The 1,153,433-nt window shown below is 47.4% G+C and overlaps 2 protein-coding genes across 2 annotated transcripts; one reads left to right on the top strand and one right to left on the bottom strand.

Moving 5' to 3' along the window:
* The first annotated feature begins 44,466 nt into the window (after nt 1-44,466).
* LOC115478811 (rRNA 2'-O-methyltransferase fibrillarin-like) lies at nt 44,467-437,635 on the top strand. The gene is given in 12 exon segments (XM_030216419.1): nt 44,467-44,620; nt 101,473-101,586; nt 107,781-107,912; nt 178,890-178,984; nt 240,564-240,645; nt 240,648-240,700; nt 240,703-240,736; nt 242,162-242,164; nt 342,933-343,061; nt 379,183-379,295; nt 426,066-426,211; nt 437,276-437,635. Coding segments are annotated over 12 exon segments (936 nt in total). The 5' UTR covers nt 44,467-44,610; the 3' UTR covers nt 437,301-437,635.
* Nucleotides 437,636-528,910: 91,275 nt separating this feature from the next.
* Nucleotides 528,911-1,153,097, bottom strand: PSAT1 (phosphoserine aminotransferase 1). The gene is made up of 10 exons (XM_030216432.1): nt 1,153,071-1,153,097; nt 1,055,591-1,055,627; nt 1,023,805-1,023,865; nt 922,652-922,721; nt 862,514-862,719; nt 811,849-812,021; nt 754,414-754,583; nt 691,159-691,287; nt 595,263-595,400; nt 528,911-529,329 (listed from the first exon to the last, which is right to left on the bottom strand). The coding sequence occupies exons 2-10, from the start codon at nt 1,055,612-1,055,614 to the stop codon at nt 529,230-529,232; spliced, it is 1,071 nt and encodes a 356-aa protein (XP_030072292.1). The 5' UTR covers nt 1,055,615-1,055,627; nt 1,153,071-1,153,097; the 3' UTR covers nt 528,911-529,229.
* Nucleotides 1,153,098-1,153,433: the final 336 nt, after the last annotated feature.

Raw genomic sequence — 1,153,433 nt, 5'->3', positions numbered from 1 at the left:
CAAAACATTTAGTAATTAGACACAAAAAACGCAATCAGATTTTCACTTACCAGCTCTAAGCTAAACTTCCTCTTTGAACCTACTGTTTGAACCATCAGCCAATAAAATGGCTTTTAGCTGTAGCTATCTCAGGTTACCTGATAATTATGCACACATCATTGCAGTCATGCCCTCCTCTCAGTGTACATGCTCAGAAAAAAAAAACTTTGAACCACTTACAGATTTTAACAAATTACACTATTTATTTTTTATTTCTCCCCAGTCTCACTTGCACACCTCCCTCCAAACCTGTTCTCTTTAATTTGAATGTTGTTCAAGCTCACCCTGAATGAGGAGTTCTTCCCACACCAAAGACATATATAGCACTGGTTATACTCTTTGAAGCAACTTTAGCAGAGCGTGTCTGCCTCTGCACTGCTAGGTTGCCTTCACTTCCTGACAAGGAGAGGGAAGGGCAGGGGAGAGAGGAGAATCACAACTTCAGGTAAAAGATTTTGCAAGTGAGCGGACCTGGGCGGCGTCCCCCTGCGGTGCTTACCCCGCTTACTGTGTTGGCACAGCCCTGGATGGGATGATGTCAAAAAGTTTAAGCCAATTATGTTAGTCTGTGTTTCCCATTCCTTCCCTGCAAGCACAGTCATCATCTAGTACACTCAAAACAACTCAAGCAAACCTATGAGCTGTTGCATCCTTGTTGTCGTTCTTTATTGTTGGTAGTATTTTTATTTAATTTCACTTATATTTTCAAACATGCAGGCTTGTGCAGCATACAGATGTACACAGAGGAAGTATTGGTTTAATTAGTTAGTAGTGGCATTCCTTGGTCGGCTGCCACCTGGGGCGGATCACCGCTGCACACCCCCCTCTCCAGGGTGCAGCATCGTCCAGCCCCCCCCCCCCACGGTGCAGCACGACCCCCCCATCACCTCAAACCCCCTCCCCCCCAGATGCATTCTTCTTACCTGCTGGGGTGCTGGGAACAGCCATGTGGCTGTCTCAGCTGGTTCCCTGCTCCCTCTGCCCTGGAACAGGAAGTAACAGCAGAGGGAGCAGGGAACCAGCGGAGCTGACAGACGTGTGGCTGCTCCCTGCACCTCTCCTGCAGCGTGCACCCCGGGCTGACTGCCCACACCGCTCTGCCCTCTGTACGCCACTTTCAGAGTACTAATCTGATCTACATTTTAAATTGTGTCATTTGGAGGTGAAACAGGCCCTCAGCTAGTAAATCAGGAGACAAGAGGCAAATGATTCCGAAAGCAGGGCACCTTTATTGCTAGCAATGGACAGTACTGAGTTTAGTCTCAGAACACTGCCTCCTGAGCATCATCTGACATTCGGTCTTATACAAATTAGTGATGTATAATCTGACTCCATCTCTAAATAACACTAGTACTGGGGTAATCAAGGAGTTATTGCCTCTAAGGGAGACGTTAGGTCTAAGGAAAAGATACCAGCCTTATGACAAACTGGATTTAGATTACAAGTTATACAATGCATTTATACTTACAGCCTTTGATCATTAAGTGAAGCCCACAAATCATCATTCGGAATGAGGAGTTTATTTGCTAAGGTATAAGTCAAATCAGTGATTGACAACAGGCATGTACAATCAATTCATTATAGGAATATAATAAGCTGCAAACAGGTGTTAATTATTTGCTAATCTTTTATAATTTCTTTTACCAATTAGAGGTTTTACAAGGGAAAGCAATTAGGTAATTTGTTAATTCTGCTGGACACATTGGTTTCCCTTGGAGAGAGAGTGCCAACCCTTTTCTCTCTAACTCAAACCAGGAAATACCCTGATTTTTATAGGTGCCCTCAGGATATGGATAATATGACAGTAGATATACCTGATTGGATCTATGCTAATGTCATGGTTGTCACTGATTGGCTCATGCTAATGAGTAGCTTCTATCTTGCTAACATGGTTTTGTCTTTAGCTCGCTTCTTAAGCAAGACCCTGCTCACAGGAAAGTCTCCCTCCTCTCTTGGACAGCTAGTTCCCTCTTTTCTCTGCACCTGGCATGACTCACTCATTGCTCAACTTGTTTTTCTAACTTACATGAGAGAAAATTCCACTTTGTAACAGATACGGGCTTCCATTTTGTGCTGAAATCCTCCATTTTGTTTCCATATCTATTAACTTAACTTTTAGGCCTCAATCTGGGCTACAAACTAGGCCATACTTTTCCAGTAAGCTCCCAGTTATGTCAGCCATCAGATTTCTGACTCAGCCAAGGTCTGTAATGGCCTGAGCTCTATGACTGGGCCCACCACCATTCCAGTGGGGGGTCTCTGGCTGTATCATAATTATACAGTGATCATGCGCATAAAACACATCACAAGTCACACATACACATGCGCAGTACATGTACATGCGCAATACATTAGTAGTTCTGTAGTTCTCACAGAGAAAAGATACGTCAGTTTCATAGCTTTCATAGAAATTGTTACTTTGCAAGAAAATGTAACTTATTGCAGTGTTTCAGCACCTTCACACAATACAGCCTCTATGCGTAGATCACGAGACTGCATTGGCAGAACCTGCTCCCTCTCGAAATTGCTGACCACTAAAACTTGTTATCTGAATACTGGTTAACGAATAAGTACTGCTAGTAAAAAGGTAAACCACTCCAACCTACACACATTTAGTATGCTCATTATAAAACTGAGGTATTGGCATAAGGCAAAAGTGCAAATATGAATACAAAGTTCAGATAGAAAATCCCATTAGTACAATAGTGACAAATGCAAAAGTCCAAAGTCCAATAATTGCACATGTGGAACATGCCACAAACAGGGTAAAAGTTCATAGGTAATCTTGGCAGTCCAGTAGTTGCTACATTCCAGTTGTCCACTCCTACAATTCCCCCCTTTTGATACTTGAACATCCGGTCCAGTGGAGAGTATCACCTCCAATAAGCCTGAAAAGGAAGAGAAAAACAAGGAAAATTAGCACAAGTAAACAATAGGAGGGCCCTAGGTCCTTGTGCAACCGTTGAGTACTTCACCGGGGTTGAGACGGGGGGTCCCTAGTGGTGTCCCCCCCCCCCCTTTGTAGCCGGACTTTGCTGTCACAAGGAGGGCGGCCCATCGGTCTCAGGAAAAGGGGAGTCAGCTTCATTATCATCAGCATCGGATTGCGAGATGGGGGAATACCGCTGTAGGGCCATGATCTGGGCTGCCGCACGCCGATCAGCAATGGTTTCTATGGTGGACCGGAGGCACCTGAGAAGAAAGGGTAGAGACAAGGGTATTAATAAACAGGATAATAAAAACAGGCCCCCCATAACAAAGAAGCCTTTAAAGCTCCCTGAGGTAGGTAGCAAATCGGTGAGAGAAGAAGTCCAATCCCAGGCACTGTTCCAGGTCTGGACTGGGACATGGGCCAACTTCACCATTCGGTCAGTAATTTCTCTAATAACGTGACTTTGGTCGTCAATCTGCAGACAGCAGTTACTAAGATTGAATTTACCGCACACCCCGCCCTCCTGGGCCAATAAGTAATCAAGGGTGAGGCGGTTCTGATAAACTGCAGTTATCAGCTTAGTGTTTTGCCGGGCCAAGACATTGAGCGCTAGGGCTGAGTCATTCGTGAGTATTTCCAGTACCGCCTGCAGGCGAATGATGCGATTAAGCATATAGATAGGGGTGCGGTATCCATACGTGCCATCTTCAGCCCAGGTGGCCGGGCCATAATAATGAATTATGCGTTCCGGGGGCCACTCATTGTCCTTCCAATCCCCGATTTTAACCTTGGTGCCCCGGGTGGACCGTTTCCTCATGCTTCCAGGCCCTTGTTCCATGTAGAGAGGTATACCAAGCGTCTCGCCTACTCGAAGGGGCAGAAGAAAGAAACTAGGTCGGACGGTGCCTAGGAGACAGGTGCCAAACCAGCGGACCGGGAGCTGTTCGTAGGCCCTGCGGCCGCAAATATAATAGTATCCTTCCGGGGCTATCCATTTAAGGGAGGCATTTCCCCCGTGTGTCCATGTTGCGTTCAGAGTGGGTTCGGTCCAAATGGGCATCGGGACAGGCAGGCCGTCCGTTTGCCACCAAGTGGTTCGGCTGCCATTAAACTGAAGGACCCCCGTGCAAGCTGAGTCCCCAACAGGGACAGAGTATCGTTTTGAGGGGGCCCGGCTAACATAGAGAGTACCTATGATGTTAGTCCTCAGTGCCCATTCATACAGGCGCGGACGTTGGGGAAAAGTGATGTTAGTGGTATTTAGGGCATCCCACATATGCTGGTGAACTTCCTTCGCTTCCCAGGGCCATTGCTCACCCATATCAGTGCCCCCACAGACGAAACAGTTAGCAATTCCAAGGGAGAGGGCAATGTTCTCGGCCAAATTAAGGAACATGTTTCGAGCTTCAGGGGAAATAGGAAATTTAACAGCCGCTTCCTCCGCACGAGCGATTTCATCGAATACCTCCTGGAATCCAACTACTGTGGTCTGATAGTGTGTGGGGGCCTTTTCTTCAAGGCTCTGGCTGATAGTGATATAAGTAATAGGATCCATTCCGGCCCCGTCGATGCCAAGACCCCAGGTTTGTTTCCAGGGGGTCCCGGATCCCCTGAGGGGCCATTCAAGGAGCACAGTGTTCCCTGAACCCCGACGGAATTCACCCAGACCGGCGCATCCGGAGTATCCGCCTCCTGTGTAGGCACACACTTGCTCCCATCCCGAGGCCCGGGTATCAGCCCCACATGGTATCCACGCCCAAGGGGAACCATATCTCCAATCTAACGTTAGGGAACAAATATACTTGTGGTCATTTGCATAGGCCTTCCGCCAGCTTTGGCTTCCGCACTTGGAAACAAAGGATGTTTGTCCATGGCAGCACAGACATCAAAGGTGAGAGTGGCAATAGCTTGTGTATCGGCGACAAGGACACGGGTGGAGGTAACGTAATATAAGGTGCCATCTCCCTGGACCCCGGTGGAAGACGTAATGATCCGTCCTCTATATGCTTGCCCCGGGTACTGAGGAAGACCCACGCTCAGGGTAACATTGTAGTATCTAGGGGCTGAGGAAAAATGGCAGACCGTGTGGTTCTTGTTCTTAAGGCACCTATGGAGCTGTTGGGGTCCAGCCAGGGTAATAATGACACAAACAGGAAGAGGACGACAATCTTTCTCCGGGGGCTGTGATTGGTGAATGAGGGTGGTGACTAAGTGATACCCCCCCTCTATGCGGTGACGTACTAAGCGTAGGTGTCCTGTTCTGTTTCTGTTGGTGAGCTCTCAGGTTCCCTAAGGCCCCGCAAGGCCCCAGAGGACAGCCGAGCACCCCGAATCTTCACCCGCGGCGACCGCCGTTCACCGAGGGGTTGAGCCCTCAGCTGCAGGCGGCCAGCAGGACTGCTGGAACCGCGGGGTGACGGCTGACCTGGATGGTAGTCAGAACGCAGTCTTTAAGGGAGGACTAGCAGAGGCGGCTAGCTCTCCGAGAGGGAACAGTCACTGGAGGATAGCTGGCAAGGGCGGCCAGCCCGTAGCACAGACTATGGAAGAGGGCTAGCCGGACGGCTAGCAAAAGTTGCAGTCTCTGAAAGAGGGCTAGCAGGACGGCTAGCTGAAGAAGACACAGTCTCTGAAGGTGGCTAGCAGGGACAGCTAGCTGAAGAAGACACAGTCTCTGAAGGGAGCTAGCAGGACGGCTAGCAGAAGTCACTGTCTCCGCAGGAGGGCTAGCAGGACGGCTAGCGGGAGGCACAACACTGAAGGAAAGGCTAGCAGGACGGCTAGCTGAAACGGAACACAGTCTCTGGAGGTGGCTAGCAGGACGGCTAGCAGAAGTCACTGTCTCCGCAGGAGGGCTAGCAGGACGGCTAGCAGGAGATACAACACTGTCTCTGGAGGTGGCCAGCAGGACGGCTAGCAGAAGTCACTGTCTCCGCAGGAGGGCTAGCAGGACGGCTAGCAGGAGATACAACACTGTCTCTGGAGGTGGCTAGCAGGATGGCTAGCAGAAGTCACTGTCTCCGCAGGAGGGCTAGCAGGACGGCTAGCAGGAGATACAACACTGAAGAAAAGGCTAGCAGGACGGCTAGCTGAAGTCACTGTCTCCGCAGGAGGGCTAGCAGGACGGCTAGCAGGAGATACAACACTGTCTCTGGAGGTGGCTAGCAGGACGGCTAGCAGAAGTCACTGTCTCCGCAGGAGGAGTAGCAGGACGGCTAGCAGGAGATACAACACTGAAGAAAAGGCTAGCAGGACGGCTAGCTGAAGAGGAACACAGACTCCGGGATCCACTGTGTCGGCTTCTGACGAACGAAACGGAAGCACTGGACCTCTTCCGTTTCGTTGTTTAAATCCCCCGCCCGTCCTTCCCCTCACAACAGCTGGAGCCAATCCCCCTGGCCCAGGCAGGCAGAGGAGGCCTGGATTGGCCCACCTGCCCGGCGGGCGGGGTCTCCTGGGCGATGCGCCAATCCGGCGCGAGTAGGCGGGGCTGGTTCGCTGGTCCTCTCCAACGAGGACGACGACGCCGGCGCCGCCATCTTGGCCGGCGTATCTCCTTCTCCGAGGCCGGCGCTTGCTCCCGCGGATCGCCGGCCTCGGAGCGGCCCGCGGCAGCGCCGGCCCTGTCGGCGGCTCCTCCTCACCGCCCCGGATCCCGCAGCCTCCGCTGGTCCTCGCCCCCTACTGCGGGCCGCCAGGTAAGAGCCCGGGACGGGACAGTAGGCACTCAGTACAGTTCAGACTAAGGGCAGCCGGAGCCCCCGGAGCAGGGCAAAAGTAAAGAATGAGGAGTAGTAGTTTGAACCTCATGGCCGATGGATGAAGTATCCAAGCTTCTGCAATAAGTAGATGAGGAGACTTAAGATGATAGCTCCAATAAACAGTGAACCAAAGACGCAATGGGTCCAAGCGCTAGGCGTCTGAGTAGGCATGGATCTGGTTCACTTCCTCTTCAGGGTTAATCGTAGGGGAGCGTCTGGATGACTGAGTTGTCCAAGCTGGGGGCGGGCCGTCGGTAGGCGCAGCTAGCTTCAGCCTGGTCCAATGGATCCACACAGGGCTCCCTGCAATTTTAACAGCGGTTGGGGTGGTTAGGAGAACAAGAGAGGGGCCCTTCCACTTAGGCTTTAAACAGTCAGATTCGTCCCATTCCTTTACCCACACCTCATCTCCTACCTGAAATTGGTGTGTCGGGCTAGTGAGGACTAGGGGCCCAACACTCTCGGTGTATTGCTGGATGTCCTGTACTACTTTATGTAAAGCCCTAAGCTGTTTTACTAAGGAACTCTCACCCTGTATCTGTAGGGAGTCGGGGAAGGAAGGCAGTGGTGGTGGCCTGGCATACAGCATCTCATAAGGGGTGAGACCTGTAGCTTTCGGAGTGCACCTTAGGTGTAGCAAGGCCAATGGGAGCAAGTCGGGCCATTTGGCTTTAGCTTCTTGACATAGCTTAGCAAGCTGATTCTTCAGAGATCGATTGGCTCTCTCCACTGCCCCGCTGCTCTGGGGTCTCCAGGCGCAATGTAGCTTCCAATCGAGGCCCAGCCTAGTACTGAGTTGCTGGGTCACTTCACTGGCAAATGCAGGTCCATTATCAGAGTTAATCTGTTTGGGGAGCCCATATCGAGGCAAAATGTGGTAAATGAGTAAGGAAGTAACTTCTTTAGCCATCTCCGTCCTAGTGGGTACAGCCTCAATCCATCCAGTATATGTACACACTGCCACCAGGAGAGCTTTATAGCCCCGGGCTGGGGGCATGTGCGTGAAATCAATCTGGCAGACGTGGAATGGGCTGAAGCCCCGGAGGATGTGCCCAGGGGCAGGACCTGATCCTGTCCGTGGATTGTTCCGGGCACAAGTTGTACATTGGCTGGAAGCATTTTTGGTCCAGAGGGACAATTTGTTAATATAATAGGTTTTTCCCAGTAGGCGACCCAAGGCATCTCTCCCTAAGTGAGTACGATTGTGGGCTTCTTTAACTACTGTCCAGGCCAGAGCTTCGGGTATCCATATCCGGCCATCTTGTAAGAGCCACCATCCATTTCGTGATTCCAGGCCTTCCTGCCTGGCCCATTCAATTTCTTGGGGTGCATAGATGGGAGGCTCTGTGGGGAGATGGATGAAAAACACAGAATCAGGGACATGGGGGAGTTGACTTGCCCTTTTGGCGGCATCATCCGCCCGTTGATTTCCTCGGGCAATCGGGTCTGTCCGGCCTGTGTGAGCCCTACAATGTATCACAGCTACTTTCTTTGGTTTCCATACAGCCTCGAGAAGTTGGCAAATCTCAGTAGCATTCGCGAGTCCCTTTCCTTCAGCTGTCAAGAAACCCCTTTCTTTGTACAATGCCCCATGCACCTGGAGGGTAAGGAAGGCATATTTAGAATCCGTGTAAATGTTCACAATTTTTCCTTCTGCCCAGAGGAGGGCCCGAATGAGGGCGATCAGTTCGGCTTTCTGGGCTGACGTTCCAGGTGGCAAAGCCATGGCCTCAATCACATGGTCTTCAGACACAACAGCATAGCCAGCTCTCCGGGTCCCCTCGATCACCTGACTACTTCCGTCCGTGAACAAGGTGATTCCCCCTTGCCAGGGCTGGTCTTTAAGGTCAGGTCGGCTGGCATGTACAGTGGCCATCACCTCGTCACAGTCGTGGAGAGGTGGTTCTGGAGCCGGAAGGAGGGTAGCAGGGTTCAAGTTGGTGGTATCCTGGATGTGCACCTCTGGATTCTCGCATAGGAGAGCTTGATATTTGACTAGTCGGGAATTAGTCATCCATCGGGGCCCATGACTCTCGAGTAGGCCCCGAATCATATGGGGTGTAGTCACCAGAAGCGTCTGCCCAAAGGTAAGTTTATTGGCTTCGTGTAGCAACAGACATGCAGCCGCAATGCTTTGGAGACATCCCGGCCAACACCTGGCTACGTTGTCCATGCCCTTGGAAAGGTATGCTATGGGTCGTTGCCAGGTGCCGACTGTTTGGGTAAGTACACCAAGTGCCAACCCCTTTTTCTCATCGACAAACAAGTGGAATGGTTTAGTCACATCTGGCAGTCCGAGCGCTGGTGGGGCCACAAGGGCTTTCTTAAGCTCCTGAAGGGCCTTCAATTCGTGTTTCTCCCACTGGAGCATCTGGCCCTCGAGTTCAGGTCCTTTCAACTTGGTATACAAATCCTGGGTCAAAACAGCGAAGTTAATGATCCAGATCCGGCAGTATCCAGCTGTTCCTAAGAATGCACGCAGTTCTTTCTTATTCGCCGGGACGGGTTGGTTACGGATAGCTTGGGTACGGGGTGTCCGAGCCTTCGGGTGCCTTCTCGGAGGCGGAATCCCAGATACTCGACCTCGATCTCACATATCTGGGCCTTTTTCCGGCTGGCTTGGTACCCTTGAGCTTCCAAGGTTTTCAAGAGGTACAGGGTAGCTTCTGCACAGTCCATGTACGTTTCCCGGGCCACCAACAGGTCGTCTACATACTGGGCGACAGGCCCATACTCATCCTGGTAGATCTTCAAGTCCTGGGCAAGTTGGTCACCGAAGAGGGTAGGTGAATTCTTGAACCCCTGGGGAAGTCGGGTCCAGGTGAATTGCTGCTTACTTCCAGTCTGTAAATCTTCCCACGTGAAGGCAAACAACTGCTGACTATCGGCCGCAAGGGGAATGGAGAAGAAAGCATCCTTCAGGTCTATGACACTATACCACTTGGTTTGGGCTGGCACTTGAGCTAAAATAGAGTATGGGTTGGGTACAAGGGCAACTATGTCGGCCACCTGGTTGTTGACCTTCCTCAGGTCCTGGACAGGTCTGTATTCCGATGTTCCTGGCTTCTTAACGGACAACAGTGGGGTATTCCAAGCAGATCTAGTAGATTTAAGGACCCCTTGTTGAAGGAGTTTCTGTAGATGCGTTTGCATGCTATGCCGGGCTGCATAGGGGATGTGGTACTGTCCTTGGTTGACAATCTGGGCATTTGGTTTGAGTTCGACCCAGATAGGGATAGAGTTGACTGCAAGTCCCCCAGGGTTCACTTCAGCCCATACGCCGGGCACTCCAGCCATTAGAGTTCTTCTCTTCTGTGTGAAAGGGGTGTCCTGGGAGTATCGGCAGTCGTCGAGGGCCGTGAGAAGGGGGGCGTGTAATCTCCATTCTTCTCGGACAGGGCAAATGAGCGTCACTGGTTGGCCTTCAAACTGGGCTTCCACTTCACCCGTGGGCTTGAATCTTAGAGTGGCTTGGAGTTTGCACAGCAGGTCCCGACCAATCAGGGGGATTGGACATTCAGGGATATGTATGAACTGATGGGACACCATCGTGCCTCCGATTTGAACGTGGCGTTCCTTCAGGAGCGGGGCTGTGAGGGACTTCCCTGAAGCTCCTACGATCGGTATTGTTTGTTTCGTGGGAGGAGCAATGGCTGTGGTGATGACAGATCTCTGGGCCCCGGTGTCTAATAGGGCCCTCATTAGTTGCGTCCCCACTCGAATTTCCACCAGAGGGTCAGTGGGGACTCTGCCCTCCCGGCCTCTTCATGCAGAATAGCCCTGAGCCGCGTCTAGGGCCAACTGCCATTCCTGTGGTTCTATATGTCCTCGGCCCCGACCCCAGCCTCGACCTCTGCCTCGGCCTCGCTGTCCTTGCCCGGGGTCCCTCAGCTGGTCGTCATCCACCCTCTCCTGGCTCTGGTCCCGCAGCTTTTCCGGGCACTCCGCCCACCAGTGTCCTTCTTGTCGGCAATTGGCGCACTGGTTCCGTCCAAGTGATCCTCTCCCCCTTCGGCCTTGTCCCCTTCCTCGTGGTCTGGATCCTAGTCGCTCCTCCAGAACAGCAGCCAATACATCTGCATTTTCACGCATCCGTCTGCTTGCTTCCTTGCGAGCCTCAGATTTCTCTTCCTGATCACGGTATCCGAACACCCGATCAGCTATAGCCTTCAGCTGGCTTATGCTCATTCCTTCAAATCCTTCAGTCTTCTGGAGTTTCTTTCTGATGTCTGGTGCTGCCTGACTAACAAAGCTCATGACCACTGTGGGGATATTCTTTGGATCTTCGGGATTTATGGGACTATTTCTTCTGTATGCTTCCATTAAACGTTCGAGGAAATCCCCTGGGCTCTCATTTTTCTGTTGGACGACATTATGGATTTTTCCCATATTGGTGATTTTCTGCTTTCCCTTCTTTAGGGCGGTTAGGTAGGCCTGCTGGTATTGACGAGTGCAGTGGGCACCTCTCTTCTTAAGCGGTCTTCTACCTGCGCTTCATCCGGGTGGGCTCGTCTGACGGCTTCTTCCATATTCTGTTGTAGCAATCGGCGCTCTTCCGTGGTTAGAATATGGGCACTCAGCTTCCGGAGATCCCCCCAGGTTGGATTGTAGCTATATATTATGCCCTCTACTAGTTCTACAAGCTGTTCAGGTTTCTGTTCATAAGAAGGTCCATGTACCTTCCAGTTATACAAAGCAGCACTGGAAAATGGAACGTGCATATAAACCGTTGACTCAATGGGCTGGCCTTCCGGAGTGAGAGTGTACGTGGTTGATTGTCGAATAGGAAACAGGTCAGTAACATCCGCTTGCTGATTTGGAGGAAGGGTGCTTATCGGACTTGATTGGGGAAAGCGGGTGATCGGTTTGGTAACCCTCTGGCTCTTACGGGATGTCCCGGGCGCTGCCGCCTCGGAAGAGTCTTCGGCCTCCGATTCCGAGGCGGAAGCTTCGGCGTTACCCGGGTCCTCCGCCAGTCTCGTGGGGTTAGGATATACAGGGCTGCAAGGAGGGGGTGCTGGTTCGTGTTCCTCTTCGTAGGCCTCTCCCGTACTGAGAATGGGGGCCATTGGGGCCTTCTCGGGGGTTTGGGAGCCCTGCGCTTTCCCTCGGATTCTTCTCTGTCTTGGGAAGGGGGTGTTGGTAGCACGGGGCGGGGCCTCTATGTTGGTAGCAGGGGGCGTGGCTGCAGTACCAGTGGCATTTCGTATGACCTTCGCAACGGGAACGGTTGCCGGGGATTGGGGGGCGAAGGTACAGGGCGTGGTTTGAGCTCTCAACTTAATTTTGCGGCCCTTCCGTTGGCTTATTACCATAAGGGCGGCCTTTTCCACCTGATTCTGAGCCCAGGCTGGCGGGTTACGGACTACATTAAGCCACCCTTCCACATATGGGATATCCCCGGGGCAGCCTGGGTTCCCTTCAACTATAACCACATCCATAACTGTGGCCACTTTCTCGTAGTAGAATGACCCCTCCGCGGGCCAGTCAACAAATCTCCCTAAGCCGGGCCACATAAACTGACATCGCTGTATCATGCCGGCTCTGCTACATTGTTCTTGGTCGAACACTTCACTAAAGTGTTCCGTCATTAAGTCTAACGGAGTAGACTCACCCCCGCCCATCCCTAACCTGAGTGCCAAAGGATAGGAGACAGAGAGGGAAAGGGGTGGTGGAGGAGTAAGGGGTCTCGTTCCACCAGACACAAAAGGGTCAGCAACCGGCCTGACCGGAATGCGGTCGCCCGATCCGAAACTGCAGGCCCAATCACTCAACTTTCATATGCCACAAGAAACCCTCCCATTCGGTTTCTCCACAATGCCTAGTGGGTTTCGGGACCTAGTCCGTATTAGCCACTGGCCAAGAGGATGATCAAGCCTCTCCTTCGACACTTTACCGGATCGGCCTCTACCCAGAGTATACTCGTCTGTCCGTCGTCGTCGTCGTCTCGGTCCAGGCCCGTCGACGGTCTTTTCTCCGGAATCGAAGGAAAGGTGTCTTGCCGGAATCACACAGCCCCACCGCCAGTCAGCCGGCATCTATCAGCCCTCCCTCGGGAGATGGACGCTGAAATCAGCGGTGGCCACTCACCACCGTCTCGGGGGGGGGGGGGGCAGATCACCCCGACCCGACTGCGGCGGAGGAGGGGAAAGAATATAATCCGTTTCCCTGTTGTACTCCTGGCTGGCTCGCCAATGAAACAGGCCCTCAGCTAGTAAATCAGGAGACAAGAGGCAAATGATTCCGAAAGCAGGACACCTTTATTGCTAGCAATGGACAGTACTGAGTTTAGTCTCAGGACACTGCCTCCTGAGCGTCATCTGACATTCGGTCTTATACAAATTAGTGATCATGCGCATAAAACACATCACATGTCACACATACACATGCGCAGTACATGCACATGCGCAATACATTAGTAGTTCTGTAGTTCTCACAGAGAAAAGATACGTCAGTTTCATAGCTTTCATAGAAATTGTTACTTTGCAAGAAAATGTAACTTATTGCAGTGTTTCAGCACCTTCACACAATACAGCCTCTATGCGTAGATCACGAGACTGCATTGGCAGAACCTGCTCCCTCTCGAAATTGCTGACCACTAAAACTTGTTATCTGAATACTGGTTAACGAATAAGTACTGCTAGTAAAAAGGTAAACCACTCCAACCTACACACATTTAGTATGCTCATTATAAAACTGAGGTATTGGCATAAGGCAAAAGTGCAAATATGAATACAAAGTTCAGATAGAAAATCCCATTAGTGCAATAGTGACAAATGCAAAAGTCCAAAGTCCAATAATTGTCACATGTGGAACATGCCACAAACAGGGTAAAAGTTCATAGGTAATCTTGGCAGTCCAGTAGTTGCTACATTCCAGTTGTCCACTCCTACAGAGGGGCTGGCTATAGGGACTCCCTGTATTTGTGCAGAGATGTTTTCACCTAGTAAAGCAGAGCTGCTAAGTGGTCCCAATTTTTGAGAGGAAGATTTTAGTACACGCCCCCAGCCCCGTCCCACTCTGCCTTGGCTCCGCACCCTCTACATGGCTCCATCCCCTGGCACACCTCAATCCCACGGCCGTTTCAGAAAATATTTTATTTACTAGCCTAATACCCTTTTCAATTAGATTTCAGTGCCCAAAACTTCCTGCCTCAGCTCAGGTCAGGACGGGACAGGACAGGACAGGACAGTATAATGCTGTTATGATATCCTCTCCTGATCTGAGGAAGTGCTGGTCTCTGAAGGTTAATCAAAAACTGTTTTAAAAATCAGTGAAGGTATCATCTTATTTTCTATTTTCTGTTTTATTTGTATTTATTAACCTTTATTAAACACAACTACCACATTACTTTATCTTAAATTAAACATAAAATTATTTTCTGTACCTCTGTTGTCCAGCCATTTATTTTTGTTCTAATAGTGTTGGTCCCAGTCTCTTGATTCTGCTTTCCTTTGTCTTCTCTTATGTTAGGTTAATGGTGAGTCCTTGGGCCTAGGCCGAGTCCTAGGACAGACCTAGGCTGAGGGCTAAGGCAGATCAAGCTCATGCTATACAGTAACAATGGGCTATGAAGCCAAGTACACTCAGGGAGACCAGTGAGCACCACCAGACAGGGAAATAGACTACTCATACAGTCCGAAATGACCAACTGGAACCCACACATACAGAGTCCAAGCATATGGGCTGCAAGGCCGAACTGAAACCCAAACATGCACAAGGGAAGGGAAAAGAACAGAGAGAAATCCTGGAAGGAACTGGCACTCGGGCTGTACACAGCACCACACACAGACACCAATGAAAGGTCACCAGACCAAACACACAGTACAGACAATAACCAGAATAAGAGAACTCATGCATAGAGGCAACCCAAGCTGTGCAACACAGCTAAATGAAGGAGTGGCCTACACAGGACCAAACAAGAGCTACAGCAAGAATAGGGTAAAAGGGAAACCACATAAAAAGACAACAAAAGCAACACAGCTAGATAAGGAGAAGTCCACAAACAGCAGGTAAAGGGTAAGGCAGACTACAGAGAGAGACTGCTTCTAGCTACACAGCACTGACGAGGAGCACAGCTCACAAGAACCAAGCAACAGATACAGCAGGTAAAGGGTTTAAGGCAGACTACAGATGGAGGCTGCTTCTAGGTACACAGCTCAGAAAGGGAGCAGTGCTCACAAGAATCAAGCAAAGATACAGCAGGTCAAGGATTTAAGGCAGACTACAGAGAGAGACTGCTTCTAGGTACATAACTCAGATGAGGAACAGTCCTCAACAGCAGGTAAAGAGTTAGTAGAGAAACCCAAACAAAAGAAGTAAGCTTCCACCATGGACTCAGCCAGCACACACAGAAGAGAAGAGAAGGGAAAGGCAAGGCAAGGCAAGGCTCACAGGGAAGCAAGGTACACAGAGAAGCTGAACACAGCTGAACAACAGCTAGGCAATCACAGAGGGAGCTCACTTCTACAGACTTACAGAACAAATACAAAGGGAATAATGGCAACCATACAACATTCACCCTGTGCCACACTCACAGCGTAAGAAAGGTAAGCTCATAGCTGAAGGAGATAATGCTAGAGCATTCTATGCAGGCAAGAGGTACAGTGGGGGAAATAAGTATTTGATCCCTTGCTGATTTTGTAAGTTTGCCCACTGACAAAGACATGAGCAGCCCATAATTGAAGGGTAGGTTATTGGTAACAGTGAGAGATAGCACATCACAAATTAAATCCGGAAAATCACATTGTGGAAAGTATATGAATTTATTTGCATTCTGCAGAGGGAAATAAGTATTTAATCCCTCTGGCAAACAAGACCTAATACTTGGTGGCAAAACCCTTGTTGGCAAGCACAGCGGTCAGACGTCTTCTGTAGTTGATGATGAGGTTTGCACACATGTCAGGAGGAATTTTGGTCCACTCCTCTTTGCAGATCATCTCTAAATCATTAAGAGTTCTGGGCTGTCGCTTGGCAACTCGCAGCTTCAGCTCCCTCCATAAGTTTTCAATGGGATTAAGGTCTGGTGACTGGCTAGGCCACTCCATGACCCTAATGTGCTTCTTCCTGAGCCACTCCTTTGTTGCCTTGGCTGTATGTTTTGGGTCATTGTCGTGCTGGAAGACCCAGCCACGACCCATTTTTAAGGCCCTGGCGGAGGGAAGGAGGTTGTCACTCAGAATTGTACGGTACATGGCCCCATCCATTCTCCCATTGATGCGGTGAAGTAGTCCTGTGCCCTTAGCAGAGAAACACCCCCAAAACATAACATTTCCACCTCCATGCTTGACAGTGGGGACGGTGTTCTTTGGGTCATAGGCAGCATTTCTCTTCCTCCAAACACGGCGAGTTGAGTTCATGCCAAAGAGCTCAATTTTTGTCTCATCTGACCACAGCACCTTCTCCCAATCACTCTCGGCATCATCCAGGTGTTCACTGGCAAACTTCAGATGGGCCGTCACATGTGCCTTCCGGAGCAGGGGGACCTTGCGGGCACTGCAGGATTGCAATCCGTTATGTCGTAATGTGTTACCAATGGTTTTCGTGGTGACAGTGGTCCCAGCTGCCTTGAGATCATTGACAAGTTCCCCCCTTGTAGTTGTAGGCTGATTTCTAACCTTCCTCATGATCAAGGATACCCCACGAGGTGAGATTTTGCGTGGAGCCCCAGATCTTTGTCGATTGACAGTCATTTTGTACTTCTTCCATTTTCTTACTATGGCACCAACAGTTGTCTCCTTCTCACCCAGCGTCTTACTGATGGTTTTGTAGCCCATTCCAGCCTTGTGCAGGTGTATGATCTTGTCCCTGACATCCTTAGACAGCTCCTTGCTCTTGGCCATTTTGTAGAGGTTAGAGTCTGACTGATTCACTGAGTCTGTGGACAGGTGTCTTTCATACAGGTGACCATTGCCGACAGCTGTCTGTCATGCAGGTAACGAGTTGATTTGGAGCATCTACCTGGTCTGTAGGGGCCAGATCTCTTACTGGTTGGTGGGGGATCAAATACTTATTTCCCTCTGCAGAATGCAAATAAATTCATATACTTTCCACAATGTGATTTTCCGGATTTAATTTGTGATGTGCTATCTCTCACTGTTACCAATAACCTACCCTTCAATTATGGGCTGCTCATGTCTTTGTCAGTGGGCAAACTTACAAAATCAGCAAGGGATCAAATACTTATTTCCCCCACTGTATGCTTAAATAGGGTCTGGCATCTGATATCAGCTGCCTCAGACGTCAGCCCAATCCCTGACATGACCTATCAGGAGCAAGACCCAGTCACTACCTTGCTGGTCCCAGTAGGATCATAACATCTTACTTTCTTGCCAGGGTTTCCTGACCATTTGTAAGTTTTCTCTTCTTTTTCTTTGTTTTCTTCAATTTATTTTTCTGCCTCTCTCTCTCCCCCAGTTTTGCCCCGTGCTTCTCCCCAGCAGCTTCTCTCTCTCCAGCCCTTTTCCATTTCCTCTCTTTCTCTCCCCATCTTTCCACTCATCTCTCTCTCTGTACCCCTCTTCCATCCAGTGTCCCCACTCTTCTTTCTTTTTTCTCCACTCTGCTCTCTCCATTTATCACCTCCTGTCTCCCTCTCAATGTCCTCTCCACCTATCTCTCTCTCTCTAACCCTCTTCCATCCAGCATCTTCCCTCTTTCTGACCTCTCCTTCTAGCATTTTTCCTCTCTCTCCCTCCTTTCATCTAGCATTTCTCCTCTTTCTCTCTCCATCTGACAAGCCAGGGTCTCCCCCTTGCTCCCCTTCCTTCTCCCCAGCAGCTTGTCTCTACCCTGCCCTTTTCCAGTCCCCTCTTTCTCTCCCCATCCTTCCACTCATCTCTCTCTTTGTACCCCTCTTCCATCCAGTATCCCCACTCTTCTTTCTTTTTCTCCACTCTGCTCTCTCCATTTATCACCTCCTGCCTCCCTCTCAATGTCCTTTACCCCTTCCCCTACCCTTTCCACCCAGCACTCCATGTTTCCTGGCCAATGCTGCTTCTCTCAATGTCACAGCAGTGGCCCCGGCAAAGCAAGAAAATCAAGCGTGGGGCCTCAGGCATGCGCTGTTGGCTCTGCCATCCTCTGCCCCCGCTGATGTCAAGTTCCCATTCCAGGGGCAGAGGCGTAGGCAGGGTTTTGATCTCAGGGGGAGCAGACTTTTATAAAATAGGCGCCAGTTGGTGTCAGCTAGACAGCAGTGTTTGTGTTGTTGCTCAGGGGCTGTGGTGGGCAATGATTAATACAGGCTGCCTCTGTTGCATCCTGCCTACAAGGAAACAGTAAGTTACATCAGGAGGGAGGACACAGAAGAGGTCCCTGGCCTGGCCAGAGCCTACTTTCAAACAGGGCTAGACACTTTGTGAAATAACACAAACCTCTGCAAAAAGACACCCAAATTAAAAGACAGTGCTATAAATATTACAGTGGGACCTAGTGAAGTGTTTCCCTAGGTGGTCCTCGAGTACCCCCTTGCCATTCAAGTTTACAGGCTATCCAAAATAAATCTGCATGAAAAAGATTTGCTTATAATGGGGGCAGTATATGCAAATCAATGTCAAGCATATTTATTGTGGATATCCTGAAAACCTGACTGGCAAGAGGGTACTCCAGGACTGCCCTAGAACACAAAACTTACCACACAGTAACAGCCCTAACCCACCTATCAAAAGACAGTGCTATATATATTACACTGGGCTCTGGAGTACCAATATACCAACTATTGGGAAACTGGAACAAGCAGTACTGTTACACATTCCTACACAGACACTACATGCTAGCAGAATCCTTCACCTCAGTCACACATGCAGAACATGGACAGACCCTCATCTATATAACATAAGAGTAGCCATACTAGGTCAGACCAATGGTCCATCTAGCCCAGTATCCTGTTTCCAACAGAGGCCAAGCCAGGTTACTGACATCTGCGTATATTACTTCACGTTTAGACTACTGTAATATTGTATATGCTGGGATTACTCAAGCCAACTTAAAGCAATTACAAAGAATTCAAAACACAGCAGCACGTATGATCTGCAGGGCCCAGAGGGATGACAGAGTAACACCTTTACTGCATCATCTGCATTGGCTCCCGGTCGAAGCAAGAGTAAAGTTTAAAGCTCTTGTTCTGACTCACAAGGCCTTTTACACATTAAACCCTAGTTATTTGTCGAACTTAACAATTCCCTACACTGCTATGCAACTCTTAGATCCCTAACAGGTTAGTTATTCCCCCTCTTGCTAAGGCGTACCAAGGTGGGGCGGTCCACCCACGGGTGCACGCCGCTGGGGGATGCCGCGCGCCTGTCGGCTCTTCGTTTTCATGCTCCCTTTGCTCCCTTTGCCTTGCTGCTCCTGAGGACCGGGTTATTTGAAGGAGGTCTTTACTGCTGTTTCCTGCTTCGGCTTCTTGTTCCTGAGACTGCGATCCGTGGCTCTCTTTCTGGTTGCCTGCCTAGAGAACCTTTGCCTGGACCTGGACTGTGCTTTTGCTTGCCACCTGCCTCTGAACCTTTTCCTGGACCTGGACTGTGCTTTTGCTTGCCGCCTGCCTTTGAACTTTGCCTGGACCTGGACTGTGCTTTTGTTTGCCGCCTGCCTTTGAACTTTGCCTGGACCTGGACTGTGCTTTTGCTTGCCACCTGCCTTTTAACCTTTGTATGGACCTGGACTGTGCCATTCGCTTGCCATCTGCCTAGCGACTTACCTTTGGAAGATGGTGAATATTATCATAATTGGAGTTCCTGAAGATTTTCGAAACCCTGCAGAGTCGGACCCGTTATGACTTTATTCTGAAGGACATTATGATTTAGTGGTTGAGAATAAAGTTGGGACAAACGGATTGAGGTCCTATGGGATCCATCTTGTCGGATTACGTTTTGTTGAGAGTAATACGCAACGGAGACATTACAGTTGATATAGAAGATATGACTTTGAGTCCTTCTCAACAATCAGGAGAAGGTGGAATATTTACAAGGATTGTACCCACTGAGGATCTTCTCGACTACATACACGCGAAGTGCCTTCTAGAGTTTTTTACTTTTTAAATTGATTATAGTGTGAATAGCACTGAATGATATATTATTAATACAGAGACATTACACACGAAGGTTTTGAGCACATCTAAGAGATTTAGATGTGCAGGAGGTTTTTTTTAAGAGTAAGTGCTAGGTTTGACTTACTCGGTTCTGTGATTTGTGAATATTTAAATATTTATTGGAGCACACCACGGTGTTTAGTTTAAAAAAATAAAAAAATGTACAGAAGCCCTATGATCGAGAAATTCGTCCACCCTCAGAGGGCTTCCTGATTGGGAGGCGCCTTGCTTGGGTGAGTTTACATTTCTGAGGACATCTCTATTTCTAAATATATTATCATAGATTGGTCACCCAGAACCATATTAGGTCAAGCGTTTCACTATTTTGGCTCCTAGAGTATGCTTTGGTGCAAGTATTATTTTGCAGTGGCACGAATTCAGGGTGAACACTTTGGCCTTGCTGGACTCAGGAGCGGGGGGTGGGGAGGGGGGTAATTTAATTGATGCAGGTCTGCTTAAGAAGCTAGGAGGACCATCGGTTCCTTGTAAGCCAGCGCTGCAGGTGACCTCTATCCATGGTTCCGCTCTTCCTCAGCCTATTACTCACCTCACTCCACTTCTTCAGATGCAAGTGGGTCTCCTGCATCATGAGGACATCCAATTCCTCATCTTGTCGCAAGCTATTCACCCGGTCATCCTGGGTCTACCCTAGCTACGTCTCCATGTGCCCATCTTTGATTGGCCTACTGGGGAGATCAGTCAGTGGAGTACCCGATGTTTTGAGACCTGCCTTACTCCTGTGGAGCCTCCTCTAGGAACTATTTGTGCGCTGCCAGGAATCCTTCACCCCTGCGAGGCCTGTCTTCCAGAGGCGTATCGGGATTTTCAGGATGTGTTTGATGCCCGGGAGGCAGACTCCCTCCCTCCCTCCCCATCGTCCCTTTGATTGTCCTATTGAGCTCATTCCGGGCAAGATGCCCTCCAGAGGTCGTTTGTACTCTCTGTCCCGAGATGAGTCTGCTGCCATGCGTACCTACATTCAGGAGAATCTTAAGAAGGGATTTATTCGACCTTCCTCTTCCCCTGCTGGAGATGGATTTTTTGTTTTTGTTTCCAAGAAAGACGGGTCTTTACAACCCTGCATTGACTATCGAGGCCTGAATAACATCACGGTTAAGAACCGTTATCCTCTTCCTATTATTCCTGAGCTATTTGATCAACTTCAAGGAGCTGTTATTTTCACCAAGTTGGACCTCCGGGGTGCTTACAACCTGATTCGTATTCGTCTGGGGGACGAGTGGAAGATGGCGTTCAATACTCATGAGGGCCATTTTGAGTATCGTGTCATGCCCTTCGGTCTTTGTAATGCTCCAGCAGTTTTTCAGAACTTCATCAACTTTATTTTACAGGATCTGTTATATTCTTCTGTCACTGTCTACCTGGATGATATTTTGGTATTCTCAACCTCTATTCAGGAGCATCCCAGACATGTGCGTACGGTGCTTCAGCGTCTCCGGGACCATCGGCTTTTTGCCAAGTTGGAGAAGTGTGCCTTCCATCAGTCAGTTATTTCCTTCCTGGGGCATATTATCTCGGCGGTTGGCCTTCAGATGGATTCCGCTAAACTTCAGGCTATTCAAGATTGGCCTGTTCCTTATGGACTCCGGGCTCTGCAACGTTTCCTGGGATTCGCCAATTACTACAGACAGTTTATTCCACATTACTCCTTGGTCACCGCTCCATTGACTGCCCTCACTAAGAAGGGAGCTGATGTTCGGAATTTGTCCTCTGCTGCTCTGGAGGCCTTCTCTACCTTAAAGGCTGCTTTTTTGTCAGTGCCAGTGCTCCGTAGTCCGAATATCGCTAAGCCTTTTATTGTTGAGGTGGATGCTTCATCTCTGGGAGTGGGAGCTGTGTTATCTCACTATGCTCCATCTGGTAAACGACATCCATGGTTTTTTTTAAATAAAAAGTTCTCCCCAGCGGAGCGCAATTACTGTTACACCCCCTCACTTCTGTGTAAGATGTATATTAAGCTCTGGGTTCTATTCCACCTATCGTGTGTAGTCGTGGCTCCAAAACCCAGCACCCAGAAGTGGAGGAAGAACAAATACACTAACCTCGTCTCGTGCCCTCAAAGGACACGAGAGGAAAGTAATCTAAATGTAGGGATTTTTCTCAGATTTTGAAGGAACCCACCAGTCAAATCTTCAGTTAATTAAATAACATTTAATGATGTGATATTTAACTTTATATACACATTCAGCACTAACATCTACAACACATTAGCCTGTTTAATTGCACAGAGCCTGTACCACAATCTAGTAACCAAACGTTGACTGCTAATTCTCAGTGTATAGTTATGAAGATTCTACAAGTAACCAATTAAATTTAATCTCTTATATTTTTCTTTCCTACAGGATTCAACACAACCTTACATCTCTATCATTTTCCATTTACTTCCTTAGATTTAGAACCCCCGCTCTTTGTTTTTCCCCTATAAAGAATCTGATTCTTTGTTATTAACTTTTTGTTTTTCAGAGTTTCAGCTGCTCTCAGAAAACTCCAAAGTCGGACCAAGGAGACACAGTAAGTAGGTTTCTTCTCCTCTCTCTTTCACTCTGCAACCTACTTATAGTTTTAGTAAAGGCCTCTACCCCACTTCAGTCTCTTTTATCTTTGGTGTGACAAATGCCACTTAGCTGAGGAAGCTTGACTCCAGCCTTGCTTGCGTGGGGGCCCAGTCATCCAGGTGTGTTATCTTCCGGATTTTTCTTTTTCCTAAACCTTCCTTAAGCAACTAAAATGGGAGGCAAAACCCTTACTCCATATTTACATGAAAGCCTTTTACCTGGTGACATTAGTTTTAATTTTATCAATACTGTGGTCTGATCTTAGCTAAAACAACATTTAAACAATTTCTTATCTCTTGCAAAACCTAGGCTATCTTACTGGGACCCTACTCTGAGGAACAGTCCTGCAGCTCATCCGCTCAGTTCCTGCAGCGACTCTCTCATTCCATCTGTTCACTGAACATTCTACCATTCAAACCTATGTCACTTGTTACCCTTTACACTATTATATATATCTATATGACACTGATTTTATTTCTATCCTCCCCAGGGTCACAACTTTCCCCTCACAATTGTAAATCCTATCTGGTTCACTCACACTTTCACATGTCCATTACAAAACCCAGGAGGCTATTCCCTTTTTGGGTAAATAAATACTTTAGCTTTCAACAGGCCATGACACACACTTTAAAACCGACGTTAAGGTATTCCCTACTATTTTAAACCCTTCTCACTCCTTAATGAGAATAAAAACCCAATTTCTCTATCACACAGACTCTGCCATCCAGCCTCTCACATCCTCACTCTTCACATCTGCTGCTCAATCTTCCTCTTCCAACTGCCAGCCAGAGAACCTCTCTGTAACTGTCAGCAAAGCTGTTGCTAAGCCAACAGAAGCTCAGCTCTCAGCTAATTCTAAAGACTTGCGCTGCTGGCCACCATGGAACTCTGAAACAACTTGGGTAATTTTATTTATTTTATTAACCCCTCGGGTTACATTACACGATTGGGGACCGAGAGTTATTGGCACTGAAGCTCGCTTTTCAAGAATGGCGGTATCTCCTTGAAGGGGGCTGCACATCCGATTACAGTCATTACGGATCATAAGAACCTTCTCTACCTACAGGATGCGAAACGACCAAATCCTCGGCAGGCCCAGTGGTTGCTTTTGTTTGCTCGGTTTTACTTACACTTGGTGTTTCAGCCTGCAGAGAAGAACGTTCAGGCGGATGCGCTCTCTCGAGTTTTCAATGTGCCTGAGGAACCCGATGAGGTCTGTCCGATGCTGAATCCTGCTTGTCTCCCTTCTACTGTGGTAGCCTCTACTTCTCTTAAGACTTCTGTTCCTGTCCGGTCCAGACGGAAGGTTCTTCAGTGGGGGCATTCCTCTGCCGTTGCAGGACATTATGGTTTCCGCAAGACATATAATTTGATCTCTCGTTATTTTTGGTGGCCTCATATGGCTCAGGATATTATGCAATTTGTCTCTACGTGTCCCACTTGTGCTCGCACCAAGTCTCTTCCTGGCAAACAGTGGGGTCATCTTCAACCCTTGCCTATTCCTCAAGAACCCTGGCAGGAGATATCCATGGAGTTTATAATGGATCTCCCTCCCTCCAAGGGCAACACTATCATCTGGGTGGTTGTGGATTGTTTTTCCCGCATGGCACATTTTATTCCTATGAGGTCTCTACCTTCCACTGCTACTCTCGCGTCCTGTTTTGTCCAGCATATTTTTCGTCTGCATGGGTTCCCTCAACATATCATCAGAGACAGGGGATCACAGTTTACTTCCAGATTTTGGAGATCGTTGTGCTCAGTGTTTGGAGTCACTACACTCTTCTCTTCAGCATACCATCCCCAGACCAATGGCATGGCAGAACGGACCAACCAGACCCTCAAGGCTTTTCTCCGGGCCTATACTAACAACCGTCAGGATGACTGGGTGGACCTCCTGTCTTGGGCCGAGTTTGCTTACAACAGTCTCCATTCTGCTTCTCAGACTTTGCCCTTTTTTACTGTCTATGGGCGTCATCCATGTATTCCTCCTCCGATTCCGTTGGATCAAGTTCCTTCTTTGAGTCATCCGACCCTCACTACTATTCGGTCCACTTGGAGGACTGTTCAGCATCACTTGCAGCGTGCTGCTGCGAAGTAGAAACATTTGCTGACCGACTTCGATGCCCCGTTCCTGTTTTCTACCCCGGGCAGAAGGTTTGGCTCAGCACCAAATACCTGAGACTTCGTCTCCCTTCACTTAAGTTTGCTCCTCGCTTCATCGGGCCGTTTGCTGTTCAAGCTAAAGTGGGGACAGTTGTCTATCGTCTTCACTTACCTGGGAATCTTCGCATCCATAATGCGTTCCATGTCTCTCTGCTTAAACCCTTCCTGGCTTCTAAGTGGCATCCACAACCTAAGAGACTTGTTGTTCCTGACTCTGAGCCTGACCCCAAGTTCGAGGTACAAGACATTCTGGATTCTAAACGCCAAAGAGGATGTCTTTATTATTTGATTTCCTGGAAAAACTATGGGCCAGAAGATAATTCCTGGGAACCTGCAAAGAATGTCCATGCACCGGATTTGGTCCGTGAATTTCATTCCCGCTATCCTTCTAGACCTGGACCTTGGTGGAGAGGGGGGCTTCTGGGGAGGGTACTGTTACGTCCCTTACCTGTGCATCCTGCCCGCTCCTTAGCCTCGTCCCCGGAATAGGGAGCATCGGCCATGCTGCTTGGGCCGGCGTTCCGACGCTGCTCCCTTTCTGGGTGTGACATAGTAACATAGTAGATGACGGCAGAAAAAGACCTGCACGGTCCATCTAGTCTGCCCACGATAAACTCATATGTGTATACCTTACCTTGATTTGCACCTGTCTTTTTCAGGGCACAGACCGTATAAGTCTGTCCAGCCGTATTTCCCGCCTCCCAACCACCAGTCCCGCCTCCCATCACCGGCTCCGGTACAGACCCCGTATAAGTCTGCCCTCCCCTATCCTAGCCTCTCAACCACCAACCCCTCTTCACCCTGCCACCCAATTTCAGCTAAGCTTCTGTGGATCCATTCCTTCTGCACAGGATTCCTTTATGCCTATCCCACGCATGTTTGAATTCCGTTACCGTTTTCATCTCCACCACCTCCCGCGGGAGGGCATTCCAAGCGTTCATCACCCTCTCCGTGAAGAAATACTTCCTGACATCTTTCCTGAGTCTGCCCCCTTCAATCTCATTTCATGCCCTCTCGTTCTACCGCCTTCCCATCTCCGGAAAAGATTCGTTTGCGGATTAATACCTTTCAAATATTTGAACGTCTGTATCATATCACCCCTGTTCCTCCTTTCCTCCAGAGTATACATGTTCAGGTCAGCAAGTCTCTCTTCATACGTCTTGGAATGCAACTCCCATACCATCCTCGTAGCTTTTCTTTGCACCGCTTCCATTTTTTTAACATCCTTCGCAAGGTACGGCCTCCAAAACTGAACACAATACTCCAGGTGGGCCTCACCAACGTCTTATACAGGGGCATTAAAACCTCCTTTCTTCTCCTGGTCACACCTCTCTCTATACAGCCTAGCAACCTTCTCGCTACGGCCACCGCCTTGTCGCACTGTTTCATCGCCTTCAGGTCCTCAGATACTATCACCCCAAGATCCCTCTCCCAGTCCGTGTCTATCAGGTTCTCCCCACCTAACACATACGCCTCCCTTGGATTTCTACTCCCTAAGTGCATCACTTTGCATTTCTTCGCATTGAATTTTAATTGCCAAATGTTAGACCATTCTTCCAGCTTCTTCAGATCTTTTTTCATGTTTTCCACTCCCTCCGGGGTGTCCACTCTGTTGCAAATCTTGGTGTCATCCGCAAAAAGGCAAACTTTACCTTGTAACCCTTTGGCATTGTCACTCGCAAATCTATTGAACAGAATGGGGCCCAGCACCGATCCCTGAGGCACTCCACTACTCACCTTTCCCTCCTCCGAGCGAACTCCATTTACCACCACCCTCTGGCGTCTGCCCGTCAACCAGTTCCTAATCCAGTTGTCAGGTTCTCAGGTTCAGAGCCCGTGGGACCGGGCTCTAGAGCAAACGTGAGCCCTTGGGCTGCTGACGAGGAGCGACAGCAGCAGGCAAAACCCACCAACCAACGCTGGGCAAGCACACCGGCACCGGCAGGGACTGCAGGCACCGCCCAGCGAGCCGGAACACATGGACTGGAATCCCCCGGACTGGAGGACACAGGACTGGAACACTGGACTGGAGCACACCGGACTGGTTCACACAGCTTCACCTGCACTTAGCTACTAAGCCCCCCAGAAGTTGAGCTCCTGGGTTCGAGTAGCCGACAGGACTTACTGGATACCGGATGACATAGGGACCAGGACTGGAAACAGAAGTGCTCCTAAACCTAAACTGATCTACGTGCTCCCAAGCCCTAAACCAGCAGGAGTGTTCCTAACAGTAAACTGACAAAAGGACTTCCTAAGCCCTATACTAAACAGGAGCTCCTAATCCCTGCTCAAGAAAGGGACTTCCTAAGCCCCAAACTAACAGAGCAGGGAACTAAACACAAAGCTAACACAGGTGCTACTAAGCACCAAGCTACAAGCAGAGCTTTACACTAATAAGCTAAACACAGAACTAACCAGCTCCCTAAGCACTGCTCTAGCAAGCTAGATACAACTAACAAGGTGCTTCCTAAGCACTACTCTGGCAAGCAACCAGAAGAGCTCCTAGCACTAAAAGGGAAGACAGGGGAGCCACAAGGAAAAACCAGGAAAGCTAGCACATAAGCCAAAAGTGCTTCTAAAGCACCAAACACCAACAGCAAAGACTGCAATGCTCCCAATAGCACAAACACCAGAAGTACTTCTAACAGCAAACTCTGCAGTGTTCCTAACAACACCAAACCCTGAAGTACTTCTATCAGCAACAGAGCTTCCAAAGCCCTACACACAGCAATGCTTCCAAAACCAAGAGGGAAAAGCAAGAAAGATAAACACACAGTCACCAGTGCACACTGCACTAACACTAACCTGGCCCTTAGCAAAAGCAAGCAGGGAAACTAGACACAAAGTCAGAAGTGCACACTGCACCACCCTACCTAAAGCAAACACCACCGTTGCAAAGGCCCTGAAGGAAACAACACCACTTCCTTATCAAGGCCCTCCCTGATGATGTCACACTCCCTAGACCTAGGCAAAAGCACACTGACCCAGAGAGGCCCTACCCACACCAATGCAAAACCGTGAAACAATTAGAGCCCTGCTGCTGGAAGCTGCCAGCACAGAGAGACAGAGCCAGCTCAGAAAGGACAGAAGAAAGAAACAGAAGCCAGCTAAGAAGCTGACCCCCAGGAAAGAGGTAAGTTTGAGAGGGGTTCAGACCCCATCATAACAGCACCTCCCCCTCAAGGCTCCCGTGTCCCCACGGGAGCTCCAGGTCTCAAAAGACAATTTAGGTCTCCATGGGTAGCTGTGATGAAATCTCCCAATGGGTTTCACAACATAAATCTGGGCGGCTGGGCAGGACGTGACAAGTACATCTGGAACTAGGAAACCAGAATGGCTTTGGCCACCACGAGGCCCTTTAGAACGGCTGCTAGGCAGGATCAAAGTCTTGGATGCAACAAGCGGAGTTCTATTCAACAGGAACCATCTCCTGAAGGAGTCCACAACTTCCTTGAGTTCCTGGCACTCCACTGTAGCAGCCAGAACTGGGCTAGAGCCCACACCCATCCTGGAATCTGAAGCCAGACAGGAACTCGAACAAGACTTCAGACTGGACCTTGCCTCTTGGCTGGAGCTGGAACTCAGGAGGGGTTCAACATCTTGGTTGAAGTGGGAACTCAGAGTAGACTCAGCATCTTGCCTGAGACTGCAACCTGGTCCGGCCTCAGCATCTTGGCCGGAACTGCCACTCAACTCGGACTCAGCATCTTGGCTGGACTTGGTACTCAGCATAGACTCAGCATCTCGGCTGGCACTGGAACTCGCTCCGGACTCAGCATCTTGGCCGGAACTGCAACTTGACCCGGACTCAGCCTCTTGACCGGGACTGCAACTTGACCCAGACTCAGCATCTTGCCTGGGACTGGAACTCCAGCTTGACCCGGACTCAACATCTTGCCTGGGACTGGAACTCCAACTTGACCCAGACTCAGCATCTTGCCTGGGACTGGAAATCCAACTTGACCCGGACTCAGCATCTTGGCTGGGACTGCAACTTGATCCGGACTCAGCATCTTGCCTGGAACTGGAACTCCAACTCTCATCGGACTCAACATCTTGACCGGAGTTGAAACTTGACCCGGACTCAGCATCTTGCCTGGAACTGGAACTCCAACTTGGCCCGGACTTGGCATCTTGGCTGGGACTGCAACTTGACCCAGACTCAGCATCTTGCCTGGGACTGGAACTCCAACTCTCACCGGACTCAGCATCTTGGCCGGGACGGCAACTCTCACCGGACTCAGCATCTTGGCCGGGACTGTAACTTGACCCGGACTCTGCATCTTGCCCAGGACTGTAACTCAATTCTGATTCGGCATCTCGGCTGAACTCTGCACCCGGTGCAGACTCAGCACTCATCGTGGACTCGTCATTTTGTCTGGGCTCTGCACTCGGTGTAGACTCAGCACTCATCGTGGACTCATTGTCTCGGCTGGCCTCTACACTCAGTGCAGACTCAGCACTCATCACTCAGTGTAGACTCAGCATCCCGGCTGGGACTGCAACTTGATCCAGACTCAGCATCTTGACTGGAACTACAACTCGCTCCAGACTCAGCATCTTGACTGGAACTGCAATTCGATCCAGACTCAGCATCTTGACTGGAACTACAACTCGATCCAGACTCAGCATCTTGACTGGAACTGCAACTCGATCCAGACTCAGCATCTTGACTGGAACGACCACTCTCAGCATCTTGACTGGAACTACAACTCGATCCAGACTCAGCATCTTGACTGGAACTGCAACTCGATCCAGACTCAGCATCTTGACTGGAACCGCAACTCAATCCAGACTCAGCATCTTGACTGCCAATGCTGCAACTCGATCCAGACTCAGCATCTTGACTGGAACTACAACTCGATCCAGACTCAGCATCTTGACTGGAACTGCAACTCAATCCAGACTCAGCATCTTGACTGGAACTACCACTCTCAGCATCTTGACTGGAACTACAACTCGATCCAGACTCAGCATCTTGACTGGAACTGCAACTCGATCCAGACTCAGCATCTTGACTGGAACCGCAACTCAATCCAGACTCAGCATCTTGACTGGAACCGCAACTCAATCCAGACTCAGCATCTTGACTGCCAATGCTGCAACTCACTCCGGACTCAGCATCTTGGCTGCCACTGTTGCAACTCGCTCCGGACTCAGCATCTTGGCTGCCACTGCTGCAACTCGCTCCAGACTCAGCATCTTGGCAGGCAAAGCCCTTCAGGCTGGACTCAGAAGTTTGGCGGGAAAAATCAGGGAGCCACCTTCTTTCAGCTTGGGCTTCCGGAGTAGGGCTGGATCCGAGAGAAGCTGGAAGCGATAAAAGAAGAGCTTGGTAGAAGGGTCAATAGCAGAAACTGGGTTCTCTTCGAACCCAAGCCAGGAGACACGCCTTCTCTCCGCTGCAGCTTCAGGAGTATTCTTCAAGGCTGGATCAGACAAAAGTGCAACCCGGTAATCCTGGAGTGTCAGAAACGGATCCAGCTCAAAAATGGGGTTGGAACTGGGATCCAAACTGGTACTAGAAGGCTCAGTAGACAGCGCCACTTGAACTGGACGCAGAGACTTGGCTTGAAGCGCTGCTTGGACTGGAATCGGAGACTCAGTCAGAAGCATCCCTCGGACTGGACTCAGAGGCTTGAGTGGAAGCGCCACCTGAACTGGGATAGGAGGCTCAGTTCGAAGCACCCTCTGGACTGGACTCGGAGGCTCGGTCAGAAGCATCCCTCGGACTGGACGCAGAGGCTTGAGTGGAAGCGCCACTTGAACTGGAGTCGGCGACTCGGTTAGGAGCATCCCTTGGACTAGGCTCCGAGGCTTGGCTGAACACGCTGTTCGGACTGGATTCAGAGGCTTGTCTGGGCGCTCTGCTTGAATGGGACTGGACCCCTGCTGGGCCCAGAGCATGGAATTCCCAAGACGTCTCCTCTCAGCGACAGCTTCAGGAGTATCCCACAAAGCTGGATTCAAGACCAGGCTGCGGCGATATTCAGCGAGCGTGATAAAAGGGTCCATATCTGAAACTGGGTTTTCAGCGATTCCAAGCCACCGGACACGTTTTCTCTCAGCTGCCGCTTCAGGGGTCTTCTTCAAAACAGGATGAGACAAAAGTTTATTCCGATACTGACGAAGAGTCATAGAAGGATCAAGCACAATGACGGAGCTGGACCCCAGCTGGGTCAGCTGGGTGGGGGTTCTTGCCGGGCTCATGGCCTTTGCAATCTGTCAGGTTCTCAGGTTCAGAGCCCGTGGGGCCGGGCTCTGGAGCAAACGTGAGCCCTTGGGCTGCTGACGAGGAGCGACAGCAGCAGGCAAAACCCACCAACCAACGCTGGGCAAGCACACCGGCACCGGCAGGGACTGCAGGCACCGCCCAGCGAGCCGGAACACATGGACTGGAATCCCCCGGACTGGAGGACACAGGACTGGAACACTGGACTGGAGCACACCGGACTGGTCCACACAGCTTCACCTGCACTTAGCTACTAAGCCCCCAGAAGTTGAGCTCCTGGGTTCGAGTAGCCGACAGGACTTACTGGATACCGGATGACATAGGGACCAGGACTGGAAACAGAAGTGCTCCTAAACCTAAACTGATCTACGTGCTCCCAAGCCCTAAACCAGCAGGAGTGTTCCTAACAGTAAACTGACAAAAGGACTTCCTAAGCCCTATACTAAACAGGAGCTCCTAATCCCTGCTCAAGAAAGGGACTTCCTAAGCCCCAAACTAACAGAGCAGGGAACTAAACACAAAGCTAACACAGGTGCTACTAAGCACCAAGCTACAAGCAGAGCTTTACACTAATAAGCTAAACACAGAACTAACCAGCTCCCTAAGCACTGCTCTAGCAAGCTAGATACAACTAACAAGGTGCTTCCTAAGCACTACTCTGGCAAGCAACCAGAAGAGCTCCTAGCACTAAAAGGGAAGACAGGGGAGCCACAAGGAAAAACCAGGAAAGCTAGCACATAAGCCAAAAGTGCTTCTAAAGCACCAAACACCAACAGCAAAGACTGCAATGCTCCCAATAGCACAAACACCAGAAGTACTTCTAACAGCAAACTCTGCAGTGTTCCTAACAACACCAAACCCTGAAGTACTTCTATCAGCAACAGAGCTTCCAAAGCCCTACACACAGCAATGCTTCCAAAACCAAGAGGGAAAAGCAAGAAAGATAAACACACAGTCACCAGTGCACACTGCACTAACACTAACCTGGCCCTTAGCAAAAGCAAGCAGGGAAACTAGACACAAAGTCAGAAGTGCACACTGCACCACCCTACCTAAAGCAAACACCACCGTTGCAAAGGCCCTGAAGGAAACAACACCACTTCCTTATCAAGGCCCTCCCTGATGATGTCACACTCCCTAGACCTAGGCAAAAGCACACTGACCCAGAGAGGCCCTACCCACACCAATGCAAAACCGTGAAACAATTAGAGCCCTGCTGCTGGAAGCTGCCAGCACAGAGAGACAGAGCCAGCTCAGAAAGGACAGAGAAAGAAACAGAAGCCAGCTAAGAAGCTGACCCCCAGGAAAGAGGTAAGTTTGAGAGGGGTTCAGACCCCAATCATAACAGCACCTCCCCCTCAAGGCTCCCGTGTCCCCACGGGAGCTCCAGGTCTCAAAAGACAATTTAGGTCTCCATGGGTAGCTGTGATGAAATCTCCCAATGGGTTTCACAACATAAATCTGGGCGGCTGGGCAGGACGTGACAAGTACATCTGGAACTAGGAAACCAGAATGGCTTTGGCCACCACGAGGCCCTTTAGAACGGCTGCTAGGCAGGATCAAAGTCTTGGATGCAACAAGCGGAGTTCTATTCAACAGGAACCATCTCCTGAAGGAGTCCACAACTTCCTTGAGTTCCTGGCACTCCACTGTAGCAGCCAGAACTGGGCTAGAGCCCACACCCATCCTGGAATCTGAAGCCAGACAGGAACTCGAACAAGACTTCAGACTGGACCTTGCCTCTTGGCTGGAGCTGGAACTCAGGAGGGGTTCAACATCTTGGTTGAAGTGGGAACTCAGAGTAGACTCAGCATCTTGCCTGAGACTGCAACCTGGTCCGGCCTCAGCATCTTGGCCGGAACTGCCACTCAACTCGGACTCAGCATCTTGGCTGGACTTGGTACTCAGCATAGACTCAGCATCTCGGCTGGCACTGGAACTCGCTCCGGACTCAGCATCTTGGCCGGAACTGCAACTTGACCCGGACTCAGCCTCTTGACCGGGACTGCAACTTGACCCAGACTCAGCATCTTGCCTGGGACTGGAACTCCAGCTTGACCCGGACTCAACATCTTGCCTGGGACTGGAACTCCAACTTGACCAGACTCAGCATCTTGCCTGGGACTGGAAATCCAACTTGACCCGGACTCAGCATCTTGGCTGGGACTGCAACTTGATCCGGACTCAGCATCTTGCCTGGAACTGGAACTCCAACTCTCATCGGACTCAACATCTTGACCGGAGTTGAAACTTGACCCGGACTCAGCATCTTGCCTGGAACTGGAACTCCAACTTGGCCCGGACTTGGCATCTTGGCTGGGACTGCAACTTGACCCAGACTCAGCATCTTGCCTGGGACTGGAACTCCAACTCTCACCGGACTCAGCATCTTGGCCGGGACGGCAACTCTCACCGGACTCAGCATCTTGGCCGGGACTGTAACTTGACCCGGACTCTGCATCTTGCCCAGGACTGTAACTCAATTCTGATTCGGCATCTCGGCTGAACTCTGCACCCGGTGCAGACTCAGCACTCATCGTGGACTCGTCATTTTGTCTGGGCTCTGCACTCGGTGTAGACTCAGCACTCATCGTGGACTCATTGTCTCGGCTGGCCTCTACACTCAGTGCAGACTCAGCACTCATCACTCAGTGTAGACTCAGCATCCCGGCTGGGACTGCAACTTGATCCAGACTCAGCATCTTGACTGGAACTACAACTCGCTCCAGACTCAGCATCTTGACTGGAACTGCAATTCGATCCAGACTCAGCATCTTGACTGGAACTACAACTCGATCCAGACTCAGCATCTTGACTGGAACTGCAACTCGATCCAGACTCAGCATCTTGACTGGAACCGCAACTCAATCCAGACTCAGCATCTTGACTGCCAATGCTGCAACTCGATCCAGACTCAGCATCTTGACTGGAACTACAACTCGATCCAGACTCAGCATCTTGACTGGAACTGCAACTCAATCCAGACTCAGCATCTTGACTGGAACTACCACTCTCAGCATCTTGACTGGAACTACAACTCGATCCAGACTCAGCATCTTGACTGGAACTGCAACTCGATCCAGACTCAGCATCTTGACTGGAACCGCAACTCAATCCAGACTCAGCATCTTGACTGCCAATGCTGCAACTCGATCCAGACTCAGCATCTTGACTGGAACTACAACTCGATCCAGACTCAGCATCTTGACTGGAACTGCAACTCAATCCAGACTCAGCATCTTGACTGGAACTACCACTCTCAGCATCTTGACTGGAACTACAACTCGATCCAGACTCAGCATCTTGACTGGAACTGCAACTCGATCCAGACTCAGCATCTTGACTGGAACCGCAACTCAATCCAGACTCAGCATCTTGACTGCCAATGCTGCAACTCACTCCGGACTCAGCATCTTGGCTGCCACTGTTGCAACTCGCTCCGGACTCAGCATCTTGGCTGCCACTGCTGCAACTCGCTCCAGACTCAGCATCTTGGCAGGCAAAGCCCTTCAGGCTGGACTCAGAAGTTTGGCGGGAAAAATCAGGGAGCCACCTTCTTTCAGCTTGGGCTTCCGGAGTAGGGCTGGATCCGAGAGAAGCTGGAAGCGATAAAAGAAGAGCTTGGTAGAAGGGTCAATAGCAGAAACTGGGTTCTCTTCGAACCCAAGCCAGGAGACACGCCTTCTCTCCGCTGCAGCTTCAGGAGTATTCTTCAAGGCTGGATCAGACAAAAGTGCAACCCGGTAATCCTGGAGTGTCAGAAATGGATCCAGCTCAAAAATGGGGTTGGAACTGGGATCCAAACTGGTACTAGAAGGTTCAGTAGACAGCGCCACTTGAACTGGACGCAGAGACTTGGCTTGAAGCGCTGCTTGGACTGGAATCGGAGACTCAGTCAGAAGCATCCCTCGGACTGGACTCAGAGGCTTGAGTGGAAGCGCCACCTGAACTGGGATAGGAGGCTCAGTTCGAAGCACCCTCTGGACTGGACTCGGAGGCTCGGTCAGAAGCATCCCTCGGACTGGACGCAGAGGCTTGAGTGGAAGCGCCACTTGAACTGGAGTCGGCGACTCGGTTAGGAGCATCCCTTGGACTAGGCTCCGAGGCTTGGCTGAACGCGCTGTTCGGACTGGATTCAGAGGCTTGTCTGGGCGCTCTGCTTGAATGGGACTGGACCCCTGCTGGGCCCAGAGCATGGAATTCCCAAGACGTCTCCTCTCAGCGACAGCTTCAGGAGTATCCCACAAAGCTGGATTCAAGACCAGGCTGCGGCGATATTCAGCGAGCGTGATAAAAGGGTCCATATCTGAAACTGGGTTTTCAGCGATTCCAAGCCACCGGACACGTTTTCTCTCAGCTGCCGCTTCAGGGGTCTTCTTCAAAACAGGATGAGACAAAAGTTTATTCCGATACTGACGAAGAGTCATAGAAGGATCAAGCACAATGACGGAGCTGGACCCCAGCTGGGTCAGCTGGGTGGGGGTTCTTGCCGGGCTCATGGCCTTTGCAATCTGTCAGGTTCTCAGGTTCAGAGCCCGTGGGGCCGGGCTCTGGAGCAAACGTGAGCCCTTGGGCTGCTGACGAGGAGCGACAGCAGCAGGCAAAACCCACCAACCAACGCTGGGCAAGCACACCGGCACCGGCAGGGACTGCAGGCACCGCCCAGCGAGCCGGAACACATGGACTGGAATCCCCCGGACTGGAGGACACAGGACTGGAACACTGGACTGGAGCACACCGGACTGGTCCACACAGCTTCACCTGCACTTAGCTACTAAGCCCCCCAGAAGTTGAGCTCCTGGGTTCGAGTAGCCGACAGGACTTACTGGATACCGGATGACATAGGGACCAGGACTGGAAACAGAAGTGCTCCTAAACCTAAACTGATCTACGTGCTCCCAAGCCCTAAACCAGCAGGAGTGTTCCTAACAGTAAACTGACAAAAGGACTTCCTAAGCCCCAAACTAACAGAGCAGGGAACTAAACACAAAGCTAACACAGGTGCTACTAAGCACCAAGCTACAAGCAGAGCTTTACACTAATAAGCTAAACACAGAACTAACCAGCTCCCTAAGCACTGCTCTAGCAAGCTAGATACAACTAACAAGGTGCTTCCTAAGCACTACTCTGGCAAGCAACCAGAAGAGCTCCTAGCACTAAAAGGGAAGACAGGGGAGCCACAAGGAAAAACCAGGAAAGCTAGCACATAAGCCAAAAGTGCTTCTAAAGCACCAAACACCAACAGCAAAGACTGCAATGCTCCCAATAGCACAAACACCAGAAGTACTTCTAACAGCAAACTCTGCAGTGTTCCTAACAACACCAAACCCTGAAGTACTTCTATCAGCAACAGAGCTTCCAAAGCCCTACACACAGCAATGCTTCCAAAACCAAGAGGAAAAGCAAGAAAGATAAACACACAGTCACCAGTGCACACTGCACTAACACTAACCTGGCCCTTAGCAAAGCAAGCAGGGAAACTAGACACAAAGTCAGAAGTGCACACTGCACCACCCTACCTAAAGCAAACACCACCGTTGCAAAGGCCCTGAAGGAAACAACACCACTTCCTTATCAAGGCCCTCCCTGATGATGTCACACTCCCTAGACCTAGGCAAAAGCACACTGACCCAGAGAGGCCCTACCCACACCAATGCAAAACCGTGAAACAATTAGAGCCCTGCTGCTGGAAGCTACCAGCACAGAGAGACAGAGCCAGCTCAGAAAGGACAGAGAAAGAAACAGAAGCCAGCTAAGAAGCTGACCCCCAGGAAAGAGGTAAGTTTGAGAGGGGTTCAGACCCCAATCATAACACCAGTTCACCACTTCGGGTCCTATCTTCAGCCCTTCTAGTTTATTCAAGAGCCTCCTGTGGGGAACCGTGTCAAAAGCTTTGCTGAAATCTAAGTAGATGACGTCCATAGCACGTCCTTGATTTAATTCTCCTGTCACCCAGTCAAAGAATTCAATGAGATTCGTTTGGCACGATTTCCCTTTGGTGAAACCATGTTGTCTCGGATCTTGCAACTTATTGGCTTCCAGGAAATTCACTATCCTTTCCTTCAGCATGTCTTCCATTACTTTTCCAATAACCGAAGTGAGGCTTACCGGCCTGTAGTTTCCAGCTTCTTCCCTATCACCACTTTTGTGAAGAGGGTCCACCTCCGCCGTTCTCCAATCCCTCGGAACCTCTCCCGTCTCCAAGGATTTATTAAACAAATCTTTAAGAGGACCCGCCAGAACCTCTCTGAGCTCCCTCAGTATTTTGGGGTGGATCCCGTCCGGCCCCATGGCTTTGTCCACCTTTAGCTTTCCAAGTTGTTCATACACACTCTTCCGTGAACGGTGCTCTATCCACTTCATTCTCAGGTGTACTTTTGTCAGTCCCTCGCGGTCCTTCCCCAGGATTTTCTTCAGTAAAAACAGAACAAAAGTATCTATTTAGCAAATTGGCTTTTTCTTCATCATTTTCTACATAGCGTTTTGCTGTATCTTTTAGTCTCACAATCCCCTTTTTAGTCTTTCTCCTTTCACTAATATACCTGAAGAAGTTTTTGTCTCCCATCCGTACATATCTAGCCATTTGTTCTTCCGCTTACGCCTTTGCCAGACGTACCTCTCTCTTGGCTTCTTTCAGTTTCATCCGGTATTCCTCCCCGTGTTCCTCTACTTGAGATTTTTTGTATTTCTGGAATGCTAACTCTTTAGCTTTTATTTTCTCAAACACTTGCTTTGAAAACCATATCCGTTTCCTTTTTCTCTTGCTTTTATTTACTCTCCTTACATAAAGGTCTGTGGCCCTGTTTATTACTTCTTTCAGCTTGGACCACTGTCCTTCCACGTGTTGTGCGTTCTCGCAGCCCATCAGCTCCTTCCTCAGGTATTCCCCCATTTTGTGGCTTCGGATGTTGGGGCAGGTCAGCGCCTTTGCTCGTCTCGCGCCACCCTTCCTCAGCGTGATTTGGTCAGTGGGGTGGCGGTCCCTGGCGGCACGTCCTGAGGGCTTGGTGGGCGCTGGGTGCTGCATGTCGTAGTTGTCCGGCATTCGGGGCTGAGCCTTGCGTGGCGAGCGCAGGCTGGGTTGTCTACATCAGGCTCATTGGACTGTCTCCACCTCCTTAGGTCAAGATTGGCTCCTCAACAAGACTCCTCCTACGTTGTGATCTAGCGCCTATCAGGAGCACTTTCTACCAGCTGATTCCTTGCTGTTCCTGAGGACTGGGCTATTTGAAGGAGGTTTCTACTGCTGTTCCCTGCTTCGGCTTCTTGTTCCTGAGACTGCGTTCTGTGGATCTCTTTCTGGTTGCCTGCCTAGAGAACCTTTGCCTGCATCTGGACTGTGCTTTTGCTTGCCACCTGCCTTTGAACCTTTGCCTGAACCTGGACTGTGCTTTTGCTTGCTGCCTGCCTCTGAACCTTTGCCTGGACCTGGACTGTGCTTTTGCTTGCCGCCTGCCTTTGAACTTTGCCTGGACCTGGCCTGTGCTTTTGCTTGCCATCTGCCTTTGAACCTGTGTTTGGACCTGGACTGTGCCATTCACTTGCCATCTGCCTAGCGACTTACTTGGACCTGACTTCTGCTTGTCGCATGCCTAGAGACCGTGCCTGGATTCATCTCCGGCTTCTAGTGCCCCGTGCATCATCATCTAACTGCAGGTAAGGCCAGAGTTGTTCGGCCGCCGAATATTGTTTGGCTCAAGGACTCACTATTTCTAGAACAGGCGTGACAGTAAATTGGTCAGGCAAGATTTCCCCACACAAAAGCCGTGCTGACTTGGTCTCAGTAATCCATGTCCTTCGATGTGCTCTGTAATTTTGTTTTTAATAATAGCCTCTACCATTCTCCCCGGCACCGACGTCAGACTCATCGGTCTATATTTACCACTTAATACCACTGTAAGCATTTATAGATGAATAACTCTTCTGGGCAAAGCTACCCAATGAGTAATTCCCAGGTTCCGTTTACAGGAGTCTGGCTAAACCAACTTCCTAGCTCTGTCCAGGGGTTATATATTATAAAGGAACCTGTCTGTTCTGGGCCTACACCAGAACTTTTCTTCTGTTAGAGAGAACTGGAATAAAAGTAAAGTCACTGCTGTGAAATATATTAATTTATTATATAGGTAAGAAAATAGAATAATACACCCTACACTACAGCTCAGCTGTACAAATGTAGCTCCCTTATGCTGATAAGCAACTGTAGAATGTATTGTCTAACTAAAACACTGATATCACTGGTTACTAGGTTATTACACAATCCTGATTAGTAATACTGACTAGGTCATGAAGTAATACAGTTAACAGCACATCTTCCTGATCACAAAGTTCTGACTAACCCGCCTTTGCTGAGGTAAGATCCCACTAGCTAATCCCCGACTATAGGAAATAAATCTCTGTAATCCTCACCGAGCTGACTCTAGGTGGTCTCTCAGATGAAGTGGACACAGGTTTTTCCCTTTAGACTCCAGCTGTTTTCCACAGCGAGTCCCCGTCTTAGGAAACAGCACAGGCTCTCTGCAGCATGCAGGATTACAGTCTCTCTGGCCGGTAGAGCTGAACCAACAGGTACTTTCTTCAGATGGTCAGTTCACAAGGTTGTGGACCACTTTAGGTCTCGCTGGTATTCTTTTCAGCTACCCTTCTTCCAGTAGAACCAGACAAATTCTCCCTTTCTTCTTTTCTTTCTTCGTCTGTACTTGTTCTCTGTCCTCTTTTTTGGTTCCCGCTCTCTGGCCCCTCATTCCCAGGTGACCAGACAGCAACCAATCAGGATCTTGTCCAGCTCCTTCCCTGAGCAGGAAAAAAAAACCTTTTTGATCTTCCAGTTGGTACATTGGTATGCATTCCTGTCTCTCATCAGACTCGCTGGCACCATGGCCTTACCCCCTGTAGCTCATCAGGGAGGTGCAAGGGTCAGGTAGCCCACTGCATATCCTTGAGTTTTTCCAGACCTGCCAGTTATTTACCACAAGCAGAGCTCTGCCACAAACAGAAAGTTGAATCTGCTTGGTCACTGAAGTGCAGGGTCTTAGTTCACAGACTCCATCTTGACATAGTTGTATACATAGGCTAAGATCAGCAGAGTGAGGCTCACAGGGAAATAGCCCTACACCACCGACCAAAAAAAATTAATTGACTGGACCCAATCCCCGATAAATATCCAGCAGACCAAATCTGGACAAACTTCGCTCTACTTACTGATGAAACCGTCACTCAAGTGATCAACAGGTTCACCAAATCCCATTGCAAACTGGACATATGCCCCAGCAACCTAATAAAATCCGCCCCTCAAAGCTTCATAACAGACCTCACGACGCACCTAAACTACATGTTACAACACGGATTCTTCCCTAAGGATAAAGGAAACATACTACTCACCCCAATACCTAAAGATTAAAAGAAAAAAGCAAATAACATAACCAACTACCGCCCAGTAGCATCTATCCCTCTGGCAGTCAAACTAATGGAAAGTATGGTAACCAAGCAGCTTATCGACTACTTAAACAAATTATCAATATTACATGAATCATAATCAGGATTTCGATCCAACCACAGCACCGAAACAGTACTAATCCCTCCTAACCAAATTCAAACAAGCAATTGCAACTGGCAATAGTGTACTTCTCCTATAATTAGACATGTCCAGCGCGTTTGACATGGTAAGCCATAAAATACTATTAAACATCCTAAAATAATTTGGGATTGGAGGAAACGTACTTAGTTGGATCAAAGGCTTCCTAACCACAAGAACATACCAAATGATATCAAATTCAATTACATCATCACCATGAAAACCAGAATGCGGAGTACCCTGAGGATCACCGCTTTCACCGACCCTTTTCAATCTAATGATGACACCTCTAGCCAAATCGCTCTCCAACCAAGGCCTTAATCCCTACATCTACGCAGATGATGTCACAATCTACATCCCGTTCAAACATGATCCAACAGAAATCACATATGAAATCAAATACAGCCTCCAAATCACTAATTAATGGGCAGATGCATTTCAATTAAAACTCAACGCAGAAAAAACACAATGTCTCATCCTCTCATCACAACATAACACGAACAAACGCGCCACTATAAACACCCCAAACTATACCTTTCCTGTTTCAGACAGCCTGAAAATTCTTGGAGTCACAATTGACCGAAATCTCACACTAGAAAGCCATGCGAAAAATACAACTAAGAAAATGTTCCATTCAATGTGGAAACTAAAAAAAGTAAAACCTTTCTTCCCAAGGGAAATATTCCTTAGCCTGGTACAATCAATGGTGCCAAGCCACCTAGATTACTGCAATGCAATCTATGCCGGATGCAAAGAACAAATCATTAAGAAACTCCACACTGCCCAAAACACAGCAGACAGATTCATATTTGGAAAAACAAAATACGAAAGCGCCAAACCCATAAGAGAAAAACTACACTGGCTCCCACTTAAAGAACGTATCACGTTCAAAATTTGCACTCTGGTTCATAAAATCATTTACGTTGAGGCCCCATAGGTTTCTATGGAACTTTGGAAGGCTAAGTGCTTTGAAAATATGCCTCATAGTCTCTCACATACAGAGCCACTCCTCCACCTCTTTGGCCCTCTCTATCCTTCCTAAAAAGATTATAGCCCGGTACGGTCACATCCCATTCATGGTAACCATTGAACTACGTCTCTGTAATAGCAACAATATCCAAGTTTTCTTCAAACATCAGGGCTTGCAAGTCTTGAACCTTTTTACTACGAGCATTTGTGCACATAGCTTTCCATGTGCTTAGTGAGTTTAGGTGGTTTACTGTATGAATATGACCTTTCCCTCTGCCATCATGTTTATTCTGGGGGTGACTTTCCGAAATATTGTTTCCTTTTGTCACCCCACCCTCTAGTTTAAATGTCTAGAAACATATTGTCTGAATTTCTCCCCAAGGATCCTTTTTCCCATCACAGAAAGATGTAGCCCATCATTACAGTACAGCCTGTTATTTTTCCACATATTACCCCATGCTCCTATGTATCTAAAACCTTCTTCTTTACACCAAGACTCAAGCCACTTATTGAATTCCTTTGTTTTGCGTAGTCTTTCCTCTCCTCTCTCCCACGTAGGAATTACTTCAGAAAAAGCCACAGTCCGAACCAAAGATTTCAGTCCCTCCCCAAGCTTCTGGAACGCTCTCTGCTGTAAACTTGCTATTGTTGGCCAGGTCATTTGTTCCCAGGTGAATTACAATATCAGCATTTGAAGCCTCGCTCTCTTCTCAGATCAATTTCAGTATTTGGTCTGTACATCTTGTAGCTGAAGATCCTGGAAGACATTTCACTAGGTTGGAACCCCTGAACTGTGTTCCTAAGTTAATGCCTCTGATAATGGAGTCTCCAAGCAGTAAGAATTTTCTGCTTTTCACCATTCTGTCATTATTTGGGGGATGTTTCTTGAGTTGACTGGATGGACCATGCAGGCCTTTTTCTGTTGTCATCTACTATGTTTAATTGCCTCTGGTTCCTCCACGGTATTTATTTTGTCACCATCGTAATGATGCAAAGGTGCAAAAGAATTTGAGAGGGGCAAAGCTTGGGAGGGCTAGCGTTTCTGTGTCACAGATCTTAGTCTACCAGAGCCTACTGTGACCCATCTATTCCTCTGATGTTCTGAAGCAGTGGTGGCATTGGAGCCGACTCTGTGGTGCTGTGGGTGCTTGAGCACCCCCAATATTGGAAAAGTTCCTTGTATTTGTCCAGGGAGGGATTATTTCCATTGGGCTTAGCACCCCCAATAATTTTGAAAAGTTGGCTCCTATGAGTGGTGGTGGTGATAAATTATGTCTATACTAGCCGTTAAGCCCGTAAAAACGGGCGGGTATTGGAATGTTTTTTTTCCCCAAGGCCCCCCTCCCGTTGCAGCTGCAAAGCCCCTGCCATCCTCCTTCCCTGCCAGCTCCAAGGCCCCCTCTGTCCCTCCCTCCCAGCTCCAAGGCTCCAGTCCTCCCCCCTTCCCAGCTGCAAGGCCCCCTGCCCTCCCTCCCTCCCAGTTCCAAGGCCCTCCCCCCCAGCTCCCAAGGCCCCCTTCCCTCCCTCCCATTTCCAAGGCCCCCTGCTCTCCCTCACAACTGTAAGGGGCCCCATTCCCTCACAACTGTAAGGGCCCCCCTGCCCTCCCTCCCAGCTCCAAGGCTCCAGTCCTCCCCCCTTCCCAGCTGCAAGGCCCCCTGCCTGCCCGCCCTCCCTCCCAGTTCCAAGGCCCCAGGCCCTCCCCCCAGCTCCCAAGCCCCCCTGCCCTCCCTCCCTCCCAGTTCCAAGGCCCCAGGCCCTCCCCCCCAGCTCCCAAGGCCCCCTGCCCTCCCGCCCTCCCAGTTCCAAGGCCCCCTGCTCTCCCTCACAACTGTAACAGCCCCCCTGCCCTCCAGCTCCAAGGCTCCAGTCCTCCCCCCTTCTCAGCTGCAAGGCCCCCCGCCCTCCCTCCCTCCCAGTTCCAAGGCCCCAGGCCCCCCCAGCTCCCTCCCTCCCAGTTCCAAGGCCCCCTGCTCTCCCTCACAACTGTAAGGGCCCCCCTGCCCTCCCTCCCAGCTCCAAGGCTCCAGTCCTCCCCCTTCCCAGCTGCAAGTCCCCCCGCCCTCCCTCCCACCCAGTTCCAAGGCCCCAGGCCCCCCCAGCTCCCAAGGCCCCCTTCCCTCCCAGTTCCAAGGCCCCAGGCCCCCCCAGCTCCCCAGGCCCCCTTCCTTCCCTCCCTCCCTCCCAGCTCCAAGGCCCCCCTCCTTCTGAGACGTCCCATGTCCCCTCCCCCCCCCAAGGTAGCCGCTACCGCCCCCCCCCCACGCCGGAGTCGCCACCACCCCCCCCTTCACCCGGCCCGGGCCCTCTCTTCGTTATTCAACTTACAGCAGCGCCGAAACAGCAGCAAGCAGTAGCTCCCGTTGGCCTTCCTTCACTGCCTGTGCCTCGCCCTCGTGTGACGTCACGTCGGCGAGGGCGGGGCACAGGCAGGGAAGGAAGGCCGACGGGAGCGGAAGCTGAGCTGCTTGCTGCTGTTTCGGCGCTGCTGTAAGTTCAATAACGAAGAGAGGGCCCGGGCCGGGTGAAGGGGGGGTGGTGGCGACTCCGGGGGTGGGGGGGCGGTAGCGGCTACCTTGGGGGGGGGGGAGCGGTAGCGACGTCAGCGGTTCCCTCCCTCCCCTTCAGCGCAGTTTCCCTCTCTGTCCCGCCCCCCTTACCCGTCATCACGTCTTGACGCGGGGGCGGGACAGAGAGGGAAGTCTCTACTGCGCATTTGCAGGTGAGTCGGTCACTTGCCATTTATAGGTTTGATAGCATTTGGTTAAGCTGTTTTTAAATGTACTTATCTCAGTAAAAAAAAAAAAAAGTTGTTATAAACTATGTAGCAAATTCTCTGAATGCAATATATAAATTTGTCTCCTATGTAGAATGCTAGTAAAGACGGGTACAAGTTGGCAACATAAAAAGATACAACGCTATATTTTTGCTGTATTTAATTGCGAGGTGTTCAACCAGAAACTCATCTGAACTTGCTTCCTTTGTTGGTATTGCAGCTACAAAGAAAAAGGAAACACCTGATAATAATCCTCCTGAACCAATCAGTACTCCACTCACTCTGTTTTTGAACTAGAAGAAGCATTGATTCAGTCACGTGTCTGTTTTTCCTCTTTCGTAATTACGTCAGGCAAGAACGTACGCATGCATTGATAGAGCCTACTGGTGTTCACGTTAGGTCGTGAACGTGTGCTATTGGTGGGTTTAATTTTCAGCAAGGAAGGATTTGGATTAACTTTTCTTCAGAGTCTGACGGTTGGCAGTTGTTGGATCTCGTGTCATGCGTCCAGGTATTATTATGCCTACTATCGAATATTAAGTATTTCAGAATTGTATTTCGGGCTAGCGAAGGGGAGATTTGGGATAACGGAGAGCTGAAGGGAGATGTCAGACTTGTTTTCTTTTTCTGGTTTGCGGCCTACATTACTACTATCCATATTTGTGTTTGCCAGATTTTTTTGTGCGAGTTAGTATGATTGCAGGCTTTTGGACTTCTTCCTTTCGAGTTTGTCTTTACCACGCCGCCGTGGATGAAATGTTGCACGTTTTTTGTTTGTTTTTCCCGTCTTAGCGTCACTGGGAGGGGGAGCGTGATAGCAGTGTAAGAAACACATAGTTAAGTCCCGATGGTACATAATTATAATGTGGTTTATTATAGCTCGAAAAAGTGTGTTTGTATTTTTATTTTTTTTTAATGTTGTAAAGACGTTTGAGGGGAGGGGGAAGGCGTGAGCGTGACCTCAGCGCTTGTACTGTTTCAGTTACTTGGTAGGTATTTATCTTTTTCTATGTTTTTTTTTTTTTACGCTTTGGAAAGTAAAACGTTTTGCATATTCTGAATAGCATACAAGTAGCTGGCTTGTATGTAAATCTGTTTAAGAAACAAAGGAAAATTGCTTACAATGTAATTTTCTAACGCGTTAATAAATGTCTCGCTAAAATGTGGTTAGATTTGTATGTGAAGATATTATTTAAAAGGAGCCAAATATAAAGGAAGTTAAGTTATGAATGAGTTCATGATTTATTACTGTAAGGCTTCACTTAATGTACAAACGGTACAAGGAGGGCATACTGTTATTTTACAAAATAGTAGCTAGTAACCAAATTATAATTGTTTTTACTTTAATCGGTCAACACAAAATAGTAAACTTACAACCCATCATGGTAATTGCTCTCTGCCATCAATCTGTGGGCCATAGGCATCTCTCCAAGAGAAGGCCACCCCCAGGTCAACCTTATTTTACTATTCTGTACTTAATCCATAACTGCTACCCTTTCTAAAAAGACTATTTCCTGACACTCCCACCAAATATAGACAAAATTGTCTGTTTTGTTATAATCCTTTCTCCAATGCAGCCTAAGGCCTCCCAAAGATGATGTTAACCTCACCAGAGTAGACTCTAAATTATTGTAATTATTTGCCTACTACCAAGGAAGGTGTGTGTATGTATATATGTAGATAAAGATTCAGATTTTTTAAATAAAATTAACAAAAACATTATAGATCTGCATTTCATTGTCAAATAACTACAATGGCAATATTAAAATAGTCTTCTTGACTATAACATAGAAAGCAATGATAATTGTAGGAGAAACAGAATAAAAAAAAAGTCTAATCCCTGTTTCCTTTTTGTTGTGCGAGTTGTTTTCAAGGGGGTCATGGCCCTGGAGCTGTATGCCTTCTCCCCCTATGAGGTGGAGAGGTACTACGTGGATGTGGTGGTCGCTTTGATTTTTCAGATCTTAATATGGGGGCAGTAGAACCCTGTTCCTTTGGCAGAGTGAGGTCTGGTCTATCCAAGACCTAAAGGGAGTGAATGTCATCTTGTGTGCAGCACTTTGCATGGAAGCCCTTCAGTGATTCCTTTGGTCTATCCAGATAAGTTTTTGATGTTCTTGGACCTCAGAGGCCTATCTGCATGCTCACATTCCTTGTCATCAAGTAGATGAATCCATTAGGAGTGGGTTGTGTCCATCAACCAGCAGGGGAAGATAGCACTGAAAAACCATAGTGCCTCATGGCCAGCTAGCTCCATCTGCCTCTTCAGTATTCTCTCCCCAGCAGGGTGGTTGCAGCTTGTTCAAGCTCCTTCAGAAATCTGCCTGGGGTGGCTCCTGTGCTGTTGCCAGTTGTAGCAGGGGTGTTGTGGCTGATGGTGCCCACTTTAAAGGCACATAGGTTAAATTTGCGCCCTCCGAACATAGTGTTAGGACTAGGAGGGAGCGGGAGGGATTTGAGACATAAGGAGAGATTATTCATATACAAAGCTATTCTGATTGGGAAACAAAGTATATTACAATATTGGACCCAGGAAGTGGGACCCTCATATTGGCTATGGAGAAACATGTTGCATTCTTTAGCGATGATGGAGGCATATAGTGTGAACAGAAGCCCTAGAAGTAGACAGGTTTTTTTGGAGATTTGGGAACCATACGTGCAGGCACTTTCAGGTAGAGCTCGTAGCTTACTGGTTAATTCACTCACTTGATAGATTGGTGCTGGTTGAGGGGTGGGAGGATCAAAGTATTCACTGTATGGGAGGGCAGGGAGGGAAGGGAGGAAAGGGGGGGGTTTCAAAGTATTAAAATGAAAGAGGCTGCATAAATGAGGGAGGGAGGAGTTGGGGAGGGAGGGTGGGAAGGGGGGGGAATAAAGATCATTATGATATGTATCCAATGGATGTTAGCATCTTCAATGTCTAGGAGTCTCTGCAATGAAAATGTAACTATGTTCTATAATGTTTGTGTGACACTTAATAAAAATGATTAAACATAAAGGCACATAGGTACTCCCTGTCTTTGCCCACGCTGTGGATGCAGGCACATAGGTTCGCCCTTTCACTGCCTTTCCCACGCTACTGATCCTCCGGAGTGGAAAAAGTTGCCTCTTGCGCTGTTGCCTCTAACTTTCCTCACAGCGTAAAAAAAAAAAGTTGCTTCGTGTTGTATTGCTGCGATCCCAGAAAAGAGGCTTTCCTTCAGTTTGTGCAGTGGATCGGAGCTCTGTCGACTCGATCCGGAGAGGTAAGAGCATTTTGAAGCTCCTCTGGGTTGGGCCCACGTTCAGGGCGATTTTGGCGCGAGTCCGCCATTTTGAATTTCCCGCCGTTTTTGGCGATGGCTGCGGAGGTTGTAAAGGGCTGTTCCCATTGTGGCAAGCGCAGATCAGCAGCAGGGCTCTGTAAATCGTGCTTTTCTGATGTCAGAGCCGGCCTGAGCATGGCGAGCGAGGAGGTTTCTTCCTGCTCTGTGGAGCTGGCAGCAGGCGCCATTTTGGAACAGCATGGCGCGACCCCCGCTGAGGCGGACGGGTGTGAGCCTGGCGGGCAGCCTCGAATGGAGGCTAATATGAGAGCCATTTCCCCCGGACTGGAACCAGGAGGCCAGGGTGAGCCATTCTCCACTGAATTTGTTTTACTGCTGCATAAAGCATTTGTTAAGAGCTCTCCCGCAGGGGTCTCAATCGGCCTGGCTGCCTGTGTCTCCTCCAGTAGAGCCTGGCCTTGAATTACCGTCATGTGCGTTTTCCCCAGACAGATGGCCGCAGGACAAGTGCAGAAGGGTGGATTCACCCTCAGAGAGTGGTGCACCCCCGTGCCCCCCCCCCACCCCCCTTGGTCGGGATGTGAGGAGTCTGAGGGGTCTGGCAGGCCCTCGTGGTCTGGAGAGCCAGAGGAAGGTGCAGGATTGCCACTGGATCCGGATGATCCTTCCGCGGTGAGGATTTTCCACCACGATGAGCTGCCAGCGCTGATTTCTAATGCACTGCAGGCCCTCTCTATTGAAGATCCTGCGAGTGCTGAGCTCTCCTCTGCTAATCCGAGGATGACAAGTACTAAGAAGCCTGCTGGAGTCTTTCGTTTGCATGACTCCATCCAAGAGCTTATTTCAGCTCAATGGGCTGACCCCGAGGGGCCTTTGAAAGTGGCCAGGGCTATGGGGCAATTATACCCTCTCTAGGTGAGGAGAATTTGGCGCGCTTAGCTGTGCCTAAAGTGGATGCCCTAGTCACAGCTGTGACAAAGAGAACTACCGTCCCAATTGACGGAGTTGCCCGGACGGACATGCAGGACCAACGCCTTGAATCAGCCATAAAGCGGTCCTTTGAGATTTCAGGCCTATCCTTACGGATGTCTGCATGCAGCTGTTACGCTGCCTGAGCCTGCTTTGCTTGGTTACAACAGGCAGTGAAACAGCCCGGAGCACCGCGGATGGAGTCGGCCTTGTCTTTCTTGGCTGATGCCCTTTATGATCTGGTCAGAGCTTTGGCTAAACAGATGGCTGTGGCGGTGGCGGCTCGCCGCGTGTTGTGGCTACGGCATTGGGCGGCTGACATGGCCTCTAAGCAAAGGTTGGTGAAGTTGCCCTTTCGAGGCCTTCTATTTGGTGAGGAGTTGGAGAACATTGTTAAAGGCCTGGGGGATGCTAAACCCCAGCGCTTACCCACGGGCGGGCCGCGACCTTCCTCCAAGGGTCAGGTGGTTCCCTCCTCTTACAGACCTCGCTTAATTGAAGCTCGAAGGTACCACCGCCCGGGGCGTTCTGCTGGGTTCACTTCTCGTGCCCGTTTTCAGCAGAGGAACTCCTTTCGCTTGGACAAGCGTTCCGCAGCAGCTGGCTCAAGGCCTGGAGTTCAAGGGCGACCCTTTCATGATGGTGCGCCGGCCCTCTCCTCACTCCCTGTTATATGAGGAGGAGGACGACGACTTTTTCCCTCTTTCACGAGGAGTGGGCCAAGATTTCCTCAGATCAGTGGGTCTTGGACCTGATCAGAGATGGCTACAGAATAAAATTCAATGCCCCGATAAGAGACGTTTGTGGAGTCCTGATGCGGTTCTGCAGCCGAACGGGCGGCAGTAGAGGAGTCCTTACAAGCCGAACTCTGCTCTGGCCGTTACTCCATTTACTTTGTGGTGCCGCGAAAAGGAGGGTCTTTTCGGCCAATCCTGGACTTAAAAGAAGTCAACAAGTCTCAGAGTGCGGCATTTTCACATGGAAACCCTGCGCTCTGTCATTGCAGCGGTACAGCCAGGAGAGGTTCTCAAGTCTCTGGACCTGAAAGAAGCTTACTTGCACATACCAATTTATCCCCCGCACCATGGTTTGCTGCGTTTGGTGGTGATAGGAAAACATTTCCAGTTTCGGGCCTTGCCTTTTGGCCTTGCCAAAGCTCCCCAAACCTTTCAAAGGTAATGGTGGTAGTAGCTGCCTTTCTCAGGCGAGAGGGTATCCGGGTTCACCCGTACCTAGACGACTGGCTCATCAGAGCAGACTCGGCAGAAGAGCATCATGTTACAGCCAGAGTGGTCTCAGTACTGCAATCTCTGGGCTGGGTCGTCAATTTAGCCAAAAGTCACCTGCCCCCCTCTCAATCTCTAGAATATTGGGGCATCCGGTTCGACAGCCTCGGGGTATGTATACCTACCCGAGCAAAGGCATTGCAAGCTTCAGAACCAGGTCCGTCTGCTCTTGAGGATGCCTCGCCCGTGAGCTTGGGACATAGTCCAGCTGTTGAGGTCGATGACGGCCACCTTAGAAGTGGTGCCATGGGCGAGAGCGCACCTGAGACCTCTGCAATGTTCCCTGTTTCAACAATGGTCTCCAATATCTCAGGATTTTTAATGCAGACTCACGTGGCTCCCTGCAGCCTGGCTCAGTATGGAGTGGTGGCTCTCAGACAGCATGCTGCGGCGAGGTATGCCGCTAGCGCTCCCTGATTGGTGCCTGATGGTAACAGATGCCAGCCTGAAGGGCTGAGGTGCACATTGTCGGGGAATGCATGCCCAGGGTCTCTGGACACCTGAGGAGTCGGCATGGTCCATCAATCGCTTGGAGTTGAAAGCGATATTTCAGGTACTTCTGGCCTTTCAATTGACCCTGGAAGGATTGGCTGTCAGAATTCTGTCGGACAACACGACAGCAGTGGCCTACATAAATCGACAAGGTGGCACTCAGTGCCAAGCACTGGCTGCAGAGGCCGCTCAGATATGCCACTGGGCCGAGCTACAGTTTCTGTCAGCAGCTCACATTGCAGGTCAGAGCAACGTGCAAGCCAATTATTTAAGCAGGAATCAAATCAACCCAGCGGAGTGAGAACTTGCAGACGAAGTATTCCTGCAGATCTATGCCAAATGGGGGACGCCCGTAGCGGATCTTATGGCCTCAAGCGCAAATGCCAAAGTCCCGTGCTTTTATAGCAGACGGAGAGATCCTCGCTCGGCGGGGTTGGATGCCTTGGCTCAACCCTGGCCTCTGGGCCTCCTGTATGTGTTCCCTCCATGGCCTTTGATTGGGCGAGTTCGCCTGCAGATTCGGCTACATCAAGGAGAGGTGGTTCTCATCGCCCCGGATTGGCCCAGGAGGCCGTGGTATGCAGAGCTCCGGCGGATGCTGGTAAAGGCTCCCTTTCCGTTTCCTCTGGTACTGTATCTGTTGTCACAGGGACTGGTAACCATGCAGGACGCCTGCCGCTTTGGTCTTATGGCTTGGCTATTGAGAGGGCGCAATTAAGAGATGAGTTATTGCAGTAAAGTCATTTCCACTCACCTACAGGCCCGCAAGCATACCACTTCCGTGGCGTATGCCATGATTTGGCGTCAATTTGAGGCTTGGTGCGCTTCTAAAGCGATCACACCCATGCAGGCTTCGGTCTCGCTGATACTTGACTTTTTGCAGGATGGTTTACAAAAAGGCTTGGCCTATAATTCCCAGTGTGTTCAAGTGGCAGCCTTAGCATGTTTTTGAGGGAAAGTCGCTGGCCTCTTTCTGGCTGCTTGCCCGCATGTGGCACGGTTTCTCAGAGGTGTGCTTCGGCTCCGTCTTCCCGTGAGGGCTCTCTGTCCGGCCTGGAACCTGGGGTTAGTTTTAAAGGCGTTCATCTGCTGTGAGGAAAGTTCATGTTGTTATGCTTTGCGGTGTCACACTGCTTTGGAAGCTTCAAATACTGAAGAGGTAGATGGAGCTAGCTGGCCATAAGGCACTATGGTTTTTCAGTGCTCTCTATCTCCCCCTGCTGGTTGATGGACACAACCCACTCCTAATGGATTCATCTGCTATGACTAAAGGAAAGAAAATTACCAAGGTAAGAACCTAAATTTCCCTTATGGAGCATCACAAGTGATATTTTGGCTTTTGTGTGCTTGGGCCTCATTTCTAGTTTTGGGCCCTTTTTGGGCTAACCACAACTCCCTGCACCTTTTCTAAGATGGTGATGGTAGCGGCGGCGGCCCATTTGAAGCACTAGGGTATGAGTTCATCTCTCTGTGGGCTGACTCGGAAGTGGAGTCCAGGGAAGCCAATACACAAGTAATTGTTCTTCTGGAGGAGCTGTGCTGGGTGGAGGATTGTCTGAAAAGTCACCTGCTCCAGACCAGGTCCTAGAGTATTTGGGAGTTGTTTTTGACTCATCTCAGGGATGGTCCTCCTCCTGGAGGATTGGGCTGTGAAGCTAGAGGTTCCGGAATGCAGACTCTGTGAGCTGCCAACGCCCAAAGTTTGGAACTACCTGCAGCTCTTCAGCTGTATGTCAGCAATCTCGAAGGTGACATCTTGGGCGAGAGCACACATGTGGCCTCTTCTGGATCCCAGTCTTCCAGAACGAGTGCCTGTTGTTTCTGTTAAGATTGGTTGAGATGTTGTTTTGGTGGACCGAACCCTGATGCAGCTAGTTGAGAAACATGCTGCATATTGGCAAAGGGTCCTGTGAGCAACCAGCATTTAAAGCTAAGTTAAATTTTTTTTTTTACAGAGTAGCTGCCTCTCCCCACCTCCAAGGCACCCTCCCTTGAGGATCTTGAAGAAAATCTAAACTGCTTTTAAAAACAGAAACGCAAATAGCAGACATTAACCGGGGAAGATATGGGGGGAGGGACTCAGCCTTCTGAGTGTGGTAGCCCAGAGGCACAAGGAGCAGGGTTTTTGCTTTTTTCTTAAAATGCACAGGGAAGCAAAACTAGAAAGAAACAGTCAAAGAATACTTTAAACATCAAATAGAGAGACTGAAGGGCTCACCACCTTCCACCTGCTGGAGACTGAGGTTACTGGCTCTTTCTCTAGCTGGCAAGGGCTCTTATTGGCTTGCTAGAGTCACAGTATTTTTCTCAGTCTCCACCTGCTGGATGGCGTACACAACCCATCAGTCACATTCTGGGCCGGTCCAGAGGGACGCTAAGGAATGGGATAATTTCCCACAGATTTCCCTTGGTCTACTTTTACTGTTGGACCCAGTAAAAGTAGACCAAGGGAAATCTGCGGAGGAAAGGGAACACTGCATGTATACGCCTTCAGGAGGATGCCCAGGACTATGGAGTAAGGCAATGGAGAGCCACTCCAGAAGGAATCTGAACAGGTAACGCTAAAATGCAACATCCAAGGAGTGATCCGAGCTGCCATCCCAAGGACATACCAAATTTCGGCCCTGGCTGGCAGCAGGAAAGCCAGCTGACCCAAAAGCTATCTGAAGTGGGACTTACTCCTGGCTTAGAGACCAATGCACTGAGTGCCAGGCTACCTCCAGACCGTGCCGAAGTGGGAGTCCAGAAGCTATATTGCCAGGGCTGAAGCCAGTGACTACGAGTCTCTTAAGTCAAGACTGAAATGATTGTGCAGGCCACCTCTGAGACCTGGAGTTCCTCAAGACTTGTAACCAAGAACTCCAACAAAGGCCTACTTCAAAAGTAGACAACACAGAGACCAAAGTAGACATCTATCCACTGACAAAACTAGAACCATCCACAGGGCGAAGAGATTACCATGAACTGGACGGACAGGGACAGATGAGACCATCCATCCACCTGCTGGAGATAAGAGCGCTGCTTTGACTTATAGGATGGAATGCTCCTTGGTCAGTCAGTATTCTCTATCTCCACCTGCTGGTAGATAGTTACAACCCCATAAGTCTCTGGATTCATCTGCTGCCGACTCTAAGGAATGGACTTATTTTCTTTTTGATTGGACATTTTAAGTACAGATATCGAGTGTTGCCACAGGGGCCAAATTTGCTCCTACTATTGCTAATTAGTTCATCCCTTTTTTTGAAGGACGATGGGTACACCCTTTGTTATAGTATCAATATATTGTATGCTGATGGAGATTTATGGATATGTTTTGTGTGTGGAAAAGAACAGATTCAACTGCAAGAATTTTTGGAGCTTTTGCATACTTGTCATATTACAATTAGATTTGAGTGTCAATGGCATAGGTCCACTATTACCTTTTAGTAACATTTTAGTTACTTATAATGCTGCTATATTCTGTATATAACAAGCCCACAGACACATTTGTTTTTTTTTTTTTAGTATGCATTCTTACCACTCGAGTGTGGATAGCCCCTTTTCTCAATTTCTTAGGTACCACTGGATTGCAGCACTACAGCAGAATTTATACAGAGTACCAGCAATAGTTTACTTCACAAGAGCTAAATATACGCTCTTGGCTCACCCAAGTCTTCATTGGTCCAATTTTTCTTTAATCAAACATTTTGTTAAATATTTTTTCTATTTAAAATTTCAATTCAATTGTGACAAATTATAAATATTACTTAAGCCTCCCGGTCTGTTGTATCGGCAGAGCCGTCTTTGGGCTTTATAGGAAGCAAGGCAGCTCCGTAGCGGTTTTTGATCAGCTGTTTGTCGGTTTTTTTTTATTTTCTTAGTGATGTCTGGAAAAACTTCGCCGCTGTGCGGTTTGTCAGCGGCGGGGGCTTGGTGCAGCGGGAGTTTGTCGCTACTACACCGGTGTAGAGGATCAGGGTGCAGTAATCGGTGGTCTGTCGGTGTCATGGGGGTGGTCCAACGCCAGCGGTCCCATCTCCCGCTTTTGCAGCTCCGGTTTTGGCGGAAAATGCCATTTTAGATCCCTCGCCGTTGGTTGCTCCTCAGGCCTCTTTTGCTTCGGAGCCTGTGGCTGTTTTAAAAAATACTTCTTTTCAACAGGGGATGGAGGTTTTCCTTTCTTTTGCATAAGGCTCCTGTGGACCCTCAGAGGAGATGTTCTCTAGAAGGGGTTTCTGTGCCTCAGAAGCGAGGTAGGCTTTCTGTGGAGGCTGAGCAAGATTTCTGTTCTGCTTATGACCAGGAGATGTCCTCCTTTGAAGAGGAGCCATTTTTTTCTGAGGAGCATTTTGCTGAGGTGCTTGAGCACGCCGCAGAGAGTGAGGAATCCCTTCCGGTGGGAGAGGATTCTTCAGTGGTAAGAATTTTCCACAAGGATGATCTTCAGGAGTTGATTTCTCAGATTTCTGCTACTTTGAGGTTTGATGAACAGGATCTTCAGGTCTCAGAGCCCAGAAAGGTGGATTTGCTGGTCAAGGGCATTCTCAAAGGAGGTAAGTCCTTTCCTATGATTAGGCTATTAGGGATATTAATCAGGCCCAGTGGGAGTTTCCTGATTCGGCTTTTCGGCTAGCTAGGTCCATGGGCAGGCTTTATCCTGTTCCTGATTCAGATAAAGATCTTTTACTCTCTCCTGTGGTGGATGCGGTAGTTTATGCGGTTACCAAGCGTAACACTGTTCCGGTAGATGGTGGTACGGCTCTGCGAGATCCTCAGGATCGCTGGATTGAATCCTTGTTGAAACATTCTTTTGATGTGTCAGCTTTGGCAGTGCAGGCTGCAATTTGTGGCTCTTTGGTAGCGAGAGCTTGTTTCCGTTGGTCTGAGAAGGTTTTGGATCGTTCTTCAGATGATCTTTCTGCTATTGATAATGAGGTAGCTAAGATGGAAATGGGCTCAGCTTTTTTGGCAGATGCTCTTTATGATTTGCTTAGGGCTTCTTCTAAGTCTATGGCTCTTTCGGTTGCGGCTCGTTGTACCCTGTGGCTCTGTGGTTGGTCGGCAGATGCGGCCTCTAAGTCTAAGCTGAGTAAGTTTCCCTTTAAGGGATCTTTTCTTTTTGGAGAAGAATTGGACAAACTAGTGAATAACCTGGGTGAGGCTAAGGTTCCTAGGTTGATGGAGGATCGTCCGCGAGGGTCTGGTCGTTGCAATTTCTCAGCTCGTGGTAGGGGCCGTGATTTTCGTCGTTTTCGGCCAGCCAGAGTTTTTCAGAGACAACGCTCCAGATTTTCCCAAAGGACTCAGTCCTTTCGAGGAGGTCGTCGGGGAGGTCGAGAGGCAGGAAGTTCTCTTTCCTCCTCCTGCTCTCAACAATGAAGGTAACATAGTAGATGACGGCAGAAAAACACCTGCATGGTCCATCCAGTCTGCCCAGCAAGATAACTCATATGTGCTACTTTTTGTGTATACCCTACTTTGATTTGTACCTGTGCTCTTCAGGGAACAGACTGTATAAGTCTGCCCAGCACTATCCCCGCCTCCCAACCACTGGCTCTGGCACAGACCGTATAAGTCTGCCCAGCACTATCCCCGCCTCCCAACCACTGGCTCTGGCACAGACCGTATAAGTCTGCCCAGCTCTATCCTCGCCTCCCAACCACCAGCCCCGCCTCCCAACCACCGGCTCTGGCACAGACCGTACAAGTCTGCCCAGCTCTATCCTCTCCTCCCAACCACCGGCTCTGGCACAGACCGTACAAGTCTGCCCAGCTCTATCCTCTCCTCCCAACCACCAGTCCCGCTTCCCACCACTGGCTCTGGCACAGACCATATAAGTCTTCCCAGCACTATCCCCGCCTCCCTACCACCAGCCCCGCCTCCCGATCTTGACTAAGCTCCTGAGGATCCATTCCTTCGGCACAGGATTCCTTTATGCTTATCCCGCGCATGTTTGAATTCCGTTACCGTTTTCATTTCTACCACCTCCCGCGGGAGGGCATTCCAAGCATCCACTACTCTCTCCGTGAAAAAATACTTCCTGACATTTTTCTTGAGTCTGCCCCCCTTCAATCTCATTTCATGTCCTCTCGTTCTACCATCTTCCCATCTCCGGAAAAGGTTCGTTTGCGGATTAATACCTTTCAAATATTTGAACGTCTGTATCATATCACCCCTGTTTCACCTTTCCTCCAGAGTATACAAGTTTAGTTCAGCAAGTCTCTCCTCATACGTCTTGTAACGCAAATCCCATACCATTCTTGTAGCTTTTCTTTGCACCGCTTGAATTCTTTTTACATCCTTAACAAGATACGGCCTCCAAAACTGAACACAATACTCCAAATGGGGCCTCACCAACGACTTATACAGGGGCATCAACACCCCCTTTCTTCTGTTGGTCACACCTCTCTCTATACAGCCAACAACCTTCTCGCTACGGCCACCGCCTTGTCACACTGTTTCGTCGCCTTCAAATCCTCAGATACTATCACCCCAAGATCCCTCTCTCTGCCCGTACCTATCAGACTCTCCCCGTGGATTTCTATTCCCTAAGTGCATCACTTTGCATTTCTTCGCATTGAATTTTAATTGCCAAACCTTAGACCATTCTTCTAGCTTCTTCAGATCCTTTTTCATGTTTTCCACTCCCTCCCGGGTGTCCACTCTGTTACAGATCTTAGTATCATCTGCAAATAGGCAAACTTTACCTTCTAACCCTTCGGCAATGTCACTCACAAATATATTGAACAGAATCGGCCCCACTACTCACCTTTCCCTCCGAGCGAATTCCATTCACCACCACCCTCTGGCGTCTGTCCGTCAACCAGTTCCTAATCCAGTTCATCACTTTAGGTCCTATCTTCAGCCCATCCAGTTTATTTAAGATCCTCCTGTGGGGAACCGTGTCAAAAGCTTTGCTGAAATCTAAGTAGATTACGTCCATAGCTCGTCCCTGATTCAATTCTCCTGTCACCCAATCAAAGAACTCAATGAGATTCGTTTGGCACGATTTCCCTTTGGTAAAACCATGTTGTCTCGGATCTTGCAACTTATTTGCTTCCAGGAAATTCACTATCCTTTCCTTCAGCATCGCTTCCATTACTTTTCCAATAACCGAAGTGAGGCTTACCGGCCTGTAGTTTCCAGCTTCTTCCCTATCACCACTTTTGTGAAGAGGGACCACCTCTGCCATTCTCCAATCCCTCGGAACCTTTCCCGTCTGCAAGGATATATTAAACAAATCTTTAAGAGGACCCGCCAAAACCTCTCTGAGCTCCCTCAATATCCTGGGGTGGATCCTGTCCGGACCCATGGCTTTGTCCACCTTTAGCTTTTCAAGTTGTTGATACACACTTTCTTCCGTGAATGGTGCTCTATCCACTTCATTCTCAATTGTACTATTTCCAGTCCATTGCGGTCCTTCTCCAGGATTTTCTTCTGTGAAAACAGAACAAAACTATTTAGCAAATTTGCTTTTTCTTCATCATTTTCCACATAGCGGTTCGCAGTATCTTTTAGTCTCACAATCCCCTTTTTAGTCATTCTCCTTTCACTAATATACCTAAAGAAATTTTTGTCACCCCTCCTTACATTTCTAGCCATTTGTTCTTCCACTTGCGCTTTTGCCTCTCTCTTGGCTTCTTTGTTTCATCCGGTATTCCTCCATGTGTTCCTTTTCTTGAGTTTTTCTGTATTTCTGGAACGTCAACTCTTTAGGCTTTTTTTTTTCTCAAGCACTTGCTTAAAGAACCATATCGGTTTCCTTTTTCTCTTGCTTTTATTTACTTTCCTTACATAAAGGTTCGTGGCCCTATTTATAGCTTCTTTCAGCCTGAACTATTGTCCTTCCACTTCTTGTACTTCCTCCTAGCCCATCATCTCCTTCCTCAGGTATTCCCCCATTTTACTAAAGTCAGCACGCTTGAAATCCAGGACTTTGAGGTGTGCGGGCCCAGCCTCTAGTTCAAGTGGGCACTCGCTTAGCTCAATTTTAAGAGACTTGGGCCCAGATTACCTCGGATCAGTGGATATTAGAGTTTGAGACTGGTACGTGGCATTTTTGGTGCATCCTTACTTAGACAATTGGCTGATCCGGGCAAAGTCTTAGCACGAGAGTGTTCCGGTAACTGCTCGGGTAGTAGAATTCTTGCAGTCCCTAGGTTGGGTAGTCAATGTACAGAAGAGTCGTCTTCAGCCTTCTCAGTCGATGGAGTATCTGGGAGTCCGGTTCGACACTGAGCAGGGCTGAGTGTTTCTTCTGCAGGCCAGGATTCTCAAGTTGCAGGCTCAGATTACTCTTCTTGCAGAATTTGAGTCCATCTGCAAGAGACTGTCTGCAGATCTTAGGCTCTATGGCAGCAGCGATCGAGGTGGTGCCCTGGGCCAGAGCGCACATGTGGCCTCTTCAGAGGTCTCTTCTGTCGATGGTTGTCCCAGAAGGATTCCCTTCATTAAACTTTGCCTCTTTTGCTTCCAGTGAAAACCTGTCTGCGTTGGTGGCTTCGGGATGCCAATTTGACCAAAGGTATGCCTTTAGATCAGCCCAACTGGTTTGTGGTGACGACAGATGCCAGTCTGAGCGGCTGGAGAGCTCACTGTCGGGCAGTTTGCTCAGGGTCTCTGATCTCATCAGGAGACATTGTTTTTAATCAACCTGTTAGAGACCAGAGCGATTCGTCTGGTGCTCCAGTGGTTTCTTCATCTCCTGAGAGGCTGAGCAGTGCGAGTAATGTCAGACAATGCCACTGCAGTAGCATATATTAATCGGCAAGGAGGGACGAGGAGTTTACCATTGGAGTGGGAGGCATCGCTGCTGATTCAATGGGCGGAAGTCCAACTGGTGGCTCTCTCAGCGTCTCATGTAGCAGGGGTCCTAAATGTTCAAGCAGATTTTCTAAGTCGGCACATGCTCGATCCGGGCGAGTGGTCGCTCAGCGAAGGGGATTTTCAGCTCCTGGTCGATCGTTGGGGGTTGCCCAGGGTGGATCTGTTTGCCTCCGCACGTAATGCAAAACGTCCTATGTTCTTCAGTCGTCGCAAGGATCCCTAAGCGCAGGGCGTGGACGCTCATCTTCAATCTTGGCCAACCGGTCTAGTGTATGCTTTTCCTCCTTGGCCTCTGATAGGGCGTCTTCTTCAGAAGGTCGAAACGCACAGAGGACGTCTGATTTTGGTGGCACTGGACTGGCCTTGAAGACTGTGGTAGGCCGACCTTCGACATCTTTTGGTGGATCTTCCCTCAGGCTGCCGGTCACGCAAGATCTTCTGTCGCAGGGTCCGGTCGTTCATCCGGATCGATTCTGTCTTATGGCCTGCTTGAGAGGGCTAAGCTGATTAAAAAAAGGTTATTCTGCTGAGGTCATTGCTACTATGCTTCGCTCTCGTCATTCTACCTCTTTGAACTATGTGCGCACTTGGTGGATTTTTGAGGACTGGTGTAAGGTGTTTAGCTTATCTCCTTTTAGTGCTTCGGTTCCGCAAAGTTTGGATTTTTTGCAGCGAGGTTTTCATAAAGGTCTTGCTTTGGCTTCTCTTTAAGTGCAGATTGCGGCTTTATCGTGTTTTTGTGGTCGTGTCCAGGGGAGATCTTTAGCTAATCATCCGGATGTGGTGTGTTTTTTTGAGGGGCGTTAATCTCCTTCGTGCCCCCTCGCAATGTTCTTTTCCTAGTTGGGATCTGAATTTGGTGCTTATGGTTCTTACTAAGCCTCCCTTCGAGCCTTTGTCGTCCTGTACTCTGAAGACAGTATTTTTGGTGGTCGTTGCTTCGGCTTGGCGAGTTTCGAAGTTGCTGGCGTTGTTGTGTAGATCTCCGTTCTTGGAGTTCTGTTCTGATCGAGTGGTGCTGCGGCCAGTTCCTTCCTTTCTTCCTAAGGTGGTAACTAGGTTTCATATTTCTTAGCCGGATGTATTGCCTGTATTTTCTTTCTCGGGCTCACAGGAGCAGAGACGTTTGAAGTGTTTGGTTGTCAAACGGGTGTTGAAACACTATGTTAGTCTACTGAGGACATTCGGCAGTCTGATCGTTTTGCTTGGAGTTGTGCACAAGGGGTTCATGGCTTCTAAGCCCACTATTACTCGTTGGCTTAAAGAAATGATTGCTTCAACTTATCTTCTATCGGGGAAATTGGTTCCAGAGCATGTTATGTTTAAACTAGTAAAAAAGCCCCGTTTCTGATGCAAGTGAAATGGGGGGTTAGCAAGGTTTTCTTCAGAGTGTGCATGTGGGAGTGTGTGTCCCTGCCCTCTGCCCTATCTCCCTCCCCCTCCCCCCTTGGAGTCCAGTTAAGTTTCCTGCTGTTCTGTGTTACAGAGAGAGTGAGGGCATCTCTCTCCCCTCCCCCTCTGAGTCCTTCACTGTTACAGAGAGGGATTTCGTGCTGTGCTGTTTTCCTTCACTCATGGGGAAACCGGATATCTCTGGCGCTTCACACTTGCGGCTGGAGGCTTCATAGAACGTTGGTCTTGCCTTTTATATATATAGATCTTTTTTTTTTTTAATTATCAAGACCATCACAACAATCTCAGAATTAGAAAGAACATAACATCGTAAAACATTCCAACGTTCTCAGTATCAGCAGTAACAACTTTTTCATTTTATCCCCACCCATCTCCCTCTCCCCCACCACCTTCCAATATCCCACTGTTACTTACTAAAATCATATCTAGGGCTTATCTGTTAAAGCACCTCTTAGCTTATCTCCACCCTCCCCCCTTCCCCCCTCCTCTCAACAGGTTACTGTGGCCCAGAGCATGTTAAAGCGCACTGTACTAGAGGTCAGGCAGCTTTGTGGGCAGAGTGCTGTCTGGTGCCTCCAGAAGACATTTGTAGGGCGGCGACCTGGTCATCTTTGCATTCTTTTTCTCTAAGCACTACCGGTTAGACGTCCTCAGTCGTCAGATTGCTTTTGGAGCATGTGTTTTGTCGGCGGGGCTGCAAGGGTCCCTCCCATAATTTCACAGCTTTGATACTTTCCATCGGTCACATTCTGGGCTGGTCCGGAGGGACGCTAAGGAAGGGTAAAATTAGACCTTACCTGCTAATTTGCTTTCCTTTCGTCTCTCTGGACCGGCCCAGATCCCTCCCTTTCAGATATCTGTATTTTTAGAAGTTAAGAGGTCTTTTTTTTTTTTGGGGGGGAGCTGTGTTGCTAGTTTAGTTCTATTATTAAAATTTATAAGTAACAGAAATGTTTTTGTCTACTGAAATGTCCGCTTTGAAGTACCCTGATATGTTAATAGGCACTCACCCTTGGTTCAAGGTGCTGGTGGCTGCTCAGGTTTTTTGGATGCACAGTTATGTATGTCTTCTATGGTTTTCCTCTTGCTTTGGTGCTTTATTACTGGATCTTTCTCTAGCTGGCAAGGGCTCTTATTGGCTCACTAGAGTCAGTTTTTTTCTCAGTCTCCACCTGCTGGAAGGCGTACACAACCCATCAGTCACTTCCTTGTCATCAAGCAGATGCAGCCATTACAGATGGGTTGTGTCCATCAACCAGCAGAGGGAGATAGAGAGCACACTTTTTCAGTGCCTCATACCAGCTTGCTCCACTGCCTCTCTTCAGTATTCTCTATCTCTCCTAGCAGAGTGGCTGCAGCTTCTTCGAGCTCCATCTAAAATCTGCCTGGAGGTTGCTCCTGTGCTTTTGCCAGTTGTTAGCAGGGGTGTTGGAGGCACATAGGTTCGCCCTTTCCCTGCCTTTCCCACTCACCTGAGCCTCCAGTCCGGAGTTCTATTTACCTATACTTTCCACAATGTGATTTTCCGGATTTAATTTGTGATGTGCTATCTCTCACTGTTACCAATAACCTACCCTTCAATTATGGGCTGCTCATGTCTTTGTCAGTGGGCAAACTTACAAAATCAGCAAGGGATCAAATACTTATTTCCACCACTGTACATCTGTTTGGTCTCCAGTGTGGTGCGATGTGTATGAACCCACTGCTTAAACTCGATTGTTTCACCTGGGTCAGCATCACTGAACACTTCTGTCAGGTAATTTTCAAGCACATCTTTACCTGGACATATTTCACACCTGTGAAGCATGCATTCTTTGCATTCCAAATTGCACACAGTTTTAGCCATCAGTGCTTTGTAATCTTCGTTCAGCAGATGGCTTCCAGCAAGCATAAGCTTCACATTTTGATGAATGACAGAAACACACACTGAATGCATACCAGATGAGCCAACAGTGACACACCATTTTGGCCTTAGCTCACAAAATTTGGAAAAACCCACTTCTGGCCCATTTCGAGTACAATATGCAACATACATTTCTTTTAGATTGCTAAGCAGCAAGCGCTTTTTACATTTTAATTTTTTCAGTGCCAGTTCTGACAGAGACAAAATCTTTTTTCCCTGGGCACAGTCTACTGAATTCATCATCAAAAAAGCCAAGAATTTTTTTTTTCTGTTTCTTCTGGTAAAACTTTACCTTTCTTCTTGTCTGGTTTTGCCAGAATTCCACAAACTGATTTCAGATTTCTTGCTTTTTTAACCATTCTGGTTGAAACCATGAATTCTGAGGCAGTTCTTTCAATAGACCAGCTGTTTGGTACTAAAGTTAGTTTCCTTGTCATCAAGCAGATGAAGCCATTACGTATGGGTTATGTCCATCAACCAGCAGTGGAGATAGAGAGCACTCAAACTTTCACAGTGCCCTCTTGGCCAGCTAGCTCCACTGCCTCTTCAGTATTCTCTCTCTCCCTTAGCAGGGTGGCTGCAGCTTGTTCAAGCTCCAGAAAAATCTGCCGGGAGGTGGTTCCTGGCTTGCCAGTTGTTAACCGGGGTGTTGGAGGCTATAGCAGCTTCACTTTAAAGGCACATAGGTTAGCCCTTTCCCTGCCATACCTCTGTGGATGTGGACATATTGCTTGCTTTCCCTGTCCTTTCCCACCAACAGTGGATGCAGGCATATAGGTTCGCCCTTTCCCTGCCTTTCCCACTCATCTGAGCCTCCGGAGTCTTCAATACCTCTGCTTTCCTCACAGCTTTAAAAAAAACCCCAAAACAAAACAGAGGTTTTGACCTGATTTTCAGCAGGATCGTAGTTGTACCCTTGATCCTTTGAGGTAAGAGTGTTTTCCAACTCCTCCGGGGTGGGCCCGCGATCGGGGCGATTTTGGCGTGAAACCGCCATTTTTCGGTGATGGCTGCGGACAATGTAAAGCGCTGTTCCACTTGTGGCAAGCACAAATCAGCAGCAGGGCTCTGTAAATCGTGCTGTACTGGCGTAGGAGCCGGCCCGAGCATGGCAAGCGATGTTTCTTCCCGCTCTGAGCTGGCAGTGGGCGCCATTTTGCTTACACCGCATGGCGCGGCCTCCGTGGACACGGAGAGACCTGAGCCGGGTGGGGCACCTCGAGATGAGGTTATTTCAGGAGTGGCTGGCACCGGACAGGATTTGGGTGCCCAGGGTGAGATTTTCTCCCCGGATTTTGTGCTTTTGCTGCATAAAGCATACATGATGAAAAGAGCCCTTCCTCAGGGGTCGCCTGAGGCTCCTCTGATTGCCCCCCCCCCCCGATGGATTCTGGCCTGGGACTGCCCAGTGAGGCTTTTTCCCCGGATGCTTGGCCTAAAGAATAAGCGCAGAAGGGTTAATTCCCCTTCAGATTGTGGTGCACCTTCCCCCCCCCCCCCGGTGGTCGGGGTGTGAGGATTCGGAGAACTCTGACAGACGTTCTTGGTCTGAGGAACCAGAGTCAGGTGCGGATTTACCACAGGATCTGGATGATCCCTCCGCGGTGAGGATTTTCCAGCGCTTATTTCAGATACCCTGCAGGCCCTCTCGATTGAAGATCTTGACAGTGGCATGGCCTCCTCGGGTAATCCCAACCAAGAAAGCTGCTCGGGCCTTCCCTTTGCATGACTCCATCCTAGAGCTTGTTTCGGCTCAGTGGGCTGACCCCGAGGGACCTTTGAGAGTTTCCAGGGCTATGGGGCAGTTATACCCTCTGCGTGAGGGGCATTTGGCTCGTTTTCAAATGCCTTCAGTGGATGCCCTAGTCACTGCGGTGACAAAGAGAACTACCCTCCCTGTTGAAGGAGGTGTTGCCCTGAAGGATGTTCAAGACCGTAGGCTGGAAACAGCGTTGAAACGGTCCTTTGAAATTGCAGGTCTCACTGTTCGGGCGTCTGCATGCAGCTGTTATGCTGTTAGAGCCTGCCTAGCTTGGCTGCAACAGGCAGTGGCTCAGCCCGGAGATGGAGTGGAGCCCTTCTTGGATGTGGCTCCGCGGATGGAGGTGGCCTTGTCCTTTCTGGCTGATGCCCTTTATGACCTTGTCAGAGCTTCGGCTAAACAAATGGCAGTAGCAGTGGCGGCTCGCTGTCGTCTGTGGCTATGACACTGGACAGCGGACATGGCCTCTAAGCAAAGGTTGGTGAAGTTGCCTTTTCAAGGACTTCTATTTGGTGAGGAGTTAGAAAAAAAAAATTGTTAAAGGCCTGGGTGATCCTAAACCCCAGCGCTTGCCCGAAGATAGGCAGAGGCCTTCCTCCAAGGGCCAGGTGGTCCACTCGTACAGACCTCGCTTCCGTGAAGCTAGAAGGTACCGCCCGGGGCGTTCTGCTGGGTTCACTGCACGTGCCCGTGGTCAGCAGAGGAGCTCCTTTCGCTCGGACAAGCGTTGCACAACCGGTGGCTCAAGACCAGGAGTTCAGGGGCGACCCTCTCAATGATGGTGCGCCGGCCCTCTCCTCGATGCCTGTCATCGGAGGACGGCTTTCCCTCTTTGCCGAGGAGTGGGCCAAGATTTCCTCAGATCAGTGGGTTCTGGACCTAATCAGAGATGGATACAGAATAGAATTCAACGCCCCAGTAAGAGACGTGTTTGTGGAGTCCCGATGCGGTTCTGCCGTCAAACGGGCGGTGATGGAGGAGACTTTGCAAGGTCTGATTTCTGTTAGGGGCTGTGACCCCGGTGCCTCCCGCCGAGCAAGGCTGCGGCCGATACTCCATCTACTTTGTGGTGCCGCGAAAAGGTGGGTCCTTTCGCCCTATTCTGGACTTAAAAGAAGTGAACAAGTCCCTGAGAGTGCGGCATTTCCACATGGAATCCCTGCGCTCCGTCATTGCGGCGGTACAGCCAGAAGAGTTTCTCAAGTCTCTAGACCTGAAAGAAGCTTACTTGCACATACTGATTTGGTCCCGGCACCAGAAGTTTCTGAGGTTTACGGTGTTGGGAAAGCATTTCCAGTTGGGAAAGCATTTCCAGTTCAGGGCCTTGCCTTTTGGCCTCGCCACAGCTCCCCGAACCTTTTCGAAGGTAATGGTGGTAGTAGCTGCTTTTCTTAGGCGAGAGGGTATCAGGGTTCACCCGTACCTAGACGACTGGCTCATCAGAGCAGACTCTGTAACAGAGAGCTATCAAGCTACAGCCAGAGTGGTCTCAGTACTGCAATCTCTAGGCTGGGTCGTCAATATGGCCAAAAGTCACCTGCCCCCTTCACAATCTCTAGAGTTTTTGGGGGCCAGGTTCGACACAGTCTCGGGCTATGTGTTCCTACCCGAGCTAAGGCGGTGCAAGCTTCAGAATCAGGTCCGTCTGCTCCTGAGGATGCCCCGCCCGCGAGCTTGGTACTTTGTCCAGCTGCTGGGATCGATGACAGCCACGATGGAAGTAGTACCCTGGGCGAGAGCGCACCTGAAACCTCTACAGTATTCCCTACTCCGGAGATGGTCTCCTATTTCTCAGGATTACCAATGCAGACTTACTTGGCTCCCTGCGGCCTGTCTCAGCATGGAGTGGTGGCTCTCGGACAGCATGCTGCGGCGAGGAATGCCGCTGACACTCCCTGTTTGGTGCCTGGTGGTAACAGATGCCAGCCTGAAGGGCTGGGGCGCACACTGCAAGGGGAAGCATGCCCAGGGTCTATGGACACCCGAGGAGTCGGAGTGGTCCATCAACTGCCTAGAGTTGAAAGCGGTGTTTCAGGCGCTTCTGGCCTTTCAAGTGACCCTGGAAGGATTGGCTGTCAGAGTGATGTCGGACAACACGACAACGGTGGCCTATATAAATCGACAAGGCGGAACAAGGTGCAGAGCACTAGCCACTGTTTTTATTTACCTCTTCTTATAGACCTCTTTCTGACTCCGTCACATGGGGGACTAAAGGTACTTAGTTCATATATCAGGTTCTGTATAGTTTCTCTAACCTCCATTGTCACCCAATCATAAGGGGGTCTGTTCTGGGGTGGCATTAGGAGCCGTAATTGAAAACTAATTCCCATAATTACTGCTTTCTGTTTGTTTTCTGGATCTAGATATACTCTGGGCCATTTATGTTCCCACATAAATCTTATTAAACATCTGTCTAAGTTTCTGCAAAGACTGAGTATCACTTGTATATGATCTACCTTGTAGGCTAAATGTAAGGTAAAGAGAAGATAGAATCAATAAAAATAAAGACAGAGATAGGTTTAGATAGATAGATACATTTTATTTCTTACCCAAACACAGGTCTTCAAGTTGATACAAATACAGACATCAGATTCTGGTTTCAGCCGCACAGGGCTTCGCCGTCTGACAGAAGCTTTGGAGAAGACTCTCAAACTAAGCCAAAATCTGCCATCTTTTATACTCTATCCTCTCCATAGAAGTGAATGGTGAGAAACCTTGCTCCTAATCTTTCTCACTTTCTGAGATCATACTTTCCCATGCGATCTGCTATCTGATGTGCCCACCTCCTTCCGTTCTCAGCTACTGCTAATTATCAACATGTTTTGGGAAGCGTTGAGATAACAGTTTCTCATCTTCCGGCTGCAATACTTTTCATACCTTTCTCATGAACTCTGTATTACCTCTGTATCATTGTATACCAAAACTAATAAGCTCCATTTTATTCATCTGATCTTTCATTACAGGTGCTATATTTGAATTAAAAATTGTACCAATTTGTGCCAGGATTCATTGTTCAGACCTGCTTTTTGCAGATTCTCAAATATTAAATCATTTCAGTACTTTTTAGCAGTTTAGGCTGTTTAAGGTATGTAAATTGACCCACCACTATTCCAGTGGATGGATCCCAAGCGGGGACACATATTAACTTACAGGAAATGCAAGTCCTTGCTCAGCCAGTCATAGATTTTTAAACCTAGCTGGTATTTTTACAGCCTGAGTCCTAAAATCTGGCCTTCCACCCTTCCGGTGGGCATCCAGTGAGGGCCTCTTGCTGTAGTATAATTATACATTCCCCACTTGTCACCCCCTCTGGAGAGGGGTGACACAAAGCTCGTCAAGCTCGTCATCATCCATTCCAGAAGGTGGCAAGCTATCAAACGAGAGGGGGAGTTTTGCTCTTATGCATTGCTAGCAGATATTATGCCAGACAGAAAACTTCATTCGTAGGTGGTATATTTTTGGGCATATGGAATTTCCTTTATATTACCCAAACCCTTGGGCTTAATCTTGATGTTACCCCTCTTGAGGCGTACTCAAACCTGTAGTGAGAGAGGTTTTATGATTGGAACAAAACCATGAGTTCATCTACAAAATCCCATGAAGTATAGGTATGCGGGTAATAGCAATTTCAGGTGGATCATACTAATAAACACTTTCAGGTCTTGCTATGACTTCTATTGTATCTGTTGCATAGTACATGGGGAGATAATCTAATGTATCTATCTCAGTGGTCCTCGGAAGGAACAGTGGTTTTGATTAAGCATTGTTATGGGCTCAACAAATATGTGATTAGTATTCAGATTGCAGGCTGTTGTAGGTATTCAGAATCCTTAAACAGGTCGGGATTCCTGGACCTTACTAGTACTCATCATTGGCATCCAATCATGAGCACTAATAAGTGGATAGCAAGTATGAGGTTGCCTCATACAGCAAAAATGGTCAATCCTAGGAAAATTTATATTAACCAAGGTCATGCATGGATCTTGACATATGCATAATGACCTGGAAGTATGGGAAGCATTGTATATATCCGTTACCCCACTTGGAGCTTAGTCAAACCTACAGAAAGACATGCAGCTCAAGTAAGCCTACACCAAAGTTAAACAATTGCATAACAGGTTGATACTAACAGAGTTTACATCTACATTATGATATCTTAGCCAGTATTAGGGTTTGATGTTACCCTTGTATCTGAACAATATCAATTTCAATTTAAATTACATAAACAGAAATAACGGGGAAACTCGTGGAAAAACAATTAGAACAATTAAAGGAAATAATAGGAAAATAAAAATAAAACCTTTTCAATATCTAGACAGGATTGTTGCTAAACTGAAAATAAAACAAAATATGAATCTGTAATGTCCATAACAGCAACAGTAATTCTCAAATTAAGTATCAGTTCTAAATTCTCTTTCATCGATCATGGTTGAGGCGGTGGAAGCGTTGAAGAATCTGGACGGAGTTCTGGAAGATCCAACAGGGCTGGGAAGTGGCCGGTCTTGAGATGGTTAGGCTGGTAACATCTGGTTCTGCGGCTGAGTAAACACGTATATCTTTCACATGTGGTCCAGTAGTTTGCAAGGTGTAAAGATTATTGTCACAACCTTGGGGGATCTAACATCATTTGGGCCAGGATAGATTTTGAAGACGTACTTGTGGTGTACAAAGTGGGATCTTTTCATGTCTTTATTCTACCATCAATTTAAAATTAAATAAAAAAAAATTGGAATTGGGATTTGGAATTGGGATTTGGAATTGGGATTTGCATAATATATCCCCACTTCTGGCTTGCATAATGTGCGAGACAGATTGGTAATTTTTAGAAAGACATGATCAAATAACAATGGTAAAGTATATGGAACAAAAGAGAAAAACAATTAAAATTTAGAGATGATGGTAAATGTTCAATTATTGATGTATGGAGGGCAATGCGTCGCCATTTATCGCCAATAGATATGGAATCTTCACCTACGATGACTACCATTCACCAAGGGTTGAGCCCTCAGCTGCAGGAGGCCAGCAGGACTTACGAGCTAGATGATTCAGAAGGAAGGGTAGAGGCCAAAGCTTTGTGTAACTCCAGCAAGTGGAGAGCCTATCTCTTTTGCTCATGGACCAATTGATGCATCTGTCGAAACTCACGCTGAATAATGTCTCGTTTCTCACACCAGGTAATGTTGGGGTCTGTGCATCTGTCTTTTAATTTAGCGATTCTTTGCTGCAACATAGCCTTCAGATCAGATACATTATCGGGTAGCTCTTCTTTGCTAGCAGTCGTCTTCTCCATCTGGGGAAAGGCAAAACTTAAACAGACCAGTAGTGCAATTTATGTGGTTAAGTTATTGAAAGAAGTCAGAATGCTAGGAGGAGGGTCGTGGGTATAAATGGGGGCCAGGAAAGAGGCTTGGTAAGAAACAAAGCATCGAGAATGGAAAAAATTAAAAAAATTAAAAAAGCACCCTGAAGGGTGTAAGATAAAAATAGGCTTAATAATAAAAAAACAAAATATGATACATCTGAATTGCAGCAAGGCATATTCAGAAGGCAATGCCAGAAAAAGGTTCCTTGAAAAAGACAAATGAAAAAAACATTCAAGAGTGCAGACACCAGTGATTGACCTTCACATAGAGTTTAAGTAACCCTTTTCAATCAGACAAAGAAGTAGGAAGAAGCATATCGCTTCAAGACAAATCCACCACGCGGCAAGAGTTAGTTGAAGCAAGGTGTTAGTTAAATACACAAAGTATGAATTCCAGGACCGTTGCACCCAAATAATCTACACCAGTTTGTCTCACAATCACTCGCAGTGAAAGACAGACAGATAAAAAAAGCAATAGTTGGGGTTATTGTGATTACCTGTTGTAAATAGAAAGGAATTAAAAAGTGGAGTGCATAATTTTCCTTATTCATGTCCGAAAGCTTCACCAATTCTCTATTCAAGAATACTACAAATTGTATGATCAGCGCAAAATGCTCCCCCAAATGGCCAGTTCAAGGGAGTATTTCTCGCGTTTTTTCCATATAACGGATAATGGTTAGTAAATATGTCTTCTTTCTTAGACAAGGAAATAATGAAAAGCTTTCAGATGTCACACATATCATAGAGAGATTTCAAAAATGAAGGCTTTATATTCATAAAAAACTAAAGAAGTGAATGTCACATCAATTTAAACAGCATAACAGTTAAAGCAGAAAACATTTTAAAAATGTGCAATACACAGCTTTTATTAAAAAGGGATCCCGTATAAAGTAAAATGGCATAAATAAGTCAGTTCAGGTATACATATAAAAAACATAAAATGAACATCCTCTGGGGATCGCTCATCCCTGCAGTTGATAAGGACTCCCCAGGGAAGGTATGCAGAGAAATAAATAAATAACTTGCTGACTCAGGTCATTTGTATGGTACCATAAATATACACTTGAAATTAAACCAGGAGAAATATAAAATAAAAACATGTTACCTGCAATAGAAATAGAAACATCACACCAATACATATACAGAGAAATGGTTTCAGGCTACTAAATGAGGAGCTGAGTACTATGAGTAATTGTGAACTACAAAATCAGATCGGGTTCGGAATACGCCTAGTCATTATGGACGGGTGGGGTGGGCGATTTTGATTTCTGGGCCAATGTTGAACTGGCAGAAGACATTTAGATGCATAATGTCCAATTTGACGGCAACGGAAACATGTCACACTAGCACGGCGATAGGGACTAGATTGGGAATCCTGGTTTCCAGCTTTAAGGCCTCTGCGATTGTCAGCATACCTGAATTGGGGGTTATGTTTTTCATAATCTGGCAAATCAGGGTAAACACGAGGGCAAGTAGTAGGTGAACTGGAACTAAGGATAACAGGGTACCTAGTGCCATGAGGAGAGGAAAGCAAATATAGGGTGGACGGGGTGCTAGAACTAGAAGGTGTGGAGGGGCTGATCTTAGAGGACATCTTAGCCTTCAAATCAGCAATCTGCAACATTGTGAGATTCCTGTGCAAAACCTGGTCCCGGCGGACCTCTCTTTGCCTATTCTCAATTAGTTGCCTACAATAGTGAAGGACATGTTCCCGAACCTGTGGCCATTCCATGTGTTGTAAACCTATCGTCTTATCTAGGTTCTTCCTGACCTTAGAGGGTAAGGTCTGTTTAAGTAAGTAATAGAATACAGGGAGAGCATTGTCTGAGTCAAATCTTTCCTCAATCTCATCATGAAACAACTGCTGCATCCTAATTAGGTAAGCTTCAATCAGTTCTGACCCCACCTCCCATCGTTGTGAAGTGATGACGGAGAAATCTTTCTGGGCAGGGAAGGAAGTACGTATCTCTTGAAACAATTTTTCTTTAATCACTGTCAAGGGGGCACTATCATACTGATTCTCAGTCACAAGTTCAGCATAGCCTGCTTGTGTGAACAAATCAGTGATGCTAGCATGGGCGGTCCTGCCCAATATGGCCTTCATATTTCCTACTGAAAGAGCTGTCCCTAGAGTGGCCTGTTGTAGTTTTAGTAGCCACTTGTTCCCTCCTTTAGTAATATTCGGGAGTCGCAGAACAAGGTCATTCAGCTCAGTTGCAGACAGGGGAGTAGTAATATACTCTGTATGAGGAAGACCAGCTGACATTCTATTCAGCAGGGGGAAAAGATTTGCAGCTCGGGAAAAGTTTAGCACCCTCTCCCCAGGAGGGGGTGGTGTGAGGGTGATCATATTGATTAAAATATCCAATGGTGGAATTTCAGCAATGATCTAGAACGTAGGTAGATAACTGTGGGCTAGAGCAAATATACATGAAACCCAGGCCTAGAACCAGTGGTTTGAAGCCATAAGTTAAGGACGGGACAAAATAAGTATCAGTGATAGTTGTATAGTTGTATAATAGTGAAACTACTACATACTATAATAAGAGGAACAGGGGAGAACCATATATGTAACTGGAACACCGATTTCAACAAAAGGCAAGAAAATGTATATTAACAAAGACATTATAACATGTGTAGTCCGGAGCTATAGCCCTAGAATAAATGAAATAAAGTTAAATACATATTAAATGCTTTTGGGGCGGGTACTGGATAGGTTGGAAGTAGCATCTAAACGGGAAAACATAAGAGAAGCATGTAATTCAATAAATTGTCAAACAGGACGCCAAAATCGTGGTGCAAAGATGACAAGTTAATACCTATAAATATGACAAATTACACTCAGAAAAGGAACATAATAAATAAAATAAACCCGAATGCAATGGCAGGAAGCTTTTGTGGCTAAACAGGTGAAAGGGAAAAAACAAATTAAAACATGTGATGCTTACACCAAAAATGATACGACATGAAACATACATGCTAGTCAGTGACTATGTGTCTAAATGATATACACCACGCAGGCCGAACTGATTTGCCACTGGGCCGAGCTGCATCTTCAGTGTCTGTCGGCAGCTCATATTGCAGGTCAGAGCAATGTGCAGGCCGATTATCTGAGCAGGCATCAGATCGATCCAGCAGAATGGAATCTGGAAGACGAAGTTTTCCTGCAGATCTGTGCTAAATGGGGCAAGCCCGTGATGGATCTAATGGCGACAAGTGCCAATACCAAATTCCCTTGCTGCTTCCGCAGATGGAGAGATCCTCGCTCGGCGGGGTTGGATGCCTTGGCTCAACCCTGGCCTCCGGGTCTACTTTATGTGTTTCCCCCATGGCCCTTGATAGGGGGCCTGCTCTTGCGGATTCGGCTGCACCCAGGAGAAGTGGTCCTCATCGCCCCGGATTGGCCAAGGAGACCTTGGTATGCAGACCTCCGACAGATGCTCCTGGAGGCTCCTCTGCCGTTAACTCTGGTACCGAACCTGTTGACTCGGGGACCGGTAGCCATGGAGGACGCCGGCCGCTTTGGTCTTTCGGCATGGCTATTGAGAGGGTGCAATTGAGGGATAAAGGTTATTCCAATAAAGTTATTTCCACTCTCCTGCAAGCGGTCCACTTCCGTGGCTTATGCCAGGATTTGGTGCCTGTTTGAGTCTTGGTGTGCTTCCAGAGCCATTGCTCCAATGCGGGCTCCTGTCTCGCCGATTCTGGACTTTTTGCAGGAAGGTGTACAAAAAGGCTTGGCCTATAATTCCCTGCGGGTGCAGGTGGCAGCGTTGGCCTCCCTTCGTGGTAAGGTGGAAGGCGTGTCTTTGGCTGCTCACCCAGATGTGGCACGGTTTCTTAGAGGGGTGCTTCGGCTCCGACCTCCAGTGCGAGCACCCTGTCCAGCTTGGAACCTGGGGCTAGTTTTGAAAACCCTGCAGGCATCTCCTTTTGAGCCGCTTCGGCGAGCATCGGAGAAAGACTTGACACTGAAGGCCGTTTTTCTGGTGGCCATTACCTCGGCGAGACGGGTGTCAGAGCTCCAGGCGCTGTCCTGTAGAGACCCATTTCTGCAATTTTCAGAGTCCGGAGTCACGGTTCGGACCGTGCCTTCCTTTATGCCTAAGGTGGTTTCAGCCTTTCACTTAAACCAGCCTATTTTCTTGCCCTCTTTTTCAGAGGAAGAGTTTCCAGAATCTTTTGGGCAGCTGCACCTTTTGGATGTGTGCAGGACTCTGCTGCAGTATCTGCGAGTTACTAACTCTTTCAGGACTTCTGATCATCTGTTTGTTTTGCTATCCGGTTCTCGCAGAGGGTCTCCAGCGTCTAAAGCCACTATTGCCCGCTGGCTGAAAGAAAGTATCTTTTCAGCTTATCTGCTGGCCGGCAGGGTTCCACTTGTAGCCTTTAAGGCACATTCTACTAGAGCGATTTCTTCCTCTTGGGCTGAAACTGGAGCACTCTCTCTTCAAGAGATATGCAGTGCAGCAACATGGGCTTCTAAGCTCTCCTTTGCCCGACATTACAGGCTGGATGTGGCTGCCAGGAGGGATGCGCGTTTTGGTGCACAAGTGCTAGCGCGTGGTGTGGCTTGTTCCCACCCTATCTAGGGATTGCTTTGTTACATCCCATACGTAATGGCTTCATCTGCTTGATGACAAGGAAGGGAAAATTAGGTTCTTACCTTGGTAATTTTCTTTCCTTTAGTCATAGCAGATGAAGCCATGAGCCCTCCCTGTATGATTCTGTATGCTGTGAATCTGTTTTTCAGGTTCTGTTCTAATTTCCTGAAGTTCCTTCCTTGGGAGAAAGTTGGAAAACAATCTTCAGGATTCATGTTCAGTTTAAATTTAGGAGGATGTGTTCATTTCCTCCAGCATGTTTTTTTTGGAGGATGTTGATTCTCTCCAGGAGGCGCGTGTGTTCCCCTCCAGTTCTATAAATAGGAGGATGAGTTCATTCCCTCCAGTGTGTAGGGAGGATGTGTGATTCCCTCCAGGAGGCGCGTGTGTTCCCCTCCACTTATACAATAAGGAGGATGAGTTTATTTCCTCCAGGAGGATGTGCATTCCCTCCTTTATGAGTTCATGCCCTTGTGATGGGCCATCGTTCGCTGTGAGGAAAGCTCTTGTGATTCCCATTGCGGTTTGCCATACTGCTTTGGAAGCTTCAAATACTGAAGAGGCAGTGGAGCTAGCTGGCCAAGAGGGCACTGTGAAAGTTTGAGAGCTCTCTATCTCCCCTGCTGGTTGATGGACATAACCCATACGTAATGGCTTCATCTGCTATGACTAAAGGAAAGAAAATTACCAAGGTAAGAACCTAATTTTCCCATTTGCAGTTTTTCTGCATGATTTGCTGAAACTTGGACTTTGTTTTTCAACTCGTTTAGCAGGTCATCATAATCAGAACATTTGTCACATTTCTGACTGGTAGAAGGTTGAGTTTCAAACTCATTTAGGTCTAAGCCACCAGCAACTGCAAGATGATGACTCAAAGTATTTTGCACTCGCCTGATTTTGCGCTTGGTGTAGCCTCGTACATCACGCTTGCTGACTTTTTTGAACTTTAATGGAGAAATACCAAGAGATGTCAAACTTGTGTTCAACTTGCCAGAAATGTCACACTGTTCATCATCTGCTGTTGCAGCTCTGTTACTGACGTCTTTTCGACAAGATGGACATAGTTTCTGACCCGGCACAAATATGTTGCTTGTTAAGGCCTTTAGCTGTGCTGCTAGTGTGTCATCCAGCACTCTTAAGCCCCTTTTTGCATTATGACCACCTTTGGAAAATGGGTTACAGCAGGTTCTTTGCAAAAATTCAAACTTTTTCAACAGGATTCATGATGAAGGTAAATAGTTGATCCAGCATCGAAAAGTTGACCAGAACGCTCTTGTAACAACTTCTGTTGATCAGGCAGAAGCTCTTCAATTAATTTCAAACTTTTATTTTTATTGTATGTCAGTAAATGACACTCTGATGTACTTGAACAGCCAACTGAGCAAAGTGGAAATTCATCTGATCTTTCTGGATCCATTGATGACCATTAGCATCAGTTCAACAAACGCATTTATTCTTGCAATCAGGTTTTCAATGGGTAAAATTTTACTTCAGTCTAAAGTGATTAATATCTTTATTTGTGGCATTTAATTCAATATAAATGAGCCTATCGGTGCAGGTGCGAGTTTCTTCAACAAGAAGTATGTGTACAATGGTTTCCACCCTGTTTTTTATGTTATAAAACTGTGTTCAAGTAAACTAATGTTTAAAGAAAACTTCTTTAGCCAGTTAGACTTGGCCAATTATGATTGGTGAACCCTGTTGCAAGGCAGAATTGTTTGTTTCATTGCCCAGTTGTATGCTTCTGGTACCTCCTGGCTCCTGAGTGTCTGTTGCTAGGCTTACTTTGATGCCTACAGTTCACTAAGAGTTCAAACTGTAGCAAGGGTGAAGAAACACCAGCAACAGACACTCGGACGCCTTGCAACAGGGTCCACCAATCATAATTGGCCAAGTCGGTCATCCTAACTGACTGCAGTTTTCTTTAAACCTGTTATGAAACCTGGCCTCATCCTTCCACATCCTAAAAAACATTCATTTCTTGAATACAGTTTTATAACATAATGTGTTCTTTATTTTAAAAAATTGGTGCTTTTTGAAAGAAGAATAATTTTTACTACACTTGTATCAAGGGTGTAGTGAAGAAATCACAGACTGCTGCCCGCAAACATTTGAGGGCATTTTTGCAATCCTTATATGAAGAGACTCCAAAATGAAAACTACATATTCTGATAGAAGGAAATCTGCTCTTTCTAATGGTGCTAAAAGAAAGAATATTGAAGCTGTCCCACTGGAGATCAAGGGCATCAAAGATATCCCAAAATGGGCAAAAATGCTTTTTATACCAACTTTGAACGCTTATAATTTTTCAACCACTTGAAGGAAAGTGCTACAAATTGGAATGCCTCATTACAGCCGTGCATTTAATACACCTACCAAAAATCAACCTGAAAGGTGAACTAGTTTAGAAACTACAGCAGCCTCAAATCTCTTGATTTTTGCCGTTTTTTTGGCAAAGTTTGAGCCTAAACCATTCAAAAAGTAAGAGGACTAGGAACATGGGGTTTTGCCAGTTCATTGAGCCCTACAGGTAGTGCAGGTTCTCCAAATATCCCCCTTGTAAAACTGGAAGTTTTAGTAGTACAGCTTCTGAAAGTTGGCCCAAAATGTCATTTTTGCTCAGGTGACATTTTGCAACCCTTTACTTGAGGTCCCCTAGAACCTCCAAATTTTAGTCTTTTGAACTAAAATTTTGCACAGCTTAGTTTTTTATCATAAAGAAACTATGTACCAAATTTCATCAAAATCTGAGATGGTGAGGTGGGGGACCCCTGGTCCACTTGACACGGAATGACTGTATGCCTAAAGTGGATGCCCTAGTCACAGCTGTGACAGAGAACTACCCTCCCTCTTGAAGGAGGTGTTGCCCTGAAGGATATTCAAGACCGTAGACTGGAATCAGCACTTAAACGGTCATTTGAAATTGCAGGTCTCACTATTCGGGCGTCTTCATGCAGTTGTTATGCTGCTAGAGCCTGCCTGGCTTGGTTGCAACAGGCAGTGGAACAGCCCGGTGATGGAGCGGAGCCCTTTTCAGATGTGGCTCCGCGGATGGTCGACCTTGTCCTTTCTTGCTGATGCTCTTGTCAGAGCTTCGGCTAAACACATGGCATTTGGCTGTGGCATTGGGCGGCGGACATGGCCTCTAAGCAAAGGTTGGTGAAGTTGCCCTTTCAAGGCCTTCTCCTGTTTGGTGAGGAGTTGGAGAAAATTGTGAAGGGTCTGGGTGAGGCTAAACCCCAGCGCTTGCTCGAAGATAGGCCTCGGCCTTCCTCTAAGGGTCCACTCCTCTTACAGACCTCGCTTCCGTGAAGCTCGAAGGTACTGCCCGGGGCGTTCTGCTGGCTTCACTTTTCGTGCCCGTTTTCAGAAGAGGAACTCCTTTCCACAGCCACTGGCTCAAGGCCTGGACTTCAGGGCGACCCTCTCAATGATGATGCGCCGGCCCTCTCCTCGAGTCCTGTCATCGGAGGACGTCTTTCCCTCTTTGCCGAGGAGTGGGCCAATATTTCCTCAGATCAGTGGGCCTTGGACCTGATCAGAGACGGATACCAAATAGAATTTGACGCCCCTATAAGAGACGTGTTTGTGGAGTCCCGATGCGGATCTGCCGCCAAACGGGCGGCGGTAGAGGAGACTTTGCAAGGTCTGATTCAAATAGGGGCTGTGTCCCTGGTACCTCCCGCCGAACACGGATGCGGCCGCTACTCCATCTCTTTGTGGTGCCGCGAAAAGAAGGGTCTTCGCCCTATTCTGGACTTAAAAGAATTAAACAAGTCCGTGAGAGTGCGGCATTTTCACATGGAAACCCTGCGCTCCATCATTGCGGCGGTACAGCCAGGAGAGTTTCTCACGTATCTGGACCAGAAAGAAGCTTACTTGCACATACCAGTTTGGCCCCCGCACCAGAAGTTTCTGTGGTTTGCGGTGATGGGAAAACATTTCCAGTTCCGGGCCTTGCCTTTTGGCCTCGCCACAACTCCCCGAACTTTTTCGAACATTATGGTGGTAGTAGATGCATTTCTAAGGCGAGAGGGTATTCGGGTTCACCTGTACCTAGACGACTGGCTCATTCGAGCAAACTCTGCTGCAGAGAGTCAGCATGTAACAGCCAGAGTGGTCTCAGTACTTCAATCTCTGGGCTGGGTCGTCAATTTGGCCAAAAGTCACCTGATCCCCTCGCAGTCTCTAGAATATTTGGGGGCCAGGTTCGACACAGCCTCGGGGTATGTGTACCTACCCGAGCAAAGGCGGTGCAAGCTTCAGAATCAGGTCCGTCTGCTCCTGAGGATGCCCCGCCCGCGAGCTTGGGACATTGTCCAGCTGCTTGGATCGATGAAGGCCACCATGGAACTGGTGCCCTGGGCGAGAGCGCACCTAAGACCTCTACAGTATGCTCTACTCCAAAGATGTTCTCCAGTATCTCAGGATTATCAATACAGACTCTCTTGGCTCCCTGCGGGCCCGACTCAGTATGGAGTGGTGGCTCTCAGACAGCATGCTGCGGCGAGGAATGCCGCTGGCGCTCTCCGATTGGTGCCTAGTGGTGACAGATGCCAGTCTGAAAGGCTGGGGCGCACATTGCAAGGGGGAAGCATGCTCAGGGTCTATGGACACCCGAGGAGTCGGAGTGGTCCATCAACCACCTAGAGTTGAAAGCGGTGTTTCAGGCGTTTCTGGCTTTTCAAGTTACCCTGGAAGGATTGGCTGTCAGAGTGATTTCGGACAACACAACAGCAGTGGCCTACATAAATTGACAAGGCGGCACTCAGTGCAGAGGTCTAGCCGCGCAGGCTGAACGAATTGGCCACTGGGCCGAGCTGCATCTAACAGTTTCTGTCGGCAGCACACATTGCAGGTCAGAGCAACGTGCAAGCCGATTATCTAAGCAGGCATCAGCTCGATCCAGCGGAGTGGGAACTTGCAGACACAGTATTCCTGCAGATATGTGCCAAGTGGGGCAAGCCCGTGATGGATCTAATGGCGACAAGCATCAATGCCAAAGTTCCGTGCTTTTTCAGCAGACTGAGAGATCCTCGCTCGGCGGGGTTGGATGCCTTGGCTCAACTCTGTCCTCCGGGCCTACTGTATGTGCTCCCTCCGTGGCCCTTGTTAGGTCGAGTGCTCCTGCGGATTCGGCTGCATCCATGAGAAGTGGTTCTTGTCGCCCCGGATTGGCCCAGGAGGCCTTGGTATGCGGACCTCCGACAGATGCTCGTATAGGATCCCCTTCAGTTATCTCTGGTTCCCAACCTGTTGTCACAGGGTCCGGGGACCATGGAGGACGCCGGCCGATTTGGTCTTATGGCCTGTCGATTGAGAGGGTGCAATTGAGAGACAAAGGCTATTCCAATAAAGTAATTACCACTCTTATGCAAGCCTGCAAGCGTTCCACTTTCGTGGCTTATGCCAGGATTTGGCGCCAGTTTGAAGTCTGGTGTGCTTCCAAAGAGATCACATCTCTGCGGGCTCCTGTCTCGCCGATTCTGGACTTTTTGCAGGATGGTGTACAAAAAGGCTTAGCCTATAATTCCCTGCGTGTGCAAGTGGCAGCGTTGGCCTCCCTGCGTGGCAAGGTTGAAGGCGTGTCTTTAGCTACTCATCCAGATGTGGCACGGTTTCTTAAAGGGGTGCTTTGGCTCCATCCTCCCGTGCGTGCACCTTGTCCAGCTTGGAACCTGGGGCTAGTGCTGAAAGCCCTTCAGGGTGCTCCCTTTGCACCGCTTCGGCGTATTTCAGAGACAGATTTGACACTGAAGGCCATCTTTTTAGTGGCCATTACTTCGGCGAGACAGGTGTCGGAGCTCCAGGCGCTGTCCTGTAGAGACTCTTTTCTGCAGTTTTCAGAGTCCGGGGTCACGGTTCGGATCGTGCCTTCCTTCTTTCCTAAGGTGGTTTCAGCATTTCTCCTAAACCAACCTATTTTCTTGCCCTCCTTTGTCAAGGAGGAGTTTCCAGAATCTTTTGGGCAATTGCACCTGTTGGACGTGCGCAGGACTCTGCTGCAGTATATGCGAGTTACTAACTCTTTCAGGACCTCTGATCATCTGTTTGTTTTGCTATCAGGTCCTCGCAGAGGGTGTCCAGCGTCTAAAGCCACTATTGCCCGCTGGCTTAAAGAATCTATCTTTTCAGCTTATTTGCTTGCCGGCCGTCCTCCGCCTGATGCCTTTAAGGCGCATTCCACTAGAGGAATTTCCTCCTCTTGGGCTGAAACTGGAGCACTCTCTCTTCAAGAGATTTGTAGTGCAGCAACATGGGCTTCTAAGCTCTTTTGCCTGACATTACAGGCTGGGTGTGGCTGCCAGGAGGGACGCACATTTTGGAGCGCAAGTGCTGGCGCGTGGTGTGGCTTGTTCCCACCCTATCTAGGGATTGCTTTGATACATCCCATCTGTAATGGATGCATCTGCTTGATGACAAGGAAGGGAAAATTAGGTTCTTACCGTGATAATTTTCTTTCCTTTAGTCATAGCAGATGCAGCCATGATCCCTCCCTGTCTGATTGCTATCTGCTGTAAATCTATTTCAGGTTCTGTTCATGTTTCCTGGAGATTCCGTCCTTGGGAGAAAGTCGGAAAACAGTCTTCAGGATTCTTGTTCAATTAAAGGAGGATGACTTAATTCCCTCCAGTTTCATGTTTTGGAGGATGAGTTTATTTCCTCCAGTTATGTTTCAGTGGAGGATGAGTTTATGCCGTTCTGGAGGATGTTTCATTTCCTCCATTCTGAGTTAATGTCCTTTGTTGTAGGGCCATCGTTCGCTGTGAGGAAAGCTCATGTTGTTCCCATTGCGGTTTGCCATACTGCTTTGGAAGCTTCAAATACTGAAGAGAGGCAGTGAAGCAAGCTGGTATGAGGCACTGAAAAAGTGTGTTCTCTATTTCCCTCTACTGGTTGATGGACACAACCCATCTGTAATGGCTGCATCTGCTATGACTAAAGGAAAGAAAATTATCACGGTAAGAACCTAATTTTCCCATTCTGGGCCAGTCCGTAGGGACAAAAGGAAAGCAAATTAGCAGGTAAGGTCTAATTTGCCCTTAAGTACCAACCCTTTCCACTTTTGTGGATGTATATATTTTTTTCTTACTAAATTTATAAACTAAACCTCTATCTAGTGCTTCTTGTGACTCTGAGTTGACCTTGCTGGCCATGGTATGCAGACCTAGGTTGGTGTCTGGCAGTTGGATCAGTTGCCCCTTCCCAGAGGTCACCAACTGCTTTTGGGTTAGTAGAAATGTTAAGATCAAGATCCCTTCTGGCTTAACATATGGCCTTGAAAAGAGGCGCCGTGTAGGAAGCACCTCCCCTCCCAATGATGTACTTGTGGTCTCCCTGAAAGCTGCAGATTTGACCATGGTCTGGCGCTTATGTCTCTCGAGGTTCAGCTGTTGCCCCTCTGCAGTTTTCGAGGCATACTTCCGGGGTTTCCTTTGCATAGGGATACATTGCTCGATTCCGTGAAAGAGGACACTCATGTCATCTGGTGCAACCTTTTTCTTCCCTCTTGGGATCTGAGTGTCGTGCTCTTATCTCTCTGGGACTCCTTTTTGAGCCCTGATGGTGGCCTCAGTTTAATGACTTTACCTTGAAAGCAACCTTTCTGGTTGTGGTTTGAGAATTTGGTGATTGGAGGATTTGGTGTCATTACACTGTTCTTTCTGCCCTAGGTGACTTCTTAATTTCATGTGAATCAGGTGCTGTGTTTAGTCTTTTGTGGAGGGCAACTGTTATAGTCCGGAAACTTAGCAAGTGGGACGCCTGGATCAGGTGACCCTCGGGGGGGGGGGGGGGGGCGGAATGCTTGCTTCAGCCTAATTCCTTATAAGCCTTTCCTCGGCTGAGAGGTGCCCAGCTCTACCACCGGCTGCCTTTCAGGTTCTGTGGAGGACTTGCAGCTCATCTGCATATCCTTTACAGGCTTCTTTGGGGTGATTCCTAGGTCCACTCCGATCCACTCTAGGTGCCCAGCGCTCCCACCAGGTGCTGTGGAAGACTTGCTGCCCTTCGGCATTTCCTCACAACTGGTCCACCCCGATCTTTCCTGGGCCTTCGCTCCAGTGCCCAGGGTTTCTAGCTGCTGCTTCTCTGCCTTTCTCTTGCGCTCTGTGGAATGTCCGCTCTGTCTGTAACAAACTTTCCTACATCCATGACCTCTTTATGTCTCGTACTCTCCATCTGCTTGCCCTAACTGAAATTTTACCCAGAAGACTCTGCCTCAGTCGCGGCCCTATGCCATGGAGGTTATCTTTTCTCCCATACTCCTCGCCCAGTTGGCCGTGGAGGTGGTGTTGGGCTACTACTTTCACCCTCTTGTAGATTTCTACCTCTTCTTCCACCTCAGTCTCACTGTTTTTCTTTCTTCGAAGTCCACGCCATCCTTCGATTTGCTTCTCTGCCTCTCCAAGTAGCAGTCATTTCTCGACCCCCTGATAAGTGCCTTTCTTCCTTTCTCACTGACTTTGATGCCTGTCTTTCCTTCTTTCTTGAACCTTCATCTCCTTCCCTCATTCTTTGGGATTTTAACATTCATGCTAATGATCCCTCTGACTCTTATGCTTCGCAGTTTAAGTATATAAGTAATGCCACACTGGGAAAAGACCAAGGGTCCATCGAGCCCAGCATCCTGTCCCTGACAGCGGACAATACAGGCCAAGGGCACCTGGCAATCTTCCCAAACTTACAAACATTCTATACATGTTATTCCTGGAATTGTGGATTTTTCCCAAGTCCATTTAGTAGTGGTTTATGGAATTATCCTTTAGGAAACCCGTCTAACCCATTTTTAAACTCTGCCAAGCTAACTGCCTTCACTATGTTCTCTGGTAACGAATTCCAGAGTTTAATTATGCATTGGGTGAAGAAAAAGTTTCTCCTATTTGTTTTAAATTTACTACACTGTAGTTTCGTCGCATGCCCCCTAGTCCTAGTATTTTTGGAAAGCGTGAACAGACGCTTCACATCCAACTGTTCCACTCCACTCATTATTTTATATACCTCTATCATGTCTCCCCTCAGCCGTCTCTCCTCCAAGCTGAAAATCCCTAGCCTCATTAGTCTTCATAGAGAAGTCGTCCCATCCCCGCTATCATTTGTCGCCCTTCGCTGCACCTTTTCCAATTTCACTATATCTTTCTTGAGATGTAGCGACCAGAAATGAACACATTCCTTGTCATCAAGCAGATGAAGCCATTACATATGGGTTGTGTCCATCAACCAGCAGGGGGAGATAGCACTCAATTTTTCACAGTGCCTCATGGCCAGCTAGCGCCACTGCCTCTTCAGTATTCTCTATCTCCCCAAGCAGGGTGGCTGCTGCTTCTTCGAGCTCCATCAAAAATCTGCCTGGGGGTGGCTCCTGGCTTGCCAGTTGTTAGCCGGGGTGTTAGAGGCTATAGCAGCTTCACTTTGAAGGCACATAGGTCAGCCCTTTCCCTGCCTTACCCATGCCCCCGTGGATGTGGACATATTAGCTTGCTTTTCCCTGTCCTTTCCCACTCAGTGGATGCAGGCACATTGGTTCGCCTTTCCCTGCCTTTCCCACTTATCTGAGCCTCCAGAGTGTTTTTATTTACCTCTTTTGCCTCTACTTTCCTCAGTGTTAAAATGTATTTACCTCTTTTGTCTGTGCTTTCCACACAGCGATCTTGGAAAAGAGGTTCCATATCATCATGCTGATCAATCCATAGACTGGTGGGTTGTGTCCATCTACCAGCAGGTGGAGATAGAGAGCAATCCTTTTGCCTCCCTATATGTGATCATGTGCTGCCGGAAACTCCTCAGTATGTTCTCTATCTCAGCAGGTGGTGGTCACACACAGCAGCAGCTCTGGCTAGGTCTCCAAGCCTAATTTTTAGGTTTTGTTGAGTACCTGGGGTTGAGGGCTCTTCTTGAGCAAGTGCAAACCTGGTGGTGCCAGGTCCCTCCTTTTCTCCCCCCTCCCGCTGGCTCCATTAAAAAAAAAAAAAAATTTGGACGTCTTTAAGGGCGTTTATTTCAACGTTTATTGCATCTGCTCATTGGGACACCAGTTAGTTACAGCTCGGAGCGAGAAGCAGGTAATTTTACCTTTTTATAGCGGGCAGGGGGTTCCCCGTTCGGTCTCCACGTGGCTTATGGCGTCGGAGGGCGAGGGCGCGAGGATTCGCTCCCCGGACCGCGTGGGTGCGTCTAGCGGGGATGCGGGGATTTCAAAACCTGAATCGCCTTTGTTAAGCATCAGTTTGGAGGCCGGTCAGTGTCCCGGTTCTTCCTCCGGTGCGGCGGTTTTTCCCGCCATAAGCGCCCACCCCCCGCTGCTCGCCCACTCCATGTTGGCCGGCCACTCTGCTCGGACGGCTTCTTCTTGGGCCGCCCTCGAGCTGGGAGACGTTAATACTATGGTTGCCCTTGATTCGGGCGACGGTAAGAAAGTGGCCAAAGTTAAGCGCCGTTCTTCCTGCGCAGCTCCTTCTCGGAGTTTCGCGCCGGACACCATTTTGGATGCGCAGCATGTTTCTCCCCCGCTCTTGCAAGCGCCGGTTGAGGGTGCGTCTAGGGCCGTGGCCCAAGCTGCAGAAGTGCACAGTTCGGGGGGATTCTCCCCTTAGTTCATTTTGCTGCTGCATCATGCTTTTCTTATGCAAAACGCTGCCCCTTCCCCCCTGTCTGATAAAGGGGTTGAGGCCTCCGGAACAGATGCCCTCGGGTGGATTTCCAGGCCCTAGAGGACTCTGTCTCCTCTGATGTAGATGAGGGCAGCGTATCTGAGTTCTCCCAACGGTCCTTTGGGGATTCCTTGGAGGAGACTGATTCCCGCTCGGCTGGAGCGGATGACCCCTCTGCAGCGCGGATCTTTCGCTCAGAGGATTTCCCAACCTGTTAGTGCAGGCCGTGAGCATTTTGAAGATTTCCTCTCCGGAGGACATCTCTCCCTCAGCCTCTGTTGGCTCCGCCATTATGCTGGGGACGAAGCGCCCGCCTAGAGCCTTCCACGTGCATGAGGCCATGCGCACCTTGATTTCGGCTCAATGGGATGTCCCAGAAGCGAGCCTCAAAGTGGCTAGGGCTATGTCCCGCCTCTATCCTCTGCCTGAAGGTGAACGGGAGGCCTTTCTTTGGCCTATTGTGGATTCTTTAATCACTGCGGTGACTAAGAAAACGGCGTTGGGGGGGGGCGTGTCAAGATGGCGCCGTGAGCGGTAACGTTTGAAGTGTGCTCCGATCCACAGTTGCTAAATCTGACACTCTTTCTTGCTTTAATTACAATATGCCACACACGAAACGTAAAGGAACGATTCGGAAGAATCCCCTACCTTCTGGAACGTCCACGCCGGTAACTGTGGGCCTGGAACGCTGCTTCCCCGCTTTTTCCCGACGAGGTGAGGTGGAGTCCGTAGCGGGAGGAACCGGTGAAGCGGTCCCCCCGCTGGAAATTGAAACATCTCTCTCCCCACCAATCTCTATGACTCCTCCTTGCCCTGCAACTGCTGCGATTCGAATGGGGCTTCCTGTGGAGCCCAGAGGGTGCGATTCCGAGGAGCCCAGAGGGGAGCTCGAATCTGAGGAAAAATCTGCGGTTGCCGGAGAGACGGAGGTGAGCCTGGGTAAGATCTGGCTGAAGCTCGTAGAAATGGACAAAATACTGAAACAATCTTCTGAAGAGGTAAAGATTTTGAATGCAAATATACAGGAGGTGAAGAACTCCCATGAGTTGGTGAAACAAGATTTTTCTTTGAAAATTGAGGCCTTGCAAGGAGAGTCAAAACAAACTGAAGAATTTAAAATGGCTGTGATAAAGGATAATATGGATATAAGAAGGAGGATAGAGCAAGTGGAGAACTATAATAGGAGATTAAATCTCCGTATATTGAATTTTCCTAGATTGCTGGGAGTTTCCCCGAATGACATGTTTTGTAGGTACTTAAAAGAAAATTTGAAGTTTCCTCAAGAAGTGTTTCCACCGTTGAACAAAATTTATTATATACCATCTACAATGAAAAAAATAGACTCAGAGAAGTCAATAGACCTGCAAAATGTCACAGCCATTCTGGAACAATCAATTGAAGATGTAACTGAAAGAGGGACATTAATTGTTTTATTTGTATTTCAGCAGGATTTAAATGCAATAATGCGTCTTTATTTTAAATCAACTGATCGTTTGCTTGCTGGTCAGAAAATCTGGCTTTATCCGGATGTGACTAAGTCCACCCAAGAAAGATGGAAAAAATTTCTCTCTATGAGACCAAAAGTTTTGAAATTGGGGGCTTCGTTCCTCCTGGCTTATCCCTGTAAATGTATCATTTAGACTAAATCAGATAAAATATGTCTTATTTGCCTAATCAGCTTCAGACCTTCCTAGACAGTAAACAATCTGTAGAGTAGAATAAACAAGTAAGGAATGACGGAACCATAATTAAGGCTGTAATGATCATGTATATTGTGTTAACTTCACTAGATTCCTACCCCCCCTTGTCAAATTGAGGTCTAAGGAAGCCATGTTATGTTTGTTAAAGGAAGAGAATTCCTCCTTTGATTTTCTGAATTGTAAATTTTGTTACTTAATGGCTGTATTATACTTTGCAGTATTATAATATCTGTATAAGTATTAAAACTTAATAAAAAATTATATGATAAAGAAAACGGCGTTGCCGGTGGAAGGTGGCACGGCCCTAAAGGATGCCCAAGACAGAAGATTGGAGGCGGCCTTAAGGTCGTCCTTCGAGGCGGCTGCTTTAAGTTTGCAGGCCTCAGTTTGCGGCTCCTATGTGGCCAGGGCGTGCCTGACGATTGTGCAGCGGGCTTCCCCCTTGGATCCTTCCTTGAGGGCTGATTGGCCGGCCCTGGAATCGGGCTTGGCTTATTTGGCAGACTTGCTGTATGATACCTTTAGCTGAGGCTCTCAAGACATGGCTCAGACAGTCTCTGCGCGGCGGTGGCTTTGGCTGAAGCATTGGTCTGCGGACCACGCCTCTAAGTCTCGCCTGGCTAAGTTGCCTTTTAAAGGCAAGCTGCTTTTTGGTGTCGAGCTGGACAAAATTGTGACCGATCTCGGCACGTCTAAGGGCAAGAGGTTACCAGAGGTCAGGGCTCGGGCCAGTGGCGCTCGCCCCGGTAACTCCAAAGGACGGTTTCAGGAAGCCCGTCGGTATCGCCCTGGCAAGTCGGGCTCCTCTGCCCCCTCCTCCTTCAAGAGGAACTTCTCCCCCAAGCAGCATTCCTTTCGCAGAGACCGCCGTCCCGGAGGTGCTTCCTCCGGTCCTCCCCCAGGGTCTCGTAACCAATGACGGGGCCCTGGTCCATGGCCCAGTGCAGATTGGAGGACGCCTGTCCTCGTTTCTGGGCGAGTGGACCAGGGTAACTTCAGATGCTTGGGTTCTGGAAGTCATCAGAGACTGCTACAAGCTAGAGTTCTGCCGACCCTTAAGAGACGGGTTTGTGCACTCTCCCTGCAAGTCTCCGGTCAAAGCTGTGGCAGTGCAGCAGACTTTGAACAATCTGATCCGCCTGGGTGCGGTCGTTCCGGTGCCAGAAGATCAGCTTGGCAAGGAACGTTACTCCATTTACTTTGTGGTACCAAAGAAAGGAGGTTCTGTACGGCCTATCCTCGACCTCAAAGGGGTCAATCGGGCCTTGAAAGTTCGGCACTTCCGAATGGAGACTCTCCGCTCTGTTATAGCGGCAGTGAAGGCAGAGGAGTTCCTGGCAACCTTGGACATCAAGGAAGCTTACCTTGGGTTTTGCAGTCCTGGGCCGACACTTCCAGTTCAGAGCCCTACCGTTCGGGTTGGCTACTGCTCCGCGGACCTTCTCCAAAGTAATGGTGGTCATCGCGGCCTTCCTACGAAAGGAAGGAGTACAAGTCCATCCTTATCTGGACGACTGGTTGATCCGAGCCCCCTCTTATGCAGAGTGCGGCAGAGCTGTACACCGGGTGATTGCTCTTCTGAGCTCCCTGGGGTGGATCATCAACTGAGAGAAAAGCCAGCTGCGCCCGACTCAGTCCCTGGAATATCTGGGAGTTCGTTTCGACACCCAAGTGGGCAGAGTGTTCCTGCCGGACAATCGAATTGTCAAGCTTCAGGCTCAGGTGGACCAGTTCCAAGTAGCCTCTCCTCTTCGGGCTTGGGACTATGTGCAGCTGTTGGGATCTATGACGGCCACGATGGAAGTAGTGCCCTGGGCCAGGGCTCATATGAGACCACTACAACTCTCTCTGCTGCAGCGCTGGACTCCAGTGTCGGAGGATTACGCTGTGCGCGCCTTCCCTTGGACCTAGCGGTGCGCAAGGCGCTGAGCTGGTGGCTGAGGACAGACAGGTTGTCTGCAGGGATGCCTCTTTTGACCCCGGAGTGGGTTGTCGTCACGACGGACGCCTCTTTGACGGGCTGGGGAGCCCATTGCTTGGGAAGGACAGCGCAGGGGCTCTGGTCTCCTGTAGAGGCAAAGTGGTCTATCAACCTCCTGGAACTCAGAGCCATTCGGTTGGCGCTTTTGGAGTTTCTCCCGGTACTGGCGTTGAAGCCAGTACGGGTCCTGTCGGACAATGCCACGGCTGTGGCCTATGTCAATCGCCAGGGAGGTACCAAGAGCGCCCCTCTAGCCAAGGAGGCCATGAATCTATGCCAGTGGGCGGAAGCGAACCTGGAACAGCTGTCGGCGGCCCACATTGCTGGAGTCATGAATGTCAAGGCGGACTTTCTCAGTCGCCATACCTTGGATCCCGGAGAGTGGCAGCTATCGGCTCAGGCGTTCTTGGACATCACGAAGCGCTGGGGCCAGCCGAGCCTAGACCTGATGGCTTCATTGGCCAAGTGCCGTGCTTTTTCAGCAGAGGACGGGACCCTCGATCTCTGGGAGTAGATGCTCTTCTCCAACAGTGGCCGACACAGGAGCTTCTCTATGTGTTCCCGCCGTGGCCCATGTTGGGCAGGGTACTAGACCGGGTGGCAAAGCATCCGGGCCGGGTAATCCTGGTGGGTCCGGACTGGCCCAGACGTCCCTGGTATGCGGACTTGATCAGGCTCTCAGTGGATGGACCTCTGCGACTGCCAGCGGAGCAGTTCTGTTGCATCAGGGTCCCGTGGTGATGGAGGATCCCTCTCCCTTTGGTCTTACAGCCTGGCTATTGAGCGGCAGCGTCTGAGGAAGAAAGGCTTCTCAGACAAGGTCATCGCCACTATGCTGAGAGCGAGGAAGCGCTCTACTTCTACTGCTTACGTCAGGGTTTGGCGTACCTTTGCATTGTGGTGTGAGGCAGGCTCCCTTTCTCCCTTCACTGCTCCAATTTCTTCAGTGCTGGCGTTCCTGCAAGAAGGTCTGGAGAAAGGCCTGTCGCTCAGTTCCCTTAAAGTCCAGGTAGCGGCTCTGGCTTGCTTCAGCGGCTGCCTTAAGGGTGCTTCCCTGGCTTCGCAGCCAGATGTGGTGCGCTTTCTCAAGGGAGTTAATCACCTGCGCCCTCCTCTGCACTCAGTGGTACCTGCGTGGAATCTCAATCTAGTGCTAAGAGCCTTACAGAAGCCGCCTTTTGAACCCTTGTTGAGGGCATCTCTGAAAGACCTGACGTTGAAAGCAGTCTTTTTGGTGGCTATCACTTCAGCCAGAAGAGTTTCCGAGCTCCAGGCGCTATCATGTCGAGAGCCCTTTCTGCAGTTCACTGAGGCAGGAGTGACTATTCGCACAGTGCCTTCCTTGCTGCCCAAGATTGTTTCTCGCTTCCATGCGAATCAGCAGCTCTGTCTCCCATCCTTTCGTAGGGAGGACTACCCAGAGGAGTACTCTGCTCTCAAATATCTAGATGTGAGACGAGTCATCATCAGATACTTGGAAGTGACCAATGATTTCCGGAAGTCGGATCATCTGTTTGTCGTGTTTGCAGGTCCTCGTAAGGGTCTGCAGGCTGCTAATCCTACAGTGACAAGATGGGTCAAGAAAGCCATTGCAGCGGCTTATGTGGCCGCGGGGAAGGTGCCGCCTATCCGGCTGAAGGCTCACTCCACTAGAGCTCAGGCGGCCTCGATGGCGGAAGCCGGGTCCGTCTCATTGGAAGAGATTTGCAAGGCGGCAACTTGGGCATCGGCTCATACCTTCTCCAGGCATTACTGCTTGACTGTGGCTGCTCGGGCGGAGGCCCGGTTTGGTGCTTCAGTGTTGCGGTCAGGGATTTCTATGTCCCGCCCTGGGTGAGTACTGCTTCGGTACATCCCACCAGTCTATGGATTGATCAGCATGATGATATGGAAGGTAAAATTATGTATCATACCTGATAATTTTCTTTCCATTAATCATAGCTGATCAATCCATAGCCCCTCCCAGATATCTGTACTGTGTTTATTCTGGTTGCATTTCAGGTTCTAGTTTAGTCTTCAGTTCCTGTTTAGGAGGACTTCGTGTTCAAGATTTTTCAATTGGATTCTTTAGGAGTTGAGACGATTTTGTGTTAGTGAGCTGCTGCATTCATCTCCCCTCCGTTTTACGGGGCTGGATTGAGACCTAAATTCTGCCGGCGCTCCCTCCTGCTTCGTGCGGCTGTAGGGCAGCTTTGTACCCCTCCCGCTTCGGCGGTGTTAGGGTCAGTCAGCTCCTGTTGCGGTTGCAGGATAAGCCAGATCCCCCCCCGCATCGGCGGGGTGGTGTCCCTCCCCCGCTCCGCGGGGATGAGCTGGACGGATTCTCCTCCCCCACTTGTGTGGGGATGAGCTGGGTTAATTCCCCTCCCCTGTTTCTGCAGTGGTGAGCTGGGCAGAGTGTCCCTTTGTGGGTGTAATTCTCTAAGTGCTGAGTCCTACGGATGGAGCTTTGATATCGACATACTGAGGAGTTTCCGGCAGCACATGACCACATATAGGGAGGCAAAAGGATTGCTCTCTATCTCCACCTGCTGGTAGATGGACACAACCCACCAGTCTATGGATTGATCAGCTATGATTAATGGAAAGAAAATTATCAGGTATGATACATAATTTTACCTTTTTTTCTTGAGATTCTTCTGCAGGACTGGAGCTGTGATACTCGGTCTAGTGAGGTAAGAGTGTTTTCTGACTCCTCTGGGGTGGGCCCGCGATTGGGCCGTTTTTTGCGCAAACCGCCATTTTTGAATTTTACCGCCGTTTTCGGCGATGGCTGCGGAGACTGTAAAGCGCTGTTCTAAATGTGGCAAGCGCAAATCAGCAACGGGGCTCTGTAATTCGTGCTGTACAGACGGTAGAGCCAGCCTAAGCATAGTGAGCGGCGATCTTTTGCACTCTGAGCTGGTAGCGAATGCCATTTTGGATTTTCCACATGGCGCGGCCTCCGTTGCGATGGAAAGCCCTGAATCCGGGGAGGGGGGGGGGGTCCTCTGAGTGAGGTTAATAATAGAGCTTGATAGCCCTGGGCAGGATCCGGGCGGTGAAGGAGCGGTTTTCTCCCCTGATTTTGTTTTAAAGCTGCATAGAGCATACATGCTTAAAAGAGCTCTTCCACAGGGTTCTTCGGACCCTCTGCCTGCCCCCGCGGTGGCTCCTGGCCTTTTGGAGTTGGCTTTGCCTGTTTCTTAACCTCCTGATAAATGCAGAAGGGCTAATTCCCCTTCTGAGTGTGGCGCACCCCCCTTTTCTCCCCCGTGGTCGGGCTATGAGGATTCTGAGGGGTCTGGCAGAACTTCTTGGGCTGAGGAGCCAGAGTCGGGTGCAGAATTGCCACAGGAGCTTGATGATCCGTATGCGGTGAGGATTTTCCACCGCGTGGAGCTGCCAGCACTTTATTTCAGATGTCTTACAAGCTCTCTCGATTGAAGATCCTGGGAGTGGCACAGCCTCCTCTGTTAATCCAAGGATGGCTAGTACTAGAAAGCCTGCTCGAGCCTTTCCTTTGCATGACTCCATCAAAGAGCTTATTTCGGCTCAATGGGCTGACCCCGAGGGACCTTTGAAGGTTGCCAGGGCTATGGGGCAATTATACCCTCTGAGTGAGGAACATTTGGCTCGCTTTGCAGTGCCTAAAGTGGATGCCCTGGTCACGGCTGTGACAAAGAGAACTACCTTCCCTGTTGAAGGAGGTGTTGCCCTGAAGGATATTCAAGACCGCAGGCTTGATTCAGCTCTGAAGCGGTCCTTTGATTTGGCAGGTGTCACTGTTCGGGCATCTGCATGCAGTTGTTATGCTGCTAGAGCCTGCCTGGCTTGGTTACAGCAAGCAGTGGAACAGCCCGATGATGGAGCGGAGACCTTATCTGAAGTGGCTCCGCGGATGGAGTCGGCCTTGTCCTTTTTGGCTGACGCCCTTTATGATATGGTCAGAGCTTCGGCTAAACAAATGGCTGTAATAGTGGCGGCTCGCCGCACTCTTTTGCTACGACATTGGGCGGCGGACATGGCCTCTAAGCAAAGGTTGGTGAAGTTGCCCTTTCAAGGCCTTCCCCTGTTTGGTCAGGAGCTGGAAAACATTGTTAAAGGTCTGGGGGATTCCAAACCTCAGCGCTTGCCCGAAGATAGGCCGAAGCCTTCCTCTAAGGGTCAGGCGGTCCGCTCCTCTTACAGACCTCGCTTCCGTGAAGCTAGAAGGTACCGCCCGGGGCGTGCTGCTGGGTTCACTTCTCGTGCCCGCTTTCAGTTGAGAAACTCCTTTCGCTCGGACAAATGTTCCGCAGCTGCCAGTTCAAGGCCTGGAGTTCAGGGGCGACCCTCTCAATGATGGTGCGCCGGCCCCCTCCTCGTTTCCTGTCATCGGAGGAAGACTTTCCCTCTTTTTCGACTAGTGGGCCAAAATCTCCTCAGATCAGTGGGTCTTGGACCTGATCAGAGACGAATACCAAATAGAATTCGATGGCCCGGTAAGAGATGTGTTTGTGGAGTCGTGATGCGCTTCTGCCGCCAAACGGGTGGCGGTAGAGGAGACTTTGCACAGTCTGTGCTGGATAGGGGCTGTGACCCCGGTGCCTACCGCCGAACAAGGTCTAGGCCGCTACTCCATTTTCTTTGTGGTGCCACGAAAAGGCGGGTCTATTCGCCCGATCCTGGAATTAAAAGAGCTGAACAAGTCCTTAAGAGTGCGTAATTTTCACATGGAAATCCTGCGCATCGTCATTGCGGTGGTACAGCCAGGAGAGTTTCTCACGTCTCTGTACCTGAAAGAAGTTTACTTGCACATACCAATTTGGCCCCCGCACCAGACGTTTCTGCAGTTTGAGGTGTTGGGAAAACATTTCCAGTTTCGGGCCTTGCCTTTTGGTCTCGCCACAGGTCCCCGAACCTTCTATAAGGTATTGGTGGTAGTAGCTGCCTTTCTCAGGCGAGAGGGTATCTGGGTTCACCCGTACCTAGACGACTAGCTCATCAGAGCAGACTCAGAAAAAGAGAGTCATCTAGCTACAGCCAGAGTGGTTTCAGTCCTTCAGTCTCTAGGCTGGGTCTTCAATATGGCCAAAAGTTACCTGGCACCCTCGCAATCTCTAGAATATTTGGGGGCCAGGTTCGACACAGCCTTGGGCTGTGTTTCTTCCCGAGCAAAGGCGGTGCAAGCTTCAGAATCAGGTCCGTCTGCTCCTGAGGATGCCCCGCCCGCGAGCTTGGGACATGGTCCAGCTGTTGGGATCGATGACGGCCACCTTGGAAGTGGTTCCATGGGCGAGAACGCACCTGAGACCTCTACAGTATTCTGTACTTCAACGATGGTCTCCAGTATCTCAGGATTATCAGTGCAGACTTTCTTGGCTCCCTGCGGCCCGCCTCAGTATGGAGTGGTGGCTCTCGGACAGCATGTTGCGGCGGGGAATGCTGCTGGCGCTCTCCGATTGGTGCCTAGTGGTGGCAGATGCCAGCCTGAAGGGCTGGGGGTGCACATTGCCAGGGGAAGCATGCCCAGGGTCTGTGGACGCCCGACGAGTCGGAGTGGTCTATCAACCGCCTGGAGTTGAAAGCGGTGTTTCTGACTTTTCTAGCCTTTCAAGTGACCCTGGAAGGATTGGCTGTCCGAGTGATGTTGGACAACACGACAGCAGTGGCCTACGTAAATCGACAAGGCGGCACTCAGTGTACAGCTGTAGCCGAACAAATTTGCCACTGGGCCGAGCTGCATCTACAGTCCCTGTCAGCAGCTCACATTGCAGGTCAGAGCAACGTGCAAGCCGACTATCTAAGCAGGCATCAGATCGATCCAGCGGAGTGGGAACTAGCAGACGATGTATTCCTGCAGATATGTGCCAAATGGGGCAAGCCAGTGATGGATCTTATGGCGACCAGTTCCAATGCCAAAGTCCCGTGCTTCTTCGGCAGACGGAGGTCTGCCAGGTTGGATGCCTTGGCTCAACCCTGGCCCCTGGGCTTGCTGTATGTCTTCCCTCCATGGTCCTTGATATGGCGAGTGCTCCTGCGGATTCGGCTGCCCCCGATTGGCCCAGGAGGCCTTGGTATGCGGACCTCCGACATATACTGTTGGAGGCTCCTTTTCCATTACCTCTGGTTCCGCACCTGTTGTCACAGGGTCGGGTGGCCATGGAGGACGCCTGCCGCTTTGGTCTTATGGCATGGCGATTGAGAGGGCGCAATTGAGAGAGAGAGGCTACTCAAATAAGGTAATTTCCACTCTCCTGCAGGCCCGTTAGTGCTCCACTTCCGTGGCTTATGTCAGGATTTGGTACCAGTTTGAACTCTGGTGTGTTTCAAGAGCGTTCTTCCCTTCCCCCGGTCGGGCTGTGAGGATTCGGAGAGTTCTGGCAGGCCTTCGTGGTCTTAGGAGCCAGAGTCAGGTGCAGAATTACCACAGGATCTGGATGATCCCTCCGCGGTGAGGATTTTCCACCCTGATGAGCTGCCAGCGCTTATTTCAGATATCCTCCAGGCCCTTTCTATTGAAGTGCCTGACAGTGGCACGGCCTGCTCTGTGAGTCCTAGGATGGCTAGTACCAAAAAGCCTGCTTGAGGCTTACCTTTGCATGACTCCATCCAAGAGCTTATTTCCGCTCAGTGGGCTGACCCCGGGGGACCTTTGAAAGTTTCCAGGGCTATGGGGCAATTATACCCTCTGCGTGAGGAGCATTTGGCTTGCTTTGCAATGCCTAAAGTAGATGCCCTAGTCACTGCGGTGACAAAGAGAACTACCCTCCCTGTGGAAGGAGGAGTTCCTCTGAAGGATATACAAGACCTTAGGCTGGAAGCAGCACTTAAACGGTCCTTTGAAATTGCAGGTCTTACTGTTCGGGCGTCTGCATGCAGTTGTTATGCTGCTAGAGCCTGCCTGGCGTGGTTGCAACAGAGAATGGAACAGCCCGGAGATGGAGCGGAGCCCTTCTCGGATGTGGTTCCGCGGCTGGAGTCGACCTTGTCCTTTTTGGATGATGTCCTTTATGATATTGTCAGAGCTTCGGGTAAACAAATGGCAGTAGCAGTGGCGCCTCGCCTTCTTATTTGGCTACGACATTGGGCAGCGGACATGGCCTCTAAGCAAAGGTTGGTGAAGTTGCCCTTTCAAGACCTTCTCCTATTTGGTGAGGAGTTAGAAAAAAAAATTGTTAAAGGCCTGGAAGATCCTAAATCTCAGTGCTTGCCTGAAGATAGGCCGAGGCCTTCCTCCAAGGGCCAGGCGGTCCACTCCTCTTTTAGTCCTCTCTTCCGTGAAGCTAGAAGGTACCGCCCGGGGCGTTCTGCTGGTTTCACGTCTCATACCTGGTTTTCAGCAGAGGAACTCCTTTCGCTCGGACAAGCGTTCCGAAGCCACCGGCTCTAGGCCTGGAGTTCAGAGGCGACCCTCTCAATGATGGTTTGCCGGCCCACTCCTCACTTCCTGTCATCGGAGGATGTCTTTCCCTCTTTGCTGAGGAGTGGGCCAAGATTTCCTCAGATCAGTGGGTTCTGGACCTGATCAGAGATGGCTTCAGAATAGAATTCAACGCCCCAGTAAGAGATGTGTTTGTGGAGTCCCGATGCGGTTCTGCCGCCAAACGTGCGGCGGTAGAGGAGACTTTTTGCAAGGTCTGATTCAGTTAGGGGCCGTGTCCCCGGTACCTCTCGCCGAACACAGCTACGGCCGATACTCCATCTACTTTGTGGTGCTGCGAAAAGGTGGGTGTTTTCTCCCTATTCTGGACTCAAAAGAATTAAAGAAGTCCCTGAGAGTGCGGCATTTCCACATGGAAACCCTGTGCTCCGTCATTGCTGCGGTACAGCCAGGAGAGTTTCTCACGTCTCTAGACCTGAAAGAAGCTTACTTGCACATACCAATTTGGCCCCCGCACCAGTCGTTTCTGAGGTTTGAGGTGTTGGGAAAACATTTCCAGTTCCGGGCCTTGCCTTTTGGCCTCGCCACAGCTCCCCGAACCTTTTCGAAGGTAATGGTGGTAGTAGCTGCTTTGCTCAGGCGAGAAGGTATCAGTGTTCACCCGTACCTAGACGACTGGCTTATCAGAGCAGACTCTGTAACAGAGAGCTATCAAGCTACAGCCAGAGTGGTCTCAGTACTTCAATTTCTAGGCTGGGTCGTCAATATGGCCAAAAAGTCACCTGACTCCCTCGCAATCGCTAGAATATTTGGGGGCCAGGTTCGACACAGACTCAGGCTATGTATACCTACCTGAGCTAAGGCAGTGCAAGCTTCAGAATCAGGTCCGTCTGCTCCTGAGGATGCCCCGCCCGCGAGCTTGTGACATTGTCCTGCTGCTGGGATCGATGACAGCCACCTTGGAAGTGGTGCCCTGGGCGAGAGTGCACCTGAGACCTCTACAGTTTTTCCTACTTCAAAGATGGTCTCCAGTTTCTCAGGATTATCAATGCAGACATTCTTGGCTCCCTGTGACCCGACTCAGCATGGAGTAGTGGCTCTCAGACAGCATGCTGTGGCGAGGAATGCCGCTGGCGCTCCCTGATTGGTGTCTAGTAGTGACAGATGCCAGCCTAAAGGGATGGGGCACACATTGCAAGGGGAAGCATGCCCAGGGTCTGTGGACACCTGAGGAGTCGGAGTGGTCCATCAAGCACCTGGCGTTGAAAGCGGTGTTTCAGGCGCTTCTGGCCTTTCAAGTGACCCTGGAAGGATTGGCTGTCAGAGTGATGTCGGACAACACGACAGCAGTGGCCTACATAAATCGACAAGGCAGCACTCAATGCAGAGCACTGGCTGCGTTAGCCGAAAAAATTTGCCGCTGAGCTGCATCTACAGTCCCTGTCTGCAGCTCACATTGCAGGTCAGAGCAACGTGCAAGCCGATTATCTAAGCAGGCAAAAGATCGCTCCAGCAGAATGGGAACTAGCAGACGAAGTATTCCTGCAGATATGTGCCAAATGGGGCAAGCCCGTGATGGATCTTATGGCGACAAGTTCAAATGCCAAAGTCACGTGCTTGGCAGGGTTGGATGCCTTGACTCAGCCCTGGCTTCCGGGCCTTCTATATGTGTTTCCTCTGTGGCCATTGATAGGGCGCGTGCTGCTGCGGATTCGGCTGCACCCAGGAGAAGTGGTCCTCATCGCCCTGGATGTGCCTAGGAGTCCTTGGTATGCGGACCTCCGACAGATGCTAGTGGAGGCTCCCTTTCCTTTACCTCCGGTACCGAACCTGTTGTCACAGGGCCCGATAGCCATGGACGACGCCTGCTGCTTTGGTTTTATGGCATGTCGTTTGAGAGGGCGCAATTGATGGACAAAGGCTATTCAAACAGTCATTTCCACTCTCCTGCAGGCCCGCAAGCGTTCCACTTCCGTGGCTTATGCCAGGATTTGGCGCCAGTTTGAGTCTTGGTGTGCTTCAAAAGCTATCACACCCATGGGGGCTCCTGTGTCTCCGATTTTGGACTTTTTGCAGGATGGTGTACAAATAGGCTTGGCCTATAATTCACTGCGAGTGCAAGTGGCAGCGTTGGCCTCCCTTCGTGGTAAGGTGGAAGGCGTGTCTTTAACTGCTCATCCAGATGTGGCACGGTTTCTTAGTGGGGTGCTTCGGCTCCGGCCTTCCGTGCGAGCACCCTGTCCAGCTTGGAACCTGGGGCTAGTTTTGAAGGCTCTGCAGGCTTCTCCTTTTGAGCCGCTTCGGCGAGCATCGGAGAAAGATTTGATACTAAAGGCCGTTTTTCTTGTGACCATTACTTCTGCGAGACGGGTGTCAGAGCTCCAGGCACTGTCCTGTAGAGAGACATTTCTGCAATTCTCAGAGTCCGGGGTCACGGTTCGGACCGTGCCTTCCTTCATGCCTAAGGTGGTTTCAGCGTTTCACCTAAACCAGCCTATTTTCTTGCCCTTCTTTGATAAGGAGGAGTTTCCAGAATCTTTTGGGCAGTTGCACCTGTTGGATGTGCGCAGGACTCTGCTGCAGTATCTGCGAGTTACTATCTCTTTCAGGATATGATTATCTGTTTGTTTTTGCTATCAGGTCCTCGCATAGGGTCTCCAGTGTCTAAAGCCACTATTGCCCGCTGGCTCAATCTTTTCAGCTTATCTGCTTGCCGGCCGGTCTCCGCCTGTAGCCTTTAAGGTGCATTCTACCAGAGCGATTTCTTCCTCTTGGGCTGAAACTGGAGCGCACTCTCGTCAAGAGATATGCAGTGCAGCAACATGGGCTTCTAAGCTCTCTTTTGCCTGACATAACAGGCTGGATGTGGCTGCTAGGAGGGATGTGCGTTTTGGAGCACAAGTGCTAGCGCGTGGTGTTACCTGTTCCCACCCTATATATGGATTGCTTTGTTACATCCCATACGTAATGGCTTCATCTGCTTGATGACAAGGAAGGGAAAATTAGGTTCTTACCTTGGTAATTTTGTTTCCTTTAGTCATAGCAGATGAAGCCATGAGCCCTCCCTGTATGATTGTCTGTATGCTGTGAATCTGTTTTTCAGGTTCTGTTCTTGTTTCCTGAAGTTCCTTCCTTGGGAGAAAATTGGAAAACAGTCTTCAGGATTCATGTTCACTTATAGGAGGATGAGTCCATTCCCTCCAGGAGGTTGCGTGTATCCCCTCCAGTTATACAATAAGGAGAACGAGTTTATTCCCTCCAGGAGGATGTGCTCATGCCCTTGTGAGGAAAGTTCATGTTATTCCCATTGCGGTTTGCCATACTGCTTTGGAAGCTTCAAATACTGAAGAGGCAGTGGAGCTGGCTGGCCATGAGGCACTGTGAAAAGTTGAGTGCTCTCTATCTCTCCCTGCTGGTTGATGGACACAACCAATATGTAGTGGCTTCATCTGCTATGACTAAAGGAAAGAATTACCAAGGTAAGAACCTAATTTTCCCATCTCTTATACTTTGGTGTGTTGATTAATGTAATTTCCATCATTTAGAAGGTTTTTAGTAGTGTAAAGGACTTACATGTTTCAGATGAGTGTGAAACATTGCAGTATAGTGTGAAAAGAGTTTTGAAAGAGAGCATATACTTGCAGTAGGATATCTGGATCGGGGGATGTTAGGCGATTTGGACCGTTTGGATTACTTGCCGTTGGATGGAGCGATTGTTGATGTGAGAAGTCTGGAGTCTGTTACCAGGGGATGTGGTCAAGAAGATCAGTGTATAGTCCATAGTTCATAGAGCGTTATTGGCCACGTGGAACAGTTTTGTCTCCTTGGTAGTGGTGGGCTGTGATGGGCTCGCAGTGGTCGGTTGCTTCAGGAAGGATGTCTGCGGAGCGGTCAGCTGTTCGTGCCTCCTTCATCCGCTATTAATCAGCTGTGTGCAGTTCCGTATGGCGCTTTCTGGTGCTCTCGTCGGTTTGCCCAGGGGTTTCCTCGCTGTCGGTATTAGGCTGCAGGCGTGCGTCGCATTGAGGAGGGCAATGGCGGGTCATCAGCTGATTACGTGCCGTTCGGTCGTTGTTGACCCGTTGGTGGTGGTTGTTCCCTCCCGATGCTCTTCTACCTCCTCCGCAATCCGCTTGGCCCGAGTTCTCGCTTGCCTTTGGTGTTGGGTTGCGGGAGTGTATCGGCGCTCGGCTCGTGGGGTTCAAGGCTCCACTCTGGAGGGGGTCGTCCGTGGACTATCGTGGGACAGGTTCTGGTCGTCACTTCTCTCGAGCCCCTCGGCCTGTTCAGGCGAAGCTCTCTGCCCGGGTACGTCGATGCCAGGGACGCCCAAGTCAGTTCGCTGGGGTGGACCATCCACGTCGACCCGCCCGAGCTCCTGTCCAGTTGGCTCGTGGGGCTCAAGACTCCGGTCTGGAGGGGGTCGTCCGTGGACTATCGTGTAACAGGTTCGACTCACTGGTCCTGGTCATCCCCTCTCCCGAGCCCCTCGGTCTTCACGTTCAGGTGAAGCTCTCTGCCTGGGTGCGTCGATGCCAGGGCCGGCCAAGTCACTCGGCTGGGATATCCAGCACAAGCATAATGCTTGTTCAAAATTTCAAGTCCGCATCTTTGTTTGCATGGAAGTTGTTACGGTCTGAATATTGGTCCAAATAAGTTCTGATGAGTCTCGACCAATTTTAATGCACACTTTGTCAACTTGTTTAACTGGATTTTGCATCCATAATGTAAAAATTTATTTCATCGGGATTAGCATCAAAAACTGTACAGGATTTGAATTTTTTAGCCATTCTTACAAATGTTTGGATTTTATTAGACCCCAAAAATGGCATTTTGGTAAATGTTGCGCGCTCATGGACTGAGAACCTTTCAGAAAAGGGGGTCTAGATCTGTAACTATTGCAGTTAGAGACCTCAAATTTTGGGAAACTTTGTTTAACACCTGACTTGCGCAACAGATAAAATTTGAACAAAATTGGAGAACATGATGGTGGGAAGGTTTAGACCACTAGGCATGGAATGACCCAAGAGGGAGGACTAGCTTTCGTCTAGTGAGTATGCTGGAGCTCCATCCAGAGGAGAACTCTGTTGTACTGAAACTCAGTGCATCCATAAAACCAATGTAAGATAGGGGAGAAAAACTAGAAAGTGCTGCAACCAATTTATGATGTGTGTATATTGTAGGGGAGAATACTGGAAAGGGAGGGAAATTGGTACAGAGCTGACTCACATTGTCCAGAAAATTAAAAAAAAACTTACAAAGCAGGGGGGGGGGGGGGGGGGGGGGGGGGGGGGGGGGGGGAAAGAGGGCAGATAGAACCCAACATTATCAATAGAGCAAAGTTGATTGAAAGTAGCAAAACATTTCACTTTAAACAGAAAGAATTCATATAGTGGTTAGGGTGGTGGACTTTGGTCCTGAGGAACTGAGTTCGATTCCCACTTCAGGCACAGGCAGCTCCTTGTGACTCTGGGCAAGTCACTTAACCCTCCATTGCCCCATGTAAGCCGCATTGAGCCTGCCATGAGTGGGAAAGCGCGGGGTACAAATGTAACAAAAAAAAAAAAAAGACTTGTATTGTGCTTGGAAAGACGCACAGTGAGAGGTTTACTGGTGAGCCATCTTTCCTCTAAGCACATTCATCTGCATGCACTGAAATTTTAAGAAGTTTCAGTTCAGGCATGTACCAGGGCAAGGTGTGGGTTAGGAAGAGAGGCAACTAACCAAACAATCCTTCAAGGCAGCTACGGAATCTAAGGAAGTTTTTAGAGAACAAGGTTGACATTTATATCTTGTTTATTGTACTGATTGTGGCTACTATTCCAGGATTCAGTCCTCGTGGAGGCCGAAGCAGTTTTGGTGACCATGGTGGTGGTAGAGGAAGAGGCCGAGGAGGGTTTGGTGACCGTGGGGGCCGAGGAGGATTCCGAGGTGGTAGAGGTATGTATTTTAATAACACTTCAATTGATGTGAATTAGTAGACTGGAATGAAGATCGGCTGGCTTGTGGGGGGGGGGGGGGGGGGGGGGGTGGCTTGTGGAGTGAGAGTGGGGGGGGGGGGGGGGGGGGGTGGATTTCAAAATAAAAGTTCTGCAAAGGTTAATAATTATTCTCCGAGCACAAGCAGGCCTTGCTTGTTCTCACTGATGGGTGACGTCCACGGCAGCCCCTCCAATCGGAACACTTTACTAGCAAAGGCCTTTGCTAGTCCTCGCGCGCCGATGCGCACTGCGCATGCGCGGCCGTCTTCCCGTCCAAACCGGCTCGTGTTAGTCAGTCTTCTTTTGTCTGCACTCGGGACGGTCGTGTTTGCGCCGTTTTGCGCCCCTCAAGTTGACCCTCGCGCGTCTTTGTTTTTGCTTAAAAAAAAAAAAAAAAAACTTGGAAGAAGACCTTTACGGTCTTTTCCCCTTTTTCCCGTGTTTCCAGTTTTTGCCCAGCTAAGTTTCCTTTTGTTTTCGGGGTAGTCGATGCCGAGGTCGAAGGTCTTGAAGCTGTCGACGTCAATGCACTCAATGCCCCCGGTGCTGTTGTCGAAGAAGAGCCTGAGAACAACACGTTCCACTGGGCTAATCTCGCTACCTGAGTCCTTTTCTGTAAAAGGGCGCAAAGACTACAGGCCTGCGGGCGGTGCCCAGCCCCCAGACACTGAAGACACGACGCGTGCCTATCGGTGAGCGAGATTACCCGGGCGCACTGGGTGCACTTCTTGAAGCCGCTGGAAGACTTCGATGACATGGGCAGAAAAATCACGCCGGCGAAATCAAAACTCGTAATGGCGGTAAAGGCACCAAAAATAGGGAGAGAAAAAACTCGAACCGAGGCCTCAAAAGGGCCTACCCGGTGTGGGCGAGGGAGTCTACCTTTCGACGCTCCCACCGTGGCCGTCTTTCCACGGAGTCGAGTCGAGCACGGCTTCAGACGCAGGTTCATGAACTTGTGTCTGATACCGATGGTGAGGCCTCGTGGGAAGAGGAAGAGGACATCAGATATTTCTCTGACGAGGAGTCTGATGGCCTTCCTTCCGATCCCACTCCCTCCCCTGAAAGGCAGCTTTTTCCTGAGAGTCTCTTTTGCGGCCTTTGTCCGGGAGATGTCTACGGCATCCCCTTCCCGGTGGTTGTGGAGTACGAACCCAGGGCTAAAATGTTTGAGCTCCTGGACTGTCCTTCTCCGCCTAAGGAAGCGTCCACAGTACCCATGCATCATGTCCTAAAAAAGACATTGCTGGCGAACTGGACCAAGCCTCTAACTAATCCCCACATTCCCAAGAAGATCGAGTCCCAGTACCGGATCCATGGGGACCCAGAGCTGATGCGCACTCAGTTGCCTCACGACTCTGGTGTGGTGGATCTGGCCCTAAAGAAGGCTAAGAGTTCTAGGGAGCATGCTTCGGCGCCCCCGGGCAAGGACTCTAGAACCTTTGGGATGAAGGCCTACCATTCTTCTATGGTGGTGGCCAAAATCCAGTCTTACCAGCTCTACACGCGCATACATATGCGGAACAATGTGCGGCAGTTGGCGGGCTTGGTGGACAAGCTCCCTCCTGAGCAAGCCAAGCCATTTCAGGAGGTGGTCAGGCAGCTGAAGGCGTGCAGAAAATTCCTGGCCAGAGGGGTATATGATACCTTTAATGTCGCGTCCAGGGCCGCTGCTCAAGGTGTGGCGATGTGCAGACTCTCATGGCTGCGTGCCTCCGACCTGGAGAATAGGATCCAGCAGCGGATTGCGGACTCCCCTTGCCGAGCGGACAATATTTTTGGAGAAAAAGTTGAACAGGTGGTAGAGCAGCTCCACCAGCGGGATACCGCTTTCGACAAGTTCTCCCGCCGGCAGCCTTCAGCATCTACCTCCTCAGGTAGACGTTTTTATGGGGGAAGGAAGACTGTTCCCTACTCTTCTGGTAAGCGTAGGTACAATCCTCCTCCTCGACAGCCTGCGGCCCAGGCTAAGCCCCAGCGCGCTCGCTCTCGTCAGCAGCGTGCGCCTCAGCAAGGCCCCACGGCTCCCCAGCAAAAGCAAGGGGCGAGCTTTTGACTGGCTCCAGCAGAGCATAGCCGACATCAACGTGTCAGTGCCGGGCGATCTGCTGGTCGGGGGGAGGTTGAAAGTTTTTCACCAAAGGTGGCCTCTCATAACCTCCGACCGTTGGGTTCTTCAAATAGTCCGGCAAGGATACACCCTCAATTTGGCCTCCAAACCTCCAAATTGCCCACCGGGAGCTCAATCCTACAGCTTCCAGCACAAGCAGGTACTTGCAGAGGAACTCTCCGCCCTTCTCAGCGCCAATGCGGTCAAGCCCGTGCCATCCGGGCAAGAAGGGCTGAGATTCTATTCCAGGTACTTCCTTGTGGAAAAGAAAACAGGGGGGATGCGTCCCATCCTAGACCTAAGGGCCCTGAACAAATATCTGGTCAAAGAAAAGTTCAGGATGCTTTCCCTGGGCACCCTTCTTCCCATGATTCAGGAAAACGATTGGCTATGCTCTCTGGACTTGAAGGATGCCTACACACACATCCCGATACTGCCAGCTCACAGACAGTATCTGCGATTTCAGCTGGGCACACGTCATTTCCAGTACTGTGTGCTACCCTTTGGGCTCGCCTCTGCGCCCAGGGTGTTCACAAGGTGCTTGGCTGTAGTAGCAGCGGCACTTCGCAGGCTGGGGGTGCACGTGTTCCCATATCTCGACGATTGGCTGGTGAAGAACACTTCCGAGGCAGGAGCCCTGCAGTCCATGCAGATGACTATTCGCCTCCTGGAGCTACTGGGGTTTGTGATAAATTATCCAAAGTCCCATCTTCTCCCAGTGCAGAGACTCGAATTCATAGGAGCTCTGCTGGATTCTCGGACGGCTCGCGCCTATCTCCCAGAGACGAGAGCCAACAACTTGTTGTCCCTCGTCTCGCGGGTGCGAGCGTCCCAGCAGATCACAGCTCGGCAGATGTTGAGATTGCTAGGCCACATGTGACTCCCATGGCCCGCCTTCACATGAGATCTGCTCAATGGACCCTAGCTTCCCAGTGGTTTCAGGCTGCTGGTGATCTAGAAGACGTAATCCACCTGTCCACGAGTTTTGTCGAATCCCTGTATTGGTGGACGATTTGGTCCAATCTGACTCTGGGACGTCCCTTCCAAATTCCTCAGCCACAAAAAGTGCTGACCACGGATGCGTCTCTCCTGGGGTGGGGAGCTCATGTCGAGGGGCTTCACACCCAAGGAAGCTGGTCCCTCCAGGAACGCGATCTGCAGATCAATCTTCTGGAGTTACGAGCGATCTGGAACGCTCTGAAGACTTTCAGAGATTGGCTGTCCCACCAAATTATCCAAATTCAGACAGACAACCAGGTTGCCATGTACTACGTCAACAAGTAGGGGGGCACTGGATCTCGCCCCCTGTGTCAGGAAGCCGTCAGCATGTGGCTCTGGGCTCGCCGTCACGGCATGGTGCTCCAAGCCACATATCTGGCAGGCGTAAACAACAGTCTGGCCGACAGGTTGAGCAGGATTATGCAACCTCACTAGTGGTCACTCAATTCCCGTGTAGTGCGACAGATCTTCCAGGTGTGGGGCACCCCCTTGGTAGATCTCTTCGCATCTCGTGCCAACTACAAAGTCCCTCAGTTCTGTTCAAGGCTTCAGGCCCAAGGCAGACTGGCATCGGATGCCTTCCTCCTGGACTGGGGGGAAGGTCTGCTGTATGCTTATTCTCCCATACCTCTGGTGGGGAAGACTTTGTTGAAACTCAAGCAAGACCGAGGCACCATGATTCTGATTGCTCCCTTTTGGCCGCGTCAGATCTGGTTCCCTCTTCTTCTGGAGTTGTCCTCCGAAGAACCGTGGAGATTGGAGTGTTTTCCGACCCTCATCACACAGGACGAAGGGGTGCTTCTGCATCCCAACCTCCGGTCCCTGGCTCTCACGGCCTGGATGTTGAGAGCGTAGACTTTGCCTCTTTGGGTCTGTCAGAGGGTGTCTCCCGTATCTTGCTTGCTTCCAGGAAAGATTCCACCAAGAGGAGTTACTGCTTTCTGTGGAGGAGGTTTGCCGTCTGGTGTGACAGCAAGGCCCTAGATCCTCGCTCTTGTCCTACACAGACCCTGCTTGACTACCTTCTGCACTTGTCTGAGTCTGGTCTCAAGACCAACTCTTTAAGGGTTCACCTTAGTGCAATCAGTGCATACCATTACCGTGTGGAAGGTAAGCCGATCTCAGGACAGCCTTTAGTTGTTCGCTTCATGAGAGGTTTGCTTTTGTCAAAGCCCCCTGTCAAGCCTCCTACAGTGTCATGGGATCTCAATGTCGTTCTCACCCAGCTGATGAAACCTCCTTTTGAGCCACTGAATTCCTGCCATCTGAAGTACTTGACCTGGAAGGTCATTTTCTTGGTGGCAGTTACTTCAGCTCGTAGAGTCAGTGAGCTTCAGGCCCTGGTAGCCCAGGCCCCTTACATAAAATTTCATCATAACAGAGTAGTCCTCCGCACTCACCCTAAGTTCTTGCCGAAGGTAGTGTCGGAGTTCCATCTGAACCAGTCAATTGTCTTGCCAACATTCTTTCCCCGTCCTCATTCCTGCCCTGCTGAACGTCAGCTGCACACATTGGACTGCAAGAGAGCATTGGCCTTCTATTTGGAGCGGACACAGCCCAACAGACAGTCCGCCCAATTGTTTGTTTCTTTTGATCCCAATAGGAGGGAAGTGGCTGTGGGGAAACACACCATATCCAATTGGCTAGCAGATTGCATTTCCTTCACTTACGCCCAGGCTGGGCTGGCTCTTGAGGGTCATGTCACGGCTCATAATGTTAGAGCCATGGCTGCGTCGGTAGCCCACTTGAAGTCAGCCTCTATTGAAGAAATTTGCAAAGCTGCGACGTGGTCATCTGTCCACACATTCACATCTCATTACTGCCTGCAACAGGATACCCGACGCGACAGTCGGTTCGGGCAGTCAGTTCTTCAGAACCTGTTTGGGCTTTAGGATCCAACTCCACCCCCCGAGGGCCCTGTTTGTTCTGTTCCAGGCTACACTCTCAGTTAGTTGGTAAATTTTTTAGGTCAATCTCAGTTATGTCCTCACCGTTGCGAGGCCCAATTGACCATGGTTGTTGTTTAGAGTGAGCCTGGGGGCTAGGGATACCCCATCAGTGAGAACAAGCAGCCTCCTGCTTGTCCTCTGAGAAAGCGAATGCTACATACCTGTAGAAGGTATTCTCCGAGGACAGCAGGCTGATTGTTCTCACAAACCCGCCCGCCTTCCCTTTGGAGTTGTGTCTTCCCTTGTCTTTGTCTTTCTACATACGGGACTGACGAATACGAGCCGGTTCGGGCGGGAAGACGGCCGCGCATGCGCGGTGCGCATGGGCGCGCGAGGACTAGCAAAGGCCTTTGCTAGTGAAGTTTCCGATTGGAGGAGCTGCCGTGGACGTCACCCATCAGTGAGAACAATCAGCCTGCTGTCCTCGGAGAATACCTTCTACAGGTATGTAGCATTCGCTTTACATCTTCAAATTTTGAACAGTACCCTCCCACCCATTAAAAACCTCCGATACTGTATTAGAATGTTAAAATTAGATTGTAAGCTCTGTCGAGCAGGGACTGTCTCTTCATGTTCAAGTGTACAGCGCTGCGTACGTCTAGTAGCGCTATAGAAATAAGTAGTAGTAAAATTCAACCTCATAGGAAGTTTTGCACAATAAAAATTGTTTATGAACATTTATACCCCACTTTTTTCCACATTAAGCAGACTCAAAGTGGCTTACAATGTACAGGAATCAATTACAATTATATTAGGGTAAAAGGAACAGGGTAGGAAGTAAAAGGGAAAGGGCAAGAGGGTCTAAAATGAATAGCTCCAGTTAAGGTATGGGTAATGCATTTGGTACACTGCCTTTCTGTGGTACAACCACAGTGCTTTTACATGTGTATAAAGGTACTTTGTGTCCCTGGTGGACTCGCCATATTTTTTTTTTCCTTTTCAAAATCTGGGGCAGTGGAGGGTTACGTGCCTTGCATGGGGTCATAAGAAACTGCAGTGGGAATGGAACCCAGTTCATGTGGTTCTCACCTGACAGCACTAACCATTTCTTAATTGAGAAAACATGTAGAATTTAATTCTATTCTTGCTTTACAGGAGGGGGTTTCAGGACTCCTGAAGGTGGACTCCGCCGTGGGGGCCCTTCCCGTGGAGGAAGAGGGGGCCGTGGAGGAAGAGGAGGATTTAGAGGAGGAAGGAAAGTGACTGTGGAACCCCACAGACATGAAGGTAATGAGTCTGTTTTTGTACTAGGAAGAAAATGTGATTAGCCAACCCTCCTAAATGGGTGATGCCATCCAACAGCACCTGCATTGGAAAAGACTTTCCAACCGGAACATTTCTGGATATCTTTGGTAGACCCTACTTGTACCTATGTGTAAGTTCCAGCTTCATAACATCACATAGGACCTTGGTCTCATTTTCTTCTACAGAGCCATTTGGATATACCTGGTTTGTCTGCTTTTTCTCAAATTGAGGAAAACCTTTTTGATCTTTTTGTCTAGACCTCTCCTTTTTATTGCACAAAAGTGGTTGAATATCTGTCCTGGGGTAAAGATCTCTCCAGACATTTAAGGAAACAGAATGAAACTTGACCTGAGGGGAAAAACAGGTAAAAAGTCACAATGAATTTGAAAATAGACTAAATTAGTACTGGGGGCTTGAGTCTACAAGTACCTTCATCTCCCCCCCCCCCCCCCCCCCCCAAAAAAAAAAAAAAAGACCCAGTGCACTTCTGTGGGAGAGTTCAGCTTCTTCGTCAATGAAACATACCCAGGAAAGAACCCTGAAATACAAGTGAGGGCAGTGAATTGAGGCATAGGTGGGGATCAACAGTGTCAAAGGCAGCAGATAAATAATGAGGATTGAGTAAGGATTCTTGGATCTGGCTAGCAACAGGTGCCTAGAGATGTGGACATGAGCTGTCTGTGAAATGTAGAGTGAAGATCAGGTTGTAGCAGATCAAAAATAGCTTGAGATGAGTTAGTCAAGATAGTGGTGATGAAACAGCATATTAAGTAACTTAGATGTGAAAGGACAGAAGGAGATGAAGTGATAGTTAAGAAGGTAGGATCCAGTAAAGGTTTTTAGAATAATGGTGTAACTACAGCATGTTTTGAAGGCATCAGGAACAGTTGCAGTGAAAAGTGATAGATTGCAGATATGGTAGATATAAGGGTTGACAGTAAGGAGCAGAGCTGAATAGATAGTGGGAATGGGATCCGGGGAAAAGGCAGTGAGGTTGGAGATGAGAAAAGATGAGCAGTTTCCTTGTCATCAAGCAGATGAAGCCATTACGTATGGGTTGTGTCCATCAACCAGCAGGGGGAGATAGAGAGCACTCAATTTTTCACAGTGCCTCATGGCCAGCCAGCTCCACTGCCTCTTCAGTATTCTCTATCTCCCCAAGCAGGGTGGCTGCAGCTTCTTCAAGCTCCATCAAAAATCTGCCTGGGGGTGGCTCCTGGCTTGTCAGTTGTTAGCCGGGGTGTTAGAGATTATAGCAGCTTCAATTTGAAGGCACATAGGTTAGCCCTTTCCCTGCCTTACCCATGCCCCCGTGGATGTGGATATATTAGCTTGCTTTTCCCTGTCCTTTCCCACTCAGTGGATGCAGGCACATTGGTTCGCCTTTCCCTGCCTTTCCCACTTATCTGAGCCTCCAGAGTGTTTTTATTTACCTCTTTTGCCTCTACTTTCCTCAGTGTTAAAATAAATAAATAATGTCGTGTCGCGCTTTAGCGCAGCGATCTTGGAAAAGAGGTTTTTTTTCTTGAGATTCTTCTTCAGGACCGGAGCTGTGATACTCGGTCTAGTGAGGTAAGAGTGTTTTCTGACTCCTCTGGGGTGGGCCCTCGATCGGGACGTTTTTTGCGCGAACCTCAATTTTTAAGTTTTACCGCCGTTTTCGGCGATGGCTGCGGAGACTGTAAAGCGCTGTTCTAAATGTGGCAAGTGCAAATCAGCAGCGGCGCTCTGTAATTCGTGCTGTACAAACAGTAGAGCCGGCCCGAGCATGGCAAGCGGCGATCTTTTGCGCTCTGAGCTGGCAGTGGACGCCATTTTGGATTTTCCACATGGCGCGACCGTTGCGATGGAGAGCCCTGAATCCGGGGGGGGGGGGGGGGGGGGGGGTCCTCTGAGTGAGGCTAATAATAGAGCTGGTAACCCTGGGCAGGATCAGGGCGGTCAGGGAGCGGTTTTCTCCCCTGATTTTGTTTTAATGCTGCAAAGAGCATACATGCTTAAAAGAGCTCTTCCACAGGGTTCTTCGGACCCTCTGCCTGCCCCCCCGGTGGCTCCTGGCCTTTTGGAGTTGGCTTTGCCTGTTTCTTAACCTCCTGATAAATGCAGAAGGGCTAATTCCCCTTCTGAGTGTGGTGCACCCCCCCCCCCCCATTTCCCCCCCGTGGTCGGGCTATGAGGATTCTGAGGGGTCTGGCAGAACTTCTTGGGCTGAGGAGCCAGAGTCGGGTGCAGAATTGCCACAGGAGCTTGATCCGTCTGCGGTGAGGATTTTCCACCGCAAGGAGCTGCCGGCGCTTATTTCAGATGCCTTACAAGCCCTCTCGATTGAAGATCCTGGGAGTGGCACAGCCTCCTCTGTTAATCCAAGGATGGCTAGTACCAGAAAGCCTGCTCGAGCCTTTCCTTTGCATGACTCCATCTAAGAGCTTATTTCGGCTCAATGGGCTGACCCCGAGGGACCTTTGAAGGTTGCCAGGGCTATGGGGCAATTATTCCCTCTGAGTGAGGAACATTTGGCTTGCTTTGCAGTGCCTAAAGTGGATGCCCTGGTCACGGGTGTGACAAAGAGAACTACCCTCCCTGTTGAAGGAGGTGTTGCCCTGAAGGATATTCAAGACCGCAGGCTTGATTCAGCTCTGAAGCGGTCCTTTGATTTGGCAGGTCTCACTGTTCGGGCGTCTGCATGCAGTTGTTATGCTGCTAGAGCCTGCCTGGCTTGGTTACAGCAAGCAGTGGAACAGCCCGGTGATGGAGCGGAGACCTTTATCTGAAGTGGCTCTGCGGATGGAGTCGGCCTTGTCCTTTTTGGCTGACGCCCTTTATGGCTGACGCCCTTTATGAAATGGTCAGAGCTTCGCCTAAACAAATGGCTGTAGCAGTGGCGGCTCGCCGCACTCTTTGGCTACGACATTGGGCAGCGGACATGGCCTCTAAGCAAAGGTTGGTGAAGTTGCCCTTTCAATGCCTTCTTCTCTTTGGTGAGGAGCTGGAAAACATTAAAGGTCTGGGGGATTCCAAACCTCAGCGCTTGCCTGAAGATAGGCCGAAGCCTTCCTCTAAGGGTCAGGCGGTCCGCTCCTCTTACAGACCTTGCTTTTGTGAAGCTAGAAGGTACCGCCCGGGGCGTGCTGCTGGGTTCACTTCGTGTGCCCGCTTTCAGCAGAGGAACTCCTTTCACTCGGATTAGAGAGCTGCACGGCTTCCGTCCCCGCGGGAATCCCGCGGAACCCGCGGGATTCCCGCAGGGACGGAGGCAGTTCCTGCGGGGTTCCCGCGGGGACGGAAGCTGTTCTGCGGGGTTCCCGCGGGGACGGAGTCAGTTCCTGCGGGGTTCCCACGGGGATGGAACCAATTCTGTGGGCTTCCCATGGAATTGTAAGCTCCACCTGCACCAGCCTCTCATCTACCGAATACCAATTTCTTTGAGTGCTGTCTCCTCCTCCTCCTCCTCTTCCTCCTTGCTTTAACAGCATAAATGTGGAAAGTCTTCCATTAAGGAGGTGGTAGAGTCACAAATGATGACGGAATTCAAAAAGGCATGGGATGAACACAGAGGATCTCTAATTAGAAAATGGAAGTTATAAAAAACCTAACCTTAAATGGCTGCATATGTGTGGATGTGTCAAGTGACGCTTAGATGGCGACTCTGGCAGTGATGAACTAGGGCTGATACCTGGCAGACTTGTATGGTCTGTTTCTCATACATGGCAATCTGGTGTAGGATGGGCTGGAAAGGGCTTAGACAGCATCTTCAGTGGCTGGAACATGAGGACAGTGCTGGACAGACTTTTATGGTCTGTGTCCCAGAAATGAGAACATGAATAGGCTGGAGTGGGCTTCGATGGCAACTCCAGCAGTTGGAACATAAGGATGGGGCCAGATAGACTTCTGTGGTCTTTGTTCCAGAAACACGAAAGAGACCATAATCAAGTATATAATATCACACTTGTTGATTTAATGATGAATTGATCATGAGTGTGACTATTGGGCAGAGTGGATGGACCGTTCAGGTCTATTTGCTGTCACTTACTATGTTACTATTAATCCTCTTTGCTTCCAGGCTGCTGCACAGACCTCAGCTCTGACACAGGCACGAGAATCAGATGTCACCTGACCTACTGGTGCGTGCATGTGGCGACCTCTCAGCACACACTGCCAGTGAATCAGAGACAAATCTTACATGTGCGCATCAGAGTGTTCCAAGTTCCAACTTCCGTTCCTTCCTTGCCTACAGTGCTGTGGCTCAAATCCAGAGAGAGACTGAGGGAGCTGACTGGAACTTTCTTTTATGTACTATTAAATTCTTACGGGGATGGGTGGGGATGGGTTAAATTCTTGCGGGGATGGGTTGGGATGGTTTAAATTTTTGCGGGGATGGGTGGGGATGGGTAAGATTCCAGTGGGGATGGGTGGGGACGGGTAAGATTCCAGCGGGGACGGGTGGGGATGGGTAAGATTTCTGTCCCCGTGCAACTCTCTAACTCGGACAAACGTTCCGCAGCTGCCGGTTCAAGGCCTGGAGTTCAGGGGCGACGCTCTCAATGATGGTGCGCCGGCCCCCTCCTTGTTTCCTGTGATTGGCGGAAGACTTTCCCTCTTTTTCGAGGAGTGGGCCAAAATCTCCGCAGATCAGTGGGTCTTGGAATTGATCAGAGACGGATACCGAATAGAATTCGATGCCCCAGTGAGAGTCGTTTGTGGAGTCCCGATGCGTTTCTGCCGCCAAATGGGCGGCGGTAGAGGAGACTTTGCACAGTCTGTGCCAGATAGGGGCTGTGACCCCGGTGCCTCCCGCTGAACAAGGTCTAGGCCGCTACTCCATTTACTTTGTGGTGCCAAGAAAAGGCAGGTCTTTTCGCCCTCTTCTGGACTTAAAAGAGCTAAACAAGTCCTTAAGAGTGCGGCATTTTCACATGGAAACCCTGCGCTCTGTCATTGCGGCGGTACAGCCAGGAGAGTTTCTCATGTCTCTGGACCTGAAAGAAGCTTACTTGCACATACCAATTTGGCCCCCGCACCAGAAGTTTCTGCGGTTTTCGGGCCTTGCCTTTTGGCCTCGCCACAGCTCCCCGAACCTTCTTCAAGGTAATGGTGGTAGTAGCTGCCTTTCTCAGGCGAGAGGGTAGCCGGGTTCACCCGTACCTAGACGACTGGCTCATCAGAGCAGACTCGGAAAAAGAGAGTCATCTAGCTACAGCCAGAGTGGTTTCAGTTCTTCAATCTCTGGGCTGGGTCGTCAATATGGCCATAAGTTATCTGACCCCCTCGCAATCTCTAGAATATTTGGGGGCCAGGTTCGACACAGCCTCGGGCTATGTGTTTCTTCCCGAGCAAAGGCAGTTCAAGCTTCAGAATCGGGTCCGTCTGCTCCTGAGGATGCCCCGCCCGCGAGCTTGGGACATTGTCCAGCTGTTGGGATCGATGACGGCCACCTTGGAAGTGGTGCCATGGGCGAGAACGCACCTGAGACCTCTACAGTATTCTCTACTTCAACAATGGTCTCCAGTATCTCAGGATTCAGTGCAGACTTTCTTGGCTCCCTGCGGCCCGCCTCAGTATGGAGTGGTTGCTCTCGGACAGCATGTTGCGGCGAGGAATGCCGCTGGCGCTCCCCGATTGGTGCCTAGTGGTGACAGATGCCAGCCTGAAGGGCTGGGACGCACATTGCCAGGGGAAGCATGCCCAGGGTTTGTGGACGCCTGACGAGTCGGAGTGGTCTATCAACCGCCTGGAGTTGAAAGCGGTGTTTCAGGCTCTTCTGGCCTTTCAAGTGACCCTGGAAGGATTGGCAGGCCGAACAAATTTGTCACTGGGCCGAGCTGCATCTACAGTCCCTGTCAGCAGCTCACATTGCAGGTCAGAGCAACGTGCAAGCCGACTAAGCAAGCTTCAGATCGATCCAGTGAAGTGGGAACTAGCAGACGATGTATTCCTGCAGATATGTGCCAAATGAGGCAAGCCAGTGATGGATTTTATGGCGACCAGTTCCAATGCCAGTCCCGTGCTTCTTCAGCAGACGGGATCCTCGCTCTGCCAGGTTGGATGCCTTGGCTCAACCCTGGCCCCTGGGCTTTGCTGTATGTCTTCCCTCCGTGGCCCTTGATAGGGCGAGTGCTCCTGCGGATTCGGCTGCATCCAGGAGAAGTGGTGCTCATCGCCCCGGATTGGCCCAGGAGGCCTTGGCATGCGGACCTCCGACAGATGCTGATGGAGGCTCCCTTTCCGTTGCCTCTGGTTCCGCTTCTGTTGTCACAGGGTCCGGTGGCCATGGAGAACGCCTGCCACTTTGGTCTTATGGCATGGCGATTGAGAGGGCGCAATTGAGAGAGAGAGGCTACTCAAGGTAATTTCCACTCTCCTGCAGGCCCGTAAGTGCTCCACTTCCGTGGCTTATGCCAGGATTTGGCGCCAGTTTGAGTCTGGTGTGTTCAAGAGCGCTTTCTCTGTTGCATGCTCCTGTCTCGCTGATTCTGGACTTTTTGCAGGATGGTGTACACAAAGGCTTGGCCTATAATTCCCTGCGGGTGCAAGTGGCAGCATTTCCCTCCCTGCGTGGCAAGGTTGAAGGCGTGTCCTTAGCTACTCATGCAGATGTGGCACGGTTTCTTAGAGGGGTGCTTCGGCTCCGTCCTCCCGTGCGGGCACCTTGTACAGCTTGGAATCTGGGGTTAGTATTGAAAGCCCTTCAGGGGGCTCCCTTTGAACCGCTTCGGCGTGCTTCAGAGAAAGATTTGACACTGAAGGCCGTCTTTTTAGTGGCCATTACCTCGGCGAGACGGGTGTCAGAGCTCCAGGCGCTGTCCTGTAGAGACCCTTTTCTGCAATTCTCAGAGTCAGGGGTCACGGTTCGGACCGTGCCTTCCTTCATGCCTAAGGTGGTTTCAGCGTTTCACCTAAGCCAGCCTGTTTTTCTTCCCTCCTTTGTTGAGGAGGAGTTTCCAGATTCATTTGGGCAGTTGCACCTTTTGGATGTGCACAGGACTCTGTTGCAGTATCTGCGAATTACAATTCTTTCAGGACCCTCTGATCAACTTTTTGTGCTGTTTGCAGGTTCTCGCTGAGGGTCTTCAGCGTCTAAAGCCACTATTGCCAGTTGGCTCAAAGAAGCTATCTTTTCAGCATATCTGCTGTCTGGCCGGGCTCCGCCTGAAGCCTTTAAGGCACATTCCACAAGAGCGATTTCTTCTTCCTGGCCGGAAACTGGAGCACTATCTCTTCATGAGATTTGCAGTGCTGCAACATGGGCTTCTAAGCTCTCTTTCGCCCGACATTACAGGCTGGATGTGGCTGCCAGGAGGGATGCGCGTTTTGGAGCACAAGTGCTAGCGCGTGGTGTGACTTGTTCCCACCTATTTAGGGATTGCTTTGTTACATCCCATACGTAATGGCTTCATCTGCTTGATGACAAGGAAGGGAAAATTAGGTTCTTACCATGATAATTTTCTTTCCTTTAGTCATAGCAGATGAAGCCATGAGCCCTCTCTGTATGATTGTATTGCAGTGATTCTGATTTTAGGTGCTGTTCTTGTTTCCTGAAGTTATATTCCTTCCTTGGAGAGTCAGAAAACAGTCTTCAGGATTCTTGTTACAGTTATAGGAGGATGAGTTCATTCCCTCCAGTTCATGTTTTGGGAGGATGAGTTCATTCCCTCCTTTTTTGGAGTTTATGCCCTTGTTAAGCCATTGTTCGCTGTGAGGAAAGTTCATGTTATTCCCATTGCGGTTTGCCATACTGCTTTGTAAGCTTCAAATACTGAAGAGGCAGTGGAGCTAGCTGGCCATGAGGCACTGTGAAAAATTGAGTGCTCTCTATCTCCCCCTGCTGGTTGGTGGACACAACCCATACGTAATGGCTTCATCTGTTATGACTAAAAAAGAAAATTATCATGGTAAGAACATAATTTTCCCTTCCTGTGGTTTTAGAAAAGTAAGAAAGGGTAGTGGGTTGAAAGAAGTTTGAGAATGAAGTGGGGGAAGGATAGATTGAGGTGACCTGTAACTCATGATGAGTTGAAAACCTTGTCATGGAAGTATTTGGCTATGGTCTGAGCAGAAAGTGAAAGGGGGGAATGGGAGTTCAGTGTGACAAAGAGGTGGTGAGGGTTGGAGGCAACAGTTTGTCAAATAGATCTAGTACTCTTATTCTGCATATGCAAGAGCAGACTGGAAAGAAGTTAGCAAGAATTTGCAATGTATGAAAGCAACAGGTGTGGGATTTTAGCCAGAAGTGCTCAACAGAGTGGGCAAAGGAATGTAGGTGGTAGATTCTGAAGTTCAGCCAAGACTGGGGTTTGGCATGCCTTACAGAATGGAGAATTGGAGAAGCAAGTGTCCAAAGCAGACTAAAGAATAGTATTCTCGGAGGACAAGCAGGACAGTATGTCCTTTCATCTGAATGATGTCATCTAGAGTCTCGGTGCAGATGCTGTCCAGCATTCCTTAACTTTCTTGAAGCTTTTGGTAGGTTTGACTGTATGTGTACCTTGCTGCCTTCCTGACTTGCCCAGCACCAGAAGTTTTTTAATCCGTAGAGCAGTAAAGACGTGTCTCTTTTTTGCATGGCTATGTTCTCCACATGAAGTTCTTCCCTTGGACTTCTTACCTTTTTCTTAGTGAGTAGCATAGGACCATTTCTTTCTTTCTTTACAAAATTCTTTTTTCCTTAAATCTTTAGCTCTTTTCAGCCTTTTTAAGTTTACTTTATTTTTCTGTGGCTCATGGCCTCATGAAAACATAACATAATCATTGCCATACTGGGACAGACAAAAGGTTCATCATGCCCAGTATACTGTTTCCAGCAGTGGCCAATCCAGGCCCAGATACCTGGCAAGATCCCAAGACTAAAATGGATTTTATCCTGCTTACCTTAGAAATAAATAATGGATCTTCCCAAGTCCAATAATGGTTTATGAACTTTTCTTTAGGAACTTGTCCAAACCTTTTTTTAAATTTTGCTAAGCCTGCTGCTTTTACCACATTCTCTGGCATTTAATTCGAGTTCAATTGCACATTGAGTGAAGAAATATATCAAGTTTCAAGTTTATTTCAAAATTATTACCGGGAGACGTCTGGGTGTCTTACAGACTAAAAGATACAAGTAAGAATAAAGAAAGTATTGGAAGAAGAAGGGTGGCAATTGCATATAGGAAAGAAGAGGGGAGCGAAAGAAAAAGAGGCTGAGACTGGTTAGTTTGGCCCTACAGGGCCCACCTCTGTGGAGCCCCAAAGCAGAATTAGGAGTAAGCATCCAAGAAAAAAAAATGCTTTAAGATTACTTTAGAAATCTTGATGTTTTTTGGCAAAGGGACTGGGGCAACTTCTTTCAATGCTCAGGAGCTTGGACTGAAAAGATGGCCTTTCTGGTGTGTTGATGATGGATCACTTCTCGGAAGGATGGGATAGTTTACAGGTTTTGGAAGGTTGAGCATAATGTTCTTGTGTTTATGTAAGGAATTAACGTATGGGAAAGGTAGGCTGGTTCACCTGACAGATGGATTTTAAAAACCAAGAGCAAGATTGTAGATGAAACTGTGGGAAGAGGAGCCAGTGGGCTGCTTTCAATAGGTGCATGATGTGATCGAATTTCTTTTTGCTGTTGATAGTTTAATGGCTCTGTTTGGACTACTTGTAGACATCTAACATCAGTAGTTCTAAGTCCTATATATAGAGAATTGTAACGGTCAAGTTTATGGTTAAGTGTATTTAGAGCCGGTGGGTCAAGAAAAGGGCGAATTGAACAGATTTGTCATAGTTTGTAAAAACATTGATAACGGTAGAAATATGTGGTCGAAAGGAGAGTGATGCATCTATGGTAACACCTAAGATTTTTGTGGTAGGTGTTTGTGGAATGGGGGTGGAGCTGAGAACAGTTGGTTAATAAACGTTTGAGCTGTTCGAGAAGATTTATTAGTGAAGCATTAATTTATTATCTTGAAGCCAATTGGTGATTGTTTCAACAGTTTTTTGTTGACTATATTGCAAAGGTAACTTACCAACAATAAATATACAGAGTGCCCAATGTCAGAGCATACATAATAAAGACAGCAAGATACAATCTGTCAGCAATCTTTTCCCAGATTTGTCCCTTAAGCCCCTGCCCCTCATATACCCCCCATCCTCAGTTATTGCAACATATTTGGAGAGGATACAGCAAGTAAATCAAGTTTTTGAGTTATTTGTTCAACGTACTAAGTGGCAGGACCTATTACGAAGTTATAAGAGGATAAGTTCCTTGAGCAATGTTTTTACAGTTTTCCTTTTCTCTAGCCAGCTCTTCCAAACCACCTTTCCCTCCCCTCCAGTTAAAAAAAAAAAAAAAAACCCAAAAACCCCCAAACAAACCAACCTCTATCGAATAGAGAGTAGTGATTACCAGTAGTCTAAACGAGCTGTGAGCACCCCCCCCTTCCCAAAATCGAACATATCAGACCTATGATAAAGAAGGTATTGCAGTAAAAATCTAAGTTGCAGGTGGGACCATCCTCCTTTTTGGACTCCTACCTGCTGAGTAAATATCTCCGCCTCCAACTGTGCCTCCCCCCCTTCCCTTTGTGTATACCTGACTCTCATCCATCTAAATCTGTCCTCAGTGCCCCAGTGAAACATTGAGCCTGCCATGAGTGGGAAAGTGCGGGGTACAAATGTAACAAAGGAAAATCTATTCAAAATCTGGCTACGCACGGATGGTGAAATCTTGTTTTAAGTAGTAGACCTCTCATATTGCAAGAAAACTCTGCTGCCTCCTTGTGATTCTCAAATCATAAGCTCATGAAGTTTGTTCCTCCAATACCAAAAGTAGGGGGGATGATCCAATACCCAGTGGTTGAGAGTGCATTTCTTTCCAAGGATACATGACTTTCCCCAAAACAGTTTTTCTCCCAGGCTGCCAGTTCCCCACAAACCTTGGGTGATAAAAATTGTTCTTTAAAATGTAAAATCCACTCGGTATCCTAAGACTGACTGGAGAAACTGAAAAATAGCTTCCCAAAGGATTTAATTTGCTGACATTGCCACATCCCGTGAGAAAAAGAAACGTCTGCCGTCACACATTTCCTACAACTGGTGGTGTCCATTGCCCCTGCATGACATGCCTGTTGCTGAGAGAGAGAGTATGCACTGTCTGGAAACGGCACTCCTGCAGCTCTGCACTATGTACTAAATGAGGAGTGCTTTTAAAAGTTGTCAAAAGGAGCTGTGCAAGAACTGGCCGTCCCATTTCCTGTCTCCTGCGATCTGTGACTCCTTGTAAGCTCCTAACCAGATATCGACTGCTGATTACTTTACGGAATCACGAGACCGAAATTTAGTCTAAAGCATCATCTTCCAAAAATTCCCACAACTGCTGTCCAAAGGCCAAAGATAAGCTGCCCTCTGGAAGAGTGCCCAGGTAATAAGATAAATGGATATTTATTCGTTGCATTTGTATCCCACATTTTCCCACCTATTTGCAGGCTCAGTGTGGCTTACATTGTTCCGTAGTGGCGATCGCCATTTCTGGAATGAGAAATACAAAGTGATATTGCATTAAAGTTCATAAGTGACAGAGTAGATTAAGTAATCAGGTATAGAGAATTAATTATCGTAATGAGAAATAAAGTGGTATTGCGTTAAAGGTCATTCATGACAGAGTACTGAGGTAGTCAAGTATAGAGAGATCGGTTATGTCCAATTCCAGTGTGGGTTTTGTTGTCTATTATTTAGGATGGATCATTATGGTATGCCTTATTGAACAAGTTGGTTTTTAGTAATTTTCGGAAATAAAACTAGTTGTGTGTTGTCTTTTGTGGCTTTTGGTAGGTCATTCCATGGTTGCGTGCTTATGTAGGAGAAGCTGGATGCATATGTTAATTTATATTTTAGACCTTTGCAGCTGGGGTAGTGGAGATTCAGAAATGTGCGTGCTGATCTTTTAGTGTTCCTGGTTGGTAAGTCAATGAGACCTGACATGTAGACCAGGGCCTTCCCATGAATGATTTTATGAACCAGAGTGCAGATTTTAAACGTAATACGTTTTTTAAGAGGGAGCTAGTGTAGTTTTACTCTTAGGGGTTTGGAGCTTTTGTATTTTGTTTTCTCCGAGGACAAGCAGGCTGCTTGTTCTCACACTTGGGTCGACGTCCACGGCGGCCCAGGAATCGGAAATTTTCCTTCAGCAAAATTTAAAAAGTTTTGCCAGAGCCTTCTGGTGCGCGCATGCGCGGCTGCCTTCTCGCCTGCCGCATGAGCGTTCCCGCTCAGTTTTTCTGCGACAGAGTGGCTGTGTTTTGCGGTCTCTCTCTCAGGCCCAGGAGAAGTCTTGCCGTCTGAACCCTCCGGGGTTTTCTTTTACCTAACCAAGTTAAAAAAAAAAAAAAAAAAAAAAAAAAAAAAAAAAGTTTCCTGTATTTTAGTTTTTTATTTGCCCTTTGTTTCCTTTTGGTTTTGTCGCAGTCTTTAGCAGCGCGTACGGTTTTTCCCTTTTTTTTTTTTTTGTGCTCCTCTTTTAGGCACAATCGTGGATTTTGACTTCGCCGCCATTATTTTTCCTTCGATGTCATCGAGGACTCCCAGCGGCTTCAAGAAGCGTACTCGGTGCAGCCGGTCTATCTTGGGCACTGACCCCCACGTGTGGTGTCTTCAGTGCCTTGGACCCGACCATGGCCCAGACGCTTGTAAGTTGTCTTAGCTTGAAAAAGCGGACACAGGCGTCAAGAAAAGCTCTTCAAGACAGTGTTTTTGGAGCTTCGACTTACGTTGATGTCAACATCGGTACCAGGGATTGCATCGACTTCAGGACAGGGGCGTACCTGGAATCCGGCGGTAGGGGGGGCCAGAGCCAGAGGGGGGGGGCACATTTTTGCCCCCCCCCCCCCCCCGCCGCTGCCGCCTCTCTCCACCCCCTCCCCGCCGTCAACCCTCCCCCGCTGCTTACTTTTGCTGGCGGGGTCCGACCCGCAATCTCCATATTTCGGCTTCCTCCGTGGCCATGTGCTTCCAGGAAGTAACGCTGCAGCGCTGATTCGTTGAATCTAGTTCGGCGTCTGACGTGCTGGGACGTCAGACGCCGAACTGGATTCAACGAATCAGCGCTGCAGCGTTACTTCCTGGAAGCACATGGCCACGGAGGAAGCCGAAATATGGAGATTGCGGGTCGGACCCCGCCAGCAAAGGTAAGCAGCGGGGGAGGGTTGACGGCGGGGAGGGGGGCCAGGGCGAAATCTGCGGGGGCCCAGGCCCCTGTGGCCCCACGCAGATACGCCCCTGCTTCAGGAGCGCAGGTAATGGCTGTCCGGAGACCAACACACGCTGGGAGTAGTGAGGTGTTGCGTGGGTCTCCACCTGTCTCGAAGCCTCCTGCTGTGCAGGCCCCAAGGGACTGGCCAGTCTTGGACCCGACCCCGAGGAGACGTGTGGATTCCACGTAGTCTTCGTCGGTACCGAGGAGTCTGGATGATGTGCAGCGTGCGAAGGCGAAGAAGCACGGTACCGGGAGCTCCGGGGTGTCGAGAGATTCGGCACCCGTGAAGCGTCGTTGCCGAGAGGATCGCTCACCCTCTATTCAGCTGGTACCGACGCGTCCGGGTAGCCTGGTACCGGCTCCCATACCGACCCGCAGCCTTGCTTGACGGCGATTCTAGACGAGCGCATCCGAGCCCTGCTTCCAGGTCTCCTGGAGGGCTTGCTGCACCAGTCTGCTCCGGTACCGGAGGTGCTTGCGCCTTCCGCACCGTCGGTGGAAGCGGCAACTGGCTCTATGCCCGTGGCAAGGTCCTTGATGTCGGTGCTGCCTGCGTCATCGGCTTCCACGCAGGTCGATTCCCCATCGACATCGATGGAGGGGAGCTTCATCGCCGCCGGCAGGGGAGTCGACTTCTCGGCATCGCCATCGAGGACACGGTTCCTCGACGTCAAGACGGGCCTGGTTCAGGACTGTCTTGTTCGACACCGATCAGGATGCCTTGTGGGATGAAGAGGAAGATCCCAGGTATTTCTCATCTGAGGAGTCTTGTGGTCTTGCTTCTGATCCAACTCCTTTACCTGAGAGGAAGCTGTCTCCACTAAAGAGTCTTTCCGTCTCGTCATTTGTCAGGGAAATGTCTGTGGCTATTCCCTTTCTAGTGGTTTCTGAGGATGAGCCCAGGGCTGAGATGCTCGAGGTCCTGGACTATCCTTCACCACCTAAGGAGTCATCCATGGTTCCTTTGCATAATGTGCTCAAAGAAACTTATGTGGAACTGGATGAAACCATTAACTAATCCCACCATTCCCCAGAAAGTTGAGTCCTAATATCGGATTCATGGAGAACCTGAGTTGATGAAGTCTCCGTTACCTCACGACTCTATGGTTATGGATTCCGCTCTAAAGAGAACCAGGAGTTCTAGAGACTTTGCCTCGGCGCTGCCGTGAAAAGAATCTAGAACCCTGGACTCTGGAGGAAGGCGTATCAGGCCGCTATGCTCTGCTCCAAAATCCAGTCCTACCAGCTCTACATGGAGGTGGTCAGGCAGCAGAAGGCATGTCATAAATTCCTGTCCAGGCGTGCTTACTATACTTTTGATGTTACATCTAGAATCGCTGCCCAGGGTATAGTGATGCGCAGACTCTCATGGCTGCGTGCCTCTGATGGACAATTGAGTCCAGCAGTGGATTGCGGATGTCCCTTGCCGGGGGATAACATTTTTGGTGAGAAGGTTGAGCAAATGGTTGATTAAATCATGCAGCGGGAAACCGCTATGGACAATCACTCCCGCCCTGCGCCTTCTGCTTCTACTTCATCAGGTAGACGTTTTTCTGGGGAAGGAAGAGTGCTCCCTATGCTTTTAATAGGTGTAAGTACACTCTGCCTTCTCGACAATCTTCTCAGGCTCATCCCCAGCGCACTTGTTCTCGTCAACAGCGTGCGCCAAGGCAGGCCCCTGTAGCTCCCCAGCAAAAGCAAGGGACGGGCTTTTGACTGGCTCCAGCTGAGCATAGCCGCAATAAGTGTCTGTGCCAGACGACTTGCCAGTCAGAGAGAGGTTAAAATTTTTTCACCAAAGGTGGCCTCTCATAATCTCTGACCGGTGGGTTCTTCAAATAGTCCGGTTAGGATGCTCCCTCAATTTGAAATCCAGACCTCCAAATTGCCCACCTGGAGCTCAATACTTCAGCTTCCAGCACAGGCAGGTACTTGAAGAGGAACTCTCCCCCCCTTCTCAAGGCCAATGCGGTCGAACCCGTTCCATCAGGGCAAGAAGGGCTGGGATTCTAGTCCAGCTACTTCCTTGTGTAAAAGAAAACGGGGGGATGCGTCCCATCCTAGACCTAAGGGCCCTGAACTAATTTCTAGTCCGAGAAAAGTTCAGGATGGTTTCCCTGGGCAACCTTCTTCCCTTGATTTAAGAAAACGATTGGCTATGCTCTCTGGAGTCAAAGGAGGCTTATACACACATCCCAGTATTTTCATCTCACAGGAAGTATCTTTTGATTTTGCCTGGGACCGCAGCACTTCCAGTACTGTGTCCTATTCTTTGGTCTGGCGTCTGCGCCCAAGGTCTTCACAAAGTGCCTGTTGGTAGTTGCAGCGTGTGTGCGCAGACTGGGAGTGCATGTGTTCCCTTATCTCGACGATTGGCTGGTGAAGAACACCTCAGAGGCAGGGGCTCTACAGTCCATGCAGAAGACTGTTCAACTGCTGGAGCTACTCGGGTTTGTTATAAATTACCCCAAGTCCCATCTCTTCCCTGTCCAGAATCTGGAATTTATAGGAGCTCTGTTGGACTCAGAGACGGCTCGCGCCTATCTTCCTGAGGCAAGAGCAGACAGTAACATAGTAGATGACGGCAGAAAAAGACCTGCACGGTCCATCCAGTCTGCCCAACAAGATAACTCGTATGTGCCACTTTTTGTGTATACCTTACCTTGATTTGTACCTGTCTTTTTCAGGGCACAGACCGTATAAGTCTGCCCACACTATCCCCGCCCTGCCTCCCACCACTGGCTCTGGCACAGACCGTATAAGTCTGCCCAGCACTATCCCCGCCTCCCACTACCGGCTCTTGCTACCCAATCTCGGCTAAGCTCCTGAGGATCCATTCCTTCTGAACAGGATTCCTTTATCCCACGCATGTTTGAATTCCGTTACGGTTTTCATCTCTACCACCTCCCACGGGAGGGCATTCCAAGCATCCACTACTCTCTCCGTGAAAAAATACTTCCTGACATTTTTCTTGAGTCTGCCCCCCTTCAATCTCATTTCATGTTCTCTCGTTCTACCGCCTTCCCATCTGCGGAAAAGGTTCGTTTGCGGATTAATACCTTTCAAATATTTGAACGTCTGTATCATATCACCCCTGTTTCTCCTTTCCTCTAGAGTATACATGTTCAGGTCAGCAAGTCTCTCCTCATACGTCTTGTAACGCAAATCCCATACCATTCTCGTAGCTTTTCTTTGCACCGCTTCAATTCTTTTTACATCCTTAGAAAGATACGGCCTCCAAAACTGAACACAATACTCCAGGTGGGGCCTCACCAACGACTTATACAGGTACATCAACACCCCCTTTCTTCTGCTGGTCACACCTCTCTCTATACAGCCTAACAACCTTCTAGCTACGGCCACTGTCTTGCCGCACTTTCGTCACCTTCAAATCCTCAGATACTATCACCCCAAGATCCCTCTCCCCGTCTGTACCTATCAGATTCTCACCGCCTAACACATACATCTCCCGAGGATTTCTATTCCCTAAGTGCATCACTTTGCATTTCTTCGCATTGAATTTTAATTGTCAAACCTTAGACCATTCTTCTAGCTTCCTCAGATCCTTTTTCATGTTTTCCACTCCCTCCCGGGTGTCTACTCTGTTACAGATCTTAGTATCATCCGCAAATATGCAAACTTTACCTTCTAACCCTTTGGCAATGTCACTCACAAATATATTGAACAGAATCGGCCCCAGCACCGATCCTTGGGGCACTCCACTACTCACCGTTCCCTCCTCCGAACAAATTCCATTAACCTCCACCTTCTGGCGTCTGTCCGTCAACCAGTTCCTAATCCAGTTCACCACTTCGGGTCCTATCTTCAGCCCATCCAGTTTATTTAAAAGCCTCCTGTGGTGAACCGTGTCAAAAGCTTTGCTGAAATCTAAGTAGATTACGTCTATAGCTCGTCCCTGATTCAATTCTCCTGTCACCCAATCAAAAAATTCAATGAGATTCGTTTGGCACGATTTCCCTTTGGTAAAACCATGTTGTCTCGGATCTTGCAACTTATTGGCTTCCAGGAAATTCACTATCCTTTCCTTCAGCATTGCTTCCATTACTTTTCCAATAACTGAAGTGAGGCTTACCGGCCTGTAGTTTCCAGCTTCTTCCCTATCACCACTTTTGCGAAGAGGGACCACATCTGCCGTTCTCCAATCCCTCTGAACCCCTCCCTCCTCTCTTCCTTCCCGTTCACATTAATTGATTTGATTTGCTTATTTTTTTATTTTTTGTCTATTAGATTGTAAGCTCTTTGAGGAGGGACTGTCTTTCTTCTATGTTTGTGCAGCGCTGCGTATGCCTTGTAGCGCTATAGAAATGCTAAATAGTAGTAGTAGTAGTAATATTAAACAAATCTTTAAGAAGACCCGCCAGAACCTCTCTGAGCTCTCTCAATATCCTGGGGTGGATCCCGTCCGGTCCCATGGCTTTGTCCACCTTTAGCTTTTGAAGTTGTTGATACACACTTTCTTCCGTGAACGGTGCTCTATCCATTCCATTCTCATTTGTACTTTTTCCAGTCCATCGTGGTCCTTCTCCAGGATTTTCTTCTGTGAAAACAGAACAAAAGTATCAGTCTCTAGATTCCATGGCCAGAGCGTCTCAACGGATCACAGCTTGGCAGATGTTGAGACTTCTAGGCCATATGGCCTCCACACTTCATGTGACTCCCATGGCGCATCTTCACATGAGATCAGCTCAATGGACCTTAGCTTCCAAGTGGTATCAAGCTGCGAGGAGTCTAGTAGAGGTTCGGTCTGCTGGATATTCATCGGTGGTTGGGTCCAAACAATTTATGAATTTTTCATGGTCGTTGGTGTTAAGTGGTAAAGTGGAACGTAGTTTAATAATTTTCTCGTTGAAGTAGATAGCCAAGTCATCTGCTGATGGGTTGTCTGTGTTGGTTGTGGTAACTGGTGAGGTGTCAAGAAGTTTGTGTACGAGTTGGAATAATTTGTGTGTGTCTTTATAATCTGGCCATATTTTAGATTTGTAATATGACCTTTTGGTTTGTCTAGTTGTGTATTTATATTTTCTTTGCATTTGTTTCCATGTGTTGAGTGTGTGTTCGTCTTTCATTTTCTTCCATGCTCGTTTGTCTCCTTAATTGAGTTTTTAATTTTTTCAGTTCTTCGTTAAACCATGGTATTGAGGTGTGTCTTCGTGAGGTTCTTGTTTGCAATGGTGCAATTGTGTCTAGTATGCTCCTGCATCTATTGTCCCAGTTTAGAAGGTAGTTTGGATTCTTTTTGTACTGTCCATCCGTTCATGTAGAACTGCTGCCAGAATAGTGCAGGATCAATTTGGCCTCTTGTGGTATATGTTGTACGTTTTTGTTTCTGATATGAGTCTTTTTTTTCTGCCATTGTAAGGAAAGGTTTAATTTGTGATGGTCTGACCGTGGTATATCTGTCCATATTGTATCTGTTAATAAAAGGGTTTGATCTGAGGAGAATTTGGGTGTGATGAGGTCAAGTGTGTGTTGCTTGTACATTAGGCCAGTTGAGTTCCCATAGTTGGAGGAAATCCTTGCAGTCTCTTGCATATTTTTCCTTTAGGGTCTTCTAGGTGTAAGTTTATATCCCCTAATATAAGAAGATTGGAACTAGGTACACAGGTATTCAAAATGAAGTCCATGAGTTGTGTGATTGGCATTCTCCGAGGACAAGCAGGCTGCTTGTTCTCACTGATGGGTGACGTCCACTGCAGCCCCTCCAATCGGAAACTTCACTAGCAAAGGCCTTTGCTAGTCCTCGCGTGCCCATGCGTGGCCGTCTTCCCGCCCGAACCGGCTCGTGTTCGTCAGTCTTATTTTGTCCGCGCTCGGGACGGTCGTGTTTTGCCGCCGTTTCATGCCCCTCAAGTTGACCCTCGTGCGTCCTCGCGATTTCACAAAAAAAAAAAAAGGAAGACTTCTGTCTTTGTCCCTTCCCGTGTGTCTAGTTTGTTCCGACGTAAGTTTTCTTTCGCTTTCGGGGTAGGCCTTTTTTGTGGCCTCGGTACGGGTTTTTCTCTCTCCCTTATTTTTGGTGCCCTTCGTCACCATCGCGAATTTTGATTTCGCCGGTGTGATTTTTCCGCCCATGTCATCGAAGTCTCCCAGCGGCTTCAAGAAGTGCACCCAGTGCGCCCGGGTAATCTCGCTCACTGATAGGCACGCGTCGTGTCTTCAGTGTCTGGGGGCTGGGCACCGCCCGCAGGCCTGCAGTCTTTGTGCTTTTTTACAGAAGAGGACTCAGGTAGCGAGATTGGCCCAGTGGAACGTGTTGTTCTCGGGCTCTTCGTCGACAACAGCACCGGGGGCATTGAGTGCATTGACGTCGACAGCTTCAAGATCTTCGACCTCGGCATCGAGGTATAGACCCTCTGCATCGTCGGTACCGAGACATCGGAAGTCGGCGTCGGTGGTACCGGGACCTCCGCTGTTGCTGATGTTGTCGGACGGTGGTGCTTCGACTGGAGTGCAGGTAAAGGCTGTCCATTCCCCTGCTGGTGGCGGTGAGCCTTCGGGTGGGTCTCCTCCTACCCTGAGGGCTCCTGCGGTATAGCCCCCCCCCCCCCCCCCCCCGAGACCGACCTTCGGCCTCGGCCCCGAGGAAGAGACTGCTGGATTCTACGTCCTCCTCGTCGGTACCGGGAAGTTCCGGTGACATGCTTCGTTTGAAATACTCAAAGAAGCATCGACACCGGTCACCTTCCCGCGTCGGTACCGAGAGCTCTGGGTCGCCGAGGGAGTTGGCACCCAGTAGGCATCGGCACCGGGAGGACCGCTCACCCTCTGTTCAGGAGGTGTCGATGCGCTCCACCTTGGACAGCCTGGAACAGCCTCCACGCCCGGAAAAAAAACTCTGACCTCGACGCCTGCATCGGCTTCCATGTCTTTCTCCACATCCACTCTGCACGAGAGTCTCCGGGCCGTTCTCCCAGAGATCCTGGGAGAGCTGTTGCACCCTTCCCCTCAGGTACCGGGGGTGCTTGCGCCACCGGTACCGTCGAGTGAGGCGCCGGCTGGCCCCTTGCCCGGGGTGAGGTCTCCGACATCTGCGGCCGCCTCCCAGGAAGGCTCCCCGACGACGTCGGTGGAGGGAGGTTCACCGGTGGTGGCGAGGGAGTCTACCTCTCGATACTCCCACCGTGGCCGTGTTTCCACGGAGTCGAGGCGGGCACGGCTTCAGACACAGGTTCATGAACTTGTGTCTGATACCGATGGTGAGGCTTCGTGGGAGGAGGACATCAGATATTTCTCTGACGAGGAGTCTGATTGCCTTCCTTCTGATCCCACTCCCTTCCCTGAAAGGCAGCTTTCTCCTCCCGAGAGTCTGTCTTTTGCGGCCTTTGTCCGGGAGATGTCTACGGTCATCCCCTTCCCGGTGGTCGTGGAGGATGAACCCAGAGCTGAAATGTTTGAGCTCTTGGACTATCCTTCTCCACCTAAGGAAGCGTCCACAGTACCCATGCATCATGTCCTAAAAAAGACATTGCTGGCGAACTGGACCAAGCCTTTAACTAATCCCCACATTCCCAAGAAGATCGAGTCCCAGTACCGGATCCATGGGGACCCAGAGCTGATGCGCACTCAGTTGCCTCACGACTCTGGAGTTGTGGATTTGGCCCTAAAGAAGGCTAAGAGTTCAAGGGAGAATGCTTCGGCGCCCCCGGGCAAAGACTCTAGAACCTTAGACTCCTTTGGGAGGAAGGCCTACCATTCTTCTATGCTCGTGGCCAAGATTCAGTCCTACCAGCTCTACACGAGCATCCATATGCAGAACAATGTGCGGCAGTTGGCGGGCTTGGTGGACAAGCTCCCTCCTGAGCAAGCCAAGCCATTTCAGGAGGTGGTCAGGCAGCTGAAGGCGTGCAGAAAATTCCTGGCCAGAGGGGTATATGATACCTTTGATGTTGCGTCCAGGGCCGCTGCTCAAGGTGTGGTGATGCTCAGACTCTCATGGCTGCGTGCCTCCGACCTGGAGAATAGGATCCAGCAGCGGATTGCGGACTCCCCTTGCCGAGCGGACAACATTTTTGGAGAGAAAGTCGAACAGGTGGTTGAGCAGCTCCACCAGTGGGATACCGCTTTCGACAAGTTCTCCCGCTGGCAGCCTTCAGCATCTACCTCCTCAGGTAGACGTTTTTATGCGGGAAGGAAGACTGTTCCCTACTCTTCTGGTAAGCGTAGGTACAATCCTCCTTCTCGACAGCCTGCGGCCCAGGCTAAGCCCCAGCGCGCTCGCTCTCGTCAGCAGCGTGCGCCTCAGCAAGGCCCCACGGCTCACCAGCAGAAGCAGGGGGCGAGCTTTTGACTGGCTACAGCAGAGCATAGCCAACATCGTGTCAGTGCCGGGCGATCTGCCGGTCGGGGGGAGGTTGAAAGTTTTTCACCAAAGGTGGCCTCTTGTAACCTCCGACCGGGTTCTTCAAATAGTCCGGCAAGGATACACCCTCAATTTGGCCTCAAAACCTCCAAATTGCCCACCGGGAGCTCAATCCTACAGCTTCCAGCACAAGCAGGTACTTGCAGAGGAACTCTCTGCCCTTCTCAGCGCCAATGCGGTCGAGCCCGTGCCATCCAGGCAAGAAGGGCTGGGATTCTATTCCAGGTACTTCCTTGTGGAAAAGAAAACAGGGGGGATGCGTCCCATCCTAGACCTAAGGGCCCTGAACAAATATTTGGTCAAGGAAAAGTTCAGGATGCTTTCCCTGGGCACCCTTCTTCCCATGATTCAGGAAAATGACTGGCTATGCTCTGTGGACTTGAAGGACGCCTACACGCACATCCCGATACTGCCAGCTCACAGACAGTATCTGCGATTTCAGCTGGGCACACGTCACTTCCAGTACTGTGTGCTACACTTTGGTCTCGCCTCTGCGCCCAGAGTGTTCACGAAGTGCCTGGCTGTAGTAGCAGCGGCGCTTCGCAGGCTGGGAGTGCATGTGTTCCCCTATCTCGACGATTGGCTGGTGAAGAACACATCTGAGGCAGGAGCTCTACAGTCCATGCAGATGACTATTCGCCTCCTGGAGCTACTGGGGTTTGTGATAAATTATCCAAAGTCCCACCTTCTCCCAGTGCAAAGACTCGAATTCATAGGAGCTCTGCTGGATTCTCGGACGGCTCGAGCCTATCTCCCAGAGACGAGTGCCAACAACTTGTCTCTCGGGTGTGAGCGTCCCAGCAGATCACAGCTCGGCAGATGTTGAGATTGCTGGGCCACATGGCCTCCACCATATGACTCCCATGGCCCGCCTTGACATGCGATCTGCTCAATGGACCCTAGCTTCCCAGTGGTTTCAAGCTGCTGGGGATCTAGAAGACGTGATCCACCTGTCCACGAGTTTTCTCAAATCCCGGTATTGGTGGACGATTTGGTCCAATTTGACTCTGGGACGCCCTTTCCAAATTCCTCAGCCACAAAAAGTGCTGACTACGGATGCATCTCTCCTGGGGTGGGGAGCTGATGTCGATGGGCTTCACACCTAGGGAAGCTGGTTCCTCCAGGAACGCGATCTGCAGATCAATTTCCTGGAGTTACGAGTGGTCTGGAACGCTCTGAAGGCTTTCAGAGATCGGCTGTCCCATCAAATTATCCAAATTCAGACAGACAACCAGGTTGCCATGTATTACATCAACAAGCAGGGGGGCACCGGATCTCGCCCCCTGTGTCAGGAAGCCGTCAGCATGTGGCTCTGGGCTCGCCGTTACGGCATGTTACTCCAAGCTACATATCTGGCAGGCGTAAACAGTCTGGCCGACAGGTAGAGCAGGATTATGCAACCTCACGAGTGGTCGCTCAACTCCCGAGTAGTGCGCCAGATCTTCCAGGTGTGGGGCACCCCCTTGGTAGATCTCTTTGCATCTCGAGCCAACCACAAGGTCCCTCAGTTCTGTTCCAGACTTCAGGCCCACGGCAGACTGGCATCGGATGCCTTCCTACTGGATTGGGGGGAAGGCCTGCTGTATGCTTATTCTCCCATACCTCTGGTGGGGAAGACTTTGTTGAAACTCAAGCAAGACCGAGGCACCATGATTCTGATTGCTCCCTTTTGGCTGCATCAGATCTGGTTCCCTCTTCTTCTGGAGTTGTCCTTTGAAGAACCGTGGAGATTGGAGTGTTTTCCGACCCTCATCACACAGGACGAAGGGGCGCTTCTGCATCCCAACCTCCGGTCTCTGGCTCTCACGGCCTGGATGTTGAGAGCGTAGACTTTGCCTCTTTGGGTCTGTCAGAGGGTGTCTCCCGTATCTTGCTTGCTTCCAGGAAAGATTCCACTAAGAGGAGTTACTTCTTTTTATGGAGGAGGTTTGCCGTCTGGTGTGACAGCAAGGCCTTAGATCCTCGCTCTTGTCCTACACAGACCCTGCTTGACTACCTTCTGCACTTGTCTGAGTCTGGTCTCAAGACCAACTCTGTAAGGGTTCACCTTAGTGCAATCAGTTCATACCATTACCGTGTGGAAGGTAAGCCGATCTCAGGACAGCCTTTAGTTGTTCGCTTCATGAGAGGTTTGCTTTTGTCAAAGCCCCCTGTCAAACCTCCTACAGTGTCATGGGATCTCAATGTCGTTCTCACCCAGCTGATGAAACCTCCTTTTGAGCCACTGAACTCCTGCCATCTGAAGTACTTGACCTGGAAGGTCATTTTCTTCTTGGCAAGTTACTTCAGCTCGTAGAGTCAGTGAGCTTCAGGCCCTGGTAGCCCAGGCCCCTTACACCAAATTTCATCATAACAGAGTAGTCCTCCGCCACTCACCCCTAAGTTCTTGCTGAAGGTAGTGTCTGAGTTCCATCCTGAACAGTCAATTGTCTTGCCAACATTCTTCCCCGTCCTCATTCCTGCCCTGCTGAACACATTGGACTGCAAAAGAGCATTGGACTTCTATCTGGAGCGGACCACAGCCCAACAGACAGTCCGCCCAATTTTGTTTCTTTTGATCCCAACAGGAGGGGAGTGGCTGTGGGGAAACGCACCATATCCAATTGGATAGCAGATTGCATTTCCTTCACTTACGCCCAGGCTGGGGCTGGCTCTTGAGGGTCATGTCATGGCTCACAATGTCAGAGCCATGGCTGCGTCAGTGGCCCCACTTGAAGTCAGCCACTATTAAAGAGATCTGCAAAGCTGCGACGTGGTCATCTTTCCACCACATCACATCCTCATTACTGCCTGCAACAGGATACCCGACGCGGACAGTCGGTTCGTGGCAGTCAGTGCTTCAGAATCTGTTCGGGTTTAGAATCCAAACTCCACCCCCCTAGGCCCATGTTTTATTCTGTTCCAGGCTACACTCTGTTAGTTGGATAAGTTGTTAGGTCAATCTCAGTTATGTCCTCGCCGTTGCGAGGCCCAGTTGACCATGTTTGTTGTTTTGAGTGAGCCTGGGGGCTAGGGATACCCCATCAGTGAGAACAAGCAGCCTGCTTGTCCTCGGAGAAAGCGAATGCTACATACCTGTAGAAGGTATTCTCCGAGGACAGCAGGCTGATTGTTCTCACAAACCCGCCCGCCTCCCCTTTGGAGTTGTCTTCCCTTGTCTTTGTCTTGATACATACGGGACTGACGAACACGAGCCGGTTCGGGCGGGAAGACGGCCGCGCATGCGTGGTGCGCATGGGCGCGCGAGGACTAGCAAAGGCCTTTGCTAGTGAAGTTTCCGATTGGAGGGGCTGCCGTGGACGTCACCCGTCAGTGAGAACAATCAGCCTGCTGTCCTCGGAGAATACCTTCTACAGGTATGTAGCATTCGCTTTCCTGCCAGTTACCTGATTGGTCTATAAAACCAAACAACGTTAGGTGGTCAAGCAAGGTAGTGTGGTTTTGATTCTAACTGAGGCGATTTCAAGTTGTGAGTTATGGATTCAGCTGCTGTTATTATGGTGAAATAGAATTTATAGATCAACGCAATGCTTCCTTTTCTTGCTCATTGATGGTAACTTTATAGAGTGGGGGGCAAAAATCTAGAATTATGGGGTCGTGTATGACGTGAATCCCGGTTTCGCTGATAAGAATAGATCAAGGTTGTCAGCTGTGATCCAGTCTGTTGTTTGTTGCTTTGTTGACTACCGTTCTGGCATTTATGTATCCTATTTGAATTGTTTGGTAGGGATCAGTTTGGGTTCAAGGTGGTGGTGTTTTTCATTAGTTGTCTGTTTTCCTGTGGTGTGAGTTTGTCCTTTCTTCCCTTATTAAGATTTTGGTCCATGAAAGGTAGTTATTTCCGTTGTTTTGGTGTTGTTTTGGTGATGTATATTGTGTCTAGATGGTCTATTAAGTGTGTATATTGTGGGAATATTGGGTTTTCGAGAGGGGGTGGTTAGTATATGGTGGATTAGGGATAATAAATAGGAGCAGTTTGGTGGTGGTCATTTTGAATGTGTTTCGCTATGGTTGTTAAATTGAACTAGGATGTGTGGTTGTAGCATTGGTTTTGTTCGTAGGATGCTGTTTGTTCGGTCCATCGTGGTTTGATATTCAAGGAGATAAGCGGTTAATTAAAAGTAAAATTACTCATAATTAAATGTAACAATCCTGAAGTTATCGCGGTGTTTACTTGTCATGATCTCGGAGTAGTAGTAGTAGTAGTCTAGTATAGGTGTTTAACTGGGTGTGTTTAGTAGTATAAGCTTGGCACTAGAAAAAATGACTTCCAGTTTATGTAAAGTTGAACTAGAAGGATTCCAGTCAGAAGGAGAGCTACAGATTCAGTTTAAAATAAACTTTGAACATCTGATAGGAGCTGGAGATAAATGAAGGTAGGTAGCAGTGGTGGCAGATCGGGTTTTCAGGATATCCACAATAAATTTGCATTAGATAGATTTTCGTACCAAGGAGGCAGTGCATACAAATTGATCTCATGAGTATTCATTGAGGAAATCTTTAAAATCTAAATGATTGAGGTTTCCTCCTGGACAGGTTTGGGAATTATTCGACTATGCAATAACAGTTGCAGAAAACCAACTTTAGTGTGGGCTTCCAAAACAAAAGGTCAAACTTGTTAAAAAAAAAAAAAATACTTAGAGGCCTAACTTTTATTATGACACCAAAACATTGTTGCTGAAAAAAAAAGTGCTATTCTATAGACTGCACTTAGGGGGGTGGCCTTTTGCACAGGGTACACAATCATTTTTAATGCGCGCTTAATCATTGACGTGCTGGAGACGCCCGTTATAAATATATGGGCGTCTGTAGTGTTAAGTACATAAGTAATGCCACACTGGGAAAGACCAAGGGTCCATTCGAGTCCAGCATCCTGTCCACAACAGCGGCCAATCCAGGCCACGGGCACCTGGCAAGCTTTCCTAACGTACAAACATTCTATACATGTTATTCCTGGAATTGTAGATTTTTCCCAAGTCCATTTAGTAGCGGTTTATGGACTTGTCTTTTAGGAAACCGTCTAACCCCTTTTTAAACTCTGCGAAGCTTAACCGCCTTCACCATGTTCTCCGGCAACGAATTCCAGAGTTTAATTATGCGTTGGGTGAAAGATTTTCTCCGATTTATTTTAAATTTACTACACTAGTTTCATCGTATGCTCCCTAGTCCTGGTATTTTTGGAAAGCGTGATCAGACGCTTCACATCTACCTGTTCAACTCCACTCATTATTTTATAGACCTCTATCATATCTCCCCTCAGCCGCCTTTTCTCCAAGCTGAAGAGCCCTAGCCGCTTTAGCCTTTCCTCATAGGGAAGTTGTCCCATCCCCTTTATCATTTTCGTCGCCCTTCTCTGCACCTTTTCTAACTCCACTACATCTTTTTTGAGATGCGGCGACCAGAATTGAACACAATATTCGAGGTGCGGTCGCACCATGGAGCAATACAAAGGCATTATAACATACTCATTTTTGTTTTCCATTCCTTTCCTAATACCCAACGTTCTATTTGCTTTCTTAGCCGCAGCAGAACACTGAGCAGAAGGTTTCAATGTATCATCAACGACGACACTTAAATCCCTTTCTTAGTCCGTGACTCCTAACGTGGAGCCTTGCATGACGTAGCTATAATTCGGGTTCCTCATCACTTTGCACTTGCTCACATTAAACGTCATTTGCTATTTAGATGCCCAGTCTCCCAATCTCGTAAGGTCCTCTTGTAATTTTTCACAATCCTCCCACGATTTAACGACTTTGAATAACTTTGTGTCATCAGCAAATTTAATTCCTAACTCTATTCTATCTTGCTGAGCTGTATACATGGATTAGGTTTCCTAAATCATCAAATGATGCTCCATCTCTGTCCCTATTCAAACCCAAGCTTTTAACCCTTAGGGCCCCGTTTACCAAGACGCGCTAGCGTTCGCTAACACTAGACACCCATATATTCCTTATTTGTTGTTTGATATTTCAGCCGCTCTTATTTAAGAAAGATACAGACTAGCCCCTGACGCAGACCTATCGTTGGGCGAAACATGGCCTGTGTCGGGCATTTGTCTTATACACGGTATCTTCAATAAAGTTTTTTTTTTTTGGGATATTATACTGATCTGCTTGTATGAAATGTTTTGTACATTTTTGGGATCTTGCCGGGTATTTGTGACCTGGATTGGCCACTGTTGGAAACAGGATGCTGGGCTCGATGGACCTTTGGTCTTTGCCAGTATGGCAATACTTATGTAGGTAGATCAAGTTGGAAGCTGGTAGTCGTTACAGTAGGGGCCTTGGAGGGAGAAGTGGCATTCGGAAGCTAGAGAGTGGAGTGATGGGTGATTAGCAGCCCATTAGTCCTCATTGCTAATATATGTTGGGAAGGACGTCTTTTCGATGAGCATGTTAGTCGGTTAGGAACAATTGTCTCTTCTTCCTGCAACAACACTACCTCGGTCTCGTCGACTTGGGTTGCGGCGCATTCACACAAGAGCCTCCACGTGGCCGCTGCACTGGGCCCGAATGGATGTCCACCGTTGCTTCCTGAACCAACGGATCAGCCGCAGATCACACTCCCTCTCAGCTTTGGAACAGCACCTCAGGTACTACAGTGGATGGAAGTGCTGACCAAGGGTCACGTTGACTCACCTGACATTCCCTTGCAACCACGCTGGACGAGGCCCCGATGTTCTCTCCCAAGTCGGGCTTAATCCCGAGGCGCGGAGCAAGAATCGGGAGTCGAGGAGCCCTCCAAAAAGTGTACAACAGGCAAGGGGTGAATACTACTTCCGTAGTCCCTCTGATTAAATTCAGCGTTTCCTCGATCGTGGTTAATACTGGTGATTGTTAGGCACCTTAATCGATCAGGGTCATCCTCGGCTTCACCTGGACCGTTCTAAAACCACCGCTAACGCAGGTACAGATGGGTAATACTGCGGTAGATAGGACGCTGCTGCTGCGGTTGGGTAAAGGCGCTTTGATTGGTCGGTCAGGGTGTTACCGCTGCTCCTTATAAGACAGTTGTAAGGGGCTCAGGTCCGGAGCTCGCAGTGATGCAACCAGTCTAGACAGACGCCATCTTTCAAGTGTTGACTTTGTAAGTAGTAGTAATCCATCTGTCCATCGCTTTTTCACAATTCCCTTCAGTGGTGGATAATTCGATCCAATTGACCTGGGACGTCCCTTTCAAATTCCTCAGCCACAAAAAGTGCTGACAACGGATGCATCCCTCCTGGGGTGGGGAGCTCATGTCGATGGGCTTCACATTCAGGGTGTTTGGTCCCTTCAGGAGAAAGGTCTTCAGATCAACCTCCTGGAGTTGTGAGCTGTCTGGAACGCTTTAAGGCTTTCAGAGATCGGCTGTCCAATCAAATCATCCTTATTCAGACAGACAGTCAGGTTGCAATATACTACATCAACAAGCAGGGGGGCACTGGATCTTGCCCTCTGTGTTAGGAAGCCGTCAAGATGTGGCTTTGGGCTCACCACCATGGAATGTTTCTCAGGCCAACATACCTGGCAGGCGGTAAACAGTCTGGCCGACAGGTTGAGCAGGATAATGCAACCTCACGAGTGGTCATTGAACATGGGCTTTGTCCGCAAGATCTTCCGAGCGTGGGGCACCCCCTCGGTGGATTTTTCCGCCACACAAGGTCCCTCAATTCTGTTCCAGACTGCAGGCCCACGACAGGCGAGCGTTAGATGCTTTTCTCCTTCATTGGGGGACCGGCCTTCTGAAAGGGAGTCGCTGTGGGAAATGCCACCATTTCCAATTGGCTAGCAGATTGCTTTTTCTTTCACTTATGTCCAAGGTGGGCTGACTCCTAGCGGGTCATGTCACGACTCATAGTGTTAGAGCCAGGCTACGTCCTGTGGCTCACTTGAAGTCAGTCACTATAGAAGAGATCTGCAAGGCTGCGATGTGGTCATCAATCCACACATTCACATCTCACTACTGCCTTCTGCAGAATACCCGATTGTAACAGTCGGTTTGGGCCAGTCAGTGCTACAGAATCTGTTTCGGGTTTAGAATCCAACTCCACCCCCTAGTCCCATTTTATTCTGTTCCAGGCTGCAACACTGTTAGATGTTCTGGTTTTAGGTCAATCTTGTTCTCGCCCGTTGCGGGGCCCAATTGACATCTCTTTGTTGTTTTGAGTGAGCCTGGGTGCTAGGGATACCCCAAGTGTGAGAACAAGCAATCTGCTTGTCCACGGAGGAAAGCGAAGGATACATACCTCTAGCAGGTGTTCTCCGAGGACAGCAGGCGATTGTTCTCACAAACCACCCACCTCCCCTTTGGCGGCCGGTTTTTTTTGATTTATCTGAGCGGAAAACACTTGCGCGGCGGGCGGGAAGGCGGCCGCGCATGCGAGGTGCACGTGATTTGCGCGCCAGAAGGCTCTGGCAAAACTTTTTTTTAAATTTTGCTCAGGGAAAATTTTCCGGTTCCTGGGCCACCGTGGATGTCGACCCAAGTTTGAGAACAATCAACTTGCTGTCCTCGGAGAACACCTGCTACAGGTTTGTATCCTTCGCTTTTCCAAATATGGTTTGGCTGCTGTGTTTTGGGCAGTTTGAAGTTTCTTAATGATTTGTTCTTTGCATCCGGCATAGATTGCATTGCAGTAATCTAGCTGACTTAGCACCATTGATTGTACCAGGCTGCGGAATATTTCCCTGGGAAGAAAGGTTTTACTCTTTTATGTTTTCTACATTGAGTGGAACAGTTTCTTTTGTGTTTTTCGCATGGCTTTCTAGTGTAAGATTTTTGGTCAATTGTGACTCGTAGAATTTTCCAGACTATCTGAAACAGGTAGGGTAAAGTTTGGTGTGTTTATAGTTGTGGGCTTATTCGTGTTGTAGTGTGAGGAGGAGAACGTGTTTTTCTGCGTTTAGTTGGAATGCATCAGCCCATGAATTCATGATTTGGAGGCTGTGTTTGATTTTGTGATTTCTGTTGGATCATGTTTGAATGGGATGTAGATTGTGACATCTGCGTAGATGAAGGCAAAAACAGCCATGGGGCCTTGTGCACAATGACTAAGGAATTCCTGGAATGACAAGACTGAACCATCAACCTTTACTAAATTTTCCAGCAAAGATATACCCCTTGCTCTCCTAATTGCTGGAAGATCCAATTCTCACTACCTGGCAAAAAGTCTACATTTCCATTCAGCCGTAACCAAACACTACTGGAAGGATCCTGTTGCCACAATGGGAGCAAATCTCTCCAGAGGGACCAAAGGGGTCGAAGCAGGATGCTTCTGCGAGCTCTCTCTGGTAGACGTTTAAAGGAGTGTGGAGAAGATAGTTTAGATGCCAGGGGCGAAAATAGGCTTGTTCTAAGACTAATCCGTGTAAGTAGTAGTTCTAAGGAGCCAGTCCCGCAGATGTCGAAGCAGGCAGGCTTAGTTGTAACATCGCATATCTGGGAGCCCCAATCCCCCCGGGTCTGGGCATCTACCAAGATCTGCCATTGCACTTTGGGCTTTCTGCACCCCAATAATCTTTACCATTACCATAATGACACCAAGTCCCGGCACAACAAATGAATAGGTAGCAATTGTAAAACGTATAATCACTGAGGGAAAACTACCATCTGTAAAGATGTATCCTACCCAAAAGAGATAGGCGGAGAGCATTCCAAAGTGCCAGTTGCTCCTTAGTGTCCCTGAGCAACTTGGAGATTTTAATGTCATACAAAAGTTCTGGGTTTGTTGGCAGTTGTATGCCCAAGTAACAAAATGAGCCTTGGGCCCACTGCAGTGGAAAGGTATTGCCCATGACTGATGCACCTTTCCGGGCCTCGCCAGTGCCTCCAACTTTGTTGGGTTAAGATGAAACCAGAAAAACCTCCATATTTACTGAGGCTTTCCATAAGATTTGGTAAAGATAGAAGTGGCTCTTTGATAAGCAACAATACATTTTCAGTGAACATTGTTGGCTTAAAAATAGTTTCTCCTGGTTACTCTGATTACACAAATCTCCTGGTTACTCTGAATTTCCCGCAGCAAGGGGTCAAGTGTCAATACGAATAGGAGTGGCGACGGGGCAGCTCTGCTGTGGTTCCTCATCTAATAGGGAAACCAATCTGAGAGGACCCCATTAGCAAAACACCTGTGGCCTCATGTCGGCATACAATGTTTGTATCGCCTGGGAAAATAACCCTTTTATACCGTATGCTGCCAACACTTCAGAGAAATCCCTACTCCACCCGATCAAAGGCTTTTCAGTGTCAAAACTGATGGGGGGGGGGGGGGGGTATTCTCTGAATGTGCTGCCTCCAATGCTGCCAGTATTCATCTCATATTTTTTGCAAGCGCTCTCCTGCATATAAACCCCACCTGAGGCTCTGCCACTAGTGATGAAAGAACCCTTTCCATTGTGTTAGCCAAAATCTTGGCCAGAAGGTTTGCCTCCACATTTAACTACTACAACTTGACATTTCTAAAGCGCTACCAGGGTTACACAGCGCTGTACAATTTAACATAGAAGGACAGTCCCTACTCTAGGAGCTTACAATCTAAAAGACAGGTGTACAATCTAAAACAAGTATAGAGTATAGAGTCCGTCTGATAGGAATACTATAATTCACAAAGGTTAGGTGCCGAAAGCAGCATTGAAGAGGAGTTTTAAGCAGAGATTTGAAAATGGGTAGGGAGGGGGCTTGGCGTAGGGGTTGAGGAAGATTGTTCCATGCAAAGGGTGAGGCAAGGCAGAATGAGCGGAGCCTGGAGTTGGCAGTGGTGGAGAAAGGAACTGAGAGGATGGATTTGTCCTGTGAGCGGAGGTTACGGGTGGGAACGTAGGGGGAGATGAGGGAGGAGAGGTAGTGAGGAGCCGCAGACCAGGTGCATTTGTAGGTAAGGAGGAGAATCTTGAATTGTATGCGGTATCTGATCGGAAGCCAGTGAAATGACTTGAGGAGAGGGGTGATGTGAGTATATCGGTTCTGGCGGAATATTAGACGTGCGGCAGCATTCTGAATGGATTGAAGGGGGGATAGATGACTAAGTGGGAGGCCGGTGAGGAGTAAGTTGCAGTAGTCAAGGCGAGAGGTAATGAGAGCATGGACGAGAGTTCGTGTGGTGTGGTCAGAGAGGAGGGGGCGAATTTGCTGATGTTGAAGAGGAAGAAGCGACAGGTCTTGACAGTCTGCTGGATATGCGCAGAGGAGAGGGAGGAGTCGAAGATGACTCCGAGGTTGCGTGCAGATGGGACTGGGAGGATGAGGGTGTTATCAACTGAGATGGAGAGTGGAGGAAGAGGAGAGGTGGGTTTAGGTGGAAAGATGAGGAGCTCGGTTTTGGACATGTTCAGCTTCAGGTGGCGGTTGGACATCTAGGCAGCAATGTTGGATAAGCAGGCCGATACCTTGGCCTGGGTCTCCGCGGTGATGTCTGGTGTGGAGAGATATAGCTGGGTGTCATCAGCATAAAGATGATACTGAAAACCATGAGATGAGATCAGTGAGCCTAGGGAGGAGGTGTAGATTGAGAAGAGAAGGGGTCCAAGGACAGATCCCTGGGAACTCCAACAGATAGTGGGATGGGAGTGGAGGAAGATCCATGGGAGTGTACTCTGAAGGTGCGGTGGGAGAGATAAGAGAGAACCAGGAGAGTACAGAGCCCTGGAACCCAAAGAAGACAATGTGGCAAGAAGTAGATCATGATTGACAGTGTCAAATGTAGCGGATAGATTGAGGAGGGAGATAGGGAGGTATGAGTCCAGTCAGGGGGGTGGGGGGGGGGGCTTACCAGATTTCGGAGGAACAATGATGTGTGACATATTAAGGTGGTGGAGTAGCTGACCCTGTTGAATTGACTCATTAAACACTTCTACCAAAACTTGTCCAATTGCTAATTCAGAAGTTTATAAAACTCATTTGCAGCCCATCCTGGCCTAGAACCTTACCTAGGGGACTCTGCATGATTACCCACTCCACTTCTTCCACATTGATGGGCGCATTCAGCTGGGCTAAATCTGAGTTAGTGACCCCAGTTAATTCTATACTCGAAAGATATACTTCAGAAGCCAAAGATGATGGGGGCTGCAGTCCATAAAGCCGAGCGAAAAACTCCTTCAGGACTGCTTTAATGGCATCATCACTGTGCACCAGACTCCCCCTGGAGTGCAACAGTGATTGATCAAGAATGGGGTCAGCCACCTCGTTAAGATCTCCCCCTAGTAGCAGTGGCGTAGCAAAGGGGAGGGGTGGTCCGCCCCGGGTGTCACCTCAGGGGGGGGGGTGCTCCCTGCCAGCTCCCCCCCCTCGCCGCATCGACGACCCCCCCTCCGACTAGCTCCCGCACCCTACCTTTAAAAAGAATATCGGAATCCGAGGCGAGGCACAGCGCCTCGCGCCTGCCCTGCACTTAAAAGAAATGTGGACTGTCGGGCCTTCCCTCGCTCTATCTGTCCCGCCCTCCGCTGACGCATCTTCCTATTTCCGCAAGGGCGGGACAGACAGAGCGAGAGAAGGCCCGACGGTCCACATTTCTTTTACGTGCAGGGCAGGCGCGAGGGGCTGCGCCTCGCCTCGGATTCCGACATTCTTTTTAAAGGTAGGGTGCGGGAGCTGGTCGGGGGGAGAGGGTGGTGTCGATGCGCTGAGGGGGGGGGGATGTCATCGTGCTGCACCCCGGGGGGGGGGGGGGTGCAATGGCGAACCGCCCCGGGTGGCAGCCCCCCCTGCTACGCCACTGCCTAGTAGGATAGGCACTTCTCCCAAGTCATGTATCTTGCGAATTATTTGATCAAAAAATGCCTTATCAAATTTGTATGGGGCATATATGTTACATAACAGAAAGGGTTGGCATTCCAATACCACAGAGGCCAAAACAAATCTGCCTGCCGGGTCCGTAATAACCTGTTTAGTTGCTTTCCCGATTGCTGTCGTCTCAGGCAGCCTCTCCCATGGGAGACTCTCTGCCATTTCGGCTTGCTGACTGATGCCATTGCTAGGCGTTCCTTCTCTTGGGGCATCTCATCCTCCCCCTGCTGTCTCTGATATTCTTGGGCTTCCGCTATCGAGGTCACTCGTCGCTGTTTGCCTTCTTGCATGAATGTTAGGGCAAAGGGATACTACCATTTATAGGGCACCCCCTCATCTCTCAATTTTGCTGTTAATGGCCACAGTTCACTTCTTCTCTTCAAAGTTGCTGGAGATAGATCCTGATAATTTCAATGGGGTAGGTCTCCCATGTTATCGGGCAGCCTCTCTCGCTTTCTTCATTACCGCTTTCTTTTTGCTGAAATTCTGAGAAGCAGGCAACTATATCCTGCGGCCTGGTTGGTTTTCTCATCCCCAGCGCCCTGTGGGCTCTCTCAAGACGTATAGATACTGAAGCACATGGCACCGCTGAAGTAGATAACAGTTGAGCCGCTATTCCCTGCGTGACCATCACACAGTCATTGTAGTCGGGGAGCTCTGGTACGCCTCGGATTCGGATATTTGCGCGATGACTCCTGTTCTCGAGATCTTCCACTTTATCCAGGAGATATCTTGTCTCCGCTTTCTGATCTTGCATTTGCTGCTCCAGTACAGAGACAGACTCAGCACATTCCTCCAGTCCTGCCTCCGTTTCTGCTACACGTGTTCCCAGTTCAGCTATTTCCGCTCTGAGGTCCGTTCCCAGCTTGGCAAAATCCTGGCGCATATCTGTTATGCCCGTTTTGTTCTCTTCTATCCAGCCACAGAGTTTGGCCCAGATTTCTGGAGTGGCCGCGTTCCCGCCATCTAGTAGCTCCCGCTGGAGACGGTCAGACGGATTTTGCTTCGCCGAGGTTGCGTGGGCGCCATTTTCTTCCCCCTGCGTCTCTGCAGCCCTCTGACTCTGCTGGTACATAAACGCCGACAGATTTGGCTCTTTGATCCGGGTCGCGGACATCGCAAAGTAGAGCGTTTGCTATGCCCTCCGATTCCCGATCTGGTAAGCGAGTTTCGCTGCAATTTGCGGCTTATTATTGCTCTTTACAGGCTGAATCGCGGGAGCTCTGTTTTTATTCAGCCATTCGCTGGCGTGACGTCACTTCCTCCTCTGGGATGCCACTGCTTTTAATTGTTTCTTGGACTTCGCTGAGGAGGTTGAGAATGCTTGGACTTCCTCTTGGTGGTTGCCCTGGTTATGGCACTCATCTCTGCCCTTAAGGAGCGCAATAAAAATGTAGAGAAGTAGCTCCAGCTGGCCACCTTGGGGGGGGGGGGGGGGGGAACTGAGCATTCAGGCTGCAATTTGTGGTGGTTACATAGCTACATGCTGCATTAGTTCCATTAGTTGCTAGAGTCCCAGAGGTTTGTCACCTTCAGTTTAGGATGGCTACGATCTGATTCATCTGGGTTCCTGCTCAGTGGCAGCATTGGGGGTTGCCATTGGTTTGTGGCTTTGCAACTTGGGTGCAGATGCTGCTTCTGAGAATCTTTTGAGTCTGTTGTCCTTGTGCTTGCTCTTTGTCTTGGAATCGTTGGTGAACAATATGGGGAAGGTATGGCTCTTCATCTCTCTTGAAGGGTACTAGTCCAGACAAAAAGAAGTCTACACAGCTTCCACAAAAAAGTCAAACAAAAGAGCGGAAGAATGAAATGGTCCAAAAGATGCAAACAAATATGAAGTAAGTGTTGCTCAAAAGTTTATTGCCAAAAAAATAGATAATCCAAAATGTAGTATAGAGGCAACACAAGTGACCCTAAACTGGCCGTGTTTCTGCATAACAGCCTTCCTCAAGGGGTTGCTTTAGGTTAGACCTATGAACTTCACTACTTGGGTACAAAATGGATTTTCCAAAAATGCAGAGCAAAATGCAGCGACAGGAAAACGAAGAGCCTGACGTGGGTATCCTAGAACCGCAGCCAAAGCTCCTGTTACTTCTACTGTTCCTTGAGGGCCTAGGCTAAACCATCGAGGACAAGAACTATTGTTTGCATTTTGATATTTCTATAAGAAAATTTACTTTCCTTGTCATCAAGCAGATGAAGCCATTACGTATGGGTTGTGTCCATCAACCAGCAGGGGGAGATAGAGAGCACTCAACTTTTCACAGTGCCTCATGGCCAGCCAGCTCCACTGCCTCTTCAGTATTCTCTATCTCCCCAAGCAGGGTGGCTGCAGCTTCTTCGAGCTCCATCAAAAATCTGCCTGGGGGTGGCTCCTGGCTTGCCAGTTGTTAGACGGGGTATTAGAAGCTATAGCAGCTTCACTTTGAAGGCACATAGGTTAGCCCTTTCCCTGCCTTACCCATGCACCCGTGGATGTGGACATATTAGCTTGCTTTTCCCTGTCCTTTCCCACTCAGTGGATGCAGGCACATTGGTTCGCCTTTCCCTGCCTTTCCCACTCATCTGAGCCTCCGGACTCTGCTTTCCTCACAGCGTAAAAAAAAAAAAAAAAAAATGGAACAGAGGTTTTCCTTTGATTCTTTTATGGGACCGGAGCTGTGATACTCAGTCCAGTGAGGTAAGAGTGTTTTCTGACTCCTCCGGGGTGGGCCCGCGATCGGGCGTTTTTGGCGCGAAACTGCCATTTGAATTTTCCCGCCGTTTCGGCGATGGCTGCAGAGAATGTATAAGCGCTGTCCTGGTGTGGCAAGCGCAAATCAGCAGCGGGGCTCTGTAAATCGTGCTGTACAGGCGTAAGAGCCGGCCCGAGCATGGCGAGCGATGATTCTTCCCGCTCAGAGCTGGCAGCGGACGCCATTTTGAATTCTCTGCATGGCGGGGCCTCTGTAGAGACGGAGAGCCTGAGCCGGGGGGGGGGGGGGGGACCTCGAATTGAGGCTATTCAGGGAGCGGCTAGCCCCGGACGGGATCTGGGTGCCCAGGGCGAGTTTTTCTCCCTGATTTTGTGTTGTTGCATAAAGCATACATGCTGAAAAGAGCTCTCCCTCAAGGGTCGTCTGAGGCCCCTTCTATTGTCCCCCCCCCCCCCCCCCCCCGGTGGATTCTGGCCTGGTGCCTGCTGAGGCTATTTTCCATGATAATTGGCATAAAGAAAAGCGTAGAAGGGCAGTGTGTGGTGCAACTCCTTCCCCCCCCCCCCCCCCCCGAGGATTCGGAGAGTTCTGGCAGGCCTTCGTGGTCTGAGGAGGCCAGAGTCAGGTGCAGAATTACCACAGGATCTGGATGATCTCTCCGCGGTGAGGTTTTTTCACTGTGATGAGCTGCCAGCGCTTATTTCAGATGCCCTACAGGTCCTTTCTATTGAAGAGCCTGACAGTGGCACGGCCTCCTCTGTGAATCCTAGGATGGCTAGTACCAAAAAGCCTGCTTGAGCCTTTCCTTTGCATGACTCCATCCAAGAGCTTATTTCCGCTCAGTGGGCTGACCCCGAGGGACCTTTGAAAGTTTCCAGGGCTATGGGGCAATTATACCCTCTGCGTGAGGAGCATTTGGCTCGCTTTGCAATGCCTAAAGTAGATGCCCTAGTCACTGCGGTGACAAAGAGAACTACCCTCCCTGTGGAAGGAGGAGTTGCCCTGAAGGATATACAAGACCGTAGGCTGGAAGCAGCACTTAAACGGTCCTTTGAAATTGCAGGTCTTACTGTTCGGGCGTCTGCATGCAGTAGTTATGCTGCTAGAGCCTGCCTGGCGTGGTTGCAACAGGCAGTGGAACAGCCCGGAGATGGAGCGGAGCCCTTCTCGGATATGGCTCCGCGACTGGAGTCGGCCTTGTCCTTTTTGTTTGATGCCCTTTATGATATTGTCAGAGACTCGGCTAAACAAATGGCAGTAGCAGTGGCGGCTCGCCGTCTTATTTGGCTACGACATTGGGCAGCAGACATGGCCTCTAAGCAAAGGTTGGTGAAGTTGCCCTTTCAAGGCCTTCTATTTGTTGAGGAGTTGGAAAAAAAAATTGTTAAAGGCCTGGGAGATCCTAAACCCCAGCGCTTGCCTGAAGATAGGCCGAGGCCTTCCTCCAAGGGCCAGGCGGTCCACTCCTCTTATAGACCTCGCTTCCGTGAAGCTAGAAGGTACCACCCGGGGCGTTCTGCTGGGTTCACTTCTCGTGCCAGTTTTTCAGCAGAGGAACTCCTTTTGCTCAGACAAGCGTTCCGCAGCCACCGGCTCTAGGCCTGGACAACTATGGAATGGACTCCCAAAAGCTGTGAAAACGATCCATGACCACCTAAACTTCAGGAAATCATTAGAAACCAACCTCTTAAAGGCCTTTCCCAACGATCCAACGTTAAACCCCTTCACCCAGCAACACAGCATGACCAATGATCATACTGGAAAATATACAATCTTCATTCCTTTCGGCCCTTCACAACTACCTCATTCTACCACTATATAACTTTGTATTTATCAACCGACTTGGCGAACGCCTTTTACGGTACTATGTAAGCCACATTGAGCCTGCAAATAGGTGGGAAAATGTGGGGTACAAATGTAATAAATCTGTCCTATGGTCCAGGTCCCTTGATCTGATCACTTTGTAGATCGTTTTACCCTTCCAGCTAGGGCATCTGTTTTTCTCTCACCTTCAAGACAATCTAGATGTTTCTTTCGACCCTCATTCTTTCACCGTCTTTTCGATTTCCCTAATGATTTTTCAGACCTAGACCTTGATGTATGTTCTATTTTACATACTACATTGTCTACTGTTTTGGACTCGGTTGCACCATTGCAGTCTTTCACTTGAACCGCCACTCGTCAATCTAAGCCTTGGTATCATAGTTGTCTTTGCTTAAGCAACAGCTTCGTAGAGCAGAATGTCATTGGAAGGAAGCTAAGTCCCGTTCCGATCTTACTATTTACAGATCCCACTCCTGAGACTATAATTACCACATTAGGAAAACTAAAGACCTCTGCTTTGCCAATCGAATGAAAAAGGCCCCAAATATACCAAAACTCTGTTCTGTTTTTCAAAACCTAATATCAAGTCACTCTAGTTCATCGGTGCTGGAGCTTTCTGCAGAAATCTCCCTCCCTCATTCTTGAGGATTTTAACATTCATGCTAATGATCCCTCTGACTCTTATGCTTCTCAGTTTCTTGTTTTAACATCCTCTTTCAATCTTTCACTGTTCTCCACTGCCCCCACTCACCAGAATGGCCACTGTCTTGATCTTATCCTGTTCTCAAATTGCTCACTCTCCAGTTTCTGTGCCTCAACTCTTCCCCTCTCTGACCATCATCTGATAACTTTCACACTTAAACTCCCTCCTCCCCAGTCCCGTCTAATCTTAACCAATACATTTAGGAATGTTCAGGCTATTGACCCTTCTACTCTGTCCTCTAGTGTTTCAAATCTCTTCTCTACCACTATGTTATCAAAGTCTGTCAATGAGGCTGTCTCTTCCTATAATACTATTTTCTTCTCTGCTTTGGATACTCTCGCTCCTCCCATTCCCCGTTCTGTAAAACGTACCAAACCCCAACCTTGGCTGACCTCTAGAATCCGCTACCTACGTTCCTGTGCCCGCTCTGCTGAACGGCTTTAGCTGAAATCCCGTGCCCATTCTGACTTCATACATTTCAAATTCTTGCTGACCTCCTTCCATTCTGCTCTTTACTTGCCAAACAAGACTATTACATCCAGTTGACAAATTCTCTTGGCTAAAACCCTCATTGTCTCTTTGCCACACTGAACGCTCTCCTCAAAGTGCCTTCACCTCCAACTCCCCCTTCACTTTCTCCCCAGACTCTGGCTGAGTACTTTCATGATAAGGTTCACAAGATTAAACTTGAATTCTCAACCAGGTCACCTCTACCTCTCCTTCTCTTAGTCCATTCTCTCAACGCTCCAACCCCTGCCTCCTTTTCTTCCTTTTCTGAAATCACTGAAGAGGAAACTACACATTTTCTTTCCTTCTCAAAACTAACTACCTGTTCCTCTGATCCTATTCCCACCCATCTACTTAACACTCTCTCCTACTGTCATCCCTTTTATTTGTCATAGCCTCAATCTTTCACTGTCCACTGCGACTGTTCCTGATGCCTTCAAACATGCTGTAGTCATACCACTCCTTAAAAAAACCTTCATTAGTAAATAACTTCTGGTTTTTAAAAGAGAGAGAATGTAATCAGATGTATTATTTCTAACTAATACTGGACAATAAATATGTTTTCAATGAAATTATTTGACTATACACCGTATTGGCCTTGAAGAAGCCAACCAGATGATCAATGTGGAATAATGAATTAGATGAGTTTTTTTTCTGTTTACTGTTTTAATTGATCTCATTATCTTGTTTCACTCTCCCTATTTAGTGGTCTAAGGAAGAGAATAGAATTACCTGAGTGAAATAATTCCTACATATTACTTTCTCTGTATTTCCAGCAAGTGTTTTATCGCTTGTAAAAATGTAATGGTTATAAATAAAAAATTAAAAAAAAACCTTCATTAGACCTTACCTGTCCTTCCAACTATCGCTCCATTGCCCTCCTCCCTTTCCTATCCAATATACTTGAACTTGCTGTTCACTGCCGTTCCCTTGACTTTCTTTCATCTCAAGCTATTCTTGATCCACTTCAATCTGGCTTTCACCCACTTCATTCAACTGAAACAGCGCTTGCTAAAGTCTCCAATGATCTGTTCCTGGCCAGATCCAAAGGTCTCTATTCTGTCCTCATCCTTCTCGACTTATCTGCTGCTTTTGACACTGTTGATCACAGCCTACTCTTTGATAAGCTGTCCTCGCTTGGATTTCAGGGCTCTGTTCTTTCCTGGCTTTCTTCTTATCTCTCCCAGCGTACCTTTAGTGTATACTCTAGTGGATCCTCCTCTACTTCTATCCCACCGTCAGTTGGTGTACCTCAGGGACCTGTCCTGGGACCTCTTCTTTTCTCCATCTATACTTCTTCCCTTGGTACTCTGATCTCATCCCATGGTTTTCAGTATTATCTTTACGCTGATGACTCCTAGATCCTCCTCGCCACAGCTGAAATCCAGGCCAAAGAATCAGCCTCCCTGTCTGACATTGCTGCATGGATGTCTCAGCGCCATCTGAATCTAAACATGACCAAGACTGAGCTTCTTATCTTTCCCCCTAAACCAACCTCTCCTCCTCCCCCATTCTCTGTTTCTGTGGATAACACTCTCATCCTTCCTGTCTCATCAGCTCATTACCTTGAGGTCATCTTCAAGATTTGTTTAATAAATCCTTGGAGACTGGAGAGGTTCCGAGGGACTGGAGAACGGCGGAGGGTGGTCCCTCTTCACAAAAGTGGTGATAGGGAAGAGGCTGGAAACTACAGGCCGGTAAGCCTCACTTCGGTTATTGGTAAAATAATGGAAGCGATGCTGAAGGAAAGGATAGTGAATTTCCTGGAAGCAAATAAGTTGCAAGATTCGAGACAACATGGTTTCACCAAAGGGAAATCGTGCCAAATGAATCTCATTGAATTCTTTGACTGGGTGACGGGAGAATTAAATCAAGGACGTGCTATGGACGTAATCTATTTAGATTTCAGCAAAGCTTTCGACACGGTTCCCCACAGATGGCTCTTGAATAAACTAGACGGGAGAATTAAATCAAGGACGTGCTATGGACGTAATCTATTTAGATTTCAGCAAAGCTTTCGACACGGTTCCCCACAGATGGCTCTTGAATAAACTAGATGGGCTGAAGATAGGACCCGAAGTGGTGAACTGGATTAGGAATTGGTTGACGGGCATACGCCAGAGGGTGGTGGTGAATGGAGTTTGCTCGGAGGAGGGAAAGGTGAGTAGTGGAGTGCCTCAGGGATCGGTGCTGGGGCCGATTCTGTTCAATATATTTGTGAGTGACATCGCCGAAGGGTTACGAGGTAAAGTTTGCCTTTTTGCGGATGACACCAAGATTTGCAACAGAGTGGACACCCCGGAGGGAGTGGAAAACATGAAAAAAGATCTGAAGAAGCTAGAAGAATGGTCTAACGTTTGGCAATTAAAATTCAATGCGAACAAATGCAAAGTAAGGACTCTCTCAAAACGCTGACATCGGCATATATTACTTCACGTTTAGACTACTGTAACATTGTATATGCTGGGATTACTCAAGCAAACTTAAAGCGATTACAAAGAATTCAAAATACAGCAGCACGTATGATCTGTAGGGCCCGGAGAGATGATCGAGCAACACCTTTATTGCATCATCTGCACTGGCTCCCGGTCGAAGCAAGAATAAAGTTTAAGGCTCTTGTCCTGACACACAAAGCCTTTCACACATTAAACCCTAGCTACTTGTCGAATTTAACAATCCCCTACACCGCTATGCGAACTCTCAGATCCCTAACAGATAACAGGTTAGTCATTCCCCCTCTTACTAAGGCTAGGTGGGAGTCTACACGGAGATCGGCTTTTTTCTACCTGTCACCCTCCCTTTGGAATAGCCTTCCAAAGGAGATCAGATTAGAGAAATCTTATCTCCATTACCGAAAACTTCTGAAAACCTTTCTCTTTATAAGCTACGTAGAACAGAACTTAGCATAATGAGATAAGGTCAAAAAGACAAAGAAAAATGGGATAGCTTAACTGGATATTAGATTTTTAACTTGTATTGATTTATTATGTAGTTTATCTTGATTGCTGTGCTTTCCTGTCATGAATGGAATTCCTATGTCTGTTTATTTGTATATACCAATTTTTTTATATATATGTAAACCGTTCTGTTTTGCAGATGCAATAAGATACGGTATATAAATTAACATAAATAAAATAAATAAATAAAAGTGATGCACTTAGGGAGTAGAAATCCAAGGGAGACGTATGTGTTAGGCGGGGAGAGTCTGATTGGCACGGACGGGGAGAGGGATCTTGGGGTGATAGTATCCGAGGACCTGAAGGCGACGAAACAGTGTGACAAGGCGGTGGCCTTAGCTAGAAGATTGCTAGGCTGTATAGGGAGAGGTGTGACCAGCAGAAGAAGGGAGGTTTTAATGCCCCTGTATAAGACGTTGGTGAGGCCCCACCTGGAGTACTGTGTTCAGTTTTGGAGGCCGTACCTTGCGAAGGGTGTCAAAAAAATGGAAGCGGTGCAAAGAAAAGCTACGAGGATGGTATGGGATTTGCGTTCCAAAACGTATGAAGAGACTTGCTGACCTGAACATGTATACCCTGGAGGAAAGGAGGAACATGGGTGATATGATACAGACATTCAAATATTTGAAAGGTATTAATCCGCAAACGAATCTTTTCCGGAGATGGGAAGGCGGTAGAACGAGAGGACATGAAATGAGATTGAAGGGGGGCAGACTCAGAAAAGATGTCAGGAAGTATTTTTTTCACGGAGAGGGTGGTGGATGCTTGGAATGCCCTCCCGCGGGAGTTGGTGGCGATGAAAACAGTAACGGAATTCAAACATGCGTGGAATGTGCATAAAGGAATCCTGTGCAGAAGGAATGGATCCTCAGAAGCTTAGCTACAATTGGGTGGCAGAGCAGGTGGGGGGAAGAGGGGTTGGTGGTTGGGAGGCGAGGATAGGAGAGGGCAGACTTTTATACGGTCTGTGCCAGAGCCGGTGATGGAAGGCGGGACAGGTGGTTGGGAGGCAGGAAAAACTGCTGGGCAGACTTATACGGTCTGTGCCCTGAGAAAGACAGGTACAAATCAAGGTAAGGTATACACATGAGTTTATCTTGGGCAGACTGGATGGACTGTGCAGGTCTTTTTCTGCCGTCATCTACTATGTTACTATGTAACTCCTCCCTCTCCTTCTCTGCACATATTCAGCAGACTGCTAAAACCTGTCGTTTCTTTCTCTATAATATTACCAAAATTCACCCTTTCCTTTCTAAGCACACTACCAGAACCCTCTTCTACACTCTTATCACCTCTCGCTTAGACTATTGCAACTTACTTCTCACAGGTCTCCCATTTAGCCATCTCTCTCCTCTTCTATCTGTTCAAAATTCTGCTGTACAACTAATATTCTGCCATGGTCGTTGTGCTCATATTAGCCCTCACCTCAAGTCACTTCACTGGCTTCCTATCTGTTTCCGCATACAGTTCAAACTCCTCTTATTGACCTATAAGTGCATTCATTCTGCAGCTCCTCAGTACGTCTCCACTCTCATCTCTCCCTACATTCCTCCCAGGGAACTCCGTTCACTGGGTAAATTTCTCTTATCTGCACCCTTCTCCTCCACCGCTAACTCCAGACTCCGTTCCTTTTATCTTGCTGCACCATATGCCTGGAATAGACTTCCTGAGCCGATACGTCAAGCTCCATCTCTGGCCATCTTCAAATCTAAGCTAAAAGCCCACCTTTTTGATGCTGCTTTTAACTCCTAACCCTTATTCACTTGTTCAGAACCCTTATTTTATCATCCTCACTTTAATGTTCCCTTTTCTCTTTTGTCCTGTTTGTCTGTCCTAATTAGATTGTAAGCTCTGTCGAGCAGGGACTGTCCTTTATGTTCAGGCGTACAGCGCTGCGTACGTCTAGTAGCGCAATAGAAGTGATGAGTAGTAGTAGTCCATGTGGGTGTTGGCCTCTCAACATCGCCATCAAGGATGTCGATCCTTGGCGTTGAGGCAGGCTCAGTCTCTGAGTTTTCTTAGGGAAGTGCTTTCCGATACTGAAGAGGAGCATTCATGGGAGTCAGAGGAAGATCCTGGATACTTTTCCTCCGATGAGTCTTTTGGGATTCCCTCTGAACCTTCCCCTCCACCTGAGAGCCTCTGTTTCAGATCTTTTGTTCGGGAAATGGCTACGGCTATTCCATTTTCTTTGGAGGTGGAGGATTTTTTTATTTTATTTATTTATTGCATTTGTATCCCACATATTCCCACATATTAGCAGGCTCTATGTGGCTTACATTGCTCCGGCATGGTATCAACATGACTGAATAAATATATACAATTAGTATTTATATAAGAAACATGGGAAATATAGTGTATAAACGTAACATGTATAGAGAAAATATTAATGGAATAACAGATGAAAATGGTACTGTACTAAAGTTCAGATGATGGCTCATTATGGTATGTTTTGTTAAAGAGGTGGGTCTTCAAGGATTTCCGAACATTGATTAGATCGTGCATTTTTTTCATAGCAGTTGTTAGTGCATTCCATAGCTGCGTACCTATATAAGAAAAACTGGATGCATGTGTCATTTTCTATTTTAGTCCTTTACAGCTTGGGAAGTGAAGATTTAGGAATGTGTGAGCTGATTTTTTTTGGAGTACCTGAGTGGTAGATCTATGAGGTCTGACATATAGACCGGAGCATCTCCATGAATGATTTTGTGAATCAAGGTACAGATCTTGAACATAATGCATTCCTTGATTGGGAGCCAGTGCAGTTTCTTTCTAAGGGGTGTGGCACTTTTGTATTTTACTTTACCAAATATGAGTCTGGCTGCAGTATTCTGGGCTGTCTGAAGTCTCTTGATGATTTGGTCTTTACAGCCAGCGTATAGAGCATTGCAATAGTCTAAGTGACTTAACACCATTGACCAGGCTGCGAAATGTATCTCTTGGGAATAGAGGTTTAATTCTCTTAAGTTTCCACATTGAATGGAACATTTTCTTAGTGATATTCTTCACATGACTTTCCAGTGTAAGATTTCGGTCAGTGGTGACTCTAAGAATTTTCAAGGTTTCCGATACGTGAAGGGTGAGGTTTGGTGTGGTTATGGAAGTGTATTTATTAGGGTTGAATTGTAATGAGAGGATGTGAGATTGTGTTTTTTCAGCATTAAGCTTTAATTGGAATGCATCCGCCCATGAGTTCATGATTTGGAAACTGTGGTTGATGTCATTAGTAATTTCATTTAGGTCATTTTTAAATGGGATGTATATTGTGACATCTGCGTATGTATGAGGGTTGAGTCCTTGGTTGGCTAATGATTTGGCCAGGGGTGTTATCATTACTACTACTACTATTTAACATTTCTAGAGCGCTACAAAGTGTACGCAGCGCTGTACAAACACAGAAGAAAGACAGTCCCTGCTCAAAGAGCTTACAATCTAATAGACAAAAAGTAAAGCATTTAAATTTAAAATATTTAAGCAGTCAAGCACAAGAGAACAGTCACAGAAGGTTAAAAAAGATGAGCCCAAGGCTGAGGTCCTGGATTATCTCTCGCCACCTAAGGAGGTTGTGTCGGCTCCTTTGTGAAACTGTCTGCCCCCATGATCCTGAAGAAGACTTGATTCCCAGTATCGGATCCATGGTGAACCTGAGTTGATGAGATCTCATTTACCACACAGTTCGATGGTGGTGGACTCTGCCCTCAAAAGAGCCAAGAGTGCTAGGGACTATGCCTCGGCGCCCCCAGGCAGTGAAGCTAGGACCTTGGACTCTTTTGGGAGGAAGACGTATCAGGCCTCTATGCTCGCTGCCATATCCATTCCATATCATCATGCTGATCAATCCATAGACTGGTGGGTTGTGTCCATTTACCAGCAGGTGGAGATAGAGAGCAATCCTTTTGCCTCCCTATATGTGGTCATGTGCTGCCGGAAACTCCTCAGTATGTTCTCTATCTCAGCAGGTGGTGGTCACACACAGCAGCAGCTCTGGCTAGGCCTCCAAGCCTAATTTTTAGGTTTTGTTGAGTGCCTGGGGTTGAGGGCTCTTCTTGAGCAAGTGCAAACCTGGTGGCGCCAGGTCCCTCCTTTTCTCCCCCCTCCCGCTGGCTCCGTTTAAAAAAAAAAAAAAAAATTTTGGACGCCCTTAAGGGCGTTTATTTCGACGTTTATTTAAATGTTTATTGCAGCTACTCACTGGGACACCAGGTCGTTACAGCTCGGAGCGAGAAGCAGGTAATTTTTACCTTTTTATAGCGGGCAGGGGGTTCCCCAATTGATCTCCACGTGGCCTATGGCGTCGGAGGGCGAGGGCGCGAAGAATCGCTCCCCGAACCGCGTGTGCACTTCTAGCGGGGATGCGGGGGTTTTAAAGTCTGATTCGCCCTTGTTGGGTGTCAGTTTGTAGGCCGGTCAGTGTCCCGGGTCTTCCTCCGGCGCTGCGGTTTTTCCCGCCATAAACGCCCATCCCCCGCTGCTCGCCTCCGCCATCTTGGCCGGCCACTCTGCTCGGACGGCTTCTTCTTGGGCCGCCCTTGAGCTGGGAGACGGCAAAAAAGCGGCTAAAGTTAAGCGCCGTTCTTCCCGCGCGGCTCCTTCGCGGAGTGTCGCGCCGGACGCCATCTTTGATGCGCTGCATGGTTCTCCCCCGCTCTTGCGAGCGCCGGTTGAGGGTGCGTCTAGGGCTGTGGCCCAGGCTGCTGCATTGCACAGTTTGGGGGGTTTCTCCCCCGAGTTTATTTTGCTGCTGCATCAGGCCTTCCTTATGCAGAACGCTGCCCCTTCTCCCTTGTCCGATAAAGGGGTTGAGGCCCCCGGAAGTAAACGCCCTCGGGTGGATGCCCAGGCCTTAGAGGACGCTATTTCCTCTGATGTAGATGAGGGCAGCGTATCTGAGTTCTCCCAACGGTCCTTTGGGGATTCCTTGGAGGAGACGGATTCCCGCTCGGATGGAGCGGATGACCCCTCTGCAGCACGGATCTTTCGCTCAGAGGATTTGCCCAACCTGTTAATGTAGGCCATGAGCATTTTGAAGATTTCCTCTCCGGAGGACGTCTCTCCCTCAGCCCCTGTTGGCTCCGCCATTATGCTGGGGACGAAGCGTCCGCCTAGAACCTTCCACGTGCATGATGCCATGCACACCTTAATTTCGGCTCAATGGGATGTCCCGGAAGCGAGCCTCAAAGTGGCTAGGGCTATGTCCCGCCTCTATCCTTTGCCTGAAAGTGAACGTGAGGCCTTTCTTTGGCCTACCGTGGATTCTTTATTCACTGCGGTGACTAAGAAAACGGCGTTGCCGGTGGAAGGTGGCACAGCACTAAAGGACGCCCAAGACAGAAGATTGGAAGCGGCTTTAAGGTCGTCCTTCGAGGCGGCTGCCTTAAGTTTGCAGGCCTCAGTTTGCGGCTCCTATGTGGCCAGGGCGTGCCTGACGATGGTGCAGCGGGCTTCCCCCTCGGATCCTTCCTTGAGGGCTGACTGGCCGGCCCTGGAATCGGGCTTGGCTTATTTGGCAGACTTACTGTATGATGTCTTGAGAGCCTCGGCTAAAGGCATGGCTCAGACAGTCTCTGTGCGGCGCTGGCTTTGGCTGAAACATTGGTCTGCAGACCACGCCTCTAAGTCCCGCCTGGCTAAGTTGCCTTTTAAAGGTAAGCTGCTCTTTGGGGTCGAGCTGGACAAAATCGTGACCGATCTCGGCACGTCTAAGGGCAAGAGGTTACCAGAGGTCAGGGCTCGGGCCAGTGCTCGCCCCGGTATCTCCAGAGGACGGTTTCAGGAAGCCCGTCGGTACCGCCCGGGCAAGTCGGGCTCCTCTGCCCCCTCTTCCTTCAAAAGGAACTTCTCCCCCAAGCAGCATTCCTTTCGCAGAGACCGCCGTCCCGGAGGTGTGCCCTCCGGTCCTCCCCCAGGGTCTCGTACCCAATGACGGGGTCTTGGTCCATGGCCCAGTGCAGATTGGAGGACGCCTGTCCTCGTTTCTGGGCGAGTGGACCAGAGTAACTTCAGACGCTTGGGTGCTGGAAGTCATCAGAGACGGCTACAAGCTAGAGTTCTGCCGACCCTTAAGAGACGGGTTTGTACTCTCTCCCTGCAAGTCTCCGGTCAAAGCTGTGGCAGTGCAGCAGACCTTGGACAACCTGAAACGCCTGGGTGCGGTCGTTCCGGTGCCAGAAAATCAGACTGGCAAGGGACGTTACTCCATTTACTTTGTGGTACCAAAGAAAGGAGGTTCTGTCCGGCCTATCCTCGACCTCAAAGGGGTCAATCGGGCCTTGAAAGTGAGGCACTTTCGCATGGAGACTCTCCGCTCTGTTATAGCGGCAGTGAAGGCAGGAGAGTTCTTGGCTTCCTTGGACATCAAGGAAGCGTACCTGCATATTCCCATCTGGCCTCCTCATCAACGCTTTCTGCGTTTTGCAGTCCTGGGCCGACACTTCCAGTTCAGAGCCCTCCCTTTCGTGTTGGCTTCTGCTCCGCGGACCTTTTCCAAAGTAATGGTGGTCATCGCGGCCTTCCTGCGAAAGGAAGGAGTACAAGTCCATCCTTATCTGGACGACTGGTTGATCCGAGCCCCCTCTTATGCAGAGTGCGGCAAAGCTGTGGACCGGGTGGTTGCTCTTTCGAGCTCCCTGGGGTGGATCATCAACTGGGAGAAGAGCCAGCTGCGCCCGACTCAGTCCTTGGAGTATCTGGGAGTTCGATTCGACACCCAAGTGAGTGTTCCTGCCAGACAATCGGATTGTCAAGCTTCAGGCTCAGGTGGACTAGTTCCTAGTAGCCTCTCCTCTTCGGGCTTGGGACTATGTGCAGCTGTTGGGCTCTGTGACGGCCACGATGGAAGTAGTGCCCTGGGCCAGGGCTCATATGAGACCACTACAACTCTCTCTGCTGCAGCGCTGGACTCCGTTGTCGGAGGATTATGCTGTGCGCCTTCCCTTGGTCCCGGCAGTGCGCAAGGCGCTGAGCTGGTGGATGCAGACAGACAAGTTGTCTGCAGGAATGCCTCTGGTGACACCGGAGTGGATTGTCGTCACGACGGACGCCTCTTTGTCGGGCTGGGGAGCCCACTGCTTGGGAAGGACAGCGCAGGGGCTCTGGTCTCTTGCAGAGGCAAAGTGGTCTATCAACCTCCTGGAACTCAGAGCCATTCGGTTGGCGCTTTTGGAGTTCATCCCGGTACTGGCGTTGAAGCCAGTACGGGTCCTTTCGGACAATGCCACGGCTGTGGCCTATGTCAACCGCCAGGGAGGTACCAAGAGCGCCCCTCTAGCCAAGGAGGCCATGAATCTATGCCAGTGGGCGGAAGTGAACCTGGAACAGCTGTCAGCGGCCCACATTGCCGGAGTCATGAATGTCAAGGCGAACTTTCTCAGTCGCCAAACCTTGGAGCCCGGAGAGTGGCAGCTATCTGTTCAGGCGTTCTTGGACATCACGAAGCGCTGGGGCCAGCCGAGCCTAGATCTGATGGCGTCATCGGCCAATTGCCAAGTGCCGCGCTTTTTCAGCAGAGGACGGGACCCTCGATCCCTGGGAGTAGATGCTCTTCTCCAACAGTGGCCGACACAGGAGCTTCTCTATGTGTTCCCGCCCTGGCCCATGTTGGGCAGGGTGCTAGACCGGGTGGCAAAGCATCCGGGCCGGATAATCCTGGTGGGTCCGGACTGGCCCAGACGTCCCTGTTATGCGGACTTGATCAGGCTCTCAGTCGACGATCCTCTGCGGCTGCCAGTGGAGCAGGGCCTGTTACATCAGGGTCCCGTGGTGATGGAGGATCCCTCCCCCTTTGGTCTTACGGCCTGGCTATTGAGCGGCAGCGTCTGAGAAAGAAGGGCTTCTCAGACAAGGTCATCGCCACTATGCTGAGAGCGAGGAAGCGCTCTACTTCTACTGCTTACGCCAGGGTTTGGCGTACCTTTGCAGCGTGGTGTGAAGCAGGCTCACTTTCTCCCTTCACTGCTCCAATTTCTTCAGTGTTGGCGTTCTTGCAAGAAGGTTTGGAGAAAGGCCTGTCGCTCAGTTCCCTTAAAGTCCAGGTAGCGGCTCTGGCTTGCTTCAGGGGCCGCCTGAAGGGTGCTTCCCTGGCTTCGCAGCCAGATGTGGTGCGCTTTCTCAAGGGAGTTAATCACCTGCGCCCTCCTCTGCACTCAGTGGTGCCTGCGTGGAATCTCAACCTGGTGCTAAGAGCCTTGCAGAAGCCGCCTTTTGAACCCTTGTCTAGGGCATCTCTGAAAGACCTGACGTTGAAAGCAGTCTTTTTGGTGGCTATCACTTCAGCCAGAAGAGTTTCCGAGCTCCAGGCACTCTCATGTCGAGAGCCTTTTCTGCAGTTCACTGAGGCCAGGAGTGTCTATTCGCACAGTGCCTTCCTTCCTGCCCAAGATTGTTTCTCGCTTCCATGTGAATCAGCAGCTCTGTCTCCCTTCCTTTCGTAGGGAGGACTACCCAGAGGAATATTCTGCTCTCAAATATCTGGATGTGAGACGAGTCATCATCGGATACTTGGAAGTGACCAATGATTTCCGGAAATCGGATCATCTGTTTGTCCTGTTTGCAGGTCCTCGTAAGGGTCTGCAGGCTTCTAAGCCTACAGTGGCAAGATGGGTCAAGGAAGCCATTGCAGCGGCTTATGTGGCCACGGGGAAGGTGCCGCATATCCAGCTGAAGGCTCACTCCACTAGAGCTCAGGCGGCCTCGATGGCAGAGGCCGGGTCCGTCTCCTTGGAAGAGATTTGCAAGGCAGCAACTTGGGCATCGGCCCATACCTTCTCCAGGCATTACCGCTTGGCTGTGGCTGCTCGGGCGGAGGCCCGGTTTGGAGCTTCAGTGTTGCGGTCAGGGATTTCAATGTGCCGCCCTGGGTGAGTACTGCTTCGGTACATCCCACCAGTCTATGGATTGATCAGCATGATGATATGGAAGGTGAAATTATGTATCATACCTGATAATTTTCTTTCCATTAATCATAGCTGATCAATCCATAGTCCCTCCCAGATATCTGTATTGTTTATATTCTGGTTGCATTTCAGGTTAAAGTTTAGTCTTCAGTTCCTGTTCAGGAGGACTTCGTGTTCAAGTTTTTCAATGGATTCTTCGAGTTGAGACGAATTTGTGTTAGTGAGCTGCTGCATTCCTCTCCCCTCTGTTTTACGGGGCTGGATTGAGACATAAATTCTGCCGGCGCTCCCTCCCGCTTCGTGCGGCTGTAGGGCAGCTTTGTACCCCTCCCGCTTCGGCTGTGTTAGGGTCAGTCAGCTCCTCCTGCGGTTGCAGGATAAGCCAGATCCCCCCCGCATCGGCGGGGTGGTGTCCCTCCCCCGCTCCGCGGGGATGAGCTGGACGGATTCCCCTCCCCCACTTGTGTGGGGATGAGCTGGGTTAATTCCCCTCCCCCGTTTCGGCGGTGGTGAGCTGGGCAGAGTGTCCCTTTGTGGGTGTAATTCTCTAAGTGCTGAGTCCTGCGGATGGAGCTTGGATATCGACATAGGAGTTTCCGGCAGCACATGACCACATATAGGGAGGCAAAAGGATTGCTCTCTATCTCCACCTGCTGGTAGATGGACACAACCCACCAGTCTATGGATTGATCAGCTATGATTAATGGAAAGAAAATTATCAGGTATGATACATAATTTTACCTTCTTAACAGCTCTACACAAGCATTCACTTGAGGAACTCGTTAAGGCAGCTGTCTACCTTGGTCAATGCCCTCCCTCCGGTGCAGGCTGAGTCTTTTCGTCAGGTGGTCAGGCAGCAGAAGGCGTTTGGTGAATTGGGCAGGGGTGCTTACGATACTTTTGATGTGTCAGAATCGCTGCTCAGGGTATAGCTTCTCTCTCCCACTGTGCGCCTTCTGATACAGCCTCCTCAACTAGGAGGTTTTTTTGGGGTCCGCGTAGTGATCCCTATTCTTATGCTAGGCGTAGGTACACTCCGGCATCCCGACAGCCTCTTCAGGTTCAGCCCCATCGCGCTCATTCTCGTGAACAGCGTATGCCTAATTCCCCTGCAGCTCCCCAGTAAAAGCAAGGGATGGGCTTTTAACTGGTCCAGCAAAGTATAGCCATACTAAAAGTGTCCGTGACGGACGACTTGCTGGTTGGAGGGAGGTTAATGTTTTTTCTCCAAAGGTGGCCTCTCGTAACCTCCGACCAGTGGGTTCTTCAAATAGTCCAGTTAGGATACACCCTCAATCTGGAATCCAAACCTCCAAATTGGCCACCGGGAACTCATTCATACAGCTCCTAGCACAGACAGAGGAACTCTCCACCCTTCTTAATGCCCATGCGGTCAAACCCATTCCACAAAGGAAGAAGGGCTGGGATTCTATTCCAGGTACTTCCTTGTGCAAAAGAAAACAGGGGGGAATGCATCCCATCCTAGACCTAAGGGCCCTGAACAAATTCCTAGTCTGAAGAAAGTTCTAGATGGTTTCTCTGGGCACCCTTCTTCCCATGATTCAAGAAAACTATTGGCTATGCTCTCTGGACTAAAGGATGCTTACACACACATCTTGATACTTCCTAGCTCACAAGAAGTACCTTCGATTTCAGCTGGGAACACAGCACTTTCAGTACTGTGTACTGCCCTTTGGCCTGGTGTCTGTGCCCAGAGTGTTTACAAAGTGTCTAGCAGTAGTTGCAGCGTCGCTACACAGACTGGGAGTGCATGTGTCTCGACTATTGGCTGGTAAAGTGCACCTCAGAGGATGGTGCTCTGGAGTCTATGCGAATGACTTGAAGTGCTAGAGCTACTGGGGTTCATAATAAATTATTCCACGTCCCATCTCAGTCTTGTTCAGAAATTGGAGTTCATTGGAGCACTACTGGACACGAAGACAGCTCGGGCTTATCTCTCCAAGACAAGGGCAGACAACCTCCTGACCCTGGTGTCCACAGTTTGAGCGTCTCAGCAGTTAAGACTTTTGGGGCACACGGCCTCCACAGTTCATGTAACACCCATGGTACCTCTACATATGAGATCTCAATGGACCCTAGTGTCCCTGTGGTATCATGCTCTGGGAAATCTAGAGGATGTGATCCAACTGTCCACAGACTTTCAGAATTCTCTTCAGTGGTGGACAATCCGATCCAGTTTGACCATGGGACGATCATTCCTAATTCCTCAGTCACAAAAAGTGCTGACGATGGATGTAGCCCTCCTGGGGTGGTGAGCTCATGTAGATGGGCTTCACATACAGGGAGCCTGGTCCTTCCAGGAAGCAGGTCTTCAGATCAACCTCCTGGAACTGCGAAAGATCTGTAATGCTCTGAAGGCCTTCAGAGATTGGCTGTCCAACCAAATCATCTTGATTCAGACAGACATTCAGGTTGCGATGTACTACACCAACAAGCAAGGGGGCATCAGATCTCACCCTCTGCGTTAGGAAGCCGTCCAGATGTGGCTTTGGGAACGCCGTCGGGGCATGTTTCTTCAAGCCACTTATCTGGCAGGCATAAACAGTCTATCTGACAGGCTGAGTAAGGTAATGCATCCTCACGAGTGGTTACTGAATATGGACATAGCCCGCAAGATCTTCCGAGAGTGGGGCATCTCCTCAGTAGATCTTTTTGCCACTCAGATTAATCACAAGGTCCCTCAGTTCTGTTCCATTCTTCAGGCCCATGATAGACTAGCGTCAGATGCCTTTCTCCTACATTGGGGAACAGGCCTTCTGTATGTGTATCCTCTGCTACCTCTACTAGGGAATACTTTGCTGAAACTCAAGCAAGACTGCGGAACCATGATTCTAATCGCACCCTTCTGGCTCCGTCAGATTTGGTTCCCTTTTCTTCTGGAGTTGTCCTCCAAGGAACCGTGGAGATTGGAGTGTTCTCCAGTCCTCATCACTCGGGACGAGGGGTCACTTCTACATCCCAACCTCCAGTCTCTGGCTGTCACGGCCTGGATGTTGAGAACTTAGAATTCGCCTCCTTGGGTCTTTCAGAGGGTGTCTCACGGGTCTTGCTTCCAGGAAAGATTCCACAAAGAGGTGTTACTCTTTCAAATGGAGGAGATTTGCCGTCTGGTGTGATGATAGGGCCCTAGATCCTCCTTTTTGTATTTTTTTTGTCCTACACAGACCCTGCTTAGCCTTTTACTTGTAGAAGTATTGGCCTTTTACTTGGAGCGGACAAAGTCAATCAGACAGTCCGCCCAGTTGTTTGTTGCTTTCGATCCCAACAGGAGGGGAGTCGCCATCAGAAAATGCACAATCTCCAATTGGTTAGCAGTTTGCATTTCCTTTATGCCCAACCTGTGCTGACTCTGGAGGGCCATGACTGCGTTGGGGGCTCACTTAGTCAGCCTCCATTGAATAGATTTGCAAAGCTGCAACGGGTCTTCAGTCCACACATTCACTTCACATTACTGTCTTGAACAGGGTACCCGACGTGACTGTCGGTTTGGGCAGTTGGTGCTGCAGAATCTGTTTGTGGTTTAGAATCCAACTCCAGCCACCTAGGCCCGTTTTATTCTGTTCCAGGCTGCGCTCTCAGCTAGCTGTATATAGTTTCAGGTGAATCTTAGTTATGTCCTCGCTGTTGCGAGGCTCAATTGACCAATGTTTATTGTTTTGGGTGAGCCTGGATGCTAGGAATACCCCACGTGTGAGAATAATATACTCTCTTGTCCTCGGAGAAAGCGAAGATACTTACCTGTAGCAGGTATTCTCTGAGAACAGCAGGCTGATTATTCTCACAATCCCACCCACTTCCCTTTGGAGTTATTTGTTATGCTTTTATACTTAACTGAGGTACGCACTTGCATGGCGGGTGAGAAGTCAGTCCACGCATGCGTGGTGCGTGCTGCACGCGTGCCAGAACACTGTGACAAATTTTTTTTGTTTTTGCTGTAGCAAAATGCTGGTTCTCGGGCTGATGCATACGTCGACCCAAGTGTGAGAATAATCAGCCTGCTGTCCTCGGTGAATATCTGTTACAGGTTTAGTATCTTTGCTTTATGCTGGTGATGTCGCCGATTTGTCAGTTCTTTCTGCCTCAATTTTTGGCTGGAGGATATAAACCACTTGTCTGGACTTGTCTAGTAGTTCTCAAGAAAATACCAGTTAAAAACAAGTTACCATCTTGAAAATATAGACCAAATGCATTCCACTAATTAAAGGTGAAGGAAAGGCCAAATTACATCAAAGTTTAAAAGGTGAGTTGCAAGAAGCTGTTATAGCTAAAAGAGCATCTTTCAGAAAATAGGATCTGAATGAAGAAAACAAGAAATGGCTTAAGTACTTGCAAAGCTTTGATGAAGGCAGAATTTTTATAGAAGGTTATTATAGAGAGAAACAATAAAAGCTTTCTCTGGTACATTAACATAGGAGGCCTATGGTGGAGTCAGTGTGGACTATTGGATCATCACGGAGTAAAAGGGGCTGAACACAGATTTGTCATGTTTTGATGGGGCAGAATCTATATAGATTTAACTAAGGAAAGTCTTGACTCACCAGTCTGCTACATTTTTATGAAGGTTTGAATAAATATGTGGTAGAGGGGGGAGGCAGTCTTATCTGGATTTTTAGAAGGCTTTTGATAGTCCCTCCTTGAGGGTCCTGAGAATATCAAACGTCACAAGATAGGAGACAGTAATGTCTTCTTGTGTACTGGCAACTGGTTAAAAGATAGAAAATAGAGTAGGCTTAAATCGCTAATTTTCTCAGTGGAGGAAAGTGAGTAATGAATTAATACTGTACAGGAACCTGTGCTTTTTAACATATTTATGAATGATCTGGAAATGGGAACAATAAAGTGATCACATGCAGAAGATACAAAATTGTTCAAAGTTATTACATTGCAGGAAGACCTTGGAAGACTGAACAGATAAAATGTAATGTGGACAACTGCAAAGTGATGTACATAGGAAAGAAAAACACAAATTCCATAGCGTGCCTAGATCAATCCAGAGACTTGTGGGGTTATGCTCCTCTAGCAGGTTAGATAGAGAGAACTCAGAAGTTTGCTACAATAGAGCATGTGCAGCCAGCCTCACTTCAGTATTCTCTCTATCTAGCAGGTAGAAGGGAGCATAAAGTGCAGCTCTGTGGCCTGAGGCTCCTATCCCGTTCCCTCAGGTGTGTTAAGCTTTCTTTGGGGTTGAGGTGCTGGAGCACATTCTGGGATACACCTGGTGGTGCCAGGTCCCTACCCTTCTCCCCCTGTCAGCCTACTTAAATTCTGTTGAGGATTTTGGCTGTATTCCTCTCCTGTCTCTTAAAAAAAAAAAAAAAAAAAAAAACCAGACGGAACGATTCTCCAGTCCAGCCTCATTTTGGCTTGCTTGGAACAATTCTCCATTCAGCTTAATTGGAACGTGAGCAGGGCTGGGACTGCGGAGAAGGTAAGGCTTTTGGGACTATGTCCGTTCCGTTGGAGTCCGTTAAGCGCTGCGAGGCACGGTGGCACGTCGCTTCCCTGCGAGTTTTGGTCCGCGACGATAGTGAGTCATAGTGTGGATCAGGGGATCGCGTGTTGGGCACCACGGCGCCAAAAGGGATCGTTTCTCGCTTGGCGGGAAAGTCTGTGACTGGAACGGTTGATCCGCCGGCGCCATTTTCTCGCTAGCGCCGCGGTCTCAGGATGCGGCGGCGGGATCTGCTGGGGCTCCCTCCGACAGAGAAGCCTCGATTTCTCTCCCAGAAAAGGCTATTATGGGGGCATTTCCCCCGGAGTTCTTACTCTTTTGCTCAAAGCGCTTTTATTGCGCTCTGAGGGAGAGGGGCAGGAGGCGGCCATTTTCGAAGCTCTGCTGCCTCGGGCTCTGAGTTCGTACAGAAGCCGCCTAGGACGGCCCGGTTGCGTTTAAGGGGCAGGTAGAGTGGAGGAGTAGCATAATGATTAGTGCAGCAGGCTTTGAACCTGGCTGTCTGGGTTCGTTTCCCTCTGCTGCTCCTTCTGTCCGTGAGCAAGTCACTTAGCCCTCCATAATAACCCTGGGACAACATATGGATTCGGAGGGTGTCCCAGGGTCAGGGGAATCATTTTCAGGGCACCTTGAACAGAGGAAGTTGACCTCACCACGACCAGGCTCTTTAAAGGGAAGAACTGATTCCATTCTTTATACAGGCATTGTAAGTTCTAATTTTATATCATCTGCGGTTAGCTCTTCCATTTGGTCGGGCACTAGGAGCTGGCGGAAGCCTGTTAGGTTCATGAGGCTGTTCTGTTCTTGGGTGTATGTGCGCGCTTGATTATTAGCATTTGTATGCGCTACCAAACACTTGCAGCGCTGAACACCTGACATTTATTTTATTTATTTATTTATTGCATTTGTATCACACATTTTCCCACCTATTTGCAGGCTCAATGTGTCATAAAGAGACCCTGTTCAAGAGCTTACAATCTAGTATAGCTCCATCTTTATTGCCACTCCACATGGCACGCTGAGGCCCCAGTGCTCCCCTGGATTCTGATGTGCTTGCAATTCAGGCAGTTTTATATGTAGATCTTTCAGGAATGTGATTGGGAACCTAGTGTGGAGCACACCAGTTTCTGCATATTGGTTTTCCACAGCTTTGAGTCTTCCTCAGCTTTCCAGGGGCGAGGTAGGTGACCCTTTAGTCCCCTGCAGCTGTGCTGTGACAGTGACAGCCTTATGCTGCTGCTTGGAAAGTTCTGCCTATCTGAAAGTCTCCTGGTAGAGATGCCTGTGCTTCTTGAGGTGAGTTACAGTAAGACTATTTCTGGACCCTTCTTGAGGAGGTTCAGGGGGTGTGTACATCTTTAATGGAAGGGAGGAAGGGATCAGGATTAGGGATTCTACCCTAGCTTTTCACTCTTCCACTCTTTTTCTTTCTCAGACATGGCAGTACAGTGTTTTAGGAGTCAGGCTTAAGGCTGTTGACTAGATGTTTCTGTGTGAAATGTTACATTTTGAGGCTAGTGCAGGCCTCTCAGGTTTCTCTCGGTTTCCTTGGTAACCCTGCACCCTCTGGGCTCCCCTGGTGGCATTTGCTCGGTGGGTATTGGTTACATCAATCTAGTTTTATTGAGGAGGGTTGCTGGCCTTTCAGCTTGAAGGTTATAGGTTCAAGGCTGGTTTTTCCATCCTATTAGATACTGTGGGCTCAGCTAGATTTCCAGTGGGGCATATTTTATTTCATTATCTCTTATGGCTTGCTTGGCCAAGTAGTTCTTACATGACTGGAACAGTTTTCAGAACTCTTCAGTTTTAAATTTTGCTCTTCTCTCTCTCTCTTAGCACACTGATACTGGCCACACTTTTACATATTAGTCTCAGCTGCCTGGTACTGCAGCATTCCTGATACCTCTAATTGTTTCTTATGGGGTACCTAAATTTCATGAGGAGTGGCCCAGGAGCTACTTCAGTGTAGAGATAGCTTAATAGTGGTTGCAATCAGCTGAGAGTAAGCACTGAGCTCTAGGGGTGCGGCTTCACGACCCACTGTAGCTTGCTTTTTGTAGTATACAATGGTACTACAGACGTATGCTGCTACACCATCTGTCTCTGGTGTACCTGGTAGTACGACTGATACCCATCAGGGTGGAGTTTTTCTACCGGAACAGCAACGGGCGAAGCTGTTCCAGGTTTCTTCCCTCATTCGGCTGAAGGCTCCAACAGCGTTGGACTATGTTCAGGGGTCGTTCCTTGGGCCCAGAGCCACATGCGGCCTTTGCAATGGTATCTACTCAGCCGTTGGTCTTTCCTTTCCAAGGTTCTTTGATTTCGGATCGCTGGCGGACTCCGGTGATGGATTTCATGGCTTGATTCTACAATCCCAAGGTGACCCGGTTCTTCAGCAAAATGCAGCTGTGACCAAGTGGTAACAGCACTGGTCTTGTAATGCAGACGTAGACGGTTCAAATCCCACTGTTACTACTAATAAAGCTGTGAGCAACAACAGTTAAGAGGCAGAGAGTTTGAGTCCAAAGGAATAGACGCTATTCTTCAGCCGTGGCCGTTGGAGCTTCTATATGTCTTTCGATGGTCGGTCAAGTAGTGGGGAAATCTCTCGTCTTCCAGGTCCGGTAATACTTATTGCACCGGACTGGCCCAGATGTCCTTGGTATGCGGGCTTGATTCGCCTCCTGATCGACGAGCCGTTCCACCTGTCTCACTGGTCGGGTCTTATCCATCAGGGGCTGGTAGTCATGAAAGATCACGCTCCATTTGGGCTTATGGCCTCGCCTTTATACGGTCTCGTCTGAGGTGTCCAGGATAGCCGGAGGCGGTTTTTGGGACCATGTTACAGGCGCGCAAATGTTCCACTTCTATTGCGTATGATGGAGTGTGGAGGTCGTTTGTGGCTTGGGGTTCCTTGGCAGGCATTTCCCCTCAATCAGACCCTCTTGGGTCCGTTCTGGCTTTTTTGCAGGAAGTGATAGTTAAGGAACTGTTGCTAAGTACTTTAAAGGGTCAGTTAGCGGCATTGGCTTTCTGGAGGGGTCGTTTGGGGAGCCACTCCTTAGTGTCTCTTCTGGAGTTCGTTTGTTTTCTTAGCTGTGTAGGGCATCTCAGACCTCCTTGGGTTCCGGTGGTGCCAGATTGGAATTTGAACCTGGTCCTTAGGGCGTTTCGGCGGTCTCCTTTTGAGCCCCTGAGTAAAGATCTTGAATGTTTTCAAGTTGAAGACTGTGTTTCTGGTGGCAATGGCTTCAGCCAGGCAGGTGTCTGAGCTTCAGGCCCTTTCGTGCAGAGCCCCTTTCTTCATTTTTTCGGAGGCGGGAGTGACAATTCAAAGGGTGCAGTCCTTGGTTTCTAAGATAGTCACACGTTTTCACGTTAACCAGGGAGTGGTGGTGCCATCCATCCTTCAAGCAAGAGGATTTCCCTCACAATTTTTGAGCTCTAAGGGGTTTAGACGTTAGGGGACCTCTGATGTGTTATTTGGAGGCGACTAATTCGTTTCGAAAGCAGATCATCTTTTTGTGCTGTTCGCAGGTCATAAGAAAGCGAACGTGACCTCTAAGGCCACGGTCGATCGGTGGCTTAGGGAGGCTATTGCGTCGGCTTACCTGTTGTTGGGGGATTTTTTTCCCTACCCTATTTGCATTCGGGCACTCTCCAAGAGGGTTCAGGCCTCTTCTTTTGCGGAGTGTCGTCTGGTGTCGTTGGAGGACATTTGTTAAGCGGCGTCTTGGCATTCCTTTGTTATGCATTGCCGTCTTGATGTTGCGCGTCGAGAGGCGCTTGTTGGGACTTCTGTGTTGGCGGCGGGAGTAGGCCGGTCCTACCCTTGATGAGGATTGCTTTGGTACATCCCACAAGTCTCTGGATTGATCTGGGGACGCTATGGAAGGTAAAATTGTCTTACCTGATAATTTTCTTTCCATTAGTCCCTCAGATCAATCCAGAGCCCCTCCCTGGAATTCGCTTTCGTAATCTCTGATCGGATTCAGTATACTTCAGTTGGTTCTGTTCATGTTCCTTTGTCTGTGGACGGGTAAGGCGGTTAGGGTGTGTTTATATTTACATTTCTAAGTTATAGCAGCTCGGAGAGTTTCTTCCAAGTTTATGCTGCTTTTGCAGAGACAGGAGAGTGTTCTATGGTTCTTACTGCTTTGGTATCGTTATACTGAAGTGAGGCTGGCTGCCAATGCTCTATTGTAGCAAACTTCTGAGTTCTCTCTATCTAACCTGCTAGAGGAGGAGCATAACCCCACAAGTCTCTGGATTGATCTGAGGGACTAATGGAAAGAAAATTATCAGGTAAGACATAATTTTACCTTATAGCTACAAGATTCTAGGTTTGTCATTAGGAATCACCATCCGAAAAAAGGATCTAAATGTCATAGTGTACAATATGTTGAAATCGTAATGTTGTTGACTTATTAGGTAAGGAATAGAGAAAAGAAATAATTTTAGAATGCCTTTGTACTGCTTCATGGTGCAAGTGCACCTTGAGTATTGTGTGCAGTTCTGGTCACCCCATCTCAAAAAGATATAGTGGAGTTTAAAAAGGTATAAAGAAGAGCATCCAAAATTTAAGGAGTTGATGCAACGATCAAATGAGGAAAGGCTAGGGAGGTTCTGCAACTTGAAGAAGAGATGGCAGAAGTCTATAAAATTGAGTAGAGGGGACAAAGCAAATCAGTTGTTTACACTTTTGAAAAGTACAAAGACCAGGACATGAACTGTGAAGTTAGTACATTTAAAACTAATAGTTTTTTTTTCACTCAATTCATAATTAAACTTTGGAACTCATTCATGGAAGATTTTGGTAAAAGCAGCTTGCTTAGCTGGGTTTGAAAAGGGTTTGGACAGCTTCCTGGAGGAAAAACCCGTAAACCCAAGGTAGGCCTGGGGAAAGCCACGGCTTATCCTGGGGTTTATTGTGAAATCTTGCTACTTTTTGGGATCCTGGCTGGTACTTTTAACCTGTATTGGCCACTGTTGGAAACAGGATACTGGGCTAAATCGACCTGTGGGCTGACATAATATAGTATGTGTTTTGCTATGCTTAATTTTCCCCCACATTGATCTGCTGATAAAGGCAGGATAAAATTAGTTGCTCCCTACTTTAAGCTTTTTCTGCCCTAGATGCCCTTTTCCCTCCTTCCTGCCTACACTTTTAAGCTTTTTTTCCTCTCTCTTCCTTCAATCTATACCCCCAAGTTTCTGTACTCTTTCTAACTGTTCTCATCTTTCCTTTGCCTTTGTCATTCAGCTGCAGCCTAGAGCTCTCCTAGCTGCTTCTCTCATCTGCATTGGTGTGGCTTCCTTCAGCCTCAGTCCTAAAGTGGTTGCCACTACCCTTAGTGCTGCTGCAGGTGGACCATCTATTCCCAACCCAGCATGTTTCCTCTGCCCTTGGCTTTAGGGTATCTAAGCAGCAGAAGTGGCAATTCCCTCGGGCTGGTGCCCGGTATCAAATATTAGATGCCAGTACAACCTGATGCCTGGGATTTTCCAACTCTGACCTTTCAGGTAAGGTATAGTCCTTGCAAAGTTTGAGTTGCTATTGCTTTAGTTCTATGGGAAATTACAAATCTTCATTAAATATTTTTTTCTTTTACAATTAAAGTTTAATGTACTGCTACTTACCTACATGGGAAAGATAGTGCTGTGTATACATTGTTCTCCGAGGACAAGCAGGCTGCTTGTTCTCACGATTGGGTTGACGACCACGGCAGCCCCCTCCAACCGGAGCAAAAATCTCGCGGGAGGTCCCGCACGCAGGGCATGCCCACCGCGAATGCGCGGCCGTCTTCCCGCCCGTGCGTGACCGTTCCCGCTCAGTTTTTTCCTTTCCGCGCTGGAGAGACGCATCTTTGTTCCTCTCCTTGTCAGCCCCGGAAAACCGGTTTGCAGCCTAGTCCGCGCTTTATTTTGTTGTGCATGTTCGCTCTTTTTTTCGTTTACAAAAAAAAAGTTTCTCTCGTCATTCTTTAGTCGTGGCGGTCATTTCTTTTTCTTCTGGTGTGCTTTTCACCTCCACCATAGACAATTTTGATTTTGCCGACGCGATTTTTCCGTCTATGTCCTTGAAGGTCCCGAGCAGATTCAAAAAGTGTGGTTGGTGCGGCCGGCAGATCTCGCAGACCGATTCTCACGCTTGGTGCCTCCAGTGCCTCGGGCCGGAGCATAATTCCAAGACGTGCACCTTGTGTCTCGGCTTACGGAAGTGGACGCAGGTGGCGAGGCAAGTTCTTTGGAACAGTCTTTTTGGAACTTGCGAAGGCACTTTGACGTCGACCTCGACAGCATCGGTGTCAACAGCTGTGTCTTCGGTACCGGTACCAATGTCGGCGGCGACTATGGCATCGACCCCAGGAGCACAGGTTCCCTTGGCCCGACGACCTGCCAGTGACGGTGGTGGTGAGCGGCCGCAAAGGCAGTCTGCCCCGGCCACTCCCACTGCTACTACTACTACTGTTTAGCATTTCTATAGCGCTACAAGGCGTACGCAGCGCTGCACAAACATAGAAGAAAGACAGTCCCTGGTCAAAGAGCGTACAATCTAATAGACATAAATAAATAAATAAATAAAGTAAGCAAATCGAATCAATTAATGTGAAAGGGAAGGAAGAGAGGAGGGTAGGTGGAGGCGAGTGGTTAAAAGTGGTTGCGAGTCAAAAGCAATGTTAAAGAGGTGGGCTTTCAGTCTAGATTTAAAGGTGGCCAAGGATGGGGCAAGACGTAGGGGCTCAGGAAGTTTATTCCAGGCGTAGGGTGCAGCGAGAGAGAAGGCGCGAAGTCTGGAGTTGGCAGTAGTGGAGAAGGGAACAGATAAGAAGGATTTATCCATGGAGCGGAGTGCACGGGAAGGGGAGTAGGGAAGGACGAGTGTGGAGAGATACTGGGGAGCAGCAGAGTGAGTACATTTATCGGTTAGTAGAAGAAGTTTGAACAGGATGCGAAAACGGATAGGGAGCCAGTGAAGGGTCTTGAGGAGAGGGGTAGTATGAGTAAAGCGACCCTGGCGGAAGACGAGACGGGCAGCAGAGTTTTGAACCGACTGGAGAGGGGAGAGGTGACTAAGTGGGAGGCCAGCAAGAAGCAGATTGCAGTAGTCTAAACGAGAGATGACAAGGGTGTGGATGAGGGTTTTGGTAGAGTGCTCGGAAAGAAAGGGGCGGATTTTACGGATGTTGTAAAGAAAGAAACGACAGGTCTTGGCAATCTGCTGGATATGAGCAGAGAAGGAGAGAGAAGAGTCAAAGATGACCCCAAGGTTTCGAGCTGAGGAGACAGGGAGAATGAGAGAGCCATCAACAGAAATAGAAAACGGGGGGAGCGGGGAGGTGGGTTTGGGGGGGAAAATGAGAAGCTCGGTTTTGGTCATATTTTATTTCAGGTGGCGTTGAGACATCCAGACAGCAATGTCAGACAAGCACGCTGAAACTTTGGTTTGGATGCAAGGTGAGATATCAGGGGTAGAAAGGTAGATTTGGGAGTCATCAGCATAGAGATGGTAGGAAAAGCCATGGGATGAGATTAATGAACCAAGGGAAGAAGTGTAGATAGAAAAGAGGAGGGGACCAAGAACAGAACCCTGAGATACGCCGAGAGGCAGAGGGATAGAAGTAGAAGAGGATCCACCAGAGTGAACACTAAAGGTGCGGAGGGAGAGGTAGGAAGAGAACCAGGAAAGGACAGAGTCCTGGAATCCAAGTGAGGACAGGGTATCGAGAAGTATGCTGTGATCGACAGTGTCAAAAGCAGCGGAAAGATCAAGAAGAATGAGGATGGAATATTGACCTCTGGATTTAGCCAGTAATAGGTCATTGGAGACTTTAGTAAGCGCAGTTTCGGTTGAGTGGAGAGGGCGAAAACCAGATTGTAGATTGCTCAGGGTCATCGTGACCGAACCCTGTCTGATCCGATACCTCGAGGCCGTGGGGACTCCACCTCCTCCTCGTCTCTTCCGCGGAGCGCCGATGACGGACATCGGAAGAAAGCTGCCAAAAAGCACCGTCATCGGTAGCCCTCAGCGCACGGGACTGGCAGCTCCGGGACATCGAGAGAAGACTCGACCCCCAGGAAGCGGCAGTGCCGGGAGGAGCGCTCCCCCTCGGTCGAAGAGTTGTCGATGCGCAGGTCGTCGGGTACCTCGGTACCATCTCCTGGACCCGGGCAGCTTCCAGCACCGACGCCCATACCGGCCCCCCTGCCTTTCCCGACAGCGGGCCTAGACGAGTGCCTCCGAGCCATCCTTCCGGGGATCCTGGAAGGGCTGATGCGCCAGGCCCTGCTGGCACTGGGGGGGTGCTTGCGCCCTCGGTGCCGTTGATGGAGGCGCCGGTGGGCTGTGGTCTGGTGATGAGGCCTCCGACGCCGCTTCCGGCACCGGTGTCGACTGCCACTCAGGTGGAATCGACGTCGATGGAGGGAGCTTTGTCCCCGCCGGCGCGGGAGTCCACCTCTTGACGCCATCATCGAGGACGTGGTTCCTCGCAGTCGAGACTGGCCCGGTTGCGGTCTGAGTTGAGAGAGCTCATGTCCGACACCGAGGAGGAGGCCTTGTGGGGGGGGGGGGGAGCAGGAGGACCCCAGATATTTTGCATCAGAGGAGTCTGTGGGCCTTCTCTCCGACCCCACTCCTTCACCGGAGAGGAAGCTCTCGCCTTCTGAGAGCCTCTCCTTTGCCTCTTTTGTTTGGGATATGTCTATCAGCATTCCCTTCCCAGTGGTTACTGTGGATGAGCTGAGGGCGGATATGCTCGAAGTCCATCACCACCTAGAGAGTCTTCGACGGTACCGTTGCACAATGTCCTCAAAGAGACACTGCTTCAGAACTGGTTGAAGCCATTATCTAATCCCACCATCCCCAAGAAAGCGGAGTCCCAATACAGAATCCACTCAGACCCGGAGTTGATACGGCCTCAATTGCCTCATGACTCGGCGGTCATGGACTCTGCTCTCAAGAGAGCACGGAGTTCGAGGGATACCGCCTCGGCGCCCCCTGGGCGGGAGTCTCGCACTCTGGACTCGTTTGGGAGAATACAATCATACCAATTCTACACGAGCATCCACATGCGGAATAATGTGCGACAACTGGCGGACCTGGTTGACAAGCTCCCCCTGGAGCAGTCCAGGCCATTTCAGGAGGTGGTCAGGCAGCTGAAGGCGTGCAGAAAATTCCTGTCCAGGGGTATTTGACACCTGTGATGTGGCATCCCGAGCTCCAGCCCAAGGTATAGTGATGCGCAGACTCTCCTGGCTGTGTGCCTCAGACCTGGACAACCGCACCCAGCAGTGGCTGGCTGATTCCCTTGCCGGGGGGATAACATTTTTGGTGAGAAGGTTGAGCAGTTGGTGGACCAACTGCACCAGCGGGAAACCGCTCTCAACAAGCTCTCCCAACGGGCACCTTCAGCATCCACCTCCGCATGTGGACGTTTTTCCCGGTCCCGGCAGGCTGCACCCTACGCCTACAACAAGCGTAGGTACACCCTGGCGACCCGAAGGCCTCCTCAGGCTCAGGGACAGTCCCAGCACGCTAGTTCCCATCAACAGCGTGCGCCTAAGCAGCCCCCTGCGCCTCCACAGCATAAACAGGGGACGGGCTTTTGACTGGATCCATGGGAACATAGCCGCCATCAAAGTAGCCGTGCCGGATGGCCTGCCAGTCAGGGGAGGTTGAAAGTTTTTCACCAAAGGTGGCCTCTTGTAACCTCCGACCACTGGGTTCTTCAAATAGTGCGGTGCGGGTACACCCTGAATTTGATTTCCACCCCACCAAATTGTCCACCGGGAGTTCAATCCTTCAGCTCCCATCACAGGCAGGTACTTGCAGAAGAACTCTCTGCCCTTCTCAGTGCCAATGCGGTCGAGCCCGTACCACCCGGGCAGGAAGAGCAGGGATTCTATTCCAGGTACTTTCTTGTGGAAAAGAAAACGGTGGATGCGCCCCATCCTAGACCTGAGGTGCCTGAACGAGTATCTGGTGCGGGAAAAGTTCAGGATGCTTTCCTTGGGCACCCTTCTACCCATGATTCAGAAAGACGATTGGCTATGTTCCCTGGATTTAAAGGACGCTTACACTCTCATCCTGATACTGCCAGCTTACAGACAGTATCTCCGATTCCGTCTGGGGACACGTCACTTTCAGTATTGTGTGCTGCCCTTTGGGCTCGCCTCTGCCCCACAGGTTTTCATGAAGTGTCTCGTGGTTGCGGCGTATCTACGCAATCTGGGGGTGCACGTGTTCCCGTATCTCGATGATTGGCTGGTAAAGAGCACCTCAGAGGCAGGAGCTCTTCGGTCCATGTAGTGCACTATTCAACATCTGGAGCTGCTGGGGTTTGTGATAAATTACCTGAAGTCCCATCTCCAGCCATTCCAGTCTCTGGAATTCATAGGAGCTCTGCTGAATTCACAGACGGCTCAGGCCTATGTTCCTGAGGCGAGAGCTCAGAATCTCCTGTCCCTCGCTTCCCAGACCAGAGCGTCCCAGCAGATCACAGCTCGGCAGATGTTGAGACTCCTGGGCCATATGGCCTCTACAGTCCATGTGACCTCCCATGGCTCGTCTTCACATGAGATCTGATCAATGGACCCTAGCTTCCCAGTGGTGCCAAGCCACCGGGAATCTAGAAGATGTCATCCACCTGTCCATCAGTTGCCGCAATTCGCTGCGCTGGTGGACAATTCGTACCAATTTGACCCTGGGACGCCCATTCCAAATTCCGCAGCCCACAAAAGTGCTGACGGATGCATCTCGCCTGGGGTGGGGAGCTCATGTTGATGGGTTCCACACCCAGGGTGTGTGGTCCCCCCAGGAACAAGATCTTCAGATCAACCTCCTGGAGCTCCGAGTGGTCTGGAACGCACTGAAGGCCTTCAGGGATCGGCTGTCCTACCAAATTATCCAAATTTGGAGAGACAATCAGGTTGCAATGCATTACATCAACAAGCAGGGGGGCACCGGATCTCGCCCTCTGTGTCAGGAAGCCGTCAGGATGTGGAGTTGGGTACGCCAGTTTGGCATGCTTCTCCAAGCCACATACCTGGCAGGCGTAAACAGTCTAGCCGACAGACTGAGCAGATTCATGCAACTGCACGAGTGGTCGCTCCATTCCAGAGTGGTACGCAAGATCTTCTGAGAGTGGGGCACTCCCTCGGTGGACCTTTTCGCCTCCCAGACCAAACACAAGCTGCCTCAGTTCTGTTCCAGACTTCAGGCACACGGCAGACTGGCGTCAGATGCCTTTCTCCTCCATTGGGGGAACGGCCTCCTGTATGCATATCCTCCCATACCTTTGGTGGGGAAGACCTTAATGAAGCTCAAGCAAGACCGCGGCACCATGATTCTGATCACGCCCTTTTGGCCCCGTCAGATCTGGTTCCCTCTTCTTTTGGAGTTTTCCTCCGAGAACCGTGGAGATTGGAATGTTTTCCAACTCTCATTTTGCAGAACGAAGGAGCGCTTCTGCACCCCAACCTTCAGTCTCTGGCTCTCACGGCCTGGATGTTGAGGGTGTAGATTTTGCTTCGTTTGGTCTGTCTGAGGGAGTCTCCCTTGTCTTGCTTGCCTCTAGAAAGGATTCCACTAAAAAGAGTTAATTTTTCAAGTGGAGGAGGTTTGTCGTTTGTTGTGAGAGCAAGGCCCTAGAACCTCGTTCTTGTCCTGCACGGAACCTGCTTGAATACCTTCTGTACTTATCAGAGTCTGGTCTCAAGACCAACTCAGTAAGGAATCACCTTAGTGCAATTAGTGCTTACCATTATCGTGTAGAGAAACTCAAATATGCACGAGTATTCAGCTAGTGCAAATTGCTACATTCCGCCATCAAACTTTTTTTTACATTTTATTCCCTCCCCATCCCTCCATTTTATGTCTCAACAATTTTATTGATGATTCAACAAAGTAAACAATCACCACTGTCAATATATAAAAGAAACAAAACCTTGGTAACAGAACCATCAAACTGCAGATAAAATAATAATGGTTACATCTTCAAATTTTGAACAGTACCCCCCCCCCCCCAATTAAAAACCTCTGATACTGTATTAGAATGTTACTTTAAAATTAGATTGTAAGCTCTGTCGAGCAGGGACTGTCTCTTCATGTGCAGGTGTACAGCGCTGCGTACGTCTAGTAGCGCTATAGAAATAAGTAGTAGTAGTAGTAGTTAAAGCCATCTCTGGAGAGCCTTTAGTCGTTCGATTCATGAGAGGCTTGCTTTTGTCAAAGCCCCCTGTCAAGCCTTCTGCAGTGTCATGGGATCTCAACGTCGTCCTCACCCAGCTGACGAAACCTCCTTTTGAGCCACTGAATTCATGGCATCTGAAGTACTTGACCTGGAAGGTCATTTTCTTGGTGGCAGTTACTTCAGCTCGTAGAGTCAGTGAGCTTCAAACCCTGGTAGCCCATGCTCCGTATACTAAATTTCATCATAACAGAGTAGTCCTCCGCACTCACCCTAAGTTCCTGCCAAAGGTGTTGTCGGAGTTCCATCTTAACCAGTCAATTGTGTTGCCAACATTCTTTCCCAGACCTCATACCCGCCCTGCTGAACGTCAGTTGCACACATTGGACTGCAAGCGAGCGTTGGCCTTGTATCTGGAGCGGACACAGCCTCTCAGACAGTCCGCCCAGTTGTTTGTTTCTTTCGACCCCAATAGGAAGGGGGTCGCTGTCGGATCTCCAATTGGCTAGCAGATTGCATTTCCTTCACTTATGCCCAGGCTGGGCTGGCTCTTGAGGGTCATGTCACGGCTCATAGTGTCAGAGCCATGGCAGCGTCGGTAGCCCACTTGAAGTCAGCCACTATTGGAGATTTGCAAGGCTGTGACGTGGTCATCTGTCCACACATTCACATCACATTACTGCCTCCAGCAGGATACCCGACGCGACAGTTGGTTCGACCAGTCAGTGCTGCAGAATCTGTTTGGGGTCTGAATCCAATTCCACCCTCCAGGACCCGATTTTATTCTGTTCAGGCTGCACTCTCAGTTGTTCTTTGTAGGTCAATTTCTGTTATGCCCTCGTCGTTGCGAGGTTCAATTGACCTGGGTTGTTGTTTTGAGTTAGCCTGAGAGCTAGGGATACCCCAGTCATGAGAACAAGCAGCCTGCTTGTCCTCGGAGAAAGTGAATGATACATACCTGTAGCAGGTGTTCTCCGAGGACAGCAGGCTGATTGTTCTCACCTACCCTCCCTCCTCCCCTTTGGAGTTGCGTTTTCCTCATTATTTTGCTTGTCGTTCAACTGAGTGGGAACAGTCGCGCACGGGCGGGAAGATGGGCGCGGTGGGCGTGCCCTGCGTGCGGGATCTCCCGTGAGATTTTTGCTCCGGTAGGAGGGGGGGCTGCCATGGACGTCAACCCAGTCGTGAGAACAATCAGCCTGCTGTCCTCGGAGAACACCTGCTACAGGTGTGTATCATTCGCTTTTTCACATCTACAGTAATGTATGAAGCTCTGAGAAACACGTGCTTCTGATTTGATAGATATTGGTGATCAGTCAAAACCAAAATAAACATAAACACATTATTTTTCTGCAGGAGTTTTTATTTGCCGGGGGAAAGAAGATGCCTTGGTAACAAAAAATTTGGTTCCGGGGGAATCTGTATATGGAGAGAAAAGAATTTCCGTGGAGGTAAATTAAATTCTCAATATTATGGTTTAGTACAGAAGCAAAATGTAGTCATGACGACACCATAAAAATGGACATGAATGCGATTATGACATGAAAAGAGTGCAGTGGGCCTTAGGACAAATGAGGTGAAGACTATATAGAGGAAGTAGAGTTTATTGAAAGACACGAAACAGCTTATGTTTTGGCAGAGGTCTAATTATAAAAAATAAAAATACGAAAAGATGGAGAAAACCAAAGGGTTAAAATCTTGAACAGCAGGGTAACATACAGGGCTAGATTCTATATTATGTTGACTAAAAAATCAATGGCAAAGAAACCCTGCTTAAGCTGTATTCTATAAGCCGCACCTGAAGTTCAGTGCGGTTTATAGAATTTACACTTAAGCGGAGAGGTCACGCATAAATTTAGGCACTGCCATTTGCACCAATGAAAACGTGGTGCAAATGCCCATGCCTAAATTTACACGCGGAGCACAGTTTTTCTGCAATTCCACATGTAACTGAGAATCATGCCCCTCATTGGCCCTGAAATGCCCATAACCCTCCCATTTCTGCACCCCCTTTTTCTGACAGCGTGTGAATTTTAGGCACAGATGCTGCGCCGTGCTTAGCAAATGAAGTCCCAATTAAATAAAGCCAATTATTGGCACTAATTGGCTTGTTCAGTTGCGCACGCAAATTGGGGACATGCCTAAATTTGTACATGTTGTTTTTGGCGACTTCTATAGAATCAGGGGAACAGTGGGTTCTTACAAAATTCCTTTATAGCTCTACTAAGATGTATTTGGAACTGAAAACTAGGGCTGTTGAGTCGGAAGCAATTTTGGGTGGAGTTGAAGATGGTAAAAATGTTGTGACTCCACTTCGACTCCAGCTTTTTTTTTTTTTTTTGTAACTGTGTGTTTATTGATTTTCAAATATAAAAATGAGCAAAATCTCTTTCCATAGAAATTATTCCAAAGATACACATTTAATATAATAAGTTGCTACTCCTCTACGGTAACAGTGAATATAACCCCCTCCCCCCCCAAATCCCTTTACCTCCCACACTGGCCACCCCTCCTTATAATTCCCAGAGTGTCCAAACTGGAGAATTCCTTTGTCATCAGCAGCAGATGAATCCATTACGAATGGGTTGTGTCCACCTACCAGCAGGGGGAGATAGAGAACACTGAAAACCATAGTGCCTCTAGGATGGCTAGCTCCATCTGCCTCTCGATTTCTTAGAGGGGTGCTTCAGCTCCGGCCTCCTGCTTGGAATCTGGGGCTAGTATTAAAGGCTCTTCAGTGTTCGCCCTGCGAGCCGCTGAGGCGAGCTTCGGAGAAGGATGTGACTCTATAGACAGTTTTTTTGGTGGCCATTACATCTGCGAGACGGGTGTCTGAGCTCCAGGCGCTGTCCTGTCGAGACCCATTTCTGCAATTCTTGGAGTCCGGAGTTAGGGTACGTACTGTGCATTCCTTCCTGCCTAAGGTGATTTCAGCGTTTCACCTAAACCAGCCTATTTATCTGCCCTCCTTTACTAGGGAGGGGTTTCCGGAATCTTTTGGGCAGTTGCACCTTCTGGATGTGCGCAGGGCTCTGTTGCAGTATCTGCAGATATCTAATGCTTTCAGGACCTCTGATCACCTTTTTGTATTGTCAGGTCCTTGCAGAGGGTCTCCAGCATCTAAAGCCACTTTAGCCTGTAGGCTTAAGGAAGCCATTTTTTCTGCATCTCTGTGTGACCGGCCTCCGCCTGACGCCTTTAAGGCACATTCCACATGAGCGATTTCTTCCTCTTGGGCTGAGACGGGAGCACTCTCTTTTCAAGAGATACGTAGTGCAGCTACTTGGGCTTCTAAGCTCTCTTTTGCCCATCATTACTGGCTGGATGTGGCTGCCAGGAGGGACATGCTTTTTGGAGCACAAGTGCTTGCGCGTGGTGTGGCTTGTTCCCGCCCTATCTAGGGATTGCTTTGATACATCCCATTCATAATGGATTCATCTGCTGCTGATAAGGAAGGGAAAATTAGGTTCTTACCTTGGTAATTTTCTTTCCTTTAGTCACAGCAGATGAATCCATGATCCCTCCCTGATTGACTCTTGTTTTGTGTTCAGTTTTTCCTGCAGACATGTTCCCTCATTGGGAGAAGTTGGAAAATAGTCTTCAGGATTTCTGTTCTACGGGAGGTTCATAGGCCCCGTATAAGAGGTTTGGGGAGGCTAAGCCTCCCCAGCTCAGCTGTGAACTTCCCTGCGGCCACGCCTACCTCTAAATGCAGTCCGAGAGAAGACTCGATGAAATCTTCTGTTGAGTAGCACAGTGGCAGCCAGGAACAAGACCTGCCGTCGCTACTCTCCACCCACAGCCAGCATAACATAAGAAAAAAAAGAAGCGCGGGGCCGCAGCAGCCTTCAGACATGCGCTGTCGGCTCTGCCGGTCTCTGCCCCGTGACATCAATTTCCCGTTCCGGGGTCAGAGGACCGACAGCGCATGTCTGAAGGCTGCTGCGGCCCCGCGCTTCTTTTTCTTCTTCTGTCAGCGCTGCTGTTAAGAGGCCCGGGCTGGAGGGAGAGAAGAGAACTTGGCCACTGGCTGGAAACAGTAGAAGGAGAGAGAGGGATAGGGGAGAGCCAGGGGGTATGGACAAGAGCAGTGGAGAGCCAGAGAGCGATAGGGAGAGAAAGAGGGGCCGTGGAAAAGAGCAGGGGAGAGTCAGGGACATGGAAAAAAGCAGGGGAGAGCCAGAAAGAGATGGGGAGAGAAAGAGGGGCCATGGAAAAGAGCAGAGGAGAGCCAGGGACATGGAAAAAAGCAGGGGAGAGCCAGAAAGAGATGGGGAGAGAAAGAGGGGCCAAGGAAAAGGGGAGAGCCAGGGACATGGAAAAAAAGCAGTGGAGAGCCAGAAAGAGATGGGGAGAGAAAGAGGGGCCATGGAAAAGAGCAGAGGAGAGCCAGGGACATGGAAAAAAGCAGTGGAGAGCCAGAAAGAGATGGGGAGAGAGAGGGGCCATGGAAAAGAGCAGGGGAGAGCCAGAAAGAGATGGGGAGAGAAAGAGGGGCCATGGAAAAGAGCAGAGGAGAGTTAGGGACATGGAAAAAAAGCAGGGGAGAGCCAGAAAGAGATGGGGAGAGAAAGAGGGGCCATGGAAAAGAGCAGGGGAGAGCCAGGGACATGGAAAAAAAGCAGTGGAGAGCTAGAAAGAGATGGGGAGAGAAAGAGGGGCCATGGAAAAGAGCAGAGGAGAGCCAGAAAGAGTTGGGGAGAGAAAGAGGGGCCATGGAAAAGTGCAGGGGAGAGCCAGAAAGAGATGGGGAGAGAAATAGGGGCCATGGAAAAGAGCAGAGGAGAGCCAGGGACAAGGAAAAAAGCAGGGGAGAGCCAGAAAAAGATGGGGAGAGAGGGCACATGGGCAGGAGAGAGAGAGAGAGAGAAGCTGCTGGGGAGAAACTGGGGGAGACCCTAGCTGTCAGACTGAGAAATGCTGGCTGGATGAAAGGAGGGAGAAAGAGGAAAAATGCTGGAAGGAGGGGGCAGAATGAGGGAAGACGCTGGTAGGGAGGGAAAGAGGAAAGACACTGGAAGGATGGGGTGAGAGAGGACATGCTGAATGGAAAAGGGTCAAGAGAGAGAACTGTCTAGAAGGAAGGGGAGATAGAGGGAGACAATGGACGGAAGGTTTGGGAGAGGGTAATGGGTGGAAGGATGGAGAGAGAAAGAGGTATGATACTGGATGGAAGGGTAGGAGAGAGAGAAGGAAGGTGCTGGACATGGATGGAGGGAAGGGAAGTATATGCACATGGATGGAGGGGATTGAGGAGAAATGCTGGGTATGGATGGATGGGAAACTGTTGAATTTAAGAGCTGGATCGGGATACTGAAGGATACGGACAGGGCTACAGATGGTAGACAGGACGCATAAGGACACAGGAGGATGGTGGATATGGTGAGAGAAAAAATATCAAATAGAAAGAAGACCCTGCATAAAACAGAAGACACTGGGACCAAAGTGAATAGAAAAACTAAATGATCAAACAAAGGTAGAAAAAAGTATTTTATTCAGAATTTATTAACTAGAATATGTCAGCGTTTGGAAATGTGCATCTGTGATGTTTTGCATGTAAGTTTCAATTTTTCTAGTATTGCTGCATGCCGAGTCTGACTTCTTGAGGTAACTTTCCAGTTCAGTATTTTGCCTTCATATCTGTTGTGTCATGTGTTTTTCATGTGATCAAGGTGCAGTATTCTGCTAGCGTGTAGTATTTTCAGCCCTTTTTGGTGATTTTTTTTATTTCACTAGGTTGTGCACTGGTGTTTTAGAGCCCGGTGTAATTACAGTGCTACCTTTCCATGCATAAGGTTGTAGCTTGTCCTGTCCTTGGAATTAGTACTGTTATGGTTTGGTAAGGTTATGACTGTTTTTGCACAAGTTTGTGTATAGTGTTTTGCAGTGGAGAGATTGTGTATTGGCCTTACTGAAGTGGCACCAAATCATCAGAAAGGGTTTTAGAGCCTAAATCATGACACACTACCTCTTGAAGGATCTACATAAAAGGAGCTCATTGTGAACACTTTCCACCCTAAAAGGGTGTTTTGTGGCTCTACATGAGAATTGTGATATTATGATCCCTTGTTTCATATTGTTGACGGTCTGCATTTTCCTTGTGGGTGGTATATTGGTTTATTAGGGTCTGCCCAGTGTTATGGTACTGTAAGGTTTATGAGTGTGTTTTTGCACAAATTTGTGCATAGTGTTTTGTAGTTGAGCAATTGTGGTTAGTACATGCTTTGAGCAACCACTTTATTCTTTGACACATGATACATATTTAATATCTAAATTTAATAAAAGGTATTAATTGTGACTTATTTTTTACTTATTTTTTTTTTATGTTGTCTTACAATTATGGATGTAAGCCCTGCCCCTAACCCCGCCCCCTTTAGCCTCCCCAAACAGTTGGGCCACCGACTGCCTATGGAGAGGTTGCGTTCGTCCCTCCTTTGTGTTATTGCTCCTTTTCTGGGGCGTTTGTTCGCTGTGAGGCAAGTTCATGTTATGCTACTTCGCGGTTTAACACTGCTTTGGAAGCTTCAAAATACTGAGAGGTAGATGGAGCTAGCCGTCCTAGAGGCACTATGGTTTTCAGTGTTCTCTATCTCCCCCCTGCTGGTAGGTGGACACAACCCATTCGTAATGGATTCATCTGCTGTGACTAAAGGAAAGAAAATTACCAAGGTAAGAACCTAATTTTCCCGTCTTCCCCACGTTTCTTGATGATATTTCCACTTAGATTGCAAGGCAGTCAGTTTATAGTTTTCACATATAATGCAGATTTTCTTTAACAATCTCTAAAGTTGGCAAGTCTTGTGTATGTGAATTTGAAGCAATTAACAATCGTGCAGCAGTAAAAACCCAAAGCATTAATTTCATTCATTCATTCATGTATCCCACTATTATACAAAAGCAAGTTTTAGTTCAAAGTGGCTTATGGTTTACAATTATTGAAATTACATTGATGTACGTGGTTTGTAGTTTTCAGTTATTTGCTGTTATCCATAGAATTTTTTGAAAAGGTATGTCTTTAGTTCTTTTCTGAACTGGAGATAGTTTGTGATGCTTCTTGTGATCTTGTAATTAATCCACAGCTCCCATTGCCCCCTCACCTCTCCCATTCAGTGGGGCAATTCCCATTGTACATGGTATATGGGTTTTGAGTAATTGTTGGGAATATGCAAATACCTCCTTCCATAATTCCTGTACCATAGGGTATTCCCACCAAATGTGAATGTATGTGTTCCTTTGATCACAACCCCTCCAACAGAGGTCTTCCCTTTTTTTTTTTCATAAGGACCTGTAGTCTAGGTGGGTAATAATGCCACTCCTCAGTACCTTAGGACCATTCTCAATAAACTGAAGTGCATTGGACAGCTTTTGGGATCTCAGTGAGAGATCCTTTCATTCCTCCTCAAAAAGTGTTCTGCATAGATCCCTCTCCCTTGCCTCCCTATAACTAGCCTTCAATTTAAGGCATTGAGGAGCCCATAAGCTAAAGCGAACCTCTGCCCACTGGTTGTCCCACTAGGGTTTCAAAAGCAGATTTAAGGCTGCCTCCCCTGCAGTAAATTGTTCATCCTGGAGAAAGTGTTTAACCTGAAGGTAAGGAAATACATACCTTGTTTCCATTTGATGATATTGTTGTAGCATTGAAAAGTGTATAATTTGGCCTTCCTCCACAGATTGACCAAAGTAGTGGAGGCTGTGTCTTTCCCATCTATGAAACAATTTCCTTGCCCAGGCATAAATTTATCTGTATTCCCCAAGGGTTGGCAATGAGGCCATATCTTGTTTTTCTATAAATGAGGGCGGGTCTTAAATCACACCCCCATAGTTGTCCTCGTGTATGAGTTTTTGATTCCTCAGATGTCCTTGTGTGTTCGAACCGCCCAGGGTAGAATCCTTACCTGAACAGAGCTAGACCCTTGCTCTGCTATAACCCATTGTTTAGGTTGAGATACCTGCTATTCTAGTTGTGCAGCTTGATGATGATGATTTTCCAAAATGGGTATACCCATCCCTCCATTCTCCTTGGCTTGGAACATTGTCTCAACCATTCATTGAGACTTTGGAGCTCTGCCAGCGCTGAAACATAGAAGGTATCTAAATTTAAAATTGGCCAAACTATTACCTGGTTATGTTGCCTGCATTTATGACAATAAGTGGTGGGTAGGCAATGTTGTAGAAATTTCCATCGAACAAAATGATGCATTGGTAACATTTATGCATCCACCAGGCCCGGCTCATTCATTTTATTGGCCTGAAAGAAAAGATGTTTGTTGGGTTCTAGCACAACATCTTATTTGAGTGCTTCCAGCGCCATCAGTTACGGCGTCAGGCTGCCAGTATCAATTCCCAGAAGTGACACTAAAAAAAGTGGCTCGTAAATTCAATAATAAATAAGCAATTATTGGAATTTGGCAGTTCATACAAACATTACGGACTTCGGCTTGGGAACCATTTAAGATATCCACTTTAGGCTTAGGAACCTAGGATAAGCAGCCCAATCATCGGCTTGTGAACCGGACAGATACCCACACAAGGCTTTGGAACCTTGATGAAGAAACCAAACTAGAGGCTTGGGATCCTCATCTAAGAAACCCACCCGTGGCTGGTATTTAACAGCTATCGGGCGTGACCCCTATGGCGATGGGGTTACTGGTTCAAGTTCCTGAACTGGTAGTGACAATGTCACCATGGACCAACGCAATTTAGGTACTAATAATGTCTGTATAAAACAAAAATAATGTGATGTTGCGATAGCAGTGTGCGATAGCAACGTCCTCAACTTTGTCCCTATTTCTAGGGCCTTGTATGCCAGCAATGAAAAAACAACCCTACTTTTTAAAGGGGTTTGAAACGTGCTCTTTCTAATGAAAATGATTAAAAAGAGTTTCCAGAAGGTCTTTTTTTTGTAAAAGTGGGCTAAAAATACCCTATTTTTGGCGTTTTTGCAAAAATCATCAACTTTACACTCAATTTGTGAACTAACGGAAAGGAGAATGAAATTTTATATTCCTTGTCATCAAGCAGATGAAGCCATTACGTATGGGTTATGTCCATCAACCAGCAGGGGAGATAGAGAGCACTCAAACTTTCACAGTGCCCTCTTGGCCAGCTAGCTCCACTGCCTCTTCAGTATTCTCTATCTCCCCTAGCAGGGTGGCTGCAGCTTGTTCGAGCTCCAGAAAAATCTGCCGGGAGGTGGTTCCTGGCTTGCCAGTTGTTAACCAGGGTGTTGGAGGCTATAGCAGCCTCACTTTAAAGGCACATAGGTTAGCCCTTTCCCTGCCTTACCCATACCTCTGTGGATGTGGACATATTGCCTTGCTTTCCCTGTCCTTACCCACCAACAGTGGATGCAGGCATATAGGTTCGCCCTTTCCCTGCCTTTCCCACTCATCTGAGCCTCCGGAGTCTTCAATACCTCTGCTTTCCTCACAGCTTAAAAAAAAAAAAAGTCGCGTCGCGTTTTTAAACGCAGAGACGCTGGAACAGAGGTTTTTTGACCTGATTTTCAGCAGGATCGTAGTTGTACACTAGATCCTTTGAGGTAAGTGTTTTCCAACTCCTCCGGGGTGGGCCCGCGATCGGGGCGATTTTGGCGCGAAACTGCCATCTTGGATTTTACCGCCGTTTTTTCGGCGATGGCTGCGGACAATGTAAAGCGCTGTTCCACTTGTGGCAAGCGCAAATCAGCAGCAGGGCTCTGTAAATCGTGCTGTACTGGCGTAGGAGCCGGCCCGAGCATCGCGAGCGATGTTTCTTCCCGCTCTGAGCTGGCAGCGGGCGCCATTTTGCTTACACCACATGATGCGGCCTCCGTGGACACGGAGAGACCTGAGCCGGGTGGGACACCTCGAGATGAGGTTATTTCAGGAGTGGCTGGCACCGGACAGGATTTGGGTGCCCAGGGTGAGATTTTCTCCCCGGATTTTGTGCTTTTGCTGCATAAAGCATACATGATGAAAAGAGCCCTTCCTCAAGGGTCGCCTGAGGCTCCTCTGATTGCCCCCCGATGGATTCTGGCCTGGGACTGCCCAGTGAGGCTTTTTTCCCGGATGCTTGGCCTAAAGATAAGCGCAGAAGGGTTAATTCCCCTTCAGATTGTGGTGCACCTTTTTCCCCCCTGTGGTCGGGGTGTGAGGATTCGGAGAACTCTGACAGACGTTCTTGGTCTGAGGAACCAGAGTCAGGTGCGGATTTACCACAGGATCTGGATGATCCCTCCGCGGTGAGGATTTTCCACCGTGATGAGCTGCCAGCGCTTATTTCAGATACCCTGCAGGCCCTCTCGATTGAAGATCCTGACAGTGGCATGGCCGCCTTGGGTAATCCCAGGATGGCTAGTACCAAGAAAGCTGCTCGGGCCTTCCCTTTGCATTACTCCATCCTAGAGCTTGTTTCGGCTCAGTGGGCTGACCCCGAGGGACCTTTGAGAGTTTCCAGGGCTATGGGGCAGTTATACCCTCTGCGTGAGGGACATATGGCTCGTTTTCAAATGCCTACAGTGGATGCCCTAGTCACTGCGGTGACAAAGAGAACTACCCTCCCTGTTGAAGGAGGTGTTGCCCTGAAGGATGTTCAAGACCGTAGGCTGGAAACAGCGTTGAAACGGTCCTTTGAAATTGCAGGTCTCACTGTTCGGGCGTCTGCATGCAGCTGTTATGCTGTTAGAGCCTGCCTAGCTTGGCTGCAACAGGCAGTGGCTCAGCCAGGAGATGGAGCGGAGCCCTTCTTGGATGTGGCTCCGCGGATGGAGGTGGCCTTGTCCTTTCTGGCTGATGCCCTCTATGACCTTGTCAGAGCTTCGGCTAAACAAATGGCAGTAGCAGTGGCGGCTCGCCGTCGTCTGTGGCTACAACACTGGGCAGCGGACATGGCCTCTATGCAAAGGTTGGTGAAGTTGCCTTTTCAAGGACTTCTCCTATTTGGTGAGTAGTTGGAGAAAATTGTGAAAGGCCTGGGTGATCCTAAACCCCAGCGCTTGCCCGAAAATAGGCAGAGGCCTTCCTCCAAGGGCCAGGTGGTCCACTCCTCGTACAGACCTCGCTTCCGTGAAGCTAGAAGGTACCGCCCGGGGCGTTCTGCTGGGTTCACTTCACGTGCCCGTGGTCAGCAGAGGAACTCCTTTCGCTCGGACAAGCGTTGCGCAGCCGGTGGCTCAAGACCAGGAGTTCAGGGGCGACCCTCTCAATGATGGTGCGCCGGCTCTCTCCTTGATGCCGGTCATCGGAGGACGGCTTTCCCTCTTTGTCGAGGAGTGGGCCAAGATTTCCTCAGATCAGTGGGTTCTGGACCTGATCAGAGATGGATACAGAATAGAATTCAACGCCCCAGTAAGAGACGTGTTTGTGGAGTCCCGATGCGGTTCTGCCGTCAAACGGGCGGCGGTGGAGGAGACTTTACAAGGTCTGATTCAGTTAGGGGCAGTGACCCCGGTGCCTCCCACCGAGCAAGGCTGCTGCCGATATTCCATCTACTTTGTGGTGCCGCGAAAAGGTGGGTGTTTTCGCCTTATTCTGGACTTAAAAGAAGTGAACAAGTCCCTGAGAGTGCGGCATTTCCACATGGAATCCCTGCGCTCCATCATTGCGGCGGTACAGCCAGGAGAGTTTCTCACGTCTCTAGACCTGAAAGAAGCTTACTTGCACATACCGATTTGGCCCACGCACCAGAAGTTTCTGAGGTTTGCGGTGTTGGGAAAACATTTCCAGTTCAGGGCCTTGCCTTTTGGCCTCGCCACAGTTCCCCGAACCTTTTCGAAGGTAATGGTGGTAGTAGCTGCTTTTCTCAGGCGAGAGGGTATCAGGGTTCACCCGTACCTAGACGACTGGCTCATCAGAGCAGACTCTGCAACAGAGAGCTTACAAGCTACAGCCAGAGTGGTCTCAGTACTGCAATCTCTAGGCTGGGTCGTCAATATGGCCAAAAGTCACCTGTCCCCTTCACAATCTCTAGAGTTTTTGGGGGCCAGGTTCGACACAGTCTCGGGCTATGTGTTCCTACCCGAGCTAAGGCGGTGCAAGCTTCAGAATCAGGTCCGTCTGCTCCTGAGGATGCCCCGCCCGCGAGCTTGGGACTTTGTCCAGCTGCTGGGATCGATGACAGCCACGATGGAAGTAGTACCCTGGGCGAGAGCGCACCTGAGACCTCTACAGTATTCCCTACTCCGGAGATGGTCTCCTATTTCTCAGGATTACCAATGCAGACTTACTTGGCTCCCTGTGGCCTGTCTCAGCATGGAGTGGTGGCTCTCGGACAGCATGCTGCGGCGAGGAATGCCGCTGACACTCCCCGTTTGGTTCCTGGTGGTAACAGATGCCAGCCTGAAGGGCTGGGGCGCACACTGCAAGGGGAAGCATGCCCAGGGTCTATGGACACCCGAGGAGTCGGAGTAGTCCATCAACCGCCTAGAGTTGAAAGCGGTGTTTCAGGCGCTTCTGGCCTTTCAAGTGACCCTGGAAGGATTGGCTGTCAGAGTGATGTCGGACAACACGACAACGGTGGCCTATGTAAATCGACAAGGCGGAACAAGGTGCAGAGCACTAGCCACGCAGGCCGAACTGATTTGCCACTGGGCCGAGCTGCATCTTCAGTGTCTGTCGGCAGCTCATATTGCAGGTCAGAGCAAAGTGCAGGCCGATTATCTGAGCAGGCATCAGATCGATCCAGCAGAATGGAATCTGGCAGACGAAGTTTTCCTGCAGATCTGTGCCAAATGGGGCAAGCCCGTGATGGATCTAATGGCGACAAGTGCCAATACCAAATTCCCTTGCTTCTTCCGCAGATGGAGAGATCCTCGCTCGGCGGGGTTGGATGCCTTGGCTCAACCCTGGCCTCCGGGTCTTCTTTGTGTTTCCCCCATGGCCCTTGATAGGGCGCCTGCTCTTGCGGATTCGGCTGCACCCAGGAGAAGTGGTCCTCATCGCCCCGGATTGCCCAAGGAGACCTTGGTATGCAGACCTCCGACAGATGCTCCTGGAGGCTCCTCTGCTGTTACCTCTGGTACCGAACCTGTTGACTCAGGGACCGGTAGCCATGGAGGACGCCGGCCGCTTTGGTCTTACGGCATGGCTATTGAGAGGGCGCAATTGAGGGATAAAGGTTATTCCAATAAAGTTATTTCTACTCTCCTGCAAGCGGTCCACTTCCGTGGCTTATGCCAGGATTTGGTGCCTGTTTGAGTCTTGGTGTGCTTCCAGAGCCATTGCTCCAATGCGGGCTCCTGTCTCGCCGATTCTGGACTTTTTGCAGGAAGGTGTACAAAAAGGCTTGGCCTATAATTCCCTGCGGGTGCAGGTGGCAGCGTTGGCCTCCCTTCGTGGTAATGTGGAAGGCGTGTCTTTGGCTGGTCACCCAGATGTGGCACGGTTTCTTAGAGGGGTGCTTCGGCTCCGACCTCCAGTGCGAGCACCCTGTCCAGCTTGGAACCTGGGGCTAGTTTTGAAAACCCTGCAGGCATCTCCTTTTGAGCCGCTTCGGCGAGCATCGGAGAAAGACTTGACACTGAAGGCCGTTTTTCTGGTGGCCATTACCTTGGCGAGATGGGTGTCAGAGCTCCAGGCGCTGTCCTGTAGAGACCCATTTCTGCAATTTTCAGAGTCCGGAGTCACGGTTCGGACCGTGCCTTCCTTTATGCCTAAGGTGGTTTCAGCCTTTCACTTAAACCAGCCTATTTTCTTGCCCTCTTTTTCAGAGGAAGAGTTTCCAGAATCTTTTGGGCAGCTGCACCTTTTGGATGTGCGCAGGACTCTGCTGCAGTATCTGCGAGTTACTAACTCTTTCAGGACTTCTGATCATCTGTTTGTTTTGCTATCCAGTTCTCGCAGAGGGTCTCCAGCGTCTAATGCCACTATTGCCCGCTGGCTCAAAAAAACTATCTTTTCAGCTTATCTGCTGGCCGGCAGGGTTCCGCCTGTAGCCTTTAAGGCACATTCTACTAGAGCGATTTCTTCCTCTTGGGTTGAAACTGGAGCACTCTCTCTTCAAGAGATATGCAGTGCAGCAACATGGGCTTCTAAGCTCTCCTTTGCCCGACATTACAGGCTGGATGTGGCTGCCAGGAGGGATGCGCATTTTGGTGCACAAGTGCTAGCGCGTGGTGTGGCTTGTTCCCACCCTATCTAGGGATTGCTTTGTTACATCCCATACGTAATGGCTTCATCTGCTTGATGACAAGGAAGGGAAAATTAGGTTCTTACCTTGGTAATTTTCTTTCCTTTAGTCATAGCAGATGAAGCCATGAGCCCTTCCTGTATGATTGTCTGTATGCTTTGAATCTGTTTTTCAGGTTCTGTTCTAATTTCCTGAAGTTCCTTCCTTGGGAGAAAGTTGGAAAACAATCTTCAGGATTCATGTTCAGTTTAAATTTAGGAGGATGTGTTCATTCCCTCCAGGAGGCGCGTGTGTTCCCCTCCAGTTCTATAAATAGGAGGATGAGTTCATTCCCTCCAGTGTGTTGGGAGGATGTGTGATTCCCTCCAGGAGGCGCGTGTGTTCCCCTCCACTTATACAATGAGGAAGATGAGTTTATTCCCTCCTTTGAGTTCATGCCCTTGTGATGGGCCATCGTTCGCTGTGAGGAAAGCTCTTGTGATTCCCATTGCGGTTTGCCATACTGTTTTGGAAGCTTCAAATACTGAAGAGACAGTGGAGCTAGCTGGCCAAGAGGGCACTGTGAAAGTTTGAGTGCTCTCTATCTCCCCTGCTGGTTGATGGACATAACCCATACGTAATGGCTTCATTTGCTATGACTAAAGGAAAGAAAATTACCAAGGTAAGAACCTAATTTTCCCTTCGAAAATCTTGTGTTAAGTTGTTGTGTGCAAAGTTTCACGTTTATCACACCTTTAGTTACAGAGATATAAAAAGTCAAACTTTACAAGTTTTTCGAGCCGCTAATTTTTCGGACCAAGTTTGCTCCATAGTTTATTCATGGAAATTGCTCATGAAGGTTTTTTTATTATTCTGTTTAATAGAGCACAAAAAGTTGTACAAGATGGTCAAGTTTTGTTTCTCTCAACAAAATATTGCCGGACATAGTGTCTCAAAGTTACTGAAATCTCGGAGTCATACCATAGAAGGCTGCAATATGGGGCCAAACAGATTACTATATCTCAGGAAGTATTGCATCGGCGAACGAAAAACTTTCCAATGTTAATTGGGGACATGTATGAATGTTCACAGAAAATTTCATCGAAATCTGTGATGGTCGAGCAGGGCACTTCTCTGAAATCAGACCACTTGACATGGAATGTCCCGAATGTAATTTTTAAATTAAATTCTGATTTAGCATATAGAAGCTATGACTTCTTTAGTACTATAGGTTCTGCAGTGCCAGCAGGTATCTGCTTGGCCATATGGCCTCAAGTGAGCATGTCATGCGCATGGCATACCTCAGTTTGAGGTTGTCCCAATGGCCCCAGGCCAAAGGGAACCTAGCAAATGACATTACTGTCACTTTTTCTCAAGAAGTCTGTCTTGGTGGCTAATTTGCATTTATTTGAACGGACTCCTATTCCAAATTTGTCAACACTAGAAGACAATGGCAGATGCATTCATCCTGGGATGGTGAGCTCACATAGATGGGCTATACTCTCAAGATCAGTCCTCTACTTGGAATAGACCGCATCAGATCAATCTCTTACAGCTATGGGCCATATGGAATGCTCCAAAGACTTTCAGAGATGAGCTAGTGAACCAAATTGTTCTTCCATTGGGTTGTGATGTATTATGTCAACAAGTAGGGAGGTAACTGTCATTCTTCTTGGGTCAGGATATGGTGATGTTTCACAGAGCTGCCTATCTAGCAGGGAGGAACAACTGACAGACTGAATAGGTTCATGTGACCACCCAAGTGGCACCTTCTACAGACCTGAATGAGGTTCCCCAATATGCTTCAGACTGGGATCACATGGCAGGACTAACCTCGGATGCTTTTCTCCTTGACTGGGGGAAGAACTTTTGGTATGCATATTCTCCCATCACCTCTCATCGCAAAAACTCCTTTGAAACTCAAGACAGAGGAGCCATAATCCTTATTGCCGCTTATTGGCAGAGAAAGATATGGTTTCCTTTGCTTCAGGAATTTCTTCCAGAAACCTATGGAGACTGGCATGCTTTCTGGCCCTCATCACTCAGAACGAGGAGTCCTTCTTGCATCCCAAACTTCTGTCACTAACCCTCAAGGCTTGTATGCTGTGAGGCTAGAGGTTGACTGTTTATACCTGCCAGACCTGCCAGATGATGTCTCCCATGTTTTGCTTGCTTCCGGGAGAGGTTCCACTAGATGGTCATATGTTTTCAAGGGGAAGAGGTTTGCTGTCTGGTGTGAGGACAAGGTCCTAGATTTTTTTTTCTCTCCCATACTACAGAAAAACTGCATAAATACCTTCTACCCTTGTCTGAATCTGATCTAATGGTCTACTTCTGTTCAGTTGGAGCTATCACTGTGTAGAGGGTAAGCCCATCTATGCTCATCTTTTGTTTTCTTTATGCAGGGCTTGCTGTTACTAAAACCTCCCAACGGGCTCCCCACAATGTTATGAGATCTCAATATTTTCCTCAGTTGATGAAAGCTCCTTTTGAGCCACTTAACACCTGTCATCTGAAGTACCTGATCTAGAAGGTCTTGCTTTTTGTGGTGGTCACCTCAGCATGCAGAATCAGCAAGTTGCAGTCTCTAGTAGCTGATCCACTTTTCATAAAGTTTTATCACAACAGATAGTTCCTTCCAAAGGTGGTGTCTAAGTTCCATTTTAAACCAGTCAATTCTGCCATGATTTTACCCAAGGCCACATGACCATGAGGGTGAAAGTGCACTGTGTATTCTGGACTGTAAGAGACCTTGGCCTTCTATCTAGAATGGATTAAAGCCCACAGACAGCCCAGCCACCTATTTGTTTCTTATGATCCCTGGGGGATGGAGGCTGTTCTTGGTAACCATACAGTTTGCTAAGTACCGTATTTTTCAGTCTATAAGACGCACTTTTTTCCCCCAAAATTTGGGAGGAAAATGGGGGGTGCGTCTTATAGTCCGAAGGTAGACTTCTTCCTACTCACGCGATCTTCCCTGGTGGTCTAGTGACGTCGGGGCAGGAAAGAGCCCCCTCTTTCCTGCCCAGCGCGCTGCTCTCCATCCTCCTGTATGCAGCCTGACGGTCTCGGCGAGATTCAAAATGGCTGCCGAGAATTGAAGTCTCGGTGGCCATTTTGAATCTCGCCGAGACTGTCAGGCTGCATACAGGAGGATGGAGAGCAGCGTGCTGGGCAGGAAAGTGGGGGCTTTTTTCTGCCCCGATGTCACTAGACCACTAGGGAAGATCGCGTGAGTAGGAAGAAGTGGTGACAGGGCCGGGGGGAGGGCGGGATTCGGACAAGACGCACTGGAGCACCTAGGTTTTAGAGTTGGGGAAAAAGGAAAACATTTTTTTTTCCTATTTCCCTCCTCTAAAACCTAGGTGCGTCTTATGGTCCGAAAAATACGGTATCTCCTTCTTTTAAGCCCAAGCTGGGCTGACTCTGAAGGGCTGTGACACTGCCATGTCTCTTGGAGTTGTTTTCTGTTAGCTGTACTATTAAACTAGCTTGGTTCCTCCCACGTGATGGCAACGTGTAGGAGGACATGTGCAGTGCAATCCCCCTCAAAGGCTTTGGAAGTTGCTTGGTAGGCAGTTCCTGTGTAGGGCTGTATCGTTTGACTTCAGTTATCCGTGTGTACATGCATTCTGCTGTCTTTGGAGAACACCAGCTACAGGTGAGTGATTTTGCTTTTTTTATAACATATGTGAGGAGTTTTTCAAGTGATTTTGCAAGATATATGGCAGAACATGAGGGGCCACTGTCCTACTACAGATATTTGAGCTCAAAAATGCTTCTGTGATGACATTTAAAATCTGCCATTGCTTCTATTGTGCAAAAAAAAAAAAAAAGATTGCTGAATTTTACTTTCACTCATTATTTGATCCCTTTTGGAACTTTTTAAAATGTATTTGAGAGAGGTTTTTTGCAATGCTGTTAAGTAGATAGTTTGCCATTAGTAACTCAGCTTTTTGAACCCAAATACATTGATGCGCCTGGATATCCAACCTGTTGTGATGCACAGAGGAATGAAGTGATGACCATTTGGTCATCCTGCAGTACCTTGTGGCAGAGTTAGACTGTGTTCTATTTATGACACCACTTGTGCCCTAGTTCAGATTTCAGGAATGTGGGCATCTAGTATTGCTTGACAATCTATGCTCACACTATGGCTTCTTTCAACCATTGGGTCAATGTTGCATTAGACTGCTTCTCTCCCCTATCTTACTCTTCCAAATAAAAACAGCTGGTGGTGTTAGAACATCTGGCAAACATCTTCTGTCTGTGCTTCCTCCTTACAACACTTGAAGCATAATTGTGTGGTTCATATGAAAGAGAAATCTCCTTAGGTGAAAAGGAAGGAAGTAGACATAGCACTACCTCATCCTTAGGCATCACCAGGAAGGGGTACTGACGGAGAGGGCTTGTAACTCCAAAACCTTCTAGCCAAATAGATGGCCAGGAGAAAGTTTCTTGAGAGCAACATCTTTTTTTTTTTTTTAATAATTTATTAAGGTCTTTATTTAGCATTGACAAGGTATATTATCCAGTTACACACCAGCAAAAGTAGAGCAAAACTTAACATTAATCAGGCTTCAATCTGTCAGCCCTAATTTACAAACCAAATACAGTAGTCATTTTAGTGAACAATGCCGCAAACAAATACCTAATGACCCTTAAATTTTTTAAACCTATATAATTTTTGAAATTTATGTAAGCCCTCCCTAGTTCCTCCCATCCCTCTAAGCCTCCATTCCATTCTTCTCTTTTAAACCCCCACCCACTAAGTCCCATCCCACCCTTTCCCACCCTGTATCTCTCCAACATTCAAGCAAGGTCAATGCACAAGACATAGTCACCCAACTATTTCAAACTGGACACGCATTTACAAACGGGCTCCACACTCTCTCCCACTTAGCCAAGATTTTCTTTTTCTCCGCAGTCAAGCGTTCCATTTCACTTATATACCAGACCTTTGATATCCACCTCACCATCGAGGGAACCTTAGGGGACTTCCAACTCTGCCCCAAATTAATACGAGCAGCATGTAAGAGTCCCTGAAGCAACCTAAAGTGGGAGTCCGTAAGACCAATCGGTCTCATCCCCAACAAGAAGACAGCAGGATGCCACTGCACCGGTCCACCCACCCAAACCTTGGCCCGAGACTGGACTCCTTTCCAGTAGGCTCGTGCCTTAGGACAGGTCCACCAAATATGGCCCATAGATCCTACACCCCCACATCCCCTCCAGCACCTATCTGATGTCGTACTAAACATATGATGGAGCCGCACCGGTGTTAGATACCACCTGTAGAAAATCTTAATAGCGTTCTCTTTCAAGGCAACCGATATAGACTATTTCAAAAGGTTTTTTTTCAAGATGCAACCAAGAAGCCTCCGACAGAGTAAAATCTAATTCTTTTTCCCAATTCTTTCTATGGAGAGTATACTGCCGGAGGCGCTGCAACGCATAACCATACAGCGTGGTTATCTTGCCCCTTGTGCTCCTGTTGTCCACACACATCTCTTCCAACAAGGTAATCTCACGAGTCAGAGCCAATTTATGTGCCGGAAGTTGCAGAAAGTGTTTCAATTGTAAATAAGCATAATGGTCCTTCCACGGAATCCGATAATTTTTTACCAAGGTCTCAAATGTGACCATCTTTCCCTCCTCGTATAATTGTCCCCAGAGGTCCAAGCCCAATTCCCCCCAACGCTTTAATACAGTGTTACCAATCCCTGGCTCAAATAACGGGTGATCTCCCAGGGGCGCGAGTCTAGACAGCTCTGACTTCCGAGTCTGTGTGAGAAGATCCCAATAATGAAATGTAACCTGCACATTAGGTGGAAAGTGCTCCACCCTACCTCTATATCTTGACTGGAGCCACAACAATTGACCCAATGGACGACTACCCACCAGGTCTTGTTCCAAATGCACCCACAATTTGTGGTCCTCCCCCCCGGAACCATTCTATCGCCGATCTCGACTGCGCTGCACAATGATACCAAAACAGATTTGGTACCCCCAACTCCCCTTCTCGCCTAGATTTATACAAGAAGGTGCGTGGCAATCTTGGTCTCTTTTGATTCCAAATAAACCGAATAAGTCTATCCTGCAAGCCAGAAATATAGGAACGCGGCAGACATAGTGGGAGTACCTGAAACAAATACAATAAACGCGGAAGAATATTCATTTTAAGAGCCGCTATCCTCCCAAACCAAGAGAGACCTAAAGTTTGCCAACGTTCTAAATCCCTAATTAGGGCCTGCTTTTAGAGGCAAGTAATTGAGTGCAAACAACTCTGACAACTTCCAAGGTATTTGTACCCCAAGATATCTAATATCCCTTGCAGACCACTTAAATGCAAAAAAATTTTTCAGGGTTTCCATCAGCTGGGGCGATATTTTAACCGCCATTCCAATAGACTTGCTCGCGTTCAACTTATACCCAGATACAGCTGAATACGCTTCTATTTCCTGCAATAGATTTGGGAGCGATAGAAGTGGATTAGTCAAAGACAAAAGGACATCATCCACAAAAAGTGCAATCTTAAATTCCTGACCTCTCACTTTCACCCCTGTGATATCTACATTACCCCGAATCGCTGCTGCTAGGGGCTCCATTGCCAAGGCGAATAAAAGAGGCGACAATGGGCACCCCTGTCTCGTACCCCGCTCCAACTCAAAAAGGCCCGAGTGACCCCCATTGATTCTTACACAGGCTTTGGGGAACGTGTAAAAAGCTCGGATCCAGGATGTAAAGAATGGCCCCACACCGAATTTATTCAAAACCTTATCCAGGTATCCCCAATGGACCCTATCAAAGGCCTTTTCCGCGTCTAATCCTAACAAGACCATCGGCAATTCCTTCACCTGAGATACGTGCAATAAGTTCAAAGTCCTCCTGATATTATCCATAGCCTGCCTATTGGCCACAAATCCCACCTGATCCGGGTGTACCAGGGTGAGTAGCACCTTAGCCAGACGATTAGCCAATATTTTTGCCAGTATTTTAACATCTGTGTTTAAGATGGATATTGGTCGGTAAGAGGCGCATATAGTCTTATCTTTTCCCGGCTTGGGGATAACAGCCAGCCAAGCCTCCATCATTGACTCTGGCAGCTGTACCCCCTCCCTCACCGAGTTGATTACCCGAACCAGGTAGGGGGCCAACTCCCTTGCATAGGCCTTATAAAACTCGTTCGTCAATCCATCAAGTCCCGGAACTTTACCTGCCGGCAATTCCTTAATTACTTTTAATACCTCCCCAACTGTCACTGAGGCATCCAATGCCTCTCTCTGACCCTCCAATAACCCCGGCAACTCTCTATCTGCTAAGTAAGTATCAATTTCTGAATCCTGTACAGTGGCATCCCGTTTATATAACTTCTTGTAGAACTGTGCAAAGCATTCCCGAATTTGAGGAGAGCTGTGCACTTGACCGCCCCCCTCATCCTGTACACGCAGTATTTGTCTGTCAGCTCTCATCTGCCTCAGTTTGGACGCCAAAAGTCGCCCAGGCTTATTACTGCATTCATAATGTACCTGCTTCAAGCGCTCTTGCACAAATTTCAAACTCTCCTCATGCAACGCAGCCACTTCCAACCTCACAGCCTGAAGCTCCCGGAGAATGGACACCGACCCAGTGGCCTTGTACCCACTCTCCAGCGACCCCAGTCTCTCCATACAAGTTTGCAGACGTACTCTATTCACTCTATTTCGTTTACTGGCACATTTAATAAAGTAACCCCTGGCTACTGCCTTGAAAGCATCCCATATCACACCCAACTGTGGGCCTGAATCTAGATTCAGCTCAAAATATTCCTTTAAAATAGGGACAAAGTTCTCAACAATTTCAGGATCATTTAACAAGCAATTATTTAAGGACCATCTCCGATCTTTGATCTCCTCTCTCAATGATGGAACAGAAACCCAAACAGGAGCATGGTCTGACATAGTTATATGTCCAATGAACGAGTCACCTCCCCCCTCAGACAGAGTTTTATCTAATAATACATAGTCCAACCGAGAATGAGATAGATGAACATGTGAGTAAAAAGTGTAGTCTCTGATCCGCGGGTGGGCTGAACGCCATGCATCATACATACCCATTGAGTCCACAAAGCTTCCAAATGCCTTAGAAAGTTTATAATCAGTGGAAACCGGGATGACAGATTTATCTATTCCAGGCTGTAAAGTGGCATTAAAATCCCCTGCTACTATCAGTTTTCCCCGTACAAAATGTTGTAATTCTTTCTGAAGATGTACAAAGAATTGGTCCTGTCTCTCATTTGGGGCATAAATACACCCCAGAGTAAATTCCTCATGCTCTAAGAGGATGTACAGAAACAGATAACGTCCCTCCAAATCTCTCTTCAGGTGCAGAAGCTGCACCTGCACATCCTTATGGAATAAAATGGCCACACCCCTCTTTTTTGCTCCTTGAGCATCTGAAGCAAAGTAGGCAAGGGGGTACTGTGAAGAATTTAATAAACCTTCCACTCTCTTAAGCAAATGTGTCTCTTGCAAAAAAAACCACCTGAGGCTGAATCAATTTCAGTTCTTTGAACAAGGTGTGTCTTTTATAGGGTGTGTTTAGGCCTTTTACATTATAAGTCAAAATTTTAAAATCGGCCATAAGCTCTATGCCTAAAGTGCTGAAGAAACCTTGGAGAGAATCCCCCCCCCCCCCCCACGTCTCCTAATCTTCCTTTCCCCTATCCCGCCCCACAGCCACTCCTCTTCTCCCCCCCACCCCTCTCCGCTCAAGCACATCCCCAATCTCTTACACCCTCTATCAAACAAACTCTTCCCCTGAACAGAACCCCTTAAACGTCTCCCCCCCCCAATTCGACACTCACCCCCCTCCCAACTCTCATACCCCCACCAGACAGAACCAATGGCTCTGAATGGGAGAAAACAAAGGAAATTCCCCCCCAAGACTAAATGAACCCCCATCCGTCTAACATTAACCCCTGTCTTTCTATCCCCCTTCACAATTAAGAATATTGCAAACTTTAAATCTAACCACACATCAGAACCCCAACATACTGGTATTAGCTGCAACAACACCTCGGTCCAACTGGTACAGCATAACATTGACCATTCATCGTGCTTCTCAAGTATAACTGCGCAACAAATGATCAAAATTGGCCTGATATTAAATCAAGAAGAAAAAATTGTCAGTCATTTAGGAGCACGCTGGCTTTTAGCTGTAGATTCGATCTTCCGCCATTTCTGCATCTGTGCCTTGGTGGTTGGCGCCATCTCACCCGGCAGTACCGCCATTGCGGTCAATCCCACCTCGTGTAGCATTTTCCAGGCCTCTGTCACCTTGCGGGCTCGTGTTGATTTCCCATTAACTGTGAATCCCAGCGCAAATGGAAACAGCCATCTGTAGGCGATCTTTTCCTTCACTAATATCTCCAAGAATGGTTTCATTGCTCTTCTTTGCGTCAACGTGAAGAGCGAGAGGTCCTGATAAACTGTTACTGATGCATTATTGTAATCCAGGGACTGAACTTGGCGCGCCTTCAACCACAACTGTTCTTTAAAAGCATAAGAGGTAAAGCATGCTATGATATCACACGGACGATTGTCTCTAGGTTTACCTAGTGCTCTGTGTGCACGCTCAATCCCCACTGAATTCAGATCCGTGGTGTCTCCCATAATCTTGGCGCATAGCATACGAACCACAGCCGGAACATCCTCCATATTGCTATTCTCTGGAACCCCCCGAAACCGGAGGTTATTTCTTCGTCCCCAGTTTTCTAAATCATCAATCTTATAGTCCAGTTCTTCCAATTTCTCCATCAGTTGTTTCCAAGTAGCATTCATCCCATCAAATCTTTCCTCCTGCTCGTCCGCTCTCTCTTCAAGCGCCTCCACATGTCCTCCCAATTTTCGGAGGTCCACGCTGATAGCATCTACATGTTCCAGTATTTCCTGCTTGGATGCTTTTATTTCGGCGCGAATTTCTTCAAGGCATTTAGTTAATTCTTTCGGAAAGGTCTTCCTCGGTGTCGGACGGCGTAGTTCAAGTTGTGAGGAAGCTGATTCCGACCCCGACGATCTTCCCGCCCCTGGAGACACATGTCTTGGCAGATCCCGCGCCGACTTCCTCGGCGGGCCGCGGTCTCCGTCTTTCTGTGAATTACCAGCATTCTTGCTCATTTCGACCACTCTTTCGTGAATCGCGCTTCAGGACCCTTCTACACAAGTATCTTTCACCCGTTTTTGGGTCCCGATGACAGCAGATTTTGCAAATTATTGACGGGGAAGTTCAGGAGCTAAAGGCTCAGGCGACCATCTAGCCTCGTGACGTCACTTTTTCCCCGAGAGCGACATCTTTTGATATCTGAGAGTCAAGGGTGCTTGGCAATAGCATTGACAACATGAGGTTCATAACTTGTGGTAAACCCACTAGGTTCTTGGTGCCCTGAAATGCTTGATCCCGTCCCCCCCTTTCAAGAACCACACACACTCATCTGAATGACTTGGGTCCTCTGTAATATCCTGTTTTGCCACCTCCACATTCAAAGAAGCCTTTGTCTAGACGGCCCTGTAGAAATTAAAAAAAAAAAATTAATATAGAAGAGTGCAAGGGGAACCATCTGTTGTCCTGAAACCATGATTCAAAAATTTGACAAGACCTGAATATAAGCTAGGTAAGTTGTTGTTGGTTTTTTTTTTTCAGATGGTAAGAGTATAACCTGAATGGAGTATCTTCTCTCATGTTCAACCTTGCCCTTTCAAGATCCGTACTGCAAGACAGAACAGATAATACATTTGACTTCTGAAGTGGCCCATGTACCAGTAGGCCTTTCCTGCTCAGGGACCCTAAGTGTTCTTTCAACGTTAATCTTACAATGTCCCTGTACTAAGACATTAATTTGGAGTCACCAGGACAGCGAAGCCTGGCTGACATTTCCAGTTTCTGAATCACTCTCTCCCTGAGTGGTGGAGAAAACAATACAGCCTACCCATGGCCCTGTCTGTACCACAAGTATGTCTGCCTGCTGACTGATCTCTCATGCAGCTAAAGAATCACAGACCTTTGCCATTTTCTGCTGTCACCATAATATGCATGACTGGGCCTTTTCCAACACCGGCACAATCTGTGAAAAGGTTGCCTCTTCTAGTCATTCTCCTGAGTCCAGGGTGTGTGCGCCTACTGAATGTCAGTTTGCAAGTATTCCAGTCCAGCCGTGAGTTCTGCCAGCACTGCTTAGGTCTTTCTGCCCAAACGAGCACCCTTATTTCTTCTGAGACCTCTGACTTTTGGTACTACCCTGCTGATTTACATAGGCTGTTTTCACATGGTCTCTTAACACTTGCATTGCTTCGCCTCAAGACTAGCTGCAGGAAAGCCTGCAGGTCTAGGAGTGTTACCCTCACCTTTAGACAGCTGATTGATCACAATATCTCGCTCTTCAAACAGCACCCCTGAGCCACCTTGCCCAGATATTGACGCATTCCAACTGCTCAGGCTTTTGTCTATCATCACCTGGATTCAGTTTAGAGCTTCTGGTTGGGTAAGTAAAGCCACCAGGTTAGACTATCCCTTGCTTTCTCCTGGAGAAACAAAAGAATATCAGTCTACTGAATCTGAGGGAGACCAGTGGGAACAAAAAAGGATCTCTAATAGTCTCATGTGATGTTTGGCCCACAAGATCAGTTTGTGTCACCACTGTGGAACCCAGAACCTATAGATAATCCCAGTCTCTGGGCCTCTCCTTTCTGCATAGATTTAATTTATATTGGCACCCAATTACAGAAATCAAAAGCTTTGGGAACTCTTGTCCGTATGCAGATGCCCTGCTCTGGGTTGAAGTTAGTAAAGATCAAACAAAGACACTGGATGCTTTAAATAAGTGTTTGGTGGAGCGCTCTGCCTGGTTCATGAAGTTGGAGCTGAAACTGAATCTAGACAAATATTACATGATTTTCTTGAAATCCGAATATTGTTGATTCAGCCAGTATTGGAGGGGACTGTAATTGCTGAAAAAACACTGATAAAGAGTTTTGAGTCTATGGGTCAGACTGCTGCAGTAGTTAACGGTCTTTGGTAATCTTAGATTAGGTGCTAATGATCATTATTAGATCAAAAGGATCTAGCTGGTTATTCATGCTTTTATTGAAACTAAAATATTGTAATGCATTGCACAGTTAACTAATACGACATCCTTTTACCCCAGTTTTGAGAGGTTGGCAACATTTGTTGGCAATTGAATTTTTTCAAACTTCTGTGCCTTAGTGTTGGAAGGTCCAGTATATTTGAAACAGCTGTTGCTACATTATGCACAACAATGTTTGCTTCAGGTTCTATGTAGAATTAGATTGATCTCTTCTCATGTCTGGATATATGGGCCCCAAACTTTTGAAATGTCTATTGCTATTCATTAAAAAAAAAAAAAAATTGTAAGCATGGCATTTCCAAAGATGTTTTGGTGTTCAAGACTGAAATTTGATTGCAAGATGGTAGAGGTATTTGAGTGAGGAATTGTTCACTTTTTAAAACTAGTATTGGCTATGTATTGATTTGAATTCTTTTGTAGTTTTTATTTTGTTGCCTCGTGCTTTTGGTGAGGCATGCAATTAAATTTAAATAAAAGTATATTCAAGTATGCCTATGTAAGATCCAGTGACTTTATTGGGATTAGTCAGTCACTTTTATGAAGAGATTCATCCAAGGCGGTGTAAAGCAAGTACGTCTGGACACAATTTATAGTTTAATAGTGTAACAGTAAAATGACCAAATATAAGCATAAACACAATAATGAGGTAAACTTGAAAATGACAAATTGAAACTTAATAGAACTGACATTAGACCATATCAGAAATATAACTTCCTTGTCATCAGCAGCAGATGAATCCATTAACTGATGGGTTGTATCCGCCTACCAGCAGGTGGAGATATAGAACACTGAAAAACCATAGTGCCTCTGGACGGCTATCTCCCAGCAGGTGTGGATGTAGCTTGATCAGATCCTGGATTTCAGACTGCCTGGGTGGCTCCTGTGCTTTGCCAGTTGAGCAGGGGTGTTGTGGCAGGTGGTGCCCACTTTAAAGGCATATATGTTCGCCCTTTCCCTGCCTTACCTGTTCCCCCCGCCTCCCGGAGTCCCTCTGTTGCTGCCTGCCTCCAACTTTCTTCACAGCGTTAAAAAAAAAAAAAAAAAAAAAAAAAAAAAAAAAAGCGCGCTTTTACTGTGTGGCTGTTCTGAGGCTTTTCCCAGAGATTCTGGCTCTGGGCAGCTTGACCGGAGCTCGTTGACTCGGTCTTCTGAGGTGAGAGTGGTGCCCAGCTCCTCCAGGGAAGTCCTGCGGATGCCGTTCCGAACAGGGTAGTTTTGGGTGCGAAGTTGCCATTTTATTGCCATATTTCCGTCCAGTCGGGCGATGGCTGCTGAGGGAGTTAAGCGCTGTTCCTGTTTGTGGTAAGCGCAGGTCAGCAGCGGGGCTGTTTAAAACGTTCTCGTTATTTGCTCACGCTAGTATGAGCATGGCGAGCGATGTTTCTTCCCGCTCGATGGAGCTGGCAGCAGGCGTCATCCTGGAAGCGCCATATGTCTCGACCCTCACGGTTGCGGAGGAGTCTGAGTGCAGGGGGATGCCTCGTTTGGAGGCTGCCAGAGGAGCTCCTACATCCGTTTCTCCTAATTCGGAGGCGGAGGGCCAAGGAGAGTTTTTCTCCCCTGAGTTTGTGCTTTTAATGCGTAAGGCGTTCATGCTGAAAAGAGCTCTGCCGCAGGTGTCTGACACTGCGTTGCCTCCTGGCTTTCTCCGGGTGCTAAGGCCCCGGGGATGGCTTCAGATGTTATTTCCTACCCCGAGTGTTGGAAACATGCTAAACATAGACTGGTAAATTTCCCGTCAAGTGGCGCATATTCCCTCCCCCCCCTCCCCCCCCAAGGTCGGGCTGTGGGGAGTCTGAGGGATCTGGCAGGCCCTCAGGGATGGATGATCCAGAGGAGGGTGCCTGTTTGCCACTGGATTTGGATGATCCCAATGCAGTTCGGATTTTGCACCGCGATTAGCTGCCAGCTCTCATTACTGACGCCTTGCAGGCCCTCTCAATTGATGATCCTGCTGAAGACGAGGCCTCCTCTGTTAATCTTAGGATGGCAAGTACTAAGAAGCCTACTCGGGCCTTTCCGGTGCGTGACTCCATCCAAGAGCTTATTTCTGCTCAGTGGTCTGACCCTGATGGGCCTGTTGAAAGTGGCTAGGGCTATGGGTCAGCTTTACCCTCTGAGTGAGGAGCACTTGGCCCCTTTGGGATGCCTAAAGTGGATGCATTGGTCATGGCGGTGACAAAAAAGACCACTCTCCGAGGAGGAAGTGACGTCACATGACTTAATCCCTGAGCTCAGTGCCTCCTTACCTTCTCAAGGTGCCATCCGATCTTGAAAACCTCTCCAAATACACGACAGGGCTGTAGCCGATTGGCGAACGTCCCAGGAAAGCCACCATGAGCAAAAAAAGCGGAGCGCTGCAGCGCGAGCCATGATCGTCCCTCCATGAGGCAAGCGGAACGAGGCCTGGCGCGACCTGCATCCCCAAAGTGCGACGCCGTCAGAGTCAGGGTCAACTTCCTCCCGGGAGGATGGCTTCGGATGCATGGACCTGGCCCCTACACAGGCTCTTCCCGCGGACTTGACGCGCTGCCTTGAGGTCATCCGCGCTGAAATTAGAACATCTAAAGAAGAGATCTTGAGCACATTGATGCGCTGAGCGTGGACCTGCGGGAGTTAGGAGGCCGGGTAGAGTCTTAGAAGAGCGGGGCTGATGAGGAAGGGGAAAAAAATGAGGAGGTTGATAAACGCCTTGCCAATCTAACTGAACAGTCGGAGGAACTTCATATAATTAGACGACCTAGAGAATCGAAGGCGCAGACAAAACCTTAGATTCAGAGGAATCCCAGAAAATGGCGATCGAGAAGTTGTCCCGGAGGTGATGCGCGCTATATATGCCCAGTTGATGGGAGAGGACTTTGATTCAACTGCAGTGGGCGTTGACAGGGCCTTCAGAGCGCTCGGGAAAGCGCGAGACAACAAACCGCGGGACATAGTGGTGCGTTTCTCTTCCTACAATTGCATGGACCAGATCTGGCAAAAAGCTAGAAAGACTCCTGATTTGAAGTTCAACGGGGAGCGAATTGCAATATACCAGGATCTCTCATTGTTTACTTTGAGCTCACGCAGGGCTATGAGGCCGGTTATACAGATCTTGATGAGAGAGAAGATCCTCTACAGGTGGGCATTCCCGTTGGCACTCTGCTTTGAGATTAAGGGTGAACAGCACAGATGCCGAGGAGTGGGAGCGGAGTGGAAAAGGTTTATACTTGGCTGGATTGGCTCTGACAGCAGCCTTACCGGTGGAAGTGGCATCTTCCACAAAAGCACGACTCCAGAAGTGGAAGCGGGTAGAGAAAGCGCCCAGGAAGCCCAAAACCTGAGCAGCCGGTGTGAGTTCAAGGGACTAGCATGCAGAATTTGGAGCCGGTGGCCCTAAAGAGAAGGTGATGAAGAGAGACTGTTGGGGGAGAGGAGAAAGAGACTTATGCAGTTGGATGGCATGAGTTAAATATGGAAATGTTTGTGAACACATGGGGGGGGGATGCGGGAGGGGAGGATTGAGGGGAGCGTTTATTTGGGTGTGGTACATTCTTGTTTAGTAGTGGGTTAAGTTTGGCCAGTGGTGTCTCTTCCTCGTAGTTCCCAAGTGGTGCTACATGGTACTGGTTGATGGGTGTTGGATTGTGGGTCAGGGGGGGCATGGGAGGGGGGGGGAGAGGTTGGGGATTGGAGGCTTGGGAGTGGGTGGGTTCAGAGGCAATAGGACACTAGATGAATGGGGGGGGGGGGGTTTAAGGCAGGGTAGGCGTCCTCCATCCGAAGTGGGGTGTACTTACAGCGTATTCAGTGGTAGATTTTAAATTGGTCACTTATAATATCAAGGGGCTGAACTCCCCTTACAAAAGGTATGCGCTGTTGCGCGAACTGCAGTTGATGAAACCTCAAATGGACTTTTTGCAAGAAACCCATTTACTGCAAAAACATGAGGGCCTGTTGTCTTCCAAGCAGTACCCGCTGGTGGTTTGTGCCTCAGATGTAAAGGGGGCTAAAAAACGGGGGGTGGCTATACTATTCCATAAAGACGTGCAGGTGCAGATTGTACGTTCCAGAAAGGACAGGAGGGAAGATTTCTTTTGTTGCATGTCATGATGGAACAGGAGGAGTACACGTTGGCCAGTGTGTATGCACCAAATGAGAGGCGGGGGGATTTTTCCTCCGTCTCCGAAAAGAGCTGCAGGGCTTTGCCAAGGGTAAAGTAATAATGGCAGGAGGCTTTAATGCCACCATGCAGCCTGGTTTAGATAGCTCTACTCCTCCTTCCCCGTTTGATTGTAAAATTTACCATGCCTTGAAAGACTGTGTGGACGAGTTGGGCCTGTATGATGCTTGGAGACTGGCCCATCCTAGAGGGAGAGATTACACATTTTATTCTCTGTTGCATCTTTCCTACTCCAGGCGTGACTATATTTTTCTGGACAAAGCATTGTCTGATGGGGGAGGAGAGGCCTCTATAGGTCACATTAGTATATCTGATCGTGCCCCGACCTGGTCTACTCTTCCGTCCCTACGAGAGGAACCGAGAGAAAAAAGATGGACACTTAACAATACCTTGTTGCAGAACCCGGACTTGGTAGCTGGGTTCTGTTCACTTTTGAAAGAATAGTTTGATATTAATATGGACTCGGGACCTTCCCTGGGAACGGTGTGGGACGCCTTTAAGGCAGTCTCGAGTGGGTACTTTATACAGGGAGCAGGTCGGAGGGCTAGGGCACACAGGGCCCGATTAACTCAATGTATGGACAAGCTTGGGGCTTTGGAGGCTAAATATAGAGCCACGGGTTCTCTGTCTGACCTGCGCAGGTTGCAAGCAGTGAGATTGGAGTTAGCTCATTGCATGAAGACAGCTTGCAATTTGTGCATGCAAGGATGAATCAGGTCCACTATGAACATACTAACAAGCCCGGTAGGCTACTAGCAGCCAAATTAAGGCAATTGAGATCCTCTCGTTACATTTTGAGAGCCCGAGATGACAAGGGGCAGGTGGTGCACAGTTCAGCGCAGATCAGACATTGCTTTGCCCAATACTAAGAGACTCTATACAAGGAGGATTCCACTGTACAGACTGAAAAAATCGACGCTTACTTGGAGGCCAGGGGGTTGGCAGTTCTGACCGAATCACAGAGGGCGGAGCTTGAATGCCCGGTGCGGGTGGATGAGGTCATTAGGGCTAATAAACCTTACCCACAGGAAAGGTACCCGGCTTAGACAGGTTTACCAACAAATTTTTCAAGGTATATGTGGTGGACCTAGCCCCTTATTTGACAATGATTGTTAACTCAGTGAGAGAGGGTGTGCCCCTTCCTAAGACTATGTTGGAGGCATGGGTGGCTGTCATCCCTAAACCAGGTAAAGATATTACGCTATGTGCTTCATAGTGACCCATTTCCATACTAAATGCGGATGTGAAAATTTTGGCTAAGGTCCTGGCGAATCGACTGGGGAGTGTGCTTCCTAGCTTGGTCCACCCGGATCAAGTAGGGTTTGTGGCCAAATGACAGGCTACGGACAATATAAGGAGAACAGTGGATCTTATCTATGCAGCTCAGACAAAGGCTAGACCAATAGTATTGCTCGGACTAGACGCAGAGAATGCGTTTGATCGGGTCCACTGGGGGTACCTGGACAAGGTCCTACATAGGGTAGGGCTAGGACAGTTTTACAGAACTTGGATTCGGGATTTATATTCTGCTCCACAAGCTTGTGTGCGCATCAACGGAGGGAATTCTGAACCATTTTGGCTGGGTCGGGGAGCCATTGGCGGATGCTATTTGGGACAATGCAGCTGGGAGGGCGGGAGTATAAAATTGCCTTATTCGCAGATGATGTTCTCTTGACCTTAACAAATCCACTAATTTCTTTGCCTAACTTAATACAGGTGATAGAGGACTATGCGAAGATATCTGGGTACAAGCTAAACGCCAACAAGTCCACTGGATTAGCAGTGGGAGTACCACCTAGGTTGATGGACACTTTGAAGGCGTCTTTTGTCTTTAAGTGGGAGGCCAGAGTGTTAGGATATTTAGGAGTTCAGCTACCTGGCAACTTGTCTGAGCTGTTTACCAGTAATTACCCGCCACTCAAGCGAGCTGTATAGAGGGACCTGGACAGATGGATGTCTATGGAACTGTCCTGGTTCGGGAGGATCGCTGCAGTTAAAATGAACGTTTTACCCCGACTTCTATATCTGTTCCAGGTCCTTCCCATAAAGCTGTCTAGATCATTTCTATCTGGCCTGCAGGAGGCGCTTATCCGCTTTATATGGAACCAGAAGAGGCCACGCTTGCCCCGTGCCTTGCTTTATAAGAATAAGCGGGTGGAAGGGTTGGGGGTGCCCAACTTGTTCTGGTATTATGGGGCGGCTAAGGCTAGGGCAGCGGTAGCCTGGTTTAAGATGGAGGATCACCACCTATGGGTCGAGATTAAGCAAGCTTTGGTGGGTTCTCGGAGATTAGGACATTTTAATGTGGGTAGGCACAGGGGGCAGGTTGAAAGATTCCCACCCACAGTGCAGGCCACCTTCCACTATTGGGACCTTATGTTTCCAGACAGGCAGCCATTGGTTTCGGGCTTAGCTCCAATAGTGGATAATCCCCTATTTGAACCCGGGATAGGGAGTGTCACTTTTTGTAGATGGGCGGAGTCCGGATTAGACATGTTAGGGCAGCTGCACGTGGGAGAGACTATTGTGCCCTTTGAGACCCTGATGGATGATTATGGGCTTGGGCAGGGAGATCGCTACGCTTACTAGCAGCTGGTGCACTTTTTTAAGAGCCCCGCTTATGTAGGCTGCTTGTGGCGAGAAGTCCATCAGCTGGAGGAGATGTGTGTAGAGTCCAAGGGTATGCAGGGTATGATATCTTGCTTGTATGCATACCAAGTGGCGAGAGCCAAATCGTCCCTCTTGCATAGGCAGAGATGGAAGCAGGAGTTGCAGTTTACATTGCCTGAGTCCGAATGGGTGGCCTTGGAAAAGCAGATTTTGAGGTCATCACTGACGGTGGCTATGCAGGAAAACGTTGTAAAGGTTTTCTACCGGTGGTATTTGACAACGGTACGATTAAATCATATGTTTGCCCAGGTATCAAAGTTTTCTTGGAGGAAATGTTGGGGGCTGGGAACCGCCGGTCATATCTGGTGGCTATGTCCCAAGGCGCAAGCTTACTGGAGGGGGGTACACTCGCGTCTTCAGAGGTGGGTGGATCGGTCTGTGCAGTGGCATCTTTTAGTTTTTCTGCTTGGATTCAGGCCGGCAGGTCTAACGACTGACCAGTGGCTCTTGACAGATGCGCTCTACATGCGGCCAGAATAAACTTAGCTCAAAGTTGGAAATCGCCACTGGTGCCCCCAATGGGAAGATGGATTACCAAAGTAAGATACATGTGCGAGATGGAGAGATTGACTGCTGTGAAACGGAAAACCATGTCTAAATGGAATAGAGTTTGGGAACCCTTTCTTCAAAGGTGCTCTGGTTGAGAGATGTTTGCTGATGAATGGGAGGACGTAGGGGATAGATGGAGGGGTGGGGGGAGGGATTGAAGTGGGGAAGGGTGGCTTATATATCACAAAAACGGATAAATGTTGAAGTATAATAAGTTTCTGTTCTAGCATTGATATTGTGTTGGTGACTTTTGGATGCTAGAGTTATGTAGATTGTTTGTACCAGACTTCTTGGTTTTGCATTGAGTTACATGTGTATTGTATTGTTTCTCAATGCCTAATAAAGACTTCTTTAAATAATAAAAAAAAAAAGACTACTCTCCCAGTAGAGGGAGGGGTCACTTTGAAAGACATGCAGGACCGGCGGCTGGAGTCCACGCTGAAGCGGTCCTTTGAAATTGCGGACATTGCCTTAAGGGTGTCTATTTGCAGTTCCTATGCAGCCCGGGCATGTCTTTCCTGGCTACAGCAGACAGTGGAACAGCCCGCCGATGGTGCGGGTACCCTTTCTGAGGTTGCCCAGCTGATGGAGTCGGCCCTGTCATATTTGGCTGACGCCCTTTATGATCTGGTCAGAGCTTTGGCTAAACAGATGTCTGTGGCGGTTTCTGCCTGCCGACTTCTTTGGCTACGGCATTGGGCGGCTGACATGGCTTCTATTTAAAGGTTTATTAAATTTTTATAACAAGCAAAAACAAAAATTTTTCTTGTACAGAAACACAGAGCCACATTGTTACAGGAATTAATACAGCAATTAAATATTCTCTCTTCATTAGACCACAACATTGGTTGAGGGGGCGATAGGTAACAAAGGAGAATTTATAAGCATCTACTACAACAAAACTCGGCTTAACCTGATAACCGTATATTATTTATAACTGAAAGTTATTTCTCTAACGGATTGCTTAGTTTTTTTTTTATTGAAAATTTTCATAATTTTACAAGCATTATACTTGCAACATGAAATACAGATATGATTAATACATAACATTCAAGTGGAAACAAAATTAACTAAAGAAAAACATTAATATTTCACCATATCTTCCTTTGACCACAATTAAAGAGGAAGGAGTCAAAATTGTTCAGGGGAACATAAAAAGAAGAAAAATATATAAGGAAAGGCCTAGCCCTAAATACCACCATACAATACTTTATGTTGGTTTTATCATTTGACAAGCTTTTTCATATTTATAAATTCTCTCAATTGTGTTGGTACAAAGAACACATACTTTATATTTAGATATTTTATAACACACTTGCAAGGATAAGCAAGTAAGAAAGTTGCCCCTAAAGACCTGGTTTCCTCTCTCATTTCCAGAAACTGTTTTCTTCTTTCTTGAGTGATTTTAGTCACGTCAGGAAATATCCACAATTTCTGTCCACAAAATTGTTGCTGTGTATTTTTAAAATAAAGTTTTAATACAGCGTCAAAGTCCTGTTCAAATACAAAGGATATAAGGAAGGAGGGTAGCTCTAGTTACCACCTCGGACAAAGAGTCCTCCAATATCTGTGAAATATCATTCAATTCTTCAGCTTCCTCCAAAACACCTTATCGATCTTTTTTTTTTTTTTTTTTTTTGTAGGTAAGAAATAAATCTTGTTTATTGGCAGAATATTTTGAGCTGAAAATTTTAAGTTCTCCACAAGAAACTTTTTGAACAAATCATATGGTAACATTCCTACTGGTTTGGGGAAATTAAGAATTCGCATGTTCAATCGCCTATTATAGTTTTCTATTTATTCAATCCTTTGACGCATAGACATATTATTTTTCATCACTGCAATAAATTTTTCATTAGTTTTTACAGCTTCTTCCTGAGAGTGTTTTTCCTGATCTTTTAAATCTTGCTTCAGCTTATCCAAAGATTGAGATAGCTGGCCTACTGTATTAACAAGTTTTTTGGTCTCTTGAGTAGAATTTATTATTAAATCTTGCATTCCATATCATCAAGCTGATCAATCCATAGACTGGTGGGTTGTGTCCATCTACCAGCAGGTGGAGATAGAGAGCAAACTTTTGCCTCCCTATATGTGGTCATGTGCTGCCGGAAACTCCTCAGTATGTTCTCTATCTCAGCAGGTGGTGGTCACACACAGCAGCAGCTCTGGCTAGGCCTCCAAGCCTAATCCTTAGGTTTTGTTGAGGCCTGGGGTTGAGGGCTCTTTTGAGCAAGTGCAAACCTGGTGGTGCCAGGTCCCTCCTTTTCTCCCCCCTCCCGCTGGCTCCGTTAAAAAAAAAAAAAAAAAAATGTTAAACATCCTTAAAGGCGTTTATTTTGACGTTTATTTAAACGTTCATTGCAGCTACTCACTGGGACACCAGTTCGTTACAGCTCGGAGCGGCAAGCAGGTAATTTTACCTTTTTATAGCGGGCAGGGGGTTCCCCGATTCTTCTCCTCGTGGCATATGGCGTCGGAGGGCGAGGGCGCAAAGGGTCGCTCCCCGGATCGCTTGAGCGCTTCTAGAGGGGATGCGGGGGTCTTACAGCCTGATTCGCCCTTGTTGGGTGACAGTTTCGTGACCGATGAATGTCCCGGTCCTTCCTCCGGCGTGGCGTTTTTCCCGCCATAAACGCCCATCCCCCGCTCCTCGCCTCCGCCATCTTGGCCGGCCACGCGGCTCGGACGGCTTCTTCGTGGGCCGCCCTTGAGGTTGGAGACATTAATGCCATGAACGCCCTTAATTTGGGCGACGGCACAAAAGCGGCTACAGTTAAGTGCCGTTCTTCCCGCGCGGCTCCTTCGCGGAGTGTCGCGCCGGACGCCATTTTGGATGCGCAGCAGGCCTCTCCCCCGCTCTTGCGAGCGCCGGTTGAGGGTGCGTCTAGGGCTGTTGCCCAGGCTGCGGAAGTGCACAGTCTGGGGGGTTTCTCCCCCGAGTTTGTTTTGCTGCTGCATCAGGCTTTCCTCATGCAAAACGCTGCCCCTGCTCCCTCTTCTGATAAAGAGGTTGAGGTTCCCAGAGGTAAACGCCCTCGGGTTGATTTCCAGGCCTTGGAGGACTTTGTCTCCTCCGATGTAGATGAGGGCAGCGTGTCTGAGGTCTCCCAACGGTCCTTTGCGGATTCCTTGGAGGAGACGGATCCCCGCTCGGATGGAGCGGATGACCCCTCTGCAGCGCGGCTTTTTAGCCCAGAGGATTTGCCCAACCTGTTAGTGCAGGCCATGGGCATTTTGATGATTTCCTCTCCGGAGGACGTCTCTCCCTCAGCCCCTGTTGGCTCTGCCATTATGCTGGGGACGAAGCGCCCGCCTAGAACCTTCCACGTGCATGATGCCATGCACACCTTAATTTCGGCTCAATGGGATGTCCCGGAAGCGAGCCTCAAAGTGGCTAGGGCTATGTCCCGCCTCTATCCTTTACCTGAAAGTGAACGTGAGGCCTATCTGTGGCCTACTGTGGATTCTTTAATCACTGCGGTGACTAAGAAAACGGCTTTGCCGGTGGAAGGTGGCACGGCCCTAATGGACGCCCAAGACAGAAGATTGGAGGCGGCCTTAAGGTCGTCCTTTGAGGCAACTGCTTTAAGTTTGCAGGCCTCGGTTTGCGGTTCCTATGTGGCCAGGGCGTGCCTGACTATGGTGCAGCGGGCTTCCCCCTCGGATCATTCCTTGAGGGCTGATTGGCCGGCCCTGGAATCGGGCCTAGCCTATTTGGCAGACTTGCTGTATGATGTCTTGAGAGCCTCAGCTAAAGGCATGGCTCAGACAGTCTCTGCACGGCGGTGGCTTTGGCTGAAACATTGGTCTGCTGACCACGCCTCTAAATCCCACCTGGCTAGATTGCCTTTTAAAGGCAAGCTGCTCTTTGGGGTCGAGCTGGACAAAATCGTGACCGATCTCGGCACGTCTAAGGGCAAGAAGTTACCAGAGGTCAGGGCTCGGGCTAGTACTCGTCCCGGTACCTCCAGAGGACGGTTTCAGGAAGCCCGTCGGTACTGCCCGGGCAGGTCGGGCTCCTCTGCCCCCTCTTCCTTCAAGAGGAATTTCTCCCCCAAGCAGCATTCCTTTCGCAGAGACCGCCGTCCCGGAGGTGCTCCCTCCGGTCCTCCCCCAGGGTCTCGCGCCCAGTGACGGGGCCTTGGTCCACGCCCCAGTGCAGATTGGAGGACGGCTGTCCTCGTTTCTGGGTGAGCGGACCACAGTAACTTCACACGCTTGGGTGCTGGAAGGCATCAGAGACGGCTACAAGCTAGAGTTCTGCCGACCCTTAAGAGACGGGTTTGTACTCTCTCCCTGCAAGTCTCCGGTCAAAGCTGTGGCAGTGCAGCAGACCTTGGACAACCTGATCCGCCTGGGTGCGGTCGTTCCGGTGCCAAAAAATCAGATTGGCAAGGGACGTTACTCCATTTACTTTGTGGTACCAAAGAAAGGAGGTTCTGTCCGGCCTATCCTCGACCTCAAAGGGGTCAATCGGGCCTTGAAAGTGAGGCACTTTCGCATGGAGACTCTCCGCTCTGTTATAGCGGCAGTGAAGGCAGGAGAGTTCTGGGCTTCCTTGGACATCAAGGAAGCGTACCTGCATATTCCCATCTGGCCTCCTCTCCAACGCTTTCTGCGTTTTACAGTCCTGAGACGACACTTCCAGTTCAGAGCCCTCCCTTTCTGGTTGGCTACTGCTCCGCGGACCTTTTCCAAAGTAATGGGGGTCATAGCGGCCTTCCTGCTAAAGGAAGGAGTACAAGTCCATCCTTATCTGGACGACTGGTTGATCCGAGCCCCCTCTTATGCAGGGTGCGGCAAAGCTATGGACCGGGTAGTTGCTCTTTTGAGCTCCCTGGGATGGATCATCAACTGGAAGAAGAGCCAGCTGCGCCCGACTCAGTCCCTGGTGTATTTGGGAGTTCGATTCGACACCCAAGTGGGCAGAGTGTTCCTGCCAGACAATCGGATTGTCAAGCTTCAGGCTCAGGTGGACTAGTTCCTAGTAGCCTCTCCTATTCGGGCTTCGGACTACGTGCAGCTGTTGGGCTCTATGACGGCCACGATGGAAGTAGTGCCCTGGGCCAGGGCTCATATGAGACCACTACAGCTATCTCTGCTGCTGCGCTGGACTCCGATGTCGGAGGATTCTGCTGTGCGCCTTCCCTTGGACCCAGCAGTGCGCAAGGCGCTGAGCTGGTGGACGCAGACAGACAAGTTGTCTGCAGCAATGCCTCTGGTGACCCCGGAGTGGATTGTCGTCACGACAGACGCCTCTTTGATGGGCTGGGGAGCCCAATGCTTGGGAAGGACAGTGCAGGGGCTCTGGTCTCCTGCAGAGGCAAGTGGTCTATCAACCTCCTGGAACTCAGAGCCATTCGGTTGGTGTTATTGGAGTTCATCCCGGTACTGGTGTTGAAGCCTGTACGGGTCCTGTCGGACAATGCCACGGCTGTGGCCTATATCAACCGCCAGGGAGGTACCAAGAGCGCCCCTCTAGCCAAGGAGGCTATGAATCTATGCCAGTGGGCGGAAGCGAACCTGGAGCAGGAGCCCGGAGAGCGGCAGCTATCTGCTCAGGCGTTCTTGGACATCACGAAGCGCTGGGGCCAGCCGAGCCTATATCTGATGGCGTCATCGGCCAATTGCCAAGTGCCGCGCTTGTTCAGCAGAGGACGGGACCCTCGATCCCTGGGAGTAGATGCTCTTCTCCAACAGTGGCCGACACAAGAGTTTCTCTATGTGTTCCCGCCCTGGCCCATGTTGGGCAGGGTGCTAGTCCGGGTGGCAAAGCATCCCGGCAGGGTAATCCTGGTGGTCCGGATTGGACCAGATGTCCCTGGTATGCGGACTTGATCAGGCTCTCAGTCGGCGATCCTCTGCGGCTGCCAGTGGAGCAGGGCCTGTTACATCAGGGTCCCGTGGTGATGGAGGATCCCTCCACCTTTGGTCTTACGGCCTGGCTATTGAGCGGCAGCGTCTGAGGAAGAAGGGCTTCTCAGACAAGGTCATCGCCACTATGCTGAGAGCGAGGAAGCGCTCTACTTCTACTGCTTACGCCAGGGTTTGGCGTGTCTTTGCAGCATGGTGTGAAGCAGGCTCACTTTCTCCCTTCACTGCTCCAATTCTTCAGTGTTGGCGTTCCTGCAAGAAGGTCTGGAGAAAGGCCTGTCGCTCAGTTCCCTTTAAGTCCAGATAGCGGCTCTGGCTTGCTTCAGGGGCCGCCTGAAGGGTGCTTCCCTGGCTTCGCAGCCAGATGTGGTGCGCTTTCGCAAGGGAGTTACTCACCTGCGCCCTCCTCCGCACTCAGTGGTGGCTGCGTGGATTCTCAACCTGGTGCTAAGAGCATTGCAGAAGCCGCCTTTTGAACCCTTGGCAAGGGCATCTCTGAAAGACCTGACGTTGAAAGCAGTCTTTTTGGTGGCTATCACTTCAGCCAGAAGAGTTTCCGAGCTCCAGGCGCTCTCTTGTCGAGAGCCTTTTCTGCAGTTCACTGAGGCAGGAGTGACTATTCGCACAGTGCCTTCCTTCCTGCCCAAGATTGTTTCTCGCTTCCATGTGAATCAGCAGCTCTGTCTCCCTTCCTTTCGTAGGGAGGACTACCCAGAGGAGTACTCTGCTCTTAAATATCTGGATGTGAGACGAGTCATCATCAGATACTTGGAAGTGACCAATGATTTCCGGAAATCGGATCATCTGTTTGTCCTGTTTGCAGGTCCTCGTAAGGGTCTGCAGGCTGCTAAGCCTACAGTGGCAAGATGGGTCAAGGAAGCCATGGCAGCGGCTTATGTGGCCGCGGGGAAGGTGCCGCCTATCCAGCTGAAGGCTCACTCCACAAGAGCTCAGGCGGCCTCGATGGCAGAGGCCGGATCCGTCTCCTTGGAAGAGATATGCAGGCGGCAACTTGGGCTTTGGCTCATACATTCTCCAAGCATTACCGTTTGACGGTGGCTGCACGGGCGGAGGCCCGGTTTGGAGCTTCAGTGTTGAGGTCAGGGATTTCAATGTCCCGCCCTGGGTGAGTACTGCTTCGGTACATCCCACCAGTCTATGGATTGATCAGCTTGATGATATGGAAGGTAAAATTATGTATAATCATACCTGATAATTTTCTTTCCATTAATCATAGCTGATCAATCCATAGCCCCTCCCAGATATCTGTACTGTTTTTATTCTGGTTGCATTTCAGGTTCAAGTTTAGTCTTCAGTTACTTCAGAAAGACTTCGTGTTCAAGTTTTTTCACTTGGATTCTTCAAGAGTTGAGACGAGTTTGTGTTACAGTGAGCTGCTGCATTCCTCTCCCCCCCCCCCCGTTTTACGGGGCTGGATTGAGACATAAATTCTGCCGGCACTCCCTCCCGCTTCGTGCGGCTGTAGGGCAGCTTTGTACCCCTCCCGCTTCGGCGGTGTTAGGGTCAGTCAGCTCCTCCCGCGGTTGCGGTTGCAGGATAAGCCAGATCCCCCCGCATCGGCGGGTGTGGTGTCCCTCCCCCGCTCCGCGGGGATGAGCTGGACGGATTCCCCTCCCCCACTTGTGTGGGGATGAGCTGGGTTAATTCCCCTCCCCCGTTTCGGCGGTGGTGAGCTGGGCAGAGTGTCCCTTCGTGGGTGTAATTCTCTTATGTGCTGAGTCCTGCGGATGGAGCTTTGATATCGACATACTGAGGAGTTTCCGGCAGCACATGACCACATATAGGGAGGCAAAAGTTTGCTCTCTATCTACACCTGCTGGTAGATGGACACAACCCACCAGTCTATGGATTGATCAGCTATGATTAATGGAAAGAAAATTATCAGGTATGATTATACATAATTTTACCTTTTTTGCATTGACTGCCAAAGCATGTCAAGCGTTACCACTCTTGGCGGGATCTCCCGCGTCGTTTTACCTTCAGCAGCCGACTCCAACTCTAGGAGGGGGCCCTCTCCGCTGGCCACACCGCCTCCGACTTCCGGAGCTTGTAGTTCAGCAACCCCTTCCCGAATCGCGGCTGGGCAGAGTGGAGTACCAACAGTCGGGGGAGACAGAGGTCTCAACTTCCAGCGACGTCTGAGCCCCTGCACTGGCGTCAAGCGGGTTTCCTCCTCCCGAATCACCTGGTGGACGCCGAATTGCAAATCCGTCCAGAGTTCGCTGCATCGGGAAGGACGTAAGAGCCTGAGAAGGTAAGGCTCTCACCAACCCTTTTCGCTTATGGGGCATTATTTTTTTGGGGAAAATCAAGTTCAGCAGCGAATTGTTCTGAGCAGGTTTACAGCGTTCAGCGTGTCGGCGCCATCTTGACTCCTCCCCTCTCTCTTTTTCGGATTGCTTAGTTTTTTCTGGTCCAAGAACAACTGTAGCTGTGATGGTTCTAGGAAAATGTACTTATTTCCCAAATATGTGATCTTACATTTACAGGGATATGCCAACATAAATGTAGCTCCCAAATTTTTTAACTCATTGCGCAAGCTCAAAAACATCTTCCTTCTATCTTGAGTAGACCTAGAAACATCCGGGTATACCCAAACTTTTTGCCCATGAAACAATTTAGAAATATTTTTAAAGAATAAGTTTAGTACATGGTTCAAATCTTGCTCAAAAACAAATTGAACTATCAGAGTTCCTCGATCTTTAATCTCACAGGTAGAATTTTCCAGAAAGTCAGTTATTTTGTTCTGTTTCCTTTTGACCTTTAGAATCTTGATTCTTAACAGGTATATAAAAAAACCTTATTGCACGGAGGAATACTAATAACAGGAATCTGTAATATTTCATGCAAGTAACTTTTAAATAGGTCAATTGGATTCAATAATGGAGAACGTGGAAAATTCAATAGTCTTAGATTCAATCTTCTAGTATGATTTTTCATTTGCTCAATCTTTCGTTGTATCTTAAGCTTTTCAATCAAGGCTCCTACTGAAACCTTAATTTCTTTCATTTCTGTATTGAACTGATTCACTTGGCTTGCGCAATCCATTTTTACCTGTTCCAATGAGGCATCTACTTTCTCAATCTTACTCACTATTTGGTGGATTTCAATTGTAGAATTCTTTACAGCCACAGTCAAATCTTGAACGGCTTTCCAAATAGCCGCTAGGGTTGCCTCCTCCTGAGCTCTCTCGGGCCTCTCGGCTTCCCCAGCCTCCACAGCAGACAACTCGCCGTCAGGTAGCGCGGTTTCAGCGCCTTCCGCGTCAGTCGCGCTCCCATCATCCACTGCACCGGCCGGGCAAGGAGGAGGATTCAGCTCCGGTGGTGTGAGCGATACCTCTAGTCCAGAGGGCCCGGGTGCTCTTTCACCCAGGCTCTTCAACGGACTCACCAATCCGGTATCAAACGGTATTTGATGTAGAAAGTTATCCAGCATTTGCTGCGAGGGGGAGGATGTTCTAGCCAGCGGCAATTGGCTTCTTATCACCCCTTTTCGTTTAGTATGAGGCATTATTTCAAGAATCTAAATAGCAGCGTTTCTGAACAAACTCTCCACACCGTCAGGCCGCCATCTTGACACGCCTGGCTGACATGGCTTCTAAGCAAAGACTGGTGAGGCTACCCTTTCGGGGCCTCCTGTTATTTGGAGAGAAATTGGAGAAGATTGTGAAAGACCTGGGGGACTCTAAATCCCAGCGGTTACCTGAGGATAGGCCGAGGCCTTCTTCCAAAGGTTCTGTTTCTCTCCTCTTCCAGACCTCGCTCCCGTGAAGCTCGCAGGTATCACCAAGATTACCTTGGATCAGTGGGTCCTGGACCTGATCAGAGAAGGTTACCGACTGGAATTTCGTTCCCCGGTGAGAGACGTGTTTGTGGAGTCCCGATGCGGCACTGCCGTAAAATGGGCAGCGGTAGAGGAGACCTTACAAGTCTTGCTGCACCTCAGAGTGGTGATCCCGGTGCCTCCCTCCGAACGCGGCTGTGGCCGCTATTCCATTTATTTTGTGGTGCCTCGAAAAGGCGGGTCTTTCAGACCGATCCTAGACTTACGAAGAGTCAACGAGGTCCTCAGAGTACGACATTTTTGCATGGAAACCCTGCGCTCCGTCATTGCGGCGGTTCAGCCAGGAGAGTTTCTCACGTCTCTGGACCTAAAAGAAACATATTTGCACATTCCTATCTGGCCTCCACACTAGCGGTTCCTCCGCTTTGCGGTGTTGGGAAAGCATTTCCAGTTTCGGGCCTTGCCTTTCGGCCTAGCCACAGCTCCCCGTACCTTCTCCAAGGTAATGGTGGTCGTAGCTGCCTGCCTCAGGCGAGAGGGTATCAGAGTTCACCCTTATCTCGGCGACTGGCTCATCAGAGCGGATTCGGCAACCGAGAGTCGTCTTGCCACAGCCAGAGTGGTGGCAGTCCTGCTGGTGCTAGGCTGGGTTGTCAATAAACCCAAAAGTCACCTGACCCCCCTCTGTCTCTCGAGTTTTTGGGATTCCGGTTCGACACGGCATCGGGGTTTGTTTTTCTCCCCGACCAAAGGCGTTGCAAGCTTCAGAATCAGGTCCATCTGCTCCTGCGGATGCCTCGCCCGTGAGCTTGGGACTTTGTCCAGCTGCTGGGGTCGATGACTGCCACCTTGGAGGTGGTGCCTTGGGCGAGAGCGCACATGAGGCCTCTGCAGATTGCCCTGCTTCAACAATGGTCTCCGATGTCCCAGGAATATCAACGCATACTAATGTTGCTAGCCCTTCGGCCCGGCTCACTATGGAGTGGTGGCTCTCCGACAGGATGGTGCGCCAAGGAATGCCTCTTGCGCTTCCTTCTTCGTGCCTTGTGATAACAGATGCCAGTCTTCTAGGCTGGGGAGCGCATTGCCAGGGAAGCTATGCTCAGGGTCTGTGGACACCCGTGGAAGCGGGGTGGTCCATCAATTGCTTGGAGCTGAGAGCAATATTCCAGGCTCTTATGGCCTTTCAAAAAACTCTGAAGGGGCTTGCTGTCCGGGTTCTGTCAGACAACCCAACAGCGGTGGCATACATAAATCGTCAGGGAGGCACTCAGTGCAGGGCCCTGGCCGCAGAGGCTGCTCTGATTTGCCACTGGGCCGAGCTACACCTGCAGCTTCTGTCGGCAGCTCACATAGCAGGTCAGAGCAACGTGCAAGCCGATTTTCTCAGCAGGCATCAAATCGACCCGGCGGAATGGGAACTGGCAGAAGTTTTTCTTCAGATTTGTGCCAAATGGGGGACTCCCAGAATGGATCTAATGGTGTAAAGTTCAAACGCCAAAGTACCTCACTTTTTCAGCAGAAGGAGAGATCCTCACTCGGCGGGGTTGGATGCTCTGGCTCAACCCTGGACCTCGGAGCTCCTGTATGTGTTCCCTCCTTGGCCCTCGATAGGGTGAGTCCTCCTGCGGATTCGACAGCACCGAGGTCTGGTTATTCTCATTGCTCCAGATTGGCCAAGGTGTCCGTGGTATGCGGATCTCCGCCGGATGTTGGTGGACACTCCGGTGCATTTGCCCCTGGTGCCGAACCTGTTGGTTCAGGGTCCGATGTCTATGGAGGATCCCTGCTGATTTGGTCTTACGGCCTGGCTATTGAGAGAGCGCAATTGAGAGACAAGGGCTACTCTAACAAGGTCATCTCCACTCTCTTGCAGTCCCACAAGTGATCCACCTCCGCAGCTTATGCTCAGATCTGGTGCAAATTTGAGGTGTGGGGTGTTTTAAAGGCGTTCACTCCCATGCGGGCTACAATCTCGACAGTGCTGGACTTTTTGCAGGAGGGCTTACAATTCCCTGCGGGTGCAAGTGGCAGCATCATCATGCTATCGGGGGAAAGTCGCTGGCTTGTCCCTTGCTGCTCATCCGGACATTGCCCGATTTCTCAGAGGGGTGCTTAGGCTCCGTCCTCCTGTCCGGTTGCCCTATCCGGCCTGGAACCTGGGGCTGGTGTTGAAGGCTCTTCAGTGTTCACCCTTCGAGCCGCTTAAGCGAGCTTCGGAGAAGGATGTGACTCTCAAGACAGTTTTTTTTGGTGGCCATTACATCGGCTAGACGCGTGTCTGAGCTGCAGGCGCTGTCCTGTCGGGACCCTTTTCTGCAATTCTCGGAGTCCAGAGTAATGGTATGTACAGTGCCTTCCTTCCTGCCTAAGGTGGTTTCAGCGTTTCACCTGAACCAGCCCATTTTTCTTCCTTCTTTTTCTAGGGAAGAGTTCCCGGACTCCTTTGGGCAGTTACATCTTTTGGATGTCTGCAGGGCGCTGTTGCAGTATCTACAGATGTCAAATGACTTCAGGACTTCTGATTGCCTTTTTGTCTTGTCAGGTCCTCGGCGTGGAGGCCCGGCATCTAAGGCCACTATAGCCCGTTGGCTCAAGGAAGTCATTTTTTCTGCGTATCTGCTTTCAGGTCAGTCTGCGCCTGAAGCGTTTAAGCTCTTTCCATGAGAGCGATTTCCTCCTCGTGGGCTGAAACGGGTGCACTCTCTCTTCAAGAGATCTGTAGTGCGGCTACTTGGGCTTCTCAGCTCTCATTTGTCCGGCATTATAGGCTGGATGTTGCAGCGAAGCAGGATGCTATTTTTGGAGCACAAGTGCTTGCTCGCGGTGTAGCCTGTTCCCACCCTAAGTAGGGATTGCTTTTGTACATCTCATCAGTTAATGGATTCATCTTGCTGCTGATGACAAGAAAGGGAAAATTAGGTTCTTACCTTGGTAATTTTCTTTTCTTTATTCTCAGCAGATTTATTTATTTGTTGCATTTGTATCCCACATTTCTCCGAGGACACGCAGGCTGGTATTCTCACGTGTTTTTGACGTCACGTCGGCCCCCGGAGGATTTTCAGCAAAATCTGTAGAAGTCTCTTCTGGAGTGTTCCACCGTGCGTGGCAGTCGCACTGCTCATGCGCGTACGCAATTTCTTCTTTTCCGCGTCTGAGGAGACACGGAGTTCTTTCGCGCTTCGCGTTTTCCTCTGTGTCAGACGAAGTTTCTTCTTTTTCTCGGTTCGCTAACACTGAGTATATTTGTTTAAAAAAAAAAAAACAACAAAAAAAATAAAACAGAAGAAAAAGTCTTTTTATTTTTTCTAGTTTCTTTCTCCCTTTTTTGATAAGTTTTCTTCATTTTTTCGTTGCGACCGCTTTTAGGCCGCTTGGTCGGTTTTTCTTTTTGTCTAATTTTCTGACACAATCACGTCTTTTGATTTCACGGAGGCTATTTTCCCCGCCATGTCATCGAAGACTCCCAGCGGCTTCAAACCATGCTCCCGCTGCAACCGGACCATCTCAGGCACTGATCCGCACTCCTGGTGCCTTGGGCCCGACCATTGTCCGGAGAGCTGTAAGTTGTGTCTTTAGATGAAGAAACGCACCCAGCTCTCCAGAGAAGCTCAGAGAAAAAAGCTTTTTGTGTCCGGTACTTCGGCGTCGAGAGACCAGGTAAAGGCTGCCAAAAGACCGATGCACGCTGGGAGCAGTGATGCATCGAGTGGGTCTCCACCCGCCTCTGCGCATTCTGCTTTGCAGTCCCCCCGGGACCGACCTGTATCGAACCCGGCCCCGAGGAGGAGTGTGGATTCCACATTCTCACCGGTACCAAGGAGTCTCGATGGCGGGCGTCGGGTGAAGGTCAAGAAGCACCGTCATCGTGTCCTTCTCGACATGGTACCGGGAGCTCTGGGTCGTCGAAGCACTCTGCATCCGAAAAGCGTCGACGCCAAGAGGATCGCTCTCCCTCTGTGATGGAGGTGTCGGTGTGGCGGTCGTCTGGCAGTCCGGTACCGGCTCCCCAACCCCTACAGGTTCTGCCTCTGAAGCTCGCACCGGTTCAGGCTCAGCCCCAGCACGCTCGTTCTCGTCAACAGCGTGCGCCAAAGCATGCCCCTGCAGCTCCCCAGCAAAAACTAGGGACGGGTTTTTGACTGGCTCCAGTTGAGCATAGCCGCACTACCAGTACCCGTGCCGGACGACTTACCAGTAGGAGGGAAGTTAAAAATTTTTTCACCAAAGGTGGCCTCTCATAACCTCCGACCGGTGGGTTCTTCAAATAGTCCGGTTAGGATACAACTTCAATCTGGAATCCGAACCTTCAAATTGCCCACCGAGAGCTCAATCTTTCAGCTCTCAGCACAGGCGAGTACTTGCAGAGGAACTCTCCGCCCTTCTCAGCGCCATTGCGGTCGAGCCCGTTCCACCAGGGCAGGAAGGGCTGGGATTCTATTCCAGGTACTTGTGCAAAAGAAAACAGGGGGGATGCGTCCCATCCTAGACCTAAGGGGCCTGAACAAATATCTGGTCCGAGAAAAGTTCAGGATGATTTCCATGGGCATCCTTCTCATGATTCAGGAAAACGATTGGCTATGCTCTCTGGACTTAAAGGATGCTTACACTCACATCTCGATACTTCCAGCTCACAGGGAGTATCTGCAGTTTCGGCTGGGAACACAGCACTTTCAGTACTGTGTGCTGCCTTTTGGCTTGGCGTCTGCACCCAGGGTATTTACCAAGTGCCTGGCAGTTGTTGCAGTGTCACTACACAGACTGGGTGTGCATGTGTTCCCTTATCTCGACGATTGGCTGGTGAAGAGCACCGCCCAGGCAGGAGCTTTACAGTCCATGCGGATGACTATTCAAGTGCTAGAGCTACTAGGGTTTGTAATCAATTACCCCAAGCCCCATCTAATCCCAGTTCAAAAATTGGAATTTATAGGGGCTCTGTTGTGCACGAAGACAGCTTGTGCCTATCTTCCCGAGACGAGAGCGGACAACCTTCTGTCTCTAGTCTCCAAGGTTCAAGCGTCTCAGCAGATCATGGCTCGGCAGATGTTGAGACTTCTGGGGCACATGGCTTCCACAGTTCATGTAACTCCCATGGCACGCGTACACATGAGATCAGCTCAGTGGACCCTAGCTTCCCAGTGGTTTCAAGCTACATGGGATCTAGAGGATATGATCCAGCTGTCCATCGACTTTTGGAATTCCCTTCAGTGGTGGACAAATTTGGTCCAATCTGGTTTTGTGGTGCCCATTCCAAATCCCTCAGCCACAAAAAGTGCTGACGGATGCATCCCTCCTAGGTTGGGGAGCGCATGTAGATGGGCATCATACTTAAGGAAAGTGTCTTCAGATCAACCTCCTGGAGTTGCGAGCGATCTGGAACACTCTAAAGGCTTTCAGAGATCGGTTGTCCAATCAAATTATTCAAATTCAGACAGACAACCAGGTTACCATGTACTACATCAACAAGCAGGGGGGCACTGGATCTCGCCCTCTGTCAGGAAGCCGTCCAGATGTGGCTGTGGGCTCGCCAATACGGCATGTTTCTCCAAGCCATTTATCTAGCAGGCGTAAGCAACTGTCTGGCCGACAGACTGAGCAGGATAATGCAACCTCACGAGTGGTCGTTGAACATGTCTGTAGCCTGAAAGATCTTCTGAGAGTGGGGCACCCCCTCGGTGGATCTTTTTGCCACTCAATTCAATCACAAGGTCCCTCAGTTCTGTTCCAGATTACAGGCCCACAGCAGGCTAACGTCGGATGTCTTTCTTCTTCATTGGGAGACAGGCCTTCTGTATGCGTATCCTCCCATGCTTCTGGTGGGGAAGACTGCTGAAACTCGAGCAAGATCGAGGGTCCATGATTCTGATAGCGCTGTTTTGGCCCCGTCAGATCTGGTTCCCTCTTCTTCTGGAGTTTTTTTCCGAAGAACCGTGGAGATTGGAGTGTTTTCCAACTCTCATTACTCAGAACGAGGGGGCGCTTCTACATCCAAGCCTCCAGTCTCTTGCTCTCACGGCCTGGAGTTTGAGAGCTTAGAATTCGCCTCCTTGGTTCTTTCTGAGGGTGTCTCCCGAGTCTGCTGCTTCCAGGAAAGATTCCACTAAAAGATGTTACTCCTTTAAATGGAAGAGGTTTGCTGTACTGGTGTGACAGCAGGGCCCTAGATCCTTTTTTCTTGTCCTACACAGACTGCTTGAATACCTTCTACACTTATCAGAGTCTGGTCTCAAGACCAACTCAGTACGAGTTCACCTTAGTGCAATCATCATCGGGTAGAAGGTAAGCCTATCTCTGGACAGCCTTTAGTTGTTTGATTCATGAGAGGTTTGCTTTTGTCAATGCCCCCTGTCAAACTTCCACCAGGTCATGGGATCTCAATGTCGTTCTCACCCAGCTGATGAAACCCCCTTTCGAGCCACTGAATTCCTGCCATCTGAAGTATTTGACCTGGAAGGTCATTTTCTTGGTGTCTGTTAACTTCAGCTCGTAGAATCAGTGAGCTTCATGCTCCTTATCTTAAATTTCATCATAACAGAGTAGTCCTCCGCACTCACCCTAAGTTCCTGCCGAAGGTGGTTGTCGGAGTTCCTCTGAACCAGTCGATTGTCTTGCCAACATTCTTTCCCTGTCCTCATACCCGTCCTAGGCAAAAGCAAGCTGCACACTTTGGACTGCAAAAGAGCATGGGCCTTTTACGTGGATGCGGACAAGCCCCCACAGACAGTCCGCCCAGTAGTTTATTTCTTTTAATCCCAACAAGAGGGGAGTTGCTTTTGGGAAATGCACCATATCTAATTGGCTAGCAGATTGCATTTCCTTCACTTACGCCCAAGCTGGGCTGACTTTAGAGGGCCATGCCACGGCTCATAAGTTAGAGCCATGGCTGCGTCAGTGGCTCATCTGAGGTCAGCCACTATCGAGATCTGCAAGGCTGCGACGTGGTCATCAGTCCACACATTCACATCTCACTACTTGCCTTCAGCAGGACAGTCGACGCGACAGTCGGTTTTGGGCAGTTGGTGCTGCAGAATCTGTTTGTGGTTTAGAATCCAACTCCAACCCTCCTAGGCCCACTTTATTCTGTTCCAGGCTGCACTCTGTGAGCTGTTTTTCTGTTTAGGTCAATCTCTGTTATGTCCTCGCCGTTGCGAGGCCCAATTGACAATGTTTGTTGCTTTGAGTGAGACTGGGGGCTAGGGATAACCCCACACGTGAGAATATCAGCTTGCTTGTCCTCGGGAAAGGCAAGCTTCTTACCTGAAGCAGGTATTCTCCGAGGACAGCAGCTGGATATTCTCACAATCCCTCCCACCTCCCCTTTGGAGTTGTTCTTTTCCTCTTTACTATTGGATTTAACTGAGGAGCGGACCGCGCAACGGGCGGAAATTACGTATGCGCATGCATAGTGCGATTGCCACGCGTGGTGGAACACTCCAGATGAGACTTCTACAGATTTTGCTGAAAAATCCTCCGGGGGCCGCCGTGACGTCACCCACACGTGAGAATATCCAGCCTGCTGTCCTCGAAGAATACCTCTGCTTCCGGTAAGAAACTTGCTTTTTTCCACCTATTGCAGACGCCATGATCCTTCCATGTCTGACTTGTTTTTTGTTCAGATCTTTCATGCAGATATAGATCTAATTGGGAGAAGTTGGGTATCAGTTATCAAAATTTCTACATGATGTTCTCCTACTGGAGGTTGAGTTCATCCCTCCTTTGTATGTTATTGCTCCTGTTCTGGGGTGTTTGTTCGCTGTGAGGAAAGTTTGTTATTCTACCTTTATGGTTCACTCTGCTTTGTAAATCTCAAATACTGAAGGCAGTTGAGGCTAGCCGTCAAAGAGGCACTATGGTTTTTCAGTGTTCTCTATCTCTACCTGCTGGTAGGCGGATACTACCCATCAGTTAATGGATTCATCTGCTGTGACTAAAGGAAAGAAAATTACCAAGATAAGAACCTAATTTTCCCATTTAACTGGCCTGTAAAAAAAAAAAAAAGATAAATGTCAGCAGAATATGAATGATTTCATAGTCTCAGCAGTATGGAGCAGCATTAATATTAAGATACATTTATTGGATTTAGCTCATACTTTTTAGTAGTAACTCAATGTGAGTTATTTCAGGTCCACTAGTATGTCCCTGTCCTCAAAGGAGATTAGTATCAACAACCTCAGCGTCTCCATTCGGAACAGTGAGACTCGACTTAACACTTTGCTTCATTTTCTTAGAGGTCCAGGATCGGATGGAATGTTCATTCTTGGATACTAGGAAGTAAATGGAGCATCTGCCAGACCCTTGCTCACAGTGCTGGGTAGTCAGTTGACCAAAACTATGGTTCTGGCTTCTTGCTCCAAATCTATTTTTCTACTGTCAAAGTACAGCTCCTACTGATATCAAGCTTTAATTTTTGTTCTGCACCTAAAATAATAGTAAATATGTTATATTTATCAGTACTTTAGATCCAGGACAAAGATATAGATAAGTATACATGATACATTTAACATTATAAGATATTTTATTTTTTTTTATTTTGGAGTTGGTACATTTTTAGAGACTCTGATTCCACAGCCCTGCTTGCTGATCTTCAGGTACCAGAACCACTGTCCATTGTCTCTTGCTGCACCAATCTGTTAGATGTTGCCCAAAATGCTGCCTCCTTGAAGACTGGCAAGGCAACTCCAGAAAGGCATTGGATAGCAGACAAGCAATTTCTTGGGTATACCCTTTTACCATTCCACCTGTTGATCTGAAGTTATCTGGGTCCACCTCCAGTATAACATCTATAGTAGGTCTCCCATAGGCAGAACTTGAGGATGGATCCCCAAGACCTGATTATCAGGGAGGGCAGCTCTTTTCCATGAAAAATTTGGAGTACCTTGACATCCTGTCAAGGGGGGAATCTTATGCTGAAGCTCCTCCCTGGGTTCTGCTGACACCCTGCTGACTTTTCAAAGAGGGCCAGGGAAAATTTTAGCCTCCTTTTTATCAAAAGTAAAGGCCTCCTTGCTACTGATGGTCCCTCCTGAGAGTGTGAATCCAAGGTCGCCACTTTTTTCCTTACTCTTGGCCCTGTTTAAACACAAGGTCTAGTTCAGCAGGACAGATTACTTTCTCGAGGACAAGCAGGCTGCTTGTTCTCACTGATGGGTGACGTCCACGGCAGCCCCTCCAATCGGAATCTTCACTAGCAAAAGACTTTGCTAGCCTGCGCGCCGATGTGCACCGCGCATGCGCGGCACGTCTTCCCGCCCGAAACCGGCTCGTGCGGCCAGTCTTCTTTTGTCCGCGATCGGTACGGTCGGTTTCGCCGTTCGTGCCCCGGAAAGGTGACCTCGCGCTCATTTCGACTCGTTACTTCAGAAAGTTTAAAAGTGTTCGGGAAGAGCCGTTGGTTTTTTCCTTCCCGTATTTCGAGCTTTTCGCCCCGGAAAGTTTCTTTCGTCGTCGGGTAGCCTCAGTTAGGCACTCGGTCGAAATTTTCTTCTCCCTATTTTTGTGGTGCCAATTTTCGTCATTCGAGTTTTGATCTCGCCGGCGTGATTTTCCGCCCATGACATCGAAGCCTTCCAGCGGCTCAAGAAGTGCACCCAGTGCGCTCGGGTAATCTCGCTCACTGATAGGCACGCGTCGTGTCTTCAGTGTCTGGGGGCTGGGCACTGCCCTCAGGCCTGTAGTCTGTGTTCCCTTTACAAAAGCGGACTCAGGTAGCGAGGTTAGCCCAGTGGAACATTTTGTTCTCGGCTCTTCGTCGGCATCGGCACCAGGGGTATCGAGTGCATCGACGTCTCAGCGTCCAGACCTTCATCCTCGGCTGCCAGTGCATCGAGTGCATCGGCCCTCTGCATCGGCGCTGAGACATCGGACGGACTGTATCGACGTCGGTGGTACCGGGACCTCGTCTGCTGATGTCGTCGGACAGTGGTGCTTCGTCTGGAGTGCAGGTGAGGGCTGTCCATTCCCCTGCTGGTGGCGGTGAGCCTTCGGGTGGGTCTCCCCCTACCCTGAGGGCTCCTGCGGTACAGCCCCCCCGAGACCGACCTTCTTCGGCCTCGGCCCCGAGGAAGAGACGGCTGGATTCTACGTCGTCCTCGTCGGTGCCGGGAAGCTACGGTGACACGCTTCGCAAGAAGTCGAAGAAGCATCGACAACCGGTCCCCTTCCCGTGTCGGCACTGAGAGCTCTGGGTCGCCGAGGGAGTCGGCACCCAGCAGGCATCGGCACCGAGAGGACCGCTCACCCTCTGTCCAAGAGGTGTCGATGCGCTCCACTCTGGACAGCCCGGAACAGCCTCCACGCCCGGAACAGACCTTGACATCGACGCCTGCAGCGACCTCCATGCCTTTTTCTGCAGCCACTCTGAACGAGAGCCTCCGGGCCGTTCTCCCAGAGATACTGGGAGAGCTGTTGCGCCCTACCCCTCCGGTACCGGGGGTGCTTGCGCCACCGGTACCGTCGAGCGTGGCGCCGGCTGGTCCATCGCCCGGGGTGAGGTCTCCGGCGTCGGTTGCCGCGTGCTGGTACCGACTGCGGTTGCCTCCCACGAAGGTTCCCCGACTACGTCGGTGGAGGGAGCTTCGCCGTTGCGGGCGAGGGAGTCTACCTCTTGACGCCCCCACGTAGCCGTGGTTCCACGGAGTCGAGCCGGGCACGGTTGCAGACACAGGTTCGTGAACTTGTGTCTGACACAGAGGGTGAGGCCTCGTGGGAAGACGAAGGAGACATCAGATATTTCTCTGACGAGGAGTCTGAGGGTCTTCCTTCTGATCCCACTCCCTCTCCTGAAAGACAGCTTTCTCCTCCGAGAGTCTGTCTTTCGCTTCCTTTGTCTGGAGATGTCTACGGCCATCCCCTTCCCTGTGGTTGTGGAGGACGAGCCCAGGGCTGAAATGTTTGAGCTCCTGGACTATCCTTCTCCACCTAAGGAAGCGTCCACAGTACCCATGCATCATGTCCTAAAAAAGACTTGCTGGCGAACTGGACCAAGCCTTTAACTAACCCCACATTCCCAGAAAATTGAGTCCCAGTACTGGATCCATGGGGACCCAGAGCTGATGCGCACTCAGTTGCCTCACGACTCTGGAGTTGTGGATTTGGCCCTAAAGAAGGCCAAGAGTTCTAGGGAGCATGCTTCGGCGCCCCCGGGCAAGGACTCTAGAACCTTGGACTCCTTTGGGAGGAAGGCCAACCATTCTTCTGTGCTCGTGGCCAAAATTCAGTCTTACCAGCTCTACACGAGCATACACATGCGGAACAATGTGCGGCAGTTGGCGGGCTTGGTGGATGCGCTCCCCCCTGAGCAAAGCCAAGCCATTTCAGGAGGTGGTCAGGCAGCTGAAGGCGTGCAGAAAATTCCTGGCCAGAGGGGTGTATGACACCTTTGATGTTGCGTCCAGGGCCGCTGCTCAAGGTGTGGTGATGCGCAGACTCTCATGGCTGCGTGCCTACCGACCTGGAGAATAGAATCCAGCAGCGGATTGCGGACCTCGCCTTGCCGTGGCGGATAAACATTTTGGAGAAAAAGTCGAGCAGGTGGTAGAGCAGCTCCACCAGCGGGACACCGCATTCGACAAGTTCTCCCGCCGGCAGCCTTCAGCCTCTACCTCTACAGGTAGAAGATTTTTTCGGGGGAAGGAAGACTGTTCCTTACTCTTCTGTAAGCGTAGGGTACAATCCTCCTTCTCGACAGCCTGCGGCCCAGGCTAAGCCCCAGCGCGCTCGCTCTCGTCAGCAGCGTGCACCTCAGCAAGGCCCCTCGGCTCCCCAGCAAAAGCAAGGGACGAGCTTTTGATTGGCTCCAGCAGAGCATAGCCGACATCCAAGTGTCAGTGCCGGGCGACCTGCCAGTCGGAGGGAGGTTGAAAGCTTTTCACCAAAGGTGGCCTCTCATAACCTCCGATCAGTTGGGTTCTCCAAATAGTCCGGCAAGGATACACCCTCAATTTGGCCCAAAACCTCCAAATTGTCCACCGGAGCTCAGTCTTACAGCTTCCAGCACAAGCAGATACTTGCAGAGGAACTCTCTGCCCTTCTCAGCGCCAATGCGGTCGAGCCCGTGCCATCCGGCAAGAAGGTCTGGGATTCTATTCCAGGTACTTCATTGTGGAAAAGAAAACAGGGGGGATGCGTCCCATCCTAGACCTAAGGGCCCTGAACAAATATCTGGTCAAAGAAAAGTTCAGGATGCTTTTCCCTGGGCACCCTTCTTCCCATGATTCAGGAAAAAGATTGGCTATGCTCTCTGGACTTGAAGGATGCCTACACACACATCCCGATACTGCCAGCTCACAGGCAGTATCTGCGATTTCAGCTGGGCACACGTCACTTCCAGTACTGTTTGCTACCCTTTGGGCTCGCCTCTGCGCCCAGGGTGTTTCACAAAGTGCTTGGCTGTAGTAGCAGCGGCACTTCGCAGGCTGGGGGTGCACGTGTTCCCCATATCTCGACGATTGGCTGGTGAAGAACACATCCAAGGCAGGAGCCCTGCAGTCCATGCAGATGACTATTCGCCTCCTGGAGCTACTGGGGTTTGTGATAAATTATCCAAAGTCCCATCTTCTCCAGTGCAGAAACTCGAATTCATAGGAGCTCTGCTGGATTCTCGGACGGCTCGCGCCTATCTCCCAGAGGCGAGAGCCAACAACTGTTGTCCTTCGTCTCGCGGGTGCGAGCGTCCCAGCAGATCACAGCTCGGCAGATGTTGAGATTGCTGGGGCCACATGGCCTCCACAGTTCATGTGACTCCCATGGCCCGCCTTCACATGAGATCTGCCCAATGGACCCTAGCTTCCCAGTGGTTTCAGGCTGCTGGGGATCTAGAAGACGTGATCCACCTGTCCACGAGTTTTCTCAAATCCCTGTATTGGTGGACGATTTGGTCCAATTTGACTCTGGGACTTCCTTTCCAAATTCCTCAGCCACAAAAAGTGCTGACCACCGGATGCATCTCTCCTGGGATGGGGAGCTCATGTCGATGGGCTTCACACCCAAGGAAGCTGGTCCCTCCAGGAACGTGATCTGCAGATCAATCTTCTGGAGTTGCGAGCGATCTGGAACGCTCTGAAGGCTTTCAGAGATTGGCTGTCCCACCAAATTATCCATATTCAGACAGACAACCAGGTTGCCATGTACTACGTCAACAAGCAGGGGGGCACCGGATCTCGCCCCCTGTCAGGAAGCCGTCAGCATGTGGCTCTGGGCTCGCCGTCACGGCATGGTGCTCCAAGCCACATATCTGGCAGGCGTAAACAACAGTCTGGCCGACAGGTTGAGCAGGATTATGCAACCTCACGAGTGGTCGCTCAATTCCCGTGTAGTGCGACAGATCTTCCAGGTGTGGGGCACCCCCTAGGTAGACCTCTTCGCATCCGAGCCAACCACAAAGTCCCTCAGTTCTGTTCCAGGCTTCAGGCCCACGGCAGACTGGCATCGGATGCCTTCCTCCTGGACTGGGGGGATGGTCTACTGTATGCTTATCCTCCCATACCTCTGGTGGGGAAGACTTGTTGAAACTCAAGCAAGACCGAGGCACCATGATTCTGATTGCTCCTTTTTGGCCGCGTCAGATCTGGTTCCCTCTTCTTCTGGAGTTATCCTCCGAAGAACCGTGGAGATTGGAGTGTTTTCTGACCTTCATCACGCAGGACGAAGGGGCGCTTCTGCATCCCAACCTCCGGTCCCTGGCTCTCATGGCCTGGATGTTGAGAGCGTAGACTTTGCCTCTTTGGGTCTGTCAGAGGGTGTCTCCCGCATCTTGCTTGCTTCCAGGAAAGATTCCACTAAGAGGAGTTACTTCTTTCTGTGGAGGAGGTTTTGCCGTCTGGTGTGACAGCAAGGCCCTAGATCCTCGCTCTTGTCCTACACAGACCCTGCTTGAATACCTTCTGCACTTGTCTGAGTCTGGTCTCAAGACCAACTCGGTAAGGGTTCACCTTAGTGCGATTAGTGCATACCATTACCGTGTGGAAGGTAAGCCGATCTCAGGACAGCCTTTAGTTGTTCGCTTCATGAGAGGTTTGCTTTTGTCAAAGCCCCCTGTCAAGCCTCCGACAGTGTCATGGGATCTCAATGTCGTTCTCACCCAGCTGATGAAACCTCCTTTTGAGCCACTGAATTCCTGCCATCTGAAGTACTTGACCTGGAAGGTCATTTTCTTGGTGGCAGTTACTTCAGCTCGTAGAGTCAGTGAGCTTCAGGCCCTGGTAGCCCAGGCCCCTTACACCAAATTCATCATAACAGAGTAGTCCTCCGCACTCACCCTAAGTTTCTACCAAAGGTTGTGTCGGAGTTCATCTGAACTAGTCAATTGTCTTGCCAACATTCTTTCCCCTGTCCTCATTCCTGCCCTGCTGAACGTCAGCTGCACACATTGGACTGCAAGAGAGCATTGGTCTTCTATCTGGAGCGGACACAGCCCAACAGACAGTCCGCCCAATTGTTTGTTTCTTTGATCCCAACAGGAGGGGAGTGGCTGTAGGAAAACGCACCATATCTAATTGGCTAGCAGATTGCATTTCCTTCACTTACGCCCAGGCTGGGCTGGCTCTTGAGGGTCATGTCACGGCTCATAATGTTAGAGCCATGGCAGCGTCGGTAGCCCACTTGAAGTCAGCCACTATTGAAGAGATTTGCAAAGCTGCGAATGTGGTCATCTGTCCACACATTCACATCTCATTACTGCCTGCAGCAGGATACCCGACGCGACAGTCGGTTCGGGCAGTCAGTGCTTCAGAATCTGTTCGGGGTTTAGAATCCAACTCCACCCCCCTAAGGCCCATGTTTGTTCTGTTCCAGGCTGCACTCTGTTAGTTGGTAATTTTTTTAGGTCATCTCAGTTATGTCCTCGCCGTTGCGAGGCCCAATTGACCATGGTTGTTGTTTTGAGTGAGCCTGGGGCTAGGGATACCCCATCAGTGAGAACAAGCAGCCTGCTTGTCCTCGGAGAAAGCGAATGCTACATACCTGTAGAAGGTATTATCCGAGGACAGCAGGCTGATTGTTCTCACAAACCCGCCCGCCTCCCCTTTGGAGTTGTGTCTTCCCTAGTCCTTTGTCTTGCTACATATGAGACTGGCCGGCACGAGCCGGTTTCGGGCGGGAAGACGGCCGCACATGCGCGGTACACCATCGGCGCGCGAGGGCTAGCAAAGGCTTTTGCTAGTGAAGATTCCGATTGGAGGGGCTGCCTTGGACCGTCACCCATCAGTGAGAACAATCAGCCTGCTGTCCTCGGAGAATACCTTCTACAGGTATGTAGCATTCGCTTTAGCTGGGATTGTGTCCCTTGTCCCCCCCCCCCACCCCCACTCACTAGTGCCGCTAAGCTTTAGATTTCCAATCAGCTCTATGGATGTCAGCAGTAGAGGGCCCTCTTCCTGGGTGTCATGATTGTGACTGTATCCCATGCCTACACTTACCTCGCCTCCTGGTGACCAGTCCCTATGGCTGCTGTGGACTGTCTTCCTGTTTCCCAAATATGTTCCAGAGTCCCTTCCAGTCCTATTCTGATGCTCAAGCATTCGGACTTGCTTTGGAAGTTCCTGCAACCAAGCCTCACTTTGGTGTTTTTGCAGCCAAGCCATGCTCTGGTGTTTTTGCTGCCAAGCTTCACCCTTACTTGTGACCTCATCTGTAATTGCCTTTATTAAGCACCTGGGAACTTTCAGGCTTGCCTTTGCAACAGAGGTCTTCAGATGAGTTTTCGTCTGTGTGTGTGTGTTGCAGTTCCAGCCTGTTCTTGTCTTGCCAGCATTCAACTTCTATTCCAGTCCTGCTTATTCCAGCCCTGCTTATCTACCGCTTCAGTTTCCATCTTGCTGGTTCTGGTCCTGCTTGTACCAGCCTCACTCATGTTTGGGTGGTTCACCTGCTGCTGCCAGTCACTGGCAGTGGCCCAAGGGCTCACTGCTCTGGACTCCATGACAGTTGTGACAGATTGCAAAGGCTGTGAGATCGGCAGAGGCTTCAGGAGCACTCTCTTTGCTTTTACATCATCACAAAGCCATCCAAGGTTGTCCGCACTCTTGGACCAGTTCCAGCAAGGCCTGGAGACAAGCATAGACCAGCTGCAGCAATTTCTGGAGGCATTCCAGAACCGCTACCTGAATCAGCAGCTTCTCAAGCTTCGGTTCCTTTGAGCATGGACCCAGTACCGGCAATAGCTCCTGTAATGTCAGGCATTGTCTTAAGGCACCACCGAGATATGACGGTAATCCCAAAGACTGTAGAGGTTTTCCTCAACCAGTGTATAGAGGTGTGGTAGCCGTGTTAGTCCACTCTGAAAGGTTATCAATAGAAATCAAACAAAATAAAACACGGAAAAGAAAATAAGATGATACCTTTTTTATTGGACATAACTTAATACATTTCTTGATTAGCTTTCGAAGGTTGCCCTTCTTCGTCAGATCGAAATAAGCAAATGTGGTAGCAGATAGTTTATATAAGAGAAACATCAAAGCATTACTTTGGCAGTCTGACAGAGTGGGAGGGTGGGGGTATGCATGGGGACATCAAAGCATTTCATTGATATTCTAACAGGATGGGTGTTGGTAGTAGGTGAGGAGGGTGATAAACAGAGAAATACAGAGAATGATCGAATATTTTGACACCCAACAGACAGGACTTAATAAGGATCTGGGTTTTCTAGCCCGTTATAAACCATAAAGTTGTATTTCTCTGTTTATTTCTCTATCACCTCTATCTGGACTAGTCTGGAGGGATGATGAGGAATGTTTTTTTTTTTTTTTAAATTCAAGTTTTCCCATCAGATAAATGATTCCAAATTTCCCCCATCAACTGTTTAAGTGTCTTGTTTAGAGTCTGTCTCGGCATAATGATAGTTTGGTCAATGATTCAGACTGTTTTGCTTCTGCATACAATTCAAACTTCTCTTACTGACCTTTAAATGCATCCATTCTGCAGCTCCCCATTACCTCTCCACTCTCATCTCTCCCTACATTCCTCCCCGTGAACTCGGCTCACTGGGCAAATCTCTTGTCGTCCCCCTTCTCCTCCACTGCTAACTCCAGACTTCGTTCCTTTTCCCTTGCGGCACCTTATGCCTGGAATAGACTTTCTGAGCCTGTACGTCTAGCTCCATCTTTACCTGTTTTCAAATCTATGCTGAAAACCCACCTTTTCACCATTGCTTTTGGCTCCTAGCTATTAATTTGCCTCCCCTTGTTCCTTCTCACCCAATAGTCCCTGTGCCCTTAATTGTCTTGTCTTGACTTAATTGTCTTAATTACCTTAATTGACATTGGCACATCTTTTCGGCGGCTTCACTGGCTCGTCTGATACTCACCACAGTTCGGTGCTGTAAGGGAGCTTTTCCCTTGACAAAGCCCCAGTGGCGAAACTGGACCGTTGGGTAGCCCCTGGTTGGAGCAGCAATGAGCTAAGTGGCTGTGGTGTTTAATATTTGTTAAAGACGGGGGCGATAGGTAGTACCGTCATAGAGCAGCAGCACACAAATTAAAATTGAGGGAGGAGGTTGGTAGAGGACCAGTGATTATATGATTATGGCCACATGAATATCATTTCATTGATTAAAAAGGTGGCACTGGTCTGAGGTCCTCTCCTCCTCTGTTTCTCATTGAGTTAGAACTTGTTTCACAATTGTTAGTTAACACTCTCTGTTTTCCAGTTATTAATTATACATCAGTAGAGTGATTCCCGTGACCTTTTGTTACTTCAGAACCCAATACACGAATATACCACCCATACGGAAAATGCAGACCGTCAACAATATGAAACAAGGGATCATAATATCACAATTCTCATGTAGAGCCACAATGCACCTTAATTCATGTTTAATGTGGGATAAAATGCCATAAATAAGTAAATAAATATAAACTTTTAATGTTGAGCACCTGATTCTCAAAGTGGACATATTCCAAACACTGTAATGAAAATAAAATGATCTTTTCTACCTTTGTCTGGTGACTTTGTTTTTCTGATCATGCTGGCCCAGTATCCGATTCTGCTGCAATCTGTCCTCTTAACTCCGTTTCCAGGGTTTCCTTTCCATTTATTTCTTTACTTTCTGCCTTTCTTCATTTCTTGCCGTAAGTAAAAGCTGGGTCCTCTGCAGACTTGACTGTCCAGTGGATCCAGCTTCTGCCTATTTTCTCCATCGATATGCAGGTTTTCTCCCTTTTCCCTCATCTCATCTCCTTCCTCTCTCTTCCCTTCCCCTCCATCCATGTCCAGCATTTCTTCTCTGGCGCCCAGTGCCCTCCATCCATTTGCATCTCCTTCCTCTGTCTTCTCTCACCTCCATGTCCAGAATTTCTCCCCTTCATCCACCTTCCTGTGTTCCCTTCCCTCCCCTTCCCTGCATCCATGTCCAGCAACCCTCCTCTGTCCCCTGCCCTCTATCCACCCATGTTCAGCAAACCTCCTCTCTCCCCTGCCATCCCCTCTATCCACCCATGTCCAGCAGACCTCCTCTCCCCTTCCCCCATCCATCTGGGCGAGCGGCGCCGTGGGTCTCCCCTTCCCTCCCCTTTCTTCCTATCTGCCCCGCGACGCCCTTTAAATTTTTAATTTACCTCGTCCCAGCGGCGGCCGCATCATTTCAGCCTGCCCTGCCCATCTCTAGTCTTCTCTCCCTTCGTGATGTGGTTCGTTCCGCAGAGTCCCGCCTTCTGACATCATTTCCTTGAGGGCGGGACTCTGAGAGAACAAACTCACGAAGGGAGTGAGTTTGTTCCTTCAGAGTCCCGCCCTCAAGGAAATTGTTAGAAGGCGGGACTCTGCGGAACGAACCACGTCACGAAGGGAGAGAAGACTAGAGACGGGCAGGGCGGGCTGAAAGGACGCGGCAGCCGCTGGGACGAGGTAAATTAAAGATTTAAAGGGCGGCGTGGGGCAGATAGGAAGAAAGGGAAGGGGAGACTCACGGCGCCACTCGCCCGCCCAGAAATTCAGACAAACGGGCGGCTGGCCAAAACCCCTCGGGCGTCGGCTGGGGAGGCTTAGCCTTCCCAAGTCTCTTATACTGGGCGTCTATGACCAGGGACTGTCTCTGTCAGGTGTTCAGCGCTGCGTGCGTTTGTAGCGCTATAAAAATTTTAATAATAATAATAATTCCAGGTCATCTTAAGGGGAGGCCAAAGTGTTAAAATCACAGTTGGGATTTAATGCAGTATAAATGAGGTGGCATATATCTTTCACCCCTTCCTCCTAGGTTTTGTTGAAGACAACGCTTAGCCATGGGTACCTATAAGTGTGATTCATGTTCTACACATGGTGAGTCGTGAATGGCGCTGTAGTCTGTGGTTGTCTGCTGGGATAATTGTTACAGCAGGGGAGTGCAGCCCTGTGGTACTTGGTGAAAGCAAGCATATGGTGTTTCTTTCAGAGCCACTCATAAATGGTAATGAGTGAGGGTGGGGAGGATACAAGTTGTATCAGTGACAAGGATGTAAACTTCTGACATCAGTGAGCATGTATGACCCTTGGAAGAAGATCTGCATGACTAAATATGATCTATATAAAGCTTGTAACCAACCCAGTCTCCTTGCTTTTTTCATATACATACTGATTTTTTTCTCCCATTTAAGATCGTATTGGTTGATATAGCTAAGACAGTATGAGCCACTTGTTACATTACCCTATACGTGATGGCACTGAGTTTCTTATGATGTACAGAATCTGTTTTTGGCAGAAAATGATCAAAATGCGCTTGACTGTACAGGTCCTTAGTAATGTTAAATATCTAATGCTACGTTCTCATTGTTTACTGACACTTTTCTTATGTCAGGATGGAGAGAACAAAACTGAGTACAGAGCATGGAATCCCTTCCGCTCAAAGCTTGCTGCTGCAATTCTGGGAGGAGTGGATCAATTCATATGAAACCAGGTGCCAAAGTACTGTATTTAGGAGCTGCATCTGGCAACCAACCGTATCGCATGTCTCTGACTTAGTTGGACCCGGTATGTACATATTTTAGTTTTTCACTAATTTCCTTATCCACCTTAGACATGAAAGAAGCAGAAAGTCCTTTCATTACCTTAACAGAACACAGCAAATTTTCTTTCAATATAAAATAGATTACTGTTTTTTTTTTTAGCAATTTTTGGGTGTTTTAAAGCAGTTGTCCAGAGAATTCTAACTTTTAGGGGATGACTTTTTTCAAAAACTTTTTGTGACCGTTTTGTTTTAATTATAGAAAAGGTTAATATACAAATCTAGCAGATAGAATATGCAAGTCAAAAACAAAATAAATACCCAAACCCCATTCAGTCTAATGATCCATTCCACAATTATTCCTATAATATAACCCTAATGAGGACATACACAAAAATAAGAACCAATTAAGAGCCTTAACTGTCTGAAAAGTACAAATGATTCCTATTGTCAAAACAGTCTGATTATTCCACCAGTGCAAATAGGTGTTCCAGGTCTTGTGAAAAGATAGATGTGTCCCATTTTTCAATGCTGTCAGTTCAGACATAAGACGAAGTCAAGCTTCCTTAACACATTGTCCAGAATCGGTATATTTTTTGTTTCCAGGTGCTGCTGCAATGAGCAACTTGCTCACTGTGAAAAAGTAACAAGCCACTTATGTAGCCCTGGTTTTGCCAATGAATATTTAAGATGGAGTTAAACTATATATTGCCAGTGTGGGTAAGATAAGTACATAAGTATTGCCATACTGGGAAAGACCAAAGGTCCATCGAGCCCAGCATCCTGTTTCCAACAGCTGCCAATCCAGGTCACAAATATCTGGCAAGATCCCCAAAATGTACAAAACATTTATACTGCTTATCCCAGAAATAGTGGATTTTCCCCGTCCATTAATGTGGACTTTCCTTTAGGAAGCCGTCCAAACCTTTTTTTAAACTGCGCTAAGCTAACCGCCTTTACCACATTCTGTGGCAACGAATTCCAGAGTTTAATTACACGTTGAGGGAAGAAAACATTTCTCCCGATTCATTTAAATTTACTACATTGTAGCTTCATCGCATGCTCCCTAGTCCTAATATTTTTGGAAGCGTGACCAGACGCTCACATCTACCCATTCAACTCCACTTATTATTTTATAGACCTCTATCTATCTCACCTCACCTCCAGCCGCCTTTTCTCCATGCTGAAGAACCCTAGCCGCTTTAGCCTTTCCTTATAGGGAAGTAGTCCCATCCCCTTTATCATTTTCGTCGCCCTTCTCTGCACCTTTTCTAATTCCACTATATCTTTTTTGAGATGCGGCGACCAGAATTGAACACAATATTTGAGGTGCAGTCGCACCATGGAACGATACAAACGCATTATAACATCCTCATTTTTGTTTTCCATTCCTTTCCTAATAATACCTAACATTCTATTTGTTTTCTTAGCTGCAGCAGCACACTGAGCAGAAGGTTTCAACGTATCACGACGACGACACCTAGATTCTTTTCTTGGTCCGTGACTCCTAACGTGGAACCTTGCATGACATAGCTATAATTCGGGTTCCTCTTTCCCACATGCATCACTTTGCACTTGCTCACATTAAACGTCATCTGCCATTTAGACGCCCAGTCTCGTAAGGTCCTCTTGTAATTTTTCACAATCCTCCCGCGATTTAACGACTTTGAATAACTTTGTGTCATCAGCAAATTTAATTAGCTCACTAGTTACTCCCATCTCTAGGTCATTTATAAATATGTTAAAAGCAGCGGTCCCAGCACAGAGCCTGGGGAACCCAACTAACTACCCTTCTCCATTGAGAATACTATCCATTTAACCCTACTCTGTTTTCTATCTTTTAAACCAGTTTTAGTCCACAATAGAACACTACCTCCTATCCTATGCTCTCCAATTTCCTCTGGAGTCTTTCATGAGGTATTTTGTCAAACGCCTTCTGAAAATCCAGATACACAATATCAGCCGGCTCCCTTTAACCACATGTTGTTCACCTCTTCAAAGAAATGCAGTAGATTGGTGAGGCAAGATTTCCCTTCACTAAATCCATGTTGACTTTGTCTCATTAATCCATGCTTTTGAATATGCTCTGTAATTTTGTTCTTATAATAGTCTCTACCATTTTGCCCTGCACCAAAGTCAGACTCACCGGTCCTATAATTTTCCGGATCTCTCTGGAAACTTTTCTAAGATACCTTAGAAATTATGTAAAAGAACCAACAGCGATTGCCAAAGGTAGTATCCTAGAACAAGCCCACCAGATATGGTAGAAGTTCCCTCACAGACCACATTCTTGCAACATTGTGCATTTTCAGTCTGGTACGTTTTACATAGGTGATTCTGGGGTATAATATTTGTTTTGTACCCATTTTCTACCAAGTCTGTAAAATTTTTCCCTAAGTTCTGTATTGATAGTTCTGTTGCAGGTCAGTTTCCCATTTTAGCAGTATAAAATAAAATCTGTTTAGTTTGTAATATTAATGCCTATGAGAGATCTCCTCTCTATTGGGCCTGTCCTGTAGTGCCTGTTCAAGCAAGGTCTCAGAACAAGCTTCCCCTGTGTATAAATAAAGTCTCGAATTTGCCTATATGAGAAGGCTTCATTCTCTCTGAAACCATACTTGCCTTTGAGCTATTCCTAAGGCACCATCTACCCCCCTCCTCCCAGTTGTGTCCTAGAGTGCAGAGTGAACAAGTTGTCCAGCATTTGTAGACGCCCATGGAGGCTCTGCAGCCCTATCGAACGCATACAAGATAGGTGCTACCCCTATCGTGAACTTCCTAATCTGGTAATGGAGCAAAGTTGAAAATGGACCTTTCATTAAAATTTGAAGTTTTTCAGCCAAGGCTATTAATTGTGATTGGGAAGCCACAGGACAGCCTAGAAGAGGAACATGAGCCAAATAATGTTCTATTCAAAGCCATGGCTTGGGTGCAACTTAGCAGGTGAAATTGGACTGCTATCAAACATATAAACGGCGAGTGACCGTACTCACTCGCAAATGCGCAGTAGAGCCCTCTGCCCCGCCCCCACGTCAATACGTGATGACGGGGGGGGGGGGGGGGGGCGGAACACAGAGGGTCTGTACTGCGCATTGCTGAGGGAGGGACACCGCCGTCTAACGCTCCCCCCACCCGAGTTGCCGCCACCACCCACCTTCTACCCGGTCGGGCCCTCGCTCCACTATTGAAACAGCGAGGGTCCGGGAGCGCAGCACTGAGCTCTGCTGAGCTGCCGACATCGCCCTTCCTTCTTCTTCTTCTCTGCCTCTGTCCCGCCCTCAACGACGTTACGTCACACGAGGGCGGGACAGGCAGAGAAGAAGAACGAAGGCCGACGTCGGCAGCTCAGCAGAGCTCAGTGCTGCGTTCCCGGACCTTCGCTGTTTCAATAGCGGAGCGAGGGCCCGGCCGGGTGGAAGGTGGGTGGTGATGGCTCGGTGGGGGGGGGGCGCGAACTCGGAGGGGGAGGGGCAGCAGCGAACTCGGCGGTGGGGGCTGGCCTTTCCCCTTCTTATAATAGCCCGTTTTTACGGGCTCAAAGTCTAGTATAATATAACTTGAAAATGTTTCTTCACCCAACGCATAATTAAACTCTGGAATTCGTTGCCGGAGAACGTGGTGAAGGTGGTTAGCTTAGCAGAGTTTAAAAAGGGGTTAGACGGTTTCTTAAGGCCATAAACCACTATTAAATGGACTTGGGAAAAATCCACAATTCCAGGAATATGTATAGAATGTTTGTATGTTTGGGAAGCTCGCCAGGTGCCCTTGGCCTGGATTGGCCGCTGTCATGGACAGGATGCTGGGCTTGATGGACCCTTGGTCTTATCCCAGTGTGGCATTACTTATGTACTTATGTGTTACCCCCATGCCTCCTTGTTTTCTAGGTTGATAAAAGATACATTTTTTCACTCTGGGAGGTTTCTTCAACCAAATGTAGTGAAAGCCATTTCTGTTTAGGTAAAGGAAAAACATTTTTGGGATGAAGATGGGCAGGACCATAAACAGGTATAGAGGTTTAGGTAGGATAATCATTTTTACTGCATGCATTCTCCCATAGCAGTTGAGATTGAGGCTTTCTCCGTGTTCCAGTTATCCTAGGAGTTCGTGTAAGTGCCCTGGAAAATTAAGAGCAAAAAGGTCTGATGGAGAGCAGGAAAGGTGTACACCTAAGTTTCTAATAGATTTATCCACCCAATGAAAACGGTATTTCCTCTGAAACTTCTGTCTAAGTGTAGAAGGCACTGTTAGGTTTAATATCTTAGATTTAGTCATATTACCCTGTTTCCCCGAAAGTAAGACATCCCCTGAAAATAAGACCTAGTAGAGGTTTTCCTGAATTGGTAGATATAAGGCCTCCTCCGAAAGTAAGACCTAGCAAATTTTTGTTTGAAAGCAGGGCTGCCGAGAGCCAGAGAAGGCTGCTCCCGGAACTAACCTTAAACGCCTCCTTTCACCTTCGCAGCAGCAGGGCAGACCTCACCTTCCTTCCATGCCCTGCCCTCGCGGATGTTACGTCAGGCAAGGGTGGGACATGGAAGTAAGGAGTGGCCTGCCCTGCTGCTGCTTGCTGCGAAGGTGAAAGGAGGCATTTAAGGTTAGTTCCGGGAGCGACGGAGGGCAGGCTGGCCAACCCCGATGCTTCCCTGAAAAATAAGACAGCCCCTGAAAGTAAGACCTAGCGCATTTTGGGGGGCAAAAATTAATATAAGACAGTGTCTTATTTTCGGGGAAACACAGTAGTTCAAAATCCAAACACTGTGCCATATTGATGTAAGGTGGTAACCCTGACAGCTCCAGAATGAAGTGTCTGTAGCTGTTAGGGTTAGCAATACATCATCAGCAAATAGCATGATTTTGTGCATCTCTCCGTCACAGTTTATATATGTTATAGTAGTATTGGCTCAGATAAATTGGGCAAGAGGCTTGATAGGTAATGCAAGAGTAAGGGAGATAAGGCACACCCTTTTGTAGTGCCTCTACGAAGCTTAAATTGTTTTGAGTATGCATCATTTATGTAGAGGGTGACCATTGACTACTTATAAAGTGAACGGATACATCCCATAAATTTACCAGATGCTCCCAATTTACCTAGTACTTCAGAGATAGGGCCAGTGGTCTTTATCGAAGGCTTGTTCTGCATCGATAGAAAGTAGTAGTCAGGGGTCCAGGGATGATCTTCCTCATAGATTCCTAAGTATGTTATCAAAAGTCTGTCTCCCTATAATAAAGTCTACCTGATCTTATGCTCCAGCTTAGGCATGTAGCTCTGGAGTCTCGTGGCTAAGAGAGCAATTATTTTATAATTTCTCAAAAAGGGGGCACACTGAAGGGGGCCCTTATCCGGTTTAGGGAGAATAGTAATGGCAGCTAGGCACCAAGAGTAAGGTAATTCAGTATCTATATCTATTGTGTTAAAGATTTTAGCTAGCAGGGGTGCTTGTTTTTTATAACATTTATAAAAAAAACTTATTCCTGTATCCATCTCTACCCGGAGCTTTTCCTTGAGGCAGGATTTTTTTTAATAGCCCAGAGAGTTTCCTCCACCGTGATAGGTTTTGGTAACGTGCTAAGTTCTGAATCTGTTAACGATGGCAATAATATGCCATGTAAAAAGTGGTGATAGACTCCAGAGTAGGCATGGTTTCAGGAGTATAAAGATTAGTTTAAAAGCTTACAGATTCATGATGTATTTCTAATGTTGACAAACACATCTCTTTTGGTATATAATTGTGAAGATGCTGTTTCTTTAGTTGGTGGGCCAGTAGCTGGCTGGCTGTTTTCCAGATTCAAAGTACATTTGTCTAGTTCTCTGCATTCCTTCATTAATATCTGCAAACTCATGTAGTTGTAGAGTGATAGGTTTAAGTTCATTTCGGTGTTTTTGGGTGCAGCGACTGTCATTGTGTCTCAATAGTATGAGAGTACCAAACCACATGATCCATATTCCTGGCCTTAGCTAGGATTAATCTTACATTCAGCAAAACATGTGATATCTTTTGCCATAGTCTCTCCACTCTAGGTCTGCTTTTCACCCAATGGATTCACTGAACCTTGATTTGGCATAGGGTCTATCAGCTTTGTGGCCTGTAAGAGGAAGCTCCCAAGCTTTTGGATCACTTCTTCGCAATTGTTATAACATTATAACATGTCTTTATAGCCTGCCAAACATGTACTCTGTTCGTGCCGTATTACAAAGTACAAAGAAACCAGATGCAGTATATCGTAACAGACCAAGTTATTCTATATTTCCTAACCAGCAATAAGTCTAAGATCCTCTTTGAGGGGATAAAAGGTTTCAGATGTTTCCTAAATGATAGCACCGTAAAGTCAAGGGGGGGAGGGAGAGTTCAATATTTATTGGGATTTATTAACCTCCTTTATGAAGATTCACCCAAGGCGGTGTATAGCAGGTACAGTTTAATATAAAAGTTTCAATTTTGTTAACAGCATAACAGTAGTAAAACAACCAAATATGAATACAATAAATGAATTAATATTGAAAACTGTAAGTTGAAATCTAATAGGTCTACCATGAAACAGTATCAGAAACACATTTATTCCATTGCATCCCCAGATCAATCTAGAGACTTGTGGGTTATGTCCCTCCACTAGCAGGTTAGATAGAGAGAACACCGAAGTTCACCACAAGAGAGCACGTGCAGCCAGTCTAACTCCAGTATTCTCTATCTAGCAAGTGAAGAGACATAATGTGCAGCTCTGTGTGATTCTGGCTCCTAACCCATTCCCTCAGGGTGTGTTGAGCTTGTATTGGGGTTGAGGTGCATGAAGCACATTGGGGCTACACCTGGTGGTACCAGGTCCCCCTACCCTTCTCTCCTGCCTCTTTAAAAAAAAGAAAATCATAGGAGAAACCCTATCTCTTTAAAACAGCGATTTCTGGCTGTGGGTCAGCCTTCAGAGGTAGGTGAGCGAGGTAAGGCTGGGAAGCCGGTCTCCGGGCGTTGTCTGTGTCAGAGGTGTGCGTAAAATGGTGTCCGGGGCTCGTGAGAGCTGTGCCAGGGCCTTGGGCAAGATGCAGTCAGAGCAGGTGGACCGCTTGGCAGGAGGGGAAGCGGCAGGGTCGGCCAATTCCCATGTGGCGGGAAAGCCGCTTGTAGCCGCGGCACGTTGGTCAGTCGCCGCCATTTTCTCTCTTCCTCCACAGCCACAGGTAAGCGCGGCAGCGGGATTGCAGCTCTCAGCTGGTCCTCCAGAGATCGGGGTTTCGGGCTCTTCTCTCACGGGGGCTCCGCATGTGGTGTTTTCCCCGGAGTTCGTGCTGCTTATGCACAAAGCTTTTTTTTTTATTTTTATTTGCATGAAGTCTTTATTAACAAGGCAAACATACAACAAGAGGAAGAAGAAAATAACACCAATCCACATTGGATCAATCGACATTCAACGCAATTATTAGAAACCTAACAGCAACAGTCCTGTTATTGTTGTTCAACCTTTCATTTGAAAGCAAAAAAACACACTCCAAAATTTATATAACATTTTTTCTACGAGGACAAGCAGGCTGCTTGTTCTCACTGATGGGTGATGTCCACAGCAGCCCCTCCAATCGGAACACTTTTCTAGCAAAGTCTTTTGCTAGTCCTTGCGCGCCAATGCGCACCGCGCATGCGCGGCCGTCTTCCCACCCGAACCGGCTCGTGCCGGCCAGTCTTCTTTTGTCCGCGCTCAGTACGGTCGTGTTTCGCCGTTCGCGCCCCGAAAGTTGACCTCTCGCGTCGTTTTGACTTCGCTTCAAAAAAAAAAAAAAAGGTGTTCGGAAGGAGACCTTTTCGGTCTGTTCCCCTTCCGGTATCTCTAGTTTTGCCCCGGTAAGTTTTCTTTCGTCGTCGGGGTAGGCCCTATTTAGGCCTCGGTTCGAAGTTTTTTTTTCTTCCCCCTATTTTGTGGTGCCATTTTCGCCATTTCGAGTTTTGATCTCGCCGGTGCGATTTTTCCGCCCATGACATCGAAGTCTCCCAGCGGCTTCAACAAGTGCACCCAGTGCGCCCGGGTAATCTCGCTCACTGACAGGCACGCGTCGTGTCTTCAGTGTTTGGGGGCTGGGCACCGCCCGCAGGCCTGTAGTCTGTGCGCCCTTTTACAAAAGCGCACTTAGGTAGCGAGATTGGCCCAGTGGAACGTTTTGTTCTCAAGCTCTTCATCGGCATCGGGAGTATCGACTGCTTCGACGTCGTCGGCGCCCGGACCTTCACCCTCGCCCCCGATTGCATCGACCCTCTGCATCGGGGCCGAGACATTGGAGGGCTGTGTCGGCGTCGGTGGTACCGAGACCTCCTCGTCTGCTGATGTCGTCGGACGGTGGTGCTTCGTCTGGAGTGCAGGTGAGGGCTGTCCATTCCCCTGCTGGTGGCGGTGAGCCTTCGGGTGGGTCTCCCCCTACCCTGAGGGCTCCTGCGGTACAGCCCCCCCCCCCCCCCCGAGACCGACCTTCTTCGGCCTCGGCCCCGAGGGAAGCGACGCCTGGATTCCACGTCCTCCTCGTCCCAAAAAGTCGAAGAAGCATCGACACCGGTCCCCTTCCCATATCGGCACCGAGAGCTCTGGGTCGCCGAGGGAGTCGGCACCCATTAGGCATCGGCACCGAGAGGACCGCTCACCCTCTGTTCGAGGTGTCGATGCGCTCCCCTTTGGACAGCCCGGAACAGCCTCCACGCCCGGAACAGCCTCCACGCCCGGAACAGACTCTGACATCGACACCTGCATCGGCTTCCACGTCTTTCTCCACAGCCGCTCTGCACGAGAGTCTCCGGGCCGTTCTTCCAGAGATTCTGGGAGAGCTGTTGCGCCCTTCCCCTTCGGTACCGGGGGTGCGGTACCGACTGCGGTCGCCTCCCAGGAAGGCTCCTTGACGACGTCAGCGGAGGGAGCTTCGCCGGTGTGGACGCAGGAGTCTACCTCTCGTCGCTCACACCGTGGCCGTGGTTCCACGGAGTCGAGCCAGGCTTGGCTTCAGACACAGTCCGTGAACTTGTCTGATACTGATGGTGAGGCCTCGTGGGAAGAGGAGGAAGACATCAGATATTTCTCTGACGAGGAGTCTGATTGCCTTCCTTCGGATCCCACTCCCTCCCCTGAAAGGCAGCTTTCTCCTCCCGAGAGTCTGTCTTTCGCGGCCTTTGTCCGGGAGATGTCTACGGCCATCCCCTTCCCGGTGTTTGTGGAGGACGAGCCCAGGGCTGAAATGTTTGAGCTCCTGGACTATCCTTTTCCACCTAAGGAAGCGTCCACAGTACCCATGCATCATGTCCTAAAAAAGACATTGCTGGCGAACTGGACCAAGCCATTAAGTAATCCCCACATTCCCAAGAAGATCGAGTCCCAGTACCGGATCCATGGGGACCCAGAGCTGATGCGCACTCAGTTGCCTCACGACTCTGGAGTTGTGGATTTGGCCCTAAAGAAGGCCAAGAGTTCTAGGGAGCATGCTTCGGCCTACCATTCTTCTATGCTCGTGGCCAAAATCCAGTCTTACCAGCTCTACACGAGCATACACATGCGGAACAATGTGCAGCAGTTGGCGGGCTTGGTGGACAAGCTCCCCCCTGAGCAAGCCAAGCCATTTCAGGAGGTGGTCAGGCAGCTGAAGGCGTGCAGAAAATTCCTGGCCAGAGGGGTGTATGACACCTTTGATGTTGCGTCCAGGGCTGCTGCTCAAGGTGTGGTGATGCGCAGACTCTCATGGCTGCGTGCCTCCGACCTGGAGAATAGGATCCAGCAGCGGATTGCGGACTCGCCTTGCCGTGCGGATAATATTTTTGGAGAGAAGGTCGAACAGGTGGTAGAGCAGCTCCACCAGCGGGATACCGCTTTCGACAAGTTCTCCCGCTGGCAGCCTTCAGCTTCTACCTCCACAGGTAGACGTTTTTATGGGGGAAGGAAGACTGTTCCCTACTCTTCTGGTAAGCGTAGGTACAATCCTCCTTCTCGACAGCCTGCGGCCCAGGCTAAGCCCCAGCGCGCTCGCTCTCGTCAGCAGCTTGCGCCTCAGCAAGGCCCCTCGGCTCCCCAGCAAAAGCAAGGGACGAGCTTTTGACTGGCTCCAGCAGAGCATAGCCGACATCCAAGTGTCAGTGCCGGGCGATCTACCGGTCGGAGGGAGGTTGAAAGCTTTTCACCAAAGGTGGCCTCTCATAACCTCCGATCAGTGGGTTCTTCAAATAGTCCGGCAAGGATACACCCTCAATTTGGCCTCAAAACCTCCAAATTGTCCACCGGGAGCTCAGTCTTACAGCTTCCAGCACAAGCAGATACTTGCAGAGGAACTCTCTGCCCTTCTCAGCGCCAATGCGGTCGAGCCCGTGCCATCCGGGCAGGAATGGCTGGGATTCTATTCCAGGTACTTCATTGTGGAAAAGAAAACAGGGGGGATGCGTCCCATCCTAGACCTAAGGGCCCTGAACAAATATCTGGTCAAGGAAAAGTTCAGGATGCTTTCCCTGGGCACCCTTCTCCCCATGATTCAGGAAAACGATTGGCTATGCTCTCTGGACTTGAAGGACGCCTACACGCACATCCCGATACTGCCAGCTCACAGACAGTATCTGCGATTTCAGCTGGGCACACGTCACTTCCAGTACTGTGTGCTACTCTTTGGGCTCGCCTCTGCGCCCAGAGTGTTCACGAAGTGCTTGGCTGTAGTAGCAGCGGCACTTCGCAGGCTTGGGGGTACACGTGTTCCCGTATCTCGACGATTGGCTGGTGAAGAACACATCCGAGGCAGGAGCTCTACAGTCCATGCAGATGACTATTCGCCTCCTGGAGCTACTGGGGTTTGTGATAAATTATGCAAAGTCCCATCTTCTCCCAGTACAGAGACTCGAATTCATAGGAGCTCTGCTGGATTCTCGGACGGCTTGTGCCTATCTCCCAGTGGCGAGAGCCAACAACTTGTTGTCCCTCGTCTCTTGGGTGCGAGCGTCCCAGCAGATCACAGCTCGGCAGATGTTGAGATTGCTGGGCCACATGGCCTCCACAGTTCATGTGACTCCAATGGCCCGCCTTCACATGAGATCTGCTCAATGGACCCTAGCTTCCCAGTGGTTTCAGGCTGCTGGGGATCTAGAAGACGTGATCCACCTGTCCACGAGTTTTCTGAAATCCCTGTATTGGTGGACGATTTGGTCCAATTTGACTCTGGGACGTCCTTTCCAAATTCCTCAGCCACAAAAAGTGCTGACTACGGATGCGTCTCTCCTGGGATGGGGAGCTCATGTCGATGGGCTTCACACCCAAGGAAGCTGGTCCCTCCAGGAACGCGATCTGCAGATCAATCTCCTGGAGTTACGAGCGGTCTGGAACGCTCTGAAGGCTTTCAGAGATCGGCTGTCCCACCAAATTATCCATATTCAGACAGACAACCAGGTTGCCATGTATTACATCAACAAGCAGGGGGGCACCGGATCTCGCCCCCTGTGTCAGGAAGCCGTCAGCATGTGGCTCTGGGCTCGCCGTCACGGCATGGTGCTCCAAGCCACATACCTGGCAGGCGTAAACAACAGTCTGGCCGACAGGTTGAGCAGGATCATGCAACCTCACGAGTGGTCGCTCAACTCCCGAGTGGTGCGCCAGATCTTCCAAGTGTGGGGCACCCCCTTGGTAGATCTCTTCGCATCTTGAGCCAACCACAAGGTCCCTCAGTTCTGTTCCAGGCTTCAGGCCCACGGCAGACTGGCATCGGATGCCTTCCTCCTGGACTGGGGGGAAGGTCTACTGTATGCTTATCCTCCCATTCCTCTGGTCGGGAAGACTTTGTTGAAACTCAAGCAAGACCGAGGCACCACGATTCTGATTGCTCCCTTTTGGCCGCGTCAGATCTGGTTCCCTCTTCTTCTGGAGTTATCCTCCGAACCGTGGAGATTGGAGTGTTTTCCGACCCTCCTCACACAGGATGAAGGGGCGCTTCTGCATCCCAGCCTCCGGTCCCTGGCTCTCACGGCCTGGATGTTGAGAGCGTAGACTTTGCCTCTTTGGGTCTGTCAGAGGGTGTCTCCTGCATCTTGCTTGCGTGCAGGAAAGATTCCACTAAGAGGAGTTACTTCTTCCTATGGAGGAGGTTTGCCGTCTGGTGTGACAGCAAGGCCCTAGATCCTCACTCTTGTCCTACACAGACCCTGCTTGAATACCTTCTGCACTTGTCTGGTTTCAAGACCAACTCTGTAAGGGTTCACCTTAGTGCAATCAGTGCATACCATTACCGTGTGGAAGGTAAGCCGATCTCAGGACAGCCTTTAGTTCGCTTCATGAGAGGTTTGCTTTTGTCAAAGCCCCCTGTCAAGCCTCCTACAGTGTTATGGGATCTCAATGTCGTTCTCACCCAGCTGATGAAACCTCCTTTTGAGCCACTGAACTCCTGCCATCTGAAGTACTTGACCTGGAAGGTCATTTTCTTGGTGGCAGTTACTTCAGCTCGTAGAGTCAGTGAGCTTCAGTCCCTGGTAGCCCAGGCCCCTTACACCAAATTTCATCATAACAGAGTAGTCCTCCGCACTCACCCTAAGTTCTTGCCAAAGGTTGTGTCGGAGTTCCATCTGAACCAGTCAGTTGTCTTGCCAACATTCTTTCCCCGTCCTCATTCCTGCCCTGCTGAACGTCAGCTGCACACATTGGACTGCAAGAGAGCATTGGCCTTCTATCTGGAGCGGACACAGCCCAACAGACAGTCCGCCCAATTGTTTGTTTCTTTTGATCCCAACAGGAGGAGAGTGGCTGTGGGGAAACGCACCATATCCAATTGGCTAGCAGATTGCATTTCCTTCACTTACGCCCAGGCTGGGCTGGCTCTTGAGGGTCATGTCACGGCTCATAATGTTAGAGCCATGGCAGCTTTGGTGGCCCACTTGAAGTCAGCCACTATTGAAGAGATTTGCAAAGCTGCGATGTGGTCATCTGTCCACACATTCACATCTCATTACTGCCTGCAGCAGGATACCCGACGCGACAGTCGGTTCGGGCAGTCAGTGCTTCAGAATCTGTTCGGGGTTTAGAATCCAACTCCACCCCCCTAGGCCCATTTTTATTCTGTTCCAGGCTGCACTCTCAGTTAGTTGGATAAATTGTTAGGTCAATCTCAGTTATGTCCTCGCCGTTGCGAGGCCCAATTGACCATGGTTGTTGTTTTGAGTGAGCCTGGGGGCTAGGGATACCCCATCAGTGAGAACAAGCAGCCTGCTTGTCCTCGGAGAAAGCGAATGCTACATACCTGTAGAAGGTATTCTCCGAGGACAGCAGGCTGATAGTTCTCACAAACCCGCCCGCCTCCCCTTTGGAGTTGTCTTTCCTTGCCTTTGTTTTGCTACATATGGGACTGACGAACACGAGCCGTTTCGGGCGGAAAGACGGCTGCGCATGCGCGGTGCGCATAGGCGCGCGAGGACTAGCAAAGGCCTTTGCTAGGAAAGTGTTCCGATTGGAGGGGCTGCCGTGGACGTCACCCATCAGTGATAACAATCAGCCTGCTGTCCTCGGAGAATACCTTCTACAGGTATGTAGCATTCACTTTATATACTTAACCGGGCCACCCCCCCTTCCCAATGCCACTCCCCCCCCCCCCCCCCCCCAATCCCGATTAGGTCCCCATCTCCTCTAACAATGCTTGGTCTCCCTCATGCCTCACTGATTCATGGCCATGCTGATGAAAGGGCCCCATATTGAGTGCCACCTTTGCTGTTGATTACGCCTCTTCGCCAGGAGCCTTTCCATTTCGCAAACATGCCTCAGTTTACTAATCCATCTCGCTATTGGAGGGGTCAAGGGCTTCTTCCACAAGTTTGCCACAATCTAGCTGCACTTATAGCATGCCTCAGCAAAATCTGGCGAGCCTGCGGGAGGCACGCCACCTTCGCAGAGAAAAGAAAAATAGTTGGACTCCACGGGACCTCACATCCCAGCCAGTACTGCAGCCTGCTGTGTACTGATTTCCAATAGGCCTGTACTTTCCTACAGGCCCACCAGATGTGTCCCATCGTGCCCTTAACCCCGCAACCCCTCCAGCACAAACCCATTGATGCGGGGTAGATGCGCTGAAGGCGCTCAGGCGTCAAATACCACCGGAACTTCACCTTCACCGCATTCTCCCTAAAAGGAACATGTGGAGACACCTTCGCCGTTGCTCTCTCCAACCTCTCCCATTCCGCCTCCTCCAAAGATATACCCAACTCCTTCTGCCAGCTCCTCCTATGAAGAGTGTAATTAGGCTCCTTCAAATTTAATGATGCTATATAAACGCGATATTAGGCCACTGGTCGTGGCGGGCCCCTCACAAATTTCCTCCAAAGTGGTTTTGTCCCTGGTTACCACTTCTCTAACAGCTCGTGTTTTGAGGAAGTGTGACAGTTGGCGATAAGCAAAATCATCACCCTTCAAATTTGGAAAAGTCCCCACCACAGCACTGAACGGTAATAACACATCTCCTTCAAACAATTGACCCCACATTTTTAAGCCTTCCTGGTGCCACCGCGTGAATACCCCCTTCTCTGTCCCAGGGTAGAATAATGGGTTAAAAGCTATAGGAGATAGGCGTGGCAGCGCACACTTCCTTTTGGGAAACAGGCTATCCCAGTAGTGCAGGGTAAGCTCGATAGATGGACATAACTCTTCCCCAAGCGCCCGAAACTGGTTGGGGAGCCACATCACTGCTCCCAATGATCTCTGACCTGTAGAGTGTTGCTCCAAATGCACCCATTGTCTGTCGGGATAGTCCTGAAACCATTCAATGGCTGCGCGTGCTTGAGCTGCTCTGTAATACCAACTCAAGTTGGGAACCCCCAGACCTCCCCTTCTCCTGGCCTGATACAAGTACGAACGTGACAAGCGCGGTCGTTTCCCCGCCCAAATAAATCGAACGATACGATCCTGTAAAGCTGAGAGGTATTTTTTAGACATCTTAATTGGGAGGGCCTGGAATAGGTAGAGCAGTCGGGGCAAGAAGTTCATTTTGACAACAGCTGTTCTGCCGAACCATGATATTCCCAGGTCACCCCCCCCCCCCCTTCAAGGTCTACCGAGATAACCCGTGCTAGTCCCTTGTAATTTGCTGTAAAGAGGGCTCCTAATTTTGCTGTCAGATTTACACCCAGGTACCTAATCTGCTTAGGTGCCCATCTGAAGGCGAATGAGGATTTTAGTGACTGTATCAGCTCATCAGGGAGAGATATATTCAGGGCCTCTGACTTTGTCATATTCACTTTAAAGCCGGACACTGCCGAATACTTGTCAATCGCCTCCAACAAACTAGGGAATGTAACCTGGGGTCGAGTAACGAACAGGAGCACGTCATCTGCAAAAAGTGCCATTTTGTGCTCTCTTCCCGCCACTGTAACTCCAGTAATATTTGGATCCGCCCGTATTGTGGAAGCGAAAGGCTCCATCGCCATGGCGAATAGCAAGGGGGATAGTGGGCAGCCCTGACGGATTCCTCTATACAAGGTAAACATAGCTGAATTTGCCCCGTTAACTCTCACACATGCTTTAGGTGAATCATAAAAAGATTGGATCCAACTTCGAAACTGGGGGCCTATCCCAAATGCCTCCAACACTTTATACATATATGACTACTGGACCCTATCAAAGGCCTTTTCAGCGTCTAAACTAAGGAAACACATTGGCCTCTTCACCCTCCCAGCCAGATGCATTAGGTCAACTACCCTCCGGGTATTATCCATAGCCTTTCTATATGGCACAAAGCCTACTTGATCAGAGTGGATAATCGCCGGAAGCAATGGAGCCAATCGATTAGACAACACTTTAGTATTTTTACGTCAGCATTCAGAACTGATATTGGGCGATAAGAGCCACACTCCGTGTGATCCTTATCAGGCTTGGGTAGGATGGCAATCCAACCTTCCAGCATGGTAGGGGGCAATACCTCACCCCTTCCAATCTGGTTAAACAGGTCTGCCAACAGGGGCGCCAATTCCAAAGCAAATTTCTTATAAAATTCATTAGGGAAGCCATCCAACCCCGGAGATTTGCTGGACGGCAGATGCTGGATGGCTTTTTGTATCTCCAGTGGCATGACTGGCTTATCCAGCTCTGCCCTTTGTTGAAGTGTCAGAGATGCGAGGTCACTCTCTGCCAAGTACTCAGCAATAGCCTCCGGGGAAGGGTCTCCCCCTTGTGCGTACAAGGCTTGGTAATATTCCCCAAACCTTTTACGTATGTTCTCAGATGTAGTGAGTGTATTACCCGTACTATCCCTCACCCTGGTTACTGTACGATCTATTTTTTGTCTGTGTAATTTCATGGCAAGTCTGCGCCCTGCTTTATTGGTAAACTCATAAGTGCTTCTTTTAATTCTTGATTGTAACAGACTTAGCTGCTCTGAGTAAATGGAGTCCAACTTAAGTCTCTCGCCCCTCAGTTCTTCTAATACTGCTGGTGACCTCCCAACCTTATGTTGCGCTTCTAGGCGCTGTATATTTCCCAGACAACTCGCCACTTGAGCTCTGCGGATTTTCGCTCTCTTACTTGCTAATTGTAGAAAGTAACCTCTCGTGACTGCTTTCATTGCATCCCATACCGTACTAAGGGGAGGCCCCGATTCCATGTTAAGCTCTAAGTAGTCCTTCAAAACTCTCCTGCAACCCTCCACCACCTCTTCCTCTTGGAGCATAGTCGTGTTGAGTGTCCACCTTTTCTCCTTAACCTCTGCCCTGATAGATGACAGTCACCCAAACTGGGGCATGATCGGATAAGGTCATACTACCTATCCCTGCTATAGGGCCCCTTTCTACCAGCCCAATGTCCAGAAAAATACAGTCAATACGGGAGTAGGAGTCATGAACAGATGAATAACATGTATAGTGCCGCTCCCCCCCGTGACTCACCCTCCACACATCCAACACACCCAAAGAGTATGCCAGTGCTCCTAATGCTATTGACTCCCTATTGTCCCCAGAGCGGCTGACTCCTGACCTATCCAGTGCTGGGTCAATTACAGCATTAAAATCATCACCCAGAATTAGGGGGCCCTATACAAAAGTGGCAAGTATATTTTTCACCTTAGTGAAAAAGGTCCCTTGTTGTTCGTTCGGGGCATACACAGAGGCCAGGGTTAGGTCTACTTGTTCTCCGAGGACAAGCAGGCTGCTAGTTCTAATGACTGGGTGACGTCCGCGGCAGCCCCCACCAACCGGAACAAAACTTCGCGGGCGGTCCCGTATGCAGGGCATGCCCACCGCGCATGCGCGGCCGTCTTCCCGCCCGTGCGTGACCGTTCCTGCTCAGTCTTTTTCTTTCCGCGCCAGGAGAGAGTCGTGTAACGGCTCTCTCGTTGTCAGCCCCGGAAACCGGATCGCGAATCTTCCTTTTAATTTCGTTTATTTTCATTGCCGCGTTTTCTCTTTAGTTTAAAAAAAAAAAAAAAAACGCGCTGTACTTGTTTTCCCTCGTCTTTTAGCGTTGGTTGATTTCTTTTCGAGATGTGATTTTACCGCCACCATAGACGACTTTGATTTCGCCGACGCGATTTTTCCGTCGATGTCCTCGAAGGTCCCGAGTGGATTTAAGAAGTGTGGTCGGTGCGGCCGGCCTATCTCGCAGACTGACACTCACGCTTGGTGCCTCCAGTGCCTCGGGCCGGAGCACGATACCAAGTCGTGTACTATGTGTCTTGGTTTCCGGAAACGGACTCAAGTAGTGAGGCAAGTTCTTCGGGACCCTCTTTTTGGAACTTGCGCCGGCCCCTCGACGTCGACCTCGACGGCATCGGTATCGACGGCCGGTTCTTCGGTACCGGTATTGATGTCCGTGAAATCGGCACCGATGGCATCGACCCCAGGAGCACAGGTCCCGTCGGCCCGCCGGTTCTCCAGTGATGGCAGGGGTGAGAGACCGCGTGAGCAATCTGCCCCGGTCACTCCCTCTACCCAGGGCCCTCTGGACCGAACCCTGTCGGACCCGGTCCCTCGAGGCCGAGGGGGATCGACCTCCTCCTTTTCCTCCATTCCACCTAGCGCCGATGACGGGCATCGCAAGAAAACAAAGAAGCACCGTCATCGGTTGCCATCGATGCATCCGGCCCCTGGCGCCGGAGAGGAGTCGACGCCGAGAAAGCGTCAGCTTCGAGAGGAGGGGTCCCCCTCTGTAGTAGAGGTACCGCCGCGTCAGGGTCCCAGCACTTCGGTGCAGTCTCCTGGACCCGAGCAGCTTCCGGCACCGACGCCTCTACCGGCCCCCCCCCCCCCCTCCCGTCTTTCCTGGCAGCGGGCCTGGAGGCGTGCCTCCGAGCCATCCTTCCGGGGATCCTGGAAGGGCTGATGCGCCAGACTGTGCCGGCGCCAGGGGTGCTTGCGCCCTCGGCGCCGTTGACTGTGGCGCCGGCGAACTCTAGCCCGGTGCCGAGGCCTTCGATGCCGCTTGCGGCGCCGGTCTCGACCGCCACGCAGGTGGAGTCGACATCGATGGAGGGAGCTTCATCCCCGCCGGCGCGGGAGTCCACCGCTCGACGACACCGAGGCCTCGGTGCCTCGACGTCGGGCCCGGTTGAGGACTCAGCTGCACGAGCTTATGTCCGACACCGAGGAAGAGGCCTCGTGGGGGGAGGAGGAGGACCCCAGATATTTCTCCTCAGTGGAGTCTGTGGGCCTTCCCTCGGACCCCACGCCTTCACCAGAGAGAAAGCTCTCGCCTCCTGAGAGCCTCTCCTTTGCCTCCTTTGTCAGGGACATGTCTATATGCATTCCCTTCCCCGTGGTCTCTGTGGATGAGCCGAGGGCTGAGATGCTCGAGGTCCTCGATTATCCATCACCACCTAGAGAGTCCTCCACGGTACCGTTGCACAATGTCCTCAAAGAGACACTGCTTCGGAACTGGGTGAGACCACTATCTAATCCCACCATCCCCAAGAAAGCAGAGTCCCAATACAGAATCCACTCGGACCCAGAGTTAATATGGCCCCAATTGCCTCATGACTCGGTGGTCGTGGACTCTGCTCTCAAGAGGGCACGGAGTTCGAGGGATACCGCCTCGGCGCCCCCGGGGCGGATGTCTCGCACTCTGGACTCGTTTGGGAGGAAGGCCTACTAATCTTCCATGCTCGTGACCCGCATCCAGTCTTACCAGCTCTACACGAGTATCCACATGCCGGAATAATGTGAAGCAACTGGCGGACCTGGTCGATAAGCTCCCGCCGGAGCAGTCCAGGCCTTTTCAGGAGGTGGTCAGGCAGCTGAAGGCGTGCAGAAAGTTCCTGTCCAGGGGTATATATGACACCTGTGACGTGGCATCTCGTGCTGCGGCCCAAGGTATAGTGATGCGCAGGCTCTCATGGCTGCATGCCTCTGATCTGGACAACCGCACCCAGCAGAGACTGGCCGACGTCCCTTGCCGGGGGGATAATATTTTTGGTGAGAAGGTCGAGCAGCTGGTGGACCAACTGCATCAGCGGGAAACCGCCTTCGACAAGCTCTCCCACCGGGCGCCTTCAGCATCCACCTCAGCAGGTGGACGTTTTTCCCGGGCCCGGCAGGCTGCGCCCTATGCTTTTCCCAAGCGTAGGTACACCCAGCTGGCCCGAAGGCCTCGTCAGGCACAGGGACAGTCCCAGCGCGCTCGTTCTCGTCAACAGCGTGCGCCTAAGCAGCCCCCTGCGCCTCCACAGCAAAAGCCGGGGACGAGCTTTTGACTGGATCTACGGGAACATAGCCGCCCTCAAAGTGTCCGTACCGGATGATCTGCCGGTCGGAGGGAGGTTAAAATTTTTTCACCAAAGGTGGCCTCTCATAACCTCCGACCAGTGGGTTCTCCAAATAGTGCGGTGCGGATACGCCCTGAATTTGGCCTCCCTGCCTCCAAATTGTCCTCCGGGAGCTCAATCCTTCAGCTCCCATCACAAGCAGGTACTTGCAGAGGAACTCTCTACCCTTCTCAGCGCCAATGCGGTCGAGCCCGTACCACCCGGGCAGGAAGGGCAGGGATTCTATTCCAGGTACTTCCTTGTGGAGAAGAAAACAGGGGGGATGCGTCCCATCCTAGACCTGAGAGGCCTGAGCAAATTCCTGGTCAAAGAAAAGTTCAGGATGCTTTCCTTGGGCACCCTTCTGCCAATGATTCAGAAAAACGATTGGCTATGTTCCCTGGATTTAAAGGACGCATACACTCACATCCCGATACTGCCAGCTCACAGACAGTATCTCAGATTCCGCCTGGGCGCACGGCACTTTCAGTATTGTGTGCTGCCCTTTGGGCTCGCCTCTGCCCCACGGGTGTTTACAAAGTGCCTCGTGGTGGTAGCAGCGTATCTACGCAAGCTGGGAGTGCACGTGTTCCCAAATCTCGACGATTGGCTGGTCAAGAACACCTCGGAGGCAGGAGCTCTCCAGTCCATGCAGTGCACTATTCAACTCCTGGAGCTGCTGGGGTTTGTGATAAATTACCCAAAGTCCCATCTCCAGCCAGCCCAGTCTCTGGAATTCATAGGAGCTTCCCGAAGCGAGGGCCAACAACCTCCTGTCCCTGGCTTCACGGACCAGAGCGTCTCAGCAGATCACAGCTCGGCAGATGTTGAGACTTCTGGGTCATATGGCTTCCACAGTTCATGTGACTCCCATGGCTCGTCTTCACATGAGATCTGCTCAATGGACCCTAGCTTCCCAGTGGTTTCAAGCCACCGGGAATCTAGAAGATGTCATCCGCCTCTCCCCCAGTTGCCACACTTCACTGCACTGGTGGACCATTCGGACCAATTTGACCCTGGGACGTCCATTCCAAATTCCACAGCCCACGAAGGTGCTGACGACGGATGCATCTCGCCTGGGGTGGGGAGCTCATGTCAATGGGCTTCACACCCAGGGACTGTGGTCCCTCCAGGAAAAGGATCTGCAGATCAACCTCCTGGAGCTCCGAGCGATCTGGAACGCACTGAAGGCTTTCAGAGATTGGCTGTCCTATCAAATTATCCAAATTCGGACAGACAATCAGGTTGCAATGTATTACGTCAACAAGCAGGGAGGCACCGGATTTCGCCCTCTGTGTCAGGAACCCGTCGGGATGTGGCGTTGGGCTTGCCAGTTCGGCATGCTCCTCCAAGCCACATACCTGGCAGGTGTAAACAACAGTCTGGCCGACAGACTGAGCAGAGTCATGCAACCGCACGAGTGGTCGCTCCATTCCAGAGTGGTACGCAAGATCTTCCGAGAGTGGGGCACTCCCTCGGTGGACCTTTTCGCCTCTCAGACCAACCACAAGCTGCCTCTGTTCTGTTCCAGACTTCAGACACACGGCAGGCTAGCGTCGGATGCCTTTTTTCTTCATTGGGCGACCGGCCTCCTGTATGCTTATCCTCCCATACCTTTGGTGGGGAAGACCTTGCTGAAGCTGAAGCAAAGCAGCGGCACCATGATTCTGATCGCGCCCTTTTGGCCCCGTCAGATCTGGTTCCCTCTTCTTCTGGAGTTGTCCTCCGAAGAACCGTGGAGATTGGAGTGTTTTCCGACTCTCATTTCGCAGAACGACGGGGCGTTGCTGCACCCCAACCTTCAGTCCCTGGCTCTCACGGCCTGGATGTTGAGGGCGTAGACTTCGCTGCGTTGGGTCTGTCTGAGGGTGTCTCCCGTGTCTTGCTTGCCTCTAGGAAGGATTCCACTAAAAAGAGTTACTTTTTCAAGTGGAGGAGGTTTGTCGTTTGGTGTCAGAGCAAGGCCCTAGAACCTCGTTCTTGTCCTGCACAGAACCTGCTTGAATACCTTCTGCACTTATCAGAGTCTGGTCTCAAGACCAACTCAGTAAGGAATCACCTTAGTGCGATTAGTGCTTACCATTATCGTGTGGAAGGTAAAGCCATCTCTGGAGAGCCTTTAGTCGTTCGATTCATGAGAGGCCTGCATTTGTCAAAGCCCCCTATCAAGCCTCCTACAGTGTCATGGGATCTCAACGTCGTCCTCACCCAGCTGATGAAACCTCCTTTTGAGCCACTGAATACCTGCCATCTGAAGTACTTGACCTGGAGGGTCATTTTCTTGGTGGCAGTTACTTCAGCTCGTAGGGTCAGTGAGCTTCAAGCCCTGGTAGCTCATGCTCCGTATACCAAATTTCATCACAACAGAGTAGTGCTCCGCACTTCCCCAAAGTTCCTGCCAAAGGTGGTGTCGGAGTTCCATCTTAACCAGTCAATTGTCTTGCCAACATTCTTTCCCAGACCACATACCCGCCCTGCTGAACGTCAGTTGCACACATTGGACTGCAAGAGAGCATTGGCCTTCTACTTGGAGCGGACACAGCCCCACAGACAGTCCGCCCAATTGTTTGCTTCTTTCGACCCTAACAGGATAGGGGTCGCTGTCGGGAAACGCACCATCTCCAATTGGCTAGCAGATTGCATTTCCTTCACTTATGCCCAGGCTGGGCTGGCTCTTGAGGGTCATGTCACGGCTCATAGTGTCAGAGCCATGGCAGCGTCGGTAGCCCACTTGAAGTCAGCCACTATTGAAGAGATTTGCAAGGCTGCGACGTGGTCATCTGTCCACACATTCACATCACATTACTGCCTCCAGGAGGATACCCGACGCGACAGTCGGTTCAGGCAGTCGGTGCTGCAGAATCTGTTTGGGGTGTAAATCCAACTCCACCCTCCAGGACCCGAATTATTCTGGTCAGGCTGCACTCTCAGTTAGTTGTTCTTCGTAGGTCAATTTCTGTTATGCCTCGCCGTTGCGAGGTTCAATTGACCTGGGTTCTTGTATTGAGTGAGCCTGAGAGCTAGGGATACCCCAGTCGTGAGAACAAGCAGCCTGCTTGTCCTCGGAGAAAGCGAATGATACATACCTGTAGCAGGTGTTCTCCGAGGACAGCAGGCTGATTGTTCTCACCTACCCTCCCTCCTCCCCTTTGGAGTTGCGTTTCATCATTTTTGCTTGTCACGCACGGCCGGGAAGACGGCCGCGCATGCGCGGTGGGCGTGCCCTGCGTGCGGGATCGCCCACGAAGTTTTGTTCCGGTTGGTGGGGGCTGCCGCGGACGTCACCCAGTCGTGAGAACAATCAGCCTGCTGTCCTCGGAGAACACCTGCTACAGGTATGTATCATTCACTTTCTCCTTTCCTCCAGAGTATACATGTTTAGTTCAGCAAGTCTCTCCTCATACGTCTTGTAACGCAAATCCCATACCATTCTCGCAGCTTTTCTTTGCACCGCTTCAATTCTTTTTACATCCTTCGCAAGATACGGCCTCCAAAACTGAACACAATACTCCAGGTGGGGCCTCACCAACGACTTATACAGGGGCTTCAACACCCCCTTTCTTCTGCTGGTCACACCTCTCTCTATACAGCCTAACAACCTTCTAGCTACGGCCACCGCCTTGTCACATTGTTTCGTCGCCTTCAAATCCTCAGATACTATCACCCCAAGATCCCTCTCTCTGCCCGTACCTATCAGACATACGTCTCCTGTGGATTTCTATTACCTAAGTGCATCACTTTGCATTTCTTCACATTGAATTTTAATTGCCAAACCTTAGACCATTCTTCTAGCTTCCTCAGATCCTTTTTCATGTTTTCCACTCCCTCCCGGGTGTCCACTCTGTTACAGATCTTAGTATCATCCGCAAATAGGCAAACTTTACCTTCTAACCCTTCGGCAATGTCACTCACAAATATATTGAACAGAATCGGCCCCAGCACCGATCCCTGAGGCACTCCACTACTCACCTTTCCCTCCTCAGAGCTTATTCCATTCACCACCACCCTCTGGCGTCTGTCCGTCAACCAGTTCCTAATCCAGTTCACCACTTCAGGTCCTATCTTCAGCCCCTCCAGTTTATTTAAGAGCCTCCTGTGGGGAACCGTGTCAAAAGCTTTACTGAAATCTAAGTAGATTACATCCCTAGCTCGTCCCTGATTCAATTCTCCTGTCACCCAATCAAAGAACTCAATGAGATTCGTTTGGCACGATTTCCGTTTGGTAAAACCATGTTGTCTCGGATCTTGCAACTTATTGGCTTCCAGGAAATCCACTATCCTTTCCTTCAGCATCGCTTCCATTACTTTTCCAATAACCGAAGTGAGGCTTACCGGCCTGTAGTTTCCAGCTTCTTCCCTATCACCACTTTTGTGAAGAGGGACCACCTCTGCCGTTCTCCAATCCCTCGGATTATTTTTCTTACATTTGTACCCCGCGCTTTCCCATTCATGGCAGGCTCAATGCGGCTTACATGGGGCAATGGAGGGTTAAGTGACTTGCCCAGAGTCACAAGGAGCTGCCTGTGCCTGAAGTGGGAATCGAACTCAGTTCCTCAGGACCAAAGTCCACCACCCTAACCACTAGGCCACTCCTTCACTCCATTTCCTTTGGTAGTGGAGGATAAGCCCAGGGCCAAGATACTCGAGGTCCTGGACTACACCTCTCCTGACTGCTCCTCTCCACGAGGCACTCTAAGTCCTTTTCAGGAACTGGGCGTTCCGTCGGTCCCTGTTATGCCCAAGAAGATTGACATGCAGTACCAAATCCACAGTGCATCTGGTTTTGATAGACCTTGGTTGCCTCACAGTTCCATGGTGGTGGAATCTGCTTTCAAAAGAACTAGGAGTTCCAAGCACTGTGCTTCGTCACACCCAGGCAGAGAAGCTAGATCCCTGGATTTTTGGGGGAGGAAGATGTATCATGCTTCACTGCTTATTTCTTGAATACAATCATACCAGTTGTTCATGAGCGTCCACTTTCGCAACTCAGTGCATAAGGTGTCCAAACTCACTGAGAAGCTCCCTCCGGAGCAGGCTGAGTCAGTTTGCCATTTGGTGAAGCAGCAGAAGGCGTGTTGAAAGTTCTTGGCCAGGGGCATGTATGACAATTTTGATGTGGCATCCAGGATCTCTGCTCATAGTATAGCAATGCACATATTCTCATAGCTTTGCATTTCTGACTATGAACATTCTGATCAGCAGAGGTTGATGGATGCCTCATTGGCCAGGGGATAACCCTTTTGGAGAGAAGGTTGCGGAGGTCGCAGACCAAATCAAAAAATACACTGATGATCTCTTTTCTCCCGCTGGTTCCTTCTGCATCAGCCTTCTCAGCTAGGAGAACTTTGGCAAGCCAAGGAGGAGTTCCTATTAATATCCTAGGTGTAGGTACAACCCTTCGGCTCACCAGCCTACTCCGGCTCAACCCCAGTGTGCTTCTTCACATCAGAGTGCGCCAAAGGCCCCTGCTTCTTCCCAAGGAAAGGATGAGCTTTTGACTGGCTTCAGCAGAGCATAGCCGCAGTAAAACTGTCCTTCCTGGATGATTTGCTTGTTGGGGGAGGTTGAAAGTTGTTTTTTTTTTTTTTCACAAAAGGTGACCTCTTATAACCTCCGACCAATGGGTTCTTCAAATAGTTTGTCTCGGATACGCGTCAATTGGTAATCTCAAACCTCCAAATTGCCCATCGAGAACTCATTTGTTCAGCTTGCAGCACAGGCAGGCACTTTCAGAGGAACTCCCAGCCCTTCTGAAGGCCCAAGCGGTCGAGCCCATTCCACCAGGGGAGGAAGGGTGGGGATTCTGTTCCGGGTACTTCCTTGTACAAAAGAAAACAATGGGGTTGGGTCCTGAACAAAATTGCTAGTCCAAGAAAAGGTAAGGATGGTTTCCCTGGGCACCCTTCTCCCATTTATTCAGAAAAATGATTGGCTATTCTCTCTGGACTTAAAGGATGTATATACTCGCATCCCGATACTTCCAGCCCACCGTAAATGTGTTTGATTTTGGCTGGGAGCACATCATTTTCAGAACCACATGTTGCCTTTTGGCCTTGCATCAGTTCCCAGGGTCTTCACCAAATGTCTAATGGTAGTTGCAGCATCGTTACGCAAACTGGGAGTCCATGTGTTCCCATATTTCAACGATTGACTGGTAAAGAGCACCTCAGAGGAGGATGCTCAGGAGTCTATTCAGGTGCTCGATCTACTAGGGTTCGTTTTAAACTACCTCATCCCATCTTCACCGTGTCCAGCAATTCTCGGATGGTTCGAGCCTACCTCCTTGAGACAAGAGCAGACAATCTGGTTGCACTCGCTTCATACCTCTCAGCAGGTCACAGCTCGACAGATGTTGAGATTGTTGGGCCACATGGCTTCCACAGTGTACGTTACACCCATGACACATCTTCACATGAGAGCAGCTCAGTGGACCCTGGCTTCTCAGTAATTAGCTATCTCACCAATCCAAACAGACGGGTTGCAGTGTATTACACCAACAAGCAGGAGGGCACTGGATCACACCCTCTGTGTCAGGAGGCTGTCCGGATGTGGCATTGGGCTCGCTGACATGGCATGTTCCTTTGAGCCACCTATCTGGCGGGCAAAAACAATACCTTGACCGACAGACTGAGCAGAATAATGCGACCTCACGAGTGGTCTTTCAATATCGACATTGCCTGCAAGATCTTCTTGTGTGTGTGGCACCCCCTTCGTTGGATCTTTTTGCCACTCAGATCAGCCACAAGGTCCCTCAGTTCTGTTCCAGGCTTCAGGCCCACGGCAGACTAGCATCAGATGCCTCCCTTCTCAATTGGGGACAGGTCTTCTGTATGTGTATTTTCCCATACCTCTAGTGGGGAAGACTTTGTTGAAACTCAAGTGAGACCGTGGAACCATGATTCTGACTTCCCGCTTAGCCCTTCTCCAATGCATTATTCCCATCTTGAATCCACTCTCCGCTCTGCTCTTTCGTGCCATACCTTCTCTTTGGAATTCCCTTCCTGTTGAACTCCGGGATGTACAATCCTACCTCCAATTTCATATCCTCAAGAGACACCTGTTTCTCTGGCTTTGTCATTTGTCACCCCTTCTCTCTCTCTCTTTCTCATTTTGTTCTGTTCTATCCCTAGCCTTTTGATTTTGTAGTTCCTTTCTGTCATTTTGGCTGTACGCCGCTCAGCTTTTTTAAATTGAAGGGCAGTATATCAAATGCCTAACAAACTAAATTAGGGCTATACTACCATCTGTTAGGATAGAAGGAACAGATGGATAAAGAAATGTTAACAGAAATTAGGAAAACTGGCAAATTGGGCAACAGTATGGTGATAGTATGGTGATATTTTAATAGTTCAAAATCTCAAAAGTGCAGCAGACTAAAATGCCAAAACGCAAGATTCCACTGCAATATAATTCCCAATGGGAGGAGATCCAAGATGGCATCTGGACTAGATGTGCGTCTGTTTTAGCTCCGGATTCTGTTCGCGAAAACTTTGGCGAAACGGGTAATTCCTCCACCCAGAAATGGGGAAGAGGAAAGGGAAAACCTGCACACTTACCTCCACGAGTGGGATGAATGCCCCCCCCCCCCCCCCCCCATGCACCAAACGACGTTAGATGAACTCGGTCTACAGACGCCGGGAGGACAGGAAAATACTACGAGGGGTCCACCGGTAGAACGGGACCCTAGTGCAGAGGGAGTGTCTTTCTCCTCCCTCGTTTACGGCACCTCCAAGACCAGGAACAGGACTGGTGGTAACAGAGCTACAGCTGACTGAAACCTCCGATGTGAGGGGAAAATCGGCAGCTGCGTGTGGAGAGCCTGCAGCCATCTCGACTCCTGTGGGAACAGCGTTTGCAGATAATCAGGTGTCGCCCCCTGATTTACCTACAATAACACAGATCAGTCTTTCCGGAGGGAATGGTGGCCAAGCTAAACTGGCCGTAATAACAATGAAAGTACTTTGAACTGCAATCCGGGGCATAAATACAACTCTCCAACAGATTTCAAGCTCACTTCGAGGAGAGGTGACTGAAATAAAACAGATTCAAGCTCAGAATGTTGTGAAGGTCGAAAAGCAGACTTCTAAGATTGAAGCCTTAGAACAAGAGGTAAAATCAGTAAAAGACTGTTAATTAAAGATAGTAACTACCAAAAACGAAAAATTGAATACCTGGAAAATCAGGCTAGGAGGAACTGCTTACGTTTATTAAATTTCCCTAAGTCTCCAATTATCCCAGCACTGGAAATGCTAAAAATGTATTTCAAAGAAGTGCTGGGTATACCACCTGAAGCGTTTCCACCAATTACAGGGGTTTTATATGTTACTGGAACTAAGGGAAAATCTGATCCTCCATAACCAGATTTAAATCTTACGGACTTTCTTGAAAACTCTATGGAAGTTATATCTGAAAGGACTACAATGTTAGTAACGTTTGCCTTAGAACATGATCGAAATAAATAATATATTAAGAGTGTATTTCCGTCACTTGAATGTTTCTTTCCTAGGTTCAAAAATTCAGATGTTTCCAGATTTTTCATGTGACACTCAAAAGCGGAGAAAAGAGTTCTTGGCTTTTAAACCAAGAGTTTAGGAGGGCTTTTTCTCCTTAAATTGCCCTGTAGGTGTATTATTTCCTTGAATGCCACTAATTATATATTTTTCACTCCTGGGAAATTACTGGAATTTATAACTAGTAAAGAATAAGTTGGATTAACATCAGATTGCATAGAGATTGCATGCACTACTCGATTGTATATTCCTGTAAACCTTCTACTCCTAGATTAAGGAAACATTTTTGTTTATTGATGTGTATTTCCTAGTACTTGGATCATTTATTGTGGACAAATTATTGAAAGTATTATTTCCTTATGTTTACTTTGTATCTACAAAGTTTAGTAATATTTGCCTAATTTCCATATATTTATGTTGTTGCATAAATGTAAAATGAAAATTTATAAATAAAGCATTAAAAAATATTCCCAATGAACCCTGTCTCTCGTGTGAATCTTCTCAAATTAGCACAAAATTTTTTCTTCCCAAATTAACATGATGTAGAGAAAAAAAGCCTTAGATATAAATGGCAGTATTATCTAATGTCTCACAACTACCCTTAAGTACACTCATAGGCAGTTATCCCATTGGGTAAATGTTGCATCAGGGGGTGCTAGGAAAGTAAAATTCCTAGATGTAATAAATGACTGCTTCTTGGAGCAATTGGTTCAGGAACTGTAAAGAGGAAGAGCTATTTTAGATCTAGTGCTTACTGGAAGGCAAGGTTTAGTATGAGAGGTAATGGTGTTGGGTCTGCTAGGAAACAGTGACCTTGCTCCAGATTTTTCGAAATGTTATGTTATGATCACTAACGAAATTTACTGTAGCAGCATTTAATTTTCAGAAGGGTGACTATGATAAAATGAAGAAAGTGGTTGAAAAGCATTGATAAGGCTGAAAATATGAAGCCACAGAAGCAAAAGCTCATAGTAATAAACTTTTTCAGGTACATCAAGGAGCAGAAGGGGCACTCGGGGTGGACAGGGCCATAGTGGAGAGACTGAATTCTTTGTTTCGGTCTTTACTGAAGATGTGTAAGATCTAGCTTGGTTTTCAAGGTTAATGATGAAGAGGAACTGAATGGAATCTTAGTGAACCTGGAAGACGCATGAGTCAAATCAACAAATTAGAGTAGTAAATCACCTGGACTGGATGGCGTACGCCCCAGTGTACTGGAAGAAATCAAACATATGTTTGTGATCTGTAAAACGTTTAAAATCATCATAGTACCTGAAGATTGGAAGATGGCCAATGTAACACTGATTATTAAAAAGGGATCCAGGGCTGATATGGGAAATTACAGACCGGTAAGCCTGATTTCAGTGCCAGGCAAAATAGTGGAAGCTATTATAAATAAAATTACTGAACACATAGACAAATATGGTTTAATGGGGCAAAGTCTGCATGGATTCAGCCACAGGAAGTCACAACTTACCAATTTGCTTAATTTCTTGAAGGTGTGAATAAAGGTAGTTTTATAGTTTGATAGTCCCTCATGAGAGACTACTGAGAATTAAAAAGCCATGGGATAGGAGGCAATGTTCTGTTGTAGATTAAGTAGAGGAGTGTGGTAGCCGTGTTAGTCCATTCTTAAGGTTATCAATAGAAATCAAACAAAATTAAATGTGGAAAAGAAAATAAGATACCTTTTTTATTGGACATAACTTAATACATTTTTTGATTAGCTTTCTAAGGTTGCCCTTCTTCGTCAGATCGGAACTGGTTAATGGACAGACAACAGAGGGTAGGGTTTAGCTGCTTTTTTTTTTTCTCAGTGGAGGAGGGTGATAAGTGGAGTGCCTGGGATTGAGACCTAGCACCAATGGACATACAGTATTTGGCAGATGTTCAGTATGTAGACACTGTTTAATTTTAACATCCGTTGTATATCCTAATACCAATAAAGTTATCCCATTGCATCACTTTTCAGATTGTAACACGATGTGTGTGATACATCATTGTTTGTCTTTGAAATATATATAAAATATAACGGGAAAGTAGTTGGTCTAATGTGAGGAATCCTGCTTCAGTAGGTTTCTCGGTAAAGATGAATCTAAATGTTTGGCTATGTTATTGTGTATGGTTTTCTATAATGTATATTTGCTGGATTCATTTAATAAAGCTTCCGGTTTTAAATAAAAAAAAAAAGTGACTTCATAGTTATGGGAAAGAAGATGAAGCAGACAGTTGTGCAGATGGTGGTCTCATTGAGACTCTCTGTCGAGGGTAAAGGTCAAGGCAGAGAAGCTTGCGTCCTGGAAATGAATGTATTTTGTCTTCCTGGACCATGGGATGATTTTACAAGGGCTGTTGAGCAGGGATAGTGTCATATGTCAAGGAAGAATAGTGTCTTCAGTAGCAGACTGGCTAACCTACTGAAGAGGGCTATAAACTAGAATTTTTGGAGCTGGGTGATCAAAACAGCCAGGTAATGGAAGCATTAAATACCTCTACACAAATGAGGAAAAAGGGGCAACATCTGGAAAGCAGTACATATTAATGCCATAGTATGGGAAATGACGTTCTAGATCTAGAGGCTGCTTTTGGATTTAGTGGTGGACGCCCAATTGCGTCCAATCTTAACCAATTTATCTAGGAATCTGCAGGCCACTGACCCTACTACCATATCCTCCAATGTCTTGAACCTCTTCTCTACCACTACACTATCCAAATCTGTCAATGATGCCGTCTCTTCCTACAATACTATTCTCTCCTCTGCCTTAGACACTTTTGCACCTCTCATGCTGCGTCCTATGACGTACCAAACCCCAACCCTAGCTAACCCCTAAAATCTGCTACCTACGTTCCTGTACCTGTTCTGCCGAACGCCTCTGTCTGAAATCTCGAACCCTTGCTGATTTTTCTCACTTCAAGTTTATGTTGACCTACTTCCAATCTGCTCTCTTGCCAAACAAGATTACTACATCCAGCTGACTAATTCTCTCGGCTCAAACCCTCTACTTCTCTTCGCCACTCTAAACTCTCTCCTCAAGGTGCCTCACCCCTACTCCCCCCTCACGATCTCCCCAGACCCTAGCTGAGTTCTTCCATGACAAGGTTCAGAAGATAAATCTTGAATTCTCATCAAACCACCCCCACCTCTCCTTCCCCTTGTCCGTTCCCCTATTTCCTCAACCCCTCCGTCCTTTTCCTCCTTTCCTGAGGTCACTGATGAAGAAACATCACATCTTCTCTCCTCGTCAAAACGAACTACCTGTTCCTCTGATCCCATTCCTACCCACCTTCTTAACACCATCTCTCCTACTCTCACCCCTTTATCTATCACATCCTCAATCTCTCTCTTTCTACTGCGGCCGTTCCTGATGCCTTCAAACATGCTGTGGTCAAACCGCTCCTGAAGAAGCCTTCGTTTGACCCTACCTGTCCTTCCAACTATCGACCCATCTCCCTCCTCCCCTTCCTTTCCAAGTTACTTGAACCGTTCACCACCGCTGTCTTGAGTTTCTCTCTTCTCATGCTGTTCTTGACCCACTCCAATCTGGCTTTCGCCCTCATCATTCAACTGAAACTGCACTTGCAAAAGTTTCCAACGACCTGTTCCTGGCCAAATCCAAAGGTCTCTATTCTATCCTCATCCTTCTCGATCTATCCGCCGCTTTTGACACTGTCGATCACAGCGTACTTCTTGATACGCTGTCTTCATTTGGATTCCAGGGCTGTGTTCTTTCCTGGTTCTCCTCCAATCTCTCGCGCCGTGTCTTTAGTGTATACTCTGCTTCATTTTCTTAGTCTGGGGTAACTCAGGTATCCATTTTCTTAAATCAAACTTATATCAAACTGTCCTATTATTTTTATAATCACAAGAAACTGATTTCCCTCCTCCATTTGGCAATTATGAATTTTTACATTTTGTAATACAGAAATATTTAACTGTACAAAATAGGTGCAACAAAACTAATGTTTGTTTCAAGTTCTGCCAACCAGCTGTAGATCCCAAACTAGGAAACAATCCTTTTTTCCACCGTTATCAAATGAATGCCCCTTCATCTCTCAAACCCCCATGAAAGAAAACTGAACTGGTTGCTTTCTGTGCATGAATAAATTATTTGTGTGTGTATGTGTGTGCTCTCCTCACTTTGTACAAATTTCGCCCTTCGCGTGAACTGAGCCACCCATGTTGCACTTTTGCTTCACTTCAAAAGCGGCTGACAAAAAATGAGGTCCTGCGACCGCTCGGGATTTTGGCGGGAGTAGGCACAGTGTACTCACGGGTGGTGGACTGCGCTACTCCATGTCCTTCGGCCCTGCTAGAACGATGGGCACCTTCTCCGACACCGTTCATCCATTCTCTTAGTGCACAACTGAGCCTGACGCTTCAGCTCCGCACTGCTGCACCTCCAGTTACAGTCCATCTGTTAATCCACTGCCAACTCCAGGCTCCGCCCTTTCTGCCTCGCCTCACCCCATGCTTGGAATAAACTCCCTGAGCCCATAAGCCAGGCCCCCTCCCTGCCCATCTTCAAATCCTTGCTCAAAGCCCACCTCTTCAATGTCGCCTTCGGCACCTAACCACTACACCTCTATTCAGGAAATCTTGAGTGCCCCAACTTGACATTTCGTCCTTTAGATTGTAAGCTCCTTCGAGCAGGGACTGTCCTCCTTTGTTAAACTGTACAGCGCTGCGTAACCCTAGTAGCACTCTAGAAATGTTTAGTAGTAATCATCTCTCTGCCACCCCTCTCCTCTCCAATCACTACCGATCAAGGGCCTAGTAGCCAACTTTTCAAAATGATTGGGGGTGCTAAATTTTTCTTTTTTTTACAGGTAGTGCATTCCCCTGCCCGCCCCCCTCCCTCCGTCTCCCCTGTCCCTCTCTCCGAGTTTCAGGCCTCCCTCCGTGCCTCTGAGTTCCTGCCCCCCTCTCACTCTCCCAGTTCCAGGCCAGGCCCCCTCTCCTCTGAGTTCCAGGACTCCATCCCTGCCTCTGAGTTCCAGGACCCCTCTCACCCTCCCAGTTCCAGGCCGGCCCCCCATCTCCCTCCTGAATTTAAAAGTCACTCATCTTACCTCCTCGTCGGAGGAGTTACATCTGCTGCAGCAGCAGCCCAGGAAGAAGCGTGCAGGCAGGAGACTCAGAGCTGTTCCGTTTGGTATCTCAGAGCTCTGGTCCCGCCCTTGCATAAACAGGAAATGAGGACAGGACCAGAGCTCAGAGAGACCAAACGGAACAGCTCTGAGTCTCCTGCCTGCATGCTTTTTCCTGGGCTGCTGCTGCAGATGTAACTCCTCCGACGAGGAGGTAAGATGAGTGACTTTTAAATTTTGAAAGGGGGGTGGGGACGCCCTGCAGGGAACTTCTGCCAGCCCGGAAGTGAGTCACGCAGCCCGTGCAGGGGAGGGAGAGAGCGAGGAGAAACCACTGCGGGGCGCTGCAAAAAAGAGAGCGGACTGGCTGGGGAGGCTTAGCCTCCCCAAGCCTCTTATACCGGGCGCCTATGCTAACTACATAAATACAGTACTGCTGCAACGGTGCACCCCCTGAAATCTACTACCCTTCCGATCCTCCTGAAAGTTCCATACTCACTGATATTTCACCCCCTACTAATCCCCCAAAAGTCACAGCCCTCTGATATTTCTCCTTCTAATCCTACTATTTTTTCGCGGAGAGAGTGGTAGATGCTTGGAATGCCCTCCCGCGGGAGGTGGTGGAAATGAAAACGGTAACGGAATTCAAACATGCGTGGAATAAAACATAAAGGAACCCTGTTCAGAAGGAATGGATCCTCAGGAGCTTAGCCGAGATTGGGTGGCAGAGCTGATGGTGGAAGGCTGGGCTGGTGGTTGGGAGGCGGGGATAGTGCTGGGCAGACTTATATGGTCTGAGCCAGTGGTGGGAGTCGGGGCTGGTGGTTGAGAGGCGGGGATAGTGCTGGGCAGACTTATACAGTCTGTGCCCTGAAGAGGATAGGTACAAATCAAAGTAGGGTATACACAAAAAGTAGCACATATGAGTTTATTTTGTTGGGCAGACTGGATGGACTGTGCAGGTCTTTTTCTGCCGTCATCATCTACTATGTTACTCCCTGAAAGTCATATACCCTGCCCCATCCAATCGCTCTTCCCATCCAGAAACCCTTCCCCCCCGAAAACAAGCTCCACCCCAAGATCCCAAACCACTCTCCACCCTCCAAATCTCTGAGACCTATCCTGAAGGTCTATGTGGTGATCCAGTGGGCCTGGACTGTACTGGGATCCAAATTGGCACCGGTGACTCCTAGCAATAATCTCACAGAACTACCACTAGGTTGCATCTTTCCATATGAAGAGAAAATCTTGTTAGAATGTGTTCATTTTAACGTCTAACGAGTGGTAAAACCTACTCTAGCTGTTTAACTCAACTTAGTAACAGAGTCCCTTAGAGATCTGCACCACTGCCCCAGAAATTATAAAAATGCCTGTTGTGCTGATGACAGGCTTAATTTATGACAATTTTTCAGAGGCCAAAGTCCTTAGCCCCTGTAGAAGCACAAACAGCAAAGGTGACACAAGTCCAACAAACAAATGGTGTACTGCAATAATTTATTCCAATATCAATGACAGTTATGGTTGACTCAACACGGGTTGTGTTTCACCCACAAAGGGCCTACCTCAGGAGTCTACAATTAAAAAAAAATATATAAATATGAAAATATAAAATCAAAAAAGTGTAAATACATATGTATAAAAAATATGACATGAAAGGCAAATCATGTCAAATGAATCTGATTGATTTCTTTGACCTGGTAACAAAAGAACTGGATTGTGGGCATGCACTGGATGTGGCCTACCTAGTTTTCAGCAAAACTTTGACGTCCTTCATAGGATGCTCAAAAATAAACTGAGGAGCTTGGGGATGGGACACAAGATGATAAACTAGATCAGAAATTGGTTGACAGGTGGCAGAGGATGGCGACAAATAGAATTCACTTGGTGGAAAGAAAGGTGAGTAGTGGAATGCCTCAGGGATTGGCACTGGGACTGATTTTATTCAGTATAAAATATTTGTGTTTGGGGCTAATATTGGGGCAGGGGAGAGAGGAATTTTGTGGGATATGGGTGGATGGAGGAGAGGGCAGGGGAGAATGAAGAGTTTCTGGACATGGATGGAGGAGAGGGAAGTCAGGAAGGAGATGCACATGGATGGAGGGAAGAGAGGAGAAATGCTGGACATGGATGGAGGGAAGGAAAGACAAAGGAAGGAGATGCACACGGATGGAGGGGAAGGGAGAGAGGAGAAATGCTGGACATAGATGGAAAGGAGGGAAGACAGAAGTAGATGCACATGGATGAACAGAGGGGAGGGGAATGAGGAGAAATGCTGGATATGGATGGAGGGAAAATTGCTGAATTTAAGGGCTGGATTGGAACACTGAGGGCAGATTATATATATATATATATATATATATATATATATATATATATATATATATATATATATATTAATATGCCCCGCCCCATCCTTTGCCCCACCCCAAATGAAACAGTCAAACTACGCCCATGGCCTACTTGAGTAGCCTTAACATGTACGAAGTTTGAGCAGGAGAAATGGATAGCCGCTGGAAATAAGTTAGTGTTTGACTTGACTTTTGTTTTCAGTGTTCCTGTGCTTCAGCAATTGACAATAAGGTTGGCCCCCGCCCTGGTCCCACCACATAAATTCTTTATGTGCCCCTTCTCCTACCTTCTGGGCTGTGTCTAGGTGTTTGCCAAGGCACCCTAAAAAGGGGGCTTACAGTAAGATAGAAGTGTACTATTCCAGAAGCAAGGAAAAAAGGTGTTATTTTTTTTCTAAATTTAAATACAGAGAGGACATATCTATCCCAACTACAATACAGCACTGAGGAGCTGAAGCATAAAGTAAAACTTAACTGTGATTGCAATGTTTGCTTTACACCGGTTGGAGCAGGTCTGCAGCAAATGTTATGTAGCATCTAATGCACAAAGGGGTTTTGCTTGGTTTTATCTGTGTTACTGTAGCAGCTACTGAATCTCATGTAAATGTATTACAACTCATTAGTATTATAATGAGCATTCCATGCGATGCACAGAAAGGAGTGCCTACCTTTAACATGCTAGATTAAATAGCAGGTCTGGAGCTGTCGGAGAGGAGCCCCATGTGGCTACAATTTCTCTCCCTGGCTAGGATTCACTGGCAGAGACAAGTTTTCCTAAAATGCTGTAGTCATTGCCTCTTCCTATAAGTACATCTATTGCAGGCAGCCAGTGCCACAAGCATATAGCACACTCTCCCTCTCCTATTCACCTGCTACAGCCATTGCACTGTTGGGATGCTGAAGCCGTTAGCTGCCCCTGGTACTGACCCATCACTTGTTTTGGACTCCGGGCTCCAATCTAAGACACAGGGAGCGGAGGAGGTTCCTGGCCTGGTGAGTGGTGAGGCCGGGGCTCCGCTGCTGCTGCATAGGTGGCTCCTCCTCCTTCTCAGTAGATGCACAAAACACACCAACCCCTCAAAAAAATAAAATAATAATGATGGGGTGAGCTCCCTGCACCAGGTTCCTCATCCTTCTCGATCTATCCGCTGCTTTTGACACTGTTGATCACAGCCTACTCCTTGATACACTGTCTTCATTTGGATTCCAGGGCTCTGTTCTTTCCTGGCTCTCCTACCTCTTGCTTCGTACCTTTAGTGTATGCTCTGGTGGATTCTCTTCCACTTCTATTCCTCTACCAATCGGTGTACCTCAGGGTTCTGTTCTCGGTCCTCTCCTGTTCTCCATCTACACTTCTTCCCTTGGCTCTCTATCATCCCATGGCTTTCAATACCATCTCTATGCTGATGACTCCCAAATTTACCTCTCTACCCCCCCGAAATCTCAACCAGCATCAAGACCAATGTTTCAGCCTGCCTATCTGATATCACTGCTTGGATGTCTCAGCGTCATCTGAAACTTAACATGGCCAAAACCGAGCTTCTCATCTTTCCCCCTAAACCTACCTCTCCCCACCCCCCTTTCTCTATTTCTGTGAATGGCACTGTCATTCTCCCTGTCTCATCTGCTCGTAACCTTGGGGTCATCTTTGACTCCTCTCTCTCCTTCTCTGCTCATATTCAACAAATTGCCAAATCCTGTCGTTTCTTTCTCTATAACATTAGCAAAATCCGTCCCTTCATCTCTGAGCACTCTACTAGACCCCTTGTCCACACTTTTATCACCTCTCGTCTTGATTGTTGTAACCTGCTTCTCACTGGCCTCCTTCTTAGTCATCTCTCTCCTCTTCAATCAGTCCAAAACTCTGCTGCGCGACTCATTTTCCGCCAAAGTTGCTATGCTTACATTAGCCCAGTGCCGTAGCGGGAGCAGCTGACACCCGGGGTGAGTCGCCGCTGTGCACCCCCCCTCCCCCTCAGCGCGATCTTACTTAGTTTAGAAGCGAAGCGGCGGGCGGGAGGGCCGATCCGCCCCCAAGTCCACGTCGCTGGGAGCTGCGTCGGCTCCATTGGTTCCTTGCTTTCTCTGCCCTGGAACAGGAAGTAACCTGTTCCGGGGCAGAGGGAGCAAGAAACCAACGGAGACGACACCCCCCCCCCCCCCCCCCAGTGGCGTGCACCCGGGGCAGACCGCCCCACCGCCCCCCCTTTCCTACACCACTGCATTAGCCCCCTCCTTAAGTCACTTCACTGGCTCCCTATCCGTTTCCGTATTCAGTTCAACTTCTCTTATTGACCTATAAGTGTACTCACTCTGCCGCTCCCCAGTACCTCTCCACTCTTGTCTCTCCCTACGCCCCCCCCTCGGGTACTCTATTCTGTAGATTAATCTCTCTTATCCGTCCCCTTCTCTACTGCTAATTCTAGACTCCGTTCCTTTTGTCTTGCTGCACCTCATGCCTGGAATAGACTTCCCAAGCCTGTACGTCTAGCCCCGTCTTTGGCCGTTTTCAAGTCCAAACTTAAAGCCCACCTCTTTACCAATGTTTTTGCCTCCTAAACAATACTCACTTGCCCTGTCCTTTATCCTCACCTATTTTTTCCCTTACACTTAATTGTTCTGTCTGTTTGTCTGTCTTATCTAGATTGTAAGCTCTTTGAGTAGGGACAGTCTTTTTGTGTCCGGTGTCCAGCGCTACGTATGCCTTGTAGCGCTATAGAAATTATTAGTAGTAGTAGTAATGGTAACATGGTTCATAGCGAGCGATGACTGGGATATAATTATACTGGGCTGTAATCTGTTCAGGAAAGACAGGGTAGGAAGAAAGGGGAGAGGGAGTGGCATATGATATAATATTAAAGCCACTCAATTGCAGGATCTACAGGATAATGAAGAGGCACTATGGGTGAATCTGGAAAGAGGGAATGGAAAATGTATTTACGTTGGTGTGATATACAGGCCTCCTTCAGATAGAACTAGACAGGTTTAATTAATGATGTTCGAAATACAGCTGAAATGGGGAAGTACTAGTAAGAGGTGATTTTAATATGCTGGATGTTGATTGGGTATCCCTGTTGCTGGGTCTTCTAGAAGTATGGAGATCCTGGATTGTTTGCAAGGAGAACTGTTCCAGCAATTGGTAATGGAACACATGCGGGATGGGGGCTATACTGGATTTATTGTTTACGAATGGGGTGGGTTTCTGATAGTCGGTGATAATCTGGCATCCAGTGGTTTATTGACACAGATGTGGAGAGGGTTCATTCAAAAGAGAAGGTTCTTGACGTGTAAAAAAAACCCCAAAAAAAACCCCTTGTTTAAAAGGGAGATTATTTTAGAGGAATTGTCTGGATGGAAACATCTGGAAGAAATAGGAAAGCAGTGGGCAAAGCTGAAAGGAGCTTTTGTAAGGGCAATATACCTTTATTTATTTGTAGCATTTGTATCCCACATTTTCCCACCAATTTGCAGGCTCAATGTGGCTTACGTTTGCCGTAATGGCAGTTGCCATTTCCGGGTAACAGAATTACAAATGGTATTGCGTTACGGTGCATACATACATGATAACATACATGGAACATAACATATATGGAATAGATCATGGTATATATATATACCTTGTGCGTACATACATGGTAAAGAAGAATGCATTATGGTATTGCATAAAGGTTTCTGAGTAATAAATTGGATTATAATCTACATTAGGTCATCGACTATAGAGAGACCCTGTTTTATATAAGGTTTAGGTGGTAGTGTTTGTCATATGATAAGATTTCGGTTTTGTATAGCTCGTGTGTAGTGTTATTATTTAGTATTTAAGATGGATGTTTATGGTATGCCTTCTTGAAGAGATCTGTTTTCATTAGCCTTCGGAAGATGGTTAGGTCTTGCGTTGTTTTTATGGCCTTCGGTAGTGTGTTCCATAGCTGCGTGCAGATGTATGAGATGCTGGTCGTGTATGTGGATTTATATTTTAGCCCTTTACAGTTAGGATAGTGGAGATTGAGGTGTGTGCGTGATGATCTCTTTGCGTTCCTCCTAGGCAAGTCTATGAGGTCTGACATATAGGTCGGGGCTTCCCCCTAAGTGATTTTGTGGACCAGGGTGCAAACCTTGAACGCAATTCATTCTTTTAATGGGAGCTAGTGCAGTTTTTCTCTTAGAGGTTTGGCACTTTCGTATTTCGTTTTTCCAAATATGAGTCTAGCTGCTGTGTTTTGAGCGGTTTGAAGCTTCCTAATTTGTTCTTTGCGTCCAGCATAGATGGCATTGCAGTAGTCTAGATGACTTAGCACCATTGATTGTCCTAGGCTGCGGAATACTTCCCTTGGGAAGAAAGGTTTGATTCTTTTAAATTTCCACATTGAGGAAAACATTTTCTTTGCTGTATTTTTCGCATGGTCTTCAAGTGTGTGATTTCTGTCAATTGTGACTCCCAGAATTTTCAGGCTGTCTGAGACCGGAAGGATTTAGTCTGGGGTGTTTATGTTATTGTGTTGTATTGTGTGGACAGGATGAGTCATTGTGTTTTTTCTGTGTTTAGCTTTAGTTGGAATGCGTCCGCCCTTGAGTTCATTGTTTGGAGGCTGTGTGATTTTATTTGTGATTTCGGTTATGTCTTGTTTAAACGGGATGTATATCGTGACATCGTCTGTATATATGTACGGGTTGAGTCCTTGGTCGGATAGTGATTTGGCTAATGGTGTCATCCTTAAGTTAAAAAGGGTTGGTGAGAGCGATGATCCTTGTGGTACTCCGCATTCAGGTTTCCATGGTGTTGATGTTTTTGATTTGGAAGTCACTTGATAAGTTCTTGTTGTTAAGAAGCCTGTAAACCATCTTAGTACGAATCCCGAAGTAGTCTAGGATGTTCGAGAGTATTTGGTGGCTGTCCATGTCAAACGCACTGGACATATCGAATTGTAGGAGTAGCACATTGTTCCCAGTTGCAATTAGTTGCTTAAATTTGGTTTTGAGAGTGGTTAGCACTGTTTCAGTGCTATGCTTGGATCAAAATCCTGACTGAGATTCATGTAGTATTGTGAACTTGTTTTGGTAGTCGGTGAGTTGTTTGGTTACCATACTTTCCATTAGTTTTATTATCAGGGGGATGGATGATACTGGTCGATGGTTGTCATTTAATTTCTTCTTTAAGTCTTTGGGAATGGGTGTAAGTAATATATTTCCTTTATCCTTGGGGAAAAGTCCGTGTTGTAGCATGTAGTTCAGGTGTGATGTAAGGTCTGTTATGAATCGTTTGGGGGCGGACCTTATCAGGTTACGGGGCAAATATCCAGTTTGGAGTGTGTTTTGGAAAATTTGTTCAGTGCTTGAATGATGGTTTCTTCGGTTAGCAGATCGAAGTCATTCCAGGTTTGATCTGCTGGGTTTTTGGTATAGAAAGTAAACAAAGTAAGAGGAAAAGAGGGCCACTTTGGACCTCAAGTAGTTCCTGAAAAGGTAAGGAAAGAGGGTTAGCCTTTATAAACTACAAGAGACCATAGAAAGAGTAAGACGGGCAACGATATCTGGAAAAAATAAGAGATGCTGGTTGAGTAGTCAGGAAAGCAAAAATGCAAATGGAAGAAAAAAAGCCAAGACAGTAAAATTTGGGAGTGGGGGGGAGGGGCTGATAAGATATTTTTTTTAGGTACATTAGAGATAGGAGGAAGTACAGAAGTGACATTGACACTCAAAGGTGTGGGGGGGGGGGGGGGGGATATGTAGATGCTGATAAAGATAAGGCAGTGTTTTTAACAAATATTTTTGTTCTGTGTTCACAGCTTATTAGCTGGGAGTAGAACTACAGAAGATAAACACGAATAAGAATGGGAGGTGTGGTGAACCCTGAATGATTTCCAGAGGACTTTAGTGAGGAGCTAGCTGAACTAGAAGTGGACAAAATGATGGGGTTAGATGGCATACATCCTAGGGTACTGAAATAATTTTAGTGAAGTTCTGGCGGCTCTGCTGGCTGACTTTTTTTTTTTTTTTTAAATATGTTTCAAGATAATATTACAAGACAACTTGTACAAGAAATCATGAAAAAAGCATATGAAAGCAAGAACAGGCAATAATACAACAAAGAAGCAAGTGCTTCCTTCCTTGTCATCAGCAGCATGAAGCCATTACGAATGGGTTGTGTCCACCTACCAGCAGGGGGAGATAGAGAACACTGAAAACCATAGTGCCTCTAGGACGGCTAGCTCCATCTGCCTCTCAGTATTTCTCTATCTCCCAGCAGGGTTGGACGCAGCTTGTTCAGCTCCTTGAAGATTCTGCTTGGGGTGGCTCCTGTGCTTTTGCCAGTTGTAGCAGGGGTGTTGTGGCTAAGTGGAGCCCTTTTTAAAGGCACATAGGTTCGCCCTTTCCCTGCCTTACCCTTCCCCCTGTGTGGATGCAGGTATATAGGTTCACCCTTTCCCACCCTCTTCTGCCTCCGGAGTACATCTGTAGCTGTTTGCCTCCAACTTTCCTCACAGCGTTAAAAAATAAATTTGCGCTTTGACAGCGCTGCTATTTAAGGCTTTTCCTGACTGTGCAGCGTGACCGGAGCTTGTGGACTCGGTCCTTTGAGGTAAGAGCGGTACTCAGCTCCTCCGGGGAGGGACCGCGGACGGGGTGATTTTGGCGCAAAGCCACCATTTTGAATTTTATTCCGCCATTTTTCGGCGATGACTGCTGACGGAGTTAAGCGCTGTTCCCGTTGTGGCAAGCGCAGATCAGCAGCGGGGCTCTGTAAAACGTGCTGTTTAGACGGTAGAGCCAGTACGAGCATGGTGAGCGATGATTCTTCCTGCTCGATGGAGCTGGCAGCAGGCGCCATCTTGGAAGCGCTGCATGGCTCGACCCCCGCAGTTGTGGAGGAGTCTGAGAGCAGAGGGGCGCCTCGGGCCCGAGGCTACCAGAGGAGCTCCGTTCCCTGTGGCTCCTAATTTAGAGACGGGAGGTCAGGGTGAGTTTTTCTCCTCCGAGTTTGTGCTTATTTTACATAAAACCTTCATGCTGAAAAGAGCTCTGCTGCAGGTGTCTGACTGCATTGCCAACTGGTCCCCTTCCGACTGATGATGGCCCGGGGCTGATGTCAGACATGGATTCCCCTGAGCATTGGATACACGCTAAGCATAGACGGGTAAATTCCCCGTCAGAGTGGCGCACCTCCTTCCCCCCCCCCCTCCCCCCCGTGGTCTGGCTGTGAGGACTCTGAGGGATCTGGTACGCCTTCGTTGTCTGAGGAGCCAGAGGAAGGTGCCAGTTTGCCACTGGATCTGGATGATCCCACTGCGGTTCGGATTTTTTATAGCGATGAGCTGCCAGCACTTACTCTGATGCCTTACAGGCCCTCTCTATTGATGATCCTGTTAAAGGCTAGGTCTCCTCTGGTAATTCGAGGTTGGCGAGTACTAAGAAGCCTGCTCAAGCCTTTCCTTTGCATGACTCCATCCAAGAGCTTATTTCTGCTCAATGGACTGACCCTGAGGGGCCCTTGAAAGTGGCCAGGGCGACGGGGCATCTTTACCCTCTGAGTGAGGAGCACTTGGCCCATTTTGGGATGCCTAAAGTGGATGCCTTAATCACGGCGGTGACAAAAAAGACCACCCTCCCAGTAGAGAGAGGGGTCACCCTGAAGGACATTCAGGACCGGCGGCTGGAATCAGCGCTAAAACGGCCCTTTGAGATTTTGGGCCTAGCCTTAAGGGCGTCTGTTTGCAGTTCTTATGCTGCTCGAGCCTGCTTCTCTTGGTTACAACAGGCAGTGGAACAGCCCGTGGATGGTGCAGAGTCCCTCGCTGAGGTTGCACCGCGAATGGAGTCGGCCTTGTCATTTTTAGCTGACGCCCTCTATGATCTGGTCAGAGCTTTGGCTAAACAGATGTCTGTGGCGCTGTCCCCCCACCGCCTTTTATGGCTACAGCATTGGGCGGCTGACATAGCCTCTAAGCAAAGACTGGTGAAGTTGCCCTTTCAGGGCCTTCTGTTATTTGGAGAGGAGTTGGAGAAGATTGTTAATGACCTGGCGGATGCTAAACCCCAGAGGTTACCTGAGGATAGGCCGCGGCCTTCTTCCAAGGGTCAGGTGGTTCCCTCCTCCAGACCTCGCTTCCGTGAAGCTCAAAGGTATCGCCCGGGGCGCTCTGCTGGGTTTACTCAATGTGCCCATTTTCAGCAGAGGAACGCCTTTTGCTCGGACAAATGCTCCGCAGCGGCAGGCTCAAAGCCAGGAGTTCAGGGCCGTCCTCCACAATGATGGGACGCCGGTCCACTCCTGCTTTACAGCTGTAGGACGACACTTTTCCCTCTTTCTTGAGGAGTGGACCAAGATTACCTCAGATCAGTGGGTCCTGGACCTGATCAGAGAAGGTTACCGATTGGAATTCGGTGCCCTGGTGAGAGACGTGTTTGTGGAGTCCCGATGCGGTACTGCCGTCAAATGGGCGGCGGTAGAGGAGACCTTACAAGTTTTGTTGCACCTTGGAGCGGTGATCCCTTTGCCTTCCGCCGAACACGACTGCGGTCGTTACTCCATTTATTTTGTGGTGCCGCAAAAAGGCTGGTCTTATCAGCCCATTCTCGACTTAAATAAAGTCAACGAGTCACTAAGAGTGCGGCATTTTCACATGGAAACCCTGCGCTCCGTCATTGCGGCAGTTCAGCCAGGAGAGTTCCTCGCGTCTCTGGACCTGAAAGAAGCTTACTTGCACATTCCTATATGGCCCCCGCACCAGCAGTTTGCAGTGTTGGGAAAACATTGCCAGTTTCGGGCCTTGCCTTTTGGCCTCACCACAGCTCCTTGAACCTTTTCCAAGGTAATGGTGGTAGTAGCTGCCTTTCTCAGGCAAGAGGGTATCCGGGTTCACTCGTACCTCGACGACTGGCTCATCAGAGCGGACTCTGCAGAAGAGAGTTGTCACGTAACAGTCAGAGTGGTCTCAGTACTGCAGCCTCTGGGTTGGGTCGTCAGTATACCCAAAAGTCACTTGACCCCCTCTCAATGTCTAGAATATTTGGGGGACCGGTTCGACACGACCTCGGGTTTTGTCTTTCTACCCGACCAAAGGCGGTGCAAGCTTCAGAATCAGGTCCGTCTGCTCCTGCAGATGCCTCGCCCGCGAGCTTGGGACTTTGTCCAGCTGTTGGGGTCGATGTCAGCTACCTTGGAAGTGGTGCCATGGACAAGAGCGCACATGAGACCTCTGCAGATTGCCCTGCTTCAACGATGGTTTCCTATGTCCCAGGATTATCAACGCAGACTCAACGTGGCTCCCTGCGGCCTTACTCAGTATGGAGGAATGCCGCTAGCGCTTCCCGATTCATGCCTGGTGGTAGCGGATGCCAGCCTGAAGGGCTGGGGAGCACATTGCCAGGGAAGCTATGCCCAGGGTCTGTGGACACCCGAGGAAACGGGGTGGTCCATCAATCGCTTGGAATTGAGAGCGATGTTCCAGGCTCTTCTGGCCTTTCACAAGACTCTCTGGAGGGACTGGCTGTCAGAGTTCTGTCGGACAACACGACAGCAGTGGCCTACATAAATCAACAAGGCAGCACTCAGTGCCAAACACTGGCCGCAGAGGCTGCTCAGATATGCCACTGGGCCGAGCTACATCTGCAGCTTCTGTCAGCAGCTCACATAGGTCAGAGCAACGTGCAAGCCGATTTTCTAAGAAGGTGTCAAATCGACCCTGCAGAGTGGGAACTGGCAGACGAAGTGTTCCTTCAGATCTGTGCCAAATGGGGAACGCCTGTAGCGGATCTTATGGCCTCAAGCACAAATGCCAAAATCCCGTCCTTTTTCAGCAGACGGAGAGATCCTTGCTTGGCGGGGTTGGATTCCTTGGCTCAACCCTGGCCTCCGGGCCTCCTGTATGTGTTCCCTCCTTGGCCCTCAATAGGGCGGCGACTCCTGTGAATTCGGCTGCATCAAGGAGTGGTGATCCTCATTGCCCCGGATTGGCCCAGGTGGCTGTGGTATGCGGATCTCCGGTGGATGCTGGTGGAGCCTCCCCTTCCTTTGCCTCTGGTACCGAATCTGTTGACGCAGGGTCCAGTGACCATGGAGGATCCATGCCGCTTTGGTCTTACGGCATGGCTATTGAGAGGGCGCAATTGAGAGACAAGGGTTATTCCAGTAAAGTCATTTCCACTCTCCTACAGGCCTGCAAGCATTCCACTTCTGTGACTTATGCCAGGATTTGGTGCTAATTTGAAGCTTGGTGTGCTGCTAAAGCGATTACACCTGTGCGGGCTTCTGTCTCGCCAATACTTGACTTTTTGCAGGATGGTTTACAAAAAGGCCTTGCCTATAATTCCCTGCGTGTTGAAGTGGCAGCCTTAGCATGTTTTCGAGGGAAGGTGGCTGGCCTCTCCCTGGCTGCGCATCAGGACATTGCACGGTTTCTTAGAGGGGTGCTTCGGCTCCATCCTCCCATGCAGGCCCCTTGTCAGGCTTGGAACCTGGAGCTAGTATTAAATGCTCGTCCGTGTTCGCCCTTCGAGCCGCTGAGGCGAGCTTCAGAGAAGGATGTGACTCTAAAGACAGTCTTTTTGGTGGCCATTACATCGGCGAGACGGGTGTCTGAGCTCCAGGCACTGTCCTGTCGATACCCATTTCTGCAATTCTCAGAGTCCGGAGTTATGGTACGTACGGTGCCTTCCTTTCTGCCTAAGGTGGTTTCAACATTTCACCTAAACCAGCCTATTTTCCTGCCCTCCTTTTCTAGAGAGGAGTTTCCGGAATCTTTTGGGGAATTGCACCTTCTAGATGTGCGAAGGGATCTGTTGCATTATCTGCGTATGTCAAATGCTTTCAGGACCTCTGACAGCCTTTTTGTTTTGTTGTCAGTTCCTCGCAGAGGGTCTCCAGCGTCTAAAGCCACTATAGCCTGCTGGCTCAAAGAAGCTATTTTTTCAGCATATCTATTGTCTGGCTGGCCTCCGCCTGAAGCCTTTAAGGCACATTCCACAAGAGCGATTTCCTCTTCTTGGGCTGAAACTGGAGCACTCTCTAAGAGATATGCAGTGTAGCGACATGGGCGTCTAAGCTCTCATTTGCCCGACATTACAGGCTGGATGTGGCTGCCAGGAGGGATGCGCATTTTGGAGCACAAGTGCTGGCGCGTGGTGTGGCCTGTTCCCACCCTATCTAGGGATTGCTTTCATACATCCCATTCTTAATGGATTCATCTGCTTGATGACAAGGAAGGGAAAATTAGGTTCTTACCTTGCTAATTTTCTTTTCTTTAGTAATAGCAGATGAATCCATGAGCCCTCCCTGATTGATTAATGCTGTTTTGGGTTCAGTTTTTCCTGTAGATATGTTCCCTCATTGGGAGAAGTTGGAAAACAGTCTTCAGGATTTCTGTTCTGTTACAGGAGGTTGAGTTTGTCCCTCCTTTGCATTACTGCTCCTGTTCTGGGGCGTTTGTTCACTGTGAGGAAAGTTCATGTTATTCTACTTTGCGGTGTAACACTGCTTTGGAAGCTTCAAATACTGAGAGGCAGATGGAGCTAGCTGGCCAAGAAGCGCTATGGTTTTCAGTACTCTCTATCTCCCCCTGCTGGTAGGTGGACACAACCCATTCGTAATGGATTCATCTGCTATGACTAAAGGAAAGAAAAATACCAAGGTAAGAACCTAGTTTTTCCCATTGTTAAAAATGTTAGGAGGGTTTTAGCTTCCCTGGAAGCCGGGCGTTGGGGGAATATAAACTCACTATTGGTCAGATTTGATGCCAACAAGACTTTTGATCGGGTGTACTGGAGTTTTTCATATGCGGTGATGCGGAAATATGGCCTTCCAGGTAACTTATACTCAAATCCGAAGGCTAGAATATCGGTTAATCAGACAGAGACTGCGTATTTCGAAATAAGGGGAACCCGACAGGGATGCCCGTTGTCACCTCTCTTGTTTGTGTTGACGCTAGATCCCTTATTCAGAGATATAGAGGAGCAACCGGCGGTGGCAGGAGTCGCGATAGGAAAGGAAATGGCGGCTTTTGCGGATGACATTCTGGTACATCTCATGAAACCGCGGGAATCGCTAACAGCCTTGCTAGAGATATTTTTGGAATACGGGGACTATGCGGGCCTACGTTTGAATTTAGGGAAATCGGAGGCGCTGGTCTCCTCGGAGGGGGTTTGGAGAGGCGGCTTTCCTTTGAGAAGAACATTTATCTCCTTTAAATATTTAGAGATCGTGCTACCCATGAACACACTAGCATTACACGACCTTAATATCACCTGGTTATTAGAGAAGACCCGTAGGACACTTCAAGGCTGGCAAGATTTGCTGCTTTCAATATTGGTCAGAGTAAACTTGGTTAAAATTGTACTATTTCCTAAGTGGCTTTATGTCCTACAGACATTTCCTCTTTGACTACGGCGCAAAGACTTGACGAGCTTGTATAGGTTAGTGTTAAAATTCTGTTGGAGGAACAAGAAACCCAGAATTTGCTTCTCGCATTTGATCGGGGGATGGTCTAGGGGAGGTATGGGCATGCTGGATTTAGCATTATACAATCAAGCGTGCCAGATGAGACATCTAGGAGATTGGTGTCTAAACACACAGATACACACCCCAATTACTTTGGAGGCGGCTTATTTTGAACCCTATCAGTTGTTTTCCTTATTACGTCAAAAGACACGCCAACTTCCTGCGGTTAATAGACAGTGTGCTGTTGAGACCACTCCAGGAGGTGTGGGGAGTGTTTATCCGAATCTAGGTGAGGGACCCGACTGTAACAGATCAACGTTTACCTTAAGAGGTAACTGTGAATTTCCACCCGGCATGACTAGTCATAGCTTTGTGGTTTGGGCTCAGCGGGGAGTTGCATGTTTTGCAGATTTAGTTGGTGAAGATGGCAGCCCCTTTCAGACGAGGCCTTGATGGGTCGGGTTGGAGAATCCTGGGGGAATAGATTTGCTTTACAACAGGTGAGGCACTATGTGGCCTCCTTGCCTGGTGACCCTTTGAGGAATTTACTGGGGAGTAGGATTCAAGAAGCCTTCCAATCTATACTACATATGTTCTGGTTCAGGAGAAGAGAAGGAAAAATACTAGACTTAATCATTAGTGGAGCTCATGATCTGGTGCAGAGGGTAACGGTGCGAGGGCCGCTTGATAGCAGTGATCATAATATGATCGGTTTTGATATTGGCTGCGAGTAAGTGAACTCAGGAAATCAAATACACTAGCGTTTAACTTTAGAAAAGGAGATTACGATAGAATGAGAAGAACGTTGAAAAAAGACTGAAGGGAGTAGCTGAAAGGGTAAAAAACTTGAATCAGGCGTGGATGCTGTTCAAAAACACCATCCTAGAAGTACAGGACAAATATATTCTGCGTATTAGAAAAAGAGGAAAAAAGACCAAACGTCAGCCGGCGTGGCTAAACGGTAAGGTAAAGGAAGCTATTAGAGCCGAAAAACAATCCTTCAGAAAATGGAGAAGGGAACAGACTGAAGACAATAAGATAAAACATAAGGAATGTCAAACCGAATGCAAAAAGGAGATGATGAGGGCTAAGAAGGACTTTGAAAAAAAGGTAGTGTTAGAAGCAAAAACACATAGCAAAACTTTTTTTAGGTATATTAAAAGCAGGAAGCCGGCTATAGAATCGGTAGGGCCGCTGGACGACTGTGGTGTTAAAGGGGTGATCAGGGAAGACAAAGCCGTAGCGGAGAAATTGAATGAATTCTTTGCTTCGGTCTTCACCGAGGATTTGGGAGGGATACCAGTGCCGGAAAAGGTATTTGAAGTAGACGAGTCAGAAAGACTAAATGATTTCACTGTAAACTTGGAGGATGTAATGGGGCAGTTTTGCAAACTGAAAAGTAGTAAATCACGGGACCGGATGGTATTCATCCCAGAGTATTAATAGAGCTGAAAAATGAACTTGTGGAGCTACTGTTAGTAATATGCAATTTATCCCTAAAAACAGGTGTGGTACCGGAAGATTGGAGGGTGGCCAATGTAACGCCGATTTTTAAAAAGGGTTCCAGAGGTGATCCGGAAAATTATAGACCGGTGAGTCTGACATTGGTGCCGGGAAAAATGGTGGAGGCTATTAAGAATAAAATTACAGAGCACATACAAAAGCATGGGCTACTGAGACAAAGTCAGCATGGTTCTAGTGAAGAGAAGTCTTGCCTCACAAATCTACTGCATTTTTTCGAGGGGGTGAACAAACGTGGACAAAGGGGAGCCGGTGGATATTGTATATCTAGATTTTCAGAAGGCGTTTGACAAAGTGCCGCATGAAAGACTCCAAAGGAAACTGGAGAGTCATGGGATCGGAGGCAGTGTATTATTATGGATTAAGAGCTGGTTAAAGGATAGGAAGCAGAGAGTAGGGTTAAATGGCCATTCTCGATGGAGAAGGGTGGTTAGTGGGGTCCCTCAGGGGTCTGTGCTGGGACCGCTGCTTTTTAACATATTTATAAATGACCTCGAGATGGGAATAACTAATGAGGTAATTAAATTCGCAGATGACACAATTATCCAGGGTCGTCTCATCGCGGGAGGAGTGTGAAAAATTACAAGAAGATCTCATGAGACTGGGGGATTGGGCGTCCAAATGGCAGATGAAGTTCAACGTTGACAATTACAAAGTGATGCATGTGGGAAGGAGGAACCCGAATTACAGGTAAGTTATGCAAGGTTCCTTGTTAGGAGATACGGACCAAGAAATGGATCTGGGAGTCATCGTGGATAGGACGTTGAAATCTTCAGCTCAATGTGCTGCGGCGGCTAAGAAGGCGAACAGAATGTTGAGTATTATTAGAAAAGGGATGGTAATCAAGCACGAGGATGTTATGCCGTTATATCGCTCCATGGTGCGACTGCACCTGGAGTATTGTGTTCAGTTCTGGTCGCCTCATCTCAAAAAAGATATAAAGGAAATGGAGAAGGTGCAGAGATGGGTGACAAAAATGATAAAAGGGATGGGACGACTACCCTATGAGGAGAGGTTAAGATGGCTAGGACTCTTTAGCCTGGAGAGAAGGCGGCTGAGAGGTGATATGATAGAGGTTTACAAAATAATGAGCGGGATAGAGCGGACAGATGTGAAGCGTTTGTTTACGCTTTCTAACAATAATAGACCCAGGTGACACAAGATGAAATTAGAATGTGGTAGGTTTAAAACAAATCGGAGAAAGTTTTTCTTTACTCAGCGCGTAGTTAGACTCTGGAACTCATTGCCGGAGAAGGTTTAAAGGGGGTCTGGACAAATTTCTGAAGTTAAAGTCCATTGATCGTTATTAAATTTTGTTTTTTTTGCCAGGTTCTTGGGGCCTGGATTGGCCGCTGTCGGGGACAGAGTGCTGGGCTTGATGGACCTTTGGTCTTTTCCCAGCGTGGCAGTGCTTATGTGCTTATATATACATAGTAACATAGTAGATGACAGCAGAAAAAGACCTGCACGGTCCATCCAGTCTGCCCAACAAGATAACTTGTATTTGCTGCTTTTTGTGTATACCCTACTTTGATTTGTACCTGTGCTCTTCAGGGCACAGACCGTATAAGTCTGCCCAGCACTATCCCCGCCTCCCAACCACCAGCCCCTCCTCCCAACCACCGGCTCTGGCACAGACCGTATAAGTCTGCCCAGCACTATCCTCACCTCCCAACCACCAGCCCTGCCTCCCAACCACCGGCTCTGGCACAGACCGTACAAGTCTGTCCAGCACTATCCCTGCCTCCCAACCACCAGTCCCGCTTCCCACCACCTGCTCTGGCACAGACCGTATAAGTCTGCCCAGCAGTATCCCTGCCTCCCAACCACCAGCCCCGCCTCCCGATCTTGACTAAGCTCCTGAGGATCCATTCCCTCGGCACAGGATTCCTTTATGCTTATCCCACGCATGTTTGAATTCCGTTACCGTTTTCATTTCCACCACCTCCTGCGGGAGGGCATTCCAAGCATCCACTACTCTCTCCGTGAAAAAATACTTCCTGACATTTTTCGAGTCTGCCCCCCCTTCAATCTCATTTCATGTATACGAGAGGGAAAGCTTACAGTATCATTATTGTTTAAGTAAATGATCAAATGGCAACCCCCCAAGGACTATGAATTCTTGAAAAGATCCTGGGAGAAGGAGCTGGGCTCATCGCTGAGATTATGGGACATATCCAAATCAGTAGCAAGAATACCTTTGCTGATGTCAGATGCTCCTTTAAGAGAATGTGCATATGGATGTATTTATAGAGGATATGTGGCTCCGTCTCAATTGGCGCACATGGGAGGTAATCAGGGTCCAGAGTGTCTCAAGTGCGGGAGGAGCCCGGGCACCTTAATACATATGTTCTGGAGTTGCCCAGCTCTAGAGAGGTTTTGGAGTAAAATCCGACGGTTCTGGACACAGCAGCTGGGCATTCCTGTGTTGGGGACGATAGAGCAATTAGTGCTGGATGTACCAGGGGCCTTTGGAGGTAGGAATAGATTTGAGAGATTAATGTTTCGCAAAATGTGCTTAGTAGCTAGGAAATGTATTCTTCAATATTGTCCTGTAGCAGACTCCCCGGCTTACTGGCATTGGAGAAATCAGCTCCACCTGCTAATAGCCTGGGAGGCTAGAGATTCTAGGCTTTCCCAGAGGAGACGTACTACCTTTCTGGCAATTTGGGGCCCTTACCTACAACATCTAAGTCCCAGAGGACGTAGCTTACTTCTTAATGATGGGTGACTCTCCACTAGGATTATTATGGCTCCCTTTGGTTCCTGGGGAGGGGGGGGGGGGGCGGTGAGTAGTAGTAGGGAGGTTAACTTGTTTGGTAAGATGTTGATGTTGAGGTAGACAGCCTATTGTACTGTGATCGAGGTCAGTTAGTTTTGATAATCTGGTGTTATGCGGCCAATACATATATTTATAGGATTTGTTATTTCTAGAGAATATGCGAATAATGTGGGGGGTGAGGAAGGTTGCTAGGGGGATAGGGCAGATATATTCAAATGTCTGAGAGGTTGTTCCGAAATGAGTAGAGCTATGTAACCGGTTTTTAAGTGTAATTTGCTAGGGGTATGGACTGTTATGGTATAACATGCTGACTTAATAAAACTGTTTAAAACCTTACAAAATAGGGGTGGGGGTATAAAATTGTTAAAAGTTTGATGGCAGGTGGCATTAGTGTTTTATTGCACATAATTTCATGCATGAATAGCTGTACAATCATATTCTTAGATGTAATTGCTTTGATGTGTCACCAATAAAACTGTTGAAACTTAAAATCTGGCAGAGCTTCTAACACATTACAAGCTATACACACCTTCCTCAATCTTCTTAACTTTAGAAGGTAAATGCAAATAGAAAAATTTGATTAATATTAGATAATGACAAGACTTCCTAAATATAGAGGCCGACCGAGTTCCAGTTATGGTGCCGAAACTGACCCAAAATCCTTGTTCTGCCTGGTTTTGGTTTTGGCTTTGGCTGTAACTGAATGTGTTTTCTGTGGAAACTGAATTTTTGTGTATTATCCTCTGTGTACCCTCCCCTCCCCGTTGCTTCTCTTCCCTCTCCCTTTTCCCACTTGTAGGTGCCCCCTTCATGCCTATCTTAAAATCCCTGGCAGTCTAGGGCTGTAGTCAGTGCAGGAGTGATCTGCAGTCATTCCTGCCCATGCTGGCTGTGCTTTCATAATCAAAAATATGTTAGAAACCTGACTTCACATCAACATCATATAAGATTAATATCCTATAAGTGCAAATTAATGTATAATAATATATTCCATATCATCATGCTGATCAATCCATAGACTGGTGGGTTGTGTCCATCTACCAGCAGGTGGAGATAGAGAGCAATCCTTTTGCCTCCCTATATGTGGTCATGTGCTGCCAGAAACTCCTCAGTATGTTCTCTATCTCAGCAGGTGGTGGTCACACATAGCAGCAGCTCTGGCTAGGTCTCCAAGCCTAATTTTTAGGTTTTGTTGAGTACCTGGGGTTGAGGGCTCTTCTTGAGCAAGTGCAAACTTGGTGGCGCCAGGTCCCTCCTTTTCTCCCCCCTCCCGCTGGCTCCGTTAAAAAAAAAAAAAAAAATTTTTGGACGTCCTTAAAGGCGTTTATTTCGACGTTTATTGCAGCTACTCACTGGGACACCAGGTCGTTACAGCTCGGAGCGAGAAGCAGGTAATTTTTACCTTTTTATAGCGGGCAGGGGGTTCCCCGATCGATCTCCACGTGGCCTATGGCGTCGGAGGGCGAGGGCGCGAAGAATCGCTCCCCGGACCGCGTGTGCGCTTCTAGCGGGGATGCGGGGGTCTTAAAGTCTGATTCGCCCTTGTTGGGTGTCAGTTCGGAGGCCGGTCAGTGTCCCGGGTCTTCCTCCGGTGCGGCGTTTTTTCCCGCCATAAACGCCCAATCCCCGCTACTCGCCTCCGCCATTTTGGCTGGCCACTCTGCTCGGACGGCTTCTTCTTGGGCCGCCCTTGAGCTGGGAGACGTTAATGCCATGGCCGCCCTTGATTTGGGCGACGGCAAAAAAGCGGCTAAAGTTAAGCGCCGTTCTTCCCGCGCGGCTCCTTCGCGGAGTGTCGCGCCGGACGCCATCTTGGATGCGCAGCATGGTTCTCCCCCGCTCTTGCGAGCGCCGGTTGAGGGTGCGTCTAGGGCTGTGGCCCAGGCTGCTGAATTACACAGTCTGGGGGGTTTCTCCCCCGAGTTTATTTTGCTGCTGCATCAGGCCTTCCTTATGCAAAACGCTGCCCCTTCTCCCTTGTCCGATAAAGGGGTTGAGGCCCCTGGAAGTAAACGCCCTCGGGTGGATTCCCAGGCCTTAGAGGATGCTGTTTCCTCTGATGTAGATGAGGGCAGCGTATCTGAGTTCTCCCAACGGTCCTTTGAGGATTCCTTGGAGGAGACGGATTCCCGCTCGGATGGAGCGGATGACCCCTTTGCAGCGCGGATCTTTCGCTCAGAGGATTTGCCCAACCTGTTAGTGCAGGCCATGAGCATTTTGAAGATTTCCTCTCCAGAGGACGTCTCTCCCTCAGCCCCTGTTGGCTCCACCATTATGCTGGGGACGAAGCGCCCGCCTAGAACCTTCCACGTGCATGATGCCATGCACACCTTAATTTCGGCTCAATGGGATGTCCCGGAAGCGAGCCTCAAAGTGGCTAGGGCTATGTCCCGCCTCTATCCTTTGCCTGAAAGTGAACGGGAGGCCTTTCTTTGGCCTACCGTGGATTCTTTAATCACTGCGGTGACTAAGAAAACGGCGTTGCCGGTGGAAGGTGGCACGGCCCTAAAGGACGCCCAAGACAGAAGATTGGAGGCGGCCTTAAGGTCGTCCTTCGAGGCGGCTGCCTTAAGTTTGCAGGCCTCAGTTTGCTGCTCCTATGTGGCCAGGGCGTGCCTGACGATTGTGCAGCGGGCTTCCCCCTCGGATCCTTCCTTGAGGGCTGATTGGCCGGCCCTGGAATCGGGCTTGGCTTATTTGGCAGACTTACTGTATGATGTCTTGAGAGCCTCGGCTAAAGGTATGGCTCAGACAGTCTCTGCGCGGCGGTGGCTTTGGCTTAAACATTGGTCTGCTGACCACGCCTCTAAGTCCCGCCTGGCTAAGTTGCCTTTTAAAGGCAAGCTGCTCTTTGGGGTCGAGCTGGACAAAATCGTGACCGATCTCGGCACGTCTAAGGGCAAGAGGTTACCAGAGGTCAGGGCTCGGGCCAGTGCTCACCCTGGTATCTCCAGAGGACGGTTTCAGGAAGCCCGTCGGTACCACCCGGGCAAGTCGGGCTCCTCTGCCCCCTCTTCCTTCAAGAGGAACTTCTCCCCCAAGCAGCATTCCTTTCGCAGAGACCGCCGTCCCGGAGGTGCGCCCTCCGGACCTCCCCCAGGGTCTCGTACCCAATGACGGGGTCTTGGTCCATGGCCCAGTGCAGATTGGAGGACGCCTGTCCTCGTTTCTGGGCGAGTGGACCAGAGTAACTTCAGACGCTTGGGTGCTGGAAGTCATCAGAGACGGCTACAAGCTAGAGTTCTGCCGACCCTTAAGAGACGGGTTTGTACTCTCTCCCTGCAAGTCTCCGGTCAAAGCTGTGGCAGTGCAGCAGACCTTGGACAATCTGATCCGCCTGGGTGCGGTCATTCCGGTGCCAGAAAATCAGCTTGGCAAGGGACGTTACTCCATTTACTTTGTGGTACCAAAGAAAGGAGGTTCTGTACGGCCTATCCTCGACCTCAAAGGGGTCAATCGGGCCTTGAAAGTTCGGCACTTTCGCATGGAGACTCTCCGCTCTGTTATAGCGGCAGTGAAGGCAGGGGAGTTCTTGGCATCCTTGGATCTCAAGGAAGCGTACTTGCATATTCCCATCTGGCCTCCTCATCAACGCTTTCTGCGTTTTGCAGTACTGGGCCAACACTTCCAGTTCAGAGCTCTCCCGTTCGGGTTGGCTACTGCTCCGCGGACCTTCTCCAAAGTAATGGTGGTCATCGCGGCCTTCCTGCGAAAGGAAGGAGTACAAGTCCGTCCTTATCTGGACGACTGGTTGATCCGAGCCCCCTCTTATGCAGAGTGCGGCAAAGCTGTGGACCGGGTGATTGCTCTTTTGAGCTCCCTGGGGTGGATCATCAACTGGGAGAAAAGCCAGCTGCGCCCGACTCAGTCCCTGGAGTATCTGGGAGTTCGATTCGACACCCAAGTGGGCAGAGTGTTCCTGCCGGACAATCGGATTGTCAAACTTCAGGCTCAGGTGGACCAGTTCCTAGTAGCCTCTCCGCTTCGGGCTTGGGACTATGTGCAGCTGTTGGGCTCTATGACGGCCACGATGGAAGTAGTGCCCTGGGCCAGGGCTCATATGAGACCACTACAACACTCTCTGCTGCAGCGCTGGACTCCGGTGTCGGAGGATTATGCTGTGCGCCTTCCCTTGGACCCAGCAGTGCGCAAGACGCTGAGCTGGTGGCTGAAGACAGACAAGTTGTCTGCAGGGATGCCTCTTGTGACCCCGGGGATTGTCGTCACGACGGACGCCTCTTTGACGGGCTGGGGAGCCCACTACTTGGGAAGGACAGCGCAGGGGCTCTGGTCTCCTGCAGAGACAAAGTGGTCTATCAACCTCCTGGAACTCAGAGCCATTCGGTTGGCGCTTTTGGAGTTCCTCTCAGTACTGGCGTTGAAGCCAGTACGGGTCCTGTCGGACAATGCCACGGCTGTGGCCTATGTCAACCGCCAGGGAGGTACCAAGAGCGCCCCTCTAGCCAAGGAAGCCATGAATCTATGCCAGTGGGCGGAAGCGAACCTGGAACAGCTGTCAGCGGCCCACATTGCCGGAGTCATGAATGTCAAGGCGGACTTTCTCAGTCGCCATACCTTGGATCCTGGAGAGTGGCAGTTATCGGCTCAGGCGTTCTTGGACATCACGAAGCGCTGGGGCCAGCCGAGCCTAGATCTGATGGCGTCATCGGCCAATTGCCAAGTGCCGCGCTTTTTCAGCAGAGGACGGGACCCTCGATCTCTGGGATTAGATGCTCTTCTCCAACAGTGGCAGACACAAGAGCTTCTCTATGTGTTCCCGCCCTGGCCCATGTTGGGCAGGGTACTAGACCGGGTGGCAAAGCATCCGGGCCGGATAATCCTGGTGGGTCCGGACTGGCCCAGACGTCCCTGGTATGTGGATTTGATCAGGCTCTCCGTGGACGACCCTCTGCGGCTGCCAGTGGAGCAGGGCCTGTTGCATCAGGGTCCCGTGGTGATGGAGGATCCCTCCCCCTTTGGTCTTACGGCCTGGCTATTGAGCGGCAGCGTCTGAGGAAGAAGGGCTTCTCAGACAAGGTCATCGCCACTATGCTGAGAGCGAGGAAGCGCTGTACTTCTACTGCTTACGCCAGGGTTTGGCGTACCTTTGCAGCGTGGTGTGAAGCAGGCTCACTTTCTCCCTTCACTGCTTCAATTTCTTCAGTGCTGGCGTTGCTGCAAGAAGGTCTGGAGAAAGGCCTGTCGCTCAGTTCCTTTAAAGTCCAGGTAGCGGCTCTGGCTTGCTTCAGGGGCCGCCTGAAGGGTGCTTCCCTGGCTTCGCAGCCAGATGTGGTACGTTTTCTCAAGGGAGTTAATCACCTGCGCCCTCCTCTGCACTCAGTGGTGCCTGCGTGGAATCTCAACCTGGTGCTAAGAGCCTTGCAGAAGCCGCCTTTTGAACCCTTGTCGAGGGCATCTCTGAAAGACCTGACGTTGAAAGCAGTCTTTTTGGTGGCTATCACTTCAGCCAGAAGAGTTTCCGAGCTCCAGGCGCTCTTATGTCGAGAGCCTTTTCTGCAGTTCACTGAGGCAGGAGTGACTATTCGCACAGTGCCTTCCTTCCTGCCCAAGATTGTTTCTCGCTTCCATGTGAATCAGCAGCTCTGTCTCCCTTCCTTTCGTAGGGAGGACTGCCCAGAGGAATACTCTGCTCTCAAATATCTGGATGTGAGACGAGTCATCATCAGATACTTGGAAGTGACCAATGATTTCCGGAAATCGGATCATCTGTTTGTCCTGTTTGCAGGTCCTCGTAAGGGTCTGCAGGCTGCTAAGCCTACAGTGGCAAGATGGGTCAAGAAAGCCATTACAGCGGCTTATGTGGCCGCGGGGAAGGTGCCGCCTATTCAGCTGAAGGCTCACTCCACTAGAGCTCAGGCGGCCTCGATGGCAGAGGCCGGGTCCGTCTCCTTGGCAGAGATATGCAAGGCGGCAACTTGGGCATCGGCCCATACCTTCTCCAGGCATTACCGCTTGACTGTGGCAGCTCGGGCGGAGGCCCGGTTTGGAGCTTCAGTGTTGCGGTCAGGGATTTCAATGTCCCGCCCTGGGTGAGTACTGCTTCGGTACATCCCACCAGTCTATGGATTGATCAGCATGATGATATGGAAGGTAAAATTATGTATCATACCTGATAATTTTCTTTCCATTAATCATAGCTGATCAATCCATAGCCCCTCCCAGATATCTGTACTGTTTATATTCTGGTTGCATTTCAGATTGAAGTTTAGTCTTCAGTTCCTGTTCAGGAGGACTTCGTGTTCAAGTTTTTTCAATTGGATTCTTCAAGAGTTGAGACGAGTTTGTGTTAGTGAGCTGCTGCATTCTTCTCCCCTCCGTTTTACGGGGCTGGATTGAGACATAAATTCTGCCGGCGCTCCCTCCCGCTTCGTGCGGCTGTAGGGCAGCTTTGTACCCCTCCCGCTTCGGCGGTGTTAGGGTCAGTCAGCTCCTCCCGCGGTTGCAGGATAAGCCAGATTCCCCCGCATCGGCGGGGTGGTGTGTCTCCCCCGCTCCGCGGGGATGAGCTGGACGGATTCCCCTCCCCCACTTGTGTGGGGATGAGCTGGGTTAATTCCCCTCCCCCGTTTCGGCGGTGGTGAGCTGGGCAGAGTGTCCCTTTGTGGGTGTAATTCTCTAAGTGCTGAGTTCTGCGGATGGTGCTTGGATATCGACATACTGAGGAGTTTCCGGCAGCACATGACCACATATAGGGAGGCAAAAGGATTGCTCTCTATCTCCACCTGCTGGTAGATGGACACAACCCACCAGTCTATGGATTGATCAGCTATGATTAATGGAAAGAAAATTATCAGGTATGATACATAATTTTACCTTATTGTAGTGCTCAGATTGCAGTGTATGTACTACAGCCATGATTTTTGGTGGCAATCACGCGAGACTGCTACAAGAGGTCAGAGTAGCCAATTTGAGAGAAGAGCTGACATAAGCAAGAGCATCTGGGAATCACTCCTGCCCTGAATATAACACTAGATCACCATAGACTGTAAGGTAGTTGGGGGGGGGGGGGGGGCAGCTACTCTTTACATTCTGTCTTTTATGTAATGCAATTGCAAGTAATACAGTTATGATCTTGCGTAGTAGTTTGTGGTATAGTGCTCCAAATAAATGCTTTTCATAAAATGTTTAATATTAATAGTATTAATAGAACTAAAAAATGAACTTGCGGAGCTACTGTTAGAAATATGCAATCTGTCCCTAAAATCAAGTGTAATACCGGAAGACTGGAGGGTAGCCAATGTTACTCCGATTTTTAAGAAGGGTTCCAGAGGAGATCCGGGAAATTATAGACCGGTGAGTCTGACGTCGGTGCCGGGCAAGATGGTGGAGGCTATTATTAAGAATAAAATTGCAGAGCATATACAAAAACATGGACTGATGAGACAAAGTCAGCACGGATTTAGTGAAGGGAAGTCTTGCCTCACCAATCTAATGCATTTTTTTGAGGGGGTAAGCAAACATGTGGACAATGGGGAGCCGGTTGATATTGTATATCTGGATTTTCAGAAGGCGTTTGACAAAGTGCCGCACGAAAGACTCCTGAAGAAATTGCAGAGTCATGGAATCGGAGGTAGGGTACTATTATGGATTAAGAACTGGTTGAAAGATAGGAAGCAGAGAGTAGGATTGCGTGGCCAGTATTCTCAGTGGAGGAGGGTAGTTAGTGGGGTCCCGCAGGGGTCTGTGCTGGGTCCGTTGCTTTTTAATGTATTTATAAATGACCTAGAGATGGGAATAACTAGTGAGGTAATTAAATTCGCCGATGACACAAAATTATTCAGGGTCGTCAAGTCGCAGGAGGAATGTGAACGATTACAGGAGGACCTTGCGAGACTGGGAGAATGGGCGTGCAAGTGGCAGATGAAGTTCAATGTTGACAAGTGCAAAGTGATGCATGTGGGTAAGAGGAACCCGAATTATAGCTACGTCTTGCAAGGTTCCACGTTAGGAGTTACGGATCAAGAAAGGGATCTGGGTGTCGTCGTCGATGATACGCTGAAACCTTCTGCTCAGTGTGCTGCTGCGGCTAGGAAAGCGAATAGAATGTTGGGTGTTATTAGGAAGGGTATGGAGTCCAGGTGTGCGGATGTTATAATGCCGTTGTATCGCTCCATGGTGCGACCGCACCTGGAGTATTGTGTTCAATACTGGTCTCCGTATCTCAAAAAAGATATAGTAGAATTGGAAAAGGTACAGCGAAGGGCGACGAAAATGATAGTGGGGATGGGACGACTTTCCTATGAAGAGAGGCTGAGAAGGCTAGGGCTTTTCAGCTTGGAGAAGAGACGGCTGAGGGGAGATATGATAGAAGTGTATAAAATAATGAGTGGAATGGATCGGGTGGATGTGAAGCGACTGTTCACGCTATCCAAAAATACTAGGACTAGAGGGCATGAGTTGAAGCTACAGTGTGGTAAATTTAAAACGAATCGGAGAAAATTTTTCTTCACCCAACGTGTAATTAGACTCTGGAATTCGTTGCCGGAGAACGTGGTACGGGCGGTTAGCTTGACGGAGTTTAAAAAGGGGTTAGATAGATTCCTAAAGGACAAGTCCATAGACCGCTATTAAATGGACTTAGAAAAATTCCGCATTTTTAGGTATAACTTGTCTGGAATGTTTTTACGTTTAGGGAGCGTGCCAGGTGCCCTTGACCTGGATTGGCCACTGTCGGTGACAGGATGCTGGGCTAGATGGACCTTTGGTCTTTCCCAGTATGGCACTACTTATGTACTTATGTACTTATGTTTAGCAAGCATTTAATCCTTTACATTTGTAATAAGCTTCTTAGGAATTAGCCTCTTTGTGGAGATATGACATCAGCTGTCACTCCAAACGTGGCAAGTCAGCCATTGTAAAAGCACTGTGGCTTTTAATTTGAATTGAGGTCCCTTTGTGTGGAGGCTATTTTGCTTAGAGGTAAACTATGGTCTTTCATTATTTAAATTATATATATTCTAGCTTGTAATCTATTTTGGTGATTCTAACGAATTTCCAGGCTAGGTTGGGTGTGATGATGCAGTGAATAATATCTGAGCCATGGCAGACAAAGAATCTTCTGTACGCCATAAGTGATTAATGAAAGGAACCTGCAGTGATTGTTTTCAAGCACACTTATTGGTCAGCTTATAGTACTAGCAAGGAAATATTACAATGAAATGTAGTTTATATATTAGAAATTAAATGTATTGCTCTTGATTGCAGCTTTTCAGATCATATAGTACTCACATTCAGTGATATCAATGTGCTGCTTTATTCTGGATTGTGCATCAGGTTGGTATAGTGTCCGCAGTGTAGACCAGTTTCTAGTCTCCTTTACCCAATTTAATAAGAATTTATACCATGCTTGTCCTTATTCAGTTTTATAACTAGAAAACAGGAAACATCTCTGTTGCTACTTTCTCTTGCTACTTGTGTATAGTTTGGGCAAGCATAAAAAGCTGGTGTTTTTTTTTTTTGGTCCCGTCCCCCCCCCCTCCCGGTGTTCTCAAAATTCCTGTCTGAGGATATTAAACTACATCTGCATTGACTTGGGAACCAGAAGGTGCCAGACTCGGTGAAGTCTGTCTACTGCTGCTTTTCATATTTGTAGTTGTGAAATCTTTAAAAAAAAAAAGATTTAACCCCCCCCCCCCCCCCCCCAAAAAAAAAAAAAAAAAAACTTAGTTGTCAGCCTGTGCTTGAAGTTTCTGGGACTAGAGGGTGATATGTGAGGCTACCACCTGCAAGCTTTGTTAATACCCTTTCCTTGTCATCAAGCAGATGCAGCCATTACAGATGGGTTGTGTCCATCAACCAGCAGAGGGAGACAGAGAGCACACTTTTTTCAGTGCCTCATACTAGCTTGCTCCACTGCCTCTCTTCAGTATTCTCTATCTCTCCTAGCAGAGTGGCTGCAGCTTCTTCGAGCTCCATCTAAAATCTGCTTGGAGGTTGCTCCTGTGCTTTTGCCAGTTGTTAGCAGGGGTGTTGGAGGCTATAGCAGCTTCACTTTTTAAAGGCACATAGGTTCGCCCTTTCCCTGCCTTACCCATACCTCCGTGGATGTGGACACATTGCTTAGCTTTCCCTGTCCTTCCCCACCAACAGTGGATGCAGACACTTAGGTTCGCCCTTTCCCTGCCTTTCCCACTCACCTGAGCCTCCGGAGTTCTATTTACCTCTGCTTTCCTCACAGCGTTAAAAAAAAAAAAGGGAACAGGTTTTTCCTTGCCTTTTTCTGTGGGACTGGAGCGGTGTTACTCGGTCCAGTGAGGTAAGAGTGTTTTCTGACTCCTCCGGGGTGGGCCCACGATCAGGGCGATTTTGGCGCGAACCGCCATTTTGAGTTTTACCGCTGTTTTTGGCGATGGCTGCGGAGACAGTAAAGTGCTGTTCCAAGTGTGGCAAGCGCAGATCAGCAGCCGGGCTCTGTAAATCGTGCTGTACAGACGTTAGAGCCGGCCTGAGCATGGCGAGCGACGATTCTTCGCGCTCTGAGCTGGCAGCGGGCGCCATTTTGAATTTACCACATGACGCGACCTCCGCTGAGACGAAGAGTCCTGAGCCCAGGGGGAGGCCTCAGAGTGAGGCTGAAATGGGAGCTACTAGCCCCGGCAGAGATCCGGGTGCCCAGGGTGAGTTTTTCTCCCCTGATTTTGTCTTAATGCATAAAGCATACATGCTTAAAAGAGCTCTCCCACAAAGCCTGGCACGGGCATTAATCCCTGATAATTGGCAGAATATGAAGCGCAGAAGGGCTCATTCCCCTTCACCTAAACCAACCTATTTTCTTGCCCTCCTTTGTCGAGGAGGAGTTTCCATAATCTTTTGGGCAATTGCACCTGTTGGACGTGCGCAGGACTCTGCTGCAGTATCTGCAAGTTACTAACTCTTTCAGGACCTCTGATCATCTGTTTGTTTTGCTATCAGGTCCTCGCAGAGGGTCTCCAGCGTCTAAAGCCACTATTGCCCGCTGACTTAAAGAATCTATCTTTTCATCTTATTTGCTTGCCGGCCGGCCTCCGCCTGATGCCTTTAAGGCACATTCCACTAGAGGAATTTCCTCTTCTTGGGCTGAAACTGGAGCACACTCTCTTCAAGAGATTTGTAGTGCAGCAACATGGGCTTCTAAGCTCTCTTTTGCCCGACATTACAGGCTGGATGTGGCTGCCAGGAGGGACGCACATTTTGGAGGATGCTTTGATACATCCCATCTGTAATGGCTGCATCTGCTTGATGACAAGGAAGGGAAAATTAGGTTCTTACCGTGATAATTTTCTTTCCTTTAGTCATAGCAGATGCAGCCATGATCCATCCCTGTCTGATGCTATCTGCTGTAAATCTATTTCAGGTTCTGTTCGTGTTTCCTGGAGATTCCGTCCTTGGGAGAAAGTCAGAAAACAGTCTTCAGGATTCTTGTTCAATTAAAGGAGGATGACTTAATTCCCTCCAGTTTCATGTTTTGGAGGATATTTATTCCCTCCGGGAGGATGAGTTTATTCCCTCCAGTTATGTCTCAGTGGAGGATGTTTATGCCCTCCAGGAGGATGTTTCATTCCCTCCATTCTGAGTTAATGCCCTTTGTTGTAGGGTCATCGTTCGCTGTGAGGAAAGCTTATGTTATTCCCATTGCGGTTTGCCATACTGCTTTGGAAGCTTCAAATACTGAAGAGAGGCAGTGGAGCAAGCTGGTATGAGACACTGAAAAAAGTGTGCTCTCTATCTCCCTCTGCTGGTTGATGGACACAACCCATCTGTAATGGCTGCATCTGCTATGACTAAAGGAAAGAAAATTATCACGGTAAGAACCTAATTTTCCCGTGGGCCTCATTGGTTCACATTCATACAACTAGTCTTTAAATTTCAGTTCCAGTGTTGGCTGAAACAGGCAATAAAGTTTTAGTAGCAGTTTTGGTTTGGGCTTTAAACTGAAAAAAGCAGTTTTGATTGGTCTCTACTTAGAAATATATCAGGTGTCAATAAATGAATCCAAGGAAATTTCAAGAGACTTTTTCTAGGTTTTTAAATTCTCAATAGCCTCATACAGTATGTGTGCTGCAAATTCAGATTATCCTTAATATTGGATATCCCCATTGGCAGAGCTGCTTTCAGGAGGGAGACTTTTTGGCTGGTCCTGGTTTTAAGTTTACATCCCAAAGCAGTTTAGTATTTGTAGTCCACAATTATATCAATTGAAATCAGTGCTGCAAGTCCTATAATGCACCAGGATGAGGTAATCGGAAATCTAGGACTGGCCAAAAAGTCTGCCTCCTGGAATGGGTAACGTGGCAGCACTGTTTTGGCTGAACAGCAGATACTTGAGGCTTTGAGGGTATGTATCTTAATTTCTAAAGCAGTCAGCTGAGTCTCTGCCTCTGAAATTTATCTAGTGCTTGTGCAGAAAATGACACAACTATGTATGTGAATTCTTCAACATAATTTCCTCTCTCTAAGGGACCTTCATCAATCGATGAAATAACTTGCTTAACTTTTTGTTCAGCACAAGTCCCAATACGTATTCTAACAGTCACCCTATGTATAGAGACAACTGGACCCTTAAGGGGGGTGGGGGGGGGAGTGCTAGTTGAAGCTGGAGCACACACAAGCACACTTGTCCATTGCACAGTAACCTATAGAAAATACTGCCCTGTACAATAAGGAGCACATTGGTGGAGGAGGGTAGAAGGGCCTCCAGAGCTTAAAGCTCCAGATTCAGCAGATGTTCCAGTGGCTGGCAATATACCCACTGTCATGCCATACAAATGCTGAACATTTATCCATGGGTCCCAAGTTCCATAGCTGTTAGACCAGAGCCCTTTGCATACTAATAGGGGAACAGATGAACAAAAATTAAGGGGATGGGATGACTTCCCTGTGAGGAAAGGCTAAAGCGGCTAGGGCTTTTCAGCTTTGAGAAAAGGCGGCAGAGGGGAGATATGATAGAGGTCTATAAAATGAGTGGAGTTGAACGGGTAGATGTGAAGCGTCTGTTCATGCTTTCCAAAAATACTAGGACTAGGGGGAATGCGATGAAGCTATAATGTAGTAAATTTAAAACTAATTGGAGAAAATCTTTCTTCACTCAACTCTGGAATTCATTGCAAGAGAATGTGGTAAAGGTGGTTAGCTTAGCGGAGTTTAAAAAAAATGTTTGGACATCTTCCTAAAGGAAAAGTTCATAGACTGTTATTAAATGGACTTGGGGAAAATCCACTATTTCTGGGATAAGCAGTATAAAATGTTTTGTACATTTTTGGGATCCTGCCGGGTAATTGCGACCTGGATTGGCCACTGTTGGAAACAGGATGCTGGGCTCGATGGACTTTTGGTCTTTCCCAGTAAGGCAATACTTATGTACTTATGTAAATGATGCTGAAAATGCTGGTTAGTCCCTGAACAGGTGACTTAACCATCCAGGAGCCTTTTCTAGCCAGTTAAAATCACTTTGAATATCAACCTATATATTTATAAATTTCCAATTGACAGACACTTGTACAGAAATATATGAACGGTAGCAGGAAAATGAAAATTAAGGAAAAACATTCATTTTTTCCAAATTAAAATTGAGAATACCATATAGCCCTAGTCCTCAGTACAAATGGGGGTGCAAGATGTAAAAAATTAAGGAAAATAAACCGTTTATCAGGAAATGAGACATAGCCTAATGGTTACTGCAGTGGCCTGTGAACCAGCGGATCCAGGTTAGATTCCCACTGCAACTGCTTTGTGACACTGGGCAAGTCACTTACCCCTCCATTGCTCCAGGTACAATAATATGTAAACTGCTTTGTAACCACAGAAAGTTGGTATATCAAATCCCATCCCCTCACCCCCTTTCTTCTCCTATCTAGGCCTGAAACATGCATATTACGAGTCATTGGTGAATCAGTGGTCATCCAACATTATCATAAAAGAGGCACTTAGTGACTTTTGACTGTCTCAGTATTAATAAAGATAGTGAGCTGTATAGGATCAAAATGTTCTGTATTACTATCTGGTCTCTCTACCACTTTCCTTTCTTGCTTTTCTCCCAAGTCTTTTCCCTGAATTTCATATCCTTTTTCTCTTTTTTTTTTTTCCTCCTTTTCTTTCATCTGCTTTTTTCTACAGATTTTTATTCTTTGTCCTCCTCCTCCCCCCAAGTCCAGCTCTTTATCTCCATCTCTTTTTACCAGGTTCTAATTTCCTACAGAATTTTATTCTCCTTTTCCTCCCAAGTCCAGCTCTTTATCTCCATCTCTTTTTACCAGGTTCCAATTTCCTATCTCTTCCTATTTCTCTCATTCCTCCTGTAGCCTCCTATTCCCCCTCTTTAACTCACCTTCTAGTATCACATTTCCATTCTTAACTTCCTTCTCTCTTGTTACTATCTACAGTCTCTTCCACCTTAGACTACAGACAAACCCATTCTACCATGTGACAATTGTCTACCAAGTATTTCCTGATCACAGAGCAAAGTGGTTGTGGTGGGGGAATTCCTTCCCATCTGTGATACCCCCCAAGCAAGGGTTGAGGATGGGCCTGTGAATAATATAGCTGGACAAAGGAATATAAATGAAAACAGTTTAATTGAATCCTAAGCCTGGGCCAGGAACACAAGGAAAATGCCTCTGTAGTTCAAGAAGCACAGTCTTAAGCAGGCCTCTGGCTGGCAGGCCCAGAACACAGTCTGTGGCTGGTGGGGGGGGGGGGGGGGGGGGTTCAATGCCTCAAACACAGCCTGTAAGTCCTTCTCTATGGTACTCTGAGTTTCAGGGTCTAGCTCCAGCTATGTAACAGGATTCACAGCTCGTAAATCAGGAGACAAGAGGCAACTGGTTCCAAAGGCAAGACAGCTTTTATTAGCTAGCTGACACAGTACTAAGTTCAGACTCTGGATACTGTGTGTCCCGAGCGTCACCTGACACTCGTTCTTATACACTCTTATCAGTAGTCATGCGCAGTTACAGACAGAGGGTCTTACACAAAACCCAGGAAACGAAACTTATCTTTGGTTTTGCACACAACCCTCTATTTCCAACACTGGTCTCTAGTCTATTCACAGTTATTTGGCATTGCATATACGGCAATATACTGATAAGCAGCACAAGTTCCAGCTGGTTTTTGCTATCTGGTTACAGCTGCTTTCTCTGAGCTAACTGTCAGCTTTGCAAGCCTTACATTTCAGAAAAGGCACAGAAGGAGAGAAAATGTATTGAAAATGTATTTCACAGAAAAAGCAAAGTTAATGGCTGCCATGTTACAAGTTACATCTTCTTTTAGCTAAGCACAATCGATTGTCCTTTACAGCAAAATCTAACTCTAGTATAAACTGACTCCAGTTCCAGCAAAACAGTCAAGCTGCCCCCCCTACAGCTAGACCTCAGAGCAAGGCTTACAAGTCTCAAACAGGAAACAAAAGTGGCTTACCTCAGCCAGATCATAATCATTAAATGTAAGTTGTAGTGTCATATGCTGGGGCTTTGATTCTTCCTTCCCTGGGCCTCTTTAATCTGTCTGGCCCTGTCCTTTATACTTTATACTTTCTGGTTCCGACTCCACCCTTCCCAGCTCACTTCCTCCTGGGTTGGGACTAGTCATGTTAAGGTGGCTCGGGTTATGTGAGGGACTATTCTTAAGGGTGAGGAGCAGTGTTCTATAAACCCTTTCACACCATCTTAGACATAGTCTTGAACAGATTTGGAGTTCATGATGATATGTCCATGGTGTACCTTGATTCCCTATCTTAAAAAGGGATATTTGTATTATACAGTGGCAAATACAAAATATTGTGGGCAGAACATTTTTAGGAAGAAGAAAACGGGAGTGTGTACTCCCACATGGATCTTCATTGGTTGCCAGTCAGGGACATTGTTTATTCAAGTTGATGGTTTTGGTATTTAAAACATTTTGTACTCGGAAACCAGTGTACTTACTGGAGACAGTTTGGCAGTATGAACCTTTATTCAGTTAGATCCTTGGCTAGGGGACTATTGGAAATTCCATCTATGGAAGTCTGTCCTAGAATGAGAGAGGAATAAAGCTTTTAATATAATTGGAATAAATTACCTATGAAGTTTACATGAAACGAGTAGGTTATTAACTCTTAGATTGAATATTCTTTTTTGCAAGTATTTGAGGCTGATCATAGTAAGTAGATTTATTAGTCTAGGTATTGATTCTATCTTTTATTGGTATCTCCTTGTCCCTCTAACTTAGTGTGTATGTGGGGTTTTTTTTCCCCAAAACATCTTTGAAAGGATTTTTTCATAAAGGTGATATAAACCTTGACGATTTACATTCTCTGGGCTTGAAAGAAGGCTGCACTCATGCAGAAGTCTCAGCCACTGGTAAACTTTACCTAGTCCTTACTGCATACGTTTATGTAGATTCAACTTCAATTCAAATTAGAGCTTTTATACTGCTAAAATCCCCCTTCCAGGATTCAGTGTGGTTTACAACAATTAGATTACATTGGATAGAACATTGCCTTAGAAGGATAGCAGGAGATCATAAGAAGAGAAAGAGATCTGTTCATAAGGAATCAGTAGCAGTTCTGGAGGTTTCATGAGTGGTGCAGGGTGGATCAGGAGTCCATTATAAGGAAGAAAAAAGTTTTCAGCTTCTTCCTAAAGCTAAGGTAGTTGTTGTCTATTCTGATGACAATAGGTAGGGAGTTCCATAAATTATTCCAAAATTTATTTAACTGGCCTTTGACAGACCATATTAAAGTAATTTACATAGTTTACAATACTATCAATAACTTAAGAGGCCAACACAGTAAACCAAAGGACTGACAGAGAACCAGCAAATTATCTGCCACTATCCATAGACCAGACATTTTAGATTTCTCTAGTTAATCGAAAACTTTCTCAGTTTTCTGACTGGCTCAAGGAAAATAAATTTGGTTTTAAATCTCACTAAGTCAAAAGCTGTATTCTTTCAACTTAGAATGAGTCCTCCTTTGCCTACACCAATTTTTCTCGCTAGTATGCTGGTGCCACAAGCAGAGACAATGATTATAGATTCTAACATCAAATTTCTTCTACAAATTTCCCAGGTAGTTAAACACTCGTTTTACAGACTTCGTCTTATCCATTCAGTTCACTTTCTACTCCTTCCAACAGCGCTTAACATATTCACTCCTTGATTATCTCACAATTAGATTATTGCAATTCTTTGTATAAAAGTCTTCGAGTTAGATATACATCGGTTACAGATTATTCAAAATTCAGCTATTCATCTCATCTCTTAACTTGCATAAATATGACCATGTTACCCCTTATCTCAAAGAAGCTCACTGGCTCTCCATTTACTCACCATATTATCTATAAACTGGTATTGCTTGTTTTTAAAATCTTTCAAACTGAACAACCACTTTATCTTTTCTGTGACCTTATTCCATATAGTCCTGTACATGCACTCAGATCCGTACATCAAAATCAATGTAATAAGCCATCGTGAAATAACCCATGAGCACACTAGACATGCCATTTTTAGTGTGCAGGGGTCGTATCTTTTGAACTCACTCCCTTTTTCTCTTTGCCTTCAGACATCACTGGATCAGTTAAAAAAAAAAAAAAAAAAGACGACCTTAAAACACATCTTTTCAAAGATGCATATGTGAGTCAGGCTCCCTCCCTGCCCATCTTCAAATCTCTGCTTAAAGCCCACCTCTTCAATGTCGCCTTCGGCACCTAACCTCTACACGTCTACCCAGGAAATCTAGACTGCCCAACTTGACATTTCGTTCTTTAGATTGTAAGCTCATTTGAGCAGGGACCGTCCTTCTTTGTTTATTTTCTACAGCGCTGTGTAACCCTAGTAGCGCTCTAGAAATGTTAAGTGAAGGAGTGGCCTAGTGGTTAGCATGGTGGACTTTGGTCCTGGGGAGCTGTGTTCGATTCCCACTGCAGGCACAGGCAGCTCCTTGTGACTCTGGGCAAGTCACTTAACCCTCCATTGCCCCAGGTACAAGTAAGTACCTGTATATATGTAAGCCGCATTGAACCTGCTATGAGTGGGAAAGCGCGGGGTACAAATGTAACAAATAAAAAATAAGTAGTAGTAGTATCTGCAGCAGACAACCCAGGAGGTACCTTGGACGATACTTGTAACTCTCTCTGTTGTTCTTTCTTTCCCCTTTCTGTCTTATCAATTATTGTAGTTCTCCCCGTGCCTTAATAGTCATGTTTGAAATTATTTCTGTCTGCCTTGTTTACTTTCTATTATAGTTTAGATTGTACTTTCTATTATATTTTAGATTCCAAAGGGCAGGATAGTAAATCTATAATAAACTTGATTGTGATACGAAAATGCTATTACCATTGTCATGTCCTGCCCTTCAACCTCAGGTTAGCCTTGTGCGAAATGTCTAGCTGCACATTTCCTTATCTGGATAACTAGTTCAAGAAGCTATCTCAAGAAGGTACCCAAAGATTCATGGGTGTAACTTTCTGGGTTCTGGAGCCATTAGGGTTCCTCATAAACTATCCGAAGTTACATTTGAGCCTGTAGTCTCAGTTGGAATTCATAGGAGTCCTGTTAGACACAACTTGAACGAAAACCTTACTTCTACCAGAAAGACTTCCTTGGTGTCTCTAGTTTGGGAGTTTGAGTTAGCAGACACTAGCTTGGGCATGTTGAGGCTGTTGGCCCATATAGCCATAAACATGATTCCCTTGGCATGTCAAAATAAGCTCAGTGGACCTTGTTTTATGTGGACTGAAGCCACTGAAAACTTGAAATGTAATCAGGATCACCAAATCTCTGTGCTGCACTCTTACTTTGGTGGATGGATCATTCCAATCTCCCCTTTCAAATTCCTTCTGTATAGATTATCCCACCACAAATATATACAATCAGATAGTTTCACACATTTGGTCTTTGGTCATCAGTCCTTGGGAAACACCCAGTCAGTCAGGTTTTCAGGATCTCGTTGAGGTACATTTGCATACTAAGGAGCAATTCATGCAGATGTCTCATGCATAGAGTGCCCCTGCTATAAAGACTCTTAGAGGCTGACTGGCCAACAAAATACTAGTCCAGATGGACAAGCAAGTTATGTATTATATCAACAATAATGGAGGAATAGGATCCTTTTTCCTGTTGGAAGATTGTCAGAATTAGGCTTTCTCTCATGGATTGGCTCAGAACCATATACCTGACAAGGAAAGACAAGTAGCCCGATACTGTAACACGTGGTCTCTGGACTTGGGTACATCTGCAGTTGTTCTCTTCATATCTCCTCAGAACACCACCTCATTTTTGTTACAGGACAGGAACACATGGCAGACCAGCTTTAAATGGTTTCCTCCTGAGCCTTAGGTACATGTATCTTCCTATATCACTTCCAATTAAGACTCTTCTAAAAGTCAGGATCAGGGGACTTTGATTTTTATAGTTCCCTTTTAGCAGAGGTAAGTCTGTTTTTTTCTCCTGCTGGAGTTTTCCATAGAAAAACTCATCAGATGGGTATTTTCTAACATTGATCTCACACAAGCTTAGGAGTAGTGTTGCATCCCAAAGTCCGTTTATTTGCCCTTGCAGTCTGAATGTTAAGCAGGTGACTTTGCTTGCCCTGAATCTTCCTGATGTATCACAGAACCTTCTGCTTTCTAGGAGAGACTCCACCAGGCAGTTGCAGTGATTTTAAGTGGAGGAGGCCCTAGATATTTTTTTCTGTCCCACAAGACTGCTTCAATACCTTCTACATCTCTCTGATGCAAGGTTAAACATAAACTCCATTAGGGTAAACCTTAGTGCATTTGTACTTCCTTGTCATCAAGCAGATGAAGCCATTACGTATGGGTTGTGTCCATCAACCAGCAGGGGGAGATAGAGAGCACTCAACTTTTCACAGTGCCTCATGGCCAGCCAGCTCCACTGCCTCTTCAGTATTCTCTATCTCCCCAAGCAGGGTGGCTGCAGCTTCTTCGAGCTCCATCAGAAATCTGCCTGGGGGTGGCTCCTGGCTTGCCAGTTGTTAGATGGGGTGTTAGAAGCTATAGCAGCTTCACTTTGAAGGCACATAGGTTAGCCCTTTCCCTGCCTTACCCATGCACCCGTGGATGTGGACATATTAGCTTGCTTTTCCCTGTCCTTTCACACTCAGTGGATGCAGGCACATTGGTTCGCCTTTCCCTGCCTTTCCCACTCATCTGAGCCTCCAGAGTTCTTATTACCTCTGCTTTCCTCACAGCGTTAAAAAAAAAAAAAAAAAAAATGTAACAGAGGTTTTCCTATGATTCTTCTATGGGACCGGAGCTGTGAGGTAAGAGTGTTTTCTAACTCCTCTGGGGTGGGCCCGCGATTGGGGCATGGTTGGTGCGAAACCGCCATTTTGAATTTTCCCGCCGTTTTTGGCGATGGCTGCAGAGAATGTAAAGCACTGTTCCCGGTGTGGCAAGCGCAAATCAGCAGCAGGGCTCTGTAAATCGTGCTGTACAGGCGTAAGAGCCAGCCCGAGCATGGCGAGCGATGATTCTTCCCGCTCAGAGCTGGCAGCGGACGCCATTTTACATTGCCCGCATGGCGCGGCCTCTGTAGAGACGGAGAGCCCTGAGCCCGGGGGGGGGGGGGGGACCTCGAATTGAGGCTATTCAGGGAGCGGCTAGCCCTGGACGGGATCTGGGTGCCCAGGGCGAGTTTTCCTCACCTGATTTTGTGTTATTGCATAAAGCATACATGCTGAAAAGAGCTCTCCCTCAAGGGTCGTCTGAGGCCCCTTCTATTGTGTCGTCCCCCCCCCCCCCCGGTGGATTCTGGCCTGGGACTGCCCGTTGAGGCTATTTTCCCTGATAATTGGCATAAAGAAAAATGTAGAAGGGCTAATTCCCCTTCAGATTGTGGTGCACCTCCCCCCCCCCCCCCCCCCCCCCGTGGTCGGGCTGTGAGGATTCGGGGAGTTCTGGTAGGCCTTTGTGGTCTGAAGAGCCAGAGTCAGGTGCAGAATTACCACAGGATCTGGATGATCCCTCCGCGGTGAGGATTTTCCACCGTGATGAGCTGCCAGTGCTTATTTCAGATGCCCTACAGGTCCTTTCTATTGAAGAGCCTGACAGTGGCACGGCCTCCTCTGTGAATCCTAGGATGGCTAGTACCAAAAAGCCTGCTCGAGCCTTTCCTTTGCATGACTCCATCCAAGAGCTTATTTCCGCTCAGTGGGCTTGACCCCGAGGGACCTTTGAAAGTTTCCAGGGCTATGGGGCAATTATACCCTCTGCGTGAGGAGCATTTGGCTCGCTTTGCAATGCCTAAAGTAGATGCCCTAGTCACTGCGGTGACAAAGAGAACTACCCTCCCTGTGGAAGGAGGAGTTGCCCTGAAGGATATACAAGACCGTAGGCTGGAAGCAGCACTTAAACGGTCCTTTGAAATTGCAGGTCTTACTGTTCGGGCGTCTGCATGCAGTTGTTATGCTGCTAGAGCCTGCCTGGCGTGGTTGCAACAGGCAGTGGAACAGCCCGGAGATGGAACGGAGCCCTTCTCGGATGTGGTTCCGCGGCTAGAGTCGGCCTTGTCGTTTTTGACAGATGCCCTTTATGATATTGTCAGAGCTTCGGCTAAACAAATGGCAGTAGCAGTGGTGGCTCACCGTCTTATTTGGCTACGACGTTGGGCAGCGGACATGGCCTCTAAGCAAAGGTTGGTGAAGTTGCCCTTTCAAGGCCTTCTCCTATTTGGTGAGGAGTTGGAAAAAAAATTGTTAAAGGCCTGGGAGATCCTAAACCCCAGCGCTTGCCCGAAGATAGGCCGAGGCCTTCCTCCAAGGGCCAGGCGGTCCACTCCTCTTATAGACCTCGCTTCCGTGAAGCTAGAAGGTACCGCCCGGGGCGTTCTGCTGGGTTCCCTTCTCGTGCCCGTTTTTCAGCAGAGCAACTCCTTTTGCTCGGACAAGCGTTCCGCAGCCACCAGCTCTAGGCCTGGAGTTCAGGGGCGACCCTCTCAATGATGGTGCGCCGGCCCCCTCCTCGCTTCCTGTCATAGGAGGACGTCTTTCCCTCTTTGCCGAGGAGGGGGGCCAATATTTCCTCAGATCAGTGGGATCTGGACCTCATCAGAGATGGCTACAGAATAGAATTCAGCGCCCCAGTAAGAGACGTGTTTGTAGAGTCCCGATGCGGTTCTGCTGCCAAACGGGCGGCGGTAGAGGAGATTTTGCAAGGTCTGATTCAGTTAGGGGCCGTGTCCCCGGTACCTCCCGCTAAACACTGCTATGACCGATACTCCATCTACTTTTTGTGGTGCTGCGAAAAGGTGGATCTTTTCGCCCTATTCTGGACTTAAAAGAATTAAACAAGTCCCTGAGAGTGCAGCATTTCCACATGGAAACCCTGCGCTCCGTCATTGCTGCGGTACAGCCAGGAGAGTTTCTCACTTCTCTAGACCTGAAAGAAGCTTACTTGCACATACCAATTTGGCCCTCGCACCAGAAGTTTCTGAGGTTTGCGGTGTTAGGAAAACATTTCAAGTTCCAGGCCTTGCCTTTTGGCCTCGCTACAGCTCCCCGAACCTTTTCGAAGGTAATGGTGGTAGTAGCTGCTTTGCTCAGGCGAGAAGGTGTCAGGGTTCACCCGTACCTAGACGACTGGCTCATCAGAGCAGACTCTGTAACAGAGAGCTATCAAGCTACAGCCAGAGTGGTCTCAGTACTTCAATCTCTAGGCTGGGTCGTCAATATGGCCAAAAGTCACCTGACCCCCTCGCAATCTCTAGACTATTTGGGGGCCAGGTTCGACACAGTCTCGGGCTATGTATACCTACCCGAGCTAAGGCGGTGCAAGCTTCAGAATCAGGTCCGTCTGCTCCTGAGGATGCCCCGCCCATGAGCTTGGGACATTGTCCAGCTGCTGGGATCGATGACAGCCACATAGGAAGTGGTGCCCTGGGCGAGAGTGCACCTGAGACCTCTACAGTATTCCCTACTCCAAAGATGGTCTCCAGTTTCTCAGGATTATCAATGCAGACATTCTTGGCTCCCTGCGGCCCAACTCAGCATGGAGTGGTGGCTCTCAGACAGCATGCTGCGGCGAGGAATGCCACTGGTGCTCCCTGATTGGTGTCTAATTGTGACAGATGCCAGCCTGAAGGGAGTCAGAGTGGTCCATCAACCCCTGGAGTTGAAAGCGGTGTTTCAGGTGTTTTTGGCCTTTCAAGTGACCCTGGAAGGATTGGCTGTCAGAGTGATGTCAGACAACATGACAGCAGTGGCCTACATAAATCGACAAGGCGGCACTCAGTGCAGAGCACTGGCCGCACAGGCCAAACAGATTTGCCACTGGGCTGAGCTGCTTCAGTTTCTGTCGGCAGCTCGCATTACAGGTCAGAGCAACGTGCAAGCCGATTATCTAAGCAGGCATCAGATCGAACCAGCAGAATGGGAACTAGCAGACGAAGTATTCCTGCAGAAATGTGCCAAATGGGGCAAGCCCGTGATGGATCTTATGGCGACAAGTTTAAATGCCAAAGTCCCGTGCTTCTTCAGCAGACGGAGAGATCCTCGCTTGGCAGGGATGGATGCCTTGACTCAGCCCTGGCCTCAGGGCCTACTATATGTGTTCCCTCCATGGCCCTTGATAGGGCGCGTGCTCCTGCGGATTCAGCTGCACCCAGGAGAAGTGGTCCTCATCGCCCCAGATTGGCCCAGGAGGCCTTGGTATGCGGACCTCCGACAGATGCTAGTGGAGGCTCCCCTTCCTTTACCTCTGGTACAGAACCTGTTGTCACAGGGCCCGGTAGCCATGGAGGACGCCTGCCGCTTTGGTCTTATGGCATGGCGATTGATAGGGCGCAATTGAGGGACAAAGGCTATTCAAACAGTCATTTCCACTCTCCTGCAGGCCCGCAAGCGTTCCACTTCCGTGTCTTATGCCAGGATTTGGCGCCAGTTTGAGTCTTGGTGTGCTTCAAAAGCGATCACACCCATGCGGGCTCCTGTCTCGCAGATTCTGGACTTTTTGCAGGATGGTGTACAAATAGGCTTGGCCTATAATTCCCTGTGGGTGCTAGTGGCAGCGTTGGCCTCCCTTCATGGTAAGGTTGAAGGCGTGTCTTTAGCTGCTCATCCAGATGTGGCACGGTTTCTTAGTGGGGTGCTTCTGCTCCAGTCTTCCGTGCGAGCACCCTGTCCAGCTTGGAACCTGGGGCTAGTTTTGAAGGCCCTGCAGGCTTCTCCTTTTGAGCCGCTTCGGCGAGCATCGGCGAAAGATTTGACACTAAAGGCCGTTTTTCTTGTGGCCATTACTTCGGCGAGACGGGTGTCAGAGCTCCAGGCGTTGTCCTGTAGAGACCCATTTCTGCAATTCTCAGAGTCCGGGGTCACGGTTTCGACCGTGCCTTCCTTCATGCCTAAGGTGGTTTCAGTGTTTCACCTAAACCAGCCTATTTTCTTGCCCTCCGTTTATAAGAAGGAGTTTCCAGAATCTTTTGGGCAGTTGCACCTGTTGGATGTGCGCAGGACTCTGCTGCAGTATCTGCGAGTTACTATCTCTTTCAGGATCTATGATCATCTGTTTGTTTTGCTATCAGGTCCTCGCAGAGGGTCTCCAGCGTCTAAAGCCACTATTGCCCGCTGGCTCAAAGAAACTATCTTTTCAGCTTATCTGCTTGCCGGCCGGTCTCCGCCTGTAGCCTTTAAGGCATATTCTACCAGAGCGATTTCTTCCTCTTGGGCTGAAACTAGAGCACTCTCTCGTCAAGAGATATGCAGTGCAGCAACTTGGGCTTCTAAACTCTCTTTTGCCTGACATTACAGGCTGGATGTGGCTGCTAGGAGGGATGCGCGTTTTGGAGCACAAGTGCTAGCGCATGGTGTGAACTGTTCCCACCCTATATAGGGATTGCTTTGTTACATCCCATACGTAATGGCTTCATCTGCTTGATGACAAGGAAGGGAAAATGAGGTTCTTACCTTGGTAATTTTCTTTTCTTTAGTCATAGCAGATAAAGCCATGAGCCCTCCCTGTATGATTGTCTGTATGCTGTGAATCTGTTACAGGTTCTGTTCTTGTTTCCTGAAGTTCCTTCCTTGGGAGAAAGTTGGAAAACAGTCTTCAGGATTCATGTTCACTTATAGGAGGATGAGTCCATTCCTTCCAGTTTGTTTTGGAGGATGAGTTTATTCCCTCCAGGAGGTTGCGTGTATCCCCTCCAGTTATACAATAAGGAGGACGAGTTTATTCCCTCCAGGAGGATGTGTTCATTCCCTCCTTTTGAGTTCATGCCCTTGTTAAGGGGCCATTGTTCGCTGTGAGGAAAGTTCATGTTATTCCCATTGCGGTTTGCCATACTGCTTTGGAAGCTTCAAATACTGAAGAGGCAGTGGAGCTGGCTGGCCATGAGGCACTGTGAAAAATTGAGTGCTCTCTATCTCCCCCTGCTGGTTGATGGACACAACCCATACGTAATGGCTTCATCTGCTATGACTAAAGGAAAGAAAATTACCAAGGTAAGAACCTAATTTTCCCATATCACCATATAGAAAGGAAAACCATTTATGTATATATTAGGACTTATCACCTTTTTCTAAGAATTCACTCAAGGCGGTGTACAGTAAGAATAAATCAAACGAAAGCAATAGATAATTACAGCAGTAAAAATATTCAAGTAATACAAAGCATGGCATAGTATACTACTTAGAAACTCTATCTAAACTATTTTCTTAGTACTCAATATTAGCCTCGCACCTCCAAGGTAAATTTTCATCCTGTCATCCCAATACAACACGAACAAACCCACCAATATAAACACCCCAGATTACACCCTTCCTATTTCAGACAGCCTGAAAATTCTCTGAGTTACAATCGACCGAAACCTGACACTAGAAAGCCAAGCGAAAACTACAACAAAGAAAATGATCCACTCAATGTGGAAACTCAAACTTGAGTAAAACATTTCTTCCCGATGGGAATATTCCGCAACTTGGTACAATCAATGGTACTAAGCCACCTAAACTATTGCAATGGAATCTATACGGGATGCAAAGAACAAATCATAAAGAAACTCCAAACTGCTCAAAACACCGCAGCTAGACTTATATTTGGAAAAATGAGGTTCGAAAGCGCCAAATCCCTACAAGAAAAACTGCACTGGCTCCCAATCAAAGAACGTAATGCGTTCAAAATCTGCACTATGGTTCATAAAATTATCTACAGCGAGGCCCCGGGATACATGACAGACCCCATAGACTTACCAACCAGAAACACAAAAAGATCAACACACATATACCTAAATCTCCACCACCGAAGCTGCAAAGGACTCAAATACAAATCAACCTATGCATCCAGCTTCTCTTATATTTTATTTATTTTTATTTTTGTTACATTTGTACCCCACGCTTTCCCACTCATAGCAGGCTCAATGCGGCTTACATGGGGCAATGGAGGGTTAAGTGACTTGCCCAGAGTCACAAGGAGCTGCCTGTGCCTGAAGTGGGAATTGAACTCAGTTCCTCAGTTCCCCAGGACCAAAGTCCACCACCGTAACCACTATGCCACTCTTCCACTCCACTATATAAGCATGCAACTATGGAACGCATTACCAAAAGCTGTGAAAACAATGCATGACCCATCAAACTTCTGGAAATCATTAAAAACTAACTTGTTGAACAAGGCATACCCTAATGATCCAACTTAAACACCTGAACCCTGCAACACAACAAAACTAATACTCGAACTGGACATAACTTAACTCTTCCTTCTTGATTTCCTAATATGTCTGTCACACATGATCTTTACCACAATATCACTCTGTACTTGTCTCGCCGGAATTGGCAATCGCCATCACGGTACTATGTAAGCCCCATTGAGCTTGCAAATAGGTGGGAAAATGTGGGATACAAATGCAACAAATAAAACAAAATGGTTCACAAAATCATTCACGGAGATGCGCCAGCGTACATGTCAGATTTGATAGACTTACCACCCAGGAATGCCAAAAGATCTTCCTGCACATTCCTTAATCTGCACTTCCATAATTGCAAAGGTCTAAAATACAAACTAATGCACGCGTCAAACTTTACATACATGAGCACACAGTTATGGAACGCATTGCCGCACAACCTAAAGGCGATCCGCAAACTCCTGAAGACCCATTTCTTTGATTAGGCATACCACAAGGATCAACCAATATGAATACACACCAGGGTGGTAATGAACCTCTATCCCATATTCAGAGAGCGCCCCTCAACTCTGCTCGAACCACATGTCCAGTTGGGTTGCTCTTGAGCAGATTTTTGAATTTTTGATAGTATACTACTTACAATGTCAACACAATAAATAAGAAAGCATTTCAATAGTGTAGGGTATAAGTAAAAATGGAACATATAGGAAAAGAGAGTAAGAAGAGTTAGAAAATAAGAGGACTAATGTTAAAGAAAGTTGCACATGCGGTCAGAGAGGTGATTAAAGATGTCAGCTAGGGTAGGAGTGGATAAACATGTTCTGCTGCAGTATGTGCATCCTATGTCACTCTTTGTGTGTGTATGTGAGACTGTGAAGAAACTGTGTGTCGTAAGCCTGTAAAAATGTATTGGACATTTTCCTGGTTTTAATTAATTTATTTATTTATGGCATTTATATCCCACTTTATTCCCACCCATGGGCAGGCTCAATGTGGAAGTGTATTTCTCCTATTTGGCCAGCAGATGGTGCATGTTTATGCTTAAAGCTGTTACGGAGAACTGATTTCTCTTTTGTTTGGCACACAGTGCCTGTAGTGATGTAACCAGTTTTTATTAGAAACTTGACTGTTCTGGGCTTTGATTCGTCTGGAATTTTGAAGTTACCCAGCAGTTGTTGGCTGTTGCTTCAGTGTTAGCCTGGAAGAAGAGGGAGACAGATCTCTCTGCTAAGGCTCTGTGAACAATTATATGTCCTGATCTTCCTAGGTACTGTTGAACTGTACATAGACGTTTAGAAGCAGTTGCAGGCAGACCTGAGCTGTGCTTAGGGATAGATCCTCTGAGTGGCCGTGGGGTAATCCCAGATGGGGTGACTAGGCGTTTTGTGACAGATTTAACGGGTTAGTTACTTCTTCAATTAAAGGCCTGGTTGAAGAACCAAGCTTTCACCTACTTCCTGAAGTAGAGATTAGTCTTGTGTTAAATGGAGCCTTTCAGAGAGTGCATTCCAGAGGGTGGAGGCTACTCCAGAAAAGGCTTGCTTGCGGCTGTCACAATGTCTTTTGGAGAGGGTGTGGTTACGGATACTCTTGGGAGGACCTTGGTGTTCTTGGAGGTTTGTAGAGGGTGATCCTGTTGAAGTAATTGGGGTCATTTCCTTTAAGGGCCTTGAAGATCAGATATAGAGTGTTAAATTTAGCCCTGTTTTATACTAGTAGCCAGTGAAGTTTTTGCAAAATATTAGTCTTGCTGCAGCTTTCTGAATTAATTGGAGCTGGTGCAGACCCTTTGTTGTCAGACCAGCCTCTAGTTCACTTTATGAAAGGCTTGCTTCTATTGAAGCCTCTTAAGAAGCCACCCACTGTGTACTGGGACCTCAGCATTCCTAACTCAGCTGATAGTACTGTTTGAAACCTTGGACTCCTATGTCCTGAAATACTTGATCTTATTTTTGGTGATCACTTAGCTCAGATTTAATGAGCTTCAGACTGTAGTGCAGGGACGTAGCTACGTGGGGCCATGGAGGCCTGGGCTCCCGTAGATTTGGCCCTGGACCCCCCTGCCGATGACCCTCTCGGGCCCCCCCTCCCCGCCGCCAACCCGCCATCGTCGCCGCTGCCTACCTTTGCTGGCGGGGGACCCCAACCCCCCCCCAAGCCAAGGTCCTCTTCTTCCTTCCTCCGTTCGTTCTGATTCTGACGTCCTGCACATACAACGTCAGACTCAGAAACAGAAGGAAGGAAGAAGAGGACCTCGGCTGGCAGGGGTTGGGGTCCCCCGCCAGCAAAGGAAGGCGGTAGCGGGTTGGCGGGAGAGGGGTCGAGAGGGTCGTCGGCAGGGAGGGTGTTCGGCAATGGTGGGCGGGAGGGTCTGTATGAACCAAAAAGTAACAAAATAAAAATAAATCCCTTTAATATCAACACTTAAACAGAGGTAGCGGTAAACCTTAGAAGTGAAGTCATCCTTTGTAGTCACTGGATCTCTAGTATGAAAAATATTTGTACTTTCTTTCAGCGGTCTGCATCCTCAGCCCTGTAGTTTCTAGAAACGGTACAGTATCTCCCGATGCACCAAGAATTGCCCTACTAGCTGCTATTGCAAGCAATACCTGTGTGCCGCGTTTATGCCTGGATGAGGGTTTTCTACTTTCAGTGTGTTGTTTTTCCACATCACTTGGTGTTATTCCAACCTGTTCCCCTCCACAGCTGTTATGCAGAAAGGAGCAAATCTCCAAAGTACGTTCTGCTTCTTCCTAAACATACTTCAAAAGCAGCTGGTAAAGTCAGCAGGCAGCCACAGCAATTTTTTTTTTTTTTTTACCCTCCCTTCAGACTTTAAAAATAGGTCTGGACAAATAGGGATCAACAAGTTGCCTTCCGTGTCTCCCTTCTGTTTAAGATGCCTTACTTAGCTGCACCATATTGGAGTTATACTAACAGCTGGAGGGAGAGTTAAGTGCATGCTGCTAATGGTCGCTGTCTTTGATCCCGATAAAATCCAGTGCATGAAGCTGGTCTCTTCTCTTCTATTGGTTGCTGAAGGGGGAGTGTTCTCTGCCCCTAGTCCTTTAGTTTGCAGGCTGTCTCGCTTGTCACAAGCAGAAACACGTGTTTTCTCTGTTTCTGGAGACACAGGTAGACCGGGGATGCCTGTGCACCTCTTGCTGTAAATTGATTGAGCTGGGTTACTGCTTCCCTCCTTTGCTTTTTGTTTCTATGCTCTGTGACGTCACACCCCGGAAGCAATGGCGAGGGGGGGGGCTAAAATGTGCCCCCTCACCTCTGGCTCTGGACCCTCCCTCCTGCTGAAGTCTGGCTACGCCCCTGCTGTAGTAGTGACTGATGCACCCTATGCAGTCTTTTTCAACAATAGGGTGGCTCTGCATATCTATTCAGAGTTCCTTCTTACAGTGCTCTCTGATTTCCACTTTAATCATTATTCCTCCAACATTTTTTCATGGACTGTATCCATTTTAGATTGCAACAAAGCCTTAGTCTTCTACTTGGACTAAAGCTCTTAGAAAATTAACCCAGCATTCTGTTTCCTTTAACTCCAGTAAACCTGGAACTTAGCATAGGCTAGATTCAGAGGAATGGTAATTAGTTTAGCTTTTGCTCTGATCTGAAACAGATGAGGTAAACTTCTGTTAGATTTAAATACAACTTCAAGAGATGTCAGGCTATTGAGATTTCTTTTTTCAAGGAGTGGTAGGTTGTGCTGGCCTGGACATGCCAACAGAACCATGGCCAGCACTTGGATTCTTATATATTCTTTCTCTCTGGTGGCTCATAGGCATGGTCTGGTAGTGCCATACTGGCCTAGGCATTCATAGTATGCAGATTGATGAGTATCCGATTGAAGGGATGGCTTTTGATTCTCTAAGGCTGCCAACTGGATCCAGATTCGTAGGACAGGGTTGATCCAGTCCTGGGTATGCCCTATCAGACGGACTCTACACTTGTCATTTGACTGTACACTTTTCTTTAGATTGTTTAGATTGTCTTTAGATTGTACACCTGTCTTTTAGATTGTAAGCTCCTTGAGCAGGGACTGTCCTTCCATGTTAAATTGTACAGCGCTGCGTAACCCTAGTAGCGCTTTAGAAATGTTAAGTAGTAGTAGTAGTCCAGTCCTGGGTTTACCCCATTTCATGCAGAGACTTGTAGTCTTGCTTTTCTTTGAGATGCAATGGGGAAATCAGAACTACAAGTTCCTGCATGCAACAGGGTAATCCCAGGAGTGGATCATCCTGTCCTGTGCATCTGGATCCATTTGGCAGCCTTCTCTAAACCAATGTTTCCTTGTCATCAAGCAGATGAAGCCATTACGTATGGGTTGTGTCCATCAACCAGCAGGGGGAGATAGAGAGCACTCAATTTTTCACAGTGCCTCATGGCCAGCTACCTCCACTGCCTCTTCAGTATCTCCCCAAGCAGGTTGGCTGCAGCTTCTTCGAGCTCCATCAAAAATCTGCCTGGGGGTGGCTCCTGCATTGCCAGTTGTTAGCCGGGGTGTTAGAGGCTATAGCAGCTTCACTTTAAAGGCACATAGGTTAGCCCTTTCCCTGCCTTACCCATGCCCCCGTGGATGTGGACATATTAGCTTGTTTTTCCCTGTCCTTTCCCACTCAGTGGATACAGGCACATTGGTTCGCCTTTCCCTGCCTTTCCCACTTATCTGAGCCTCCGGAGTGTTTTTATTTACCTCTTTTGCCTCTGCTTTCCTCACAGCATTAAAAATAAATAAATAATTGAAGTCGCGTCGCACTTTAGCGCAGCAATCTTTGAAAAGAGGTTTTTTTCTTGAGATTCTTCCGCAGGACCGGAGCTGTGATACTCAGTCTAGTGAGGTAAGAGTGTTTTCTGACTCCTTCGGGATGGGCCCGCGATCGGGACATTTTTGGCGCAAACCGCCATTTTTGAATTTTACCTCTGTTTTTGGCGATGGCTGCAGAGACTGTAAAGCGCTGTTCTAAATGTGGCAAGCGCAAATCTGCAGCGGGGCTCTGTAATTCGTGCTGTACAGACGGTAGAGCCAGCCCGAGCATGGCGAGCGGCGATCTTTTGCGCTCTGACCTGGCAGCGGACACCATTTTGGATTTTCCACATGGCGCGGCCTCCGTTGTGACGGAGAGCCCTGAATGCGGGGGGGGGGGGGAGGTCCTCTGAGTGAGGCTAAAAAAAGAGCTGATAGCCCTGGGCAGGATCCGGGCGGTCATTGAGCGGTTTTCTCACCTGATTTTGTTTTAATGCTGCATAGGGCGTACATGCTTAAAAGAGCTCTTCCACAGGGTTCTTCGGACCCCCTGCCTAACCCCCCGGTGGATCTTGGCCTTTTGGAGTTGGCTTTGCCTGTTTCTTATCCTCCTGATAAATGCAGAAGGGCTTATTCCCCTTCTGAGTGTGGCGCCCCCCCCCCCCTCCCCCATGGTCGGGCTATGAGGATTCTGAGGGGTCTGGCAGAACTTCTTGGGCTGAGGAGCCAGTCGGGTGCAGAATTGTCACAGGAGCTTGATGATCCGTCTGCGGTGAGGATTTTCCACCGCGAGGAGCTGCCAGCACTTATTTCAGATGCCTTACAAGCCCTCTCGATTGAAGATCCTGGGAGTGGCACAGCCTCCTCGGTTAATCCAAGGATGGCTAGTACCAGAAAGCCTGCTCGATTCATCTAAGAGCGTATTTCGGCTCAGTGGGCTGACCCCGAGGGATCTTTGAAGGTTGCCAGGGCTATGGGGCAATTATACCCTCTGAGTGAGGAACACTGGGCTCGCTTTGCAATGCCTAAAGTGGATGCCCTGGTCACGGCTGTGACAAAGAGAACTACGCTCCCTGTTGAAGGAGGTGTTGCCCTGAAGGATATTCAAGACCGCAGGCTTGATTCAGCTCTGAAGCAGTCCTTTGATTTGGCAGGTCTCGCTGTTCGGGCGTCTGCATGCAGTTGTTATGCTGCTAGAGCCTGCCTGGCTTGGTTACAGCAGGCAGTGGAACAGCCCGGTGATGGAGCGGAGACCTTATCTGAAGTGGCTCCGCGGATGGAGTCGGCCTTGTCCTTTTTGGTTGACGCCCTTTATGATATGGTCAGAGCTTCGGCTAAACAAATGGCTGTAGCAGTGGCGGCTCGCCGCACTCTTTGGCTACGACATTGGGAGGCAGACATGGCCTCTAAGCAAAGGTTGGTGAAGTTGCCCTTTCAAGGCCTTCTCCTGTTTGGTGAGGAGCTGGAAAACATTGTTAAAGGCCTGGGGGATTCCAAACCTCAGCGCTTGCCCAAAGATAGGCCGAAGCCTTCCTCTAAGGGTCAGGCGGTCCGCTCCTCTTACAGACCTCGCTTCCGTGAAGCTAGAAGGTACCACCCGGGGCGTTCTGCTGGGTTCACTTCGCGTGCCCGCTTTCAGCAGAGAAACTCCTTTCGCTCGGACAAACGTTCCACAGCTGCCAGTTCAAGGCCTGGAGTTCAGGGGCGACCCTCTCAATGATGGTGCGCCGGCCCCCTCCTCGTTTCCTGTCATCGGAGGAAGACTTTCCCTCTTTTTCGAGGAGTGGGCCAAAATCTCCGCAGATCAGTGGGTCTTGGACCTGATCAGAGACGGATACCAAATAGAAATCGATGGCCCGGTGAGAGACGTGTTTGTGGAGTCCCGATGCGATTCTGCCGCCAAACGGGCGGCGGTAGAGGAGACTTTGCACAGTCTGTGCCGGATAGAGGCTGTGACCCCGGTGCCTTCCACCGAACAAGGTCTAGGCCGCTACTCCATTTACTTTGTGGTGCCACGAAAAGGCGGGTCTTTTCGCCAGATCCTGGACTTAAAAGAGCTAAACAAGTCCTTAAGAGTGCGGCATTTTCACATGGAAACCCTGCGCTCCGTCATTGTGGCGGTACAGCCAGGAGAGTTTCTCACGTCTCTGGACCTGAAAGAAGCTTACTTGCACATACCAATTTGGCCCCTGCACCAGAAGTTTCTGCGGTTTGCGGTGTTGGGAAAACATTTCCAGTTTGGGGCCTTGCCTTTTGGCCTCGCCATAGCTCCCCGAACCTTCTCCAAGGTAATGGTGGTAGTAGCTGCACCTCAGGGTATACAATGTTTATAGATAGTAGATAACCAGAGAAAGAGGCAGGTGCTATATAGCCAACAAACCAGAAAAGAGAACAGCACCACATGCAAAGAGACCAAAGTATTCCAAATAAAATTTAGCAAATCAACACCTTTGACAGGGAAACAGCACCCAGTATAGCCACATTTTGCCTGAAAAAGCTGCACCATAGGTCACTATTTTCAGACATTGTGTTGGTAGTAAAATAATTTTGTGGTATCTCTGTTAACAGAAACCCACAAAAAGAATGGACAATGCAGCAAAATCTCATCTGCTAATATAAAGCATAAGCCCTGTGTCTAGACTGGTCTGACTGAATCCAAGAAAAGAGAAATTCTTTTCTGTATAGCTCCAGCTTTTATTCCCATAGTATATAGCCTAATGCTCTGCAGCTGTGAAAGAACTGTCTGTGCATGATGTGGTACTTATATTGCAAGAACCCAAATGATGATGGTAAAAATGCCCCTTCCCATATATATATTTCTCATGGTTCTTGCAATGAAAGTACCACATCATGCACAGACAGTTCTTTCACAGCTGTAGAGCATTAGGCTATATACTATGGGAATAAAAGCTGGAGCTATACAGAAAAGAATGTCTCTTTTCTTGGATTCAGTCAGACCAGTCTAGACACAAGGGCTTATACTTTTTTTATATTAGCAGATGAGAGAGAACTAAGCTGCTGACCCACAAAGATATGGCTGAACATATTTTTGTTACAAGATGATTTAAACTCCCTACAGGGGGGACTCCCATGGAGGTAACAGATATTGGTACTTCACAGAGCCAGTATAACCATTAGGAAAACTAGGCAGTTGCCTAGAGTGACAGTTTCTAGAGAGCAACAAGGAACATCTGCAGTCAACGTGAAGTCCTGACAGTCACACAATTGCAAAGAACCATCAGTATGTAGTTTTACTGCAGAAAAGTGGGCAATTTTCAAATAGCCCATTTAACCAATATAAATGGCTATTGGAAAGTGTCCTCATTGTGAGAATACATGTTTTAGAACAATTTTCTTCTGTCAAATTTTAATAAGTGGACATGAGAGAACCAGAAGCAGGTATTTAATCCAATGTGGGCTCTGGGTGCATCTAGGCTGGACTCAAACAAAGAAAATTAGCATGCAAGATCAATTCTCCTTCCTTTTTGTCCTTAGCCAGACCAATCTAGATGCATAGGATTTTCCTAAGCAATCCCTTAGACTACAGGGATCTTGATATGCCTGCTCCTTAGGAACCATCTCAAAGGTGGCGTCCCCTCTGGCCTGGGCATTTGGTGCAGGACTGCAGGAAGGATTAAGTGGCCAGCCTGCAGATCTCTACTGATGAAAGGCTGATGGACTAATCTAGATTCAGCCCAAAAACTTGAGGCTACAGCTTTGGTCAAAGGAGCCTTCAGATCCTTCAATACTGCTAGGCCTGTGAAAATACAAGATGAACAGATTGCCTCCTTTTATCAAGAAAGCGAACTGATGCCTATGAAGGAACAATACAGCCACTAGAAAGGACAGAGGTGATATGAATTACCAAAAAGAATTGGTCATCAAACATATAAATGGCAAGTGACCAACTCGCAAGCAAATGCGCAGTAGAGTCCAAATGCTGAGAGTATAGAAGTCCAAGCCCTGCCTTCACCAGCAGTACAGCCCAATAGGGAAGGAGGGCTTGGACATGGGCGTGGAAATCGGAGGAGGGAGCAGGGAGGGAAGGAGGGGGCAGAACTGACGACACGATTGGAGGAATCACCGGAGGTAACGAAAGCAGCAGGAGGAGGACACAACGATGGCAGAAAGAGAGGGGGTAACACCTGGGGGGGGGGGGGGGTCAAAGGTGGTGGCGGCGGCGAGGACGGCGAAATGGCAGTGGAGGGGACGGCAGGGCACAGGAGGTCACAATCGCGGTGGATGGGAGCCCCAGGATGGAGGGTAGGGGAGAGAACACGAGTGGATGGAGTGGATGGGAGGGGGAGAGGAGAGTTGGTAGACATGGGGGGAGGGCAGGGGAGAGAGCAGTGTTGGTGGACGGGGGGAGGCCATAGGAAAACAAAAAAACTCACCCGTTGTTACGGGCTTAACGGCTAGCCTTTAGATATTACAACATAATTGTACACATCCAGCATGTGTAATTCCTCAATCCCCCTGAAAGGATAACTCTTTAAAATTAACGGAGAGAAATAATCAGATTCTGTTGAACCGAAAAACTAATTTGGAAAGCATGGTACCATCTTAATCTACCCTTCAGATAATATTCCCTAAAGGGGAGGGCCTGTAATTCAGAGACATGGTACTGCTAAATAAATGGCCACTTGAAATACTGTTTCCAGGGTCAAATTGTTCAGTTGCCTTTCTGATTGGCTCAAATGGAGGTGTCTGAACTCTTAAGGACCAAAGGGGAAACAAAGAACTAAAATGGAAGAAAGGTATGTTTTATTCCTATTCAAGTGTGTGAGCTAGTGGGATACACAGAAAAATACATCTCTTGTACCTTACTTCAACAAACAAAGGCAGCAACTTGCATTCTGAGGGAACAGCAGCACACCTCTATTTTGTACTATTCTGCAAGGTCAATATAATGGATAACACCACCTTAAAACAAGGATACCAGCTTCTCTATGCAGCAAGCATCAAAAACTCTCCAACGTCCAACATGTGTCATAGGTGGATCTCTTCCTAGCCTATAGAAGTAAATTAAATTATATCAGAATCTCTCTCATCCCTCAAGCATGCCCTTTCAAAGGCCACACTGTATGACAACATAGGTTCTACTTTAGCTGGTCTTCAAGTCAGTAGGCCTCTGGGTTTAGAGCAGTATTTCCCAAGTCCAGTCCTGGGGTACCCTTTGCAAATCAGGTTTTCAGGATATTCACAATGAAATATGCATGAACTTGATTTGCATACACTGCCTCCATTATATAAAAAATCTCTTTCATGTATATTCATTGCGGATATCCTGAAAACCTGACTGGCAAGGGATACTCCAGGACCGGACTTGGGAAGGGAAAATTAGGTTCTTACCATGATAATTTTCTTTCCTTTAGTCATAGCAGATGAAGCCATTACGTATGGGTTGTGACCATCAACCAGCAGGGGGAGATAAAGAGCACTCAATTTTTCACAGTGCCTCATGGCCAGCTAGCTCCACTGCCTCTTCAGTATTTGAAGCTTCCAAAGCAGTATGGCAAACCGCAATGGGAATAACATGAACTTTCCTCACAGCAAACGATGGCCCCTTAACAAGGGCATAAACTCAAAAAAGGAGGGAATGAACTCATCCTCCTGGAGGGAATAAACTCGTCCTCCACTTTGTATAAACGGAGGGAATACTTGCATCCTCCTGGAGGGAATAAACTCATCCTCCCAAAACATGAACTGGAGGAAATGAACTCATCCTCCTATAACTGTAACAAGAATCCTGAAGACTGTTTTCCGACTCCCCAAGGAAGGAATATAACTTCAGGAAACGAGAACAGCACCTAAAATCAGAATCACTGCAATACAGACAATCATACTGGGAGGGATCATGGCTTCATCTGCTATGACTAAAGGAAAGAAAATTATCATGGTAAGAACCTAATTTTCCCTTCCTTGTCATCAAGCAGATGAAGCCATTACATATGGGATGTAACAAAGCAATCCCTAAATAGGGTGGGAACAAGCCACACCATGCGCTAGCACCTGTGCTCCAAAACGCGCATCCCTCCTGGCAGTCACATCCAGCCTGTAATGTCGGGCGAAAGAGAACTTAGAAGCCCATGTTGCAGCACTGCAAATCTCATGAAGAGATAGTGCTCCAGGTTCCGCCCAGGAAGAAGAAATCGCTCTTGTGGAATGTGCCTTAAAGGCTTCAGGCGGAGCCCGGCCAGACAGCAGATATGCTGAAAAGATAGCTTCTTTGAGCCAACGGGCAATAGTGGCTTTAGACGCTGAAGACCCTCTGTGAGGACCTGGAAACATCACAAAAAGATGATCAGAGGTCCTGAAAGAATTTGTAATTCACAGATACTGCAACAGAGTCCTGCGCACATCCAAAAGGTGCAACTGCCCAAATGAATCTGGAAACTCCTCCTCAACAAAGGAGGGAAGAAAAACAGGCTGGTTTAGGTGAAACGCTGAAACCACCTTAGGCATGAAGGAAGGCACGGTCCGAACCGTGACCCCTGACTCTGAGAATTGCAGAAAAGGGTCTCTACAGGACAGCACCTGGAATTCTGACACCCATCTCGCCGAGGTAATGGCCACTAAAAAGAGGCCTTCAGTGTCAAATCTTTCTCTGAAGCATGCCGAAGCGGTTCAAAGGGAGCCCCCTGAAGGACCTTCAATACTAACCCCAGGTTCCAAGCTGCACAAGGTGCCCGCACGGAAGGATGGAGCCGAAGCACCCCTCTAAGAAACCGTGACACATCTGGATGAGGAGCTAAGGACACGCCTTCAACCTTGCCATGCAGGGAGGCCAATGCTGCCACTTGCACCCTCAGGGAATTATAGGCCAAGCCTTTATGTACACCATCCTGCAAAAAGTCCAGAATCGGCGAGACAGGAGCCCGCAACAAAGAAAGTGCTCTTGAAACACACCAGACTTCAAACTGGCGCCAAATCCTGGCATACGCCACGGAAGTGGAGCGCTTACGGGCCTGCAGGAGAGTGGAAATTACCTTATTTGAGTAGCCTTTATCTCTCAATTGCGCCCTTTCAATCGCCATGCCATAAGACCAAAGTGGCAGATATCCTCCATGGCCACCGGACCCTGTGACAACAGGTGCGGAACCAGAGGTAACAGAAAGGGAGCCTCCAACAGCATCTGTTGGAGGTCCGCATACCAAGGCCTCCTGGGCCAATCCGGGGCGATGAGCACAACTTCTTCTGGATGCAGCCGAATCCGCAGGAGCACTCGCCCTTTCAAGGGCCATGGAGGGAAGACATACAGCAAGCCCAGGGGCCAGGGTTGAGCCAAGGCATCCAACCCGGCAGAGCGAGGATCCCGCCGTCTGCTGAAGAAGCACGGGACTTTGGCATTGGAACTGGTCGCCATAAGATCCATCATGACAAGGCTTGCCCCATTTGGCACATATCTGCAGGAATACATCTTCTGCTAGTTCCCACTCTGCTGGATCAATCTGATGCCTGCTTAGATAGTCGGCTTGCACGTTGCTCTGACCTGCACTGCTGACAGGGACTATAGATGCAGCTCGGCCCAGTGGCAAATTTGTTCGGCCTGCGCGGCTAAAGCTCTGCACTGAGTGCCACCGTGTTGATTTATGTAGGCCACTGCTGTCGTGTTATCCGACATCACTCGGATAGCCAATCCTTTCAGGGTCACTTGAAAGGCCAGAAGAGCCAGAAACACCGCTTTCAACTCCAGGCGGTTGATAGACCACTCTGACTCGTCGGGCGTCCACAGACCCTGGGCATACTTCCCCTGGCAATGTGTGCCCCAGCCCTTCAGGCTGGCATCTGTCACTACTAGACACCAATCGGGGAGCGCCAGCGGCATTCCTCGCCGCAGCATGCTGTCTGAGAGCCACCACTCCATGCTGAGTCGGGCCGCAGGGAGCCAAGAAAGTCTGCATTGATAATCCTGAGAAACTGGAGACCATCTTTGAAGTAGGGAATACTGTAGAGGTCTCAGGTGCGCTCTCGCCCATGGTACCACTTCCAAGGTGGCCTTCATCGATCCCAACAGCTGGACAATGTCCCAAGCTCATGGGCGGGGCATCCTCAGGAGCAGACGGACCTGATTCTGAAGCTTGCACCGCCTTTGCTCGGGAAGAAACACATAGCCCGAGGCTGTGTCGAATCTGGCCCCCAAATTTTCTAGAGATTGCGAGGGGGTCAGATAACTTTTGGCCATATTGACGACCCAGCCCAGAGATTGAAGGACTGAAACCACTCTGGCTGTAGCTAGATGACTCTCTTTTTCTGAGTCTGCTCTGATAAGCCAGTCGTCTAGGTACGGGTGAACCCGGATACCCTCTCGCCTTGGCCCTCTCCACAAAGACAGCCCACTTAGCTATATGTCCTAAGACAATGGTACAGAGAAATCAGATGGTATCTACTACTGCTTCTGTCTTGAAACCAGTGCTGAGTTGAAGGAGAGGGGTGGTAGTCTTCAGTAGTTCTTAGAAGCCTGGAAAACCATCATGACCCACGGCTACAACCTCAACTTTGCAGGTCTGTGCCATCAAACAGACTTCTGGATACCATTTGAAAGCACCCCTATACCTAGTTCCCCCAGATGGAACAAAAAAATCAGCTCCTTCAAGTACAAGCTGTAGAAGTTGAGGATCACTGGATCTTTTTAAAGCCATGAAACTATGGAACTTTGCTATCTCTGTGCAAGCAGACAAACCAGGCTGATTTTTGGACCCTCTTAAATGGACCCTCAATGTCGTCTAACTTTTTTGCTTCCAAGCAGAGCCACAAATGTGCCCTTTTGCTTCAGGTGGCCATCTAACCATAGGATCTCTTGCCTTTTCTATATTCTGACCTCAAGGCTTGCTCTGTGCCTTTCCATCACTTTCTCTGCTCTCTCAAGTGGTCCAGAGTCTGTGGCAGGACAGAACCTTGTAGCTCTTTTCTGACGCTGTTGTGTCTGGTTCCTGTGGCTGATGATCCGAGCCTAGCAGTCTCATCCCACACTTCTGGATCAGAAAGGACATGTGCTCAATCATAACCTCAAGTCTTTGTTGCTATGGCATGGCTATTTTAACCAAGTGATTTTCCTCCATACCAATATTACAAGAAGTGTAGGCAGTCTTAAAATGTATCACTCTAAGGGGAAGTGCCTCACCAGTTGGATTATGCAAGGAACCTTTAGTCCCTCTTCATGCTCAATATCTGGACTTTCTGGATTGCCCCTGCATTTCTCTTATTCATACTTGCAAACCTCATCAGTCCACTAACCCTTAACTGCTATCCCAGCTTAGTATGATTCCGTTGATGGAAAGCTGACCTACTACTACTTAACATTTCTAAAGCGCTACTAGGGTTACGCAACGCTGTACAATTTCACATGGAAGGACAGTCCCTGCTCAAGGAGCTTACAATCTAAAAGAGAAGTATACAATCTAAAAGACAGGTGTAAATCTAGAGACAAGTGTACAATCAAAAAGACAAGTGTAGAGTCGAACTGATAGGGCATACTATATTTCTCGAAAGGTTAGGTGCCGAAAGCAGCATTGAAGAGGTGAGTTTTAAGTAGAGATTTGAAGATGGGTAGGGAGGGGGCTTGGTGTAGGGGTTGAGGAAGATTGTTCCAGGCATAGGGTGAGGCAAGGCAGAATGAGCGGAGCCTGGAGTTGGCCGTGGTGGAGAAGGGTACAGAAAGGAGGGATTTGTCCTGTGAGCGGCTGATTGATCAATGGATTCCTCCATACCAAGCTGCCTATACAACATCCTTAATAGGTCCTCAGTGTGGTCTTAGTAGCTGATCTGGACCACTTTGAACTCCTGGCTGAAATAGCACTCTAGCATGTATTTTGGAAAGTTATTTTGCTTTTTGCTGTCACCTTGGCCAGATGAGTAAGTGAATTGCAATCTGTGGTGCACTATTATTAGTATCAGTACATCAATGAACCCACCCATCTTCCTACTGAAGATGATTTTGGTCTTCCACCTCAACCAGCTATCCTAAAAGTCTCCCCCCCCCCCCCCCCCCCCCCCCCCCAAAAAAAAAAAAAAAAAATAAAACAAAAAACACACACTCAACCAGTGGAGGCTACCTTCCATGCCTTAAATTGCAAAAGAGATTTATTTTACTACCTGAGCACCACTCAGCATACCAGTAAAGCCTTCAGTCCTAACAATCAGGCCTAACGTTCTCCAAGCAAATCCTTTCTCACTGGTCGCTGTTTATGCATTTATCTTCAAAACAGGTAAAACTCTGCCAGTACAAGTCTCCATACAGAAGCATTGGTTCATAGCCCTCACCCATTTAGGGTCTACTTCAATTATGGTCATCATAAGGCAGCAATATGGTTGTCTTCTTTTGCAAGACGATATTGCTTGGAGGTCTCTTAATATGCACTGTCCAAAAACAATATCTTTCCAAGAAATCTTTTAGCATAACATCTTTCTCCGAGGACAAGCAGGCTGCTTGTTCTCACGACTGGGTTTACGTCCACGGCAGCCCCCTCCAACCGGAACAAAAATCTTGCGGGAGGTCCCGCACGCAGGGCACGCCCACCGCTCATGCGCGGCCGTCTTCCCACCTGTGCGCGACCATTCCCGCTCAGTTTTTTCCTTTCTGCACTGGAGACACGCGTCTTCGTCCCTCTCCTAGTCAGCCCCGGAAACCGGATTGCGGCCTAGTCTGTTCTTTATTTTGTTGTTGCGCGTTCGTGCTTTTTTCATTTAAAAAAAATAGTAAAGAAAAAGAAGTTTTCCCTCGTCGTTCTTTAGTCGCGAGGTTGCGTCGTTAGTCGTTTATTTTTCTTTCTTCTGGTGTGCTTTTCACCGCCACCATCGGCGATTTTGACTTCGCCGATGCGATTTTTCCGTCGATGTCCTCGAAGGTCCCGAGCGGATTCAAGAAGTGTGGTCGGTGCGGCCGGCAGATCTCGCAGACCGATACTCACGCTTGGTGCCTCCAGTGCCTTGGCCCGGAGCATAATTCCAAGACGTGCACCTTGTGTCTCGGCTTACGGAAGCGGACGCAGGAGGCGAGGCAAGTTCTTCTGGACCGTCTTTTTGGAACTTGCGCCAGCCCTTCGACGTCGACCTCGATGGCATCGGTGTCGACAGCCGGGTCTTCGGTACCGATGTCGACGGCGTCGGCGCCGACTATGGCATCGACCCCAGGAGCACAGGTTCCCTTGGCCCGACGACCTGCCTGCGACGGTGGTGGTGAGTGGCCGTGTGGGCAGTCTGCCCCGGCCACTCCCGCCACTCAGGGCCATCGGGACCGAACCCTGTCGGATCCAATACCTCGAGGCCGTGGGGACTCCACCTCCTCCTCGTCTCTTCCGCGGAGCGCCGATGACGGACATTGGAAGAAAGCTGCCAAAAAGCACCGTCATCGGTCACCCACGGCGCACGGGACTGGCAGCTCCGGGACATCGAGAGAGGACTCGACCCCCAGGAATCGGTAGTGCCGGGAGGAGCGCTCCCCCTCGGTCGAAGAGGTGTCGATGCGCAGGTCGTTGGGTACCTCGGTACCGTCTCCTGGACCCGGGCAGCTTCCAGCACCGACGCCCACACCGGTCCCTCTGTGTTTCCCAACAGCGGGCCTAGACGAGTACCTCCGAGCCATCCTTCCGGGGATCCTGGAAGGGTTGATGCGCCAGGCCCTGCCGGCACCGGGGGTTCTTGCGCCCTCGGTGCCGTTGATGGAGGCGCCGGTGGGCTCTGGTCCAGTGATCAGGCCGCCGACGCCGCTTGCGGCACTGGTGTCGACTGCCACTCAGGTGGAATCCCCGTCGATGGAGGGAGCTTCGTCCCCGCCGGCGCGCCAGTCCACCTCTCGATGCCATCATCGAGGACGTGGTTCCTCGCAGTCGAGACGGGCCCAGTCTGAGCTGAGAGAGCTCATGTCCGACACAGAGGAGGATGCCTCGTGGGGGTAAGGAGGAGAACCCCAGATACTTCTCCTCAGATGAGTCTGTGGGCCTTCCCTCCGACCCCACTCCTTCACCGGAGAGGAAGCTCTCGCCTCCTGAGAGCCTCTCCTTTGCCTCTTTTATCCTGGATATGTCTATTAGCATTCCCTTCCCAGTGGTTACTGTGGATGAGCCGAGGGCGGAGATGCTCGAAGTCGTCGACTATCCATCACCACCTAGAGAGTCTTCCACGGTACCGTTGCACAATGTCCTTAAAGAGACACTGCTTCGGAACTGGTTGAAGCCATTATCTAATCCCACCATTCCCAAGAAAGCGGAGTCCCAATACAGAATCCACTCAGACCCCAGAGTTGATGCGGCCTCAATTGCCTCATGACTCGGCAGTCGTGGACTCTGCTCTCAAGAGAGCACGGAGTTCGAGGGATACCGCCTCGGCGCCCCCTGGGTGGGAGTCTCGCACTCTGGACTCGTTTGGGAGGAAGGCCTACCAATCTTCCATGCTCGTGACCAGAATCCAATCATACCAGCTCTACACGAGCATCCACATGCGGAACAATGTGCGGCAACTGGCGGACCTGGTTGACAAGCTCCCCCCGGAGCAGTCCAGGCCATCTCAGGAGGTGGTCAGGCAGGTGAAGGCGTGCAGAAAATTCCTGTCCAGGGGAATCTGACACCTGTGATGTGGCATCCCGAGCTGCTGCCCAAGGTATAGTGATGCGCAGACTCTCCTGGCTGCGTGCCTCTGACCTGGACAACCATACCCAGCAGCGGCTGGCGGATGCCCCTTACCGGGGGGATAACATTTTTAGTGAGAAGGTCGAGCAGTTGGTGGACCCAACTACACCAGCGGGAAACCGCTCTCGACAAGCTCTCCCAACGGGCACCTTCAGCATCCACCTACGCAGGTAGACGTTTTCCCCGGGCCCAGCAGGCTGCACCCTACGCCTACAACAAGCGTAGGTACACCCAGCCGGCCCGAAGGCCTCCTCAGGCACAGGGACACAGTCCCAGCGCACTCGTTCTCGTCAACAGCGTGCGCCTAAGCCGCCCCCTGCGCCTCCACAGCAAAAGCAGGGGATGAGCTTTTGACTGAATCCATGAGAACATAGCCGCCATCAAAGTAGCCGTGCCGGACGGCCTGCCAGTCGGGGGGAGGTTGAAAGTTTTTCACCAAAGGTGGCCTCTCATAATCTCCGACCAGTGGGTTCTCCAAATAGTGCGGTGCGGATACACCCTGAATTTGGTCTCCACCCCACCAAATTGTCCACTGGGAGCTCAATCCTTCAGCTCCCATCACAAGCAGGTACTTGCAGAGGAACTCTCCGCCCTTCTCAGCACCAATGCGGTCGAGCCCGTGCCACCCGGGCAGGAAGGGCAAGGATTCTATTCCAGGTACTTCCTTGTGGAGAAGAGAACAGGGGGGATGTGCCCCATCCTAGACCTGAGAGGCCTGAACAAGTATCTGGTGCAAGAAAAGTTCAGGATGCTTTCCTTGGGCACCCTTCTACCCATGATTCAGAAAGACGATTGGCTATGTTCCCTGGATTTAAAGGACGCTTACACTCGCATCCTGATACTGCCAGCCCACAGACACGTCTGGGGACACCTCACTTTCAGTATTGTGTGCTGCCCTTTGGGCTCGCCTCTGCACCACGGGTGTTCACGAAGTGTCTCGTGGTGGTTACGGCGTACCTACGCAAGCTGGGGTTGCATGTGTTCCCGTATCTCGACAATTGGCTGGTCAAGAGCACCTCAGAGGCAGGAGCTCTTCGGTCCATGCAGTGCACTATTCAACTTCCGGAGCTCCTGGAGTTTGTGATAAATTACCCGAAGTCCCATCTCCAGCCAGTCCAATCTCTGGAATTCATAGGAGCTCGGCTGAATTCACAGACTGCTCAGGCCTATCTTCCCGAGGCGAGATCTCAGAATCTTCTGTCCCTCGCTTCCCAGACCAGGGCGTCTCAGCAGATCACAGCTCGGCAGATGTTGAGACTCCTGGGCTCTACTGTCCATGTGACTCCCATGGATCGTCTTCACATGAAATCGGTTCAATGGACCCTAGCTTCCCAGTGGTGCCAAGCCACCGGGAATCTAGAAGATGTCATCCGCCTGCCCATCAGTTGCCGCAGTTCGCTGCGCTGGTGGACAATTTGGACCAATTTGACCCTGGGGCGCCCATTCCAAATTCCCCAGCCCACAAAAGTGCTGACGACGGATGCATCTCGCCTGGGGTGGGGAGCTCATGTCGATGGGTTCCACACCCAGGGGGTGTGGTCCCCCAAGGAACAAGATCTTCAGATGAACCTCCTGGAGCTCCGAGCGGTTTGGAACGCACTGAAGGCCTTCAGGGATCGGCTGTCCTACCAAATCATCCAAATTCGGACAGACAAATCAGGTTGCAATGTATTACATCAACAAGCGGGGGGCACCGGATCTCGCCCTCTGTGTCAGGAAGCCGTCAGGATGTGGCATTGGGCACGCCATTTTGGCATGCTTCTCCAAGCCACATACCTGGCAGGCGTAAACAACAATCTAGCCGAGAGGCTGAGCAGATTCATGCAACCGCACGAGTGGTCGCTCCATTCCAGAGTGGTACGCAAGATCTTCCGAGAGTGGGGCACCCCCTCGGTGGACCTTTTCGCCTCCCAGACCAATCACAAGCTGCCTCAGTTCTGTTCCAGACTTCAGGCACACGGCAGACTGGCGTCAGATGCCTTTCTCCTCCATTGGGGGAACGGCCTCCTGTATGCATATCCTCCCATACCTTTGGTGGGGAAGACCTTACTGAAGCTCAAGCAAGACCGCGGCACCATGATTCTGATCGTGCCTTTTTCCCAGTCAGATCTGGTTCCCTCTTCTTCTGGAGTTGCCCTCCGAAGACCCGTGGAGATTGGAGTGTTTTCCAACTCTCATTACGCAGAACACCGGAGCGCTTCTGTACCCCAGCCTTCAGTCTCTGGCTCTCACGGCCTGGATGTTGAGGGTGTAGATTTTGCTTCGTTTGGTCTGTCTGAGGGAGTCTCCCTTGTCTTGCTTGCCTCTAGAAAGGATTCCACTAAAAAGAGTTACTTTTTCAAGTGGAGGAGGTTTGTTGTTTGTTGTGAGAGCAAGGCCCTAGAACCTCGTTCTTGTCCTGCACAGATCCTGCTTGAAGACCTTCTGCACTTATCAGAGTCTGGTCTCAAGACCAATTCAGTAAGGAATCACCTTAGTGCAATTAGTGCTTACCATTATCGTGTAGAGGGTAAAGCCATCTCTGGAGAGCGTTTAGTCGTTCGATTCATGAGAGGTTTGCTTTTGTCAAAGCCCCCTGTCAAGCCTCTTGCAGTGTCATGGGATCTCAACGTCGTCCTCACCCAGTTGATAAAACCTCCTTTTGAGCCACTGAATTCATGCCATCTGAAGTATTTGACCTGGAAGGTCATTTTCTTGATGGCAGTTACTTCAGCTCGTAGAGTCATAAGTACATAAGTAATGCCATACTGGGAAAAGACCAAGGGTCCATCGAGCCCAGCATCTTGTCCACGACAGCGGCCAATCCAGGCCAAGGGCACCTGGCAAGCTTCCCAAACGTACAAACATTCTATACATGTTATTCCTGGGGTTTTCCAAGTCCGTTTAGTAGCGGTTTGTGGACTTGTCCTTTAGGAAACCGTCCAACCCCTTTTTAAACTCTGCTAAGCTAACCGCCTTCACCACATTTTCCGGCAATGAATTCGAGTTTAATTACACGTTGGGTGAAGAAAAATTTTCTCCGATTTGTTTTAAATTTACTACACTGTAGTTAATCGCATGCCCCCTAGTCCTAGTATTTTTGGAAAGCATGAACAGACGTTTCACATCCACCTGTTCCACTCCACTCATTTTTATATACCTCTATCATGTCTCCCCTCAGCCGTCTCTTCTCCAAGCTGAATAGCCCTAGCCTCCTTAGTCTTTCTTCATAGGGAAGTCGTCCCATCCCCGCTATCATTTTAGTCGCCCTTCGCTGCACCTTTTCCAATTCTACTATATCTTTCTGAGATGCGGCGACCAGATTGAACACAATACTCAAGGTGCGGTCGCACCATGGAGCGATACAACGGCATTAAAACATCCTCACACCTGTTTTCCATACCTTTCCTAATAATACCCAACATTCTATTCGCTTTCCTAGCCGCAGCAGCACACTGAGCAGAAGGTTTCAGTGTGTTATCGACGACGACACCCAGATCCCTTTCTTGGTCCGTAACTCCTAACGTAGAACCTTGCATGACGTAGCTATAATTCGGGTTCTTTTTTCCCACATGCATCACCTTGCACTTGCTCACATTAAACGTCATCTGCCATTAGCCGCCCAGTCTCCCAGTCTCGTAAGGTCCTCTTGTAATTTTTCACAATCCTGTCGCGAGTTAACGACTTTGAATAACTTTGTGTCATCAGCAAATTTAATTACCTCGCTAGTTACTCCCATCTCTAAATCATTTATAAATATATTAGAAAGCAGCGGTCCTAGCACAGACCCCTGAGGAACCCCACTAACTACCCTTTTCCATTGTGAATACTGCCCATTTAACCCACTCTCTGTTTCCTATCCTTCAACCAGTTTTTAATCCACAATAGGACATTTCCTCCTATCCCATGACCCTCCAATTTCCTCTGTAGCCTTTCATATGAGGTACCTGTCAAACGCCTTTTGAAAATCCAGATACACAATATCAACCGGCTACCTTTGTCCACATGTTTGTTTACTCCTTCAAAGAATTGAAGTAAATTGGTCAGTGAGCTTCAGGCCCCTGGTAGCTCATGCTCCGTATACTAAATTTCATCATAACAGAGTAATCCTCCGCACTCACCCTAAGTTCTGCTAAGGTGTCGGAGTTCCATCTTAACCAGTCAATCGTCTTGCCAACATTCTTTCCCAGGCCGCATACCCACCCTGCTGAACGTCAGTTTGCACATATTGGACTGCAAGCGAGCGTTGGCCTTCTATCTGGAGCGGACACAGCCCCACTGACAGTCCGCCCAATGTTTATTTCTTTCGACCCCAATAGGAAGGGGGTTGCTGTCGGGAAACGCACATCTCCCAATGGCTAGCAGATTGCATTTCCCTTCACTTACGCCCAGGCTGGGCTGGCTCTTGAGGGCCATGTCACAGATCATAGTGTTAGAGCCATGGCAGCGTCGGTGGCCCACTTGAAGTCAGCCACTATTGAAGAGATTTGCAAGGCTGCGATGTGGTCTTCCGTCCACACATTCACATCACATCACATCACATCACTGCCTCCAGCAGGATTCCCGACGCGACAGTCGGTTTGGGCAGTCAGTGCTGCAGAATCTGTTTGGGGTTTGAATCCAACTCCACCCTCCAGGACCCGATTCTATTCTGTTCAGGCTGCACTCAGTTGTTCTTCGTAGGTCAATTTCTGTTATGCCCTCGCTGTTGTGAGGTTCAATTGACCTGGGTTCTTGTTTTGAGTGAGCCTGAGAGCTAGGGATACCCCAGTTGTGAGAACAAGCAGCCTGCTTGTCCTCAGAGAAAGCGAATGGTACATACCTGTAGCAGGTGTTCTCCGAGGACAGCAGGCTGATTCTCACCTACCCTCCCTCCTCCCCTTTGGAGTTGCGTTTTTCCTCATTTTGCTTGTCATTCAACTGAGCGGGAACGGTTGCGCACGGGCAGGAAGACGGCCGCACATGCACGGAGGGCGTGCCCTGCGTGCAGGACATCTCACGAGATTTTTGTTCCGTTTGGAGGGAGCTGCCGTTTACGTCAACCCAGTCATGAGACCAATCAGCCTGCTGTCCTCGGAGAACACCTGCTACAGGTATGTATCATTCGCTATCTTCCTTATGAGGCTGGGTTTCCTAAAGAAAATCACCAGTTACCCTCGGCTCTGGAATCATCCATACTGTGGTTCCACCTCCTGCTTGAACATGGAGGAAACAAGATAGCATACCTTTAATGGGGATTCTCTGTGGACAGCAGAGGACTGAAGTTACACAGTTACACTGTTCTTTCTCTCTACTTTGTTGTAAGCGCTGAAAGAGACTGATGTGAAAGACGGTTCAGGAACTGTATGGGAACTCAAGCACATGGGTCTGGCATGGTGATGCATGGGATGATGTCACCATACTATGCTTCCAATCCTCTGCTGTCCACTGAACTGCCACTGTACATAAGCAGTTTCACTAAATATATTCTTGTACATTTTGTATGATATTGTAAATGTAGAATAGCCATACTGGGTCAGACCAATGGTACATCTAGCCCGGTGGCCTTTTTCTAGCAGTAGCCAATTCAGGTCACAAGTACCTGGCAGAAGCCCAATCCCAGGGCAAGCAATGGCTTCCCCCACAAATTGTATTCTGACATTTTGTATGTTGAGCAGTGTTGATGGTTACTGAAGGGCTACCTTATAAAATATTAAGTCATAGCTCTTACATTTAGGACCAATTTTTATATTTCATTTTCTCTTCTAAATGAAATTAGATCCAAATACTTGGTTAAATTTCTATGGACATCTTTCTTGACAACCATACTACTTTGATTAGTCATGTAGATTCCTATAGAATGACATGTGCTGTGATGTTTTCTGTTCTTGATTGTTCCCCATTGCAGGAAGGATTGGTATATGCTGTGGAGTTCTCACACAGGTCTGGCCGAGATCTCATCAATGTGGCCAAGAAACGCACCAATATTATTCCTGTGATTGAGGACGCTCGCCACCCTCATAAATATCGCATGTTAGTAGGTAAGTGCTCAGCTGCAATAGCCAGAGATGCTAGCAAGAAAGATGTTTGGAATGCTACATTTAACTCAGAGTGGGTTGGAAGCTGGACAGAGAACCAAGACTCATTCTATCCATATAGCAGAAGCTTGGGGAAGGAAAATGATTGATCTTTCTCTGGAAAAGAAGACACAACTAGAAATAATTTGGTCTTAAATTAACCTACTTGGTTTAGGTTTGGTAGTGTTCTGTTGCCACTTCATTTTAGTCTGACTGCTGCGGTTACTGGACAGTGTAAATTCCCATGTCTTGTAACACATTGTTCCTCATAGAAAGGCAGGGCGTGAATTATTAGAATAAATCATTGCTGTTCTGTAAAGCTTAAAAAAAAAAAAATTCTCTGAGGGCAAGCAGGCTTATAATTATTACAGATGGGTAATGCTGGTCCGTGTTGCCAGTCTGTAGCTTGTAACAAGCTTAAAAATAGGTCTTTGAGCACGAGGTCTACTCCACTGCACATGCCAGAGTGCCTTTCCATCCACTGCGAGAGTGCAGGACCAGCAGTTTTCTTTTTTTTTCTGTGCTGAGGAGAAGATGTGTTCATTATCCACTCCTCACAGCTAGTTCGGATTTGGTCTTTGTGCCTTCCTTTTTCTTTTTTAAGGTACAACAATTTTTATTGATGGGAAACCCAAAATGCACCGACATCTGTAAACGTACAAACATGAAACAAAGGAACTTATAATACAGCGTGCAAACTATATACTTCTCCTCCTCCCCCGCCCCCCCTGCAAGAACAGTAGAGACATAAGGATCCCGCTAAAAAAAAAACCTCCCTCCCCGAATTGAACAATAAATCCCCAATGGTACCCTAAATTCGTACAATCTCCTCTCCCCCCCCCCCCCCCCCCCCCAATCCAGAAGGAAGCCGAGTATACTCTGTCATGAGTGGTCACATCACAGATAAGTTATAAATGATTAATAATGAGGCTGCGACCCTGGGGACTCAATAATTGCAAATAGGGATTCCAAGTTAGTAAAAATTGCTTCTTGCGCTTAATAGTATCCTTCGCCTCCCTGGCCTCCCACAAAGCCAAAAGAAATTCCAAACCCAGGAACCCACCTGAATCCTCAAAAGTGGGGACACATAATGTTTAAGCTGTGCCCACTTGACCCTTCACGTTCTCAAAAGAAATCAGTTCTCACCACCACCACATGTTCTAAAAGAGAAATCCCCTTCTGTTCCCATGTCTTAAAAGTAAGATTATACCACCCCGGAGTAAATGCTCTGCCCCCCTGAATAGAGAGTTGGTCAGATACGTAAACGTTGTCCACAATTTCCCCACTAGAACCCTCTACATATCACGTAAAGGGCCTAACACACTATTCCTGAGATAAGGAGTTTGAGCTGTAGTGTATAAAGAAGAGAGGTGGTGTGGTGCATAATATTCTCTTTCCAACTCTACTGGTGTATAAATCAGAGTTTGCCCAAACCAATCTCCCAAATGCTGTAATAAGCATGCTTGATTATAAAGCTTCATATTTGACACACCCAGGCCCCTCTGTTTCCACTCTTCTATTGTAGTGGATATTCTCAATTTTGGATTTTTACCCGCCCAACAGAAATTACCAGAGAGCCTGTAAAGACTTCTCAGGTCTGTCTGTAGCAATCGCAAAGGTAAGACCTATAGGACATATAGCATATTTTCAAAGCACTTAGCCTTCCAAAGTTCCATAGGTTTCTATGGAACTTTGGAAGGCTAAGTGCTTTGAAAATATGCCTCTTATAGCCATCTAGGAAATTGAACCATTTTCAAAAGACTTATCCTTCCTAGTAATGATAAAGGGAGATCTCTCCAACCAGTCAACTTCCGTTATCCATAAGGGCTCCAATGTCGAGGCAGTGCATCGACCCGCCATCCATCGCCAATCTAATTCCTAAATATTTGAAGGAGTCAGTCGCCCAATGTAAAGGAAAATCCAGTCCCCAATCGGCCTGTGGTTGCTCCGAAGAGGACAGAGCCTCCAATTTCTCCAAATTCAGATGAAACCCTGCAAAGTATCCATACTGCTGAAATGTATCCAATAGTGCCGCGAGGGAGTCCCTAGGATTAGTGAAGTGGACTAGAATATCATCAGCAAAAGCCGCCACCTTAAAGCATTGGGTACCAATTTGGACTCCATTAATATCCGGATTTACCACAATGTCCCGGAGGAGGGGGTACAATGACGACACACATAGGGGGAAAGGGAGCAACCCTGTCGAGGATGGCGACTCCATTCCATTTACTAACACTCTCGCCTGGGGCGCCGAATATAAAGCCCTAATGACCGAGACAAAACGGCCTGAGAAACCGTAAGCCACCAAAGAGGCAAGCATAAAATCCCAGTGTACTTGGTCAAAGGCCTTCTCAGTGTCAAAACTAATAAGGATTGACAAGAAATCCCTATGCTTTCTATACTCCCAAGTTGGTCAGTATAGTTCGGGACTCTTCGTTACCGAGTGACCACCGACAAAGCCCACCTGCGCCTTATGAAGAATATTAGGCAACATCCGCGCCAGACGTTTTGCCATAATTTTCGTCAATTTAATTTCATGATTTAACAAAGAGATAGGCCAATAGGATTCTGGCAGAGAAAGGTCCCTGCCGAGCTTGGGCAAAATGATAATTTGCGCCAATGCAAGGGAGGGCGGCAAGGATTCCATCTCCACGATCCTATTAAATAATCTGGTAAGGGGGAGGGGGAACCACTTCTGCTCCCAAAAGCTTATAGAATTCCGCCCTAAATCCATCCTCTCCCGGGGCTTTGAACAGAGGGCTAGCATCAATCGCTGCAACGACCTCATCTTCTTGAATCTGGGCATTCAGGTACTCCCTGTCCCCCTGTCCAAGCCCCGCCTCCGGCAGCGAAGCATATAGGCTGCGATAGTAATTGTGAAAAAGAGCACATGTGTCCTCATCTGAATGCACTCAATGTCCCCTTGGATCCTGAAGAGATAGTCTCCTGGGTACACCCCTTAGGTCGAGCAAGTCTGGCCAACATCCGCCCCGTCGTCTTACCATGCTTATATAGCATGTATAGATAGTACAACTGTGATTTAATCTCTCTCTGATGAAGTTGAGTATTCAGTGTTCTCCGAGGACAAGCAGGCTGCTTGTTCTCACTGATGGGTGACGTCCACGGCAGCCCCTCCAATCGGAAACTTCACTAGCAAAGTCCTTTGCTAGTCCTCGCGCGCCCGCGCGCACCGCGCATGCGCGGCCGTCTTCCCGCCCGAAACCGGCTCGAGCCGGCCAGTCTTCTTTTGTCCGCACTCGGTACGGTCGTTTTTTCGCCGTGTCGAGCCCCGGAAAGTCGACCTCGCGCGTCCAAGTTTTTTTGAGCGTGTTTTTTCTTCGGAAAAGCTTTCTTCTAGTGCGGGAAGTGCTCCGGAAACCCTCCCCGGGTTTCGTGTCAATCCTCCCCGTACTTCCAGCTTTTTGCCCCGATAAGTTTTCTTTCGTCGTCGGGGTAGGCCTCTTTCGGCCTCGGTCGAGATTTTTCTCCCTCTAAATTTTGGTGCTTCAATTTTCGCCATTTCGGCTTTTGATTTCGCCGGCGTGATTTTTCCGCCCATGACATCGAAGCCTTCCAGCGGCTTCAAGAAGTGCACCCAGTGCGCCCGGGTTATCTCGCTCACTGATCGACACTCGTCGTGTCTTCAGTGTCTGGGGGCTGAGCACCGCCCTCAGAACTGCAGTCTGTGTTCCCTGCTTCAAAGGCGGACTCAGGTAGCGAGACTAGCCCAGTGGAACGTGTTGTTCTCGGGCTCTTCGTCGGCATCGGCACCGGGATCTTCGAGTGCATCGACGTCGTCAGCGTCCAGACCATCTTCCTCGGCCGCCCTTGCATCGAGTGCATCGAGGCATCGGGCCTCTGCATCGGCGCCGAGACATCGGATAGCTGCATCGACGTCGGTGGTACCGGGACCTCGTCTCCTGATGTCGTCGGACGGTGGTGCATCGAGTGGAGTGCAGGTGAGGGCTGTCCATTCCCCTGCTGGTGGCGGTGAGCCCTCGGGTGCGTCTCCTCCTACCCTGAGGGCTCCTGCGGTACAGCCCCCCCGAGATCGACCCTCTTCGGTCTCGGCCCCGAGGAAGCGACGGATGGATTCTACGTCCTCCTCGTCGGTGCCGGGGAGCTCCGGTGACATGCTTCGGAAGAAATCGAAGAAGCATCGACACCGGTCTCCTCCCCGTGTCGGCACCGAGAGCTCTGGGTCGCCGAGGGATTCGGCACCCAGCAGGCATCGGCACCGAGAGGACCGCTCACCCTCTGTTCAAGAGGTGTCGATGCGCTCCACTCTGGACAGCCCGGAACAGCCTCCTCGCCCGGAACAGGTTCTGACGTCGACGCCTGCATCGACCTCTCAGCCTTTTTCTGCAGCCACTTCTGAACGAGAGCCTCCGGGCCGTTACTCCCAGAGATTCTGGGAGAGCTGTTTGCGCCCTACCCCCTCCGGTACCGGCGGTGCTTGCGGCCTCTGGTACCGTAGAGCGTGGCGCCGGGCTGGCCCATTCGCCCAGGTTGAGGTCCCCGACGTCGACCGGCGGCACCTCCCAGGAGGGCTCCCCGATCTACGTCGGCGGAGGGAGCTTCGCCGATGCGGGCGAGGGAGTCTTCCTCTCGACGCCCCCGTCGTGGACGTGGTTCCACTGAGTCGAGCAGGGCGAGGTTGCAGACAACAGGTTCGGGAACTTGTGTCTGACACCGAGGGTGAGCCTCGTGGGAAGAAGAGGGAAGACCCCAGATATTTCTCTGACGAGGAGTCTGAGGGTCTTCCGTCTGATCCCACTACCCTCTCCTGAAAGGCAGCTTTCTCCTCCTGAGAGCCTGTCTTTTCGCTTCCTTTGTCCGGAGATGTCTACGGCCATCCCCTTCCCGGTGGTTGTGGAGGACGAGCCCAGGGCTGAAAATGTTTGAGCTCCTGGACTATCCTTCTCCACCTAAGGAAGCGTCCACTGTTCCCTTTGCACCATGTCCTAAAAAAGACATTGCCTTGCGAACTGGACAAAACCCTTAACTAATCCCCACATTCCCAAGAAGATCGAGTCCAGTACCGGATCCATGGGGACCAGAGCTGATGCGCACTCAGTTGCCTCATGACTCTGGAGTTGTGCATTGGCCCTAAAGAAGGCTAAGAGTTCTAGGGAACATGCTTCGGCGCCCCCGGGCAAGGACGCTAGAACCTTAGACTCCTTTGGGAGGAAGGCCTACCATTCCTCTATGCTCGTGTCCAAGATTCAGTCTTACCAGCTCTACACGAGCATACACATGCGGAACAATGTGCGGCAGTTGGCGGGTCCTGGTTGATTGCTCTTCCCCCCGAGCAAGCCAAGCCTTTTCAGGAGGTGGTCAGGCAGCTGAAGGCGTGCAGAAAATTTCCTGGCCAGAGGAGTTTATGACACTTTTGATGTTGCGTCCAGGGCCGCTGCTCAAGGTGTGGTGATGCGCAGGCTCTCATGGCTGCGTGCCCGCCAGACCTGGAGAATAGACTCCAGCAGCGGATTGCGGACTCGCCTTGCCGTTGCGGACAATATTTTTGGCGAAAAGTTTGAACAGGTGGTAGAGTCTCTCCACCAGCGGGACACCGCATTCGACAAATTCGCCCCGCCGGCAGCCTTCAGCCTCTACCTCTACAGGTAGACGATGTTTTCGGGGGAAGGAAGACTGTTCCCTACTCTTCTGGCAAGCGTAGGTACAATCCTCCTTCCCGACAGCCTGCGGCCCAGGCTAGCCCCAGCAGCGCTCGCTCTCGTCAGCAGCGTGCGACTCAGCAAGGCCCCCGCGGCTCCCCAGCAAAAGCAAGGGGCGAGCTTTTGACTGGCTCCAGCAGAGCATAGCCGACATCCAAGTGTCCGTGCCGGGCGACCTGCCAGTCGGAGGGAGGTTGAAAGCTTTTCACCAAAGGTGGCCTCTCATAACCTCCGATCAGTGGGTTCTGCAAATAGTCCGGCAGGGATACACCCTCAATTTGACATCAAAACCTCCAAATTGTCCACCGGGAGCTCAGTCTTACAGCTTCCAACACAAGAAGGTACTTGCAGAGGAACCTCTCCGCCCTTCTCAGCGCCAATGCGGTCGAGCCCGTGCCATCCGGGCAGGAAGGGCTGGGATTCTATTCCAGGTACTTCCTTGTGGAAAAGAAAACAGGGGGGATGCGTCCCATCCTAGACCTAAGGGCCCTGAACAAATATCTCGAAAAAGAAAAGTTCAGGATGCTTTCCCTGGGCACCCTTCTCCCCATGATTCAGCAAAACGATTGGCTATGCTCTCTGGACTTGAAGGATGCCTACACACACATCCCGATACTGCCAGCTCACAGACAGTATCGACGATTTCAGGTGGGCACACGCCACTTCCAGTACTGTGTGCTACCCTTTGGGCTCGCCTTGCGCCAGGGTGTCACAAAGTGCCCTAGCTGTGTAGCAGCGGCATCTTCCGCAGGCTGGGGGTGCACATGTTCCCATATCTCGACGATTGGCTGGTAAAGAACACATCAGAGGCAGGAGCCCTGCAGTCCATAGCGGCATGACTATCGCCCTACGGAACTACTGGGGTTTTGTGATAAATTATCCAAAGTCCCACCTTCTCACCAGCGCAGAGACTCGAATTCATAGGAGCTCTGCTGGATCTCGGACGGCTCGCGCCTATCTCCCAGAGACGAGAGCCAACAACTTGTTGTCCCTCGTCTCGCGGGTGCGAGCGTCCCAGCAGATCACAGCTTCGGCAGATGTTGAGATTGCTGCGGCCACATGGCTTCCACAGTTCATTGTGACTCCCATGGCCGCCTGCACATGAGATTCTGCTCAATGGACCCTGCCTCTCAGTGGTATCAGGCCGCCGGAGGTCTAGAGGACGTGATCCACCTGTCCACGAGTTTTCTCGACTCCCTGTATTGGTGGACGATTTGCTCCAATTTGACTCTGGGACGTCCCTTCCAAATTCCTCAGCCACAAAAAGTGCTGACCACGGATGCGTCCCTCCTGGGATGGGGACTCATGTCGATGGGCTCCACACCCAAGGAAGCTGGTCCCTCCAGGAACGCGATCTGCAGATCAATCTTCTGGAGTTACGAGCGATCTGGAACGCTCTGAAGGCTTTCAGAGATCGGTCTGTCCCACCAATTATCCAAATTCAGACAGACAACCAGGTTGCCATGTACTATGTCAACAAGCAGGGGGGCACCGGATCTCGCCCCCTGTGTCAGGAAGCCGTCAGCATGTGGCTGTGGGCTCGCCGTCAAGGGCATGGTGCTCCAAGCCACCATATCTGGCAGGCGTAAACAACAGTTCTCGGGCCGACAGGTTGAGCAGGATTATGCAACCTCACGAGTGGTCGCTCAACTCCCGAGTGGTGCGCCAGGTCTTCCAAGCGTGGGGCACCCCTTGGTAGATCTCTTCGCATCTCGAGTGGACCACAAAGTCCCTCAGTTCTGTTCCAGGCTTCAGGCCCACGGCAGACTGGCATCGATGCCTTCCTCCTGGATTGGGGGGAGGGCCTGCTGTATGCTTATCCTCCCATCCCTCTGGTGGGGAAGACTTTGTTGAAACTCAAGCAAGACCGAGGCACCATGATTCTGATTGCTCCCTTTGGCCGCGTCAGATCTGGTTCCCTCTTCTTCTGGAGTTGTCCTCCGAAGAACCGTGGAGATTGGAGTGTGTTTCCGACCCTCATCACACAGGACGAAGGGGCGCTTCTGCATCCCAACCTCCAGTCGCTGGCTCTTACGGCCTGGATGTTGAGGGCGTAGACTTTGCCTCTTTGGGTCTGTCAGAGGGTGTCTCCCGCATCTTGCTGCTTCCTAGGAAAGATTCCACTAAGAGGAGTTACTTCTTCCATTGGAGGAGGTTTGCCGTCTGGTGTGACAGCAAGGCCTTAGATCCTCGCTCTTGTCCTACACAGACCCTGCTTGATTACCTTCTGCACTTGTCCGAGTCTGGTCTCAAGACCAACTCCGTAAGGGTTCACCTTAGTGCGATTAGTGCATACCATTACCGTGTGGAAGGTAAGCCGATCTCAGGACAGCCTTTAGTTGTTCGCTTCATGAGAGGTTTGCTTTTGTCAAAGCCCCCTGTCAAGCCTCCTACAGTGTCATGGGATCTCAATGTCGTTCTCACCCAGCTGATGAAACCTCCTTTTGAGCCACTGAATTCCTGCCATCCGAAGTACTTGACCTGGAAGGTCATTTTCTTGGTGGCAGTTACTTCGGCTCGTAGAGTCAGTGAGCTTCAGGCCCTGGTAGCCCAGGCCCCTTACACCAAATTCATCACAACAGAGTAGTCCTCCGCACTCACCCTAAGTTTCTGCCAAAGGTCGTGTCGGAGTTCCATCTGAACCAGTCAATTGTCTTGCCAACATTCTTTCCCCGTCCTCATTCCTGCCCTGCTGAGCGTCAGCTGCACACATTGGACTGCAAGAGAGCATTGGCCTTCTATCTGGAGCGGACACAGCCCCACAGACAGTCCGCCCAATTGTTTGTTTCTTTTGATCCCAATAGGAGGGGAGTGGCTGTAGGAAAACGCACCATATCCAATTGGCTAGCAGATTGCATTTCCTTCACTTACGCCCAGGCGGGGCTGGCTCTTGAGGGTCATGTCACGGCTCATAATGTTCGAGCCATGGCTGGCGTCGGTAGCCCACTTGAAGTCAGCCTCCATTGAAGAAATTTGCAAAGCTGCGACGTGGTCATCTGTCCACACATTCACATCTCATTACTGCCTACAGCAGGATACCCGACGCGACAGTCGGTTCGGGCAGTCAGTTCTTCAGAACCTGTTTGGGCTTTAGGATCCAACTCCACCCCCCGAGGGCCCTGTTTGTTCTGTTCCAGGCTACACATCTCAGTAGTTGGTAAATTTTTAAGTCAATCTCAGTTAGTCCTCGCCGTTGCGAGGCCCAATTGACCATGGTTGTTGTTTTGAGTGAGCCTGGGGGCTAGGGGACCCCATCAGTGAGAACAAGCAGCCTGCTTGTCCTCGGAGAAAGCGAATGCTACATACCTGTAGAAGGCTATTCTCCGAGGACAGCAGGCTGATTGTTCTCACAAACCGACCGCCTCCCCTTTGGAGTTGTGTCTTCCCTTGAAGTGTATTGTCTTGCTACATACTGGACTGGCCGGCTCGAGCCGGTTTCGGGCGGGAAGAACGGCCGCGCATGCGCGGGTGCGCTGCGGGCGCGCGAGGACTAGCAAAGGACTTTGCTAGTGAAGTTTCCGATTGGAGGGGCTGCCGTGGACGTCACCCATCAGTGAGAACAATCAGCCTGCTGTCCTCGGAGAATACCTTCTACAGGTATGTAGCATTCGCTCTACCTGAAGATCGAGAACTTGTTGACGATGCCGTCCAGCCTGGGAAACTCCAAAACGCTGCCGGGCCCGTCGAAGCTGCATACTCAATCTTAAAATTTCTCTATCTCGCTTTTCGAATATAATGGGAATAACTAATAACTTCCCCTCGAAGTACTGCCTTTGCAGCTTCCTAATAAAGGACAGGATCTGTCGCATGAGCGACATTAGTAATCTCATATTTCCAACATCTTATCAGTCATTCCCGCAAGACAGAATCTTTATAGAGGGCCAGTGGAAATTGCCAACCACCATGCCGACTACTCGGTGACCCTAAAGTCCAATCCAACCACATCCAAGCATGATCTGATATAACATATGGGCCCTATCTCTGCCTTCACCACCCGACCAAACTCACTTTTTGAAATTAAAAGATAATGTATCCTAGCCTGGGTAGAGTGAGCCCGAGAAAGTTGAGTGTAATCTGTATCCGAGGGGTGGAGCTCTCTCCACACATAACTAAGTCTAACAGGTGACACAATTGCCTCAACCCTTTGTTGGCATGATATGGCGTGTTTGGGCCCCATCTCGATCTGTCCAGAACCGGGTCCCACACTGCATTAAAATCTCCTCCCACTACTAAAGAAGAATTCCTATGTTGGATTAGAAGACTAATCAAAGGTCTGTAAAAGTTTTTATCATACTGATTTGGAGCATAAATGTTAAAACATGAGGAACTTATGATGATTGATTACTGCTTCTGCCAAAATCTACCAGCAGGATCTGCTGCTAGCAATTGCACCCTCACCACCATTCCCCTTCTAACAAAATTGCCACTCCCCCCCCCCCCTTTTTTTCCCTTGGGCATCCACCGCTACACACTCCCCCACCCACCAAGTTTAAGCTTAGTGTGTTCCAAAGCATTGAGATGTCTCTTGAAGTAAAGCAATGTTGATAAGATTTCTATGTAAGTGTTGCAAAATCTATGATCATTTAATGGGTGAATTTATCCCCCTCACATTCCAAGACACTAAATAAACAACCTAAAAACCACCCCAATGATCACATCTGCTATTGAAACCCAGGAGGGATGTCCCAGCCAGCCCCCCCCCCACCCCAGTGCGATGTTTTGTGTCTGCCACAGCCCCAAATATTGCAAGACCTATCCCATGCCACAAATTCCCTTACAAATACAAAACTCCGCTTCTTAACCTGGAAGACCACCTCCTACCCACTCCCCATTCTAAACGTTCCCCCCATGGGAACAGTCACAACACCTCCCTATCGAACCCTGTTGCAAACATTCCTGAACAACATTAGGCTTCTGACCCTTCTGAAAAGAAATCCACACTGTGTCCTCTTCAACAAACCCCAGACTTACAGATTCAAAGGCACAATCTATCTGTGCCCCACATGTAAGTAGACCTCTGAGGCATGAACAAAACCATCCAAACTAAACGGTATACCCCGCAAAAAGAAAAAATCCTGCATAGCCGGGTGGGAGCAAACATTCAATTTGAAGACCTCAAGGCCCAGTCAAGTTGCTCCTGCCTGTGATCTCTCCACTTGTGAGAGGAACTCCCAAGCCTCCTCCACCGATGTGAGGGACCTCAATGTTCTGTTGCAGGTGACCTTAAGAGTAGCAGAGTAAAGCAGCGCAAACCAGATCTTCATAGCAAACAATTTAGAACAGATTGGGGCAAATGTTCTGTACTGCCACTACAGCGGAATAATCTTGAAAACAGAGGACCCGATGGTTTTCATAAATCAGATTTCCACGCTCTTAATGATTAATATTTCCTGCTTGTGAATAAAGTTCAAAATTCTGAGTATGACCACCCGGGGCTTAGGTGAAGCAGGCTGGCGTGGCCCCACTTGATAGTCGCACTTTATGCGCAAAGGGCCTCTGTGGTCTGACAAATTAAGCTCTTTAGATAACCAGGATTCCAAAAATACAGCTAAGTGTCTGTCTGCAATCAATTCCAGCAGACCAACCAGGCGCAAATTATTCCTGCACGGCCGGTTTTCTAAATCTTCCACCTTAGCTTCCAAGGCTGTAATCTTTTTATGCGTTACGTCCTTCGCCGCCTCCACCACAGACAGCTCCTTGTGACTCAGGGCAAGTCACTTAACCCTCTATTGCCCAATATAAGCCGCATTGAGCCTGCCATGAGTGGGAAAGCGCGGGGTACAAATGTAACAAAAATAAATATGGCTCTCCTAAAATCTGCGTCACGGGATATGATTTGTAAGGCAGCAACCTGGTCTTCACTTCATACCTTTACTTCATGCTTGGACCTAGTGCACACCAAGAAATGGTATGTTCAGTCCAACTATGCTATTCAGTTTGTGTGCAACTCTTAATGTTTTTAACATGAACTACCACAGGGGTCATGTAGATGCCTAATTAAATTAGATTGTTTACCTTTTAATTTTAGTGAATTATTAAATTATTTTGTGTATCTGACTTTTCATACTCCCATGATATAAGTAGTAACACCTAGAAAAACCAAAGGGGTCAATTTGATCCCTTTGAAGTTTCAGACATCTAACTGTGGGGTTCTTTAAGATAGTGGAGTTTGTGTGGGGCTGTTTTCTTTTGTAATACTTTGAATCTGTATTGTTTGATGGACTAAGAATTGGACAAGTAGTATGAGTAGATTCCAAGGGTGCCTAACCCAAGCATTTTGCATAATGACAACAGTGAAAGATTTGACAGTCTCTCGGAAAGTGAGGGATACGATTTAATGCCCTTGCAAGCATAGCACATGAGTGCGGACATGGCCAGCCATCCTGTGCATCTAAGAAAACTAGTTGGAAGATCTCTACAAGATCTTGGACAATCTTCACAAGGTTTTGAATGGGCTGGTCAGCAAATATTCAACTGGTTATGATGGAATTGTATGGGAAGCTATTGACAGTGCTGCTGTTCTGGGTAGATGGGCCCAACAAAATGTACTTTGAGAAACTCGTGGACCAACACCTTATGCCAAATACGAAATAAAAGAAGGCAGCATGGAAAGCGCATTATGGTTTGCTTATCAGTGAAACTATCCACCACCATATAAAGTGTACTAAAACTAATGCAAGGAGACAGCTCTGAGGTGACGGAGCATTTCTTATAAGGGTGGCCTTCCTGTGGCAGTCTTTGGCCAACTGGACGTTGACCCAGATTTTTTGCTGACACTGTGCTATGAAATAGATTCCAGGAAATTTTACTGTATGTGTGATATGACGTCAGCAACATCGGTTCTATTGAAGATTGCATCAGTTTCAGAAGTCTGGCACTGTTTCAAAACTGGATTGGTCGCTACAAGCCAGGAGAAAACATGACAGTCTACGAGCAGCTGTTTTCTGTTAAAGCAAGGTGTCCATTTATTAAGTACATAGCGAGCAAATCTGAAATTTGAACTCAAATTCTGGCTCTCAGCAGATGCCGAAACAAAGTATCTTTTGAACAGCTTCCCATACTTTGGTCATCAGGTTAGTAATTGTCTTTACCTATCTATATAGCAATATTGTTTTTGAGCTGCTTGTTTTCTTGAGCAAGGGAAGAAATGCTAGTACCAAGTTTTTTTTTTTTTTAATTCAGTGAAACTAGCCAAAAGGTTTGAAGACCAAGAGTACAGGCATCGTGGGAACAGTGAATCAGTCATGAAGAAAGGGTTCTAACATTGGCAAAAAAAACCCAAACAAAACCTGAGCAAAGCTCTGAGCTCATGGTAATAAAAGGTAAACAAAAATTATGCACCCTCCATCCAGATGTCCACATGGGAATTATCAGAAAGAAGATGAGATAGTAGCCTTTTTCAATACTCGCTGACTAAAACAGAGGAAATCCCTCGCAGTCAGCAGCAGCAGCACACAAACACAGTGAAGGAGACAAAAATCACATAGCCAGGGCTCAACGTATGAGTTCTGTATTCACATCCACAGATTAGACATGGGTTCTGTCTGGATTGCTTTACAGAGTGCCTCCGTTTCACACTGCTTCTTCAGGAGCAATACCAGAGCAGTATCAGCTTCCCCTTGTCTGCCATAGCCACAAAGTCCTGCTTCTTTCTCAGGGAAGCAGGACTTCGTGGATACGGCAGACAAGGGGAAGCGGTGTGAAAAGGATGCACTCTGTCAAGCAATCCAGACAGAACCCAAGATAATGTTGCTTCTCGCAGTTGTTAACAGGAAAAGCAAATGCAAACACAAATGAAATTAAGGATAAATATTAAAGACGGTATAGATGGAATTGAATTTTAAATATATATATATATATATATATATATATATATATAGATATAGATATAGATATAGATATGGATATATATTTAAAAAGAAAATGCTTGGAAACATAAAATACAAGAGGGAGGTTTTTAAGACTGATTAGGAAGTTCACCCAACTGGTAAAGAGTTTATATAGCACAAAGGTTGAGCATCTGAAGTCTTTTTCCTCCATATTTTCAAAATCTGGTTATATTAAAGTGTCATAAAGTATCCAGAAATATTAGATTGACAATAAAGGCATCACCTGCATCTTGCTTTCTGACCTTTTTTTTTTTTTTTTTTTAATCCAATTACAGTGCACTCCGTTTAAGTGCACGTCGGATAAGCACATGCTTTGTTTAACTGCATGCCATACTTTGGTCCTGTTTTTGGCGCCATCCGTTTCTATGGGGACAAACTTCGGTTTAGCGCACCACTGATAAGTGCAAGATTCGCTTATATGCATGGTTTAAGACCACTCCTCTGCAGGAAAGATGCACGCATGGAATATGGAAGCCGATTGGGGCGTGACAAAGGGGCAGTAAATTTGGAATCTAGTTGGCTAACTGCCACAGGCAGAATAAGCGAAAGAATGTTGTTAGAGTGTACACTGGAGTCGTCGTCGCCCAACTGTAAGACTTTTAACACTGGTGAATAGAAGTTCTTAAAAAAATTAGAAAACAAACGAAGTCAAGCATCTATTGCTAAAGAATATGGTGTCAATCCCAATCAAATTTTACGTATCTTGAAGCAGAAAGATCAGCTTCTGGAAGATTGGCAAAACAATACAAATCCACACAGGAAATGAAAACGGGCAGGAAGAGCTGAGGATGTAGAAGATGCTCTTCTTCGGTGGTTTTCTCAAGTCAGGAGCAGACAGTTTCCTGTCAGTGGTCCACTGCTTATGGAGAAAGCTGATCAGCTAGCTGAAAGTCTTGGACTAACTGAATTCAAAGCCACTGTTGGATGGTTGGAAAGATGGAAGCGGAGGAACAACATAAAATTCAAGAAACAGCATGGTGAAAAACAAGACGCTGATGACTTTGGTTCTGAAAATTGGGTTGTTTCAGTTCTTCCTACCATCTTGAACGAGTTTGCACCTCGTGACATTTTCAATGCTGACAAAAACGGTCTCTACTGTCGAGCGATTCCTGATGGAACACTTGCATTCAAACATGCCGAAACTACTGGAGGTAAAACGTCGAAGGACCGACTGACGACCTTCCTTTGCTGCAATATGGATGGGAGTGAGAAGTTGGAACCCCTCGTCATTGGAAAGAGCAAACAGCCCCGTTGCTTTAAGAATGTTAAGCGACTTCCTGTGTCATACGAGGCTAACGCAAATTCATGGATGATTGGGGAAATTTGGAAGCAGTGGCTAAAGAAGTTAGACTAGAATGCGGGCACAAAAGCGTCAGATTTTGTTGCTTTGTGATAATTGTGCTGCGCACAGTGATGTCAGGCTGTCTAACGTCAAGGTGGTTTTCCTGCCACCAAACACTACCTCTCTGATCCAACCTATGGATCAGGGCATAATAGCCAATTTCAAACAACATTATCGGGCTCTTGTGCTACGTCGTCAGATGAACATTATGGATGACCAGACTGGCAAGGATAAACGTGCTGTTGAACTGGCTCGTAATCTATCACTGTTGGATTCCCTACATATTAAGAAAGAACCCTGGAATCATGTTACACAGGCAACCTTGTGAACTGCTACAAGCGGGCAAGCTTTGTTAAAGATGTGGAGAGGGACGAAACAGATGCAACTGTTGCAAACATGTCAGATGAACAGGCTATTGACATCCCAGCCTGTGTTACTGAAGTGGAGTTTCATCACTACGCAGCTGTTGATTATGATCTTAAAGCAGCTGACGACAGCACTGATGTCAATATATGCGCCTACACGCAGGCAGCGGATGATGATGAAATGAGCAGCGAGGCACATGCTGACGAAATTCAACAACCTCCTGTCACTTTTGCAAGAGCGCTGGAGAGTCTCAACACTGTGCGGGCCTATCTGGAGGTTACTGGATATCAGTGCTATGACAGTTTTTACCGTCTGGCAGACATAGCCTATGGAACTCACAGACACAAGAGTGTACAGAGGACTATGTCTAATTACTTCAAGTAAACCTAACTTCAGTTAACGGAGACTGTATACTGTATGTATAATCAGTACTGTACATATGTTTATCAGATGTCAAGCTTCTTTGGGTCACAACGGTTAAGTGCACGCTCCGGTTAACTGCATGTATTTCTGTGGTTTCAGACTCTTGCACTTAAGCGGATTGCACTGTACTTGTAAATTAAATTTGGTAGAAGTTTAGTAAAAATGCTGTTCCTTGTCATCAAGCAGATGAATCCATTACGAATGGGTTGTCCATCAACCAGCAGAGGGAGATAGCACTGAAAAACCATAGTGCCTCATGGCCAGCTAGCTCCATCTGCCTCTTCAGTATTCTCTATCTCCCCAGCAGGGTGGTCGCAGCTTATTCTGCTCCTTCAAACAATCTGCCTGGGGGTGGCTCTTGTGCTTTGGCCAGTGGTAGCAGGGGTGTTGGGGGCTATTGCAGCTCCACTTTAAAGGCACGTAGGTTCGCCCTTTCCCTGCCTTACCCGGCCCCCGATGTGGATGTAGACACATAGGTTTGCCCTGTCCCTGCCTTTTCCCACACTCTCCTTTGTGGATGCAGGCACATTGGTTTGTCCTTTCCCTGCCTTTCCCTCTATTGCTGTTGCCTCTAACTTTCCTCACAGCGTTAAAAAAAAAAAAAAAAAAAAAAAGTTGTCGCGTTTTTGCACTGGCATTCCAGAAGAGGTTTTCTTCTGATTGTGCAGCGTGACCGGAGCTCTGGGTCTCGGTCTGGTGAGGTAAGAGCATTTTGTAGCTCCTCCGGGGAGGGCCCGCGATCGGGACGTTTATGGCGCAAATCCGCCATTTTGAATTTACCGCCATTTTCAGCGATGGCTGCGGAGGCTGTTAAGCGCTGTTCCCATTGTGGCAAGTGCAGATCAGCAGCGGGGCTCTGTAAATCATGCTCTTCAGACGTCAGGGCCGGCATGAGCATGGCGAGCGATGTTTCTTTCCCGCCCAGTGGAGCTGGCAGCGGGCGCCATTTTGGACGCGCCGCATGGAGTGACCCCCGCAGAAGCGGAGGGGTTTGAAACTGGAGAGGAGCCTCATGCAACAAGTCTCTAAGAGTGCGGCATTTTCACATGGAAATCCTGCGCTCCGTTATTGTGGCGGTACAGCCAGGAGAGTTTCTCACGTGTCTGGACCTGAAAGAAGCTTACTTGCACATTCCTATTTGGCCCCCGCACCAAAGGTTTCTTCGGTTTGCGGTGATGGGAAAATATTTCCAGTTTCGTGCCTTGCCTTTTGACCTCGCCACAGCTCCCTGAACCGTTTCCAAGGTAATGGTGGTAGTAGCTGCTTTTCTCCGGTGAGAGGGTTTCGGGTTCACCCGTACCTAGACTGGCTCATCAGAGCGGACTCGACAGAGGAGAGTCATCAGGTAACAGCCATAGTGGTCTCAGTACTTCAATCTCTGGGGTGGGTCGTCAATATAGCCAAAAGTCACCTGACCCCCTCTCAATCTCTAGAATATTTAGGGGTCCGGTTCGACACAGCTTTGGGGTTTGTTTTTCTTCCCGAGCAAAGGCGGTGCAAGCTTCAGAACCAGGTCCGTCTGCTCCTGAGGATGCCTCGCCCCCGCGCTTGGGACATTGTCCAGCTGTTAGGGTCAATGATGGCCACCTTGGAAGTGGTGCCCTGGGCGAGAGCGCACCTGAGACCTCTGCAGTGCTCCCTGCTTCAACGATGGTCTCCAGTTTCTCAGGATTATCAGTGCAGACTCACGTGGCTCCCTGCGGCCCGGCTCAGGATGGAGTGGTGGCTCTCAGACAGCATGCTGCGGCGAGGAATGCCGCTAGCACTCCCCGATTGGTGCCTGGTGGTAACAGATGCCAGCCTGAAGGGCTGGGGCGCACATTGCCGGGGAAGGCATGCCCAGGGTCTCTGGACACCCGAGGAGTCTGAGTGGTCCATCAATCGCTTGGAGTTGAAAGTGATTTTCCAGGCTCTTCTGGCTTTTCACTCGACCCTGGAAGGATTGGCTGTCAGAGTTCTGTCAGACAACACAACAGCAGTGGCCTACATAAATCGACAAGGCGGCACTCAGTGCACAGCACAGGCCGCGCAGATTTGCCACTGGGCCGAGCTACATCTGCAGTTTCTGTCAGCAGCTCACATTGCAGGTCAGAGCAACGTGCAAGCCAATTATCTAAGCAGGCAGCAAATCGACCCAGCGGATTGGGAACTGGCAGATGAAGTGTTTCTTCAGATCTGTGCCAAGTAGGGGACGCCTGTAGCGAATCTTATGGCCTCAGGCGCAAATGCCAAAGTCCCGTGCTTTTACAGCAGACGGAGAGATCCTCGCTTGGCGGGGTTGGATGCCTTGGCTCAACCCTGGCCTCAGGGCCTCCTGTATGTGTTTCCTCCTTGGCCCTTGATAGGGCGAGTACTCCTGCGGATTCGGCTAGTACTCCTGCGGATTTGGCTACATCAAGGAGAGGTGGTTCTCATTGGCCCAGGGAGGCCATGGTATGCAGACCTCTGGCGGATGCTGGTAGAGGCTCCCCTTCCTTTGCCTCTGGTACTGAATCTGTTGTCACAGGGACCGGTGACCATGGAAGACGCCTGCCGCTTTGGTCTTACGGCATGGCTTTTGAGAGGGCGCAATTGAAAGACAAGGGTTATTCCAGTAAAGTTATTTCCACTCTCCTACAGGCCCACAAGCGTTCCACTTCCATGGCTTATGCTAGGATTTGGCGCCAATTTGAGGCTTGGTGTGCTGCTAAAGCGATTACACCTATGCAGGCTTCTGTCTCGCCAATACTTGACTTTTTGCAGGATGGTTTACAAAAAGGCCTTGTCTATAATTCCCCGCGTGTTGAAGTGGCAGCCTTAGCATGTTTTCGAGGGAAGGTGACTGGCCTCTCCCTGGCTGCTTATCCGGATGTGGCACGGTTTCTTAGAGGGGTGCTTCGGCTCCATCCTCCCGTGCGGGCTCTGTGTCCGGCCTGGAACCTGGGGTTAGTTTAAAAGGCCCTTCAGTGTTCGCCCTTCGAGCCGTTTAGGCGAGCTTCGGGGAAGGATGTGACCCTAAAAACAGTCTTTTTGGTGGCCATTACATCGGCGAGATGGGTGTCTGAGCTCCAGGCGCTGTCCTGTCGAGACCCTTTTCTGCAATTCTCAGAGTCCGGAGTTATGGTACGTACGGTGCCTTCCTTCCTGCCTAAGGTGGCTTCAGCGTTTCACCTAAACCAGCCTATTTTCCTGCCTTCCTTTTCCAGAGAGGAGTTTCCGGAAGCCTTTGAGCATTTGCACCTCCTAGATGTGCGAAGGGCTCTGTTGCAGTATCTGCGCATGTCAAATGCTTTTAAGACCTCTGATCATCTTTTTGTCCTGTTATCAGGTCCGCACAGAGGGTCTCCAGCATCTAAAGCCACTATAGCCCGTTGGCTCAAGGAAGCTATTTTTTCAGCCTATCTGCTGTCTGGCCGGCCTCCGCCTGAAGCCTTCAAGGCACATTCCACAAGAACGATTTCCTCTTCTTGGGCTGAAACTGGAGCACTCTCTCTTCAAGAGATATGCAATGCAGCAACATGGGCTTCTAAGCTCTCTTTTGCCCGACATTACAGGCTGGATGTGGCTGCCAGGAGAGACGCGCATTTTGGAGCACAAGTGCTGGCACGTGGTGTGGCTTGTTCCCGCCCTATCTAGGGATTGCTTTGATCCATCCCATTCGTAATGGATTCATCTGCTTGATGACAAGGAAGGGAAAATTAGGTTCTTACCTTGGTAATTTTCTTTTCTTTAGTCATAGCAGATGAATCCATGAGCCCTCCCTCAGTGATTCATTGTGTGATCGATGTTGTTTTATGTTCAGTTTTTCCTGTAGATATGTTCCCTCATTGGGAGAAGTTGGAAAACAGTCTTTAGGATTTCTGTTCTGTTATAGGAGGTTGAGTTCGTCCCTCCTTTGTGTTATTGCTCCTGTTCTGGAGCGTTCATCCGCTGTGAGGAAAGTTCATATTATGCTACTTTGTGGTATAACACTGCTTTGGAAGCTTCAAATACTGAAGAGGCAGAGGGAGCTAGCTGGCCATGAGGCCCTATAGTTTTTCAGTGCTCTCTATCTCTCCCTGCTGGTTGATGTACACAACCCATTCGTAATGGATTCATCTGCTATGATTAAAGGAAAGAAAATTACCAAGGTAAGAACCTAATTTTCCCTTCTGCTGTTCCAGTATTGAGACTCCCACATACTACTTTGCCATTGTATCTCTCTTCATTTCCAGTCACTCACTGTTGCCCCCATTAGCAAAGTTTGTAGTTTAGGACTTCCGGTTGGGCGACGGAGGTTTGGGAGCTCTGGCATTCTTCGCTGTAAAGTGCCTCTGCTTAACTGTTCAGTGCTTGCAAAGCATTGTTCCTGAACCAGAGCAGTGTTCCTTTCCCCTCCGCGAACGTCTTGCTGTATTCTGGAAAAGAATGGCATACAGATCTGCAAAAAAATATTGGGAGAGAAGCCATGCGTTTCACCAGAAAATGGCTGATAAGAGCATGCCTCCGTCTCGTTCACCAAGCTCTGCGTGGGCCGAGGAGATAGTGCCTGATGTGAGCGTCAATTTCAACGTATTATGGATAAACTGGACACCATGGAATCCAATTTTGCTTCCATTACTAAAGATGTTCAATTGCTGCAATAGTGAGTGAGTGCTGGGGAGGATTCAGTGAAGGCTCTGGAGGACTGCCAGCCACAGTTGGGGACACAATACCTTAGTCTCAAAGTTAAATTGGACGAACTAGAGAACTGCTCTCAGCAGAATAATCTTCGGTTGGTCAGCCTGTTGAAGACTCTCTTTGAGGCTGACCGCCAAATGTTTTTTGGAAACATGGCTGGCCAATACACTCTTTACCACGTACCACCGGTCCTCTGATCATCGAATGTGTGCATCGAATGGGTCAATGGTGGGAATCTTCAAACCGTCCAAGAGTTGTCATATTCCATCTACTTAACTATGTGCATAAAGTAGAAATTTTAAAAGTGCTACAGGGAGGAAAACAGCTACAATATGAAGACCATTCAGTTCTCTACTTCCAAGACTATTGGGCAGAGGTTTCCTCCGCAAGGAAAGAATTTGCGCCCATTTGCACAGACTTGGTGAAACGCCACATCCGATTCAAGTTGGCATACCCGGCAAAGCTGCAGATTTTTCATAATGAAGCTACACATGTCTTCGTTTCTGCAGCAGAAGCTTTGCAATTCACAACGTTTTATACTGCTTATCCCAGAAATAGTGGATTTTCCCCAAGTCCATTTAATAACCGGTCTATGGACTTTTCCTTTAGGAAGCCGTCCAAACCTTTTTAAAACTCCGCTAAGCTAACCGCCTTTACCACATTCTCTGGCAACGAATTCGAGTTTAATTACACGTTGAGTGAAGAAAAAAGTTCTCTGATTAATTTTAAATTTATTACATTGTAGCTTCATCACATGCCCCCTAGTCCTAGTATTTTTGGAAAGCGTGAACAGACGCTTCACATCTACCTGTTCAACTCCACTCATTCTTTTATAGACCTCTATCATATCTCCCCTCAGCCGCCTTTTCTCCAAGCTGAAGAGCCCTAGCCGCTTTAGCCTTTCATTATACCTTTCTCTCAAACCTTGTGCCAGTTGGGAACTAATTCTGTTAAAGTAACATGATGAGGGACGTACAGAGCTTCCAGATTGTGGAGAATCAGATTCCTGCAGTCTTTGTGGATTATGTTGGACCTTGGACTGTATCATTTCCGGGGGGGGGGGGGGGTGAGATCTTTTTGTTGGGTGGAGGCTTCTGGTGATTGTTGATCTCCTCTTACAAAGCGAAACTTTCATTCTAGGGGTCTCTCCTGCGCCTCCCCTCTCCTCCTCCTCCTCGTTACAGATCATATACATGGACTTTTGGGAATATAACTTTGCTGATGGAGTTTGACATGACCCTGTAAGCACTTCTTAGGCTTGTATTATATGATTACAGTCTTTATCTCTTTTTTTCTTTAGGCTATCGCCGGAGTCATACCTGGGGGGGGGGGGGGGGGGGGGGGGGGGGGGCAGGACCTTAAAGGAGGAGAGTGTTCTCTAGCTGACATATCTGAATGTTGAGCAGGGGAGGCTGTAGCTCCCAACTTCTCCACACCAAGGAAGTGGTTTGTAGATATTAAATACACAGGGTTGGGTACTAGGGGAGATGTATGGATGGATGTTAGGGTTGTGTGTGAGAGAGAAGTCTTTTGTGGTGGTGGTTTGTTTTTTTTCTGGGCGAGACCACTGGAGCCAGGGGAGATTGCATTCTACAGGTGGATGGGACAGTGCCATATAAAATCCGTTTTACCCAATTCCCTGATCCAGATGAAGATTTGAATGAGTCCTTTCAAAATTTCATCTTGGAATGCGTATGTGTGGGGGGGTTACTTCACCCATTAGGAGGCAGAAAATTCTACAAGCTCTTCATCGCCGTAAACATAGACATAACATTTTACAAGAGACCCACTTGTCTCCTCAGAACATCTTAAATTTCAGAAATGGTAGGTGGGCTCTCTATTGGAGTCCCCGGCCTCACAGAGGAAAGCAGGAGTTCTTATCCTATTTAGGAAATCCTTAGACATTTCATATTCAGGCACGGTTTGTAGTGGCGAGAGTGCTGATTAAAAACACCCACTGGTATTGTGTAATGTATAGGCACCAAACACACACGACAGGGTTTTTATTTTTGCTAAGTTGATGTTTTAGTACCTTAAGGTCCACCAAGATATCATTGTGGGGGGGGGGGGGGAGATTTCAATTTAGTTTTTCATCCTGCCCACGATTGCTCTCATCCTACTGTTGACCAGTGGATTAACTCATCCAGGGGGTTACCTGTGTGACACTCTGGATCTGATTCCTGGAGATTGTATCATCCTGAAGAATGGGACTACACACATCTCTCTCGTGCTCATACCACTCAATTGAGAATAGATTATCAATTTGGTCTCTCACTCGTTCTTTAATCACATATTAGCATCTGAAATTGGGCCCTATGATATCTGACCATGCTATAATTTGGGCAGCATTACTTTAACCTCTGAGAACAAGAGTAGGGGACGGTGGTGTTTTTCGCTGGATCTCTATTGGGATACTGCATTTCACTCTTGTTTGATAGAGAAAAGGAATTATGTTCAACATAATGCAGCCCATGTGACACAACCTATTCTTTATTGGGATACGGCAAAGGCAGTTCTCCGAAGGGAGATTTTTGCATATGTGGCACGCAGGAAAGCTATATGAGATAAAGAAATTTTGCTTCTAGCGAGACAGATTATTTGATAGAGTGGCATTGGGTGTACAGAAAACTCCAGCACTAAAGGAGTCCCTGATGACCTCACAGATTGCGCTTAACATTGCTACATCAGAGGGCAGTGAAATCATTAGCTTATTATAAATATCAGTTATACTTACATGGTAGTAAAAGCAAATTTGATTAAAAGTGATAGGGACAACTAGAATATTATGGATGATGGCAGATTGGGGGAGGGGGGATAAGACCTCTTCGGATAGAAAGATCAATGCTGTGTTTAGCAATATTATGAAAAGCTTATATGCAGCTCCCAGTGATGACACTCTGGATAGTTCACTTTATTTAGAGAATATCGCACTTCCCAAGGTTTCTTCCTCTCACCATTTCACGAGGACAAACTGGCTCTCGCTCTTGGTAGCAGCCCACATAACAAAGCCACCGGGTCCAGACGGATTTCGGGTTGAGTTTTATAAGATCTTGTAGGATCATGTTGGGACCTCGTTATTACAGATGTTTACACAAATTGTACAAGGGTGGAAGAAAAACCAAGTCCAAGTGACCAGCCAAACACAGAAGTAAGAGCTCAAAACAAAGTTTATTGGGACCCTACACGGTTCGTGTTTCGGCAGCAAGCTTTCTTCAGAGGTCGATAAACGAGTTCTCTGCTAAACGCCAAAATAACTTTGAGTGCTAGCAAAGCACGGGTGGGAGGACGCTGAGTCCACAAAACGTGTGCTCAAGGACACAGCCAAACAGCCCAGATCATCTTACTTTTAAAACTGGATAGAGATCCATGTTCTCCAGCATCTTACCAACCCACCCTCTCTTGAATTTTGAAGCTAAATTGTTCACAAAGTTGTTGGCCAACCATTTGGCTAAGATCCTTCCATATTTATTTTTTATTATTTTATTTATTGCATTTGTATCCCACATTTTCCCACCTATTTGCAGGCTCAATGTGGCGTACAGAGGTCTGTTATGGCATTGCCATTCCAGGGTGTCAGATACAATTGGTGATACAAAGAGATTAAGGATGGAAATAATTATTAAGAAAATAGGTATAGAAAGATGATTTTCGGGTTAGAGTGGATTGGTGAGGTGGTATAGTTAAGCTATGGGTCCTCTTTGTAGGCCTTATTGAAGAGGTACGTCTTCAGAGATTTACGAAAGTTGGCTATTTCGTCGATTGTTTTCAGGTTAGCTGGTAATGCGTTCCACAGCTGTGTACTCATGTTGGAGAAGGTCGCGTGTACAAGTTTGTATTTTAGTCCTTTACAGCTGGGGAAGTGTAGATTAAGACATTTTTGGGATGATCTTTTGGCATTTCTGGGAGGCAGGTCCACGAGGTTTAGCATGTAGGTCGGGGCGTCTCCGTGGATGATTTTGTGTACGATCGTGCAAATCTTGAACGTGGTCTGTTCCTTAAGTGGGAGCCAGTGGAGTTTCTCTCTTAAGGGTTTTGCGCTTTCATATTTTGGTTTTCCAAATATGAGTCTGGCGGCGGTGTTTTGGGCTGTTTGGAGTTTCTTGATGGTCTGTTCTTTGCAGCCAGCGTACAGTGCGTTGCAGTAGTCCAGATGACTTAATACCATTGATTGTATCAGGATACGAAAGATGGATCTCGGGAAGAAAGGTTTTACTCTTGAGTTTCCACATGGAGTGGAAACTTCCCAAGTGGTCTATCGAGGAAGGGCAGCTGCTAAGAAGCTTTGCAAGATATTAGCATCCTTGGAAGTCACAGTTTAACAATCTACCTTCTATTTTGGTGAGTTTTGATGCGGAGAAAGCCTTCAATCGGGTATATTGGTCTTTTCTGTTTAAAACCCTTCAGATGTATGGTATCCAGGGATTTTTCTTTGATGCAGTGTGGGCCCTCTACTCAAATCCACTAGCAAGGCTCTGGGTTAATGGACATTCGTCTGATCAGTTTCCAATTTATAGAGGTACACGACAGGGATATCATCTCCCCCCCCCCCCCCCCTCTTCTGTTTGTCATGACGTTGGACCCTCTTGTTCAGGAGATAGGTACCCAGAAATCCAAGGAGTACAGTTTCGTTCCCATACCTTTAAAATTTTGGCTTTTGCCGATGATCTTTTAGCTCACCTGACTGGTCCGCAACATTTGCTGGATGCTTTGCTTGAACTATTTCAGGAATACCGAGATTACTCTGTTTTCTGTCTTAACCTTCACAAGTCTTACAGTTGCATCCTCTGAGCAAGTACGCAGGACTTGAAGAGGACCATTTCCTCTGAAATGGGCTCTCTATTCTTTTCGTTAACTGGGGATAAGGCTCTCCATGCAGCCCACAGAGTTATATGATCTCATTGTCTCCCATTTATTGGCCTCTACCTGGAGTATTGTGTTCAGTACTGGTCTCCGTATCTCAAAAAAGATATAGTAGAATTGGAAAAGGTACAGCGAAGGGCGACGAAAATGATAGTGGGGATGGGACGACTTTCCTATGAAGAGAGGCTGAGAAGGCTAGGGCTTTTCAGCTTGGAGAAGAGACGGCTGAGGGGAGATATGATAGAAGTGTATAAAATAATGAGTGGAATGGATCGGGTGGATGTGAAGCGACTGTTCACGCTATCCAAAAATACTAAGACTAGAGGGCATGAGTTGAAGCTACAGTGTGGTAAATTTAAAACGAATCGGAGAAAATTTTTCTTCACCCAACGTGTAATTAGACTCTGGAATTCGTTGCCGGAGAACGTGGTACGGGCGGTTAGCTTGACGGAGTTTAAAAAGGGGTTAGATAGATTCCTAAAGGACAAGTCCATAGACCGCTATTAAATGGACTTGGAAAAATTCCGCATTTTTAGGTATAACTTGTCTGGAATGTTTTTACGTTTGGGGAGCGTGCCAGGTGCCCTTGACCTGGATTGGCCACTGTCGGTGACAGGATGCTGGGCTAGATGGACCTTTGGTCTTTCCCAGTATGGCACTACTTATGTACTTATGTACTTATGATGAATGAGCTGAGTTCTTTGTGGAGGGGCTCAAGATTCATGGAAGCTCTCAACTTGTGCAAATCTGGTTTCCTTTCGGATTACAAAATTATCTTGTGGGGTTTTTTTTTTTTTTAATGTTAGAGTTAAGCCTCGATAGCGTGGAAGAGACAGGAGACTTGGAGTGCTTTGTGAACATATGGATGGGCAACGTGCTTTTGGAGTGGGGGTTTAACTCTTAGAAGACTTTGGATGGTGATAAATCACAATGAGGCGCCTCAGCCCATATAGCTGGGCTGTCGCTGCTCGGATCGGGTCTAAGACAGAGGAGTGCTGATCATGCGTGAGAATCACTAGAGGTACACCGCAGCAGTTTCAAAAGAGGTTTGTGGTGTTACAGCAAGGCAATGTTGAAAGCTGGGATTTTGAAGTGATTCGCCAATTTGGGGAAGAGGGCTGCACTTTGTTGACATTGAAGTTCAATGTTAATAAAGGGATTGCTGAGTGTGGCGGATAGCAGAGAGCCCTGAAACTAAGTTTTGGCAGGAACTTATACTTTGGCTGATTGCAATGAGAAAGACCTATGGTGAACTATTTGTGAGAACTGCAACAGTGCTGGCGGAGGAACACAACAATTGGGCAGCAGGATCTGCTGGCAGTTCGCACAGCTCTCACTGTCCCGTTTAATGAACAGACTGTATGAAAGACTTAGTGCGGGACCTTTGGGGATGACGAAATGGAGGAAAGGAGAGGGGAATCATATGGGTCAGTGGTTGCGGTGAGGCTGTTTTTTTTTGCGAGAAGGTTATAAGACCTTTGATATCATTGGTTAATGCACTTGGGGGGTTGAGTAATAAAGGGTGTTCAGTTATAGTTGGGGGCAACTTAGAGGTGAATTTGAAGAGTAAAATGGTTGGATTTAATTGTTTTACTGTGACTTGTGAGTTGGAGTTGATCGAACTCTCAAGGTCTGTTGACATCAAAGAATGCTTATTTGAATTTGCTTGTAACAGTGGGATAGTAAATGGGAAATATGCAAGTAACCTGTTGATGTGAGCTAAGAGGGGATGGTGGTGGTAACATTTTGGTTATCAGCAGAGGTTTATAACTGATGTACACAACAATTAGCGGGAGGTTGTAAGGGGGGGTGTTATATGTGACTTGTTCCATGGGAACAGTGTGTACACGGGAGGGGGCTGGGGGAGAGAGGGAGGAGGGGTAGGGAGATTGTTCAGGAGGATGACTCAATGGGAATTTACTGTGAGTATTGGGGAATGGATGAATGTCACAAACCTGATTGTATTGTGGAGTTTCCACACACCATATAAAGTGATTGATGGGGGGGAGGTCATAGGCTGGGGTGGCCCCTCCTGGTGAACAAATGCTTTTTGTGGTTGGTCAGATGCTCCCATATTCCGTGAGATGGTTAAAATAGTTACATGGAATGTTGGCGGTATTCACCTATAAAGCGTTCTAAAATATTGAAATACTTGCAGAGGATTCATGCGTATGTGGCTTTTTTTGCAAGAAACCCATTTATCGGATAAGAAGCATGATAAGTTGGTAAAATGGTGGGTGGGAGAGTGTGTTGCTTCGTCTGGTAAGGGGAAAAAGGGGGCCATTTTGCTTAGGAAGGGCTTAGGGATCCAGTTAAGTAATGTGGTTAAAGACCAAGAGGGACGGTATATTTTCTGTAAGGCTCTGGTGGCTAAGCAAAAGGTGCTGCTAGGAAGTATCTATGCTCCTAACCAATTTGATGCTAATTTTTACAAAAAGCTTTTAGGTCATCTTACGCCAGTAGATACTATCCCGTTAGTTCTGGGAGAGGATTTCAACATGGAATGGGATCCGAGTCTTGATAAATCTCAAGCTACTCCCACATCAGGCTCTTGGTCGCTAAGAGGCCTTCCAAATTTCTGTTCATTGCTGGAGCTCATAGATGTATGGCGGGTTCTTCACCCTTGCGATAGAGACTACACTCATTTATCGAGGGCTCACAACACTCAGTCGAGGATAGATTATTTGTTGATGTCTCGGTCGCTCTTGGGGACTGTAACAGAGGCTCGGATTGGGCCATATGCAATTTCTGATCATGCGGAGGTCTGAGTGACCTGCCGCCTTATTTTCAAAAGAGAAAGACGCCCATATTTCGACCCAAATCGGGAGATGGGCATCTTTCTCCCGTGGGCGGCCAAATCGGTATAATCGAAAGCCGATTTTGGGCATCTTCAGCTGCACTCTGTTTTGGAAATGGCCAAAGTTGACGGGGGCGTGTCGGAGGCGTGGTGAAGGCAGGACTGGGGCGTGGTTATCGGCCGAACAGAAGTGGGCGTCTTTCGCCGATAATGGAAAAAAAAAAAATAGCCGTTTTTAGTGAGAAATTGGTCACCTTTTTTGGACCCTTTTTTTTCACGAACAAGTCCCAAAAAAGTGCCCTAAATGACCAGATGACCACCAGAGGGAATCGGGGATGACCTCCCCTGACTCTCCCAGTGGTCACTAACCCCCTCCCACCAAAAAAAATCAACTTTTAAAACTTTTTATTTCCAGCCTGTATGCCAGCCTCAAATGTCATACCCAGCTCCCTGACAGCAGTATGCAGGTCCCTGGAGCAGTTGTTAGTGGGTGCAGTGGACTTCAGGTAGGCGGACCCAGGCCCACACCCCCCCTACCTGTTACACTTGTGCTGGTTAATGCTGAGCCCTCCAAAAAAAACCAAAACCCACTGTACTCACATGTAGGTGCCCCCCTTCACCCCTTAGGGCTATGGTAATGGTGTAGACTTGTGGGCAGTCGAAACCCAGGCCAAAGTTTCGGCCTGCCTTTCAGACATCGCTGCCTGGATGTCCAACCGGCATCTGAAACTGAACATGGCAAAGACTGAGCTCTTTGTCTTTCCACCCAAACCCTCTTCTCCTCTTCCCCCACTTTCCGTCTCTGTTGACAACGCCCTCATCCTCCCCGTCGCTTCAGCCCGCAATCTCGGAGTCGTCTTCGACTCCTCCCTCTCCTTCTCTGCCCATATCCAGCAGACAGCTAAGACCTGTCGCTTCTTCCTCTATAATATTAGCAAAATTCGCCCATTCCTCTCTGAACAGACCACCCGAACCCTCGTCCACTCGCTCGTTACCTCTCGTCTTGACTACTGCAACCTTCTCCTCGCTGGCCTCCCGCTTAGCCACCTATCCCCCCTTCAATCTGTCCAAAATTCCACCGCACGTCTTATCTACCGCGTGAACCGATACTCTCATATCACCCCTCTCCTCAAGTCGCTTCACTGGCTTCCGATCCGCTACCGTATACAGTTCAAGCTTCTCCTACTGACCTTCAAATGCACTCAATCTGCAGCCCCCCATTACCTCTCTACCCTCCTCTCCCCTTATGTTCCCACCCGTAGCCTCCGCTCTCAGGACAAAGCACTCCTATCTGTACCCTTCTCCACCATCGCTAACTCCAGACTCCGCCTCTTCTGCCTCGCATCACCATATGCCTGGAACAGCCTTCCCGAGCCCATACGTCATACGCCCTCCCTGCCCATCTTCAAGTGCTTACTCAAAGCCCATCTCTTCTCCCTTGCTTTTGGCGCATAACCACTGTTTAAATGGGGCTCTTTTAGACCCCTTCTTGACCCCTCTACACGGAGGGGTAAAGAGCGTTAGTTCATCCAAAAGGCTTTGAATTGTTTTCCTAACCTCCAGGGTTACCCCGTCCCATGGGGGTCTGTTCTGGGGAGGCATCAGAAGCCGCAATTCAAACCTGATCCCCATGACCACTGCTTTCTGTCTATCTGGATCTAGGTGTATCCTGGGCCATTTATGTTTCCACATATATATATATTTCTAATCTACTCTTTCTGGTTCAGTCTGTGTAGTTTATTTGTGTATAGCAGATAATAAGGAAAGAGTACATATAATACAATATGTAGGAATAAAGACAAGGATAGTTTTCAGGAATAAGATCTTATTTATTCTTACCAAGATAAAGTCTTCAGTTTAATACATACATCTGGGTTCAAATGCACAGAGCTCTGCCGTCGGTCAAGTGCTGAAGAAGCTTCTAACTTTTCTGTCTGAATGTTAACTCTTTTATAGGCACAGATCTTAATTTTTTTCATCTTATTGCCCAATATCTCTGTACCAATTTTTTTTCCCTTTTCCGGCAGATGGTCATTTGTACTTTTTGTAACATCTTGTACCAACTTCTTTCCTGTTCTAGTTATTTTGAAACATTTCTTTTTTCCGGCCAGGTGTCCATCTCTACCCAACTGTCTTTTCCGGTAAACATCTCTTTCCATATCATCAAGCTGATCAATCCATAGACTGGTGGGTTGTGTCCATCTACCAGCAGGTGGAGATAGAGAGCAAACTTTTGCCTCCCTATATGTGGTCATGTGCTGCCGGAAACTCCCCAGTATGTTCTCTATCTCAGCAGGTGGTGGTCACACACAGCAGCAGCTCTGGCTAGGCCTCCAAGCCTAATCCTTAGGTTTTGTTGAGGCCTGGGGTTGAGGGCTCTTTTGAGCAAGTGCAAACCTGGTGGTGCCAGGTCCCTCCTTTTCTCCCCCCTCCCGCTGGCTCCGTTTAAAAAAAAAAAAAAAAAAAAAAGTTTTAAACGTCTTTAAAGGCGTTTAATTCGACGTTTCTTTAAACGTTCATTGCAGCTACTCACTGGGACACCAGTTAGTTACAGCTCGGAGCGGCAAGCAGGTAATTTTACCTTTTTATAGCGGGCAGGGGGTTCCCCGATTCTTCTCCTCGTGGCATATGGCGTCGGAGGGCGAGGGCGCAAAGGGTCGCTCCCCGGATCGCTGGAGCGCTTCTAGAGGGGATGCGGGGGTTTTACAACCTGATTCGCCCTTGATGGGTGACAGTTTAGTGACCGATGAATGTCCCGGTCGTTCCTCCGGCGTGGCGGTTTTTTCCCGCCATAAACGCCCATCCCCCGCTCCTCGCCTCCGCCATCTTGGCCGGCCACGCGGCTCGGACGGCTTCTTCGTGGACCGCCCTTGAGGTTGGAGACATTAATGCCATGAACGCCCTTAATTTGGGCGACGGCACAAGCAGCTAAAGTTAAGCGCCGTTCTTCCCGCGCGGCTCCTTCGCGGAGTTTCGCGCCGGACGCCATTTTGGATGCGCAGCATGTCTCTCCCCCGCTATTGCGAGCGCCGGTTGAGAGTGCGTCTAGGGCTGTTGCCCAGGCTGCGGAAGTGCACAGTCTGGGGGGTTTCTCCCCCGAGTTTGTTTTGCTGCTGCATCAGGCTTTCCTCATGCAAAACGCTGCCCCTGCTCCCTCTTCTGATAAAGAGGTTGAGGTTCCCAGAGGTAAATGCCCTCGGGTTGATTTCCAGGCCTTGGAGGACTTTGTCTCCTCCGATGTAGATGAGGGCAGCGTGTCTGAGGTCTCCCAACGGTCCTTTGCGGATTCCTTGGAGGAGATAGATCCCCGCTCGGATGGAGCGGATGACCCCTCTGCAGCGCGGCTTTTTAGCCCAGAGGATTTGCCCAACCTGTTTTTATAGGCCATGGACACTTTGAAGATTTCCTCTCCGGAGGACGTCTCTCCCTCAGCCCCTGTTGGCTCTGCCATTATGCTGGGGACGAAGCGCCCACCTAGATCCTTCCACGTGCATGATGCCATGCACACCTTAATTGCGGCTCAATGGGATGTCCCGGAAACGAGCCTTAAAGTGGCTAGGGCTATGTCCCGCCTCTATCCTTTGGCTGTGAGTGAACGTGAGGCCTATCTGTGGCCTACCGTGGATTCTTTAATCACTGCGGTGACTAAGAAAACGGCGTTGCCGGTGGAAGGTGGCACGGCCCTAAAGGACGCCCAAGACAGAAGATGGAGGCGGCCTTAAGGTCGTCCTTTGAGGCGGCTGCTTTAAGTTTGCAGGCCTCAGTTTGCGGCTCCTATGTGGCCAGGGCGTGCCTGACTATGGTGCAGCGGGCTTCCCCCTCGGATCATTCCTTGAGGGCTGATTGGCCGGCCCTGGAATCGGGCTTAGCCTATTTGGCAGACTTGCTGTATGATGTCTTGAGGGCCTCAGCGAAAGGCATGGCTCAGACAATCTCTGCGCGGCGGTGGCTTTGGCTGAAACATTGGTCTGCTGACCACGCCTCTAAATCCCGCCTGGCTAGGTTGCCTTTTAAAGGCAAGCTGCTCTTTGGGGTCGAGCTGGACAAAATCGTGACCGATCTCGGCACGTCTAAGGGCAAGAAATTACCAGAGGTCAGGGCTCGGGCTAGTACTCGTCCCGGTACCTCCAGAGGACGGTTGCAGGAAGCCCGTCGGTACCGCCCGGGCAAGTCGGGTTCCTCTGCCCCCTCTTCCTTCAAGAGGAATTTCTCCCCCAAGCAGCATTCCTTTCGCAGAGACCGCCGTCCCGGAGGTGCTCCCTCCGGTCCTCCCCCAGGGTCTCGTACCCAATGACGGGGTCTTTGTCCACGCCCCAGTGCAGATTGGAGGACGGCTGTCCTCGTTTCTGGGCGAGTGGACCACAATAACTTCAGACGCGTAGGTGCTGGAAGTCATCAGAGACGGCTACAAACTAGAGTTCTGCCGACCCTTAAAAGACGGGTTTGTACTCTCTCCCTGCAAGTCTCCGGTCAAAGCTGTGGCAGTGCAGCAGACCTTAGACAATCTGATCCGCCTGGGCGCGGTCGTTCCAGTGCCAGAAAGTCAGCTTGGCAAGGGACGTTACTCCATTTACTTTGTGGTACCAAAGAAAGGAGGTTCTGTCCGGCCTATCCTCGACCTCAAAGGGGTCAATCGGGCCTTGAAAGTGCGGCACTTTCGCATGGAGACTCTCCGCTCTGTTATAGCGGCAGTGAAGGCAGGAGAGTTCCTGGCATCCTTGGACATCAAGGAAGCGTACCTGCATATTCCCATCTGGCCTCCTCATCAACGCTTTCTGCGTTTTGCAGTCCTGGGACGACACTTCCAGTTCAGAGCCCTCCCTTTCGGGTTGGCTACTGCTCCGCGGACCTTTTCCAAAGTAATGGTGGACATCGCGGCCTTCCTACGAAAGGAAAGGGTACAAGTCCATCCTTATCTGGACGACTGGTTGATCCGAGCCCCCTCTTATGCAGAGTGCGGCAAAGCTGTGGACCGGGTAGTTGCTCTTTTGAGCTCCCTGGGATGGATCATCAACTGGGAGAAGAGCCAGCTGCGCCCGACTCAGTCCCTGGAGTACCTGGGAGTTCGATTCGACACCCAAGTGGGCAGAGTGTTCCTGCCAGACAATCGGATTGTCAAACTTCAGGCTCAGGTGGACCAGTTCCTAGTAGCCTCTCCCCTTCGGGCTTGGGACTATGTGCAGCTGTTGGGCTCTATGACGGCCACGATGGAAGTTGTGCCCTGGGCCAGGGCTCATATGAGACCACTTCAACACTCTTTGCTGCAGCGCTGGACTCCGATGTCGGAGGATTATGCTGTGCGCCTTCCCTTGGACCCAGCAGTGCGCAAGGCGCTGAGCTGGTGGATGCAGACAGACAAGTGGTCTGCGGGAATGCCTCTGGTGACCCCAGAGTGGATTGTCGTCACGACGGACGCCTCGTTGTCGGGCTGGGGAGCCCACTGCTTGGGAAGGACGGCGCAGGGGCTCTGGTCTCCTGCAGAGGCAAAGTGGTCTATCAACCTCCTGGAACTCAGAGCCATTCGGTTGGCGCTTTTGGAGTTCATCCCGGTACTGGTGTTGAAGCCTGTACGGGTCCTGTCGGACAATGCCACGGCTGTGGCCTATGTCAACCGCCAGGGAGGTACCAAGAGCGCCCCTCTAGCCAAGGAGGCTATGAATCTTTGCCAGTGGGCGGAAGCGAACCTGGAGCAGCTTTCAGCGGCCCACATTGCCGGAGTCATGAATGTCAAGGCGGACTTTCTCAGTCGCCATACCTTGGAGCCCGGAGAGTGGCAGCTATCTGCTCAGGCGTTCTTGGACATCACGAAGCGCTGGGGCCAGCCGAGCCTAGATCTGATGGCGTCATCGGCCAATTGCCAAGTGCCGCGCTTTTTCAGCAGAGGACGGGACCCTCGATCCCTGGGAGTAGATGCTCTTCTCCAACAGTGGCCGACACAAGAGCTTCTCTGTGTTCCCGCCCTGGCCCATGTTGGGCAGGGTGCTAGACCGGGTGGCAAAGCATCCCGGCAGGGTAATCCTGGTGGGTCCGGATTGGCCCAGGCGTCCCTGGTATGCGGACTTGATCAGGCTCTCAGTCGACGATCCTCTGCGGCTGCCAGTGGAGCAGGGCCTGTTACATCAGGGTCCCGTGGTGATGGAGGATCCCTCCCCCTTTGGTCTTACGGCCTGGCTATTGAGCGGCAGCGTCTGAGGAAGAAGGGCTTCTCAGACAAGGTCATCGCCACTATGCTGAGAGCGAGGAAGCGCTCTACTTCTACTGCTTACGCCAGGGTTTGGCGTATCTTTGCAGCGTGGTGTGAAGCAGGCTCACTTTCTCCCTTCACTGCTCCAATTTCTTCAGTGTTGGCGTTCCTGCAAGAAGGTCTGGAGAAAGGCCTGTCGCTCAGTTCCCTTAAAGTCCAGGTAGCGGCTCTGGCTTGCTTCAGGGGCCGCCTGAAGGGTGCTTCCCTGGCTTCGCAGCCAGATGTGGTGCGCTTTCTCAAGGGAGTTAATCACCTGCGCCCTCCTCTGCACTCAGTGGTGCCTGCATGGAATCTCAACCTGGTACTAAGAGCATTGCAGAAGCCGCCTTTTGAACCCTTGTCGAGGGCATCTCTGAAAGACCTGACGTTGAAAGCAGTCTTTTTGGTGGCTATCACTTCAGCCAGAAGAGTTTCCGAGCTCCAGGCGCTCTCATGTCGAGAGCCTTTTCTGCAGTTCACTGAGGCAGGAGTGACTATTCGCACAGTGCCTTCCTTCCTGCCCAAGATTGTTTCTCGCTTCCATGTGAATCAGCAGCACTGTCTCCCTTCCTTTCGTAGGGAGGACTACCCAGAGGAGTACTCTGCTCTTAAATATCTGGATGTGAGACGAGTCATCATCAGATACTTGGAAGTGACCAATAATTTCCGGAAATCGGATCATCTGTTTGTCCTGTTTGCAGGTCCTCGTAAGGGTCTGCAGGCTGCTAAGCCTACAGTGGCAAGATGGGTCAAGGAAGCCATTGCAGCGGCTTATGTGGCCGCGGGGAAGGTGCCGCCTATCCAGCTGAAGGCTCACTCCACGAGAGCTCAGGCGGCCTCGATGGCAGAGGCCGGATCCGTCTCCTTGGAAGAGATATGCAAGGCGGCAACTTGGGCTTCGGCTCATACATTCTCCAAGCATTACCGTTTGACTGTGGCTGCACGGGCGGAGGCCCGGTTTGGAGCTTCAGTGTTGAGGTCAGGGATTTCAATGTCCCGCCCTGGGTGAGTACTGCTTCGGTACATCCCACCAGTCTATGGATTGATCAGCTTGATGATATGGAAGGTAAAATTATGTATAATCATACCTGATAATTTTCTTTCCATTAATCATAGCTGATCAATCCATAGCCCCTCCCAGATATCTGTACTGTTTTTATTCTGGTTGCATTTCAGGTTCAAGTTTAGTCTTCAGTTACTTCAGAAAGACTTCGTGTTCAAGTTTTTTCACTTGGATTCTTCAAGAGTTAAGACGAGTTTGTGTTACAGTGAGCTGCTGCATTCCTCTCCCCTCCGTTTTACGGGGCTGGATTGAGACTTAAAATTCTGCCGGCACTCCCTCCCGCTTCGGGCGGCTGTAGGGCAGCTTTGTACCCCTCCCGCTTCGGCGGTGTTAGGGTCAGTCAGCTCCTGTTGCGGTTGCAGGATAAGCCAGATCCCCCCGCATCGGCGGGTGTGGTGTCCCTCCCCCGCTCCGCGGGGATGAGCTGGACGGATTCCCCTCCCCCACTTGTGTGGGGATGAGCTGGGTTAATTCCCCTCCCCCGTTTCGGCGGTGGTGAGCTGGGCAGAGTGTCCCTTCGTGGGTGTAATTCTCTAAGTGCTGAGTCCTGCGGATGGAGCTTTGATATCGACATACTGAGGAGTTTCCGGCAGCACATGACCACATATAGGGAGGCAAAAGTTTGCTCTCTATCTCCACCTGCTGGTAGATGGACACAACCCACCAGTCTATGGATTGATCAGCTATGATTAATGGAAAGAAAATTATCAGGTATGATTATACATAATTTTACCTTGTGAATTATTTATGAAGTTGAAGAATGCAAGTGTGTGTTTTTTAATGAATATGACTTGTTCTTCTTCTAGGCATGGTAGATGTAATATTTGCTGATGTTGCCCAACCAGACCAGACTAGAATTGTAGCTTTGAATGCACATAATTTCCTGAAGAATGGTGGACATTTTGTTATATCTATTAAGGTGATGTATTTTTTCTTGATTTCTGTATTCAGTATGATACTCACTGCCAAGATGTGATCAAGTTAATGCTCCTGGAGACATTTTTCTCAGTATTCTCATATAAGGAGAGCTGGAAATGACTTATTCATATAAAGAGAGCTGGAAATTACCATATTTTGCTTTCCTGTAAGTCTTGTACTGTATTGCGTTTGTCTCTAATCCTGTTAGAGTATATGTTAATTTCTGCTGCATTCAGTACATTTTTGGAATGGGCCTTTTGCTCATCCACCTCCATGCATTTTCTCCTTCAAATCTAGGACTTAAGTTCAGCAAGATCCATGCCTCCAGATTTAGGACAATGATTTGACTACCTTTTCTCTCCCAACATTGGTCCTGAATCCAGTAGTGCTTTGCTTTGGTCTTGACTACCAGTTTTTAAGGGCCACCAAGAGGTCAGGTTTTCAAGATAGCCCTAATGAAGTGCATATGAAAGATTTGTATACAATGGAGATAGTAGGCAAGCAGATTTTCATGTGTATTATAGTTAATTAAACTTGATATACTACTTTCCTTATCTAATCAATGTGGTTTACAATAAAAACAAAATTTTGTGGAAAAGAAATACGTTATTTTGTAGAAAAGAACGTCCAGCAGAACAGACCTAACACATATGTTCCTCTATAAAAGATTTTTTTTTAAACCTCAGTATATTGTAGTATGTTCTCCTCCTCCTTTGTTAAAACACCTTTCCGCCTCAGGCTCGATATCAAAAACTGTCGAGAAGAATTAGGCTTTAATAAGATTTTAGATTTCTTTGAACTCATTTCTCCTCGTAATAATCTGTGAAGACTATTCCTGAGAACAGGAGCCAGCCAAAACAAAAAAGCACAGGATCGTGTACATTCCTAGCAAGCCTTGGAGATATGAGGTATAACCATCCTAAAATCTTGAAGAGATCTAAGAATCCTTGTGGGAGTATATGGAATAACTAAACTAATGAATAAGATGGAACAAGCTCATAATAAAGCGCTATATTCCAAAATTAAAATTTTAAATGAAGTACATAAGTATTGCCATACTAGGACAGACCAAAGGTCCATCAAGCCTAGCATTCTGTTTCCAACAGTGGCCAATCCAGGTTACAAATACCTGGCAAAATCCCAAAACAGTACAGTACATTTTATGCTGCTTATCCTAGAAATATACAAAACATTCGGTGGTAGAATTTGTTGCAAAAGTTTAACAAACTTATAATTGGGTATTTCTGTTACACAATTCTTGTTCAGGTCAGGTCTCATACAGTCACCAGGGTATTCTTTCCTCGCACCAATTCTGGTGGACCCCTAACTCTAGAGAGTTATAATCATTGACCGACCCCCATCCTGCCTAACTTTGTTCTTCTTTTTGCAAAAAGAGCAAAAAGAAAAAAGAACAACAAAGTTAGGCAGGTTGGGGGTCAGTCAATGATTATAACTCTCACGAGTTAGGGTCCCACCAGAATTGGTGCGAGGAGAGAATACCCCGGTGACTGTATGAGAACTGACCTGAACAAGAATTGTGTAACAGAAATACCCAATTATAAGTTTGTTAAACTTTTGCAACAAATTCTACCACCGAGTGTTTTGTATATTCAATATATAGTAGTAGAAGACCGTCGCTACAATTTTACAGTATCCTAGAAAAAAGCAGTGTATTTTCCCCAAGCCCATTTTAATAATGGCTTATGGACTTTTCTTTTAGGAAGCTATTCAACCTTTTTTTTAAAACCCCGTTAGGCTAACTGCTTTTATTATATTTTCTGGCAACAAATTCCAGAGTGAAGAAATATTTTTTCCGATTCATTTTAAATGTATTACTTCGTAGCTTCATTGCATGCCCCCTATGCCTTGTATTTTCGGAAAAAGTAAACAATCGATTCACATCTACCCATTCCATTCCACTCATTTTATAGACCTCTATCATATCTCCCCTCAACCATCTCTTCTCCAAGTTGAAGAGCCCTAGCAGGTTTAGCCTTTCCTCATAGGGAAGTTGTGCCATCCCCTTTATCGTTTTCATCGCCCTTCTCTGTACCTTTTCTAATTCCACTATATCTTTTTGGAGATGCGGTGAACTGAACTGCATATAGTATTCAAAATGCAGTCACACCATGGAGCAATACAAAGGCGTTATAACATCTCATTCTTATTTTCCATTCCTTTCCTGATAAATACCTAACATTCTATTTGCTTTCTTAGCTGCCGTCGCACACTGAGCAGAGGGTTTCAGCGTATCATTATCAATGACACCTAGATTCTTTTTCCTGGTCGTTGACTCCTAATGTGGAAACTTGCACTACATAGCTATAGTTTGGGTTCCTCTTTTCCATATGCATCACTTTGTACTTTTTCAAATTAAACGTCGTCTGCCATTTGGATGCCCAGTTTCCCAGTCTCATATGATCCTCATGAAAAATTACAGTCCACTTTGAATAACTTTGTGTCATCAGCAAATTTAATTAGCTCACTAGTTACTCCCATCTCTAGATCATTTATAAATATGTTAAAAAGCAATGGTCCCAGCACAAACCCCTGAGGAACCGCACTATCTACCCTTCTCCATTGAGAAAACTGACCATTTAACCCTACTTTCTGTTTTCTAGCTTTTAACTAGTTTTTAATCCACAATAGTACACTAACTCCTATCCCATGACTTTTCAGTTTCCTCTGGAGTCTTTAGTGAGATATTTTGTCAAATGCCTTTTGAAAATCCAGATACACAATATTGACCGGCTCACCTTCATCCACATGTTTGTTCACCCCCTTCAAAGAAATGTAATAGATTGGCAAGGCAAGATTTCCCTTCACTAAATCCATGTTGGCTTTGTCTCATTAATCCATGCTTTTGAATATGCTCTGTAATTTTGTTCTTTACAATAGTCTCTACCATTTTGCCTGACACAGATGTCAGGCTCACTGGTCTATAATTTCCCAGACACCTCTGGAACCTTTTTAAAAAAAATTGGCGTTACATTGACCACCCTCCAGTATTCTGGTACCATGCTTAATTTTAAAGATAAATTACATATTAATAGCAATATTTCTGCAAGTTCATTTTTCAATTCTATCAGTACTCTGGGATGAATACCATCCAGTCTAGGCGATTTGCTGTGCTTCAGTTTGTCAAATTGCACCTTTACATCTTCCAGGTTTATAGCAATTTCATTCAGTTTCTCTAACTCATGAGCTTTAAATATTTTTTCTGGCACCGGTATCTCTCCCAAATCTTTCTCAGTGAAGACTGAAGCAAAGAATTCATTTAATCTCTTTGCTATGACTTTGTCTTCCCTGAGTGCCCCTTTTACCCCTCAGTCATCTAGCAGTCCAACCGATTCTTTTGCCGGTTTTTTTTTTTACTATGTTTTTGCCTCCAATGCAATCTTTTTTTCGATGTCACTCTTTTCCTTCCTTATCAGTGCTTTGCCTTTAGCTTGCCATTCCTTATGCCATTTTTTAGTTTCATTCAGATTCTTCTTCCATTTTCTGAAGGATTTTTCTTTTAGCTCTACCAGCATCCTTCACTTCATTTTTTAACCATTCCAACTGTCGTTTGATCTTCCTTTCTCTGTGCTTCCAGGATGGTATTTTTGAACAGCATCCACACCTGATGTAAATTTTTTACTTTCACAGCTGCTACTCTAAGTATATTTTTCACTGTTCTTCTCATTTTATCATAGTCTCCTTTTTAAAAGTTAAAGGCAAACATATTGGATTTCCTGTGTGCATTTACTCCAAAGCCAATATCAAATCTGATCATATTATGATCACTGTTATCAAGCGGCCCCATTACCTTTCCGCACCAGATCATGCCAGTGGCGTAGCCAAGGGTGGGCTTGGGTGGGCCCAGGCCCACCTAGTAGTAGCATACCTATGATGTGGCTGGCATGGATTCCCAAGCCCCATCAGCCGAAAACTCCCAACAACTGTCCCTCCTGCATACCTTGTAAGTAGCAGATCTTCGCCTGCAGTGACATACATACTGCTCGCACCGGCCCCACAGCCTTCCCTTTGATGTATTTCTGCCTGTGCGGAAACAGGAAGCTGCATCAGAGGGAAGGGTGTGGGGCCAACATGAGCAGTGTGTATTAGTTGCTGTTCGCTGCTGGTGAAAATCTGCTATTTAAAAGGTATGTGGGAGAGGGGGGATGTTTGACAGACCATATGGCATGCAGGCAAGAGGAGAGACCAAATCACCTGTGGGGCAGGGCAAGGTTCTTCTGCCCACCCATCTTGGGCCCAGGCCCACCCAAAATTGGATGTCTGGCTACCCCCTGGATCATGCGCTACACTAAGGACTAGGTCTAGAATTTTTCTTTCTCTTGTTGACTCCTGTACCAGCTGCTCCATAAAGCAGTCCTTGATTTCGTCATGGAATTTTACCCCCCCTAGCATGCCCTGATGTTACATTTACTCAGTCAATATTGGGGTAATTGAAATCGCCCATTATTATTGTGTTACCCAGTTTTACACATGGCATTTCAATCCATAGGGATTCCAAGATGTGCTTTGTTTCCTGCAGAATTTTCAGTCTCTTTGATTCAAGGCCCTCCTTAAGATAGAATGCTACCCCTCAGCCAAATCGATCCAACTTATCACTAAGATATAATTTGTACCCCGGTATGACAGTGTCCCACTGGTTAGCCTCCTTCCACCAGGTATCAGAGCTGCCTATTATATCTAATTTTTCATTCAGTGCAATGTATTCTAAATCTCCCATCTTATTAGACTTCTGGCATTCGGATATAAACATTTCAAATTGTTGTTCCTATTTACATCTTGCTCAGTAGGTGATAGTGTTAATTTACAATCTTTTGTTTTTTTATTTATACACCTGGTCTACTATGGTCTCTCTTGCAACCTCGCTATCGGGATACCCTATCTTCCCTGTTTTGGTGATCTTTGAAAGATACCTTGTTCCGAGCCATGTGCTTTTTAGCAACTGTCGGCCTTCCCCCAGTTTCTAGTTTAAAAGCTGCTCTATCTCCTTTTTAAATGCCGATGCCTGCAGCCTGGTCCCACCCTGGTTAAGGTGGAGCCTATCATTCCGGAAAACCCTCCTCCCTGCACCATCACCTCATGCATGCATTGAGACTCCGGAGCTCTACCTCTCTCTTGGGCCCTGTGTTTGGAACAGGTAGCACTTAGGAAAATGCTACCCTAGAGGTTCTGTATTTCAGCTTTCTACCTAAGAGCCTAAATTTAGCTTCCAGAACCTCGCTCCCACATTTTCCTGTGTCATTGATACCCACATGTACCAAGACAGCAGGCTCCTCCCCAGCACTATCTAAAATCCTATCTAGGTGATGCGTAAGGTCCGCCACGTTCGCACCATGCAGACTAGTGACCAGGCATCCACCAGCCATCCAGCTATCTACATGCCTAATAAATCACCAACTAGAACAGCAGTCCTAACACTTCTGTCCTGGCCAGAAGCTCCTGGAGACACATCCTCTGTGCGAGAGGATATTTCATCCCTTGGTGGGCAGATCCTTGCTACAGTATTACTTCCAGCTACACCAGGGTGATATTGTCCTTTTAGAAGACATTACTCCTCCAAGGCAGCACAGGAGCTGCCAGACTGGAGGTGGGACTTCTCTACAACATCCCTGTAGGCCTCCTCCATGTACCTCTCTTTCTCCCTCAGCTCCACCAAGTCTGCTACTCTAGCCTCAAGAGAACATACTCATTCTCTGAGAGCTAAGAGATCTTTGCATTAAGTGATGGACCATTGGTCTCACCCAGTATGATTATTCTTATGTTTTAACTAAATCTTTATTAAAAATGCCTGTTCAAAAAATGTTAATCTAAAAACTGTCTACCACTTCTGTAGGTTTACCAAACAAAATAGGCATAAATGTAGGGCACCCAATCGTGATCAATATTTTGGATTTAAACGATGATCTTTAATCCAATTGGAAATGGCATCTAAACAGTTTTGTAAGAGAGAGAAATTTCGCAAGGAAGCTGAAACCTTGGAAACTCAAAATATTATCAGTGTAACAAAGTAATGCCAAAGTTTTGAATAGTAAAGAGATGACTCAAATATATTGTGTTGGTGACAGTGATGACCCATGAGGCACCCCACAGCTCAATTCAAACATCCTGGATAATTCTGATTGGGAAAAAAACACAGGGTCTATTTTGAAGAAAATATCTAAATCAAGTCATTACATACCCTCTAATACCAATATCATGTAATTAGCAACAAAGAAGGCCATGGTCCACCAAGTTGAAGGCGGATTTGAAATCGAAAGAAATTGCTAACGTGTCCATCATACCATATAGCAAGTAGCTCACTCAGCAAAGCTGTCATGATGGTCTCTGTACTATGGACCACTCTAAAAGCTGCCTGGCTAAGGGGAAGGGTTTTTTTTTTTTTCCGTTAAAGCTAATTTTATTGTTCAAGAACTATAATAAAAGTTTTTAGCTGGAAATTTTAGATTGGATATTGTTCTAAAATTTTTTGCTTCTCTTATTGGATTATTTAAGATGGGATGAATAATCGAATGTTCAACTAAGATGGAACTACCCCTGTAGATTTCATTTGTTTTTCATTTATTGATGCTTATAATCTCACATTATCCAAATGAGGTTTGGTTCTTTGTAGCTTTCAGTGAAACAATAACTGGTTTACAGTAGAACAAAAACAGGCTTACAGTGAAACATTTAATAATGGCAATTTGTCAATTTTATCAAGAATCTTGTTCTCTTAAGGATGAATATACATTTGGAATATGCGTTTCATATTTATCTAGTATCACCCAAATGGTCAATAGTTATCCTTCTAGTACCACTCCTGTGGTCAATAGTTGTTATTCAAGTAGGAAAATCTTTAAGTGGGCTTTTAGCATTTTGAGAAATCTTAGGTATTTGGGTATTGAGTTCTATATCTTTGTGGCCTGATAAGAGAATCCTGTAGAGTGGATAGATTTAAATTGGACATCCTTGTTGCAGGGGAGAAGTAGAAGTAGCAATTCTGGTGTCTTTCAGAGCATTCTTCAGTGATAGAATTATAAAGGAACTTAGATATTCTGATGCTATTCCATACAGTATTTGAAAGATTGCTACAGAAATTTTAAAGTAGACTCTGGCTTTCACAGGGAGCCAATGCAGGGCTATTAGTAAAGGGGTGGTTCTTTGGTATCAGGGCCTCTTGTAATTCAGATGTGCAGCTGTGTTTTGGGCAGTCTGTAATTTATTTATTGGATTTTTTACACCCAGCATAGATCCCATTGCAGTAATCAATCTGTGATAATGAGGACTTGACCTAGAATTCGAAATGTGTTCGGGGAGAAAAGGCTTCTAATTCTTAGTCTCCAAAGTTTCCTAAATATCTTTGAAGTGATTAATATCTTTTCGTCACGTGTTAAGTGTTATCTGTTATAACCCCTTTGACCTTTAAGCTGTTTTTCAAGTTGATAGCTAGTGTTCCCTATCATAATTGCCTTTTCTGCAGTTGATGGTAAGTGTTATTTAATGCAGCAGTTCAGTCTTTTCTGTTTAGTTTTAGTCTGAAGGTGGAGGCCCAAGTGTCCATTGTGTCCAGGCCTTGTATCTTGTTTTGTATGTTTGTGGTATCATCTGTATAGGGAAGGTAGATCCTGACATCATCCGCATATATGTGGGAGTTGAAATCACCTTTCTCTAACTATCTGCCAGAGGCGCCATTAGGATGTTAAATAGTATTGGTGTGAGTGGGGAGCCTTGTGGTACTCTGCATATAGGTGACTGGGGGGTGGGGGAGAAGTGTTGGCTATTTTGACCATATATGATCTTGAGCTAAGGAATCCTTGGAACCATCTCAGTACTGCGCATCCCATGACAATGTGGTGTAGTATGTAGAGTGTCATAAACCATCACGTCGAAGGCGCTGGACATGTCGAATTGGAGTTTGAGGACTACCTTCCGCATGCTGAGTTCCCTTCTGACATTACCCAGAAATGTTAGTGTAGATAGTTTTCAATAGGAATAGTTGTTTGGGGTAGTTTTGCCTTTGCTTGTTTTATTATGTACTTGTATTCCAGTATTGCATTTCGCCAAATGGTGTCATTTTTGTTCCATTTTCTTTCTAGTTGCCTACATTGTTTGGCGCTTAGTAGCTTTTGATTGAACTAGGGGATAGTCTTCTATTGTGCTTCCTTCTAGGTCTCTCGGGTGCTATTAATTCAAGGGTAGCTTTGCTGTGTGTATCCCAATTTTTTAAATTTATTTATTCTTAAATCCCACAATTATCCAAAAAAAAGTTTCAGTTCAATGTGACTTACAGTTAACAGAAATTACAATTAAGTTATAAAATTACATATCCGTGTTGAGACATCAGTAACAGATTCAATTAACCATAAGATTTCTTGAAAAGGTAGGATTTTAACTCATTCCTGAACGGAAGGTAATTTGCAATAATTCTTATGTCCTTTGGTATTGAATTCTACCATTTAGAACCTAAATAGCTGAATCCAGAAGTGTAAAATCCTACTATATAAATGAAGAATGACCGACGTGCTACCCATGCGCAGAACAGCACAGCTGTGCTGCGCATGCGTGGCACATCACAAATCTCTTCCAACGTTGTTAGAAGAGGCAGGAACAGAGCTACAGGTGACCCGGAAGCGTCTCCTCTACAGAGGAGAGGCTTCCGGGTTAGCGCTTTGTAGCTGCAAGGAGATTGTTGAGCGGCAGGCGGCAGTCAGCGTGTGGGAATCACTGCGAGCCGAGCCTGCGACCGGAATCGCTGCTGGGCGGGCCTGCAAGGAGGGTGAGGGAAGATGGGGGTGAAAGTTGCTGCAAGGGGGAAGGGATGATGGGGAAAAGATGTTGCACGGGGGAGGGAAGACGGGGACAGCAGCTGCATAGGGGGAGGGAAGATAGAAGGAAAGATGCTGCGCAGGGAGGAGGGAAGATGGAAAGATGAGGCATGGTGGGTGGGGGAGATGCTGCACGGGGAAGAAGGGAGAGATGTAACAAAGGGGTGGAGGGGTGAGGGAGAAGTCTTGGCTGCATATGAGGTGGGGAGATATGCTGTATAGAGAGGGGATAGGTGGTGAGAGGGGGAGAAACTTTGAACATAGGGGTGGAGGGAAGGGAGAAATGTTAGAAATGATGGTAGAGGGAAGGGAGAGATGCTGCATGGGAAGGGGAGAGAGATGTTGGACCAGAACACAAGGGAGAGGGAGAGAGAAATGTTGGACATGATGGTAGAGGAGAGGAAGGTAGAGATGCTGTATGAGAAGGGGAGAGAGATGTTGGACCCAGAGCACAAAGGAGAGGGGGAGAGAGATGGTGGACAGTGGGAATGAGAGGGGGAGATAGACATGGGGGTGGATAAGAGGGAGGGAGAGGTACACAGTAGGTGAGGGGGGGAATGCTGGGCCTTGGGAGAGAGGTCAGGAATGAAGAGAGAAGGGGCAGGAAAATATAAGGCTACCAGGGTGGGGTGGGGAGGGGATCAGATGTTGGTTAGAAGGGTGGAAGGAGGAAGACGATGGGAATGGTGGAACCCTGTGGGAGAGGCCAAGAGGGGGAGGAGGGGGTGGCAAGGAAATGAATGAGAGATAGTGATTACAGAGGGTAGAAATATGGTAATGGGAAGTAGATTAAAGATAAAATTGAAAGTAGAGATGGGGAGGAGTAAGATGGGGAATGGGAGTGCTCGTGGGTGAAAGAAGAAGATGGAAATTTGATAGGTAGTTGAAAAGTAAAAAGGAGACGAAGGGTGAGAGGCAGAAAAGAGCTACAAAGGAATGATCAATATGTCAAGAGGCAGGAATAGTGAGGGAACAGACGAGAGAGGAGAAAAGACAAATGGACTGCAGCCACTTGAAGAAGAATTAGCAGACAGAGAGGAAAGCAGAAAAGAGAAATTGGAACCAGCAAGATGGAAAAATAAAATGTCCAGACAACAAAGGTAGAAACAAAGCATTTTATTTTGAATGTTTTAAATGGAATATGTTAGCTTTTGGAAATGTGCATAGCAAATGTCTTTGTATTGTGTTCTGTAGAAAAGGAAATGCATCTCTGTTTTATGTCTCCAGTGTTGCAGTAATGCTATGTTTAACTTCTTGGGGTTCCTTTTCAATTTTTGTCTAAATATTTTTATTTCTAATTTGTGATCCCTTGTTCTGTATTTGGTGAGGGTCTGTTGGTGTGATAGTAATGGCAGGTGGGAAATTGGAGGGGAGGCAAAGAGAAGAGGGGAGCCCTCCTTTATTTTCTGATCTGGGCCCAAGCAGGTCTAACACCAGTCCTAACCCTTGCTGTTACAATTGATCGAAACCTTACATTAGAAAACCATGCGAAAAACACAACAAAGAAAATGTTTTATTCAATGTGGAAGCTCAAAAGAATTAAACCTTTCTTCCCAAGAGAAGCATTCTGCAGACTGGTTCAATCATTGGTATTATGCCATTTAGACTACTGCAATGCTATGTATGCTGGGTGCAGAGAACAAATTATCAAAAAACTCCAAACTGCACAAAACACGGCAGCCAGACTCATATTTGACAAAATGAAATATGAAAACACCAGTCCCCTACGAAAAAAACTACATTGGCTTCCATTAAGAGATTGCATTGCCTTCAAAGTTTGCACCATCTCATACGTTCCTGAATCTCCACTATCCCAACTGTAAGGGATTGAAATATAAACTAACATACGCATCTAGCTTCTCCTACATATGCATGCAAATTTGGAATAAATTACCAAAATCCATAAAAATAACCCAAAACTTAGTGAATTTCCGTAAATTATTGAAAACCTATTTTTCCGAGGACAAGCAGGCTGCTTGTTCTCACATATGGATGACGTCCAAGGCAGCCCCAGGTCCGGAAAATCTTCCTAGCAACAAAAGTTGCTAAAGCCTTCGAGTGCACGGGTATACGGCCATCTTCCCGCCCGTCGCGCAAGAGTCCCGCTTCAGTCTTCTTTTTTCCGTGGTCAAGAGCGGCTGTTTACGGCAGTTCTGTGCCCCAGAAAAGAAGAGCCTTCGTTTTTAGTCAGCTTCTTGCCCGTTTTTTCTTCTTCGTCATGCTCATGCACGAGCTGTTTAGTTTTCTCAAAAAAAAAAAAAAAAAAGTTTTTTCCCTTAGTTTCTTTAGTTTTTGCCCTCAAGTTTCCTTTCGTCGTCGTCCGTACAGGTTTTCTCCCTTTCTTGTGCAAGAAGTGCACTCAGTGCAACCGGCCAATCTCAGGCACCTACCCTCACGCATGGTATATCCAGTGCCTTGGGCCCGACCATCGCCCAGACGCATGTAAGTTGTGTCTTAGCCTTAAAAAGCGGACACAGGCGTTGAGACAAGCTCAACGGGAACGCCTGTTGGAGCTTTGCCCGGTACTTCGACGTCGACAGCGGTACCGAGGTTGGTGGTGCTGATATCGGCACCGGAGAGTGCATCGACCTCAGGAGCGCAGGTATTGGCTGTCCAGAGACATCACATGCTGGCAGCAGTGAGCCATCGAGTGGGTCTCCACCTGCCTTGAGGGCTCCTGTGGTGCAGGCCCATCGGGACCAACCCCGAGGAGGCGTGTGGATTCCACGTCCTCGTCGGTACCGAGGGGTACCGGTGACGTGCCTCAAGCGAAGGCAAAGAAGCACCATCATTGGTCCCCTTCTTGTCACGGTACCGAGAGCTCCGGGGTGTCGAGGGAATCGGCCCCCGTGAAGCGTCAACGCCAGGAGAACCACTCACCCTCTATACAAGAGGTGTCAATGCGCCGGTCTCCGGACAGCCCGGTACCGCCTTCTCGGCAGATTCTAGCCTCGACTCCTATACCGACGCCACAGCTTTTATCGACAGACACTCTTGATGAGCGCCTCAGTTCCATTCTTCCAGGGATCCTGGAAAGGCTGCTGCAACCATCTGTTCCGGTACCGGAGGTGCTTGCGCCAACGCTACCGTCAATAGATGCAGCGGCTGGCTCCCCGCCTGTGGTGAGGCCCTCGGCGTCTGTGCCGCCTGCGGCATCAGCCTCGGCTGCCCCCCGGGTTGACTCTCTGCATCGATGGAGGGAGCTTCATCGCTGCCGGCACAGGAGTCAACTTCTCGGCATCGCCATCGATGACATAGCTCCTTGGCGTCGAGACGGGCTTGGCTTCGGACTGCAGTCACAGAACTCCTGTCCAACCACGAGGCCTCCCGTTCAGTGAAGGCAGAGGAGGACCCGAGCTATTTCTCTTCTGAGGAGTCTTGTGGCCTTCCCTCTGACTCTACTCCTTCGCCAGAGAGAAAGCTTTCTCCCTCCGGAGAGTTTGTCTTTCTCCAAGGACAAGCAGGCTGCTTGTTCTCACTGATGGGTGACGTCCGACGGCAGCCCCAGGATCGGAAGATCTGCTTAGCAACAAAGTTTGCTAGCACTCGCGTGGACATGCGTGAACCGCGCATGCGTGACCGTCTGCCCGCCCGTAGCGCGAACGTGCTCCCCAGTCTCTTTTTCTGCGTTTCGGAATGCCTGTGTATCGGTCGTTCTCTGCCCCAGAGAGGCCCGCGCTGGGTTCTTCGCTGTGTTTTTTTGACGAATTCTGCTCCTTCAAGTTCTCTCGTGTATAAAAAAAAAAAAAAAAAGTTTGTTTTTTCCTTTACTTTTTAGAGTTTTCCCCGTAAGTTTCCTTTCTTTGGCGGGAGCGACTTTTTTCGCTGCCCATGCGGATTTTTTCTGTCGTTTGGTGCCCTTTTTCCGGCATCATCGCATTTGACCTCGTGGGCGCGATTTTTTCGCCCATGTCCTCGAAGGCTGCCAGCGGCTTCAAGTGCACGCGGTGCAGCCGGACGATCTTGCTCACTGATAGGCACGTTTTGTGTCTTCAGTGTCTCGGAGCCGGTCATCGCCCTAACACCTGTACTTTGTGCCTCCAGCTCAAGAAGAGGACCCAGGCAGCGAGATTGGCTCAGTGGAACATTCTGTTCAGAGCCTCATCCGGTCCTTCAACATCGACGGAGCCAGCGGTAACTAGGTCATTGCCGGTATCGATGTCAGCATCGGAGGGTGCATCGACGTCCGGAGTGCAGGTGATGGCTGTCCTGAGATCCCACGCTGGTAGCAGTGAGCCATCGCGTGGGTCTCCGCCTGCCTTGAGGGCTCCTGCTATGAAGGCCCCCCGGGACCGACCACCTTCAGACCTGGCCCGAGGAGACGTCTGGATTCCACGTCTTCCTCTTCGGTACCGGGAGGTACCGCTGACGTGCTTCGCGCAAAGAAGCACCGTCATTGGTCACCTTCCTGTCACGGTACTGAGAGTTCCGGGACACCGAAGGATTCGGTACCCATGAAACATCGATGCCGGGAGAATCACTCACCCTCCATACAGGAGGTTTCGATGCGTTCTGCTCCGGACAGCCCGGTACCGCCTCTGCGCCCCAGGCAGGTTCTGACTTCGTCGCCGGTACCGACCCCACTGCCTTGCTTGACAGCCACTCTGGATGAGTGCCTCAGAGCCATACTTCTGGAGATCCTGGAAGGGCTGCTGTGACCACCTGCTCCGGTACCGTCAATGCCTGCGCCGCCGGTACCGTCGAGAGATGCGGCAGTTGGCTCCCCGCCCGTGGTGAGGACGGTGACACCGGTACCGCTTGCGGCATCGGCATCTGCTGCCACCCAGGTTGACTCCCCGTCGACGTCGCTGGAAGGAGCTTCGTCGCCGGCGGCGCAGGAGTCTTCTTCTCAACACCGCCATCGGGGACCTAGTTTCTCGGCGTCGAGACGGGCTCGGCTTCGGACTGAAGTTCGTGAACTGGTGTCCGATACTGAAGGTGAGGCCTCGTGGGAGGCAGAGGAGGACCCCAGGTATTTCTCTGACGAGGTGTCTTGTGGTCTTTCCTTCTGATCCCACTCCTTCGCCAGAGAGAAAGCTTTCTCCCCCGGAGAGTCTGTCTTGCTCATCATTTGTCCGGGAAATTTCTACGGCCATTCCCCTTCCCAGTGGTTACTGAGGATGAGCCCAGGGCTGAGATGTTCGAGGTGTTGGACTATCCTTCGCCACTTAAGGAATCCTCCATTGTTCCCCTTCATAATGTCCTGAAGCAGACATTGTTGGCGAACTGGGCGAAACCCTTAAGTAATCCCACCATTCCCAAGAAGATGGAGTCCCAGTATCAGATCCACGGGGACCCAGAGTTAATGAAGACCCAGTTGCCTCATGACTCTGGAGTTGTGGATCTGGCTCTCAAGAAAGTCAAGAGTACTTGAGATTACACCTCGGCGCCCCTGGGGCGGGAGTCTAGGACTCTGGACTCTTTTGGGAGGAAGTCCTACCAACGGAGAACGTGGTGAAGGCGGTTAGCTTGGCAAAGTTTAAAAAGGGGTTAGACGGTTTCCTAAAGGACAAGTCCATAAACCGCTACTAAATGGACTTGGGAAAAATCCACAATTCCAGGAATAACATGTATAGAATGTACGTTTGGGAAGCTTGCCAGGTGCCCTTGGCCTGGATTGGCCGCTGTCGTGGACAGGATGCTGGGCTCAATGGACCCTTGGTCTTTTCCCAGTGTGGCATTACTTATGTACTTATGTACTTATTCTTTATGCTCGTGTCCAAGATCCAGTCGTACCAGCTCTACACGAGCATCCACTTGTGGAACAATGTGAGGCAGCTTTGGTCGATAAGCTCCCGTCGGAGCAGGCCAAACCTTTTCAGGAAGTGGTCAGGCAGCTCACGGCGTGTCGCAAATTCCTGAGCCAGGGGTGTTTACGACACTTTTGATGTTGTGTCCAGGGCCGCTGCTCAAGGTATAGTGATGCACAGACTCTCATGGCTGCGTGCCTCTGACCTGGAGAATAGGGTCCAGCAGCGGATTGCGGATGCTCCTTGCCGGGGCGATAACATTTTTGGTGAGCGCGTCGAACAGGTGGTAGAACAGCTCCACCAGCGGGACACCACATTCGACAAGCTCTCCCACCGGACGCCTTCAACATCTACCTCTTCAGGTAGACGTTTTTATGGGGGAAGGAGGAATGTTCCCTATGCTTCTAATAGGCGTAGGTACAATCCACCTTCTCGCCAGCCTGCTCAGGTAGCCCCAGTGCGCTCGTTCTTGTCAACAGCGTGCGCCTCCACAGGCCCCTGCAGCTCCCCAGCAAAAGCAAGGGACAGGCTTTTGACTGGCTCCAGGCGAGCATAGCCAAGCTAAAAGTGTCCGTGCCGGACGATCTACCGGTCGGGGGGAGGTTAAATTTTTTTCACCACAGGTGGCCTCTCATAACCTCCGACCAGTGGGTTCTCCAAATAGTCTGGCTGGGATACTCCCTCAATTTGATCTCCAAACCTCCAAATTGCCCACCGGGAGCTCAGTCCTTCAGCTTCCAGCACAAGCAGGTACTTGCAGAGGAACTCTCCGCCTTTCTCAGCGCCAATGCGGTCGAGCCCGTGCCACCAGGGCAGGAAGGGCTGGGATTCTATTCCAGGTATTTCCTTGTGGAAAAGAAAACGGGGGATGCGTCCCATCCTAGACCTAAGGGCCCTGAACAAATATCTGATTCGAGAAAAGTTCAGGATGGTTTCCCTGGGCACCCTTCTTCCCTTGATTCAGAAAAACGCCTGGCTATGCTCCCTGGACTTGAAGAATGCTTATACACACATCCCGATACTGCCAGCTCACAGGCAGTATCTTTGATTCTGTCTGGGAACACTGCACTTTCAATAGTGTGTGCTGCCCTTTGGGCTCGCCTCTGCGCCCCTGGTGTTCACAAAATGCCTGGCGGTCGTAGCAGCGTTGCTACACAGGCTGGGAGTGCATGTGTTCCCTTATCTCGACGATTGGCTGGTAAAGAACACCTCGGAGACAGGAGCTCTGCAGTCCATGCAGATGACTCTCAAACTCCTGGAGCTACTAGGATTTGTAATTACCCAAAGTCCCATCTCATTCCAGTTCAACAACTAGAATTCATAGGAGCTCTGCTGGACTCTGACAGCTCGGGCCTATCTTCCCATGGCGAGGGCGGACAACCTTCTCTCCTTGGTTTACTTGGCCAGAGCGTCTCAGCAGATCACAGCTTGGCAGATGTTGAGACTTCTGGGCCATATGGCCTCCACAGTTCATGTGACTCCCATGACATGCCTTCGCATAAGATGAGCTCAGTGGACCCTAGCTTCCCAGTGGTATCAAGCTACAGGGGATCTAGAAGATGCAATCCTATTGTCCACCGCTTTTCACAACTCCCTGATCTGGTGGACGATTCGATCCAATTTGACCTTGGGACATCCCTTCCAAATTCCTCAGCCTCAGAAAGTGCTGACTACGGATGCAACTCTCCTAGAGTGGGGAGCTCATGTAGATGGGATCTATACTCAGGGAGCTTGGTCCCTTCAGGAATCAGGTCTTCAGATCAACCTCCTGGAGTTGCGAGCGATATGGTACGCTCTAAAAGCTTTCAGAGATTGGCTGTCTAATCAAATTATCCAAATTCAGACTGACAACCAGGTTGCCATGTACTATGTCAACAATCGGGGCACCGGATCTCGCCCCCTGTGATGGGAAGCCGTCCAGATGTGGCTTTGGGTCCGCCGTCACGGCATGTTTCTCCAGGCCACGTATCTGGCAGGCGTAAACAGTCTGGCCGACAGGTTGCGCAGGATAATGCAACCTCATGAGTGGTCTCTCAACAGGACAGTTGTCCGCAAGACCTTCCGAGCGTGGGGCACCCCCTCGGTGGATCTTTTTGACAGATCAATCACAAGGTCCCTCAGTTCTGTTCCAGACTTCAGGCCCACGACAGGCTAGCTTCGGATGCTTTTCTCCTACATTGGATGTCAGGCCTTCTGTATGCGTATCCTCCAATACCTCTGGTGGGGAAGACTTTGCTGAAACTACAGCAAGACCGCGGAATCATGATTCTGATTGCGCCCTTTTGGCCGCGCCAGATTTGGTTCCCTCTTCTTCTGGAGTTGTCCTCCGAAGAGCTGTGGCGATTGGAGTGTTTTCCAACCCTCATCACTCAGAACGAGGGGGCGCTTATGCATCCAAACCTCCAATCTCTGGCTCTCACGACCTGGATGTTGAAGGCGTAGATTTCGCCTCCTTGGGTCTTTCTGAGGGTGTCTCCTGAGTCTTGCTTGCTTCCAGGAAAGATTCCACAAAGAGCTGCTACTCTTTTATGTTTAAATCATTTTTATTGATGAACTTCTTCAAGAAATACCAGCTGTAATATTAACAACACAACATAATACCATCAAACATTTTATAATATCTTTTACCCCCTCCCCCCCCCCCCTTCCCCCCCCGGGGGTGGATCTTTCTCCCTTGGGACTCATCCTCTCTCAAACCAGTCTTATTTATACACATGTCTCTACACTTATATATTCAACAGATGGCTTCGTGCTCTAGGTGTTAGCGTCATCCAAAAAGGACCCCAGCATTGTTGAAAGTCCCTCCCTTCTTTCGATTCCAAATCAAACAGTCCAGCACGTTCTAGTCGCATCAACAGTAGCATACGGGTCCGCCATTGTTGCAGCTCAGGTGCCTGATGCGAAATCCATTCTGTTAATATGACTTGTTTGGAGATGATGGTTGCCCTGGCCACAAACTTCGTAAATCCTTTAGGACTGGGCCTCAACAGTCTGGGGCTTCCAAACAATAACCCAGCGTCAAAGAACCATTTTGTATTCCAAATCTTGGACACAGCAGACAACATAGATTTCCAAAAGTTCCCCACAGCCGTGCATGTCCAAAACATGTGGCCTAATGTTGCTCCAGTTTCTCCACATTTGGGGCATTCGCCCCAAGAGGACATTCCCATGTGAAAAGCTCTTCTAGGGGCCACGTAAATTCGCATTGCAAACTTGTACTGCACTTCCCAATGTCTCGCTGCCGCACTGACACGTCTAATAGTTAAGATATGAGATTTGAATTGTGCGGTTGAAATATTAATGTGGAGCTCACTGTTCCATTGTGCTGTTAGTCTGTTAAAGTCAGGCTCCTCTCTCGTGTCTCTTATATGTCTATGGTGGTACGTAAGTGGAACCTCTTGCTGGGCTGTTAAAGAAAATGCTGATGACAATTCCTCTTGCACATCCTCTGTCAACGGTTCCCATCCCAAGGATGTGATGTAGTGCTTGAGTTGCATATAATGAAAGTTATCTGTATCGGGAAGGTCAAACTCAGTTTGTAATTCCACAAATGATTTAATCTTGCCTTCTCGGTCCAGTACATGTTGCAGATATATTATTCCTTTACGCTTCCACTTCTGAAATGCTGGATACAATATCCCAGGTGCAAACTGTGCATTCCCGCAGATGGTCTGCAAAGGTGTTATTTTTGTTGAAAATTTGTGGAGACGACATATCCAGGACCACGTCGCTCTTGCCACTGGCATTATCATTGAATATTTCAAAATGTCTGGAATCTGTCCCCCCCCTGCATGTAGATAATTTGTAAAGTGCAATTCTGGCATCAGCTGGAGTTCTAGTTTGGTATTAGAAAAATCCTCGGTCCCCCGAAACCAGTCATTGATGTGGCGCATTCCACATGCCACTGTCAAGTATCTCACACTTAAGAGGCCCAACCCACCATATTCCACTGGGGTTGTCAGTGTTGTCATTGAGAGCCTCGCCTTCTTGCCTTGCCATAGGAATAACTGCAAAAGTCTATTTAACTTCCTCTCATCCTTCCTTGTCAGATATAAAGGTGCTGTTTGGAATACGTACAACCACTTTGGTACAATGCACATGTTGTATAAGGCTATTCGTCCTAATAGCGCCACAGGTAACGCCTTCCACATATTTAATCTCTCAGCAGTTTCCTTCAACAATCGTTTGATATTTTCTTTATACATGGTGGTTAGGTCTGCTGGGAGCCAAATGCCCAAGTATTTAATCGGTCCCGTAGTCCAAGTCAGCTTCTGGGGGCCCCTGTGCTGTTTCAGGTCTGATTCTGTCATTGGGAGAATATAGGACTTGGTGTAATTTAACTTAAACCCTGAAAATCCTCCAAATCTCTCCATCCTATCCAGTACCCCCATTAGAGAGTTGTTGGGGTCTGTTATGGTCAGTAACAGGTCATCTGCATATGCGAACACCTTCAGATGGCTAGCTTCCACCCTCACCCCCTTCACCTCTTGCACCCGCCTTAAATTTTCTAGCAGGGGTTCCACTGCCAACACAAATAATAGGGGTGACAGCGGGCAGCCCTGCCTGGTGCCTTTTTGTATTGAAAACTCTCTTCCTCGTCTTCCATTAACAATTACACTGGCTTTAGGTTCTTTATACAGTGTATTCACTGCCCTTAAAAACCATCCAGATATTCCTACTGCCTTCAACACCTGGAAGAGGTAATCCCAGTGTACTAGATCGAACGCCTTTTCTGCATCTAGGCTTAATACCCACATAGGTATGTTTTTTTGTCTGCACATCGCCATAGCAAGCATTAACTTCCGAACGTTGTGGACTGCTCTCCTTTTCTTTATAAATCCGACCTGTTCTGTCCCTATCAAGTCTGGCAAACATTGTGCCAATCTCTCTGCCAGTATCTTAGATAATAATTTTATTTCCACATTCAGGAGAGATATTGGTCTATATGATCCTGGTCTTTCTGGGGACTTGCCTGCTTTCGGGATTAACGTTATGAGGGCTGAATTAGCGTATAGTGGCAATCTACCCTCTTCCACCACCTCCTCAAAGTAGCTAAGTAGGTTTACTAGGGCCCCGGGGGGCAACAACTTATAATACTCCCCAGAGAACCCATCTGGGCCGGGGGCTGACCGCAATTTCAGTGCTTTCACTACTTTTTGCAGTTCTCCCATTGTCACTGGCGCATTTAGCCGGTCTAAGTGGTTGTTATGCAGTTGCGGTAACTGCGTCTCTTGGAGGTATGCAGTTAGTGCTTCCTCCGAGGGCTCCCCCTGATTTTTATATAGCGTGGCAAAATATGTGGTGAAAATTTGACCTATTTGGTGGTGATCATTGGTCAACCCGCCATTTCCGTCTCTAAGTGTGGCCACTGTTCTGGGCCCTCCCCAATTTTTTATTACTCTTGCAAGCAGGCGTCCCGCCCGGTTCCCATACCTATGTAATTTATGTTTATAAAATAGTGCTGATCTCATTTCTAATTCATGTAATAAGGTATTAAGGGCTATCTGTACTGCTTTTAAATTCTCTTGATTATTTTTCGTCGGTCTGTGCGCGTACATCTTTTGCGCTCTTTTTAATCTTGATTCTAACAACAGTATCCCGGCCGCTCTACATTTATTACGCTTACTGCAAAACGCAATTATGTCCCCTCTCAGGACTGCTTTAGAGGCCGACCAGAACAAAACAGGTTGTTCCCGGGCATGCCCATCATTATATTTGCTATATTCTGCCCATTTGTGGGTAAGGTATTTTGAAAATTTGGGGTCCGAAAATAAATACGCTGGGAATCTCCATCCTCTTCCTTTCCCTATATCCCCTTGCAGTTCCAGGTCCATCCACACCGGCGAATGGTCTGACACTGCCTCTGGGCCTATATCAGTTGCTATAACCTGTGGAAACATTGCCCTGTCAATTAGTATGTAGTCCAACCTGGACTGTGTTCCATGGGCTCTTGATCTGTGTGTGTACTCACGTTCTGTCGGGTGCAATGCTCTCCAGGTGTCTATTAGATTTAATTCTCTAGCAAATAGTGTCATTTCTCTGGCCCTTTTCCCTTGGTAATGGGGCGAGCAATTATTCGAACAGTCCAGTTTGGAATCATGCACCAGATTGAAATCTCCTACTACTACCAACCTTTGTTTACCATTAACATTGCATTTACCCACTAGGGATCTGAAGAACTCTGGAGTGTAGACATTAGGGCCATATAGGACTACCAGAATGATCTCTAACCCTGGCATCCATACCTTCACTATAATATATCTTCCCTCTTCCCCTGTGGCTACTTTCGTCGTTTTATAAGCTAGCCCTTTACGGAAGAGGACTGCTATCCCTCCTTTCTTCCCTCTTGCTGGAACAGAATAGACTTCTCCCACCCACTGCTTTTTCAGCTTATCATGTTCCGTGTCTGATAAATGTGTCTCTTGTAAGCACGCTATATCTGATTTGTACCTCTTCAGGGCTTTCAATATTTTTGCTCTTTTTATTGGGGAGTTAACCCCCCCAACATTCCATGTTGTTATTCTAACAGGCATCTACCTCTCATCTCTGCTATCGCCAATTCTAATTCCCATAACTTGGTCATCTTCCCCCCTCTAGGTCTTATTCCCATCCGTCTAGTGTCAACGGACTTTGGTTGTGTATTTATTAGATTTCTCTCTTGTTCCTGATGTGTCCCATAGTTCAAGTGACAATGCCCCTTGTCTTTAACGTCTTTAATTCTTCCCCCTCCCCCCTTCCCTCCCCCCCCTATCTCTCTTTCCCCAACCCGATTATACCCTTCCTCCATCCTCTGGCACCCCAGAAGATCAAGTAGTGAGACCTCGAGCACATGGGACCCCCGCCCTTTTCTTGACTGACCCTTGTGAGATAAACAGCTTCATTTATAATTACCCTGTTCACAGCATTTCCTTTTTACTTTCTGTCGATCAGGCCCGCTTCCAGCACCGCTGTTCTTGCTTCTGCCACTTCTTTAAACATATGCCACTGTCCTTGTATTAAGATTCGTAGGGTAGCTGGAAATTGCAATGTAAACTTCACCTCTTTCTGAGCTAACTCTGAGCAAAGTGGGTGGAATTTTTTCCTCTGTAGCTGTACTTCAGCTGAAAAGTCTTGAAATATTAACACTTTCTGCCCTTCGTGAGCTAAGGTGTCTCTGCGTGTTCTAAATCCTTGCATAATTTCCATTTTGTGGCGATAGTTGAATATCTTGGCCATTACCACCCTCGGCCGCGTCTTGCCTTCGTGCTTGCGGCCTACTCGGTGTGCTCTTTCTATTACCAGCGGGCCTGTTGCGTCTGAGATCGCCAGTTCCTTACTTAGCCAGTTTTCAAGCCAAGGCGTGAGGTTCCGGTCCGGGATGTTTTCAGAAAGTCCTACCACCCGTATATTGTTCCGGCGCGAGCGGTTTTCAAGATCTTCTAGCTTTTCACGGTAGCCTTTCAGTTGTTGCGTTAAGGCCGCTATGTCCGGGCCATAGCCTCTCCCTTCGTCTTCCAGAGCCGACATGCGTGCCTCCAAGTCTCCCACTCTCGTCCCTATACCATCCATTCGCGTGGCTAGGTTTTCTAGCTTTTCTTCCATCGTTGCCCACTTCGGCTCCCACGCATTTGTCACCGCTTTGGTGAGTTGTATAAGTTGCGCCTCTGAGAATTCTCCAGGAGATTTGTCTGTTTCATCCGCCATTTTGGATTCCGTGTCGCTCAGTTTAATTTTCTCTTTTTTCCCGGATCTCTGCGCCATTGTTCCAGCCGTTTTCCGCAAATATCTGTCCATAAACTAGGGCAGTCTTAATTGTAGGGTCTGCGCCAAAATTCGTTAAGTTACTGCACTTTGATTCAATTCCGGGCGGGGAGTCTCAGGAGCTTCAGCAACTCGTTGCTACTCAGCTCATGTCCTCACGTGGTCTCGCTGCTACTCTTTTAAATGGAGGAGGTTTGCTGTCTGGTGTGACAGCAGGGCTCTAGATCCTCGCACTTGTCCTACACAGACCCTGCTTGAATACCTTCTGCACTTGTCAGAGTCTGGTGTTAAAACCAACTCCGTAAGAGTTCATCTTAGTGCTATTAGTGCTTATCATTATCGTGTGGAAGGTAAGCCTATCTCTGGACAGCCTTTAGTTGTTCGATTCATGAGAGGTTTGCTTTTGTCAAAGTCCCCTGTCAAACCTCCTACAGTGTCATGGGATCTCAACGTAGTCCTCACCCAGCTGATGAAAGCTCCTTTTGAGCCACTGAATTCCTGCCATCTGAAGTATTTGACCTGGAGGGTCATTTTCTTGGTGGCTGTTACTTCAGCTCGTAGAGTCAGTGAGCTTCAAGCCTTGGTAGCCCATGCTCCTTATACTACATTTCATCATAACAGAGTAGTCCTCCATATTCACCCTAAGTTCTTGCTGAAGGTGGTGTCAGAGTTCCATCTGAACCAGTCAATTGTCTTGCAAACATTCTTTTCCCCGTCCTCATACCCGCCCTGCTGAACGTCAGTTGCATACATTGGACTGCAAGAGAGCATTGGCCTTCTACGTAGAGCAGACTAGCCCCTTTAGACAGTCCGCCCAAATGTTTGTTTCTTTCGACCCCAACAGAAGGGGAGTGGCTGTCGGGAAACGCACCATTTCCAATTGGCTAGCAGATTGCATTTCCTTCACTTACGCCCAAGCTGGGCTGACTCTTCAGGGTCATGTCATGGCTCAGTGTTAGAGCCATGACAGCGTCTGTGGCCCACTTGAAGTCAGCCACTATTGAAGAGATTTGCAAGGCTGCGACGTGGTCATCAGTCCACACATTCACATCTCATTATTGCCTTCAGCAGGATAGCCAATGCGACAGTCGGTTTGGGCAGTTGGTGCTGCAGAATCTGTTCGTGGTTTAGAATCCAACTCCACCCCCCTAGGCCCATTTTTATTCTGTTCAGGCTGCACTCTCAGATGTTTCGTCGTAGGTCAATTTTTGTTATGTCCTCGCCGTTGCGAGGCCCAATTGACCCTGTTTGTTGTTTTGAGTGAGCCTGGGGGCTTGGGATACCCATATGTGAGAACAAGCAGCCAACTTGTCCTGGGAGAAAGCGAAGTTACTTACCTGTAGCTGGTATTCTCCGAGGACAGCAGGCTGATTGTTCTCACCAACCCGCCTGCCTCCCCTTTGGAGGAGTTCCTTTCTTTGGTTTTGCTTCATAAGTTGACTGAAGCGGGACTCTCGCGCGACGGGTGGGAAGATGGCCGCGCTTGCGCGGTTCGCGTACTACGTCCCTCACCTGTACGACGCTCCTCCCGGCTAGGACAAGAATCGGTCTTGGGAAGGTCTGTTTCGGTTTCCTAAGTCTGGCAGCCGTCATCCAACTTAGAGCAATGGTACAGCCATCTTGGATAGATCATATCCCAGGATGTCATCTTGAACTAACGAGGACAGGAAAGAAGCCCATATTTGGTCCTTAGAGCTCTGCTGATGGGGGCAGCCATCTTGGTTCAGCTGCACATGCTTTAGCCTAATTCCTCTACTTAAGGCACTGCCTCCAGTGCTTCGGCTTCTGCTGCGCAGAGGTTGTGGTCTGCATCGTGTTACTTTTCTGATTCCTGAGTTTCCTGTGTTTTGACCTTGGCTTGTTTCCATATCATCAAGCTGATCAATCCATAGACTGGTGGGTTGTGTCCATCTACCAGCAGGTGGAGATAGAGAGCAAACTTTTGCCTCCCTATATGTGGTCATGTGCTGCCGGAAACTCCCCAGTATGTTCTCTATCTCAGCAGGTGGTGGTCACACACAGCAGCAGCTCTGGCTAGGCCTCCAAGCCTAATCCTTAGGTTTTGTTGAGGCCTGGGGTTGAGGGCTCTTTTGAGCAAGTGCAAACCTGGTGGTGCCAGGTCCCTCCTTTTCTCCCCCCTCCCGCTGGCTCCGTTTAAAAAAAAAAAAAAAAAAAAAAAATTTTAAACGTCTTTAAAGGCGTTTCATTCGACGTTTCTTTAAACGTTCATTGCAGCTACTCACTGGGACACCAGTTCGTTACAGCTCGGAGCGGCAAGCAGGTAATTTTACCTTTTTATAGCGGGCAGGGGGTTCCCCGATTCTTCTCCTCGTGTCATATGGCGTCGGAGGGCGAGGGCGCAAAGGGTCGCTCCCCGGATCGCTGGAGCGCTTCTAGAGGGGATGCGGGGGTTTTACAACCTGATTCGCCCTTGATGGGTGACAGTTTAGTGACCGATGAATGTCCCGGTCGTTCCTCCGGCGTGGCGGTTTTTTCCCGCCATAAACGCCCATCCCCCGCTCCTCGCCTCCGCCATCTTGGCCGGCCACGCGGCTCGGACGGCTTCTTCGTGGGCCGCCCTTGAGGTTGTAGACATTAATGCCATGAACGCCCTTAATTTGGGCGACGGCACAAGCGGCTAAAGTTAAGCGCCGTTCTTCCCGCGCGGCTCCTTCGCGGAGTTTCGCGCCGGACGCCATTTTGGATGCGCAGCATGTCTCTCCCCCGCTATTGCGAGCGCCGGTTGAGAGTGCGTCTAGGGCTGTTGCCCAGGCTGCGGAAGTGCACAGTCTGGGGGGTTTCTCCCCCGAGTTTGTTTTGCTGCTGCATCAGGCTTTCCTCATGCAAAACGCTGCCCCTGCTCCCTCTTCTGATAAAGAGGTTGAGGTTCCCAGAGGTAAACGCCCTCGGGTTGATTTCCAGGCCTTGGAGGACTTTGTCTCCTCCGATGTAGATGAGGGCAGCGTGTCTGAGGTCTCCCAACGGTCCTTTGCGGATTCCTTGGAGGAGATAGATCCCCGCTCGGATGGAGCGGATGACCCCTCTGCAGCACGGCTTTTTAGCCCAGAGGATTTGCCCAACCTGTTTTTACAGGCCATGGACACTTTGAAGATTTCCTCTCCGGAGGACGTCTCTCCCTCAGCCCCTGTTGGCTCTGCCATTATGCTGGGGACGAAGCGCCCGCCTAGATCCTTCCACGTGCATGATGCCATGCACACCTTAATTGCGGCTCAATGGGATGTCCCGGAAACGAGCCTTAAAGTGGCTAGGGCTATGTCCCGCCTCTATCCTTTGGCTGTGAGTGAACGTGAGGCCTATCTGTGGCCTACCGTGGATTCTTTAATCACTGCGGTGACTAAGAAAACGGCGTTGCCGGTGGAAGGTGGCACGGCCCTAAAGGACGCCCAAGACAGAAGATTGGAGGCGGCCTTAAGGTCGTCCTTTGAGGCAGCTGCTTTAAGTTTGCAGGCCTCAGTTTGTGGCTCCTATGTGGTAGGGCGTGCCTGACTATGGTGCAGCGGGCTTCCCCCTCGGATCTTTCCTTGAGGGCTGATTGGCCGGCCCTGGAATCGGGCTTAGCCTATTTGGCAGACTTGCTGTATGATGTCTTGAGAGCCTCAGCTAAAGGCATGGCTCAGACAGTCTCTGCGCGGCGGTGGCTTTGGCTGAAACATTGGTCTGCTGACCATGCCTCTAAATCCCGCCTGGCTAGATTGCCTTTTAAAGGCAAGCTGCTCTTTGGGGTCGAGCTGGACAAAATCGTGACCGATCTCGGCACGTCTAAGGGCAAGAAATTACCAGAGGTCAGGGCTCGGGCTAGTACTCGTCCCGGTACCTCCAGAGGACGGTTGCTGGAAGCCCGTCGGTACCGCCCGGGCAAGTCGGGTTCCTCTGCCCCCTCTTCCTTCAAGAGGAATTTCTCCCCCAAGCAGCATTCCTTTCGCAGAGACCGCCGTCCCGGAGGTGCTCCCTCCGGTCCTCCCCCAGGGTCTCATACCCAATGACGGGGCCTTGGTCCACGCCCCAGTGCAGATTGGAGGACGGCTGTCCTCGTTTCTGGGCGAGTGGACCACTATAACTTCAGACGCGTGGGTGCTGGAAGTCATCAGAGACGGCTACAAGCTAGAGTTCTGCCAACCCTTAAGAGACGGGTTTGTACTCTCTCCCTGCAAGTCTCCGGTCAAGCTGTGGCAGTGCAGCAGACCTTGGACAACCTGATCCGCCTGGGTGCGGTCGTTCCGGTGCCAAAAAATCAGATTGGCAAGGGACGTTACTCCATTTACTTTGTGGTTCCAAAGAAAGGAGGTTCTGTCCGGCCTATCCTCGACCTCAAAGGGGTCAATCGGGCCTGGAAAGTGAGGCACTTTCGCATGGAGACTCTCCGCTCTGTTATAGCGGCAGTGAAGGCAGGAGAGTTCTTGGCTTCCTTGGACATCAAGGAAGCGTACCTGCATATTCCCATCTGGCCTCCTCTCCAACGCTTTCTGCGTTTTCCAGTCCTGAGACGACACTTCCAGTTCAGAGCCCTCCCTTTCGGGTTGGCTACTGCTCCGCGGACCTTTTCCAAAGTAATGGGGGTCATAGCGGCCTTCCTGCTAAAGGATGGAGTACAAGTCCATCCTTATCTGGAGGACTGGTTGATCCGAGCCCCCTCTTATGCAGAGTGCGGCAAAGCTATGGACCGGGTAGTTGCTCTTGTGAGCTCCCTGGGATGGATCATCAACTGGAAGAAGAGCCAGCTGCGCCCGACTAAGTCCCTGGAGTATCTGGGAGTTCGATTCGACACCCAAGTGGGCAGAGTGTTCCTGCCAGGCAATCGGATTGTCAAGCTTCAGGCTCAGGTGGACTAGTTCCTAGTAGCCTCTCCTATTCAGGCTTGGGACTACGTGCAGCTGTTGGGCTCTATGACGGCCACGATGGAAGTAGTGCCCTGGACCAGGGCTCATATGAGACCACTACAGCTATCTCTGCTGCAGCGCTGGACTCCGATGTCGGAGGATTATGCTGTGCGCCTTCCCGTGGACCCAGCAGTGCGCAAGGCACTGAGCTGGTGGACGCAGACAGCCAAGTTGTCTGCAGGATTGCCTCTGGTGACCCCGGAGTGGATTGTCGTCACGACAGACGCCTCTTTGATGGGCTGGGGAGCCCTCTGCTTGGGAAGGACAGCGCAGGGGCTCTAGTCTCCTGCAGAGGCAAGTGGTCTATCAACCTCCTGGAACTCAGAGCCATTCGGTTGGTGTTATTGGAGTTCATCCCGGTACTGGTGTTGTAGCCTGTACGGGTCCTGTCGGACAATGCCACGGCTGTGGCCTATATCAACCGCCAGGGAGGTACCAAGAGCGCCCCTCTAGCCAAGGAGGCTATGAGTCTTTGCCAGTGGGCGGAAGCGAACCTGGAGCAGCTTTCAGCGGCCCACATTGCCGGAGTCATGAATGTCAAAGCGGACTTTCTCAGTCGCCATACCTTGGAGCCCGGAGAGTGGCAACTATCTGCTCAGGCGTTCTTGGACATCACGAAGCGCTGGGGCCAGCCGAGCCTAGATCTGATGGCGTCATCGGCCAAGTGCCGCGCTTTTTCAGCAGAGGACGGGACCCTCGATCCCTGGGAGTAGATGCTCTTCTCCAACAGTGGCCGACACAAGAGCTCCTCTATGTGTTCCCGCCCTGGCCCATGTTGGGCAGGGTGCTAGACCGGGTGGCAAAGCATCCCGGCAGGGTAATCCTGGTGGGTCCGGATTGGCCCAGGCGTCCCTGGTATGCGGACTTGATCAGGCTCTCAGTCGACGATCCTCTGCGGCTGTCAGTGGAGCAGGGCCGGTTACATCAGGGTCCCGTGGTGATGGAGGATCCCTCTCCCTTTGGTCTTACGGCCTGGCTATTGAGCGGCAGCGTCTGAGGAAGAAGGGCTTCTCAGACAAGGTCATCGCCACTATGCTGAGAGCGAGGAAACGCTCTACTTCTACTGCTTACGCCAGGGTTTGGCGTATCTTTGCAGCATGGTGTGAAGCAGGCTCTCTTTCTCCCTTCACTGCTCCAATTTCTTCAGTGTTGGCGTTCCTGCAAGAAGGTCTGGAGAAAGGCCTGTCGCTCAGTTCCCTTAAAGTCCAGGTAGCGACTCTGGCTTGCTTCAGGGGCCGCCTGAAGGGTGCTTCCCTGGCTTCGCAGCCAGATGTGGTGCGCTTTCTCAAGGGAGTTAATCACCTGCGCCCTCCTCTGCACTCAGTGGTGCCTGCGTGGAATCTCAACCTGGTGCTAAGAGCATTGCAGAAGCCGCCTTTTGAACCCTTGTCGAGGGCATCTCTGAAAGACCTGACGTTGAAAGCAGTCTTTTTGGTGGCTATCACTTCAGCCAGAAGAGTTTCCGAGCTCCGGGCGCTCTCATGTCGAGAGCCTTTTCTGCAGTTCACTGAGGCAGGAGTGACTATTCGCACAGTGCCTTCCTTCCTGCCCAAGATTGTTTCTCGCTTCCATGTGAATCAGCAGCTCTGTCTCCCTTCCTTTCGTAGGGAGGACTACCCAGAGGAGTACTCTGCTCTTAAATATCTGGATGTGAGACGAGTCATCTTCAGATACTTGGAAGTGACCAATGATTTCCGGAAATCGGATCATCTGTTTGTCCTGTTTGCAGGTCCTCGTAAGGGTCTGCAGGCTGCTAAGCCTACAGTGGCAAGATGGGTCAAAGAAGCCATTGCAGCGGCTTATGTGGCCGCGGGGAAGGTGCCGCCTATCCAGCTGAAGGCTCACTCCACGAGAGCTCAGGCGGCCTCGATGGCAGAGGCCGGATCCGTCTCCTTGGAAGAGATATGCAAGGCGGCAACTTGGGCTTCGGCTCATACATTCTCCAAGCATTACCGTTTGACTGTGGATGCACGGGCGGAGGCCCGGTTTGGAGCTTCAGTGTTGAGGTCAGGGATTTCAATGTCCCGCCCTGGGTGAGTACTGCTTCGGTACATCCCACCAGTCTATGGATTGATCAGCTTGATGATATGGAAGGTAAAATTATGTATAATCATACCTGATAATTTTCTTTCCATTAATCATAGCTGATCAATCCATAGCCCCTCCCAGATATCTGTTCTGTTTTTATTCTGGTTGCATTTCAGGTTCAAGTTTAGTCTTCAGTTATTTCAGAAAGACTTCGTGTTCAAGTTCTTTCACTTGGATTCTTCAAGAGTTGAGACGAGTTTGTGTTACAGTGAGCTGCTGCATTCCTCTCCCCTCCGTTTTACGGGGCTGGATTGAGACATAAATTCTGCCGGCACTCCCTCCCGCTTCGTGCGGCTGTAGGGCAGCTTTGTACCCCTCCCGCTTCGGCGGTGTTAGGGTCAGTCAGCTCCTCCCGCGGTTGCGGTTGCAGGATAAGCCAGATCCCCCCGCATCGGCGGGTGTGGTGTCCCTCCCCCGCTCCGCGGGGATGAGCTGGACGGATTCCCCTCCCCCACTTGTGTGGGGATGAGCTGGGTTAATTCCCCTCCCCCGTTTCGGCGGTGGTGAGCTGGGCAGAGTGTCCCTTCGTGGGTGTAATTCTCTAAGTGCTGAGTCCTGCGGATGGAGCTTTGATATCGACATACTGAGGAGTTTCCGGCAGCACATGACCACATATAGGGAGGCAAAAGTTTGCTCTCTATCTCCACCTGCTGGTAGATGGACACAACCCACCAGTCTATGGATTGATCAGCTATGATTAATGGAAAGAAAATTATCAGGTATGATTATACATAATTTTACCTTCCTGACCACGCGTTGTGTTGCTGCCTGCCTTTTGACCCTGGACTGTTTGGACTATTCTCAGCTCTACTGTTTTCCTGGCTCTTGGACTGTGTGTGTTGGCTACCTGTCTGGTCGGTGGTCCTGCAACCCCGCCGGTTTCAGAAGTCCTGCCGGCCGCTTGAACCCAGGGGCACAACTCCTGGGGAATAGTGGCTAAGCGCAGGTGAAGCTAGGGTTGTCTGGCTGCCTGACCAAGTGCGGTGCACTCCATCTTTGCCGTGCTCAGTTGGGGCACAAGGGCTCACATCCCCAGTCATAACAGTAAGCCGAAGCCATGAGCTTTCCAGACAAGACCGAGCTGTCCAACCTGGCTCAGGTTCTACACCAGCAGCAGGCTCAACTAACCCGCTTGTCCATTGCTCTGCAGGATGTCTGCAGCCAGTTACCAGCATTCCAGCAACAGGTTGCCGTGGCTCCTCCGCGCTCTAGGGCGGAGGCTTCCGCCGCATGGTTGCGGCTTCCAGAACCTCCCTGGTTCGATGGCTTCCCTTCAGCATGCCAGATCCTGTTCGAGCTGCAGCCAGAGTTTTTCCCGTCTGATAAAGTTAAGGTGACCTACTTCATCTCCCTGCTTTCCGGTGCCGCCCTGGCCTGTGCGTCCCCACTATGGGAGCAGCAGAGTCCGGTTCTGGTGGACCTTGATGAGTTTCTGCGGCAGTTCCGGATGGTATTCGACGTGCCTGGCCGGCCTTCTGCCTCTGGGGAGCTACTGCGGATCCTGCAGGGCTCCGGGTCGGTCAGGGCGTATGCTGTCCGGGTCCGTACTTTGGCCGCAGAACTCCGGTGGAACCAGGAAGCCCTCTCAGCCATATTCTGGCAGGGGTTGAACGGACAAATAAAAGACGAATTGGCAGGTAGAGAGATTCCCGCCACCTTGGACGCCCTCATTGCACTCTGCACCAGGATTGATATCCAGTTCCAGGAGCGAGTCCAGGAGAGGGCTACGCAGCCAGCAGTGCAGAGAACCAGGGGCCGCTTCCGTCACCCAGAGACGCCTAGGTTCATCGAAGAGGGTTCGGAAGGAACCGAAGAGGAACCCATGGTAGTGGGGCGACATTGCTTGTCCAAGCAGGAGAGGGCCCATCGTCTTAGAAATCGGTTATGCCTATACTGCGGGCAGGCCGGCTATTTCTCGGGCACCTGTCCAAATAAGCCTGGGGCGTCGGGAAATGCTCCGGCCCGAGCCCCGTGAAGGAAGTGGCTCTGGGTCGGCTGTCATCCCTTCCCGACAACCTGCTCTCTGTTCCCGTCCTGCTCCGTGGAAAAGGGGTCCAGATCCAGATGCGAGCCTTGCTGGATTCTGGGGCCGGCGGGAACTTCATTGATGCCGAGTTCCTGTTGCAGTTGGGTGGTTCCATGGTACCCTGCCAACCGGTTCTCAGAGTCACCTCCTCCATCCAGGGGGACAGTCTTCCCTGGACTATTACCCGGATCACCTCACCTTTGTGTCTGCAGGTGGGGGCATTGCATCAGGAGGCGATCCAGTTCCTGGTACTTTCTCGAGCCATTCACCCGGTGATCCTTGGACTACCCTGGCTCCGATGGCACGCTCCGGTTATCAGTTGGTCCACCGGGGAGATCGGGCAATAGGGTTCCTGGTGTTTTCAGCATTGTCTCCAGCCGGTCAAGGCCCCTGTACCTCTCTGCTCAGTCCAAGTTCAGAATCCGCAGGAAGCGTTGCCCAGGCTGCCTAAGGACTATCAAGATTTCCGGGATGTGTTCAGTGCTCGGGCAGCAGACACGCTTCCTCCCCATCGGTCTTTTGATTGTGCCATTGATCTACTGCCGGGAACCAACCCACCCAGAGGGCGTCTTTACACTTTCTCCCGGGATGAGTCCCGGGCCATGAGGGATTACATTCAGGAGAATCTCCTCAAGGGGTTCATCCGAGCTTCTACTTCTCCTGCAGGGGCCGGATTCTTCTTTGTCTCAAAGAAAGACGGGTCGCTTCGCCCTTGCATAGACTACCGGGGTTTGAATAAAATCACCGTCAAGAACCGGTATCCGCTTCCACTCATCCCGTTGTTCGACCACCTGCAAGGGGCCAAGATCTTCACTAAGTTGGACTTACGCGGAGCCTACAACCTGGTGCGGATCCGGGAGGGAGATGAGTGGAAGACGGCATTTAACACCCATGAGGGGCACTTCGAATACTGGGTGATGCCATTTGGCCTCTGCAATGCCCCTGCAGTATTTCAGAACTTCGTAAACTTCATTTTCCAGGACCTGCTCTACACCTCAGTGATCGTCTATCTGGATGACATCTTGATCTTCTCCACTTCTCTGCCACAACATGTCACCCATATCCGCACAGTGCTCCAGCATCTCCAGGAGCATCGGCTGTACGCCAAGTTGGAGAAGTGTTCGTTCCACCAACAGAGTCTGCCTTTCCTGGGTATATCGTTTCCTCCACCGGGTTGCAGATGGATCCTGGTAAATTGACAGCGATCCGTGACTGGCCGGCTCCCCAGGGTCTGAGGGCCTTGCAGAGGTTCCTGGGGTTTGCCAGTTACTACCGGCAGTTCATCCAGAATTACATGGCTCCCCTGACAGCCCTCACGAGGAAGGGCGCCGACGCGAAGAACTGGACGCCGGAGGCTTCCACCGCGTTCGCCACCCTGAAGAAGGCTTTCCTTTCTGCCCCAGTACTCCGCAGTCCAGACCCTATCCAGCCTTTCCTGGTGGAGGTGGACACCTCATCCCTGGGAGTAGGGGCAGTACTTTCCCAGACGTCTGCATCCGGGAAGAAACATCCCTCCTGCTTCTTCTCTTGCAAGTTCACCCCCACAGAGCGGAACTATATGGTGGGGGATCAGGAACTTCTGGCGCTCAAACTAGCCTTTGAGGAGTGGCGCTACTTGAGGGAGCAGCGCACCCAGTAACGGTGATAATTGACCACAAAAACCTGTTGTATCTGCAAAATGCCACCAGACTAAATCCTCGCCAGGCCCGCGGTGGTCTCTGTTCTTTGCCCGGTTTGACTTCCATCTGATCTTCAGACCAGGGGAAAAGAACATCCAGGCGGATGCCCTGTCTCGCAGCTTCGAGGCTCCCGAGGACCAGGAGGAGCCCTACCCAATGTTGAATCCGGCATGTATTCCCTCCATGCCTGGGTCCAGCGCCGCTTGCCAGAAGGCTGTTCCGGTGGGTCTCCGTAGGAAGGTGCTGCGCTGGGGGCACGCTTCTGAATTTGCCGGACACTTCGGATTCCACAAGACTCTGCATCTTATCTCCCGATCGTACTGGTGGCCGAGGATGGCACAGGATGTCTTGCAATATGTGTCTACCTGCCCGGTGTGCACCCGAACTAAGGCGTCCCATCAGAAGCAGTGGGGATTGATGCAACCCATGCCGGTGCCACAGCAGCCTTGGGAGGACCTGTCCATGGATTTTATCACCGATCTGCCGCCCTCGCAGGGCAATACGGTCATCTGGGTAGTGATCGATTAGTTCTCCAAGATGACCCATTTCATTCTGATGAAGGCTTTGCCCACTGCTGCCAACCTCGCTGCGAGCTTCATCACACGCATTTTCCGGCTCCATGGATTGCCCCAGAGGATCATTAGTGATTGAGGCTCCCAGTTTACGTCTCGCTTCTGGAGAGCGTTGTGTTCAGCCTTCAGGGTTACCACCCTTTTCTCGTCTGCATACCACCCGCAGACCAATGGTATGGTGGAGCGGGTCAACCAGACTGTGAAGGCGTTCCTCCGGGCATATTCTAACCAGCGCCAGGATGATTGGGCTACTCTGCTACCCTGGGCCGAGTTCGCTTATAACAGCCTGCATTCGGCCTCCCGGGCGACTCCATTCAGCACCATCTATGGTCGCCACCCGCGTCTGCCTCCGCCAGTTTCCACCGCGGAGGTTCCACCGCAGGTGCAGCCCAAGGACCGTTCTCTTCAGGATGTGTGGAAGAAGTTTCCAGGAGCAGTTGCGACGAGCTGCAGTCAAGGCCAAGGAGACCTACGACCGTAGGAGACAAGCGGCTCCCACGTTCCTGCCGGGAGAGAAGGTATGGTTGAGCATTCGGTACCTGAGATTACGGCTCCCATCTCTAAAGTTTGCCCCATGGTTCATTGGACATTTTGCTGTACGCTCCAGGATCGGAGCAGTGACTTACCGGTTGCACCTACCCAGCCAACTCCAGGTGCACAATGCTTTTCATGTCTCTCTCCTGAAACCTTTCCGCAGGTCCAAGTGGCATCCTGAACCCAAGGAGGTGGTTGTGCCTGAGAGTGATCCTGATCCTGAGTACGAGGTGGACCGCATCCTGGACTCCAAGCTGCGTAGAGGAAGGCTATTCTACCTCTTGTCCTGGAAGCACTTCGGCCCTGAAGACAACTCCTGGGAGCTGGCCACTAACGTACATGCTCCGGACCTTGCCCGTGAGTTCCATGCTTTTCATCCTACTCGGCCCGGGCCAGGGAGAAGGGGGAGGCTTCCAGGGGGGATACTGTTACGTCCCTCACCTGTACGACGCTCCTCCTGGCTAGGACGAGGATCGGTCTTGGGACTGTTTTGGTTTCCTAAGTCTGGCAGCCGTCATCCAACTTAGAGCAATGGTACAGCCATCTTGGATAGATCATATCCCAGGAAGCCATCTTGGACTAACGAGGACAGGATGGAAGCCCATATTTGGTCCTTAGAGCTCTGTTGATGGGGGCAGCCATCTTGGTTCAGCTGCACATGCTTTAGCCTAATTCCTCCTCTACTTAAGGCACTGCCTCCAGTGCTTCGGCTTCTGCTGCGCAGAGGTTGTGATCTGCATCCGTGTTCCTTACCTGATTCCTGAGTTTCCTGTGTTTCGACCTTGGCTTGTTTCCTGACCACGCATTGTGTTGCTGCCTGCCTTTTGACCCTGGACTGTGTTTGGACTATTCTCAGCTCTACTGTTTTCCTGGCTCTTGGACTGTGTGTGTTGGCTACCTGTCTGGTTGGTGGTCCTGCAACCCCGCCGGTTCCGGAAGTCCTGCCGGCCGCTTGAACCCAGGGGCTCAACTCCTGGGGAATAGTGGCGAAGTGCAGGTGAAGCTAGGTGTTGTCTGGCTGCCTGATCGAGTGTGGTGCACTCCATCTTCACCGTGCTCAGTCGGGGCACAAGGGCTCACATCCCCAGTCATAACATCGCGCACCCGCGCGCTCGAAGTCTTTAGCAACCTTTGTTGCTAGGAAGATTTTCCTGACCTGGGGCTGCCGTGGACATCACCCATATGTGAGAACAATCAGCCTGCTGTCCTCGGAGAATACCTGCTAAAGGTAAGTAACGCTGTTCTGCTGAAGCTGCCCGTAGCACTGTAACTAGGAGCGCTCCCTCACAACAAAGAAATGTCTCTCTTTCTCCAACTCTGTGGCTGCTGACTCCACCATGGGGATCACGGGTGCTCCCAGAGGCCTGATTGGCAGGTCTGTCTGAGCAATAAAAACAGCACCACCAAACCCCGCCCCCCCCTTACCTACATGGGTTCCATCTGGGTCTCTATGCCGCTGTCCACATTACAGCACAAAGGACCTCTGGGGGCTGTCAGCACTTCCCCGAGCTCAGAATGTCTGCCACCCATCCGCAGAACAGCGGTGCTTGGATCAGCTGATTGCTTGACCTCAGTCCTCTGCGCTTAATTTGCCATTGCCTCCTGTTCCTCTACTACTACTGCTTTTCCTTTGCCTCCCCTCACTCCACTGTCTTCATCTTTGGTCTGCAGTAAACTGCCCACCAGCTCTCTGGTGAGACTCCAGTTCTGGCAGCACAGGTGATTTTTCCTCACTCTGCTCCAGTGTGTGCTGCTCCCAGGAAGGACCACCATTGAGGCCCAGCAAGATCTCCTCTGCCGGCTCCCGCACCTCCTCCTGCTCGTCCTGTGGTCCGTGGCTCACTGCCTGCTGTTCTCACCACTCACTGCCCACACCAGAGCTGCCATGATAAGCCTTTCGGGCTCCCAGATCAATCCAGAGCATTGTTGTATTCTGAGCCACTATGGGAGAGATCCTGTTATATGATTCTCCTCCCTTGAATCTCATTATACACTCTTATCTGTATTCAACAAGCATACCGCATTTTCTAATGCACCACCACTCTAGCCTCAATTTTCATTTACTTCGAGCCTTACAATAGCAACTAGTCTATAGTGAGAACATTTTAAATAGAGTCCGAAGATAGGAATTAGCAGCCAAAGAAGCGTACAGTTAACTCTGGGCTAATGACATCACATCAAAGTCAACTACAGTGGAGCACTGTTAGTAACCACGCATCATTAAAGCGCTTGATTGCTTTATATGCAGTAATAATGCCTCCCAAAATCATAAAATTAATGTGTGGTACTCGATAATATACAGTAGGCTGTACCATAAATAACCTGGCAGTAGCTGCAACAGAGGTGAGATGTATTTCTGTCTTCTTTCTGCACCATTTTAAATTAAATTATTCACACTTGGTCTTTGACGCTATAGTATTTCATTATTGTTCCGGTACTAAGCACACCGATAGTACACGGTTACATAACCATGTCTCCTGAAAACTGTGTACTAATGGTGCTCCACTGTAGTTGATCAGTTGTAATAAGTGGTACCAAGCTTTGACATTGTGATCCATGTAATTAGAACCAGATCAAGCAAAAAAACAGCACAAAGGGCCTTTAAAAACAAAAGGGAACACAGTTCTTTCATTAAAAAATCCTTTAATAGTGAACTTTGAAGAAAGACCTGACACGGGCCGTGATTCGGTGGTACCGCACCTGTGTCAGGGGTCTGCATTAAACACATTACAGTAAACAATCAAAAAAGATAATAATAGTAACTTAGTAGATGACGGCAGAAAAAGACCTGCACGGTCCATCCAGTCTGCCCAACAAGATAAACTCACATGTGCTACTTTTTGTGTATACCTTACCTTGATTTGTACCTGTCTTTTTTTCCGGGCACAGACCATATAAGTCTGCCCAGCACTATCCCTGCCTCCCAACCGCCAGTCCCGCCTCCGACCACCGGCTTTGGCACAAACCGTATAAGTCTGCCCAGCACCATCTCCGCCTCCCGCCGCCGGCTCTGCCACCCAATCTTGGCTAAGCTCCTTAGGATCCATTCCTTCTGAACAAGATTCCTTTATGTTTATCCCACTGAATTCTGTTACCGTTTTTGTTTCCATTCACTACTCTCTCCGTGAAAAAATACTTCCTGACATTTTTCTTGAGTCTGCCCCCCTTCAATCTCATTTCATGTCCTCTCGTTCTACTGCCTTCGCATCTCCGGAAAAGGTTCGTTTGCAGATTAATACCTTTCAAATATTTGAACGTCTGTATCATATCACCCCTGTTTCTCCGTTCCTCCAGAGTATACAAGTTCAGGTCCGCAAGTCTCTCCTCATACGTCTTGTAACGCAAATCCCATACCATTCTTGTAGCTTTTCTTTGCACCGCTTCAATTCTTTTTACATCCTTAACAAGATACGGCCTCCAGAACTGAACACAATACTCCAGGTGGGGCCTCACCAACGACTTATACAGAGGCATCAACACCCCCTTTCTTCTGCTGGTTACACCTTTCTCTATACAGCCTACCAACCTTCTAGCTACGGCCACCGCCTTGTCACACTGTTTCGTCGCCTTCAAATCCTCAGATACTATCACCCCAAGATCCCTCTCCCCATCCCTACCTATCAGACTCTCCCCACCTAACACATATGTCTCCCTTGGATTTCTACTCCCTAAGTGCATCACTTTGCATTTCTTTGCATTGAATTTTAATTGCCAAACCTTAGACCATTCTTCTAGCTTCCGTAGGTCCTTTTTCATGTTTTCCACTCCCTCCGGGGTGTTCACTCTGTTACAGATCTTAGTATCATCCGCAAATATGCAAACTTTACCTTCTAACCCTTCGGCAATGTCACTCACAAATATATTGAACAGAATCGGCCCCAGCACCGATCCTTGAGGCACTCCACTACTCACCTTTCCCTCCTCCGAGCGAATTCCTTTCACCACCACCCTCTGGCGTTTGTCCGTCAACCAGTTCCTAATCCAGTTCACCACTTCGGGTCCTATCTTCAGCCCATCCAGTTTATTTAAGAGCCTCCTGTGGGGGAACCGTGTCAAAAGCTTTGCTGAAATCTAAGTAGATTACATCCATAGCTCGTCCCTGATTCAATTCTCCTGTCACTCAATCAAAGAATTCAATGAGATTCGTTTGGCACGATTTCCCTTTAGAAAACCATGTTGTCTCGGATCTTGCAACTTATTGGCTTCCAGGAAATTCACTATCCTTTCCTTCAGCATCGCTTCCATTACTTTTCCAATAACCGAAGTGAGGCTTACCGGCCTGTAGTTTCCAGCTTCTTCCCTATCACCACTTTTATGAAGAGGGACCACATCCGCCGTTCTCCAATCTCTTGGAACCTCTCCCGTCTGCAAGGATATATTAAACAAATCTTTAAGAGGACCCGCCAGAACCTCTCTGAGCTCCCTCAATATCCTAGGGTGGATCCCGTTCGGTCCCATGGCTTTGTCCACGTTTAGCTTTTCAAGTTGTTGATACACACTCTTTTCCGTGAACGGTGCTCTATCCACTTCAATCTCATTTGTACTTTTTCCAGTCCATCGCGGTCCTTCTCCAGGATTTTCTTCTGTGAAAACAGAAGTATCTATTTAGCAAATTTGCTTTTTCTTCATCATTATCCACATAGCGGTTCGCAGTATCTTTTAGTCTCACAATTCCCTTTTTACTCATTCTCCTTTCACTAATATACCGGAAGAAAATGTTGCCACCCCTCCTTACATTTCTAGCCATTTGTTCTTCCGTTTGCGCTTTCGCCAGACGTATCTCTCTCTTGGCTTCTTTCAGTTTCATCCGGTATTCCTCCTCATGTTCCTTTTCTTGAGTTTTTTTGTATTTCTGGAACGCCAACTCTTTAGCCGTTATTTTCTTAGCCACTTGCTTGGAGAACCATATCGGTTTCCTTTTTCTCTTGCTTTTATTTACTTTCCTTACATAAAGGTTCGTGGCCCTATTTATAGCTTCTTTCAGCCTGGATCACTGTCCTTCCACTTCTTGTATTTCCTCCCATCCCATCAGCTTCTTCCTCAGGTATTCCCCCATTTTACTAAAGTCAGCATGCTTGAAATCCAGGAGTTTCGAGTGGCCACCCTCCTCTTTAGCCGTCATATCAAACCAAACCGTTTGGTCACTGCTGCCCAGGTGGGCACCCACTCAGACATTTGACACATTATCCCCATTTGTGAGTACCATATCTAGCGTCGCTCCCTCCCTCGTGGGTTCCGTCACCATTTGTCTGAGCAAAGCACTTTGAAAAGCATCCACAATCTCTCTACTTCTTTCCGATTCCGCAAACGGAATCTTCCAATCTACATCTGGCAGATTGAAATCTCCCAACAACAGCACCTCTCTTTTCTTCCCCAACTTTTGAATATCAGCGATCAGATCTTTATCTAGTTCCTCCAATTGTGTCGGGGGTCTGTAGACAACACCCATGTGGACAGAGGTTCTATCCTCTCTTTTTAAGGTGATCCATATCGCTTCTTCCTTTCCCCAGTTCCCTGTCTTTTCAGTTGCTGTGATATCATTTCTCACATACAGAGCTACTCCGCCACCTTTACGCCCCTCTCTATCCCTCCTAAAAAGATTATAGCCTGGTATGTTTGCATCCCATTCATGGGAACCATTGAGCCATATGTCTGTGATTGCAACAATGTCTAAGTCTGCCTCCAACATCAAGGCTTGAAGGTCATGAACTTTATTGCTTAGACTGCGAGCATTTGTGGTCATCGCTTTCCATCTACATTTCCTAGTATGTGTTTCGGTTTTAGTGATTTGGGGGGTGTCTTTTCTCTTTGGGTACCTTCATATCTTTTTGTTCCACCTTCCTTGCTTTTTCTTTTTCTTCCGCCTCAGTTTTATTTTCAGGAACATCGCAGTGCTGTAGTGGAGCAAAAGAATTCTGTAGGGGCAACACTTGTGAGGGCGGATGCTTCTGTGTCACATAACGAAGCCTGCCTGAGCCTACTGTGAATCATCTATTCTTAGGTGGTGGTATCCTTTGAGGCAGTGGTGAGAATTTGGTATGATTCTGTGCAGTATGATTTTGTGCAGTCCTAGAAGTTGCTTTAAGTGCATTCAGTTCCTGCTTTACTTTGCTGAGCTCCTGTTTTAAACTAGCAAGCTGAAGACAGGACAAGCTTTAAGTCTCCAGATGCTTGGCCTTGAAACTAAAGCACCACAATTATTACAGAGAATAAAAGTCATCCTGATTTGTTGAAATGGGTATGAACAGGTATACTATGATGGGGTTGTAATTAGGGTGGGGTTAATTTATGATACATAGTATATTTGATAAAGCTATATAGGAAGTGTCAGTCTTGGGGTGGGTGGGTTGTGGGGCAGGGTGGGTGGTTTAAGCTTAAGACCTATGGAATGTGTTTGCTGTAACCTATCTCTAGAACAGCATTGAAATGCCCAGAGTCACAACTGTAAGGTAGGTGTAATCAGAAAATAGTCTTATCTGAGAGCTCCCAAATCCGTCCAGCTTCTGTGCAGAGACAAAAACCACGTGGAGAGAAGCTCCACCTGTGCTATGCAAATACCTTACAACAAAAGCAGATGGGGGAGGGGAGGGGCTCCACACACTATGGAAGCAGAAGAAAAAGAAACACAAGAGGAACTACTACCGATTTTAAAGCACTTGTTAAATCCAGTTCTCAGCAACTATCAAATACAAATAGCCAATAAGCAGTTTTAAAATCTGTTACATAGAATACAGATATCAATTAGAAATAGCCACTAAGCAGTTAGTTAGGAAACACAGATTATGAGATCAGAAGTTTAGCTGAGCAGATAAAATAACCATAAAATGAATATATAAATATAAAAAGATCTCTTTGATAGGAACCAAGGATACAGTCATATAAATGAAAAAATAAAATATATAAAAAATCTAGATACATGAAATGAAATATTATGTATTTCAAACTTATACCTATTCATTAACACAAAAAATGAGGCAAATATAAATTGTTTGATAAAAATTCTTTCAACATATATAAAAAAATATATTTCATTTAATAGTAAGAGCAAACATGCAAATAAACTTAGGTTAAAAGAGAGTGTGTCCAAGCAATTTCAAAAGGCTGATGCTTTCCAAAATTTTGTGTGATTTATTTATTTATTGCATTTGTATCCCACATTTTCCCACCTCTTTGCAGACTCAATGTGGCTTACAATACATCATGAATAGTGGAGATACATAAGAGATAAACATTTAGTATTATATTAACATGATAATGATGGAGTATGAATTATATAACAAGCAAATAGTAAAGACAATACTAGGTATGTGTAAAGGAGTTCATATTTGTTGGTCTTTGTGGTATATCTTGTTAAAGAGATGGGTCTTCAATAGTTTGCGGTAGTTGGTTAGTTCATGGATCGATTTCAGGTTGCGCGGCAGTGCGTTCCAGAATTGTGTGCTCAAGTAGGAGAAGGTTGATGCGTGCACTAGTTTGTATTTTAGCCCTTTGCAGATGGGGAAATGAAGGTTGAGGAATGTGCGGGACGATGTCTTAGCGTTCCTAGGTGGCAAGTCTATCAGGTCTGACATGTAGGCTGGGGCATCTCCATGAATGATTTTGCGGACCAGGGTGCATATTTTGAATGTAACGCGTTCTTTAAGAGGGAGCCAATGCAGCTTTTCTCGTAGGGGTTTAGCACTCTCATATTTTGTTTTACCGAAAATGAGTCTAGCTGCCGTGTTCTGGGCTGTCTGTAGTTTCTTGATTATTTGTTCTTTGCAGCCAGCGTAGAGTGCATTGCAGTAGTCTAAATGACTGAGTACCATTGATTGTACCAGACCTCAGAAGATGTTCCTTGGGAAGAAAGGTCTTACTCTTTTTAGTTTCCACATTGAGTTGAACATCTTATTGGTTGTGTTTTTTGCATGATTCTCAAGTGTTAGATGTCAATCAATGGAGACTCCAAGAATTTTTAGTGTCCGAGATTGGAAGATTCAGTGTGGGTGTGTTAATGGTGGTGAAATTGTTTGTGTTATGTTGAGAGGTGAGTATTAGGCATTGGGTTTTTTCTGCATTGAGTTTCAGCCAAAACGCGTCCGCCCATGAATGCATGATATGTAGACTTTGGTTGATGTCGTTGGAAATTTCCTTTAGATCTTGTTTGAATGGGATGTAGATCGTTACGTCGTCTGCGTAGATGTATGGGTTGAGGTTTTGGTTTGATAGTAGTTTGGCCAAGGGTATCATCATTAAGTTGAATAAGGTTGGTGAGAGGGGGGATCCCTGTGGGACTCCACATTCAGGTGTCCACGTGGCTGATGTAGTTGAATTAGATGTCACTTGGTATGATCGTGTGGTTAGGAACCCCTTGAACCAATTGAGAACGTTGCCTCCTATTCCGAAGTACTCGAGGATATGTAGTAGTATTCCATGATCAACCATGTTGAAGGAGCTAGACATGTCAAATTGTAGGAATAGTATGTTTTTTCCAGTTGCAATCATTTGTTTGAACTTAGTCATGAGTAACTAGTACTGTTTCAGTGCTGTGGTTGATTCGGAATCCTGATTGGGAGTCGTGTAGTATTGAGAATTTGTCTAGATAGTGAGTTGTTTGGTCACCATCCCTTCCGTTAATTTGGTTATTAAGGGAATGGATGCTACTTGGTTAGTTCATTAGCACTCTTCTTTGCGTCCTTGGGTATGGGGGTGAGTAGAATATTTCCTTTTTCCTTTGGGAAGAGTCCATTTTGTAGCATATAGTTCAGGTGATTCGTTAAGTCTATTATAAATTGTTGAGAGGCAAATGTCATAAGGTTGTTTGGGCATATGTCTAATTTGCAGTGAGATTTGAATCTTTTGAAAGTTTGTGAGATGAGATCCTCCGATAATAACTCGAAGTTGGTCCAGGTTCTGTCTGCTGGGTATACACAAGGGTCTGAGTCTAGGCAATCTAGGAGTGCAGTGTAGTCAATGGTACTGACAGGTATTTTAAGTCGTAATTGTATTATTTTCTCATTGAAGTATCTCGCAAGTTTGTCTGCTCCTGGTGTATCTTTGCTGTTGGTTTTGACTGGTGTGATATCTAGTAGTTTGTTCACGAGCTGGAAGAGTTTACGTATCTTTGTAGGTTTGGTCCAATTTCTGTTTTGTAATATAATCTTTTGTTTCGTCTTATGGTGTATTTATATTTTCTTTGGAGTTGTTTCCATGCGTTAAGTGTGGGTTCGTCTTTCTTTTTATTCCACGCTCGTTCTAACCTTCTTACTTGTGTTTTAAGTTTTTTCAGATCTTCATTGAACCATGGTGTTGATTTCTTTCTGTGTGAGGTTCTATTTTTTTTTAATTATTTGATAGCAAAATGGAAAAGTATATATGTAAAAAGACAACATAAATCTCACACATAAATATCACATTGAAAACAATTGGTATTAGCACAAAATGAATGTGTTTCAATCAACATTGCCAACAAATCAGGTTATGAACACACATCATGCTCAACACAGCATACAGATCTAATATATTTCAATCAACATTGCCAACAAATCAGGTTATGAACACACATCATGCTCAACACAGCATACAGATCTAATATATTTCAATCAACATTGCCAACAAATCAGGTTATGAACACACATCATGCTCAACACAGCATACAGATCTAATACATTTTAGAAAAGTAAAAGACATAGAATTGTAATTTTATAAAATGCAGTAAAACACATATGTAATATTTTAAACATAAAATATTTGTTTGAAAAGATTTTTGCGCATTGTATATTGCATTGTAAATGGATCTTGCTGCAAACCACAAATAAACTTTCGTGGTAAAAAATGAAAGTGAATGCATTATTGTGGGAGAAATACTTGAATTAAAAACGTTATCAGCAGTTGAAACAAGTATTTCAAAAATTGAAAAACTTGACATGAACATTGCGATTAATAATTAAGATTTGACATGCAACGAACACTTTGTCAGTGTTCAATAAAGGCATAATATAGAATGATCAGAGCTGCATTGATTCAAAGAGAATATTAGTTGGATTTTATAACTAATAACCTAATGTTAAAAGGGCAGATTATAATGCAATGAGAAGCTGTTATAAAATATAATAAAATAGTCTGCCAAAAAGCTGCTTAGATTAAAACATCACCATCGGCAGTTAAAACCAGCGTCTAAATGGATATTACACAAAAATGGTGGTCAAAAAATGCCGGTAGTTGTCAAGGTATAATTAAGATTGACATAAAACAAACATAGTCTAGAGCAATACAGACTATTGTTTGATTGCCGTCAATTCAAAGGGCAACAAATAAAACTAGGTATAATAGCGCATGACATAATATTAAAAAGAAATGGGACACAGAAAAATGAAAAACTACTATTGAATTACATAAAATAAAAAAAAAAGTAACTGTGAACTCGATCCTGTGTCTGGTAATTAACAATACAAAGCGCTTACCTCCGAGTATAAGGCTGTGCTAACTCACGCGCATAGACAGTGTAAATCTCAAATGAAACAATTCAAAAGACTGCAATTTAAATATATGCATAGGATGTCTATGGTCATATCACGTAAAGAAAAAATGTGGAATAACAAATGAATCAATGGTGGCTGTCAAATTTGAAGAAATGTACATTACAATAAATAATTAAGATTGGCATAAAACAAACCTTTGACATTGTTGAATACAAACATAGTATGAAACATTAAAAACTACTATTTTTATTGCTGTCAGGTATAATAGCGCCTAACCAAATATTTAAAAAATATACGAGAGACAGAATTGCATCAAGTAAAAGGATAACTAATAACCGTTGGCTGTCAAAATTTTAAAAAAGAAAAAAATGTGCATTATCTAAATAATTAAGATTGACACGAAACAAACCTTTGACATTTTAAATCAAAGTATGGAGTATTAAAAACTGTTGTGCTGTTACCATCAGTTTAGAGGAAAACTATTGACCTAAATATAAATAGCGCTGTTCCAAAAGAGATTTTTTTTAAAAAGTTGCAAGAGGCAGAGCGATAAAAACTACTGTTGAATTGCATCAAAAAAAAGTAAAAAATCGCTATGATCTCAGTGTTGTGTCCAGTCATTAACAATAAATACCTCCGAATGAAATGCAGTGCAAAGCTCACACACAGCAACAGTGTAAGTCTCAATGAAATAAAAGAAAGTACGAAGACTACGATTTAAATGTGAACTACCTAATGATGTCATTTTTACGTAGGACGTCTATTGTGCAGACACGTAGAGAAAATAAAAATATGAATGTAAGGTTATTGAACTAATGCATTTCAAATGGCAATGTTGAAAATAGATGGTAGCTTAATATTCAAAACATTAAAAATTGTGTTATGCTAACTAACAATTGAAAACATGATGACGTGGAAAAAAAATTTTAACTCGCGCTATAACGAATATACCTAGCTTTGACGAGTTATGCCCTATTAACATTGTTAAAAACAAATAGAATCACAACAATAAAATCAAAATAGGTTAATACCAAAAAGATCCCTGTTTAGTTACATCCTTAGTCATTAAATAATAATAATAAAACAAAATAAAAATTAAATGTACCTGATCAAGTACACAGTGTATGACCAAAATAGAATATATTTAAAAAACTTTGTTTAGAAAAGCTTATTAATTGAAGAATAAAAAGTGTTTTATATTATTTAAAATTATTAATAATTTTAATTAATTGATATTTAATGATTTTTAATAATTGAACCAAAAAAATATACATATGTACTTAAAAGTATGAAAACTGTGTACTAATGGTGCTCCACTGTAGTTGGATCAGTTGTAATAAGTGATACCAAGCCATGCTTTGACATTGTGATCCATGTAATTAGAACCGGATCAACATTTCAGAGCAAAGATGAAAAGAATGTCATTGATCTGTTGATACAGAAACCACCTCCAAGTGTGCAGTATTACCTGGAAGATCAGTGTAACTAATAGCATTATTTTAATAAATAGATTCTTCTTTTATTTGTCCATTAGAGGGTAGTATATTATCAGATTAGGAATGTAAGGTTAAAACTTTAGATTTGAGGAATGTAGACAATCTGTAGAAGGTAACATGGCGCTTAGTTATTTTTATTAGTTCCTAACAGATCTCTAAATGGAAAAAGTTGTTGGGTTTTGTTGTCACTTTCTAGAACCAACTTAGAGAAATATGATTTCATAGTTAACTTTGGTCATTATACAGCTTTTGAAGTTGTTTACATTGCGTTAACAATATTGCTGTATTTTTCCCAGTGAGATTCCATATACCTAACTTGTTTTTTCAAAAGATTTAATCTTGAATACCATCCCTTAATTTTAGATTTTGTAACAGTTCTTTTCCAAAGGGGAGCAATTTTATCAATTCTGTTTTGAAATATGTAATTCTAGAGAGCTGCATATTCATCTATATTTTTATAAGTAAAATCAGGAATATTCTTAAATAATGGAGATAATTATTCAGGATAGTCAAGCGTACCATTAGGGATATTCTGAAAACTTGACCTCTTGGCAGTTCTCAAGGACTTGAATGAAAGAGGCAATGGTGACTTTATTGTTGTCTAGCTGTAGTCTGTGTAGTTCATATGCTTTCTGAGTTTGTTCTCAGTGGTGGGCTGTTATAGTCATTCATGTCTATCTGTAACATAACAACTTGTGGATCATTTCAGGCCAACTGTATAGATTCTACTGCTGCTCCTGAGGCTGTGTTTGCTTCAGAAGTGAAGAAAATGCAACAAGAAAACATGAAACCACAGGAGCAACTGACACTGGAGCCTTATGAGAGAGACCATGCTGTAGTGGTAGGAGTATACAGGTCAGTCTAAAATTAAGTTTGAGTAACACATGGAAAGATGTATGGGAATGGGAACATTTCACAAATGATGTAAAGAAGGGAAGGAAAGACCCAACTAACTTTTCCCCCTTTGTTGATATGCTGCCTGACCTTTCTAGAACCAAATCCTATTAAAGAAAAGTGACTAAACTACAATATCAAGAATTCACATTTTTACCAAGACAGTTTAATGTAGACTATTACTCCCCTTTGAGCAGCAAAACCTGGAAAGGCCAAGGTGGTTGTTTTATTACCATCATTTAAAATTGGCATAGTTTGATATTCCTTTTCTACTTTTGAAATTCTCTGATGTAGTATGTCGATTCAATGCTAAAGTGCAAGTTGGAATTACACAATTAAGTACCTGTAGAATTTTCTTGCAGTCATTTAAATAGGCAGGACCCATGTGAAAGATGACAGTTGTGGCAACAGATACGCCGAAGGAACTCTGTCAGGGTATGGAATTCAACCTCTAAACCATCAGTAAGAGATGACACTAGGGCAGTGGTCCACTGGGGAAGAAGAGGTGCTGTAGAACTCCACCTATACTGCACAGCTCTCAGAATGCAAGTGTTACTGTGTGTATAGTCATATGCAGTCCATCTGAGACTTTGAGAATAGTGGTGGATTTCAGGCACTGTAGAATTCACAATCAGTGAGCTGCATGGTGCAGGAGGAAGACAGTGCAAGAAAAGTGTTGCTTGCGATCTGAGGAGGAGAAACAAAATGTGGACAAAGTCCACAGGACAGATTTTTTTTTTTTTTTTTTTTGGGGGGGGGGGAGCAAGGATCAAGCTAATTTAAGGACTTGCTGGGGTAAAGTACTACTTCTTAACATTTCTAGAGCGCTGCTAGGGTTACGCAGCACTGTACAGTTTAACAAAAGGACAGTCCCTGCTCAAAAGAGCTTACAATCTAATAGGCAAAATGTCAAGTGTCAAGTAAAGGAATGTTAAGTGGACTTAAGTCAGATGGGGGAGAAGGAGGGAAAGCTTTACTTTATTAGACTTGATTGGTAGAGGAAGTGGTAAGATAAGCAGACCATGCTACAAAAGGCCCAGAACAGAGCAGCATTGATCTCAAATGCCTGTATAAACAAATACATTTTGAACAGAGGGTGAGACTGAAAGAGCCATATACCCTGGCTTAGGAGTGAAGTTCATTCCTGTCTTGGTATGTGCAAAACTAACAAACTAAGAAAAACTCCACACACAGCTTAATAAAGTCACTTCAGCTACTGTAAAGTTCTCAGGCATCTCAGAGCTAAACACACCAATCCAGAGCATCCAGCTTCTACCATAGGGCTACAGCCAGCATCTATCATAGGCAACCCCAAAGCACTATATTTGTGGACAGAAAAACTCAAATGCATTAAAAAAAAAAACTTCTCAAACTGTGAGTGTAGACAAGACAGATAATCATGCAATAGTCCATTAAAAAAATAAACACAAACTGATTATAATACCCACTGGGTAAGGTCTGAGCAAGTATATCCAGCTACAAAAATATTCCCCAGGACTTTATGGAACTCCCATGGTTTTTTTTCCAGTCCAGTTCCTGCTGTGATAATTTTGAGGCACCACATTAGATACAGAATATTCATGGTAGTCACGTGTGTGCTTTTCTGTGCAAATGTGAGAGGTGACAAATATAAGTGGTCTGAGATGATGATCTTAATATTTCAGGAAAATATAACTTACTACATTGCTGTATAGCACCAATTCTCAACCCAGTCCTTGGGACACAATTAGCCAGACAGGTTTTCAGGATATCCATGTTGAATATGCATGAGACAGTACATACAAATCTCTCATGTGCATATTTATTGTGGATATCCTGAACATCTGACTGGCTAGGTGTGTCCTGAGACTATGTTGAGAATTCGTGCTGTAAAGTGTGTTTCTAAACAATTTGAAACATTTCTATTTTAATGTTTTTAAACCATTATAGCAATTGCTTTTGCATAATTTTATGTAACTTTTGTTTTTGGTGAATAATTCCCTGGGATGTTCTTTAGAACCAACTAGTATGTAAGTAACAGTATGGGCTGTTGATCTGAATTACGTAAACTAATACAAAACAAACTGAAAAACAGCCAAATTCAATCCCAAAGGGTTATGAAAATAAGCATTCTCCGAGGACAAGCAGGCTGCTTGTTTTCACTGATGGGTGACGTCCACGGCAGCCCCTCCAATCGGAAACTTCACTAGCAAAGGCCTTTACTAGTCCTCGCGCGCCCATGCGCACCGCGCATGCGCGGCCGTCTTCCCACCCGAACCGGCTCGTGTTCGTCAGTCTTCTTTTGTCCGCGCTCGGTACGGTCGTGTTTGCGCCGTTCGCGCCCCTTAAGTTGACCCTCGCGCGTCTTTTTGACTTTTCGCTAGTTTAAAAAAAAAAAAAGGGAATTTCGGAGAAAGGCCTTTTCGGTCTTTTTCCCCTTCCCGTATTTCCAGTTTTTGCCCCGTTAAGTTTCCTTTCGTTTTCGGGGTAGGCCCTTTTGAGGCCTCGGTTCGAGTTTTTTCTCTCCCTCTTTTTGGTGACTTACCGCAATTACGAGTTTTGATTTCGCCGGCGTGATTTTTCCGCCCATGTCATCGAAGTCTCCCAACGGCTTCAAGAAGTGCGCCCGGGTAATCTCGCTCACTGATAGGCACGCGTCGTGTCTTCAGTGTCTGGGGGCTGGGCACCCGCCGCAGGCCTGTAGTCTTTGCGCCCTTTTACAGAAAAGGACTCAGGTAGCGAGATTGGCCCAGTGGAACGTGTTGTTCTCGGGCTCTTCGTCGACGACAGCACTGGGAGTATTGAGTGCATCGACGTCGTCAGCGTCAAGACCTCCGACCTCGGCATCGACCGTATCGACTGCATCGAGGCATTGACCCTCTGCATCGTCGGTCCCGATTCATCGGAAGGCGGCGTCGGTGGTACCGGGACCTCCACTAGTGCTGATGTCGTCGGACGGTGGTGCTTCGACTGGAGTGCAGGTGAGGGCTGTCCATTCCCCTGCTGGTGGCGGTGAGCCTGCGGGTGGGTCTCCCCCTACCCTGAGGGCTCCTGCAGTACAGCCCCCCCCCCCCCCCCGAGACCGACCTTCGGCCTCGGCCCCGAGGAAGCGACTGTTGGATTCTACGTCCTCCTCGTCGGTACCGGGAAGTTCCGGTGACATGCTTCGTTTGAAAAAGTCAAAGAAGCATCGACACCGGTCTCCTTCCCGCATCGGTACCGAGAGCTCTGGGTCGCCGAGGGAGTCGGCACCCATTAGGCATCAGCACCGGGAGGACCGCTCACCCTCTGTTCAGGAGGTGTTGATACGCTCCACCTTGGACAGCCCGGAACAGCATCCACGCCCGGAACAGACTCTGACTTCGACGCCTGCATCGGCTTCCATGTCTTTCTCCACAGCCGCCCTGCATGAGAGTCTCCGGGCCGTTCTTCCAGAGATCCTGGGAGAGCTGTTGCGCCCTTCCCCTCCGGTACCGGGGGTGCTTGCGACACCGGTACCGTCGAGTGAGGCGCCGGCTGGCCCCTTGCCCGGGGTGAGGTCTCCGACATCGGTGCCGCTTACAGTACCAACTGCGGTCGCCTCCCAGGAAGGCTCCCCGACGACGTTGGCGGAGGGAGCTTTGCCGGTGCGGGCGAGGGAGTCTACCTCTCGACGCTCACACCGTGGCCGTGTTTCCACGGAGTCGAGCCGGGCACGGCTTCAGACACAGGTTCATGAACTTGTGTCTGATACCGATGGTGAGGCCTCGTGGGAGGAGGAGGAGGACATCAGGTATTTCTCTGACGAGGAGTCTGATGGCCTGATCCCACTCCCTCCCCTGAAAGGCAGCTTTCTCCTCCTGAGAGTCTGTCTTTTGCGGCCTTTGTCTGGGAGATGTCTACGGCCATCCCCTTCCCGGTGGTTGTGGAGGACGAGCCCAGGGCTGAAATGTTTGAGCTCCTGGACTATCCTTCTTCACCTAAGGAAGCGTCCACAGTACCCATGCATCATGTCCTAAAAAAGACATTGCTGGCAAACTGGACCAAGCCTTTAAGTAATCCCCACATTCCCAAGAAGATCGAGTCCCAGTACTGGATCCATGGGGACCCAGAGCTGATGCGCACTCAGTAGCCTCACGACTCTGGAGTTGTGGATCTGGCCCTAAAGAAGGCTAAGAGTTCTAGGGAGCATGCTTCGGCGCCCCCGAGCAAAGACTCTAGAACCTTAGACTCCTTTGGGAGGAAGGCCTACCATTCCTCTATGCTCGTGGCCAAAATTCAGTCTTACCAGCTCTACACGAGCATACACATGCGGAACAATGTGCGGCAGTTGGCAGGCTTGGTGGACAAGCTCCCTCCTGAGCAAGCCAAGCCATTTCAGGAGGTGGTCAGGCAGCTGAAGGCGTACAGAAAATTCCTGGCCAGAGGGGTATATGATACCTTTGATGTTGCGTCCAGGGCCGCTGCTCAAGGTGTGGTGATGCGCAGACTCTCATGGCTGCGTGCCTCCGACCTGGAAAATAGGATCCAGCAGCGGATTGCGGACTCGCCTTGCCGTGCGGACAATATTTTTGGAGAGAAGGTCGAACAGGTGGTAGAGCAGCTCCACCAGTGGGATACCGCTTTCGACAAGTTCTCCCGCCAGCAGCCTTCAGCTTCTACCTCCACAGGTAGACGTTTTTATGGGGGAAGGAAGACTGTTCCCTACTCTTCTGGTAAGCGTAGGTACAATCCTCCTCCTCGACAGCCTGCGGCCCAGGCTAAGCCCCAGCGCGCGCGCTCTCAGCAGCGTGCGCCTCAGCAAGGCCCCTCGGCTCCCCAGCAAAAGCAAGGGGCGAGCTTTTGACTGGCTCCAGCAGAGCATAGCCGACATCAACGTGTCAGTGCCGGGCGACCTGCCGGTCGGGGGGAGGTTGAAAGTTTTTCACCAAAGGTGGCCTCTCATAACCTCCGGCCAGTGGGTTCTCCAAATACTCCGACAAGGACACACCCTCAATTTGGCCTCCAAACCTCCAAATTGTCCACCGGGAGCTCAGTCTTACAGCTTCCAGCACAAGCAGGTACTTGCAGAGGAACTCTCCGCCCTTCTAAGCGCCAATGCGGTCGAGACCGTGCCATCCGGGCAAGAAGGGCTGGGATTCTATTCCAGGTACTTCCTTGTGGAAAAGAAAACGGGGGATGCGTCCCATCCTAGACCTAAGGGCTCTGAACAAATATCTGGTCAAGGAAAAGTTCAGGATGCTTTCCCTGGGCACCCTTCTCCCCATGATTCAGGAAAACGATTGGCTATGCTCTCTGGACTTGAAGGACGCCTACACGCACATCCCGATACTGCCAGCTCACAGACAGTATCTGCGATTTCAGCTGGGCACACGTCACTTCCAGTACTGTGTGCTACCCTTTGGGCTCGCCTCTGCGCCCAGAGTGTTCACGAAGTGCTTGGCTGTAGTAGCAGCGGCGCTTCGCAGGCTGGGAGTACACGTGTTCCCCTATCTCGACGATTGGCTGGTGAAGAACACATCCGAGGCAGGAGCTCTACAGTCCATGCAGATGACTATTCGCCTCCTGGAGCTACTGGGGTTTGTGATAAATTACCCAAAGTCCCATCTTCTCCCAGTACAGAGACTCGAATTCATAGGAGCTCTGCTGGATTCTCGGACGGCTCGTGCCTATCTCCCAGAGACGAGAGCCAACAACTTGTTGTCCCTCGTCTCTCGGGTGCGAGCGTCCCAGCAGATCACAGCTCGGCAGATGTTGAGATTGTTGGGCCACATGGCCTCCACAGTTCATGTGACTCCCATGGCCCGCCTTCATATGCGATCTGCTCAATGGACCCTAGCTTCCCAGTGGTTTCAGGCTGCTGGGGATCTAGAAGATGTGATCCACCTGTCCACGAGTTTTCTCAAATCCCTGTATTGGTGGACGATTTGGTCCAATTTGACTCTGGGACGCCCTTTCCAAATTCCTCAGCCACAAAAAGTGCTGACTACGGATGCGTCTCTCCTGGGGTGGGGAGCTCATGTCGATGGGCTTCACACCCAGGGAAGCTGGTCCCTCCAGGAACGCGATCTGCAGATCAATTTTCTGGAGTTACGAGCGGTCTGGAACGCTCTGAAGGCTTTCAGAGATCGGCTGTCCCACCAAATTATCCAAATTCAGACAGACAACCAGGTTGCCATGTATTACATCAACAAGCAGGGGGGCACCGGATCTCGCCCCCTGTGTCAGGAAGCCGTCAGCATGTGGCTGTGGGCTCGCCGTCACGGCATGGTGCTCCAAGCCACATATCTGGCAGGCGTAAACAACAGTCTGGCCGACAGGTTGAGCAGGATTATGCAACCTCACGAGTGGTCGCTCAATTCCCGAGTAGTGCGCCAGATCTTCCAGGTGTGGGGCACCCCCTTGGTAGATCTCTTTGCATCTCGAGCCAACCACAAAGTCCCTCAGTTCTGTTCCAGGCTTCAGGCCCACGGCAGACTGGCATCGGATGCCTTCCTCCTGGACTGGGGGGAAGGTCTGCTGTATGCTTATCCTCCCATACCTCTGGTGGGGAAGACTTTGTTGAAACTCAAGCAAGACCGAGGCACCATGATTCTGATTGCTCCCTTTTGGCCGCGTCAGATCTGGTTCCCTCTTCTTCTGGAGTTGTCCTCCGAAGAACCGTGGAGATTGGAGTGTTTTCCGACCCTCATCACACAGGACGAAGGGGAGCTTCTGCATCCCAACCTCCAGTCTCTGGCTCTCACGGCCTGGATGTTGAGAGCGTAGACTTTGCCTCTTTGGGTCTGTCAGAGGGTGTCTCCCGCATCTTGCTTGCTTCCAGGAAAGATTCCACTAAGAGGAGTTACTTCTTTCTATGGAGGAGGTTAGCCGTCTGGTGTGACAGCAAGGCCCTAGATCCTCGCTCTTGTCCTACACAGACCCTGCTTGAATACCTTCTGCACTTGTCTGGTCTCAAGACCAACTCTGTAAGGGTTCACCTTAGCGCAATCAGTGCATACCATTACCGTGTGGAAGGTAAGCCGATCTCAGGAGAGCCTTTAATTGTTCGCTTCATGAGAGATTTGCTTTTGTCAAAGCCCCCCCGTCAAACCTCCTACAGTGTCATGGGATCTCAATGTCGTTCTCACCCAGCTGATGAAACCTCCTTTTGAGCCACTGAACTCCTGCCATCTGAAGTACTTGACCTGGAAGGTCATTTTCTTGGTGGCAGTTACTTCAGCTCGTAGAGTCAGTGAGCTTCAGGCCCTGGTAGCCCAGGCCCCTTACACCAAATTTCATCATAACAGAGTAGTCCTCCGCACTCACCCTAAGTTCTTGCCAAAGGTTGTGTCGGAGTTCCATCTGAACCAGTCAGTTGTCTTGCCAGCATTCTTTCCCCGTCCTCATTCCTGCCCTGCTGAACGACAGCTGCACACATTGCACTGCAAAAGAGCATTGGCCTTCTATCTGGAGCGGACACAGCCCAACAGACAGTCCGCCCAATTGTTTTTCTTTTGATCCCAACAGGAGGGGAGTGGCTGTGGGGAAACGCACCATATCCAATTGGCTAGCAGATTGCATTTCCTTCACTTACGCCCAGGCTGGGCTGGCTCTTGAGGGTCATGTCACGGCTCATAATGTTAGAGCCATGGCAGCTTTGGTGGCCCACTTGAAGTCAGCCACTATTGAAGAGATTTGCAAAGCTGCGATGTGGTCATCTGTCCACACATTCACATCTCATTACTGCCTGCAGCAGGATACCCGACACGACAGTCGGTTCGGGGTTTAGAATCCAACTCCACCCCCCTAGGCCCATGTTTATTCTGTTCCAGGCTACACAGTCAGTTAGTTAGAAAAATTGTTAGGTCAATCTCAGTTATGTCCCTGCCGTTGCGAGGCCCAATTGACCATGTTTGTTGTTTTGAGTGAGCCTGGGGGCTAGGGATATCCCATCAGTGAGAACAAGCAGCTTGCTTGTCCTCGGAGAAAGCGAATGCTACATACCTGTAGAAGGTATTCTCCGAGGACAGCAGGCTGATTGTTCTCACAAACCCGCCCGCCTCCCCTTTGGAGTTGTGTCTTCCCTTGTCTTTGTCTTGCTACATATGGGTCTGATGAACACGAGCCGGTTTGGACGGGAAGACGGCCGCGCATGCGCGGTGCGCATGGGCGCGCGAGGACTAGCAAAGGCCTTTGCTAGTGAAGTTTCTGATTGGAGGGGCTGCCGTGGACGTCACCCATCAGTGAGAACAATCAGCCTGCTGTCTTCGGAGAATATCTTCTACAGGTATGTAGCATTCGCTTTCGATGCCAGAAAGCATGAAAATTACCCTCAGAAACCAAGGCATAAACCAAGGTCTAAACAACAGGACCCGTTATCTATATAAGATTTTGGTGTCCGTGGTTTGATCTCTTTCATTGGGTAAAAAGAATTTTTTCTTACATGCTTTCAATCACAGTTTCTCATAATGCAAAAACTTTCACTGAGAGTCAAAATGTTTCCAAAACCACAGCGATAGCATAAATTAACTTAGCTTATCTTAGCTGTCTTGTTCACCCCTCGTTGCAACTGCTTATTTATGTTCAACGGGGCCCATATCGTTTCGCCCACTTCTAGGCTTCATCAGGAACAACCCAGTTTAAACAGACTTATACAGGGGCATTCATCTAAAAGAAAACACACACAGAAAAACCTCAGCAAATTACTCACATACGCACACTAAATTTACAAACTTCTTCAAATGGTACAAATATATATATATATATATATATATATATATATATATATATATATATATATATATATATATATATATACAAAACCTAATATCTAAAACCCACCCAATTCTCAAGCACTCACCTCACTGACAGAAATCCACTAAGAACCACCAGCAATTGCTATTCAAACAACCATGCCTACGCTAGATAAAAGGATTGAAAAATGGCAACGCCCAAAAAACCAGCTCCGCCTAAACCACAGCTGCACCATATCACATCTTAAAGATCTTTCATCCAATAGACATACAAACACCATCAGCCCTGTATGTACGTCACTACTTACGGACTCACGAATTTCCCTTACATCAAAGAACTATGAAACATACGGGAACTCACTTCTAACACAAAACAAAGCATAATCCCCTAAGAAGCACAATAACGCGTCACTCTTCCATGTATAAAAAATCACCTCTGCCAACCTCTCAACGCTGGAACAAATGCACACAACAGTGAAGGGCGATCTTAAAACTCAACGGAACAGATTTCCCTACTGTTACGTCCTGACGTTAATGACGTCATCCCGTAATTACCACCCTCAGTGTGTATTATAGCAAAAACACAACGTTTGTGATTCAGGAAAACCTAAAAATTGACTTATTAAATGACATACTTCAGAGAAAAGAGGTTAGATGGATTTTTACATTACATACCATGGAGCCCTATGGGTTTAATGGTTCTTTGGAATTGAATGCCTTTTATTAATACAGCACATATAGCCAGCATTGCCTGTGCTTTTAACATCATTAGTCATTTAAGAATTTAATGTATGGCATTGTTGCACAGGCTAATGTTGTTAATATATGGCTGTATGTCATTTAATAAGTCAATTTTTAGGTTTTCCTGTTTCATTTAAAGGTTGAGAATCACAAATGTTGTGTTTTTGCTATAATACACACTGAGGGTGGTAGTTACACAATGATGTCATTAACGTCAGGACGTAACAGTAGGGAAATCTGTTCCATTGAGTTTTAAGATCGCCCTTCACTGTTGTGTGCATTTGTTCCAGCGTTGAGAGGTTGGTAGAGGTGATTTTATTATACATGGAAGAGTGACGCGTTATTGTGCTTCTTTAGGGGATTATGCTTTGTTTTGTGTTAGAAGTGAGTTCCCGTGTGTTTCATAGTTCTTTGATGTAAGGGAAATTTGTGAGTTCGTAAGTAGTGACGTACATACAGGGCTAATGGTGTTTGTATGTCTATTGGATGAAAGATCTTTACGATGTGATATGGTGCAGCTATGGTTTAGGTGGCGCTGGTTTTTTGGGCGTTGCCATTTTTCAGTCTATTTATCTAGCGTAGGCACAGTTGTTTGAATAGCAATTGCTGGTGGTTCCTAGTGGATTTCTGTCAGCGAGGTGAGTGCTTGAGAATTGGGTGGGTTTTAGATATTAGGTTTTGTATATCTTTATATATTTGTACCATTTGAAGAAGTTTGTAAATTTAGTGTGCCTATGTGAGTAATTTGCTGAGTTTTTCTGTGTGTGTTTTCTTTTAGATAAATGCCCCTGTATAAGTCTGTTTAAACTGGGTTGTTCCCGATGAAGCCTAGAAGTGGGCGAAACGATATGGGCCCCGTTGAACATAAATAAGCAGTTGGAACGAGGGGTGAACAAGACAGCTAAGATAAGCTAAGTTAATTTATGCTATCGCTGTGGTTTTGGAAACATTTTGACTCTCAGTGAAAGTTTTTGCATTATGAGAAATTGTGATTGAAAGCATGTAAGAAAAAATTCTTTTTACCCAATGAAAGAGATCAAACCACGGACACCAAAATCTTATACAGATAACGGGTCCTGTTGGTTAGACCTTGGTTTATCCCTTGGTTTCTGAGGGTAATTTTCATGCTTTCTGGCATTGAATGCTTTTTTTCATAACCCTTTGGGATTGAATTTGGCTGTTTTTCAGTTTGTTTTGTATATGTTCTTTAGAACACCTAAGTTCTATGTAAGATTACCTAATAGTTAATGAGTTTAGACATCTGGATAACCCCAGCAGAGATTAAAGTAACTTTATGGTATGGAAGGACCCAGACCTACTAGTCTTCCCATTTCTGTTCAGGCAATATGTCCTGTTAGAGGTATGGCTGATAATCTTGAGTACTTGCTCATTTTGTTTGTAGCTGTGTCTCAGTAGGAAATGCTGAATGATAATCCCCAGGGTGTGTTTGGGTGGTTTGTGATTAATGAGCCATACTTTGGGAATTCTTATGTGCTAGTTGAAATATGGAATATGGCACTGAGTATCTTCTGTGGCATTCAGTAAAGCCTGCTAGGTGTTCATGGTTTGTGTTTTATTTTTGTTTTAACAGACCACCTCCCAAACAGAAGAAATAAGTGGATATGCTTTTACTTAAGGACGACATATTCTACCAGTTACAATGTTTTGTTCAAAATCTATCACAGCTTGGCTACTGAACTGAAGTATATCTGGGATGACTGCATCCAGGGGTTGTACAGTTTTGCTAGTGGAAGGATTTCAGACTTGATATCCATGTTTGTATTCAAAACTGGAAATGTTATTACTCTTCTTTTTTTTGTAAATACAGTTTATACATGTAAGGAAAAAAGCATGACTAATTTGTATGTAGTTACATGGGTTAAGCATTATCAGTTTACCTAATTGGGAGCCTGCTCTGTGGAAATAAATTTTGTGTATTTTATTAACATAATCAGAATTGTCATTCTGGTGTTTCATTTTACTGAAGAACCCTAGAACTTAGGGATACTGCAAAAGTGTTCAGTGTAATTAGCTGACTTGAAAATTTCTGGCCTGATGTTGACATCCAGGGCCAGCTCTTGTTTGACAGCTGACAAATGTTGAATCCTAAACCATGTGGCAACAACATTCCAGGTCATTATTTGCATCCCCCCTCCTTTCGCACAGCTGCACATGAACCATTGGACTCTCAACATGGGATCAGTTGTTTCATCCCCTAAGTTGATGTCCTGATTCATGGTCAACATAAAGATCATGGACCTAACTAATTATCGACCAGTAGCATCGATTCCACTCATAACCAAACTCATGGAGGGCATAGTAACGAAACAACTCACTGAATACCTAACTAAGCACTCAGTTCTGCATGAGTCTCAATCAGGATTCCGGTCAAATCACAGCACCGAAACTGTACTAGTGTCCGCAATGAACTCATTCAAACAAGCAATTGCAACTGGTGACAACATACTCCTCCTACAATTCGATATGTCCAGCGCCTTTGACATGGTTACTCATGGAATACTATTACATCTACTAGAATACTTCAGGGTAGGAGGGTACAGTTCTCAAATGGCTCAAAGGATTCCTGACCACAAGAGCATACCAAGTAACAACGAACGCGGACATATCACCCCCATGGATACCTGAATGTGGAGTTCCCCAAGGATCCCCCCCTCTCACCAACTCTCTTCAACTTAATGATGATACCTTTAGTCAAACTTCTAGCCAATCAAAACCTCAACCCCTACATATACGCAGATGATGTCACGATTTACATACCGTTCAAACAAGATCTAAACAAAATCACCAACGAGATCAACCAAAGCCTCCAAATCATGCACTCCTGGGCGGATGCATTCCAGCTAAAACGCAACGCAGAAAAAACACAATGTCTTGTACTCACCTCACAACACAACACAAACAAATACTCCACCATAACCACACCATACTGCTCTCTTCCCATCTCACAAAATCTGAAAATTCTTGGAGTTACCATTGGCCGAAACCTCACACTTGATGCCCAAGAACACAATGAAAAAGATGTTTCATTCAATGTGGAAACTCAAGAGTAAAACCTTTCTTCCCGAGATATATCTTCCGTACCCTGGTACAGTCGATGGTAATAAGTCATCTGGACTACTTCAACGCACTACACGCGGGCTGCAAAGAACAGTCTATCAAAAAACTCCAAACAGCCCAGAACACCGCCACCAGACTCATATTTGGAAAAACAAAATATGAAAGTGCAAAACCCCTAAGAGAGAAACTTCACTGGCTCCCACTCAAGGAACGCGTTGCGTTCAAGATCTGCACAATGGTACACAAAATCATTCACGCAGACGCCCCAATCTAAATGCTACATTTCGTGGACCTGCCTCCCAGAAATGCCATAAGATCATCCCGCAAACTCCTCAACCTGCACTTCTTGTATTAATATTAATTGTCTTGTAATGAATTTATGTAAACCGCATTGAAAATGTGAGGTAGGAATGTAAATAAATAAAAATAAATGTCACTCCTATGGCACGGCTCCACTTGAGAGTTAGCTTCCCCATGGTCTCAAGCCACGGGGAACCTAACGGATGTCATTTGCATCCCACCGGAGTTCGCTTGCGCCCTTCTCTAATGGACATTCCAGTCCAGTGTGACTCTGGGACTCCCATTCCAAATTCCACCACATCAAAAAGTGTTTACAATGGATGCATCCAACCTAGGTTGGGGAACTCATGTCGATTGACTTCACACTCAGTCAGTTGTCCACTCAGGAGTCTCATCTTCAAATCAGTCTCCCTGAGCTATGGGCCATTTGGAACGCTCTAAAGGCAGTTGGGAGGTGGGGATAGTGCTGGGCAGACTTATACGGTCTGTGCCAGAGCCGGTGGTGGGAGGCGGGGCGGGTGGTTGGGAGGCGGGGATAGTGCTGGGCAGACTTATACGGTCTGTGCCCTGAGAAAGACAGGTACAAATCAAGATAAGGTATACACAAAAAATGGCACATGTGAGTTTATCTTGTTGGGCAGACTGGGTGGACCGTGCAGGTCTTTTTCTGCCGTCATCATCTACTATGTTACTCTACTATGTTCCCCAGCTGTGAAGGACTAAAATACAAGCTGATACACTCCACCACCTTCTCCTACATGAGCACGCAGTTGTGGAATGCATTACCTACGGCCTTGAAAACTACTGACAAATTAATGAATTTTCACAACTCCTTGAAGACACATCTCTTCAACAAGGCCTACAAAGAGAACCCATAGCCTTACAAAACTACCCCACGAATCAACCCAGCTATGATAGCCCACCTTCTATACTATCCTCCCTAACACCTCCTTCTCTCTTCTCTTACTTAATCTTTGTTTACTACCAATTGTATTTTATATCCTGTAATGACTGTCATAACAAAACTCTGTACACTACCAGTTGTATCTGATTTCCTGTAACGACTATGTCATAACAAAACTCTGTAAGCCAAATTGAGCCTGCAAATAGGTGGGATAATGTGGGATACAAATGCAATAAATAATGCTCACTAACTTGCAGGTGCTGGAATCTGAACCAAAATCTCCTGCAAAGGAAAGGTTTAATTCTGACCTATAAATCCCCACACTTCTCAACTAGCTGGTTTCTCTAGGTGCTGGAATCTGAACCAAAATCTCCTGCAAAGGAAAGGTTTAATTCTGACCTATAAATCCCCACACTTCTCAACTAGCTGGTTTCTCTAGGTGCTGGAATCTGAACCAAAATCTCCTGCAAAGGAAAGGTTTAATTCTGACCTATAAATCCCCACACTTCTCAACTAGCTGGTTTCTCTAGGTGAGCTACCTGATAATCTCTGTAAATTTTAATGCTTATTGCTTAATAATTTTAATTAGCACTGTGAAACCTCTCTCTCTTTCTTTCTTTCTTTCTGGCCTTCTTTCTGGTCCTGCCAAACTCTGATAGAGAGGAACTGCTAAAATTATTGGGAATATTTAGACTTAGTGAGAAGGAAAGTTAGCAATATCAGTTTTAAAAGTTAAATCAAGTGAAAATTCCTGCTCAGACTGGACCATTTGGGTCCATTCAACTAGAGCATTGCCTTGATCACAGCAGCATTTAGCTGACACTTTGGGACTTATATTCCCACCCACCCACCCCAGGGTTTGCCACTCATTTATAGACAAACCAGTCCTCATTAACTTTACCCAATCATACACAGGCAGTCTTGCAGGCTATTACTCTAACATAGTACACGTGTTCATACCCATTTCAACCAATCAGGATGACTTTTATTCTCTGCAATAATTGTGATGCTTTACTTTCAAGGCCAATCATCTGGAGACTTAAAGCTTGTCCTATCTGTCTTCAGCTATCTACTTTAAGACAAGAGCTCTTTAAAGTAATGCAAGAATTAAATGCAATTAAAGCAACTTATAGGACTCTGCAGAATCATAACTTCTCACCACTGCCTCAAAGAATAAAACCACATAACAGATGGTTCACAGTAGGCTCGGGCAGACTTCATCATGTGACACAGAAGCATCCACCCGCACAAGTGTTGTCACTACAAAATTCTTTTGCTCCACTACAGCACTCTGATGTTCCTGAAAATAAAACTGAAGCGGAAAAAGAAGAAAAAGCAAGGAAGGGGGAACAAAAATATGAGAAGGTACCCAAAGAGAAAACACCCTCACAAATCACTAAAACCATAACACATACTAGGAAATGTACATGGAAAGCGATGACCACAAATGCTCGCAGTCTAAGCAATAAAATTCCTGACCTTCAAGCCCTGATTTTGGAGTCTGACTTGGACATAGTTGCAGTCACAGAGACATGGCTCAATGGTTCCCATGAATGGGATGTAAACATACCAGGCTATAATCTTTTTAGGAAGGATAGAGAGGGACGTATAGGTGGAGGAGTAGCCCTGTATGTGAGAAATGATATCCCAGCGACTGAAATGACAGGGAACTGGGGAAAGGAAGAAGCGATATGGATCACCTTAAAAAGAGAGGATAGAACATTGGTCCACGTGGGTGTTGTCTATAGACCCCCGACACAATTGGAAGAACTAGATAAAGATCTGATCGCTGATATTCAAAAGTTGGGGAAGAAAAGAGAGGTCCTGTTGTTGGGAGATTTTAATCTGCCGGATGTAGATTGGAAGGTTCCGTCTGCAAAATCGGAAAGAAGTAGAGAGATTATGGATGCTTTCCAAAGTGCTCTGCTCAGACAAATGGTGAACAAACCCACAAGGGAGGGAGCCATGTTGGATCTTGTGCTCACGAATGGGGATAGTGTGTCAAATGTCCAAGTGGCTGCGCACCTGGGAAACAGTGACCATCAAACGGTTTGTTTTGATGTAACGGCTCATGTGGACGGCGGCCACTCTAAACTTAAAGTCCTGGATTTCAAGCGAGCTGACTTTAACAAAATGGGAGAATACCTGAGGAAGGAGCTGATGGGCTGGGAGGACGTACGAGAAGTGGAAGGACAGTGGTCCAGACTAAAAGAAATAATAAACAGGGCCACAGACCTTTATGTAAGGAGAGTAAATAAAAGCAAGAGAAAAAGGAAACCAATATGGTTCTCAAAGCAAGTGGCTGAGAAAATAAAGATTAAAGAGTTAGCGTTCCAAAAATATAGAAAATCTCAAGAGGAGGAACACAGGGAGGAATACCGGATGAAACTGAAAGAAGCCAAAAGAGAGGTACGTCTGGCGAAGGCGCAAGCGGAAGAACACATGGCTAGAAATGTAAGGAGGGGAGACAAAAACTTCTTCAGGTATATTAGTGAAAGGAGAAAGACTATAAAGGGAATTGTGAGACTAAAAGATACAACGAAACGCTATGTAGAAAATGATGAAGAAAAAGCCAATTTGCTAAATAGATACTTTTGTTCTGTTTTCACTGAAGAAAACCCTGGGGAAGGACCGAGAGGGACTAGCAAAAGTACACCTGAGAATGAGGTGGATAGAGTGCCGTTCACGGAAGAGAGTGTGTATCAACAACTTGGAAAGCTGAAGGTGGACAAAGCCATGGGGCCGGACGGGATCCATCCCAGAATACTGAGGGAGCTCAGAGAGGTTCTGGCAGGTCCTCTTAAAGACTTGTTTAATAAATCCTTAGAGACGGGAGAGGTTCCGAGGGATTGGAGAACGGCGGAGGTGGTCCCTCTTCACAAAAGTGGGGATAGGGAAGCAGCTGGAAACTACAGGCCGGTAAGCCTCACTTCGGTTATTGGAAAAGTAATGGAAGCGATGCTGAAGGAAAGGATAGTGAATTTCCTGGAAGCCAATAAGTTGCAAGATCCGAGACAACATGGTTTCACCAAAGGGAAATCGTGCCAAACGAATCTCATTGAATTCTTTGACTGGGTGACGGGAGAATTAAATCAAGGACGTGCTATGGACGTCATCTATTTAGATTTCAGCAAGGCTTTTGACACGGTTCCCCACAGGAGGCTCTTGAATAAACTAGACGGCCTGAAGATAGGACCCGAAGTGGTGAACTGGATTAGGAACTGGTTGACGGACAGACGCCAGAGGGTTGTGGTGAATGGAGTTCGCTCGCAGGAGGGAAAGGTGAGTAGTGGAGTGCCTCAGGGATCGGTGCTGGGGCCCCTTCTGTTCAATATATTTGTGAGTGACATTGCCGAGGGGTTACAAGGTAAGGTTTGCCTTTTTGCCGATGACACCAAGATTTCCAACAGAGTGGACACCCCGGAGGGTGTGGAAAACATGAAAAAAGATTTGAAGAAGCTAGAAGAATGGTCTAACGTTTGGCAATTAAAATTCAATGCGAAGAAATGCAAAGTGATGCACTTGGGGAGTAGCAATCCAAGGGAGACATATGTGTTAGGCGGGGAGAGTCTGATAGGCACGGACGGGGAGAGGGATCTTGGGGTGATAGTATCTGAGGACCTGAAGGCGACGAAACAGTGCGACAAGGCGGTGGCAGTAGCTAGAAGATTGCTAGGCTGTATAGAGAGAGGAGTGACCAGCAGAAGAAAGGAGGTTTTAATGCCCCTGTATAAGACGTTGGTGAGGCCCCACCTGGAGTATTGTGTTCAGTTTTGGAGGCCGCATCTTGCGAAGGATGTTAAAAAAATGGAAGCGGTGCAAAGAAAAGCTACGAGAATGGTATGGGATTTACGTTCCAAGAAGTATGAGGAGAGGCTTGCTGACCTGAACATGTACACCCTGGAGGAAAGGAGGAACAGGGGTGATATGTTACAGACGTTCAAATATTTGAAAGGTATTAATCCGCAAACGAATCTTTTCCGGAGATGGGAAGGCGGTAGAACGAGAGGACATGAAATGAGATTGAAGGGGGGCAGACTCAGAAAAGATGTCAGGAAGTATTTCTTCACGGAGAGGGTGGTGGACGCTTGGAATGCCCTCCCGCGGGAGGTGGTGGAGATGAAAACGGTAACGGAGTTCAAACATGCATGGGATATGCATAGAGGAATACTGTGCAGAAGGAATGGATCCTCAGTAGCTTAGCTGAAATTGGGTGGCGGAGCAGTTGGGGGAAAAAGGGGGAGGTGGTTGGGAGGCGAGGATAGGGGAGGGCAGACTTATACGGTCTGTACCAGAGCCGCTGATGGGAGGCGGGACTGGTGGTTGGGCTGGGCAGACTTGTATGGTCTGTGCCCTGAAGGGGACAGGTACAAATTCAAGGTAAGGTATACACTTATAGGTTTCTCGTTGGGCAGACTGGATGGACCGTGCAGGTCTTTTTCTGCCGTCATCTACTATGTTACTATGTAAGGATGCATCATTTTGGGTGTGATGCTTGTGTTTTTCCTTCCAAATGCATGACAGATTAGAACATAACTTAAATATTGCCATGCTGACAGAGACTGAAGATCCAAGTCCAGTATCCTGTTTCTAGCAGTGGCCACTCCAGGGCACAAGTACATGGTAAGATCCCAAAAGAGTAAAACACATTTTATGCTGCTTATCTGAGAAATAAACAGTGGATTGTCCAGAAATTACCTGACAGATAAATCTTGGACCAGTGAGTGATAATCAGTACCTTGAAAGCTTTCCTCACCCTGCTAGCATGGTAAAAGAATCTTAATTCAGATGGACAATCAAGTGGCAATGTTTTTATGTAAACAAGAGTTGAGAGGCTCATACTTTTGGTGCAGTGGTGCTGTGGATACCTCTTTCTTCTCCAGGAAACCCAACTAATTTTGAATTAGATTTTTAATTTGGACTTTTGTTTTTCACCCATTCCTCTCATCTTAGACAATTCAGAAAATAGAGAACACAGCCAGGGTGATTGATAGTGCTGTTGTACTCTACAAATCTGGTTTCCATGTATCTCAAATGAGCTGTGTGACCTGGGGATGCTCTCTGAACATCTGATCTTTCTTGCTGACTACTTGACTTCTGGTTGCCTTTTTTTTTTTTTTTCTTTTTCAAGAGTTAGAAAATATTTTTAGTGCAGCCAGGAAGCCATTCAACAGTTTTATGGGTTCAGATATAACAGATTTCAATGTGCTGTGCTAAAGGAGGTCTGGACCTTTCCAGCTGTGATCCTTCAAGGCTCTTAGCTTTGACCTCATCTGGCCTACTTCCTCTGTAAAACTTCATTTGAGTGCTATAGCTTTGTATTGCCCTCAGGTAGGTTGTTCAGTATCTCTATACCCACTGCTAGCTAAGTTCATGAAGGGGCTGTAGCACATGAAACCGCCAGTTCCTTTGGACATGAATGCTCCATGAACTCCCCGTTTGAAATACTCGGTTTAAGTGCACCTGAAACTCCTTACCTGGGTCTGTTCTTCATGGCTATTATATCAGCATGCAAGCTGCAAGCATTTGCATCCTTCAGTTTCTCTACAGCAGAAGGGTATTAAGATTTCTAAAATTTCTGCACAAATGGCACAAATGGTGTCTGCTTTCACATAAAATTAGTTCATAGTTCTTCCTGCTTTCTTTCTGAAACTGCATGCTTAGCAGGATTCAAACTTTGCACATACGACTACAAATGGGTCTTTGCTTACCACCTAAAAAGGACACTGCCAAAAACCCACTTCTTTGTACTTTCCCCAGTTTGGATCAAAAGAAGTGGTGAAGTGCAGCCTGTTAACCAGTCTAGAGTACAGTATTGTTTGGCATTACCTGCTGGCAGGTTTTATTCTCCAAAACAGTGAAAAATATCAAGTGGGGATTGTGACTGCTTCAGTCACCCATCTTTTTCCGTTCCACTGGAAGAAATCTGGAAAGCCATAACGTGAACCTCAGCTCACACCTTCGATTTTCACTACTGCCTAGATAGCTAGTCTCCAAGGGAATAATGTGTTTCGTCAGGCAGTGGACAAAACAAATGTTCTCCCCCCTCCCACCCCCAATTTTGTGCCACCATTTGGAAGGAAGATACCAGACCCCCCCATTGCACCCCCTTCCCCCTGGCATCCCAAGACACTGGTTCCTGCCTCCTCCTCCAAATAAACTTCATTAATCCATCTCATCAGAGAAGCTACATTGTATACCCTAAAATCCATTAGGCCTATGCCCCGTTACTTCCTTCCATATATTCAAAGTACTGATTCTTGGATTTCTAGTCCTCCAAATACATCTACTCCTAAGCTGCTGTTCATCCCTTTTTTTTAAGCCATATCGGCATAATTCGTAGATGGTATTTCAGCTTTGGAAGGAAGACCATTTTTCACTAAAGTTATTCTCTCCATCAAAGATATTGGCAGCTCTTTACACTTAATGACACTTGATCTTAAGCTCCTTTATCTTAACCAACACATTGCACTTATACGTGGCCTGAGTATTCTCTCACATAAAGATTCTCTTGCCAAGTCTTATTTTTGTCATGCGGTAAGCATAAAGCCTTTGACTTACGCTAGTTAATTGCAAGATGCAAAACCTTGCTAAACTGGTTAGTAAGACCCATCTACTCTCTAATACATGTTTCAGCCTGACCCAGTGTATGTTGACTTGGAAACTGCCTAAGTTAGTGGTGTACAGATTTTTTTTTAACTATTTATATACTAGTAAAAAAGGCCCGTTTCTGACACAAATGAAATGGGCGCTAGCAAGGTTTTCCTCGGAGTGTGTATGTTTGAGAACGAGAGAGTGTGTGTGTGACAGAGAGAATGAGTGAGAGAGAGAGAGACAGAGTGTGTGAGAGACAGAGTGTATGTGTGTGAGAGAGAGACTGTGTGTGTGTGTGAGTGAGTGTGTGGGGGGGGGGGGGTTCCGAGTTTCATGACCCCCCTCCTTCCCTCCCTCTCTTTCCTCCCCTCCGAGTTGTTGCCCCCCCTTCTCTCTGAGTTCCATGCCCCCCTTTCCTCGGAGTGTGTATGGGTGAGAGATGGAGTGTGTATTTGAGAAAGAATGAGGGGCTCCGAGTTATCATGACGTCGCATTGTTTTTTCTGCTACCTCCTTGGCCACTACGACTCCGTGATTTGCCACTGTGATCGACTGTCTCTAAGGTAACTCGCCTTCAGCTACAACTAGAAAGGTCTGAGCTAAATCCGAAATCCAATGCAATTATTTTACCACGAGCAGAGAATTTGCACGTCTAATTGCATCCATTAGATAGCAGAGAGAGGATTTTTGTGCAATATTTCCAACCTGCCAAAGCAGATGACCACAGTCTGTCATAACACAGCTAACACTATAATTTGCGTTATAGCAAGCTTTAAACACACTGAGAAAATTCTTTTTGGAATTTATCCGGCAGTGCAAACTGGTTCCTTGACAGCTCAAAACTGTTTAGCATTTCATAGATCAGACCACATGAGCCCTGGCAAAGAAAGAAATCGCTTTCGAGTGCATTGCGTTAATGGACACTCAAATGAGGAGTGGAGTTGTTTGATTCTGCTCCCTTACCCTGCCCTGGGTCGCTTGGATTTTTTCGATCTCGTGCCTGTGAGTGGTTAACTCGCAGACGCCATGATGGGATGTGAGCATCTCGTGTGTGGAGCTTAAGGATGGAGGCATGGTAAGTGGCGGTGGCGTATCAGGGAACTTTGGGGCCGGTTGCAGCACGCTGTCAGGCGGGGAAGCATCTTTAGAGGTGGGAACTTGGGAAGCTTGTGGCTGGGCACCGCTCTGGTACAGTTTTGGCATGGCCTCCCAGGCCGAGATGGCACATAGGTGCGCAGCCTGTTCCTCTCAGCGGGTAGTCTCTGTGCACAGCGGTCTTTGCCGTGTGTGCGAAGAAACGGTGACGGGCACTGACCCGGAATCTGGTGTCCTGGTGCCGGGGAGTGCTGGGAAAGCCACTCAGCAGAGTAAGCAGGCTTCTCTTAGGGAAACTGCGCTTCCGACTTTCGTTAGTGGGGGGGGGGGGGGGGGGCGATATATCTTGCTGTGCTGAAGTAGGAAATTGTTTTCTGTCCTGTGGTTGGGGACAGGACTGGAAATGGGTAATGCCAGGGCCGGAAGTGAACTTGCTCCTACACACACAATACTTCATTTATGGATTAATTTTGATTGTGAGCTCTCTAGGGATTAGAGAGTACCTGTGTATAATGTGTACAGTGCTGTGTGTTCTAGTAGTGCTATAGAAATTAGTAGTAGTAGTAAAAGGAAGCTGGTATGTACATATATTTGGAAAATTCATATATTTAATTTTAAAATATATTACCCACAGTAGTACAAATTTGCAACATTATCAACAAAATCTTGGACTAATCAGTGTTTTTCTCAACATTTACACATTTGATAATAGTTTTCTCCCAGAAATATTTGGCTGCCTTGTGGCATGAAGGATGACTGCTCTGCAATGGCAAAAGGAAGCAAGTGTCTATTTTTACTGAAGCACTTGCTTCCTTTTGCCATTGCAAGTTTGGGGCAGGGGAATGCTTAAGTTTCCAAAGAACTTTGGTCTGACACAGTAGAGCAGTTCTTATGAGTTAAATTGTGAACATGCTCTGTATTCACAAAAATCCAACATCCTACTACTACTACTACTTATCATTTCTATAGCGCCCCCAACAACAAGTAAGACATTTCTCCTTGGAAGTCACCATACAAAACATATTCTGATTCTCATGTCATCTGAGCAACAGCAACAAATCTCTCCACTACTAGAAACACTATGCAATAAGAAAAATGTCAGGAAGTATTTTTTCACGGAGAGAGTAGTGGATGCTTGGAATGCCCTCCCGCAGGAGGTGGTGGAAATGAAAACGGTAACAGAATTCAAATGCGTGGGATAAACATAAAGGAATCCTGTTCAGAAGGAATGGATCCTAAGGAGCTTAGCCGAGATTGGGTGGCAGAGCTGGTGGTGGGAGGCGGGGATAGTGCTGGGCAGACTTATATGGCCTGTGCCAGAGCTGGTGGTTGGAAGGCGGGGATAGTGCTGGGCAGACTTATACGGTCTGTGCCCTGAAGAGGACCGGTACAAATCAAAGTAGGGTATACACAAAAAGTAGCACATATGAGTTTATCTTGGGCAGACTGGATGGACCATGCAGGTCTTTTTCTGCCGTCATTTACTATGTAAAACCTGAAAATGTCCAACTCGCCATTCAACAGTAGCACCAATTCCTAAGATTCAAATGGCAAGAACCTTACATATGAATAGGCAATACTACAAATATTACACTTTCTATAGAACGCCTATACACCTACTACTGGTCCAAAAGAACAAGTGAGGTTTCTGTAGATATCTACACAAACTACATGCAAACAACATACCACACTCAGTCACAGGTAAAACTGCTGGTGCCAGATCTGTGGATTCAATGGCTGCTGTCCAGTTATGTGGTGCTGAATGTCAGCAGGTAGGCAGGCCTCCTGCTCAGTTAAACTTCTTTGAATATTGAGTCCATACGTTTTCAGCTAAAAAAAAACTCATCTTTTTAAGGAGCTTAAAAGTTACACTGGTACTATTAAGCCTACCATTCATTTGTCTAGATTTTAGAGCCTAATCCTGAAAACTTGTACTAACCAAGCTCCTAATTTTTCCCCTGCACCCTACATCTGCCCCTGTTGCCACCTACTTTTTATGTTACATAAGAAAATCTGTATTACTATACTGGGACAGACCGAAGGTCCATTAAGCCCAGCATCCTGTTTCCTGGTTGGTGACTCCTAACGTGTAATCTTGCATCACATATCTATAGTTTGGGTTCCTCTTTCCCACATGCATCACTTTGCACTTCCTCACATTAAACATTATGTGCCATTTGGATGCCCAGTCTCATCCTTTTGTAATTCTTCTCAATCCTCTTGCAATTTAACAACTTTGAATAACTTTGTGTTGTCAGCAAATTTAATTACCTCACTAGTTATTCCCATTTCTAGATCATTTATAAATATGTTAAAAATGAACAATCACAGCACAGACCCTTGTGGAACCGCACTATCTACCTTTCTCCATTGATAATACTGACCATTTAACCCTACTCTCTGCTTTCTTTTAACCAGTTTTTAATCCACACTAGAACACTACCTCCTGTCCCATGACTCTCCAATTTCCTCTGGAGTGTTTCATGAGGTACTTTGTCAAATGCCTTTTCAAAATCCAGATACACAATATCGACCGGCTCACCTTTATTCACATGTTTGTTCACCCCTTCAAAGAAATGTAAGAAATTGGTGAGGCAAGATTTCCCTTCACTAAATCCATGTTGACTTTGTCTCATTAATCCATGCTTTTGAATATGCTCTGTAATTTTGTTCTTTATAATAGTGTCTACCATTTTGCCAGGCACCGATGTCAGGCTTACCAGTCTATAATTTCCTGGATCGCCTCTGGAACTTTTTTTAAAAATTTGTCTTTACATTGGTCACCCTCCAATCTGCCGGTTCCATGCTTGATTTTATGTTTAAATCTGTTTATTGAGCTTACAAGCCAAATACAAACATATTGCTGCGGAATAGTAGTGTTCAAACAAACAGTAGCCAAGCTTCAATTGGTTTTCTTGTTTTTATCCCAACTCTCACCGCCCCCTTCCCCCCCACTTTCCTCCTCTCTTCTTCCAGTGGTAGTAGCTGTGTTAGTCCACTTTTAAAGGTAATCAATAGAAATAAACATGGAAAAGAAAATAAGATGATACATTTTTTTTATTGAACATAACTTAATACATTTCTTGATTAGTTTTCGAAGGTTGCCCTTTGTCAGATCGGAAATAAGCAAATGTTGGTAGATGACTATAAGTGAAACCTCAAAGCTTACAAGTGAAACATCAAAGCATTTCATTGACAGTCTAACAGGATGGGAGGGGTGGAGGTGGATAGGTGAGACGGAAATCTGCATGGAGTCAGGAGGGTGACAAAATTTATGGTGGTTTATAATGGGCTAGAAAACCAAGATCTTTGTTAAGTCCTGTCTGGTGGGTGTCGAAATATTTAATCATTCTGACTTCAAAGGTCTTACGTTCCTGTATTGTTTTAAAGTTACCTTTCAGGATTCTTACTATGAAATCACTGGTACAGTGTTCTGGTTTTGTAAAGTTCTTTGTATTGTAGCAGATTTTCCCAGGGGAAAAAAAAGCCGCAGACAGAATCCCCCTTATAGTGGCATACAAACCAGAGCTGGAGAAATTAAGAAAAATCATAAAAGATCTGTAGCGTCTACTCCAGGAGGATGAATTACTGAAAGAGATATCCCCATCCCCACCAGTGTGGGCATTCCGACAGCCACCCAACTTAAAACACAAGCTAATTAGAAGTAAGCTCCCAACAGAGACTCAAAAAGAAGAGGGTGGTGGAGTTTGGTCCTGGGGAACTGAGGAACTGAGTTAGATTCCCACTTCAGGCACAGGCAGCTCCTTGTGACTCTGGGCAAGTCACTTAACCCTCCATTGGCCCATGTAAGCCGCTTTGAGCCTGCCATGAGTGGGAAAGCGCGGGGTACAAATGTAACAAATAAAAAAATCCTTGCAATATATCCAGCTGCAAACTATGCTGAAACATTTCACAGGACCCCACAGTCATTCACAAAGGAAAAATATTCAACATAAAGGAATCCTTTACATGCTCATCTTCCAATGTGGTATACATCATTCAGTGTAAAAAATGTGACAAAGGGTGCTATATTGGAGAAACAAGCCAGATGCTAAAGACAAGATTTAATTTACATAGACATCACATGAAAAATGCCAGTGCCAGCCAGGATGCCACGCCTGTGGGGCAGCACTTTACAGAACCAGAACACTGTACCAGTGAGTTCATAGTAAGAATCCTGAAAGGTAACTTTAAAACAATACAGGAGCGTAAGACCTTTGAAGTCAGAATGATTAAATATTTTGACACCCACCAGACAGGACTTAACAAAGATCTTGGTTTTCTAGCCCATTATAAACCACCATAAATTTTGTCACCCTCCTGACTCCATGCAGATTTCCGTCTCACCTATCCACCTCCACCCCCATCCTGTTAGACTGTCACTGAAATGCTTTGATGTTTCACTTGTAAGTTTTGAGGTTTCACTTATATACTGTCATCTACCAACATTTTCTTATTTCCGATCTGAAGAAGAAGGGCAACCTTCAAAAGCTAATCAAGAAATGTATTAAGTTATGTCCAATAAAAAAGGTATCTTATTTTCTTTTCCGTGTTTTATTTTGTTTTATTTCTATTGATTACCTTTAAAGATAAATTACATATTACTAACAATAGCTCTGCAAGTTCATTTTTCAATTCTATCAGTACTCTGGGATGAATAGCATCCGGTCCAGGTGATTTGCTACTCTTCAATTTGTCAAATTGCGCCATTACATCTTCCAGGTTTATAGAGATTTCATTCAGTTTCTCTAACTCGTCAGCTTTGAATACCATTTCTGGCACCAATAGCTCTCCCAAATCTTCCTCAGTGAAGACCGAAGCAAAGAATTCATTCTGGCCAGGTGGACGGTAGTACACTCCTACCACTATCCTTTTCCCCTTTACACATGGAATTTCAATCCATAGGGATTCCAGGATGTGTTTTGCTTCCTGCAGAATTTTCAATCTACTTGATTCAAGGCCCTCCTTAACATACAGTGCTACCCCTCTACCAATTCGATCCACCCTACCACTACAGTATAATTTGTAACCTGGTATGACATTGTCCCACTGGTTATTCTCCTTCCACCAGGTGTCAGAAATGCTTATTTTATCTGTTATTTCATTTAGTACAATATATTTTAACTTTCCCATTTTATTTCTTAGGCTTCTGGCATTCTCATATAGACATTTCAAACTTTGTTCCTATTTACATCTTGCTCAGCAGTTGGTAGTGTTAATTTGAAATCTTTTGTCCGCTTTTTCTTTAAAGATACCTGGTCTATTATGGTCTCTATTGCAACCTCACAATTGAGATACCCTATCTTCCCTGTTTCGGTGATATCTTTGAAAGATACCTTACTACTACTACTTAACACTTCTAAAGTGCTACGAGGGTTATGCAGCGCTGTACAGTTTAACAAAGAAGGACAGTCCCTGATCAAAGGAGCTTACAATCTAAAGGACAAAATGTGCAGTCAATCAAATTGGGGCAGTCTAGATTTCCTGAATAGAGGTATAATGGTTAGGTGCTGAAGGCGACATTGAAGAGGTGGGCTTTGAGTAAGGATTTGAAGATGGGCAGGGAGGGGGTTTGGCGTATGGGCTCAGGAAGTTCTGAACCATGCACTGTCGGCCTTCCCGCAGGTTCTAGTTTAAAAGCTGCTGTATCTCCTTTTTAAATGCCAATGCTAGTAGCCTGGTCCCACCCTGGTTAAGATGAAGCCCATCATTTTGTAATAAGCTCCCCCTTCTCCAGAATGTCCAGTTTCTTACAAATCTAAAACCCTCCTCCCTTCACCATCACCTCATCCACACGTTGAGACTCCAGAGCTCTGCCTGTCTCTTTGGCCTTGCACATGGATATTCCTAAATGTAAGAGTTCAGTGAGATTTGAGGATAAAATTGTACACACAGCCCTAGTAAATTTTCAGAGAGGCCAACTTATGAGCTTAATTTCTTTAGGCACATAGGGGGAGATTCTATAAGTGGTGCCTAGATTTATATATACTTACTAGATATCTTAGCATCTAAAACTCTGCGCCTCCATTTACACTAACTATGGCGTAAATTCCGGTGTGTAGATTTAGGCGCACTGGACCATATTCTGTATCTATGCACGTACATTTCAGAACTCCTATGAAATGCCCATTTCCATAACCATGCCTCTTTTTGCCTGCACGCAATAGAAGTTAGGCTCACTGCATTACAGAATGCGCTTAGCGAGTTGTGTGTATGAATTCTAATTATTGACAATTAGTGCTCATTATTGTTAAGAGCTGTTATGCTGATTAGCTTAAGCCAATTAAGTTACATGTGTTTTTTTATAGATTATGCTTGGATTTCAGCACAAATCTTTACGCACACTATATAGAAACCAATATTCAAAAGATTTATGCATCTGACTTTTGAGAATTATGCTCATAAATTGGCCTCTTGGAAAATGTATTAGTGCTGTGTGTATAAGTGTTAATTTTAGGATCAGAAATTGAGTGGTAACAGGCAGATTTAGAGCAGGGAACACAAGGTAGGATCTTAGCACTGATCTTTCAGAACTAGGTTCATAAATTAAGCAAATGAATAGCAGGCCTACATTTATAAGCATTATTTTTAAGCTCCTAAATTAAGATGAATTTTCAGCTGAAAAGTTATACTCCTAAGTTTGGATGAACATAGGGCATACACTTAGGAGCTGAGCATTTCCTGAATATTGGGTCCAGTCAGGTGTGTTGGGGTTGGTTCCTGTACTTTTTTTTTTTTAAATAAAAAGTTAGCAACCTTACCTTCCATATCATCATGCTGATCAATCCATAGACTGGTGGGTTGTGTCCATCTACCAGCAGGTGGAGATAGAGAGCAATCCTTTTGCCTCCCTATATGTGGTCATGTGCTGCCGGAAACTCCCCAGTATGTTCTCTATCTCAGCAGGTGGTGGTCACACACAGCAGCAGCTCTGGCTAGGTCTCCAAGCCTAATTTTTAGGTTTTGTTGAGTACCTGGGGTTGAGGGCTCTTCTTGAGCAAGTGCAAACCTGGTGGTGCCAGGTCCCTCCTTTTCTCCCCCCCTCCCCCTGGCTCCGTTGAAAAAAAAAAAAAATTTGGACGTCCTTAAGGGCGTTTATTTCAACGTTTATTTAAACGTTTATTGCAGCTACTCACTGAGACACCAGTTCGTTACAGCGCGGAGCGAGAAGCAGGTAATTTTTACCTTTTTATAGCGGGCAGGGGGTTCCCCGATCGATCTCCACGTGGCCTATGGCGTCGGAGGGCGAGGGCGCGAAGAATCGCTCCCCGGACCGCGTGTGCGCTTCTAGCGGGGATGCGGGGGTCTTAAAGTCTGATTCGCCCTTGTTGGGTGTCAGTTTGGAGGCCGGTCAGTGTCCCGGTTCTTCCTCCGGTGCGGCGGTTTTTTCCCGCCATAAACGCCCATCCCCCGCTGCTCGCCTCCGCCATCTTGGCCGGCCACTCTGCTCGGACGGCTTCTTCTTGGGCCGCCCTTGAGCTGGGAGACGTTAATGCCATGGCCGCCCTTGATTTGGGCGACAGCAAAAAAGCGGCTAAAGTTAAGCGCCGTTCTTCCCGCGCGGCTCCTTCGCGGAGTGTCGCGCCGGACGCCATCTTGGATGGGCAGCATGTTTCTCCCCCGCTCTTGCGAGCGCCGGTTGAGGGTGCGTCTAGGGCTGTGGCCCAGGCTGCTGAAGTGCACAGTCTGGGGGTTTCTCCCCCGAGTTTATTTTGCTGCTGCATCAGGCCTTCCTTATGCAAAACGCTGCCCCTGCTCCCTTGTCCGATAAAGGGGTTGAGGCCCCCGGAAGTAAACGCCCTCGGGTGGATTCCCAGGCCTTAGAGGACTCTGTCTCCTCTGATGTAGATGAGGGCAGCATATCTGAGTTCTCCCAACGGTCCTTTGGGGATTCCTTGGAGGAGACGGATTCCCGCTCGGATGGCGCGGATGACCCCTCTGCAGCGCGGATCTTTCACTCAGAGGATTTGCCCAACCTGTTAGTGCAGGCCATGAGCATTTTGAAGATTTCCTCTCCAGAGGATGTCTCTCCCTCAGCCCCTGTTGGCTCTGCCATTATGCTGGGGACGAAGCGCCCGCCTAGAACCTTCCACGTGCGTGATGCCATGCACACCTTAATTTCGGCTCAATGGGATGTCCCGGAAGCGAGCCTCAAAGTGGCTAGGGCTACGTCCCGCCTCTATCCTTTGCCTGAAAGTGAACGGGAGGCTTTTCTTTGGCCTACCGTGGATTCTTTAATCACTGCGGTGACTAAGAAAACGGCGTTGCCGGTGGAAGGTGGCACGGCCCTAAAGGACGCCCAAGACAGAAGATTGGAGGCGGCCTTAAGGTCGTCCTTCGAGGCGGCTGCCTTAAGTTTGCAGGCCTCAGTTTGCGGCTCCTATGTGGCCAGGGCGTGCCTGACAATTGTGCAGCAGGCTTCCCCCTCGTATCCTTCCTTGAGGGCTGATTGGCAGGCCCTGGAATCGGGCTTGGCTCATTTGGCAGACTTTTACTGTATGATGTCTTGAAAGCCTCGGCTAAAGGTATGGCTCAGACAGTCTCTGCGCGGCGGTGGCTTTGGCTGAAGCATTGGTCTGCTGACCACGCCTCTAAGTCCCGCCTGGCTAAGTTGCCTTTTAAAGGCAAGCTGACCTTTGGGGTCGAGCTGGACAAAATTGTGACCGATCTCGGCACATCTAAGGGCAAGAGGTTACCAGAGGTCAGGGCTCGGGCCAGTGCTCGCCCCGGTAACTCCAGAGGACGGTTTCAGGAAGCCCGTCGGTACCGCCCGGGCAAGTCGGGCTCCTCTGCCCCCTCTACCTTCAAGAGGAACTTCTCCCCCAAGCAGCATTCCTTTCGCAGAGACCGCCGTCCCGGAGGTGCGCCCTCCGGTCCTCCCCCAGGGTCTCGTACCCAATGACAGGGTCCTGGTCCATGGCCCAGTGCAGATTGGAGGACGCCTGTCCTCGTTTCTGGGCGAGTGGACCAGGGTAACTTCAGACGCTTGGGTGCTGGAAGTCATCAGAGACGGCTACAAGCTAGAGTTCTGCCGACCCTTAAGAGACGGGTTTGTACTCTCTCCCTGCAAGTCTCCGGTCAAAGCTGTGGCAGTGCAGCAGACCTTGGACAATCTGATCCGCCTGGGTGTGGTCGTTCCGGTGCCAGAAAATCAGCTTGGCAAGGGACGTTACTCCATTTACTTTGTGGTACCAAAGAAAAGGAGGTTCTGTACGGCCTATCCTCGACCTCAAAGGGGTCAATCGGGCCTTGAAAGTTCGGCACTTTCGCATGGAGACTCTCCGCTCTGTTATAGCGGCAGTGAAGGCAGGGGAGTTCCTGGCATCCTTGGACTTCAAGGAAGCGTACTTGCATATTCCCATCTGGCCTCCTCATCAACGCTTTCTGCGTTTTGCAGTCCTGGGCCGACACTTCCAGTTCAGAGCCCTCCCTTTCGGGTTGGCTACTGCTCCACGGACCTTCTCCAAAGTAATGGTGGTCATCGCGGCCTTCCTGCGAAAGGAAGGAGTACAAGTCCGTCCTTATCTGGACGACTGGTTGATCCGAGCCCCCTCTTATGCAGAGTGCGGCAAAGCTGTGGACCGGGTGATTGCTCTTTTGAGCTCCCTGGGGTGGATCATCAACTGGGAGAAAAGCCAGCTGCGCCCGACTCAGTCCCTGGAGTATCTGGGAGTTCGATTCGACACCCAAGTGGGCAGAGTATTCCTGCCGGACAATCGGATTGTCAAACTTCAGGCTCAGGTGGACCAGTTCCTAGTAGCCTCTCCGCTTCAGGCTTGGGACTATGTGCAACTGTTGGGCTCTATGACGGCCACGATGGAAGTAGTGCCCTGGGCCAGGGCTCATATGAGACCACTACAACACTCTCTGCTGCAGCGCTGGACTCCGGTGTCGGAGGATTATGCTGTGCGCCTTCCCTTGGGCCCAGCAGTGCGCAAGGCGCTGAGCTGGTGGCTGAAAACAGACAAGTTGTCTGCAGGGATGCCTCTTGTGACCCCGGAGTGGATTGTCGTCACGACGGACGCCTCTTTGACGGGCTGGGGAGCCCGCTGTCTGGGAAGGACAGCGCAGGGGCTCTGGTCTCCTGCAGAGGCAAAGTGGTCTATCAACCTCCTGGAACTCAGAGCCATTCGGTTGGCGCTTTTGGAGTTCCTCCCGGTACTGGCGTTGAAGCCAGTACGGGTCCTGTCGGACAATGCCACGGCTGTGGCCTATGTCAACCGCCAGGGAGGTACCAAGAGCGCCCCTCTAGCCAAGGAGGCCATGAATCTATGCCAGTGGGCGGAAGTGAACCTGGAACAGCTGTCAGCGGCCCACATTGCCGGAGTCATGAATGTCAAGGCGGACTTTCTCAGTCGCCATACCTTGGATCCCGGAGAGTGGCAGTTATCGGCTCAGGCGTTCTTGGACATCACGAAGCGCTGGGGCCAGCCGAGCCTAGATCTGATGGCGTCATCGGCCAATAGCCAAGTGCCGCGCTTTTTCAGCAGAGGACGGGACCCTCGATCTCTGGGAGTAGATGCTCTTCTCCAACAGTGGCCGACACAGGAGCTTCTCTATGTGTTCCCGCCCTGGCCCATGTTGGGCAGGGTACTAGACCGGGTGGCAAAGCATCCGGGCCGGATAATCCTGGTGGGTCCGGACTGGCCCAGACGTCCCTGGTATGCGGACTTGATTAGGCTCTCAGTGGACGACCCTCTGCGGCTGCCAGTGGAGCAGGGCCTGTTGCATGGAGGATCCCTCCCCCTTTGGTCTTACAGCCTGGCTATTGAGCAGCAGCGTCTGAGGAAGAAGGGCTTCTCAGACAAGGTCATCGCCACTATGCTGAGAGCGAGGAAGCGCTCTACTTCTACTGCTTACGCCAGGGTTTGGCGTACCTTTGCAGCGTGGTGTGAAGCAGGCTCACTTTCTCCCTTCACTGCTCCAATTTCTTCAGTGTTGGCGTTCCTGCAAGAAGGTCTGGAGAAAGGCCTGTCGCTCAGTTCCCTTAAAGTCCAGGTAGCGGCTCTGGCTTGCTTCAGGGGCCGCCTGAAGGGTGCTTCCCTGGCTTTGCAGCCAGATGTGGTGCGTTTTTCTCAAGGGAGTTAATCACCTGCGCCCTCCTCTGCACTCTGTGGTGCCTGCGTGGAATCTCAACCTGGTGCTAAGAGCCTTGCAGAAGCCGCCTTTTGAACCCTTGTCGAGGGCATCTCTGAAAGACCTGACGTTGAAAGCAGTCTTTTTGGTGGCTGTCACTTCAGCCAGAAGAGTTTCCGAGCTCCAGGCACTCTCATGTCGAGAGCCTTTTCTGCAGTTCACTGAGGCAGGAGTGACTATTCGCACAGTGCCTTCCTTCCTGCCCAAGATTGTTTCTCACTTCCATGTGAATCAGCAGCTCTGTCTCCCTTCCTTTCGTAGGGAGGACTACCCAGAGGAATACTCTGCTCTCAAATATCTGGATGGGAGACGAGTCATCATCAGATACTTGGAAGTGACCAATGATTTCCGGAAGTCGGATCATCTGTTTGTCCTGTTTGCAGGTCCTCGTAAGGGTCTGCAGGCTGCTAAGCCTACAGTGGCAAGATGGGTCAAGGAAGCCATTGCAGCGGCTTATGTGGCCGCGGGGAAGGTGCCGCCTATCCAGTTGAAGGCTCACTCCACTAGAGCTCAGGCGGCCTCGATGGTAGAGGCCGGGTCCATCTCCTTGGAAGAGATATGCAAGGCGGCAACTTGGGCATCGGCCAATACCTTCTCCAGACATTACCGCTTGACTGTGGCTGCTCGGGCGGAGGCCCGGTTTGGAGCTTCAGTGTTGCGGTCAGGGATTTCAATGTCCCGCCCTGGGTGAGTACTGCTTCGGTACATCCCACCAGTCTATGGATTGATCAGCATGATGATATGGAAGGTAAAATTATCATACCTAATAATTTTCTTTCCATTAATCATAGCTGATCAATCCATAGCCCCTCCCAGATATCTGTACTATTTATATTCTGGTTGCATTTCAGTTCCTGTTCAGGAGGACTTCGTGTTCAAGTTTTTTCAATTGGATTCTTCAAGAGTTGAGACGAGTTTGTGTTAGTCAGCTGCTGCATTCCTCTCCCCTCCGTTTTACGGGGTTGGATTGAGACATAAATTCTGCCGGCGATCCCTCCCGCTTCGTGCGGCTGTAGGGCAGCTTTGTACCCCTCCCGCTTCGGCGGTGTTAGGGTCAGTCAGCTCCTCCCGCGGTTGCGGTTGCAGGATAAGCCAGATCCCCCCGCATCGGCGGGGTGGTGTCCCTCCCCCGCTCCGCAGGGATGAGCTGGACGGATTCCCCTCCCCCACTTGTGTGGGGATGAGCTGGGTTAATTCCCCTCCCCCGTTTCGGCGGTGGTGAGCTGGGCAGAGTGTCCCTTTGTGGGTGTAATTCTCTAAGTGCTGAGTCCTGCGGATGGAGCTTGGATATCGACATACTGAGGAGTTTCCGGCAGCACATGACCACATATAGGGAGGCAAAAGGATTGCTCTCTATCTCCACCTGCTGGTAGATGGACACAACCCACCAGTCTATGGATTGATCAGCTATGATTAATGGAAAGAAAATTATCAGGTATGATACATAATTTTACCTTTCTCTAGGCTAAAATGTGGGTGGCTTAGAGAAAAGAGGATATTACTGAGCTTTATTTCTTTTAGGGGCTAGGTAAATTTATTTCAGGTAGAGGCCATTAGCTAGCAAATGCAAGGCTTATTTTGTGGGAGAGGTAGGTGGGTTCAACACCATTTGTAGGAGAGAATGAAGGCAGATTCAAACTTGATAATGATACAGATCAAAACCCTTTAGTGTCCAATGTTCACATCAATCTGTTCCTATATGGCTTATTACGGGAACATTGGACACTAAAGGGTTAAATATTTAAAAGGTATAAATATAGAAACAAATATTTTCCAGAGAAAGGGAATGGTAAAACTAGAAGATGTGCATTGTGATTGTGAGGTGGTAGACTTAGGCATAATGTCAGGAAATTCTTTTTCACAGAGAGGGTGGTTGTCTGGAATGGGCATGGGATGAACACAAAGGATACCTAATTAGAAAATGGATGGTATAAAAAATTTAAACTTAAATGACTGCATGTGTGTGATGTGTCAAGTGGTGCTTAGATGGTGTCTCTGGCTGTGAAGAAATACAATCAGTGCCACCCAGATGTCTGCAGTCTGTGTCCTGTATATGGCAAGACAGTTTTAGATAGACTGGAGAGGGTTTGGCAACTCCAGTGAGGAGAAGGCTGGGTGGACTTCTACGATCTGTTTCCCATATGACATGACTTATTGGAATAGGCTAGAGTGGGGTTTGACAGCAAATTTAGTAGTTGGAACTTAAGGACAGTGCCAGGTGGACTTCTGTGGTCTATATCCTAGAAATGGCAAAGAAAGGCCAGGATTAAATATTTATACCACATTCATTGTTGGTTTAACCATGAATTGATGAGTGTGAATGCTGGGTAGACTGGATGGACCGTTCGGGTCTTTATCTGCCGCCATTTACTATGCAAGTCTAGATAGGCTCTAATTTTTGTGAATCTGTCAGGCAGGTATGAATATCTTTGTAAAACTTCAGTACATAGCAAATAATCCCTTTTCAAAGCTGCTATATGCCAAGGGGAAACTTAAGCCACCAGAGATGAAGTAACCCCTAACACGGTCAAATCAAAACACAAAGGGGAGATATGATAGAGGTCTATCAAACATATAAACGGCGAGTGACCGAACTCACTCGCAAATGCGCAGTAAAGACCCTCTCTGTCCCGCCCCCGCGTCAATACGTGATGACGGGGGCGGGACAGAGAGGGTCTCTACTGCGCAAGGGGGCGGGACACAGGCAGACAAGAAGGACGGCAGCTCATCTGAGCTGTGAGCTGCGTTCCCGCGCTGTTTCAATAGCAAAGCGAGGGCCTGGCCCGGGTGGAGGGGTGGCGGCGACTCCAGGGGGGTAGGCCGTAGCGGTGACCTCGGAGGGGCAGCAGCGAGCTCGGCGGCGGGGGGGGCCTTGCAGCGGCGCGGAGAAGGGGCCTTTCAAACCCCCCCCCCCCCTGTCCTATACTAGCCCGTTTTTACGGGCTCAACGGCTAGTACAATAATGAGTGGAGTGGAACGGGTAAAGCATCTGTTTACTCTTTCCAAAAATACTAGAACCAGGGGGCATGCACTGAAGCTACAAAGTAGTACATTTAAAACTAATCAGAATTTTTCTTCACTCAAAGTGTAATTAAACTCTGGAATTCGTTGCCAGAGAATGTGGTAAAGGCGGTTAGTTAAGTGAGGTTTAAAAAAGGTTTGGACGACTTCCTAAAGGAATTAGATTATTAAAATGGACTTGGGGAAAATCCACTGCTTATTTCAGGGATAAGCAGCATAAAATATTTTGTATTTTTTTTGGGATCTTGCCAGGCATTTGTTACCTAGATTGGCCACTGTTGGAAACAAGATGCTTGGCTTGATGGACCTTCAGTTTGTCCCAGTATGGCAATACTTATGTACTGCTAGGTGACCACCTAAACCCAGCAACTGGTTTTATATATATATACCAGTATCACAGTATCAAAAAGTTTGAGTACTTTATTTTGGTGGATATAATACATGAACAATCTGCAATCACAACAGTATCTCATCAGTTATCAGAAAAATAATCAACAGAAATTTGTATAGTTTACATTTAGCATATTTCCTGTACCCCAACACACACAAACAAGTTGTTTATTTTAGAAGTACTATTTGTGTTTTAGACATTCATAACTGGCACTTAGGTGTCCATACTGTGTGTATGTTTTTAAATCCTGATTTTACAAAGCCAAAACATTAGTGTTGAAAACTAAAAAATGTGCATTTGTCAAGGGGGTGTGGTTTAAGTATGTTTTGAGCAGGCTTAAAGGGGAAGGAACATCAATGTAAAAAAAAAAAAAAGTACCTGTTGGAAATTAGACCAGTTACCTGGAAAACAAAACATAACACAGGACAATTGCAAAGCCTGTGACGTACATGTAGGGAGAATGACCACCTTCCACCCTGCGTATATACTATACCCACTCCAGCCAGAGCCCCCAGAACCTGAAAAGTTGTGGCAGTATACCCCCCAAACCTATGTCCAATCCCCCTCAACAAAAGTTCTGATTTCCCTCGTTGCCCCAACCCCCCTCCCACACTTACCACCATGTCGCTATATGATTCCCCTTAGGCTGCACATCTGCCCTCCTAAATCCATTCTGATCCCACACACACCAAGCCCACCCTTACCACAGCAGCAGCCTTCCCCTCCCCCTTTATTCACACATATACCTCTGCTGCTACCCAAGATGACACCAGGACACAAGATGGTGCCTCTACCACATGACACCTCTGCCTTCTGGTACTGCCACTGCCCTTGTGGAGCTAGAATCCTTACATAGCACTATACTTTTATTTATTTATTTATTTATTATTACATTTGTATCCCGCACTTTCCCACTGAAAGCAGGCTCAATACGGCTTACACAGTAATAGGTAATACAGAATTTTGTTAGATAAGGTAAGAAGTTAAGTATAGCATAGTAATAGAATGGATGGGTAGGTAGAGATAGGCGATAGAGAGGGGGGTAGGTGGGGGATAAAGTCTGGGACAATGTCGTTGTCTCTTCGATATATGTTAGGTAGATGGGTTCATAAGATTAATCTGGGTCCTTTGGGTAGGCTAGCTTGAATAAATGGGTTTTTAGTGCTTTCCTGAATGGTAAATGATAGTGAGGTTCCCCAGGGGACTGCTGCTTTTTAACATATTTATAAATGATCTAGAGATGGGCGTAAGTAGTGAGGTAATTCAATTTGCTGACGACACAAAGTTATTAAAAGTTGATAAATCGCAAGAGGATTGTGAAAAATTACAAGAGGACCTTACGAGACTGGGCATCTAAATGGTAGTTGATATTTAATGTGAGCAAGTGCAAAGTGATGCATGTGGGAAAGAGGAACCTGAACTATAAGGGGAAATGGAACGATATACTGCCTTTCTGAGGTTTTTGCAACTACATTCAAAGTGGAGGAGTGGCCTAGTGGTTAGGGCGGTGGACCCTGGTCCTGAGGAACTGAGTTTGATTCCCACTTCAGGCACAGGCAGCTCCTTGTGACTCTGGGCAAGTCACTTAACCCTCCATTTCCCCCTGTAAGCTGCATTGAGCCTGCCATGAGTGGGAAAGCGCAGGGTACAAATGTAACAAAAATAAAATATTCAGTTACTTATTTTGTACCAAGGGCAATGGAGGGTTAAGTGACTTGCCCGGAATCACAAGGAGCTGCAGTGGAAATCAAACTCAGTTCCCCAGGATCAAAGTACACCGCACCAACCACTAGGCTGCTCCTCCATAACTACGTAATGCAAGGTTCCACATTAGGTGTCACCGACCAAGAAAGGGATCTCGGTGTCGTTGTTGATGATACGTTGAAACCCTCTGCTCAGTGTGCTGCAGCAGTTAAGAAAGCAAATAGAATGTTAGGTATTATTAGGAAAGAATTGGAAAACAGCATTAATAGTTTAAAAGACTTAATATACCACCCTTTTCAAAAACAAGTCAGGGTGGTTTACATTATAAAATATTTCAGAAAAGAATGTTATTAACAACCTGATATTTTCTCCGCGTCTGAGGCAACACGGGTTTTTTTGCTGTGTTCCTCTTGGCCCAGGAGAGAGTCTGTGCGTTACCGCTTCTTTTCTTCTTTTTTTGTTCGTTTCTACAAAGTTTAAAAAAAAATTTTTTTTACTAGAGTAATTCCCTTTATTTTTCTTATTTTTTGTCTCTGTTTGTTTTTTTTCTTTTCGCCGCAGCCGTCTTTTAGGCCGCGTGGCTGGGTTTGGTTTTTCCCTTTTTTTGTGCCTTTTTAATTGGCACAATCGCATCCTTTAATTTTGCAGCTGCCATTTTTCCATCCATGTCATCGAGGCCACCCAGCGGCTTCAAGCGTTGTACTCGGTGCAACCAGACCATCTTGGGCACCGACCCCCACGCATGGTGTCTCCAGTGCCTTGGGCCAGATCAACTACCAGCTGCTTGTAAGCTGTGTCCTTTGTTGAAAAAATGGACCCAAGTGTCTCGGGAGGCTCAACGAGAAAAACCTTTTACAGATTAGTCCGGTCCATCGGCATCGACGTTGAGGGAAGCATCGACTTCAAGAGCACAGGTAATGGCTGCCGAACGACCACATCTCGCTGGGAGCAGCGAGGCATCGCCACCTATCTTGAGGCCTACTGCTATGCAGGCCCCCCGGGGCCGCCCTTCGTTGGACCCAGCCCCGAGGTATGATGATTCCACGTCGTCTTTGGTACCAAGGAGTCTCGATGATGGGCGTCGAGCGAAGGCTAAGAAGCACCGTCATCGATCTCCTTCCATGCGCGGTACCAAGAGCACTGGGGAGCTGAGGGATTCGGCCCCGAAAAGTGTTGGCGCCGAGAGGACAGCTCATCCTCTATACAGGAGGTGCCGATGCGTCGGTCTTCTGGCAGCTTGGTACCGGCTCTCGAGCCCCCACAGATTCTGCTACCGGCTCCGCAGCCTTTTCCGATGGCAGCTCTCAACGAGCGCATCAGGGCCCTTCTTCCAGAGCTTCTGGAGGGATTGCTGCGCCAATCTACTTCGGTGCCAGGGGTGCTTGTGCCTTCTGCACCATCTGTTGAAGCAGCATCTGGTCTTTCACCTATGGTGAGGTCCCTGACCTCGGCACCGCTTTCGGCATCGGCTGCCACCCGGGTCGACTCTCCGGCGGAGGAAGCTTCGCCGCAGTCCAGGCAGGGGTCGACTTTTCGACATCACCCTTGAGGTCGTTCCTCGACGTCGAGACAGGCTTGAGTTCGGGCTGCTCTTAGAGAGCTTTTGTACGATACCGAGGATGAGTGTTCGTGGGAGGAAGAGGAAGATCCCAGATACTTTTCTGAAAGAGTCCTATGGGGTCCCCTCTGATCCTACTCCACCCATTGAGAGAAGGATGTCTCCGCCTGAGAGTCTTTCTTTTTCCTCCTTTGTCCGGGAAATGTCTAAGGATATTCCTTTCCCTATGGAGGTTGTGGATGAGCCCAGGGCCGAGATGTTCAAGGTCTTGGATTATCCTTCTCCACCTACAGAGGTCGCAGCGGCTCCTTTGCATAATAAACTTAGGGACGTTCTTATGCGAAACTGGTTGTCAGGGCCGTGCTGACCCGGTAAGCGGGGTAAGCACGGCAGGAGGGCGCCTCACCTTCAAGGGCGCTGCCACTGCCGCCGCCGCCGGCCGAGTCAGTGTTGTGTTTTATAAAATTAAAAAATATAACCCTCTTGCGTTGGCGCCTATATGCGCATGCACTGCTGGCTCTGGCTGCTGCCTTCCCGTGCACTGCTGCACTCGTTCGTCTGTTTAGGCTTAGCACCGCCCCAGCGTGACGCACGGCATGATGTCATCACGCCTGGAGCCTCGCAGGCAGTCCGACTCCGAAGGACGGGTGTTGCTGACACTGACGCCGCGTTGGAGACGGAGTAGTGCTGTGAGAGGAGAGAGGAGGAGAGCCGGCGCCGCTGCTTGGAGGATCATTGGATGATCACCTGCTGCTGCTGCCCGCTCCCGCAGTGCTCCGCAAGTCCAAGTCCGCATTAATTTCGGTTTTTGAGAGAGAAAGTCAGACTGGTGGACACATCATTGGTAAGGAAGGACGGTTTCGCCTTGTTAACTTTTCATTACTGTAATGGCTATCTGGCTGGCCTACACTTGACTTATCGATAAAGAAAGTTACATTTGAGGCTGCAGGTTGGATGGGGGAACTGGAACCAACCAGGCCAGCTGCTGGGGAAGAAAAGAAAGACAAGGCAAGGAGGAAATTTCTGGGGGGGGGGGGAAGAGAGCAGAACAAGCTAGAATCAGAGACAGGGCCGTGCTGGAGGAACGAAGGAGGGGAGAGTAAGGGCAGGAAAAGAAAATAAGAGCTGATGATGGAACAGTTTTGTATAGTACTACTATTTAACATTTCTAAAGTGCTACTAGGGTTACGCAGCGCTGTACAAGTTAACAAAGAAGGACAGTCCCTGCTCAAAGGAGCTTACAATCTAAAGGACAAGAATGCAGTCAATCAAATTGGGGCAATCTGGGTTTCCTGGTTACTCCAATGGTTAGGTGCCGAAAGCGACATTGAAGAGGTGGGCTTTAAGCAAGGATTTGAAGATGGGGAGGGATAGATCCTGTGTAGTGTTATTATTTAGTGTTTAAGATGGATGATTGTGCCAAACTGGGGGGGGGGGGGGGGGGGGGCGCCAACTGATAGTCTGCAGGGGGGCACCAGAGACCCTTGGCTCAGCCCTGCTGGTTGTTCCCTCTCTCTAATCCAGTGGTCCCCAAAAAAGCTGAGTCCAAGTACAGAGTCCACAGAGAGCAGGTAATGGTGAAGTCTCAGCTACCTCACGATTCCATGGTGGTGGATTCGGCTCTCAAGAGAGCCAAGAGTACTAGGGATTATGCCTCAGCGCCCCCAAGCAGAGAGCCTAGGACCTTGGATTCTTTTGGGAGGAAGACGTATCAGGCCACTATGCTCGCAGCCAAGATTCAGACATACCAGCTCTACATGAGAACCCACTTGCAGAACTCGGTGAGGCAACTGTCTAGTTTGGTCGAAGCGCTTCCTCCAGAGCTGGCCGAACCTTTTCACCAGGTGGTCAGGTAGCAGAAGGCATGTCGAAAATTCCTAGCCAGGGGTACGTTCGACACTTTTGATGTGACATCCAGAATAGCTGCTCAAGGTATAGTGGTGCGCAGACTCTCATGGCTGCGTGTCTCTGACCTGGATCATAAGATCCAGCAGCGAATGGCGGATATTCCGTGCCAGGGGGGATAACATTTTTGGTGAAAAAGTAAAGGATGTGGTCGATCAGATCAAAAAGCACAATGATGCTATGGATTCTCTCGCCCGCCGGGCGTCTTCTGCTATCACCTCCTCATCTAGGTTTTTTTGGAGAGAAGAGGAGTGCTCCCTATTCCTATAATAGGCGTAGGTACACTCCTGCTTCTCGGCAGCCTACCCAGGCTCACTCCCAGCACGCTCGTTCTCGTCAGCAGCATGCACCTAAGGCTCCTGCGGTTCCCCAGCAAAAGCAAGGCATGGGCTTTTGACTGGCTCCAGTGCAGCATAGCCACAGTGCAAGTGTCCGTTCCGGATGACTTACCGGTTGGGGGGAGGTTAATATTTTTTCACCAAAGGTGGCCTCTTATAACCTCTGACCGGTGGGTTCTTCAAATAGTCCGGTTAGGATACACTCTCAATCTGGAATCCAAGCCTCCAAATTGTCCACCGGGAGTTCATTCTTACAGCTTCCAGCACAAGCAGGTACTTGCAGAGGAACTCTCTGCCCTTCTAAAGGTCAGTGCGGTCGAACCCATTCCACCAGGGGGAAAAGGGCGGGGATTCTATTCCAGGTACTTCCTTGTGCAAAAGAAAACAGGGGAATGCGTCCCATCCTAGACCTAAGGGCCCTGAACAAATTCCTAGTTCGAGAAAAGTTCAGGATGGTTTCCCTCGGCACCCTTCTTCCCATGATTCAGGAAAACGATTGGCTATGCTCTCTGGTCTTAAAGGACGCCTATACCCACATCTCGATACTCCCAGCTCACAGGAAGTATCTTCGATTTCGGTTGGAAACTCTGCACTTTCAGTACTGTGTACTGCCCTTTGGCCTCGCGTCTGCGCCCAGGGTTTTCACAAAGTGCCCGGTTGTTGTCACAGCATCGCTACACAGACTGGGAGTGCATGTGTTCCCTTATAGCGACAATTGGCTGGTGAAGAGCACCTCGGAGGCAGGCGCTCTACAGTCCATGCGGATGACTATTCGAGTGCTAGAGCTACTGGGGTCCGTGATCAATTATCCCATCTCGTCCCGGTTCAAAAATTGGAGTTCATTGGAGCTCTGTTGGACAAATGGACATCTCGAGCTTATCTTCCCCAGGCAAGGGCAGACAGTCTCCTGGCCCTCGTGTCCATGGCTCGAGCGTCTCAACAGATCACAGCTCGGCAGATGTTGCGACTCTTAGGACACATGGCCTCCACAGTTCATGCAACTCCCATGTCACGCCTACATATGAGATCAGCTCAATGGACTCTAGCTTCCCAGTGGTGTCAGGCCACAGGGGATCTAGAGGATGTGATCCATCTCTCCACCGACTTTTGCAGTTCCCTTCAGTGGTGGACCATTCGATCCAATTTGACCTTGGGATGTCCATTCCAAATTCCTCAACCACAAAAAGTGTTGACGATGGATGCATCCCTCCTAGAGTGGGGAGCTCATGTAGATGGGCTTCACACTCATGGAGCTTGGTCTTTTCCGGAAAAGGGTCTTCAGATCAACCTTCTGGAATTACAAGCGATCTGGAACACTCTCAAGGCTTTCAGAGATCGCCTGTCCAACCAAATCATTCTGATTCAGACAATCAGGTTGCTATGTATTACACCAACAAGCAGGGGGGCACCGGATCTCGCCCTCTGTGTCAGGAAGCCGTCCGGATGTGGCTTTGGGCACGCCGTCACAGCATGTTTCTCCAAGCAACGTATCTGGTAGGCGTAAACAACAGGCCAACAGGATCATGCAGGATCATGCAACCTCATGAGTGGTCGCTAAACATAGGCATTGTCCACAAGATCTTCCGAGTGTGGGGCACCCCCTCGGTGGATTTTTTTGCCACTCAGATCAATCACAAAGTCACTCAATTCTGTTCCAGACTTCAGGCCCATGACAGACTAGCGTCAGATGCCTTTCTCCTGCTTTGGGGGACAGGCCTTCTGTATGCATATCCTCCCATACTTCTAGTAGGGAAGACTTTGCTGAAACTCAAGCAAGCTTGCGGAACAATGATCCTGGTTGCTTCCTTCTGGCCTTGTCAGATCTGGTTCCCTCTTCTTCTGGAGTTGTCCTCCGAAGAACCGTGGAGATTGGAGTGTTTTCCGACCCTCATCACCCAGAATGAGGGGTCGCTTCTACATCCCAACCTCACGGCCTGGATGTTGAGAGCTTAGAAATTGCCTCTTTAGGTCTTTCAGGGTGTCTCCCGAGTCTTGCTTCCAGGAAAGATTCCACGAAAAAGTGTTATTCTTTCAAATGGAGGAGGTTTGCCGTCTGGTGTGACAGCAAGGCCCTAGATCCTTTTTCTTGTCCTACACGGACCCTGCTTGAATACCTTCTACACTTAACGGAGTCTGGTCTCAAGACCAACTCCGTAAGAGTTCATCTTAGTGCAATTGGTGCTTAATCATCAACGTGTAGAGGGTAAGCCTATCTCTGGACTGCTTTTAGTTGTTCACTTCATGAGAGGTTTGCTTTTGTCAAAGCCCCCTGTCAAGCCTCCACCAGTGTCATGGGATCTCAGCATCGTTCTCACCCAGCTGATGAAAGCTCCTTTTGAGCCACTGAATTCCTGCCATCTGAAGTACTTAATGGCTGTTACTTCAGCTCGTAGTGTCAGTGAGCTCCAAGCCCTGGTAGTGCATGCATAACAGAGTAGTCCTCCGCACTCACCCTAAGTTCTTGCCGAAGGTGGTGTTGGAGTTCCATCTGAACCAGTCAATTGTCTTGCCAACATTTTTCCCCGTCCACATACCTGCCCTGGTGAAGACAAGTTGCACACCTTGGACTGTAAGAGAGCATTGGCCTTTTACGTGGAGCGGACATAGCCCTATAGATAGTCCACCCAGTTGTTTGTTTCTTTTGATCCCAACAGGAGGGGAGTCACCATCAGAAAATGCACAATCTCTAATTGGCTAGCGGATTGCATATCCTTTACTTATACCCAAGCCGGGTGGACTCTAGAGGGCCATGTCACGGCTCATAATGTCAGAGCCATGGCTGCGTCAGTGGCTAACTTGAAGTCAGCTTCTATTGAAGAGATTTACAAGGCTGCAACGTGGTCATCAGTCCATAAATTCACATCTCACTACTACCTTCAGCAGGATACCCGACGCGACAGTCAGTTTGGGCAGTCAGTGCTGCAGAATCTGTTCGGAGTTTAAAATCCAACTCCACCCTCCTAGGCCCATTTCTGTTCTTTTCCAGGCTGCACTCTCACTTGTGTTTCTTTTTAGGTCAATCTCTGGTATGTCCTCGCCGTTGCAAGGCCCAATTGACCAATGTTCATTGTTTTGAGTGAGCCTGGCAGCTAGGGATACCCCAAGTGTGAGAACAAGCAGCCTGCTTGTCCTCGGAGAAAGCGAACATACTTATCTGTAGCAGGTATTCTCAGAGGACAGCAGGCTGATTGTTCTCACAAACCTGCCCTCCTCCCTTTTGGAGTTGATCATTGTTCTCCTCTTGCTTTTGGACTACACTGAGGTTCTTGCTCACGCGAAGGGCGGGAAACCGGTCCGCGCATGAGCGGCGTGCACTGCTTGCTTGCCAGAAGACTGGAAGATTTTTGATTTTTGTTAGCAAAACTTACGAAATCTGGGCCGACATGGATGTCGACCCAAGTGTGAGAACAAGCAGCCTGCTGTCCTCGGAGAATACCTGATACAGGTAAGTATTTTCGCTTTATTAACAACCTGATATTAAAATACAGGCTCTAGCTAACTTCAACTTTCATGTAAAGGCCTGCTGCCTTTTAGGCCTCAGACTTGAATTCAGACAAGGACATTGCCAGACAAACAACATTGTTTATTGGAACAATAACTTCATAGTCAAAATGACACTGCTGCGTGATGCACGTAGCACAGTGTTTTGTTTCCTCAAATTATAACAAGGGGGATCAACAAACTTGTCCCAGGTGCTGAGGCTCATTTTCACCCAAGAAATTATATATTCGGCAGCAAGACTCATTTTTGGCAAATCACGTTTTGAGTGCGCAACACCTCTTCATAAAAAACTTAATTGGCTTCCTATCAAAGAACGAATCAACTTTAAGGTCCACACATTAATACACAAGATTATCCACAGTGAATCTCCGGACTATATGCTTAATCCGATTGACCTCCCAGCCAGGAACATGTCTGAAGTTTCGCAAATTTACCTCAATCTGCATTACCCCAATTGCAAAGGACTCAAGTACGAAACCTATTATGGATCCAATTTCTCCTTCCTATGCAGTCAACTCTGGAATGCCCTCCCCAGATCTATCCGTTCAGTGTGCAAATATCTACCCTTCCAGAAAGCACTGAAAACCCATCTGTTCAAGCAAGCCCCTATCCAATGACCCAGACTAATTCTTACAAACCCATCTACCCAACACATACCTAGACGACATTGATCCAGGCTATATCTCCCATCTTTCTCACTTCTCCATTACCTATCTCTACTTACTTATCCCTTTTATTATTCTGCTATTCTTAATTTATACTTTCTCTAACAATATCCTGTATTCCCTATTAATATGTAAGCCGCATTGAGCCTGCTTTAAGTGGGAAAGCGCGGGATACAAATGTAATAAATAAATACAGTTCCGTAATCAAAAAGCAGGTTTTATCCCATTGTAAAGCTGTCAACCTCAGAATATCCTAGCTCTTATATACATAACTGGATAAGTCTGTTCTTCACCATCATGGAATGTCAGGTCTTGTATAAATGAACTGCCTTCTAATGCTTTTCCAAAACCAGGGACAGAGTCACTTAATAGCACAGTACCTACCGAAACCATGGAAGGGGGCGGGTGAGTACCCACATCTTCTCTAGGCATAATCAGGACATTGTAACTCTCTCTGATTCTTTGCAAACACTCATGTGGGCTGAACAGGTTAGTAATGAAGAATGAAAACACTCAAATTCCCCCACTGGTTTAGTTAAGCCTTATCAGGATTCCAACAGGGTTTAAAATAATACTGTCTGGTCTCCATTAAGTAATTTCAGTAGTGGAGGAGTGGCCTAGTGGTTAGAGTGGTGGACTTTGGTCCTGGGGAACTGGGTTCGATTCCCACTGCAGGCACAGGCAGCTCCTTGTGACTCTGGGCAAGTCAATTAACCCTCCATTGCCCCAGGTACAAATAAGTACCTGCATATAATATGTAAGCCACATTGAGCCTGCCATGAGTGGGAAAGCGCGGGGTACAAATGTAATTAAAAAAAAAGAAAAGTCTGCCGAGAGACTGAGCCGGGCCCAGGGCAAGGCTGCCACTTCTCCCCTCCCCTAGGATGATTGTCGCTACCAATGCCTGCCCCCCCCCCCCAGAATCACCACTGCCACCGATCACTTCTGCCACTGCCCCCAATCACTACTGCTGTGCCCCCCCCCCCCCCCCCCCCATTGCTGCCGCAACTGTTAAGTACCTTGGCTGGCGGGAATCCCAAGGCCCTGCCAGCAGAAGAGATTGTCCTCCAGCGCTGTTCTTCGTTCTGCCGTATGGCCTTCCCCTGTGGCTGCTTTTTCCCTCAAGCCATCTGCCCTCTCTCTCCCTTCTATCCACCATCTGCCCTCTCTCTCCCTCTGCCCCTTCAACCACTATCTGCCTCTGTCTGCCCTCTCTCCCCCTTCCAACCACTGTCTGCTCTCTCTCCCTTCCATCCAGAGTTTACCCTCTCTCTCTCTGCCCCTTCCATTCACCATTGTCCTCCCTCTCCCATCCATCCAGGGTCTGCCCTCTCCCATCCAGGATCTGTCCCCTCTCTCTCTGCCCCCTCTTTTCAGTTCCCAGTTCCATACCCATTATCCCACCAGTCCCGAGATTCAGCCCTAGCCACTTTCTCCCTGTCCCCTTTTCAGCCCCCAGTTCCAGTACTAGCCCCCTTATCCCACCTACTCTTTTTCAGCCCCCAGTTCCAGTCCTCTTCACCTGTCTTGCATTACGACCCCCCCCCCCCTTTTCAGTCCCAGCCCCATTCTCTCATCTGTCCCCCTTTTCAGCCCCGGACCCATTCTCCCACCTGCCCCAGGCATGCTCCCATTCTCCCTTCTGCCCCTTCTCACACCCCAGTTCCAGCTCCAGCCCCCTTCTCCCATCTGAGCCCCCCTCAGTCTCCACCTTCCTTCCCTCAGGTCTCTTGACAGCCCCCTTCTTTCTGCCACCTGGCCCCCTGCATTTAAAAAAAATCTGTGAATTGGCAGCACAGCGCCAGCGTGCAGCACCTCGCGTCTGGGTGAAAGAAGCAGATCACCTCAGGCCTTCCCTCACTGTGTCCCGCCCTCCTCTGATGAAACTTCCTATTTCTGTGAGGGCAGGACACAGGGAAGGCCCGAGGCAATCTGCTTCTTTCACCCAGATGCGAGGCGCTGCACACTGGTGCTGCCGATTCAGATTTTTTTTTTAAATGCAGGGGCGGACAGCCCCCACCGCCCTGCCATTGGTACACCACTGGGAGCAGGAGAGGGAGAGAGATCCCGGCGCTGGGCCCCTCTTGGAGGCCCGGGCCCAGGGAATTTTGCCCCACCTGCCCTTCCCCCTCTCGGCGGCCCTGCTTTCAATATTAGGCCAAAGCAGTTTTCCGGAACCTTGTCAGCTTCCTTGCACCTACTGTTACTCTATTTTCCACTCTGTATATGTTCCCAGAGTTGGTACTCTCCGCTATGGAACCTGTAAGCCACATTGAGCCTACTGCTATGTGGGAAAATGTGGGATACAAATGTAATAAATAAAATAAACATAAAAAACATAAGAATAGCCATACTGGGTCAGACTAATGGTCCATCTAGCCCAGTATCTTGTTTCCAATAGTGGCCAAGCCAGGTCACAAGTACCTGGCAGAAGCCCAAATAGTGACATTTCATGTAACCAATCCCAGGGCAAGCAGTAGCTTCCCCATGTCTGTTTAAACAGCAGACTAAGGACTTCTCCAAACCTCCTTTAAACCCAGATATGCTAACCGCTGTTACTGTATCCCCTGGCATACAGTTCCAGAGCATTTGTTGCCTCTTTCCATATAACAGGTTCCTGAGTGTCCCCTAGTCTTTGTACTTTTGGAAGGAATAAAAAAATCAATTTACTTCAACTCATTCTACACCACTCAAGATTTTGTAGACCTCAATCATATCTCCCCTCATCTATCTCTTTTCCAAGCTGAAGAGCCCTAAGCATTTCCTCATACAGAAGGAATTCTATCCCCTTTATCATTTTGGTTGCTCTTCTTTGAACCTTTTCTTTCTGCCATATCTTTTTTGAGATACGGCGACCAGAACTGAACGCAATACTCAAGGTGCCAATGCACCATGGCACGATAGAAAGGCATTATAGTATTTTTGGTGTTATTCAACATCCCTTTCCTAATAATTCCTAGTATCCTGTTTGCTTTTTTGCCACCATCACACACTGAGCAGAAGATTTCAGTGTATTATCTACGCCACCCAGATCTTTTTCTTGAGTGCTGACCCCCAAGGTGGACTCACATCAGGTAACTATGATTCGGATTATTCTTTCCAATATGCATCACCTTGCATTTGTCCACATTAAATTTCATCTGCCATTTGGATGCCCAGTCTTACAATTTCATAAGGTCTTCCTGCAATTTTTCAAAGTCCACATGTGTTTTAACAACCTTGAATAGTTTTTTGTCTTCTGCAAATTTCATCACCTCACTCATCGTTCAGATTTCCATATCATTTATAAATGTTAAATAGCACCGGTCCCTGCAGCAGTCCACTGTTTACCCTCCTCCATTGAGAGAAATAACCATTAAACCCTACTCTCTGTTTTCTATCTAATAACCAATTCCAAATCCACACCAGAACATTTCCTCCTATCCCATGACTTTCATTTTCTCAGGAGTCTCTCATGAGGAACTTTGTCAAAAGCATTCTGAAAATCTAGACACACTACATCAACCGACTCACCTTTATCCATGTTTATTTACGCCTTCAAAGAAATTAAGCAAATTGTTGAGGCAAGACTTCTCAAAAGGTCAGTGTTTCCTAGGTATTCTGTGGCACATGCTAAAAGAGAAGAAATCAAACTGTGCCCAGCAGCTTGTACACCGAAAGAGGTCACAGCCAGGGTATGTATCACCCTCAGCTGAAAAGCCATAATAAGTGAGAATTTTTACACACACACTCCCACACAGCATTAATGAAATCTCTTGTAATACTAGCAGAGTAAACCACAACATTTTTAGAGGCAGATGCCTCCAAGGTAAGCACATATGTATCCTGTTAGGAACCTACCCCACTCCTGTAAGTTAAGGGAATATTTGTGAAGGGATGAAATTTATGTCTAGTATACCCATTGTAGCTGCCTTGGTCCTACGGGACCTTTCTCCAACCTGAAATGGTAACCTGAGTAAATCTCCCTGTTACCCAATGGGAATGTCAAACTTGTGAAGTTTCACAGACAAAGTTCCAAGCTTATAATCATCAATTACCGAGGCACTGTGTCCATGTCATTAAAGTGATTGGGTAGTGGTGGTGGTGGGTATTCAGTATAGACAGTGTCTTTAAGTACCTAGCCGTGCAATGTTGCACATTGCTTATGGGAAAAGCCTGAGACTCTTCTAGGGGTCATATCACTTAACAGTTTGAAGGCATTAACTTTAAACACATTGTGCATAAATCGACAGGCTTAAATGTTTGATTGTGGGTATATTCACTCTACAACAGCTTGAATTGTCACCTCTGTTAACACCATGCCCCTTCAGTGCTCACATAAAAGAACAGCTATAGTCATAATAAGTTTCAGTTCCATCTGATTAATATTACTACTTGACATCTATTTTTATATCAATGCTGTGGTTTGTGAACAATTTAAAGATCAGTTATACTAAGTTTGTCCGAGTTTAAATGGGTTTTCTGCTATGTGCTTTGATAAACCTCATTAAAATTCTCTGTAGAACTACTACTACTATAAATCACTTCTATAGCACTACCAGTTGTACGCAGCGCTTTACAATTGAACATGAAGAAGACAGTCGTTGCTCAAAAGAGCTTACAATCTAAATCAGGACAAACAGGACCAAAAAGGATATGGGAAGGACAGACAGAAGGACACACAAGGATAAGATAAAAGTTACAAGTCAGGAGTCGAAAGCAGCATCAAACAGGTAGGCCTTTAGCCCGGATTTGAAGGCAGCCAGGGATGGAGCTAGACGTAATGGCTAAGGAAGCCTATTCCAGGCATAAGGTGCGGCGAGATAGAAGGAGCGGAGTCTGGCGTTAGACAGCCCCCCCCCAACAAAGGTAGGGAGTGGAGAAGGGCTACTAAGACCACCAGGGGGTTAGGGTGGGGATTGACTCACGGCCTGCTAGGCCACCAGTGCTGCATTCATGTGAGGGGATGCCAAGGGGGGTTAGGGGGGGGCTAGAGACCCACTGGATCTCCAGCACCCCCTGAACCTGTTGGGGGGACTGGAGGTCCACCGGCCCTCCAGCCCCTATGTCACTGGAGGGGGGGTGTCAGGTCAGGGCTCCTACGAGGGGGGGCGCGGGCTGCTGCATTGGAGGAAATGGGGGGCCTGCTAACATGCAAATGCATTCTGGACAGGGCTCACCATTCCTCCCCAATGGTCTGCAAACTCTAACACCAGCTCCGAGCTGGTGTTAGGGTTTGCTGCAGCCAGGGAACCAATATTTGGCGCACTGGTTGCTGATCATTGGGGAGGAATAGGTTTAGCATGCATTTACATGCTACTGGCGCTAAGAGCCCTGTTTTGCATGCATTTGCATGCTAGTTGCAATCAGAGCCCGAAAAGCGCGTTGTTTCACGCACTCGGGAGCCATGATCATGGGGTGGTAGCAAACACAGGCGCTAGTATGGTGCTTAACAGCCTCTTGCGCCTGCGTTTGCTTCTGATCATCAGCCCACGAAATGAGTAACCAAGTGGGAGAAAAAAGAATGTTTAATTTAGAATAATGTAAATACAATTCTAATTTTTAAATGTTACATAAGTATTGCTACACTGAGACAGACCAAAGGTCCATCAAGCCCAGCATTCTGTTTCCAACAGTGGCCAATCCAGGTCACAAATACCTGGCAAGATTCCAAGAGTGGAGGTGTGGCCTAGTGGTTAGGGTGGTGGACTTTGGTCCTGGGGAACTGAGTTCAATTCCCACTTCAGGCACAGGCAGCTCCTTGTGACTCTGGGCAAGTCACTTAACCCTCCATTGCCCCATGTAAGTCGCATTACTAATACTACTACTACTTAACATTTCTAGAGCGCTACTAGGGTTACGCAGCGCTGTACAAGTTAACAATTAAGGTCGGTCCCTGCTCGGAAGAGCTTACAATCTAAAGGACGAAATGTCAAGTTGGGGTAGATAAGTTTTCTGAGAAGAGGTGTAGTGATTAGGAGCCAAAGGCGACATTGAAGAGGTGGGCTTTGAGCATTGATCTGAAGATGGGCAGGGAGGGGGCATGGGCTCAGGGAGTTCGTTCCAGGCATGGGGTGAGGCGAGATAGAAGGGACGGAGCCTGGAGTTGGAGGTGGTGGAGAAGGGTACTGAAAGGAGGGATTTGTCTTGAGAGCGGAGGTTACGGGTAGGGACGTAAGGGGAGATGAGGGTAGAGAGGTACGGAGGGGCCGCAGATCGAGTGCATTTGTAGGTGAGTAAGAGAAGTTTGAACTGTATGCGGTATCTGATTGGGAGCCAGTGAAGTGACTTGAGGAGAGGGGTGATATGAGTATATCGGTTAAGGCGGAAGATAAGACGTGCGGCAGAGTTCTGGATGGACTGAAGGGGGAGTAGATGGCTACGTGGGAGGCCGGTCAGGAGTAGGTTGCAGTAGTCAAGGCGAGAGGTAATGAGAGAGTGGATGATAGTTTGGGTGGTGTGCTCGGAGAGGAAGGGGCGAATTTTGCTGATGTTATAGAGGAAGAAGCGACAGGTCTTGGCTATCTGCTGGATGTGCGCAGAAAAGGAGAGGGAGGAGTCGAAGATGACACCGAGGTTGCGGGCAGATGAGATGGGGACGATGAGGGTGTTCTCAACTGAGATAGAGAGTGAAGGGAGAGGGGAAGTGGGTTTGGGTGGGAAGACAATAAGTTCAGTCTTAGACATATTCAGTTTCAGGTGGCGGTTGGACATCCAGGCAGCAATGTCGGATAAGCAGGCCGAGACTTTGGCCTGGGTATCCGCAATGATTTCTGGTGTGGAGAGATAAAGCTGGGTGTTGTCGGCATAAAGATGATAGTGGAAACCATGAGAAGAAATCAGGGAGCCTAAGGAAGAGGTGTAGATTGAAAAAAGAAGGGGTCCAAGGACAGATCCCTGAGGAACTCCAACAGAGAGCGGGATAGGGGAGGAGGACGAACCATGAGAGTGTACTCTGAAGGTACGATGGGAGAGATAAGAGGAGAACCAGGAGAGGACAGAGCCCTGGAACCCAAGGGAGGACAGTGTGTCAAGAAGTAGGTTGTGATTGACAGTGTCAAAAACGGCGGAGAGGTCGAGGAGGATGAGGATGGAGTAGTGACCTTTGGATTTGGCGAGGAATAGGTCATTGCAGACTTTAGATAGTGCCGTTTCTGTTGAGTGTAGGGGGTGAAAGCCGGATTGGAGCGGATCGAGGATGGCATGAGAGGAGAGAAAATCAATACAGCGGCTGTGAACGGCGCGTTCAAGTATCTTGGAGAGGAAGGGTAGGAGGGAAATGGGGCGGTAGTTGGAGGGACAGGTAGGGTCAAGTGATGGTTTTTTGAGGAGTGGAGTGACCACAGCATGCTTGAAGGTGTCCGGGACAGATGCAGTGGAGAGAGAGAGTTTAAGTATATGACAGATGGTGGGGGTGATGGTAGGAGTGATAGTGTTGAGTAGGTTAGTGGGGATGGGGTCAGAGGAACAAGTGGTGGCTTTCGAGGAGGAGAGGAGATGGGCGATTTCCTCTTCGGTGATAGCAGGAAAGGAGGAGAAGGAGGCCTGGGTAGGTTGGATGAGAGAGTGAGATATAGGCTGAAGAGGAGGAGAGGGAGTAGTGGTGAATTCGAGGTTGATCTTCTGGACCTTGTCACGGAAGTAGTGGGCCAGAGATTGAGGAGAGAGTGAAGGGGGGGTGGGAGCAGAGGGCACTTTGAGGAGGGAGTTGAGGGTGGCGAATAGATGACGAGGGTTACAGCTAAGGGAATTGGTCAATTGGATATAATAGTCCTGCTTAGCGAGGAATAGGGAGGATTGGAAGGAGGATAGCATGAATTTGAAGTGAATGAAGTCAGTAAGGGTGCGAGATTTCCTCCAGAGGCGTTCAGCCGAACGGGCGCAGGAGCGAAGGTATCGGGTGCAAGGGGTCAGCCAGGGCTGGGGATTGGTACGTCTTGTGGGCCGGGAGGTGGACGGTGCAAGGGTGTCTAGACCAGAGGAAAGAGTGGCATTGTAAGTGGAGACAGCTTTGTCAACGGATGTGGAGGACAAGATGGAAGGGAGGAGATCAGAGATAGTAGAGGATAAGGTGGAGGGGTCAACAGCCTGGAGATTTCTGGACGTAGTAGTTAGTGTTGGGCGAGAGTGAGGGGGAGGGTGCTGAAGTGTGAATGTGATAAGGTGGTGGTCGGAGAGAGGAAGAGGTGAAATGCAGAAAGTGGAGGGTGAGCAAGTAGAAGAGAGGACGAGATCAAGACAGTGGCCAGATTTGTGAGTAGGGGTGGTGGGGCTCAGTTGGAGGTTGAAGGAGGAGGTAAGAGTGAGGAACTGAGCAACATATGAATCGGAAGGGTTATCAGTGTGGATGTTGAAGTCACCGAGAATGAGGGATGGGGATGAGGGCTCAAGAAAGACGGAGAGCCAGGCATCGAAGTCGGTAAGGAAGGATGGGAGGGATTTATCAGGGGGGCGGTAAATGACTGCAACTCTGAGTGGCAGTGGGTGGAATAGACGGATGGAGTGAACTTCAAAGGATGAGAAGCTGTGAGACTGAGGTAGGTGGAGAGGTTGGAAGCTGCGGGCGAAGGTAGTAGTCTGACGACGCCACCGTGGCCGACTGGGCGGGGCGAATGGGAGAAAAGATAACCTCCGTGGCATAGGGCTGCGATTGAGGCAGAGTTGTCCGGGGTGAGCCAGGTTTCAGTTAGGGTGAGCAGATGAAGGCAATGGGAGATGAAGAGATCGTGGGTGAAGGGAAGTTTGTTGCAGATTGAGTGGGCGTTCCACAGGGCACACGAGAAGGGGAGGGAGGAGGGGAATAGGGATGAGATTGGAGATATCGCGGGATCGTTTGCATAGATGAGATGAGGATGAGGACAGGTGTGGGGGACCTGGGTTGGGATTGATGTCACCCGCGGATAGCAGGAGAAGGAGCAAGAGAGTGCGGAGAAGGGTGGGTGAGGAAGGGCGACGAAGGCGACGAAGACGGGATGCGCTTAGGAGGAAAGGGGAAGGGTTCATGGCAGGAAGGAGGTGTTGAAGGTTGAGAGCTAGGAAGGAGGAGGAAGACAGTAGGGATGGAGAGGTGGTGGGGGACAGGGGTAGGTAGGGGAGGGCGGAAGAGGACAGGGATGGGTAGTGAGATCGTGTGGAAGACAGCGGTGAGAGGGGGAAAAGATTAGGGAGGGACAGGGCAAGGAATAGGATGTGAATGGGGGCCATGGGTAGTGACTGAGGTGTTCAAAGAGAAGGTAGGTGGGCTGGGAGACAGGCAGGTGATGGTAAGCAGTCGGGCAGGAGAGTGATGAGCTGGTAGGAGGATGGGCTGGGAGGCAGGCGGGTTTCAGGGTGGGTGGTAGACAGGTGATTGGTGGTAAGTCAATGATTGGCTAGTAGTCAGGTTGAGTGGCAGGCTGGAGTGGTTTGAAGCCTGCCATGAGTGGGAAAGTGCGGGGTACAAATGTAACAAAAAAAAAAAAAAAAGCTCAATACATTTTATGCTGCTTATCCCAGAAATAACAAAATACAGTGGTGGAAATAAGTATTTGATCCCTTGCTGATTTTGTAAGTTTGCCCACTGACAAAGACATGAGCAGCCCATAATTGAAGGGTAGGTTATTGGTAACAGTGAGAGATAGCACATCACAAATTAAATCCGGAAAATCACATTGTGGAAAGTATATGAATTTATTTGCATTCTGCAGAGGGAAATAAGTATTTAATCCCTCTGGCAAACAAGACCTAATACTTGGTGGCAAAACCCTTGTTGGCAAGCACAGCGGTCAGACGTCTTCTGTAGTTGATGATGAGGTTTGCACACATGTCAGGAGGAATTTTGGTCCACTCCTCTTTGCAGATCATCTCTAAATCATTAAGAGTTCTGGGCTGTCGCTTGGCAACTCGCAGCTTCAGCTCCCTCCATAAGTTTTCAATGGGATTAAGGTCTGGTGACTGGCTAGGCCACTCCATGACCCTAATGTGCTTCTTCCTGAGCCACTCCTTTGTTGCCTTGGCTGTATGTTTTGGGTCATTGTCGTGCTGGAAGACCCAGCCACGACCCATTTTTAAGGCCCTGGCGGAGGGAAGGAGGTTGTCACTCAGAATTGTACGGTACATGGCCCCATCCATTCTCCCATTGATGCGGTGAAGTAGTCCTGTGCCCTTAGCAGAGAAACACCCCCAAAACATAACATTTCCACCTCCATGCTTGACAGTGGGGACGGTGTTCTTTGGGTCATAGGCAGCATTTCTCTTCCTCCAAACACGGCGAGTTGAGTTCATGCCAAAGAGCTCAATTTTTGTCTCATCTGACCACAGCACCTTCTCCCAATCACTCTCGGCATCATCCAGGTGTTCACTGGCAAACTTCAGACGGGCCGTCACATGTGCCTTCCGGAGCAGGGGGACCTTGCGGGCACTGCAGGATTGCAATCCGTTATGTCGTAATGTGTTACCAATGGTTTTCGTGGTGACAGTGGTCCCAGCTGCCTTGAGATCATTGACAAGTTCCCCCCTTGTAGTTGTAGGCTGATTTCTAACCTTCCTCATGATCAAGGATACCCCACGAGGTGAGATTTTGCGTGGAGCCCCAGATCTTTGTCGATTGACAGTCATTTTGTACTTCTTCCATTTTCTTACTATGGCACCAACAGTTGTCTCCTTCTCGCCCAGCGTCTTACTGATGGTTTTGTAGCCCATTCCAGCCTTGTGCAGGTGTATGATCTTGTCCCTGACATCCTTAGACAGCTCCTTGCTCTTGGCCATTTTGTAGAGGTTAGAGTCTGACTGATTCACTGAGTCTGTGGACAGGTGTCTTTCATACAGGTGACCATTGCCGACAGCTGTCTGTCATGCAGGTAACGAGTTGATTTGGAGCATCTACCTGGTCTGTAGGGGCCAGATCTCTTACTGGTTGGTGGGGGATCAAATACTTATTTCCCTCTGCAGAATGCAAATAAATTCATATACTTTCCACAATGTGATTTTCCGGATTTAATTTGTGATGTGCTATCTCTCACTGTTACCAATAACCTACCCTTCAATTATGGGCTGCTCATGTCTTTGTCAGTGGGCAAACTTACAAAATCAGCAAGGGATCAAATACTTATTTCCACCACTGTATATGCACAGAGTGTATAGATGCAAATATAATAACCCTAAGAGCTACCCCAGAAATAAGCAGTGGATTTTCCCCAAATCAATTTAATAATGGTCTATGGACTTTTCCTTTAGGAAGCCATCCATATCAGCCTCACTTTTGTTTTCCATTCCTTTCCTAATACCTAACATTCTATTTGCTTTCTTAGCCACCACAGCACACTGAGCAGAGGATTTCAACGTATCATCAACAACGATGCCGAGATCCCTTTCTTGGTAGGTGACTCCTAACGTGGAACCTTGCATTATGTAGCTATAGTTCAGGTACCTCTTTCCCACATGCATCACTTTGCACTTGCTCACATTAAACGTCATCTGCCATTTAGATGCCCGGTCTCCCCGTTTAGTAAGGTCCTCTTGTAATTTTTCACAATCTTTTTGCGATTTAACAATTTTGAATAACTTTGTGTCAGCAAATTTAATTACCTCACTAGTTACTCCCATCACTAGATCATTTATAAATATGTTAAAAAGCAGCGGTCCCAGCACAGACCCCTGGGGAACCCCACTATCTACCCTTCTCCATTGAGAATATTGACCATTTAACCCTACTCCGTTTTCTATCCTTTAACCAGTTTTTAATCTACAATAGGACACTACTTCCTATCCCATGACTCTCCAATTTCTTCTGGAGTCTCTCACGAGGTACTTTGTGTATCTGGATTTTCAAAATGCGTTTGACAATCTCAACTGGCTCACCTTTATCCACATGTTTGTTCACCCCTTCAAAGAAATATAGTAGATTGGTGAGGCAAGATTTCCCTTCACTAAAAGCATGTTGGCTTTGGCTCATTAATCCATGCTTTTGAGTAAGCTCTGTAATTTTGTTCTTTATAATAGTCTCTCCCATTTTGCCTGGCACCGACGTCAGGCTCACCAGTCTATAATTTCCCGGATCCCCTCTGGAGCCTTTTTAAAATATTGGCATTACATGGGCTACCTCCAATTTTCTGGTAGCACGCTTGATTTTAAAGATAAGTTACATATTACTAACGATAGTTCCGCCAGTTGGTTTTTCAATTCTACTGGCGGAACTATTGTTTTTCATAAAATAAATGTAAATACAGGTTTGATTTTTAAATGTTATTTTTCATAGCATGCATTTTAAAATCTTAATTCAGTTTGAACTGGTTACAGTTCACCTATTTTTGTGTAAGAAATACAGTTTCCCTTGTTCAACTCCATAGCATACCTGCTCTGGTCTGGGTATTTGTTTATACCAAGTTCTTGTAGGCTGACAGAATCCTAAGCCCCTGAGGCCAGAAAGGGCTGGAATTGCTGTGCTAGGTGAGTGGGGGGAGGGGGGGAGGGAATAAGGTAAACAAACTTTTCCTGTCAGCATGCCTTTGCTGATTCAAATCCTGAGGACAGCACTGGTATCCCCTGCATATGTGACACTAAACAGACTTGTAGAACATAAGCATGAGTGGCTTTATAATGTTGTTTTAAAATTATAGATGCTGTTACACTGTTGGATTTAGTCACATGTGAATTTAGCTTAACTGTATAACACCTGTATGGCTTTATGGGTTTCTTCTGTAAATACTAAGAATAGGGGTGGGAAATGGACCACGGACTCCAGAAACATATATACTTACATGCACTCATACACACCTATGTACTTACATATTTTTTTTATATATTTAAAAAAATTGAATATAAATACTCATATGCATGCATGTGCACATATATATCGTTGAGCAGGGAAATGTGGATAATCAACCAAAAACAAATGCATATGTAAATAAATGCACATATAAATAAAAAATATATAATGCACATAAATATAAAAATGTATATGCAGATTGACCTTGAGATATTATGTTGATTATAAATCTCCAATATTGTGCCTTGTCAATCTTGTGACATAATCTGTGGCGGGTCTATAGAACATCAGCAGTAGATTTTTGGGAATAGAAAAGAAAATCTGAAATATAGTAGCAGATATAATGCAAACTGAAAAACGTCGTTTTATATGTCTCTGTATACTATATGCCTAGCCATCAATGTTACCTAGCGCATATGGGTACAGTTCTGTGTAAAATAACTTAAAGGTTGTATGCTAAACAGAGTTGGAAAAAAAATTAAAGTGTTGAAAAATAAAAGGCTATACATAAAGATGTCTATACGTGTCATGCATGCTGACTTGTATACTATCATACTGTTTAATAGTCTTCAAATAGAAAAATATTGTATTATATTCTCTACTAGCTGATGATGTATGGTTTTGCAAAAGATGGCCAAATAATGTACTATCTTGTAAATTACTACAAAAAAAGACTGTCAAATTGAAAAGACCAACAGCCGTGTTGAAGTGATATTGTCAGGAGAGCTTGCAAATCTTTAAATGCAGACTACCTTTAAAAAGCATGACAATAATGCTAACTGGACAAAAAGGAGAAAATGCATGATGTAGCTGCAAAACTGGAAAGAAGACTGTGAAGAAAGTCAAATCTCATGGTTCTATATTAGGAAAGTAAAATCTAATGACAACTTATGACTGTCTTTTGCAATGCCATACATCATCAGCTAGTAGGGATGTTCTATAGACCGATCGGTTATGTCACAAAATTGATAAGGCACATTATTGAAGATTTATAATCAATATCTCAAGGTCAGTGTGCGTACACATTTTTATATTTGTAAGTACATAAGTAATGCCATACTGGGAAAAGACCAAAGGTCCATCGAGCCCAGCATCCTGTCCCCGACAGCGGCCAATCCAGGTCAAGGGCACCTGGCAAGCTACCCAAACGTACAAACGTTTTATACAAGTTATTCCCGAAATTGTGGATTTTTCCCAAGTCCATTTAGTAGCGGTATATGGACTTGTCCTTTAGGAAACCAGCCAACCCCTTTTTAAACTCTGCCAAGCTAACCGCCTTCACTACGTTCTCCGGCAACGAATTCCAGAGTTTAATTATGCGTTGGGTGAAGAAATATTTTCTCCTATTTCTTTTAAATTTACTACACCTTAGTTTCATCACATGCCCCCTAGTCCTAGTATTTTTGGAAAGCATGAACTGACGCTTCACATCCCCCTGTTCCACTCCACTCATTTTATATATCTCTGTCATGTCTCCCCTCAGCCATCTCTTCTCCAAGCTGAAAAGCCCTAGCCTCCTTAGTCTTTCTTCATAGGGAAGTTATCCCATCCTCGCTATCATTTTTGTCGCCCTTCGCTGCACCCTTTCCAGTTCTACTATATCTTTCTTGAGATGCGGCGACCAGAATTGAACACAATACTCAAGGTGCGGTCGCACCATGGAGCGATACAACGGCATTATAACATCCTCACATCTGTTCTCCATACCTTTCCTAATAATACCCAACATTCTATTCGCTTTCCTAGCCGCAGCAGCACACTGAGCAGAAGGTTTCAGTGTATTATCAACGACGACACCCAGATCCCTTTCTTGGTCCGTAACTCCTAACGTGGAACCTTGCATGACGTAGCTATAATTCGGGTTCTTTTTTCCCACATGCATCACCTTGCACTTGTTCACATTAAACTTCGTCTGCCATTTAGCCACCCAGTCTCGTAAGGTCCTTCTGTAATTTTTCACAATCCTCTCACGAGTTAACGACTTTTAATAACTTTGTGTCATCAGCAAATTTAATTACCTCTCTGGTTACTCCCATCTCTAAATCATTTATAAATATATTAAAAAGCAGCGGTCCTAGCACTGACCCCTGAGGAACCCCACTAACTACCCTTCTCCATTGTGAATACTGCCCATTTAACCCCACTCTCTGTTTCCTATCCTTCAACCAGTTTTTAATCCACAATAGGACATTTCCTCCTATCCCATGACCCTCCAATTTCCTCTGTAGCCTTTCATGAGGTACCTTATCAAACGCCTTTTGAAAATCCAGATACACAATATCAACCGGCTCCCCTTTGTCCACATGTTTATTTACTCCTTCAAAGAATTGAAGTGAATTGGTCAGGCAAGATTTTCCCACACTAAAGCCGTGCTGACTTGGTCTCAGTAATCCATGTCCTTGGATGTGCTCTGTAATTTTGTTTTTAATAATAGCCTCTACCATTTTCCCCGGCACTGACGTCAGACTCACCGGTCTATAATTTCCCGGATCTCCCCTGGAACCTTTTTTAAGGTTATGTGCACTATGTATTTTTTATTTATATGTGCATTATTTTTTATTTACATATTTGTTTTTGGTTGATTATCCACATTTCCCTGCTCAATGTATATATGTTCACGTGCGCATGTGTGTGTATATGAGAATTTATATTTAAGTCTTTGAAATATATATATAAAAAATATATATAAGTATTTAGGTGTGTGTATGTATACATCATTCTATACACAATCCATTATTAATCATAAATGTAAAGTTAATTCATACGTTTAGATGTATGCTATTCTCATTAGCTAATATATACTTTTTATTCACATTTTTTATTTATGTTCAACCTTTTTTTGTGTATTCATATGCATTTCAAATTCATTTATTTTTTATTTAATGTTTATATTTATACTTATTTATTGTATTTAATATTTGTTTTTATGCTCTTGAAGCAGGCCTCAGGCCGAAACACATCACCGTGTCGAGTCTTTGCTCAATAAATATTTTTAAGCATCAAGCCTGTTCTCCTCATTTCTGGAATCCGTTATCTATTTCCCACATTTTTTGTCTTTACTATACCCTGTGGAATTAGAGTTCTCCCCCTGGGTGGAATTCTACTGGAAAATTTTCTTCTGTAAACTCCTTCCACTTGAGTCATGGGGGTGTTACTTGTTTACATTTAAACGGGCTGCTTTTTATATTTTTCCAGTGGAAAGCTGTGTCATTGTCCCTGGGGCAGGACTAGTATGAGATCCCTGCATCCTGTTAAGCCACGTCTATGTTGCCTGGGGTACAGAAAGGTTTAGGGTTCATCACCACATAGTTAATGGGTATATTTGCCTACATTCATGCACATGCCAAATGTGTTAACCTGAAAGTAGTTGCAAAGTAATTTTAAAAGATTTTGGCTGAAAACAATCTTGAGTATAGTGAATACGTCTTGATACATGATGTTGTAACATATGTGTCTGTATGCCTGAACATCCACCAGTGGACGTGGTTTAGGATTACAAAGGTTTCTCTTGCCTAAAGGCCCACACTTTAATAACGTAATACAACATCTCAGTCCAGCTTTTGTTTTATCATGATACATGTGTCTTTGTAGGTACTTGACTGCAACTTATGTGTAAGATGATGCTGGAGAATTGAGATAGCGAAAGTGCATCCTATTCAGGTGCACAGTGCAGAGTACATCTGTAGTCCTGGCCTATATGTTCAACATAGTTACTTTGTTTATCCTACACGTCTGAAATAAATTTATTTCACATTGCTATACCTATGCAAAATATTTTCATAAAGTACCACTACTGTGAATTCTTATGGAAAAGCTTAGCATTTCAAGACTATTTCCAAGTGTTATATAATTTTAGAGGTCCTTCACTTGATTATTATTTTACTGCTCATCCACGCTCTTATCACCTCTCACTTAGACTATTACAACTTGCTTCTCACAGGTCTCCCACTTAGCCATCTATCTCCTAAATCTGTTCAAAATTCTGCTGCACGACTAATATTCCACCAGGGTCGTTATGCTCATATTAGCCCTCTCCTCAAGTCACTTCACTGGCTTCCTATCCATTTCTGCATACAGTTCAAACTCCTCTTATTGACCTATAAGTGTATTCACTCTGCAGCTCCTCAGTACCTCTCCACTCTCATCTCTCCCTACATTCCTCCCCGGGAACTCCGTTCACTGGGTAAATCTCTCTTATCTGCACCCTTCTCCTCCACCGCTAACTCCAGACTCCGTTCCTTTTATCTTGCTGCACCATATGCCTGGAATAGACTTCCTGAGCCAGTACGTCAAGCTCCATCTCTGACCGTCTTCAAATCTAAGCTAAAAGCCCACCTTTTTGATGCTGCTTTTAACTCCTAACCCTTGTTCACTTGTTCAGAACCCTTCTTTTATCATCCTCACTTTAACATTCCCTTATTTCTTGTTTGTCCTTTTTGTCTGTTCTAATTAGATTGTAAGCTCTGTCGAGCAGGGACTGTCTCTTCATGTTCAAGTGTACAGCGCTGCGTACGTCTAGTAGCGCTATAGAAATGATAAGTAGTAATAGTATTGTTGTGATTGATGTCATTTTAGTGCAAATAAACTAGTAGGTTTTGTCCTCCATGTTACAAATATGGTTTTTCATACTTTAAGTTGCTTCACTGAAATGTCAGCTATACACCATAGTGTCAATGAAAGGCTTTTCCACACATTGTGTGGTTTTTGTCTCCATCACTCACTATTACAGTACAGTACACAATGAACCTGTATCATGTTTGATTTACTATTGGAACTGGTTTATGTTGCACTAAACTACTCTATCATTATAGCTGTCCATATATTGTATTCCACTGTTAAACATTGTGTGTGGTAATTTTTTCCTTCATGTGTTTATATGAATCTCTGCTGCATAATCAGAGACCGATTACATCCTGATGGACTATGCTATGCACTAACATATTTATATACAGCAACTATGCAATGGATATCAGCTATGTTGTGCACAGACATTCAGCAGCATTTATGTCCTAGCTTACTGGTAGCATTGCTTGTTTGTTGTTCATTTCATTACTGTCATACTTGTTGCAAGCTTTTATAAAGTTTTGCACTGCGTGTTGAGGCCTGTACTTTGATGGCTTGTGTCTGCAGCCAAAGAATAACTAGCAGTTACCATGCCATGAACATTCAAGGCACTTGGTATGCTGAGCATCATCCTCAGCATTGAAACATTATTTGTATGGTTACCAAGTTTTATTACAAAGTGGCTTTGTTCCATCATGTCACTTTTTTGGACATCGTCTAATGCCATTTGTTTGCTGATGGTGTCTTTAATAAGGACCTGACCCTGACACAGCATCTGCGAAACATGCCACATGTTGGTCCTGTCTACTAATGGTCCTGTTATTTATTAACAAACAACTACAAAAGCTAAGTTCTAAGTAATTCAGTTATTTAAATGAGTAATGAATAAAAAGTATTACTGTAGTGAATTATGGGTGGACCCATGAAGAGCCAATGGCGTGTCAAGAGTTAAGAGCAATCGGGTCTCTTGACAAATGAATCGCTGCTGTTGCACTCATTGTGCTATTAAGATCCGTTAACCAAATTGATGTTATTTCATCTGAAAAATGAAGAAAGAATTGAATGTACATACATAGTGATTTTGAAAAGATATAAGGGAAGATACCATATTGTTATGAGACATGTAGGTGCTGGCAACTTTCTGATGAATTAGGTGGTATAATACAGTCCCCCGTCGTTTGAAATTGTGATCAAAGTGCATTGAGTCTTCACACTGGATTTAATTTGTTTGCAACATAACAAACTCTACCACTTCATAAGCTCATGTGTTTTTGTTTGTGTTAGGATATACCAGTGGGCCTGGGTATATGTATCATATTTGCTAGATTACCTGTCATGGTGTAAGGACTATGTACTAGTTTATTGAGCTAGTGTTTCAAGCCACTCAGCCCCTTTGAGAGCTGAACACCTTGAAAAAAAAAAAGGGGGGGGGTATATGAGGCTAAAACCCCTACATAGCACTATTCAGCATTAACAGCCTGAAATTAAAATACAGACTCTGGCTAACTTCAACTTTCATGCAAAGGCCCTGTTGCCTTTTAGGCCTCAGACTTGAATCCAGACAAGAAGAACACTGCCAGACATTGCCAAGATTGGAGGGACAAAAAGAATAACGGCGGCACATTGTTTATTGCAGCAATAACTTCATAGTCAAAATGACCCTGCTGTGTGATGCACGTAGTAATGTTTTAGTTGTCAAAAACATAACAATGGGGATCAACAAACTTGTCCTAGAGGTTGAGGCTTGGTTTTACTCAAGAAATGTTATATAAGAAGCCTCTGCAAAGACGTAAAGTTATCTGGGAGATTGTCTGAAGTCATCAGAAGGCTGCTGATACTGGGCATGGATAACTCCCAGATCCAAGCATGCTGTGCCAGCAACAGCCACAACTCGTTCAAATCATGGCCTGGCCTGCCTCATCTCCATGAAGGGCCCTTCACAGCTGCCAGCCATCAGGTCCTGACAAAAAATTGCATCTACAGCTCCCATCAGCCCCCTCCATTCAGCTTCCTGACATCAGAAGGAGGACTGCTTCTACGAGCCAGGCTCTATACATCCTTACTTGCTGTAGTGCTAGGATGATAGTATCCTTATTTTTCTCCAAGGACAAGCAGGCTGATATTCTCACGTGTGGGTGACTTCACGTTGGCCCCCGGAGGATTTTAAGCAAAAAATCGCAGAAGTCTCTTCTAGAGTGTTTTATTGCGCGAGGCGCCCATACTGCGCATGCGTGAACACGATTTCCCGCCCGTCGCACGGTCACGCTCCTCAGTTTCTTCTTTTCCGCGTCTGAGAAGACACTGAGTTCGTATCGCGCTTCGTGTTTTTCCTTCGCCCCTGGAGAAGTTTCTTTCTTTCGCTGTTGTTTTCAGCGATTTCGTGAGTTTATTTACAAAAAAAACCCAAACAATTTTAGTTCCGTTATTTCTTAGTTTTTTTCGTTTTTAAGTTTACTTTCTTTTTTGTTGCGACCGTTCTTAGGTCGCTCGATCGGGTTTTTCCCCTTTTTTTGTGTGTCTTTTTCTGACACAATCACGTCCTTTGATTTCACGGAGGCGATTTTCCCCGCGATGCAATCGAAGACGCCCAGTGGCTTCAAGCCATGCGCCCGCTGCAACCGGACCATCTCTGGCACTGATCCGCACTCCTGGTGCTTTCAGTGCCTTGGCCTGACCATCTTCAGGAAAGATGTAAGTTGTGCCTAAAAATGAAAAGGTGAGCTCAGCTTTCTAGAGAGGCCCAAAGAGAAAAGCTTTTTGGGTCCGGTACCTCGACATCGGCGTCGACATTGGTACCGTCGACATCGAGGGCAGCATTGGCATCGGGAGACTGGGTACAGGCTGCCAAAGGACCGGTGCATGCTGGGAGCAGTGATGCATCGAGCGGGTCTCCACCTGCCTCGGCGCCTTCTGCTTTGCAGGCCCCCCGGGACCGACCTCTATCGGACCTGGCCCTGAGGAAGTGTGTGGATTCCACGTCTTCCTCCCCGGTACCGAGGAGTCTCGATGACGGGCATCGGGTGAAGGCCAAGAAGCACCGTCATCGTTCTCCTTCTCGACACGGTACCGCGAGCTCCGGGTCGTCGAAGCATTCGGCACCCGAGAAGCGTCTGCCGAGAGGATCGCTCTCCCTCTGTTATGGAGGTATCGACGCGCAGGTCGTCTGGCAGCCCGGTACCGGCTCCCCAGCCTCTGCAGATTCTGCCTCTGAAGCCCACACCGACACTGCAGCCTTTCCCGACAGCTTCTGTAGATAAGCGCATCAAGGCTATTTTTCTTGATTTCATGGAAGCGGTGCTGCACCATTTGCGCCTGGCACTGGAGGTACCGGTACCGACTGTGTTGGAGGCTCCTGCAGCATCGTGCCTTTCGCCGGTGGTGAGGTCCTTTTCTCCGATACTGCTTCCGGTATCGGGGTCGGCAGCCTCCCGGGTCGACTCTCCATTGCCTTCGATGGAGGAAGCTTCACTGGAGTCTCCTGGAGAGTCAACTTCTCGACACCGTCATCGAGGTCACCGCACCTGTATGTCGAGACTGGCTCGGATCCGGGCTGCTCTTTCTGAGTTGTTAGCCCCATCTGATGAAGATGGGGGTCATGGAGTTTTCTCTGCTGAGGATTCTCTAGGTCTTCCATCTGATTCGACCCCCTCACCTTAGAGACAGCTCTCTCCTCCGGAGAGTTTGTCTTTTTCATCTTTTGTGCAGGAAATGTCTGAGGCCATTCCTTTCCCTGTGGAGACTGTGGATGAACCCAGGGCCAAGATGCCCGAGGTCCTGGATTATCCATCTCCACCTAAGTCTTCTAATATGATACACTCAGGGAAGTGCTGATGAGGAACTGGGAGAAGCCTCTTTCATGTCCAACTATCCCCAAAAAGGCTGAATCCCAGTATCGGATCCACGGGGAACCCAGTTTTGTCAGGCCTCGGTTGCCCCATGACTCTGTGGTGGTGGATTCCGCTCTCAGAAGAGCCAAGAGTTCTAGGAACTTTGCCTCAGCGCCCCCGGGGCGAGAACATAGAACCTTGGATTCTTTTGGGAGGAAGGCGTATCAGGCTGGCATGCTCGCATCCAAAATTCAATCATACCAGCTCTTTACGAGCATTCATTTGCGGAACTCAGTGAGGCAGCTTGAGAGCTTGGTTGATGCGCTTCCACTGGAGCAGGCTGAGCCTTTTCGCCAAGTGGTCAGGCAGCAGAAGGCATGTCGCAAATTCCTGTCCAGGGGCATTACGATACTTGTGATGTGACATCCAGATTTTCTGCTATGGGTATAGTGATGCGCAGACTCTCATGGCTGCGTGCCTCTAACCTGGAGGAACGAACTCAGCAGAAGATTGCGGATATCCCTTGCCGGGGGGTCATCTTTTCGGTGAGAAAGTCGAGGAGTTGATTGATCATCTCTATCAGCGTGATAACGCTATGGACTCTCTCTCTCTCCTGCCGGGTGCCTTCTGCATCCGCTTCCTCATCTAGGAAGTTTTTTAAAGGGAAGAGAAGTGAACCCTACGCCTCTAGGGGGCCGTAAGTACACTCCTGCTTCTCGACAGCCGGTTCAGGCTCTGCCACAGCAAGCTCGTTCTCGTCAACAGCGTGCGCTGAAACAGGCCCCTGCAGTTCCCCAGCAAAAACCAGGGACGGGTTTTTGACTGGCTCCAGTTGAGCATAGCCACCATAAATGTGTCCGTGCCGGACAATCTTCCTGTCGGGGGAGGTTAAATTTTTTTCACCAACGGTGGCCTCTCATAACCTTCGATCGGTGGGTTCTTCAAATAGTCCAGTTAGGATACACCCTCAACCTGGAATCCACACCTCCAAATTGCCCACCGAGAGCTCAGTCTCTCAGCTCTCAGCACAGGCAAGTACTTGCAGAGGAACTCTCCGCCCTTCTCAGCGCCAATGTGGTCAAGCCTGTTCCACTAGGGCAGGAAGGGCTGGGATTCTATTTCAGGTACTTCCTTGTGGAAAAGAAAACAGGGGGGATGTGTCCCATCCTAGACCTAAGGGGCCTGAACAAATATCTGGTTCGAGAAAAGTTCAGGATGCTTTCCCTGGGCACCCTTCTTCCCATGGTTCAGGAAAACGATTGGCTATGCTCTCTGGACTTAAAGGATGCTTATACTCACATCTCGATACTTCCAGCTCACAGGAAGTATCTGTGGTTTCGGCTGGGAACGCAGCATTTTCAGTACTGTGTGCTGCCTTTTGGCTTGGCGTCTGCGCCCAGGGTATTTACAAAGTGCCTGGCAGTTGTTGCAGCGTCTCTACGCAGACTGGGGGTGCATGTGTTCCCTTATCTCAACGATTGGCTGGTGAAGAGCACCTCCCAGGAAGGAGCTTTACAGTCCATGCGGATGACTATTCAAGTGCTGGAGCTACTAGGGTTTGTCATCAATTACCCAAAGTCCCATCTCAACCCGGTTCAAAAATTGGAATTCATAGGGGCTCTGTTGTGCACCAAGACAGCTTGTGCCTATCTTCCCGAGCCAAGAGCAGACAACCTTCTGTCTCTAGTCTCCAAGGTTCAAGCGTCTCAGCAGATCACAGCTCGGCAGATGTTGACTTCTGGGGCACATGGCTTCCACAATTCATGTGACTCCCATGGCACGTCTTCACATGAGATCAGCTCAGTGGACCCTAGCTTCCCAGTGGTTTCAAGCTACAGGGGATCTGGAGGATGTGATCCAGCTGTCCACCGACTTTCGGAATTCCCTTCAGTGGTGGACAATTCGATCCAATCTGGTTCTGGGGCGCCCATTCCAAATTCCTCAGACACAAAAAGTGCTGACGACGGATGCATCCCTTCTAGGGTGGGGAGCGCATGTAGATGGGCTTCACACTCAAGGAGCTTGGTCCCTTCAGGAAAAGCGTCTTCAGATCAACCTCCTGGAGTTGCGAGCGATCTGGAACGCTCTAAAGGCTTTCAGAGATCAGCTATACAACCAAATTATTCTGATACAAACAGACAATCAGGTTGCAATGTATTACACAAACAAGCAAGGGGGCACTGGATCTCGCCCTCTGTTGTCAGGAAGCCATGCAGATGTGGCTTTGGGCTCGCCAACACGGCATGTTTCTCCAAGCCATTTATCTAGTCGGCATAAACAACAGTCTGGCCGACAGGTTGAGCAGGATAATGCAACCTCACGAGTGGTCGCTGAACATGGCTGTAGCCAGGAAGATTTTCCGAGAGTGGGGCACCCCCTCGGTGGATCTTTTTGCCACTCAGATTAATCAGAAGGTCCCTCAGTTCTGTTCCAGACTACAAGCCCATGGCAGGCTAGCGTCGGATGCCTTTCTCCTTCATTGGGAGACAGGCCTTCTATACGCGTATCCTCTCATACCTCTGGTGGGGAAGACTTTGCTGAAACTCAAGCAAGATCGCGGGACCATGGTTCTGATTGCGCTTTTCTGGCCGCACCAGATCTGGTTCCCTCTTCTTCTGGAGTTGTCCTCCGAAGAGCCATGGAGATTGGATTGTTTTCCAACTCTCATTACTCAGAACAAGGGGGTGCTTCTACATCCCAACCTCCAGTCTCTGGCTCTCACGGCCTGGATGTTGAGATCTTAGAATTTAATTCCTTGGGTCTTTCTGAGGGTGTCTCCCGAGTCTTGCTTGCTTCCAGGAAAGAGTCCACTACAAGGCGGGGGCGTAGCTACGGGTGGGCCTGGCTGGGCCCAGGCCCACCCAATTTCAGCCCAGGCCCGCCCAGCGCCAGCCTCAGCACCCATTGCTGGCCACTGCTGCTTTTCCTGTTGAGCAGCAGGGCCGGCGCTACAAAAAGAAGCGCTAACGGCGAAAAATGTTTAAAAAAAAAAAAAAAAGCGCGGCACCGGCAGGCACTCTCTAGGCAGCCTTGAGGCATTGGCTGCTGGCTCGCAGGCTCCTCCCGTCTCCTACGTCACTGAGACGGGAGGAGCCTGCGAGCCAGCAGCCAATGCCTCAAGTCTGCCTAGACAGTGCCTGCCGGTGCTGCGCTTTTTTTTTTTTTTTTAAACATTTTTCGTCCTTAGCGCCGTTAGCGCTTCTTCTTTTTGTAGCGCCGGCCCTGCTGCTCAACAGGAAAAGCAGCAGTGGCCGGCAATGGGAGCTGGGGCTGGCGCTGCGCTGGCATGCAGGGCGGGCCTCGTCGAAGAAAAGAGGGAAAACATGGAAGGATGGGGAGAAAAAGAGGGAAAACAGATGGAAGGATGGCAGAGAAAGGGAAAACAGATGGAAGGATGGCAGAGAATGAGGGAAAACATGGAAGGATGGCAGAGAATGAGGGAAAACATGGAAGGATGGGGAGAAAGGGAAAATAGATGGAAGGATGGGGAGAAAAGATAGAAAACAGATGGAAGGATGGCAGAGAAAGAGGGAAAACAGATGGAAGGATGGCAGAGAGAGGGAAAACAGATGGAAGGATGGAGAGAGAAAGAGGGAAAACGGATGGATGGGGAGAGAGACTCTGGATGGAAGGATGGGGAGAGAAAGGGGAGAGACTGGAAGGATGCAGAGAGAAAGGGGAGAGACTGGAAGGATGTGGAGAGAGAAGGGACACTGAACAGAAAAGGGTAGAGTGATACAGAGACACTGGTTAGAAAGAGGGAGAGAGAGACATTAGATGGAAGGATCAGGAGAGAAGGTAGATGGATGGAAGGATGGGGAGAGAAAGAGGGAAGACACTGGATGGAAGGGTAGGGAGAAAGAGGTGACACTGGACGGAAGGATGCAGAAAGAAAGAGGGGAGACTACTGGAAGGATGGGGCGAGAGAGGGGAGACTGGAAGGATGGGGAGAGAAAGAGGGAAGACGCTGGATGGAAGGGTAGGGAGAAAGAGGTGACACTGGACGGAAGGATGCAGAAAGAAAGTGAATGATACATACCTATAGCAGGTGTTCTCCGAGGACAGCAGGCTGATTGTTCTCACGACTGGGTGACGTCCGCGGCAGCCCCCCACCAACCGGAAGAAGCTTTGCGGGCGGTCCGCACGCAGGGCACGCCCACCGCGCATGCGCGGCCGTCTTCCCGCCCGTGCGCGACCGTTCCCGCCAGTTGAATGACAAGCAAAAAATGAAAAACGCAACTCCAAAGGGGAGGAGGGAGGGTAGGTGAGAACAATCAGCCTGCTGTCCTCGGAGAACACCTGCTACAGGTATGTATCATTCACTTTCTCCGAGGACAAGCAGGCTGCTTGTTCTCATGACTGGGGTATCCCTAGCTCTCAGGCTCACTCAAAACAAGAACCCAGGTCAATTGAACCTCGCAACGGCGAGGGTACAACAGAAAATTGACCTACGAAGAACAACTAACTGAGAGTGCAGCCTGACCAGAAAAAATTCGGGTCCTGGAGGGTGGAGTTGGATTTACACCCCAAACAGATTCTGCAGCACCGACTGCCCGAACCGACTGTCGCGTCGGGTATCCTGCTGGAGGCAGTAATGTGATGTGAATTTGTGGACAGATGACCACGTCGCAGCCTTGCAAATCTCTTCAATAGTGGCTGACTTCAAGTGGGCCACTGACGCTGCCCTGGCTCTAACACTATGAGCCGTGACATGACCCTCAAGAGCCAGCCCAGCCTGGGCGTAAGTGAAGGAAATGCAATCTGCTAGCCAATTGGAGAAGGTGCGTTTCCCGACAGCGACCCCTAGCCTGTTGGGGTCGAAAGAAATAAACAATTGGGCGGACTGTCTGTGGGGCTGTGTCCGCTCCAAGTAGAAGGCCAATGCTCTCTTGCAGTCCAATGTGTGCAACTGACGTTCAGCAGGGCGGGTATGCGGCCTGGGGAAGAATGTTGGCAAGACAATTGACTGGTTAAGATGGAACTCCGACACCACCTTCGGCAGGAACTTTGGTTGGGTGCGGAGCACTACTCTGTTGTGATGAAATTTGGAATATGGAGCATGAGCTACTAGGGCTTGAAGCTCACTGACCCTACGAGCTGAAGTAACTGCCACCAAGAAAATGACCTTCCAGGTCAAGTACTTCAGATGGCAGGAATTCAGTGGCTCAAAAGGAGGTTTCATCAGCTGGGTGAGGACGACGTTGAGATCCCATGACACTGTAGGAGGCTTGATAGGGGGCTTTGACAACAGCAAGCCTCTCATGAATCGAACGACTAAAGGCTCTCCAGAGATGGCTTTACCTTCCACACGATAATGGTAAGCACTAATCGCACTAAGGTGATTCCTTACTGAGTTGGTCTTGAGGCCAGACTCTGATAAGTGCAGAAGGTATTCAAGCAGGTTCTGTGCAGGGCAAGAACGAGGTTCTAGGGCCTTGCTCTCACACCAAACGACAAACCTCCTCCACTTGAAAAAGTAACTCTTTTTAGTGGAATCCTTCCTAGAGGCAAGCAAGACACGGGAGACACCCTCAGACAGACTCAACGCAGTGAAGTCTACGCCCTCAACATCCAGGCCGTGAGAGCCAGGGACTGAAGGTTGGGGTGCAGCAACGCTCCGTCGTTCTGCGAGATGAGGGTCGGAAAACACTCCAATCTCCACGCTTCTTCTGAGGACAACTCCAGAAGAAGAGGGAACCAGATTTGACGGGGCCAAAAGGGCGCTATCAGAATCATGGTGCCGTGGTCCTGCTTGAGCTTCAGTAAGGTCTTCCCCACCAAAGGTATGGGAGGATAAGCATACAGGAGGCCGTTCCCCCAATGGAGGAGAAAGGCATCCGACGCTAGCCTGTCGTGTGCCTGTAGTCTGGAACAGAACAGAGGCAGCTTGTGGTTGGTCTGAGAGGCGAAAAGGTCCACCGAGGGGGTGCCCCACTCTCGGAAGATCTTGCGTACCACTCTGGAATGAAGCGACCACTCGTGCGGTTGCATGACTCTGCTCAGTCTGTCGGCCAGACTGTTGTTTACACCTGCCAGGTATGTGGCTTGGAGGAGCATGCCGGACTGGCAAGCCCAACGCCACATGCCGACGGCTTCCTGACACAAGGGGCGAGATCTGGTGCCCCCCTGCTTGTTGGTGTAATACATTGCAACCTGATTGTCTGTCCGAATTTGAATAATTTGGTAGGACAGCCGATCTCTGAAAGCCTTCAGTGCATTCCAGATCGCTCGGAGCTCCAGGAGGTTGATCTGCAGATCCTTTTCCTGGAGGGACCACAGACCCTGGGTGTGAAGCCCATCGACATGAGCTCCCCACCCCAGGCGAGATGCATCCGTCGTCAGCACTTTCGTGGGCTGCGGAATTTGGAATGGACGTCCCAGGGTCAAATTGGTCCTGATGGTCCACCAGAGCAGTGAAGTGCGGCAACTGGTGGAGAGGCGGATGACATCTTCTAGATTCCCAGTGGCCTGAAACCACTGGGAAGCTAGGGTCCATTGAGCAGATCTCATGTGAAGACGAGCCATGGGAGTCACATGAACTGTGGAGGCCATATGACCCAGAAGTCTCAACATCTGCCGAGCTGTGACCTGCTGAGACGCTCTGGTCTGCGAAGCCAGGGCTAGGAGGTTGTTGGCCCTCGCTTCGGGAAGGAAGGCCTGAGCCGTCTGGGTATTCAGCAGAGCTCCTATGAATTCCAGAGACTGTGTTGGCTGGAGATGGGACTTTGGGTAATTTATCACAAACCCCAGCAGCTCCAGAAGTTGAATAGTGCACTGCATAGACCGGAGGGCTCCTGCCTCCGAGGTGTTCTTGACCAGCCAATCGTCGAGATATGGGAACACGTGCACTCCCAGCTTGCGTAGGTAGGCCGCTACCACCACGAGGCACTTTGTAAACACTCGTGGGGCAGAGGCGAGCCCAAAGGGCAGCACACAATACTGAAAGTGCCGTGCGCCCAGGCGGAATCTGAGATACTGTCTGTGAGCTGGCAGTATCGGGATGTGAGTGTATGCGTCCTTTAAATCCAGGGAACATAGCCAATCGTTTTTCTGAATCATTGGCAGAAGGGTGCCCAAGGAAAGCATCCTGAACTTTTCTTTGACCAGGAATTTGTTCAGGCCTCTCAGGTCTAGGATGGGACGCATCCCCCCTGTTTTCTTTTCCACAAGGAAGTACCTGGAATAGAATCCCTGCCCTTCTTGCCCGGGTGGTACGGGCTCGACCGCATTGGCGCTGAGAAGGGCGGAGAGTTCCTCTGCAAGTACCTGCTTGTGATGGGAGCTGAAGGATTGAGCTCCCGGAGGACAATTTGGTGGCAGGGAGGCCAAATTGAGGGCGTATCCGCACCGCACTATTTGGAGAACCCACTGGTCGGAGGTTATGAGAGGCCACCTTTGGTGAAAAAATTTTAACCTCCCTCCGACCGGCAGATCGTCCGGTACGGACACTTTGAGGGCGGCTATGTTCCCGTGGATCCAGTCAAAAGCCCGTCCCCGGCTTTTGCTGTGGAGGCGCAGGGGGCTGCTTAGGCGCACGCTGTTGACGAGAACGAGCGCGCTGGGGCTGTCCCTGTGCCTGGCGAGGCCTTCGGGCCAGCTGGGTGTACCTACGCTTTGCAAAAGAATAGGGCACAGCCTGCCGGGCCCGGGAAAAACGTCCACCTGCTGAGGTGGATGCTGAAGGCGCCCGGTGGGAGAGCTTGTCGAGGGCGGTTTCCCGCTGATGCAGTTGGTCCACCAGCTGCTCGACCTTCTCACCAAAAATATTATCCCCCCGGCAAGGGACGTCGGCCAGTCTCTGCTGGGTGTGGTTGTCCAGGTCAGAGGCACGCAGCCATGAGAGCCTGCGCATCACTATACCTTGGGCCGCAGCACGAGATGCCACGTCACAGGTGTCATAGATACCCCTGGACAGGAACTTTCTGCACGCCTTCAGCTGCCTGACCACCTCCTGATAAGGCCTGGACTGCTCCGGCGGGAGCTTATCGACCAGGTCCGCCAGCTGCTTTCTTGGGAATGATGGGATTAGATAGTGGTTTCATCCAGTTCCGAAGCAGTGTCTCCTTGAGGACATTGTGCAACGGTACCGTGGAGGACTCTCTAGGTGGTGATGGATAGTCGAGGACCTCGAGCATCTCAGCCCTCGGCTCATCCACAGAGACCACGGGGAAGGGAATGCAAATAGACATGTCCCTTACAAAGGAGGCAAAGGAGAGGCTCTCCGGGGGCGAGAGCTTCCTCTCTGGTGAAGGCGTGGGGTCCGAGGGAAGACCCGCAGACTCCTCTGAGGAGAAATATCTGGGGTCCTCCTCTTCCCCCCACGAGGCCTCTTCCTCGGTATCGGACATGAGCTCATGTAGCTGAGTCCTTAACTGGGCCTGGCTCGACGTCGAGGCACCGAGGCCTCGGTGTCGTCGAGCGGTGGACTCCCGCGCCGGCGGGGACGAAGCTCCCTCCATCTACGTCGACGGGGACTCCACCTGCATGGCGGTTGAGACCGGCGCCGCAAGCGGCTGCGGTGTCAATGACCTCGGCACCGGGCTAGAGCTCGCCGGCGCCACAGTCAACGGCGCCGAGGGCGCAAGCACCCCCGGCGCCGGCACAGCCTGGCGCATCAGCTCTTCCAGGATCCCCGGAAGGATGGCTCGGAGGCACTCGTCCAGGCCCGCTGCCGAGAAAGACGGGGGGGCCGGTAGAAGCGTCGGTGCCGGAAGCTGCTCGGGTCCAGGAGACTGCACCGAAGTGCTGGGACCCTGACGTGTCGGTACCTCCACTACCGAGGGGGACCTTTCCTCTCGACGCGGACGTTTCGGCGTCGACTCCTCTCCGGTACCGAGAGCCGGATGCATGGAAGGCGACCGATGACGGTGCTTTTTAGATTTCTTACGGTGCCCGTCATCGGTGCCAGGTGGCATGGAGGAGGAGGAGGTCGATCCCCCTCGGTCCAGAGGAACCGGGTCAGACAGGGTTTGGTCCCGAGGGCCATGGGCCGAGGGAGGGACCGGGGCCGATTGCCCACGTGGCCTCTCACCCCTACCCTCGCCGGAGGACCGGCGGGCCGACGGGACCTGTGCTCCTGGGGTCGATGCCATCGGTGCCGATTTCTCGGGCATCGATACCGGTACCGAAGAACCGGCCTTCGATACCGATGCCGTCAAGGTCGACGTCGAGGGGCCGGCGCAAGTTCCAAAAAGACGGTCCCGCAGAACTTGCCTCGCAACCTGAGTCCGTTTCCGGAGACCAAGACACAGAGAACACGACTTGATATTGTGCTCCGGCCCGAGACACTGGAGGTACCAAGCGTGGGTGTCGGTCTGCGAGATCTGCCGGCCGCACCGACCACACTTCTTAAATCCACTCGGGACCTTCGAGGACATCGACGGAAAAATCGTGTCGGCGAAGTTAAAGTCGTCGATGGTGGCGGTAATCACACCTCGAAAAAGTAATCGACCGCGCGGCCACAAGGCCGCAGCGCGACGCCCCCACTCGAAAACGAGGGAAAATAGAGCGCGTGCTCCATTATTATTAATTTATTTTTTTTTTTTTTTTTTTTTAGAAAAGAAAATTCGGAGCGCGCGGCAATCAAAACTAAACGAAAATAAACTGAATTCGCGTAAACGCGACGGCTTTCCGGGGCTGACGGAGAGCAGCAGTAGCACGACTCTCTCCAGGCGCGGAAAGAAAAGGACTGGCGGGAACGGTCGCGCACGGGCGGGAAGACGGCCGCGCATGCGCGGTGGGCGTGCCCTGCGTGCGGACCGCCCGCAAAGCTTCTTCCGGTTGGTGGGGGGCTGCCGCGGACGTCACCCAGTCGTGAGAACAAGCAGCCTGCTTGTCCTCGGAGAAAGAGGGGAGACTACTGGAAGGATGGGGCGAGAGAGGGGAGACTGGAAGGATGAGGAGAGAAAGAAGAGAGCTGCTGGATGGAAAAGGAGAGTAGTGAAAGACTGGAGAATAAGAGGAAGGGGCATGGGGAGAACAAGGGTGAGAAAAAGATGAAAAGCCATAAGTAGATGAAGGAAATTAAAGAATGGATAGTAAGAATGAATTAAATCAGGACAGAGAGAGAGGCAGAAAAATATTGAAGAAAGCAAAGAAAAAGGAAAGAAAAATGAGAAATGGCCAGGAAACCATGGCAGAAGAGTTAAGCGAAAACGAAGGAAAGCAGAATCTAGAGACTGGGAGCGACACAATGAGAAAAAGTAAATGGCCATACAAAAAAGGTAAAGAAAATAATTTTATTTTTAATTTAGGATAAAGTAATATAGTACCTGTGTTAATGAAGTTTCAGAGACCAATACTTCCTTCCTTAGGTCAGGCGAGGATACCGTAACAGCATTATACTGACCTGAGGCAGGAGGTTTTGGCCTCTGAAAGCTCACTGAAAAGGGTGTTAGGCTATTAAATAAATTTTCTGAAATCTGATGCACTGAAAAGCAGCACTTTACCCTGTGTGACAAATGCATCTGATTAGCTAAATTTTGCTGGGGGAGGGGGGGTAGAGAGAAAATTTTGTGCCCACCCACTTTGGGTTCAGGCCCATCCAAAATTGGCAGTCTGGCTACGCCACTGCTACAAGGTGTTACTCCTTTAAATGGAAGAGGTTTGCCGTCTGGTGTGACAGCAGGGCTCTAGATCCCTTTTCTTATCCTACACAGACCCTGCTTGAATACCTTCTACACTTATTAGAGTCTGGTCTCAAGACCAACTCGGTAAGAGTTCACCTTAGTGCGATTAGTGCTTACCATCAACATGCAGAAGGTCAGCCTATCTTTGGACAGCCTTTAGTTGTTCGCTTCATGAGAGGTTTGCTTTTGTCAAAGCCACCTGTCAAGCCTCCTCCAGTGTCATGGGATCTCAATGTCGTTCTCACCCAGCTGATGAAAGGGGGTTTCGAGCCACTGAATTCCTGCCATCTGAAGTGCTTGACCTGGAAGGTCATTTTCTTGGTGGCTGTTACTTCAGCTCGTAGAATCAGTGAGCTTCAGGCTCTAGTGGTTCATACTCCTTATCTTAAATTTCATCATAACAGACTAGTCCTCCGCACGCACCCTAAGTTCCTGCTGAAGGTGGTGTCGGAGTTCCATCTGAACCAGTCAATTGTCTTGCCAACATTCTTTCCCTGTCCTCATACCCGTCCTGGCGAAAGCAAGCTGCACACTTTGAACTGCAAAAGAGCATTGGCCTTTTACGTGGAGCGGACAAGCCCCCACAGACAGTCCGCCCAGTTGTTTATTTCTTTTAATCCCAACAAGAGGGGAGTTGCTGTCGGGAAAAGCATCATATCTAATTGGCTAGCAGATTGCATTTCCTTCACTTACGCCCAAACTGGGCTGACTTTAGAGGGCCATGTCACGGCTCATAATGTTAGAGCCATGGTTGCGTCAGTGGCTCATCTCAGGTCAGCCACTATTGAAGAGATCTGCAAGGCTGCGATGTGGTCATCAGTCCACACATTCACATCTCACTACTGCCTTCAGCAGGACAGCCGACGCAACAGTCGGTTTGGGCAGTTAGTGCTGCAGAATCTGTTTGGGGTTTAGATTCCAACTCCAACCCTCCTAGGCCCATTTTTATTCTGTTCCAGGCTGCACTCTCAGTTAGCTGTTTCTTGTTTCAGGTCAATTTTTCTTATATCCTCGCCATTGCGAGGCCCAATTGACCACTGCTTGTTGTATTGAGTGAGCCTGGGGGCTAGGGATACCCCACACGTGAGAATATCAGCCTGCTTGTCCTCGGAGAAAGCGAAGTTTCTTACCTGAAGCAGGTATTCTCCAAGGACAGCAGGCTGGATATTCTCACAAACCCTCCCACCTCCCCTTTGGAGTTGATTTCTTTTCATCTATTGGATTCAACTGAGGAGATTGACCGCGCGACAGGGGGGAAATCGTGTTCGCACATGCGCAGTACGGGCGCCTCGCATGGTAGAACACTCCAGAAGAGACTTCTGCGATTTTTTGCCAAAATCCTCCGGGGGCCAACGTGACATCACCCACACGTGAGAATATCCAGCATGCTGTCGTCGGAGAATTCCTGCTTCAGGTAAGAAACTTCGCTTTACCTGCAACATCTGAGCCTAGTGTCAATTTTTGTTAGTATATTTTGGAGTGTGAACTTGGATCGGACAGAATAACTGTTTTGTATTTCCAGAGTGCTAAATAAATAAGATATACGAGGTATTTTCATTCCTGTCAGCACCTTATCAGGTGCTACCTATATTGCTCCCACACCCTCCAACACTGACAGTGCCCCAGTAGGTCCTGGTGGGGGTGGTTGGAAGAGGGAAGGGCCCTGCTGTTGTAGCCAAGGCAGGGTTTAGTGTGTAGAGAATCGGCACTGACTGGGGAAAGGGTGGCTGGAAAGGAATCAGACATCATGATTGGCAGGGCCGTGCCAACACGGTAAGTGGGGTAAGCACCACAGGGGGGCACCTGCCTTCAAGGGCGCCGCTGCGGTGCTGCACCGCCATACCGCTTGTGGGTTTAAATGTTTAATTTACCTCGGTCGCAGCGTTCGCATAATTTCAAAACCCTGCCCGTCTCTAGCTTTCCCTCTCTTCGTGAGTTCGTTCCCTCAAAGTCCCGCCCTCAAGGAAATGACGTCAGAAGGCGGGACTCTGAGGCCGAACGAACTCACGAAGAGAGGGAAAGCTAGAGACGGGCAGGGTTTTGAAATGATGCGAACGCTGGGTGGGGGGGTGCTCCTCTGGCGCTGCAGTCAGCCCTCGTCTCCTGCCACCTGCCTTTAAAGAAAAAGGTGTGAAGCGGCGTGGCAGGCAGCACCTTGCGTCTGCCCTGCTTGTAAACGAAGTAAATCTCCATTCTCGTCATCGTCGGGCCTTCACTCACTGGGTCCCGTCCTCCTCTGAGGTAACTTCCTATTTCCGCGAGGGCGGGACCCAGTGAGTGAAGGCCCAACGATGACGAGGAGAATGGAGATTTACTTCGTTTACAAGCAGGGCAGATGCAAGGTGCTGCCTGCCACGCTGCTTCACACCTTTTTCTTTAAAGGCAGGTGGCAGGAGACGAGGGCTGTCGTCTTCTCTGGACGAAGCTGGTGGTCGGGTCGGGGTTTCAGATGGGAGAAGGGGGTGGGAGAGGGGGGTTTCAGATGGGAGAAGGGGGTGGGGGAGGGGGTTTCAGATGGGAGAAGGGGGTAGGGAGGAGGCTTCTCAGATGGGAGAAGGGGTGGGGGCTTCTCAGATGAGAGTGGAGCTAAAACTGGGGGTCTGAAAAGGGGGGGCAGATGGGAGATGTGGGCTGGGGCTAGAACTAGGGGCAGGTGGGATAAGGGGGCTGGAACTGGGGGCTGAAAAAAGGTGCAGAGAGAGGGGACAGATCATGGATGGATGGGGGGAGAAGGATAGCAAATGGTGGATTGAAGGGGCAGAGAGAAAGGGCAGACAGTGGGTGGAAGGGATAGAAAGGGCTGACAGTGAATGGAAGGGGGTGAGAGAGAGAGGGCAGATGGTGGATGGAAGGAGCAGAGATAGAGGGCAGATGTGCATGGAAGGGGCAGGGGAGAGAGGAGGGTTGCTGGATATGGATGGAGGGAAGGAAAGACAGGAAGGAGATGCACATGGATGAAGGGGAGAAATTCTGGACATGGATGGAGGGGAGGGAAGACAGAGGAAGGCGATGCAGATGGATGGAGAGGAAGGGAGAGAGAAGAAATGATCGACATGGATGGAGGGGAGAGAAGAGAGAGGAAGGAGATGAGATGAGGGAAAAGGGAGAAAACCTGCACATGGATGGAGAAAATAGGCAGAAGCTGGATCCACTGGACAGTCAAGTCTGCAGAGGACCCAGCTTTTACTTACGGATGTAAGGCAAGAAATGAAGAATAAAGAAGGAAAGTAAAGAAATAAATGGAAAGGAAGACCTGGAAATGGAGTTAAGAGGACAGATAGCAGCAGAATCAGGTACTGGGCCAGCATGATCAGAAAAACAAAGTCACCAGACAACAAAGGTAGAAAATATCATTTTATTTTCATTATAATGTTTGGAATATGTCCACTTTGAGAATCAGGTGCTCAACATTAAAAGTTTATATTTACTTATTTATGGCATTTTATGCTAGACGAGGGGGGGCGCCAACTGATAGTCTGCAGGGGGGCACCAGAGACCCTAGGCACAACCCTGGTGATTGGGGGGGGGGGGGAGTGATAAAACATTTTTGTGCTGTGAAATGGACATTCGTGTTTGCTGCATCACCAAACTAGAAGTGTTCATGTCTGAAATTGCAGTATTTTAGAACAGCCTCTACACCGGCAGATCCTATCCTACAATAATAGGGGGAACTTCAGATGTTCTACCTTGGATGTCTGATTTACCATTTGAACATTCTTTCTAAAATGCTGTTCTGCAGCACTAAATATCTGAAATCAAATGCACAAAGAATAAACAAGGTTAACCAAAACAATCAGTTGGATTCTTATTTTTCAGATAAAATAGAGAAAAGGGGGGAGGGGGGCTCAGAGATGAGATTAGTCAACCCCAGAACAAAAATCTAAGGTGGAGCAAAGGAGAGAAAGAGGCCCTAATTTTCTCAGTTTCCTATATCTAGTCTTCCCTTTGTCCCTGTCTGTATGTGATTGCTTGAATGATTTGACACTTTCCTGCCAAATGTTACAGTTCCTTTCTTTTTATATTTATTTTTTTGGACTATTGTTAACTACCTAGATCTGCGAGTTAGCCATGGCAATATATCAAATCTAATAAACAACTTTCAGAATTTCCTATATGTCTTGATTGTTTTGTGTTCAAGGGTCTCTTTCACTTGTAAAGGCACAGATGTAGCAGATCTAATAAAAGAGACTGGAGATGCACTTTTGGGCTGAGTATGGCACAAACCGCTACTGTCAATCATGGATGTACTTTAAAAGAAAGTACTTCGTGGGAGACTGCGAAGACATTATAGACAGTGTGTGATACTTAACCCATTGCGGGAGGTGTGGAGGAGGCTGGTGAAGAGGTTAGGGGGAAGTCACATGGAGGCTCATTTTCAAAGCACTTAGCCTCCCAAAGTTCCATAGAAACCTATGGAACTTAGCCTCCCAAAGTGCTTTGAAAATATGCCTCATGGTGTCCTACCTGTTAGCTATTAGAGGTAATCCAGCTTTCGAGCCGGGTCGGGATAATCCAGTATTTCAGGCATAGGAGAGGTATGGTATTACGTGGTTTGAACATTTATTGGGGAGGGAAGGAGATTTAATAGGCTATGAAGAGCTGCTGGCTAAGATAGGGTTGTCTTGGGGGAACCGGTTTGCATATGCCCAAATTAAACATTGTTACGGCACTAGATCAATCAATGCTGAAGGAGCACCTGGGACGGAAAGTGAGAGATTTTTTTCAGGAAATGGAGGCCACAGGGTTGTCGGTGTCAGCACTCCACAAGTCACTGGTTCGAGGATTCCTCCGAGAAGTTACTTAGCTATCAAGGATAGGTGGGAACAGGAGTCAGGGAGCTCCCTGGTGGAATGGGATGTTGGGACTACGCTGAGGGGTACCCGAACTCTTATTTCAGATGAGAGATTACGCGAGTGTGGATATTGATGGGGAGAAATGAAAAAATAGACTTTTACTTCAGCAGATTTAGCCCATACGCAGCAGAGCTTTAGAAGTGTTAACTCCCATTTTTTTGTTCTCTCTCTCTCACACAGACTCTTGAATAAAAGATTCAATTACTCTCTCTTCTTTAACTTCCAAACAAAAATGATGTTTACTTACAGTTTCTTCAGATAACTATTTACATCATACTTGCAGTAGACATGGTAAAACTACTGAATACAAAATTCTGTCAGTTGGTTATCATACAGCTTGAAGAGAGATTGCTAACACCATCTTATGCTGACACAGACTGACTCACTCTCAGAGCAACTAGAGTGACTCAGACACACCCACAAGACATTACACTATATCCAATGACATCATAGCTCATAGAATTGTTGACAGTTAATGCATGCAGCACTTGTCTTTCACATATTCCTACAGATATAGGGTAACTATGTGTGCTTACATGTCTGGACAACAGTTATCTCATATAGGCTTTCTACAGGGAGCTAGATGTGTGAAATGCAGTTATTCCCCCCATACACTTTTCCATACCTTTTGGGCTTGTCCAGGAGTGAGGGCTTTTTGGGAGCGCATTAGGAGATTTTTGGTTAAATTGCTGGGATCACCTGTGATGGGAACATGGGACCACTTTGTTCTGGACACACAAGGAGCTTTTCAGGCTCATTCTGCGGGCACTCACCTCTTGTGCTGTAGGTTGAGTTTGGTAGCTCAGAAAACCATACTATAGTATTGGACAGTTTCGGAGTCTCCCTCCTATTGGCATTGGAGGAACCAGGTGCACCTGCTAGCTACTTGGGAGGCGTGAGATGGGAAAGGCTATCCAAAGCGACTTATGTGCTTCACACAGATTTGGTATCCTTATCTGAGGGTGCTGAGTCCCAGAGTGTTATGATTGGGGTCAGAACCCCTCTCAAACTTACCTCTTTCCTGGGGGTCAGCTTCTTAGCTGGCTTCTGTTTCTTTTCTCTGCCCTTTCTGAGCTGGCTCTGTCTCTCTGTGCTGGCAGCTTCCAGCAGCATGGCTCTAATTGTTTCACTAATACTGCACCTGTGTGTGTTGCCTGAGTTGCTCTACCTCTCTTTGGGTGTACTGGCTTCAAGTGCTTCACAGTGTTGCATTGGTGTGGGTTGGGCCTCTCTGGGTCAGTGTGCTTTTGCCTAGGTCTAGGGAGTGTGACATCATCAGGGAGGGCCTTGATAAGGAAGTGGTGGTGTTTCCTTCAGAGCCTTTGCAACGGTGGTGTTTGCTTTAGGTAGGGTGGTGCAGTGTGCTGACTTTGTGTCTAGTTTCCCTGCTTGCTTTTGCTAAGGGCCAGGTTAGTGTTAGTGCAGTGTGCACTGGTGACTATGTGTTTAGCTTTCCTGCTTTTCCCTTATGGTTCCCCTGCTTTTCCCTCTTGGTTTTGGAAGCATTGCTGTGTGTAGGGCTTTGGAAGCTCTGTTGTTGATAGAAGTACTTCAGGGTTTGGTGGTGTTAGGAACACTCCTGCTGGTTTAGGGCTTGGGAGCACGTAGATCAGTTTTGGTTTAGGAGTACTTCTGTTTCCAGTCCTGGTCCCTGTGTCATCCGGTATCCAGTAAGTCCTGCCGGCTACTCGAACCCAGGAGCTCAACTCCTGGGGGGCTTAGTAGCTAAGTGCAGGTGAAGCTGTGTGGACCAGTCCGGTGTGCTCCAGTCCAGTGTTCCAGTCCTGTGTCCTCCAGTCCGGGGGATTCCAGTCCATGTGTTCCGGCTCGCTGGGCGGTGCCTGCAGTCCCTGCCGGTGCCGGTGTGCTTGCCCAGCGTTGGTTGGTGGGTTTTGCCTGCTGCTGTCGCTCCTCGTCAGCAGCCCAAGGGCTCATGTTTGCTCCAGAGCCCGGCCCCGCGGGCTCTGAACCTGAGAACCTGACACAGAGGATGCAGTCTACTTAATAAGCCATGATGTGAAGTTCTAGAGTGACCCCTTGGGCTCCTTCAAGTACACACAGCGCAGGTTACAGCCATTCCTGGGGGAGGGGGTGGGTTCCCCCGGACTATCTGAACACAAGTTCAGGAGAATATAGGGGGAGAGGGGGGACGGGGGGTGGAAATTTGATGCCAGGATATACTTCTGTAAAGTTGTACATGTTTGGCAATTGAAGCTATGTTTACTCAAATCTGGATGGTATATATGTATGTATTTATTTATTTGGTGCATTTGTATCCCACATTTTCCCACCTATTTGCAGACTCAATGTGGCTTAAATTATGCCACAATGGCGATCACCATTAACGGAATGAGAAGTTGAGTATTGTTACAATTAAGGTACACAAAAATATCAGGGAAACTAGAAGTAAATAAATAATTCATATCAGGTATATGAGATCAAGGACAAGGTATAATCTCTATATATAAAACGCACCTCCAACGTTCTAATGAAGCCTCAAGCCGGAAACTTGAAGTGGCATAGATATCCGGTTTGCCCATGAGTGTCTGCTCCGCCCTCGCGTCAAACGTGATGACGTCGAAGGCGGAGCACTGACACTCAACGAATCAAGGAAGCCCATTGGTTAATCTGTTTCCACTCCACAACACTGCCGTCATTCCCAAACACTCAAAACCAAACAAAATCGCCACTGCACCCCGTCCCCCTGCCCACAGTCCCCCTCATCCACCCTCCCCCAGCCGCTCGCTCACCGTTCTGCCGCACCCCCTCTCCTCTCCGACTCTGGCCATGCAGCAGGACGATTACTACACACGAGTGAAAGTGACCCAATCAACTACACTGTAAGCAAGGAAGCCCATTGGTTAATCTCTGTTTCCACTCCCCAACACAGCCGTCATTCCCATACACTCAAAACCAAGCACACCTAGGAGCTGCTACAGAGTAACATAGTAGATGACGGCAGAAAAAGACCTGCACGGTCCATCCAGTCTGACCAACAAGATAACTCACATGTACTACTTTCTGTGAATACCTTACCTTGATTTGTATCTGTCCTTTTCAGGGCACAGACCGTACAAGTCTGCCCAGCACTAGCCCCGCCTCCCAAACCACCAGCCCCTTGATTTGTATCTGTCTTTTTCAGGGCACAGACCGTATAAGTCTGCCCAGCACTAACCCTGCCTCCCAACCACCAGCCCCGCCTCTGCCATCCAATCTCCGCTAAGCTCCTGAGGATCCCTTCCTTCCAAACAGGATTCCTTTATGTTTATCCCATGCATGTTTGAATTCCGTTACCGTTTTCATCTCCACCACCTCCCGCGGAAGGGCATTCCAAGCATCCACCACTCTCTCCGTGAAAAAATACTTCCTGACATTTTTCTTGAGTCTGCCCCCCTTCAATCTCATTTCATGTCCTCTAGTTCTACCGCCTTCCCATCTCCGGAAAAGGTTTGTTTGCGGATTAATACCTTTCAAATATTTGAACGTCTGTATCCTATCACCCCTGTTTCTCTTTTCCTCCAGGGTATACATGTTCAGGTCAGCAAGTCTCTCCTCATACCTCTTGTAACGCAAATCCCATACCATTCTCGTAGCTTTTCTTTGCACTGCTTCAATTCTTTTTACATCCTTAGCAAGATATGGCCTCCAAAACTGAACACAATACTCCAGGTGGGGCCTCACCAACGACTTATACAGGGGCATTAAAACCTCTTTTCTTCTGTTGGTCACACCTCTCTCTATACAGCCTAGCAACCTTCTAGTTACGGCCACCGCCTTGTCACACTGTTTCATCGCCTTCAGATCCTCAGATACTATCACCCCAAGATCCCTCGCCCCGTCCGTACCTATCAGACTCTCACCTGTCAATGTGTGTCAGAGTATGAGGGAGCTCCAGCTGCCTGTGGGTCACAACAGGACTTAGCTGCTGGACGCCAGAAGCAGTCTCTCCTTAGATTCACAGCAAATACCAACCCCACCCCCCCCAAGCATCTCGGAGGGAGGGAGGGAGGGGACAGGACCGTTGAACTGGGAGGGAGGGGGAGGGACCCTTGAACTGGTAGGGGGACTATGGATCTGGGAGGGAGGGGAGGTGACCCTGGAACTGAGAGGGTGGGGACCCTCAAACTATGAGGGAGGGCGGGGGGGACCCTGAAACTGGAAGGGACCCTTGAACTCGGAGGGAGAGGGGATGACCCTGGAACTCGGACAGAGGGAGGGGTGACGACCCTGGAACTCGGAGGGAGGGATGGAGGGGGGACCCTGGAACTGGGAGGGAGGAGGTTTCAGGTGCTTTTTGGCTAGGATCAGGCGACCCTCAGGGGGAGGAATGCTGGCTTCGGCCTAACCCCTGGTAAGCCTTTCCTCAGCTAAGAGGTGCCCAGCTCTACCACCGGCTGCCTTTCAGGTGCTGTGGAGGACTTGCAGCTCATCTGCATATCCTTACAGCCTTCTTCGGGGTGACACCCAGGTCCACTCCGATCCACTCAGGGCCTCCGCTCTAGGTGCCCAGCGCTCCCACCAGGTGCTGTGGAGGACTTGCAGCCCTTCTGCATTTCCTCAGCTGTATCCGGGGCATTTTTTCTCTTTACATCTAATCTTCTTCCCAGTTGCTAAAGTACCTCAGTCATTTATGGCCCCTATTCACATTCTCTTCCTAGCCCTGTCCCTTCCTAATCTTTTCCCTCACCCCCTACCTCTCTCCGCTACAGGAACTCACTGCCCATCCATCGACTTCATCACCTCACCTTCTCTCCTACCCTCTTCCTCCCTCTTAGCTTTTAATCTTCATCTCTTTCTTCCTTCCATTTTGCCTTTCCCTATTCCACCTAAATACCTCTCGCCTTCGACACCTTCATGGCCACACCTCTCCTACTCTCCTCCGCTCTCTTTTACTCCTTCTCTTACTCTCAGCCGGTGACATCAATCCCAATCCTGGCCCCCCTCACCAACTATTATCCCAACTCTACAGATCTCACCGCGACCTCTCTAACCTCATCTCTATTTCTTTACTCCCCTCCTCTTCTCTGCCCTTCTCTTGCGCCCTATGGAATGCCCGCTCTATCTGTAACAAACTCGCCTATATCCAGGACCTCTTTATCTCGCGTCACCTCCATCTGCTCGCCATAACAGAAACCTGGCTCTGCCCTGATGACTCTGCTTCAGTCGCAGCCCTGTGCCATAGCGGTTATCTATTTTCACATACTCCTCGCCCTGCTGGCCGTGGGGGCAGTGTTGGACTACTTCTCTCTCCCTCCTCCAGATTTCAACCCCTTCTTCCACCTCAATCTCACTGTTTTTCCTCCTTTGAAGTCCACTCTATCCGCCTTTTCTCTCCTCTGCCTCTTCGAATAGTGGTCATTAATCGTCCCCCTGATAAGTCCCTTTCATCCTTTCTCAATGACTTTGACGCCTGGCTTGCCTTCTTCCATGATCCTTCCTCCCCCTCTCTCATCCTTGGTGACTTTAATATTCCTGCTAATGATCCTTCCAACTCTTATATTTCCAAGTTACTCGCTTTAACACCCTCCTTTAATCTCCAACTATGCTCCACCTCCCCCACTCATCAAAATGGTCACTGTCTTGATCTCATCTTCTCCTCCAACTGTTCACCCTCTAGTTTCCTTGCCTCTGATCTTCCCCTCTCTGATCACCATCTTATAACTTTCACACTTAAATCTCCTCCCTCCCAGCCCCGTCCTATCTTATCTAATTTATCTAGGAATCTTCACGATATTGACCCTTCATCTCTATCCTCCCATGTTTCAAACCTCCTCTCTACTGTGGCACCATCCACGTCTGTCAACGAGGCTGTTTCATCTTACAACAATACTCTATCCTCTGCCTTAGACACTCTTGCACCTTTGATGACCCGCCCTGTAAGGCGTACAAAACGCCAACCTTGGCTGACTTCTAATATCCGCTACCTACGTTCCTGTACCCGCTCCGCCAAACGCCTCTGGCGGAAATCTCGGGCCCTTGCTGATTTCTTACACTTTAAGTTCATGCTGACCTCCTTCCAATCTGCTCTTTTACGTGCCAAACAGGATTATTATTATTTCCAACTGACCAACTGTCTTGGCTCTAATCCTCGACTTCACCACATTGAACTCTCTCCTCAAGGTGCTCCCTCCCCCAACTCCCCCTTCATTATCTCCTCAGACCCTTGCTGAATTCTTTCACAACAAGGTTCAAAAGATAAACCTTGCTTTCTCTACCTCACCACCTCTCCCTCCACTAGTCCGTTCCCCTCTCTCTCCTTCCCCTCATTCCCTTTCCTCCTTTCCTGAAGTTACTATTGAGGAAACTACACTTCTCTTTTCTTCCTCAAAATGTACCACCTGTTCCTCTGATCCCATTCCCACCCACCTTCTTAATGCCATCTCTCCTGCTCTTATTCCTTTTATCTGTCACATTCTCAACCTCTCACTTTCCACTGCGACTGTCCCTGCTGCCTTTAAACATGCTGTGGTCACACCTCTCCTTAAGAAGCCTTCACTCGACCCTACTTGTCCCTCTAATTACCGACCCATCTCCCTCCTTCCTTTTCTCTCCAAATTACTTGAGCGTGCTGTTCACCGCCGCTGCCTTGATTTTCTCTCCTCACATGCTATTCTTGACCCACTACAATCTGGTTTTCGCCCTCAACCGAAACTGCGCATACTAAAGTCTCCAATGACCTATTATTGGCTAAATCCAGAGGTCAATATTCCATCCTCATTCTTCTTGATCTTTCCGCTGCTTTTTGACACTGTCGATCACAGCATACTTCTCGATACCCTGTCCTCACTTGGATTCCAGGGCTCTGTCCTTTCCTGGTTCTCTTCCTACCTCTCCCTCCGCACCTTTAGTGTTCACACTGGTGGATCATCTTCTACTTCTATCCCTCTGCCTGTCGGCGTACCTCAGGGTTCTGTTCTTGGTCCCCTCCTCTTTTCTATCTACACTTCTTCCCTTGGTTCATTAATCTCATCCCATGGCTTTTCCTACCATCTCTATGCTGATGACTCCCAAATCTACCTTTCTACCCCTGATATCTCACCTTGCATCCAAACCAAAATTTCAGCGTGCTTGTCTGACATTGCTGTCTGGATGTCTCAACGCCACCTGAAATTAAATATGACCAAAACCGAGCTTCTCATTTTCCCCCCCAAACCCACCTCCCCGCTCCCCCCGTTTTCTATTTTTGTTGATGGCTCCCTCATTCTCCCTGTCTCCTCAGCTCGAAACCTTGGGGTCATCTTTGACTCTTCTCTCTCCTTCTCTGCTCATATCCAGCAGATTGCCAAGACCTGTCGTTTCTTTCTTTACAACATCCGTAAAATCTGCCCCTTTCTTTCCGAGCACTCTACCAAAACCCTCATCCACACCCTTGTCACCTCTCGTTTAGACTACTGCAATCTGCTTCTTGCTGGCCTCCCACTTAGTCACCTCTCCCCTCTCCAGTCGGTTCAAAACTCTGCTGCCCGTCTCGTCTTCCGCCAGGGTCGCTTTACTCATACTACCCCTCTCCTCAAGACCCTTCACTGGCTCCCTATCCGTTTTCGCATCCTGTTCAAACTTCTTCTACTAACCTATAAATGTACTCACTCTGCTGCTCCCCAGTATCTCTCCACACTCGTCCTTCCCTACACCCCTTCCCGTGCACTCCACTCCATGGATAAATCCTTCTTATCTCTTCCCTTCTCCACTACTGCCAACTCCAGACTTCGCGCCTTCTGTCTTGCTGCACCCTACGCCTGGAATAAACTTCCTGAGCCCCTACGTCTTGCCCCATCCTTGGCCACCTTTAAATCTAGACTGAAAGCCCACCTCTTTAACATTGCTTTTGACTTGTAACCACTCGCCTCCACCTACCCTCCTCTCTTCCTTCCCGTTCACATTAATTGATTTGATTTGCTTACTTTATTTATTTTTTGTCTATTAGTTTGTAAGCTCTTTGAGCAGGGACTGTCTTTCTTCTATGTTTGTGCAGCGCTGCGTACGCCTTGTAGCGCTATAGAAATGCTAAATAGTAGTAGTAGTAGTAGGAGGAGGGAGGGGGCCCCTGGCACATACTCTGATTCTCACACACACACTCTCCCTCTCACGGACACACTCACACCCAGTCTCACTCTTTCTGTCACACACACACTCGCACATTCACTCTCTCTCACACAGTCAATCTCACACACACACTCTCAAACATACACACTCCGAGGAAAACCTTGCTAGCGCCCGTTTCATTTCTGTCAGAAATGGGCCTTTTTCACTAGTGTTCAATAATAATAATAATAATGTGATTAAAGTAACCAAATTAAGAGAGTTCAATATTGGTTTGTTCTGGTGTAGTTTTGGAGTCAAGTCTTTATGACGGATTCTTTTTATAAGTCTCTTTGAATAGGTTAGTCTTCAGTAGCTTCCGGAAGGTTGTCAGATCATGCACTGTTTTTATGGTATTCGGTAGTGCATTCCATAATTGCGTGCAGATGTAGGAGAAGCTAGATGCACGTATTGATTTATATTTAAGTCCTCTACAGTTGGTGTAGTGGAGGTTTATGAAAGTGCGTGGTGAACTTTTTGTATTTCTTGCTGGTAAGTCTATTAGGTCTGACATATATGATGGGGCCTCTCCATGAATTACTTTATGAACCAAGGTGCAGATTTTGAATGTAATTCGATCTTTTAGTGGGAGCCAATGTAATTTTTCTCTGAGGAGTTTGGCGCTTTCATATTTTGCTTTTCCAAATATGAGTCTGGCTGCAGTGTTCTGGGCAGTCTGGAGTTTAATAGTTTGTGCTTTGCATCCTGCATAAATGGAATTGCAATAGTCCAAATGGCTTAATACCAGTGATTGCACCAAATTGCGGAATACCTCCCTTGGGAAGAAAGGTTTCACTCTTTTAAGCTTCCACATTGCATGGAACATCTTCTTTATAAAATTTTTCACATGACTATCTAGGGTAAGATTTCGGTCAATTGTGACACCCAAGAGTTTCAGGGTGTCCGCAACAGGAAGAGTGTGGCTTGATGTATTTATATTGATGTAGTTGATTTTATTATATTGCGATGAAAGGATAAGGCATTGTGTCTTTTCTGCATTAAGCTTTAGCTGGAATGCATCCGCCCATGAGTTTATTATTTGGAAGCTGTGATTGATTTTATCTGCGATTTCTGATAAGTCATTTTTAAATGGAATATATATCGTAACATCATCAGCATAGATGTACGGGTTTAAGCTTTGGTTGGATAGTGATTTGGCCAGTGTGTGATAGTCACATCCAGGATAGTTGGGTTAAGGCAGTTTCAGTCTGAAATACAAGTCCCAGAAGGCGTTGCAGGCAAGGAGCCAGGGGGTGAGATGAAGAACCCGGACTGGACTCCTAGCTGCAATAGGGGAAGCCATGGGTGTAAGCTGGCAGGACATGTAGATTGGCTGCCATTAGGGGGAAAGAGAGATAGGAAACCTGTGTGCAGGAGCTCATCATTAGTCTAATGCATAACTCAGCTGGTATGGGTGTGGGGGAAGCTAATGGAAGGAGAATGATTGGTTGTGGTAGCAGAAGCCAGAGATTGATTAGGCAGGGAAGAGAGAAGCAGAAGGAGAGAAGAGGGTAGAGTGAAGCAGATGCAGGCTGAAAATCCTTGGGTAAGAGAAGTCCCTAAAGTTGTGCAGACTGAAAACCCTTGGGTAAGAGAGGACCCTAAAGTATTGAATCCACCAGTGAAGCCAATGTAAAGGGGAATCCCTTGGGGTATGAGAAATCCCTAAAGTATGGAACCCCTCCTGAAGGTAAAGAGAGTAGAAGGTAGAAACTGCTGCTTTGTGATTTAACTGTGATGAAGAACTGAATGAGCTGCTTCTATTTGGAATTGAACTACTGCAGTGGCGTAGGGGGGGGGGCGGTGGGGCGGTCTGCCCCGGGTGCACGCCGCTGGGGGGGGTGTCATCTCTGTTGGTTCCTTGCTCCCTCTGCCCCGGAACAGGAAGAGAGCAAGGAACCAATGGAGCCGACGCAGCTCCCAGCGACGTGGGCTCGGGGGCGGATCGGTCCTCCCGCCTGCCCCTTGCTGCTAAAGTAAGTTACAATGCGCTCCGGGGGGTGCGCACCGGAGGAGGGGTGACGCCGGCGACCCGCCCCAGGCGCCAGACACCTCCGCTACGGCACTGAACTACTGTTTATTGTGCACTGGATAAAGAGCCCAGACTGGAGCGGACTGTGAGCCTGTATTGAATCCTGGTATGTGCTGATAGCCTACTGCTTAAAGGGGACTATTTGCCACACACTTTCAGGTGGCTTACATGTGCTTAAGATTGAAGGTGAATGCTGCTGTTGGAACTGTGTATTAGGTCTACTAGAAACCTGCATGGAATAAAGACCTTAACAGTGAAGTTGCTGGTGGACATTTATTTCTTGACTGTACCGGGAGCCTGTGGCTGGAGGTGATTGATCTATCCTTGGCTGCACCTAGAAGTACCTGATTACAAGTGGTAGCATCATTAAGTTAAAGAGAATTGGTGAAAGCGGCGATCCCTGAGGCACTCCACATTCAGGTCTCCATGGTGATGATATGATCGATTTAGATATCACTTGGTATGTTCTTGCAGTTAGGAAGCTACGAAACCAATACATTTCCTCCAATTCTGAAATATTCTAAAATATTTAATAGAATACCAGGGTTAACCATGTCAAATGCGCTGGACATGTCGAATTGTAAGAGGAGAACATTACCAGCTGCAATAATTTGTTTGAATTTGGTTAGGAGTGTTATAAAAATTGTTTCAGTACTATGATTAGCACGGAACCCAGATTGAGATGCATGTAGTACTGAGAAATTGCTCAAATAATCAGTAAGTTGTTTAGTTACTAGACTTTCCATTAATTTAACTACAAGAGGGATGGATGCAACTGGGCGGTAATTGATTATATCGTTTTTTTCTTTTGGCCTTTGGAAATTGGTGTAAGTAGTATATTGCCTTTATCCATAGGAAAGGATCCATGTTGAAGCATGTAATTTAGGTAGGAGGTGAGATCTGTTGTGAAACATTGAGGGGCAGATTTTATTAAGTAACTGGGGCATGTATCTAGTTTGCAATGGGACTTGGTGAATTTGTTGATCACTTGGGTGACTGTTTCCTCCATCAATAAATTGGAAGTTGTCCAGATTTGGTCTATTGGACATTCATCAGTGGTTGTGTCCAAACAGTTAATGAATTTTTCATAGTCGGTGGAGTTAATTGGTAAGGTGGATCGTAGTTTAATGATTTTCTTGTTAAAGTAAGCGGCTAGATCATTTGCTGATGGGGTATCTGTATTAGTTGAAGTGACCGGTGAGGTATCTAGAAGATTATCCGAGGACAAGCAGGCTGCTTGTTCTCACGAATGGGGTGACGTCCACTGCAGCCCCCGAGATTGGAAATCTGCCTAGCAACAAAAGTTTGCTAGAGCTTTCAATCGCGGCCATCAGCTTCCCGCCCGTCGCGCGAGAGTTCCGTCAGTTTTTTCTTTTTCTGAGGTAGAGAGTGGTTGTGTAGATATCCGTCTCTGTGCCTGAGAAAAAGCCTTCGTTTTTAGCCGCGAGTTCGCGCTTTTTTCTTCGTTTCATCTTGGAAAGTAAATATTTAAAAAAAAGCTTTCTAGTAGGTCCCTTACTTTTTTAGTTGGGCCCTCGTAAGTTTTCTTTCGCTTTCGTTGCGGCCCCTTTTGGGCTGCGCGTTCGCGTTTCTCTTTTTCTGCCCTTTTTTCTTGGCACCATCGCGAATTTTGACTTCGCCGCTGCTATTTTTCCATCCATGACATCTAGGATTCCTAGCAGCTTCAAGAAGTGTGGTCGGTGCAGCCGGGCAATCTCAGGTACCGATCCACATTCATGGTGTATCCAGTGCCTTGGGCCCGACCATCGCCCAGACACGTGTAAGTTGTGTCTTAGCCTTAAAAAGTGGACACAGGCGTTGAGACGAGCTCAGCGGGAATGTCTGTTTGGAGCCTTGCCCGGCACTTCGACGTCGACAGCAGTACCGAGGTCGGCGGCATCGGCACCGGAGATGGCATCGACATTGGGAGAGCAGGTAATACCTGTCCAGAGACCACCGCATGCTGGGAGCAGTGAACCATCTAGTGGGTCTCCACCTGTCTCGAAGGCTCCTGCTGCAAAGGCCCATCGGGACCTACCACTTTCGGAACCAACCCCAAGGAGGCGTGTGGATTCCACGTCCTCCTCGTCGGTACCGAGGAGTACCGATGCCGTGCATCGAGCGAAGGCTAAGAAGCATTGGCATCGATCTTCTTCCACACACAGTACCGGGAGCTCCGGGGCGTCGAGGGACTCGGCACCCGAGAAGCGTCGACGCCAGGACGTCCGCTCACCTTCCATCCAAGAGTTGGTGCATCGGTCTTCGGACAGTCCGGTACCGCCTCCTTCCTCTGCACAGGTTCTGCCTCCGGCTCCTGCACCGGCCCCACAGCCTTTCCTGGCAGACACTCTTGACGAGCGCCTCAGAGCCATTCTTCCAGGTCTCCTGGAGGGGCTACTGCACCAGTCTGTTCCAGTACTGGGGGTGCTTGTGCCTTCGGTACCGTTGATAGAAGCGGCAGCTGGCTCTTTGCCTGTGGTGAGGTCACTGAAGCCAATGCCGCTTGCGGCTTTGGCTGCCACCCAGGTCGACTCCCCATCGACATCACTGGAGGGAGCTTCATCACTGCTAGCACGGGAGTTGACTTCTCGATGTCGTCCTCGAGGACATGGTTCCTCGGAGTCGAGACGGGCCCTGTTTTGGACTGCAGTTCATGAATTGTCCGACACTGAGGAGGATGCCTCGTGGAGAGAAGAGGAGGATCCAAGATATTTCTCTTCTGAGGAGTCTTGTGGTCTTCCTTCTGATCCCACTCCTTTGCCTGAAAGGAAGCTTTCTCCCCCGGAGAGTCTTTCTTTCTCCTCCTTTGTGCATGAAATGTCTGTGGCTATTCCCTTCCCGGTGGTATCTGAGGATGAGCCTAGGGCCGAGATGTTCGAGGTCCTTGACGATCCTTCACCACCTAAGGAGTCGTCCATTGTTCCTCTGCATAATGTCCTTAAGCAAACATTGCTGAAGAGCTGGACAAAACCACTATCTAATCCCACCATGCCCAAAAAAGCTGAGTCCCAGTATCGAATCCATGGGGAGCCTGAGTTGATGAAGTCTATGGTTGTGGATTCTGCTCTCAAGAGAGCCAAAAGTTCTAGAGATTTTGCCTCGGCGCCCCTGGGGCGGGAATCTAGAACTCTGGACTCCTTTGGGAGGAAGGCCTATCAGTCCTCTATGCTCGTGTCCAAGATTCAGTCTTACTAGCTCTACACGAGCATCCACTAGCGGAACAATGTCAAGCAACCAGTGGACTTGGTGGATAAGCTCCCTCCGGAGCACGCCAGGTCTTTAAAGAAGGTGGTCAGCAGCTGAAGGCGTGCCGTAAATTCCTGTCCAGGGGTGCTTATGACTCTTTTGATGTTGCATCCAGAGCCGCTACACAAGGTAGACATTTTTTCCGTGGAAGGTGGACAGGCAAGGAACGGGCTTTTGACTGGCTCCAGCTGAGCATAGCCGCTGTAAAAGTGTCCGTGCCGGACAATCTGCTGGTCGGAGGGAGATTAAAATTTTTTCACCAAAGGTGGCCTCTAATAACCTCCGATCGGTGAGTTCTCCAAATAGTTTGGTTAGGATACTCCATAAATTTTATCTCTATACCTCCAAATTGCCCACAGGGAGCTCAGTCCTTCAGCTTCCAGCACAGGCAGGTACTTGCAGAGGAACTCTCCGCCCTTCTTAGCGCCACTGCGCTCGAGCCTGTTCCACCAGGGCAAGAAGGGCTGGGATTCTATTCCAGGTACTTCCTTGTGCAAAAGAAAACAGGGGGATGCGTCCCATCCTAGACCTAAGGGCCCTGAACAAATACCTGGTCTGAGAAAAGTTCAGGATGCTTTCCCTGGGCACTCTTCTTCCCATGATTCAGAAAAACGACTGGCTATGCTCTCTGGACTTAAAGGATGCTTATACGCACATCCCGATACTACCAGCTCACAGGCAGTATCTATGATTCAGTCTGGGAACACAGCATTTTCAGTATTGTGTGCTGCCCTTTGGGCTTGCGTCTGCGCCCAGGGTGTTTACCAAATGCCTGGCGGTAGTTGCAGCGCCGCTACGCAGACTGGGAGTGCATGTGTTCCCTTATCTCGATGATTGGCTGGTGAAGACCACTTCAGAGGCAGGAGCTCTGCGGTCCATGCAGATGACTATTCAACTCCTGGAGCTACTGGGGTTTGTCATAAATTATCCAAAGTCCCATCTTCTTCCAGTTCAGAAACTAGAATTCATAGGAGCACTGCTGGATTCACGGATGGCTCATGCCTATCTTCCAGAGGCAAGGGCGGGCAATCTTCTGTCTCTTGTTTCCTTGGCCAGAGCGTCTCAGCAGGTCACAGCTCAGCAGATGCTGAGACTACTAGGCCATATGGCCTCCACAGTCCATATGACTCCCATGGCCCGTCTTCACATGCAATCAGCTCAATGGACCCTAGCTTCCCAGTGGTTTCAGGCCACAGGGGATCTACAGGATGCAATCCAGCTACCCATCAAATTTCGCAATTCCCTTCAATGGTGGGCCATTCGATCCAATTTGGCTTTGGGACGTCCCTTCCAAATTCCTCAGCCCCAAAAAGTGCTGACCACGGATGCATCTCTCCTGGGGTTGGGAGCCCATGTAGATGAGCTTTACACTCAAGGAGCTTGGTCCCTCCAGGAATCAGGTCTTCAGATCAATCTCCTGGAGTTGCGAGCGATCTGGAACCCTCTAAAGGCTTTCAGAGATCAGCTGTCCAATCAAATTATTCAAATTCAGACAGACAATCAGGTTGCCATGTATTACGTCAACAAGCGGAGGGAGGCACCAGATCTCACCCCCTGTGTCGGGAAGCCGTCCAGATGTGGCTATGGGCTCATGCTCACGGCATGCTTCTCCAAGCCATGTATCTGGCAGGCATAAACAACAGTCTGGCCAACAGGTTGAGCAGGATAATGCAACCTCATGAGTGGTCGCTGAACTCGGGCGTAGTCCGCAAGATCTTCCGAGCGTGGGGCACCCCCTTGGTGGATCTTTTTGCCACTCAGATCAATCACAAGGTCCCTCAGTTCTGTTCCAGACTTCAGGCCCATGGTAGGCTAGCGTCGGATGCTTTTCTCCTTCATTGGGGGAGAGGCCTCCTGTATGCATATCCTCCCATATGCATATCCTCCCATACCTCTGGTGGGGAAGACTTTGCTGAAACTCAAGCAAGATTGTGGAACCATGATTCTGATAGCTCCTTTCTGGCCACATCAGATCTGGTTCCCTCCTCTTCTGGAGTTGTCCTCTGAAGAACCATGGAGATTGGAGTGTTTTCCAACCCTCATTACTCAGAACGAGGGGGCGCTTCTGCATCCCAACCTTCAGTCTCTGGCTCTCACGGCCTGGATGTTGAGGGCGTAGAGTTCGCCTCCTTGGGTCTATCTGAGGGTGTCTCCCGAGTTTTGCTTGCTTCCAGGAAAGATTCCACTAAGAGGAGTTATTCTTTCAAATGGAGGAGGTTTACCGTCTGGTGTGACAGCAAGGCCCTAGATCCTCGCTCTTTTCCTACACAGACCCTGCTTGAATACCTTCTACACTTGTCAGAGTCTGGTCTAAAGACTAACTCCGTAAGGGTTCACCTTAGTGCAATTAGTGCTTATCAACGTGTAGAGGGTAAGCCTATCTTTGGACAGCCTTTAGTTGTTCGCTTCATGAGAGGTTTGCTTTTGTCAAAGCCCCCTGTCAAACCTCCGCCTGTGTCATGGGATCTCAACTTCGTTCTCACCCAGCTGATGAAGCCTCCTTTTGAGCCACTGAATTCCTGCCATCTGAAGTATTTGACCTGGAAGGTCATTTTCTTGGTGGCTGTTACTTCAGCTCGTAGAGTCAGTGAGCTTCAAGCCTTGCTGGCCCATGCTCCTTATACTAAATTTCATCATAACAGAGAGTCCTCCGCACTCACCTTCAGTTCTTGCCAAAGGTGGTGTCGGAGTTCCATCTGAACCAGTCAATTGTCTTGCCAACATTTTTCCCCGTCCTCATACCCACCCTGCTGAACGTCAGTTGCATACATTGGACTGCAAGAGAGCATTGGCCTTCTATGTGGAGCGGACAAGCCCCTTCAGACAGTCCGCCCAAATGTTTGTTTCTTTCGACCCCAACAGAAGGGGAGTTGCTGTTGGGAAACGCACCGTTTCAAATTGGCTAGCAGATTGCATTTCCTTCACTTACGCCCAAGCTGGGCTGACTCTTGAGGGTCATGTCACGGCTCATAGTGTTACAGCCATGGCAGCGTCGGTGGCCCACTTGAAGTCAGCCACTATTGAAGAGATTTGCAAGGCTGCAACGTGGTCTTCAGTCCACCACATCTCACTACTGCCTTCAGTAGGATACCCGACGCGACAGTCAGTTTGAGCAGTCGGTGCTGCAGAATCTGTTCGGGGTTTAGAATAAAACTCCACCCCCCCAGGCCCATTTTTGTTCTGTTCCAGGCTGCACTCTCAGTTAGTTGTTTTCTTCATAGGTCAATCCTTGTTATGTCCTCGCCATTGCGAGGCCCAATTGACCTTTCTTTGTTGTTTTGAGTGAGCCTGGGGGCTAGGGATACCCCATTCGTGAGAACAAGCAGCCTGCTTGTCCTCGGAGAAAATGAAGATACATACCTGTAGCAGGTATTCTCCGAGGACAGCAGGCTGATTGTTCTCACATACCTGCCCGCCTCCCCTTTGGAGTTGTCTTTCCTTTCTTTGCTTGTTATCAACCTGATTGAACTCTCGCGCGACAGGCGGGAAGCTAATGGCTGCGCATGCGCTGTGCGCACACCTGCGCGCAATTGAAGGCTCTAGCAAACTTTTGTTCCTAGGGCGATTTCCGATCTCGGGGGCTGCCGTGGACGTCACCCCATTCGTGAGAACAATCAGCCTGCTGTCCTCGGAGAATACCTGCTACAGGTATGCATCTTCATTTTATGTACAAATTGGAATAACTTATGTAAATCCTTATAATCTGGCCCGATTTTGGATTTGTAATATAACATTTTAGTTTGTCTGATTGTATATTTGTATTTTCTTAGCATTTGTTTCCATGCATTAAATGTTCGTTCATCTTTCATTTTATTCCATGCACGTTCAAGTCTCCTTACTTGAATTTTTAGTTTTTTCAGTTCGTCATTAAACCAAAGAAATGAACTATGTCTTTGTGATGTTCTTGTTTGTGATGGTGCTATTGTATCAAGTATGTTCTTGCATCTATTGTCCCAATTTAAGAGGTATTGATTGGAATCTATTTGTACTGTCCATTCGTTCGTGTAGAACTGTTGCCAGAATAGTACCGGATCAATTTGGCCTCTGGTGGTGTAAGTTTTTCGTTCTTGTTTCTGGGCCAGATTTTTTATCCGCCATTGCATGGATATGTTTAGTTTGAAGTGGTCTGACCATGATATCTCTGTCCGTTTTATATCTGTTATTATAAAGGTTTGATCTGAAGAGAATTTGTGTGTGATAAGGTCAAGCGTATGTCCTTTAACATGCATTGCTTGAGTATTAATCCAATTGAATTCCCATAGTTGGAGAAAATCCTTGCATTCTTGTGTATTCTTTGCATTGTGGTCTTCTAGATGCAAGTTTATGTCCCCTAATATAAGAAGATTAGAATTAGATACGCAGGCATTTGAGATGAAGTTCATGAGTTGTGGTTGGCATTCTTGCCAGCTTCCTGGTGGTCTATAAAACAAAATGATGTTTAGATGGTCAAGCAAGGTAGGGTGGTTGATACTAAGTGAGGCAATTTCGAGATGTGGTGTCATGGATTCAGCTGTAGTTATTACTGTAAGATGAGATTTGTAAATTAGTGCAATGCCTCCTCCTCTCTTTCCCTTTCTTGGCCAGTGAGTAATTTTGTAACCTGGAGGGCAAAGATCTAGTACTATTGGGTCATTGTGATTATGAATCCAGGTTTCATTGATGATTAATAGATCCAGGTTATCATCGGTAATCCAATCTGTTAATATTGTTGCCTTGTTGACAGCTGATCTGGCATTTGTGTATCCTAGTTGGATTATTTGAAAGGGATCAGTTAAGTTAGGTATTATGTTGATTTTTCTTAGTTGTCTGTTTACTAGTAGTGGAGGTTTATTATGTCCATTTTTTCCTTTGTTTTGATGTTGTTCAAGGGAGGTAGTAATTCCAGTATTTTGGTTGTTGTTGTTATTATGGCAATATGTATTGTGTTTACATGGTCGGTAAGGCATGTATATTGTAGGAATGCTGTTAGTTTCCGATAGGGGGGTGGTAAGCATGTGGTGAATTAGGGTAAGTGAGTAGATAGTGAAGAGTAGTTTAGTGATATTCATCTTGATATTATTTCCCTATGGATGTTAGATTGATTAGTGCTCGACAGTAGAGGTGCACAGAGATGAGGTTCTTGAGATCGTTTTTTCTTTGAATAAAGTTAGTAGTTCTCAATCCTTGATAGTGATGAGGGTGAATTAGGCATCAAGAGCGATTATCGAGCAGAAATGTTTCACAATTTGCCCATCATTATCCAGACTCGCACATGTTCACTCGAACTCGTTCAGCCACATACAAATGTTAGTACAAGCGCAGAAAATATGAGCAAACTGCAGTAAATGAAAGCATTGCTGCTATTGCGAGTGGATAGGTGTTTCGTTCTTTCGTTCAGATAATAGCTGCTCCTTTTAGACCAATAATAGAGGGCACAAATTCAGAGTTTGCAATGATGTGATCAGTTTGGTCAATCGTAATGGTTGAATATTCAGTCGAGAGATTAAGTTAGTATCAAGTCTATTTTTTACGCATAATCTTTACTTGTTGCAAACTATCTCCTAGCTTGAGAGTCTAGAATTGGTGCTAATTAGACTTGGATCCTCCCACCTTAGTGCTTCTTGCAATTGGTCGGTCCAAATGTCGTATTCTAGTTTGAGAGTCTAGAATTGGTGCTAATTAGACTTGGATCTTCCCACCTTACTGCTTCCAACAATTAGTCGGTACAAATGTCGCATTCATTTTAAATAGAACGGAGTTCCAGTGCGGTAAGGCAAAGGACTCTTTGTTAATCAGTCTCTGTAGACCTCTTTTCAGTAGTACTAAAAGATATCTGTATCAAGTAACAAGTGTCGGTTCACTCTACAATCTGGCGGTGGGAAGTTGGGGAGTGCAGTGCCAATTATTTCCACTATGTCCTGGATATAATGGAATCGCCTTCTCCGTTTCTTATTATTGGGCTATGTGGTATCGCTGGCTCACTCTTCGAACTGGCTGGCGCACAACTAGCTGCAAGCTGATCTTCGCAACGGCAGCATGACCAAGTATTTCGGGCGTTGTACGGGTGGGAGAGCCACTTACTTCTTCACTATTCACTAATACACCATTTACAGCTCCACCGTTTAATTGTTCCGGCCATTCGGCGTTTCACCAGCTCGTATCTCAGTAGCAGGAGTGCCGATGTCTGCCCAGTCTTGGTTCCGCTCCCTCCAGCTCTTCCTGAGTTGGATTGAGGTCGGTTATGTCAGGTCAAGTCGGCGCACTCTGATCACAGTTGGACTTATGCGGCCTCCGATTCATCTAGCCGACAGTTAGTTCTACAAGGCCTCTGATACACTTGACCGGGGTAATCAGGAAACCCTTCGTCTCTGCGTGAGAGCACATCCTCGATCAGCAGGGCAATGCCGCGGCACTATTCAGAAGGGTTGTGGTCGGATCTCGTTTGGGCGACAGCTGCCCTCACGGTAGGGTACTCACTTGAGGATTCGGCTCAGCAGTACGTTCAGCTCCGTCCTCGTGGCGGGGTTAGCGGTCTGGTGGGCGGATTGTATTCGTCTTTAAATCTTGTTTATGGTGAGCAGGAGGTCAGTTACGTCAGGTCGGGTTGGCGCACGTCTGATGAAAGTTGGACTTATGCGGCCTCCGATTCGCCTAGCCGACCATTAGTTTTACAAGGCCTCCGATACACTTGACCAGGGAAATCATGAAACCCTTCGTCTCTTCGTGAGAGCACGTCCTCGGTCAGCAGGGCAATTCCGCGGCACTATTCAGAAGGGTTAGGGCGACAGCTGCCCTCACGGTAGGGTACTCACTTGAGGATTCGGCACGTTTAGCTCCGTCCTCGTGGCGGGATTAGCAGTCTAGGTGGACAGCAATCGATCGTTAATCTATTATCCTCCGTGCTCTGTGTTCTAATTGATTCAGTCTTGGTCAGACCGGAATTTAGCCTGGAATTCAGCCTGGACTCCTGCCGAACTTGAGCAGATTTACGAGCGGAAATTTAGTCCAGGTCACCGGAGCTAGCTGCTCACATGGTTTCTTGAGTGGCAGCCATCTTTCAATTATATGTTAATTGTCATCAATAAAAACTGTTGCACCATAAAAGAGAGTACTTAAGTTTACAGTTTTACTTGAGAACAACCAGGTGGGTATACACATTCATTCTAACAATTGTACAAAACTGGAAATGCCTCTAAGTCTTGATTATATGTGTTTTACCTAATGTTGAGCTTCAAAGCAGGTATTTGTTTTTTAAAAGATTTTTTTATTGTAATCATAGTATAACCTATACCCCAAATTCCCCTGCCAAAGTTTATCCAGCTTACAGGTAATGGGTTTTTGGTGTGCACTAGGGTTAATAAGAAGTGCATCCACACAGATCATGAAAAAACACACCAGAATGTGCATGTAGATCAGTGTTCTTCACTAGTGCATCTGCATGAAGTTTTTCATAAAAGCTGCAAGCTTCTGAACTTCTTCCACTGTAACAGCATTGTACAGAGAGGCACGAATTCCACCAACTGATCTGTAACAGACATGGCAGGAAAATAACATTAAAAGAAAAAGTATGCTGGATCAGAACAAAAGTACATAAAGTCTAATATCCAGTGGTGTAATCACAAATTCAGTAGTGCAGGTGCTCTCCATAACATCCACCTTTGCAGCTACACTCTAAAAATTATATATAATATTTGGTCTTCTGCTCCAAGGAGTAAATATCCTCACAGAGCCTGAATCTTATGAGGTAAATATCCCATAGGATAGTCTGGATTGGTAACCACACATGTTGAAGGATAGTGCATGGTAGTTTTTTTTTTTTTGACTGTTGATAACATTTGTGGCACTCTTTATCACTACTAACCATGCAGTGTTTTACATTTAGTATACATCCTGGAGAAAACCCAAGTAGGTTACTAGCTTACTTGGAATTAGGAAGCTGAAACTGGGAGCAAAGTCCCTTTGGAATTTAGTCTGCACCAATAGTTACTATGAAAACTGAGACAGAGACGGTAGGCTGATGGACAGGCTGGCAGATTGACAGATAAGATGCAACTGATGCAATTTTCAGTGTTCTTATTCATCTGAGTCCCATCATTTGGAGATTACAGAATGTGACAAATTATAAATACAGAAACAAGCACTGGAGGATGGAGGTGGTAGTAAGTCCTATTTAGCAGAGGCAAAGAAAAAGGTTTCAGTCAGAACATCATAGCAATAAGGCAGGCAGGTAGGGAAAGAAAAATATCTGAAAAATATTCATGACCTTTTCAACTTTCGGAAATCACTAAAGACCTTCCTTTTTAATAAGACTTACTACACTAATCAACAATAGGAACTCTAACATATCAATACTCACCTAACAATCTGTTTATTTTCTGATTTACTGAACTGATTATATCCATTACTAGCCGTTAAGCCCGTAAAAATGGGCTGGTATTGGGGTTTTCCTTCCCCCCCCCCCCCCCGTGAGGTCGCCATCGCTCCCCTCCCACCCCCCGTGAGGTCGCCACCGCTCCCCCCCCTCGGAGTCACCGCCGCTCCCCCCCCGGAGTCGCCGCCGCAGCCACCCCCCCCCCCCCGGAGTCGCCGCCACCCCTCCACCCGGCCCGGGCCCTCTCTTCGCTTCTGAATCTACACATCCATTTGCCGAACGCAGCAACGCACATCAGCTCAGCTGCCGTGGGCCCTTCCTTCTCTGCCTGTGGCCCCGCCCTCCTGTGACGTAACGTCAGCGAGGGTGGGACACAGGCAGAGAAGGAAGGGGCAGCTCAGCTGATGTGCATTGCTGCATTCGGCGAATGGATGTGTAAGTTCAGAAGGGAAGAGAGGGCCCGGGCCGGGTGGAGGGGTGGCGGCGACTCCGAGTGGGGGGGGGGGAGCGGTAGCAACCTCGGCGGCGCAGTTTCCCTCTCTGTCCTGCCCCCCCGTCATCACGTATTGACGCGGGGGCGGGACAGAGAGGGAAGTCTCTACTGCGCATTTGCGAGTGAGTCGGTCACTCGCCGTTTATATGTTTGATGTTATACCTGTTCTTTATGTAACTAATTATCTATCTACTCTTGAATGGCGCTTGACATGATAAAATATTGTAAGCCACACTGAGCCTGCAAATAGGTGAGAAAATGTGGGATACAAATGCAATAAATAAAATAAATAGGTGGAAAAATGTGGGATACAATAAATAAATAAAGAGGGCAGCAATTCTATGAGTGAAAAAGAGCCGGCAGAAAGCTGGAAGCATGGTACTGATTGTGTCTGAAAAGTAAGCTAGTAACCTACTTGGGTGAATCAAATCAAGTCAAATCAGACTGTCAGGGCACTAAAATACCAAATTAATGCATCAGTAGCATAAGCTTTCAATTTGAAAAAGGAAATGTGGAGGGGAGGACCTTAATGACAGTTCTAAAAATCTCTTACTCGGACTTACTGGTTGGAAACTTAGATCTTACACACACAGACCAAACTGCACACTTGTAGATACCACAGATTTAGCCCTGACCCCCCTCTACTTTCGACCCTCCTCCTGCTGCCGCCAAGTACCTTTGCTGGCAGGGGTCCCCAACCCCCACCAGCCTTAGTCATCTTCAGCGCCGGTCTCCGGCACGTTTGCTGATCTGTGCTGTGTCCTGACGTCCTGCATGCACATACAACGCCTGCCTCAGGGGTCAGGGTTTTGATTGTGGAGTATGTAAAATGTATATGTATCCAATGCCAGGGTTTTGATTGTGGAGTATGTAAAATGTATATGTATCCAATGCCAACCACTATGATAGCTTCAGATGTTATGACCAGTCCTATTAAAGCAGCAAGCAGGTCAGTGCTAAGTTTCTACATTAATGATTAAAATGAGATTAAAAATATTATTATTTGACCAACGTCAACATGGCACTAATGTTTTATACAAATGGCTACTCATATTCCTACTGTTTTGACTATATAGCAATATGTTAACTATCTATATATATAAAAGGCACCACTGAAGCCTCCAGCCGGAAGTGTGAAGTGCCAGAGATATCCGGTTTCCCCATGAGTGAAGGAAAACAGCACAGCACGAAATCCCAGGAAACTGTGAAGGACTCAGAGGGGGAGGGGAGAGAGATGCCCTCACTCTCTCTGTAACAAAAACACAGAACAGCAGGAAACAACACTGAAGGACTGGACTCGGAGGGGGGAGGGGGAGGAGGGAGAGAGGGCAGGGACACACACACTCCCACATGCACACTCTGAAGAAAACCTTGCTAGCCCCCGTTTCATTTGCATCAGAAACGGTTTTTTTTTACTAGAGTTTATATGTTTCTCAATTTGCATTCATATTCAATTATGTTTAATTAGACCAAACCCATACTCTATTTATGATTATACCTTTTGCAATATAATGTAAGCCACATCGAGCCTGCAAATAGGTGGGAAAATGTGGGGTACAAATGCAGCAAATAAATACCAAAGGTCCATCAAGCCCAGCATCCATTACCTCCCGCACCAGATCATGCGCTCCACTAAGAACTAGGTCTAGAATTTTTCCTTCTCTTGTTGGCTCCTGTACCAGCTGCTCCATAAAGCTGTCCTTGATTTCATCAAGGAATTTTACCTCCCTAGCTTGCCCCAATGTTACATTTGCCCAGTCAATATCGGCGTAATTGAAATCACCCATTATTATTGTGTTGCCCAGTTCGTTTGCATCCCTAATTTTCTTTAACATTTTTGTATCCGTCTGTTCATTCTGGTCAGGCGGATGGTAGTACACTCCTGTCACTATCCTTTTCCCCTTTACACATGGAATTTCAATCCACAGTGATTCAAAGAAGTGTTTTGTTTCCTGCAGAATTTTTAATCTATTTGATTCAAGGCTCTCCTTAATATACAATGCTACCCCTCCACCAATTCGATCCACCCTATCACTACGATATAATTTGTACCCCAGCATGACAGTGTCCCACTGGTTATCCTCCTTCCACTAGGTCTCAGAGATGCCTATTATATCTAATTTTTCATTTAGTGCAATACATTCTAACTCTCCCATCTTATTTCTTAGGCTCCTGGCATTCGCATATAGACATTTCAAACTATGTTTGTTGTTCCTATTTCCATCATGCTCAGTATTTTACAGTATTCATTTGCATTCTTTTGTCTGATTTTTATTTAAGGACACCTGATCTATTATGGTCTCTTTTGCAATCTCACTATCAGGACACCCTATCTTCCCTGTTTTGGTGGTATCTTTGAAAGGTACCTTATCCTGAACCATGTGCTTTTGTTTGAGCGACTGTCGGCCTTTCCCCAGTTTCTAGTTTAAAAGCTGCTCTATCTATTTTTGAAATGCCGATGCCAGCAGCCTGGTCCACCCTGGTTAAGATGGAGCCCATCCTTTCGGAATAGGCTCCCCCTTCCCCAGAATGTAGCCCAGTTCCTAACAATTCTAAAACCCTCCTCCCTGCACCATCGTCTCATACACGCATTGAGACTCCAGAGCTCTGCCTGTCTCTTGGGCCCAGTGCATGGAACTGGTAGCATTTCAGAAAATGCTACCCTAGAAGTTCTTGATTTGAGCTTTCTACCTAAGAGCCTAAATTTGGCTCTCTCCCACATTTTCCTATGTCACTGGTACCCACGTGTACCAAGACAGCCAGCTCCTCCCCAGCACTATCTAAAATCCTATCTAGGTGACGCGTGAGGTCCGCTATCTTCGGACCAGGCAGGCAAGTCACCAGACAATCCTCATGCCCACCAGCCCCCCAGCTATCTATATGCCTAATTATCGAATCACCAACTACAACAGCTGACCTAACCCTTCCCTCCTGGGCAGCACTTGGAGACATATCCTCGGTGCGAGAGGGATAGTACATCCCCTGGTGTGCAGGTCCTGGCTACAGGATTACTTCCTACTTTACCAGGGTGATGCTCTCCTTCTAGGAGACCTCTCTCCTCCAAGGTAGCACAGGGGCTACAAGACTGGAGGTGGGACTTCTCAACAACATCCCTGTAGGTCTCCTCTATGTACCTCTCTGTCTCCCTCAGCTCCACCAAGTCTGCTACTCTATCCTCAAGAGAACGGCCACAGTCTCTGAGAGCTAGGAGCTCTTTGCATTGGGCACACACATATGACATCTCACCAACTGGGAGATAATCATAGTAACATAGTAGATGACGGCAGAAAAAGACCTGCACGGTCCATCCAGTCTGCCCAACAAGATAAACTCGTATGTGCCACTTTTTGTGTATACCTTACTTTGATTTGTACCTGTCTTTTTCAGGGCATAGACCGTATAAGTCTGCCCAGCACTATCCCTGCCTCCCAACCACCAGCCCTGCCTCCCACCACTGGCTCTGGCACAAACTGTATAAGTCTGCCCAGCGCTATCCCCGCCTCCCAACCACCAGCCCTGCCTCCCACCACCGGCTCTGGCATAAACCGTATAAGTCTGCCCAGCGCTATCCCCGCCTCCCAACCACCAGCCCTGCCTCCCACCACCGGATCTGGCACAAACCGTATAAGTCTGCCCAGCGCTATCCCCGCCTCCCAACCACCAGCCCCGTCTCCCACCACTGGCTCTGCCACCCAATTTCGGCTAAGCTCCTGAGGATCCATTCCTTCTGAACAGGATTACTTTATGTTTATCCCGTTTATTTCGTTACCGTTTTCATCTCCACCACCTCCCACGGGAGGGCATTCCAGCCTAGACTTGGTGAGAAAAGGACGTGTGCTTGGCGGCTCGGTCTCTAGAGAGCAGGAAGGGTGCTGGACTGGCTCCTTCCCCAGGTGGGCAGAGAGGCCCGGGGAAGAGTTTCCCAGGAAAGGCCCAGGACATGAGGCCTCTGGGCCCTACGGACCAGAAGGCCCGGAAGGGTTTGCAGCCCAGCCCAGCCTCGGAGAGCAGAGAAAGGAGCCCTGTGGACCGCAGGGCTCAGCATCTCCGAGATGAAGAGGTAACAGGTACCCCCTCCATGACCCAGCGGTTTCCGGAAAGGGAGCCTGAAGAACATGGAGGGGGGAGGTGGATAGGGAGGGCCTCGAGCCTCCAGATGGTGGAAGGAGAGGAGCCAATGGCGGTACACCAGGAGCTTCAGCCAGGTCCGGGCTTACAGGACTATGATAGTGATTGGTCAGAGGAGGAGGAAGAAGACGGGGAGGATGGTGTACGGTCGGTGAGTGAAGGACCGGGGCACCTGGCTGAAGAAGTGGTACAAAGGGTGCGAATGATTAAAGCCCTGGAGAAAGACATAGAGGAGCAGGGGAAACGGCTGAAGATGGCAAAAGCCATGACTAGGCTGGCCCCAGGAGATAATCTTGACATTTACAAGAAAGAGGAGGCTCGTTTGTTAAAGCAGCTTCAACACAAAGAAAAGACTTTGGTTTCATTAAAGAAGAATACTGATAATCCCTTAAGGGAAATATATATAAACCAGGAGAGAATGGCACAAGGCACAGCAAAATCTGAGTCAGGTTTCCCCAGTATGTACAGCAGAATTCTTTCAACAACGACAGTGTGTGAGTGAGGACTTGCCAGCTACAAACACTGGACATACACTGCAATTTATGAAGGGCTTGGCAAGTCAAACAGATTCTGGTGCACTTACTGTGATGGCTGCTTCTGGTAATGAGAGGAGAGGAGGCAGCTGGGAGTCTGTAGTATCTCTGGAGCCTACAAGGACAGAGAAAGAGCTTCAAAAGGCTCCTAAACATTTGCAGACTATGGAAACCAGAGATAGAGACTTTTTCATACAAGAGCTCCAGACAAGTGTTCCTAGTTTTGCAGAGAGAAGGTTTTCTGAAGAAGGCAGGACAGGAGAAAGTAAAAAGGACAGTTTTACTCCAGTTGAAGGTGCATTCGTGGAAGAAAAGTTGCCATCAGAAGGGCTCTGCTTGCACACACAGGTGCACTCTGGTATTTGAAGTGGACGAGTCGGAAAGACTAAATGATTTCTCTGTAAACTTGGAGGATGTAATGGGGCAGTTCTGCAAACTAAAAAGTAGTAAATCACCGGGTCTGGATGGTATTCATCCCAGAGTATTAATAGAGCTGAAAAATGAACTTGCGGAGCTGCTGTTAGTAATATGCAATTTATCCCTAAAATCAGGTGTGGTACTGGAAGATTGGAGGGTGGCCAATGTAACACCGATTTTTAAAAAGGGTTCCAGAGGAGATCCGGGAAATTATAGACCGGTGAGTCTGACGTCGGTGCCGGGAAAAATGGTGGAGGCTATTATTAAGAATAAAATTACGGAGCACGTACAAAAGCATGGGCTGCTGAGACAAAGTCAGCACGGATTTAGTGAAGGGAAGTCTTGCCTCACAAATCTACTGCATTTTTTCGAGGGGGTGAAAAAGCATGTGGACAAAGGGGAGCTGGTGGATATTGTATATCTAGATTTTCAGAAGGTGTTTGACAAAGTGCCTCATGAAAGACTCCAAAGGAAACTGGAGAGTCATGGGATCGGAGGCAGTGTATTATTATGGATTAAGAGCTGGTTAAAAGACAGGAAGCAGAGAGTAGGGTTGAATGGTCAGTATTCCCAATGGAGAAGGGTAGTTAGTGGGGTCCCTCAGGGGTCTGTGCTGGGACCGCTGCTTTTTAACATATTTATAAATGACCTTGAGATGGGAGTAACTAGTGAAGTAATTAAATTCGCAGATGACACAAAGTTATCCAGGGTCGTCTCGTCGCGGGAGGAGTGTGAAAGATTACAAGAGGACCTCGTGAGACTGGGGGATTGGGCGTCCAAATGGCAGATGAAGTTCAACGTTGACAAGTGCAAAGTGATGCACGTGGGAAGGAGGAACCCGAATTACGACTATGTCATGCAAGGTTCCGCTTTAGGAATTACGGACCGAGAAAGGGATCTGGGAGTCATCGTGGATAGAACGTTGAAATCTTCCGCTCAATGTGCTGCAGCAGCTAAGAAGGCGAACAGAATGTTGAGTATTATTAGAAAAGGGATGGAAAACAAGCATGAGGATGTTATAATGTCGTTATATTGCTCCATGGTGCGACCGCACCTGGAGTATTGTGTTCAGTTCTGGTCGCCTCATCTCAAAAAAGATATAAAGGAATTGGAGAAGGTGCAGAGAAGGGCGACTAAAATGATAAAAGGGATGGGACGACTACCTTATGAGGAGAGGTTAAGACGGCTAGGACTCTTTAGCCTGGAGAAAAGGCAGCTGAGGGGTGATATGATAGAGGTCTACAAAATAATGAGTGGGGTAGAGCGGACAGATGTGAAGCGTTTGTTTACGCTTTCTAACAATAAGAGAACTAGGGGACACAAGATGAAATTAGAATGTGGTAGGTTTAAAACAAATTGGAGAAAGTTTTTCTTTACTCAGCATGTGGTTAGACTCTGGAACTCATTGCCGGAGAAGGTAGTGACGGCAGCTGGCGTTGCTGAGTTTAAAGGGGGTCTGGACAGATTCCTGAAGGAAAAGTCCATTGATCATTATTAAATTTTGGGTTTTTGCCAGGTTCTTGGGGCCTGGATTGGCCGCTGTCGGAGACAGAGTGCTGGGCTTGATGGACCTTTGGTCTTTTCCCAGCGTGGCAGTGCTTATGTACTTATGTACTTATGCAGGAACTGTTGCTAAGTTACAAGGAGTAGTTGCAGCTGGGCAAGCAGGCTCTGGGGAATCCCGCCTTCGAGAGCTGGAAAGACAGGAGGTTTCTGCCAATCAGGAGGAAGCAAGGGGAAGTTCCTCTCTTAACACAATGACTGGTCTCGCGCGGGACCCTCCTGAGCAGGATGTAACAGCCAGCTGGGAGCAGAGGAGTCTGAGCAGCAGGATATTCCGAGGGAGCAGCAGTGCAAGGTTTCTTCTGAACAGATAAGCGGGGATCTCCCCTGTGGACAAAATCTGGAGAACAGTGACAGTCTAGTAAATGGTTTCAGTTTGGACTTGGGGGGGGGAGGGGGGGGAGGCTGCTTTGGATGGGGTGGATGGGCAGGGTGGGAGATTGGTAAGAGAAGAGGGACAGAATGGGTGTACTTTTGAAGCTATGGAGGTGGCAGTCTGTGATCAGAGGAGGGGGGAGGAAGGGAGGGGGTGGTGCCAGGGCAGGCTGTGGAAGGTAGGGGGGGTGGGGGGTGGGGACTGCTCAGAAGGGGCAGTTGGAGAAGAGGATGGATTTGGATGGTCAGGACGGTTCCAGGTCAGGGAAGAGCGGGAGTGGGGAGGGGAAGAGGTCGGTATCTTTTGTGGCTGTGGTGAGGGGGGAAGGAGAGCAGGGGAGGGGGAGGTTAGTTTTTGCGGGTAGGGGGGGAGACGGGTTTGGGGGAGGAGGGGAGGGGGCAGGGGCAGATCCCCAAATGCCGGAATGTCTTTCAGCTCAAATGGGTGGGGGAGGGGGGTATGCCATCCCGGGATAAGGTTTTGCAGTTGGTGCTAGGGTTTATTCCAGAAGATTTGTATGCTTGTATCCACCCGGCTAACATCCCGGAATATGATGTCAGTTTTTTGACTCAAAGGGGGATGGAGGTGTTTTGGGAAAAGTATGAAGAAGTTCGAGGGAGGGGGGAATGGAGAAATTATAGGGTGATTCCGATAAGCAGACACGATCTGGTGCAGGTGACCCTTTTAGTCCAGAATGAATCCATCTCAGGGGTGGACCTGGCCTTCTGGGTTCAGCGGTATGCTGAGTTGAGAACTCCACTAACCAAGCTCCCAGATCCAAGTAGAGTATGGGCAGGGGGGTGGGGGGCTTTAGTTAGGCTTAAACAGGTGGGTCAGGTGGTCCAGCATATTCCCTCGGCAGCTTTTATCGGGAGAGCTAGGATCCTGTGTTTCTATAAAGGACAGCCAAGACAATGTTTTAGGTGTGGGTCTTTTCGCCACTTTAGCATGTCCTGCCCGGTACAGCAGTGTGCAAAGTGTGGGTCTAAGGATCATCTTTCGGAAGAATGTTCCTCTATCCGGTGCAATCTTTGTGGGGATCTGGGCATGCCTTTCGGGATTGCCCGAGGGCTTTTCATAATGAGGGGGAAGAGGGTGGGGGACGGGGGAGTTTGGTTCAGGAGGGGGGGTGGGGGAGGGTGGCTTCAGGATCAGGGAGAGGAGGGAGGAAGAGGTTTCAGGGGTACGGGGGAGGAACAGGTGAGGGAACGGGGGAAGGGAGAAGGGGGTTGGGTTCAAGTTCGTAAGAAACAAAGGGGGGCTGAGGGGAAGGGTATGGAGGAGTTGGGTGGCTCGGGATTTGGATCACAGGAGTGTAGGGTGGAGAACCGTTTTCAGTTTCTGGAAGAGGAAGGTAGGGAGGAGGAGATTGAGGAAGGTGGGGGAAGGGAGGGCGGGGGAGTCCTGGGGGGGAGATGAAGGGAAGAGGAAATTAGAGGTGGAACAGGGGGAGGGTGTTAGGTGTAAGAAGAAGGGGGGGAAGGTCCGGATGGTAGGGGTTGGGAATGAAGGAGGAGGGGGGGTTGGAAGTAGAGGGAGTGGAGAAGAGGGGGGGGACAGGAGAGGGAGAAGGGATTAAGAGGCGGTCTGATAGGATCAGATCTAGACAGGAACAGGGTAAAAGGGGTGATGGGAATGAGGTAAGGGGGGTGGGGGGCAGGGGAGCAGCTCAGAGATAGGGAGCAAGTACAGGAGGGGGGTTGGGGCCTTCTTTTGTGAGAGGGGAGATGGTGGTCTGGATGACTCTAAGAAGAAGGGGAGGAAGAAAGGGGGGGAGGGGGAAGGGAAGGATAAAGGTTTTAAACTTGGTGTTCGGGATTGGGCGGAGGAAGGAAGGGATTCTGCAGAAGGGGTTCAGGGTGTTGGTAGTGGGTTGCTGCAGAGGGCAGATATGCAGGAAGGAGGTGAGCAGAGGATACCTTCTACTCAATGATGGTAATGGCAGGAATTGTTTTTTTGTTTGCCATGTTGAATATGGCGAGTGTGGCTTCCCAGAGGGCACAATGTTTGGCCTTTGATGGCCTCTCTAAGATACAGGCAGACTGTATTCTGCTTCAGGAAACACGGCTACAAACGCTAGAAGCGATTAGGCGGGCACAACGGGCCTGGAGATGGGGACCTTCGGTTTGGGGTTTGGCAGGAGAAAGGTATGGGGGGGGGGGGGGTAGGGATCTTATTTAAAACACATAATGTAGATATTCAAAAAGTGATAGAGTTAGGTATAGGGAGGTGTTTGGTGGTAGATGTGTTGTGGCACGGGGTGGCGTTGCGGGTTATTAATATCTACAGGCCTCAAAGCAAGAAGGAACGTTCCTCGTTGTTTGGGAAAGTTAAACCTTATCTCTATACAGCACATCAGGTGGTTTGGGGGGGGGGGGATTTTAATACTATTTTAAGGAGGCAGGATAGTGGGGGGAGGACAGCGCAGGTGAGGTATGATGGGGTACGTTTGGCTGGGATAATGAAAGGGGCAGGGCTGGTTGATATACACATAGAACATTCCCCTGAGGTAGAGGGTTTCACTTTTTCACGGGGTCAGTGTAACAGTAGGATAGATAGATTTTTGGTTCGGGAAGGGGCATGCGGGCGGGGCCCCAGATTAGTGGACATAGACTTCTCGGACCATAAGCTGGTGTTAACTGAGGTAGGGGGTTGGGCGGGGCATAGGCCAGGAAGGGGTTTATGGCGGCTCAACCTTAAATGGGTAACAGATATGAGAATGCAGGAGGAGTATCGGGCCTTCTTGGAGGATCAGCTCTCCATCCAGGGTATTTTTCCCTCTATTGGAGAATGGTGGGAGGTAGTCAAAAAGCGCACGAGGAGGTTTCTTACCCAACAGGCAAGAAGGGAAGGACGGGAAAGGACGAGGTTAGGAACGGCACTTAAGAAACGCAGGGATTATTTACTCTCCACAGGGGGTAGGCGGGAGGATATCCTGGAACTGCAAGCGTAGTTAGAGAAGGTCTAATACGATAGCTATGCCTCCTTGCTTTACGAACATGATTTCGGGAAATTGATTAGTCCTGATCCGTTTGTCTGCTGTAAGGAGTGGAGGGAGCGTAGGGTAGTGGAAGGTTAAGGGACGCAAGGGGGTAGTGCAGGTTTCGAAGGAGGGGATTTTGAAGGTAGTAGGAGAACATTTTGCACATTTTTTTTCGGGAGGACACTTGGATAAGGAGGTGATGGGACACTATATCGACGGGACACCAGGGGTGGGAAAGGGAGGGCCCCATCTCCAGGCCCTGTCGCGTCCCTGGACACTGGGGGAAGTGGAGGAGGCCATCGGGGCCTTACGGAAAAGAACGGCTCCAGGGCCGGATGGCCTCACGGCTGAATATTACCAAACTTTTAAGGTCCATCTGGCTCCGATTCTGTTGCAGGTCTGGGAAGCCGCGCGACAGCAGGGGATTGTGCCCCAATCTCTTTTTTTTTTTTTTTTCCCCAAATATTTTTATTGAAATTTTTTTTCTCTAAACAATAGTTACCTCAGCCAATTGTACAGATTGAGTGAATAATCAACACTGAACAGTTTACAAATAAGCCCCCCCTTCCCCCCTCCCCCCTCCTCTAATGTCTAAGCCCACAGCAGTGGTCAAGGTCGATGAGGACGTGCTCAAATGTAGAACATTCACAGTCTTGGAACAATCAACTTAGGGGCATCCAAATCTATTCCACTTTGTGCTCTCCATGCTCTATATCGTTCCCATTGCACATTGAACTTCATTAAATGTCCAGATCTTATAGCTGTCATTTTGGACATTTGATAAAGGGTAGTCCATCTTATATATCACTTTGAGTGCTGGAGGTGTCTCTAGGCTTTTCCAAGCTGACGCCAACGCGATTTTTCCAGCCACCAACCAGACGGCTGTGATCCGATGATCTACAAGACGAACGCCCAGTGGGCAAACATGTAATAAGCAAGTCTCTGGTTTGGTAGGATATCGTACCCCAGTCACTTGAGCGAACAGATCTAGCAATTCTGCCCAATAGAGTTGCACCTTTGGGCAGGACCACCAAATATGAAGCATGTCCCCCACCGCTGCACAACCCCTCCAGCATTGGTCAGACCCCTGGCCATACATTTTTACCAGTCGTTTAGGTGTATAGTACCATTGATATAATATTTTATAACTATTTTCAATCATCGAGCTAGAGATAGAGACCCGTAACAGAAAGTCCAAGGCTTTTTCCCATTGAGTGTAGTCTATGTTTACTTGCAATTCCCGTTCCCAACGTTGTAGGTAGTACAATATGGGCCCCGTATCATTATGCAAAGCCTCGTAGAGGCGAGAAACACAACCCCTGTGACTGCCCATTCTCACCACCTTTTCTATGGCCTTCTCCTCTAGGGACAGTTCTCTTTTAGCTCTCTTATTTACATAGTCTCTGAGGCGGGTATAGTGAAACAAATGGTATGAGGGCAAACCATATTCCTCTTGTAACTCTACAAATGGTACCATCTGACCCTCCTCCCATAATTGGCCTAGTGTGTCAAGTCCTCTGTTTTCCCACTAGCCATATAATGGATTATCCATCCCCAATGGACACCCTGGGGCGGTTTTTATCGCCATCTGTTGGAAATATACTCTGTTGGGAAAAAAATCTCTTCTTTATAGCCATCCAAGTCTGTAAGGGATATTGTATCGCCAAAGGGGCTCTCCTAATGTAGGCCTGAGCCTGACCCCTTGGCATCCATATTATAGAACGTAGATTAGTCAGCCCCAACCAGTGCTGCTCCACCTGGATCCATGGTTTTACACTACCAGCGCTCCACTCTGCTAGCACACGCAATTGAGCTGCTTGATGATATAAGCTAAAGTTTGGGACTCCCATGCCCCCTCGCTTTTTAGGTTGGTACATAATAGCTGTTTTTACTTGGGGCGGTTTATGTTGCCATATGTATGCAAAACCTTTTCAATTGAGCCTGCGAAAGAACCCCGTCGGAACTAGCAGTGGCAATGCTAGAAACAGATAGAGAAGTTTTGGCAAAATCATCATTTTGATAGCTGCTACCCGTCCCAACCATGATAATTCTAATCCTTCCCATCGATCTAGATCTCGAAATAGTTCCTTGAGTTTCGGGGGGAAATTAGCCTGGTGGAGATCCACTAAGTTGGGGGTTAGATGAATGCCTAGATATCTGAGGGTCTTCTTTGAGTTCTCCACGCTTTGTGGATTCTCTATAGATATCTGAGGGAGCAGGTGACCCATTTAATCGGGAACTGCTGCCGTAATACAGCCTCCTCCACCTTCGTTAGTCCAAGTCCCAAAGCCTCTGATTTGCCCATATTCACCCGAAACCCAGATAACTGTCCATATTGACTCAATCCCTGCATTATCTGAGGTAATGACTCACTTGGTTGAGTCACTGTTAAAAGGACGTCATCCGCGAATAACATAATTTTGTGTGTCACACGCCCCATCGTCAGACCATGTATATGCGTATGTCTGCGTATGTACTGGGCCAATGGTTCCATTGTCAAGGCAAACAATAGGGGCGATAGCACACAGCCCTGGCGTGTCCCCCGTTCCAATGTGATCGGGTCCAAACTAGTCCCGTTGATCCGCAAAACAGACAGCGGTTGGGCATAGATCAATCTGAGCCATGAGATGAATTGACCCGCGAACCCCATGTGCTCCAATACCATAAACATGAAAGCCCAATTGACCCGATCAAACGCCTTTTCAGCGTCTAAAGAGAGGAGCATCATGGGTTGCCGGGTGTTGACTGCCTCATGGATCAAATGGAGCGCTTTTCTAATGTTATCGAATGCTTGTCGTCCTGTAATAAAGCCCGTTTGATCCCCATGTACCAGCTGTGGCATAAGCTTTTGTAGCCGCTTAGCTAATATCTTTGTAAAGACCTTATAATCAGACCCCAATAGTGATATCGGGTGGTAAGAACTACATTGTTGTGGATCCTTCCCAGGCTTTTGTAGGACCACAACGTTTGCCACCCTCCAAGTATAGAATAGCTCATCTTGGAATTCCAGCTCATTAAAAGCCCGGACCAACAATGGTACTAGTAGTTTGCTATAATATTTATAGAATTTATTTGTGAACCCATCAGGTCCCGGGGCTTTACCGTTAGGCAAATCTCTTATAGCCCACACCACCTCTTCTGAAGTAATAGGAGCCGAAAGGGCTTCCCCCTCCACTGAGGGTATTTTAGGAAGCTGGGCTTGCGTAAGGTAGTTCCAAGTTTCCTGCTGATCTAAGTAAGGCCTCCTCAGCCCGATAAAGTGTTGTGTAAATGTTGGTAAAAACCGCCCCAATATCCTCTCGTGTTGTACATATATTTCCCTCTGTATCCCGAATAGATGGGATATGAGAACTCACGGACCGCTTTTTCAGTTTACATGCCAGCAGCCGTGAGGCCCTGTTTCCAAATTCAAAATGAGTCTGTCTTACTCTCTGTAGTTGTTCCGCTATCTCTGCCATCTGAATTTCTCGAAGCTCCATCCTTAATGTATGCATGCAATGTTGTATGTCCCCCGTATCCCCTTGACGGAGGGTGTGCTCACTAAGGGCCACCAACTCCGAATATATTTGTTGGGTTCGTTCTCTTGCCTGTCGCTCAATGTGTGCCTGGAGGGATATCACCTTTCCCCTAATCACAGCCTTACACCCTTCCCAGAGCACCCCTGAGGATACGTCTACATTGTCATTAATGTCAATATATTCTTTAATATCTGCTTCTAGCCTAGTGACTATTACCGGGTCAGCTAATAGTGTATCATTGAAACGTCACTGTGGTTTTTCTGTGCCCCGTACCTGCAGTTTTATGTCCAATACTACTGGTGCATGATCTGACCATGTCCTCGGGTGTATCTGAATATCTGCTACGCTAGTCATAAGGACCGGGGTGCACATCTAGCAATCTATACGAGATTGAGAGTTATGGACTGCCGAATGGAAGGTATATCCTCTAGCTTGTGGGTTTCTATGTCTCCATATGTCTAGTAGTTGCCATTGTCGCATGAATTTGTATAATTGGGACCGATCCGCCTGTGAATATTGCACCCCTTGTGTAGTGTTATCTAATGTTGGTTGCAATGTGAGATTAAAGTCTCCACCAACCAACAGGGTTCCCTCGATATGTTTGGAGAGGAGCGCTGATAGATCCAAATAGAAAACACCCTGCTGATCATTAGGTGCATATATATTTAACAATGATAGTACCTCCCCCTCCAACTTTACTATCAGTAGCAGGTATCTGCCCCCTTTATCTCTCACCACTCGCTGTATCTGCCCAGGGGTATTTATGTGAGAGCACTATAAGGACTCCCTTCTTTTTTTTTTTTCTAAAGCGTTAGATGCAAAAAACAGTTGCTGATATTTTGTAGCGCTACACCGCCGTTCATCTGTCGGAATCAGATGTGTTTCCTGAATAAATATGATATCTGCCTTTAATCGTTGGATCTCTTTAAACATAAGCTGTCGCTTACCTGGGGAATTAAGACCCTTTACATTAAGTGTCATGCATTTTATGGTACTCATCATGTCCTAAAGACCATCACCCCTATCTGTCTCTTCCATCTGTGTCTCTGTTCATTACCCTCTTGTGATTCTCTCATCCCAACCTTCAATTGTTGTGGATTCCTAACTAGTCCCCCCCCCCCCCCCCCAACTATTAACTCCCTTACCCTCCCTTCTCGCCTTAAGACATCCCTTTAACAATATCATACGGATGTCATAAGAGAAAGTGACATTCCCCCTCAATCAGTATTTCTTAATAGCATGCTCCCCTCTTCATAGCACGATCTATCGCTCTATTTCTTGTCGGATAGGTACCCCTTTTAAACATTAATTTCACATTTTTCATAAAAACAAATGTACTGAATGCTGTAATACAATCACCATCTTGAAGCCCTCATCTGTTTCCTATGATCTCGGCTTCAACTTCTTCCTAGTTCTTGGCTCTATCTTCAGATCTTTTTAATTGCAGATCAGACTGCTGGCGCTGCAACCGTCCTTTCCCTGTCGTAACTCTTTGCCAGCGTGGTTTGTCTCCTGTTGCTATTATCCGCTTCCGTGAGGTAGTGGTTTCCCCACTCGACCCTTCTCCTGGGAAAATCTCTGCTACTTCTGCGATATCTCGAATCTGATGTTGTTTCCCATCTTTGTAAAATCTCAGCACAAAGGGATGACCCCATCTGTACTTAATGCCTTTGTCATTCAAAATTTCGTGAAGGGTCGCAGTTCTGCTCTTCTTTTCAACGTAGCTACAGCAAGGTCCTGATAGCATTCTATATGATAGGTATCCCACTTAAATCCTGGCGAGGTCTGTGAAGCCTGCATGATCTGCTCTTTTAGCTTAAAATCGCTAAAGCAGGCAATAATATCTTTTGGTCGGTTTGATTTGTTGCTGCCTAGAGCCCTGTGTGCTCTCACCAGTTGAATTTCTGCAGGATCTTTAGTAATCTGGAGCTCCTGAGCACTCGCTATTTTTTGAACAGTCATTTCACAATCCATATATTGCGGTACCTCCGGGAGGCCCCGGAACCTCACATTATTACGGCGGCTCCGATTCTCAAGATCCTCTACTTTGTCCCATATCTGTTGGGTTTCGTGCCTGGCCTCCCGGAGCTGCATATCAAGGGCCTGAATTAATTCTGTTTGTTCCTCCAATCGATCCTCCGTTTCAGCTACTCTTATGCCCAGCGCGCCAATTTCGCCACGTAATTCTGCCCCCAGCGTGGTCAGATCTGCTCGCACCACCGAGATATCTGCTTTTATTTCCTGCAACCACCCGCAAATTTCGAGCATGCGGGTTTCTTCTTGTAAATGTCCCTCTCCGGTTGCAAACAACGATGGGGAGAGTTGTGGGGGGCTTCCCCCTCGGGAATCCAGCGGGCGTCGCTCGGGGGTTGGCATGTTCATGCTCACGATTGGGCCTTTATACGCGAAGGTTTGTAGATCAATGATCAGAGCTCTGGTAGCCGTTATATATCGTTTACCGCTATCGCCAGGCACATGTTTCATATATTTAGAGGTCGTGTTTGTGCGATCTCTGCTCCGTGGGTGATTAGATCGCTTGGGGCTTGTCGGAGCTCATGGCTCAGGCAGCCATCTCGATGGGTGACGTCCGATTCTGCTCCAATCTCTGACAGAGGCAGCATTAGTTTTGCTTAGTAAAGGGAAAGATCCTGGGTCCCTGTTGAACTGGCATCCTATCGCCTTGTTGAATGGGGACAGGAAAATGTTTGCACACATGCTCTTAAAAAGTCAGTGGTACAGCAGTGTGGGGTTAGGGAGGGTCTAGAGCACAGCCAGGGGGAGGGGAACGGGAGGTTCGTGATAGCTTTAGACCAAGGTAAAGCTTTTGATAGGGTACAGTGGTTTTTTTCTTTGGAGGTTGTTAGAGCATTATGGATTTCCAAGGGATTGGGTGGCACAGTTACGGTTACTTTACACCGGGGCCAGTTGTTTTCCTCTGGTAAATGGTTGGAAAGGGAAGAGTTTTGGGGTCACAGCAGGGGTTCGGCAAGCGTGTCCTCTAAGTCCTCTGTTATACACCTTCGCAATAGATCCCTTTGTTAGGCGTTTAGAGCAGGGAGGGAGGGATTTCGGGGGTGGAGGTGAGTACGGGGTGTCATTTGAGAGTGGTAGCCTACGCAGATGACATCACAGTGTGGATGGCGGATCCAAGGGAGGGGGAGAAGTTGCAGGAGTTGATTTCCAGTTACTCATGGGCCTCGGGGTCACTGATTAATTTCCACAAAAGTCAGAGTTTATGGGTGGGTCCACCAGGGCTGGCATTTGCTTTGGGAGGGGGGTTTCCGGCCGCAATTGCCAGAATGAGAGTGTTAGGGGTTTATTTTGATCAAGGAGATTATGCATCTTTTAACTGGCATCGGTGCATCCAGGCAGCTAAAGTCAAGGTGGACAGATGGAAAGGCTGGTGGATGACAATCGCTGACCAGGTTCAGCTGATTAAGAGACGCCTGGTGCCCATGTTCCTGTTTCTAAGTTATATTTGTTTGGTGCCAGCACACTGTTATACTACCCTGTATAGTGTGTTTTTCCAACTACTGTGGGGGAATTGGCTGAACCCGGTTAAACGGAACATTACATACCTACCCCGGAAGGATGGCGGGGTGGGAATGGTGAACCCAGTGTTATTTTTCAGTTCCCTGTTCCTCCAGTTTAATTTGGGATGGGCGGTGGGTAGGGACCCGCCAGGATGGGCACAAAGTGTCTTGTTATGGTGGGAGAGATTTTGGATTCCATGGCGGATGGGGGGAAGGGTGGCGGGTTTAAAGAAGGGGGCACCCATGCAGGTAGGGTACTATTGGATGTTGGTTCGGTTGGTAAGAGTCTGGGGGATCACGGTGGAGGAAATTAAGGCAGGGAGCAGGGAGGTATGGGTGGAAAGGGTGCGGGCCCAGGCCTTTTCAGCACCCCTGACACTCCGAGATGCACCTGGGTCGGTCCTGCGGCAGGGCTTGCTACTGGTTACATCGAGGCGGATTCCGCCTAAGTATAGGGACATTGCTTGGCTGTCCTTTCATGGGAAATTGTATGTGAGAGGAAATCTCAACTATAGGATTATGCAGGATCGGGATTGTCCAAGGGGGGAATGTGTGGGTAAGGAAGAAACAATGGACCATTTTTTGCGGGATTGCCCCTTTTCAAGGACCGTGGGGAATAGAGTGGCATCGCTCTTGCACATTTCTAGCTTCCGGTCGTACTCATATGCTGATTGGGTCTATGGGCGGCAGCAGCGAAGTGGGGGTTTGGATCCGGTAACGGAGTTTATCATTTCGGTAATACTCAGGTTTTACCTTTGGATGGCTCGGTGTGGGGTGTCCCTGCACCAGGACTACAGGTCGGCTGAACAGGTTAGTTGGGACATAATTAGGGGAGTTCAGGAGGTGGCTAAATGGGAACGGGTGACGGAAGGGTTACAGAAGGTAAATGTGTGGTGGAAACATGTTCGTTTGAAACCTCCATAGGGGAGGTTTGGTATAGGGTGGGGGGTTTTAAGGGGGGGGGTTAGTTGGCTTTGTGTAGGTGTATAGGGTCTAGGAGATATATGGTTTCTTTATTGCTTGTACATACTTATGTTGAAGTATTGTTTTGCATTTCTTTTAATAAAAGAGTTCTCCAAGCATCCACCACTCTCTCCGTAAAAAAAAATACTTCCTGACATTTTTCTTGTCTGCCCCCCTTCAATCTCATTTCATGTCCTCTCGTTTTACCGCCTTCGCATCTCCGGAAAAGGTTCGTTTGCGGATTAATACCTTTCAAATATTTGAACATCTGTATCATATCACCCCTGTTTCTCCTTTCCTCCAGAGTATAAAAGGTTCAGGTCAGCAAGTCTCTTCTCATACGTCTTATAACGCAAATCCCATACCATTCTCGTAGCTTTTCTTTGCACCGCTTCAATTCTTTTTACATCCTTCGCAAGATACAGCCTCCAAAACTGAACACAATACTCTAGGTGGGGCCTCACCAACGATTTATACAGGGACATCAACACCTCCTTTCTTCTGCTGGTCACACCTCTCTCTATACAGCCTAACAACCTTCTAGCTACGGCCAATGCCTTGTCACGCTGTTTTGTCGCCTTCAAATCCTCAGATACTATCACCCCAAGATCCCTCTCCCTGTCCGTACCTATCAGACTCTCACCACCTAACACATACGTCTCCCGTGGATTTCTATTCCCTAAGTGCATCACTTTGCATTTCTTCGCATTGAATTTTAATTGCCAAACCTTAGACCATTCTTCTAGCTTCCTGAGATTCTTTTTCATGTTTTCCACTCCTTCCGGGGTGTCCACTCTGTTACTTAAAAGCCTCCTGTGGGCAACCGTGTCAAAAGCTTTGCTGAAATCTAAATAGATTACGTCTATAGCTCGTCTCTGATTGAATTCTCCTGTCACCCAATCAAAGAATTCAATGAGATTCGTTTGGCATGATTTCCCTTTGGTAAAACCATGTTGTCTCAGATCTTGCAACTTATTGGCTTCCAGGAAATTCACTATCCTTTCCTTCAGCATCGCTTCCATTATTTTTCCAATAACCGGAGTGAAGCTTACCGGCCTGTAGTTTCCAGCTACTTCCCTATCACCACTTTTGTGAAGAGGGACCACATCCGCCGTTCTCCAATCCCTCGGAACCTTGCCCGTCTGCAAGGATTTATTAAACAAATCTTTAAGAGGACCTGCCAGAACCTCTCTGAGCTCCCTCAATATCCTGGGGTGGATCCCGTCCGGTCCCATGGCTTTGTCCACCTTTAGCTTTTCAAGTTGTTCATACACACTCTCTTCCGTGAATGGTGCTCTATCCACTCCATTCTCATTTGTACTTTTTCCAGTCCATCGCAGTTCTTCTCCAGGATTTTCTTCTGTGAGAACAGAGCAAAAGTATCTATTTAGCAAATTTGCTTTTTCTTCATCACTATCTACATAGCGGTTCGCAGTATCTTTTAGTCTTAGAATTCCCTTTTTAGTCATTCTCCTTTCACTAAATGTGAAACTCAATGCAAAAGACTGGATAGCACCCCTCTCGCTTCTGGACTGCTCACTCCATCTTAGTGCTTTTGAGCTTTTCAATAATTTAAAACTTGCTACAGTATTAAGGATATTAACCTAATATAAAAATGTCTTTTAGTTTATATAGTATATTGTATGATTTATTTAGTGTTCCCTTCTTAGATGGTAATGAAATGTATTTAAAACTCTGTAAGAGCAGTCGTTGTTATACTAATTACAATAACTGACTATAAATGAAGAGTTGTCCTAGGTGTGGCGGGTGTTGGGGAGGGTGGGCGGGAAGACTAAATTAGGTCCTGCAGTGCCCTGTTAATGCTGTGGTACAAAGTTCAAGTTTTTAAAACTAAGAGGAAAAGACTATGGAGATTAGTTGATAAAATTTGCTTTTTTATATTTTTATTTTGCCTATCACTAACCTACAATTCCTCTTTTAAACCCCAATCTTTAAGTTCCCAAAGCACAAAGCAAAATAGTGTTCACTTACCAGAGAAATGTCCTCTTCTCTTAGGACTTCTGTCATGGGTTTTTGTATTTAGATACCTGAGGATCCCTAGGTCATCGCTTTGTTGGGTTGTAACCTCAGGTGGAGAGAGAGCGAGAAAGGCGGACACTTTTTGGAGGAACTTCAAGTAGGTGAGGTCTTCCAGAAGTTGTTGAGGTGGTGGTTCAGTGGGGATACCTGCCGAATCCCGTGGGGGGCGGAGGAGTGGAGGTCCTCGTCGTTAGTGGCTGAGAGGTTCGGGGTAAAGGCGTCACTCTCCTGCTCTGAGGGGTAATCATCCAGGGTGGATGGTTGTAGTGGTGCAGCTGTGGAGGGCCTTGAGGTGCCTGTAGCAGCTACCTCCATCCATCCCCATTGGAGGTGGGATGTCGTGGCACAGACGGAGAGCTGTGTGAGCAGCTGTCTGAAGAGACCCAGCAGCTGTTGGTGAGGTGCTGTGGCCATGGGCTCGAGGGGCGGGGAAGGCAGTCCCGTGGTTGGCCTCGTTGGTGCCTGGGTCGGGTGTCATGGCTTCCTGCGCTTCTCAGAACCCGATGGGGGCCTCTGTCTGCAAGGTGAGCAGGAGGCATTGGATGAAGAGGAGGAAGAAGATCTCTGGCATTTCCTGTGCTCCATGTGCCTGAGTGGGCTTCAGGTAGTGGAAGGAACACTGTTTTCCTGTGCCCCTGATGTGCTGTGTGCCTGATGGATTGGTTATTGGTGGTGTCTCTGGTTTTGGTGCGCTGGCCCTTTAAGGGGGGCGGTGTCTTGAGTCACAGTGCATGCAGGGAGAGAAGCCTGAGGCTGGGAGTCTGAAGCTATGCTGTCTGTGCTTTGCAGCGTGAGGAGGAGGCTGTTTTGAGCTGTGCCAGACATCGGGGGGAGGAATGGCAGCCCTGACAGAGGTAAGGAGTTTTGGTGCTGTGCAGGAAGCAGTTATGGGGGCTGATTCCGATGTCGGAGGCAGGCTCAGGTGCTGGGAGGGCGGCAATCTTGCTGTAGGCTGCAGGGCAGCTGCAGGGAGCAACAAGGAAGCTATTGTTTTTTTTATCTGTTGCCGATGTGCTTGGCTCCGTCCCCGTGGGAGTTGGGGAGGGCAGCATGGCAGTCCCGCTAGGAGTGGGGGGCGGGAAACATGGCGGCGTCTAGCAAGGTGGAAGGGTGCTCTTGGTCTGTGGAGGGAACCAAAGCCCTTTTACCTTTTTTCTTTTCTTTCTATGGAAGCTGCTTGGTCTGTTCAGTTAGGAAGTCCTTTAGAGCATGGAGTCTGTGCTTGTGAGCCGTTGGGGACATCTGGAGACACGGGGGCAGGCAACCATGAGGTGGACTATGCCCAAACAACAGACGCATACCTCGGGGTGCGTCTGTTGTGCTCATTTTCTTCTTGCAGCCCGGGCATTTTTTAAAAGCTGGTTTCAAGGTGCTGGATATCTTTTGTGCAGGGTCTGCCATGTTGTGTTGTAGAGAGAGCAAGAAAATCCAACTGTCTGCAGGGCGGATGAGGTAAACTGAGGCAAAACGCTCAAACAGGGACATATATAGTACACACTGCACATGCTCAGAGGGACCTGCTCAAAAGGTTCCTTTGAGCTCTGGGAGAGCAGAATCCTTTTCCAGCTTGTTGGATGACATCACCAGTGTGTGGCTGACTCATCCTGCTTGTCCATGGAGAAAGGTACCATTTAACTTTCTTTCTAAGAAGTTCTGAAAGAAGAGGACATTTCTTTGGTAAGAGATCATTATTTTGCTCTGTGCTTTGGGAACTTAAAGATTGGGGTTTAAAGGAGGAATTGTAGGTTACTGATAGGCAGAATAAAAAAAAGAAAAAGCAAACTAGTCTCTATACCCTTTTCTCCCTAGTTATAAAACCTGAACTTTGTACCACAGCATTAACAGATAGCCTCTAGCAGGCACAGCGGGACCTAGTTCAGTCTTAGGGAAATAAAAATTAAAAAGAGAGAGAAGCAAGCATTATTAACTAGTTTCCATAGTGTACAACCTTTTTCCAATAGTTTTAGACTGAAACTTTTTCTAGACATAGAAACTTTTCCCATATTTTTAAATTGAAACTTTTTCTAGAGGCTCTTTATATTCATCTAATATGCCTAGTACCTGAAGAAGTTTTAATTAAACAACTCTATAATACTAAGATATACACAGCAGTCTAGCAGAGAGATAGGGTGCTATGCAGTCTTTTGCACTGTCACATGTATGATTATCTCCCAGCTGCTGAGAAGGTTATATGTGTGTGCTCAATGCAAAGCGCTCCTAGCGCTCAGAGAACAAGTCCATTCTCTTGAGGCTAGAGTAGCATATTGGATGAGATGAGGGAGACAGAAAGGTACATTGAAGAGGCCTACAGGGACATTGTAGAGAAGTCTCACCTCCAGTCAGGCAGCCCCTTTGCTGCCTTGGAGGAGGAAGGCCTCCTAAATGGACAACATCACCCTGGTGAAGTTGGAAATAATCCTGTAGCCAGGAACAACCCACCAGGGGATGTAATATCCTCTTGTACTGAGGATGTATCTCCAGGAGCTCCTGCCCAGGAGGGAAAGGTTAGGGCGGCTGTTGTAGTTGGCAATTCGATGATTAGGCATAGATAGCTGGGTGGCTGGTGCCCATGAAGATCGCTTGGTGACTTGCATGCCTGGTGCAAAGGTGGTAGATCTCACGCGTCACTTAGGATTTTAGATAGTACTGGGGAGGAGCCAGCTGTCTTGGTACATGTGAGTACTGATGAGATAGGAATATGTGGGAGGGATGTTCTGGAAGCCAAATTTAGGTTCCTAGGCAGAAAGCTGAAATCCAGATCCTCCAGGGTAGCATTTTCAGAAATGCTCCCCGTTCCACATGCAGGGCCCAAAAGACAGGCAGAGCTCTGGAGTCTGTGTCGATGAGATGGTGGATGGAGGAGGGTTTTAGATTTGTTAGGAACTGGGCAACATTCTGGGGAAGGGAGGACCCTATTTCAGAAGGATGGGGTTCCACCTTAACCAGGGTGGGACCAGGCTGCTAGCACTGGCATTTAAAAAGGAGATACAGCAGCTTTTAAACTAGAACCTGGGAGAAGGATGTTGCTCAAAAGTGCATGGTTCAGAATAAGGTATCTTTCAAACATATCTACAAAACAGGGAAAATGGGGCATCCTGATAGCGAGGTTGCAATAGAGAACAAAGTAGACCAGGTGTCTTGTTTTCAAGACTGCACATTAGGTGTCCTTAAATAAAAATCAGACAAAAGATTGCAAATTAACACTGTCAACTACTGAGCAAGATGTAAATAGGCACAACAAACATAGTTTGAAATGTCTATATGCGAATGCCAAAAGCCTAAGAAATGAGAGTTAGAATATATTGTACTAAATAAAATAATAGAATAGGCATTTCTGAGACCTGGTGAAAGGAGGATAACCAGTGGGATACTGTCATACCACTATACAAATTATATCGCAATGATAGGGTTGATTGAAATGGTAGAGGAGTAGCATTGTATGTTAAGGAGGGCCTTGAATCGAATAGACTAAACATTCTACAGGACAAGAAACACATCTTGGAATCCCTATGGATTGGAATTCCATGTGTAAAGGGTAAAAGGATAGTGATAAGATTGTACTACCGTCCGCCTGGCCAGGATGAAGAGACAGATGTAGAAATGTTATCAGAAATTAGGGAGGCTAACAAACTGCTGGGGAACACGATAATAATGGGTGATTTCAATTACCCCGATATTGACAGGATAAATGTAACAACAGTGCAAGCTAGAGAGGTGAAATTCCTTGATGGAATCAAGGACTGCTTTATGGAGTAGCTGGTACAGGAGCTAACAAGAGGAGAAACAATTCTAGACCTAGTCCTTAGTGGAACGAATGATCTGGTGCAGGAGGTAATGGTGCTGGGGCCTCTTGGTAACAGTGATCATAACAAGATCAGATTTGATATAAGCTCTGGAGTAAGTACACACAGGAATCCAATATGTTAGGATTTAACTTTCAAAAAGGAGACTATGATAAAGTGAGAAGAACGGTGAAAAAAAAGCTTAGAGGAGCAGCTGCGAATGTCAAAAATTTACATCAGTCATGGATGCTTTTCAAAAATACCATCCTGGAAGCCCAGGCCAAATATATTCTGTGTATTAAAAAAGGAGGAAGGAAGGCCAATGACAGCCGGCATGGTTAAAAAAATGAGATGAAGGAAGCTATTAGAGCTAAAAGAAAATCCTTTAGAACATGGAAGAAGGATCAGACTGAAAATAATAGGAAACTGCATAAAGAATGTCAACTCAAATGCAAAGCGTTGATAAGGAAGGCAAAGAGAGACTTTGAGGCATATTTTCAAAGCAATTAGCCTTCCAAAGTTCCATAGGTTTCTATGGAACTTTGGAAGACTAAGTGCTTTGAAAATATGCCTCTCTGTGTGTTTTAATATACCTAAAAATGTTTTTACTATGTGTTTTTGCCTCCAATGCAATCTTCTTGTTAGAGTTCCTCTTAACAAATACAAAAATGACTTTATTCAGAAACCTTTTTAGTAATTCAAACTTCATAGAAAAATTAAATTCCCAAAATGGAAAGGAGCTAAAACAACAGATCCAAACATTAGATGAATCTTCAAAGCGCCTGCTCATGCTTAAACAATAGGCACATTAGAATACAAAAAAATCTTCTACGAATCTGATGGGACCCGTTTCACTAACTCACAGGGCTTTGTCAGGGGCAAATACAGACAGGCATCTAATCTGAAAACTAGAATGATATCCATTAATGTCTCAAGCTCATAATATTAGAAAAATACAAAACACTTACTAAAAGATCCTGTGTATGACTTGGAGACAACTTCACATCTCCAAAATGGCACTGTTGACGTCGGAAGCCAAGCTCTGGTGCTTTAAAGATCCATCTCACATACATCATGAGTATATTTAAACAAACCATGCTCAGAAATACAGAAATATAAAAAGAGAATGCCTAAAAAAGTGTAGCCCATTCTAACTCTTGATTCAAGCCAACAGGTTGCAATCTTTTTAATTTGAAGAGCCACCTTGCTTCACGTCTTCACAATCTTAGTTGTCAATCGTGAAACATTTCAAGTCACTAAATTGATGTTGAAAGCTTATACAGTGATAAACAAATGGAGTTGTATATCGCTTCAATTTGATGTTCGATTTCTGTTCTAGTAATCTAGTTTTTAAACAACGAATTGTCATGCCCACATACAATTTCATACAAGGGCAAACAATTACATACATAACAAAATCGCTTTTACAAGTAGTGAAATGCTTAAGTTGATAAATCTTACGATCTGCTGGATTTTTTAATTCTTTAATCTGCAGAGTAATATTGCAAATACAACACTGCATACATTTAAAGTGGCCCATTATTTTATTCTTTATTGAACCAACAGATCTTATATCAGCAGGGCATAACAATTCCTTCAAATTACGTTCTCTAATATATGCTACCCACAGGTCAACTTCCTCAAATGCTGGATGCAATTTAGCAATAACCTAATTTTTTAAATATAATATTGGCTACATCCAGACCTCTTGCAAAAAGATTTTAGAACAGGTTTGTACAAAATTATCATTTTTCTTCATGTCTTTGTTTTTCTGAACAAAAAATCCCCATTGTAGAATCTAGCACGATTAAATGAACATTTTAACACATTTTTCGGATAACCGCTTTGTTGTAATTCCTTGCTCAACATATTTCCATGATGTTTAAGATCAGGAATATCTGAACACTTTCTCAAAATTGAGATAGCAGGAGGCTATCCTTTAAACACTTAGGATGTCTGTGGCTTTATTAAAAACCTTTCTGTTAAAGCCTGTGATATTCTGTTTAATCTCTAGATCTAAAAAAATTAATCACATCTTTAGCCGTAGACATTGTAAAAGATAGGTTCTGATCACAAGTATTCAGGCATATCCAAAACATCAACAATTCATCACTACTGCCTTTCCTTTTTTTTTTTTAATTTATTGAATTTTCAAACACATACAAGTATATCAAACTTGTTCAGAAAGTTGGTTAATTAGAATCTAAAACATCGGGGGTCACATGATGCCTGCTTCCTGAGCAGCAGCGGGAACGAAGAGCTCCGCAGCTTCCCTGTAATAAATCAGCTATATACCTGATAACGTTGCACCCCAATGGACCCCAAGGCAGAGGAACTGGTCCATGAACTGCTCGTGAAGGATTATGCAAAAGTTCGGGAGTTCCGAGGGAAGGAATTCCCGCAAAGAACCAGGGCAGCCCGAAGACCAAAGGTACCCAGGTGTTGAAAACAGGCAAATGGCGCTGGCTCCAGAATCGCTGCTCGCGACCGGGAAAAACATGGGGGACTGGGCGCGGGAGATCTCCTTGACTGTAATGGCAGAGCTGGAGGATAGGTTGAATAAAATACAGTCCGCAGTCGAGGAGATAAATGAAAAATTTGACTCCCAGTCCCGCCGGCTCACGGAAGTGGAACAGTGAGTGTCAACACAGGAGGACACTATGCAGGGTCTGGTGGCACAAATTGCAGCCTTGCAATCGGAGGCAGCAGCAGCATTGAAGGACAGAGTAGAGGAGCAAGAGAACCGGAATCGCCGGAATAACCTGCGCGTAGTAGGTCTGCCATAGTCTGTGCAAGATGGGGCGCTATATAAATTCTTTGGTGAATGGCTGCCGAGACATCTGGGACTTGGCGGGAACGACAGCATGTGGCAGTGTGACCGAGCACACCGTATTGGGATCCGCAGAGAGGGAGACAACAAGCCCAGAACAGCGATAGCGCACTACCCGAATTGGAGGGGAAAAAACTACTGCTGAAACACGGCCGCTCTAGACCAGCACAGTTAGAGTATGACGGTCATAAGATCTTGCTGTTCAACGATTACTCTATGGGAGTAGTGCAACTCCGGCGTGCAATGGCACCAACATGCACACAGCTGTACAACAAGGGAGTTCGCTTCTCGCTTGTCTATCCAGCTAAGCTGAGAGTATGGCACGGCGGGAGGTCTCTGGTATTCACGGAAGCATCAGCAGCCAGAGATTTCCTGGTCGGTTTGGATAATGAGGGCCAAAGAGAAAACAACTAGTGATGGTACCATCAGAGCCGGGAGGAGGACAGACCGGCCAGAAAGAAAGTGCTAGATCTGGTTTTATAACAGCTTTACCAGCATCTAGGTGGAGAGGTTGGCTGGGTGGACTCCTGAGCGTTAATATGCAGTAGCCGGGCGGGCTCAGATATCTGGTACCAGAGAGCCTGCCAGTATAGGGTGGAAATGGACTACTACATATTGCCCTGCTTGGTGAGGACTGCCATGCTTTTTATCACTGTCAGGGCATTAGCTGTTTCACTGAATACTCCTGTATAAATGATAGGATTACTGAAACTATTTTAGATGTTATGCTTTGGGGGACTGGGGTGTAAGTGGGGGCAGGGTAGTTGGGGGGTCTGTTATTTGTTTCTCGTTGTATGGTTGCGGGAAGGGGAAGGATGGAGAGGTGGGGAAGACCGGAAGTTAAGGGAGTAGGGAGAGGTGGGCTGTTAAGGAGGGTAGGCCGGACATGTGTGCATGGAGGGAGTGGGGCTCATAGGGTGGGGGTAGGGAGGGAGTGGGGGAGAGGGGGGTATATTATTTGTATGGAGTCAACAGGAGACGTATCTTGCATGGGACAGAGACATGTGAAAGTAAAGCATCTGGCAGGTATGGCAGGGAGGCCTGCTGGAGTGTAGAGGGTAACATCATGGGTTTTGCTGCCCACCCACATTGGAGATGGTTAATTTGAAGATTGTGTCTTTGAATGTGGATGGGATCCACTCCCCAATTAAACGTACAAAAATCTTGTCCTGGCTGAGAAAGGAGGGGGCTGATATCGCATTCCTACAGGAGACACACCTGCCCAACTCTGAACATGTAAAATTGAAGAGAAATTGGGTTGGAGAGATAGTGTACTCCTCTTACAGCAACAGGAAGAGGGGGATAGCTATCCTAATAAATAAAGAGCTGCCACTACATACTCATAAAGTGTTACAGGATAGGGGCGGAAGATATGTTATCATTCTGGCAGAGCTTTGGGGTAAAAAATCTGTCTGTGTAACCTTTACGCCCCTAATGTCTATCATCATAAGTTTTTTTCAGCTATTGTGCCAAGGGTAGTCCCATATCAGGATTATCAGTTGATCCTGGGAGGTGATTTTAATAACTACGCAGATCCTTCCATGGACTGCAAACCAGTTAAACCCAGAATCAAGGGGATGGAGAATAAGGAGGTAAATTTTCTGACACATCAGTTAGGGACGATAGATATCTGGAGAGTCCTGCATCCACATGAGACAGATTTTACTTTTTTCTCCATTCCACATAACACATACTCACGCATAGACTACTTTCTTGTCTCGGTGTCATTATTTCCGATAATCAAGGCAGCACACATACTAGACCACACTCTGTCCGATCATTCGGCTATCTCAATATCGTTAGCATATACGGCGGGCGGATCGGAGCGGGTGTGGAGATTCTCCCCATCTCTGTTCAGGGATAACGAATTTAAAGTATATCTAAGGGAAAAGTGGGCAGAATATAAGAGACACAATGATACCCCGGAGGTGGGCCCTGGTATATACTGGGAAGCATCTAAAGCTCTACTGTGAGGATATATCTTGGCGTACACAGCGGGGAAAAAGCGGAAAGCTGAATCAGAGTTGTTATCCCTAACTGCTGAGTATCAACAGGCCCGGTGACAGCATGAGGGTAAGATGGATCAGGTGCACAAGGATAATATGCTGCGGATACAAAAACAAATTGATCATTTGCTTACGGCACAAGCTGAGAAGGACATATACTATCAGAGATTCAGGTTGTTTCAGTGGGGAAATAGGGTGGGGAAGCTGCTGGCAAACCTGGTGCGACCCTACAAAAAAAGGCAGTTGGTGACATGAATACAGATAAATCAGGAACCTTATTTATTTATTGCATTTGTATCCCACATTTTCCCACCTCTTTGCAGGCTCAATGTGGCTTACAATACATCATGAATAGTGGAGATATATAATAAAATAGACATTTAGTATTATGGAAGGGTCTTGGGTAACATGATAATGAAAAAGCATGAGATTAGTATAACAAGCAAATATTATAGGACAATACTGGATATATGTGGAGGAGTTCACATTTGTTGATCTTTGTGGTATGCCTTGTTAAAGAGATGGGTCTTCAGTTGTTTGTGAAAGTTAGTTCATATATCGTTTTTAAGTTGTGCGGCAGCGCGTTCCAGAATTGTGTGCTCAAGTAGGAAAAGGTTGACGCATGCGTTAGTTTGTATTTTAGACCTTTACAGTTAGGGAAGTGAAGGTTGAGGAATGTGTGGGATGATTTTTTAGCGTTCCTGGGTGGTAGGTCTATCAGGTCTGACATGTAGGCTGGGGCATCTCCATGAATGATTTTGTGAACTAGGGTGCATATTTTCAACGTGATGCGTTCTTTAAGTGGGAGCCAGTGTAGCTTTTCTCGTAGGGGTCTAGCACTTTCATATTTTGTTTTGCCGAATATGAGCTTAGCTTCAGTGTTCTGGGCTGTCTGAAGTTTCTTGATTTGCTCTTTGCAGCCAGCGTAGAGTGCGTTGCAGTAATCTAGATGGCTGAGTACCATTGATTGTACCAGGCCACGGAAGACGGTCCTAGGGAAGAAAGGTCTTATTATTTTTAATTTCCACATTGAGTGGAACATCTTCTTGGTTGTGGTTTTCATGTGGTTTTCAAGTGTTAGGTGTCTATCAATGGTAACTCCAAGAATTTTTAGGGTGTCCGAAATTGGAAGTTTCAGTTTTGATGTGTTAATGGTGGTGAATTTGTTCGTGTTATGTGGAGAGGTGTGTATTAGGCATTGGGTTTTTTCTGCATTGAGTTTCAGCTGAAATGCATCCGCCCATGAATGCATGATATGTAGACTTTGGTTGATGTCATTGGAAATTTCCTTTAAATCTTGTTTAAATGGGATGTAGATCGTTACATCATCTGCATATATGTTATGGATTGAGGTTTTGGTTTGATAGTAGTTTAGCCAAGGGTATCATCATTAAGTTGAATAAGGTCAGTGAGAGGGGGGATTCCTGTGGAACTCCGCATTCAGGTGTCAATGTGGCTGATGTAGTCGAATTAGATGTCACTTGGTATGATCGTGTGGTTAGGAACCCCTTGAACCAATTGAGGATGTTGCCTCCAATTGCGAAGTACTCGAGGATATGTAGTAGTATTCCATGATCCACCATGTCAAAGGCACTGGACATGTCAAATTGTAGAAGTAGTATGTTCTTACCAGTTGCGATCATTTGTTTGAATTTTGTCATTAGAGTAACTAGTACTGTTTCAGTGCTGTGGTTAGACTGAAATCCTGACTGGGAATTGTATAGTATTGAGAATTTGTTTAAATAGTTTGTAAGCTGTTTGGTTACCATCCCTTCTGTTATTTTGGTTATTAAGGGAATGGATGCTACTGGCCTGTAGTTGGTTGGTTCACTAGCACTTTTCTTTCCGTCTTTGGATATGGGGGTGAGTAGAATGTTTCCTTTCTCCTTCAGGAAGAGTCCATTTTGTAGTATATAATTCATGTGGTTCCTAAGATCTGTTATGAATTGTTGAGGGGCGGATGCCATTAGGTTGTTTGGGCATATGTCTAATTTGCAATGAGATTTGGCAAATCTTTTGAGCGTTTGGGAGATGGGATCCTCTGATAATATCTCGAAGTTGGTCCAGGTTCTGTCTGCTGGGTATACTCCAGGGTCTGAGTCTAGACAGTCGAGGAGTTCGGCGTAGTCGATGGTACTGACAGGTATTTTAAGTCATAATTGTACGATTTTCTCATTGAAGTATTTCACAAGATTGTCTGCTCCTGGTGTATCTTTGTTGTTGGTTGTGACTGGTGTGATATCTAATAGCTTGTTCACAAGTTGGAAGAGTTTATGTGTGTCCTTGTAGTTTAGTGCAATTTCAGTTTTGTAATATAATCTTTTGGTTTGTCTTATGGTATATTTATATTTTCTTTGAAGTTGTTTCCAGGCGTTAAGTGTAGGGTCGTCTTTCTTTTTTTTTCCACGCTCGTTCTAACCTTCTAACTTGTGTTTTTAGTTTTTTCAGTTCTTCATTGAACCATAGCTCTTTCTGTGTGAGGTTCTGGTTTGAATTGGGGCTATGTTGTCTAATATTGATCTACATCTATCGTCCCATTCAAGGAGGAATTGGTTTGTGTCTGCCTTTATTGTCCATCCGTTGTGGTATATCTGTTGCCAAAATGTTACCGGGTCTATTTTTCCTTTCGTGGAGTAGGTTCTTCGTTCTTGTTTGTTAATTGGGTCTTTCGTTCGCCATTGGAGGGAGATGTATGCTTTATAGTGGTCTGACCACGGTGCTGGTGTCCATTTTATATCTACTAGTATCAGGTTGGAGTCAGGATCGAATTTGTGTGAGATAATGTCAAGTGTGTGTCCTTTAGTGTGAGTTGGTTGCGTGTTATGTCCGTGTAGATACCTAAGTTGTAGGAACTCTTTACATTCTTGGGTGTTTGTTGAGGGTAAGATCTTCAAAGTGTAAGTTGATGTCTCCGATTATGATTAGGTTTGAGGTGGAGACACAAGTGTTCGAAATGAAGTCCATGAAGTGTGTTTGGGCATCCTGCCAGTTACCTGGCGGTCTGTAGAGTAGGATTGCGTTGAGGTGTTCTTGCAGATTTGGGTGATTGATTCTAACCGAGGTGATTTCGAGTTGCAGCAGAATGGATTCAGCTGTGGTTGTGATGGTGAACTCGGATTTGTATATTATAGCTATTCCTCCTCCTCCTTTTTCCGTTTCTTGTCCAGTGGGTAATTATGTACCCTGGTGGGCATAAATCTAAGATTATGGGGTCTTTAAGGTCGTGGATCCAGGTTTCAGTGATGAATAGGAATTAACAGCTGTTCGAGTTTTCGGCATTTTGGCCATAAAGGAGAGGAGAAGAAGATGCTAGCTGAAGATGAGGACTTTATATTGAGCTCTTGATGAGTATGAGGAATAATTGGGGGAATGAGGTGTTGTTGAGTTACTTTACAAGAGGGATGGGGGGTAAGTGGTGTTAAGCGTGATGGTCTCACTATGAGACTGGGGGATTACAAGGGGCAGTTTGGGGAGAGTAGGGTGGGGTAGGGTTAGTGGGGAAGGAAGAGGGGGAGTTGGGGATGGGGGGGGTACAGGAACCTGGGGGTATGGGATAGATGGGTGTAGGTGGGAGAGCTAGAAGGTCACTAATAAGGATGGAGGGGGCGGTGGCTGGGACGCCTTCCTCTGCTGCAGGATAGGTACATAATTGACATGAATATGCCATACAAGAAAATGGAACTCTGAAAGTGGTAACATGGAATGTAGGAGGCATTACATCTCCTATTAAGCGAACCAAGATTCTGCAGCATCTGCAAAGACACAAAGTAGATATTGCCCTACTCCAGGAAACTCACTTATCCAATGCTGAGCATGCTAAGCTCCGAACCTGGTGGGTGGGAAAATGTGTGTCCGTAGCAGCTCAGGGGAAGAAAGGGGGGGGGGGTGCCATTCTGTTTAGGAAAGGAGTAGTAGACAAGTTGGATTTACGTTTTGCTGATCGGGGGGGGGGGGGGGGTTATGCTCTGTGAAGCTACTATTCAACGTCAGAAGATATTGCTGGGGAATGTATATGCTCCTAATCAATACGACCGAAAGTTCTATAAGATGATTATGACAAAATTGATAGTGGGAGCCCCTTTGCCCATAGTGATGGGGGGGGGGGGGGGGATTTCAACATGGTTATGGATCCACTGATGGATAGCTCAGGATCTCAGAAGCAACATTCTGGACGGGAGCAAAGAGGGCTGCCTAATCTTTGCCAGCAGGTGGGGCTAGTGCATATTTGGAGGGTATTACACCCACAAGAGAAGGACTATACACATCTTTCCCGGGCACATGGTACACAAGCTCGTATTGACTATTTGCTGATTTCAGGTCAATTGTTTGGGTCAGTCACACAATCTACTCTGGGGACTTATGTGATTTCTGACCATGCCTGGGTGGAAATGAACTGGTCACAGCAGGATATGAGGGGAACACGCAGGCGCTAGGTGTTTCCAATAGAGCTATATAAAGATCCAATATTTAAGGCCTCAATCCATAAGAGCTGGCAGGACTATAAGTTGCACAATGAAGGGCACGTAGGGGACAGAGTACTGTACAGGGAAGCGGCAAAGGCAGTATTAAGGGGTGAGATCATTAGTTATGTGTCCCACAAGCGTAGGGCCCGGGATCGCGAAGTCCTACGGCTGAGTAAATTGCTAAGCACTGCTAGACAAAGGTATGGTCAGATACCTTCTGTGGTGAATAGACAGCAAATACTAACCCTCCAAATGGCAATAAATGAACTACTTCATCAAAAAGCCCTAAAATTGCAGGTTTATCACCTCTATAAGCATGGAAACAAAGGAGGTAAGCTGAGGGCTAGGATTTTAGCTATGAAGACGCAGCAAGGTGATTGAGTTCACACAGATCGGGAAACAGGTGAGATATTTTACAGATATTATCAGCAGCTGTATGAGGCCCCGCAGGACGAAAGTCTCTCGGGAGATCTTTATTTGCAGCAGACTAAGACGCCGGTGATTTCGTCGTGAGATGAGCAGCGGCTTAATAACCCTATAACAGCAGAGGACGTACCATTGGCTATCCATCAAAGTACACTGGCTAAAGCACCAGGGGTGGATGGATACAGAGTGGAATTCTATAAAATTATGGGGGAGGAGATCGCAGAACCTTTGGCACATATGTTTAACGTATTTATAGAAAAGGAACATCTGCCCCCCGACATGAATACAGCCTGTATCATTGTGATTCCTAAAAAAGGAAGAGACCCAGAATTGGCTGAATCATATTGGCCTATTTCGCTCCTAAATTATGAGGTGAAGTTGATGGCTAAGATTCTGGCGAACAGATTAGCTAAAGTCCTGCCAAAATTAATACAGGAAACTCAAGTGGGGTTCGTTAGAAAAAGGACGATTGTTAAAAATGTTCAGAAGATTTTGGCCTCCCTAGAAGCCAGACGCCGGGGGAATATGGATTCCCTACTGGTCAGCTTCGATGCCAAGAAGGCTTTTGACCACGTGTACCGGAGTTTTTTTGTATGCGGTGATGCAGAAATATGGATTCTCAGGTAGCTTTATGTCAGGGATAAAAGCTTTATACTCGAACCCGAAGGCTAGAGTATTGGTAAATGAGACAGAACCGGCGGACTTTGAGATACAAAGGGCAACCTGACAGTAACATAGTAACATAACATAGTAACATAGTAGATGACGGCAGAAAAAGACCTGCACGGTCCATCCAGTCTGCCCAACAAGACAAACTCATATGTGCTACTTTTTGTGTATATCTTACCTTGATTTGTAACTGTCATTTTCAGGGCACAGACTGTACAAATCTGCCCAGCACTATCCCCGCCTCCCACCACCGGCTCTGGCACAGACCGTATAAGTCTGCCACCCAATCTCGGCTAAGCTCCTGAGGATCCATTTCTTCTGAACAGGATTCCTTTATGTTTATCCCACGCATGTTTGAATTCCGTTACCATTTTCCTCTCCACCACCTCCCGCAGGAGGGCATTCCAAGCATCCACCACTCTCTCTGTGAAAAACTACTTCCTGACATTTTTCTTTTAGTCTGCCCCCCTTCAATCTCATTTCATGCCCTCTAGTTCTGCCGCCTTCCCATCTCCGGAAAAGGTTCGTTTGCGGATTAATACCTTTCAAATATTTGAACGTCTGTATCATATCACCCCTGTTTCTCCTTTCCTCCAGGATATACATGTTCAGGTCCCCCCTCTTATTTGTGTTGACATTAGACCCGTTATTAAGAGACATCGAGGCGCAACCGGCAGTGGCAGGAGTAATGATAGGTAAGGAAGTTTTTTAAGTAGCTGCTTTTGCAGACGATATCTTGGTACATCTAACGAACCCGCGGGACTCCCTAAAGGCCTTGTTGGAGATCTTCTCCGAATATGGAGACTATGTGGGCTTATGCTTGAATTTAGGGAAGTCAGAAGATTTAGCTTCTTTGGAAGAGGTCTGGAGTTGCTGGAGGGGTGATTTCCCTTTTGAGGCGAGCACATAACTCTTTTAAATATTTAGGGATCTTTTTACCCATGAACATATTAGCACTACATGACCTTAATGTTACCTGGTTATTAGAGGAAACCCGCAAGATGCTTCATGGCTGCCAAGATTTGCCACTGTCACTGTTGGGCAGAGTGAACTTGGTTAAAATGGTGTTCCTTCCCAGGTGGCTTTATGTATTGCAGACAATTCCTCTCTGGCTAGGTCAGAAAGATCTGAAGAGTTTTTATAGAATAGTGTCAAAATTCTGTTGGAGGAACAAGAAACCTAAAATTCGATTCTTACATTTATTAGGGGGATGAAGCCGGGGGGGGGGGGGGGGGGGGGGAATTGGTATGCCGGACCTAGTGCTATACAATCAAGCATGTCAGATGAGACATCTGGGCGATTGGTGTCCAATAACCTTGGAGGCTGCAAACTTTGCACCTTATCAGTTGTTTTCACTAATACACCATAAAACATGACAGAGGTCACGTGATGGTAGGACGCCGCATCTCAGAGCTCTGAGGCCCCGCTAAAAACATCTAGCCCCTAGCGCCGTTCAAATCCGGAAAAGCAGCCCACGAAAGTTGAAACCAGTAGCGGAATCTCCCAGCAGCTGGCAGTCGGATCGGGTGCATGGAGAAACTCGGGATGTCGCTTAAATCCGCCTGCAAAGAAGGAACGAGGGGCTGCATGGGTGAGAGCAAAATGACGGAGGTAGCGACAGCTGGGGAGACTGTAAGTTCAGCTTGGGCGGCAGAGATCGCCGCGGAAGTTTCCTCGCTGCTAGAAGGCTCAGTAGACAACTACAAAAAATCAGCGACCAGATCGAGCAGATGGATGGGAAATTGGAAGGGCTGCGGGTCGAGCTGACAGGCTTTCAGCAAAGGATGTCAGACGTGGAAGACCAGTGCCAGCAAATTGAACGCAAGCAGCAAACCCTGGAGAAGAAATTAGAACAGCTGGAACAGAAGATCGAAGACCTTGAAAATAGGTCTAGACGGAACAACCTAAGGTTAATAGGGCTTCCAGAATCGATAAGAGAGGTTGATTTGCGAAGTTTCCTTGAGGTTTGGTTGCCAAAAGTGCTTGATCTGCAGCAAATGGATAATTCATTGAAAACTGAGCGGGCCCACCGGCTGGGGCGAGTTGGACAAGGTACAGAGAAGCCGAGAGTAGTGATCTGCAGAGTGCTCAACTATGCACACAAGCAAGAAATTTTGCGAGAGTGGCGCCTGAAAGGCAAGATACAGCTTGAAAATAACTCCATCCTCTGTTTTCAAGATTTTTCTCCATCTGTAGTGGCGCAAAGACGGCAGTTTGCAGAGGTTTGCAAGCGCCTATATGAAAAGAAAGCGCAATTTGCACTGCTGTTCCCTGCAAAGCTGAGGATCCAAAGTGATGGCGGCTAGCGTTTTTTTCAGTCACCCACAGAGGCCATGCACTATGTTAACCAAATGGACAGCGGATCTACAACGGATAATGGCCAGGCTGGCACAAGTAGCCAGCGGAGTCCTTGAAATAAAGGCAAGAGAAAGGCTGGAATAACTACAGATGCTGAGCAGAGCGGACGCAGTGAAAGTGGATCGAGTGGACTGTGAGACTGAACCATAATAGTGGTATGCTTGAGGGAAGGCATGTTTTCTGAAATATGAAAGGTGCAAGATGGAAGAAGGTGCAAGGTGTATAGGTTCAAAATGTTAATTTAAGTTGCTTAAAATGGTAGAACAAACAGTTACGGAAAAAGTATGCTCCTATTGGGGGGGAAAGAAATATGTAAATAGGGCACAATAATAATCAAAGGCTTAGGAATGGTGCTGGGTGGGCACAATGGGACGGAGAAGTGACCGGCTCTCTAGCGAGAGCTATTAGGAAGGATGGGGAGGGCTGTCAGTGGGGGGGCTGGGAGGGGGTGGAGGGGAGGAGGAGAGGGAGGGAAGGGAGGAGCTCTCAGGGGTTTGTTTGTTTTTTTCTCTTTTCTCTTTCGGTTACTTGATGGTGGAGGGACGGAATCTCGAGGCATGCCAAGGGAGGTTGGGAAGCGGGGGAGCTCATGGGCTGGGTGGCCCCCTTGCACACAGGACTCTAGTACATCTGCAATGGACGTGAGACAATGTGAAAGGTACACTTGTTAATATCTTGGAACGTGGGGGGATCTCCTCTCCGGTCAAGCGCACAAAAGTCTTGCAAGCGCTGCAAAGACACAAAGCAGACATCGCATTCCTTCAAGAGACCCACTTATCCAGCACAGAGCATAGCAAATTTCAAAAAGGCTGGGTAGAGGTGGCAGTGGGATCACCAGCGTGGGGGAAAAAAGGCGGAGTGTTGATATTGGTTCGGAGGGGCCTACACTTGAGAATTAAGGCTATCAAAAGGGATGAGGGAGGGCGAATAGTGATGGTAGAGATAGACAAAGGAACATCCACATATGTCCTATGCAACATTTATGCACCCAATGTGTATGACCAACTTACTTAACACCATCTCTCCTACTATCACCCCCTCCATCTGTCATATCCTCAACCTCTCTCTCTCCACTGCAACTGTCCCCAACACCTTCAAGCATGCCGTAGTCATGCCACTCCTCAAAAAACCATCACTAGACCCTACCTGTCCCTCCAACTACCACCCCATCTGCCTCCTACCCTTCCTCTCCAAGATACTTGAGCGCGCAGTCCACAGCCGCTGCCTTGATTTTCTCTCCTCTCAAGCCATCCTCGATCCGCTTCAATCCGGTTTTCGCCCTCTTCACTCGACAGAAACAGCACTCTCTAAAGTCTGTAATGACCTGTTCCTTGCCAAATCCAGAGGCCACTACTCCATCCTCATCCTCCTCGATCTATCCGCCGCTTTTGACACTGTCAATCATGACTTACTTCTTGCCACACTGTCCTCATTTGGGTTCTAGGGCTCTGTCCTCTCCTGGTTCTCCTCCTATCTCTCCCACCGCACCTTCAAAGTTCACTCTCATGGATCTTCCTCCACCCCCATCCACTTATCTGTTGGTGTTCCCCAGGGATCTGTCCTTGGACCCCTTCTCTTCTCAATCTACACCTCTTCCCTGGGCTCCCTGATCTCATCTCATGGTTTCCAGTATCATCTCTAAGCTGATGACACCCAACTGTATCTCTCCACACCAGACATCACCGCGGAGACCCAGGCAAAGGTATTGGCCTGCTTATCCGACATTGCTACCTGGATGTCCAACCGCCACCTGAAACTGAACATGTCCAAGACTGAGCTTATCGTCTTTCCACCAAAACCCACTTCTCCTCTTCCTCCACTTTCTATCTCAGTTGATAACACCCTCATCCTCCCCGTCTCATCTGCCTGCAACCTCGGAGTCATCTTTGACTCCTCTCTCTCCTTCTCTGCGCATATCCAGCAGATAGCCAAGACCTGTCGCTTCTTCCTCTTTAACATCAGCAAAATTCGCCCTTTCCTCTCTGAACACACCACCCGAACTCTCGTCCACGCTCTCATTACCTCTCGCCTGGACTACTGCAACTTACTCCTCACCGGCCTCCCACTTAGCCATCTATCCCCCCTTCAATCTGTTCAGAATTCTGCTGCACGTCTCATATTCCGCCAGAACCGATATACTCATATCACCCCTCTCCTCAGGTCACTTCACTGGCTTCCGATCAGATACCGCATTCAATTCAAGCTTCTCCTTCTTACCTACAAATGCACTCAGTCTGCTGCCCCTCACTATCTTTCTACCCTTATCTCCCCTTACGTTCCCGCCCGTAACCTCCGTTCACAGGATAAATCCCTCCTCTCAGTACCCTTCTCCACCACCGCCAACTCCAGGCTCCGCTCATTCTGCCTCGCCTCACCCTATGCTTGGAACAACCTTCCTGAGCCCTTACACCAAGCCCCCTCCCTGCCCGTCTTCAAGTCTTTCCTTAAAGCCCACCTCTTCAATGCTGCGTTCGGCACCTAACCCTTACCGTTCAGTGAATCCAGAGTGCCCCAATTTGACTGCCCCTATCGGACCGACCGTTCACTTGTCTATTAGATTGTAAGCTCTTTGAGCAGGGACTGTCTCTCTTTGTTAAATTGTACAGCGCTGCGTAACCCTAGTAGCGCTCTAGAAATGTTAAGTAGTAGTAGTAGTATGACCAGAAATTTTACAAAAAGCTAATGGAATTGTTGGGTCCACATCAGGGGGGTAATGTCATACTAGGGGGGGATTTCAATATGGTGCTGGACCCCAGGGTGGACAAAAGTGGAGGGTCAGGTGAGCAGGCCAGACATCACCAGAGGGGTGCACCTTTCCTCTGTTCGACCTTAAGTATGATTGACATATGGAGGGTGCTCCATCCAATGCAGAGGGATTATACCCACACCTCCAGAGCACACTTGACTCAGTCGCGCATTGACTATTTTTTTTATATCGGAGGCACTTTTCCCTCAGGTGTCAGTAGCAGAGATAGGCCCCTGTGCTGTCTCGGATCAAGCAATGGTTTGGCTCCAGTTGCAAGTTTTGGGGAGAGGATCCTTTTGAACTATACAGGGATCCGTACTTTAAGCCTTATATCAGCGGGAAATGGCAGGAGTTTGAAAAGTTCTACAGTGAGCATAGGCAGCATGCAGGACTGTATTGGGAGACTTCCAAAGCAGTCATGAGGGGAGAAGTGATAGCCTATAGAGCACGAGCTAGGAAAATGAGAGATAAAGAAATTCTCCGTCTGGAAAAGGAGGTGCGGGTGCAGAGGCAGCGGTTTGGGGAGGAGGTCACGGAAGATAATAAGAAAGCATTGTTAACAACTCAGAAAGACCTAAATGAGTTATTACATCAAAGCGCGCAGAAGTCCCAAATGTACTATAAACATCAATTATTCCTCAATGGAAATAAAACGGGAGCGTTACTGGGTAGGTTGATACAAAGGAAAAAGGGGCCCTCGAGGATCTTACAAGTAAAGGATAGCAAAGGAGGGCTTCTTAGGGAGACCAGAAGTATTATTGGGAGATTTAGGGAATACTATAAGGAGTTATATGCAGAACCTAAAGATATAATGGAAGATAGTAATATGTATCTAATCAATCAAATGCTGCCCAGGATCACAGAGGAACAAAGGGAAGTTCTAAATCATCCTATTGTAGAAGGGGAATTGTTAGTAGCCCTGCAGTAGAGTAACATAAATAAAGCGCCGGGGCCAGACGGGTTTGGTATGGCCTACTATAAGTTGATGCAAGAACAAATCACGCCCTCACTGTTACATCTATATAAATCTATGGTAACATCGGGGCTGCAAGAAAGGAATTGTTTGTACAAAGAATTTATGGACAATAAACTGAAACAGTAATAAAGTATGTTATGAACTTTGAAAGATCTTGAACACAACTGAAATGGACTATAAAAGTGTGGATTTTAAATAATGATGGAATAATTGTGTTAATAAAGAGTAATTTGATAAGATTTAAAATCTAAAAGAATATCTATTCCTATAAAGTTTTATGCTATAATATCGGGGGGTATGCCAGACTCCCTTAATGTAGTCAAAAATCACAGTACTACGGAAACCAAGGAAGGATGAGACCGAAGTAGGATCTTTTCGGCCAATCTCTCTGCTAAATTGTGATCTTAAGCTCTATGCGAAAATCTTGGCAAACCGGCTGGCAAGGGTGTTGCCTCAACTAATAGTGTCTCCACAGGTAGGCTTCGTGAAAGGTAGGACATTGGTGGGTAATATTAGAGCCTTAATGGCATCCATAGAGACTGTTGAAAGACAGAAAAGGCCTTCTCTGGTAATCAGTTTTGAACCGAGAAGGCCTCTGATCGAGTGGTGTGGGGGTTTATGTTCGCAGTGATGGAGCGGATGGGAATTAGGGGGGCTTTTCGGGAAGCTATCGGTGCACTTTATAAGAATCCCCATGCATATCTGTGAATCAATGGGGAACAGTCAACGCTATTCCCAATTAGACATGGCACAAGACAGGGATGCCCTCTGTCGCCCCTACTATTTGTCCTAGCTATGGATCCCTTGATCAGAGAAATCCAACACCATCCAGAGATAGAGGGGGTTACATGGGGAGTCCTCCAGGTTTACGGTCTCGGCTTTTGCAGATGATATCCTTGTTCATTTGACTAAGCCCAAGCACTCATTAGAAGCATTGTTGGAATTATTCACGGAATACGGGGATTTTGCTGGTTTCAAAACAAACTACTCAAAATCCTTAGCGCTTACAGCCAACCAGGAAGTGAGGCAGCAATGGGGAGACGCTTTCCCATTGCGTTGGGCTTCGGAATCCCTCCAGTATCTGGGGGTACGGATCCCCATGAAAACATCAGAGTTATACTTTACAAACATTATCAATATGGTTTCCGCCCTGAGAGAAAGATTGGACAAATGGATGGTACTACCGCTCAATCTACATGGGAGAATCCATCTGTTTCGGATGGTGGAGTTCCCTCGGTGGCTGTACCTGTTTCAGGTGCTCCCCATTCGGCTAAAGGCTAAGGACTTGAATCAGATATATAAACATGTGCGGAAATTTATCTGGAGGGGATCTAAACCTAAACTCCCTTTGAAGTTAATGATGGGGTCATGGAAGGCGGGGGGCATGAGACTTCCTAACTTACGTCGGTACAATCAAGCCAGTTTACTGCGTCACCTAGGGGACTGGCTATTGGATAGACAGGATTTTATCCCCCGCAGACTAGAACAGGAATACTTTCACCCATATCACTTATACTTCCTGTTGCAATGTCCAAGCCACCAACTCCCAGCCTGGGTGAGTCATAGTTTACTGGCAGACCCCCTGAGAGAGGTTTGGAGAGAGTTAACTACGGCTTGGGGAATGGCATCAGACATATCGGACCTACTACCCCTGCAGGGGAATCCCCAGTTCCAGCCAGGTACAGAGAATAAGGTGTTTCGCAGATGGGCAGAGTTGGAGATCACCAGGCTAGAACACGTGCTGGGCTTTAAGGGGCAGTTGCTAGATCTAGGAGCCCTGGGAGTAGAAATGAATCAGACTCATCAATTTGCTCATTGCCAGTTAGCACATTACATCAGATCTTTGGAGCCCGGGAAATTGAGAAGTGGACATGGGCGTCGCACTAGGGAATTCTTTAACTCTATGCCAGGGAAGCGCCTATCAGTGTCGGGGCTGCAAAAAGCATTAGGGGAATACAGTAACATAGTAACATAGTAGATGGCGACAGAAAAAGACCTGCATGGTCCATCCAGTCTGCCCAACAAGATAAACTCATGTGCATAGGCGGTCGGTGGCCCAACTGTTTGGGGAGGCTAAAGGGGGCGGGGTTAGGGGTGGGGCCAGGGGTGGAGCTTAAATCCATAATTGTCTGATCACACACAGAAAAAAAAAAAAATAAATGTCACAATTAATACCTTTTATTAAATTTAGATATTAGCTATGTATCATATGTCAAAGAATAAAGTGGTTGCTCAAAGCATATACTAACCACAATCGCTCAACTGCAAAACACTATGCACAACTTTGTGCAAAAACACACTCTGAACCTTACTGTACCATAAATATTACACTGGGCAGAACCTAATACACCAATATACCACCCATACGGAAAATGTAGACCGTCAACAATATTGAAACAAGGGATCATAATATAACAATTCTCATGTAGAGCCACAAAACATCCTAATTCATGTTTAATGTGGGATAAAATGTCATAAATAAGTAAATAAACTTTTAATGTTGAACACCTAATTCTCAAAGTGGACATATTCCAAACACTATAATGAAAATAAAATGATGTTTTCTACCTTTGTTGTCTGGTGACTTTGTTTTTCTGATTGTGCTGGCCCAGTATCCGATTCTGCTGCTATCTGTCCTCTTAACTCCGTTTCCAGGGCTTCCTTTCCATGTATTTGTTTACTTTCCGCCTTTCTTCTTCATTTCTTGTCCTACATCCGTAAGTAAAAGCTGGGTCCTCCGCAAACTTGACTGTCCAGTGGATCCAGCTTTTACCTATTTTCTTCATCCATGTGCAGTTTTTCTACTCTCTTCCTTTTCTGTCATCTCATCTCCTTCCTCACTCCTCCCTCCCCCTCCATGTCCAGCAACCCTCCTCTACCCCCCTACCCTCCCCTCCATCCACCCATATCCAGCAACTCTCCTCTCCCCTGCCCTCTCCTCTCCCCTTCTTCCACCATGTCCAGCAACCCTCCTCTCCCCTTCCCTCCATCCAGCAACCCTCCTCTCCCCTGCCCTCTCCTCTCCCCTTCTTCCACCATGTCCAGCAACCCTCCTCTCCCCTTCTTCCACCATGTCCAGCAACCCTCCTCTCCCCTTCCCTCCATCCAGCAACCCTCCTCTCCTCTTCTTCCACCATGTCCAGCAACCCTCCTCTCCCCTTCCCTCCATCCAGCAACCCTCCTCTCCCCTTCTTCCACCATGTCCAGCAACCCACCTCTCCCCTTCCCTCCATCCAGCAACTCTCCTCTCCCCTTCTTCCACCATGTCCAGCAACCCTCCTCTCCCATTCCCTCCATCCAGCAACCTTCCTCTCCCCTTCTTCCACCATGTCCAGCAACCCTCCTCTCCCCTTCCCTCCATCCAGCAACCCTCCTCTCCCCTTCTTCCACCATGTCCAGCAACCCTCCTCTCCCCTTCCCTCCATCCAGCAACCCTCCTCTCCCCCTTCCACCATGTCCAGCAACCCTCCTCTCCCCTTCCCTCCATCCAGCAACCCTCCTCTCCCCTGCCCTCTCCTCTCCCCTTCTTCCACCATGTCCAGCAACCCTCCTCTCCCCTTCTTCCACCATGTCCAGTAACCCTCCTCTCCCCTTACCTCCATCCAGCAACCCTCCTCTCCCCTTCTTCCACCATGTCCAGCAACCCTCCTCTCTCCTTCCCTCCATCCAGCAACCCTCCTCTCCCCTTCTTCCACCATGTCCAGCAACCCTCCTCTCCCCTTCCCTCTATCCAGCAACCCTCCTCTCTCCTTCTTCCACCATGTCCAGCAACCCTCCTCTCTCCTTCCCTCCATCCAGCAACCCTCCTCTCTCCTTCTTCCACCATGTCCAGCAACCCTCCTCTCTCCTTCCCTCCATCCAGCAACCCTCCTCTCCCCTTCCCTCTATCCAGCAACCCTCCTCTCTCCTTCTTCCACCATGTCCAGCAACCCTCCTCTCCCCTTCTTCCACCATGTCCAGTAACCCTCCTCTCCCCTTCCCTCCATCCAGCAACCCTCCTCTCCCCTTCTTCCACCATGTCCAGCAACCCTCCTCTCCCCTTCCCTCTATCCAGCAACCCTCCTCTCTCCTTCTTCCACCATGTCCAGCAACCCTCCTCTCTCCTTCCCTCCATCCAGCAACCCTCCTCTCTCCTTCTTCCACCATGTCCAGCAACCCTCCTCTCTCCTTCCCTCCTTCCAGCAACCCTCCTCTCCCCTTCCCTCTATCCAGCAACCCTCCTCTCTCCTTCTTCCACCATGTCCAGCAACCCTCCTCTCCCCTTCTTCCACCATGTCCAGTAACCCTCCTCTCCCCTTCCTTCCATCCAGCAACCCTCCTCTCCCCTTCTTCCACCATGTCCAGCAACCCTCCTCTCTCCTTCCCTCTATCCAGCAACCCTCCTCTCTCCTTCTTCCACCATGTCCAGCAACCCTTCTCTCCCCTTCTTCCACCATGTCCAGTAACCCTCCTCTCCCCTTCCCTCCATCCAGCAACCCTCCTCTCCCCTTCTTCCACCATGTCCAGCAACCCTCCTCTCTCCTTCCCTCCATCCAGCAACCCTCCTCTCCCATTCTTCCACCATGTCCAGCAACCCTCCTCTCCCCTTCCCTCCATCCAGCAACCTTCCTCTCCCCTTCTTCCACCATGTCCAGCAACCCTCCTCTCCCCTTCCCTCCATCCAGCAACTCTCCTCTCCCCTTCTTCCACCATGTCTAGCAACCCTCCTCTTCCGTTCCCTCCATCCAGCAACCCTCCTCTCCCCTTCTTCCACCATGTCCAGCAACCCTCCTCTCCCCTTCCCTCCATCCAGCAACCTTCCTCTCCCCTTCTTCCACCATGTCCAGCAACCCTCCTCTCCCCTTCTTCCACCATGTCCAGCAACCCTCCTCTCCCCTTCCCTCCATCCAGCAACCCTCCTCTCCCCTTCTTCCACCATGTCCAGCAACCCTCCTCTCCCCTTCCCTCCATCCAGCAACCTTCCTCTCCCCTTCTTCCACCATGTCCAGCAACCCTCCTCTCCCCTTCTTCCACCATGTGCAGCAACCCTCCTCTCCCATCTGCCCTGTTTCCTTCCTGCCCCCCCCGTACCTTTAAATATTATAGTTTTGCTGGAGTCGCGGGCAGCTGGCATTGAAGACATCGGCAGGCTTACGCCGGTTCCAGCAGCCTTCCCTTCCCTCGTTGCAAGTCGGATGATGGCTCCGCCCTCTTCTGACATATTTCCTGTTTCTACGAGGGCGGAGCCATCATCCGACTTGCAACGAGGGAAGGGAAGGCTGCTGGAACCAGCGTAAGCCTGCCGATGTCTTCAATGCCGGCTGCCCGCGACTCCAGCAAAACTATAATATTTAAAGGTACGGCGGGGGGCGGGGCAGTGGCGGGCTGGGGAGGCTTAGCCTCCCCAAGCCTCTTATACGGAGTGCCTATGCTCATGTGTGTATACGTTACCTTGATTTGTACCTGCCTTTTTCAGGGCACAGACCGTACAAGTCTGCCCAGCAGTATTTCCCGCCTCCCAACCACCAGTCCCGCCTCCCATCATTGGCTCTGGCACAGACCGTATAAGTCTGCCCTCCACTATCCTCGCCTCCCAACCACCAACCCCTCTTCCCCCACCTGCTCCGCCACCCAATTTCGGCTAAGCTTCTGAGGATCCATTCCTACTGCACAGAATTCCTTTATGCATATCCCACGCATGTTTGAATTCCGTTACCGTTTTCATCTCCACCACCTCCCGCGGGAGGGCATTCCAAGCATTCACCACCCTCTCCGTGAAAAAATACTTCCTGACATCTTTCCTGATATAAAGCGAATCTTAGGGAATTGGGCTACAGATCTGAGGTGCCCGAACTTGCAACTGGACTTCCGAAAGCTAGCGGCCCGAATACCCTCCTTGTCAGGGAATGCTATCCTGAGAGAATGCCAATATAGAATACTATATCGGGCATATACGTCAAAATACCAGGTATCCAAGTTTGGAGGAACGGTAGATCCCCTGTGTTCTAAGTGTGGACAGAGGGAAGGTACACTGTTTCATTCCCTTTGGGAATGCTACAAGATCAAAATCTTCTGGAAACAAAGTGTAGGGTACTTGGAGACCGTGTTGCGCGAAGGGATCCCACTTTCCTCGTTGGGTCTCCTGCTGGATAGGTATGAAGTATTTGTAAAGCACACCCGGGGAGCTCGGCAGTTCATACGGAAAGCGAGTATAGTGGGTAAAAAAACTGATCTTAAATGCCTGGATAAAAACAGAACCTCCAGATTTCTGGCATTGGAGGAATAGTTTGCATGAACTGTTGTTGATGGAGCGGAGAGGGATGGGATCCTCCCCCAAGAGAAGAAAGGCATTCTTGGGAATTTGGGAGCCGTATATACAATCCTTGGCACCAAAAGCTCGTAGCTTTATCTTAAATTGTCTGTAACCTTCACCACAGGGTTGTTTTTTTTTTTTTTTTGTGGATTACGTTGAAGTTGATAGGGGAGAGAGGGGACTACACTCGTACTAGGGGGTTGGGGACGAGGGAGGGAGGGAGAATAATTGAGGCTTAATATAGTAGCAAGGAGAGCTAAGTCCATGTGGTACACACCTATGTTTACCTGTTACAGCTACTATTAGGTCATGGTATATATATATATAAGTACATAAGTATTGCCATACTGGGAAAGACCAAAGGTCCATCGAGCCCAGCATTCTGTTTCCAACAGTGGCCAATCCAGGTCACAGATACCCAGCAAGATCCCAAAAATGTACAAAACATTTTATACTGCTTATCCCAGAAATAGTGCATTTTCCTCAAGTCCATTTAATAATGGTCTATGGACTTTGGTCTATGGACCAAACCTTTTTTAAACTCCACTAAGCTAACCGCCTTTACCACATTCTCTGGCAACGAATTCCAGAGTTTAATTACATGTTGAGTGAAGAAAAATTTTCTCTGATTCGTTTTAAATTTACTACATTGTAGCTTCATCGCATGCCCCCTAGTCCTAGTATTTTTGGAAAGCGTGAACAGACGCTTCACATCTACCCGTTCAACTTCACTCATTATTTTATAGACCTCTATCATATCTCCCCTCAGCCGCCTTTTCTTCAAGCTGAAGAGCCCTAGCCACTTTAGCCTTTCCTCATAGGGAAGTCGTCCCATCCCCTTTATCATTTTCGTCACTCTCTTCTCTTTTCTAATTCCACTATATCTTATTTGAGATGCGGCGACCAGAATTGAACACAATATTGGAGGTGCGGTCGCACCATGGAGCGATACAAAGGCATTATAACATCCTCATTTTTGTTTTCCATTCCTTTCCTAATAATACCTAACATTCTATTTGCTTTCTTAGCCGCAGCAGCACACTAAGCAGAAGGTTTCAACGTATCATCAACGACGACACCTAGATCCCTTTCTTGGTCCGTGACTCCTAATGTGGAACCTTGCATGACATAGCTATAATTCGGGTTCCTCTTTCCCACATGCATCACTTTGCACTTGCTCACATTAAACGTCATCTGCCATTTAGACGCCCAGTCTCGTAAGGTCCACTTGTAATTTTTCACAATCCTCCCACGATTTAACGGCTTTGAATAACTTTGTGTCATCAGCAAATTTAATTATCTCATTAGTTACTCCCATCTCTAGGTCATTTATAAATATGTTAAAAAGCAGCGGTCCCAGCACAGAGCCCTGGGGGACCCCACTAACTACCCTTCTCCATTGAGAATACTGACCATTTAACCATTATATGGTTAATATATTTATAAATGATTTAGAGATGGGAGTAACTAGCGAGGTAATTAAATTTGCTGATGACACAAAGTTATTCAAAGTCGTTAAATCGCGACAGGATTGTGAAAAATTACAAGAGGACCTTACGAGACTGGGAGACTGGGCGGCTAAATGGCAGATGATGTTTAATGTGAGCAAGTGCAAGGTGATGCATATGGGAAAAAAAGAACCCGAATTATAGCTACGTCATGCAAGGTTCCACGTTAGGAGTTACGGACCAAGAAAGGGATCTGGGTGTCGTCGTCGATAACACACTGAAACCTTCTGCTCAGTGTGCTGCTGCGGCTAAGAAAGCGAATAGAATGTTGGGTATTATCAGTAAAGGTATGGAAAACAGGTGTGAGGATGTTATAATGCCGTTGTATCGCTCCATGGTGCGACCGCACCTTGAGTATTGTGTTCAATTCTGGTCGCCGCATCTCAAGAAAGATATAGTAGAATTGGAAAAGGTGCAGCGAAGGGCGACTAAAATGATAGCGGGGATGGGACGACTTCCCTATGAAGAAAGACTAAGGAGGCTAGGGCTATACAGCTTGGAGAAGAGACGGCTGAGGGGAGACATGATAGAGGTATATAAAATAATGAGTGGAGTGGAACAGGTGGATGTGAAGCGTCTGTTCACACTTTCCAAAAATACTAGGACTAGGGGGCATGCGATGAAACTACAGTGTAGTAAATTTAAAACAAATCAGAGAAAATTTTTCTTCACCCAACGTGTAATTAAACTCTGGAATTCGTTGCCGGAGAAAGCGGTGAAGGCAGTTAGCTTAGCAGAGTTTAAAAAGGGGTTGGACGGTTTCCTAAAGGACAAGTCCATAAACCGCTACTAAACGGACTTGGAAAACTCCAAAATTCCAGGAATAACATGTATAGAATGTTTGTACGTTTGGGAAGCTTGCCAGGTGCCCTTGGCCTGGATTGGCCGCTGTCGTGGACAGGATGCTGGGCTCGATGGACCCTTGGTCTTTTCCCAGTATGGCATTACTTATGTACTTATGTTTGTGAAGAACCTGCAGGCTGAAAGTGGACAAAACCATGAGACCAGATGGAATACATCCCTGAATACTAAAGGAACAGAAGTTCTAGCAGGTCTTTTAAGGATGTGTTTAGCAGATCCCTAGAGACAGGAGCGGCTCCACATGATTGGAGAGAGGTAGATGTTGATTGGAGAGAGGTAGATGTTGATCCTTTTCACAAAAGTGGTAATGAAGAGGGTGGGAAAGGTAATGGAGATGCTGCTGAAGGAAAGAGTAGTGATCTTATTACAGTTCAGTGGGTTGCAACATCCAAAGCAACATGGTTTTTTACCAGAGGCAGATAGTCAAACGAATCGATTTCTTTGACTGGGTGACCAGAGAACTAGATAAAGGGCATGCACTAGACGTGATGTCATTGGATTTCATTAAAGTCATTGATACAGTTCCTTATCGGTGACTTATAAACAAATTGACCAGCTTAGGGATGGGTCTCAAAGTGGTCAACTGGATAAAAAATTGGTCGACTAACAAATGACAGAGGGTAGTTGTAAATGACTTTAATTTAGAAGAATGGAGTTCAGAGGTCAGTCCTGGGGACAATTCTGTTCAGCATCTTCATGAGTGATATCTCTGAAGGGTTAGAAGGGAAAAATTGCCTTTGGCAGATGACAAAGATCTGCTACAGAGTGCACACTTCAAATGGGTAAAATGAGAAGTGATCTTCAGAACTAGAGGTTTAGTTGGATGCTTGCAGTTAACCTGTAATCCAAATATGAGCAGAGTTGTGTGCTTTTGGGAACAAAACCTCAAATGAATTGAATGTGATTGGAGGGAAGAGTTTGAGCACAGACCAGGAGGGACCTTGGGGTGATTGTGTCTGAGAATTTCAAGGTGGTGAAACAATGTGACAAGGTGGTTGCGAAAGCCAGAAGGATGCTAGGCTGCATAGCAAGGGATATAATCAGCATAAAGGAGGAGTCCATAATACCCTATACAGCACATTGGTGAGGCCTCACTTGGAGTACTGTGTTCGGTTTTGGAGGCTAGGAGGCTCATTTTCAAAGCACTTCGTTTCTGTCCTGGGTTGGGGGTGGGCTCTGCACTGCCCAAGTTAAAAACAAAAAAGGTTTGTATTTAATATTGGTGGGAAGCCCAGTAGCCCACCAACAACATTAAATATAAAACTTTATATATGGTATAGTTGGGGGAGGTTGTTGAATACTGGTTGAGTACACAAGTGATAACACCTAGAGCTGAACCCCTCGGAGTTGGGGGTCATCAGAGCACAGGCCCTAAGGCTCCTCCAGGGGGGAGGGCAGTTTTAGCACTGGTACTCAACACAGGGCTTTGGAAGATGCATCGGTTACTTTAAGGGGATGGGTGCTATGACTATAATAGCTGACGAATTGTTGACAAGCAAACTTTCATGTAATGTATATATCCCCTGTGGAATGGCCTTTAGCAGTGTTAACTATGATTCATACCAACTATCTTTTGCAATTTAAGTACATTGGGGACGGTGGGAGGGAGGGGTAGGGGAGTGAGGTAAATCTGTAAAAATGTTTGATGACGGATTCTATCCTTTAACTTGCCTATGGAAGTTTTGTACCTATGTTGGTATTTCTATTTTGACCAGAACGTGAATATTCTAAATTGTGTTTGTCATCAATAAAAAAGTTGAAACCTTACACCATAAAACATGACAGCTCCCTGGGGACCCCGGGACAAGTGTGCTGCTGAGACCACTCCGGGTGGTGTGGGAAGTACTTATTAGACATTTAGGGGGAGACCCAGCAGTGACGGATCACCTGACCCTGCGAGGTAACTGTGAATTTCCACCTGGATTGTCTAGTCATATCTTTAATGCTTGGCCTCAGCGGGGAATTAAATGCCTAGCAGACTTGGTTGGTGAAAATGGGCAGCTCCTTTCGGATGAGAACTTGGTGAGTCGGGTTGGAGAGTCCTGGGAAATAGATTTGCTATAAGACAGGTGAGACATTATGTTGCTTCCTTGCCTAGGGACCTTTAAGGAATCAATGGGGAGTAAGGTTCAAGATTTCTTTCACCTAAACGAGAGGGAGGGCTTACAATTTCATTACTTTTCAAGGAAATAAACAAGTGGCAGCCCCCCAAGGACTATGAGCTTTTGAAAAGATCCTGGGAGAAGGAGCTGGGTTCATCACTGAGGCTATGGGACATATCTAAGTCAGTAGCCAGAATACCATTGCTAGTGACAGACGCCCGATTGAGAGAGTGTGCATATAGATGTATCCACAGAGGATACATAGCCCCTTCTCAGCTGGTGCATATGGGAGGTAGTCAAGGCCCGAGTGCCTCAAATGTGGGAGGAGCCCGGGCACTTATTACACGTTTTGGAGTTGCCCAATTTTGGGAAGGTTTTGGGGTCAAATCCAAGTTTCTGGGAATTGCAGATGAACATTCCTGTATTGGGGACGGTAGAGCAATTACTGTTGGATGTACCGGGGCCTTTGGAGGTGGGAATCGCTTTGAGATATTAATGCTCCGCAAGATGTGCCTTGTAGCTAGGAAATGTATTTTACACTATTGGGCTGTTAAAGATCCCCCAGCTTATTGGCATTGGCGGAACCAGCTACATCTGTTGATATCTTGGGAGGCTAGAGATGCTAGGCTCTCCCAGAGGAGACAAACTACCTTTCTGGCAATTTGGGGTCCCTACCTTCAAATCCTAAGTCCTAGAGGGCGTAGTTTACTTCTTAATGATGGTTGAACCTTTCATCATGATAACTCATGGTTCCCCTAGGTTCATGGGGGGGGGGGGGAGTTTCAAGGGTCATAGGGGTTGGGGGGGCGGTGGGGTAGAGAAGTTGGGGGGGATGGGGGTTTGGACCTATTTCTGAGGTGGGAATATATAAACTATTGAGATGTTACTGAACATGGTTTATGTTGCACTGTTCTGTATTTTGTGGCAATTTATGTAACTTTATTTGAGCTGACTTCAATAAAAATGTTGAAACATAAAGTAAATCAACAAAAAAGACTTTCTTCCTGTCTAACATCAAGAACAGTCCTAGCTGGGGTTCAGGGATAACTGTGGCTTTCTAGCTGACAAAATAATAATTTTGTATCCCTAAATAGTTCTTCTATTCTTCTACTTTGTACCCTAACTAAAGAAGGGCTCTCTTCATTGAACACCGTAGTCACACTGCCCACAGCAACTTGGTCTCTCCAGAAGGGTGCAAACCTTAAACCTTGGAGACAAGTTTTCCTAGTTGCTTAACAGGGATTAATCCACTTAAACAAACTTGTTTCACACAGTCATTCACTTGGTCTCTCGCCCTCAATTTTCACGACAAAACTTTTAAACAGCACACAAGTAACAAAAAAAAAAATCAGTTTTAGATTTTTTTTCTGCTTAGATCCAACACCTTTCACTTTCAGCTCATTTTACCTTCACTCAGCTCTCATGCACTTGCAGAAAAACTAATTTTCAAATCCTTTCTGGCTCAGAAATCTTATCACGCAGTCAGAGCTCTCTCACACACATTCTCACTCTTTGGTGTCTTCAGCCCTTCTCTCCACTCCCAGGCAAGCTGTTGCTAAGGGAGATGGTGACTCTGAGTCACCGGCTGACCTCTACTACCCAATGAGGTCTCAGAACACAGGATGTTTGCAGCATGGACGCTAATTAGCATGTTTCACAGTCTCCATTTTAGAAAAGAATTCCTCCATAGAAAATAATAAAAAAAAATTATATTTTTAGAAAAAAATACCATAATATTACTATACAATTTGATCAAAATATTCTATAACCTTAGTGCTGAACTACACATACAGTACATTTTCATAAATTTAAACAAACATTTAAAGACATTTACATATTTTGTCATAATCTCTATCAAAACTCCCATAAAACCAGAGACGTTCACTCTAATAAAATTCTGCATCGCCTCACACACTCCCTCAAGTGAAGCCTGCTCAAAAAAAGCTAATTCAATGCTCAGAACTGGCCCAAACTAAAACCTTCTCATTTAATCTCCAAAATAATTTTTTCAAAAAGTTTCAAAGTACTAGGCCACCTAAAGAGGTTCTCATGGACCCAAAACTACCATTAGAATCCCTCAAAAATTAACCCCTTAAGCACCAGCCCAACGGGACCAAAAAATACATTTAAAAAATAAACTAAAATTCTTAGGCTACCAGACCCCTTACCTGGTCCCCAGAAGGGTCCTCGCTTGACCTCCACCACTGGTCTGGGTCCTTTCAGCAAAGCACCGCTATTTACAATGGCAACTGCGGAACTCCTGTCGGGGCACCTCAAAAATCGAGGTTCCGGCTTCACTTCGGGCCTAGTGCCGGCCAGGGAGTGCTACCACGCATGTGCAAAAAGGCACGCATGCTCGGAGTCTTCCCTTCACAAGCTTTATTCAGCCATTCTTTTCAGTGCACCTGGCAGGGAAATAGCACTCCTCAGTCGGGCAGCACAGGGGTAAGTCGCAAAAAGCACGGCTCCCCCATGGAGACTCCTGACAGGCACCGGAGAACTGGAACTGGCCACCAATGATGTCTGGAAGCCCCAGAGGACCCCCAAACATCATTGGAATCCCAGGTAATAAAATTAAATAAACCCACCGGGTTACATTTACCATTACCCTCTGTTGCCTTCCACTCAACCAGTTCCTAACCCAGTCAGTCACTTTAGAGCCCATACCAAGAGCACTCAGATTATTTATTAGTTGTCTATGTGGAACTCTGTCAAAGGCTTTGCTGAAACTTAATACACCACATCAAGCTCTCTCCCTTGATCCAACTCTCTGGTCAACCAGTCAAAGAAATTAATTAGATTTGTCTGACAAGATCTGCCCCTAGTGCAGTGGTGTGCTGGAGCCGGCTCGCGGTTCTTAAATTTTGTACCAACTTGCAAGCTGGTTGTTCCCTAGTGCGAGCCGGCTCTCCCTCCCACCCGCCCGATCGATCGATCGCCTGCCCGATCCAGTCCCTCACGTCACCGACCTGACTCTTCTAATTCTTCGGGGCAGGCAGTCGTGCCTGCCCGCTACCAGCACTGACTCTCCCCTGCCGGCAGGGTTGCCAGATGGAAAATTTTTTTTCCAGCCCGATGGAGCCCAAAAAACAGCCCAAAACCCGCCCAAACACAAACCCCGCCCCTGACACCCCCCACCCCCGCGTCATCAACCCCGCCCCCGCCGTCACCGCCCCGCCTCCCACGTCACCGGCCCCGCCTCCCCGTCATCGCCCCCGCCTCCCACGTCATCGGCCCCGCCTCCCGTCATTGGCCCCGCCTCCCGTCATCGGCCCCGCCTCCCACGTCATCGGCCCCGCCTCCCACGTCACTAACCCCGCCCAAAACGTCATTAACCCCACCCAAAAACGTCACTAACCCCGCCCCCCCCGCGGCCGAAAAAACCGCCCTGAAGGCCAAAAACAGCCCAAAAACCGCACCCGCCGCGGGCAAAAATTTCCCGCGGCGGGTCGCGGAAAACCACCCAATTGGGCGGTAAAACCGCCCACCTGGCAACACTGCCTGCCGGTTCGCGCTTTAAAAATGGCCGCCGAGACTTCCAGAGGCAGCCTCGCGAGACTTCTGCGGAAGTCTTGACGGCCAATTTGAAGCGTGAACCGGCAGGGGAGAGTCAGCGCTGGTAGCGGGCAGGCAAGACTGCCTGCCCTGAAGAATTAGAAGAGTCAGGTCGGTGAGGGACGGATCCGGAGGGAGGGAGGAGAAGTCACCGGTGAACAACTCGGGAGGGGTGGCAGGGGAGAGAAGGGAGTCGCTGGGCAGGGGAGAGGAGGGTCACTGCTGGACATGGGTGGATGGAGGGCAGAGGAGAGGAGGGTCACTGCTGGACATGGGTGGATGGAGGACAGGGGAAAGGAGGGTCACCTGGGTATGGGTGCATGCAGGGGAGAGGAGGGTCACTGCTGGACATGGGTGCATGGAGGGCAGGGGAAGGAGGGTCACTGGGTATGGGTGTATGCAGGGCAGGGGAGAGAAGGGTCGCTGGGTATGGGTGCATGCAAGGCAGGGGAGAGAAGGGTCGCTGGGTATGGGTGCATGCAGGGCAGGGGAGAGGAGGGTCACTGCTGGACATGGGTGGATGGAGGGCAGGGGAAAGGAGGGTCACTGGTATGGGTCCATGCAGGGGAGGGGAGGGTCGCTGGGTATGAGTGCATGCAGGGCAGGGGAGAAGAGGGTCACTGGACATGGGTGGATGGAGGGGAGAGGAGGGGAGAGAGAAGAAATGCTGGACATGGATGGAGGGGAGGAAAGAGTGAGGAAGGAGATGAGATGAGGGAAAAGGAAGAGAGGAGAAAAACTGCACATGGATGAAGAAAATAGGCAGAAGCTGAGGACCAGAAATGAAGAAGAAAGGAGGAACGGAAAGAAATAAATGGAAAGGAAGCCCTGGAAACGGAGTTAAGAGGACAGATAGCAGCAGAATCGGATACTGGGCCAGCATGATCAGAAAAACAGTCACCAGACAACAAAGGTAGAAAAAAATCATATTATTTTCATTATAGTGTTTGGAATATGTTCACTTTGAGAATCAGGTGCTCAGCACTAAAAGTTTATATTTATTTACTTATTTATGGCATTTTATTGCACATTAAACATGAATTAGATTGGAACCTGGAATCATTTAATTTTTTTTTCCTGGAGTAATGCATTGCCACCCCCCCCTCCCCCCAGGCTCTCTCCCCGGCTATAGCCAGCTCTGCAATTTGGGAGGAGGGGCGCAGAGGGGGACCGGGGAGAGAGCCTGTTGTTAAACATTTACCAGCACACCACTGCCCTAGTGAAACCATAAAGATCTCCCCCAGTCCTCTGTAGGTATCCAGCAGCCCAGAATGCCATGCTGCTAAGGTCTGCTGTCAGCTTGACAACAGTGCCCCTCAGATTCAGCAGGCAACTAGCACTTGATCACTTCTAGAAAGTGTAAGCTTGGCTCTTCTCCCAAGCCTTTAATGGAAGAAGCACCTAACTAGCTAGTCACACACACAAGCTGCAAATATCTACTGCCTACTCTAGCTGAAATCATTTTCTCGCACATTTTCTGACTCTATGTGCAATTTGATCTTAAATTAGTAGTGGAGTAATCTAATGGTTAGTGTGTTGGGCTGAGAACCAGGGGAGCTGGGTTTGATTCCCACTGCGGGTCCTTGTGACCCTGGACAAGTCACTTAACCCTTCAGTGCCCGAAAACTTAGATTGTGAGCTCACTGGAGCCAGAGAAAGTACCTGTATGTAATATGTTGTACCACAGAAAAATGGTATATCAAATGCATTACCTTTTATATGTTCCACTTACTCCTGTCTCACCCCTAATCCTGTCTGTTAACATGTTTTGATGTATATTGTATTGACATTGTAAGTAGCATATTGTGCCATAATGTGTACTGTTTGAATATAATTGCTGCCAGAGTAGTCTGTGCTAGAATGTGGTGTTGCTGCTTTCCTTGAGAGAATGGAACCAAGCTGGTAAAACCACTATTTCACACCACTTGGTTACTTTTGAGCCTCTGACGCAGCCCTTCAGTGGGCGAAACACAGCCTGTGTTGGGCTTTTCTGTTTGTATTTTATCTACTATAGTGAATAAACCTTGGGATAAAGATTTCCTGTCTGATCTGCTGTTTTCTACCACCACCACAGCAGATGAAGTTGGACAGAAACAGAGAATTCTGACAAACAGGAGATAAAGGTGAAACCTTGGTCAAAAGCTTCAAGACCTTACCTATTTTTTACCCCAAATGTTAAACCACTAGAAATGGGAAGAAGACTAATTTAACTTTTTTAAGTGACCCTGAAGGAAAGAAATAAGGCTTCTTTAGCATTATGAGGTAATTCTATAAAGTAAGTGCTCATATTTGTGTGCCGATTATGTACATAAATGTTTGGAATATCTGCATATAAGCATGCATGTGTGCACATACATCAGAAATTTTAAAAAAATCTGCTTAAGCACTATTCTGTAAATAAATGTGTATCTTACATAGTGCATATTTGACAGGTAAGAATACACATGAGCAGAGTCTGGGTGGGGCTCCCACTTAAGTGCATAACTTAGAATATTATACACATATTTCCAGCAGTTAGGCACAAGCACTTACACTAGTTTTATGGCTGATGTGACTACTTGCACCTAACCACATATATACCCAGTTATGCTAACATTCTATAAAGGAAAATAAGCACCTACTTTCCTTTTATAGAATATGCGCCTATGGTCTAAGGTTTGGCAATTAAAATTCAATGCGAAGAAATGCAAAGTGATGCACTTAGGGAATAGAAATCCTCGGGAGATGTATGTGTTAGGCGGGGAGAATCTGATAGGTACGGACGGGATCTTGGGGTGATAGTATCTGAGGATCTGAAGGCGACGAAACAGTGTGACAAGGCGGTGGCCGTAGCTAGAAGGTTGTTAGGCTGTATAGAGAGAGGTGTGACCAGCAGAAGAAAGGACTACTACTACTAACTAGCATTTCTAAAGCGCTACTAGGGTTACGCAGCGCTGTACAATTTAAACATAGAAGGACAGACCCTGCTCAAAGAGCTTACAATCTAAAAGACAAGAGAACAATCTAAAGACAAGTGAACAATCTAGAGGACGAGTGAACAGTTAATCTGATAGGGTGGATAGATTGGGACATTCTATATATCTCGAGCGGTTAGGTGCCGAAGGCAGCATTGAAGAGGTGAGTTTTAAGCAGAGGTCTGAAGATGGGTAGGGAGGGGGCATGGCATATGGGTAAAGGAAGATTGTTCCAGGCATAGGGTGAGGCAAGGCAGAATGAGCGGAGCCTGGAGTTGGCAGTGGTGGAGAAGGGTACTGAGAGAAGGGCTTTGTCCTGTGAGCGGAGGTTACGGGCGGGAACATAGGGGGAGATGAGGGTGGAGAGGTAGTGAGGAGCCGCAGACTGAGTGCATTTGTAGGTAAGGAGGAGGAGCTTGAATTGTATGCGATATCTGATTGGAAGCCATGAAGTGATTTGAGGAGAGGGGTGATATGAGTATATCGGTTTTGGCGGAATATAAGACGTGCAGCAGCGTTCTGAACTGATTGAAGGGGGGATAGATGGCTGAGTGGGAGGCCGGTGAGGAGTAAGTTGCAGTAATCAAGGCGAGAGGTAATGAGAGCGTGGACGAGAGTTCTGGTGGTGTGCTCAGAGAGGAAAGGGCGAATTTTGCTGATGTTGAAGAGGAAGAAGCGACAGGTCTTGCCAGTCTGTTGGATATGCACAGAGAAGGAGAGGGAGGAGTCGAAGATGACTCCGAGGTTGCGGGCAGATGGGACGGGGAGGATGAGGGTGTTATCAACAGAGATAAGAGAGTGGAGGAAGAGGAGAAGTGGGTTTAGGAGGAAAGACGAGGAGCTCGGTCTGTTGATGCCCTTGTATAAGTCGTTGGTGAGGCCCCACCTAGAGTATTGTGTTCAGTTTTGGAGGCCGTACCTTGCGAAGGATGTAAAAAGAATTGACGCGGTGCAAAGAAAAGCTACGAGAATGGTAAGGGATTTGCGTTACAAGACGTATGAGGAGAGACTTGATGACCTGAACATGTATACTCTGGAAGAAAGGAGAAACAGGGGTGATATGATACAGACGTTCAAATATTTGAAAACTATTAATCCGCAAACGAACCTTTTCCGGAGGTGCGAAGGCGGTAGAACGAGAGGACATGAAATGAGATTGAAGGGGGGCAGACTCAAGAAAAATGTCAGGAAGTATTTTTCACGGAGAGAGTAGTGGATGCTTGGAATGCCCTCCCGCGGGAGGTGGTGGAAATGAAAACGGTAACAGAATTCAAACACGCGTGGGATAAACATAAAGGAATCCTGTTCAGAAGGAATGGATCCTAAGGAGCTTAGCCGAGATTGGGTGGCAGAGCTGGTGGCGGGAGGCGAGGATAGTGCTGGGCAGACTTATACGGTCTGTGCCCTGAAGAGGACAGGTACAAATCAAAGTAGGGTATATACAAAAATGCGCACATATGAGTTTATCTTGTTGGGCAGACTGGATGGACCATGCAGGTTTTTTTCTGCTGTCATTTACTATGTTACTATCGGCCTATATAAATATAGAATTACTCCCTATATGACTTTGGGGCTAATGTTTGAAGAGAAAAACATCTAAAAAGTGCATAAAGCGGCATTTGGATGTTTTTCCTCACAAAACGTCCAAATCAGTATTTTTGAAAGCTATTTTTAAACATTTCTCTATGAAGTCTGTCAAAAGTGTGTTCAAATCACAAGGGTGGCGTGTCAGGGGCGTTTCGAAGGTGGGATTAGGGCATGCCTAACACTTGGACATTTTACAGCCATAATGGAACAAACCAAAATGTCCAGGACTAAAACCAAGACGTTTTGGTCTAGTCCTGTTTCCAGAACGAATAAGGAACAAAAAGATGTCCTAAATGACCAGATGACCACTGAAGGGAATAAGGGGTGACCCCTCAATACCCTCCCAGTGGTCACTGACCCCCTCTCACCCCCCCCCCCCCCCAAAAGGGAAAAATATGACTTACCAGCCTCCAATAACGGCTGCAGATGTTAGTCAGGTCTATTAGAGCATCATACAGGTCCCTGGAGTGTAGTGGTCGGTGCAGTACACAGTGGGGGACCCAGGTCCCTATCTCCTTCTACCTATCGCACTTATGAACTGTGACCCCTCCCAATGTCATCGAAACCCTACTGTACTCCTATATAGGTGCCCCCTTCACACATAAGGGCTATTACATTGGGAGACAGTGGATTTTGGGTGGGTTTTGGAGGGCTCAGTGGATAAGATAAGGGAGCAAGGAGAAAAGGTGAGAAGTGTACCTGGAAGCATTTGTATGAAGTGCACAGGAGTGCCCCACTGCTCTCCTGGGATGTCTGGGAGACTATTCTACTAAAAATGCTGACTCGTCGTACATCCCAATGACATGAATCTGTATGTTTTACACCTCTTCAGATTTTTTTTTAAATGGACCAAAAACAAAAAGTCTAAATCACAAAATCTTGTTCAAAACAGTATTTTTGAAAAAAAAAAAAAAAAGATAGACATTTTTCTTCTTTGAAAATGACCTTCTTTCCTATTTGGATTTTGGACGTTTTGTGCAAAATGTCAACAATCGGACTTAGACGTCATATCGAAAATGCCCCTCCACGTCACAAGTTCTTCATATTTACCCAGGAATGATCAGCATTAGAAAAGTTTCATATGAGTGAGTAGACTAGTAGCAATCCTCCAGTTGTCTTAGGTAAGCCCAAGTGCTTAAAAGGCCATTCGAACTCACCATTCTAAAGCCCCGATGCTCCAAAGTCGCCATTAAATACCGCATGTGTTTATACCAACGGTTGAATTTACTGATTTTGAAACATCAACCGATGCTCAAAGGAAATCACATACAAATGAGATGCATGGAAATTCTGCAAGCGACTCAGTAGGGAAAGCGCCTAGCACATACGCAAAACAATCTCTTGATAAGTATCAATGTACTATTCATGCCCAAGAAAAAAAAATGCAACAACCACGTCGTAGGTATGCATCCAGTGATGTTCCACGACAACTTTTTAACACTATTCTGATGTTCAGGAGACACACACACATATAATACACGCATATATAGGTACATTTCACACACATGTGCAGATAAAAAATATTCTATGACAACTTTTCAACACTACTGCTATGTGTGGGGACACATGCACATGGCACATTTCACACACAAATGCAGATACTATTAGAAAATGCAAGCAGACTGCTCCACTGAGAAGTTGCCTTCATGCAATGACAGCTCTAGACCTACTGGAAATTTTTGGATGTTAAAGGTAGGTGCTCCTTTCTGTGCATTGCAGGGGAATGTCTGTGCATCACACAGAATGCTCATTTTAATACTAATGAGCTCACTGTAATACATTTGCATAGGATTATCGGTAGCTGTTACTGCGAACAGTAAAAGCGATGCAGAAACCCAGCACAGTAAACTTGGAGCTTCGGGGCCTGAGTCACCAATAAAGGAGCTGGGAATTAGACAGGGGAGTAATATTTATTTGATAACATTTACCCTCATTTAGAGCAGCAGCAGTGTATACTTGTACATTTTTATTTTTTTTTATACTGCCAATCATTTATTGCTTGGCAGTTAACAGTACCAGGACTGTACCAAGCTATAGTTCCACCCTACTACTACTACTTATCATTTCTATAGCGCTACAAGGCATATGCAGCGCTGTACACCATACACAAAAAGACAGTCACTGTGCGACTCTTCTACTGGCCCTCTTCCACTTTGCCCATTTTGCCACTGCCAATGAGAGAAGATGGTGTGCTGGGAGCAAGTTGTATATCCTTTCATATTACTGTACAACAAACATATATAAAATTACCTTATATAGAAGGCTTACCCCTAGTGGTGGTAGTACCACGGGACTATGACTATGGTTTGAGGCAGCCATTTTTCAGCCAGATCCATCAGAGGAAGAAGAGAGTGGAGTTTGCTCCTGCCTAGATTACCCACTACACTGCCAGGGATGTTAAGGTAGATACCCAGTATACCTGAATATAACTCACCTTGAGTTACTACTGAAAAAGGTGTGAGAAAATCCAAATAAATAAATAAGGTAGGCCAGGTGCAGGAAGGGGGGCTTCTCTTGATTGGGTGGGGGGTTAGAAGAGTGATTGGGTCATGTCTGGGGGCTTCTCTTGTTGGGGAAGTCTAGGAGGGACAGGAGTACAGGTTGCTACCTGGAAGTTATGCAGGTGCTGGTTGATATTCATTGCCGGCACCAGTGCTTTTTTTGTGCCGGTACAGCGTACCGGCACCTTTTTCCTGAGGTCTGCTCACTTGCAAAATCTTTCACCTGAAGTTGTGATTCTCCTTTCTCCCCTGCCCTCCCCTCTTCACGTCAGGGCGAACCGGAAGTGAAGGCAGTGCAGCAGTGCTCACTGAGGCAGGCAGGCTCTGCTGAAGTTGCTTAAAAAAATACAACCAGTGCTATATATGTCTTTGGTGTGGGAAGAACTCCTCATTTAGGGTGAGCTTGAACAACATTCAAATTAAAGAGAACAGGTTTGGAGGGAGGTGTGCAAGTGAGACTGGGGAGAAATAAAAAATAAATAGTGTAATTGTTTGTTAAAATCTGTAAGTGGTTCAAAGTTTTTTTTTTTTCTGAGCATGTACACTGAGAGGAGGGCATGACTGCAATGATGTGTGCATAATTATCAGGTAACCTGGGATAGCTACAGCTAAAAGCCATTTCATTGGCTGATGGTTCCAACACTAGTTTCAAAGAGGAAGTTTAGCTGGCATAGTGTTGAAGAGCTGGTAAGTGAAAATCTGATTGCTTTTTTTGTGTTTGTTTTTATATAAAACATTCTCCTTGGATAGGAAGAGTTTGTGATATGTGAAAATATATTTTGCTTTAATGAAATTGCTAAACTTTAGAGTCAGAGACTTATTAATGAGGGATACATACAGTGCTTTTTTTGTACCGGCACCTTTTTCCTGAGGTCCGGCTCACTTGCCCGCTCCCTTCTGTTCCTGCTCTAGCGCTCCAAAATCTTTTACTCAAAGTCGCAATTCTCTCTCCCCTCCCCTGCCCTCCCCTCCATGTCCAGCATGTCGCCTCCCTCCCCTGCCCTCCCCTCTCCTCTCCAAGTCACGGCGAACCAGAAGTGAAGGCAGCGCAGCAGTGCTCACTGAGGCAGGCACGCAGGCAGGTTCATCTCCTCTCGCGTCGCTTCCCTCTCAGTGCATCCCGCCCTCCAAGGCGGGAAGCGCTAAGAGGGAAGCAACGCAAGAGGAGACGAACCTGCCTGCGTGCCTGCCTCAGTGAGCACTGCTGCGCTGCCTTCACTTCCGGTTCGCCGCGACTTGGAGAGGGGAGGGCAGGGGAGGGAGGCGACATGCTGGACATGGAGGGGAGAGAAAATTGCTGGACATGGAGGGGAGGGCATGGGGGAGAGGAGACATGCTGGACACAGATGAGGGGAGGGCAGGGGGGAGAGGTGACATGCTGGACATGGAGGGGAGAGGAGGGCAGGGAAGAGAGAATTGCTGGACATGGATGAGAGGGGAGGGCAGGGGGCAGAGGAGACATACTGGACATGGAGGGGAGGGGAGGTCAGCGAAGAGAGATTCGCTGGACATGAAGGGCAGGGGAGAGAGAGGAGAATCAGACATGGAGGGGAGGGCAGGGGAGAGAGGAGAATCGCTGGACATGGATGAGAGGGGAGGGCAGGGGAGAGAGATTCTCTGGACATGGATGGATGGAGGAGTTGGCGGGGAGAGAGGAGAAATGCTGGTCTTGGATGGAGGAGAGGGGAGAGAGAATTATTGCTTTATATAGATACAGGGGAGGGAAGAGAGAGGAGAAATGCTGAACATGGATGGAGGGGATGAGAGAGGAGAAGTGCTGGATATGGATGGAAGTTAGGAAAGAAAAAAGAAGAAGATGCACATGGATGGCCATGAGGGGAAAGGGAAGAGAGGAGAAAAACTGCACATGGATGGAGAAAACAGGCAAAAGCTAGATCCACGTTATACCTCCTCCAGTCAATTCCACGGAGGAGGACCCAGCTTTTACTTATGGATGTAGGGCAAGAAATGAAGAAGAAAGGAGGAAAGTAAAGAAATAAATGGAAAGGAAGCCCTGGAAATGGAGTTAAGAGAACAGATAGAGAGCAGCAGAATCAGAGACTCGGACCAATATGGATAGAAAAACAAAGTCACCAGACAACAAAGGTAGAAAAAATCATTTTATTTTCATTTTAGTGTTTAGAATATGTCCAATTTGAGAATTTACATCTGCTGTCTTATTTTGCACTGGGTATACTGGAGCTGTAACAGCTTACAGAAATTATTTATAATGAAAAAAAATCACATTATTTTTTTCTCCCATACTAGTATAATATTTTCAAGGATGTCTGTTTATATGCGCCATGGCTGGTATAAGGGGTGTGGCTAATGTGGGTGTGGCTATAAAAGGGGTGGAGCCATATGTGGTGACCCCGACCATAATGAGTACAGGCACATTTTTTTCTACAAAAAAGCACTGGCCGGCACCCACATAGCTAAGCTGCCACAGTCTCAGACCACTTACCTATGCGGGCACCGGCACTGAATATAGCTGGTACCCACATAACTCCTGGCCCTTCCTTGACTCTACTCACAGACTGCCACTCTACTGCCCAGATTCCACTTGGGCAGTTACAGCCAGTATTCAGCATCCAGACCACTCTGTGGTTTAAGTGGGCAGGAACCTCTCATACCTGCTTAAACCACGATAAATACTGACCCCTCAAAATTTATGTTAATAAAGTATTTCATAGAACAAACAATTCTGAAAGAATAAAACATTCATTTTCTAGGCCTAGTCTTTTGGAATAGCGATAACAGGATGCTTCCTGTCACCTGTTTGAGTAGTTTTATTGGGGCATAAAACAGGTTAGTTATTTGGGGGCATGAAACAGGTTAATTATTTAGTAGAAGGGAAAGAATATGCTCGAGACTGTGACCTTTTGTGACACCACACTACACATGCCTATGTCTTGCACATTTACCTGTGGCCTTTCAGGGATACCATGCCAAGTTCTACAGCTTTATCCAGGAACTTCTTTTCTAAGCCATCTTCTCCTTTTGCACTGCCAATGTGGAAAGGAATATTCATTCTGCTTCTACTCTTAATTTCCACAGGACATCTGGAGAAGAAATGAGTTATAAGATAACTGCTGAAGAGGCCCACATTAAGTAGAGAATTCTACATATGGCGCCCCCAAAAAAGCTATTCTATAAACTGTGCTTCACTTTCACCTAGGAGTCATGTGTAAATTTAGGCGCTGCCATTTGCACTAACAAAAACGTGTTGCAAATGCCTGTGCCTATATTTACATGCGGAGCCCCATATTCTATAATTACGTATGTAACTCAAAACCATGCCGACGAAATGCCCATTACCCTAACATTTCCAAGCCTCCTTTTTTGGGCCATGCTTAAAATTTAGGTGCATACGTCAAGTCAAATTAGTGCCAATAATTGCTCATTAAAATGCCAATTATTGGAACTAATTAGATTGTTACTCAATTAAATTGTGTGTGCAATTTGGGTATGTTAACAAATTTGTGCATGCAGTTTTAGCACTTTTTATAGAATTAGAGGACAAGTGTCCAAGAACATTAACTTTCTAAGTCAGAAAGCCAGGTTTGATCTTTGTCCACTTTACACATACCATTAGCCCCTGCAGATTCCACTGATGAAGAAATGTACCACAGACTTTTCTAAAACCCATTTTAAAAACTTTATTTTTAATTCTAGAAAGCAAATCTTCCATGTCATTCAACTATTCTAAGATGATAAAGCAAAGTTACTCACCTGTAGCAGGTGTTCTCCGAGGACAGCAAGATGCTTATTCTGTCTGATGGCACTCAACACTAATCAAAAATTATCAAACCACCATATCATATACTAGTTTTCTAGAACTCGGTGGCAACTTTTTTCACACAGACCACTCAACACGTAGTTTGCCTTCTTCCTCATTGGTGACTATTTATTCATCAATATTACAACCCCTTCATCCCCCTAACAGTGGATTGAGTGGTCAGGGTGAAAAAAGTTGCCCTGAGATCTAGAAACCTAGTACGTGATATGATGGCTTGACAATTTTTGATTAGTGTTGGGTGTTATATGGTACATGTATGAATGACCCCACTACTACATTTATTTAAGTTGGACTGGTGTATTTGATATTCTGACTGATGGGTCACATCATTGACAGAGCCCTGGTATGGAAACACTCTCCAGCATTCTGTTTTCTAGAAGCCTTTGGAAGTGGCCTGCTGTGCATGAACATGTCTTCCTACCCACCATCATTGTGCCAGGACCAGGGCACTCTAATATAATAGCTGACAGAATGCAACTGTGAGGGGATAGGGTGGGGCTGTCCTCATAGAACATCTGCTACAGGTGAATAACTTTGTTTTCTTTGAGGACAAATAGGATGTGGTATTCTAACTGATGTGATTCTCTAGCTACCCGGCTATCCGAAAGAAAAAAGGGAAAGAAATGGCCTGCAACAGACAAGGAGAGCCTGGAACCAAAACAGATAGGCCTAGGGGTGGAGTTGGATTCTAGGCCTCAAATTCTGAAGGACTGTCTTACTAAACCGGCTATTGGGTTTGGAGTTTTGTTCTGGACAGTAGTGTGATGTGAATGAGTGGACTGAAGACTACGTTGCAGTCATACAACTCTCCTCTATGGAGGCTGATCTCAGGTTGGCATCTGACACAGCAGGCAAAATAGGGTTACCATATTTTGTCCTCTCAAAAAAAAAAGGACACGTGCCCCGCCCTGTCCCACCCCTTTTTGCATCCTCGCCCCGCCCCCTGTCACATATTCCTCTCCCCTCGGGTCACATATTCCCCTCCCCTCCCCCGGGTCACCTCCCCTCCCCTCCTCACTTACTATCTACTGCCCTGGTGGTCTAGTGACCTCTTCGGGGCAGGAAAGAGCCCCCTCTTTCCTGCCCGGAGCTCTGTCTTTGCCCTGCATCCTGTTGCTGTGACGGTCTTGGGATTCAAAATGGCCACCGAGAGTTGAAGTCTCGTGAGGCCGCTTCAACTCTTGGCGACCATTTTGAATTCTGAGACCGTCACAGCAACAGGAAGGATGCAGGGCAAGGGCAGCGCTCCGGCCAGGAAAGAGGGGGCTCTTCCCTGCCCCGAAGAGGTCACTAGACCACCAGGGCAGTAGATAGTAAGTAAGGGAAGGGGAGGCTAGGATAGGCCCGCAACTCATCTGTACATGTCCTCAAAAAGAGGACATGTCCGGGTAAATCCGGACATATGGTAACCCTAAGGCAAAAGTAGAGGCTGACCAAAGACGAATCACCACTGGAGATATGAATCCAACAGTCCTTATTGATATGAATAAAGGAAGGACCCGACATGGGCCGTGTTTCGACGCATGCAAGCGCCTACATCAGGGGTCAAATAATATAATCTATGGGTGAAAAATCATAAAATATTAATAGAAACAATGAACAAACATGTATAACTGTATGCAAAAGAATATGAATTTTGAGGTTTGAAATTCAAACCATGTACATAATGATCACCATGCAAATTGAATAATAAAAATTATCATATATATACGATAAAAAGAAAGAAAAATGTACACAGTAAAAAATAAAAAATGATATAAAAAATACCAGCGCACATGTATCTTTAAAAGAACAATTAAAAAAACAAATAAAAAAATGTGAGTTAATAAGACATTCACAATAATTAGAATTAGAAAAAATAATAAAGGATTAATTAAAAACATTCACAATAATTAAAAGAAATTAAAAAAAATCAACAATCAATATGCCATAACTGGTATGGGTGTCATGTTGATGAACAAATCAAGAATAATAATAGTATATTTTACTGGTTTTCAATCCACTAGTGACATGAGATACGAAAAGGAGGAAAATTGCGTATTTGAATTTGGAATATAGAAGAATTGATTGAACAAACGCAAAAAAAGCCAAAAGAGAAAAAGAATATAATAAAAAAATAAAACTGATGACAAAACTGTTTGATGGGGAAAAAAGTGATTATGCATGGGTGGGTCTCTGCGGACCCACCTGATTTTTGGCATTGGAGGAACAGATTTCACAATCTTTTATTGCATGAGCGAAGGGCGGTGGGACCCTCATAGAAGAAGAGGACACAGTTTCTGGAGACTTGGGGTCCCTATATCCAGTCTCTGACTCCACGCGCGCGCAGCTCAGTGTTAAACGGTTTATAAGTTTGTTTTTTTTTTAAGGGGGGGGAGTTTAAAGGAGGGGGGAAGGTATAGGATGTATTACTTGGATGCAAATGTGCCTTATTATGGAGAATCTAGTTGCATCGTAGTGGGTGGGGGATGGATTCATGGGAAGGGGGTGGGGGGAGGGGGACAGGGAAGGAGGGGATTACACCTAAAACATAAATTTACTTTGAAGTATTCTTGAGTGTTCTGTACATGTAAAAAATCCCATAGAGTATGGATTAGTATTGGAGGGTGTGAACTTACTGCAAGCCTATGTTTGTACTTCTTGTGAATGGTGTAATGTTTGCACTGTCAGTTGGATCTTAATAAAAGTGTTGAAACATAAAAAAAAAACTGATGACAAAAGATTACGTTGTTTTTAAAGTAAAAACTTTTATTAAAAAAAGGGATAAGACCAATAGCAAACATTATGTCACAATGATATCTATCTAAAAGAACTACGGCATAGAAAAAATGTAACCGAATCGCGGTTGAGCAAGTCTTGTGCAAACTTAACCAGTATTTTGCCAGAAAACATAATGTGATACACTAATCAGAAGAGATAAGGTCACGGAACAATTTTACTAGAATTTGAAATTATGATTGTTTATATGTTACAGACTAAACAGCACAAAAAAACGAATAGTATTTGACATCTTGAATAATAATTAAGATAATGATAATGAGCCTCATCAGAAACACTTGATTACAGAAAAACAGGAGGGAAAGAAGAATACCATCCAAAATATAACTAAAAATGTTAAAATGTTGTTAAAAGTCCAAAACTGAGAACCAAATGTATCAAACTATAGTTTTTACCAAAACATTTATAAGATATAACCCTGATGCATGACACGTTCTCCAATATAAGCTCATAATCAATTTCCCAATTAGAAATAGTACCAGTTCATCACGGTCTTGCCTGAATCTCCATTACCCAAATTGCAAAGGACTAAAATACAAGACAACCCATGCGTCCAACTTCTCTTACATAGGCATGTGCCTGTGGAACGCATTGCCACAAGTGGTGAAAACAACTTATGATTACCTAAAATTCAGAAAGTCATTAAAGACTCACCTATTCGGAAGGGCATATCCGAATGACCCAACTTAAATGACTCAACCCTGCAACACTTCACTATTAAAGATCGTATTGGACATTACTGAACTCTTTTACCTCAACCCAACTTGATTGAATCTTATCTTCCCTATCCCAATACAACATTTGTACCTATCCTGTACCGGATTTGGCGAATGCTTTCATGGTATTATGTAAGCCACATTGAGCCTGCAAATATGTGGGAAAATGTGGGATACAAATATAACAAATAATAATATATTAACGGTAGTGAAGCCATAGATGCGACAACAGTGTGAAATATGCTTATGAGGCATAATAACAAATCAGAAGTTAAAGAAAAATAGACTGCAAATTGAGGGAGTCTCCACTTCTGCCTGCTGTGATTCGTCATCGTAGAGGATTTCCCTGTTTTGTATTTTGGATCTGGGCATCTGGCATAGCCATGGCTCTGATATTGTGAGCCATGATACGACCCTCCAGAGTTAACTCAGCCTGGGCATAAGTTATGTTATATTATACAAGACTTCTATTCCGCAAATACCAAAGCAGTGGAATCAAATGTATTTATTGGAACAATACCCGACGTGGCCACTTATCTGCTACTTCCAACTAAACTGATATGCATATCAGTTTAGTTGGAAGTAGCAGATAAGTGGAACTAGATTTTGGAACTACTAGTGTGTATGATATATTTACATACACTTTTGATAGTTTATACCCCTGACGCAGCCTGAGGGCGAAACGTGGCCACGTCGGGTATTGTTCCAATAAATACATTTGATTCCACTGCTTTGTTGTTTTTCATCTACTGTTTTGTAAGCAGTTGTGTGCCTTTTTGTTTTTTTTGTTTTATTCCGCAAATACCTACACAGTTCTATGCAGATTACAATGTTCAAAATCACTGGACAAACCAACAACCCAGGAATTACAATCTCAAAACCTGACACAATCTAATTTTTAAATACTTCATATTTGTTGAATAACAAAGTTTTTAACGCCTTTCTAAATAACATGTAAGTCCATGAATCGAAGGAAGCAACGCATTCCATAGTAGAATCACTTGATAGTGAAGTGAAGAATCAAACATTTTTTGTAATTTAATCTGCTTTACTGATGGAAAGTGTAATAACGTCTGATTGCAGATACTATAAACAGGGCCATTATGAAGAAATATAATCCAATCAGGTAGATAAGATGGAGCCTCGCCATTCATGATTTTAAAAATAATGGTGCAAAGTTTAAACTGAGTCCTGACTTCCACAGGGAACCAGCGGGTCAGGGAAGGTATGGGAATTTAAACAATGTTAACGTTTGTAGACGTTGATAGTCCAGGAGTGACAAATTCTTTGTTGGAAGTGCCTATTACAGGATTAAATGACATGGCTGACTCTTTGTTAAAGGTTGCTTGTATAAATGAATGGTCTGGTCTATTAGACAAAAAACAGTTTTAATATGAGTGGAGGAGTGGCCTAGCGGTTAGAGCACCAGTCTTGCAATCCAGAGGTGGCCAGTTCAAATCCTACTGCTGCTCCTTGTGATCTTGGGCAAGTCACTTAACCCTCCATTGCCTCAGGTAAAAACTTAGATTGTGAGCCCTCCTGGGACAGAGAAATATCCAGTGTATGTGAATGTAACTCACCTTGAGCTACTACTGAAAAAGGTGTGAGCAAAATCTAAAAAAAAATATTAAAAAAAAAATTATATATATATATATCCTATAAAATAAAAAGCACATCTAACGTTCTGAAGCCGCCAGCGTTGCAGTGAAGCCTGAAGCCCTGAAGTGTTCGTTTCCTTTGTAATAGCACCGCCCTCCACAGGAATTGGACCAATCACTCTCAAAGCCCCGCCCTCAGAGCCCTCCCGTCATCGGAGCCCTCTGTTCGTATCTTCGTCATCGCTCCGCCCTCCACACAGACTCAAAGAAAACGGGAAACCGAAGAAAAAAAAAACGGGAAAAAGAAGCAGTGGGTGAAGCGCTGAACCCCCCCCCCCCCCCCGGAACACCGGTGCCGGCAGTGAAGCGGTGAAAAGCCTACCTGCAAAGAAAATGCTCAGCTGCCCTTCCCACGAGAAGAAAAGAGAAAAACCGGCGCTGTCAGTGAAGTGCTGAACAGACTCCCTCCTCATTTTCAAATCAGCTGGCGTTGCGAAAAAAAAGAACGAAAGCCGTGCACACCCTCCCTCCATAGTTAACACTGTGCTGGCCAATGCAAACAAACATGAAACAAAGGTAGGCAGGGCAACATCGCTATATACAATAATCTCTGTCTTCAAGTAGGACCGAAAAGGGAGGGGGCGGGGCCTGCAACACAGACATAAGGAGAGCAAGGGAAGGAGGGGGTCATGGAAATCACTTCACCACACACACTCTCTGTATCTCTCAGACACACAAACACACACACACACACTTTCAATCCCTCTGTCTCTCTATCACACACACTCACTCTTGGACTCACACAGTCTGTCTTACTCTCTTACACATGTGTGCAGTCAATCACACCTGTAACTGAGGGGAAGTGAGATACAGCATAGAAGGCAGCCATGTTGTTGTGCAGGGCCTGGGGGGTGCTGGGGAAAGTGATGCAGTGAGAGGTGTGGGTAAGGAAAGCATCCAGAAACTGGGTGAGACCTGTGTTAACAGCTAATACAGACTGGAAACTCCCACTGGTCAGAACAGAGAGAGATGCAGTGATTTTGAGGTGGACAGGGATGGGGTTATTTCTACGGGTCCTGGGCTGAAGGAGGGGTTGGAGCAGCTCACAAAGCTGCTGAATGGTCGCCCTATCGAAACGGTACCTTGTCAGACACTGCTGGTCAGTGAGGTCTAAGAAAGTGGTGCGGGCCTGAACACTTGGGGCCGTGAGTACCTCCTGTGGTTTGTGGCCTCTTCCTCCAACATGCAAGCCGCCAGTGAATTTAGTGCCTCCATTTCCCCACCAGTGCAAGTAGTAGTAGTAGTCAAACAACAGCACCACACAGAAGCTCACTCCCACCACACCCTCTGGTGACTCACTCGCCAAACAGGGAATAACTGTGCTCACACACACAGCTGCAGCAGTACAGGGGAGAAAAAGACAAACGGAGGTAAGAGAATACAATATAAACGTGGGAACAGTCAATGGTGAGGGGAAGGGCTGATAGGGAGTAGTGGTATCTGGGTTTGGGGGCTAGAAGAGGTAGGGAAAGGTGAACAGGTAAAACACACACGAGGCAGGTGAGGGTGCAAACGTTCCAACTAGGGCACACAGACAAAGGTAACAGGTACTCAACACACTCAGCTTTCTCTGCAACCAACAATTCAGCTCTCCCAACAACGATCTCGCCACTCTCCAACTCCACACAATCGCTAATGGGTCTAAAGACGATTTCCCCCTTACTGTGGTCGCTTTTATTTCGGGTCTAAACAATGATGCCCATGTTCCCGCCCATGCAAAACCATTTTGCTATCCGTTATACGTTGGAGGTGGCCATCTCGCAACGCCGCCCCTAACACGCCCCTTGTTAGGGCGTCCGTACCTGGGCGTTCGCGCGCTCAGAGCGCACTGAAAGTCCTGTTTCGATTATTAGGTTTGGGCGCCCTTTGCTCATGGAGACGTCTATATGGCTTTTGGGTCAAAATCTGGGCACCCATCACTTTCGAAAATAAGGCGGATAGTGTTCCACTTGTTAGATGATGTGTCTGTGCATCAGGTGATTAATGAGGCAACACATCTGGTGGGACATGTTTTGGATTTGATTTTTTTTCTGTCCCCAATACTATTAGATGGTTTACTGAGTACTCCTAAAATTGATGCTGTTAGTTGGTTGGACCACACACATATCTTTTGATTTGTTTTTGGATAGAAGTGAAAAAGGTTGTGGGATCCATCATCAGCAATTAGAAAATAGATCACGTTTTGAAACGATTGATTTGTGGGATGCTTGTGCTCCTTGTTTGTGGTTTGATAGTACAAGTACTGTGGATGAGATGGTGGATTTATGGGTGAAATCTTTGGATAAAGCTTTGGACTTTGGGCTCCAAAGAAGGAAATTACGGCTAAGAAGGATTATTGTCTGTGCCCTTGGAGAACATCTAAAGTTGTTAAGTATGATCTGAATTGTGAAGGGCAGAGAGGAAATTGTGTAAATCCAAAGATGCTGATGATTATGATGGGTATATGATTAGATTAACTGACTATACTCAATTGTATGAGGATTTGAGGAATATGTATTATCAACAACAGGTAGCAGAGGCATTGAATAGACTTTGGGAGTTGTTTCAGACAGTGATTTTTTTTGTTACATGGTTATAAAAAAGAAAGGCGATTGTTAAAGGGCAAGATGTTAATATGTTTTTGGACTTTTTGTTCAGGAAGGTACAGAAGTTGAAAGATGGTGTGGTTTCACAAGATCAACAACGAACATCAGAGCTGGTGGTAGACAATCCATGGTCTTTTTTTTAGTTGATGGCTGTTAAAGAGATTGAAGGAATAGTGAGGTCAATTACACATACATGGTCTTTATGTGACCCCCTGTTATTCTGGGGTGTTACAGGAATTAGACCAACAGATAGCTCCCTCCATAACTTTGATTATAAATACATCTTTAAGAGAGGGTGTTTTTCCGGATTTCTGTAAACAGGTTACTGTGAAACCACTGTTGAAAAAAACTACATTAGATTCTGCAAATCTGAGTAATTATCAACCAATATCGACAGTGCGTTTTGTTGTAGGAGGTGGAAGGCCTCCAATTATTTTAATATACAGAATTAATTCCTCATATTTGGACAGGGAGAAATGGAGGTTTTTCTCTTTCCAAAAACAGGGGAAAGCTTGCTGGAATAGCAACACTCTCTACCCCCCCTCTCTTGCCAAGTCAGGTGATTAAATCTGATTGCCCACAATCTCTCTCATTGAGCAAGGTCAGGCCTCAGGGAATACTGCAGACAGAAGTCTTTCCCAGGTCTTTTGTATAAGATTATTTCAAAGCAAATGAGATTGACTTTATCTTGTAACAGTGAGAGGAATAACACTTGCAGAAGACATCTTAAACACTTGCAGAAGACTTCTTTCTCTGCCTAGAATAACTAGATCAAACACTATATCTCCCTGACATACAGATCTCTGGAGCCTATAGCAATAGCTTTATGCCAGGCAGCAATAGTCCTATTACTCATCTCTTTGAACACAAGGAGATCTATGTTATGACATAAACACAGGGTCTGAGCTGACAGAGAGATGTAACACCTCTAAAGGGAAGCAGTTTTTAACTCTTGTCTTTAGAATAAGAATGACCTGGGCTGTCAGAAGGAAAAGTAATTAACTCTTGCCTCCTCTTTTTAGAATTAGAATATCTTGCCTCCTCTTTTTAGAATTAGAATAAAAATATGAATAGAAGAGATATAATATCCAAAAATATTTAGACAAGAGACCAACTGCATCTTCAAAGGGAATGTAAACAGATTCTATGTATTTTATTGATACTAGAGATCCTGACTGACTGTAAGATGCTAACTAAGCGGGTGAGACAATCCCTCCCCCTTGTGCTCCCTTTTTTGTCTTGAAAGGGAAAAGAAACCCTATATAATATTTCTCTGCCAGATAGGAGGCTGGTCAGTGTGCAGCGTTATTGGCCTCACGCCAGAGAACTGGGAGACTGCCCTGACCAACTTTCCATTGTAATTTCCATTTCTATACATGTTCTCATTTCTGTTGAGGCAGCCTGGACAGAGAAAACATATTAATTTGTTAATTCTGTTTAACTTTGGTTCAGTCCTGCAAGTGGTAGAATGCCATCTGGTTTTAATTACTCAAATGTCTAGCTTTTGCTAGACTAGAGGTTAGAAAGGTCAGAGAGAAATAAAACTTTCTTTGTCCCTTTTTGAGTGATGGATTGTTAATGCTAGTTCATAGGCATAATAAATAAACCACATCTGGATGCCATTCTAAGTAAGGCATACTGGACAGTCTCGAGGGGATCAGCAAGCAGGCAGTTTTAAAAGATTAGGCTGAATGCTGTTTAGAGAGAAGGAAATAGGTGATAATTTAGATTTTGTCTTATAAGGAATTCTGATTCTGCTTATTTTAAAATATGTTTTATTCTGTTTAATTAATAAGTTCTATTTCTCTATGTAAAATATCTTTTCAATTCAGTGTCTGACTTTCAAGTGAGATTTGTCTGCACTTTAAGAGGTCATCATCTGGTTTGAATTATCCACAGTCCTAGCTAGGTGAAAGAGGTCAGGAAAAGTCAACTCTTCTCCTTGATGGATTATAGTTAAGTGTAGGACTGGCCCCTTGGCCCCTTAATGAATGCCAGAGTCCGGTTAGTATTTTAAGTTAACTGGGAATCTGAGAATTGAATAATAATAAAATGCAAGAGATAGGTGCCACATTGTCTAGTTTGAGAGGCCCCAGGTCGTAGGTCAGTTTAGGAAATATCTGAAACCTATGTAACTGATATTTTGAGTAAATGTGTAGAGATAATTAGTTCAAGACAGGGTAATCAATCTATTCCTTACCATCTGGTGAGAAAGGGGGGCTAGAGGGGTTTAGAAACAATATATAAATGAGAACAGAAGCAGCTTACGTTAGACGAGAAGGAACCAAGACAGGAGACGCAGAGAAGGAGAGGTCTAGCGCTGATGTCCTACTTTGTTTGCTGGCAAATAAAGAAGATTTCTCTCTCATTCTGGTGTGTGGTGTTTGACTCCTGAAGTACCACAGATTTTGCTAACAATAGTGGTAATTCCTGCATCAATTCCTGGTGTCAGAAGTGGGATCCCGGACCCTGCATCAATTTCTGGCACCCAACTGACTGAGGAACACTGACCGGGTATGTATTCTGTATTGTAATCCTAGGAAACTGTACTCAGCCCCTCAAAAGTTGAGGGAAGGGGAGTCTGATCAACTCTCAGCGAAGGCCTTAGTACCTTCTAGTCTAGTGGGGACTAGCAGGGAAACCGTCAGAGCTTATCTGTATCTGAACAATCTGAAATTGTTGGGTGGGATTTTTTTGTACAGAAATTAGCGTTGGAAGCAAAAATACATAGTAAAAACTTTTTTAGATACATTAAAAGCAGGAAACCGGCCAAAGAGTCGGTTGGGCCGCTGGACGAAAATGGTGTTAAAGGGGCGATCAAGGAGGACAAAGCCGTAGCGGAGAAATTAAATGAATTCTTTGCTTCGGTCTTCACCGAGGAGGATTTGGGGGGGACACCGGTGCCGGAAAGAATATTTGAAGCGGGGGAGTCGGAGAAACTAAACAAATTCTCTGTAACCTTGGAGGATGTAATGGGTCAGTTCAGCAAGCTGAAGAGTAGTAAATCACCGGGACCTGATGGTATTCATCCCAGAGTATTAATAGAACTAAAAAATGAACTTGCGGAGCTACTGTTAGAAATATGCAATCTGTCCCTAAAATCGAGTGTAATACCGGAAGACTGGAGGGTAGCCAATGTTACTCCGATTTTTAAGAAAGGTTCCAGAGGAGATCCGGGAAATTATAGACCGGTGAGTCTGACGTCGGTGCCGGGCAAGATGGTGGAGGCTATTATTAAGAATAAAATTGCAGAGCATATACAAAAACATGGACTGATGAGACAAAGTCAGCACGGATTTAGTGAAGGGAAGTCTTGCCTCACCAATCTAATGCATTTTTTTGAGGGGGTAAGCAAACATGTGGACAATGGGGAGCCGGTTGATATTGTATATCTGGATTTTCAGAAGGCGTTTGACAAAGTGCCGCACGAAAGACTCCTGAAGAAATTGCAGAGTCATGGAATCGGAGGTAGGGTATTATTATGGATTAAGAACTGGTAGAAAGATAGGAAGCAGAGAGTAGGATTGCGTGGCCAGTATTCTCAGTGGAGGAGGGTAGTTAGTGGGGTCCCGCAGGGGTCTGTGCTGGGTCCGTTGCTTTTTAATGTATTTATAAATGACCTAGAGATGGGAATAACTAGTGAGGTAATTAAATTCGCCGATGACACAAAATTATTCAGGGTCGTCAAGTCGCAGGAGGAATGTGAACGATTACAGGAGGACCTTGCGAGACTGGGAGAATGGGCGTGCAAGTGGCAGATGAAGTTCAATGTTGACAAGTGCAAAGTGATGCATGTGGGTAAGAGGAACCCGAATTATAGCTACGTCTTGCAAGGTTCCGCGTTAGGAGTTACGGATCAAGAAAGGGATCTGGGTGTCGTCGTCGATGATACGCTGAAACCTTCTGCTCAGTTTGCTGCTGCGGCTAGGAAAGCGAATAGAATGTTGGGTGTTATTAGGAAGGGTATGGAGTCCAGGTGTGCGGATGTTATAATGCCGTTGTATCGCTCCATGGTGCGACCGCACCTGGAGTATTGTGTTCAGTACTGGTCTCCGTATCTCAAAAAGATATAGTAGAATTGGAAAAGGTACAGCGAAGGGCGACGAAAATGATAGTGGGGATGGGACGACTTTCCTATGAAGAGAGGCTGAGAAGGCTAGGGCTTTTCAGCTTGGAGAAGAGACGGCTGAGGGGAGATATGATAGAAGTGTATAAAATAATGAGTGGAATGGATCGGGTGGATGTGAAGCGACTGTTCACGCTATCCAAAAATACTAGGACTAGAGGGCATGAGTTGAAGCTACAGTGTGGTAAATTTAAAACGAATCGGAGAAAATTTTTCTTCACCCAACGTGTAATTAGACTCTGGAATTCATTGCCGGAGAACGTGGTACGGGCGGTTAGCTTGACGGAGTTTAAAAAGGGGTTAGATAGATTCCTAAAGGACAAGTCCATAGACCGCTATTAAATGGACTTGGAAAAATTCCGCATTTTTAGGTATAACTTGTCTGGAATGTTTTTACGTTTGGGGAGCGTGCCAGGTGCCCTTGACCTGGATTGGCCACTGTCGGTGACAGGATGCTGGGCTAGATGGACCTTTGGTCTTTCCCAGTATGGCACTACTTATGTACTTATGTACTTATGTAGTGTGTGTGATGTATGAATGTTAAATGAGTGTGGACTTCTTATAGCTGCGGTTCCAGTTAACGCGAGTTCAACTGGCCAGCGACGGAAGGAAGCGATTGTTGTTTGTCTACCTTGTGTCTCGGGACGTGTGGACCCCTTACCACACTTCCAAAAAATTTCCCTTCCTTTCTGTGTGTTGTAACTGTAAGCATTATGGGGGGGACATCGTCTAGTCAAACTGGTACTCCCCTAGATTGTATGCTTAAGAATTTTAAGAAAGGATTTTTAGTTAATGATTATGGACAGACTTTAAGCTTAAGTACTCTAAGAACTTTGTGTGAAGTTGAGTGGCCATCTATGGGAGTGGGGTGGCCCCCTGGTGGCAGCTTAGATATTGAAGTAATCCGGAAGGTCTACAGCATAGTTGTAGGAGAACCAGGATATCTTGAACAGCTCCCTTATATAGATTCCTGGGACAGCCTTGTCACTGAACCTCCCTCTTGGTTAAAAACCTATATGGGATCCCCGGTAAAGTTCATGTTGGGCCGCGTTCAAAGAAAGATTATTAGAAAATCTAAACTGGAGGAGGGAAAGAGTCCCAGGAAGCCCACCATCCAATTGGTGGCTTCCGCCCCTACTCTGTCCGAGAAACCCATACTCTCTGATGACCCCTCAGATCTTGAGCCACCACCTTATGGCCCATTGTTGAGGTTCCGCTCCACCCCCAGAGATCCACGGCGTCCAGCCCAAGCCTCTCCAGCACAGGCTTCTCCGGATAGTTCCTCCCCTTCTGTGCAAACCCCGCCACATCCTAGGTTGGATTTTTCAGCCAGCATCTACCCTTCTCTGCCACATCCTTCCCTGCTAACCTCCCATGACCCGTTTTGGGCCCCACTCCCTGACTCCTCAACTCCCGACAGCCCAGCCCTTCCCTCTAGTACCCCTCCCCACTCATCAGGGGCCCAGCATCCCTTTCAATGGACTGAATCACCTGTGATCACCTCTCAGCCTATGAGTACCCCTCCCCATCCCTCAGGGGTTCAACACACCTCCCCTGAATGGGTTAGACCCGCTGCAATCACCTTTGAGCATGATAAGGGGGTAGCTCCTAGCTCTACCTCAGGTTGCATTCCCACCTCCTCGAGAGCTCTGCCCCTCCGTCAGGTAACCACCACTCGACCGGATCCTAATAATCAGGATCAGGTTATACAGGCACAGGCCTACCAGTATGTACCCTTCACAACCACCGATCTCCTGAATTGGAAGACGCATTACCCCTCTTATACTGAAAAGCCTCAGGCAGTGGTGGATCTAGTGGCTAGTATTATGGCCACCCATAACCCAACTTGGACTGATTGTCAACAGCTCCTCCTGACCCTCTTCACAACTGAGGAGAGGCGGAAGATTTTACAAAATGCTGAGGCCATCACGCGAGCGCGTGTCCCCGAGGGGATACAGGACCAAGAGGAATGGGTTAGAGCTCGGTTCCCTCGTGCAGCTCTAGCTTGGGATTCAAATAACGGGCAGCACTATGAACTATTGTCCGGCTATTGCCGGGACTTGCTGGAAGGTATGAAGAAAGGCGTAAAGAGGCCCATTAATCTGGCAAAGGTCTCTGAAATTCTCCAAGGGGCAACTGAATCCCCTGGGGCCTTTTTAGAGCGACTAATTGAAGCCTACAGAACATACACCCCATTTGACCCTGAGGCACTAGAAAACCAGAGAATGGTGAATAGTGCATTGGTGGCCCAGAGTATGCCAGATATCCGGAAGAAGCTGCAGCGTCAGGAGGGATTCGCAGGGATGAATACCACCCAGCTAATTGAGATCGCAACAAAGGTTTTCGTTAATAGGGATCAGGAGATGCGCCGAGAGGCTGACCGGAAGATGCAGAAGAAGGCCGACCTTTTGGCGGCAGCCATTACTAATTCCACCCTTAACCGAGGTCGACCTCTAGCCAATGGGAAGCCAAAGTGGGACCCCGGACCGCCAGCCCAGCCTCGAGATTCCTTCAATCAATCCCGGCCACGAGGGGAGAATCCCAGACCACGATTGGAGAGGGACCAGTGCGCCTACTGCAAGGAAAGAGGGCACTGGAAAGATGAATGCCCCCAGAAGCGCCAGGGACTGAGAAGGGGACCAGGAGATCGAGGAAGCCGAGGCCGAGTTCGAGAGGGAAGGTATGAGCCTTCTGAATCTGACATCATTGGGATAGCCGAGATGGCAGAATGGGATGAATAGGACAGACTGGGTTCCTACAAACTGGGCTCCCAGGAACCCATGGTCAAGCTAACCATAGGGAGCCGCTCAATTCCATTCATGATTGATACAGGAGCTGAACACTCTGTTGTGACGGAGCGATTAGCGCCTGTGTCTGGAAAAACTGTCCGAGTGGTGGGAGCCACGGGGGTGCAGAACCGGAGGCCCTTCCTGACGACCCGTAGATGCCAATTAGGCTCACACACAGTCACTCATGAATTCCTGTATATGCCAGACTGTCCAATCCCTTTGTTAGGCCGGGACCTGCTGTCCAAGCTTAGGGCCCAAATTTCCTTTGACTCTGATGGCCAGACTTCGGTCTCCTTTCGGCCCCTGACATCCAGCCCTAAGGGCATATTGAGTTTCTGCTGCCCCCTTGAAGAAGAATGGCGGCTGCATCAGTCGCATGGCCAAGTTGACCTACCCCTGGCCGACAGCTTCCAGGTCAATGGGGTATGGGCAGAAGATAATCCCCCAGGGTTGGCCCGAAATATTCCCCCTGTTCATGTAGATTTACTTCCGGGTGCCCGGCCAATCCGTCTTCGTCAATACCCAATTCCCCGAAAGGCTCTGGAAGGGATTCAAGCACATCTGAATCGTCTGTTATCCCATGGAATTATTCGACCTTGCCAGTCTCCATGGAATACGCCACTGTTGCCAGTCCAGAAGCCAGGGACTGAGGACTACCAGCCAGTCCAAGACTTACGAGTGGTCAACAAATCCACTATTTCATTACACCCTGTAGTGCCTAATCCATATGTCCTGCTTGGATTGATACCTTCTGGAGCTACCCATTTCACGACACTGGACCTAAAAGATGCCTTCTTTTGTATTCGGGTGGCCCCCGCCAGTCAACTGCTTTTCGCCTTTCAATAGGAAAACCCAGTAACAGGACGGAAGCTTCAGTATACATGGACCCGCCTGCCACAGGGGTTCAAGAACTCCCCCACCATTTTTGGGACTGCCCTAGGACAAGACCTTAAGACTTTTAAATCTGAGCCTTCCAGGCGAGTTTTACTCCAGTATGTAGATGACCTCCTGATTGCAGCAGTGACCCAGGAAGAGTGTATCGAGGCCACCAGAGAATTGCTGGAGTTACTCTTGGATGCGGGCTATAAGGTCTCCCGCTCGAAGGCCCAACTCTGTCAGTCAGAAGTGAAGTATCTGGGCTTCTGCATTTCCTAGGGAAGTCGGAGACTGGATGTCAGAGGAAGCAAAGCGGTTTGCTGCAGTTCCCCCAACCCAAGTCCAGAAGGGAAGTTGGGAATTTCTGGGAGCAGCCGGATTCTGCAGAATTTGGATTCCAAATTTTGCACTGATGGGCGAAACCCCTTTACTAGGCCCACAAAAGTGGGGGTGAAAAGGACCATTTGAATGGGGACCTATTGCTCAACATCCTTCATCGCCATAAAGAAAAGCCCTACCTCCAAGCCCCTACGTAGGTCTTCCTGATGTGGAGAAAACCTTTCTCACTGTATGTCCACGATCGACAGGGGGTTGCTCTGGGTGGTGCTGACCCAGATGATGGATCCTGGCAGAGGCCTGTTGCATACCCTGTCTAAACAGCTGGATGGATGGCTAAAGGATGCCAGCCTGCCTGGGGCCATTGCAGCAACAGCCTTACTGGTCCAGGAAGCTGACAAGTTGACCTTGGGGCAAGACTGGGTTGTCAAAGTCCCCCACGCAGTTCTCACCCTCATGGAGTACAAGGGCAACCACTGGTTTACAAATAGCCGCATGGTTAAGTACCAAGCCAGCTTATGTGAGAATCCACGGATACACCTGGAAACAGTAGCTACATTCAATCCCGCCACTCTTTTGCCAGCATCTGAGGGACCACCGGATCATGACTGTATCCAAACCATAGATGAAGTGTACTCCAGTCGACCAGATCTTAAAGATGTTCCTTGGAGGGACCCAGATGTAATTTATTTCACAGATGGAAGCAGTTACGTGGAGAACTCCAAGCGATTGGCAGGCTATGCTGTGGTGACAGAGGACAAGGTGATAGAAGCAAGGGCCCTGCCCCAAGGAACTTCAGCCCAGAAAGCAGAACTTGTGGCCCTCATAAGAGCTCTGGAGCTAGCAGCAGGACTGGTGACCAACATTTATACTGATTCCAAGTATGCCTTCACAACTCTACACGCTCATGGAGCTTTGTATAAGGAAAAGGGACTCATAAATGCCGCAGGCCAACCTGTTAAGTATGGACCCGAATACTTCAGTTGCTAGAGGCCGTTTGGGCCCTAAAAAGGTAGCTGTCATTCACTGCCGGGGACACCAAAGGACAGATACTCCAGTGGCCCGAGGGAACCGCCATGCTGATCGGGTGGCCAAGGAAGCTGCTCGAGGACCCCCAGCAGGTACTGTGACCCCCCCTGTTCCAAAATTCGACTGCAAGAATGGACGCCTATGTACACCCAAACGGAAGAGAAATGGGCTCAAGAAGAAGGGGCAGTAAGGAGACCTGATGGTTGGTTACATCTCCCTGATACCAGAGTTCTGGTGCCACGCCACCTAGCTTGGCCTGTAGTGTCTCAAGCTCATGACCTGTCACACTTAGGGAAAACAGTCGAGCAGTGGTCTTGGAAGGATTGGATAGTCTGGTTGCCACTGCCTCTGCCCAATGTACTCTCTGTGCCCAGAATAATGCTCGTCAGGGACCCCGTATTCCACCAGGAGTTCAGTCCAGAGGACTAACACCCTTTGAGTCCCTAGTCATAGACTTCACAGAAATGCCCAGGAACGGTAGGCTCCGATACCTCTTGGTCATGGTCTGCACTTTCTCTGGGTGGGTGGAAGCATACCCTACAGTCACTGAGAAAGCCACAGAAGTAGCTCGAGCCCTCCTTAGGGATGTCATCCCCAGGTATGGACTGCCCCTTGCCATAGGCTCAGATAATGGTCCCGCCTTTATTGAAGCCACACTTCAGGCCCTGTCCCGCGCATTGCGCATTACCTGGAAATTGCATTGTGCCTACCGTCCCCAGAGTTCAGGGCAGGTTGAGCGGGCAAACAGAACCTTTAAAAATAGCCTAGCAAAGATTTGTCAGGAAACCCAACTGAAATGGCCACAGGCACTGCCACTAGCCCTCTTCCGCCTCCGATGCACCCCAACTAAAGGAACGGCCCTCTCTCCCTTTGAAATTGTGTATGGGGAGCCCCCAGCTATTTTGCAGGGAATTAAGGGAGACATAGGGACTTTAGGGTCTGCCCAGGTGCAGGAGCAGGTAGCCCTCTTGGCCCGGATAATTTCTGAGCTTCAGTCTTATGTGAGAGAAATAAACCCTGTCCCCTTCCAGGCTCAGGTACATTCCTTCCTGCCAGGGGATAGAGTTTGGGTGAAAGACTGGAGGCTCCAGCCCTTGGGGCCCCGGTGGAAAGGACCTTTTACTGCTTTGCTTTCTACCCCTACAGCTGTGAAGGTCGTAGGGATAACTCCATGGGTCCATTGGTCTCGAATCAAGTCTGCTGACCAGACTGAGCCCAGCACGGATCAGACGGAGCCTAAACAGTGGAGAGCAGAAAGTGATCCTGCGGAGCCATTGAAGCTGCGCTTGACCCGAACCAAAGAATCTACTAGCTGAAAAGAAGGGTCAACTGCATACCGCAGGAGCTGCTGGAATTCGGCTTCATACTGAGACTCTTTCTTGCCCTGATTCTGGCTTTCCTGGAATTTGAGAGCTTGATCCTTGTCAGTTGAGGTTCTATCCCAACTGGTATAAGAACTCAAAGACTGAGAACATTATATTAGAGTAATCTGTGACTAGCACAGACTGTTGGAATGTTATTGCTTGATTAGTTTGCTGTATTTGTTTGAGGTTAGGTAGAAAGAAAATGTTAGTAGTTTGGGTGCTTTTGTTGTTTTCTACTCCTTGCCTCCTTTTTCCTAATACCCCAACTCGCTCCAACCTTTGGCTACACTCTGTCCAGGAACTAATTAGCCAGGCAAAGATTACTTCCCCTTGTATTGTGTGTTCCCGATTTTCTCCTTACACCACAGATGTCCCAGCTGTTCCTGTCTCTGTGCCGCTTACAGCTCTTATACCTCCCTACTTTTCGAGTTCGGGCCCTTGGAGCCAGGATTATACTTGGTGGTCCTTTTATAATGCTACTTTCCCCTCTGAATCTTCTCTACGGCCAGTCTTTACGTCTCCCTATCCAGCTTCTGCAGTGTTTTGTTTAACAAGAAACATCTCAACTGTTCTTCCCATTTCCTGTAACTATACCAATGTTCTCCCAGAGAAGGGGGAATCTGTGTGGGTAGTCTCTCCAGGTACTCCTATGTGCCCTATTACCGTACCTGCAGATTATGACCCAAGTGATTATCTGGCTCCTAAGCGTACCACTGAGAGGACCATAGTGTCCCGGCCTATTTTCTACTTTCATAAGTCCCCGGGGTATGAAGAGTTTGGAACAAGTGAGCAGCCTGTCACAATTGGGGATTGGCACCTATGGTGTGCAAAGTCTCCATATCGTCTTCGTTCCCCCTGGGATAGGGGCTCGCATTATGGGCATCCTAAGTACCTTGTCCAGCCTGAGCCAACATTTGTTGGGAACTTCCCTCACCCTCTCCTTGGCCATTACTGGCTCTGTGATAATGTCCTCCACATGATTCTTCCCCCCAAGTATGATTTTTGTGTATTGGTAACCTTGAATTATTTTCCTAAAGTTATTCCTCTTCTCAGGCCACCATCCCTGCACCGCTCTAAGCGAGAGGCCTTGTCCTTACCTTCCTCCGTTGCCACAGAGGATGAGGCGATTGAATTAGCCCTCCAGTACATCAACTCTACTTATCCTCTGACTAAAAAGAGACTTGTGGCCCTTTCTGCCACGGCCTGGATTCCAATTGGGGGCCCGGTAGCGGGTATCACTGAACTAGGCATGGCTGCCCGGCGACTTCAGTCCCTGCTCCATGTTTTAGTCCATGAGCTGAACGTGGTAGTCAATGCATTGCAGGATCAAATTAATGAATTAAGTGTAGTTTCTCGGTATAACCGTATGGGCCTTGACTACCTCTTTGCAGCCCAGGGTGGCCTCTGCACAGTGCTCAATTCTTCAGAGTGCTGTACCATTGTCATAAATAGGACGCATGTAGTTAGGCATGCCATGGATAAAGTCCTACAACTGGCCAGCCTTAATGTGGAGGATTACCGAGGAGGATTAGACCTTACCTCCTGGTGGTGGTCATTGACCTCATGGATACGTCCCCTGTTCATTTTCCTAATAGTCTTAGTTTTAGCAGGATTGTTGTTTTGTTTCTTGGCCTCATGTGCTTCGGCAGTATGCCGTCGGACCTTAACGAGTAGGGTAATGGTGATTCACAAGCCTATTCCTAGACGTTATGCCCCAGGAGGAGGTATGGAGTTGGGATCACTATAGTCCCAGAGTTTGAGTTGTGAGACTTATCTCTGCATAAGCTGATTTTAGTCTCAAAGGGGGGAATGAGGCAGCCTGGACAGAGAAATCATATTAATTTGTTAATTCTGTTTAACTTTGGTTCAGTCCTGCAAGTGGTAGAATGCCATCTGGTTTTAATTACTCAAATGTCTAGCTTTTGCTAGACTAGAGGTTAGAAAGGTCAGAGAGAAATAAAACTTTCTTTGTCCCTTTTTGAGTGATGGATTGTTAATGCTAGTTCATAGGCATAATAAATAAACCACATCTGGATGCCATTCTAAGTAAGGCATACTGGACAGTCTCGAGGGGATCAGCAAGCAGGCAGTTTTAAAAGATTAGGCTGAATGCTGTTTAGAGAGAAGGAAATAGGTGATAATTTAGATTTTGTCTTATAAGGAATTCTGATTCTGCTTATTTTAAAATATGTTTTATTCTGTTTAATTAATAAGTTCTATTTCTCTATGTAAAATATCTTTTCAATTCAGTGTCTGACTTTCAAGTGAGATTTGTCTGCAGTTTAAGAGGTCATCATCTGGTTTGAATTATCCACAGTCCTAGCTAGGTGAAAGAGGTCAGGAAAAGTCAACTCTTCTCCTTGATGGATTATAGTTAAGTGTAGGACTGGCCCCTTGGCCCCTTAATGAATGCCAGAGTCCGGTTAGTATTTTAAGTTAACTGAGAATTTAATATTAATAAAATGCAGGAGAGAGGTGCCACATTGTCTAGTTTGAGAGGCCCCAGGTCGTAGGTCAGTTTAGGAAATATCTGAAACCTATGTAACTGATATTTTGAGTAAATGTGTAGAGATAATTAGTTCAAGACAGGGTAATCAATCTATTCCTTACCATCTGGTGAGAAAGGGGGGCTAGAGGGGTTTAGGAACAATAGATAAATGAGAACAGAAGCAGCTTACGTTAGACGAGAAGGAACCAAGACAGGAGACGCAGGACACAGAGACACAAGACACAGAGAAGGAGAGGTCTAGCGCTGATGTCCTACTTTGTTTGCTGGCAAATAAAGAAGATTTCTCTCTCATTCTGGTGTGTGGTGTTTGACTCCTTAAGTACCACAGATTCTGCTAACAATAGTGGTAATTCCTGCATCACTGTCATATTCTAGACTATTTCTATGACTATTTCTTATTATTTATCCTAAATCTCTGGATAAAGAATAAACTTGTGTTTTCCCCAAAGGAAGCTTCCTTGGTTCTGTTCTTTGTTTTAAAGGCTTAATCAGCTGTCAGAGTTTCTTAAGGTACAGTTGAGAGGATTGTTTTGCGTGAGTAGTGCTGGCTTGGTGGCGGCTCTGGAGTGCAGCACGAAAAGGCGCTAACACTTTCTTAGGTAAAAGTTTAGAGAAAGTAGATTTAAGGCAGCTTGATGATTTTGTGGAGTGAGTGGGTGGCCTAGATCCATTTCAATATGGATTCAGACATACACACAATGTTGAAACTTTGATGATTTCTACTATAGAAATATGGAGGATAATACCTGCTTCTGTTTGGTATCGCTCAATGTATCGGGAACATTTGATTCAGTTGGATTTATTACTTGAGACATTGCAAAAATTAGGAGTGGATGGACAGGTTCTTTGTTGGTTCACTTCTTACTGCCTTAGAGGAGGGAGGTCTTCTAAAAGGACAGCATCACCCTGGTGCAGCTGGAAGTAATCCTGTAGAGAGGACCAGCACATCAGGGGAAGCAATATCCTCTCGTACCAAGGATGTGTCTCCAAGTCCTGCCCAGGAGGGAAGGGTTAGGACAGCTGTTGTAGTTGGTGATTCGATTATTAGGCATGTAGATAGCTGGGTGGACGTGAGGATCGCTGGTCATTTGCCTGCCTGGTATGAAGGTGGCGGACCTCACGCATCACCAAATAGGATTTTAGATAGTGCTGAGGAGGAGCCAGCTGTCTATTTATTTATTGCATTTGTATCCCACATTTTCCCACCTTTTTGCGGGCTCAGTGTGGCTTACAATACATTGAGTGATGGAAGTACAATTTGTTACAATTCGGTTATGGATTACATTGTGAAGAGTTATATGAGACAAAATCAAAGTATCTTTAAGGAATATAGCAATGGAAAAGAACAGTGAAACATTGGAAGGAAACAACGGGAAGCTAAAGGGCAATATATAATAGTAAAAAAAAAAAACATATGGTATACATTTTTCTGTGAGTAAAGGTATGAGTGTGGTGAGATTTCGGGGGGGGGGGGTGAGAATTCATAAGTGGATGTATTGATGTATTACTGAACAGTGATACATATTGGTACATGTGGGTACCAATGACATAGGAAAATGTGAGAGACAGGTTCTGGAAGCCAAATTTGGGCTCTTAGGTAGAAAGCTCAAATCCTGAACCTATAGGATAGCATTTTCAGAAGTGCTACCTTTTCCACACGCAGGGCCCAAGAGACAGGCAGAGCTCCAGAGTCTCAATGCATGGATAAGGTGATGGTGCAGGGAGGAGGGTTTAAGATTTGTAAGGAACTGAGTAACATTCTGTGGAAGGGGGAGCCTATTTCAGAAGGATGGACTCCACCTTAACCAGGGTGGGTCCAGGTTGCTGGCATCGGAATTTAAAAAGGAGATAGAGCAGCTTTTAAACAAGAATCTGGGGGAGGCCGACACTCACTCAAAACTGCATGGTTCAGAACAAGGTATCTTTCAAAGATATCACCAAAACAGGGAAGATAGAGTATTCTGATAGCGAGGTTGCAAAAGAGAACATAGTAGATCAGGTGGCCTTAAATAAAAATCAGACAAAAGATTGCAAATTAACACTGTCAACTACTGAGCAAGATGTAAATAGGCAGGGCCACTGAGAGGGGGGGACAGGGGGGACAAAAGTCCCCGGGCCCGGGCCTCCGGGGGGGGGGCCGGCGCCACCGCAGTCCAGCCCACCCGCTCTCCGTCGCTCCCACAACTAACCTGAAGCGCCTTCATCTTCAACGCAAGCAGCAGCAGCAGGGCAGGCCACTCCTTCCTTCCGTGTCCCGCCCTCGCCTGACGTAACGTCCGCGAGGGCAGGGAAGGAAGGAGAGGTCTGCCCTGCTGCTGCTGCTGCTTGCGTCGAAGATGAAGGCGCTTCAGGTTAGTTCAGAGGGCCCGGCACTGGCAGCGGGTGGAGGGGGGCCCGGCGACCTCGGGTGGGTGGGGGGGGAACGCGACGTGACCTCGGGGGGGGGGGGGGGCCCAGGGGCGGCCTTGTCCCGGGCCCGGCCCCGGCTCTCGGCGGCCCTGTAAATAGGAACAACAAACATAACTTGAAATGTCTATATGCGAATGCTGAAGCCTAAGAAATAAGATGGGACAGTTAGAATACATTGCACTAAATGAAAAATTAGATATAATAGGCATCTCTGAGACCTGGTGGAAGGAGGATAACTAGTGGGATACTGTCATACCAGGGTACAAATTATAGTGTAGTGATGGGGTGGATCAAATTGGTGGAGGGGTAGCATTGTAAGTTAAGAGGGCCTTGAATCAAATAGATTGAAAACTCTGCAGGAAACAAAGAACATCTTGGAATCCCTATGGATTGAAATTCCATGTGTAAAGGGGAAAAGGATAGTGATAGGAGTGTACTACCGTCCACCTGGCCATGATGAACACACAGATGTAGAAATGTTATCAGAAATTATGGAGGCTAACAAACTTGGCAACACAGTAATAATGGGTGATTTCAAATACCCCGATACTGACTGGGTAAATGTAACATCAGGGCATGCTAGGGAGGTAAAATTCCTTGACGAAATCAAGGACTGCTTTATGGAGCAGCTGGTACAGGAGCCAGCAAGAGGAGGAAAAATTCTAAACCTAGTCCTTATTGCAGCGCATGATCTGGTGCAGGAGGTAATAGTGCTGGGGCCGCTTGATAACAGTGATCATATGATCAGATGTGATATCGGCTTTGGAGTAAGTACATATAGGAAATCCAATACGATAGCATTTAACTTTCATAAAGAAGACTATGATAAAATAAGAAGAATGGTGCAAAAAAAAAAAAACTTAGAAAAGCAGCTGCGAAGGTCAAACATTTATATCAGGCGTGGATGCTGTTCAAAAATACCATCCTGGAAGCCCAGGCCAAATATATTCTGTGTATTAAAAAAAAGGAGGAAGGAAGACCAAACGACAGCTGGCACAGTTAAAAAGTGAGGTAAAGGAAGCTATTAGAGCTAAAAGAAAATCCTTCAGAAAATGGAAGAAGGATCCGACTGAAAATAAGAAACAGCATAAGGAATGTCAAGTTAAATGCAAAGCATTGATAAGGCAGGCAAAGAGGGACTATGAAAAAAAGATTGCATTGGAGGCAAACACACAGTAAATTTTTTTAGGTATATTAAAAGCAAGAAGCCAGCAAAAGAATCGGTTGGAGTGCTAGATGACCGAGGGGTAAAAGGGGCAGTAAGGGAAGACACAGCCATAGCAGAGAGATTAAATGAATTATTTGCTTCAGTCCTCACCGAGGAAGATTTGGGAGAGATACCGGTGTCAGAAATGGTATTCAAAGATGATGAGTTGGAGAAACTGAATGAAATCTCTATAAACCTGGAGGATGTAATGGCTCAATTTGTGAAATTGAAGAGTAGCAAATCTCCTGGACCAGATGGTATTCATCCCAGAGTACTGATAGAATTGAAAAATGAACTTGCAGAACTATTGTTAGTAACATATAATTTATCTTTAAAATCAAGCATGGTACCAGAAGATTGGAGGGTGGCCAATTTAATGCTGATTTTTAAAAAAGGTTCCAGAGGAGATCCGGGAAATTATAGATTGTGAGCTTGACATCAGTGCCGGGCAAAATGGTAGAGATTATATAAAGAACAAAATTACACAGCATATTCAAAAGCATGGATCAATGAGACAAAGCCAACATAGATTTAGTGAAGGGAAATCTTGCCTTACCAATCAATATTGTGTATCTGGATTTTCAAAAGGCGTTTGTCAAAGTACCTCATGAAAGACACCAGAGGAAACTGGAGAGCCATGGGATTGGAGGTAGTGTCCTATTGTGGATTAAAAACTTGTTAAAAGATAGAAAAGAGAGAGTAGGGTTAAATGGTCAGTAAACAGAGAGTAGGGTTAAATAGTCAGTATTCTCAATAGAAAAGGGTAGATAGTGGGGTTCCCCAGGGGTCTGTGCTGGGACCACTGCTTTTTAACATATTTATAAATGATCTAGAGATGGGAGTAACTAGTGAGGTAATTAAATTTGCTGATGACGCAAAGTTATTCAAAGTTGTTAAATCACAACAGGATTGGTTCATAAGATCATACATGGTGAAGCTCCGGGATATATGTCAGGCCTCAAAGACCTACCAACCAGGAACTCTACTAGCTCATCTCGTACGTTCCTGAATCTACATTATCCTAACTGTAAAGGAATAAAATATAAACTAGCATATGCATCTAGTTTCTCCTACATAGGCACGCAAATCTGGAATGAACTACCAAAAACCATAAAAACAACCCATGACGTAATTAATTTCCGTAAACTATTGAAGACCAATTTATTCAAGAAAGCTTACCATAACAACGCACCCTAATTATAAGTACATAAGTACATAAGTACATAAGTAGTGCCATACTGGGAAAGACCAAAGGTCCATCTAGCCCAGCATCCTGTCACCGACAGTGGCCAATCCAGGTCAAGGGCACCTGGCACGCTCCCCAAACGTAAAAACATTCCAGACAAGTTATACCTAAAAATGCGGAATTTTTCCAAGTCCATTTAATAGCGGTCTATGGACTTGTCCTTTAGGAATCTATCTAACCCCTTTTAAAACTCTGTCAAGCTAACCGCCCGTACCACGTTCTCCGGCAACGAATTCCAGAGTCTAATTACACGTTGGGTGAAGAAAAATTTTCTCCGATTCGTTTTAAATTTACCACACTGTAGCTTCAACTCATGCCCTCTAGTCCTAGTATTTTTGGATAGCGTGAACAGTCGCTTCACATCCACCCGATCCATTCCACTCATTATTTTATACACTTCTATCATATCTCCCCTCAGCCGTCTCTTCTCCAAGCTGAAAAGCCCTAGCCTTCTCAGCCTCTCTTCATAGGAAAGTTGTCCCATCCCCACTATCATTTTCGTCGCCCTTCGCTGTACCTTTTCCAATTCTACTATATCTTTTTTGAGATACGGAGACCAGTACTGAACACAATACTCCAGGTGCGGTCGCACCATGGAGCGATACAACGGCATTATAACATCCGCACACCTGGACTCCATACCCTTCCTAATAACACCCAACATTCTATTCGCTTTCCTAGCCGCAGCAGCACACTGAGCAGAAGGTTTCAGCGTATCATCGACGACGACACCCAGATCCCTTTCTTGATCCGTAACTCCTAACGCGGAACCTTGCAAGACGTAGCTATAATTCGGGTTCCTCTTACCCACATGCATCACTTTGCACTTGTCAACATTGAACTTCATCTGCCACTTGCACGCCCATTCTCCCAGTCTCGCAAGGTCCTCCTGTAATCGTTCACATTCCTCCTGCGACTTGACGACCCTGAATAATTTTGTGTCATCGGCGAATTTAATTACCTCACTAGTTATTCCCATCTCTAGGTCATTTATAAATACATTAAAAAGCAACGGACCCAGCACAGACCCCTGCGGGACCCCACTAACTACCCTCCTCCACTGAGAATACTGGCCACGCAATCCTACTCTCTGCTTCCTATCTTTCAACCAGTTCTTAATCCATAATAATACCCTACCTCCGATTCCATGACTCTGCAATTTCTTCAGGAGTCTTTCGTGCAGCACTTTGTCAAACGCCTTCTGAAAATCCAGATATACAATATCAACCGGCTCCCCATTGTCCACATGTTTGCTTACCCCCTCAAAAAAATGCATTATCAATTAACAAGATGTACACTGGACTTTCACAATATCTAATTCTTTATTTTCTATTGCTCAGACTAATTTTGAAGTTTAATATTCATGATGGTTTAAGGTAAGTTATCCTGATTTTTATTATAAGATGAACTTTCCTTCCTGAATACCTACTCCATTCTGTCTACTCTACCTTAACTAAGTATTTCTTTTTTTCCGGAACTGGTAATCACCATTTTGGAACTATGTAAGCCACATTGAGCCTGCAAATAGGTGGGAAAATGTGGGATACAAATGTTGTAAATAAATTGTAAAAAATTACAAGAGAACCTTACGAGACTGGGACACTGGGCATCCAAATGGCAGATGACGTTTAATGTGAGCAAGTGCGAAGTGATGCATTTGGGAAAGAGGAACCCGAATTAAAGCTACATAATACAAGGTTCAATGTTAGGAGTCACCGACAAGAAAGGGTCTAGGCATCATAGTTGATGATACGTTGAAACTCTCAGCTCAGTGTGGAGAAGCAGCTAAGAAAGCAAATAGAACGTTAGATATTATTAGGAAAGGAATGAAAAACAGAAATGAGGACGTTATAATGCCTTTGTATCACTCTATGTTGCGACCGCAGCTTGAATATTGTGTTCAAATCTGGTCACCTAATCTCAAAATCGATATAGTGGAATTAGAAAAGGCAAAGAGAAGGGCAATGAAAATGATAAAGGGGATGGGATGATTTCCATATGAGGAAAGGCTAAAGCAGCTACGGCTCTTCAGCTTGGAGAAAATATGGCTGAGGGAAGATATGATAGAGGTCTGTAAAATAATGAGTGGAATGGAATGGGTAGACGTGAATCGCTTGTTTACTCTTTCCAAAAATACTAGGACTAGGGGGCACGCAATGAAGATACAAAGTAGTAAATTTAAAATGAATCTTTCATCTGCGTCTTAAACTTTTGCAATTGGTTTAACGTTTGCAACTAAGGATATATTCTTTTATATGGACACATTTCTAACTAGATCAGCCACAATGGCGTCTAAGGCACCATAAGAAAGGGCTGGAGCGCAGCAGACAGTCTAAGGACAAAATGGCGGACTCAACACAGGCCCTGCACCTGCTGTGCATGGATGCTGTAATTTTAGAACTTATGTCAGTGGTTCAGGCTCTGGAATCCCGTTTCCAGCAACTTTGTGAACAGACTGTGGGAATCTGGCAACTTACATTGGACGTGACCCACAGAACGGGAGAGCTCGAGTGTAGGGTGTCCGATTTGGAGGACGGGGCACAGGCCCATAATTCAGAACTTTTGCAGCTGGTTGATTTGATACGCTCACAGCAAATTAAGATAGAGGATTTGGAGAACTGTGCATGCAGAGATAACTTGCGATTTGTGGGTATTCCAGAGTCGGTTCCAAATAAATCCCTGCGCCAAGAGCTGGAACGGTGGCTCAATTCTATTTTTACTCCTGTGGAGGGCTCCTCTTCTATTCGACTAGAGCAGGTGCATCGCCTGGGGACCAAGCACCCGGAAGACCAATGGCCAAGAGTCATCATAGCCAAGTTCCACAGTTCAGTGCAAAAAGAATCTTTTTTTCACAATTATAAGACCCACAGGGAGGAAGCTCCCTATGAGGGAACACCCATGCGTATCTTTCAAGATTACTCTGCTGCACTTTCTGCACGGCGACAGCTGTTTTCTCCTATTAGCGCGAGGCTAGTGGAAAAGAACTATAAGTTCCAGTTGCAATACCCGGCAACTCTGACAATTTTCCAAAATGGTCGCTGGCATTCTTATGATTCCCCTGAAGGAGTACCAGACTGGTTGAACACTGCCGAACTGGGACAATCATAGCCCGGTACTGGAACTATTAGTTGTGAACAGAATATGTGGCATCACACAGAGCATGTCCTGAGGGACCTTCCTGAAAGACATTGAGTGCACTATATCTTTGTTAGTCCTTTTCAGAGCTGTGGCCAGGGTTGCTCCCCCCTTTCTGGCTACCTAGACACTCCTTTGGGGTTGGGGGCACTCTGGGATTTTTTGAATGACTGTTATTGTTTTGTGCCAATTATTAGTTTTCATTATAGATGCTATGGAACCAACATTTTGTGTGTGTGTTGTGTTACGTGTCCCCCCTTCTTTCGGGCCCGTTAACATGGCACATTCATACACTTAAGATATTCACCTGGGGCCGGGGGGGGGGGGGGGGGGGGGGGATGCATTAGAAGTTTTTGAATGAACGTTGTTTCTTTGTGTCAAATATGAGCCTTTATTATAGACACTGTGGATGTGTGTTGTGGCAAGTGTTCCCCCTCTTTTCTGACCCATTCATGTGGCACATTCATACACTCAGATACACTCAGTAGCTGGATATAGTAACATAAAGCGGGCTTTCTTGTCTATCAGCGCTGTGCACATCGGGTGAAATTTTCACTTCTTTTCTTGGACGCTAGCTGAGTAGTCCTGAAAAATTCGGATCTGGTCCTCTGCGTAGGTTAGGGACTCTCTTTTCAATCGATAGCCCTGCAGGATTTCTTATTTATGGATTATCAATAGAAATCAAACAAAATAAAACATGGAAAAGAAAATGATACCTTTTTTATTGGACATAACTTAATACATTTCTTGATTAGCTTTCGAAGGTTGCCTTTCTTCCTCAGATCGGAAATAAGCAAATGTGGTAGCAGGTAGTATATATGAGAGAAACATCAAAGCATTACTTTGACAGTCTGCCAGAGTGGGAGGGTGGGGGTATGCATGGGGACATCAAAGCATTTCAATGATATTCTAACAGAATGGATGTTGGTAGGTGAGAGGAGGGTAATAAACAGAGACTCATAGAGGGAATTCTGAAACCTCTCGTGCACAAAACTAACAGCTTCATACAAGACACCACAGACTTTCTGAATAAATTGAAAAATATCAAACAATTACCACCAAACACCCTTCTGGTCACGATGGATGTAGAATCACTATACAGCAACATTCCACATGCGGATGGCATAGCTGCATATGGAAGACTCCTAAAAAAATCCACACTGGACCATCAATACTCACCAGAAACTATTACAAAATTAATCAAATTCATTTTAACTCACAACTACTTCCACTTTAACAATGATATCTATCTACAAATAATGGGCACTGCAATGGGCACCAGGACAGCACCCCAATATGCCAACCTTTTTATGGCTGAGCTGGAAGAGACATTTCTGAATACATACCAGACCAAACCTCTAAAATACTATCGGTACATCGATGACATTTTTATGATTTGGACAGAGGGGGAAGAAACTCTGAAACAATTTTACTATTCCTTCAATACATACCATCCTACAATCAGATTCAAAATTGACTACTCCCCAGAAAAAGTCAATTTTTTGGACACCACAGTCTCAATCAGTGATGGCTGTATACAAACATCTATATACAAGAAACCCACAGACAGATGCAGCTACCTCCACAACTCCAGCTTCCACCCTTCACATACAAAAAGATCCATTATTTACAGCCAAGCCACAAGATACCACCGTATCTGCTCAGACCCAGAGGATAGAGACAGACACCTTGAAACCCTGACTGCATCCTTCAAACAGAAAGGCTACAACCCCAAAATAATCTCCAAGAATATTGCCTCCTCCCTCAAAACACCCGGGGAAAATCTGGTACAGTACAAAGAAAAAAAAGCCACAGACAGAATTCCTGAGCTGGAGAAACTGAGGAAAATCATAAGAGACCTACAGCCACTACTTCAGGAAGATGAATTACTGAAAGAGATATTCCCATCCCCACCAGTGCTGGCCTTCCGACAGCCACCAAATTTAAAACACAAGCTGATCAGAAGTAAACTTCCAACACAGACGGAAAAAGAAAAGGGCACGTTTCTGTGTAACACAGCCAGCTGCAAACTATGCCAAAACATTTCACAAGACCCCATAATCATTCACAAAGGAAAAATATTCAACATAAAGGACTATTTTACATGCTCATCTTCCAATGTGGTATATATCATTCAGTGTAAAAAATATAACGAAGGATGCTATATTGGAGAAACAGGTCAGATGCTTAAGACAAGATTCAATCTGCACAGACATCACATGAAAATAGCCGGTGCCAGTCAGGCCCCCACCCCTGTGGGCCAACACTTCACAAGACCAGAACACGGCACCAGTGATTTCACAGTAAGAATACTGAAAGGTAATTTTAAAACAATACAGGAATGTAAGACCTTTGAAATAAGAATGATTGAATATTTTGACACCCAACAAACAGGACTTAATAAGGATCTGGGTTTTCTAACTCATTATAAAACATAAAGCTGTATTTCTCTGTTTATTACCCTCCTCTCACCTACCAACACCCATTCTGTTAGAATATCAATGAAATGCTTTGATGTCCCCATGCATACCCCCACCCTCCCACTCTGTCAGACTGTCAAAGTAATGCTTTGATGTTTCTCTCATATATACTACCTGCTACCACATTTGCTTATTTCCGATCTGAGGAAGAAAGGCAACCTTCGAAAGCTAATCAAGAAATGTATTAAGTTATGTCCAATAAAAAAGGTATCATTTTCTTTTCCATGTTTTATTTTGTTTGATTTCTATTGATAATCCATAAATAAGAAATCCTGCAGGGCTATCGATTGAAAAGAGAGTCCCTAACCTACGCAGAGGACCAGATCCGAATTTTTCAGGACTACTCAGCTAGCGTCCAAGAAAAGAAGTGGAAATTTCACCCGATCTGCACAGCGCTGATAGACAAGAAAGCCCGCTTTATGTTACTATATCCAGCTACTTTGAAAATACAGCATGAGGGGAAATGGATCTCCTTCACATCTGACCAATTGGCTTTGCAGTTTTTGAATCAGGAACTGAAGGGATCCATGAGTCCAACCTGACGCTTCACCATCTTATTCCCTGTTTGATGGGGATGGAGGTTCTCGGGGGTTTGTTGTGGTCGGGGGCTGACTTGAATTGCAGACTTTGAGATGTGGAGGTTAAGTAATTTGCATTAAAGATGTTGAGAAAGGGGGTGGGGGATGGGGGCAAGTGGGGATCCCAGCATTCTGTGACTTGATGTGGATGGGGGTAACATGGTGGAGGGTTGGTAGGTGGAAGGGGGTGGGTAGGAGAGGGGGGGGGCTAGGGTAGGGTTTGGAGGCGGAGGAAGGGGGGGGAAGAGGGAGGGTAGAGCATGGGGATCTGAGTTTGAATGTTGCGGGAGGGGTGGGGTTGCCACAGCATATACTAGAGCCAGATATGCTTGTAGATCTTGGCTCCTTATGGAAAAGAACAAGAGTGATGAGATAGATTGTCTAACATGTGTACTACCTTTTACTGATATTAGCCAGAGAATAGCTCAGACTATTAAAACACATTGGCACATTCTTCAATTATATCCCTGTTTTGTAGAAAAACCGTTAATATCATATACTAGAGGTAGATCGATTGGTGAGCGGTTAGGATCTAATAAGTTTTTTGACTTACAAAAATGTAGATCAGGAGGAAGTCATGGAACGTGTGAACATTGTCAGTGGTGCTCTCTGACGATTCCAGGTAGCTCATGGGTAGTTCCAGGCAAAAATAAAATTTTGAAATCTACCACACAGACTAATTGTGAGAGCAAGAATTCGATATATGCGATTATCTGCCCCTGTCAGTTGATTTATATAGGGAGAAGCTCAAGATCTGTTAAAATTCGCCTTACTGAGCATAAATCTCGTATACATACTCAAAACCTTCAAGCCCCTTTAGTAGAACATTGGCTTCAAATGAATCATCGAGTTGATGATCTGAGATGGAGGATTATTGAACAAGTTACTGATAGACAGGAAGGTGGATCTGTTGCTAAGATCCTAAATTTCCGTGAACAATGGTATATTTTTTCTTTACAAACAGTCCAACCTAATGGTTTGAATAGCGAGCTTGAATGGGCGTCATTGATCTAGATTCTGTCCAATAAGAACAGAGGTAGAGGGGGAGGAGCTATATACGTCATCATGAGACAGTATTTAAACTTGTAAAAAAACGCCGGCGCCATCTTTGCTGATACTGAAACAGGGCAGAGCTGGCGCTGATATACCAATAGGGTAAGTGTTTTACCAAATATCCTTCTTGTAGATTTCCCTTGTGAAGTTAGTGAGGGTGTTCTGCAAGTGACTAATGTGCTTTTGTTTATATGCAGGGGTAGTCCCTTGAGACAGCTCGGTCTCGGGCAAAACATATGTCGGGCTGATGACCCCCGGAGTCCGAAAATAGATGGACTCTAAAAATTCTTTAAAAGCTAAGTCATTTGAAATTTAAAAAATTCAAAAAGTCCAGTAGTCTACACGATGTGTTAGTGGACCGATGAAGATGATGGATGTTGTTTAACGCTGCCATTACATTAAATATGATGGCAACGGACATCGCTGAGGTCATTTAAATATTGAAATTAATTAAATGATTTAAATAATCTTTCTTTAAAATATACATTAGTTGATTATTTGGATTATATTCTGACAGATACCGCTCTGTTCCCACAGATTCTGAGGGCGGAGATTGGGCCCATGGAGATTTCAGATCATTCTCTGATATGGTTAGATATAGAATTGGGAGCAACACGACTGAGAGGTGCACGGTGATTCCCCTCTTATATAGCGGGCGATGCGCACTTTCAAGACTATATCTGTCAGAAAAGGCCAAGGTTCACAGAGACCAATGTTGAGCATGAGCCAGACGCTCAATTGTATGAGAAACTTCAAGGCAGTGATGAGGGGGGAAATAATATCTTATATGTGTGCACAAGCAAAACGCATAGCGAAGGGAATAATTCACCTGGAACACAAATACAAGGTAGCAAAGCGCACGTACTTGGTGTCCCCCTCCTTGACATCTAGAGAAACAATGGTGTCAGCCCTTGCCGCATTAAATTCATTGATCCATGAGCGCACTAAGAAGCAACTTTTTCACCACTCTTTTACTTTCCATAGGTATGGTAACAAATCAGGTAAAGTGGTAGCTAACATAACGAAGAACTGGGGGGGGGGGGGGGGGAGGTAGTTGATTTGTGGCCTCTTTGTTAAAACCAGATGGCACGAGAGAGAAGCAACCAATGGGAATTTTACGTATTTTATATGATTTTTATGCTGCCCTGTATGCAGAGCCAGAATCCCAGAGTGGGCCCTCAGTTGCGGATTATTTAGAAGATTCAGGCATGCCACGTCTACCTGCAGAAGTAGTTAGTCAGCTGAATGCCCCCTTGAGAGCTAAAGAGATTCAGAAGGTGGTGAAATCACTTAAACGAGGCACCACTCCAGGGCCAAATGGGTATACGACAGAATACTATTGAATACATGCTGCCTCAGATTTGTGTGGCTTTAACCTCTTTCTTTGATGTCTCAGTAGCAGAGGGAACAGTCCCACGGGATACTAATGAAGCATTGATTACGCTCATACCAAAGCCGGGTCGGCAGCCAGAGCGACCAGAATCATATAGGCCAATTTCACTTATTAATGTAGATTTGAAGATATTAGCTAGGGTGTTAGCGGAACGATTAGCACCTCACATGAACAAGCTGATTGGAGAGGGGCAGGTAGGGTTTGTAAGAGGTAGACACTCATCTATTAACGTATGTAGGGTCTGTATGGCCATTGCATATAGTCACGTCATGGAGGAGCCTTTACTGTTGGTTAGTTTAGACGCCGAGAAGGCTTTTGATAAAGTATGTTGGGATTATCTTTTTGGAGTCTTAGTCTATGTGGGCCTGAAGGGTTGGTTTAAGCGTGCGATTTTAGCCCTTTACTCAAGGCCCAGGGCACCTTTGGTAGTGAATGGACTGCGCTCTCCCTCTTTTCCGATAGCTAGGGGTACGCGACAGGGATGCCCATTATCTCCTTTGTTATTTCTCCTCTATTTGGAACCCCTGTTGCGTACTATCCACGTGGGACCCTGAGATCTCCGGGATCACAGCTTCTTCGTTTATGGTCAAGACATTGGCATTCGCAGATGACATCTTGTTAACTTTGACGAAACCTCAGCAGTTGTTGAGTAATCTTCTTAATACTATAGAAGAGTTTAGCTACTTTTCCGGTTTTACACTCAATTTGCAGAAGTCGGTGGCCTTTCCTATTCAGACACAGATTTAAGAGACTTGGGAGGGAGAGTTCCCTCTCTCGTGGTCCGTGGGTCCCTTAAAATACTTGGGAGTGTTCATACCTTCGGATTTATCCAGACTGTATGAGGTAAACATAGAACCTCTACGAGCTAGCACATGACAAATGCTACAAATTTGGCATTCGCTCCCGTTATCCCTCCTGGGAAGAATTGCGCTTTACAATATGATTTTAGTCCCTAAGTGGACTTATGTTTTGCAGATGCTGCCTGTTCTTCTTAAACATAGTGATGATAGCTGGGTGACGGATTCAGAAATGCTAAAGGAAATTAGGGATACAAACAAACTGGGCAACACAATAATAATGGGTGATTTCAATTACCCCGATATTGACTGGGTAAATGTAACATCGGGACACACTAGGGAGGTAAAATTCCTTGATGAAATCAAGGACAGCTTTATGGAGCAGCTGGTACAGGAACCGACGAGAGAAGGAAAAATTCTAGACCTAGTCCTTAGTGGAGCGCATGATATGGTGTGGGAGGTAATGGTGCTGGGGTCGCTTGATAACAGTGTTCATAATATGATCAGATTTGATATTAGCTTTGAAGTATACATAGGAAATCAAAAATGGTAGCGTTTTACTTAAAAAAAATGAGACTATGATAAAATGAGAAGAACGGTGAAAAGAAAACTTAGAGGAGTGACTGCGAGGGTCAAAAATTTACATCAGGCGTGGATGCTGTTCAAAAACACCATCCTGGAAGCCCAGGCCAAATATATTCTGCATATTAAAAAAAGGAGGACGGAAGACCAAATGACAGCCGGCGTGGTTAAATAGTGAGGTGAAGGAAGCTATTAGAGCTAAAAGAAAATCCTTCAGAACATGGAAGAAGGAACCAACTGAAAATAATAAGTAATGGCATAAGGAATGTCAAGTTAAATGCAACGCGCTGATAAGGAAAGCTAAGAGGGACTTCGATAAAAAGATTGCGTTGGAGGCAAAAACACATAGTAAAACTTTTTTTAGGTATATTAAAAGTAGGAAGCAGGCAAAAGAATCAGTTGGACCACTAGATGACCGAGGAGTAAAAGGGGCGATCAGGGAAGACAAAGCCATAGTGGAGAGATTAAATGAATTCTTTGCTTCGGTCTTCACCGAGGAAGATTTGGGTAGGATACTGGTGCCGGAAACGGTATTCGAAGCTGACGAGTTGGAGAAACTTAATGAATTCTCTGTAAACCTGGAGGATGTAATAGGCAGTTCTACAAACTGAAGAGTAACAAATCTCCTGGACCGGATGGTATTCATCCCAGAGTACTGCTAGAACTGAAAAATGAGCTTGCGGAGCTATTGTTAGAAATATGTAATTTATCCTTAAAATCGAGTGTGGTACCTGAAGACTGTAGGGTGGCCAATGTAATGCCGATTTTTAAAAAAGGTTCCAGAGGAGATTGTAAGCTCTTTGAGCAGGGACTGTCTTTCTTCTATGTTTGTGCAGCGCTGCGTACGCCTTGTAGCGCTATAGAAATGCTAAGTAGTAGTAGTAGTAGTAGTAGAAGAAGTTATAGACCGGTGAGTCTGACATCGGTGCCGGGCAAAATGGTAGAGAACAAAATTACAGAGCATATTCAAAAGCATGGATTAATGAGACAAAGTCAACATGAATTTAGTGAAGGGAAATCTTGCCTCACCAATCTACTACATTTCTTTGAAGGGGTGAACAAACATGTGGATAAAGGGGAGCCGGTTGATATTGTGTATCTGGATTTTCAGAAGGCGTTTAACAAAGTACCTCATGAAAGACTCCAGAGGAAATTGGAGAGTCATGGGATAGGAGGTAGTCTTCTATTGTGGATTAAAAACTGCTTAAAACAGAGAGTAGGGTTAAATGTTCAGTATTCTGAATGGAGAAGAGTAGTTAGTGGGGTTCCCCAGGGCTCTGTGCTGGGGCCGCTGCTTTTTAACATATTTATAAGTGACCTAGAGATGGGAGTAACTAGTGAGGTAATTAAATTTGCTGATGACACAAAGTTATTCAAAGTCGTTAAATTGCGGGAGGATTGTGAAAAATTACAAGAGGACCTTACGAGACTGGGAGACTGGGCGTCTAAATGGCTGATGACGTTTAATGCGAAAAAGTGCAAAGTGATGCATGTGGGAAAAAGGAACCCGAATTATAGCTACGTCATGCAAGGTTCCACGTTAGGAGTCACGGACCAAGAAAGGGATCTAGGTGTCGTCGTTGATGATACGTTGAAACCTTCTGCTTAGTATGCTGCTGCGGCTAAGAAAGCAAATAGAATGTTAGGTATTATTAGGAAAGGAATGGAAAACAAAAGTGAGGATGTTATAATGCCCTTGTATCGCTCCATGGTGCGACCGCACCTCGAATATTGTGTTCAATTCTGGTTGGCGCATCTCAAAAAAGATATAGTGGAATTAGAAAAGGTGCAGAGAAGGGCGACGAAAATGATAAAGGGGATGGGACGACTTCCCTATGAGGAAAGGCTAAAGCGGCTAGGGTTCTTCAGCTTGGAGAAAAGGCGGCTGAGGGGAGATATGATAGAGGTCTTTAAAATAATGAGTGGAGTTGAACAGGTAGATGTGAAGCATCTGCTCATGCTTTCCAAAAATACTACAACTAGGGAGCATGTGATGAAGCTACAATGTAGTAAATTTAAAACGAATCGGAGAAAATTTTTCTTCACTCAACGTGTAATTAAACTCTGGAATTCGTTGCCAGAGAATGTGGTAAAGGTGGTTAGCTTAGCGAAGTTTAAAAAAGGTTTGGACGGCTTCCTAAAGGAAAAGTCCATAGACTGTTATTAAATGGACTTGGGGAAAATCCACTATTTCTGGGATAAGCAGTATAAAATGTTTTGTACATTTTTGGGATCTCGCCGGGTATTTGTGACCTGGATTGGCCACTGTTGGAAACAGGATGCTGGGCTTGATGGACCTTTGGTCTTTCCCAGTATGGCAATACTTATGTACTTATATGGCAGGATAAGAGACCCAGGTTACAGTCGTCTGAATTATTTTTGCCTCGTTCCCAGGGGGGGGGAATGGGGTTACTGAGTGTAAAGATGCTTTCTATAGCCAGCAATATGCATCACCTTACCGATTGGTTTCGGGAATCCTCTTACTTTTCGTGTACTGAAGCTGAGACGAGCTTGTTTGCACCGCAACATATCAATGCTTGGCTTCACGCATCACCGAGGAAGCTCTGTACTCCATTGGCATTTGCGCCACTTTTGTTGCCAATAAGGAAAACGTGGCGTTGGCTTTGCTGCTTCTATGGTCTATCTGCAGAGTCTTCGCCACTATTGCCATTACAGGGCAACACAGACTTCCCACCTGGCTCTACTTCGGTGGATTTTTCAACTTGGCCATCGAAGGGGCTGCAGTACCTATATCAGTTGTACACAGAGGAGGGTACGCTCAAATCACAAGAGGATTTGAAGGTGGAGTATGGGTTAGAGAGAGTAAGTTTCTTTTCTCTGTTCCAGCTACGTCAATATATAAGGTCTCTTCCTCCCTCTTCTTTAATGCCATAGGTCTGGGAACAGTTTCTAACTATTTTAGGTCTAGACGCGCAGTTGGTAATTCTGCTTAAATATTGTCATTTAATTTTGCAGGAGCACCTGGGTGAAGTTGAGTATGATAAGCTAGTATGTAGTTGGAATGGTGAGCTGACAGTGAATCTCCGGAGAGACGAGCTAAAGATATGTCTCTTGGGTATCCAAAATTTAACCGAAAACGCGACACTGCAGGAGATCCACTATAAATTTTTGCGGAGAATGTATATATCCCCGCATAGGGCTTATCGGGCAGCCATGAGGGAGGACGATATATGTGTAAAATGTGCCCAACCCTCAGCAAGCTTCAGGCATATGTTTTGGACTTGCCCAAGGATTTCTGAGTTCTGGCAGCGAATGTGCCAACATGTTTCGCTGCTCTGGGGGGGGGGGGGGGGGTCACTTGGCAACAGACTCCATCTCAGCAGTTCGATATCTTTAGGGTGACCCCGTTTCTGCCCAGGGGTATGAAATCATTTTTAAAAAGGGCAATTTTAGTGGGAAAGAAATCCATTCTTCAACATTGGATAACGGTGGAGTTGCCAACACTACAACAGTGGCGCTCGAACATGATTCTCCTGTGTGCACTGGAACGCAGAGGAATAGGAAATTTATCCTCAGCGAGGGGAGACCACTTTTGTCAAGTTTTGTCCCCATTTTGGGAATCTTTAACCGCAGTGGCGCATAGCAGAATACTAAACACTTAAAGCAAAGCATGGTGGCATAGGGTGGGGAAGGTGGGAGGGTGACGGGAAGGGGGGAAAGGTAGGAATGAAGTTTAGTACTATTAATAACAATGCTTCAATATAGCTTGTGGGGTAGGAGAGGCTGGAGAGGGGAAGGTGGAAGGGGGAGCGATAGGGGGAGGTCTTTTCAAAGAGGTAAGAAATAGTGGGACTTAAAGCTAATGTGTTGAGTTGTTATGGCTATGGCTGAATTGTTTACACAACAGTCTGAACATGTCATGTGCCTTTCGTTTTTACCCTAATAAAAAGGGCAGCAAATAGAATAACTCAGATTTTCTAAGACGACAGAGAATAGTCAAAAGGCTGATGATGTGACTATTATTTTGTTCTTAGAGATGATAGAACCTCTGTCCACGTGGGTGTTGTCTACAGACCTCCGACACAATTGGAGGAATTAGATAAAGACCTGATCGCAGATATTCAAAAGTTGGGAAGCAAGAGAGAGGTACTGTTGCTGGGAGATTTCAATCTGCCGGATGTAGATTGGAAGGTTCCGTCTGCGGAATCGGAAAGAAGTAGAGGGATCATGGATGCTTTCCAAAGTGTTTTGCTCAGACAAATGGTGATGGAACCCACGAGGGAGGGAGCGACACTGGATCTGGTGCTCACAAATGGGGATAGCGTGTCAAATATCCGAGTAGGTGCCCACCTGGGCAGCAGTGACCATCAAACGGTTTGGTTTGATATAACAGCTAAAGTGGAGAGCGGCCACTCAAAACTCAGTCCTGGATTTCAAGCGTGCTGACTTTAGTAAAATGGGGGAATACCTGAGGAAGGAGATGATGGGCTGGGAGGAAGTACAAGAAGTGGAAGGACAGTGGTCCAGGCTGAAAGAAGCTATAAATAGGGCCACGAACCTTTATGTAAGGAAAGTAAATAAAAGCAAGAGAAAAAGGAAACCGATATGGTTCTCCAAGCAAGTGGTTGAGAAAATAAAGGCTAAAGAGTTGGCGTTCCAGAAATACAGAAAAACTCAAGAAAAGGAACACATGGAGGAATATCAGATGAAACTGAAAGAAGCCAAGAGAGAGATATGACTGGCAAAAGCGCAAGCGGAAGAACAAATGGCTAGAAATGTAAGGAGGGGTGACAAAAATTTCTTTAGGTATATTAGTGAAAGGAGAATGACTAAAAAGGGAATTGTGAGACTAAAAGATACTGCGAACCGCTATGTGGAAAATGATGAAGAAAAAGCAAATTTGCTAAATAGATACTTTTGTTCTGTTTTCACAGAAGAAAATCCTGGAGAAGGACCGCGATGGACTGGAAATAGGACAAATGAGAATGAAGTGGATAGAGCACCGTTCACGGAAGAAAGTGTGTATGAACAACTTGAAAAGCTAAAGGTGGACAAAGCCATGGGACCGGATGGGATCCACTCCAGGATATAGAGGGAGCTCAGAGAGGTTTTGGCGGGTCCTCTTAAAGATTTGTTTAATATATCCTTGCAGACGGGAAAGGTTCCGAGGGATTGGAGAATGGCAGAGGTGGTCCCTCTTCACAAAAGTGGTGATAGGGAAGAAGCTGGAAACTACAGGCCGGTAAGCCTCACTTCGGTTATTGGAAAAGTAATGGAAGCGATGTTGAAGGAAAGGATAGTGAATTTCCTGGAAGCAAATAAGTTGCAAGATCCGAGACAACATGGTTTTACCAAAGGGAAATCGTGCCAAACGAATCTCATTGAGTTCTTTGATTGGGTGACAGGAGAATTGAATCAGGGACGAGCTATGGACGTAATCTACTTAGATTTCAGCAAAGCTTTTGACACGGTTCCCCACAAGAGGATCTTAAATAAACTGGATGGGCTGAAGATAGGACCTGAAGTGGTGAACTACATTAGGAACTGGTTGACGGACAGACGCCAGAGGGTGGTGGTGAATGGAATTCGCTCAGAGGAGGGAAAGGTGAGTAGTGGAGTGCCTCAGGGATCGGTGCTGGGGCCGATTCTGTTCAATATATTTGTGAGTGACATTGCCGAAGGGTTAGAAGGTAAAGTTTGCCTATTTGCAGATGATACTAAGATCTGTAACAGAGTGGACACCCGGGAGGGAGTGGAAAACATGAAAAAGGATCTAAGGAAGCTAGAAGAATGGTCTAAGGTTTGGCAATTAAAATTCAATGCGAAGAAATGCAAAGTGATGCACTTAGGGAATAGAAATCCACGGGAGACTTATGTGTTAGGTGGGGAGAGTCTGATATGTACGGGCGGAGAGAGAGATCTTGGGGTGATAGTATCTGAGGATTTGAAGGTGACAAAACAGTGTGACAAGGCGGTGGCCGTAGCTAGAAGGTTGTTAGGCTGTATAGGGAGAGGTGTGACCAGCAGAAGAAAGGGGGTGTTGATGCCCCTGTATAAGTCGTTGGTGAGGCCCCACCTGGAGTATTGTGTTCAGTTTTGGAGGCCATATCTTGTTAAGGAAGTAAAAAGAATTGAAGCAGTGCAAAGAAAAGCTACGAGAATGGTATGGGATTTGCGTTACAAGACGTATGAGGAGAGACGTGCTGAACTAAACACGTATACTCTGGAGGAAAGGAGAAACAGGGGTGATATGATATAGACGTTCAAATATTTGAACGGTATTAATCCGCAAACGAACCTTTTCTGGAGATGGGAAGATGGAGAACGAGAGGACATGAAATGAGATTGAAGGGGGGCAGACTCAAGAAAAATGTCAGGAAGTATTTTTTCACGGAGAGAGTAGTGGATGCTTGGAATGCCCTCTAGCGGGAGGTGGTGGAAATGAAAACGGTAACGGAATTCAAACATGCGTGGGATAAGCATAAAGGGACCCTGTGCTGAAGGAATGGACCCTCAGGAGCTTAGTCAAGATCGGGAGGCGGGGCTGGTGGTAGGGAGGCGGGGATAGTGCTGGTAAGACTTATACGGTCTGTGCCAGAGCTGGTGGTGGGAAGCGGGACTGTTGGTTGGGAGGCGGGGATAGTGCTGGGCAGACTTGTACGGTCTGTGCCAGAGCCGGTGGTTGGGAGGCGCGGCCATCCTCACCTCCCCACCACCAGCCCTGCCTTTAAGTATAAGACCTATGGAATGTGTTTGCTGTAACCTATCTCTAGAACAGCATTGAAATGCCCAGAGCCACAAGTGTAAGGTGGGGGGAATCAGAAAATAATCTTATCTGAGAGCACCCAGATCCAAGTCCAGCTTCTGTTCTGTGTAGAGACAAAAACCACATGGAGAGAAAAGCTCCACCTGTGCTATGCAATTACCTTACAACAAAAGCAGATGGGGGAGGGGAGGAGTTTCACACAGAATGGAAGCAGAGGGGAAAAAAAATAGAAGAGAAACTACTACCGATTTTAAAGCACTTGTTAAATCCAGTTCCTAGATTATCAACTATCAAATACAAATAGCCAATAAGCAGTTTTAAAATCAGTTACATAGAGTACAGATATAAATTAGAAATAGCCACTAAGCAGTTAGTTAGGAAACACAGATTATGAGATCACAAGTTTAGCTGAGCAGTTAAAAATAGGTTTTTTTTTTTTTTTTCCTGGTATAATAGAAATACAGTGACAGACTAGGATTGGGGGGGAGAGAGTTGTCCAGAGCCACAAGTGTAAGGTGGGGGGAATCAGAAAATAATCTTATCTGAGAGCACCCAGATCCAAGTCCAGCTTCTGTTCTGTGTAGAGACAAAAACCACGTGGAGAGAAAAGCTCCACCTGTGCTATGCAATTACCTTACAACAAAAGCAGATGGGGGAGTTTCACACAGTCTGTGCCCTGAAGAGCACAGGTACAAATCAAAGTAGAGTATACACAAAAAGTAGCACATATGAGTTATCTTGTTGGGCAGACTGGATGGACCGTGCAGGTCTTTTTCTGCCGTCATCTACTATGTTACTATGTTACTATCTTATCGAAATGGGCTTGGTTATCACTGTGTATATTGAACTTGTTGGTTGTCCATTTTGTTGTATCATCAATAAATTTGTTGGAAAGTACGGGGGTGGAAGGGGAGGATAGGGGATATGGGAGAAAATGTTTAAAAGTTTTGGATACTGTTCAGTAATGTGTTGGAAGTATACAGCATGATTTGTTGGTGTAACTGGCTAAGTGAAATGTATATTTGTGGTTTACCATGCTGACACACCAATAAAATCGTTTAAACATAAATGTGATCTTTTGACCCTTCGCATAGTTGGTAGGTCAAGTCTAGTTGGTTAGGTGGGGGGGGGGGGGTAGAGAGGGAGGAGGGGAGTGAGGGGACTGTGGGTGCTGGATTTGGGTGGGGGCAGGGGGAGGAGGGCACAGTTTTGGGGGTTTGCTACGTGGTTGGTAGTGCTGATCTGGATGGTTATTGGGCTAAATGAAGGATTGACTCTTGCTGTGTTTTATTTTTCCCCTGGGGACTAGACTGGGTGAAGGACTTCTGGGTGAGGGCTGGGCATTCGAGGAGTCTTTTTTGTTTCAACTTTAGCTACTTACACTGTGACATGGAATTGAGACCCTGACTAATCCTACAGTTCCCAGATTAGTCTCCTGGAATACGTCTGGAATCACCTCCCCCATGAAACGCACTAAAATCCTGTCTGTGTTACAGCGCCATAAAGTCTCTCTTGCTTGTCTTCAAGAAACTAAATTGTCAGATGCTGAGCATTTGAAATTATGTCAGCGATGGGTGGGAGAAAGGGGGGTGTAGCTGTCCTTATTAATAAAAATTTGCAGTGTCAGACTCGAGTACTGGCTTATGATAGGAATGGGAGATATCTTTTGCTTCATTTTAACATTATGGGTCAGGAGGTCTGTCTTCTCAACATATATGGGCCTAATGTTTATGGTCATGCCTTTTTTCAGCATGTGGTGCAGTTGGGCATTCAGCACTCTACAGCTCCTTGGATTATCCTGGGTGATTTTAATCAGGTTATGGATGGCCAGCAGGACCGCTCCTCTTCTCTGGCAGGTGGGGAAGGGAAGGGGTCTTCCTTATTTGTGCAAAGCACTACATTTAGTGGACCCTTGGCGTCTAAGAAATCCAGATGTTCGAGATTATACCCACCTTTCTTGTGCCCTTGGCACCTGGTATCTTGATTACATTCCCGTGGATGCCACCCTTTTCCCACAGATGATACATGCTGAGATTGGCACCACGGAGGTTTCTGACCATACTTTAATTTGGGTGGATATGGACTTAGGCTCCTTGCAGCTTCGCAGGAGTCAGTGGAGGTTTCCCTCTTATCTGTTTGATGACACCCCCTTTCAGAATTATTTGCATCAGAAATGGTCTCTTTTTGCAGAAGCAAATGCATGTCATGAGTCAGAGCCCTAATTGTATTGGGAGACATCGAAGGCAGTTCTTAGGGGGGGGGGGACATTATTTCATATATGTGTGCCATTGCACATAGAATCTTATTTCATATATGTGTGCCCATGTGTACAGAATCTCTCAGGGAATTATTCAACTTGAATGCAAGTATAAAAGCGGTGAAGCGAGCATATCTTGCCCAGCCCTCCCTTTCATCTCGAGACTCAATGTTGTCGGCCCTTGCAGCATTGAATTCACTGATTCATGAGCGCACCAAAAAGCAGCTCTTTCATTGATCTTTTGCTTTCCATTGGTTTTCTTTTCCATGTTTTATTTTGTTTGATTTCTATTGATAACATTGGTTTGATAATAAGTCTGGCAAGTTGTTAGTAAAAGTTACAAAGTCACGGGTTGGTAATCGTTTTATTCCATCCTTACTTGCCCCTGATGGCTCGTGCGTACATCATTCAACTGACATTGCAAAGCTTCTTTATGATTATTATGCCTCCTTATATTCTGCACCTGAGCCACTCTCCGGTCCTCTCATTTTAGATTATCTGGAGGATTCTGGATTGCCACAACTTTCTCCTGAGGTTCAGGCCCAACTTAATGCACCTCTTAGAGCAAAAGAGATCGAGCGAGTGGTTAAATCTCTTAAGAGGGTTATACCGCCGGGACCAGACGGGTTTGTGGCAGAATTTTATAAGCTCATGATTTTACAAATTTGCAGTCCACTGTCCTCTTTTTTTGATGCTTCAATATTATCTGGCTCCTTCCCAACAGTTTCTAATGAAGCTTTGATCACGTTACTTCCCAAGCCAGGGAAACCTCTAGATCGTCCGGACTCGTACACACCGATATCACTCATTAATGTGGACTTGAAGATCCTATCTCGGGTACTGGTGGATCGGCTTGCCCCGCATATCCCATCCCTAGTTGGAGAGTGCTAGGTGGGGTTTGTCCGAGGCCGCAAATCCTTGATTAATGTACATAAGGTTTGCCTGGCTATTTTGCAAAGTTATAACAACAAGGAACCCTTGCTTCTCGTGAGTCTAGATGCAGAGAAAGCTTTTGATACGGTGCACTGGGACTATCTTTTTTCAGTGTTAGAGTATGTGGGCATTAAGGGCTGATTTTTTTCAGGCTATTAAATCGCTCTACTCTAATCCAAAAGCATCTTTAGTTGTCAATGGACTATGGACATCCCCGTTCTCAGTAGATAAGGGTACGCAGCAGGGTTGCCCGTTATCATCCTTACTGTTTCTTCTTTATTTGGAACCCCTGCTGCGTACTATTCAACTTGATGCAGATATTATGGGTATTACTTTGTCCTCTCTCCTAGTTAAAACTTTAGCATTTGCGGATGACATTCTAGTAGCTTTGACTAACCCACAACAATCTCTGTCTGGTCTACTTAATGCAATAGATGAATTCAGTTATTTTTCTGGCTTTACTTTGAATTTGCATAAATCAGTGGCCTTTACAATTCAATCTATAATTAGGGAGTCCTAGGTAGGCAAATTTCCTCTCTTGTGGGCGACAGGACCACTCAAATATTTGCGCGTCCTCATTCCATCTGACCTTTCTCACTTATATGAATCTAATATTGTTGCCGTTGTCTATTCTGGGTAGAATCACCCTGTATAATATGATGGTGGTCTCGAAGTGGATGTATATGTTCCAATTGTTGCCAATATTTCCTAAGCATAAAGATGAAAGGTTTGTAACTCGACTTCTTGCGCGTTACATTTGGCAGATCAAGCATGCCAGGCTGCCAGCCTCTCAACTTTTTCTCCCTCGGCTTAAGGGTGGGATGGGGCTGCTGAATGTCAAACTATTTTCAGCAGCCACTTGCATGCAACACCTTACTGATTGGTTTCATAATACTTCATACTTTTTGTGTACTGCTGTGGAGACGGGATTGCTTTCTCTTCATTTTAGTTTTTGGCTTCATGCATCACCAGGATGGGTGCGTACGCCTGCCCCTTTTGCTGTGTTTCTATTACCTTTAAGGCAGGCCTGGCGCTGGGTTTGTCATACCTATGGTCTCTCTGAACTCTGAAGTGTCTTCTCCATTGTTACCTTTGCAGGGCAATGTAGATTTTCCAGTAGGTTCTACTTCCTTGAAGTTTGCAATTTGGGCATCCAAGGGTATAGTTTATATTTTTCATGGAGAGAGTGGTGGATACTTGGAATGCTCTCCCGTGGGAGGTGGTGGAGATGAAAACGGTAGCGGAATTCAAACATGCGTGGGATAAACATAAAGGAATCCTGTTCAGAAGGAATGGATCCTCAGAAGCTTAGCGGAGATTGGGTGGCAGAGCCGGAGGTGGGGCTGGTGGTTGGGAGGCGGGGCTAATACTGGGCAGACTTTTACGGTCTGTGCCCTAAAAATGGCAGATACAAATCAAGGTAAGGTATATCATCGTCATTAGCCACAAGACTCCTGATGTAGGCCATCCGGCCGAAACACAACATTGTGTCGAGTCATTTTTAATATGGAATTGTGTTATTATTATTTGTTTGAATATTATTAAATTTTGTTTATTTTAAACTTAACTTCAGGTCCAATTATTGGATAGCCTGGCTCATATTCCCACCTTTTTGTTTACACTTTAGGTGCCGTGGGGATCTATTGAGTTCTCCACGTACGTGGATTCTCTTTATACACAAAAAGTAGCACATATGAGTTTATCTTGTTGGGCAGACTGGATGGACCGTGCAGGTCTTTTTCTGCCGTCATCTACTATGGTACTATGTTACTATATATATCAGTTATACACATAAGCAGAAGATGGAATTCTTAAGTCCCTAGAAAGCTTGCAAATGGAATATGGGTTGGGGATGAGAGATTTAGAAGGGCATTTTCAAAAGAAATGTCCAAGTTGCGATTTGGACGTCTTTGCAAAATGTCGAAATTCAGGGGCAGGGAAAACCGTATTTAAAAAAAAAAGATGGATGTTCATCTTTCATTTTGAAAATATTGTCAGAGACGTCCAAATCCTTAAATTTGGACATCTCTAGACATGGACGTCTGACTTACGGTGATTTTCAAAACCAAAGACGTCCATGTCAAAAACGTCCAAATGCAAGCCATTAGAACATGGGAGGAGCCAGCATTTGTAGTGCACTGGTTCCCCTGACATGCCAGGACACCAACCGGGCACCCTAGGGGTACTGCAGTGGACTTCATAAAATGCTCCCAGGAATATAGCTCCCTTTCCTGTTTCTGGTTTCCTTGAAGGCAGCACAGTGCATGCTGAGAAAGAAGGGAAGGCTTAAAAGCTAGAGGCAAGCCTGCTTTTTTGCTGCCGCTGCTGCGACTTTTTAAACGCAGGGCGACTGGAAGGAAAGCAACTGAGGAAAACTGAGTGCACAGATGGGGCTGGGGCTAGGGTTGGGACCTCAGAAACTCGGGGGCTGAAAAGGGGGGTAAGTTGGGGGCTGGGGCGGGCGAGCTACTGGACATGGAGGGGAGGGCAGAGGAGAATCGCTGGAGATGGATGGGATGGGAGGGCAGGGGATGGAGGGGACAGAGGAGAATCACTGGATGTGAATGAGAGGGGAGGACAGGGTGCAAAGGAGAATCTCTGGGCATGGATGGGTGGGGAGGGCAGGGAAGAGAGGAGAGTTGCTGGACATGGATGGATGGAGGGGAGGGCAGGAGAAATGCTGGACATGGATGGAGGTGAGGGAAGACAGGAAGGAGATGCACATGGATGGAGGGGAGGGGAGAGAGGAGAAATGCTGGACATGGAGGGGAGGACAGGGGACAGAGGAAAATCACTGGATGTGGTTGAGAGGGCAGGACAGGGGGCAAAGGAGAATCACTGGACATAGATGGGAGGGGAGGGCAGAGGAGAATTGCTGGACATGGATGGGTAGGGAGGGCAGGGGAGAGAGGAGAGTTGCTATGGATGGATGAAGGGGAGAGCAGGAGAAATGCTGGACATGGAAGGAAGTGAGGGAAGACAGGAAGGAGATGCACATGGGTGGAGGGGAGAGGAGAAATTCTGGACACGGATGGAGGAGAGGGGAGAGAGTGGAAGTGAGATGAACATGGATGCAGAGGAGGAGAGAGAGGAGAAATGCTGGACATGGATGGAGGAGAGGGAAGAGAGAGGAAGGAGATGCATACTGACGGAGATGAGGGAAAGGGAAAAGAGGAGAAAAACTGCACATGGCTGGAGAAAATAGGCAAAAGCTGGATCCACTCTATACCTCATCCAGTCAAGTCCGTGGAGGACCCAGCTTTTACCTATGGATGTAGGGCAAGAAATGAAGAAGGAAGGAGGAAAGTAAAGAAATAAATAGAAAGGAAGCCACGGAAGTGGAGTTAAAGGAGCAGATAGAGAGCAGCAGAATCAGAGACTGGGTCCAACATGATTTAAAAAAAAACAAAGTCACAAGACAACAAAGGTAGAAAAAATCATTTTATTTTTATTTTAGTGTTTGGAATACGTCCAATTTGAGAATTTACATCTGCTGTCTTATTTTGCAATGTATAGCAATGTTCTGTTTTTCTGGTATTGTGCTGCATGCAGAATCTGTATGCTAATTTTGTTTGTGTCATTTTGGGTATACTGGAGCTGTAACAGCTTACAGACATTATTTATAATGAAAAAAAAAAACAAGTTATGTTTCTTCTCCTGTACTGGTGTAATATTTTCAATGATTACTGTTTATATGCGCCATGGCTAAATGTGCCAACATTGTCCAGTTCAGTACACTATTAGCAGCCAAGTTCATACAAAGTTAATTATGTTCAGTGGAAAATAAATCTGTTGGCTCAGGCTGCTTGCTATCTGAATATTCAATCACTGTTTCCATAGGCGCCCGGTATAAGAGGCTTGGAGAGGCTAAGCCTCCCCCCTGCTGCAGGAGAATGGATCAGCTGTGGAGTCCAGCTGCTCTGAGGGGATTAAATTGTTGATTTACCTCCATCCTCTAAGCAGGAGCTGCAGTGAAAGCCCTCTAGCAGTTGTAGAAATTGGTTTATGGTTTGTTTACCTTACTGCTGGGAAAGCGGGGGGGGGGGGGGGGGGGGGGGGTTGGCTGGAGGTGTCCTGGGTTGCCAGGGAGATATTTAAGGAGGATGACTTCCTGACCTGCACTGAGGACAGACAGCAGCAGAACGGATAGTGGGCCAGCATGATCAGAAAAAGTCACCAGACAACAAAGGTAGAAAAGATCATTTTATTTTCATTATAGTGTTTGGAATATGTCCACTTTGAGAATCAGGTGCTCAACATTAAAAGTTTATATTTATTTACTTACTTATGGCATTTTATCCCACATTAAACATGAATTAGGGTGTTTTGTGGCTCTACATGAGAATTGTGATGATATGATCCCTTGTTTCATATTGTTGACAGGTTGCATTTTCCGTATGGGTGGTATATTGGTGTATTAGGTTCTGCCCAGTGTAATATTTATGGTACAGTAAGGTTCTGAGTGTGTTTTTGCACAAAGTTGTGCATAGTGTTTTGCAGTTGAGCGATTGTGGTTAGTATATGCTATGAGCAACCACTTTATTCTTTGATATATGATACATATCTAATATCTAAATTTAATAAAAGGTATTAATTGTGACTTTTATTTTTATTTTCTGTATTATTAGACAATTATGGATTTAAGCTCCACCCCTGGCCCACCATTAACCCCGCCCCCCTTTAGCCTCCCCAAACAGTTGGGCCACTGACCGCCTATGACGGTTTCATTATTGCTACCAAGTATTACATATTAAGGGGATTTGTTTTAATTCATTTATCTAGTCCTTATGTGCACATGGTTTTGCTTTTTAAACCCAAAAGTTTCCTAGTATAGCATTTTTCATGTTTGAATTAGTTTTTGCATACAAGTTTTGCTTGATTTGTCTTTATTTGAAATAAAAGAAAATGTTTAAAACATATCTTGTCAACAAGGGGCGGGACTGGGGGGGGGGGGGGCAGTGAACTGGTCTGCACAGGGCCCCGAAGTTGCTAAGACCGGCCTTGCATAAAAGGCTGGATAATCGAAGAAGACCTTGGCCTGGCATTCATAAATTAAACCTGAAACCACGACAAGGAAGACCCCATCATTTTGGACCTATGTCCTCCAGGTTACAAACTCCTACACTAGACCAGATGAGAAAAGAGGTAGGGGAATCGCACTGCTCTACAGATCCTTTCTGAAGGTAGAAACAATAGCGGAATCCATTACACCACAACTGGAAATAGCTTCAATTAGAATCAAGGATCAGTCTCGACCCACAAATTTATGCTGCATTCTATTCTACAGACCCCCAGGAATCTTGAAAACAACCCAAAACAATTTCATGAATTTCATTTCAAACACATATGTAACAAACCCCAAGATCATATTAGTAGGGGATATCAACCTCTACCTGGAAGACCAAAAAACAGAAAGCTCCAAAGAATGCGACCAGTGTTTGAATACTACCCACATCAAAGGACACACCATAGACCTACTAGCATTTAGATTCTCAGAGGAGAACGACTTCAAAATACAGAACCCGAGGTGGATACAAACCCCCTGGTCGACCACTTCAAACTAAACCTAACCCTTTACTGGAAAGAACACAAAACCCCACCTTCACAAACACGGACAACATACAAAACTCGAGGAAAGATTGATGCAACCAAATTCTGGACCACCATATATGAAGATCAATGGTCACTGACAACAAACACAGAATTCCTAGATGAATGGGACAAAAGAAGCACCAACACGCTGGACGAAATAGCCCCAATGAAGACAAAAACCGGACAAAGATGAAACACAACCCCATTGTACGACAAAGAACTGAAATGGGTGAAAACCCATTGCAGGAGACTTGAAAAATTCTCCTCTGACCACTGCATGCTGGACACATGCCCCAATCACATAACAAAACTCACTCCTAACCGATTCATAGACCACCTCACCTCTCATCTGACCTACATGTTCCAAGAAGGCCACTTCTCTCAGAAAAAAAGACAACATACTGCTCACACCAATCCCAAAAGACCCCCCTCCCCCCATCAAAAAAAATATAAAAAACACCTCAAACTACAGGCCCGTAGCATCCATATCTCTGACAACCAGAATTATGGAAGGCATAGTTGCCACGCAACTAACTGACTACATCAACAAATTTTCCATACTACATGAATCTCAATCAGGCTTTCAATCCAAACATAGCAGTGAACCAGTGCTAATCAAACTATTAGCGAACTTCAAAAAAGAAATATCACATGGAAGAAACATTCTCCTACTACAATTTGACATGTCAAGGGCATTTGACGTGGTCGACCACCAAATCCTCAAAAGAATCCTTGACAAAATTGGAATAGGAGGGCAGGTGCTCAAATGGATATGAGGATTCCTAACCACGAGAACCTACCAAGTAAAGATGAGCACTGTCCTCTCCCACACATGGAAAGCTATATGCAGAGTCCCACAGGGTTCGCCACTTTCACCAATTTTATTCAACCTAATGATGGCCCCCCCTCGCCTGAACACTATCTAAACAAAGATACAGTCCACTCATATACGCCGATGACGTATCAATCTTCATCCCTTTTAAAAAGAATCTGCACAAAATCACAACCAGGATTACAGAAGGTATAAACTCAAACTGAACAAAGACAAAACACAATGCCTGATAATCACTTCACCCCACACCACTCAATTCCCAAACATCTCCGTCATGGACACATCCCTCCCTATATCTGACAATCTAAAAATCTTAGGAGTCATCATAGATCACAACCTGTCCTTCAACACACAAATATCAGTCACTATAAAGAAAATGTTTCACACCATGTGGAAACTAAAGTGCATTAAAACCTACTTCCCAAGGGATGTATTCCGCAGACTAGTACAATCCATGGTTCTCACCCATGTTGACTACTGCAATGGAATCTATGCCGGATGCAAAGAACAATCATTAAAAAAAAAACTGCAAATAGCACAAAACACAGCAGCAAGACTAATACTCAGAAAAAATGCTTCGAAAGTGCACAACCACTACATTGGCTCCCAGTCAAAGCATGGATATCCTTCAAGATATGTTTGCTCGCCTACAGAATAATCTTCGACCTTGCACTAGAATACATGACAAACCTAATAGAACTACCTATCCACAATGCAATCGAAGGCGCCAGAACCTATCTCACCCTGCACTTCCCCAAATGTCAAGGAATAGTATACAAATCTTTGTACTCAACTAACTTCACATCAGTGGCGTAGCCAGAAGGCAGTTTTTGGGTGGACCAGTGAGCAGGTTGGGTGGGCATGCTTTTCCTCTTCCCCTTCCCCCCCCCCCCCCCCCCCCCCCCCCCCCCCCCCCCCCTCCCCCCCCCCCCCCCCCCCCCCCCCCCCCCCCCCCCCCCCCCCCCCCCCCCCCCCAACCATGAACTTACAAAAATGAAATACTTTAGCTGGTGAAGATCTCTAGCCCACAGACCCCTGTTTAGAAAAGCACTGCAGTCAAAGGCACTGCTCCATGTGACACTGGCTTCGGCACCATAGGCATGCTCAGTTCTCATGCATGACATATTCCAATCATTAAACAGAAAATAACATTTTTTTTCTACCTTTGTTGTCTGGTCATGTTATTTTTCTAATCATGTTGTCCCAGTCTCTGGTTTCTGCATTCCTCTGTCTTCTCTTATCTTAACTTTTTTCCAATAGCCCTCAGTCCATTTTGACCTTTCTTCTCTCTCCATGTCCACCATCCATCTCCCTTCTGTGTCCATGTCTTTATCCTCCCTCTGTGTTTTTGCTTTTATCCTCCCCCATGTCAAGCACCTCACCTTTGTGACCCTGCTCTTATACTTCCCTGTAGCCATAATCTCCCCCTATTCCTTATCTCATGTCCAACATGTCCTGCATCCTGTCCTTCCTTGTGTTCAGATTCTTCTCCCATTTTTTGACTCATGTCCATCAACCCCTCTCTGTGTCCAGTCCTTCCCGGCATCCATTCTTCCCCCCTCCGCCGTTCCTTCCCTCATTCCTTCACTTATCCAGCAACCCTTGTGAGCATTCATTCTGGGTATCCAAAATCGTCCACCATTCTTCCTTCATAACCAGCATGCCCTCTCTATGTCCTGTTTCTCCCTGTGTCCCCCCCCCCCCATTCCTTCTTTTATGAGTAGCATTCCTTCCCTATATCCCCGACCCCCAATTCTGCATCTCCTCTATTTTCTGTCCTCCTCTGTGTCCTTTTTCCTCACCCCCAATCCAGCATGTCTTCTATTTTTCAGTCCTCCTCAGTGTCCTTCCTTGTCCCAATTTTCCCCTTCTTGTTCTCTGGCACTCTCAAATCTTCCTGCCCCTACAGCAGCTCTCTCCCCTTCAACCACCAACAGCTCCTCACCACTAAACCCAACGATGCAGTCCTTGGAAGGCAGCGTGGGACCTCCCAGCCACATCACACTGATGACTCTGCGGTGTCTCACCCCTAAGACACAGATTTCCTGTTTCTGTGAGGGCGGGAGGGGCGGGAGTCCCGCCCCTCCTGCCCTCTCAGAAACAGGAAGGCCGTGTCTTAGGGGTGAGACACTGCAGAGTCATCAGTGTGATGTGGCTGAGAGGTCCCGCGCCGCCTTCCACAGACTACATCATTGCTGCGAGCCCTACCGTCGTTACTTCATCATTACCGCTACATGGATACCGGCGGCGTTTTGGCAGCGATCCTCTCTCCCACCCCTGCCTTGCACTTTGTAGACATGGCATCCCACTCCGGAGCCCGCCCTCCGCCGCACTGATGCAACTTCTGTTTACACAGGGACATGGCAGAGAGAAGGCCCTGGAGCAGGACGCCACATCTGTGAGTTGCTGCCAGGCAGCGCCAATAGTAAGCGCCGCGGCAGGGGTGGGAGAGGGTGAGAAATGGATGTGTGTTTCTGGGTGGGCCCGAGGCAAAATTGGGTGGGCCCAGGCCCACCCGTAGCTACGCCCCTGCTTCACATACATCTGTCCCAAAATATGGAACACATTACCAAAGGCCCTCAAAGGCATGAACAACTACTTAGCATTCAGAAAACCCATGAAAGCCCACTTCTTCAAACAATCCTTTCCTGATGACCCCTTGTAAACAAAACCGAACAAGACGACTTACGATAGTACTGGATCACGAAAAAGAACTGAACTAGACAAACACAAACACATAACAACAATGTAACATGTATAACCAAAGTAACTTGTAAGCAGTGCTTTTTTTGTGCCGGTACGCACCGGTATGGCGTACCGGCACCTTTTTTCTGGGTCCGGGGGTTCACCAGCCCGCTCCCTGTTTCCATCGGCCGTGATCCCTGCCTTGTAAAACTACCGAAGTCGTGAACGGGCAGACTGAAGACACCCCCCCCCCCACTTGCCCACCCTCCCCTGCCCCTGGCTGTGTTCCCTGCTTTGTAAAACTTTTATTTTTTACAGAAGTTGCGAACCGGCAGACTGAAGACTGAAAGCAAACAGCAGGCAGGCTCACCTCCTGTTGCATTGCGTCGCTGCTTCGTTTCCCTCCCTGCCTGCATTCTCAGCGCGTCCCGCCCTCCTCTGATGTCATTTCCTTGAGGGCGGGACGTGCTGAGAATGCAGGCAGTGAGGGAAACGAAGCAGCGACGCAATGCAACAGGAGGTGAGCCTGCCTGCTGTTTGCTTTCAGTCTTCAGTCTGCTGGTTCGCGACTTCTGTAAAAAATAAAAGTTTTACAAGGCAGGGAACACAGCCAGGGGCAGGGGAGGGTGGGCAAGTAGGGCTGGGGGTGTGTGTGTGGGCAAGTGGGGCTGGGGGGGGTGTGAGCAAGTGGGGCTAGGGTGTGTGTGTGTGTGTGGACAAGTAGGGCTGGGGGGTGTGTGTGTGTGGGCAAGTAGGGCTGGGGTGAGTGGGCAAGTGGGGCTGGGTGTGTGGGCAAGTGGGGCTGGGTGTGTGTGTGGGCAAGTAGGGCTGTGGGTGTGTGTGTGGGCAAGTGGGGCTGCGGTGGTGTGTGTGTGTGGGCAAGTAGGGCTGGGTGTGTGTGTGTGGGCAAGTGGGGCTGGGGTGTGTGGGCAAGTAGGGCTGGAGGTGTGTGTGTGTGGGCAAGTGGGGCTGGGCAAATGGGGCTGGGGTTTGAATGATCTCGGGGGCAGGTAGAGGCTGGGGCGAGTCACTGGACATGGGAGGGGAGGGATAGGGGCAAAAGAGAATCGCTGGACATGGAGGGGAGGGAGGAGAATCATTCTGGACATGGATTGGATGGGATGGCAGGGGAGAGAGGAGAATGGAGATTTGCTGGGCAGGGGAGAGAGGAGAATGGAGAATTGCTGGACATGGATGAGAGGGGAAGGCAGGGAAGAGAGAATTGCTGAACTTGGATAGGAAGGGAGGGCGGGGAGAGAGGAGAATCACTGGACATGGGAGGGGAGGGGAGAGGAGACATGCTGGACATGGATGGAGGGGAGGAAAGATAGGAAGGAGATGCACATGGATGGGATGGCAGGAGAGGAAGGAGAAATGCTGGAAATGGATGGAGAGGAGAGCAGAGATAGAGGAGAATTGCTGGGCATGGATGGATGGAGGGGTTGCCGGGGAGAGAGGAAAAATGCTGGACATGGAAGAAGAAAGGAGGAAAGTAAAGAAATAAATGGAAAGGAAGCTCTGGAAACAGAGTTAAGAGAACAGATAGAGAGCAGCAGAATCAGAAACTTGGACCAGTATGGAAAGAAAACAGTCACCAGACAACAAAGGTAGAAAAAATCATTTTATTTTCATTTTAGTGTTTGGAATTTGTCAAATTTAAGAATTTACATCTGCTGTCTTATTTTGCACTGGGTATACTGGAGCTGTAACATCTTACAGAAATTATTTATAATGAAAAACAATCACAAGTTATTGTTTTTCTCCTATACTATTATATTTTCAATGATGTCTGTTTATATGTGCCATGGCTGGTATAAGGGGTGTGGCTAATGTGGGTGTGGCTATCACAGGGGTGGGGCCATATGTGGTGACCCCGCCCATAATGAGTACCGGCACCTTTTTTTCTACAAAAAAAGCACTGCTTGTAAGCCACATTGAACCGATTCCCTACTGGAAAATGTGGGGTACAAATGCAGAAAGAAAAAAAAAAAAATCAATCTTAGATGTCTTCAGACATTACAAAATATGGCGCTTAGACTGCCAGAGAATCCCAGTGTGGTTTCTGACCCATGCCTATGGGAACTACAAATGACTGGGCAATAACAGACCTTGTCCAGCCTTCCATGTCTTCAAACTACATCTTCAGAAACCTCCATGATATATTCATTGTACTGCACAGGAGGTGGGAAACGTATGTTTAGGAGGATCCTGGTGTGGTATCATCATACCAATATGTTTGGGCCAGTGGCGTAGCTAGGGGGGGCGCAGGGGGAGCGGTCGCTCCCCCAAATACATTTGTTGAAAAAATGGCGCCTATGCGCATTCACCGCCACTTTAGTTCCTGCAGCGCACGCTTGCAAGCGATGCCACTTCCAAAACCAGAGAGTGCGCTGGCTGGATCGGATTCTTGCTTTGCTGCAGATGGTTGGCGGTGTCGCCTGCTTGCCGCTTGTCAGCCACCTGCTGCCCGCACACTCCCCATCTCCTGTCTCCCATCCCCTCACTGTGCTGCCTGCATTGCTTGAAGCCAAGAGAAGGAGCAGAACATCGTCCAGAGAGCTCAGCCGCAGACATTGTGGTAGTAAGGTAGCTTACCACACAAGGCCGCTGCGGCTGAGATGAGCTCTCTCGATGACGTTCTGCTCTTGGCTTCAAGTAGTGCAGGCACCTGCAGCACGGTGGGGGGGGGGGGGGGGGGGGAGGGGTCCGGTGTGTGTTGCAGGCTGCACTCGCTGCTGCAGCCCAGCTGTTCGGCGGCAGCGGCGCTTGACCTTGGTTGGTTGTGCAAAGCTGACTCCTGGGACCTGTTCTTCTTTTTTCTTTGACTGCTGGTGCCTTGGCTGTAGTAGAGGTAAGGGACCGTTCCCACGGTGCATGTTGTGTGTGCTCTGGCTCGCTGACTTTGTGGGCTGCTGGGTTCCACCTCCGCGGCACTTGCAGGAGCTATCACCTGACCCGTCCCCAGCACAGCACAGGACAAGGAGGTTGAAGAAAACAGGAGATGGGGTGTGCCTATCTAGTCCATTATATGGACTTTAGTTCATCCAAAACAATAGCAAATGTTAAAGCAATAGCAAAAGAATTTTCAAAATAAATGTGTAGTCCATCTGTAAAAAGTCTAAAACAGTTCCAGTTGGATAGGCATTAGGCAGTGCCTTAAAAAGTGGAGGTGGGATTTTGTTTTCTTTTTTACTTATTTTTTTTTTATAAAGAATTTTATTACTAGAAAAAAAATCTCAAGTTACATACAAGAAATGCCAACTTTGTTCACATGCTAAACTTAGCTTTACATTCTCTTGATTACTACTAATTGTTCCAATATTAAATCGCCTGTTCTAATACAACAAAATACTACTGCTACCTCCCTTCACCTGTCCCTCCCCCCTCATGGCAGGGCTGACCACCACTTATATGCTGTTCATATGGTTGCCACATTTTAATAAATGGTTCCATTTTACCCCTTTTCAGTGCTGTTAGTTTTGACATCTGATACAGAAATCCCACTTTGTGGGCTACCACGCTCATGTCCGGCAAATTCGGCTGCTTCCAAGCCCTTGCTATTGCTTACTTTGCTGCCACCAGATATTGTGTCGCCAGCTTATGCTGGATCATTTTAATGGCTTTGGGGGGGAAATGTAGCAGACAGTGTTCAACCTTACAGGGATACACACATTGCAAGACTGTATTAATCTGGATCAGCACTGCTTTCCAATATTCCTGTACCTTTGGGCATTCCCAAAATATGTGCATAAATGTACCCCTTGCACCACATGCCCGCCAACATTCAGATGATGTCCCCCCATATATACGCTGCAATCTATCCGGTGTATAGTACCACCAATAATATTTCTTGAATCCATTCTCCCTCGTGGATTGGGCTAGAGATGGCTTAAATAGGTATCTGTAACATTTTCCCAGTTTTGCTGTGTATATGAGGAATGTAGGGTGTCCTCCCATCTATTGGTGTAAAATCTCTGAGGGCTCCCCCTCTGTAGTAGGGCCTGGTATATACGCGTTACACTACCCCTTCCTCCTCCCCTTCTCAGTGCGCCTTCAATCTTCGTTTCCTCCAATTCGAGCTCCTCCCTGGCGCATGTTAAAATATAATGTCTGATGCTACAATAATAGGCCTGATCTCTGGGGGGAAGTCCATATTCCTCCTGAAGCCTATCAAAGCTAACCATTTCTCCCTTCTCCCATAGTTGGCCCAGGGTATGTAACCCAGCCCGTGACCATTCCCAGTATACTTTCTCTGTACCTCCCAATTTAAACCCCGGCGCCCTAGATATAGATGTCTGAAGGTAGTATTTTCGCTCCGGGAACCACTGTTTCCTGATTTGGTACCATGTGGTCAGTATATGACTAACCCCCAGCGGGAGTCTACGGGCCACCTCTAACATCTCTCTACCGGGGAGCCATAATACGTCTCCCAGTGCTTGAGTTCTCATCCACGCCCTCTCCCAGTGTAACCACTTTTTACTCTTGTATGGGCTCCAATCAGCCAGGATCCTCAATTGCGCTGCCTTATAATAGAGTAAAAAGTTTGGGACACCCATCCCTCCCCTCCCTTGCGGCTGAAACATAGTTGCTCTTCGCACTCTCGGGGGGCGTTTCCTCCAAATATATGTAAACAATTTGCGATGAAGCTTCTAAAAAAAACTATGTGGGATTGGGATGGGGAATGCCATAAATAAATATAGAATTTTGGGGAGCAACATCATTTTTATTGCTTGGATTCTTCCCATCCAGGACACATTAAGCCTTTCCCATCTATCTAGCTCTGCCAGTAGTTCTGTCGCTTTCTTCGGGAAATTTGCCTGATATAGTGCTTCCACTTTTGATGTAACCCAGACTCCCAAGTATCTGATAGAGTTCACCGCCCACGCGAATGGAAGGCTTGCCCTTCTCTGAGATGTCTCCTGAGGCGACACTGTTAAATTCAATATTTCAGATTTATTAATATTTACCTTAAAACCTGATAAAGTGCCAAAATGCGTCATTACCTCCACTACCCTTCTTATCGAGGCTGCGGGTCTCGTCAGAGTGAGGAGCACATCATCAGCAAATAACATTAGTTTATGCTCTCTCAAGCCTTTCGTTACTCCCCAAATGCTAGTATCTTTCCGAACTGCACATGCCAGAGGCTCCATAAAAAGAGCAAACAAAAGAGGCGACACCGCACATCCCTGCCTGGTTCCCCTATGCAAATCTATAGGCTTGGTGTAGGAGCCATTAATTTTCAGTGTGGCTAACGGGGCTTGGTATAGCAAGCTAATCCATCTCAAATAATTTTCCCCTATCCCCACCCCCCGTAATACTGCAAACAAAAAGTCCCATTCCACGCGATCAAATGCTTTCTCCGCATCTATCGAGAGAAGCAAGGCCGGCTGCTTCTCCTCCCTCACCTGCTTGTCTTTCCCAGGTGAGCTTTCAACGCTATCAACTGACCACGCAATACCACTTTTAGTCCTTCCCATAAGCTTACCGGGTGTATTCCTTCCACATCATTGAATTCTATATAGTCCCTTATATACTTTTCAACTTCCAGTATATTTTGTGGTTCCCGGAGAATAGCTTCATCCAGGCGCCAATATTTCTTCCCAGCTTGATGCCCATCTAGCCTTAGCTCCATTACCACTGGGGCATGGTCTGACCATGTTCGCGGCTCAATATGGATCTTATGTAGCGTTCCTGCCACTATCCCATCGCCCAGTAGCAGATCTATCCTAGAATAGGAGTTGTGGGGCGCTGAGTAATAAGTGTAATCTTTTTCTCACGCATGTGTTGCTCGCCAAAGATCTACCAGTCCCCACCTAGCCATAAATTTTCCCAAGGCCAGTCTATCCTTCTTTGCATACCCTGCCCCTCCTGTTGAGTTATCTAAGGCAGGGTTCACCGTAAGGTTGACATCCCCCCCAATCACCAGTAGCCCTTGTACTTGCTTCTGTAGTAATCTCTTCAACTCTTCTATAAAACTCCCCTGCCCCTCATTTGGGGCGTATATGGTGAGAAAGGTGTATATCCTATTATAAAGGGATGCTACCACCAGAAGATAGCGGCCATTCTTATCCACTATACTTTTCAATATTTGCCATGGGTTGGCATTAGAGAACGCCATTAATACTCCCCTCTTTTTCTGCGAGTTTAGGCTCGTTGCGTGAAACTGTGTTGGGTATCGCCTATGAGCTACTAATCTTTCATGTGGCTTTCTCAAATGAGTCTCTTGTATCATGATCACATCAGCTTTCAACCTTGTCATGTCTTTAAACAGTTTTTTTACGCTTCACAGGGGTATTTAAACCTTTAACATTTAACGTAACACATTTAAACATTTGTACAACCTCCATTTATTCCGCTTCCCCCTAGTCAGCCTCCACCCGGTATGTAACCCCAGCTCCTGCACCCCAAACCCCCCTCCCCCCTCCTCCCTATTCCTTTGGAAACAGGCCCCATTACCATCATGAGACATGTCTCTAGCAGAAGAAGTGTCGTCCCCAGCTCTCCATCAGCCTCTGCTGCTGTGTCATCTCTTGTGTTCGCGAGAGTCCAACTTTGTTTGCTGCATTGCTCTCCATTCACTGGTAATCCCAGTCAAGTGTTAGTCCTTCCTCCTCATTTTCCATTATGCTCCACCAATTGCCTTCCCGATTGCTGTCGTTTCAGGCGGCCTCTTCCCTGAGAGACTCTCTGCCATTTCGGCTTGTTGGCGGGCGCCCTTGTTAGTTGCTCCTTCACTTGGGGCATCTCCCCATCCCCCGGCTGCCTCAAATACTCCTGGGCTTCTTCTATAGACGTCACTCGGTGCTGCTTTCCTTCTTGCAGGAATGTTAGGGCAAAGGGGTACTGCCACTTATATGGCACCCCCTCATCTCTCAATTTCGCTGTTAATGGCCGCAGCTCGCTTCTTCTCTTCAAGGTTGCAGGTGATAAATCCTGATAAAGTTCAACGGGGTAGCTCTCCCATGTTATCGGGGCAGCCGCTCTCGCTTTCTTCATTACCTCTTCTTTTTGCTGAAATTCTGAGAAGCAGGCTACTATATCCCACGGCTGGTTGTTTTTTCTCATTCCCAGCACCCTATGAGCTCTCTCCAGGCGTATGGATGTAGGTGCACAGGGTACCGCTGTCGTGGATAACAGTTGGGCCGTTATCACTTGCGTGACCGACACACAGTCATTGTATCAGGTAGCTCTGGTACCCCTCGTATTCGGATATTTGCGCGACGGCTCCTGTTCTCGAGATCTTCCACTTTATCCAGAAGATATCTTGACTCCGATTTCTGCTCTTGTATTTGCTGCTCTAGCACAGAGACAGATTCAGCACACTCCTCCAATCCAGCTTCTGTCTCTGCTACACGTGAGCCCATCTCCGCTATTTCCGCTCTAAGATCCATTCCCAGTTGGGCAAAATCCTGGTGCATATCTGTTATGCCCGTTTTAATTTCCTCAATCCAGCCACAGAGTTTGGTCCAGACTTCTGGAGTGGCCGCATTCCCGCCATCCAACACCTCCCGCTGGAGAGGATCAGGCTGACCCTGCCTTGCCGCCAATGCATGGGCGCCATTTTCCTCCCTGCGTCTCTGCAGCCCTCTGCCTCTGCTGGTAAGAGAACGCTGATAGGTTGGGCTCTTTAATCCGGGTCGCGGACATCGCAATCTAGAGCACCCGCGCTGCCCACTCATTCCCGATCAGCTGGACGAATTTTGCTACGGTATGCCACTTATTTTTGCTATTTTCAGGCTTAATCACGAGAGCTCCGGTTTTATGCCGCCATTCGCTGGCGTGACGTCACTTCCTCCCTTTCTTTTTTACTTATTTAACAGCTTTTTAATTTATTTGAAAGCTTCCTATATCTAGATTTAAATATCATTAAATAAAAATTGAACATCAGTAAAACAGCTTATAAATTATTATAGCTGGTAGAAATAGCAGTGATAATCTTTGTATTTTGTGCTCATTTATCTACGCTGTTCTATACAATACAGATGGCAAAGTTTCATTGAGACTATTCTATTTCTTGATCTTAACTGTTCATCTTAATTGTTTCTGTAATCTGCCTTTGGGAAGCCAGGTGTTATAAAGTAACATAGTAAATGACGGCAGATAAAGACCTGTACAGTCAATCTAGTCTGCCCAGCAAGATAAACTCATTTTACATGGTATGTGATACTTTATATCCGAGTTTGATTTGTCCTTGCCATTCTCAGGGCACAGACCATAGAAGTCCTCCTGGCACTGTTCTTGTACTAAGTTCACTTCTGAAGCTAAGGTCGAAACCCCTTAAAATTTACACTCCAGCCCATCCATATCCAGTCACGATCATGATGTAGACCGTAGAAATCTGCCCAGCACCGGTTTTGCTTCCCAATTACCGGCGTCACCACCCAATCTCCGCTAAGATTTTGTGGATCCATTCCTTCTAAACAGGATTCCTTTGTGTTTATCCCACGCATGTTTGAATTCCATTACCTTTTTCATCTCCACAACCTCCCGCGGGAGGGCATTCCACATATCCAAGATGGAATATACTGAAATTAAATGGAAGTAAAATTAACCTCTCCTTTCATTGGGAGACATGGAATTAAATCTGCATCTGATGTCTGTTTTGGTGGCCCTAAACTAGGTGAAAACATCTCTGCATGAATACAGGGGGAGTCCCTATAGCCAGCCCCTCCAAATGACACAGTGATTTAAAGTGAAATTAGTACTCTAACCAATGAAATCAATACTTCCTCTGTGTACCATATGCTGCACAAGCCAACATGTTTGAAAATATAAATGAGATTAAATAAAAATGCTATCAACAATAAAGAATAACAAGTATGTAGCAGCTCATAGGTTTGCTTGCATTGTTTTGGAGTTACTAGATGATAGCTGCGTGGGGAAGGGGGAAACATAGACTAACTTAATTGACTTCAACTTTTTGATATCATCCCGTCTCCTGTTTTCTTCAGCCTTCTTGATGTCGGACTAGAGGTGGGAGGGGTGTTGCCAAAAATACTTGGTGTAGAAAACAAGCTTGTGTTTCCTTTACAACCATCGGTGCCTGCAAGCTGGGAAGACCAGCAATCTTGAAAGTCACGTTCTTGAAATCCCCATTCGTGGTCCCTATTTCTGCTTCCCCATTACCCCCTCCCCCAATAATAACCACTTCCTCCAGCCCCAACTGATAATTTTGCAGGTCTGCTATACATAGATTCTATTTGCTATATAGTTTGAGTAGCATATTTGCAAGTTTTTGTGATGCTTCACAGTATCTGGAAGTGGAGTGGTTTTGTGTTGCTGTTACTGGGGGAAGGGATATCCATGCATTCTATCGCAATTGTACCAAGGATAGACTGTTGAAAAGAAAACTAGGCAAAAGGAAAAATGGGAGGGGAGAGCAAGGCAATTGAAATGCCCAGAGGTGGGCATAACTCTCAGTAAATAGCATAAATCCTTTGAATATTGAGCTCATAATTGGTACTTTATGCTGGGTTTTCTGCATTTAGTTGTTCAAATTTGTTTATCCAACTACGGTTTTTCTCTCTGTTTTAAGAGGCATAATACAAAACTTGTAAGTTGATTAAAGTGTCTTAAGTTACTTCAGTAAAAAGATATCAGCGTATATATTTGTTTTGTATTTATTAACCTGTATTTTTGTGCATTCAGATTCAGTATTGTACCAGCACTGTCACTAAATCCAATCCACCTCACTGCTGCCTATTGTATGAAATTCCATTCACGTTACACAAATGCCAACATCTTGCCATGCTAATATAGGCTACAAGTGTACAAAATATTTGTTCAGTCTATGTCTGTATTAGTGTTTGCACGTGGCTGCCACTTGGCAGTATAGTGTAAAAGGTCAGAGAAGTTCCTGTTTGGTTGTTACCTTTATAGGAGAGTCAGAGCCTTGGAAGATGTGCTAATCCCAATGACACTCCAAAGCAGCCACCAGTGTCCTCCAGGCTTGGGGCACGTTAGCAGTGCCTTGTCTTTTCCAAGAATGTCTAGTTGCACCTTCTCTACTGTGGGATGCTACGGCCTGCCTATCCTTCTGGCGCCTATTTTACAAAAGTCTGCTCCCCCAGACATCAAAACCTAGCTACACCTCTGGTTTGGGCCCCTCATTACTGCCAGTAACTGGACGCCATTTCATAACTCATGTGCATGATGTTTTGGATGGCAGTGGGACCACTGGGGGTGTTTTGAATTTCTCCCAAGCAGTGCTTTGACTATAGAGGGGGGCAACTTGTCTGTTTGGAGGCTTCATGGCCCCTGATGTGGATAGTGCAAGGTGTGGTGGCTTGGTGTTTCATCGGGTGGCATGCATCACTTTGGACTTCACAATAGCATGTACATTCTGTGTGGGCTCAGGGGCCTGAGGGCCTGGTCTTTGGATGGCATCTAGTGCTCTGTCTTCTGTGCTCTCCTCCTTGAATGCTAGCTTGTCAGGTATACATGAAGTGTGGTGTAGAGGTTGGGGTTGTAGGCTTTGAACACAGGAGACCAGAGTTTGAATCCCACTACGGCTCATGATTGCTGATTCTTTTCCCTGCCATAGCTGCTGCAATATGCTATGTAGCTGTATGTGACATGCTGGGAATTTTGATTTTTTTTCTTTATTTTTATTTGTTTTTAAACACAACACAAAGTGAACTAGGCATATCACAATATCACAGAAGGGTGCAGGCCTACAACCCCCACTTTCCATCTCATCTCATCTCAATGATTTGGTGTTGGATGCAACACATTGTTGTGGATATGGGGGTTGTGGCCACACTGTACTGGGGGTTACTATATACTCACTCATTGCTCCAGGAGATGGCTATTATGGAGCTCCTATGTTGTAACTCGCCTTGTGCTCTGAGGCGCTCCCTGATCCACCTTATGAGTGGCCTGTTCTCCTGTCTGATTCTCCAGAACTGCCACCTCAGCACTCCAGGACCTGGCAAAATCTATTTTGTGTATCATAAATCCCTTATTTTACACAGCACCCCCTTCCAAAATTAGTAACTTTGAAGGTAAATAGCTCTCCTCACAAGAAACTTGTGTAATCCCCCATTATATTGGGGATTAATAAACTGATGAGAAACCCCCTCCTTTAGAATCACTGGGGGGAGTGAGTGAGCTAAGAGACTGAGAAGCCCAGCCCTATGGGGTGTGTTTATAGGAAAGTTGCTGAGGGAAAGGTTTCTGGTTACTGAATGATGGTAGGGGGTGGCGGTAGAATTAAGAGGAGGTTTTTGCTAACTAAAACATTAACTGTGGAGAGTGAGTAGTGCTCTGGGTGAGTAGAAATGATTAATCCAGCATGGGAGCAGAACAAGAAAGAGCCTGTTTGGTATCAGAGGTAGCAGCTTAGAGAACTCCTTTGGAGAAAAGGACGCACAAGGAGGGCTGGTCCTAAATGGAGACTGCTTGTTGCAAAAGTCCTCAAATAAACATCTGAAAACGGACTTGGCTTCCTTGCCTCACAAGCAAGGAGAGAAAGATGGCACTGGCTTTAATACTGACGTTGCCGCACGATTGCAGGAAAACCTTACACTGCTGAAACAAAATACCTCGATGATTAAAGATTTAAAAGTAGAAACTATGCAATTTAATACTAAATTTGCACATCTTGAAAATAGAATTTTGGAGGCAAAATCCAGGATAAGTAATATAGAAGACAAATTTATTGCGAATTCTAAATTTAAAAAATCTATAATTGATATACAAGCTGCAATGGAGGATGCCAGTCATAATAATTTAAGAATACTAGGTGTGGCCCTGAAGGGGATGAGAAGGATAATACCATAACATTTGTTGAAGCTTTCCTCCCATCTCTGCTATCTCTTTTGAGCGCCTATTTGAAGTGGCGAGGGCTCATAGGGTCCCTTGCTCAACATGATACCTCACAAAAATTCCTGCGGCCTATCATATGTAAAATTTTACAGTTCTCAAAAGTGCTGTAAATCCTGCAGGCTGTGAAATCCAGGAAAACTCTCTTATAGAATGGCAACAAGATTATTATCAGTGGTGATTTTGCTAAAAACATTGTTGAAAACCGTAAGCGTTCCTTAGCTTTAAGACCTAGGTTACAATCTTTGAATGCAAAATTCAGGCTCTTTTCCCCGGCAACAATGAAAGTTACTCACTCGAATGTCACCAACTCATTTACGGATCCAGCTTTTTTAGAAAAATACTTAGTTCATCAGGAGTCTAACGGTATGGCATCTGGATGAATGTATTTCATAATCGCTTGGATTGTAGCATCTAATGTGTAATCCAGTGGTTCCTAAACCTGGTCCTGGAGGCACCCCAGCCAGTCAGGTTTTTGGTATATCCCCAATGAATATTCATTATTAAATACAAATTTCTATCTGAGTATCCCTCTGCCATTCTAGTTACAAACTAAGATATCATCTATCAATTAACTCACACTTTATTAAATTACAGTATACCAACAACTTCTTTATTGAAAGCTTTCAATTGTAAAATTATTTAAAATCAAATCATTCACTTAATATTAACCTAACACACTAACTCATTCTCAGAGAGGGTAAAACCTGTACAACAGGCATGGACGCTGTTCAAAAATACCATCCTGGAGGCCCAGGCCAAACATATTCTGTGAATTAGAAAAGAAAGATGGAAGTCCAAAAGACAGCCGGCATGGTTGAAAAGTGAGGTGAAGGAAGCTATTAGAGCTAAAAGAAACACCTTCAGAAAATGGAAGAAGGAACTGTCTGAAAATAACAAGAAGCAGCATAAGGAGTGTCAAAGTAAATGCAAGGCGCAGATAAAGAAGGCCAAGAGGGATTACGAAAAAAAGATAGCATTAGAGGCAAAAAAACATAGCAAAATTTTTTTTTGGTATATTAAAAGCAGGAAGCCGGCAAAAGAATCGGTTGGGCCGCTGGATGACCGAGGGTAAAAGGGGCGATCAAGGAAGATAAAGACGTAGCGGAGAGATTGAATGAATTCTTTGCTTTGGTCTTCACCAAGGAAGATTTGGGTGGGATACCGGTGTCGGAAATGGTATTTCAAGCGGACGAGTCAGAGAAACTTACTGACTTCACGGTAAACCTGGAGGACGTAATGGGGCAGTTGAGCAAACTTAAGAGTAGCAAACCTGGACCGGATGGTATTCATCCTAGAGTACTGATAGAACTGAAAAATGAGCTTGCAGAGCTACTGTTAGTGATATGCAATTTATCCTTAAAATCGAGCGTGGTACCGTAAGATTGTAGGGTGGCCAATGTAACGCTGATTTTTAAAAAAAGGTTCCAGGGGAGATCTGGGAAATTATAGACCAGTGAGTGAGTCTGACTTCGGTGCCGGGGAAAATGGTAGAGGCTATTATCAAAAACAAAATTACAGAGCACATCCAAGTCAGCACGGCTTTTGTGTGGGGATATCTTGCCTGACCAATTTACTTCAATTCTTTGAAGGAGTAAACAAACATGTGGACAAAGGGGAGCCAGTTGATATTGTGAATCTGGATTTTCAAAAGGTGTTTGGCAAGGTACCTCATGAAAGGCTACAGAGGAAATTGGAGGGTCATGGGATAGGAGGAAAAGTCCTATTGTGGATTAAAAACTGGTTGAAGGATAGGAAACAGAGAGTGGGGTTAAATGGGCAGTATTCACAATGGAGAAGGGTAGTTAGTGTGGTTCCTCAGAGGTCTGTGCTAGGATGATTTAGAGATGGGAGTAACTAGCAAGGTAATTAAATTTGCTGATGACACAAAGTTATTCAAAGTCGTTAACTCGCGACAGGATTGTGAAAAATTACAGAAGGACCTTACGAAACTGGGAGACTGGGCAGTGGCATAGCTAGGGGGGGCAGCTGCTCCCCCAAACAGATTTTTTTAAAATACCGTTTTGAACCAGCGGGGCCAGACTTTTTTTTAATGTGCACTTTCTCCCTTCCCTTTCCTTCCCACCATTCCATGGCACGCCTCCCTCACCAAGCCCAACGCCACTCTCTGTTATCCTTCTCCCCCTCCCCCGGCCTCTCCGACTATCAAGGCTACTTTGTGTAGCAGCGGAAGCAGCCCCTGCAGCAATAACAAGCAGCCAAGAAGACTGGCATCGGATCCTTCCTTCTCTGCTTGCGTGGTGTCACATGACTCACAAATCCCTCCCTCGCGTAAACAGGAAGTGTGTGTCTGAGCTACAGCAGCACGGGATGCAGTAGAGGGAAGGATCGCTGCAGGGGCTGCAAATGAAGCAGGTTTGATGGTCCCGGGGAGGAAAGAAACCGGTGCTAGACTCGGGAGTGGAGAGAGGGGGAAAAGAAGCCGGTGCTTGGCTCGGGGGGGGGGGGGGGGGGGGGGACAAAGCGGTGCTGTGCTGGACTGGGGGGGGGATGGAGACAGAGAGTATACAGTGGTGTTGGACTTGGAGAGGGGAGAGAGAGGGAAAACAGAAAGCGGTGCTGGACTCAGGGATGGGGGGGGGGGGTTGAAGGCAAGGAGGTTAGATAAAGCAGGTGATGGAGGCTATCAAGAGTTTTGACCCAAAACAACAGTAAAATCTATAGAAAACAATAACAAATAGATTATTAGAGATAAGGGACTACCCATGCGTGATCCATCTGTAAAAAGTCTAGAGGTGTTCTATTTGGATAGGCAGTGCCTTAAAAGGTGGAGGACAAAATTATTATTTTTTTCTTTACAGCTTTTCAGTTTATTTGAAAGCTTCCCATATGTAGATATAAATATCATGAAATAAAACTTGGATATCACTAAAACAGCTTTAAAATTATTGTAGCTTGTAGAAACAGCAGTAATAAATGCTGTATTTTGTGCTCATTTTTCTACACTGTTCAATATAATACAGATGGCCAAATTTCAGTGAGGCTATCCTGTTTCCTGATGGGTTCATACTAACTGTTGCAATCTGCCTTGGGAAGCTTGGTGTTATAAGGATGGAAAGCAGGACTAGAGGAGGAAGATGGTGGAGGGAAAGTGAGTAAGAGAAGGGGAGAAATGCTGGACCCACAGATGCAGCTATACAAACCTTGATGGTTTGCTCCTTCCTGGATTGTGTACACAGTAAACCACACTTAGCAGGCTTTCACTTCTGGTGTGCAGTTTGCTGCCTATACAAACTGGAAGACTCATGGCATAAGGGATTTGTGTAGCCATGTCTCCTGGCACAATAAGGAGGAAAGGGGGGATAGGGAATTGCTGGACCATACTGGTGTGGGGGGGGGGGGGGCAGGGATAGGGGATAGGGAAATGCTGGACCATAGTGGTGGAGAAGAGAGGTTGGGGGGGGCGGACATTGAGATGCTGGGCTACAAGGGGGTGTAAGGGGAGATACTGGCATGGTGGAACAATGTGGGGAGAGACCATGGCAGTTCTCAAGGAGAGATGAGTGAGAGGAGGATGGTAAGTACAGAGGGCAGAATTGTATAATGGGGAGTTGCTGAAAGAGAAGGGGGGAATGGGGAATGGGACTTGATATACCGCCTTTCTGAGGTTTTTTGCAACTACATTCAAAGCGGTTTACATATATTCAGGCACTTATTTTGTACCAGGGGCAATGGAGGGTTAAGTGACTTGCCCAGAGTCACAAGGAGCTGCAGTGGGAATCAAACTCAGTTCCCCAGGGTCAAAGTCCACTGCACTAACCACTAGGCTACTAGGAGAGGTAGAGGTGAGAGGAGAAGATGGAAAGTTGATAGGTACTAGTAAGTGAAATATAGGTGGAGAACTGAAGAGTGAGAAGATGAAATCTAAGGGGAGAGAGAAAACAGAGAAAGAGGAAATGTGTCAGAGACAGATATAGTGAGGGAATAGAAGAAGAAAGTGGAGAAAGGACAAATGGACCACACCCACTGGAAAGAGAGCAGAAGACAGGAAAACAAAAGCAGAAACTGGGACCAACATGCTTGAAAAAAATAAAATACCCAGACAACAAAGGTAGAAAAAAGTGTTTTACTCTGAATTTATTTATTGGAATATGTTAACTTTGGGAAATGTGCAACACGGATATCTTTGTAATTTTTTTTTTTCAGTACAAGAGGAAATACATTTGTGTTATCATTTTGCCTAGTTTGAATTCTTGGGGTTCCCAATTCAGTTTTTATCTTTATATTTCTAATTTGTGATTCCTTGTTCTGTATTTGGTGGGTGACCAAGTTGTGGTATTCTGTGAGCAAGTAGTTTCTGCGTACAACTCTGTAGGAGCCCCACTTTTTCTGTTTTACCAGTAGTAGTTGTATTGGTGTTCTAGGGCCCCATAAAATATTTGTAGTGCTGCATGTTAAGTAGGATTCTTGTTTAAATCAGTGTTACCGTTCTATTGCATATTTGCTTCAAGTATGCCGAGTTAGGATTTTTTTCAAGTTTTGTGTTGTTTCACAATGTGCCTGGTAGTGGATTTATTTCACTATTATTGAGATGGTGTGAGAGTCGTAATTTTTTTTTTTTTTTTTACATTTTTGTATGGTAACTTCCATGGAGAAAATGTGCTAGTTATGATCTACATCTGTTGTTGTGGAGGAGATAAGGTTTTTGTGGATGCAGAGCATGTTTACATTTAACATATAAGAACTGATATACTGTTTTAGACCAAGGTCCATGGGGGTTATGTGTGCAGGGTGTAATGGATGTAAGCATCATCCATCATATGTGTCCTGACTGAAAAAAACTTGAGAACCACTGGCCTAGACATCACTACGGGGTCACATGGGGAGCTGCACAATACTTGATCCAGCATTTCTCCCTCTTTCCCCTGTCCTGCGTAGTCCTATATCTCTCTTGGCCTTTCTCCTTAGCAGACCTCCAGTGTTTCTATGTCTGCTGGCAGCATCAACAAGTAAAGCAAACTGCCTCTGGCTGGCCCCACAAGTGTTCCCTGTCTTTTTGCAGGGTTTTGTGTTATTTTATAAACTGTTTGGCTCTATTTGAAAGTAGGCTCTGGGGCAAGGGCTGCCTTTGGTGGCCCTTGCCACCAAAAATAAAAATGCTCAGGACTAATGGGCTCTACATCCTGTAGAGTCACCACACAAACAAAAGCCCATCTGATTTAAACAAAGTGTCTACCAGTGGAAGGAGTATTCTGAGGTGATGGTCACAATTTGAATAATTTTACTTGCAGTTAAGACGGGCTGCCTGCTCTGACTGATCCCAGGACCTCTGCTACCTCCCGCCTCTTGATGTAACTTCCAGTTTCCTTGTAGGTGGGATGCAGCAGAGGCAGTCTGTATTAATCATTGCCAGCCATAGTCACTGTACCTGAGTAACAATACTGGCACTGCCGCCTCTCCGACACCGACCAGTTCCTAATTTACAAATGTCTGCTCCCCCTGACATGAAAACCTGGCTACGTCTCTGAGACTGGGCGGCTAAATGGCATATAACGTTTAATGTGAGCAAGTGCAAGGTGATGCATGTGGGAAAAAAGAACTCGAATTATAGCTATGTCATGCAAGGGTAACGATACGAGGGCCGCTTGATAACAGTGATCATAATATGATCGGTTTTGATATTGGCATTGAAGGAAGTGAAACTAGGAAATCAAGTACGCTAGCGTTTAACTATAGAAAAGGTGATTACGACAAAATGAGAAAAATGGTGAAAAAAAGACTGAAAGGAGCAGCTCGCAGAGTAAAAAACTTGCATCAGGCGTGGATGCTGTTTAAAAACACCATCCTGGAGGTTCAGGACAAATATATTCCACGTATTAGAAAAAAGGGAAAAAAGACTAAACGTCAGCCGGCGTGGCTAAACAGTAAGATAAAGGAAATCATTAGAGCCAAAAAACAATCCTTCAGAAAGTGGAGAAGAGAACCAACTGAAAGTAACAGGATAGATCATAAGGAATGCCAAGCCAAATGCAAAGCGGAGATAAGGAGGGCAAAAAAGGACTTTGAGAAGAAATTAGCGTTGGAAGCAAAAATACATAGTAAAAATTTTTTTAGATACATTAAAAGCAGGAAACCGGCCAAAGAGTCGGTTGGGCCGCTGGACGAAAATGGTGTTAAAGGGGCGATCAAGGAGGACAAAGCCGTAGCGGAGAAATTAAATGAATTCTTTGCTTCGGTCTTCACCGAGGAGGATTTGGGGGGGACACCGGTGCCGGAAAGAATATTTGAAGCGGGGGAGTCGGAGAAACTAAACAAATTCTCTGTAACCTTGGAGGATGTAATGGGTCAGTTCAGCAAGCTGAAGAGTAGTAAATCACCGGGACCTGATGGTATTCATCCCAGAGTATTAATAGAACTAAAAAATGAACTTGCGGAGCTACTGTTAGAAATATGCAATCTGTCCCTAAAATCGAGTGTAGTACCGGAAGACTGAAGGGTAGCCAATGTTACTCCGATTTTTAAGAAGGGTTCCAGAGGAGATCCGGGAAATTATAGACCGGTGAGTCTGACGTCGGTGCCGGGCAAGATGGTGGAGGCTATTATTAAGAATAAAATTGCAGAGCATATACAAAAACATGGACTGATGAGACAAAGTCAGCACGGATTTAGTGAAGGGAAGTCTTGCCTCACCAATCTAATGCATTTTTTTTGAGGGGGTAAGCAAACATGTGGACAATGGGGAGCCGGTTGACATTGTATATCTGGATTTTCAGAAGGCGTTTGACAAAGTGCCGCACGAAAGACTCCTGAAGAAATTGCAGAGTCATGGAATCGGAGGTAGGGTATTATTATGGATTAAGAACTGGTTGAAAGATAGGAAGCAGAGAGTAGGATTGCGTGGCCAGTATTCTCAGTGGAGGAGGGTAGTTAGTGGGGTCCCGCAGGGGTCTGTGCTGGGTCCGTTGCTTTTTAATGTATTTATAAATGACCTAGAGATGGGAATAACTAGTGAGGTAATTAAATTCGCCGATGACACAAAATTATTCAGGGTCGTCAAGTCGCAGGAGGAATGTGAACGATTACAGGAGGACCTTGCGAGACTGGGAGAATGGGCGTGCAAGTGGCAGATGAAGTTCAATGTTGACAAGTGCAAAGTGATGCATGTGGGTAAGAGGAACCCGAATTATAGCTACGTCTTGCAAGGTTCCGCGTTAGGAGTTACGGATCAAGAAAGGGATCTGGGTGTCGTCGTCGATGATACGCTGAAACCTTCTGCTCAGTGTGCTGCTGCGGCTAGGAAAGCGAATAGAATGTTGGGTGTTATTAGGAAGGGTATGGAGTCCAGGTGTGCGGATGTTATAATGCCGTTGTATCGCTCCATGGTGCGACCGCACCTGGAGTATTGTGTTCAGTACTGGTCTCCGTATCTCAAAAAGATATAGTAGAATTGGAAAAGGTACAGCGAAGGGCGACGAAAATGATAGTGGGGATGGGACGACTTTCCTATGAAGAGAGGCTGAGAAGGCTAGGGCTTTTCAGCTTGGAGAAGAGACGGCTGAGGGGAGATATGATAGAAGTGTATAAAATAATGAGTGGAATGGATCGGGTGGATGTGAAGCGACTGTTCACGCTATCCAAAAATACTAGGACTAGAGGGCATGAGTTGAAGCTACAGTGTGGTAAATTTAAAACGAATCGGAGAAAATTTTTCTTCACCCAACGTGTAATTAGACTCTGGAATTCGTTGCCGAAGAACGTGGTACGGGCGGTTAGCTTGACGGAGTTTAAAAAGGGGTTAGATAGATTCCTAAAGGACAAGTCCATAGACCGCTATTAAATGGACTTGGAAAAATTCCGCATTTTTAGGTATAACTTGTCTGGAATGTTTTTACGTTTGGGGAGCGTGCCAGGTGCCCTTGACCTGGATTGGCCACTGTCGGTGACAGGATGCTGGGCTAGATGGACCTTTGGTCTTTCCCAGTATGGCACTACTTATGTACTTATGTACTTATGAGTTACGGACCAAGAAAGGGATCTGGGTGTCGTCGTCGATAATGCACTGAAACCTTCTGCTCAGTGTGCTGCTGCGGCTAGGAAAGCGAATAGAATGTTGGGTATTATTAGGAAAGGTATGGAAAACAGGTGTGAGGATGTTATAATGCCATTGTATCACTCCATGGTGCGACCGCACCTTGAGTATTGTGTTCAATTCTGGTCGCCGCATCTCAAGAAAGATATACTGTAGTAGAAATGGAAAAGGTGCAGCGAAGGGGACTAAAATGATAGCGGGGATGGGTCGACTTCCCTATGAAGAAAGACTAAGGAGGCTAGAGCTTTTCAGTTTGGAGAAGAGATGACTGAGGGGAGACATGATAGAGGTATATAAAATAATGAGTGGAGTGGAACAGGTGGATGTGAAGCGTCTGTTCACGCTTTCCAAAAATACTAGGACTAGGGGGCATGCGATGAAACTACAGTGTAGTAAATTTAAAACAAATTGGAGAAATATTTTCTTCACCCAACGCATAATTAAACTCTGGAATTTGCTGCTGGAGAACGTGGTGAAGGCGGTTAGCTTGGCAGAGTTTAAAAAGGGGTTAGACGGTTTCCTAAAGGACAAGTCCATAAACCACTACTAAATGGACTTGGGAAAAATCCACAATTCCAGGAATAACATGTATACAATGTTTGTACGTTTGGGAAGCTTGCCAGGTGCCCTTGGCCTGGATTGGCCGCTGTCTAGGACAGGATGGTGGGCTCGATGGACCCTTGGTCTTTTCCCAGTGTGGCATTACTTATGTACATTCCACACTCCCACTTTAAATACCGCCAATCATATGCGTACAAACATTGAACTATTATCGTCCTATTTCTCAATTCTTTACATGTGAAATATATCTCCACTTAGTTGCAATATAGCCACACAATAAAAATGCTTCATTACACAGTTCCACATTAATTGTCCACCACTTCTCAAGTACTTTAACCCCAATGTTCACTTATCACTGTTACTTCCGTTCCAATGATTGTAATTCCCACATGTATCTCAAACAGTGTCGTATCTCACTGATGCAATCTTCTCATACATCAAATATTCACATTGCTGTTCCTTCCAATTCTGTCCAAGAGATGCATCTGTCCTCAAGTGAGGCCTTCAAGTTGAAACAAGACTGAGTCAATGACTGTTTTTATTTCTCCTGCCTCAGGAAAATGGAATGGTGTAGCCATCTTACTAGCCAAAGCCCTACCGTATTTTGTCATTTCACAACTATATGACTCTGAAGGTAGATGGGTTTTGATTACAATATAATTAGCTAGTCAAAAATTTGCTCTGCTTAATGCCTATGTTCCCAATTCAGATGACTCTGGCTTCTTCACACTATATTGTCAATTTGCTTTACTGAATGTTGACTACATTATTTTCAGTGGAGACATGAATCTACCCTTTGATCCTATTCTGGACTGTAAATCCAAAGTAAGGGCTAAACCTTTGAAGGCGAATGGTAGCCTCTCTCATTTGCTTACTTCATGGAACCTTATTGACTCTTGGAGGATTACTCACCCCACGGACTTATACTTTACTTTTCATTCCGTACCACATTACTCCTTCTCAAGATTGGATTATCTGTTCATTTCCAAAAGTCTAGTTTCAGGCATTGTGCAATCCTCTATTGAACCCATCCTCATCTTGGACCATGCCTGAACTCCTTTCTACAGACATACCATCAGCTACTTCTAAAGGGTGGAGATTCAAGTCATCCCTGTTAAAAAAATGAGGAGTTCTGCAAATCTGTTGTACGCTGACCTCAGAAATCATGAAACATAGTTCTCTTAAAGAAAAACGAGAAACTCAGCCAGATAGAATCAGAAATATAAAAACTTGAATCTGTTTTTTCAAAAACCCAGCTCCTCTTTGCTGTTATCTACTCCAAAATTGAGTTTTCAATTTAATCAGTTACTTAGTAATTCAGCTGGTTTAATGCTTTTCTCTCAATGGTCCATATATTATACTGGTTCTAACAGAGCTGGTAGGCTGCTGGTGAACTTTCTGAAAGCTAAAAGGAAATCTACTTACTTAGCGGCAATCCGCAATAAAAAAAATCAGATTCTTACTAACAATGATGACATTCTTGAACCCTTTGTAGAGTTCTATTCGAATATCTACAAATTTCCTTCTGATTCTCAGATCTTTGGCCGTCTAAATCCCCTTCAGAAACCTGACTTTCTAAAATCAGATACTGAGTCATAGAATGCTCCATTACTATTGTGGAAATATCCTCTGCTATTTCCTCCTTGGAAATCTGGCAAAGCACCTGAAAGCGACGGCTTCACTGTTGATTACTACAAACACTTTTCATTGTTGATAGTACCGAAGCTTCAGGATTTGTATGTTCATTTTATTTCCACTGCTCAAAGTACTAATATGTTTGCTGAAGTCAATATTGTCACCTTGGAGAAACTGGCCGAGACCCTTTATAGAATAATAGAACGATTTCTTTGTTAAATTATGAGTGTAAAATTTACACAAAATTCTTAACAGAAAGATGATCAAAATTCATTGGAATTATTGTCCATCCATCTCAGAAAGTTTTCACACGTCCTTCATCATGCTCATAATATGTCCGATCCTGCATGTGTGATATTGTTAGAGCTGAAAAAGCATTTGACTATACCGAGTGGAAATGTTTATTTTCTGTGTTGGAATGGTCCAACTTAGGTGATAATTTTAGAAATATGGTTAAAATACTTCACTCAAAACCCACAGCTCATCTTTTCATTAATGGTGTTCTTACTCAACAGTTTCCATTGCCTCGTGGAACCCATCAAAGGATGTCCTCTCTCCCCACTGCTTTTCATTATTGCCCTTAAAACTTTGCTGATTCCCATACGGTCCTCTTCAGATATTCATGGTACTACCATTGTCCAAACACAAGTAAAATTAAGTGCCTAAGCTGATGATGTTTTATTATATGTCTCCTCACCCTAGACTACTGTCCCTGCAACTTTCCATTTCATCAAAAGTTTTGGTGTTCTTTCTGGCTATACCATTAACTGAACTAAATTGAGTCTATAAAAATGATGTTATCCCCCTTGGATTATTAAGCATGTTACTGGTCCAATTTCCTAGGTCTTTCTTTATGAAACTTGACAACTTACTATCTAAATTTTTATGGAATAGGAAACCACCCCGTATTGCTCTTAGAGAGCTTAAAGCAGATAAATCTAAAAAGGGGAGGGGGTGTCGATTTCCTGATTTTGAGCTGTATAATCAGGCGTATCTCCCTAGAGCTGCTGCCTGGTGGATGAGTACAGACACTGATTCCCCTCCATCTATCTGGTTGAAATTGAACAGCTCTCTCATCCTATACCCCTGAAATCTAGAATAGGTTCAACTGACTTTCCATCTTTTGATGACTATAATATTATGCATGCACTTCATTAGCTATTAGGTGTTTGGACAAAATACAACCACATCCTATATTACAATCAATACATGCCACTTTATGGGGACATCCTAATATTGTTATAAATAAATCCTCTGTCTTTTGGTCAGACTGGTGTCTTTGATGTTTTAAAAGGGAATTCTTTCTCTGCGTTTCAACTGTTGCATTTTCCCTCTCTTCCTTCCCAATTTTTTAAATATCTCCAGATGAGATCAGCATTAGGATCTCACACTTCAAAACTTGATAATACTCCACCTGAAGTACTCCAAGTTTTTACTGATGCTTTATTACAGTCGAATTCAGCTTCTCAGTATTATAATTTGCTTACAGCTGCCTATGATGATTTTAACACCACTCTACAAAGTTTATGGTCTGATGATCTTACCACTCCCTCTTACAAAAAAACAATGGTCCATTTTTGGACCAAATCTAATAAGCCATTAGCTTCAGCTTCTCTGTTACAATCTTTATTTTTTAAAATGCATAAAGTTACTTGGACTCTGGACCAGCAGACTAGAATTAACAGTAATTTTTAAAATTTATGCTGGTCATGTAAGTCTACAGTAGGCACTATGGAACACATGTTTTTTTTTTATTTGTCCTGATTTGCAACTCTTTTAGAACTTAGGGATCCTTTTACCCAGCTGCGGGAAAAAGGGCCCCGCACTAGCGGTGGCGGTCGTTTTTCCCGCGTGCCGGGGTCATGTTTACCGCAGCGGGTAAAAGACACCAGACACATATGACCATGCGGCAGAGAGCCCTTACCACAACTCAGTGAGGTGGTGATAAGGGCTCCCGTGCTAACCCTGCGTGATTAGCGCTGGGTTACCGCCGCACAAGAAATTTCCAGGGGGGGGGTCTTTTCCCCCCAGAAATGGCGCACGCTTGGGGTGGGACTACCGCCAGCGGCCATGTTGGGCCAGCGGCAGTCCCGGAAGAGCGAGCGGTAAGCCCGCGTTGGGCTTAGTGTCGCTCTGTAAAAGGGCCCCTTCGTTTGGTATAGAGTTTCTAAGATTTTTACATTTCCTTTCCATTAATCTACAGAATTGTAATTCTTAGATCAATTGTTTGTCAAGATCATGTTCCTCCTGAACATTGTAAATTATTTGATGACATGTTATCCCTAGCCTTGAAAACTATCTTAAGTGAATGGAAAGAAAATACAAAGGTGTCCTTTACTTTTTGGTGGACCTTGGTTTGTTTGCTATACAAATATGAGGCCTGTTTAGCTGAAAAAGCAAATTGCTTTGATATATTTCTAAAAATGTGGAAACCTCTGAAGATTGTTTGCTCCACTGAGTTTGACTAGATGACGTGGAGGGGCATAATCGAACGTCGCTGGCGATCTATTTTGGCGGCGGCGCAACAGCTGGCCGGAACCGTATTATCGAAAAAGATGGCCTGCCATCTTTTTTTTCGATAATACGGTTTAGCCCGGCCAAATGCCAGAGTTTGCCAGGTTTGAGATGGCCGGTTTTGTTTTTCAGCGATAATGGAAACAAATGCCGGCCATCTCAAACCTGGCGAAATCCAAGGCATTTGGTTGTGGGAGGAGCCAGCATTTGTAATGCACTGGTCCCCCTCACATGCCAGGGCACCCTAGGGGGCACTTCTAAAAATGTTTAAAAAATACAAAAAAAGCTCCCAGGTGCATAGCTCCCTTACCTTGGGTGCTGAGCCCCCCAAATCCTCCCCAAACCCACTCCCCACACGATTACCATAGTCCTTATGGGTGAAGGGGGGCACTTACATGTGGGTACAGTGGGTATTGTGGGGGGGTTGTAGGGGTTGTGGTATTCAAGATGGCCGACTTGTAGGACGTACCGTGGGGAGCTCCGCCGTGGATCGATCCGGAGTCGATTCCTTCTGACTCCGAGCGATTCCCCGGTGCTCCGCTCCGGTCCCCCCCCCCCCAGAGGATCCGGCGCTGCCCGGGTTTGCCGACTCCGGGAGCCGCGTCGGGGGACGGTTTGGGCTCTCCATCGTTGCGGCTCAGCTGCGGCTGTGAGGCGGCCGCGTGCTGTCGGGCGCCGAGTTCGCCGAGTCTGGCCGCCCGTTCCCCGGCAGGAACTGCCCAGGCCGTGTCGGGTGAGAGCACCGTGTGACCCGGGTGAGCTGAGCAAGCTCGCCCGTGGCCTCGTGGTGTGCACCCGACCTTGTGGCGCGGCCCGACCCGGCGGTCCAGACTCCAAGGGGCCCACCGCGGCGCTTCTGGCGACTGTGGATGCAGGCTGCGGGCCTGGTCCAGGGTTGCCTCTGGCGCTGCTTGCACTGGCCGGGGATCTCTCGATCTTCCGGCGGCCCGACGCCCACGCTGCCCGTCCTCCCGCGGCCTCCCCCCATCGCGGGGTCCTCGGGGCGGGGTACTGCGCTCCACGGCCCGTGCGCCTTACTGCTCTGCTTCTGAGTGCGGCTGCCCAGCTGCTCCAGTTTGCCCCAGTCCACCCTCCCCGGCTTCTCCCTGCTTGCTGCTCCAGTCCACCGGCTCCAGCTTTTCCCCTGCTGGCTCCGGGCTGCTCATCTGCTCCAGTGCCTTCCAGCCCGCCTGATGCTCCTTGCCTGCTGCTGTCCATCTTCACCAGCGTGTTCCAGCTTGTTCCATCCATCTGATCCCAGCTTGTCCCAGTCCACAGATCCAGCCTTCCCTCTGCTGTCCAGTCCACTGATCCAGCTTTCTCCCTGCGTGTCCCAGTCCTTCGACTCCAGTGTGTTCCAGTCTGCAGATCCAGCGTGTTCCAGTCCATCGACTCCAGCGTGTTCCGACTATCAGCTCCACTGTGTTCCAGTCCGCCTGATCCAGCTTCTCACTGTTTGCTCCAGTCCACTGGCTCCAGCATGTTCCAGCTCATTCCAGTCCGCCTGATCCAGCTTCTCCGTGTTTGCTCCAGTCCACTGGCTCCAGCAGGATCCAGCTCATTCCAGTGCTCCTGATCCACTTTGTTCCAGTCCGCCGTTCCAGCCTTCCCCCTGCCTGTTCCAGTCCATCGGCTCCAGCGTGTCCCGGTCCGCCTGACCCAGCTTCTCCCTGCTTGCTCCAGTCATTCCGCTCCAGCGTGTTCAAGCTTGTTCCAGTCCTCCTGATCCCAGTTTGTTCCAGTCCGCCTGATCCAACTTCTCCCTGCTTGCTCCAGTCAATCCGCTCCTCCTGGTGTCCCAGTTTGTTCCAGTTCGCCTGACTCAGCTCCCCCCGCTTGTTCCAGTCCATCGGCTCCAGCGTGTCCAGCCCACCTGTTCCAGTTCATCGGCTCGTGTTCCAGCCCGCCTGATCCAGCCAGCGTGTTCCAGCTCGTTCCAGTTCTCCTGAGCCCAGCTCGTTCCAGCCTGCCTGATCCCTCCAGTCTATCGGCTCCAGTGTGTTCCAGTCCGCCCGATTCAGCCTCTTCCGTCTTGCCCCAGTCCACTGGATCCAGCGTGTCAGCTAGTTCCAGCCGCCGATCCAGCCTTCCCCCTGCTGTCCATCAACTCCAGTGTGTTCCAGCCTGCCTGACCCAGCCTCTCCTTGCTTACTCCGATCCTTCTGCTCCAGCGTGTTCCAGCTCGTTCCAGTCTTCCTGAGCCCAGCTTGTCCGTCTGCTCATCCTGACTCAGTTCATCTGTTCCTGCTCGTTCCAGCCTGCCCATCTGTTCCTGCCTATTCTGGCTTGTTCCTGCTTGCCTCAGCTTGCCAGCCTGCCCATCATCTGTTCCTGCCTATTCCGGCTTGTTCCTGCTTGCCTCAGCTTGTTCCGGCTTGCTCCAAACCATCTGCCTGTTAACAAATCAAGTAGCCTGCCTGCCTGCTTGCGAGCCTCGCAGCCATTGACTTACCTACCTACCTGCTAGCCTATCAGCCATTGACTTACCTAATCACCAACCCAAAACCTAGCGTCAAGCCCTATCTATCTGCTTAACATCTCATTCATTACATAGGCACCCATTAACACCTGTTAACTGCTTAACACCTCATTCACCATACAGTCACCTGTTACACCTCACTCACCACCTATGGCCCCTATCCATGTTCTCTTCCTTGCCCTGTCCCTTCTTAATCTTCTTTCCCCCCCCACTCCCCCTGTCTACCATTAGAACTACCTGCTGCCCTCCCACCCTGCCCGCCACCGCAATACCCTATTCACCTCCGTCCCTCACCTCACCATCCCTCTTGTCCCCATCCTCCTTTCTAGCTCTCAACCTTCGGCACTTCCTTCCTGCCATTAACCCATCCCCTTTCCTCCTAAGTACACCCCGTCTTCGTCGCCTCCGTCGCCCGACCTCCCCCACCCTCCTCCGCACTCTCTTGCTCCTCCTCCTGCTATCCGCGGGAGACATCAACCCTAATCCAGGTCCCCCTCACCTGTCCCCGTCCTATCCCTGCGAACGATCCCGGGACGTCTCCAATCTCGTCTCTATTCCCCTCCTTCCCCCCTCCTCCCTCCCCTTCTCATGCGCTTTGTGGAATGCCCACTCAGTCTGCAACAAACTGCCTCTCACCCACGATCTCTTTATCTCTCGCTCCCTTCAACTGCTCGCCCTAACCGAAACCTGGATCTCCCCGGAAGACTCTGCCTCAGTTGCAGCCCTCTGCCATGGGGGCTATCTTTTCTCCCACACGCCCCGCCCAGTTGGCCGCGGCGGAGGTGTTGGGCTATTACTCTCACCCTCCTGTAGTTTCCAACCCCTCCACCTTCCGCAGTCTCACTGCTTCTCATCCTTTGAAGCCCATTCCATCCGGCTATTCCACCCATTACCACTCAGAGTGGCAGTCATTTACCGCCCCCCTGATAAATCCTTCCCTTCCTTCCTTACCGACTTCGATGCTTGGCTCTCTGTCTTTCTTGACCCCTCATCTCCGTCCCTCATTCTCGGAGACTTTAACGTACATGCTGATGACCTATCCGACCCCCATGCTTCTAAGTTCCTCACCCTAACATCCTCCTTCAACCTCCAGCTGTGTTCCACCACCCCTACTGACCGTGACGGCCATTGTCTTGACCTCGTCCTCTCCTCCTCCGGCTCACCCTCCAATTTCCACGTCTCAGCTCTTCCTCTCTCCGACCATCACCTGATCACATTCACACTTCTTCACCCCCCCCTTCACCCAGTCCAACTTTAACCACCACCTCCAGGAACCTCCAGGCTATTGACCCCTCCACCTTATCATCTACTATCTCTAATCTCCTCCCCTCCATCACGTCCTCCGCAACTGTCGACAAAGCGGTCTCCGCTTACAATACCACTCTCTCCTCTGCATTGGATACCCTCGCACCTTCAATCTCCCGTCCCACAAAACGCACCAATCCCCAGCCCTGGCTGACTCCTTGCATCCGTCACCTTCGCTCCTGCACCCGATCCGCTGAGCGCCTCTGGAGGAAATCTCGTACCCTTCCAGACTTCCTCCACTACAAATTCATGCTATCCTCCCTCCACTCCTCCCTATTCCGTGCAAAACAGGACTATTACACCCAATTGACCAATTCTCTCAGCTCCAACCCTCATCGTCTCTTCACCACCCTTAACTCCCTCCTAAAAGTGCCCCCCGCTCCTACTCCCCCACTCTCTCTCCTCAATCACTGGCCGACTACTTCCGCGACAAAGTGCAAAAAATCAACCTTGAGTTCACGACCAAGCCACCACCTCCTCTTCACCCTCTAACCCTCTCCCCCATCCAACCTACCCAGGTCTCTTTCTCCTCCTTCCCTGAGATCACCGAGGATGAAACTTCCCGCCTTCTTTCCTCCTCGAAATGCAGCACCTGTTCCTCTGATCCCATCCCCACCAACCTACTCAACACCATCTCCCATACCGTCACCCCCGCCATCTGTCGCATCCTCAACCTCTCTCTCTCCACTGCAACTGTCCCCGACACCTTCAAGCACGCCGTTGTCACACCTCTCCTCAAAAAACCTTCACTTGACCCTACCTCCCCCTCCAACTACCGCCCCATTTCTCTTTTACCCTTCCTTTCCAAAATACTTGAGCGCGCCGTTCATAGCCGCTGCCTTGATTTTCTCTCCTCTCACGCCATACTCGATCCACTTCAATCCGGTTTTCGCCCTCTGCACTCGACTGAAACGGCACTCTCTAAAGTTTGCAATGACCTGCTCCTGGCCAAATCCAGAGGTCACTACTCCATGCTCTTCCTCCTCGATCTTTCCGCTGCGTTTGACACTGTCAATCATGACTTACTTCTTGCCACGCTGTCCTCTTTTGGGTTCCAAGGCCCTGTCCTCTCCTGGTTCTCCTCTTATCTCTCCCACCGCACCTTCAGGGTACACTCCCATGGATCTTCCTCCACTCCCATCCCACTATCTGTTGGAGTTCCCCAGGGTTCTGTCCTTGGACCCCTTCTCTTCTCAATCTACACCTCTTCACTGGGCTCGCTGATCTCGTCTCATGGTTTTCAGTATCATCTTTATGCTGATGACACCCAGCTATACCTCTCCACACCTGACATCACTGCGGAGACTCAGGCCAAGGTATCGGCCTGTTTATCCGACATTGCGGCATGGATGTCCAACCGCCACCTGAAGCTGAACATGTCCAAGACCGAGCTCCTTGTCTTTCCTCCTAAACCCACTTCTCCTCTTCCTCCACTCTCTTTCTCTGTTGATAACACCCTCGTCCTCCCCGTCCCATCTGCCCGCAACCTCGGAGTCACCTTCGACTCCTCCCTCTCCTTCTCTGCGCATATCCAACAGACTGCCAAGACCTGTCGCTTCTTCCTCCTCAATATCAGCAAAATTCGCCCTTTCCTCTCTGAGCATACCACCAGAACTCTCGTCCACGCTCTCATTACCTCTCGCCTCAATTACTGCAACTTACTCCTCACCGGCATCCCACTCTGCCATCTATCCCCCCTTCAATCCATTCAGAACGCTGCTGCACGTCTTATATTCCGCCAAAACCGTTATACTCACACCACCCCTCTCCTCAAATCACTTCACTGGCTTCCGATCAGATATCGCATACAATTCAAGCTCCTCCTCCTTACCTACAAATGCACTCAGGCCGCGGCTCCTCACTACCTCTCCACCCTCATCTCCCCCTATGTTCCCGCCCGCAACCTCCGCTCACAGGACAAAGCCCTTCTCTCAGTACCCTTCTCCACTACTGCCAACTCCAGGCTCCGCTCATTCTGCCTTGCCTCACCCTATGCCTGGAATAATCTTCCTTTACCCATACGCCAGGCCCCCTCCCTACCCATCTTCAAATCTCTGCTTAAAACTCACCTCTTCAATGCTGCCTTCGGCACCTAACCGCTCGAGAAATATAAAATACCCCATTCTATCCACCCTATCAGATTAACTGTTCACTCGTCCTCTAGATTGTTCACTTGTCCTTAGTTTGTTCTCTTGTCGTTTAGATTGTAAGCTCTTTGAGCAGGGACTGTCCTTCTATGTTTCAATTGTACAGCGCTGCGTAACCCTAGTAGCGCTTTAGAAATGATTGTTGTTGTTGTTGTTGGCTCAACACTTAGCACCACAAGTGTAACAGGTGGGGGGGGGGGGGGTGGACTTCGGTCTGCCTGCCTGAAGTGCACTGCACCCATTAAAAACTGCTCCAGGGACTTGCATACTGGGAACCTGGGTATGACATTTGAGGCTGGCATAGAGGCGGGCAAAAAAGTGCTTTATTTTTATTTTTTTCATGTGGGAGGGGGTTGGTGACCACTGGGGGACTACGGGGAGGTCATCCCCCATTCCCTCCAGTGGTCATCTGGTCAGTTGGGGCACCTTTTTGAGGCTTGGTCATGAAAATAAAAGGACCAAGTAAAGCCGGCGAAATACTGCTTAACACCGCTTTTTTTTCCATTATCCGCGAAAGCCAGCCATCTGGTAGCCACGCCCATGCCCGCCCATGTCCCGCCTTCGCTTCGCCGGCAACACACCCCTTTGAACTTTCGTCGGCGAGGCGATGGGAAAGCGGCGATGCTGTCAAAAAAGCAGCTTTCAATTATACCGATTTCTCCGCTTTTCCGAGATCGCCGGCCATCTCCCGATTTATGTCGGAAGATGGCTGGCGATCACTTTCGAAAATAAGTCCGCTAGTTCCTTTGTGACTGTATCCTCCTTTATTGACACTGTTGTTTATTTTGTTTTTGCTTTGATTCTTATGATTTGTACCTTTGTACCACTGTGATACTGTACTTTTTTGAAAACGTTTCAATAAATATGGCTTGAACTATAAAATATAGTATGGCTTCAAACCCTATGGCCTACCGGATTTTATCCAGCTCCAGCCTGTGCCCAGGGCCGTGCCGATGCGGTAAGCGAGGTAAGCGCCGCAGGGGGGTGCCCACCTCTGGAGGGCGCCACCGCGGTGCTTACCCTCGCCCCGCCGAGGACTTTAAATCTTTTGGCACCAGAGAGGGGGGTGCTGCCGCTCCCGCTGCTCTTCATGATCCTGGCACCCCCCCTCCCGCACCAGCCCTTTAAATTTATTTGCCGAGCGAGCGCAGCACCTCGTGTGCAAGTAAAAGAAGCGGATCCGATCATCTCATTGGGCCTTCCCTCACCGTCCCGCCCTCCTCTGACGCAACTTCCTATTTCCTCTAGGGCGGGACAGTGAAGGAAGGCCCAATGAGATGATCGGATTCGCTTCTTTTACTTGCACACGAGGTGCTGCGCTCGCTATCGCGTCGGCAATTTCTTTTTAAAGACGGGTGGCAGGGAGAAGACGAGGCAGGGTGAGGGTGGGGGACAGATGGGGTGACCGTGAAGGTGGGGGGGGGGGGACTCGGATAGCAGAAGGGACTGGGTGGGAGACAGATGGGGTGAGGGGGACTCGGATGGGCAGAAGGGACTGGGTGGGAGACAGATGGGGTGAGGGTGGGGGGCACTTGGATAGCAGAAGGGACTGGGTGGGAGACAGATGGGGTGAGGGGGACTCGGATGGGCAGAAGGGACTGGGTGGGAGACAGATGGGGTGAGGGTGGGGGGCACTTGGATAGCAGAAGGGACTGGGTGGGAGACAGATGGGGTGAGGGGGACTCGGATGGGCAGAAGGGACTGGGTGGGAGACAGATGGGGTGAGGGTGGGGGGCACTTGGATAGCAGAAGGGACTGGGTGGGAGACAGATGGGGTGAGGGGGACTCGGATGGGCAGAAGGGACTGGGTGGGAGACAGATGGGAGAAGGGGCATGGAGCTGGAACTGGGGTCTGAAAAGTGAGCAGGAGGGAGAATGGGGTCATGCCTGGGGCAGGGGTGGATGGGAGAATCAATGGATCTGGAACTAGGGGCAGCCGCAGGTGGGAACTGGGAGCCGAAAAGAGGGGGCAGTGAGAGAAGGGGGATAGATCCTGGATGGAATGGGGAGTGAGAGGGAGGGCAGACCCTGAATGGATGGGAGGGCAGAGAGGCATGGATGGGAGGGCAGGGCCCAGGAGAGGACAAATTGCTGGAAGGGAAGGGGAGAGAGGATTGCTGGCTATGGATGGAGGAGGGAAGGGCAGAGAGGGACAAGGATGGACATGGGGGCCCAGGGAGAGGACAAATTGCTGGAAATGGAGGGGAGGGGAGAGAGGAGGATTGCTGGCTATGGATGGAGGAGGGAAGGGCAGAGAGGGACAAGAATGGACATGGATGGGAGGGCAGGACCCAGGGAGAGAGGAGAAATTGCTGGAAATGGATATAGAGCAAGAAATGAAGAAGAAAGGAGAAAAGTAAAGAAATAAATGGAAAGGAAGCCCTGGAAACGGAGTTAAGAGGACAGATAGCAGCAGAATCAGATACTGGGCCAGCATGATCAGAAAAAGAAAGTCACCAGACAACAAAGGTAGAAAAAAATCATTTTATTTTCATTTTAGTGTTTGGAATATGTCCACTTTGAGAATTTACATCTGCTATCTTATTTTGCAATGTATAGCAATTTGTTTCTAAGAATATTGCTGACAATTCCTTTCAGTGTGGCAAGTGGTGAGCGATCATTTTCATGGCGGGGGGGGGGGGGGGGAGCGCCAACTGATAGTCTTCAGAGGGGCGCCAGAGACCCTAGGCACGGCCCTGCCTGTGCCCAGCTAAAGTAACATAGTAACATAGTAAATGACGACAGATAAAGACCTGAACGGTTCATCCAGTCTGCCCAACAAGATAAACTCATTTTACATGGTATGTGCTAAGTAGAACTTAAAATTTTTGCTGTGACCCTGGTTTCAGACACTGACCCGAAGAGCTAGCTGGTGCCCAGTGGTGAGACCAGTGTTACACATGTACAACCCGGACTTTGTGGTCAAGTACAACCAGGGCTTAATTTGTAGACAAAAAGGTGAGGTAAATGTGGAGCTGGGGAGAGAGTGGACCAGGGGCAGGAGAATAGCTGCTGGATTAGGGAGAAGAGTAGCTATTCTTTGCTCAAGGATCACTCCTTCCTACCTTCTTCTCTTCTCTGAAGGCTGCCTAGAGCACAATACCCCTGCTGTGGCTCTGCAGTCTGAAAAGAAGTGGCAGAACTATGCTCCAGGGTGTTCCCACACAAATTAAGACCAGAGAACATTTTGGAGATGGCACTGGATAAGGCAGGGGGTGAATTTAGGGATATGATGGGGGGGGGGGGGGGTAGGGGATATGATCAGCAGAAGGGGAACAGCACTGGCCTTGAGGCTCAAGCCTGGGATCATCAGGCTGCAACTTTGAGGCTGCTGGAATAACACTGCTTGCAAGGTAGTTCACAAGCACTGTTATTCATTTACTACAGGAGTGAGCAACCTGTAGGATTGTTATACTGCAGGTTGCTGACTCTCATGGTAAAATGGTCAACTTTTTCCACACCTTGATAACTTCCTCCCTTAATCTTTTTTGCCACTGACCTGACAAATCAGTTATAAGTATTGTAAGAAATATAATGTGAAAAGAGTTGAATCACAGCAGCAGGAAGTGCTGACAGTGATTAATGCAACCTCCCCCCCCCATGTCTTGAGAGAGAGTGCTGCAAAATGGGCAAGGCGCCTGAGTGTCTGAAAGAAAAGAAAAGGGACCAATAATGGGAACCAGATGCAGCATATGCTTTACATAAAGGATTTGTGGTATGGTATGGTACAGCCTGCCTGCATACAGCATGCACGTGATGCCAGGATTCATAAAACTATATAAGCAAGGTAGAACAAAGAAGCATAAGCATTTTGAATTTGTCTTTGTCTGTATATAGATTTCTCTCTCTGCATATAGCATTCTGATTTCTTTGCTTTACATTGCTTTGTTTTAATCATTCATTCTGGCTTGTATATTGCTTATCAAGAAATGCTTCCTGCACTAGCCCATTGAGTTATGCAGAAAAATTGTAAATACACTGTTTATATTAAATATTAAATATCGTCTAGCCTTCTCTACAAAAGTGGCGGCATCCTTTTCTTCAAAGTGGCGAGCCAGCCAGGAGTAGGAGTAGGAGTAGGCCGCACACGGAAAAGAGAAGGCGAGACGATAAGTGTTTGTTGTTAACGAAGTTTTTTACAGGATTTTGAGAGAGCAAGCGTTGTTTAAGCCTAATTTCTGTGCTCCACTGATGTGGGATTGATCAAACTACTGACGTGGACATACAGGTGATAACTCCTGGGCTTGCTAAAAAGAGAAATAAGAAGACGCGTGAGTAAGCTTACACTGTGGCCTTATTACTGGTATATTTGTTTAGCTTTGTAGTTTTCTGTTTTGTATATTTTCTTGGTTTAGGTGCAGTAGTATATTTTTGTAGGTTGTGGCTTTATAGGAGAAATTGTAATAGTCAGAATAAAATGAAAGGGAAAGGGGCAGATAAGAAAGAACAGCCTCCTGTATATGCTATGTATTTAGATTTAGATAGTTCAAAAAAATGCTCCCCTTTGCAGCATGTCATAGAATTATTCCCATTAGAAAAAAAACAGATTGAAAAAATACATGAGAAATGGTATGATGCAAAAGATTCTTTTTTGAGCTGGTCTCAGTATGGATCGTTTGAAAAAATACAGCAAGAGCGGGAAAAGCAACCTTTTGTTCAGCCTGAAGGTTGAGGAATGTCATCTGTTTTTGATTTCTCGGGTGTCTGGCTTTACAGGTTAGAAAGGTCAAGAAGAACTGAAATTTTTTCTTTGTTCCTTTTAAAAGATTGTTTTAGATTAGATTTAAATAAGTTCTTTGTCTTATAGGGAATTCTGATCTCTGTTTATTTTAAAATATGTGTTATTCTGTTTCTAGTTCTCTATGTGGAATGTCTTTGCAATTTAACTTTGTTTGACTCTTTTTTAAGTGAGATTCCTGCAGTGTTAAGAGATCATCTGGCTTAAATTAGTCACAGTCCTAGCTAGTTTTGTGTGTAGGGCTAATAGGGGAAAGAGGTGATTTAAAATCTTTAATAAACATCTGAACAATATGATTTGTCAGCAATATGGTTACTATGCTTCAGAATGTTATCAGAATGCAGGAATGCCCCAAGTACAAATGCAGACGCAGCAAGGATTAATGCCACAAGTAGTAGGGATACCTGCGAGTGCCCCGCAGACTGCCTTACAGCAGCCGGCGATGCAATCACAGGGACCAGGAGCTGCAGTACAGAGACAAGGCACTGTAAATGCCTTTCCAACTTGGCAGAATATTTCAGACCAATGCTATTGACTGGAAGCAAACCCGTGTCAGGAAGAGGGAATGATTTTCAGATTAGACACAAGGGAACCCTTTATTACATTGACAATTGGCAAATATGGAACTCCTGTGAGATTTTTGATAGATACAGGGGCGAGTACCTCTGTGTTGTGTGCAAAACCGCAGGGAGTTAAGCTTTCAAATCAGTATAGAACAACAGTGGGATTTACGGGGATAGAACAAAGAAAAAGGCTAACAGAACCCACTCTGGTGCGCTTGGAATGCCAACCGCACGGTTCAAGGGAGGCTGTGGTACCCTTTTTAGTGGCACCTGATTGCCCAGTAAATTTGTGTGGTAGAGACTTATTGTCTCAATTAGGATTGTGTTTAGATTTTGGAAATAAAGAAATACCAAGTTTGCTCACCATGGTTCAACAGTTGAATAATGAAAATAAAGTAAGGGTTATGGAAGAATTACCACAACATATTTGGAGTACAAGTGATTCACCATATGGACTAGCCATAAATGCAAAACCCCATAAGATAGAATTAATAGAAGGGGCAAAGGGGCCGAAGCAAGACCCTTACCCCATACGACCTAAATTAGTATCCAAAACCCTGGAGCACATTGATAAATTATTGAAATGTGGTATTATTGAACCTTCAGTATCCCCGTACAATACCCCATTGTTTCCTGTCCCAAAAGGGGAAAACAATGTAAGGATAGTACATGATTTAAGAGAGCTAAATGAGGTTACAAAAAATCAATTTCCAATTTGTGCAAATCCTGCTACACTTTTGCATACCCAGAATATATATGCATATAACACTGTTATTGACTTGTCTAATGCATTCTTTTCAATACCTCTTCATCCAGAGTCTAGGGATTTGACGTCATTTATAGTACAGAATGAGGCATACAGGTGGACTAGGATGCCTCAAGGCTTTACTGATAGTCCATCGGTATTCTCAAAACAACTAATGATGGATTTAAAGGATTTCAGGAGTCACTTGCCTGACACGGTGTCATTGTTTGTCTATGTAGATGATATTCTACTGTCTGCTGAGACTGAAGCAGAATGCCTAGATTGGACTACAAAATTATTTTTGTTATTAGGAGAGTTAGGATATAAATGTAACAGGGAAAAATGTATTATAGCTCAGTCTACTGTCACCTTTTTAGGACAAAATGTTTCAGCAGAACATAAGGTAATTATACCGGAGGTTATATCTATTTTAAATGAGACTCCGGTACCGCAAACAGTTACCCAGTTACGTGCTGTTTTGGGAATGTTAAATTACTGCAGACAATGGATACCAAATTATACACAAAAAGTAATGAGACTGTATAAACATTTGAAACTGCCCGCAGCCACACCAAAGAATACACTAATTGTATTGGAAGAGCAGGATAAGATGGTACTGGCTAAGATTGTGAGGGATTTATTATCTCCAGGACCGTTAGCAGTAATAGATATCCAATCACCTGTGCATTTGTGGGTAAAAGACATGGGAAATAGTTGGGCAGCTATGATTAATCAAAATAATGAAGTAAATGCACCAGTAGCTTTTTTGTCAGGCTCTTTTAATCATGTGGAGAAGGGAATGAAAGAAATACCAAAGTTACTGACAGCTATTGTGGCAGCAATAGGCAAATGGAGAGCACAAATGCCTTTTGTTCCTATTGTAATACATACTAACCACACGATTAAAACGCTGTTGAGCCCTAGCCAAACAGCATTGACAGCCACTAGATTTGGAAAATATCAAGCAGTACTTTTAGGACAAGATATAAGAATAATACCATTAACTAAAGAACAGAGAAATAAGATAGATCTGCTTTTTCCTGTTGATCAAGAGATTGAGATTGATACTATAGAAATCCCTACATTTCACTGTCTTACTTTTGAACCCTTATCTGATGGGTTAATATGGTTTACAGATGGAGCTTGTGAAAGGACTGTTGCAGGCTTTGCCTGCGTGCAGGTAGATGAGAATCTAAGAAAGATAATGCAAGTACAATATAAAACCCCTCCTAACCAGACTGCACAGCATGCTGAACTTTTAGCCGTTATTACGGCCTTACAACACACTGATATGACTCAAAATGTCACTATATATACTGATAGTGGTTACGTTGCAAGTTCACTACAGTATCATATATTAAAATGGCAGCGTAGGGGGATGATAACCAGTGCAGGTAAAAATTTACAACATTACACATATTGGAAATTGCTGTTTGAAATTTTGGCAAGAAGGGAACGTGAAGGTAGAAAAAACTGCAGTTGTGTGGACCCCGGCCCACACTGAAAAGCCAACCTTTGAAGCATTAGGTAATGCAATGGCTGATGCAGCAGCAACGGAGGTGGTTAAGCAAAGTGAAAAGATTTTGTATAATACTAGACAGACACAGGAAGGGCCACTTACGAATGTAGATAAGATTGAAATGTGGCAGCCAGAGGGACAGGAAAGTGAAAAATGGTTGAAGAGAGGATGTATGAAATTGGGAAGTGAATGGTTTAATGCAGAAGAAGGATTACCTTGTATGCCAATGAGCCAGGCGATTAAGGTATTGGCTGAGTGGCATGCAACCATGCATTGGAATAAGGAAACAATGAGGCAACAATTTGAGCAAAGATTTTGGACTTTAAAAATTGATAACCTGATTCAACAGATTGTGCGTCTTATTAAAATCTCTCAATAAAGAAATGGTGGGAAAATTATATACATGGCTTGATGTATTGCCATTAGCATTAATGACAATACGGGCCCAACCTAATGGGCGTACAAAATTGTCCCCATTCCAAATTCAGACAGGACGTCATTTCTTCCCGATGCAGACAGCAAGTACTGATAGCACAGCTCAGTACTGGCAAAAGCTACAACCTATGTTAAACCTGACAAGTGATATGATCCGAACAAATGTAGTATCACAGGCAGGAACTACTAATGATGTTTGTGCTTTTAAAGTAGGTGACCTAGTGCTACGAAAGAACTTTACACATAAAACATGGAAGGATCCTGTGTATGTAGGGCCTTTTGCTATCACGGCCCTTACTCAGACCGCTGCCTGTCTGGAAGGTCATACTTCTTGGATACATTTAGCAGATATTCGACGAATTAATAACATTGAAATGGACAAAGAATAAACAAACATCATGTCCCTAAACATGATGGTATTGGACTGTTGTTGTTTGTTAATGGACAATGAACACATATGATAATAGACTTGTTACAGTGGCCAAGATGTTGAATTTGACTGATTGTATCATATGTGCCCACTGACTGACATCATCCTTGTCCTTGCCAGCTATGATATATGGGACTACAATGATAAAATCATGTCTGTTATCCCAATAATACCTGTGTAAGAGATGATGAAAACCTTCATTGGACAAATGAGACTATTTATAAGCAAGCCTTGCTTATGGACAAGTACCCACAGACATCATGTTGGTGTCTGATTAATAGTATGACAACTGAACACATTCCCCTGATAAAGTGCACTTACACGCAGAATGTTGTAACAACTGATTCAATGAATGTTATGCTTTTAATTTGTGTAATTTTTAATGCCACATCAGCTAATGAAAAGTAAGAATGAATGACAGTGTACTTCCCTTTGATGAAGCTCACTGTCCTATAAATTATATACCTCAAGAGATATAAATTTTGTACCCTAGTACAATTGAATCTGTTTAATGTGTAACATGTGTATTAGCATGTTTGCAAAGATGTGCCAGGATGCTTTTAAAATGATAATGGTAACTGAAATCCAGAATGAATAGAACTTTAATATGTCAACAGAAATATTGAAAGATGTATGATAAAGATGATGAAAAGACAGAGCTTGCAGGCATAGCATACCACAAATAATGAGGGGGTGGATTAGAGGAGGTGTGTATATGAATGTCCTATTTTCTAATCTCGCAGACAAAAGGAAGCCAGTACCAGACCCAAAAGAATACTGCACGCACATAAGAAAGTGTGAGACCTGACAAGTCAGATCTCCCAAGGGAGGATTGTAAGAAATATAATGTGAAAAGAGTTGAATCACAGCAGCAGGAAGTGCTGACAGTGATTAATGCAACCTCCCCCCCCCATGTCTTGAGAGAGAGTGCTGCAAAATGGGCAAGGCGCCTGAGTGTCTGAAAGAAAAGAAAAGGGACCAATAATGGGAACCAGATGCAGCATATGCTTTACATAAAGGATTTGTGGTATGGTATGGTACAGCCTGCCTGCATACAGCATGCACGTGATGCCAGGATTCATAAAACTATATAAGCAAGGTAGAACAAAGAAGCATAAGCATTTTGAATTTGTCTTTGTCTGTATATAGATTTCTCTCTCTGCATATAGCATTCTGATTTCTTTGCTTTACATTGCTTTGTTTTAATCATTCATTCTGGCTTGTATATTGCTTATCAAGAAATGCTTCCTGCACTAGCCCATTGAGTTATGCAGAAAAATTGTAAATACACTGTTTATATTAAATATTAAATATCGTCTAGCCTTCTCTACAAAAGTGGCGGCATCCTTTTCTTCAGTATTAAGTCCAACAACCTTGTGAAAAAGAAAAACAAACGTCAACTTACACATAAAAGCCATGGGAGTCATCAATAACATCATAAATCATTTGTGATTTGATTAGACTAAGTTTTTCCATAAAAGCAGCTCCTCCATTGTTTTTGATCCACTCCAGAACCAGCTGCATGATGTAGATGCTGTAATAAAAAATACAAGACAGCTCAAAAACTATTATGGTATAATGGAATAGAAACAGAATATTATAGTAGATAAAGACCTTTTGACCTGCCCATTCTGCCCATGCACACCACTATGCAGCAGATACTCAAATAGTTTATTGCAAGAGAATTTGATTTTCTTATTAAAACTTTACACAGATGTATAAAATTAAATTTAGCTAACAATTTCAAAGCAAACTTCCAATTATAGTGTAAACAAAGTTTATCTTATACCTTCAACTTAGCACGAATCACAGAATGAAAAAGAGGGGGGGGGGGTTATATTATATATTGTAGATAGTATCAAAAATGTATTTCTCCTCACTGTTACAAAACATAATGTGCTGCTAGATTTTAATCATCTACTAAATTTTTGCTCCATTTCGGAGAGATCTTCTGTTATGCTCCACTACACTGGTGGGTAATTGGATAATTTTTTTTTTCAAAATCTGTTTTATTATTGCAAATACAAAAGTACAACAGAGGATTTTACATTGTTTTAATCCTCCCAACCCTTCCGTACAAAACGTCTTTTCTTCATACCAAGGTCAAACACTCCTGGCAGCCAAAGCTCATAAAACAGCTGAAAGACAGCACACCATATGGCTTTGGATCTTATAGCCACATGGGAATCGTAAATCAATAAATGGCTACCCCATAAAATTCAGTACTTCCAGTTACAACCTTCCTACCCCTCCTTCCCAACAATATTAACAAAGTGCACTTGTTCAAACTGACAAAGCACACAGGATTTGAGGTGTCCTCCAGGTCATTCAATATGAAACTACGAGCTCTTGAAGATCGCGCTTGAATATATGGATCTCAAACCTGTAAGAGAGCTCTATGATAGCAGGATACAGCACCCTGCTCCAGACTTACCATCTCCAAAAACTGTCTCAACATTTTACCTATTCTATAGCCCAATACTTCAGATCCTGAAGATCTTATATAACATAGTAACATAGTAAATGACGGCAGAAAAAGACCTGCATGGTCCATTCAGTCTGCCCAACAAGATAAACTCATATGTGCTACTTTTTGTGTATACCTTACCTTGATTTGTACCTGTCCTTTTCAGGGCACAGACCGTATAAGCCTGCCCAGCCCCAGCACTATCCCTGCCTCCCAACCACCAGCCCCGCCTCCCACCACCGGCTCTGGCACAGACCGTATAAGTCTGCCCAGCACTATCCCTGCCTCCCGCCACCGGCTCTGCCATCCAATCTCGGCTAAGCTCCTTAGGATCCATTCCTTCTGAACAGGATTCTTTTATGTTTATCCCACGCATGTTTGAATTCTGTTACCGTTTTCATTTCCACCACCTCCCGCGGGAGGGCATTCCAAGCATCCACTACTCTCTCCGTGAAAAAATACTTCCTGACATTTTTCTTGAGTCTGCCCCCCTTCAATCTCATTTCATGTCCTCTCGTTCTACTGCCTTCACATCTCCGGAAAAGGTTCGTTTGCAGATTAATACCTTTCAAATATTTGAACATCTGCATCATATCGCCCCTGTTTCTCCTTTCTTCCAGAGTATACATGTTCAGGTCATCAAGTCTCTCCTCATACGTCTTGTAACGCAAATCCCTTACCATTCTCGTAGCTTTTCTTTGCACCGCTTCAATTCTTTTTACATCCTTTGCAAGGTACAGCCTCCAAAACTGAACACAATACTCTAGGTGGAGCCTCACCAACAACTTATACAGGGGCATCAACACCTCCTTTCTTCTGCTGGTCACACCTCTCTCTATACAGCCTAACAACCTTCTAGCTACGGCCACCGCCTTGTCACACTGTTTCGTCGCTTTCAGATCCTCAGATACTATCACCCCAAGATCCCTCTCCCCGTCCGTACCTATCAGATTCTCCCCGCCTAACACATACGTCTCCCGAGGATTTCTATTCCCTAAGTGCATCACTTTGCATTTCTTCGCATTGAATTTTAATTGCCAAACCTTAGACCATTCTTCTAGCTTCTTCAGATCCTTTTTCATGTTTTCCACTCCCTCCCGGGTGTCCACTCTGTTACAGATCTTAGTATCATCCACAAATAGGCAAACTTTACCTTCTAACCCTTCGGCAATGTCACTCACAAATATATTGAACAGAATCGGTCCCAGCACAGATCCTTGAGGCACACCACTACTCACCTTTCCCTCCTCCGAGCGAATTCCATTCACCACTACCCTCTGGCTTCTGTCCGTCAACCAGTTCCTAATCCAGTTCACCACTTCGGGTCCTATCCTCAGCCCATCCAGTTTATTTAAGAGCATCCTGTGGGGAACTGTGTCAAAAGCTTTGCTGAAATCTAAGTAGATTACATCCATAGCTCGTCCCTGATTCAATTCTCTGGTCACCCAATCAAAGAACTCAATGAGATTCGTTTGGCACGATTTCCCTTTGGTAAAACCATGTTGTCTCGAATCTTGCAACTTATTGGCTTCCAGGAAATTCACTATCCTTTCCTTCAGCATCGCTTCCATTACTTTTCCAATAATCGAAGTGAGGCTTACCGGCCTGTAGTTTCCAGCTTCTTCTCTATCACCACTCTTGTGAAGAGGGACCACCTCCGCCGTTCTCCAATCCCTCGGAACCTCTCCCGTCTGCAAGGATGTATTAAACAAATCTTTAAGAGGACCCGCCAGAACGTCTCTGAGCTCCCTCAATATCCTGGGGTGGATCCCATCCGGTCCCATGGCTTTGTCCACCTTTAGCTTTTCAAGCTGCTCATACACACTCTCTTCCGTGAACGGTGCTCTATCCACTTCAATCTCATTTGTACTTTTTGCAGTCCATCGCGGTCCTTCTCCAGGATTTTCTTCTGTGAAAACAGAACAAAAGTATCTATTTAGCAAATTTGCTTTTTCTTCATCATTATCCACATAGCGGTTCATAGTATCTTTTAGTCTCACAATCCCCTTTTTAGTCATTCTCCTTTCACTTATATACCTGAAGAAATTTTTGTCACCCCTCCTTACATATCTAGCCATTTGTTCTTCTGCTTGCGCTTTTGCCAGACGTATCTCTCTCTTGGCTTCTTTCAGTTTTATCCTGTATTCCTCCTCGTGTTCCTTTTCTTGAGTTTTTGTGTATTTCTGCAACGCCAACTCTTTAGCCTTTATTTTCTCAGCCACTTGCTTGGAGAACCATATCGGTTTCCTTTTTCTCTTGCTTTTATTTACTTTCCTTACATAATTCCAAATATGCATAGTGGTTCCCCCCTTTTATCTGGATTTGACAATCAAGATCCTTATAAAACAGTAAAGTGCCATCTCTCTTAAGAAATATTTGACTAAGATAAGACCTTATCTACTCCAGCGTGTGAAAGGACTGGTAACTAACCCAAGCAGCTGTATTTTTGATTATTGGCAGTAGCACACTATAATTAGGAGAATGGCCTCATCTCAGCATCAGAAAATGCCATACACTTTGCAATGGTTTTAACAGAACACTTTGTTTACTAACACTAGGCAAAGCCTCTGCCTTGGCATGCAATAAAAAATTCAAAAGCCACGGTGTAGAAGATGATTTTTTACACTGTGTGGGTAATATATACTTTGCTGTCCATCAACCAGCCCCACAAATGGCAGAGAAAGCAAGCTTGATTATAAACTACCAGTAAAAAAGGCCAGTTTCTGTCAGAAATGAAACGGGCACTAGCAAGGTTTTCCTCGGAGTGTATGTTTGAGAGAGAGAGAGTGTGTGAGAGATGGAGTGTGTGTGTCAGTGAGAAAATGAGAGAGAGAGAGACAGAGTGTGTGTGTGTTTGTGTCAGAGAGAGAGAGTGTGTGTGAGACAGTGTGTCTGTGTGTGTGAGACTGTGTGTGTGTGACAGAGAGATAGAGTGTGATAGACAGAGTTGCAGAGAGAGTGTATGTGAGAGACAGAGAGTGAGTGTTTGCCCCACACCCCCCTCTCAGCTCCCACCCCCTCTCTCAGGGCCAGCCCCCCACACTCCCCTCTCTCAGGGCCCCCTCCCACACCCCTTCTCTCTCAGGGCCCTCCTCCCTCCCCCCTCCTCTCTCTCAGGGCCCTCCTCCCGCCCCCCCCTCCTCTCTCTCAGGGCCCTCCTCCTCCCTCCTCTCCCCCTGCCCCCCCTGCAGCCACTCATGTCCAGCGATCCTCTTCTCCCCTGCCCCCCCTCCAGCCACCCATGTCCAGCGATCCTCTTCTCCCCTGCCCCCCCTCCAGCCACCCATGTCCAACGACCCTGCTCTCTCACCTGCCCCCCCTCCAGCCACCCAGGTTGTCTGCCCGATCATCTCGCCCCCGCAAAGTGGATCGCCGGCCATCTTGGCAGAGCTGGCGCTCCGGAAGCCACCCCGATCCTCTCGGGCCCATGAAGTGGAGCGCCGGCCATCTTGGCAGAGCCGGCGCTCCGGAAGTCACCTCGATCCTCTCGCCCCGCGAAGTGGAGTGCCGGCAATCTTGTCAGAGCTGGCGCTCCATAAGCTGGCCCGACCCTCTTTTTGTGGCCGCAGGATTCGTGTCGGGAGCTAGGCTTGCTGCGTACCCAGCTGGCTGCTGGAGCCATCGCCCCGCTTCATGTTCTGTGGGTAACTTACAGCCTCGCGACCGGGCTCCTCCTCCTCAGACAGCCCAGCCAACTGGAGGCTTCTCTTGCCAGCTGACTGCTGGAGCCCTCGCCCCACCTCCTTCTCAGCGTTATGGCAACGGTGACGTCAGGAACGGTGACATCAGCCTGACTTTGGAGCCTAACTCAGCAACTCCGAAGGAGCCCCAGACACAGGCAGCTACTTTAGAACTTTGGAGGTGAGAATTATTATATAGGATAAGGTCTGGCACTCCATAGCCTATATATTGCCAATTAACTTTCAGGACTTCTAATTTCAATTTCACCTTTTTTCCTCTCCCAAAAGAATTTTGTTAGCACTTGTCTCAGTTGAAACCAATTTTTCTGAAGGAAGGAAGGTCAAAAGGAGCATCTGGAACAAGTATAGCTGAGGGAACAAACTCATAAGGAAGATATTGACCCTCTCTGTCTTAGATATGGGTAAATTCCCCCCAGTTGACCAGCTGCTTCTGAGTATTCTCTAAAAGCTTAGAAATATTAACTCTATATAAATTTAAAGTATTAGTAGCCAACAAAATCCACAAATATCTAAAAGAATCTCCTGCCCACTGCAACAGAAATTCACCTGGCCAGGTCTCATGGAAGAAATTCATCAGTGGTCAAAGCTTCAGATTTATTAAGATTAAGTTTAAATCCTGAGAAGACTATATTCCTGAAACCTTTCCATTAATATTGTTATTGAATTGTACAAGTTCATTATATGTAATGAAAGATCATCTGCAAAGGTTCCCATTTTGAATTCCCCTTGCCCCAATTGTACACCTCTAGTACTGTGTGAGAAATAGCAGTATAATCCATGGAGTATAAAGGGAGAAGAATCTCAGCCACCTCCTCCCCCTCTGTCATGTTGAACCCAGACCCTCCTGTACGCTCCATATCCTGTTCCCACCATTTAATAAACATTGCTCCCAATCTGCCAACCCATTTCCAAAACCCTACCCTTTTTTATTCAGAAGTAACAATAAAATTTCTCCTTTCCCTCCAGATGTATTGTATAGATAACTCTTCCTCCCTTTACCCTGTCCCCCGCTCAATACTCCAAACCACCCCCTCACCATTCCCAAGCATACCCAATATGCCTTACTTAAGTAAGGCTAAGATACTCCCAGTATCCCGATTTAGCCCTCCTCCCCCCCCAAACAACCCCTCTCATTGCCCAACAGAACCATGTGCCCAACTCATTCATCTGGTCACCATCCTCTGCTAAAGGTCCAATAGTAGGTGCAGACAAAGGAGGGTGTAAGGGATAAAACACATCCTAGGTGCCTGAACACAGAATAAACTTCAATCCCACTGGTCCCATAGTGAACAAGAAAATACTCTATAGTATCCAAAAAATCTTTGCAGTAAAAATTAGTTAACAAGAAACCAAAGAAGGGAAAACTCCATATGTAGAATCAATATGATCTATAAGGTGTGCAAAGAATCAGGAACCTTTGCATTCTCTGAAAGCTGTGACTTGGCCCCTCAAAACCTCACTACAGCCGGCCTCTCTCGTGCCACCTGAGCCAAAAATAGTGCTGCTTTGTCACTCTGTTGTACACAATTTTAGTTTTCAACAATTTTTATTGATGGTTCAACTCACAATACATATCCAAAAACCACACTGTACAGCATAGTAGAAAACTCTAGTATTCATAAGTACACAAACAGATTCAAAATGAGAACATGTGCCATCAACTATTTTTCATATGTCCCCCTCCCCCCCCCTTTTCTTAACCCTCCCCGACTCTTACTAATACCCCCAAACTTTTCAAAGTGGAGAAGTATAGTGTCAGAGGTCCTTTATGTCATAATTGTGTACAGGCCCTTTTTTTGAAAGTTTAAGCCCCTGGACTCCCCGCACCTCGACCATTCCAGCTGCACCTGGTAATTTAGTATAAATTAATACATCGGAGAAGGAACCCTTGTTCTTGTGGTCCCTCCCCAGCTTACAGCCTTAATAAAAACCAGGTTCAACTTAATAAACATATAAAAAGGGCAAACTGTTCAACATCAACCACTATTACCCTTCAACAATGTTTTATAGCTGGCATGTCAGAAAATACCTATTCCCTTATTAAGTATCCCTGTCTCAACTATGCAACTAACCACCGGGGTTTAAAGAGATAACACTGCTTCATCAAACATTAGCCCCTTAGAGCCCCCAATATACCCCGCTGTTATTAATCTAAAACCAAGAACAAGAACCTCAGTTATCTCACCCCCCCTTCCCTAACCTCCCACCCCCTATCCCCCCTCCCACCATAAGAGTCACTCCTCCTCATTAAAGGGAATCAACGGTCACCTACATTTGGTATCTGCCTCTCTCCTGATTAAGAATAGTACTACGGACATGTGGTGCGAGGGCATGTGTGTATAGTATTGCCAAGTTAGGTAGAACTCTCTTTGTCTCTTAAATGTAAGATGAACATCTCTTAACTATAGTAATAATAACGCATGCAGCCTGTTACGCCATTGCCAATGTGTAGGAGCTGCTTGTGCAACCCAGTTGACTAGAATGCATTTTTTACCTATTAGAAACGCTTTATATAATAGGGAGTTCTGATGGACAGCACCAGCACCCCCCTCCAAAGCCCTTACTCCTAACAGAATGTTCTCCGGCCCTAGTGATATGTGGATATTCATTATACGTTTCATAAAGTTACATATCTTTATCCAAAAAGCCTTTATCTCAAGGCATTCCCACATAGCATGATGGTAAGTACCCTCAGGATCCCCACATTTACCACATTGAGGCGAACCCACCCCTCCCATTTTATACAGTCTTGACTTGGAGGTATACGCTCTAAATATCACTCTACCCTGACACATCAATGGCAAGAGATTGATGAGGGATAGCTGCAATATAATGGGAGATCTGCTGATATGCAAAGTTATCCATCCAAGTCAATTCCCCGAGTCCCAAAGATTCCAATTTCTTAAAGGTGCCCGTAGAGTCCACTAAATCTTGTATAAGAGTAATCCCCCTTTGCTGCCAGAGCTTAAATCTTAGGCTATCTATGCCTGGAAGAAAATCTCCATTCCCTGTGATAGGTAACAGCCCACTGTGGTGTGCATCAAACTTCCAATCACGACTTAAATCTCGCCACACCAGTTGAAGGGGCTGAAACACTACGTTTCTTCGTAAATGCACCGGTAGTGCAGTTTGAGTTGCCTGTAGCACATATTGTAATCTCAACGGGCGAACCCATGCCTCTTCTACCTCTCTCGGGGTATAATGTGCGGTACCCATCAACCAATCTCCTATATGTCTCAACAAACACGCCTTGTCATATCGTTGAAGGTCCAGAACCCCAAATCCTCCCTTGTCCCATGTATCTAGCAAACTTTGCCAGCGTATCTGGGGGCGTTTCTTATTCCAAAACAATTCTGAGAGCAAGCCCATCAATCGTCTCCAATCTTTTTTAGTAAAATAGAGCGGCAGGATCTGAAAGCAATATAGCCACTTGGGGAAAAGTACCATATTAAACAAGGAAATCCGTCCCGACAGTGATATAGGTAAATTGGACCATCTCTCCAAAATCTGTTTAGTAAAGTCGAACAACTTGTTCACATGGCAATTGTATACCAAGATACATAAACGAGTTGTCAGTTCTCCTAAAAGGGCATGCTAATCAGTCCCATTCCGCTTCCATCATATTCAGTGGCTGAATCTTGGACTTATCTACGTTAAGGCTAAACCCCGAGAAATCACCGAATTCTCTAAAGGTCTCCATCAATGTTGTCAAGGATATCTTTGGCTCTTGAAGAATGACCAAAAGGTCATCTGCGAAAGCAGATATTTTAAACTGTTCCGGTCCTAGGAGGATTCCCTGTATATCTGGTGTGCTCATGATATCCCTAATGAGTGGGTCCAAAACCAACACAAACAGAAGTGGTGACAGCGGGCAGCCCTGCCTCGTACCTCTGGCAATTTCAAATTGTCGGGAAATCACTCCATTTACTGACACCTCCGCTACCGGACAATGGTATAGTGTTTTGACAGCCTCCTTAAAAAACTCACTTATGCCATAGGCATCCAGTACCCCAAACATAAAATCCCACCTCACTCTATCAAAAGCTTTATGAGCGTCAAAGCTGACTAGTATAGAGGGGGTACGCTCTTTATGTATCTGTTCCAATGCCAGCAATATCTTTCGCAAGTTCTTTGCCACTGGTCATACCCAAACAAACCCCACCTGAGGGGCCAACACTAAATGAGGCAGAAATCTCGCCAATCTATTGGCCAAAATCTTGGCAAATAATTTTGCTTCAAAAGATAACAGAGATATAGGTCTGTATGATTCTGCTAGAGTCGGATCCTTTCCTGGCTTTAATAATACAATTATCTGCGCTGTTCGTAATGAACTCAGCAGCTCCCCTCTTTCAACATGTAGATTATCAATAGAAATCAAACAAAATAAAACATGGAAAAGAAAATAAGATGATACCGTTTTTATTGGACATAATACATTTCTTGATTAGCTTTCGAAGGTTGCCCTTCTTCGTCAGATCGGAAATAAGCAAATGTGTTAGTTGATAGTATATATAAGTGAAACATCAAAGCATTTCAATGACAGTCTAGCAAGGTGGGGTTGGGTAGGAGGTATGCATGGGTACATCAAAGCCTTTCATTTCATTGATAGTCTAACAGGATGGGTGTGGGTTGGTGAGAGGAGAGTGATAAACAAAGAAATACAACTTAATGATTTATAATGGGCTAGAAAACCCAGATCCTTGTTAAGTCCTGTCTGTTGTGTGCCAAAATATTCAATCATTCTGACTTCAAAGGTCTTACGTTTCTGTATTGTTTTAAAGTTACCCTTCAGGATTCTTACTGTGAAATCACTGGTGCAGTGTCTTGGTCCTGTAAAGTGTTGGCCCACAGGGGTGGGAATCTGACTAGCACCCGCTTTCTTCATGTTGTGTCTAAGTAAATTGAATCTTGTCTTAAGCATCTGGCCTGTTTCTCCAATATAGCATCCTTCGTTACATTTTTTACACTGAATGATATATACCACAATGGAAGATGAGCATGTGAAAGATTCCTTTATGTTGAATGTTTTTCCTTTGTGAATGACTGTGGGGTCCTGTGAAATGTTTTGGCATAGCTTGCAGCTGGATATGTTACAGGGAAACGTGCCCTTTTCTTTTTCAGTCTGTGTTGGGAGTTTACTTCTGATTAGCTTGTGTTTTAAGTTGGGTGGCTGTCGGAAGGCCAGCACTGGTGGGGATGGGAATATCTCTTTCAGTAATTCATCCTCCTGGAGTAGAGGCTGTAGATCTCTTATAATTTTCCTCAGTTTCTCCAGCTCTGGGTTGTATTGCCTCCTCCCTCAAAACACCCAGGGAAAATCTGCTACAGTACAAAGAAAAGAAAGCCACAGACAGAATCCCCCTTGTAGTTACATACAACCCAGAGCTGGAGAAACTGAGGAAAATTATAAGAGATCTACAGCCTTTACTCCAGGAGGATGAATTACTGAAAGAGATATTCCCATCCCCACCAGTGCTGGCCTTCCGACAGCCACCCAACTTAAAACACAAGCTAATCAGAAGTAAATGTGGTATATATCATTCAGTGTAAAAAAATGTAACGAAGGATGCTATATTGGAGAAACAGGCCAGATGCTTAAGACAAGATTCAATTTACATAGACACAACATGACCAGGACACTGCACCAGTGATTTCACAGTAAGAATCCTGAAGGGTAACTTTAAAACAATACAGGAATGTAAGACCTTTGAAGTCAGAATGATTGAATATTTTGACACCCAACAGACAGGACGTAACAAGGATCTGGGTTTTCTAGCCCATTATAAACCATAAAGTTGCATTTCTCTGTTTATCACTCTCCTCTCACCTACCCACACCCATCCTGTTAGACTATCAATGAAATGAAAGGCTTTGATGTACCCATGCATACCTCCTACCCACCCCCACCTTCCTAGACTGTCATTGAAATGCTTTGATGCTTCACGTATATATACTATCAACTAACACATTTGCTTATTTCCAATCTGACGAAGAAGGGCAACCTTCGAAAGCTAATCAAGAAATGTATTATGTCCAATAAAAAAGGTATCATCTTATTTTCTTTTCCATGTTTTATTTTGTTTGATTTCTATTGATAACCTTTAAGAATGGACTAACACGGCTACCACACCTCTCTATTTAACATGTAGATTAAATACCTTAGTCAAACACGGTGCAACCTCCTTAACTAGAAGTTTATACAACTCTGATGAAAACCCGTCCACTCCTGGCGTTTTATAAAGGGGGCTAGCCCTTATATTCCAAATAACCTCATCCTCAGAAATTTCCGCATTAAGTATATCTTGTTGATTTCTGGAAAGCTGTGGGAGATCCTGCCCCTCTAAATATGATGCCGCCTCCAAACTCTCATCCTCCGGTGAAGAATATAATTGGGTATAAAAAGTTTCGAAGACTTTATTAATGTCTGCATTCGTGTGATGGCTTACTCCCTGGGCATCTCGGATCTGTGACACCCATCTCCTCCCCCCTACTTGGTGTACCAATCTCGCCAAAAGCCTCCCCTGTTTATTAGCACGTTTATACATCTGATATCTATAATATATCAAAGATTTTTGTGTACGAGAATGTATCAGTTGGTTCAGTTCTACTTGCACCGCCATATATGACTTCTTATGGGTGAGTGAGTGTGTCCTACTATAAATCTGCCTAAGTCTCTCTACTCGTGTTTCTAAACGCAGCATTTCAGCCTCTCGGGCTTTCTTTTTATGAACGGAGTATGAAATAATGTGCCCCCTCAGCACAGCTTTAGCCGCCTCCCAAAAAAGTATAGGGTCCGACTGAAAGCTGTCCCTGTTAAGCTCTGCATAGTCTCTCCATTTATCATGTACAAAGGAATGGAACTGTAAGTCGTAATACAGCATTCTTGGGAATCTCCAATAAAATGGGCGTTTCAGATCTGTATCCCATTTCAGTGTGATCCATATCATAGCATGGTCTGACACCTGTGTCGGACCTATCTCTGCCTGGCTCAAGAAAGTCGTAATACTCTGAGACAGTAATAAGTAGTCTATACGGGACTGCGTACCATGGGTCCTAAATAAATGGGTGTAATCTCGCTCTCCCGGGTGTAACAAACGCCAGGAGTCTACCAGGTCCAAAGCAGCACATACCCATGGCACTCCCCTGGCATAATTCACAGGTCTGACTCTAGAGGGGCCAGTGCTGTCCAACAGGGGATCAAAAACCAGATTAAAATCCTCACCCACTATCACGGGGATTTGTTCAAAGCTGTGTATTTGTTGGATGATAGTCTGAAAAAAATTTTTGTCGTATTGATTTGGGGCGTAAATATTAACCAACAGCAACAGTTTGTTGTTCAGTGTGACCTGTTGCATTATATAGCGGCCGTGCGAGTCAATTACCTTGCGGTGTAATACACATTGCAGCCCTTTACGAAATAGTATGATAACTCCTGCTTTTTTATTAGATGTAGGGCTATCCACCACCTCACCCACCCACCATCGGCATAGCTTTCTATGTTCCGCTACATCTAAGTGCGTTTCCTGTAACATGGCTATTTGTGCCTTGTGTCTATTCAGTGCCTGTAGGATCTTGGATCTTTTAATTGGAGAAGTTACCCCCCCCCCCACATTCCTACTACTACTACTACTATTAAACATTTCTATAGTGCTACTAGACTTACGCAGCGCTGTACAAATTAACATGAAAAGACAGTCCCTGCTCAACAGAGCTTACAATCTAAATTGGACAGACGAACAGACAGCTAGGGGTGGGGAAATTGCAGTGGTAGGGGTGATAAGTGAGGGTGTTGAGTAAGAGAGTCATGGTTAGGAGTCGAAAGCAGTAGCAAAGAGGTGGGCTTTAAGCCTAGACTTGAAGACAGCCAGAGACTGAGCCTGATGTACTGGCTCAGGGAGTCTATTCCAGGCATAGGGAGCAGCGAGATAGAAGGAACGGAGCCGGGAGTTAGCAGTGGGGGAGAAGGGGGACGACAGGAGACATTTACCCAGCGAACGGAGTTCACGGGGAGGAGTGTAGGGAGAGATGAGAGTGGAAAGGTACTGAGGAGCTGCGGAGTGGATGCACTTGTAGGTCAAAAGGAGACGTTTGAACTGTATGATATTATTTTAACCATAACTCTCCCTTAAGGAGCCACGTATGTTATTGTTTCATTCCAGATATGTACTCTTGTAGGAGAGAGGCATCCCAGCCTACCCCTCCCCCAGATGTTCAACAGCAACTGTTCACTCCCTCCATCATAACTTTTATTGCCCAGCTTTTGAATCTTATGGTATACCCATGCCCTGTCCCTTCCCCTCTCTCCCCTGTCACTCGTTCCCTCCCCCCACCTCTTCTCCCCTGTCATTCGTTCCCTCCCCCCACCTCTTCTCCCCCTCTACCCTTCCCCCTCCAATCCCCCCAACCTCCATCCCCTTAGAGTTCAAAGTAAAACTCATCACGTAAAGGTACCCCTCTCCCTCTCATTTCTCAATTATCACAAACACATTTAGCTATCAGATTATCGCATTAATTTGTCTCCCACTTACCAGTAGGCCTGGTAAGCGAGAAGTAATGCGGGAACTGGCTAGGAAGCAAAACCGCAAGTTCATAAACAGTCCAAATATAGTCCAAAACCATTTTTCTCCAATGCTTCGAGAGTCTTTTGGCTTGGAATTATCTGCAAGTTACCGCTCTTCAGCAGTCTTCAGTGTATCTTTCTTTGTGGTTTGATGTTGACATGCATCACAGTACTACTGTACCATCTTCCTCTCCTCTCCAACAGACTTCTCACAAGCAGTTGTGTCATATGTGCATCTCCCCAGTTTGGTAAATCAGCTGCTTTCACTATATTCCAAATGGATGTGGCATGGTTATCCACCAAATTATTATCAGCTCTTATTCTCTGACCCATTGTCTAAGTCTCTATGTACCCAGCTTCACAAAAATACAAAGTTCTCTCTGCCTCTCTCTTCTTCGGTAATCTAGGATCATAAATCTTATCAGGCAGCATATGTATTGTCCAATCTCTCATGTTGTAGTGTTAGCTGGTAGCGTGTTGAGGTAGTCTTGGGCCAGAGTCGCTGTCTCAAAGTTTTTTTCCACTCCATCATAGAGAATTCTCAATTTAGCTGGGTATAGCAAAAAAAAAAAAAAAATTAATCTTGCGTTCATACAGCTCCGCGCACACAGGAGCAAAAGCTCGCCTCACTGCCGCCACTGTCACCAAATAATCTTAGAAGCATAAAATTTTTTGGCTTTCATAGTTTAAGGTTTGGCTAGCACGGATTGCTTTTAATATCACTTGCTTATGGCCATATTGTAGGATTTTCATATTGACCAATCTAGGCTTGTCGTTAGTCTGACGATGCAGGCCTATCCTGTGGGCCCGCTCAATTCTTAAAGGGTCTTGCAGATTATTTAAATGTAGTGACTCCGTGAGCCATCTCTCCAAGAAACTCACCAACTCTGCTTCCTTCAGCCGTTCCGGTAATCTTATTAGGCGTAAGTTGTGCAGGGAGGAGGATTTTAGATTTGTTAGGAACTGGGCAACATTCTGGGGAAGGGGGAGCCTATTCCGAAAGGATGGGCTCCACCTTAACCAGGGTGGGACCAGGCTGCTGGCGTCGGCATTTAAAAAGAGCAGCTTTTAAACTAGAAATGGGGGGAAGGCCGACAGTCGCTCAAAAGCGCATGGTTCGGGAAAAGGTATCTTGCAGAGATACCTCACAAAGAGGGAAGATAGGGTTTCTGGATAGTGAGGTTGCACAACAGACCGTGGTAGGCCAGTTGCCCTTAAATACAACTAAAGATCAGACAAAAGATGGCAAAACAATAGTGTCAGGTACTAAGCATCATGCAAATAGGAACAACAAACATACTCTGAAATGTCTATATGCAAATGCTAGGAGTCTAAGAAATAAGATGGGAGAGTTGGAATATATTGCACTAAATGAAAAATTGGATATAATAGGCATTACTGAGACCTGGTGGAAGGAGGATAACCAGTGGGACACTGTCATACCAGGGTACAAAGTATATCGTAGTGATAGGGTGGACCGGACTGGTGGAGGGGTAGCATTGTATATTAACGAGAGCCTTGACTCAGATAGATTACAAATTCAGCAGGACACAAATCACACCTTTGAATCATTGTGGGTTGAAATTCCATGTATAAAAGGGAAATAAACAGTGATAGGAGTGTACTACCGTCCGCCTCGCCAGGATGAGCAGGTAGACGCAGAAATGATAAAAGAAATCAGAGACGCGAACAAAATGGGCAATGTGATAATAATGGGTGACTTCAATTATCCAAATATAGACTGGGTAAATGTAATATCGGGACACGCTACAGAGGTACAATTCCTTGATGAAATCAAGGACAGCTTTATGGAGCAGCTGGTGCAGGAGCCGACAAGAGAAGGAAAAATTCTAGACTTGGTCGTTAGTGGAGCGCATGATCTGGTGAGGGACGTTATGGTACTGGGGCCGCTTGATAACAGTGATCATAATATGATCAGTTTTGATATCGACCTTGAAGTAACTGTACACAGAAAGTCAAATACGTTAGCGTTTAACTTTAAAAAAGGAGACTATGATAAAATGAGAAGAACGGTAAAAAAAAAAAACTTAGGGGGGCAACTGAGAGAGTAAAAACTGTACAACAGGCGTGGACGCTGTTCAAAACTACCATCCTGGAGGCCCAGGCCATACATATTCCGCAAATTAGAAAAGAAAGACGGAAGTCCAAAAGACAGCCGGCTTGGTTGAAAAGTGAGGTGAAGGAACCTATTAGGGCTAAAAGAAACGCCTTCAGAAAATGGAAGAAGGAACCGTCTGAAAATAACAAGCAGCAGCAGCATAAGGAGTGTCAAAGCAAATGCAAGGCGCAGATAAAGAAGGCCAAGAGGGGTTACGAAAAAAAGATAGCATTAGAGGCAAAAAAACATACTAAAATTTTTTTTCGGTATATTAAAAGCAGGAAGCCGGCAAAAGAATCTGTTGGGCCGCTGGATGACCGAGGGGTAAAAGGGGCAATCAAGGAAGACAAAGACGTAGCGGAGAGACTGAATGAATTCTTTGCTTCGGTCTTCACCGAGGAAGATTTGGGTGGGATACCGGTGTCGGAAATGGTATTTCAAGCGGACGAGTCGGAGAAACTTACTGACTTCACGGTAAACCTGGAGGACGTAATGGGGCAATTCAGCAAACTGAAGAGTAGCAAATCTCCTGGACCGGATAGTATTCATCCTAGAGTACTGATAGAACTGAAAAATGAGCTTGCGGAGCTACTGCTAGTGATATGCAACTTATCCTTAAAATCGAGCGTGGTACCGGAAGATTGGAGGGTAGCCAATGTAATGCCGATTTTTTTTAAAAAGGCTCCAGGGGAGACCACGTGAGGACATGAGCTGAACAGCAGCGTGTTGCTGAAGCTCCGAGACTCCTGCCCGAAATTGATTTAAAAGTGCAGTGATTTAAAGAGAAATTTTGACGCAGACCCTACAGTTGAGACTGCCCTAGTTTATGGACAAATACCTGCGGAAATCGACTGGAGTGATGGCGCAGCGATCCGGAAAAAAGAGAAAACTAAGACGAATGAACCGGAATCCAAAATGGCGGACGAACTCGATAAACTGCCCGGAGAGTTCACAGAGGCGCAGCTTACACAACTCACTATGGCGCAGTGCTTTTTTTGTAGAAAAAAAGGTGCCGGTACTCATTGTGGGCGGGGTCACCACACATGGCACCGCCCCTATTATAGCCACACCCACAGTAGCCACACCCCTTATACCAGCTATGGCGCATATAAACAGACATCATTGAAAATATTATACTAGTATAGGAGAAAAAAAATAATGTGATTTTTTTTCATGATAAATAATTTCTATAAGCTGTTACAGCTCCAGTATACCCAGTGCAAAATAAGACAAATTCCAAACACTAAAATGAAAATAAAATGATTTTTTTCTACCTTTGTTGTTTGGTGACTTTGTTTTTCTATCCATATTGGTCCCAGTCTCTGATTCTGCTGCTCTCTATCTGTTCTCTTAACTCCGTTTCCAGGGCTTCCTTTCCATTTATTTCTTTACTTTCCTCCTTACTTCTTCTTTTGTTGCCCTGCATCCATAAGTAAAAGCTGGGTCCTCCTCCATGGAATTGACTGGAGGAGGTATAAATTGGATCCAGCTTTTGCCTATTTTCTCCATCCATGTTTTTCTCCTCTTCCCTTTCCCTCATTTCCATCCATGCACATCTTCTTTTTTCTTTCCTCCCCTCCATTCATGTCCAGCACTTCTCCTCTCTCTTCCCCTCCATCCATGTCCAGCATTTCTCATCTCTCTTCCCTCCTCTGTATCCATATAAAGCAATAATTCTCTCTCCCCTCTTCTCCATCCAAGTCAGCATTTCTCCTCTCTCCTAGCCAACTCCTCCATCCATCCATGTCCAGCAATTCTCTCTTCCCTGTCCTCCCCTCTCTATCCAGTGTTTCTCCTCTCTCCCCTCCATGTCCAGCAATTCTCTCTTCCCTGTCCTCCCCTCCCCGTCCAGCGATTCTCCTCTCTCCCTTCCATGTCCAGCAATTCTATCTTCCCTGCCCTCCCCTCCATGTCTAGCAATTCTCTCTCTCCTGCCCTTCCCTCCCATCCCATCCCATGTCCAGCAATTCTCTCTCCCCTGCCCTTCCCTCCCATCCCATCCTATGTCCAGCAATTCTCTCTCCCCTGCCCTTCCCATGTCCAGCAATTCTCTCTCCCCTGCCCTTCCCTCCCATCCCATTGATTTCCAGCAATTCTCTCTCCCCTGCACTTCCCTCCCATCCCATGTCCAGCAATTCTCTCTCCCCTGCCCTTCCCTCCCATCCCATGTCCAGCAATTCTCTCTCCCTTGCCCTTCCCTCCCATCCCATCCCATGTCTAGCAATTCTCTCTCCCCTGCCCTTCCCTCCCATCCCATCCTATGTTCAGCAATTCTCTCTCCCTTGCCCTTCCTCCCATCCCATGTCCAGCAATTCTCTCTCCCCTGCCCTTCCCTCCCATCCCATGTCCAGCAATTCTCTCTCCCCTGCCCTTCCCATGTCCAGCAATTCTCTCTCCTCTGCCCTTCCCTCCCATCCCATGTCCAGCAATTCTCTCTCCCCTGCCCTTCCCATGTCCAGCAATTCTCTCTCCCCTGCCTTTCCCTCCCATCCCATTGATTTCCAGCAATTCTCTCTCCCCTGCACTTCCTTCCCATCCCATGTCCAGCAATTCTCTCTCCCCTGCCCTTCCCTCCCATCCCATTGATTTCCAGCAATTCTCTCTCCCTTTCCCTCCCATCCCATTGATTTCCAGCAATTCTCTCTCCCCTGCACTTCCCTCCCATCCCATGTCCAGCAATTCTCTCTCCCCTGCCCTTCCCTCCCATCCCATTGATTTCCAGCAATTCTCTCTCCCCTGCCCTTCCCTCCCATTATTTCCAGCGATTCTCCGCCTCTCCCCTGCCCTTCCATCGACGTGCAGCGATTTTTCCGTCCCTCCCCTGCTCTCACCTCTCCCATATCCAGCGATTCTTCGTCCCCCAGCATCCTCCTTCACTGCCTGCCAGCCAGCGTCGGACTCAGAAGCGAACGGTGCAGGCAGCGATTGGCTGGCAGCGTCGTAGCTTCCCTCTGCAAGTCCCGCCTACAACTTCCTGTTTACGCATAGGCGGGACTTGCAGAGGGAAGCTACAACGCTGCCAGCCAATCGCTGCCTGCACCGTTCGCTTCTGAGTCCGACGCTGGCTGGCAGGCAGTGAAGGAGGACGCTGGGGGACGAATAATCGCTGGATATGAGAGAGGTGAGGGCAGGGGAGGGACGGAAAAATCGCTGCACGTCGATGGGAGGGCAGGAGAGAGGCGGAGAATCGCTGGAAGTAATGGGAGGGGAGGGGAGGGGAGGAGGAGAAAAAGGTGCCGGTACGCCGTACCGCGTACCGGCACAAAAAAAGCACTGCTATGGCGGTAACAAAAGCATGGGAGCCGAAGTGGGCAGCGATGGAGCAAAGGCTGGAGAGCCTGGCCACGCAGATGGACGGCATAGGGACGAGAGTGGGAGATCTCGAGGCACGCGTATCGGCCCTGGAGGACGAAGGGAGAGGCTATGGCCCGGACATAGCTGCTTTAACGCAGCAACTAAAAGGCTGCCACGAAAAGCTGGAAGATCTCGAGAATCGCTCTCGCCGGAACAACATTCGGGTGGTGGGACTTTCTGAAAACATTCCAGAGCGAAATCTAACACCCTGGCTTGAGAATTGGCTAAGTAAAGAACTGGCGATTTCAGATGCTACAGGCCCTCTGGTAACAGAAAGAGCACACCGAGTAGGCCGCAAGCCCGAGGGCAAGGCACGGCCGAGAGTGGTAATGGCTAAGATATTCAACTACCGCCACAAAATGGAAATTATGCAAGGTTTTAGAACGCGCAGAGACACCCTAACTCATGAAGGACATAAAGTGTTAATATTTCAGGACTTCTCAGCTGAGGTACAATCGCAGAGGAAGCAATTTCACCCACTTTGCTCAGCATTAGCCCAGAAAGGCGTGAAGTTTACATTGCAATTTCCAGCCACCCTAAGAATCTTGATGCAGGGACAATGGCAAATGTTTAAAGCAGTGGCGGAAGCAAAAAAAGCAACACTGGAAGCAGGCCTGATAGATGCAATATAAAGAAGGTAACGCTGTGGACAGGGCAGTTACAACAAAGCTGAACATTTTACAAGGGTCAAAGTCATGTAAATGGGCAGGGGTCCTATGTGCTCGAAGGTCTCATCACTTTATCTCCTGGGGTGCCAGAAGATGGAGAGAGGGTATAATTGGGTTTGGGGAAGGGAGGTACGGGTGGGATTGGCGGGAGGGAAGGGGGATGGGGGGAATTTAAAGAAGTTAAAATATAGGGGGAACAATTATTGGAGACATGGGACACATTAGGAACAACAGAGGATAGCACGATAAGCACACAATCACTCATAGTTCACAGTAGTCAGATGAATATAGGACTTTGGGAAGAGAGATGGCTAGGCCATGGGAAGTTGAGCCGTTGATGGGAGGTTCAAGAGGTAGATGCCTGTCAGAATAACAACTTGGAAAGTGTGTGGGGGGGGGGGGGGGGGGGGTAAACTCCCCAATAAAAAGAGCAAAAATTCTCACAGCCTTGAGGAGGCATAAATCTGACTTTGCGTGTCTACAGGAGACACATTTGTCAGACACAGAACATGACAAGCTAAAAAGACTGTGGGTGGGAGAAATTTATTCCGTGCCGGTAAAAGGGAAAAAAGGAGGGCTAGCGGTCCTTTTCCGAAAAGGGCTGACTTATGAAGCAACACAAGTGGCTATAGGGAAGGAGGGAAGATATATTATAGTGAAGGTTTGGATGCCAGGACTAGAGATCATTTTGGTAGTACTTTATGGCCCCAATATTTACAATCCAGATTTCTTCAGATCCTTAGTGGGGTAAATGTAATACTAAAGGTAAACAGAGGTTGGTAGTGGTGGGAGATTTCAACTTGGTGCATAACCCAGATTTGGACTGCTCTAATAATATCTCACCCCATTATTCAGGGAAAAGGGCCAGAGAAATGACATTATTTGTTAGAGAGCTCAATTTAATAGACACTTGGAGAGCCTTACACCCGGCATAACGTGAATTCACTCACAGATCCAGGGCCCACGGAACGCAATCCAGGTTGGATTACATATTAATTGACAGGGTAATGTTCTCACAGGTGATAGCAACTGATATAGGCCCAGAAGCAATATCGGACCATTCGCCAGTGTGGATGGATCTGGAGTTGCAAGGGGATATAGGAAAGGGAAGAGGATGGAGATTTCCAGCATATTTATTTACAGACCCCAAATTTCAAAAATACCTTAACCATAAATGGGCAGAGTATGCCCAAAATAATAGACATGCCCGGGAGCAACCCGCTTTATTCTGGTTGGCTTCCAAAGCAGTCCTGAGAGGGGACATTATTGCCTTTTGCAGTAAACGCAATAAATGCAGAGCGACGGGGATCCTGCTGCTAGAATCGAGATTTAAAAAAGCACAAAGCAAGTACACGCGTAGGCCGATGAAGGTCAACTTAGAGAATTTGAAAGCGGTGCAGGTCGCTCTAAATACCTTGCTACATGAGCTAGAACTGAGATCGGCGCTATTCTATAAATATAAACTGCATAGGTATGGGAATCGGGCAGGACGCTTGCTGGCAAGAGTAATAAAGAACTGGGGAGGGCCTAGGACAGTGCCCACCCTTAGAGACAAAAATGATAAATTGACCAATGATCACCTCCAAATAGGTCAAATTTTCACAAAATATTTTGCCACTCTATACAAAAGTCAAGGAGGGCCCCAGGGGGGAAGCACTGGTCACATATCTTCAAGAGACACAGCTACCACAAATGCGCAAAAATCACTTAGAACAATTAAATGCGCCATTGGCGATGGGAGAACTGCAAAAGGCGGTGAAAGCACTGAAACTGCGGTCAGCCCCCGGCCCAGACGGATTTCCTGGGGAGTATTACAGACTGTTACCCCCCGGAGCATTAGTGAACTTGCTCAGTTATTTTGAGGAGGTGGTGGAAGAGGGTAAACTACCACTATATGCTAATTCAGCCCTTATAACGTTAATTCCAAAAGCGGGCAAGTCACCGGAAAGGCCAGGGTCATACAGACCAATATCTCTACTGAATGTGGAGATAAAGCTTTTATCCAAGATACTGGCAGAGCGACTAGCGCAGTGCTTGCCAGACCTGATAGGCCCAGAACAGGTTGGGTTTATAAAAAAAAAGGAGAGCGGTCCACAATGTTAGGAAGCTAATGCTTGCAATGGCGACATGCACATTAAAAAACATACCCATGTGGGTGTTAAGCCTTGATGCCGAAAAGGCATTTGATTTAGTAAATTGGGATTACCTATTTCAGGTAATGGCGGCGGTAGGAATATCAGGGTGGTTCCTAAAGGCAGTGGAAGTACTATATAAAGACCCCAAAGCTAGTGTATTTGTTAATGGAAGGCGGGAAAGAGAATTTTCAATTCAAAGGGGTACTAGGCAGGGCTGCCCGTTATCACCCCTACTATTTGTGCTGGCAGTGGAACCATTGTTAGAAAATTTAAGGCGGGCACAGGAGGTGAAGGGGGTGGGGGTGAAAGATCATCATTTGAATGTGTTCGCTTATGCGGATGACCTACTCTTGACCATAACAGATCCCAACAACTCCCTAGCAGGAGTATTAGAAAGGGTGGAAAGGTTTGGAGGAATTTCAGGGTTTAAGTTAAATTACACCAAGTCCTATATTCTTCCGGTGACAGAGTCAGAAGTGATACAGCACAGGGACCCCCAACAACTAACCTGGACTAAAGGACCAATTAAATATCTAGGAATCTGGCTCCCAGCAGACCTGACCGCCATGTATAATGAAAATCTTAAACGATTGCTGAAAGAGAATGCAGAGAGGTTGAACATGTGGAAAGCACTACCTGTTACGCTCTTGGGACGGATAGCCTTATATAATATGTGCATTGTACTGAAATGGTTATATGTGTTCCAAACAATACCATTATACTTGACAAGAAAGGATGAGAAGAAGTTAAATAGACTTTTACAATCATTCCTTTGGCAGGGTAAAAAGGCGCGACTACCAATGTCAACTCTGACAACCCCAGTGGAATACGGTGGGTTGGGCCTATTAAGTGTGAGATACTTGACAGTGGCATGCGGAATGCGTCATGTCAATGATTGGTTCCGTGGGACAGAAGACTTCTCCAACACCAAACTGGAACTCCAAATGATGCCGGAATTGCACTTCACAAATTATTTACATGTGGGTGGGGGACCAATCCCGGACATTCTGAGATACTCAATGATAATGCCAGCGGCAAAGGCGACTTGGTCTTGGGTATGCCGCCTACATAAATTTTCAGCAAAAGTAACACCTTTACAGGCCATCTGTGGGAATGTACAGTTTGCACCTGGGATGTTGTACCCAACATTTCAAAAGTGGAGACGCAAGGGACTGATATACCTTCAGCACGCATTAGACCCGGAAGGTAAGACTAAACCCTTTGTGGACCTACAAACAGAATTTGGGCTTCCGGACACAGACAAATTTCATTATATGCAGCTTAAACCCTACATAGATTCCCTAGGATGGGAACCGTTGGCAGAGGACGTACAAGAGGAACTGTCATCAGCATTTTCCCTGACGGCCCAGCAGGAAGTTCCACTCACGTTCCATCATAGACACATAAGAGACACGACAGAGGAGCCGAATTACATCAGATTAGCAACACAATGGAGCAGTGAACTTCATATTAAAATTTCAGCCGCACAATTAAAAACACATGTTTTGTCTATTAGACGTGTCAGTGCAGCAGTGAGTCATTGGGAAGTGCAGTATAAGTTTGCGATGCGAATCCATGTGGCTCCTAGAAGAGCTTTCCACATGGGAATGTCCTCCTGGGGCGAGTGCCCAAAATGTGGAGAGACCGGAGCAACTTTAGGACACATGTTTTGGACCTGCGTGAGCGTGGGGAAATTTTGGAAATCCATTCTGTTTTCTGTATCTAAACTTTGGAATACAAAATGGACCTATGATGCTGGGCTATTGTTTGGACACCCCAGACTATTAAAGCCTAGCCCCAAAGGATTTACAGAATTTGTGGCCAAAGCGACTATCACTTCCAAACAGGTCATATTAGCAGAGTGGATCTCGCACAAGGCACCTACACTACAACAATGGCAGACACGAATGTTGCTGTTGATGCGCTAAGAGCGTGCTGGGCTGGTCGACTTGGAGTTGAGAGAAGGGAAGAAATTTCAACAGTGCTGGAGCCCATTCTGGATGACACTCACGCCCGGAGCACGAAGCCATCTGTTGAACTTATGAACACTAGAGACGTGTGTGTTATAGTGAGGACTGTGTTGAAAGTTGATGAGTTCATGTAATGAAGCTCTAAAAACTTCACAACAAATACAATTAAACTTGATAAAAGAGAACATTATTTTGCACCAAAAGACTGAAAATTTGGAAAATCAACTAAGAGCTAAAACTCTTAGGTTGATTAATTTTCCAAAAACTATTCAAATGGCTCCACTAATAATGTTTAAAAAATATTTATCAGAAATACTAAAGATTCCAGAACAAGCATACCCTCCGATTTCTAAAATTTATTATTTGCCTCCATATAAAATTGAGAAACAAAAGGGTGTAGTGGACCAACCAGAACAAAGACCTGATGCTTCATTCGACATGCTGAATTTAACACAAGAACTTCAAAAAGAAGAAATGACAACGATTCCTGCAACATTGATTGTCTCCTTTGTGTTAGAACCCGACCGTGATTGGGTTCTTAAACAATTTTTTCGCCATAGAGATGATCTCTTTATGAATACAAAAATTAGAATATTTCCGGATATAGCCAGAGTTACACAAAGGAGACGTCAAGCGTTTCTGAAACTCCGTCCAAGGGTCTTACAGTTAGGAGGTTTATTCTGGTTAAATTTTCCATGTAAATGCGTGATTAAAGTTAGTTCAGTCAAATATATTTTCTATGATGCATGTCAGCTGAATAATTTTCTTGATTCTAAGTTAGCGACTAGTTCTAGTCAGCAATTCCAGGCTTTGTCTACATCTACTCCGTAAAAAGGAATATAAGGCATGTTATGTTCTCTTCTTTTTTTTTTCTTGATCTTGTATTCATGAAAAAATTATTTTCCTGGAATTGTACCTTGTTTTTTCTCCCAAATTGTGGACTTGAAATGGATGAGATTAAGTAGTTTTCTTATATATTGATTTTCCTATGAAAAATATGTATACTTTTCTCCATTTTTTCATTTACAAGTGTTCTTGTAATAATCTGTTAAAACTTATAAATAAAATAATAAATAAAAAGAAAGTTGATGAGTTCCATAAAAAGGGGGGGAGGGATTAGTTTGGGAAGGGGGGCATGGGGGATAATGTAAAATGATTGATGATTTCATGTTGAGTTGTTTCAGTTCCACAGCTGTATTTTCTTGAGAATTTCTCATCAATAAAAAATGATTTAAACATAAAAAAGGCTCCAGGGGAGATCCGGGAAATTATAGACCGGTGAGTCTGACGTCGGTGCCAGGGAAAATGGTAGAGGCTATTATTAAAAACAAAATTACAGAGCACATCCGAGGACAAGAATTACTGAGACCGAGTCAGCACGGCTTTTGTGTGGGGAAACCTTGCCTGACCAATTTACTTCAATTCTTTGAAGGAGTAAACAAACATGTGGACAAAGGGGAACCGGTTGATATTGTATATCTGGATTTTCAAAAGGCATTTGACAAGGTACCTCATGAAAGGCTACAGAGGAAATTGGAGGGTCATGGAATAGGAGGAAATGTCCTATTGTGGATTAAAAACTGGTTGAAGGATAGGAAACAGAGAGTGGGGTTAAATGGGCAGTATTCACAATGGAGAAGGGTAGTTAGTGGGGTTCCTCAGGGTCTGTGCTAGGACCGCTGCTTTTCAATCTATATAAATAAAATCCCCCTCAGACATTCTGAATCCCCCTCAGACGTTCTGAAGCTCACCTCTCTCCAACTGTGGCTCCTGACCTAGGCTATTCGGACTCCCGCACTCAGCCACGCCCATCTGCGCCCTAGGCCACGCCCCATCTGGACATAAAAAGCACTCTCAACATTCCACTGACCACTGACGTCAATGAAGCCAGTTCGTTTGTTCGAAGCTCTGTAGCAGCAGATGTGGGCCCCACCCTCGCGTCAAACGTAATGACGTTGAGGGCGGAGCACATTCAAGGAGCCAATCAGTAGCCGAAAGCAGGAGAGAGGCCAGGTTCACAATCTCACACAGGACGAAGAGGGAGGGCGGCAACACGGCGAGCAAATGGCTGCGGCGAGTGTCCAATGTGCAGGAGGCGGGTGAGGGCTCGGGGTCGAGGACCACTGGCGACTCGGAAGTGGGGGGAGGGGGGGAGGAAACAGCACTGGCTATGACTCCAGCGCAGCCGTCATCCCATTCACTGAAAACAAAAGAAGCAAACCTATGACATGCTTCAGGACGTTTAATACACAGGAGTGGAAGTGACCCAAGCAAGTGTACGGTAAGGAAGGAAGCCCATTGGTTAATCTCTGTTTCAACTCCCCCATGCAGCCGTCATTGCTATACACTCACAAACAAGCAAACCTAGGAGCTGCTGCTTCACATTGTCGTTTTTAAATTGAGGACAAAAGGAGAGGGGACACAGACAGACCCTGCAACTGGGAGGGGGGACCCTGCAACTGGGAAAAAGGGACGGGGGGAACCCCCCTGGAACTGGGAGGGAGGGGGGAATCCCCCCTGCAACTGCAACTGGGAGACAGACCGGTGGGGGGTGGGGGGGGAAGACCCTGGCACATACTCTCATTCTCACACACACACTCGCACACAGTCTCATTCTCCCTCTGTCACACACACACACACGCGCGCACATTCACTCTCTCTCACACACTCACTCTCTCAAACATACACACTCCGAGGAAAACTTTGCTAGCGCCCGTTTCATTTCTGTACGAAACGGGCCTTTTTTACTAGTATATATATAAATGATTTACAGATGGGAGTAACTAGCGAGGTAATTAAATTTGCTGATGACACAAAGTTATTCAAAGTTGTTAAATCACGACAGGATTGTGAAAAATTACAAGAGGACCTTACGAGACTGCGAAACTGGGCGGCTAAATGGCAGATGACGTTTAATGTGAGCAAGTGCAAAGTGATGCATGTGGGAAAAAAGAACCCGAATTATAGCTACATCATGCAAGGTCCCATTCCGGTTAAGATTCTTCTTAGAGAGTTAAATGACACTCTTACATTTTCTCGTTCTTTTCCATGCCATAACCAAGCTGTTGTAAAGATTTAAAGGGAGAATAATGATGACAAGAGAGAACCTACTATATAATCCTACAGAATCCATATTACATAGTAACATAGCAGATGATGGCAGACAAAGACCTATACGGTCCATCCAGTCTGCCCAACAAGAATAAACTCAATGAATGTGCTATTTCATATGTATACCTGACCTTGATTTATCCTTAAGAAGAATGGAAGAAACCAAAAGGACCAGACTGAAGACCACAAGATAGTAAGAGCACCAAAATAGTTTTATTGGGACCCTACACGGTCCGTGTTTTGGCCAAAAAGGCCTTCCTCAGGGGTCTAAAATAAAAAAATTATATAATATATAAACATCAAAAAATTTCCCTACAAAATTCTATACAAAACATATAATAGTGACATTGAAACACAATTGTGCAAACAGATTTTGCTTTTGAATTTTGTGTTTTCCCAGTAATTTTGTTCCCCCAGCAATACAGTTACAGACATTAGGTGAATCTTGAACATCTGTTAATAATATTAGCCATATTTTTGTATAATGCTGGTGTTATCTGGCGGACTTTTTATTTTTAGTCTTTCATTTTTACGATAATTTTTCTCTTTCTTTTTATTCTATTCTTGGTTAACAGTTGGTTCAAAATTTTTTTTGTTATAGCTTCATTTAGACATTTGCTACTGTTATCCCTATTACTCATATTTTCACTATTAGTTTTCAGTTATTTTTTATCATCACTTTTTTATCATCACTTTCTCATTTTGCATTATCATTTTTGTTTCATTTTTTCTCATTTTTACTATTTTTTAAGTTTTTGTGCTTAGTTTTTTCTTTTTATCCCATGTAATTTTGGAGGAACATCTGTATATTTTAGTATTTTTTTTCTAATATGTATTTTTATGTTTTTAGTTTTTGTGCTTATTCTTTCTATACTATGTAATCTTGGAGGTACATCTGTATATGTCAATTTTGAAGGTATGTCATATTTGAATAACCTTTATATGTGTTTGTTTATTACAGTTGTAATGTTATAGCAAAAATAATGTAGATTTTTAAACAGATTTTTGAATTCATTCCGTTTAGTGCCTTTTTATCACATATAAATTCACACTATATATATAGTTTTAATATAAGTATCCATGTATGTGGTTTTGGATGTTTGAAATAGCATCATAACATTTTTATGTCTATATTATACAGCTTTGGCTTTTATTGTTATTTTTTGATTATTTCAAATTGTCGCATCTTCATTTATCTTTTGTAACGATTTGTGGTATCACATGTTTTTAGATTTTTATGGTTTTAATTGTGTTTCAATGTCACTATTATATGTTTTGTACAGAATTTTGTAGGGAAATTTTTTGATGTGTTTCTATATTATATAATTTTATCTTATTTTGTTTTAGACCCCTGAAGAAGGCCTTTTTGGCCGAAACACAGACCGTGTTGGGTCCCAATAAAACTATTTTGGTGCTCTTACTATCTGTGGTCTTCAGTCTGGTCCTTTTGGTTTCTTCCGCTCTTCTTATGGTTGCTTGTGCGCTTTGCGGGAGATTTGGACCCTCCTTTGGTTTGACCTTGATTTATCCTTGCCATTTCAGGGCATAGACCGTAGAAGTCTGCCCAATACTTGCCCCACCTCCTAACCACCGGTGCTGTCACCCAATCTCTGCTAAGCTTCTGAGGATCCATTACTTCTGAACAGGATTCCTTTATGTTTATCTCACACATCTCTGAATTCCATTACCGCTCTCACCTCCACCACCTCCTGCGTTTTCATCTCCACCACCTCCTGCGGGAGGGCATTCCAAGCATCCACCACTCTCTCTGTGAAAAAATACTTCCTGACATTTTTCTTGAGTCTGCCCCCCTTCAACCTGATTTCATGTCCTCTAGTTCTATCACCTTCCCATCTCCAGAAAAGATTTGTTTGCGGATTAATACTTTTCAAATATTTGAACGTCTGTATCATATCACCCCTGTTTCTCCTTTCTTCCAGAGTATACATGTTCAGGTCAGCAAGTCTCTCCTTATATGTCTTGTAACACCTATCTTGTCTTCCTGACTTCTCCCCCTCCCACTAGCTCACTCACTCCTGATGGTCTGCAGCTCGTGTGCCAATCCCCCGCTGCTCCCCCCACCAGCAGCAAGGAAAAGACAGGTGCAGGGACATTTCCACCTGCGTACTGCTGCTGGCTTTGCTGGATCCAGAAACAGGGGAATGTCACTGCACCTGGCCCTTGCCCCCTGCCGCCACAGCCACGGTGAAACGTAGCAATGAAACTCCGGCTGGGATGTCAATAACGTGTTCATTTGACACGTTTGCAACAGCTGCATCTGTTTCATCCCTCTCCACGTCCTTAACAAAGCTTGCCCTCTTGTAGCAGTTCACAATGGTTGCCTGTGTAACATGATTCCAGGCTTCTTTCTTAATATGTAGGGAATCCAGCAGTGATAGATTATGAGCCAGCGTTTATCCTTGCCAGTCTGGTCATCCATAACGCTCATCAGACGACGTAGCACAAGAGCCCGATAATGTTGTTTGAAATTGGCTATTATGCCCTGATCCATAGGTTGGATCAGAGAGGTAGTGTTTGATGGCAGGGAGACCACCTTGATGTTAGACAGCCTGACATCATCCCTGTGTGCAGCACAATTATCACAAAGCAACAAAATCTAACGCTTTTGTGCCCACATTCTGGTGTCTAACTTCTTTAGCCACTGCTTCCAAATTTCCCCAGTCATCCATGAATTTGCGTTAGCCTCATATGACACAGGAAGTCGCTTAACTTTCTTGAAGCAACGGGGCTGTTTGCTCTTTCCAATGATGAGGGGTTCCAACTTCTCATTCCCATCCATATTACAGCAAAGGAAGATCGTCAGTCAGTCCTTCGACGTTTTACCTCCAGTAGTTTCGGCATGTTTGAATTCATGTGTTCCATCAGGAATTGCTCGCCAGTAGAGACTGTTTTCATCAGCATTGAAAATGTCATGAGGTGCAAACTCATTCAAGATGGTAGGAAGGACTGAAACAACCCAACTTTCAGCACCAAAGTCATCAGCGTCTTGTTTCTCACCATGCTGTTTCTTGAATTTTATGTTGTTCCTCTCCTTCCATCTTTCCAACCATCCAACAGTGGCTCTGAATTCAGTTAGTCCAAGACTTTCAGCTAGCTGGTTAGCTTTCTCCATAAGCAGTGGACCACTGACAGGAAACTGTCTGCTCCTGACTCGAGAAAACCACCGAAGAAGAGCATCTTCTACCTCCTCAGCTTTTTCCACCCTTTTACGTTTCCTGTGTGGATTTGTGTTGTTTTGCCAGTCTGATCTTTCTGCTTCAAGACACGTGACATTTGACTGGGATTGACACCATATCATTTAGCAATAGATGCTTGACTTTGTTTTCTAATTTTTTAAGAACTTCTATTCGTTCAGCCAGTGTTAAAGTCTTACAGTTCCGCTGTGGCGATGACGACGACTCCAGTGTACACTCTAACAACATTCTTTCACTTACTCTGCCGGTGGCAGTTAAAGGGCGGTAAATTTGAAATCTCGTTGGTTGTCATGCACCAATCGGCTTCCATATTCCGTACGTGCACTTATGCGGAGTCTTTCCTGCAGAGAAGCGGTCTTAAACCATGTATATAAGCGAATCTTGCACTTATCAGTGGTGCGCTAAACCGAAGTTTGTCCCCATAGAAATTGATGGTGCCAAAAATGGGACCGAAGTACGGCATGCAGTTAAACAGAGCATGCGCTTATCTGACGTGCACTTAAATGGAGTGATTGTTTGATAGATAGTATAATGGATTATTAAAGTTTTTGTATATTTTTGACTGTACCTTACAAGATTTTTTGGTGGGGTTTTTCTTGACATATGATCACATTACAAATTGGCTACAATTTAAGCGAGCCTAAATATTGCTGATCTTGGTCATTATGAGGTCTTTTCCTCCCTATTTTTGAAAGATTATTTTCCTGTATTTCCATATTGCACTACATCATATGCATACCATTGTTTAGTTTAGATAGCTCATTCTATATGTACCAGGCCTACTATCCTCTGGAGTTACAAGGAATTCACTAGCCAGCTGTCTAAGAAACCCTGGAGCTCTGCCTCCTCCAATGATTCAGGCAGCCTGATATGCCACAGATTATTCCTCTGGGAACGGTTCTCAAGATGTCTATTTTCTCCTCAAACTGTACTAATATAGCTTGTGTCTGAGATTGCTCCCTTTCTGACTTTTGCACTGTATCTTCTACTGTCCCCATGCATTGTTGTACTGAATGGAGTTCTCCTGGTAAATTGCTAGGGGCCTCTTTTACAAAGCCGCGCTACTGATTCCCAGTGCAGGAAATGAGAGGAAGCTCATTCAATTCCTATGGGCTTCCTCTTATTTCCCATGCAGGAATCGCTAGTGCGGCTTTGTAAAAGAAGCCCTAAATCTTATTGATTTGTAAGAGCAAGACCTCTGACACAAATAACTGGTGCATTACAGGGGTTGACTGAATATACCTGTGGTGTTGATACATGTCATCAGACTTCCAGTGAGTAATGCTCTGCAATGCAGAAACCTCTGCTACAATTAAAGCTCTAATGAGTTATGCCTGTTCTAAATAAAGACTCTTTGCCAGCTCGTGTCCCTGCAAAAGAAAGGCCAGCTGATGGAAGACCATTGGTCAGGTGATCCAAGACTGTTTATAGCCTGAATTCCAAGAAATCTCCAGAAATAATGTCGCAAGACATTCCTGTGGTCACAGAAATGATAACAAAGTGGATCCACCAACTGCCTGCTGCAATCTTATCAAGTTATCCTGAACACTGTTAATAAAGGAATGGTACATAGGCATCAACTCAGTTAATCAAAAGAGAAAGAAAGAGATCCGAACCCTACATCTACTCCTCACAGCTTCTCAACCTTTCAGCACATCCTGAGCACTGTGTGCTGTTCCTGAGAAGGCAATAGATCACCTGATTTTCAGCCAAGCCCTATAATCATTTACAGGTAACAACAGGTAACACTTGCTTTGTATGTGTCTAGAGAAGTGCATGCTTGGTCCAATCTATATTTGGTGATTTTTCTATCATGTAAAGAACTGATATTCTTTATTTTTAGTCTGTGATTCACTAGTCTTCATAGTTTCAGTCTTTATTCTTTGCTCATGCATTACGTTTGTAAATAGTTTTGTTCATGTAAATAAATTTGTTGTTTTTATTATAGTACATGTTCTTATCATCTTTCCATACATACAAAGAGGGGGAACTCAGAAAGCTGTCTGGATGTGGTGTGTTTATTATTTTCAGAATGCATATCATTATATTTATTTTGGCCACATCTTGCTGCCAAATCTGTAGTGAATTCTGACATACCCTCACATTACTATATATTGAATTCTGTTTTTTCAAGAAAAAGCTGGAGCTGCTTCCTTATGGGATGTCCACAGTTGCCTTCACCTCAGCACCACTACCCCACCATTGGCGAAGGAGGCATGTGAAAATCTGCCATTTTGTTGTCTCCTGAATGGTTCTTATTTTCTCTTTTCTGGGCAGCTTTGCTGATATTACCCCTTCCAATGCATCAAGAGGAGAGTGTTGGGTCAATTACATACTACACTTCTTCCAAATCTGTGAGAGGGGAAGACTAAAATTTGGATAAAATACCAAAATAGAGAGGAGCAAACCAGGATCAGAGAAATCAGCTTCCTCTCCACTCCATGGCCAAATTGGATTCTTTCAATTATGTAGCTCTAGACATAACACAAAATATTCTCATCTCTGACAGATGAAAGATGTTTCATAACATCACAGCATTTCTTAGCTTTGCAAAATACTGCCTCTCTCAACAAGCATCTATGTAATATGGGACTGATGTAATAAGCCATGCACTATGACATATGTCCTGAAAAACCTTTACCCCTGATGCAGTAAATTAATAGCAAATTACTGTGGTGTTAAAAAAAATATGCATTAACACAACTTGCACTGCACTTTATGTACTTTTTCAGATTCCATGCAAGTATCTCTACGAATATCTAACACGATTGTTCACACTGGATGCAAAATAATTGATTCAATGGGTTTTCAAGAGTTTTGCATTGAGATTATGCTAACCCTTACCATTGTGGTTTTACTGTGGATTTTTTTCCATGCTAAAACACTTATAACAACAGGTAGTAAGATTAATGCAGGAAAATCCAGAGCTTATTACACAGCTTATTACATTGGCTCCTACATATATATCCTTCTTCCACCCCTCCGAAGGGACACCACCTTGTAAGTGGTGGAGGAGCTTCCGTGTTTCAATGACTCAGAGGGCTATGCTGTAGGGTTACCCATATCAGACAGGCCTCTGAGGAGAAACCAGACAAAGAGTGTTTCAACCTGGAGGATCCAAGATGGCATTGAGGGAGGACATACGCTAGTTGAGTTCCCGTTTTATACCAGAATGCCTGAAGTAGAGGGCGCGATCCCCAGAGAATGGGGAAGAGTGAAAGGCAAAGCCGTGGTGCTGTCCTCCTCGAACACGGCTGGGGTTCCCACCACTACTCAGTCTATTTTGGAGAGATTCGGGGTCATAACGTCGGGGATATCGGTTCTTGCTTCGGGGAACAGCAAGGCTTTATTGCCGAATCTCAGTGGAGGGAGTGACTGAGTCCCCCTGTTGGCACGACCCCTCCAAGCATAGGCGCCCCGTATAAGAGGCTTGGGGAGGTAGCCCAGCTGTGACCTTCTCCGCCCGTGGGCATTGACCCCCCCCCCACCAAACGTAGCCACGGGAGCCGGAGCACCCACTTTCCCTCCAGGCCCGAGGCCCGCTCACCCAACACAGACCCAGACCTGCCAAGTCCTCTTCTTCTCCTCTTCAGTGCAACAAAAAATGTAAAGAAGAGCGGGACAGCCTTCAAACATGGGCTGTCTGCGCTGCAGCTGCTCCTCTCTCTGCCCCTGGAGGAGCAGGAAGTTGACGTTGACTTCCTGCTCTGCTCCGGGACAGAGAGGAGCGGTTGCAGTGCCGATAGCCCATGCTTGAATGAAAGCTGCTACGGTACAGCCCCGCGCTTGTTCCAGCAGCCAGCTGTTGCTCCTGGGGGCTCCAATGTGGTTGCAGCTGCATGGTGTCGGTCCTCCCAGCTGATCCTGCGCTTTGGGGGAGTGCAACGCGTTATCTTTTTTTTTTGTGTGTCGGGACTCGGGGCGCTGCTGGCGGCACGCCGTCGTATTACAGCTTGCTTCGGGACTTCGGCCTGACGGCATGATGTGCCCCGCCTCCTTTGACCAGCCTTCCTTATGATTTGTCCAGCCCTCGTGGAAGCAGGAAGTTTGGTCAGAGGAGGCGGGCACATCATGCAGTGAGGCCGAAGCCCCGAAGCAAGCTATAATACGATGTTGGCGTGAGTAGGAACTGAAATTTTGTTAACAATTTGTACTGGAGGTGGGTTGGAGGGAGAGGAGTTGCCTTTACAAAGTATTCCTCCTTCTCCCAACCCCTTCTTTTAATACCAAATGAAAAATCAGCATTACAAATTCCCTGTCTGTAGTTTTGGCTTTGCATTTTTAGCCAGCTGATAAATCACAATCTGCTCTTCTGACGACGACCAGCAACAGATAGTTCTCTTGCAGATATAAGGTGTTTTTGTTTTCTTTTACCTATTCTGTTATCTTGATAATGAAATCTAAGAATACACACATACGCCTTTCACTTTCGATCTCTGGATTTCAAGCAGATGAACCAGTGGAAGTCAATGCACTTTATTTGTTAAAATCCAGTTTATGTTGGGATATGTGACAGTCTATTCGAATCTGTACAATCAACCTCTCCCTAAATTGACTCCCCTTCACATACCTTCAATTCTTTCACAGAGCACCAGCAGTGCAGTGGTACACCAAGGCTGCCTGAGGTCTGCTCCGGAGAGCGCCCTCTAACTCACTTCAACTTCCTGTTGAGGCATGGGAGGGACATGTTGGAGGACAAGCTCTTGAGCAGACCTCAGGTGGCCTTGGTGTACCACTGCACTGCTGGTGCGCTATGGAAGACGGTCTGCATTTTCCATATGGGTGGTATATTGGTGTATTAGGATCTGCCCAGTGTAATATTTATGATACAGTAAGGTTCTGAGTGTGTTTTTGCACAAAGTTGTGCATAGTGTTTTGCAGTTGAGTGATTGTGGTTAGTATATGCTTTGAGCAACCACTTTATTCTTTGACATATGATACATATCTAATATCTAAATTTAGTAAAAGGTATTGTGACTTTTATTTTTATTTATTTTTTCTGTGTGTTATCAGACAATTATGGATTTAAGCTCAACCCCTGGCTCCACCCCTGACCCCGCCCCCTTTAGCCTCCCCAAACAGTTGGGCCACCGACCGCCTATGCCTCCAAGGCCCAGAAATAGTAATGCTTCGCTATGGAGGTCAATAATGGAAACGCCCGAAGTGGGTTAGGATTTTCACGTGACCTGAGGAGGTCCTGGCGCAGCATCGACTCGGATAATAAACCAACTGGGGGATTGGAGAGTGAGCTCTTCCCCCCGAAGATATTTGGAGCGGTTTCTGTGGAGAAATTGGACTTGGTGAAGCCAATTATGTCATAATGGACATACTATAGGAACTGCAGCAGAATGTGAATAACTCTCTTCTTCAGTTGTTTAAAATATTTCACTATGTGAGTTAAAGAATTTATATTAATACTTATCTAACAAAGTGGAAGTCCAAGATATAAAAATAGAGACTTTGATTACTGAAATGGCTTCTCTATGAAAATCAGATAATTTGGTAATGAAGAATAGTTATCTTTCTTGTAAAAATTGGAATTTCTGGAGAACCAATTAAGGGAAAATAACTTGAGAAGGTAAAATTATGTATCATACCTGATAATTTTCTTTCCATTAATCATAGCTGATCAATCCATAGACTGGTGGGTTGTGTCCATCTACCAGCAGGTGGAGATAGAGAGCAATCCTTTTGCCTCCCTATATGTGGTCATGTGCTGCCGGAAACTCCTCAGTATGTCGATATCCAAGCTCCATCCGCAGGACTCAGCACTTAGAGAATTACACCCACAAAGGGACACTCTGCCCAGCTCACCACCGCCGAAACGGGGGAGGGGAATTAACCCAGCTCATCCCCACACAAGTGGGGGAGGGGAATCCGTCCAGCTCATCCCCGCGGAGCGGGGGAGGGACACCACACCCGCCGATGCGGGGGGATCTGGCTTATCCTGCAACCGCAACCGCGGGAGGAGCTGACTGACCCTAACACCGAAGCGGGAGGGGTACAAAGCTGCCCTACTGCCGCACGAAGCGGGAGGGAGCGCCGGCAGAATTTAAGTCTCAATCCAGCCCCGTAAAACGGAGGGGAGAGAAATGCAGCAGCTCACTGTAACACAAATTCGTCTCAACTCTTGAAGAATCCATTGAAAAACTTGAACACGAAGTCCTCCTGAACAGGAACTGAAGACTAAACTTGAACCTGAAATGCAACCAGAATATAAACAATACAGATATCTGGGAGGGGCTATGGATTGATCAGCTATGATTAATGGAAAGAAAATTATCAGGTATGATACATAATTTTACCTTCCATATCATCATGCTGATCAATCCATAGACTGGTGGGATGTACCGAAGCAGTACACCCAGGGCGGGACATAGAAATCCCTGACCGCAACACTGAAGCTCCAAACTGGGCCTCCGCCCGAGCAGCCACAGTCAAGCGGTAATGCCTGGAGAAGGTATGGGCCGATGCCCAAGTTGCCGCCTTGCAAATCTCTTCCAAGGAGACGGACCCGGCCTCTGCCATCGAGGCCGCCTGAGCTCTAGTGGAGTGAGCCTTCAGCTGGATAGGCGGCACCTTCCCCGCGGCCACATAAGCCGCTGCGATGGCTTCCTTGACCCATCTTGCCACTGTAGGCTTAGCAGCCTGCAGACCCTTACGAGGACCTGCAAACAGGACAAACAGATGATCCGACTTCCGGAAATCATTGGTCACTTCCAAGTATCTGATGATGACTCGTCTCACATCCAGATATTTGAGAGCAGAGTATTCCTCTGGGTAGTCCTCCCTACAAAAGGAAGGGAGACAGAGCTGCTGATTCACATGGAAGCGACAAACAATCTTGGGCAGGAAGGAAGGCACTGTGCGAATAGGCACTCCTGCCTCAGTGAACTGCAGAAAGGGCTCTCGACATGAGAGTGCCTGGAGCTCGGAAACTCTTCTGGCTGAAGTGATAGCCACCAAAAAGACTGCTTTCAACGTCAGGTCTTTCAGAGACGCCCTTGTCAAGGGTTCAAAAGGCGGCTTCTGCAAGGCTCTTAGCACCAGGTTGAGATTCCACGCAGGCACCACTGAGTGCAGAGGAGGGCGCAGGTGATTAACTCCCTTGAGAAAGCGCACCACATCTGGCTGCGAAGCCAGGGAAGCACCCTTCAGGCGGCCCCTGAAGCAAGCCAGAGCCGCTACCTGGACTTTAAGGGAACTGAGCGACAGGCCTTTCTCCAGACCTTCTTGCAGGAACGCCAACACTGAAGAAATTGGAGCAGTGAAGGGAGAAAGTGAGCCTGCTTCACACCACGCTGGAAAGGTACGCCAAACCCTGGCGTAATCAGTAGAAGTAGAGCGCTTCCTCGCTCTCAGCATAGTGGCGATGACCTTGTCTGAGAAGTCCTTCTTTCTCAGACGCTGCCGCTCAATAGCCAGGCCGTAAGACCAAAGGGGGAGGGATCCTCCATCACCACGGGACCCTGATGCAACAGGCCCTGCTCCACTGGCAGCCGCAGAGGATCGTCCACTGAGAGCCTGATCAAGTCCGCATACCAGGGACGTCTGGGCCAGTCCGGACCCACCAAGATTATCCGGCCCGGATGCTTTGCCACCCGGTCTAGCACCCTGCCCAACATGGGCCAGGGCGGGAACACATAGAGAAGCTCCTGTGTCAACCACTGTTGGAGAAGAGCATCTACTCCCAGGGATCGAGGGTCCCGTCCTCTGCTGAAAAAGCGCGGCACTTGGCAATTGGCCGATGACGCCATCAGATCTAGGCTCGGCTGGCCCCAGCACTTCGTGATGTCCAAGAACGCCTGAGCAGATAGCTGCCACTCTCCGGGAGCTTCCGCCCACTGGCATAGATTTATGGCCTCCTTGGCTAGAGGGGCGCTCTTGGTACCTCCCTGGCGGTTGACATAGGCCACAGGGAAGGCGCACAGCATAATCCTCCGACACCGGAGTCCAGCACTGCAGCAGAGAGTGTTGTAGTGGTCTCATATGAGCCCTGGCCCAGGGCACTGCTTCCATCGTGGCCGTCATAGAGCCCAACAGCTGCACATAGTCCCAAGCCCGAAAAGGAGAGGCTACTAGGAACTGGTCCACCTGAGCCTGAAGTTTGACAATCCGATTGTCCGGCAGGAACACTCTGCCCACTTGGGTGTCGAATCGAACTCCCAGATACTCCAGGGACTGAGTCGGGCGCAGCTGGCTCTTCTCCCAGTTGATGATCCACCCCAGGGAGCTCAAAAGAGCAATCACCCGGTCCACAGCTTTGCCGCACTCTGCATAAGAGGGGGCTCGGATCAACCAGTCGTCCAGATAAGGATGGACTTGTACTCCTTCCTTTCGCAGGAAGGCCGCGATGACCACCATTACTTTGGAGAAGGTCCGCGGAGCAGTAGCCAACCCGAAAGGGAGGGCTCTGAACTGGAAGTGTCGGCCCAGGACTGCAAAACGCAGAAAGCGTTGATGAGGAGGCCAGATGGGAATATGCAGGTACGCTTCCTTGAAGTCCAAGGAAGCCAAGAACTCCCCTGCCTTCACTGCCGCTATAACAGAGCGGAGAGTCTCCATGCGAAAGTGCCGCACTTTCAAGGCCCGATTGACCCCTTGAGGTCGAGGATAGGCCGGACAGAATCTCCTTTCTTTGGTACCACAAAGTAAATGGAGTAACGTCCCTTGCCAATCTGATTTTCTGGCACCGGAACGACCGCACCCAGGCGTATCAGGTTGTCCAAGGTCTACTGCACTGCCACAGCTTTGACCGGAGACTTGCAGAGAGAGAGTACAAACCCGTCTCTTAAGGGTCGGCAGAACTCTAACTTGTAGCCGTCTCTGATGACTTCCAGAACCCAAGCGTCTGAAGTTACCCTGGTCCACTCGCCCAGAAACGAGGACAGGCGTCCTCCAATCTGCACTGGGCCATGGACCAGGGCCCCGTCATTGGGTACGAGACCCTGGGGGAGGACCGGAGGGCGCACCTCCGGGACGGCGGTCTCTGCGAAAGGAATGCTGCTTGGGGGAGAAGTTCCTTTTGAAGGAAGAGGGGGCAGAGGAGCCCGACTTGCCCAGGCGGTACCGACGGGCTTCCTGAAACCGTCCTCTGGAGATACCGGGGCGAGCACTGGCCCGAGCCCTGACCTCTGGTAACCTCTTGCCCTTAGACGTGCCGAGATCGGTCACGATTTTGTCCAGCTCGACCCCAAAGAGCAGCTTGCCTTTAAAAGGCAACTTAGCCAGGCGGGACTTAGAGGCGTGGTCCGCAGACCAATGTTTCAGCCAAAGCCAGCGCCGCGCAGAGACTGTCTGAGCCATACCTTTAGCCGAGGCTCTCAAGACATCATACAGTAAGTCTGCCAAATAAGCCAAGCCCGATTCCAGGGCCGGCCAATCAGCCCTCAAGGAAGGATCCGAGGGGGAAGCCCGCTGCACCATCGTCAGGCACGCCCTGGCCACATAGGAGCCGCAAACTGAGGCCTGCAAACTTAAGGCAGCCGCCTCGAAGGACGACCTTAAAGCCGCTTCCAATCTTCTGTCTTGGGCGTCCTTTAGGGCCGTGCCACCTTCCACCGGCAACGCCGTTTTCTTAGTCACCGCAGTGATTAAAAAATCCACGGTAGGCCAAATAAAGGCCTCACGTTCACTTTCAGGCAAAGGATAGAGGCGGGACATAGCCCTAGCCACTTTGAGGCTCGCTTCCGGGACATCCCATTGAGCCGAAATTAAAGTGTGCATGGCATCATGCACGTGGAAGGTTCTAGGCGGGCGCTTCGTCCCCAGCATAATGGCAGAGCCAACAGGGGCTGAGGGAGAGACGTCCTCTGGCGAGGAAATCTTCAAATTGCTCATGGCCTGCACTAACAGGTTGGGCAAATCCTCTGAGCGAAAGATCCGTGCTGCAGAGGGGTCATCCGCTCCATCCGAGCGGGAATCCGTCTCCTCCAAGGAATCCCCAAAGGACCGTTGGGAGAACTCAGATACGCTGCCCTCATCTACATCAGAGGAAACAGAGTCCTCTAAGGCCTGGGAATCCACCCAAGGGTGTTTACTTCCGGGGGCCTCAACCCCTTTATCGGACAAGGGAGAAGGGGCAGCGTTTGCATAAGAAAGGCCTGATGCAGCAGCAAAATAAACTCAGGGGAGAAACCCCCCAGACTGTGCACTTCAGCAGCCTGGGCCACAGCCCTAGACGCACCCTCAACCGGCGCTCACAAGAGCGGGGGAGAAACATGCTGCGCATCCAAGATGGCGTCCGGCGCGACACTCCGTGAAGGAGCTGCGCGGGAAGAACGGCGCTTAACTTTAGCCGCTTTGCTGCCGTCGCCCAAATGAAGGGCGGCCATGGCATTAACGTCTCCCACCTCAAGGGCGGCCCAAGAAGAAGCCGTCCGAGCAGCGTGGCCGGCCAAGATGGCGGAGGCGAGCAGCGGGGGATGGGCGTTTATGGCGGGAAAAGCTGCCGCACCCGAGGAAGAACCGGGACACTGACCGGCCTCCAAACTGACACCCAACAAGGGCGAATCAGACTTTAAAACCCCCGCATCCCCGCTAGACGCGCACACGCGGTCTGGGGAGCGATTCTTTGCGCCCTCGCCCTCCGACACCATCAGCCACGTGGAGATCAATCGGGGAACCCCCTGCCCGCTACAAAAAGGTAAAAATTACCTGCTTTCCGCTCCGAGCTGTAACGACCTGGTGTCCCAGTGAGTAGCTGCAATAAACGTTTAAATAAACGTCGAAATAAACGCCCTTAAGGACGTCCAAAATTTTTTTTTTTTTTTTTAAACGGAGCCAGCGGGAGGGGGGAGAAAAGGAGGGACCTGGCACCACCAGGTTTGCACTTGCTCAAGAAGAGCCCTCAACCCCAGGCACTCAACAAAACCTAAAAATTAGGCTTGGAGGCCTAGCCAGAGCTGCTGCTGTGTGTGACCACCACCTGCTGAGATAGAGAACATACTGAGGAGTTTCCGGCAGCACATGACCACATATAGGGAGGCAAAAGGATTGCTCTCTATCTCCACCTGCTGGTAGATGGACACAACCCACCAGTCTATGGATTGATCAGCATGATGATATGGAATGATAAATTTACCTATAATATCCTATATATCAGCTACTGAATTCTTGAAGAAATATTTCTCTGATACTTTGCTAATACCTTCTGATAGCCACCTTTTGGTGACTAAAATTATATTTCCTTTAAAAACTTTTTTTATCAGAGAAAAGAGATGTAAGTTTAACTGACATTTTGGAAAATTCATAAGTTATAGATAGAGTTATATTATTAGTGACTTTCGTCTTTGATTTAGATAGGAACAATGTTTTGAAATTGTATTTCCGATACATGGTTGATAGTTTTTTGGGTTCAAAGATGCATATATTTCCTGACACTTCAAGGGAATCGCAGACTGAGAGGTATGAAGTCTTGGCTTTTAAGCCAGGAATCATTGCCCTAGGTGGGACCTTCCTAGCGCGATTCCCTTGTAAGTGTTTTATTTCCTTATTACTTATTTGTTTGAACCTAAGAAATTATAAGAGTTTGTGGAAACAGATGAAGAATCCTCTGCAGCAACTTCCTTCAGTTACCACTGTACCGGCTGCAATAACCGATTAACCTTCCTCCCTCAGAAAATGTGAAGTGTAAGATTAACCATTTTGAGTTTTTCTTATTTTCTTTAAGATTGTTTTCCTGATCTTGGATCTTCCAATTGTGGACAATTATGTAAATATATATTGTTGAGAGAAAATGTTTTCCTTTTTATATTAATTTCTGTATTTCCTTACATTTATGTGATAAATGTGAATGTAATTAATTAAAATGATAAAAAAAAAAATATATATATATATCCTTCTTCCAAATATCAGCTTTCTAATGATATACAATTATTTGTATGTCATACGATTTCTGAGATACTATAATATGAAGGTAGCGGACTGCTGTACAAAAATGCCCTTCGGGTGAAGTTTATGTTAGGAAAGACTAATGTGCCTCCCGCAGTAAATATTTGCGTGTTAATTTTTTTAATGGTAGCATGCTGATGCTAACATTAGCACATGGCCAGAAACTCCACAAATAGAAAAATGCTAATTTTATAGCCACGCTAGAAATGGACTTAACACACGGGAAAGTCCAATATTATGGCACAATAAGCCTACTTACTAGTAGAGCTTAGGAAAAGGGCTATAACAGCAATCAGCAGAAGATCAGACTGAGATCGAAAAGATCTAGAGGACAAATATTTTACCACAAAGGGATATAAGTATTTTGGGCCCATTTTATATAAGATCTGGAATACAAATATTAGCCACTTCAAAAATATTTTCAGATCAATAGGGAGGTAACGTGAGCAATAAGAAAAGGCATAGCTCTCACCCATCTTTTACCCTACAGGAGGATGACAGGCAGCAATGGCAACTAATTTACTCCCCGTGTTTACTAAGCTGTGCTAGCGACTGCCATGAGCTAATACTGACATAGCACATTCACTTTGAATGCGCAGTGTAGCTAATATGGCTTAGTAAACAGTGGGGCTAATGACTTCTTGGGCAAATCCAGTGTGCGGTGGCCACCAAAAAAGCAAACAGGATGCTAGGAATTATTAGGAAAGGGATACAAAACAAGACCTCTATATCACTCCATGGTGCAATCTCACCCTGAGTATTGCGTTCGATTCTGGTCGCCATATCTCAAGAAAGATATAGGATTAAAAAAAGGTTCAAAGAAGAGCGACCAAAATGATAAAGGGGATGGAATTCCTCCCATAAGAGGAAAGGCTAAAGAGGTTAGGTTCTTCAGCTTGGAAAAGAGATGGCTGAGGGGGGATATTAAGGTCTATAAATCCTGAGTGGTACAGAATGGGTAAAAGTGAATCGATTTTTTTTACTCTTTCAAAAAAGTACAAAGACCAAGGTCACGTGCTACCGTGATGCGGAGCGGCAGCTGAAAAGCAAAGCTCCGTGCAAACCTTCCAAAAAGCAGCGAAAATAAGCGGGCCGGGGCCAGAATCTCGATCCCAACCTGTGGTAACGAAAGGAGAAGCTCACTGCTGCAAACTCCGCTCACTTCCAAACCTGAGATAGCTGGAATGGCGACGAAATCGGTGCGGAAGGAGAGGGAGAAGCCGCGCCAGCTGGGAAACAAATTGGCGGACCCTCGACTCTCGGAAGAAACAACAGTGAGCTCCGCGTGGGTCGGTGAAATCACAGCTGAAGTGACGGCAGAGGTCGAGGCAGTGCTGGATAAAAAGCTACAACAGCTGTACGACCGCGCTGAGGAGGCCCATGAACGGATCGATAGTTTGTGTGTAGAACTCGATGCGGGACTCCAGCGCATATCTAATATGGAAGACTGCAGAGCAGCTAAGGGAGAGCAACGGGAGACTACAGCAACAAGTGGCAGATCTTGAGGCGAAGATAGATGATTTAGAGAATCGAGGTAGACGCAATAATCAAAGATTGGTGGGATTACCTGAGACTCTGCAGGATAAAGATCTACCACGATTCCTGGAAGAATGGCTGCCGAAAGAGCTGCAGATTGGTGATCAACTGCAACAATTCTGTGTGGAAAGAGCTCATCGAATTGGGCCGCCTAAACAGACGGGAAATCGACCTCGTGCAGTGATCTTCAAGAGTCTGAACTTTAGGCACAAACAACTAATCCTAACAGAGGTGCGGAAGAAACGCCAACTGAATTACCAGGGGCAAAATGTCCTATGCTTTCAGGACTACTCCCAGCATGTTCAGCAACTCAGGAAGGCCTTTTCACCGATCTGCACTGACCTCTATAAGAAGAATGTCAGGTTTGCGCTTTTATATCCTGCAAAATTGAAGATTACAGCAGACGGCAAAACCAAATACTTTGACAAAGCTGCAGAGGCCGCTAAATATGTAAGCTCACTGAATCAGGAGGAACCCTGAGGATCGGGTGGAATGTGCTGGAGTGCCAGAGGCAGTGACGGAATTCTATGCTGTGGATGGACATATTATTTGATTTCATGGACCAGTGGTTGAGAGGGGAGCACAAGGATGAAGGAGAGGACGACATATCAGAGGGGATCAAGGACTGGTCCGGCGATATAAAGCCAAGTTGTGAGAGACAGTTAACTTATGGGGTAGTTGCTCCTGGTTATAACTGTTAACAGTTATGTGTTGAACTGTATAGGAATGATTCTTGAGGGAAGGAAGGTAAGGGTAGTGGGAGTGACTGTTCCGAGAAGGGAGGGGGGAGCTCGGAGAGGACAAGGGATGGGGGGAAGGAGGGAGAGGGCGGGAAGGGAGGGTAGAAGGGGGGATGGGGAGGGAGGGTTGAACCAGCAGGAAACATGGAGGAAGAATGTTGGAGTATGGCAGTGGAGACTGAGTGGAGGTATGGAAAAGACAGGGTGTAGGAAGCCACTGGAATTAGATAATGACGCGGCGGTGCTGGAGCTGGGACAGCACAGCCGGGTGAGTTTGATATATATTCTGTCACAGAGATAGGTCATGAAGAGATTAGAGTAATGACCTTAAAAATTTATTCATGGAATGTTGGTGGAATTTCCTCCCCCATTAAGAGGAAGAAAATATTACATAGTTTAAAACAGAAAAGGGCTGCGATCGCCCTGTTGCAGGAGACACACTTATCATCTCAGGAACACCAGAAGTTAAAAACTTGGTGGGTAGGAGATATCATAGAAGCTCCAGCGGTGGGGAAAAAGGCGGGAGTTGCAATCTTGTTCCATAAGGATCTCAAAGTGGAGAAACAGCGGGTATATGTTGATCCAGAAGGGCGGATTATCTTGGCTCAGATTAAGATCAATGGGAAGCCGTATCTGCTGGGGAATGTATACGCACCGAATACCTATAATAAGGGATTCTTTCGTCGACTTATTCAGCAGATACACTCCCTTAGAGAAGGAGAACTGATAGGCGGAGATTTTATGTTTAAATCTGTTTATTGATGTGTGATATAAAACATATATATATAATGTCCAGCAAATAACCTTCAAATACAACAGACAACTTGCACTCCTTCCACATACATCAAATCATTTTCTTCTTTTTTTATCCCCAAACACCCCCTCCCCCCCGCCCTCCCTTTCTTTTAGTTTATATGTCAACGTTTTATTGATCGTAATTATGTGCTTATTTGCAGTCAACAAACAAATCTATAATACAAGGTGTGTATGTAAATTCCTTGAACAGCGTACAATTGTTTACCATCAAACTTTTCTAGTTTCTCCCCCCATCCTCCCAACCTCCCTCTTACAAAACATAACTTCTTGTGTATATCCGTTACCGTTACAAATCACAGAAACCAGAACTACACCCTCAGCGTTGCAACAGAAACAAATCATCAATAACTTCCTCCGTCGTTGTAGTCACTAACCATTGAATACCTTCCTCCTAAACTTGCTCCCCCCCTCCCCCCTCCCCCACCCCATCTGAGAGCCCAAAATTGCTGTTTTACTTATTTTGCCTGATAGCCCCCCTTGTGTGACCCCTTGTGCCTCCTCTCTCCCATTTGTGCCTTTTGAGTTCCCTTCAGAGCTTATTGAATATTAAACTGCGAGCTTTTGGTGACAGTGATTGTATGTAAGGCTCCCAAACAGCTAGAAATGTTTTTCGCCTCTTGGGGGAAAACCCCACTCCCCTACGCTCCATCAAGAGGAGATCATGGAACTTGTTCCTCCAATGCCATAAGTCTGGTGGAGACTCATTCGTCCAGACTCCCATTATGATCTTTTTCCCCACCAGGCTTGCTTTGCGAATGAGCTGCTGGGTCCCCTTACCGTGAAGCCTAAATACCTCATATTTGTCCAGTAATATTCCTTGGGGCGAGAATGGAATCCGCAGGTGCACCAAAGATTCAAGATATTGGATTAACTGCTTCCAGAAAGCCTGAGTCTTATGACACGTCCAGAGAGCGTGCCCCAATGTGCCTTCCCCCTGCCCGCATTTCAGACATAGCGGGTCTGGGACCCCCCCAAACCTGAATAATTGGCTTTTGGTCATATAAGCCCTATACATGATTCTGTATTGGCATTCCCGTAGGCCTGCATTTACTGATATCTGAGGGACACGTGCTATCAATTTGCGGAAATCTAGTTTTAAGTGCGGCTGCCCCAAATCTCCTGCCCATCTTTGACAGGCATCAGACGTGTCTCTCTCTCCTTCCATCTCCCCCAAGGCTCTTTGCAAACTTGAAACGGACAGCCTATCTCCTGTGATCTTCCCAAAGAAGGCCCTAAGCTTCCTGCCATGACCGCTCCCTAATTTACTTTGATCCAAGGACCAAACATAGTGAGCTAGCTGATTGTATGCAAATATGTGGTTCATACTTATACCCACTCCCAAAGCACCCAAGGACAGGATCTTCCCTCTTGCGTCTAGAACATGTTCCAGTCTCGTGATCCCCAGTATCGCCCATCTATGAAATATTTTGTTCTCTGTTCCGGGGCCGAATTGTGGGTTATCCTGCAACGGCAATAAATCCGAAATATCTGCCTCCAAGCCCCAGGACTTATTCAAATCTCTCCACACCTCCCTCAAAGGGCCCAGAAGTACGCTGTGACGAATATGGGCCGGTACCATTTTCCTATCCCCATGCAACAGGTAGTGCGGATGGAATGGTTTGAAGAAATCATACTCCATACTTCGTGGTGTGTAGTCTTGCCTACCTAACAACCAGTCCCCCAAATGTCTCAATAGACATGCCTGGTTGTATCTACGAATGTTTGGAAGGCCCAAACCCCCCTCTTTCCAGGAACCCATGAGCAAAGTCAGTGGCATCTTGGGCTTCGCATTCTTCCACACAAATCTCCTCAGATGTCGGTGTATCTGTTTTAGATCTCTGCATTTAAGCCGCAATGGGAGTACCTGGAACGTGTATAGCCACCTCGGAAATTCCACCATGCGAAACAAATGTATCCGCCCGTGTAGTGTTAGTGGTAATGCTTCCCACCTAATTAGTCTACTTTTCATTTTATCTAGCAAATTAGTGAAGTTTAGGTGGTACAACAGGGAGGTTTTCATAGTAACTCCCAAGTATGGAATGGATTCCGAAGCCCACTTGAGTGGGAATCCAGCTCCCCATTCTGTCCTTACACTTGCATGAGCTGTGAGTGCCACCGATTTAGAGTAATTTATTTTAAACCCTGCAAAGTCACCGTACTCCTGAAACAGTTCCAGCAGGGCTCGTAGCGATCGACCGGGATGAGTAAGATGTACTAATATATCGTCTGCAAATGCAGACACTTTAAACATGGAAGATCCCCATCTTACCCCCTCCACCTCCGGGTGAGACACGATTTCCCTAATCAATGGGTCCAGGGCGAGCACAAACAGCAACGGGGACAGGGGGCACCCTTGCCGGGTGCCTCTTCTAATCTTAAACAGCGCCGACTTTTCCCCATTAATCCACATGAATGCCTGCGGGTTTGAATAGAGTGCCCCCACTGCCGTTCGAAAGTGACCTTCCACCCCAACCTTTTCCATTAGTGTAAACACAAAATTCCATACGACACGATCGAAGGCCTTCTCTGCATCAAAGCTGACCAGCATAGAAGGCCTTTTTTGTCTCTCCATAATCTCTAGGGATGCCAAAAGTGCCCGGACATTGTTCCCAACCGATCTTCCCTTCACAAATCCCACCTGCGGGGCTGCGATCAAGTCTGGCAGAACCCTGGCCAGACGATTAGCCAGGATTTTTGCGTAAATTTTTACATCACAGTTTAATAGGGAAATGGGCCTGTATGACCCTACCTCCGTGCTGTCCTTCCCTGGCTTTGGCAACACTATCACTTTTGCTACATTCAATGCTTCAGACATTACCCCGGTGGTTGCCATCTCATTATAGAGTTTTAACAATGGAGGTGTCACCCGTTCTTGGACTAACTTGTAGTAGGCTATAGTGTACCCATCCGGCCCTGGTGCTTTTTGAATTTTGCTCTGCTGGAGCGCCAGCATCAGTTCGCCTTCCGTAATGGGGCCGTTTAGGTACTTTTTCTGGGACTCTGATATCTGTGGCAGGGCTTGATTGTTTAAATAAAGCGTGCTATCTTGTATAATCTCTGTGGGCTCCTTATATAATTTTTCATAATACCTCTTGAAACAATTTGTAATGTCTTTTGATTCCCTAAGAGGTCAGCCATCCTCATCCTTAACTTCCAAAATTCCCTGACATCCCCGTTTTCCTCGTATCAGTCTCCCTAGTAATGCCCCAGCTTTATTGCCATGAATGAAATATTGGTATTGGTAATATTTGTGGGACTTTACCGCCCTCTGGTGTAGTAATTCATTCAGCGCTTTTTGGGATGCTAGTAGTGCTCCCTTCTCCTCTGATGTCATGTGTGCCCCACACCTAATCCTCTGGTAACGAACTTCTTTCTCCAGTCTAATGATCTCCTTGTCTCTCATTTTCTTAGTTCTGGCCCTATATGCAATGATTTCCCCCCGTATCACCGCCTTAGATGTTTCCCAATACAGACTGGGCTGGCACTGATGTTGTTTATTATAGTCCGCATATTCCCTCCATTTTTCATTTATATATGTCTTAAAGTGTGAGTCCCAAAATAACTCAAAAGGGAATCTCCAACTGCCCCCTCCTTCCCTCTTCCCTGGTCCCTCCAGCTGGATCCAAATGATAGAGTGGTCTGATACTTCACTCGGCCCTATTTCTGCTGTTGTTACCTTTGGGAATAGGTTCCTAGAGATAAAGAAATAATCTATACGCGATTGTGTGAGGTGCGCCCTGGACAGGTGTGTGTAATCCCTCATACTTGGGTGTAACACTCTCCACACGTCTATCAAGTCCAATGTGGAGCAGAGGAAGGGCAGACCCCCCACCCCCTGTACCCTACTATTTGCTGTGGAACCCGCCTTATCCATCTGAGCGTCATATACTAAATTGAAGTCCCCTCCCAAGATCACATTGCTCCCCTGATAAGGACCCAGCAGCTCTATAAGGGTTTGATGGAACTTACGATCATACACATTAGGTGCGTACACATTGCATAAAATATACCTAAGGCTCCCTATTTCCACTTCTACCAGGATGTATCTCCCCTCTGAGCCTTGTTTAACCTGTTTAATCTGAGCCTGCAAGCCTTTACGTATCAAAATCGCTACACCCCCTTTCTTGCCTGCCGCTGGGGAGCCCACCACATGTTCTACCCATCCCTTCTGGAATTTATTATGTTCCTGCGTGGTCAGGTGTGTCTCCTGCAAAAACGCAAGGTCTGCTTTATGTCGCTTAAGTGCTTGTAAGACCTTCGTGCGTTTAATGGGTGAGGATATCCCCCCCACATTCCAAGACACCAATTTAAGTGGTCTCATTTTTCTGCGGGAATGTCTCAAATTTCGTTCTTTTAACTTTCATCATGGGGACACACCCCCCAGCCCCTGGGTGTGGTCCTCTCTCGCCCCCTTGTTTCAGGCACCTTGCTCTATATCTTGTGTTCCACTTTTCTCTGAGGAGGAATGCATTGCAATAAGGTATAAATAACATCCAGTATACAAGATATATAGGCTCATTCTCATATTTCCCACCCCTCATCCCCTCCCCCTCCCCATCCCACCCGGTCCCTCCCCCCTCCCCATCCCCCCCCTTCCCAAAAACTGTAATTGAGTCCTCACTCGAGAACTGGTCACGTCTAAGCCCCTCCCCTCACCCTGCGACATCATAGAACATTATAACATTTAATACCCACTTTCTCTCTTCATGGGCAATTAGTCTATATTTCTTCGTCTTGCTCACCTCCCGGCTGCAGCAGTCAGCCTCTTCAATTTTACTGTCCAGTGCTGCATTGTAAAATACCTCTCAGCAATTTTCCCCTTGTGCTGCATGCTCTTCTCTCACGGTGCCTTCCATTCTCTTCACAAATTGTTTCGCTTCCTCCGGGGATGTAAAGAAGTGAGGTTTGCCTTTGAACTGTATTCGCAATTTTGCGGGAAAAAGCAAAGCAAAACTTTCTTGCTTCTCATAAAGTTGCTTGCAGACTTCTGTGAATTATCTACGCTGTGCCGCCACCGCAGCTGAAAAATCCTGAAAGCACAGCACTGTAGATTCTTCATATTGAATTTTACCTCTCTGTCGCCATGTGTGTAGTATTTCCTGCTTGTGGGTATAATTTAGGACTCTACAGATCACTACTCTCGGTCTGTCCTTCCCTTGTCTGGGCGGCCCGATTCGATGTGCTCGTTCTATCTTCAAACCGCTCTCCATCTGTTTCACACCCAACACCTGAGGCAGCCACTTCTCCAAGAACTGCCGAAGGTCCACCTCCCTGATGGACTCCAGCAGCCCCACCAGTCTTAGATTGTTACGACGGGAGCGATTTTCTAAATCTTCAATTTTCGACTCTAGGCTTTCCATTTTCTTTAGCATTTCCTTCTGCTGAGTTTCCCGCTGTATGCCTTGGTCCTCCACGTCAGATAAACGTTGCTGGAAGCTGGATAACTCCGTTTTCAATCCCTCAAATTTACCGTCTAGTTTTTCAATTTGGTCTGAAATCCGCTGCAGCTTTTTTTCCACTGAGATTTCTAGGAGGCTGGAAACTTCTCCCGCGATCTCAGCTGCCCAAAGTGAACTCGGCGTTTCACCCGAGGAGCCCGCGTCGGCCATCTTGCCTTCCCCCACGCGGCTCCTCGTGCCTTCTATGCGGCTCGTTTTTGTAGTCATTCCGACTTGGGTTTCGCGGCGCTTTTTACTAGGTTTTGCTCTGGCGAGTTAATCACTTCTTTCCTGCCGTTTCTCAGGGTTTCCCCCCGCTTTGGATGCCGCTATGGGTAGATGTTGTTCGAGGGGCCGCGGAGCTGTTACGTGCGGCGTCCTCCCCCTAGCCTAGCATCACGTGACCTCCTAGGCGGAGATTTTAATTTAGTGGCAGACCCCGCCCTAGACAAGTCGAATAAGCCACATAGACGAGGGCCGGACAATGCCAAAGGCATTCCTATGCTCTGTGAAGCCCTAGGACTGGTGGATGCTTGGAGGGTCTTGAACCCTGGGGTTCGAGACTATAAACACTATTCTCGGGCCCATCACACGCAAAATCGCATTGATTATCTTCTAGTAGAGGAGGGGTGTATGGGGAGGATTAGAGACACAGACATAGACCCGACTATAATTTCAGATCATGCACCAATACATATAACTCTGCAAGAGCGGGAGACAGGGACAGGCCAGAGCCGATGGAGATTCCCTCAAGAACTGTATTTTGATGAAGAGTTTTTAACATTCATACGGGGGAAATGGATGGATTATAAAGTACACAATGAGGCCCATAGGCATAACATAGAACTGTACTGGGAGGCTGCGAAAGCGGTCTTGCGAGGGGAGATCATTGCTTACACGGGCTGGAAGAGGAAAAGTAGGGATAAAGAAATCATACAACTGGGGAAGCAATTAACTAAGCTGAGGAGGGCATATGGTCCCTCAGCTCCACAGCAATGCAGAGAACGCCATTTAGCAACGCAAGCAGCTCTTAATGAGCTAATACATCAAAGGGCTGTGAAGTCGGCAGAATATTTTAAATACAAGCTCTACAAATATGGAGACAAACAGGGCAGAATGTTAGCTAGGCTAGCGAGACAAAAGACAGGTAAACATCAAATACTAACATTACAAGACTCAGAGGGTAAGCTAACTCAGAGGGAAAAAGAGATTGGACAGATATTTCAGGATTTTTATAAGTCCTTATATGAGGATGATAGATCTGAGGACCTTGATCCACAACTATATCTGGGAAATGTAGACCTGCCAAAGATTACAGAAGGGTAACGGCTAGACTTAAATAAGCCTATAGATAAAGATGAAGTTACTAGAGAAATTAAGAGAAGTGCGCTGCACAAGGCACCAGGGCCCGATGGCTATAGGGTGGAATTCTACAAGATGTTAAGTGCAGATGTAGTACAACCACTGACAGATCTATTCAATTCGGCGGTGGGGAAGGGTGAACTCCCAGCAACACTGAAAGTAGCAGATATACTGGTTTTTTTAAAACCCAATAAAGATCAGAACAAACCTGAATCTTATCGACCTATATCTTTAATAAATTTTGAAGCAAAGATATTTGCGGGAATCTTAGCCCACCGCCTAGCAAGGGTGTTACCGGAGATAATAGCCAATCCACAGGTGGGGTTTATCCAAGGGAGACAGCCGGTTAAAAATATTAGGAAGATTTTAGCTTCCCTGGAGTTTGTGCAGTGTACACAGCAGGACTCATTACTAATCAGCTTCGACACCGAAAAGGCGTTTGACAGGGTGAAGTGGGACTTTTTATTCCAGATGCTACAAGCCTATGGGATAGAGGGATTTTTCGAACAGGCTTGTACGTACACTGTACAATGGGCCAGAGGCACGGATCTGGGTTAATAATACATACACACCAGCAATTCCGATCCGCAGGGGTACCCGTCAGGGATGCCCTTTGTCCCCACTACTGTTTGCGTTAACATTGGACCCCTTGATACAGGAGATTGTACGGAACTCGGAAATAGAGGGAATTAGGCTAGGGAAGGGGGAATTTAAGATATCAGCATTTGCAGATGATCTTTTAGTACATCTATCTAAACCCATGCAATCCCTGCCAGTACTGATGGAGTGCTTTGCTGAATATGGCTCATTCTCTGGGTTTAAATTAAACACTCACAAATCGGAAGGTCTTGCCACCACCAAGAGCCTCAGAGATAACTGGAGAGGAGACTTTCCTTTAAAATGGGCTGACAAGGAGTTTTTATATTTAGGGGTATGGCTAACGACAGATCTCAGAAGACTATATAAAAAGAATGTCACAACCTTGATAAATGATACTGGACAAATATTAAGTCAATGGCAAAATCTGCCACTTTCACTGAGTGGACGGATAGCTTTGTTCAGTAAGACATTATTCCCTAAATGGCTATATGTGCTGCGGCAGTTGCCATTATGTCTTACACAGAGGGATTTGGGGAAACTCCGATCACTGCTGTCTAGATATTGCTGGGGGGGGGGGGGGGGGGGGGGGGGAAACCAAAGGTAAAACTAGAGAGACTGTATGGAGGGAGGAGAACAGGAGGCCTGGGCTTGCCCAATGTAAGTCAGTATAACTGGGCATGTCTATTACGACATCTAGGGGACTGGATACTGGGGACAGAGGAATACACACCCTGGGATCTAGAAAGGGAATTGTTCCAGCCACTACACCCACATTACCTGATCCATCTCACGCAGAAGAACACCCCAAAGCAATGGAAAAATCATATCCTATTATGTCCAATGAGACAGGCTTGGCACTTATTGATGAAGCTCCTAGGGAATAATCCGGTAAATACTGATATGATACCTATAATAGGAAATAAGGAGTTCGGATTGGGATTAACACACGGGAAAGTAACAAATTGGGCAAAACACGGAATTGTGTATGTGGCAGATATGCTGATGGATACGGGAGGCCTCAGATTTAGAGGGAACCTAGAGGATCTGGTGGGTAAAGAACAGGTGGATTGGTTCACATATGGACAGGCCCAGGCATATATAAGACATGTATTGGAGAGTAATTGTTCCAGGGGAGTATACCGGATGGTGGAGCAATTTTTCCTACCGTCAGAAGATGGGCAGATAACAGTCTCGGGGATTCATGGTGCATTGAGTACTTTTCACACACACCAGACATATGAGGACATAGAGAAGAAGTGGGCTGAGGAGTTACACATGCCAATTCGGGAGGGAATGGTAGCAAACAAGTTAAAGGAGATATACACCCTGGTGCATAATGCACGATTCAGAGAAATACAATTTAGAATTCTTACACGAGCTTATTTCTCGCCCAAACAGGCGTATTATGCGGGGCGCCTAGAAACCCCAGCATGTATTAAATGTGCAGATCAGGACGGGACATTACTGCATATGATATATACTTGCCCCCGGGTGGTGATCTTTTGGAACAGGGTACAGAGATATTATGGGATGCTGCTTAAGAAATAAATACGATTTAGGCCGCAGGACATAGCACTGGGAATAGAGAGAGGTAGGCTAAAGTTGCAGAGGGTAGAATTTTGGTTAGTATTCAAAGCCATGCTAGTGGGGAAGCAATGTATTCTGCGGCACTGGATATGGGAGGATGCCCCAACCTTCTGGGAATGGAGGAATGCATTTCACAGCCTGTTGATACTGGAAGCCAGAGGAGCTAAAACAACACCTAAACGTAAAAAAGAGTTTTGGGAGGTATGGGAGCCATACATCCAGTCACTGTCAGGTAGAGCACGCAGTCTTATTTTGAACTCCATGTCAATATAAGATGATAGAAAGGTAGAGGAGGTGGGGAGGGATTTATTGGGGTAGTTAGGGCCCACAGAGGGAATATATTAATGGTAACCTGCACATAGGAAAATGATCTGATAAGGGATAATGTGATGACCTACTAAAGATATATAGATACAACGGACAATGGTGATGAGGATACTAGACACTAAATAGATGCCCTCAAACATTGCAATTAGAGTGAACGACATATTTATCTGTTTGAATCTCAGCATCTTTATCACACAAGCTTACTTACAAATTTGAGTATATGATATAATTGATTAAACGATGCACCAACATAGAACTAACCATCGGAGGTGGTGGTATTCGGCAAAGGACTATAAGAAACAAGGTCCTTTGCGGTAGATTGCATTGAGTAGATACACGCCTCTGATGTATGATCTCGACTGTTCGGGATGAATGGAGTAGTGTAAAAACTGCTGAGTGATGTAATGATAAAATCTAATGTTCACAAATAATATAGGGTGGAAGGGGGGTAAGGGATGGGGAGGGTGAGGGAGGGGATAAAGGGGGAAAATGTATAGTTTCAGTAATGTATAGCAGATATGATATGTTTATATGTTATCTATTCACGAGTAAATGTATAAGATATGTTTCATCAATAAACAGACTTAAAATAAAAAAATAAAAGTACAAAGACCAGGGGACACTCAATGAAATAATATGGAAATACTTTTTTTTTTTTTTTAAATTTTTAGAAGTCTTTATTGAAGTATAGAATACAGAACAAAAAGAAACAACACTTCAATTCAACTCAGCTCATATCAATACAATCTACAATAAGTGTTTCATCAATGACAGTCTGAAATAGATAGTGAAATTCTGTGTCCACTTAAATTTAGGTCAAATTACACTTCAAAACATTTTTGATTTTATTATTAACCTTATCCCCCCCCCCCCCCCCCCCCTTGACCTACCCCCCTCCCGAGCCTTGTTATCTTCATCAAACATTTGCATTCACAAAAGGTTTCCAGGCTTTTTCCCATTTTGGCAAGATTTTATGTTTAATCGCTGTCAATCTCTCCATTTCACAAATGTATTTCACTTTTGTAATCCAGGACACCAATGAGGGGACCCGCACCACTTTCCACTGCTGAGCCAAATTCAAGCGGGCAGCGTGCAAAGACCCTCTCACCAGAACCCACTGATCAGCTGTAAGCCCTGCTGGCCTCCGGCCCAAGATGAAAGTCAAAGGATGCCACTGCACAGCCTTTCCTGTCCAGACCTGAATGCGCGCCCACACACTTTTCCAATATGCCTGCGCTTTAGGGCATGTCCACCAGATGTGGCCCATAGTTCCTACTCCTCCACACTGTCTCCAACAGTCCTTTGAAACATGGTTATACATACGGTGCAGCCTTAGCGGGGTAAGATACCATCTATAAAATATTTTAATGGCATTCTCCTTTACTGCTACGGCCCGGGAGGAGCGCAAAATCGTCCTCTCAAGCCTAAGCCAGTCCACGTCTGGTAATGTGAAATTTAATTCCTGTTCCCACCTCCGCCTATGTAATGTATAATGGCTTAATCTGTGTGCCCACTAATTCATACAGGTGAGTAATCATACCCCTCATGGGCCTTGAATTTACACACACCTCCTCCAGTGGATGTACCTCTCTTTTCATGCATTCTAAATAGCTTGGTCCCTGCAAAAAATGCTGTATTTGTATGTATGCATATCTGTCCTCAGTCCTGAGTCCGTAGTCTTCTACTAGTCTGTCAAATGGTATCATATCTGCACCCACATGTAACTGCCCACACATATCTAATCCCAATTCTGCCCACCTGCAAAACGTAGTGTTACCCACTCCCGGGCTAAAGCTTGGGTTATCTACTATGGGTGCCAACCCAGACACCACGGGCTGGCGGCCCTCAAACATACGATCCCAATAGTGGAATGTGGCTTGAACTGTCGGTGGGAACTTGTCAACCTGTCCTCTGTGTTTACTCGGGAGCCACATTAAATGTCCCAATGTTCGCGTCCCAACCAATGCTTGTTCAATGTTCACCCATATTTTGTGATCTTCCTTTCGGAACCACTCCACCGCTGCTCTCGACTGTGCAGCATAGTAGTACCCATATAAGTTGGGCACCCCCAGGCCTCCATCCCTTTTATTTTTGTATAAGAAAGCTCGTGGCAAACGCGGTCTTTTGTTGTTCCAGATAAATCTAGCCAGACTATCCTGTAACCTTGAGAGAAAGGTTCTTGGGAGTCTAAGTGGTATCACCTGGAACAAGTACAACAGCCGAGGTAAAATATTCATTTTAAGGGCCGCTATTCTCCCCATCCAAGATAAGCTCATTGGCGTCCATCTCTCCAAATCCCGCTGTATTTCTTTCTGAAGGCCCGGATAATTAGCATTGAACAACGCCGACAAGTTATGCGGAATCTGCACCCCCAGGTATCTTAGTTCCCGTTCCTCCCATTTAAAAGTAAAAGATGTTTTCAGTGATGTTAGCATGGCCTCTGGCACTCCCACAGCTAGCCCAATCGACTTACTCGCATTAAGTTTGTAGCCTGACACTCGAGTATATCTCTCTATCTCTCGCATAATGTTGGGAAGGGATATCAGGGGTTTGGTTAGTGACAATAGTGCGTCGTCTGCGAATAATGCAATTTTGTATTCCCGTCCTCCCACGCTAACACCCGCTATATCTAAATTCTCCCTTATGGCCTCCGCCAGAGGCTCCATCGCCGGTGCAAATAGGAGAGGGGACAAAGGACATCCCTGCCGTGTACCACGTTCCAGCTTGAAAGCCCCTGAGTTTCCCCCGTTGATTCGTACACACGCCCCTGGGGAAGTATAAAACGCCCGAATCCAAGTTCTGTAAAGCTGTCCAATCCCTACTCTCTGCAGAACCCTGTCCAGATAGCCCCAGTGGACCCTATCGAATGCCTTTTCGGCATCTAATCCTAACAGCACCATTGGGCTAGCTTTCTTTTGTGCTTGAAACACCAGGTCCAGCGTTCTACGGATATTGTCTCCTGCCTGTCTTTTAGCTACAAAGCCAACTTGGTCCGGGTGGATCAAGCATGGTAACACCCTTCCCAGTCGATTCGCTAGTACCTTTGCTAATATTTTGACATCTGCATTAAGTATTGAAATTGGTCTATACGCTGCACAGTCAGTTTTATCTTTGCCTGGCTTCGGAATGACTGCCACCCATGCCTCCATCATGGTCTTAGAGAGGGGAAAGCCCTCTCTCACCGAGTTAATGACCAATGCAAGGTATGGGGCCAACGTTCCCCCAAATGTTTTAAAAAACTCATTGGTGAATCCGTCAAGACCAGGTACCTTCCCGGTTGGCAGATCTTTGAGAACCTGAAGGACTTCAGCCACCTGCACCGGAGCATCTAAATCACTCTTTTGTTGTTCTGTCAGTCCCCTTAGTCCCCTCTCCTTCAGGTAGTCCTCAATTTCATCTGTCTGTACAGCGGCATCCTCCGAGTACAGAGATTCATAATATTGTGCAAATCTTTCCCTAATCTGTGTTGAGGTATGTAGCAAAGTTCCCTTATCATCCTTCACTCTCAAGATGTGTCTATCTGCTCTCAGCTTTCTTAATTTATTAGCCAATAACCTCCCAGGTTTGTTTGTGGACTCATAGTACACCTGTTTCAACCGTGCATGTACAAATTTCAAGCTTTCCTCATGGATATCTGCTATCTCCATTCTCAGGGCTTGGAGCCCTCGGTAATCAGACACCGAGCAAGAGGCCCTGTATCTGGCCTCCAAGGCCCCCAATCTCTCCATGCACTGGGCCAGCTGTTCTTTACGTATTCTATTCTTCTGGCTAGCACACTTAACAAAAAATCCCCTGGCCACCACCTTAAAGGCGTCCCACACTATGTCCAAGGCCGGCCCTGAGTCCATATTATGCAGAAAGTACTCTTGCAAAACCGCTATACATTTAGCCACCACTGCTGGGTCCTGCAAAAGAGAGTTATTAAGTGTCCATCGTTTATCCTTCGTCTCTTCTCTCAAAGAGGGGAGGCCAACCCACGTCGGCGCGTGGTCTGAAATAGTAATATGACCTATGTGAGAATCCCCTCCCCCCTCCGAGAGAGTCTTATCAACAAATATATAATCCAATCTAGAGTAAGACTGGTGTACCTGGGAATAATATGTGTAATCCCTCCCTCTAGGGTGTCCCACTCTCCACACATCATATAAACCGATCTCCTCCACAAAGATCTTCAGGGCTCGAGATATCTTCCAATCGGTTGGAGCTGGAGACTTTGACCTGTCTAGTCCAGGTTGCATGGTGGCATTAAAATCGCCAGCCACCAGCAACTTCCCTCTGGTAAAATTCTGCAGGTCTCTACGGAGTTGCCCAAAAAAGCGCTCCTGTCTCTCGTTTGGAGCATACTTATTAACTAGAGTGTACTCCTCCTGCTCCAAAAGGACGTGTAGGAAGAGATATCGTCCCTCCGTTTCCCTTCTCACATGTAGTATCTGAACTTGTACATCCCTATGGAACATAATAGCCACCCCTCTCTTTTTGGCTCCCTTAGCATCAGAGGCAAAGTACACTGTCGGGTACTGCTTAAAGGCCAAGCACCTCTCGTGTGTTTTTAAGAAATGGGTTTCTTGTAGGAACACCACATGTGGATGCATCACACGCAATTCCCTCCCCAAGGCATGTCGTTTATATGGATAGTTCAAGCCTTTTACATTATAAGTTAGTAATTTAAAATTAGCCATGAACCTCTGCTTTTACATTGCCTTTTTTTTTTTAATGAAAAATTTAAGTGAACTTCATATTCCACGGTCTTATGATCCTCTCCCTCCCTCCTATTCCCTTCCCAATCTATCCCCTTAACCATATCCCACCCTCTCTCTACCCCTCCCCATCCCTAATCCCCCCCTCTATCATTTCCCACCAACTAGCGCTTAAGAGCACTACTTGGGAACCAGGAGAAAGAAACCCCCCCCAGCCGAATTGAAAATAAGATGGTTCCTATGAACCCCCAGAGTATGACACTCAATCCCCCGTCCCCCAACCCCCCTTCATAAATTCTTTTCTTAATCCAACTGCAAGCCTCTCCCCATACTTTTATGCAACCCTTATTATCATCCCTCCAACTTCAAAATGCCTCCCCCATACTTCCCGGTAAGTAGTAAATTAGATAATTCACCCAGGCCAGAGCCCAGTCTCTCATGTCTTGTCCACAGTCCTTTTGCTTGTTTTCTCCACGCGTTTCCACTTCTGCATCCGATTCTTGGTAGATGACGCCATACCCACAGGCACTGTATCTGTCGGGGTCAGTCCCGCTTCGCGCAGAGCCTTCCATGCAGCATCAACCTTTCTGCAGCGGACATTTTCTCCTTTTAACGCAAAGCAAAGAGCAAATGGGAAACCCCATTTGTAGACTATTTTTTCCTTCACCAGGATCTCTATAACCGGTTTCATGGCTCTCCTCTGGGTGAGAGTAAATATAGATAAATCCTGGTAAATCGCCACTCGTGCTCCATTAAATTCCAGGGAAGGGTTTTGGCGCGCCCTCTGCCATATTTGGTCTTTGCTGACAAATGAAGTGAATCGGACCACTATGTCTCGTGGCCTGTTGTCTCTGCTTTTACCCAGCGCTCTATGGGCTCTGTCAATGCCCATGGCTGCAGCGTCGAAGCTCTCTCCCATCAGCTGCTCGCATATGGTTCTCACCACCTTCTGGACATCTTCCATGTCCTCACTTTCCGGGACTCCCCTGAATCGTAAATTCTGCCTGCGCTCTCGATTCTCAAGGTCGTCCATCTGGTACTGTAGCTCCTCCGCCCTCTCATCCAGCATCTTTAGTCTCCTGTCCACCTCTACGTTTTTCCCCTCCTGTTCATCTGCTTTCTCCTCCAGCAGCTCCACCCTGCTCCCCAGCTCCCTCAAGTCTGCGTTCAGCGCATCTACATGCTCCAGGATTTCTTCCTTGGATGCGCGGATTTCGGCGCGAATTACCTCCAGGCATTTTGTCAGGTCAGCCGGGAGAGCTGGTATCAGGGCAGATTCACCGGCGCCGTCGCGGGAACCGGCAGCTTCAGAGTCAGCCATCTGTGAGCCTCGTGGTTTAGGAGAGGCTGGCTGCATTAGGCCCCGTGCCACCTGCCTCATCGAAAGGCGCTCATTGTCTCGCGGGAGGGCAGCGATTTTTTTACTCATATTTATGGCGGAGTATCCACCGGCACACCGATGGCGTTTTTCGCCCGATTTGTCGAGGTTTAGCGCAGTTGTTGCTGTGTAAACGGCGAGGGATCGCGGAGCTAGAGGATCAAGCGTCCATTCGGCTGCGTGACGTCACTTTCTCCGGAAATACTTTTAAAACAAATAGGAGGAAATATTTTTTCACTCAAAGAATAGTTAAGCTCTGGAACTTGCTGACGGAGGATGTGGTAACAGCGGTTAACGTATATGGGTTTAAAAAAGGTTTGGACAAGTTTCTGCAGGAAAAATCCACAGTCTGTTATTGAGATGAACAAGGGAGAAACCACTGCTCGCCCTGGGATTGGTAGCATGGAATGTTGCTACTAACTGGGGTTTCTGCCAGTACTTGTGACCTGGATTGGCCACTGTTGGAAGCAGGATACTGGGCTAGATGGACCATTGGTTATTCTTATGTTCTTAGTAATCTAGATGGGAAAGAAAGATAACAGCTGTTGACTGAAAATGGCAGTTTCTGTGCAAGGATTTTGGTTATTTTGATCGCAATCTGGTTTGAGTAATAGTTTATATACTCCTTAATAACTCAAATCTAGACTCATACCATGCATTTGGTGAAATATCCACATGCAGCTACAAGAGTGCTTTCAGCACTCTATATATCTATATATAATGGTTAGATGTTTATAAATGGCATCTGTCTGTCACAGATCATGCTGTTTGTGCTGATGCAGCTCCGGCCATGAAGAGATGCTGTGGTATACAATTTGCACTTTGCAAAGCCATCCTGCTTTTAAAAGGACAAGTGCAGGATTGAAAAGAGACAGCAGGACCAATGGGTTGTGATTCAGAGGAGGCTGCAAACTGCCAAGTAAGAAGTAGAGAGGAAAATGCTGAGAGGTTAAGGGGGAGGAATGGGACTTCAGGTCAGGCTGAGAGGGATGGGTAGCTTAGTTTCAGCTAAGGAGAGAGAAAAGTGATGCCTTTACCACTGAAGAGTGTGCGCATAAGGCCTGTCCTTAAAAGTTGCACATTAGAGCCTGGGTCATTTAGTTATAGCCAGCAGTCCACTTCTGGGGGGAGGAGGGGGGAAGGGCATGCATTCCCTCCCCTCCCCCACCTGCTGCATTAAAAGGAATACCTTTGAGATTAATTACAACAAAAATCTTCAAAGTATTGGTTTAGGATTACTATACATTATTTATATTTTAAAATACCTGATTAATTATAATGCAGGGTGTGATTATACTGAAGGCTTTTGATGACTCTCAAAGGGAATTTTCGAAAGAGAAGGGCGCCCATCTTCCGACACAAATCAGGAGATGGGCGGCCTTCTCTCAGGGTCACCCAAATCAGCATAATCGAAAGCCGATTTTGGGCACCCTCAACTGCTTTCCATCGCGGGGACGACCAAAGTTCACGGGGGCATGTTGACACCTTACCGAAGGCGGGACTGGGGTGTGATTAAGAGATGGTCGTCCTCACCCGATAATGGAAAAAAGAAGGGCGTCCCTGACGAGCTTTTGGCTGACTTTACTTGGTCCGTTTTTTCATGACCAAGCCTCGAAATGGTGTCCGAACTGACCAGATGACCTTCCCTTACTCCCCCAGTGGTCACCAACCCCCTCCCATCCCCCCCCCCCCAAAAAATGTAGAAACATTTTTTGCCAGCCTCAAATGTCATACCCAGCTCTATCACAGCAGTATGCAGGTCCCTGGAGCAGTTTTTAGTGAGTGCAGGGCACTTCAGGCAGGCGGACCCAGGCCCATCCCCTCCCCTACCTGTTACACTTGTGGTGGTAAATGTGAGCCCTTCAAAACCCATCACAAACCCACTGTACCCACATGTACATAAGTACATAAGTAATGCCACATTGGGAAAACACCAAGGGTCCATCAAGCCCAGCATCCTGTCCACGACAGCAGCCAATCCAGGCCAAGGGCACCTGGCAAGCTTCCCAAACGTACAAACATTCTATACATGTTATTCCTGGAATTGTGGATTTTTCCCAAGTCCATTTAGTAGTGGTTTATGTACTTGTCCTTTAGGAAACCATCTAACCCCTTTTTAAACTCTGCCAAGCTAACCGCCTTCACCACGTTCTCCGGCAACGAATTCCAGAGTTTAATTAAGCGTTGGGTGAAGAAACATTTTCTCCGATTTGTTTTAAATTTACTACACTGTAGTTTCATTGCACGCCCCCTAGTCCTAGTATTTTTGGAAAGCCTGAACAGACGCTTCACATCCACCTGTTCCACTCCACTCTTTATTTTATATACCTACATAAGTACATAAGTACATAAGTAGTGCCATACTGGGAAAGACCAAAGGTCCATCTAGCCCAGCATCCTGTCACCGACAGTGGCCAATCCAGGTCAAGGGCACCTGGCACGCTCCCCAAACGACCTAAATGTTGAGATTTGGGCGGGCCCGACCGTATTATCGAAACGGATAATAAAGGTTTTCCCGCCCCTTCGTGGCGCCGTCCTTACAGATGGGCGCCCTTAGAGAAGGTTGTCCCCGTTCAAAAATGCCCCTCTCTATGAACCACAAAATGAAAACAAAAAATCTTATAAGGGTAATTTTCAAAGGCATTTTCATGCATAAAACAGCATTTTATGCATAGAAATGTGGCTTTTGAAAATTACACAATATACATATAAGTGGACATGTATATTAAGGCAGTGTTCCTGGGCAGACAATGCATTTACATGCATACTTTTGGATTTCCAAAAGTTTGCAGATGTTTTCATGGAAAAAAGTATTTGCACAAATAGATACAGATGTGTGCATGTACATTTTCCGAGCCAATGTTGAAAGGGAAGTTATTCCCTTTGAAAACTGATGTACAGTCTATGGGTAAAAAGCATTTTCAGATTTTACATATGTACATTGCCTTCTAAATGTATTTAATTGATCTTATTGCTGGTATAAATACCTGAAACAAGGGGGCGTGTTGTACAGGGAGCCATTCCCTGCTTGAATTTTGTAGCTTAGCACTGTTGGGCACTCTTTGAGTGCAAATTCCAGCAAATCCTCTCGAACAATCACCACAGTAACTCCAGCACAGCCAATGTTCTTCTGAGCACCAGCAAAAATTACTCCAAACTGAGGAAAGATCAAAATCACAAATTGGTGACATGTAGTTGAATTTCTGAGCTCCAAGACTTCAGGGCAAAACAAATATTTTTATTCTAAATTAAATTGCTTTTCTATGTCAGAAATAATGTCTGTGCTCAAAATTTCTAGCCAATGGGCCCCAGAACAAAAATTATTCTGGGCCCCATATCATCATGTTTCCTAAGATAGTGGGGACTGAGGGGGGGGGGGGTCCCCTTTAGAGCTACAGTCAGGGAGCAGTGAGGTGGGAGGTTCTGTGTAAATTGAGGAGTATCTGGGTACAGTGTGTTTTGATGGATATAAGGGATAGGATTGTGCATGGGCCAGGGTTTTGGTGTGTTGGATAGAGGTACATGTGGGATGAATATGGAGATACTTAAGACAGTGAGAGTATGTGTGTGTGTGGGGGGGGGGGGGGGGTGTCTTGTGGGTGAATTGTCTAAGGTGTGGGAGCAGGGGCTTCTGTAGGGAGGGGCACAGTGGAGGCATGAATTGTGTTTTGGAAGTGTGTGTATAGAAGAGGTGTCAGTTTAGGATTTCCACAAAGAATATGCACAAAAGAGATTTGCATACAATGGAGGCAGTGTATGCAAATCAATCTCATGCATAATGATTGTGGATATGCTGAAAACCTGACTTGCAAGGGGGTGCTCCAGGACCAACTTGGGAAACACTGGTTTAGGGGGTCTGGGACAGTAGTGGTGTGTGAGGTAGAGTGTGTGTGTGGAACAATGAGAAGGGTATAAGTACATAAGTATTGCCATGCTGGGACAGACCAAGGGTCCATCGAGCCCAGCACCCTGTCACCGACAGAGGCCAAAAGAACAAGCAATTTGTCCCGCCCATCCTAGAAATACTGTATTATTCCCTCGTCCATTCAATAACATTCTATGGCTTTTTCCTATAGGAAGCCGTCCAACCCTTTTTTGAAGTCCGCTAAGTCAACTGCCTTAACCACCTTTTCCAGCAGCGAATTCCAGAGTTTAACTACTCGTTGAGTGAAGAAAAATTTCCTCCGATTCGTATTAAATTTACCACACTGCAGCTTCATCGCATGCCCCCTTGTCCTAGTATTTTTGGAAAGCGTAAACAGATGCTCCACATCGACCCGTTCCATTCCACTCATCTTATAGACCTCTATCATATCTCCCCTCAGCCGCTTTTTCTCCAGGCTGAAGAGCCCCAGCCTCTTCAGCTTATCCTGATAGGGAAGTCGTCCCATCCCCTGTATCATCTTTGTCACCCTTCTCTGCACCTTTTCCAATTCCACTATATCTTTTTTGAGGTGCGGTGACCAGAATTGAACTCAATACTTGAGGTGCGGTCGCACCATGGAGCGATACAACGGCAGAATAATATCCTTATTTTTGTTTTCAATCCCTTTCCTAATGATATCCAACATTCTATTTGCATTCCTAGCCGCAGCAGCACATTGAGCAGAAGTTTTCAACGTATCATCTACGACGACACCTAGATCCCTTTCTCGGTCCGTGACTCCCAACGCTGAACCTTGCATGACGTAGATATAGTTTGGGTTCCTCTTTCCCACATACATCACTTTGCACTTGCTCACATTAAACGTCATCTGCCATTTAGATGCCCAGTCTCCCAGTCTCGTAAGGTCCTCTTGTAGTTTTTCACAATCTTCCCACAATTTGACTATTTTGAATAACTTTGTGTCATCGGCAAATTTGATTACCTCACTAGTTACCCCCATCTCTAGGTCATTTATGAATATGTTAAAAAGCAGAGGTCCCAGCACCGATCCTTGAGGGACCCCGCTAACTACCCTTCTCCATTGCGAATATTGCCCTTTTAATCCTACTCTCTGTTTCCTATCTTTCAACCAGTTTTTAATCCATAGTAAGACACTACCTCCGATCCCATGTCCCTCTAATTTCCTCTGTAGTCTTTCATGAGGGACCTTATCAAATGCCTTCTGAAAATCTAGATACAATATCAACCGGCTCTCCTTTGTCCACATGTTTGTTTACCCCTTCAAAGAAATGCAGCAGATTGGTGAGGCAAGACTTCCCTTCCCTAAATCCATGTTGAGTTTGTCCCATTAGTCCATGCTTTTGAACATGCTCTGTAATTTTGTTCTTGATTATAGTCTCTACCATTTTGCCCGGCACCGATGTTAGACTCACACTACTCTACTCTAATACACACACTACTCTACATCCCCAAATGCCTGCACTAGCAAGGCTGACAAACTTGGAAAGCTACGCATTGTAAGTAATAAGTGCACTGCACTAAGGATGCCACTCATAAATTCCAGTTTGGAGGAGGATCAGAGATTGAGGAGCACACCTTTCTCTAGCCCCTGTGTCCTTCCTTGTCACTTTGCTGATTCTGCCCGATTCTCTAAGACTAGTCACAACCCTCACAAACTTAAAAAACACAGAGAGTACAGTATTCTCTGCTTGCAAAAGTAATGTGTGCAGTATGCGTCTAAACTTTTGACATTTTATGGCAGAAATCCTGGAGCCAGCTATCCACTCCCTTTTTCTATGAAAGCCTTAGATAAATGGCTGTCTGCTTTGATGCTGGGCTGTGTCTTGCAGCCCAGCTATGACATCATCATCACCCATGAGAATTGGATGTCTGGTATAGATAGGCTTGTTTGACTGTCAAAGAGTTCCAACATGACAGGCTGATATGCTTTAAGCTTTTGTCTAGTTCCCAGTACCCTTTCTTTCTCTCCTCTCTTTGATGACAGGATGATCACTGTGGTGATTTCATTAGACCTATCAACCGTTTTAGATATTGTAGACCACTCGCTGCTTCTTTTGATGTAGCAGACATAGGTCTGGCTGATACAGTTCTTCACTGGTTTGAATCTTTTCTTCATAAATGTCATGTTTCTACTTCCTTACAAGTTTGTCCTCCTTATCTTCATCTTCCTTCTGGAGTGCCTCAGGGTTCCATTCTTGCTCCACTGTTATTTAACATTTTCTTCAGCCCACTTGCCATACTTTTTTTTATATAATATTTTTACAATACAATCCAGACAACATAGATTAAAAGCCAACAGTTTACAGTGGTGAAATATAGAAAAATTAATTACCTGATAATTTTCTTTCATTTAGTCCCAAAGGATCAGTCCAGACAAATGGGTTGTGACTATCCATCAGCAGGTGGAGATAGGGAACTCAAAGCAGTGAAAGAGGGTGACTTCCAGAGAAAAAAATCTCCAGCCTCTACATAGAAAAAGAACTATGAAATAAAGGGCAAAACTCGTGCTTTAGAAATAATGGAACCAGAACAATATAAACATCTGAAATTATATAGAACCCAGAAAAAACAAAACCATTACAGGACGGCAGGCTCTGGACTGATCTTTTGGGACTAGAAGAAAAGAAAATTATCAAGTAATTAACTAATTTTTCCTTCCATTACGTCCCAAGGATCAGTCCAGACAAATGGGATGTACAAAAGCAATCCTTAAGAGGGGAGGGTCTGTGATATCCCTGCAGTGAGAACCGTGGTCCCAAAGGAAGCTTCTGTTCGAGCAGACAAATCCAAATGGTAATGCTAAAAGGAATGAGAAGAAGACCATGTCTCTGACCAACAGATCTCTGCCAACAAAACTGCCCTAGACTCTGCCAAAGACCTGGCAGAATGAGCCTTGACGTGCATGGGATCAGATCTACCCCTCAGAATGTAAGCTCCACTTTGCTGACCCAGCTTTTCCAGCCTCCCTGCTTACTACAGCCATCTGTTCCAGATTGGTCCAGCCTGCCTGACCCAGCTCGTCCAGCTTATTCCACTTCATCTGATCCAGCTTCTCCCTGCTCGTTCCAGTCCATCTCCACCACCCTGTTCCAGTCCGTCGGATCCAGCTTCTTCCTGCTTGCCCCAGCTTGGTCCAGCCCGCCTGATCCAGCTCGTTCAGCTTGTTCCACTCCATCTGATCCAGCTTCTCCCTGCTCGTTCCAGTCCATCTGCACCCTGTTCCAGTCCATTGGATCCAGCTTCTTCCTGCTTGTTCCAGCCACCTGCTCCAGCTGCTCCAGCCCGCCTAATCCAGCTTGCTCCAGTCCGCCTGATCCAGCTTCTCCCTGCTCGTTCCAGCTTCTCCAGCTGTTCCAGCCCACCTAATCAAGATTGCTACAGCCCGCCTGATCCAGCTCCCCCTGCTCATCCCAGTCCACCTGCTCCAGCCTCCGTCGGATCCAGCTCTTCCTGCTTGACCCAGTCCATCTGCTCCAGCCTCCGTCGGATCCAGCTCTTCCTGCTTGTTCCAGCCACCTGCTCCTGCTGTTCCAGCCCACCTAATCCAGCTTGCTCCAGTCCGCCTGATCCAGCTTCTCCCTGCTCGTTCCAGCCTCTCTAGCTGTTCCAGCCCGCCTAATCCAGCTTGCTCCAGCCCGCCTAATCCAGCTTGCTCCAGTCCGCCTGATCCAGCTTCTCCAGCTGTTCCAGCCCGCCTAATCCAGATTGCTACAGCCCGCCTGATCCAGCTCCCCCTGCTCATCCCAGTCCACCTGCTCCAGCCTCCGTCGGATCCAGCTCTTCCTGCTCGTCCCAGTCCATCTGCTCCAGCCTCCGTCGGAACCAGCTCTTCCTGCTTGTTCCAGCCACCTGCTCCTGCCGTTCCAGCCACCTGCTCCTGCCATTCCAGCCCGCCCAATCCAGCTTGCTCCAGTTAGCCTGATCCAGCTCTCCAGCCTTCTGCTCCTGCTGTTCCAGCCCGCTTAATCCTGCTTGCTCCAGTCAGCCTGATCCAGCGTCCCCTGCTCAATCCAGTCCATCTGCACCAGCTTGCTCCAGCCCGCCTGATCCAGCTTCCAATCCATCTGCATCAGCTTGCTCCACCCCACCAGCTTGTCCAACTTGCCTGCTCACTCACTCCCTACCTCTCTCACTACCTATGGCCCCCTTTCACATTCTATTCCTCGCCCTATCCCTCCCCAATCTCTTCCCCCTCCCTCCACTGTCTATCACACGAACTCACTACCCACCCCCCCCCCCCGTCCTGCCCACTACTACAATACCCTACCTACCCCTATCCCCCCACCACCTCACCATCCCTACTGTCCTCCTCCTCCTTCCTAGCTCTCAACCTCCAACACCTCCTTCCTGCCATGAACCCTTCCCCATTCCTCCTCTGCGCATCCCGCCTTCAGTGCCTTCGTTGCCCTACCTCCCCCACCCTTCTCCGCTCTCTCTTGCTCCTTCTCCTGCTATCCGCGGGAAACATCAATCCCAACCCAGGTCCACCACACGTCCTCGTCTCATCTATGCAAACGTTCCCGCGATATCTCCAATCTCATCTCCATTCCCCTCCTCCCCCCTTCCTCCCTCCCCTTCTCGTGTGCCCTGTGGAATGCCCACTCAATCTGCAACAAACTTACCTTCACCCATGATCTCTTCATCTCCCATTCCCTCCATCTGCTCGCCCTAACCGAAACCTGGCTCACCCCCGACGACTCTGCCTCAGTTGCAGCCCTTTGCCATGGAGGCTACCTTTTCTCCCATTCGCCCTGCACAGCTAGCCGCGGTGGCGGCGTTGGCCTACTACTTTCGCCCTCCTGCAGTTTTCAACCCCTCCTCCTACCACAGTCTCACTGCTTCTCATCCTTTGAAGTCCATTCCATCCGTCTATTCTACCCGCTGCCACTCTGAGTTGCAGTCATCTACTGCCCCCCTGATAAGTCCCTCCCTTCCTTCCTTACTGACTTCGATGCCTGGCTCTCCGTTTTTCTTGAGCCCTCATCCCCATCCCTCATTCTTGGTGACTTCAACATACACACTGATAACCCATCCGACTCATACGCTTCTCAATTCCTCACCCTAACTTCCTCCTTCAACCTCCAACTGAGCTCCACCACCCCTACTCACAAATCTGGTCACTGTCTTGATCTCGTCCTCTCTTCTACCTGCTTGCCTCTAATCTCTGCATCTCTGCTCTTCCCACTTCTGACCATCACCTGATCACATTCACACTTCATCACCCTCCCCCTCAGTCCCGCCCAACACTAACCACTACCTCCAGGAATCTCCAGGCTGTTGACCCCCCCCACCTTATCCGCTAGTATCTCCGATCTCCTCCCATCCATCACGTCCTCCGAGTCCGTCGACAAGGCTGTTTCCAAGTACAATGCCACTCTCTCCTCCGCCCTAGACACCCTTGCACCGTCTGTTTCCCGTCCCACAAGGCGCACTAATTCCCAGCCCTGGCTTAACCCTTGCACCCGTTACCTTCGCTCCTGCTACCAATCGGCTGAACGCCTATGGAGGAAATCTCGCACCCATACTGACTTCATTCACTACAAATTTATGCTATCCTCCTTCCAGTCCTCCCTATTCCTCGCCAAACAGGACTACTACACTCACTTGAATAATTCCCTCTGCTCTAACCCTCGTCGTCTCTTCGCCACCCTCAACTCCCTCCTCAAAGTGCCCTCCGCTCCCACCCCCCCACCCCCACTCTCTCCTCAATCACTGGCTGACTACTTCCGCGACAAGGTCCAGAAGATCAACCTCAAATTCACCACTAAACCGTCTCCTCCTCTTCATCCTACCACCCACTCCCTCAACCAATCAACCCAAGCCTCCTTCTCCTCTTTTCCTGATATCACCGAAGAGGAAACCGCCCATCTTCCCTCCTCCTCGAAATGCACCACCTGTTCCTCAGACCCCATCCCCACCAACTTACTTATCACCATCTCTCCTACTATCACCCCTCCCATCTGTCATATCCTCAACCTCTCTCTCTCCACTGCAACTGTCCCTGACACCTTCAAGCATGCTGTTGTCACACCTCTCCTCAAAAAACCTTCACTTGACCCTACCTGTCCCTCCAACTACCGCCCCATCTCCCTCCTACCCTTCCTCTCCAAAATACTTCAACGCGCCGTTCACAGCCGTTACATTGATTTTCTCGCCTCTCATACCATCCTCGATCCGCTTCAATCTGGCTTTCGCCCACTTCACTCGACAGAAATGGCATTATCCAAAGTCTGTAATGACCTGTTCCTCGCCAAATCCAAAGGTCATTACTCCATCCTCATTCTCCTCGACCTATCCACCGCTTTTGACACTGTCAATCACAACTTACTTCTTGACACACTGTCCTCTTTTGGTTTCCAGGGCTCTGTCCTCTCCTGGTTCTCCTCTTATCTCTCCCATCGTACCTTCAGAGTACACTCTCATGGCTCTTCCTCCACCCCTATCCCGCTCTCTGTTGGAGTCCCTCAGGGTTCTGTCCTTGGACCCCTTCTTTTCTCTATCTATACCTCTTCCCTGGGCTCCCTGATCTCGTCTCATGGCTTCCAGTATCATCTTTATGCTGACGACACCCAGCTTTATCTCTCCACACCTGACATCACTGCGAAAACCCAGGCCAAAGTATCGGCCTGCTTATTCGACATTGCTGCCTGGATGTCCAACCGCCACCTGAAACTGAACATGGCCAAGACCAAACTTCTTGTCTTCCCACCCAAACCCACTTTTCCTCTACCTCCACTCTCCATCTCAGTTGATAACACCCTCATCGTCCCCGTCTCATCTGCCCGCAACCTCGGTGTCATCTTCTACTCCTCCCTCTCCTTCTCTGCACACATCCAGCAGATAGCCAAGACCTGTAGCTTCTTCCTCTATAACATTAGCAAAATCCGCCCTTTCCTCTCTGAGCACACCACCCGAACTCTCATCCACTCTCTCGTTACCTCTCGCCTTGACTACTGCAACCTACTCCTCACTGGTCTCCCACTTAGCCACCTATCCCCCCTTCAGTCCGTTCAGAACTCTGCTGCACGTCTTATCTTCCGCCTGAACCGATATACTCATATCACCCCTCTCCTCAAGTCACTTCATTGGCTTCCGATCAGGTACCGCATTTAATTCAAGCTTCTGCTACTAACCTACAAATGTACTCGATCTGCAGCCCCTCCTTACCTCTCAACCCTCATCTCCCCTTACGTTCCTACCCGTAACCTCCGCTCTCAAGACAAATCCCTCCTTTCAGTACCCTTCTCCACCACCACCAACTCCAGGCTCCACCCTTTCTGCCTCGCCTCACCCCACATGTGGAACAAACTCCCCGAGCCCATACGTCAGGCCCCCTCCCTGCCCATCTTCAAATCTCTGCTTAAAGCCCACCTCTTCAATGTCGCCTTCGGCACCTAACCTCTACACCTCTACCCAGGAAATCTAGACTGCCCAACTTGACATTTCGTTCTTTAGATTGTAAGCTCATTTGAGCAGGGACCGTCCTTCTTTGTTTATTTTGTACAGCGCTGCGTAACCCTAGTAGCGCTCTAGAAATGTTTAGTAGTAGAATGTAAGCCAAAGAAATAGCCTCCTTAAGCCATCGAGCCACTATCACTTTGGAGGCTAGCAAACCCTTCCAGGGTCCTGTAAAGAGGGAAAAAAAAAGATCGGACCACCTGAAATCATTGGTAGCGGTAAGATAGCATATAAAGACATGTTTCACATCCAACAGTTGCAGGGAAGCGTATTCTGCAGAATAAACCTCCCAGGAAAAAGAAGGAAGAAACAGTCTGATTGGCATGAAAAGGAAATAAAATCTTTGGCAAAAAGGATGGAACTGTTCATATGGAAACTCCTATGTCACTACTACTACTACTACTATTTAGCATTTCTATAGCGCTACAAGGCATACGCAGCGCTGCACAAACATAGAAGAAAGACAGTCCCTGCTCAAAGAGCTTACAATCTAATAGACAAAAAATAAATAAAGTAAGCAAATTAAATCAATTAATGTGAACGGGAAGGAAGAGAGGAGGGTAGGTGGAGGCGAGTGGTTACAAGTGGTTACGAGTCAAAAGCAATGTTAAAGAGGTGGGCTTTCAGTCTAGATTTAAAGGTGGCCAAGGAAAAGGGGAGAGAGGGATTCCTGCAAGAGAGAGCTTGAAGCTCTGAAACTCTCCATCCTGCTGGAGATACAGAAAACTGGTTTGGTTGCTAAGCATAGGAGATTATGAGGCACAACTCATTAGAGCTCTCTATCTCCACCTGCTGGCGGATGATCACAACCCATTTGTCTAGACTGATCCTTTGGATGTAACAGAATTAGTAATGTCTGAATTGACACAGCAAAGGCATGAAAAGAGCAAGGAAACTCAAAGATGAACAATAAAACAAGCAATTAAACCTGCAAGAGATTATATGCCAACATATGATACTGACTAAAGGTAGAAACAGAACAGACAGCAATAAATCTCCTTGGTTCTAACACCCACTTCTCATGTGGAGGGGCATTTTAGATATGACGTTCAAAAAACATCCAAAAATCCAGTGCCAAACATGGTCATTTTCGAACCAGAAAAACATCTTATCTTTTTGGTTCGAAAATCATCCTGTTTTAGATGTCTTTGTGCTCAGTGCATCTTTCTTTAAGGGCCATTTTCAAACAAAAACATCCAAGGGAAAAACACACAAAAACACAAGCCATTGAGATTTCTGGGGTCAGCAGTCTTACTACACTGACAACACAGAAATTCCAGCCAAGGAGTGGGGCACTGCAGTGAACGTTACATAAAAGGTCCCAGGTACACATCACATCATAACCTCCTTATACTGTATGGTGAGCCCTCCAGGAATAGCAAAAAATGTACTGTACCCAACTGTATTGCCCTAATGTCTGTGTCACCTATATGTGGGTTCAGTGGGTAGTTTGGGGTTTTGGGGGTTCTCACACTTTCCACCACACTACTCTACTCTAGGGACCTGCTTGATGCTCTAAGAGGAATGGCCATTATATATCTGCAGCTGTCATAGAGCCTGGTATGCATTGTCACTTTTACCTTTTGGGGGGGGGGGGGGATTAAGATGGGGTCAAACCTTTATCCCTCCAGTGGTCATCTGGTCAGTTTGGACACTTTTTTGGCACTAAGCCATTACTGAAACAGGTCTAGTTTAAAACATTCTGGTTTTTTTTTTTGCCCTGGACATTTTTACAATGTTCCATTATTGCAGAAAAACATCCAAATTTAAGTCCGCCCTAGTACTACCCAAAAAACACATCTCTAACATGCCCCTTGAGATTTACACAAACTGCATAGAGAAACATCTTGAGTTTCAAAAATAGCGATTTGGAGGTTTTTGTAAAAAAATGTCCATCTGCCACTTTATGCCATTTTTTGGATTTTTCTGTTTCGAAAATGAGCTCCAAAGTCTCTGCCAACAGCCCAACAAGCCCATCTCTTCCCAGCCTCCAAGGATGCACATATTATTCCCGTGATTACCCATCCATTCACTCCTTGCTCTACTGCCGTGATGTAGACTCACCACAGCAAAACAGTCTGGAACTATTTTCATAATTCACAATATAACAGATACTACACCTTTTCAGAACATCTTGGCCTCACACAATTAAATCTGCTGTCTCTTACTGGTTAAGCCAACTGAACGGCTCACCATTTTTAAAAAAAAAAACATTGCCCGTTGGCTGACAGGTTGTCCTTTTCAGCCACCTCTTTGTAGGGGCTAGGCACCTGCCTATATAGATATTAACAGAGTTTGGCTAACAACCTCCTGCAATAAAGACAGAATTTCCTGATGGTTGGATCCTCTTTCTGTGTGGTCACCAGCTTGAAAAAAGGTACCTCAGGGTAGCATTGTAGCACAGAATTATTAGAAGCACAGAGAGACAGCGATCTGCAAGCAATCAGAGCAGCAAATACAAAAGCAGGCCAGCAAGTGTAGACGTGTGCAATTTATTATAATCAAGCATACGATGTGGCCACATTTCACCTTAAAAGGCTGCATCATGGGTAGAGCTGTCAATTTGGACATATACAATAATTAAAAACATACAAATCAATAAAATAATTTAACCAATAACAAATTAAAAATTATATTCATAAAAGTAAACTATATTTAAAAATAATAGGTGAGGGGGTCACGTGATGTTCTGAAGAGAGGAAAACGTGGTTCCATGCTCTCCGAGGCTCCGGCTCCCTAATTAAGACTTAAACACTGACAAACTGAGAGCGAGAGCCCTCAAAGGACACTGATTAGGGAGGTGAAACTCCATGGAAAAATATCTGGGCACCCCGGCTAAGAATATGGCGAGCAGAGGAACAAAGAAAGATAAAAAACAAAGGCAACGAACGCTGCGGAAGAGGGCCCATCACTGAGCGGAAGCGCACAGTTCACAGCTGAACAGCTACAGCAACTAACGGAGGCGGTGGGAGAGGTGATGGCGCCGAAGTTGGATAAACTGTGCGTGCAAGCTTCGAATCTTGAAGCGCTTTCTTACGGATACCATCCAAAGAACGGGGGAGCTGGAAAAAAGAGTCTCCGAAGTTGAAGACGCGGTGGGCCCCGCCACGCGGCAAGTAAGATCGCTAGCAGCTACAGTCGAGGCGCTAACGACAAAGCTCGACAACCTGGAAAACAGGTCGTAGAGAGGGAACCTTCGATTAGTGGGCCTGCCTGAATCGGTAAATGACAGGGCACTCGCATTGGTGCTTGAAAAATGGCTAGCCGAATAATTTGCGCTGTCAGACCACGCGGGAGAGATCTGCCTGGAGCGGGCGCATAGAATTGGCAGGCTACAAGATGGAAGGCAGACCCCGCGCACAGTAATACTTAAAGTGCACAACTATGTGCAGAATGCAGAAATTTTGAGAGGGTACAGGCAAAAAAGAAATGACACCAGATATGATGGACATCAGATTCGCATTTTTCAAAATTACTCTGCTGTGCTGCAGGAGAAGAGGAAACAATTTTACTCCACTGTGTCAGCAGCTCTATGATCTCCACGTGCCATTCATGCTGATTTATCTGGCGCTATTGAAAATCAAGAGCAATGGAAAGTGGAAGCAGTTTGAGAGTGTCCCAGCAGCGCAGCAATTCGTGAAAGAACTAGAAGAGGGAAGACAAAGCCCAATGCATGCAGAGGGCTCTCTTATGCTCTCTTATGTACTTGACGGAAGTATGTTCAGAGCTTGCACAGCAGGCATTTGAAAGTATGTCTAGGATATTTCTTTGGGAGAATGCCATTTTATGACGGGGCGGGGGCCCAGTGGCACGGAAAACCCCAAGTGCCTGTCCATTTAAGTGATGGGTGGGGTAACAGGGGAATTGAAGCAGAGGGGAGTTGAGGGGAACAGGGGTAGGGATAGGCAGTGGCGTACCAAGGGGGGGGGCGGTGGGGGCGGTCTGCCCCGGGTGTCGGCGGGTGGGGGGGGTGCTCCGCCATCTCCTGCCACCACCCTGCGTTTTTTTTAATCCATTCAGCGAGGGACGCAGGCAGCGCCTCGTGTCTGCCCTGCTGTGTGCTTTGAAAAAAGAAAATCGCTTCGCTGGCGTCGGGCCGGCCTTCTTTCGCTATGTCCCGCCCACTTTTGAGGTAACTTCCTATTTCCTCGAGGGCGGGACATAGCGAGAGAAGGCCGGCCCGACGCCAGCGAAGCGATTTTCTTTTTTCAAAGCACACAGCAGGGCAGACACGAGGCGCTGCCTGCGTCCCTCGCTGAATGGATTTTTAAAAAACGCAGGGTGGTGACAGGAGAAGAGGGCTCTGTCGCTCTCCACGGAGGGGGGGGGGCTCAGATGGGAGAAGGAGGTGGGGGAGCTCAGAGGGGAGAAGGGAATTGGGGAGGGGTGGAGGGAGCTGAGAGGGATTCGCAGAGGGGAGAAGGGAATTTGGGGAGGGGTGGGGGAGCTCAGAGGGGTTCACAGAGGGGAGAAGGGAATTGGGGAGGGATGGGGAGCTCAGAGGGGAGAAGGGAATTTGGGGAGGGGTGGGGGAGCTCAGAGGGGTTCTCAGAAGGGAGAAGGGAACTGGGGAGGGGTGGGGGAGCTGAGAGGGGTTCGCAGAGGGGAGAAGGGAACTGGGGAGGGGTGGGGGAGCTGAGAGGGGTGCTCAGAGGGGAGAAGGGGATTGTGGAGGGGTGGGGGTGCTCAGAGGGGAGAAGGGGTCTGAAGCTGGAACTGGGGTCTGACAAGGGGGCAGGAGGGAGAATGGGTCCATGTATGGGGCAGGTGGGTCTGGGGCTGAAAAGGGGGGATGCAAAGCATGTGGTGGATGAAGTTGCAGATGCTGCCCTTGAACCTGGGGGGGGGGGGGGCGGGAGAAGAAACTACAGGCCATACTTAGGTTTTTGTGGAACAACAAGTGCCCCAGACTTTCTTTGGGCACATTATATAAACCCAAAATGCACGGGGGCATGGGACTACTTAGCATTAGATATCTTACAACCTCATGTATCATGCGACATGCTAGAGACTGGCTTGTAGGAAGTCAACAGTTTACGAATGTTCGTCTGGAGGCCTCCATGAACCCAGAGATACATCTCAGTTGGTTAATGCACATGATGAAAACTAGAACTATCAACTGCCCGCGGAGAAACCTGTTTGTAAACTCAGTAAGAGCGGTGTGGTGGTGGCTATGCTGCAGGCATAGGTTCTCGGCGGCAGCCACCCCCTTTGTTTCACTGCATTTAAATCCAGACTTTCCAGATGGAACCTCGGCAAGAACATTTGTTAAATGGCGGCAGCATGGGATACATTATCTTTACCAATTCCTAAATGAAGAAGGACAGTTAAAGCCTTTCGAGGAGCTACAGCGGGAATATGGGTGCCCTGCGTCTGATTTCTATGCATATCTGCAGGTCCGACACTATGCCATATCTTTGGGTGCTGAAAATCTAAGCGAAGATGTACAAGATATTCTATCCACTGCGCTTACATTGGGGTCACAGAATGTGGTACTGTTATACTATCACCACAGATACCTTCTAGACTCCACAGAGGACATTGACTACCGGAAGATAGCTGAGAGCTGGACAAGGGACTTGGGAACAGAGTTTATTGAGTACATGTTACAGCGCTTTCTGCTCTCCATCTTTCATAGATCGCCTATTATCCGAGACTCGGAACAACAATACAAATTTGTAATGAGGGCTTATATTGCACCAGCTAGAGCACAGAAAGCAGGCTTTGGCTCCAGGGAGTGCCTGAAATGTGGAATGGACCCGGCAACACTGGGACACGTTTTGGACCTGTCCCCACATTCGGCAGTTTTGGTCTTTAATTCTGGAAGAAGTAAAACACTGTTGGGGGCGACAGTTGCACGATAACCCGCTGATTTTGTTTGACACATACAATATTACAGAGCCACCCCCCCCCCCCCCCCCCCGGGGCTGTTAGGTTTTCTGCAGAGAGCCTCGCTGTCCCGAACCCCGCCAGTGGCAACGCTCACCTGTCTGCTGCGGGAGTTGGCGGGCAGCGTGTTCCAGCCTCGCCTCGGATGGCCGGCCATTCTCGCGGGTCTTCCGCCGGTGGCCGGCTATCGGCACCTGACAAGGATGGCTGGCTATTATCTCCGGCCACGGGGACCGGGTGTGCCGTGTCTCCACCCCGGATTGCCGGCCATTCCGGCGCGGTTCTCCCCGGTGGCCGGCTTTCCACTTCTGGAGCGGAACTTCTGCAACATGGCGCTGGCGGAGGATAGCCGGCATCTCTTCCGGTTGCGGGGCCAGACTGACAGGACGTCGACTGGCGTTTTCCACGATTGGTTGTCGGAGGCCAGGTTCCTGTGAGCACCAGCTGGGGGTCCCGCACTGATGAGGAGACCTATTTAAGGAATGCTGCTCCTCTAGCCAGTGCTTCGGCTTCTCGTTTCAGAGGGCTCCGCTTCGTGGGAGATTCCTGCTCACTTGCCTGTTGGATTGTATCCTGCACTTGCCTGTTGGATTGTATCCTGCACTAGCCGATTGGACTGCATCCTGCTAGTGCCTTGACCTCTGCCAAGCTACTGACTCTCCTTGACCGCTGCCTGCCTCGACCTCTGCCAAGCTACTGCCTCTGTGCCTGCTGCCAGTCCCGCCCGGGGCGTCTGACCATCCGCCTCCCCGGGGGGTCCTGTCCATTCTCTGTTGGGTCGGCCTGTCCGCCCCCTGTTCCCGAAGCCCTGTAGACCGCCTGCACCTGGAGGCTCAACTTCCAGGGAACGGCGGCCTTCCCAGGCGAAGATCGGGGGTGGGTCGGCTGTCCTCTGGAAAACGGTGGATAACCACTCCGCTGCCCTCCGGACGGACCCAAGGGCTCACACCAGGGTGTCTCCTCAGAACTCTGCGGAACAAGACAGTAAGCCGAAGCCATGAGCTCGCCGACTCCACCTGACCTGAGGGATCTGGTGGAGATCTTGCAGCAGCAGGAGCAACTGAATGCTCTATCAGGGGCCCTCCAGAATGTGTGTTCCCAGTTAAGTACTGTTCAAGCACAAGCTCAGGCTCCGCCGGCGGGTCCGCGCCCGAGTGGGGTGTTTGTGGGTCCTCGCTTCCCTGAGCCGGGCCGGTTTGATGGAATCCCGGGGAATTGCCGGGGATTTCTGAACCAGTGTAACCTCTATTTTGAGATGCAGCTGGGGGCCTTCGTCTCGGACTGAATGAAAGTCCCTCCTCTCCGGTTCAGCCTTGGCCTGGGCCCCACCACTCTGTGAACAGCGTGATCCCGTCCTGGCGGACTCTGAGGAGTTCCAGTGCCGATTTCGGCTAGTCTTCGATGTTCCCGGTAGGCCTTCCTCTGCTTCCGCGGAGCTCCTACGCATCCAGCAGGAGTCCGGGACCGTGGGCGAGTATGCCGTGCGGTTCCACACTCTAGCGTTGGAGCTGCGTTGGAACTCTGAGGCTCTGGCTGCAATCTTCTGGCAGGGATTACAGGGCCGAATCAAGGATGAGTTGGCCGGTCAGGACATTCCCGCATCCTTAGACGCCTTGATTACTCTCTGCATCCGGATCGACACCCGCTTCCAGGAAAGAGCCCGGGAGCGGGCCAAGCAGCACAGGACGTCGGGGTCCGGATCTCGCCCGAGGAGGATTCCGTCTCCCCGGGAAACCACCGGTGGACAGGGAGGCACACCGGAGGAGCCCATGACCGTGGGCCGGCAACGCCTCTCCACAACAGAGCAGAATCGTCGACGCCGGAATAACCTGTGCCTCTATTGCGTGGAGGCCGGGCACTTTATCCAGGCCTGCCCTACCCGACCGGCGGGAAACGTCGAACCAAAGGCCCCGTGAGGGGGCTGGTCTTGGGGCACTCGGCTCCCCCTCCTGACAACTTGCTCACCGTACCTGTGACCCTGCAGTAGTTAGGTCACGAGATCCAAACCCAGGCCTTGCTGGACTCCGGGGCTGGGGGAAACTTTATTAGTTCAGAGCTGTTTGATCGGTTGCAACAACCAGCGCAAGGCTGCCGTCCGGCCGTGCAGGTCACTTCCATTCAGGGAACAATGCTACCGCATTCCATCTCTCAACTCACCCCTCTGTTGGAGTTAGTGGTGGGCCAGCAGCACCGAAAGAAGATTCAGCTCTTGATCATGACTAAGTCCATTCATCCTCTGGTATTGGGACTCCCTTGGTTACGCTGCCACTCACCCTTGATTGATTGGACTTCAGGGCAGATCTGTCGCTGGGGCGAGCATTGCGCGGAGCACTGCCTGGGGACGGCTGAACCAACCTGTCCTGTTCTGGCGGCCACACCGGTGAAATTGCAGGCCTGCAAGGCGATCTTGCCCAAGGAATATCAGGCCTAGCCCAATGTTTTCAACCCGGTAGAGGTGGACAGCTTACCACCGCATAGGCCCTTCGATTGTGCTATTAACCTGCTGCCAGATCGGATGCCACCTCGCGGCAGGTTATACACCCTCTTCTGGGTAGAATCAGCGGCCATGCGGGCCTATGTGCAGGAAAACCTGAAAAAGGGATTCATCCGGGTTTCTGCCTCCCCGGCTGGAGCGGGTTTCTTTTTTGTCAGCAAGAAGGATGGATCTCTCAGGCCATGCATTGACTACTGGGGCCTGAACGCCATTAAGGTAAAGGATCGTTATCCTCTGCCCCTAATTTCAGAACTATTTGATAGACTCCAGGGGGCACAAATCTTCACTAAACTGGTCCTGAGAGGGGCCTATAATCTCATCCGGATTCGACAGGGGGATGAGTGGAAAACCGCTTTCAACACCCACGAGGGGCACTTCGAGTACTTGGTCATGCCTTTTGGATTATGTAATGCCCCGGCGGTTTTCCAAAAGTTCATTAACTATGTGTTTCAAGATTTACTCTATTCTTCAGTCATTGTGTATTTAGATGACATCCTCATATTTTCCAGATCCCCGCAAGAACATGTGGACCATGTGACCGAGGTGCTCCGGCGCCTGCGGCAACACCGCTTGTTTGCTAAACTAAGCAAATGTGCCTTTCATCAGCCGGTGGTGCCCTTTTTGGGATACATCATCTCCGCCCATGGGCTTCAGATGGCCATTCAAGCTGAAGGCCATTCAAGACTGGCCGCAACCCCGGAATCTAAAGGCCTTACAGAGGTTTTTGGGGTTTGCAAACTTCTACCGCCAATTCATTTGGTACTATTCCTTGCTCACGGCTCCCTTGACAGCTCTCACCCGGAAGGCAGCGGATGCTCAGCACTGGTCGCCCCAGGCGCAGGAGGCGCTTGCCACTCCGAAGAAAGCCTTCCTGTCTGCCCCCATCCTTCGAAGCCCAGATCCCAGCCAACCCTTCACCGTAGAAGTGGACGCATCGGCAGTGGGGGCAGGAGCCATTCTCTCGCAGGTCATATCTTCTGGGAGACGGCTCCCGTGTTTCTTCTTATCCCGGAAGTTTTCACCCGCCGAGCGGAACTACACGGTGGGAGACCGGGAGCTTGTGGCCCTCAAACTTGCCTTGCAAGAATGGAGATACCTGCTGGAGTGGGCGGAACATGTCTTTACGGTGATAACGGACTGCAAGAATCTGCTGTACTTACAGTAGGCCAAGAGGCTCAATCCACGTCAAGCTCGCTGGTCATTGTTCTATGCCAGATTCCGCTTTCTCCTGGTGTTCCGGCCGGCGGAGAGGAATATCCTAGCCGATGCCCTCTCCCAGGCATTTGAGGTCCCCGAGGAACCCAAAGACTCACAGCCTATGTTGAACCCGGAATGTCTACCATCTATGCCCTCGTCGGTGGCCCCCACCAAGACTCTGGTACCACGCCAGGACCGGCGGAGGGTGATGCACTGGGCTCACTCGTCGGCTTTTGCGGGGCATTTCGGCTTCCACAAAACACTGCACCTGATCTTGTGGCAGTACCATTGGCCGCGGATGGCACAGGATGTGCTCCACTTCGTGTCCTCCTGCCCCACTTGCGCCCGGACCAAATCGGGAGTAGGGAGACCGTGGGGGGAACTCCAGCCCATGCCGGTTCCGCAGGGGCCCTGGGAGGAACTCTCCATGGACTTCATCACGGATCTTCCTCGCTCCCAGGGGCATACGGTAATCTGGGTAGTGGTGGACCGGTTCTCCAGGATGGCCCACTTTATTCCCTTGAAGGGCCTGCCCTCTGCAGCCACCCTAGCCACTCAATTCATCCAGCACATCTTCCGCCTACATGGGCTTCCAGTTCGGATCATCAGCGACTGCGGAACACAGTTTACCTCCCGGTTTTGGAAGGCGTTATGTGCCGCCTTAGGGATTACTGCCCATTTCTCATCAGCCTACCATCCCCAGACTAACGGAATGGTGAAACGGATTAATCAGACCCTAAAGGGGTTCCTCCAGGCCTTCGCGAATGATCAACAAGATAACTGGGTGGAGTTTGCATAAACAATAGTCTGCACTCTGCCTCGCAGCAGTTCCCCTTCTCTGTTGTCTTCGGCAGGCATCCCCGGCTCCCACCAGCCATCTCCACGGAACCAGATAGTCCTCAGGTACAGCAGGTCCTAACCAATATGCAAGAAACCTGGAAGACGGTCCGCGAACAGCTGCGGCGGGCGGCTGCCAAGTACAAGCTTTACGCGGATCGTCGGTGACGGCCCGTGCCAGTGTTCCAACCCAGGCAAAGAGTCTGGCTGAGCACCAAACACTTAAGACTCCGGCTGCCGTCCCGACGGTTAGCGCCACGCTTCATTGGGCCTTTTCCCATTCAGGCTCGAATTGGCACAGTCACGTATCGTCTACGCCTGCCCAGGTCCATGCGGGTACATAATGCTTTCCACGTGTCTCTCCTGAAACTGTTTCGGCGATCCCGCTGGCATCCACAAGAAGAGGCACCCGTTGTCCCGGAATCCGAGCCTGACCCCAAGTTTGAAGTACAAGAAATAGTGGACTCCAAGTGGCAAAAAGGGAAGCTCTACTATCTACTCTCATGGAAACATTTTGGGCCCGAGGATAATTCGTGGGAACCGGAGTCCAATGTGCACGCTCCAGAATTCATACACGAATTTCACGTACGCTACCCGCAGAAACCAGGACCCCGGAGAAGAAGGGGGGCTTCCGGGGGGGGATACTATCCCGAACCCCGCCAGTGGCAACACTCACCTGTCTGCTGCGGGAGTTGGCGGGCAGCGTGTTCCAGCCTCGCCTCGGATGGCCGTCCATTCTCGTGGCCATTCTCGCAGGTCTTCCACCGGTGGCCGGCTATCGGCACCTGACAATTATGGCCGACTATTACCTCCAGCCATGGGGACCGGGTGTGCCGTGTCTCCACCCTGGATCGCCGGCCATTCCAGCGCGGTTCTCCCCGGTGGCCGGCTTTCCACTTCTGGAGCGGAACTTCTGCAACATGGTGCCGGCGGAGGATAGCCGGCGTCCCTTCCGGTTGCGGGGCCAGGCTGACAGGACGTCGACTGGCGTCTTCCATGATTGGCTGTCGGAGGCCAGGTTCCTGTGAGCACCAGCTGGGGGTCCCGCGCTGATGAGGAGACCTATTTAAGGAATGCTGCTCCTCTAGCCAGTGCTTCGGCTTCTCGTTTCAGAGGGCTCCGCTTCGTGGGAGATTCCTGCTCACTTGCCTGTTGGATTGTATCCTGCTCTTGCCTATTGGATTCAGTGGCGTAGCCAGAAGGCAATTTTTGGGTGGGCCTACAGGTTGGATGGGTGGGCACTAGAGAAACACCTGATGCACCCATGCCCTGCCCCTACCCCACTCCCAGTAACTTCAATGAGGGTAGCAGTGCTGGCTTCAGTGGCTGCAGGTCACGTTGAGGGCTAGGGGAAGTACAAGAGGGTGTACTCTTCATCTTCCATTCAGTCATGGTCCTCCAACACACATATGCTTCCCCCAAATATTGTGTATCCATAGAGCCCCCTGGCCCTCCCCAGCAGTGGATGCAGAGCAGAGCTAGGACATTTCCCTACAAAACTCACCATGCAAAAATGTTTGTTTCTAGTGTTATCTCAATAACAAAGCATATTGTATAGTATAAAAATCTATCAAACAAAAAGTCACTCAGAACCTAGAGCAACTCTATTATGCCAGCACTAACATCCAAAACAAGGATCCTACCTATGATATTTTAGGGCCCTAAATATTTCAGTGGGGTTCTAAAGTATGAATACATCTATCAAGAAAACTGAACAAGCCAAATTACTACAGAATATTACATAGAAAATTCATGCTAACAATACTTTGGTCACACACACAGAACACAAATGGCAAATACAGAATAAGTGACCGCAAACCATAAACAATTTCAATGGAAATCCCAAGAGGCCAAACCTTGCATGTAGTACAGCACCAGAGAAATAGATGCATTTTTCATACACTGTGCAAATATAATGATACCGCCTGCCACAGGTGGTGTTAGGGATTACAACTAGGCCAACTGCACTTGGCCTCCTGGCCAGAGAGAACTACAGGACAGCTGGAAGCTGAAGATGGTACAGCCTAGTAGTAAGCTTTGGGGTCCTCTCCCAAATTTCTGCCTTGGGCCCCGGCCATATTTAGCATCAGCTCTGGCAGGATGTACGTTTCAAATCTGACATATTCTAAACACAAAATGGAAAAATAAAATTGTTTTTTTGTACCTTTTGTTGTCTGGTCATTTTATTTTTCAAATCATGTTGACCCAGATTCTGGTTTCTGCTATCCCTTTGTCTTATCTTAACTCACTCACCAAGGTCTCCTGTCCATTTGACATTTCTACCATCTCCATGTCCACTATCCATCTTCTTCCATCACTGTGCCTCTGTCCCTGTATTTCCCTGTCCAGCTTCTCCCCTCTCTTCCTCCCCCAGGCCAATATATCTCTTTCCTCCCCAACCCTACCTTACCCCATCCAGATTCTCTCCCTCTCCCCCCTCTTTCCAGCATCTGATTTGCTTGCTTGATTGTCTGCTTGTCCACCCTCTCTCCCACTGTGAGGCCTGGCATCTCTGTTTCCCTCCCCCCTTGTGCTGTTCCAGGAGCTCTATCCCTTCCATCCAGCCCCCTCCTCCTCTTCCTCCCATGTCCAACAGCTCTCTCCCTTCAATCCAGCCCCCTCTTTCTCTTCCTCCCAGACATCCAGCAGCTTCCTCCCTTCCCTCCAGCCCTTTCCTCCTCCTCTTCTTCCCACATCTAGCAGCTCCCTCCGTTCCTTCCAGCCCCCTCTTCTTCCTCCCACATCGATTAGCTCTCTCCTTTTCCTCCAACCTCTTGTTGCCTTTCCTCCCACAGTTCCAGCTGTCCGAGAGTGTGCCTGGCCATGCTGCTGCACTTCCACTTTCATTTTCAGCTGTTGCTAGCAGCGATTCACAGTTCACACAGGCACTTCAGAGCAGCCTGCCACGTCTTGACCTCTCTGATAGAATTTCCTATTTATGCGAGCGCCGGACACAGCAGAGAGAAGGTCACCCTAGAGTGCCTGTGTGAATCGCTAACAGCAATGGGCCGATAAATGAAAGCTGCAGGCACCGCAGCAGCTGCAGGGCAGAGGGGAGCAGAACAACTACAACGACGAGCTGCGCGGCTGCGATGCGACCTGCAACTGCTTCCGTGCCAAGCGGACTGCCGACCCAAGTCTGCCACTGTACCTCTGCACTGCAAGGTCGAAAGGTAGGTGGGCTGGATATCAGCCGAGCACAGGTGCCGTCTCTGCCGCGGTGGTACGCTAGGCTGCTTCAGTCAGTGCAGTGTGTCATGTGTGCGCTTGGGTGGTGGGTGGGCCTGAGCCTAAATTGGGTGGGCCTGTGCCCACCCGTAGCTACGCCCCTGGTTGGATTGTATCCTGCACTAGCCGATTGGACTGCATCCTGCTAGTGCCTTGACCTCTGCCAAGCTACTGACTCTCCTTGACCGCTGCCTGCCTCGACCTCTGCCAAGCTACTGACTCCTTGACCGCTGCCTGCCTCAACCTCTGCCAAGCTACTGACTCCCCTGGACCGCTGCCTGCTTCGACAGCTGCCAAGCTCCTGCCTCTGTGCCTGTTGCCAGTCCCGCCCAGGGCGTCTGACCATCCGCCTCCCCGGGGGGTCCTGTCCATTCTCTGTTGGGTCGGCCTGTCCGCCCCCTGTTCCCGAAGCCCTGTAGACCGCCTGCACCTGGAGGCTCAACTTCCAGGGAACGGCGGCCTTCCCAGGCGAAGATCGGGGGTGGGTCGGCTGTCCTCTGGAGAACGTTGGATAACCACTCCGCTGCCCTCCGGACGGACCCAAGGGCTCACACCAGGGTGTCTCCTCAGAACTCTGTGGAACAAGACACTCGCTGATTGGGAAGAAAGTAATCCTGCTTATATGGAGAGAGTCATATCCACCATCCAGAGACCTGTGGAGATCAAAGATGATAGAACTCCTACACATAGAATTATATGGGATAGAAAACTCCACGGAAAAAGACATCAGCTCCTTTCAGAAGATATGGAAGAAGTTTTGGCATACATTACAAACAAGAGCAAAAAAGAAAATCCTCCCAAGACTACAGTGGTGCATTAAAAAGTTTAGATGCCCTGTGAACCCTAGCAAGCCTGCTTGATTGACTGGAAATAGCAATGTGGAGACCTTTCTTGTGGGGGGGGGGGGGGGGGGGGGGGAGGGGATAGGGGGAGGAAGGGATTAGAGAGCGGGAGGAAAGGTTCAAAGGTTTGTAAAGATATGAAAATTGTCATTTGAATGATGTTTGGGCGCACGGCCACCCTTGTGGGGCTGTGGCTATTACCTGTTAAAGTCTTTAATAAAAATGATTTAAACATAAAAATAATAGAATATACAGGTAAAAACTATATGAACAATTGTTCACATAAAAATAAGTAAACAGCAAAATAGCGATCAATGTACAGGTGCGAGAACAACGTGTTGGATAAAATCATAAATAGAGCAAAACTTATAGTGTGTTGTGCATCAAGTTCCATGCAACATGCATATAATGTGATTCAATAATGTGAGAAAACTTAATGGATAGCAAAATATACAATATACACAGCAATCAAAAATATTTTGCTAGCACACGATATGGGAAAGAGCATAAGCAGGAATCTCTTAAATCTTATTATATAGAAATAAACAAAGCTTAAACCGTCCAGGAAAAGTCGTAGACTTTTTAATAAACCCCAAAAGGACTTCTTTCGCTGGCTCCTGCTGACAATGGAAAAACAACAGTGTAAAAACTCCCGGAGAAAAAACCACTACATCAAAAACCGTATCAGCCACAAACTCTAAATAATATAACCAATACTTAAGAACTCTCCCAAAATGGTGACAATGAGAAAACAAAAATTAAAAAAAAAAACATTCCAAAAATGTGCACTTGGAATAAAAATCCAAAAAAGCTACTTAACTGAAAGCTTAATGCTCCACATCTGACATGAAAGAAAACTTGAGCATAATCCAAGATTCACAAAACTTCACATCCTTGAAAAGAGCTACTCTTGTTTTGATCTGCTGCTTCAGGAGGGGGAATTTTTATTGCAATAAATTCCATCATGTTTAAAAAATTTAAAGAGTCTTTCGGTAAAATGCTTCCCATTCCATAGGGTCATTCATACTATTCGGAGCCACAGTCTATAATATGAATATTCACCTCTGTTCATGTTGATGCAAAAGTCTAGACAGGCCCCCTTCTTCTTTTACTAACAAGTTGATCCAAAACAATATTTTTCAAATCCTCAAATTGATGGTTAAATTCCACACAGTGACAAACCGTAGGAGCTTCCAATTTCTTGTACTTGATGCAATGTTTATGTTCTGCAGTCTGGTCTTTAACAGTTACATAAGTACATAAGTATTGCCATACTGGGAAAGACCAAAGGTCCATCAAGCCCAGCATCCTGTTTCCAACAGTGGCCAATCCAAGTCACAAATACCTGGCAGATCCCAAAAAAATACAAAACATTTTATACTACTTATCCCAGAAATAGTGAATTTTCCCCTAGTCCATTTTTTTAAAACTCCGCTAAGCTAACCGCCTTTAACACATTCTCTGGCAATTCCAGAGTTTAATTACACGTTGAGTGAAGAAAACGTTTCTCCGATTCATTACTACTTTGTAGCTTCATCACATGCCCCCTAGTCCTAGTATTTTTGGAAAGCGTAAACAGACGCTTCACATCTACCCGTTCAACGCCACTCATTATTTTACAGACTTGCTTTGAAATTGCTGGGGATATTCAGGGCTGGTTTGTTTGGTAGCTAAGGCTGCCTGTGTTTTAAAATGTTTCTTTCTCTTTAAAGCTTTTTCTTATGACTGTCTGCCTCTATATCTCAACTAAATCAAACATAAAAAACAAAGGGGAAAAAAACGCTATTCTTTCACTGCTGAGGGTATTTCCTCTAACAGGGGGATGCACTAAAGTCCTTGTTAGAGCTGTTCCGTACCAAATTCCATAGCAAATTGGTAGGGAACGGTTATGCACGGAATGCAAATGAGCAGCTCATTGCAGCTCACTTGCATTTTCCAACCCTTCGTAAAACCGTCGGATAATTGGCCGGTAGAGCATGCACAGAGCAGCCAAGCGTTATGCTGGCTGCTCTGCGCATGCCAAGGACGTCAGAAAAAAATCAAAACAAACACGTCCTTTATGGATGTCCTATATTGAGGGCTTTGCCCCCCCCCCCCCCAGCCTGAGGTTGCCGCTGCTCCCCGCTCCCCCTGCATTTAAATCATAACTTTAGGCAGCCCCGGCCTTCCTCCCTTTCTCCTCCCTTCCTTGAAATGACAGCTCCATCCATCCTCCACCCCGTGGCCCCACCCACGCCGCCCCCCTCAGATCGTCGCCGCCGCTCCACCGTCAGATGAGGGCGGGCCCAGGAGGAAAGGAGGGAAGTCCGAAGAGGCAATCAGCTGTTCTTGCCGGTGCAGCGCCTTCACATAGAGGTGAGAGGCACTGTGAGGGCCCGGTATCAGACGGAGGGGGGCGGAGGATGGCAGGAGCTGTCATTTCAAAGAAAGGAGGAGAAAGGGAGGGAGGGGGGCCGGGGCTGCCTAAAGTTATGATTTCAATGCAGGGGGGAGCTGGGAGCAGCGGCAACCTCGTGCAGGGGGGCAAGGCCGTCAATAAAGGACGCTCCTGATGAGCGTTTTTGCCCCCTCCTGATTTTTTTTTTTTTTTTACATTTCAGTTTTTGAGGCCCGCGCAGCCCCAATGAGAGGTACAGACCTCTCGTTAGCTTTCCCGGAGTTTTCCAGCGTTAGGGCAAGTGGAAAACCTTAGTGCATCTCATTTCAATAGGGTTTCTACACAATTTGCTCATCTGCATTCCGTTTTCGTTTGCTGCTACCATGGTCGGAAATTGGGCTTTAGTGCATGCCAGGGTAATCTACTTGTTCGTTAAAGGCTCGTTAAATGCTTGTTAAAGGCTCGTTTAGTTTAGTGCATCTTGCCCCAAGTCCTCTCTTTTATCTAATCTATACTTGCTAGTTTTAATTTGGGGGCTGGTAGTTTCTTTTAAAACTGTGTTCAATTCTGTGCTGGTAAATTGTTTTTCTTTGTGCTGGAGTTGTTTTGAAGGAGCTGTGTTTTCTACTGAGTGAAGTAATCTCATTAACTTGCAGTAGCAGATAGGTTCTGACAGGCAGTGTAGGATCTAATTTAGTCTCTCCCCCCCCCCCCCCCCCCAGGACAGCACTACATTTATAGCAAGTAGTGTAATTAGGGTAATAAGCTAGTAGTGCTCTTAAAGAACTATATACATTCATTACCATTTAAGTAGTTGTCACTACAAGGATCAAAACAAAAAAAAACAAAAAGGCACACAACTGCTTACAAAACAGTAGATAAAAAACAACAAAGCAGTGGAATCAAATGCATTTATTGGAACAATACCCGACGTGGCCACGTTTCGCCCTCAGGCTGCGTCAGGGGTATAAACTATAAAAACAAAACATAAGTATAAAAACATGTATAACCATACATATTAACAATGTCATAAGCATGATTCAACTAATAAAAGGCAATTATTTAAAAAAAGATTCAACATATATAAAACAATCCTTTAAGAGTTCTAAAAAAACATGTATAGACATACATGATATCATCTGTAAAACAAATATTTATAATTATCATTAAAATCATACATAACATAAAAAAATTTTTACATCAGAACATCTACAATTACTCATATCACATTTATAACTCTCAGTAAAAAAATGTTAAGATCATACAATTAGAATCAAAACATTTCAATGAAGAGGGGAAGAAATTTCTTTATACATACCTATCAAAAGTGTATGTAAATATATCATACACACTAGTAGTTCCAAAAATCTAGTTCTACACAGATATAAAAAAACAAAAAATAAAAATATCATCGGAGAAGAAGCATATCTAAATGTGCACAAAACTTTTAAAAGACTCTAGACATTCTAGTTTCTCCACTGATATTCTTAACACAAAACCAAAAAAACTCCTTAGAAATAAATAACCAGTCCACATTACTGCTAGAGGCAGGAAACAGTTCACTGAATAAAAGACTTCTCACAAAAATATAACAACAGAGGAAGCACTGCAAGCACTCAATCTTAAAAACAACATCTAGTACGTCTCCATCAGATCACAGCTAGACTCCCTACATATTCCAAAGATGTGCAAGATGAACAGAAATAAAGCAAACACTTACCCACTTATCTGCTACTTCCAACTAAACTGATATAGAGTAGTTACTTACCTGTAACAGGTGTTCTCCGAAGACAGCAGGCTGCATATTCTCACAAGTGGGTGACGCCACGTCGGCCCCGGAGGATTTTAAAGCAAAATCTCTTTACGGCGTTCCGACGCGCGAGCGATCGTACTGCGCATGTGCGCACACCTCTTCCCGCTCGCCGTGCGGACACGCCCCTCAGTTAAATCCAAAAGATGGAGGAGACAACTCCAAAAGGGGAAGGTGGGAGGGTTTGTGAGAATATGCAGCCTGCTGTCTTCGGAGAACACCTGTTACAGGTAAGTAACTACTCTTTCTCCAAAGACAAGCAGGCTGATATTCTCACAAGTGGGGTATCCCTAGCTTCCAGGCTTACACAACAAACAGTGGTCAATTGAGTCTCGCAACGGCGAGGCCAGAATAAAATTGACCTGAAAAGAAGAAATATCTAAATGAGTGTAGCCTGGAACAGAACAAAAATGGGCTTAGGAGGGTTGGAGTTGGATTCTAAACCCCAAAGAAGTTCTGCAGCCCCGACTGCCCAAACCGACTGACGAGTCGGCTATTGCTGAAGGCAGTAGTAAGATGAAAATGTGTGGACTGATGACCACACCGCAGCTTTGCAGATCTCTTCAATAGTGACTGATCTTAGATGAGCCACCGACTTAGCCATGGCTCTAATTTTGTGAGCCGTGACATGGCCTTCTAGAGTCAGTCCAGCTTGGACAAAAATGAAGGAGATGCACTCTGCTATCCAAGAAGAAATTATGCAGTTTCCGACAGCAACTGGCATTAAAAGAAATAAACAACTGGGCGGACCGTCCGAGGGAGCTCGTCTGCTCCACGCAAAAAGTGCGGAGCTTGCTTTCGCCAGGGCTTGTAAGATGAGGGAGAAAGAATGTTGGTAAGACAACTGACTGGATCAGCTGGTACTCTGATACCAGCGCCAGTAAGAACTTTGTCTGCATGCAGAGAACTACTCTGTTAAGATGAGAAGTAAGGTAAGGCGCTTGAGCTACTAGAGACCGAAGCTCACCGACCTTACGAGTTGAAGGAACAGCCACTAAGGAAAACGACCTTCCAGGTCCAATACTTCAGATGGCAGGAATCCAGTGGCCCGAATTGAGCTTGCAGCAGCTGGATGAAAACGACATTGGGACCCCAAGATACTGGATAAGGAGTGATAGGAACTCTGACCGAAGCATAAGAGCCAACTGTCAAAATTATTGTGGGTGGTAAGCCCAACAGAAATAATCTCCCCTAGACACATACAAGGAATTCTCTCAATATTGGGGGAGAGATAAACCTCTCGTGAAGTGGACAGCTAAAGGCTGACCTTTCACACGTTGATGATAAGCTCTATTGCACAAAGATGAATACTGACAGAGTTGGTCTTGAGACCAGACTCAGACAGGTGTAGAAAGAACTCAAGCAAGGTCTGTATAAGACAAGATGCAGGATCTAGGGCCTTGCTGTCACACTAGACGGCAAACCTCTTCCATGAAAAAGAATAACACCTCTTTGTGAAATCTTTTCTGAAATCAAGCAAGAGTCGGGAGACACTCTGGAAAACTCAACGAAACCCCACTCTCAACATCCAGACCGTGTGAGCCAGAGATTTGAGGTTGGGATGCAGAAGTGCCCCCTCGTTCTGCGTAATGAGAGCTGGAAAACATTCCAACTCCAGAAGAAGAGGGAATCCTATCTGACGCAGCTAGAAAAGAGCAATCAGAATCATGGCTCCACAATCTTGCTTGAGAAACAGCAAAGTCTTTTCCACCAGATGTATGGGAGGATACGCATACGGAAAACCTGTCTCCCAAAGAAGGAGAAAGGCATCCGATGGTAGCCTGCTGTGAACCTGCAGCCTGGAACAGAACTGAGGGACTTTGCGATTGGACTAAGTAGCAAAAAGATCCACTGAGGGGTCTTTCGAACTATAGGCATGCTCAACTGTAGCATTATCCTGCTCAGCCTGTCGGCCAGACTGCTGTTTACACCAATTAGATAAGTGGCTTGGAGAAAACATGCCGCATTGCGGGCCCACCGCTACATCTGCATGGCATCCTAACTCAGAGGGCAAGATCCAGTACTCCTTTGTTATCGAGTACATCACAACCCGATTGTTTGGTTGAATTAAAATAATTTGGTTGGATAGCCAGGAGGGATGCAACCTTCGTCAGCAGCTTTTGACTGAGTAAGATGCCTCAGAATCAAAATAGAGAGAATTAACCACCTCTGAGGGGAATACCGAAGACTGGTGAACAGTCGGGTTACATCCTCTAGATACCCTAAACTTGATACCACTGGGAAGCTAGGATGCACTGAGCGGATGTCATGTGCGAAAGTGCCATGGGAGTTACATGAACTGTGGAAGCCATGTGTCTAGAAGTCTCAATATGTACTGTGCTGTAATCTGTTGAGACGGGCAATCATCGTGTTAAGGGAACACATGCACTCCCAGTCCATGAAGATACGCTGCAACAACAGCCAGGCACTAGGAAAAAAACATACTCTGGATGCAAAGAGAGTATAAGTATCCTGTAAATCCAGAGAGCATAACCAATCGTTTTCCTGAAGTATGGGAAGAAGGATGCCCAGGGAAAGCATCCTGAACCAAATCTGTTTAGGCCCCTTATGTCTATGATGGGACGCAACCCACAAAGAAAGACCTGGAATAGAATCTCAACCCTTCTTGCCCTGGTGGAACGGGCTCGACTGCATTGGCGCTGAGAAAAGCAGAGAGTTCCTCTGCAAGTACTCACTTTTGATGGAAGCTAAAGGATTAAGCTTCCAATGAACAATGTGGAGGGTTTGATTCCAGATTGAGAATGTATCCTAACCGGACTAGTTGAAAAACCCTACCGGTTGGAGGATAAAGAAGTCACCTTTTGTGGAGAAAATGTAAACTTCCCCCCCCCCCCCCCCCCCCCGACAGGCAGAATGGCCGGTACGGACATTTTTTTTTTTTTTTTAGTTTTCTGCTGAGTCTCCTCCTCCAGGAGAGAGGCACACAGTCATGAGAGTCTGTCACTGTACCTAGAGCAGAAATCTAGGTGTTACATTACAAGTGTCGAAAATGCCCTTGGACAGGAACCTGCGACACACCGTGTGCTACCTGACCACTTGGTGAAAAGGTCTAGCCTATTCCGGTGGGAATGCTCGTAAAGATCTAACAAGACTTGATTTGGGATGCGATCATGCCAGCCTGGTACGCCATTCTCCAAAAGAGGCTAAGGATGTATGCTCTGGCCCTGGGGGCGCCAAAGTAAGTTCTTAGAACTCCTATCTGTTCTGAGTGCAGAAGACTCAGGTGAAGATAGTAGTCCAGGACCTCTAGCATCTGGGCATTGGGATTCACAATCTCCACTGTAATGTCAGATGACCATCATTGAACTGAACTAACTACTCAAACAGAGCAGCACAGATCCAAACACGTCCGATATGGAGGCTAATATGGGTCGAGAAGTTGCCCCAGTAGGGTGCGAACACCCATACCAGAGGCAGCATCGGTGAAGGAGACCAGGTGAAAAGCCAGATGCCGCAGGAGGCGGTAGCACCCATGGCATCCAATGGTACCCATGGTCCCGAAGCCAAGGACAAAGTCTGGAAATGCAAGGGAATCGAAACCAGACTGCTAGACCATGGCACCGACGGTACCGATGATACACATGGTACCGATGGACCCCGGTACCAATGGTACCCATGGTACTTGGTACCGATGATAGTCATGGTATCCGGTACCGATGGTACCCATGATACCTGGTACCGATGGTAACCATGACATGTGGTACCAATGGTACCCCTGATATCCGACACCAACAGCACCGACGGTACCGATGGTACACATGGCACCGACGGTGCTCATGACACCTGGTACCAATGGCACCCATGGCACCGATGGTACCTGGTCATGATATCTGGTATCGATGGTACTCATGTGCCGACGGCATCCATGATACCTGATACCCATGTATCCACGGTACCGACGATACCTGATAGTATGGTACCGATGGCAGTCATGATACTCGGTACCGATGGGCGATGATACCTGGTACCGATAGTCGATGGTGCCCATGATACCTGGTGCCGATGGTGCCCGTGATTCCCGGTACCAACAGCACCCATGGCACCGATGACACTCGGCATCAACGGCACCCATGGTACCGATGATACCCGGTGCCGACGGGACCCATGGTACCGATGATACCCGGTACCGACGGGACCCATGACACCGACCATGGTACCAATGTAGTTGGCATCGATACTCCTCGGTACCGACGCACCGATGATATTCGGTACCGACAGTACCCATGGCACCGATGATACTCGGTACCGACGGCACCCATGGCACCGATGACACTCGGCATCGACGGCACCCTTGGTACCGATGATACCCGGTGCCGACGGGACCCATGGTACCGATGATACCCGGTACCGACGGGACCCATGACACCGACCATGGTACCAATGTTCCTGGTATCGATACTCCTCGGTACCGACGCACCGATGATATTCGGTACCGACAGTACCCATGGCACCGATGATACTCGGTACCGACGGCACTCATGGCACCGATGATACCCGGTACCGACAGCACCCATGGCACCGATGACACTCGGCATCGACGGCACCCATGGTACCGATGATACCCGGTGCCGACGGGACCCATGGTACCGATACCTGGTACCGACGTACCGGTGCATCGACGTCCAATGCCAGGATACCTCCATAACAGAGGGAGCAACGCTCTCGGCATCGACTGATGTCTGAAGCCCGGATACCTCCATAACCGAGGGAGCAAAGCTCTGGGCATCTCCTTTGGGCATCCCTGGCAGAGTAGAATACGTCTCGTTACTTTGAGACACTACTTGCGCTTCACAGGGAGATGATCCGGCCCAAGACACATCCGCCGATGCGCCCGAATGACCTGCCAAGCAGGAGGCGCCGAGGCAGGTGGAGACCTATTCGATGCATAACTATACCCAGCGTGCATCGGTCTCTGTCGGACTCCAGAATGATCTCCTTTGGGCATCCCTGGCAGAGTAGAATACGTCTCGTTTCTTTGAGACACTACTTGCGCTTCACAGGGAGATGATCCGGCCCAAGACACATCCTCCGATGCGCCCGAATGACCTGCAGAGCAGGAGGCGCCGAGGCGGGTGGAGACTCACTTCAAAGGTTACACCACTGATATTGTGTCACCAGGTTGCCCATTCAGTGGCTGACCAGGGATGCACCTGCTTAGGTTCCTGGTTTTTCCTGTGACATACACCTTTTATCACTTGTGGGGCTTAAAGACAGTGGTGTGCTGGAGCAGGCTGTCACAGCTCTGGAGAGCCGTTTGTAAAGTTTTTAAAAAAATGGATCATAAAAATGTGGGCTTGTTTAGTTTGCTGGCTAGAGAGAGCCCACAGATAACAATATGCCAGCACTTTCAAGAAAAAAGAAAAGAGAAGCTTAATGCTTTGTTCAGGCACAGCCCCTTGTGACTCTGGCAATTACTTAAATTTTTTCTTGCCTCAGGTACAAAAAATACCTGTATATATAAGCCACAATGAGCCTGCCATGAAAAGTACATAATGAAAAAATAAAAAAGAGATTTAACTCCGAAGACCTGAAGAAAACACGAAGCCCTAACGAACTCCGTGTCTCCTCAGACGCGGAAAAAGAAAAACTGAGGGGCGTGTCCGCACGGCGAGCGGGAAGAGGTGTGCGCACATGCGCAGTACGATCGCTCGCGCGTCAGAACGCCGTAAAGAGATTTTGCTTTAAAATCCTCCGGGGCCGACGTGGCGTCACCCACTTGTGAGAATATCAGCCTGCTTGTCTTTGGAGAAGCATTAGCATTACTAGCTTCTGAGACCCATGACTCATATAGCATCATCATAAGGTTAAAGGTCATCTCTAAGCACATTGCAAGTATCTTAAAGGGCCAGATAGCTATTTTTCATTGGAGAGCCAGATTTTAAAATAAACAGTGCTTAATTGTGAAATGTTCACAAAGGTTACAAAACTGATGCTCTAAATTAATAAAAGCTTACAAATGGGTATAAACACAATGATTTCAAAACCGAAAACTCTAGGAATAAATAACCTGTCCACATTACTGCTAAGGCAGGTAACAGTTCACTGAATGAAAAACTTCTCACAAAAATGTAACAGCACAGAGAGCACTGCAAGCACTCAATCTTTAAAAACAACATCTAGTACATTTCAATGAGATCACAACTAGACTCCCTACATATTCCAAAGGTGTGCAAAATCAACAGAAATAAAGCAAACACTTACCCATTTATCTGCTACTTCCAACTGAACTGATATGCATTAGCATTACTAGCAGGGTTGCCAGGTGGAAAATATTTTTCCAGCCCAAAGGAGCCCAAAATCCAGCCCAAAACCCGCCCAAACTCAAACCCCGCCCCTGACACCCCCGCCCCCGCGTCATCACCCCGCCCCCGCCGTCATCGGCCCCGCCTTCCACGTCATCGGCCCCGCCTCCCACATCATCGGCCCCGCCTCCCACGTCACTAACCCCGCCCAAAAACGTCGCGGAAAACCGCCCAATTGGGCGGTAAAACCGCCCACCTGGCAACACTGATTACTAGCTTCTGTGAGACCCATGACTCATATAGCATCATCATGAGGTTAAAGGTCATCTCTAAGCACATTGCAAGTATCTTAAAGGGCCAGATAGATATTTTACATGTATCTTAAAGGGCCAGATAGATATTTTACATTTGAGAGCCAGGTTTTAAAATAAACAGTGTTTAATTGTAAAATGTTCATAAAAATTACAAAACTGGTGATCTAAATTAATAAAAGCTTATCTAAACAAATGGCTTTATCATAGGAAAACCGAGTAGTCACTCTCTTGATTTAACCCATATGGTTTCACTGTATTAAATTTAAAAATAAGCCTCTGTTCTGCCTTTAACAACAATTTGTTGACATCTCCACCTCTCCAATGTGTTTTGATTCTCAATAATACAAGAAATCTCAATTCTTCAAAGGAGTGCATAAAATCATGCATATGTTCTACCAGTGGTTTTTCAAACATCTTGTTTTTTATGGCACTCTTATGTTCTGCAATACGTTTGTTGAATATACGTACTGTCTTACCAATATATACAAGTCCACAAGGGCAAATAATTGCATAGACAACCTGAGATGTTTTACAATTCGAATATTGTTTTAGTTCAAATTTTTCTCCTGTCTTTGGATTTTAAAAAAATTTTGCTTTCAGATTTACTGTACAAAAACAACAATTCAAGCATGGGAAATGCCCCCAAACTGGATCTTTCCTTACAGGTACTGGTAATGCTGATAGTGCTAAGAAATCTTTTAAATTTTTATTTCTCTTAAATGCTATCATCAGTTGTTTCTCAGAAAAGCACGGTATATTCTGAACAAGTGTCCAATGTTTTCTAAGTATTTTAATAATATCACGTGACACATGGTCAAAATAAAGGGTACACACAATTTTATCTGTATTCTTATCAGGAATATTATTATTTCTATGGAGGAGGTTACCTCTTTGATGTTCTTTTGTTTTTAGCATCCCTTCCTCTATGTATCTATGTGGATATCCCCTCTGTTTAAATCTATCAGCCATTACATGCATCTGTTTCTGAAAATCATTAGTATCTGAACATAATTTTTTAACTCTTAAAAACTGACTATATGGGAGGTTACATTTCAACGGTTGGCTATGACAGCTATCATATTTCAAAAGTTTATTCCTGTCATAGCCAACCGTTGAAACGTAACCTCCCATATAGTCAGTTTTTAAGAGTTAAAAAATTATGTTCAGATACTAATGATTTTCAGAAACAGATGCATGTAATGGCTGATAGATTTAAACAGAGGGGATATCCACATAGATACATAGAGGAAGGGATGCTAAAAACAAAAGAACATCAAAGAGGTAACCTCCTCCATAGAAATAATAATATTCCTGATAAGAATACAGATAAAATTGTGTGTACCCTTTATTTTGACCATGTGTCACGTGATATTATTAAAATACTTAGAAAACATTGGACACTTGCTTTTCTGAGAAACAACTGATGATAGCATTTAAGAGAAATAAAAATTTAAAAGATTTCTTAGCACCATCAGCATTACCAGTACCTGTAAGGAAAGATCCAGTTTGGGGGCATTTCCCATGCTTGAATTGTTGTTTTTGTACAGTAAATCTGAAAGCAAAATTTTTTTAAAATCCAAAGACAGGAGAAAAATTTGAACTAAAACAATATTCGAATTGTAAAACATCTCAGGTTGTCTATGCAATTATTTGCCCTTGTGGACTTGTATATATTGGTAAGACAGTACGTATATTCAACAAACGTATTGCAGAACATAAGAGTGCCATAAAAAACAAGATGTTTGAAAAACCACTGGTAGAACATATGCATGATTTTATGCACTCCTTTGAAGAATTGAGATTTCTTGTATTATTGAGAATCAAAACACATTGGAGAGGTGGAGATGTCAACAAATTGTTGTTAAAGGCAGAACAGAGGCTTATTTTTAAATTTAATACAGTGAAACCATATGGGTTAAATCAAGAGAGTGACTACTCGGTTTTTCTATGATAAAGCCATTTGTTTAGATAAGCTTTTATTAATTTAGATCACCAGTTTTGTAATTTTTATGAACATTTTACAATTAAACACTGTTTATTTTAAAACCTGGCTCTCAACTACCCTTCAGCTCCACACAAGGCAGCGGATTCTGCACAAACTGAAATGGAGTGTTGAGACACCAATAGCACCTTCAACTGTCTTAAAGAAGTGACGTCAGATCCCAAACCCAGAACTCTGAGGGGGAGAGGGTGGGAAGAAAGAGGGAAGGGAGGGAAGGGGGGGGAGGAGGGGCGGGGGGGTTATTATGGATAGAATGGACTAATGATAAGGTTTGCGGGCTGTTTCAGCAGCTAGGAGATTAGATAAATGGCTGCTTGGTCAGTATGGGGGAGGGAGTTAACATAAGGACTTATTATTTGAAAGAGGCTGGGTAGCTATTTGATGTATAAGCCTTTTCGTTTGATCTGTTGCCAATTCTAGACATGTTTATCTATTTTAATAAAATATCTCAACATAAAGGGAGGGGGGAGGTGGGATAAAATGATAAAAGAGTTGATGATAATGATTGGAGAACCAAAGGTGGAAGAATCTTTCCTTTTCTTGTTATTTGAATTTAACTGTTCCCGAAATATTTGTATTGGCTGATTTCTTAAGTCATCAATAAAAATTATTGAAACATAAAACCTGGCTCTCAAATGTAAAATATCTATCTGGCCCTTTAAGATACTTGCAATGTGCTTAGAGATGACCTTTAACCTCATGATGATGCTATATGAGTCATGGGTCTCACAGAAGCTAGTAATGCTAATGCATATCAGTTCAGTTGGAAGTAGCAGATAAATGGGTAAGTGTTTGCTTTATTTCTGTTGATCTTGCACACCTTTGGAATATGTAGGGAGTCTAGTTGTGATCTCATTGAAATGTACTAGATGTTGTTTTTAAAGATTGAGTGCTTGCAGTGCTCTCTGTGCTGTTACATTTTTGTGAGAAGTTTTTCATTCAGTGAACTGTTACCTGCCTTAGCAGTAATGTGGACAAGTTATTTATTCCTAGAGTTTTCGGTTTTGAAATCATTGTGTTTATACCCATTTGTAAGCTTTTATTAATTTAGAGCATCAGTTTTGTAACCTTTGTGAACATTTCACAATTAAGCACTGTTTATTTTAAAATCTGGCTCTCCAATGAAAAATAGCTATCTGGCCCTTTAAGATACTTGCAATGTGCTTAGAGATGACCTTTAACCTTATGATGATGCTATATGAGTCATGGGTCTCAGAAGCTAGTAATGCTAATGCATATCAGTTTAGTTGGAAGTAGCAGATAAGTGGGTAAGTGTTTGCTTTATTTCTGTTCATCTTGCACATCTTTGGAATATGTAGGGAGTCTAGCTGTGATCTGATGGAGACGTACTAGATGTTGTTTTTAAGATTGAGTGCTTGCAGTGCTTCCTCTGTTGTTATATTTTTGTGAGAAGTCTTTTATTCAGTGAACTGTTTCCTGCCTCTAGCAGTAATGTGGACTGGTTATTTATTTCTAAGGAGTTTTTTTGGTTTTGTGTTAAGAATATCAGTGGAGAAACTAGAATGTCTAGTCTTTTAAAAGTTTTGTGCACATTTAGATATGCTTCTTGTCTGATGATATTTTTATTTTTTGTTTTTTATATCTGTGTAGAACTAGATTTTTGGAACTACTAGTGTGTATGATATATTTACATACACTTTTGATAGGTATGTATAAAGAAATTTCTTCCCCTCTTCATTGAAATGTTTTGATTCTAATTGTATGATCTTAACATTTTTTTACTGAGAGTTATAAATGTGATATGAGTAATTGTAGATGTTCTGATATAAAATTTTTTTTATGTTATGTATGATTTTAATGATAATTATAAATATTTGTTTTACAGATGATATCATGTATGTCTATACATGTTTTTTTAGAACTCTTAAAGGATTGTTTTATATATGTTGAATCTTTTTTTAAATAATTGCCTTTTATTAGTTGAATCATGCTTATGACATTGTTAATATGTATGGTTATACATGTTTTTATACTTATGTTTTGTTTTTATAGTTTATACCCCTGACGCAGCCTGAGGGCGAAACGTGGCCACGTCGGGTATTGTTCCAATAAATGCATTTGATTCCACTGCTTTGTTGTTTTTTTAACTACAAGGATCATACAATATATAAACTAAAATCACTTTACATCAGACTAAAATTCTTAATACTGTAGCAACTCTTACAAAATTGAGAAACTTGAAAACACTAAGATGGAGTCAGCAGTCCAGCAGCGAGAGGGGTGCTACCCAGTCTTTTGCGCTGAGTGCCATATGTATGATTATCTCCCAGTTGGTGAGATGTCATATGTGTGTGCCCGATGCAAAGAGCTCCTAGACCTCAGAGAACATGTTCGTTCTCTCGAGGCTAGAGTAGCAGATTTGGTAGAGATGAGGGAGATAGAGAAATACATAGAGGAGACCTACAGGGATGTTGTAGAGAGGGCCCACCTCCAGTCAGATAGCCTCTGTGCTACCTTGGAGGAGGGAGGTCTCCCAGAAGGTGAAGTAGGAAGTACTCCTGTAGCCAGGACCTACCGACCAGAAGATGTACTATCCTCTCGCGCCGAGGATATATCTTCAATGGCTGACCAGGAGGAAAAGGTTAGAACAGCTGTCATACTTGGCGATTCAATCATTAGGAATGTAGATAACTGGGTGGCTGGTGGACGGGAGGATCGCCTGGCGACTTGCCTACCTGGTGCGAAGGTGGTGGACCTCATGCAGCACCTAGACAGGATTTTAGATAGTGCTGGGGAGGAGCCGGCTGTCTTGGTACATGTGGGTACCAATGACGTAGGAAAATGTGGGAGAGAGGTTCTGGAAGCCAAATTTAGGCTTTTAGGAAGAAAGCTCAAATCCAGATCCTCTAGGGTGGCATTTTCTGAAATACTACCCGTTCCACGCGCAGGCCCCAAGAGGCAGGCAGAGCTCCGGAGTCTCAATGCGTGGATGAGACAATTGTGCAGAAAGAAGGAAAAATTCTAGACTTGGTCCTTAGTGGACTGTATGATCTAGTGAGGGACGATATGGTACTGGGGCTGCTTGATAACAGTGATCATTTTTATTTATTTATTTATCGCATTTGTATCCCACATTTTCCCACCAATTTGCAGGTTCAATGTGGCTTACATTTGCCGTAGTGGCGGTTGCCATTTCCGGTTAACAGAATTACAAATGGTATTGCATTAAGGTGCGTACATACATAGTAAAAGAATATTGCATTATGGTATTGCATATAGGTTCCTGAGTAATAGATTAGATTGTAAAGCGAATGCTACATACCTGTAGAAGGTATTCTCCGAGGACAGCAGGCTGATTGTTCTCACTGATGGGTGACGTCCACGGCAGCCCCTCCAATCGGAAACTTCACTAGCAAAGTCCTTTGCTAGCCCTCGCGCGCCCGCGCGCACCGCGCATGCGCGGCCGTCTTCCCGCCCGAAACCGGCTCGAGCCGGCCAGTCCAGTATGTAGCAAGACAATACACTTCAAGGGAAGACACAACTCCAAAGGGGAGGCGGGCGGGTTTGTGAGAACAATCAGCCTGCTGTCCTCGGAGAATACCTTCTACAGGTATGTAGCATTCGCTTTCCTCCGAGGACAAGCAGGCTGCTTGTTCTCACTGATGGGGTATCCCTAGCCCCCAGGCTCACTCAAAACAACAACATTGGTCAATTGGGCCTCGCAACGGCGAGGACATAACTGAGATTGACCTAAAAAATTTACCAACTAACTGAGAGTGTAGCCTGGAACAGAACAAACAGGGCCCTCGGGGGGTGGAGTTGGATCCTAAAGCCCAAACAGGTTCTGAAGAACTGACTGCCCGAACCGACTGTCACGTCGGGTATCCTGCTGCAGGCAGTAATGAGATGTGAATGTGTGGACAGATGACCACGTCGCAGCTTTGCAAATTTCCTCCATGGTGGCTGACTTCAAGTGGGCTACCGACGCTGCCATGGCTCTAACATTATGAGCCGTGACATGACCCTCAAGAGCCAGCCCAGCCTGGGCGTAAGTGAAGGAAATGCAATCTGCTAGCCAATTGGATATGGTGCGTTTCCCTACAGCCACTCCCCTCTTGTTGGGATCAAAAGAAACAAACAATTGGGCGGACTGTCTGTGGGGCTGTGTCCGCTCCAGATAGAAGGCCAATGCTCTCTTGCAGTCCAATGTGTGCAGCTGACGTTCAGCAGGGCAGGAATGAGGACGGGGAAAGTATGTTGGCAAGACAATTGACTGGTTCAGATGGAACTCCGACACAACCTTGGCAGAAACTTAGGGTGAGTGCGGAGGACTACTCTGTTGTGATGAAATTTGGTGTAAGGGGCCTGGGCTACCAGGGCCTGAAGCTCACTGACTCTACGAGCCGAGGTAACTGCCACCAAGAAAATGACCTTCCAGGTCAAGTACTTCGGATGGCAGGAATTCAGTGGCTCGAAAGGAGGTTTCATCAGCTGGGTGAGAACGACATTGAGATCCCATGACACTGTAGGAGGCTTGACAGGGGGCTTTGACAAAAGCAAACCTCTCATGAAGCGAACAACTAAAGGCTGTCCTGAGATCGGCTTACCTTCCACTTGGTAATGGTATGCACTGATTGCACTAAGGTGAACCCTTACGGAGTTGGTCTTCAGACCAGACTCAGACAAGTGGAGAAGGTATTCAAGCAGGGTCTGTGTAGGACAAGAGCGAGGATCTAGGGCCTTGCTGTCACACCAGACGGCAAACCTCCTCCAATGAAAGAAGTAACTTCTCTTAGTGGAGTCTTTCCTGGAAGCAAGCAAGATGCGGGAGACACCCTCTGGCAGACCCAAAGAGGCAAAGTCTACGCCCTCAACATCCAGGCCGTGAGAGCCAGGGACTGGAGGTTGGGATGCAGAAGAGCCCCTTCGTCCTGCGTGATGAGGGTCGGAAAACACTCCAATCTCCACGGTTCTTCGGAGGATAACTCCAGAAGAAGAGGGAACCAGATCTGACGCGGCCAAAAGGGAGCAATCAGAATCATGGTGCCTCGGTCTTGCTTGAGTTTCAACAAAGTCTTCCCCACCAGAGGAATGGGAGGATAAGCATACAGCAGACCTTCCCCCCAATCCAGGAGGAAGGCATCCGACGCCAGTCTGCCGTGGGCCTGAAGCCTGGAACAGAACTGAGGGACCTTGTGGTTCACTTGAGATGCGAAGAGATCCACCAGGGGGGTGCCCCACGCCTGGAAGATCTGTCGCACCACACGGGAATTGAGCGACCACTCGTGAGGTTGCATAATCCTGCTCAACCTGTCGGCCAGACTGTTGTTTACGCCTGCCAGATATGTGGCTTGGAGCACCATGCCTTGACGGCGAGCCCAGAGCCACATGCTGACGGCTTCCTGACACAGGGGGCGAGATCCGGTGCCCCCCTGCTTGTTGACATAGTACATGGCAACCTGATTGTCTGTCTGAATTTGGATAATTTGGTGGGACAGCCGATCTCTGAAAGCCTTCAGAGCGTTCCAGATCGCTCGCAACTCCAGAAGATTGATCTGTAGATCGCTTTCTTGGAGGGACCACCTTCCTTGGGTGTGAAGCCCATCGACATGAGCTCCCCATCCCAGGAGAGACGCATCCGTGGTCAGCACTTTTTGAGGCTGAGGAATTTGGAAGGGACGTCCCAGAGTCAAATTGGAGCAAATCGTCCACCAATACAGGGATTCGAGAAAACTCGTGGACAGGTGGATCACGTCCTCTAGACCCCCGGCGGCCTGATACCACTGGGAGACTAGGGTCCATTGAGCAGATCTCATGTGAAGGCGGGCCATGGGAGTCACATGAACTGTGGAAGCCATGTGGCCCAGCAATCTCAACATCTGCCGAGCTGTGATCTGCTGGGACGCTCGCACCCGCGAGACGAGGGACAACAAGTTGTTGGCCCTCGCCTCTGGGAGATAGGCGCGAGCCGTCCGAGAATCCAGCAGGGCTCCGATGAATTCGAGTTTCTGCACTGGGAGAAGATGGGACTTTGGGTAATTTATCACAAACCCCAGTAGCTCCAGGAGGCGAATAGTCATCTGCATGGACTGCAGGGCTCCTGCCTCGGATGTGTTCTTCACCAGCCAATCGTCGAGATATGGGAACACGTGCACCCCCAGCCTGCGAAGCGCCGCTGCTACCACAGCTAGGCACTTTGTGAACACCCTGGGCGCAGAGGCGAGCCCAAAGGGTAGCACACAGTACTGGAAGTGGCGTGCGCCCAGCTGAAATCGCAGATACTGTCTGTGAGCTGGCAGTATCGGGATGTGTGTGTAGGCATCCTTCAAGTCCAGAGAGCATAGCCAATCGTTTTGCTGAATCATGGGGAGAAGGGTGCCCAGGGAAAGCATCCTGAACTTTCTTTTACGAGATATTTGTTCAGGGCCCTTAGGTCTAGGATGGGACGCATCCCCCCTGTTTTCTTTTCCACAAGGAAGTACCTGGAATAGAACCCCAGCCCTTCTTGCCCGGATGGCACGGGCTCGACCGCATTGGCGCTGAGAAGGGCGGAGAGTTCCTCTGCAAGTACCTGCTTGTGCTGGAAGCTGTAGGACTGAGCTCCCGGTGGACAATTTGGAGGTTGTGAGGCCAAATTGAGGGTGTATCCTTGCCGGACTATTTGGAGAACCCACTGATCGGAGGTTATGAGAGGCCACCTTTGGTGAAAAGCTTTCAACCTCCCTCCGACAGGCAGGTCGCCCGGCACTGACACTTGGATGTCGGCTATGCTCTGCTGGAGCCAGTCAAAAGCTCGCCCCTTGCTTTTGCTGGGGAGCCGCGGGGCCTTGCTGATTCGCACGCTGCTGACGAGAGCGAGCGCGCTGGGGCTTAGCCTGGGCCGCAGGCTGTCGGGAAGGAGGATTGTACCTACGCTTGCCAGAAGTATAGGGAACAGTCTTCCTTCCCCCGAAAAAATCGTCTACCTGTAGAGGTAGAAGCTGAAGGCTGCCGGCGGGCGAACTTGTCGAATGCGGTGTCCCGCTGGTGGAGAGACTCTACCACCTGCTCGACTTTTTCGCCAAAAATGTTATCCGCACGGCAAGGCGAGTCCGCAATCCGCTGCTGGATTCTATTCTCCAGGTCGGCGGCACGCAGCCATGAGAGCCTGCGCATCACCACACCTTGAGCAGCGGCCCTGGACGCAACATCAAAAGTGTCATAAACTCCTCTGGCCAGGAATTTTCTGCACGCCTTCAGCTGCCTGACCACCTCCTGAAAAGGCTTGGCTTGCTCAGGGGGAAGAGCATCAACCAAGCCCGCCAACTGCCGCACATTATTCCGCATGTGTATGCTCGTGTAGAGCTGGTAAGACTGGATCTTGGACACGAGCATAGAGGAATGGTAGGCCTTCCTCCCAAAGGAGTCTAAGGTTCTAGCGTCCTTGCCCGGGGGCGCCGAAGCATGTTCCCTAGAACTCTTAGCCTTCTTTAGGGCCAAATCCACAACTCCAGAGTCATGAGGCAACTGAGTGCGCATCAGCTCTGGGTCCCCATGGATCCGGTACTGGGACTCGATCTTCTTGGGAATGTGGGGATTAGTTAATGGCTTGGTCCAGTTCGCAAGCAATGTCTTCTTCAGGACATGGTGCAAGGGAACAGTGGACGCTTCCTTAGGTGGAGAAGGATAGTCCAGGAGCTCAAACATTTCAGCCCTGGGCTCGTCCTCCACAACCACCGGGAAGGGGATGGCCGTAGACATCTCCCGGACAAAGGAGGCAAAAGACAGACTCTCGGGAGGAGAAAGCTGTCTCTCAGGAGAGGGAGTGGGATCAGACGGAAGACCCTCAGACTCCTCGTCAGAGAAATATCTGGGATCTTCCTCTTCCTCCCACGAGGCCTCACCCTCGGTGTCAGACACAAGTTCACGGACCTGTGTCTGCAACCTCGCCCTGCTCGACTCCGTGGAACCCCGTCCACGATGGGGGCGTCGAGAGGTAGACTCCCTCGCCCGCATCGGCGAAGCTCCCTCCGCCGACGTAGTCGGGGAGCCTTCCTGGGAGGTGGCCGCGGTCGGTACCGCACGCGGTACCGACGTCGGGGACCTCAACCTGGGCGATGGGCCAGCCGGCGCCACGCTCGACGGTACCGGTGGCGCAAGCACCGCCGGTACCGGAGGGGTAGGGCGCAACAGCTCTCCCAGAATCTCTGGGAGAACGGCCCGGAGGCTCTCGTTTAGAGCGGCTGCAGAGAAAGGCTGAGAGGTCGATGCAGGCGTCGACGTCAGTACCTGTTCCGGGCGTGGAGGCTGTTCCGGGCTGTCCAGAGCGGAGCGCATCGACACCTCCTGAACAGAGGGTGAGCGGTCCTCTCGGTGCCGATGCCTGCTGGGTGCCGAATCCCTCGGCGACCCAGAGCTCTCGGTGCCGACACGGGGAGGAGACCGGTGTCGATGCTTCTTCGATTTCTTCCGAAGCATGTCACCGGAGCTCCCCGGCACCGACGAGGAGGACGTCGAATCCATCCGTCGCTTCCTCGGGGCCGAGACTGAAGAAGGTCGATCTCGGGGGGGCTGTACCGCAGGAGCCCTCAGGGTAGGCGGAGACCCACCCGAGGGCTCACCGCCACCAGCAGGGGAATGGACAGCCCTCACCTGCACTCCACCCGATGCACCACCGTCCGACGACATCAGCAGACGAGGTCCTGGTACCACCGACGTCGATGCAGCTATCCGATGTCTCGGCGCCGATGCAGAGGCCCGATGCCTCGATGCACTCGATGCAGGGGCGGCCGAGGAAGATGGTCTGGACGCTGACGACGTCGATGCACTCGAAGATCCCGGTGCCGATGCCGACGAAGAGCCCGAGAACAACACGTTCCACTGGGCTAGTCTCGCTACCTGAGTCCGCCTTTGAAGCAGGGAACACAGACTGCAGTTCTGAGGGCGGTGCTCGGCCCCCAGACACTGAAGACACGACGAGTGTCGATCAGTGAGCGAGATAACCCGGGCGCACTGGGTGCACTTCTTGAAGCCGCTGGAAGGCTTCGATGTCATGGGCGGAAAAATCACGCCGGCGAAATCAAAAGCCGAATGGCGAAATTTGAAGCACCAAATTTAGAGGGAGAAAAAATCTCGACCGAGGCCGAAAAGAGGCCTACCCCGACGACGAAAGAAAACTTACCGGGGCAAAAAAGCTGGAAGTACGGGGAGGATTTACACGAAACCCGGCGGGGGGTTTCCGGAGCACTTCCCGACTAGGACAAAGCTTTCCCGAAGGAAAAAAACACGTTCAAAACAAATTGGACGCGCGAGGTCGACTTTCCGGGGCTCGACACGGCGAAAACACGACCGTACCGAGTGCGGACAAAAGAAGACTGGACTGGCCGGCTCGAGCCGGTTTCGGGCGGGAAGACGGCCGCGCATGCGCGGTGCGCGCGGGCGCGCGAGGGCTAGCAAAGGACTTTGCTAGTGAAGTTTCCGATTGGAGGGGCTGCCGTGGACGTCACCCATCAGTGAGAACAAGCAGCCTGCTTGTCCTCGGAGAATATATGTTAGGTCATCAATTATAGAGCGATCGTTTTCGACATAAGGATTAAAGTGGTATAGCATTATGGTGCGTACATACATGAAAAAGAAGAATACGTTATGGTATTGCATATAAGTTCCTGAGTGATAGATTGGATTATAACCTGTGTTAGGTCATCAATTATAGAGAAATCATTTTCGACATTAGGAATTAAAGTGGTAGTGCTTGTTCATTAATAGTAGTGAGGTTAGTCAGTCAAGTGATAAGAGTTCGGTTCTGTCTAGTTCATGATCAGTCTTATTATTTAGTCATAATATGATCAGTTTTGATATCAACCTTGAAGTAACTATACATAGGAAGTCAAATACGTTAGCGTTTAACTTTAAAAAAAGGAGACTATGAGAGAATGAGAAGAACGGTTAAAAAAAAAAACTTAGAGGGGCAACTGAGAGGGTAAAAACTGTACAACAGGCGTGGATGCTGTTCAAAAGTACCATCCTGGAGGCCCAGGCCAAACATATTCCGCGAATTACAAAAGAAAGACAGAAGTCCAAAAGACAGCCGGTGTGGTTGAAAAGTGAGGTGAAGGAAGCTATTAGGGCTAAAAGAAACGCCTTCAGAAAATGGAAGAAGGAACCATCAGAAAATAACAAGAAGCAACATAAGGAGTGTCAAAACAAATGCAAGGCACAGATAAAGAAGGCCAAGAGGGATTACAAGAAAAAGCATTAGAGGCAAAAAAACATAGTAAAAATTTTTTCGGTATATTAAAAGGAGGAACCGGCAAGAGCATAGGTTGGGCCGCTGGATGACCGAGGGGTAAAAGGGGCAATCAAGGATGACAAAGACGTAGCGGAGAGATTGAATGAATACTTTGCTTCAGTCTTCACCGAGGAAGATTTGGGTGGGATACCGGTGTCGGAGATGGTATTTCAAGCGGACGAGTCAGAGAAACTTACTGAATTCACAGTAAACCTGGAGGACGTAATGAGGCAGTTCAGCAAACTGAAGAGTAGCAAATCTCCTGGACTGGATGGTATTCATCCTAGAGTACTGATAGAACCGAATTATAGCTACGTCATGCAAGGTTCCACGTTAGGAGTTAAGGACCAAGAAAGGGATCTGGGTGTCGTCGTTGATAATACACTGAAACCTTCTGCTCAGTGTGCTACTGCGGCTAGGAAAGCGAATAGAATGTTGGGTATTATTAGGAAATGTATGGAGAACAGATGTGAGGATGTTATAATGCCGTTGTATCGCTCCATGGTGCGACCGCACCTTGAGTATTGTGTTCAATACTGGTCGCCGCATCTCAAGAAAGATATAGTAGAACTGGAAAAGGTGCAGTGAAGGGTGACAAAAATGATAGCGGGGATGGGACGACTTCCCTATGAGGAAATAAGGAGGCTAGGGCTTTTCAGCTTGGAGAAGAGACGGCTAAGGGGAGACATGATAGAGGTATATAAAATAATGAGTGGAGTGGAACAGGTGGATGTGAAGCGTCTGTTCACGCTTTCCAAAAATACTAGGACTAGGGGGCATGCGATGAAACTACAGTGTAGTAAATTTAAAACAAATAGGAGAAAATTTTTGTTCACCCAATGCATAATTAAACTCTGGAATTTGTTGCCGGAGAACGTAGTGAAGGCGGTTAGCTTGGCAGAGTTTAAAAAGGGGTTGGATGGTTTCCTAAAGGACAAGTCCATAGACCGCTACTAAATGGACTTGGGAAAAATCCACAATTTCGGGAATAACTTGTATAAAATGCTTGTATGTTTGAGTAGCTTGCCAGGTGCCCTTGACCTGGATTGGCCGCTGTCGGGGACAGGATGCTGGGCTCGATGGACCTTTGGTCTTTTCCCAGTATGGCATTACTTATGTACTTATGACCTCTATCATATCTCCCCTCAGAAGCCTTTTCTCCAAGCTGAAGAGCCCTAGCCTAAGCTTTACAAATTTTGTACAAATATTTTGTATTAGCCCTCCTGCCCCTCCCCCACCATTTCTCTATCCATTGCTAAAATAGTCACTTGATCTAGTAGGTTGGATTTCTTGCAAAGCAGAAGTGTAGTGAGGTGTTTTAATACAGTACTGGAGATTACTCTCACAGCTAACACCCTGCCCCTTAGCCCACCTACCCCAAGGGTGACACTTCACTTCCTATATAGACTGCCTAATCCACTGCTTAGCTCCATCAATTAATTCTTTCTAAATTGCATCCAATTTTGACAGCAAATCATTTCTGATTGCAGCTACTTTAGAGCTGTCTGCATTTTATCAGGTGATGATTTAGATTAAAAGGTTTTTGTTTTCACTCTCTCTCTCTCTCTCCCTCTCTCTCTCTCTCTAGATATATATATATATATATATATATATATATATATATATATATATATATAAATTTAACAGTTTTTAAAACAGTATAAGCAGTGCACAAGATTTGGAGTAAGACATAAAGTTAGAAAGCTAAGATGTATATAAAATGAGAGTTGGTCAATATGAACCCCCAAGATCTTCTGCACAGGGCAGAGTGTATACTTGATCTAATCTACCAATATGTGATCAACCATTGGATCAGGGTTATTATCAAACACCAAGAATTTAGTTTTCTCAGTATTGAGCTTCAAGTGATAATGAGATGTCCATAACTAAGCAAAATAAGACTATTCTGGACCAGGAAAGAAATATGTGTCAAGGAAAAGGGAACAGGTATTGTAACAGTTATGTCATCCAATGTAGCTATGGGTAAGAAAACCTGTTCTGGCTAATTCTGAACCCAAAGAGTGTAAAGATATTAAACATAGGGATTACTCCAGCTATCTGATAGTTCTCTATTATTCTTCACCATGTAAGATTGAGATGCTAAAAATCCCCTAAACCAATTCAACATTTCCATCTATACCAAGGTGACTAAGTTCTAGGATCATTAAGTCATGATCTACCAAGTAAAATGTGGATGAGAGATCAAACCGCAACAGTACAGCTCTGCCATTTTCAGACATAATGGGGCTAGATTCTATGTCATGCCTAAAAAATCGGCACTGAAAAAACCCCACTCCTAGGTGAATTCTATAAACCGTGCTTAAATTAGGCACGGTTTATAGAATACACCTAGCACCTGTCCGCGTGACTAAATTAAGAATGCACAGTTTTTAGAAACGCCCGTTACCTGCCCATTCCACATCCATGGCCACACTCCCTTTTCAACTCGGTGCATTAGAATTTACGCACATTACTGTACGGAATGCGCTTAGACAGTTGTGCACATAAATTCTAATTAATGGCAATTAGTTTCAATATGTGATTAATTGGCAATTATTGGTGCTGATTGGCTTGTTAAGATCATTAAGTTGCACATGCATATCCAGAATACAACAAGACAGGTTGTATAGATCGCACTATATAGAATCCGGGGGGTTATGCTGAACTGTGTTACAGACAGAAATTACTACTGTCTCAGTACTATGAGAGGATCGAAAGCCCAATTGAGTAGGATGCAGAATATTATACTTTGGGGCTCATTTTCAAAAGAGAAAAACATCCAAAAACTGGCATAAATCTGCATATGGGTGTTTTTCTCACAAAAACGTCCAAATTGGTATTTTCGAAACCAATTTTTAGATGTTTTTCTATAAAGTCCATCAGAAGTGCGTTCAAATCACAAGGGAGCGTGTCAGGGGCACGTTAAGGGCGGGGTCTGGGCGTTCCTAACACTTGGACGTTTTTCTACCATAATGGAACAAAACAAAAACATCCAGGGCTATAAGTTGGATGTTTTGGACTAGACCTGCTTTATTAACAAATAAGCCACAAAAAAGTGCCCTCAATTACCAGATGACCACTGAAGGGAATCAGGGATAACCTCCCCTTATTCCCTTAGTGGTCACTAACCCCTTCCCACCCTTCAAAAATATGATTAAAAACATTACTTGGAGAGAAAGTGACGTAAGCCCTAGAGATGGCAGCTTAATTTGTGGGCTCTGCTGTCTTCGGAGCAGATTAGAGGCTTCCCCGCGTTAAACTGTTGATTTTACTCACCAAAGAAGAAGAGAGAACGTCGGAATCATGGCAGCGAAGAAAAAACTGGCAAAATTTAAATTTGCGACCGAAGCTCCCAGCACTAGTAAAGGGACGGGTCTCCAGACACGCGGCGCAAAGATGGCCGCTGAAGAAAGTGATTCGGACCCGGACCCCGAGGAACATTTAGAAAGCGAAATGGAGCTTAGCAAACGAGATTTCGTGCGCTGGTTCAAGGACCTTAAAACAGAGCTGGTGGCAACTCGACGAAGTATCCAGACTGCCGTAACGGAATTACATGAAGAAATAAAAGAAATTGGAAACCGAGTGGCAGAAAATAAAGAGAAAACGGAGGCAGCAATGGCGGAGGTGAGAAAACTCAGGGGATCCCTTAAAGCTGAACAACAATCAAGGGCAGACCTGGAAATAGCGCTGGAGGACCTGGAAAACCGCACAAGAAGGTGTAATTTGCGTTTTCGAGGCATTCCAGAAGAGGATCAATATAAAGATCCAGAAAAGGTAGTGAAAGAAATCTGCACCTTTTTGTTTCAGCAAGACCAGGAGCCCATAGAATTGGAGAGAGCTCACAGAAGCCTTGGATCGCCAAGGGGAGGCTTGCCCAGAGACATTGTGGCGTGTTTCCACAAATTTACAGTTAAAGAGCGGGTATGGAGGCGAACAAGAGAACTGGGGGAAGTAAACTGGCGGTCGGTTAAAGTAAAAATCTTCCAGGACTTGGCTAGGAAAACGTTACAGAGAAGAAGAGATTTTAAAGACATCACCACTTATTTGCAAAAGGCTGGATTGCGGTATTGTTGGCTGTTCCCATTTGGGCTACAGATAACAGTAGGAAATATTACTCGTCGCCTACATGCACATCAAGGAGCATGGAAAATATTGAGAGAGATGGGGTGCACAGATGTCCCCAGAGATGATGAAGCGGCACAGCAACCTCTACGTAACACGAGGAAGAAGGAGCAGAATAGCTGGCAGGTGGTTGAAGGGAAGAAAAATCGTTTATCCCCAAGGGTGGAGAGAGCAGAAGAAGGGACAGCGGAGGACACCTGAGCCTGATATGCACTGACTCTGGACTAACACTGAGATTCTGGTTGAAGTTGGTGAGAGATTTGGGGTGGGCAAGTTACATGCAGTTGTTAAAATGAAGGGGAGTAAATGTTAATGTTTAAGTTGGAAACAGAGGGGGGTGAAGTTTCTATGGATGTATAATTGGGCAGCTATGCTCTGGGGAGGGCTTGCTTCCTAGAAGGTAAGACTGGCACGAGATGTAGTTTGCCAGTTGCAGGGGGAAACAGGGGGGGGGAGGGGGGACTAGGGTGGGGTTGGGGGGGAGTGCGAATTGGGTCATGGAATGTTAATGGGCTAAATAACCCGGGCAAGAGGAGTATAATCTTTAGGGAATTGCGTAGAATGAATTGGGATATAGTCATGCTGCAAGAGACACACATTAGACAACAGGATGAATCTCTAATTATGAATAAAGGTCTGGGTGTAGGGTATGCTCTAGCAGATTCCAGGGGGAACAAGACGGGAGGGCTGGTGATATATGTGAGGGACCATCTGAAGGTTTTTAAGGAAGCAGTTTACAAGGACAGAGAGGGGAGATGTCTGGCAATTAAAGGGCAACTGAATGATCAAAGTATTACTTTAATCAATGTGTATGCCCCCAACGTGGGACAAGGAAGGTATTTTGACATACTTCGGGAAGAATTGCTCCCCTTTATAGGGGGGCTGGTGCTGAAGGGGGGGGGACATTAATCATTCGGTAGGGACACTGGACCACTCTATCAGGCAGGAGGGAGGGGGGAGGATACAATGGGCGACAATTTCATAGACTGATGCGAGAATTAGACTTGATTGACATATGGCGATTGAAGCATCCTGGGCAACGACAATTCACACACTATGTATAGGGGACATATGCGAGAATAGATGCTATTTGGGGAAGCAGGAATGTATGGGGGGAAGTGTAAGAAGCGGAGATTGAAAATATTCACGCATCTGATCATGCACTGGTATGGGTTAAGCTGGATGGGTTAGGGGAACAGGGGGGAGGACAAATTTGGAGATTAAATGAATCCCTTTTAGATAGGGTTGAGGACTGTCAAGAAGTCCGATCAACCATCAAAGAGTATTTAGAAATAAACGATACAGGAGAAGTGTCGGAGGGGATATTGTGGGACGCCCTTAAGGCGGTCGTGAGGGGGGTGCTCATTCGTAAAGGAGCATATATGAAAAAGAAGAGGGCAGCCCATGAGATGGAAGTTCGGAGTAATTTGGCGAGATTGGAAGCATTACATCAGAGGGAGGGGAAACCCCAACAGTTATTAGAGCTTAAAAAATGGAGGGGAGAATTGCAAACAATTCAGCTGAAAACAATGGAATTCTGTAGGCAGTTAATGCAGCAGAGATTCTTTGAGTTCAGCAATAACGCAAGCGCAATGTTAGCTAGAGGACTACGGGACAGAAGGGTCCGAAATACGATTACTAAAATAAAGGGGCCAAAAGATTTGATGTATCACCAAGATGGGGAAATTAGGGAGCAGTTTGGATGGGCTGAAGATAGGACCCGAAGTGGTGAACTGGATTAGGAACTGGTTGACGGACAGAAGCCAGAGGGTGGTGGTGAATGGAATTCGCTCGGAGGAGGGAAAGGTGAGTAGTGGTGTGCCTCAAGGATCGGTGCTGGGACCGATTCTGTTCAATATATTTGTGAGTGACATTGCCGAAGGGTTAGAAGGTAAAGTTTGCCTATTTGCGGATGATACTAAGATCTGTAACAGAGTGGACACCCGGGAGGGAGTGGAAAACATGAAAAAGGACCTACGGAAGCTAGAAGAATGGTCTAAGGTTTGGCAATTAAAATACAATGCGAAGAAATGCAAAGTGATGCACTTAGGGAATAGAAATCCTCGGGAGACGTATGTGTTAGGCGGGGAGAATCTGATAGGTACGGACGGGGAGAGGGATCTTGGGGTGATAGTATCTGAGGATCTGAAGGCGACGAAACAGTGTGACAAGGTGGTGGCCTTAGCTAGAAGGTTGTTAGGCTGTATAGAGAGAGGTGTGACCAGCAGAAGCAAGGAGGTGTTGATGCCCCTGTATAAGTCGTTGGTGAGGCCCCACCTAGAGTATTGTGTTCAGTTTTGGAGGCCGTACCTTGCGAAGGATGTAAAAAGAATTGAAGCGGTGCAAAGAAAAGCTACGAGAATGGTAAGGGATTTGCGTTACATGACGTATGAGCAGAGACTTGATGACCTGAACATGTATACTCTGGAAGAAAGGAGAAACAGGCGTTCAAATATTTGAAAACTATTAATCCGCAAACGAACCTTTTCCGGAGGTGCGAAGGCGGCAGAACGAGAGGACATGAAATGAGATTGAAGGGGGGCAGACTCAAGAAAAATGTCAGGAAGTATTTTTTCACAGAGAGAATAGTGGATGCTAGGAATGCCCTCCCGTGGGAGGTGGTGGAAATGAAAACGGTAACAGAATTCAAACACGCGTGGGATAAACATAAAGGAATCCTGTTCAGAAGGAATGGATCCTAAGGAGCTTAGCTGAGATTGGGTGGCAGAGCCGGTGGCGGGAGGCGGGGATAGTGCTGGGCAGACTTATACGGTCTGTGTCAGAGCCGGTGGTGGGAAACGGGGCTGGTGGTTGGGAGGCAGGGATAGTGCTGAGCAGACTTACACGGTCTGTGCCCTGAAAAGGACAGGTGCAAATCAAGGTAAGGTATACACAAAAAGTAGCACATATGAGTTTATCTTGTAGGGCAGACTGGATGGACATGCAGGTCTTTTTCTGCCGTCATTTACTATGTTACTATGTTTGTAAAGTTTTATAAGACTTTATATAGTAAGGAATCAACAGCCTCCAAAGGGGAAATTAGAGAATTCGTACAGAGTCTGGGCCTGCAGAGAGTGACGGCCCAGCAGAGAGAGAAAATTGAAGGAAGTAGTAAATGTCATCAAGGGCCTAAAAGGAGGGAAATCCCCTGGGATGGATGGGTTCACTGCCAAATACTATAAACTCTTCCATCAGGAGCTAAGACCTCTGTTGGTGAGATTGGGCAATGCTTGTTTTGTAGAAAGGGGCCTTCCGTCCAGTATGCATGAAGCAGGGATATCGGTGCTCTTAAAACCAGGGAGAGATCCAACACTGTGTGGCTCTTATCGACCGATATCCCTGCTGAATGTGGATGTAAAAATTTTAGCTAAACTTATGGCGGATAGACTGAGTGAGATATTGCCCTCTCTTATTCACGAGGATCAATCTGACTTTATACGACATAGGCAAGTGGCGGATAACATTAGACGAACCCTTAACCTGATATGGGGAGCGCAGAGAAGGGGGGACTCTATGACACTTCTCACAGTAGATGCAGGGAAGGCGTTTTTATAGAGTTGAATGGGAGTATCTGTGGGAAGTAATGTTGGAAATGGGGTTGGGTAGACCTTTTGTAGGATGGGTGAAAGGGTTATATGAGCACCCAGTGGCGAGGATTAAGGTAAATGGGGGATGGTCTGGTCTATTTAACATTCAAAGGGGAACAAGACAGGGGTGCCCTTTATCCCCATTATTGTTTGCCATCTCTATTGAGCCTTTAGCTCAACGAATTCGAGCACTCAAAGAAGTATGGGGGGGGGGGGGGCAGGAACACAGGGGGAGGGTGCTTATTAGGGAATTAAATATGTTTGGAAGACTGTCCGGATTTAAAGTAAATTTTGATAAATCGGAACTTATGGGGATAACAGTAACAGAACAGGAGGTGGACCAAATGAGGAGATCTGTGTTCCGTTGGACTGATAGAAGCTTCCATTACTTAGGTATACATATTCCACATGACCTTACTACATTGTACCAGTTGAATTATATACCGCTTATAGCGGCAATCAGGAGAGATCTAAGTAAATGGAAGAGGGGATGGCTCTCGTGGTGGGGCCGCATAGCGGCGGTAAAAATGAATATACTACCACGGTTGCTTTTCCTCTTTCAGCCTCTCCCAATTGCTGTCCCTAAGGGTGAACTACAGAAAATACAAACAGAGTTGGGGGGGTTTGTATGGGGAGGTCATCCAGCTCAATTGTCAAGGAAAATAACGTGGAAGACGATAGAGCAGGGAGGAAGAGGCATGCCAAATATTACCTGGTATTACTGGGCGGCACAGCTCAGGCAAATTGGGGTTTGGAGTAGGGTGGATCTATCTCCGGTAACAAGATTTGAACAGATTTTTGTCCAGGAGGGAAGTTTAGATGCTTTGCTATGGGGGTCAGTCCCAGATAGCAGGTATAGGTCCTTGACTCTGAATCCCTTTATTTCCCACTTATTCACAATATGGGGTAAACTTAAGAAGAATTTGAGGGGGTTATAGAGCCGATCCACTTATGGTTAACTCAAGAACCAGGGTTCCCTGGGGGGCGAGAGAATAAAATATTCACCTCATGGTTTGACAAAAGGGTTGGTTAGATTTTGTGAGCTCACAATAGATGGAAACCCTAAGAATTTTGAAATGCTTCAACAGGAATATGAGTGGAGGAGTGGCCTAGTGGTTAGGGTTAGGGTGGTGGACTTTGGTCCTGGGGAACTGAGGAACTGAGTTTGATTCCCACGTCAGGCACAGGCAGCTCCTTGTGACTCTGGGCAAGTCACTTAACCCTCTATTGCCCCATGTAAGCCACATTGAGCCTGCCATGAGTGGGAAAGCGCGGGGTACAAATGTAACAAAACAAAAACAAAGCAAAAAATATAACCTTCCAGAGACAGATCTGTACCCTTATCTACAAGTAAAGAATTACATGAGCAAAGAAAAGTGGATCAAGGGCAATTGGTTGGAAAGTGAGAAGTTTGAAAATGTATGGGGAGCAATAGGAGGGGGTGGGAAAGGAATTTCTAAGCTCTATGAACACATTAGGGGCTCTGGGATGGTAAAGCTCTCCTATATGAAAGCTTGGGAACAAGATCTTAAAATGGAATTTAATGAGTGCCAGTGGCGGAAAATCTGCATGGAGGTCAAAAAGGCATCAGTGCAGTGGCGTTCCTAGGGGGGCGGACACCCGGGGCGGTGCCCCGCCCCCGGGTGCAGCGCCCCCCCCCCCCCCCCCCCCCCCCCCCCCCGCGAAAGAGCTCCCCCCCGGGTGCATGCCGCTGGGGGGGGGTGCCGCAGCGCGCGCCTGCTGCGAGTTTACTAACTTTGCTCATTCGCTGCAGCTCCCTCTGCACCGGAACAGGAAGTAACCTGTTCCGGGGCAGAGGGAGCTGCAGCGAACGAGAGAAGTTAGCGAACTCTCGCAGCAGGCATGCGCTGCGGCACCCGCCAGCAGCGTGCACCCGGGGCGGACCGCCCCCACCGCCCCCCCTTGGTACGCCACTGCATCAGTGTGTGTGCTAAAGAAGGAAAATGCCTATAAGGTTCTGAGTCGTTGGTATTATACCCCAGACTGAATAAAAGCTATGTATCCTAATGCCTGGGATATGTGTTGGAGGTGTGAGGAGAGGAAAGGAACATATTTTCATATATGGTGGGAGTGCCCAAATATACAGGGATTTTGGGAGGTAGTTACGGGATACATATCACTAGCGGTGGGAATCCAGTTTTCTTGTGACCCCAAATGGTGCTTATTAGGCTATGGAAACAAGGGAGGGAAGAAATGGCAAAGCAGAATTACATGAATGGGCCTTGCAGCAGCAAAAACAACTATAGCATTGAAATGGAAGTAGAAGTTGGGCCCTACGGGGCAAGACTGGAAAGGAAAAACTGACAGATAGACGCAGGGGCAATTATAACCCAAATGCTGAAGAGTGGTTACACTTAGCAGAAGTTTGGGGAGGGGAATAAGGGAGAAATATGTCTTGGATATAAGATGTGGATTGGGAAGGGTTGGGAAGGGGGGAGGGAGGGGAGCTGGGGGAAAGGGGACGAGAAGGGTGGGAGTTCATGAAGGGGGAAAAATTGGATGTGACATTGCTTGATTGTTGATGTTTTGAATTTCTCAAGAAGCATTTGTCTCCAGATTTTGTTACCATGATTTATTAATAAAGTTTTATAAATAAAATAACCAGCAGATGTTATACTCAGGTCCATTAGAGCAGCATGCAGGTCCCTGGAGTAGTGTAGTGGTGGGTGCAGTGCACGTCAGACAGGTGAACCCAGGCCTATACCCTCCCTACCTGTTACACTTGAGGAGAAAACTGAGCCCTCCAAAACTCACCAGAAACTCACTATACATATAGGTGCCCCCTTCACCCATACGGGCTATCGTAGTGGTGTAGAGTTGGGAGTAGTGGGTTTTGAGGGGCTTAGCAGACAAGATAAGGGAGCAACAGTAAGATGTGTACCTGAGAGCATTTATTTGAAGTCCACTGCAATGTCCCTTATGGTGCCCCATAGCTCTCCTGGGATGTCTGTCTGGCTAGTCTACTAAGAATGTTGACTCCTCCTACATCCCAATAGCTTGATTTTGTACGTTTTTCACTTGGACACTTTTTTTTCTTCCCGAAAATGGACCACAAAGATGAACGCAGAGCACAAAAACATCTAGCAAACAGACATTTAAAAAAAAAAAAAAGATAGATGTTTTTCTGTTTTCAAAATGGCTATATTCCCCACTTGAATTTTGGACGTTTTTAGCAAAATGTCCAAAGTTGGACATAGGTGTCATATCAAAAATGTCCCCCTTTGTTAAATATGAATTCAGTTGGGTGCATACCAAACCTTCCACGAGTTTAACAAAGAAAGGTATGGATGCAACAGGCCTATAGTTAGATACTAATCCTCTAGACTCTCAGATCTTTCATAATCTGTGTAATAACAATTTCTCCTATTCTACTGGTAAAGCAACCCCATTTAAGTAAATATTTAATCCAGTTATATAAAATAATCAGGAACTAAATAGCCTCAAAATTTTTTTTTATCAAAAGAAAGCTCTTACACGTGGCGGGGGGGGGGGGGGGGGGGGGGGGAAGATACATAGCTTGCCCATAATCACATACAAATATACATTATTGTGATTTCAACAACTTATTGAAAAATAAAACTTCCTATGGTGGTTAAACACTTTAGCAATGAAAAGTTAATTGACGTCCAAATATCCTTGGAGTTAGATCCACTTTATCATGTGTGCATAGGTTAATTACAAATAATGGGAAAGCAACTTCCTCAGCTATAATTACATCATGCTGGCATGATTTAGATGTTCTATAATATATGCTTTACCCTGATATATTAGCAAAACTCTGCACAAGGACATCAAGAATGCAACTTGTATGGTGAAAAGGAGATCAGCAGCTGATTTGTACTATACCTTGGAAACATCCACTGGCTTAGAAAGGAAGTTTGATGACATGTCACAGACCAAGACATGTCCTTTCACTTCAGGAACAAAGTCAAATTCTACCCCATGGACTGTTTCATTAGCACAGTAATATACATAAGAGGCCTCAGGATTTAGGTGCCAGCTGCATGGATCAGGAATTTCTACAAGACAAAAAAATCTTTCATCACTATGATTTTATTCCCAGTACAAATTACAATAAATTGTTTCTCAGCAGTTTCAGTACATTCTGACACCAAGTTATCACATTACTGTAGGAACGCATATAGCACTGCATTGTAAATTTACAACATTGTAAAAAAACACATCATTCTCAGAGTATTGTCACCTGAAACAAGGAGAAGCAGAACATATAACACATGATTATTCAGGAGCTAAGACCTGAATGCCTTGCTTATGTAAACAAAGTGAAAAAGGAGAGAGGCTACTTCTCTCAGAGTCTGACTCTAACATCTATGTAAATTAGTCATGTTTTGAGATATTATGTATTTATCACTTGAGCCAAGTTGCTGGTTGGTTCAGATGTATTATTCAACTGCAGATATTCAAGAAAATAACAAATAAATGGAAAAAAAAAATACTAAGTTTCAAATGAAATAGCATCATCTATTTCAGTAAACAAGTGATGTTCAAAGGAAATCAATACAACTACATACAAAATGTTTGAACCTCATATCCAGTAAGCGTTACCAAATATAACCCTCCCATGACCATCCAGAACTTAATTATCTGGAAAACAGAGTCAATTACAAATTAAGCATCCTGGTATAGGCTTGAAGGATAAGAGAGTTCCAAAAGGTTTCCCAGATATATTGTAGCTTTCTTCCTTGGCTGGAATTCACATCTCAAATCTCTAGTTTTTCAAATGAAAGTAATGATATCATTAATGATCTCCACTGTAGAAGAGAGGAAGTATCCTATCCTTTGACATACAAGTAGAATACTTTTCTTTGCCATCAATACTGCCCGCTTCAAAAATCCTCAAGCCCCCAGAGTAGGGAATGAACAATTAAAGGTCTGTCAAATAAAATTCCCGGAGAGGGTCAATCACACCATGGAAAGATTTGGGAAATGTGTTCACAAATCACAGATCAAAATGAGAGCATCTTCAGACATGACCAAAGCATAAAGCCCATACAGCCTTATCCTGTGTGCATTTGACATGGCCACTTTAATGGAAGCGCTTATTAGACAAACGCCTCGTGCCTCTGTTTTTTGGGTTATCCTGGATAATAGACAGCACTAACATCAGTACTAATTGTATAGATTTGCAAAAAAAGATGCCAAATTACTAGCTAAGGAGCCCTTTTACAAAGGTGTGTAAGGGCCTATGCGTGTCCGGCATGCGCCAAATCGGCATTACTGCCCGGCTACCGCATGCCCCGGACAGTAATTCTGAATTAGACACACACTGAAAAAACACAGTAGAAAATATTTTCTATTTTCTACCACGTGGCGCTTACCCAGCGTACACAGAAGTGGGCGCATGCTGCATGCCTACCGCCAGGGTAGTGCGTGAGACCTAACCGCTAAGTCAACAGGTGGCAGTAAGGTCTCAGGCCAAAAATGGACGTGTGCTGGTTTTTATTTTGCCACACATCCATTTTCCAGCCCCTTTTAACAAAGGCCCTTTTTCTGGCACAATAAAAACTGGCCTGGCATGCGCCCAAAAGATGTGCTTGCGCTGCTGCAGGCCACTTTTCCCACGGCTTAGTAAAAGGGTCCCTAAGCTATTTAAGGGTTTTATTTATTTATTTATTTTTTTTAATTTGTAAATTTTATTGAAAGCAAAATATCACAACTGCGTTATATCTTGTCATAACATTACATTTCACTTAATAGTGTAACAATGCTCAGCTACATTTTAAACAATTTTCCCCCCGTCCCTCTACCTCCCTCCTCCCCCCTCCCTCTCCCCTCTACCCCTCCTCCCTCCTTTAATCCTCAGGATGTCATACCGTTTTCTTCATTCCCTTTATCTCCCAGTATTTCCTGCACCCGCACCCATTCTTTTGCCTCAGAGTTATATCTCCCTATCCTTTTATCTGTTAGTTTGTCTAATTCTATGATTTCTCTCAACTTAACCTTCCAATCATTAATTGTGGGCCCCAGATTGCTTTTCCAATGACGTGCTATAACCGTTTTCGCTGCAGCTAGCCCCATTCGTTTGACTCTTTGTTGCCATTTTTGCCCTCTATGATTTCCCCATCCAAGCAAACACCATTTAGATTCATGTGAGAAGGGAATTTCCAAAACTGTTGATAGTTCTTTCACTATCTCTCTCCAATATTCTTGTATCATGGAACACTCCCACCATATATGATAAAATGTACCCTTCCCTTTCCCACACCGCCAACATTCCGCAGAGGCCCCGGGGTACATTTTATTGACTTTGTCTGGTGTATAGTACCATCTGCTCAATATTTTATAAGCATTTTCTTTGATCAAAATACAAATTGATGTTTTCTTAACTTCAATACCCACCCTCCTCCATTCGGCCTCACTTAAAGTCTGTCCCATGTCTTGTTCCCATGCTTCCATAAATGCATGTTTTCTAAAATCTTGACCCCGAAGGTGCCCATATATCTTAGAAATTCCCTTGCCTGTCACATCTATCTCTCCCCACAGATTTTCAAATTTCTCATGGTCTGCTGGTGGCAGGGCCGTGCCTAGGGTCTCTGGCGCCCCCCTGCAGACTATCAGTTGGCGCCCCCCCCCCCCAACGCGAAAATGATCACGCCCCCCCCCGGTGAAAATGATCGCTCACCACTTGCCACACTGACAGGAATTGTCAGCAATATTCTTAGAAACAAATTGCTATACATTGCAAAATAAGATAGCAGATGTAAATTCTCAAAGTGGACATATTCCAAACGCTAAAATGAAAATAAAATTATTTTTTTCTACCTTTGTTGTCTGGTGACTTTCTTTTTCCGATCATGCTGGCCCAGTATCTGAGTCTGCTGCTATCTGTCCTCTTAACTCCATTTCCAGGGCTTCCTTTCCATTTATTTCTTTACTTTCCTCCTTTCTTCTTCATTTCTTGCTCTATATCCATTTCCAGCAATTTCTTCTCTCTCCCTGGGTCCTGCCCTCCCATCCATGTCCATTCTTGTCCCTCTCTGCCCTTCCCTCCTCCATCCATAGCCAGCAATCCTCCTCTCTCCCCTCCCCTCCATTTCCAGCAATTTGTCCTCTCCCTGGGCCCCCATGTCCATCCTTGTCCCTCTCTGCCCTTCCCTCCTCCATCCATAGCCAGCAATCCTCCTTTCTCCCCTCCCCTCCAGCAAACTGTACTCTCCCTGGGCCCCCATGTCCATCCTTGTTCCTCTCTGCCCTTCCCTGCTGCATCCATAGCTAGCAATCCTCCTCTCTCCCCTCCCCTTCCAGCAATTTGTCCTCTCCCTGGGCCCCCATGTCCATCCTTGTTCCTCTCTGCCCTTCCCTGCTGCATCCATAGCTAGCAATCCTCCTCTTCTCCCCTCCCCTTCCAGCAATTTGTCCTCTCCCTGGGTCCTGCTGCTGCCCTCCCATCCATGCCTCTCTGCCCTCCCATCCATGCCCTCCCATCCATGCCTGTCTCTCTGCCCTCCCATCCATGCCTGCCATAGGCGGTCGGTGGCCCAACTGTTTGGGGAGGCTAAAGGGGGCGGGGTTAGGGGTGGGCCAGGGGCGGAGCTTACCTCCATAAGTGTTTGACAACACACAGAAAAAAAATAAGTAAAAATAAAAGTCACAGTTAATACCTTTTATTAAATTTAGATATTAGATATGTATCATATGTCAAAGAATAAAGTAGTTGCTCAAAGCATATACTAAACACAATCGCTCAACTGCAAAACACTATGCACAACTTTGTGCAAAAACACACTCAGAACCTTACTGTACCATAAATATTACACTGGGAAGACCCTAATACACCAATATACCACCATATGGAACATGCAGACCGTCAACAATATGAAACAAGGGATCATAATATCATGATACGTGTAGAGCCAAAAAACACCCTTTTAGCTCCTTTTACTAACGACCATATGTAGATCCTTCAAGAGGTAGTGTGTCATGATTTACGCTGTACACCCTTTCTGGTGTTTTGGTGCCACCTCAGTAAGGCCAACACACAATCTCTCCACTGCAAAACACTATATACAAACTTGTGCAAAACACACTCATAGCCTTACCAAACCATAACAGCACTAATTCCAAGGACAGGACGAGCTACAACCTTTATGTGTGGAAAGGCAGCACTAAAATTACACCGGGCTCTAAAACACCAGTACATAACCTAGTGAAACCAAAATAAAACAAAAAGGGCTGCAAATACTTCACGCTAGCAGAATACTGCATCTTGATCACACATGAAAAACACATGGCTTAACAGATATGAAGGCAAAATACAAGAAGTCAGACTCAGCATGCAGCAATACTAGAAACATTGAAACTTACATGCAAAATATCACAGATGTACATTTCCAAAAGCTGACATATTCCAATTAATAAATTTTGAATAAAAAATGTTTTCTACCTTTGCTGTCAGAGCATTTAGTTTTTCTATTAGCTTTGGTCCCAGTGTCTTCTTTCCATTTGATATTTTTTTCTCTCACCATGTCCACCATCTTTCTGTGTCCTTATGCGTCCTGTCTACCACCCTATCCTTTCTCCAGTTTCAACATCTGCCCTCAAAGTGTTCCAATCCAGCCTTTAAATTCAGCAATTCCCCCCCCCCCCCCGCGTGTTTTAACCTTTACTCTCCGACGTGGCAGCGATGTCAATCAATGAAGAATGTACAACAGACTCGCTTCCAGCTTCTCTCTTCACACAGTGTCCCGCCCTCGCGGGAACAGGAAATGCATCATCGCTGACGCTGAAGGCGGGACACTGTGTGAAGAGAGAAACACGCGGGGGGGGGGGGGGGCTGCTGATCGGGGAGCCAGAGCGGGAACCAAGGAAGGAAGGAGGAAGAGCCAGAGCTGCCTCGCAAAAACGCTGCAGCCTGCCACATGTAGGGGGGAGGGCAGGGGAGAGGAGAATTGTTGGCCATGTATGGATGCAGGGCAGGGAGAGAGAAGAAATCACTGGACAGGAGGGGAGAGGGCAGAGCAGGGGAGATAATTGCTGACATGGATGGAGGGGAGGGCGGGGAAGAGAGGAGAATTGCTGGGCATAGATCGAGGGGACAGGGGAGAGAGGAAATTATCTGGAGATAGATGGAGGAGAGGGCAGGGGAGAACGGAGAGTTCCTGGACATGGATGGATGGAGGGGAGGGCAAGGGAGAGAGGAGAATTCTGGACATGGATGATGGGAGATGGGAAGATGGGATCTGGAGATGGGAAGGCGGTAGAACAAGAGGACATGAAATGAGATTGAAGGGGGGCAGACTCAAAAAAGATGTCAGGAAGTATTTTTTCACGGAGAGGGTGGTGGATGCTTGGAATGCCCTCTCGCGGGAGGTGGTGGAGATGAAAACGGTAACGGAATTCAAACATGCATGGGATATGCATAAAGGAATCCTGTGCAGAAGGAATGGATCCTCAGAAGCTTAGCCAAAATTGGGTGGCGGAGCAGGTGGGGGGAAGAGGGGTTGGTGGTTGGGAGGCTAGGATAGGGGAGGGCAGACTTATACGGTCTGTACCAGAGCCGGTGATGGGAGACGGGACTGGTGGTTGGGAGGCGGGAAATACTGCTGGGCAGACTTATATGGTCTGTGCCCTGAAAAAGACAGGTACAAATTCAAGATAAACTCATATCTTGGGCAGACTAGATGGACCATGCAGGTCTTTTTCTGCCATCATCTACTATGTTACTATGGATGGATGAATGGGGACAGGGGAGAGAGGAAATTTTCTGGAGATGGATGGAGGAGAGGGCAGGGGAGAACGGAGAGTTCCTGGACATGGATGGATGGATGGAGGGGAGGGCAAGGGAGAGAGGAGAATTCTGGACATGGATGGATGAATGGGGACAGGGGAGAGAGGAAATTTGTAGGATATGGGGTGGATGGATGAAGGAGAGGGAAGGGGAGAATGGAGAGTTGTTGGACATGGATGGATGGAGGGGAGGGACGTCAGGAAGGAGATGCACATGGATGGAGGGGAGGGAAGAGAGGAGAAATGCTGGACATGGATGGAGTGGAGGGCAGGGAAGAGAGGAGAAATGTTGGACAAGGATGGGGGGGGAAGGAAAGATAAAGGAAGGAGATGCACACGGATGGAGTGGAAGGGAGAGAGGAGAAATGCTGGACATGGATGGAGGGGAGAGAAGACAAAGGTTGTAGATGCACATGGATGGAGGGGAGTGAGGAGAAATGCTTTATATGGATGGAGGGAAAATTGCTGAATTTAAAGGCTGGATTGGAACACTTTGAGGGCAGATGTTGAAACTGGAGAAAGGATAGGGTGGTAGACAGGACGCATAAGGACACAGAAAGATGGTGGAAATGGTGAGAGAAAAAAATATCAAATGGAAAGAAGACACTGGGACCAAAGCTAATAGAAAAATAAAATGCTCTGACAGCAAAGGTAGAAAACATTTTTTATTCAAAATTTATTAATTGGAATATGTCAGCTTTTGGAAATGTACATCTGTGATATTTTGCATGTAAGTTTCAATGTTTCTAGTATTGCTGCATGCTGAGTCTGACTTCTTGTATTTTGCCTTCATATCTGTTAAGCCATGTGTTTTTCATGTGTGATCAAGATGCAGTATTCTGCTAGCGTGAAGTATTTGCAGCCCTTTTTGTTTTATTTTGGTTTCACTAGGTTATGTACTGGTGTTTTAGAGCCCGGTGTAATTATAGTGCTGCCTTTCCACACATAAAGGTTGTAGCTCGTCCTGTCCTTGGAATTAGTGCTGTTATGGTTTGGTAAGGCTATGAGTGTGTTTTGCACAAGTTTGTATATAGTGTTTTGCAGTGGAGAGATTGTGTGTTGGCCTTACTGAGGTGGCACCAAAACACCAGAAAGGGTGTACAGCATAAATCATGACACACTACCTCTTGAAGGATCTACATATGGTCGTTAATAAAAGGAGCTCATTGTGAACACTAGCCACCCTAAAAGGGTGTTTTTTGGCTCTACACGTATCATGATATTATGATCCCTTGTTTCATATTGTTGACGGTCTGCATGTTCCATATGGTGGTATATTGGTGTATTAGGGTCTTCCCAGTGTAATATTTATGGTACAGTAAGGTTCTGAGTGTGTTTTTGCACAAAGTTGTGCATAGTGTTTTGCAGTTGAGCGATTGTGTTTAGTATATGCTTTGAGCAACTACTTTATTCTTTGACATATGATACATATCTAATATCTAAATTTAATAAAAGGTATTAACTGTGACTTTTATTTTTACTTATTTTTTTTCTGTGTGTTGTCAAACACTTATGGAGGTAAGCTCCGCCCCTGGCCCACCCCTAACCCCGCCCCCTTTAGCCTCCCCAAACAGTTGGGCCACCGACCGCCTATGGCAGGCATGGATGGGAGGGCAGAGAGACAGGCATGGATGGGAGGGCATGGATGGGAGGGCAGAGAGGCATGGATGGGAGGGCAGCAGCAGGGCCCAGGGAGAGGACAAATTGCTGGAAGGGGAGGGGAGAGAGGAGGATTGCTAGCTATGGATGCAGCAGGGAAGGGCAGAGAGGAACAAGGATGGACATGGGGGCCCAGGGAGAGTACAATTTGCTGGAGGGGAGGGGAGAGAGGAGGATTGCTGGCTATGGATGGAGGAGGGAAGGGCAGAGAGGGACAAGGATGGACATGGGGGCCCAGGGAGAGGACAAATTGCTGGAAATGGAGGGGAGGGGAGAGAGGAGGATTGCTGGCTATGGATGGAGGAGGGAAGGGCAGAGAGGGACAAGAATGGACATGGATGGGAGGGCAGGACCCAGGGAGAGAGAAGAAATTGCTGGAAATGGATATAGAGCAAGAAATGAAGAAGAAAGGAGGAAAGTAAAGAAATAAATGGAAAGGAAGCCCTGGAAATGGAGTTAAGAGGACAGATAGCAGCAGACTCAGATACTGGGCCAGCATGATCGGAAAAAGAAAGTCACCAGACAACAAAGGTAGAAAAAAATAATTTTATTTTCATTTTAGCATTTGGAATATGTCCACTTTGAGAATTTACATCTGCTATCTTATTTTGCAATGTATAGCAATTTGTTTCTAAGAATATTGCTGACAATTCCTGTCAGTGTGGCAAGTGGTGAGCGATCATTTTCACCGGGGGGGGGGGGGGGGGGGGGCCCTTTTCGCGGGGGGGGGGGGGGGGCGCCAACTGATAGTCTGCAGGGGGGCGCCAGAGACCCTAGGCATGGCCCTGTTGGCACCAGTTCCTAATGGTTACTGCACTGAATTCTGTAAGTTAATGAAGGATGGTGTGACCTCGCCCTTAGCAATGATGTTTGACAGAATTATTATGCAACAATCCTTGCCGGATACACTTAAATGGGCGAATACAGTGACTCTCAGACCTGGAATCATAGGCCCATCTCTTTGCTCTGCTTCAAGATTAAATTATTGACAAAGATATTGGCACAAATACTGCTATATATTATTTACTGATCCCCAAGTGGGATTTGTTCAGCAATGGTATGTGGTCGGAACATGCATAAAATCATGGCTATGCTCGGGGGACACCTTCTCTGTTTGTTAGTTTTGAAGCGGAGAAGGTGTTCAATTGGTGGATTGGTACTTTTTAAACTTTAACAAGCCATTCAGCTGAGCTTACTCCAATACACATATACACCCCCAGATTCTATATGGCATTAGTTGGCCTGAATTGGGAATTACGCGCACATTGTATTCTTTAACAATGTGTGCATATCTCCTATAAGCGCATAATTTCAAAGGGGTGTGTTTGGGAGGTGTTTCCGGGGCGTTCTTATGAGTTACTGCATTTTTACAAAATATGCCCAATCCATGCCTAATTTAGGTGCTGGCATTTATACCTGGTTTCAGCAGATGTACACGCAGGCACCTTAAGTTAGGTGTAGACTAGGCACTTAAGCGCTATTCTGTGAAGTGTGGATACTCTTTATAGAATAGCGTTTGACGCATAATTTTTTCTGTGCCGATTTTTCATTGCAATTTACTGAATCCAGTCCACGGTGTGTATTCTAATGCCTACATGGCCAGGCTGTGGCCTGGTGGGCAGGTGGGGTCAGCTTTACCACAGGAAACTAATTTGGGATTGGAGGAACATGGAAAACTTCCAGCTGCCCTTCTTTCCAGCTCTCCTCTCTTTGGCTCAGACCATTCATGTACTGTGTCCATACGCTGTACTCTATGTAAGATGTCAAATCATGTCTGAACAATTTAGAAGAGGATGCCACTGCAAACAAGAAAAAAGTCAACATCCCCATATTAGGTTGTCATGCCCCCAGGCTTTCCAAGCCACTGGGGTCATATTCTCAAATCTCATTGGCCACTGCAACCAGATGGATCTTGCCTACTGAACTTGTTTTTCTTTCAGGGAACACCATTTCTCTGTCTTGCATTACTGTTCAGTGTTCTCTGTAATTCTTTGAACTAAGCTCCTTTTTCTCCTCTCTGACTAAACAAGCAGCTGGCAAATTCCATCACCTAAGTGAATAATTCCTATCCACTCCTACCTAACTCCCTGCACTGTTTTATTACACCAATTAATTAAAACCCACCCCAGCACTTATCTATACACAAAGAGGAACAAGACAGGGTTCTCTTTTGTATCCCCTTTTATTTATGTTACTGTTAGACCCCTTGATTTGAGAGATATTATCAAACCCAGATATTAAAGAAGTGGGAGTGGGGCAGCAAAGATGCCTCTGATATACCCTCACCAATCTTTACCAGTTTTTCTTGAAAGTACTGCAGAGTATGCAAATTCTTCTGGTTTCAAACTGAAAAGACATAAATCGTGAGTCTTTGGCTACATACCATTTTCTGAAAGAAAGGTTCACAGGGTGGAATGTGTTCCTACTCTGCTGTGTCTCGTGTGTAACGGTTGAAGACTCATTTCTCATGCTCTCTGGTCTTATCGAATGATTCAACTCTGGAGCAGCATACATTAATATCTAGAAGATTTATTACAGAGGCCTGTAGTGTTTTCACCACTGGGATTTTTGTTTGCGAAGGGAATGGCTTTTGGCTGAGTGAGTAAAGGAGGATGTATGTTATTGAATAATGCAGGTATAGAGAGAAAGAAGTTGGACACAAAGCATAGCCCCATCATTTTGGCATTGGAGAAACACCTCCCACATTATTATGATGTTAGAAGCTCAAGGTGCCCAGCTGACCATATGCCAGAAAAAAGGTTTTGGACCATTTGGGGCTATTTATCCAGAGCTTACCCTCTGTATTTAATGATTTAGATATTTAAATATATGTAGCTGATGGTATCTGGTCAAAATAGTCCTGACAAAAAAGCCAAGACAAAAGACCGAAACACAAAATAGCCCTGACCAAAAAAAAAAAAAAAACCCCAGACAAAAAAGCCCCCTGGCAAATCAGCCTCTGACATATAAGCCCCTTGACAAAACAGTCTCTGACTAAAGGGCCTGCCCACAATTTGGCCTGTGACAAATGTGCCCCCTGGCAAAACAGCCCATTCCCAAGTATTTTACTTGCTCCTGCAACTGTGTGTATTTGAGTCCCACTGCTGTTTTGAGATGAGGTATGTCTCCCCTTTGCCCCGGAAGCGTTCCCTCTGTTGTGTCCCATCTCATCTGATACAACTTCCCGTATCCACAAAGGCAGGACACAGAGAATGCTTCCAGGACCAGCTGAAGCAGCTTGTTGATACTGCTGGTGGACCACAGGAACATTGGAGGACTGCCGGAAGGGGGAGGGAAGGGCAGGAGAGATACTGGACCATGGAGGGTAGGCAGGAGGAAGAGGGATACATGTTGGACTATATTGGGAGTTGGGGACAGAGGGGGAGAAGAGATGCTGGGCAAAATTCTGGGGAAGGGGGAGCGTATTCTGAAAGGATGGGCTCCACCTAAACCAGGGTGGGACCAGGCTGCTGGAATCAGCATTTAAAAAAGAGATAGAGAAGCTTTTAAACTAGAAACTGGGGGAAGGCCAACAGTCACTCAAAAGTGAATGGTTCAGAATAAGGTACTGGAAGATTGGAGGGTAGCCAATGTAACGCCGACATTTAAAAAAGGTTCCAGAGGGGATCCGGGAAATTATAGACCGGTGAGCCTGACATTGGTGCTGGGTAAAATGGTAGAGACTATTAAAAAGAACAAAATTACAGAGCATATTCAAAAGCATGGATTAATGAGACAAAGCCAACATGGATGTAGTGAAGGGAAATCTTGACGTAAGTGCCAGGCAAAATGGTATTATAAAGAACAAAATTACAAGGCAAATTCAAAAACATGGATTAATGAGACAAAGCCAAAATGGATTTAGTGAAGGAAAATCTTGCCTCACTAATCTATTACATTTCTTTGAAGGGGTGAACAAACATGTGGATAAAGGCGAGCTGGTTGATATTGTATATCTGGATTTTCAAAAGGCGTTTGACAAAGTACCTCATGAAAGACTCCAGAAGAAATTGGAGAGTCAAGGGATAGGAGGTAGTGTCTTATTGTGGATTAAAAACTGGTTAAAGGATAGAAAACAGAGAACAGGGTTAAATGGTCAGTATTCTCAATGGAGAAGGCTATTTATTTATTTATTATTACATTTGTATCCCGCACTTTCCCACTGAAAGCAGGCTCAATACGGCTTACACAGTAATAGGTAATACAGAATTTTGTTAGATAAGGTAAGAAGTTAAGTATAGCATAGTAATAGAATGGATGGGTAGGTAGAGATAGGCAATAGAGAGGGGGGTAGGTGGGGGATAAAGTCTGGGACAATGTCATTGTCTCTTCGATATATGTTAGGTAGATGGGTTCATAAAATTAATCTGGGTCCTTTGGGTAGGCTAGCTTGAATAAATGGGTTTTTAGTGCTTTCCTGAATGGTAAATGGTAAATGATAGTGAGGTTCCCCAGGGGACCGCTGCTTTTTAACATATTTATAAATGATCTAGAGATGGGAGTAACTAATGAGTTAATTAAATTTGCTGACAACACAAAGTTATTAAAAGTTGATAAATCGCAAGAGGATTGTGAAAAATTACAAGAGGACCTTATGAGACTGGGCATCTAAATGGTAGATGACATTTGGAGGCAGATGCAGCAACCAAACGTAAAAAAATCAAAATCGTTAAAGTCCCTAACGATTTTTAAAAAACGAAGAATGCACAAAAAAAAAGAGTCACACATGCTCAGATCGGTATTCAAACGTACAATGTATCAAAGAATCACAATACACATCGGTAACCGGCCCCTAAATCATGCGCAGTTTTGCTGGCTGCTCTGCGCATGCTGCAAACGTAAAAACAAAACAAAAAAAAAGCCACAACAAATACACGTGGCTACCGGGTCAGCAAAATCCAAAAACAAAGGATCGGGAGGGGGCAAGGGCGCTCATCAGGAGCGTCCTGTATGGACGGCCTTGCCCCCCCCCCCCCGCTGCTCCCCACTTTCCGCCGCTCCCCCCCCCCCCGAAAAAGCAAAATGCTAGCTGCCCCGGTCCCCCTCCCTTCCTGTTCCTGTGTTCTACAGAGCTAACTCCGCCTCCCGTCATTCTTCTGCCCCGTGCCCCGCCCCCGCTGCCCCCCCTGAGGTCGACTACGCCGCTCCCCCCCTCCACCGAGACCCCCCTCCCTATTAACGACCCGAGCAGCGCCTCTCACCTCTTTCAGAAGCGCTGCACGGGCAGGAAGATCTATTGTGTTGGTTGTAGTCTCCATGACGTCTCTTCTTCCCTGACGCTACGTCAGAAGGAGGCGGGGCCTGGGCCAGGGAAGAAGAGACGTCATGGAGATTACAACCAACACAATAGATCTTTCTGCCCGTGCAGCGCTTCTGAAAAAGGTGAGAGGCGCTGCTCGGGTCGTTAATAGGGAGGGGGGTCTCGGTGGAGGGGGGGAGCGGCGTAGTCGACCTCAGGGGGGGCAGCGGGGGCGGGGCACAAGAATGACGGGAGGCGGAGTTAGCTCTGCAGAACACAGGAACAGGAAGGGAGGGGGACCGGGGCAGCTAGCATTTTGCTTTTTCGGGGGGGGGGGGGAGCGGTGGAAACTGGGGAGCAGCGGGGGGGGGGGGGGGGCAAGGCCGTCCATACAGGACGCTCCTGATGAGCGCCCTTGCCCCCTCCCGATCCTTTTTTTATTTTTTTTATTTGATGTGTTTTCTGACGTCCTTTGGACCAATCACAGCGCTTTTAGCTCTGCTAATGCGCTGGGATTGGCTCAAAGTTTGTTTATTTTTTCACTTAATGATTTTTCCTGGCACAGAGCTGTCCTAACGAGAGGTCCAGACCTCTCATTAGTTTTCCTGCCTTTTTCCTGCGTAAAGGCAATCGGAAAAGGTTAGTGCATGTCGTTTCAATGGGGTTTTCACACTAATTGCTCATCTCCATTCCGTTTTCGTTAGCTGCTGGCTTCCTCGGTAAAAGCCCTTTGATGCATGCAACGGATCAAATTTTCCTCGTTGGAGGGTCATTAAAGGCTCATTTAGCTTTAGTGCATCTGCCTCTTAATGTGAGCAAGTGCAAAGTGATGCATGTGGGAAAGAGGAAACTGAACTATAAGGGGAAATGGGACAATATACTGCCTTTCTGAGGTTTTTGCAACTATATTCAAAGTGGAGGAGTGGCCTAGTGGTTAGGGTGGTGGACTTTGGTCCTGAGGAACTGAGTTCGATTCCCACTTCAGGCAAAGGCAGCTCCTTGTGACTCTGGGCAAGTCACTTAACCCTCCATTGCCCCATGTAAGCTGCATTGAGCCTGCCATGAGTGGGAAAGCGCAGGGTACAAATGTAACAAAAATAAAATATTCAGTTACTTATTTTGTACCAGGGGCAATGGAGGGTTAAGTGACTTGCCCAGAATCACAAGGAGCTGCAGTGGGAATCAAACTCAGTTCCCCAGGATCAAAGTACACTGCACTAACCACTAGGCTGCTCCTCCATAACTACGCAATGCAAGGTTCCACATTAGGTGTCACCGACCAAGAAAGGGATCTCGGTGTCATTGTTGATGATACGTTGAAACCCTCTGCTCAGTGTGCTGCAGCAGTTAAGAAAGCAAATAGAATGTTAGGTATTATTAGGAAAGGAATGGAAAACAAAAGTGAGGATGATATAATGCCTTTGTATCGGTCCATGGTGCGACCACACCTCAAATATTGTGTTCAATTCTGGTCACTGCATCTCAAAAAAGATATAGTGGAATTAGAAAAGGTACAGAGAAGGGCAATGAAAATGATAAAGGGGATGAGATGACTTCCATATGAGGAAAGGCTGAAGCGTCTAGGGCTCTTCAGCTTAGAGAAAAGACGGCTGAGGGGAGATATGATAGAGGTCTATAAAATAATGAGTGGAGTGGAACGGGTAGACGTGAATCGTTTTTTTACTCTTTCCAAAAATACTAGGACTAGGGGGTATGCGTTGAAGCTACAAATTCATAAATTTAATACGAATCATAGAAAAAGTTTCTTCAATCAACTTGTAATTAAACTTTGGAATTCGTTGTCAGAGAATGTGGTAAGGGCGGTTAGTTTAGTGGGGTTTAAAAAAGATCTAGACGACTTCCTAAAGGAAATGTCCAGAGACCATTATTAAAGTGACTTGGGGAAAACCCACTGCTTATCTCTGGGATAAGCAGCATAAAATGTATTAAACTTTTTTGGGACCTTGTTAGGTTATTTGTGACCTGGGTTGGCCACTGTTGGAAAGAGGATGCTGGGCTTGATGGACCTTTGGTCTGTCCCAGTGTGGCAATACTGGACCCTCAGAGGGAGGGAGACAGAGTTTTTACTATACTTCTTGTTTTTGTGAAGAGCTATGGTCTATTTTGTAACAGGGGCTATTTTGTCAAGGACTATTTTGTTACGGGCCGTTTTGTCAAGGGCTATTTTGTTACAAGCCTATTTTGTCGGGGCTATCTTGTCCAGGCTATTATGTCGGGGTGCCACAGCAGATAATCTTGCTTGACAACCCCTTTGGAGATATAAGGAATTGGGGGGGGGGGGGGGGGGGGAGAAGGGGTAGCAGGCGTAGGAAGGCAGGTAGGAAGAGGATAGCGGGAGGATATAAGAAGAAACACTTCTCACGTGCACTGGAGCTTTCCAGAGAACTGATGGTTTGGGGAGGGGCAGTACACTACAATTAATAAATTAATTGAATGTTAGACAATAATGTTAGACAAAAATCTGAATGTTTCTGATGAGAAGTGGGGTCTGATCCTTTTTGAAAACTAAAATGGATCAGACCCTGTTTCTCATCAGAAACATTCAAACTATTGGTACAATCATTAACATTATCCCAATTCGATTAATGTAATGCCATATATGCTGGCTATAAGGAGAACCTGTTGAAAAAACTCCAAATAGCTCAAAACACTGCAGCCAGGTTCATATACAAAATATCTCGTTTTCAAAGTGCCTCCCCTTTATTAATCAAATTACACTGGCTTCTTATCAAAGAAAGAATCACCTTCAAATTATGTACCTTTATCTTTCAAATACTAAATGGCACAGCTCCAGACTATATGATACCATTAATAAACTTACCTCAAAGAAACACTAAATGTGAGGCAAGAAACTATCTCAGACTACACCTTCCAAATTGCAAAAAGGTGATTTACAAAACTGTCCATTCTGCAGACTTCACTTACCTAGGAACCAAATAGTGGAACTCCTTACCACCTAAAATAAGAAATATACAGGAATATACTAGATTCCAAAAAATCCTCAAATCATTCCTATTCAAACAAACCCTCAAAAAGAACAACCATAGCACAAACAATTAATTATTACCTGAATTGGTTATTACTTTATTTACCATTAACTTTCTTGTTGCTTAATGTACAATTTCTCATTCATAAAAGATTTTCTAAATGTTAAACATTCATAGCTAGCCCTGTATGTTTATGATACTGTATTATAAAATTGGATTCTTACAACAAATTACTTTCTTATGCATTATTCTTTGTTATGTATCCTAAATTGTTTATTGTAAGCCACATTGAACTCAAACATGTTTGGGATAATGTGGGATATAAAAGTCACAAATAAATAAATAAATAAAATAAATACACTGGAAGACGAATTTCTTGTTGTTGTGTACTATTAATTTTGGTTGTTGCTGTTGATTCATTCAATAAAGAGATTTGATATAAAATGAGACCTTTACATATACATATAGTCCAGGCTAGCTTGCCATATGATGGTTCTCATTTCAGATGTAGAAAAGGGGAGACAATCATGGCCACATGCCCTCATTCTCCAAAACTGTGCTCCAGGGGGTTAAGAGGTCACTGCAAAGTCAGTACTTTAAGCTTACTCCACAAACTACTATCAAATAGTCCCCCTTCACCTGGTGCAGACAGCGGTATTGTGGCCAGAGGAGAGACTCTTGGCTATGAATATCTAAGAAATTACAAGAAATCAGGAAGAACAAATCCAACAAACCAAGTTAAACCTTAAACTCACTATAATAAACTTGGGTTCAGAATAATTTATCTTTTTTTATATATATATGTATGCACTTTAAAAAAATGCTAAAGTATTTTAAATTGTTTTAAATGTGCTCAGACCATACCGTTTACACCCATTATATCCCCAAGAGGAATATGTGGTGGTGTCACAATGGAACCATCATTGCACATGTGATGTTCCACCTCCTAATATTCGTGTATGTACATACAGCTGAGCGTAGATGTATATCTACGCATACATCGGTGATTAAGATCTACTTGGGCTCAGCTGTGTGTACATACACGAATATTAGGAGGTGGAACATCACATGTGCAATGATGGTTCCATTGTGACACCACCACATATTCCTCTTGGGGATATAATGGGTGTAAACGGTATGGTCTGAGCACATTTAAAACAATTTAAAATACTTTAGCATTTTTTTTAAAGTGCATACATATATATATAAAAAAAGATAAATTATTCTGAACCCGTTTATTATAGTGAGTTTATGAATATCTAAGGCCACGCAGTGCTCTTAGCACTCACCACATGGTGGCTGAGTTTACATTGCAGAGTGTATTGAAGAAAGTCTGCCAAAATTAAAGTCATGGCTCACCAGTGCTGTACCTCCAGAATCAACTCCCACTATGAATTCGCACTCATCTAGTCCAACACTGCAGTGAAAAACTCCAGCCAGCGAACTTGCATTGCTTTGCTTACATGTATTCCAATCTCGAGTCACCTCCACTCCAACTGGCGTGTGCAGTCACTCTCTCAAGCACGATCAGCTCTGCTGCCAAGTGCCACCCCACCCCCACAAAAAAAACTCGTCACCCGGCTGAGGTTTTACACGTTATAAGTATTCTGGTAAGTTTAACAATAGCGGTCTGATCATTCTTCCAAGGAGGGTTTAAAGAGGGAGCCTGGGGAGTTCATTTAGCATGCAGCTCCATCAGAAGTCCCTTGTTTTATACCTAAAGATAATATTAAAACGAAAAAATTGCAGGACTTATAGAGCAAGCAGGAGACACTGAGTTAATCCGGAAACAGGGAACATAACATCTAATTACATTAGTGAGATATATAGGCCTCCTTTGGAGGCAGAAGAAATGGACAGAGATCCTTTCTCTCCCTTTGAGATCCTCTGTGCTTTATTCATTCAGATACTGTCTTTGTTTCCACCACATTCACTGGAAGGCTGCCCCACGGATCCAACACCCTTTTGTAAAGAAGATTTGCCTTAGATTATTCTGGAGTCTATCCATTCCTATGCTCCCTCATTACAGATCTTCCTTTCAATTTAAAGCCCACCTCTTATGCATTTATGCTATGAAGATATTTAAATGTCTATCATATCTCCCCTCTCCCACCTTTCTTCCAAAGCATACATATCTTTGTCCTATGATTTATGGTAAAAACTGTGCATTTTTTCTAGCGAAAAAGGTGCAGGTACTCAAATGGCAGGCCACCTTTCAGGGGTGGGGTGATCAATGAGGGACCCACCCCACAACAGCCAGGCCCTCTGCAAACATTTACAGAATCCATGACAAGGCAGAATTTGTGTCTAGAGCCTGAGCTCTTTCATTAAAACTTGGGGACCATCGGTCAATTTTAGCACACAATGGAAAAGGTACTGGTACTCAGTACCCCCTCAAAAAAAGCCCTGGGTAAAACCCACAATTTTAGTATTTCCCCCCAGATGGATTCCTCCATTTTTATATCTTTTCAAACATGTGGTCTCCAGAATTGCACATGGTACTTTAAATTAAGTCTCACTAGAGACTTATAAAGAGGAACTCTCCAGCTGGCCATCGCTCTCCCTATGTAACCAAGCATCCTTCTACCTGTTTGGCCACTGTGATACTGTGAGCTAAGGTTGAGGGTAGGCCTCCAAATAAGGTAAGCACTTTATTAACTTAAACCTGAGGCCTGTTTCTTCACAAGGTCAGGAACAAAAAGGTAAAGTCTCTTTAATTCAGAGGGAAAAGTCTTGACAAGGGATTGTGGCTGACAAGGCCCAAACAGTCCTTGGCCTGTGACTGCCACGCCTCAAAACCAGTCTGTATAGTTCTCTCTCTCTCTCTCTCTCTGTTTGCAGGTCTGGCTGCAGCCAGGCCTCAGAACAGGCTCACAAGTATTCAAATGAGAGTTTGGTTTACCTCAGCCAGGTCATAGTAGCTAGACGCAAGTAGTGAAGGCGTATGCTAGGGATTCATTTCTTTTTTTCCCTGGACCTCCCTGGTCTAGCTGTGCCCTGAGTTTTATGCTTCCTAGTTGCTCTCTTCCTGGCTCCACTCTTCCCATGTCACTTCCCCGTTGGGAGGGACTATGGACATTAAGGCGACTCTGGTACCGTGAGGGAGTACCCAGCAGGGGGAGTGGTGGCACCCTATAGACTCCTTTACATGCGCTCACCCTCAGCTTAACCATGCTCTTTTGAGTGCCTGCCATCCAAGGTCTTCCCAACAAAGACACGAGCTGCACTAACACCCAGTGTTTACAAATATGTCCAGGAAACTCAGAAACCTCTCCCTCCCCCCATACAAACAAGGCTTCCAAGCACTAGAACATAGGCGGAGCAATTAACTCATAGCAGCCACTGGACTCCACCACACCAACAGCCCTAAACCAGCCAGAGGCATGTGACACCACCCACACTGGTAGGCAGTGGGGTACAGGCTTCTCATCTGCCAGGCTGCACAATGTCCCCTCATCCCCTCTAACCAGGATCTGGGGATCATCCAGGGCAACCGCTTCTCCCTTTCCATTTTCAATTATTCCACCTTCTTCCTCCATTGCATCATATCCATAATCTAGCCAATCAGCTCCTAGTCTGAGTCCAGGGCTTACATAAGAATAGCCATACTGGGTCAGACCCATGGTCCATCTAGCCCAGTATCTTGTTTTCCGAACAGTGGCCAAGCCAGGTCACAAGTACCTGGCAGAAACCCAAATAGTAGCAACATTCCATGTTACCAATCCCAGGGCAAAATAATGGCTTCCCCATGTCTGCCTCAATAGCAGACTATGGACTTCTCCTCTAGGAATTTGTCCAAACCTTTTTTTAACCCCAGATACGCTAACCGCTGTTACTACATCCTCTGGCAAAGAGTTCCAGAGCTTAACTATTTGTTGAGTGAAAAAATATTTCCTCCTATTTGTTTTAAAAGTATTTCCATGTTACTTCATTGAGTGTCCCCTAGTCCTTGTAATTTTTGAAAGAGAAAAAAATAGATTCACTTCTACTCATTCTACACCACTCAGGATTTTGTAGACCTCAATCATATCTCCTCTCAGCTGTATCTTTTCCAAGCTGAAGAGTCCTAACCTCTTTAGCCTTTCCTCATATGAGAGGCATTCTACCCTAATTTTGGTTGTTCTTCTTTGAAGAACGGTGTAGTACATTTAAAACAAATAAGAGAAAAATTTCTTCACCCAATGCGTAATTAAACTCTGGAATTTGTTGCCGGAGAATGTGGTGAAGGTGGTTAGCTTGGCAGAGTTTAAAAAGGGTTTGGACAGTTTCCTAAAGGACAAGTCCATAGACCGCTACTAAATGGACTTGGGAAAAATCCACAATTTCGGGAATAACGTGTATAGAAGCTGCCAGGTGCCCTTGACCTGGATTGGCTGCTGTCAGGGACAGGATGCTGGGCTTGATGGGCCTTTTCCCAGTATGACATTACTTATGTACCTATGTTCTTATGAACCTTTTCTAATTCCACTATATCTTTTTTGAGATATGGCGACCAGAACTGAATGTAATGCTCAAGGTGAGGTCACATCACAGAATGATACAGAGGCATTATAGTATTTTTACCAGCTTATTTTCGAAAGAGAAAAACGCCTATATTTCGACCCAAATCGGGAGATGGGCGTCTTTCTCCCGTGGGCGCCCAAACCGGTATAATCGAAAGCCGATTTTGGGCGTTTCCAACTGCAATCCGTCGCGTAAACGGGTAAAGTTGATGGGGGCATGTCGGAGGCGTGGTGAAGGCGGGACTGGGGCGTGTTTATCGGCTGAGCAGAGATAGGCGCCCTTGGGCGATAATCGAAAAAACAAAGGCATTTTTAGCGCGAATTTAGGTCACTTTTTTTGGACCCTTTTTTTTCACGAACAAGTCCCAAAAATGTGCCCTAAATGACCAGATGACCACTGGAGGGAATTGGGGATGACCACTCCTGACTCCCCCATGGTCACTAACCTCCTCCCACCAAAAACAAAACAACTTTAAAAACTTTTTTGCCAGCCTGTATGCCAGCCTCAAATGCCATACCCAGCTCCATCACAACAGTATGCAGGTCCCTGGAGCAGTTGTTAGTGGGTGCAGTGGACTTCAGGCAGGTGGACCCAGGCTTATCCCCCCCCACCTGTTACAATTGTGGTGGTAAATGGGAGCGCTACAAACCCCCCCCCCCAAAACCCACAAGGGCTATGGTCATGGTGTAGAGTTGTGGGTTTTGGGGGGGGATTTGTGGGGCTCCCATTTACCACCACAATTGTAACAGGTCTTTCGCAGCCTAGTGCAATCCCTCGTACTCAGCCATCTGGATTACTGCAACTCACTATACGCTGGTTGCAAAGAGCAAATACTGAGGAAACTCCAAACAGCCCAGAATACAGCAGCCAGACTCATCTTCGGAAAACCAAAATACGAAAGTGCAAAACCCTTACATGAGAAACTACATTGGCTCCCACTCAAGGAACGTATCACCTTTAAAGTATGCACATTAGTTCACAAAATCATTCATGGTGAAGCCCCTACATACATGTCTGATTTAATAGACCTGCCACCTAGAAACGCTAAAAGATCATCCCGAACTTTCCTCAATCTCCAGTTCCCTAAGTGCAAAGGCATAAAATACAAAGTACTGCATGCATCAACCTTCTCTTATATGAGCACGCAATTCTGGAATACACTACCACGCAACCTGAAAACGATCTACGAATTAACTGACTTCCGCAGACTATTGAAGACTCATCTCTTTGAGAATATTTACTGCAAAGACCAAAACACATGAATCCATACACACTAAAAGAAAAGCACCAATACACTCTCTTCTGAATTCTCTTCCCCCATACTTTCACCACACTTAAAACTCTACCCACAGATAAAATTGTTATACCCTAATGTTCTCTTGCTATTGTTCTATCGCCCTATCATTTCCCCATTGTTATATTCCATTGTTCTATTCCCAGATGATATTTTGACTTTGACTTTGTCTTTCCATTACTCTTCACAATGTAACCCATAATCGTTCTGTGACTAATTGTATTTCCATCATTCACAATGTATTGTAAGCCACACTGAGCCCGCAAATAGGTGGGAAAATGTGGGATACAAATGCAATAAATAAATATGCATCACTTTGCATTTTCTGCCATTTGGATGCCCAGTCTTCCAATTTCCTAAGGTCTTTCTGCAATTTGTCATAGTCTGAACGTGTTTTAACAACCTTCAATAGTTTTGTGTCATCTGCAAATTTAATCACCTCAAATCATTTATAAATATGTTAAGTAGCACTGGTCCCAGTACAGATCCCTGTGGCACTCCACTATTTACCCTCCTCCATGGAGAGAAATAGCCACTTAACCCTACCCTCAGTTTTCTGTCCAATAAACTATTCCTAATTCACAACAGAACATTGCCTCCTATCCCACAAGTTTTTAATTTTCTCAGGATTCTCATGAGGAACTTTGTAAAAAGCTTTCTGAAAATCTAGATACACATCAACTGGCTCACCTTTATCCATATGTTTATTCACGCCTTCAAAGAAATGAAGCAAATTGGTAAGGCAAGACTTCTCTTGGCTGAATCCATGCTGACTCTGTCCCATTAAGCCATATTTATTTATGTGTTCTGTAATTTTATTCTTTATAATAGTTTCTACTACTTTACCCGGGACTGACATCAGGTTTACCAGTCTAATTTCCCAGATCACCCTTGGAACCCTTTTTAAAAATCAGCACTACACTGGCCACCCTCCAATCTTCAGGTACTATTGATGATATTAAGGATGTATTATGAAAATGATAGTACCCCTAGCTCAGTAAGGAATATCAAGAGTTAAGCATTAAAAATGTGAAATTGAGATAATTTAAAGACAGAGCAGGACAGATGCATTTAACATACTTACAGATTGCTGACACTTGCTGAATTAACAGTTTCAGCAAGTTTAAGCAATGAATGTTTTGTTCAGATGCTGGGAAGTGTCACTAAGAACACACATGTTTGGAAGGGAATAAGTAGTAAGAGAGAAATATGCAGATGTCTGAACATGCAGATGTAATATGGAATAATTTATATTAGTACCGCATTCCTATACACGTTAATTATCTTTATCGGAATGATAATGATCTTTACCAAAATAGCTAGCAGCTGCCTGACCTTTGTTCTTCAGAATGCTGATAGAAGTTGAAAATAATATAGCCAATAATTTTTCAAAGTTTGTGTCTCATGATTTGTGATGTAACCAGTTAATTTATGACTTAATGCATTCTTAATAAAAGAGCAGAGGGCCTGAGGGATTTTGAGACAGTTCTGGGTGAACTCACTGTCATTATACATTGTGGTGGAATATATTCCTTTGGAAATTAGGATTCAGGAAATTATGGTAGGTTTCGGAAAATGTAGAATATAAACCGCACTGAGCCCTGAAAAGGGGATATTAGCGGTATACAAGAATTGAATTGAATTAAGTCGGGCCCACACTCTCCCAAAGGACTTTGTATATATATTTTTTGGTGGTGTGTGTGTGTGGCTTTCTTTCCCTTGGTCTCCTAGAGTTGAAAATAAAGGAACAGGTAAGATCTTGTTCTGGGCAGGGTCCCAGGCAATCAGTTTGGTGCCGAGTTCGTTAGATTTCTCTCTAGGATTTGCCAACAGACACACGCATTCACTCAGGTAGAACCAGTGCTTTTTTTGTGTCGGTATGCGCTGGATGGGAGGGGAGGATAGGCGGCAAGGGAGAATTGCTAGACATGGAGAGGAGGGCAGAGGAGAATCGCTGGGCATGGAGGGGAGGGCAGGGCAGGGGAGAGAGGAGAAATCGCTGGACATAGATGGGAGGGGAGGGCACAGGAGAATCACTGTACATGGAGGGGAGAGCAGGGGAGAGAGGAGAATCACTGGACATGGTTGGGAGGGGAGGATAGGGGCAAAGGAGAACCGCTTGACATAGATGGGAGGGGAAGGCAGAGGAGAATCGCTGGACATGGATGGGAAAGGAGGGCAGGGCAGGGGAGAATCGCTGGATATGGATGGGAGAGGAGGGCAGGGGAGACATCAGAGTTGCTGGACAAGGATGGCTGGAGGGAAGGGCAGGAAAAATGCTGGACATGGATGGAGGATAGGGAAGACAGGAAGGAGATGCACATGGATGGAGGGGAAGGGAGAGAGGAGAAATGCTGGATGAATAGAGTGGAGGGCAGAGAAGACAGGAGAAATGTTGGAGAGAAGACAGAGGAAGGAGATGCACATGGTTGGAGGGGAAGGGAGAGAGGAGAAATACTGGATATGGATGGAGGGGAGGGAAGAGAAAGGAAGTGAGATGAACATGGATGGAGGAGAGGAGAGAGGAGAAATGTTGGACATGGATGGAGGGGGAGAGGAAAAATGCTGGATGTGGCTGGAAAGAGGAAGGAGATGCATACTGATGAGATGAGGGTAAGGGATAAGAGGAGAAAAACTGCAAATAGGCAAAAGCTGGATCCACTCTATACCTCCTCCAGTCAAGTCCGTGGAGGACCCAGCTTTTACCTATGGATGTAGGGCAAGAAATGAAGAAGAAAGGAGGAAAGTAAAGAAATAAATGGAAAGGAAGCCCTGGAAATGGAGTTAAGGGAACAGAGAACAGCAGAATCAGAGACTGGGACCAATATGATCAGAAAAACAAAGTCACATGGTAGAAAAAAATCATTTTATTTTCATTTTAGTGTTTGGAAGATGTCCAATTTGAGAATTTATATCTGCTGTCTTATTTTGCACTGAGTATACTGGAGCTGTAACAGTTTACAGAAATTATTTATCATGAAAAAAAATCATGTTATTTTTTCTCCTACACTGGTGTAGTATTTTCAATGATACTGCTTATTTGCGCCACAGCTGGTATAAGGGGTGTGGCTACTGTGGGTGTTGCTACCATAGGGGTGGAGCCATAGATGGTGACCCGCCCATAATGAATACCGGTACCATTTCTCCTACAAAAAAAGCACTAGGTAGGACCATAGGTTGGTTCTGGTTGTTTAAAGGAAACTGCTGCAGGAAGCATTAAGATGCAAAGAGAGCCATGGGTTAGCTGTGGCTGTGACCAGTCGGCACTAGGGTCATGGCAGGAAAAGCTCTCATTCTTATTCCTTGATGATGACTGGGGGTAGATGTTAATTTTGTCTGGCAACCCAGCAATCTGAGTGTCATGCAAGGAATCAGAAAAGCCATGACTGGTAGAATTTGTGGCAATAGAAAACCACATGGATATGGAAGGAGAGCTGATAATATTTAAGTGCACTGTTTCACTTACACTGCTATTTGTTAAAATTGCATTTGAACTGAAAAGAAAATAAGTATGAATGTTCTAGAGAAAACTATGCATTGTGACTGAGATTTTTTGATCATTCTAAATTCTTTAAAGGGAATACTGGAGGATTCCCATCTAATGGCTATCTATGTGCAGAGGGAGCAGAACTTGAGTACTCAACCTAGCCTGTCAGATATTCCTTAAGTTGAAAAATCTCAGAATTTTGTGTCTGCAGATGGTGTTCTTTTCACATGTGTGTCTCCAGTGTGGTCTGTTAGCTGTTAAGTGTTGTGTGGCTAGATTAGGGAACTGTAGGCTGACTGTGGTCTTGTGTTGGCATGTTATTTATTTATTATTTATTTATTGCATTTGTATCCCACATTTTCCCACCTTTTTGCGGGCTCAGTGTGGCTTACAATAAGTTATGAGTAATAGAAATACAATTTGTTACAACTCGGTTATAGATTACATTGTGAGGAGTTGTGAGACAAAGTCAAAGTAACATTAAGGAATATAACAATGGAAAGAGCTGTGAAACATTGGAAGGAAACAACGGGAACTAAAAGGGGCAATATATAATAGCGGGAAGGCATTTGGTATACATTTTCTGTGAGTAAAGGTATGAGTGTGGTGAGATTACGGGGGATGAGAATTCAGAATGGCTGTGTTGACGCATTACTGAACAGTGAGTGTGGGCTTTATGTGTTTTGGTTCTTTCCATAAATTTTCTCAAAAAGATGGGTCTTCAATAGTTTGCGGAAGGTGGCTTGTTCGTAGATCATTTTCAGGTTGCGCGGCAGTGAATTCCAGAACTGCGTGCTCATGTAAGAAAAGGTTGACACGTGCAGCGCCTTGAATTTCAAGCCCTTGCAATTAGGGAAGTGGAGGTTGAGGAAAGTTCGGAATGATCTTTTAGCATTTCTGGGTGGTAAGTCTATTAAGTCAGACATGCAGCCTGGGGCTTCACCATGGATGATGTGGAGGGGCATAATGGAACAGAAACGCCTATCTCCATGGGCGTTTATCTCCGAGAACGGGTCCGTGAAGGGGCGGGGTGGATCGTATTTTTTAAAAGAAAAAGACGCCCATGTTTTATTCGTCAAGGTGTGAGCTGGGCGTTTTTGCTTTTCAGCGATAATGGAATATGAAATCGCCCAGCTCAAAAACGAATAAATCCAAGGCATTTGTTCGTGGGAGGGGCCAGGATTCATAGTGCACTGGTCCCCCTCACATGCCAGGACACCAACCGGCCACCCTAGGGGGCACTTTTACAAAAACCAAATAAAAGGTAAAAGAGCTCCCAGGTGCATAGCACCCTTCCCTTGGGTGTTGAGCCCCCCAAATCCCCCTCAAAACCCACTGCCCACAAGTCTACATCATTACTATAGCCCTAAGAGGTGAAGGGGGGCACCTACATGTGGGTACAGTGGGTTTGGGGGGGTTGGACGACTAGTAGCATTAAGCAGCACAATTGTAACAGGTAGGGGGGGGGGATGGGCCTGGGTCCACCTGCCTGACGTCCACTGCACCCCCTAACAACTGCTCCAGGGACCTGCATACTGCTGCTTGGGAGGAGGGTATGACATTTGAGGGTGAAAGTAAAAAGTTGTGAAACATCATTTGTTGTGGTGGGAGGGGGTTAGTGACCACTGGGGGAGTCAGGGGAGGTCATCCCCGACTCCCTCTGGGGGTCATCTGGTCATTTAGGGCACTTTTGGGGGCCTTATTCGTCAAAAAACAGGGTCCAGGAAAAGTGTCCTAAATTCTAGCTCAAAACTGTTCCATTATCGGCGAAGGGCGCCCATCTCTGTTCGCCCGATAACCACGCCCCAGTTCCGCCTTCGACACGCCTTCGATACGCCCCCGTCAACTTTGTCCGCATCCGCGATGGAGTGCAGTTGAAAGCGTCCAAAGTTCGGCTTTCGATTATACCGCTTTATTTGTTTTTGTGAGAAGAACGCCCATCTCCCGATTTAGGTCGGAACTTGGGCGTTATTCTCGTTCGATTATAAGCTGGTTTGTGGACTAATGTGCATGCTTTAAATGTAATGCGTTCCTTGAGTGGGAGCCAGTGTAGCTTCTCTCGTAAGGGTTTTGCACTTTCATATTTTGGTTTTCCGAAGATGAGTCTGGCTGCTGTATTCTGGGCTGTTTGGAGTTTCCTCAGTATTTGCTCTTTGCAACCAGCGTATAGTGAGTTGCAGTAATCCAGATGGCTGAGTACGAGGGATTGCACTAGGCTGCGAAAGACGGATCTTGGGAAGAATGGTCTTATTCTTTTCAGTTTCCACATGCAGTAGAACATCTTTTTGGTTGTGTTGTTTGCGTGAGTTTCGAGTGTTAGGTGGCGGTCGATAGTGACTCCAAGGATTTTTAACGTTTCTGAGATTGGAAGGTTTCGTTTCGGTGTGTTTATAGCGGTGAATTCATTCGTGTTGTACTGGGAAGTGAGTATCAGGCATTGAGTTTTTTCTGCATTTAGTTTCAAGCGAAATGCATCTGCCCAGGTGTTCATGATGTGTAGACTTTGGTTGATTTCAATGGAGATTTCTTTGATGTCTTGTTTGAAAGGGATGTATATTGTTACATCATTGGCGTATATATATGGGTTGAGGTTATGATTTGATAGGAGTTTTGCCAAGGGGATCATCATAAGGTTGAAAATGGTTGGTGAGAGGGGTGATCCTTGTGGTACTCCACATTCAGGTGTCCATGCAGCAGACGTGGTTGAATTTGATGTGACTTGATATGACCGCTGGGTTAGGAACCCCTTGAACCAGTTTAGGACATTTCCTCCAATGCCAAAATATTCAAGTATGTGTAATAGGATTCCGTGGTCAACCATGTCGAAGGCACTTGACATGTCAAATTGTAGGAGGAGTATGTTGTTGCCGGTTGCAATCATTCGTTTAAATTTAGTCATAAGGGTAATTAATACTGTTTCTGTGCTGTGATTCGACCGGAATCCTGATTGGGCATCATGCAGTATTGAGTGTTTGTTTAGATAATTTGTGAGTTGTTTAGTTACAATTCCTTCGGTTATTTTGGTTATTAGTGGTATGGATGCTACTGGTCTGTAATTGGTTATTTCGCTTGCGCTTTTCTTTGTATCTTTGGGTATTGGGGTGAGTAAAATTTTTCCTTTTTCTTTAGGGAAAAGTCCGTTTTGTAGCATGAAGTTTACGTGGTTCGTTAGGTCTATTATGAATTGTTGAGGGGCTGATTTCATGAAGTTGTTTGGGCATGTGTCTAGTTTGCAGTGGGATTTGGCAAATCTTTTGAGTGTTTCAGAGATGAGGTCTTCTGGTAGTAGTTCGAATTCGGTCCAAGTTCTGTCTGCTGGGTATGTTCCGTCTTCTGGGTCTAGACAATCTAGAAATGTGGCGTAATCAATGGGGCCGGCGGGTATTTTAAGTCGTAGTTGTATAATTTTCTCCTTGAAGTATTTTGCAAGGTTGTCAGCATCTGGTATGTCTTTGCTGTTGTTTGTAACTGGTGTGGTGTCTAACAGTTTGTTAACAAGGAAGAAGAGTTTATGTGTGTCTTTGTAGTTTGGTCCTATTATTGTTTTGTAATGTAGTCTTTTAGTCTGTTTTATGGTATATTTGTATTCCTCCGAAGTAATTTCCAGGCATTTAGTGTTTGTTCATCTCTCTTTTTGTTCCATGTGCGTTCTAGTTTCCTGACTTGTGTTTTAAGTTTTTTCAGCTCTTCGGTGAACCATGGGTTTGATTTTTTCCTGTGTGATGTTCTGGTTTGGATTGGGGCGATTTTGTCTAGTGTTGTTGTACATAACTCGTCCCATTCTTGGAGGAATTGGATGGTGTCAGCATTTGTTGACCATTCGTTCTGGTAGACCTGTTGCCAGAATGTTGTGGGGTCTATTTTTCCTCTTGTTCTTGTCTAACACTGTTTGCTGTCCTTTAACTGTCTGTCTCTCCCTCTCAGTGGTACAGGAAAGGAAGTAATACAAATTCTATAGCAGAAATGACAGCCCTGTGCTATATTTAAATGTGTAGAATTTTAAGGAGTAAGAATGATTGTTAACATATTGTCTTGAAGTATCTCTCTTCTAGCAAGAAGGGTTAAAAGAATATGACTTTGCCATGCCATGCTTTGCAACTGAAGTCAACAGCAGGGGGTAAGAGAAAATGTTACTGTATTTGCTAAAGCTTTGCTTTGATGTGTATTTGATGTATATGAGCAAGAATAAAGAACTACAGAATCTCAAAATTTAGGATAATGTATTTGTATTTTCTTGAATCTGTCTGTTAAAGGAATGTGTCAAAGGACTGAGTTTTTTTCTTTCTTTTTTCTTGCTAATTTCTGAGATTTCTGGGGAATGTAGTTGTCTTTGCATTTGTCTGGGTTTATGGGTTATAGAAACTACATTACAGTGAGGGCTCCACCCATGAAAATTACGTAAGTAAAAAGAAAAAAAGGTCTTTCAATAACTGAAGTGTCTAACTTACGATGTTTTCTCAATTTTAAATCTATTTGTGAATGAAGTTTCTCATTGTCATCCTGCTTAGATTAGATTTGAGGAAGTACTTTGATCTCTGTCGCAGCATAAAATAAATAAAAACTGTTGAGTTTTGGTAAATTGTCGCTATGGTTGAAAGTTATAGAATTAATATGCTAGAGTGAATGTCAATCTTAACTTACTTTAATAATAAGTGAAGTTTCCTGAGTACTGCTGAAATTAAATGCTATTTTAAATTAAGTCTGCTTGTTTCTGTGTGGTTTAGTGCTCACATCCTATTTCCTTAGTAACAGGAAACAAATTTGAAACACTACAAGATGTAATAAGGAAAGCATAATAGTTAGATTTTAAGTTATATTGTGATTTTTATTCTGCTTTATGTGCTGAGATAAAGTATAGAACCTCTTACATAGGTATGAATATGCTCTGACATTGTAAATAATTGGAAATGTTGAATAGTGTCCCAATAGATGGAAAGTTGCAATAAGGGACAAATTAATTGACCAGACCAATGAGTACTAACTGTTTTTGCTTCTGCATTATGCAGTGGGATGGTGAACACCTTTCCTGGGTTTTGAGGGATTTACAAGAACCTGGTACCCACAGTGGCGTACCAAGGGGGGGGGGGGGCGGTCCGCCCCGGGTGCACGCCGCTGGGGGGGGTGCCGCGCGGCTGTTGGCTCTTGAGTCTGCTCGTTCCCTCCCTGCTGTTCCCTCTGTGCAGAACAGGTTACTTCCTGTTCCGGGGCAGAGGGAGCAGCAGGGAGGGAACGAGCAGACTCGGAGCTAACAGGTGCACGGCACCCCCCAGCAGGTAAAAATGCACCCGGGGTGGAGGGGTCGCGCTGCACCTGGGGTGGGGGGGGTGTAGTTTCGCTGGGGGGGGGGGGGGGGGGCGCATCGGCGATCCGCCCCGGGTGTCAGCCAGGCTAGGAACGCCACTGGGTACCCACTCTGGTACAGTAATTATCTAATATAATAAAACGCACCGTGAACGTTCTGAAGACAACGTTCTGAAGCCACTCAAACACTCCCTGGCTGTAGGGTTCGTGGATTCGTGGTGTGAAGCCAGCCAGGCTGCCAGCCGTCTCTGCCCCGCCCTCGCGTCAAACGTCATGACGTCGAGGGCAAACGTCATGACGTCGAGGGCGGAAAAACAAACAAACCGCAGCATCAGGGAAGGAGGCGGCGCTCCCGACGTCTCTAGCCTTCCCTTCGCTGTGTTCCGCCTACTTCTGACGTCAAGGATGACGTCAAAAGAAGGCGGAACACAGCGAAGGGAAGGCTAGACGTCGGGAGCGCCGCCTCCTTCCCTGACGCTGCGCTGCCAGAACCGCCATCGAGGTAAATTTAAAAAGAAAAAAAAAAAAAAGGGATGTTGGGGGGAGAGAAGAGGGTGGGCAGTAAAGTTGAACAATGGGAGCGGGAGGGCAGGGAAGAAACGACAGCATGGATGCGAAGGGGGGGCGCATGGATGCGAAGGGGGGGGAGAAGAGAGCGGGCCAGGCTGGGACATGGGAGAGAGAGGAGCATGGATGCGAGGGGGGTCATGGAAGGGAGAGAGGGAAATTGCTGGAAAAGGATGAATGGAGGGGGCAGGGGACAGAGGAGCATGGATGGGCATGGATTGGGATGGCAGGGCTCAGGGAGAGAGGGGAATTGCAGGAAAGGGATGAATGGAGGGGGCAGGGGACAGAGGAGCATGGATGGGCATGGATTGGGAGGGCAGGGCTCAGGGAGAGAGGGGAATTGCAGGAAAGGGATGAATGGAGGGGGCAGGGGACAGAGGAGCATGGATGGGCATGGATTGGGAGGGCAGGGCTCAGGGAGAGAGGGAAATTGCTGGATAGGGATGAATGGAGGGGACAGATGGGCATGGATGGATATGGATTGCCGGGCAGGGCTCAGGGAGAGAGGGGAATTGCTGGATATGGATGAATGGAGGGGGCAGGTGACAGAGGACCATGGATGGGCATGGATTGGAAGAGCAGGGCTCAGGGAGAGAGGGGATTTGCTGGATAGGGATGAATGGAGGGGACAGATGGGCATGGATGAATATGGATTGCAGGGCAGGGCTCAGGGAGAGAGGGGAATTGCTGGATAGGGATGAATGGAGGGGGCAGGTGACAGAGGAGCATGGATGGGCATGGATTGGGAGGGCAGGGCTCAGGGAGAGAGGGGAATTGCTGGAAAAGGATGAATGGAGGGGGCAGGGGACAGATGGGCATGGATTGGGAGGGCAAGGCTCACACTCTCTCTCTCATATACAATGTCTTTCTGACTCTCACTCTCACACACTCTGTCTCACACTGTATCACATTCACTCTCTATGTGCCACACAGTCACTCACACACTCGCTTGGTCTCATACACTCACTCTCACAGAGAATCTGTGTCTCACACACACTCTCTCTCTCACACTGTGTCTCACATACACACTTGCACACACTCTCATTCTCACACACACACTCTCTCACACTCACACCCAGACTCACTCTCTCTCTCACACACACACACTCACACTTTCACTCTGACTCTCACACAGTCACTCTCACATACACTCTCCCAAACATACACACTCCGAGGAAAACCTTGCTAGCGCCCGTTTCATTTGTGTCAGAAACGGGCCTTATTTACTAGTACAGAATATTGTAAATTTAGAATGGCATTTTTTGAAATGTATTTTATTTATGCAGGGAAGGAAAGAACTTTTGTAAGAATCACGGATATCATAAATGTCTTCCCCTAACAACATGTCTGCAAGCTGCCTGTATTTTTGTGACGAACGAATTTCATGCAGAGTACTGAATTTCTTTATGCCATGGTAAAGGAAAAAACAGCTAAGGCAGCTTTCACCAGAATACCCTGTCTGATTATGCTGTGTTCGTTTATTTTAATAAAAGCCCGCAAGTTACGACAATTTAAAGCTGTGAATATTTATAGACAGTAGATACAGGGGATTTTTAATTTCTAATTAGCTTTTGTGCACAGTTGTATGATGTAATTCACAATGTTTTGAAGTGTATGGATCGAAGTTATAAAGCACCCATGGTACCCACAGAGCTGCAGGGCCGTGCCTAGGGTCTCTGGCGCCCCCCCTGCAGACTATCAGTTGGCGGCAGGCCCCCCCCCCCCCCCCCCCCCCCCCCGTGAAAATGATCGCTCACCACTTGCCACACTGACAGGAATTGTCAGCAATATTCTTAGAAACAAATTGCTATACATTGCAAAATAAGATAGCAGATGTAAATTCTCAAAGTGGACATATTCCAAACACTAAAATGAAAATAAAATGATTTTTTTCTACCTTTGTTGTCTGGTGACTTTCTTTTTCTGATCATGCTGGCCCAGTATCTGATTCTGCTGCTATCTGTCCTCTTAACTCCGTTTCCAGGGCTTCCTTTCCATTTATTTCTTTCCTTTCCTCCTTTCTTCTTAATTTCTGGTCCTCAGCTTCTGCCTATTTTCTTCATCCATGTGCAGTTTTTCTCCTCTCTTCCTTTTCCCTCATTTCATCTCCTTCATCTCTCTTCCCTCCTCTCTATGTCCAGAAATTTCTCCTCTCTCCCTGAGCCCTGCCCTCCCATCCATGCTCCTCTGTCCCCTGCCCCCTCCATTCATCCCTATCCAGCAATTCCCCTCTCTCCCTGAGCCCTGCCCTGCAATCCATATCCATCCATGCCCATCTGTCCCCTCCATTCATCCCTATCCAGCAATTCCCCTCTCTCCCTGAGCCCTGCACTCCCAATCCATGCCCATCCATGCTCCTCTGTCCCCTGCCCCCTCCATTCATCCTTTTCCAGCAATTCCCCTCGCTCCCTGAGCCCTGCCCCTCCCATCCATGCTCCTCTGTCACCCTCCATTAATTCCTATCCAGCAATTCCCCTCTCTCCCTTCCATGACCCCCCCTCGCATCCATGCTCCTCTCCCTCCTCTCGCTCCCATGTCCCAGTTGGCCTGACCTGGCCCGCCCTCTTCTCCCCTCCCCCTTCGCATCCATGCTCTCGTCTCTCCCCTGCCCTCCCGCTCCCATTGTTCAACTGCCCGCCCTCTTCTCTTCCCCCCCCCCAACATCCCTTTTCTTTTTTTTCTTTTTAAATTTACCTCCGTGGCGGTCCAGCAGCGCAGCGTCAGGGAAGGAGGCGGCGCTCCCGACGTCTCTAGCCTTCCCTTCGCTGTGTTCCGCCTTCTTCTAACGTCAAGGAAATGACATCAGAAGAAGGCGGAACACAGCGAAGGGAAGGCTAGAGACGTCGGGAGCGCCGCCTCCTTCCCTGACGCTGCGCTGCCACGGAGGTAAATTTAAAAAGAAAAAAAAAGAAAAGGGATGTTGGGGGGGGGGGGAGAAGAGGGCGCTCAGGGCGGGCAGTTGAACAATGGGAGCGGGAGGGCGAGCGAGGTGAGCATGGTGCGGCAGCGCCCCCCAGAGGGAAGCGACCCCCTGCCATGCTTACCTCGCTTACCGTGTTGGCACAGCCCTGCAGAGCTGGCTCCTATGATAACAACATAGCAGAGATAGGATGGATGTCAGAATGAAGATGTGAATGATGTAATACATATGATGGTATATAAATGAATATCAATTTAAATTATGCACTTGTTTGGATAATTATGATATGCACCCTTGAAAGGTGACAGTATATAAACTGATTTGATTAAAATTTAAAAAGAACTGGTCTGGCTACTCTCAAAGCCCAGAGGGCCAATAAAGGCTGCTTTGGGAAATAAAGGAGAATGTTTGCCATTATATATATCTTTTCTTTTAGAAAGCCTTTCACAAAGATTCCTATTATGATAATTATTTCTAGAGAAATTTGTAAAGCTATGTCTTAGTAATTTATAATTATATTTAGTTTTATACTTTGTTATACATCCCTCAAATATAGAAAGTTATCTAGATAGTCAACAGCTATGAATCCTAATTGGGAAAAACATCAATTGATGTTGAATAGAATAGAAAAGAGGACATACGACTACTACTACTACTACTACTTAACATTTCTAAAGCGCTACTAGAGTTACGCAGCGCTGTACAATTTAACAGAGAGGGACGGTCCCTGCTCAAAGAGCTTACAATCTAACAGACAAATGAACGGTCAGTCCGATAGGGGTGGTCAAAATGGGGCAGTCTGGATTTACTGAACGGTAAGAGTTAGGTGCCGAATGCAGCATTGAAGAGGTGGGTTTTAAGCAAAGACTTGAAGATGGGCAGGGAGGGGGCTTGGCGTAAGGGCTCAGGAAGGTTGTTCCAAGCACAGGGTGAGGCGAGGCAGAATGAGCGGAGCCTGGAGTTGGCGGTGGTAGAGAAGGGTACAGAGAGGAAGGATTTGTCCTGTGAACGGAGGTTACGGGCGGGAACGTAAGGGGAGATGAGGGTAGAAAGGTAGTGAGGAGCAGCAGACTGAGTGCATTTGTAGGTAAGAAGGAGAAGCTTGAATTGAATGCGGTATCTGATTGGAAGCCAGTGAAGTGACTTGAGGAGAGGGGTGATATGAGTATATCAGTTCTGGCGGAATATGAGACGTGCAGCAGAGTTCTGAACAGATTGAAGGGGGGATAGATGGCTAAGTGGGAGGCCGGTGAGGAGTAAGTTGCAGTAGTCAAGGCGAGAGGTAATGAGAGCATGGACGAGAGTTCGGGTGGTGTGTTCAGAGAGGAAAGGGCGAATTTTGCTGATGTTAAAGAGGAAGAAGCGGCACGTCTTGGCTATCTGCTGGATATGCACAGAGGAGAGGGAGGAGTCAAAGATGACTCAGAGGTTGCGGGCAGATGAGACGGGAAGGATGAAGGTGTTATCAACTGAGATAGAAAGTGGAGGAAGAGGAGACATGGGTTTTGGTGGAAAGACGAGGAGCTCAGTCTTGGACATGTTCAGTTTCAGGTGGCGGTTGGACATCCAGGCAGCAATGTCGGATAAGCAGGCTGATACCTTAGTGTGGGTCTCTGCGGTGATGTCTGGTGTAGAGAGATATAGCTGGGTGTCATCAGCATAGAGATGATACTGGAAACCATGAGATGAGATCAGGGAGCCCAGGGAAGAGGTGTAGATTGAGAAGAGAAGGGGTCCAAGGACAGATCCCTGGGGAACACCAACAGATAGGGGGATAGGGGTGGAGGAAGATCCATGAGAGTGAACTCTGAAGGTGCGGTGGGAGAGATAGGAGGAGAACCAGGAGAGGACAGAGCCCTGGAACCCAAATGAGGACAGTGTGGCAAGAAGTAAGTCATGATTGACAGTGTCAAAAGCGGCGGATAGATCAAGGAGGATGAGGATGGAGTAGTGGCCTCTGGATTTGGCAAGGAACAGGTCATTACACCCTGTAATGCAGACACACTGAAGAAGAATTATGGAAAATGGTTTATCCTTTGACTGTATATTTGGTATCATCCACGATATCCTGAACACACAGAAACACACTTGGGGGCCATTCCTGACATACAGATTGATCACACCACGCTGCCAAAGGGGGGTTTAAGTGCTTAAATATCTGCTTGTGACTCTTTGCAACAATTTTATTACTGATATCATTATTATTATTATTTGTTACATTTGTATCCCACATTTTCTTTTTCTCCCTTTGGTAACCTCTTCAGTTTATGCTTTGATTGTACTGTCTTGAATTAATGCTGTATATTTTGTAGAACCTTCTTTTAATATTTGTTGAGGCCAGACTACATGAAAGGTGCCACAACTCAAGTCTTCACTAAAACTTTATACAAAACACAAAGAAGACCCACCTCACCATCTCAGATTTTGATGAAATTTGGTACATAGTTTCTTTATGATAAAAAACTAAGCTGTGCAAAACTTTAGTTCAAAAGACTAAAAATTGGAGGTTCTAGGGGACCTCAAGTAAAGGGTTGCAAAATGTCGCCTGAGCAAAAATGACATTTTCGGCCAACTTCCAGAAGCTGTAAAACTGGAAGTTGTATGAGTACAAGGGGGATATTTGGAGAACCTGCACTACTTTTAGGGCTTAATGAACTGGCAAACCCCCTTGTTCCTAGTCCTCTTACTTTTTGAATGGTTTAGGCTCAAACTTTGCCAAAAAAACGGCAAAATCAATTTACAGCGATGTTGAGGCTGCTGTAGTTTCTAAACTAGTTGGCCTTTCAGGTTGATTTTTGGGAGGTGTACTAAATGCACAGCTGTAATGAGGCATTCCAATTTGCAGCACTTTCCTTCAAGTGGTTGGAAAAGTATAAGCATTCAAAGTTGGTATAAAAAGCATTTTTGCCCATTTTGGGCTATCTTTGATGCCCTTGATCTCCAGTGGGACAGCTTCAATATTCTTTCTTTTAGCACCATTAGAAAGAGCAGATTTCCTTCTATCAGAATATGTAGTTTTCATTTTGGAGTCTCTTCATATAAGGATTGCAAAAATGCCCTCAAATGTTTGCGGGCAGCAGCCTGTGATTGCTTCACTACACCCTTGATACAAGTGTAGTAAAAGTGATTCTTCTTTCAAAAAGCACCAATTTTTTAAAATAAAGAACACATTATGTTATAAAACTGTATTCAAGAAAACTACAAAACAGGAATGTTTTTTTAGGATGTGGAAGGATGAGGCCAGGTTTCATAACAGGTTTAAAGAAAACTGCAGTCAGTTAGGATGACCGACTTGGCCAATTATGATTGGTGGACCCTGTTGCAAGGCGTCTGAGTGTCTGTTGCTGGTGTTTCTTCACCCTTGCTACAGTTTGACCTCTTAGTGAACTGTAGGCATCAAAGTAAGCCTAGCAACAGACACTCAGGAGCCAGGAGGTACCAGAAGCATACAATTGGGCAATGAAACAAACAATTCTGCCTTGCAACAGGGTTCACCAATCATAATTGGCCAAGTCTAACTGGCTAAAGAAGTTTTCTTTAAACATTATGTTATAAAACTGTGTTCAAGTAAACTAAAAAACAGGGTGGAAACCATTGTATACATACTTCTTGTTGAAGAAACTCGCACCTGCACCGACAGGCTCATTTATATTGAATTAAATGCCACAAATGAAGATATTAATCACTTTAGACTGAAGTAAAATTTTACCCATTGAAAACCTGATTGCAAGAATAAATGCGTTTGTTGAACTGATGCTAATGGTCATCAATGGATCCAGAAAGATCAGATGAATTTCCACTTTGCTCAGTTGGCTGTTCAAGTACATCAGAGTGTCTTTTACTGACATACAATAAAAATAAAGGTTTGAAATTAATTGAAGAGCTTCTGCCTGATCAACAGAAGTTGTTACAAGAGCGTTCTGGTCAACTTTTCGATGCTGGATCAACTATTTGCCTTCATCATGAATCCTTACTGTTGAAAAAGTTTGAATTTTTGCAAAGAACCTGCTGTAACCCATTTTCCAAAGGTGGTCATAATGCAAAAAGGGGCTTAAGAGTGCTGGATGACACACTAGCAGCCCAGCTAAAGGCCTTAACAAGCAAAATATTTGTGATGGGTCAGAAACTATGTCCATCTTGTCGAAAAGACGTCAGTAACAGAGCTGCTGATTCTTTATCATCATCAACAACACCAGATGATGAACACAGTGACATTTCTGGCAAGTTGAACACAAGTTTGACATCTCTTGGTATTTCTCCATTAAAGTTCAAAAAAGTCAGCAAGCGTGATGTACGAGGCTACACCAAGCGCAAAATCAGGCGAGTGCAAAATACTTTGAGTCATCATCTTGCAGTTGCTGGTGGCTTAGACCTAAATGAGTTTGAAACTCAACCTTCTACCAGTCAGAAATGTGACAAATGTTCTGATTATGATGACCTGCTAAACGAGTTGAAAAACAAAGTCCAAGTTTCAGCAAATCATGCAGAAAAACTGCAAATACTAACTTTAGCACCAAACAGCTGGTCTATTGAAAGAACTGCCTCAGAATTCATGGTTTCAACTAGAATGGTTAAAAAAGCAAGAAATCTGAAATCAGTTTGTGGAATTCTGGCAAAACCAGACAAGAAGAAAGGTAAAGTTTTACCAGAAGAAACAGAAAAAAAAAATTCTTGGCTTTTTTGATGATGATGAATTCAGTAAACTGTGCCCAGGGAAAAAAAGATTTTGTCTCTGTCAGAACTGGCACTGAAAAAATTCAAATGCAAAAGCGCTTGCTGCTTAGCAATCTAAAAGAAATGTATGTTGCACATCGTACTCGAAATGGGCCAGAAGTGGGTTTTTCCAAATTTTGTGAGCTAAGGCCAAAATGGTGTATCACTGTTGGCTCATCTGGTATGCATTCAGTGTGTGTTTGTGTCATTCATCAAAATGTGAAGCTTATGCTTGCTGGAAGCCATCTGCTGAACGAAGATTACAAAGCACTGATGGCTAAAACTGTGTGCAATTTGGAATGCAAAGAATGCATGCTTCACAGGTGTGAAATATGTCCAGGTAAAGATGTGCTTGAAAATTACCTGACAGAAGTGTTCAGTGATGCTGACCCAGGTCAAACAATCGAGTTTAAGCAGTGGGTTCATACACATCGCACCACACTGGAGACCAAACAGATGTATGTTGATGATTTTGTATCTGAGCTTGCATTGAAAGTTTCAAACCTGTCAATTCACCATTACATTTCCAAACATCAGACACAATACTTAAAAACTGTTAAAGAAAACCTAAATCCTTGTGAAATTGTTGTTCTCTTGGACTTTGCTGAAAACTACTCCTTTATTGTCCAAGATGCTGTTCAAGGTTTCCACTGGGAAAACAGTCAAGCTACACTGCATCCATTTGTTGTGTACTTCCGTGATGCTTCAAGTGAAATTCAGTGCATAAGTGTTTGCATAATAAGTGACAGCTTGCGGCATGATGCAGTTGCTGTACATGCATTCTTGGAAAAATTAATCGCGTTCTTGAAAAGCAAAATTGGAGAAAAAATATGCAACATACTTTAGTGATGGCTCAGCTGCACAATACAAGAACTTCAAAAACTTTGCCAACTTGTGCTATCATCAAACAGAATTTGGAATAAGTGCACAGTGGAATTTCTTTGGCACAAGCCATGGCAAGTCACCATGTGATGCCATAGGTGGTACAACAAAGCGACTAGCTGCTCAGGCTAGTTTGCAACGACCTAAAAATAGCCAAATTCTCACAGCACAAGGCTTGTTTGAATTTTGTGATCAAAAAATAAATAAAATCAAGTTCATTTTTGTTTCCAAGGATGAAATTGAATCTTCAAGATCTGCACAAGAGGAAAGATTCAGTAAAGCTTCCACAGTTGCTGGAACTTGTGAAAATCACCAGTTTATTCCCATTGACTTGAACCAAATTTCAGTCAGTAGAGTGTCAAATGATTCCTCCTCATTTGTTGTCAAACTTTGTCAGTCAGATGATCCAGTGAGTGTACCTGGCATAAATGTGTCTCAACTTCAGCCTGGGCAGTATGTTGCCTGTGTTTATGACAACAAATGGTGGATTGGCAATGTCTGTGACACATCATTTGAAGAACATGATGCCTTGCTCAACTTTATGCATCCATGCGGGCCTGCACGATCATTTCATTGGCCTAGCAGAAGAGATTCTTGTTGGATTTCTGAACAGCATATTCTAGCAGTTCTTCCAGTACCAGCAACTACAGCACTTGGACGACAGTATACATTTCCAGAAACAGCAGTGAAACTTATCAGTGAAAAATTCTTGTCACTTCAGCACTGAGGTTTTACTTGGGAACCATTAAGACACCCCGATTAGGCTTGAGAAACTAGGCAAAGACAACCAAATGAGGCTTGGGAACCTCAAGTAAGATGCCCACCTTCAGGCTTGGGAACCTGTGCCAAGTGGCTGGACTTGCCTGGCTATCGGGCGTGACCTCTTGGCGATGAGGTTGCCACTTCCTATTGAATTGGTAGTGGCGTAGCCACCATGGACCAACGCATGCTTAAAGCAACTGAGTGACTTATACAGCAATCATAGGCACCGACTCCGTGGGTGCTGTGGGTGCTGGAGCACCCACAATATTTTTCAAACCTGTCCTCCTTGCCTTCCTGCCGCTCAGCCAGCGCTTAAACTCATTTTACCTTTCTGAACTGCACTGCAGTGAAAGAAGCAGAGTGCAGCCGGCTCTGTCTTCAGCAGCTTTCTCCTTCCCTCTCAGCTGTGGTGGTCCCGCCCTCATTTCCTGTTTACGCAAGGGCGGGACGCTGAGAGGGAAGGAGAAAGCTGCTGAAGACGGAGCCGGCTGTACTCTGCTTCTTTCACTGCAGTGCAGTTCAGAAAGGTAAAATGAGTTTTGTGGGGAGTATATTAGCCGGTTTTTCTGTGTAAGTTTTCCTTGTTGTGGATAGAGGGACGCTCACTAGTTTTGCAGGACTGACAGAAAGCTTTTTTTGGGGGGGGGGGGGGGGGGGTTGTCGTTTGGGCTGGAGATGTGAGCCTTTCTGCGTTTGAAAAGTTTTGGGCTTGCTTCGGGAGTTGGTGCTGTTAAGAATGACGGAGAGGTGGCTGCTCTATCCACAGAGTTAAACTTCCCTCACCCTAAAGGGAAGATTTCACAAGAGTGGGGAGGGATACTCTGAAGATTGCTCCCAACTTCAGCTGTCTTCCGTGGATGTTAATCCTTTTCTTGAATAAATATCACCCTAGACTTTTCTTTCCTTCACACGGGCACCCCTGGAAAGGAAGCTGGCAGGGATTTCTAATCTCAGGCATAATGATAACTTGCCAATGCCAATGAAACCAATTCTGCATTTTCTGAAATAGGAGGCTAGTATCATGGGTTCAAAGATGAAAGATCTGTCCTTAGCTTGTTCTTTTCGTAAGCAATATGAGGAAGGTTTTCTTTTGCAGATGATACCAAGATCTGTAACGTCATGGAAGGCATGGGTAATGTACTAATGGAGGTCAAGTGAAGCTTGACAGTCTAGATTTTGGCTGCTAAGACTTAATCCTAAAAAAATGCAGGTTCTTGAATTCAGGTTTTCGGTGCAGTACATGGGATGAAGCATTGTGTACTAACGAGCAGGATCTATGGGTGATAATATCTGATGAGTTTAAGTGGCTAAGCAAGTAGATAAGATAATGCTTAGGTATAAATGGTCAGGGGTAGCAAGCAGAAAACAGGAGGAGATGGTAAAAGGTTTTAGTAAGACTTTACATGGAGTATTGTGTGAAGTTCCTTTTAAAAAAAGGTAAAAACCAGATGGGGTCCATCCAGACTCTGGTTACTAAAATGGTCAGCAGCCTTCATTATAAGTGGTATAATAACAGTTAAAAAAATACTCTGGAGGAAATGCAGGATGAAATAAAGACAGACCTGTTCAGAAGAGCATACCCCACCGACCCAACATAAAAATACCTGGACACTTGCGACATAATGTAACCAAAGACCATAACGGACATTACCTGACTCTTCTTCCCCCTTTCCCTCTCTAAGTTCCCCCCAATTGTACCTACCATACATGTACCTCATTCTACCACAATATCACTTTGTATTCATTCATACCATGTATTTGTTCAGACCGGAATCGGCTAACACCGTTAACAGTAATATGTAAGCCACATTGAGCCTGAAAAAAGGTGGGAAAATGTGGGATACAAATGTAACAAATAATAAAAAGAGGGGAGAAATCGCTGAACATGGATGCACGGCAGGGAAGAGGGGAGAAATCGCTTAACATTGATGCAGGGGAGGGGGCAGGGAAGAGCGGAGAAATCGCTGAACATGGATGCAGGGGAGGGCAGGAAAAATGCTGGACATGGAGTGGAGGAAAGACAGGAAGTAGATGCACATGGAGGGGAGAGCAGAAATGCTGGACATGGATGGAGGGAAGGGAGGACAGGAGGAAATATACATGGATGGCAGGGAGAGAGGAGAAATGCTGGACATGGATGGAGGGGAGGGAAGACAGGAGGAGATGCACATGGATGGAGGGGAGAGAGGAAAAATGCTGGACATGGATGGAGGGAAGGGAAGAGAGGAAGTGAAATGCACATGGATGGGAGGGGTGGAGAGAGAGGAAAAATGGTGGACATGGATGGAGGAGAGGGAAGAGAGAGGAAGGAGTTGCATATGGATGGAGGGGAGTGAAGAAAGAGGAAGGAGATGCATACTGACAGATGAGGAAAAGGGAAAAGAGGAGAAAAACTACACATGGATGGAGAAAATAGACGCTGGATGGAAAGAGGGAAGAGAGGGGGCAGACGATGGAAAGGAGAGACAGAGGGGGCAGATGCTGGATGGAAAGGGGGGAAAGTTAAAGATCGAGGAAAGAAGAAACAAGAGACTGGGACCAACACAATTAGAAACAGTAAACGGCCAGACCACAAAGGTAGGAAAAAATGAATTTTATTTTTAGTTTAGGATAAAGTAGTGTGGTAGCTGTGTTAATAAATACAGAAAATGGAAGTAAGGTGATATGTTTACTGGACTAATTTTAATACATTTTTGACTAATGTTTGGAGACCAAACCCTCCTTTCTTATGTCAGAGCAGAATACCATAACAGCAGTATACTGTCCTGACCTGAGGAAAGAGGTTTTGGCCTTTGAAAGCTAATTGAAAAATGTATTTAGTCCACTAAAATGATATCATATTTCCATTTTTTTGTTTTATTTGTTAACCTGTAGTATAGTGATTGAAATATGTCAGTTTTTGAAATTTGCATCTCTTTATATTTGCACAGTACAGGGGGACTGAGGGGTGGGACTGTTCAAGGAAGAAGTCCTGGTGCAGGTTGCAGGCAGCCTTTGAGTGGTGCTGCCACTGCCCAGGTGAAGACTGCAGCAGACAGGATTTTAAGGTATTGAGGGGGCGGGACGCACTGCCTGTAAAAAAAAAAAAAGTTTCAGCACCCCCAATCATTTTGAAAAGTTGGCTCCTATGACAGCAATTAGAAACATCGATGAGCCCTATATCCGTTTCATCTATCATTCAACAATATTGGCCAAAAAACACTTTTTTTGCAATCCTTATATGGAGAGACTCTAAATTGAAAACTACATATTCTGATAGAAGGAAATCTGCTCTTTCTAATGGTGCTAAAAGAAAGAATATTGAAGCTGTCCCACTGGAGATCAAGGGCATCAAAGATAGCCCAAAATGGGCAAAAATGCTTTTTATACCAACTTTGAACGCTTATAATTTTTCAACCACTTGAAGGAAAGTGCTGCAAATTGGAATGCCTCATTACAGCCATGCATTTAGTACACCTGCCAAAAATCAACCTGAAAGGCCAACTAGTTTAGAAACTACAGCAGCCTCAACATCGCTGTAAATTGATTTTTGCCGTTTTTTTGGCAAAGTTTGAGCCTAAACCATTTAAAAAGTAAGAGGACTAGGAACATGGGGTTTTGCCAGTTCATTAAGCCCTAAAAGTAGTGCAGGTTCTCCAAATATCCCCCTTGTACTCATACAACTTCCAGTTTTACAGCTTCTGGAAGTTGGCCGAAAATGTCATTTTTGCTCAGGCGACATTTTGCAACCCTTTACTTGAGGTCCCCTAGAACCTCCAATTTTTAGTCTTTTGAACTAAAGTTTTGCACAGCTTAGTTTTTTATCATAAAGAAACTATGTACCAAATTTCATCAAAATCTGAGATGGTGAGGTGGGGACCCCTGGTCCACTTGACACGGAATGACTCTTTTGCCTCTTTTCGCTTGGGCCCATCAGCCTGGTCCTGAGTCCGATGCTGTGTCATATTTTAATCCATGCTGCGCTTCCTGCAGCATTGCAAAGGTTCGCCATGACCCCTCTATTTGTACCTTTAACAGCACTGGGTATAAGAGCATGAAGCACTGCTTGGTTTCCGCCAACCTCCTGCAGATAGGGCGGAAAGCTCTTCTTCTCTCGTGTACTACAAGTGAGTAGTCTTGGAACACCTTTATTGGCGACCCCTCAAATTCCATAGTGTCCCATTTTTGGCGGGCCCCTCGCAGTATTTTCTCCTTATGGATAAAATTGTGTATTTTGACAAGTACTGCCCTCGGTCTGGCTCCCGTATTGCTCCACTTTCCCAGTCGGTGCACCCGCTCTAAGCATAGCGGCCCTGCGCTGTCCGAGAGCATGAACTCCGTCTTTAGCCATCGCTCTAGTTGGATGAGAAGAGAGTGATCTGGGACCGATTCAGGAATTCCTATTATTCGGAGGTTCGACCTCCTGGATCTATTCTCCAAGTTGTCCACGTGTTGGGTTAAGGTGCCAAGCTCGCACTGCAAGTCCTTGATCACTGACGCCCTGGCTGCCTCGGTGTCCTCGATATCAGACACTCGCACTTCTAACTCCCCAGTCCTTCGGGTCGTCTCGTCGAGGAGCACTTCCATCTCAGCCAGTTGATTGGATAGTTTGCTGAATTGCGGTGCTAGTGCAGTCTGTATCGCCTCCGTTAGTTGTAGCAGCTGAGTGGCATTAAATGTAGTAGCGGCTTCTTGTTTCGGGCTTGCCGCCATCTTGCCTTCTCCCTGCCCGCGTTGTTTTTCGGGTTCCTTCTTCACGGTTCTGCCTGGCATTACCCTGCTTTCTCAGACTACAAAGGAGTCCATAAACTCCAAGTCTATGCAGCTCTTGAGGTTCTTCCTGGTAATTTCGCCGTTATAACGGGTGTTAGGGGGGAGGGTAGCCCAGGAGAGAGTAGAAGCACGTCTTCCTTCCTCTCAATCCATCACGTGACCATCGCGATGGAAAATATAAATTATTTTCTGCCACGTGTTTTGGACATGATTCAAAATTAGAATTACCGCCCGGGGCGTGAGGTAGCCGGGCGGTAGGTCTAATTTGGCGCTCATTATACACATCTTAATACAAGGGCACCTAAGGTTGCCAATTAGCTCCAGATTTTCAGGACAGGTTGATCCAGTGTGTGTTTTACCCTTAACTTGCAGTTCTGGTGTCTTTATTGAGTCCCCAAGAAAAGCAAAACTACAAGTGTATGTAGTGGGGTGAATCCAGGTCTGGATTAATCTGTCCTGAAAATCTGGAGCCTGCTGGCAACTTTACTGTTTGAGTGCCAGGGCTTTAGTGCCTGAGGAAACCTCTTTAGGAAACGGACACCCACATGTATACAACTTATAAAATCACAGGGGTAAACTAATATTTATATGGGGACCAAAAATTTAAGTTTTATGTTTCTGAGGTCCCAGAAACCTCATTAGGAACAAAATCCCATTAGTGGTGACACTTTCATGTACTCAACACTAATATTATTGAGAATTCTTATGTGCATGAATATACTTTTTTTTTCAAAATTAGCATTTTTAAAGGGAGTATTTTTATGTTTTAATGACGATAGCCACCTTTGTTTTGGCGTTTTCATTGCAATTTTGTTTTAGGAGTCATTTTGGATGTATGTATCTCTGCCTAGTGTATTTCTCTTATTTTTAGAACAAGAAGCAGTTTTTGTATGGAACAGCTTTGTTTGGGTGAGCTATGTTGCCTCCTGGGATGTCACTATGGGCCCCTTTTACCAAGCTGTGGTAAAAGGGGCACTACGGTAGCGTTGGCGCTTGAATTTGTCACACGCCAAGGCCCCATTTACTACAGTGAGTAAAAGGCAGAAAAAAGGAAATGGCTGTGCGGTAAGTGCGCACTTGCCGCGTGGACATTTCCAGGGAGAGCCCGTACTGCCACCTATTTAGGAGGCGGTAAGGGCTCCCATGCTAACCAGGCAGTAACCGGACAGCACGTGGCGCTGCCCGATTACCCCGGCATAAACACAAATCTTATTTCCATTGTGCCAAAAAGGCACACAGCAAAGCAGTGATATGGGTACCACCACTTTGTAAATGGGGCCCTATGACACAGAGAAAAGAAAAACAGCTTTAAAAAGATTTTCTAAGCTAGCAACATTTTAAACCTTGCTTTTATTGGATTACATTTATTTTATGGGCAAGATAAAATATTTTAAGAATCCTTAAAAAAAAACTATGGGGCTCTTTTACTAAGCTGCGAAGGCGCCTACGTGTGCCCAATGCGCACCAATTCAGAACTACCACTTACAGTGGGGGAAATAAGTATTTGATCCCTTGCTGATTTTGTAAGTTTGCCCACTGACAAAGACATGAGCAGCCCATAATTGAAGGGTAGGTTATTGGTAACAGTGAGAGATAGCACATCACAAATTAAATCCGGAAAATCACATTGTGGAAAGTATATGAATTTATTTGCATTCTGCAGAGGGAAATAAGTATTTAATCCCTCTGGCAAACAAGACCTAATACTTGGTGGCAAAACCCTTGTTGGCAAGCACAGCGGTCAGACGTCTTCTGTAGTTGATGATGAGGTTTGCACACATGTCAGGAGGAATTTTGGTCCACTCCTCTTTGCAGATCATCTCTAAATCATTAAGAGTTCTGGGCTGTCGCTTGGCAACTCGCAGCTTCAGCTCCCTCCATAAGTTTTCAATGGGATTAAGGTCTGGTGACTGGCTAGGCCACTCCATGACCCTAATGTGCTTCTTCCTGAGCCACTCCTTTGTTGCCTTGGCTGTATGTTTTGGGTCATTGTCGTGCTGGAAGACCCAGCCACGACCCATTTTTAAGGCCCTGGCGGAGGGAAGGAGGTTGTCACTCAGAATTGTACGGTACATGGCCCCATCCATTCTCCCATTGATGCGGTGAAGTAGTCCTGTGCCCTTAGCAGAGAAACACCCCCAAAACATAACATTTCCACCTCCATGCTTGACAGTGGGGACGGTGTTCTTTGGGTCATAGGCAGCATTTCTCTTCCTCCAAACACGGCGAGTTGAGTTCATGCCAAAGAGCTCAATTTTTGTCTCATCTGACCACAGCACCTTCTCCCAATCACTCTCGGCATCATCCAGGTATTCACTGGCAAACTTCAGACGGGCCGTCACATGTGCCTTCCGGAGCAGGGGGACCTTGCGGGCACTGCAGGATTGCAATCCGTTATGTCGTAATGTGTTACCAATGGTTTTCGTGGTGACAGTGGTCCCAGCTGCCTTGAGATCATTGACAAGTTCCCCCCTTGTAGTTGTAGGCTGATTTCTAACCTTCCTCATGATCAAGGATACCCCACGAGGTGAGATTTTGCGTGGAGCCCCAGATCTTTGTCGATTGACAGTCATTTTGTACTTCTTCCATTTTCTTACTATGGCACCAACAGTTGTCTCCTTCTCGCCCAGCGTCTTACTGATGGTTTTGTAGCCCATTTCAGCCTTGTGCAGGTGTATGATCTTGTCCCTGACATCCTTAGACAGCTCCTTGCTCTTGGCCATTTTGTAGAGGTTAGAGTCTGACTGATTCACTGAGTCTGTGGACAGGTGTCTTTCATACAGGTGACCATTGCCGACAGCTGTCTGTCATGCAGGTAACGAGTTGATTTGGAGCATCTACCTGGTCTGTAGGGGCCAGATCTCTTACTGGTTGGTGGGGGATCAAATACTTATTTCCCTCTGCAGAATGCAAATAAATTCATATACTTTCCACAATGTGATTTTCCGGATTTAATTTGTGATGTGCTATCTCTCACTGTTACCAATAACCTACCCTTCAATTATGGGCTGCTCATGTCTTTGTCAGTGTGCAAACTTACAAAATCAGCAAGGGATCAAATACTTATTTCCCCCACTGTAGCTACCATGTGGCCCGGGCGGTAATTTCATTTTTTACATACGTCCACTACACACACCGGAAAATATATTTTATTTTCCAGCGCACGAGCTAACCGTGCAGTTATCGGCATTGTATGCGTGCAAACGATTACCGCTCGGTTAACGCGTGAGACCTTACCACTAAGTAAATGGGTCTCCATGCCAATTTTTATTTTGCCACATGTCCATTTTTGGCCAAAATAAAAAAAGACCTTTTTTGCAGGCGCTCTGAAAAATGGACCTGCACACGTATACAACAGCACAGGCCATGTTTCAGCACACCTTAGTAAAAGGACCCCTATGTGTAATTGTGCTTGGAGCAGGTCATATGACCCAGCAGCTTTTAAAGGGAGTTTCTCTTCACATACATTCATTAATTCTGGAGCAGATACCCCCCTGCCCCTGGTGATAGGAAGTCTTGGTAAGTGCGCTGCTTTTATCATTTGCTGCCTTGATCTTTATATTATTTACTGAGTGGACTTCCTAACTTGTACTGAGTGCTTTTTTTTACTGTTAAGTTTATGCACAGCTCAGATATTTTTTCTTTTTTCATTATTACAGTAATACCTTGGGTGAACTGAATGTCTAACCCACAAGAGTAGGTAATGTACCTTGCCTGCTCTCTATACACATCTGGATGTGGATGGTATTAAGTATAGTACTTTTATGTTCTTACTATATGTGATTCTGTGGTTTTATATATTTACAAGTTCTCATTTAGGTACTATATATTTGATCTGAGCATAGGTTTTATGTTTACTCAAATGATTTGCATTTTATGGTCTAGTATGTCATTTATGACTTATCTTATAATGAATATGTATTATACTAACACATATTTATGTCTATTTATATGTTTCATATTTTATGATTTACTAGTAAAAAAGGCCCGTTTCTGACACAAATGAAACGGGCGCTAGCAAGGTTTTCCTCGGAGTGTGTATGTTTGAGAGAGAGTGTGTGTGAGAGATGGAGTGTGTGTGTCAGAGAGAGAATGAGACAGAGTGTGTGTGTGTTTGTGTGAGAGACAGAGTGTCTATGTGTGTGAGACTGTGTGTGTGTGACAGAGAGATACAGTGTGATAGACAGAGAGTGTGTCAGAGAGAGTGTATGTGAGAGACAGTGAGTGAGTGAGTGTGTGCCCCACCCCCATCTCGCAGGGCCCCCGCCCCCACCCCCACCTCTCTGGTCTCAGGACCCCCTCCCTCTCCCCTGCCCCCTGCAGCCATGCATATCCAGCGACCCTCCTCTCCCCCTGCCCCTCCTGCAGCCACCCATGTCCAGCGACCCTCCCTCCCCCTGCCCCCCTGCAGCCACCCATGTCCAGCGACCCTCCCCTCCTCCTCCCCCCCTCCAGCCACCCATGTCCAGCGACCCTTCTCTCCCCCTGTCCTCCCTGCAGCCACCCATGTGCAGCGACCCTCCCCTCCCCCCTGCCCTCCTCCAGCCATCCATATCCAGTGACCCTCCCCTCCCCTCCCCGGCGCATCAAACCCCTTCGCCACCCGCAGCTGCCACTGGTAACGCTGTCCGGCCGCTGCTACTTCTCCTGTTGAGGAGCAGCAGCCGCTACAAAAAGAAAAAAAGCAATAAATGTTTTTAAACATCAAATACAGCACCGTAGACAGCCATCAGGCATTGGCTGTCGGCTCTGCAGCTGCTCCTCCTCTCGCCTCTCTCATCGGTGCGCTCCTCCGGGGTCTTACTCCAGGGGCAGTGACGTGGAGGCGAGAGGAGGAGCGGCTGCAGAGCCGACAGCCAATGCCTGATGGCTGTCTACGGTGTTGCATTTGAGGTTTAAAAACATTTATTGCTTTTTTTCTTTTCATAGTGGCCGCTGCTGCTCAACAGGAGAAGCAGCGGCGGCCGGACAGCGTTACCAGTGGCAGCTGCGAGTGGCGAGGGGGTTGATGTGCCCGGGGGGGGGGGGGGGGAGTTTGATGCACCGAGGGGAGCGATGGCGGGTTGGTGGCGGGTCGTCGTCGGGGGGGGGGGGGGGTGCAAAGTTGATGGTGGTGGCGGAGGAGGGGGTCGGCAGTGGCGGGGGGTGTGGGCAGCTTTCGTTGAGTGCTGTTGGGTTGGCTGGAGCGGGAGTGAGGGGGGTACTGTGAGTGGCTGACTGACGTATTGTGCAGGGGGCGGGGCTGAGTGCGGCTGTGAGGTTACGAACACTACAGGGCTTCAGGGCTTCACTTGGACGGAGGCAGCTTCAGAAGGTTGCAGTTGCGAATTATGTGTTGGTGGGGCGGGGCTGAGGGGGGTCTATGAGTGTTACTGAGAGCCTACGAACACTACAGGGCTTCAGGGCTTCACGGCTCAGGGCTTCACTGCCATGGAGTGAGCTTCAGAACGTTGAAGGTGGGAATTATTTATATAGATTATGTCATTTACGATTTAGATTTTATGATTATTATTTAGCATACTAACTATTATTAATGTATTTGTTTTACCAGTATGTGTATTGCCTCTGAAGCAGCCCTGATGGGTGAAACACGGCCGTGTTGGGCACTCCTTTATATCGCCATTGTGTCTGCTTCAACTTCTTCTATCTTCACACTAATATTATCAAGTATTCTTACGTGTATAACTTGCATGCTTGGGATGCACGATGTTCACTTTGCCATAGTTCTCTGCTTCTTTAGCTGCTTTGGCTGACCAAGCTCCAGTCACTACATAGTCCGCACATCGCTCCTCTTTTAAGCCGATAAGATTCAATGGGACAGCACTAAACTGACCTGTCCCACCACCTTGCAGGAACAATACTTTGTAGTTTTCTGGTATATTGCTGTAAAAAAAAAACCACAAAAGTTATACTGGCTTGTTATAGCACATTTCAGTAGTCAGAATAAAGTATCTGATGCAACTCTTTGGGCGGTTACTTTTTACTACAGAAGCACCTACACATGGAAACTAGAAGCCAGTTGCAGACAACCATTGCATGGTTCAGCCACAGACACTTTTCTTCCAGAAGTTGGCATGGCCAAAACAAACAGAAGGAGATGAAAAATAAACTCAGAAAATAATTGCTAAAAATATTCAAGTCAACATTCAAAGTGATTTGACTGGGCAGGAGAGGCTCCTGCTCAGTTAAATTGTGGTGGCCAGCCCAGGAGCTGATATTCAGTGGCACTTAACAGGATAATGCTGCTGAATATGTGCTGTGACTGCTGTGGCATTCTCCAGTTAGTGCCAGGATGGTATAGGGGTAGATCCAGAAGTTATACAGGCATTTCTGATATTCAGTGCTAGTGCCCATATAGTTAACTGGGCATATTGGACTGCACAAAAAGCATTCCTAATTATGCCCCGTTCGTTATGCAGGTACAGCACTGATTACTGGTTGTGTCTGTATAAAATTTGGACCCCAAAAGAGACCTGGATATTCAATGCCAGTACCTGATCCGGGCCTAAATTTTGACTGTGCCTGTCAACTCTTTCAAAAAACTCTGACTGCTATGGGTTGAATACTGGCCTCATTGAAACTTTCATAAAACTTCTCAGTCTAAGTCTAGATTTCTAAAATCTAAACAGAGCATGTCACCAACAATTTTTTTATTATGTTGAAATATCTTTATTAAATCACGAACATAGCATAGAATAAAATGCAAACCAATACAAGACTATGGACACCTAGCAAAGCAAACAATGCAACAAACAAGGTGAGAATAATATTAACAAACCCCCAACCTGCAACCCTAAGTCCCCCCTCCTATATAAAACAACATATACACAAGCCAAAAATAAACAACTAAGCACCCCTATCCTCTTCCCACCTACCCAAATGGTCACCACTGCTTTGAACATTTACATATAAGGACTTCCCCACAAAATTAAATAACCCATCACAGTTCCACAGAATTCAAAAAGTGAGAGTGAACTCTCATCGATAACATACTCAGATAGGGAGTCCACAACCTCGAGAAATCATTTCTTAGCCCTAAGCCCTCTAGTTTCCACAGTATGCCTCTCCATTAGTAAAGGTTCATGCATCTGGTTCCACCTATGTGTGACTGTTGGAGGTATATTCTGAATTCAGTGTAACAAGAGGCAATGTTTTGTAATTAGAATAGCTTTATGGAGGAACAAAGTTCTAATTTGCATGCCCTCTACCACATTTTCCATGTAATCCAGAAGACAGCGAGATGGTGTAGTGTCCCATGAACAATCATGCATGCAGCTCAGATGGAGCCACAAAGAACAACAGAACCAACTGATCAGAGGACAATTCCAAATGCAATGTTTATATGTCACGTCCATTCTGCCACACTTAAGACAAGTCCCATCTCAGGGGGGACCCATCTTTTCAGCCCGAGATGGATGTATGTAGATGCGCATGAGAAATTTGTAGTGTCTGAAGTTGAATGTTCTCCACTAGTCATGGTCCACCCTTCGAACTGGAGGAACACTGCAAAAGCGGAGGACCGTATACCAACCACTACATCAAAGAAGGTCAAAGTAAGGAGTAATATGATCAGCAGAGCTCTTCCATAAAAAGACAGCTGGATGAGGGATATGATGGAAAACAATCTTTATTCTTCAGGACCCAACACAGCACTGTGTTTCGGCAAAAAGGCTACGTCAGGGGTCTATAAACGACAGTCATACATTAATAAAATATAAATATATATGTATTTATATAATAGGTTAATGTATTATTAAAAAAGACAAAACATATTTATAAAAAGGAGATATAAAACATAAGCATAAAAAAAAATCCAAATTCAGAAATTACAAAATATTTAAAAAAAAAATACAAAAGGGGTAAGAGAACATATAGAATGAAAATATATCACAGGACTCCATACAATGATATTCAAATGTGGTCAAGATCAAACATCATATCATAAACAAAGTATAATATACAATAATTAGCCACGTATGTGTTGAAAAGAGAGGGATAGTAAGAAACATATGTGTAACATACAGATACGGACCACATGGTCAAAAAAATAGTTGTTAAAAAGAAATGGTAAGTTGAACTGTAGAAACGTATATACCTCTTATTCCATCCTATGTCAGAGACTCCTCCCACATGATCCAACTACTTCAAGAACTCAGCTGTGACCTAACAACACCTTCTTGGTCACTCTTGACATAGAATCTCTTTGCACCAATGTTCCTCAACTAGACACCCTCAACATACTCCGTTCTGTGGATAAATCTCTCGTCTGTCCCCTTTTCCTCTACTGCTAATTCAAGACTCCGTTCCTTTTATCTCGCTGCACCTCACGCCTGGAATAGACTTCCCGTGCCTGTAAGTCTAGCCCCGTCTTTGACCGTTTTCAAATCCAGGCTAAAAGCCCACCTCTTTAACGCTGTTTTTGACTCCTAACCACTATTCACTTGCCCTGTATCCCTTTTATTGCCACGTCTTGAATTCCCTTACCTCTTAGCTGTTCTGTCTGTGTGCCTGTCGTACTTAGATTGTGAGCTCTTTGAGCAGGGACTGTCTTTTTTCATGTATGGTGTACAGCGCTGCATATGCAGTGGTGTGCTGGAGCTGGCTCACACCGGCTCGCAAAAGCCAGTTGCTAAATTTTCTTCCAACTTGCGAGCTGGTTGTTAAAAAGTGCAAGCCGGCTCTGGCTCTCCTCCCTCTCTCCTCCCTCCCTCCGGATCTGGTCCCTCACCGACTCCTGGTCCTTCGAATTCTTCGAAGCAGGCAGTCTTGCCTGCCCGCTGCCAGCGCTGACTCTCCCCCGCTGCCGGTTCGCGCTTTAAAAATGGCTGCCGGAAGGGTCACGTGACGCCATGGTGCAGGGCTGACGCTGGTAAGCTAAGCTCCGCGCACATTCGCCCAAAAATCTGCTAATTTGGCGAGCCCAAGGTGAGAAACGACACTGCCTTGTAAGCATCAGGTGGGGGAACCGATAAGCGCTCGGAGAATCGGAGGCGAGTAGCAGAATGGCAGCGAAAACAGTTTGGAGAGAGCGAGACAAATCTAAACCGGCCGATAACCAGATGGCCGACCAACGCGATCTCGGGGAGCTTGCCGTGGGAACCGCACGGCTGACGGAGATCACAGCCGAGGTAACAGCAGCAGTGGAGGCAGCGCTGGATAAGAAACTCCAGCAATTCTTTGATCGGACGGAGGAGGCTCACGAGCGCATTGACAGTATGAGTTTGGAGCTAGATGAAGGCTTGCAGCGGGTTTCGGAGATCAAGGAGAACGTAGGGGCACAGAAGGAGATCAATAAGAAATTGGAGCAGCGCGTGCAGGACCTGGAGGTAAAGCTTGACGATTTGGAGAATCGGAGCAGGTGAAATAACCTGCGTCTGGTCGGACTCCCTGAGTCACTGCTGGATAAAGATTTACCTACCTTCTTGGAAGAATGGTTACCACAGACTTTACATATAGAGGATAAACTACAATGGTTTTGCGTGGAGCGGGCTCATCGGGTGGGGCCTCTGCGACAGCCAGTGACCAGGCCGAGAGTGGTTATTTTAAAAAGCCTTAATTTTCGACATAAGCAATATATTTTGGATGCGATACGTGGTGGCAGCACCCTTACCTATCAAGGTAAAAAGATCCTTTGTTTTCAAGATTATTCGCATCAGGTACAAACGATGAGGAAGTCCTTCGCGCCATTATGTACAGTGGGGGAAATAAGTATTTGATCCCTTGCTGATTTTGTAAGTTTGCCCACTGACAAAGACATGAGCAGCCCATAATTGAAGGGTAGGTTATTGGTAACAGTGAGAGATAGCACATCACAAATTAAATCCGGAAAATCACATTGTGGAAAGTATATGAATTTATTTGCATTCTGCAGAGGGAAATAAGTATTTGATCCCCCACCAACCAGTAAGAGATCTGGCCCCTACAGACCAGGTAGATGCTCCAAATCAACTCGTTACCTGCATGACAGACAGCTGTCGGCAATGGTCACCTGTATGAAAGACACCTGTCCACAGACTCAGTGAATCAGTCAGACTCTAACCTCTACAAAATGGCCAAGAGCAAGGAGCTGTCTAAGGATGTCAGGGACAAGATCATACACCTGCACAAGGCTGGAATGGGCTACAAAACCATCAGTAAGACGCTGGGCGAGAAGGAGACAACTGTTGGTGCCATAGTAAGAAAATGGAAGAAGTACAAAATGACTGTCAATCGACAAAGATCTGGGGTTCCACGCAAAATCTCACCTCGTGGGGTATCCTTGATCATGAGGAAGGTTAGAAATCAGCCTACAACTACAAGGGGGGAACTTGTCAATGATCTCAAGGCAGCTGGGACCACTGTCACCACGAAAACCATTGGTAACACATTACGACATAACGGATTGCAATCCTGCAGTGCCCGCAAGGTCCCCCTGCTCCGGAAGGCACATGTGACGGCCCGTCTGAAGTTTGCCAGTGAACACCTGGATGATGCCGAGAGTGATTGGGAGAAGGTGCTGTGGTCAGATGAGACAAAAATTGAGCTCTTTGGCATGAACTCAACTCGCCGTGTTTGGAGGAAGAGAAATGCTGCCTATGACCCAAAGAACACCGTCCCCACTGTCAAGCATGGAGGTGGAAATGTTATGTTTTGGGGGTGTTTCTCTGCTAAGGGCACAGGACTACTTCACCGCATCAATGGGAGAATGGATGGGGCCATGTACCGTACAATTCTGAGTGACAACCTCCTTCCCTCCGCCAGGGCCTTAAAAATGGGTCGTGGCTGGGTCTTCCAGCACGACAATGACCCAAAACATACAGCCAAGGCAACAAAGGAGTGGCTCAGGAAGAAGCACATTAGGGTCATGGAGTGGCCTAGCCAGTCACCAGACCTTAATCCCATTGAAAACTTATGGAGGGAGCTGAAGCTGCGAGTTGCCAAGCGACAGCCCAGAACTCTTAATGATTTAGAGATGATCTGCAAAGAGGAGTGGACCAAAATTCCTCCTGACATGTGTGCAAACCTCATCATCAACTACAGAAGACGTCTGACCGCTGTGCTTGCCAACAAGGGTTTTGCCACCAAGTATTAGGTCTTGTTTGCCAGAGGGATTAAATACTTCCCTCTGCAGAATGCAAATAAATTCATATACTTTCCACAATGTGATTTTCCGGATTTAATTTGTGATGTGCTATCTCTCACTGTTACCAATAACCTACCCTTCAATTATGGGCTGCTCATGTCTTTGTCAGTGGGCAAACTTACAAAATCAGCAAGGGATCAAATACTTATTTCCCCCACTGTATGGATTTATTCAACAAGAAAATAAAATGTGCGCTCCTCTACCCTGCAAAGCTGCAACTTACTATTAATGGAGTAACCAAATTCTTTGATAAGGTGGAGGCAGCTAAAGAATACATTCAACAACATGGGACTGAACCATTTCCTCAATTAAGAAGTAGAAGATCACAGAATCTTACAGAGATTAGATTCAGACTACTGGATTTCACTGAACTGGCTTCAAAGTGGAGAGTCTGATAATGGGAGTTGATTTGAGACTCCCAAGGTTTGAACAATTAGCTGTTTGAGATGTGATTGATTGATTGGACACGAACTGAGAATGTTTATAAGAGTGCCTCCTGGGCTTGATAGTAGATTATATGACAAAATTGGAATCAGATGCTGATCGAGTGGTTGATATGAATGGTTTCCAGCTGGTTTCCCGGGCCTGGAATGGTCGTTGGGAGCATGCAGACTATCGATTTCGCAGAGATGGTGATATATACAGAACGGACCTTCAGAAGCTTCTTCCAGTCTTCCGAGAGGGAGACGAATAAAAACTGGTATAGGAGATGTGATAGATAAGGTTGTGTATGGCTAAGATGCTGGGGAATGGGAATGGGAGTGGGCGGGTAAGAGGTATGTTGCAGGGTGAGTGCAGGTGTTATTTCGTGACTAGTTCTTGGAACAGGAGGGGGAAAGGGGGGAGGGATAGTGGAATGGGAGTTGGGAGGGGGGAGTATTTGGAGGGGTGGGGGGAATACAGGGATTGGGCAACAGGATATCGACTAGCATTAAGGAGTAAGAGGGGGTATGTGAGTGAGTGGAATGCTGAGTGGATGTGGGAAAGAATAGTAGGGATGGTGCAGCTGGGACACCATGCCTGCTTGCCTATAGATGAAGTATATCTGTCGCTGCACGTACGAGCTGATGCTGACTAATGGGTCTTAAAGTATACTCCTGGAACGTGGGGGGCATATCCTCCCCTATTAAACGAAAGAAAATACTTCACAGTCTTAAAAAGAAAAGGGCTGATATAGCACTCCTCCAAGAGACACATTTATCAACTCAGGAGCATGAGAAGCTTAGAACCTGGTGGGTGGGCACCATAATAGACGCCCAGGCGGTGGGGAAAAAAGCGGGGGTTGTGATATTATTCCATAAATCTCTCCAGGTGGAAGTTGGGCAGCTATGTGTTGCTACCGAAGGGAGATATATCCTGGCACAGGTAAAGGTGAATGGCAGTTCATGGCTCATAGGTAATGTCTACGCCCCTAATGTGTACTGTAAACAATTTTACCATACTCTTATCAGTAAGATACAGCACTTTAACATCAAGCAGAAGATAATTGGGGGGGACTTCAACGTGGTAGCGGATTCAACTATGGATAGATCACACACTGTAGCGGGAGCGGCAGTGGGGGTGGATAAAGTTATAAAACTGTTATGTGGAGCATTGGGAGTGGTCGATGTGTGGAGGGTACTACATCCAAACACCAAAGACTATACACACTACTCTAGAGCCCATCACACACAATCGAGAATTGACTACCTGCTGATAGATGAAGAGAGTTTTGCAGATATATCGGAGGCCAATATTGACCCTACGATTATATCAGATCATGTGGCTATATATATCAAATTTCGAGATCAGAATCCACAGAGTAGACAGTTTAGGTGGATATTTCCCATGGACCTGTACTATGATCCAGAATTCTGGACGTATATTAGGGGGAAATGGGAAGAATATACATTACATAATGCAACTCATGTAAATACCCCGATACTATACTGGGAAGCTGGGAAGGCTGTGTTAAGGGGAGAGATAATAGCGTATAGCGCTAGGAAGAAGAAACGGAGAGATCGCGCGATTATCAGATTGGGGGAACAATTAGTACACTTGAGGAGGTCTTAAGGGCAACATTCCGCAGACCATGTCCAAGAGCAATTATTAGCCACGCAAGCGTCCCTTAATGAGTTGTTGCATCAGAGAGCAAATAAATCTGCCGAATATAATAGATATCAATTGTATAGGTTTGGCAATCAGCCCGGGAAGATGATGGTGCGATTGGTGAGGAGAGCCAGGGGTCAGCGGAGAGTGCTGACAGTTCAGACGCGATCGGGGGGGGAGGGGGTTGGTTCATACTGATGCAGAGATACAGGACGTATTTTAGGACTATTATGCTAGGTTATATGCTAAGAATGATATCGATGACTTAGACCCAGATACGTATCTTGAGAATTTCACTAAGCCGAAGATCTCGGAGCAACAGCGGAGAGAGTTAAACAAGCCGATAGAAGTGGAAGAGGTCCTTAGAGAAATCAGAGGAAGTGCATTGCATAAGGCTGCAGGGCCAGATGGATTTAGGGCTGAATTGAATAAAATCTTAATGCAGGACAAAGGAGACGCTCTAGCTAATGCCTTTAATAGGTCAGTTGAATTGGGGGAGCTTCCGAAATCCTTGCGACTAGCGGATAAACATAGTAACATAGTAGATGAAGGCAGAAAAAGACCTGCACGGTCCATCCAATCTGCCCAAGAAGATAAATTCATATGTGCTACTTTATTTGTACTGTCCTCTTCAGGGTACAGACCGTATAAGTCTGTCCAGCCCTATCCCCGCCTCCCAACCACCAACCCCGCCTCCCACCACCAGTTCTGGCACAGACCGTATAAGTCTGCCCATCACTATCCCTGCCTCCCACCACCGGCTCTGGCACAGACCATATAAGTCTGCCCAGCACTATCCCCGCTGCCCAACCACCGGCCCCAGCACAGACCGTATAAGTCTGCCCAGCACTAGTCCCGCCTCCCAACCACCAGCCCCGGCACAGACCGTATAAGTCTGCCCAGCACTAGCCCCGCCTCCCAACCACCAGCCCCGGCACAGACCGTATAAGTCTGTCCAGCCCTATCCCCGCCTCCCAACCACCAACCCCGCCTCCCACCACCAGCTCTGGCACAGACCGTATAAGTCTGCCCAGCACTATCCCCGCCGCCAAACCACCGGCCCCGGCACAGACCGTATAAGTCTGCCCAGCACTAGTCCCACCTCCCAACCACCAGCTCCGGCACAGACCGTATAAGTCTGCCCAGCACTAGCCCCGCCTCCCAACCACCAGCCCCGGCACAGACCGTATAAGTCTGCCCAGCACTAGCCCCACCTCCCAACCACCAGCTCTGCCACCCATTCTAGGCTAAGCTCCTGAGGATCCATTCCTTCTGCACAGGATTCCTTTATGTTTATCCCACGCATGTTTGAATTCCGTTACTGTTTTCATCTCCACCACCTCCCGCGGGAGGGCATTCCAAGCATCCACCACCCTCTCCGTGAAAAAATACTTCCTGACATTCTTCTTGAGTCTGCCCCCCTTCAATCTCATTTCATGCCCTCTCGTTCTACCGCCTTCCCATCTCCAGAAAAGGTTCGTTTGTGGATTAATACCTTTCAAATATTTGAACGTCTGTATCATATCACCCCTGTTCCTCCTTTCCTCCAGGGTATACATGTCATGGTGTTTTTGAAACCTGAGAGGGATCCGACCTTACCAGGTTCATATAGACCAATTTCACTCATTAGCTATGAGGCTAAATTATTGGCCAAGATATTAGCATCTAGACTGGCGAAAGTGTTGCCGAGAATAGTGGTGTCCCCTCAGGTGGAGCTTGTGCAGGGGAGACAGAGTGGGAAAATATTAGGTTGATCTTGGCTACAATGGACAGGGTACGCAGGGAGGGAGGGGACTCCCTCTTGATCAGCTTCAACGCCGAAAAGGCGTTCGATAGGGTTGAGTGGGAGTTCCTTTTCGCATCACTGAGGGCGTATGGATTTGAGGGATATTTTACACAAGCGATTTCCATATTATACAAGAACCCGGCGGCGAGAGTGTTGGTAAATGGAGCGTACTCTCGAAGTTTCCTAATTAATCGAGGAACTAGACAGGGATGTCCTCTATCCCCATTACTCTTCGCTATTACTTTGAATCCATTGATTCGGGAAATTCTGGGAGATTGAAGGAATAAAACTGGGAACCAGAGAATTTAAAATATCGGCCTTTGCCGACGATATCTTGGTTCATCTGGCGAGGCCGGAGAGGTCGCTGCCGGTGTTAATGGAAGTTTTTTAAGAATATGGAGCCTTCTCGGGTTTTAGATTGAATATCCAAAAATCTGAGGGATTGCCCACTAACAACACAGTGAGGGAGCAATGGAAGGGAAAGTTTCCACTGCGGTGGGCGGATAAGGAGTTTAAATACCTGGGCATAACGCTAACCGGGGATTTGAGAAGATTATATAGACGGAATGTTGATGAGTTACTACATTATACGAGACATCAGATAGCAATATGGGAGGGGCTACCCTTAACATTGAGTGGAAGAGTCGGCTTGTTCGCAATGATGCTTTTCCCGAAATGGCTATATGTCCTAAGACAACTGCCGATTTTATTACAGACCAAAGATCTAAAGAAACTTAGGGGAATGGTGTCCTGGTTTTGTTGGGGTGGGAAGAAGGCCAAAGTTAAATTGGAATATATATATGGGAGAAGGATAGAGGGGGGCTTTGGGTTGCCTGATATTAAACAATATAATTGGGCTTGTTTGGCTCAACACCTAGCGGATTGGATATTAGAAACTGAAGAGCATATGGTGTGGAGTACAGAGTTGCATTATGTAATCCGTTTGGATACAGAAAGTGAAAGTGCCTTGGTGCTTTGTAGCTTTTACTATATGAGACGTGGGGTAAGGAATAATATATTATAGAGGAATATATTCGAGTTATTCCCCAAGTTTTCCACATCATCACTGTGACCCCTGACGCAGGTGCTAGTCACCGAAACACGGCCCGTGTCGGGTCTTTTTGTCAAGGCTCATTCATTAAAGAACTGTGTTCCATTTTTAAAGGCCCGGGGAGTAGAGAATGTGACATGGTATGACTATTATCAGTTACATAGTTATATTAAGCAAAATGAGGAGGGGGCGGAGCAAGATGGCGGCGGTACCAACTGCTCGCGTCAGTGAGTAGCCCATCACTGCTGGAATTTATAATTTCTCTTGCTAAAATTTCCCCGAAAGAATTTTTCCTTAAAATCTCTGGCTGTTATGCCTCATAGCAAGAGAAAAGGGATCGTAAGGGTGTGGACCCAGCCCTCCCTAACTTCAACACCCGGCCAGCAGTCCATGGAGCAGTTCCTTACGCGGCAATCCACTTTAACAGCGTCAGGAGGTCCCGCTGATCTTTCGACGCAGGGAGGCGCCGAGATCCAGGGAATTGACACATCGTTGTCTCCCCCGACGCAACTCCCGCCTTTGCAGCCGGTGGTACTCGAATTTGCGGGTGGATTGTCGACCTCGGAAGTCGGGGAAACGAATCTGCCACTGGGTCAGCAAATTGGAGTTCTTCCTGGATCTCCCACTACAATGGAGTTGAAGGGCCTTGAGCCCCTGCAAGGGAAGCCCCAAACATCTAAGGATCCAACTGCAAAGGTTACGCTGGAGGCAATATGGGACGTGCTCCAGCATTTGGACAACTCTGTGAAGACTTCAACAGGCAAGATTGACAATTTATCTGAAAATTTACAGAATTTAAAAACTGCATTTACAACTATGAGTAACGAGTTGACTGAGAAAGTAAATCTTTTAGAAGCTGATACTGTCAAAATGAAAGAGGTAACATCGAAATTGATTCAGGACAATACACAGATATATAATAGGTTGGAATACTTTGAAAACTACAACCGAAGATTAAATCTTCGATTGTTAAACTTTCCTTGTACTGAGGTGTATTCCCCCTTGGACATATTTAAGAGATATTTGACGGAAAATTTAAAATTTACCTCTGAGAATATTCCTCCTCTCAATAAAATATATTACCTACCCACAAAAAAACCAAGTGGATCTTCACAAATTCCTCAACAGCCTCAAGGAGATCTCAATGTCTCAGACCTGTTGGAAACATCCTTGTCTTCAATAACAAATAGGCAAACATTGTTGGTCTCATTTGTATTCCAGCAGGATTTGGAACTGGTTAGGAAACTAGCTTTAAGGAACTTACAACTTCCATTTTATGGACAAAAGATCTGGGTTTTCCCAGATGTTACTAAATCTACACAAATCAAAAGAAAAGATTTTCTAGCATTGAGACCAGCTACCTTGGCGCTGGGGGCTACTTTTAATTTAAGTTTCCCATGTAAATGCAATATAAAATATTTGGGTGTAAAATATGTTTTCTTTAATCCTGTTCATTTGAAGCAATTTATAGAATTGAAAAAACTGTCATGAAGCCTGTTGGATAGTAGCAGTATTGACCTTATGGAGAAATCGAATAATTATAAGTGGATAAAACTGTTAAGCATTTCTTTAGTTTTTGTTGCATATAGATCTCCCATGTGAAAACGGCTCTTCTCCCCTCCAATTTGTGGTCTAATATAGGATGCATAATTATGTTTCTGGAACTAAAATATTTTCTGTAATTTTGTTTTATTTATATCTGATTTTCCTTTTCAAGCATCATGAAGGCTTGTAATTTAAAAATGATAAATAAAGAATTAAACATAGTTATATTAAGCAATTACATAGAGACAGATGCGATAGAGGGATATATGATTTATTGGTGAACTTATTTCTGCCTCAGGGTAGGGAACAGACCTCGGTGTCGATACTGTATAAACAGTTAAGTATGCTTTCCCCGCATCGTAGCTATGAGGCTGTGGCTCGGAGGTGGTCTGCGGATTTGAGGGTGGAAATTAGAACTGGAGATATAGCCCGGTTTCTGAAGGAGATTGCATATAAAGTGACTAGTGCCCGACATAGGGAGATACAATTTAGAATCATTATGAGAGCATCAGTGGCGTACCAAGGGGGGGGGGGTGGTCCGCCCCGGGTGCCAGTGGGTGGGGGGTGCTCCGCTCCCGCCACCTCCCGTGGCCGTTCCCACGGCGCCGCACATTAAAAAAACTGGCGAAGCAGCGTCGCAGGCAGCGCCTCGCGCCCTGCTTGTAAAAAAAAAAATCAAATCTCCTTCCTTCTCCTCCTCGTCTTGACGTCGACTCGGGCCTTCCAATCAATTTGATTGGAAGGCCCGAGTCGACGTCAAGACGTCAAGACGTCAAGACGAGGAGAAGGAAGGAGATTTGATTTTTTTTTTTACAAGCAGGGCACGAGGTGCTGCCTGCGACGCTGCTTCGCCGGTTTTGAGGTGGGGAAGGAGAGGGGCTAAAAAGGGACTCGGGTGGGGGTGTTCAGAGGGGAGAAGGGGACTGGGGTGGGGGTCTCAGAGGGGAGAAGGGGACTGGGGTGGGGATCTCAGAGGGGAGAAGGGGTGGGGGTGTTCAGAGGGGAGAAGGGGACGGGTGGGGAGAAGGGGACTGGGGTGGGGGTCTCAGATGGGGGAAGGGGAGGGGAGAAGGGGACTGGGGTGGGGGTGTTCAGAGGGGAGAAGGGGACTGGGGTGGGGATCTCAGAGGGGAGAAGGGAAGGGGAGGGGAGAAGGGGACTGGGGTGGGGATCTTAGAGGGGAGAAGGGGACTGGGGTGGGGGTGTTCAGAGGGGAAAAGGGGAGGGGAGAAGGGGACTGGGGTGGGGATCTCAGATAGGGGAGGGGAGAAGGGGACTGGGGTGGGGATCTCAGAGGGGAGAAGGGGAGGGGAGAAGGGGACTGGGGTGGGGGTGTTCAGAGGAGAGAAGGGGACTGGGGTGGGAGTCTCAGACAGGGGAGGGGAGAAGGGGACTGTGGTGGGGGTCTCAGACAGGAGAAGGGGAGGGGAGAAGGGGACTGGGGTGGGGGTGTTCAGAGGGGAGAAGGGGGCTGAACTAGGGGCTGAAAAAAGGGGCAGAGAGAGAGAGGGGAGAGATCCTAGATGGAAGGGGGAGCGAGAGGGAGGGCAGACCCTGGATGGATGGGAGAGGGAGGGCAAATGGTGGATTGAAGGGGCAGAGAGAAAGGGCAGGCAGTGGATGGAAGGGACGGCAGAGAGGGCAGACACTGGATGGCAGAGAGAGAGAGAGAGTGAAGACAGATGCTGGATGGAAGGAAGACGGTGAAAAGAAGATGAGGAAAGCAGAAACCAGAGACAACAAACTGTAAATAAATATATTTTTTATTTTTTTTGCTTTAGGATAAAGTATTGTAGATGTGTTAAATGTTTATAATAGAACATGTAAATAAGGTAATCTTTTTATTGGACTAATTTTAATACATTTTGACTAACTTTCGGAGAACAAAACCCCCTTCCTCAGGTCAGGATAGGATACTGTAACAGCACTATACTGTACTGACCAGAGGACGGAGGTTTTGGCCTCTGAAAGCTAAATGTATTAGTCCAATAAAATGGTATTATTTTACTTTCTATATTTGTTTTATTTCTATTTGTTAATTTGTAAAGTGGTGATTGGTACTTGTTAGTTTTTTTTCAAATTTACATCTGTTGTCTTTATATTTTGCACAGTACTAGGGGACAGTTTCTGTTTCTGTGGTGTTGCATTGTATGCAGAGTCTGACATTGGGGGTTCAGTTTAATTTTTGTCTAAATAGAAAGTTTATGATTACTTATTCTATAGTGGATTAGGGTGTATCTGTGTTTGTGAAAAAGACATGGCTTTCAGTTGGCATTGACTGTGCAGGATCTACGATCTGTACTATTCTGTCCGGTTTCGTTTTACAATAGGTGAATTGATGTTCTAGTGCTCACTGTAGTGTTTAAGATGCTTTCCTTTTCCTTGTATGACTCGTAGAAATGACTGCTTATGGTATGGTAGAATTGCTCTATAGGTCCTGAGTGTTTTGTATTCTCGGCATGCCTAGTACTGGATTTGGGGGGGGGGGGGGGGGGGGGGGGGGTGTTAACAAATGACCGGCCCCGCGTGTCAACTACCCTAGGTACGCCACTGGAGAGCATACTTTCCCCCCGTACAGGCCTATCATGCTGGCAGGATTCAAGCACCAAATTGCAGTAAGTGTAATTTTCAGAGAGCATCATTGTATCACATGCTTTGGGAATGTCCAGACATCAGGAAGTTTTGGGATAAAGTTATGGAATTCTGTGAGACACTAATACATAAGAAGATTTGTTTGCCGCCCAAAAATGTAGTGTTGGGCCTGGGGGGGGGAATGGGTCAATTATGCGGCACACGGAGCATCTATTCATATATAAGGCAATAATTATTGGGAAACAATGTATTCTACAATATTGGACTCAGGACATAGGGCCCTCTTTCTGGCAGTGGAGGAATTTGCTTCACTCCCTGGTGCTCATGGAGGCACATGGTGTGCACCGTAGCCCTAGAAGTAAACAACGTTTCTGGGAGGTCTGGGATCCGTATGTGCAGGCTCTATCAGGCAGAGCTCGCAGTTTATTGGTGAACTCACTCAAGTTGTAGATTGATGTTGTGTGATAAACACAGTGGTTGCCCTACCCTGAGGAGGCCGTTAGATGGCGCTCTCCTCTAAGAAATAGAGAAAATGCCTTGTTCTTATCCCTAGGGGGAGCTCCAAATGGGAAATCAGGGTAATGACCTGAAGGAGCCAACAGAGGGAGCTCCAGCTAAGGTCTGAACATGGGGACCAGGGAGTATGTAGTAGAGATTCCCTGTTAAGAGAAGGGCACCCAGAAGGCTCTGGACTCTTCCAGAACGGGGAGGAGGGGCCCAGAAAGGGTGTGGTGGGCTATTAGCAGCCCTATATAAACCCTAGTTCCTGAATGTTCTCCCCCCTCCTTCCCATCTGACCTAGGACCAGTTACCGGAATCCAATGAAGCAAGAAGCCCAGTCGAGGAGATGCCTTGGAAAAAGGGGGAGAAGGAACCCTCAAAGACCAAGAAGGTACTTACTGGACTAAGGACATAGAATGGATGGAGGGAACTGGGTACTTTTGTTATGGACAATTGCTAATGAGAATGGACTAACAGCCGTGGGGTGGAGGATAGGACTGTAAGGTCAAGGAGAATGAAGAGTGTCCTATCCAGGGGTGGAGGCTGTTAGACACTGAGACCCAGGTTCCCCACAGTAGATGGGCTCAGTGAGAGAACTTGTGCTAGATGACTAACGGCTGGAAAGAAGTGAGTTCCACAAGACTGCAGTATAGTCTAATAAATTGAATTTGCATTTTGATGACTGTCTCATTTGCATACATGTGAAGGCTGGAGAATCCTAGTTGAAGTTCCAGGAGAGTGCAAGGGGTCACGGCCCGTGGATCAGAGGGGTGACCGGGGCACACTGGACTGGACAAGGGAGGATTTCCAGCCGAAGGAAGGCATGCCCGAGCAGTCACCCTGAGTAAGGCAGGAGCCCCAGATATAGAGGCGGGTGCTTGCAAGGGACTGGGAGAAGATCAGCCAGAGGCCTGCTCAGGAGCATGGGGCCAGGGAGGCCGGGTAAAGAGCAGGACGGGCATGTGTCTTTACAGATTGCCCTGAAGCCAAGTGCCAGGGAGTCTCAAGAGGGTTTAGTTCAAGAATAGCCTGAGGAGGGGAAGATAACAAAGACCCCTTTGTTTTGAACTGTTTGCTTCTGTGCTGTTTTGCTAGAGTTACCAGGGATCTACCACAAGTTTTTTTGAACTGCTTTGGTTGGAACTGCCTGTGGCTGAGCAGTTTGCCCATTCAAGTGCAATACATAGCTTGGCTTGGGAGTCAAGGGAACTCCGAGGAGACTGGCAAGCAAGACCCCGGTCAGCAGAGGGTTGCATTTCAGAATCACCCAGTGGCCGGGAGCTTTACAGTTGGAAGAGGAGTGGATGTTAGACTATTCCTGTGCGGGAGGGAGGTGGGTGGTATAGGGGATGGGGAAGTGGGAAGGCAGGAGGGGCAAGGTTGCCAGCTGGGAAAAATTTTCCCAGCCCAAAACCAGCCGTAAACCCGCCCAAAAACCACCCGCAGCCAACACCCGTCTCCCGCGTCACCGAACCCCGCCCCCGCATCACCTAACCCCGCCTCCTGCATCACTAGCCCCGCCCCCGACGTCAACCCCGCCCCTGAAAGGCTTCTATTGGACCAAATTGGACCAATAGAAGACCCGGAAAAGCTTCTATTGGACCAATTGGACCAATAGAAGCCCCGGCAGCGGGAAAACCGGCCAATTGGCGGCCGTGAAAACCCACCCAAACCCGCACCGTGGCCGCTTGAAAACCCACCCAAATCCCCGCAACCCACGCGATTAGAAAATTCCCCGCAGCCGTTTCCGAAAAGTCGCCCAATTCGGCGGCTTAACCGCAACCCTGGCAAGTTTGAGGAGGGGGAGGGGGAAGGCTAAAGGGGAGGGAGGTGGGGGGGAGTAGTTTATGAAAAAGTGCATGAGGATATGAGGACTGATCTCTAAGCCTTACCGTGGAAGATACTTGATTAAGGAGTTCCTTAGTGTGTTCCTGGGGAGTGTGCTATATTATTATATGCCTGTTACAGTTGAATCATAGGAGTTGGGTTTTTTTTTTTTTTTTGGGGGGGGGGGGGTAGGGTATGATTCAAGTTAAGATGTTTGTATTACTTAGTTGGTTTGTTGTGGAGTTTAGGAGTACATTGAAGTGGAATGTAATAATCTGTTGGGACCGGGGGGGGGGGGGGTGGTTATTCTAATGAGCAGTAAGGCTGACGTAAGAGAAGGGGGGGATTGCTTAAGTTGAAAAACGAATTGTATCAATTATAATATAATGTTTTGGCGTGTTTAGGAGCATGTTGATGTCAGGTTCTCAGGTTCGGAGCCCGCAGGGCCGGGCTCTGGAGCAAACGTGAGCCCTTGGGCTGCTGCCGAGGAGCGACAGCAGCAGGCAAAACCCACCAACTAACACTGGGCAAGCACACCGGCACCGGCAGGGATTGCAGGCACCGCCCAGAGAGCCGGAACACACGGACTGGAATCCCCTGGACTGGAGGACACAGGACTGGAACACTGGACTGGAATCCCCCGGACTGGAGGACACAGGACTGGAACACACCGGACTGGAGCACCCTGGACTGGTCCGTACAGCTTCACCTGCACTTAGCCACTGCCACCCAAGGGTTGAGCCCCTGGGTTCGAGTGGCCGGCAGGACTTACTGGATGACACAGGGACCAGGACTGGAAACAGAAGTACTCCTAAATTCTAAACTGACCTAAGTGCTCCCAAGCCCTAAACCAACAGAAGTGTTCCTCACAGTAAACTAACAAAAGGACTTCCTAAGTCCTATACTAACAGAAGTGCCCCAAGGCACTGACCTAACAGGAGTGCTTCTCACAGCACCAAAAGGAAAAGCAGGGGAGCCACAAGGAAGAACAGGGAATCTAAACACATAAGCTTATAAAGGTGCTTCCTAAGCACCAAACTTCAGCAGACCTAACACAGGTGCTCTGAGCACCAAGCTACAGAAGCTCTACAATTCTAAACTAACTAGGGTGCTCCCACACACTAAAAGGGAAGACAGGGGAGCCACTAGGGAAAAAACAGGGAATCTAAACACGTAAGCCAAACGTGCTTCCAAAGCACCAAACACAAACAGCAAAGACTGCAATGCTCCCAACAGCACAAACACAAGAAGTACTTCTAACAGCCAAATCTGCAGAGTTCCTAACACCAAACCCTGAAGTACTTCTATCAGCAACAGAGCTTCCAAATCCCTACACACAGCAATGCTTCCAAAGCACCAAGAGGGAAAAGCAGGGGAACCACAAGGGAAAAGCAGGAAAGCTAAACACACAGTCATGAGTGCACACTGCACTAACACTAACCTGGACCTAAAGCAAGTAGCCAAAAGCAAACGTTGCAAAGGCCCTGAAGGGAAGAACACCACTTCCTTATCAAGGCCCTCCCTGATGATGTCACACTCCCTAGACCCAGGCAGACAGCACACTGAAACCCAGAGAGGCCCAACCCACATCAATGCAGCACCGTAAAGCACTTGAAGCCAGTACACCCAGAGAGAGGTAGAGCTAACTCAGTCCACACACACAGCTGCAGTATACCGAAGCAATTAGAGTCATGCTGCTGGAAGCTGCCAGCATAGAGAGACAGAGCTAGCTCAGAAAGGACAGACAAAGGAAACAGAAGCCAGCTAAGAAGCTGACCATCAGGAAAAAGGTAAGTTTGAGAGGGGTTCTGACCACAATCATAACAGTTGATAGTTGATGCCCTCACTGTATTATAACATGTGATGTTTTCAATAAAAATGATTAAACATAAAAATGGCCGCCGAGACTTCCAGAGGCGGCCTCGCAAGACTTCTGCTGAAATCTCGGCGGCCATTTTGAAGCGCGATCTGGCAGCGGGGGAGAGTCAGCGCTGGCAGCGGGCAGAAGAATTCGAAGGACAAGGAGTCGGTGAGGGACCGGATCCAGAAGGAGGGAGGAAAATTCGCTGAACAACTCAGGAGGGGGTAGCAGGCGAAAGAAGGGAGTCGCTGGGTATGGGTGGATGGAGGGGAGAGAAGGGTCGCTGGGTTATGGATGCATACAGGGCAGGGGAGAGGAGGGTCACTGCTGGAAATGGGTGGATGGAGGGCAGGGGAAAGGAGGGTCACTGGGTATGGGTGCATGCAGGGGAGAGGAGGGGTCACTGGGTATGGGTGCATGCAGGGCAGGGGAGAGGAGGGTCGTGGGTATGGGTGCATGCAGGGCAGAGGGAGAGAAGGGTCGCTGGACATGGGTGGAAGGAGGGCAGGGAAAGGTTGCTGGACATGGGTGGATGGAGGGCAGGGGAGAGGAGGGGAGAGAGAAGAAATGCTGGACATGGATGGAGGGGAGGGAACAGTGAGGAAGGAGATGAGATGAGGGAAAAGGAAGAGAGGAGAAAAACTGCACATGGATGAAGAAAATAGGCAGAAGCTGAGGACCAGAAATGAAGAAGAAAGGAGGAAAGGAAATAAATAAATAAATGGAAAGGAAGCCCTGGAAACGGAGTTAAGAGGACAGATAGCAGCAGAATCGGATACTGGGCCAGCATGATCAGAAAAACAGTCACCAGACAACAAAGGTAGAAAAAAATCATTTTCTTTTCATTATAGTGTTTGGAATATGTTCACTTTGAGAATCAGGTGCTCAACATTAAAAGTTTATATTTATTTATTTACTTATTTATGGCATTTTATCGCACATTAAACATGAATTAGATTGGAACCTGGGATCATTTAATTTTTTTTTCCTGGAGTAATGCATTGCCACCCCCCCCAGGCTCTCTCCCCGGCTATAGCCAGCTCTGCAATTTGGGGGAGGGGGGCGCAGAGGGGGGATGGGGGGACGCAGAGGGGGACTGGGGAGAGAGCCTGTTGTTAAACATTTACCAGCACACCACTGTGCGTATGCCTTGTAGCGCTATAGAAATGATAAGTAGTAGTAGTAGTAGTAACATAGCTGAAGAAACACTCAGAGGAAGAGACACTTATAGACGTATCCCCAACCGCCGATTCTCACCTTAGCCATTACTGCTCTCACCAATAATTTTTTCTGTTGTGAAGGGATTTTTTTACTAGCAAATTAAGGGAACTGCAATGGGGGCATCCATAGCCCCTCATTTAGCAAATTTATATGTCGTACACTTTGAAAAACATCATCTAAATGATCATCCATTTAAAGACCACATTCCTTATGTACAGACAATATATTGACGATATGTTTATCATATGGAATTAAGAAGCTTCCACTTTAGAAATATTCTTCAAATGGTTTAACCAGAGAGATGCAAATCTTAAATTCAAAATGAATTACCATTATGAACAAATTTCTTTCCTTTATTTAATGATCATTAGAGATTCCAACACCTTCAAGGTTACTTTATACAGGAAAACTACAGACCGTAATGTTATTTTACATTACAGTAGCTATCATCAGAAATCTCTCAACTCTAACATCCCCTTATGCTAATTAGAAGAATTTGCATGGAAGAAGAATTCAACCGAGAAGCTAAACTCTTGGGAACAAGAGTTTAGCTTGGGAACAAGATTCGTAAGGAAAGGCTACCCAGACAAACAAATTTCATCAGGATACAATGCACCCAGCTCCCAAGATCGTTTGGATCTCCTTAAACCCAAAGAAGACAAATCTGGATCAGATTTTGTCTGCACTGAGGCTTTCGCATCTTTCCAGCTACATTCAGAAGAGCATCAGATAACACTAGCATATTCTCGAAATGCCTATTCAAGAAACAAGAATCTACGCGAGAAATTAGTTCCTTCAACACTCCCTGTCTTACAGGATCCCGATTCCAATACGAATTCCTTCGGCCACTATAAATGTGGCAACTGCAGTGTGTGCAAACACGCAATGGAGATTACTTCCTTCACACATCCACGGACTAACCAAATTTTTCAATTCACACATACCTCCAATTGTGACAGCACTCATGTCATTGATATTGTCATTGTTATTTGTCCATGTCAATTATTGTACATTGGAAAGACTCAAAGGCAAATCAAAACTTGGATAATAGAACATTGCAGCAACATTAACTGAAACAGTGAATCGGCCCCACATGTATCACATTGGCTCGAAGCAGGTCATAAACCTGAAGACCTCAAGTTTTTTGCCTTTAAAATAGTCAAGACAAATTGAAGAAGAACTGATATAGACAAAATTCTACTCCAAGAAGAACAACACTTGATCTTCAATTTTCAAACTGTATTTCCTCTGGGTTTAAACCTTGAAATTGACTACACATCCTTTTTATGAAGTATGACACAGAATCTTAAAAAAAAAAAATTATGTGTAGCGATAGACTTTTACCATACCTTTTTCTAGTACTGTCTCATTGATTGCCTTCACTCTTCCTGTTATTTATTTATTAGATTTGTACCCCACGCTTTCCCGCTCATCGCAGGCTCAATGCGGCTTACATAGTAACAAGAGAATACAATCTGTAGTATCAGAATCAACAAAGGAGGTATGTGATAGGACAAATAAACAAGGAGTAGATGGGATAGAAGAGGTGTGAGAGAAAGGATAGGGATAGATAAGGAGGTGTTACAAACTATGACATAAGGATTGGTCTCGTTTTTCCAGTTCCCCCACTTTATCCACATACGTTTATATACTTTTTCTTTTATACCCCTTTATCCATTTGAATACTGTTTTACCTCCCCCCTTTTTTCCATCGTTTTTATATATTCACAGTTTTCATCTCTTATTTCTTCATCTTTCCATTTTTTATCTATTTATTATTTACCTTTTTATTTTCCTTCTTTTCATCCCCTTTTCTTATATATCTGTCTCTTTTCAAACTTTGTACGCACACGCATCTTTCCATGGGATATTATATTAGCACCCCTATATAGGACTTGTCCAGATCATTTAACATCTTACACATATCCCTTACATGATACTTTTAGTTTTCCTTGTCGCTCTATTTCCCACTCTCACATACTACTACTACTACTACTATTTATCATTTCTATAGCGCTACAAGGCATACGCAGCGCTATACACCATACACATACACCAGCTTTCCCACAGCCTCTTTTATGTGGCTTACACATTTCTTTTTTTCTTCATTTGATCTCTCTTTCTTTTTATTAGTCTGCCCTCATCCTTTTTGTTCCTTTGGGTTGATCTCTCCTTCCCTATCTCCGCAGCCCCATCCTCACATTTCCACATGTACACGTTGCATACCTGCTCCCGGTTTGGCGCCTTTTTTTCTTTTTATTTCCAGACTCACAGCTGTTTTCTCCTTTTGGTACTTTGTACTGTGTACACATACGCTGACCCCCACTCCTGGATCACGTCTTTGTCAAGGTATGGTATCTCTGATCCTTCCTGACATATTTGGGGCTCTTCTTTCTTGAGGCTTGCCTGCTTTGCATCTTTCTTACCCCTCTGTTTTTTAATTCCTTACATGCCATGCCCTTTTCTTTTTTTTCTTCTCCAATTACCTTGTGCATTTTGCCGATTCTCACCCTCAGCATGGTCTCTTTGTTTTTCAGCCACAGCTTTTTCATGCCTTTTCCCGGTTTTCGCCTCCCCATCCATCTCTACATGAACCATCCTTTTTGTAAAGCAATTGCCCTGTCATTCACTAAAGCGAATGCTACATACCTGTAGAAGGTATTCTCCGAGGACAGCAGGCTGATTGTTCTCACTGATGGGGTGACGACCACGGCAGCCCCCTCCAACCCGGAAACTTTACTAGCAAAGGCCTTTGCTAGTCCTCGCGCGCCCATGCGCACCACGCATGCGCGGCCGTCTTCCTGCCCGAACCGGCTCGTGTTCATCAGTCCCGTATGTAGCAAGAAAAAGACAAGGGAAGACACAACTCCAAAGGGGAGGCGGGCGGGTTTGTGAGAACAATCAGCCTGCTGTCCTCGGAGAATACCTTCTACAGGTATGTAGCATTCGCTTTCTCCGAGGACAAGCAGGCTGCTTGTTCTCACTGATGGGGTATCTCTAGCCCCCAGGCTCACTCAAAACAACAAACATGGTCAATTGGGCCTCGCAACGGCGAGGACATAACTGAGATTGACCTAACAACTTATCCAACTAACAGAGAGTGTAGCCTGGAACAGAATAAAACATGGGCCTAGGGGGGTGGAGTTGGATTCTAAACCCCGAACAGATTCTGAAGCACTGACTGCCCGAACCGACTGTCGCGTCGGGTATCCTGCTGCAGGCAGTAATGAGATGTGAATGCAGTGCTTTTTTTGTGCCGGTACGCAACGGTACGGCATACCGGCACCTTTTTTTCCCCCGCCCCCCCCCCCCCCCCCGCGCGACACTCCGGGCGAGTCCTGCACTTAGTTTTTTTTTTTAAGACTCAGAATGCGCGAACGATGCAGCCGGCAGCGATTGAAAGAGGCTGTCTGGGCTGGCGTCTGCGTCGGAGCTTCCCTCACCCTCTGCAAGTCCCGCGAAACAGGAAGTTGTAACAACGAAGGCGGGACTCGCAGAGGGTGAGGGAAGCTCTGACGCAGACGCCAGCCCAGACAGCCTCTTCAATCGCTGCCGGCTGCATCGTTCGCACGTTCTGAGTCTTAAAAAAAAAACTAAGTGCAGGACTCACCTGGAGTGTCGCGGGGGGGGGGGGGGAAGGATTGGGGACAGAAAGAGGGAAACCAACAGAGGGAAGGATTGGGGAGAGAGGGAAAGAGGGAAACCAACAGAGGGAAGGATTGGGGAAAGAGGGAAACCAACAGAGGGAAGGATTGGGGAGAGAGAGAAAGAGGGAAACCAACAGAGGGAAGGATTGGGGAGAGAGGGAAAGAGGGAAACCAACAGAGGGAAGGATTGGGGAGAGAGGGAAACCAACAGAGGGAAGGATTGTGGAGAGAGAGGGAAACCAACAGAGGGAAGGATTGGGGAGAGAGAGGGAAACCAACAGAAGGAAGGATGGGGAGAGAGAGGGAAAAACAGATGGAAGGATGGGGAGAGAGGGGAAAAACAGATGGAAGGATGGGGGAGAGAGAGGGAAAACACAGATGGAAGGATTGGGGAGAGAGGGAAAAACAGATGGAAGGATGGGGAGAGAGGGGAAAAACAGATGGAAGGATGGGGAGAGAGAGGGAAACAGATGGAAGGATGGGGAGAGAGAGGGGGAAAAACAGATGGAAGGATGGGGAGAGAGAGGGGGGAAAAACAGATGGAAGGATAGGGAGAGAGAGGGGGAAAAACAGATGGAAGGATGGGGAGAGAGAGAGGGAAAACGGAAGGATGGGGAGAGAAAGAGGGAAGACGCTGGATGGAAGAATGCAGAAAGAAATAGGGGAGACACTGGAAGGATGGGGAGAGAAAGCAGAGCTGCTGGATGGAAAAGGGGAATAGAGAAAGACTGGAGAATAAGAGGAAGGGGCATGGGGAGAACAAGGGTGAGGAAAAGATGAAAAGCCACAGGTAGATGAAGGAAATTAAAGAATGGATAGTATGAATGAATTAAATCTGGACAGAGAGAGAGCCTGAAAAATATTGAAGAAAGCAAAGAAAAAGGAGACAAAAATGACAAATGGCACAGAAGAGTTAAGCGAAAACAAAGGAAAGCAGAATCACAGACTGGGACCAATATGGAAAGAAAAACAGTCACCAGACAACAAAGGTAGAAAAAAATCATTTTATTTTCATTTTAGTGTTTGTAATATGTCCAATTTGAGAATTTACATTGGCTGTCTTATTTTGCACTGGGTATACTGGAGCTGTAAGAGCTTACAGAGATTATTTATCATGAAAAAAAATCACGTTCCATATCATCAAGCTGATCAATCCATAGACTGGTGGGTTGTGTCCATCTACCAGCAGGTGGAGATAGAGAGCAAACTTTTGCCTCCCTATATGTGGTCATGTGCTGCCGGAAACTCCAGTATGTTCTCTATCTCAGCAGGTGGTGGTCACACACAGCAGCAGCTCTGGCTAGGCCTCCAAGCCTAATCCTTAGGTTTTGTTGAGGCCTGGGGTTGAGGGCTCTTTTGAGCAAGTGCAAACCTGGTGGTGCCAGGTCCCTCCTTTTCTCCCCCCTCCCGCTGGCTCCGTTTAAAAAAAAAAAAAATTTTAAACGTCCTTAAAGGCGTTTATTTCGACGTTTATTTAAACGTTCATTGCAGCTACTCACTGGGACACCAGTTCGTTACAGCTCGGAGCGGCAAGCAGGTAATTTTTACCTTTTTATAGCGGGCAGGGGGTTCCCCGATTCTTCTCCTCGTGGCATATGGCGTCGGAGGGCGAGGGCGCAAAGGGTCGCTCCCCGGATCGCTTGAGCGCTTCTAGAGGGGATGCGGGGGTCTTACAGCCTGATTCGCCCTTGTTGGGTGACAGTTTCGTGACCGATGAATGTCCCGGTCCTTCCTCCGGCGTGGCGGTTTTTCCCGCCATAAACGCCCATCCCCCGCTCCTCGCCTCCGCCATCTTGGCCGGCCACGCGGCTCGGACGGCTTCTTCGGGGCCGCCCTTGAGGTTGGAGACATTAATGCCATGAACGCCCTTAATTTGGGCGAGGGCACAAAGCGGCTAAAGTAAGCGCCGCTCTTCCCGCGCGGCTCCTTCGCGGAGTGTCGCGCCGGACGCCATTTTGGATGCGCAGCATGTTTCTCCCCCGCTCTTGCGAGCGCCGGTTGAGGGTGCGTCTAGGGCTGTTGCCCAGGCTGCAGAAGTGCACAGTCTGGGGGGTTTCTCCCCCGAGTTTGTTTTGCTGCTGCATCAGGCTTTCCTCATGCACAACGCTGCCCCTGCTCCCTCTTCTGATAAAGAGGTTGAGGTTCCCAGAGGTAAACGCCCTCGGGTTGATTTCCAGGCCTTGGAGGACTGTGTCTCCTCCGATGTAGATGAGGGCAGCGTGTCTGAGGTCTCCCAACGGTCCTTTGCGGATTCCTTGGAGGAGACGGATCCCCGCTCGGATGGAGCGGATGACCCCTCTGCAGCGCGTTTAGCCCAGAGGATTTGCCCAACCTGTTAGTGCAGGCCATGGGCATTTTGAAGATTTCCTCTCCGGAGGACGTCTCTCCCTCAGCCCCTGTTGGCTCTGCCATTATGCTGGGGACGAAGCGCCCGCCTAGAACCTTCCACGTGCATGATGCCATGCACACCTTAATTTCGGCTCAATGGGATGTCCCGAAAGCGAGCCTCAAGGTGGCTAGGGCTATGTCCCGCCTCTATCCTTCACCTGAAAGTGAACGTGAGGCCTATCTGTGGCCTACTGTGGATTCTTTAATCACTGCGGTGACTAAGAAAACGGCTTTGCCGGTGGAAGGTGGCACGGCCCTAAAGGACGCCCAAGACAGAAGATTGGAGGCGGCCTTAAGGTCGTCCTTTGAGGCAACTGCTTTAAGTTTGCAGGCCTCGGTTTGCGGTTCCTATGTGGCCAGGGCGTGCCTGACTATGGTGCAGCGGGCTTCCCCCTCGGATCATTCCTTGAGGGTTGATTGGCCGGCCCTGGAATCGGGCCTAGCCTATTTGGCAGATTTGCTGTATGATGTCTTGAGAGCCTCAGCTAAAGGCATGGCTCAGACAGTCTCTGCGCGGCGGTGGCTTTGGCTGAAACATTGGTCTGCTGACCACGCCTCTAAATCCCGCCTGGCTAGATTGCCTTTTAAAGGCAAGCTGCTCTTTGGGGTCGAGCTGGACAAAATCGTGACCGATCTCGGCACGTCTAAGGGCAGAAGTTACCAGAGGTCAGGGCTCGGGCTAGTACTCGTCCCGGTACCTCCAGAGGACGGTTTCAGGAAGCCCGTCGGTACCGCCCGGGCAGGTCGGGCTCCTCTGCCCCCTCTTCCTTCAAGAGGTTTTTCTCCCCCAAGCAGCATTCATTTCGCAGAGACCGCCGTCCCGGAGGTGCTCCCTCCGGTCCTCCCCAGGGTCTCGTACCCAGTGACGGGGCCTTGGTCCACGCCCCAGTGCAGATTGGAGGACGGCTGTCCTCGTTTCTGGGTGAGCGGACCACAGTAACTTCACAAGCTTGGGTGCTGGAAGTCATCAGAGACGGCTACAAGCTAGAGTTCTGCCGACCCTTAAGAGACGGGTTTGTACTCTCTCCCTGCAAGTCTCCGGTCAAAGCTGTGGCAGTGCAGCAGACCTTGGACAACCTGATCCGCCTGGGTGCGGTCGTTCCGGTGCCAAAAAATCAGATTGGCAAGGGACGTTACTCCATTTACTTTGTGGTACCAAAGAAAGGAGATTCTGTCCGGCCTATCCTCGACCTCAAAGGGGTCAATCGGGCCTTGAAAGTGGAGACTCTCCGCTCTGTTATAGCGGCAGTGAAGGCAGGAGAGTTCTTGGCTTCCTTGGGCATCTAGGAAGCGTACCTGCATATTCCCATCTGGCCTCCTCTCCAACGCTTTCTGCGTTTTACAGTCCTGAGACGACACTTCCAGTTCAGAGCCCTTCCTTTCGGGTTGGCTACTGCTCCGCGGACCTTTTCCAAAGTAATGGGGGTCATAGCGGCCTTCCTGCTAAAGGAAGAAGTACAAGTCCATCCTTATCTGGACGACTGGTTGATCCGAGCCCCCTCTTATGCAGAGTGCGGCAAGCTATGGACCGGGTAGTTGCTCTTTTGAGCTCCCTAGGATGGATCATCAACTGGAAGAAGAGCCAGCTGCGCCCGACTCAGTCCCTGGAGTATCTGGGAGTTCGATTCGACACCCAAGTGGGCAGAGTGTTCCTGCCAGACAATCGGATTGTCAAGCGTCAGGCTCAGGTGGACTAGTTCCTAGTAGCCTCTCCTATTCGGGCTTCGGACTACGTGCAGCTGTTGGGCTCTATGACGGCCACGATGGAAGTAGTGCCCTGAGCCAGGGCTCATATGAGACCACTACAGCTATCTCTGCTGTTGCGCTGGACTCCGATGTCGGAGGATTATGCTGTGCGCCTTCCCTTGGACCCAGCAGTGCGCAAGGCGCTGAGCTGGTGGACGCAGACAGTCAAGTTGTCTGCAGGAATGCCTCTGGTGACCCCGGAGTGGATTGTCGTCACGACAGACGCCTCTTTGATGGGCTGGGGAGCCCAATGCTTGGGAAGGACAGCGCAGGGGCTCTGGTCTCCTGCAGAGGCAAGTGGTCTATCAACCTCCTGGAACTCAGAGCCATTCGGTTGGTGTTTTTGGAGTTCATCCCGGTACTGGTGTTGAAGCCTGTACGGGTCCTGTCGGACAATGCCACGGCTGTGGCTTATATCAACCGCCAGGGAGGTACCAAGAGCGCCCCTCTAGCCAAGGAGGCTATGAGTCTATGCCAGTGGGCGGAAGCGAACCTGGAGCAGCTTTCAGCGGCCCACATTGCCGGAGTCATGAATGTCAAGGCGGACTTTCTCAGTCGCCATACCTTGGAGCCCGGAGAGTGGCAACTATCTGCTCAGGCGTTCTTGGACATCACGAAGCGCTGGGGCCAGCCGAGCCTAGATCTGTTGGCGTCATCGGCCAATTGCCAAGTGCCGCGCTTTTTCAGCAGAGGACGGGACCCTCGATCCCTGGGAGTAGATGCTCTTCTCCAACAGTGGCCGACACAAGAGCTTCTCTATGTGTTCCCGCCCTGGCCCATGTTGGGCAGGGTGCTAGACCGGGTGGCAAAGCATCCCGGCAGGGTAATCCTGGTGGGTCCGGATTGGCCCAGACGTCCCTGGTATGCGGACTTGATCAGGCTCTCAGTCGACGATCCTCTGCGGCTCTCAGTGGAGCAGGGCCTGTTACATCAGGGTCCCGTGGTGATGGAGGATCCCTCCCCCTTTGGTCTTACAGCCTGGCTATTGAGCGGCAGCGTCTGAGGAAGAAGGGCTTCTCAGACAAGGTCATTGCCACTATGCTAAGAGCGAGGAAGCGCTCTACTTCTACTGCTTACGCCAGGGTTTGGCGTATCTTTGCAGCGTGGTGTGAAGCAGGCTCACTTTCTCCCTTCACTGCTCCAATTTCTTCAGTGTTGGCGTTCCTGCAAGAAGGTCTGGAGAAAGGCCTGTCGCTCAGTTCCCTTAAAGTCCAGGTAGCGGCTCTGGCTTGCTTCAGGGGCCGCCTGAAGGGTGCTTCCCTGGCTTCGCAGCCAGATGTGGTGCGCTTTCTCAAGGGAGTTAATCACCTGCGCCCTCCTCTGCACTCAGTGGTGCCTGCGTGGAATCTCAACCTGGTGTTAAGAGCCTTGCAGAAGCCGCCTTTTGAACCCTTGTCGAGGGCATCTCTGAAAGACCTGACGTTGAAAGCAGTCTTTTTGGTGGCTATCACTTCAGCCAGAAGAGTTTCCGAGCTCCAGGCGCTCTCATGTCGAGAGCCTTTTCTGCAGTTCACTGAGCAGGAGTGACTATTCGCACAGTGCCTTCCTTCCTGCCCAAGATTGTTTCTCGCTTCCATGTGAATCAGCTGCTCTGTCTCCCTTCCTTTCGGAGGGAGGACTACCCAGAGGAGTACTCTGCTCTTAAATATCTGGATGTGAGACGAGTCATCATCAGATACTTGGAAGTGACCAATGATTTCCGGAAATCGGATCATCTGTTTGTCCTGTTTACAGGTCCTCGTAAGGGTCTGCAGGCTGCTAAGCCTACAGTGGCAAGATGGGTCAAGGAAGCCATTGCAGCGGCTTATGTGGCCGCAGGGAAGGTGCCGCCTATCCAGCTGAAGGCTCACTCCACGAGAGCTCAGGCGACCTCGATGGCAGAGGCCGGGTCCCGTCTCCTTGGAAGAGATATGCAAGGCGGCAACTTGGGCTTCGGCTCATACATTCTCCAAGCATTACCGTTTGACTGTGGCTGCACGGGCGGAGGCCCGGTTTGGAGCTTCAGTGTTGAGGTCAGGGATTTCAATGTCCCGCCCTGGGTGAGTACTGCTTCGGTACATCCCACCAGTCTATGGATTGATCAGCTTGATGATATGGAAGGTAAAATTATGTATAATCATACCTGATAATTTTCTTTCCATTAATCATAGCTGATCAATCCATAGCCCCTCCCAGATATCTGTACTGTTTTTATTCTGGTTGCATTTCAGGTTCAAGTTTAGTCTTCAGTTTCTTCAGAAAGACTTCGTGTTCAAGTTTTTTCACTTGGATTCTTCAAGAGTTGAGACGAGTTTGTGTTACAGTGAGCTGCTGCATTCCTCTCCCCTCCGTTTTACGGGGCTGGATTGAGACATAAATTCTGCCGGCACTCCCTCCCGCTTCGTGCGGCTGTAGGGCAGCTTTGTACCCTTCCCGCTTCGGCGGTGTTAGGGTCAGTCAGCTCCTCCCGCGGTTGCGGTTGCAGGATAAGCCAGATCCCCCCGCATCGGCGGGTGTGGTGTCCCTCCCCCGCTCCGCGGGGATGAGCTGGACGGATTCCCCTCCCCCACTTGTGTGGGGATGAGCTGGGTTAATTCCCCTCCCCCGTTTCGGCGGTGGTGAGCTGGGCAGAGTGTCCCTTCGTGGGTGTAATTCTCTAAGTGCTGAGTCCTGCGGATGGAGCTTTGATATCGACATACTGAGGAGTTTCCGGCAGCACATGACCACATATAGGGAGGCAAAAGTTTGCTCTCTATCTCCACCTGCTGGTAGATGGACACAACCCACCAGTCTATGGATTGATCAGCTATGATTAATGGAAAGAAAATTATCAGGTATGATTATACATAATTTTACCTTATTTTTTTCTCCTATAGTACTATAATATTTTCAATGATGTCTGTTTATATGCGCCATGGCTGGTATAGGGGGTGTGGTTAATGTGGGTGTGGCTATCATAGGGGTGGGGCCATATGTGGTGACCCCGCCCATAATGAGTACCAGCACCTTTTTTTCTACAAAAAAAGCACTGTGTGAATGTGTGGACAGATGACCACGTCGCAGCTTTGCAGATCTCTTCAATAGTGGCTGACTTCAAGTGGGCCACTGACACAGCCATGGCTCTGACATTGTGAGCCGTGACATGACCCTCAAGAGCCAGCCCAGCCTGGGCGTAAGTGAAGGAAATGCAATCTGCTAGCCAATTGGAAATGGTGCGTTTCCCCACAGCCACTCCCCTCCTGTTGGGATCAAAAGAAACAAACAATTGGGCGGACTGTCTGTTGGGCTGTGTCCGCTCCAGATAGAAGGCCAATGCTCTTTTGCAGTCCAACGTGTGCAGCTGACGTTCAGCAGGGCAGGAATGAGGACGGGGAAAAAATGTTGGCAAGACAATTGACTGGTTCAGATGGAACTCCGACACTACCTTCGGCAAGAACTTCGGGTGAGTGCGAAGGACTACTCTATTATGATGACACTTGGTGTAAGGGGCCTGGGCTACCAGGGCCTGCAGCTCACTGACTCTATGGGCTGAAGTAACTGCCACCAAGAAAATGACCTTCCAGGTCAAGTACTTCAGATGGCAGGAGTTCAGTGGCTCAAAAGGAGGTTTCATCAGCTGGGTGAGAACGACATTGAGATCCCATGACACTGTAGGAGGTTTGACTGGGGGCTTTGACAAAAGCAAACCTCTCATGAAGCGAACAACTAAAGGCTGTCCTGAGATCGGCTTACCTTCCACACGGTAATGATATGCACTGATTGCGCTAAGGTGAACCCTTACAGAGTTGGTCTTGAGACCAGACTCAGATAGGTGCAGAAGGTATTCAAGCAGGGTCTGTGTAGGACAGGAGCGAGGATCTAAGGCCTTGCTGTCACACCAGATGGTAAACCTCCTCCACAAAAAGAAGAAACTCCTCTTAGTGGAATCTTTCCTGGAAGCAAGCAAGACACGGAAGACACCCTCCGACAGACCCAAAGAGGCAAAATCTACGCTCTCAACATCCAGGCCGTGAGAGCCAGAGACCGGAGGTTGGGATGCAGAAGCGCCCCTTTGTCCTGTGTGATGAGGGTCGGAAAACACTCCAATCTCCAGGGTTCTCCGGAGGACAACTCCAGAAGAAGAGGGAACCAGATCTGACGTGGCCAAAAAGGAGCAATCAATATCATGGTGCCCCGGTCTTGCTTGAGTTTCAACAAAGTCTTCCCCACCAGAGGTACGGGAGGATAAGCATACAGCAGACCTTCCCCCCAGTCCAGGAGGAAGGCATCCGATGCCAGTCGACCGTGGGCCTGAAGTCTGGAACAGAACTGAGGGACCTTGTGGTTGGCTCGAGATGCGAAGAGATCTACCAAGGGGGTGCCCCACACTTGGAAGATCTGGCGCACCACTCTGGAGTTGAGCGACCACTCGTGAGGTTGCATAATCCTGCTCAACCTGTCGGCCAGACTGTTGTTTACGCCTGCCAGATATGTGGCTTGGAGCCACATGCCATAACGGCGAGCCCAGAGCCACATGCTGACGGCTTCCTGACACAGGGGGCGAGATCCGGTGCCCCCCTGCTTGTTGATGTAATACATGGCAACCTGGTTGTCTGTCTGAATTTGGATAATTTGATGGGACAGCCGATCTCTGAAAGCCTTCAGAGCGTTCCAGATCGCTCGTAACTCCAGGAGATTGATCTGCAGATCGCGTTCCTGGAGGGACCAGCTTCCTTGGGTGTGAAGTCCATCGACATGAGCTCCCCACCCCAGGAGAGACGCATCCGTAGTCAGCACCTTTTGTGGCTGAGGAATTTGGAAGGGGCGTCCCAGAGTCAAATTGGTCCAAATTGTCCACCAATACAGGGATTTGAGAAAACTCGTGGACAGGTGGATCACGTCCTCTAGATCCCCAGCAGCCTGAAACCACTGGGAAGCTAGGGTCCATTGAGCAGATCACATGTGAAGGCGTGCCATGGGAGTCACATGGACTGTGGAGGCCATGTGGCCAAGCAATCTCAACATCTGCTGAGCTGTGATCTGCTGGGACGCTCGAACCCGGGAGACGAGTGACAGCAGATTGTTGGCCCTCATCTCCGGGAGATAGGCCCGAGCCGTCCGAGAATCCAGCAGAGCTCCTATGAATTTGAGTCTCTGTACTGGGAGAAGGTGGGACTTTGGATAATTTATCACAAACCCCAGGAGCTCCAGGAGGCGAATAGTCATCTGCATGGACTGTAGAGCTCCTGCCTCGGATGTGTTCTTCACCAGCCAATCGTCAAGATAACGGAACACGTGCACTCCGAGCCTGCGAAGCGCTGCTGCTACCACAGCTAGGCACTTCGTGAACACTCTGGGCGCAGAGGCGAGCCCAAAGGGTAGCACACAGTACTGGAAGTGACGTGATCCCAGACGAAATTGAAGATACTGTCTGTGGGCTGGCAGTATCGGGATGTGTGTATAAGCATCCTTTAAGTCCAGAGAGCATAGCCAATCGTTTTGCTGAATCATGGGAAGAAGGGTGCCCAGGGAAAGCATCCTGAACTTTTCCTTGACCAGATATTTGTTCAAGGCCCTTAGGTCTAGGATGGGATGCATCCCCCCTGTTTTCTTTTCCACAAGGAAGTACCTGGAATAGAATCCCAGCCCTTCTTGCCTGGATGGCACGGGCTCGACCGCATTGGCGCTGAGAAGGGCGGAGAGTTCCTCTGCAAGTACCTGCTTGTGCTGGAAGCTGAAGGATTGAGCTCCCGGTGGGCAATTTGGAGGCTTTGAGGCCAAATTGAGGGTGTATCTTTGCCGGACTATTTGGAGGACCCACTGGTTGGAGGTTATGAGAGGCCACCTTTGGTGAAAAACTTTCAACCTCCCCCCGACCGGCAGATCGCCCGGCACAGACACTTTGACATCGGCTATGCTCTTCTGGAGCCAGTCAAAAGCTCGCCCCCTGCTTTTGCTGGGGAGCTGTGGGGCCTTGCTGAGGCGCACGCTGCTGACGAGAGCGAGCGCGCTGGGGCTTAGCCTGGGCCGCAGGCTGTCCAGAGGGAGGATTGTACCTACGCTTACCAGAAGAGTAGGGAACAGTCCTCCTTCCCCCATAAAAACATCTACCTGAAGAGGTAGATGCTGAAGGCTGCCGGCGGGAGAATTTGTCGAAAGCGTTATCCCGCTGGTGGAGCTGCTCTACCATCTGTTCGACTTTTTCTCCAAAAATGTTGTCCGCTCGGCAAGGGGAGTCCATAATCCGCTGCTGGATTCTATTCTCCAGGTCGGAGGCACTCAGCCATGAGAGTCTGCGCATCACCACACCTTGAGCAGCAGCCCTGGACGCAACATCAAAGGTATCATATACCCCTCTGGCCAGGAATTTTCTGCACGCCTTCAGCTGCCTGACCACCTCCTGAAACGGCTTGGCTTGCTCAGAAGGGAGCTTGTCCACCAAGCCCGCCAACTGCAGCACATTGTTCCGCATGTGAATGCTCGTGTAGAGCTGGTAGGACTGAATCTTGGCCACGAGCATTGAAGAATGGTAGGCCTTCCTCCCAAAGGAGTCCAAGGTTCTAGAGTCCTTGGCCGGGGGCGCCGAAGCATGCTCCCTAGAACTCTTGGCCTTCTTTAGGGCCATATCCAGCACACCAGAGTTGTGAGGCAACTGAGTGCGCATCAGCTCTGGGTCCCCATGGATCCGGTACTGGGACTCAATCTTCTTGGGAATGTGGGGATTAGTTAAAGGCTTGGTCCAGTTTGCCAGCAATGTCTTTTTTAGGGCATGATGTGGATGCTTCCTTAGGTGGAGAAGGATAGTCCAAGAGCTCAAACATTTCAGCCCTGGGCTCATCCTCCACAACCACCGGGAAGGGGATGGCCGTAGACATCTCCCGGACAAAGGCCGCGAAAGACAGACTCTCGGGAGGAGAAAGCTGCCTTTCAGGGGAGGGAGTGGGATCAGAAGGAAGGCCATCAGACTCCTCGTCAGAGAAATACCTGATGTCCTCCTCCTCCTCCTCCCACGAGGCCTCACCATCGGTATCAGACACAAGTTCGTGAACCTGTGTCTGAAGCCGTGCCCGACTCGACTCCGTGGAAACACGGCCACGGTGGGAGCGTCGAGAGGTAGACTCCCTCGCCAGCATCGGCGAAGCTCCCTCCACCGACGTCGTCGGGGAGTCTTCCTGGGAGGCGGCGGCAACCGGTACGATGTCGGAGACCTCACGCTGGGCAAAGGGCCAGCCGGCGCCTCGCTCGACAGTACCGGTGGCGCAAGCACCCCCGGTACCGGAGGGGAAGGGCGCAACAGGTCTCCCAGAATTTCTGGGAGAACGGCCCGGAGACTCGTGCAGAGCGGCTGTGGAGAAAGACATGGAAGCCGATGCAGGCGTCGAGGTCAGAGTCTGTTCCGGGCGTGGAGGCGGTTCCGGGCTGTCCAAGGTGGAGTGCATCGACACCTCCTGAACAGAGGGTGAGCGATCCTCCCGGTGCCGATGCCTACTGGGTGTCGACTCCCTCGGCGACCCAGAGGTCTCGGTACCGATGCGGGAAGGAGACCGGTGTTGATGCTTCTTTGATTTCTTCAAACGAAGCATGTCACCGGAGCTTCCCGGTACCGACGAGGAGGACGTAGAATCCAGCTGTCGCTTCCTCGGGGCCGAGGCCGAAGAAGGTCGGTCTCGGGGGGCTGTACCGCAGGAGCCCTCCGGGCAGGAAGAGACCCACCCGAAGGCTCACCACCACCAGCAGGGGAATGGACAGCCCTCACCTGCACTCCAGTCGAAGCACCACCATCCGACGACATCAGCAACAGCGGAGGTCCCGATACCACCGACGCCAACGCAACCTTCCGATGTCTCGGTACCGACGATGCAGAGGGTCGAAACCTTGATGCCATCAATGCAGTCGATGCCGAGGTCGAAGACTTCGATGCTGTCGATGTCGATGCACTCGATGCCTCCGGTGCTGTTGTCGATGAAGAGCCCGAGAACAACATGTTCCACTGGGCCAATCTCGCTACCTGAGTCCTCTTCTGTAAAAGAGCACAAAGACTACAGGCCTGCGGGTGGTGCCCAGCCCCCAGACACTGAAGACACGAAGCGTGCCTATCAGTGAGCGAGATTACCCGGGCGCACTGGGTGCACTTCTTGAAGCCGCTGGGAGACTTCGATGACATGAGCGGAAAAATCACGCCGGCGAAATCAAAATTCGTAATGGCGACGAAGGGCACCAAAAAACAGGGAGAGAGAAAAAACCCGTACCGAGGCCACGAAAAAGGCCTACCCCGAAAGCGAAAGGAAACTTACGCCGGGGAAACAAACTGGACACATGGTAAGGGAGAAAGACCGAAAGGTCTCTTTTTTTTTTTTTTTAATGAAAATCGCGAAGACGCGCGAGGGTCAACTCTGAGGGGCACGAAACGGCGCAAAACACGACCGTCCCAAGCGCGGACAAATGAAGACTGACGAACATGAGCCGGTTCGGGCGGGAAGACAGCCGCGCATGCGCGGTGCGCATGGGCGCGCGAGGACTAGCAAAGGCCTTTGCTAGTAAAGTTTCCAGTTGGAGGGGGCTGCCGTGGACGTCACCCCATCAGTGAGAACAAGCAGCCTGCTTGTCCTCGGAGAATGCCCCTTTACAGTCACTACCTCCCAGGTTTCACTGTGTGCTGATCTTTCAATTCTGACTTGCTTTTCCAGCAGTTTTTAGCGCAGCCTAGTCTTTTCCCTGCTATGCCACTTTCTTGCTTTGTCGGCTTTTCAGCACGTGCCTTGATTTTTCTCCTGCAGCCTTTGTTGCACTACTCCTTTCCACCTCTCCTTGAGACATATATTGGTAGTACTAACTCTACACAGGCTATGCTGCTTGCATTCATTGTTTAACCATGAGATTGGATAACTTTCAGGCTTATTTTCGAAAGTGATCGCCGGCGATCTTCTGACATAAATCGGGAGGCCGGCAATCTCGCAAAAGCGGCAAAATTGGTATAATCGAAAGCTGCTTTTTTGACACCATCGCCGCTTTCCCGTCACCGAGCCGGCGAAAGTTCAAGGGGGCGTGTCGGCAGCGAAGCGAAGGCGGGACATGGGCGTGGCTACCAGATGGCCAGCTTTTGCGGATAATGGAAAAAAAAGCGGCGTTAATCAGTATTTTGCAACTTTTACTTGGTCCTTTTATTTTCATGACTAAGCCTCAAAAAGGTGCCCAAACTGACCAGATGACCACCGGAGGGAATGGGGGATGACCTCCTCGTACTCCCCTAGTGGTCACCAACCCCCTCCCACACTAAAAAAAAAAAAAAATAAAAACCTTTTTTGCCAGCCTGTATGCCAGCCTCAAACGTCATACCCAGCTCCCTGACAGCAGTATGCAGGTCCCTGGAACAGTTTATGTTGGTTGCAGTGGATTTCAGGCAGGTGAACCCAGGCCCATCCCGCCCTACCTGTTACACTTGTGGTGGTAAGTGTTGAGCCCTCCAAACCCCTCCAAAACCCACTCTACCCACATGTAGGTGCCCCCCTTCACCCATAAGGACTATGGTGTAGAGTTGTGGGGAGTGGGTTTTGGGGGGGATTTGGGGGGCTCAGCACCCAAGGTAAGGGAGCTATGCACCTGGGAGGTATTTGTATATTTTTAAAAATTTTTTAGAAGTGCCCCCTAGGGTGCCCGGTTGGTATCCTGGCATGTCAGGGGGACCAGTGCACTACAAAGGCTGGCTCCTCCCACGACCAAATGCCTTGGATGTCGCCGGGTTGGAGATCGCCGGCATTTTTTTCCATTATCGCTGAAAAACAAAAACGGCCATCTCAAACCCGGCGAACTCTGGCATTTGGCCGGGCTAAACCGTATTATCGAAAAAAAAAAAAGATGGCCAGCCATCTTTTCGATAATATGGTTACGGCGATGTTCGATTATGCCCCTCTTTGTTACCATGCACAATTTACGGACACACTCATGCACTTTTTTTCTTAGCCTTTTCATACTTCCCACTCTGCCTCCCAGACTCATTTTAAAATACCATACGATCTTTTTCCATTTTTTATTCATTCATATTTTTTGTTTATCCTCATTTTTTATTTTTTGTTGTTTTTTCCTGTTTTCCAGCTGTTTCACATAAATCTCCCTCTCACCCTCAGTTCTTGGGTCCCCCTTACTTTTTCTCTTTCTTCACCTCCGTCTTGTTCATTTTTATGGCTTCCCTTCATTACATTCTGACATTTTTCTCAAACATACCTCTTCTAATGAGTAACAACTCTTTCTCCTCATTTCTTCACAGATTGTTTTCCAGTGATTACATTGTGTTATATATCCTCCAGAAACTTTAAACACAGGTTTGTTTCTGCTATCACCCCAGAGTTTGGTTTTTCTGTGTTTTTTTCCTGGATTTCTCTTTACACACATCTCTCTCACATTTGTCCCATTTTCCCATATCCCAGTCCATCACTATATATGTTTATATAGTTCAACTTACCATTTCTTTTTAATAACTGTTTTTTGACCATATTTTGTATGTTACACACGTTTCTTACTATCCCCCCTTTTCAACACATACGTGGCTGATTATTGTATATTATACTTTGTTTATGGTATGATGTTTGATCTTGACCACATTTGAATATCATTGTATGGAGTCCTGTGATATATTTTCGTTCTATATATTCTCTTAAATCTTTTTTTTTTTTTAATGTTTTGTATTTTCTGACATTTGGATTTTTTTATGCTTATGTTTTATATCTCCTTTTTATAAGTATGTTTTGTCTTTTTTAATAATACATTAACCTATTATATAAATACATATATATTTGTATTTTATTAATGTATGTCTATCATTTATAGACCCCTGACGTAGGCTTTTTGCTGAAACACAGTGCCTGAAGAATAAAAATTGTTTTCCATCATATCCTTCATCCAGCTGTCTTTTTATGGAAGAGCTCTGCTGATCACACTACTCTTTAATTGACCATCTTTCAAACTGACCAGAAAATCAACCAACAATTTTTAACCAAACTATTTTTTTTGCTTTTGAAAAAAGAATAGAGAAAAAGGTACTGAAGGATAAAGCTGGGATATGGATGACAGTGCAAGAGCATTGTTTTGGAGAACATTAGTTTTGGTAGCTTTATATACCCCTAATGTGACTGACAGACCTTTATTCACTCCTTGTAATCCCATCAGCTGGGTGATCTCCCAGTACCTGGGTGATCTTCAGCAGGGGTGGTCCAAGGCAATTGCTGACTAAGCCCCCCCCCCCCCCGTACAAGAATGGGGGGGGGAAGGGGGGGGTTCCTTCTCAGAACTACAATCAGAGCGTAAGGGGGTTAGGAGTCATAGAAAACAGCAAACTGGCAGGAAAAAAAACAGTTGCTCATAACTAAATCATGAAATTAGAAACAGAGAAAAATAATGGCAGATATGGACCACATGGCCCATCTATTCTGCCCATCCATACCATATACTATCCCTTCCTCTACCTCAGAGATCCAACATGCTTGTCCCAGTCCCTCTTGAATTCAAATACAGGCTTCATCTTCACCACCTCTGCTAGGAGGCAGTTTCATGCTTTCACTACCCTTTTCATAAAGAGTATTTCCTTAAGAGTACTCCTCAGTATATCCCCTTTCCAGCTTCATCGTGTGTCCCCTCATTCCTTCCCTCTGGCATCTTTCTTCCAAAGTATACCTACTAAGATCTTTAAAGCTTTCTCTAGGTGCTTTATGACAAAAGCCATTTTTGCAAGTGTAGTCTCCATATTTGCATGCAGCACTCTAAATGGGGTCTTAGAATGTTAAAAGAACCAGATCAAGCACACCACTGGTAACATTATTTTACTAGTAGTGTGCTGCATTCTTGATCTGTTTTTTTTAAAAACATTTTTGTGAGTGATATCGTTAAGGGCTGTCTGCCAAGATTTACCTCTTTGCAGATGATACCAAAACCTGCACTAGGGTAGATACTCACTCCTAATGGTGGAGAAGGATCTAGCCAAGTTTGAAGAATGGTCTAAAATACATAAACCACAGATATTATATATATTCTCCGAGGACAAGCAGGCTGCTTGTTCTCACGACTGGGTGACGTCCGCGGCAGCCCCCACCAACCGGAAAAAAGCTTCGCGGGACGGTCGGCACGCAGGGCACGCCCACCGCGCATGCGCGGCCGTCTTCCCGCCCGTGCGCGACCGCTCCCGCCAGTTCCTTTTTTTCCGCGTCTGGAGAGAGTCGTGCCCCGCCGCTCTCTCTGATTCAGCCGCCGGATTTTCGATCGCGTTTACGCCGATCGTGCTTTTTCTTTGTTTATTTCGGTTTAGTTACCGTCCGGTTTCTTTTTAAAAAAAAAAAAAAAAAAAAAGAAACCCTGCGCGTGTGGAGCACGCGCTCCCTTTTTTCCCTCGCTTCCAGCGGGGACGCTACATTGCGGCCTAGTGGCCGCACGGTCGTTTTCCTTTTTCGTGGTGTGATTTCAGCCACCATTGACGACTTTGACTTCGCCGACGCGATTTTTCCGTCGATGTCCTCGAAGGTCCCGAGTGGATTTAAAAAGTGTGGTCGCTGCGGCCGGCCGATCTCGCAGACCGACACCCACGCTTGGTGCCTCCAGTGCCTCGGGCCGGAGCACAATATCAAGTCGTGTTCTCTGTGTCTCGGTCTCCGGAAACGGACTCAGGTTGCGAGGCAAGTTCTGCGGGACCGTCTTTTTGGAACTTGCGCCGGCCCCTCGACGTCGACCTCGAAGGCATCGGTATCGACGCCCGGCCCTTCGGTACCAGTATCGATGCCCGAGACATCGGCACCGATGGCAGCGACCCCAGGAGAACAGGTCCCGTCGGCCAGCCGGTCCTCCGGTGAGAGTGGGGGTGAGAGGCCGCGTGGGCAGTCGGCCCCGGTCACTCCCTCAACTCGTGGGCCACGGGACCGAACTCTGTCTGACCCGGTACCTCGAGACCGAGGGGGATCGACCTCCTCCTCCTCCATGCCTTCCGGCGCCGGTGACGGGCATCGTAAGAAAGATAAGAAGCGTCGTCACCGGTCGCCCTCGGTGCATCCGGATATCGGAGAGGAGGCGACGCCGAAGCGTCATCGTCGAGAGGAGAGGTCTCCGTCGGTTGTGGAGGTACCGACGCGTCGGGGTTCCGGCACCTCGGTGCCGTCTCCTGGCCCCCAGCAGCTTCTGGCGCCGACACCCCTACCGGCCCCACCGCCTTTCCCGGCAGCGGGCCTGGACGAGTGCCTCAGAGCCATCCTTCCGGGGATCCTGGAAGGGCTGATGCGCCAGGCTGTGCCGGCGCCGGGGGTGCTTGCGCCCTCGGCGCCGATGACTGTGGCGCCGGCAAGCTCTAGCCCGGCGCCGGGGCCGTCGACACCGCCGCCGCTTGCGGTGCCGGTCTCGACCGCCACGCAGGTGGAGTCCCCGTCGACGTCGATGGAGGGAGCTCCGTCCCCGCCGGCGCGGGAGTCCACCGCTCGACGACACCGAGACCTTGGTGCCTCGACGTCGAGCCGGGCCCGGTTCAGGACTCAGCTACATGAGCTTATGTCCGACACCGAGGATGAGGACTCGTGGGGGGAAGAGGAGGACCCTAGATATTTCTCCTCAGAGGAGTCTACGGGCCTTCCCTCGGACCCCACGCCTTCACCGGAGAGGAAGCTCTCGCCTCCTGAGAGTCTCTCCTTTGCCTCCTTTGTGCGGGATATGTCTATCAGCATTCCCTTCCCCGTGGTCTCTGTGGAAGAGCCGAGGGCCGAGATGCTCGAGGTCCTCGACTATCCATCACCACCTAGAGAGTCCTCCACGGTGCCGCTGCACAATGTCCTTAAGGAGACGCTGCTTCGGAACTGGGTGCGACCATTAACTAACCCCACCATTCCCAAGAAAGCAGAGTCCCAGTACAGGATCCACTCCAACCCAGAGCTAATGCGGCCACAATTGCCCCATGACTCAGCGGTCGTGGATTCTGCTCTCAAGAGGGCACGGAGTTCGAGGGATACCGCCTCGGCGCCCCCGGGGCGGGAGTCTCGCACTCTGGACTCGTTTGGGAGGAAGGCCTACCAATCCTCCATGCTCGTGACCTGCATCCAATCATACCTGCTCTATATGAGCATTCACATGCGGACCTATGTGCAGCAACTGGCGGACCTGGTCGAGAAGCTCCCGCCGGAGCAGTCCAGGCCTTATCAGGAGGTGGTCAGGCAGCTGAAGGCGTGCAGAAAGTTCCTGTCCAGGGGTATCTATGACACCTGTGACGTGGCATCTCGTGCTGCGGCCCAAGGTATAGTGATGCGCAGGCTCTCATGGCTGCGTGCCTCTGACCTGGACAACCGCACCCAGCAGAGACTGGCCGACGTCCCTTGCCGGGGGGATAACATTTTTGGTGAGAAGGTCGAGCAGATGGTGGACCAACTGCATCAGCGGGAAACCGCTCTCGACAAGCTCTCCCACCGGGCGCCTTCAGCATCCACCTCCACAGGTGGACGTTTTTCCCGGGCCCGGCAGGCTGCACCCTATTCTTTTGCGAAGCGTAGGTACAACCAGCCGGCCCGAAGGCCTCGTCAGGCACAGGGACAGCCCCAGCGCGCTCGTTTCTCGTCAACAGCGTGCGCCTAAGCAGCCCCCTGCGCCTCCACAGCAAAAGCCGGGGACGGGCTTTTGACTGGATCCACGGGAACATAGCCGCCCTACAAGTGTCCGTACCGAACGATCTGCCGGTCGGAGGGAGGTTAAAATTTTTTCACCATAACCTCCGACCAGTGGGTTCTCCAAATAGTGCGGTGCGGATACGCCCTGAATTTGGCCTCCCTGCCTCCAAATTGTCCTCCGGGAGCTCAGTCTTTCAGCTCCCATCACAAGCAGGTACTTGCAGAGGAACTCTCCGCCCTTCTCAGCGCCAATGCGGTCGAGCCCGTACCACCCGGGCAGGAAGGGCAGGGATTCTATTCCAGGTACTTCCTTGTGGAAAAGAAAACAGGGGGGATGCGTCCCATCCTAGACCTGAGAGGCCTGAACAAATTCCTGGTCAAAGAAAAGTTCAGGATGCTTTCCTTGGGCACCCTTCTGCCAATGATTCAGAAAAACGATTGGCTATGTTCCCTGGACCCAAAGTCCCATCTCCAGCCAACCCAGTCTCTGGAATTCATAGGAGCTCTGCTGAATACCCAGACGGCTCAGGCCTACCTTCCCGAAGCGAGGGCCACCAATCTCCTGGCCCTGGCTTCGCAGACCAGAGCGTCTCAGCAGATCACAGCTCGGCAGATGTTGAGACTTCTCGGTCATATGGCCTCCACAGTTCATGTGACTCCCATGGCTCGTCTTCACATGAGATCTGCTCAATGGACCCTAGCTTCCCAGTGGTTCCAAGCCACCGGGAATCTAGAAGATGTCATCCGCCTCTCCACCAGTTGCCGCACTTCACTGCTCTGGTGGACCATCCAGACCAATTTGACACTGGGACGTCCATTTCAAATTCCACAGCCCACGAAAGTGTTGACGACGGATGCATCTCGCCTGGGGTGGGGAGCTCATGTCGATGGGCTTCACACCCAGGGTCTGTGGTCCCTCCAGGAAAAGGATCTGCAGATCAACCTCCTGGAGCTCCGAGTGATCTGGAACGCACTGAAGGCTTTCAGAGATCGGCTGTCCTGCCAAATTATCCAAATTCGGACAGACAATCAGGTTGCAATGTATTACGTCAACAAGCAGGGGGGCACCGGATCTCGCCCCCTGTGTCAGGAAGCCGTCGGGCTGTGGCGCTGGGCGTGCCAGTTTGGCATGCTCCTCCAAGCCACATACCTGGCAGGCGTAAACAACAGTCTGGCCGACAGACTGAGCAGAGTCATGCAACCGCACGAGTGGTCGCTCCATTCCAGAGTGGTACGCAAGATCTTCCGAGAGTGGGGCACCCCCTCGGTGGACCTTTTCGCCTCTCAGACCAACCACAAGCTGCCTCTGTTCTGTTCCAGACTTCAGACACACGGCAGGCTAGCGTCGGACGCCTTTCTCCTCCATTGGGGGGACCGGCCTCCTGTATGCTTATCCCTCCCATACCTTTGGTGGGGAAGACCTTACTGAAGCTCAAGCACGACCGCGGCACCATGATTCTGATAGCGCCATTTTGGCCCCGTCAGATCTGGTTCCCTCTTCTTCTGGAGTTGTCCTCAGAAGAACCGTGGAGATTGGAGTGTTTTCCGACTCTCATTTCGCAGAACGACGGAGCGTTACTGCCACCCCAACCTTCAGTCTCTGGCTCTCACGGCCTGGATGTTGAGGGCGTAGACTTCGCTGCGTTGGGTCTGTCGGAGGGTGTCTCCCGGGTCCTGCTTGCCTCTAGGAAGGATTCCACTAAAAAGAGTTACTTTTTCAAGTGGAGGAGGTTTGTCGTTTGGTGTGAGAGCAAGGCCCTAGAACCTCGTTCTTGCCCTGCACAGAACCTGCTTGAATACCTTCTACACTTATCAGAGTCTGGCCTCAAGACCAACTCAGTAAGGAATCACCTTAGTGCGATTAGTGCTTACCATTATCGTGTGGAAGGTAAAGCCATCTCTGGAGAGCCTTTAGTCGTTCGATTCATGAGAGGCTTGCTTTTGTCAAAGCCCCCTATCAAGCCTCCTACAGTGTCATGGGATCTCAACGTCGTCCTCACCCAGCTGATGAAACCTCCTTTTGAGCCACTGAATACCTGCCATCTGAAGTACTTGACCTGGAAGGTCATTTTCTTGGTGGCAGTTACTTCAGCTCGTAGGGTCAGTGAGCTTCAAGCCCTAGTAGCTCATGCTCCATATACCAAATTTCATCACAACAGAGTAGTGCTCCGCACTCACCCAAAGTTCCTGCCGAAGGTGGTGTCGGAGTTCCATCTTAACCAGTCAATTGTCTTGCCAACATTCTTCCCCAGGCCGCATACCTGCCCTGCTGAACGTCAGTTGCACACATTGGACTGCAAGAGAGCATTGGCCTTCTACTTGGAGCGGACACAGCCCTACAGACAGTCCGCCCAATTGTTTGTTTCTTTCGACCCTAACAGGCTAGGGGTCGCTGTCGGGAAACGCACCATCTCCAATTGGCTAGCAGATTGCATTTCCTTCACTTACGCCCAGGCTGGGCTGGCTCTTGAGGGTCATGTCACGGCTCATAGTGTTAGAGCCATGGCAGCGTCAGTGGCCCACCTGAAGTCAGCCACTATTGAAGAAATTTGCAAAGCTGCGACGTGGTCATCTGTCCACACATTCACATCTCATTACTGCCTCCAGCAGGATACCCGACGCGACAGTCGGTTCGGGCAGTCGGTGCTGCAGAATCTGTTTGGGGTGTAAATCCAACTCCACCCTCCAGGACCCGAATTTATTCTGGTCAGGCTGCACTCTCAGTTAGTTGTTCTTCGTAGGTCAATTTCTGTTATACCCTCGCCGTTGCGAGGTTCAATTGACCTGGGTTCTTGTTTTGAGTGAGCCTGAGAGCTAGGGATACCCCAGTCGTGAGAACAAGCAGCCTGCTTGTCCTCGGAGAAAGTGAATGATACATACCTGTAGCAGGTGTTCTCCGAGGACAGCAGGCTGATTGTTCTCACCTACCCTCCCTCCTCCCCTTTGGAGTTGTGTGTTTCATCTTTTGCTAGTCATTCAACTGGCGGGAGCGGTCGCGCACGGGCGGGAAGACGGCCGCGCATGCGCGGTGGGCGTGTCCTGCGTGCCGACCGTCCCGCGAAGCTTTTTTCCGGTTGGTGGGGGCTGCCGCGGACGTCACCCAGTCGTGAGAACAATCAGCCTGTTGTCCTCGGAGAACACCTGCTACAGGTATGTATCATTCACTTTACATGCATATAAAACCAAAGTTGAACAAACTGATGAACTCAAATCAAACACAAAAAGAAAAATATCCTGTCCATTCCACCAAGTTGAACCCTCTGGTACTGACAGCCACCAGGGCCTAGCTGAACACCTGCATGGCCTAGGAAGAGGAGCACAAGTATTCACAAAGAAATCTGAGCCAGGACTTACTTTGTAGATAAAAAGAGTGTGGAATTGTGGAACTGGGAGAGGCTTGGATGGGCCAGATTAGGGAGTAGTAACTGCTCTTTGCTCTGCTCCAGGCTCACCACCTCCTCTCCTCTTGAGTGTAGGCTACCTGGAAGGGAAGGGATAGAGCAGAAAGCCCCTGCAGCACTGGAGTCTGAAAGTAAATGGTGGAACTGCGTTCCAGGCTGTTCCCCCACAAATTCAGCCCTGCTCAGAGCTGAAATGAAACTACACATAGCTGGAAGCCAAGTACCATTGGAGGGCTTCACAGGAGAATCAGAAATTTCTTAAATCAAGCGTACCAGAGTACCTTTTATGGAGAGACTGTAATGGAAATGGAGCTCTCATAAGCTCCTTAATTTCAATAAATCAATCACCTCCTGGATCACAGGAGAGTCCTTTAATCTATTAGTATTCCCTTTTCTCTTTAAAATTACACTCAGTTTAACAGATTCATTTAAATATTTAGGGGTTTTAATTAACCATCAGCTCTCTTTTTCCTCACATATTTCAGCAACTGTCAAAGCATGTTTTGTAGGCCTTCAGTTTTGGACAGATTTTACTTTTCAAACTTTAATTACTTCACGATTGGATTATACTAATGTCTATGCAGGTTTGCCTGCATCGAAGACAGAATAACAAATGAAGCAGAACCACTCTCTGGGGTGAAGAGATTTGAGCATACAACTCCTTTATTTCAATATCATTGGCTTCCAGTACAATCCTGGATCCAAGCATACCTCAATATTTATTTTCCTCAGTCCTCTCATGTACCAGAATGAATGCTACACCACTGTATCTGCATTAAGGTACTGGAATGTTCAATGGATTTTCATCTAGTTCTTCCTCCCCCCTGCATGAGCTCCTCTGGAATCAACAAGACTTTGTGTTTTTAACTTGCACCATCCCTTTGGTTCGGAATTCTCTCCCTTAACAGCTAAGAGAAGAGCTTTCCTTAGGCTGCTGAGAGGGTGGTATGGCAATTCTTTAACCATTTAATACTTTTCAATGGGTTTTGTGGGGTTCTTGTGGGTGTTTTTTTTCTCTGTCATATACTACTATTTTATTTTAGGTATTTATATCCCCCTAATATCAATAAAGAATCTAAGTGGGTTACATGAATGCAGAACATATACTGGAAAGTTGGGAAAACATGGGAAAATTAGGTTCTTACCTTGGTAATTTTCTTTCCTTTAGTCATAGCAGATGAAGCCATTACGTATGGGTTGTGTCCATCAACCAGCAGGGGGAGATAGAGAGCACTCAAATTTCACAGTGCCACATGGTCAGCTAGCTCCACTGCCTCTTCAGTATTTGAAGCTTCCAAAGCAGTATAACAAACCGCAATGGGAATAACATGAACTTTCCTCACAGCGAACGATGGCCCCATAACAAGGGCATGAACTCAAAAGGAGGGAATGAACACATCCTCCTGGAGGGAATAAACTCGTCCTCCTCTTTGTATTTATAGAGGGAATACACACATCCTCCTGGAGGGAATGAACTCAACCTCCTACACATGAACTGGAGGGAATGAACTCATCCTCCTATAAGTGAACAAGAATCCTGAAGACTGTTTTCCAACTTTCTCCCAAGGAAGGATTGATTAGAACTTCAGGAAACAAGAACAGAACCTGAAACAGATTCACATCATACAGACAATCATACAGGGAGGGCTCATGACTTCATCTGCTATGACTAAAGGAAAGAAAATTACCAAGGTAAGAACCTAATTTTCCCTTCCTTGTCATCAAGCAGATGAAGCCATTACGTATGGGATGTATCAAAGCAATCCCTATATAGGGTGGGAACAAGTCACACCACGCGCTAGCACTTGTGCTCCAAAACGCGCATCCCTCCTAGCAGCCACATCCAGCCTGTAATGTCGGGCAAATGAGAGCTTCGAAGCCCATGTTGCTGCACTGCAAATCTCATGAAGAGACAGTGCTCCAGTTTCAGCCCAAGAGGAAGAAATCGCTCTTGTAGAATGTGCCTTAAAGGCTACAGGCTGAGGCCGGCCGGCAAGCAGATAAGCTGAAAAGATAGCTTCTTTGAGCCAGCGGGCAATAGTGGCTTTAGACGCTGGAGACCCTCTGCGAGAACCTGATAGTAAAACAAACAAATGATCAAAGGTCCTGAAAGAATTAGTAACTCGCAGATACTGCAACAGAGTCCTGCGCACATCCAACAGGTGCAACTGCCCAAAGGATTCTGGAAACTCCTCCTTAACAAAAGAGGGTAGAAAAATAGGCTGGTTTAGGTGAAACGCTGAAACCACCTTAGGAATGAAGGAAGGCACGGCACGAACCGTGACCCCGGACTCTGAAAATTGCAGAAATGGGTCTCGATAGGACAGCGCCTGGAGTTCTGACACCCGTCTCGCCGAAGTAATGGCCACCAGAAAAACGGCCTTTAGTGTCAAATCTTTCTCTGAAGCTCACCGTAGCGGCTCAAAACGAGAACCCTGCAGAGCCTTCAAAACTAGCCCCAGGTTCCAAGCTGGACAAGGTGCCCGCACAGGAGGACGGAGCCAAAGCACCCCACTAAGAAACCATGCCACATCTGGATAAGCAGCTAAAGACACGCCTGCAACCTTACCACAAAGGGAGGCCAATGCTGCCACTTGCACCCGCAGGGAATTATAGGCCAAGCCTTTTTGTACACCATCCTGCAAAAAGTCCAGAATCGGCGAGACAGGAGCCCGCATGGGTGTGATCGCTTTTGAAACACGGGACTTTGGCAGTTGAGCTTGTCGCCATAAGATCCATTATGGGCTTGCCCCATTTGGCACATATCTGCAGGAATACTTCGTCTGCCAGTTCCCATTCTGCTGGATCGATTTGATGCCTGCTTAGATAATCGGCTTGCACGTTGCTCTGACCTGCAATGTGAGCTGCCGACAGAAACTGTAGATGCAGCTCGGCCCAGTGGCAAATCTGTTCGGCCTGCGCGGCCAGCGCTCTGCACTGAGTGCCGCCTTGTCGGTTTATGTAGACCACTGTTGTCATGTTGTCCGACATCACTCTGACAGCCAATCCTTCCAGGGTCACTTGAAAGGCCAGAAGCGCCTGAAACACCGCTTTCAACTCTAGGCGATTGATGGACCACTCCGACTCGTCGGGTGTCCAAAGACCCTGGGCATGCTTCCCCTTGCAATGTGTGCCCCAGCCCTTCAGGCTGGCATCTGTCACCACTAGGCACCAATCGGGGAGCGCCAGCGGCATTCCTCGCCGCAGCATGCTGTCTGAGAGCCACCACTCCATGTTGAGTTGGGCCGCAGGGAGCCAAGAGAGTCTGCATTGATAATCCTGAGATACTGGAGACCATCGTTGAAGTAGGGAATACTGCAGAGGTCTCAGGTGCGCTCTCGTCCTGGGCACCAAATCCAAGGTGGCCGTCATCGATCCCAAAAGCTGGACAATGTCCCAAGCTTGCGGGCGGGACATCCTCAGGAGCAGACGGACCTGATTCTGAAGCTTGCACCGCGTTTGCTCGGGTAGGAATATATATCCCGAGTCTGTGTCGAACCGTGCCCCCAAATATTCTAGAGATTGCGAGGGGGTCAGGTGACTTTTGGCTACATTGACAACCCAGCCCAGAGATTGCAGTACTGAGACCACTCTGGCTGTAGCTTGATGGCTCTCTGTTGTGGAGTCCGCTCTGATGAGCTAGTCGTCTAGGTACGGGTGAACCCGGATACCTTCTCGCCTGAGAAAAGCAGCTACTACCACCATTACCTTGGAAAAGGTTCGGGGAGCTGTGGCGAGGCCAAAAGGCAAGGCCCAAAACTGGAATTGTTTTCCCATCACCGCAAACCGCAGAAACTTCTGGTGCGGGGACCAAATTGGAATGTGCAAGTAAGCTTCTTTCAGGTCCAGAGACGTGAGAAACTCTCCTGGCTGTACTGCCGCACTGACGGAGCGCAGGGTTTCCATGTGAAAATGCCACACTCTTAGGGACTTGTTTAATTCTTTTAAGTCCGGAATAGGGCGAAAAGACCCACCTTTTCGCGGCACCACAAAGTAAATGGAGTAGCGGCCGCAGCCGAAATCGGCGGGAGGCACCGGGGGAAACCGCCCCAATGTGAATCAAGCCTTGTAAGGTCTCCTCTACCGCCGCCCGTTTGACAGCAGAATCGCATTGGGACTCCACAAACACGTCTCTTATCAGGGCATCGAATTCTATTCGGTATCCTTCTCTGATCAGGTCCAAGACCCACTGATCTGAAGTAATCTTGGCCCACTCCTCGAGAAAGAGGGAAAGACGTCCTCCTAAAACAGGAATCGAGGAGGGGACCGGCGCATCCTCATTGAGAGGGTCGCCCTTGAACTCCAGGTCTTGAGCCTGCTGCTGCGGAACGTTTGTCCGAGTGAAAGGAGTTCCTCTGCTGAAAACCGGCCATGAGAAGTGGTCCCAGCAGAATGCCCTGGGTGGTACCTTCTAGCTTCACGGAAGCGAGGTCTATAAGAGGAGTGAACCGCCTGACCCTTGGAGGGAGGCCGCAGCCTATCCTCAGGTAAGCGCTGGGGTTTAGCATCTCCCAGGCCTTTCACAATTTTCTCCAACTCCTCACCAAACAGAAGAAGGCCTTGAAAGGGCAACTTCACCAACCTTTGCTTAGAGGCCATGTCCGCCGCCCAATGTCGTAGCCAAAGAGTGCGGTGAGCCGCCATTGCTACAGCCATTTGTTTAGCCGAAGCTCTGACCATATCATAAAGGGCGTCAGCCAAAAAGGACAAGGCCGACTCCATTTGCGGAGCCACTTCAGACAAGGGCTCCGCTCCATCACCGGGCTGTTCCACTGCCTGTTGCAACCATGCCAGGCAGGCTCCAGCAGCATAACAACTGCATGCAGACACCCGAATAGTAAGACCAGCAATTTCAAAGGACCGTTTAAGTGCTGATTCCAGTCTATGGTCTTGCATGTCCTTCAGGGCAACACCTCCTTCAACCGGGAGGGTAGTTCTCTTTGTCACAGCTGTGACTAGGGCATCCACCTTAGGCATTGCAAAGCAAGCCAAATGCTCCTCACTCAGAGGGAATAATTGCCCCATAGCCCTGGAAACTTTCAAAGGTCCTTCGGGGTCAGCCCATTGAGCTGAAATAAGCTCTTGGATGGAGTCATGCAAAGGAAAGCTCGAGCAGGCTTTTTGGTACTTGCCATCCTCGGATTTCCAGAGGAGGCCACGCCACTCCCAGGATCTTCAATAGAGAGGACCTGTAAGACAATCTGAAATAATCGCTGGCAGCTCCTCGTGGTGGAAAATCCTCACCGCGGACAGATCATCTGGATCTAGTGGCCCTTCTGCACCTTCCTCTGTTTCCTCTGGCCACGAGGGCCTGCCAGACCCCTCAGAGTCACCACATCCCGACCACGGGGGGGAGGGGGGGGGGAAAGGGGGGTGCACCACTCTCTGAAGGGGAATTTACCCTTCTGCGCTTCTCTTGCGGCCAGCTATCAGGGAAAAATGCCTCAGAGGGCAATCCCAGGCCTGCATCCACCGTATGGGCAGTAAGGGGGGCCGTAGAAAACCCCTGTGGCTGAGTTCTTTCAAGCATATATGCATTATGAAGCAATAATACAGTCAGGGGACAAAAACTCGCTCTGGGCACCCGGTTCCAGTCCGGGGCTAGTAGCTCTTTGGCCAGCCTCAATTCGAGGGCCCCCTCCGGTCTCCAGACCCTCCGCCTCAGCGGGGGTCACGCCATGTGGTGTTTTCAAAATGGCGCCCGCTGCCAGCTCCACCGAGCGGGAAGAATCATCGCTCGCCATGCTCGGGCCGGCTCTTATGCCTGAACAGCACGTTTTACAGAGCCCCGCAGCTGATCTGCGCTTGTCACACTTGGAACCGCGCTTAACACTCTCTGCAGCCATCGCCGAAAAACGGCGTAAAATTCAAAGTGGCGGCTTCACGCCAAAAACGTCCCGATCGTGGGCCCTCCCCAGAGGAGTCAGAAAACACTCTTACCTCACTGGACCGAGTATACAAGCTGTAGAAACTGAAGAAAACCTCTTGCTTTTTTTTTTTTTTTTTACGCAGTGAGGAAAGTAGAGAAAACAGCAAAAGAGGCAATCAAATCAACTCCGGAGGTACAGAACAGTGTGAAAGGCAGGGAAAGGCGAACCAATGTGCCTGCATCCACCAAGTATTGAGTGGGAAAGAGCAGGGAAAAGTGAAACTAATGTGCTCACATCCACTGGGGGGATGGGTAAGGCAGGGAAAGGGCTAACCTATGTGCCTTTAAAGTGAAGCTGCTATAGCCTCTAACACCCCGGCTATCAACTGGCAAGCCAGGAGCCACCCCCAGGCAGATTTTTTAAGGAGCTTGATCAAGTTGCAACCACCCTGCTTGGGGAGATAGAGAATACTGAAGAGGCAGTGGAGCTAGCTGACCATGTGGCACTGTGAAATTTGAGTGCTCTCTATCTCCCCCTGCTGGTTGATGGACACAACCCATACGTAATGGCTTCATCTGCTTGATGACAAGGAAACAAAAGTTAATCATTCAAATATTTATCAAAAAGATAAGCTTTCAATTCATTGCAGAATTGTAAATAACTAGAAATCACATGAACTTGCTCAGGTATAGAGTTTCACAGTTCTCTAGCCTGGTAAGAAAAAGAATCATCATGGATTCTTTTATAACAAATGTTCCTAACAGATGGAAACCCCAACAAAGTAGAATAGAACTAGGAATTCCTTCACAATGCTAGATAAGCTATCAACTGCAGAAGAAGAGAGCAATTCCCCTGCAATATATTAAACACAATACAGGCAATCTAAAAAACTATCCGAGCAGAAACTGGTAACCAATGTAATCATCTAAGCAATGGTGTCACATGATCATAACATGAATAACCATAAATCAATTTAGCTGCAGTATTTTGCATTAATTGCAACTTACTAATTAATTGTGAATTTAATCCACCATATAAGCACTACAATAATCTAATATTATAGCCTGAACCAGTATGTGAAAATGTTCTGTAAAGAAAGCAGATATTATTGCTCTTAATTGACGTTGTCAACTGAGTATCCAGAATAATTCCCAAAATGTTGGAAGATTTTTCAAACTTCAACTGCTCTCCAAAAGTTATAGTTACACTACTAGGAACTAGAGAAACATCATTACAGAAATAAAATAACTTAGTCTTAGCTACATTAAGTTTCAAAAGATGAGAATTAGCCCAGGAGTGAATCAAAGCAGTACACTCAGAAACAGAAGTTTGTAACACTGAAAAATCTGCAAATACTGGGATGAATACAAATATATCATTTGCACATGAACAACCCACAATGACCAGATACATCCAAAACTGAACCCAAAGAACTCATAAACACATTAAAAAGAATGGGAGACAATGGTGAACCCTGTAGAACACCAAAATCTGACCTCCAAGTAAATGAAAATGTATTATTCTTCTTAACACAGTATGATCTATTTCTAAAAAAAAACCAAAAAAAACTTCTATCCATTTATAAACAGCTCCAGATAACCTAGAATTATTTTGGAACTGGAGCTAAATTTGGGTTGCTATGACAAAGGATATAACAGCTTACAATATGCCATGAAGAATTTTTAGTTTCCTATTTTAATTACTTTTTAAATACTTCTATAATTGTTCTCTCATTTTGACAGTGTATACCAGAGCTTCCCAAACTTGTCCTGGTGACCCCTCAGCCAGTCAGATTTTCAGCATATCCACAATGAATATGCATGAGACCAGTCTGCATATAATGCGTCTCCCATGCATACAAACTGATCTCATGCATATTCATTATGGATATTCTGAAAACTCAACATTGGGTCAATATTTAGCCGACAGAGGTAACATAGTAGATGACGGCAGAAAAAGACCTGCATGGTCCATCCAGTCTGCCCAACAAGATAAACTCATATGTGTATACCTTACCTTGATTTGTACCTGCCTTTTTCAGGGCACAGACTGTACAAGTCTGCCCAGCAGTATTTCCCGCCTCCCAACCACCAGTCCCGCCTCCCATCACTGGCTCTGGCACAGACCGTATAAGTCTGCCCTCCACTATCCTCGCCTCCCAACCACCAACCTCTCTTCCCCCACCTGCTCCGCCACCCAATTTTGGCTAAGCTTCTGAGGATCCATTCCTACTGCACAGGATTCCTTTATGCATATCCCATGCATGTTTGAATTCTGTTACCGTTTTCATCTCCACCACCTCCCGCGGGAGGGCATTCCAAGCATCCACCACGGGAGGGCATTGGTTCTGACCATCTGGGCACATTTTTTTTTAAACACTGACCACCACTATCTAAATTAGACCCAGATATTCAGTTCCAGGCCATATACACCAGCACTGAATATCTGGGTCATTGATGGCACCCGGAAGTTAAGCCATACCTGTATAGCTAACTGGGCAAAGTTAGGACTGCTACTTGTGGTCCTACTTGCCTGGTTAGTTATATGGGCACTGGCACTGAATATTTTTGGTACCTGCATAACTTCCGAGTCTACAACAATTCTGCCCCTAGACTGCATGGCATGCTTAGATTGTGCCCAGGTGGTCAGAACCAATATTCAGTGGCACTGCCCAATTAAGTGACACTGAATATTGGCAATAACCAGTTGACCATGACTTAACCGAGCAGGAGCCTCTCCTGCCTGGTTTAAATATCAGGATCCATGTTTATTTTAATTCAGAACATGCCCCATTTACTCATACTCCACTTGAAATAAAAATAAATGATATAACCAAGGCACTGGGTGAACAAATAACGATCAGGCCACATGGAATACAAACTAAATCTTATCATGGGTTGGTGCATTTACAATCTGGAACACCCCAAGGAAGATAAATTCACTATCCAATGATCCACATCAGTTAAGACAGAGAAGAGAACTCAATATATATATGTTGACATCGCCTAAAAATTAACAATAAAAGAGCAACCTGAGATGCTATAAGCATACCAATAAGTGTGCAATAATAAAAAAAACAAACAGTACTAATAGGAGACCAACACACTAAATATAAACCCCGATCATGATGTCCTACTAAAGCAAACACTATATTCAGGATGTTGTTTATCTTGTGGTTTCAGGGTCCACTCAATTATCCCACCAAGCAAGAATGGTGAAATACTTCATGCAATGGGGCAAATTTCATGTTCAATCACATCATCACTTACAATCATCAAGGACTCTAATACAGAACACACTTGGCTGTTCATCCACCAAATGGTCATAAATCAGATTTTCTTATGAACTAATCATACATTGACACGTATAACAGATACAATTGCATACTGGCCCCACTACACTCAGAACACCACACTGCATGGACCTATTCTACAGCCTGTTCAAAAAGTCCTTATAGATTTGATTTTAAACGCCATAACTTCACTGTCCCATAACAGGGATCATACCCCCTTATGGTCCCATTATCACCTGACAAATTTTCAACACTTGAAATAACAATGAAAATGGATGTGAATAACACAAAACAAAAACATACCTATGTATAAAAGTTTATATAAAGGAGTGTGACCCTTTGTTGCACCCCATCTACAATGTGCCTTCAGCATCTACCCCCTAATTCTACAACAGACTGCCTAAAGTTAAGCACCAATTCAATACAAAAGTTATAGAATACTAGACTTACATGCATGACTGTTGCAGTTGCATGCATAAGTGCTAGTCATGTGCTTAGTGGTATTCCATGTGCACATAAAGGGCATTCACAGACACAGGCGCATGGGCATGTCCAACATTTACACATGTAACTTACAGAATACTGTAAGTTATGTGCTATAGTGCCACATATAGGCACGTGCATATATGCATGGAATGGCGTAAATGGCACACCTAAATGTAGGTGTATAAATGCCAATTTACACTAGTATTCTATAAGACCATTTACATAAGTGCTTTTATAGAATGGGCTCACATCCTGTATAATTTGGGCGCTTATTTGGTAGAGCCCAGTTACAGAAGGGCCTCCCTAGCACATAATTTTACAAATGCTACCAACAATAAAGAGTGACAACATGCATAGGCGCCCGGTATAAGCCTCCCCAGCCACAAGCCCCCAAAGTACCAGTACTTCTCATCCCCCCACCGCCGATGCAGCGTCTATCCCTCTCACTCCCTCCCTGCGTCCCTCTAATTTAGATCACCGCCAGTAGCGGCACACCGGTATCATACTAACTAAAACAGCTTGCTTCAGGGCTTCAGCCTGACGGCATTCCTTGTGATAAGTACATAAGTACATAAGTAATGCCACACTGGGAAAAGACCAAGGGTCCATCGAGCCCAGCATCCTGTCCACGACAGTGGCCAATCCAGGACAAGGGCACCTGGTGAGCTTCCCAAACGTACAAACATTCTATACATGTTATTCCTGGAATTGTGGATTTTTCCCAAGTCCATTTAGTAGTGGTTTATGGACTTGTTCTTTAGGAAACCGTCTAACCCCTTTTAAAACTCTGCTAAGCTAACCGCCTTCACCACATTCTCCGGCAACAAATTCCAGGGTTTAATTACACGTTGGGTGAAGAAAACTTTTCTCCGATTTGTTTTAAATTTACTACACTGTAGTTTCATCGCATGCCCCCTAGTCCTAGTATTTTTGGAAAGCGTGAACAGACGCTTCACATCCACCTGTTCCACTCCACTCATTATTTTATATACCTCTATCATGTCTCCCCTCAGCCGTCTCTTCTCCAAGCTGAAAAGCCCTAGCCTCCTTAGTCTTTCTTCATAGGGAAGTCGTCCCATCCCCGCTATCATTTTAGTCACCCTTCGGTGCACCTTTTCCAATTCCACTATATCTTTCTTGAGATGCGGCGACCAGAATTGAACACAATACTCAAGGTGCGGTCGCACCATGGAGCGATACAATGGCATTATAACATCCTCACACCTATTTTCCATACCTTTCCTAATAATACCCAACATTCTATTCGCTTTCCTAGCCGCAGCAGCACACTGAGCAGAAGGTTTCAGTGTATTATCGACGACGACACCCAGATCACTTTCTTGGTCCGTAATTCCTAACATGGAACCTTGCATGACGTAGCTATAATTCGAGTTCTTTTTTCCCCACATGCATCACCTTGCACTTGCTCTCATTAAACGTCATCTGCCATTTAGCCGCCCACTCTCCCAGTCTCGTAAGGTCCTTCTGTAATTTTTCACAATCCTGTCGCAAGTTAATGACGTTTAATAACTTTGTGTCATGAGCAAATTTAATTACCTCGCTGGTTGCTCCCATCTCTAAATCATTTATAAATATATTAAAAAGCAGCGGTCCTAGCACAGACCCCTGAGGAACCCCACTAACTACCCTTCTCCATTGTGAATACTGCCCATTTAACCCCACTCTCTGTTTCCTATCCTTCAACCAGTTTTTAATCCACAATAGGACATTTCCTCCTATCCCATGACCCTCCAATTTCCTCTGTAGCCTTTCATGAGGTACCTTGTCAAACGCCTTTTGAAAATCCAGATACATGATATCAACCGGCTCCCCTTTGTCCACATGTTTGTTTACTCCTTCAAAGAATTTAAGTAAATTGGTCAGGCAACATTTCCCCACACAAAAGCCGTGCTGACTTGGTCTCAGTAATCCATGTCTTCGGATGTGCTCTGTAATTTTGTTTTTGATAATAGCCTCTACCATTTTCCCTGGCACCGACGTCAGACTCACCGGTCTATAATTTCCCGGATCTCCCCTGGAACCTTTTTTAAAAATCAGCGTTACAATGGCCACCCTCCAATCTTCTGGTACCATGCTTGATTTTAAGGATAAATTGCATATCAATAACAGTAGCTCCACAAGCTCATTTTTCAATTCTATCAGTACTCTAGGATGAATACCATCCGGTCCAGGAGATTTGCTACTCTTCAGTTTGCTGAACTGCCCCATTACATCCTCCAGGTTTACCGTGAAGTCAGTACGTTTCTCCGACTCGTCCGCTTGAAATACCATTTCCGACACTGGTATCCCACCCAAATCTTCCTCGGTGAAGACCGAAGCAAAGAATTCATTCAATCTCTCCGCTACGTTTTTATCTTCCTTGTTCGCCCCTTTTACCCCTCGGTCATCCAGCGGCCCAACCGATTCTTTTGCCGGCTTCCTGCTTTATTATACCGAAAAAAATTTTGCTATGTTTTTTTGCCTCTAATGCTATCTTTTTTTCGTAATCCCTCTTGGCCTTCTTTATCTGCGCCTTGCATTTGCTTTGACACTCCTTATGCTGCTTCTTGTTATTTTCAGACGGTTCCTTCTTCCATTTTCTGAAGGTGTTTCTTTTAGCCCTAATAGCTTCCTTCACCTCACTTTTCAACCACACTGGCTGTCCCGACGCAACTTCCTGCTTCCATGAGGGCGGGATGCATCATAAGGAAGGCTGTCAGGCTGAAGCTCTGAAGTGAAGTGTTTTAGTTAGTATGCTGCAGTGCTACCACCGATGACCTAATCAAATTAGAGGAACTGCAGGGAGTGAGTGAGAGGGATAGACGCTGCATTCTGGGCGTGGGGGGGGGGAGGTGGACGATGGAGAGGGATAGACACTGCAATGGGGGGAGAAATGAGGGATAGGGATAAACGCTCCAGAACCCAGTGTAATATATATAGCACTGTCTTTTCATAGGTGGGTTAGGTGGGTTAGGGCTGTTATGGGGTGGTAAGTTTTGTGTTCTAGGGCAGTGTTTCCCAAGTTGGTCCTGGAGTACCCCCTTGCCACTCAGGTTTTCAGAATATCCACATTAAATATGCATGAAATTGATTTGCATATACTGCCTCCATTACATGCAAATCTTTTTCATGCAGATTCATTGTGGATAGCCTGAAAACCTGAATGGCAAAGTGTCTAGCCCTATTTGAAAGTAGGCTCAGCCACTCTGGGGAAAGGGCCGCCTTTGAAAATCCTGAAGACTAGTGGTCACCACATCCTGTAGAGTCACCACACAAACAAAAGCCCATCTGATTTAAACAAGGTGTCTAGCTGTGGAAGGAATGTGTGTGCTATTCCTGAGGTGATGGTCACGATTTGAATATTTTTACTTTGTAGTTAAGAAGACAGGTTGCCTACTCTGGCCAGTCCAGGGACCTCTTCTGCATCCTGCCTCCTGATGTAACTTACTGTTTCCTTGTAGGCAAGACGCAACAGAGACAACCTGTATTAATCAGTGTCCGCCACAGCCCTTGAGTAACAACATAGACACTGCTGTCTAGCTGACACCAACCGGCGCCTATTTTATAAAAGTCTGCTCCCCCTGAGATCAAAACCTGGCTACACTTCTGGTTCCCACTCACCAATTCCCATCTGGAAACTTGCCACCTAGGTCAATTAGAACCTAACCAATTCCCACCCTTAACAATCATGAAGCAACACAGTCTAGAATCTATCTCCTTCCCTTTACCCTTCCAGACAAGCAGCTTGTTTTGGGGGGGATGTCCCCCCCCCCCCCACACTCCCCCAAACATTACCTTTAGCATGCCACACCACACCAAAAAATGTTTTTAAATGAAAATCTAAATAAATAAAGAACATAAAATATATATATATATTTTTAAAAACCCTACATAAAATATGACCAGCACAATCATAATGGACTTCAAAGCAAAAAAACAAACAAACCCAAAACAAAACAAAAAAAAAAACCCTGATAAAACCCGGCAAAAAAACCAAACCAAAACAATAATCAGTAAAAACCTACATTGGAGATTTAAAATTTAGCCCACTCCCACCCGATTCCGCTCCCAGACTAAACATTTCACCTCTGCCTGACACAACAAACACCACACCACGCAATAAGGCTTCTCATAAAAATTATGACACATAAGATTAAAAAAACCTTGACAGAACACCAATGCAAGAAAAGAAGACTGAAAACTACATACCGGTAACAAAATTTTTACAGGGTGAGAACTAGCTGGGAGGGAACAGTCCTGGGAGGGAAGGCCCCCCTTGAGTGGGAACTGGTTAGAGGAGAAAAGTCCTGGGCGGGAACTGTCCCAACGGGAACTGGTGGATAAGAACTCACCGGATACCCCTAAATCAGCACCTGTTACCACCTACCTTCTATGCTACTAAATTTAAGAATTCAGTGAAATTTTGAGTACAAATTTATGCACTCAGCTCTAGTAAATTTTCAAAGTGGCCAATTTATGAGCATAACTCTCAAAAGTTAGGAGCATAAACCCTTTTAATATTGGGCCCTTAATGTTCAGAAGGCACAGAGTTGGCAAAACATGGCTTTTACCCTACAGCGACTCCCAATGCTAGTTTGAATTTTTGAGTTGCTTTCAAACCAACTCGGACAGGCTGCAAAGCTTCACAAGCCACACACAAAAAAGGTATAAGAATCTACCTCATTGAAAGACACAAACATGCCATTATTTCTTTAGTATGATATTCACCTTTAAATTTATGTCATATGATTTACATGATTGATTTCATAAAAAGTCTTCTTGAAAAGTGAAGGTATTTAAAATAGAACTTACAGCAAATCACGCAAGACGTTTTCAGCTGTATTTATAATTTTGCTGAACTCTGAAGATCTGTGACTCATTTCTGTATCCAGAAAAGAAAAATATAATTTCAGCTACATAATTCATGCTAGAACACTGTACTGTACTTGTTTATATATGCTTTCTATTAAAGAACTATTTCAGACTAGCAAACTCAAGAAGTAAATTGGTTTGAGATGCAGCCCCAGGATATACAGCAACATATACATCATTCCTCTGGAAACATGGGGTGCCTGCAACAATGATAAAAGAAAACAGTGTGTACTAAACTTAAATACTGAAAACAGTAACTTTTCCAATTATATTTAATTTAGTCCCACTTCTGAATCCTCTAAGGCAAATTACAGAGGTATGTTTGCCCATCTATAGGCATAATGTAAGCTGCAGAAACTAGACCCCTCTCTCCCCCAAGCGTGGCTAGGAAATTCATAAATTGAACAGAATTCAATTTTTTTGCTTTTGCCTCTTAACAGTAATCACAGACCATAATTTTTATACAAGTTCACAAAATAAACAGCATTTGACACTGGCTGGTGCTGACTGCTGAGCATTGTTAACTATAGAAGTTGACACATAGAAAACATAGATCGTTCTTCTATTTCACTTTAATTATGTAGTTGATATCCTGCCCTACAGAAGCCTTGCAGAGCAGTTTATATATAAACTCAATGTAATAGTCAGAAGGCAAAAAATATATATATATTCTCAGATAGGACAGGATGACTACAAATTCATCACAATGCTCTAAGTTTCCCTCCCCCCTTGCTTGTGACTGAAGGGAATGCACCACAATCTGCTTGACACTGTAACTCTGCATCCCTTCCAGTCATTTGCCAGGTGCTGGAGCAGTTGCTGCTCATCTGCATACTCCTCCCTGCTTCTTCTGTGGCAGCACCAGAACTAGAGCAGGGCAAGAAGGCGTGGAGGAGTAGCCTAATGGTTACAGCAGGGGACTGAGAAGCAGGGAAGACTGGTTCAATCCTACTGCAACTACTTGTGAATATAAGAACATAAAAATAACCATACTGGGTCAGACCAATAGTCCATCTAGCCCAGCATCCTTCTTCCAGCAGTGGCCAATCCAGGTCACAAGTACCTGGGAGAAACCCAATTAGTAGCATCATTCCATGCTACCAATCCCAGGGCAAGCAGTGGCTTCTCCCATGTCCATCTCAATAACAGACTATGGACTTTTCCTCCAAGAACGTATCCAAACCTTTTTAAAAATCAGATACGCTAACTGCCATTATCACACCCTCCGGCAATGAGTTCCAGAGCTTAACTATTCTTAGCAAGAGGGGTGCTACCCAGTCTTTTGCACTGAGTGTCATATGTATGATTATCTCCCAGTTGGAGTGAAGTCATATGTGTGTGCCCGGTGCAAAGAACTCCTGGCCCTCAGAGAGAAGGTCCATTCTCTCAAGGCTAGAGTACAAGACTTGGTAGAGATGAGGGAGATAGAACAATACATAGATGAGACCTACAGGGATGTTGTAGAGAAGTCCTACCTCCAACCGGGTAGCCCCTGTGCTACTTCAGAGGAGAGAGGTCTACTAGAAGGAGAGCATTGGCCTGGTGAAGTAGGAAGTACTCCTGTACCCAGGAACTGCCCACCAGAGGATGTATTATCCACTCGCACCAAGGATATGTCTCTGATTAGAGCCCACAGGGAAAAAGATAGAACCGCTGTTGTAGTTGGAGACTCAATCATTAGGCATGTAGATAGCTGGGTGGCTGGTGGACGTGAGGATCACATGGTGACTTGCCTGCCTGGTGCAAAGGTGGCGGACTTCACGCGACACCTAGACAAGATTTTAGATAGTGCTGGGGAGGAACCGGCCGTCTTGGTACACGTGGGTACCAACGACGTAGGAAAATGTGGGAGAGAGGTTCTGGAAGCCAAATTTAGGCTTTTAGGAAGGAAGCTCAAATCCAGATCCTCTAGGGTAGCATTTTCTGAAATACTACCTGTTCCACACGCAGGGCCCAAGCAATAAGCAAATATCCGGAGTCTCAATGCGTGGATGAGACGATGGTGCGGGGATGAGGGTTTTGGATTTGTCAGGATCTGGGCAGCATTCTGGGGAAGAGAGAACCAATTCCGATCTGAAGGGCTTCACCTTAACCAGGGTGGAACCAGGCTGCTGGCGTCAACATTTAAGGAACTAGAACAGCTTTTAAACTAGAAACAGGGGGAAGGCCGACAGTCGCTCAAAAGCGCATGGTTCAGGATAAGGTATCTTTTGAGGATATCACCCAAACAGGGAAGAAAAAGTTCCTTATAGGTAAAGATGTCAAAGAGACCATAGTGGATCAGATGGCCTTAAGTAAAAATAATAACAATCAAGCAGAAGATAACATATTAATAATGCCATGTATTAAACGTGATATAAAACTGAGCAACAAGCATGCATGTCTATACACAAATGCAAAGAGCCTGAGACATAAGATGGGAGAGCTGGAATACATTGCACACAATGAAAAATTGGATATTATAGGCATCTTTGAGACCTGGTGGAAGGAAGATAACCAATGGGACACAGTGATACCAGGCTACATATTACATCGTAGTGATAGGGTAGATAGGATTGGAGGAGGGGTAGTACTGTATATTAATGAGAACCTTGACTCAGATAGGCTGCAAATATTGCAGGATACAAAACCACTATAGGAATCTTTGTGGATCGAAATTTCACGTGAAAAGGGAAACAAAATGGTGATAGGAGTGTACTACCGTCCGCCTGGCCAGGATAAGCAGACAGACGCAGCAATGTGAAAGGAAATTAGGGAAGCAAATATTTGGGCAATGTAATAATAATGGGTGATTTCAATTATCCGGATATAGACTGGGTTAATGTAACATCTGTACACGCCAGGGAGATAAAATTTCTTGATCAAATCAAGGACAGCTTCATGAAACAGCTGGTTCAGGAGCCGACAAGAGAAGGAAAAATACTAGACTTAGTCCTTAGTGGAGCTCATGATCTAGTGCAGGGGGAACGGTGCAAGAGCCACTTGATAACAGTGATCATAATATGATCAGTTTTGATATTGGCACTGAAGTAAGTGAACTTAGGAAATCAAATACACTAGCGTTTAACTTTAGAAAAGGTGATTACGATAAAATGAGAAAAACAGTGAAAAAAAGAATGAAAGGAGCAGCTCACAGGGTTAAAAACTTGCATCAGGCGTGGATGCTGTTCAAAAACATCATCCTAGAGGTACAGGAGAAATATATTCCGCGTATTAGAAAAAGAGGAAAAAAGACCAAACGTCAGCCGGCATGGCTAAACAGTAAGGTAAAGGAAGCCATTAGAGCCAAAAATAATCCTTCAGAAAGTGGAGAAGAGAACCAACTGAAAATAACAAGATAAAACATAAGGAATGCCAAGCCAAATGTAAAGCGGAGATAAGGAGGGCAAAAAAGGACTTTGAAAATAAGTAAAACTTTTTTTAGATACATTAAAAGCAGGAAGCTGGCTAAAGAATCGGTTGGGCCGTTGGACAAAAATGGTGTTAAATGGGCGATCAGGGAAGACAATGCCATTGCCGAGAAATTAAATGAATTCTTTGCTTCGGTCTTCACCGAGGAGGATTTGGGAGGGACACCGGTGCCAGAAAGGGTATTTGAAGCAGGCGAGTCGAAGAAACTAAATGAATACTCTGTAAACTTGGAGGATGTAATGGGTCAGTTCTACAAACTGAAGAGTAGTAAATCACTAGGACCGGATGGTATTCATCCCAGAGTATTAATAGAACTAAAAGATGAACTTGTAGAGCTACTGTTAGTAATATGCAATCTATCCCTAAAATCAGGTGTGGTACTGGAAGACTGGAGGGTAGCCAATGTTACGCCGATTTTTAAAAAGGGTCCCAGAGGAGATCCGGGAAATTATAGACCGGTGAGTCTGATGTCGGTACCGGGCAAAATGGTAGAGTCTATTATTAAGAATAAAATTACAGAGCACATACAAAAACATGGGCTGATGTGACCAAGTCAACACGGATTTAGTGAAGGGAAGTCTTGCCTCACCAATCTACTGCATTTTTTTGAGGGGGTGAACAAACAAGTGGACAATGGGGAGCCGGTGGATATTGTGAATCTGGATTTTCAAAAGGCGTTTGACAAAGTGCCTCATGAAAGACTCCAGAGGAAACTGGAGAGTCATGGGATTGGAGGTAGGGTATTACTATGGATTAAGAACTGGTTGAAAGATAGGAAACAGAGAGTAGGATTAGTGGGTTCCCGTAGGGGTCTGTGCTGGGACTGCTGCTTTTTAACATATTTATAAATGACCTAGAGATGGGAGTAACTAGTGAGGTAATTAAATTCGCAGATGACACAAAATTATTCAGGGTCGTCAAGTCACAGGAGGAGTGTGAAAGATTACAGGAGGACCTCGAAAGACTGGGGGATTGGGCGTCCAAGTGGCAGATGAAGTTCAATGTTGACAAGTGCAAAGTGGTACATGTGGGTAAGAGGAACCTGAATTACAGCTATGCCATGCAAGGTTCCGCGTTAGGAGTCACAGACCTAGAAAGGGATCTGGGAGTCATCGTTGATCAAACTTCTGCTCAGTGTGCTGTGGCAGCTAAGAAAGTGCACAGAATGTTGGGTATTATTAGGAAAGGGATGGAAAACAAACACGAGGATGTTATAATGCTGTTATATCACTCCATGGTGCGACCACACCTCGAATATTGTGTCCAATTCTGGTCGCCGCATTTCAAAAAAGATATAAAGGAATTTGAGAAGGTGCAAAGAAGGTTGCCGAAAATGATAAAAGGGATGGAACGACTTCCCTATCAGGAAAGCTGAGAAGGTTAGGGCTCTTCAGCTTGGAGAAAAGGCGGCTGAGGGGTGATATGATAGAAGTCTACAAGATAATGAGCGGAGTAGAGTGGACAGATGTGAAGCGTTTCTTTACTCTTTCAAACAACAATAGAACCAGGGGACACAAGATGAAGCTAGAATATGGTAGATTTAAAACAAACAGGAGAAGGTTTTTCTTTACTCAGCGTGTAGTTGGACTCTGGCACTCGTTGCAGGAAAATTTAGTGACAGCAGCTGGCCTTACGGAGTTTAAAGGGGGTTTGGACAGATTCCTGAGGGAAAAGTCCATTGAACATTATTAAAAATAATTTTTTTTAAATGGGTTTTGCCGGGTTCTTGAAGCCTGGATTGGCCGCTGTCGGAGACAGGATGCTGGGCTTGATGGACCCATGGTCTTTTCCCAGTATGGCGGTGCTTATGTGCTTATGAGTGAAAAAAATATTTCCTCCTATTTGATTTAAAAGTATTTCCATGCAATTTCATTCAGTGTCCCCTGGTCTTTGCACTTTTTGAATGAGTGAACAATCGATTCATCTCCACCCGCTCCACACCACTCAGGATTTTGCAGACCTCGATCATATCCAGTGGCGTAGCTAGGGTAGTTGACACCCGGGACTGGTCATTTTTTAACACCCCTCCCCCCAAATCCAGTACTAGGCATACCGAGAATACAAAACACTCAGGACCTATAGAGCAATTCTACCATGCCATAAGCAGTAATTTGTAAGAGTCACACAACGAAAAGGAAAGCATAGACACTATAGTGAGCACTAGAACATCAATTCACCTATTGTAAAACGAAAACAGACAGATTAGTACAGATTGAGGGGCATAATCGAACGCAAACGCCTATCTCCATGGGCGTTTATCTCCGAGAACGGGTCCGTGAAGGGGCGGGCCGAACCGTATTTTCGAAAAAATGGACGTTTTTGAGCTGGGCATTTGGTTTTTTTTTTTGCGATAATGGAAACTAAAAACGCCCAGCTCAAAAACGTCCTAATCCGAGCCATTTGGTCGTGGGAGGGGCCAGGATTCGTAGTACACTGGCCCCCCTGATATGCCAGGACACCAACTGGGCACCCTAGGTCAGTGCGGTGGACTTCAGAAAAAGCTCCCACATGCATAGCTCCCTTACCACGGGTGCTGAGCTCCCAACCCCCATCCCCCAAAACCCACTACCCACAAATGTACAACACTACCATAGCTCTTAGGGGTGAAGGGGGCACCTACATGTGGGTACAGTGGGTTTTGGAGGCCTCCCATTTACCAGCACAAGTGTTACAGGTAGGGGGGGATGGGCCTGGGGCCACCTGGCTGAAGTGCACTGCGGTACCTACTAAAAGTGCTCCAGGGACCTGCATACACGCAGGCCTCTAGGACTGGTTGCTGCTATATAACATTGGCACACCAGTTGACACTTGAAGACTAATCTCTCCGAAAACGTCTTTTATTAGAATAACCGCCTTTACTCACAGTTAACTGCAGATCAGAGGTTGTGCCCCACTGGCAACGAGTCTCCCTGGTACTGAGATGAGCAGTAGGTCAGAGCTGGCAGAATGCTGTACAATGCCCTCGTTCAGCCACATTCAAGGGAAGAACTAAGTTCTCTAACGTGGCTAACACAGGAAAGGGAACTAAAACTGGCTTACAAAAATGGCCACTACCGCATGGACTACAACAAGAAACACAACAGGGCACACTCTGACCCAGTAGGCAGGGGGAAAAGCACCATGGGAGAAGAGCCTACCAACTACCAACATCGTGAAACTGTAACACAAGCTAATGAAATCACAGAGCCCAATACCCTACACCCACCATAATGCAATGCTGATGTGACCCTGTACTGCACCCGAGAGCCACATCTGACCCAGGGAAAGGCTGTGACAGGATCGAACACATTCTGCTGTCATGGAGGTGGGTACGGCATTTGAGGCTGGCATACAGGCTGGAAAAAAAGTTTTTAAAGTGGGGTTTTTTTGGTGGGAGGGGGTTAGTGACCACTGGGGGAGTCCGGGGAGGTCATCCCCGATTCCCTCCAGTGGTCATCTGGGCAGTTGGAGCACTTTTTTGGGACTTGTTCGTGAAAAAAAGGGTCCAAAATAAGTGACCCAAAATCGCGGTAAAAACGCCTTTTTTTTTTTTCGATTATCAGCTAAAGACACCCATCTCTCCTTGGCTGATAACCACACCCCGGTTCCGCCTCCATCACGCCTCTGACACGCCCCCGTCAACTTTATTCGTGTCCGCGACGGAGTGCAGTTGGAAACGCCCAAAATTGGCTTTCGATTATACCAATTTGGGCGCCTTTGCGAGACAAACGTCTATCTCCCGATTTAGGTCGCACTATAGGCGTTTCTCTCTTTCGAAAATAAGATGGATTGTCAATCCTGCACAGTCAATGCCAACCGAAAGCCATGTCTTTTTCACAAACACAGATACACCCTAATCCACTATAGAATAAGTAATCATAAACTTTCTATTTAGACAAAAATTAAACTGAACCCCCGATGCCAGACTCTGCATACAATGCAACACCACAGAAACAGAAAATGTACCCTAGTACTGTGCAAAATATAAAGACAGCAGATGTAAATTTGAAAAAACTAATACCAATCACCACTTTACAAATTAACAAATAGAAATAAAACAAATACAGAAAATAAAATAATACCATTTTATTGGACTAATACATTTAGCTTCCAGAGGCCAAAATCTCCTTCCTCAGGTCAATACAGTATAGTGCTGTTACAGTATGCTATCCTGACCTGAGGAAGGGGGTTTTGTTCTCTGAAAGTTAAGTCAAAATGTATTAAAATTAGTCCAATAAAAAGATTAACTTATTTACATGTTCTATTTATAAACATTTATTAACACAGCTACAATACTATATCCTAAAGCAAAAAAATAAAAATATATATTTTATTTACAGTTTGTTGTCTCTGGTTTCTGCTTTCCTCATCTTCTTTTCACTGTCTTCCTTCCATCCAGCATCTGTCTTCGCTCTCTGCCATCCAGTGTCTGCCCTCTCTAATGTCCCTTCCATCCACTGTCTGCCCTCTCTCTCTGCCCCTTCCATCCACATCTGCTCCTCTATTTCTGCCCCTTCCATCCACCATCTGCCCCAGTCTGCCATCTCTCCCTCCTCCTTCCATCAACATCTGCCCTGTCTTTCTCCCTTCCATCCACATCTGCCCTCTATCTTGCCTCTTCCATCCACCATTTGCCCCAGTCTGCCCTCTTTCTCTCTCCCCCTTCTACCCACCATCTGCCCTTTCTCTCTGCCCCTTTAATCCGTGTGCCCTCCCTCTCCCATCCATCCAGGGTCTGCCCTCCCTCATCGCTCCCCCTTCCATCCAGGGTCTGTCCCCTCTCTCTCTCTGCCCCCTTTTTTCAGCCCCCTTCATCCACCACATGCCTTGCATCCCCCCTTTTCAGCCCCAGACCCATTCCACCTGCCCTAGGCATGGACCCATTTTCCATCCTGCCCCCTTGTCAGACCCCAGTTCCAGCTTCAGACCTCTTCTCCCATCTGAGCACTCCCCACCCCTCCCCAATCCCCTCTGAGCACCCCTCTGAGCTCCCCCACCCTCCCCAATCCCCTTCTCCCCTCTGAGCACCCCTCTGAGCTCCCCCACCCCTCCCCAATCCCCTTCTGCCCTCTGAGCACCCCTCTGAGCTCCCCCACCCTCCCCAATCCCCTTCTGCCCTCTGAGCTCCCCACCCCTCCCCAATTCCCTTCTGCCCTCTGAGCACACCTCTGAGCTCCCCCACCCTCCCCAATCCCCTTCTGCCCTCTGAGCACCCCTCTGAGCTCCCCCACCCTCCCCAATCCCCATCTGCCCTCTGAGCAACCATCTAAGCTCCCCCACCCTCCCCAATCCCCTTTTGCCCTCTGAGCACCCCTCTGAGCTCTCCCACCCTCCCCAATCCTCTTCTCCCCTCTGAGCTCCCGCCCCCCTGAGCCGGTTCCGTCCCCCCACCCCCTCCGTTTAGACCCGACAGAGCTCTCTTCTCCTGCCACCACCCTGCCATTTTTAAAAATCCATGCAGCGACGCAGGCAGCGCCTCGAGTCTGCCCTGCATTTGCTGTGAAGAAGAAAACTGCGTCGCTGGCGTCGGGCCTTCCCTCGCTTTGTCCCGCCCTCGAGGAAATAGGAAGTTACCTCAGAAGAGGGCGGGACACAGCGAGGGAAGGCCCGACGCGATTTTCTTCTTCACAGTACACGCAGGGCAGACGCGAGGCGCTGCCTGCGTCGCTGCAAGGATTAAAAAAAAAAGGCAGGGTGGTGGCAGGAGACGATGGAGCACCCCTCACCCGCTGACACCCGGGGCGGACCTCCCCCACCGCCCCGCCCTTGCTACACCACTGATCATATCCTCCCTCAGCTGTCTCTTTTCCAAGCTGAAGAGCCCTAACCTCTTTAGCCTTTCCTCATATGGGAGGAGTTCCATCCCTTCTATCATTCTGGTCGCTCTTCTTTGAACCTTTTCTAATTCCGCTATATCTTTTTTAAGACAAGATGACCAGAATGGAGCAAAATACTCAAGGTGAGGTCATACCATGGAGTGATACAGAGGCATCATAATAGTTTTGGTTTTATTTTGCATCTCTCTCCTAATAATTCCTAGCATCCTGTTTCCTTTTTTTTTGCCGCCGCCGCCACACACTGAGCAGATTTCGGCATATTGTATACAATAACACCTAGGATCTTGCCAGGTATTTGCAACCTGGATTGACCACTGTTGGAAACAGGATGCTGGGCTTGATGGACCTTTGGTCTTTCCCAGTATGGCAATACTTATGTACTTATGTCTTTTTCTTGAGTGCCAACTCCTAAAGTGGACCCTAGCATCAGATAACTATGATTCGGATTAGTCTTCACTTTGCATTTGTCTTCATTAAATTTCATCTGCCATTTGGATGTCCAGTCTTCCAGTTTCCTAAGGTCTTCCTGCAATTTTTAACAATCCATAGGGCCCTTTTACCAAGGCGCACTGAAAAATGGCCTGCGCTGGTGTAGGCACGTGTTTTGGACGCGCACATGTAAATTTTTCAGTCCGCCTGCAAAAAAGGCCTTTTTTTGTGGCCGAAAATGGACGTGCGGCAAAATTAAAACTAGCACACATCCATTTTTGGCATGAGACCACATCAAAAATGGAATTACCACCCAGGCACATGGTAGCCAGATGGTAGTTCCAATTTGACACACATTATACTCGCCTTAGTAAAAGGGCCCCCATATGCGTTTTGACAACTTTGAATAGTTTTGTGTCATCTGCAAATTTAATTACCTCACTCATCATTCCGATTTCCAGATCAATTATAAATATGTTAAATAACACTGGTCCCACTATAGATCCATGCGGCACTCCACTATTCACTCTCCTCCATTGAGAAAAATGGCCATTTAACCCTACTCGCTGTTTCTGTCCAATAACCAATTCTTAATCCACAGATGGATGTTGCCTCCTATCCCATGACTCCTTAATTGTCTCAGGAGTCTCTCATGAGGTACTTTGTCAAAAGCTTTCTGCATATCTAGATACACTACAACAACTAGCTCACTTTGATTGACACCTCAACGCAATCCTATTCTACAGGCCACCAGGAAAATGGAAAGACTCCCAAACGCAACTCATGGACTTCATCTCAAACACATGTGTCTCTGCCTCAAACATCCTCATAATAGGAGATATCAACCTACACCTCGAAGACAACACCTCAATAGGCACACAAGAATGCAAAGAATTCTTAAAACTCTGGGACTTACATAAGTACATAAGTAATGCCATACTGGGAAAAGACCAAGGGTCCATCGAGCCCAGCATCCTGTCCACGACAGCGGCCAATCCAGGCCAAGGGCACCTGGCAAGCTTCCCAAACGTACAAACATTCTATACATGTTATTCCTGGAATTTTGGAGTTTTCCAAGTCCGTTTAGTAGCGGTTTATGGACTTGTCCTTCAGGAAACCGTCCAACCCCTTTTTAAACTCTGCTAAGCTAACCGCCTTCACCACTTTCTCCGGCAACGAATTCCAGAGTTTAATTACACGTTGGGTGAAGAAAAATTTTCTCCGATTTGTTTTAAATTTACTACACTGTAGTTTCATTGCATGCCCCCTAGTCCTACTATTTTTGGAAAGCGTGAACAGACGCTTCACATCCACCTGTTCCACTCCACTCATTATTTTATATACCTCTATCATGTCTCCCCTCAGCCGTCTCTTCTCCAAGCTATATAGCCCTAGCCTCTTTAGTCTTTCTTCATAGGGAAGTCGTCCCATCCCCGCTATCATTTTAGTCGCCCTTCGCTGCACCTTTTCCAATTCTACTATATCTTTCTTGAGATGCGGTGACCAGAATTGAACACAATACTCAAGGTGCGGTCGCACCATGGAGTGATACAACGGCATTATAACATCCTCACACCTGTTTTCCATACCTTTCCTGATAATACCCAACATTCTATTCGCTTTCTTAGCCGCAGCAGCACACTGAGCAGAAGGTTTCAGTGTGTTATCGACGACGACACCCAGATCCCTTTCTTGGTCCGTAACTCCTAACGTGGAACCTTGCATGACGTAGCTATAATTCGGGTTCTTTTTTCCCACATGCATCACCTTGCACTTGCTCACATTAAACATCATCTGCCATTTAGCCGCCCAGTCTCCCAGTTTCCTAAGGTCCTCTTGTAATTTTTCACAATCCTGTCGCGATTTAATGACTTTGAATAACTTTGTGTCATCAGCAAATTTAATTACCTCGCTAGTTACTCCCATCTCTAAATCATTTATAAATATATTAAAAAGCAGCGGTCCTAGCACGGACCCCTGAGGAACCCCACTAACTACCCTTCTCCATTGTGAATACTGCACATTTAACCCCACTCTCTGTTTCCTATCCTTCAACCAGTTTTTAATCCACAATAGGACATTTCCTCCTATCCCATGACCCTCCAATTTCCTCTGTAGCCTTTCATGCGGTACCTTGTCAAACGCCTTTTGAAAATCCAGATACACAATATCAACCGACTCCCCTTTGTCCACATGTTTGTTCACTCCTTCAAAGAATTGAAGTAAATTGGTCAGGCAAGATTTCCCCACACAAAAGCCATGCTGACTTGGTCTCAGTAATCCATGTCCTCGGATGTGCTCTGTAATTTTGTTTTTGATAATAGCCTCTACCATTTTCCCCGGCACCGACGTCAGACTCACCGGTCTATAATTTCCCGGATCTCCCCTGGAGCCTTTTTTAAAAATGGGCGTTACATTGGCCACCCTCCAATCTTCCGGTACCACGCTCGATTTTAAGGATAAGTTGCATATCACTAGCAGTAGCTCCGCAAGCTCGTTTTTCAATTCTATCAGTACTCTAGGATGAATACCATCCGGTCCAGGAGATTTGCTACTCTTCAGTTTGCCGAACTGCCCCATTACGTCCTCCAGGTTTACCGTGAAGTCAGTAAGTTTCTCCGACTCGTCCGCTTGAAATACCATTTCCGACACCGGTATCCCACCCAAATCTTCCTCGGTGAAGACCGAAGCAAAGAATTCATTCAGTCTCTCCGCTACGTCTTTGTCTTCCTTGATCGCCCCTTTTACCCCTCGGTCATCCAGCGGCCCAACCGATTCTTTTGCCGGCTTCCTGCTTTTAATATACCGAAAAAATTTTTTACTATGTTTTTTTTGCCTCTAATGCTATCTTTTTTTCATACTCCCTCTTGGCCTTCTTAATCTGCGCCTTGCATTTGCTTTGACACTCCTTATGCTGTTTCTTGTTATTTTCAGACGGTTCCTTCTTCCATTTTCTGAAGGCATTTCTTTTAGCCCTAATAGCTTCCTTCACCTCACTTTTCAACCAGGCCGGGTGTCTTTTGGACTTCCGTCTTTCTTTTCTAATTCGCGGAATATGTATGGCCTGGGCCTCCAGGATGGTATTTTTGAACAGCGTCCACGCCTGTTGTACAGTTTTTACTCTCTCAGTTGCCCCCCTAAGTTTTTTTATTACCGTTCTTCTCATTTTTACATAGTCTCCTTTTTTAAAGTTAAACGCTAACGTATTTGACTTTCTGTGTACAGTTACTTCAAGGTTGATGTCAAAACTGATCATACTATGGTCACTGTTATCAAGCGGCCCCAGTACCATAACGTCCCTCACCAGATCATGCGCTCCACTAAGGACCAAGTCTAGAATTTTTCCTTCTCTCGTCGGCTCCTGCACCAGTTGCTCCATAAAGCTGTCCTTGATTTCATCAAGGAATTGTATCTCTGTAGCGTGTCCCGATGTTACATTTACCCAGTCTATATTTGGATAATTGAAGTCACCCATTATTATCACATTGCCCATTTTGTTCGCATCTCTGATTTCTTTTATCATTTCTGTGTCTACCTGCTCATCCTGGCGAGGTGGACGGTAGTACACTCCTATCACCATTTTTTTCCCTTTTATACATGGAATTTCAACCCACAGTGATTCAAAGGTGTGATTTGTGTCCTGCTGAATTTGTAATCTATCTGAGCCAAGGCTCTCTTTAATATACAATGCTACCCCTCCACCAGTCCGGTCTACCCTATCATTACGATATACTTTGTACCCCGGTATGACAGTGTCCCACTGGTTATCCTCCTTCCACCAGGTCTCAGTAATGCCTATTATATCCAATTTTTCATTTAGTGCAATATATTCCAACTCTCCCATCTTATTTCTTAGACTCCTAGCATTTGCATATAGACCTTTCAGAGTATGTTTGTTGTTCTTATTTGCATGATGCTTAGTACCTGACACTATTGATTTGACATCTTTTGTCTGATCTTTAGTTGTATTTAAGGGCACCTGGCCTACCACGGTCTGTTGTGCAACCTCACTATCCAGAAACCCTATCTTCCCTGTTTGTGAGGTATCTTTGCAAGATACCTTTTCCCGAACCACGCACCTAATACTCAACCAACACACATAAAAGGGCACACTAGACATCATTACACACAAATTCGACCCAGACTCAACCCTCCTACTTATAGACACAAGATAGACACCCACACCACGGACAGACCATCATAAAGCATGTGTCTCCCTCTACTGGCGAAAAATACACAGAAACGCAGTCAACAAACATGAACGAACAACATACACCACGAGAGGAAAAATAGACCTCACAACATTCTGGCAAGAGGTCTACCAAAACGAATGGTCAACAAACACAGACACCATTCAATTCCTCCAAGAATGGGATGACATATGTAAGACGACATTAGACACAATTACCCCAATCCAAACCAGAACATCACATAGGAAAAAATCTAATCCATGGTTCACCGAAGAGCTGAAATAACTCAAAACACAAGTCAGAAAACTAGAACGCACATGGAACAAAAAGAAAGATGAACACACACTGAATGCCTGGAAATCACTTCGGAGGAAATACAAATATACCATTAAACAGACTAAAAGACTATACTACAAAACAATGATTGGACCAAACTACAAAGACATACACAAACTCTTCTACCTTGTAAATAAATTACTAGACACCACACCAGTTACCAACAACAGCAAAGATACACCAGGAGTCGACGACCTCGCGAAATACTTCAAGGAGAAAATCATACAATTACGACTTAAAATACCCACCAGCCCTATTGAATATGCCACACTCCTAAACTGTCTAGACCCAGAAGATGGAATATATCCAGCAGACAGGATCTGGACCGAATTCGAATTACTGTCAGAGAACCTCATCTCTAAAATGCTCAAAAGGTTCGCCAAATCCCAATGCAAACTAGATATATGCCCAAATAACCTCATGAAATCAGCTCCTCAACAATTCATAATAGACTTAACGAACCACATGAACTTCATGCTACAAAACGGACTTTTCCCAAAGGAAAAAGGAATCATTTTACTCCCCCCAATACCCAAAGACACAAAGAAAAACGCAAACGAATAACTAACTACAGACCAGTAGCATCTATACCACTAATAACCAAAATAACCGAAGGGATGGTAACTAAACAACTCACAAACTATCTCAACAAGTTCTCCATACTGCATGATGCCCAATCAGGATTCCGGTCGAATCACAGCACAGAAACAGTATTAATTACCCTAATGACCAAATTTAAACAAATGATTGCAACCGGCACCAATATACTCCTCTTACAATTTGACATGTCAAGTGCCTTTGATATGGTTGACCAAGGAATCCTATTACACATTCTTGAATATTTTGGCATCAGAGGCAATGTCCTAAACTGGTTCAAGGGGTTCTTAACCTTACGCTCATATCAGGTCATATCAAATTCAACTACGTCTGTTGCATAGACACCTGAGTGTGGAGTACCGCAGGGATCCCCCCTCTCACCAACTATTTTTAACCTAATGATGATACCCTTGGCAAAACTTCTATCAAACCATAACCTTAACCCATACATATATGCCAATGATGTAACGATATATATTCCTTTCAAACAAGACATTAATGAAATCTCCAACGAAATCAACCAAAGTCTACACATCAGAACACCTGGGCAGATACATTCCGATTAAAACTGAACGCAGAAAAAACTGAATGCCTCATACTTACCTCCCAATACAACACGAATAAATTTACCGCTGTCAACACACCTAAACTAAATCTGCCAATCTCAGAAACTTTAAAAATCCTTGGAGTCACTATTGACCGCCACCTAACACTTGAGACTCACGCGAACAACACAACCAAAAAGATGTTCTACTCCATGTGGAAACTGAAAAGAATAAGACCATTCTTTCCAAGATCTATCTTCCGCAGCCTAGTGCAATCACTCGTACTCAGTCATCTGGACTACTGCAACTCACTATACGCAGGCTGCAAAGAACAAATACTGAGGAAACTTCAAACAGCCCAGAATACAGCAGCTAGACTCATCTTCGGAAAACCAAAATACGAAAGTGCAAAACCCTTATGTGAGAAACTACACTGGCTCCCACTCAAGGAACATATCACTTTTAAAGTATGCACCTTAGTTCACAAAATCATTCATGGTGAAGCCCCTGCATACATGTCTGATTTAATAGACCTGCCACCCAGAAATGCTAAAAGATCATCCCGAACTTTCCTCAATCTCCACTTCCCTAAGTGCAAAGGCATAAAATACAAAGTACTGCAAGCATCAACCTTCTCTTATATGAGCACGCAATTCTGGAATACACTACCACGCAACCTGAAAACGATCTACGAACTAACCGACTTCCGCAAACTATTGAAGACTCATCTCTTTGAGAAAATGTATTGCAAGGATCAAAACACATGAAGTCCATACACACTAATAGAAATGCATCAATACACTCTCTTCTAAGCTCTCTTCCCCCGTATTTTCACCACACTTAAAACTCTACCCACAGATAAAATTGTTACACCCTAATGTTCTCTTGCTATTGTTCTATCGCCCTATCATTTCCTCATTGTTACATTCCATTGTTCTATTTCCCAAATGATATTTTGACTTTGTCTTCCCATTACTCTTCACAATGTAACCCATAATCGTACTGTAACAAACTGTATTTCCATCATTCACAATGTATTGTAAGCCACACTGAGCCTGCAAATAGGTGGAAAAATGTGGGATACAAATGCAATAAATAAATAAATAAATGTTTATTCAAGCCTTCAAAGAAATGAAGCAAATTGGTGCGGCAAGACCTCCCTTGGCTGAACTTATGCTGACTCTATCCCATTAAACCATGTATGTCTACGTGTTCCGTAATTTTATTCTTTACAATAGTTTCCACTATTTTCCCCAACACTGAAGTCAGGCTTACCGGTCTGTAATTTCATGGATCACCCCTGGAACTCTTTAAAAAAAATCAGCATCATATCGGTCACTCTCCAGTCTTCAGGTGTCACGTCTCTCATGGAACCTCGGGGTTAGTGAGCCCTTGGGCCACTGCCGCGGGGCAGCAGCAGCAGGAGAATCACCCAAACACAGACATGGCAGAACAGACATACCAGCAAACCCAGGACAGGAACTACCAGGCGGAGACTGCAGATGAGGCAACTCAAGCTGGAGCAAGCAGGACAGGAATTCAGCCCAAACTTCACCTGCACTTGACCGCTGTTCCTCAGGAGGTGAGCCCCTGGGTGCAGGCAGCTGACAGGACTTACCGGACAGGGCTGGAAGGCAGAACTGCAGGAAACAGCAGCCGGCTGGCGAACAGCAGGTAACTTCCAGAAAACACACCAGGGTTCCAGGCAGGCAGCAAGCAGCAGAATAAACCAGAAAACAAGCCGGGTCTGGGCGGGCAGCAGACAGAAGAATAAACCAGGAGACAAGCAGGGTCAAAGCCACAATCAGGAAATAGCACAGCAGCACTGCAACAAACTCTCACCAAAGGAAACTCCTCTGAGGACCTCTGTTGCAAGGCAAACTAGAGACCTTCCCAGGTGGTTAATAAAGGCAGCGTACAAGGGAGTTCACCAGGTACGGGTACTGCTTAGTTCCAAAAAACTCCCAAAACAATCTGGAAGGCTGGAAGATCCGGCCAGGTCTGACCACCGGGGGGGGGGGGGGGGGGGTGAGGTGACTGAGAGCCAGGAACCTGGGCACAACCGTGACATCAGGTACTACAGATGATTTTAACAACAGGTTACATATGACTAGCAGCAGAGCAGCAATTTCATGTTTGAGTTCTTTCAATACCCAGGTGATTTATCATTCTTTAACATGTCAATTTGATTCAGTACATCTTCCAAGTTCATTGAGATTTCTTTCAGTTCCTCTGCATCGGTACCCCTGTACCCATTTCTGGTACAGGTAGATCACTTACATCTTTTTCTATGAAGATCGAAGCAAAGAATTCATTCAATCTCTCCGCTATGGTCTTGTCCTCCCTGAGTGCTCCTTTTGCTCCTTCCTGATCTAATGGTCCCACAGATTCCCTCGCAGGCTTCCTGCTTCTGATATACCTGAAAAAAGTGTCACTTGAGTTTGTCTCTGCAGCAAGTTTTTCTTCATATTCTCTTTTAGCCTTCTTTATCAATGCTTTGCATCTGGCTTGACAGTGCTTATGCTGCTTCTTATTTTCTTCATTCAGATCATTTTTCCATTTTTTGAATGATGTTCTTTTAGCTCTAATAGCCTCTTTCACTTCACCTTTTAACCATGCTGTCATTTTCTCTTCTTTCCACCTTTGTTAATACATGGAATACATCTAGTCTGAGCTTCCGCAATGGTATTTTTAAACAATGTCCATGCCTGATTTAAAGCTCTAACCTTTGCAGCCGATCCTTTCAGCTTCTTTTTAACCATTTTCCTCATTCTGTCATAGTCACCCTTTCGAAAATTGGAGGCTTTAGTGGGCCACTATTGGTTTTGGGGTCTTGGGATTACAAGGTCTTACCTCCAAAATGGAAAGGTACTTGCTATTTGGCCCAACTCCTTCTTTTTGTTTCATATACCAAGGTTGATCCTATTCCTTTTCCTGCACGGGTGTGCAGATACATTCCTTCAGCTATACCTTCCTCTGAGGATAGGGAACAATCCCTTACACTTGCACTTGAGTATGTAAACCAGTGGCGTAGCCAGACTTGACATTTTGGGTGGGCCCAGAGCTAATATGGGTGGGCACTATGAGTAGTGTTTATTGGGATACTACAAAAAAATGCCTTAGAATACACTTGATGATGGATTTCTAAGTAGTCTGCCCAACAGCTGCCCTGTATCAATATAAACCACATACATACTTAATGAAAAAAACAGTATTTTTGAATATACTACTACTTATCGCTACTACTTTATGCCATATCAAACTTGACCAGACATAAGGCCATCCCCATAGCCAGCATCAGCCCTTCCCTTCTGTACCTTTTTTTATTTTAACCTGGGAACTGAGCCCACCCCCACCTAGAAACCAACTAACATTAAAATTCATTGTTGGTGGGTTTCTGGGTGGGGGTGAGCTCCTCACTGCCTAGGGAAACAAAAGGTATATTTAATGATTAAATATACCTTTTTTTCCCTAAGCAGTGAAGAGCCGACCACCACCACTACACTGCACATGTTAAAAAAAAAAATAGGTATTTTACCTGAGGAGCTGGGCTTCAGTTTTCCAAATTTGTGTGCAGTGTGCACGCTTTGCAGCAGCAGACTCGCCAGAGAGCACTATCCTCAAGAAAGCCGCAAAACTTCTGGCTGATTTTTCCTATGGCGCTAGTGTGCGCAACACGGGGACACTGGGGGGCAAGCAAGGAAAGGCAAGGGTGATGGACAGTGAGAAGGAGCCATGCACCAATGGCAGATTTATTTCTGCGGCACTGGTGTGCGCGCCACGAGAGCTGGGCAAAGCAAGGCAGAACCCTGAAAGTGAGGGCGACTGACAGTGAGGAGTGCCACGCAAGTGCACCGACGGCAGATTTTTTTCCTGTGGCGCTGGTGTGCACGCCGCAAGAGCGCTTGGGGCAAAGCAAGGCAGGGCCCTGACAATGAGGCCGACGTCGGAGTGAGAGCAGCAGCGATGTGTGACACTAGTGAGGCCGACGTCGGAGTGAAAGCAGCAGCGCCAGCGATGTGACGCTAGAGCGACCGACTTCCCTGGAGTGGACCCAACCCACACACACAAAAAAATAAACACGAGCGAGGACAGGAGAGCTGCTGCTTTTCTGCGAACTACAGCAGAACTAAAGGATGTCCAGTGTCCACTCCCAATGCAGTCTTGCGCCTGTCAGAGCAAACTGGGTGGGCCTGAGCTGAGATTGGGTGGGCCTAGGCCCACCCAGGCCCACCCGTAGCTACGCCCCTGATGTAAACACTACTTCCCCATTGTCTTAATGACTTCATGATGTGATTTCTTCCACAGCCTGGATGCCATTTGGACCCTCTGCTCTCACTGTTGAATATGGTGCAGCTATTAGGCGTTTGCAGGCTATGGTAGAACTTACTGCGCACCATCAGAGTAAGGCCCTCCTAGCTTTACAAGACCAAATTGATGACATCATTCAATATGTTACTGACGCATGCTTTGCAGTGGATATGCTCCTTGCACATACAGGCGTATGTGGCATGATTAATTCTTCCATATGTTGCACCCTTTTGAAATGTAAGTCTGAGATTGTAGTTAATGATGTACAGGACATGTTAACTGTTACACACTTAGGTGCTGACAATCACAAGGGCCTGTTAGACATATCATGGTGGGATGCTTTCATCTCTTGGTTCTCTCATTTGGGTGGTACTTTCATATCCCTTTTTGTTGGTCTGTTATCCTTTATTGTTGTATTGATCCTATCTTGTTGTTTGCTTGGTTGCATCACCCCCTGTTTGCATAAATTATGTGCCCCATTTAAAATCCTTTTTATGTCTGCACATACTTCACATAAGTATGCCCCATGAGGTTCTTATACTGCTACTCCCACCATAGATCAGAGACACTGGATCCCTCTGATTGTGTTTAACTTTTCCTCTTCGTTCCTGGGCACAGGTTTTATACTTTAGTATCACATCCTCTCCCCTCTCCAGACCCTATTCCTCCCTTTCTTACTTGCAGTTGGCTTGTCTCATGGACCCTGCACCCCACCCTTTCTCCTTGGCTGAACACTGAACAGAACAGTCTCCTCCTTTTTTTTTTTTCGTTTCCGGGGGGGGTGGGGGGTGGGGGGGATGTTGGTGGGGGTACAATTATGAAGGCCTAGACCAAATGGGTCCAGTGCTGGTAATGTCTAAATATAAAGAAAAACTATAGTCTACAGATGATGAAGCGTGGAGACATGTTTTTCTTCTGTGGATTACAAAAACAAGGCCATTTGGTGCCCAGCACAAGCAAGCACCCCCCTTCCTCTCCTATTCTGGCCAGGTAATTGAAAGAAAATGAGTCATGAAATTCACTGTGTTGGATAGGGTGTGTTCAAAGAGGCCATTTGAAGACTATTTGGATATCTGTTGAGAACTACTTTCCATTTGAAGGGAGCAAGGAGATGGACACTGGAGAAGAGGCGATAGGATTCCTGTAGCCTTAAGTCAATGGAAGGAAAATACATATTGTGAAGGTGGAGACTCTGTGGGAACTGGATCCTGACTTTTTGAAGTGAGATAAGGGTTCCTTTACTGAGGATGTGTTAATTAACAAAATAACTGAAATGTATCTTTTAAGGAACTATAATTTTCTTATGTACCTTTTGGCAATTATGAAAAACTAATGATATATGTGTTAGGCGGTGAGAGTCTGATATGTACAGACGGGGAGAGGGATTTTGGGGTGATAGTATCTGAGGATCTGAAGGCGATGAAACAGTGTGACAAGGCAGTGGCCGTAGCTAGAAGGTTACTAGGCTGTATAGAGAGAGGTGTGACCAGCAGAAGAAAGGAGGTGTTGATGCCCCTGTATAAGTCGTTGGTGAGGCCCCTCCTGGAGTATTGTGTTCAGTTTTGGAGGCCGTATCTTGCTAAGGATGAAAAAAGAATTGAAAGAAAAGCTACAAAAATGCAAAGAAAAGTGCAAAGAAAAGCTACAAAAATGGTATGGGATTTGTGTTACAAGACGTATGAGGAGAGACTTGCTGACCTGAACATGTATACCCTGGAGGAAAGGAGAAAACAGGGGTGATATGATACAGACGTTCAAATATTTGAAAGGTATTAATCCGCAAACGAACCTTTTCCGGGGATGGGAAGGCAATAGAACTAGAAGACATGAAATGAGATTGAAGGGGAGCAGACTCAAGAAAAATGTCAGGAAGTATTTTTTCACGGAGAGAGTGGAGGATACTTGGAATGCCCTCCCGCAGGAGGTGGTGTAGATGAAAACGGTAACGGAATTCAAACATGCGTGGGATAAACATAAAGGAATCCTGTTCAGAAGGAATGGATCCTCAGAAGCTTAGCGGAGATTGGGTGGCAGAGCCGGTGGTGGTTGGGAGGCGGGGCTAGTGCTGGGCAGACTTCTACGGTCTGTGCCCTGAAAATGGCAGATGTAAATCAAGGTCAGGTATACATATAAAGTAGCACATATGAGTTTATCTTGTTGGGCAGACTGGATGGACCGTAAAGGTCTTTCTCTGCCGTCTTCTACTATGCTACTATATCCTAGATGATATATTCTTTAAAAAAGGGGAGTCACGTGGTGCCATGAGCTAAGCAACAGCAGATTGCACGAGCTCCGGAGCCCTCACTCTCAAAGCCATTAAAATAGAGATTACCTTGGATCCCTGTTCCCTGGTGAGATGTCTACAGCCCACATGGACAGATATCTATGAAGTTCGCCAGCAGTAATGGCGCAGAAACCAAGTAAAAAAGAAAAATTGAAAATCAGCGCCGGCGAAAACAAAATGGCCGACGGCATGCCCGAAGCACCGGTAACATTCACAGAAGCTCAGCTGGAGCAGCTTACCTCCGCTATCGCGAAAGCGTGGGAGCCTTAGATCGGAAATTAGAAGGGTACCAGACCACGCTTGACGGATTACAGACACGCGTAAGCGATGCAGAGGTCAGAATCGCAGTGGTAGAAGATGATACGCGCGCCTACGGCCCAGATATAGCGGGACTACAACAGCAATTGAAAACGCAAGCTATTAAATTGGAAGATCTTGAAAATCGTTCCCACCGGAACAATGTGCGTATCGTGGGCCTAGCGCAATCACTACCAGAGCGCAACTTGGAGGTATGGCTAGAGACTTGGTTATCAAAAGAATTGGCCTTCACAGATTCTATGGGGCCAGTGGTGATAGAGCGGACCCACCGTGTTGGGAGGAAGTTGGAGACACAAAATAGGCCACGAGTGATAGTAGCTAAGTTGCTGAATTACAGACATAAGCAAGAAATCCTCCAAGGGTTTCGTCTTAAGAGGGACTCTTTAAAGTATAACGGGAGGAATGTCCTGATTTTCCAAGACTTTTCCACAGAGGTCCAAGCACAGAGAAAACAATTTCATCCATTGTGCGCAAGTCTGGCTGCCAAAAAGATCCGCTTTGCGCTTCAATATCCAGCGCAGTTGCGGGTACTCCTACAAGATACCTGGCACACATTTCGCACTGTGGCAGAAGCTCAGAAATACCTGCGAGACAACAATATACTTGACCTGGCATGAAAGTAAGTCACCATGACTTATATAACAAAGGGGATCACAAAGATGAGAAAGCAAATAAGAAAAAGACTGAGATATCTACTAAGTACAAGATAGAGTGGTTGGGGGCTCCAAGCACGATTCCGTGACTCTGCTCCATAACCAGAGAATAGCTGGGGAAATGGAGTGGGTGGCAGATAGGGGGGGAGTTGGAGGGGAGGGTTTGGGGGGGATGCAGAGGAGATTGGAAAGAGAAACGTCGCATACATTCAGAGTACGTGCCAATAGAAGGTGGAGTCAATTAGACTTTCAAGACGTAGGCATGCATGGAACACACACAAACTATAAGGGGAAAGTGGGGAGAGCGAGGATCCAGGTTAACAGGCTGGTCACAGAGATAGAGGTAGAAACGCTATGCCAGTACGGATAATTTAAAGGAATGTGGGGGGCATTAGCACCCCCACGAAGCGTTCAAAGATACTACAAGCACTACGTAGGCACAAGGCTGACATTGCCTGCCTTCAAGAAACTAGATTGAGTGATCAGGAACATGCCAAATTGCAGAGCTTCTAGGTGGGCGAGAGTCATGCAGTAGCAGCATGGGGACGGAAGGGGGGGTTTGGCCATACTTTTTTTTTTTGTTACATTTGTACCCCACGCTTTTCCACTCATGGCAGGCTCAATGTGGCTTACATGGGGCAATGGAGGGTTAAGTGACTTGCCTAGAGTCACAAGGAGCTGCCTGTGCTGGGAATTGAACTCAGTTCCTCAGTTCCCCAGGACCAAAGTCCACCACCCTAACCACTAGGCCACTCCTCCACTCCACTGATCTGGCGAGGGCTCTCATGCACAGTTACACCAGTGGCACAGAGGGTGCAAGGGCGTTATTTAATGCTGAAGGTCTGGTTGCAGGGCATAGAGTTTTTGCTAGTGAATGTGTATGGCCCTATCGGGTATGTTCCTGGTTTTTATACAACCTTAGTTAATAGCTGCCTTCAACATGGAATAACAAAATTGGTAGTTTTGGGAGATTTCAATATGGCCTCAGATCCAGAGATGGATACCTCCAGCCCAACCTCCCCACATTACCATGGACAAAGATTTAAGGAGTTTTCCACTTTCCGGAGAATGTTGGGGTTGATTGATGCGTGGAGAGTTTTGCACCCTGGGGACAGGGAATACACTCATAGATCGCGGGCGCACGGAACTTTGGCTCGTTTGGATTACATACTGGTAGAGCCCACCATGTTACCTATGGTACAGTCCGCAGAGGTGGGTCCGGAAGAGATCTCGGACCATGCCCTCATATGGATAGATATAACTGTTCCTGCAGACAGGGGGGGGGAGGGATGGAGGTTTCCCGCATATTTATATGGAGATACACAGTTTCAGGCCTATTTAACAAAAAATGGGAATCCTATGCGGAATATAATGGAAAACACGCTGAGGCGCAGCCCGTGTTATATTGGAATGCATCCAAAGCGGTGCTCAGGGGAGACATCATAGCATATTGCAGTATTAGGTGCAAGCGTCAGGCAGCTAGTATTATACATTTAGAAAAACAATATCAGAAGGCTAGGCGGACACATATGCGACGCCCTACCCCAGAAACACTGGAGGCGTTAAAGGTAGTTCAGGTAGCACTTAACACCTTGTTACATGAAAGGGAAGTCCGGTCCTCGTTATACTATAGATATAAATTGAGCAGATTTGGGAATAAGGCAGGCCCGATGCTAGTTAAGGTGATTAAAAATTGGGGAGGGTCTCGCGCCGTCACAGTTTTAAAGAATCAAGCGGGGGTACTGGTTAACTCCAGAGAAGAGATTGGAAAGATATTTGAACAATACTACTCAAATTTATATGCTGCTAAGCCAGCAAGTGATGTGCACAAGGTACAAGAGTATTTGCTAAAAGCCGGATTAGAAAAGCTAACAGGGGAAGACAGAAACGAGTTAAATGCTCCACTAACATTGGTGGAATTGCAGGGTGCAATTAAAGGGCAAAAACCCCGCACGGCCCCGGGCCCGGACGGATTTTCGGGAGAGTATTACAAGTCACTACCTCCGGAATAATAGAGGCAGGACACTTCCCACAATACGCCAATACAGCGCTGATAACGTTGATCCCAAAACCGGGAAGACCTCCTGATAGGGCAGCCTTGTACAGGTCAATATCGCTCCTCAACGTTGATACCAAATTATTGGCTAAAATGCTGGCAGAGCGATTAGCAGAGTGCTTGCCGCGATTGATAGGTACGGAGCAAGTGGGGTTCGTGAGACACCGGCAAGCCACGCAGAATGTCCGTAGACTGCTGATGGCAATGGCAGCTTGCATAGAGAATGCGGAACCAGCCTGGGTAATTAGTTTAGATGCCGAAAAGGCGTTTGATCAAGTGCAATGGGAATATCTCTTTCACACACTAGAATATATGGGATTTAGAGGGTGGTTCCTGAACACAATTAAAGTTCTCTATTGTCATCCAATGGCAAGTGTACTAGTCAACGGTCTGCGAGGGGGGGAGTTTGAAATTGGGAGAGGCTCTAGGCAGGGGTGTCCCCTGTCCCCATTGCTGTTTGTTTTAGCCCTGGAGCCCCTGTTGCTTACATTGAAAGCCGTGAGACAAATCGAGGGTGTACCATTGGGGAACCAAACCATAAAAGTATTGGCATATGCTGACGATTTATTGCTGACAGTCACTAACACAGAGAGATCTACGGAGGCACTGTTAGAACAGATTCAACATTATGGGCACATGTCAGGGTTTAAGTTAAATCTATCAAAGTCATCAGCACTCCCGGTGGGGGAAACAGGTAGGGGGAATTTTGGAGAGTGGATTCCCTTTCAGATGGCCCAGGGTAAAATTAAGTATCTGGGAGTCATGATCACAGCAGAGTTGAATGAGTTGTATGAAATCAATATTCAGAGACTTTTAAAGGACACAGCAAGCAGCTTAAACGCATGGACAAAGTTGCCTCTCTCCTTGCTCGGCCGAATAGCTTTATTTAACATGATCACGGCCCCTAAATGGCTATATGTTCTACAGACTTTGCCGTTATACTTGAAAAAGAAAGATGAGAAAGAACTGTACAAGATGATACAAAGGTATCTTTGGCATGGCAGGAAAGCCCGTATACCTATGAGAGTGCTCTGCATACCAGTGGAATATGGAGGCCTAGGATTGCTAAATATGAAATATTTCAGCGTGGCCAGTGGAATGAGAAATGTGAACGATTGGTATCGAGGTACAAGTGACTTTTCTGCAACCAGAGTAGAATTAGACCTCACTCCGGAGATCCACTTTAGCAATTACTTGCACACTGCGGGAGTGCCTATCCCGCGAATACTGCAACAATCATTGATTATGGGATCAGCAGTGGCAACCTGGAAGTGGGTTTGTAAAATGCATTAATTTTCGGCGAAAATTACACCATACTTGCCTATATGTGACAATGTGGCCTTTGAACCAGGCCGCATGTACGGACCATTTCAGAGGTGGAGAAAGCAAGGTGTGTAATATCTGCTACAGGTGGTGACAGAGGAGGGACGCATGAAACCGTTTATTGAGTTACAGAAAGAGTTTGGCCTGAAAGATGGTGACCAGTTTCATTATGGACAGTTGAAACACTATCCAGCTTATAATTGAAAAAGAAAAACGCCTATATTGCGACCCAAATCGGGAGATAAACGTTTATCTCACAAAAACGAATAAATCGGTATAATGGAAAGGCGATTTTGGACGTTTTCAACTGCACTCCATTGCGGAAGCGTACAAAGTTGACGGGGGCGTGTTGGAGGCGTGGCGAAGGTGGAACTGGGGCGTGGTTATCGGCCGAGGAGAGATGGGCGCCTTTTGCCGATAATGGAAAAAAAGTATGCGTTTGTAGCTAGAATTTAGGGCACTTTTCCTGGACCCTGTTTTTTCACGAATAAGGCCCCAAAAAGTGCCCTAAATGACCAGATTACCACCCGAGGGAATCGGGAATGACCTCTCCTGACTCCCCCAGTGGTCACTAACCCCCTCCCACCACAAAAAATGATGTTTCACAACTTTTTATTTTCACCCTCAAATGTCATACCCACCTCCCTGGCAGCAGTATGCAGGTCCCTGGAGCAGTTGTTAGGGGGTGCAGTGGACTTCAGGCAGGTGGACCCAGGCCCATCCCCCCCCTACCTGTTCCAATTGTGCTGCTTAATGCTTAGTCGTCCAACCCCCCCAAACCCACTGTACCCACATGTAGGTGCCCCCCTTCACCCCTTAGGGCTATAGTAATGGTGTAGACTTGTGGGCAGTGGGTTTTGAGGGGGATTTGGGGGGCTCAACACACAAGGGAAGGGTGCTATGCACCTGGGAGCTCTTTTACCTTTTTTGTTTTTGTAAAAGTGCCCCCTAGGGTGCCCGGTTGGTGTCCTGGCATGTGAGGGGGACCAGTGCACTACGAATCCTGGCCCCTCCCAAGAACAAATGCCTTGGAATTATTCGTTTTTGAGCTGGACGCTTTCATTTTCCATTATCGTTGAAAAACAAAAACGCCCAGCTCACAAATTGTCGAATAAAACATGGACGTCTATTTTTTTCAAAAATACGGTTCGTTCCACCCCTTCACGGACCCGTTCTCGGAGATAAACGCCCATGGAGATAGACGTTTTCGTTCAATTATGCCCCTCCACGTGACATCACTCCCTTGGGAACACTTGGCAGAAAATGTGCAGGAGGAACTTGCGTTAGCCTTTTCTCTGGAGGCCCAGCAGAAGGTGCCATTTTCACATCACCATCGTCACATAAAGGACACTATATCAGAGTTAGATTATAGAACACTGTCTCAACAATGGACAGTGGACCTCCAGACAGAAATTACACCGGCACTGATACAGTCTCATGTGTTATCACTTAGACGGGTGACTTACCAGTCCACACACTGGGAATTACAATATAAATTTGTGCTCCGGACACACATTCCTCCCCCCCCCCCCCCCCCCCGGCAGGCATTTTACATGGGTCTGCATTCTTGGGGGGAGTGCCCGAAGTGTGGAGCGGAGGGCGCTACTCTGGGGCACATGTTTTGGTCATGTGAGAAAATTGTGGAAGTTTGGAGGACAATTGTAAAGTATGCTAATACAATATGGCGCCAGCGCTGGATCTACAGCCCAACCCTCCTATTCAGGCAACCACAGATACAGCGGCCCTTGGTCAAAGGATTTATGGCCTTTATATTACGAGCCATGATAATTGGAAAACAAGTTATCCTAACTGAGTGGTTGTCACGTAGGGTCCCTACTCTACAACAGTGGCGGACGAGAATGTTATTAATGATGCGGATAGAGAGAGTGGGGATCTCTGATTTTCAGACCCCCTTAGGGGAAAAGTTTCAGCAGCAATGGACACCTTTCTGGAATACTTTAACTCCATCGGCACGGAGTCACTTGCTAAATATATAGATTATGTAATGTTAGTTAAATGATAGAGATGGGGAGGGGAAGGGAATAGGGATTTGGGGTGTGGGATGGTGGGGAGGTAAGGGAAGTTGGGGGGATGGAGGGCACTAGGGGTAGAAGGGGGAGGGAAGCGGGGGGGAAAGAAAACGGGGGGAAATTGTTGTTTGTTCTTAAAGATGCAATGTTTGTTGTAACACGTTTTGAATGAATAAAAATGATTTAAACATATTCTTGAAAAAAAAAAAAACAGTTCTTTGTGCTTTGGGCTGAGAAACTTGATATAAGTGCCTGGTCTGAAGGGCAAGGGGGGGGGGGACTGACAATCCTGGGTTAAATGCTTCACTTGCTGTTTTTCCCTTTTTCTTATGTATCCAATTTCCCCCTGCTTATTCTTGCTAAGAAACAAGTTTTTGTTTTGCTGCTAATTTTGTAAGAATAAATAGTTGCTAATGTGATAAGATTGTTTTGTTTGTAGTTATCTTTTTGTGGTTGCCCAGGTTGGTGTCCAAGAAAAATACAGCTGAGGGTATTTGGTTTGGGTAGGGGCTTGGGTTCTGGTTCTATGATCCAGCCAGCCCCGACAGGCCTGAACAATTTACTACTACTACTACTTATCATTTCTATAGCACTACCAGACATACACAGCGCTATACACTTGAACGTGAAGAGACAGTCCCTGCTCGACAGAGCTTACAATCTAATTAGGACAGACAGGACAAATAAGAGATAAGGGAATTACTAAGGTGGGAATGATAAAATATGGGTACTGAACAAGTAAGTAAGGGTTAGGAGTTAAAAACAGCATCAAAAAGGTGGGCTTTTAGCCTAGATTTGAAGACGGCTAGAGATAGAGTACATACGTACATAAGTACTGCCATACTGGGATAGACCAAAGGTCCATCGAGCCCAGCATCCTGTTTCCAACAGTAGCCAATCTAGGTCACAAATACCTGGCAAGATCCCAAAAAAGTAAAAAAAAACATTTAATACTGCTTATCCCAGAAATAGTGGGTTTTTCCCCAAGTCCAATTTAATAATGGTCTATGGACTTTACCTTTAGGAAGCCGTCTAAACCTTTTTTAAACTCTGCTAAGCTAACCGCCTTTACCACATTCTCTGGCAACGAATTCCAGAGTTTAATTACACGTTGAGTGAAGAAAGATTTTCTCCAATTTGTTTTAAATTTACTACTTTGTAGCTTCATCGCATGCCCCCTAGTCCTAGTATTTTTGGAAAACGTAAACAGATGCTTCATGTCTACCCATTCAACTCCACTCATTATTTTATAGACCTCTATCATATCTCCCCTCAGTCGCCTTTTCTACAAGCTGAAGAGCCCAAGCCGCTTTAGCTTTTCCTCATAGGGAAGTCGTCCTATCCTCTTTATCCCCATTCAACTCCACTCATTAATTTATAGACCTCTATCATATGACCCCTCAGTCACCTTTTCTCCAAGCTGAAGAGCCCTAGCCATTTTAGCCTTTCCTCATAGAGAAGTCGTCCCATCCCCTTTATCATTTTCGTCGTCCTTCTCTGCACCTTTTCTAATTCCACTATATCTTTTTTGAGATGCGGTGACCAGAATTGAACACAATATTCGAGGTGTGGTGGCACCATGGAGCGATACAAACGCATTATAACGTCCTCATTTTTGTTTATCATTCCTTTCCTAATAATACCTAACATTCTATTTGCTTTCTTAGCCGTAGCAGCACACTGAGCAGAAGGTTTCAACGTATCATCAACGACAACACCTAGATCCCTTTCTTGGTCAGTGACTCCTAACGTGAAATCTTGCATGACGTAGCTATAATTTGGGTTCCTCTTTCCCACATGCATCACTTTGCACTTGCTCACATTAAATGTCATCTGCCATTTAGACGCCAAGTCTTCCAGTCTCGTAAGGTCCTCTTGTAATTTTTCACAATCCTCCTGCGATTTAACGACTTTGAATAACTTTGTGTCGTCAGCAAATTTATGTATTTATTTGTTACATTTGTACCCCACATTTCCCCACCTATTTACAGGCTCAATGTGGCTTACATAGTACCGTCAAAGGCGTTCGCCAAGTCGGTTGATAACAAATACAATACAAATACAAGGTTATGGTGATCGAGTGAGGTAGTTGTGAAGGGTCAAAAGGAATGAAGATTGTATGTTGTCCACTACGATCATTGGTCATGCTGTGTTGCTGGTTGGAGGGGTTTACACTGGATCGTTGGGGTAGGCCTTTTTGAAGAGCTTGGTTTTTAGTGATTTCCTGAAGTTCAGGTGGTCATGGGTTGTTTTCACAGCTTTTGGGACTCCATTCCATAGTTGTACGCTTATGTAGGAGAAGCCGGATGTGTAAGTTGTTTTGTATTTAAGTCCTTTACAGTTTGGGTAATGTAGGTTTAGGTATGATTGTGATGATCTGATTCTGTTTCTTACTGGTAGATCTATAAGGTCTATCATGAATCCTGGGACTACACTATATATAATTTTGTGGACCAGAGTGCAGATTTTGAAGACGATCCGTTCTTTGATTGGAAGCCAATGCAGCTTTTCTCAGAGGGGTTTGGCACTTTTGAATCGGGTTTTACTATATATCAGCTTGGCTGCTGTGTTTTGGGCGGTCTGGAGTTTTTTTGTGAATTGTTCTTTGCATCCCACATAGATTCCATTGCAATAATCTGCATGACTTAGGACCATTGATTGTATTAGGTTTCAAAAAGTTTCCCTTTGGAAGAAAAGTTTTACTCGTTTGAGTTTCCACATTGAGTAGAACATTTTCTTTATTACAGAGTTTACTTGGCTCTCGAGAGTAAGGTTGTGGTCGAGTGTAATGCCAAGTATTTTTAGGCTGTCTGAAGTAGGGGGCATAGGCGCCCGATATAAGAGGCTTAGGGAAGCTAAGCCTCCCCAGCCGCAAGCCCCAAGCGTCTCTCTCTCTCTCAGTCATCTATCATACCTCGTGGTGTTAGAGCAACAGTGAAAAGCATTGCAGGCTGCTGGGCTCCCTGCTTTGTTTTGCCTTCTCTCTCTCTCTCTCTCAGCTCTGGCCCGCCCTCATTTCCTGTTTACGCAAGGGCGGGCCAGAGCTGAGAGAGAGAGAGAAGGCAAAACAAAGCACGGAGCCCAGCACTGCTGCTCTAACACCACGAGGTATGATAGATGACGTTTAAAATTTGGAGGAAGCCTGGAACGAAGGGAGTGAGGGAGGAGGGACCCTGGAACTGTCTGGGAGGGAGGGAGGGGAGACCCTGGAACTGTCTGTGATGGAGGGAGGGAGGGGGGACCCTGGAACTGTCTGTGAGGGAGGGAAGGGGGACCCTGGACCTGTTGGGGAGGGAGGGGGGACCCTGGAACTGTCTGTGAGGGAGGGAGGGAGAGAGGGAGGGAGGGGGACCCTGGAACTGTCTGTGATGAGTCTGACTTCTTGAGGTAACTTTCCAGTTCAGTATTTTGACTTCATATCTGTTGTGTCATGTGTTTTTCATGTGTGATCAAGATGCAGTATTCTGCTAGCATGTAGTATTTGCAGCCCCTTTTGTTTTGTTTTTGTTTTGTTTCACTAGGTTGTGTACTGGTGTTTTAGAGCCAGGTGTAATTATAGTGCTGCCTTTCCATGCATAAGGTTGTAGCTTGTCCTGTCCTTGGAATTAGTGCTGTTATGGTTTGGTAAGGTTATGAGTGTGTTTTTGCACAAGCTTGAGTATAGTGTTTTGCAGTGGAGAGATTGTGTGTTGGCCTTACTGAGGTGGCACCAAAACATCAGAAAGGGTGTAGAGCCTAAATCATGACACACTACCTCTTAAAGGATCTACATATGGTCGTTAATAAAAGGAGCTCATTGTGAACACTAGCCACCCTAAAAGGGTGTTTTTTGGCTCTACACATATCATGATATTATGATCCCTTGTTTCATATTGTTGACGGTCTGCATTTACCATATGGTGGTATATTGGTGTATTAGGTCTGCCCAGTGTAATATTTATGGCACAGTAAGGTTATGAGTGTGTTTTTGCACAACGTTGTGCATAGTGTTTGGCAGTTGAGCTATTGTGGTTAGTATATGCTTTGAGCAACCACTTTATTCTTTGACATATGATACATATCTAATATCTAAATTTAATAAAAGGTATTAATTGTGATTATTTTATTTTTACTTTTTTTTTTTTTCTGTGTGTTGTCAGACAATTATGGATGTAAGCCCCGCCCCTGCCCCCACCCCCTTTAGCCTCCCCAGACAATTGGGCCACCAACCGCCTATGTAGGGGGGGTGTGTCCCGGGGTATTTATGGTTGTGGGTTTGTACTTGTTATGTTCAGAGGAGAGGATGAAGCAGCATGTTTTTTCAGTGTTCAATTTCAGTTGGAATGAGTTTGCCAAGGAGTCCATGATGTTCAGGCCATCATTGATTTCATTGGTTATTTCTGTCAAGTCATTTCTGAAGGGAATGTAGATTGTAACATCATCTGCATAGATGAACGGGTTGAGGTCTCGATTGGATAAGGACTGCCAGTGGGATCATCATCATGTTGAAGAGTATTGGTGATAGTGGTGATCCTTGAGGTACTCCGCAGGCTGCTTTCCACGGTGGTGATATGTTTGAGTTTGATTTTATTTGATATGCTCTGGTGGTTAGAAAACCTTTGAATCAGTTAAGTACATTTCCATCAATCCCAAAGTGGCCAAGGAGCCTTAGTAATATGTTGTGGTTTACCATGTCGAATGCGCTCGACATGTCGAACTGGAGGAGAAGTATGCTTTTACCTGTGGCTATTTCCTGCTTGTATTTGGCCAACAGGGTGACTAGGACGGTTTCGGTACTATGGTGGAAGCAGAATCCTGATTGTGAATTGTGTAATATTGAGAACTTGTCCAAGTATTCCGTAAGTTGTTTGGTCACCAAACTCTCCATCAGTTTTACTACTAGTGGGATAGACGCAACTGGGCGGTAGTTGGTGAGATCGTTTATGCTTTTCTTGGTGTCTTTTGGTATTGGGGTGAGTAACATAGTAACATAGTAAATGATGGCAGAAAAAGACCTGCATGGTCCATCCAGTCTGCCCAACAAGACAAACTCATATGTGCTACTTTTTGTGTATACCCTACTTTGATTTGTACCTTTCCTCTTCAGGGCACAGACCGTATAAGTCTGTCCAGCACTATCCTCGCCTCCCAACCACCAGCCCCGCCTCCCACCACTGGCTCTGGCACAGACCGTATAAGTCTGCCCAGCACTATCCTCGCCTCCCACCACCGGCTGGCTCTGCCACCCAATCTCGGCTAAGCTCCTTAGGATCCATTGCATATTCCTGTCACATCCGTCGCTCCCTCCGGCTGCTCCTCTGTGGGGAGCAAGGGCCGGGAGGAAGGACCCGCAGCTAGAGAGGGCTTACCCGACGGTTTCCCGGATGGGCGCCTGTTCCGGGCGCAGTCAGGGCTGAGACGGTGTCCAGTGCGGCGATGGCTGGCCTTCTTGAGGCCGTGGCCGAGAGCCGTGGCTCGCTGCGGCGATGGCCGCCCTGTCCGGGGCCGAGCCCGTGGGCCGGCGATCACGGCTTCTGGGCTCTCGGTCGCTGGCTATGGGATCCGTGCTTGCACCAGCGGGGAGGAAGGCGCCGAGACGCGATGGCCGGCGTCTTCTTCACATTCGGGCGTGGGAACCCGGAGCTCCGCCTCAGAGGAACCAGATTGGGATGCCGGTGCTGTAGCCCCGCCTGGGAAGCCGGACGGAACCAACCAGAGGGATTTCTTCAGTAGCCGGATTCCGATTGGCCGGCCATGTCGGCTGGGGCTGGGCGGTTGAATGCTGACAGTATTTAAGGAGCGGGGCTGAGACAGGACATTGCTTCAGGTTCTGTTTCCCAAGGCCAGTCTTTGTGTGTTCTAGTTTTCGAAGCGTTCCCTTGCTCTCCTGGTTTGATCTTTGGACTGTTTTTGGACTACTCTGCTAGCCGCCTGCCGCCTGTTTTTGGACGACACTGTGAGCTGCCTGCCCTGACCTATTGCCTGTTTTTGGACGACGCTGTGAGCTGCCTGCCCTGACCTGTTGCCTGTTTTTGGACTACTCTGATTTCCACCTGCCCTCCCCGCTCCCAGTTCCGATACTGGGTCAGTTCGTTAACCCCGCAGTTCCGGAAGTCCCGTTGGCTGCCTGCAGCTGGGGGCTCAATCCCTGGTGAACGGCGGTCGCCGCGGGTGAAGACTTGGGGTTGCACGGCTGTCCTCTGAGGTCCTTCGGGGCCTTGCAGGACCTAAGGGCTCACCTCCTTTCCAGACAAGACAGGAACCTGAAGCCATGAGCTCGCCAACGCAACCCGATCTACGAGACTTGGCTAAAATTCTCCAGCAGCAGCAGCAGCAGCAGGAGCAGTTGAACACCCTGTCAGGAGTCCTGCAAAATGTCCGCTCTCGGTTAACCACGGTCCAGGTGCAGAACCAGGCCGCTGCGGCGCACCAGGCCACTGCAGCGGTTCCCCGTCCGGGAGGGTCCTTCCCGGGACCTCGGTTCCCTGAGCCTACTCGGTTTGATGGTGTCCCTGGAAGCTGCCGGGGGTTCCTCAACCAGTGCAACTTGTACTTCAAAATGCAACCAGAGGCTTTTGCCTCAGACCAGGTAAAGGTGGCCTATGTTATTTCTTTGCTAACTGGACGAGCACTAGCCTGGGCGTCCCCGCTATGTGAACAACAAGATCCGCTTTTGGACAACTACGCGGAGTTCCAGCGCCGGTTCCACATGGTGTTTGATCTTCCAGGAAGGCCATCTTCCGCCACCTCCGAGCTGCTGCGGATTCAGCAGGGCGAAGGGACCGTGACAGACTATGCTATCCGGTTTCGGACTCTGGCGACAGAATTGCGCTGGAATCAGGAGTCCCTATCCGCTATCTTCCTGGAGGGGCTTCAGGATCGGATCAAGGACGAGCTGGCAGGTCGGGAGGTTCCAGGGCAGCCTTGATCTCGCTCTGCATTCGGGTGGATACCCGATTCCAGGAAAGGGCTAGAGCCTGTGCGGACCGGCGGAAGGGGTCCGGAGGCGGGCCCCGGCCTAGTCGGGTACTCTCCCCCCGACGGGGCTCCAGAGGGCTGAGGGAGGCCTCCGAGGAGCCTATGGTCATTGGCCGTCAACGGTTAACCCTGTCTGAGAGGACTCAACGCCTTCGGGGCGGCCTTTGCCTGTATTGCGGCGAGGCCGGTCACTTCATCAGCACTTGCCCCGCACGGCCGGGAAACGCCACTCCCAAGGCACCTTGAGGGGAGGGGTCTTGGGGCACTCAAATCCCCTACCAGACAATTTGATTACTCTCCCGGTGACCCTGCGGTGGCAGGAGATGGTAGTTCACACCCGAGCTTTGTTGGATTCCGGGGCAGGGGGAAATGTTATTAGTCAGAAACTCCTGCGGCAGATGGGATGGCCTATACTGCCCTATTGGCCCGCCTTGCAAGTGACATCCATCCAGGGAACAGCGTTACCCCAGCCTATCGCTGAGGTGACCCCATTTTTGGGGGTCCAGGTAGGGGAAGACCACCGTGAGGAGGCTCAATTTCTGATTCTGCCCCGTACCATTCATCCTGTGGTGCTGGGCCTGCCCTGGTTACGGCGTCACACCCCTGTAATAGATTGGACTCTAGGGAAGATTCAAGCCTGGGGTGGTGCCTGCGCCGAGACCTGTTTGAGGGGTTGGGAGTCCAGCTGCCCTGCGGTGGTGGCCACTCCTAGAACCGTGCCAGTCTGTCAAGCTGCTCTGCCAGAAAAGTACCGGGACTTCGCTGATGTATTCAATCCCGTGGAAGCGGACGTGCTACCCCCACATCGGACCTTTGATTGCGCTATTAATTTGATGACCGGCAAGATGTCACCGCGGGGTCGACTCTATACGCTATCCCGAGAGGAATCGAAGGTCATGCAAGCCTACATCCGGGAGAATCTCCAGAAGGGGTTCATTCGCCCCTCCACGTCCCCTGCCGGGGCAGGATTCTTTTTTGTGACCAAGAAGGATGGCTCCTTGAGGCCCTGTATCGACTACCGGGGTCTAAATGCCATCACTGTGGACCGATATCCTCTGCCCCTTATCCCGGAGTTGTTTGATCGGCTGCAGGGGGCCCAGATCTTTACCAAGTTGGACCTCCATGGGGCCTACAACTTGGTCCGTATCTTGCAGGGGGATGAATGGAAAACCGCATTCAACACGCATGAGGGGCACTTTGAATACCGGGTGATGCCCTTCGGCCTGTGCAACGCTCCAGCGGTGTTCCAGAGGTTCATGAACTTCGCCCTTGAAGACCTGCTTTATTCTACTGTAATTGTATACCTGGATGACATCCTGATTTTCTCTAAAGATCCCCAGGAGCATGTGGACCACATTCGGACCGTCCTCCAGCGCTTGCGGCAGTATCGCTTGTTTGCCAAACTCAGCAAATGCTCTTTCCACCAGCAGACTCTGCCTTTTTTAGGACATATTCTCTTACCTGGGGGTCTGCGGATGGATCCAGACAAACTCTGCGCTATCCGGGAGTGGCCCCAACCCCAAGGCCTGAAGGCGCTGCAACGGTTCCTGGGGTTCGCTAATTACTACCGTCAATTTATTCCCTATTATTCTCAATTGACGGCTCCGTTGACAGCGCTCACTAAGAAGCATGCGAATGTTAAGAACTGGCCGGCCGAGGCACACACGGCGTTCAGTCAGTTGAAGAAAGCGTTTGAGTCCGCTCCCATCCTTCAGGCCCCAGATCCGGACAAACCTTTTGTGGTAGAGGTGGACGCCTCTGCTTTGGGCGCCGGGGCAGTCCTCTCTCAAGTTAACGCCAAGGGCCGGCGCCAACCCTGTTTCTTCTTCTCCCGAAAGTTTTCCCCAGCGGAGCGCAACTATACCGTAGGGGATAGAGAACTGCTAGCTTTGAAGTTAGCCCTGCAAGAGTGGAGACATCTGCTGGAAGGGGCAGAGCATCGATTTACAGTGATTACGGATCACAAGAATCTTTTGTATCTGCAGGAGGCACAAAGGTTGAATCCGCGGCAGGCCCGCTGGTCGTTGTTCTTCGCCAGGTTCCGGTTTCAACTAGTGTTCCGGTCGGCTGCGCAGAATACCCTTGCGGACTCCCTTTCCAGAGCCTTCGAAGCTCCAGAGGACATCGAGGAACCTCATCCTATGTTGGATCCGGCTTGCCTCTGTGCGGCCCCGGCCAGGAAAAAGTAATGCACTGGAGACACTCGTCTGTATGGGCCGGACACTTTGGGTTTCAAAAAACCCTCCGTCTGATTTCTCGACAGTACCGATGGCCTCGTATGAACCAAGATATCCTTCAGTTTGTCACGACCTGCCCCACCTGTGCCTGGACCAAGTCTGTTGTGGGGCGCCCCTGGGGGAATCTGCAGCCCTTGCCCATTCCTGCAGCCCCCTGGGAAGAATTGTCTATGGATTTCATTACGGATCTTCCCCGCTCTCAGGGGCACACCGTGATTTGGGTGGTGGTAGACCGGTTCTCCCGCATGGCGCACTTCGTTCCCCTGCCAGGGCTTCCGTCGGCAGCAATGTTAGCCCAGCAGTTCATCCAGCACATCTTCCGACTCCATGGGCTACCAGTCAGGATCATCAGCGACCGGGGAGCCCAGTTCACTTCACGATTCTGGAGAGCCCTGTGTTCCGCCCTGGGGGAACCATCCCCAGACCAACGGGATGGTCGAGCGGATTAACCAGACGCTAAAGGGATTCTTGCGGGCTTTTGTCAACAGGCGGCAAGACAACTGGGCATCTCTTCTCCCTTGGGCCGAGTTCGCTTATAACCACAGTGAACACTCTGCTTTCGGGCAATCTCCATTCTTCATTGTATACGGACAACATCCACGGCTTCCTCCGCCCATTCCCTCTGACTCCTCTACGCCCCTGGTTACTCAAACCCTTGCTGACCTGCGGGAAGTCTGGAACGTGGCCCGGGAACAACTACAGAAAGCAGCCGCCAGGTATAAGTCGTTTGCAGACCAGCACCGGCACCCCGCCCCGGTTCTTCAGCTGGGGCAAAAGGTATGGCTGAGTACTAAATACCTGAGACTCCGGGTGCCCTCTCGGAGGCTGGGGCCGCGGTTCATCGGGCTATTCTTGATCCAGTCTCGGATCGGAGCTGTGACATACCGCCTGCGGCTACCTAGAACTCTACAAATCCATAATGCTTTCCATGTTTCGCTGCTGAAGGTCTTTCGGGGGTCTAAGTGGCATCCACAGAGTAAGGAGTCAGTTGTTCCAGAGGCTGACCCTGATCCTGAGTATGAAGTTGAAGAAATCTTAGACTCCAAGAGGTGCCGTGGAAAACTGCTCTACCTGTTATCCTGGAAGCATTTTGGTCCCGAGGACAACTCCTGGGAGCCGGCCACCAATGTACATGCCCCAGAGTTGGTACGGGCTTTCCATGAACGCTATCCTCAAAAACCCGGACCCAGAAGGAAGGGGGCATCCGGGGAGGTTACTGTCACATCCGTCGCTCCCTCCAACTGCTCCTCTGTGGGGAGCAAGGGCCGGGAGGAAGGACCCGCAGCCAGAGAGGGCTTACCCGACGGTTTCCCGGATGGACGCCTGTTCCGGGCGCAGTCAGGGCCGAGACGGTGTCCAGTGCGGCAATGGCCGGCCTTCTTGAGGCTGTGGCCGAGAGCTGGGGCTCGCCGCGGCGATGGCCGCCCTGTCCGGGGCCGAGCCCGTGGGCCAGCGATCGCGGCTTCCGGGCTTCCGGGCTCCCGGTCTCCGGCTATGGGATCCGTGCTTGCACCAGCGGGGAGGATGGCGCCGAGATGCGATGGCCGGCGTCTTCTCCACATTCGGGCGCAGGAACCCGGAGCTCCGCCTCAGAGGAACCAGATTGGGATGCCGGTGCTGTAGCCCCGCCTGGGAAGCCGGACGGAACCAACCAGAGGGATTTCTTCAGTAGCCGGGTTCCGATTGGCCGGCCATGTCGGCTGGGGCTGGGCGGTTGAATGCTAACAGTATTTAAGGAGCGGGGCTGAGACAGGACGTTGCTTCAGGTTCTGTTTCCCAAGGCCAGTCTTTGTGTGTTCTAGTTTTCGGAACGTTCCCTTGCTCTCCTGGTTTGATCTTTGGACTGTTTTTGGACTACTCTGCTAGCCGCCTGCCCTGACCTGTTGCCTGTTTTTGGACGACGCTGTGAGCTGCCTGCCCTGACCTGTTGCCTGTTTTTGGACTACTCTGATTTCCACCTGCCCTCCCCACTCCCGGTTCCGATACTGGGTCAGTTCGTCAACCCCGCGGTTCCGGAAGTCCCGTTGGCCGCCTGCAGCTGGGGGCTCAACCCCCGGTGAACGGCGGTCGCTGCGGGTGAAGACTTGGGGATGCACGGCTGTCCTCTGAGGTCCTTCGGGGCCTTGCGGGACCTAAGGGCTCACCTCCTTTCCAGACAAGACAATTCCTCTGCGAAGAGACCTTGCTATAGCATGAAGTTTATGTGGGATGTGAGGTCTGCTATGAAGTGGTCGGGGGTGGATTTAAGTAGATGACTGGGACATGTAACCAGTTTGCAGTGGGTGTTGGTGAACCTATGAGTCACTTGTGCAACTGATTCGGTGTTGAGGAGATTAAATGTTGTCCAAATACGGTCAGCTGGGTATCCATCAGGGATTAGGTCCAGATCGTTGAAGAAGTTTTCGATGTCGGTGTTGTGATGAGGAAGTGTACTACATAATTTTATTATTTTTTCGTTAAAGTAATTAGCAAGTTTGTCTGCGGGTGGGATGTCTGTGTTGGCTGTAGTGATAGGCGTGGTGTCTGGTAACTTATTTACGAGTTGAAATAGTTTCTTCAGATCTTTGTAATCCGGTCCTAGTTTGGTTTTGTAATAGGACCTTTTGGTTTCTCTTATTGCATATTTGTATTTTCTGTGTATTTGTTTCCATGCATTGAGTGTATGTTCATCTTTTATTTTTTTCCATGCTCGTTCAAGTTTCCTGAATTGTGTTTTGAGATTTTTTTAGTTCGTCATTGAACCATGGTATCGCGTTCTGTCTTCTTGATGTTCTTGTTTTTATTACTACTACTACTTATCATTTCTAAAGTGCTACTAGACGTATGCAGTGCTGTACACTTGAACATGAAGAGAGAGTCCCTGCTTGACAGAGCTTACAATCTAATTAGGACAGACAAACAGAACAAGAGTTTTTAAGGGTGCTATTTTGTTTAGTATGCTTCTGCATCTATCCTCCCAGCTATTGAGATATAGTATAGAATCAGTTTGAGGTGTCCATCCGTTATTGTATATCTGTTGCCAGAATACTTATGGATCTATTTGCCCTCTTGTAGTGTGCATGTTGTATGTTCTGGTGTACGGTTTAATCCCTTCTTCCGCCAGTTTAGAGATAGGTTCAATTTGTAATGGTCGGTCCAAATTTAATTACCTCACTGGTTACTCCCATCTCTAGGTCATTTATAAATGACCTATTTACAAATATGTTAAAAAGCAGCAGTTCCAGCACAGACCCCTGGGGAACCCCACTAACTACTCTTCTCCATTGAGAATACTGACCATTTAACCCTACTCTTTGTTTTCTATCTTTTAACCAGTTTTAAATCCACAATAGGATAGTACCTCCTGTCCCATAACTCTCCAATTTCCTCTGGAGACTTTCATGAGTTACTTTGTCAAACGCCTTCTGAAAATCCAGATACACCGGCTCACCTTTATCCACATGTTTGTTCACCCCTTCAAAAAACTGTAATAGATTGTTGAGGCAAGATTTCCCTTCACTAAACTCATGTTGGTTTGTCTCATTAATCCATGCTTTTGAATATGCTCTGTAATTTTGTTCTTTATAATAGTCTCTACTATTTTGTCTGGCACCGACGTCAGACTCACCAGTCTATAATTTCCTGGATCTCCTCTGGAACCTTTTAAAAAAATTGGCGTTACATTGGCCACCCTCCAATCTTCCAGTACCCCGCTCGATTTTACAGATAAATTACATATTACTAACAATAGTTCTGCAAGTTCGTGTTTCAATTCTATCAGTATTCTGGGATAAATACCATCCGGTCTAGGAGATTTGCTACTCTTCAGTTTGTAGAACTGCCCCATTACATCCTCCAGGTTTATAGAGAATTCATTCAGTTTCTCTGACTCAACAGCTTCACATACCATTTCTGGCACCGGTATATCTCCCAAATCTTCCTCAGTTAAGACCGAAGCAAAGGATTCATTTAATCTCTTCGCTATAGCTTTATCTTCCCTGATTCCTCCTTTTACTCCTCTGTCATCTAGCGGTCCAACCGATTCTTTTGCCGGCTTCCTGCTTTTAATATACCTTAGCCTTCGTTATCTGTGCTTTGCATTTGACTTGACATTCCTTATGCTGTTCCTTATTATTTTCAGTCGGTTCCTTCTTCCATTTTCTGAAGGATTTTCTTTCAGCTCTAATAGCTTCCTTCACCTCACTTTTTAACCATGCCGGCAGTCGGTTGATCTTCCGTCCTCTTTTAATACATGGAATATATTTGGCCTGGGCTTCCAGGATGGTGTTTTTGAACAGCATTCATGCCTGATGTAAATTTTTGACCCTCGCAGCCGCTGCTCTAAGTTTGTTTTTCACCATTCTTCTCATTTTATCATAGTCTCCTTTTTGAAAGTTAAACGCTAACATATTGGATTTCCTATGTAGACTTACTTCAAAACTAATAACAAATCCGATATTATGATCACTGTTATCTAGCGGCCTCAGCACCATTACCTCCTGCACCAGATCAATGCGCTCCACTAAGGACTAGGTCTAGAATTTTTCCTTCTCTCGTCAGCTCCTGTACCAGCTGCTCCATAAAGCAGTCCTTGATTTCGTCAAGGAATTTTACATCCCTAGCATGCCCCGATGTTACATTTACCCAGTCAATATCGGGGTAATTGAAATCACCCATTATTATTGTGTTGCCCAGTTTGTGTGCGTCTCTAATTTCCTTTAACATTTCTGTATCCGTCTGTTCATCCTGGCCAGGCGGACGGTAGTACACTCCTATCATTATCCTTTTCCCCTTTACACATGGAATTTCAATCCATAGTGATTCCAAGATGTGTTTTGTTTCCTGCAGAATTTTCAAATCTATTTGATTCAAGGCTCTCCTTAATATACAATGCTACCCCTCCACCAATTCGATCCACCCTGTCACCACGATATAATTTGTACCCCGGTATGACAGTGTCCCACGTTATTGTAATTAATTAGATGTGCCTCTCCCATTTGGGCAGCGGAAGCCAGGGGCTCTCACTAATAAATAATTTGCGTGTTCCCACCACCTATTCTGATCTCATGCTCCACCCAGACTGCTCTTTACACAGTCTAGGAATTAACAAACTCCATAATCAGAAGGACTCGCTGAGATATAAGGAGATAGTTTATTTCAATCTTACCAATAGCAATACAGGCAAATCAGGCAGTCATATGATGGAGCAGCATTACACGACACGTCTGTCACCTGTCTTCTCTTGTAGACTTCCTTCTGTTCTAATACCCTTCTGACTCCCATTTTTATACTATTTTCACCCTATTCATTTCAATGGACCCTAGCTTTGTCACCAGGGTTCTTGACTCTTATCAGTTTGATCAAAATGACTTCACATATTATCAAGCTCTAAGTATAAACAAGATATGCTCAGAGCGCATCTTATTAGATGACTTTGCATATTCCCCAAACTCTCCCCTAGCCCCCTCCTTTGGATGTTCTCACCCGGGGTGCAACTGACCCAGTACTATCTCTACATAACCATAGCAACTCTTGCTCATGACATCTTGTAGGTGCCAGTCTCCTCATTATCTACAGAGTAGATTCCCTCCACCCTCTGTCAGCTCTCTGAGCACTTACTTTAGCATTTGCTACAGTAAAATATAACTGTGTCAAAGGTGATCTCTGATTTTTACAAGCTAGCTCTCTTTTGTATCAGAGATTATTTTGATTTTAAGAAGCCTAGCTCTTATTATGAGCCATCAGCCTGTATTTTACTGAGAGCAAGGGCTAGCATAACTCTTCATTATCCTCCTTCCACCAGGCCTCAGAGATGCCTATTATATCTAATTTTTCATATATTCTAACTCTCCCATCTTATTTCTTAGGCTCCTGGCATTCACATATAGGCATTTCAAACTATGTTTGTTGTTCCTATTTACATCATGCTCAGTACTTGACAGTATTCATTTGCAATCTTTTGTCTCATTTTTATTTTTATCTACTATGGTCTCTTTTGCAACCTCACTATCACGATACCCTATCTTCCCTGTTTTGGTGATATCTTTGAAAAATACCTTATCCCGAACCATGCGCTTTTGAGCTACTGTCGGCCTTCCTCCAGCTTGACATACCAGCTCAGGAAGTCTATTCCAAGCATATGGTGCAGCAAGATAAAAGAAACAGAGTCTGGAATTAGCAGTGGAGGAGAAGAGTGCAGATAAGAGAAATTTACCCAGTGAACGGAGTTTCCAGGGAGGAGTGTAGGGAGAGATAAGAGTGGAGAGGTTCTGAGGAGCTGCAGAGTAAATGCACTTGTAAGTCAATAAGAGGAGTTTGAACTGTATGCGCAAATGGATAGGGAGCCAATGAAGTGACTTGAGGAGAGGGCTAATATGAGCATAGCGACACTGGCAGAATATAAGTCATGCAGCAGAATTTTGCACAGATTGAAGAGGAGAGAGATGGGTAAGTGGGAGACCTGTGAGAAGCAAGTTGCAATAGTCTAAGCAAGAGGTGATAAGAGTGTGGATAAAGGTTCTGGTAGTGTGCTCAGAAAGGATGAATTTTGGTGACATTAAAGAGAAAGACATTACTGGTTTTAGCAGTATGCTGAATATGTGCAGAGAAGGAGAGAGAGGAATCGAAGATGACCCCAAGGTTACGAGCTGATGAGACAGGAAGGATGCGAGTGTTATCTACAGAAACAGAGAATGGGGGAAGAGAAGAGGTGGGTTTAGGGGGAATATAAGCTCAGTCTTGGTCACGTTTAGTTTCAGATGGCGGTGGGATATCCAGGCAGCAATGTCAGACAGGCAGGCTGATACTTTGGCCTGGATTCCTGCTGAGATTTCTGCTGTGGAGAGGTAGATTTGGGAGTCATCAGCGTAAAGGTGATACTGAAAACCATGGAAAGAGATCACAGTGCCAAGGGAAGAAATACAGATTGAGAAGAGAAGAGGTGCCAGGACAGATCCCTGAGGTACACCGATAGTGGGATAGAAGTGGAGGAGGATCCACCAGAGTATACTACTACTACTACTTGACATTTCTATAGCGCTACTAGGGTTACGCAGCGCTGTACAATTTAACAAAAAAAGGGGCAGTCCCTGCTCAAAGGAGACACTAAAAGTACGATGGGAGAGATAAGAAGAAAACTGGGAAAGAACAGAGCCCTGGAATCCAAGTGAGGACAGCGTTTCAGGGAATAGGCTGTGATCAACAGTGTCAAAAGGAGCAGATAGATTGAGAAGTAAGAGGACAGAATAGAGACCTTTGGATCTGGCCAGGAACAGGTCATTGAAGACTTTAGCAAGCACTGTTTCAGTTGAATGAAGAGGGCGAAAGCCAGATTGAAGTGGATCAAGAATAGCTTAAGATGAAAGAAAGTCAAGACAACAGCGGTGAACAGCATGTTCAAGTATCTTGGATAGGAAATGGAGGAGGGAGATGGGGTGATAGTTGGAAGGACAGGTAGGGCCAATGAAGGTGTGATTACAGCATGTTTGAAGGCATCAGGAACAGTCGAAGTGGAAAGTGAAAGATTGAGGATATGACAGATAAAAGGGATGACAGTAGGAGAGATAGTGCTAAGTAGATGGGTGGGAATAGGATCAGAGGAACAGGTAGTTAGTTTCGAGGAGGAAAGAAGATGTGTAGTTTCCTCTTCAGTAATTTCAGAAAAGGAAGAAAAGGAGGCAGCATTAGAATGGCTAGAACCAGTCTTAAGCAAATGTTAACAGCACAGTAAGCGTTGTGCATTGGGCCCACAGTAGCCTAAGAAGCCAGTGGGGTAGGACTGCATCTCAGCATCAGCTGCAGCTTGGTTTGCTGCAAGGAGGCAGTAATACTGGCTTGATGGTGGGCCTATTCCTGCTGGACAAAATAGTCCCTGATAGTCCCCATATGTCACCATTTGGTGGGTATGAGAGACCATCTTCCTCTACTGCCTCTTGTTTGGAGAAGAGTGGTAATAAAGGGCTCAGAGGATTCTGGTCCCTCCTACTTAGGCTTGCTAACAGGCTAGTATTTGGCCAGTCTGGCTGTTTTGGGGGGTTTTTTTGTTTCTTTTTTAAGGGAAAGATATTTTATTGTCATCAAGTAAGACAAATATCGAAACACAATACAACTGGCAAACAGCAATCAACTAGAAGGATGAACCACAACAATGACAGTTTTAATATAAACCATCTACACCCCTCCCACAATCCTCCAATAACCCCCTCAACCCTCTCCACGTAAGATGAAGATACTAACACCACACATCTCGTAGCAGAATAGCAATAAGCAACAGAGCCTGGGCGCCCAACAGAGTTCTAAAGTATTCAGAAAAGCTGATCAGACTCGTACAGGAAGGGTATGTAAATATGGAGTCCATAACAATCTTTTTTTGCATTCAACCCTCAAATGTCCACAGAAAGTTGCTCCATGGCGAGTAGTTCATGCATTTGATTTATCCACTATGCCAAAGTTGGCGGAGAGTCTTTAATCCACTGGAGAAGAATACAACTCTTCGCTATGAGTGAAGCTTTGTGAAGAAAGAGAATTATCAGCCCGGTGCCCTCCACAATTCCTGTTTTATTATCCAAAATATGTAATTGAGGCGTACTTGTCAATTGCTGCTGATACATACGCTGCAGGTAAGACCAGAGTGTGTTCCAAAAAGCACAAATGAGAGGGCAGTCCCAAATGCAATGTTTGTACGAGGTGTCTTGTTGCCCACATTTAAGACAGCTCCATCTGTTGGGAAGCTCATCATTTTTGCCTGGGCTAAATGGATATACATGCACAAAACAAATTTATAACAAAGTTTTTGAAGCTGAACACTGCCTGTAAGTTGGACCATCCTTCAAACTGTTTTGCAACTGCTCAACAGAGTACAGGTCAAAGTCTCTGATCCAATGAGTGACGATATTATGGACAGAAGTGTGACCTAAAGGTCTCTTAAAATTTTCATCAAATCTCCTTAACAAACCCTTAATGACCACTGGTATAGGCCAGCTGTCATCAAAAGGAGATTCTGTAAAATTAACTCGACAAGACTGAAACAGATCATGCAGATAGTGTTGTGTTGTAATTGTATGTAAGGATACCAGTCAGCCAAGCCCAGTTCATAAATGTGTTTTAAGAAGCCATACGAAAGCATCTTGGGCTCATCTTCCACTGCATGAAGCAATGCAGTCAATCCCCTAGCATCCAGAGCTTGATGCTAGTGGACTTGGGAGAAAATCAGCATTACCCCCTATAGGCAAATACCGTGAACAATATGCATGGAGACCAAACTTCTTGCAGAATAGAGTCCAAGCCCATTGAACTGCTTTAACCAATATATGATTCTTTATAGAGGGCAAGAGCTTACCAGAATTAGCATGGAGAATATAAGCTAGACACAATGGGATGGCTAACTCACTTTTATACTATATCACAGAACTCAGAGGAGTGAAACACCCAGTCTTGGGCATATCTTAAGTTACAGGTAAGTACATAAGTACATAAGTAATGCCATACTGGGAAAAGATCAAGGGTCCATTGAGCCCAGCATCTTGTCCACGACAGCGGCCAATCCAGGCCAAGGGCACCTGGCAAGCTTCCCAAACGTACAAACATTCTATACATGTTATTCCTGGGATTTTGGATTTTTCCAAGTCCGTTTAGTAGCGGTTTATGGACTTGTCCTTTAGGAAACCGTCCAACCCCTTTTTAAACTCTGCTAAGCTAACCGCCTTCACCACATTTTCCGGCAATGAATTCCAGAGTTCAATTACACGTTGGGTGAAGAAAACTTTTCTCTGATTTGTTATATTTGTTATTTTATATACCTCTATCATGTCTCCCCTCAGCCATCTCTTCTCCAAGCTGAATAGCCCTAGCCTCCTTAGTCTTTCTTCATAGGGAAGTCGTCCCATCCCCGCTATCATTTTAGTCGCCCTTCGCTGCACCTTTTCCAATTCTACTATATCTTTCTTGAGATGCGGCGACCAGAATTGAACACAATACTCAAGGTGCGGTCGCACCATGGAGCGATACAACGGCATTATAACATCCTCACACCTGTTTTCCATACCTTTCCTAATAATACCCAACATTCTATTCGCTTTCCTAGCCGCAGCAGCACACTGAGCAGAAGGTTTCAGCGTGTTATCGACGACGACACCCAGATCCCTTTCTTGGTCCGTAATTCCTAACGTGGAACCTTGCATGACGTAGCTATAATTCGGGTTCTTTTTTCCCCACATGCATCACCTTGCACTTGCTCACATTAAACGTCATCTGCCATTTAGCCGCCCAGTCTCCCAGTCTCGTAAGGTCCTCTTGTAATTTTTCACAATCCTGTCGCGAGTTAACGACTTTGAATAACTTTGTGTCATCAGTAAATTTAATTACCTTGCTAGTTACTCCCATCTCTAAATCATTTATAAATATATTAAAAAGCAGCGGTCCTAGCACAGACCCCTGAGGAACCCCACTAACTACCCTTCTCCATTGTGAATACTGCCCATTTAACCCCACTCTCTGTTTCCTATCCTTCAACCAGTTTTTAATCCACAATAGGACATTTCCTCCTATCCCATGACCCTCCAATTTCCTCTGTAGCCTTTCATGAGGCACCTTGTCATATTATAAGCTCAAAGGTCTGGCAAGCCAAGGCCACCATCTTGGTACAGCAACTAACTGCTGGAGAGATGCCCTGGGCCTCTTCACACCCCATACCAAATGATTTTGTTCCAAGTGGCCAAATCTTTCAGCTTAACAATAAGAGACAAATATTTTAATGGATACAGCCACTTGGGCACTAATAGGATTTTTATAAGCTGGGCTCTACCCAGTGGTGTGCTGGTAAATTTTTAACAACAGGCTCTCTCCCTGGTCCACCTCGGCGCCCCCCCCCCCCCCGTCCACCACTGCGCCCCCCCGTCCACCTCTGCGCCCCCCCTGTCCACCTCTGCGCCCTCCCCCAAAATTGCAGAGCTGGCTATAGCCGGTGGGGGGGGGGGGGGGGGGGGCAATGCATTACTCTCTCCAGGAAGAAAAAATTAAATGATCCCAGGTTCCAATCTAATTCATGTTTAATATGGGATAAAATGCCATAAATAAGTAAATAAATATAAAGTTTTAACGTTCAGCACCTGATTCTCAAAGTGGACATATTCCAAACACTATAATGAAAATAAAATGATTTTTTTCTACCTTTGTTGTCTGGTGACTTTGTTTTTCTGATCATGTTGGCCCAGTATCCGATTCTGCTTCTATCTGTCCTCTTAACTCCGTTTCCTGGGCTTCCTTTCCATTTATTTCTTTACTTTCCGCCTTTCTTCCTCATTTCTTGTCCTACATCCGTAAGTAAAAGCTGGGTCCTCCGCAGATTTGACTGTCCAGTGGATCCAGCTTCTGCCTATTTTCTTCATTCATGTGCAGTTTTTCTCCTCTCTTCCTTTTCCCTCATCTCATCTCCTTCCTCACTCTTCCCTCCCCTCCAATTACCAAAACTGTCACAGTTCAATCAATAAATCAAAAATAAAATTATTTTTCTACCTTTTTTTGGTCTGGTGTTTTTCCCCTAATCATATTGTTCCTAGTTTCTGCTTCTTCTTTCTTCTATCCTCTTACTGTGCTATCTGTCCAGAGCCTCCTGCCCATTTGCCATTTCTTTTCTGTATTCCTATCTTCTTCATTTCCTCATTGATTTTTTTTTCATACTCAGCTTTCTCCAATTTATTTTCTGCACCTTAAATTAAATGTCTCCTTCTCATCCTCCAGTCTTCAAGCTCCCTCTTTCTACTGTTTCTATCTAGCTCTCCATCTGTCCCCCCACTCTCATCAAACATCTCTCCTCTTTTCCCTGCTTCTTCAACATCAGGCATCTCTCCTGTCTTCCCTTCCCTCATGACATTATGTCACCCTGATCTTCCCTGTTACCTACCTCCAAGTTCAGTACGTCCTCCCATCTCCCTTTCCACTATGTCCAGCATGCCCCCCCCCCCCCAGTTTCCCATGTTACTCCATTTCCAGGATCTCCCCTTCCACCTTCTTCTGTGGCCAGTATATCCTCCATCTACTTTTCCACAATACCCAGTGTCTCCCCCTGATCTCCCCTTCCACTTGGCCTCCAGCATCTTCTCCTGATGTCTCTTTTCACATGGCCTCCTCTCCAGCATCTTCCGCCAATCTCTCCTTCCATCCACCTCTCTCTAGCGTCTACCCGCCTCCTCACCAACATTTCCCCAATATTTCCTTCCACCCGCTATCCCGTTTGGGTAGAGGGTGGAATAGGGGAGGGAAGGAGGTGCTAGATGCTTGTATCCTAGATGCCGGGGAAAGGTGGACATGGTGGCAGCTGTGATGGGGCAATCCAGTGCAGCAAGCTTTAGGTGCCCCTACACTTGAGCCCTCTAAGCCCAGTTTCCCTATTCTTTTCCCCCCAGAGTCCAGCATATCCCCTTTCCCAAACCAAGAAGGTCTGTCATTTTTCTTCTCCCTCCCCTTTCCCATGTATTTCTACATTTCCCTTCTCTGTCTGTCTTTCTCTCCTCCTTCCTCATCCAACATCATTGCCCCTTCTTGCCCCCCTCCCTATTCCCTTCTTCCTGGTGTCCAGCAATGCATATCCCAACCCACAACTGTGTGCCATCTTTCTTCTCCCTCCCTTGCCCCACATATTCCAGCATCCCCCTCACTCCTTCCATGTCCAGCTTTATCCATCCCCCCCCCCCCCCCCATCCACTCCCTTCCCTCAAGCCTGTTCTCGTTCCGTTGCTGGACTTCCCCTGCCCAACGTGTTGAAGGATCAATCTCTCTTTCTCTCCCCTCCCCTGTTCTGCTTTGTCCCTTCATGCACTCTTCCCCCCACTCCCCGCTCCCTCACCTCAAACCTGTCCTAGTCTCGTGGATCTTTCCCAGTGCAGCCAGAAGTAGAAATGGCAAGTGCGGAGCCTCGTGCTGTTGTGAATCAAGTTGGAAGAGCCGCCCCCTTCTTGGCAGCAGGAAGTGCGTGAGAGCGAGGGAGGGTGCATCCAGCAGACAGAACCCCCCCCCCCCCCCCCCCCCCCCCCGCTGTAACAACGGAGTCTGTAACCAACTGGTTTTAGTTTCTGCTCATCGGGGCTCTACTGTGAAGGAGCTGCAGGGCAGTACTAGGACAGATCTGAAGGGAGAGAGTGGGCGGGGGAAGAAGAAGGGGAGAGAGATACTAGAACGGTTTCAGCAGGGAAGGGACAAGGGAGAGTAACGCATTCAGTCCAGCAGCGTTGGGGAGGGATGGATTCACCACTGTGGCTGCTGCTGCTGTGAGGATGACGACGAAGGAATCAACTATTTACCCCCCAGAGTGACGGGTTGCGCCGCCCCTGGGAGCCAGCTTGCCTGCCTGGAACAACTGGCTCGCAAGAGCTTTAAAAATTTAACAAACGGCTCTTGCGAGCCGGCTCCAGCACACCACTGGCTCTACCCCACAAGGACAATGGCAGATGTTTCCATTCGTCACACAAATGTTTAGTATCAGTCATCAATTTTGATATATTACAAGCCCTAGGAATCCATAAACCCAGGGATCATACCTTCTCTGCAACCCATTTAAGAGGAAACACTTGGCCAGGTTTTATCTAGATCCCCTGTCAAGAATAAGGCCTCAGACTTATCATGATTTATTCAAAGGCCCGAAAATTGGCCAAAGGTCTGCATCAAGTCCAAAACACTAGGCAAGGCAAGGCAAGGCAAGGCAAAGGGAGGGTTAGTAAAAGCTACCAGTAAATTAGCAAATAATGATAATTTGAGCCTGCGGTTACCCACTCCAATGCCACCAATATTCCTAATGGCATAAGGTTCTATACATAATACAAATAGGGTAAGGGATAAGGGACAGTGAATTGAAAATCTAGGAGAAGAAGGCCATCTACTAAACACCTGCGCCCAATGATTTGTATAAAGGAGTAATCATCTCTACAATGGGGCTCTGGAATTCATACCGCTGCAACACCTCCCAAAGATAGGTCCATGAGACTGTATCAAAGGCTCTCTATGTCAAAGCCGACCAAGATAGATGCAACATCCTGAACTCTCATCGACTCCATCGTACAAAGTAATCAACGTATGTTAATAACCGCATCAACGTATGTTAATAACCGCATTACATCCCTTCACAAAGCCCACTTGAGGAGCACTCACCAAACGGGGAATGATATTTGAGAGTCTATGTACAAGAATTTTGATGTTAACATAGTAGATGACGGCAGAAAAAGACCTGCACGGTCCATCCAGTCTGCCCAACAAGACAACTCATGTGTGCTACTTTTGTGTATACCCTACTTTGATTTGTACCTGTGCTCTTCAGGGCACAGACCGTATAAGTCTGCCCAGCACTAGCCCCGCCTCCCAACCACCGGCTCTGGCACAGACCGTATAAGTCTGCCCAGCACTATCCCCGCCTCCCACCACCGGCTCTGGCACAGACCGTATAAGTCTGCCCAGCGCTATCCCTGCCTCCCAACCTCCAGTCCCGCCTCCCACCACTGGCTCTGGCACAGACCATATAAGTCTGCCCCGCACTATCCCCGCCTCCCAACCTCCAGCCCCGCCTCCCACTACCGGCTCTGCTATCCAATCTCGGTTAAGCTCCTGAGGATCCTTCCCTTCTGAACAGGATTCCTTTCGTTAACATTTAACATCCATATAGGATGATATAGGGCTTCATAAAGTGTAACACCATTGCTTCCCTCATAGTGTCTGGGAGGCGTCTCCCCTGCAAAGCCTCCATATATACAGCCAATAAAGTTGGGATGACATGCTGCACTAGAATCTTAAAGAATTCTAGGGGAAGACCATCAGGTCCAGGACTCTTTAAACGCGCAGAAGTTCTGATAGCATACTGGACTTCCACTTCATGAATAAGGGAGTTTAATAAGTCTAATTCCTCCTCAGATAATTGGGGAGATGGATATATATATATATTTTAAATAGATGGCTGGCTGTTGGAGAACAGAATACTAGCCAATGTAAGTGCTGGTTTTCTGCAAACCACCACAAAATTCACGGGTGGTCCTCTGCAGTAGCTGTCCCCCCCCCCTCAAGTCCCACTGAATAAGGTATCCTGATGCAGGCGTTCTGTATCTGAGGATGCAAGACCAGCTTTGCTGTCAACATTCATCTGCTGAAAACAGGTCACATGCTGATGAGATGTAAATCACATAATAATAGAAGCCAGACAAATCTGGCCCGTAGCCTAAGAGTCACATAAATCGACAGTGATCCTATCCCCCCCCAAACCCCGCCCCTACCTGAAAAGATTTTGCAGGAATGGTAATTAACCAACGGATATCAAAGAAAAAAACCTCCCCCTAATCAGCCTCCCTCCCCCTCCTCCACAGCCCTATTCTAATCAAACAGCAATAATCTATTGAGCCACTCTCGACCTATACCACAAAACCCAGTACCAGACCCAATAATCAACTACCCAACTAGACCCTCCCCTCCACCCCTCATTCAAACCCAAACCCATCCCACCTATCTAGGACCGAAAGGGGCCTAGAAATTTAACCCAAACCATGGGCTGGACAAGGCAACAAAAATGAAACCCCTACACCCCTCCCTCCCATATTAATAAAGAAATAAAATTTTATACAGATAGGTTTATGAATTAAGTAGCAGACTACGCCCTTTGGAACTGAGATTTTGCAACTACAGTTGCCATATTTGAGTAAAAAGCGCCCCACGTCTGGGGGAGTATCTCACCTCTCTAGCTTCCCAGGTCGCCAAAAGATGCACCTGATTCCGCTAGTGCCAATAAGCAGGGGCCTTAGACAAAGTCCAGTATTGTAGAATACATTTCCGAGCCACCAAGCTCAATTTCCAACAGAACAGACTTGAATGTCAGTCTAGGGGAGCAAAAGCCCCAGGCTGATCCAACAGAAACTGCCCCTCCATCCCCCTAATCATTTGCCCCAGTAACCTAATCAGAAAGCCCCTCACCCGCAACCAGAAGGCACGCACCACAGGACATATCCGAAATGCATGACGAATGGGAGCTATCCCTACACTTGGAGCAGGCCGAAGCCTCAGAACCTGACACGTGCGCCAATTGAGCCTTAGACATGTATCCCCTCAACACCACTCGATAGCCACACTCTCTGTCTCTCATCTGTTACCAGCCCACATATGCCCTTTAATGTGACTGCCACATCCCAATGCGCTAGAGTTATCCCTAAGTCTTTCTCCCATCTACTTTTAAGAAGTTCATAATTCCTACAGGGGCCTCGATGGACTACAGACCTATGAAGACCCGAGATCAAAAGGCGCTCCTGCAGAGTCTCTTGAAAAAAAACACGGAGCTTCGCTCCCAGACGTTGTCTCAAAGAGAGTTGATCCAAGGAGGCTACATTTTATTACATTTGTACCCCACGCTTTCCCACTCATGGCAGGCTCAATGCGGCTTACATACAGTATACAGGTACTTATTTGTACCTGGGGCAATGGAGGGTTAAGTGATTTGCCCAGAGTCACAAGGAGCTGCCTGTGCCTGAAGTGGAAATCGAACTCAGTTCCTCAAGACCAAAGTCCACCACCCTAACCACTAGGCCACTCTAGGATATACTTCCTTCTTCCCAATAGGTAGAGGAACCAGGCAGGGATGCCCTTTGTCACCATTCCTTTTCCCCTGTACATTGAGCCATTGGCGGTATCGATACGGCAGCATCCAGATTTTCAGGGGATTAAGGTTGGGGGGATGGAACATCGAATTGCGTTATTTGCGGATGATGTGTTACTTTATGTGGTGGATCCTGAGCGGACACTTGGGGATTTTTGAAGAATTTGAACGATATGCTGGCCTAAGAGTTAATATGGATAAGAGTAAGCTATTGGGAATTTCTTTGCAACAAGGGGAAAAAAGTAGATTGAGAGCATTGTTTGCGTTTAAGTGAGCCAAGCATCATATTAGGTACCTGGGGATTCAGATTCCTAGGGACTTGGGTAGGGTGTATAGTCTCAATTATGGGAAGATAATAGACCAAATTCAGGGGGAGTTGTCTCGATGGAAGGGATTGTGGCTTTCATGGTGGGGGCGTATGACAGTGGTGAAAATGAATGTGCTGCCTATATTGTTATTTTTGTTTCAGGCGCTTCCAGTAGCATAGTGTTTAACCTGCGAGTACGCAAACCGGTTCCCCCAAGTAGGCCCCACCCTATCCTTTATGACGTCAAATGACAGCAACCCCCCATCCTCTTGTAAGAAATGTTCTAATATAGAGAAACCTTTGCGAACCCACACAAGAAAAACTAGGTTATCCATCCCAGCCTCAAAGTCGATATTACCGCGGATAGGCAGTTGATCCGTAACCCTTGGGTTCTCCCCCCCAATAACCTCACCAGCCAACACCACACCTCCCGCAAAGGTCTAAGTAGCATGCTCTCCTTAAAATGTTGAGGCACCCGGCCGTGGGGAAGGTGAAGGAGCGAAAAGAACCCATGAGGGGCGAAGTATTCCTGTTCAAAGTTTATGGGCGTGTATGTCTGTGTTAAATTGAACCAGTCCCCCAGGTGCCTAAGAAGACATGCCTGATTGTAAAGAAACAAGTAAGGGAACCCCACTCCCCCCTGGCCCCAATCGCCGCACAGCACCTGCTGACTCAACTTAGGTTTTTTGCGGGCCCAACAAAAACGACTAAAGAGCCTAGTCACCACCTTCAAGTCTTTTTTAAAAAGCCGGAGCGGTAACGTCTGCAATACATAGAGCCATCTGGGGAATATAACCATCCTTATTAAATTAACCCTCCCCAACAACGTCAAGGGGAGATCCATCCAAGAATCCAATTGTCTTTTTGTATCTTCTACTAAGGCCAACACATTCAGGCGATATAGTGAGGAGACATTCAATGTAAGCCAAGTTCCCAGATATTTAAAGGACCCAGGTGCCCACCTCAAAGGAAAATCCAACCCCCAAGTATTGTTTGGGACCACAGTGAAGCCAACGCTTCAGATTTTATTAAGTTGATACGAAATCTCGCATAATCTCCGTATTCCTGAAAAGTTTCTAAGAGCGTCTCCAGCGATTCTCTCGGGCTTGTAAGATGTACCAATAAGTCATCCGCAAATGCCACAACTTTAAAAATGTGAGACCCTAACTGAATCCCCTTAATCAAAGGATTCCCCATAATGTCTCTTATAAGAGGATCCAGGGTTAAAACAAAGAGAAGCGTTGAAAGTGAACATCCCTGCCTCGTACCCTTCCTAATGGGAAAACTTTGTGATTTGAGACCATTAACCAGAATTGTTGCATGGGGAGCAGAATAAAGAGCTTGGAGCGCGTTGACAAACCGTCCCGAAAACCCATACCTCTCCAACGTAGCAAAGAGAAAATCCCAGTGCACCCTATCAAAGGCTTTTTCTGCGTCAAAGCTAACTAATAACGATGGCAACTTCCTATACCAGCCATACTCCAACGTGGTTAAGATCTTCCATAGACTTTTCGCCACCGATCTACCCCCTACAAATCCAACCTGGCTCTCATGTATTAGTCCTGGCAACAAGTGAGCCAAACGATAAGCAAGTACCTTTGCCAGCAACTTCGCATCATAATTCAAGAGGGAAATGGGTCGGTATGATGAGGGCTCCAAGGGGTCTTTACCTGGCTTAAGTAAGACAATAATTTGGGCTTTATTCAGCGCTGGAGGCATTGTTTTATGCTCTATTAGTTTCTTCAAAAACTTAGTAAGATCAGGGATAATTTCCTCCCCTAATTTATGTTTCAATGATTTTTATTGGAGAAATCAGAAAACAACATTGCCATACAATACTTATCTGCTTAATCGTCTAACATTGTCAGTATGAGACCTTGAGTTTTATTTCTCCAGTAACTGTTGACATTTTCACCCCTCCCTCCCCCCCTCCTTCCCCTCCCCTCCTATAGCCTATCCCCTCCCATTTTCTGTCACAGTCTCTTTTCACAATCCTCTTACTCTTATTGCTTTAGAGCCACGCCTGTGTCACATGTTCGTTATTTGTCCTCTGGCTTGGGGTGTTAGTGTTAGCCAAAACGGGGTCCAGCAGTTCCAGAATGTCCTGGTGTGTAAATGGTCGTCGGGTTCTCAAGCTCGTTCTCTCGGTTCGTAACAAATGGATCATCTGCCCTCTCCACTGAGGCACCGTGAGGCCCTCCACTGATAGCCATGCCGAGAAGATGGTTTTCTTCGCCACCATTACTGTGCGCAAGACAAATGATCAGCATCCCTTAGGCAGGGGCCTGGTCAGCCTCAAGTGACGAAAGAGGAGTCTGGCGTCCGCTTGCCATTGTGTAGTCCAGATGGCGGCTATCTACTTGGTCAGGTCTGTCCAAAACCTCCCAACTCGCGGGCAGCCCCAAAACATGTGGCTCAGCGTTGCTCCCTCCGCTGTGCATTTGGGGCATGCTCCGTCCGGCGATAAGCCCATGTGGAATGCTCGCCTGGGAGGGATATATGTTTTCAGTGTAAACTTAAATTGTAGTTCCCAGTAGGTAGCTTGGTCCGTGTTCCTGCGGTATCCCAGGAGATGTTCCTGTATCATTGTAGTTGTTATTTCCAGCTCCAAATCCTTGCTCCACAGATTTGATAGACTCTGTCCTTTAAGTGCCTGTGGTAGTACGTTAGTGGCACTTCTTGTTGTGCTCCCAATGAGAGTGCCAAGCCCAGTTCCTCCTGCACGCCCTGAAGAGTTATGCTAGCCCTTGCTCTCAGTAAAATACAGGCCAACGGCTCATAATAAGAGCTAGGCTTCTTAAAATCAGAATCATCTCTGATACAAAAGAGAGCTAGCCTGTAAAAATCAGAGATCACCTTTGACACAGTTACATTTCACTGTGGCAAGTACTGAAATGAGGTAATTGAGAACTGGCAAGGGTGGGGGCAATCTACTCTATAAACAATCCTGAGATTGGCACCTGCAAGACGTCATAAGCAAGAGTTGCTATGGTTACGTAGAGATAGTACTGGGTCAGCTGCACCCCGGGTGAGAACATCCAAAGGGGGGGCTAGGGAAAGTTTGGGGAAAATGCAAAGTCATCTAATAAGATGTGCTCTGAGCATATCTTGTTTATACTTAGAGCTTGTTAGCATGTGAAGTCATTCTGATCAACTAATAAGAACCAGGAGCCCTGTTGAGACAGCTGGGGTCCATTGAAATGAATAGGGCCAAAATTGTATATAAGCAGCAGTTTGAGGAGTATTAGATCAGACGAGAGGAGAAGAAGACCAGAGAAGGAAGACTTCAGAAGGCTAGAGAGAGAGGACGAACCATGATATGCTGCTCCATTATGTGAATGCTTAACTTGCCTGTATTACCATTGGTAAGATTGTAATAAACTATCTTATTATATCTACTACATACTGGGTTCCTTTCTAATTACAAGGGTCTATACTGCCTGATGGTGTAAGCCTGTCATGAGCAGATACAGGGTTGGGGTAATTAAGTATCTAGAGGGGATTTGCAGTTCTCTCTAGGATAGTACAGAGAGCCCATGGCTTCCGCTGCGCAAATGGGTGAGGCAGATCCTAAATATATACAGTGCTCTGCCAGTGCTTCTTGTGGAAGACTAGCTATGTAATCCTGTAGTTTATAGTAGTGGAACCAGTCTGACAGTCTCAGGGAGAACTGGGCTTGGAGTGTTACACAGGGTTTGATCTTTCCCTCTTCGTCTGTCGCCTGTCGTACATACTCCAGTGAGCAAACACTTCATATATCCGTCCCGGTTGAAAGTCCGGGTTGCCACACAGTGGGAGGTATGGAGTCACAAGGGCCGAGAATCTGTGATGCTGACAGAGCCAGTGCCAAACCGCTTGCGCTGCCGGCAGGAGCTGCGCAGCAGCCAACAAGCTGGGCTCTTCATTGCTTTTCCTGTGTAGCAAGTAGCTTATGTGTCTCTGATCAGTCTCTTGGAGTTCAAGGTGGGAGGGTGTGAAGTATTGTGTGCGTCTTAGCCAGTCATTCAGATGTCTTAGACCACTTGCTATCGTCATATAGCGCAGGTTCAATAGCCCTAGACCCCCATATTCCGCCGGCAGGTGCAGGTTGGTCAGTGGTGTTCTAGGTTTTTTCTTTGCCCACAGAAAGGTCTGTAGGAGTTTGTTGAGCCATTTTTCATCTGGCTTGGTCAAGTATAATGGCAGGGTCTGAAACACATACAGCCACTTGGGCACTATCACCATGTTGTACAAAGCTATTCTGCCCAGGAGTGATAGGGGGAGTCCCTGCCACATTTGCAAGCTCGTTTTCGTATCATTCAGCAACTTCCACACCTTCCAAGCATACACTTGGGGGAGCTCTCGGGGTATATTAACTCCCAAATATTTTATTGCCTCTTCCTCCCACTCTATGGGCAACGTGAGTCTTTGCTTTATGTTATCTCCCAGTAGTATCTCTAGGGCCTTGGATTTTTGAATGTTCAATGTGTAACCCGAGAGGGCCCCGTATTCCTGAATCACCTCTAATATCCTGGGTACGGATTGCTCGGGCTCTTAGGTCACCACGAGCAGGTCATCCGCAAAGGCTAGTGCTTTGACCGTGCCGCCCTCCAGGGTCACCCACTCACTCCCCTGTCCGCTCGCAAGGTGTCCTCCCCTAATTTATAAAATTCAGTACATAAGCCACCAGGCCCCAGGGCCTTCAACAATGGGCTGCGAGCGATCACCAAGGCTACCTCATCATCCGTTATTGGTTCGTTAAGGCATTCCAACCCAGAGCACTGAAGACGAGGAAGATTAAGATTGTCTAGATACATCTGATTCGCAAGTCCTGTCTCTGGTGGCGGGGCATAAAGATCCTTGTAAAAAGCCTGAAAAGTATCACAAATTACCTCATCCGAGTTAGTGTACCCCCCTCCAGCTTGCTTAACAGTGAGGATCTTCCTGGGGCCTCCGCGTGGCCGTATGAGACGCGCCATTAGCCTACCCGCCTTATTCCCGTGTTTATACAACTAGTAACGATAGTAAATTTGAGATTTAAATGCCCTCCGATGTAACAGCTCATTGAGAGATGCCTGCAGCTCTAACACCTGTTGTTTATGCCGTCTCTCAAGAGTCTGGCCAAAGCACTGTCATGCCTTACAAAGCTGTTTACTTAGCCTCAAAATCTCCTTGTTCCGCGAAGTCCGAACAAAGTGAGCATGACTAATAATTTCTCCTCTAAGCACCACTTTCGCTGTTTCCCAATAAAGGATAGGGTCCTCCCTGTGCTCCCCATTGTGCAATGCATACGACTCCCAGCAGGCTCGCAACCGCCCTTTAAGTGTCGGGTTGTTGTACAGCTCGAGAGGGAATGTCCAACGCCTGTTCTACCTAGGAGATGATGCCATCAACCAGTTTAAAGTGATCCATAAGTACATAAGTAATGCCACACTGGGAAAAGACCAAGGGTTCATCGAGCCCAGCATCCTGTCCACGACAGCGGCCAATCCAGGCCAAGGGCACTTGGCAAGCTTCCCAAACGTACAAACATTCTATACATGTTATTCCTGGAATTGTGGATTTTTCCCGTCCATTTAGTAGCAGTTTTTGGACTTGTCCTTTAAGAAACCGTCTAACCCCTTTTTTAAACTGTGCCAAGCTAACTGCCTTCACCACGTTCTCCGGCAACGAATTCCAGAGTTTAATTACGCGTTGGGTGAAGAAACATTTTCTCCGATTTGTTTTAAATTTACTACACTGTTTCATCACATGCCCCCTAGTCCTAGTATTTTTGGAAAGCGTGAACACACGCTTCACATCCACCTGTTCCACTCCACTCATTATTTTATGTACCTCTATCATGTCTTCCCTCAGCCGTCTCTTCTCCAAGCTGAAAAGCCCTAGCCTCCTTAGTCTTTCTTCATAGGGAAGTTGTCCCATCCCCACTATCATTTTAGTTGCCCTTCGCTGCACCTTTTCCAATTCCACTATATCTTTTTTGAGATGCGGCGACCAGAATTGAACACAATACTCAAGGTGCGGTCGCACCATTTAGCAATATAACGGCATTATAACATCCTCACACCTGTTTTCCATACCTTTCCTAATAATACCCAACATTCTATTCGCTTTCCGAGCCGCAGCAGCACACTGAGCAGAAGGTTTCAGTGTATTATCGACGACGACACCCAGATCCTTTTCTTGGTCCGTAACTCCTAACGTGGAACCTTGCATGACGTAGCTATAATTCGGGTTCTTTTTTCCCACATGCATCACCTTGCACTTGCTTACATTAAACGTCATCTGCCATTTAGCCGCCCAGTCTCCCAGTCTCTTAAGGTCCTTCTGAAATTTTTCACAATCCTGTCGCGAGTTAACAATTTTGAATAACTTTGTGTCATCAGCAAATTTAATTACCTTGCTAGTTACTCCCATCTCTAAATCATTTATAAATATGTTAAAAAGCAGCGGTCCTACCACAGACCCCTGAGGAACCCCACTAACTACCCTTCTCCATTGTGAATACTGCCCATTTAACCCCACTCTCTGTTTCCTATCCTTCAACCAGTTTTTAATCCACAATAGGACATTTCCTCCTATCCCATGACCCTCCAATTTCCTCTGTAGCCTTTCATGAGGTACCTTGTCAAGCGCCTTTTGAAAATCCAAATACACAATATCAACCGGCTCCCCTTTGTCCACATGTTTGTTTACTCCTTCAAAGAATTGAAGTAAATTGGTCATGCAAGATTTCCCCACACAAAAGCCGTGCTGACTCGGTCCCAGTAATCCATGTCTTTGGATGTGCTCTGTAATTTTGTTTTTAATAATAGCCTCTACCATTTTCCCCGGCACCGACATCAGACTCACCGGTCTATAATTTCCTGGATCTCCCCTGGAACCTTTTTTAAAAATGGGCATTACATTGGCCACCCTCCAATCTTCCAGTACCACGCTCGATTTTAAGGATAATTTGCATATCACTAGCAGTAGCTCCGCAAGCTCATTTTTCAATTCTATCAGTACTCTAGGATGAATACCATCCGGTCCAGGAGATTTGCTACTCTTCAGTTTGCTGAACTGCCCCATTACATCCTCCAGGTTTACCGTGAAGTCAGTAAGTTTCTCCGACTCGTCCGCTTGAAATATTCCGACACCGGTATCCCACCCAAATCTTCCTCGGTGAAGACCAAAGCAAAGAATTCATTCAATCTCTCCACTACATCTTTGTCTTCCTTGATTGCCCCTTTTACCCCTCGGTCATCCAGCGGCCCAACCGATTCTTTTGCCGGCTTCCTGCTTTTAATATACTGAAAAAAATTTTTACTATGTTTTTTTGCCTCTAATGCTATCTTTTTTTCGTAATCTCTCTTGGCCTTCTTTATCTGCGCCTTGCATTTGCTTTGACACTCCTAATGCTGCTTCTTGTTATTTTCAGACGGTTCCTTCTTCCATTTTCTGAAGGCGTTTCTTTTAGCCCTAATAGCTTCCTTCACCTCACTTTTCAACCAGGCCAGCTGTCTTTTGGAGTTCAGTCTTTCTTTTCTAATTAGTGGAATACGTTTGGTCTGGGCCTCCAGGATGGTATTTTTGAACAGCGTCCATGCCTGTTGTACAGTTTTTATCCTCTCAGTTGTCCCCCTAAGTTTTACTTCCACCGTTCTTCTCATTTTATCATAGTCTCCTTTTTTAAAGTTAAACGCTAACATATTTGACTTCCTGTGTATAGTTACTTCAAGGTTGATATTAAAACTGATCATATCATGAGCACTGTTATCAAGCAGCCCCAGTACCATAACGTCCCTCACCAGATCATGCGCTCCACTAAGGACCAAGTCTAGAATTTTTCCTTCTCTCGTTGGCTCCTGCACCAGCTGCTCCATAAAGCTGTCCTTGATTTCATCAAGGAATTGTACTTCTCTAGCATGTCCTGATGTTACATTTACCCAGTCTATATTTAGATAATTGAAGTCACCCATTATTATCACACTGCCCATTTTGTTTGTGTCTCTGATTTCTTTTATCATTTCTGCGTCTACCTGCTCATCCTGGCGAGGCGGACGATAGTACATTCCTATCACCGTCCTTTTCCCTTTTCTACATGGAATTTCAACCCACAATGATTCAAAGGTGTGATTTGTGTCCTGCTGAATTTGTAATCTATCTGAGTCAAGGCTCTCGTTAATATACAATGCTACCCCTCCACCAGTCCGGTCCACCCTATCACTACGAAATACTTTGTACCCCGGTGTGACAGTGTCCCACTGGTTATCCTCCTTCCACCAGGTCTCAGTAATGCCTATTATATCCAGTTTTTCATTTAGTGCAATATATTCCAACTCTCCCATCTTATTTCTTAGACTCCTAGCATTTACATATAGACATTTCAGAGTATGTTTGTTGTTCCTATTTGCCTGATGCTTAGTACTGGACACTACTGATTTGCCATCTTTTGTCTGATCTTTAGTTGTATTTAAGGGCACCTGGCCTACCACGGTCTGTTGTGCAACCTCACTATCCAGAAACCCTATCTTCCCTGTTTGTGAGGTATCTTTGCAAGATACCTTATCCCGAACCATGCACTTCTGAGCGACTGTCGGCCTTCCCCCCATTTCTAGTTTAAAAGCTGCTCTATCTCCTTTTTAAATGCCAACGCCAGCAGCCTGGTCCCACCCTGGTTAAGGTGGAGCCCATCCTTTCGGAATAGGCTCCCCCTTCCCCAGAATGTTGCCCAGTTCCTAACAAATCTAAAACCCTCCTCCCTGCACCATTGTCTCATCCACGCATTGAGACTCCAGACAGGGCCGTGCCTAGGGTCTCTGGCGCCCCCCTGCAGACTATCAGTTCGCGCCCCCCCCCCCCCCCCCCCGGTGAAAATGATCGCTCACCACTTGCCACACTGACAGGAACTGTCAGCAATATTCTTAGAAAAATTGCTATACATTGCAAAATAAGATAGCAGATGTAAATTCTCAAAGTGGACATATTCCAAACGCTAAAATGAAAATAAAATGATTTTTTTTTACCTTTGTTGTCTGGTGACTTTCTTTTTCCGATCATGCTGGCCCAGTATCTGAGTCTGCTGCTATCTGTCCTCTTAACTCCATTTCCAGGGCTTCCTTTCCATTTATTTCTTTACTTTCCTCCTTTCTTCTTCATTTCTTGCTCTATATCCATTTCCAGCAATTTCTTCTCTCTCCCTGGGTCCTGCCCTCCCATCCATGTCCATTCTTGTCCCTCTCTGCCCTTCCCTCCTCCATCCATAGCCAGCAATCCTCCTCTCTCCCCTCCCCTCCATTTCCAGCAATTTGTCCTCTCCCTGGGCCCCCATGTCCATCCTTGTCCCTCTCTGCCCTTCCCTCCTCCATCCATAGCCAGCAATCCTCCTCTCTCCCCTCCCCTCCATTTCCAGCAATTTGTCCTCTCCCTGAGCCCCCATGTCCATCCTTGGCCCTCTTTGCCCTTCCCTCCTCCATCCATAGCCAGCAATCCTCCTCTCTCCCCTCCCCTCCATTTCCAGCAATTTGTCCTCTCCCTGGGCCCCCATGTCCATTCTTGTCCCTCTCTGCCCTTCCCTCCTCCATCCATAGCCAGCAATCCTCCTCTCTCCCCTCCCCTCCATTTCCAGCAAATTGTCCTCTCCCTGGGCCCCCATGTCCATCCTTGTCCCTCTCTGCGCTTCCCTCCTCCTCCATCCGTAGCCAGCAATCCTCCTCCCCTCCATTTCCAGCAATTTGTCCTCTCCCTGGGCCCCCATGTCCATCCTTGTCCCTCTCTGCGCTTCCCTCCTCCTCCATCCATAGCCAGCAATCCTCCTCCCCTCCATTTCCAGCAATTTGTCCTCTCCCTGGGCCCCCATGTCCATCCTTGTCCCTCTCTGCCCTTCCCTCCTCCTCCATCCATAGCCAGCAATCCTCCTCCCCTCCATTTCCAGCAATTTGTCCTCTCCCTGGGCCCCCATGTCCATCCTTGTCCCTCTCTGCCCTTCCCTCCTCCATCCATAGCCAGCAATCCTCCTCTCTCCCCTCCCCTCCATTTCCAGCAAATTGTACTCTCCCTGGGCCCCCATGTCCATCCTTGTCCCTCTCTGCCCTTCCCTGCTGCATCCATAGCTAGCAATCCTCCTCTCTCCCCTCCCCTTCCAGCAATTTGTCCTCTCCCTGGGCCCTGCTGCTGCCCTCCCATCCATGCCTCTCTGCCCTCCCATCCATGCCTGTCAGCAATTCTCGCCCCTGCTCTGCCCTCTCCCCTCCTGTCCAGTGATTTCTTCTCTCTCCCTGCCCTGCATCCATACATGGCCAACAATTCTCCTCTCCCCTGCCCTCCCCCCTACATGTGGCAGGCTGCAGCGTTTTTGCGAGGCAGCTCTGGCTCTTCCTCCTTCCTTCCTTGGTTCCCGCTCTGGCTCCCCGATCAGCAGCCCCCCCCCCCCCCGCGTGTTTTAACCTTTACGCGATGTCAATCAATGAAGAACGCACAACAGACTCGTTTCCAGCTTCTCTCTTCACACAGTGTCCCGCCCTCGCGGGAACAGGAAATGCATCATCGCTGACGCTGAAGGCGGGACACTGTGTGAAGAGAGAAGCTGGAAACGAGTCTGGTGTGCGTTCTTCATTCATTGACATCGCGTAAAGGTTAAAACACGCGGGGGGGGGGAGGGGGCTGCTGACTGATCGGGGAGCCAGAGCGGGAACTAAGGAAGGAGGGAGAGCCCGAGCTGCCTCGCAAAAGCGCTACGCTTGTGAGGGCAGCAGGGACGTCCGAAGTCCACCATTGGGCTGGGGCGCCGGGGCGAGGGTAAGCACCGCGGCGGCGCCCTCCAGAGGTGGGCGCCCCCCTGCGGCACTTACCTCGCTTACCGCATCGGCACGGCCCTGACTCCAGAGCTCTGCCTGTCTCTTGGGCCCTGCGCGTGGAACAGGTAGCATTTCAGAAAATGCTACCCTAGAGGATCTGGATTTGAGCTTTCTACCTAAGAGCCTAAATTTGGCTTCCAGAACCTCTCTCCCACATTTTCCTATGTCATTGGTACCCACATGTACCAAGACAGCGGAATCCTATCTAGGTGACGCGTGAGGTCCGCCACCTTCGCACCAGGCAGGCAAGTCACCAGGCGATCCTCACGTCCACCAGCCACCCAACTATCTATATGCCTAATGATCGAATCACCAACTACAACAGCTGTCCTAACCTGGGCAGCACTTGGAGACATATCCTCGGTGCGAGAGGATAGTACATCCCCTGGTGGGCAAGTCCTGGCTACAGGAGTACTTCCTACTTCACCAGGGTGATGCTCTCCTTCTAGGAGACCTCCCTCCTCCAGGGTAGCACAAGGGCTACCAGACTTGAGGTAGAACTTCTCTACAACATCCTTGTAGGTCTCCTCTATGTACCTCTCTGTCTCCCTCAGCTCCACCAAGTCTGCTACTCTAGCCCAGTGGCGTAGCAAGGGTGGGGCAGTGGGGGCGGTCCGCCCCGGGTGTCAGCGGGTAGGGGGTGCTCCATCTAGAGCCGACAGTTCTCGTCTCCTGCCACCACCCTGCCTTTTTTTTAAAAATCCATGCAGCGACGCAGGCAGCGCCTCACGTCTGCCCTGCGTGTGCTGTGAAAGGAGAAAATCGCCTCGCTGGCGTCGGGCCTTCCCTCGCTGTTTCCCGTCCTCTTCTGAGGTAACTTCCTATTTGCTTGAGGGCGGGACATAGCGAGGGAAGGCCCGACGCCAGCGAGGCGATTTTCTCCTTTCACAGCACACGCAGGGCAGAAACGAGGCGCTGCCTGCGTCACTGCATGGATTTTGAAAAAAAGGCAGGGTGGTGGCAGCAGAAGAGGGCTCTGTCGGCTCTCGACAGAGGGGGGATGGGACCGCGTCGGGGGGCTCAGATGGGAGAGGGGGTGCTCAGAGGGGAGAAGGGGATTGGGGAGGGTGGGGGAGCTCAGATGGGTACTCAGAGGGGAGAAGGGGATTGGGGAGGGGAGAAGGGGATTGGGGAGGGTGGGGGAGCTCAGAGGAGTGCTCAAAGGGGAGAAGGGGACTGGGGAGGGGTGGGGGAGCTCAGAGGGGTGCTCAGAGGGGAGAAGGGGTCTGAAGCTGGAACTGGGGTCTGACAAGGGGGCAGGAGGGAAAATGGGCCCATGCCTGGGGCAGGTGGGAGAATGGGTATGGGGCTGAAAAGGGGGGATGCAAGGCATGTGGTGGATGAAGGGGGCTGGAACTGGGGGCTGAAAAGGAAGGTAGTTGGGATAAGGGACAGGGGCTGAAACTGGGGGGACTGGGGGCTTTAAAGGGGACAGGGAGAACTGGCTGGGGCCGAAGCTTGGGACTGGTGAGAGAAAAGGGCTGAGGTTGAAACTAGGGGCTGAAAAGGGGACAGGGAGAAGTGGCTGGGGGCTGAAGCTTGGGACTGATGGAAGAAAAGGGCTGGGGACTGGTGGGATAGTGGGGCTGAAAAGGGGGGCAGGTGGGAGATGTGGGCTGGGGCTGGAACTAGGGGCAAGTGGAATAAGGGGGCTGGAACTGGGGGCTGAAAAGAGGGGGCAGAGAGAGAGAGGGGAAGACCCTGGATGGAAGGGGGGAGCGTGAGGGAGGGCAGACCCTGGATGGATGGGAGAGGGAGGGCAGACGGATTGAAGGGGCAGAGAGAAAGGGCAGATGGTGGGTGGAAGGGAGAGAGAGAAAGAGGGCAGACTGGGGCAAATGGTGGATGGAAGGGGCAGAGATAGAGGGCAGATTTTGAAGGAAGGGGGAGAGAGATGGCAGACTGGGGCAGATGGTGGATGGAAGGGGCAGAAATAGAGGGCAGATGTGGATGGAAGGAACAGAGAGAGCATACAGTGGATGGAAGGGGCAGAGAGAGAGAGAGGGCAGACAGTGGATGGAAGGGACATTAGAGAGGGCAGACACTGGATGGCAGAGAGAGAGCGAAGACAGATGCTGGATGGAAGGAAGACAGTGAAAAGAAGATGAGGAAAGCAGAAACCAGAGACAACAAACTGTAAATAAAATACATATTTTTATTTTTTTGCTTTAGGATATAGTATTGTAGCTGTGTTAATAAATGTTTATAAATAGAACATGTAAATAAGGTAATCTTTTTATTTGACTAATTTTAATACATTTTGACTTAACTTTCAGAGAACAAAACCCCCTTCCTCAGGTCAGGTCAGGATAGGATACTGTAACAGAACTATACTGTATAGACCAGAGGAAGGAGATTTTGGCCTCTGTAAGCTAAATGTATTAGTCCAATAAAATGGTATTATTTTATTTTCTGTATTTGTTTTATTTCTATTTGTTAATTTGTAAAGTGGTGATTGGTATTTGTTAGTTTTTTCAAATTTACATCTGCTGTCTTTATATTTTGCACAGTACTAGGGGACATTTTCTGCATTGTATGAAGTCTGGCATCGGGGGTTCAGTTTAATTTTTGTCTAAATAGAAAGTTTATGATTACTTATTCTATAGTGGATTAGGGTGTATCTGTGTTTGTGAAAAAGACATGGCTTTCGGTTGGCATTGACTGTGCAGGATTGACAATCTGTACTAATCTGTTTGTTTTCATGTTACAATAGGTGAATTGATGTTCTAGTGCTCACTGTACCGTTTAAGATGCTTTCCTTTTCCTTGTGTGACTCGTACAAATTACTGCTTATGGTATGGTAGACTGGCTCTATAGGTCCTGAGTGTTTTGTATTCTCGGTATGCCTAGTACTGGATTTGGGGGGGGGGTGTTAAAAAATGACCGGCCCCGGGTGTCAAGTAACCTAGCTACGCCACTGCTTTAGCCTCAAGAGAACGCACACATTCCCTGAGAGCTAGGAGCTCTTTGCATCGGGCACACACCCATGACATAGTAACATAGTAGATGACGGCAGAAAAAGACCTGCATGGTCCATCCAGTCTGCCCAAGACAAACTCATATGTGTATACCTTACTTTGAATTGAATTTGTACCTGTCCTTTTCAGGGCACAGACCTGCCCAACAGTATTTCCCGCCTCCCAACCACCAGTCCCGCCTCCCATCACCGGCTCTGGTACAGACCGTATAAGTCTGCCCTCCCCTATCCTTGCTTCCCAACCACCACCCCCTCTTCTCCCCCACCTGCTCCGCCACCCAATTTCAGCTAAGCTTCTGAGGATCCATTCCTTCTGCACAGGATTCCTCTATGCATATCCCACGCATGTTTGAACTCCGTTACCGTTTTCATATCCACCACCTCCCGCGGGAGGGCATTCCAAGCGTTCACCACCCTCTCCGTGAAAAAATACTTCCTGACATCTTTCCTGAGTCTGCCCCCCTTCAATCTCATTTCATGTCCTCTCGTTCTACCGCCTTCCCATCTCCGGAAAAGATTCATTTGCGGATTAATACCTTTCAAATATTTGAATGTCTGTATCATATCACCCCTGTTCCTCCTTTCCTCCAGGGTGTACATGTTCAGGTCAGCAAGCCTCTCTTCATACGTCTTGGAACGTAAATCCCATACCATCCTCGTAGCTTTTCTTTGCACCGCTTCCATTTTTTTAACATCCTTCGCAAGATATGGCCTCCAAAACTGAACACAATACTCCAGGTGGGGCCTCACCAATGTCTTATACAGGGGCATTAAAACCTCCTTTCTTCTGCTGGTCACTCCTCTCTCTATACAGCCTAGCAATCTTCTAGCTACGGCCACCGCCTTGTCGCACTGTTTCGTCGCCTTCAGGTCCTCAGATACTATCACCCCAAGATCCCTCTCCCCGTCCGTGCCTATCAGACTCTCCCCGCCTAACACATACGTCTCCCTTGGATTTCTACTCCCTAAGTGCATTACTTTGCATTTCTTCGCATTGAATTTTAATTGCCAAACGTTAGACCATTCTTCTAGCTTCTTCAGATCTTTTTTCATGTTTTCCACTCCCTCCGGGGTGTCCACTCTGTTGCAAATCTTGGTGTCATCCGCAAAAAGGCAAACTTTACTTTGTAACCCTTCGGCTATGTCACTCACAAATATATTGAACAGAATCGGCCCCAGCACCGATCCCTGAGGCACTCCACTACTCACCTTTCCGTCCTCCGAGCAAACTCCATTTACCACCACCCTCTGGCGTCTGTCCGTCAACCAGTTCCTAATCCAGTTCACCACTTCGGGTCCTATCTTCAGGCTGTCTAGTTTATTTAAGAGCCTCCTGTGGGGAACCGTGTCAAAAGCCTTGCTGAACTCTAAGTAGATGACGTCCATAGCACGTCCTTGATTTAATTCTCCTGTCACCCAGTCAAAGAATTCAATGAGATTCGTTTGGCACGATTTCCCTTTGGTGAAACCATGTTGTCTCGGATCTTGCAACTTATTGGCTTCCAGGAAATTCACTATCCTTTCCTTCAGCATGGCTTCCATTTCTTTTCCAATAACCGAAGTGAGGCTTACCGGCCTGTAGTTTCCAGCTTCTTCCCTATCCCCACTTTTGTGAAGAGGGACCACCTCCACCGTTCTCCAATCCCTCGGAACCTCTCCCGTCTCCAAGGATTTATTAAACAAGTCTTTAAGAGGACCTGCCAGAACCTCTCTGAGCTCCCTCAGTATTCTGGGGTGGATCCCGTCCGGCCCCATGGCTTTGTCCACCTTTAGCTTTCCAAGTTGTTGATACACACTCTCTTCTGTGAACGGCGCTCTATCCACCTCATTCTCAGGTGTACTTTTGCCAGTCCCTCTCGGTCCTTCCCCAGGGTTTTCTTCAGTGAAAACAGAACAAAAGTATCTATTTAGCAAATTGGCTTTTTCTTCATCATTTTCTACATAGCGTTTTGTTGTATCTTTTAGTCTCACAATTCCCTTTATAGTCTTTCTCCTTTCACTAATATACCTGAAGAAGTTTTTGTCTCCCCTCCTTACATTTCTAGCCATTTGTTCTTCCGCTTGCGCCTTTGCCAGACGTACCTCTCTCTTGGCTTCTTTCAGTTTCATCCGGTATTCCTCCCTGTGTTCCTCCTCTTGAGATTTTCTATATTTCTGGAACGCTAACTCTTTAATCTTTATTTTCTCAGCCACTTGCTTTGAGAACCATATCGGTTTCCTTTTTCTCTTGCTTTTATTTACTCTCCTTACATAAAGGTCTGTGGCCCTGTTTATTACTTCTTTTAGCCTGGACCACTGTCCTTCCACTTCTCGTATGTCCTCCCAGCCCATCAGCTCCTTCCTCAGGTATTCTTCCATTTTGTTAAAGTCAGCTCGCTTGAAATCCAGGACTTTGAGTTTAGAGTGGCCGCCATCCACATGAGCCGTTACATCAAAACAAACCGTTTGATGGTCACTGTTTCCCAGGTGTGCAGCCACTCGGACATTTGACACACTATCCCCATTTGTGAGCACCAGATCCAACGTGGCTCCCTCCCTTGTGGGTTCGTTCACCATTTGTCTGAGCAGAGCACTTTGGAAAGCATCCACAATCTCTCTACTTCTTTCCGATTTTGCAGACGGAACCTTCCAATCTACATCCGGCAGATTAAAATCTCCCAACAACAGCACCTCTCTTTTCTTCCCCAACTTTTGAATATCAGCGATCAGATCTTTATCCAGTTCCTCCAATTGTGTCGGGGGTCTGTCGACAACACCCACGTGAACCAAGGTTTTATCCTCTCTTGTTAAGGTGATCCATATCGCTTCTTCCTTTCCCCACTTCCCTGTCATTTCAGTTGCTGCGATATCATTTCTCACATACAGAGCTACTCCTCCACCTTTACGTCCCTCTCTATCCTTCCTAAAAAGATTATAGCCTGGTATGTTTACATCCCATTCATGGGAACCACTGAGCCATGTCTCTGTGACTGCAACTATGTCCAAGTCATTCTCCAACATCAGGGCTTGAAGGTCATGAATTTTATTGCTTAGACTGTGAGCATTTGTGGTCATTGCTTTCCAACTACATTTCCTAGTATGTGTTTTGGGTTTAGTGATTTGTGAGTGTCTTTTCTCTTTGGGTACCTTCTCCTCTTTTTGTTCCCTCTTCCTTGCTTTTTCTTTTTCTTCTGCTTCAATTTTAGTTTCAGGAACATCACAGTGCTATAGTGGAGCAAAAGAATTTTGTAGTGGCAACACTTGTGTGGGCGGATGTTTCTGTGTGACATGACGAATTCTGCCTGAGCCTACTGTGAACCATCTGTTCCTTTGTGGTTTTATTCTCTGAGGCAGTGGTGAGAAGTTATGATTCTGTACAGTCCTATAAGTTGCTTTAATTGCATCTAATTCTTGCATTACTTTATATAGCTCTTGTTTTAAAGTAGATAGCTGAAGACAGATAGGACAAGCTTTAAGTTTCCAGATGATTGGCCTTGAAACTAAAGCAGCACAATTATTGCAGAGAATAAAAGTCATCCTGATTGGTTGAAATGGGTATGAACAGGTGTACTATGTTGGAGTATCAGCCTGCAAGACTGCCTGTGTATGACTGTGGAGTAAAGTTAATGAGGTTTGGTTTGTCTATAAATGAGTGGACAACCCTGGGGTGGGTGGGATTATGTCCCAATGGGTCAGCTTAAGTGCTGCTATCAAGGGAATTCTCTAGTTGAATGGACCAAAATGGCAGTGTCTGATCCAGCACTTTACAATTTATTATACTTTTTAAAACTGCCCTAGATATTAATAACTTTCCTTTTAAATAAATCTAGATATTGCCAATAATTATAGCAGTGTCAGCATATGTAAAAATGCCCCTCCCCTCTATCAGAGTTTGGCAGGAACAGAAAGAAAGACAGAAAGAGAGGTTTCCCAGTGCTAATTAAATTGATTAAGCAACAAGCCTTAAAAATTTTAGACAATATCAGGTAGGTTTCTCACCTAACGCCAGTCAATTTGAGAAGAAGTATGGGATTTAGGGGTCAGAATAAACCTGTCCTTTTTGCAGGAGCTTGGTTCAGTCCCAGCACCTAACGCCAGTCAATTTGAGAAGAAGTATGGGATTTAGGGGTCAGAATAAACCTGTCCTTTTTGCAGGAGCTTGGTTCAGTCCCAGCACCTAACGCCAGTCAATTTGAGAAGAAGTATGGGATTTAGGGGTCAGAATAAACCTGTCCTTTTTGCAGGAGCTTGGTTCAGTCCCAGCACCTAACGCCAGTCAATTTGAGAAGAAGTATGGGATTTAGGGGTCAGAATAAACCTGTCCTTTTTGCAGGAGCTTGGTTCAGTCCCAGCACCTGGACTCCAACTGGGAGATAACCATACATGTGACACTCAATGCAAAAGACTGGATATCACCCCTCTCGCTGCTGGACTGCTGACTCCATCTTAGTGTTTTTGAGTTTTTCAATAATTTAAAACTTGCTACAGTATTAGCATGGTCTGAAATGGTGTATGGTCCAATCTCTGCCCTAGTTATTCCCCCAAACATCTGGCGGATCTGATTCTCTATTCCATCAATGTGATTGTAGTTGTATTATATTGTAAGCCACAAATAGGTGGGAAAATGTGGGATATAAATGCAGCAAAATAAAATAAAAAAATAAATAATAAGTAGTCAATGCGCGACTGGGTCGAATGCGTACGCGATAAGTGAGTGAAGTCCTTTTCCATAGGGTGTAACAAACGCCACACATCCACCAAGTCAAGCAACTGGCCCATCTGAAGAAACCTCTATTAAGGCGAAAGGTAGAGCCATCCCCAGGACACAATTTATCGAGGAAAGGATCTCAAATTGCATTAAAATCTCCACCAACTACTAAGGCTGAATAGGGCTGTTGCATTAGGAAATTGGTCACAGTCTGATAAAAGCTCCAGTCATAGTTGTTAGGCGCATACAAATTACAAATAAGCAGTTTCTGCTGATCGATCACCACCTCTACAACTACATACCACCCCTTGGGGTCCACAAGTAGTGGAGTTACCAATGAGACTAACCCCTTCCTAAACAAAACCACCACTCCTCCCTTCTTCCCCTGCGTATGAGCTGCCACAAACTCCCCTACCCACCACGTGTTAAGTTTGGCGTGTTCCACCTGGCTCAAATGAGTCTCCTGTAACAGCGCTATGTCTATCTTTTGTCTGTTTAAGGATTGCAAAATCTTTGAACACTTTATAGGCGAATTAATCCCACCAACATTCCACGATATAATCTTCACCATCCCTCCAGAATTTGATTCCTGAATATACTCAATAGTAAAACACACTGAAACCAGAGAGGACATCCCAGCCTCTGCCCCCCCTGCCGACTCTTTTCCTGTCTCAGAACCCTATCCCATGTTTCCTGCAACTGGTTACCAAAAAAAACTCCCCCCCTTCCCAAAGATCTTATTATACGAATAACCCTTTACCCTCCCACTCTCCCCCCTTCCCCCCCATCCCTCCCACCTCCTCCCACCCCCCCAACCTGCTGAACCTAGCTCCCCTTACCGGAGCCATCACATTTAACACCTCTCCCGTTGCCTCCCTGCCCAACTTGATGCATCTCCCCAGAAAAGCCTAACCAGCACCCATATTCTCCTTCCCAAAAGCCAAAAAAAAACCCCACAAGGGGGAGTTTACACACTTCAGATTAGTCCCTCCATTAAACACACCCTCCCTCTATTTACAGGCAGCTATTTCCTTATTTCCGATGCACAGACGCACATCTCCGTTCTACCCCTGACCTCCAAACGTTCTATCGCCGTGCTAGTTTTACCCGCTCCATCTCGACATCCAAAACAACACAATAAAATGACATAAGAGTTATTTCCTAAGTTGCCCCTCTCGGGCAACAAAGACTTAAGTCCTCAGAATCTTCTCCACTCTGGCACCTGCCTCCCAGGTGAAAGCACACAACTGGCTTGGTAATAGAACCTTGTCAAAGTCAAGCATCCAGTGTGCCTTCTCAGACTTCAATTAACGTCCCTCAGCTTCTGACCCCTCCAAACTTGTCAAAAACTTCTAAGCTGCTTCCACCGAGTCATAAAAATTTGTAACTCCATTCTGAGTAACCCTCAGCTTCACAGGTTACTGCAGAACGAATTTCAGTCTCTTAGCAAATAGTGCGGAGCACACCTGGGAAAAGGCTCGACGCCTCGCTGCCACACCCGTAGAATAATCCTGAAAGCACCTTATATGTTCTCCTTCATAAGTGAGATGCTTGCCCGATCTAGTGGCCTGCAGCAATTCTTGCTTGTGGACGTAATTTTAAAAAAACGCAAAATCACCACTCACTGCTTAACTGCTCCTGCCCGTCTCGGACCCAGCCAGTGAGCACGTTCAATCTGTAGGGGCCCCGAGCCTGCTGGTAAATGAAGTTCTTTTCCAATCCACTTCGACGGAAAGTTCACCAAATCTTTATCCGAAACCGATTCAGGCAACCCCACCATATGAACATTGTTCCGTCTGGACCTATTTTCAAGGTCTTCCACTTTCTCCTCCAAAGTAAGTAATTTCTTTTTTAAGGAGTCCTGTAATTCCTCCACGACCGTTATTCTGTCCTCCACTTCACTAGCTTGCGCCTGGAAGGCCACGCAGTCTCAAGACAAATCCGTGAGTTGTGATTGCACTTTTTCCAACTTTGAATCAATAGGGGACAGTCTGCGCTCCAACAGATCCTCAAGAACCGCGGATATTTCAGCAGTAATTTCGGCGATCCATGCCAATGATACAGTGGGGCTAGGCGGGCTCGCCGGCGGCACCATTTTATCTTCCTCACCTTTGCCACGGAGCTTCTCCTTCTGGGCACTTCTCGCTGCCATAACCACGGTTTTGGGTAGAAATCACTGGCCCTAGCTTGTAGGCTTGCCATACGCGTGCAATAAAATCAGTTTAGGGCTCAGAGACTCAAAACAAACTAGACGAGGGAGGCAACGGGAGCCATAGAAGCCTGAGCTAACAGCCTCTCCTGGTCACGTGATCCTGCTATTTTGTTTTTATTATTATCTGGGTTCATGTGAATTTTTTAAAGTGTTAAAATAGGGTTGAAGGGCAAAAGGTTGGGAAGCTATGTTCCAACTGTGATATGAGATGGCAGTATAGTTTATTAAAAATTTGATATACTGCTATAAACAACAGAGTTGGCCAGTAGTAGGTCAGGGATGCATTTGGTATGTCATCCAGTGGCATACCAAGGGTGGGGCAGTGGGTATGTTCCCCCCCCCTCCAAGTGCAGACAATAAGGGATGCATCAAGCAGTCACAGGGCCACTGTTGGCTCTGCTGGTACCCTGCCCCCTCTGACATCAGCTTCTTGTTCTGGGGCAGTGGACTGGCAAAGCTGACAGCACACACATTGAGTAAAGGGGTGTTATAAGATGATCCAACCCGGGTGTCAAAGGCTCTACATATGCCATTGGTGTCATCTGCTTTATTTCTGATTCATCCAGAGCTGTAAACCATATCACTGGATTCCTCCACATTTTCTTCATCAAGCTAGGATGCTTGTCTTGCTGGGTCTGGGCCTTAACGATTTATCTGGGAAAAGGCTAGCTTCCAAGGTGAGATTTATTCTTACCTTGAATCCTGCCAGACAAGTCCAGACTAGTGGGTTATATCCCTTTACCAGCAAATGGAGGCAGTGAAAGGAAATGAAGATTCTATTGACATCACAGTACAAAAACAATCTTAACAGCGCTTTTGAATAATATGTGACCCACTGAGCAAAAAGGTACCAAAAGTGGGGTATGCGATTTATTTATACCATAAGGAAGGATATAAACTGCCTAATCCAGCAAAATTTCAGCCACAGGAAAAGATCAGTTACGTCTTTTATGTTTTAGCAATTTATTAACCAATGACAAACACAATAACATCATAGCCACGTGCAACATTTTACATCAATTTTCTCCCCAATCCCGTTCCCCACCCCCCTGCCTATCCCTTAGTCCCCCCTCCCTGAGGTCAAACAGTAATCGAGCTCTTATAAATGGAGAAATCTCTTAAGTGCCACTGGGTGGAGTGTAGTCAGAAATCTGCACCGTGTACTATTAAACTGTCTTTTTGCAGCCACAGAGGAGGCCTTGCGCAAGCCACAATGTTCCAGCTTTAATAAGTCTATTATATTTGTTCTCCACACACTCAAGAAAGGTCCATGAGCCTCTCTCCAGCATAATAGAATCACTTTTTTCCCTATCAGTATCGATTTATGTAAAAATTGTTTCAAGCCCGATGGGGGTCTATCTCCAAGTTGAAATTCACCAAAAAGAATTAAAGATGAAATTTGAATGCTCCGCTTCCAGAGCTGAGATGCTGTGTCTACAACCTGCTTCCAAAACACCTGAGTGGGCAAACAGTGCCAAAACATGTGCACTAGCGTAGCTAGTTCTTGTGAACATTTAGGACAATTACCATTAGAGCCCAACATTGCTCTATAAGCTCTCCTTGGTGATATGTAGAGCCTTAGAGCAAACTTATATTGCAGTTCCCAGTGCCTCGGAAATGCCACTTGTCTTTGAATGTTAAGTAGATGCGCGCGAAACTGCTTGTCAGTCAGTGTATTTTGTAAATCTTCTGCCCAATTGCATGTTAGTTGTGTGAAATTCAGCTCCTCTGTCGTGTCTTTAAGGTATCTGTGATGGAAACGCAAAGGTATAGCAGTACTAGCACTCAGTGTGAAGGCATCATTTAGAACGTCTTGTACATCCTCCGTCAAGTTGGTCCACCCCAGCGAAAAAATATAATGTTGTATCTGTAAGTACTCAAACCAGTCTGTGGATGGTAGGCCAAATGATTGCTTAATATCTGAAAAAGGTTTTATAATTCCTTCTTCCGTGAGAATTTGACTTAGATATTTTAGTCCCTGCGTTTTGCAGCGCCGGAACACCGGTGAGTTTTTACTAGCTGGGAAATCCAGATTCCGGTGTATGGGCAAGTATGGGGTGCTCGCTGCGGAGAATCCATGCCTCCGACAGAGCCATCTCCAGTTCGCTCTAGCGGACAGCAACAATGGGTTTCGCACCAATTCTTTAACTTGCTTTCCGGGTATTGTGTGTAATAGCCAGCTGAGATGTATTGTTGGCACCAAGGCCTCCTCCGTTAGTCGATCTGAAAAATCGCTGGTCTCTACTATCCAGTCTCTCATGTGTCTCATGGAGCGGGCTACCGATAAATATTTAACATTTAACAAACCCATACCTCCCTGTTCTTTTGGTTTCTGTAAAATAGAGATAGGCAGCCTGGGTCGCTTACCCCTCCACAGAAATCCTTGTAAGGTTCTGTGTAAGGCTCTTTCCTCTCTACCCCTCAACGCTAGTGGCAACATTTGGAACATATAAAGCCAGCGAGGTGCCAGCATCATGTTAAATAATGAAATACGTCCCACCAGCGATAAGGGGCACCCACTCCAAAGACCCAACATTCTTTTTGTTTCAGTTGAGTAATGGAATTACATTTTTAGTGTACAGTTTTGTAAGGTCCGCTGGTATATTCACCCCTAGATAAACCAGTTGATCTGCAGCCCATGTCAATGGAAACGATCCCTTCCAACAGGTTTGAGTCGTTTCTTGTAGAGGCATGCTAACGATTTAGTAGGATTCAGCTTGTACCCTGAGTAAGCGCTATATTCTCTTATTACCTGGAGCAGTCTTGATAACGAGCCCTGCGGGTCATCCAAGAGCACAAGGAGATCATCTACGTATGCTAAAACTTTCAGAACATGCTCGTTCATACACACTCCCTTTATGGCCTCATCTGCTCTTATCACACACAATAACGGTTCTAATACTAAAAGAAACAGCAGCGGTGAAAGAGGACAACCCTGCCTGGTGCCACGTCTGATGGGAAAGGGATCCGTTTTTACCCCATTTACCAGCAGGCTGGCATGGGGCTCACAATACATTGTTTAAATCGCATCATAAAACCAGCCATGGATCCCCACCCATCGCAGGGTTGTGAACAGGAAAGGCCACCCCACCCTGTCAAATGCTCTCTCTGCATCCAGACTCACTATTAAGTACGGGTTCTGGGTGGCCTTACCCTGCAGCATAACAGCTATTAGTTTCCTAACATTAATGACAGATTGTCAGTTCCTCACGAACCCTACCTGATCACCACTCACTACCTGAGGTATCAGTAGAGCCAATCTCTCCAACAAAATTCTAGACAATATCTTGATGTCGATGTTAATCAGAGAGATTGGCCGATACGAGCCTGGGTGTGAGGGATCTTTCCCCATCTTAGGGATGAGACTTATCAGGGCTGCGTTGGCGTGGTGGGGGAATCTTTTCTCTTCCACCACTGCTGCATAATAGTCTAGCAATGGCCCTGCAACCTGGGTCTGTAAAAGCTTGAAAAATTCCCCCGTATATCCGTCCAGGCCAGGAGCTGAAGAAAATTTCAAAGCTTTTATGGCCCTCTCCTGTGCGGTCTAATGTGGGGTCTATCACCGTGTTCATATCACCTGCTAGCACTATTTGTAAGTGTGGGTATCGCTGGCATTCACTTAGAAGGTGTGCAAACAGAGCAGACTTACTCCCTACTGGAGCATATACTGCCACTAACAGGATGTCTCTTCCCTGCATGTTTACCTGGAGTCCCACAAATCTACCCTCAGTGTCCTTGAATAATAATTTAGCAGTATAAGGTAGGGACTTGTTAAATAGAACTGCAACTCCTCCCCTACGCCCGTTTGCGGGAGAGTCATACACTTCCCCCACCCAGTAACGCTGCAACTTTTTATGTTCTTCTGAGGAGAGTCTTGTCTCTTGCAGACACACTATGTCTGCGCCTTGTCTTTTCAGAGCCTGCAGAATTTTTGCTCTCTTAACTGGCGAAGTGACTCCACAAACATTCCAGGACAAAATTCGAACACCTCTTTTCTTAGGCCTCATCATTTATTATGTTCCAAACGCTAGTAGAATGCATTTCCTTGTGCTCCGACACCGGGGCACCCAGCCTCCCCCCAGGGGTCTTCAATCTGCTTGCTAGCACACATTGATCTCGTTCCCACCACCCCCAATGGCCATTCACAATCTCACTTAGTCTTCCCCCCCCCAAATAATCGATCTTCTCCTCTTCTATCTAGCTGCCTCTTATTCCTTTACCTTACCATCCCTCCACCCACCCTCCCCTCCTCCCCCATTTCTTTACCCCCCTCTCCATTGTCCAATTCCTGCATCCAACCCACTAGTGAGTCAGATATCAAGGTCATGTTTAATGCTTGTGACCCCATCCCAGGTTTATATAATAATTATTCCAACCTCATAACACATTTATATGTCTCCCCATCCCTCCCAGTATATCGTGTTTACCAAAAACTCTCTGCTCAGCCAAAACAGTTAAGGTCCAAACATTCTATCTCCTTCACTGACAGATTACCATTCATATGTTAATATTATAACATTCTGACTTGTCCAGTAATTGTCCCACATAGGCTTTTGCAGCAGTCTGGAGTAGTGAAGGTCTGCCACTGGCCGTTGTTATGTATTTTAAAAGTTGTCAGATACAGCAACAGAAATCTGATGTTCTTCTCGTGCAGCTGCTTGCATAATGGGGTAAACTGCTTGCGTTGTTCCTGAAGCGCCTGTGAATAGTCTTGGAAGATTAGGATCTTGTTGCCTTTGTATTGCAGGGTGTCCCGTTTCATGCGATATCCCCTTAAAATGTCCACTTTGTGAATGTAATTGTGGACTTTGATCAGTACTGCTCTCGGAGTACGGCGACCTTCTTGTGCTCTGCCCACGCGGTGTGCCCGCTCTAAGCACAAAGGCCCAAAAGTATTTGACAAAGCGATTTCTTCCGCCAACCATTTCTCCAAGATCGTCGAGAGATCCCGGTCTCCTATTTCTTCTGGGAGCCCAATAATGCGGAGGTTCGCCCTGCGGGATCTATTCTCTAAATCGTCGATTTTCCCCGCCATTCCTTTCACCTGCTTTTGCAGTTTCTCTATTTCCGTCTCCATAACAGGCGCCGCATCTTCCAGTGCTGAGACACACTGCTCCAGTTCTCCCGTTCTCTTGCTGATATCCGTAAGTAGAGTTTCCATATTTATAATTTTTGCAACTAATTGATCAATTTGCAGTTCTAGGGCTTTCCCCATTGCAGTAGTTATTTGTAAAACTTGTTTGTCTGTAAAGGCTGTTCCCTCATGCTGTTTTTTCTCCTCCATCTTTGATCCTGCCGTCTTCGCCTTTTCTTTCTCACGTTTCAGTCCTTTGCCCACCATGCCGCTCGAAGAGCTTTCAAAAATTTTTTCCATCCACTCCGCACTCTCTCAATCGGCAGGGGCGAGTCTCAGAGTCAATTAGAAGAGGTAATTGAGATTCTGGGATTGGGGCCTCGGAGAGCTAGCACTCTGCGTCTTGCTCCCTCAAAGCATCATGTGACCCTCTTCTCAATTACGTCTTTAAAAAATGAGAAAATGTATCAATAGAGTATGTTTTTTGAAAAAACACATTTGAAAAATAGCAAACTAAAACACATCTATATCTCTGTAATTCATAGGAAACTACGTTTAAAATTTTGACCCTACTGAACCTATAGCACACAAAACTTTCAAAAATAAAAGTTGCCCAAATTTACCCCTCCAAGCTTTTATAGCCTTTATGTCTGTTATTTGTAACCCCATGTTTGGTACCTTTTCGTTCAGTGGGTTACATATTCATGCAGCCTTCAATCTGGTAAATTACTCAGGGGTCCTTTTACTAAGCCGCAGTAAAAAGTGTAGGTGCGTGTTTTGAGCATGTGCCGGCCCAGTTCTTACTACGTCTGCAAAAAAGGGCTTTTATTTTAATGGGACGGGAAAAGGGCATGTGGTAAAACTGAAACCAGTGCACACCTAAAACCAGGGGTGTAGCCAGACCTTATGGTGGGAGGGGGCCAGAGCCCGAGGTTGGGGGCACATTTTGAGTGCCGCCACACCATCCCCCCCACCGCCACGCCTCACCTCGCTCCTCGCCCCAACCCCCACGCCTCACCTCCTCGCCCCCACCACCACCATGCCTCATCTTGACCCCCCCTCACCACCAAATATCTTTGCTGCACGCCAGCTGAAGCCTTCTTCAGTGCCAATCTCCGGCGCAGCTGCGTTCGCTGCCCTGCTTTTCTTTCTTCTTGCTCCTCCTGTCCTGTGCACGCTGACGCTCCTTCTCAGTTTCATGTAAAGGAGCATCAGCGTGCACAGGAGGAGCAAGAAGAAAGAAGAACAGGGCAGCGAACGCGGCTGAAGGCTTCGGCTGGCAGGGGCAGGGGTTGGGGACCCCCACCAGTCAAACCAGGTGCCCAGATTAAATTTGCGGGGCCGTCGCCGCCGTAGCTATGCCCCTGCCTAAAACACATCAGTTAGTATTAAATCCAGATAAGACAACAACATCATGGATAGTAGGGCAAGGAACGATTCCATCAGTAGTGCCTACATTATTTGGACAAAGTATTCTCACAGTTAAGTCCTTTAGATATCTTGGGGTCATTATTGACTCTGCATTAACTTTTGAGGAACAAATATCTGATGTAGTGAAAAAGTCTTTTTTCCACTTAAGGAAGCTTCGGTCAATTAGAAATTCAATAAGTAAGGACTCTCTTAAAACTACTACTACTACGAGGTCACGTGGTACCATGGAGGAGAGCGGTCGCTGAAAAGCGGAGCTCCCACACTTCCTGGATTACTAACCTGCAAAAGCGATATTTGATACAGCAATTTGCTACTACTAAACTCCTGGGGCACATTAGAACGAACGGCGAATAAAATAAGAATCGGTACTCACACCCTCGTGGCGGAATGACCTCTAGAATCCAGAAAAAAGAAAAGAGCAAGGTCCCAGAACCTAAAATGGCGGATAGCCCGCCACCGCAGAGCGCTTCAGTATGTTCTGCGTGGACCGCCGAGATCACTGCAGAGGTGACAGCGGCGGTGGAAGCGGCGCTAGATAAAAAACTGCAGGCTCTGTACGATAGAGCAGAAGCTGCTCACGAGCGATTAGACGGATTCCATTTGGATCTGGACCATATACAACAACGAATCAGCGATATTGAAGATCGCATGCAAGAAAACGAGGAACCTAGAGAAACGCTTCAAAAGAAAATGAAGGAGATGGAACAAAAAATAGATGATCTTGAAAATCGGGCAAGAAGAAATAATCTACGCCTCATTGGATTACCTGAGAGCCTGAAAGATGCAGAACTGGTGAGTTTCTTAGAGCGCTGGCTCGCGGAGACCCTGCAATTAAATAATTTACAAGATCCGTTGCGAATTGAGAGGGCCCACCGGTTAGGGCCACGCCGTACAACACCAAATAAACCTAGGGTGGTTATACTAAAACTTTTGCAATATGGACAGAAACAAGCGATTTTGAGAGCCATCAGAGCGGGCCAGACACTGCAATATGAGAGTCAAAAAATTTTGTGCTTTCAGGATTATTCGATCAGCGTGGCGACGGCGAGGCGCGCCTTTGCTCCGATATGCGCTGAACTATACAAGCGCAAAATAAAATTCTTTCTACTTTATCCTGCCAAGCTGAGACTTTATCTGGATGGAGCGGAGAAAAACTATGACTCAGTAGAGAAGGCCAGGGATTTCCTGAAGATGCTACCAGCCAGATCACCAAAATGAACTATATAACAAGCAGTCATTGACTGGCAGCATGATTCACGAGTCAGAGAGAATGAAAAGATATTTGAGAGATTAGCAGACAATGTGCCAGAGATGAAGCACTAGGGCACAGAGACTCTGGACGCTTAATGGAGCAGATGACGGCAACTTTTTTTATTTTTTTATTTTTTTATGGACGAGTACAACTGCACCAGCCAATTTCATGGAATAGGGCCTCGGAGGATTGGTCTAGGAGGAAGAAAAACTATGAGGCCCTATGGAGTAAGTAATGCTATAGACCAACATGAGGTCTAATTTAGAACTGAGAAGGTTGCAACGTCAGAGGCGGAGACTAAAGGAGATACACGTTACTTTAGAACCTTTGAGTTAAGCTAAATTTAAAATAGTTTTTCTTCTTTGAGTTATATGATGTTTCCAATGTTTGAAGGTGTCTTACAGTAAAATGTCCTAATGAAGGCTGTATAACTAGTTGTTGAAATGTTCAAAATGCTTCTATTGACAATATAAAGAGAGGAAGTGGGGTACCTATACGTGGCAGGTTCTATATAGAACTACATGGGGGTTTTAGAAGATGGGGGAGTCGGGGTTCGGAAGGTTAGGGGGGATGGGGGAGGGGAGGTAGGGCAAAGAAGTAGAAGAAAGGGAAGGAGATTGGGTCAGCAGGAAGGAATAAACTTGGATGGGAAAGACAAACCTCAAGGATTTCACGGGTCACCACAGATATTTGAGGGGAGGGACAAGCTGGGATGTCCCTCTAACCTAAAAGTTCTATACTTTTTAAAAGCCCAACGTAATGGAATTACTTAAACAGAAAAATGGTTAAGATCTTATCATGGAATGTGGGGGGCATAATATCACCAATCAAACGATCTAAGATATTACAAACACTGAATAGACAAAAGGCACAAATAGTTCTACTTCAAGAAACGCATTTGAGTGCCAGTGAACATAAAAAACTGTGCCGGTGGTGGGTGGGGGACCTGGTGGATAGTCCCACGACCAACAAAAAAGCGGGAGTGGCAATTTTATTTCGAAAAGGGCTCCAATATGTATTACATGATAGGGTTACTGACTCTCAGGGGAGATATGTCATTCAACACATCACATTAAATAATAGGCCATTGCTATTAGTTAATATATACGCCCCAAATCAATATGATAAGCACTTTTTCCAGAATCTTATCAGGCAAATACAGAGATTTGAACAGATGCCGATAATAGTGGGTGGAGATTTTAATCAGGTATATGATCCATTGGTGGACAGCACTGGCCCTTCTCGGATTAGACCACTGAATTATTCCAAGGGAGTGCCTTGGGTGTGCTCAGAACTGGAGCTGTTGGATTCCTGGCGTTTGCTACACCCAGGAGAACGTGACTACACCCATTTATCTAGAGCTCATGGGACGCAGTCACGTATTGATTACCTGTTGGTATCACAACATATAGCAACTTGCATGGTACAGGCGGAGATAGGCCCAACCCAGGTGTCAGACCATGCAATGATTTGGGTATCTATGAAATGGAATAATGAATCCACGAGACCTCCCTACTGGAGATTCCCTAGGGCGTTATATTATGATTCCCACTTTCATGTTTTTATGAAAGAAAAGTGGGAGGAATATGGGGAATTCAATCGAGAGAGCTTTCAATCAAATCCAGTACTATTCTGGGAGGCCGCCAAGGCTGTAATGCGGGGACATATAATATCATACACAGCTCATAAAAAGAAAATGAGGGAGGCCGAGATGAGACGACTGGAGATGAGAGTGCGTTCTCTCAGACAACTATATGGGAGAACACAATCTAGTGCCCACAAGAAAGCATTGGTGATAGCACAGACAGAACTCAATCAATTAATTCATTCCCACACACAAAAATCCTTAATATACTATAAATATCAGATGTACCAATACGCCAATAAACAAGGAAAACTCTTAGCGAGGCTGATTACCCAAACGAGGGGGAGGAGATGGGTAACACAACTCACAGACGCACAAGGCACTAGACATCACACTAACGAGAATATAAATAAAATATTTGAAGCCTTCTATACCAGCTTATATTTACCACCAGAAAATGAGGGATTAGAAGCAATGTCATATTTAGAGGGGCAGAATCTCCCCCGACTTGGGAGGGACCAGCAAGAGATATTGAATGCAGCTATCACAGTGGAGGAGGTTCAGTGGTGTATACGAGATAGCCCTATGTATAAAACACCGGGAATAGACGGATTCACAGCAGAGTGGTACAAACTTTTAATAGATGAGATTGGAGAGTGTTTAACAAAGGTCTTTAATACTTATGTAACACACGGGAAACTCCCATCTTCATTGCGGACAGCACAAATAATTGTATTATTGAAGCCAGGGAGGGATCCAACCTTGGCAGAATCCTATCGCCCAATATCCCTAATTTCATATGAAGCCAAATTGTTTGCGAAAGTGCTGTCGAATAGGTTGGCTAGATTTTTACCCCAACTGGTGCTTGATCCTCAGGTAGGATTTATACGAAACCGATCGGTGGCGAAAAATCTGAGGAAGATTTTACTGGCACTGGAACAGATAAAAAATGATAAGGTCCCTTCAGTGCTGATTAGTTTTGATGCCCACAAAGCCTTCGATCGGGTAAGGTGGGACTTCCTATTCGCGGTACTGGAGACTTACGGAATAACGGGGTTTTTTCAGGAAGCCATTAAGACACTATACCATGACCCACTAGCAGAGGTTTTGGCAAATGGAGTGACATCCCGAAGATTTGAGATAGCAAGAGGCACTAGACAGGGTTGTCCATTATCCCCTCTCCTGTTTGTGTTGGTGATCGATCCTTTAATTAGAGATATTGTAGGGACGTCAGAGATCCAGGGGATACATGTGGGGCAGGAACATTTTAAAATATTTGCTTTTGCGGATGACTTACTGGTAATCCTTAGACAACCTAGTACATCTTTGCCAGTGATTTTGGAGCTCTTTCAGGAATTTGGGGATTTCTCAGGGTTTGGACTTAATTTAGACAAATCTGAGATCCAACCATTAAACGTGACAGCTGACGAGTGGTCTCGATTAGCTTGTCCACTCAGGAGAATAGATGGATCATTTATTTATTTAGGCATACAACTGCCGGGGGATCCCTCAAAGTTATACCAAAAGAATATTACTGCCCTATTTGAGTATACAAAACGCCTAACAGAGAGATGGTCTAACTTGCCAATATCTTTGATGGGACGAATTAGCTTATTTAATATGATCTTATTCCCGAAGTGGCTTTACTGTTTCCATATACTACCAATATATCTGCTGAGAAGAGACTGGAGAAAATTGATGGGTCTACTCTCTAAATTTTTTTGGAACAAGAAAAGACCCCAAATAAAATGGCAAAACATGTTAGACAATTGGGAGCGAGGAGGTATGGGGGTTCTAGATTTACTTAGCTATAATAGAGCCTGCTTAATGAGACATATAGGGGATTGGATAACGAGAACAACGTTTCATACACCACGACCAATGGAGGAAGCCTGGGCTAATCCGCTGCAACTGCAATATGTGTTACAAGCCAAACAATCCTCTCTCCCGAAAAATATCAAAAATAGTTTGTTGGCTAAACCGCTTAGGATGGCATGGAGAGAACTTGGCCGCGTATGGGAATTTGATGTCCACCAAAATGGATTAATGCCTATAATAGGGAATGGAGACTTTATCCCAGGCATGGATAACATCCGATTTAAAACTTGGGGACAAAAAGGAATACATAATGTGCAAGATATGGTAGACCTAACTGGCAAAATTAAACGGTTGGAGTCTTTAGGATTGGGAGCGATCACAGTAATGGACGTCTTTGCATACCAACAGATTTCTCACTATATTATGGGAATTCCGAAGCAATCACTTGTTAAGGATGTACCCAATAAAATAGATAAACTATACGAACTACCCACCAACGAAGCTATATCAATATCACTCCTTCATAAAAGGCTCAAACAACAAGAACAACATAAACACATGGACCATATTATGGTGAAATGGTCAACGGATACAAAACAAAGGATAACAATGCCAATGCTAATGAACAGTATGAGACAGATTCCTAGGAATATACACAGCGCAGAGCTAAGAGAATGTCAGGGTCGGATAATTTTACGGGCCTACACATCTAGATCGAGACTTTATAACATGGGAAGAATAGATTCCCCTATATGTGAGAGATGTAAAGAAACCCCTGGTACCTTTTATCATGCTATATGGGAATGCCAACAAATCCAACAGTTTTGGATCAAGATATTTGGGTTTTTAGGATTTTTGTTACATAAGAACATTTTGATAAAACCAGAACAAGCTATCCTGGGAATGGACGTTATACAAGGGGCTGGTGTTGTTCACCATAACTTGTTGATATATAAAGCATGCTTAATAGGGAAAAAATGCATAATGATCAATTGGGTTAAACCGGATCCTCCCACATATTGGCAATGGCGTAATAGATTCCATGCCTTGTTGCTAATGGAACTGAGAGGTGTCTACCTGAGAGTCAAAAGACAAAAAGAATTATATTTTACCTGGAAAAGCTATATTCATAATCTTGCACCTAGAGCCCGTAGCTATATACTTAATCGTTTGGGGGACCCTCACATTCCTACATGATACAATCAGTAATAACACACGGTGACATACATTATCTGAGTTTCTGAGGTTTCCTGCAGTAAAAGGGGGGGGGGAGGGGAAGAAGGGGTGGGATATAGGGGATTTGAGGAAAAGGAATATAGCAGAGATACTGAACACTGCATTTAGAGGGAGAGGTGGAGGAAGAAGAACACCTTGAAATGACAACGATGGGGCGATAGCTTATATGCACAGGTCAGATTATGCTTTCTAACAGATATATATGCCGGATATCACAGCTACTAGATAATAATAAGTGGGCTGTCCACAATTACACAATGTTTCAGTATCTGTAAGATACGGAGGGGTCAGATGGGGGAGGGAATAAAATGGGGATATTTTGAAGGAACTGACTTGACGCAGGTGTCAGACAGAATAGAATATGGTTGTATTAGCACTGTTATTTGTTACAAATTTATGAATGTAATGTTGAAAAAAAGTCATCAATAAACAGATTTACAATAAAAACTACTACTACTACTACTTCTACTTAACATTTCTAGAGCGCTACTAGGGTTACGCAGCGCTGTACAAATTAACAAAGAAGGATGGTCCCTGCTCTAAGGAGCTTACAATCTAAAGGACAAAATGTCAAGTTGGGGCAGTCTAGATTTCCTGAGTAGAGATGTAGTGGTTAGGTGCCGAAGGCGACATTGAAGAGGTGGGCTTTGAGCAATGATTTGAAGATGGGCAGGGAGTATGGGCTCAGGGAGTTTGTTCCAAGCATGGGGTGAGGCGAGGCAGAAAGGGCGGAGCCTGGAGTTGGCGGTGGTGGAGAAGGGTACTGAAAGGAGGGATTTGTCTTGAGAGCGGAGGTTACGGGTAGGAACATAAGGGGAGATGAGGGTAGAGAGGTAAGGAGGGGCTGCAGATCGAGTGCATTTGTAGGTTAGTAGGAGAAGCTTGAACTGTATGCGGTACCTGATCGGAAGCCAGTGAAGTGACTTGAGGAGAGGGGTGATATGAGTATATCGGTCGAGGCGGAAGATAAGACGTGCAGCAGAGTTCTGAACGGACTGAAGGAGGGATAGATGGCTAAGTGGAAGGCCAGTGAGGAGTAGGTTGCAGTAGTCAAGGCGAGAGGTAATGAGAGAGTGGATGAGAGTTCGGGTGGTGTACTTAAAGAGGAAAGGGCGAATTTTGCTAATGTTATAGAGGAAGAAGCGACAAGTCTTGGCTATCTGCTGGATATGCGCAGAGAAGGAGAGGGAGGAGTTGAAGATGACACCGAGGTTGCGGGCAGATGAGACGGGGACGATGAGGGTGTTATCAACTGAGATAGAGAGTGAAGGGAGAGTAGAAATGGATTTGGGTGGGAAGACAATAAGTTCGGTCTTGGCCATGTTCAGTTTCAGTTGGCGGTTGGACATCCAGGCAGCCATGTCGGATAAGCAGGCCTATACTTTGGCCTGGGTTTCCGCAGTGATGTCTGGTGTGGAAAGATAAAGCTGGGTGTCGTCAGCATAAAGATGATAGTGGAAACCATGAGATGAGATCAGGGAGCCCAGGGAAGAGGTGTAGATTGAAAAAAGAAGGGGTCCAAGGACAGATCCCTGAGGAACTCCAACAGAGAGCGGGATAGGGGTGGAGGACGAACCATGAGAATGTACTCTGAAGGTACGATGGGAGAGATAAGAGGAGAACCAGGAGAAGACAGAGCCCTGGAACCCAAAAGAGGACAGTGTGTCAAGAAGTAAGTTGTGATTGATAGTGTCAAAAGCGGCGGATAGGTCGAGGAGGAAGAGGATGGTGTTGTGACCTTTGGATTTGGCGAGGAACAGGTCATTGCAGACTTTAGATAGTGCCGTTTCTGTCGAGTGTAGGGGGCGAAAGCCGGATTGAAGTGGATCGAGGATGGCATGAGAGGAGAGAAAATCAATGCAACGGCTGTGAACGGCGCATTCAAGTATCTTGGAGAGGAAGGGTAGGAGGGAAATGGGGCGGTAGTTGGAGGGACAGGTAGGGTCAAGTGATGATTTTTTGAGGAGTAGTGTGACTACAGCATGCTTGAAGGTGTCTGGGACAGTTGCAGTGGAGAGAGAGAGGTTGAGGATATGACAGATGGGGGGGGTGATAGTAGGAGAGATGGTGTTAAGTAAGTTGGTGGGGATGGGGTCTGAGGAACAGGTGGTGCATTTCGAGGAGGAGGGAAGATGGGCGGTTTCCTCTTCGGTGATATCAGGAAAAGAGGAGAAGGAGGCCTGGGTTGGTTGGTTGAGGGAGTGGGTTATGGGATGAAGAGGAGGAGAAGGTTTGGTGGTGAATTTGAGGTTGATCTTCTGGACCTTGTCACGGAAGTAGTCAGCCAGAGATTGGGGAGAGAGTGAGGGGGGGGGGGTGGGAGCGAAGGGCACTTTGAGGAGGGAGTTGAGGGTGGCGAAGAGACAACGAGGGTTAGAGCTGAGGGAATTAGTCAATTGGGTGTAATAGTCCTGTTTGGCGAGGAATAGGGAGGACTGGAAGGAGGATAGCATGAATTTGTAGTGAATGAAATCAGTATGGGTGCGAGATTTCCTCCAGAGGCGTTCAGCTGACCGGGCACAGGAGCGAAGGTATCGGGTGCAAGGGGTCAGCCAGGGCTGGCGATTGGTATGCCTTGTGGGATGGGAGATGGACGGTGCAAGGGTGTCTAGAGCAGAGGAGAGAATGGCATTGTAAGTGGAGACAGACTTGTCAACAGACTCGGAGGACATGATGGAAGGGAGGAGATCAGAGATACTAGAGGATAAGGTGGGGGGGGGGGGGTCAACAGCCTGGAGATTCCTGGAAGTAGTGGTTAGTGTTGGGCGAGACTGAGGGGGAGGGTGATGAAGTGTGAATGTGATCAGGTGATGGTCAGAGAGAGGAAGAGCTGATGCGCGGAAATTGGAGGGTGAGCAGGTAGAAGAGAGGACGAGATCAAGACAGTGGCCAGACTGGTGAGTAGGGGTGGTGGAGCTCAGTTGGAGGTTGAAGGAGGAGGTTAGAGTGAGGAACTGAGAAGCGTATGAGTCGGATGGGTTATCAGTGTGTATGTTGAAGTCACCAAGAATGAGGGATGGGGATGAGGGCTCAAGAAAAACGGAGAGCCAGGCATCGAAGTCAGTAAGGAAGGAAGGGAGGGACTTATCAGGGGGGCGGTAAATGACTGCAACTCTGAGTGGCAGCGGGTAGAGTGGACTTCAAAGGATGAGAAGCAGTGAGACTGTGGTAGGAGGAGAGGTTGAAAACTGCAGAAGGGCGAAAGTAGTAGCCTGACGCCACCACCGCGGCCAACTGGGCGGGGCAAATGGGAGAAAAGATAACCTCCGTGGCATAGGGCCGCAACTGAGGCAGAGTCGTCAGGGGTGAGCCAGGTTTCAGTTAGGGCGAGCAGTTGAAGGGAATGGGAGATGAAGAGATCGTGGGTGAAGGAAAGTTTGTTGCAGACCGAGCGGGCATTCCACAGGGCACACGAGAAGGGGAGAGAGGAGGGGGGAGGAGGGGAATAGAGATGAGGTTGGAGATATCGCGGAAACGTTTGCATAGATGAGACGAGGACGAGGACAGGTGTGGAGGACCTGGGTTGGGATTGATGTCTCCCGCAGATAGCAGGAGAAGGAGCAAGAGAGTGTGGAGAAGGGTGGGGAAGGTAGGGTGACGAAGGCGACGAAGACGAGATGCGCTTAGGAGGAATGGGGAAGGGTTCATGGCAGGAAGGAGATGTTGAAGGTTGAGAGCTAGGAAGGAGGAGGAGGACAATAGGGATGGTGAGGTGGTGGGGGACAGGGGTGGGTAGGGTATTGCAGTAGTGAGCAGGACGGGAGAGGACATGGATGGGCAGTGAGTTCGTGTGGTATACAGCGGTGGGAGGGGGAAAAGATTAGGGAGGGACAGGGCAAGAAATAGAATGTGAATCTGGGCCATAAGTAGTGATTGACTTGTTCACGGGGGCAGTTAGATGGGCTGGGAGACAGGCAGGTGAGGGTGAGCAGTCGGGCAGGGGAGTGATGAGCTGGCAGGAAGATGGACTGGGAGGCAGGCAGGTTTCAGAGTGAACAGTCAGTCAGGAGGGTGAAGGGCTGGTAAAGTGGCAGGTTGTTGATGGGCAGACAGGCAGGCAAGTTGAAGGGCTGACAAGCAGCAGGCTGATCGATTGGCTAGCAGGCAGGCGGGCAGGAACAGGTGATTGGCTAGTAGGCAGGTTGAGTGGCTAGCAGGCAGGAACAGGTGTTTGGGCAGCAGGTAGGCAGGAACAGGTGAGTGCGGTGGAAAGCACAGCAGCAGGACTGGAACAAGCTGGAATGGTTTGGAGCAGAAGAGAGCAGCGCAGTAGGATTGGAGCAGGCTGGAACAAGCAGGAGCTGGCGGACTAGAATGAGCTGGATTAGGCGGACTGGAACAAGCTGGAGCAGACGGACTGGAACAAGCTGGATCAGGCGGACTGGAGCAAGCTGGAGCAGAAGGCCTGGAGCAAGCAGGGAGAAGCTGGATCAGGCGGACTGGAACAAGCTGGAGCAAGTAGGGAGAAGCTGGTTCAGGTGGGCTGGAACAAGCTGGGACAAGCTGGAGCAGAATGACTGGAGCAAGCAGGGAGAAGCTGTATCAAGCGGGCTGGAACAAGCTGGATCAGGCGGGCTGGAACAAGCTGGCTCAGGCGGACTGGAACAGGCTGGAGCATATGGACTGGAGCAAGCAGGGAGAAGCTGGATCGGGCGGACTGGAACAAGCTGGAGCAGATGGACTGGACAAGCAGGGAGAAGCTGGAGCAGATGGACTGGAACAAGCAGGGAGAAGCTGGATCAGGCGGACTGGAACAAGCTGGAGCAGATGGACTGGACCAAGCAGGGAGAAGCTGGATCAGGTGGGCTGGATCAAGCTGGAGCAGATTGCTGGAACAAGCTGGAGCAGATGGATTGGAACAGGCAGATGGATTGGAACAGGGAGAAGCTGGATCAGGCGGACTGGAACAGCAGGGAGAAACTGGGTTGGGTGGCTGGAACAGATGGACTGGAACAGGCAGATGGATTAGAACAGGCAGAATGGGCTGGAACAGGCAGATGGATTAGAGCAGGCAGGGAAAAGCTGGGTCGGCAGACTGGAACAAGCTGGTGTTGATGGGACTCTGCCTCCTCACGGTCTCTGTCCCTGCCGCCTGGTCACACAGGTCGCTGGATCAGCGGGCTGGAACAAGCTGGTGCTGATGGACTCTGCCTCCTCTTGGTTCTTGTCCTGCCCCCGTCGGCCCGGTCGCACAGGTCGCACCCCAACTCCACCGCAGGATGGATCCCGGTCTTGTGGTCTGCAATCCATGCCCAGGCCATTCCGGCCAGGGAGTGTGGCGGCAGCGCACAGGACCTCGAGGCACGACCAGCGTGGCAGACCGTGGCCCGCCGAATTTCTCACGCAGGAACCCCGAGCCTGGGATCCTCCGGAGTGCACGGGCAAGGCAGAGAGGCTGCGGGAGCCCCGAGCAGTTGGACGACAGCGAAGGGGACAGGCTGCAGCCACTCGGCAGGCAGACAGCCATGATCAGCCCCGGGCCGCTCACCCGCACCGGAGACCTGATAAGCCGTTGCGGTCCAGCAGTCCACCGACTGGGTCCGACACAATTCCATTCCATTCCGGTCCGGTAAAGGAAGGCCCAGGATGGTTCAGGTGGGTCTGGTACTTCGGGGCTTCAGGAGCTTGCCACGGAGCTCCTTACCTGTCGGCCATCTTTTTCCTTTACGACCTTTACGACCCAGCCTGTTATCAGAACACCTTAACCCAGTCCTGGTTTCCTCCTAGCCCAGCAGAATACATAAAGCCAGAGTCAAGCTGGAATTTGGAAAACCAAAACACGATCCGCTCCCTCTGTCCCCTGCACAGCTCTCGCTACCTGAGCCAACACTGATATCTGCGTATATTATCTCACGCCTAGATTACTGTAATGTTATCTATGCAGGGATTACTCAAGCCACTCTAAAAAGAATACAAAGAATACAAAATACAGCGGCTCGCATGATTTACATGGCTTGGAGGGATGACAGAATAACACCTCTATTATATCAATTACATTGGCTTCCGATTGAAGCAAGAGTAAAATTTAAAGTACTCGTTCTGACTCATAAGGCTTTTCATTCATTTAACCCTAGCTACTTATCAAATCTGACGATTCCCTATACTGCTATGCGAACACTTACATCACTAACAGATAATAGGTTAGTCATCATTCATTCACTTGCTAAGGCTCGATGGGAATCCACACGGAGATCGGCTTTTTTCTTTCTGTCTCCTTCTCTCTGGAACGGACTTCCAAAAGAGATTAGAGAAGTCCTATATTCTCTTTCGAAAACTCCTGAAAACTTTTTTCTTTATAAATTATATTGAACAGAATTTATAATAATAGAGAAGGTTTAGAAGGTTAGGTTTAACTGTATGTTAAATCATAGACTGTACTAGTTTTGTCCTTTGTTGTTATTTCTGGCTTGATGTGTTTTCCTGTCATGATTGGAGTTCTATTTGTTTGTATATATGAGTTGTATTTTTTTTTACATATGTAAACCGTTCTGTTTTGCAGCTGCAATAAGATACGGTATATAAATTGAAATAAATAAACCAGCATGAGCCCTTAACGTCACCCACTGATCTAGTGGTAAGGGCTCACACGCTACACATGCAGTGACTGGTTGGCGCGCGCCAACTGCCGATTACCAACAGAAAGGCCAAGTGTGGGAGGAAATAAATAAATAAATAGTGTTATGGGCGCACAGCAAATCTGAAATTACCGCCGGAGGGCATGGTAGCATAGTGGTAGTACATAAGTACATAAGCACCGCCTGAGAAAAGACCAAGGGTCCATCAAGCCCAGCATCCTGTCTCTGACAGTGGCCAATCCAGGCTTCAAGAACCGGCAACCCCCCCCCCCTCAAAAAAAAAATTAATAATGTTCAATGGACTTTTCCCTCAGGATGCTTTAAATTCTGTAAGGCCAGCTGCTGTCACTACATTCTCCGGCAACGAGTTCCAGAGTCTAACTACACGCTGAGTAAAGAAAAACTTTCTCCTATTTGTTTTAAATCTACCATATTCTAGCTTCATCTTGTGTCCCCTGGTTTTGTTGTTGTTTGAAAGTGTAAACAAATGCTTCACATCTGTCCGCTCTACTCCGCTCATTATCTTGTAGACTTCTATCATATCACCCCTCAGCCGCCTTTTCTCCAAGTTGAAGAGCCCTAACTTTCTCAGCCTTTCCTCATAGGGAAGTCGTTCCATTCCCTTTATCATTTTCGTCCCCCTTCTCTGCACCTTTTCTAATTCCTTTATATCTTTTTTGAGATGCGGCGACCAGAATTGGACACAATATTCGAGGTGCGGTCGCACCATGGAGCGATACAACGGCATTATAACATCCTCATGTTTGTTTTCCATCCCTTTCCTAATAATACTCAACATTCTGTGCGCTTTCTTAGCCGCGACAGCACACTGGCAGATGTTTTTAACGTCTTATCAATGATGACTCCCAGATCCCTTTCTAGGTCCGTAACTCCTAACGCGGAACCTTGCATGACATAGCTGTAATTCGAGTTCCTCTTACCCACATGCATCACTTTGCACTTCTCAACATTGAACTTCATTTGCCACTTGGACGCCCAATCCCCCAGTCTCGCAAGGTCCTCCTGTAATCTTTCACACTCCTCCTGCGACTTGACGACCCTGAATAATTTTGTGTCATCTGCGAATTTAATTACCTCACTAGTTACTCCCATCTCTAGGTCATTTATAAATATGTGAAAAAGCAGCGGTCCCAACACAGACCCCTGCGGGACCCCACTAACTACCCTTCTCCACTGAGAATACTGACCATTCAACCCTACTCTTTGCTTCCTATCTTTCAACCAGCTCTTAATCCATAGTAATACCCAGTGGTGTGCTGGTAAATGTTTAACTCTCCCCGATCCCCCTCTGCGCCCCCCCCTCCCACTCTGCGCCCCCCAAATTGCAGAGCTAGCTATAGCCGGGGAAAGAGCCTGGAGGTGGAGGTGGCAATGCATTACTCCACGAAAAAACAATTAAATGATCCCAGGTTCCAATCTAATTCATGTTTAATGTGCGATAAAATGAAATAAATAAGTAAATAAATATAAACTTTTAATGTTGAGCACCTGATTCTCAAAGTGAACATATTCCAAACACTATAATGAAAAGAAAATGATTTTTTTCTTTGTTGTCTGGTGACTGTTTTTCTGATCATACTGGCCCAGTATCCAATTCTGCTGCTATCTGTCCTCTTAACTCCGTTTCCAGGGCTTCCTTTCCATTTATTTCTTTCCTTTCCTCCTTTCTTCTTCATTTCTGGTGCTTAGCTTCTGCCTATTTTCTTCATCCATGTGCAGTTTTTCTCCTCTCTTCCTTTTCCCTCATCTCAACTCCTTCCTCACTCTTCACTCCCCTCCATCCATGTCCAGCATTTCTTCTCTCTCCCCTCCTCTCCCCTGCCCTCCATCCACCCATGTCCAGCGACCCTTCTCTCCCCCTGCCCTGCATGCACCAATACCCAGTGACCCTCCTCTCCCCTGCCCTCCATCCACCCATGTCCAGCAGTGACCCTCCTCTCCCCTGCCCTGCATGCACCCATACCCAGTGACCCTACTTTTCCCTGCCCTCCATCCACCCATGTCCAGCAGTGACCCTCCTCTCCCCTGCCCTGCATGCACCCATATCCAGCGACCCTCCTCTCCCCTGCCCTCCATCCACCAATACCCAGTGACCCTCCTTTCCCCTGCCCTCCATCCACCCATGTCCAGCAGTGACCCTCCTCTCCCCTGCCCTGCATGCACCCATACCCAGCGACCCTTCTCTTCCCTCATCCACAAATGCCCAGCGACTCCCTTCTCTCCCCTGCCACCCCCTCCCGAGTTGTTCCAAGAATTCTCCTCCCTCCCTCCCGCCCTCCGGATCCGGTCCCTCACCGACTCCTTGCCCTTCACATTCTTCGGGGCAGGCAGGCTTGCCTGCCCGCTACCAGCGCTGACTCTCCCGCGCTGCTGGTTCGCGCTTCAAAATGGCCACCGAGACTTCAGCAGAAGTCTCGCGAGGCCGCCTCTGGAAGTCTCGGCAGCCATTTTTAAAGCGCGAACCGGCAGCGGGGGAGAGTCAGCGCTGGTAGTGGGCAGGCAAGACTGCCTGCCCCGAAGAATGCGAAGGTCAGTGAGGGATGGATCCGGAGGGAGGGAGGAGGGAGGGAGGAGAGCCGGCTCGCGGTGTTTAACAACCGGCTCGCAAGTCGGAAGGAAAATTAACAACCGGCTCTTGCAAGCTGGTGCGAGCCGGCTCCAGCACACCACTGGTAATACCCTACCTCCAATCCCATGACTCTCCAGTTTCCTCAGGCATACAGCCTAACACACCTTTGTAAAAGGGCCCCTCAATTTTAATGTTCAGGTTGAGATCCATTGGGATCTCAGGAACATTGTTTGATTAGTGTTCCTCTTCAACTTCTGCTTTATATTGCCTTAATTGTGATGTACCATAGGGCTCAGTTCTGGTCCCTTGATTGTTTTATATTTTCTTGAGCTCCCTAACCCCCATTCATACAAGACTTTGGAATCAAGGCCTTCTATTATGCAGATATAACAACCTTTTACTTGATAGTATGGATCCTCAGTATATTGATCTTACAAAGATGGAAACATGTTTAATGCAATTAGGCAATGAATCTCCGACAACTGCTTAATATTAAATCCAAAGACGGTTGCTATATGGTTTTCTAACAGACCTTCTTTCCCTTCATTAACTCCACTCAGTTTAAGAACCTAGGATTGCATTCACCAGATCTAGTAGCCCCAAACCTCCTTTCTTACAAGGTTTCCTCAATATCAATGTTAACCTAGTGATACCAACACAGCAAAGAATCATGGATACGCAAATCTTTCCAAGATAAATAGGTAGCATCTGAAGTGTACACTACTACTTAGGCACCGTTATCTTATTACATAAAAATATATATGCCCTGATAATGATAAAGGAAATGCACCCTATTTCACTAATCTATCCCAATGATCCACTAAAATCGGCTTTACATTTAACCCAAATTGTGGACAAATTCATGGGGATACACATGCCCAAATATCAAAGGGACTCTCCCATCCAATTAGAGGGAAATTGCCAGTAAGACAACTATTGTATGTGCAAAACAGGCCTTACTTTTGTACCTATATGATAATGCAAGTTCTAAAATGCCGACATACCCCTATTTGTGCGAGAAGAGGAACTGAGATTAAAAATACACATGCACATTTGAAAATCTAATCTGTGTGTAGTTTATTTCCTCCTCTTCCAGGAATGCCTCTTTTTAATACAGCTAAAAGTATGCATATACATTTAGCTGCCACGTGGTGTGCATTACTCACCATGGAGTATCTATGGCACCCTTTAAAGTGTGGTAAGAGCTGCAGTTACCATGGCTTTAACACGGGATTTTACCATGCAGTAGCTGCAAATTTAACACAGCACCTATTGGGGGCATTTCCAGATTGTTATTATTCATATTACCACATGGTACCTGCTCCCAGTTTATATGTAAGCAGATAGTGGTCTTGTGTTAACACCATATTAGTGGTGTTAACACAGCATGTTAACTGCCAAATGCCTTCCATGTCCACTTTTTAACCATGTCACACCCCAACACAAAAAGCACTTAATGTGCAGTTTACCACATAGTAACTGCTAAATTATCACAAAGCCACTTAGCCAGCTCTGAACTAGCAGCTACTGCGTGGTAATTGCTTAACAGTTTAGTAAAAGGGCCCCTATAGTTGTTAAATTCTTTTTGAAAACTGACCTCTCAAAACCCAAGTATTTTGGGTGTGAATATCAGTGTGTTTATGATGTAATTGACCAGACATTTTTATTTATTTATTTATTTCCCTGTCCTTTCTAGTTTAGGATGAACCCGAATAACCTTCAATAGCAACTATTAAGAAACAAAATCAAATTACCTTTATAGTCAGAAATAAAGGGTACTTAAGACAGACAAAGTGACTAATTTGTGCAATGTCTAGATCTTTCAAAAATATATTTTCAGTAAAACATTTTAAATTGAAGCTGTAAAAAAAATACACTTGACAAAGAGGCATTAAGTGTTCAAAAAGTGGCACAAAGTGGCATTTGGATGTTTTGTTTGCCAAACCTAACTGTACCCACATACAGGTGACATCTGCAGCCATAAAGGCTATTGTAGAGGTGTACAGTTGGGTACAATAGGTTTTTGGTTAGTTTTAGAAAGCTCACCATCTAATATAATAAAACGCACCGTGAACGTTCTAATGAGGACAACGTTCTGAAGCCATCTGACGTCACTCCCTGAGTCCCTGGCTGTAGGGTTCGTGGTGTTTGTGGCGTTCGTAGTGTTCGTGGTGTGAAGCCATCCAGCTGTCTCTGCCCCGCCCTCGCGTCTAAACAAACAAATCCGGAAGCGAAGCGTCAGGGAAGGAGGCGGCGCTCCCGACGTCTACCCTTCCCTTCGCTGTGTTCCGCCTTCAAAACAAGGCGGAACACAGCGAAGGGAAAGCTAGACGTCGGGAGCGCCGCCTCCTTCCCTGACGCTTCGCTGCACGAACCGCCACGGAGGTAAAGTTAAAAAGAATAAAAAAAAAAAAAAAAGGGATGCATGGATGCGAAGGGGTGGGGGGGCATGGATGCGAAGGGGGGGGCATGGATGCGAGGCATGGATGCGAAGGGGGGGGGCATGGAATGCGAAGGGGGGGGGGGAGAAGAGGGCGGGCCAGGCTGGGACATGGCAGAGAGAGTAGCATGGATGCGAGGGGGGGGGGTCATGGAAGGGCGAGAGGGGACTTGCTGGAAAAGGATGAATGGAGGCGGCAGGGGACAGAGGAGCATGGATGGGTATGGATTAGGAGGGCAGGGCACAGGGAGAGAGGGGAATTACTGGAAATGGATGAATGGAGGGGGCAGGGGACAGAGGAGCATGGATGGGCATGGATTGGGAGGGCAGGACTCAGGGAGAGAGGGAAATTGCTGGATAGGGAAAAATGGAGGGGCCAGGTGACAGATGAGCATGGATGGGCATGGATTGGAAGGGCAGGACTCAGGGAGAGGGGAATTGCTGGATAGGGATGAATGGAGGGGACAGATGGGCATGGATGGATATGGATTGCAGAGCAGGCCTCAGGCAGAGAGGGCAAATGCTGGATAGGGAAAAATGGAGGGGCCAGGTGACAGAGGTGCATGGATGGGCATGGATTGGAAGGGCAGGACTCAGGGAGAGGGGAATTGCTGGATAGGGATGAATGGAGGGGACAGATGGGCATGGATGGATATGGATTGCAGAGCAGGCCTCAGGCAGAGAGGGGAAATGCTGGATAGGGAATAATGGAGGGGCCAGGTGACAGAGGAGCATGGATGGGCATGGATTGGAAGGGCAGGACTCAGGGAGAGGGGAATTGCTGGATAGGGATGAATGGAGGGGACAGATGGGCATGGATGGTTATGGATTGCAGAGCAGGCCTCAGGCAGAGAGGGGAAATGCTGGATAGGGAAAAATGGAGGGGCCAGGTGACAGAGGAGCATGGATGGGCATGGATTGGAAGGGCAGGACTCAGGGAGAGGGGAATTGCTGCATAGGGATGAATGGAGGGGACAGATGGCCATGGATGGATATGGATTGCAGGGCAGGCCTCAGGCAGAGAGGGGAAATGCTGGATAGGGATGAATGGAGGGGGCAGGTGACAGACAAACATGGATGGCCATGGATTGGGAGGGCAGGGCTCAGGGACAGAGGGGAATTGCTGGAAAAGGATGAATGGAGGGGGCAGGGGACAGATGGCCATGGATTGGGAGGGCACGGCTCACACTCTCTCTCTCATATACAATGTCTTTCTGACTCTCACTCTCACACACTCTGTCTCACACAGTATCACATTCACTCTCTATGTGCCACACAGTCACTCACACACTCGCTTGGTGTCATACACTCACTCTCACAGAGAATCTGTGTCTCACACACACTCTCTCTCTTGCCCACACACACACACTCTCTCTCACACTGTGTCTCACATACACACACTCTCATTCTCACACACACTCTCTCACAAACACACTCACACCCAGACTCACTCTCTCTCTCACACACTCACACTTTCACTCTGACTCTCAAACAGTCACTCTCACATACTCTCCCAAACATACACACTCCAAGGAAAACCTTGCTAGCGCCCGTTTCATTTGTGTCAGAAACGGGCCTTTTTTACTAGTACAATATAAAGGCGTAACGGTGAGATGTGTACTTGGGACCTTTTATATGAAGTCCACTGCAGTGTCCCCTAGGGTGCTCCACTGTTTTGCTGGGATGTCTGTGTGGCCAGTCTATCAAGATTACTGGCTCCTCCTAAATCCCAATGGCTTGATTTTATGCGTTTTTCACTTGGATGTTTTTTTTTTCTAAATGGTCCAAAAAGACGCACTAAGCACAAAATAAATCTGGCAAATGGCCATTTTTGAAACAAAAAAGACATGCATTTTTCTATTTTGAAAATCGCTATATTCGCCACTTGAATTTTGGATACTTTGAGCAAAATGTCCAAATTCGGATTTAAATGACATATTGAAAATGCCCCTCCATGTTATCATACAGCATTTTTGGTGCAATAATAAAGTGGCGGAAATCTCACCCATAACACTAAAGCCAAGCCCTCTGTAGTCCACAAATTCTTTCTGTGCTTCTAACATTACCTGTAAAGTAAAAAGGTTTCCTCATTAAAAGAGTCACAGCAATAGATCTTCAGTATATTGTTTAAACCCTCCCCTCTTAAAAAAAAACAACCATTAGGTGTCAGTATTCAAAAGGATTTATACATTTAGCAGTAGCTGCCAAACATTTAAGGGCCCTATATAATAAGCCGCGTTAGCGTTTTTAATACGTGTTAACCATGCAAGCGCGTTAACTGTGTATGTGCCTACAATATCCCTATAGGTACCTACATGGTTAGCGCACGCGCTAATTGTAGGCACATTAAAAATGCTAACGCACCTTAGTAAACAGGGCCCTAAGTCCCCTATCTGAATTTCCAGTGGAACTGTATGGATAGAGCTGCTGAAAGTTCTCTAATTGCTCCAGCACTATCCATATGGAAAATAAATTTATAAACTATTTTTGCATGTAAAATGCTGGCTTCCATAGGTAGGCTCTTATAAAACTAGGCCACAACTAAAAGTACATTTGATGCAAGTGCATATGTAGAGTGGATGGTTTCAGTGGAACTGAGATTTATATATATGACGCCTGATATTCAGCCAGTGGCTATCAACGTTTTGTTGACTGCTGCTGGGGGTATTCTCAGAAATTCAATGTCGGGATGTCCAGGCTCCAGCATTGCTTTTCCAAGTATACAGAGTTGGCGAAAACATAGCTGGTTAAGTGCAATAATAACTTAACTAGTTATGGTGAACTGCATAAATATAGAACCAACTTTTTTTTTAATTCTTTATTTATCAGTTTTTAACAAACATAATATACTTTATGAGTGTTAATACACATAAGGAAAAAATTCTTCAAAACATAGAAATAAAATAATTTCTCCATTTATATTTACTATCGTCCATCAATATTACTTAAGGTAAATGATCCAAGAACAAAGAAAAATATATTGTCCTACTTAATATTAAGCACTCAGAAAGTAATTAATGAAAAGATGCATCTTTCCCAAGTGGTTAACTCTAGCCTGCCCTACAGTGTTACATATGAGACTAGACTTGTACATTAACCTCTTCTTTGCTTATTAGAAATTCCTCTAGTTGTTTTGGGTCAAAAATTGATACTGTTTAGATTGAAACTTTATAAATACAGGGAAACCTCAAAAGGAAATCAGCCCCAACTGCTACTGTCCTAGACCGCAGCAGCAGGAACATCTTACATCTCTTTTGTGTTTCCCTGGAGAGATCCGGAAAAACTCTTATTTTTGAACCCAAAAATACAGAATCCAAATGTCTTAAAGAAAGTTTGAGTACTGCGTCCCTATCCATTTCCAATGCAAAGGTTACCAGTAACGTGGTTCTTTGTGTTATTACCTCAAGAGGTGATTCCAGAAATGCAGTGAGATTCATCATCCCCTGTGTTTGCAAATTTTTCAGGTGTTTTATTAACAGTTTGAAGGTAAAAAGCTCTAGTTATTGGTGGCAATGAGGTCTCCTGTATTCCTAGTAACTCAACTTGAAATTTTTGAACCATGGTTAAATTGGTTAAATCAAAGGTGACCTAGGAAAGTTTATAAAACGTAAAGTCAATCTCTTAGACTGATTTTCAAGGTATTCCAAGCGTGTTAAAGTAAAATTCTTATCCTTAATTAAAGTCTGTTCAATAAGTTCAAGTTTTTCAGTTCTTTCAGTTAGTCTTTTAACTTCAGAGGCTTGAGAATCATTAATTTGTAACTGGTTCAACGCAGTCTCTGATAGGGCTTTAATTGTCTCCGTATTTTTGAAAATTAAAGTTTGTAAAGCAGTTTGAGTAGCAGAAGTCAAATCCCAAAGTGACTCTAAGGTCACTATGGCAGGTTTCACTATTTTCCCCACTATAGTATCCGGTTGAGGGGCTTTCACAGCTTGTTCCAGTATACTCACTGTTTTAGACAAAACTAAGTGAGATGCTGTTAATTCTGGCTCTCTCACGTTGTCAGCTCCAGTTCTCCTCTCCTGTAGGCTCCCCCCTTGAACGCTCTGTGCTCCACTTCGGTCCGAGGCATCAGGGCTTGCATGGAGTTTCCCTTCCGGGTTGAGGGGGTGCCGCACGATCGACGGGGCTTACGGAAGCCCCGTCTATACTGCTGTCCAGCGTCAATGCGCCGGCTCAGGCAGAAGGAGTTGAAACCATCGTGGGACCGGGCATCACTCCGAACCTTTCCAGCGTCGTCTGTTGGAGCTGGGGCATTCCGCTCGGGGCAAGGGGAGCTTCCCAAACTTTGCCTCTCCTTTTCCCCATCGTTCTGACGGGTAAGGCGCTCACTGCAGCGAAAGCCGGATCGAGCTCTGAAGCGTGTCCGTTGACACTTCTTACACTGTCGCCATCTTGGATCTATAGAACCAACTTTTATGCAGTCCTATTTTTGCGGTTATCTTGGCCAGTTTATTGGCACTTAACCAGTCAAATGCTGACTCCTCCCTTGGAGCACCCCAAAATAGCCGGTTTTGTGTTGGACACTAACTGGACATTTCAGCAGCACTATCCAGTTAAGTGCCACAGAATATGACTGTTCTGTCCTTTGACAGCCTTGCCTCAGTTATAGTAGTTTCCTGAAATGTGTTTAATGCGTTACTGCAGATCTGTCTGTATGTCAGAGGAGCAATGCATTATGTGTAATATAGTTCACAGCTAGTGCAGACACACTTGTCTGTTTGTTAAAAAAAAACCTGTTATCATTGATGTAATGTTGCCTGAACCTCTTCTCTTTCTCAGCCTAGCTTGACTGCTTTGCTACCTGATGGCTCTGTCTCATTGGTCTTTATGCTCTTGTTCTTTGGGCTTGGTAGCCCCCCTGCTTTTCCCCTTGCTCTAGCTTTGAAACTTTCTCCATCTTGTTTTCTGTCCATACTTGGCCTGATAAACTCCCTGAAGAGAACTTGTTTTTTTTACCTTGTAAAATATATCTTGTCAATAAGATATACCAAGCTCCAGGCATCCATTTCTCAACTGTCTCTGCCTGTTCATCTGTTTTCCAACTCAGCAGTAGAATTGTTTTTTCCTCAGACTTCTACCTACAAGCATTGTTCAGCCCAGAATAACGAAGTCCCTGTGCTATGAAGCACCCCTTCTGACTGTGAGTACATTGATGTTTATGCAATAAAGAAAATATCAGAAAAAGAAAGAGGCTTCAGGGTGTGCTGGTGTGCCAAGGTTTATGCTTCAGGATATTAAGATTTTGTTAGTTTCAAGTCTTAAGAGAACTGAATAATGACCGTTAGCCACAAACAAGTGATTGAACCTGCCAAGGTTAATGACCCCTTTTACTAAGCGGTGGTAAGCCCAACATGGGCTTACTGCTTGCTAAACAGGAAGTACCGCTGGGCTGCTTCCCACCCCTAGCATGCTGTCATATCCGGTACTACAAAAAAAAAAAAAAATATATATATATATATATACACACAGTGGTGTGCTGGAGCCAGCTCGCAAGAGTCGGTTGTTAAATTTTCTAAGATCTTGCAAGCCGGTTGTTCTGCACGGTGAGCCGGCTCCGGTAAACAAGGTAAGCATGGCAGGAGGGTGCCACAAGCCATGCTTACCCTGCTTACCTCACCTCCCACAGCCCTTGTTTGCCTGCGCCCGCCCCGTGCCCCCCGGGGGTTTAAATCTTTTATTTATCTCCGTTGCAGCAGCCTCGTCATTGAAAGCCCTGCCCGTCTCTAGCCTTCCCTTCGTGAGTTCATTCCCTCAAAGTCCCGCCTTCTTCTGACATCATTTCCTCTTTCTGCGAGAGCGGGACTCTGAGGGAAGGCTAGAGATGGGTAGGGCTTTCAATGACGCGGCCGCTGCGACGGAGGTAATAAAAAAAGATTTAAACCACGCAGGGTAGCACTGTAGCAGGAAGAAAAAGGGGGATGTTGGGGGAGAAGAGGGCGGGCAGGTGGACATGAATGGGAGGGGAGGATGGGCGCGAAAAAGAATTGCTGGGTATGGATGGATGGAGGGGGGCAGGGGAGAGAAGAGAATTGCTGGGTTTGGAGGGGGGAGAGGAGAATTGCTGGATATAGATGGATAGATGGATGGAGGGCAGGGTAGAGGAGAGTTGCTGGACATAGGTGGATGGAGGGGAGGGAAGATGAGAGTTGCTGGACATGGGTGGATGGAGGGGAGGGGAGAGGATGGTTGCTGGACATGGGTGGATGGAGGGGACGGGAGAGGAGGGTTGCTGGACATGGGTGGATGGAGGGGAGGGGACAGGAGAGTTGCTGGACATGGGTGGAACATAAGCACCGCCATACTGGGAAAAGACCAATGGTCCATCAAGCCCAGCATCCCGTCTCAGACAGCGGCCAATCCAGGCTTCAAGAACCCGGCAAGCCCCCCCCCCCCTAAAAAATATTTTTAATAATGTTCAATGGACTTTTCCCTCAGGAATCTGTCTAAACCCCCTTTAAACTCCGTAAGGCCAGCTGCTGTCACTACATTTTCCGGAAACGAGTTCCAGAGTCCAACTACATGCTGGATAGAGGGGAGGGGAGAGGAGGGTTGCTGGACATGGGTGGATGGAGGGGAGAGGAGAGTTGCTGGACATGGGTGGATGGAGGGGAGGGCAGGGGGAGAGGAGGGTTGCTGGACATGGATGGATGGAGGGGAGGGCAGGGAAGAGAGGAGGGTTGCTGGACATGGGTGGATGGAGGGGAGGGCAGGGGAGAGAGGAGGGTTGCTGGACATGGGTGGATTGAGGGGAGAGCAGGGGAGAGAGGAGGGTTGTGGGACATGGATGGAGGGAAGGGCAGGGGAGAGAGGAGGGTTGTGGGACATGGATGGATGGAGAGGAGGGCAGGGGAGAGAGGAGAATTGTTGGACATGGATGGAGGGGAGGGAAGGTAAGACAGGAAAGAGATGCACATGGATGGAGGGGAGAGAGAAGAAATTCTGGACATGGATGGAGGGGGGAAACACAGAGGAAGGAAATGCAAATGGATGGAGGGAAAGGAAGAGAGAAGAAATGCTGGACATGGATGGAGGGGTGGGAAAGGAGATCAACATGGATGGAGGGGGGAGAGGAAAAATGATGAACATGGATGGAGGACAGGAAAGGGATAGAGAGGAAATGCTGGACATGGATGGAGGGAACCTGCATTGATTCGTGGAATATTGTATCGTTTGTTTCACCATCCAAGATAAGTAACGGTTTTTCGTTACATTGTATTCAGCATTAGTGTCTATATCTATGAGTGTTTGAAAGGGTGCTATGGCATATGCAGCATGAAAGTAATTCAGGTGGAGTTTTTTTAAGACTTATGATTAATGAGGTCCCCTCTCTAACTAAACGGTGTGTCCTTTAAAAAGAGGAGTGTCTGGTTATACTGAGGTCTTTTTTCTCCACGATCTTTCATGGTTGAGAGTCCATATTCACCTTTGAACACTTTAACAGTTGTAGAATTTTTGAGGACAGTGGAGATTACATTCTACATATTCCAAGATTTACAGTGATTTTAATTACCCCCATATAGACTGGGTTAAAGAAACATCAGGGCACGCTAGGGAGGTAAACTTCCTCGATGAAATAAAGGACAGCTTTATGGAGCAGCTGGTACAGGAGCCGACAAGAGAAGGAAAAATTCTAGACTTAGTTATTTGTGGAGCACATGATCTGGTACGGGAGGTAGCGGTCCGGGGGCCGCTTGACAACAGTGATCATAACATGATCACCTTTGAAATTTGCTTTCAAAAAGGTAAACATAGGAAGTCAAATATGTTAGTATTGAACTTTAAAAAAGGAAGCTATGATAAAATGAGAAGAATGGTGAAAAAAAAAACTTAGAGGAGCGACTGAGAGGGTAAGAAACCTACCACAGGCGTGGATGCTGTTCAAAAACACCGTCCTGGAGGCCCAGGCCAAACATATTCCACATATCAGAAAAGAAGGACGGAAAACTAAACGACAGATGGCATGGTTAAAAAGTGAGGTAAAGGAGGCTATTGGAGCTAAAAAGGAATCCTTCAGAAAATGGAAGAAGGAACCGGATGAGGAAAATAAGAAGCAGCATAAGGAATGTCAAGTCAGATGCAAAGCGCTGATAAGGCAAAGAGGGATTTTGAAAGAAAGATAGCGTTAGAGACGCAAACTGATAGTAAAATTTTTTTTAGATACATTAAAAGCAGGAAACCGGCAAAAGAATCGGTTGCCCGCTGGATGACCGGGGTGTAAAAGGGGCGACCAAGGAAGACAAAGAAATAGCAGAAAAACTAAATGAGTTCTTTGCTTCGGTCTTCACCGAGGAAGATTTGGGTGGGATACCGGTGCCAGACAGGGTATTCATAGCTGAAGAGTCGGAAAAACATATTGAAATATCTGTAAATCTGGAAGACGTAATGGAGCAGTTCTGCAAACTGAAGAGTAGCAAATCTCCTGCACCGGGTGGTATTCACCCTAGGGTACTGATAGAACTAAAAAAATGAGCTGGCGGAGCTACTGTTATTGATTTGTAATTTATCCTTAAAATCGAGTGTGGTACCGGAAGATTGGTGGGGGGCCAATGTAACGCCGATATTTTAAAAAGATTCCAGAGGAGACCCGGGAAATTATAGACCGGTGAGTCTGACGTCGGTGCTGGGCAAAATGGTAGAGACTATAATCAAGAACAAAATTACAGAGCACGTTCAAAAGCATGGACTGATGGGACAAAGTCAACATGGATTTAGTGAAGGGAAGTCTTGTCTCACCAATCTGCTGCATTTCTTTGAAGGGGTAAACAAACATGTGGACAAAGGTGAGCCGATTGATATTGTGTATCTAGATTTTCAGAAGGTGTTTGATAAGGTCCCTCATGAAAGACTACGGAGGAAATTAGAGGGACATGAGATCGGAGGTAGTGTCTTACTGTGGATTAAAAACTGGTTGAAAGATAGGAAACAGAGTAGGACTAAAAGGTCAATATTCTCAATGGAGAAGGGTAGTTAGCGGGGTCCCTCAGGGATCGGTGCTGGGACCTCTGCTTTTTAACATATTCATAAATGACCTAGAGATGGGGGTAACAAGTGAGGTAATCAAATTTGCCGATGACACAAAGTTATTCAAAGTAGTCAAATCGCGGGAAGATTGTAAAAAACTACAAGAGGACCTTACGAGACTGGGCGTCTAAATGGCAGATGATGTTTAATGTGAACAAGTGCAAAGTGATGCATGTGGGAAAGAGAAACCCAAACTATAACTACATCATGCAAGGTTCAGCGTTGGGAGTCACGGACTGAGAAAAGGAACTTCTGAGAAGAGGACATTTCTCTGGTAAATGAACGCTACTTTGCTTTGTGCTTTGGGAACGTAAAGATTGGGATTTAAAGGAGGAATTGTAGGTTAGTGTTAGGCAAAAATAAAAATATAAAAAGCAAATTTTAACAAACTAATCTCCACAGTCTTTACCACTTAGTTTTAAAAGCTTTGTACCACAGCATTAACAGATAGAATCTAACAGCCACTGCAGGATCTAATTTAGTATTAAGGGAGAATAAAAGAGAGAGAAAGAGAGAAAAGCAAGCATCATTAACTAGTTGCCGTACCCTTTTCCCATAGTTTTAAACTGAACTTTTCTCTAGAAATAGGCATTTGCCCATAGTTTTTAACTGAAACCTTTTCTAGAGATAGAAACAAAACAGCCCAAAACTCCTTTGTTCTAAAAGGCAGTTATTTTCTGTTCCTTGGCTGCTGGAGAGTTAGCTTATCCAGCGACCTCAATTAAGTGATAATTAAGGTGTGGGGAAGTAGAATATTTGCATAGGTTGCTGAATCAGCTTCAAAGAGCCTGTTTAAAAGAGGCCCCTTAGCATAGGCGCCCGGTATTGGAGGCTTGGGGAGGCTAAGCCTCCCCAGCCGCAACGATGGTGGTGTGCTAATTCTTCGGGGCAGTCTTGCCTGCCTGCCCGCACCGCTGCCAGCGCTGATTCCCCCGCTGGCGCTGCGCTGCCGGCGTTCACGCTTTAAAAATGGCTGCCGAGACTTCCAGCGGCCTCGCGAGACTTCTGTAAGTCTCAGCGGCCATTTTGAAGCGTGAACGCCGGCAGCGGCAGCACCAGTGGGGGAGAGTCAGCGCTTGCAGCGGGCAGGCAAACTGCCTGCCCGCCCGGCGCCTGCCCCGAAGAATTTGAAGAGTCAGGATCCGGAGGGAGGGAGGAGAATAATTCATGCAGGGCAGGGGAGGGTCACTGCTGGACATGGGTGGATGGAGGGCAGGGGAAGGAGGGTCACTGGGCATGGGTGCATACAGGGCAGGGGAGAAGAAGGTCACTGCTGGACATGGGTGGATGGAGGGCACGGGAAGGAGGGTCACTGGACATGGGTGGATGGAGGGCAGGGGAAGGAGGGTCACTGGGCATGGGTGCATGCAGGGCAGGGGAGAGGAGGGTCACTGCTGGACATGGGTGGATGGAGGGCAGGGGAGAGGAGGGTCACTGGACATGGGTGCATGCAGGGCAGGGGAGAGGAGGGTCACTGCTGGACATGGGTGGATGGAGGGCAGGGGAGAGAAGTGTCGCTGGACATGGGTGGATGGAGGGCAGGGGATAGGAGGGGAGAGAGAAGAAATGCTGGACATGGATGGAGGGGAGGAAAAAGTGAGGAAGGAGATGAGATGAGGGAAAAGGAAGAGAGGAGAAAAACTGCACATGGATGAAGAAAATAGGCAGAAGCTGAGGACCAGAAATGAAGAAGAAAGGCGGAAAGGAAAGAAATAAATGGAAAGGAAGCCCTGGAAACAGAGTTAAGAGGACAGATAGCAGCAGAATTGGATACTGGGCCAGCATGATCAGAAAAACAATCACCAGGCAACAAAGGCAGAAAAAAAAATCATTTTATTTTCATTATAGTGTTTGGAATATGTCCACTTTGAGAATCAGGTGCTCAACATTAAAAGTTTATATTTATTTACTTATGTATGGCATTTTATCCCACATTAAACATGAATTAAGATGTTTTGTGGCTCTACATGAGAATTGTGATATTATGATCCCTTGTTTCATATTGTTGACAGTCTGCATTTTCCTTATGGGTGGTATATTGGTGTATTAGGTTCTGCCCAGTGTAATATTTATGGTACAGTAAGGTTCTGTGTGTGTTTTTGCACAAAGTTGTGCATAGTGTTTTGCAGTTGAGCGATTGTGGTTAGTATATGCTTTGAGCAACCACTTTATTCTTTGACATATGATACATAGTTAATATCTAAATTTAATAAAAGGTATTAATTGTGACTTTTATTTATTTATTTTTTCTGTGTGTTATCAGACAATTATGGATTTAAGCCCCACCCCTGGCCCCACCCCTAACCCCGCCCCCTTTAGCCTCCCCAATCAGTTGGGCCACCGACCGCCTATGCCCCTTAGATTCAAAACTATATAAAGAGGAAAGGTCCCACTGAACTTTCTTTCTGAGAAGTTCTGAGAGAAGAGGACATTTCTCTGGTAAGTGAACGCTACTTTGCTTTGTGCTTTGGGAACTTAAAGATTGGGGTTTAAAGGAGGAATTATAGGTTAGTGTTAGGCAAAAATAAAAATATAAAAAGCAAATTTTAACAACTAATCTCCATGACATAAATTGTCTTCAGCGGCCCACAACGGAGTCATTGCTCACAACAGCTCGTAACAGACCCTCATAACCCAATATTAACAACGACAGTAACAATACCCATAACCTAAGCTCCCTCCATCAACCCCTCCATGCTATTTCGAACATTCTTATCCCCTAATGTATTATCTCTGTGATACTTTGTACCATACTTTGTAAGCCTACTCTATGTAACTATGTCATCTATGTGATACTTTGTCCATAATTTGTATTATCTCTGTGATACTTTGTACCATACTTTGTAAGCCGCACTGAACCTGCTATCGAGCGGGAAAGAGCGGGGTATAAATGCCACAAATAAATAAATAATAAATAAATAGTCTTTTCCACTTAGTTTTAAAAGCTTTGTACCACAGCATTAACAGATAGAATCTAACAGCCACTGCAGGATCTAATTTATTCTTCCCGCCCACCCCTAGGACAACTCTTCATTTATAGTCAGTTATTGTAATTAAAGTAACAAGCAAGGAGTGCTTTTACAGAGTTTTAAATACATTTCATTACCATCTAAGAAGGAAACACTAAATAAATCATAAAATATACTATATAAACTAAAAGACACTTTTATATTAGGCTAACATCCTTAATACTGTAGCAAGTTTTAAATTATTGAAAAACTCAAAAACACTAAGATGGAGTCAGCAGTCCAGCAGCGAGAGGGGTGCTATCCAGTCTTTTGCATTGAGTGTCACATGTATGGTTATCTCCCAGTTGGTGAGATGTCATATGTGTGTGCCCGATGCAAAGAGCTCCTAGCTCTCAGGGAACGTGTCCGTTCTCTTTTTTTTTAATTTATAGAAGTCTTTATTAAGCATTGCAAAATCAATACAACATCTACTCATTTCGATACAGTAGAATAATCTACATTTCCACATAATCACTCAATGAGTATTTGACAAAAGAGGCTTCAGTTAAATAACAATGCTATAACAGATACAAACTCTACTTCAAAATTTTTTAATTTTAATACAAAAAATCTCCCCTACCCTTGTCCTACAACCCCCACCCTCCCCTCACACCTTCCCTGCCCTCCTGTGTATACACCATTTAACCAGAACACTTTTTTAGAAAGGGTTCCCAAACCTTTTCCCATGCGGGCAAAGTTTTCCTTCTTACTGCAGTTAATCTCTCCATTTCACATATGTATCGCACCTTAGTATTCCAATTCACCATTGAGGGACCCTTCGGTGACTTCCAGTTCTATGCTAAATTTATGCGAGCTGCATGCAGGGATCCTCTCAACAAGAGCCACTGATCAGACATAATGCCCTCTGGCCGCTGCCCAAGTAGGAAAACTAAAGGATGCCACTGTACAGATTTGCCAACCCATACCTGAAGGCACGACTGCACCCCCCTCCAGTAGGCCTGAGCTTTAGGGCAAGACCACCAAACGTGACCCATGGCCCCCACTCCACCACAATTCCGCCAGCAGCATTTGGGAACATGGGCAAACATGTGATGTAGTCTGACTGGTGTCAGATACCATCTGTAAAAAACTTTGATAGCATTTTCCTGCATTACCACTGCTAGGGATGATCTCAAGATCCATTTTTCCAATGCCAGCCAAGCTGCATCCGATAAAGTGAACTGTAATTCCTGTTCCCACCTCTTCCTGTGCAGTACATACTGTTTAATATTTGTCACCTGATATGTATACAAATGAGATATCATTCCGCGCGTTATGTTCAAATCTACACAGAGCTCTTCCATTGGATGTGTATCACGCTTCAAACACCCTATATAGACTTGCCCTAGCAAGAAATGTTGCAACTGTAGGTAGGCATAACGATCACCAGGCGTGTCCGTTCTCTTGAGGCTAGAGTAGCAGACTTGGTGGAGCTGAGGGAGACAGAGAGGTACATAGAGGAGACCTAAAGGGATGTTGTAGAGAAGTCCCACCTCCAGTCTGGTAGCCCTTGTGCTATCTTGGAGGAGGGAGGTCTCCTAGAAGGAGAGCATCACCCTGGTGAAGTAGGAAGTACTCCTGTAGCCAGGACCTGCCCACCAGGGAATGTACTATCCTCTCGCACCGAGGATATGTCTCCAAGTGCTGCCCAGGAGGGAAAGGTTAGGACAGCTGTTGTAGTTGGTGATTCGATCATTAGGCATATAGATAGCTGGGTGGCTGGTGGACATGAGGATCGCCTGGTGACCTGCCTGCCTGGTGCGAAGGTGGCGGACCTCACGCGTCACCTAGATAGGATTCTACATAGTGCTGGGGAGGAGTCCGCTCTCTTGGTACATGTGGGTACCAATGACGTAGGAAAATGTGGGAGAGAGATTCTGGAAGCCACATTTAGGCTCTTAGGTAGAAAGCTCAAATCCAGAAAATGGAAGAAGGAACCGTCTGAAAATAACAAGAAGCAGCATAAGGAGTGTCAAAGCAAATGCAAGGCGCAGATAAAGAAGGCCAAGAGAGATTACGAAAAAAAGATAGCATTAGAGGCAAAAAAACATAGTAAAAAATTTTTTCGGTATATTAAAAGCAGGAAGCCGGCAAAAGAATCGGTTGGGCCGCTGGATGACCGAGGGGTAAAAGGGGCAATCAAGGAAGACAAAGACGTAGCAGAGAGATTGAATGAATTCTTTGCTTCGGTCTTCACCGAGGAAGATTTGGGTGGGATACCTGGTGTCGGAAATGATATTTCAAGCGGACGAGTCAGAGAAACTTACTGACTTCACGGTAAACCTGGAGGATGTAATGGGGCAGTTCAGCAAACTGAAGAGTAGCAAATCTCCTGGACCGGATGGTATTCATCCTAGAGTACTGATAGAACTGAAAAATGAGCTTGCGGAGCTACTGCTAGTGATATGCAATTTATCCTTAAAATCGAGCGTGGTACCGGAAGATTGGAGGGTGGCCAATGTAATGCCCATTTTTAAAAAAGGTTCCAGGGGAGATCCAGGAAATTATAGACTGGTGAGTCTGACATTGGTGCCGGGGAAAATGGTAGCGGCTATTATTAAAAACAAAATTACAGAGTACATCCGAGGGCATGGATTACTGAGACCGAGTCAGCATGGCTTTTGTGTGGGGAAATCTTGCCTGACCAATTTACTTCAATTCTTTGAAGGAGGAAACAAACATGTGGACAAAGGGGAGCCGGTTGATATTGTGTATCTGGATTTTCAAAAGGCGTTTGACAAGGTACCTCATTAAAGGCTACAGAGGAAATTGGAGGGTCATGGGATAGGAGGAAAAGTCCTATTGTGGATTAAAAACTGGTTGAAGGATAGGAGAGTGGGGTTAAATGGGCAGTATTCACAATAGAGAAGGGTAGTTAGTGGGGTTCCTCAGGGGTCTGTGCTAGGACCGCTGCTTTTTAATATATTTAGAGTTGGGAGTAACTAGCGAGGTAATTAAATTTGCTGATGACACAAAGTTATTCAAAGTTGTTAACTCGCAACAGTATTGTGAAAAATTACAGAAGGACCTTACGAGACTGGGAGACTGGGCGGCTAGATGGCAGATGACGTTTAATGTGTCGTCGTCGATAATACACTGAAACCTTCTGCTCAGTGTGCTGTTGCGGCTCGGAAAGTGAATAGAATGTTGGGTATTATTAGGAAAGTTATGGAAAACAGGTGTGAGGATGTTATAAAGCCGTTATATCGCTCCATGGTGCGACCACACCTTGAGTATTGTGTTCAATTCTGGTCGCTGCATCTGGAATTGGAAAAGGTGCAGCGAAGGGCGACTAAAATGATAGCGGGGATGGGACGACTTCCCTATGAAGAAAGATTAAGGAGGCTAGGGCTTTTCAGCTTGGAGAAGAGACGGCTGAGGGGAGACATGATAGAGGTATATAAAATAATGAGTGCAGTGGAACAGGTGGATATGAAGCGTCTGTTCACGCTTTCCAAAAATGCTAGGACTAGGGGGCATGCGATGAAACTACAGTGTAGTAAAATTAAAACAAATCAGAGAAAATATTTCTTCACCCAACGCGTAATTAAATTCTGGAATTCGTTGCCGGAGAGCGTGGTGAAGGCGGTTAGCTTGGCAGAGTTTAAAAAGGGGTTAGACAGTTTCCTAAAGGACAAGTTCATAAACCGCTACTAAATGGACTTGGGAGAAAAATCCACAATTCCAGGAATAACATGTATAGAATGTTTGCACGTTTGGGAAGCTTGCCAGGTGCCCTTGGCCTGGATTGGCCGCTGTCGTGGACAGGATGCTGGGCTCGATGGACCTTTGGTCTTTTCCCAGTGTAGCATTACTTATGTACTTATGTGTTGTCGTTAATGATACATTGAAAACTTCTGCTCAATGTGCTGCTGCGGCTAGGAAAGCAAATAGAATGTTGGGTATCATTAGGAAAGGGATGGAAAACAAAAATAAGGATATTATTCTGCCATGGTATCGCTCCACGGTGCGACCGCACCTCGAGTATTGTGTTCAATTCTGGTCACCGCACCTCAAAAAATACATAGTGGAATTGGAAAAGGTGCAGAGAAGGGTGACAAAGATGATACAGGGGATGGGACGGCTTCCCTATCAGAATAGGCTGAAGAGGCTGGGGCTCTTCAGCTTGGAGAAAAGGCGGCTGAGGGGAGATATGATAGAGGTCTGTAAGATAATGAGTGGAATGGAACGGATCGATGTGGAGCATCTGTTTACGCTTTCCAAAAATACTGGGACAAGGGGGACATGCAATGAAGCTGCAGTGTGGTAAATTTAAAACGAATCGGAGGAAATTTGTCTTCACTCAACGCGTTGTTAAACTCTGGAATTCACTGCCGGAAAAGGTGGTTAAGGCGGTTAACTTAGCGGACTTCAAAAAAGGGTTGGACGGCTTCCTGGAGGAAAAAGCCATAGAATGTTATTGAATGGATGAGGAAATACAGTATTTCTAGGATGGGCGGGACAAATTGCTTGTTGTTTTGGCCCCTGTCGGTGACAGGGTGCTGGGCTCGATGGACCCTTGGTCTGTCCCAGCATGGCGATGCTTATGTACTTATGTACAGTGCAATTCGCTTAAGTGCAAGGGTCTGGGACATGCAGTTAACCGGAGCGTGCACTTAACTGTTGTGACCCAAAGAAGCTTGACATCTGATAAACATATGTACGGTACTGTTTATTATACGTACAGTATACAGTCTCCGTTAACTGATGTTAGGCTTACTTGAAGTAATCAGTCATAGTCCTCTGTACACTCTTGTGTCTGTGAGTTCTATAGACTACGTCTGCCAGACGGTAAAAACTGTCATAGCACTGACATCCAGTGGTCTCTAGATAGGCCCGCACGGTGTTAAGACTCTCCAGCGCTCTTGCAAATGTGACAGGAGGTTGTTGTATTTCGTCAGCTTGTGCTCATTTCATCATCTGTTTCATCATCAGCCGTTGTCTGCGTGTAGGTGCATATCTGGACATCAGTGCTGTCGTCAGCTGTTTGTAGATCATAATCAACAGCTACATAGTGATGAAACTCCTCTTCAGTAACACAGGCTGGGTTGTCAATAGCCTGTTCATCTGACGCGTTTGCAACATCTGCATCTGTTTCGTCCCTCTCACATCCCTAACAAAGCTTGCCCACTTGTAGCAGTTCACAATGGTTGCCTGTGTAACATGATTCCAGGCTTTTTCCTGCATATGTAGGGAATCCAACAGTGATAGATTACGAGACAGTTCAACAGCACGTTTATCCTTGTCAGTCTGGTCATCCATAACGCTCATCCGACGACGTAGCACAAGAGCCCGATAATGTTGTTTGAAACTGGCTATTATGCCCTGATCCATAGGTTGGATCAGAGAGGTAGTGTTTGATGGCAGGAAGACCACCTTGACGTTAGACAGCTTGGCATCATCACTGTGTGCAGCACAATTATCACAAAGCAACAAAATCAGACGCTTTTGTGCCCGCATTCTAGTGTCTAACTTCTTTCGCCACTGCTTCCAAATTTCCCCAGTCATCCATGAATTTGCGTTAGCCTCGTATGACACAGGAAGTCGCTTAATATTCTTGAAGCAACAGGGCTGTTTGCTGTTTCCAATGACGAGGGGTTCCAACTTCTCACTCCCATCCATATTGCAGCAAAGGAGGATCGTCAGTCGGACCTTCAACGTTTTACCTCCTGTAGTTTCGGCTTGTTTGAATGCAAGTGTTCCATCAGGAATCACTCGCCAGCAGAGACCGTTTTTGTCAGCATTGAAAATGTCACGAGGTGCAAACTCATTCAAGGTGGTAGGAAGAAAAACAACCCAATTTTCAGCATCAAAGTCATCAGCGTCTTGTTTTTCACCATGCTGCTTCTTGAATTTTATGTTGTTCCTCTGCTTCCATCTTTCCAACCATCCAACAGTGGCTTTGAATTCAGTTAGTCCAAGACTTTCAGCTAGCTAATTAGCTTTCTCCATAAACAATGGCCCACTGACAGGAAACTGTCTGCAACTGACTTGAGAAAACCACCAAAGAAGAGCATCTTCTACCTCCTCAGCTTTTCCCGCCCGTTTTCGTTTCCATTGTGGATTTGTATTGTTTTGCCAGTCTTCCAGAAGCTGGTCTTTCTGCTTCAAGATACGTGAAATTTGACTGGGATTGACACCATATTCTTTAGCAATAGATGCTTGACTTTGTTTGTTTTCTAATTTTTGAAGAACTTCTATTCGTTCAGCCAGTGTTACAGTCTTACAGTTGCGCAACGACGACGACGACTCCGACTCCAGTGTACACTCTAACAACATTCTTTTGATTATTCTGCCTGTGGCAGTTAAAGGGGCGGTAAATTTGAAATCTCGTTGGTTGTCATGCGCCAATCGGCTTCCATATTCCATGCACGCGCTTATACGGAGTCTTTTCTGCAGAGGAACGGCCTTAAACCATGCATATAAGCGAATCTTGCATATAAGCGAATCTTGCACTTATCAGTGGTGCGCTAAACCAAAGTTTGTCCCCATAGAAACTGATGGTGCCAAAAACGGGACCGAAGTACGGCATGCAGTTAAACAGAGCATGCGCTTAATCCGACGTGCACTTATGTTTCAACGGTTTTTATTAAAGAACACAGTGCAAACAACTCACAGCTTATTTGTATAACAGATATGGTTGAAATACTTGTTCACACCAATCAAATACAAATTAACAAAACAATGAGTATTTTTGGTTTTATGCCCCCCCTCCCCACCCTCCTCTCACCCCCCAACCCACCCATTATCCGTCTCCCATCCCAAACAGAAAACTGAACTTGTTCTTTTTTGTTGTTGCTTGCCACTTTCATGGTTAATATTCCCTTTCCCTCCCCCCTCCGCATCCCCCCATCCTTTAGCAACACCAAAGAGTACATGGACTTATCTTGCATTCCCAGTCTTTCTTATTTAACCACTCTGTCCGTTCACTTATGCACCATGAACTAAAAAAAAAAAAAAAATCATGTTATAAACCATTTAATATCAAACTTCGCGCGCGCGGAGACAAGGACTGAACGTAAGGACCCCAGATCTCCAGGAAACGTGTTCTTTTCCTTTGGGAGGGTCCCACCGCCCTGCGCTCATGCAACAATAGCTCATGGAATCTGTTCCTCCAGTGCCAGAAGTCTGGTGGGGCCACGCTCATCCACCCATGCATGATCACTTTTTTCCCCATCAAACAGGCCTTGCGTATCAACTGTCGTGGGCCCCCCCGCTGGAAACCAGAAAGTTCATATTTATCAAATAAAATCCCCAAAGGCGTGTAATTAATCCGTGATTTAACTAAGCCCTCCAAGTACTGTATGATCATGTTCCAATACCTTTGTATAACAGGGCACTCCCAGAGGCAATGATAAAGAGTGCCGTCCTTCTGCTGACACTTGACGCAAAGCGGGTCCGACACCCCTCCCATTTTGAACACCTGTTGTCTAGTCATGTAAGCTCTGTATAATATACGAAACTGACATTCCCTTAGACAGGCGTTCACCGAGATCCCAGGTATACGGGACACCAACTTTCTGTAATCTAAAGCTAAATTGGGTCTCTGCATGTCCCGTGCCCATCGGGCAGTGATTACGGCGGTAGGTTTCTGCGGGCCCAGCTCCCCTAGTAGCTTGTGCAGGCTCGATATTGAGAACCGCGTTCCTGGGCTCGCCTTGTAAAACTCTCTTACTTTCCTCCCATGTCCATTATTCAGGTGTTCCATATTTAATGATCGGACATAATGAGCTAGTTGCTGATATGCAAACTCATGACTAACAGTGATGCCCACCCCCAGCGCCCCCAGGCTTAGTAGGCCCCCTTCTGTCCCCAATACATGTTCCAACCTGATTATTCCCATAGATGCCCATCGTGGGAATATCTTATTATCTGACCCAGGTGAAAATGATGGGTTGCCTTGCAGTGGCAAGATATCGGATGTATCCGCTTCCAAACCCCAATACCCGTTTAAGTCCCTCCAAACTGCCCTCATCGGACCCAACAACAGACTGCTCTTAAATTTTTTTGGCACCGAACTCTGTGGGCCGTGAAGTAGATAATGTAAGTGATATGGCGCAAAAAAGGCCTGTTCCAGCTGCCGTGGTGTGAAATCTTGTTTCTCAAGCAGCCAGTCTCCCAAATGTCTTAACAGACAAGCTTGATTATATTTTTTTATATCTGGGAGACCTATACCTCCCTCTTTCCACGAACCTACTAATACTTCCAGTGATAATTTGGGCTTTTCCCCCCCCAAATGAACTTTCTTAAATGCTGATAGAATTGCTTAAGATCTTTGTTTCGCAATCTCAGCGGTAGCACCTGTAGAATGTATAACCACCTGGGGAATTCTGCCATACGGAACAGCTGGACCCTCCCGTGTAACGAAAGCGGTAATACTGCCCATTTTTGCAACCTATATCGCATTTTGTCCAATAGCCTACTGAAATTGAGATTATAAAAAGCTGTCGTTTTCATGGACACTTGTACCCCCAGATATTTGAAGTTGTCTGTAGCCCACTTCAATGGGAATCCCACCCCCCACTCCCCCCTCACTGTGTCTGTGGCGGTTAATGCCAGAGATTTTGAGAAATTGATTTGGAATCCTGCGAAATCCCCATATTCTCTAAACAATTCTAACAGTGCGTCTAGAGATTTCCTGGGGTCAGTAAGATGTACCAAAATGTCATCCGCGAATGCGGATATCTTAAATCCCATCTTACCCCATGCTACTCCAACTATCTCCGGATGTGACTCAATTTCCCTTATCAAGGGATCCAGCGTCAGAACAAACAATAATGGAGATAGGGGACATCCCTGCCTCACTCCTCTCCTTATCTGAAATGTCTGTGACCTTTCACCATTAATCCACAGGAAAGCCTGAGGGCTCGAATAAAGGGCTCCCACTGCACTTCGGAAAAAACCCTCCACACCAATTCTCTGCATTACTGCAAATAGGAACTGCCATACCACCCGATCAAAAGCCTTCTCTGCGTCAAAACTAACAAGCAGAGAAGGCTGTCTCTGCTCCTCCACTCTCTCTAACGAGGCAATGAGAGCCCTCACATTACTTACCACTAATCTGCCCCTTACAAACCCCACTTGTGGCGCCGCCACCAGGTCTGGGAGCACTCGTGCCAACCGGTTCGCTAAAATTTTTGCGTAAAGTTTAACATCGCAATTTAACAAAGATATTGGTCTATAGGAACCCATTTCCTCTGGATCTTTACCCGGTTTCAACAGCACGATCATCTTAGCCATATTAAAAGTCTCTGGGGCCGACCCTGAAGCCGCCATAGAATTGAATAGATTCAGCAAAGGCGGAGTCACCTGTTCTTGTAACAGTTTGTAAAAAGCCATGCTGTATCCATCTGGCCCTGGTGCCTTATGGATGTCACTCTGTTGGAATGCAAGAATTAATTCCCCCTCCTCAATAGGGGCATTGAGATATTCTTTCTGTGATTCTGACAGCTTTGGGATATCAACATTATCTAAATACAAAGCACTGTCAGACATTATGTCCGCATCCTTCCTGTACAGACCCGCATAATACTGTCGAAAGCTTTCCACTATGTCCTGCTCCAATCTAAGTACTTTCCCATCTTGGCTCTTTACTTGTAGAATTCGGGTTGTACCTCTTTTCCCCTTGGCTAACCGGCCCAGCAAACTCCCCGCCTTATTCCCATACATGAACAATTGGTGTTTATAATACATGATAGATTTCTGTGCCCTCTCCTGTAAAAGTTCGTTTAATTCCCTCTGAGCCTCCAAGTATGCTAACTTCTGTTCTGGTGTCTGGGCAACCCCATACTTCATCCGGTGTGTTCGAACCTCCCTTTCCAAGCGTAATATCTCTTTGTCCCTCTGTTTCCTTTTCCATGCCCTGTATGCGATGATCTCACCTCTCAGAACCGCCTTTGCTGTTTCCCAATATAACCCATGTTGTTCTATATGTTCTCTATTATAGTGCTCATAATCTCTCCACTTTTTCTGCAAGAATTCTTGAAATTTTACATCCCAATAAAGTTCGAATGGGAATGTCCACCCCCCCCCCCCCCCCCGCCCTCTCCTGTCTCCGACCGTTTCCCATGTCATCCATATTGGGGAATGGTCTGATATTTCACCTGGCCCGATCTCCGCCTCCACAGTTTTAGAGAAGAGAGGTTTCGAGACCAGTATGTAGTCAATCCTGGAGAGGGAGGAGTGGGCCCGAGACAAGTGTGTGTAGTCTCTGCTACCCGGATGTAACACCCTCCATGCATCTATCAAATCAAGCGTAGTGCACAAAAATGGCAGTCCCCTCAGGTAATGGTGATACCCCAAACTCCCCTAACTTGTCTTATCCACTAATGGGTCATAAACCATATTGAAGTCACCCCCGAGCACCACATTGCTTCTCTGATATGGGGTCAGCAGTGCCACTATCTCTTTGTTGAATTTCTTATCATAGACGTTGGGTGCATAGATATTACAAAAAATATAGGGTATCCCCCCTAACACGACATCTACCAATATATATCTACCCACTGCACTCCTCTTAATCGATTTGATAGTCAACTGTAGCCCCTTTCTGAATAAAATCAACACGCCTGCCTTCTTTTTTTGGGCTAGGGCACCAATCACTGACTCCACCCAGCCCTGCTTGAATTTATCATGTTCACTGGAAGTCAGGTGTGTCTCTTGAAGAAACACTATATCCGCCGTATGGCGCTGCAAAGCCTGAAGAATTTTTTTCCTCTTTACGGGCGATGAGACTCCCCCCACGTTCCAAGACAGCAATTTAACCTGCCCCAGCACTCCAAGTCAGTGCATATCTCAGTGTAGTCTGCTTACTACTGTTTGGCGAGCGTACCTCCCAGCCCTTAGGTACCCTCCCTCTTGGCCATTGAATCCTCCACCGCCCTTCCCTCCACGCGCGAAGCCAGCATATAAGTAATAATAATAAAAACCCAAAAAACATATCCCAATAACCACAGATCTCCCCCCTCCTCCCCCTCCCTCTCCCTTCCCTGCCCCCACATCCCATCACTTGTCCGGTGTATATCCGGAGCTCTTCCATTTTGGACCTGAAGTCGCCCTACCCAATTCCGTACTTGCCGCTTCTATCCCCCTTCTCCCCCCCCTAAGCATGAGCAGGTTTAAATCTCCCTAGTCTTCCTTCCTCAAACTCCTCCCCTTCCCAGAATACCCTTTTATGAAGAGCCCGCTCTCCCTTAAAGGGAGCGCCAAAGGCTCTCCATCTTCCTATCACCTGCCTATTAATTCCTCCCTCCCAGCTATCCCCTCCTCCCCATCTCTTCCAGCCCACTCTTGGGTCTTTTTTTCTTCTTTTCCCCTTTTCTTCCCCTTTCTCACAGGTCCCACCACACATATTCTTATAAACCTGATCGGGGATCTCTCCCCTTTTTACAGTCCAGACAATGTTATATACTTGCAGAGAGTCAGTAAGTGCATGACAGCCTTGTTTTTCATCTCCTATCCAGGTGTGTAGTACTTCCTGCTCAATCTAGTTGGTTCTCATTATCCAAAGTGAAGCGTCTGTTATAATCGCTCTCATCTGTGTTGGCTCAACTCTTTCGACTCTAGTGGGTCAGGGTAGCATCAGCAACAAGTAGACCTGACACGTGTGCAGCTTCCCTTTGGTCTACAGCAACTAACAATTGTTTCAAAACAGACGGTCCACTATCTAAATTAGTTGCCATCCTCTCCCGATACCACATATCATTTCTGCCTGGCCACAACTACAGTGCTGTCACGTTCACTTAGATGCTTGGCTCTACGTTCATGATTGCTCCTGTTGTCCCTGAGCAACTGGCATCCACCTTGTAACGTGTAGCTTTACAAGTACCAAAGAGTCCTTCTTTACTGTATGCATTAGCCACTTCTAGTTATGCTATTGTATCCAAATATGAGTGGTTGTCGTGATCTCAGTCCATCCTCAGCGTGAAAACGCCCTCTTCTCAAAATTCAAGGAAAAAAATCAAATTGGAAAATATCAACTTCGAACAAACTTTAACATTTTACATTGATCCCCTAACTGCAGCACCTTGCAAGTGCTGCCCTTTTCTGGTGGTTCCTTGCGCCAATCAGGCTCTGCTCCCCTTTTTGCCAATGCCTTCAGGTATGTGTTAGCATCTTCCACCTTCTCAAAAATGTGCACCTTATCATGCTCCACAACCCTCAGTTTCGCTGGGTACAGGAGACTGAAGCGAATCTTTTTAGCGAAGAGTGCGGAACATACGGGCATGAACGCCTTCCGCGCCACTGCCACCTTGGTTGAATAGTCCTGGAAGCAGAGGACTTTGTTGTTCTGGTACCTCAGATGCTTGCCGCCTCGTAGCGCCTGCAATATCTGTAGTTTATGGGCGTCATTTAAAACTTTAAGGATTGTCACTCTTGGTCGGGACTCTCCCGGCCGGCGTGGCCCCAGTCTATGTGCTCTCTCAACACGGAGCTCCCCCACCAATTCTGGGAGCTCCGCTGCCTCCGGTATCCATTTTTCAAGGAAGCGTCGCAGATCTCTATCTCCTAGGAATTCCGGAAGACCCACCAATCGTATGTTGTTCCGCCTTGAGCGGTTTTCAATGTCCTCCAACTTTTCCTCCAGCTCTGTTATTCGTTTTTGCAATGTTGGGGCATCCCCTGTTAGTTTCTGCACCTCGTCTTCTACACTGCTAACTCGTTGTTGTATTTCTCTCAGCTCTGTCGCCATTGTTGTATAGCGCTCCTCCATGCCATCTAATTTGTCCAATATTTTTTGAAATGTACAGTCTACCGACTGTTCCACTGCCTCCGACACTTCTCTTATTATATCCGCCGCCCATTGCGAGCTCGGAGTCGGAGACGGCGGTTGGCTCTTATCCGCCATCTTGGCCTCCGCTCCGCGCCCTTTCTCACGGCTGTCTTTTTTCATCACTTTAGACGCCATACCCCTTGCATCCGTTACCTCTCTGCCACTCTCGCTCTGTGCTTTACGCTAAGTGGAGAATTGGATCGTTTCGGGAGGAATATCAGCTGATTCTAAACAACGGCTCTGTCGGGCGCTTCGGAGCAGCGTGTCCACGCGTCCTCACTCCTCCATAGTCCAACCGGAAGTCCCGACGTGCACTTAAATGGAGTGCACTGTATATATATATATATATATATATATATAATATGGTTACCGCAGGGGTTAGCGTGGGAACCCTTACCGCCACCTCAATGGGTGGCAGTAAGAGCTCCCCCCGAAATGACCTCGCGACAACTGCTTCACTTGCTGCACAGCCATTTCCTGCAGAAAAGGGAGACTTTCCTTTTACCCACTGTGGTAAAAAGGGGCCTCAGCGCGTGTGAAAAATACACGCACACGCCAGCGCAGGCCCCCTTTTGCTGCAGCTTGGTAAAAGGGGCCATAAATCTCTTTGAATATCAACCTCATTTTTTTATAAAATGTGAATGTATTTTACACATGTATATTTATGCCAGTTCTCGAGCAAGCATAATGTCTGCACTTTCAGTCTAGGCATGATTTCCACAGGATTCGTGCTAGTATTTTATAAAAGACACAGGCACATATGCATCTTTTAAAGTAAGCTAAAAAGAGGTGTCTTCCTGCCCTATTCACCTAGGTGCTCCATTGTAAAAATTACACTTATTGCAGGTATTTTGTCCAGCTATATGGACAGCAGCTGAATGTTGCTAAATTTTTTGGTTTAAGACAGAAAAAGCTGTCCTAAAAAAAAAAACAAAAAACATTTTGCTATATGTTTAGAAGGGACTTTTATAGAGGAGTTTGAGCATAAAGGCCTTTTTATGTGCGTGAAAGTGCTTTTATAAAATTACCCCCAAAGGTTATGTTACTGAAAGTACTTTACACGACCCATGAATAGGCATCTTCTAAGGCAGAGTTGTGATTTACGCACTAACATTTAGGTCTACTAACAGTCCACTGCTTCAATCTAATCACAATTACTATACTTGCTCAAAATAGCATTTCATCTGTTCAAAGAAGTTCAACACAGTAGCATAGCATTTACTAAGACTGAATTGACAGCATTGGGGGAGTCTTATACTAAGGCGCGCTGGCGTTTTTGGCGCGAGCTAAATACTAGAGACGCCTATCAGGATTATTTTCGAAAGAGAAGGACGCCCATCTTTTGGCACAAATCGGAAGATGGGCGTACTTTTCACAGGGTCACCCAAATCGGCATAATCGAAAGCCAATTTTGGGCGTCCCCAACTGCTTTCCGTCGTAGGGACGACCAAAGTTCCCGGGGGGGCGTGTTGGAGGTGTAGCGAAGGCGGGACTTGGGCGTGCCTAACACATGGGCGTCCTCAACCCATAATGGAAAAAAAAGGGCGTCCCTGACGAGCATTTGGACGACTTTACCTGGTCCAGTTTTTCTTATGACCAAGGCACAAAAAGGTGCCCGAACTGACCAGATGACTACCGGAGTGAATCGGGGATGACCTCCCCTTACTCACCCAGTGGTCACTAACCCCCTCCCACCCTCAAAAAAGAACTTTAAAAATATTTTGTGCCAGCCTCAAATGTCAGGTACTCAGGTACATCGCAGTAGTATGCAAGTCCCTGGAGCAGTTTTAGTGGGTGCAGTGCACTTCAGGCAGGCGGACCCAGGCCCATCCACCCCCACCTGTTACACTTGTGGTGGTAAATGTGAGCTCTCCAAAACCCAGCAGAAACCCACTGTACCCACATCTAGGTGCCCCTTTCACCCATAAGGGCTATGGTAGTGGTGTACAGTTGTGGGTAGTGGGTTTTGGGGGGCTCAGCACACAAGGTAAGGGAGCTATGTACCTGGGAGCTTTTTCTGAAGTCCACTGCAGTGTCCCCTAGGGTGCCCAGTTGGTGTCCTGGTATGTCAGGGGGACCAGTGCACTATGAATGCTGGCTCCTCCCACAACCAAAGGGCTTGCATTTGGTCGTTTCTGAAATGGGCGTTCTTAGTTTCCATTATCGCCGAAAATCAGAAACGACTATCTCTAGGGACGACCTAAATGTCAAGATTTGGGCGTCCCTGACCATATTATCGAAACGAAAGATGGACGCCCATCTTGTTTCGATAATACGGGTTTCCCCGCCCCTTCGCTAGGACATCCTGCGAGGACGTCCTCAGGAAAACTTGGGCACCCCTTTCAATTATGCCCCTCCACGTATTCCTATGAGCATCTTTAGTGTTTAGCATGCGCCTATTTTTAGCACGTGCTAAAAAATGTCAGCGCACCTAAGTAAAAGACCCCCTGGGATTATTAAAGATATTTTGCTACCCCCCACTATGAAGATTTATAAGATTTACTCAGTTGATTGGTCTGCATACATGGCTCAGTCACAATTAGAGGAATTCAGTTAGTTACTCAGCAGATCAGGTGGCCATCATTTTACAATACTCCTCCCTATTAGATGGAGGCAGGTCCAATTTTACATCTTGGAGGGACTTTGAAAATTTAAATAAATGCTTAATTAGAGCCAAATTACACAGCAATACATTAGCGCAATATGTTAAAAATCATTTGATAACTCATGGGTTATGGCTAATTGAGGGGTCCTTTTACAAAGCCGCAGTAAAAAGTGGCCTGCGGTAGTATGAGCGCATCTTTTGGGCACATGCTAAGCCACTTTTTACCATGGCTGGGAAACCATTTTTTGATGGGCCGGGAAATGAGCGTGCGTAAAAATTAAAACTAGCACACACCTATTTACGGCTTGTGCCCTTACCGCCAGCCATTGACTTAGCAGTAAGTGTTCACAAGCTACCTGAACGGTAATCAATGTGGTCACGCTACCAATTACCACCTGGAACACCCCCCCACAGTAGAAAATAGAAAAATATTTTCTACCACGGGATTTGGCATGAACCAAACTCGGAATTACCACTTGGCGCACATACTACCCTGGCGGCAGTGCCGATTTGGCACGTGTTACCCGCTCACTGGCCCTCCCGCACCTTTGTAAAAGGGCCCCTAAAGAACCTAGGATTTTCACATATGATTCTAGTTTTTTGAACAGATGAAACACTATGTTCAACAATTGTAGTAAAGATTTGATGATATTGATAATTGAGACCACTTCAAAAATAGAGATTGAACTGAAGACTGAAATAGAAACCGTCTGTACTATATTGAAGCAAACTTTCAATTCAGAGGAGTTTGGCAAGCAACACTTGGAGCTGGTCCAAAAACACGAAACATTTAAAGACTCATTACAACAAACTAAGAAAGAAATATAAAAGACATACGAGACTAACAGATGAGTAATGTTTATCCATGGATGAATAAAGAGGAAGGGTAATACAGATCGTCACATAGTACTGAACAATTCTTCAGAAGACTTCAATTCTAGCTGTGAAGATGTTCAGCGAACTATGCAGAGACAAGATCACGTTTTTTTTTATCCAGTTGAAGATTTAGAAAATTGAATCATGGAGGCAGACAGGTTGGGTTTCAAGAACAGCAAGGTGGACAGGTGGGTAAAGTGTTTTTTAAAAACATTTTGACAATTAGAGAAACAGCCTTTTTGTGTAAATCTCATCTGATTATTCTGAGAATTTATTTTGTCCCTAAAATTCACAAAAGGATTGATAAATCTGCATGTCACCCTATTGTGTCAATGTGAAATTCAGTTTTGGAAGTGCTAAGCAAATTTATTGACTATTTCCGCTAGTTAAACAAGTGACTTAATTTCTACAGGATACCACTCATTTTTCGAGAGAAATTCAAAATATTCATTTGACAGCTGATAGTTTATTTGTATCACTTGACGTGGTCTTTTTGTACAGATGATTAAGACAGCGCTAAATAGCCATGAACTGTCTCAACTAATCCTCACTGACCTTTTGATGGCATTAGCCTCTTTAGTTAATCACAAAAAAATTTCCATTTTCAGGGGAATTATTTTTTAACAAACACAATCGGAGGCGATGGTAGCTTCACTAGCTCCTTCTGAAGCCACCTTGTATGTAGCTGTATTTGAAGAAAGTCACCTCTATACTTCTTATCAATTTAAATTGGTTCAAATGTGGAAGAGATTTTTGGATGATGTGTTTCTACTTTGGAAGGATAGCATGGAACAATTGTATCACTTTTTGAGATAGCTGAACACATTAAAATCCAGTCTCCAATTTACAATGACCTTTAGCAAAAACAGTTAGATTTTTTGGATATTTGTTTATGTCGCTCAGGCTTTATAATTCAAACTATGCTTTATAATAAAGAAGTAGCCAGAAACACCATGCTACATTTTCAGAGTTTTCACCCTCATAGACTGAGATCAAGTTTACCTATTAACCAATTTTTAAGGGCTCTGTGACTGCTCATCCATAAACAAATTCAAAAAAGCATTCAAAGTATGTCAGCGTCTTTGAGAGAGGCCATCCCAACTCAATCGTAAGGAAAGCTTATTCTTAGAGTGAAATTTGCCCAACAAATTAGGTTAGTGCTTGTATTACTATTTATGACTCATAGCTCAAGAATCACTTCACTTATTTTTAAACACTGGGAAGTGCTGACAGTCCATGGGTGTTTTTCAGAACAGCCAGTAGTGGCTTACCATTTGGGGGGGGGGGGGTCACACAACTGGAGAGGTACTGACTACACCCATACTATGGGCCCAAAGACTAGTCACACAAAATGTGGCAACTGTCAATGGTGTGGTAATACCATAGAGAGTATACAATGGAAGGTTCCGAACGCCCAGAAGACAGTAGCATTGAGATCCAATACAACCTGTGGCACAGCAAATGTTATATATGCAATTCAGTGTCTGAGTGACTTGTTATATATTGATAGGATATCAAGACCTATAAGTGAGATTGTCTGAACACAAATCTAGGATAATTAGGGAAATAAAAACAGCTCCCTTAGTCACACACTGGTTGGAAAAGAAACACTCACTTATGGACATACGGTAGAGAATCTATATAAATAAAATCCCCCCTCAAACGTTCTGAAGCTCAAATCCCCCCTCAAACGTTCTGAACCTCACTCCCTGACAGTGAAGCACTGAACTCCTGTACTGTTTGTAGGCTAGGCTATCACCCTCACTCATAGACCCGCCCTCAGCCACGCCCCATCTGCACGTAAAAAGCAACCTCAATGTTCTAAGGCTCACTTTGTGGCTTCAGGGTTCGTAAGTTCAAAGCTCTGTAACCACTTTTAGTCACAACGTTATGACGTCGAGGGCGGGTCATAATGAACACAAGCTCTTTCCACTCCCCAACGCAGCTATCATTCCCATACAGTACCTACGCGTCGCGCCCCCCCTCCAAAATCCACCCCCCCATCTTACTCTCACAGATGCCCCTGCATGTCACCCCCCCTCCAAAAAACCACTCCCATCTGTCTCTCAGCCATCCCTCCACCCGCGCAATGGCACTCCTCCCTGACATAGGCCCCGCCCATCCCCCTACGTGCACGGTCGCCCCCCTCCAAAATCGCTAGCCCCCATCTGCTACCCTCCCTTCCTCTTACCGGGGTCCTGGCGCAAGAACTGAGGGGCAAGGTAGCTCACAAATTCTGCTGCCTTCCGTTGCCTTCGCTATGAGCTCTGTGCCCTGACTCTCTGGTCCCGCCCAACAGGAAATGAGGGTGGGACCAGACAGTCAGGGCACAGAGCTCATAGCGAACACAACGGAAGGCAGCAGAATCTCCGAACTACCTTGCCCTTCAGTTCTGCCGCTGCGGCTGGGACCCTGGTAAGAGGAGGGGAGGGTAGTAGAGGGGGGGTTGCTGATTTTGGAGGGGGGGCCGCCGTGCACGTCCGCGGGATGGGCGGGGCCTATCCCGCCCATCGGAGGACCTTGCTAGCACCCGTTTCATTCCTGCCAGAAACGGGCCTTCATTACTAGTCTTTGATAAAACTGAGCTGGGTTGGGAGGGTGGCGATTCTGCACATTTTTTTAATTATAAAAAGAGCACAGATGGATTTATACTTTAAATACAATTGCGCTGGCAGGGCTCAACTTGGAGATTAATTGGTTATTTTTGACAGGGTCCCTGGCTGTTGACTGCACTATTTTTTGCAAAATTTAGGAGCAGCGATCAAACATGGCTGCCATGTTTAATGAAAGTTCAGCAGCACAAACCGTAAAGTAGTGGTACAGTAGTAAGTTCAAAAACACCAGATTTTAAAGGGAGAGTTTTTCTCGAAGGGAATCAATGTGTTTATGTTGCTGAGGACCATACCCTAAGACAGCTCTTGGCAAAACATGGCCCATGTTGGTTGCGGGTCTCACAATTAAAGTGTGTACTTCTCCACTACCATAAACAAGTGCTTCTTTATTATTGAATAGATTCAAATGATGTGTTTCAAAGAGAGATACAAAGAGGGGCACCCAAGTTTTCCACGAAGGGGTGGGGAAACAAGATGGGCGTCCATCTTTCCTTTTGATAATACAGTTGGGGACGCCCAAATCAGCAAATTTAGGTCGACCTTAGAGATGGTTGTCCTTTGAGATGGTCGACCCCGATTTTCGGCGATAGACTATCTCTGAAATGCTTTGATGTTCCCATGCATACCTCCTACCCATCCCCACCCTGTTAGACTGTCAATTAAATGCTTGGATGTTTTACTTATATATACTGTCATCTACCACATTTGCTTATTTCCGATCTGACGAAGGAGGGCAACCTTCGAAAGCTAATCAAGAAATGTATTACGTTTTGTCCAATAAAAAAGGTATCATCTTATTTTCTTTTCCATGTTTTATTTTGTTTGAATTCTATTGATTACCTTTAAAAGTGGACTAACACGGCTACCACACCTCTCTACGGCGATAATGGAAACCGAAGACGCCCATCTCAGAAATGACCAAATCCAAGCCATTTGATCGTGGGAGGAGCCAGCATTCGTAGTGCACTGGTCCCACTAACTGAACGGAAAAATCTCTTCCCTTACCGATCTCTTAGCGATTCGGAAAGGAACGGGCATGCATGAAGGAAATCGCATACGTGAGCTGCTCGCTGTTAGCTTATTTGCACACGATTTCCTTCTTAAGGTGGGGAAGCCAGTGCAGAACAGCCAAGCATTATGCGTGGCTGCTCTGTGAATGCCAAAGATGGCTTCATACATGCAGACAAGCAGCGTGTATAATAGCCATCTACAACCTTAGAAAAACACAAGTCCAGGTGAAAACGTCCAAGTGCTCGTCAGGGACGTGTTTTTTTTAAGAGTATGGGTGAAGGACGGCCTTCGCTATGCCTCCGTCCCTGCAATGGCAGTTGAGGACGTCCAAAATGTGGATGTTTCTGTGAGAAGGATGTCCATGCCTTTGCTATGCCTCCGACACCCCCTTTATTTATTTGGATTTTGGATCACAAGTAGCAGCAGTGGGATTTGAACCAGCCACCTCTGGATTGCAAGACCAGTGCTCTAACCACTAAGCCACTCCTTTCCACTCCCTTGAAATTTGGCCGACCCTGTGGGGGTGGGCGGTTCAGGACGTCCAAAAGGTTTGAAAGAAGGATATCCACGCCTTCGCTATGCCTCCGCTACTGCTCCCACTGGGGGAGTCAGGGGAGGTCATCCCCGATTCCCTCCGGTGGTCATCTGGTCAGTTCGGGCACCTTTTTGAGGCTTGGTCGTAACAAAAAATGGACCAAGACGGCCAAGTGCTCGTCAGGGACGCCCTTCTTTTTTCCATTATCGCTCAAGGATGCCCATCTGTTAGGTACGCCCCAGTCCCACCTTCGCTACACCTCCGATATGTCCCCGGGAATTTTGGTCATCCCCGCAATGGGAAGCAGTTGGGGACGCCCAAAATCGGCTTTCGATTATGCCAATTTGGGCGACCCTGAGAGAAGGACACCCATCTCCCGATTTGTGTCGAAAGATGGGCACCCTTCTTTTTCGAAAATAAGCCTGAAAGTCTAAGAAAAATTGAGAGATAATCATAGTGAAATTTGGACCTATCAGGTTGGTGAGTCACCCTATGTGAAACAAACCACCAAGGTCCAAAACCTGTTTGGTAAAAATATTAAAAAATATATAAAAAAGACAAAAATTTTAAGCATGAGTGCCACACACAGTAGCATAACATTAAGTTTAAAGTTATAAAATTGGGATTGTTTATTAAAGATATCTTGCTATTTTTGGGAAACAGACTGGCACTAGCTGAAGTCCGCCCAGCATTGGCCGTACTTTCAACTATCGAAATTGCCGTCCAAGTTTTGTTTTGATTCTGTCCTCTTTCAAAATAGGGATCTTTTGTGCCTCTGGTTCAACATTTTATGGCTTATTGACATGTGTTTTCTGAGGCTAAGTGCACCGTTATTGATCATATTCCGGCTTTGGATTACAGCAGTGACAGGTGGCTGGTTCTCTTGCGCCGAGAACAAGAGTGGATATATCGCCTGAATGCCAAAATTGAACAGCACTGGTTTCTCCAAGAGCATGATCCATTCAAAATCAGGTATCAATTCTTGTCATTACAATACTTTTACAGTGTTTCTTTACGTATGGTAATGACACAATTAATTGTTTATTGTAGATTATTCTGGGCTCAACACAGCTGTGTTTCGGCCGGATAGGCCTGCATCAGAAGTCTATTAAAATAAACATATACACAACTAACAAATGCAAGGGTACAACTCAAAATGTAAATAATATAAAAGATAGTTAACATATAAAAAATGTAAAAAAAATATAAAGAAGGTAATTTACATATATAAATAAATGTTTAAAAAGTTAAAATTACTAACTTTGACAAGTTTTCTAAATTTTACATAACTGATGAAAAAAAATACAAATATAAAAAACATATATGTAAAAAAAGAACATGTAAATACCTCATGTTTTTCAAATAAGGTCATCCACTTCTTGGATCTATTGAGAACATTGAAATTACATAAGTGACTATTCCAATAAAACATACACACGTATATATGTATAAGGTCCAATAAAACACTAAGCCAATTTAACATAGCTAAACATTGTGACATAGCTAGACATGTATAAAAGAGATTTATTTACCATAGATTCAAAATCATTTGAAATTTACATTGTGTATCAAAGTTGTTATGGTCCATAGATAAAACTAGTAAAATAATGTTTAATATTCCACTTTATAGACTTATAATGCATCTAAATAAATTCTGACCCCAAATAGCAAAATTCTGATATGTTTTCCCTCCTATCTCTAACATAATTTCATAAAGCTATGCCTTTAAAAATAAATTATTAAACCATTCCTCAGAGGGAGCGGGGCGGTTGGAGCACCCTACCCAGATGGAAGTATCAAGTAAGTTTTTACTTGCTGAGAAACCAGAAAATATAACGTTAGACGCCATTTGGGAGGCACTAAAGAAACTGGAAGCGTTGTTTGTACAAAAGCTTACCCCTTTATCAGATCAATCTCAGCTGTTGCTGAATAAAATACCAGTCCTAGAAGGACGAATACAAACTGTGGACAATTTAGTAGAAAATAACTTGCAAGAAATACGAAAGTCACAGCAAGTGCAAACCAATCTAATTAAAGAGAATCAATATCTACAAAACAAAGTTGAAACCTTAGAGAATACACAGAGAGCTAATACTCTTCGACTGATAAATTTTCCTAAGCAACCAATGAATGATAGCTCCATTAATAACTTTTAAAAAATACTTAGGTGAAGTTCTGGGCATACCGGAAAAGGCATACCCACCTATTTCAAAAATTTATTTTCTACCACCTTATAAGAGAAAAGAGAACCAACAAACATCACAACAAGGAAATGAAATCCCATTTGATACCTTGGATTTAAATTTGACTCAAACCTTGGAAGATGATAACTTGGGATTAATACCAATGACTTTAATTGTCTCTTTTGTATTACAGCCGGATAGGGACTGGATATTAAACCAATTTTTCCGTCACAGAGAACAGCTTTTTATGAACTATAAAATAAGAATGTTTCCGGATGTCTCTAGGGCTACCCAAAAACGGCGTAAAGAATTTCTTAAACTTCGCCCAAAAATTCAACAGTTGGGCGCTATCTGGTGGTTGAATTTTCCATGTAAATGTGTAGTTAAGTTGCATTCGGTCAAATATATATTTTTTGACCCTATACAATTTGGCTCTTTTTTGGATGCAAAAATAGCCTTACTGCCCTCTGATCAGTTAAGACAAATTACATCAACTCCGTGAATTATTAGGACTCCTGGAACTCCCTCTCATTCTCTAGTTCCTTATGCAAAGAATGTGTAGGTTATTCTTTTGCTATTTCCTGAAAATATTAGTATGCCTCCTGTATTGTGGACTATAGATGAATAACTAATATGTTTAAAAATCTCATCTTATATTGTAATATAATTTTCTAGTAACTTATTTTGTCCTTTGACCTTTTGCTATCTCAATGTAAGAAGGGAATTTGGTATTATTTTATTTTTCCTTTGTTAAATCATCTTTGCCAAACAAGATATGTTCTTGTAATTAATGTAAAATTCTGATTAAAAAAAAAATAAATTATGAATAAGTGTGCAAATAAGATATTAAACTTACTGTCTGTCTAAATGTCAAAAGAGTCATCAAGCTTATGCTCCAGTCTTGAAAAACCTGTGCGTGAATGTAAGCAATATATAAGTGTATTTATTTATTTATTTGCTACATTTGTACCCCACATTTTCCCACCTATTTGCAGGCTCAATGTGGCTTACATTATATTACAAAAGATATAGTTATGAACAGAGTAAGAGGTTTGTTCTAAATTAACATATTACTATGTAAGAAATAAGGAAGCTATGTCTGTAGAATAATTTACATAACACATAATAAAAAACAATAATATATGATGACCAATAATGATAATATGGCTAATATAATCAATTCAGAAGGATCAACAGGTGATTGGTTTAGCTATAGAATAAACAAGTTCTTAAGGAGGATTCTTATTGTAAGTTTTTTCGAACAAGTGCGTTTTCAATAATTTCCTGAAGTTATTTTTATAGTGTTCGGTAGTTTGTTCCATGCTTTTGTGCAGAGGTTTGTGAAGGTAGATGCATGTAGTGATTTGTATTTGAGTCCTCTACAATTAGGGTAGTGGAGGTTTAGGAAGGTACGTGATGAACTGTTGATGTTTTGTGCCGGTAAGTCAATTAGGTCTGACATGTATGCAGGAGCTTCTCCATGGATGATTTTATGGGTTAAGGTGCAAATTTTGAAAGCAATACGATCTTTTAGTGGAAGCCAATGCAATTTTTCTCTGAGAGGTTTGGCGCTCTCATATTTCGCCTTTCCGAATATGAGTCTAGCTGCGGTATTCTGTGCAGTCTGAAGTTTCTTAATAGTTTTTTCTTTGCATCCTGCAAAAATGGAGTTACAATAATCCAGGTGGCTCAGTACTAATGATTGCACCAGCGTACGAAATACCTCTCTTGGGAAAAAAAAGGCTTCACTCTTTTTAGCTTCCACATTGCAAAAAACATTTTCTTTGTCACATTCTTCGCATGGTTGTCAAGGGTAAGATTTCGATCAATAGTAACACCCAGGAGTTTCAAGTTATTCGCAACAGGGAGAGTGTGGGATGGTGTGTTTATATTAGGATAATTTGCGATGATAAGATAAGACATTGGGTTTTTTCTGCGTTGAGTTTAAGTAGGAAGGCATCTGCCCATGAGTTCATAATTTGGAAACTGGTATGAATTTTATCTGTAATTGCTGATAAGTTGCTCTTAAATGGAATGTATATTGTGACATCGTCCGCGTAAATATACGGATTTACAGACCTGAAAGCAATCAGCGAAACAACAGTCTTTCGAAAATCCCTGAAGACATTCTTCTTCAACAAGGCCTACAATGAGAACTTATAGCCTCAGTAAATTAATCAATGAAAACATTTATCCTTCGAAAAGCCTTGAAGACATTCTTCCTTTTTTGCTAGTCCCACAATGATAACCTATAGCCTTACTAAGTCACCCCACTAACCCAATCAATTAAGAATGCCTACCTGTTACAACTATCCTAAATACTCTCTTCCTTCTTCTCTTACCTCTCCTAATCATTACACATTAATAATTGTATCTGATACCCTGTAATGACAATGTTTCTAATCTATGTAAGCTACATTGAGCCTGCAAATAGGTGGGGGGGATGTGGGATACAAATGCAATAAATAATAATAATTTAGGCCTTGATTGGTTAATAATCTGGCTAGTGGTAACATCATTAAATTAAAAAGAACTGGTGAAAGCGACGAGCCTTGAGGTACTCCACATCCAGGTCTCCATGGTGAGGATACAGTCGACTTGGATATCACTTAATAAGATCTTACAGTTAGGAATTTGTAGAACCAATTCAATACGTTTCCACCTAGTCCAAAGTATTCAAGGATGTTTAATAGAACACTATGGTTAACCATGTCAAATGCACTAGACATGTCGAATTTGTTATGATTCTGCCGGTTTGGCTGAAGGGGAGGGGGGACGTCTCTTCTGATAGGCTGCTAGGGGTTGTGCTGACGTCAGGGGATAGTACTTTAGCCTGCAGCTGAGGAGTTTCTCTGCTTTTGCGTTACTTCTTGGTAGTAACAGGAAAGCCTGATAGGTTTCTCTCAGAACGTGCTCTAGGTTCTGACAGGGATCTGTGTTGATTTAGAGTATTCTTTTCCTTCCCTCTGGGTTAGCTGCTGCTGTGTGTGTGTGTGTACATGTAGCTCTGTAATCAGGGTCAGCTGCTCGGTTGTTTAGTGGGGGCTGGGCATTGCTCAGCCTCCGGGGCTCTGGGCTGAGTGAGAGCGTTCTCCTTTGTTTGTTTAAGGATTTCTCTTCCCAGTGTCCCGGCCTGCTGGCTCAGTGAGTTTAACCCTTTGTGTACTGTGTGTATTGTATTCCTGCCTCTGCCAGTGTGTTTGTTGGATGGGCCCCACTCCCTCTCTGGAGGGGAAGCGTTCTCTCTGATTGTTTGTTGATTTATGGCACTCTCTCTCTGCTGGCTCTACAAGCTTAACCCTTTGTGTTCTGTGTGCCTCTGTCTACAGTGGGTTTGAGGCAAAGGCTTTCTGCCTTCCTTTTGTGTTTGGTTCCTCTGGCTTCTGCCTGGGGCGCCTACCCTGGTGGTGGGGGGGGGGGGGGTTGCTGTGTTAGTTCCCCTGTCCTGCGCTAGTCCCCTGCATGGGCGTGGCCCGCTCTGGTGCTTTGTTTCCCCCTCTGCCCTATTGCTGGTGTTCAGCGCGTGTCTGGCATCTTGGGGCCCTCTGGGTTCTTTCACCCCTCCCTGTGTGTGATTGGGTTCCAGTTCAGCCGTGAGGCTCGCACGAGTGGCTCTGACTGCGTGGGTTCCGGTTCGGCCGCAAGGCCCGCCTGTATGCCTATTTCCCTTCTTCCTGAGGGACTGGGGGGAGGGGTAGCTTGGGGGTATTGTGTAGCTGGGGTGTGCGGTGGTGGGTCGGTCTCCCCTTGGCCTGGGTCGGCGCCCTGCTGGCCTCGGCCAGGGGCCAAGGGCTCACGACCAACCCAACGGATTACAGAACGCAAAAGCCATAAGCTCGACCGATCCATCCCCCATGCAGCTGCTCCAGTAATTGCATGCTCAGCTACAACAGGTATCGGGAGTCGTGAACGCACTGTCTCAACGGGTAGACACGCTGACTGTCACAGGGGCTGTGGAGGGCCCGCCAGCAGCTACTCCGCCGGGTTCCCACGCATGCGGCCGAGGGATTCGGGTGGCTACGCCCCCGAGGTACAAGGGCGACAGTAAGACCTGCCGGGGGTTCCTCAATCAATGCCAAATTGTCTTCGAGTTGCAGGCCCGGGATTTTCCTTCGGATCGGGCGAAGGTGGCTTATATTATCTCTCTACTGGCAGGCCCCGCTCTGGCCTGGGCCTCGCCCTTATGGGAGAAGAAGGATCCCCTCCTGGATAATTTGGCAGAGTTCTTGAAACAATTTCGGCTCATCTTTGAGGAACCCGGGAAGCCCTCTTCGGCGGCAACTCAGCTGTTGAACCTACATCAGGGGCGACTCTCTCTGGGTGAGTACGCCATCCAGTTTCGGACTTTGGCCGCGGAGCTAGGTTGGGATAACCCAAGCCTGACTGCGGTATTCTGGCATGGGGTCTCGGCCAACATTAAGGACGAACTCACAGGCCGGGAGCTGAACGACCTCATCCGTCTCTGCACCCAGGTGGACATCCGGTTCAGGGAGCGGGCCTGTGAACGTCGCGCTGGTCAGCAGGTTGCAGGGCCTCACTCGAGGAGCTCGCACAAGAGCCCTGCTTCCCTGTCGCTGGGTGGGCCCGATGGGTCTGAACCTATGCAGGTTGACCGGGCGGCCCAGGAGAGACAGCGGAGACGCTCTAAGGGGCTGTGCCTGCATTGTGGAGTGAAGGGGCACTTTGTCCGTGAGTGCCCGAAGAGAAAGAAGTCGGGAAACCAGCAGCCCTGATACCGGCTAGGGAGACCGGGTCAGGGCCCAAGTCCTTCTCCCCTTGGATGCAGGTTTTGGTGCCAGTTCTACTGGCGATTAAGGATACCCCTTGTTTTGAGGCGCTAGTCAACTCGGGGGCGGGAGGCAACTTTATCAGCGCGGACCTGGTCCGGGTTCATCAAATTCCTACGATGGAGTTACCTCAGTCCATCACTGTCTCAGCGGCTTGGGGACTGGTTCGGGGAGTTCTCCGCTCCAGGACCGTGCCTATGACCATACGGGTAGGAGTCTTACACAAAGAAGTTATCTCCTTCTACGTCCTTCCGTCGGCCACTGAGGCCATAATCCTGGGATTACCCTGGCTTCGCCTGCATAACCCTTGTATTGATTGGGCCCGGGGTGAATTGACGGCGTGGGGCCCGGGCTGCCAGAGGGTCTGTTTGGATAAGGTCTCGCCAGCCCCAGTGACGCTTCCTTTGGATCGAGCCAATGTTATGTTACCGGGGCCCTACAGATCCTTTGGAGATGTTTTTTCCAAACAGCAAGCAGAGATTCTGCCTCCTCATCGCTCCTATGACTGTGCCATAGAGCTACTACCTGGCACTGAACCTCCCCGTGGCCGCGTATACCCCCTATCCCGGCCAGAGACGGAAGCCATGTCCCAGTATATTCGAGAGAACCTAGCTCGAGGCTTCATCCGGCCCTCTAAATCGCCCGCGGGGGCTGGATTCTTCTTCGTGGAGAAGAAGGATGGGGGGTTGCGTCCCTGTATTGACTACAGGGGACTCAATGCCATCACGCGGAAGGACGAATACCCCCTTCCCTTGATTTCTGAGATGTTTGACCGCCTCCAGGGGGCCCAGATCTTTTCCAAGCTCGATCTCAGGGGGGCCTACAACCTTGTGCGGATCAAGGAGGGGGATGAGTGGAAGACGGCGTTTAACACCCGCGACGGGCATTACGAATATCTGGTAATGCCGTTTGGACTTGCTAATGCTCCAGCCATCTTCCAAGCCTTCATGAATGACATCTTCAGGGATCTGTATGTTTGTGATGGTCTACTTGGACGACATTTTGATTTTTTCAAGGGCTGAGGAAGAGCACCAGGAGCACTTGAAGACCGTATTGCAGCGGTTGAGGGAGAACCACCTCTATGTGAAATTGGGAAAATGTGAATTCCATCGCTCCGAACTGCTCTTCCTGGGATACATCATTTCTAACCACGGGCTGCGTATGGACCCCAGTAAGCTGACAGCCATCCTGCACTGGCAGCAACCTACGGGGCGTAAGGCTCTACAGCGCTTCTTAGGTTTTGCAAACTACTATAGGCAGTTTATTTGGAATTACTCGTCCCTGACTGCCCCTCTTACTGCCTTGACTAAGAAGAACGCTGACGCTCGCAACTGGTCGCCTGAGGCGTGTCAGGCCATTGAGAATCTGAAACAGGCATTTGTTGGAGCTCCAGTGTTGCGCCATCCCAACCCGACAAATAAATTTTTCGTGGAAGTGGATGCATCATCGGTTGGCGTAGGAGCAGTGCTGTCCCAGGCCCACCCCAGTGGGAAACTTCTCCCATGTGCATTCGTCTCTAAAAAGTATACCCCTGCCGAGAAGAATTATGCCATCAGGGATCAGGAGCTATTAGCCATTAAATTGGCCCTGGAAGAATGGCGTCATCTGCTGGAAGGGGCGCAGGAGCCCTTCATGGTGTTCACGGACCATAAAAACCTGACTTATTTACGAGAAGCGAGAAGGCTGAATCCTCGCCAGGCCCGGTGGGCACTATTCTTCTCCCGCTTTGATTTCATTCTGACTTATCGTCCAGCGGAGAAGAACATCAAGGCAGACGCCCTCTCCAGGTCCATGGAGGCTGACCTGGAGGAAGAACCCCTGCAGTATGTAATTAAACCCGATGTCATTGTGCCCGCAATGACGCTAGCAGTACCTGCAGGTATGACCTTTGTGCCACCCCGGCTGAGAGAAAAGACACTCCAATGGGGGCATGCCTCTCGAATGGCAGGACATCCCGGGGTCCTGGGAACCAAGCAGTTCATCTCCCAGCAGTATTGGTGGCCTTCACTTGATCAGGATGTGCAGGAGTTCGTGGCTGCGTGTCCTGAGTGCACCCAGCATAAAGCGGACCGTCGGAGACCCCAGGGGTTGCTGATGCCTTTACCGGTACCTGAGAGACCGTGGACCCACATTGCCATGGACTTTGTTACGGATCTGCCTCTCTGAAGGGCACACAGTTGTCTGGGTAGTGGTGGACCGGTTTTCTAAAATGGCCCACTTCATACCCATGCCTACCCTTCCTTCGGCGGTGAAGCTGGCACAGTATTTCATCAGCGCTATTTTTCATCTCCATGGTCTGCCAGAATCTATTACCTCTGATCGAGGAGTACAGTTTGTCTCAAAGTTCTGGAGAGCCCTGAATCGGGCCCTTAAAATAAAGCTGAACTTTTTGTCGGGATATCACCCACAATCCAATGGCCAAACAGAACGAGTGAACCAATGCTTGAAGCAGTTCCTACGGATGTATGTCAATGAGCACCACAACGACTGGAGTCAGCTGCTGCCTTGGGCAGAATTCGCTCATAACAACCGAGTGAGCTCGGCCACGGGCGCTTCGCCCTTTTACATCGTATATGGACGACATCCGCGGATACCAGCCCCCTTGAAAACCAACTTGGATGTCCCGGCAGCGGCCGATGCGGTGACCTCGCTCCAAGCAATTTGGTCATCAGTTCAGAAAGCGCTGCGAGCGACCTCCGCTCGTATGAAACGCCAAGTGGATCGGTCTCACAGAGTGGAACCGCGCTTCCAGCCTGGCGACTTGGTGTGGTTGTCCACACGTAATCTTCGTCTGAAGATTCCCTCCTCCCGCTTTGCACCTCTATTTGTGGGCCAATATCCCATTGTGAGGCAAGTGAATCGGGTCTGTTATCAGCTAAAGTTACCACCTACATTACGGGTACATAACACCTTTCATGTGTCCTTGCTGAAGCCTGTGATTCTGAGAAAAGGAGCTTTGCCCGCGTTGCCTGCTAGTCCAGCCATCTCAGCTTCCCAGGGGGAATACGAAGTCCGGGATGTCTTGGATGCAAGGCGCTTCCGGGGACATCTCCAGTATCTCATTGCGTGGAAGGGATATGGACCGGCAGACAACTCCTGGGAGGACGCTACTCATGTCCACGCGCCAGTCCTAGTCGGACGGTTCCATCGCCTTTTCCCTCACAAACCTAAACCTCGTGGACGGGGTAGGGGGGGCCCTTGAAGGGGGGGTGATGTTATGATTCTGCCGGTTTGGCTGAGGGGGAGGGGGACATCTCTTCTGATTGGCTGCCAGGGGTTGTGCTGACGTCAGGGGATAGTACTTTAGCCTGCAGCTGAGGAGTTTCTCTGCTTTTGCGTTACTTCTTGGTAGTAACAGGAAAGCCTGATAGGTTTCTCTCAGAACGTGCTCTAGGTTCTGACAGGGATCTGTGTTGATTTAGAGTATTCTTTTCCTTCCCTCTGGGTTAGCTGCTGCTATGTGTGTGTGTGTACGTAGCTGCATTGCTCAGCCTCCGGGGCTCTGGGCTGAGTGAGAGCGTTCTCCTTTGTTTGTTTGTTTTAAGGATTTCTCTTCCCAGTGTCCCGGCCTGCTGGCTCAGTGAGTTTAACCCTTTGTGTACTGTGTGTATTGTATTCCTGCCTCTGCCAGTGTGTTTGTTGGATGGGCCCCACTCCCTCTCGGGAGGGGAAGCGTTCTCTCTGATTGTTTGTTGACTTATGGCACTCTCTCTCTGCTGGCTCTACAAGCTTAACCCTTTGTGTTCTGTGTGCCTCTGTCTACAGTGGGTTTGAGGCAAAGGCTTTCTGCCTTCCTTTTGTGTTTGGTTCCTCTGGCTTCTGCCTGGGGCGCCTACCCTGGTGGGGGGGGGGGGGGGGTTGCTGTGTTAGTTCCCCTGTCCTGCGCTAGTCCCCTGCATGGGCGTGGCCCGCTCTGGTGCTTTGTTTCCCCCTCTGCCCTATTGCTGGTGTTCAGCGCGTGTCTGGCATCTTGGGGCCCTCTGGGTTCTTTCACCCCTCCCTGTGTGTGATTGGGTTCCAGTTCAGCCGTGAGGCTCGCACGAGTGGCTCTGTCTGCGTGGGTTCCGGTTCGGCCGCGAGGCCCGCCTGTATGCCTATTTCCCTTCTTCCTGAGGGACTGGGGGGAGGGGTAGCTTAGGGGGTATTGTGTAGCTGGGGTGTGCGGTGGTGGGTCGGTCTCCCCTTGGCCTGGGTCGGCGCCCTGCTGGCCTCGGCCAGGGCCCAAGGGCTCACGACCAACCCAACGGATTACAGAATTGGAGGAGTAGAACGTTATTGCCAGCTGCGATAATTTGTTTGAATTTAGTTAGAAGTGTAATAAGAACTGTTTCACTGCTGTGACTGGCACGAAATCCAGATTGGGATACATGTAGTACTGAAAATTTACTCAAGTAATCATTAAGTTGCTTAGTTACTAGGCTTTCCATCAATTTGACTACTAGAGGGATGGATGCAACTGGACAGTTAGTTATGTCGTTTAATTTTTTCTTTTGATCTTTGGGGATTGGAGTAAGTAGTATATTACCTTTATCATCAGGAAAATAACCATGTTGGAACATGTGGTTTAAATAGGTGGTAAGATCGGTGAAGAAACGTCGAGGAGCAGATTTTATAAGATGGCTAGGGCAAATATCCAATTTACAATGTGATTTCGTAAATCTGTTGATTGTTTGGGTGACTGTATCCTCAGTAAGGGAGATGAAGTCTGTCCATATTCGAGCAGCAGGATATTCGTCGGAAATTGGGTCTAAGTAGTCCATGAAAGTTTCATAATTAGAAGAGTTGGTTGATAAGGTGGATCTTAATTTGATGATTTTTTGGTTGAAGTAAGTGGCTAGATCATTCGCTGATAGGGTTTCAGAGTTGATTAAAGTGACCGGTGTAACATCTAGTAGATTATGGACAGTTTGGTATAGTTTATGTAAATCGTTGTAATTTGGTCCAATTTTGGATTTGTAGAATGACTTTTTAGTCTGTCTGATGGCATATTTGTATTTCCTTAACATTAATTTCCACGCAGTGAACATTTGTTCATTTTTCATTTTGTTCCATGCACGTTCAAGTCTTCTTGTTTGAGTTTTTAGTTTTTTCAGTTCATTGCTGAACCAAGGAAGTGAATTTTGTCTTCGTGATATTTTTATTTGTAATGGTGCTATTGCATCCAGTATGTGTTTACATCTGTTATCCCAATTTAAAAGGTATTGATTGGAATCAGTTAGGGTGGACCAATCATTCGCAAAGAACTGTTGCCAAAAAATTACCGGATCGATTTGACCCCTTGTGATGAAAGTTTGTCGCTCCTGCTTCTGGATTGGATTTTTTATACTCCAATGCATCGATGTATTCAATTTAAAGTGGTCTGACCATGGTATTTCAGACCAATATGTGTCTGTTATTGTGAAGGTGTGATCTGACATGAATTTGTATGTGAAAAGGTCTAATGTATGGCCTTTAACATGTGTTGCTTGAGTATTAATCCAATTAAATTCTGAAGAATTCCCTGAATTCTTGTATGTTCTTTGCACTGAAGTCTTCAAGATGTAAATTGATGTCTCCTAGTATGAGGAGGTTAGAGTTGGACATGCAGGCATTCGAGATGAAATCCATGAAAAAAGGATGACATTCATGCCAGTTTCCTGGTGGTCTATAAAATAAGATGATGTTTAGATGCTGAGACAAGGAAGGATGCTCAATCATGACTGAGGCCATTTCTAGCTTTGGTGTCATGGAATCAGAAATAGTTGTTATCATGAATTGTGATTTGTGAATTATTGCAATGCCTCCTCCTCTTTTTCCAATTCTAGGCCACTGAGTAATTTTATAGTCTGGAGGGCAGAGATCTAATAGTATCGGGTCATTGAAATTATGGATCCATGTTTCATTTATGATCAGTAGGTCTAGATTGTCATCTTTGATCCAATCTGCTAATATTACTGCCTTGTTGATGGCCGATCTTGCATTTGTATAATCTATTTGGATTATTTGATAGGGGTCAGTCAGATCAGGGACAAGGTTGATTTTCCTTAATTGTCTATTGATTTGTAGTGAAGGTTTATTACGCTCATTTTTTTCATTATTTCGGTGTTGTTGAGGTGAAGAATGAAATCCATTTTTTGGTTGCTATTGTTATTATGGTGGAGAGCATTATGCTTAGAAGGCCGGTGTGATCTGTGGATAGTAGGGATGCTGTTATTTTCTAGTGATGGGGTGGTCAACATATGGTGAATTAAGGTAAGTAAGTAAATGATGAAGAAGAATTTAGTTGAATTCATCTTGATATTACAACTCTGGAGTAGTTAGAATGTAGCAGTTGATAACAGAGTGCAGCTGATAAAATAGCTTTATGAGAGAACAATCATAAAGGTGGGTGCAGGCAGGAACAGATGTGGTAATCAGTATTGTTAAGAAATGCAATAAATTTGTTGACTGATATAACGTCAGCTGAATATTTGTCTATGGTTAAAGCAAGTTACTGTTTGATATACATATATATATATATATATATATATATATATATATATATATATATATATATATATATGCAATCAAAAGGTTGTCAGTATTGTTATGAAATGCAATACATTGACTGCCTGGAAATTACATCAACTAATGAATTGTCAGCAGTTAAAGTAAATAACTTATTGATATATAAATGCAGATATATAAATGCAATCAGTAGTATTTAAAGCAACTCTGCAATTGCCACCTATAAATTATATCAGCTAAATGAATAGTCTACAATTTGAGCAGATGACTATTTAGTATGTATGCGATCAATAGTGTTTAAATAGAACTGTTCAATTAATTTCTAACATCTACAGTTAGTCACATGACTTTTGCTATGAATTCAGTCAATAGTGTTTAAGTAGAACTCTACAATAGATGCCTAGGATTTACATCTGCAAGTGCAGTAATCAGACAATCTATATATATAAAACTCACCCTCAACGTTCTATTGGCTGCTGACGTCACTGAAGCCAAGGTTCGTAAGTTCGAAGCTCTGAAGCCTCGAAAATCACAGTCTCTGGGCCCCGCCCTTGCGTCAAACGTTATGACGTTGAGGGCGGAGGCGGAGCAATTCACCCACATCGACGATGGGTGGGGAGGGGGCCACAGGAAAGCCTTGCTAGCGCCCGTTTCATTGGCTCCAGAAACGGGTCTTTTTTTACTAGTAGTTATATAATTCACAATCTAGTTCCAGGATGAGAACAGTGCTACACAGTACTAAATCTTACGCTACTGAGAGTAGACTTTACATCAACAAGTGCAGTAATCTGTAACTAAGGTAGACAGTAATTATATAATTCACAATCTAGTTCCTGGATGAGAACAGTGCTACACAGTACTAAGTCTTATGCTAATTATGGGATGTTAGCACTAGTAATTTCGAATAAGTGTAATTAAACTAAATAATTGTATTAGAATTATCCTATATAATAAAACGCACCTCCAACATTCTGAAGCTGACTGCATGGCTGAGGCATTCCTGCTCTCTGTATCCATCTCCTGAATTGACATCAAGTACTTCCTGGTTCGTCACAAGCAGAAGTGACCAACCACACGAGGTTTCTCGGCTTCAGAATGTTGGAGGTGCATTCTATTAAATAGGATTGGTCAGTTCCTTGAAGCACAGCCAGAGCTCAGTGTCCTGCACAGTAACGCTCAGACACCAGAGAGGGGGGGGGGGGGGCTGACACCAGAGAGGGGGCGAGGTATCTCTGTCACACACACACTGTCTCTCTCACACACTCTCTCTCTCTCACAGTCAATGTCTTTCTCTCACTCTCACACACTCTATGTCTCACACTGTATCACATTCACTCTCTATGTGTCACACAGTCACTCACACACTCTCTTGGTCTCATATACTCAGTCTCACAAAGAGTCTGTCTCTCACACACACTCTCTCGCACACACTGTATCTGTGTGAAACACACTCTCTCTCTCTCACACTGTCTCACATACGCACTTGCACACACTCTCATTCTCACACACTCTCTCTCTCACACACACTCGCACATTCACTCTCTCTCTCACAGTCACTCTCACATACACTCTCTCAAACGTACACACTCCAAGGAAAATCTTGCTAGCGCCTGTTTCATTTGTGTCAGAAACGGGCCTTTTTTACTAGTATTATATAATGTGAGGGTTTTGGGAGGAATCAGCTGATCAGGAAGCCGTTCCGATCTCACCCATCACTCCGTTACAGTCTCAGCAGTAACTTCTCTAATGGCTGGTCTAGTATACTGCAGTGGTTAGAATCTGGTGATAGACGCGATCATAGGCCAGCAAGCAAGGCCTAGCAAATGAAAGGGAATTTGGCCCACTTGATACCGGTCTTCGTTGACTCGTTTGACTCGTTCTCACAACGGCTATGCACTCGGTCCTGCAACAGCTTTCTCGGTGTCCTATTCGTTTTCCAGCCCAACTACCAGTCGATCTGTCAGTCAGTTCAGTTGGCAGATCCTCGGAGGCCGGTCTGGCCGGCTGTGATGGTCAACACCACATGGCAGATGAAAGCCTCAGTTGGTATGTAAAGGCATTAGCAAGTAAGAGGGAAAGTGGACCTCTCAATCACGGTCCGATCGATTCGACCATCGTTACGATTAGCTGATGATTTAATACTCCTTCAAGACTAGCTAGCTCTGTTGGTTGCAGCGTCTAATTCCGATGTTATAGGAGGGAGCCTTCGATGTCATGCAAGGCCTTAGCGGGAGTGGGAACTGTAGGGAACAGCCACCTCAATTCAATTACGGTTGTCTCACTGCATAAAAGTTTGCCAATTCACGTCTTATTCCGATGTCATAGGAGGGAGCCTCCGATGTCATGCAAGGTCTTAGCGGTAGCGGGAACGGCAGGAACGGCCACCTCAATTCAATCACGTTTGTCTCATCACCTATAAGTCAGCCAATTCACTGGTGCTCCCCAAAGGGCAGGTCCAATCAATCACAATGATCCAGTTTCAAGGTCTCTGATCAGTCAGTGTAATTCGGAACCAATTCAGGATCAATTCGGAATCAATTCAGGACCGATCGTCGTCCCGCCCGATTTGGGCAATCGGAGCGAACCGTCAGCGTGACAGACAGCAGTGCAATCCGGGACCAAATCGGGATCAATTCAGGACCGATCGTCGTCCCATCCTATCTGGGCAATCTGGGCAGTCGGAGCAAACCGCCAGCGTGACAGACAGCAGACCGCCGGCTCCAGCCCGAATCACCAGCTTCAGCCCAAAGTCCAGACCGAATACAGCCCGATTTCAGGTAATATTTAGCGTGATGTCGAGATTCCAGGTAATATTTAGTGTGATGTCAAGATCTACCTAATTAATCGTCAATTTCCAGTTTTGATTAAGCTGAGGTAAGCTGAGGTGACAATATAAGTGTAAGTGTAGACAATATAAGTATGTATTTAAATGTAAGTGCTGTAAGCCTGTTGGCGATTGAGATATTTCAAAATGGTAACAAACAGGTAGTGCACTGTATCCTCTAACCAAGCATCAATATTGAAGCTAAATAACGATAGATCACCATCACATCAAGCTGTCGGCTGTCTGTCAGCAATATATTGTCGACCAGTGTAATGTCAAGTTATAAGATGCCTGTCGGCAAATTGTGGACTTAGACACAATCTATTGCCATAGCATCTAACTGCACACAGTATAAATCAGTTAAATTATCTCTAAGTAGCAATCAAAACGGTGGGGTGATAACTTACAGGCAATCTATTAAACGAGATGATTGTACTGAGATGTTTTGTCAAATACTGCACACATTGCACTGGTTGAAATCCCAGAGGGGCTAAAGAATAGATACAGTCAGAGAAGTGCCAAAGAAAACTAAAAAGAACATAGTAACATAGTAAATGACGGCAGATAAAGACCTGTACGGTCCATCCAGTCTGCCCAACAAGATAAACTCATTTTACATGGTATGTGATACTTTATATGTATACCCGAGTTTGATTTGTCCTTGCCTTTCTCAGGGCACAGACCTTAGAAGTCTACCCAGTACTGTTCTTGTACTAAGTTCTGAAGCTAACATCGAAGCCCCTTAAAATTTACACTCCAGCCCATCCCTATCTATTCAGCCACGATCAGGGCGTAGACCATAGAAGTCTGCCCAGCTCCCGTTTTGTTTCCAATTACCGGCGTCACCACCCAATCTCCACTAAGATTCCACTGAACCATTCCTTCTAATTAGGATTCCTTTGTGTTTATCCCATGCATGTTTGAATTCCATTACCGTTTTCATCTCCACCACCTCCTGCGAGAGGGCATTCCACATATCCACCACCCTCTCTGTGAAAAAATACTTCCTGACATTAGTCCTGAGTCTGCCCCCCTTCAACCTCAATTCATGTCCTCTAGTTCTACCACCTGGAAAAGGTTCATTTGCTGATTAATACCTTTCAAATATTTGAACGTCTGTATCATATCACCCCTGTTTCTCCTTTCCTCCAAGATATACATGTTCAGGTCGGCAAGTCTCTCCTCGTACGGTTTGCAATGCAAATCCCATACCATTTTCGTAGCTTTTCTTTGCACCGCTTCCAGTCTTTTTACATCTTTAGCAAGATACGGCCTCCAAAACTGAACACAATACTCCAAGTGGGACCTCACCAACGACTTGTAGAGGGGCACCAACACCTCCTTTCTTCTGCTGGTTATGCCCCTCTCTATGCAGCCTAGCATCCTTCTGGCCGCGGCCGTCGCCTTGTTGCATTGTTTCTTCACCTTCAGATCCTCCAACACCAACACCCGAAGGTCTCTCTCCTGAGTCGAGTTTACTAATCTCTCCCCTCCTATCCGGTATCTCTCTTTTGGGTTTCCGCACCCCAAGTGCATCCCTCTACACTTCTTGGTATTAAATTTTAACTTTAGTTAAATCACGATGAGTACTCTTACATCATTAATACTATGTTCCATATCATCAAGCTGATCAATCCATAGACTGGTGGGTTGTGTCCATCTACCAGCAGGTGGAGATAGAGAGCAAACTTTTGCCTCCCTATATGTGGTCATGTGCTGCCGGAAACTCCTCAGTATGTTCTCTATCTCAGCAGGTGGTGGTCACACACAGCAGCAGCTCTGGCTAGGCCTCCAAGCCTAATTTTTAGGTTTTGTTGAGTGCCTGGGGTTGAGGGCTCTTTTGAGCAAGTGCAAACCTGGTGGTGCCAGGTCCCTCCTTTTCTCCCCCCTCCCGCTGGCTCCCTTTAAAAAAAAAAAAAAAAATTTTTAAACGTCTTTAAAGGCGTTTAATTCGACGTTTCTTTAAACGTTCATTGCAGCTACTCACTGGGACACCAGTTCGTTACAGCTCGGAGCGGCAAGCAGGTAATTTTACCTTTTTATAGCGGGCAGGGGGTTCCCCGATTCTTCTCCTCGTGGCAATGGCGTCAGAGGGCGAGGGCGCAAAGGGTCGCTCCCCGGATCGCTGGAGCGCTTCTAGAGGGGATGCGGGGGTTTTACAACCTGATTCGCCCTTGATGGGTGATAGTTTAGTGACCGATGAATGTCCCGGTCGTTCCTCCGGCGTGGCGGTTTTTTTCCCGCCATAAACGCCCATCCCCCGCTCCTCGCCTCCGCCATCTTGGCCGGCCACGCGGCTCGGACGGCTTCTTCGGGGCCGCCCTTGAGGTTGGAGACATTAATGCCATGAACGCCCTTAATTTGGGCGACGGCACAAAAGCGGCTAAAGTTAAGCGCCGTTCTTCCCGCGCGGCTCCTTCACGGAGTTTCGCGCCGGACGCCATTTTGGATGCGCAGCATGTCTCTCCCCCGCTATTGCGAGCGCCGGTTGAGAGTGCGTCTAGGGCTGTTGCCCAGGCTGCGGAAGTGCACAGTCTGGGGGGTTTCTCCCCCGAGTTTGTTTTGCTGCTGCATCAGGCTTTCCTCATGCAAACGCTGCCCCTGCTCCCTCTTCTGATAAAGAGGTTGAGGTTCCCAGAGGTAAACGCCCTCGGGTTGATTTCCAGGCCTTGGAGGACTTTTGTCTCCTCCGATGTAGATGAGGGCAGCGTGTCTGAGGTCTCCCAACGATCCTTTGCGGATTCCTTGGAGGAGATAGATCCCCGCTCGGATGGAGCGGATGACCCCTCTGCAGCGCGGCTTTTTAGCCCAGAGGATTTGCCCAACCTGTTGTTACAGGCCATGGACACTTTGAAGATTTCCTCTCCGGAGGACGTCTCTCCCTCAGCCCCTGTTGGCTCTGCCATTATGCTGGGGACGAAGCGCCCGCCTAGAACCTTCCACGTGCATGATGCCATGCACACCTTAATTGTGGCTCAATGGGATGTCCCGGAAACGAGCCTTAAAGTGGCTAGGGCTATGTCCCGCCTCTATCCTTTGGCTGTGAGTGAACGTGAGGCCTATCTGTGGCCTACCGTGGATTCTTTAATCACTGCGGTGACTAAGAAAACGGCGTTGCCGGTGGAAGGTGGCACGGCCCTAAAGGACGCCCAAGACAGAAGATTGGAGGCGGCCTTAAGGTCGTCCTTTGAGGCAGCTGCTTTAAGTTTGCAGGCCTCAGTTTGCGGCTCCTATGTGGCCAGGGCGTGCCGGACTATGGTGCAGCGGGCTTCCCCCTCGGATCATTCCTTGAGGGCTGATTGGCCGGCCCTGGAATCGGGCTTAGCCTATTTGGCAGACTTGCTGTATGATGTCTGGAGAGCCTCAGCTAAAGGCATGGCTCAGACAGTCTCTGCGCGGCGGTGGCTTTGGCTGAAACATTGGTCTGCTGACCACGCCTCTAAATCCCGCCTGGCTAGATTGCCTTTTAAAGGCAAGCTGCTCTTTGGGGTCGAGCTGGACAAAATCGTGACCGATCTCGGCACGTCTAAGGGCAAGAAATTACCAGAGGTCAGGGCTCGGGTTAGTACTCGTCCCGATACCTCCAGAGGACGATTGCAGGAAGCCCATCGGTACCGCCCGGGCAAGTCGGGTTCCTCTGCCCCCTCTTCCTTCAAGAGGAATTTCTCCCCCAAGCAGCATTCCTTTCGCAGAGACCGCCGTCCCGGAGGTGCTCCCTCCGGTCCTCCCCCAGGGTCTCGTACCCAATGACGGGGCCTTGGTCCACGCCCCAGTGCAGATTGGAGGACGGCTGTCCTCGTTTCTGGGCGAGTGGACCACTATAACTTCAGACGCGTGGGTGCTGGAAGTCATCAGAGGCGGCTACAAGCTAGAGTTCTGCCAACCCTTAAGAGACGGGTTTGTACTCTCTCCCTGCAAGTCTCCGGTCAAGCTGTGGTAGTGCAGCAGACCTTGGACAACCTGATCCGCCTGGGTGCGGTCGTTCCGGTGCCAAAAAAATCAGATTGGCAAGGGACGTTACTCCATTTACTTTGTGGTTCCAAAGAAAGGAGGTTCTGTCCGGCCTATCCTCGACCTCAAAGGGGTCAATCGGGCCTGGAAAGTGAGGCACTTTCGCATGGAGACTCTCCGCTCTGTTATAGCGGCAGTGAAGGCAGGAGAGTTCTTGGCTTCCTTGGACATCAAGGAAGCGTACCTGCATATTCCCATCTGGCCTCTTCTCCAACGCTTTCTGCGTTTTACAGTCCTGAGACGACACTTCCAGTTCAGAGCCCTCCCTTTCGGGTTGGCTACTGCTCCGCGGACCTTTTCCAAAGTAATGGGGGTCATAGCGGCCTTCCTGCTAAAGGAAGGAGTACAAGTCCATCCTTATCTGGACGACTGGTTGATCCGAGCCCCCTCTTATGCAGAGTGCGGCAAAGCTATGGACCGGGTAGTTGCTCTTTTGAGCTCCCTGGGATGGATCATCAACTGGAAGAAGAGCCAGCTGCGCCCGACTCAGTCCCTGGTGTATCTGGGAGTTCGATTCGACACCCAAGTGGGCAGAGTGTTCCTGCCAGACAATCAGATTGTCAAGCTTCAGGCTCAGGTGGACTAGTTCCTAGTAGCCTCTCCTATTCGGGCTTGGGACTACGTGCAGCTGTTTGGCTCTATGACGGCCACGATGGAAGTAGTGCCCTGGGCCAGGGCTCATATGAGACCACTACAGCTATCTCTGCTGCTGCGCTGGACTCCGATGTCGGAGGATTATGCTGTGCGCCTTCCCGTGGACCCAGCAGTGCGCAAGGCGCTGAGCTGGTGGACGCAGACAGACAAGTTGTCTGCAGGTTGCCTCTGGTGACCCCGGAGTGGATTGTCGTCACGACAGACGCCTCTTTGATGGGCTGGGGAGCCCACTGCTTGGGAAGGACAGCGCAGGGGCTCTAGTCTCCTGCAGAGGCAAGTGGTCTATCAACCTCCTGGAACTCAGAGCCATTCGGTTGGTGTTATTGGAGTTCATCCCGGTACTGGTGTTGAAGCCTGTACGGGTCCTGTCGGACAATGCCACGGCTGTGGCCTATATCAACCGCCAGGGAGGTACCAAGAGCGCCCCTCTAGCCAGGAGGCTATGAGTCTTTGCCAGTGGGCGGAAGCGAACCTGGAGCAGCTTTCAGCGGCCCACATTGCCGGAGTCATGAATGTCAAGGCGGACTTTCTCAGTCGCCATACCTTGGAGCCCGGAGAGTGGCAACTATCTGCTCAGACGTTCTTGGACATCACGAAGCGCTGGGGCCAGCCGAGCCTAGATCTGATGGCGTCATCGGCCAATGGCCAAGTGCCGCGCTTTTTCAGCAGAGGACGGGACCCTCGATCCCTGGGAGTAGATGCTCTTCTCCAACAGTGGCCGACACAAGAGCTCCTCTATGTGTTCCCGCCCTGGCCCATGTTGGGCAGGGTGCTAGACCGGGTGGCAAAGCATCCCGGCAGGGTAATCCTGGTGGGTCCGGATTGGCCCAGACGTCCCTGGTATGCGGACTTGTTCAGGCTCTCAGTCGACGATCCTCTGCGGCTGTCAGTGGAGCAGGGCCTGTTACATCAGGGTCCCGTGGTGATGGAGGATCCCTCTCCCTTTGGTCTTACGGCCTGGCTATTGAGCGGCAGCGTCTGAGGAAGAAGGGCTTCTCAGACAAGGTCATCGCCACTATGCTGAGAGCGAGGAAGCGCTCTACTTCTACTGCTTACGCCAGGGTCTGGCGTATCTTTGCAGCATGGTGTGAAGCAGGCTCACTTTCTCCATTCACTGCTCCAATTTCTTCAGTGTTGGTGTTCCTGCAAGAAGGTCTGGAGAAAGGCCTGTCGCTCAGTTCCCTTAAAGTCCAGGTAGCGGCTCTGGCTTGCTTCAGGGGACGCCTGAAGGGTGCTTCCCTGGCTTCGCAGCCAGATGTGGTGCGCTTTCTCAAGGGAGTTAATCACCTGCGCCCTCCTCTGCACTCAGTGGTGCCTGCGTGGAATCTCAACCTGGTGCTAAGAGCATTGCAGAAGCCGCCTTTGGAACCCTTGTCGAGGGCATCTCTGAAAGACCTGACGTTGAAAGCAGTCTTTTTGGTGGCTATCGCTTCAGCCAGAAGAGTTTCCGAGCTCCAGGCGCTCTCATGTCGAGAGCCTTTTCTGCAGTTCACTGAGGCAGGAGTGACTATGCGCACAGTGCCTGCCTTCCTGCCCAAGATTGGTTCTCGCTTCCATGTGAATCAGCAGCTCTGTCTCCCTTCCTTTCGTAGGGAGGACTAATCAGAGGAGTACTCCGCTCTTGAATATCTGGATGTGAGACGAGTCATCATCAGATACTTGGAAGTGACCAATGATTTCCGGAAATCGGATCATCTGTTTGTCCTGTTTGCAGGTCCTCGTAAGGGTCTGCAGGCTGCTAAGCCTACAGTGGCAAGATGGGTCAAGGAAGCCATTGCAGCGGCTTATGTGGTCGCGGGGAAGGTGCCGCCTATCCAGCTGAAGGCTCACTCCACGAGAGCTCAGGCGGCCTCGATGGCAGAGGCCGGATCCGTCTCCCTGGAAGAGATATGCAAGGCGGCAACGTGGGCTTCGGCTCATACATTCTCCAAGCATTACCGTTTGACTGTGGCTGCACGGGCGGAGGCCCGGTTTGGAGCTTCAGTGTTGAGGTCAGGGATTTCTATGTCCCGCCCTGGGTGAGTACTGCTTCGGTACATCCCACCAGTCTATGGATTGATCAGCTTGATGATATGGAAGGTAAAATTATGTATAATCATACCTGATAATTTTCTTTCCATTAATCATAGCTGATCAATCCATAGCCCCTCCCAGATATCTGTACTGTTTATATTCTGGTTGAATTTTAGGTTCAAGTTTAGCCTTCAGTTACTTCAGGAGGACTTCGTGTTCAAGTTCTTCTTTCACTTGGATTCTTCAAGAGTTGAGACGAGTTTGTGTTACAGTGAGCTGCTGCATTCCTCTCCCCTCCGTTTTACGGGGCTGGATTGAGACATAAATTCTGCCGGCACTCCCTCCCGCTTCGTGCGGCTGTAGGGCAGCTTTGTACCCCTCCCGCTTCGGCGGTGTTAGGGTCAGTCAGCTCCTCCCGCGGTTGCGGTTGCAGGATAAGCCAGATCCCCCCGCATCGGCGGGTGTGGTGTCCCTCCCCCGCTCCGCGGGGATGAGCTGGACGGATTCCCCTCCCCCACTTGTGTGGGGATGAGCTGGGTTAATTCCCCTCCCCCGTTTCGGCGGTGGTGAGCTGGGCAGAGTGTCCCTTCGTGGGTGTAATTCTCTAAGTGCTGAGTCCTGCGGATGGAGCTTTGATATCGACATACTGAGGAGTTTCCGGCAGCACATGACCACATATAGGGAGGCAAAAGTTTGCTCTCTATCTCCACCTGCTGGTAGATGGACACAACCCACCAGTCTATGGATTGATCAGCTATGATTAATGGAAAGAAAATTATCAGGTATGATTATACATAATTTTACCTTATTTTATTGAAATTATTCCCAACAAAGTGCTTAAATTTCAGATAACATAGCAGATACTCTGGAACTCTCATCTACTCATCCAGCATGTACACTCACTCACGGCAAACACACACTCCCCCATTCTTTACTTGACCTTGTTTTCCAATTATATTAAAGGTTATATCAAAGATTGTCATAAACACTGTAGCATATATCAATCATATCACATTAGATCCCAATTAGTTGTGAAATCTTTGTTCCTCAGTCCTTCAAGGAAGTATCACATCATGTACCATGTCATCTTGTGCTTAACGCCTCTCAAAAGTCCATTGGTAGATGTTATAATCAAATGAGTAAATCCTTTTACGAGGTGTGTGTCCTTAGTGTAACCCGGTGGGTTATATTTATTTTTTTTTATTTTTACCTGGGCTCCCAGAGATTGTTGGTGGTCAGTGCTGTGACTCCAGAAGCTGTTCTGGACTTCCTGCATGGAGCTGTGCTGTCTGCGGCGTGCCTCAATGCTCTGAGTGTTGGATAAAAGTCTGTAAATGTGGTGTTTTAGAAGGCGATTTCTTTGCACAGAAAGATTCAAGATGGCCGACGCGAGTGGACCTGTGTTAGCAGAGCTCTGATCGAGTTTGAATCCAAGCCTTCGCGATGCCTAAGCGAAGGGGCAAATCAACCAGCACAGTGACCTCCGGTAGACAAGCCGTCCCAACGATCGGACCTATGGATTCATTCATTCAGAGCCAACAGGAAACGCGGTTTGAGAGTGGCGCGATTGCACCGACCGGAGCAAATGGAGGCCTAGTGTCGATGCCTGCGCTTGAAACAACCTTAAGCCCAGACCGAAGGACTCCCCCTCCGCAACCACAGCGAACGAGTTCCCCTTTGTTGGTGTCGCTTATGGAGAAGTCGGCGCTACATGAGGCACAGGAACAGCATGGGCTCGTTTTGGGAGAATCCACTGAGGTGGATGTTCTAAGCGCTGTGAGTCAGACATCTTTGCCGGCGGGAAATCGCTTGGTCACGGAAAGTGAGATAAGTAATCCCTTACAACCTACTCTGCCTTTGCAAATATTTTCCTCTATGGAAAAGCCCACTGAAGTGACTCTTGACTCTCTGTGGGCCTTGATAACCTCTTTGGGTAAAGCTTTGTGTCCTCAAATTAACCAATTGGAAATAAAAACTCAAAACGTTAACTGAAAGTTTGACCAAAGTTACAGAGGACGTTAAACAAATAAACGAGAAAATAATGAATCAAGATCAGAAAGGAAAACAAGTGCAAGAAACTCAAGTTATAATGGTTAAAGATTTAACAAATATGCATAGAAAAATAGAAGCGCTTGAAAATAATCAGAGAAGTAATAATCTTCGTTTCATTAACTTTCCAAAGATTAAAACAGTTTCCCCAAAAGAAATGTTGATGAAGTATATGAAGGACATACTTTTAATCCCTGAACAATCTACTCCGCCTTTGCTACAGGTATATTACCTACCAGGAAAGCCAGGAGAAATACATGAGTCTTCAGATTCCCCCTTGGATGTGTCAGCTATATTAGAGTCCTCGGACTCAGAAACAGTAATTTCCTCAATATTGTTAGCCACTGTAGTTTTGGCACCTGATAAGGGGTGGATGATGAAACTTTTCTTTAAAAATAGAAATAAAGACTTTTTTTGGATTGAAAGTAAGAATATTTCCTGATGTGTCAAAAGAGACCCAAAAAAGGAGGCGTCAATCTCTTTTGCATAGACCTGGAGTCCAACAGTTGGGTGCTTCCTTTTTTCTGCACTATCCATGTAAATGTATAGTTAGATATCAGGCAACTAAATATGTATTCTTTGAACCTACACATCTAACTGAATTCCTAGCTACCAAGAGAATTGGACAAGAGACTCAAAAGTCCTGAAGGAAGGAAATTTTAGTAGCTACACAGGTTCCATTCACTTTTTCCTTTTTTCTTTTATCTAAGTGATGTAATTTTCTTGTGTTCTCCATATATGTAAGTCTTGAATCACATTTGTGGACTTATGCAGTGGAATATATAAATAAGGATGCTTAGGATTGGGTATTCATATTTTCTTTATTATATTGTTTTCCTATTGTAAAAGATTACTGTATTCAAACTGCTTTTCTAAACAAGCGTTTTTGGCTTGAATTGTAACTTTGAAATTATAAGGTAAAATTATGTATAATCATACCTGATAATTTTCTTTCCATTAATCATAGCTGATCAATCCATAGACTGGTGGGTTGTGTCCATCTACCAGCAGGTGGAGATAGAGAGCAAACTTTTGCCTCCCTATATGTGGTCATGTGCTGCCGGAAACTCCTCAGTATGTCGATATCAAAGCTCCATCCGCAGGACTCAGCACTTAGAGAATTACACCCACGAAGGGACACTCTGCCCAGCTCACTACCGCCGAAACGGGGGAGGGGAATTAACCCAGCTCATCCCCACACAAGTGGGGGAGGGGAATCCGTCCAGCTCATCCCCGCGGAGCGGGGGAGGGACACCACACCCGCCGATGCGGGGGGATCTGGCTTATCCTGCAACCGCAACCGCGGGAGGAGCTGACTGACCCTAACACCGCCGAAGCGGGGGGGGTACAAAGCTGCCCTACAGCCGCACGAAGCGGGAGGGAGTGCCGGCAGAATTTATGTCTCAATCCAGCCCCGTAAAACGGAGGGGAGAGGAATGCAGCAGCTCACTGTAACACAAACTCGTCTCAACTCTTGAAGAATCCAAGTGAAAGAAGAACTTGAACACGAAGTCCTCCTGAAGTAACTGAAGGCTAAACTTGAACCTAAAATTCAACCAGAATATAAACAGTACAGATATCTGGGAGGGGCTATGGATTGATCAGCTATGATTAATGGAAAGAAAATTATCAGGTATGATTATACATAATTTTACCTTCCATATCATCAAGCTGATCAATCCATAGACTGGTGGGATGTACCGAAGCAGTACTCACCCAGGGCGGGACATAGAAATCCCTGACCTCAACACTGAAGCTCCAAACCGGGCCTCCGCCCGTGCAGCCACAGTCAAACGGTAATGCTTGGAGAATGTATGAGCCGAAGCCCACGTTGCCGCCTTGCATATCTCTTCCAAGGAGACGGATCCGGCCTCTGCCATCGAGGCCGCCTGAGCTCTCGTGGAGTGAGCCTTCAGCTGGATAGGCGGCACCTTCCCCGCGGCCACATAAGCCGCTGCAATGGCTTCCTGGACCCATCTTGCCACTGTAGGCTTAGCAGCCTGCAGACCCTTACGAGGACCTGCAAACAGGACAAACAGATGATCCGATTTCCGGAAATCATTGGTCACTTCCAAGTATCTGATGATGACTCGTCTCACATCCAGATATTCAAGAGCGGAGTACTCCTCTGGGTAGTCCTCCCTACGAAAGGAAGGGAGACAGAGCTGCTGATTCACATGGAAGCGAGAACCAATCTTGGGCAGGAAGGGAGGCACTGTGCGAATAGTCACTCCTGCCTCAGTGCACTGCAGAAAAGGCTCTCGACATGAGAGCGCCTGGAGCTCGGAAACTCTTCTGTCTGAAGTGATAGCCACCAAAAAGACTGCTTTCAACGTCAGGTCTTTCAGAGATGCCCTCGACAAGGGTTCCAAAGGCGGCTTCTGCAATGCTCTTAGCACCAGGTTGAGATTCCACGCAGGCACCACTGAGTGCAGAGGAGGGCGCAGGTGATTAACTCCCTTGAGAAAGCGCACCACATCTGGCTGCGAAGCCAGGGAAGCACCCTTCAGGCGGCCCCTGAAGCAAGCCAGAGCCGCTACCTGGACTTTAAGGGAACTGAGCGACAGGCCTTTCTCCAGACCTTCTTGCAGGAACGCCAACACTGAAGAAATTGGAGCAGTGAAGGGAGAAAGTGAGCCTGCTTCACACCATGCTGCAAAGATACGCCAAACCCTGGCGTAAGCAGTAGAAGTAGAGCGCTTCCTCGCTCTCAGCATAGTGGCGATGACCTTGTCTGAGAAGCCCTTCTTCCTCAGACGCTGCCGCTCAATAGCCAGGCCGTAAGACCAAAGGGAGAGGGATCCTCCATCACCACGGGACCCTGATGTAACAGGCCCTGCTCCACTGACAGCTGCAGAGGATCGTCGACTGAGAGCCTGAACAAGTCCGCATACCAGGGACGTCTGGGCCAATCCGGACCCACCAGGATTACCCTGCCGGGATGCTTTGCCACCCGGTCTAGCACCCTGCCCAACATGGGCCAGGGCGGGAACACATAGAGGAGCTCTTGTGTCGGCCACTGTTGGAGAAGAGCATCTACTCCCAGGGATCGAGGGTCCCGTCCTCTGCTGAAAAAGCGCGGCACTTGGCCATTGGCCGATGACGCCATCAGATCTAGGCTCGGCTGGCCCCAGCGCTTCGTGATGTCCAAGAACGCCTGAGCAGATAGTTGCCACTCTCCGGGCTCCAAGGTATGGCGACTGAGAAAGTCCGCCTTGACATTCATGACTCCGGCAATGTGGGCCGCTGAAAGCTGCTCCAGGTTCGCTTCCGCCCACTGGCAAACACTCATAGCCTCCTTGGCTAGAGGGGCGCTCTGGTACCTCCCTGGCGGTTGATATAGGCCACAGCCGTGGCATTGTCCGACAGGACCCGTACAGGCTTCAACACGAGTACCGGGATGAACTCCAATAACACCAAGCGAATGGCTCTGAGTTCCAGGAGGTTGATAGACCACTTGCCTCTGCAGGAGACTAGAGCCCCTGCGCTGTCCTTCCCAAGCAGTGGGCTCCCCAGCCCATCAAAGAGGCGTCTGTCGTGACGACAATCCACTCCGGGGTCACCAGAGGCAACCTGCAGACAACTTGTCTGTCTGCGTCCACCAGCTCAGCGCCTTGCGCACTGCTGGGTCCACGGGAAGGCGCACAGCATAATCCTCCGACATCGGAGTCCAGCGCAGCAGCAGAGATAGCTGTAGTGGTCTCATATGAGCCCTGGCCCAGGGCACTACTTCCATCGTGGCCGTCATAGAGCCCAACAGCTGCACGTAGTCCCAAGCCCGAATAGGAGAGGCTACTAGGAACTAGTCCACCTGAGCCTGAAGCTTGACAATCCGATTGTCTGGCAGGAACACTCTGCCCACTTGGGTGTCGAATCGAACTCCCAGATACACCAGGGACTGAGTCGGGCGCAGCTGGCTCTTCTTCCAGTTGATGATCCATCCCAGGGAGCTCAAAAGAGCAACTACCTGGTCCATAGCTTTGCCGCACTCTGCATAAGAGGGGGCTCGGATCAACCAGTCGTCCAGATAAGGATGGACTTGTACTCCTTCCTTTAGCAGGAAGGCCGCTATGACCCCCATTACTTTGGAAAAGGTCCGCGGAGCAGTAGCCAACCCGAAAGGGAGGGCTCTGAACTGGAAGTGTCGTCTCAGGACTGTAAAACGCAGAAAGCGTTGGAGAGGAGGCCAGATGGGAATATGCAGGTACGCTTCCTTGATGTCCAAGGAAGCCAAGAACTCTCCTGCCTTCACTGCCGCTATAACAGAGCGGAGAGTCTCCATGCGAAAGTGCCTCACTTTCCAGGCCCGATTGACCCCTTTGAGGTCGAGGATAGGCCGGACAGAACCTCCTTTCTTTGGAACCACAAAGTAAATGGAGTAACGTCCCTTGCCAATCTGATTTTTTGGCACCGGAACGACCGCACCCAGGCGGATCAGGTTGTCCAAGGTCTGCTGCACTACCACAGCTTGACCGGAGACTTGCAGGGAGAGAGTACAAACCCGTCTCTTAAGGGTTGGCAGAACTCTAGCTTGTAGCCGTCTCTGATGACTTCCAGCACCCACGCGTCTGAAGTTATAGTGGTCCACTCGCCCAGAAACGAGGACAGCCGTCCTCCAATCTGCACTGGGGCGTGGACCAAGGCCCCGTCATTGGGTACGAGACCCTGGGGGAGGACCGGAGGGAGCACCTCCGGGACGGCGGTCTCTGCGAAAGGAATGCTGCTTGGGGGAGAAATTCCTCTTGAAGGAAGAGGGGGCAGAGGAACCCGACTTGCCCGGGCGGTATGGAGGTATCGGGACGAGTACTAACCCGAGCCCTGACCTCTGGTAATTTCTTGCCCTTAGACGTGCCGAGATCGGTCACGATTTTGTCCAGCTCGACCCCAAAGAGCAGCTTGCCTTTAAAAGGCAATCTAGCCAGGCGGGATTTAGAGGCGTGGTCAGCAGACCAATGTTTCAGCCAAAGCCACCGCCGCGCAGAGACTGTCTGAGCCATGCCTTTAGCTGAGGCTCTCCAGACATCATACAGCAAGTCTGCCAAATAGGCTAAGCCCGATTCCAGGGCCGGCCAATCAGCCCTCAAGGAATGATCCGAGGGGGAAGCCCGCTGCACCATAGTCCGGCACGCCCTGGCCACATAGGAGCCGCAAACTGAGGCCTGCAAACTTAAAGCAGCTGCCTCCAAGGACGACCTTAAGGCCGCCTCCAATCTTCTGTCTTGGGCGTCCTTTAGGGCCGTGCCACCTTCCACCGGCAACGCCGTTTTCTTAGTCACCGCAGTGATTAAAGAATCCACGGTAGGCCACAGATAGGCCTCACGTTCACTCACAGCCAAAGGATAGAGGCGGGACATAGCCCTAGCCACTTTAAGGCTCGTTTCCGGGACATCCCATTGAGCCGCAATTAAGGTGTGCATGGCATCATGCACGTGGAAGGTTCTAGGCGGGCGCTTCGTCCCCAGCATAATGGCAGAGCCAACAGGGGCTGAGGGAGAGACGTCCTCCGGAGAGGAAATCTTCAAAGTGTCCATGGCCTGTAACAACAGGTTGGGCAAATCCTCTGGGCTAAAAAGCCGCGCTGCAGAGGGGTCATCCGCTCCATCCGAGCGGGGATCTATCTCCTCCAAGGAATCCGCAAAGGATCGTTGGGAGACCTCAGACACGCTGCCCTCATCTACATCGGAGGAGACAAAAGTCCTCCAAGGCCTGGAAATCAACCCGAGGGCGTTTACCTCTGGGAACCTCAACCTCTTTATCAGAAGAGGGAGCAGGGGCAGCGTTTTGCATGAGGAAAGCCTGATGCAGCAGCAAAACAAACTCGGGGGAGAAACCCCCCAGACTGTGCACTTCCGCAGCCTGGGCAACAGCCCTAGACGCACTCTCAACCGGCGCTCGCAATAGCGGGGGAGAGACATGCTGCGCATCCAAAATGGCGTCCGGCACGAAACTCCGTGAAGGAGCCGCGCGGGAAGAACGGCGCTTAACTTTAGCCGCTTTTGTGCCGTCGCCCAAATTAAGGGCGTTCATGGCATTAATGTCTCCAACCTCAAGGGCGGCCCCGAAGAAGCCGTCCGAGCCGCGTGGCCGGCCAAGATGGCGGAGGCGAGGAGCGGGGGATGGGCGTTTATGGCGGGAAAAAACCGCCACGCCGGAGGAACGACCGGGACATTCATCGGTCACTAAACTATCACCCATCAAGGGCGAATCAGGTTGTAAAACCCCCGCATCCCCTCTAGAAGCGCTCCAGCGATCCGGGGAGCGACCCTTTGCGCCCTCGCCCTCCGACGCCATTGCCACGAGGAGAAGAATCGGGGAACCCCCTGCCCGCTATAAAAAGGTAAAATTACCTGCTTGCCGCTCCGAGCTGTAACGAACTGGTGTCCCAGTGAGTAGCTGCAATGAACGTTTAAAGAAACGTCGAATTAAACGCCTTTAAAGACGTTTAAAAATATTTTTTTTTTTTTTTTTTAAACGGAGCCAGCGGGAGGGGGGAGAAAAGGAGGGACCTGGCACCACCAGGTTTGCACTTGCTCAAAAGAGCCCTCAACCCCAGGCCTCAACAAAACCTAAGGATTAGGCTTGGAGGCCTAGCCAGAGCTGCTGCTGTGTGTGACCACCACCTGCTGAGATAGAGAACATACTGGGGAGTTTCCGGCAGCACATGACCACATATAGGGAGGCAAAAGTTTGCTCTCTATCTCCACCTGCTGGTAGATGGACACAACCCACCAGTCTATGGATTGATCAGCTTGATGATATGGAAATAAATAATTAAAAAAAAAAAGTTGGTAAATGTATTTAGATGTGTGTTTAAACATGTGAAAGGTGCACTGTATGTGTGGTTTGATGGAACCAATGATTGTGAGATGTTTTGATCTGATTGTATAGACATTTTATGGGGTTTTGTCAGAAAGTATAGCTTTTCTACTATTTCCTATAGAAAGTTATTTTCAAAAATGGAGATTGTGAAAAAATGTTAATTAGTGTCCATGATGCAAACACCCTGTGTTCTGACACCTTATTGGCCAGCAGAGGTCAGCTGGTGATTCAGAGACCCAGTGTCCCTTGGCAACAGCTTGCTAGGAAGTGGAGGAGGGGCTGAAGACACTGGAGAGGAAAGATGTGTTTGGGAGAGCTCTGAGTGCATGACTGGATTTCTAGACAGAAAAGTGTGTGAAAGTAAGTTTTTCTATGAGCTTTAAATTCCTGAATACAGGTGAAGAGAGTTGAAAGTGAAAAGTGTTGTATTTGAGCAGAGAAAGAAAGTTCTAAAACTGATTTTTCTGTGTGCTGTTTAAGTATATGAAACAGTGGCGTAGCCAGACAGCCAATTTTGGGTGGGCCTGAGCACAAAGTGGGTGGGCACAAAATTTTCTCTCTTCCCCAGCACTTCCCAATTCAAAATATAAATACTTTAGCAGATGAGGATCCCCAATCTCTGTCAGCTGAAGGCCTCCAGTAAAGATGGCCAGAACTCCTCTCCACCAAGCCCAGTAGGCAGCAGCAACTCCTCGAGCCACTGATGCCAGCACCCCATACATTCTTAGTTGTCAGTGGCTCCAGGATGCTGCCCCCATCTGCCAAGTTCAGTAAGGCATCTCTGGCCAGCTTCAGAAGAGACCCCAGCTAGTAGGGTTGGGAATCCCCACTAGCTACAGCAAGGGTCAGGGCTGCCATTAGCCATGCTAGTGACCAGGGCAGAAAATAAAGCCTCTCCCCCAATTCCCTCTTGGGAATCCCCACTAGCTACAGCAAGGGTCAGGGCTGCCGTTAGCCATGCTGGTGACCAGGGCAGAAAATAAAGCCTCTCCCCCAATTCCCTCTCCTCTCCAATCTCCTCATCTGCCGTTAAAGTCACACTGACAGACCCTCACAAATTAGAAATAAAAATATATAGACAAAATTGAACTGGGAACCTCAGCATGTACTGCAACACTGGAGAAAACCCCCCCCAAAACAAAACAAAAGCACATTTCCTTTTCTACTTAACACAATAAAAAGACATCCGCTATGCACATTTCCCAAAGTTAACATATTCCATTTAAAATATTCAAAGTAAAATGATTTTCCTACCTTTATTGTCTGGACATTTTATTTTTCCATCATGTTGTTTCCAATTTCTCTTTCCCGCTTTCCTGTCTGTCTTCTGCTAATTCTTCAAGCGGTTGTCCATTTGTCTTTTTTCTCCTGTCGTTTTATTTCCTCACTACACTTATCTCTGAAATTTTGATCCTTCCATTTTAGCTCTTTCCTTCCTTTTTTTTCTTTTCTGCCTCTGTACACTCAAATTTCATCCTCTTCCTAAATCTTTTCCTTCTTTTTACTTTTCAGATATCTATCACATTTCCATCTCACCCACTAGCTCTCCCATTCCCCATCTCTCTCCTTCTCAGCCTTCCATTCCCTTCCATCTTCGATCTACATGCCATTACCATATTTCTACCCTCTGTGATCACTATTCTCTCATTTTTTCCTTGCCATCTCCACTCCCTGGGCCTCTCCCCCATGCTTTCCACCATTCCCAGTGTCTCCCTCCCTCCACCCTTCCAGCCCAGCATCTGTTCCCTCTTTCTACCCGCCTCACCCTCGTAGTCTGATATTTCCCTATCCCTTTTACCTCCCACCACCAGCATCTTCCTGTCCCATCTCTCTCCCTTCCCCCATTGTCCAGCATTTTTCCCTTTCTCTTCCCTACCATCCATTGTCTATCTTCTCTCCCTGGATCCATCTTCCCTCTTTCTCCCCTCCCCCGCTTGTGCATCTCTCCTTTCCTCTCCTCTTCTCCACCTTCATGTCCAACTTTTCTCCCTCTCCCTGCCTTGAGCCCCTGGTTTGACATCTCTCTCTGCCCCCCACCACCACCATCATCATCTCTCCATCCTTCCTTTCCCTCACTGCCATGTTCAACATTTCCCCTCTCACCTCTCCCTTCCACTTCCATGTCCAAAATGTTTTTTTTTCTCTCATGCCCTTTCTCTCCATCTCCCCATCCCACCCATATCCAACAATTCTCCCTCTCTTTCCTCTTGCAGCATCTCTCTGTCCCTCCCCCTACCTAGCTCTACCCTGTCTCACTCCCTCATCCCAACAGTGCTCCTGTCTCTCCCCAACCCCCCCACCCACCACCACCACCACCACCACCACCACCCACACATTTTTCCCTCCCTTTCCCCAGCCACAGTCTGGCACGCTGGCTGCAGGCCTTCTTTCCCCTCCCTCCCTTCCTCCCCTTCGGGCAGCGCCGCAGTCTAACACTACAGCTGTGCAAAGCTGTACCGTACCACACCGGGTCCGTCTCTGTCCTGCCGCTACTTCTGCCCTCCGGCTCCAGGTGACCTTTGTTTGCTCTTCTGCTGCTTATCTGCAGCGGTTCCGGAACCGCACGCTCCCAGGCCTGTCTGTATGCTGCCTGCGACTGCTTCCTCTGCCCATGTCCCCGCCTACTCTTCTGAAGAGGCGGGGCCCAGCGCCGAGGAAGCAGTCGCAGGCAGCATACACAGACAGGCCTGGGAGCGTGCAGTTCCGGAACCGCCGCAGATAAGCAGCAGAAGAGCAAACAAAGATCACCCGGAGCCGGAGGGCAGAAGTAGCGGCAGGACAGAGACGGACCTGGTGCGGTGCGGTACAGCTTTGCTCAGCTGTAGAGTTAGACTGCTGCGCTGCCCGAAGGGGGGGGGGGAGGGAGGGGAAAGAAGACCGGCGGCGGATCAATTCTTTTGGCGTCTCTCATCGTCGCTGGGTGGGCCTGAGCCCAAAGTGGGTGGGCCCAGGCCCACCCGGGCCCACCCGTGGCTACACCCCTGATATGAAAGGGAATTTCTCTGCAAGTGTTTGAGCTCTGAGTGCAGTTGAAGTGAGCTGGAGAAGAAAAGTGTTGGATTTGAACAGTGAAAAAAAGAAAACTGATTTCTGTTTGTTTGTGTGCTGGTTAAAAGTTTTTCAAGTTAAGACTGGTAGAGAGACCATGATTGTGTAAAACAAATTTGTGCAAGTAATCCCAGTTAAGCCACTAGGAAAACTGGTCTCCAAGTTTAAGGTTGGGCTTGCAGTATGTGTGTTTACCTGCTGGTGCACTAGAGTGGAAGATTGCATGAATTTGGAGAGACCAGTGGTGTACCGGGGGGGGGGGCGGTCCGCCCCGGGTGCACGCCGCTGGGGGGTGCCGCGGCGTGCGCCTGCTCCGACTTCGCTAACTTCGCTCGTTCGCTGCAGCTCCCTCTGCCCCGGTACAGGTTCCTGTTCCGGGACAGAGGGAGCTGCAGCGAACGAGCGAAGTTAGCGAACGAGCGAAGTTAGCGAACTCGGAGCAGGCGCGCGCCGCGGCACCCCCCCCCCAGCGGCGTGCACCCGGGGGGGTGTCATTTCGTCGGGGGGGGGGAGGTGTCATTTAGCAGGGGGGGGGGTGCGCTGCACCGGCGATCCGCCCTGGGTGCCATCCAGGCCAGGAACGCCACTGGGAGAGACAAAGATGCTGAGAGCTGTGTGACTGCAAGATCTAATGAAGAGTGCCTTTCCTTAGTTAGGGAACTCAGTACAAGAACAGAGAAACTATTTAAGGTTATACAATTATTCTTTATTTTGTTAGTTAGCTAGCCACAGTTATCCCTGAATCCCAGCTAGTGCTGTTCCTGCTGTTAGTCAGGAAGGAAGGTTCTTTTTGTTGATTTCATTTAAAGGGTGAGGCAGTAGGTTACTGTACTGAAGAGAAGATCCTGAGCTCCAACATACAAGGGGGAAGAACAAAGAAGCTCCAAGAAGGGCCAAAGGTCACTCCTATGAAAAAGGACACTGAAAGGTCACAGTTTAATCTGATTTACCTGTTGTGGAGATTGAATCTGGGTGTTCACACCTAAAAGACAAAGTAATTCAAAACAACTGATTCTTGAAACACATAATATAAAGGAAATTTGTAGATTGAGAGAGAACAAATAAGATACTTTGGTTAATACTTGTCTGCTGGTTTCACTGTTGTTCTACTGCTGCACCTGTAAGAAAAAATAATACTATTAGTTTATGTAAAAATGTATTTTTATGTTACAAAAGAACCTAATGTGTTAAGAACATCATTTTTTTTCCATACCCCAAATTGGGTTTAAATAAAAAAAACTAGTAACTTGTACTTACCATCTGTCTGGTTACTGGGTCTTAAAATCCTTTGTTTTCTTTCCCTTCCATGGTCTAGGACTTTGGAGGCGAGGTTAGTTTAATTGTCTCCGAGCTCAGAGGTGAACTGCAGGCTTGAGGTATTCGGCCACGAGTAATAGTAGAGCTTGCAGGGCCTTCTAGGATGAGGAAGCTACATTAGCTCCCGAGGAGGCACCACAGGGAAAGGAGAAGGCTACCAGAGTAACCGCTAAAACTCTTCTTAGCGTGTCAACTTTAAAACATCCTGGTTCTCAATGCGAGACCGCATTTCAGAATTTCCTTCATCAGGAAGAACCATGCAATGCAATCTATAATCAATACATAACAAAATACACAAACAGGCACTACTTTCTGTACTGCTTCATCTTTAAACATGCTTTTAACAATGATTAAACAAATTTATTTAAACACATTTATGGCTGCTTACCGATGAGACCGCTCTCCAAGTCGTGTATGTGGAGCGTAGCTCCCTAGCGTAATGATGCCAGTATATTGAACCTACTTTAAATAGCATTAAAGGCTCCTCCCCTTTAAAGGTGCAAGGGGCATTCATAGCCATTCTACCTCGAGGTTAAGTCCCGCAGGGGCCACCATATTCCACTCAAATATGTACCGCTGTTCGATGGCAAAAAGTTGGGCACTCACGTCTCCACCGTAGTAGGAGGGGCTACCTGTATCAACACTAGACATTTGAAATCTTCTATTGTATGCTTCTGGCTAATCCAGTGAGCAACCAAAGGTGCTTCTTTCTTTTGAGTTCTCACATTACTAATGTGTTCGGCAACCCTACTTTTAAATTTTCTCTTAGTATGTCTGATATAATAAAGAGAACAAGGACATATGATGCAATAAACAACCCTTTCGCTATTGCATATTGTATTAGCCCTCAAGTAGAATTGCTTAGCTGATCTAGGAATAGGAACCCAATTCGTGTCTACTGCATATTTACAGTAAGTGCAACCTCCACAAGGGGAGTGACGGCCCTCCATGTTGTCTAAAATAGGTCTCTTTAATAATTCACCAATATTTGACTTTCGTCGGTATGCCACCTTGGGGTACTCGTTGAACTCAGGATGCACTGACAAAACTTGCCAATATTTATGCACAGCTTGACCTATTTTAGGTGCTTGGCGGGAGAAGGGGAGCCCACATGCTAATGGTCTGACCATGGACCTTTGCTGAGAAGAGAACAACTAGGGTCTACATGCATATCTCGCTCTCTTTTATGCCTTCCTCAGAACACTAATGGGGTAACCACGCTGTCTGAACCGTTCCATCATATCACTAGCTTGCATTTTAAACTCAGTTAAAGAAGAACAAAGTCGTCGCAACCTCAGGAACTGACCGACAGGAACACCCTTTCTCAATGCCTCATGATGATAACTTGTGTAATGTAGTAAGGTGTTCCTGTCAGTCGGTTTCCTAAAGATGGTGGTAGTAAACTCACCATGTTCTGTTTTTATGATTTTAATATCCAAAAATTCAATCTCCTTTTTGGCAATACAAGTAGTGAATCTGATGTAAGAGTCAGCCATGTTGAGGCTATCTACGAACACAGATAACTCATTTTGTGTTCCTCGCCAGAACATAATAACATCATCAATATACCTCCTCCATAACACAACATGGTTATATAAGGAGGAGGTATACACGAGCTTATCTTCAAACTGGGTCATATAAAGGCACGTCAAAGAAGGCGCAACTGTGGCCCCCATCGCGACCCCACGTTTTTGCACATAGAATTTGTTCTGAAATTCAAAATAATAGTTGCAGATGACCCATGTCAATAACTATTGAAAGACAGTTCTCGCGGTGGTCATAGCAGTTTTTAAAAAATAGTCACATGCCACTCTGATTACTTGATCTTGGGGCAAGTTAGTATATAGGGCTACAACGTCTAAACCCACCATATAGAAATTTTCATTATCAATTTCACTAACATTGACCTGATCTAACAACTGAATAAAATCCGTAGAATCTCGAACATATGATTGTGTCTGACTGACAAACGGTCTCAAAGTATAGTCCAATAATTTAGAGAGAGGTTCTAAGACCGAATCATGTTTGAAGATGAAGCGGTACAGAAAGTAGTGCCTATTTGTGTATTTTGTTATGTATTGATTATAGATTGCGTTGCATGGTCCTTCCTGATGAAGGAAATTCCAAAATGCGGTCTCACATTGAGAACCAGGATGTTTTAAAGTTGACACACTAAGAAGAGTTTTAGCGGTTACTCTGGTAGCCTTCTCCTTGCCCTGTGGTGCCTCCTCGGGAGCTAAGGACACACACCTCGTAAAAGGATTTACTCATTTGATTATAACATCTACCAATGGACTTTTGAGAGGCGTTAAGCACAAGATAAAGGACATGGTACATGATGTGATACTTCCTTGAAGGACTGAGGAACAAAGATTTCACAACTAATTGGGATCTAATGTGATATGATTGATATATGCTACAGTGTTTATGACAATCTTTGATATAACTTTTAATATAATTGGAAAACAAGGTCAAGTAAAGAGAGGGGGAGTGTGTGTTTGCCGTGAGTGAGTGTACATGCTGGATGAGTAGATGAGAGTTCCAGAGTATCTGCTATGTTATCTGAAATTTAAGCACTTTGTTGGGAATAATTTCAATAAAATAACATAGAATTAATGATGTAAGACTAAAGTTGAGCTGGTACTCTGCTAAATGGTTTTTCCCCTAATTATATAAAATTAAATTTTAACTGCCAGACCCTCAACCATTCTTCTAACGTTCGGAGATCCCTTCTCATCGTTTCTACTCCCTCCAGGGTATCCACTCTATTGGCTATTTTCGTGTCATCTGAAAAAAGGCACACCTTTCCTTCCAACCCTTTAGCAATATCGCCCACAAATATAAAACAGAATAGGCCCCAGCACCAAACCCTGAGGAACTCCACTGCTCACCTTCCTTTCCTCCGAGCGGATTCCATTTACCACCACCCTCTGCCACCTGTCGGTCAACCAGTTTCTTATCCAGTTCACCACTTTCGGTCCTAAGTTCAACCCTTTCAGCTTATTTACGAGTCTTCTGTGGGGGACCGTATCAAAGGCTTTGCTGAAGTCTAAGTAGATTACATCTAGCACACATCCAGGGGCGTAGCCAGACCTCACCGGGAGGGGGGCCAGAACCAGAGGTGGGGGGGCACTGTTTCGCCGCCCCCCCGAGCCGCCGCCGCCACATCGGACCCCTCCCGCCGGCCTGCCCACGATCCCCTTCAACCCCCCTCCCGCCACCAACTATCCCCCGCCATCGCCGCCCGCCCCGTCGCCGCAAATGATACCTTTTTTGAAGAGAGACTTCCTTCCGCGCTCGAGTAGCGCCTTTCTTCAACGAAGTTCCGGCGATCAGCTGTTTCGACATTCATAGTGAAAATATGAGAGTATCTATCTGCATCTTACATTTCTAGCACCTATTTCCTGAACCTGCGATACAATTAGCCTGTTTAATTAGAGTCCAATAGGAGCTACGGAACAGGAAATTGTGGTCTACATAACAGATGTTGACAAGATTGTTTTTATAAACTGAATTCCATAATTGATCTCATTGAAATTTCCCCACCAGGCATCTAACTCAACAGTCATGATTTTGCAGATCATACAGATAGAAAATAACCAATTTAGGGCCTATAGAGTTATAAAAAAAAATTAAAAGTAAATGTCAATTTCATAAAGCCTCTCTCAAGGTATGAAATAGGGCTGTACACTGATTAAAAGTTTTAATAACACAATTGCCTCCTGTACAATGCAATTTATAGATAGCAGATCTTACCTTTGTCTGGTGATGTTACCTTTCTAATCATCTTTCTCTGTCTTTGGTTCCGTTTCCCTAAGCTCCCAGTACAGAATGACAAAGGGATAGAGACCTGAGATAAACCGCAGTAACAAAAATTTACCACGGAAGCAAAAATTTTTACCACTCTGCGGGAGCAGTAAAAAGCCTTGCTCCTGTTATGTTTCTGCTAGCAGGCTGCGGAGGAGTGGGAATGTCTCTGCTAGAGTAGCTGGGAGGGACTTACCTGCCATTGGTCAGCTCGAGGTGTAGCTGACGTTTGCAGTGCTGACATCAGTATCCAGGGTCTATTTGTTACCTGCTAGCCCAGGGTACGGTGCTTTGGCGTTTGAGCTATGTGCTTGCCTTTAGCCTGTTAGATATCTGTGTTTGAGAGCTTGTGCTGTGGAGGAGGGATATTCTGTGTTGCCCTTTCTCTCTCTGTTCTGTGTTCCCTTGCTGTGTGTCTGTGCTGGGTTTAGTTCCTCTTCATTTCCCTTCTCTGGTTGTTTCCCCGGGAGGGAGCAGCTGAGTGTAGTTTTGGGTTTCAGAGCAGCCTTTGTCTTCCTGGGTATTTTCTCTTCGCTTCCCTGCGGTGGGCCCTCCCCTTTCCTGTAGCTGGTGTGTGTTAACCCTTTGGTCTCTGGTTCTGAGTGTGTTTGTGTGCTGTAGCCAGTAGCTTGCCTCTGGCTTGTATTTCCTGGTTTAGTTCTGGGTACTGCCTGCCCAGATCTGATTCTCAGTGGAGTTCAGCTTCTCCTAGTGCTGCTGCTGGTTCGGGAGTCCCTAAGCCCTGCTGGCTGACTGCAGGTAAGGGCTCAACTCTTACTGAATGTTAGCTAAGTGTAGGTGAAGACGGTTAGCTGCCCCAGTTTCACTGTTCCTGCTGTTCCGTGGGGAGTACCGGTTGCCGCCGGCTGGTTCCTGTGTCCTCTACCTGTGAGGAGGCCTGTTCCTCTCCTCGAAGCTGGTGTCCTTGGTGAGTACACTGAAGGCGGGCTTGCTACTGTGGTTCAGTCTACCCTAGGCTCCCCTTGACTTCCTTACTGTTGGGGGAGGGGGGGGTCTGGGCTCAAGGGCGTACAAGGGGGGTTGGAGTACAGCGGACAGATAACAGCTCCCACTGTAAAACTGCAGGTCCAGCAAGGCTTCCTGTCTTTCTTCCTTCCTCCCCCTCCACGCCACATCTCCCTACCTTAAGAAGCCTCAAGGAGGATCCCCCTCTTCTGTTGACTCCTGCCTTCTGATGTAACTTCCTGTTTTGAAACAAGAAATTACATCAAAAAGCGGGCACCTGCAGAGGAGGGAAGGGCCTGGAGCAGGCCTGTGGGGGATCCACCTTACAGCCCCATAAAACAAAAAAGCTGGACTCCTGAGAGGGAGATGAAGGGGACAGAGGTGCCGGACCCGCAGACGGGAGCTGGAGCTGAAGGGGACAGAGGTGCTGGACTATTGGGAGGGGGAGCAAGAGCTGGGGCTGAAGCTGAAGGGGACAGAGGTGCTGGAGTCACATGGGGAGGGGGCTGGATGGAAGGAAGGGAGAGGTGCTGGACCTGCAGGGATGGAGGGCAGAGAAGGGAAGGGAAAGATGCTGAACCAAGAGATGAAGGAAGAGGAAATGGAATACTTAACACACAGCAGAGGAATGGAGGGAGGAGGAGAGGGGAGAAGCTGGACACAGGTATACAGAAACAGAGGGGAGATGATGGACATAAGGGGAGCATAAGGACAGTGAAATAACGGCAAGATGCTGCATGTAGATGGTATATAGACATAGAGGGGCAATGCCAGACATGGGAGGAGGTATATGGACACAGAGGGAAGATGCTAGATATGGGGGAGAATAGGCACACAAAAGGGAGATGCTGGACTTGAGGGGCATAGGGACACAGAGGAGTGATACTGGACACGGGGGGAGAGGACAGGGACAGAGTGGTGATGATGCCCTTATACTTCAGACTTCTAGCACATTTGCTTAGCTTAAGTTCAGCATTCTAAAAAAAAGATGCTTGCTGATGCTATAGAATTGTGTATAGATGGATCAATTACTTCATATATGGTTGAGGGTATAAATGTGAGCATTTGGTCTGCCGAACTTACTTCAGGGGGGACTTGGAAGCAGAGATTTCTCTCCCAGTCTTCCCTCCTTGTTAACAAGATACCTTATGCAACTCTAATAAAAGACTAGTTTTACTGATATCTTATAATACCATGTATTTTATTTGTCAAAATTTACATACTTTCCACATTACCAGTCCGTGCCTTTTTCTGCCCCCAACAGGCTTAGGACTTTATGGCCAGGGGGTAGTTGTCCTAGTTGCACTCCCCTAACACCATCCCAGGCCAGAAATGAGTTCAAAATGGAGGAAGTGACGTCACCGGAGAGCATGGCTGCCTAAATTCTGTGCTCCCGAGTACCCGAGGTGAAAATAGCGTTATTCGGCACTTACAATAAGCAAGGAGGGCAAAGAAAACGACGCCACTTAAGAACGTGGAGCGGAGGAGACCAGAGAAGTCCATGCAAAGGCGATCCACGCCGCTAAACTTGTCTAAATTCGCGTACAAGAAAGGCGCGACGAAATCCAACATGGCGGCCCTGAGCGAACGAAGAAATGGCGGAGCGAACGGATGCAGAATTGCAACCATTGGGAGACATGTTCGCATCGCAGACCCAGGGAGAGCCTGAGGGGGCCGGACTGCCGGAGCTATGCGCTTGGATCCAGGAAATCCGATCGGATCTAAAGGTCATGAGGTCAGAGCTGGCGACGCTGGGGGCTGACTTGAGAGGGGAGATAGCTGAGCTCGGACACCGGGTGGAGGAGGCGGAAGGCCGAATAGATGACCACTCAGAGTCCCTGGGCTCCCTTGAGAGGCAGATCGCGGATGAGCGAATAGGTCAGCAGCTTCTTTCTGAAAAACTGGAGGACCTGGAAAATAGGAGCAGGCGCCATAACATCCGCATTCGGGGCTTACCGGAGGTTTTAAAGTATCAAAATAGCGAGCAAGTGGTCCAGCAAATCGCCAGCGATATTCTAGCGAGCACGGAGGATCCGATTCCACCAGAAAAAATAAACTTGGATAGAGCACATCGGGCCCTGGGGGCTAATAGAAAGAACTTGCCAAAAGATATTATAGCATGCTTCCAGGACTTCAAAGTGAAAGAGCGTGTCATGGCAGCGGCAAGACAAATAAAGGAATATAAATGGGACACCAATAGGGTGGAAATATACCAGGACTTGGCGGCTGCTACCCTGAAGAGGCGGGCTGATTTGAAGCCGGTAACGGCAAAGCTGCAAGAACTGGATATTCGCTATCGCTGGAGATATCCGTTTGGACTAGCATTCTACAAGGATGGGAAACAGCACATGGTCAAAACCCTGGCAGAGGCACAGAGAATACTGCAGGGAGACTATCAGATGGATATACCCTCTGCAGCGGAGCGCCCATCGATGACAGCGGATCCCAGGACCCACCCCAGATGGCAAAGAGTGGGTCAGAGTCGACTTCAGCGCCAGAAGTCAGCGGGACGCCTCACCTGACTTTGCATGGCAACAATGGGAGATAAGATCCCACTTGTTTAACAGGATGCGCCCTTGCGGCGAGTATACCAGGTGTCATGGACTTGGAGAGCAGTAAGATGGCCTGGTTGAAAGTTTTTGTTGGTTATAAGGTGCAGTAGGGTAATACAGAACTTTGGTTTAAACAGGGAGTAGGATAAGAGTTAAGTTAAAGATATTAATAGCTAAAAATGTGAAGGGGTACTAGTGAGTTACAACACCTCCGTGTTGCACCATCCAGAATATGGTAAAGGTGCTAAGGTTTTGGGGAAGGGGAGGAGGGAGGATGGGGGAGACTAGGGGGGAGGGGGAAGGAAAGGAGCGGAGGAGGGAAGGGGTGGGGGAGGGAAGAAGGTTGGGAGGGATGGGTGGCTAATATTGAGATATGTTATAATGATGCTTATAACTGGAAACGAAGTCTGCCTATACAATGCTTAAATGTGTGACTATAAATGTGCGGGGCTTGAATACTCCGCAAAAACGGAAGCAGGTATTTAGGGAAATGCAACGCCAGCAAGCCGATGTAATGTTTCTCCAGGAGACCCACCTTAGAAAAGTCCATGAATACTTAATGAATAATAAGCAGTACCCATATATAAGATGTGCATCAGCTACAGAGATTCAGAAAAAGAGGGGAGTTTTGATAGCTCTATCCCGGTCCCTACCCTGGCAGGTGCATACAACGGTCAGGGATAAAGCGGGTAGATATATATTGATGGTGGTCTCCCTTGATAAGGAATATTACACACTGGTATGTGCATATGCACCCAATGAGAACCAGAGGATATTTATGCAGGAACTGGAGAGGATTTTACAAAAGCATGCTAAAGGCCATTTGGTGGTAGGGGGCGACATGAACTTGACAGTGGACCCGAAGCTAGATAACTCTGGGGGGGGTGGCAAAATACGCACAGGGAGATAGAGTAGCCTTCCAGTCCTGGCTGGCAAGGTGGGGGCTGACTGACTTATGGAGAGACACGCATGGGACTGAAAAAGATTTTACCCATTATGCCCCCCTCCACAAAACATACTCGAGAATTGACTATTGGCTGGGCGATGCAATGGTGAGGAGGCAGGTTGAAAGGGTGATTATTGAACCCTGTAGCTGGTCGGATCACTCTTTGGTGGTGCTAACGCTGAGGATGGGAAGAAGGCCTATAGGCCGTCCCCATTGGAGGTTAAACGAAGCCTTACTCCTAGAGCCACAGAATATAGCTGAATTGGAAAAGTACATAAAGGAATATATAGAGCTTAATGATAATGAAGAAGCACATCCGACCAGTATTTGGGAGGGAATGAAAGCGGTATTAAGGGGTCAGATTATAGCATGGCAGGCACACATCGTCAGGGATCGTAGGGGGAAGGAGGACACAGTTCGAAATAACATGGAGGCCAGTGAAAGAAAGCATAAAGAGGATCCGTCCGACACGCAAAAATTGCAGGAAGTGCAGCAACTCCGAGCACAGCTTAATGATCTCCAGATGACGGAGATAGCAGGGCAGCTTCAGCGGGTTCGGCAGGAGCATTTTGAATTTGGAAATAGGGCTGGCCGGCTATTAGCAAATAAATTGAAAAAGCAAACCCAAAGAAATTATATTGCAGGGATATATAATGCATCAGGACAGTTAGTAAACCGCACAGAAGAGATACAGGAAGTGTTTCGGGATTATTATGGCCAACTTTATAAATCGGACCTGAGGGGCACGAGGGAAGAGATTGCACAATACCTACAGGGGATACAAATGCCAGGCCTTTCGGAAAAGGAGGTGGAGGAGTTGTCCTCCCCCATAACTCTTGAGGAGATAGAAAGGGCAATCGTGAGTTTGCCTAACAATAAGGCGCCTGGGCCTGACGGGTTCCCAGCGAGCTTCTATAAGCAGTTCTCCAAGTGGATAGCACCATTGCTGTTAAAGGCAATCACAGCATTTGACAACATGGGGGAAATGCCTTACTCGTGGAGGGTGGCAGAGGTAGTCTTGATACAGAAGCCGGACAAGGATCCCCTATGTTGTGGATCATATAGACCCATTTCCCTATTAAATGTGGACTATAAAATTTTCACTAAAATTCTGGCTGCGAGGCTGCAAAGGGTACTCCCGAGAGTGGTTCATGAGGATCAGGCGGGCTTCATAGAGGGCCGGCAGACGTTCGATAATATTAGGTGCCTGCTTCATGTGATTCAGCAAGCTAATGAAGAACCAGAATCGGTTCTACTCCTTTCGGTGGATGCTGAAAAAGCGTTCGACCGGGTGGAGTGGCCCTTTCTTTTTGGGGTCCTAAAGCAGATGGGACTGGAGGGAAGAATCTTAAAATGGTTCAGCTTGCTCTATACTAATCCCCTGGCAATCATAAAGATAAATGGGGCTTATTCGGAGCCGATAGGGCTGGGTAGGGGGACGAGACAGGGATGTGCGGTATCGCCCCTGTTGTTTGCAATATCCATTGAACCATTAGCACAGAGGATTAGAGAACACAAGAGTATACGGGGTGTGGTTAGAGGTAAGAGGGAGCACAAGATTATGCTGTTTGCGGATGATGTATTGCTGACCTTGGCACAGCCTAAACAATCGCTACAGCAGGTTACAGAAGTGATCTTGCAGTATGGGGAGCTCTAGGGCTTTAAAATTAATACCACTAAATCCGAAATACTTAATCTTACAGTACCGCAGAGGGAGGCCCAGGAATTGCAGAAATTATACCCATTCAAATGGGCAGCGAGGGCAATAAGGTATCTTGGGGCTATGATTACCCCAAGAATAGAGCTTTTATATCAGGAAAACTTCCCTAAGAAGGTCAGGGAGCTTTTTGGAGAACTGGATAGGTGGGAGGGCCTTACGATCTCGTGGTTGGGCAGAATACATGCGGTAAAAATGATGCTCCTGCCGAAGCTGCTTTATTTATTTATGGCGCTTCCAATTCCCATACCGCGTACCTTTTTCCAACAGCTGACTAAAAAGGTTTTTGCATATATTTGGAGGAAGCGGCCACCCAGGGTGCGTAGAAGTGTAATGTACCAAAGGCCGAACAAAGGCGGCATGGGGGTCCCAAATTTTTTTCTCTACTACCAGGCAGCGCAACTGCGGGTGTGCGCTGAATGGTACCCGACCAATACTAAAAAGTGGCTTCACTGGGAGCGAGCATGGATGGGGGACTAGATACACAGGGGACGCACTCTGGAAACCGAGAAAGGAACTCTTAAAGATAATTGAGAGGGTCCCGTTGGGCGTGAGCCACATCTTACACACCTGGCTTCAATTAAGAAAGCGGGCTTTCCCAGAAAGAAAATATTTCCAACAGATGGCAATACAAGATGCACCAGGGTTCCCCTTGGGGAGGGAGGAAAAGATATTTCAGATCTGGGCTAAGAGGGGTCTTTATCAACTGGGGCAAATTTGGGTCAACGGGGAGATGCGGTCATTTGAGGATTTGCAAGATGAGTATGGGTTGGAGGAGAGGGACTTAGTTTATTATAATTGCCTTAGAAATTATATACTCAAAAGAGCTAGGGATGAATTGGAATTGGCAGAGACGGAGGTGGAAAAGGCAATGAGACAAGGAGGGGGTAGGGGTGGTATAACGAGGATATATAGAGCTCTGCTTCTGCTCTCGTCCCCACTGGGTTTTTATACTAGAAAATGGGAGGAGGAACTCCAGGGTAACTATACGGAAGAGTGGTGGACACATAGCTATAGACACCTATTGAAGCCCTCCATTGCCCAGCCTCTGGCAGAGAATGGGTATAAGATCTTATACTAGTGGTATTATACCCCAGTTAGACTACAGAAGTTCTGCCCACAAATGTCGACAAATTGCTGGAGGGACTGTGGAGGGAAAGGCACATTTTGGCATATATGGTGGGAATGCCCAAAGGTTCAAAAGTACTGGACGGAGATCATGGACAGGGTGAAGGAAATGACTGAGATTAGCTATCCGAAAACGGCAGAGAATTGTCTTCTACATGTAAGACCTAGAAAGAGCCCCATACATAGTCATAAGCTGGTCATCCATGTCTTAGGAGCAGCGAAATTGGCGCTCGCTCGGGCTTGGAAGCAGCAGGAGACCCCAGCTATGCAGGTGGTGATGGGCAGGTTACATCACCTGTATCAAATGTCAAAGTTGACGGCATTGCGAAAAGGTCAGCTTCAAAAGTTTCAAAAAATATGGGATGCCTATGAACAATGGAAAGGAGTGGGATGAGGCAGGATGATGTACACCCGAGGGGGGGGGGGGGGGGGGGAGGGGAGGGAGGGGGGAAGAATTGAAGTGGAAAAGAAATGAGCATCTGAGCTGTATGATTTTCATTGTTTGTATGTAGTTGATGTAATAATGTCACCAGAAGCTTGTATCAGTAGAGGTTGTTTATTTTTGAAAATCCAATAAACAAATACAGGTATATAAAAAAAAAGAAATGAGTTCAAAATGTTGTCATTTGTTTTCAAAACCTTATGTGGTTTGTGCCCTGCATATTTGACCAGATTGGCGAGTGTGTATAAACCGTCTAGATGTTTTAAGATCTGATAGCGAATTGTTGCTGGCATTACCTTCATTGGCTGTTTGTTGTTTAAGCTGTACTAAAATAAATTTCTTTGTTTTTAAAAGAGCCATTATGAATTGGTCATATTGAAAGTTTTTGGTAAAGGTTATTTTGTTGTAAAGATATTTTATATTTTGGATGTTTTAATGATACACCTCCCTGTTTACTAAGCCATTTTAGCAGCCGCCATGCGCTAATGTTGACACAGCCCATTCATGTTCAATGGGCTCTGTTGGCATTGCTGCGTGGCTTGGTAAACAGGGGGGAGGAGAATAATGAATTACTCTGTACCTTAGGTTGCTGTTCTGTACTGGAAAGATTTGGGTCCAGCAAGCAGGAAGCATGCTTGTGTTTTTAACTTTTTTGGTTACTCACGCCTTGACACAGCATTATTCCATATCATCATGCTGATCAATCCATAGACTGGTGGGTTGTGTCCATCTACCAGCAGGTGGAGATAGAGAGCAATCCTTTTGCCTCCCTATATGTGGTCATGTGCTGCCGGAAACTCCTCAGTATGTTCTCTATCTCAGCAGGTGGTGGTCACACACAGCAGCAGCTCTGGCTAGGCCTCCAAGCCTAATTTTTAGGTTTTGTTGAGTGCCTGGGGTTGAGGGCTCTTCTTGAGCAAGTGCAAACCTGGTGGTGCCAGGTCCCTCCTTTTCTCCCCCTCCCGCTGGCTCCGTTTAAAAAAAAAAAAAAAAAAAATTTTGGACGTCCTTAAGGGCGTTTATTTCGACGTTTATTTAAACGTTTATTGCAGCTACTCACTGGGACACCAGGTCGTTACAGCTCGGAGCGGAAAGCAGGTAATTTTACCTTTTTGTAGCGGGCAGGGGGTTCCCCGATTGATCTCCACGTGGCTGATGGCGTCGGAGGACGAGGGCGCAAAGAATCGCTCCCCGGACCGCGTGTGTGCGTCTAGCGGGGATGCGGGGGTTTTAAAGTCTGATTCGCCCTTGTTGGGTGTCAGTTTGGAGGCCGGTCAGTGTCCCGGTTCTTCCTCGGGTGCGGCGGTTTTTCCCGCCATAAACGCCCATCCCCCGCTGCTCGCCTCCGCCATCTTGGCCGGCCACGCTGCTCGGACGGCTTCTTCTTGGGCCGCCCTTGAGGTGGGAGACGTTAATGCCATGGCCGCCCTTCATTTGGGCGACGGCAGAAAAGCGGCTAAAGTTAAGCGCCGTTCTTCCCGCGCGGCTCCTTCATGGAGTGTCGCGCCGGACGCCATCTTGGATGCGCAGCATGTTTCTCCCCCGCTCTTGCGAGCGCCGGTTGAGGGTGCGTCTAGGGCTGTGGCCCAGGCTGCTGAAGTGCACAGTCTGGGGGGTTTCTCCCCTGAGTTTATTTTGCTGCTGCATCAGGCCTTTCTTATGCAAACGCTGCCCCTTCTCCCTTGTCCGATAAAGGGGTTGAGGCCCCCGGAAGTAAACGCCCTCGGGTGGATTCCCAGGCCTTAGAGGACTCTGTTTCCTCTGATGTAGATGAGGGCAGCGTATCTGAGTTCTCCCAACGGTCCTTTGGGGATTCCTTGGAGGAGACGGATTCCCGCTCGGATGGAGCGGATGACCCCTCTGCAGCACGGATCTTTCGCTCAGAGGATTTGCCCAACCTGTTAGTGCAGGCCATGAGCATTTTGAAGATTTCCTCTCCAGAGGACGTCTCTCCCTCAGCCCCTGTTGGCTCCGCCATTATGCTGGGGACGAAGCGCCCGCCTAGAACCTTCCACGTGCATGATGCCATGCACACCTTAATTTCGGCTCAATGGGATGTCCCGGAAGCGAGCCTTAAAGTGGCTAGGGCTATGTCCCGCCTCTATCCTTTGCCTGAAAGTGAACGAGAGACCTTTCTTTGGCCTACTGTGGATTCTTTAATCACTGCGGTGACTAAGAAAACGGCGTTGCCGGTGGAAGGTGGCATGGCCCTAAAGGACGCCCAAGACAGAAGATTGGAGGCGGCCTTAAGGTCATCCTTTGAGGCGGCTGCCTTAAGTTTGCAGGCCTCAGTTTGCGGCTCCTACGTGGCCAGGGCGTGCCTGACGATTGTGCAGCAGGCTTCCCCCTCGGATCCTTCCTTGAGGGCTGACTGGCCGGCCCTGGAATCGGGCCTGGCTTATTTGGCAGACTTACTGTATGATGTCTTGAGAGCCTCGGCTAAAGGTATGGCTCAGACATTCTCTGCGCGGCGGTGGCTTTGGTTGAAGCATTGGTCTGCTGACCACGCATCTAAGTCCCGCCTGGCTAAGTTGCCTTTTAAAGGCAAGCTGCTCTTTGGGGTCGAGCTGGACAAAATTGTGACCGATCTCGGCACGTCTAAGGGCAAGAGGTTACCAGAGGTCAGGGCTCGGGCCAGTGGTGCTCGCCCTGGTAACTCCAGAGGACGGTTTCAGGAAGCCCGTCGGTACCGCCCGGGCAAGTCGGGCTCCTCTGCCCCCTCTTCCTTCAAAAGGAACTTCTCCCCCAAGCAGCATTCCTTTCGCAGAGACCGCCGTCCCGGAGGTGCGCCCTCCGTTCCTCCCCCAGGGTCTCGTACCCAATGACGGGGCCCTGGTCCATGGCCCAGTGCAGATTGGAGGACGCCTGTCCTCGTTTCTGGGCGAGTGGACCAGGGTAACTTCAGACGCTTGGGTTCTGGAAGTCATCAGAGACGGCTACAAGCTAGAGTTCTGCCGACCCTTAAGAGATGGGTTTGTACTCTCTCCCTGCAAGTCTCCGGTCAAGCTGTGGCAGTGCAGCAGACCTTGGACAACCTGATACGCCTGGGTGCGGTTGTTCCGGTGCCAGAAAATCAGATTGGCAAGGGACGTTACTCCATTTACTTTGTGGTACCAAAGAAAGGAGGTTCTGTCCAGCCTATCCTCGACCTCAAAGGGGTCAATCGGGCCTTGAAAGTGCGGCACTTTCGCATGGAGACTCTCCGCTCTGTTATAGCGGCAGTGAAGGCAGGGGAGTTCTTGGCTTCCTTGGACATCAAGGAAGCGTACCTGCATATTCCCATCTGGCCTCCTCATCAACGCTTTCTGCGTTTTGCAGTCCTGGGCCGACACTTCCAGTTCAGAGCCCTCCCTTTCGGGTTGGCTATTGCTCCGTGGACCTTCTCCAAAGTAATGGTGGTCATCTCGGCCTTCCTGCGAAAGGAAGGAGTACAAGTCCATCCTTATCTGGACGACTGGTTGATCCGAGCCCCCTCTTATGCAGAGTGCGGCAAAGCTGTGGACCGGGTGATTGCTCTTTTGAGCTCCCTGGGGTGGATCATCAACTGGGAGAAGAGCCAGCTGCGCCCGACTCAGTCCCTAGAGTATCTGGGAGTTCGATTCGACACCCAAGTGGGCAGAGTGTTCCTGCCAGACAATCGGATTGTCAAACTTCAGGCTCAGGTGGACCAGTTCCTAGTAGCCTCTCCTCTTCGGGCTTGGGACTATGTGCAGCTGTTGGGCTCTATGACGGCCACAATGGAAGTAGTGCCCTGGGCCAGGGCTCATATGAGACCACTACAACACTCTCTGCTGCAGCGCTGGACTCCGGTGTCGGAGGATTATGCTGTGCGCCTTCCCTTGGACCCAGCAGTGCGCAAGGCGCTGAGCTGGTGGCTGCAGACAGACAAGTTGTCTGCAGGAATGCCTCTGGTGACTCCGGAGTGGATTGTCGTCACGACGGACGCCTCTTTGTCGGGCTGGGGAGCCCACTGCTTGGGAAGGACAGCGCAGGGGCTCTGGTCTCCTGCAGAGGCAAAGTGGTCTATCAACCTCCTGGAACTCAGAGCCATTCGGTTGGCACTTTTGGAGTTCCTCCCAGGACTGGCGTTGAAGCCAGTACGGGTCCTGTCGGACAATGCCACGGCTGTGGCCTATGTCAGCCGCCAGGGAGGTACCAAGAGCGCCCCTCTAGCCAAGGAGGCCATGAATCTATGCCAGTGGGCGGAAGCGAACCTGGAACAGCTGTCAGCGGCCCACATTGCCGGAGTCATGAATGTCAAGGCGGACTTTCTCAGTCGCCATACCTTGGATCCCGGAGAGTGGCAGCTATCTGCTCAGGCGTTCTTGGACATCACGAAGCGCTGGGGCCAGCCGAGCCTAGATTTGATGGCGTCATCGGCCAATTGCCAAGTGCCGCGCTTTTTCAGCAGAGGACGGGACCCTCGATCCCTGGGAGTAGATGCTCTTCTCCAACAGTGGCCGACACAGGAGCTTCTCTATGTGTTCCCGCCCTGGCCCATGTTGGGCAGGGTGCTAGACCGGGTGGCAAAGCATCCGGGCCGGATAATCCTGGTGGGTCCGGACTGGCCCAGACGTCCCTGGTATGCGGACTTGATCAGGCTCTCAGTGGACGATCCTCTGCGGCTGCCAGTGGAGCAGGGCCTGTTGCATCAGGGTCCCGTGGTGATGGAGGATCCCTCCCCCTTTGGTCTTACGGCCTGGCTATTGAGCGGCAGCGTCTGATAAAGAAGGGCTTCTCAGACAAGGTCATCGCCACTATGCTGAGAGCGAGGAAGCGCTCTACTTCTACTGCTTACGCCAGGGTTTGGCGTACCTTTGCAGCGTGGTGTGTAGCAGGCTCACTTTCTCCCTTCACTGCTCCAATTTCTTCAGTGTTGGCGTTCCTGCAAGAAGGTCTGGAGAAAGGCCTGTCGCTCAGTTCCCTTTAAGTCCAGGTAGCGGCTCTGGCTTGCTTCAGGGGCCTCCTGAAGGGTGCTTCCCTGGCTTCGCAGCCAGATGTGGTGCGCTTTCTCAAGGGAGTTAATCACCTGCGTCCTCCTCTGCACTCAGTGGTGCCTGCGTGGAATCTCAACCTGGTGCTAAGAGCCTTGCAGAAGCCGCCTTTTGAACCCTTGTCAAGGGCATCTCTGAAAGACCTGATGTTGAAAGCAGTCTTTTTGGTGGCTATCACTTCAGCCAGAAGAGTTTCCGAGCTCCAGGCACTCTCATGTCGAGAGCCCTTTCTGCAGTTCACTGAGGCAGGAGTGTCTATTCGCACAGTGCCTTCCTTCCTGCCCAAGATTGTTTCTCGCTTCCATGTGAATCAGCAGCTCTGTCTCCCTTCCTTTCGTAGGGAGGACTACCCAGAGGAATACTCTGCTCTCAAATATCTGGATGTGAGACGAGTCATCATCAGATACTTGGAAGTGACCAATGATTTCCGGAAGTCGGTTCATCTGTTTGTCCTGTTTGCAGGTCCTCGTAAGGGTCTGCAGGCTGCTAAGCCTACAGTGGCAAGATGGGTCAAGGAAGCCATTGCAGCGGCTTATGTGGCCGCGGGGAAGGTGCCGCCTATCCAGCTGAAGGCTCACTCCACTAGAGCTCAGGCGGCCTCGATGGCAGAGGCCGGGTCCGTCTCCTTGGAAGAGATTTGCAAGGCGGCAACTTGGGCATCGGCCCATACCTTCTCCAGGCATTACCGCTTGACTGTGGCTGCTCGGGCGGAGGCCCGGTTTGGAGCTTCAGTGTTGCGGTCAGGGATTTCTATGTCCCACCCTGGGTGAGTACTGCTTCGGTACATCCCACCAGTCTATGGATTGATCAGCATGATGATATGGAAGGTAAAATTATGTATCATACCTGATAATTTTCTTTCCATTAATCATAGCTGATCAATCCATAGCCCCTCCCAGATATCTGTATTGTTTATATTCTGGTTGCATTTCAGGTTCAAGTTTAGTCTTCAGTTCCTGTTCAGGAGGACTTCGTGTTCAAGTTTTTTCAATGGATTCTTCAAGAGTTGAGACGAATTTGTGTTACAGTGAGCTGCTGCATTCCTCTCCCCTCCGTTTTACGGGGCTGGATTGAGACTTAAATTCTGCCGGCGCTCCCTCCCGCTTCGTGCGGCAGTAGGGCAGCTTTGTACCCCTCCCGCTTCCGCGGTGTTAGGGTCAGTCAGCTCCTTCCGCGGTTGCGGTTGCAGGATAAGCCAGATCCCCCCGCATCGGCGGGTGTGGTGTCCCTCCCCCGCTCTGCGGGGATGAGCTGGACGGATTCCCCTCCCCCACTTGTGTGGGGATGAGCTGGGCTAATTCCCCTCCCCCGTTTCGGCGGTGGTGAGCTGGGCAGAGTGTCCGTTTGTGGGTGTAATTCTCTAAGTGCTGAGTCCTGCGGATGGAGCTTGGATATCGACATACTGAGGAGTTTCCGGCAACACATGACCACATATAGGGAGGCAAAAGGATTGCTCTCTATCTCCACCTGCTGGTAGATGGACACAACCCACCAGTCTATGGATTGATCAGCTATGATTAATGGAAAGAAAATTATCAGGTATGATACATAATTTTACCTTAGCGAAACCTTGGCCAAAGTCGGTGTGTTGGACCAATGACTCACATGTTGCTTTGTATCTGCACCTGAAAGCTAAGTTACGATTTTGACTTTCACATGCTATATGGATCCCTAGCTGATTCTATAGAGTTTTAGCATCTTTAAAACTCCCAGCAAAAAATTTTCTCAACCCTTGTTATTACTAAATGGCTACTTGGGTTGGAGGTTGGGTTAGATTCAGAGCGCCTTTTTCCCTTATTTTCCTCCTAAAAGTTGATGCACTGTACAGAATTTACAGTCTATTGATAAAAATACTATTGCTTGCCATTATATGAGAGTTTTTCTTTGTTGGGACTTTATATGTAATACTCTCTTCTCCTTAAGTTGGGATATATATACTACAGAGCTTTCGACATCTTCCAGTGAAAACCTTTTCTTCACTATGTCTTAATGCTTATCTAGCAAGTAATGCTATCACCTGGATACTAACAACAATGCTGTTGTTTTTACTCACCGACATTCTATTTTCTTTGCACACTGACTGAACTCACATTACAAAACCACCTTATCCAGAGTAGACTACTTGTATTTCCAGATTTGAACTATTGGAGAATTTTACAGCAAAACTGCCAAATAATTATGCTTGTCTTGCACCATAAGTTTTTTCGTATTCATTGACAGATCCCATTTATTGCCAGTATACAAGTGATCATACTATTACTATGTTACTAATTGTACAGTTATTAGTTTTTATACAATAATCATCTTATAAACATATAAATTCAAACGGTTTCTGTCCGAACATTGCAGTCCTTCAACTATTATTCGTGTACTTAGCATATTACTTCTTTATATTCAATTATTTTTATTCAATTATGTATTATACAACTCACAGAGCGATAATACAGGAAATTGGAAAAACAACATAAGGAAATATTCAAAGATATCGATAACTGAAATCAATTCATGACTTTCGTCCACTATAAGTTAGGTAAATTAGATCCAAGAAAGGAAAAGGGAAAATTAGGTTCTTACCATGATAATTTTCTTTCCTTTAGTCATAGCAGATGAAGCCATTACGTATGGGTTGTGTCCATCAACCAGCAGGGGGAGATAGAGAGCACTCAACTTTTCACAGTGCCTCATGGCCAGCTAGCTCCACTGCCTCTTCAGTATTTGAAGCTTCCAAAGCAGTATGGCAAACCGCAATGGGAATAACATGAACTTTCCTCACAGCGAACGATGGCCCCTTAACAAGGGCATGAACTCAAAAAAAGGAGGGAATGAACTCATCCTCCTGGAGGGAATAAACTCGTCCTCCACTTTGTATAAACGGAGGGAATACTTGCATCCTCCTGGAGGGAATAAACTCATCCTCCCAAAACATGAACTGGAGGGAATGAACTCATCCTCCTATAACTGTAACAAGAATCCTGAAGACTGTTTTCCAACTCCCCAAGGAAGGAATATAACTTCAGGAAACAAGAACAGCACCTAAAATAAGAATTACTGCAATACAGACAATCATACAGGGAGGGCTCATGGCTTCATCTGCTATGACTAAAGGAAAGAAAATTATCATGGTAAGAACCTAATTTTCCCTTCCTTGTCATCAAGCAGATGAAGCCATTACGTATGGGATGTAACAAAGCAATCCCTAAATAGGGTGGGAACAAGCCACACCATGCGCTAGCACCTGTGCTCCAAAATGCGCATCCCTCCTGGCAGCCACATCCAGCCTGTAACGTCGGGCGAAAGAGAGCTTAGAAGCCCATGTTGCAGCACTGCAAATCTCATGAAGAGATAGTGCTCCAGTTTCCGCCCAGGAAGAGGAAATCACTCTTGTGGAATGTGCCTTAAAGGCTTCAGGCGGTGTTACGTCCCTCACCTGTTCGACGCTCCTCCCGGCTAAGTCATTCCGCAGCTCCGTCCAAAAGGGACAAGGTTCAGTCTTAGGAGGGTCTGTTTCAGTTTCCTAAGTCTGGCAGCCGTCATCCGGCTTGGAGCAAGAGCAGCAGCCATCTTGGCTAGCTCAGGAGGGGGCAGCCATCTTGTCTAAACGAGAACAGGAAGGAACTCCATATCTGGTCTTGGGAGGATCTCCTATGGGGGCTGCCATATTCGATTCACCTGAGTTTGGTTTGCTCTGATTGCTTCACTATTTATTTTAAATCTTTTTTATTATTAATAACATCACTTGTACAGCTGTTCAAATAAATTCCAACAGATCACACAACTCTTCAATTGCGCTAACAGAATCGTCTAATAGTTTTATCTTTTATCCCCTCCACCTCCCACCCCCTCCCCTCCCTCCCTCATCCAACTTTCCCCCACAGTCAGGTTGGAGGGTTGTGCACGCTGTTGAGGTAACTGAAGAAATACACCCCTCCACGTAACTCACCGCAAAGGGCCTTGGCTCTTATGGCCCCTTGCGCAATGTTGTTTCCTCTAACAGGGATCCTCTGTGTTATCTTCAATTTGATTCTGTGTTGATTTGGACTCAGCCATAGCCGTCAATGACGGAGCAGTTATGGTCATTACATCACAATACGTCATATTCCTACCTACCCCAGTAAACAGTTCTCAATGACAGGGTGTTCTGCTCCCTCAAGACGTCTATTTATAACCCCCTACCCCTCCACTTTCTAAATACATAAGCCGAGTCCTCTCCCCTTTAATCCCTCCCTGTGTACTCCCCCCAACCCCTCTTTCTCCCCCCCCCCCTCCCCCCCTAGGGAGTCACCTTGATGTACCAATCAGCAATTCAAAATCCTGCTGCGTGCCACTGGGGTCAAAGAATCCCAGAAGGGTGCCCACCGTCTACAGAAAGCATCACCTCTAGGCGAGGCCAGGTCCCCCACCCCCCTGCGCTCCAACGCACACAGGGAAATCATCCTGGACTTCCACTGCTGGAAAGTTGGGGGTTCTGCTACTATCCATTGATGAAGTATAACCTTCTTACCCATGAGAGTAGCTCTCTTCAAAAAGGGTTTAAGCCCCACTACTCCTGGCGTCTGCAGTTTGAAGAGATCAAATAATTGCGCGGCATGGGGCTTCCAGTTCACTCCCCAAATAACCGACACATATCTGGCCACCCGCCTCCAAAAATCCAGGACACACGGGCACTGCCAAAACATGTGCCCGAGGCCCGCCGGGGAGTAGGCACACTTCGCACAATTGTCATCTGTCCGCATTGCCGCCCTCATTGCCCTATGCGGAGAAAAATACATGCGCATTACAAATTTGTAGAGGGTTTCTCTCAGCGTCACATTTTCTGTCACCTTGGGAATGTTCAACACACAAGTCTTTAATTGTTCCCCCCGAAGTCTCAGGGTTAACTCGTTATTCCAATGGGTTGCTAATTTTTCATAATCTACCTCACCCAACTGCTCTCTCAGTCGCGCATGATAGTACTTTAGGGGGACTGCCAATTGTGCATCTAGGGCAAACACCTCCAAGAGCTTTGTCCACACCTCTAATTTCAAGGAGTCAGGGGGGATTGACCGGACATAATGGCAAAGCTGATGCCAAGCTAAGAAGTCTCCCGCCCCCCTACCAAATTCCACCCGCCAAGCTCCCAACGTCTTCTTTTCACCATCTTCTGAATAAAACTGATGCAAGTAATGCGCCCCTCTAGCTCTCCAGGCCACAAATTGAGCTGAACTCGTGCCCGGTGGGAAATCAGGGTTACCCTGTAACGGTAACAAGGGTGAATACCTCGACGAGAGCCCATAAAGGCGACACACCCACCTCCAGGCCCGTCGCAATGGTAATAACAAGGCTGCATAAGGCTCAGGTACATTATATTCACACGGCCGTGCGTGTAGCCACGCGCTAAAATGTATCGGTTGCAATAGACGCTGTTCTTCCCCCAAAAGGGTGAAGTGGTTCGTGCCTCTAAGCCAGTCAGATATGTGCCTCATATTCCCTGCAACAGACAATAACTTGACATTTAATAAGCCCCAACCCCCCTGGCCTCTAGGTCGATATAACTGCGCTGCCGCCATCCTGGACCGCTTCCCCTGCCAAATACAGCGCGTCACCAATCGAGTCACTAGTCTTTCATCCTTGCTTGTGAGCAATATAGGTACCGTTTGCAAGATATAAGTCCACTTGGGCACCAACACCATATTATACAGTGCCACTCTTCCCAGGCTCGACAGCGGCAACGATTGCCACACCCCCAGAGAGGTCCTCGTAGTGACCCGCAGAGGCTCGACGTTCAGTTCGTAGAGCTGTGTTAGGTCTCTTGGTATCCACACCCCTAAGTACTTTAATGGACCCGACGTCCAAGATAGCGGAAACTCTCCCTCCCACCCGGTCCGTATATGATCCTGTATCGGGAATGCTGCTGACTTTTGTAGGTTAAGAGTAAAACCAGAGAAATAACTAAACTCTTCTATTTCCCCGAGAAGGGCCGGGATCGACTGCCTGGGCTGTGTCAGGGTCACCAAAATATCATCTGCAAACGCTAGTGTTTTCAGTGGGATTGTTGAAAAATTCACCCCTGCAACGTCCACATTGCTCTGGATGTACCGCAATAAAGGCTCCAGGTATAAAAGAAACAATAAAGGGGACAGGGGGCATCCCTGCCTAGTACCACAGGACACTTCAAAAGGGGCTGTACATGTTCCATTTACCACCAAAGACCCTCTTGGCTTTTCATAAAGCACCTCTACTGCCTTCCGAAACCATCCAGTAATCCCAATATGGTCAAGCACCGCAAACATATAGTTCCAACGCACTTTATCGAATGCCTTTTCGGCATCTAGGCTGACCAAAAGCAGCGGCTCGTTAACCACATGGCTCCGTGCAATGGCCAGGCACACCTTCCTCACATTCACAGAAGAGTGGCGCCCCCTGACAAACCCCACCTGCCCTTCTCCAATCAGCGAAGGCATATGTAATGCTAATCTGTCTGCTAAGACTCTGGCCAGAATTTTTAGGTCGACGTTTATCAGGGAAATCGGTCTATAGGAGCCAGGCAGGTCCGCCGGTTTGCCTGGCTTAGGAATCAGCGAGATTAGAGCGTCGTTTGAAAACCCAGGAAATGAGCCCTGTTGCAACGAAGCTTCAAAAAAATCGAGCAGCGGGATGGCAACTTGTGGGAACATACACTGAAAGAACTCGACCGAGTATCCGTCTGGCCCCGGCGCCGTACCTCTCCTTAGTGTCTTGACCACTCTCTGAATCTCATTGCCCTTTATAGGCGCATTCAATTGAGCAACAACCGAATCCGAAAGACGGGGAATTCCCGAATTCTCAAGGTAATCACTCATGGCGGGCCCCTCCTGTGGGCACGGCGACGCATACAAAGCCGCATAATAATCATGGAACAGCTGCGCTATCTTTGAGGTCTGAGTTTCCCTCCGTCCGTTAGGGCCCATTAATGACGACACAAAACGATTACCCCCCCAGGTTTTGACAAGCCGTGCCAGCAATCTACCTGATTTATTCCCAAACCGATGAAATCTAAAAGAACGATAGAACAGATGTTTTTTCGTACGTTCATGGATTAGGGCGTTTAAAGCCACCAAGGCCGACAGCATCTGCTCTCTAGTCTGTGCCGAGGGAGTTGCCATATGAATCCGTTTGGCCTCTTGATATACCCTCTCCAACCGGACCAGTCCCTGCGAGAGACGCCTAGACCTCGCACACATGTATGCTATAATGTCCCCGCGTAACACAGCCTTAGCTGTTTCCCAATATAATCTCGCATCAGAAGTATGGCAGGCATTCGCATCTGCAAACAAAGACCATTTTTTCTGGAGGTAATCCTTAAAATTCTCATCTTCCACCAGATAGGAGGGGAATCGCCACAACCGTCGTCTCAACCGCGCCTCTCCAAAATCTATGTCTACCCAAATGAGTGCGTGGTCCGAAACCTCCATCGGGCCAATCTCCGACTTTACTACTTGCGAGAAAATAGGGGCAGACACCAAGATATAATCCAGTCTGGACCACGTGCCATGTGCCCGTGACAAATGCGTGTAATCACGCACGTTGGGGTTGCACAACCGCCACGGGTCCACCAAATTCAAAGCTTGACATAAATAAGGCAAGCCCTTCCCTGCTCCCATCTCCGTCCCCACATTTGGGCTCGAGCGATCCTGTCGCGCATCCAGCACCTGGTTGAAATCACCCACTACCACCAAAGGCACCTCCGCATGTTGTATTCCTAGGCGCACCAGGCGCTGGAGGAACGAATGATCGTACACGTTAGGGCCATAAACATTTAAAAGATAAAAATCTTGCCCCATAACATTCATTCGCAACAAAATATAACGCCCATTCCTATCACTTTCCACCACTTGCGCATGGCATTGTAAGCTTTTATGTATCAACACAGCCACCCCCCCCTTTTTCCCCCTGGCTGATGCAAAGAAGCAGTCCCCCACCCATCGCTGTTTTAACTTTAGATGCTCTGCATCAGAGAGTTTGGTCTCTTGTAAACAGGCCAGAGAGACATTGTGACGCTGGAGAGCAGTTAATATTTTTGTACGTTTAATAGGGGAGGTGATACCACACACATTCCAGGAAATTAATCGTGGCACCGGTAACTTATCCAGGATCTCTACTCATTGCCTTTATCAAGATCCATTCACTTATAGAGTTGGAGACTCCCAGGCGCCCAGCCCTCGCCCAGAAGTCCGCAACCCCAGAAATCTCCCAGGAAACCGTTCCCACCCCAGCGACACACTCATCAGTATACCATCCTCCATTGGACGTCATGTGACCCCCTATACCTGACCCCCCTCCCTCCCTCTGAACCCCCCCCCTCCCTCCCTTCCCCCTCCCACTCCCAGTTCCATTCTTCTCCATACTTCCATAGAGAAGCCTGTCTGTAATCACGCAATGACACCTAGAGAAGCCCCATCCTCTCTTATATGTCTATCCCACATACATTTTGTACCTAACGCTCCCTTCTCCTATTACCTATTCACACCTTACCAACTCCCTGGCATTATCCCACCGCTCTTCCCTCCGTCTTCCATAGTAAGGCTCTTCCGCCCTACTGTTTGACACCCTTCCATAAACCACCCACCACATTTCCAAACCCATATTACATAACCAAACATTAGCAGGCACATGTTTTAATTCACATATTTCTTTTGTTTGACTTTTCAAAAAACCTTGTACAACAAAGGGGTGAATGCTTAATAAAGGGAAAAGCCTGTTATTCTCTTCCAGGAGTTTAATATCAACTGGGGAAGGGCGAGGGTAAGGGGGCAAGGACCCAAAGGGCTCAAACTCGCTCTCGGCCTTGCTTACTGCCCGTTACCTCAGGTCCCCACCCCCCTCCGCCCCACAAACAGTCCAGTCTTAGAAACCATGGTGTAACAACATGAACACAAACACATGCACAGGCATGATTAAATCTGGTCTAGTCAGACGTCTGACCCTTTTATCACCAACTCTTCAGGGTAGCTTATTCCTCCACGGGCTCTCACCACTATCTCGGCCTCACCCAACTTGCTCTTCTGCTGCGTGCTGCTCAGGAACTCCATTGAGCCAGGCCATCGCACTCCCTGGTGTGTCGTGGGTGCGCCACTGGCCATTATGCCACACTTTCAACACTGCGGGATAGCGAACTTGAAATTTATATTTCCTCTCAATCAATCGAGAACAGACTTCAGAGTACTGGCGGCGCTTTGCCGCCAGCGCTGCCGAATAATCTTGATATACCCGAACTTGTACTCCCTCATAGGCAACCTCTTCCTTGTGTAGTCGGTAGTGTTGGAGAAATGCCTCTTTCTGGGCCGAGTTAAGGAACTTGACTATCACTATTCTCGGGCGTCCCTCTCCGGTTCGAACCGCTCCTAATCGATGTGCGCGCTCAAGCTTCACTGGGTCGGGCTCCTCTTCCCGCGTTACCATCGGGCTCATCCAGCGTTCCAAGACCCGACGCAGAGATCTTTCGGGCACTGCTTCAGGAATACCCAGTAATCGGAGATTATCCCGGCGGGACCTGTTTTCGAGATCCTCTAACTTAGTTTGTTGGTCCGCCACCAGCTCCCGCAAGCGCGTCAGCTCTACTCCGTTCCCCTGGGCGCCATCCTCTATATCAGACACTCGGCACTCCAATTCACCGGTTCTCCTGGTTAATTCTGCCGTTATTTGGGAGATCCCAGCCAACTGCTCCGACAGCTGTTGCAGTCGCGGTTCCAGGGCAAGCACTACCGCTTTGGTAAGTTCCGTAATTGCTGCTTCCGTGCAGGTAAGCTGCGGGGCCTGCCCTTGGTCCGCCATTTTGTCTTCGGCAGCTCTGGAGCGTTCTGACCCTTTTTTTGCTGATTTTGCTGTCATCCTGTTTTTTGGAGTAAGGTATTTGTCCATAAGACCCACCACTTCACTACCAAGCCAAAACTGCAGGTTAAGTGGGGATTTTCAATGGCGATGTCAAAGGATGAGAATTAGGGCCCTCGAGCAGGAGGCAAAACACGTCTGTCTCCTCTCACTGCATCACGTGATCCTCTTGCTTCACTATTTAAAGCACTGCCTCCAGGCCTTCTTTGCTTCGGCCTCAGTTGTTCTGAGGAGTTGCTGTCGGAGTGCTGTTCGCCAGCTATCTTCTGTTCCTGATTTCCTGTGTACCGGACTTTGGCTAGTTCCTAGGATTTCGCTTGTTTGCTGCCTGCCTTGACCCTGGACTGATTTTTGACTATTCTTGCCTATTCGGAGTTCTGGTGCTGGACTGTGTCTGTTTCCTGCCATCCTGGTCAGCGGCTGTGCAACCCCGCCGGTTCCAGAAGTCCTGGTGGCCACCTGCAGCTGAGAGCTCAACTCTCGGTGAACGGTGGTCGCTTCCCAGGTGAAGCTAGGGGTTGTCTGGCTGCCTGACCGAGTACGGCATCACTCCATCTCAGCCGTGCTCAGTCGGGGCACAGGGGCTCATAACAGGCGGAGCCCGGCCAGACAGCAGATATGCTGAAAAGATAGCTTCTTTGAGCCAACGGGCAATAGTGGCTTTAGACGCTGAAGACCCTCTGTGAGGACCTGCAAACAGCACAAAAAGATGATCAGAGGTCCTGAAAGAATTTGTAATTCGCAGATACTGCAACAGAGTCCTGCGCACATCCAAAAGGTGCAACTGCCCAAATGAATCTGGAAACTCCTCCTCCTCCTCAACAAAGGAGGGAAAAAAAACAGGCTGGTTTAGGTGAAACGCTGAAACCACCTGTTTTAATTACCCCTCTCTAGACCTCTGGGGGACCTGCGTCCACGGAGATGAAGAGTGGGTTTCAGAAGGCTCATTTTAAGTCTGTTACCCAGGACCTCGGCTTTCTGACTTCTGGTGTCTAAGTGTATCTTAGGGCATCTATTCTCCCACATAATGCACTAAAGAGTAGGTGCCTTCTTACTTATGTGAACACTATTTGTGTAGGGGTGTTCAGAGAAACAGATAGGCAGTCAAGGAATGTAGGCACAGACTAAGAGAGTAAGTGTTAGAAATAATCTTTATTCTCACCAATTGGAACTTCAATCTGGCACACTCATCAGTCAGATTCTCAGGTGGACCGACTGTAGTTCTGCCCTCTGGGTAGAGTTAGGGAAAATTCCAAACTCCGCCTAGATTTTCAGACCTTAAATACAATCTGCTGGCCATTCAATTCAATGGGCACATAATTTTTTTTCATATGTGAATCATACTTTCTGACAGTTTGCTTAACCGCAGATCGGTCCCCATTCCTCCCTCCTTTCACCTATTTCTTCATAACTGTAACTTCCTGAGTTGTAAACATCTTTCCTAATATACAGAGATCAGTATTCATATCTCATGACCCAGGACGCCATCTTTACAAAAGCAGACTCCATTTTATGAACCTGACTTTACTATTTTAGCCATTAATTCCTCCATCTTGGCCCTTACACTGTATTTGAATGTCACACTAGATCCTAATAAGGCTTGCCAAGCGGTCCTGCTTCCACAGGCACTCAGCTACAAGGCCATCATCAGATTTTCAGGCCTAGTCAGTGCTTTTCAGCAGCTTAGGCTATAGAGCTCAGCCCACCACTATTCCAGTGGAGGGGTCTCAAGTTGTGACACATATTAACACACCTTAGGCATGAAGGAAGGCATGGTCCGAACTAGAGAGCTGCATGGGGATGGGGTTTGCGGGAATCCCGCGGAACCCGCGGGATTCCCGCGGGGACGGAGGCAGTTCCTGCGGGGGTCCCGCGGGGATGGAAGCAGATCTGTGGGGTTCCCGCGGGGACAGAGGCAGTTCCTGCGGGGTTCCCGCGGGGATGGAAGCAGTTCTGCGGGCTTCCCGTGGAAGTGTATGCTGCACCTGCACCAGCCTCTCATCTACCGAATACCAATTTCTCTGAGTGCTGTCTCCTCCTCCTCCTCTTCTTCCTTGCTTTAACAGCATAAATGTGGAAAGTCTTCCATTAAGGAGGTGGTAGAGTCACAAATGATGACGGAATTCAAAAAGGCATGGGATGAACACAGAGGATCTCTAATTAGAAAATGGAAGTTATATAAAAGTTAACCTTAAATGGCTGCATGTGTGTAGATGTGTCAAGTGACGCTTAGATGGCGACTCTGGCTGTGATGAACTAGGGCTGATACCTGGCAGACTTGTATGGTCTGTGTCTCATACATGGCAATCTGGTGTAGGATGGGCTGGAAAGGGCTTAGACAGCAACTTCAGTGGCTGGAACATAAGGACAGTGCTGGACAGCTAATGATACATACCTGTAGCAGGTGTTCTCCGAGGACAGCAGGCTGATTGTTCTCACGACTGGGTTGACGTCCACGGCAGCCCCCACCAACTGGAAGAAAACTTCGCGGGTGGTCCCGCATGCAGGGCACGCCCACCGCGCATGCGCGGCCGTCTTCCCGCCCGTGCGCGACCGTTCCTGCTCAGTTGAATGACAAGCAAAGGAATGAATAAAAACGCAACTCCAAAGGGGAGGAGGGAGGGTAGGTGAGAACAATCAGCCTGCTGTCCTCGGAGAACACCTGCTACAGGTATGTATCATTAGCTTTCTCCGAGGACAAGCAGGCTGCTTGTTCTCATGACTGCGGTATCCCTAGCTCTCAGGCTCACTCAAAACAAGAACCCAGGTGAATTTAACCTCGCAATGGCGAGGGCATAACAGAAATTGACCTACAAACAACAACTAACTGAGAGTGCAGCCTGAACAGAATAAAATCGGGTCCTGGAGGGTGGAGTTGGATTCAAACCCCAAACAGATTCTGCAGCACCGACTGCCCAAATCGACTGTCGCGTCGGGTATCCTGCTGGAGGCAGTAATGTGATGTGAATGTGAGGACTGATGACCACGTCGCAGCCTTGCAAATCTCTTCAATAGTGGCTGACTTCAAGTGGGCCACTGACGCTGCCATGGCTCTAACATGACCCTCAAGAGCCAGCCCAGCCTGGGCGTAAGTGAAGGAAATGCAATCTGCTAGCCAATTGGAGATGGTGCATTTCCCAACAGCGACCCCCTTCTTATTGGGGTCAAAAGAAATAAACAATTGGGCGGATTGTCTGTGGGGCTGTGTCCGCTCCAGATAGAAGGCCAACGCTCGCTTGCAGTTCAATGTGTGCAACTGACGTTCAGCAGGGTGGGTATGCGGTCTGGGAAAGAATGTTGGCAAGACAATTGATTGGTTAAGATGGAACTCCGACACCACCTTTGGCAGGAACCTAGGGTGAGTGTGGAGTACTACTCTGTTGTGATGAAATTTGGTATAAGGAGCATGAGCTACCAGGGCCTGCAGCTCACTGACTCTACTAGCTGAAGTAACTGCCACCAAGAAAATGACCTTCCAGGTCAAGTACTTCAGATGGCATGAATTCAGTGGCTCAAAAGGAGGTTTCATCAGCTGGGTGAGGACGACGTTGAGATCCCATGACACTGCAGGAGGCTTGACAGGGGGCCTTGACAAAAGCAAGCCTCTCATGAATCGAATGACTAAAGGCTCTCCAGAGATGGCTTTACCCTCTACACAAAAATGGTAAGCACTAATCGCACTAAGGTGATTCCTTACTGAGTTGGTCTTGAGACCAGACTCTGATAAGTGCAGAAGGTATTCAAGCAGGTTCTGTGCAGGACAAGAACGAGGTTCTAGGGCCTTGCTCTCACACCAAATGACAAACCTCCTCCACTTGAAAAAGTAACTCTTTCTAGTGGAATCCTTTCTAGAGGCAAGCAAGACACGGGAGACATCCTCAGACAGACCCAACGAAGCAAAGTCTACGCCCTCAACATCCAGGCCGTGAGAGCCAGAGACTGAAGGTTGGGGTGCAGAAGCGCTCCGTCGTTCTGCGAAATGAGGGTCGGAAAACACTCCAATCTCCACGGTTCTTTGGAGGACAACTCCAGAAGTAGAGGGAACCAGATCTGACGGGGCCAAAAAGGCGCTGTCAGAATCATGGTGCCGTGGTCTTGCTTGAGCTTCAGCAAGGTCTTCCCCGCCAAAGGTATGGGAGGATAAGCATACAGGAGGCCGTTCCCCCAATGGAGGAGAAAGGCATCCGACGCCAGTCTGCCGTGTGCCTGCAGTCTGGAACAGAACAGAGGCAGCTTGTGGTTGGTCTGAGAGGCGAAAAGGTCCACCGAGGGGGTGCCCCACTCTCGGAAGATCTTGCGTACCACTCTGGAATGGAGCGACCACTCGTGCGGTTGCATGAGTCTGCTCAGCCTGTCGGCCAGACTGTTGTTTACGCCTGCCAGGTACGTGGCTTGGAGAAGCATGCCGAACTGGCAAGCCCAACTCCACATCCCCAGCAGCTCCAGAGGATGAATAGTACACTGCCTCTGAGGTGCTCTTGACCAGCCAATCGTCGAGATACGGGAACACGTGCACCCCCAGCTTGCGCAGATACACCGCAACCACCACGAGACACTTCGTGAACACCCGTGGTGCAGAGGCGAGCCCAAAGGGCAGCACACAATACTGAAAGTGCCATGTCCCCAGACGGAATCTGAGATACTGTCTGTGAGCTGGCAGTATCGGGATGTGAGTGTAAGCGTCCTTTAAATCCAGGGAACATAGCCAATCGTCTTTCTGAATCATTGGCAAAAGGGTGCCCAAGGAAAGCATCCTGAACTTCTCTGTGACCAGATATTTGTTCAGGCCTCTCAGGTCTAGGATGGGGCGCATCCCCCCTGTTTTCTTTTCCACAAGGAAGTACCTGGAATAGAATCCCTGCCCTTCCTGCCCTGGTGGCACGGGCTCGACCGCATTGGCGCTGAGAAGGGCGGAGAGTTCCTCTGCAAGAACCTGCTTGTGATGGGAGCTGAAGGATTGGGCTCCCGGTGGGCAATTTGGTGGAGTAGAGACCAAATTCAGGGTGTATCCGCACCGCACTATTTGGAGAACCCACTGGTTGGAGGTTATAAGAGGCCACCTTTGGTGAAAAGCTTTCAACCTCCCCCTGATAGGCAGGTCGTCTGGCACGGACACTTTGATGGCGGCTTTGTTCCCATGGATCCAGTCAAAAGCCCATCCCCTGCTTTTGCTGTGGAGGCACAGGGGGCTGCTTAGGCGCACGCTGTTGACGGGAACGAGTGCACTGGGACTGTCCCTGTGCCTGAGGAGGCCTTCGGGCCGGCTGGGTGTACCTACGCTTGCTGTAGGCGTAGGGTGCAGCCTGCCGGGCCCAGGAAAAACGTCCACCTGCAGAGGTGGATGCTGAAGGCGCCCGGTGGGAGAGCTTGTCGAGAGCGGTTTCCCGCTGGTGGAGTTGGTCCACCAACTGCTCGACCTTCTCGCCGAAAATGTTATCCCCCTGGCAAGGGACATCCGCCAGTCGCTGCTGGGTGCGGTTGTCCAGGTCAGAGGCACGCAGCCATGAGAGTCTGCGCATCACTATACCTTGGGCCGCAGCTCGAGATGCCACATCACAGGTGTCATAGATACCCCTGGACAGGAACTTTCTGCACGCCTTCAGCTGCCTGACCACCTCCTGAAAAGGCCTGGACTGCTCCGGGGGGAGCTTGTCGACCAGGTCCGCCAGTTGCCTCACATTGTTCCGCATGTGAATGCTCGTGTAGAGCTGGTATGACTGGATGCGGGTCACAAGCATGGACGATTGGTAGGCCTTCCTCCCAAACGAGTCCAGAGTGCGAGACTCCCGCCCAGGGGGCGCCGAGGCGGTATCCCTCAAACTCCGTGCTCTCTTGAGAGCAGAGTCCACGACCACCGAGTCATGAGGCAATTGAGGCCGCATCAACTCTGGGTCTGAGTGGATCCTGTATTGGGACTCCGCTTTCTTGGGGATGGTGGGATTAGATAGTGGCTTCAGCCAGTTCTGAAGCAGTGTCTCTTTAAGGACATTGTGCAACGGCACCGTGGAAGACTCTCTAGGTGGTGATGGATAGTCGAGGACTTCGAGCATCTCTGCCCTCGGCTCATCCACAGTGACCACGGGAAAGGGAATGCAAATAGACATATCCCTGACAAAGGAGGCAAAGGAGAGGCTCTCAGGGGGTGAGAGCTTCCTCTCCGGTGAAGGAGTGGGGTCGGAGGGAAGGCCCTCAGACTCCTCTGAGGAGAAATATCTGGGGTCCTCCTCCTCCTCCCACGAGGCCTCCTCTTCCTCGGTGTCGGACATGAGCTGTTTCAGCTCAGACCTCAACCGGGCACGTCTCGACTGCGAGGAACCACGTCCTCGATGATGGCGTTGAGCGATGGACTCCCTCGCCGGCGGGGACGAAGCTCCCTCCATCAACGTCGACGGGGACTCCACCTGTGTGGCGATCGACACTGGTGCCGCAAGCGGCGTCGGAGGCCTCGGCATCGGGCCAGAGCACTCCGGCGCCTCCATCAACGGCGTCGGGGGCGCAAGCACCCCCGGTGCCGGCAGAGCCTGGCGCATCAGCCCTTCCAGGATCCCAGGAAGGATGGCTCGGAGACACTCGTCGAGGCCCGCTGTCGGGAAAGGCAGGGGGGCCGGTGTGGGTGTCGGTGCTGGAAGTTGCTCGGGTCCAGGAGACGGTACCGAAGTACCTGCGGACTGACGCAGCGACACCTCTTCAACCGAGGGGGAACGCTCCTCCCGGCACTGCCGCTTCCTGGGTGTCGAGTCATCCCTTGAGGTGCCGGAGCTGGCAGTCCCGTGTGCCGTGGGCGACCGATGACGGTGTTTCTTTGCTTTCTTTCGATGCCTGTCATCGGTGCTCGGTGGAAGGGACAAAGAGGAGGTAGAACCCCCCGGGCTCGAGGAATCGGATCCGACAGGGTCCGGTCCCGATGGCCCTGGGTAGAGAGAGTGGCCGGGGCCGACTGCCCACGGGGCCGCTCACCCCCGCCGTCACCGGCAGGCCGGCGGGCCAACGGTACCTGTACTCCTGGGGTCGGTGCCAGGGTTGGCGCCGATTTCATCGACATCGGTACCGGTACTGAAGACCCGGCCGTCGACAATGATGCCGTCGAGGTCGATGTCGAAGGGCTGGCGCAAGTTCCGAAAAGACGGTCCTGAAGAACTTGCCTCGCCACCTGTGTCCGCTTCCTCAAGCCGAGACACAAGGTGCACGTCTTGGAATTATGCTCCGGCCCGAGGCACTGGAGGCACCAAGCGTGACTATCGGTCTGCGAGATCTGCCGGCCGCACCGACCACACTTCTTGAATCTGCTCGGGACCTTCGAGGACATCGACGGAAAAATCGCGTCGGCGAAGTCAAAGTCGTCGATGATGGCGGTGAAAAGCACACCCGAAAAAGAAAATGACCGTGCGGCCACAGGGCCGCAACGAAGCACCCTCGCGGCTAAGAACGACGAGGACACTCTTTTTTTTTTTTTTAATTCGGTAGAAAAAATACACGAACGCGTACGCTAAACAGAAAAAAAGCCAAGGCTAGGCCGCAATCCGGTTTCCGGGGCTGACAAAGAGAGAGACGATAACACGTCTCTCTCCAGCGCAGAATAGAAAAAAACTCAGCGGGAATGGTCGCGCACGGCAGGAAGACGGCCGCGCATGCGCGGTGGGCGTGCCCTGCATGCGGGACCGCCCGCGAAGTTTTCTTCCGGTTGGTGGGGGCTGCCGTGGACGTCAACCCAGTCGTGAGAACAAGCAGCCTGCTTGTCCTCGGAGAAAGACTTTTACGGTCTGTGTCCCACAAATGAGAACATGAATAGGCTGGAGTGGGCTTCGATGGCTACTCCAGCAGTTGGAACATAAGGATGGGGCCAGATAGATTTCTGTGGTCTTTGTTCCAGAAACATGAAAGAAAGACCATAATCAAGTATATAATATCACACTCGTTGATTTAATGATGAATTGATCATGAGTGACTATTGGGCAAAGTGGATGGACCGTTCAGGTCTATTTGCTGTCTCTTACTATGTTACTATTAATCCTCTTTGCTCCCAGACTGGTGCACAGACCTCAGCTCTGACACAGGCATGACAATCAGATGTCACCTGACCTACTGGCGTGTGCATGTGGCGACCTCTCAGCACACACTGCCAGTGAATCAGAGACAAATCTCACATGTGCACACCAGAGTGTTCCAAGTTCCAACTTCCGTTCCTTCCTTGCCTACAGTGCTGTGGCTCAAATCCAGAGAGAGACTGAGGGAGCTGACTGGAATTTTCTTTTATGTACCATTAAATTCTTACGGGGATGGGTGGGGATGGGTTAAAGTTTTACGGGGATGGGTGGGGATGGGTTAAATTCTTGTGTGGACGGGTGGGGATGGGTAAGATTCCAGTGGGGACGGGTAAGATTCCAACAGGGATGGGCGGGGATGGGTAAGATTTCTGTCCCAGTGAAACTCTCTACTCCAAACCGTGACCCCTGACTCTGAGAATTGCAGAAAAGGGTCTCTACAGGACAGCGCATGGAGCTCTGACACCCATCTCGCCGAGGTAATGGCCACTAAAAAGACGGCCTTCAGTGTCAAATCTTTCTCTGAAGCACGCCGAAGCAGTTCAAAGGGAGCCCCCTGAAGGGCCTTCAATACTAACCCCAGGTTCCAAGCTGGACAAGGTGCCCGCACGGGAGGACGGAGCCGAAGCACCCCTCTAAGAAACCGTGCCACATCTGGATGAGCAGCTAAGGACACGCCTTCAACCTTGCCACGCAGGGAGGCCAATGCTGCCACTTGCACCCGCTGGGAATTATAGGCCAAGCCTTTGTGTACACCATCCTGCAAAAAGTCCAGAATCGGCGAGACAGGAGCCCGCAACGGAGAAAGCGCTCTTGAAACACACAAGACTTCAAACTGGCGCCAAATCCTGGCATAAGCCATGGAAGTGGAGCGCTTACGGGCCTGCAGGAGAGTGGAAATTACCTTATTTGAGTAACCTTTATCTCTCAATTGCGCCCTCTCAATCACCATGCCATAAGACCAAAGCGGCAGGCGTCCTCCATGCCCACCGGACCCTGTGACAATAGGTGCGGAACCAGAGGTAACGGAAAGGGAGCCTCCAACAGCATCTGTCAGAGGTCCGCATATCAAGGCCTTCTGGGCCAATCCGGGGCGATGAGCACCACTTCTCCTGGATACAGCCGAATCCCCAGGAGCACTCGCCCTATCAAGGGCCATGGAGGGAAGATATACAGCAAGCCCAGGGGCCAGGGTAGAGCCAAGGCATCCAACCCGGCAGTGCGAGGATCCCTCCGTCTGCTGAAGAAGCACGGGACTTTGGCATTGGAACTGGTCGCCATAAGATCCATCACTGGCTTGCCCCATTTGGCACATATCTGCAGGAATACATTGTCTGCTAGTTCCCACTCCGCTGGATCGATCTGATGCCTGCTTAGTCGGCTTGCACGTTGCTCTGACCTGAAATGTGAGCTGCTGACAGGGACTGTAGATGCAGCTCGGCCCAGTGGCAAATTTGTTCGGCCTGCGCGGCTACATCTCTGCACTGAGTGCCGCCTTGTCAATTTATGTAGGCCACTGCTGTCGTGTTGTCCGACATCACTCGGACAGCCAATCCTTCCAGGGTCACTTGAAAGGCCAGAAGAGCCAGAAACACCGCTTTCAACTCCAGGCGGTTGATAGACCACTCCGACTCGTCGGGCGTCCACAGACCCTGGGCATGCTTCCCCTGGCAATGTGCACCCCAGCCCTTCAGGCTGGCATCTGTCACCACTAGGCACCAATCGGGGAGCGCCAGCGGCATTCCCCGCCGCAACATGCTGTCCGAGAGCCACCACTTTATACTGAGGCGGGCCGCAGGGAGCCAAGAAAGTCTGCACTGATAATCCTGAGATACTGGAGACCATCGTTAAAGTAGAGAATACTGTAGAGGTCTCAGGTGCGCTCTCGCCCATGGTACCACTTCCAAGGTGGCCATCATCGATCCCAACAGCTGGACAATGTCCCAAGCTCACAGGCGGGGCATCCTCAGGAGCAGACAGACCTGATTCTGAAGCTTGCACCGCCTTTGCTCGGGAAGAAACACATAGCCCGAGCCTGTGTCGAACCTGGCCCCCAAATATTCTAGAGATTGCGAGGGGGTCAGGTAACTTTTGGCCATATTGACGACCCAGCCCAGAGATTGAAGGACTGAAACCACTCTGGCTGTAGCTAGATGACTCTCTTTTTCTGAGTCTGCTCTGATGAGCCAGTCGTCAAGGTACGGGTGAACCCGGATACCCTCTCGCCTGAGAAAGGCAGCTACTACCACCATTACCTTGGAGAAGGTTCGGGGAGCTGTGGCGAGGCCAAAAGGCAAGGCCCCAAACTGGAAATGTTTTCTCAACACCGCAAACCGCAGAAACTTCTGGTGCGGGGGCCAAATCAGTATGTGCAAGTAAGCTTCTTTCAGGTCCAGAGACGTGAGAAACTCTCTTGGCTGTACTGCCGCAATGACGGAGCGCAGGGTTTCCATGTGAAAATGCCGCACTCTTAAGGACTTGTTTAGCTCTTTAAGTCCAGGAACGGGCGAAAAGACCCGCCTTTTCGTGGCACCACAAAGTAAATGGAGTAGCGGCCTAGACCTTGTTCGGTCGGAGGCACCGGGATCACAGCCCCTATCTGGCACAGACTGTGCAAAGTCTCCTCTACCGCTGCCTGTTTGGCGGCAGAACCGCATTGGGACTCCACAAACACGTCTCTCACCGGGGCATCGAATTCTATTCGGTATCCGTCTCTGATCAGGTCCAAGACCCACTGATCTGCGGAGATTTTGGCCCACTCCTCGAAAAAGAGGGAAAGTCTTTGATGACAGGAAACAAGGAGGGGGCCGGTGCACCATCATTGAGAGGGTCGCCCCTGAACTCCAAGCCTTGAACTGGCAGCTGCGGAACGTTTGTCTGAGCAAAAGGAGTTTCTCTGCTGAAAGCAGGCACGCAAAGTGAACCCAGCAGCACGCCCCAGGCGGTACCTTCTAGCTTCACGGAAGCGAGGTCTGTAAGAGGAGCAGACCGCCTGACCCTTAGAGGAAGGCTTCGGCCTAGCTTCGGGCAAGCGCTGAGGTTTGGAATCCCCCAGGCCTTTAACAATGTTTTCCAGCTCCTCACCAAAAAGGAGAAGGCCTTGAAAGGGCAACTTCACCAACCTTTGCTTAGAGGCCATGTCCGCCGCCCAATGTCGTAGCCAAAGAGTGCGGCGAGCCGCCACTGCTACAGCCATTTGTTTAGTCGAAGCTCTGACCATATCATAAAGGGCGTCAGCCAAAAAGGACAAGGCCGACTCCATCCGCGGAGCCACTTCAGATAAGGTCTCCGCTCCATCACCGGGCTGTTCCACTGCCTGCTGTAACCAAGCCAGGCAGGCTCTAGCAGCATAACAACTGCATGCAGACGCCCGAACAGTGAGACCTGCCAAATCAAAGGACCGCTTCAGAGCTGAATCAAGCCTGCGGTCTTGAATATCCTTCAGGGGAACACCTCCTTCAACAGGGAGGGTAGTTCTCTTTGTCACACCCGTGACCAGGGCATCCACTTTAGGCATTGCAAAGCGAGCCAAATGTTCCTCACTCAGAAGGTATAATTGCCCCATAGCCCTGGCAACCTTCAAAGGTCCCTCGGGGTCAGCCCATTGAGCCGAAATACGCTCTTGGATGGAGTCATGCAAAGGAAAGGCTCGAGCAGGCTTTCTGGTACTAGCCATCCTTGGATTAACCGAGGAGGCTGTGCCACTCCCAGGATCTTCAATCGAGAGGGCTTGTAAGGCATCTGAAATAAGTGCTGGCAGCTCCTCGCGGTGGAAAATCCTCACCGCAGATGGATCATCAAGCTCCTGTGGCAATTCTGCACCCGACTCTGGATCCTCAGCCCAAGAAGTTCTGCCAGACCCCTCAGAATCCTCATAGCCCGACCACGGGGGGGGGGAGGAAGGGGGGTACGCCACACTCAGAAGGGGAATTAGCCCTTCTGCGTGTATCAGGAGGATAAGAAACAGGCAAAGCCAACTCCAAAAGGCCAGGATCCACCGGGGGGGGGGGGGGGGGGGGGAGGGGCAGGCAGAGGGTCCGAAGATCCCTGTGGAAGAGCTCTTTTAAGCATGTATGCCCTATGCAGCATTAAAACAAAATCAGGGGAGAAAAACGCTCCCTGACCGCCCGGATCCTGCCCAGGGCTATCAGCTCTATTATTAGCCTCACTCAGAGGACCCCCCCCCCCCCGGATTCAGGGCTCTCCGTCGCAACGGAGGCCGCACCATGTGGAAAATCCAAAATGGCGTCTGCTGCCAGCTCAGAGCGCGAAAGATCGCCGCTCGCCATGCTCGGGCCGGCTCTACCGTCTGTACAGCACGAATTACAGAGCCCCGCTGCTGATTTGCGCTTGCCATATTTAGAACAGCGCTTTACAGTCTCCGCAGCCATCGCTGAAAACGGCGGTAAAATTAAAAAATGGTGGTTCGCGCCAAAAACGCCCCGATCGCGGGCCCACCCCGGAGGAGTCAGAAAACACTCTTACCTCACTAGACCGAGTATCACAGCTCCGGTCCTGCAGAAGAATCTCAAGAAAAAAACCTCTTTTCCAAGATCGCTGCGCTAAAGCGCGACACGACTTTAATTAATTAATTAATTATTTATTTATTTTTACGCTGTGAGGAAAGCAGAGGCAAAAGAGGTAAATAAAAACACTCCGGAGGCTCAGATAAGTGGGAAAGGCAGGGAAAGGCAAACCAATGTGCCTGCATCCATTGAGTGGGAAAGGACAGGGAAAAGCAAGCTAATATGTCCACATCCACGGGGGCATGGGTAAGGCAGGGAAAGGGCTGATGTATGTGCCTTCAAAGTGAAGCTGCTATAGCCTCTAACACCCCAGCTAATAACTGGCAGCCAGGAGCCACCCCCAGGCAGATTTTTGATGGAGCTCGAAGAAGCTGCAGCCACCCTGCCTGGGGAGATACAGAATACTGAAGAGGCAGTGGAGCTAGCTGGCCATGAGGCACTGTGAAAAGTTGAGTGCTCTCTATCTCCCTCTGCTGGTTGATGGACACAACCCATACGTAATGGCTTCATCTGCTTGATGACAAGGAAACAATACTTAACATTGTATCTAGGGGGGGAGGAAGTGACGTCAGCGAAGCGAATGGCTGCTTAAACGCTGAGCTCCAAGGCACCCGCGGCTAGAAAGCAATCTCCTTCTCCCCCACGGTGGCGAATTGATAGCCAACAGAGTTATCAGAGATACCCAGATAGTGGTAAGGAAAAATTCAGGATGCAGGCGAACGGAGGAGCGGTAAATCTTACGCAATTCGCGTTTGAAGGCAGTGCGACGCAGAAAAAAAAAATGGCGGAACAGCCGGCACTGACCGCGTGCACACAAGACACGGCGCCAGAACTATTCACCTCTCAAGAACAAACAGATAGGTTGGGAGAAATCCTACCCGAGTTACGGGACTGGCTGCAGGAAATAAGATCTGATCTGAAGGTGGTTCGGGAGGAACTCACGAACCTGGGGGCCAGCTTGCGAGGAGAAATCGCGGAGATTGGCCAAAGAGTAGAAGAAGTAGAAACGCGAATGGAAGACCATACGGAGGCTCTGACAGCAGTTGAATTGCAAATCTCTGATATTAGTTTGGGGCAACAACAAATTAATGACAAGCTTGAGGACTTAGAAAACAGGAGCAGGCGCTGCAACCTCCGTTTTCGAGGCCTACCAGAGACTCCTGCCTACCGTGAGGCTGAGAATGTGATACAAAAAGTGGCTAGTGCGCTACTATTGACGGATGGAACCGAGGTGAGCCCAGAGGACATCAAACTGGAAAGGGCACACAGGGCGCTGGGCCCGACAAGACAGAATCTGCCCAAAGATATCATCGTGTGCTTTCGAGAATATGGGATGAAGGAGAAAGTGTTACAAGCAGCTCGCAAAAGCGCAGAGTTTAAATGGGACACCCACCGCATAGAGGTATATCAAGATCTGGCAGCGGCGACATTAAAGCGGAGAGCTGAATTGAAACCGGTCACAGCGAAGCTACGAGAGATGGACATACGCTATAAATGGAGACATCCTTTCGCACTGGTGTTTTATAAAGAAGGCAAAATGCAGCAGATTCGAACGAGAGCAGAGGCACAGCAACTGTTCCCAGAGGGGCTGGCCGAGTTCCCACCAAGTGCAGGAGGAAAAAGAGGCCACTCGGGAGGGAGGGCCACCCAGCCAAAATGGCAGCGAGCAGGACGCAACAGGCTGCAGAGACAACAATCAGCAAACCGTTTGACTTGAGATTCCCGGGGCTGAAGCAAGCAATCTTAGCGATTGGAGAATACAGCCCCCATGGCGTGCTGAGAGGACTGAAAAGATGATTGAGTGGTATCAAAAAGAGGGGTATATAGAGATGTGGGGGGGGAGGGATTGAGATGCTTAAAGTATTGATTTTACATGTATATAGTTGAAGATATGTATCAATGCTAGAAAAGAACGACAATAGGGTGTGGAGGAGCCACTTCCTTCACGGGTAGCACCTAGCAACTAGAAGAAGAAGGGTGCTTAAAATGTATGAAGAGGAGGGGGTGGGGGGAGGGGAGGGAAAAGGGGGAGGGGGGAGGGTGGGAGGAGCAGACAGATATGATATAATCAAACGAAGGGAGACCCCGTGGGGAAGGCCAGAGGAAGCCTGGATGTACGAACAATATAAAAGCAAATGCCATGGCTCTTAACTGTGTAACGTTGAATGTGAGAGGGCTTAACTCCCCGCAGAAACGCAACCAGATGTTTAGAGAAATGCTGCGTTTGAAGGCAGATGTTGTGTTCCTCCAGGAGACGCACTTGAAGCGCGGGCATGAAAAATTGGTCAAACATAAACGATATCCCCTAATATACTATGCATCTAATATTGCAGGAACCAAAAGCAAAGGGGTCCTAATAGCGCTTTCCAGTGCGTGCCCATGGAGTGTGAACGAAGTGATACGGGACCCCGGGGGAAGGTATTTGATTCTGGTGGCCTCAATGCTAAATGTGCAGTACACTTTGATGAATGTGTACGCTCCCAATGAAGACCAAGGGGGGTTCATAAAAGAAATAGAGGGAGTAATTAGGAGGAGAGCAAAGGGCCTTCTATTGATTGGAGGCGACTTTAATGTCACCTTAAATCCGAGCGTAGATAACTCAGGGGGGACAGCAGGCTATGCCCAAAGGGATAGAGATGCAATGAATGAATGGATGGCCCGCGAGGGCCTTGTGGATATGTGGAGGGAAATCCATGGGACTGAAAGGGACTATACATATTTCTCCCCTAAGCATAAAACGTACTCACGCATAGATTACTGGTTGGGGGAGGAAACCTTTCGAGGCAAAATTTATAGGACTAAGATTGAGCCTTGCTCCTGGTCAGATCACTGCTCGGTCAGCATAGAGCTAAGCCTTATAAGAGAGAAGAGGGGCCACAGGAATTGGCGTATGAATGAAGCACTTTTGTTAGACCCTCAGCATGCAAGTGCAGTGGAGAAATGTATTGAGGAATACATCCGGTTGAATGACAATGGAGAAGCACGACCGGTGAGTGTATGGGAAGGTATGAAAGCGGTGGTGCGAGGGCATATCATTGCGCTGCAATCTCATGTAGATAAGGAAAGGAAACAGGGAGAGGCCACACTGCGGCAGCAACTAGACAATCTGGTAAAGGCACATAAGGCAGACCCCAGGGATAATGAGCGAGAGAGACAGATACAACAAATACGTAGACAACTAAATGAGACCCAACTAGCGGAAATAGCAGCTCAGCTACAAGCAGCGCAGCAGGAGCACTTTGAGTTCGGGAACAAGGCTAGCAGGTTATTGGCCCGTAAACTGCAAAAACGAGCACAACGTAACTCTATAGCTGCTATAAAGTCGGAGGGTGGAGAGATGTGCACCTCCACAGGGGCTATACAACACGCTTTTTGGGAATACTATGGCCAGCTTTATGAGAGGGAGCAAACTGCAAATAGGGAAGAGCAGGAAGAGTATATAAAGGACCTGGGCTTACAGGGGGTTTCAGAGAAGGACCGGGATGACATTTCAGCGCAAATAACAATAGAAGAAGTGGAAGAGGCGATAACAGGGATGCCTACACATAAGGCTCCAGGCCCAGATGGCTTCCCAATCAGATTTTATAAGATGTTTAAGAAATGGCTTGCCCCCCTGCTACTGCGGGCGATTGGGTCCTTCGACGAGGAACATTCACTGCCATACTCTTGGAGAGTGGCAGAGGTAGTACTGATCTTGAAGCCAGGGAAGGACCCGCAGAAGTGCGCGTCGTACCGACCCATATCCCTGCTAAATAATGACTACAAAATCTTTACTAAAATTTTGGCCAATCGATTGGGAGGGATAATGCCTCGTGTGGTCCATCAGGATCAAGCGGGGTTTATTGAGGGACGTCAAGGCAGTGACAATATAAGAACCCTGATGCATGTGATCCAACAGATTGAGGAGGAGGGGAGCCCAGCCCTGCTGCTGTCGATAGACGCAGAGAAGGCCTTTGACCGGGTGGACTGGGCCTTCCTGCAGTCTTTGATAGGGAGGATGGGCATGGGTGAGAGATTTGACAAGTGGATAAATCTTATATATGATAAACCTCTAGCCCTACTTAAGATCAATGGGGGGTTAACCGAGCCGGTCCAATTGTATAGAGGCACGAGACAGGGGTGTGCTCTGTCTCCCTTGCTGTTTGCATTGTCGATAGAACCACTGGCCAGGAAAATTAGAGAACAGGTTGATATTAGAGGGGTGGTTCGGGGTTCCCGTGAGCAGAAAATAATGCTTTTCGCAGACGATATCTTATTGACAGTTTCGAACCCGGTGCTGTCATTGCAGAAGGTGATGGAGATATTTGAACAATATGGGAGGATGTCAGGATTCAAGATAAATATGACAAAATCTGAGATTCTAAACCTGTCAGTAGACCAGGATGATATGAGAGAGATACAACAGCGTTACCCATTTGTATGGGCACAAAACTCTATTAGATATCTGGGAGTGCAGATAACAGCAAAAATAGATCAGCTATATCAGGCAAACTACCCCCAAAAAAGTAAAGAACTATTTCTGGAACTAGATAGATGGGAAGCCAGGACAGTGTCATGGTCGGGTCGAATTAATGCAATAAAAATGATTATACTACCCAAGTTATTATACATGTTCATGGCCTTACCGGTGCCTATTCCGCGTTCCTTTTTCCAGCAACTGCATAGAAAAGTATTTGCCTACATCTGGAAAAAGAAACCACCAAGAATCCGTAGGAGAGCAATGCACCACCCCCCAGCATTAGGAGGGATGGGTGTCCCTGATTTTTTCCTATACTATCAAGCAGCCCAATTAAAAATTTTGGCTGAATGGCAGCCCAGTAATAACAAGAAATGGCTCCACTGGGAAAGGGCATGGATGGGCACTAAATATTTAGGCAATGTGTTATGGGGACCGAAACAACAGATCCTGACAGCTCTTCGCAAGGTGCCGGTGGGACTAGCTCATCTGCTTAACACGTGGCTACAAGTTAGAAATAGAGTGTTCCCAGAGAGGCAATATTTTTTACAAACGGCTATAAGTGATGCCCCGGGTTTTTCTTTGGGGACGGAGGAAAAGACCTATCAAATGTGGGCCCGCAAAGGGCTATATAGGTTGGGTCAGTTATGGGATGAGAATGCGGTAAAAGATTTTGAGATAGTGAAGGAGGAATATGACTTATCCCCCAGGGACCTCGTGTACTATCACTGTGTGAGAGACTATATTCAGAGGAAAGCAAGGGATGAGCTGGAGCTGGCGGAGACGGGCTTAGAGCGGGCGATAAGGGTAGGAGGAGGGAAGGGATGTATAACTAGACTCTATAAGGCTCTTTTGCTCATGGGCTCCCCGATTGACTTTTATACAGACAGATGGGAGAAAACGTTACAAAAGAATTTCCCTACAGGCTGGTGGGCTAATAGCTTCAGGTTCCTGGTGCGCTCATCAATCACTCAGCCGATGATTGAAAGTGGGTACAAGATATTGTTTTGGTGGTATTATACGCCCCTACGCCTCCACAAGATCTATCCAAAGATATCTAAGGACTGCTGGCGCGAATGTGGGGGGCAGGGATCCTTTTTACACATCTGGTGGGAGTGTCCCAAGGTATGTGCCTTTTGGGAACAAATTATAGCTATAGTCAATGAACTGGGCACAGGGGGCTATACACGCCAGATAGAATACTGCCTATTGCATGCCCGCCCACAAAAAACTAGAGTACAAGAACATAAGCTTATTGTTCAGATATTTGCTGCGGCCAAAATGCAGCTGGCAAGGGCTTGGAAGACACGGGAAACTCCACCCTTGCAAAGAGTGGGATATAAAGTAGAATATATATACCAAATGGCAAAACTGACTGCGATGAGGAAGGGTTTGCTAGGGATGTTTCAGAAAACATGGGGCCCATACGAGGAGAAACGTGAGAAAATCTGGCTCCGGGGGGGAGGGGATAGTAATGGGGGCGAGGAGGGGAGGGAGGGAATGATGGAATAATAGTAAAGAAGGAATTATATTGTGTTGATAAAGTTGGTTGTGGGATGTTTTCTAATAGTAAGTTATACCGTATGTGTCTGTTCGATCAGTGATGTTTCCACATTGATGTAAAATTTCCATAAAATCTTTAATAAAATATGGTTAAAAAAAAAAACATTGTATCTAGGAAGTTAATTACTAAATTAATGCTACCCAGGTAGCCTACTCCAAGCTATCCTACAGTGTACTATCTGTGACTAGACAATAACATTAACCTCTTCTTTAGACAGCAAAAAGTCTTCTAACTGCTTGGGATCAAAGAATTTAAATTGTTTAGACTGAAATAATATACAACATATGCAAGGAAATTTAAGTATAAAATTTGCACCTAATGCCAAAGTCCTTGGGCGTAAAACCAAAAAGGCTTTGCGCCTTTTATGTGTTTCTCTGGACAAATCAGAATAAATTCTTATTTTAGATCCCAAGAATAAAGTCCAAATGACGAAAGGAAAGTTTCAATACTGCATCTCGGTCCATCTCCAGAGCAAAGGAGACCACCACAGTAGTTCTCTGAGTAATTACCTCTAGTGAGGATTCCAAAAAAGATGTGAGGTTCAGCATCTCCTACTTGGGTTTGAGAAATTCCAGGTAAAGATTTTACATTACTTTGTAAATACTGCGCCCGAGTTATAGGAGGCAATGAATCCCCAGACATTCCTAAGATTTCAACCAAATATTTTTTAACCATTTCTATCGGTGTAATTAAAGGTGATCTAGGAAAATTCGTCAGCCTCAAATTAAGCCTCCTAGATTGATTTTCTAAATATTCTAAACGACAAAAAGTAAAGTTTCTATCTTTAATTGAGACTTGTCCCATAGATTCCAATTTTTGAATTTTTTCATCTAGAAGTTTCACTTCAGAGGATTGTTGAGCAGTTGCCTGTGCCTGGATAAGGACTGCTTCAGACAATACCTTAATTTCACTAATGTTTTTAGTTATCAATACTTGTAAAGAAGACTGGATGTTAAATGTCAGGTCCCAGAGTGACTCCATTGTCACTACAGCTGGTTTTACCATGGTCCCCAAAGAAAAAGCAGGAAGGGGAGCATTAATATAGACTGTTTCAGAGTACTCACTATCTGTGATGGCAATACTTGTGCTGCTAGTTGTTCTCCCAGCCTGCTGCTCCTAGTCGTTTCTCCCAGTGTGGGCAGGTTCCCTCCCTGCACGTTTAGGTCCCCTGCTTTCGGAGCCTGAGCTGCAGGACTTGACTCCACGCTGTTCCTTCCTGTTTGGGGGGGAGCCGCATGTTGGACGGGGCTCAATGAGACCCCGTCGACACTGCTGGCCAGCGCTGACGCACCGGCTCCGACAAGGGGGAGAAGAGACATCTGGGTGTGTCTGGTGTGATTAAACACTACGCCACAATCTTTGATCTGCTCCCCATCTCTAGCATATTGCTTCTTGTTCCCCCTTTGAATGGCTTCACATCATACTTCCAATAGCTTCTCATGTATCTTTAAAACTTTGCAGCATCTCTTAACAGTCCAGTTTACACTTTATTTTTGCCTTCAATAATCACAGGGATTGTAATTCCTCTACAGAAATCTAATAATGTCAGATACCTCTAACACAAGACTGTAAACCGCTTTGTACTTTCATATGGCCAAGCTCCATGTGCTTTTACAACATTAAACAACTTGTTTGCCATGTATTATGTCAATAAGCGGATGCACAATCTTGTTTACTCAGCAAACAAGCTATTGAACTTCTCAACATTTCCCACTCTGCTACATTCTGTGGGCAGAAAATCGCACTATCATGAACAATCATTTCAATCACCTCTATTACATTTTTGATCACCTGGACTCAGAACTTTATACTTATCATACAATTAAATGCATATATGTAATGGAATCTCAACATTACGTTGTAAACAGACCTTTTTCTTTGAAATAGTACTGATTTTTGTGCCACAGACTCTTCTCTACTCAAGATTTTTCCAGTCTCACCCTACCAATATGAATCATCACTCATTCACCTTAACTGATTTATTTTTTGTTTCAATCTACTCTTTTGGTACCATGTCAGTGCTTCACCAGTTCAATACCTTTTCAGATGCCACTTTTGCATGTGGTACGTCAGCCTGAATCTGACCACATATATATTCTTTTCAGATGTTGAATACTTTACCTGTCTTTCCAATAGTACTTTTCTATTTTCACTCTAAGTGGATATCTACTTCCAGTTTACACTATTCCACATTTCCATGGCTGATAACCCTATAAGTCATCAACAGTTTACTCAATGTTTTTCAGGACTCCTCTTCCTCTTTCTGGCCACAGTATGACCTTTCAGTCGTGGCTTCTAACTGCATATTCCTTCTCAATACTTCTTATTGCTACAGTTATCTAGTTTCACAGAAATGATTAGGAAATTGTTCTACAGTAGCTATTCTGCAACACTGTTGTTTTGTATACTTAATTATATATATATATATATATATATATATATATATATATATACATACTAGTGAAAAATGCCCGTTTCAAAAGGAAAGGAAACAGGCGCTAGCAAGGCCATCCCCCACCCTCCCTCGCTGTTCCAGACTCTGCCGTCCCTCCGTTTTCACCCCCCTTCCGCGACCCAGTCGACCCCCCCTTCTCGGCAAAAACCGTCCCCCGCCGCCATCCAGTACCTGTGCTGACGGGGGACCCCAACCCCCATCAGCCGAAGTCCTGTGCTGGCCTTCACGGCGTTGCTTCTTCAATGATTTTGTGTTCAAGTTCCTCTGCGTGCATCTGACGTCAGACGCACGCAGAGGAACTTGAACCGAAGATCATTGAAGAAGCAACGCCGCGAAGGCCAGCAGAGGACTTCGGCTGATGGGGGTTGGGGTCCCCCGTCAGCACAGGTACTGGACGGCGGCGGGGGACGGTTTTCGCCGAGAAGGGGGGTCGACAGTGTCGCAGAAGGGGGGTCCAGTGGGCCGTAACACAGGGGTAGGAGTATTCCTCCCCTTGCTTTGGTATCAGCTGTCACTGACGTCAGTGCGTGCCTGCCTAGCAGACCACCTCTGAGGGAGGCACTGTCCCAGGCACATTCGAACATTGGAGGTGAGAATTATTATATAGGATATATAACTTTGGCATCTTATGCAGTGGCATAGCTAGGTGGGGCCATGGGGGCCTGGGCCCCCCAAATGTCTTCTGGGTCCCTGGTTTTGCTGGTGGGGCTCCCCAACCCCAAGCTGAAGCCTTCATCCAGCGCCTGGCGCCACAGCATTGCCTGCCCTGCTCTCTCTTCCCCTTACGTCCGGTACGCTCCTTTTAGTGAAACTGAGCATGCTCAATTTCACTAAAAGAAGCGTGCAGGATGTGAGGGGAAGAGACAGCAGGGCAGGCAATGCGGCAGTGCTGGAGACCGGTGCTGGACGAAGGCTTCAGCTTGCGGGGGTTGGGGACCCCAGCCAGCCAAGGTATTTGCAGCGGCGAGGCAGCAGGGAGCGGCGGCACACCAAAATGTGCCCCCCCCCCACCTCAGGCTCTGGCCCCCTTCCACTGTGAGGTCTGGCTACGCCCCTGATTTATGATGCTTCTTTGCAAGCACCTACATTTTTTTTCTTACCTCTAGCTGTTGCGTCATTCCTTCTTACCCCAGCATTGTCTATTACTAATATCCTCCCATTTCCCAAATGTTGGTTTGGATAGCACATAATCTCATATCTCACCCTTTATTCATCCTTTTTATCTATAAATGGCTTGTACTACATCCTTTGACCTACTGTCTCATAAGATAACATTTCTCTCAGTAGACTAAGCCTTGCATTTCTTCTGCTAGGGCTGTACTGACCGTTATCACCCTCTGGCCGACTTCAAATCTAAGCTAAAAGCCCACCTTTTTGATACTGCTTTTAACTCCTAACCCTTACTTGTTCAGAACCTTTATTTTATCATCCTCACCTTAATATTCCCTTACCTCTTGTTTGTCCTGTTTGTCTGTCCTAATTACATTATAAGCTATGTCGAGCAGGGACTGTTTCTTCATGTTCAAGTGTACAGCGCTGTGTACGTCTAGTAGCGCTATAGAAATGATAAGTAGTAGTAGTAAGTAGTAGTAGTGTTCAAACATCCCATGTCTCAACACATAGACAAAGAACTATATGGAGATCAAGAGTTCTTTCACAACGCTATTTTACTAGACAATACTAAAGCAAACAAATTGGAATTTTTGTTTTTTTTTACAAAACACTATTATATTGTGGATATCTATTCAGTAGACTCTGCAACAAATGTTTATTTTCATTAATTGGCGGCATCAACTCACCACCTCCTCCACTTCAAGGAAACAGTCCTACTAACAGTGCATATGCATATGTTTGGTATTCTTATATGGACTGTTTCCTCTTATAGTTTGGGAGTCTTCACCTGTGTGGCTAGACGATCACTGTCCTTGGAGAAGGAATAGTTACTTATCTGTAATGGTGGTTCTCCATGGACAGTAGATCGTCTAGCTATACAGACCCATCCTCGCACCCAAAATTGTCACCAGCTTTTTCATTAACTAAGGCGGAATGACTGAGCATACAGTATATATAGTGGCTATTCTCCGAGGACAAGCAGGCTGCTTGTTCTCACTGATGGGTGACGTCCACGGCAGCCCCCTCCAATCGGAAACTTCACTAGCAAAGGCCTTTGCTAGTCCTCGCGCGCCCATGCGCGGCCGTCTTCCCGCCCGAACCGGCTCGTGTTCGTCAGTCTTCTTTTGTCCGCGCTCGGTACAGTCGTGTTTCGCCGTTCGTGCCCCAGAAAGTTGACCTCGCGCGTCGTTTTCGACTCGTTCTTTAAAAAAGAAAATAATATAGAGAAGAGTGTTTCGGGAGGAGACCCTTTGGTTTTTTCCCTTCCCGTACTTCGAGTTTTTCGCCCCGGTAAGTTTTCTTTCGTCGTCGGGGTAGGCCCTAGTTAGGCCTCGGTCGAAGTTTTCTTCTCCCTATTTTTGTGGTGCCAATTTTCGCCATTTCAAGTTTTGATCTCGCCGGCGTGATTTTTCCGCCCATGACATCGAAGTCTCCCAGTGGCTTCAAGAAGTGCACCCAGTGCGCCCGGGTAATCTCGCTCACTGACAGGCACGCGTCGTGTCTTCAGTGTCTGGGGGCTGGGCACCGCCCTCAGGCCTGTAGTCTGTGTTCCCTTTTACAAAAGCGGACTCAGGTAGCGAGGTTAGCCCAGTGGAACATCTTGTTCTCGGGCTCTTCGTTGGCATCGGCACCAGGGGTATCGAGTGCATCGACGTCGTCAGCGCCCGGACCTTCATCCTTGCCCCCGATTGCATCGAGTGCATCGGGGCGACATCGGAAGGCTGCGTCGGTGGTGTCGAGATCTCCTCGTCTGCTGATGTCGTCGGACGGTGGTGCTTCGTCTGGAGTGCAGGTGAGGGCTGTCCATTCCCCTGCTGGTGGCGGTGAGCCTTCGGGTGGGTCTCCCCCTACCCTGAGGGCTCCTGCGGTACAGCCCCCCCGAGACCGACCTTCTTTGGTCTCGGCCCCGAGGAAGAGACGGCTGGATTCTACGTCCTCCTCGTCGGTGCCGGGAAGCGCCGGTGACGTGCTTCGCTCCAAAAAATCGAAGAAGCATCGACACCGGTCCCCTTCCCGTGTCGGCACCGAGAGCTCTGGGTCGCCGAGGGAGTCGGCACCCAGCAGGCATCGACACCGAGAGGACCACTCACCCTCTGTCCAAGAGGTGTCGATGCGCTCCACTCTGGACAGCCCGGAACAGCCTCCACGCCCGGAACAGACTCTGACATCGACGCCTGCATCGACTTCCATGCCTTTTTCTGCAGCCACTCTGAATGAGAGTCTCCGGGCCGTTCTCCCAGAGATCCTGGGAGAGCTGTTGCGCCCTACCCCTCCGGTACCGGGGGTGCTTGCGCCACCGGTACTGTTGAGTGAGGCGTCGGCTGGCCCATTGCCCGGGGTGAGGTCTCCGGCATCGGTACCGCACGCGGTACCGACTGCGGCCGCCTCCCAGGAAGGCTCCCCGACTACGTCGGCGGAGGGAGCTTCGCCGGTGCGGGCGAGGGAGTCTACCTCTCGACGCTCCCACTGTGGCCGTGGTTCCGCGGAATCGAGCCGGGCACGGTTGCAGACACAGGTTCGTGAACTTGTGTCTGACACCGATGGTGAGGCCTCGTGGGAAGAAGAGGAAGACATCAGATATTTCTCTGACGAGGAGTCTGAGGGTCTTCCTTCTGATCCCACTCCCTTTCCTGAAAGACAGCTTTCTCCTCCCGAGAGTCTGTCTTTCGCTTCCTTTGTCCGGGAGATGTCTACGGCCATCCCCTTCCCGGTGGTTGTAGAGGACGAGCCCAGGGCTGAAATGTTTGAGCTCCTGGACTATCCTTCTCCACCTAAGGAAGCGTCCACAGTACCCATGCATCATGTCCTCAAAAAGACATTGCTGGCGAATTGGACCAAGCCATTAACTAATCCCCACATTCCCAAGAAGATCGAGTCCCAGTACCGGATCCATGGGGACCCAGAGCTGATGCGCACTCAGTTGCCTCACGACTCTGGAGTTGTGGATTTGGCCCTAAAGAAGGCCAAGAGTTCTAGGGAGCATGCTTCGGCGCCCCCGGGCAAGGACTCTAGAACCTTGGACTCCTTTGGGAGGAAGGCCTACCATTCTTCTATGCTCGTGGCCAAAATTCAGTCCTACCAGCTCTACACGAGCATACACATGCGGAACAATGTGCGGCAGTTGGCGGGCTTGGTGGATAAGCTCCCCCCTGAGCAAGCCAAGCCTTTTCAGGAGGTGGTCAGGCAGCTGAAGGCGTGCAGAAAATTCCTGGCCAGAGGGGTGTATGACACCTTTGATGTTGCGTCCAGGGCCGCTGCTCAAGGTGTGGTGATGCGCAGACTCTCATGGCTGCGCGCCTCCGACCTGGAGAATAGAATCCAGCAGCGGATTGCGGACTCGCCTTGCCGTGCGGATAATATTTTTGGAGAGAAAGTCGAACAGGTGGTAGAGCAGCTCCACCAGCGGGACACCGCATTCGACAAGTTCTCCCACCGGCAGCCTTCAGCCTCTACCTCTACAGGTAGAAGATTTTTTTGGGGAAGGAAGACTGTTCCCTACTCTTCTGGCAAGCGTAGGTACAATCCTCCTTCTCGACAGCCTGCGGCCCAGGCTAAGCCCCAGCGCGCTCGCTCTCGTCAGCAGCGTGCGCCTCAGCAAGGCCCCTCGGCTCCCCAGCAAAAGCAAGGGACGAGCTTTTGACTGGCTCCAGCAGAGCATAGCCGACATCCAAGTGTCAGTGCCGGGCGACCTGCCAGTCGGAGGGAGGTTGAAAGCTGTTCACCAAAGGTGGCCTCTCATAACCTCCGATCAGTGGGTTCTCCAAATAGTCCGGCAAGGATACACCCTCAATTTGGCCTCAAAACCTCCAAATTGTCCACCGGGAGCTCAGTCTTACAGCTTCCAGCACAAGCAGGTACTTGCAGAGGAACTCTCCGCCCTTCTCAGCGCCAATGCGGTCGAGCCCGTGCCATCCGGGCAAGAAGGGCTGGGATTCTATTCCAGGTACTTCCTTGTGGAAAAGAAAACAGGGGGGATGCGTCCCATCCTAGACCTAAGGGCCCTGAACAAATATCTGGTCAAAGAAAAGTTCAGGATGCTTTCCCTGGGCACCCTTCTCCCCATGATTCAGGAAAACGATTGGCTATGCTCTCTGGACTTGAAGGACGCCTACACGCACATCCCGATACTGCCAGCTCACAGACAGTATCTGCGATTTCAGCTGGGCACACGTCACTTCCAGTACTGTGTGCTACCCTTTGGGCTCGCCTCTGCGCCCAGAGTGTTCACCAAGTGCTTGGCTGTAGTAGCAGTGGCACTTCGCAGACTGGGGGTACACGTGTTCCCATATCTCGACGATTGGCTGGTGAAGAACACATCCGAGGCAGGAGCCCTGCAGTCCATGCAGATGACTATTCGCCTCCTGGAGCTACTGGGGTTTGTGATAAATTACCCAAAGTCCCATCTTCTCCCAGTACAGAGACTCGAATTCATAGGAGCTCTGCTGGATTCTCGGACGGCTCGCGCCTATCTCCCAGAGACGAGGGCCAACAACTTGTTGTCCCTCGTCTCGCGGGTGCGAGCGTCCCAGCAGATCACAGCTCGGCAGATGTTGAGATTGCTGGGCCACATGGCCTCCACAGTTCATGTGACTCCTATGGCCCGCCTTCACATGAGATCTGCTCAATGGACCCTAGCTTCCCAGTGGTTTCAGGCTGCTGGGGATCTAGAAGACATGATCCACCTGTCCATGAGTTTTCTCGAATCCCTGTATTGGTGGACAATTTGGTCCAATTTGACTCTGGGACGTCCTTTCCAAATTCCTCAGCCACAAAAAGTGCTGACCACGGATGCGTCTCTCCTGGGATGGGGAGCTCATGTCGATGGGCTTCACACCCAAGGAAGCTGGTCCCTCCAGGAACGCGATCTGCAGATCAATCTTCTGGAGTTGCGAGCGATCTGGAACGCTTCAGGCCCACGGCAAACTGGCATCGGATGCCTTCCTCCTGGACTGGGGGGAGGGTCTGCTGTATGCTTATCCTCCCATACCTCTGGTGGGGAAGACTTTGTTGAAACTCAAGCAAGACCGAGGCACCATGATTCTGATTGCTCCTTTTTGGCCGCGTCAGATCTGGTTCCCTCTTCTTCTGGAGTTGTCCTCCGAACAACCGTGGAGATTGGAGTGTTTTCCGACCCTCATCACACAGGACGAAGGGGCGCTTCTGCATCCCAGCCTCCGGTCCCTGGCTCTCACGGCCTGGATGTTGAGAGCGTAGACTTTGCCTCTTTGGGTCTGTCAGAGGGTGTCTCCCGCATCTTGCTTGCTTCCAGGAAAGATTCAACTAAGAAGAGTTACTTCTTTCTATGGAGGAGGTTTGCCGTCTGGTGTGACAGCAAGGCCCTAGATCCTCGCTCTTGTCCTACACAGACCCTGCTTGAATACCTTCTGCACTTGTCTGAGTCTGGTCTCAAGACCAACTCTGTAAGGGTTCACCTTAGCGCAATCAGTGCATATCATTACCGTGTGGAAGGTAAGCCGATCTCAGGACAGCCTTTAGTTGTTCGCTTCATGAGAGGTTTGCTTTTGTCAAAGCCCCCAGTCAAACCTCCTACAGTGTCATGGGATCTCAATGTCGTTCTCACCCAGCTGATGAAACCTCCTTTTGAGCCACTGAATTCCTGCCATCTGAAGTACTTGACCTGGAAGGTCATTTTCTTGGTGGCAGTTACTTCAGCTCGTAGAGTCAGTGAGCTTCAGGCCCTGGTAGCCCAGGCCCCTTACACCAAATTTCATCATAACAGAGTAGTCCTCCGCACTCACCCTAAGTTCTTGCCAAAGGTTGTGTCGGAGTTCCATCTGAACCAGTCAATTGTCTTGCCAATATTCTTTCCCCGTCCTCATTCCTGCCCTGCTGAACGTCAGCTGCACACATTGGACTGCAAGAGATTATTGGCCTTCTATCTGGAGCGGACACAGCCCAACAGACAGTCCGCCCAATTGTTTGTTTCTTTTGATCCCAACAGGAGGGGAGTGGCTGTGGGAAAACGCACCATATCCAATTGGCTAGCAGATTGCATTTCCTTCACTTACGCCCAGGCTGGGCTGGCTCTTGAGGGTCATGTCACGGCTCATAATGTTAGAGCCATGGCAGCGTCGGTAGCCCACTTGAAGTCAGCCACTATTGAAGAGATTTGCAAAGCTGCGACGTGGTCATCTGTCCACACATTCACATCTCATTACTGCCTGCAGCAGGATACCCGATGCGACAGTCGGTTCGGGCAGTCAGTGCTTCAGAATCTGTTCGGGGTTTAGAATCCAACTCTACCCCCCTAGGCCCATGTTTGTTCTGTTCCAGGCTGCACTCTCAGTTAGTTGGTAAATTTTTTAGGTCAATCTCAGTTATGTCCTCGCCGTTGCGAGGCCCAATTGACCATGGTTGTTGTTTTGAGTGAGCCTGGGGGCTAGGGATACCCCATCAGTGAGAACAAGCAGCCTGCTTGTACTCGGAGAAAGCGAATGCTACATACCTGTAGAAGGTATTCTCCGAGGACAGCAGGCTGATTGTTCTCACAAACCCGCCCGCCTCCCCTTTGGAGTTGTGTCTTCCCTTGCTTTGTCTTGCTACATATGGGACTGACGAACACGAGCCGGTTCGGGCGGGAAGACGGCCGCGCATGCGCGGTGCGCATGGGCACGCGAGGACTAGCAAAGGCCTTTGCTAGTGAAGTTTCCGATTGGAGGGGGCTGCCGTGGACGTCACCCATCAGTGAGAACAATCAGCCTGCTGTCCTCGGAGAATACCTTCTACAGGTATGTAGCATTCGCTTTAGTGCCGGAAAGGCAGGGATATGCGCAGAGAGCTCTTTATGAGTTTTCTGTGCTATAGAAAGGTCAGGTTGGCGACTTCACTGGGGCAACACTTCACCTGTGTGGCTAGATGATCTACTGTCCACAGAGAACCACCATTACAGGTAACTATTCTTTCCAGAAACAGGAACAGGCCTCAGCATTCCTGTTCCTGTGCCTGCCTCAGGGTTCCTGTCGGGATCTTGATACTTAAGATAAGTGCCTATACAAATTTATTTTAAATGAAAAGTGAAGATAGTTTGAAAATATTATATTATGTATATTATTTATTTATTTGTAGCATTTGTATCCCACATTTTCCCACCAATTTGCAGGCTCAATGTGGCTTACATTTGCCGTAATGGCGGTTGCCATTTCCGGTTAACAGAATTACAAATGGTATTGCATTAAGGTGAATACATACATGGTAACATACATGGAACATAATATATATGGAACAGATCATGGTATACATATACATATATATATATACAGTGGGGGAAATAAGTATTTGATCCCTTGCTGATTTTGTAAGTTTGCCCACTGACAAAGACATGAGCAGCCCATAATTGAAGGGTAGGTTATTGGTAACAGTGAGAGATAGCACATCACAAATTAAATCCGGAAAATCACATTGTGGAAAGTATATGAATTTATTTGCATTCTGCAGAGGGAAATAAGTATTTAATCCCTCTGGCAAACAAGACCTAATACTTGGTGGCAAAACCCTTGTTGGCAAGCACAGCGGTCAGACGTCTTCTGTAGTTGATGATGAGGTTTGCACACATGTCAGGAGGAATTTTGGTCCACTCCTCTTTGCAGATCATCTCTAAATCATTAAGAGTTCTGGGCTGTCGCTTGGCAACTCGCAGCTTCAGCTCCCTCCATAAGTTTTCAATGGGATTAAGGTCTGGTGACTGGCTAGGCCACTCCATGACCCTAATGTGCTTCTTCCTGAGCCACTCCTTTGTTGCCTTGGCTGTATGTTTTGGGTCATTGTCGTGCTGGAAGACCCAGCCACGACCCATTTTTAAGGCCCTGGCGGAGGGAAGGAGGTTGTCACTCAGAATTGTACGGTACATGGCCCCATCCATTCTCCCATTGATGCGGTGAAGTAGTCCTGTGCCCTTAGCAGAGAAACACCCCCAAAACATAACATTTCCACCTCCATGCTTGACAGTGGGGACGGTGTTCTTTGGGTCATAGGCAGCATTTCTCTTCCTCCAAACACGGCGAGTTGAGTTCATGCCAAAGAGCTCAATTTTGGTCTCATCTGACCACAGCACCTTCTCCCAATCACTCTCGGCATCATCCAGGTGTTCACTGGCAAACTTCAGACGGGCCGTCACATGTGCCTTCTGGAGCAGGGGGACCTTGCGGGCACTGCAGGATTGCAATCCGTTATGTCGTAATGTGTTACCAATGGTTTTCGTGGTGACAGTGGTCCCAGCTGCCTTGAGATCATTGACAAGTTCCCCCCTTGTAGTTGTAGGCTGATTTCTAACCTTCCTCATGATCAAGGATACCCCACGAGGTGAGATTTTGCGTGGAGCCCCAGATCTTTGTCGATTGACAGTCATTTTGTACTTCTTCCATTTTCTTACTATGGCACCAACAGTTGTCTCCTTCTCGCCCAGCGTCTCACTGATGGTTTTGTAGCCCATTCCAGCCTTGTGCAGGTGTATGATCTTGTCCCTGACATCCTTAGACAGCTCCTTGCTCTTGGCCATTTTGTAGAGGTTAGAGTCTGACTGATTCACTGAGTCTGTGGACAGGTGTCTTTCATACAGGTGACCATTGCCGACAGCTGTCTGTCATGCAGGTAACGAGTTGATTTGGAGCATCTACCTGGTCTGTAGGGGCCAGATCTCTTACTGGTTGGTGGGGGATCAAATACTTATTTCCCTCTGTAGAATGCAAATAAATTCATATACTTTCCACAATGTGATTTTCCGGATTTAATTTGTGATGTGCTATCTCTCACTGTTACCAATAACCTACCCTTCAATTATGGGCTGCTCATGTCTTTGTCAGTGGGCAAACTTACAAAATCAGCAAGGGATCAAATACTTATTTCCCCCACTGTATATATATATATATATATATATATATATATCATGTGTATACATACATGGTAAAGAGGAATACATTATGGTATTGCATGAAGGTTCCTGAGTAATAAATTGGATTGTAACGTACATTAGGTCACTATAGAGAGATGCTATTCGACGTAAGGTTTAAAGTGGTAGTGCTTGTTCATTAATAACAAAAAGGTTAAGCAGTCATGCGATAAAAGTTCGGTTTTGTATGGATCATGTATAATGTTATTATTTGATATTTAGGATGGATGTTTACGGTATGCCTTCTTGAAAAGATCTGTTTTCAGTAGCCTTCGGAAAATGGTTAGGTCTTGCGTTGTTTTTATGGCCTTTGGTAGTGCGTTCCATAGCTGCGTGCAGATGTATGAGAAACTGGTCGCGTATGTGGATTTATATTTTAGCCCTTTACAGTTAGGATAGTGGAGATTGAGGAATGTGCGTGATGATCTTTTTGCGTTCCTAATAGGCAAGTCTATAAGGTCTGACATGTAGGTCGGGGCTTCCCCATAAATGATTTTGTGGACCAGGGTACAAACTTTGAATGCAATTCGTTCTTTTAGTGGGAGCCAATGTAGTTTTTCTCTTAGGGGTTTGGCGCTTTTGTATTTCGCTTTCCCAAATATGAGTCTGGCTGTTGTGTTTTCAGCGGTTTGAAGCTTCTTAATGATTTGTTTTTTGCATCCGGCATAAATGGCATTGCAGTAGTCTAGATGACTTAGTACCATTGATTGAACTAGGCTGCAGAATACTTCCCTTGGGAAGAAAGGTTTGATTCTTTTAAGTTTCCACATTGAGTAGAACATTTTCTTTGCTGTATTTTTCACATGGTCTTCAAGTGTGAGATTTCGGTCAATTGTGACTCCCAGAATTTTCAGGCTGTCTGAGACCGGGAGTGTGTAGTCTGGGGTATTTATGGTATTGGGTTTGTTTGTGTTGTATTGTGAGGACAGGATTAGACATTGTGTTTTTTCTGCATTTAGCTTTAGTTGGAATGCGTCCGCCCAGGAGTTCATTATTTGGAGGCTGTGTGTGATTTCATTTGTGATTTCGGTTATGTCTTGTTTGAATGGGATGTATATCGTGACGTCGTCAGCATAGATGTACGGGTTAAGTCCTTGGTTGGATAGCGATTTGGCTAGAGGTGTCATCATTAAGTTAAAAAGGGTTGGTGAGAGCGGTGATCTTTGTGGTACTCCACATTCAGGTTTCCATGGTGTTGACATTTTTGAATTTGAGATCACTTGATAGGATCTTGCTGTTAAGAAGCCTTTAAACCATTTTAGTACGTTTCCTCCAATCCCGAAGTAGTCTAGGATGTTCGGGAGTATTTGGTGGCTGACCATGTCGAACGCGCTAGACATATCAAATTGTAGGAGTAGTACATTATTTCCAGTTGCAATTAGTTGTTTAAATTTGGTTATGAGAGTGGTTATATTATAATCATAGTAATATTATATTATTATTATTATATTATTATATTATTATATAGCTATTTTTGGTATCAAAACTTTTAGGCTACTTTTGGACACAAATTGAGCTGAAAAATTTTGGCCACCTGGCAACTCATCACTGCAGACATTCTGAGTGCACAACTGGAATGGGCAGGGGTAACTGGCAATGGCTTCTGCCCCAACTACATCCCTAGACCACCAGGGATTGTAAACTAAGCACAGGGGGACAACTTCTGTTTGGGAGGCACGCAAATATACTAGGACTAGGGGGCACGAAATGAAGCTAGAAAGTAGTAAATTTAAAACGAATCAGAGAAAATATTTCTTCACTCAACATGTAATTAAACTCTGGAATTCGTTGCCAGAGAATGTAGTAAAAGCGGTTAGCTTAGCAGGGTTTAAAAAAAAGGGTTGGACGGCTTCCTAAAGGAAAGGTCCATAGACCATTATTAAAATGGACTTGGGGAAAATCCATTGCTTATTTCTAGACTAAGCAGCATAAAATGTATTGTACTGTTTTGGGATCTTGCCACATACTTGTGACCTGGACTGGCCACTGTTGGAAACAGGATGCTGGGCTTGATGGACCTTCAGTCTGTCCCAGTATGGCAATACTTATGTACTTATGAGGGAAGGAGACAAATGGGAGAAAACACAAATCACAATCATTTTTGACCAAAACCAAAAACATGGCTGGAAATTAAAATAATCTTTCTGCAGAAACCAGTACAGGGCAGAAAAAGGATTTGGGACTGGTTTTGGGGCAGTAACAGAAAATTTAACAGAAATTCGGTCACTCTACAAAGGAAAAGGCAGCCAATGAAAGGCCTTAAGCAGAAGAATCACGTGATCATAACACTTAGCATTAGCCAATATTCAGTGTTATTCAAGATGATCTGTAATGTCCAATGAGATAGTCTTGCATAAATTATATTGTAACTAGTAAAAAAAGGCCCGTTTCTGAGACCAATGAAACGGGCGCTAGCAAGGTTTTCATCGTAGTGTGTATGTTTGAGAGAGTGTGTGTGAGAGTGAGTGTGTGAGCGAGACAGTGAATGTGCGAGTGTGTGTGTGCGCGTGTGTGTGTGAGAATGAGTGTCTGCCGCAGGGGCTCCCCTCCGTCTGCCGCCCTCCTTCCCCCTCCCCGTCTTCCCTTCCCCCATTTCCTTTCCCTCCCCATCCCATGTTTGTTCCCAGCGCCCCTCCCAGCTTCAGGGTCGTGGCCCCCCTCCCTCCGCCTTTCAGGATCGTGGCCGCTCCGTCTCCTGGCCTTTTTCCCCATCGTAGTGTGTATGTTTGACAGTGTGTGTGAGACAGTGAGTGTGTGAGAGAGACAGAGTGAATGTGCGAGTGTGTGTGTGTGTGACAGAGTGAGAATGTCTGTGTGAGAGTGTGTGTGTGTGAGAGAATGAGAGTGTGGCGCAGGGCCCCCCCCCCCTCTGTCTCCCGCCCTTGTTCCCGTTTCCTCCCCTCCCCCTCCCAGCTTCAGGGTCATGGCCCCCCGTCCCTCCTGTCTTCCCTCCCCTCCCCTTTTTCCTGTTCTTCTCCCTTCCCCCTCCCAGCTTCAGGTTCGAGTACCCCCCTCCCTCTGCTTTTCAGGGTCGTGGCGCACCCTCCCACTGTGACGTTCAAGCTGGCTCCCTTCCTCCGATGTTGAGGCAGGCAGGCTGGCTCCCTCCAACGTTCAGGCTGCCCGCCTGCCTGCCTGCGTCCCTCCCTCCCTCCGACGTTGTGCGGGGCGATGTTATTCGTCCGTTTGTGCGTCCCTCCCTCTGATGTTGTGCGGGGCAATGTTATTCGTCCGTGTGTTGCAGGTCGTCGATGGCCATCCGTCAAAATGGGTGCGAAGAGGGGGAGATGAGATCGCGTTTTGTCGAGTCGCTCCGTGGAAATGGCCGCCGAGAGGGGGCGATGATATCCGGTTTGCCCAACAGTGTCTGCTCTGCCCTCGACGTCATCACGTTGTGACGCGAGGGCAGGGTAGACACTGCTGGGCAAACCGGATATCTAGACCGCCTCAAAGTTCCGGCTTGAGGCTTCATTAGAACGTTGGTGGTGCCTTTTATATATAGAGATAATCCAACCTCGACTGTCAGAAACATACAATAAAGCTTCAAAACGCTGTATTGGGTAACGCAAAGATTAATTTATCCACCCTCCCCTGGAGTAACTCCCTAAATCCACATTAAAGCAACTATCCATTACCGAGAAGACATGAATAACTCCAATTTTTATTTGTAGCATTTGTATCCCACATTTTCCCACCTATTTGCAGGCTCAATGTGGCATATATTCTGCCGTGATGGAATCGCCACTTCCGGGTACAGGATTTCAAATGGTATTACATTTAGGTGCATACATACATGGTACAGAGGAATGCATTATGGCATTGCATAGAGGTTTCTAAGTGATCAAGTGAATTTTAACATAAGTTAGGTCATCGACTATAGAGATTCCATTTTCAACTTAGGGATAGATTGGTAGTGCGTTTTGTATAGCTTTCTTTAATAGCAATGAGGTTAAACAGTCAAGCGGCAAGAGTTCGGTTTTGTCTAGTTCGTATAAAGTCTAATTCTTTTGTATATAGGATGGAACGTTGTGGTAAGTCTTCTTGAACAGGTCCGTTTTCAGTAGTCTATGGAAGATTGTTAGGTCTTGTGTTGATTTTATGGCTTTCGGTAATGCGTTCCATAGTTGCATGCATACGTAGGAGAAGCTGGATGCGTATGTGGATTTATATTTTAGTCCTTTACAACTGGGGTAGTGGAGATTGAGGAATGTTCGTGATGATCTTTTTGCGTTCCTATTAGGCAACTCTATGAGGTCTGATATAGGTCGGAGCTTCCCCTTGAACGATTTTGTGGACCAGGGTACAAACTTTGCACACAATTCGTTCTTTTAAAGGGAGCCAGTGTAGTTTTTCTCTTAGGGGTTTGGCGCTTTCGTATTTCGTTTTCCCAAATATGAGTCTGGCTGCTGTGTTTTGAGCTGAGAGCAGTGGTGCTGAGGACTATTATAGGTTTCAACTGTCACACAAGATTGGCTGAGAGCAGGTAGTTGATGTAACTCTTCCAGCACTGATTTTGCCCCCATGATCTCTCAGGTAATCTCCCTCTGCTGCAAAACAGATCGGTAGCATGTAAAACATTCGTTATGCCACTTAAATTATAAATAATGTTACATAACCCGAATTCATTAAACTAGTCTAAACTTCAAGAAAAAAATGCAAATATACAATGCACCTAACTCGCAAACTACTACTACTACTATAAATCATTTCTATAGCGCTACCAGTCGTACGCAGCGCTTCACAATTGAACATGAAGAAAAGACAGTCCCTAATACTGTACAACACTGCACCCCATAGTAACTGAGAGGACTCGGACAACGCTTTATTCCTAAGCATTGAACATTTGCAGGATGAAATATACCTTATATACGGAGCATAAATGATGAGTCAGAAAGCAGAGATTAGCAAAAGGTGGCGATAGGAAAGGGGCGAGTTCAGATTAGAAAGAATATTGACACTTGGCAGTTATGACAGTATAAAGATCTTAAGAAGTAAGATCCGGGGGCTTCACCATCCTCAATGTAACAGGGATAGAGACATACACGAGAGAACAGCAAATGCATGGAAAGCGTGTAGTGGAGAAGTGACAGAATGACGGGGGAAAAGACTGACAATGGATAGAAGAAAAAAAAAAAAAGACGACTACTGTATTAGAAAGAGGAGATTGAAGACACTTACAGAACGTGGAAGCTTGGCCGGTCCTGCTCCGAAGTTGATAACGTGTCTCTTACCCTCCATAGCTAAGGTCTCCCACGGTCTCGACCAGTCTTCGATCCTTTGATCTGAAGGATCACAGTGCCTAAGCAAGCTGTGCCGAAAAATTTCGCTCACAGCTTTAACCTACAATTAAAAAGCAGGCTTCGGGCCGTTTCCCATTGGCTCATGTCACACGGCAAGTCTTTATTTCCGAGACAGGATTGGTTGCTGTGCGATGGACCCTCATGCCATTGGCTGAGTGTTCACGAGCTCAGTGCGTGATCAACTATTCTGGATGCAAAGCCTACTTGCAGTTGCATCATGCGGGTGCTGCTACTACAGTCA

This window comes from Microcaecilia unicolor, chromosome 10, assembly GCF_901765095.1.
Source record: "Microcaecilia unicolor chromosome 10, aMicUni1.1, whole genome shotgun sequence".
Taxonomy (NCBI): domain Eukaryota; kingdom Metazoa; phylum Chordata; class Amphibia; order Gymnophiona; family Siphonopidae; genus Microcaecilia; species Microcaecilia unicolor.
This window is presented reverse-complemented; position numbering and strand designations above follow the sequence as displayed.

Coding starts and splice junctions, on each gene's coding strand:
- PSAT1 (XM_030216432.1), bottom strand. CDS start 1,055,614: ATGACCTTATTTGAAAAACATGAG. Junction 922,722..1,023,804: donor GCTTGGCTTTAGTGTTATGG/GTGAGATTTCCG, acceptor TTCTGGATACAG/AAATGAGTCACAGATCTTCA. Junction 812,022..862,513: donor CAAGCATGCAAGTTATACAC/GTAAGAATACTT, acceptor TTTGTCTTGTAG/AAATTCCTGATCCATGCAGC.